General features: G+C 48.0%; 11 protein-coding genes and 2 non-coding genes across 21 annotated transcripts; 4 read left to right on the top strand and 9 right to left on the bottom strand.

Moving 5' to 3' along the window:
- Window positions 1-352: 352 nt before the first annotated feature.
- Window positions 353-20,347, bottom strand: TAS1R2 (taste 1 receptor member 2). The gene is made up of 6 exons (XM_038747302.1): window positions 20,151-20,347; window positions 17,095-17,395; window positions 14,563-15,315; window positions 10,344-10,556; window positions 5,661-5,781; window positions 353-1,281 (listed from the first exon to the last, which is right to left on the bottom strand). The coding sequence occupies exons 1-6, from the start codon at window positions 20,345-20,347 to the stop codon at window positions 353-355; spliced, it is 2,514 nt and encodes an 837-aa protein (XP_038603230.1).
- Window positions 20,348-39,093: 18,746 nt separating this feature from the next.
- Window positions 39,094-95,880, bottom strand: ALDH4A1 (aldehyde dehydrogenase 4 family member A1). Its single transcript, XM_038746478.1, has 15 exons — window positions 95,809-95,880; window positions 73,906-73,999; window positions 70,986-71,078; window positions 66,984-67,031; window positions 66,513-66,668; window positions 63,586-63,735; window positions 63,389-63,463; window positions 57,520-57,707; window positions 54,899-54,972; window positions 46,486-46,682; window positions 46,094-46,141; window positions 43,556-43,708; window positions 42,369-42,490; window positions 41,900-42,018; window positions 39,094-41,364 (listed from the first exon to the last, which is right to left on the bottom strand). Exons 1-15 carry the CDS (start codon window positions 95,862-95,864, stop codon window positions 41,252-41,254), a joined length of 1,686 nt encoding a protein of 561 aa, XP_038602406.1. The 5' UTR covers window positions 95,865-95,880; the 3' UTR covers window positions 39,094-41,251.
- LOC119929217 lies at window positions 62,179-62,316 on the bottom strand. The gene has a single exon (XR_005451352.1). It is a non-coding gene; the product is annotated as a small nucleolar RNA SNORA7 (small nucleolar RNA).
- A 24,410-nt stretch (window positions 95,881-120,290) lies between the features above and the next one.
- On the bottom strand, window positions 120,291-182,612 carry IFFO2 (intermediate filament family orphan 2). Its single transcript, XM_038746925.1, has 9 exons — window positions 181,900-182,612; window positions 133,357-133,417; window positions 131,751-131,846; window positions 129,375-129,515; window positions 127,534-127,673; window positions 123,237-123,357; window positions 122,145-122,237; window positions 121,689-121,819; window positions 120,291-120,396 (listed from the first exon to the last, which is right to left on the bottom strand). The coding sequence occupies exons 1-9, from the start codon at window positions 182,553-182,555 to the stop codon at window positions 120,291-120,293; spliced, it is 1,545 nt and encodes a 514-aa protein (XP_038602853.1). The 5' UTR covers window positions 182,556-182,612.
- A 131,292-nt stretch (window positions 182,613-313,904) lies between these two features.
- Window positions 313,905-525,179, bottom strand: UBR4 (ubiquitin protein ligase E3 component n-recognin 4). Of its 3 annotated transcripts, none has more exons than XM_038746469.1 (106): window positions 524,989-525,179; window positions 506,281-506,378; window positions 504,056-504,159; window positions 503,711-503,840; window positions 503,455-503,594; window positions 501,252-501,354; window positions 501,004-501,145; window positions 496,758-496,882; window positions 494,678-494,802; window positions 494,294-494,353; window positions 493,988-494,178; window positions 492,895-492,994; window positions 492,621-492,758; window positions 488,729-488,846; window positions 486,093-486,280; window positions 480,681-480,840; window positions 480,137-480,222; window positions 470,323-470,492; window positions 468,874-469,156; window positions 467,072-467,204; window positions 465,692-465,771; window positions 464,546-464,674; window positions 462,060-462,242; window positions 461,769-461,891; window positions 460,743-460,972; window positions 457,981-458,105; window positions 456,130-456,227; window positions 454,476-454,633; window positions 448,833-449,042; window positions 446,782-446,883; window positions 446,399-446,499; window positions 445,965-446,163; window positions 444,694-444,882; window positions 443,676-443,739; window positions 440,528-440,719; window positions 440,249-440,319; window positions 440,013-440,160; window positions 438,670-438,897; window positions 435,627-435,797; window positions 434,389-434,571; window positions 434,056-434,214; window positions 432,561-432,713; window positions 430,828-431,055; window positions 429,605-429,762; window positions 428,035-428,206; window positions 427,625-427,826; window positions 425,883-426,046; window positions 424,632-424,848; window positions 423,632-423,848; window positions 421,703-421,766; window positions 421,238-421,372; window positions 416,765-416,918; window positions 415,960-416,103; window positions 411,321-411,442; window positions 410,059-410,170; window positions 409,048-409,175; window positions 408,510-408,687; window positions 407,951-408,055; window positions 406,242-406,379; window positions 404,947-405,115; window positions 403,731-403,827; window positions 403,103-403,210; window positions 402,660-402,776; window positions 397,665-397,874; window positions 393,055-393,204; window positions 388,542-388,769; window positions 385,631-385,709; window positions 381,988-382,230; window positions 380,610-380,778; window positions 374,704-374,848; window positions 373,757-373,842; window positions 372,644-372,731; window positions 371,925-372,118; window positions 369,410-369,649; window positions 365,662-365,800; window positions 363,117-363,242; window positions 362,224-362,352; window positions 360,972-361,315; window positions 358,761-358,851; window positions 358,135-358,219; window positions 357,846-357,973; window positions 356,190-356,319; window positions 355,873-356,030; window positions 354,673-354,782; window positions 353,607-353,748; window positions 351,895-351,976; window positions 348,249-348,422; window positions 346,578-346,699; window positions 343,265-343,462; window positions 341,479-341,559; window positions 337,730-337,817; window positions 337,116-337,243; window positions 335,981-336,088; window positions 334,411-334,530; window positions 333,343-333,533; window positions 331,821-331,994; window positions 331,125-331,224; window positions 329,921-330,139; window positions 329,210-329,323; window positions 327,335-327,477; window positions 326,226-326,351; window positions 324,113-324,307; window positions 321,790-322,014; window positions 316,890-316,980; window positions 316,084-316,246; window positions 313,905-314,325 (listed from the first exon to the last, which is right to left on the bottom strand). In XM_038746469.1, exons 1-106 carry the CDS (start codon window positions 525,177-525,179, stop codon window positions 314,261-314,263), a joined length of 15,531 nt encoding a protein of 5,176 aa, XP_038602397.1. In that variant the 3' UTR covers window positions 313,905-314,260. The 3 variants fall into 3 exon arrangements, with proteins under 3 accessions (XP_038602397.1, XP_038602396.1, XP_038602398.1); XM_038746468.1 differs by having other exon boundaries at window positions 409,048-409,178; XM_038746470.1 differs by lacking the exon at window positions 407,951-408,055 and having other exon boundaries at window positions 409,048-409,178.
- Window positions 525,180-539,087: 13,908 nt separating this feature from the next.
- On the bottom strand, window positions 539,088-611,969 carry EMC1 (ER membrane protein complex subunit 1). 4 transcript variants are annotated; one of them, XM_038746355.1, is made up of 24 exons: window positions 611,813-611,969; window positions 605,467-605,591; window positions 599,223-599,288; window positions 597,949-598,042; window positions 596,396-596,524; window positions 592,400-592,526; window positions 592,048-592,197; window positions 588,240-588,407; window positions 586,307-586,378; window positions 581,556-581,615; window positions 568,865-568,987; window positions 566,655-566,751; window positions 565,838-565,960; window positions 565,151-565,159; window positions 563,981-564,180; window positions 562,697-562,846; window positions 557,382-557,543; window positions 555,373-555,492; window positions 552,976-553,113; window positions 551,429-551,602; window positions 546,929-547,139; window positions 545,505-545,589; window positions 540,668-540,797; window positions 539,088-540,433 (listed from the first exon to the last, which is right to left on the bottom strand). In XM_038746355.1, exons 1-24 carry the CDS (start codon window positions 611,917-611,919, stop codon window positions 540,254-540,256), a joined length of 3,000 nt encoding a protein of 999 aa, XP_038602283.1. In that variant the 5' UTR covers window positions 611,920-611,969; the 3' UTR covers window positions 539,088-540,253. The 4 variants fall into 4 exon arrangements, with proteins under 4 accessions (XP_038602283.1, XP_038602282.1, XP_038602285.1 ...); XM_038746354.1 differs by having other exon boundaries at window positions 581,556-581,618; XM_038746357.1 differs by lacking the exon at window positions 565,151-565,159.
- Window positions 611,970-612,126: 157 nt separating this feature from the next.
- On the top strand, window positions 612,127-624,479 carry MRTO4 (MRT4 homolog, ribosome maturation factor). Of its 2 annotated transcripts, XM_038746741.1 has the most exons (9): window positions 612,127-612,204; window positions 614,981-615,039; window positions 617,319-617,422; window positions 620,208-620,289; window positions 620,697-620,764; window positions 621,882-622,033; window positions 622,119-622,195; window positions 624,111-624,309; window positions 624,344-624,479. In XM_038746741.1, the coding sequence occupies exons 1-8, from the start codon at window positions 612,177-612,179 to the stop codon at window positions 624,285-624,287; spliced, it is 747 nt and encodes a 248-aa protein (XP_038602669.1). In that variant the 5' UTR covers window positions 612,127-612,176; the 3' UTR covers window positions 624,288-624,309; window positions 624,344-624,479. The 2 variants fall into 2 exon arrangements, with proteins under 2 accessions (XP_038602669.1, XP_038602668.1); XM_038746740.1 differs by having other exon boundaries at window positions 624,111-624,479.
- A 3,003-nt stretch (window positions 624,480-627,482) lies between these two features.
- AKR7A2 (aldo-keto reductase family 7 member A2) lies at window positions 627,483-650,564 on the bottom strand. The gene is made up of 7 exons (XM_038747414.1): window positions 650,309-650,564; window positions 640,335-640,522; window positions 638,980-639,084; window positions 634,864-634,960; window positions 632,117-632,216; window positions 629,393-629,522; window positions 627,483-627,858 (listed from the first exon to the last, which is right to left on the bottom strand). Exons 1-7 carry the CDS (start codon window positions 650,547-650,549, stop codon window positions 627,697-627,699), a joined length of 1,023 nt encoding a protein of 340 aa, XP_038603342.1. The 5' UTR covers window positions 650,550-650,564; the 3' UTR covers window positions 627,483-627,696.
- A 3,520-nt stretch (window positions 650,565-654,084) lies between these two features.
- SLC66A1 (solute carrier family 66 member 1) lies at window positions 654,085-682,062 on the top strand. 2 transcript variants are annotated; one of them, XM_038746797.1, is made up of 8 exons: window positions 654,085-654,208; window positions 661,726-661,962; window positions 674,900-675,029; window positions 675,409-675,496; window positions 678,428-678,579; window positions 678,871-678,963; window positions 679,433-679,618; window positions 681,511-682,062. In XM_038746797.1, exons 2-8 carry the CDS (start codon window positions 661,790-661,792, stop codon window positions 681,592-681,594), a joined length of 906 nt encoding a protein of 301 aa, XP_038602725.1. In that variant the 5' UTR covers window positions 654,085-654,208; window positions 661,726-661,789; the 3' UTR covers window positions 681,595-682,062. The 2 variants fall into 2 exon arrangements, with proteins under 2 accessions (XP_038602725.1, XP_038602726.1); XM_038746798.1 differs by lacking the exon at window positions 654,085-654,208 and adding an exon at window positions 658,557-658,575.
- A 17,488-nt stretch (window positions 682,063-699,550) lies between these two features.
- Window positions 699,551-843,411, bottom strand: CAPZB (capping actin protein of muscle Z-line subunit beta). 2 transcript variants are annotated; one of them, XM_038746436.1, is made up of 9 exons: window positions 843,322-843,411; window positions 777,145-777,266; window positions 762,005-762,118; window positions 730,260-730,401; window positions 729,664-729,780; window positions 709,664-709,729; window positions 706,656-706,732; window positions 704,959-705,071; window positions 700,026-700,106 (listed from the first exon to the last, which is right to left on the bottom strand). In XM_038746436.1, exons 1-8 carry the CDS (start codon window positions 843,376-843,378, stop codon window positions 704,969-704,971), a joined length of 798 nt encoding a protein of 265 aa, XP_038602364.1. In that variant the 5' UTR covers window positions 843,379-843,411; the 3' UTR covers window positions 700,026-700,106; window positions 704,959-704,968. The 2 variants fall into 2 exon arrangements, with proteins under 2 accessions (XP_038602365.1, XP_038602364.1); XM_038746437.1 differs by lacking the exon at window positions 704,959-705,071 and having other exon boundaries at window positions 699,551-700,106.
- Window positions 843,412-1,039,906: 196,495 nt separating this feature from the next.
- On the top strand, window positions 1,039,907-1,080,992 carry MICOS10 (mitochondrial contact site and cristae organizing system subunit 10). The gene is made up of 4 exons (XM_038746665.1): window positions 1,039,907-1,040,012; window positions 1,076,391-1,076,438; window positions 1,077,682-1,077,791; window positions 1,080,746-1,080,992. Exons 1-4 carry the CDS (start codon window positions 1,039,949-1,039,951, stop codon window positions 1,080,752-1,080,754), a joined length of 231 nt encoding a protein of 76 aa, XP_038602593.1. The 5' UTR covers window positions 1,039,907-1,039,948; the 3' UTR covers window positions 1,080,755-1,080,992.
- Window positions 1,080,993-1,110,884: 29,892 nt separating this feature from the next.
- Window positions 1,110,885-1,110,966, bottom strand: TRNAL-UAG. The gene has a single exon. It is a non-coding gene; the product is annotated as a tRNA-Leu (tRNA).
- A 3,097-nt stretch (window positions 1,110,967-1,114,063) lies between these two features.
- On the top strand, window positions 1,114,064-1,132,954 carry LOC119928492 (neuroblastoma suppressor of tumorigenicity 1-like). Its single transcript, XM_038746819.1, has 4 exons — window positions 1,114,064-1,114,093; window positions 1,129,205-1,129,402; window positions 1,129,647-1,129,758; window positions 1,131,970-1,132,954. The coding sequence occupies exons 2-4, from the start codon at window positions 1,129,230-1,129,232 to the stop codon at window positions 1,132,210-1,132,212; spliced, it is 528 nt and encodes a 175-aa protein (XP_038602747.1). The 5' UTR covers window positions 1,114,064-1,114,093; window positions 1,129,205-1,129,229; the 3' UTR covers window positions 1,132,213-1,132,954.
- The last annotated feature ends 14,984 nt before the right edge of the window (window positions 1,132,955-1,147,938 follow it).

Below are 1,147,938 nucleotides of genomic sequence, written 5' to 3' on the forward strand. Positions count from 1 at the left end.
TGGTGTAGTTCTACCCCCCAAAATTAATCTCCCTGATCCAAAGACTAACTCAGTGACATTAACACCAGGCATCACTAACACCCTGCCTAGAAATGGAGTGAGAATGGGAATTTTCTACCAGAAAACTCAGCTTGGAATAACGATACTTCCAGTGGCAAATGCAGAGAAGAGGTTGTTCAAAGTCCCTGAGGGAAGAAGAGGTTCCCCCTTCCCTGGAGATCTCAAAGAGTTGGCTCTCTCTGAGACAGCTTGGGTTGTCCTGCTTAGTGACAGAATCCCAAAGGTCTTCTCTAGCTTTTGACATCGAGAAAAAACAAGGACTTTCTGCTTTCGCAACTGGTGCGGTGACCACCTAGTCCTGCCTCATTGTGTAACCCTGGATCATATTCTGAAAGTAGGAAGACGTGTTGCGCTCTGGGTGGAAGAGGATCATGTAGCATTTGGGAGCAAAATAGCCCAAACTAATCCCCAGGAGATTAACCACCGTCACGGCCGCATCAAAAATGGTCACCAGGACCCCCTCGTATACCGACATGAAGGTGCAGAGGGACACGGACGAGGTGAAATAGAAGGTCATGCTGAGGGTGATGAATTTCGCCTCGTTGTAGTTGGTCGGAAGTTCCTTGCCCATGTACGCGAAGAGGAAGCCCACGACGGAGAGCACCAGATCCAGGCCGGTGTTGGACAGCAAGGCGTGTTTGTAGTTGGGATCGCAAGTCAGGATCATCACGTTGGCGTCCTCGGGGTCCAGCCGGGTGGTGGGGGCGTAGTTGCTGGCGATGACGTTGGTGGCAATGATGACGACCTTCAGGGTGGTGAACAGGGCCACGAAGACGTAGGGCCCGTGGTACTTGAGCCAGCAGTGATAAGCCCGGGGCCACTTCCTGGCCATCTTGAAGATGCAGACGATCTGGAAAGACCTGACGGCAATGCAGGCGATGCAGACGGTGAAGCAGAGGGTGAACACGGTCTGCCGGCACAGGCACATGAACTCCGTCGGCTTCCCGATGTGCACCGGAATGAAGGCGAAGCCGACGGCCAGCGGAGCCAGCATGAGGAAGCACATCTTCCCGCCCGCGGACCTCACCATGGGAGTCTGGAGGTGGAGCCCGAAGATGGCCACGATGGCCAGGGTGCTCAGGAAGCCCAGGGTGGCGAAGACGATCAGGACGATGGTGGGCCCCTCGTGCCAGTCCAGAAACACCAACCTCCTTTGGAAGCACTCCGTGCTCCGGGGAAGGGACCACTGGGTCTCTGGGCAGTTGAGGCACCCGAATTCCTCTGAAAAGGTCAAGGCAAGGGGGAGATGCTAGTGCAGGAACAGCCAGGGCTATACTTGGGGCATACCCTCCTTCCCCCAACTCTCCTGTTTTCCCAAGAGTGGGAAGGATAGATATATAATAATAACAATAATTATATAGTATGGTATTTTTTAAGTGTTAACTACCTGCCAAACACTGTGATAGATACAAGGTAATCAGGCCAGACACAGTCCCTCTCCTACATGGGGCTCATAATCTGAGAGGGAAGAAGAACAGGTATTGAACGCCCACTTTACATGAGGAAACCGAGGTTCAGAGAAATAAAGTGACTTGGCCAAGATCACACAGCAGGAAAAATGATGGAGCCAGGATTTGAACCCAGGCCCTTGAGTCCCAGGCCAGGGTATTTTCCATGCTGCTTCTTGTTGGAATTGTGCCTTCCTTAGACTGGGAGCCCCATGTGGGACAGGGCCTGTGTCTGACCCGATTGCATTGGGTTTATGCCAAGACTTGGCACATGGTAAATGATTACGACATACCACTATTATTATTATTGTTATTACTATCATTGTTGTTGTTTTTTTCATTTGTACTAGGCGCACAGCCCCCAGCTGGGTGAAGATGACATTAATAGGAGGATGCTGATGAACAGCTAGCTGTGCCAATCGCCAAATGCCACCTGTGCCCCCTCCAAAAGATGCCCCCTTCCCCCGTCAACAGAAAGGTTGGTGTCTCCCACCAGACCATGTGAACTTCAAACAACTGCAACACTTTCCTCTCCTTGGTAGGATTACAAGAATAACCCTGCCCATTGACTGGGCCTTATAGAAGCCATCTCTGACTGAAACTTCCTTTCCTCTTCTCCCTCTCCCTTCTGCATGGCCCTGACTTGCTCCCTTCATTCATCTCCCCTCCCAGCCCCACAGCACTTATGTATATATCTACAATTTATTTATCTTGTCGTCTGTCTCCCCCTCTAGACTATAAACTCGTTGTGGGCAGGGAATGTGTCTATTATATTGTCATATTGTACTCTCCCGAGTACTTAGTACAGTGCTTGGGAGAGTACAATATGACAATATAATAGACACATTATATAGTAAACGTGTACATAGTAAATGCTCAATCAATCAATCAATCAATTGTATTTATTGAGTGCTTACTGTGTGCAGAGCACTGTACTAAGAACTTGGGAAGTACAAGTTGGCAACATACACGGGCTTTGGAGTCAGAGGTCATGGGTTCAAATCCCGACTCCGCCACGTCTGCTGTGTGATCTTGGGCAAGTCACTTAACTTCTCTGGGCCTCAGTTACCTCATCTGTGAAATGGGGATTAAGATTGTGAGCCCCACGTGGGACAACCTGATCACCCTGTATCCTCCCCAGCGCTTAGAACAGTGCTTTGCACATAGTAAGCGCTTAATAAATGCCTATTATTAGTAGTAGTAGTAGTATTAGTATTATTATATAGAGACAGTTCCTACCCAACAGTGGGCTCACAGTCTAGAAGGGGGAGACAGAGAACAAAACCAAACATATTAACAAAATAAAATAAACAGAATAGATATGTACAAGTAAAATAAATAAATAGAGTAATAAATATGTACAAACATATATACATATATACAGGTACTTCTCTGGGCCTCAGTTACCTCATCTGTAAAATGGGGATGAAGACTGTGAGCCCCACCATGGGACAACCTGATCACCTTGTAATCTCCCCGGCGCTTAGAACAGTGCTTTCACTTGACTGACAGTTGACTGTAAATACAATTGACTGACGGAAAGGCTGAGGCCCAGAGGGGAGAGGGCATTCACCCTGCATCAGCCAGCAGGAACCACACTTCTCCAGACTGTAAGCAGACTGTGGGCAGGGAATATATCTACCAACTCTGTTGTATTATATTCTCCCAAGCACTTAATGCAGTGCCCTACACACAATAAGTGCTCAACAAATACTACTAGCAGCGTGGCTCAGTGGAAATAGCACAGGCTTGGGAGCCAGAGGTCATGGGCTCTACTCCCACTGTGTGACTTTGAGCAAGTCACTTAATGTGGCTCAATGGAAAGAGCCCGGGTTTTGGAGTCAGAGGTCATTGATTGAAATCCCAGCTCTGCCACTTGTCAGCTGGGTGACTTTGGGCAAGTCACTTCACTTCTTTATGCCTCAGTTCCCTCATCTGTAAAATGGGGATTAAGACTGTGAGCCCGACGTGGGACAGCCTGATCACCCTGTGAACTCCCTAGAGCTTAGAACAGTGCTTTGCACGTAGTAAGCGCTTAATAAATGCCATCATTATTATTATTATTCTTATTAACTTCTCTGGGCCTCAGTTACCTCATCTGTAAAATGGGGATTAGAACTGTGAGCCCCACGTGGGACAACCTGATCACCTTGTATCTCCTCCCAGCACTTAGAACAGTGCTTTGCACATAGTAAGCACTTAACAAATGCCATCATTATTATTATTATTATATTGCCCTCAGCCTGGTACAATAGTAACAAGATCAATCAAGCATTCAGTGACATTTATTCCCCCTTTTAGACTGTGAGCCCGCTGTTGGGTAGGGACTGTCTCTATATGTTGCCAACTTGTACGTCCCAAGCGCTTAGTACAGTGCTCTGCACACAGTAAGCACTCAATAAATACGATTGATTGATTGATTGAGCACTTACTGAGTGCAGAGAACTGTACTAACTGCATGGGAGAGTAAAATATGACAGAGTTGATAGACAGGTTCCCTGCCCAGATTGAGAAGCAGTGTGGCCTAATAGACTGAGCACGGGCCTGGGAGTAACAAGGACTTGGGTTCTAATCCCGGCTTCACCACTTCTTGGCTGCGTGACCTTGGGTAAGTTAATTCTCTGTTTTCAATTACCTCATCTGGAAAATGGGGATTAAGACTGTGAGTACCGAGTGGGACGCGAATGGTGTCCAACCTGATTAGCCCAAAGGCCTGCTCAGGTTGGAAATCTGGGGGCTCAGGCTAAGTCATACTGGCCTGGACCTAGGCCCCCTTTATGCCCAGAATTCGGGTGTTGCCCTGTGCCTGCCCAGCCTCCTGAAATCAATTCCCAAGGCAGGGGAGATGGGGAAGGAGGCAGGGCAGCACATGAGCAAGGGAGCACATCACAAAAATGCAGCTAGACTTGCAGGCTGCTGGGAGGAGCAACAACCAGCTGAGTTCCGGGGCCAAGGCCCAGCTTCGGCGCTGTGCCGTGGTCACCTCGCCCATCACTGGCCCCCCAGGTAAGAGCCCTTCTCCTGCCCTTCTCAACGTGCTGCCCCCCTGCCTGCTCAAGTGGGGCACCTTCAGCCTCAGGAGGAACACCACTAGCAGGAACCAGAGAATACGCGTGGCCCGGCACAAACTGCAGTCACTAGAATCAATTCCTTTGCGCAGGTTATTGATTTTGAAGTCTCAGGCCTGAAGCTCAGCCACCACTCAAAATGGAAGACTCCATTATTGCCATCAGCAGCAGCAGCATCATAATAATAATAACAATAATGATGGCATTGGTTAAGTGCTTATTATTTGGAAAACACCATTCTAAGCGCTGGGGTGGATATAAGGAGATCAGGTTGTCCCACGGTGGGGGGCTCACAGACTTAATCCCCATTTTACAGATGAGGGAACTGAGGCACAGAGAAGTGAAGTGACTTGCCCAGAGTCACACAGCTGACAATTGGCGGAGCCGGGATTCGAACCCATGACCCCTGACTCCAAAGCCCGTGCTCTTTCCACTGAGCCATGCTGCTTCTCTGGGGATCATCATCATCCCCAGCTGGGGTACATGGGATCTTCCCCATTTGGGCCCAAAGAAGCCAAAAAGGAACAGTAATGAGAGAAAATAGGCATGGTTCCTCCTCATCTCAGTCCAGACCAGCTCAATCCATGAGTCAATGGTATTTACTGAGCACCTAGTGTATGCTAAACTCTTGGGAAAGTATGGTTCAGTAGAGTTGGTAGACACAGTCCTGGCCTTCGAGGAGCTCACAATCTAGTGGCCATGTAAACACTTACCAAGTCCTTCTCAAAAGGGACTCAAACCCTCAGATCTATCCAAAAGCAGCGTGGCCTCGTGGAAGGAGCTCAGGCATGGGAATCAGAGGACATGAGTTCTAATCCAGCTCTGCCACAACTGCTGTGTGACCTTGGGCAAATCACTTCATTTCTTTCTCTATGCCTCAGTTACCTCGTCTGTAAAATGGGGATTAAGACTGTGAGCCCCATGTGGGACAACGGGAGTACCTTTTATCTAACTCAGGAACCCTCTAGGTCAGATTGCAGGGCTAGACAGAACCACTTCCAGCCTAATCCCATGCCGCCTCTCCTCCCCTCCATCAAGGAAGGAACTGAACAGATTTTTTTTTTTCGGGGCCAAGAATTCGTACCTGATTCATTGAAGTAGGTCCCAGCCTCACAGGACTTGCATTCAAAGCAGCAGGAATGTACCCCTACTGGCTTCTTCCACTGCCCCCGGCCACATTTATTGGAGCAGATTGAGAATGGAATCTGAATGGGAAGAAATAAAGGAATTCATGATGCTCAATGACCAGGAATAATAATAATGATGATAATGATATTCATTAAGCATTTATGTGCCAGCACTGTAGCAAGCATTGGGGTGGGTACAAGCAAGTCAGGTTGAACACAGTCCCCCTCCCACAAGGGGCACACAGTTTCAATCCCCATTCTACAGGTGAGGTTACTGAGGCAGAGAGAAGTAAAGTGACTTGCCCAAGGTCTCAGAGCATTCAATTGGCGAAGCTGGGATTAGAACCCAAGTCCTTCTCACTCCCAGACCAGTGCTCTATCCACTAGGCCATGCTGCCGTAGTAGCAGTAATAGAGAAGCAGCGTGGCTCAGTGGAAAGAGCCCGGGCTTTGAGTCAGAGGTCATGGGTTCAAACCCCGGCTCTGCCAATTGTCAGCTGTGTGACTTTGGGCTAGTAACTTCTCTGTACCTCAGTTACCTCATCTGTAAAATGGGGATTAAGATTGTGAGCCCCCCCGGGACAACCTGATCACCTTGTAACCTCCCCAGCACTTAGTGCTTTGCACATAGTAAGTGTTTAATAAAATGCCATTATTATTATTAACAATATTTACTGAATACCTATTAAGGGCAGTGTACTGAACTAAGAGTTTGGGGAAGTACAAAAGAAGACACATCCTCTGCCCTCAAGGAGTTTACATTCTATTGAGGGAGACAAACAAAATGGTAGGAACAGGACGAAGACTAAGGAACAGATGGGGAACAGGGCGAATAGGTCAGGAGGGAATATCAGGATAAATCAGAATAAAGAAATGACTGTACAATTGAACGTATAACTGAGGATGATGCAAATAGTCAAATGCTAGGCCTGAGGTCTGGTGGATTTGCGCCAGAAAGCTGGGAGCAAAGAGGGAGCTCCAGGCCCTGGGAGCGATGTGATCAAGGATTCAGAGAAGGGGACCGGGGGCCATTTAACAGCACTCGGGACACGTCAGGTAGATGCAGGGAAGCAGCGTGGCTCAGTGGAAAGAGCACGGACTTTGGAGTCAGAGGTCATGGGTTTTAATCCTGGCTCTGCCACTTGTCAGCTGTGTGACTTTGGGCAAGTCACTTCACTTCTCCGGGCCTCAGTTACCTCATCTGGAAAATGGGAGTAAGATTGTGAGCCCCCGTGGGACAACCTGATCACCTTGTAACCTCTCCAGCACTTAGAACAGTGCTTTGCACATAGTAAGCGCTTAATAAATGCCATTATTATTATTATTATTACTATGCCTGAAAAATGCCAATTGTGGTGATGAACCAAGGAACATCCCATTCCCCCAGCCTGGAATGTCTTCCCCTCTCATTCAGGCCATGTTTTCCCAATCCTTAAGAACCTCTGCTCATTACCCATCCACCTCCCCCTCAAACAGAAACTCCTTACCGTTGGATTTAAAGCAGTCAATCACCTTGGCCCTTCCTACCTCATCTCACTTTTCTTCTACAACCCAGTCCGCACACTTCGCTCCTCTAATGCTAACCTTCTCGCTGTATCTCCATCTCGTCTTCCTAGCCACCAACCTATTGGCCATGTCCTGCCTCTGGCCTGGACCACCTAGTCATATCCGACAGACACTCTCCCCGCCTTCTAAGCTTTATTGGAGGCACATCATCTCCAAAAGGGCTTCCCTGACTTACTCCTTTTTCCCTTTTCTCCCACTCCCTTCTGCATTACCCTGACCTACTCCCTTTATTCATCCCCCTTCCCAGCCCCATGCCACTTATGTATAAACCTGTAACTATTAATATTAATGTCTGTCTCCCCCTCTAGACTGTAAGCTTGTTGTGGGCAAGGAACGTATCTACCAACTCTGTCATACTGTACTCTCCCAAGCGCTTAGTACAGTGCTCTGCACACTGTAAGCTTGGACACTGGGAAAGAACTGAACAAGCCACTGAGTGTCACTGTTGCACCAAGCGAACCGTTGAGCAGCAGTTTTCCAGCATCATTTGCTTCCCGAAGCCCAGCGTCATTCCAGCTCCTATTGGAGCAGGGGATCCCAGGGCTAGGAAGGAAATTCTGCTGCCCCCATATCTCTCAGATCCCATTTTTCCAGCCGGGTAAAAGTGCAGTCAACTACCCAGAGCTCGGAAGAAGCCAGGCAGAGATATAACAAAAATCAGGCAGTGCCCCTCCAGAAATACAATGTGCTCTGCCTCTCCTTTCCACAACCTTTGGCTCTCGTGCCCATGTCTGTCGGTGGACAGAAGCAGGGTGGAAGTCAGTCTGGTGGGCGAGGGAGGGGAGACATGAGCTCACGCTAATGGGGACGCTCAGAGAAGCTCAGAGAAGCAGCATTGCCTCATGGGTGGAGCCCAGTCCTGGGAGCCGGAGGACCTGGGTTCTAATCCTGGCTCTGCCACTTGTCTGCTGTGTGAGACTTTGCTTCTCTGTGCCTCAGTTACTTCATCTGTAAAATGGACTGTGTAAAATGGACTTCTAGACTGTGAGCCCACTGTTGGGTAGGGACTGTCACTATATGTTGCCAACTTGTACTTCCCAAGCGCTTAGTACAGTGCTCTGCACACAGTAAGCGCTCAATAAATACGATTGATTGATTGATCTGTAAAATGGGGATTAAGGCTTTGTGCCCACTTGGGACATGGACTTTGTCCAACCTGATTAGCTTGTATCTACCCCAGTGCTTAGTACAGTCCCTGGCACACAGCATTTAACAGATACCACTGACAAAAAAAATGGAGACATAACTGATCCGCAACTGTGATCACCTATCCTGGTTGTCCTCGACCAAGCATCGCTGCCAGCCGTGGCCCAGGGGGTGGGTAGTCCTCTTTGCCCCCTGCCAACCTGCCTGCTGACTGGAGTCCAGTGCTCCCCTGAGCCACCCATGGTGGAAGAGGGGCAACAGAGGGCAGGGCTCAGGGGATGGAACAGCTGGAAGGGCTGTCCATCAAGCAGAGAGATCAAGACACCATTGCAAGGTGGCACTGAAAAAGAATTATCATTGACAAATCCTCTCTGGCCCTGGACAGACCAGTCCTGTGTTGGGTGAGAAGGATGAGGGGGAGGGGAGCCCAGGGTGTTTGCCACAGGAAGGGCCTAGGGATTTGGAGAGCAAGAAAAGGAAATGAGGAGGGTGAAGAGAGGATGGGTGGAGAGGAAGATTGACATAGTTGGGGCCAACAATCAATCAACCAATAGTCCTATCATTCGAGCCCCCAGAACAGGCCCAATCAATCAATCAGTCAATTAATCAATGGTATTTACCAAGAGTCCTGTAGACGGTAAGCTCACTGTGGGCAGGGAATGGGTCTACCAACTCAGTTAGATTGTATTCTCCTCACCATTGGCTTTAAAGCACTCCATTACCTTGTCCCCTCCTACCTCACCTCGCTTCTCTCCTTCTACAACCCAGCCCGCACACTTTGCTTCTTAGTGCTAACCTTCTTACTGTGTCTCAATCTCAACTGTCTCACTGCTGACCACTGGCCCACATCCTACCTCTGGCCTGGAACACTCTCCTTCCTCAAATCCAACGGACAATCAATCAATCAATCAATCAATCAATCAATCGTATTTATTGAGCGCTTACTATGTGCAGAGCACTGTACTAAGCGCTTGGGAAGTACAAATTGGCAATTACTCTCCCCTCCTTCAAAGCCTTACTGAAGACCCATATCCTCCAAGAGGTCTTCCCAGACTAAGCCCCCCCTTTCCTCATCGCCCTCTCCCTTCAGTGTCACCCTGACTTGCTCCCTTTGCTCTCCCCCCAGTGCCGCCGAGCCCCAAAGAATTTAAGTATGTAGCTGAAATTTTATTTATTTGTATTTATGTCTGTCTCCCCCCACCTACACTGGAAGCTCGTTGTGGGCAGAGAATGTCACTGTTTATTGTTGATTGTACTTTCCCAAGCGATTAGTACAGTGCTCTGCACACAGTAAGTGCTTAATAAGTACAATTGAAGAACAACTGAATGAATGTTCTCCCAAGCACTTAGTACCCTGCTGCGTGCACAGTAAGAGCTCAATAAATACAATCGATTGATTGATTACTTACTGTGTGCAGAGCAGTGTATTAAGTGCTTGGGAGAGTAATGTAATGTAATGTAGATGGCATTTGTTAAGCACTTACTAAGTGCCAAGCACTATTCTAAGCACTGGGGTAGATACAAGGTTATCACGTTGTTCCACATGGGGCTCACAATCCTAGTCCCTACTTTACAAATGAGGTAACTGAGGCACAGAGAAGTTAACTGACTTGCCCAAAGCCACAAAGTTGACAAGGATTTGAACCCATGACCTTCGACTCCCAAGCCCATGCTCTTTCCGCTAAGCCACACTGCTTCTCATCCGAGTCGGTAGACACATTCACAGTGCTCTGCACACAGTAAGCGCTCAATAAATACGATTAAGTGAATGAATCAATGAATGAATGAACATTCCCTGCCCATGATAAGCTTACACGGAGACCTCAGGAGTGGAACCTTTATCAGCCGGATGTCTCTCTGCCCCCCAAGACCGTGACTAGAGGGGGGTGGAAGGGAGATTGGGGAAGAGAGCCTTAGGCAGAGACGTACTGCATTGTTGGGAGTGTGCCAGGTAATGTCCCAGCCCAGGCTCCGCAGCCTCCTCTCCTCCGAGCGATACAGGGCCACGCTGCGGAAGGAGCTCTTGCCGCTGTTCCACTGCCACTGGATGATCTCAAGGTCCATGATAGGATCGCCGTATCTGTCGAAGGAGATCTGGTGGCCCAGGAGGCTGAAGTTGACTTGGCCCACTTGCTTCAGCAGCTGAGAGGCAGAAAGGAAAGGGGAAAAGAGGGTGGAGTCGAAGGGAGGGGCTACAGCACGCGGTCCGGGGGGTGGGCTGCCATGGGGTCATCCCAGACTGAGCCCCTTCCCTCCTCTCCCCCTCGTCCCCCTCTCCATCCCCCCATCTTACCTCCTTCCCTTCCCCACAGCACCTGTATATATGTATATATGGTTGTACATATTTATTACTCTATTTATTTATTTATTTATTTATTTTACTTGTACATTTCTATCCTATTTATTTTATTTTGTTGGTATGTTTGGTTCTGTTCTTTGTCTCCCCCTTTTAGACTGTGAGCCCACTGTTGGGTAGGGACTGTCTCTATGTGTTGCCAATTTGTACTTCCCAAGTGCTTAGTACGGTGCTCTGCACATAGTAAGCGCTCAATAAATACGATTGATTGATTGATTGATTGATTGATTGATCTCCCTGGACCTCAACCCCCTGGCTGCAATCTGCGGCACCATCAATGAATCAGTCGATCTATCAATGGTATTTGTGGAGCATGTACCGTGTGCGGAGCATTGCGTTAAGCGCTTGGGTTGGTAAGCGTGGACAGCTCCACCAAGCCACGCTCCCATTTTGTCTCTCCTCACTCCCTTTTTCATTTTATTTGTTAAGCACTTACTGTGTGTCAGACACTGTTCCAAGCACTGGGGTAGGTACATGTTAATTAGGATGGATACAGTCCATTTCTGGCATGGGGCTCAGTCTATGTCGGAGGGAGAATGGTATGGAATCCCCATTTTACAGTTGAGGAAACTGAAGCCCAGAGAAGTGAAGTGACCTGATCAAGGTCTTATACAGCAGAGCCAGGATTGGAATCCAATTCTTCTGATTCCCAGGCCTGGGCTCTTTCCACAATAATAAAAATAATAATAATGATGGCATTTACTAAGTGCTTACTATGTGCAAAGCACTGTTCTAAGTGCTGGGGCGGTTACAAGGTGATCAGGTTGTTCCACAGAGGGCTCACAGTCTTCATCTCCATTTTCCAGATGAGGTAACTGAGGCACAGAGAAGTTAAATGGCTTGCCCAAAGTCACACAGCTGACAATTGGTGGAGCCGGGATTTGAACCCATGACCTCTGACTCCAAAGCCCGTGCTCTTTCCGCTGAGCCACGCTGCTTCTCCACAAGACCATGCGGCTCTCCCTGAGTCTTTATTGTGTGCAGATCACTGTCCTAAGCGCTTGGGCAAGACAATACAGTACAGACGGTACATCTGGTTAACCCTGCTCGTCCCCTCCACCGGCCCCTGAAGCCAGTGGATCTGAGCCAATTCCCTCTCCTAGAGCCCTGAATCGTGGTCTGAGGAAAGGAAGTGGGCAAGATCAAACCACAGATATTTCTTCCACCAGAAAACCACTTGGCAGAGGTGAAGAGTGGAGTCCCCTGGGTCCGACCCATAGTTACTCCATGGACGCACCTCTCTCAGAACACCCCTCTCTCCATCCGCAATTGTTCTGATAGTGTATCCCTAGAGTTTTCTTGGAAAAATATGGAAATGGTTTACCATTGCCTTCTTTGGTGCAGTAAACTCGAGTCTCTGCCCTCGACTCTCCCATGTTGCTGCTGCTGCCCAGCACAGGTGAGTTTTGACTTGTAGCCGATTGCCTTCCACTCACTAGCCACTTCCCAAGCACGAAATGGAATGGATAGGCCTCTGTTTGACTCTCCCTCCCATAGACGAGCCTGGTAGAGTACTGGAAACTCTCCAGTACTTGTCTCTACCCTAATAATAATGGTATTGTTAAGCGCTTGCAATGTGCCAAGCACTATTCTAAGAACTACGGGAGATACAAGTTCATTCATTCTTTCGTTCAATCATATTTATTAAGTGCTTACTGTGTGCAGAGAACTGTACTAACCACTTGGGAAAGTACAATGCAACAATAAGGTTGGACCCAATCCCTTCACACAAGGGGCTCACACTTTTAATCCCCCTTTTACAGCTGAGGTAACTCAGGCCCAGAGAAGCGAAGTGACTTGTCCAAGATCACACAGCAGATGAGTGGTGGAGTTGGGATTAGAACCCAGGTCCTTCTGACTCCCACTAACCACTATGCCACACTGCTTCTGGACCAGTGCTTGGCACATAGTATGAGCTTAACAAATACCATAATTAATATTATTATTATTGTTAGTCTCATTTGGCCATGTAACAGGACCAATTTGCTGGTTATGGACAGTGAAGCAATAGCGCCTTGGTGCCAGGCAAACTGCATTCATCCAGTCGTTACTGTTCACGGCTATTTCCTCCCTCGCCACATCAGACAGACCACAGCTCTGCCCACATTCAAATCTCGCCCTAAATCCCACCTCTGCCAGTTCATCTCCCAGCACTCTGAGCCATATCGTTCCTTCAGCCAGCTCAAGTACTTGTGAACCTAACACTCTCCTTAGCACTCGTGTGTGCTCGATTACTTCTTTTGACCACTCAAGATATAAATGTTTAGAGTGTAAGGTCCTTATGGGCGGGGGATATGGTATTTAAAGGGGCATGGCCTAGTGGATAGACCACGGGCCTGGGAGTAATTGTATTAGTACTTCTGAAGCACCTATCATTCATTCATTCATTCAGTTGTATTTACTGAGCGCTTACTGTGTGCAAAGCGTTGTACTAAGCGCTAGGGAAGTACAAGTTGGCAACATATAGGGACGGTCCCTACCCAACAATGGGCTCACAGTCTAGAAGTCTATCACAGTGCACAGCACCAACAAGATGCTCAATAAATATTATTACTACTACTACACTACTACAATTACTACAGTGCATGGTGCCAAGTGGATGCTCAATAAATGCTACTACTACTACACTACTACTACAATGCTATCATTATTATCGCCGCACTTAGAACGGTGCTTTGCACATAGTAAGCGCTTAATATATGCTATCATTATTATTACTACTGGTAGTACTTCTGAAACACCTAACACAGTACACAGCACCTAGTGGATGCTCAATAAATTCTACTACTACTACCACTACTACTACAGTTACTACCACCAGTACTTCTGAAGCACCTAGCACAGTGCACAGCAACAAGTGAATGCTCAATTCATTCATTCTTTCATTCAATTGTATTTATTGAGCACTTCCTATGTGCAAAGCATTGTACTAAGGGCTTGGGAGAGTAAAATATATCAACTATATTTATATATATCCAACTTATATATATATCAACTATATATCACAATATATCAGGTTGTGAGCCCTATTTCGGACAACCTGATCACCTTGTAACCCCCCAGCGCTTAGAACAGTGCTTTGCACATAGTAAGTGCTTTACAAATGCCATCATTATTATTATTATTAACTGACCCATTCTTGCCCACAACATGCTCACAGTCTAGAGGGGAGAGAGAGGTTAATATAAATAAATAGATAAATAAATGAATTACAGACATATACAGATAAATACATATGTGCTTTGGGGATGGGAGGGAGGATGAATGAGGAAGCAAGTAAGAGCGGTGCAGAATGGAGTGGGAGAAAAGGAGAGGAGGGCTTTGTCAGGAAAGGCTTCTTGGAGGAGATGTGCCTTCAGTAAGGTTTTGAAGTGGGGGAGAGCAAGTATCTGTCTGATATCAAGAGGGAGGGTGTTCCGGGCCGGAGGTAGGATGTAAGCGAGAGGTCTGCAGCGAGATAGACGACAGTGAGAAGGTTAGCATTAGAGGAACAAAGTAGGTGAGCTGAGTTGTAGTAAGAAAGTAGCTCAATAAATGCTACTATTGCTACCACCACCACTACCACCACAATTACTACTAGTAGTACTTCTACAGCTTCTAGACTGTAAGCCCAATGTGGGCAGGGATTGTCTTTATGTGTTGCTGAATTGTACTTTCTAAGCGCTTAGTACAGTGCTCTGCACACAGTAGGCGCTCAATAAATATGATCGAATCCAACGCAGTGCACAGCACCAAGTGGATGCTCAGTAAATGCTGCTACTGCTACTACTCCCACTACTACCGGACGCTCACCTGCCAGGGGTACACCACCTTCTTGCGACAGCTAGTAAGGTTGCAGGCGAGCAGGCGGTGCAAGGCGTGAGCCACGACGTACACCCCGCTGTATACGTTGTACACCAAGCGCTCCCCGGATCGGGTCAGGAGGTCGTCCAGGGCCTGGATGGTGCCCAGGCAGGCCTCGCACTCCTGGTTGCAGGTCTCGCCTGAGGCGGTCCTGTTGGCCGGCTCCGGCCCCTCCCTGGTCCGCCTGATCCGGAAACTGTGGAAGCTGGAGATGTTGACGCTCTGGGTGGTCACTCCCAGGAAGGTGCCGGCCCGGTGGATGAAAGGGAGGCTGTAGAGGATGGGGTCGACGGCCCAGGACTCGGAGGCGATCCACACGGTGGACGTCAGGTTCTGCCGCACCACCTCGCGGAAGAAGCCGCGGAGCACCATGTCGGGGGACATCACCATCACCACCCTGGCCGTGCTCTCCTTGATCCTCCTCACGACGTTCTCCAGCTGCCGTCGGTCCGGCTGGGAGGGGCGCGGTAGGAACTCCTGGAAGGCGATGCAGATGTCCTTGGGCAGCCGGTCGCTGATGAGCCGGCCGCTCTCCTGCCCGTAGTCGTCGCTGCTCAGGATGACGATGACCCAGTTCCAGCCAAAGTGGACGAGCAGGTGGATCATGGCCTCCACCTGGGACGGCCCGTGGGGGTTGGTGCGGAAGATGTTGGAGAAGCGGTTTGGGTTCCGCAGCTGCTGGCTGCTGGCGCTGTAGGCGATCTGGAGGAGGAGAGAGGGGACCAGCGGGCTCCAGGTGTGGCCGGTGCCGTCCAGGCCACGGGCAGCTACCTCGGGATTTGCCCCCATCCACACAGCTGCAGAGGGTGGGGAGGGCTTTGACTTGGCAGGGCGGGAGCTGAAAAGGATGCCAGTGCTTGACCTATATGAGGCGGCCCCTCAGAGATAACGAGGATTGTCACCCCCATGAAGCCCAGGGGATTGCCGACCTCTGGCATGGCTTAGTGGAAAGAGCCCGGGTTTGGGAGTCAGAGGTCGTGGGTTCTAATCCCAGCTCTCCCACTTGTCAGCTGTGTGACTTTGGGCAACTCACTTCACTCCTTTGCGCCTCAGTTCCCTCATCTGCAAAATGGAGATTAATAATAATAATAATAACGTTGGCATTTGTTATGCACTTACTATGTGCAAAGCACTGTTCTAAGCACTGGGGGGGGTACAAAGTGATCAGGTTGTCCCACGTGGGGCTCACAGTCTTAATCCCCATTTTACAGATGAGGTAACTGAGGCTCAGAGAAGTTAAGTGACTTGCCCAAGGTCACACAGCAGGCATGTGGCGGAGCCGGGATTCGAACCCATGACCTCTGGCTCCAAAGCCCGTGCTCTTTCCACTGAGCCACGCTGCTTCTCCAGATTAAGACTGTGATCCCCCCGTGGGACAACCTGATCACCTTGAAAATTCTCCAGCACTTAGAACAGTGCTTTGCACATAGTAAGCACTTAATAAATGCCATTATTATTATTATTATTATTATTATTATTACTGTAGTCCTACTGGATAGCGTGTAAAGGATAGAGCATGGGCCTGGGCATCAGAAGGTCATGTGTTCTAATCCCGGCTCCACTACATGTCTGCTGTGTGACCTTGGGCAAATCACTTTACTTCTCTGTGCCTCAGTTACCTCTTTTCTAAATGGGGACTGAGACTGTGTGCCCCACATGGGGCAGGGACTGTGTCCAAACCAATTTGCTTGCATCTACCCCAGTGCTTAATACAGTGCCTGGCTCATAGTAAGTGCTTAACAAATAATACTATTATTATTAATGTGTCACACCCTTTTAGCCCACTCCTGTCAGACTAGGGATGAAATCCTGGGAGAATGAGCTGCCTGGCCCTGGGAGAGAGGCAGGTGTATGTGTGATGGGGAAGGGTTATGGAGAGGGGATGTAAGAGGGGGACAGTCAAGAGCAACCTCACCCTCTTTTTAAAATGGTATTTTGTCAAGTTCTTACTATGTGCCAGGCACTGTACTAAGCACTGGAGTAGATGTAAGCTAATCATTCATTCAATCATATTTACTGAGTGCTTACTGTGTGTAGAGCACTGTACTAAGCGGGTTGGACATAGTCCATGTCCATTGTTGGGCTCACAATGTTAGTTCCATTTGGCAGAGAAGTAACTCTGTACATTGAAAGATGAGGTAAATGAGGCAAAGAAAAGTGAAGTGACTTGCCCAAGACCACACCGCAGACAAGTGATAGAGCCAGGATTAAAGCCCATGACCTTCTTACTCCCAAGCCAGTGTTCTATCCACTACACCATGCTTCTTTCTTAAAGCTTCCTTTAATCTGACTTCTTCAGCTAGCCCTCCAAGGACTGGTGGGGAAGATTCCCAAGGGAGGAGCCTCCTTCCCTGCTCCCTGGCATCCTCCTTCCACCTTTCAGGCCCCTCTGAACCTGACCATTCCTAGAGCACATAGGGGTATGGAGCACATAGGGAGTCACGGAAGATTATGGCTTGTCACGGCAACAGGCCACCCTACCTGTGGGATGAAGAAGAGGGAGAAAAGATCACCCATGGTGACGGCGGCTTCCGAGGTGCCGGGTCCAATGACCGCCACGACCCGAGGCTGGTAGTCATGGTAGCTGTGTAGGATGGGCAGGAGGTAATCGTTGTTGGATAGCAAGTAGAAGGCAGGCTGGATGTTGTTGGTGATGTAGCAGACGTCCAGAATCTCGTAGCCAAGGGTGATGCCCGGCAGCAGGCTGCTGTGGTTGTTGATCTCCTCCACCGCAAAGCGCATGGCTTGCAGGAGGTTGTAGCCCACCACCCTGACTTCAGAGCTGAGGGGAGGCCAGAGGAGGGAGGTTGAATGGTGAGAGGTGAGGGACAAGCAGGGACCCCCATCCCCACCCCTGCAACACACGACCACCAGTTCCACATTCCCACGGTGGCTAATCTGTCCACCCAAGTTATGACAAGATTGGGCCCACACCAGCATCACTCTTGGGAAATGTGACCACGCCAACCCACCAGAGGGGATGCAAGTCAATGATTTGGGGGGACAGGGGTGGGAGACTGTAAGTTACTACAAGCCCCCTCCCATCACAACTGTTGCCATGGTTTTGGGCAGTGGTCTGGAAATCAAGTCCTGCCACAAGCGTGGCCTCTCCAAGGCCTAGCCTTACTGTGAGACAGTTAGTAATATTATTTTCTGAGTGTCTACTGAATGCAATTGACTATAATGAGCACTTGGGAAGTACAAACAAGAGCCCCCAGGTTCTCAGCACGGTGACAATTGGCTCTCCCCCTCCTAACTTAAGTTGTTGATTTTCTACCACTACCCAGACCACTTATTTCAGTCCTCTAATACCAACCTCTTCACCGTGCCTTGATTTCATCTATCTCACCGCTGACCCCTTGCTCTCATCCTCCCTCTGGCCTGAAACTCTTTCTCCCTTCATATACGACAGACCACTGCTCTCCCTACCTTCAAAGCTTTATAAAAATCATGAATCCTCTCTCCTCCAAGAGGCTTTCCCTAACTAAATCGTCATTTCCCCTATTCTCTCTCCCTTCTGCATCCCCTGTGCATTTGGTTGTATCTGTACCCTTTGGCACTTGATATTTACTCCATCCTCAGCCCCACGGCACTTATGTAAGACCTATATCTATGTCTATAACTATATCTGTGTCTATAACTATATAGATATATTAAATATATATATATATTTACTGTCAATCAATCAATCAATCTTATTTATTGAGCGCTTACTATGTGCAAAGCACTGTAGACAATGTAGACAATCTGTCTCCCACTCCAGATTGTAAAGGCCCTTGTGGGCAGGAAAGGTGACTACCAACTTCGTTGCATTGTACTCTCACAAGTACTTAGTACAGTGCTCTGCACACAATAAATGACCAATAAATACCAGTGATCGACTGATTGATTGTCTCTGACCTCCCTTCCTTGTGGCATATGGGGAAAGCTCTTCCTTCATTCTGGTCCCCAATCTCCCCACCTGCAACATCAGGCTGAAAAATCTCTTTTCTCTTGCCCCACTTACTCCAGGCAAGGCTAAAAGCAATAGGATCCCTACAGCCCTTCAAGCTGTGTAGAGGTCTGTCTCATTATGCAGTAATACTTTTTTTTTAGAATACATGGGGGAGCCCCAATTTCTACTCCAGCCAGGCTTCAAAGGTGGGAAGAGTAGGATGTGAAAAGGGAGGGCATTCCAGGCCAGAAGCAGGGGGAGGGCAAGAAATCGGGGGTGAGGTAGACAAGATCGAAGTATAATGAATAGGTTGACACTAGATGAGCAAATGTGCAGGCTGCAGTGAAGTAGGGGTGTAGTGAGGTGAGGTAGAAGGGGGCAAGGAGATTGAGTGCTTTAAAGCTAACAGTGAAGAGTTTCTGTTTGATGCAAAGGTGGATGGATAGCCACTGGAGCTTCTTGTGGAGTGGGGAAACACGGACTGAATGTTCCTGTAGAAAAATGATCCGGGCAGCAGAGAAAACTATGGACTGGAGTGGGGAGAGACAGGAAACAGGGAGGTCAGCAAGGAGGCTGCTACAAGGAGAGATAGGATACATGCTTGGATTAAAGTGGGAGCAGTTTGGCTGGAGAGGAAAGGGAAGATTTTAGTGACCGTTGTGAAGATTGAACTGACAGGATTTAGTGATAGACTGAATATATGGATTGAGTGAGAGAGATGAGTCATGGATAACACCAAGGTTATGGGCTTGTGAGGCAGAAAGGATGGTGGTGCTGTCTACAGTGATGGGAAAATTAAGGGGAGAACAGGGTTTGGGTGGGAAGGTATGAAGTTCAGTTTTAGCCACATAAAGTTTGAGGTGACACCAGGACATCCAAGTAGAGATGTCTCGAAGGCAGGAGGAAAGGCCAGACTGCAGAGAGGGAGAGAGATCAGGGCTGAAGACATAGATTTGGAAATCATCTGCATAGAGGTGGTATTTTGTAGACACATTCCTTGCCCACAAGGAGTTTAAAGTCTAGATGGGAAGGCAGACATTAATATAAATAAATAAGGGCAGGGAATGTGTCTGTTGTATTGTTATGTTGTACTCTCCCAAGCGCTTAGTACAGTGCTCTGAACACAGTAAGTGCTCAATAAATATGATTGACTGATTGATTGCTATACATATGTCCTAGGTGAATCCCCTTTATTCAGTCTAGGGAAACTGAGACTTGTCCCCGAGTGACACCAGGATCACAGCAGCCTCCTTACTGGTGCCATGGGTGTGCTCCACTAGGAGCTCTGTACCTGCTGCTCAGTCAATTAATGGTAGTTATTGAGTGCTTACTGCATGAAGAGCACTGTAAGAAAGCACTCCAAGAAAGACTCTGCAAACCTGTCCGGATAATTGAGTTTTCAGGCTCTGGAGTGCCCTGGTTCTTTTCTCCACTATCATTCAATCCATCAATCAATCAATTAGTCAATCAATCACTGATATCCCTTGAGTCCCCTTTGCCATCTACATGGAATTTGCTCTTCCCCTCGACACACTGAAAAAGTCCTCTCACTGCAAACATCCTTCCCCACTTTCTCTCACCATCGCCCTAGTCGCATACTTACTTTTTACACCTAGGCACTGATAAATGATCCAGAGGTGCGGTTGCCTTCATATTAGCGTGGAGGGCGAAGAGCCCCCCAAGAACGTAGTCTCCCGCCAGGTGGAAGTCCGAGGTGGCCGCAGAGGTGCCCAGCCCCGCCAGGACAGTGACCACCCAGCGGACGAAGCGGCCCCGAGACCCGGAGGCTCTCGCTGACATCTCTCCACCTAAACCAAATGCATTTCCATCTCTCCAGGCAGTCCACTTGGTATCACTTGGGCCACTCCCCTGGGGGAGGAGGGGGAGAAGTGGCCGGGAGGGAGAACTGCCCAGATCCTCAGGCGCGGATTTCCATAAGCCTCATTTCTGGCCTGGTGGAAAAAGGCCCAGGCCCGCCGTTCCCTGGGGATGTAGACAGAAGAGGCTGCATCTTTGTGCCACGCGTCTGTGTGTCTCCCCTGTCTTCTCATGAGAGTGCAAGCTTCCCAAGGGCAGTCAGTCATTCAATCATATTTATTGAGCACTTACTGTGTGCAGGGCAGTCTATATTAGCATTTGGGAGCGCACAATACAACAATAAATAGATACGTTACCTGCCTACAATGAACTTACAGTCTAGAGGGGGAGACAGGCATTAATATAAATAAATAAATTCCAGATATGTACATAATTACAGATGATTACGTGAATACAGAGTCTGTGCCTTCTCTTTTCCGTTCGACACCCGAGTAGTGCGGGGCAAAGCTGTGGCCCTGGCGCTGGATGTGCCGGGTGGCATGGCATACAAATTAGACTGCAACTAGTCTTCTAGACTTTGAGCCCGCTGTTGGGTAGGGACCGTCTCTATATGTTGCCAACTTGTACTTCCCAAGCGCTTAGTACAGTGCTGTGCACACAGTAAGTGCTCAATAAATACGATTGAATGAATGAATGAATAGCATAGTCGATAGACCACGGGCCTAGGATTCGGAAAGTCATGGGTTCTAATCCCAGGTCCACCTCTTGTCTGCTGCTGTGTGACCGTGGGCAAGTCATTTCACTTCTCTGGACCTCAATTACATCATCTGAAAAATGGGGACTGAGACTGGGAATTCCACATGGGACAGGTGCTGCAGCCAACTCAATTCGTTTGTGTCCGTCCAGCACTTAGGACAGTGCCTGACACATAGTAAGCGCTTAATAAATGCCATTATTATTATACCTGAATGGAAAGGATGGTGCACAATTGATCTGCAGGGACCAAAATTGAACTGAATTGTATCTAAAGAGAGTTGGGCCTGCATAGGTCCTGAAACCTAGTTGGCTACTGGAGAGGGGAGGGAATAATAATGATAATAAATATGGTATTTGTTCAGCGCTTGCTATGTGTCAAGCACTGTTCAAAGCACTGGGGGAGATACAAGCTAATCAGGTTGGACACTGTCCCTGTCCCACATGGGGCTCACAGAATGAATTCCTATTTTCCAGACGACGTAACTGAGGCACAGAGAAGTTAAGTAACTTGCCCAAGGACACACAGCAAGTGCTTAGTACAGTGCTCTGCGCACAGTAAGCACTCAATAAATATGATTGAATGAATGAATGAATGAAAGTGGCGGAGCTGGGATTAGAGCCCATGTCCTTCTGACTCCAGGCCTGTGCTCTAACCACCAGACTACGCTGCTTCTCAGAGGGAAGGCCGAGTTAGGCCTGGAGGGGTGGTCCCATTGGGCCCACAGAGAGGGACAAGTTTGGGGCATGAATACCAGCATGGTGGTGGTGGTGCCTCAGTCCCGCCATTGTCACACGGAGACTGTGGTTCCCTTTCAGGGAAAGGGTAAGGAGGGTCACCCCTTGTTAGCTGACACACCTCACCCATCCAGCACAGCCCGTGGCAGCATGGTCTAGTGGAAAGAGCACGGCATGGGAGTCAGAAGGACCTGGGTTCTAATCCTAACTACCCCACTTGTCTGCTGCTTTGTGACCTTGGTCAAGTCACTTCACTTCTCAGTGCTTAGTTACCTCATCTGTAAAATAGGGATTATGATTGTGAGCTCCACGTGGGACACGGACTGATGAACTTGTGTCAATCAATCACATTCACTTAGTGCTTACTGAGTGTAGAGCACTGTACTAAGTGCTTGAGAGAGTATACTATAACAATCAACCCCAGCATTTAGTATACTGCCTGGCACATAGTAAGTGCTTAGCAAATACCATAAAAAAAACTGGGCTGACCCTTAATAATGATCATTAATAATTGTGGTATCTGTTGAGGGCTTACTATGGGCCAAGCACTGAACTAAACACTGCGGTAGATGCGAGATAATTCGGTGAGACACAGATCCCTGTCCTACATAGGGCTCACAGTATAAATAGGAGGGAGAACAGTTATTGTCTGAATCCCTACTTTACAGAAGAGGAAACTGAAGCCCCAAGGAGTTAAGTGGCTTGCCCAAGATCATATAGCAGTTAGGTGGTGGAGTCGAAATTAGAACCCAAATTCTCTGACGCCCAGGCCTGTGCACTTTCCTTTAGGCCACGCTGCTTCCTCTGTGACTCCCACAGAGGGCCAGGGTGCAGTTCCACAGCCAGTGGGTGCTCAGGAAATATTGACTAGAGGAAAAAGTTCAAACCTGACTCTCCAAATCGTTGCCCAGAGAGAGCTAATTTCTCAACCCCACTGTCCTGGGCTCGCTTCTGAAAGTCACAGCTCTGAGAGAAATAGATAATCCTGATAGATAGTCTCTTGAGGGTTCATCTGACTGAAACCCCAGAAATTTCCTCACACAATTCAATTTTCCCCCAATCCTATTTAATAGGCAAGTCCCACACCATGCTCTGGAGCCCTTCAGTCAGTCAGTCTGTCAGTCAGATGGTCAGTCAGTAGATCAATAAATCCATCAGTCTGTCATCTTATTAACTGGTCAGTTAGTCAGTTGGCCTGACAGTCAGTCAGTCAGTCATTCAGACAGTTAGTTGATCAATAGATCCGTCAGTCAATCCATTAATTGACCAGTTGGTCAGTCAGATAGTCAATCAGTTGATCAATGAATCAGTCCATCAGTCAATTAATTGAATGGTCAGTCAAACAATCAAATATGCAATCAGTCGATCAATAAATCAGTCAATCAATCCATTAATTGGCCAGTCAGTCAGTCAGTTAGTCAATGCCCTGACTGGAACACTCACTGAGAGCAGAGCCTTATAACAAGAAACATGAGCAGCAATGTGTGGAACTATTCAGGGATGTAGATAATAATAATGATGATGATATTTGTTAAGCGCTTACTATGTGCCGAGCACTGATCTAAGCACGGGGGTAGATACAGGGTAATCAGGTTGTCCCACGTGGGGCTCACAGTCTTAGTCCCCATTTTACAGATGAGGTAACTGAGGGCCAGAGAAGTGAAGTGACTTGCCCAAAGTCACACAGCTGACAAGTGGTGGAGCCGGGATTTGAACCCATGACCTCTGACTCCCAAGCCCGGGCTCTTTCCACCAAGCCATACTGCTTCTCTTACCTCTGCCTCCTCCCTGTCTCCCCTTCTTCCCTCTTCACCCCTAGGCTTATTCATTCATTCATTCATTCAATCGCATTTATTGAGCACTTACTGTGTGCAGAGCACTGTACTAAGCTCTTCGGGAGTCCAAGTTGGCAACATCTAGAGATGGTCCCTACCCAACAGCGGGCTTGCAGTCTAGAAGGGGGAGACAGACAACAAAACAAAACATATTAACAAAATAAAATAAATAGAATAAATATGTACAAGTAAAATAAATAAATAAATACAGTAATAAACACATACAAACACATATACATATATACAGGAGCTGTGGGGAGGGGAGTGCCTATTATGTAATAGGAGTGCCCTATTACATAGGGCAGTGTGGAGAGCACAAAGATTCTTGGAGGTGTGTAGGGTTTCACGCTGGGGATGCCGTTTTGCCCATGCTGTGAAGTGGGGCGTCATCCACAAATCTTCTAATGTAATAATAATTCTGACGTTAGGCGCTTACTTTGTGCCAGGCACTGTACTGAGTGCCAAGGTGGATACAGGATCAATCAATCAATCAATCATATTTATTGAGCGCTTACTGCGTGCAGAGCACTGTACTAAGTGCTTGGGAAGTACAATAATCAGGTGGGGCCCGGTCCCCGTCGCCGTTAGGAGGTGGGCGTTGTAGCCACCCAGTTTCCAAGTCCCCGGTCATTCTTATTTTAAAAGTTTGTTTACCCAAACCAGAGAGGGCCAAGCCCACCCACCTCAACCCCACCACCACCACTCCTCCCATCCTCAGTCATTCATTCACTCAATCGTATTTATTGAGCACTTACTGTGTGCAGAGCACTGTACTAAGCGCTTGGGAAATACAAGTCGGCAACATCCACGTCTTCCTACAGTCTGTGGAGCCTTGGAGCGGGTCTACCAACTCTGTGATACTGTACTCTCCCAAGCAGTAGGTACACTGCTCTGCCCACAGTAAGTGCTCAATAAATGCCATTGATTGATCGATTGATTATCCTCAATTTAGATTCATTCATTCATTCATTCAATCGTGTTTATTGAGGACTTACTGAGAGCAGAGCACTGTACTAAGCTTTTGGAAAATACACTACAGCAATAAAAAGAGACAATCAATCAATCAATCGTATTTATTGAGTGCTTACTGTGTGCAGAGCACTGTACTAAGTGCTTGGGAAGTACAAGTTGGCAACATATAGAGGCAGTCCCTACCCAACAGTGGGCTCACAGTCTAAAAGCGGGAGACAGAGAACAAAATCAAACATACTAACAAAATAAAATAAATAGAATAGATATGTACAAGTAAAATAAATAAATAAATAGAGTAATAAATATGTACAAACATATATACGTATATACAGGTATATATGTACATTTATATGAGACAATTTATATATAGACAATTATATATATAATTATATATATACAATTTATATAGAGACAATCCCTGCCCACAACGGGCTTACAGTCTAGAGTGGGGGGAGACAGACATCAAAACAAATAAACAGATTGTGAGACCCACAAGGGACAGGGACCGTATCTATTTCCCAACTGGGTATATTCTCTCTCTCTCTCTTTGTATGGTATTTGTTAAGCGCTTACTATGTTGCAGGCACTGTACTAAGCACTGGGGTAGACACAAGCTAGTTAGGTTAGACACAGTTCCTGTCTCAATAATAATAATAATAATGGCATTTATTAAGTGCTTACTATGTGCAAAGCACTGTTCTAAGTGCTGGGGAGGTTACAAGGTGATCAGGTTGTTCCACAGGGAGCTCACAGTCTTAATCCCCATTTTACAGATGAGGTAACTGAGGTACAGAGAAGTGAAGTGACTTTTTGCAGCAGGGATTGTCTCTGTTGCTGAATTGTACTTTCCAAGTGCTTAGATCAGTGTTCAGCACAGAGTAACCGCTCAATAAATACGATTGAATGAATGAATGAAGTGACTTGCCCAACGTCACAAAGCAGCAGACAAGTGGCAGAGCTAGGATTAGAGCCCAGGTTCTTCTGAGTCCAGGCCCATGCTCTTCTCTCCCAGCACTTAGTACAGTGCTCCATACCCAGGAACCTCTTAATAAGCACTATTATGATTTATACCATCACCATCATCATTATTGTCATCACGATCATCAAACCACATATAAGCAGAGCATGGCCCACAGCAAAGAGGTCATTCGGGGCCTCTCCATCTTAGATTCTCCGGACAAAAGAGCTCAATAAATACAACTGAATGAACGAATTAATGAGTGCTCATCCCTGCTCAGAATTAATTACGCACACACAATTCCTGTCCCCTGGAAGCGTCTGCCTTAAGACCATTCTAGTGTCCCCAGAAAGACACACAACACCGATCTAACACAAAAATCAACTGTCCACTATATCAATCAAATACTGAAAATGGGCTATTTGCATGATGTCCCTGCATTCACACCTGGAATCCATTTCAGAGTGCTCCTGAGGCGGCCAGGCCGAAGAATATCCAATGCAAAGCAGCGGAGTCTTTGCCATGGAAATGTTGGGTTGTAGAGAATCCAGGCCATTTGCACATTTATTTTAAGAAAATTAGGCTGGGTCCCAGGGGATGGGAAATCTAGAGACTAATTAAACTGGACCCATCTCCAGAGCAACATAGAAGTAGATATTAAAAAAAAAAATACCCTTGATTGATTAATTAAGACAGGAGGAGATTGCATCTGTGTCTCTCCATCCTGCAGGCTTCCAATCCATGACTCTTCCCTTCTCCTTTTTTTACTGGTGTTTGTTAAGTGCTTACTATGTGACAGGCACTATACTAAGAACTGGGGTAGATACAAGCTAATCGGATTGGACACAGTCCATGTCCCGCATAGGGCTCACAGTCTTAATTCACACTTTACAGATGAGGTAACGGAGGCATAAAGATAATAATAATAATAATAATGGCATTTATTAAGCTCTTACTATGTGCAAAGCACTGTTCTAAGCTCTGGGGAGGTTACAAGGTGATCAGGTTGTCCCACAGTGGGCTCAGTCAATCCCCATTTTACAGATGCGGTAACTGAGGCATAGAGAAGTGAAGTGACTTGCCCAAAGTCACACAGCTGACAATTGGCAGAGCTGGGATTTGAACCCCTGACCTCTGTGAAGCGACTTGCCCAAGATTACACAGCAAAGAAGTGGAGGAGCTGGGATTAGAACCCAGGTCCTTCCGACTCCTAAGTCTGTGCTCTATCCATTAGGACATGCTGCCATGTTTTGCAGAACACTGTAATAATAATAAAAAGAATAAAAAGAATGGCATTTGTTAAGCACTTACTGTGTGCAGAGCACTGTTCTAAACACTGGCTTAGAACTGTTCTAAGCACTGTACTAAGCTCTTGGGAAAATACAATACCCCACAAGGAGCTTTCGGTCTACAGAGGGAGACAGACATTAAAATAAATTACAGGTAGGGGAAATGACAGAGTGTATGTATACTTTCATAAGTGCTACAGGCCGGGGCTCTGAGTTCAATTCTAGCCATCAGTGAACCTGGGGTTTTTTGGCTTGTGGGGCACGCAGCCCTTTTAGCTGGCATGGAGACGCCAGAGCAAAGGCTTGGTTTTGCCAGTTTTGCCCCTGGAAACAGTGTCCCTAGAAGCAGTGTGGTTTATTGGATAAGAGCTCACGCTTGGGAGTCAGAAGGACCTGTGTTCTAATACTGGCTCTGCCACTCATCTGCTGTGTGCCCTTGGGCAAGCCACTTAACTTCTCTGGACCTCAGTTCCCTCATCTGAAAAATGGAGATTAAGACTGTGAGCCATATGTGGGACGGGGACTACGTCCAACCCAATTAGCTTTTATCTACCCCAGTGCTTCGAACAGTGCCTGGCACATAGTAAGCATTTAACAAACACCAAAATTATCATTATTATGGAAGTGGAAGTCACATCCCCGCGTGGGTCCGACATCCCCAAGCTCTCCCCTCTGCAGCATGGGAGACAGGGCCTGGAAGCTGCAGAGGGGAGCTGACTTCTAAGCGGGCCAAGGCCGGGCCCGAAGGAGAGCAGGCAATCCAGGACCAATCTGCCAGGATCCTGCCTTTTCCCGGGACTCCCTGGGTCTTGAGTCTAAGGATAGTGTTCCAAAATGCAGCAGGACCTCTACACAAAGCACAAGCGCTCTCTCTCTCTCTGGACGGGCATGGGGCCAACTGGGGCATACACCCCTGGATCCCAGACAGGGCAGGGCTCTCCCGCCAGATCCACCGCCTGGCCAGGCTCCCAGCAGCGTGGGTGGGGCTGGGAGCCGGGTGGGTTCCCACCACACTTCGAGGAGCAGCACGTCTCCTTGGTACGATAGTCCAGGGCCGGAGGGGGCCGGAGACAGGTATCTTCCCAGTCCCCATTTGAGCCCGCTCGGAGCTGTGCAATTCCAGGCCCGAACCCCCTTTCTGATCCCTCTGCTCAAGCAGACTCCACCTTTCCACTCCTAGATCAATTCATTCAATCCATCGTATTTATTGAGCGCTTACTGGGAGCAGACCACTGTGCTAAGCGCTTGGGAAGTACAAGTTGGCAACATATAGACAAGGTCCCTATCCAACAGTGGGCTCACAGTCTAGAAGGGGGAGACAGAGAACAAAACAAAACATATTAACAAAATAAAATAGAGTAATAGAGTAATAATTCAGGCCCATCCTCTTGTGCTTGGACACATGAGAAGCAGCGTGGCTCAATGGAAAAAGCACGGGCTTTGGAGTCATAGGTCATGGGTTCAAATCTCAACACCGCCAACTCTCAGCTGTGTGACTTTGGGCAAGTCACTTAACTTCTCTGTGCCTCAGTTACCTCATCTGTAAAATGGGGATTAAAACTGTGAGCCCCCCGTGGGACAACCTGATTACCTTGTAACCTCCCCAGCACTTAGAACAGTGCTTTGCACATAGTAAGAGCTTAACAAATACCATCGTTATTATTATTATTACATTTCTCATGAGACTGTGAGCTCACCACTACTCTAAGCCCATTTTTATTTTTATTATCGTATCAGTTGATAAAGTGCATTTTTCCCCAAAGTGCTTTCACATCAAAGATCTCATTGCACCTATGAGGCTAATAATAACAACTGTAATAATGGTATTTGTTACTTAGGTGCCAAGTGCTGGGGTTGATACAGAATAATAACCAGGTTGGACACACAGGACTCATACTTTTAGAGGGAGGAAGAACAGGGATTTAATCCCCATAAAAAGGAGGAAATTCAGGAAAAGAGTTCTGTGACTTGTACAGGGTCATCCAGCAGATTGAGTGGCAGAATCAGGATTAGAACCCAAGTCCTCTGACTCACGGTTCTGTGCTCTTTCCACTAGGTTATGCTTTTCCTTCTCTGGTTTAGAACATAAAGGTCAATTGATTGGCTTAAAGTCACCCAGCAGGGCAAAAATGAAGCCAGGCAGAGAATTAATCAATCAATCAATTAATCAATGGCATTTACTGAGTGCTTACCTCATGGCCTAGTGGCTAGAGAAAGGTCCTGGGAGTCAGAAGGTCATGGGTTCTAATTCTCACTCCACCACTTGTCTGCTGTGTGACCTTGGGCAAGTCCCTTCATTTCTCTGGGCCTCAGTTACCTTAACAGAAAAATGGGGACTGAGACTGTGAGCCCCACAAGGGACAGAGGCTGTGTCCAACCTGATTTGCTTGTATCCACCTCAGTGCTTTGTACAGTTCCTGGCACACAGTAAGCACTTATCAAGCACCACAATTATTACTTTATTATTGTTATTACTATATGCAGAGTACCATACTAAGCTCTTGGGAGAGTGCAATATAACAGAGTTGGTAGACATGTTCCCTGACCACAAGGAGTTTACAATCTAGAGGGGAAGACCAGATTTCCTGAGAAGCATTTCCTATAGAAGCAGCGTGGCTCAGTGGAAAAAGCACAGGTTTGGGAGTCAGAGGTCATGAGTTCTAATCCCCGCTCTGCCATTCGTCTGCTGTGAGACCTTGGTTAAGTCACTTCACTTCTCTGTGCCTCAGTTACCTCATCTATAAAATGGGGATTAAGACAGTGAGCCCCATGTGGCACAACCTGATCACCTTGTATGCCCCCAGCTCTTAGAACAGTGTTTTGCACATAGTAAGCACTTAACAAATATCAACATTATTATTAACATTATTATTATTATTTCCTGACTCCCAGCCTCTGCGGCCACGCTGCCTCCGTCACATTAATAAGATTTCCACTCTGTAAGGCTGTGATCTCCCTGACACCTCCTCCCTACCTCATCAACCATCATTTCGGTGACTTCAAGCACCTCCTCTCCACAAACAATCTCACAGACTTCTTGTCTAGAACAACTCTGAATGCTGACAGCAGGATGGATGAAAGTGATGCAAGCACTTTCCCCTGGGACCCTGCCAACATCTGTGGGGATCTCATCATCTCCACCCATGACTGTAGTCCAAGTTCATCCCCGTTCACCAGTATCACTTCTAGAAATCACCAGGTCCCAGTGAGAAAGGTCTCCTCTTCAGCCTGTTTAGGCTCTTTCCCCTCCAAGGGGTCTGCTTGGCCTGCAATTTCCCAAATCCTGTGATTGCTGGCGTAGGAAACAGGAGTGGAAGGGAATTTTTTTTCTATTTTTTAACTTTTTTAGCATTCGTTAAGGACTTACTATGTGCCAGGCAAGCACTGGAGTAGATACAAGCTAATCAGGTTGGATACAGTCCCTGTCCCATGTGGGGCTCACAGTCTTAATCCCCATTATACAGGTGAGGTAACTGAGGTACAAAGAAGTGAAATGATTTACCTAAGGTCACAAAGCAGACAAATGGCAGAGCTGGGACTGGAGCCCAGGTCTTTTCCACTAGGCCACGCTGCTTTCCTACTTTCCTCTTCCTTCTCTCCCATGGAGCCCACACTACTTCCAAGCTCTCCCTGAGAACTGAGACTCCACCCAGGCATAAACAAAACCTTGGCTCCACTCCTGGGAAGTTCTTGCTTCAGTTTCCCCGCTCTGGTAGGCCTTCGTCTGGGGCAGGGAGCACTGGAAAAGAAACCTCAGTGACGAGTTGCTGATGCAGTTTTGCCCTTGAAACCATGCCAAGGCCTGAAAGAAATGAGTCTGGGAGCCCAAGGGGGTCAGAGAGCACTGTCCTAGGCCATTGGAGTCCATGCTTGCTTGCAGACATGACCCGGGCGCTACAGCTGATGGAGCGGGTGAGACAGACAATTAGCAGGGAGATAGGATTGTTAACAGAATGAGTGGAGAGGGTGTGTTGCATCATGTAATGGGCTTGCAGGCTGGTGAATGGGTGAGGCTAATCAGGGAAGGCTTCTTCCGGAGGAGGTGATGAGGAGCAGAGCTGTTAAAAGGCGGAGACTCTGTGCAATAATTATGGAATTTATTAAGCACTTACTGTGCGCTAAGTGCTGGGATCACTACAGGGTTACCAGATTGGACACAGACCTTGTCTCCCCAAGACTGTCCTTTCCTCTCCATCCAAACTGCTTCTACACTGATAGAACATTTTCCGTATCCTGCCTCCCGCTGAGGAGCATCAGCCTCCTCACTGACCTCCCTGCCTCCTGTCTCTCCCCATTCCAGACCTTACTTCACTCTGCTGTCTGGATGATTTTTCTAAATAAATCCTCAGTCCATGTCTCCTCACTCCTTCTTCGGTAGAGGCCCACCCACCTCTGCATCAAACAGAAATTCCTTACCATTGGCTTTAAAGCATTCAACCGCCTTAGCCCCTCTTATCTTACCTCGCCAATCTCCTACTAAAATCCAGCCCATCCACTTCACTCCCCTAATGCCAAACTAATCACTGTACCTCAATTCCGCTGCCACCTCTCCACTAACCCCTTACCTAGATCCTCCGTCTCACCTGAAACTCTTTCTCCTTCATATGCGACAGACCATGGCCACCTTCAAAAACTTATTAAAATTACATCTCCTCCAAGAGACCTGCCCTGACTAAGCCCTCATTTCCCCTATTCTCTCTCCTTTCTTTTTCACCCTTGTATTTGGATTTGTCTCCTTTATTCACCCACCCTCTGCCGCACATTGTTTATGTTCACATACGTAATTTATTTTAATGTCTCTCCCACTCTAGACTGTAAGATTCTGGTGGGCAGAAAATGTGTCTACCAACTCTGTTGTACTCTCTCCCAAGCATTTAAAATGGTGCTTCGCACACAGTATGCATTCAATAAGTGCCACTGATTGATTGATAGATATCTCCATTTTGCAGATGAGGAAACAGAGGCCCAGATCATCTGAGTGACTTGGTCGTGGCCCCAGAGCAGGCCAGGGACAGAACATGGGCTAGGACACAGATTTCCTGAGTCCCAGCCCTGTTCTTTTTCTACTAGGCCCTACTGCCTCCTCAGCGACAAATGCTTCCCAAAGGGACCATCCTGCCTGGGCCTCGATTCCAGAAACCGATTGAAAAAAAACAGGAGAACAGGCAGCAGCTGGGTTCATCCAGCAGCAGAAACACTGCCTGACGTGATTCTGACACACCGGTCTCTGATCCGTAGAGAGATTATGGGAGCTACAGCTCTAAAGAGTTTAGTAAGCCGGTGATCTGTAGTGCGCGTTTAGAGGTAGTCCTGCCCAAAGACAAAAGTCAGACTAGACAACTTCCAGGCAGAGGTTTCCGGGAGGAGTAAGGTGACTGGAGAGTAGGAAGAGAAAGCACTTCTGCCAGATCCCAACTTGGTCTCCCCTGGGGGACTGGTCCTCAGAGATATCTCCCCCATATGCTCTGGAGAGAGGTTTGAAGAAGAATCCTTCTCAGAGATGGAGTAAGGATGGAAGCAGAATGGCCTAGTAGCTAGAGCATAGGCCACGGAGTCAGAAAGACCTGGGCTTTAATCCTGGCTCCACCACTTGTCTGCTGTGTGACCCTGGACAAGTCACTTCACTTCTCAGGGCCTCAGTTCCCTCATCTGAAAAATGGGGGTTAAGACTGTGAGCCCCGTGTGCGACAGGGACTATGTTCAACCTGATTAGCTTAAATCTACCCCAGTGTTTAGAATAGTGCTTGACACATACTAAGCGCTTAACATATACTATTATTATTTCCCAGCCCCTGCTCCAGGATCGAAACTCTGGTCCTGTTCCATTTCCTGAGCTCTGTTCCAACCTCTTCCTTCAGTCCCCCTCACACAGGAACACAAGGACTAGATGAGAGAGAGCCGTGAGCTGGAAGTCAGAAGCTCTAGGGTCAAGTCTAATTCCTGTACTGTGTGACCTTGGAGAATTTGCTTAACCTTTCTGAGTTTCAGATCTCTGACTAATAAAATGGCGCTAATCAACCCTACCCCGCCACACCTCTCAGGAATAATAATAATAATTATGGTATTTGTTAAGGGTTTACCATGTGCATTGTGAGGACAGAATGAAATGGAAGAGGAACATACTAAGGTCATGGGTTCTAATCCCGGCTCCGCCACTTATCTGCTGTGGGAACTTGGGCAAGTCACTTCACTTCTCTGAGCCTCAGTTACCTCATCCGTAAAATGGGGTTTGAGATTGTGAGCCATAGGTGGGACAGTGACTGTGTCCAACCCGATTTGCTTATATCCACCCCAGTGCTTAGTATAGTACCTGGCACATAGTAAGCCCTTAATAAACACCATAATTATTATTATTATTGTATAAGAACATAAGTTTGGGGAAACGTTCCCTCACACCCAACTCCAACATACTTACAACATACAACTCCCTCATCAGGGTAGTCAGAAAGCAGCCTCCTCCCAACCCTGACAAGCTGATGATCTCTTGGCTTGGCTCTGCCTTCTCTCTAGACTGTAAGCTCATCATGGGCAGAGAACTTGTTTACCAACTCTATTATATTGTACTCTCTCAAGTGTTTAATACAATGCACTGCACACAGTAAGCACTCCATAAATACAATTGATTGATTGATATATTTGCTTCTCCTCTGAGCATGGATCTGAGCTGAGCTCAGACAGGGTCCTTGGCCCCCAGAGGATACCGTAGGATGGCTATAAAATCCTCCCAGGGTTGGGGCCTCAAAGGGAGGGTGGAGCAATGGGAAGAAGGTGGGGGGGAGGGACTCTAGCCTTTCTTTAAGAAGGACACGCCACCACTTCCCCCGGGCCACCTGTTGACACCAGTTCAGACAACCAGGTGAGTCAGGGAAGCACCTTCAAGACACAGAGGAGGACAATGCCACTCTTGTGGATTGGATTGCCTGGGAGAGGCAACTGGGTGGGAGACAGGCCCGTGGGCGGGATTCATGCCACCCTGGGCTTTTCATGGCTTTCCTTACATCAGGCCTTGGCTGGGGCTCTCTTGGCCGTGGGAAGTGAGGGAGCGGGCCAGAGGCGCCCAATGTGATCTTTCCTACTGATTGCATTCCAGTTTCCGGTTCTCAGACCCAACCCTCATAGATGCTGTGGCGTGGAAGGTGTGGCAAGTGGGCTAACTGCCCAGGCTAACTGCCCCCTCATACCAAAGGGGTAAGGAGAGTGGAGCCTGGACAGGGTGGTCTGGAGCACCACTGCCGCCATCGTTGGACTCAGGCAGGTTGCTCTCTCAACCCTGATTGCGACCCCAAGTTCCCTCATATCTCCTCCCCTACCCCCCACAGTAGAGCAAGGAGGATGGCATGATGCCCTGGGATCTGGTGAGAACTTGTCAGTCAGTCACTCAGTCAATAGTATTTAGTATTAGTATTAGTATAGTATTGAGTACTTTCTGTGTACAGAGCACTGTACTAAGTGTTTGGGAAAGTACAACAAACACCTTCCCTGCCCACAATGAGCTTAGGCTAGAAGGGGAGACAGACATTAATGCAAATTACAGATATGTACATAAGTATATACCCCTCTCAGGGTCGCACTTGGAGACTTTCCAGTACTCTACCAGTCTCGACTATGGGAGGGAGAGTCAAGCAGAGGCCTACCCATTCCATTCCTAGCTTGGGCAGTGCCTCAAGAGTAGAAGGCGATCTACTGCAAGTCAAAACTCACCCATGCTGGGCAGCTGAGCCATGGGAGAGACTCAAGGGTGGAGAATCAAGTTTACTGTGCAGAAGGAGGCATCGGTAAGCCACTTCTGCATTTTTACCAAGAAAACTCTATGGATACACTTCCAGAATGATTGCAGATGGAGAACGGGGCATTCTGGGAGAGCTGTTGGGTAGGGACGGTCTCTATATGTTGCTGACTTGTACATCCCAAGCGCTTAGTACAGTGCTCTGCACACAGTAAGCTCTCAATAAATACGATTGAATGAATGAATGAATCAAATGCCAGGTTTTCCTTTTGACCTGGGGGAGCCAACAGCGAACTGGGAGCTCTCTTGCTGGATGGGGTGGGGGGATGCCCAGCTGCCTTCATTTCTTTACCAGTTGAATGGTCCACTGCCCCCCACCAACCGCCCCCCAGTGCTCCTGCGGGAAGGGAATGGGGAGGGCGCAGGGATGAGGCACAAGTATGAAAATGAAGATTCCCCTCTTTGCTTTCAGGCCTGGGGATTTACATTCCGGATCATGCAAACCAGGGGGCAAGCGGGGAAGCTAAAGTGAAGATGACCCTTGGAGGCAGGTGGCAGGCTCACTGGTTTGGACAGATTTTCAGCCTGGCTTCAGAGACCCACCCCATTACCCTTTCCCCCTTTCCATTCGTTCAATCATTCAATCGTATTTATTGAGCTCTTTGTGTTGTAGAGCACTGTACTAAGTGCTTTGGAGCAGGGCAGGATGTTCGCAGATGCTGAAAATGGCAGGCTGAACAATCAAATTGTTTAGACTACCAGCTCTTGGAGGGCAGAAAAGGGGTCTATTTTTTTTTTTTAACTATCCTCCTACCTCAGGGGGTAGGGGAAGACAATCAGTACTATAAAGATTAGGATTATTAATGTACTAACCTCAGCAAAAAGCCAATTCTCAATTAGTAGCTGGGGTGGGCAGAGTCAGGATAACATGGCTTAATGGAGACAGCACGAGCCTGGGGGTCAGGAGGTCATGGGGTTCTAAACTTGGCACTGCCCCTTGTGTGCTGTGTGACCTTGGGCAAGCCACTTCACTTCTCTGTGCCTCAGATCATCTGCAAAGTAGGGATCGAGGCTGTAAGACCCATGTGGGAGAGGGATTGTGTCTACCTTTGATTAGCTTATATCTACCCCAGCACTTAGTACAGCGCCTGGCACATAGTAAGTGCTTACCAAATACTAGTCATCATCATCAACCAAAATTCACGGATAACCTCCACACCCCCTTTTAGACAAGTTTCAGTCTTGCCCTAAACTGCACATTTTGTTTATGTTGTTGAGAAAGGAAACAGGGTTCACCTCTCCCAGCCGCCTCTCCAATAGAGGGACCCTGAAGAGATTGGGAAGTAGTGTGGTCTTTGAGAAGCAGCATTCATTCATTCAATCGTATTTATTGAGCGCTTACTGTGTGCAGAGCACTGTACTAAGCACTTGGGAAGTACAAGTTGGCAACATTTAGAGATGGTCCCTACCCAACGGCGGGCTCACAGTCTAGAAAGGCTCACAGCATGACCTAGTGGTTACAGCACAGGCCTGAAAGTCAGAAGTACATCGGTTCCAAAGCTAGCTCCACCACTGTCTGTTGTGTGACCTTAGGCAAGTCACTTCACTTCTCTGTGCCTCCATTACCTTATCTGTAAAATGGGAATTAAGACCTTGAGCCCTGTGTGAGAATGAATTGTGTCCAAAATGATTAGCTTGAATCTATTCTAGGGCTTAGTACAGTGCCTGGAACATAGTAAGCACTTAACAAAAACCATTAAAAAAATGGATGAGAGAGCCACTGTCAGGAAGCCTAAGGGAGGAGAAGGAATAAGGTTGGATAATCCACAGATTCGGACCCTAAACACTTAAATCATTGAGGAGGCTGAAATTCAATATATTCTTGAAATATTTTATTGTCTTTGTGCTATGTTCTCTGAGGGAATCAATCAGTCCCATTTACTGAGTGTTTACTGTGGCAGAGCACTGTACTAAGGGCTTGGAAAAGTACAGTATAACAGAGGTGGTAGACACATTTCCTGCTCACGGTGAGCTTACAGTCTGGACGGGGAGACAGACATGTATATAAATCAAACTACAGACACGTACACAAGTTCTATGGGGCTGAGAGAGGAGTGAATTAAGGGTGCAAATCCTAGTACAAGGGCCACTCAGAAGGAAGAGGGAGTAGAGGAAATGAGGGCTTAGGCAAGAAAGGACTATTGGAGATTTGTTTTTAATAAGATTTTGAAGGTAGGGTGAATGTCTGTTGGATATGAGGGAGGGAGGGAGTTTCAGGCCAGAGGCAGGAGGTGGGCGAGGGGTCGGCGGTGAGCTAGACAAGATCAAGGTACAATGAAGAGGTTGGCATTACCAGAGCTAAATGTGCAGGCTGGGTTGAAATAGGAAATGAGGGAGGTAAAATAGGAGGTGGCCAGGTGATTGAGTGCTTTCAAGCCTATTGTAAGGAATTTGTTTGATATGGAGTTGGACAGGCAACCACTGGAGGTTCTTGAGTGGGGAAGCATGGACTGTACACTTGTCTTATGCTGTCGAGTTGTTTCCGACCCATAGCAACTCCACGGATCCATCTCTCTCATAATGCCCCACTCTCCATCTGCAATTGTTCTGGTAGTGGATCCATGGAGTTTTCTTGGTAAAAATTCCGAAGTGGCTTACCATTGCCTCCTTCTGCGCAGTGAACTTGAGTCTCCACCCTCGAGTCTCTCCCATGTCGCTGATCCTCAGCACAGGTGAGTTTTGACTTGTAGCAGATTGCCTTCCACTCACTAGACACTGCCCAAGCTAGGAATGGAATGGGTATTGACTCACCCTCCTGTAGTGGAGACTGATAGAGTCCTGGAAACTTGCCAGGTGCAATCCTGAGAGGGATCTCTGCACACAGTGAGTATTCAGTAAATACCATTGATTGATTATATCTGTCCTGTAGCAGTAGAGAGTCCAAATCCTTCTCTTTGGACTGTCCTTTGCGTTAAAATGACACTTTTCCTCTTTCCCCTCCATCTCTGCCTCCCTAAACCCACCCGGAGGAACTGGGACACGAGGTTTAGAGACCCAATACCCCAAGTAATTCCATAAATACTCTTGATTAATGTCTTTGTCCATTTGGGTTCCTTATTCTCCTCCAGACTGTAAGCTCTTTCTTTTTTCTGTGGTATTTGTTAAGCACTTACTCTGTGCCAGGCACTGTTCTAAGTGCTGGGGTAGCTACAAGGTAATCACACTGAACACAGTCCATGCTGCACATGGGGTTCACCATATTAATCCCCATTTTACAGATGAGGTAACTGAGTCGCAGAGAAGTTAAGCCACTTGTTCAAGGTCACATGGTAGACAGGTGGTGGAGCTGGGACTAGAATCCAGGGCCACCTTACTCCCAGGCCCATGCTATAACCACTAGACCACAAATGTGTCTGCCAACTGTATTGTATTGTACTTTCACGAGAACTTAGTAGAGTGCTCAGAATGCAGTAAGAGCTCAGTAGGTACCATTGGTTGATTATGTTGGAGAATCAGAATACTGTTTTCAAACTCCAAGCATTAAAATTAGGCAGCATGGTCTAGTGGAAAGGCTGTGGGTCTTGTAGTCAAAGGATCTGGGTCCTAATCTTGGCTCCCTCACTTGTCTGCTGTGTGACCTGTATATATGTATATATGTTTGTACATATTTATTACTCTATTTATTTTACTTGTACATATCTATTCTATTTATTTTATTTTGTTAGTATGTTTGGTTTTGTTCTCTGTCTCCCCCTTTTAGACTGTGAGCCCACTGTTGGGTAGGGACTGTCTCTATATGTTGCCAATTTGTACTTCCCAAGCGCTTAGTACAGTGCTCTGCACATAGTAAGCGCTCAATAAATACGATTGATGATGATGATGACTGAATGGTTTTGTAGAAAAACAATCGGCGCAGCATAGTGACAAATGGACTGAAGTGGGGAATCAGGAGTCTGGGAGGTCAGCAAGGAGGTTGATGCAGTAATCAAGGTGGGCCAGGATAAGTGCTTGGATCAACAGGGTAGCAGTTTGGATGCAAGGGCCGGATTGTAGTGAAGTTGTGAAGGTCAAACCAATGGGATTTAGTAATAGATTGAATATGTGGTTTGAATGAGAGATATGAGTTGAGGATAACACCAAAGTTACGGGCCTGTGAGATGGAGAATAGTGGTCCTGCCTGTAGTGGTTGGAAAGTCGTGGGGAGGGCAAGGTGTGGGTGGGAATATAGGGTGCTCTGCACATCCACGTAGTGATTTCCTGAAGGCAGGAGGAAATACGAGATGGCAGAGAAGGAGAAAGATCAGGGCTGGAGATGTAGATTTGGGAATCATCCACATCGGAATGGTAGTTGAAATTATAGGAGCAAATGAATTCTCCAAGGGAGTGGGTGTCAAAGGAAACCACCAGCCCTGTTTTTAAAGGATCTTACGGGAGTTTAGAGGAAGACCACAGTTCACTTAATTACTACATCATTTTATTAGAAGGCACACAGGCAAATCCACCGCCCAAATACCAAGTCCACAGCCAGCCAAGACTTCAAAACCAGCATCACACCCAGGGAAATTTATACCCTGCAACAGACTGCGGCTTTAAGCACCTTGTGGTTCACGTTAATCCCTAAGTTATTGGTGTCTGCTTAGAGAACGCCAAGAGTCACTGACAACGGAGATCAATATTAGCCAAGAATGCGTGAGACTCAATCTTCAGAAAAAAATAATAAGGTTCAAGGTTGAATCCAAACTTCCCCGGGCTTTTCCATCCCACTTTTCTATTAGCACAGGTCTCTCTCCATTCTGATCACCCACTGCCATGTGACGGGGTTTCCAAATTCCTAAAATTTAAGGGCCTCCTCAGGACAGCTATTCATGTTTGTGAGTTTTGGCAGTTGGATTGGTTGCACCAGGCTAGGACCAACTGCTGAGAAGCCAATATGCATGGAGCTACTTGCAGGTGGGCTCTTACTGGACCTTGTATCCATGTAGAATGGCGTGATTTTCCAGGACAAAGGACTTTGGTGCAACATGCTGAGATGGGAAGAGGAAGAGGGTGAGTCTTGGAGGGATGGGGAAAAAAAAGCAAGGGATTCTTCAGGATACCCCTTCCCCTCAGCAAAAGGTACTCTACTCAGCCAGCTTCCTGTCTCCTGCGAGAACTGCAGCCCCACTCCCTCGATGTGTGAACAGCAAATGCCAATGAAGAAGGGGGCATCAATGCCATTCTTAGGAGGAACCCAAGAGGAAATCTGCCCTGAGCCCCAGAGGGGTGGGGCAAAACACAACCTGTAGGCTGAAGAACTCCGAGCCTGAAGTTACAACTGTTCCCCACCACACCCGGCTCTCGCACTGATTTTTAAAAACAAGTCTGGCCCGAACAGGATCACAACAGGAAGGAAGGGGAGTTCCCTAGGCTCTAAGAGTTGATGCGTCGGCCCTAGGTGGCTTGCGAGAAGAGGCCCACCTGTTTCAATCGGTATCCAAAGGTTGGGGGTTGGCTCACACAACTGGAAGGGCGGTGGCATTGTTGAGGGAGGGAGGCAGGATGCAGAGGAGCCAAGATCACCCCCACCCCCAGAAGGAATGCCAAAGCGTGATGGCTCAATATCGGCCCACTCGGTCCTCCCCGAAAGTTGGTGTGGGGAATGTAAAGCCTGTCCATACCCAGGATGGCAGAGGACCCAGGAAGAAACTCGTCCAGGAGATGAAGACAGAAGTGTCACAGTCAGGCCCAATGGCTCCAATAGGACTCCCCCGCCCCAGGGTGCCTCAGTCCATCTGTCCAAAGGGGCCAAGAACCCCCTCGGTTTGCTTTTGGCAGGAATGCTGGAAAGGGGGCCAAAGGGAGAGGCATCCTAACTTTGTTCCCAGCTGGATACCTGAGCCCCTCTGGCTGCAGTAAGAAGCCAGAGAGGAGGGAAGGAGTGAAGGAACAGGTGCCAAGGCCTGTCAGCAAACATTGATGGTTCAAACTACCTGGGAAAAATCAGATCATCCTGTCTTCCATCCTCCCTCCCCAGGTCCAGAGTGGGGGCAGAGGGTAACTTGAGTCAGAATCCTAAAAGCCTTTGAAACCCAATAGAACCTAGTCAGGGGACGGGGAGGAAAGTAGGGGAAGGAGAAGGCCTCCTTGTGCAATTGACTGAAGATAAGACCCGCCTTGGGCTAAAGGGAGGGTTGACCAGCAGGTTGAGACCTGCGTATTCCTGAAGGGACTGGGGAGTGACCCTTTGTTAAAAACTCTCTAGATGGGTCCATCCCCTTCCTTCTCTCTCCACTCCCTGGGAACTGTGCCACCACTTTCCACTGACTCTGGGCCACCTGATGTCAGATCAGCCACTACAGGGGGTCATATGGGGCAGGGGTGAGCCCTTCTCCTCTTGATCACATGACACAGATAGGCCACAGTGGGCATCAGTGAGGACACTGCCAATGGGATAGTGATGGAGAGGGAGAAAAATCCACAGGGAATCCTTGAGGGGAGGTGAAGGCAGGGATCACCCTGCTGGGTATCTCTCTTGCCCTGAGCCTGGCTGGGCAGGGCTCACGGGAATGGGGTCAGAAACTATCTGGGCGGTCGGATCGTCATCGGTGTGGAAGGGATAGGAGCCCAAAGCACGTCTCACTGCATATATGAGTATTTCCAGTCCCCGAGGGGTGCATGGGTCTCCTTGATGACCTGGGGTGAGGTCCAGCGTAGGATGTAGTGGGGGCCCCCAGGCTTGTCGTTCGTTCCTGTAGGAGGAAGAAAAAGTGTCACCTGAAGCCAGGGACCCCCCAGAAGGAGCTTGGCTCCGGCCAACACCCGCTGCAGTGCCAATTCCGGAAACACAGTGAGATTCTCTCAAAAATGGCTTCAACAAAAATCCATGTTGGGCCAAGGGGAATTGAGAAAGGGAGGTTAAAAAGGGGTTGTGTCTCCCTCCGTATAGTGCTGGCCCTCTGACTAGAGGCTAGAGATAGGATGCAAAGACTCTGGAGGCGCTCACCCTTCCCCCTGCCCTCAGAGAAAGCCGGAGGCTGAACTACAAACTGAAGTCACCTCTGACCCCACTAAATTGCCAAATGGGCCCCAGAGTCTGAAGCGCTGAAGCGCCTTGAGGAATGAGTTAGGATATTACCTTGTTTCTACCAACTCTTTTGTACTGTACTGTCCCAAGCATTCAGTACAGTGCTCTAGCACCCATCAAGCGCTCAATAAATACCACTGACTGACTGATAGAGCAGGCTGAGGAGGAAAAGGGCACCAGCCCAGGCAAGAGCCACTCACCCGAGGCCCGGGCCCCGCCGAAGGGCTGTTGGGCCACCACTGAGCCGGTTGACTTGTCATTGATGTAGAAGTTGCCCGCTGCATTCCTCAGCACCTCCGTGGCCTCGCGGACAACATTCCTGAGAGGCAGAGATGGGGAGCGGAGTCCAAAGGGGTTACTGCTACATTCCTGCACTTCCTCCAGACCCTGTCAATCCCCCTCCACCAGAACCCCCTATGTCCCAGTAGCCAGGAGATGCCCCCGGGAGATGGAGGGGAAGTAGCTGAAAAAGACCACTGGCCCCATCTTTCTCCTTGGTCCAACAAAGTCTAGGGCCCTGTCCCAGAGTCGGCCACTGTGCTGTGGAGTTCCTGATCCCCAAGGGGAGAGGGGAAGAGGTGGCAGTGCCACCAATGCCCTCTTGGAAGCTGTGGCACCATGGTCCCGGATGCCCCACTTCACCCAGCCAATGGGGTCGGTTCCACTCACTTATCCTGGGCGAATACAGCCCCTGTGAGGCCGTAGGCCGTGGTGGAGTCCACTAGCCGCAGGGTCTCCTGGAACTTGCTCTCAGGGTAGACATACACAGTCAGAACCGGGCCAAAGATCTCCTGAAACCGAAAGAGCAGACAGGTCAGGGCTGGGGATGAATGATAATAATAATGACGTTATTTGTTAAGCGCTTACTATGTGCCAAGCACTGTTCTAAGCGCTGGGGTAGATACAAGGTAATCAGGTTGTCCCACGTCTTAATCCCTGTTTTTTAGATGAGGGAACTGAGGCCCAGAGAAGTGATGTGACTTGCCCAAAGTCACACAGCCGGGAAGTGGCGGAGCCGGGATTAGAACCCACAATCTCTGACTCCCCACCTGTGCATTTTCCGCTGAGCCACGCTGCTTGGGTGAGCCTCCTTCCCCAACCCCACTCTGCCGCTCCTCCACAGCAGGAAAGGGTGGGATGGGGGAGGAGGGGCTCCCAGGAGCCCCTTCACCTCGCCCCCACTCAGGGCCACGGGACTGGGCTCTGGGCCAGAGCTCAAAGAGCAGACATCCCTGCAGGGCTGAAGAGTAACTGCTGACTCAAACGTTTTCTTGACCTGTTTCTGCCTGGGACAGGAATGTGTTTGGATCTTCCTCTAAATCCCTTCAGATTCCAGCTGCGTCTTCGGCCTCGTACCCTGAAGCTCTCCCTCCCAGTTTAAACCAGAGCCACTGTTATTGGTGACGATTCCCAACTCTGAGACAGAGGGGCCTCTAGCTGCCAGGGGACAGAGAAGAGAAGGAGGAGGAGGAAGTGGGGAAGAAGGCAGCCTCTGCTCATCTGAGAGAACTTGGGTAATTCTGCCCACTCGCCTCTCCCGGGACCAAAACAAAGTCAAGCTCACCTCCTGGCCCCTATGTTCCCTCCTTCACCCTTCTGAATGAAGATCTTATCAAAGTATTTCCCAGCAACATTCCTCCCAAGCTTGGGAGGAGAAACCAGAAGCCCCAAGAGGGTAAATGATTTGCCCAAGGTCACACAACAAGCCGGGGAGAGAGCTAACTCTGGTCCATTAGCGAGGCTGGGATGGGCAGGGCCCCGCGTACAGATCGGACCAACTCTTGAGGTCCCCATCCCACCTAGCCTATATACAACAACCCAAGGTCAGCAGACCTCACCAGCCTGGAGATTCCCACCTCCTTCATGATGGAGTCCTGTGGGTCTTTGCTCTCGATGATGCAGGGTTCCACATAGTAGCCCACGGAGTCATCACACTTGCCCCCGGCCAGGATGCTGAGGTTGGGGGAAGACTTGGCATGCTCGATCCACTTCTTGATGCGCCCAAAAGACTAAGGAGACACAGCAGTGGTTGTGGGTGTATGGTGGGGAGGATTATGGGGTTTGGCGGGGAGGGAGCAGTCAACGGGATGTCAGGTGAGACCTGGGAGATAGCCACCTGGGACACAGCCAGGACCTATCTACCTTCTCTCTCTCTTTCTCTCCCTCTCATATTTGTTAAGAGCTTACTATGTGCCCAGCACTGTTCTAAACGCTGGGGTAGATACAGTCCAAGTCCCAAATGGGTCTCACAGTATATAGATGGGTCTCACACTTTATAGATAACTGAGGGCTAGAGAAGTTAAGTGACTTGCCCAAAGGCTCCCACCAAGAGTGCCTGGATACACAGGAAACAGACACCCATCTCCTTTAAGGTCATCAAATCTTAGGCAGAGCAATCCCCGCTTCTCCATCTGTCGGTGTCAATCAGGCCAATTTGGCTAGTGGACAATCCACTCTGGGTTCCAGGGGTCTAATATGGTGCCCCACCTAGCAAGAGGATGTTATTAAGCTCAGAAACCCTGGGCAGCCTGGAGAGAGAAGGGCAGGGAGCAAGCGCTGTAGCATACGAGTGTGTATGTGTGGGTACGTGGGTGTGCGCACAAGCGAACACGCCAATGGGCAGGATTCAGGTATGGGCACGCATCTGTCTCCAACAGGTAATAACAGAGGACTTGGGCCGTAACCGACCGTTTGTTTTTTCTGGTGGCTGAGGGATCCCACCATCTTCTAAAATAGGTGCCCTCTGTGAAAGTCCCCGAGTCTGGGGCCAGGCAGCCTTGTGGGACTGGCACGGAGGGAGAGGCAAAGAGAAAGAATTTGTTTCTCACTCAAAAGGAACAAGGCTGAATGGGGAGGGAGAGGGGAAAATCCAGGGACCTAAAGATCCTGATATGGGAAACAACTGGGCCTTTGCAGGCCAGAGGGGAAGTGAGGCAAAAACCCTGTCGGGGAATCTGAGTCCCGAAGAATTGTGAATAGAAAGGCTGGTAACCCCAAACCTAGGTTGCTCACTTCTCACTTAACTAGCAGGTTGGAGGGCAGGGGTAACTGTCCTTAGGAGTTGGGAGAGGAGGTGAAAGCAGGCCCATGAGAGCCCTGTGGATGAGATCTTGGGAGTTGGCCTGAGTAGACGGTTCTCCCTATAGGCTGGGGAAGTAGGACAACTAAGGAGGGTGTGAGGGGAGAGGGAGACCACCACTTGGGAATGGCCTCCCAGCAGGAGATGCCCAGTAGCCAGAGAGTAATAATAATAATGGCATTTATTAAGCGCTTACTATGTGCAAAACACTGTTCTAAGCGCTGGGAAGGTTACAAGGTGATCAGGTTGTCCCACGGTGGGGGGCTCACAATCTTAATCCCCACTTTACAGATGAGGTAACTGAGGCACAGAGAAGGTAAGTGACTTGCCCAAAGTCACACAGCTGACAACTGGCAGAGCTGGGATTCGAACCCATGAACTCTGACTCCAAAGCCACGCTGCTGACCCACATGTAATCTTCCTTCCACTTCTGTTCTGCTCTCTGCCTTTAGACAGAAGGGTAAATCTGAAAACCAGAGGTTCTCAAAAAGCAGAGGCCTCTCCGGACTTTAAGCTCCTGTGGGCAGAGAACGTGTCTACCAACTCTACTGTACTGCAGTCTCTCAAACACTTACTACAGTGCTCTGCACACAGAAAGCGCTCACTAAATACCACTGATTGATTCTAAATTTAACAAGTTCACTAAGGTCAGAGAAGCACCCTGATCAAAACAAGGAAGAGAGGAGAAACCCGGTTGAATTAGGGGAAGAAGAGTGGTCATAGATCCCTCCATTAAGTGGGATAGATTCAAATGCTCAAATCTTTCCCTCTAGATGGCAAAGCACTTCACAGACTCAGTCCCCAGTTACCATCAGGATGACCGATTTAGGAAAGTGATGCCTGCTAACAGAGGCCAACCTGAAGTCCAGTCCAGTGAAGCCCAGAATTTTTTTTTAAACAGTATTTGTTAAGCACTTACTATGTGCAGGCACCGTACTAAGCGCTGGAGGTAAGCTAATCAGGTTGGACATATTCCATGCCCTACTTGGGGCTCACAATCTTAATCGCCATTTTACAGATGAAGCAATTGAAGCACAGAGAGGAAAAGCGACTTGCCCAAGTTCACACAGCGGATAAGTGGTGGAGCTGGGACAAGAACCCAGGTCCTCTGTCTCCCGGGCCCGTGCTCTAGCCACTAGGCCACGTTGCTTCTCATCCCTTGGGAGCTCTGCCAGGAAGCAAGCCCACGAGTCTGATGTCGGCACCACCCCTCCCCGCCCTCTCGAGACCTGGAATTTAAGTTCTCCACGGTGGCTTGCCTCTGTCTTGCAGACTCATCAGAAGGGCCAGAGTCAGGGGAGAGGCAAATACTTACCGTGGCATCAATCACAGCGGAGAAGAACGTCCCAAAATCCTCCGCGGGCTGGAAAGGGAGGAGAGCAGAGGAGAGAGTGACTAGACAGTGGGCCCATCCTCCCTCATCTGGCACCCTTTTCAATTAGCCCTATGACATCCTGGGTAACTTAAAATCATCGCTCCACCAGTTTATGCTAATCACTGAGAGAAAGACCAGGGTGGGGGTGATGAGAGGGAGAGGGGACCCGAAGGAAGGGAGGGGAGGCTGGGAGGAAGAAAACAGGGGATAAGCAGCTTGGATCACGGGAATTAGGAGCCAGCTAGGGGAGGCCCTAATCCCATCAGCCTCCTGCTGAGCCCCAAAGTCCCTTTGGGAGGGAGGGAGAGGACGAGGATGAAAGGGACACTCACGTTGCCCACTTTGATCTTGCCATGCTCCTCCAGCAGCCGGGCTTTGATCTGGGGCCACAGTGAATCGGGGACGTAGAGGCGAGAGCAGGCGGAACACTTCTGCCCTCCGTACTCGAAGGCCGAGCGGACGGTCCCGCTCACCACGCTGGCCACGTCCGCCGAGCGGTGGACCAAATGGAAGTTCTTCCCACCACACTCTGAGGGCAGAGGAGGAAGACAGCACTGGGTAGATCCGGCTGGACCACCCGAGCCTGTCCGTCCTGGCCCCCGGGAGCCAAGCCTGACACCCCCGTCCACTCCCGAGGGGGCAGCCCTTCCTCAGGGAATGGACTAGAATAATAATAATGATGGTATTTGTTAAGTCCCTTCCCCACAGCACCTGTATATATGTTTGTACATATGTATTACTCTATTTTACTTGTACATATCTATTCTATTTATTTTATTTTGTTAATATGTTTGGTTTTGTTCTCTGTCTCCCCCTTCTAGACTGTGAGCCCACTGTTGGGTAGGGACCGTCTCTATATGTTGCCAACTTGTACTTCCCAAGCGTTTAGTACAGTGCTCTGCACACAGCAAGCACTCAATAAATACGATTAATTGATTGATTGATTAAGTCCTTACTATGTGTCCGGCACTGTTCTAAGTGCTGGGTAGATACAAGATAATCAGGTTGGACACAGTCCTTGTCCCAGACGGGGCTCACATCCCCATTTTACAGACGAGGTAACTGAGGCACGGAGAAGTGAAATGACCGGCCCAAAGCCACACAGAAGACAAGCAGCAGAGCCAGGATTAGAACCCATGCTCTATCCACTAACCAATGCTGCTTCCCACAGAAGAATGCCAATTATCCAGTTTGAGCACGGCTAATCCAGGGAACTGACAGCTGGGCTCACCTAACTCCAACTCAGCATGGTCTAGGCGGGTTTGGCTTACATCTAACTCTGGTGTGTTATAAAAATCACCACTGTGGTACCTGGTAAGCGCTTACTATAATAATAGTAATAATTGAGGTATTTGTTGGTACTTACTATAATTATAATAATGATAACTGGGTTTTTGTTAAGCGCTTACTATATGTCAAGCACTGCTCTAAGCGCTGTGACGATCAGGTCAGATAGAGTGCAAAGCATAATAGTGAGGAAGTAGCGTGACCTTGTGAAAAGAGCAGGAGCCAGGGAGTGAAAAGACGTAGGTTCTAATCCCGATTCTGTCACTTACCAAAGCCCGTGTGACCCTGGGCAAGTGACTTAACTTCTCTGTACCTCCATTTCCTCATCTGTAAAATAGGGATCAATTCCTGTTCTCCTTCCTCCTTAGACCTTGAGCCCTGTGTGGGACAGGGACTGTGTCTGACCTGATTTACCTGTATCTACCCCAGTGCTTAGAACAGTGCATGATACATACTAAGTGCTTAACAAGTACTATAATAATTATTGTTATACTAAACTGTATACAGTACTAAACCCAGGGGTTGATACAATATAAGCAGATCAGACACAGTCCCTGTCCCACATGGGGCTCACAGCCTTGGAATCAGTATTTTATCCCCATTTTACAGATGAAATAACCGAGGCACAGAGACTTTATGTGACTTGCCCAAAGTCACATAGCAGACAAGTGGCAAGGTGGTGTCTGGGAGTAGAACTCGGGTCCTCTGCCTCTGAAGGCCATGCTCTTATCTGTAAGTTCTCTATCTGAACATATTTTCTTTATTACACAAAGTAGCCTTATTTTGGTCTTCTTCAAGGCCCTACTGAGAGCTCACCTCCCCCAGGAGGCCTTCCCAGACTGAGCCCCTTCCTTCCTCTCCCCCTTGTCCCCCTCTCCATCCCCCCCATCTTACCTCCTTCCCTTCCCCACAGCACCTGTATATATGTATATATGTTTGAACATATTTATTTCTCTATTTATTTATTTATTTTACTTGTACATATCTATTCTATTTATTTTATTTTCTTGGTATGTTTGGTTTTGCTCTCTGTCTCCCCCTTTTAGACTGTGAGCCCACTATTGGGTAGGGACTGTCTCTATATGTTGCCAACTTGTACTTCCCAAGTGCTTAGTACAGTGCTCTGCACACAGTAAGCGCTCAATAAATACGATTGATGATGATGATGATGGTGGTTTTCTCCTGTAGCTTCATCCCCATTTTGCAGAGGAGGAAACTGAGGTGGAGAGAGGGCGCACCTCTCTGTAGATTCCTGACAAAGCCAGTCCCCACGCCCCCAGCTTGGTGCTCGCTCCAACCTCCACACTCTCCCCAAGATTGAACTCAACGCTTTTTGCCCTCCGAGCTAAGAACCTCATCTCCTGGTATTTCTACGGTGCCCTCAAAACCTCTTCTCCCAACTCTGTCACCCCCAAGGCTCCCAGGACAGGCCTCTGCATGCATGCAGGAGTGCTCAATACAAACCATGACTGACTGACTTGATTCCTAAAGAACTGTGAATTCTTGTATTACCTCACTTGATTCTCACCGAATCCCCAAGGGCTAGGGAGGGTTAGGGATTATCACCCCATTTTATAGCTGGAAAAAGTGAGGCTTGCCCCAGGACATGCAGTAAATAGTCAGTGGCACCTCCTCGAATAGAACCCATGTCTATTGACTCCCAGTTCAGTGCTCTCTCAACTAGGCCAGGCTGGAGTTTCCAAAGGGAAGAGGCTTTGGGGTTTTCGGCCTTAAGGATTAACTGTGGCATTTGTTAAGCACTTACTATGTGTCAGGTACTGTACTAAGCTCTGGGGTGGATACAAGCAAATCGGGTTGGACACACGTGGAGCTCCCTGTCCCGTGTGGAGCTCACAGTCTCAATCCCCTTTTCACAGATGAGGTAACTGAGGCACAGAGAAGTGAAGTGACTTGCTCAAGGTCACACAGCAGACAAGTGGCGAAGCCAGGATTAGAACCCGTGACCTTCAAACTCTCAAGCCCGTGTCTACCCACTTTGCCATGCTGCTTCTCAGAGGTCCTGGGACCAAAATTGCTGCCAGGATTCCTTTGGAGAAGTCCCCACAAGGGTAAAACCATCTGTAGCCCAGGAGAACTAAATAAAAACAGCCACTATGGTTATTTGCTCAATGCTTATTATTTGCTGAGTACTGCATATAAGCAGTACTCCATGAGAAGCAGCATGGCTCAGTGGCAGGAGCCCGGGCTTTGGAGTCAGAGGTCACGGATTCAAATCCCAGCTCCGCCAATTGTCAGCTGTGTGACTTTGGGCAAGTGGCTTCGCTTCTCTGAGCCTCAGTTCCCTCATCTGTCAAATGGGGATTAAGACAGTGAGCCCCCCGTGGGACAACCTGATCACCTTAGAACAGTGCTTTGCACATAGTAAGCGCTTAATAAATGCCATCATTATTAATAAATAAATGCCATCATTTATATGGCATCATTTAAATGCCATATAAATGAATAAATGCCATCATTATTATTATTTCATTCATTCATTCATTCAATTGTATTTATTGAGCGCTTACTGTGTGCAGAGCACTGTACTAAGCACTTGGGAAGTCCAAGTTGGCAACATATAGAGACGGTCCCTCCCCAACAGCGGGCTCACAGTCTAGAAGGGGGAGACAGACTACTGGGGAGAGTACAACACAGTCAATAGACAACCTCACTGCCCTCATTATTAATTAATTCATTCATTCATTCAATTGTATTTATTGAGTGCTTACTGTGTGCAGAGCACTGTACTAAGCGCTTGGGAAGTCCAAGTTGGCAACATATAGAGACGGTCCCTACCCAACAGCGGGCTCACAGTCTAGAAGGGGGAGACAGACTACTGGGGAGAGTACAACACAGTCAACAGACAACCTCACTGCCCTCAAGGACTGTTACGATTTGATCCTACACCGCTTCTGTTGCAATTCAGCTCACTAGATCTCAAACTGTGTGAAATTGTGCCCTCACAAACCCCTCCATCTTGGCATAGGTGCCGTTTGGGGGCCCTGTGCTCCCCATAATCCTGCTGACAGCCTGCCTGGGTTCTTGGGCTCGCCCCAAGGACACCCTGAGGAAGGAAGAAAGCAGAGTGCGACGACCACGCTAGGGAATGGGAGGGGAAGAAAAGGGAAGCAGTGGGGACCAGCAGAAAGAGCATGGGCCCAGGAGTGAGGAGACTCAGGTTCAAATTCTGCCTCTACCACTTGCCTGCTGTGTGACCTTGGGCAAGTCCTTTAACTACCCTGTGCCTCAGTTTCCTCACCTGTAAAAATGGGGATAAAATACCTGTTCTCCCTCCCCCCTCGACTGTGAACCCACTGAGGGACATGGACCGTGTCTGATCAGCTTATCTTGAATCTCCCCCAGCGCTTAGCCCTGTGCTTGGCACCTAGTGAGAGCCAAACAAATATTATTAGTATTATTATTAGGGCAGTTGGGTTAGAGGCAGAACTCGAGAGAGGGGCTGCCACCTGCTCAGACCAGCCCGGCGACAGTCAGGTCCCAATTTAAGGCTGGCCGAGGAATTTTCTCCACAAAAACTTATTTCCAAAAAATATGCAGTCACAGCCAAGGCTGATTTAACCCACAGACACGTGCCATGGAACTAAAGCACCCGGAAAACCTCCAGGCAGGAGCTGGATGGTACAGGGATGGAGTGGGGGAGACAGGCAAGAAAAACCCGAGAAAACTGAAGAAAGGGGTGATTCTCCCCTCAACTCTAAAGGGGATCGAGATGCAGACAAAAGGGGCAGTGGGGGACCCCCGGGAGTCTGGAGGCTTTGAGATCCTACCCTGCCCCACCACAGTCTCCCATCTGAAACCCATATACTTTCCTCTGGAGGAAGGGGTCCCAGTCCCCACATCATGGAAGCCCCCCAGGAAACATGAGGAGAAGCTGCAGATGTGGTTCTATGGCGGAAGGAGTGCCCTGACCCTCTCTTCCCAGCCTCTGTTTCTCCCAACATTCAGCAATAATAATAATGATAACTGTGGTATTAGTTAAGCGCTTATTACATGCCACGCACTGTACTTAGAGCTGGGAGTGGGGGGGAAATATAATCAAATCGGGTTGGACACAGTCCCTATCTCACAACAGGCTCACAGTCTTAATCCCTGTTTTATAGATGAGGTAACTGAGGCATAGAGAAGTGAAGAGATGTGCCCAAGATCACATACAAACAGGTCGCGGAGCTGGGATTAGAACCCACAACCTTCGGACTCCCAGGTTCGGGCTGTATCCACTAGGCCACGCTGCTTGCCCATCATCATCATCATCAATCGTATTTATTGAGCGCTTACTATGTGCAGAGCACTGTACTAAGCGCTTGGGAAGTACAAATTGGCAACATATAGAGACAGTCCCTACCCAACAGTGGGCTCACAGTCTAAAAGGGGGAGAGAGAGAACAAAACCAAACGTACTAACAAAACAAAATAAATAGAATAGATATGTACAAGTAATATAAACAAATACAGTAATAAATATGTACAAACATATATACATATATACAGGTGCTGTGGGGAAGGTAAGGAGGTAAGATGGGGGGGATGGAGAGGGGGGGAGGCAAATACTCAAACCCAGACAGCAGAGAGGAGGGAGAATCAAATTATTGCCTGGTTTGGAGGGAAATCTGATTACCAATCACTTTGGGAAGCAGCATGGGCTGTTGAAAAGAGACTGGAAACCAGGAGGCCTGAGTTCTACACCAAACTCTGCCTAATAATAATAATAAGTGTAGCATTTGTTAAGCACTTAGTACTTGCAAAGCACAGGGGTAATATAATACAAGCAGATCAGATACAATCCTTGTCCCACATGGGGCTCGCAGTCTAAGGGGGAGGGAGAGCAGAGATCTTACCCCCAATTTACAGGTGAGGGAAACGAAGTACAGAAAAGTGAGGTGACTTGCCCAAGGTCACACAGCAGGTGAGTGGCAGAGCCGGGACAGTGCTTTGCACATAGTAAGCGCTTAATAAATGCCATCATTATTATCATTATTAGAACCCAGATCTCCTGACTCCAGGTCTGAGTGGTTTCCATTAGGCCACGCTGCCTCCCAAGCGGCTGGCAAATCGATCAATCAATCAATCGTATTTATTGAGCGCTTACTGTGTGCAGAGCACTGCACTAAGCGCTTGGGAAGTACAAGTTGGCAACATATAGAGACGGTCCCTACCCAACAGTGGGCTCACAGTCTAGAAGGCACTGGAAATGCCTGCTCCAGTGTTTTGGGCACATCATTTCACTTCTCTGTGCCTCAGCTTTCTCATCTATAGAATGGGGATCCAGTGTCCACCCTCCCTCCCACTTGGTCTGGGAGCCCTGAATGAGACAGGGGCTGTGTCTTCTATCAACCTCAGCACTTGGCACACAGCAAGACTGTGAGCCCGCTGTTGGGTAGGGACCGTCTCTATATCAATCAATCAATTGTATTTATTGAGCGCTTCCTGTGTGCAGAGCACTGTACTAAGCGCTTGGGAAGTACAAGTTGGCAACATATAGAGACGGTCCCTACCCAACAGTGGGCTCTCTATATGTTGCCATCTTGTACTTCCCAAGCGCTTAGTACAGCGCTCTGCACTCAATTAGTAAGCGCTCAATTAGAGAAGCAGCATGGCTCAGTGGAATGGGCACAGGCTTTGGAGTCAGAGGTCATGGGTTCAAATCCCAGCTCCACCAATTGTCAGCTGTGTGACTTTGGGCAAGTCACTTCACTTCTCTGCGCCTCAGTTACCTCATCTGGAAAATGGGGATAAAGACTGTGAGCCCCCCATGGGACAACCTGATCACCTTGTAACCTTCCCAGAGCTTAGAACAGTGCTTTGCACATAGTAAGCATTTAATAAATGCTATCATTATTATTATTATTATAAATACGATTGAATGATTGAATGAATGATCTAATGGATACAGCACCGGCCTGGGAGTCAGAAGGACCTGGGTTCTAATCCTGGTTCTGCCATTTGTCTGCTGTGTTACCTTGGGCAAGTCACTTCACTTCTCTGGGCCTCAGTTACCTCATCCATAGAATGGAGATTAAAAGTGTAAAAAAGGCTGCATCCAACCCGATTTGCTTATATAATAATAATAATGATGGTATTTGTTAAGTGCTTAACTATGTGCCATCCACCCCAGCGCTTAGTATAGCGCTTGACACAGAGTAAGCACATAAATACCAGCATTGTTATCACTACTACAATCACAATGAGAAGCAGCGTGGCTCAGTGGAAAGAGCACGGGCTTTGGAGTCAGAGATCATAGGTTCGAATCCCAGCTCCGCCACGTGTCTGCTGTGTGACCTTGGGTAAGTCACTTCACTTCTCTGAGCCTCAGTGATGTCATCTGTAAAATGGGGATTAAGACTGTGAGCCCCACATGGGACAACCTCAATACCTTGTGTCCCCTCCCCAGCGCTTAGAACAGTGCTTTGCACATAGTAAGTGCTTAACAAATGCCATTATTTTTATTATTTATCATCCTCAGGGAGCACGTCAACATTCCAGTCAACCCTATGGGGACGGAAGCCCTTGAACCACTTGGCTACTCAGTGGGCCATGGATACATGGGTCAGGGCAGACGTACCGCCCAACTAGGGGTAGCCACAACCAAGATTCACCAGGTCCCAGAGATAGGCACCAAGACGGCTGCCCACCCAGATCCCATTTTCCCACAGACCTCAGCACTCTCTTAAGGGAGGGAGGGGGGAATATGGAAAGCCAACACCATTTTTCCTATGCAAGAGTCGCCAACTCTGCTGTGACTAGCTAAGGCTTCTGGGAGTCTGGCCAAGCTTGACACTCAGGGAAATGATCTCTCCTACCAGGCCAAGTATCTCAGAAGCCTTCAGTCTGCCTCAAGATAACACCGGAGTTGGGAGGGTCCCCAAATTGGCCGGGCAGTTCCATGACCAAGGTGAATCCCCACCCAGCAGCTCCAGCTGGGTCAACTAAGGCAGTTGTTACCTCTGGGAGAGGTCATTTCTCCCCTCAGGGGCCCCCGGGAAGCACTGGGGTCTGGTAGAAAGAGCCACTGGCCTAGGGCTCCACCACTTGTCTCCGCTGTAACTTTGGGCAAGTCACTCAACTCCTCTGGACCTCAGTTTCCTCATCTGTTCTCCCTCCTACTTAAGACTGGGAGCCCCGTGAGGGACCAGATTATCTTGCACCAACATCAGACCAGATTATCTTGCGCCAACCTCAGCACTTAGTACAGTGCTTGGGACATTGTAAGTGCTTAACAAATATCACAATTTTAATTCACATTTATACCTAAGTCTTGAGTTCTCAATTCTGATGACACTGAAATAACCCCGGGTCTTGGGAAGAGGAATGAGGAGGAAGAGCGGGAAGAGTAATTCAAACTTGTGGAGGGGAAGTCGAGAGAGAGAGAGATGAAATGCCCAACGACCAGCAAATCCTAGCCCCTCAGAGGCTGAGGCGTTCCAGAGGTGGAGGCCCTTACCTCCCGCCAGGCGTGGGAAGGTGCGGTAACGGTCCAGATTCTCAGCCACCTGCTTCCAGAGCCGCTTGAAGGTCCTGAAATAAGACGGGGAAGGTCAGTGGCCTGGCTGATGGCTAGGAGGGGGGGTTGGCAGAGGTCAGAGGCGGGGTGGGGGTCAGAAGTGAGAGCTGTTCCGGCCCACCCACAGCCTTGCTCCATCCCACAAGGGGAGGTTGAGGAGAGACAGGGGAAGCATGATGGAGTGAGGGGGAGGTAGGCTGAGAAAGAGCAGGGGGAAGACACAAAGCAGAGCACCACCGGAGTCCTGGAACTGTTACCCAGAGTCCTTTGTCTCTCCCCAACCCTGGGCTTGGAGTGTGACAAACCCCTGTACTGCAAAACAATAAAAATGCTAATCAACTCCCACCAGCCGGCACAGTAGCTAATACTAATTTATGAGTTCCCTACCTTTCAGCCACCATGCTCATCAAACCATGGCAGAAGCCTTCCCTGCATGGCACCAACTTTAATAGGCTGGTGTCTTTGGGGAGAGGAGCCCCTCGCAGGGGGAATGGGGGACCCTTCAGGAAAACAACATCCCTCAGCAGTTGTGCTGAACGCCGGGAGTTTTGCAAACTAACCGGCTCGGGCACGGAGGCCAGCTGGCAGCTAAAACCTGGCCCTGGGCAGGATATGGCAGGGGAGATGGGAGAGAAACAAACGCTGAAAATGACTCCATGCTACAGTGGGCATTCAGTCAATGGTATTTATTTAGCGTTTACTGTGTGCACAGCACTGTATTAAGCTCTTCGCAGAGTACAATATAACAGACACATTGCCTGCTCTTATCACCTTATCAAGACATTTGCCAGTTATAAAAGCATTGGCACTGGGGATGCCAGTCAGATCCCATATGGCATGAGTGCCACATCCAAGATAAATGACGGGCAACTTTGGGACCCCATACCATTGAGTCTTTCTCCTACAAAGGCTGTCCAAGGTCATTCAGTCCATCCCCCTGTGAGCTCAAGGGTCAGTCCACCCCCACAAAGGGGCCAGGTTGTTGGTACCAGTACAGCTTTGCCTCTCCTGATCCCAGGAAGTCGACAGACTCCTGGGACTAAAGAGTCCAATTAAGAGCTGATGATCCTGGGGAGAGGCTCTGTAGCTTTCAGCGGAGGAAGAAGTGGCTGGGGGAGATGGGAGAGAGGAGGAAAAGCCCACCAGTTCCATCACACTCAATGGTGAGGGAGGGGAGGAAGGAGGACGTTCTCAAGTCACAAGCTCCAAAATAGGAATCAACCAGACTGAGACCAGGGTGGTTTCCCCACACACCCTGCTCAGAGGCTGGTCCTGCCCAGAGGGAACCAAAAACAGGAACCAGCAATCCTGACCCCAACAGCCCGGGCCCAACTCTGCCCAATTTGCTCTTGGCCAAAAGGGATCGTCACCGGCAGGGAGAGATGCAGGGAGGGAGAGGCGACACTGTCCCGGGCTCCCCCCATGCCCACCTGAAAAGAATAACCCCAGACATTGCCCACAGGTTGCATATGCATTCAATCATATTTACTGAGGGCTTACTGTGGGCAAAGCACTGTACTAGGCGATTAGCTCTGTACTCTGTGATATCTGATATCAGCCCAAGAGGCAGGTAATGTCGTGGCCTGGACCATTACCACTAATTTATTCCATCAATTCCCTTGAGTCCTCCCTTTCCTGGTCCTGATCTCCTGAGCCTGCATCTTCTAGGCCTGGTAGTTGCAGTAGTAGTAATAATAATAAGAAGAAGAATTGTGGTATTTGTTAAGTGCTTACTATGTGCAGAAGAATTGTGGTATTTGTTAAGTGCTTACTATGTGCCAAGTGCTGTTCTAAGTATGGGGTAGATACAAGGTAATCAGGTCAGACACAGTCCCTGCCCCACAAAGAGCTCACAGTCTTAATCCCCATTTTATAGATGAGGGAACTGAAGCACAAAGAAGTGAAATGACTTGCCTAAGGTCACACAGCAGACATGCGGCGGAACGGGGATTAGAACCCAGGCCCTCTGACGCCACGGTCTGTAATCTTTCCACTACATCACACTGCTTGTAATAGCAATAGTAGCTGTTGTATAAGTAGCATGTATGTATGTTTTAAGGTCTTACTGTGTGCAGAGCACTGTAGTAAGCCCTGGGAGAGAATTCACAGGTGTGAATTAGTAATGGTCCCTGTCTCTTGGGGGGCTCATGATCTAAGAGTGTTACCATTGCTTCAGCTCCCCGCCCGGAACCCTAGCCCCCAGGAAACTGTGGTAATGTAGCCACAGGCACAGCCTTTACAACAGACCCAACCGACTTCCTGGTTTGGCCCAGAAATGGCCCAGAGAAGGGACAGCATTCATCACTCACTCAATCATATTTACTGAGCACTTACTGTGTGCACAGCACTGTATTAAGCACTTGGAAAGTACAATTCAGCAATAGAGACAATCCCTGCCCACACCGGACTTTCATGTATCCCGCTTTTACCGAGCCCTACCCCATGACTCCGTTGGGTAAGGGAAGCCGGGTTTTGATGTTGGTGCCCCCCTACAGCTGCCCTCTCCCAGTAATCCCTCCCTTTCCCCATTCACCATTCCCATCCGCTCCCCGCCGACTTACGGTACGCTGCCGGTGAAGTTGAGGCCACAGAAGTGTTCCGAGCCGGTGACGGTGTCTCCGAAGACGGGGCCCTCAGCCGGAACGAACTGGACGACGTTGGGTGGGAGGCCAGCCTCCCGGAGGATCCGATACACACAGTAGTTAGCCAGCACGGCTGTGTCGCTGGGCTTCCACAACACCACGTTCCCCTAAGGCGAGAGGAACCCTCACTTGGCTTCCAGATCCTCTCCTTGGCTTCTAATCCCACCTGAGCCAAGTCATCCTCCCCTTGGCCTATTTCTAATTTTATCCTGTTTCAGTTCCATAAACCACTTCTTTCAAGTCCCTCCCCAAAACCTTATTCCTGAAGATGGCTGGTGAGCTGAGCCTAAGGACAGCTAGTTACCAGCCCTCATTTTTTTTTTTTAATATTTGTTAAGCACTTACTATGTGCCAGGCACTGTACTAAGCACAGGGGTAGATAATAGTTTCCAAGCTCTCCCTGGGCTTTGTTAGTCTTTTCCAGCTGCCTGGCCAATGCCCAGATCAGAGCATTGGACAGCATTACATCCTGCATGGCCCTCTAAAAATAACAACAATAATAATAACAACTATGGTATTTATTAAGCACTTATGTGTCAAGCACTGGGCTAAACACGGGGATAGATACAATACAATCAGATCAAGCACAGTCTCTGGCCTACTAGGAGTTCACAGTCTAAGGGGGAGGGAGAACATCAGAGCCCACTGTTGGGTAGGGACTGTCTCTATATGTTGCCAACTTGTACTTCCCAAGCGCTTAGTACAGTGCTCTGCACACAGTAAGCGCTCAATAAACACGATTGAATGAATGAATAAAAAGGCCTACTCTCACTCCAAAGGGACTACTGTACACTACTAGAGTAATAATAATAATGATGGCATTTGTTAAGCACTCACTACGTGCCAGGCACTGTTCTAAGTGCTGGGGTGGATACAAGCAAATTAAGCTGGACACAGTCTCCATCCCATGTGGGGCTCACATTCTCAATCCCCATTTTACAGATGAGATAACAGGCACAGAGAAGTGAAGTGACTTTTCCAGGGTCACATAGCAGGCAAGTGGCAGAGACGGGATTAGAACCTATGACCCTGTACATATTTACTATTCTATTTTATTTTGTTAATATGTTTTGTTGTCTGTCTCCCCCTTCTAGACTGTGAGCCCGCTGTTGGGTAGGGACTGTCTCTATATGTTGCCGACCTGTACTTCCCAAGCGCTTAGTACAGTCCTCTGCACACAGTAAGCGCTCAATAAATACGATTGAATGAATGAATGACCTCCTGACACCCAGGCTCAGGCTCTAACCACTAGACCACGCTGCTTCTTTAAGAGTAGAGGGGCCCCATCCCAGGGGAGGCAAGGAAGTGGAGCAGAGGGCTGATAATTCTGCCGCTCCCAACTTGGGCTTCTTCCCACCTGCCCCTCTCCCTGAGCTCCACCCATTCCCATCGGCTTCACGGTTCAGCGCGGCTTCAAAAAGTTAGTGTGAAATCCGGGTGCAGTCATTGCCGGGGCCAAGAGAGAGGGCGCTTAGTCCTCAGCCTCCAGGAGAGCCTCCTTCCAACCTTCATCGCCCCCTCCCCACCTCGCTAATCCTGCTGATGCCCCGTCATGTGAACAAACGAATGGACAGGCTAATCCTCGGGAAGAACTGTGCTCATCAAGGTTCCAGACACTAATTCCCGAAATGCTCCTTCCTGCCCACGCCCTGGGGCAAAGAGCCCCAGCCTAATTCCTGGCTTTGCTCCCAGGTCCCTGAGTTTGGGGGGCCCCCGAATCATCCCCTTCCTGGACCTCCAGGCCCAAGGAAAAGGGGAGAGCCAGACCCCCCCACCCTCAGATATGAGACTGAGGTCGATATCCTGATGGGGGTGGGGAGGAGTTGAGATGAGGCCTCTAGGCCAGAAAGAAATCCCTGCCCTCTATCCACCCCAATATAATAATAATAATAATGATAGCATTTATTAAGCGCTTACTATGTGCAAAGCACTGTTCTAAGCGCTGGGGAGGTTACAAGGTGATCAGGTTGTCCCACAGGGGGTACACAGTCTTAATCCCCATTTTACAGATGAGGTAACTGAGGCCCAGAGATGTGAAGGGACTTGCCCAAAGTCACACAGCTGACAAGTGGCAGAGCTGGGATTTGAACCCATGACTTCTGACTCCAATCCCCATTCCCTGCCACCATCATCATCAATCGTATTTATTGAGCGCTTACTGTGTGCAGAGCACTGTACTAAGCGCTTGGGAAGTACAAGTTGGCAACATACAGAGACAGTCCCTACCCAACAGTGGGCTCACCACCACCCTCACCCTGGGGCAGACCTGATTCCCAGGCCAGGGAAACCTCGGTGTGCTCTCCGACAGAGGCCGAGCGTAGCTTTTCAGAGCCACGGCCAGGAAAAAACAAAGCAGCACAGCGTAGTGGATAGAGCTTGAGCCTGGGAGTTAGAAGGTCATGAGTTCTAGTCCCTGCTCTGCCACTTATCTGTTGTGTGACCTTGGGTAAGTCACCTCATTTCTTGAGGCCTCAGTTACCTCATCTGTAAAATGAGGATTGAGACTGGGAGCCCCATGTGGGACAGGGACTGTTTCTAACCTGATTTGTTTGTATCCACCCTAGCGCTTGACACAATGCCTGGAACACAGTAAGCACTTAAATACCCCTATTATTATTATTATTACTATTATTATTATTATTAATAATAATAATAATCAGCTTCCTCAAGGGGCAGTTGTCCACATGAGGGCAGGGCACCCCGAGGACATCCAGCTGTTGGCTCAGGCCCTCGGCCCTGACTTTATCAATCACTGAGTGACGAGTGACTGATTGATTGGTATCTATTGAGTGCCTTCTAAAAGCTATACCCCGCTCGACTCTCCCTTTTCCATCTCCTCGCTCACATGGTTCCCCCTCCTGAAAATCCCTCCCACTCCATAAGTCACAGACAACAGCTCTCCACGTAGTCTAAGCCCTCCTGAAATCACCACTTCCTCCGACAAGCCTTTCCTGACTAACTCCCAATACCTCAAACTGTGCAGCTAGCACTCAATTATGGCAAGCCTCAGTACTTATTGCATACATGTTCATGCAACTGCATATTCGAGTATTTATTTTGATTACTGTTTGTAAATATTTTTGTCTGTCTCTCCCATTAGAATGTAAGCTCCATGAGGGCAGGCACCACCTCCTTTCTTTGTGTTGTCCTTTCCCAAGCGCTTAGTACAGAACATTGAACCCACTGGGTGTTCAATAAACACTCATCTCTGACCTTGCTCTCAAACACTGGGGTCCTACCGTCTTTGTTGCCCACTGTCCTTTTCTTGGTTACTTATGTCACTTCCTGCTTCCCAGTATCTTGGATGTAGCTGGCAAGCCAAACTGGCAAATTGGTAGCAAAAAAACAGCCTGAAGAGTGCTTTACTACTAATAATAATAATTATGGCATTTGTTAAGCACTTTCTACGTGCCAAGCACTGTTCTAACAATAATAATGATGTTGCTATTTGTTAAGCACTTACTATGTGCCAAGCACTGTTCTAAGCGCTGGGGAGGTTACAAGGTGATCAGGTTGTCCCACGGGGGGCTCACACAATTTTAATCCCCATTTTACAGATGAGGTAACTGAGGCCCAGAGAAGTTAAGTGACTTGCCCAAAGTCACACAGCTGACAAGTTGGCGGAGCCTGGATTTGAACCCATGACCTCTGACTCCAAAGCCTGGCCTCTTTCCACTGAGCCACACTGCTTCTAAGCGCCGGGGTAGATAGAGGATAATCAAGTTGTCCCATATGGGGTTTGCAGTCTTAATCCCCATTTTACAGATGAGGTAACTGAGGCACAGAGAAGTAAAGTGACTTGCCCAAGGTCACCCAGCAGACAAGTGGTGGAGGTGGGATTAGAACTCATGTCCTCTGACTCCCAAGTCCGTGAGCTTTCCACTAAGCCACCCTGCCTGTCCTTCCCTTGGGAGGGGAAGAGAGGAGGAAAGCAACATGACCTGGTGGAAAGAAAACGGGCCTGGGAATCAGAAGGCCTGCGTTTCAATCCCAGCTCCACCACTTGTTTGCTTTCATCATCATCAGTCGTATTTATTGAGCGCTTACTGTGCGCAGAGCACTGTACTAAGCGCTTGGGAAGTACAATTTGGCAACATACTTTGGCACATTTGGCAATTTATGCCAAACAGACATTTGGGAAGTACATTTGGCAACATGCTTTGTGGTCCTGGGCAAGTCACTTAACTGAGGCATACAGAAGTGACCTCCTCTGTAAAACGGGGATAAAATGCTCCTCCCTCTGACTTGGACTGTGAACCTCATATGGGACAGGGATTGTGTCTAAATTGATTATCTTGTATCTACTACAGTGCTTAGTACATGCCTGGTACACGGTAAGTATTTAAGAAACTGTGGTTGTCTTATGTTGTCGAGTCGTGTCCGATCCATAGCGACGCCACGGACACATCTCTCCCAGAACGTCCACGTCCATCTGCAATCTTTCTGGTAGTATATCCACAGAGTTTTCTTGGTAAAAATATGGAAGCAGCTTTGGATTGCCTCCTTCTACATGGTTAACCTGAGTCTCCACCCTCGACTCTCTCCCAGGCCGCTGCTGCCCAGTACAGGTGAGTTTTGACTTGTAGCCGATTGCCTTCCGCTCGCTAGCTACTGCCCAAGCTAGGACTGGAATGAATATGCCTCTGCTTGACTCTCCCTCCCGTAGTCGAGACAGGTAGAGTACTGGAAACTCTCCAGGTGCGAGACTGAGAGGTGACTTAACAAATACCATTAATAAAAAAAAACAAAGAGGGAGGAGAAAGTGGGCAAGGCTGTCTGGACAGAGTAAGCACTTAACCAATACCACAATTATTCACATCTCTTCCAAGAGGCCTTCCCCGATTACACCCTTTTTTTGCCAGCCCCCTTTCCCTTCTGTAGCATCTATGCACTTGGATCTGTGACCTTTGAGCACTTGGTATTCACGCCACCCTCAACCCCACAGCATTTATGTATATATCTATAAATTCTATAATATAAATGATTTGTTTATATTAACATCTGTCTCCCCCTCTAGAACCCAAGCCCCTTGTGGGCAGGGAACGTGTCCACCCACTCTGTCATACTATACACTTCCAATCAATCAATCAATCATATTGAGCGCTTACTGTGTGCAGAGCACTGTACTAAGCGCTTGGGAAGTACAAGTTGGCAACATATAGGGACGGTCCCTACCCAACAGTGGGCTCACAGTCTAGAAGGGGGAGACAGACAACAAAACAAAACATATTAATAAAATAAAATAAATAGAATAGAATAATAATGGCATTTGTTAAGCACTTACTATGTGCAAAGCACTGTTATAAGCGCTGGGGGGATACAAGGTGATCAGGTTGTCCCAGGTGGGGCTCAGTCTTAATCCCCATTTGACAGATGAGGGAACCGAGGCTCAGAGAAATCAAGTGACTTGCCCAAGGTCACACAGCAGACATGCGGCGGAGCCGGGATTCAAACCCATGACCTCTGACTCCAAAGCCCATGCTCTTTCCACTGAGCCATGCTGCTTCCCAACAGATGTATGCCCCGCTCTCAACAAGCTTACGGTCCAGAAGGTTGGAAGACAGACGTTAAAACACAGAAATTACAGGTACAGATGTGGATCGCAGCCGCCAGGGAACCAATGTTAATCACGACGGTGTTTGGTAAGTGCTTCTTCTGTGCTGAGCACTTGGGCGGATACGGGTTAATGTACCAAGCACTTGGTACAGTCAATCGTATTTATTGAGCGCTTACTAAGTGCCATTGATTGATTGAATGCCCAACGTCTCAGCGCTCTGGACACACTCACCATCAAGGCTGGGGCTCCTGCCAGGTTACCGCCAATGGCAGTGAAGTTGAAGGGGGAAACAGCTGCCACGAAGCCCTGGGAAAAAGAGGAAGGGAAGAGAGGGAGAGTGCGTTGGGCAACCCTTGAGCCCCCACCATCGCCACTGAGCCCAGTCCAAGCCCTTCCCACCCCCCCTCCGCCCTGCCAGACCGGGTTACCTCCAGCCCCCGGTACACCACGCTGTTGGTGCTTGGGGGGACACTGAGGGGCTGCTCGCTCTCCAGCTCCATGGCAAACTTGGCGTTGAAACGGAAGAAGTCGATTAGCTCGGCAGCAGCATCGATCTCCGCCTGGATGACGGTTTTGCCCTGGAAATGGGAAACGAGGTGGGATCGGGGGAGAGGCAAGGTCACGTCTCCCCCGCCGCCCCCAGTGCTCTGGACTGTCAGTCAACTCTGCCTGGCACACAGTAAGGGCTTAACGAATACCGCAATCATTATTAGTTGCTCAAGGTTCTCTCAGGGCCAGGGGCGATGAGCCTCATCGCCTCCTCTTCCTCATCCCAAAAGAGGGCAGCAACATCCAAGAAAAGCAAATTGCTGGTTGCAGGGAGTCAGTCGGGAAGAATTCCCACCAGGCTGGCAAGGCCAGGAAAATCACTGAGGAATACCGGCGTACCAGTCAAATGGAATCAGAGCGGGATGTCTGGCCTTGAGGATATTAGGGCTCTCCAAAAGGCCCTTATCCCACACATACGCTCCTCAAGGGAAGGAGTGTGGCCTAGTGGAAAATAATAATTATAATAATAATTATGGTGGTATTTGTTAAGCGCTTAGTATGTGCCAGGCACTGTTCTAAGCACTGGGGTAGATACAAGGTAATCAGGTTGTCCCACGGAGAAACAGCGCGGCTCAGTGCAAAGAGCCCGGGCTTTGGAGTCAGAGGTCATGCATGGGTTCTAACCCCGGCTCCGCCAATTGTCAGCTGTGTGACTTTAGGCAAGTCACTTCACTTCTCTGTGCCTCAGTTCCCTCATCTGTAAAATGGGGAGTAAGACTGTGAGCCCCCCGTGGGACAACCTGATCACCTTGGAACCTCCCCAGCGCTTAGAACAGTGCTTTGTGCATAGTAAGCACTTAATGAATGCCATTATTATTATTATTATTAATCCCCATTTTACAGATGAGGCAGCTGAGGCCCAGAGAAGTTAAATAGCTTGCCTAAGGTCACCCAGCAGACAAGTGACAGAGCAGGGATTAGAACCCACAACCTCTGACTCCCAAGCCTATGCTCTTTCCACTAAACCACGCTGCTTCTCTGAAGCATGGGCCTGAGCGTCAGAGGACCTGGGTTCTAATCCTGTCTCTGCCACTTGCCGGCTGTATGGCCAAGGGCAAATCGCTTCACTTCTCTGGGCCTCAGTTTCCTCAACTGTAAAATGGGGATTAAATACCTGTTCTCCCTCCTACTTAGATTATGAGCCCCGTGCAGGGCAGGGACTTCATCCAACCTAATTAACTTGTATCTATCCCAGCACTTAGAAAAGTGTTTGACACAAAGTAAGCATTTAAATACTATAAAACAAACTGTCCCACCCCAGCGCCGCTAGAACTCCCAACAGTCCCTGCTCCAGCCCGGAAAGCACTCAAACACTGGGAGGATAAAGGGAAGGCCTCCCCTGTGCCTGTGTCTAGAACTTCTGTGATCGTGGGGCTGATCCACGGGAGCAGAAAATCCTGCTGCATTGATCATAATTATTATTATTATTAGTAGTAGTAGTAGTACGGTACTTGTTAAGCTTTTCCTATGTGCTAAACATTGTTATAAACACTGAGGAAGATACAAGATAATCAGGTTGAATACAGTCCCGGTCCTACACGGGACTCACAATACTTCAGAATCTGGGGCACAAAATTTCTGCTTCAACCTCTATATTGTAGGTTCCTTGGGCGCAGGACCAACTCTGTCATATTATACTCTCCCATCAATCAATCATATTGAGTGCTGACTGTGTGCAGCAGAGCACTGTATTAAGTGGTTGGGAGAACACAATGCTCACCGTGAGCAGGGAATGTGTCCGTTTATTATTATATGGTACTCTCCCAAGTGCTTAGTCCAGTGCTTTGCACCCCGTAAGCACTCAATAAATACAACTGAGTGAGTGAATGAATGTGTTTCGTGTGGTACTCGGCTCCCAGTCAGTACTCAATCTATAATAATAATAATAATGATGGCATTTATTAATCGCTATGTGCAAAGCACTGCTCTAAGCGCTGGGGAGGTTACAAGGTGATCAGGTTATCCTACGGGGGGCTCACAGTCTTAATCCCCATTTTACAGGTGAGGGAACTGAGGCACAGAGAAGTGAAGTGACTTACCCAAAGTCACACAGCTGACAATTGGCGGAGCCAGGATTTGAACCCATGACCTCTGACTCCAAAGCTCGTGCTTTTTCCACTGAGCTACGCTGCTTCTCAATGACTGATTGATCTTTCTTTATGAGTCTGTCACCAACCCCCTCCTCTCCTTACTCCTAGATTGTGAGCCCCTTGGGGGACCAGGAGTCGCTCCTATATATCACCCGAGTACTTCTTCCCCCAGCACCTGGTTCAATGCCTTGCCCATGGAAGGTGTTTAATATACACTGTTATCCTAAATTAAATATCTCTTTCCTTCCCTTTCAACTTTCCAGCAGGTTTTCAGGCCCTTCCCTTAGTCCTTCCTGCCCCACTCTGTTCTGCCTTCCTCTTCCTCTGCACAAGCTCCTCTTCACCAAATTATGTCCCATCCCATTTTCAAGACTTTACTTAAAGCTCTCCTCCTCCACAAAGTCTTCTCGGATTGATATGTCCACTGCCTCTATTCAATCTGACCATCCCAGCAGACCCTAGGGCATATCGTGTGTGGTTCTGTGCTTCTGCCCGTGTTTTCTTGGGCTCTCCTGAGCATTTGTGCCCATCCCATATCCCCCCACTGGACCACAATCTCCTTGAGGTCTGAATCTTCGGAAAAGGGATAAACCACCCATTCAAGACTCATTTGCAAAGCAGGCCATAAATTCTGCTTATGTTGTAGGATCTTAGGGTCACAGTCAGGGGTCTGGGATCAGCGAAGACTGGCATTCTCTCCAGTCAAACGTACTTACCTGCCCAACCATGGTCTTGGCCAGAATTTCAGCCCTGTAAGGACCACTCAACAGATCAGCTGCTTTCAGGAGGATCTGGGCCCGATCTGCAATGGGCTTCAAGTCCCACTCCTTCCGTGCCGCCAAGGCAGCCTGGATCGCTTTGTTGATTAAGTCCTGGGCAGATGAGGAAAGACCACACACTGGGATTCCTCCTGGGATGAAGGAGAGAGGAGGAGAAAGCGGGTGGGGGACAGAGGAGAAAGAGAGGGGGAGACGGAGGAGAAAGGGAGAGAGAGGCAGAAAAGGGAGAAAGAGGTAGAGAGGGAGAAGGAACCATATCCATGGACTCACTCGCTCCCAGATGCCAAAACAGGAAATCAGAACCGATCCTGTCCATGTCCCACACCCAACCCAGGGGCTAGACATCCAAGCCCATACGGCACAGATCCCCCCAAGCCACCGGGGCAGACATCTGGGATTCACACTGACCTTGTCCGCGTAGCAGTACTTGGCCACTTTGTGCCCATGGTTAAATGGCTGAAAGGAAGAGAACAGGTGGGCTGAGTGAGCACACAGTAAGCACTCAATAAGTAAGACTGAATGAATGAATGAACATCTGAGATGGAGGGAGGGGCACTGGGGATGGGAAAACTGCAGGGGAAACTTGAGCTCCAGACCATAAATCTGATGCCTTTTCATCCCATGTTTCTACCTCCACTCCCTGAGTTCCCAGGACCCCTCCACAGTTCACCTCCATCCCCACAGCAGAGTAATTATAAAAGGCTGGGGGGAGGCCTGGGTGGGGAAAAAGGAGGTAAGCAGTGCCAAGGCGGCCTGGGAGCCAACTCAGCTCTTTCCCCCAGCTACCAATTGGGTTTCTACCACTGCCCGATGGCTGTCCAAGTCCAGGAGAGGGAGGGTGATCCAACTACACATTATGGCAGACCTGACAGGAATGGGCAATTCATTATGGCAGACCTGACAGGGTTGGGCAATTCATTATAGCAGACCTGATTTCATTCATTCAATCATATTTACTGAGCGCTTACTGTGTGCAGAGCACTGTACTAAGCACTTGGGAAGTACAAGTTGGCAACATATAGAGACAGTCCCTACCCAACAACGGGCTCACACCTGATAATAATAGTGGCATTTATTAAGCGCTTACTATGTGCAAAGCACCTGATAGGATTGGGCAATTCATTATGGCAAACCTGATAGGATTGGGTAATTCATTATGGCAGACCCAATGGGACTGGCCTGTCCACATTTCTCCCCCATTAGACTCCCAAACACCTAGTCTCCCAAACACCTAGCACAGTGTCCCACACACAGTAGGGCACAATAAATACTGATGCCATCATCCTCATGGCTCCCAGTTTGCCACAGCTACTGAACAGCTGCGGCTCAGAGCTCCCAGGTCCCCCTGTTTGACATATTTGAGATGGTGGCTCTCCCCCTTCCCAAAGACCTGTTATTCCTTCAGCGAGCCCTCCCCTTGCCCTAGGGTAGCCCCCGGCCAGCTCTGCTCCCCAAGGACACTACTGAGCCCCTTCCAACTCACCCAGAGGCTCTGATCCCCCATCAGGGTCTCAGGACGGTCCTGCCCACACCCTCCTCCCCACTGCTCACTTTCTGTAGCCAGTTAATTCTCATTAACCCTCCCACTCCCCAGACACCTTCCTGGCCATCCTATCGCACCAAACACTTCAACACATATGCATTTGTCTGTTTGTTATATAGTGCTCTGCGCGCAAGTAAACAATCAATACGATGAACGTATGAATGTTACTGACTCATTTGTTCACATGCGGACATTATTTACATCAATGCCCTCGGTCTTAACTATGATGAATTTTTCAGCTTAGGTCTACTACTTCCCCTTCAGACTGTGAGCAGGGATTTGAAGAGAAGGATCAGGTTTCTGACTTCTTTGTGATACTTCACCCAACTTGGCATTGCACCCTATAAACTCACATATACATACACACATATACAGAGGAGGCATTCAATAAATACTCTTCAATCTGATGCCGTGTGTGTGGGTGTCTAAGATTAATGGCCCGAAGCCTATAAAAAACTTGTCAACCGTGTGTCACCTCAGAGTTCTCCATCTAAACATCATTTTAACAGGTAAAGCTGCTTTCTATCATCTGCCAAAGATCAGTTGTTTATTTGTTAACCCTAACGCAGCTAGTTCATCTCACCTAAACCTTTGTACCTTGTATGTAAGCAGCATGGCCTAGTGGGAAGAGGACAGGCGTGAGAGTCAGCGGACCTGGTTTTAATCCCAGCTCCACCACTTGTCTGTTGTGTCACCTTGGCAAGTCATTTAACCACTCTGTGCCTCAGTTTCCTCAACTGTAAAATGAGGGTTCAAGACTGGTTCTCCCTCTTACACTGTGAACCCAGTGTGGAACATGGACTGGGTCTGAACCGATTATCTTTTCAAAAAAAAAAAAAAGAAAAAGAAAATGGTATTTGTTAAGCACTTGCTATGCACCAGGCTCTGTACTACACACTGGGGTAGATACAAGATAATCAGATTGGACACAGTCCAAATCCCAGTCGCATCTTCCATAGTGTATGGCATATAGTAAGTATTTAACAAATACCACAATTATTTTGATTATTATTATAAAACGCATTGGGATGGGAAAACTAGGCTTATATTCAGCAGCAAAGACTGTAAGTTACTTGAGGGCAGGGATCATGTCTATTATCTTTACTGTTCTCCCAAAGGCTTAGTACAGTGCTCCACACACAATAAGTACTCAATAAATACAACTGGTTGATTGGGCAAAGGCACTAAGTGGTGGGGGGGAAATTTAGAATGCTTGGATGGCCACTGAAGGAGAAGGGGTCAGGCCTCATGCTTGCCTACTTGGCTTTTAATTGAAATATTTTTTAAGCACTGTGTGCGTATGTGTAATAATAATAATAATGGCATTTATTAAGCACTTACTATGTGCAAAGCACTGTTCTAAGCACTGGGGAAGTTACAAGGTGATCAGGTTGTCCCACTGGGGGCTCACAGTCTTAATCCCCATTTTACAGATGAGGTAACTGAGGCCCAGAGAAGTGAAGTGACTTGCCCAAAGTCACACAGCTGACACTTGGCAGAGCTGGGATTTGAACTCATGACCTCTGACTCCAAAGCCCGGGCTCTTTTCACTGAGCCACGCTGCTTGTGTGTGTTATATCATTATACAGAACTGTCCCTTAGTACAGTTCTGTGCACACAGTAAGCACTCAATAAATATGACTGACTGATAAACCCTGTAGTATGTGCTGAGGAAGATACGGTATGTGCAGATCACTGTCCCTCAAAGGGCTATGTAAGAAGGAGAATAATAATAATAATAATGACGGCATTTATTAAGCGCTATGTGCAAAGCACTGTTCTAAGCACTGGGGAGGTTACAAGGTGATCAGGTTGTCCCACAGGGGGCTCACAGTCTTAATCCCTATTTTACAGATGAGGTAACTGAGGTGCCAAGAAGTTAAGTGACTTGCCCAAAGTCACACAGCTGACAATTGGTGGAGCCGGGATTTGAACCCATGACCACTGACTCCAAAGCCCAGGCTCTTTCCACTGAGCCACGCTGCTTCAGGAGAAGAGGCTTTTATTAATAATAATAATAACGATGGTATTTTTTAAGCGCTTACTATGTGCAAAGCACTGTTCTAAGTGCTGGGGAGGTTACAAGATGATCAGGTTGTCCCATGGGGGGCTCACAGTTTTAATCCCCATTTTACAGATGAGGTAACTGAGGTACAGAGAAGTGACTTACCCAAAGTCACACAGCTGACAATTGGTGGAGCCAGGATTTGAACCCATGACCACTGACTCCAAAGCCCGGGCTCTTTCCACTGAGCCACGCTGCTTCAGGAGAAGAGGCTTTTATTAATAATAATAATAATAACGATGGTATTTGTTATGCGCTTACTATGTGCAAAGCACTGTTCTAAGCTCTGGGAAGGTTACAAGATGATCAGGTTGTCCCATGGGGGCTCACAGTTTTAATCCCCATTTTACAGATGAGGTAACTGAGGTACAGAGAAGTGACTTACCCAAAGTCACACAGCTGACAATTGGTGGAGCCAGGATTTGAACCCATGACCGCTGACTCCAAAGCCCGGGCTCTTTCCACTGAGCCACGCTGCTTCAGGAGAAGAGGCTTTTAATCCCCATTTCACAGATGAAGTAACTGAGGCACAGAGAAGTTATGCAACTTGCCTAAGGTCATACAGCAGGCAAGTGGCAGAGTCACATTAGAACCCAGGTCCTCTGTCTCCTTGGGTCCACGCTTAGCTTTTGTAGGCATGTGAGCCAGGGAGAAATGAAGTGAAAGCCCCTTTCTCCCTCAGATGACTGGCATGTGCCTCCTTCAATGCCGCCATACAGTTACCCAAAGGCCCCCCTCATTTTGACAAGTGCCAACCCCCTTCCCTCCCCTTCCAGCAGCCTGAGAGGGCAGCAGTACTGACCGACAGCTGATACCGCACATCTGGAGTCCACACCTCCTCACCCCCAACCACACACGGGATTTCTTCCGTCTTGCCTTTCAGATCATTCAGGGCCTGGAAAACGAGCAAAAGCTGTCACCGCTGGGAACCCCCCGCCCCGGAAATAGAACCACCCCCATCCAAAGAGCGCCCGCCCCACAGGTCAAGTCCCAAGCCTGACGGTCCTGAGTTGGAGTCTTGCCCAGGAGCTCCAGGGCTCACGGCTATGACGTTAGGCCTCGGGCCCAGCCAAAGTTCTGCCAGAGAAACGACTGGAAGGGGCGAGAGGGCAGGCCCTGTGGGACAAGAGCACATCTATCGCAGAAAAAAAGCCATAGCAAACCATCAGAGGCCACACAATTCAATTTTTTTCCATGGTATTTAAGTGCTTACTATATGCCAGAGTTGGAGTAGGTACGAGCTAATCAGGTTGGACAGCTTTAATCCCCATTTTACAGACGAGGTAACTGAGGCATGGAGAAGTGCCCTAAGTCACACAACAGACAAGTGGCAGAGCCGGCATTAGAACCCACGTCCTTCTGACTCCCAGATTAATGCTGTAACCATTGGCCCACATTGCTTCTCCTATGCCCAAAGCTTCCAACCCCAAATGCCCATGTGAGCCTTTACTCTACACTAGGTACCCGCAGGTTTACCCAGGGTCCTTGGCTCGTCGGGTTGGGGGGGAAAAGGATGCTCCCCAACTCCTCCCTCCCCAGCCCTGTCTCCTCACAGCCTTCTTCCTTCCTCCTGACCACCCTCATCGCTGGCCTCCCCACTGGGGGAACCAGGCAGCAACTTGAATGGGCCAAACTTGGGGAAGGGCATTTCCAGTTGGGGGGGACAAGGCGGTAACTGGATGCCAGGATGAAGAGAGGAGAAGGAGCAGGGAAAGGAGGAGCTGGATAGCAAGGTAGAAGGGGAGGGGGAAGGCTCATGGTACCCGGGGACTCTGACCAAGGTCGGGCGAAACTAGACGGCCGTGGTGGAATCACCATCCGGACCAAGTTTCCCTGTTGCCCTACTCAGCTCAGGCCAGGGAATTCTGGTTCCAGTTTTGCCCTCTGCATCGTAAGAAGGGAAGCAACATGTCCCAGTGGATAAAGCATGGGACAGGGAGTAAGAAGGACCTGGGTTCTAATTCCAGCTCTGCCACACGTCTGCTGCGTGAACTAGGGCAAAGTCACTTCACTTCTCTGAGCCCGTTATCTCATCTGTAAAAGGAATGTGTCCAACCTGATTAGCTTGTAACTACCCCAGTGCTTAGGTAGGAAGCACTTAACAAATACCATGAAAAAAAAAAATGTGGAGGACTGGAGACTGGAAAAGAAGAACAGCAGCTATGATGGGAAACAAAGGCTATGGGGAACTGAGATTACTTAGTCTAAAAGAAGGAAAGGCTAAAACAGAGGGGAAATCCAAACACACTAGTCAGCTGGCCCTGGTCAACTCTTCATTAGAACCACACAGGCCACAGGAGTAGAGTACTGGCTTTAATTAGAAAGGGAAATTCGGTGCCTAAGGAAGAACAGTCTGACTTTGGGCATGACTAAATGCCCGTGCAGACACCCGAGGATGGGGTGAAGTCTCTGAACACTTTTGGAAGGGGAGACAATCTTCTATTGTGAATCATTTTTTTTCCTCTTTATGGTATTTCTTAAGTGTTTAATGTGTCAAACACAGTTCTAAGCACTGGGGTAGGTTCAAGTTAATTATGTCAGACACAGTCCCTGTCTCAAATGCAGCTCAAAGTAGGAGGGAGAATAGGTATTTAAACCCCATTTTACAGTTGAGGAAACTGATGCACAGGGAGGTGAAGTGGCTTGCCCAAGGTCACACAGCAAGCAAATGGAAGGCTCAGGATTAGATTAGTACAGTGCTCTGCACATAGTAAGCTCTCAATACAATTGAATGAATCAACCCATGTCCTCTAAGTCCCAGGCCTGTATTCGCTCCACTAGGCCATGCTGCTTCTCTGCTTTCTGCCTGGAGGCAGGGGATTGGAGTGAGTGACCTCAAGAGGTTGCTTCCCTGACTAAGGTCCAGTTTTGTGAGGAGCGGCCCCTGTTTGTTAAACTGATCAGGCAAGAAACTCTCTGGAATGAGAGGAATCTTGCTTCCCTCGCGACAAACAAAGCCAATCAGCAACTGCCAAGGCTGCACTCAAGACTGCAAGGAGGGGCGAGAGGCCAGGAAGAGCTCACTTTTTTTTTTTGATGGTATTTGTTAAGCGCTTGTGCAAAGCACAGTTCCAAGCACTGGGGGGAATACAAGTTGTCCCACGTGGGGCTCACAGTCTTAATCCCCATTTTACAGATGAGGTAGCTGAGGCACAGAGAAGTTAAGTGGCTTGCCCAAGGTCACACAGCTGACAAGCGGCAGAGCCCGGATTCCAACTCACGACCTCTGCCGCCCAAGCCTGTGCTCTTTCCACCGAGCCACGCTGCTTCTCGTAAATAAAGGTAACCAGGTTGTCCCACATGGGGCTCCCAGTCTCAATCCCCATTGTAGAAATGAGGTAACAGAGGCACAGAGAAGTTAAGTGACTTGCCCAAAGTCACACAGCTGATAAGTGGCGGAGGCGGGATTAGAACCTACGACCTCTGACTCCCAAACCCGGGCTCTTTCCACTAAGCCACGCGGCTTCTCGTCCCACCCCGCAATGCCACCTGTGTTCTGGCGCAGTTTCCTTCCTGCCTCAGTTCCCCAAATCCCAGCTCCCTGCCATCCCTGAGGTCCATACTCGGTGTCTCCGGCTCTCCCGATGCCTTGCCGCCCACAGCTCCCAGCTGTGCCAGCTCTTTGCCACCCCTGGCTCTCCACCACCCTCAGCTGCCCAAGACCCGGTTCCCTGTGGCCCCCACCATCCTCTCCCTCCCACCTCACCTCCAAGGCCCGGTACCTGCTGTAGAGCGGCTCGCTCCGGGCTGCCCTGCTTGAACTCGAGGATGGGCTCGTTGGCCACCTGTACCACCGCGGAGCTCTTCCATCTCAACCTAGGGCAGGGAGGGGAGGACGGAGAGCAGAAAGGCACAGAGAATTCAGAGGGACTCATATCTGGGTGCCGCCCCCCGCCCTCCCTGCACCAGGAGCGATAGGAACCCGGCACAGTCACACTGCAGGGAAGGTGAAAGGATGAGGGGTCGAGGGAAACCCATCCCAGGACACAGAACCAGCAGCTTGGAATGGCTTTGAAGAGGGTCTGGGGACCAGAGAGGGAAGCGGGCAGAAGAAGTGGGAAGCAGCGTGGCTCAGTAGAAAGACCCCGGGCTTGGGAGTCAGAGGTCATGGTTTCTAATCCCTGCTCCGCCACTTGTCAGCTGTGTGACTTTGGGCAAGTCACTTAACTTCTCTGTGCCTCAGTTCCCTCATCTGTAAAATGGGGATTAAGACTGTGAGCCCCATGTGGGACAAGCGGATTACCTTGTATCCCCCCCCTCCAGAGCTTAGAACAGTGCTTGGCACACAGTAAGCGCTTAACAAATACCATCATTATTATTATTATAAGAGGTACCACAGTTATCGCCAAGTGCTTGGGGATGGGAGAAGCCAAGCTGTCCCTCCGGAAGCCATCCAGGAGGCATCCAAGAGGCATGTGAAGGTTGGGGGGCTACACCTTTCCTCTAAGGGTGGGTCAGAGAACACAGACAGCAGGGAGGGAGTGCACTCGCTGCAGGGAGGGGAAAAGCTGACCCCCTGCATCAGCAGGCTGCTAGCTTGGGAAGGTAACTGGCCTTCCCTGGCCTCAGTCAATGACTCAAGGGGCCAAGCACACCCCCCATCTGAGTCTGAACCTAGGACAGAAAGTTGGGGCCGTGCAGGGGGGAAGCCTGAAATGGAAGGGAAGCCCTTAGTTACTCACCCCCACCTCCAACAGCACTTATGTTCATATCTTTAATCCCCTCCCCATAATTTATTTTAGTGTCCAGCTCCCTTGCTAGTCTGTAAGCTCCTTGAGGGGAGGGATTGTTTCTACCTATTGTATTGTACTCTCCCAAGCGCCTATTACAGGTGCTCTGTACCCAGGGAGCCCTAAGTAAATACCACTGATTGATGGATTGATTGAGTTAGTGGAGGTAGTGAGGAGGCCAGAGGCCACTCACCCAGGGGAGGCAGCAAAAACTTTTGAAGAGAATGGAGGGCTGAGGAGCAAGCACGCTGTCTGGGAAGAGGTCAAGACACCAAGAAAGTGTCAAACCAGGATGAAGTCACAGCATGGGCCCCAGAGATAATCCTGCCTCTGTGGAGAGGCCCACCACAGCCCAGGGAGTGGCCAGAGACTTTCTCACTGTTCCAGTCCTGCCACGGCCCCTAGGCTTTTGGGATGGAGACAGAGCACTGCATGCTGAGAACTGTGGGGCCACAGTCTGCCTCTGAGGCCGACTTCTCGGAATTAATAATAATAATAATGGCATTTATTAAGCACTTCCTATGTGCAAAGCACTGTTCTAAGCGCTGGGGGATACAAGGTAAGCAGGTTGTCCCACGGGGGGCTCACAGGCTTCATCCTCATTTTACAGATGAGGGAACTGAGGCCCGGAGAAGTGAAGTGACTTGCCCAAAGTCACACAGCTGACAAGTAGCGGAGCCGGGATTTGAACCCATGACCTCTGACTCCAAAGCCCAGGCTCTTTCCACTGAGCCACGCTGCTTCTCCGAATTCAGGCAAATGGGGCCGGCTCCCCGATTCCAGCAAAGCACCAGGCAGAGGAGTCCAACCTGGGAGACACGAGGTTCTGCGGGCTGCAAATCAGTTCAAACCTTGTGCCTGCTACCTCCGAGGGTCTGAAGGAAAGACCGCTCACCCCGGTTTCTCCCCAGCCTGGGCTGAGCCCCCCACACTTCCCTGTTGCGGTAGCAACCAGCGGCAGCAGCAGGAAGCCTGAAGAATGGGGCATGATGAGTTTGGCCAGCTTCTGGGTTCTGCAGTGGAGGGGGGCAGTTAGCTAGGAGTCTTCTCTCCCTGCCAGCTGCAGCATAACTGGCACCCCGTCCAGACAGATGACCAGGCTGAGTGAGGGGACAGCCAGCTCCTAGGGGAAGGTGAAGGGTGGGAGGAAGAAGGATTTGGGCTGGAGTGTGGATAGGAGGAAAGCATCTGCCACAAGGAGAGGATGGGAGCCCTCGGGTCCTTGGCCTCCCTCCCAGCCTCCTCTGTGGTTTCCATGTCACCTGCGTAGCCTCTTGACTGTTCTCAAATTCTTAGTACAGTGCTCTGCACACAGTAAGTGCTCAATAAATACGACTGAATGAATGAATCCGGGTAGTGGGCTCATGCCCAGAGACCGGGACGATTTTTTTTTATGGTATTTGTTTAGAACTTACTATGTGTCAAACCCTGTTCTAAGCACTGGGGAAGGTGGAAGTTAATTAGGCCAGACATAATCCCTTTCCCACAAGGGGCTCACAGTCTAAATAAGATTCCTGGAGCCAATAGAGTGAGTTAGACAGTAAACTCGTATGGACAGGGAATGTGTCTGCTAATTGTGTTGTATTGTACTCTCCCGAGTGCTCAGTACAGTGTTCGGTACATAATGAATGCTCAATAAATACCATTAATTGATAGAAAACAGATTTCACCTAGATCTCCAAGTCCTGAATATAGCCATGCTGCTGCTGCTAAGAGAAATCAGGAAGCAGAACTAATAGAAAGCAGGAGCTGGTCTGTACCTCTCCTTACACCGGGCTCATGGATCCATTAGCAGGTCCAGGGGGTAGGCAGAAGGGGGGCATGGGTGATGATAATAATAATAAAATTGGTGATATTGGTGGTATTTGTTCAGCACTGATATTTGTTCAGTGTACTAAGCACTGGGGTAAATACAAGATAATCAGGTCAGACAGTCCCTGTCCCACCTCGGCCCTCATTCTAAAGGGGATTGGTATTGAATCCCCATTTTATAGATGAAGAAACTGAGATTCAGAGAAGTGAAGTGACTTGCCAAGGCCACATGGTAGATAAGTGGAGGAATCAGGATTAGAACCCAGAATTCCTGACTCCCAACACCCTATTATTTCTCCTGGGCCTTGCTGCAGGAAGTGTTTTGAGGAAGTTTTATAGATGGGATAGAAATATGTTTTGATCATAATTCCAAAATGGAGAGAGCTCATTACCTCTGCCTTGCAAATAAGGACCCCAGACTAATTAGCCCACCAGGCTATCCCCCCTTGACAGCTTCGTATCCTCGGGGAGCCAAATGAGTGAAGTCAACGCTTTCAGTCAAAGTTCAGGCAGAAGTCATTGTTCATCCCAGATGAGCCCAGAAGGAACCTCAAGGTCAGGAGTCAAGGTCAAGAGTCTACCAGCTCTGTTCTATTGTACTCTCCCAAACAATTAACCATATTTATTGAATACTTACTGTGTGCAGATCAGTGTACTAAGCTCTTGGAAGAGTATAACAGAGTTGGTAGACACATTCCCTACCCACAATGAGCTTACAATCTAGAGGGAGGCATTTAGCACAGTGCCTTGCACACAGTAAGCACTCAATAAATGCCACTGATTGAGACACCATGAGCCAAGATTTTTTTTCCCTCTTTGGCGGTAGAACCTGAACCCCAAAGTCCTAACTCCGGGTCACCAGCACCCTCTCCCACTCTCACCGCCACAATCCCACTGCCACAATCCCATCTGGGAAGTGAAAAACGTTACCTCTCACCCACGTCACAGAACCCAAAAGCAAACACCCGGCTGTTGATTTTACCTGGATGCTGGACTTTGTGCTTGTGTTTGAACTCAGTGCTGGAAGCAATGGGGGAATGAGGAGCTCAGAAAGAGAGGGCCCCAGGACCCCAAATTGTGGACAGAATCCCCAAGGGGCAGCCGTCTATCGGGAAGGGAGGGCCCTGGCGAGGAGTTAGTAGCCCTGCTCTGCCACTGGGCTTGCTTGGTGACCTTGGATAAGTCACCTCACCTCTGTGGACTTCAGTCCCCTTCTGTAAAATGTCAATCAACAACACTGCCCCGTCTTTCCTCATGGGAAAGGACTGAAAAGACCCTTGTAGGGGACAAGAAGCCCGATGCGCTAACCACTGAATAAAGAGAAGAAGTGCGGTCTAGTGGAAAGAGCAGAGGCCTGGGAGACGGAAGACCTGGGTTGAAATCCTGGCTCTGTCCCTTACCTGCACTGTGACCTTGGGCAAGTCACTTCATTTCTCTGGGCCTCGGTTCCCTCACCTGGAAAATGGGGATTCAAAACCATTTTCCCTCCTACTTGGACTGTGAGCCCCGTGTTCTTCTAGATTGTGAGCCCGTTGTTGGGTAGGGACCGTCTCTATATGTTGCCAACTTGTACTTCCCAAGCGCTTAGTACAGTGCTCTGCACACAGTAAGTGCTCAATAAATACGATTGGATGAATAAATGCGGGACCTAATTATCTTGCATCTACCCCAGCGCTTAGTACAGTGCTTGGCACACAGTAAGCGCTTAAATACCACAATTACTATTATTATATCCCTGTCCTCTTGGCCTCTTCCCCTTTAACCACCTTTTTGCCACTGCCAAACCCCCTACAGGAGAGGCTGACGATTATGGGGATTCAATCAGTCATACTTACTGAGCGCTTACTGGGTGCAGAGCACTGTACTAAGTCAGAGCACAATATTACAAAGTTAGTAGACACAATCCCTGCCCACAAAGCCACCTCAAGCCAGTGTCAGGAATGTAGCCTGGGGCCAGGATTTTTTTTTTCATGGTATTTATTAAGTGCTTAAGGCACTGTACTAAGCGCTGGGATAGGTACAAGATAATCAGGTTGGACACAGTCCGTGTCCCGTATGGGCTCACAGTCTTTATCCCCATGTTACAGATGAGGTAACTGAGGCACAGAGACGTTAAGTGACTTGCCCAAGGTCATACAGCAGACAAGTGGTGTTGTCAGGATTAGAACCCAGGTCCTTCTATCAGGCCTATTCTCTATCACCTGTGCTATGCTGCTTTTCTGTTACTAGGCCATACTGTTTTGTTCAATGTTCAGAGTTTGGTGCAGGGCTAAAGATCAATCAATCAATCATACTTATTGAGCACCTGTCATGTGCAGAGCAGGCTCAGTGGAAAGAGCCCGGGCTTTGGAGTCAGAGGTCATGGGTTCAAATCGCTGCTCCGCCGACTGTCAGCTGTGTGACTTTGGGCAAGTCACTTCACTTCTCTGTGCCTCAGTTACCTCATCTGTAAAATGGGGATTAAAACTGTGAGCCCCCCATGGGACAACCTGATCACCTTGTAACCTCCCCAGCGCTTAGAACAGTGCTTTACACATAGCAAGCACTTAAATACCATCATCATCATCATTATTATTATTATTATTATTGTTATTATTATTCCTAAGCACTTGAGAGAGTACAATACCAAAGAATTAGTGGATACATTCCCTACCCATAATGAGCTTACACTCTAGAGGACTGTAGACATAAGCCCTTCATCTCCAGTACTTAAGCCCTTTTTTATACCCAATTACTTACTTTGATTATTCCATTTGTAAACATGTCTGTCCCCCCAATTGGACAGTAAGCTCCTTGTGAGCAGGGACCACATTGTTTTTCTGTTTTGTCCTTCCCAAGTGTCTAGTAATAATAATTAATAATAATAATTATAGTACTTGGTAAGTGCTTACTATGTGCCAAGTGCTGGGGTACATACAAGTTATAATAATAATAATAATGATGGCATTTGTTAAGCACTTACTATGTGCAAAGCACTGTTCTAAGTGCTGGGGAGGATACAAGGTGATCAGGTTGTGCCAGGTGGGGCTCACAGTCTTAATCCCCATTTTATAGATGAGGTCACTGAGGCCCAGAGAAGTTGAGTGACTTGCCCAAAGTCACACAGTTGACAAGTGGCAGAGCCGGGATTAGAACCCATGACCTCTGACTCCCAAGTCTGGGCTCTTTCCACTGAGCCTATCAGGTTGGACACAGTTCCTGTCCCACATTGGGCTCACAATCTTAATCCTCATTTTATAGATGAGGTAACTGAGGCCCAGAGAGGGGAAGAAACAAAAATGATGGTATTTGTTAAGTGCTTACTTTGGGCCAGGCACTGTAATAATAATAATTATTATTATGGTACTTGTTAAGCGCTTACTATGTGCCAAGCACTGTTCTAAGCATTCAATTGTATTTATTGAGCGCTTACTGTGTGCAGGCCACTGTACTAAGTGCTTGGGAAGTACAAGTTGCCAACATATAGAGACGGTCCCTACCCAACAGCAGGCTCACAGTCTAGAAGGGGGAGACTGACAACAAAACATATTAAAAAAATAAAATAGAATAATAAATATGTACAAGTAAAATAGAGTAATAAATCTGTACAAACATATATACAGGTGTTGTGGGGAGGGGAAGGAGGTAAGGTGGGGGGATGGGGGGCATAGGGTAGATACAGGGTAATCAGGTTGTCCCATGAGGGGCTCACAGTTTTAATCTCTATTTTACAGATGAGGTAACTGAGGTGCAGAGAAGTTAAGCGGCTTGCCCAAGGTCACACAGCAGACAAGTGGCCAAGCCGGGATTAGAACCCATGTCCTGATTCCCAAACCCGTGCTCTTTCCACTAAGCCGTGCTGCTTCTCACTGTACTAAGCGCATACAAGTAAATCAAGGTGGACACAGTCCCTGTTCCATGTGGGGTTTACAGCCTCAATCCCCATTTTACAGATGAGGTAACTGAGGCACAGAGAAGTGAAGTGACTTGCCCAAAGCCACAAAGCAGGTAAATGGAGGAGCCAGGATCAGAACCCAGGTCCTTCAGTACAGCGCACAGCATCCAGGAGGTGCTCAATAAATACTATTACTATTACTACTATTCAAGAACAGTCTAGCAGGGTAGTCAGACACTAAATAGGTTGGTCTTGAGCCAGAATAAAGATAGGATTACAGATAAATTTAGAATTTGGGTTAGGGTTAGAGGTGGCCATATGGAAAGCATAATGGCCCAATGGAAAGAGCACGGACCTGGCAGTAAGGAGACTTGGGTTCTAATCCTGCCTCGATCACTTGTCTGCTTGTATGACCTAGGGCAAGACACTTAATCATGCCATGCCTCAGTTTTCTCATCTGTAAAATGGAGATTCAATACCACTTCTTTCTACTTAGACTGTCCAACCTGATTATCATCTATCTACCCCCAGAATTTAGTACCGTGAAGGGCACATAGTAAGTGCTTAAAAATGCCATATTATTAAGCGCATTACTATTATACGGCTTCTAATAGAGTCAGGATGAAAACAACCACTGATCGCTTATGTCACCTACCTCAAAGGAGCTCAGAGCACTTTCTAGAAATGAGCTCACTCTCTTTTCAAGGGGAGGGCAGAGGGCCCAGCTGAGTTTGGAACTCAATCAATCGTATTTATGGAGTGCTGACTGTGTGCAGGGCACTGTATTAAGCGCTTGGGAGAGTACAAGATAACAGAGTGGTAGAGACACTCTGAGTTTAATCCCTCTGAGCCTCTCGGTCTCTCCTTTGGCCCCAGAGTTCCCTGATTTCCTCTACTTCCTATTAGAACCCGTGACCCTACTTCCTTCCCCAGCCTCTCTGACCAGATGGGGAATACCGGACACGTGTCCCAGAGGCACGGAGCAGTTCTGCCAGCTGCAGGAGGGTGTGAGAAAGATTATTGGAAGTAGAGAGGCCTGGGTGCCCAGGCAATCAATCAATCAGTCGTATTTATTGAGCGCTTACTGTGTGCAGAGCACTGGACTAAGCGCTTGGGAAGTACAAGTTGGCAACAACTGGCACACCTCCCTTCCCAAAGACAAACTCTGGGCCTGCCCCCCGGGGAACCTGAACTTCATCTCGTGGCTCAGTGGAAAAAGCCCGGGCTTTGGAGTCAGAAGTCATGGGTTCAAATCCCGGCTCAGCCAATTGTCAGCTGTGTGACTTTGGGCAAGTCACTTGACTTGTCTGGGCCTCAGTTACCTCATCTGTAAAACGGGGATTAAGACTGTGAGCCCCCCGTGGGACAACCTGATCACCTTGTAACCTCCCCAGCGCTTAGAACGGTGCTTAAGTAAGTGCCATCATTATTATTATTATTATTATTATTATTATTATTAGTATTATTATTAGTATTATTATCTGCAAGGAGAAGCCAGGGAGAAGGGAGCTATAGAGGGTTGACACACAAACTTCAAATCAACCCTGGGCCAGCTGTCTCTGTTTCTCTTCCTTTCTCCTCTGGCAATCTGCCGCCTGATAAGGTAAATTCTCCTTTATCAGGAAGATAAAAGAACAGCAGCAAAGGTGTGAGACGGGGAGAAAGGGAGAAAGTGCACAGTAGGCAAGAAGAATGAGTGGTAAGGTCAGTGAGGCTCCCAAGGCAAAGCTAGAGGGCATAACTGAAACAGGAGCAACAGGAATCCTTCTAGAGGTAATAATAATAATTCATTCAATCGTATTTATTGAGCGCTTACTGTGTGCAGAGCACTGTACTAAGTGCTTGGGAAGTACACGTTGGCAACATATAGAGACAGTACCTACCCAACAGCGGGCTCACAGTCTAGAAGGGGGAGACAGAACAAAACGTATTAACAAAATAGAATAAATATGTACAAATAAAATAAATAAATAGACTAATAAATACGTACAAACATATATAAAGGTATATAATAATAATAATAGTATTTAACACTTATTATGTGTTAAGCACTGGGGTAATCACATCAGACACAGTCCCTGTCCCACATGAGGGCTCCCAATCTAAGTAGGAGGGAGAACAGAGAAGCAGTGTGGCTTAGTGGAAATCACAGGCTTGGGAGTCAGAGGTCAGGGGTTCTAATCCCACTTGTCAGCTGTGTGACTTTGGGCAAGTCACTTCACTTCTCTGGGCCTCAATTCCCTCATCTGTAAAATGGGGATTGACTGTGAGCCCCCCCGTGGGACAACCTGATCACCTTGTATCCCTCCAACGCTTAGAACAGTGCTTTGCGCATGGTAAGCGCTCAACAAATACCATCATTATTATTATTATTCTCTGGGCCTCAGTTCCCTCATCTGTAAAATGGGGATTAAGACTGTGAGCCCCACGTGGGACAACCTGATCACCTTGTATCCACCCCCGCAGTGCTTAGAACGGTGTTTTGCACATAGTAAGCGCTTAACAAATACCATCATTATTATTATTATTTGACCACAGACTGCTATTGGGCCCCTGATGGAGTGAGTGTGTGTATGTGTTACTCCCTTGAACGCCGGTTAAAGTAAGTTAAAAACTTTTCCCATTAACCTGGGTGATCAGAGGTGTGTTTTGAACTCTACTACGGGTCACTGAGGCTCCCTCGGGCCCAGAAAGGTCCTGGTTGGTTCCGACAGTTATGTTGCCAACTTGTACTTCCCAAGCGCTTAGTACAGTGCTCTGCACACAGTAAGCGCTCAATAAATACAATTGATTGATTGACAGGGGAATTCAATACCTGTTCTCCCTCCTACTTAGACTGTGACCCCCACGGGGGAACTGATAATCTTGTATCTACCCCAGTGCTTGGCACTTAGAAGTGCTTAACAACTACCCCAACTACTAAAAAGCTTGGGAGGGTACATTGCGGTAGAGAAGCAGCGTGGCTCAGTGGAAAGAGCCCGGGCTTTGGCGTCAGAGGTCATGGGTTCAAATCCCAGCTCCGCCAATTGTCAGCTGTGTGACTTTGGGCAAGTCACTGTCTCTATATGTTGCCAACTTGTACTTCCCAAGCGCTTAGTACAGTGCTCTGCACACAGTAAGTGCTCAATAAATACGACTGATTGATTGATTGATTCTCTGTGCCTCAGTTCCCTCATCTGTAAAATGGGAATTAAGACTGTGAGCCCTGAGTGGGACAACCTGACAACCTATGCTTGGCACATAGTAAGGGCTTAACAAATACCATCGTTACTATTATTATCATTATTAACAGGTACCGAATCTCCATTTAACCGATGAGGAAATACGGGGACAGAGAAGTTATGGGACCTGCCCAGGGTCACACAACAGGCAAGTGACAGTGCTGGAATTGGAACCGAGGTCCCCTGACTTTCAGGCCTGAGCTCTTTCTTTTAGACTGTGAGCCCACTGTTGGGTAGGGACTGTCTCTATATGTTGCCAACTTGTACTTCCCAAGCGCTTAGTACAGTGCTCTGCACACAGTAAGCGCTCAATAAATACGATTGATTGATTGATTTCCACTAAGCCATGCTGCTCCTTCATTTGCAAGGCTGATCTGACTTAGCCGGATGCCACGTTGGGGACTGAAAGAAGCCTCCTCAACATTTTCCAACGTCTTCTGCCAGGTGACTTGGAATCCTGGTAGGAAGTAGCATAAGAGCTGTCTTTACCAAGCACTTAGTACATGTTCAAGCGCTTAGTACAGTGCTCTGCACACAGTAAGTGCTCAGCAAATACGACTGAATGAATGGGTATCCATTCACCCTATAGACAATTGCTCTCCCCCACTTCCAAGGCTTCTGTGTGAGAAGCAGCCTGGTTCAGTGGAAAGAGCCCGGGCTTTGGAGTCAGAGGTCCTGGGTTCAAATCCCTGCTCCGCCGACTGTCAGCTGTGTGACTTTGGGCAACTCACTTCACTTCTCTGGGCCTCAGTTACCTCATCTGGAAAATGGGGACTAAGACTGTGAGCCCTGCATGGGACAACCTGATCACCTTGTAACCTCCCTAGCGCTTAGAACAGTGCTTTGCACATAGGAAGCGCTTAATAAATGCCATCATTATTATTATTATTATTATTCACCCTACAGACAATTGCTCTCCCCCACTTCAAAGCCTTCTGTGTGAGAAGCAGCGTGGCTCCGTGGAAAGAGCTTAGGCTTTGGAGTCAGAGGTCAGGGATTCAAATCCCGCCTCCGCCAACTGTCAGCTGTGTGACTTTGGGCAACTCAACTTCTCTGTGTCTCAGTGACCTCATCTGTAAAATGGGGATTAAGACTGTGAGCCCCCCTTGGGAAAACCTGATCACCTTGTAACCTCCCTAGCGCTTAGAACAGTGCTTTGCACATAGTAAGTGCTTAATAGATGCCATTATTATTATTATCATTTAATTTCTCTGTACTTCAGTTCCCCCATCTGTAAAATGGGGATTAAGACTGTGAGCCCCACGTGGGACAACCTGATTACCTTGTATCCACCCGAGTGCTTAGAACAGTGCTTGGCACATAGTAAGCACTTAATATTATTATTAAAGACACATTTCCAAGAGGCCTTCCCTGGCTAAACCTTCCTTTCCTCTTCTCCCACCCTTCTGTCACCTTTATTCATCCTCCCCCCTCCCCCAGCCCCACGGCACTTCTGTCCATACCTGTCATTTATTTATATTGATGTCTGTCTCCCCCTCTAGACTGTAAGCTCCCTGTGGTCAGGGAATGTGTTTACCATTGTATTGTATTCTCTCAAGTGCTTAGTAAAGTGCTCTGCACACAATAAGCACTCCTTAGAACTGAGTGGCTGACTAATGGCCCAGACTCCAGGGTGTTAGCCACCAGGTCAGGGCCAGCCTGGGAATTTTCTTCCAAAGAAACCACAAGTCAGAATTTTCCCATGCAGGGCTAACTGTCTGCCTGTTAACTCTGTGCTGTTCTGGAAGGCCTTTTGGGAGGACACTTTCCTGGCATGTAGTACAGTACTCAGCAAACAGTAAGTGCTGAATATATAATAATAATAATAATAATAATAATGGCATTTATTAAGCTCTTACTATGTGCAAAGCACTGTTCTAAGCACTGGGGAGGTTACAAGGTGATCAGGTTGTCCCACAGGAGGCTCACAGTCTTAATCCCCATTTTACAGATGAGGGAACTGAGGCACAGAGAAGTTAAGTGACCTGCCCACAATCACACAGCTGACAAGTGGCGGAGCTGGGATTGGAACCCATGACCTCTGACTCCCAAGCCCGGGCTCTTTCCATTGAGCCACGCCTATTATGACTAATTAATCAATTAGTGTGCGGGGCACTTTATTAAGCACTTGGGAGAGCACAATAAGCTCGTTATTCATTCGATCATATTTATTGAGCCCTTACCGTGTGCAGAGCACTGTACTGAGCGCTTGGGAAGTCCGAGTTGGCAACATCTAGAGACGGTCCCTACCCAACAACGGACTCACAGTCTAGAAGTGGGAGACAGACAACAAAACAAGACGTGTAGACAGGTGTCAAGTCTTTCTGACCCTCTGGGACACACAAGGATCCCCAGCAGGAAGTCAAGAACGGTCCCAGCCGATTCTTCTAGAATCTTCTGGTCACAGTCTTCTAGACTGTGAGCCCATTGTTGGGTAGGGACTGTCTCTATATGTTGCCAACTTGCACTTCCCAAGCGCTTAGTACAGTGCTCTGCACACAGTAAGCGCTCAATAAATACTATTGAATGAAATACAATTTGGCGACAAATAGAGACAATCCCTATGGGCAGGGAACATGTCCACTAATTCTGTTGTACTCTCCGCAGCACTTTTTTGGGGTTCTGCACAGAGTAAGTGCTCAAAAAAACCCCCACTGATTGATTACAATAGACTACTAGAAACAGTGCTTGGCACATAGTAAGCGCTTAATATTATTATTATTATTATTATTAAAGACACAGCTCCAAGAGGCCTTCCCTGGCTAACCCCTCCTTTCCTCTTCTCCCACCCTTCTGTCACCTTTATTCACCCTCCCACCACCCCCAGCCCCAAGGCACTTCTGTCCATACCATAATAATGGTATTTGTTAAGCACTATCTATGTTCAAGGCACTGTACTACTACTAATAATAATAATGATGGCATTTATTAAGCACTTACTATGTGCAAAGCACTGTTCTAAGCGCTTGGGGAGGTTACAAGGTGATCAGGTTGTCCCACAGGGGGCTCGCAGTCTCAATTCCCATTTTACAGATGAGGTAACTGAGGCACAGAGAAGTTAAGTGACTTGCCCAAAGTCACACAGCCGACAGTTGGCAGAGCCGGGATTTGAACCCATGACCTCTGACTCCAAAGCCCGGGTTCTTTCCATTGAGCCACGCTGTACTAAGCACTGGGGTAGATACAAGCAAATCGGGTTGGACACAGTCCCTGTCCCATGGGGGGCGGAGGGTGGGTGCTCACAATCTCAAAACCCATTTTAGAAAAGAGGTAACTGAGGCACAGAGAAGTGACTTGCCCAAGGTCACACAGCTGGTAAATAGTGGAGCCGGGATTAGAACTCACGACCTTCTGATTCCCAGTCCCGTGCTCTATCCATTATGCCCTGCTGCTTCTCATTAAAACAATCAATCGTACTTATTGAGTGCTTACTGTGTGCAGAGCACTGCACTAAGCACTTGGGAGAGTGCAACACCACCATATGAGACATATTCCCTGTCCACAGTGAGCTTATAGTTTAAAGGAAATACCACTACTACTACTACTACAACGCTTGGCACATAGTAAGCGCTTAACAAATCCCATCATTACTAAATGGCCTGACAAATAACGAGTGGGATTCGCTTCCCGGGCTGGATCTGAAAACCCAGGGAGCAATGCCATCTTTCCTGGGAAGGGCAGGTCTCCTGCAAACTCCACAGCAGGAGTTTGTGAAAAAAGGAGTTTGTCCTGTGAAAAAAGGAACCCACCACCCCACCCTCCTCTCGGAAGCTGGTCCACACCTGCCCCGGCTCCAGGGGACACAAGTCCGAATGAGGAAGCGTCTGAGGGTGGGGAAGGGGAATGAGATATCAATCAATCAATCAATCAATCGTATTTATTGAGCGCTTCCTGTGTGCAGAGCACTGTACTAAGCGCTTGGGAAGTACAAGTTGGCAACATACAGAGACAGTCCCTACCCACCAGTGGGCTCACAGTCTAAAAGGGGGAGACAGAGAACAAAACCAAACATACTAACAAAATAAAATAAATAGAATAGATATGTACAAGTAAAATAAATAAATATTTATTTCAGTCTGTTCCTACTGATTCTCACTTCACTGACTTCATACCACAATCTAGCACACTCAGTTCACTCCTCTAACGCCAAGCGTACCTCAATATCATCCATCTCGCCTCCAATCGCTCACCCGCGTCCTATCTCTGGCCTTTAAGCTAGACTTCAACTGCCTCTGGACCGTAAGCTCCTTGTGGGCAGGTAACATGTCTACCAACTCTGTTTTACGGTATTATCCCAAGCGCTTAGTACAGTGCTTGCTAAATATTCATTCATTCATTCGTATTTATTGAGCGCTTACTGTGCGCAGAGCACTGTACTAAGCGCTTGGGAAGTACAAGGCGGCAACATATAGAGACAGTCCCTACCCAACAACGGGCTCACGGTCTAGAAGGGGGAGACAGACAACAAAACATGTAGACAGGTGACAAAACATGTAGACAGGTGTCTACGATTCCCCCTCCCTCCAGGCTCGCATCTCCTCCTGCCTTCAGGACATCTCCATCTGGATGTCCGCCCGCCACCTAAAGCTCAACATGTCGAAGACTGAGCTCCTTGTCTTCCCTCCCAAACCTTGTCCTCTCCCTGACTTTCCCATCTCTGTTGACGGCACTACCATCCTTCCCGTCTCACAAGCCCGCAAACTTGGTGTCATCCTCGACTCCGCTCTCTCATTCACCCCTCACATCCAAGCCATCACCAAAACCTGCCGGTCTCAGCTCCGCAACATTGCCAAGATCCGCCCTTTCCTCTCCATCCAAACCGCTACCCTGCTCATTCAAGCTCTCATCCTATCCCGTCTGGACTACTGCACCAGCCTTCTCTCTGATCTCCCATCCTCGTGTCTCTCTCCACTTCAATCCATACTTCATGCTGCTGCCCGGATTATCTTTGTCCAGAAACGCTCTGAGCATATTACTCCCCTCCTCAAAAATCTCCAGTGGCTACCAATCAATCTGCGCATCAGGCAGAAACTCCTCACCCTGGGCTTCAAGGCTGTCCATCCCCTCGCCCCCTCCTACCTCACCTCCCTTCTCTCCTTCTACTGCCCAGCCCGCACCCTCCGCTCCTCCACCGCTAATCTCCTCACTGTACCTTGTTCTCGCCTGTCCCGCCGTCGACCCCCGGCCCACGTCATCCCCCGGGCCTGGAATGCCCTCCCTCTGCCCCTCCGCCAAGCTAGCTCTCTTCCTCCCTTCAAGGCCCTGCTGAGAGCTCACCTCCTCCAGGAGGCCTTCCCAGACTGAGCCCCTTCCTTCCTCTCCCCCTCGTCCCCCTCTCCATCCCCCCATCTTACCTCCTTCCCTTCCCCACAGCACCTGTATATATGTATATACGGTTGTACATATTTATTACTCTATTTATTTATTTTACTTGTACATTTCTTTCCTATTTATTTTGTTGGTATGTTTGGTTCTGTTCTCTGTCTCCCCCTTTTAGACTGTGAGCCCACTGTTGGGTAGGGACTGTCTCTATGTGTTGCCAATTTGTACTTCCCAAGCGCTTAGTACAGTGCTCTGCACATAGTAAGCACTCAATAAATACAATTGATTGATTGATTGATTGATACTATATGCTAAGCACTGGGATAGACACAAGGTAATCAGGTTGTCCCACGTGGGGCTCACAGTCTTAATCCCCATTTTACAGATGGAGTAACTGAGGCACAGAGAAGCAAAGTGACTTGCCCAAGGTCACACAGCAGACAAATGGCAGATCTGGGATTAGAAGCCACGTCCTCTGGCTCCCAAGCCAGTGTTCATTCATTCAATCATATTTACTGAATCGTGTTCATGCCATCCTGCTTCTCATATCCAACAGACTATCACTCTCCCCACCTTCAAAGCTTTATTAAAATCCCCTCTCCTCCAAGAGGCCTTCCCTGACTAACCCAATTTCCCCTCTTCCCTCTCACATTTGTACCCTTATGCACTTGATATTCAGCCCGTCCTCAGCCCCAGAGCACTTATGACCATATCCATAATTTCTTTTATTAATAATAATAATAATGGCATTTATTAAGCGCTTACTATGTGCAAAGCACTGTTCTAAGCACTGGGGAGGTTACAAGGTGATCAGATTGTCCCAAAGGGGGCTCACGGTCTTCATCCTCATTTTACAGATGAGGGAACTGAGGCACAGAGAAGTGACTTGCCCAAAGTCACACAGCTGACAATTGGGAGAGCTGGGATTTGAACCCATGACCTCTGACGCCAAAGCCCGTGCTCTTTCCGCTGAGCCACGCTGCTTCGCTACTGTAATGTACCCTCCCAAGCTTTTTTAGTAATTGGGATAGTTGTTAAGCACTTCTAAGTGCCAAGCACTGGGGTAGGTACAAGATTATCAGTTCCCCCGTGGGGGTCACAGTCTAAGGAGGAGGAAGAACAGGTACTGAATTCCCCTGTCGGAACCAACCAGGACCTTTCTGGGCCCGAGAGAGCCTCAGTGACCCGTAGTAGAGTTCAAAACACACCTCTGATCACCCAGGTTAATGGGAAAAGTTTTTAATTTACTTTAACCAGCGTTCAAGGGAGTAACACATACACACACTCACTCCATCAGGGGCCCAATAGCAGTCTGTGGTCAAATAATAATAATAATGATGGTATTTGTTAAGCACTTACTATGTCCCCTCGTCCCCCTCTCCATCCCCCCCATCTTACCTCCTTCCCTTCCCCACAGCACCTGTATATATGTATATATGTTTGTACATATGTGTTACTCTATTTTACTTGTACATATCTATTTATTTTATTTTGTTAGTATGTTTGGTTTTGTTCTCTGTCTCCCCCTTTTAGACTGTGAGCCCACTGTTGGGTAGGGACTGTCTCTATATGTTGCCAACTTGTACTTCCCAAGTGCTTAGTAAAGTGCTCTGCACACAGTAAGTGCTCAATAAATACAATTGATGATGATGATGATGATGCAAAGCACTGTTCTAAGCACTGGGGGGGATACAAGGTGATCAGGTTGTCCCACTGGGGGCTCACAGTCTTAATCCCCATTTTACAGATGAGGGAACTCATCAAAGCCTGGGCTTTTAATGGCTGTCTTCCCCTCTAAACTGAAAGCTCCTTGCGGGGAGAGAAAATGTCTGCCAACCCTAGTACTTTCCCAAGCTCTTAGAACATTGCTCTGCAAGACAGTAAATACAATTAATCGGGTGATTTTTGGCTGGGCTAGAAATGGTCCTGATGTGTAGGAGATAACAAGTCTCCTCAAGCCCTTTCTGGCCTAAAGCCACCCCGACACAGCCCGGCCATTCCCAGCTTGTCAGAGAGGATCCAGCCCTTCCCAGGAACACAGCAAAGCTGCGGGAATATTGTGGGAGAGGCTTCCTACCCAAACAAGAAGGAGAAAGTGAGGGAATCTATTCCCACTCAGCAGTCTGCAAACCAGTGGAGAATAACAGAAAGTGTCTGTTCTATTGTACTCCCCACAGCGCTTAGTACAGCACTCTGAACACAGTAAGTGCTCAATAAATACAACTGACTGTGAGCCCACTGTTGGGTAGGGACTGTCTCTATATGTTGCCAACTTGCCCTTCCCAAGCGCTTAGTACAGTGCTCTGCACACAGTAAGCGCTCAATAAATACGATTGATTGATTGATTGACTAGAGGCCAGTGTTTTTCACCTTTACTCCGGCTCAGGGGCAGGCTAAAGTTCAGCCCCTGCCCCATGCTGGTTCTGTGACTAATTCATAATAATAATGGCATTTATTAAGTGCTTACTATGTGCAAAGCACTGTTCTAAGTGCTGGGGAGGTTATAGCATGATCAGGTTGTCCCACGTGGGGCTCACAGTCTTTATCCCCATTTTACAGATGAGGTAACTGAGGCCCAGAGAGGTGAAGTGACTTGCCCAAAGTCACACAGCTGACCGTTGGCGGAGCTGGGATTTGAACCCATGACCTCTGACTCCAAAGCCCGTGCTCTTTCCACTGAGCCACGCTGCTTCTCTGCCGCAGTTGGCACGGAAAACCACTGCAGGAGGGCCGGTAGTGACTTCTAGACTGTGAGCCCGCTGTTGGGTAGGGACCATCTCTATATGTTGCCAACTTGTACTTCCCAAGCGCTTAGTACAGTGCTCTGCACAAAGCAAGCACTCAATAAATACGATTGAATGAATGAATGAGCCCGCTGTTGGGTAGGGACCGTCTCTATATGTTGCCAACTTGTACTTCCCAAGCGCTTAGTACAGTGCTCTGCACACAGTAAGCGCTCAATACGATTGAATGAATGAATGTTGGGTAGGGACCGTCTCTATATGTTGCCAACTTGTACTTCCCAAGCGCTTAGTATAGTGCTCTGCACACAGTAAGCGCTCAATAAATACGATTGAATGAAAAATGGGGTGGGACAGGTCAGGATTATGGTGGGAGACACTGATTAATCCGGTGGGTCAGAGTTTACAGCCTGGGAAAAAGGATCAAGCACTTAGTATTCATTCATTCATTCAATCGCATTTATTGAGCACTTACTGTGTGCAGAGCACTGTACTAAGCGCTTACAGTGCTCTGCACACAGTAAGTGCTCAATAAATGAGGTTGAATGAATCTGTCCAGCCACGCCCAGAATTCTGCAAAATAATCATCATAATTATGGCTCTTGTTAATCATATTTATTGAGCGCTTACTGTGTGCAGAGCACTGTACTAAGCGCTTGGGAAGTACAAGTTGGCAACATATAGAGACAGTCCCTACCCAACAGTGGGCTCACAGTCAAGCACTTACTATGTGCCAAACACTGTTCTAGACAGTGTGCAAGTTCATCAGGTTGGGCACAGGCCCTGCCCCACTTGGGGCTCACACTCAATCCCCATTTTACAGATGAGGTTACTAAGGCCCAGAGAAGGGAAGCGACTTGTCCACGGTCACACAGCAAACAAGCAAACAATTTATTCTACTTATTTTATTTTGTTAATATGTTTTGTTTTGTTCTCTGTCTCCCCCTTCTAGACTGTGAGCCCGCTGTTGGGTCGGGACCGTCTCTAGATGTTGCCGACTTGGACTTCCCAAGAGCTTAGTCCAGTGCTCTGCACACAGTAAGCGCTCAATAAATACGATTGAATGAATGAAAGAATGAAAGTGGCAGAGCCGGGATTAGAATCCAGGTCCTTCTGACCCCTAGGCCCGTGATCTACCCACCAAGCCAAGCTGCTTCTCCAAGGAGAAGCACCATTACTCTATTTATTGATTGATTTTACTTGTACATATTTATTCTACTTATTTTATTTTGTCAATATGTTTTGTTTCGTTCTCTGTCTCCCCTCTCTAGACTGTGAGCCCACTGTTGGGTAGGGACCGTCTCTATCTGTTGCCAACTTGGACTTCCCAAGCGCTTAGTCCAGTGCTCTGCACACAGTAAGCGCTCAATAAATACGATTGAATGAATGAATGAATGAAAGTGGCAGAGCCGGGATTAGAATCCAAGTCCTTCTGACCCCTAGGCCAGTGCTCTGCACACAGTAAGCGCTCAATAAATACGATTGAATGAATGAATGAAAGGAGCTGACAGAGCCTGGAGGGTGGGCCCCTTCCAGTGAGGAGACAGACCCAGGTGAGGGGGAAAATTTTGGGATACAGATATTAGGGAATGCCGGAAGCAGCCAGCTATACAGGGAGAAGCCAGCCCCAAGCTTCACTTGAGTTTTGAGCGGTGGGGGAAGAGGAAGGAGTCATTCGGGGTTAAGACCTTGAGGAGGAAGCGTCAATCAATTGCTCAATCCATGATATTTACTGAGCACTTACTCCGCGCAGAGCACTGTACTAAACGCTCGAGTTCGACATCATCTACTCTGTGAAATGCAGCAATCAGGGGTGATTTGGGCCACGCTGCTTCTGTACGTGATGATGTTTTGTGTATATAGTAGTGATGTAGTATACAGCTATAATTCTGTTGATTCTGATAGTATTGACACTTCATCATCATCATCATCAATCGTATTTATTGAGCTCTTACTGTGTGCAGAGCACTGTACTAAGCGCTTGGGAAGTACAAATTGGCAACATATAGAGACAGTCCCTACCCAACAGTGGGCTCACAGTCTAAAAGGGGGAGACAGAGAACAAAACCAAACATACTAACAAAATAAAATAAATAGAATAGATATGTACAAGTAAAATAAATATATAAATAAATACAGTAATAAATATGTACAAACATATATACATATATACAGGTGCTATGGGGAAGGGAAGGAGGTAAGATGGGGGGATGGAGAGGGGGGCGAGGGGGAGAGGAAGGAAGGGGCTCAGTCTGGGAAGGCCTCCTGGAGGAGGTGAGCTCTCAGTAGGGCCTTGAAGGGAGGAAGAGATACTTGTCTACTTATTTTGTTGTGCGGCTCCCCCTGCTAGACTGTGAGCCCATTGTTGGGTAGGGACCGTCTCTGTGTGTTGCCGATTTGTACTTCCCAAGCGCTTAGTACAGTGCTCCACACACAGTAAGCCCTCAATAAATACCACTGAATGAATGAATGACAGGTGCACTCATTCATTCCATCATATTTATTGAGCGCTTACTGTGTGCAGAACACTTGACTAAGCGTTTGGGGAAGTACAATATAACAATAGACACATTCCCTGCCCACAATGAGCTTATAGTCTATAGCAGTGTAGAAGCAGCATTCATTCATTCAATCGTATTTATTGAGCACTTACTGTGTGCAGGGCACGGTACTAAGCGCTTGGGAAGTCCAAGTTGGCAATATATAGAGACGGTCCCTACCCAACAGTGGGCTCACAGTCTAGAAGTCCAGCACACGTACTGGATAGAGCATGGGACTGGGAGTCGGAAGGTCACGGGTTCTAATCCTACTTCTGCCACTTACCTGCTCTTGCCCTTGGGCAAGTCACTTTACTTCTCTGTGCCTCGGTGACCTCATCTGTAAAATTAGGATTGAAACAGGGCCCCACTTGGGACAGGGACTGTGTCCAACCCAATTTGCTTGTATCCACCCCAGCACTTAGTCCAGTGCCTGGCACATAGTAAGCACTTAATAAATATCATCATCATCATCATCAATCGTATTTATTGAGCGCTTACTGTGTGCAGAGCACTGGACTAAGCGCTTGGGAAGTACAAGTTGGCAACATATAGAGACAGTCCCTACCCAACAGTGGGCTCACAGTCTAGAAGGGGGAGACAGAGAACAAAACCAAACGTGCTAACAAAATAAAATAAATAGAATAGATATGTACAGGTAAAATAAATAGAGTAATAAATATGTACGAACATATATACATATATACAGGTGCTATGGGGAAGGGAAGGAGGTAAGATGGGGGGATGGAGAGGGGGAGGAGGGGATTATTATTTAGTACAGTGCTAAGCGCTTAGTACAGTGCTCTGCACACAGTAAGCGCTCAATAAATACGATTAATGATGATGATTATTATTCTCTGTACTTCGGTGACCTCCCCTGTAAAATGAGGATGGAGATTATGAGCCCCACATGGGGCAGGGACTGAGTCCAACCTGCTTTGCTTGTCTCCACCCTAGGGCTTAGAACAGTGCCTAGCACATAAGAACGGTATTTGTTAAGCGCTTACTATGTGCAAAGCACTGTTCTAAGCGCTGGGGGGGGGGGGATACAAGGTGATCAGGCTGTCCCACGTGGGGCTCCCAGTCATTGATCCCCTCCCCATCCCCCCCGCATGACCTCCTTCCCCTCCCCACAGCACCTGTATAGATCAATCAATCGTATTTATTGAGCGCTTACTATGTGCAGAGCACTGTACTAAGCGCTTGGGAAGTACAAATTGGCAACACATAGAGACAGTCCCTACCCAACAGTGGGCTCACAGTCTAAAAGAAACTTAGATGTTTGTACGGATTTATTACTCTATTTATTTATTTGTACATATTTATTCCATTTATTTTATTTTGTCAATATGTTTTGTTTTGTTTCCCAGAGCGTGGTGGGCACTCACCAGGTCCTCCAGGGTTGGCAGAGGAGGGCACGGCGAAGAGGGGGCAGCGGCAACATCTCAACGGGCGGGAGCCTCGAGCGCTGCTGCGGGAGCCTCGGCCCACCGGCCAGGGGGAGCCGCTCCCCGACCGCACCACCGCCCGCCCCAGAGGGGGGAACACGCAAAACCCCCTCTCCCTCCCGCGTCCCTCCCCGGGAAACCCCGCACCTGACCCTCGACGCCACCCTTCCTTAAATATTTTCAACCGCCGGGACGGATAAAACCCCCAGAAAGCCCCCAAATCCCCCGATTTCCCCCCCAAATTAGGAGGATCCCCCCGCCGCCGGCTGCTCATGGTACGACCCACGGCGTGGGTCCGGGAAAAAAACGGAAGGGAAGGGGGCGTGCCTCGCGTCAGCCAATCAGAGCCACGTAGCGGAGGATTTGGACCAATCAGGCGCTGCTTCATGTTACAACCTTCGGGGGCCCTGGCGGAGGGGAGGGGGGAAGAGGAGAGCCAATGAGAAGGCGAGGGAGTATTCATTCATTCATTCATTCATTCATTCATTCATTCATTCAATCGTATTTATTTACGATTGATTGATTGATTTTACTTGTACATATCTATTCTATTTCTTTCATTTTATTTTATTTTGTTAGGATGTTTGGTTTTGTTCTCCCCCTTCTAGACTGTGAGCCCACTGTTGCGTAGGGACCGTCTCTATATGTTGCCAACTTGGACTTCCCAAGCGCTTAGTACAGTGCTCTGCACACAGTAAGCGCTCAATAAATACGGTTGATTGATTTATTGATTGATTATGAGGATTTGGACCAATCAGGAGCTGCTTCATGTTGGCCCTAGTGAGAGTTCACCTCCTCCAGGAGGCCTTCCCAGACTGAGCCCCTTCCTTCCTCTCCCCCTCGTCCCCCTCTCCATCCCCCCATCTTACCTCCTTCCCTTCCCCACAGCACCTGTATATATGTATATATGTTTGTACATATTTATTACTCTATTTATTTATTTATTTATTTTACTTGTACATATCTATTCTATTTTATTTTGTTAGTATGTTTGATTTTGTTCTCTGTCTCCCCGTTTTAGAATGTGAGCCCACTGTTGGGTAGGGACTGTCTCTATATGTTGCCAATTTGTACTTCCCAAGCGCTTAGTACAGTGCTCTGCACATAGTAAGCGCTCAATAAATACGATTGATGATGATGAACCTTCGGGGGCCCTGGCGGGGGGGAAGGGGGGAGGAGGAGAGCCAATGAGAAGGCAAGGGAGTATTCATTCATTCATTCATTCATTCATTCATTCATTCATTCATTCATTCGTATTTATTAGGATTTGGGCCAATCAGGCGCTGCTTCATGTTACAACCTTCGGGGGGCCTGGGTGGGGGGGGGGGAGGAGAGCCAATGAGAAGGCGAGGGAGTATTCATTCATTCATTCATTTAATCGTATTTATTAGGATTTGGACCAATCAGGCGCTGCTTCATGTTACAAACTTCGGGGGCCTGGGGCGGGGAGGAGGAGAGCCAATGAGAAGGCGAGGGAGTATTCATTCATTCATTCCTTCAATCGTATTTATTAATGATGGCATTTTGTGAAGCGCTCACTATGTGCAAAGCACTGTTCTAAGCGCTGGGGGGGATGCAAGGTGATCAGGTTGTCCCGCATGGGGCTCACAGTCTTAATCTCATTTTACAGATGAGGGAACTGAGGCTCAGAGAAGTGAAGTGACTTGCCCAAGGTCACACAGCAGACATGTGGCAGAGCCGGGATTAGAATCCATGACCTCTGATTCCCAATAATAATCAAATGATAATGATGGCATTTATTAAGCGCTTACTATGTGTAAAGCACTGTTCTAAGCGCTGTGGGGGATACAAGGTGATCAGGTTGTCCCGCGTGGGGCTCACAGTCTTAATCTCATTTTACAGGTGAGGGAACTGAGGCTCAGAGAAGTGAAGTGACTTGCCCAAGGTCACACAGCGGACATGTGGCAGAGCCGGGATTAGAACCCATGACCTCTGACTCCCAAGCCCGGGCTCTTTCCACTGAGCCACGCTGCTACTCTGCTGCTGCTGAGCCACGCTGCTACTATTTATTGAGCGCTTACTGTGTGCGGAGCACTGGACTAAGCACTAGGGAAGTACAAGTTGGCAACATATAGAGACAGTCCCTACCCAACATTCTTTCATTCAATCGTATTTATTGAGCGCTTACTGTGTGCAGAGCACTGTACTAAGCACTTGGGAAGTACAAGTTGGCAACATATAGAGACGGTCCCTACCCAACATTCATTCATTGAATCGTATTTATTGAGCGCTTACTGTTTGCATTCATTCATTCATTCCAGCGTATTTACTGAGCGCTTACTGTGTGCAGAGCACTGTACTAAGCACTTGGGAAGGACAAGTCAGCAACATATAGAGACGGTCCCTACCCAAAAGTGGGCTCACAGTCTAGAAGGGGGAGACAGACAACGAAACAAAACATATTAACAAGATAAAATAAATAGAATAAATATGTACAACTAAAATAAATAAATAGAGTAATAAATACGTACAGGATTCCAGGCCAGTGCTCTAACCATTAGGCAATGCCCCTTCTTGTTTTTTTGTCTTCCCAGGGTGTTAATTGGCCCCCCTCCTCTCTATTCAGCCCCACCTAACAATAATAATAATAATGGCAGTTGTTAAGCGCTTACTATGTGCCCAGCACTGTTCTAAGCGCTGGGGTAGGTACAAGGTAATCAGGTTGTCCCATGAGGGGCTCACAGTCTTAATTCCCATTCTACAGATGAGGTAACTGAGGCGCAGGGACGTCAAGTGACTTGCCCAAAGTCATCCAGCTGATCAGTGGCAGAGCCGGGATTAGAACCCATGACCTCTGACTCCCAAGCCCGGGCTCTTTCCACTATGCCAAGCTGCTTCGTCTGTCTCCCGGGGAGGGGAAGGCAGGCACTGATTACACAACTGGTGCCCTGTCTCTTCTCTTTTCAGGATTTGTCATCGTCGTTGACATAATAATACAAAGTTTGGTGTTTATTAAATTCTTACTATGTGGCAAGCACTGTACGAAGTGCTGGGATAGACACAAGACAACCAGAGTAAACACAGTCCCTGACCCACATGGGGCTCACTCAGTCTAAGTGGGAGGAGCAGCAAAGGATCTTTGCTCTTTACAATTTACAAATGAGCGAACTAAAGAACAGAACAATAATAGTAAAGTTATAACTACTAAGTGCTTATTATGTGCTAAGCAATGTACTACACCCTGGGTAGACACAAAGTAATTAGGTTTGACACAGTCCCTGTCCCACACGGAGGTCCCAGTCTAAGAGGACAACAGATATTGAATCCCCATTTTACAGATGAGGAAACCGAGATACGGAGAAGTGAAGTGACTTGCCCAGAATCTCAAATCAGGGAAGTGGCAGGGACAGGATTAGAACCCATGCCCTCTTCTAGACTGTGATCCACTGTTGGGTAGGGACTGTCTCTATATGTTGCCAACTTGTGCTTCCCAACCGCTTAGTACAGTGCTCTGCACACAGTAAGCGCTCAATAAATACGATTGATTGATTGTTGGGTAGGGAACGTCTCTATATGTTGCCAACTTGGACTTCCCAAGCGCTTAGTCCAGTGCTCTGCACACAGTAAGCGCTCAATAAATACGATTGAATGAATGAATGAATGAATTTTCAGGCCTATGCTCTTTTTTCCACTGGGCCACACTCCTCTCCAGCCACTTATTGTGCACCTTCTGTGAGCTGAATCGCTATTAGTGCTTGGGGAGCTCCATTAAAAATAAAAAGTCAGGATTTTTGAAAAGGAGCCAAAACTACGGCAATCCATCAGGGGCCCCCCACATTTGCAAAGGGAGGAAGAGTCAGCAGAGGCAACTGAGAAGCAGCGTGGCTCAGTGGAAAAGAGCCCGGGCTTTGGAGTCAGAGGTCATGGGTTCAAATCCCAGCTCTGCCACTGATCAGCTGGATGACTCTGGGCAAGTCACTTCACTTCTCTGTGCCTCAGTTACCTCATCTATAAAATGGGGATGAAGAATGTGAGCCCCCCGTGGGACAACCTGATTACCTTGGAACCTCCCCAGTGCTTAGAACAGTGCTTTGCACATAGTAAGCGCTTAATAAATGCCATCATTATTATTATTATTATTATTATCATTATCCCATGAGCTCACAAAGGAACCCGCTCTGTATCCTTGGGAACTAGGAATAAGAAGGCCCGTCTCCTGCCGAGACCGCTCAGCCAGTAGCCCCCGTTCAGTGGAGACCAAACCTAAGGAGAAGCAGAGCCCCAAGCCCTGAGCCTGCTCTTGAACGCCCGGGAATGGTGGGGCCTTCATTCATTCATTCAAACATATTTATTGAACGCTTATTGTGTGCAGAGCACTGAACTAAGTGCTTGGAAAGTACAATTTGGCAACAGATAATAATAATAATAATAATAATGGCATTTATTAAGCACTTACTATATGCCAAGCACTGTTCGAAGCGCTGGGGAGGTTACAAGGTGATCAGGTTGTCCCACGGGGGGCTCACAGTCTTCATCCCCATTTTCCAGATGAGGGAACTGAGGCACAGAGAAGTGAAGTGACTTCCCCAAAGTCACACAGCTGACAAGTGGCGGAGCCGGGATTTGAACCCACGACCTCCGACTCCAAAGCCCGGGCTCTTTCCACTGAGCCACGAGATAGAGACAATCCCTACCCAACAATGGGCTCACTGGCTAGAAGGGGGAGACAGATAACAAAACAGGTAGACAGGTGTCAATACCGTCAGAATAAATAGAATTATAGCTTTATACACATCATTAATAAAATAGAGTAATAAATATATACAAGTGCTGTGGGGAGGGGAAGAGGGGAGGGCAGAGGGACGGAGTCGGGGCAATGGGGAGGGGAGGAGGAGCAGAGGAAAAGTGGGGGCTCAGTCTGGGAAGGCTTCCTGGAGGAGGTGAGGTCTCAGTAGGGCTTTGTAGGGGGAAGAGAGCTAGTTTGGCAGATGTGAGGAGGGAGGGCGGACGATGAAGCTTCCCAGGGATTTGGAAGTAGATAGTGCTCACCAGACACAAGGAAATGGTTCTCGGCAGGCCCCAGTGTTCCCCTTTTTTCCCTGCCGGAGTCACCTGGGATGCCCTCTAGTCCCCTGCCCTCACTCCTGCAAGGAACTTTTCCTAGAATCTCTTTGGGCCTGTGTCTTACTTCAGCAGGAGTGTGGCCAAGTGGATAGAGCACTGACTTGGAAATCAGAAGGACCTGGGTTCTAATCCCAGCTCCACCACTTGAGAGCTCTGTGAACTCGGTCAAGTTGCTTCACTTCTCTGTACCTCAGTTACCTCATCTGTAAAATGGAGGCTAAGACTGTGAATCCCAACCCCAAGATTGTGTCCAATCTGACAAGCTTGTATCTATCCCAGCGCTCAGTACAGTGCCTGGCCTCCAGGAAGCCTTCCCAGACTAAGCCCCCCTTTTCCTCTGCTCCTCCTCCCCTCCCCATCACCCTGACTCTCTCCCTCTGCAGCTCTTAGAACAGTGGTTCAGCGCTTAGAACAGTGCTTTGCACATAGTAAGCGCTTAATAAATGCCATTATTATCCCCACAGCACTGGGATCTATTTGTGCATATTTATTATTCTATTTATTTTATTAGTGATGTGTCTATATCTATAGTTCTATTTATTTATATTGATGCTATTGATGCCTGTTTACTTGTTTTGATGTCTGTCTCCCCCCTTGTAGACTGTGAGCCCCTTGTTGGGTAGGGATTGACTCCATTTGTTGCTCAATTGTACTTTCCAAGAGCTTAGTCCAGTGCTCTGCACACAGTAAGCGCTCAGTAAGCTGCTCGAGAAGCAGCGTGGCTCAGTGAAAAGAGCACGGGCTTTGGAGTCAGAGGTCATGGGTTCGAATTCCGCTCCACCACATGACGGCTATGCGACCTGGGGCAAGTCACTTAACTTCTCTGAGCCTCAGTTACCTCATCTGTAAAATGGGGATTGATTGTGAGCCCCACGTGGGGCAACCTGATCACCTTGTATCCCCCCCAGCGCTTAGAACAGTGCTCAGCACATAGTAAGTGCTTAACAAATGCCATCATTATTATTATTATTATCTATAGTTCTATTTATTTATGTTGATGCTATTGACGCCTGTTTACTTGTTTTGATGTCTGTCTCCCCCCTTCTAGACTGTGAGCCCCTTGTTGGGTAGGGATTGTCTCCATTTGTTGCTCAATTGTACTTTCCAAGAGCTTAGTCCAGTGCTCTGCACACAGTAAGCGCTCAATAAATACGAATGAATGAATGAAATGAATGAATGGCACATGGTAAATGATTACCAAATACCCTAAAATAAGAAACCATTGCCCAACTGCCCTTCCTGCTTTCCAAACTGCCAATCTTCTCTGATTGGGGTTCATGGTCTTTTCTTAATTTTGCTTCTACTCATCTCCCAGGGACCTTGACTGGGGTCAGCCCTCCAGGTATCAGAGCCCTCAAAGTTTCTGCTCCGCTGTGCTCTCTCCTTTCCACCATTTCACCCCATCTCCCTACCCTCCACTCTGCCATTCCACCTCACTGCAGTATGGCAGTATAATCTAGTGAAAAAAGCACAAGATTGGGAGTCAGGAGAGCTGGGTTCTAATCCCAGATCCACCACACACTTGCTGTATAGCCTTGGGCAAATCCCTTAACTTCTCTGTTTCTCAGTTTCTTCATCTGTAAAAATTAGGATTAAAAACCTGATCTCCCTCCTCCTTAGGCTGCGAATGCTGTGTGGGTCAGGGATTGAATCTAATCCAATTATCTTGTATCTACCCCAGCACTCAATACACTGCCTGGCACATATAACTTAAATACTAAGTTATGTTTGTGTGACTTTGGGCAAGTCACTTAACTTCCCTGGGCCTCAGTTACCTCATCTGTAAAATGGGGGTGAAGACTGTGAGCTCCCTGTGGGACAACCTGATCACCTTGTATACCCCCAGCTCTTAGAATAGTGCCTTGCACATAGTAAGTGCTTAATAAATGCCATTATTATTATTATTATTATTATTATTATTACTACTACAATTATTATTATTAGCTTCTGGACATTGGGATTTCAATATTCTGGACTCAGAAGGCTGATGAGGGGAGTCACCGTGCTGCTGGGAGCAGTTTGCTGATGGGTGCTTGTTTTTAAAAATAATAAATTGAGAAACAGAGTGGACAAGTAGATAGAGCACGTGTCTGGAAGTCAGAAGGACCTGGGTTTTAAATCCAGCTCTGCCTCTTGTCTGCTGTGTGACCTTGGGCAAGTCACTTCACTTCTCTGTGCCTCAGTTACCTCACCCGTAAAACAGGGAATAAGACTGGGAGCCTTATGTGAGACAGGCACTGTGTCCAATCTGGTAAGGTTGTATCTACCCCCGTGCTTAGTACAGTGCCTGGCAAATAGAAAGTGCTTAATAAATAGCAAAAAAATTAATTAACCAAATTTTTTTATCATTTCAACATTTGACTCCCTAGATTATGATCTTCTGTGGACAGGGACTGACTTCTATTCAGCTCTTTAGCACACATTTGGAGAATTCTGGAGCTGTCCTGGAGAAAATACATGCATAGAGTCACTATAAATCGGAAATGACTCAACGACACTTGAAAATCATAATAGCATACGTTCCCAAGCACCTAGAACAGGCTTCCACACAGTGAGGGCAGCTCAGTAATTTTTTTTCTTCCGAGAATACCATTCATTCATTCATTCAATCGTATTTATTGAGCACTTACTGTGTGCACAACACTGTCCTAAGCGCTTGGGAAGTGTAAATCAGCCATATATAGGGATGGTCCCTACCCAACAATGGGCTCAAAGTCTAGACATGTTGGAACAGTAAGGTTATGAGGGCAGCAAAAGAGAATTAAAGGATGAGAAAGGGGGTGGTATCCAAAAGCAGTTGTCGCACAAGCCTGGCCTAGCCTCTTCTCAATCTATCAGTGGTATTTACTGAGCACTTTCCGTGGGCAGTCGATCACCCAGTCAAATTTATTGAGCACTCAGTGAGCCATCATCGTGCTACCCCAGAAGCAAAACCATATTGCTACCTGCCCGCAAGCTGATTTAGGAATTGGTTTATGAGGTGGCCTGCCCTCTCAATGTTCCTAAAGAAGCTCTCCCAAGTTCTGGGGATGACTGAGAAAACACAAGACCCACATGACCTAATCAATCCCTGAAGAGGTCACAAAGTACCTCACAACTATTTCTGATACGGTTTCTCAACACACTATTAAAAAGTAGATCTGTGGAGAATGAAAGGATGTCTGCTGTTTTCTTAGTAATCGACTCATGCCTTGATTTTCCTTAACATTAAAAACTTGAAACTGTAATTTTCTATGGATTTCATTCATTCAATCATATTTATTGAGCACTTATTGTGTGCAGAGTACTGTACTAAGCACTTGGGAAGTACAAGTTGACAACATATAGAGATGGTCCCTACCCAACAGCAGGCTCACAGTCTAGAAGGGGGAGGCAGACAACAAAACAAAACACATTAACAAAATAAAATAAATAGAATAGTAAATATGTACAAGTAAAATAAATAGAGTAATAAATCTGTACAAACATATATATAGGTGCTGTGGGGAGGGGAAGGAGGTAGGGTTGGGGGGATGGGGAGGGGGAGAAGAAGGAGAGGGCTCAGTCTGGGAGGAGGGGGCTCAGTCTGGATTTGCTCTAATGCTGAATCCAGGCACAAATTGTAGTCCCTAAAAGGAAAGTTTCCAGTCTAATTTTTCCTTTCACTAGCCATAGTTTTTAAAGTGGGTTCTAACTGTGTTCTAAAGTGAGTCGAGTTCTAACTTCCTACCTAATCAGCTTTAAAGGGATGGTGACTGACAGGAAATGATGCTTAAAAATAAAAAAAAAAAAGCAGTGTGGCCCAGTGAAAAGAGCACGGGCCTGGGAATCAGAGGACCTGGACTCCAATCCCAGCTCTGCCACGTGTTTGCTATGTGACTTCGGGTAAGTCACTTAACTTCTCTGTGTTTCAGTTTCCTCAGCTGTACAGTGGGGATTAAACACCTGTTCTCCCTCCTAATTAGACCGTGAGCCCGTGCAGGACAGGAACTGTGTCCGACCCAATTAAGTTGTACCTTATCCCAGCATTTAGAACAGTATCCGATGCATAGTTAAGCACTTAAACACCGTTTAAAAAAAGAGCATTCATTTCAACTGCAAAGAAAAATCAGTGTTAAATTCACTATTTCTCCCTAACATTTTAAAAACAACTAAGCATCATTGGAATACATCCGCTTAGTGATTTTTTGACATTAATGCCATTCTGGAATAGAACTCTAAACAACTGAATTTTGCATTTACAAAAAGGGGAAGGCAGAAAGCCTTCAAAAGTTTCTTTTTAACAAAAAATTTTAGGGAATGTGAAAACATACATGCCATCAGAGGAAAGGATTTTGTACTCTGAATACTATTTTCTGTGTGCTTATACAAAACAGTGTAGCCAGAACTCTTTATCTTCATGAATTCCAAACCAGTTTACTCATGTGTATTCAGTATCTTGCATTTAAACGCAAAAACAATTACTTAAAAAGCCACCTGTCACTATCCTAAGATATTTAGCTAAAAAGATAAATCAATATTGAAGGACGAGGGATACCAGGGTCAGATACTTATAAGCGTTAAAAGAAGAAAAAAAAACCTTCAACCACATGGGGTAAGGAGACAGGAGATGCAGCATTGGCCAGAGGACAGAGCACAGGCCTAGGAGTGAGAAGGACCTGGGTTCTAATCCCAACTCTGCCACTTGTCTGTTGAACACTCTTGGGCAAGTTATTTCACTTCTCGGTGCTCCGTTCCCTCATCTGTAAAATGGGTTTAAGACTGTGAGCCCAGTGTGGGACAGGGACTGTGTGCAACCCGATTATCTTGTATCTACCCCAGCACTTAGAACAATGCCTGACACACAGTAAGTGCTTAACAAATACCATTAAAAAATGGCCAGAAAGGCATTTTTTTCTTCTAAAAGAGGCAAAGACAGATTTCAAAGCTCCAGCTGTTTCCAAAGATATGGAGTTGGGCCAGTTGTCAGAAACAATTTTTTTCTCTTCCCAAGACACTCAGATTGGTCCAATAGCAGTTTATGGTTGAGGTTATCTGATAAAGCTTATCATCAAAGATTTCTTAAGCACTTGCAGTGAACACAATCCTGGATCCTTTTATTTACTTAAGATTAAAAAAAATTATGTCACTTAAGGTGTAATAGCATGAATCAAGGCAACATTTTAAAGCAGATTCCATTCCTGACAAAAATAAATCCTGGCCTCGATTTTTGAATCTTAATTTTATGTTTTGGGTAAACCTAAAGTGGATGTTTTTCACTCTGTTCCCATGTTTGATGCTACTCTAGAAATAGACTTTAAGAAAAACAGTGAATTCTCAGCTGTTCCCTGAAAGCCATCAATTGAATAATTTTGCATGTATTTGTAAAAAAAGTGCTGCCGCCTTAATGATCATGACCTTTGAAGACTTAGATTTGCCAGAGGAAGAGGTGGCTGCCTCCAATAAGGTTTCTGTCCCCTTCACTCCACAGAATTCACTCTCTCAAAGATCACAAGTGAGTTCCTTCTTACCAAATCCAACCGCCTTTACTCCTTCCTAATCCTCCTAGATCTCCCAACCACCTTCAACACTGTCGATCACACCCTTCTCCTGGAAACAATATCAAACCTCATCTTCACTGACACTTCTCTTCTGGTTCTCCTCCTATCTTTCTGTCTGCTCATTCTCAGTCTCTCTTCACTGGCTCCTCCTTTGCCTCCCATCCCCAATTGTAGGAGTCCCTCAAGGTTCAGTTCTGTATCTCCTTCTATTCCCCATCTACCCCAACTCTCTTGGAGAATTCATTCACTCACATGGCTTCAACTACCACCTTTATGTGGATGATTCCCAAATCTATTTCTCCAGCCCAGATTTCTCTCCCTCTCTGCAGCCTCACATTTCCTTCTGCCTTCAAGACATCTCTACATGGAGGTCCTGCCATCAAACTTAACATGTGCAAAACAGGATTCCTTATCTTCGCACTGAAACCCTGACCTCCCCTTGATTTTCCCATCACTGTGGACGGCACCACCATCCTACTTGTCTCATCAGCCCATGACCTTGGTACTATCCTTGGCTCATCTTTCTCATTCAATCCACATATCTATCACTAAATCCTGTCAGTTCAACCTTCACAACATGGCTAAAACCCATCCTTTCCTCTCCAGCCACTCTGCTACAGCATTAATACAATCACTTGCCCTCTCCCTCTTTGATTACTGTATTAGTCTCCCTGCTGACCTCCCAGCCTTCTTGTCTCTCCCCACTCCAGTCCATATGTCACTCTGCTGTCCGGATCATTTTTCTGTAAAAACTTTGAGTCCAGGTTTCTCCACCCTTCCCATCCAACTCCACATCAAACAGAAACTTTTTACTGTTGGGCTTTAAGCACTAAATTACCTTCGTTCTGACCCCCACCTCAATTTGCTACTCTCCTATTACAACCCAACCCTCATACTTTACTCCTCTAAAGCCAACCTATTCACTGAATCTCGGTCTCTGTCTCACTGCGGACCACTCGCCCACATCCTGCCTCTGCCCTGAAAAACCCTCCCTCTTAATATCTGACAGTCAATTACTCTCCCCACCTTCAAAGTCTTATTGAAGGCACATCTCCTCCGAGAGGCCTTCTCTAAGCCCTCATTTTCTCTTCTCTCACTCCCTTCTACTAGCCCTGATTTGCTCCCTTTAGTCACCCGCCCACCTCAGTCCCACAGCACTTTGGTACATATTCATAATTAATTTATTTATATTAATGTCTGTCTCCCTTTCTAGTCTATATAGTCCTTGTAGGCAGGAAATGTGTCTACTAATTCTGTTATATTGCTAAATCGTACTCTCCCAAGCACATAATACAGTCCCCTGAACACAATAAACACTCAATAATCAATCAATCAATCGTATTTATTGAGCGCTTACTGTGTGAAGAGCACTATACTAAGCGCTTAGGAAGTACAAGTTGGCAAGAAGCAGCAAGGCCTACTGGATAGAGCTCAGACCTGAGAGTCATAAGGACCTGGGTTCAAATCTCAGCTCCACCACTCGTTTGCTGTGTGACCCTGGACAATATATAATAATTATTATGGTATTTGTTTAGCGCTTACTATGTGCCAGGCACTGTACTAAGCGCTGGGGTGGATACAAGCAAATAGGGATGGACACAGTCCCTGTCCCACATAGGGCTCACAGTCTTCATCCCCATTTTACAGATGCAGCAACTGAGGCATAGAGAAGTGAAGGGGTTTGCCCAAGGCCACCCCACAGGAAAGTGGCAGAGCCAGAATTAGAACTCATGGCCTTCTGTCTCCTTTGCCCGTGATCTAGCCACTATGCAATTCTCTGTGCCTTGGGTCCCTCATCTGGGAATAAGACTGTGAGCCCAATGTGGGACATGGACTGTCTCCGAACTGATTATCTTGTATCTACCCCAGCGCTTAGTACAGTGCCTGGCTTAAATACTCTAAAAATACCATAAAATACCATAAAAAATAAGATTGATTGATTGATACTGCATCAGTCTCCTCGCTGATCTCCCATCCTCCTGTCTCTCCCCACTTCAGTCTATACTTCATGCTGCTGCCTGGATCATCTTTGTGCATCTTTGCGCTCTGGGCATGTTACTCCCCTCCTCAAAAATCTCCAGTGGCTACCAGTCAACCTACGCATCAAGCAAAAACTCCTCACTCTCAGCTTCAAGGCTGTCCATCCCCTCACCCCCTCCTAACTCACCTCCCTTCTCTCCTTCTCCAGCCCAGCCCGCACCCTCCGATCCTCTGCCGCTAACCTCCTCACTGTACCTCGTTGTCGCCTGTCCCGCTGTCGATCCCCGGCCCACATCCTCCCCCTGGCCTGGAATGCCCTCCCTCCACACATCCCCCAAGCTTTCTTCCTCCCTTCAAAGCCCTACTGAGAACACACCTCCTCCAGGAGACCTTCCATCAAGGAACTTATAAACCAAGAGAAGCAGTGTGGTCTAGTGGCTAGAGTATGGGCCTGGGCATCAGAGAGATCTGGGTTCTAATCCTGACTCCATCACAAGTCTGCTGTGTGACCTTGAGCAAGTCACTTCACTGCTTCATCTGTAAAATGGGGATAAAATACCTGCTCTCCCTCCTACTTAAACTGTGAGCACCTCGTGGGACGGGGCTGTGACCGACCCAATTACCTTGTATCTTCCCCAGTCCTATGGTACAATGTCCAGCACGCTAAATGCATACCATTAAAAAGGAAAAAAAACCCAGCTCTGTCTCTCCTTGTCCCACTAAATCAATGTCCCAGGGACTGAAATCAGGAAGAATCATGGCTGAGCGGTCGGAACACAGGCCTGGGAGTTAAAGGATCTGAGTTCTAGTTCTGCCTCTGCCCCTTGTCAGCTGTAAAACCTTGAGCAAGTCAATTAATTGGTTTGTGCTTCGGTTTCCTTATCTGTAAAATGGGAATTCAATAGCTGGTTTTTCCTCCCACTCACACTGTGAGTCTTGTATCAATCAATCAATCAATCGTATTTATTGAGCGCTTACTGTGTGCAGAGCACTGTACTAAGCGCTTGGGAAGTACAAGTTGGCAACATATAGAGACAGTCCCTACCCAACAGTGGGCTCACAGTCTAAAAGAATGTATGAAACTGGGATTGTGTCTGACCTCATATTGTATCTATCCTAGTGCTTAGTACAATGCTCTGCACATCGTAAGGACTCAATAAATACCACTGATGATGATAGTAAGCATTGAACAAATACCACTATCATTAAAAATGAACAAGGGTAAGGGTAAAATGCATGTTGCCATGACAGAAATAAGAAAAAAGAGGCACTCAGGAATAATTAGACCCCACCCTAAAGCCAAATACTTGGCTGGGATCCCTTAGGTATTCAATGACAATTTGTGGACAGACTGGTTGCCTTTTTGAGGGTTGGTAGAGGGTGGAAACAGCTGCACAGAAAGCTTGAAAATGAGGGAGGAAAAGTAGAGCCCCTGGGGCTGTGGGAATCCCACTGTGGCCTAGTGGAAGACTCATGGTCCTGGGAATCAGAGGTCCTGGATTCTAATCCCAGTTCCACCACTCGTCTGCTGTGTAACCTTGGAGAAGTCATTTCACTTCTCTGTGTCTCGGTTACCTCATCTTTAAAACGGAGATTGAATCCTCCATCCGTGAGCCCCTTGTGGGACAGGAACTGTGTCTAACCTGATTATCTAGTATCTACTTTCGTGCTTGGCCAATAGTAAGCACTTATATATCATAAAAAATGCTTGACTAAAACTGGTCTTAGAGTCATTTTGAATTGGGGGTCTTTCTGCTATCATCATCACGCTGGGAAAGCAGCGTGGCTCAGTGGAAAGAGCCCGGGCTTTGGAGTCAGAGGTCATGGGTTCAAATCCCAGCTCCGCCACTTGTCAGTTGTGTGACTTTGGGCAAGTCACTTCACTTCTCTGGGCCTCAGTTCCTTCATCTGTAAAATGGGGATTAAGACTGTGAGCCCCCCGTGGGACAACCTGATCACCTTGTAAACTCCCCAGCGCTTAGCACAGTGCTTTGCACATAGTAAGTGCTTAATAAATGCCATCATTATTATTACCTGTGAGGACCTTTATGCTGTCATCCATCCCATGAAGATGAATCTTGAGATCGAGGTCTTCTCACTCTTCTCCGGCATGAGTCCGGATCGGTGCAAAGGAAGCAGCTACACCCTAGCTGCCTTAATGCAGCTCTGTGGCAGAGGTCGAATGGACCCTAGATTTTAAACTCCTTGAAAGCAGAGATAGCACCTACTTAATAATAATTCATTAATTTCATTAATTCAATCGTATCTATTGAGCGCTTACTGTGTGCAGAGCAGTGTACTAAGCGCTTGGGAAGCGGTCCCTACCCAACAACGGGCTCACAGTCTAGAAGGGGGAGACAGACAACAAAACGAAACATGTAGACAGGTGTCAAAGTCGTCAGAACATGGTATTTGTAAAGTGTTTACTATGTGCCAAGCACTATTCTAAGCACTGGGGTAGATACAAGTCAATCAGGCTGACACAGTCCCTGTCATTCATTCAATCGTATTCATTAAGCGTTTACTGTGTGCTGTCCCGCATAGGGCTCACCATCTTAATCCCCATTTTACAGACGAGATAACTGTGGCGCAGAGAAGTGAAGTGACTTACCCAAGGTCACACAGAGGACTAGTGGTGGAGCAGAGATTAGAACGCAGGTCCCCTACGCAGTATTCAGGTCACTGTGCAGAAGCTTCTTAGGGATTTGGCCTGAGAGAGAAGCAGCGTGGCTCAGTGGAAAGAGCATGGGCTTTGAAGTCAGAGGTTGTGGGTTCAAGTTCTGGCTCCGCCACTTATCAGCTGTGTGACTTTGGGCAAGTCACAACTTCTCTAAGCCTCAGTTACCTCATCTGGAAAATAGGGATTAAGTCTGTGAGCCCCACGTGGGACAACTTGATTACCCTGTATCTACCCCAGAACTTAGAACAGTGCTTTGCACATAGTAAGCTCTTAATAAATGCTATTATTATTATTATTATTATTATTGGCCATCATCCATTCTCCGCCCCCAGGACCCCTGGAGAAGTAGTTGTGTAGTAGCAGGGTCTCTCCCAGGTACCTAAGACCTACAAGGACCTCGGAACTTGATTTTGGTAGGGGGGTGGAATTAGGAAGATTAGAAGGAGAAGCAGTATGGCCTAGTGTGGCTTAGTGGCAAGAGCATGGGCTTGGGAGTCTGAGGTTGTGGGTTCGAATCCCATCTCTGCCACTTATAATAATAATGATGGCATTTATTAAGCGCTTACTATGTGCAAAGCACTGTTCTAAGCACTGGGGAGGTTACAAGGTGATAAGGTTGTCCCACAGGTGGCTCACAGTCTTAATCCCCATTTTCCAGATGAGGTAACTGAGGCCCAGAGAAGGGAAATGACTTGCCCAAAGTCACTCAGCTGACAATTGGCAGAGCTGGGATTTGAACCCATGACCTCTGACTCCAAAGCCTGGGCTCTTTCCACTGAGCCATGCTGCTTCTCTGCTGTGTAACTTTGGGCAAGTCACTGAATTTCTCTGTGCCTCAGGTACCTCATCTGTAAAATGGGGATTAATACTGTGAGCCCCACGTGGGACAACCCGATTACCTTATATCTACCCCAGTGCTAAGAACAGTGTTTGGCACACAGTAAGCGCTTAACAAAGACCATCATTATTCAGCACTTAGAACAGTGCTGGGCACATAGTAAGTGCTTGACAAATACTTTTATTACGAAGCAGCGTGGCTCAGTGCAAAAAACCCGGGCTTGGGAGTCAGAGGTCATGGGTTCAAATCCCAGCTCTGCCACTTAGCTGCGTGACCTTGGGCAAGTCACTTGGATTCTCTGTGCCTCAGTTCCCTCATCTGTAAAATGGGGATTAAGATTGTGAGCCCCACGCAGGACAATCTGATCACCTTGTATCCTCCCCAGAGCTGACAACAGTGCTTTACACATAGTAAGCGCTTAACAAATGACATTATTATTATTATTATTAGTGGAAAGAGCACAGGCCTGAAAGTCAGAGGACCTTGGTTCTAATCTTGGCCCAGCCACATGGCTGCTGTGAGACCTTAGGCAAGTTTTTTGTTTTTGTTTTTTTAGTCTAATACACTCTCCCAAGGGTGATGAACAGTACTCTGTACAAACTGCTCAATAAATACTTCCGATGGATTGACTGAGAGGTAATATAGAAGCACAGTGGAGAGCCAGGTTATTTGGCCTTCATTTCTGCAGGGTTTTTTTTTGGTGTGAATTGGGGGTTTTACTTACATTTCCTCAAAGCCAGAGAATCACCTTAATCCGTTTCTCCCATCAAGCTTCAGGGATCTTGTTCCTAACCGCCCAGTGAACCAGCAACATCCAGAGTTCAGCTGAGCAACGACAGGTTTGGAGGAGAGACCGGACACTGAGCCTGGGTCTTTCGTGACCACCCGCGACTGGAGACGAACTTGGGCCCCCGCCTGAGCTGTGAACGGTGAGGGAATCCCTGGAGCAGGAGTGCTTAGTACAGTGCTTGGCACATAGTAAGCATTAGAACTGGAAAGAATCTCAGCAAGGTCAGAATCCAGGCTCGGAAAAATCTGGCACCGAAACAGAAAGTACAAATCACCCTTGCCCGTATGACAGTCATTTTCATACTTGCGTTCCTCTCCATTCAATGGTATTTATTGAGCGCTTACTGTGTGCAGAGTACTGGACTAAGCGCTTGGGATAGTACAACAATGAGCAGTGACATTCCCTGCCCACAATGAGCTAATAGGCTGGAGTGGAGGAGACAGACATCAATATTAATAATAAAATTACAGATATTCATTCATTCAATCATATTTATTGGGCTCTGACTGTGCAAAGCACTGTACTAAGCACGTGGGAGGGTACAATATAACACAAAAAAGGAGGCGCCCTCACAATGCATTTGGCTTCAGGAATGGCTGTTTCAGGGAAACCCCAAAAGGTGTGGCTTTCTCAGCTCCGGGACTGGACAAAAACACCTTTGCAGAGGCAGCCACCTGGGGCGGACACAAAGAGGCCAGAAGACAGGGAGCCGAGGGGTTCTTTGACAGAAGTGGGGGCGGGGTTGGAGGAATCTCCCCAACCTCCTGTCTCTCCCCACTTCAGTCTATACTTCACTCTGCTGCCTGGATTATCTTTCTACAGAAAAGCTCCTTGCATGTCACCCCGCTCCTCAAAAATCTCCAGTGGTTGCCTATCAACCTTTGCATGAAGCAAAAACTCCTATTGGCTTCAAAGCTCTCCATCCCCTCGCCCCCTCCTACCTCACCTCCCTTCTCTCCTTTTCCAGGCCAGCCCGCACCCTCCGCTCCTCTATCGCTAACCTCCTCACTGGACCTCTTTCTCGCCTGTCCTGCCATCGACCCCTGGCCCACGTCCTACCTCTGGCCTGGAATGCCCTCCCTCCTCATATCCACCAAACTAGCTCTCTTCCCCCCTTCAAAGCCCTACTGAGAGCCCACCTCCTCCAGAAGGCCTTCCCAGACTGAGCCACCCTTTTCCTTCTGCTCCTTCTCCCCTCCCCAACACCCCTAACTCCCTCCCTCTCCTCTACCCCCTTTCCCGCCCCACAGCACTTATGTATATGTGTACATATTTGTTATTCTATTTATTTTATAAATGATATATATATCTATAATTCTATTTATCTGCTCTGATGCTATTGATGCCTATCTACCTGTTTTGTTGTCTGTCTCCCTTTTCTAGACTGTGAGCCCGTTATTGGGTAGGGATGGTTCTGTTGCCAAATTGTACTTTCCAAGCGCTTAGTACAGTGCTCTGCACACAGTAAGTGCTCAATAAATATAATTGAATGAATGAATGAATGAAATGACTCCATCCTTCAGATAGAGGCGCAGATTGGCTCATCCTCAGACAACCACCACTTCGCCTGAGATGAAAGAACACGACCAGTTTGAAGACATTTCATTTTATTTAAAAGAAGCTAATATACAGAATATAAAGAGCACAATATGTACAACATTAAAGTAAACACTTCTGTTTTCGATCGGATCAGTAGTTTGTTTCGATGAGTATAAAAACCCACAATGCTACATGGCCCCAGGCGATGGATGGACACAGCTAGTGGCAAGCCGATTCTCCCCAAATGGCAGACGTTCCTATAAATAAATATCCCTTTTAGCCGGGCAAAAATTCCACTAAACAGAAATATGGCTGGTTTAAAGAGGGTGATCCACAGGGAAAGAGAAAATGTCATTGCTAACTTGGGGGTGGAGAGGGCAGGATGGAACTCCCACCATAGAGCAACGTCTGCAGCTCCAAATTCTAAAATCGGAGAACGCCGTGCCTGTTCTCCAGGTTCCTGCCCCGGGCTTGCCTCAAAGGCAGAGCTTCAAATCCGCGCATGCAGGCTGGGATGTTCCTCCCTTGGAGAACTCACTGCTGAAATTTAATCCTATGAAAACTGGGATTTTTTCTTTCGCAATTCCTTCTCCGACACTCTCACCCTCCTCGGCACCTTACCTAAAGCATCCCCCCGGACTCTTTTCTGGCTCAAACACGAAGTAAAATGTATGCATGTTTGTGTGTGGTGGGAAGGGAGGCAGGATTCCCAAATCCAGTGGCTACAATGGAGCTGGTAGGGCTTTCTCTACCATTTTATAATAATGATGGCATTTATTAAGCGCTTTTGATCCCTGACTTAGCTGTGAGCCCCATGTCGAGCAGGGACTGTATCCGGCCTAGTTATTTCGCATCTACCTCAGCACTTAGTACAGTGTTTGGCAATTAGTAAGGGCCTAATAGATACCACAATTATTACCCACCCGAGATTGCCATCGGAGCAGAGACCTGACGGAGAAAGGCCCAGTCAGTGACTGCCAAAGTGCAAATCTTTTCCTCGTGAAAGGAAAAACTATGGAAGACTTCAACTTAGGACTGGGTGGGTTCATGATCTTTCAATGTCATGAGGAGAAAGATGAACCTTTTAGCTTACATTCCAACCCCCTTGGAGGGTAGGACAGTGAGAGGTGGCAGGGCCTGACTTTCTCCCATCCCCGTCTGTCTCCTCCTCCCAGAGAAAGCTCGGAGATGAGCTTGTGGACACCTGCATCGCTCTGAGGCAGAGCCACGGCAGAGCCTCGAATAGCCAAGAAGCTTCTGATGTGTGCCATCTAGAAACTCCCTGTTTCGAACCCTTCCACCCTCTTCTTTTCTCCAGGGGGAATTCTGGAGGATTCAGAAAGCAAGATTGGCTTGAAATAGGCATCTCCTCCCTCCCCGATCTGATCTTTGAGTAAGCTCCTTGAGGGCAGGGATCACGTCTACCAACTCTATTGTACCCTCCCAAGCGCTCTGCACAAAGGAAGCACTCAAATATCAGTTTTCTCACGGTATTTGTTAAGTGCTTACTATGGGTCAAACACTGTTCTAAGCCCTGGGGTAGATCCAAGTGAATTAGTTTGGATGCAGTCCCTGTCCAGCGTGGGGCTTGCAGTCTAAGTAGGAGGGAAAACAGGAGAACGGAGGCACAGAGCAGTTAAGTGACTTGCCCAAGGTCACACAGCAAGCATTTGGCAGAACCGGGATTAGAATCCAGGTCCTCTGACTCCCGGGCCTGTGCTCCCTCCACTAGACCGTGATGTTTTTCTTTGATCAATTGATTGATATCGATTGATTGGAGCTGAGAGGAAATTGGATCCACGTTGTCTAAAGGGGTCGTTCCTCCAGCCACCCCCCCACACCCCCCATCCTCTTCTAGGTGGAACAGGGACTGGTCATTGAGAATGGCTGGGAACCACCTGTGCCTCTATGGGTTCGCCCGCACCTTCCCTGGAAGAGAGGATATTTGTTCAGTCCAGTGTGGATGGTCAGAGCTACAGGAAATGGGTAGTTGTTTGGCCTAGAGAAATCAGTTGCCGCACGGAGCGAGACTGGCGGCAACCCCTTTTGGATGGCACTGGAAACACTGAAGCTGGTAAGTGATGAGGGGCCTTGGCGGGAGGGGGGCAAGGAGTGAACCAATAAATACAGTACAAAAGCCACCAAGAGCATGCACAATGTTGCATTACAACCGGCCCCCCAAGAGTGGCAGCTTCCCTGCCCGTGGGCCAAGGTTTAACCTTAGCTCCAATCACGGCGGAGAACGTCTGTCGGAGGGGAAAGGCTTGTGTTCACAGCTGTCAGCTTGCACATTTAAAAATCCTGACTTTATTAAAAATAGACTAGATCATCTCTTGCTTTATAAATAGACTATAGTTCTCTTAAGTTGCCCGGTTTGTTTCCCCCTTCCCCTCCCACCCTCCCCGGCTCCCCGCCCCCCCCCAAATCTGAACCCTCCCCCCCCAATTCATTCTCTGAGCTACCCCTGCAGAATACATCTACCCACGTCCCCCCCCCCAACCCCTGCACTCATCCTCCACTTGGGTTTTGGATGTTTCAAAAGAACCTGCGCCCCACCCACCCACACACACCCAGAAAAGGCAAATCTAGACCCAAAGATTTGCTCTTCGAGATTGTCCCTTGCCCCTTTTCACTGCTTACTCTGCAAACTCTTAGAGAAGACTGTGTGTGTGGGAGGGAGAGGGATGCTTGAAGGCAAACGGAAGGCTTTATGGCCACCCTGCCCCAGTTGCTTCTTCCGAATCCCCACCTTTTACAAAAGAAACTCCCGAAATCCAAGAATGAGAGAATGCAGCCAGGGATATGTGTGTGTGTGTGAGTGCGTGTGAGAACTTCTCTAAAATACCAGTGTCAATATGACACAGCGATAGGAATAGAAAACAAAAATAAAGTATTTACAGCTCTACAAAGGAAGAACCGGACCCCCCCAGAACGGTGCCTGACGCTTTCCCAGCTAGGGGAGGCTGGAGTCCTCTCATGGCAAGTTCTGGGCTGGTGCTAGGGACAGGAGGGACCTTCCTTACTCAGGTGGAAACCCACACCCACATACACACAGCACGCCGAGCATAATATGCCTAGATCCAAGCCAGCCCTGTCTTTGGCAGCTTCCCCCACCCCGAGCAACAAGAGGGGTGAAATCAGCAACCGCCGCCCCTCGCCCCGGATGAGTGGGCGAGCCACTAATCACGAGGCCACTGGACGGCATCTCATGGAGAAGCTCTCATTTACAACTCTCAAACCCTACCTGTCCGAGACAAAGAGACACCAACTCTAAATACAAAATCCCAGCATCCAAAGTCAAGCTACCTAGGGATATAAGGGGGGGAAAAAAAACCATTCAGACTCCAGTCACCACGGTAATCTTCATGACCCTCATATACTCTTGCTTTCTTCCACCTTAACTCTAAAGCTACTTCACCTCCCCATCACCTGCATAACTCCTCCGGTAAGGTCCCTCTAGTTACAGAGCGGACCGCGAAGGATAAACAAAACTAAACACATCAACAGCACTCTCCACTGAAGTAGGGGAACCATGCCCTCACCCCAACTCAACATGCGCACCATTCTATCCGAGCCTGATCCCGTTCCTTCAGAGAGGTCTGACGGGGGGCTCGGGGGAAGGGTGAGACCCCTCGTCTCTGTGCCAGAGGGGCAAGCCCAATGGGAGAGGGCCAATCCCACCCCTTCCCGGGCGCTCTGACACCGGAGAGACCCACGTACCCAGAGATCTAGGTCTCCCAGCCTTCAGGTAAACTCAATCCTATAGCAGCTGAGGTTCACACCTGACCGGCTTTGAGAACCTTAAATTTCAAACAAAAAACAACAACAACTACAACTACAATAGTTAATTCACCCAAAACAAGTGTATGAACCCTGTTGCCTTTAAATACCAGGAGGGGCTGAGAAAACAGTGAGCTCCTCTTCACAGTCTCTCCCCCTTAAATAATGAAAAAAGGAATTGCTTTGGCTAGTAACAGCTTCTGGGAAAATAAGCTATGGAACCACAGGAGAAACCCAGGAGATCAATCTCACAGATGTTCAGAAACGAAATAAAGGCCACTGAGACAGGACCAACAAACTGGTCCCTAACTAGATAGGTGAATACAATATATATACAAATGGAATTAAGATTACAAACAGCAACCAAAACACAACAGGGTCAAAGGGGAGGGCCTTTCGGGAAAGGGCCGGATTAAACGAACCTCCTCCTGGTCCCTTGGAGAAAAAAGGGGGTGTGGGGGGCCCCCAGAATTATGAAGGGAAGTGGCTAAAAACCTTGGAACAGAGAGTTGGGTGTCACTGCCCCTTTGTCCCGTGAAGGGAGAACAAGGACCAAGCCCAAGTTCCAGCCCCCAGACACTCAGTCAGACAATCGTATTTATCGAGTGCTTACGGAGTGCTGGGCACTGTACTATGCGCTTGGGAGAGTACAACAGAACAATCTGACACATTCCCCACCCACAGTGAGCTTCCAGTCTAGAGGGGAATCTAGACACGTCACCCAGCATGGCGGGAGGGCCTACTGTTCGCACACGGCTCCATGGCTACTCTGCCCATAGTCAGCATTCAATAAATACTGTTGATGAGGGCCTTTCACGAAGTCTTGCTAATAGCTAGCAAGCTTCTCGCCCAAGCTCTTCAAGGCATTTCTTTTCCCCTGAAGTCTCTCCCCTGGGCTCCTGGCTGGTCCCCGCTACCATCTAAATCTCCCATCTCCAAGCGGGAATCCAGGAGCCATCGTCTCCTGAGGGACTGTGGAGAATCTAAATGGTGCCCTTCCTTCCCCGAAGAAAAAGAGAAGGCGGTCCCTCTTCTCTCAGGGTTATTGAGCAGAGGGGCTAAATGGTCCCCCCTGCCTGCTTTCTCACAGAGAAAGTGTAGACCGGTGAACTCTGCAGTGACCGTAGTGCTTGGCCAGGATGACACCGAGGAGCCTTTGCATTGATCAGCATACCCCTAGGCCTAGGCCCAAGGCACTAATAATGACCCATTGGACTAGATAGGTTACCATTGGTGGGGGCCAGAGGGGGATGGGGAGAAAAGGAAAAACTCAACCCTGGGGACAGTATGGCCAGTCCGACACCTCCTCTGCCCCACCCCCAAGACGGACGCCCAACAACAAACCCAGTGGGCTCTTCTCATCTGATCCCCGACACCAAAGGCATTGGTCTCCCAGAGGCAGCTCATCCTCCACTCCCTTTCCCAGCCTAGGATAAAACCCAAAGCCCCGCAAAGCCCCGCATTCCACATAAATAGGGTAAATAAGGCGAGCTGCGCTTTTTTTTTTTTTGCATAGTAGTTTGAACACAGTGTCATTCCGCTTTCCCCTCGCTGTGCCTTTCCTGTCTGCTTCGCCACTAGAGCTGAGAAAATCAATGTCCCCACCCCCTGCCTCCAAACACTGCAGGCGACTTAACTCTTCTCCAGAGGGGTGACAGGGGAAGTGTTCCCTGCCACTTCCCCCCAAGGAAGGGTAGAATCGCTCCTACGGAGACGGGGGAGGGAAGGAGCAGGCAGCCGATCGTTCTAGCAAGCCAGGCGCCCTCCCTGGATCTTCCCAGTGCCAGCACTGCCGCCAGAAATATTATTATTACTATCATCATTATTATTAAGAATATCCCCCATTTATATAAAAACACCTGCTAGTAATATCTCTTTAGAGCTCAAAGTGGCTCGGCTAAGGGAAAAGGCACAGTTATAACACCGCGGCGGACAGAATCCGGACAGTTCTGCACGTGGAACCTGTAGAACGATAGAAATTTACAGCACCAATCAATGCTGGGGCAGGTGGTCGAGCGGGATGGCGGGGGGGGGGCCGGGGGGAGGGAGGGGTGGCTGTCGGAAGCAGCGGTCCCTCAGGAGCGAGAGGGGAGGGTCTCAGGAGTCCGTGTGTGTTCTGCGCTTCCCTCGCTGCCCGCAACCTCTCTCCTCTTCTCCTCCACTGGGTGTCGGGGGGCCCCCGGCTTGCAGGACGACGTTCCCCGTTGGACATCAGCTGACCATCGGCTCCACCCCCGCCTCTCGATCCAACTCGTCTTGGATCTCGTCCGTGTTTCCTGAGTCGCTGCTGGCTACGGAGCTGGGGGACGGAGAGTTTCTGGGGAGAAGGGAGAGGAAGGGGTCGGTCTCGGATGCCGAAAGACAGGCCGGGATGGACGGAGGGGAGACGAGGGGGTGTATGGTACTCTCCCAGGCCGGTGCTCTGCGCATAGTAAATGCTCAATAAATACCACGGATTGAATGTGTCTGCTTATTGTTGTATTGTACTCTCCCAAGAGCTTAGTACAGTGCTCTGCACACAGTAAGTGCTCAATAAACACAACTGAATGAATGGATTGACAGTGGTGAATCTGGCCTGATCCCTGGAATGGGGACCTAGACGTGGGCCCCAGGGTAGAACCGAACCCAAAGGGGCTGAACCTTGGCCCCCAGCATGAACAGCGATCCCGATTTTCCGGGACAATGAGACTCAAGCACGGGAAAAGGCGGTTGAGGAATGAGGCAGGGAAACAGGAGCCGTGAGAGTTCTGCCTCGTCTCAGTGTGCGGCTCACTCTGGGCCTCAGTTTCCCCCACCTCTAAAACAGTTGCACTGGGCTGGGGCTATACATTCCCTCATAAAGAACTGAGCGGGGGTCTCTTATCAGACCCATGTTTGTCCCTGAAACAGTCTTGGCCCCAGTGCTCATTCATTCATTCATTCAATCGTATTTATTGAGCGCTTACTGTGTGCAGAGCACTGTTCTAAGAGCTTGGGAAGTACAAATCGGCAACATATAGAGATGGTCCTTACCCAATAACGGGCTCACAGGCTAGAAGAGGGAAAGGCACTTGAAGATGGCAGTTAGGGTGGAAGAAGGGGAAGGGGCAAACACTGTGATAAGGAGAGAAGGAATGGATTCGGATGCCCAGGTGGAGGGGATGGATTTTGAGAGGAGACACGAGATCTCATCTAGAGATCCTGCTGGGAAAGATGGGAGCATTGAAGAAGGGACAGGAGTAGAAAGGGACTGGGGAGGGGCAGAGGAGATTTTAGGGGCATCACGCCTGATAGTGTCAACTGTCTCAAAAAAGTAGGTGATCAGGTCGTTAGAGGAAAGGAATGGGGAAGGCGGGTGCACAGAGGGTTTGAGGAGGGATTCATGATTCAATCATATTTATTGAGCGCTTACTGTGTGCAGAGCACTGTACTAAGCGATTGGGAAATACAAGTTGGCAACATATAGAGACGGTCCCTACCCAACAGCGGGCTCACAGTCTAGAAGACTTAAACACCTGGAACAACTGGGAAGGGTGATGGGCATGGGTGTCAATCTGGATGGAGAAATGATTTCACCCCAGGGCGTACGCTAAGGGAATGCTCCCAGGGAGTGGCTGGCCCAGTCGGTACCTGTCTGCAGAGCCCTTGATGAGCCGCCGGCAGGTCTCCATCTGGACGTCCAGGCCCCGCTTCATGCTGCACATCTCCATGTACTCGTGAAGGTGTCGGTTCATGTCGCTTTTGGCGGTGGCCAGCTCCATCTGGGAGGGGGCGGCGTAAGAGGGAGGAGGGAGGGATCAGTGTTGGACTCTAAAGATCCACATGCAACCTCCTTCATCCCCACCTCCTCTCCTCCCTTGGCCTGCCCCCCCATCCTCTCTTCCTTTGGGCCTGGCCTCCCTCCCTTCCACAACCTCCCTCATCCCCCCTACCCCAACCCAGGCCCGGCCTCCTTCTCACCACCCCACACTGCTTCTCTAACTTCCCACTTCCCTCCCACCCCCAGCTCAACTTCCCTTGCCCCCTCCAGCCTGCTCTCCCTCCCCCAGCCTGGCCTCCTTTGTTCCCCCAAGACCCCAGGCGCACCTCAATTTGGCCTATTGTCTCCTGGTATTCCTTGTCTCTCGTCTTGAAGAAGGATTCTGTTTCGTGGATCAGGTTGCCTAGGTTTTCCTCTTGCTGTAAGACAAAAGCCAGGGGCAAGTCAGGAGAAGGAGGAGGCTGTGGGGAAGTAGAAACAATAGGGCCATTTCCCTGCTGTGTGACCTTGGGCAAGTCATTTAACTTCTCTGCGCCTGTTACCTCATCCGTAAAACGGGAGTTTAATACTTGTAGCCCCTCCTACTTAGACTGTGAGCCCTATGTGGGACAGGGACTGTAACCAATCTGCATACACTGTAGCTACCCAAATGCTTAGTACAGTACTGGGCACATGTAAGCATTTAACAAATAATTATTATTATTGTCATTACGTTGGGAGGTTGAGGGGGCCTTCAGAGTCTGGTCCATGAATGGACCAGATGTGGTTTCCCCACTGCATGATGGAAAGTAGGGGAAGGGGAATCTCAGGAGAAGAGTGAAAAAAAGAATAACCAGACCCCTTATTTTTCACTCGCTGCCAAATGTCCCAACCATCGTTAAGAGCATCGACTATTTTCCGAGGATACCCCTCAGGACAGAGCACGGAACAGGGCACTGTCCCCAGCGAGTAACTGCAGAACGGGAGGAATTTCTGGATAGTGGGATTTGTCAAGCACTTACTACATGCTAAGCGCCAGGGTAGACAAGCTAATCGGGTTGGACACGGTCCCTGTCCCCATGTGGGGCTTGAAGCCTAGGAGAGAGAACACCGAAGAATTTAATCCCCATTTTACAGAAGAGGAAATGGAAGCACAGAGATGTTAAGTGACTTGCCCGAGGTCACAAAGAGTATGAGCTAGCTGGCTTTCCCAGGGCCCTCGGATTGGGGGTGAGGAGAGGGGGTCTCCCCACCCGGACTTCTGACAGCTCATTGTGTCCAGGGAATTCAATCGTATTTATTGAGTGCTTACTGTGTGCAAAGCACTGTCTGTTATACTGTTGCACTTTACTCTCCCAAATGCTTAGTACAGTGCTCTGCACACAAAAAGCGCTCAATACACACAACTGATTGATTGACAGGACTGCAGTTGCCCTCACCTCTCCCTGCAGTTCTATGGATGGGTTGCAGTTGGTGAAGTCTTCCCACAGCAACAGGGTATCTTCATTCTCCTCCCAGGTCAGGCTGTCACAGTCATCATCAAAGTCAAAGGTCTCCCTCCTGCAGGGGGGCGGGAAATGACATCAGAAGTCAATAACGGGAAGCACAGGACCTCCCGGGTCTGGATTCCCAGAAGATGAGGAGGGGGAAAAACATCATCTGTGTCAAATAATCCAGGCTCAAGTCTCCAGGAAATCAGGCTGAACCAAAGAGAAATCACACTCCAGGCTAAAAATAAGAAGAAGAATTGTGGTATTTATTAATCAATCAGGGGTATTTATTGAGGGCTTACTATGTTCAGAGCACTGTTCTAAGTGCTTGGGAGAGTACAATAAGCACTTACTATGTGTCAAGCACTGTTATAAGCGCTGGGGAAGATGCAAGATAATCAGGTTAGGCACAGACCCTCTCCCTCATGGGGTTCACAGTCTAAGAGGGGAAACAGGTATCGAATCCCTAATTTACAGATGAGGTAACTTAGGCTCAGAGGAGCTAAGTGATTGTCCAAGGTCACACAGCAGGCATGTAGCAGAGCTGGGATTACACTCCCAAGCCCATGTTTTTTTCCGTACATTGCTCCCCTTAAGACAGTCATGGATTCCCCACTTCAGCTGGTCTTTCTTTAGGCCACTGCTGCCCACACATTTAAGAAAGCATCGCTCCAACATCAGGCAGGGTGGACATGGCTGAGGAAGAGTTTGGGGGTTGGTTAAGGGAAATGGTTATCTGCAAGGCTGGGATAGAGACAGCAGATACAACCTGGAGTGCTGGGGCAGGGCTCCCCAGGTCAGTCCAAAATTGGGAGGCCACTCAAGCCTTCCAAACGAGAAGCAGCATGGCCCAGTGGATAGAGCACAGCCCTGGAAGTCAGAAGGCCTGGGTTCTAATCCTGACTCCTCCACTTGACTGCCGTGTGACCTTGGACAAGTCACTTTACTTCTCTGGGCCTCAGTTACCTCGTGTGTAAAACGGGGATTAAGACTGAGATCCCCACGTGGGCCATGGACTGTGTCCAACCTGATTAGCTTTACCTACCCCAGTGCTCAGAACAGTGCCTGGAACTTAGTAAGCGCTTAACAAATACCATTTTTAAAAATTTTTTTTAAAAAGTCTGAGTCTCCAGTCAATCCAGGCAGCAAGACCAGGGGGAAGAGTACCTGAATTAGGAAAACAGGGGCAGGGAGAAGAGATGGAGCCCCGACCTGGGCTCAGGGCAACAGAGGGAAGGCGGAGGAGGCCCCGCTGGGTTCCCGCCCAGGTTCGGATCCCTCTCCGGCTCCTGCCTGCTCCGGCACAGCTCTCCCACAGCCCGCCCAGCGCCCCGGGCCCGGCTCCCTGCCTCAGCTCCCTTCCCGGCTTCCAGCCAGCATTCTTCTTCTCTGAGTTCATTTCCTCTCAGTGTCTCTGCTCAGAGTGAGAGCACGGGGCGGAGGAGGCGGGTGTGGGGGGTCAAAGACCGGAAGAGGGGAGTTTGGGGTGGGCGACTTCTCCTCTAGAAAAGGGGCTTGGCTGGAGGGATGCGGGCAGGATGCCCAAACGTGGCTTTCCCCGCTGGAATCTGGCCCCTCCCCAGGCCCAGCCCTCCAGCCTCCCTCCCTACCTCCCAGCGCAAGATGTTCTTGGCTTCAGAACCCAACAAACCTCAGATTTAAAACAAAACAGAAACCAACAGGCTGGGAGCATAATTCACCCACCATCCTCTCTCTCTCTCCAAAAGAAATTTGTTTTTTTGGACTTGGGGCCCTATCAGCACTACTGCCATTCTTTCTCTATTTCAAATTTTCAAATCTCGCCCTTTCATTCATCAAGCCAGCTCCTCTATTTTTTTTTAAATGAAGTTTGTTACGTGTTTACTATCAGGCACTGCAGTAAGCGCTGGGGTATTACAAGCTAATCAGGTTGGATACAGGTCACGTCCCACCTGGGGCTCACAGTCTTAATCCCCACTTTACAGATGAGGTAACTGAGGCACAGAGAAGTTAAGTGACTTGCGCTGCTACAACATGATTGAGACTTGAGTCGGGAGAATTGGGATTCTGCTGAAGGTAGATTTCTTATCTGATGAAAAAAGCTATTCGAAGAATAGCCCCCTCCCAGAGCAGGGACCAGTGGACCTGAACATGGTCCACCTAAGAAAGGGGCTGTGGCAGATGGCACTGTGGGCTTAAGCACTTAGTACAGTGCTCTGCACACAGTAAGTGCTCAATAAGCAGGATTGAATGAATGCGGGCAACAATGAAAGAGAAGCACTGTAGCCTGGGAGTCCGAAAACCTGGGTTCTAATCCCGGCTCTGCCACATGTCTTCTGTGACCTTGGGCATGTCAGTTCACTTCTCTGTGCCTCGATTACCTCATCTGTAAAAAAGGGATTAAGACTGTGAGCCCTGTGTGGGACAGGGACCGCGTCCAACTTGATTAGTTTCTATCTACCCCAATACTTAGTAAAGTGCCTGGCACATAGAAAGTGCTTAACAGATACCATAAAAAAATAAAGCAAGAAGAAGGGGAGGGAGTGGCAGGAAGATGAATGCCCTCAGTTACGGTGGAAGGAGCGGATAACGGAGGCACACAGAAGTAGAGTGAATTGCCCAAGGTCACACAGCCCACTGCCCTAAGTGCTGGGGTAGATACAAGCTATTCAGGTTGGACACAGTCCCTGTCCCACGAGGGGCTCACAGTCTTAATCCCCATTTTACAGATGAGATAACGGAGGCACACAGAAGTAGAGTGAATTGGGTCTCCTCTCTGGCCAGGTTCTGTGCTTCGGAGACGACGGCTAAAAAGGGAGCGGACTACTCAGCAGACTTATTTAAAAGGATTTTGAGCCAGGAACCCTGTACTTAGCACCACAACTCCGCTCTGTGGTTGGAAACTTAAGAAAGTTTCCCCTGCTTGCTTGGAGAGGAGGGCAAGAATGTCACTCTGGGTGACTAACCCCAGCCTGTGGTCACAATCGGGAAGCTTCTCCTTTCTGCTGGGCCCAGAAGGCTGCGGGAGAGGACTGGGAAGCAGGAGGCTTAGGGGGACGGTTACGTGGCTGAGAAGCAGCGTGGCCCAGTGGAAAAAAGTCAGATGACCTCTGCCCTAATCCCAACTCTGTCACTTCCTTGTTGTGTGACCTTGGGCAAGTCCCAGAGAAGCAGCGTTGCCTAATGGATAGAGCAAGGGACTGGGTTCTAATTCCAGCTCTGCCCTACATCTGCTATGTGACCTTGGGCAATTCACTCCACTTCTATGTGCCTCCGTTATCTCATCTGTAAAACGGGGATTAAGACTGTGAGCCCCTCGTGGGACAGGGACCGTGTCCAACCTGAGTAGCTTGTATCTACCCCAGCACTTAGGACAGTGGGCTGTGTGACCTTGGGCAATTCACTCTACTTCTACGTGCCTCCGTTATCTCATCTGTAAAACGGGGATTAAGACTGTGAGCCCCTCGTGGGACAGGGACTGTGTCCAACCTGAGTAGCTTGTATCTACCCCAGCACTTAGGACAGTGGGCTGTGTGACCTTGGGCAACTCACTCTACTTCTATGTGCCTCCATTATCTCATCTGTAAAACGAGGATTAAGACTACGAGCCCCTCGTGGGACAGGGACTGTCCCACTTGTATCTACCCCAGCACTTAGGACAGTGCCAGAAACTTAGGGAGCGCTTAACAAAAACCATAAAAGAAAGTCACTTAACTGCTCTGGGCTTCAGTCTCCTCAACTGTAAAATGAGTATTCACTTCCTCTACCCCCTCCTACTTAGACTGTGAGCCCCATGTGGGTCAGGGATTAGGTTCAAACCAATTAACCTGTATCTATCGCAGAGTTTAACACAGAGTAAATGATAATAATACTAATAATAGGCCCCCTAGGGAAGTACCCTCTGAGAGGGTTAAAAGGTTGAAAAATAGTTCAGGGGGATAAAAGGCATGAGTAAACATCAGTACTGCTGTGTCCTTCTCCAAAGGAAACCCCAGGCTTGCTATGAACAATTCAGCCTTTATGGGGGAGTCATGAAATCATCATAGACCAAGGCTCCGGAAATGACTGAGGGCAGAGCAGTATTTTCTCCCACAGCGAGACGAGACTCCACTGAATTCCCAGCTCCCACTTTCTGTTCCTTTCAGATTATCTGCTTCCTGGAGACAGATCCCTGAGGGAGTGAAGAGGGAACGGAGAGGGCCTGGTCCCTGGGCCCAGCCAGGGTCTGTCAGAGGAAGGGACTTAAGGGTGGCTGGGATATACTCACAGCTGGTTAAACATGCGTTTCATTTCATCGGTGATGTTCAGGGAGCCCACTTCATCATCCGAGAACCTGTTGCCTTCTGCATCCTGCTCAGGAAGGTCTTCGTCCGAAGTGACCTTGCGCTCTTTCTTTTTGGACGCCACCTGAACCCAAGGGCAGAGAGAGGGGGGTGACCGAGAGAGCCAGTCAGGGCTTCTGCTGGTGATGAAGGGTGTTGAGGGGGGAACCAGAGGGGAAATTCCCTTCCGTGAGGTGATAGATGGAAAGCAGCTGGAAACGGCAGGGTGCAAAGCGAGTGGCAGCCAGGGCTCTAGTCAGGGCAAGCTCGCTGGTAGAGGGCTCGCTGAGCAGCAGGCGGGGTTTGGGGGTGGGAGTCAGGGAGCACGGCGGCCGCGAGGTGAGCTTAGGTGGGGAAGAAAGGGACACAGGACCGGGAAGGGGAAGCCCAAGTTCCCAGTCAAGCCTTCAGCAGTGGCCTTGGGATGGGGGGGACTTAGAGGTCTGTCTCTTCCCAGCCATTAGAACCACTCAGAAGAGGACACTCCAGTCCTTGGGAAGCAGGAGGCCCCTGACGCAGAAAGGCTGTGAGTGCTGACCCTTGCCAGCCGGGCAGAGAGAAACCAAGCACCTCTAAGTCAGACACAAAAGCGTGTTGTCGCTTTTTAGGGCCTTTTGACCACTACACCCATACTACTGGAGGCATAAAAGGTACACCTAGGCTACAGGGTGTCCAAAGTTCTGCCTAAGGAGCACTGACAGAAGCTATAAGGTATACCCAACAGTGCCAGAGGGGCCCACACACAGGTCACAGGATATACACAGAAGTAACCAAGGAGCCTACACGGAGGCTTCAAGGCGTTACCCAGACCTGCCCAAGGAGTGCACAACAAAGGCTACAAGGTGTACCCAGACCTGCCTAAGGAGCAGACACAGAGGCTATAAAGTGTACCTGGACCTGCCCAAGGAACACAAACACAGGTTTACGCAGAAGGGCCGAAGAACACATAGAGGCTACAGACTGCCCACAGAGAAGCTCCAGAAGTGCACACAGAAGCTACACAGGGTTGCCCGAGGACCATACACAGAATAGCTTGAAGAGCACACATACACACACACACAAAGAGACTACAGAGTGTCCACAGAATGACAGAATGCCTCGTCTCCCCGCTTAGCCTCCATGCCTCCCATTGGCCTCTGAGCAGGAAAGATGGAGGAAGGAGAGGCCGATGAGGGCATCCCCCAATATTCAAGTCCCACAGTTAAAGTGGTAGCACACCCACTTCACCCTGAGATCAAGCAAAGACAAAGAAAACAGAAAGGAGAAAACACCGGTAGAGCAGCCGCTTTCCAAGAACAGTACGTTCAGAATGAGTGCAAGGAGCAGCCTATAACCTTGGTTTCCCCTTCCCAGCTCAAATGGCAGCTAGTTAGATCGGGATCTCTCGGGTTTACACGTACCCACACACACGCACACACTTGCATTATCACAGAAACAGAAACGTGACAGAAAAAAGACCTGATGGAAAGGCACAGAGCCCAATTTGCAAACTCAGTTGTCTACAGCAAGGCACCTCTCACAGCCTCAGCACCCTGACCTGACTCTCCCCGTCCCCTTCGTCGGGGCCCGGGCTCGTAAAGGTGAGCACTGCTTCCGTCAGGCAGTGGGTTCCAGTCCCCGAGGAAAGCTTATTTCTGAGAGATGTAGGATGGGACTTCTTGGGGAGCCTAAGAGCACCTGCTAGGGGGGCCGGGAGGGAGTTGGGGCAGACTAGGAGTAGTGCTGGCAAGAAGACAGACCCGTCCAGGGGCAGGGCCGGCGGCTGGGGTGGGCAGGCCCTATTCACCTGAAAGATCTTGGACACGTCTTCTGAGTTCCGCTGCTGCGCAACATCGCACAGCTTAGCTGTGATATCGATTCGCCGGCAGATGTCCATGTCCACCTTCATGGCCTTTTCCTGGATCTTTGTGTCGAGGTCTGTCATGGGCTGCAGGGAGGACAGCAGGGGGTTATGTGAGTTCAGGAGAGAGCAAGTGCCAGAAGAGGGGATGGATCTTGAGGGTGCTGGGGAAGGGGGGGAGCGGGCATGGCCTTTGGTCCCCCAGGCCCCAGAGAGGCTGGGACCTGAGGCCGCCCTCCTAACCAGGTGGAGAGACCAGGGTCGGTCTCAGTGGCCAGTGACAGGAGCTTGTGGGAGTCAATGTTTCCTTGATGTTGGAGGCAGGCTGGAGGGATCACTTCCTGTTTGCTACTTGCCCAGTGCACCGGAAGCCATCCTCTCTCAGCACACACACAATAGCCTTGAGTAGAGCTGAAAACAATTCACACCCATGGCAAACGTTTCTTTCTTCCCGCCACCTCCGCAGGCCCCGTCCCTCCGCACTGCCCCGACCGCTGTCCCGGGTTCCTTCAGACTGGCGAGGGCCAGGATCACCCAAGGCAGGAAGCCTAGCAGGGGATCGCAGGCGGAGGCGGGAGGTTGGGGGGAAACATCAGTCACCCATCCCTACTGAACACCATTCAGATCACCAGGCAGCTCCCCATCAACCACAATCACAACCTGAAAGCAACACCAAACTCTCCCTGACATAACTCCTCCAAGGCACAGTCGGCTCAGCCCCAAGAGTAGGCAACCTCTGGGCCACTGAAGTTCAGCCAAACCAACCTTACACCTCTAGCCATCTAGTCAATCAAATCAACAGTATCTATTGTGTGTTTACGGTGTCCAGAGCACTGTACTAAGTGTCCGGGAGAGTGCAATACAACAGAGTTAGGAGACACATTCCCTGTCCACCATTAGCTGACAGTCAAGAGGGGGAGGCAGACATTAATATAAACAAATTATGGATAAGTACATAAATGCTGTGGGGTAAATACCAAGTGCCGTCAGCCCACCTTCTCCCAACCCACTCCGGGACTCCAGGCCCCCCGGTTCCTTCCGCATTTTTTTTTGGTAAAGTCAGAGCCTGATGCTCCCCATCCTCGGCCTCTCTTCCCACACGAACTCTTCCAAATCAGCAAGGCCCAGAGGCTTCAAAGCTGCAGGAAACCTCCTCCTGAATAAAAAGCGTAAGCTCTTTGAGGGCAGGGATTTTTGTCTTCCAACTGTATTGTAATCTACTTTTTCAAGGGTTTAATACAGTGCTCTGCACATGGTAAGCACATAGTAAATACCACTGATTGATTGATGGAGAGTTTTGCTCCTGAATGTGTCCCACAGGGAGAGGAGGAAAGGATGGGAAGTCAGTGGATGCCCTAGTTTGGGACTGTTCTGACAGACATTTAATTGACTCTGGATCCTGAAGCTGGAGGTGACAGGAATCCTGGGTCAAAACCACTGCCACCAGCCAAGGACAAGGGGGAACATAGGGTCATGGATCCCTCTAGCCTTTAATCTCACTGTGGGCTGGGAATGTGTCTGTTGATTGTTACACCGTACTCTCCCAAGTGTTTAGTACAGCGCCCTGCACAGAGTAGCGCTCAATAAATATGACTGAACGAATGAATGAATGGATCATCCAAACTCAGGACCGACAGGGGCTCAGCTCGGAGAGCCCTGAGTACCTCCCATCCCACAACCCCAGCCGGACAGGAAAGTGCTGCAAAATCCTGACACCGCCTGGCTCAAAGGCCGGCACCATTCGTGCTCCTCAGCTCTTCGGGGGCCAAGTCCCCCAACTGTAAAAACTCCCCAGTGCTCCGACATCTCAGGCTCATTAGCCATTCAACATATCAACGAGTGAACATTTTGTATCAGGCGAAAGCAGGACGGTGGCTTTAACCCAACAGAACCCCCTCTGCCCTCCGAGCCCTCAAACCCTCAGAAGGGGGTGGTCCTGGCCCACATCCCATAGTGGCGCCAGGGTTTGGGCTTCGAATGCCAGCCCTGTGAACTTGTGACGAGCAAAAAGAAAAATAATAATTCAAAATAATCATCAGGGTTAAGGGCTAAGCAGCAAATAAATGCATCTCTAAACAGACCAACAGGAAGCGGGGGAGGTTGGGGTGGGTGACTTCGGGGCAGGAGGGTAGGGGGATTGTTTTCCGATGCATCTGTTGTTGGTCTGAGGCAGCCAGGGAACTAACTACAAAGCAGTGCTCACTACAGCCTGAAACTCATTGTGAATGAAGCAGTTTGCATGGGGGAGGAGGTGGGAAGGGGAGAGAGGAAACATATTGCCAACATGGGGGGTGGGGGAAGATGGAGGGAGACGGCACTTACATCACTCATCAGGCCTTTGAACACCACGAGCTCTGCTTTCAGCCTCTCGATCTTCTCATTCAGCTCCTCCTGGATGGCCTCTGCCTCTTGGGCCTCCTAAAGGAGGAGGAGAGCAGCAGTTAAAGGGGCTCAGGTTTAAGGGGAGGGGAGTGAGATCCAGAGGGACACAAGGCTGATAGCTGCGGGTGGGAAGAAGCAGGACTGGAGCTGGAATGGGCAATCACTTCATCTTTCTGGGGAGTAGGGGGGTGAGGGCTGCTGCTCCTGAGAAAGTGCCCCGAAACAGTATGGCCTAATGGAAAGAGTGTGGAATTTGCAGTCAGAGGAGCTGGCTTCTGCCACTTGGCTTTTGCGTGACCTTGGATACGTCACTTCAATCCTGTAGGCCTCAGTTTCTTCATCTGTAAAATGAGGATTCAATACCCATTCTCCCTTCTGCTTAGTCTGAGAGCCCCATGTGGGACAGGAACTGGGTCTGATTTGATTATCTCAAATCTACCCCAGCGCTTGGCACAGAGTTAGCACTTACCAAAAACCACAATTATAAGCAAACACAGACCATTGCAGAGAATCCCCATGAAACTCTCCTTTCTGAGACCTTAACAGGCCCAGCCTCTGTGGGGCTGGAGACCCAAGAGCAGCGAGGTCCCCACTCAGCTCCCTGACCTAGATTAGGCTTTTTAAAAATATATTTATATATCTGGCATTTGTTATTCGCCTACCATGTGCCAGGCACTGAACTAAGCTCTGGGGTAGACACAACCTAATCAGGTTGGAGCCAGGGACTCAGTCTTAATCTCCAATTAACAGATGAGGTAACTGAGGCAGAGAGAAGCGAAGTGGCTTGCCCAAGGTCCCACGGCAGACAAGTGCCAAAGCCGGGATTGGAACCCAGGTCCTTCGGATTCCCGGGCCTGTGCTCTATCCATTAGGCCTCGCTGCTTTCTGGCCAATTCAAGGTTGAGGCATCTTTCCGGTGAAGCAGATAAATTGGCGAGGGGAGGGAAAGTCCACAACACCCCTGGAGAAAACCAGCCACCCAGGAACCAAGACTCAGTACCAGGACCACAAACTAGCAGTCCCCCACATCTTGCCCCTCTCTGGAGTCTGACGTCCTACCAAGAGTCAATCTCACTCATCCTCTCTTTACCCAAGAAAGGGTTTGGGGAGCAGAGGATCCCTGCTCCCCCATCTCCGTGGGGCAGCACAAGACACTCCCCAGAGCAAGAAAGAGCGACTCGAAGGGCAGAGGGAGTCCAGAGGCAGAATCAGAAATGGACCCGGCCCTGGGAAGCAGCGAGGCTTGTCTGCTGTCTGACCTTGGGGAAGTCATTTCGCTTCCCTGGGCCTCATTTGTAAAATGGGGATTAAGAGTAGGAGCCCCAGCTCTTAGAACAGTGCTTGGCACAGAGTAAGCCCTTAACAAGTACCATAATTATTATTGCAGATCAGTGCATGCTCTGCCCACTACGCAGCACTCCCCTCCAGGTGCCATCCAAAGAGAAGGGGCTTTGTCTGTATCTACCTGGGATGCTTCCCCTTGCCCCCTCACCCCAAATCCAGTTCTCCAGTTCACCCCCTCTCCTTGCCCTCCAGGGGAGCTTACCTCTTGGAGTGTTTCAACCATGGACTGGAGACTCATGCGCTTGGCCAGCTCCTCCTCCCACCTGGAAGACAGAAGGTGCCACTGGGTTACGCACGGAGCTGCCATAGTCCCGGTCCCTGGCCCACAAAGCGAGGAGCTGGTGAGCAGTGAAGGGGATGAAGAGCGCACCAGAGCTGAGTGCCTGCACACCCCCTGTCCTGAAGCTTCCAGCCCTATCACCCGAGAGGACCCCCCACCTCCCTCCCCGATGTCGGCCCCCCGGGGACCTCACTAAGTTGCCAAGACAGCAGCTGCAATGCAAGAAGTGGGGTGGCCTGTGAGCAACGGTGAAGGGATCGACACAGGAGGGGGATCGACACAGGAGGATGAAAGGAGCAGCAAGAAGACCAGTTAAGATCGACCACGGGGTCGACACACCCATCCCCCAGTGGGAATCTGTTAAACAAGACCCGTTACGTCTTTGAAGACCGGCACTTCCATATAAGATAACTCCAAGAGGGGGAATTCTCTCTTCCCCTTCCCCAGGATCCTAATTGATCAATCAATGGTATTTATTGATCACTTACTATGTGCAGAGCACTGTACTAAGCACTTGGGAGAGTATAGTACAATAGAATTAGACTGGTTTCTTACCTATAATGAACTCACAGTCCAGTGGGGGAGACTGGCATTAATATAAATTACAATATACCATTTAAAGATACGAACATAAGTGCTGTGGGGTTGGGGATGAGACGAATATCAAATGTCCAAGGGTCACAGATCCAGGAGCACAGAAGACGCGGAAGGGAGAGTGAGCTGGGGAAAAGAGGGCTTACTCGGGGATGACCTCTTGGAGGATTTGAAACCTCAATCCTAATGCTTAACAGCATCTGGAAAGAAAAGGGGCTGAAACTAGACTATAAGCTCCTTGTGGGCCAGGATCGTATCAACCGAGTCTATCGTCCTCTCCTGTTCCCCGCACACATTGGCTGATTTGGAACCCCAGGATTTGTCTTTGTTAGTGGGTAGGAATAGTCTCTATTTGTTGTCAAACTGCACTTTCCAAGCGCTTAGTCCAGAGCTCGGCACACAGTAAGTGCTCAATAAATATGATTGAATGAATGAATGCCCGGGGTGAATCAAGAGCAAAATAATCAATCAATCAATCAACTGCATTTATTGAGCACTTACTGCGTGCAGAGCACTGTACTAAGCGCTTGGGAATTACAAGTTGGCAACTTATAGAGACAGTCCCTACCCAACAGTGGGCTCACAGTCTACACCTTGGCAACCTCCGAGAGCTGCCGTCGATGTCATCGTTGGGTGAGTCAAGAGTAGGGTGGAGGGAAAGTGATGACCGGGTGCAGATTCGGTTACCACATTGACGTTTGGAAAGTGGACGAAAATGGAGGCTGCACGGTAACGGACGGAGGGACACACACACGCACACATGCACACCAGAATTCCTCCTCCCTCCCTTCCTCAGTCATGGTGAGGAGGGAGTCAATCCTCATGCCCAGACCGTGCGGCCTAAATTTAAAGATGTTAAGAGTCCAGCGTCTGCGGAGGGACAGAGTAAGGGCCCCAGAAGGAGGGAGTCTGGGGACTGAACTAGAAACTAATGTCCAGGATCAGCTCCAGAGGAATCTAACTGGCTCTTCCCATCGAGCCAAGCCCTCCCTCCCTCCCTCCCTGGGCGATTGCCAACTTCTTGGCTTCAAGGAGACTCCTGATGTGGCGGACAAAAGACCACTCCAGGCCGGCATTTTACACCGGGAGACGCCGAGGTTCAAAGGTCCCAGCCGAATCGTCCTCTCTGGGCCCACTGTCACCCTCCTGGTTCCAGGACAGGAGGGGTCCCGGGATCCCGGGGGGCTGGGTCAGGGTGGGTACCAGGGGCTGGCAGCATCTCCTCCTCTCCCTCTGCTGCAGGGCAGCTCCTGGGCAGACGCATAATCCCGGCTCTGCCACTTGCCTGCTGTGTGATCTTGGGTGAGTTACTTACTTCTCTGTGCCTCAGTTACCTCATCTGTAAAATGGGGACTGAGACTGTGAGCCCCACATGGGACAGGGACCGTGTCCAACCCGAACAGCTTGTACCACTCCAGTGCTTAATACAGCATCTGGCACAGCTTTCTGGAATAGCTTTTCAAAGGAGGCCTAAGCAACCCTTGAGATTTTACTGTCGGCAGTGTTGTTCTTCAAACCGGACAATTCCACTACTAGGAATGAAAAAGGCACACACATACCAGCGCTTAGAACAGTGCTTTGCACATAGTAAGCGCTTAATAAATGCCATTATTATTATTATTATACACCCCTCCTGCCCACCATGTCCCCTTGGAGGTGGCTTTGCAATCATCTTGTCAGACAGATCAGCCCACTGGGATACTGGGAAAATCCCCTCCATATGAACCACAAAATAATAATAATTGTGGTACTTGTTAAGTGCTTACTACATGCCAAGCACTGTGCTAAACATTGGGATAGATACAAAATAATCAGACGGTCCCTATCCCACTTCGAGTCCACAGTCTAAATAATGATAATAAGAATAACAACAACTGTGGTATTTTTAAGGGCTTTACTATTTGCCAAGCAATGTACCAAGTGCTGGGGCAGACACAAGATAACCAGGTCTCACATGGGTTCGCAGTCTAAGTAAGAGGGAGAACAGGTATCGCATCCCCATTTTGCAGATGAGAGAACTGAGGCCCAGAGAAGTGAGTTGCCCAAGGTCATACAGCAGGAAAGGGCCGGAGCCTGGATTACGGCCCCAGTCCTCTGACTCCTGGGCTCATGCTCTTTCCATTAGACCACACTGCTCTCCAAAGCAGGAGAGAGACCAGGTAATGAACGCCCATTTTACAGGTGAGGAAACCGAGAAGTGACTTGCCCAAGGTCACACAGCAGGCGAGCCAGATGCGCCTGGCTCTCTGACGTCCCTACCTTCTGTTGGCCTCTCTCTCCCCAGCTCAGAGCAACTGCAGCAGTCACCGGTCTCCCAACCCCTGATGAAGCAATTGTAATTCCTCCCAAGGAAAGATGGAAAAACTAATTGCTCAAAGAAGGCAAGATCTTGCTTCCGTGGGGAGGGGCCGGGAAACCCAGGGCTCCCGCTGTGCAATGCGGAGTCGGAGTCCGATCAAAAGCCGGCCCCACCGAGAGCTACAAAATCCTCCAGATCGCCCTGGCTTCAATCTCTCCTTCATCCCAAATGCTTCATCGCCTAGGGCTCACAACCCCTTCCCTGCAAGGATTAAATTGATTTCCCTTTTCAGATCATCTTCGGGGTGGCAGAGGGGTTACCGCTCATCCACCGCAACGGAGTTCGCCTCAGTTCCTCATTAACGGGTCGGGATGGAAGTAACCAAGCCTTGTGCGGGTTCATCTCGCCGGTGGAGGGAAGCTGCGTCCCATTTGTTGTTTTGCCTTCGAAACCAGGGCCAATAAGTGCATTAGCCTAATGGCAGATCGGTACTGAAGCCCCCCTGCCAGCTTCTCCCCGGGCTCTAGTATATGGATTCGTCCCCTTTCCATCTGGCCCATTTAACCTGTGTCCAAGCCAGCACAGTGCTGGGTCAGAACTGCATTAATAACAAAAATAATAATGATAGCGTGGTGCAGTGGATAGAGCATGGGCCCGCGAGTCAGAAGGACCTGGGTTCTAATCCCCGCACCGCCACTTGTCTGCTGTGCGACCTTGAACAGGTCATTTCACTCCCCTGGCCCTCAGTTACCTCATCTGTCAAATGGGGATTAAGACTGGGAGCCCCATGTGGGACAGGGACTGCTGTGTTCAACCCAACTTGGTTGTACCGATCCCAGCGCTTAGCATGGGGCCTGGCACATAGCAAGTGCCTAACAAATACCATTATTATCGATTTATAATAACCAAAGTAATACTAATTGTGGCATTTGTTAAGCGCTTACTATATGCCAAGCACTGTACTAAGTGCTGGGGTCAATACAGAATGATCAGGTCCCACATGGAGCTCACAGTCTAAGTAGAAGGGAGGAGAGGTTCTGAATCCCCATTATGTAGATAAGGGTACTGAGGCCCAGAGTAATAATAACAATAACAATGATGGCATTTATTAAGCGCTTACTACATGCAAAGCACTGTTCTAAGCGCTGGGGATGATAACAATAACAATGATGGCATTTATTAAGCGCTTACTACATGCAAAGCACTGTTCTAAGCTCTGGGGGGGGATACAAGGTGATCAGGTTGTCCCACATGGGGCTCACAATCTTAATCCCCCTTTTACAGATGAGGTAACTGAGGCACAGAGTAGTTAAGTGACTTGCCCAAGGTCACACAGCAAGCAAGAGGCAGAGCCGGGATTAGAACCCAGGACCTCTGACTCTCAGGCCTGTGCTCTTTCCACTAGGTTATGCTGCTTCTTGTTGATAATTGTGCTATTTGTTTAGTCCTATTTATTAAGTGCCAAGCACTGTTCTCAGAACTGAGGGAAATCGGACAATCAGGACAGACGGGGCCCACCCTATGCTCACAGTAAGGTAAGCAGGAGGGAGAGTAGTCGGTGAAACCCCATTTTACAAATGAGGTAACAAGCACAGAGAAGTTAAGTACCTCGCCTAAGGGCACCCAGCAGACAAGTGGCAGAGGTAAGATTAGAACCCAGATCCTCGGACTTCCAGAACCTTGCTCTTTCTCCTCTAAGCTCCTCTACCTTTTCTCCAGCATTTTCTACGGCTCCCATCACCCCGGGGCCCTTCCCCCTCACAAAGCCCTTTTTAGCTCAGAAAGCTCTGGCGACTTACTTAAAGGATAACTGTTCTGTTGTTGGGCTGAGCTCCCGGCTGTCGAGAGGCATGTGAACAAAGAGCAGGGCACAATCCCTCCTTAAAGGGGTTTAAAAACAGTGCTGCGCTGTGGCAGTCAAGATGGGGCATGCCTGGGTGGAGCCCATCCACCCATGCTCCGAGCCCCAAGCGCTACGCTTGCCCAAGATGGGCCAGCGCCACCAGCTTCGGCAGAATCTCAGGGGAATCTAGGCTATTTTGAATCAAGAGCCTGCAAATTAAATGAAAGAATTAACAGAGGTATTTTTACGGTATTTGCTAAGCACTCACTATATACCAGGCACTGTACTAAGCGCTGGGGAAAACACAAGCCAAATCAATCGTATTTATTAAGCGCTTACTGTGTGCGGAGCACTGTACTAAGAGCTTGGAAGAGTACGATACAACAATAAACAGATACATTCCCTGCCCACAGTGAGCTTACGAGTCTAAAGGTTGGGTGCAGCCCCACATGGGGCTTGCGGTCTTAATCCCCATTTTACCAAAGAGATAAATGAGGCTCAGAGAAGGGAAGTGAGCTGCACAAGGTCACTCGGCAGACAAGTGGCAGAGCCGGGATTAGAACACGGTTCCTTCTGACTCCCAAGCTCGTGCTTTATCCACTAAATCATGCTGTTTCTCTTTTGCCAAGTACTGCACTAAATGCTGGGGTAGATATGAGATCATCAGCTTGGAACAGTGCTTTGCACAAAGTAAGTGCTTAACAAATACCATCATTATTATTATCATCAGGTTGGACACGGTCTGACCTGTCTCACGTGGGATTCACAGTCTAAAGGGGAGGTATTTAAATCCCCATTGTACAGATGAGGAAACTGAGGCCCAGGCAAATGACGGCGTTAGGATTAGAACTCTGGTCCTCCGACCTCCAGGCCTGGGCTCTTTCATTTTGACATTGCTGGATTCTGGGTACATTGTTTAGATCGGAGCACTGTGGATACACTTGCAGGGTTTTCATTCTTTTCTTTTTCTTTTATTTCATTTCTTTCCTTGAAGAAATGAGCACCTTCGCCATTCTTACAAGCCGTGGGAGTGATAAATAGTCACAGTATAAAGATGGGAAAACAGAGGCAGAGAGAGGGAAATCATCTTCCCTCTTTCCTTCCCTTGTTTTGTTGTCTGTCTCCCCCTTCTATACTGTGAGCCCGTTGTTGGGTAGGGACCGTCTCTATATGTTTCCAACTTGTACTTCCCAAGCGCTTAGTACAGTGCTCTGCACACAGTAAGCGCTCAATAAATACGATTGAATGAATGAATGAATCTTCCCAATATCACACAGCATTTTGGAGGGGGAGCGAGGGCTAAAAACCACTGGGGTGTGAGGCAACTAGCCACCGACCCTTAGGGGATGCCTCAGGGGCGATGGTCAAGGGCTGCCTGTGAGGAAGGAGTCCAGTAATGACAACAGAGAAGCAGCGTGGCTCAGTGGAAAGAGCACGAGCTTTGGAGTCAGCGATCATGGATTCAAATCCCGGCTCTGCCAACTGTCAGCTGTGCGACTCTGGGCAAGTCACTTCACTTCTCTGTGCCTCAGTTACCTCATCTGTAAAATGGGGATTAAGACTGTGAGCCCCCCCGTGGGACAACCTGATCATCTTGTAACCTCCCCAGTGCTTGGCACATAGTAAGCGCTTAATAAATGCTATTATAAAAAATAAGTAATTGTGGTATTCATTAGGCATCTATTATGTGCCAAGCATTGTTCTAAGAACAGGAGTAGCAACAATACAATTGGATAAGACCCAATCCATGTCCCATGTGGGGCTCACAATCCAAGCAGAGGCAAAGCAGCTATTTAACCCATTGTATAAATGAACAAATTAAGACATGGACAAGGTAAGTGACTTGCCCATGGTCACCCTAACTCTGCAGTCCACAAGTTCACTCTGCTTCTAGGTTAGAAGGTACCAAGTAGTGTCCAAAACTACCCTGGCTGGCTTTGGGACTCAGGCTCCTTACCCACTTCTGTCCCTACCGGACTTCACTCTCCTTCGAGCTCTCCACCTCTGCAGATGGGGATTCCCGAGTATTCCCAAAGAACGGAAACAGAAGAAACTGCTTCTCTGCCGTTTCTTCCCAAGACTCCCTGCTTCACTGGCCCCTGGCTCATATTCCACTCTAGTCTTTCCCCTTGGAAAAGAGGCAGGGACCCTCAAATCTGCACGGTTCAGATATCTAGATGGAGGACTAAATCTCAGGATTGAGAGTAAATCATCATCATCATCAATCGTATTTATTGAGCGCTTACTGTGTGCACAGCACTGTACTAAGCACTTGGGAAGTACAAATTGGCAACATATAGAGACAGTCCCTATTCAACAGTGGGCTCACAGTCTAAAAGGGGGAGACAGAGAACAAAACCAAACATACTAACAAAATAAAATAAATAGAATAGATATGAGTAAATCTCAGAGCTGGGCTTCTCACCTGTCCCTTCTCTGGATGATGAGGAGGAGAAGGGGGTTGGCGGGAGGAGAGGACAGATTGGGGTGGGCAGGAATTCCCTGAACAACATCGAGGGGCGGGGAAGTGACGGCGCAGAGGCCCAGTTCCTCTGGTCTCCTGGAGCGACGCTTGCACCTTTTATTTTGTGCAGGGTAGGTGTCTACCAACTCGGCCAAATTGTTATATTATACTCTCCCAAGAGCTTGGCACAGTGCTCTGCACACAATAAGCACGACTGAATCCTTGGGCCTTGGTCCCCGAGCAGAACGGACCACAGTCTGACAGAACTCTCCACCTCAGGTTCGCTGCCCGGGGGTGGCCGAAGAGGGGAGGGGATTGGGGGGGTCTCAGGCACATCCTGCTCTCCCCCCCATCCCATCAGGCGGCCCCAAGGAGGCCAAGAAGATGGGAGGGCCTGGTGGAGCCGCTTTCCCTGGCCAGATGTGGCCACCCTGCATTCCCCGCACATGTCACTGCGGCCCCGTTAGCAGGCCGCCAGCTACTGCTGCAGTCACATGACGGGCAAGGACCGGCCTGGGCCAAAGAACAGCTCATCTCACGCACACCCCCCACCCCCCGCAACCTCCCCGCAACTAGCGCACGCGTATTTGGGGCTGCTCTGACACCCGGCGCTGGCAGGAAAGGGGCTGACGAAGAGCCCAGCCGGGGTCGCGGCTGCGGGAATCCGAAACCGTCGCCCGGCTGAGTCACCTCTTCTTCACATCCTCCCCTAGAACTTCCCTCGAAGGGCTGGAATCCTTTCGGCCAAGCTCAAACCTGAGTTCAGACAAGCTGCATCTCAAAAGAAAGGCGGTGCGGTGCCGGGCAAGGGATTAAGCAGCCTTGATGGGGAAATATCTGAACGCTGCTCAGTTTTTCTCCCCGCTGCCTGTCACTAGAGAGTTAAGCTACATTCGGATTTTGGGGCTCAGAGGACCGTTTCTAAGTAACAGGAGAGGAGCTAGGGTTAAGCCTTTAGACTGGAAAGTCGTTATGGGCAGGGATGTTGTCTGCCAACTCTGAACAGTGCTTTGCACATAGTAAGCGCTTAATAAATGCCATTATTATTATTATTATTAGGAGTTGTACTTACGGTACTAGTTAAGCACATACTACGTGCCATGCATTGTTCTTAAGCACTGGAGTAGCTATAAGTTAATCAGGTTGGACACAGTCCCTGTCCCACATAGGGCTCCCAGTCTAAGGGGGAGTAGGATTTCATCCCCATTTTACAGATAATAATAACAATAATAATGGCATTTATTAAGCGCGTACTATGTGCAAAACACTGTTTTTTTTCGTGATGCAAGCAATGTATCAGGCGTAACAAGTATTCTCTATTCCTTCTCAGTTAAAAGGCTTTAAAAGTGAGAGGAGGCAAAATGAAAAGGAGATTTGTCCAAATGAAGCACTGGGGAGGTTACAAGGTGATCAGGTTGTCCCACATGGGGCTCACAGTCTTAATCCCCATTTTATAGATGAGGGAACTAAGGCTCAGAGAAGTTAAGTGACTTGCCCAAGGTCACACAGCAGACATGGGGCGGAGCAAGGATTAGAACCCATGCCTTCTGACTCCCCAAACCGGGCTCTTTCCACTGAGCCACGCTGCTTCTCTGCAGTTACGGATGAGGTAACTGAGCAACGGGGAAGTTAGTGATTTGCCCAAGGTCACCAAACAGGCATGTGGCAGAGCCAGCACTAGAACCCGGGTCCTCCGACTCCTAAGCCCATGTTCTTTCCACTGGGCCGTGCTGCTTCTTATAGTAGTGTACTCTCCCAAGAGCTTAGTACAGTCCTCTGCACATAGTGAGCGCTTTATAAATACCATCAATTAAGTAACTGGATACCTTTTAGAGCTGGACCAGGTTGAGGTGTTACAGATGGAAGAAGTAGAAGCAGCAGAGAAGCAGCGTGGCTTAGTGGACATAGCACGGGCTTGGGAGCCTGAGGTAATGGGTTCAAATTCCGCTCCACTGCTTGTCAGCTGAGTGACTTCGGGCAAGTCACTTCACTTCTCTGCACCTTAGTTACCTCATCTGTAAAATGGGGATTAAGATTGTGAGCCCCACATGGGACAACCTGATCACCTTGTATCCTCCCCAGTGCTTAGAACAGTGCTTTGCACATAGTAGGTGCTTAACAAATACCAAAATTATTATTATTATTAGAAGTCATCCTACACTGGTAGATGGCCATAGCCTAACCAAGCAAGAGGCCTTTCTTCCCACAGACCCCGAAGTGCATCCATCAGAGATAACCACGAGAGACCCTACAGGTTTTTGGGGTTTTTCTTCAATCCAGGGATGGAAAAAAGCAGCTTTAAAACGCTGTAAATGATGAGGGGCAATAGAGTCTGGCTTTCACCCTAAAAATCTCTAACAAACCGTCCAAGGTCCAGGAACAGGATTAAAACCTTTGCCTCACTTACCTCATCTGTAAAATGGGGATTTAAGCTGAGTTCCATGTGGGACATGGACTGCATCCAACATGATTATCTTGTATCTACTCTAGCACTTAGTACAGAGCCTGGCTTAAATACCATAAAACCCCCTGTATATTACTAGAACTCACAACCTCTGGTATTCTAGAGAAGCAGCGTGGCTCAGTGGAAAGGGCACGGGCTTTGAAGTCAGAGGTCAAGGGTCCAAATCCCGGCTCCGCCAATTGTCAGCTGTGTGACTTTGGGCAAGTCACTTAACTTCTCTATACCTCAATTACCTCATCTGTAAAATGGGGATTAAGACTGTGATCCCCCCATGGGACAACCTGATCACCTTGCAACTCCCCAGCGCTTAGAACGGTGCTTTGCACATAGTAAGCACTTAATAAATGCCATTATTATTATTATTAGTGTTCTAGATCGATTCTAGACTAAGCTTATTATGGAAAGGGAACGTGCCTGCTAATTCTCTTGTATTGTACTCTCCCAAGTGCTTAAAACAGTGCTGTGCACATAGTAAGTGCTCAATAAATATCATTTATTGATTCCTTGGCCTTCTGAGCTAGCAGGCCACTTGGCCCTAGGAAGAGCATAAAGCAGGAAGATCACTGGGAAGGGATACAGTCCAACATTCAGTCTCTGTCTCGCTTCCTCTCTCATACAGGAGAGAGACACACACAGGATGAGAAGCATCCAAAAAAAAAAACAAAATTGACTAGGCGCCTTTCCTCAAGAAAAAAAGGAGAAAAAGAAAACTCCTGGATTCAGGTACACAAACTTTGGGCGTTGCCTGGAGGAGAGAGGGAGGGGATGTTCCAGGGATGTTAGCTCTTGGACTCCCTCGTTTCCTCTAGAAAGCCTATCTTTTTTTCTGTTCCTGCTTCAGGGAGCTGGAAGGAAGGGTGTGTTGGCTGGCGGCGGATGGACTGGTAGCATGTAGAAGCCCATCGACGACTGCTAGAGATTAGTTGCTGGCAAACCTCTCTTCCCCTGCCACCCATACCGCGCCGTTTGAACCTGCCTACTAGCCGATCTCCCCGCCGGAGGTGCCAGCCCCCTCGGTCGGACACAGCGAGGATGGAGGAGAAATCACAGGAGTTGCTCTGCTCACAAGCACCTCGTGGCAGCCCGAGCCTGGAGGATGGAGAGTTGAACCCAAGATTTCCCCTCGCTCTATTCCTCTGAATCACTTTTGGTACTGGCTAGGGTAAGCTCATTCTCATGTGAAGCAGGCAGATCTTTTGGAAGGGAAAAGAGGGATCTTTAGGGGCTGGAGGGAACACCAGTCATTCATTCAATCGTATTGATTGAGCGCTTACTGTGTACAGAGCACTGTACTAAGCGCTTGGGAAGTACAAGTTGGCAACATATAGAGATGTCCCTACCCAACAGTGGGCTCACAGTCTAGAACCCCTGTCAAGTTGACAGGCCCCCTATACCCACTTCTGCAGGACACACTTCCCTCCCCGGGACGGTCTGGGTATCACACTGGAACCAGAAGCTCTTAAATTGGGCCCATTTTCCCAACTCCCTGTACTACCAGTCAACGCTCAGATTTCCACCTAAACCCTGCCGTTTTCCCCCGGTCCCCAGCCCGTCTCCGGTAGGTGACTCGTGTGGTGAGTGGCAGAAGCAACCTCTCACCTGACTTTGCCAGGTTCACTGCCAGAGTAACAATGCTCAAGTTCTCTCTTCCAACTTCGCTTCCTCCCTGTTCTCCCAGAAAAGCACTATAATAGCCAGGAACACGGCGGTTCCTTCTGGGGACACTGAATATTGACGGAGGGGAGGATGCCACCTGACCAGGTGGTTCCCAGCCACTACGAGAACGCAGATCAGGAGAGCTGCCTCTCCTCTGTTTGGCTTCCAACTACGCTTTTTTTTCCACACCTCCCCAAAAAGCCAAAGGTGCCAGAATGCAGGAGAGGGGAAGTGGCCTGGATTCTCCCAACAGATGAGCTGAAGCCTGCTTCCACCCCGGTTCCCTGCACTGCTTCCTGAATGGAATGTAAATTAAATGCCAACTGATCGTCTCCACGGAAGAGGTATTAATTTAATGGGAACACTTTCCCCAAGAAGCCCATTCCATTACAGCCGGACTATAATAGAATAACAGTCAAATGCGCTCACCAGCGCTGAGCCTTGAGAGACATAAAGGATCTGAACTAGAGGCCCAAACAGCCACAACTATCTCGAGCAGCTCTTTAACTGGGAAGCTGCCAGACAACGGTAGTTATCCCTGAGCCTGGGGATAAAGACGTTCCTTAGTCATCTTTATTCCACCCCACTCACCCTCTCTCTTTGCATTTAGATTTTAAAATAATTATGGTATTTTTTAAGCCCTTACTAGACTGCACACTAGATTCTAAGCTCCTTGTGGGCAGGGAACGTGTCTACCACCTCTGTTATTCTACTCTCCCAAGCGTTTAGTACAATGCTCTGCATGCAGTAAGCACTCAATAAATACGATTGATTACTACATGCTAAGCACTGGGGTAGATGTAAGATGATCAGATTGGCCAGTTCCTATCCCATGCAAGGCTCAGAGTCTAAGGGCTAAGGAGAAGGGGTAGCTTATTTCCATATTATGGTTGAGGAAACAGGCACAGAGACAACAAATGACTTCCCCAAGGTCACAGAGCAGGCCAATGGCACGGATCGGAAACCAGATCTCCCACATTCCAGTATTGTGCTCTTCCCACTGGACCCCGCTACTTCCGTTCCCAGGCATTTTCCCAATAGCAACCACTAATTCACTCATTCATTCTTTCAATCATTCATTCAATCATATTTATTGAGCGCTTACTGTGTGCAGAGCACTGTACTAAGCGCTTGGAAAGTACAATTCGGCAACATATACCACCAATGCTCCTATGCCCTCAGCACTGCCCTAGAATTTAAGGTCTTCCCCACGACTTTACAACTCTGTCATCTCCCTAAAACCTCTGGATGTGCAAGATCGGCACTCCAGGCAGGGTTTCTGAGCTCTGAATCTTAAGAAGGGATCGAGTGCCGGGACGGTCCTTAACTTCCACCATGGAAACAAACTGAAGCTTCTCTCCCCAAGAAGCTACGCCCATTTCCTCTGTTCTTTAGCAATATGGGCCCATAAATCCAGCAATACCTAGTGGGCCTGTAGAAGGGAGATGTGCGGGCCAGGAAAGAAGGGTGAGAAAGGCCCCCTAAATCTAAAGAGAAGGGGCTTTCCCTGCATATTAAAGAGGTCATTAGGGAATCTGCAGAATCCTAGGGATGATTTCAGCTAAGCTGCATACCCATGAATCCCGAAGGGCGATTCAAGCCCAAGAAAGAGTCCCACTGAGGATATAATGTGATTATAACTCTGCGGCCCAGCCATGTGGCTACAGGACTTGGCACGCACTTACACACACACAAACACCCTCACACAATCACGGGGGAGGCAGTCACTGAGCAGAAAGGAACTTCATTCATTCAATACTGAGCACTGTGTGCAAAGCACTGTACTAAGGGCTTGGGAGAGTACAATATAATAATAAACAGGCACATTCCCTGCCCACAGCGAGAAAGGAACCAAGGAGATAGTCCCGTTCGAAAGAAATGAGGAGGCCAAGAAGGCATGAGGAAGCACGGCATTTGAAGTAAAAGCAGAATATTTCAGGCCACCCCGCCTCGCTTATCCTGGCGCAAGAGACGAAAGGGGTAGGTGCTGGGACCCTGCATCCTTGCTTTTCTCCCTCCTTAAACTGTGAGCTTCCTGTGGGACAGGGACTCTGTTGACCCTAATTAACTTCTATCTACCCCAGCACTTGGTACAGTGCTTGGCACATAGTTAGCACTTAACAAGTACTATAATTACTTGATTTTCCCCTGACTCCTAAGAGAGTTTGCCCTAATACCCAGCACAAGCCCAGGCTAAAGAAGAATATGGCCAGAGTAGAACTCTCTGCCTGATAGTAGCTGAGTAATTAAAGGTTGCCATTCATTAAACCCAGGAGCTGAGGAAGCCCGCAACCCTCCCCTTCCCCCGCAACAACAATCTGATAGACAGCAAGGTCATGGAGGTCAAAGAGGTCAGGCATCCTCTCAAGAGGATGCTAGCCTGCATTCAAGTCTCATCCAGCCATGAACTGGCTGGGTGAAGTCACTGCCGCTTTGGGCTGTCGGGGCCTCCCTCCCGGGCTGGGAAAAAAAACGTTGTTAACGCCAAGTTCCCTCCCAGATGTGTGGGTGCTTTGAGATCGGTGATGACAGAGGCTATAAATGAGTTGACGGAAAGCCCGCGGCAGCCCAACAGCAGGAGTCAGACGGGACTCAAGGCATCAGTGGCACCTTGGCCAAGACACCTGCAGTTCAAAGGCACGTTTCCCAAGCCGAAACCAACCCCGATTTTAATTTCGGAACAATGGAGTCTTAAGGACCCTACACTTAGCCTGCTCATATCCGGGTTAATTAAAATCTCCACAGCCCATTAAGGAGCCACAGGTCACCCAGGACTTCTGGCATAGGTGTTGCTGCACCAGTGCCCGATCACCAGACTGCCAATGGGTTTCAAGAGGCAGAAGAGCCTAGCCTCTATACAGCTTCCAGCTGCCTTCAATCAGTCATAAGGAGCAGTGTGGCCCAGTGAATAGAGCACCGGTCTGGGCATCAGAAGGACCTGGGTTCTAATCCCCACTCTGCCACTTGTCTGCTTTGGGATCGTGGGTGGGTCACTTTGGGCCTCAGTTACCTCATCTGTAAAAGGGGGATTTAAGACTGTGAGCTCCATGTGGGACAGGGACTAATTAGCTTGTATCTACCCCTGCACTTAGTACAGTGCCTGACACATAGTAATTGCTTAAATACCACAATTATTATTATTATTACAAGGAATTTGCATCTACCCTATGGATGCACTGCCTCCTATATATGCAAGGAAGGCCCTGGAGACTTGAAAAGCAGCAAGGTCTAGGGGAATGAGCTCTGGGGGTCACAGGCAAACCACACCTTTGTGGGGCCTTAGTAAATTGGGGATTAAACATCTATTCTCCCTTCTTCTTAGACTGTGAGCCTTATGTACGATGTACGGCAGGGGATGAACTGACTACGTTGTTTCTGCCCCAGTGCTCAGTACACAGTAAACACTTAATGAATAGTGTGACTGTGAGCCCACTGTTGGGTAGGGACCGTCTCTATATGTTGCCAACTTGTACTTCCCAAGCGCTTAGTACAGTGCTCTGCACAGAGTAAGTGCTCAATAAATATGACTGATTGATCGAATTGATTGACTACTGCAGTTATTATTATTTGTTAATCCCTCTTGACTATAAACTTGTTTTAGCCAGGGAATGTGTCTGCTAATTCTGTTGTGTGTACTCTCCCAAGTGCTTAGTGTGGCGCTCCGCACATAGTAAGCGCTCAATAAATACCATCAGTTTATTGATTCCTGTGATAAGCTGGGCTGAAGGCTTGCATCACACCATCCACACTCTCAGTAGTTCTCCTTGACCAGGTGGTCCCCACAGCAAGCCTGCTGTCAGTCCGAGAACAGCCTCTGGCCTTTTTTTTTTTTCCAATCAGGGCCAAGAAAAACTGCTTCCCCCAGAACTGTTTAATAGCCTAATACACCCCCCAACCATCACTTCTTCTGCAGCTGTTCTCTTACAACGCTTTCGCAGGACATTAGGGTTCTGGGAGAAGGACTGACTACCAGCAGGGAAAACAGAGGCCTAGAGCTGTGAAACAATTGGTCTCAGTCCCCACAGTGAATCAGGACTTGGCTCTCAACTTGAGTTTTTGTTGCTTTGCTTATCTCAAGGCTCCCCTCACTCTCTAAAAACACTAGTCTGCTGGCCCCTCGGTGGCCCAAATTCAAGAAAGTGTTGGTTATGTTCCACCTGTTAACGAGCAATTACCTGGTACTTTACATGTGCAAAGTGCTTGGGCATCACTTATGAGTTATTGCTTTGCCTCCATTTATTAGTTACACTTGGCGTGGGCTGGTGAATCATAGGACAACCATAACTAGAACAGCACTGATCCTCACGGAGTAGTTTTTTTTTCTTCCCGAATCGCCTGAGAGAGTCCAGCCCACACCCAGGAAGGTCCCGTGTCCGCGTTGAGAAAGAAGGAGATGGAGTCCAGAGGGTCAGGATGGGTGAATTTGGAGACAATGGATTCAAGTGCCTGGTGAGTTACAGTGGGAGAGGACCAAAGTTCTCTGGTCAAATACCTGAGCCACTTGAACAAGACCCTTTCTTTACAGTCCCAAGGGTAACTCAGTTGGCATTAAACTTGGAGCCGAGAGACACCTCAGCTGCTAATGAGTGTATAAGTCTGAAGGCTTCTCCCTATCTAACCCTTCCTGCCCCACCCCATCAACCTGGCACAGCAAAATAATCCTCCAGATGCAGGAATACAGACCAAAAGTGCTCAGAGAGAAAGAAATGGCTAGGCAGGTTTACAGTCATGGGCCGCACAGTTTGGTTTTCTGAGGCCGGGTGGGATTCGCGGCTAACGGGCATATTCTACAGTCAGACCAGACGCAACTGATGAGCCCAATTTTCTGACTGTGTTGAGAAACCAGCCTCTGTTTGGAGATGGTAACTATAATCACCCTCCAGTCGCATTCGTCACATGGTTATCAGCTACAGGATCTTTGTGTGGGCAGGACATGGAGGTCGTGGCAGGCAGCTTCATAAACAAACGCCTATAAATTTGTCTTGCTTAGAAAAAGAGTGAGAATTGCACTGACTTCCTCTGTCCAACCTGGCCTCTCCCCATTCTTCACCTTGCTGCATAGCACTTCGGCAAAACCCGTGAGTCACGCCAATCCTCCAGCCTCTAAATCAGAATAGTAACAATCATAACAACAGTAATGGTATTTGTCAAGCACTTCGTATGCATCAAGCACTGCACTGAGCGCTGGAGTTGATACAGGAAAATCAGGTCAGATACAGTCCCTGCCCCACGTGGGGCTCACGGTCTAAGAAGAGGGGGAGAGCAGGAATTGAATCCACATTTTACAGATGAGGAAACGGAGGCGCAGAGAGGTTAAGTGACTAGGCCAAGGTCACACAGCAGGCAAGGGGCAGAGCCGGGATTAGAAACCAGGTCCTCCAACCCCCAGACTGGTGTCCTTTCCACTAGGCCATGCTGCTTCTCCATCACTGGTGTTGATTGAAGGCTTACTGAGGGCAGAGTACTGTACTAAGTACTTGGGAGAGAGTACAACAGACATGATCTTCACCCTCAAGAGGCTTACAGTGTGCTGCCGGCCTGCAGGGTGGCCAGATCTTGTGAAGGCAAGAATCCCTCCACTTTGCCCCCGCCAACAACCCTCCCATATACACCCTTTAATGGGGGAATTAAAAAGGAGGGGACGGGGCAAGGCTATGTCTGTCGGAAAAATGTTGGCTTTTCGGCAGGAGAGCATCCAAGAAAGAACAAAAACCTCTCCCTAGGAGTCATGAGGAGGAAGACGAAACCGGAGAGCCGCTGCAAACAAGACATCAAGGCTATTTTATGAGCCTGGAAACCCAAGAAGAAACCACAACACAGACTCTGTGCAGGTCCCAGCTCCCCTGACCTCCCCGAGAGATCAGTGAGATGACAGCAATAGGAAATATCAAATATTCAATCACCACCAGATGTGCAAAAGGGGAAAGATTAGCTAGGACGTGAGGAGGAGCCAAAGATCAGAGCAGTGACCTACAAAGCTGAGAACTCGCTGAAACGGAAGGGAATTTAAACAGTTAACCAACCGCAACTCCACATCCAGTTGCTGCAGGTTACTGCACCACGAAGCAGTCCCACCTGCTACCTTTGTGCTATTTTCTGATTATAGCATTGGGGAAACTTGGCTTTTTCTTGCCGGTCACTTCTGAGAAACACAGATCTGAGCTGATTCAACGGCAGTGACTCCGCAGAGCATAACAGTATATATGTATATATGTTTGTACATATTCATTACTCTATTTATTTATTTTACTTGTACATATCTATTCTATTTATTTTATTTTGTTTTGTTAGTATGTTTGGTTTTGTTCTCTGTCTCCCCCTTTTAGACTGTGAGCCCACTGTTGGGTAGGGACTGTCTCTATATGTTGCCAATTTGTACTTCCCAAGCGCTTAGTACAGTGCTCTGCACATAGTAAGCGCTCAATAAATACGATTGATGATGATGACGATAACAGACTGAGCTTTTTCACCCGGAGATGCACAAAACCTTTGGGCTTGGGGTGTCTGCAAAAACATTCCCTAGGCCTCCAAAGCCTGACAAAGGGGAGCTTTGTTCGGCTCTGGGGGCCGACCAAAGCAATTCCGGTTCAACCCGGAGCGTTCCGCTTCTTGAAATGGGAATCTATCTGGATGCCGTAGCTTGCCAACGGCACCACCTCCCCTCGGGATCCTCATCCCGAATCGACCTACCCAGTAGCTTGGCTGTGGGCAGCTCCAGACCCGTCTGCCGCAGGTAGAGAAGGCTCTTGGAGAGATGCCCCCTCTGGAGTGTAAGCTCACTGTGGGCAGGGAATGTGCCTGTCGACTCCGTACTGCACTCTCCCAACTGTTTAGTACAGTGCTCTGCACTCTAAGTGCTCAATAAATATGACTGACTGCTTCCTTGGACAGAACTGCGCTACTGGAACTTGTTTTTCGGGTGAAAGCGAAACTGATCTTCTTCTAGCAGCACTTGGTGGTCTATGTCTTGGTTGGGAAAGGCTAGAATCTTTCAGGATCCTGGACAGAGATCCCTGGAGTCTTCAGAGAGGGCGGCGGACAGGCTGCAAACACACTGGAGCTTCAGGAATTTAATCACTTTACCAACTGTCTTGTAAAATAATGATGGCATTTATTAAGCGCTTACTACGTGCAAAGCACTGTCCCCAAGTACTTGGTGCGGTACTCTGCACATAGAAAGCGATCAGTAAATACCATTGGTTGATTGAGGAAGCCTTCCTCTTCCGCTCCTCAAAGTCCCTAAAGAGATTCGTCCACGTAATCCCAGAATCACACACAGAATCACAATATCACAGAGGAGAGGTACTGTGACTCAGGAAGCCCATTAAACAAATGGGAAGTCCAGAGCCATGAGTTCTAATCAATTAATGAATGAGTCAGTGGTATTTATTGAGCGTTTACTGTGTACAGAGTGTATGAAGGGCTCGGGAGAGTATAATACAACAGAGTAGATAGGCACATTCCCTGCCCAAAAGGACTTTACAGTCTAGAGGGGAGAGGCACTAAAATAGAGATATGTTTGTAAGTGTTGTGGGGCTGGGGGTGGGGTGACTATCAAGTGCTTAAATCAATCAATCGTATTTATTGAGCGCTTACTGTGTGCAGAGCACTGTACTAAGCGCTTGGGAAGTACAAGTTGGCAACATATAGAGACAGTCCCTACCCAACAGTGGGCTTAAAGGTTACAGATCCAAGTGCATAGGTGAGGCAGAAGGCAAGGGGAGTAGAGGAAATAAGAGCTTAGTCAGGAAAGGTCTCAATAATAATAATAATAGCATTTATTAAGCGCTTACTATGTGCAAAGCACTGTTCTAAGCGCTGGGGGGGGATACAAGGTGATCAGGTTGTCCCACGGGGGGTTCACAGTCCTAATCCCCATTTTACAGATGAGGGAACTGAGGCACAGTGAAGTAACTTGCCCAAAATCACACAGCTGACAAGCAGCGAAGCTGGGATTAGAACCCATGACCTCTGACTCCCAAGCCCGGGCTCTTTCCACTGAGCCACGCTGCCTGAGCATTTTTTTTTTTTTGTAGAAAAATGATCTGGGAAGAGCCAGGAGGCAGGGAGGACAGCGAGGATGCTGACGCAGCAGTCAAGGCGGGGTAGGATAAGTGCTCCGATCAGCTTAGTAGCAGTTTGGAGGAGAAGAAAGGGAGGATTTTAGTGATGTTGTGAAGGTAGAACTGATAGGATTCGGTGACAGATTGAATACGTGGGTGGAATCCGAGAGATGAGTCGAGGATAACGCCAAGATTACGTCCTAATCCTGGCTCTGCCTCGGACTCACTGGATGACCTTCAGCCGCCCGTTCCTGGCTTTCATCTTCTGTTGAATGGGGCGGCTGCCACCAGGACAAACTAACTGATGAACATGATTGCGCATGTTAAGTAATTTGGAGATGATGCGCTTGTCAATTTCCAGCCTCTAAAATGAGCAAGAAAATGAGGCTGCCGCTTACCTTCCTTAAGAGACGCAAAGGCTTCTGGAGCCCAGAGCAGGCCTTGAGCCATTTTAGGCCACTTGATGAACGCTGCGGACCACATTTCCAACCCAGAGTGAATCTAGTCCCTTTGAGCCAGCCCTTTTGAGGCTGCCGGGGTCCTAAACTCTGATGCAGGGGCAAGATGATGATAATGGCATTTGTTAAGCCCTTACTATGTGCAAAGCACTGTTTCTAAGCGCTGTGGGGATACAAGGTGATCAGGTTGTCCCATGTGGGGCTCACAGGCGCTGTGGGGATACAAGGTGATCTCCCATGTGGGGCTCTCAGTCTACATCCCCATTTTATTTTATTTTTTTACAGATGAGGGAACTGAGGCACTGAGAAGTGAAGTGGCTTACCTAAAGTCACACAGCTGACAAGTGGCGGAGCCAGGATTAGAACCCATGACCTCTGACTCCCAAGCCCGGGCTCTTTCCACTGAGCCACGCAGAGCACTGGGCCTGGGTGTCAGATGCTCTGGGTTCTAAATCCTGGCTTCGCCACTTCTCTGCTGTGTGACCTTGGGCCGGTCACTTTGCTTCTCTGTGCCTCAATTACCACATCTATAAAACGGGGATTGGGACTGGGAGCCGCAGGAGGGGCACGGACTGTGGCCAACCTAATTAGCTAGTATCTATCCCAGCCTGGCACATACTAAGCACTTAACATATACCATAAAAAAGAAAGCACTGGTTTAATTGAGACGGGGGTCACTGCACTTGTTTTAGGGAGTTACAGACAAGTGTTTGGGGTACAGTTTAAATGGCCACACTCTGCTTGTGGGGCTAGGCCATGGATCTTCAATCCTATACGCCCCTGGAACCAAGATCCCTAACATATCAGCCACCTACACAAGCAGAAGTTGAGACTGGAGAGGCTCCTTAGTTAATAATAATAATAACAATGGCATTTGTTAAGCGCTTACTATGTGCAGAGCACTGTTCTAAGTGCTCGGAGGATACAAGGTGATAAAGTTGCCCTACGTGGGGCTCACAATCTTAATCCCCATTTTGCAGATGAGGTAACTGAGGCTCAGAGAAGTGAAGTGACTTGCCCAAGGCCACACAGCAGACATGTGGATGAGTCGGGATATGAACCCGTGACCTCTGACTCCAAAGCCCATGCTCTTTCCACTGAGCCACGCTGCTTCTCTCCTTAGTTCACTTAGCAAGTCACAGATGACAGATGACTGAGGCAAGTCACAGATGACAGATGACTGAACCCAGGTCACAGATGAGATGACTGAGGCACAGAGAAGTTAAGGGACTTGCCCAAGGTCACACAGCAGCTGTGTGGCAGAATTGGGATTAGAAACCAGGTCCTTCTGACTGCCAAGCCCGGGCCCAAACCACTAAGCCATGCTGCTTTCTCTCTTTTTTCGGTAAGCACCACTGTAATCTAGAGTCAAGCCAGAGGGCTATCCTGATAACTTCCCTACTTGGGTATGTCCTCTCTAAATCTCCCTACTTCAGAGGATCTCAAGTGAAGCCATTATTAAAAGGATCACAATTTTTAAAAATCATTGAAAAAAATCTCATTTCTTGAGTATTTTACTATTTTTAGTCAACTAGACTCCTTCAACTAATAACCATATATTATTTTGGAGCTGATTTTAAACAGGCAGAGTCGCCAAAACGTTGTGGTGACTGTAAAGAAAGCTCAGTGAGAAAGTAAGTTCTTTGTGGGCAGGAAACGTATCCCTTCGGTATTCTGTACCGCCCCAATGCCTAATACAGTGAACCGCAACAAGTGGGCACCCAATAAGTACCGCTACTACATCTGTTAGGTGACCTTAAATAATAATAATAATAATGGCATGTATTAAGCGCTTACTATGTGCAAAGCACTGTTCTAAGCACTGGGGAGGAAACAAGGTGATGAGGTTGTCCCACATGGGGCTCACAGTCTTAACCCCCATTTTACAGATGAGGTAACCGAGGCCCAGAGCAGTGAAGTGACTTGCCCAAGGTCACACAGCTGACAACTGGCAGAGCCGGGATTAGAACCCATGACCACTGACTCCCAAACCCGTGCTTTTTCGATTGAGCCACGCTGCTTCCCTTAAATAAGTCACCTAACCCCTTTTTGCCAGTTTTGCCACCCGCTAAAAAAAAAAGGGGGTAACAATCCTTTTCAGATCCTGGGAGGATGATATGAATTCCCCCGGTAAAATGAGCTATCAATTCAAGGAACCATTATAATGCAGAAACTGAGGCTTCTCTGAAATCGGTACATTTCAGAAAACAGTCGGCTGAAGTTCTGGTTTATTCTGTTCAACCGCTCGACCACAGACACCCTTCTGACCAACTGCACCCTACTGCAAACCCTCAGTTTCCCTCAAGGCTGAAGCTCCTAGAGCTTGGGATATCAGTATCGCAATCCTGGGTGTTCCCTCTCTCTTCCTGAGAAGCAGCATGGCCTAATGGGCCTGACAAGGTTCTTATCCCGGCCCTGCCACTTGTCTGCTGTGACACCTTGGGCAAGTCCCTTCAACTTTCATTCAATCGTATTTATTGAGCACTTGGGGCAAAGCGCTGTACTAAGCGCTCGGGAGAGTACACTATAACAAGAGACACTTTCCTGTCCACAGTGAGCTCACAGTCTAGAGGGGGAGATAGACATTAATATAAATAAATTACATTTATATACAGATACAAATAGACATGCTGTGGGGATGGGAGGGAGGAAAGAGCAGGTAACAGCAGCACTTAATAATAATAATAATATAATATTCATAACTTCTCTGTGCCCCAGTTATCTCAACTGTAAAATGGGGATTGAGCCTGTGAGGCCCACTTGGGGCAGGGACTGTATCTAATCCAATTACCTCGTATCTACTCTAGTGCTCAGTACAGTGCCGGGCACATAGTAAGCGCTCAGCAGATATGCCAATCATTATTATTAGTCCTGGCAGCCGTGCGCTCAGCAGCACATGGTGACTTCCTGCCTCTCCTTGCACGGGATGGCATGCCGTCCCCACTGACTCCTGAGCCTAGGAGCACTGGCTTAGACCAGTCACATTCCACCGCCTCCCCCAAATTCTTGGCGTGTGCGGGCCATTACGCTGGCAGGGCTCCATGGGTGGTGCCCGAGCCGGAAACAGGGCGGCTGAGACGATCAGACTCGGGTGGTTCCGGGAATAACTCATCAGGAAAATAGGTCGAGCAGCTCTTTCTGAAAGGAAAGGCAGGAACCAGCTCACCTGGAAAAGGGAAACTCCCTTCCCAATCCATTTACAAATCCCTTCTAAGTAGAAGCAGCCTGGCCTAGTGGAAAGAGCACAGACCTGGGGGCCAGAGGACCTGGGTTCTAATCCCAGCTCTGCCGCTTACCTGCTGTGTGACTTTGGGCCACTCATTTCATTTCTCTGTGCCTCAGTTACCTCATCCGTAAAATGGGGATTAAGACTGTGAGCCCCATGTGGGACAGGGACGGTGTCCACCCTGTTTAGCTTGTATCTACCCCAGCGCTTAGTACAGTGCCTGACACATAGTAATTGCTTAACAAGTACCACAATTATTATTATTATTTTTTATTGGCTGCAGCCTAAGTATAGTCAGATAATAATAATAGTAGTAGTATTCGTTAAGAGCTTACTATGTGCAAAGCACTGTTCTAAGTGCTGAGGGGATACAAGGTGATCAGGTTGTCCCACGTGGGGCTCGCAGTCTTAATCCCCATTTTACAGATGAGGGAACAGGCACAGAGAAGTAAAGCGACTTGCCCAAAGTCACACAGCTGACAAGCGGCGGAGCCGGGATTAGAACCCATGACTTCTGACTTCCAAGCCCAGGCTCTTGCCACTGAGCCACAAGATACCCAAAGACAGCCAGGTTTGGAGCCCAAGCCCCTGGGAGAAGAGCAAAACAGCCGTTCTCCTAGGGCTATGCTTCTCACAGAGCCTAGAGGCTGGCACATTTCAGCTCCAAGACCTTTCCCGATCAAAACCAGGAGACATTTACCCACCAGCAGATGTGGGTTGGGTTGACACCTGGCAACAAGCAAACAACAAAAAAGCCCCAATGGGAATGAATCCAATATGGGTTCTGGAATGCCCTTCACAGAGCTTGGGCCTTGCCATAATTCTGGATTATCTCTTGTACCACGCTTACTCCCAAATCACCATTGACCCTGCTCTTGTGTTTTCCAGGCACCAGCTTCGCAACCCCAGCTCAACAGCATTTGTGGTTAAGGATAACTACCTTTCCCCTCCCTCCCCCTAGTTAAATCAATCAATCAGCGGTATTGATTGAGCACTTACTGTGGACAGAGCACTGTACTAAGCACTTGGGAGTTCATTCATTCATTCAATCGCATTTATTGAGGGCTTACTGTGTGCAGAGCACTGTACTAAGCACTTGGGAAGTACAAGTCGGCAACATATTGAGACGGTCCCTACCCAACAACAGGCTCAAAGTCTAGAGGGGGAGAAGACAACAAAACAAAACATGTAGACAGGTGAAACATGTAGACAGGTGGACATGTAGACAGGTGGACGCAACAGAGTTGGTAGACGCATTCCCTGCCCACAACAATCTTGAAATCTAGCGAGAGTTCTCTCTTTTCTCCCCCTTCCCCTTCCCCAAACTCTTCCCCTTGGTTTCCAACCAGCAGATCTCTCAGTGAGCAAAGGAAATCACAGAGAGAATCACCAACAACCCCTGAGTTCCTACTTTCCCTCTCACCATCCCTACAGTTTGCATAAGAAAGATGGGACCCCTAAGGCAGATGGATTTTAGAGCAAAGGGTATCAGTACCAGTTTAATTCACCATCATCATTAATGGTATTTATTGAGCGCTTACTATGAGCAGAGCGCTGCAATAAGTGCTTGGGGGAGTTCAATTAAATAGAATTGGCAGGAAGGTTCCCTGCCCACAGTGAGCTTCCAGGCTAGACAGCTTGAGGGAAAAGCTAACCTCTTAGACACTGTGTGGCAATTTTAGAAAGTTAATGTCCAGGTTGGGTGTCGACTGTCATTCTCTTTTCAGGTAAACAGAATCCTACAGCCTTACGAGGGATAGCCCAAATCCCCATCTTTGCTCCCTTGGTTGTTCATTCATTTGCCACGTGTGGTACTTTGGGTTCCCAGAAAACAAGCTAAATGTTCTTTCCCTGGATCCTGACACCACTGACTTTTACCCACCTGCTCCCCAGCCCACCAGAAGACAATCTTATTTCTCTCATTCGAAAAATCCAAAGCCGTGGTCGGGATTAATCACAGCCTTCGGGATATCCTCCAATATTCTGACTCTTCAAAAGTTCTTCTGGCTTATCCAGAAGAACCTGCTGGAGTGAGGGAGTCGCTCTCAGCCCTTGGGCCAGAAGAATAAAAATCGGGGCTCCCCAGCTTGACTTTCTGGGGAACAACCCCAGTCAGGTACCTGGCTCCATGACATTAAGGCCAATCTTCCTCCCTGACTCAGAAAGCAACACGCATACCCATTTCTCTACCCTTCCTCAGTGACAGGCTAATGACCACAAAGGCTTGAGCCTGCAGGGTTATGTCAGGAGAACGCCAGAAAACAATCAAGGGAAAGAAAGAAAGAAAAAACAATTACCAGTAAAGCTTGTGAAACAGCCAACAACTTGTGGCCCAAGCCCATTTTACACGCCTGTTTCTGAGACGCTGTAATTGTCATAACTGGAGGTGAAATACAGCATACTTCTGGCTCACTTGGAACAGGTAATTAGATTGGTAATCCGCCTTCTCCAAAAGAAGAGGATTAGCTGACTAAATACGGCTCAAGGGGACGGGCTCATTATTTAATATCAGCCTCAGGTTGCAGCAGAGCCAAAGTACCAAACTTTGCAGTGAAAGAGAATCAAGGGCAGGAGGCAGAAATGGGCCTCCCTGCTCCCCGGGGAGACAACTGTGCCTGCCCTCAGAAGGGAAAGCTGAGTTTTAGAGGCAGAGGCTAAGGTGTTAATTTATTCTGATGGTTTTGATAACTGTTTACATGTTTTGTTGTCTGTTTCTCCCTTCTAGACTGTAGGCCCGTTGTTGGGTAGGGACCATCTCTATATGTTGCCGACTTGTACTTCCCAAGTGCTTGGTACAGCGCTCTGCACACAGTAAGTGCTCAATGAATATGATTGAATGAATGAATAAAAGGCAAGGGAAGAGACAGAGACAGATATCAAAGCAATTCAGAACCTCTCTCTTTTCTCCCTCCTACTTAGACTGTGAGCCCATTGAGGGACAGGCACTATGTCCAACCTGATTATCTTGTATCTAACCCTGTGTTTAGTAATAATAATAGTAATAGCATTTATTAAGCACTTACTATGTGCAAAGCGCTGTTCTAAGCGCTGGGGAGGTACAAGGTGATCAGGTTGTCCCACAGGGGGCTCACAGTCTTAATCCCCATTTTACAGATGAGGGAACTGAGGCCCAGAGAAATGAAGTGACTTGCCCAAAGTCACACAGCTGACAATTGGTGGAGCTGGGATTTGAACCCATGACCTCTGACTCCAAAGCCTGGGCTCTTTCCGCTGAGCCACGCTGCTTCTCTAGTACAGTGCTTAGCACGTAGTACGTGCTTGACAAATAGCATCATTTTTATTACATAAAAACAATTATACAATAATAATCAATCAATGGTATTTATTTAGTGCTAACTGCTTGCAGAGCACTGTACTAAGCAGTTGGGAGGGTGTAATACAACAGAATTGGCAGAAACGTTCCCTGCCCGCAACAAGTTAATCCACGGTTCTCTGGGGCGGGGAGAAACAAGCTGCCAGACAATGGGAAACAGCCCAGGCATTCATTGTTTAAACTGTTTTCCCTCACTGCACAGAATGTGTCTGTTACATTGCTATATTGCATTCTCTCAAACACTTAGTACAGTGCTCAGCACACGGTAAGCGCTCAAGAAATACGACTGACTGACAGAAAACACAGCACTGCCACCTCCAGAAGCTCCTGCCAGGAGGGGAATGTGTAAATGGGCCAAAAACACATAAAGCCTAGCTCTGGAGGAAAATAACTCAAATGTGTGCCCATATGGGTGCTACTCGGTGGGCATCTTGCACAGGGAGATTATCGGGAATTGGGGGCAATAATAATTATAATTAGGGAATCTGTTAAGCACTCACTCTGTGCCAAAAATTGTGCTAAACACTGGGGTAGATATAAGGTCATCCAGCCTGGGAGTCAGAGGACCTGGGTTCTAATCAAAGCCTGCTGTGTGACCTTGGGCTAGTGATAACTTCTCTGTGCCTCAGTTTCCTCAACTGTAAAATGAGGATTCAATACCTGTTCTCCCTCCTATTTAGACTGTGAGCTCCATGTGGGACAGGGAATGTGTCCAACCTGATTAACCCGTACCTACCCCAGTGCTTAGAACAGTGCATGGCACATAGCACTTTACAAACACTATCATTATTATTATTATTATGATGTTTCAGCCAGGATGAAACCTACTGACCCTTGGCTCTGAACTCGTTCAGGGACTTGACTCTCCCAAGATCTAATCCTTAGGCCACACGTGAGACTAGACAGGCTGACCCCAAATGCCAGGGGGAAAATGAGTCAAGGCTAACAGGAGGAACAAGACAGCCTTTGGGAAGTGGGAAGGATACCACTGACTAAGAATGCCATGCAACTCACCCCCAGATTCCTGCTGGCCCCCACGATCCAGAGAAACAGCATGGCCTAGTGGAAAGGGCCCGGGTCTGGGATTCCGGGGACCTGGGTTCAAATCGCGACTCTGCCAGTTGCCAGATGGGTGACCATTGGTAAGTCACCCCCTCCTTCCCCTCCCCCTCCTCATCCTCCCGGCCTTACCTCCTTCCCCTCCCCACAGCACCTGTATATATGTATATTTGTACATATTTATTCTATTTATTTTATTTTGTTAATATGTTTCGTTTTGTTCTCTGTCTCCCCCTTCTAGACTGTGAGCCCACTGCTGGGTAGGGACTGTCTCTAGATGTTGCCAACTTGTACTTCCCAAGCGCTTAGTACAGTGCTGTCCACACAGTAAGCACTCAATAAATACGACTGATTGAATGAATGAATGAATGAAGTCACTTCACTGGGTCTCAGTTTCCTCTTTAAAATGGGAATTCAATATTTGTTCTCCCTGCCCCTTAAACCGGAGCCTTATAGTAAGCACTTAACAGGACCAATAAATTCTAGTCATCTAGTAGTATTATTATTACTACTACTAATAAAAATAATGATAATCAAACTCCCCTGGGTTCTAAGTTTCCAGTGAATAGCTGTCTTTCTCTCCCCGCTTTTTAACTGGGGGGTTCGGGGGGCAGTCTCTCGTTGTGCTCCCATCGAAAAGTTGACTCCCCCCAACCCACCCACCCCTTCTTCCTCAGCCATCCGGGTCAGGCATCCCTGAAACAACTCTAGAAGTTCCTTCCTTGATCCCGTCTCCTGCCGAGGCTACAGAGGGGTGTTTCCAAGCACCAGATGGGCTTTGGTGTCAGGTTTTGATTGACCAGATGGCCAAAGAAGACAAAGTCACATGGCCGGTGAACATCTTGTGGGCAGAAGGCGCTCAGAAAGCAGGCAGAAAAGATTTCTCTCACCTGACGTTTAACGCTTTCCTACCCTCAGTCCGTATCAGCCCCAGGTCCTCGTGACCACTAAATCCAGACACCAGATACAGCTCGTTAGGGCAGTTTATTCACTCATCCAATTGCATTTATTGAGCACTTACTGTGTGCAGAGCACTGTACTAAGCGAATGGGAGAGGGCAATACAATAACAGACACATTCCCTGCCCACGACGAGATTACAGTCTACAGTTGCCTTAGCTGTGGCCATGAGGCCTCTCCTTCCAGTGCCCCATTAGAGTCAGACCAAGTCCCCCTTCAACTCCAAATCTCACTGATGAGGTCTCAGACAAATTAGGATGGAGGGCCCAGGAATGCCCGGACTGCTGGCAGGAAGGGCCAGGATTTGAACTCCTGCCTTTGCGACAAACATCTGCCACGGAAGTTTCCGCACCCTGGGCTGTTCAGCACCACCTCCGACCTCTGTCCTGACCACCTTCCAACCCCTATCTCCCACCGATCAGTCTATTTTCTTGGAAATAACAACAATAATTACGGTATTTATTAAGCTCTTCCTATGTGCCAGGCACTGTTCTAAGCGCCGGGGTGGATACGAGCAAACCAGGTAGGATATAGTCCCTTGTCCCACGTGGGGCTCACAGTCTCAATCCCCATTTTACAGATTAGGTAACTGAAGCACAGAGAAGCGAAGTGACTTGCCCCAGGTCACACAGCAGACAAGTGGCAGAGCTGGGATTACAACCCATGACCTTCTGACTCCCAAATCCATGCTCTATCCACTACGCCATGCTCCTTCTCTTGGAACTCTTACTTGGTCCCGGAGGGGACGCACGTCATAGGTCCCTGAGGAGAGGAGCAGAACCTCTGAAATAAAAGAAAACCAACCTCCACATTTTCCTCATTAAGCTTTCAGGGGGAGCTGAGGGGAGAGATGAGGCTTCTTAGAGACCCATTAAGCATCTCTCCAGTTGAGCGCAGACCAGGCATTCAATATTATTTCTCCACTGCTGGCAAACAAATGGCACCAACTTGTCACTGAAGAGGCAAGCAGCGGAAAAAAAAATTACTTGCAGCAAGCCCAATCTCACTGAATTTCGCAGTACTGTGCGTCAGCTGGCACTGCTCAAGGGTAGAAACTTGAGCTGCGGTGGCTCAGACTGGGATTCAAAAGATTATTCCCAGAGATGTCAATTCCATCCCATTTGGAAGCATAATTTACAAGAAGCAATATGGCATAATGGGTTAAATTTCCTCCAAACTCCTCAAGGCCAGGGACCTCATCATTTGCATTTTGGGTATATTTCCAAACACCATGACAATCAGAGTTTACTCTGATCCCGACGTTTGTACTAAGAAATTGTGACAGCAGTTGAGACCGTAAGCTCGCCGTGGACAGGGACACATCCATCAACTCTGCTGCACACAGTAGATGCTCAATCAATCCGATTGACTGAATGACTGATTGTAAAAGAGGGAAAACTGCTGCTGGTTTGACATGGATTTGGGAAGGAGGAACAGGAAGAAGAGGACGGATAAAAATGGTTGCAGGACTTCTTTGCCAAGGACGCTAGAGAACTGCTGAGTTTGAACCACTTGGCTTAGCAATTTCATAACTGCAGATTCGCTGGTCATAGCCACAGAGTGGCGGTTTGGATCTGTACTTCATGCTGCTGCCCGGATTGTCTTTGTGCAGAAACGCTCTGGGCATGTTACTCCCCTCCTCAAAAATCTCCAGTGGCTACCAGTCAACCTACGCATCAGGCAAAAACTCCTCACCCTCGGCTTCAAGGCTGTCCATCCCCTTGCCCCCTCCTACCTCACCTCCCTTCTTTCCTTCCCCAGCCCAGCCCGCACCCTCCGCTCCTCTGCCGCTAATCTCCTCACTGTGCCTCGTTCTCGCCCATCCCGCCGTCGACCCCCAGCCCACGTCCTCCCCCTGGCCTGGAATGCCCTCCCTCCACACATCCGTCAAGCTAGCTCTCTTCCTCCCTTCAAAGCCCTACTGAGAGCTCACCTCCTCCAGGAGGCCTTCCAAGACTGAGCCCCCTTCTTCCTCTCCCCCTTCTCCCTCTCCCCATCCCCCCCCCACCTTACCTCCTTCCCATCCCCACAGCACCTGTATATATATGTTTGTACATATTTATTACTCTATTTTACTTGTACATATTTATTCTATTTATTTTATTTTGTTAATATGTTTTGTTTTGTTGTCTGTCTCCCCCTTCTAGACTGTGAGCCCGCTGTTGGGTAGGGACCGTCTCTATTTGTTGCCAAGTTGTACTTCCCAAGTGCTTAGTACAGTGCTCTGCACACAGTAAGCGCTCAATAAATACGATCGAATGAATGAATGAATGAATCTCCAGACAAACAACACTCTGGAACGGGAAAGTGAAGATGTGAGTGATGATGATGATCAAGTCCCCGGTCTAGAATGGTGGAAAAGCTTCAGTCCAGACACTAGACTAGGATACCCCTATGGCTCTTCACCTACTCTAGAGTGTGGTTTTGGTTTCCAGGACCTGATTTGGGAGGTGAACAACGAGATGAATTGTTTGGGGAAAAAGCACAATCTAGCAAGGATAGAAGCCAGGGAAGTCCAAGTCCCAACACTTTCGAGCACTCTACTAGTCTTTTTCAGCAGCTGGCTTTACTTCAACAAGAAGGAGTCTAGGGGAGAACAGGCCCGGTTAATTAAACTCAGGCTGCAGTTCTCATAGATGATTGTGGGAAATAATATCCATTCAATCCTATTTATTGAGCACTTACTGTGGGCAAAGCACTCTGCTAAGCACTTGGAAAGTACAATACAGCAATAAAGTACAATACAATAAAGAGACACCATCCCTACCCACAATGGGCTCACAGTTTAGAGGACTACTACCTGGGGAAAGGAACTGTGAGTTTCCCTTTTTATGTGCGATCCCAGCAGCCCGATCCTAGCAGCCTCCCTCAAGCCAGATTCAAGGGCCGATCAGGGCAGAGGGTTAAAACCTGAATCCTAAGGCTTGGGGCCGGCCTCAGGGATGCTGGGAGAAACAATGACTTCATCGGATGCCGATGCCGAAGCCGAAGCCGCAGGAGCATCGGGCAGCATCACATGGCACTCCTGAAACAGTGAAATCCAAAGCTACCACCCGGGCCCAGCACGGAGAATCGATACTTGTCCAGAGCTGGCCACCCCCTGCATTTGGAAGGGAATGAGGGTGGGGAGATGATTTTGGATGGCTGGTAGGGAGAGAAAGCCCTAGAGGAGCACCATGGCCTAGTGGAAATAACATAGGGCTGGCAGTCAGGAGACCTAGGTCCTATTTTCAGCTCTGTCCCTTGCCTGCTGGTGACCTTGGGCAAGTCACTTAACTTCTCTGAGCCTCCATTTCCTCATCTGTAAAGCGGGGGTTCAATCCCTGTTCTCCCTCCCACTTAGACTGTGAGTGCTGCGTGGGACAGGAGACACAGTCTGACCCGACTGTCTTGCAATTCCCCCAGTGCTGAGTACAGTGCTTGGCCCACAGTAACCACTTAAAAACAAAAAAAAAAGAATCCCTGTTCTCTCTCCCTTAGATTGTGAGCTCCATGTGGGACAGGGACTGTGTCTGATGTGATTGTTCCTTCTACGGCACTTAGCACAATGCTCAACACCTAGTCAGTGCTTAACCAATACCGCAATGATTATTAATATTGGAAATTCCCTTGGATTACTCAAGGGCAACCAATTCAGCAGAGAATTCAGGATTATAGGAAACTGCCCTTTCCGGGCCAAAGTTCCAGCCCCTTGGGGATGCACCGTAGGGAGCCCCGTGTCCAAGGAGGAGGCCTGGCTGGGATCATAAGGCCAGGACAGCACTTCGGGATCCCGCCAATCAATCCATCAACAGTAATTACTAAGCGCTTACTATGCACAGAGAACTCTACTGAGTGCTTGGGAGAGTATAATACAGCGGAATTAGCAGACACGTCCCCTGCCCATAACTAGCCTCAAGCCCAGATGCTGCTCATTAAATCATCAGGGTGTGTGAGGGACACCGTAGTGATCTGTTGCCAGCGAGTCGCAGGAAGGCTTTTGTGGAGCCGGCTGCTTTTATTCCCCAGGACACCTGTTTGGGAAGGACCAGGGTGGGAGAGATGGGACCTCATGGTTTAAAGGGACTGGAAACCAACAACCTTAAAACTGTTTTGCTCTAATCCCATCCCTAAACCCCACAGATTCTCAGCTCAAACATCCAAAAGAAAGGCCTGAGATCTCACCTAGGTCAGTCCCCTCGATATAAAGCCTGGATCCCAGCAGGCATCAGTTGCATGCTAGACCATAAAGAAGGTTTATGGATTATTGTACTCTGAAGGCTTGAAGTGGAGGGAGGGCAGGGAAAAGTGAGAAGAGGTGCTTGGAAATACAACATAAAAGGTGATTATAATGACGGTCTCCAGATCCCTTTTTGTTTAGACACCGTGGAGTTTCTTTGGTGTTTGTTAAGCTCTCGCTATGTGACAAGCACTGCTCTAAGTGCTGGGGTTGATACAAGTTAAGTCAGTCACAATCCCTGTCCCACATGGAGCTCACAGTCTACGTAGGAGGGAGAACAGATGTTGAAACCCCATTTTACAGTTAATGATACTGAGGCGCAGAGAAGTGAAGTGATTTGCCCAAGGTCAAACAATGGGTAAGTGGTAGAGCCAGGATTAGAAGCCAGATCCTCTGACTCCTAGGCACATAGTCTTCCCACTAGCCCATTTTCTGAAAAGTAATGGGATAAAATTGCAGCACGGAGGATTGAGGTTCTACATGAAGCAGCGCTTGCAAACGGCGAGACTCACGAGGAGGTGTCGGGGTGGGGAGGGATAGCCGAGGAAGGTAGGAAATGGATCGGGTTGTGTGGCTGCTGCGGTCCTCCCTGGAGGCAGGTGGAGAGACAGATAATAATAATATAATAATAATGATGATGGTATTTGTTAAGCACTGACTATGTGCCAAGCACTGTTCTAAGCGCTGGTGGGGATACGAGGCAATCAGGTTGTCCCACATGGGGCTCACAGTCTTAATCCCCATTTTACAGATGAGGTAACTGAGCCACAGAGAAGTGACTTGCCCAAAGTCACACAGCTGACAAGTGGCGGACCCAGGATTAGAACCCACAACCTCTGACTCCCAAGCCCGGGGTCTTTCCACTGAGCCATGCTGCTTCTCAGAGTGGAAAAAGCACGGGCTTTGGAGTCAGAGGTCACGGGTTCATATCCCGGCTCCGCCACTTGTCAGCTGTGTGACCTTGGGCAAGTCACTTAACTTCTCTGCGCCTCAGTTCCCTCATCTGTAAAATGGGGGTTAAGACTGTGAGCCCCCTGTGGGACATCCTGATCACCTTGTAACCTACCCAGCACTTAGAACAGTGCTTTGCACATAGTAAGTGCCTAATAAATGCCATTATTATTACCTGAAGGACTCTTGACCAGGGAAGTAGAACAAAGGACAGAAGATGTAACGGGGAGTTGTAGTAATAATAATTGTATCTGTTAAGCACTGACTAGGTGCTTGGCATTGCACTAAGCACTGAGGTAGATACTGGAGAAGCAGCGTGGCTCAGTGGAAAGAGCATGGGCTTTGGAGTCAGATGTCACGGGTTCAAATCCCAGTTCCGCCAATTGTCAGCTGTGTGACTTTGGGCAAGTCACTTCACTTCTCTGTGCCTCAGTTCCCTCATCTGTAAAATGGGGATTCAGACTGTGAGCCCCACATGGGACAACCTGATCACCTTGTATCCCCCCCAGCGGTTAGAACAGTGCTTTGCACATAGTAAGCGCTTAACAAATACCATCATCATCATTGTTATTATTATTACAAGATCAAGATGAAGCAGTGAAACCTGGTCAGAAGACCCATTCAGAAGACCTGGGTTCTAATCCTGGATCTGCCACACAGCAAACAAGTGGCAGAGCCGGCATTAGAACCCATGACCTTTTGACTCCCACGCTTGCTCTCTACCCACTCCGCCGTGCTGATTCTCAGAGCAGAACACTTTCGATCTCAGGCTTGGGGTCGCGGAGTGGCCTGGAAACCCAAATTGCCACGGAGGGAAGGCGCACAACAGGAGGTGCTGCAGGACTAAACCCGGCCCAGAGAGCTGCCGGAGGGGTGGCCTGGCTCCGCTCTGAAGGGCCAGAGGCGTTCACCTCCACCACACAGTCGGGCATTGTGCAGGCACCACCAACTTCGCACTGTCAAAACATACCATGCCTCCAATCAACTCAGTTGCAAGGCCACAACCACCCAATTATCCCTCTTCCAGTGCCTCTGACTCACTCCCAAGACATCCGTGGGTCCATCATTTACCCACCCACCTTAGAGCACACAGACAAAAGATTTGACATCATTTTGCACCTTAGGCAGAAGAGGAATTCAAGTTATTAAATTCCCAAAGCAGTAAGCTTTGTTCAGACCAGTTTATGACTGGGGCACCTTGGTTTTTTGTTGTTTTTTTTTTTAAGTTTCAGGGAGGCAAAGACATTGTCTGTTGCCGTGGTTTGGGGGCGGCTTGTCTTCCTGTTCCATGATGGGGAAGAGAGCTGAATGGGAGTCAGGCCTCCACATTCCTGGAAATCCAGCTCTCTCTGGTTTCACCTCAGTTTTCCATTAGTAGGGGATTATTAACTTGGGTTTCAGTCAGTCAGAGGGCAGCAGCCTATACAATATGGCTTTGTTTTCAAGTGAAACCCTAAACTAGGACCCATTTTCACATCAACTCAGTAAAACCAACAACAATAATAGCTTGGTTTATCTACCACCTTTCTCCCAAACCACGTCAAGGGTTTCACCCACATCACCTCATTCATCTTCTTGGGGGATTAATCGATCTATTTCACAGACGGGGAAACTGAAGCCCAGAGAAGTTGTCACTTGCCCAAAGACCCACAGCGAATCCAAAGCAGTTCTCAGCTTGCCTTCAGAGCTCTTGCCGTGGCTAGGCTTGAGGGGAAAAACTGGAGATCTTGATTATCTTGTAACCTTCCCCAATGCTTAGGAGTTCTTGACACATAGCGCTTAAACAAATATCACAATTCTGGGCATTTGGAAAAATATCTAAAACTGCCGAAGTAGCTGAACATCCGGCTTTATCAATCATATTTACTTAGTGCTTTCCATATGCAGAGTACTGTACTAAGAAATTGGGAGAGTACAGTGTAACAGAGTTGGTTGACACGTTCCCTGATCAGAGAGATAATTTTCACGACAAAAATCTACCTCCAGAGCTCTCGGAACCCGTGCTCAACCAGTGAACGATTGGGAAAGAACTGGACAGTAATTATTTCCCTCCATCCGAGTGTGTGCTGATGAGATGTGCTGAGGAGACGTGCTGAATCCCGCAATCGGGATGGATGCCCAGTTCTGGTTCTCTGTGGGGAGGGGGAAGCTGTCCTGAATAGGCTAGGAAGAACTGGAGTGTGTGTGTGTTTGGTGGGGGGTGGAGGGGACTGGAGAGTGGAGGACATTGGCTAGAGAGGGCAGAAAAAACCGGCCTGACCCCTAGTAGCCCAACTCCCCCAAGAGCCTTTCCTAATGGCGGCCCGGAGTCTGTCTCCTTGGTAACAAGGGCATTATTCAGGCCCTTAACTGTGAGAAAGGCCATTTTCCTCAACCCTACCGGAAGCAAGCCCCGCTGCCATGCAAGTACTTCGGGTCAGGAGCAGAGCAGGATTCCCTCCTCAGCGTCTCTTACCATCTCCTCTGGAGCTTCATGCAAGGTCCCAAGTTTCCCCCGCTTGCTACCATTTACGGGAGCAGCGAGTCCCCCAGAGAGAGACTGCTGCAAGGCCAGACTGAAACTGCCAGGCTTGGGAGCCAGTTTACCTGAGTTCTAATCCCGGCCCCTCCACTGGCCTGCTGGGTGACCTTGGGCAAGTCACTTCATTTATTTGGGCCTCAGTTTTCTCATCTGTAAAATGGAGATTAAGTACCTGTTCCCCCTCCCTTTTAAACTTTAGCCCCAAGTGGGACAGGGACTATGTCCAACCTGATTAGCTCATACATACTTCAACACATAGCACAGTGCTTGGCTCACAGTAAGTGCTTAACAAATATCACAATTAGTATCATTATTATTATTAGGGCTGGGTGCAACTCTGCCCCAAACTCACTCTCTGCCTTTTCCCTGTTTTTCCATTGTTCTACCTGAGAAATGGGATCACTGCCTCCTCTCTGCCTCACTGGAGAGGCAGTATTACTTCTAGACTGTGAGCCCACTGTTGGGTAGGGACCGTCTCTATATGTTGCCAACTTGTACTTCCCAAGCGCTTAGTACAGTGCTCTGCACACAGTAAGCACTCAATAAATACGATTGATTGACTGGAGAGTCAGGATGAGCTAAAGGATGCTCTGTGCTCCTGGGAGTCTGGGCTTAACTTTTCTGTGCCTCAGCTCTCCTGTTCTCCCTCCTACTTAGACTGTGAGCCCCATGGGCGACAGGAACTGTGTCCAACCTAATTAACTTGTATCTATCCCAGAACTCAGAACAGTGTTTGACACAAAGTAAGCACTTAAATACTGTTAAAAGAAAAAAAAGGAGCAGTTCTGTTAAGAATGGACTAGATTCTCATCAGACTGGGTTGGGAAAAGTGATGGTGACTCTGACTGAAGATAGGAAAAGGGGATTAATGGTCTCTCAAGGTCCTTCTGACTGTGTCACTGGAGGAGAGGAGCAAACACTTAATATGGGGAAGAGGGAAAGGCCAGAGAAGACAGCCACAATTAGGCAGACTCTCAACCTTCTCCCGGACTCAACTGGGTAGCATTTTCTGTCCTCAAGGTTGTCGGTTTGGCAGTATCTATTTATGACTAGGTCTCCAGAGGGCAAGATAACATCTTACCACTATACAACCTTGGGGCTGAGGAAGCCGCAAGCTTCCTGGAAGGTCCCACCCCGGCTCTGGAGCCCCCCAAACTAATGGTAATCTGAAAGCAGGGAAACCACGCCTGAACAAATTAGAGATGAGATTCTGATTTACTCCCCCACCCTTAATTTTAGGGAGCAGCGTGGTCTAGTGGAAATAGCACAGGCCTGCAAGTCAGATGTCCCGGGTTCTAATCAGGACTCTGCCACTTGCCTGCCATGTGACCTTGGATGGGTAGCTTCATTCTCTGTGCCTCAGTTTCCTCATTGTAAAACTGGGGTTAACTGTTCTCCCTCCTGTGAGCCTCATGTGGGAAAATGACTGTGTCAGGCCCGATTATCTTGTAACTAACCCAGCAACTTGTCACACATTCAATGCTTTAAAAATACCACAATTATTATTATTAGTAGTAGTACTGTTATTATTAAGACAGGGAGCTTGTGCAGGACTGAATTTGAAGAATAAATTGTCATCTCCTCATCCAAAGAAGACTTAGAGAGAAGAAAAAGCTATTAAGTCAGAAATCAAATCTCAAGGACATGTCATGCTGCCACACCACTGAGAAAGAAGACGAAAGGAAAGGGAAAGGAAAAGGAAAAAAGGGACGGGACGGGACGGGACGGGACGGGACGGGACGGGACGGGACGGGACGGGACGGGACGGGAAGGGAAGGGAAGGGAAGGGAAGGGAAGGGAAGGGAAGGGAAGGGAAGGGAAGGGAAGGGTTGCTGCTCCCGGCTCTGGCACTTTTTATTTCAGGGAGAACGCGTTCCAGCACTCACCCTTGTATTACTGCACAGTACAGCCCAGCCTATGATTACCCATAAACTCGACTACAAATACCTTGTTTCTAGGTCCCATTTCATCTTCCCTCCTTTACTAGACACAGTGGCGGATAATACCCGGTCCCCACTCTCTGTTTGGAAACATCTTGATTTTCAAAGGCTCTGCAGAGCCACAGTGACACATAGAGGGTTCACCTCTTCTTCCTCAGAGAGTTCCCTTCAAACCATTCCGGAGGAAAGACACCTCTGGAATGGTGAGTTAACAGTCACTCCATTTCAAAGACTTAGTTCAGTGTAGGAAAGAAGGCCTGGGTGCAGCTGAGTTGCTGATAAAAAGAACGCTTGTTGGTTTCAGACCACCCAACCACTGAGCTCACGGCAGGACCCCCAGGAAGCATTAAATAATTCAACCCTTGAGCCCTCCCCCACAGCTCTTACTCACAGACTAAAATCCATTACCCCCCAACTGAGAGCTAAAAGGCAGCGATGCATTTATTGAGGTCTTATTTGCAGTGGCGAACCCAAGCTCTTGGGAAGTACAGAATAATAAAGTGGCACGTTCCCTGCCCATAAGTAGCTTACACTCTAAGGGGTGGCGGGGAAGAGGAACAAAGATATCTACAACCAGAGAGGTTAAAAAAAAAAAAAGCAAATCAAAGCAGACTACCTCGGAGCCGAGGAAATAGTGTAAGTCACATCTCAGATTGCTGGGTCTGCCAGCCTGAAAATGAAAGAGGACGACTTGGGCTTCCCTTTCAGCGGTAAACAGGCCATGAGGAGCCAGGATGTCATAAATAATAGGCACGATTAAGATAGCCAATTAACAGGGAGCAAAACCATATCCCTACTGTAGGAGCTTCTTTCCAGCAAAAGCCTTTTAAACTAAGACATCACCTAGTCAGGGCACGTGCCTGCCTTTAGCTTTACAGGCCAGAAATCTCTGCGTCAGCACTTTGAACAGAAAGCTCAAGAGAGGAGGAAAACGCAAAGAAATCCTGGAGTCATGACTAGCGTTGATTAAGACAAATACCTACTCTAATTGCACCAAGTTCACCTCCTCCTATCGGTACCATATCGGTTTTTTGGACGGGAGTGCGCGTAGGGACAAGATGCACACGATTTGCTATTGATATGCAGACGTTCTGTTATCGATATTTAAATCTATCAGGTTTGTGAAAAATTTCAACATTCCTCCAGGGTTTGCCACCAGCAAATTTGAATTCTTTTTCTAAAATATCTGGCGTGGTTTTTTTTTTCGGGGGGGGGGCGGCGGGGTTGGTGTCTGACTGGTTTCTTCACGGCACATCCAGGTTTCTCAAGGAATTGGACTTCCAAACTCTTTTATGTTACTGCTCGGAATGTCTCATCATCTTCCAGGAGAAACATTAACTTGGGAGCTAGCCCCAGTTATTGTCTGACCCACCTGTCCTCTACGACACAAAAATGTGGTTAGAAATCAAGATCACTGACGAAAGGGTAAGATGAAAACACAACAGACGATGGCTAAAAACACAAAAACATACTCATTACGGGTGGCTTATCATGGGAGGCTTTTAAAAATTTTTTTAAAGAAGGGTGGGAACCTCCTCAGCCCCCTCCTGCTCGCCACACACACAGCAATATCGTGAGAGTCACCAACACACAGCGACGCACCCTGGATCAATCAATTAATGGTATTTATTGAGCGTGGACTGTGTGCAGAGCACTGGACTAAGAGCTTGGGAGAGTACATTATAACAGACAAATTCCCTGGAGACACAGTTTAACTGATTCACTTTGACACTTTCAGGTTGATCTCAGGATTTTCACTTTCCAAGCGGCCCCTCCCCAGCTAACGTCCAGGCTGACACCAGCAGTGGGGGTATAGTGGTGGGGTTTTTTGTTTTTTGGGTTTTTTTTAAAGAACCTCTTTCATCTATTTTTAAATGATATTTGTTTCTATGTGCCAGGCACTGTATGTTCTAAGCCCTGGGGTAGATTCGAGCTAATCAGAATGGACACAGTCCATTAATACTCACGGTATTAATCCCATTTTACATATGTGGTAAATGAGGCACAGAGAAGTTAAATGGCTTGCCCGAAGTCGTACAGCAGACAAGTGACAAAGCCGGGATTAGAACCCAAGTCCTTCTGACTCTCGGGCCCAAGCTCTAGCCACTTGGCCACACTGATTCTCTATCTATTCCTAACCTCAGAAAAAACCTTAATGACCCCTTGCCTGCCCTCCATCCTAACTCCTCCCCTTCATATATGATAGACCGCCACCTTCCCCACCTTCAAAGCCTTATTAAAATCACATCTTCTTCAAGAGGCCTTCTCCAACTAAGCCCTCATTTCCTCTACTCCCTCTCCCCTCTGTGTCACCCTTGAAGCACTTGATTGCTATTCACCCCACCCTCGGCCCCACAGCACTAACATACATCTCCAAAATTTCTTTTCCCTTCCATCTCTCCCCTCTAGGCTGTAACCTCCTTGTGGACAGGCTACAAACCCTATCATACTGTACCCTCCCGAGTGCACCGATCGACCGATTAGCCCTTCATCCTAAATCCTCTGAGCCACTCGACGTGGGCAGGAGAGACCAGGGAGAGAACCTACCAGTCAGTCCTGAAACCAGGCATGCCAAGCATTTATTACATCTCACCAAGATTATCGAAAGTCATAAATACCACCGATCAAAAAAAAGAAATCTTGAATGAAAAGACGGTCCACGCCCACTGGCTCATGACCCATTAATGTTCAAAGGCGACTTATTCCTTCTTTATTACATTAGGTGTGTTCAAATACCTTGTTTCCCAAGGCTTGTTCTGTTCCCTGCCCATCTCAACACACATCGCGTTGTTTGAGGGACAGACTGGTCTAACACCTGCCTCCTTAATGAGTTTCAATTTGCGACGCTCGTTATTAATTAGCGAGAGAGTCTCCCACAGAAAACAATTCAGGAACTATTAATCAGGAGCAGATAACTGTTTAACGATTAGTTCTTTTCTAGTTGCTTCATCCCGTGCAAGACGAACACAAACCAGGCCATACATTCCATTGGAAAGGAATTTAAGTGTCAGCTGTCCTCTCATTCCTCTTCGACTCAGGCCTTCGCTAGCTCCCTCCTGCTTGGGCTTTGAAAACCTTCCCAAATTTCTGACCGCGCAGAACTCCAACTCAGCCAAGGGGCAGAGGCCTTGGGAAGGCTGTTCCCAAATGAATCGAGGCCGCTCTGCCGGGTTTTAGAGGGATCCAGAGGAAGGATTCAGGGAGGGAAGAGAGAGAGAGAGATGGAAAAATGTGACCACCCCTTTGAGAAGTCGGTCTGGTTGTCTCCTCGTAAACCTGCAGCTCAACCAAGCTGGAAGGCCTGGCCTCGAGCAGCAGTCTAGAAAATTGAAGCAGCGTGGCCTTGCGGAAAGAACCCGGGCCTGGGAATCAGAGGGTCTGGGTTCAAATCCCGGCACCCCACTTGCCTGCTGTGTGTGATCTTGGGCAAGTCACTCCACTTCTCTGGGCCTCAGTTAACTCATCAGTAAAACGGGGATTGAGACTGTGACCCCAGGTGGGACGGGGACTGTGTCCAACCCGATTTGCCTGTATCCATCCCAGTGCTTAGTATGGGGCCTGGTATATAGTAAGAACTTAAATAGCACAATCTTCATCATCATTATTATTATTATTATTCATCCTGTTTCAAAAGACATCTTTAGGCCTTGGATTCTGGGAGGAGAATGTTGCAACCCTAAAGCAAGATGGGGGGTGGGGAAAAAGTCTACCTAAAGACGTATTCAGCCACTACACCGGCTCTGCCATTCATTCATTCATTCAGTCAGTCAACTGCATTTATTGAGCGCTTACTGTGTGCAGCGCACTGTACTAAGCGCTTGGGAAGTACCAATGTCCACAAAGAAGCTGTTCATATGTGTCCTTCTATAGTCCTTTCACGTGATATTGCAAAAGGGTGTCCATGGCCACCTCGTTGGGGACACGAGGGGATGGCTTTAATGGCAGCTTTGGGACTTGAGAAGGGGTGAGAAGGAGGGTTGGCCAACATCCTTTAATGGCCTTCAGACTGGGAGATTGCAGAACCTGGTTTGAGCTGACACACCCCACTTTAAAGTCTCCCAACAGGTTCACCAGGGAGGGTGGGGGGTTCACCGGGGTGGATGGGGGTGTCTGGCTTTCCATCAGCCTGGGCCAACCCCCCCCGCTACATACACACCCTTCACCCTTTGTGAGACGGAGCTATGTCCGGCAGATTGGCTTATCGCCCTCTTTCCTGCCCTGTGTTTGCAACAAGAAACAGGCAAAAATGTCTCTGTGATGCTAGAAATATGGTCCCAAGTGGAATTCTCTACGAGGGAAAAAGTAGGTTAGGTATCGCTTGGGGGTGCCTGGCAGATGAAAGGACATTTCAGAATTTCTCAGGGTCTGGACAAGTCCTGGGGGCTTATTTATCTCTCGCCCAGCATCGGCGAGCTTCCATTAGTTATATGCCCAGAGCAGAGAACCAGGGTCTTGGGATCAGAAAGGGAATACCTGGAGGGTAAGGGGAGGAGGGGGGATTGGAGAATTAGAGGAAATTGTATAGGAAAGACCTGCCTCCTCCAAAGCCCATGGTAGGTGCTCCCATCAGACCAACCTAATCCTGAAGTTAAGCATTTAAAAAAAAAAATCCATCAGCCTAAACCCCTTTCCCAAACCCAGAGTGTGGTACCCCTTAGCCGAGTTTAGGCTCCAGTGGGAAGTTTTGTTTAGGAATCTCAAATTTCTCACCCCATTTCCCTTCTGGGGTCAGTCTCATAAAGGGACAAAGAAGTTCCTGCACCAAGCAAACAAATAACTGATTGAGGCCAGATGTGCTGCCCTATCCAGAGCCAAGGCCGGGAGAGGGGGCGACTGCTGGGAAGTCTGGACATGGGTCTGCCCGGGCAAATTATCCACAATACTTGGATATTGAGTGGGTCCCACTCACCCACTTTAGCCTGAAATCCCTGGCAAATTACATAAAGCACAATTGAGGCCCGAGCTTATGGTTCATCCAGGGCTGGGGAAACTGCGAACCAAGCCAGAAGCCTTAAACCGAAGCAGGTCTGCCTACTCCTTTAAGTAAAATTTGCCCAAATTCCCTAGGGCGGGGAACATAGCTTTAGAAAGTTGGGGCTTTTGGGGTACTTTTTATAGCAGCATTTTTCAGCCTTGCCAGTGGTTCAGCTTGAGTACAGCATTTTCCTGGCACTTTAGTACGCAGTGGTAAAGTGCTCTGCACATGCGGTCATTTGTCAGGATTTTCCGGGCCTTGAAGAAGTACAAAATTCTCCTGACTTTGGGAGAAAATGAGGGAGAGGAGGGAAATGATCAGTTGGAAGCACGCACGCACACACACACACCCCCGCACCCCTGAATCTAGGGGGTGAGTTTCAGGAGTGGAGAGGCCAGCTAGCTCTGGGGAACCGAGAGAGCCAAATGAGTTGGCACCTTTGCTTTTGAGAATCATGCCAGGTTCAGATGCCTGTTATCAGAGAAACAGATCAGTTGCCTCTGGAAAGCAACTTGCTTTCAATCTGTAAAAAATAAGGCTAAATTAATGACACACTGAAGTCTTTTTACCCCCGGGGCAATCTGAGAGTGGGGAGTAGGTCAGGGGAGGAGGGGGAGAGAAAGGCACACACCTTCTCGCCCTGCAGAACCCAGCGTTCATTCCAACACTCTGACAGGGCTAAGCTGCATGTTCCACTCCCAAGGTGCAACTTCAGCACACCATTGCTCAATGCACATCTCCCTATATGATCAGTCGAGTGTTTCCATCTCCTTAGTACCCAGTGAGAAAAAAGAAACCACAACAAAACCAAAACACAACACTAGCCTGTGACATGACAACACCGTCAACATTGGTGAAGGGAGAGTCAATCCCTCCCAGAGACGCTCAGCAAGTTCTGAAGTCTGTGTCTCTACCCCCCCAGCAGAATGCCCCAAGACCGGGAGAGATCCCCCTCGAAGCACCCTTCCTCGCTGACGTTTAGGGGGTTCATGGATGGGTCTGTAAAGACACCAGTGTTCCCAGGGCTGGATTCCCAGGGCCCCAGGGGTGAGCACTTTTGAGTCGTGAGACCCTCTCGGCAGAGGCTTCCCACAGAAAAGTCTGCAGGCCACCAAGGCAATTCCCCTCTCTCTTCTCCTCCTCCTTCCCCGCAACAAATGAAGACATCTTGCAGTCTGATCCCGGAGGGAAAAGATGAGAATGGGGCAGTCTGCCAGGCAATAACTAACCGGGAACCAGCCACAGGGGTAATAACCCTGAATTCCAACTCCAGACATCCCCTTTTACTCAGAAGTGAGAAGAGCACAGGCCGGAGGACTTGGGTTCTACGCCCAGCTCCAATACTGATCTGCTGTGTGACCCTGGGTAAGCCACAACTTCTCTGTGCCTCCGTTTCCTCATCTGTAACATGGGGATTAAATCCTGCTCCATTCCTAGACCGTGAGCCCCATATGGAAAAGGAACTGTGCTCAAACATAGTAAGTGCTTAACAAATGCTATTATTATTATTATTGAGAACCTCAGTGGGGAACACCAGGACTTCTGGTACTCTGTGTACAATAAAAAAAGTACACACGGCCTCCTGGTTATAGGAAAGAATGGAGGTTTAGGACAGTCACCCTTCACCAGTCAATCGTATTTATTGAGCACTTACCGTGTGCAGAACACTGTACCAAGTGCTTGGGAGAGTACAGTAAAACAACAGACACATTCCCCGCCCATAATGAGCTTACAGTCTACGGGGGAGACAGGTATTAATATAAATAAATTACAGATATGAATCTAAGTGCTGTGGGGCTGGGTTGTGGGGGGGGTGAATTCATTCATTCATTCAATCATATTTATTGAGCGCTTACTGTGTGCAGAGCACTGTACTAAGCGCTTGGGAAGTACAAGTTGGCAACATATAGAGACGGCCCCTACCCAACAGCGGGCTCACAGAAGGGGGAGACAGACAACAAAACATATTAACAAAATAAAATAGACTAAATACGTACAAGTAAAACAGAGTAATAAATATGTACAAACACATTGAAGCAGCGTGGCTCAGTGGAAAGAGAAGGGCTTTGGAGTCGGAGGTCATGGGTTCGAATCCCGGCTCTGCCACGTCTGCTGTGTGACCTTGGGCAAGTCCCTTAACTCCTCTGAGCCTCGGTTACCTCATCTGTAAAATGGGGATTGACTGTGAGCCCCACATGGGACAACCCGATCACGTATCCCCCCCCAGCGCTTAGAACAGTGCTTTGCACAGAGTAAGCGCTTAACAAATGCCATTATTATTGTTATATACATATATACAGGTGCTGTGGGGAGAGGGAGCAAGTCAGGGCCACCCAAAAAGGAGTGAGAGACGAGGAAAGGAGGGCTTAGTCAGGGAAGGCCTCTTGGAGGAGATGGGCCTTTAATGAGGCTTTGAAGCGAAGGAGAGTAATTGTCTGTAAGATAATTGTCTGTCAGAGGCAGCAGCCTCTGAGCCAAGCAGCAGCCTCCCCACCCCGCCTTCCCCATTTAGGCCAGGAGGAGAAATAAAGCGAAATCTCGGCCGCAGCAGCTGGACTGATCTTATCCACAGGAAACGCCGGGTAGACAGAAGTGTCAGCTGGGGCCCAACCAGGAAGCAATGCCAAATACACAGCTGAGGAAGCAGACATGCTAAAGAGGAAGACTTTGGCCCATACCGGGAGTGCGGCGGCCCGACCTCTTCAACGGCGCTGGACCGCTTGAGGCAGCTGTTTGGCCGCCCCCGGGCTCGAAACCGGTCCTGGGGAAGGCCCGTCCGCCAACCGTCCAGTCCCGCTAAGATCACCAGGCCTCCGGGACCACGCCGCACTTCATTCATTCATTCAATCGTATTTATTGAGCGCTTACCATGTGCAGAGCACTGGACTAAGCGCTTGGAAAGTCCAAGTTGGCAACGTAGAGAGGCGGTCCCTACCCAATAGTGGGCTCACGGTCTGGTCTCAAGTCCAGTGGGCCCCAAAACGTATGCCACGATTTGACGGGACCAATCGTGAGGGCCTGCGCCTGCCTCTGTGGGGCTGGATTTCCGCAGCTCGGGTGAGGCTGCTCTGCCCTACTAAAACAGGACACCACCAACTACTGAATTGGGGATTAAAAGACCCTCCCCATCCGCCAGCCACATTCTACATACGTTCTGCTCTTCAAGAAAATGTAATTACAGTGAAATAGGAGAAAATCTCGAAGTTCACGTTGAACTCACGCATGCATTCATCCATACATCCAGGCCAGAGACCCGTAATGGACTGCTAAGGCAGTGATGGGCCAAAGTACGGTGCTCTGCACACAGTAAGCGCTCAGTAAATCATCATCATCAATTGCATTTATTGAGCGCTTACTATGTGCAGAGCACTGTACTAAGCGCTTGGGAAGTACAAATTGGCAACATATAGAGACGGTCCCTACCCAACAGTGGGCTCACAGTCTAAAAGGGGGAGACAGAGTAAATACGACTGAATGAATGAATGTCAACGACAGTTCTCTGAGGCATCTCCTCCGAGCACTGCCGCAGACTTCATCCGCTTCCCCACCCAGCTTCCCATCAGGGACACAGCAGCAATCGCTATGCTGTCACCAACTCTGCTGTACCGTACTCTCCCAAGTGCTTAGTACAGTGCCCTGATTACGGTAAGCGTGCAATAAACCGTGGCTCAGTGGAAAGAGCCTGGTCTTGGGAGTCAGAGGTCATGGGGCCAAATCCCGGCTCTGCCAATTGTCAGCTGCGTGACTTTGGGCAAGTCACTTCACTTCTCTATGCCTCATCTGTAAAATGGGGATTAAGACCGTGAGCCCCCCGAAGGGACAACCTGATCACCTTATAACCTCCCCTGCGCTTAGAACAGTGCTTTGAACATAGTAAGCATTTAATAAATGCCATTAAAAATAAATATGATTGATTGATAGGCTGGTCTTCTCCCTCTCCCAACCGCCTCCCACCAAGAGTCTCCCCTCCCCAACGACTCCCGGGGGCAACTCTATTATACTTGTACACATTTATTCTATTTATTTTGTTAATATGTTTTGTTGTCTGTCTCCCCCTTCTAGACTGTGAGCCCGCTGCTGGGTAGGGACCGTCTCTAGATGTGGCCAACCTGGACTTCCCAAGCGCTTAGTCCAGCGCTCTGCACACAGTAAGCGCTCAATAAATGCGACTGAATGAATGAATGAAGGATAGTGACAAAGAGAGACAGCAGCCTGGTGGAGAGGCACGGCTTTGAGTGGAAAAATCCTCCCTCCCCACGGGCTCTGCTCAACCCCCTCGCCCCCAGCAGGAGTGGGGGGGGCCAGGAGGGAGAAAACTCCACGGCATTTAGGGATCCAGGCCTCACCTTCCCAAGGCACGACTGAGCACTTACAGTGTCCACAGCAGGAGCACTGTACTAGGCGCTTGGGAGAGTGCGATAGGTACCACAGAGGCATCAAGGACATTTCTGCCTGAATAGGGCATGGAGGGAGTCAGGGATGTTTAAAGGAAGAGGGAGTGGGCCCCTCCAACTCTCCTGGAGGATGGGGAGGTCCTGGGATTTGAATCTGGGGGGGCCCTTTGGGGCAGCCCCCCACCCCACCCAACCCCCCCGGGAGGCTGAGCCCCTCGCTTCCGGGTTGGGAAGGGGGGCTGGAAGGAAACAGAGAAGGGGCGCTAGAAGGAAACAGGGAAAGGGGTCGGGAAGGGGGGCTGGAAGGAAGCCGGGAAGGGGGGGGGGGGGCTGGAAGGAAGCCGGGAAGGGGGTCGGCTGGAAGGAAGCCGGGAAAGGGAGCTGGAAGGAAACAGGTAACGGGGTCGGGATGGGGCCCTGTAAAGAAGCCAGGAAGGCGGTTTGGAAGGAAGCCTGGAAAAGAGTCGGGAGGGGAGGCTAGAAGGAAGCCGGGAAAGGGGGGCTGGAAGGAAGCCGGGAAAGGGGGGCTGGAAGGGAACCGGGAAAGGGGGGCTGGAAGGGAACCGGGAAAGGGGGGCTGGAAGGGAACCGGGAAAGGGGGGCTGGAAGGGAACCGGGAGAGGGGGGCTGGAAGGGAACCGGGAGAGGGGGGCTGGAAGGGAACCGGGAGAGGGGGGCTGGAAGAAAACCGGGAAAGGGGGGCTGGAAGAAAACCGGGAAAGGGGGGCTGGAAGAAAACCAGGAAAAGGGGGCTGGAAGGAAACCGGGAAGGGGAACTGGATGAAGCCTGGAGAGAGTCGGGAAGGGAGGCTGGAAGGAAGTCGGGAAGGGGTTTGGAAGGAAGCCGGGAAGGAGGGCTGGAAGGAAGCCGGGAAGGGGGTCGGGAAAGGGACTAGAAGGAAGCCGAGAAGTGGGGGGGGGGGGGGTTCCGGGCAGGAGGCCCCGCGGGCAAGGCGGTGTGCCCGCCGGGGCCCGGGTCAGCGGGTGGGCGGTGTGCCCGCCGGGGCCCGGGTCAGCGGGTGGGCGGTCCCGGAGAGGCCACTCACTTGTTCTTGTAGTCGTCGCGCTCGCGCTTGACCTTGGCCAGCACGTTGTAGAGGGCGCGGATCTCGGGGGTGATGGTGTCGATCTGCACGCCCACGCCGTCCGGGTGCAGCCACGACACGCCGGGGCCCTGCACCGTCTCCAGCCCGCCGCCGCCCGTCCGCCGCACCTGCCGGTAGCTCCAGATGGTGCCGGGCAGCCGGCCGGGCCCGGGCGGGAAGGAGGGCGGCGCGGAGGAGGAGGAGGCGGAGGAGGAGGAGAGGGGGGCCCCGTCCGGGTCGGGCCCGGTCCCGGTCCCGGTCCCGATCCCGATCCCGATCCCGGGCCCCGTCTGCACGGCCTGCTCCCGGGAGAAGGTCTTGTAGCGCAGCCGGCGGTCGCGCTCGCTCTGCTGCTGCTCCAGCTGCTTCTCCAGCAGCCGGTTGCGCCGCTCCAGCTCGTGCACCTTGGCCAGGAAGCAGCGGAACCGCACGTTGAGCCCCTTGAGGAGGTGGATGTTGGAGCCCAGGTCGTCCCGCAGCGCCGCCGTCACGGGGGCCGGGGCCGCCGGCGGGGCCGGGGACGGGCAGCCCGGGGGGGCCGGGGCCGGGGACGGGGCCGGGGCCGGCGGGCAGCCCAGGGCCAGGGCCATCTCCCCGAACAGCAGCGAGCTCATCATCCGCCGGCTGCGGGCCGCCGGCCCCCGCGGACCCTCCGCCCGCGGCTCCAGCTCCGGGCCGGGCGGGGACGTGGACAAGGAGAAGGAGAAAGAGCGGGAGAGGGAGCAACGGCGGCGGCGGCGGCGGCGGCGAGCCGGGACCGTCAGGGCCGCTGTGGCGGCGGCGGCGGAGAGCGGCCGGGAAGGGGATGCCGCCCGGCCCCGCCCTCTCCTCGGGAGGCCCCGCCTACTGCAGCCCTCAACCCCCGGGACCGCCCCTTATAAACGAGGCCACGCCCCTCGCCGACAACGTCACGAGGCCCCGCCCACTTATTTGCGTAGCCCTACCGCCTCGTTCGGTGTCTAGAGGGGCCCCGCCCCCCCCTTATTTGCGCGGCCCCGCCCACCTCCACATGCGCTTAGAGGGCCCCGCCCTCTTATTTGCATAGCCCCCGCCCGCTCTGCGTCTAGGGAGGCCCCGCCCACTTATTTGCATGGCCCCGCCCACCTCGACCTGCGCTTGGAGGGGCCCGCCCGCTTATTTCCATAGCCCCCGCCCGCTCTGCGTCTAGGGAGGCCTCGCCCGCTTATTTGCATAGCCCCGCCCACCTCGTTCTGTCTAGAGAGCCCCTACCCCCTTATTTGCATAGCCCCGCCCGCCTTGTTCTGTGTCTGGAGAGGCCCTGCCCTCTTATTTGCACAGCCCCCGCCCACCCCGACCTGCGCTTAGGGGGGCCCGCCCACTCATTTGCATAGCCCCCACCCGCTCTGCGTCTAGAGAGGCCTCGCCCCCTTATTTGCATAGCCCCCCGCCCACCTCGTCTGTGTGTCCCGCCCCCTTATTTGCATGGTCCCGCCCACCTCGACCTGAGCTTAGACGGGCCCGCCCACTTGTTTGCATAGCCCCCACCCACTCTGCGTTTAGAGAGGCCTCGTCCACTTATTTGCATAGCCCCGCCCACCTCGCTCTGTGTCTGAAGGGCCCGCCCACTTATTTGCATGGCCCCCGCCCACTCTGCGTCTCGGGAGGCCTCGCCCACTTATTTGCATAGCCCCGCCCGCCTCGACCTGCGCTTAGAGAGGCCCTGCCCCCCTTATTTGCGTAGCCCCGCCCACCTCGACCTGCGCTTGGAGGTGCCCGCCCGCTTATTTGCATAGCCCCCACCCGCTCTGCGTCTAGGGAGGACTCGCCCGCTTATTTGCATAGCCCCGCCCACCTCGACCTGCGCTTGGAGGGGCCCGCCCACTTATTTGCATGGCCCACCCCGCCCACCTCCACCTTGTGCTTAGAGGAACCGCCCACTTATTTGCATAGCCCCCGCCCGTTCTGCGTCTAGAGAGGCCTCGCCCACTCATTTGCATAGCCCCGCCCAGCTCGAACTGCGTTTGGAGGGGCCCTGTCCCCTCATTTGCATAGCCTCCGCCCGCCTCGACTGCACTTAGAGGGACCCGCCCCCTTATTTGCATAGCCCCTCCCACCTCGTTCTGTGCCTAGAGAGGCCCTGCCCCCTTATTTGCATAGCCCCGCCCGCCTCGACCTGCGCTAAGAGGGGCCCGCCCACTTATTTGCATAGCCCTGCCCGATCTGCGTCTAGAGAGGCCTCGCCCACTTATTTGTATAGCCCCGCCCACCTCGTTCTGTGCCTAGAGAGGCCCTGCCCCCTTATTTTCACAGCCCCGCCCACCCCGACCCGCGCTTAGAGGGGCCCGCCCACTTATTTGCATAGCCACCGCCCACTCTGCGTCTAGAGAGGCCTCGCCCCTTATTTGTCATTATAAATGTCATTATTATTATTATTATTATATAGCTACAATTCTATTTATTCTGATGGATTTGACACCAGTCTACATGTTTTGTTGTCTGTCTCCCCCTTCTAGACTGTGAGCCCGCTGTTGGGTAGGGACCTGTATCAGTGATACACATATACATATATATGATATACATATATCATCTGTATATATGTATATATGTTTGTACATATTTATTACTCCATTTATTTATTTCTTTGTTTTACTTGTACATATCTATTCTATTTATTTTATACATATATATGATATACATATATCACCTGTATATATGTTTGTACATATTTATTATTCCATTTATTTATTTATCTATTTTACTTGTACATATCTATTCTATTTATTTTATTTTGTTAGTATGTTTGGTTTTGTTCCCTGTCTCCCCCTTTCAGACTGTGAGCCCGCTATTGGGTAGGGACTGTCTCTATATGTTGCCAACTTGGACTTGCTCTGCACACAGTAAGCGCTCAATAAATACGATTAACCTCATCATCTCCTACCGCTGCACTGTGTCCACCCTCACCAACTCTGTGATCCCTCTCTCTGATCATAATCTTCTCACCTGCCTCCTCACTCACACTCCTTTCCCCTGTAAATCAGTTTTACTCCCTCACAGAGATCTCCGCTCTCTGGACCCCACCCATCTTTCGGAGCGCCTCACACCCCACCTCGCCGCCCTCTCCTCTCTACCCAGTCTTGATGATCAGATTACTGCTCTCAACTCTACCCTTTCTACTCAGCTAGACTCGCTCGCTCCCCTTTCCCTTCGCCGCTCTCGCACCACTAACCCACAGCCCTGGATCACTGCCACTGTCCGCCTCCTTCGCTCTTATGCTCGAGCTGCTGAACGCTGCTGGCGAAAGTCTAAACACCATGCCAACCTCGTTCACTTCAAGTTTATCCTTTCCTGCCTTAACTCAGCCCTCTCTTCTGCCAGACAAAACTATTTCTCCTCCCTTATTGACACCCATGCCCATCACCCCCGCCAGCTCTTCCGTACATTCAACTCCCTTCTCAGGCCCCCGGTTCCTCCCCCTCCTCCTTCCCTCACCCCCAACGATCTGGCCTCCTACTTCATTAACAAAATTAAATCCATCAGGTCCGACCTCCCCAAAGTCTCTTCCCCCCTTTCTCCAACCCCCCGGCTCTCAACACTCTCTGCTACTCTCCCATCCTTCCCAGCAGTATCCTCAGAGGAACTCTCCTCCCTCCTCTCAAGTGCTACTCCAGCCACCTGTGCTTCTGACCCCATTCCCTCTCATCTTATGAAATCTCTCGCTCCATCCCTTCTCCCCTCCTTAACTTCCATCTTCAACCGCTCACTCTCCACTTGTTCCTTCCCCTCTGCCTTCAAACATGCCCATGTCTCTCCCATCCTAAAAAAACCCTCTCTTGACCCCACCTCACCTTCTAGTTATCGTCCCATATCCCTCCTACCATTCCTTTCCAAACTCCTTGAACGAGTTGTCTACACGCGCTGCCTAGAATTCCTCAACAACAACTCTCTCCTCGACCCCCTCCAGTCTGGCTTCCGTCCCCTTCATTCCACGGAAACTGCGCTCTCAAAGGTCACCAATGACCTCCTGCTTGCCAAATCCAACGGCTCATACTCTGTCCTAATCCTCCTCGACCTCTCAGCTGCCTTTGACACTGTGGACCACCCCCTTCTCCTCAACACGTTATCTGACCTTGGCTTCACTGACTCCGTCCTCTCCTGGTTCTCCTCTTATCTCTCCGGTCGTTCTTTCTCAGTCTCTTTTGCAGGCTCCTCCTCCCCCTCCCATCCTCTTACTGTGGGGGTTCCCCAAGGTTCAGTGCTTGGTCCCCTTCTGTTCTCAATCTACACTCACTCCCTTGGTGACCTCATTCGCTCCCACGGCTTCAACTATCATCTCTACGCTGATGACACCCAGATCTACATCTCTGCCCCTGCTCTCTCCCCCTCCCTCCAGGCTCGCATCTCCTCCTGCCTTCAGGACATCTCCATCTGGATGTCCGCCCGCCACCTAAAGCTCAACATGTCGAAGACTGAGCTCCTTGTCTTCCCTCCCAAACCTTGTCCTCTCCCTAACTTTCCCATCTCTGTTGACGGCACTACCATCCTTCCCGTCTCACAAGCCCGCAACCTCGGTGTCATCCTCGACTCCGCTCTCTCATTCACTCCTCACATCCAAGCCGTCACCAAAACCTGCCGGTCTCAGCTCCGCAACATTGCCAAGATCCGCCCTTTCCTCTCCAACCAAACTGCTACCCTGCTCATTCAAGCTCTCATCCTATCCCGTCTGGACTACTGCACTAGCCTTCTCTCTGATCTCCCATCCTCGTGTCTCTCTCCACTTCAATCCATACTTCATGCTGCTGCCCGGATTATCTTTGTCCAGAAACGCTCTGGACATATTACTCCCCTCCTCAAAAACCTCCAATGGCTACCGATCAATCTGCGCATCAAGCAGAAACTCCTCACCCTGGGCTTCAAGGCTCTCCATCACCTCGCCCCCTCCTACCTCACCTCCCTTCTCTCCTTCTACTGCCCAGCCCGCACCCTCCGCTCCTCCACCACTAATCTCCTCACTGTACCTCGCTCTCGCCTGTCCCGCCATCGACCCCCGGCCCACGTCATCCCCCGGGCCTGGAATGCCCTCCCTCTGCCCATCCGCCAAGCTAGCTCTCTTCCTCCCTTCAAGGCCCTGCTGAGAGCTCACCTCCTCCAGGAGGCCTTCCCAGACTGAGCCCCTTCTTTCCTCTCCCCTCGTCCCCCTCTCCATCCCCCCGTCTTACCTCCTTCCCTTCCCCACAGCACCTGTATATATGTATATATGGTTGTACATATTTATTACTCTATTTATTTATTTATTTATTTATTTTACTTGTACATTTCTATCCTACTTATTTTATTTTGTTGGTATGTTTGGTTCTGTTCTCTGTCTCCCCCTTTTAGACTGTGAGCCCACTGTTGGGTAGGGACTGTCTCTATGTGATGCCAATTTGTACTTCCCAAGCGCTTAGTACAGTGCTCTGCACATAGTAAGCGCTCAATAAATACGATTGATTGATTGATTGATTAATGACGATGATGATTTGCATGGCCCCGCCCACCTCGCCCTGCGTCTAGAGAGGTCCTGCTCTCTCATTTGCATAGCCCCGCCCACGTCGACCTGCGCTTAGAGGGGCCCGCCCACTTATTTGCATGGCCCCGCCCATCTCGCCCTGTGTCTGGAGTAGCCCCGCCCACCCACGCCCTGCATCTAGAAAGGCATCGCCCGATTATTTGCATAGTCCCGCCCTGCGCCTAGAGAGGCCCCGCCCATAGCTGTGCATGGCCACGCCCCCACTCAACCTCGACCTGCGTCTAAAGAGGCCCGGCCCGTTTATTTGCATGACTCCGCACCGCCCCATTCTACCTCACCGCCCGCTGATTTGCATAACCCCGCCCACATCTCCCGTTCTACCTCGTCTGCCCTGCATGGCCCGGCCCAACCCCCGGAGACCCCGCCCTTCCCGTAATTTGGCCTGGGTTTACAGAGGCCCCGCCCACCTATCTGCATAGCCCCGCCCACCATCCGGCAGCCCCGCTCTCGCTGCATAGAGAGAGCCCCCGCCCACTCATCTGAATAGCCCCGCCCACCCCCCCGGAGGCCCAGCGCTCACTGCGTCGGGATAGGCCACGCCCACTAATCTGCAGAGCCCCGCCCACCTCCCGAGGCTCCGCTCATCTATTTGCATAACTCCGCCCTCCCCCCCGCTCCCTCCACCTGCGTCGCGAAGGGCCCGACCTTCTATTTGCCTAGTCCCGCCCATCTATTTGCATAGTCCCACCTTCCCCAAGCGACCTCTCCCTACGTCGTGAAAGGCCCCGCCCATCTATTTGCATGGCCACGCCCATCTATTGCATGGCCCCGCCCTCCCCACGCTACCTCTCCCTCCGTCACGCGATGCCACGCCCACCTATTTGCATGGCCCGCCCATTCATTTGCATAGCCCCGCCCCCAGGTTCTCTGTCTCAGCCTGCGGCTTTGGAGTCACAAGGTCATGGGTTCGAATTCCGCCCACCACTTGTCTGCTGTGTGACCTTGGGAAAGTCACTTCACTTCTCTTGGCCTCAGTTCCCTCATCTGTAAAATGGGGATTAAGACTGTAAGCCCCACGTGGGACAGCCTGATCACCTTGTATCCCCCCAGCGCTTAGAGCAGTGCTCTGTACCACTGAGGATGCCACCTCTTGGCTGCTTTCTAGTGAGTTCTCCGCTGGCAGATTTCTGTTTCTCTTCATGTCTGCCCCCACCTCCAGACTGTAAGCTTGTGGTGGGCAGGGCACGTGTCTGTTAACTGTTTGGTATACTCTCCCAAGCGGAAAGAGAAGCGGCGTGGCTCAGTGGAAAGAGCCCGGGCTTTGGAGTCAGAGGTCATGGGTTCAAATTCCGGCTCCACCAATTGTCAGCTGTGTCACTTTGGGCAAGTCACTTCACTTCTCCAGGCCTCAGTTACCACATCTGTAAAATGGGGATTAAGACTGTGAGCCCCCCCACCATGCCTGATCACCTTGTAACCTCTCCAGTGCTTAGTACAGTGCTTTGCACATCATAAGCGCTTAATAAAATGCCATTATTATTATTAATACAGTGCTCTGCACACAGTAAGTCCTCAATAAATACCCCCGATTGATGGGTTGACATTTATTATTCTATTAATTTTACTTGTACATATTTACTATTCTATTTATTTTGTTAGTAATGTGCATCTAGCTTTATTTTTATTTATTCTGATGTCCTCACACCTGTCACATGTTTTGTTTTGTTGTCTGTCTCCCCCTTCTAGACTGTGAGCCCCGTTGTTGGGTAGGGACCGTCTCTTGATGTTGCCAACTTGGACTTCCCAAGACTTTTTCTCACGGTCATTCATTCATTCATTCAATCGTATTTATTGAGCGCTTAACTACTAAGTGCTTGGAAAATACAATTCGGCAACAGATATAGTCCCTACCCAAAAACAGGCTCATGATCTAGAAGGGGGAGACAGACAACAAGACTGTGAGCCCGCTGTTGGGTTGGTACCGTCTCTATATGTTGCCATCTGGTACTTCCCAAGCGCTTAGTACAGTGCTGTGCACACGGTAAGCGCTCAATAAATACAATTGAATGAATGAATGAACAAAACAAATAGACAGGCCTCAATAGCATCCAAATAGATAGAATTATAGATATATACACATCATTAATAAAATAGATTACAGTGCTTTGCACATAGTAAGCGCTTAATAAATGCCATCATTATTATTATTATTATTATTACATACATACACCAGAGCTGTGGGGAGGGATAGGGGGTAGAGCAGAGGGAAGGAATCGGGGCGATGGGGAGGGGAGGAGGAGTGGAGGTAAAGGGGGGGCTCATTCTGGGAAGGCCTCCTGGAGGAGGTGAACTCTCAGTAGGGTTTTGAAGATGGGAGATCTTGGGGAGGGGGTCTTAATCCCCATTTTACAGATGAGGAAACTGAGGCCCAGAGAAGCAAAATGACTTGCCCCAGGTCACACGGCAGGCAAGTGGAGGAGCCGGGATTTGAACCCATGATCTTCTGACGTCCACGCCCGGGTTTTATCCACTAGGCCATGCTGCACTCTACGAGATCCTCATCATCATCATCATCATCATCAATCGTATTTATTGAGCGCTTACTGTGTGCAGAGCACTGGACTAAGCGCTTGGGAAGTCCAAGTTGGCAACATATAGAGACGGTCCCTACCCAACAGTGGGCTCACAGTCAAAAAGGGGGAGAGGGCAGGGATCCCGGGCGCTCAGTACTGCGTTCTGCACAGAAGCGCTCAATAAATTCTATCGATCGTTTGAGGGGTCTACGTCCTCTGACTCACCCTGTAGTCAAAGACGCTGAATCCCAGGCGTGGGGAAGGCTAAAGACCAGGAGGATCCTGTGGTTGGGCAGCCCACACCCGTGAGACCACTGAAATCAGAACACGCATGGATTGCATCCGCTGAGAAGCTGTAATTCCTTGGCTTTTCCCCAGTTTCACGCTCCAGATATCTGGAAATCACAGTCTACCACTGCAGCCGCGGCTTATGTAATAAAAGTTTCGCTTGCTGCCGGTGGTCAGTGCTGGGGGGCCGCAAGGATCCTGTGCAAACGTCACCCTCAAGCCGACGGCCCGGTGGGCTGCCTCTTTTTCCCTTCCTCGGCCTTTGGAAATCCGCCTCCTTCGGAGAGAGCAATTGGGATGGCTGGCGGGGCCACAGAGCGGTGATCAAGCGTTAAACGGGAGATCCGTTGGTTGTTTTTCATCATTCAGGCTGGACTCTTTGCTGCTTTGCAGGGGCCGTTTCGATTTGGGTCCCTCTTCGGGTGCGGGCCGTGCGTGTATATTAATCAATCAATCAATCAATCAATCAATCAATTGTATTTATTGAGCGCTTACTGTGTGCAGAGCACTGTACTAAGCACTTGGGAAGTACAAGTTGGCAACATATAGAGACAGTCCCTACCCAACAGTGGGCTTATATATATATAAGGCCCTATTGAGAGCTGACCTCCTCCAGGAGGCCTTCCCAGACTGAGCCCCTTCCTTCCTCTCCCCCTCGTCCCCCTCTCCATCCCTCCCTTCTTACCTCCTTCCCTTCCCCACAGCACCTGTATATATGTATATATGTTTGTACATATTTATTACTCTATTTATTTATTTATTTATTTTACTTATACAGATCTATTCTATTTTATTTTGTTAGTATGTTTGGTTTTGTTCTCTGTCTTCCCCTTTTAGACTGTGAGCCCACTGTTGGGTAGGGACTGTCTGTATATGTTGCCAATTTGTACTTCCCAAGCGCTTAGTACAGTGCTCTGCACATAGTAAGCGCTCAATAAATACGATTGATGATGATATATATATATATATATATATATATATATACATATATATATATACATACGCCCGAGCAAAGCCAAGAGCCTCAGCCTTCAGACGAATTTGCTCCATTAAAAATAAGTCTGCTGCAGAAGCGTGACATGGGCTGGCAATTTCTGAAAGGTGGCTGCTCAGATTTAAGTAAGCCTGCTCCTGGTGAGCCTTGTCCCCTACAGCTAGGATATTGGTTTCTCAATCAATCAATCAATCAATCAATCGTATTTATTGAGCGCTTACTGTGTGCAGAGCACTGTACTAAGCTCTTGGGAGCACGGTTTGAGCAGCCGCTGGGCAGAAGCTACGATCAATCGATCAATAAATGGGATTTATTAGAGAAGCAGCGTGGCTCAGTGGAAAGAGCCCGGGCTTTGGAGTTGGAGGTCATGGGTTCGAATCCAGCTCCGCCACATGTCTGCTGTGTGACCTCGGGCAAGTCACTTAACTTCTTGGAGCCTCAGTTACCTCATCTGTAAAATGGGGATTAAGACTGTGAGCCCCACGTGGGACAACCTGATCACCTTGTATCCCTCCCAGCGCTTAGAACAGTGCTCTGCACATAGTAAGCACTTAACAAATGCCATTATTATTATTATTATTATTATTATTATTATTTATTGTGCGCTTACCATGTGCAGAGCCCTGGATTTGGCGCTCGGGAGAGTACAGCACGAAACTGTTGGTAGACTACTTCCCCTGCCCACAAGGAGTTTACAGTCTAGAGGGGGAGACGGACAATACAAGTAATTATCGACAGGTACGTAAGTGCTTGGGTGGGGTGAATATCAAGTGGCTAAAAGGTACAAATTCAAGTGGGGTGAATATCAAGTGGCTAAAAGGTACAAATTCAAGTGTAGGGGCAATAGAGAAAGGGGGGGGAATGAGGGCTTAGTCAGGGAAGGCCTCTGGGGAGATAGTGTTTTAATTATTTACAATTAATAATAATAATGGCATTTATTAAGCGCTTACTATATGCCAAGGACCGTTTCAAGTGCTGGGGTAGATACAAGGTAAACGGGTTGTCCCACGTGGAACTCACAGTCTTAATCTCCATTTTATAGATGAGGTAACTGAGGCACAGAGAATAATAATGATATCATTATTAAATTATTATTATTATTATTATGGTATTTTTGAAGCACCTACCATGTGCCAAGCACTGTTCTAAACACTGGGGTAGATACAAGGCAATCAGGGTGTCCCACAAGGGGCTCACAGTCTTAATCCTTATTTTGTTAATACATTTTGTTTTGTTCTCTGTCTCCCCCTTCTATCAATCAATCGTATTTATTGAGCGCTTACTGTGTGCAGAGCACTGTACTAAGCGCTTGGGAAGTACAAGCTGGCAACATATAGAGACGGTCCCTACCCAATAGCGGGCTCACAGTCTAAAAGGGGGAGACAGAGAACAAAACCAAACATACTAACAAAATAAAATAAAGAAAATAGATATGCACAAGCAAAATAAATAAATAAATAAATAGAGTGATAAATATGTACAAACATATATACATATATACAGGTGCTGTGGGGAAGGGAAGGAGGTAAGACGGGGGGATGGAGAGGGGGACGAGGGGGAGAGGAAGGAAGGGGCTCAGTCTGGGAAGGCCTCCTGGAGGAGGTGAGCTCTCAGTAGGGCCTAGACTGTGAGCCCACTGTTGGGTAGGGACCGTCTCTATATGTCTCTATACATTGCCAACTTGGACTTCCCAAGCGCTTAGTACAGTGCTCTGCACACAGTAAGTGCTCAATAAATACGATTGATGATTGATTGATTGATTAATCCCCATTTTACAGATGAGGTAACTGAGGCCCAGAGGAGTTAAGTGTCTTGCCCAAAGTCACACAGCTGAGAAGTTAAGTGATTTGCTAAAAAGTCACACAGTTGATACATAATAATAATGGCCTTTATTAAGTGCTTACTATGTGCAAAGCACTGTTCTAAGCGCTGATATAAAGATGGCATTTATTAAGCACTTACTATGTGCAAAGCACTGTTCTAAGCACTGGGGAGGTTATAAGGTGATCAGGTTGTCCCACAGAGGGCTCACAGTCTTCATCCCCATTTTACAGATGGGGTAACTGCGGCACAGAGGAGTTAAGTGACTTGCCCAAAGTCACACAGCTGAGAAGTTAAGTGATTTGCTAAAAAGTCACACAGTTGATACATAATAATAACGGCATTTATTAAGTGCTTGTTATGTGCAAAGCACTGTTCTAAGCACTGATATAATGATGGCATTTATTAAGCATTTACTATGTGCAAAGCACTGTTCTAAGCGCTGGAGAGGTTATAAGGTGATCAGGTTGTCCCACAGAGGGCTCACAGTCTTCATCCCCATTTTACAGATGAGGTAACTGAGGCACAGAGAAGTGAAGTGACTTGCCCAAGGTCACACAGTTGATAAATGGCTGAGCCGGGATTTGAACCCATGACCACTGACTCCAAATCCAGGGCTCTTCCCAATGAGCCACACTGCTTCTGATAAACCTTCAGAAGGACTGGTGAGTAGGGCAGAGCTGGGATTAGAACTCACGACCCGGGACTCCCAAGCCCATTTTCTTTCCACTAAGCCACGCCGCTTCCCATACTTTAAGGTGGAGAAAGTTGTAGATGAAGTGTTGGGGGGCGGGGGGGGGGGAGTTTCAGGCCTGAGGGAGGATGTGAGGGTTCAAATCCCGGCTTCGCCACTTGTCAGCTGGGTGACTTTGGGCAAGTCACTTCACTTCTCTGTGCCTCATTTACCTCATCTGGAAAATGGGGATTAAGACTGTGAGCCCTATGTGGGACAACGTGATCACCTATATTGCCGACTTGTACTTCCCAAGCGCTTAGTACAGTGCTCTGCACACAGAAAGCGCTCAATAAATACGATTGAGTGAATGAATGAATGAATCACCTTGTATCCTCCCCAGCGCTTAGAACAGTGCTTTGCACATAGTAAGCGCTTAACAAATACCATCATCATCATCATCATCATCATTTTACAGTTGAGGAGATTGAGACACCATATGTATATATGTCTGTATATATGTATATATGTTTGTACATATTTATTACTCTATTTATTTATTTATTTTACTTGTACATATGTATTCTATTTATTTTATTTTGTTAGTGTGTTTGGTTCTGTTCTCTGTCTCCCCCTTTTAGACTGTGAGCCCACTGTTGGGTAGGGACTGTCTCTATATGTTGCCAATTTGTACTTCCCAAGCGCTTAGTACAGTGCTCTGCACATAGTAAGCGCTCAATAAATACGATTGATGATGATGATGAAGTTGAGGTACTTGCCCAACGTCACACAGCAAGCAAATGCAGAGTCAGGATGATGATGATGACTCGTACTAATAGTACTGATAGTAATTGCGGTAATTGTTAAGCACTAGGTGCCAAGCACTGTACTGTAGGCTGGGGTAGATCGAGATAATCGGGTCTTACACGGGGCTCACAGTCTAAATGGGAGGGAGAGCTGGTATAGAATCCCCATTTTGCAGATGAAGGAACTGAGGCACAGAGAAGAGAAGTGAATTGCCCAAGGTCGCACAGCAGGTAAGTGGCAGCGGCGGCATTAGAACCCAGCTCCTCTAGCTCCCAGGCCCGTGCTCTTTCGACTAGGCCACCCTGATTAGAACTGAGTTCCTCTTACGGCCAGAATATCATCATCGTCATCAATCGTATTTATTGAGCACTTACTATGTGCAGCGCACTGTACTAAGCGCTTGGGAAGTACAAATTGGCAACATATAGAGACAGTCCCTACCCAACAGTGGGCTCACAGTCTAAAAGAATATGCTCCTTCCATTAAGGCCACGCCACTTCTCATCGGATCCAGGGCCTCCCCAAGGACTGCTTTATGAAATCAACTCCCCCTCAACCCCCAATTTAGTTTCTGCCCCTAGATCCTATAACATCCCAAGCGCTTAGTACAGTGCTCTGCACACAGTAAGCGCTCAATAAATACGATGGAATGAATGAATGAATGAACATGGAGAAGTATTGGCTGAGGGAGAAGCAGACGCCAACTATTCATTCATTCATGCATGCAATCGTATTTATCGAGCGCTTACGGTGTGCAGAGCGCTGTACTAAGCGCTTGGGAAGGCGTGGCTGCTCACCCCACCTCTCCAGGTGCTGAGGTTTCAGGACATTCTTGTTTCATTTCTTCATATTGACAGACAGAGAACAAAAGCAAGACAGCGCAGAGGCCGTGAGGTTTCTTAAGTACACTGTGGACGGTGAAAATTAATCTTCTGCACACCACAGGCATGCTCTTGAAAATTGAATTAAAAAAAAAGCGTTGGCAAGAGAGTGGCTCAGCTCTCTCTTCAGCCGAAGCACATTGTTGTGCCTCGTGCTTTCCAACGCACCTCAGGGAAACGAGCATATGTCATAAAAGCCGGCTTACCCTGCCCGTTTGCTTAAACAATTATTCTGGGTGTATTTGCCAGTCCGTGTAATAGGCGTAAGTTACCTGGAAATCTGTGCACGGGAGTGCCCCATTATCTCCCCAAATCTAGGGCGGTGTCGATGAAGAATTGACGCGGCATTTGAGATGTGCAGAAAGTTCTACAATCACAACTCACAGCAGCCCTGTGAGGTCGGCATCATTAACCTCACGTCCCCGGAAACCCGGGCACAGAGAGGCCAAGCGACCTGTTAGGGACACACAGCCGGGCAACGAACAGAATGAACAGATCACATCTGATCCAGGCCACCCGAGTCCCTGGATCTCTACTCGTGAAACACTTGTCCTCACTCTAACACGTACTAAAGCCCAGCTCCTGTAGCTTTTCTAGGTACCTGGAGGTTTGGGAGCTCTGGTTTGGGGTTCTTAAATTGTTCTCTGTTCCATTACCAACTTGCTGAGCCAACCCCTCAATGCCTTTCAGCTTCAGTTTCCCCATCTGTGAAATGGGAGAGATGTTTTCAGGCAACCGCCGCCCTGGGACGTGCTAAGATACTAGGCCTAAAGTTTGAGGTCTTCAAAAAGGAGGTTCTAGGAGACTGTGAGCTCGTTGTGGGCAGGGAACGTGTCTGTCGTACTGTACCCTCCAAAGCGCTTAGTACGGTGCATTGAATATAGTAAGCGCTCAATAAATACCATTGATGATCATGATGATTGTGTAAAGAATGTTATTTCTTTCATACTCTCCTAAGCACTTAGCACAGCTCTCCAGGCTCTGCAGACACTCGGTTGATTGATAGGAACCATATTTAGGTCTATCACAGGAGGGAGAATAATAGCAATGAGTCTGTGTTTTTTTACCCTGTCAATCAATCAGTCAATCGTATTTATTGAGCGCTTACTGTGTGCAGAGCACTGTACTAAGCGCTTGGGAAGTCCAAGTTGGCAACATATAGAGACGGTCCCTACCCAACAGCGGGCTCACAGTCTAGAAGGGGGAGAGAGAGAACAAAACGAAACATATTAACAAAATAAAATAAATAGAATAGATACGTACAAGTAAAATGAATAAATAAATAGATTTGACTTGGGGCCTTAGTTTCTCCGTGTACAGTGGGGAGAATTACTTTTGCCAAACACTTTCAAACCTTACCTTAAAAAGTGTGGAGAAAGCATAATTACGGACTCTTGTATTTTCTTTAAGCACCATCTTAAGCTAGAAAACTACTAATGACTGTGAGCCCACTATTGGGTAGGCACTGTCTCTATATGTTGCCAATTTGTACTTTCCAAGTGCTTAGTACAGCGTTCTGCACACAGTAAGCGCTCAATAAATGCGATTGATGATGATGAAAGGTGAGGCGTTTGGATCCTTGGGGAAACCGAGAATTAAGCCTTGGGGAAGTGCGCTGTTTACGAGAAAAGTTAATAGCTCCTCAAGGCTGGAGTCTTGTCTACCTCCTTTTTGATTGTCCTGTGCTCTGTCACCTTGTAAAGGAGGGTGTCTGCTGGCCAATGTTGAAACATTTTTCTTTATTGCAAGTGAAGCCATTTAAATCTTGGCCTGACTTCATTCCAGTCCGGTTTACAGATGGATTTGCCACCTACGGTTGAAAATCCTTCGGAGAGCGGCGGGTAGGAATGTCAGGGGTTCCCCTTGCTCCCGCCGATGGAAAGACTGGTCCTGGCTGTTCCGACCGCTTTGGCAATATCTGCTCCTGGGAGGCGACACCTTATTAAGGCGATGAGTCAAAGAAAAATTGTCAGCAGAGGTCTGTCCTGTCTAGCACAATGGCAAGGAGGGACCCATTTGGGTTTATTCCTTTTAGTGACAAACGTAAAATGCCTTTAATTGTTATTTAAGCAATTTAGACATTACAAGCAGCGCAGCTGAGCGGAGGTAACCGCTTCAGGCCGGCTGCCTGAACTATAACTGCTGTGCCCGACTCAGCGTGATCGCTGCGTTTGACCTGCATCATCAATGTCAGAATTTATTGAGCACCCGAGCTGAATGGCTTAGTGGAAAGAGCATAGGCTTGAGAGTCAATCAATCGTATTTATTGAGCGCTTACTGTGTGCAGAGCACTGTACGAAGCGCTTGGGAAGTCTGAGTTGGCAACATATACAGACAGTCCCTACCCAACAGTGGGCTCACAGTCTAGAAGGGGGAGACACAGAACAAAACCAAACAACAGAATAAAATAAATAGAATATATATGTACAAGTAAAATAAATAGAGTAATAAATATGTACAAACATATATACATATATACAGGTGCTGTGGGGAAGGGAAGGAGGTAAGACGGGGGTGGGTTCTAATCTCGACTCCGCCACTTGTCAGCTGTGTGATTTTTGGACAAGTCACTTTACTTCTCTGGGCCTCAGTTTCCTCATCTGTAAAATGGGGATGAAGACTGGGAGCCCCGCGTGGGATAACCCGATCACCTTGTATCTACCCCAGCTCTTAGAACTGTGCTTGGCACATAATAAGCGCCTAATAAATACCCTTATTATTATTATTATACCTGGAAACAAGTCAACACGCCCGTAGTGCTTGCCTTTTAGGTGGCTACTGAGGACATTGTTGAGTCCATGTCTTTTTCAAATTTTAGTGTTTGCTTGTAGAAAAAAAAAGAGTTTTTTTAGGAAGTTTCTCCCCCCTGCTGCATCAATTCTACTCATCCTATGTAAACAGTTGTAGTCTGATGGATTGAACACATGCCTGGGTTATGTATCACCTGTATATATGGATATATGTTTGTACATATTTATTACTCTATTTTACTTGTACATATTTATTCTATTTATTTTATCTTGTTAATATGCTTTGTTTTGTTATCTGTCCCCCTTCTAGACTGTGAGCCCGCTGTTGGGTAGGTAGGGACCGTCTCTATATGTTGCCAACTTGTACTTCCCAAGCGCTTAGTCCAGTGCTCTGCACACAGTAAGCGCTCAATAAATACGATTGATTGAATGAATGAACGAATGAATGAACCCCTGACCCTGGTGATTATGGTAACCATGCTCTGGACGCCCTGTAAGTCCCTTGTGGGTAGGGATCTTGCCTGTCACCTCTACTGTAAGGTGTCTGCTAACTCTGTGGCATCGTACTCGTCCAAGCGTTTAGTGTAGTGCTCCGTACAAAGTCGGCCCTCAACAAAAACCATTAATTGATTGATTATCGTAATGATAATACTACCAGTAATTGCGGTATTTGTTAAGCTCTTAAGTGCGCTTAAGTGCCAGACACTGCAGAAAGCACTGTGGTGGATACGGGCAGATAATAATAATAATGGCATTTACTAAGCACTTACTACGTGCAAAGCACTGTTCTAAGCGCTGGGGAGGTTACAAGGTGATCAGGTTGTCCCACGGGGGACTCACAGTCTTAATCCCCATTTTACAGATAAGGCAACGGAGGCACAGAGAAGTTAAGTGACTTGCCCAAACTCACACAGCCGACAATTGGCGGAGCTGGGATTTGAACCCATGAACTCTGACTCCAAAGCCCGGGCTCTTTCCACTGAGCCACGTTGGACACAGTCCCTGTCTCACCTGGGGCTCACAGCCTCAATCCCCATTTTACAGATGAGGTAACTGAGGCCCGGACAAGTGAAGTGACTTGCCCAAGCAGACGAGGGGTGGAGTCAGGATTAGAACCCGTGACCTTCTGACTTGCAGGTCGGTGCTCTATCCACTATGTCATGCTGCTTCTCCAGTAGTGAACACTTCTTTCATCCATTCATTTGATCGTATTTATTGAGCGCTTACTGTGTGCAGAGCACTGTACTAAGCGCTTGGGAAGTGCAAGTCGGCAACAGATAGAGAAGCAGCGTGGCTCAGTGGAAAGAGGCCGGGCTTTGGAGTCAGAGGTCATGGGTTCAAATCCTGGCTCCGCCAACTGTCAGCTGTGTGACTTTGGGCAAGTCACTTAATAATAATAATAATATTAATAATGGCATTTATTAAGCATTTACTATGTGCAAAGCACTGTTCTAAGCGCTGGGGAGGTTACAAGCTGATCAGGTTGTCCCACGGGGGGCTCACAGTCTTAATCCCCATTTTCCAGGTGAGGCAACTGAGGCACAGAGAAGTGAAGTGACTTACCCAAAGTCACACAGCTGACAATTGGCGGAGCCGGGATTTGAACCCATGACCTCTGACAACTTCTCTGTGCCTCAGTTACCTCATCTGTAAAATGGGGATTAAAACTGTGAGCCCCCCTTGGGACAACCTGATCACCTTGTAACCTCTCCAGCGCTTAGACCTTGTAACCTCCCCAGCGCTTAGGACAGTGCTTTGCACATAGTAAGCACTTAACAAATACCATTATTATTATCATTATTATTATTATTATTATAGAGACGGTCCCTACCCAACAATGGGCTCACAGTCTAGAAGGGGGAGACAGACAACAAAACATAACATGGAGACAGGTGTCAAAACTGTCAGAATGAATCGAATTATAGCTATATGCCCATCATTAACAAAATAAATAGAATAGAAAATGTGTACAGGTCAAATAAATAGAGTAATAAATCTGTACAAATTTTTAAGCGCTGCATCCGGTTAAACGCTCAATCAATCAATCAATCGTACTTATTGAGCACTTACTGTGTGCAGAGCACTGTACTAAGTGCTTGGGAAGTACAAGTCGGCAACACATAGAGACGGTCCCTACTCAACAGTGGGCTCACAGTCTAAAAGGGGGAGACAGAGAACAAAACCAAACATACTAACAAAATAAAATAAATAGAATAGATACGTACAAGATAAATAAATAAATACAGTAATAAATATGTACAAACATATATACAGGAACAAAATAAATAGAATAGTAAATATGTAAGGTAAAAGAAATAGAGTAATAAATCTGTACAAATTTTTAAGCGCTGCATCCGGTTAAACGCTCAATAAATACTCCTGATGGATTGATTGATTGGCCGGTGATCACGATCTACCCCAGGGTGTTCGTTAGGATGGGACAGTTCTGCAGCCACGAAGCTTCCAGACCTGTCACTGCTTGAAGATCTCTAAGCCCTTTGAAATGAGGGACCCTGGGGAAGGGTTGTAATTCTCCTAGGAGGTTAGCTATTACATTACTAGCTGAAACCCGTAAAGATTTTATGAGAACTTAAGATCTCGGCTTTCTCACCTTCTTTCTACCCACCCATTTGCAACTCCTCTGTGGGCTGTCTCCCATAATTTTTTCCCCGCACCGGCTCGTCTCTCTCTCTCCTCTTGCTCTAGCAGTTCTGCTCGCTTTCCTTTGCGTTCCGGTTTGCATCCGCGTCGGTCCAGTTCACCCCCACAATCCCACCATCCCAATCCATCTCTCCCGCAGGAATCACGTCTCCTTACTCTACTGAACTCCTCCAAGTGCTTAGACTGGGACTGTGCACAAGCCCTCAATAGACAATCAATCAGTGGTATTTACTGAGCGCTTACTGCATACGGAGGCCCGTACTAAGAGCTTGGGGGAGTCCGGTACAACAGAATTGGTAGACAAGATACCTGCCCCCAAAGAGCTCTTTGATCAATCCATCAATCAATCGTATTTATTGAGCGCTTACTGTGTGTAGAGCACTGTACTAAGCGCTTGGGAACATATAGAGACAGTCCATAAGCGCTTGGGAAGTACAAGATGGCAACATATAGAGACAGTCCCTACCCAACAGTGGGGATTGACTGATTGCTGCCCTAAAAGATGATATAGTAATAGTTGATTTTTTTCTTTCAAATCTGGGTTAGAGCTTTTCCTTTTGAATAATTAATTGCGGTATGTTTTAAGCTCTTACTATGTGCCAAGCCAATCGCTGGGATACATAAAAAAGGATCAGGTCGGACACAACCCCTATCCCTCCTGGGACTCACAGTCTAAGCAGGAGGGTCAACAGATATTGAATCCCCATTTTACAGATGAGGAAACTGAGACACAGAGAAGTAATAATAATAGAACAGTGCTTGGCACAGTAAGAGCTTAACAAATACCATCATTATTATTATTATATTCATTCATTCATTCACTCAATAATATTTATTGAGTGCTTACTGTGTGCACAGCACTGTACTAAGCGCTTGGGAAGTACAAGTTGGCAATATACAGAGACAATCCCTACCCAACAATGGGCTCACAGTCTAGAAGGGGAAGACAGACAACAAAACAGAACATGTAGACAGGAGTTCCTATATTACTCCACTCGTGGGAAGCATCATAGGGTTATATATTATATTTACATAATATTTATATAATAATAGTAATAATAATGGTATTTGTTAAGTGCTTACTATGTGCCAAGCACTGTTCTAAGCACTGGGATAGGTACAAGCAATGTGGCTCAGTGGAAATAGCACGGCTTTGGAGTCGGAGGTCATGTGTTCAAATCCAAGCTCCGCCAACTGTCAGCTGTGGGACTTTGGGCAAGTCACTTCACTTCTCTGTGCCTCAGTTACCTCATCTGTAAAATGGGGATTAAGACTGTGAGCCCCCCGTGGGCCAACCTGGTCACCTTATAACTTCCCCAGCGCTTAGAGCAGTGCTTTGCACATAGTAAGCGTTTGGGTACAAGCAGTGTGGCTCAGTGGAAATAGCACGGCTTTGGAGTCGGAGGTCATGTGTTCAAATCCAAGCTCCGCCAATTGTTAGCTGTGGGACTTTGGGCAAGTCACTTCACTTCTCTGTGTCTCAGTTACCTCATCTGTAAAATGGGGATTAAGACTGTGAGCCCCCCGTGGGCCAACCTGATCACCTTATAACCTCCCCAGTGCTTAGAACAGTGCTTTGCACATAGTAAGCGTTTAGGTACAAGCAGTGTGGCTCAGTGGAAATAGCACGGCTTAGGAGTTGGAGGTCATGTGTTCAAATCCAAGCTCCGCCAATTGTCAGCTGTGGGACTTTGGGCAAGTCACTTCACTTCTCTGTGTCTCAGTTACCTCATCTGTAAAATGGGGATTAAGACTGTGAGCCCCCCGTGGGCCAACCTGATCACCTTATAACCTCCCCAGCGTTTAGAACAGCGCTTTGCACATCGTAAGCGTTTAACAAATACCATCATTACAAGGTTATCAGGTTGTCCCAAATGGGGCTCACAGTTTTAATCCCCATTTTACAGATGAGGTAAATGAGGCACAGAGGAGTTAAGTGACTTGCCCAAGGTCACACAGATGACGAGTGGCGGAGCCGGGATTAGAACCCGCAACCTCCAACTCCCAAGCCCGGGCTCTATCCACTAAGCCACGCTATTTCTCTAAAGTAAAGTGACCTACCCAAGGTTACACAGCATGTAAGGGGTAAAGGTGAGATTAGAACACAGCCGAGGCCCAGGACCGTGCTCTTTCCACTAGCCCACACTGTCCCGAACTCAGAACTGCAGGGTCCTACAGCTTTTTACTGCTCATCTCGCCTCCTCTAGACTATAAGCTCCTTGTGGACAGGGAACTTAAATCCCCCGAGGTTTATGTCCGTTCTTCCCGCGTGCCCGCTGAAAGAGAATATTTTCACCTTATTCTCGTGTTTTGCCTTCAGACATTTCTTCCTTTACTAAGCAGCAAGGCTTAGTGGAAAAGAGCCCGGGCTTGGGAGTGAGAGGTCGTGGGTTCTAATCCTGGTTCCGCCCCTTGTCAGCTGTGTGACTTTGGGCACTTAACTTCTCTGTGCCTCAGTTACCTCATCATCATCATCATCAATCGTATTTATTGAGCGCTTACGGTGTGCAGAGCACTGTACTAAGCTCTTGGGAAGTACAAATTGGCAACATATAGAGACAGTCCCTGCCCAACTACCTCATCTGTAAAATGGGGATTAAGACCGTGAGCCCCACATGGGACAACCTGATCACCTTGTAACTGTGTGACTTCGGGCAAGTCCCTTAACGTCTCTGCACCTTAGTTACCTCATCTGTAAAATGGGGATTAAGATTGTGAGCCCCCCGTGGGACAACCTGATCACCTTGTAGCTTCCCCAGCGCTTAGAACAGTGCTTTGCACATAGCAAGCGCTTAATAAATGTTATCGTAAAAAAAATACCACCTCTGTGATACTGTGCTCTCCCGAGCACTTAGTAGAGTGCTCTGCACACAGTAAGCACTCAATAAATACCATAGATCGATCTTATCCTTGGGAATTCTCAAAGTGGGTGGTCAGGTCTAGAATGACACTGGTATCCTACAACTCACAGCTTGTTCTAGAAGCAAGCATGGCCTAATGAATAGAGCATGTGCCTAGGAGTCAGAAGGACTTGGGTTCTAATCCTGGCTCCGCCACACATTCATTCATTCATTCATTCAATCATCAATCGCATTTATTGAGCGCTTACTGTGTGCAGAGCACTGTACTAAGCTCTTGGGAAGTACAAGTTGGCAACATATAGAGACGGTCCCTACCCAACAGTGGGCTCACAGTCTAAAAGGGGGAGACAGAGAACAAAACCAAACATACTAACAAAATAAAATAAATAGAATAGATATGTACAAGTAAAATAAATAAATAGAGTAACAAATATGTACAAACATATACACATATATACAGGTGATATACATGTATACATAAATATTCAAGCATATTTATGGAGCGCTTACTGTGTGCAGAACACTCTACTAATTGGCAACATATATAGAGACAGCCCCTACCCAACAATGGGCTCATTTGCTGTGTGATCTTAGCCAAGTCATTTTGCTTCTCCGTGCCTCAGTTCCCTCACCTGTAAATGGGGATAAGACTGCAAGCCCCACGTGGGACGAGGATTGCTGGAATCCACCCCAGTGCTTAGTACAGGGCCTCGCACCTAGTAAGCACTTAACAAATACCACAATCATTATGTTGCCAATTTGTACTTCCCAAGTGCTTAGTACAGTGCTCTGCACATAGTAAGCGCTCAATAAATACGATTGATGATGATGATTGCTATATTTTCCCCTCCATCTCAACAATAGCTTTTTTTAAATAGTATTTGTTAAGCTTTCACTAGGTGCCAGGCACTCTTCTAAGGGCTGGGGTAGAGGCAAGCTGATCAAGTTGGACATCATCATCATCATCATCAATTGTATTTATTGAGCGCTTACTATGTGCAGAGCACTGTACTAAGCGCTTGGGAAGTACAAATTGGCAACATATAGAGACAGTCCCTACCCAACAGTGGGTTCACAGTCTAAAAGGGGGAGACAGAGAACAAAACCAAACATACTAACAAAATAAAATAAATAGGATAGATATGTACAAGTAAAATAAATAGAGTAATAAATATGTACAAACATATATACATATATACAGGTGCTGTGGGGAAGGGAAGGAGGTAAAATGGGGGGGATGGAGAGGGGGACGAGGGGGAGAGGAAGGAAGGAAGGAATGTCCCACATGGGGCTCACAGTCTTAATCCCCATTTTACAGATGAGGTAGCTGAGGCCCAGAGAAGCGAGGTGACTTGCCCAAGGTCATCCAGCAGATAAGTGGCAGAGCCAGGATTCGGACCCAAGTCCTTCTGACTCGCAGGCCCGTCTTCTATCCGCTGGGCCCTGCTGCTTCTCTGGGTTGGGTCACAGTTTTAAAATAAACTGGCTGGTTGGCCATTCCTGTTTCCTCTTCCTTTTGGTCCTCTTTGCTTTCCAGCATCCCCCCCTGCAAAGATCTGCTCCGCAAAACTCTCTCCCCCTCTCTCCCATTCCCTGCAGCTCCCTCTACCCCACTCCATAGCCCCAGGGGTTGGCAGATGGTCTAAACTCTTGCTTGTGGCTCCGGGGAAATACAGAGAAAAACTGTTGTTGGGGAGAAATCTTGAGGTCAGGCCAATAATAATAACGATGGTATTTGTTAAACGCTCGGTCTGTACAAAGCACTGTCTAAGAGCTAGGGTAGAAACAAGATAATCAGGTCCCACATGGGGTCCTCTTCAAAGTAGGATGGAGGAAAAGGTATTGAATATTATTCCTGTATTGTACTTTCCAAGCACTTAATAAAGTGCTCTACACACAGTATGCGCTCAACAAATGCGATTGAATAATAATAATAATAATGATAGCATTTATTAAGCGCTTACTATGTGCAAAGCAGTGTTCTAAGCGCTGGAGTGGTTACAAGGTGATCAGGTCGTCCCACAGGGGGCTCACAGTCTTAATCCCCGTTTTCCAGATGAGGTAACTGAGGCCCAGAGAAGTGAAGTGACTTGCCCAAAGTCACACAGCTGACAATTGGCGGAGGCGGGATTTGAACCCATGACCTCTGACTCCAAAGCCCGGGCTTTTTCCACTGAGCCACGCTGCTTCCCCAGTTGAATGAATGATTGAATCCCCATTTTGCAGATGAGTGAACCAAGGCACAGAGAAGTTCAGTGACTTGCTCAAAGTCACACAGCAGGTAAGTGAAGGAGGCAGGAATAGAATCCAGGTCCTCTGACTCTCAGGCCTGTGCTCTTTCCACTAGGCCAAACTGCTTCCCTGAGACAATAGACTCACACTAGACTGTGAGCCCACTGTTGGGTAGGGACCGTCTCTATATGTTGCCAACTTGTACTTCCCAAGCGCTTAGTACAGTGCTCTGCACACAGTAAGCGCTCAATAAATACGATTGAATGAATGAAAATAGCCGTGCGTGAGTGAACTGAGTGGGGAAAACCCAGAGAAACTTGAAGAAGCGGCGTGGCTCAGTGGAAAGGGCCCGGGCTTTGGAGTCAGAGGTCATGGGTTCAAATCCCGGCTCCTCCAAGTGTCAGCTGTGTGACTTTGGGCAAGTCACTTAACTTCTCTGTGCCTCAGTTACCTCATCTGTAAGATGGGGATGAAGACTGCGAGCCCCCCGTGGGACAACCTGATCACCTTGTAACCACCCCAGCGCTTAGAACAGTGCTTTGCACATAGTAAGCGCTTAATAAATGCCATTAAAAAAACACCCTTGGACAGTCAGAAGTAGCTTTTACTGTCCAATCATAGTCTCCTTGAGCTCCTTGGAGACGAGACTTTTTCCTTATTCCTTATTTATCCATTAAGCCACAAAGCGCGGTGTGGTTTAGTGGATGAAATGTGGGCCCAGGAGTCAGAAGGACCTGGGTTCTAATCCTACCTCCACCATATGTCTGCTGTGTGACCTTCGGCAAGTGACTTCACTTCTCTGGGCCTCAGTTACCTCATCTGTAAAATGGAGATTATTAATAATAATAATGGCATTTATTAAGCGCTTGCTATGTGCAAAGCACTGTTCTAAGTGCTGGGGAGGTTACAAGGTGATCAGGTTGTCCCATGGGGGGCTCACAGTCTTAATCCCCATTTTACAGATGGGGTAACTGAGGCCCAGAGAAATGAAGTGACTTGCCCAAAGTCACACAGCTGACAATTGGTGGAGCTGGGATTAAAACCCATGATCTCTGACTCCAAAGCCCGGGCTCTTTCCACTGAGCCACGGAGTGGGAGCCCCATGTGGGACGGGGACTGTGTCCAACCTGATTACTTTGAATCTACCCCAGCATTTAGAACAGTGATCGGCATATTGTAAGCACTTAAGTACCATAATTATTATTATTAATAGTAGTATTCAGAATTCCACTTGGGAAAGCTCTCCCACTCTCCTGAAGGACAGTGATCATGTGCATTGCTTCTTTTGTAAAGTCAATCAATCAATCAGTCAGTGGTGTTTGAGTGCTTAATGTGTGCAGAACACTGTACTAAGAGCCCCAGTAGAAAAAAGCAGAGCAGCTAAGCCCCCGGTGATAAAGCACTGTGGGATTGCTCTCTCTCATTCATTCATTCAATCGTATTTATTGAGCGCTTACTGTGTGCAGAGCACTGTACTAAGTGCTTGAGAAGTCCAAGTTGGCAACATATCGAGACGGTCCCTACCCAACAGCAGGCTCACAGCCTAGAAGGGGGAGACAGAGAACAAAACAAAACATATTAACAAAATAAAATAAATAGAATAAATATGTACAAATAAAATAGAGTAATAAATACATACACAAATATATATATACAGGTGCTGTGGGGAGGGGAAGGAGGTAAGGCCGGGGGGGAGATGGGGAGGGGGAGGAGGGGGAAAGGAAGGAGGGGGCTCAGTCTGGGAAGGCCTCCTAAGTCCTGCCTTGCTGAGCTAGACTTGTGTGGCCTATCAGCGTGACTCAGTGGAAAGAGCCCGGGCTCTGGAGTCAGAGGTCATGGGTTCAAATCCTGGCTCCGCCAATTGTCAGCTGTGTGACTTCGGGTAAGTCACTTAACTTCTCTGTGCCTCAGTTACCTCATCTGCCCCGGGTTGTGCCTCTTGTAGCGCAGCAGGTCGCGCAGGTGTCCGTGAAAGGTGAGCCAGCTATCCGCCACGCAGCGGCTCTCTTGCCCACTGTGGGGAAGGATGAACCATCTTACTGATGATGGGATGGAAAAAAATACTTCCCTAAAGTCAGATGAGGCACAGAGGAGTTAAGTGACTTGCCCGAGGTCACAAAGCAGGTATGTGGCCGAGCCGAAATTAAAATGCAGGTCCTCTGACCCCCAGGTACTCATCTTACCACTGTCTATCCCAGTAGGGTATTACCGTCATCCTCTAGACGGTAAGTTTGCTATGGGCAGAGAATGTGTCTACCAACACTGCTGTATTGTACTCTTCCAAGCACTTGGTACAGTGCTTTGCGTACAGTGAGTGCTCAGTAAATGCCACTGATGATGATAATGATGATCTTTATCACTGAACAGCTGCAGATGTGCATAGAGCAAAACCGGAACCTGTAAATGCGGTTCTCTGCACTCCCCGAAACTTCAGACTCAGTAAATCACCATGGTCTTCGGGCCATGTGCAATCAATCAATCAGATTTATTGAGCACTTGCTGTGTGTAGAGCACTGTAGTAAGCACCTGGTAGAGTATACTATGACAGAGTTAGCAGAAACGCTCCCTGCCCATAAGGAGCTTACAGTCTAAAGGGGGAGACAGGCATTAATATAAATAAATAAATAAAATCACGGATATGTACTTAAATGCTTAGAGGCTGAGGGAGGGGTGAATGAAGGACGTAAATCCGAGCATAATCGTGACGTGGAAGGGAGTGGGAGAAGAAGAAAAGAAGGCTTAGTTGGGGAAGGCCTTTTGGAAGAGTTGTGCTTTTAATAAGCTTTAGAACGTGAGGAGAGTGGGAGAAATAGAAAGAAGGGGGATGTTCCAGGTCAGAGGCAGGACGGGGGTTTGAGGGCGAGACAGACACGATCCTGGTAAAGTGAACAGGTCGGCTTTAGAGGGGCCAAGTGTGTGGGTTAGCTTGTAGTAGAAAATCACGTCTCACTCAGTAGATACTCGATAAATACCGCGGTTCATGACGAAGCCCGGGGGACTTGAATGAAATCAGATTCCAGAATTCCAGGAAATAATCATGATGGTATTTGTTAAGCATTTACCATGTGCAAAGCACTGTTCAAAGTGCTGGGGGGATACAAGGTGATCAAGTTGTCCCACGTGGGGCTCACAGTCTTAATCCCCATTTTCCAGATGAGGGAACTGAGGCCCAGAGAAGTTAAGTGATTTGCCCAAAGTCACACAGCTGACAATTGGCAGAGCGGGGATTTGAACCCACGGCCTCTGACTCCAAAGCCTGGGCTCTTTCCACTGAGCCACGCTGCTTCTCTGGGAAATAGTGGGAAGACTAAGAAGCATAAAGGCAAATATTAGGTCATGTTTTACAGTCAACGTGGAGATATGAGGGATGTCCAAGAATCTATTATTGATTAACTCTTTACATTTTCCTGTGTGGACAGAGCCTTTGGTAAGGTGAGAGAGCAGGTCAATGTGTCTGACTTTCCATTTTATGTCACTTGGTGTCCAGGGAAAGGGAGTGAGCTATTCAGGCCACTCTGAGGTTGCATCGTGGTGAGGGGTGGGGCCGCCTTCATCAGCCTGGTCTTCTCTGTGTGGTCATCTTGCTCCCTAAGAGGACCCAAAGTTGTGTCACCTTGGGCAAGTCACTTAACTTCTCAGTTTCCTCATCTCTAAATCGGGGTTTCAGGAGGACCCAGAGCTGTGTCACTTTGGATAAGTCACTTAACTTCTCAGTTTCCTCATCTCTCAATCGGGGTTTCAGGAGGACCCAGAGCTGTGTCACTTTGGATAAGTCACTTAACTTCCCAGTTTCCTCATCTTTAAAACGGGGTTTCAATACCTGTTCTGGACTGTAACTGGTTGTGGGCAGAGAATATGTCTATCAACTCTGTAACGTTGGACTCTCTCGAGTGCTTAATACGGTGCTCTGTACACAGTAAGTACTCAATAAATCAATCAATCGTATTTATTGAGTGCTTACTATGTGCAGAGCACTGTACTAAGCGCTTGGGAAGTACAAATTGGCAACATATAGAGACAGTCCCTACCCAACAGTGGGCTCACAGTCTAAAAGATGACAGTCTAAATATGACTGATTGAATGACTGATTGTACTCCCAGCTACTTAGACTGTGAGCCCCATGTGGGACAGAGCCTGTGTCCAACCTGATTATCTTGTATCCACTCTAGTGCTTAGGACAGTGTTTGACACATAGTAATACTAAATTATATTATTGTTAATAGTGGGCCAGGCAGCTGGAACTCTTATTACTTTTTGCTGAGCTCTCCGCTCACCTCTCGGGGCAAAGAATTAGCAACACAGGGACTGGCCCAGCTTGGCTGGGGATTTCTGTCCTCCTGTGGATGACCCCTACAGAGCTCAGATCAGCCCTTCTAGCCAAGTTGGGGAAATTTGGCTCTGTACCACGAAGCACCCCCGCCGGAGGGTGGTGGGGAGGAGAGAGCGCTTGGTACGGCTCTATGTAGGCATTGTGGCTGTCCACACCTGTCACTTGAGGATTATGCCACTTGATTCATCCTTGGAGTTGGGAATCCACCCCTCTGCCTTGGGGAATCATCGGGATGGGATGTTATTACCTGAGATCAGGATGCTTGTCCCATGCGTCCGTGGCTGACTGGATGGGTGACTGATGATGGCCGGCTGGATTCATTGATCCTTCTGGCAAGAATCTCCTGCCACCCCTCAGGGAGGGGAAGTCTTCAAGGCTTTTTTTTTTTTTTAATGGTAGTTGTTCGCCGCTTACTATGTGCCAGGCACTGTTCTCTGTATCTACTCTGAGGTAGATACAAGCTAGTCAAGGTAGTCCATGTCCCACAAGGGACTCACAGTCTTAATCCCCATTTTACAGATGAGGGAACTGAAGTCCAAGGACATGAAATGACTTGTCTAAGGTCACACAGCAGGTAGGTGGCAAAGCCAGGATTAAAACCCATGTCCTTTAGACTCCCAGGCTTGTACTTTTTCCACTAGGCCACGCTGCTTCTCATGGCTCGTAATGCAACTGGTTCCTGAAAACTGCATCTTAGAGGAGAAGCATGGCCTAGTGGAAAGGGTATGGGCCTGGGAATCAGAGGATTTGGGTTCTAATACAGATTCCACTATTGTCTTCTGTGTAACCATGGGCAAGTCACTTAACTTCTCCGTGCCTCAGTTACCTCATCTGTAAAATGGGGATTTAATAACGATTCTCCTTCCTACTTAGACTGTGAGCTCTCTATGGGACAAGGACTGAGTCTTACCTGATAATCTTGTATCTTCCCCAGTGCTTAGAACAGTGCTTGACACATAGTCAGTGTGTAACATATGCCACAATTATTTAAGAAAAAATTTGTAAGGTGGACCTAATTTTCTCCTCAGGAACAATGGTATAAAAGGGCGATTGGCTCCTGAACCAGGATCATTCATTCAGTCATATTTATTGAAGACTTACTGTGTGCAGAGCACTGTGCTAAGTGCTTGGGAGAGTACACTACAAGAACAGACACATTTCCTGCCCACATTTATCTATGGTTACCAAAGTTACCCAGAATTGTGCCTCTCATTCGTTACAGCTACATTCATGTATTATTATGAATTAGAGAGAGTCCACGACTGGGTAGCTAGCTTTGACTTCATCTGGAGTGAAATGGGGTGTTAACCTGGCCCAAAGGTGTTCTGGTAACCCGCCTCTCTCCACTCCCCAACCTGTCTCACTGCCCCCTCCACCCTACTGAAATTTTGCCATCCCCTTCCCGTTGCAGCTTTTTTGATTGTTTCTTCATTTCCCCACAGAGCCAGTATCCACAGCCCTGTTCAACTCTCCCGCCCCTGGAGCTCATAGCGTAAAGGATGCTAGAGTTATAAAGTCAAAGCTGATATGTTATAAAGCTGAAGCCCCATGTAAGTTTAGAAACGTTACTGTTGTTCTCCTGAACTTCTTCTGAACTTCATCTGAACATCTAAACCAAGAACTCCCTGAAGTACAGAGGTATTTATTGAGAACTTACTGTGTACAGAGCACTGGAAAAAGTACTTGCGAGAGGATGATACAAGAGTTGGTAGATACATTCCCCATACACAAGTAGCTTACAGTCTGTAAGAAAAGGGATTTGGATTGGAGAGGGGCTATTTGGCGGGGTAACAATGGTGGCTACCTCAGGACTGAAAGTACGTATTATTGTTATTATTAATTATTATTATTATGGTATTTGTTAAGCACTTACTATGTGCCAAGCACTGTTCCAAGTGATGGGGTAGATACAAGGTAATTAGGTTGTCCCATATGGGGCTCACAGTTTTAATCCCCATTTTACAGATGAGGTAACTGAGGCACAGAAACTGAGCTTGATGTTAGGTAGGGATTGTCTCTATCTGTTCCGGAATTGCGCTTTCCAAGTGCTTAGTACAGTGCTCTGCACACAGTAAGCTCTCACTAAATACAATTGAATGAATGACTGAAGTGGCTTTCCCGAGGTCACACAGCAGACAAGTGGCGGAAGCGAAATTAGAACCCATGTCCTCTAACTTCCAAGCCCATGCTCTTTCCTCTAAGCCACTCTGCTGTGGAAGCTTTAAAAATTAATGATGGGGGTGAGATCAGAGGCAGGAACAACTGGTGCACTGTTCTGCCATGGACTCAGGCAGATCTCTCTCCTCCACAAAGCAACAGATCTGATGGATTTTGCCCTCAGGAAGAGCTGTCCTGGCCTAGAAATCCAGGGATCTGGCCACCAATTGGATGAAAGTGTCTTCTTCTTCAATAACCACCGACCTTCCTTCCCAGTTCCTCAGTTTCCTGGTCTGTAACATGGGGAAAATTACCAGTGTCCCTGCCTCAAAATAGGTGGGAGCAAAGGGGCGGTCTATCTTCGTCCTTTCTGATATGTAAACTCATTACAGGTAGGGATTATGTCTGTTATATTGTTATACTGTACTTTCCCAAGCTCATAGTACAATGCTCTCTACACAGTAAGCACTCAGTAAACATGATTGATTAATATCCACCTATAAAAGACATCGATCCCGAAACCCCACTGGGTGAGATCCCCCCAAACCAAGCTCCACGCTTTGATATGTCACAGATTTATCAGAGTGGACATTCTCTGCCCCTTCCCACCAACTGTCTGAGAAACAGAGGTTAAGGATAATTCTCCCCATAGACTGGAAGCATTGAGGGCAGCGATTGTGTCTGCCAACTCTATTGAATTGTACTCACCCAAGTGCTTAGTACAGTACTCTCCACACGACAAGCGCTCAGTAAATACCACTGGTCAGTTTAGGAGTTTTCCCTCTCTCAGTCCTTCATTGGAATCCACCTCCTCACTCTCAGGACGGTTGAGGAAACTTAGACAAGCGTTGCAGAGTTCAAGCTGACAAATTATCTTTCGTCATCAGCATCATCGCCATTAGTAATTAATGAGCACCTACTGTGTGTAGAACAGCATTCTAAGACCTTGGGAGCCTCCAATAAAATGAGAAGAGAAATCCATGTGGAGCTTACATTCTGATGGGGGAAAAGACCAGGCACAGATAGCATCCAAATAATTGGAAGGAGAGGGAAAAACATAGATACAACTGGTAAAAGTGAAAGCAGGCCAAAAATCAATCAAACGAATAAATGGAAGGATAAATTAACATGCAGGTAAGGGCTAAAGGACGCAAAATGACCAACAGTCTTGACAAGGCCAGAAAGGTGGAGATTACTGGGGAACTCTGGAGGAGCTGATTTTTTAGGAGGTGTCGGAAGCTGGAGAAGCGTATAGCTTGGTGGATTAGAGTGGGGAGGGTGTTCTATGTCAAAGAAAAGTCATGGAGATGGATTAGAGCCAGGAGAGTCGAGAGCAGGATACAGTGAGAAGGCTACCTTGGAAGGAACGGAGAATGCGTGAGAGAGGAATGGGAGAAGAGAGCAGGAAGGTAGGAAGCAGGTAGGTGAGATGCAGAGTTGCCTAGTAGATAGAACACAGGCCTGGGAATCAGAAGTGGGAGTCTACCACTTGTCTGCTGTGTGGCACTGGGCAAGTCACTTCACTTTTCTGTACTTCAGTTTCCTCAACTGCAAAATGTGGATTCAATACTTCTAGACTGTGAGCCCGCTGTTGGGTAGAGACCGTCTCTATATGTTGCCAACTTGTACTTCCCAAGTGCTTAGTACAGTGCTCTGCACACAGTAAGCGCTCAATAACTACGATTGAATGAATGAATGAATACCTGCTTTTCTTCCTCCCTAGACTGGGAACCCCATGTGGGCCAGGGGATGTATTCCTCCTGATTAACTTTTTCTACCCCAGCTCTTAGAACAGTGTGTGACATTCATCCATTCCTTCATTCAACCGTATTTATTGAGCACTTACTCTGTGCAAAGCCCCATACTGAGCGCTTGGGAGAGTACAATATAACAACAAACAGACACATTCCTGCTCACGATGAGATCCCAATCCAGAAGAGATACAGACATTAATATAACTAAATCAATAAATACATCCATAAATAGATAAATAAATAAATTACAGAAATATACATATGAGCTGTGGGGATTGGCGGGAGGATGAATGAAGGGAGCAAGTCAGTGTAACACAGAAGGGAGTGGGAGAAGAAGAGGGCTTAGTCAGGGAAGGCTTCCTGGAGGAGATGTGCCTTCAATAAGGCAGATAGAAATACACATAGTACCATAAAAAAGGAGCTAGCCTCTCCCCCCGGGCTCCTCAGATTTGGAGAGGTGACCTGGGTTGTGGCAAGGAAAAAGTGTCTTAAGGTCTTGGTGACAGTGGGCTTCATCCATCCCCCAGCCCCCAGCTTTCTGCTGTCCCAGAACCTCTCAACTCTCGCAGTGAATGCACCTATGGCTTCCTATTTCTGGAAAGAGAGGTCATTAGGAGATTATCCTACTTGGGTTTTCCACCAGACCTCGGCTATTTTTCCAACTGACTCACCCATGTGGCTATAATTATTATTTTTACGGCACATTATTTAAGCTGTCAGAGGCCTTCAGGCACAGACGGCTAATGGGCGCAGATTCATCATTCATTATTATTGATATTTTATTAATAATACTCTTTTGTCTTCATCCCTCGTCATTAGGGGATGTCAAAGTGCTTAACAAGTGCTGACACAAGGGTCCTCTCGACATTCTGGTCACAGAGGTCACTGGGATTCTGCCTCTGAACAGATAAGGAGGCCAAGGCTCAGAGACTGAAGTGAATCACTCAGTGCCACTCGGTGAGGCAGGATTAGCACTCGGAGCACATGACACTCAGACCTGGGCACGAATCTCTAGAGCCACAGGCTTCCGTTTGCCACCTCTAAGAGACATCTGCTAGCCAGATTTGCCTAGGTATCATATAGCAATGAGTATAAGACCTCCCCCATTTCTTGTCCCTAATGACCTGGTTACCTACTTTATAGCAGTGTGGCTCAGTGGAAAGAGCACAGGCTTGGGAGTCAGAGGTCATGGATTCTAATCCCGGCTCTGCCACTTGTCAGCTGTGTGACTTTGGACAAATCACTTAACTTCTCTGTGCCTCAGTTACCTCATCTGTAAAAGGGGGTTAAGACTGTGAGCCCCACGTGGGACAACATGATTACCTTGAATCTCTCCCAGCGCTTAGAACAGTGCTTGGCACATAGTAAGCGCTTAACAAATACCATTATTATTATTGTTATTGTTGAGAAAATTGAAACTGTCAGGCATCATCTCCATAAAATCTCCCCTGCTCCTCCACAGTCCCTTCCTCCTCCTGCTTCTTCTTCAATTCTCCCATCGTTCCCAACAGTTTCTCAAGAGATCACCTGCCTTCTCTCCAAATCCACCCCATCCACCTGCACATCCCACCCCATCAATTCGCACCTTATGATAACAATAATAATGATGGCATTTGTTCAGTGCTTACTACATGCCAGGCACTGTACTAAGCACTGGGGTGGATACAAGCAAATCGAGTTGAACATAGTCCTGGTCCCATGTAGGGCTCACAATTTCAATCCCCATTTTACAGATGAGGTAACTGAGGCACAGAGACATGAAGTGACTTGCCCAAGGTCACACAGCAGACAAGTAGCAGAGCTGGGATTAGAACCCATGACCTTCTGACTTTCAGGCACGTGCTCTGCCCATTATGCCATGCTGCTTATCAACACACTTGTCTCCTCCCTTCTTCCCTCCTTGACCCCCGTCATGAACTGTTTTGTCTCCAATGGCTTCTTCCCCACAGCTTTCAAACATGCTCCTGTCTCCCCTATCCTTGACCCCAAGTTTCCCTCTAGTTACTGCCCCATCTCCCTCCTACCATTCCTCTCCAAACCCCTTGAGCGAGTTGTCTACACCAACTGTCTCAAGTTCTTCTCCTCCAGTTCTCTCCTTGATCCCCTCCAACCTGGCTTCCATCCTCTTCACTCCACAAAAACTGCCCTTTCAAAGGCCGCCAATGATCTTCTTGCCAAATCCAATGGCCTTTACTCCATCCTAATCCTCCTCGACCACTCAGCTGCCGTCAACTGTCAACCACCCCTTTCTCCTGGAAGCATTATCCAACCTCAGGTTTAATAATAATGATGGCATTCGTTAAGCGCTTACTATAGGCAAAGCACTGTTGTAAGCACTGAAGGTTTACTGACATTATCCTCTCCTTATTCTCCTCCTATCTCTCTGGCCATTCATTCTCGATCTCTTTCATGGACTCCTCCTCTGCCTCCCACTCCTTAAATGTGGGAGTCCCTCAAGGCTCAGTTCTGGGTTCCCTTCTATTCTCCATCTGCACCCACTGCTTTAGAGAACTTATTCCCTCCCGCGGCTTCAACTACCACCTCTATGTGGTTGACACCCAAATCTACATCTCCAGCCCTGATCTCTCTCCTTCTCCATAGTCTCGCATTTCCTCCCGCCTCTACATCTCTACTTGGATGTCCTGCCATCACCTCAAACTTATCATGTCCAAAATAGAACTCCTTCTCTTCCCTCCCAAACCCTGTCCTCCCCTTGACTTTCCCATCACTGTCGACAGCACCACCATCCTTCCTGTCTCACAAGACCATAACTTTGGCATTATCCTTGACTCCTCTCTTATTCAACCCACAGATTCGATCTATCAGTAAATGCTGTCAGTTCAACTTTCACATCATTAAAATCTGCTCTTTCCTCTCCATCCAAACTGCTACCGCATTAATCCTAACTCTTATTCTATCCTGCCTTAATTACTGTATCAGCTTCCTTGATGACCTCCTCGCCTCCTGCCTGTCCCCAATCCAGTCCATACTTCACTCTGCTGCCCTGCTCATTTTTCTACAAAAATGTTCAGTGCAGGTTTCCGCATTCCTCAAGAACCTCCAGTAGTTGCCCATCCACCTTCACATCAAACAAGAACTCCTCATCACCGGCTTTAAAGCACTCAATAACCTTGCCCCCACCTATCTCACCTCACTTCTATGACAATTGAGCCAGCACACTTTGCTCCTCGAGAAGCAGCGTGGCTCAGTGGAAAGAGCCCGGGCTTTGGAGTCAGAGATCATGGGTTAAATCCTGACTCCACCAATTGTCAGCTGTGTGACTTTGGGCAAGTCACTTAACTTCTCTGGGCCTCAGTTCCCTCATCTGTAAAATGGGAATGAAGACTGTGAGCCCCCCGTGGGACAATCTGATCACTTTGTATCTACCCCAGCATTTAGAACAGTTATTCGCATATAGTAAGCAATTAACAAATGCCATCATCATCATTATTATTATTATTATTATTATTATTAATGCCAACCTAAGCACTGTACCTCGATTTCATCTATCTCACCGCTGACCTCTCTCCCACATCCTGACTCTGACCTGCATGGAACACCTCCCTCTTCATCTCCAACGGACTATGACTCTCCCCACATTCAAAGCCATCTCCTTCCAAGAGGCCTTCCCTAAACCCTTATTTCCTTTTCTCCTACTCCCGTCTACATAATCCCGCTTTGCTCCCTTTATTCACCCCACCTCAACCTCACAGTATTTACATACATACCCATAATTTATCAATTTATATTAAGCCCTGTCGCCCCTTCTAGGCTGGAAACTCATCAAGGGCAGGGAATATGTCTATTACATTGTTATACTGTACTCTCTCAAATACTTAGTACAGTGTTCTACACACAGTAAGCTCTCAATAAATACAATTGATTGAATGATTGATCTCTTCCTCTCTACCACCACCATTTTTCACTCTATAAAAATAAACATGTCTAAAAGGAGAAGCAGCGTGAGCCTTTGGACATTTGGTATTCACCTCACCCTCAGTTCCTCAGCACTTATGTACATATCTGTTAATTATTTGTTTATATTAATAGCTATCTCCCCCTCTAGGCTGTAAGCTCATCTTTGGCAGGGAATACGTCTGCTATATTGATTTAGTGTACTCAATAAATACCACTGATTGACTGATTGATTGTTTGACAGTGCAAAAAACCTGGGCCTCAGAGTCCGTGGACCAGGATTTTAATCCTGGCTCTGCCATTTACCTGCTGTATGAAATTGGGCAAGTCCCTTAACTTCCCTGGGTCTCAGTTTCCCCATCTATAAAATGGGGATTAAATTGTCCTTCCTCCAGTTTAGACTGCGAGGCCCATGTGGGACAGGAACTATCTCCCACCTGATTATTTTGAATCTATCCCAGAGACTAGTACAATGCTTGGCACATAGTAAGCACTTAATAAATAATATAATTAATGATTAATTAAAAGTCTCTCTCCATCCTGAGGGGCATCAGTTCTATCTTTCATGGCCTGCATCTTCAGCTCCTGACTTCTCCTTTTCCATCTTCTCTCATCTCTCTCATGCAGCCAACTAAAATCTCGAGTATCTATGCGTGCAGAGCATCATATTAGGCAAATTGTATCAGAAAATAAGACGGAGTCCCTGCCCAGAAGAAGCTTCCAATCTAATGGGGCAGATAAGCTCCTCCATTAGACTGTAAGCTTCTTGAGGGCAGGGACTGTATCTACCAACTCTATTACATTGTGTCCAAAGACTAGAACATAAGAGGTTTCAAATAACAGCCAAAAGGGCATCATTTACAGCTTAGTCCTCTTACTAACACTTGTCTGCTGTGCGACCTCGGGCAGTTCACTTCACTTCTCCATGCCTCAGTTGCCTCATCTGCAAAACGGGGATTAAGACTGTGAGTCCCACGTGGGACAGGGACTGTGTCCAGCCCGATTTGCTTGTATTCACCCCAGCGCTTAGTAAAGTGTCTGGAACAGAGTAAATGCTTAAACAATATCATCATAATTATGATTATTACAGCAGAGCCCCAAATAGATGTTAATAGTAACTGGAGGAGTCAGATCTGGGAAGGTTCTGTGGTGGAAAAAAGTATTGAATACTGTGGTCTGGAGGAAAAAAGAAGGATGTAGTTTCACAAAAGGAAGCTGGGAATATGCATAGCTCCTTCAACATGTTCCCATCAGCCTTGAACCCTCACTGAGTCAGTCCTTAGCCTGAATAACTTTAACCAGGGGCGGTCAGCATGCAAGTGGGACCACAACTTCAAGCAATACCCACAGAATGAGAAGCAGCACGGCCTAGAACCAACAAAGCCTGGTGGATAGATCACAGCCTGGAGGGTCACAGGACCTGGGTTCTAATTCTACCAGTTGTTTGCTGTCTGACCTTGAGCAAGTCACTTTACTTCTCTGTGCCTCAGTTTCCTCAACTGTAAAATAGGGACCAAATACCTGTTCTCCCTCCTGCTTAGACTGTGAACACCATGCTGGAAAGGTAAACTTGTACCTACCCCAGGGCTTAGAACAGTGTTTGACACATAGTAAGTGCTTAAAAATACCATTAAAAACAAACTGGAGTTTTAGATACCAGCATTCCAGCAGTGGAAGAAAAATATTACATTGGTTTTCAGTTCTCCTGTCCCATCTGAACAGCAGGTGAGGTATAATAATAATAGCAATAGTAATAATAATATTATATATCTATTTATACATATCTATTCTATTTTATTTTGTTAGCATGTTTGGTTTTGTTCCCTGTCTCCCCCTTTTAGACTGTGAGACCACTGCTGGGTAGGGACTGTCTCTATATGTTGGCAACTTGTACTTCCCAAGCGCTTAGTACAGTGCTCTGCACACAGTAAGCGCTCAATAAATATGACTGATGATGATGATGATGATAATAATATTTGTTATATGCTTGTGCCAAGCCGTGTCCTAAGCACTGGGATAGATATAAGATACGAAGTGGAAAGGTGATTTCAGTACTCCTTTCCGACAAAGGTTAAAGGAACTAGGAACTCAGTGTCTTGATAGACTAAAAGCAGCTTTTGGTGAAGAAGAATCACTGAATCAATTAATGAATCAATCAATGGAATTTGTGGAGTGCTTACTGTGTGCAGAGCATTGTACTAAGGAATTGGGAGAGTTGTTAGACCCATCCTCCACACACAAAAAGCTTCCAGTCTAGAGGGGGTAAGCAGACATTAAAATAAATTACTTGCATGTTTATAAAAGCTGTGGGTCTAAGGGTGGGGTGAATATCAAGGGCTTAAAGGGAACATGGGTACAAGTACATAGGTGACGCAGAAGGGAGAGAGAACAGAATACATGAGAGTTTAGTTAAAGGAGGACTTCTGGAGGCGATGTGATTTTAGGAATGTTTTAAAGGTGGGGAGAGTGGTGGTCTGTCATACATGAAGTGGGAGGGAACTCCACATCAGAGAGAAGATGTGGGCAGGGGGTCAGGGAAGGGAGAGACGAGACTGACATACAAAAAGTAGTTTGGAGTTAGAGGAGTGAAGTGTGCGGGCTGGGTTGTATGATAAGGAGTGTTTGTTTGATCCTGAAGTGGTTGGGCAACAACTGGAAGTTCTAGAAGAGAGGAGAGATGTAGACCGATAAATTTTTTTAGAAAAATGATCCAGGTAACTGAGTGAAGTAAGAACTGGAGTGGGGAGAGAGAGGAGGCAGGGAGGTCAGCGAGGAGGCTGACTCGGAGCTCGGATCATCATGACAACAGTTTGGATGGAGGGGAAAATAGGCTTCCCACAAATCTCGCCAGTTAATTTGCAATGGGAAGAAAGTTGGGGCTTTCAGAATCATTTCTGACTCGAGGCCTATTGCACATCACCCCTTCTGTTGTTTTGCTCATCCTGCCACGCGATAGTGGACACCCCGTGAGTGGTTCCCCGACTGAACTGCTGCATCTTCATTTAGGAATGCTGATCCCTGTCCTTCTGCCTGTTGTTAAGTCACTGTTGACACTTAGTAACCTTTCTGGGCTGGGGAACTGGAATGTTAAGTTCGCCTTTCTTCACCACCCATCTTCAACTTCCATGTCGCCTTTCAGTCTGCTTCACGGATTGCAAGATCTTCGCCCCGGCTGCCAAGCCCAGGATAATCCGGGGCTCCTTTGGGACAGATCTGTTCCTTTGTCTGAGGAGAGGAGTTTCCACCTCAACGGCAGGGACACCCCTGCTCAAAGCGGGCAGGAGGACACGTGATTGGAGCCTAGAGCCGCCCAAGGGAACTCATCCATTAGGAACTGGGAAGTGACTGCAGACAAGCCACCCGGGCATGCAGCAATAAGAGCTGAGGTGGCTTGGCTCAAACTGAGACGCCAAGGAGTCGTGAGTCAAAAAGGCAGAGCCCCGAACTGCCACGGGCCCCCACAAACGGTTGCCACAGCCGCTAACCAGAAGCCGACACGCCTCGATCATCTCAGAAACTTGTCCATCCATCAGTAAGAAGGGTCATCTCTGAGATTAGTAGGGTCTTTGCCAATGAGAGTGATGCACCAAGATTTTCCTCTCTCTGGACTTTTCCTCTCTCTCTTTCGCTCTGTCTCTCTCTTTCTCTCTGTCTCCTGCATGAAGTCCATTCGAAAGTAGAGTGGGCTAGCAGATAAAGCCCCCTGGGAGTCAGAAGGACCTGAGTTCTAATCCTGGCTCAGCCACTTGTCTGCTGTGTGAGCTTGGGCAGCTCACTTCACTTCTCTGTGCCTCAGAAACCTCTTCTGTAAAATGGGGATTAAGGCTGAGAGCCCCACATGAGTCATGGGTGGTGTCCAACCTGATTAGCTTGTATCTACCTCAGCACTTAGTATAGTGGCTGGCACATAGTGAGCACTTAACAAATACCATTAAAAAAAGAAAAAAACGGTCACCATTTTTCCCCAGCGGGAGACTCCGTCATCCCTCTGAACAGAAACAGCGTGGCCTAGTGAGAAGCAGCATAACTTAGTGGAAAGAGCACGAGCCTAGGAGTCAGAAGGTCCTGGGTTCTAATTCTGGCTCTGCCAATTGCTTGCTGTGTGACCTTGGGCAAGTCACTTCACTTCTCTGTGCCTCATTTTCCTCAACTGTAAAATGGGGATAACAGTTCTCAGACTGTGGGACATGTAGACATGTGGGACAGGAACTGCGTCCAACCTAAGTAACGTGTACCTACCTACTGCTTAGAACAGTGTTTGATTCATTCATTCAATGGTATTTATTGAGCGCTTACTATGTGCAGAGCTCTGTACTAAGCACTTGGTAAGTACAAGTCGGCAACATATAGAGACAGTCCCTACCCAACAACAGGCTCGCGATCTAGAAGGGGGAGACAGACAATAAAACAAAATATGTAGACAGGTGTCTACATAGTAGATTGATACATACTTTTTGATATATAGCGCTTTGCAAACACCATGAAAAAAAATATCAGATATCAAATAAGCCACTTGCCACCTGAGGCAATGTCAGTTTTCAGAGCAGGATAACCGGGGCCTCTCCCTGGACATTTGATCCAGTACGGCACAGAAACATTGACTTTCTGCCTTGGACTCTTTATCTGGAGTACCGGTGAGGCTGAGAACTACCCCCTCCTTGAATGGTCCATTCACTTGTCAATCAATCTATCAATCAATCAATCCTATTTACTAAGTGTTACTCTGTGCCAAGCACTGTACTGTTTGAGAGAGGGTACAATGGAGTATTAATCAATGGTATTTACTGAGCATTTACGGTGTGCAGAGGACTGCACTAAGCACTTGGGAAAGTGCAAAATAACAGAGTTGGAAGATGCTGCTGACAGGGCACTTGAAGCCTACAGGAAGAAACAGACACTAAATTAAATAGGTTTGGGGAAAATAGTACAGTACATGGATATTTACATAAGTGCAGTGAGATTGGGGTGAGGATCAAAGTGATCAATCATGTTTATTGAGCGCTTACTGTGTGCAGAGCATTTTACTAAGCAGTTTGGAGGGTATGATGCAGAAGAGTAAGTGGACACAATCCTCGGTCTCAAGGAGTTTACAATCTAGATATTGCTGTCTTGATTTGTTGACGCTATTGTGGTTTATCTATCCACAGCTAGATTCATTCATTCATTCAATCGTATTTACTGAGCGCTTACTGTGTGCAGAGCACTGTACTAAGTGCTCGGAAAGTACAAGTTGTCAACATATAGAGATGGTCCCTACCAAGCAACGGGCCCACAGTCTAGAAGGGGGAGACAGACAACAAAACAAAACATGCAGACAGGTGATGGTAAGCCCCTTATTGCACAGGTGCTATTTTTTTTGTGTGTGCAGTACTTGTTAAGTGCTTTCTAAGCGCTAGAAACTGTACTAAATGCTGGGGTAGATACAAGGTTGGACGTAGTCCCATATAGGGCTCACAGTCTTAATCCCAATGTTACAGTTGAGGTAACTGAGGCATAAAGAAGTTCAGTAGCTTGCCCATGGTCACACAGCAGACAAATGGTATAGCCAGGATTAGAACCCAGGTCCTTCTGACTCTCAGGCTCATGCTGTATCTACTAGGACACAGTGTGATCTACCCCAGCGTTTGGCACATTTTAAGCACTTTTAAATACCATAACAAGCTAGCTCTGCCCACTGGAAGACTGGATTTAAACTAACCAATCTGTGGGAGATGTCTGCGGCGAGAAAGGGATTTTATAATCCCTTTCTCCAGAGGGATCTGGATGATGACAAAGTCCCGGAACCTTCCACTGGAGTGTGCTTTCTGCTGCAACTCCATTTTCTCACTCCTATCAGCCTCACTGACCAGAACAAACTATGGTGTTGGGGTTTCTGTCAGCATTTCCATTGGGCCGCTCCCCTTTTTAATCAGCCGTGCCAGGCTCTCTGTAGGCTCTGATCCACTCACCTGTTCTGAGGACAGGTTTATAAATTCTGGTTTATAGGCAAGGAAACTGAGATTAAGGGGTTTGCCCTGTGAGTCAGTAGCCCGGCAGAGTACAGCCCAAGATTCTTCTCTCCGACTCTCCCCCTGCAATCACGAAGCTTCTCTGTCTCCCTAGCTAAACAGTGGTGAACTCTTCCAGGCTTGTTAGTGGGCTTCTTATAAAAAGCTGCCCCAGCCACAGAAAAAGACGGTTAAACTTAAGTCACGCAAAGGGGTAGGATTTATATCTGGGAGCAGCGTCGCCTGTTGGAAAGAGCACAGGCCTGGTTCTAATCCCGGCTCCGTGGCTTATTTGCGGAGGGACCTACAGTGAGTTGCTTCTTTCCGCCTCAGTTACCTCATTTGTAAAATAGGGCTTCATTCATTCATTCATTCATTCATTCAACTGTATTTATTGAGCGCTTATTGTGTGCAGAGCACTGTACTAAGCGCTTGGGAAGCCCAAGTTGGCAACATATAGAGACGGTCCCTACCCAACAGTGGGCTCACAGTCTTGAAGGGGGAGAAGGGTTAAGATTGTGAGCTCCATGTGGGACATGGACTTTGCCCAACCCAACTAGCTTGCGTCTATTCTAGTGCTTAGTCCAGTGCCTGGAAGCGCTTAACAAATACCATTAAAAAAAGTCCAAGGATAATAGGAAATCCAATGAAAAATAACCTATCCCCTCCTACCTCACCTCCCCCCTCCTACCTCACCTCCCTTCTCTCCTTCTACTGCCCAGCCCACACCCTCCGCTCCTCCACCACTAATCTCCTCACTGTACCTCACTCTCGCCTGTCCCGCCATTGACCCCCGGCCCATGTCATCCCCCGGGCCTGGAATGCCCTCCCTCTGCCCATCCGCCAAGCTAGCTCTCTTCCTCCCTTCAAGGCCCTGCTGAGAGCTCACCTCCTCCAGGAGGCCTTCCCAGACTGAGCCCCTTCTTTCCTCTCCCCCTCGTCCCCCTCTCCATCCCCCCGTTTTACCTCCTTCCCTTCCCCACAGCACCTGTATATATGTATATATGGTTGTACATATTTATTACTCTATTTATTTATTTATTTATTTATTTTACTTGTACATTTCTATCCTACTTATTTTATTTTGTTGGTATGTTTGGTTCTGTTCTCTGTCTCCCCCTTTTAGACTGTGAGCCCACTGTTGGGTAGGGACTGTCTCTATGTGATGCCAATTTGTACTTCCCAAGCGCTTAGTACAGTGCTCTGCACATAGTAAGCGCTCAATAAATACGATTGATTGATTGATTGATATCTCAGCAAAATTAAGTGTAATAATGAGTTTCAAGAGAGGCCAGCTGGGTGCTAGAAATTGGATCATAAACTCCGTGTGGGCAGGGGATGTGTCTATAATATTGCTATATTGTACTCTCCCAAGAGCGTAGTACAGTGCTCTGCACATAGTAAGCACTTAATAACTATGATTGACTGGCTGGAACATTAAACTTGGGGGTCAAAAGAGCTGAATTCTACTCCCAGCTCCTCTCGTGACTAGCTATGTGACCACAAGTGAATCACTGCCTCTCTGGCTTGCAGTTTACCCAACTGAAGAATGGTGATAACCAGTTCTACCTCCTACCCACCTTCCAAGGATGGTGGGAGAAAATGAGATCACAGGTGCCGAGTGCTTTGAGCTTCCTGGAGAGGGACAGATCTTGGCCCCATTAGGAAGCTTGAGTTTGAGTTGGGAAAGAACTGCAGACCTACGGAGTGGGAAAGAATGATAAAAGGAGCCTGCAGCAAGTCTGACTTCCTCACTTGAGCAGGTGTTTGATATAGATGAAGAGCTAGAGATGATGAGGGCCCAACTCGGCTTTGCTTTTGCCTTTGACGGATTTTTTTTTAATGGTATTCGTTAAGCTTACTATGTGCCGAGCACTGTTCTAAGCACTGGGATAGATACAAAATAATCAGGTTGGATACAGTCGCTGCCCCACGTGGGGCTCACAGTCTAGGGAGGATGATTTAAACCCCATTTTACAGATGAGGTAACTGAAGTATGGAGAAGTTCATTCATTCATTCAATCGTATTTATTGAGCGCTTACTGTGTGCAGAGCACTGTACTAAGCTCTTGGGAAGTACAAGTTGGCAACATAGAGAGACAAAATAATCAGGTTGGATACAGCCGCTGCCCCACGTGGGGCTCACAGACTAGGGAGGATGATTTAAACCCCATTTTACAGATGAGGTAACTGAGGTATGGAGAAGTTCATTCATTCATTCATTCAATCGTATTTATTGAGCGCTTACTGTGTGCAGAGCACTGTACTAAGCGCTTGGGAAGTACAAGTTGGCAACATATAGATACGGTCCCTACCCAACAGCGGGCTCACAGTCTAGAAGGGGGAGACAGACAACAAAACAAAACATATTAACAAAATAAAATAAATAGAATAAATATGTACAAATAAAATAAATAAATAGAGTAATAAATACATACAAACATATACATACACAGATATATACAGGTTAACTGAGGTACATATATATATATATATATATACATATATATATATATATATAGGTTAACTGAGGTACTGAAGAGTCTGCCCAAGGTCAGGTGGCAGACAAGAGGCAGAGCTCTTATTAGAACTCAGGTTCTCTAATTCCCAGCCCTGTGCTCTTCCCTTTAGCCCACACTGCTTGTCATCTATAGCATTTATGTACTTATTTATGCCCATCTTCAGTGCTTCCGTATATACATTTATTAAATTGTACACTTAATTGTTGATTGATTTACTGGGGAAATACTTTTATATTTGTCTCAAGCTACTGTTGTAAGCTTCTTGTGGACAGGGACCGTGTTACTTATTTGTTTTACACTTTCCAGGTGCTTAGTAAAGTAAGGAATGTGTCTACCAACACTGTTGTACTGCACTTTCCCAAGCGCTTTTATCGATGAGGAAACGGAAGTCCAGAGAAGTTAAGTGACTTGCCTAAGATCACAGAGCGGACAAATGGCGGAGCTGGGATCAGAACCGAGGTCATTTGACTTCCAGGCTCAGGCTCTAAGTGAAATGCTGGGAGATGAACCTCTGTGGGGTTTCCTTGAAGCTTGATCATCACCATCATCATCATCAATCGTATTTATTGAGGGCTTACTATGTGCAGAGCACTGTACTAAGCGCTTGGGAAGTACAAATTGGCAACATATAGAGACAGTCCCTACCCAACAGTGGGCTCACAGTCTAAAAGGGGGAGACAGAGAACAAAACCAAACATACTAACAAAATAAAATAAATAGAATAGATATGTACAAATAAAATAAATAAATAAATAGAGTAATAAATATGTACAAACATATATCCATATATACAGGTGCTGTGGGGAAGGGAAGGAGGTAAGATGGGGGGGATGGAGAGGGGGACGAGGGGGAGAGGAAGGAAGGGGCTCAGTCTGGGAAGGCCTCCTGGAGGAGGTGAGCTCTCAGATAACAAAGGTTGAAGCCTCTGGATCTCCCAAAGCAGGTCCCTTACAAAATCTAATCAAAGTCTAGAGAAGGAGCATGGCTTAGTTGATAAAGCACAGGCCTGGAAGTCAGAAGGACTTGGGTTCTGAATCCGGCTCCTCCGTTTGTCTGTCGCGTGACCTTGGGAATATCTGTAATTTATATATTTGTATTGATATCTGTTTCCCTCCCTCAAGATGTACGCTCGTTGTGGGCAGGGAATGTGTCTGTTTATTGTTGTATTCATCTTTCCCAAGTGCTTAGTACAGTGCTCTGCACACAGTAAGTGCTCAATAAATACAATTGAATGAATGAATGATTGCCATGACTTCTCAGTACCTTAGCTGTAAATTGAGAATTAAATTCTACTCCCCCTTATTTAGACTATGAGTCCCACATGTGTGCGACTTGATTAACTTTTATCTACCTCAGTGCTTAGAACAGTGCTTGATGCATAACAACTGTTTAACAAATACCATAATGATAATCAATCAACCTTTTGTGTTTATTGAGAGCTTAATGTGGGCAGAGCACTATACTAAACACTTGGGAGTTGGCAGACACCTTCTCTGCCCACAAGGAGTTTGCAATCTAGAGGGAGAGACAGACCTTAATATAAATAAATAATGTATATGTACATAAGTGCTGCGGGGCTGAGGGTGGGGTGAATATCAAGTGCTTAAAGTCTGCAGATAATAATGATAATAATAATAATGGTATTTGTTAAGTGCTTACTATGTGCAAAGCACTGTTCTAAGTGCTAGGAAGGTTACAAGGTGATCAGGTTGTCCTACAGGAGGCTCACAGTTTTAATCCCCATTTTCCAGATGAGGTAACTGAGGCACAGAGAAGTTAAGTGACTTGCCCTAAATCACACAGCTGACAGTTGGTGTAGCCAGGATTTGAACCCATGACCTCTGACTCCAAAGCCCGTGTTCTTTACACTGAGCCACACTGCAGATCTAAGTGCATAGGTGATGGAGAAGGCTTAAATGGGGAAGACATCTTGGAGATGTGATGTTAATAAGGCTTTGAAGGTGGGGAGAGTAGTGGCCTGTCTTATATGGCAGGGGAGGGAATTCTATTCATTCATTCAATCATACTTACTGAGTGCTTATTGTGTGCAGAGCACTGTACTAGGCACTTGGAAAGTACAATTCAATAATAAAGAAAGACAATCCCTGCCCACACCGGGTTTACAGTCTAGAAGGGAGGAGACAGACATCAAAACAAGTAAACGGACATCAATAGAAATAAATAGAATTATAGACATATGCATATCAAAACAAGTAATCAATCAGTCAATCGATCAATGTTACTTACTGAGTGCTTGGTAGAGTACAATTCAATCAAGTTGGTAGATACATTCCCTACCCCACAACAAACTCACAGTCCGGAGTGTCAACAATGAGACAGGTGAGATCAAGACACAGGATAATAATAATAATAATAATAATAATAATAATAATAATAATAATAATTGTTGTATTTGTTAAGTTCTTTCTATATGCAAGACCCTGTACAAAGCACTGGAGTAGATTGAGTTTATCAAATTGGACACAGTCCTATCCCTCATGGGGCTCACAGTCTCAATTCCCATTTTACAGATGAGGTAACTGAGGAATAGAGAGGTTAAGTGACTTGGCTAAGGTCACACAGCAGACAAGTGGCAGAGACCGGATCAGAACCCATGACCTTCTGACTCCCCGGACCATTCTCTAGCCACTATGCTATGGTGCTTCTCAGAGTACATTGGCGTAAGAGGAGGGAAGACCATGGGCTGGGTTGTAGTGGGAAGTCAGCAAGTCAGCAGGAATCCCGCTGTTGGGTAGGGACCGTCTCTATATGTTGCCAACTTGTACTTCCCAAGCGCTTAGTACAGTGCTCTGCACACAGTAAGTGCTCAATAAATACGATTGAATGAATGAATGAATGAAAGTCTAAGAAGTTTCAGATTAATCTGTGGACCTGGGCCAGTTTCCTTTTAGTTAAATCTGTCTGGGGCAGAGAGTAGGACAGGTACATGCTGACGCTGTTCCAATTTCACCAGGAAGATTTGGGAGAGAAGTGGCTTAGGCTGGCTTTGGGAGGGAATTGTCTCAGAGCGCGCACCAAGATATGTGCCTCCCACTTCCATTTTTCCCCAACATAATAATAATAATAATAATAAGTCTCAGATTAATCTGTGGACCTGGGCCAGTTTCCTTTTAGTTAAATCTGTCTGGGGCAGAGAGTAGGACAGGTTCATGCTGACGCTGTTCCAGTTTCACCAGGAAGATTTGGGAGAGAAGTGGCTTAGGCTGGCTTTGGGAGGGAATTCTCTCAGAGCGCGCACCAAGATACGTGCCTCCCACTTCCATTTTTCCCCAACATAATAATAATAATAATAATAATAATAAGACTAATAAGACTCAGATTAATCTGTGGACCTGGGCCCTGGGCCAGTTCCTTTTAGTTAAATCTGTCTGGGGCAGAGAGTAGGACAGGTACATGCTGACGCTGTTCCAGTTTCACCAGGAAGATTTGGGAGAGAAGTGGCTTAGGCTGGCTTTGGGAGGGAATTCTCTCAGAGCGCGCACCAAGGTACGTGCCTCCCACTTCTCTGCACCTCAGCTCCCTCATCTGTAAAATGGGGATTAAGACTGTGAGCCTCATGAGGGACAGGGACTGTGTCCAACTTGATTAAGTTTGTATCTAATCCCAGTGCTTAGTATAGTGCCTGACTCATAATAAGCACTTAAAGAAATGCCACAGTCATTATTATTATTATCAGTCAGTGGGATTTACTGAATGCTTACTGTGATGCAGAGCACTGTACTAAGAGCTTGGGAGAATACAACAGAGGTGGTAAACACATTCCCTGTCCTTTAGAGTCTAGAGGAGGAGCAAAAGAATTCCATTCAGGAGGAAAGGCAGTGAGATGGATATGTTTGAGGTACAACGAGTAGGTTGGCATTATAGGAACCAAGAGTGTGAGCTGACTTGTGGTGGGAAATCAGCAAAGGTAAGGCAGGAGTGAACACTGGAGTTGGGAAAGTCGACTGAATGAATGAAAATCTCCAGCAAGATCCAGTTAGGAGATTATCTATGGAGGAGCAAAGCATGTGAACCGGGATGAGGAGGGAGAAGAGGCAGGATGGGAAAGAGGGAAAGAGCTGCTAGAGGGCCTTGAAGCCAGTTGCTGGGAGTTTTTGTTTTAGGTGAAGAGGAACAGGTAGCCCTGAGGTGGGATTGAGGGGAGGAGAGATGAAATCTCCTTGTGGTCAGGGATTGTCACTCTTCACTGTTGTACTGTACTTTCCCAAGTGTTTAGTACAGTGCTCTGTGCACCGTAAGCCCTTAATAAATACGATTGAATGAATGAATGGACGAATGAAGTGTTCTGCAAAGCATTTGAAGAAGGTGATTTGTGTAGCTGAATGGAGGATGAATTGAAGAAGGGAAAGGCTTGAGACAGGGAGATCAGAAAGGAGCCGGTTCCAGTAATCCAGCAGAGAGGCAGTGGGGGCTTGACCCAAGGTGGTGTCTACACAGGAGGAGAGGAAGGGGCTGATCTCTTTAATCCACTTCAATGAGTAGCCCTTTCCGCACCAGCCTCTCTCTCTTTCTCTCTCCCTCCTGACTCCACTCCTTCTCCCATGCTGTCCCCTGGGCTTAGAACAACCTTTCCTCTCAGTAACTCCCAAGCAGTCCTCCAGACTCCCAGCTCTGCCAATTGTCTACTGTGTGACCCTGGACAAGTCACCTCACTTCTCTGGGCCTCAGTTACCTCATCTGTAAAATGGGGATTAGGAGTGGGAGCCCCATGGTGGACAGGGTCTGTGTTCAACCTGATAAACTTCTATCTACCCCTGTGCTTAGGATGCTGCCTGACAGATAGTAAGCACTTTACAAATACCATAATTATGATTATTATTAGACAGTAAGCTCATTGTGGGCAGGGAATTTTTCTGTTATATTGTTATACTGTACTTTCTGAAGCACTTAGTACAGCACTCTGCACGGAGTAAGCACTCAATAAATACGATTGACTGACTGATTGACTGACAACCTCACTGCTTGACCCAAATCAGTCAGTCCAACCAAAAGTACTTCTTACCACTGACTTTAAAGCACTAACTCACCTCACCCCCTCCTATCTTACTTCGCTGACTTCCCACTTTCAACCCGTGCTGTCACTTTGCTAATGTTAACCTACTCACTGTTCCTCAATCTCATCTTTCTCTGCCGACCCCCCGCCCACATCCTGCCTCTGGTTGGAACTCCCTTCCCCTTCCTATCCAACAGACCACCACTCTCCCCTCTTTCAAAACCTTATTAAAAGCACATTTCCTCCAAAAGGCCTCCCGCGAAAAAATCCTCATTTCCTCTAGGCCCCTCTCCCTTCTGTGTCACCCTTGCATTTGGATCTGTACCCTTTAAGCACTTGATATTCACACCCACCCTCAGCCCCACTGCACTTATGTCCATATAAATAATAAGAATAATAATAATGGCATTTATTAAGCACTTACTATGTGCAAAGCACTGTTCTAAGCGCTGAGGAGGATACAAGGTGATCAGGTTGTCCCACGTGGGGCTCACAGTCTTAATCCCCATTTTACAGATGAGGTAACTGAGGCACAGAGAAGTTAAGTGACTTGCATATCTGTAGTTTATTTTCATTTTTGCCTCCCTTTCCAGACTGTAAACTCTTTGTGGGCAGGAAACAGGTCTACAGACTGTTATATTGTATGTACTCTCCCAAGTGCTTAGAACAGTGATCTGCACACGAATGCTCAATAATTGTGATTGATTGATCCATCAGTGATATTGATTGAAAACTTACTGAGCACAGAGCACTGTACTTAGCTCTTGGGGGAGTACAACGCAATAGAGTTGGCAGACAACTTCCCTTCTCTCAAGGGAGCCTGATTCTTCCCCACTTCCCAAAGGCCTAGTGGTAAAGAAAGAAGTGAGCAAAGACAAAGGAATAACGTCTCCTTAAGTCTCCTTACTGAAGCATAATCGGGCTTTTTAGGAGCCTGACTCCCAGCCCTCCACAAGACCAACCATAAGCATCATCAATAGTATTTACTGAGTTCTTACTGTGTACAGAGTACTGTAGTAAATGCTGATCCAATCAATCATATTTATTGAGCACTTATGGGGTGCAGAGCACCATATTAAGCACTTAGGAGAGTACAATATAACAATATAACAGACACAATCCCTGCCCAGAAGGAGCTTACAGTCTAGAGGGGAAGACAGACATTAATATAAATGAATAAATTGCAGATATTCATTTGTATGGATATGTACAGAAGTGCTTTGGGATGTATGTAAATGTTGAATAAAATAATCACAGCTCAATTGATCTATCCATCAATACAAAGTCTTTATTGAGTCCTTATTGGGTGCAGAGCACTGCATTTTGCAATGGGAGAGTACAATAGAATTAGTAGATCCAATCCCTGCCTTCAGGGAGCTTACAATCCAGTGGGGGAGACAGACAAAAAAAAAAACTACAAATGGGCAGAAACAATGGAGTATAATGATATGTATGGAAGTCCTACAAGGGTTATGGCAAGTATTTAAGTGTGTAGATGGTGTGGAAGTGATGAACTGCGAGTAGGGAGCATAGAGGGTGGGGAAATGAGAGATTAATCAGCGAAGGCCTCCTGGAGGAGATGCGACTTTAGCAGGGCCTTGAAGATGGAGAGAGCTGTGATCTGTCGGATGTGAAGTGGGAGGTTGCAATTTCAGGAAGTGGGGAGGATGTGAGTACGAAGTTTGGGCACAGTGAGTAGATTCATCTGAAAGTAATGAAGAGTGCGAGCTGGGGTGTAGTGGGAGGAGAGAGTGTTAAGTAGGAGGCTGAGAGTCGATTGAGTGCCTTAAAGCTGATGGTGAAGATTTAATGCCAAATGCTCATCCCCCTCAGCCATGAGGGTCCACACTAAATCTGGAGACCCACCCCAACATTCATTATGGCCACAGGCAGCTCTTCCCACATGGGAAATCAGGTTCCCAGTAACCTCAAAAGGCCTTCCTCAACTGCCCAAAGAATTAAAGCAAAGGTCTCAGCTCAGATTTTCCCCAAGGGCCTCATGCCAATGCGTGAAGTAATCCAGAAAGCCCCAAGTGTATTGGCAAACAGTTTATTATTATTAACACTAATATTAATAATAATGATAATCAGGGTATTTGTTAAGCACTTACTATGTGACACGTCATCATAATCATCATCATCATCATCATCATAGTAATTGTTAGTATATTAGCATGACCACTCATCCTATCCCTACTGGATTACTGCATCAACATCCTTTCCGATCTCCCATCCTCCTGTCTCTCCCTGCTTCAGTCTATACTTTACTCTGCTACCCGGAGAAGCAGCGTGGCTCAGTGGAAAGAGCAGGGGCTTTGGAGTCAGAGGTCACGGGTTCAAATCCCGGCTCCGCCCACTGTCAGCTGTGTGACTTTGAGCAAGTCACTTCACTTCTCTGGGCCTCAGTAACCTCATCTGTAAAATGGGGATTAAAGACTGTGAGCCTCCCGTGGGACAACCTGTTCACCTTGTAACCTCCCCAGATCTTAGAACAGTGCTTTGCACATAGTAAGCACTTAATAAATGTCGTCATTATTATTATTATTATTATCTTTCTACAGAAATGTTCTGAACATGTCACTCCCCTCCTCCAAAATCACCAGTGGTTGCCTATCAATCTCCATATAAAGCAAAAACTCCTCACTATTGGCTTCAAAGCTCTCCATCACCTCGTCCCCTCCTACCTCACCTCCCTCCTCTCCTTCTACATCCTATCCCGCACCCTCCACTCCTCTGGTGCTAACCTTCTCACTGTGCCTCGATCTCGCCCGTCCCGCCATCGACCCCTGGCCCACATCCTATCTCTGGCCTGGAATGCCCTCCATCCTCAAATTCTCCAAACAATCACACTTCCCCTCTTCAAAACCCTACTGAAGGCTCACCTCCTCCAGGAGGACTTCCCAAAATAAGCCCCCCTTTTCATCTGCTCCTCCTCCTCTCTCCATTGCCCCGATTCACTCCTTTTGTTCTATCCCGCCATCAGCATTTGTGTATAAGTGTACTTGAATATATATGTACATATTTATAATTCTATTTATTTATGTTAATGATGTGCATATATCTATACTTCTATTTATTTGTATTAATGATGTGCATATATGTATAATTCTATTATTTATATTGGTGCTATTGATGCCTGTTTACAAGTTTTGATGTCTGTCTCTCCTCTTCTAGACAGTGAGCCCATTGTGGGCAGAGATTGTCCCTGTGTGTTGGGGAATTGTACTTTCCAAGCGCTTAGTTCAGGGCTCTGCACACAGTAAGCACTTAATAAATACTATTGAATGAATGAATGAATGAATGAATTGTGATATTTGTTAAACGCTTACTATGTGCCAAATACTGTTCTAAGCACTGGGGTAGATACAAGGTTGGACACAGTCCCTGTCCCACATGGAGCTCACGGTCTTAATCTCATTTTACAAATGAGGTAAATGAGACAAAGGGCATCAGATTAGATACAGTCCCTATCCCACAAGGAGCTCACAGTGTAAGGAGGAGGGCGAATGGGTATTTAATTCTCATTTTACAGATGAGAAAGCTGAGGCACAGAGAAGTTAAGCGACTTGCCCAAGGTCACACAGCAGACAAGTGGTGGAGTCAGAACTAGAACCCAGTTAAGCGCTTAGTACAGTGCTCTGCACACAGTAAGCGCTCAATAAATATGATTGATTGATTGATTCTCCCGACTTCCAGTCCTGACCATGTCTACATTGGGTGGACTGTCTATTCTTGTGCAGAGGTGTATAGTCAGTTGGGCATTCAATTATTTATTCTGATTCCACTCTTGGAAAATCTGTTTACATCTGTCTCTCCATTAGATGGTAAGCTCTTCAGGGACAAGGAACGTTCTTGAGCTTCTGTTATATTTTTCCAAAAGCTTAGTACAGTGCATTGTATTTAGTAGGCATTCAATAAGTAAAATCATTATTACTATCTCAATTCACTTTCAAATTAAAATTCTGTTTGGACTCACCCTAGAGTTGTCATTTCTCGATTTTTTTTTTCCTTCTTTCTTCCTTTTCATCTGGGTTTGTTCGATGATCCTGATCCCCATTACCAGGTATAAATGGCAGAGGGGTAGAGACATAGAGTAAGAGTAAATGGGTGGAGGAGCAATAGCATTCATTAATAATGAAAATAATAATAATAATAATATAATAATGATGGCATTTAGTAATCACTTACTGTGTGCCAAGCACTGTATGTTCTAAGCACTGAGGAGGTTACAAGGTGATCAGGTTGCAGGGGGCTCACAGTCTTAATCCCCATTTTACAGATGAGGGAACTGAGGCACAGAGAAGTTAAGTGACTTGCCCAAAGTCACACAACTGACAATTGGTGGAGTCGGGATTTGAACCCATGACCTCTGACTCCAAAGCCCGTGCTCTTTCCACTGAGCCATGCTGCTTCCCTTATTGCTAGCAATAATAGTTGTGGTATTTATTAAACACTTACCACGTACCAAGCACTGTACTAAACACTGGGATAGAGACAAAGTAATTGGGTCCCACATGGGGCTCACAATCTAAGGAGGAGGGAGAACAGGAACTGAATCCCCATTTTGCAAATGAGGGAAGTGAGTCCCAGAGAAGTTAAGTGATTGGCCCGAGGTCACACAGCAGATTAATGAACGAGCCAGGATAAGAGCCCAGGTGCTCTGACTTCCATCTGCTAGGCCACATTGCTTCCCCAAACCCCTTGCTGGGCCCCTGGCAGCCTGTTTAGAAGAACCTTGAGCTAAATAAAAATCCACGTACAGGCACAGGTCACAGCTACAACTACCAAGAATTTCCCTCGGCCAAAGTCAAAGGCTCAGAGAGCATAATAATCAGACAAGCAGGCACACATATTGGCTCCTTTGTTCACCTGTTCAGTGAACATCTCTGAATCAGGCTCTTCACTTGATCCTGACTCCAGATGCGGTGAATTGACAGGACGCCATGAGTGATAAAGGGCTTTGAGATCCCCAGATGAAAGGGGGCTCTTTAGAGCCCACCACCCTTTTACTATATAACAACTTTCATCTGAGGATCTCAAGTAAATGGAGGGGGGAACTGAGGCAGGTGGGAGAAGAGGAGAGGATCACGAAGATGCGGACTGTAAATTCATTGTGGGCAGGGAATGTGTCTGCCGACTCTGTTCTACTATACCCTCCCAAGCACTTAGTATAGTGTTCTACACATAATACTAATAGTAATAATAATAATAACAATCATGGTATTTGTTAAGCGCTTACTATGTGCCAGGCACTGTACTAAGCACTTGGGAAAATACAATATGGCACTGTTTGGTAGGCATGTTTCCTGCCCACAAGGAGCTTACATTATTAGCCCCTTTTAGACTGTGAGCCCACTGTTGGGTAGGGACTGTCCCTATATGTTGCCAATTTGTACTTCCCAAGCGCTTAGTACAGTGCTCTGCACATAGTAAGCGCTCAATAAATACGATTGATGATGATGATGATGATGATTAAGGAGAAGACAGATATGTACATAAATGATGTGGGACTGAGGGTGAGGTGAATGAAGAGTGCAAATTCAAGTGCAAGATTGCAGAAGGGAGAGAGAGTAGGAGAAATACGAGCTTAGTTGAAGATGGCCCCTTCGATAGATCAATCAATCAGTTAATCAGTAGTATTTATCGAGCACTTACTGTGGGTAAAGCGCTAGGACACTGTACTAAGTGCTTGGGAGAGTACAATTCAACATCATTGGGAGGTACCTTCCCTGCCCACAAGGAGCTTTCAGAGGGGAAGACAGACATAAAACTAAATTACAAATATGCACATAAGTGCTGGGGGTCCGAGGGTGGGTGAAAAGCAAATGCTTAAAGGGTACAGATGCTTAAAGGGTGAGAAGCAACGTGGCTCAGTGGAAAGAGCCCGGGCTTTGGAGTCAGAGGTCATGGGTTCAAATTCTGACTCTGCCAATTGTCAGCTGTGTGACTTTGGGCAAGTCACTTAACTTCTCTGGGCCTCAGGTACCTCATCTGTAAAATGGGGATGAAGATTGTGAGCCCCCCGTGGGACAACCTGATCACCTTGTAACCTCCCCAGCGCTTAGAACAGTGGTTTGCACATAGTAAGCGCTTAATACATGCCGTCATTATTATTATTATTATTACGGATCCAGGTGCAAGTGTGACACAGAAGGAAGAGGGAGTAGAGGAAATGAGGGATGAGTCAGGAAAGGCTTCTTGGAGGAGATAAATAATGAAAGTGGGGAGAGTGATGGTCTATTGGTTATGAAGGGGGAGGGACTTCCAGGCCAGAGAAGAGGATGTGGGTGAAGGGTGAGCGGAGAGCAAGGTCATAGGCATGATCTGGTTTAGTGACCTCACCAATGCCCAGCAGAACGTGCCTCTTCTTTCATTCTATCGGATTTATGCCACCAGGACTCTTCGGCTCACGCAGTCCATTCCACCAAAACCCACTTTGAGTGCGTGGGGTTTTTCATTTCAAAGCTGTCCTCATTACCCAACATTAGTGCCTCAGTTTCCTCATCTGTAAAATGGGGATTAAATCTCTGTTCTCCCTCTCCCTCAGACTTTGAGCCTTATGTGGGACAGGGCTGGTGTCTGAACTGATTATTTAGTATCTTCTCCAATGCTCAGCACAGTGCTGGACACATAATAAGTGTTAAACAAGTACCACAGTTATTATCCTGTAGACCACTACTCTCCCATCTTCAAAACCCTTCTGAAATCACATCTCCTCCGGGAAGTCTTCCCTGCCTATTCAAATCCCAACTCCGCCATTCGTCAGCTGTGTGACTTTGGGCAAGTCACTTAACTTCTCTGGGCCTCAGTTCCCTCATCTGTAAAATGGAGATGAAGACTGTGAGCCCCCCATGGGACAACCTCATCACTTTGTAACCCCCCCAGCGCTTAGAACAGTGCTTTGCACATAGTAAGTGCTTAATAAATGCTATCATTATTATTATTATTATTAATCCCTCAACTCTCCATCCTATTTCCCCCACTACTGCCTCTTCAGCACTTCCATTACTCCCACACCCCTCCTGTAGTACTTGGGACTTGTCTTTAAAACTCTTTTGCTTCCCCTATCAATCAATAGCATTTATTGAGCGCTTACTGTGTGCAGAGCACTGTACCAAGCACTTGGGAGAGTACAATACAATGGAGTTGGTAGACATGATCCTTGTCTACAAGGAGCTTAGTGTCTGTTTCCCCACCTAGATTGTAGGCTCCTTGAGGATCAGGAGTAATAATAATGATGATGGTATTTGTTAAGCACTTACTATGTGCCAAGCACTGCTCTAAGTTCCGGGGAGTTGGGGGGAATACAAGGTGATCAGGTTGTCCCACATGGGGCTCACAGTCTTAATCCCCCTTTTACAGATGAGGGAACTGAAGCACAGAGAAGTTAAGTGACTTGCCCGAAGTCACACAGCTAACAAGTAGCAAGTAGAGAAGCAGCGTAACTTGGTGGAAAGAGCCCGGGCTTTGGAGTCAGAGGTCATGGGTTCAAATCCCGGCTCTACCAACTGCCAGCTGTGTGACTTTGGGCAAGTCACTTGACTTCTCTGTGCCTCAGTTACCTCATCTGTAAAATGGGGATTAAGACTGTGAGCCCTCCGTGGGACAACCTGATCACCTTGTAACCTCCCCAGTGCTTAGAACAGTGCTTTGCACATAGTAAGCGCTTAATAAATGCTATCATTATTATTATTATTATTAAGTGGCAGAGCAGGGATTAGAACCCATGACCTCTGACTCCCAAGCCCGGGCTCTTTCCACTGAGCCATGCTGCTTCTCAGTATGTCTACTATATTGTGCTCTCCCAAATCTTTAGTACAGTTACCTGCACTGAATAAGTGCTCAATCAAAGCCCAGGCTCTTTCCACTGAGCCATGCTGCTTCTCGGTCTGTCTACTGTATTGTGCTCTCCCAAATATTTAGTACAGTTACCTGCACTGAATAAGTGCTCAATCAGTACTACTGTATGATGGATTGAAAGGTTGGAGCTTTTTTGTTTGTGTTCTTTAGTGGTATTTGTTAAGCACTGACTCTGTACCAGGCACTGTACTAAGCCCTGGGGTAAATACAAGATAATCAGCTTGGACACAGTCCAAGTCCCACATGGGGCTCACAGTCTTAATCCCCATTTTACAGATGAGGTAGCTGAGCCCCAGAGAAATCGAGTGTCTTGCCCAGGGTCACACAACAGGCAGGTGGTGGAGCCGGGATCGGAACCCAGGTCTTCTGTCTCCTAGGCCCGTGCTCTGTCCACTAAGCCACACTGCTTCTCATCAGTTTATTGAGCACCTACTGGGAAAAAAAAATCGAACTGTGCATCTGGGAAAGTACAGCAAAGCAAAACACGTGTTCCCTGTCCAAAAGGGAATTTAAAACCTATTAAGGAGCTTCCTAAGGCTGGAGCAATCTCTCCAGTCCCATTAGGTTTGCAAATTTAGACCATTTTTCCTGGATTTACCATCTAGGCACTATAGTCAATGCAATATGCCCTTTGGCAGAAAAGTATGGCTTAGCTCTTTGGAGGATCTAATCCAAAAACCTAATTCCCTATCTGTCAAAGGCCAGAAAAATGATAATTTAAGGTGAACTCGATAAACCAGAAGGCATTCGGGGTTTTTAGCTTCTTGGAGAACTGTTCTAAATTATGGAGGTAAGTCACCTTGTGATTTCCATAGACAGCCCTGGTCATGCTTAACAAAATTCAGAAACAGAAGCCTCTATTTCATTTCTTAGCAAATTGTACCATAAATAAACCATTTCCTTAATTTAGAACCCATTTATACTTATCTCTCCGGGCTGTCTGGATTTCTGTCTCTTTGAGTCATTGATAAATTACTTATTTAATCATATTAATGTCTTTCTTCCCCTCTAGACTTTAAACTCTTTATGGGCAGGGAATGTGTCTGCTACTTCTATTGTATTGTACTCTCCCAAGCACTTGGTACAGTGCTCTGCACATAGTAAGCACTCAGAAATTACCACTGATGGATTCCTATCCCTAATTAGTGTGCAAATCCTCATTCGAACAGCCATTGAGAATTTTAGGGTATCATTGAATAATTAGGTTCTGGAGAGTTCTGGATCAGTCCATCAGTCAGTGGTATTTATTGAGTGCTTACTGTGTGCACAGCAGTTTACAAAGCACTTGGGAGAGTGAAGTACAATAGAGTTAGTAGATGTGTTCATTGCCCACAATGCCCTTACAGTTTATATGGAATAACTGTGGTATTTGTTAAGTGCTTACAGGGTGTCAAACACTGTACTAAGCGCTGATGTAGATACAAATTCATCAGGTCCCACCTGAGGTTCACAGTCAATGTTGGAGAGAGATCAGGTATTGAATCCCCATTTTGCAGATGAGATAACTGTGATCCAGAGAAGTGAAGTGACTTGCCCAGGGTCACACAACAGACAGAAGGGAGAGCCAGGATTAGAACTCAGGTCTTCTGATTTCCAGGCCCCTGCTCTATCCACTAGGATATGCTGCTTCTCTCAGTTGCATTAATTATCAGTTGTCTCTCTCTTTCCTCCTGTTCTTACTGTATGTGTCTGCTTGTCTCCACCGGTTGGACTGTAAACTCCTTGAGGTTAACTCTTTTACTCTTATTGCTTGTTTTAGGCAGGGGACGTGTCTATCAACACTGTTGTGTTATACTCTCACAAGCGCTTAGTACAGTGCTCCGCACACAAAAGCAAACCGTAAATGCAGTGGAACGATTGAATGAATTAATGATTGAGTGGATGAATGAATGATTGAACAAGGAAAAAGGAAATATTCATTTGGGTGCTAAAAAGAATCCCAGGTCATCCCCTAAATCCTGGAGGAATCTTGGAAAGTGCAGATTTTTAAGGCTGTCAACCATAGAAAGGGAAGGGAGTGGTGGAAAGAGCACAGGATCTGGGTTCTAATCCTGGCTCTTCCAATTACTTAGTAACCTTGGGCAAGTCACTTGACTTCTCTGCGCCTCAGTTCACTCAGTTGAAAATGAGGATTAAAGACCTGTTCTCCTTCCTACTTAGACTGTGAAAGAGATGGGTATTGTGTTCAGTCTAATTAATTTGTATCTCCCCCAGCGTTTAGAACAGTGAGTGACACGTAATAAGCCCGAAACAACTATTCAGCTGGCTGGAGCCACTACTTTGGCCTCCAGTTTTGACAGCCTTCTGTAGCCTGGGTCCTGAATTTCCTGTCAAAGGTGGCACCCCAGGGGAATAAGGGAAGGAGCCTACAGGAAGGACTCCTTGGGTGGTATTCTGAGTTGACAATTGACAAACGTGTCATTTTTCTGATTCCAATCCCAGCATAAGTTGGGCCTTACTGCATTCTTTCACGTTAAACATTCCTCATCCATGTGCTCCGTGATAAAACTGGATTCACCTCTCAAGCAATAGGGCACAGGCTTTTGGGCTCACCCCTTCTTTCTGGCTGGTTTTCTGTGGGACAAATCAAATGGGGGTGACCAGAAACTTCATTCAATCATTCATTCATTCAACTGTATTTATTGAGCACTTACTGTGTGCAGAGCACTGGAAAAGTACAATACAACAATAAACAGACACATTCCCCGCCCATACAAGCTTACAGTCTAGAGGGAGGGGGCAGAAATGAATACAAATAAATAAATGACAGATATGAACATAGTGCTTTGGGGCTGGGAGGGGGGAAGAACAAAGGGAGCAAGTCAGGGTGATGCAGAAGGGAGTGGGAGAAGAGGAAAAGGGGGCTTAGTCAGGGAAGACCTCTCAGAGGAGATGCGCCTTCAATAAGGCTTTGAAGGGAGGAGAGTAATAATCTGTCAGATTTGAGGAGGGAAGGAGTTCCAGGGCTCAAGTGCTCAATAAGTATGATTGGTTGATTGATTGATTGATTGATTGATTGAAGAGACCTAATTTGAGGTATGGCCAAGCAAGAAAGCCCAGAGGAACAAAGGACAGGGACAGCAGGAAGTGCTTTAGTTGTTATTTTAACTTACCTTTAGGATTCAATCATCATCATCGTCATCATCAATCGTATTTATTGAGCGCTTACTATGTGCAGGGCACTGTACTAAGCGCTTGGGAAGTACAAATTGGCAACACATAGAGACAGGCCCTACCCAACAGTGGGCTCACAGTCTAAAAGGGGGAGACAGAGAACAAAACCAAACATACTAACAAAATAAAATAAATAGAATAGATATGTACAAGTAAAATAGAGTAATAAATATGTACAAACATATATACATATACATGCATATACATATATATATATATATACATATATATATATATATACTGATCACTGTCCCCCTGCCCTAGTGTTTAGCACACAGTAATAACGCCCCACTTATTACAAGAGATAGACAGCCTTCGAGATCTCAGCCTATGGGAAAGGGCTTGGTTTCGGGTCTCCGTTTGCCCGACGGAAACGTTACAACGAGCCCAAACGTACTTTTCCTTGTTGTCCGGGGGCCCGGGAGAATCCAGACAGCAGCCTGAATCCGTAGACTCGGAAGAGGCGGTTCGTGGTAGCCCACCGCCGCCACCGTTTCGCGTTTCCAGCTGCTGCTCACATCCGCTGCCCAGGCCCCTCAGCTGGTCCATGGTGAGGGCGAGGCTGGTGACCGGCGAGCGGGGCCCGGTGGGGAACAGGGCCTTGACCACGGGGGCCAGGGGGCTGCAGGCGGCGAAGAGCAGGCGGCGACGGTGGTGATGGGGGGGATGATGGTGGTGATGGTGATGGTGGTGGTGGTGGTGGTGATGGTGGTGGGCAAGGGGCAGGTCCGGGCCCAGCTCCATGGGGGCGGCCACCCCTGCCCTGACCCCTGACCCCCCTGACCGGAAGCGGCGCGTGCCAAGGTGGGCGACGCCGGCCCCACGATTAAACCCAAACAACCGGGCCGGGGAGGGGGCACGCGAGCTGAGGAGAAAGCCCAGGGGAGGGGGCGCACAATGGCGGCGACGGGCGGCCCGTCCCGACGGCGCCCAGGCAATGGCCGCCGTCGCCTCACGATAAGCAGCCCCGGCCTCCTCTGAGGCTCCCTGAAGGCCTCCCCCGCCGCGCGCCTTTCCCTTTCGATCATTATGTAGGCGCTGTTTCTGGAAAAGAACCGAATACATTACCTGTAAGCCTGTGGGAAAAAGTACCCGACACTCCAGCTGTTCACACTTCATCCATGTCTTCGAAGGACACATCAGGGCTGTATCTTGGAATTCTTCAAAATGATTACAAACCGTGGAAGCAGGATTGATACGGACAGTCTGGCACCAGGGATTCCAGGGAAGGCTCAAATGGGATTAGTGTGTGTGGCTCCAGGAATAAATTAATAATAATAAAAATTGTTATACACTAACTCTGTGCCAAGCTCTGGGATAGGCACCAGATAACCAGAGCAAACAGTGTTTTGCCCCACGTGGGGCTCGCTCTCAAGTGGGAGAGAGAACAGGAGAATTTAATCTCTATTTTACAGGTGAGGAAACTGAGGCATAGAGAAGGATGCCTTAAGTGACACTACAGTCAAATGGCAGAGCAGGGATTAGAACTCAGGCCTCCTGACTTTCAGTCCTGTGTCCTTTCCACTACACCACTCTGGGCATCAAAACCGTGAATTCTTTTAGAATATTACAATCCACAGTAACATTAAGTTGTAATAGACTATTTGCACTACAAGCAGAATCTCCAAAAATCATCACCATCGTCATGGTATTTGCCAAGCAACTACTAAGTACCAAGCACTGTTCTAAGCGCTGGGGTAGGTACAAGGTAATCAAGTTGTCCCACGCGGGGCTCACAGTCTTAATCCCCATTTTACAGATGAGGTAACTGAGGCACAGAGAAGTGAAGTGACAACAGACAAGTGGCAAAGCCAGGATTTAGAACCCACGACCTTGGCCTCCCAAGCCCGGGCTCTTTCCACTAAGCCATGCTGCTTTGCTTAAAAATTATCTTTCAAAACTATGCTCAGGACATGCACACCAGGAAGATATCTCAGATTCACCACCAGCCTGATGAGAATCAATAGTGATGTTAACTTTCTCCAGCTTCTCCAACCCTCCAAGAAGGCTGTCTCCTGGCAAAGCTGGTGGTTAGGGGGAGCAAGGACTTGTAGCAAAAACAGAATTATTTGGCTGCATTCCCACTCCCTTCTTCTCCCACTCCCTTCTGCATCACCCTTGTACTTGGATTTTCACCCTTTATCCACCTCTCACTTAGCCCCACAGCACTTATGTGCATATCTGTAAATTCATTTATTTATATTAATGTCTGTCTCTCCCCCTAGGCTGTAAGCTCGCGCGGGCAGGGAATGTTACTACCCGTTCTGTTATATTGTACTCTCCCAAGCACTTAGTATAGTGCTCTGTACACAGTAAGCACTCAATAAATATGATTGATTGATTCTTCTAGACTGCGATCCTACTGTTGGTTAGGGACCGTCTCTATATGTTGCCAACTTGTACTTCCCAAGCGCTTAGTACAGTGCTCTGCACACAGTAAGCGCTCAATAAATACGATTGAAGGAATTAATGTTAGGGACGGAAGTTTCATTCAACTAACTTTCTGCCAACCCTACTCACTTGTACTCTCCTAAGTGCTAAGTACAGTACTCCGCACATAGTAAGTGCTCAATAAATACCACTGATTGATGGATTGATTGACTTCTCCCCATCCCACCAGTTTCGGTCCCCATTCTCCAAGATTAATCCAGAGTCTGGACCTCCAGTTACTCTGTCCCTTGAAGAAGGGAGAATATAAATCCTGAATAAATGTTTTTTAATGCATCCCTATTGTGGACGAAGCACTATATTAAACATTTGTGATGTCCACTCCAGTCCATACTTCACTCTGCTGTCTAGATCATTTTTCTATAAAAATGTTCAGGGTGTGTCACCCAACTCCTCAAAAAACTCCAGTGGTTGCCCATCCACCTCCACATCAAACAAAATCTCCTCGCTACTGGCTTTAAAGCACTCCATCACCTTGCCCCCTCCTACCTCACCTCTCTACTCTCCTATCCAGCCCATACACTTTGCTCTTCTAGTGCTAACCTTATCACTGTGCCTCAATCTTGCTTATCTCATCCCGGCTCTGCCACTTGTCAGCTCTGTGACTTTGGGCAAGTCACTTAACTTTTCTGTGCCTCAGTTACCTCATCTGGAAAATGGGGAGTAAGACTCTGAGCCCCACCTGGGACAATCTGATAACCTTGGCACTTTGGCACATAGTAAGCGCTTAACAAATACCATCATTATTACACAAGCTAATCGGGTTGGAAACAGTCCCATTTTACAGATGAGGTAACTGAGGCACCAAGAAGTGAAAAGACTTGCACAAGGTCACACAGCAGACAAGTGGCAGATCCAGGACTAGAACTCGGGCCCTTCTGGCTCCCAGGCCTGGGCTTTATCCACTAGACCTTGCTGCTTCCTTCCCTCTAGACTGTAAGCTCATTGTGGGCAGGAGACATATTACCAGCATAGATACCAGCGTAGAAGCAGCGTGGCTCAGTGGAAAGAGCCCGGGCTTCAGATTCGGAGGTCATGGGTTCAAACCCCGGCTCCACCAATTGTCAATTGTCAGCTGTGTGACTTTGGGCAAGTCACTTCACTTCTCTGGGCCTCAGTTCCCTCATCTGTAAAATGGGGATCAAGACTGTGAGCCCCCCGTGGGACAACCTGATCACTTTGTAACCTCCCCAGCGCTGAGAATAGTGCTTTGCACATAGTAAGCGCTTAATAAATGCCATTATTATCATTATTATTACCAGCATCCATTAGAGTGTACTCTCCCAAGTACTTAGTACAGTGCTCCGCACGCAGTAAGCGCTCAATGAATATGATTGATTGATCTCATCAACTCACAGAGATGGGCACGAGATTGAGGCTGTTACCAGGGGCAGGAGGAGAAAAGCAATAACTGTCAGATATCATAAGATGTATCCTGGCCCAGTGGAAAGGACACAGGCCTGAGAGCCAGGAGGTCAGGGCTCTAATCCCTTGCCTATTTTGTGAACTTGAGTGAGTCACTTCACTTCCCTGTGCCTCAGTTTCCTCATCTCTCAAATGGGGACTAAAGACCTTTCTCTTACTCTCTCTGACCATGAGCCTTGAGTGGGACAGGAGCTGTGCCTGACCTGATTCTCTTGAGCTTCGCCACCTGTTAAGTGGTTAACAAATACCATAATTACCATTACCATGTGTTGTGGGTCAGGCAGTCCGTCAGTCATTTATCAAGTGCTTACCATGTGCAGATCACTTGGGAGAACACAATATAGCAATAGGTAGAAACATTCCCTGCCGGCAGCAAGTTTAAAGTCTAGAGACTGAAGCTGCTCTCACCTTTCTACGAGTCCCAGATATTCTGACCTGCTATCGATTTACCATTCGTATTTCATGGCATCTCCTTTGCTCTACATGTCTCAACCAATCCCCTCTTCCTTTCTCTTCTGGTGCCAGGCTCCCTCACAGAAGTGGGTTGGTGGCCTCCCCATCATCCCGGGAGACAACGCTACGAAATTCCTAAAGCCGATGCAATCACTGAGAAGAGCCGGTCCCATGGAAACCCAACAACAAGTCACCCAAACAAAGGCCGAGCCCATCTCAGGAAATGGAGGAGGATGGGTGGAGTGGGGGGAAAACGGGGAGGGAGGAGTCTCCTTTGACCGAATTTTACCCCTGGTGGTTTAAGGATCTGGAAACTCAGGTGAGGTCAACTGGGAGGGAGCGTAAGGTGCTCTGCCTTAAGCCATATGAAGAAAGCCCTAATTTGCAACCCAATTGAATCCCCTGTCATTTCATTTGTGTTGAGGGTCTTTCCCTGAGATAACATCACTTCCTTCATCCACATTGAGCTTCACGGAAACAGGAAAGGGGAGGTTATCCTTGTTCCGTGGGCAAAGAAGCCGAGATACAAAGAGGCAGCTCTCACCTTACCTGGTTGGAGTTGAAACACAGGAATTCCAACCCCCAGTTCAATGGGACTTCCATGAGCACATCACCATTCCCACAGGCATGGGATGGATGAGGAGGACACCCCAAGGCTCTTAGGAGTACAGGGATTTCTTCTCTTCACATGGGTCACATTTCTAAGATGTTACTTCCCCTCGCGATTTTTTCTCTTCTCAATCAATCACTGGTATTTGTGGAACGTTTATCATGTGCCGAGCACTGTACTAAATAAGCATTTGGGAGAGTATGGTATAATACAGTAGGTAGACACGATCCCTGCCCACAAGGAGCTTACAGCCTACAGGGGGAAACAGACCTTAAAATAAATTTACAGAAGGGGAAAGTGTAGTGCAAAGTGATATGTTTGTAAGGCTGTGGGGAAGAAAGAAAAAGTCTTGAGGTAGCTAGCCATGAAACAGAGTCCACAGCTCTTTGAAGTCCTCCCTTTCCTCTCCATCCAAACTGCTACCATGTTACTGGAATCACTCATCCTATCTCTCCTGGATTACTGCATCAGCCTCCTTGTTGACCTCCCTGACTCCCGTCTCTTCCCATTCTAGTCCATACTTCAGTCTGCTGCTCTGGTCACCTTTCTACAAAAACATTCAGGACATGTTTCCCCATTCCATGGAAAACTCCAGTGGTTGTCCATACAATTCCGCATCCAACAAAAACTCCTCACCATTGGCTTTAAAGCACTCAATCATCTTGCCCCCTCCTACCTCACCTCACTTCTCTCCTTCTACAATCCAGCCCACACTTCGCTTCTCTAATGCGAACCTTCTCACTGTGCCTCCGTCTCATCTATCTTGCTGCCGATCCCTCATCCACATCCTGCTTCTGTCCTGGAAAGCCCTCCCTCCTCAAATCCAACAATTATTCTCCCCGCTTTCAAGGCCTTATTGAAGACACATCTCCTCCAGGAGGCCTTCTCTGACTGAGCCCCCCTTTCCTCTTCTCCCACTCCCTTCTGCTTTGCCTTGACTCATTCCCTTTGTTCATCTCCCTCCCAGTCCCACAGCACTTATGTAACTATCTGTAATTTATTTATTTATGTTAATAAATAAACTGTAATAGACTGTAAGCTTGTTGTGGGCAGGGAATGTGTCTGTTTATTGTTGTATTGTACTCTCCCAAGCACTTATTACAGTGCTCTGCACACAGTAAGCGCTCAATAAATATGATTAAAGGAATGAATCCCCAAATCTTCAAATGCTCCCAAGGCCCGTTAAAGGGTTTTTCCCAGAGACATTCAGAGAAGCAACATGGGCTAGTGGAAAGAACCCAGACCTGAGTGTCAAGAAACCTGAATTCTAATCCATTTGCTTGTCGTGTGACCTGGGACAAATCACTTACCTTTTCTGTGCCTCCACTGTAAAATATTTTTACCATTTGTAAAATATTTTTACCACATCCTCCTTAGAATGTGAGCCCCATGTGGGTCAGGAGCTGAGTCCGATCTGATTGTCTTATATCTCCCAGCCCCACAGCACTTCTGTATCTGTAATTTATTTATTTGTATTGATGTGTGTCTCTCCACCTCTAGACTGTAAGTTCATTGTGGGCAGGGAATGTCTCTGTTTATTGCATTTTTACCCTCCCAGGAGCTCCATACAGTGCTCTGCAAATGGTACGTGCTCAATAAATATGATTGAAAGAATACCCCAGTGCTTGGCACATAGTGTGTGCTTAAAACGTACCACAATTATTTATTATTATTAGAAACTAGCAAATAGCGAGGTGATTGCCAGGTAACAAGGAGCAAGAAACAAGGAGAGAGTGTCCCCCTGGATGTTGGGTCCAGTGATTATGCCCCGTCTGCTGTCCTCCACACACTGGCAACACCCTGACCGCCTGGGCACGGAGTTGGCACAAGGGAGGCGGAAGTCCGACAGTAGCTTGAGGAGACAGAGCATGGCCCTAAAAGGAGAAAATATCTGGGATGAGGAGGCCGCAATGTGAATCCAGCCCTCCCTGCCCCAGCCAGGCACAAAGGCTCTATGAGGCTGGCAAACAAACCAGCCCATTCACAGAGCAGGTCGCCCGGCATTGGCAGTCATTTCATTCCCTCGGCCGCTGTTTCTCTTCAGTGCTTGTAAGTGAATCACTCAGAATTAATGATCTGAGAACAATTCATTAGGAACGAGTTCGGGGTTCTTTGCCCAGGAAGAGAAAGCTTTATTCCATTGTGTAATTGCGGATGGAGGAAGCCAATGCCACAGAGTCAGTCACCGGGCTCAGGCTATTTTTTTTTAAGTATTTGCTAAGCGTTTTATAAGTGCCAGGCACTGTACTAGGCACTGGGGAAGATGCACGCTAATCAGGTTGGACACAGGCCATGTCCCACTTGGGGCTCACTGTCTTAATCCCCATTTTACAGATGAGGCTGTGCTCTTTAGGGTTCCTGACCTCATGACTCCCAGCCCTGTCCTCTATCTGCTAGGCCACACTGATTATGACATCATACACCTCATTTTATGGAAGAGCATTTCTCCCCTGTCACCGAGTCACCCTCACTTCCCCCAGGGACACCACTCGACCACAAGCCCCGGGCACTTGGCTCCAAGACCCGATAGCCATTCATTCTGCTGACCGATCGCATCCATCCAGCACTTAGAACAGTGCTTTGCACATAGTAAGCACTTAACAAATGCCATTATTATTATTATTATTATTATTATTATTATTATTATCCATCCCATCACCATCTTGGAGAAGGACACCAGTGCACCCAACTTGGAGAGGAGCTGCACTGAGAGTGCAGTGGTGGTCATCTTTGAGCCAAGCCACATGGCTGCTATGTTTGAGAAGGGCTGGGCGGCCCCTGTAATAATAACTTTGCCATTTGTTAAGTGCTTACAGTCTGATTGGAAGGGAGGAAAGGTACTGAATCCCCATTTTACAGATAAAGGAAACTGAGGCACAGAAATGTGAAGTGACTTGTCCGAGGTCCTCTGACTCCCAGAGCCCCGAGGTTCCAGGTGGCAGATCTTGTGTAGAGGCCGGAGGCCATGGCTAATTTTGCTTCCCTTTTAAAGCTAACCCTGCAGGTCACTAGGCAGGACTTCTGAATTCTCCTCTGGGAGCTGGTCCCCTAATCACAATGTGGGCCCTTAGGTGACTCCCTAAAATATAAAAAATATATGTACATACAAACATACAAATAGGAATATATTCATTCATTCAATTGTATTTATTAAGTGCTTACTGTGTGCAGAGCACTGTACTAAGTACTTGGAAAGTACAATTCAGCAACAGAGACAATCCCTACCCAACAATGGGCTCACAGTCTAGAAAGGGGGAGACAGACAACAAAACAAAACAAGTAGATAGGCATCAATAGCACCAATATAAATAAATGGAATTATAGATATGTATACATCATTAATAAAATAAATAGAATAATAGATATTTATGTATGAATAATAAATATGCATGTATGTATATGCATATATGTACACATATATAGAGGAGCAGTGTGACTCAGTGGAAAGAGCACGGGCTTTGGAGTCAGAGGCCAAGGGTTCAAATCCCAGCCCCGCCAATTGTCAGCTGTGTGACTTCGGGCAAGTCACTTAACTTCTCTGTGCCTCAGTTACCTCATCTGTAAAATGGGGATAAAGACTGTGAGCCACCCGTGGGACAACCTGATGACCTTGTAACCTCCCCAGCGCTTAGAACAGTGCTTTGCATGTAGTAAGCGCTTAAGAAATAATAATAGTAATAATGATGGCATTTATTAAGTGCTTATTATGTGCAAAGCACTGTTCTAAGCACTAAATGCTATCATTAAATACATGCATGTATACGTGAGTGTGTGGATATATAGGTAACTGTATATTTATGTGTACATACATACATACATAAATATATATATATGCCTCAGATTTCCCAACTGTAACATGGTGATGTGAGACTTACTTCACCCAGGTGTTTGGAGAAGGAGGGGAAAAGGTCACTAAACTGCCATCATCAAAAGAGCAAAAGAGACTGATAACACTGTTATCTTGGGAAGTGTTCTCTTATCTTATGCCCTGGATTCCGATCCATAGCTACACCACTGACACATCTCCCCAAGAATGTCCCACTCTCCAACTGCAATCATGCTGGGAGTGTATCCATAGAGTTTTTTGGTAAAAATATGGAAGCGGTTTATCATCGCCTCCTTAGGCACAGTAAACTTTAGTTCTCCGCCCTCGACTCTCTCCCAGAATGTCCTGCTTTCCAACCGCAATCATCCTGGGAGTGTGTCCATAGAGTTTTTTGGTAAAAATATGGAAAATATGGTTTATCATCGCCTCCTTAAGCGTAGTAAACTTAAGTCTCCGCCCTCAACTCTCTCCCAGGCCGCTGCTGCCCAGCACAGGTGAGTTTTGACTTGTAGCCGATCGCCTTCCACTCGCTAGCCACTGCCCAAGCATGGAATGGAGTGGGTAGGCCTCTGCTTGACTCTCCCTCCCATTGCCAAGACCGGTAGAGTACTGGAAGCTCTCCAGGTGTGACTCTGAGAGGGGGAAGTGTTCTCTAATAATCATCATCAAAACACTTAAGATAGATAATAGAGGAACAGACAGGTGACTTCTTGGGAGTTACATCAGAGTTGGATGGCAAATTGCTTAAGAAGTTAGAACTTGACTTGCCTCCTCTGCAAGTGTGGAAAAGACAGTGCCTGCTTGTTTTTCTTCTTTTTTTTTTTATTACAAAGAGTTGTCTATTAACCAAGATTACAGATCTTGTTAACTACTCAGGCCTCTAGACTCTCCTGGCTGCCTGGCAGGTCTAGTTTCTACTTTTTCATTTTATTTGATCAATAGTTGAAAAATATAAATGAATAATCAATTATTCTAGACTGCGAGCCTGTTGTTGGGTAGGGACCGTCTCTATATGTTGCCAACTTTTGTACTTTCCAAGCGCTTAGTACAGTGCTCTGCACACAGTAAGCACTCAACAAATACGATTGAATTAATTAATTAATTAAAGATTGTTCGAGATCTTTAGCACTTTGCATTTATAAAGCCCTTTCTTCTAAGGAATGCCAACGACCTTAGACACATTCTTCATTTCTCTTTGCAGCAGCCCAGGCAGAAACAGGGTCATTCTCAGTTCAGGGTGGAGAAACTGAGGCACAGAGAGAGGAAACTAGGAGTTCCTTGTGGGGCATGAGCTGTGTCTGCCCTCATTATATGGTATCTACCCCGGTTCTCAGCATGATGCTTAGCACACAGTACAACTCTAACAAACACCATCAGCATCAAGGGACCTGCCTGGGGTTACGCAGCATGTCAGGGATTTGGAGCAGAGTGGCCTGGAGGAAAGAGTACAGACCTTGGACTCAGAGGACCTGGGTTCTAATCCCAAGTCCGCCACTTGTCTGCTGCGTGACCTTGGGCAAGTCACTTAACTTTTCTCTGTCTCAGTTACCTGATCTGTAAAATGGGGATTAAGACTGTGAGCCCCATGTGGGACAGAGACAGTGTCCAACCTGATTTTCTTGTATTCATTCATTCACTCGTATTTCATTCAATTGTATTTGTTGAGCGCTTACTGGGTGGCAGAGCACTGTACTAAGCGCCTGCAAAATACAATTGGCAACAAATAGAGATAATCCCCACCCAACAACGGGCTCCCAGTCTAGAAGGGGGAAACAGACAACAGAACAAAATAAGTAGATGGGTATCAATAACATCAATATAAATAAATAGAATTATAGATATAGACACATCATTAATAAAATAAATAGAATAATAAATGCGTACATATATACACAAGTGTTGTGGGGAGGGGAGGGGGGTAGAACAGAGGGAGGGGGTGATGGGGAGGGGAGGAGCAGAGGAAGAGGGGGGCTCAGTCTGCCAAGGCCTCCTGGAGGAGGTGAGCTTTCAGTAGGGCTTTGAAGGGGGGAAGAGAACTAGTTTGGCAGATTTGGGGAGGGAGGGCATTCCAGGACAGAGGTAGGACGTGGGCCATGGACGGACAGCGAGACCGGTGAGAACCAGGCCCATTGAGGAGGTTAGCGGCAGAGGAGCAGAATGTGCGGGCTGGGCTGTAGAAGGAGAGAAGGCAGGTGAGGTAAGAGAGGGCATGGTGATGGTGAGCTTAGTATCTACTCCAGCGCTTGGCACATAGAAAGCACTTAACAAAAGCCACTAATAAAAACAAAGATGAGTGGTTAAGACTGTTTTTCAGCAACCAGGAGCAAAATGACAAGCTTGGAGGAATTGGACATGAATCCTTAGGAAAGGAACAAGTCCTGGAAGGACCTGGCGATGTCCTTATAAAGAGAAAAAACCTCCGTGCGTCAGGCAGGCTCATGCTCCGACTCTTTCATCCAGGGTGTGTTTTCTTCTTTCTTCTTTTGCGGAGCCTTTCACTGCTCCCAGAGTGAAGTCATCGGCTGGTACACGAACAGTCTTGCGGTAACTTTCCTCTGAAGCTTCCTGTGTCCTGACCTGGCCCCTCCCAGAAATGTGCCCGCTGTGGTCAGGAGCCTGTGGTGAACTCAGATCTGAATGGAGCCCCATGGTCCCCAATCCGTCCGGCTTGGCTGGGAAGAAGCAGTAGAGCAGTCGGAAACAAGCAGAACCTGCTTGAGTTCCTCAGGGATCATTCCCTGTTGGTGCCTAGAATTGACAAGGGTATTTATTTTTCCTCTAAACTCCCACTTATTTCAAAGAGGAGGCAAAACAGGCACCTGAAAGTGGCTACATTAAATTCAGAACTCAGGGAATCAATCATTCAATTGTATTTCTCGAGTGTTGACTGAGGGCAGAGCGTTGTACTAAGCTCTTGGGAGAGTACAATATAACAGAGTTAAAAGGTGGTCAAGTGAGTAGCACCCTGAATTGGTAATCAGAAGACTAGAGGGTCTAATCTTGCCTTAACTGCTGGCCGGAAGTGAGAATGGACAAGGCGCTTGACCTCTCTGGGTCTCAGTTCCCCCATCTGTAATTTTTTTAAATGGAATTTGTACAGCTTTTACTATATGTCAAGCACTGGGCTGGATACAAGATGATCAGGCTGGACACAGTCCACGTCCCACATAGGGCTCTCAGTCTTAGTCTCCATTTTATAGAAGAGGACACTGAGGCACTGAAAAGTTAAGTGACTTGTCCAAGGTCACACAGCAGACAAGTGGCGGAGCCAGAATTAGAATCTGGGTCTTCTGACTCCCAACCTCAGGCTCTTTCCACTAGGCCAGGCTGTTTCTTGGTGAGGCCAAATGAGGTCAAATGAGGCTGGGGAAGAGAGCATAAAGACTGCAAGCTGCCATTAGACTGTAAACTCTTTGTGGGCAGGGAATGTGACTCGTATTTTTGTGTTGTACTGTCCCAAACCCTTAGTACAGTGCCCTGCACACAGTAAGCATTCAAAAAATGGAATTGATTGGGAAGGGTAGCAGCATCACACCTGGACTCACCCCACCCACAGGTATACCACCGCTTCTTCCTATACCAATTCGACCTGTGCCAATTTGTGGATTGCACTGTTCATGCTGTGGGAAGAATGCTCTTTAATTTTTCCACTGTGCCATAGCCAGCTCGTGAAATGAAAACAGGTGGCGAAGCAAAATCTGTTATGCCCTTCCTGTTTAAAAACTAGGCATAGAGAGCCGTCAACGTCTAAGTCCAAGTCAGGTTGGGAACTGGAGAAAGACCCCAGTGATGTTGGACACAGAGATGGGAACGGAGGGTCCTCCGAATGGCTGTTTGGTGGTGAGGCTATTTAAAAAAAAAAAACAAAAAACCTATTTTATCTTTTCCTAATCTGGGAAAAAAAACTAACGTCCTATTCCCGCATCTTCCCTCTAGCCTGGAATACCCCCCCCACCTTTCATATATGACAGACCTCTACTCTCCCCACCTTCAAAACCATATTAAAATCATATCTCCAAGAAGCCTTCCCTGACTAAGCCCCCATTTTCCCTACTCCCTCTCCCTTTCTGTGTTATTCTTGCCTTTGGATTTATACCCTTTATTCACCCCACCCTCCGCCCCACGGCACTTATGTATATAGCTGTAATTTATTTTACCGTCTTTCTCCCCTTCAAGACTGTGAGCTCCTTGTGGGCAGGGAACATATCTACCAACTCTGTTGTACTGTGCTCAGCACACAGTAAATAACTGATGGATTGACAGGGTATCTGCTCTCCTGCACTCTTCCTTTTGTCCTTGACTTCGGAGTGTCCTTTACCAACCATCTTGAGAATCACCATGTGCTATTGGAAAGAGTACAGCCCAGGAGTCAGAGGACCTAGGTTCTAATTCAATTTCTGCTACTTGTCTGTTGTGTGACCTTGGGCAAGTCTCGTAATTTCTCTGTGCCTCAGTTCCTTCATCCGTAAAATGAGGATTAAGACTGTGAGCTCTATGTAGAACAGGGACGGAGTCCAAACTAACTAGCTTTAATCTACCTAGTGTTTAGTATGGTCCCTGGCACCTAGTAAGCACTTAACAAATACCATAAAAAAACCCTCTTAAATAGACGGCTGGTCCTATGTTTTCCTTCAGAAAAAAAAAAACAAACCCTGATTCTCTATAACCCTAGGCAACCTAAGCTATCTGTTGTAAATATTTTGGTGTTTCTCCATCTTGTTTCCACACTAGTTTGTCTGCCTCTTGAGGATAGGTACTTTATGATCTAAATTCCACAGTGTCTCCTGTGGGCTACTTTTTGTCATCATCTTTCTTTCTTTCTTTTTTTGTCACCTGCTCTCTCTCTACCTCTCAGAGACAAGGAAGAGGGCAATCAATCAATCAATCATTCATATTGATTGAGTCCCTCTCGAGTTCTAGACACTGTAATAGACTCTTACAAGTGTACAACAGTCGTAAGACACACAGCCCTTGCTCTCAAGGAGTTTTCGATCCAAAGGAGGGGACAGGAGCAAATGACTTACAGAGAGTGCAAGGAGGAGGAAGAACAAGAACAAAGATGGAAGTAGTGCAAATTTATCTGGAAACCCAATGCTAAACAAATAATGTGCTGTACAGATAAATATTGTTGTTGTCGTTGTTGTCTTATGCTCCAGAGTCGGGTCCAACCCATAGAGACGCCATGGACACATCTCTCCCAGAACATCCCTTTTCCATCAGCAATCATTCTGGCAGTGTATCCATAGAGTTCTCCTGGTAAAAATCCAGAATTGGTTTACGATTGCCTCCTTCCACACAGTAAATAAGTCTCCGCCCTCGATTCTCTCCCGTGCCACTGCTGCCCAACGTAGATAAGTTTTGACTTGTAGCAGATTGCCTTCCACTTGCTAGCCGCTGCCCAAGCTAGGAATTGGTAGGCCTCTGCTTGACTCTCCCTCCTGTAGTCAAGACTAGTAGGGTACTGGAAACTCTCCAGGTGCGACCCTGAGAGGGCTAGATAACTATTATATATAGAGTACGTATGTACACAATATACAATATACAACTATACACAATATTATGTGTGCGTGTATACATACACACATAAACACACGAGTTTTCATTCATTCATTCGACCCTCCTTCCTCTCCCCCTCCTCTCCCTCTGTATCCCCCCTGCCTTACCTCCTTCCCTTCCCCACAGCACCTGTATATATGTATATATGTTTGTACGTATTTATTACTCTATTTTTTTATTTATTTTACTTGTACATATCTATTCCATTTATTTTATTTTGTTAATATGTTTTGTTTTGTTCTCTGTCTCCCCCTTCTAGACTGTGAGCCCACTGTTGGGTAGGGACTTTCTCTAGATGTTGTCAACTTGTACTTCCCAAGCGCTTAGTACAGTGCTCTGCACACAGTAAGCGCTCAATAAATACAATTGAATGAATGAATGAATTTATTGAGCGCTTACTGTGTGCAGAGCACTGTACTAAGCGCTTGGGAAGTACAGGTTGGCAACATATTTGTTTAGCCCATTATTTGTTTAGCATTGGGTTTCCAGATAAATTTGCACTACTTCTATCTTTGTTCTTGTTCTTCCTCCTCCTTGCACTCTCTGTAAGTCATTTGCGCCTGTCCCCTCCTTTAGATCGAAAACTCCTGGAGTTTTAAGGTAAGGAGTGAAAAACACAAGGATTAAGGGTGATTGTTGGGCTGACCACTAGTTTGCCAGATGCAGCTTTTTACTTTTCTTCTACTAGACTGTAAGCCTCTCTGCTAGATTGTAAGATCCTTCAGGGCAGGGATTCTGTCTAGCTACGCTATCGGCATGGCTCAGTGGAAAGAGCCAGAGGTCATGGGTTCTAATCCCGGCTCCGCCACTTGTCAGCTGTGTGACTTTGGCCTTGTCACTTAACTTCTCTGGGCCTCAGTTACCCCATCTGTAAAATGAGGATTAAGACTGTGAGCCCCACGTGGGACAACCTGATCACCTTGTATCCCCCACAACGCTTGGAACAGTGCTTTGCACATAGAAGCGCTTAACAAATGCCATCATTATTATATTCTCCCAACTGCTTAGCAGAATGCTCTGCACCCAGAAAGCACTCAATAAATTCCTTTGATTGCACTTACGTCAGTTTCCTCAACTGCCTATTAAGAAGGGTGGTATTTGAAGAAGCAGGAGTTGAGCCGACTTTCTCGGAAATACCGAAAGCCTTTCTTTTTCAAGGGAGTCACTCTGTTGCAAGGCGCCAAACTGTCACACACCTGTATTGGGTATGAATAATGCTTGAAAAATCGTACTGAAAATTAGATCCAACTGACTAATCAGGAGGAAGGGGGTGTCCCTCTTTCCCTCCCACACCCATAGCCACCGTTTTATGGCTGTTTCTCCAATCCCAGTGCTGATATTTGTCAAAGTGGAGGAGAAAAACTAGTCGGTCCCCATGTGATAGCTCACACTCCTCGCAGGGCCCATTCTAGGAACTCTGCTACCTGGAGGAAATGGACGGTGCCCGTGATAACCGTCGTGAATGATCCTTTTATCCTTTCAAGTTGTTCGCTCAGGGGAAAATGCGGTCAGTCAGCAGTGGGACATGCAGCGTGGCTCAGTGGAAAGAGCACACGCTTTGGAGTCAGAGGTCATGGGTTCAAATCCGGCTCCGCCAATTGTCAGCTGTGTGACTTTGGGCAAGTCACTTAACTTCTATGTGCCTCAATTCCCAGCACTTAGAACAGTTCTCTGCACATAGTAAGTGCATAACGAATACCAAAATTGTTATTATTATTACCTCATCTGTAAAATAAGGATTAAGACTGTGAGCCCCCGTGGGACAACCTGATCACCTTGTAACCTCCCCAGCGCTTAGAACAGTGCTTTGCAAATAGTAAGCGCTTAATAAATGCCATAAAAAATGACAAAGGAGAAATCCCACTTTTCAGAGTGCTGTTTCTGAGGACTAATGAGATATTAGCCACGGTGCCTTTAGTGTATAAGTTCACTGAGGACAGAGGCTGGGTCTTTTTCATACTATTCCATTGTTTTTATTGTATTTGTTGAGTGCTTAGTATGCACCAGACGCTGTACTCAGCTCTGGGGTAGATACAAGCTAATCAGGTTGGACAGAGTCCCTCTGACCCACACGGGGCTCACCGTGTTAATCCCCACAGATGAGGTAACTGAGGCACAGAGGAGTTGTTACTTGGCCAAAGTCACATATCAGACAAGTGGCGGAGTTGGACTGGCACCCGGGTCCTTCTGATTCCCCGTCCGGTCCGCTAACCACTAGATCACGCTGGACCTACTGTGCAATGCCGCCTATACAGAAGGAGCTTAATAAATGCTGAATGACTCAATCTGTCAATTCCATAGCCTCTCACACGGGCTGAGGAAAGGTTGTGGAGAATCCAATTGCGGATCTCAAAGGAACAGCTACAGTATTAGGGTGAATCGGTCTCCTCCACTACCAAGGCACCCTCACTCTGCCTCCACCCCCACCTCTACTTCATAAACTTTAAGAACTGATGGCCAGCTGAGAGGATGACTCCAAGAAACTGTTTGATGATGGTGCTACCCACAAAGAGACCAAAATCCCTAGCCAGGCCTGGTTCCAGTTCAGCAGAAAGAGAACCTCAGAAGAGCAGACCCACTGTCCAGCTCCAATGACCAGACTTGCTTTACAGCAATAATTATAACTGTGGTATTTGTGAAGTGCGTACTACGCACCAAGTTCTAAGCACGGGCGTAGATACAAGGTTTGGGCACAGTCCCTACCCCACATAATAATGATGGCATTTGTTAAGCGCTTACTTACAATGTGCAAAGCACTGTTTTAAGCGCTGGAGGGATACAAGGTGATCAGGTTGTCCCATGTGGGGCTCACAGTCTAAATCCCCATTTTACAGATAAGGTAACTGAGGCTCAGAGAAGTTAAGTGACTTGTCCAAGGTCACACAGCAGACATGTGGTGAAGCTGAGATTCGAACCCATGACCTCTGACTCCAAAGCCTGTGCTCTTTCCCCTGAGCCATGCTGCTTCTCTAAGGCACCCACACACGCACAGGCTTACAAGGCACACACACACACTCACATAGGGCCTTACAGTCTTAATCCCCATTTTACAGATGAGGAAACTGAGGCTTAGAGAAATGAAGTGACTTGCCCAAGGCCACACAGCATACAAGTGGCAGAGCTGGGATTAGAATCCAGAGTGTTCTCTATTAGGTCACTGTTGGGTAGGGACCGTCTCTATGTGTTGCCAACTTGTACTTCCCAAGCGCTTAGTTCAGTGCTCTGCACATGGTAAGTGCTCAATAAATACGATTGAATGAATGAATAGGCCATGCCCACCTGGGGTGGCACATGTGGGTGATTTTTCCCTGTGTGCTGCAAGGACATGACACTAACCACCATGCCCACTGGAACTCACTACCCCTGGTCTGGAGGTAGCCTGCCCGGGAAGTTGGGAGCCTTCATGGAGTACCAGGTTGCTGAATCAGGCAGGCTGGGAAGACCATGTCAGGAGCCAGCCAGGCCCGAGGGGGATCCTGGAATTCTGGCCCTCACCCTCGACCAGGCCCCTTCTGGGCTCACCAGTAAGGTGACCTGGAGGATTGTGTGTGTTTGTTTTGTGTGTGTGTCTGCGTGTGTGTGAGTGTGTGTAGTAGGGGGGCTGGGAGGAGGGAGGGAAGGGGGAGCCAGGTGTGATGAGGGGTTCAAGGTGGTCCCCTACTAGACTGTAAGTACCTTGAGGGCAGGAATCATCTCCACCAACTCTACTGCAGGGTGCACTCTTAAGCGTTTAGTACAGTGCTCTGCACACAGTACGATTGATTGATTGATTGACCACTGGTATTCACTGAGCGCTTACTGTGTGCAGAGCACTGTACTAAGTGCTCGGGAAGTACAAGCTGGCAACATATAGAGACAGTCCCTACCCAACAGTGGGCTCACAGTCTAGAAGGGGGAGACAGAGAACAAAAGCAAACAGACTAACAAAATAAAATAGAATAGGTAGGTACAAGTAAAATAAATAAATAAATAGAGTAATAAATATGTACAATGTACAAATGTACAAATGTACAAATATGTACAATGTACAATATGGTCGATTGATTGGGTAACAGACCGGCCACTAACATGTTTTGTTTTGTTCTCTGTCTCCCCCTTCTAGACTGTGAGCCCACTGTTGGCTAGGGACCATCTCTATATGTTGCCAACTTGGACTTCCCAAGCACTCTGCACACAGTAAGCCCTCAATAAATGCGATTGAATGAATGAATGAATGAACCTCTGGAGGGCCGCAACTCTGGAAAATGGTTCCTGGCTCAGTAAGCTATACTGCGACTTAGCCCAGGGCATTATTTAGAACATGGTGCTGGTTCCCCTAACCCAACTTGTTTCCCTCTTTGAACCTAGGTCCTACCGCTCCAGCCGAGAGAGCACCTGGCCAAGGGATTCCAAGTGGGACACAGTTTCCTAGGACTCAGGGCCCGGAGCCCGGCCCAGGCTGAAGGCACTTGAGGAGGAGCCGGGGAACCAGTGGGAACGTGGTAATCCGGGCAAGAACGTGCATGTCTGAGAACAGAGCCAGGGGGTGAGCTCATCCCTGATTCAGCCTCCCAAACACGAAGGGTGGAGCTGAGCAGAGGCGGGGTGGGAAGGTGTGTGTTGGGGGGGATGAAGCTGGGGTGGTGGGGGAGACTCCTCCCAGAGAGAGGTGGCTCTTACTTCTTTACGAGCCACCTTACTAGGCAAGGTGCGTGCTGCGGGCGAGAAAGGGAGGCGGGTGAGTCAGTGGCAGGGAGACGCCTTTCCCTTAAAAGGGGAATAGCTTCGCTTTTTCCACAGTCCCCTGCCGATCCCATCACCCAGTTAAAAAAAAAAAAACCACAGGCCAAAAGCCCACAGTTGGCACTTTTACTGAGGTAATTATTGCTGATAATTTAGAAAGAACAAATGACAGCACACTTCTGGTGTTCCAGCAATGTGAGCCAAGGAACAGCAGCCCCAGGTGTGTCCAGGGTGGAGAGAACAGAGTCCTTTCTTCCTAAAAGGATTGTTTTTCCCGCGTTGATGATCCCACCCTCTGCCACCTCTCCGCCTTCCCGCTCACTATCACCCCCCCGATCTCACCAACACAAACACACCCATAACACACTACCCCCAAACACGTTCCGCTGCAGTCGATTCTGTCCCGAGAAATGCGTCTCCTTCAAGGCTGAGGGAGATATGAAAAAATCATCACTGAGCCACCACCTCGTGGGTCCGTGGAGCTGGACGGGGCTCAGCCAAAGTAGCGTCTTCCCCCACTCCTCTGCTTCCTGAGTCTAGGCCTCAAGGTGGACCAGCAGGATGGTTTGGACACCACAGCCTGATCCATTCCTCCCGCAGGTCCAGGGGGATCTCTGTGGAAACAGGGATGTCATTGCTTTCAACACCAACTGTATCCACTCTTTGCACAGGGACTTGCCATCGAGCTCATGATTTGGGGGTCTCTCTCTATCCCAGAACTATAAGATCCAGGCCTTCACTGTTCCCCCGAGCTGCTCTTAAAGATCAAGAGAACTTATTGAGCGCTTGCTGGGATGATTCATCATATTTGGGGCACTTGGGGAACAGAGCTTCTCCCCCCAACTTCTCTGATTCCTGAGACTAGGCTTCAGGGTGGACCAGCGGGATGGTTTGGATACCACAGCCTGATCCATTCTTCACACAGATCCAGAGGAATCTCTGTGGAAACGGGGATGTCATTGCTTTCGACACCAACCGAGTCCACTTGTTGACTGCACAGGGACCTGCTATCAAGCTCCTGATTTGGGGTCACTCTATACTACAGGTGTAAGGTCCAGGTCTTTACTGTACCCTTGAACTGCCCTTCAAGATCAAGAACATTTATTGAGCACCTGCTGGGAGTGATGCACCATATTTGGGGCACTTAGATATGAAGTAATAATAATGATGATGATGATGGCTTTTATTAAGCACTTACTATATGCAAAGCAATGTTCTAAGTGCTGGGGAGGTTACAAGGTGATCAGGTTGTCTCACAGGGGGGCTCACAGACTTAATCCCCATTTTACAGATGAGGTAACTGAGGTACAGAGAAGTTAAGTGATTTGCCCAAAGTCACACTGCTGACAATTGGCAGAGCTGGGATTTGAACCCATGACCTCTGACTCCAAAGCCCGTGCTCTTTCCACTGAGCCACACTGCTATCCCTGCTTTCAAGGAACATTCAATCTCACAGAGAGGCAGTAACCACAAACTGACCAATATACTACAGAGTGAGGGAAATGATATGAATGACAAAAACAAGAGAATAAATCAATAATGAATAATTAAATCGGTGTGCTGATCCCTGCCCTCAAGGAGCATTTGATCTCACTGGGGAGGTGGCAATCTCAAATGACCGATATACTATAGCTGGAGTGAGGGAGCAGATATGAATGATTAACACGAGAGAATAAATCAATAACAAAAAATTAAATGCGTGTGCTGAGGTGTGGCATTGAACAGAGGTGAATTCCTGGAAGGGGGAACTCTTTAGGAGGACTTTGAAGGAGGAGAGAGAGTCCATTGGCTGAGCAGAATGCCTTTCCCAGTAGGACAGTGGTGGGCAGGGGTGGAAGGAAGGAAGGAGGAAATGTCAGGAACAGAACAGCTGGTAAAATGGCAAGTGCTGGATTATGACAAGCAGTGTGGCTCAGTGGAAAGAGCACTGGCTTTGGAGTCAGAGGTCATGGCTTCATATCCCGACTCTACCAATTGTCAGCTGTGTGACTTTGGGCAAGTCCCTTCACTTCTCTGTGCCTCAGTTACCCCATCTGTAAAATGGAGATTAAGACTGTGAGCCCTCCGTGGGATGACCTGATCACCTTGTAACCTCCCCGGTGCTTAGAACAGTGCTTTGCACATAGTAAGCACTTAATAAATGCCATCATTATTATTATTATTATCCATTAAAAATAGTGATTAATAATCTCTAGACTGTAAGCTCATTATGGGCAGGGAAGATGCCTCCTAATTCTACCGTATTGTACTCTCCCAAGTACTTAGTACAGTACTCTGTACATAATAAGTACTCAATAAATACCACTGGTTGATAATAATAATAATAATAATGATATTTCATTCTCATTGGAACTGTTTTTCAGAACCAAACCTCCTGGACCAGAGACCCCATAGTGGTGCAGGGAGTGGGCTACCCCTCATTCACACCTCCTCTCCTCTCTTCCCATTCCCTTCTGCCCTGATCTTGACTTGCTCCCTTTATTCATCCCCTCTTCCAGCCCCACAGTACTTATGTACATATCTGTCATTTTATTTATTTATATTAATGTCTGTCTCCCCTTCTAGTCAGTAAGCTCATTGTGGGAAGGGAATGTGTCCGTTATATTGTTACACTGTACTCTCCCAAGCGTTTAGAACAGCACTAGAGAAGCAGCTTGGCTTAAGTGGAAAGAGCACGTTCTTGGGAATCAGGGAACGTGGGTTCTAATCCTGGCTCTGCCACTCGCCTGCTGTGTGACCTTGGGCAATCCACTTTACTTCTCTGTGCCTCATCTGGAAAATGGGGATGAAGACTGTGAGACCCACATGGGTCAACCTGATGACCTTGTATCTACCCCCGAGCCTAGAACAGTGCTTGGCGCATAGTAAGTGCTTAACAAATACCATCATTATTATTATTGTTATTATTACAGTGCTCTGCACACTGTTAGTGCTCGATAAATACGATTGACTGACTTGTACAGAGGAGTAAACTTGGCCATGGGCCAAGGGCAGCCCAGCATGGCTCCCTGCAGGCCCCGGGGTGGCCCTTGGGGGTGGAGCAAGGAGGCCCTCGGCCCACACTCTTGCTGTTCCTCGTCTCTGGACTAAAGGAAGGGAAACCTTCCCTGCCGCAGCCTCAACCCAGAGGCCTGGGGGCCTCCATTCCTCCTTCAGGGGCTACAAGCTGAGCCAGAATCTCACCGCCACTGCACCGCTGCCGGTTGAAATGCCTCTCTTCACCCCTTCCTGCCCCCCTCCACGCTGCCCAGTGCCCAGTCCTGTTGAAACAGCCGGGGATTTTTCAAACTGACTTGGCCCCACAACCCGTTCCATCGTGAATTGAGTTTTTTTGGGTTTTTAAATGGTATTGCTTAAGCACCTTACTATGTGCCAAGCACTGTTCTAAGCATCAGTCAGTCAGTCGTATTTATTGAGCGCTTGCTGCATGCAGAGCACTGTATCAAGTCCTTGGGCGAGTACAATATATCAATAAACATACACATTCGTTGCCCACAATGAGTGTACAGTCTAGAGGGGTAAATACAGTGCTTGGCACATAGTAAGCGCTTAACAAGAACCACAATAATTACTATTATTGTATAAAAAGTAATTAGGTTGGACAACAGTCCGGATCCGATATGGAGTTCATAGTCTGAATCCCCATTTTACAGATGAAGTACCTGAGACCCAGAGAAGGGAAATGAGTTGCCCAAGGTCATACAGCAGACAAGTGGCAGAGCCAGAATTAGAACCCAGGTCCTCCTGACTCGCAGGATCATGCTCTATCCACTAGGCCAGGCTGCTTCTCCACTTTTTTCTCTCCCAGAGGGTGGGAGAGTTGAGATAGAGGGACTGCATTTCCTCTCTAGAGACCATCCCCTTGCTCAGGAGAAATGAGCCAAGAGACAGAGAGATTAAGGCCCTAGACAGAAGTCAGAATGCCTGGATTATATTGTCAACTCTGAATACTCAGCACTTGGAACAGTGCTTGACACATAGTAAGCGTTTAACTAATACCACCATTATTATTACTATTATTATACGCAGTGGTGAGCCCCAGACTGAGCCCCCTCCTTCCTCTCCCCTTCCTCCCTCTCCCCATCTCCCCGCCTTACCTCCTTCCCCTCCCCACAGCACCTGTATATATGTTTTTACGTATTTATTACTCTATTTATTTTAATTGTACATATTTATTCTCTTTATTTTATTTTGTTAATATGTTTTGTTTTGTTGTCTGTCTCCCCCTTCTAGACTGTGAGCCCACTCACAGGGACCGTCTCTAGATGTTGCCAACTTGGACTTCCCAAGCACTTAGTACAGTGCTCTGCACACATTAAGCACTCAATAAATACGATTGAATGAATGAATGACTGAAAGTGGTGGACAGGGTAGCATGGATTATTAAAATCCATAGATAATCCAGCCAATTACTTCTCTCCACCAAACCTGGCCCACAGCTTCTCCCAAGTAGCATAATGGACTGCCTCATCTCGATTTCATTCTCCTCTTTCCTTCTCCCTCCTTAACTCCCCAACTCCTCACATTCCCGGTATAGCACAGGTGCTGAAAAGCAGCAGGAGGCAGAAGATGGGAGATGCAGGGAGCCCAGATGATCCACTAACTGGACAAGTAGCCCTTGAAGTGTTAGCCGCATTTCCTGCATTGGCCAGAATCGTACCTCAGTTTCCATCCCTGTAAAACCAGGTGGCTATTCCCCGAGCTTCCCCTGCCTCTTCTACCTCTAGGGACACTGAGTGAATGAGTGAGATGATGAGGCAAGAAAGCACTGGGAGAGAAACAAACTACTGCATATAAACCCAAATTCCCATTAATATTATTAGAGCACAAATTGAGAATGGTATTAAGGTTATCCTTGGGCAGACGGTCACAAGCTGACTTTTGTTTGCACAGTAGTTCAGGTCTTGTGAGATCCAAGGATTCGGCACGGCCCATCAAGATCGATCAGTTCCTCAGGGCCTGGCAGCGGAGGCTGGCTCCTGCCACGTCCTCCCCAGATTTTCCTGCCGATCTCAGCAACCCGGCCTTCCACGGAGGCTCCCAGCCCCCGGGCGGTCTCCCTACCATTTCACGTGTGTGCGATGCTGCAATCGGGCTGGTATCTGGTACATTTTTACAATGTTGACAGAACAGCTTGAACCTGCAGAGCATGAGCAGGATCATAATAATAGTAATGATTGTGGCATTTGTTAAGCGCTTACTCTGTGCCAAGCGTTGTACTAAGCACTGGGGTAGATACAAAATAATCACAGTCCCTGTCCCACACGGGGCAGAGTCTAAGGTGGGGGGTGGAGGGAAAGGCATTGAATCTCCATTTTCCAGCTGAGGAAAATTTAAGTGACTTTGCCCTGTTACACAGCAGGCAAATAGTGAAACTGGGATTAGAACCCAAGTCCTCTGACCAGAAGACCTGTGCTCTTTCCATGAGGCCCCATGGTTTCTCTGGATCCTCCCTGGATTCTTTTAGGGGTGACGATAATCCTCCGCCCTCCAGATAAGCCACTCTTGAGTAATCCTCCCCACTTAGATCTAGCGCCTTTTAAAATATTTGCATATTTCTGCCTTTCTACTGTTCACTCAGATGGGTCTAAGTGTTTCTCTCACCTGTGCCATACCCGTCTTACCTGATACGGATGTGATTTGGCCTAGTAGCAACAGCACAGGCTTGGGAATCAGAGGAGGAGGATCTAACCCTGGCTCCGCCATTTGTCTGCTGTGTGACCTTGGACAAGTGACTTTACTTCTCTGTAACTGTCACCTCATCTGGAAAATGGGGATGAAGACTTTGAGCCCAATTGGGATAGGGACTGTGTCCAACCTGACTGACGTGTATCTGCTCCAGTTCCTAGAACAGTGCTTAGCGCATAGTAAGCTCTTAAGAAGTGCCATAATTATCATTATTATTACGTGGGACAGGGACTGTGTCCAACCTAATTACCTTGTATATACCCCAGCACTTAGAACTGGAAAATGGGGATGAAGACTTTGAGCCCCATTTGGGATCGGGATTGTGTCCAACCTGACTGACGTGTATCTGCTCCAGTTCCTAGAACAGTGCTTAGCGCATAGTAAGCTCTTAAGAAGTGCTATAATTATCATTATTATTACGCGGGACAGGGACTGTGTCCAACCTAATTACCTTGGATATACCCCAGCACTTAGAACAGTGCTTGGTATATTGTAGTGCTTAACAAATACCGTAATTATTATATTTTTACCCATTCCGAGGGCTTTCCCCACTTCAAAGCTGGCTGGAACTCGGCATGACCTCTTGGAATTATGGCATCACTCATTCGGAATGGAATAAAGCTCGTCCTCAGCTCCCGGTGGCTGCCACCCTTAAAGATGGTTTTAGCCGGGTGGTCCTTTCGGGAAGTAATGCTACCCTGGGCTTGGGGGGAATCCCGTCACCCCTCAAACTGCTTCCCGTGTCGTGGGCCAGCCTTGCCCCTTGGTGGGAGCTCCACCTGAGCCAGACTAGTTGGCCTGGGCAAGCGGGTGGTGGTCCTGGGCTGGCACCTCCCGAGATGGGGAGGTTCGGTGCCGTGACCTCAGTCACGGGGGAAGCCTCATTGCGGGCAGAGAATAAGTCTGTTATATTGTTACCTTGAATCAAGCGCTTAGTACAGAGCCCCATCGCCCCACTCCCTCCTTCTGCTCTACCCCCTTCCCCGCCCCACAGCACTTGTGTATATTTGTACATATTTATTATTCTATTTATTTTATTAATGATGTGTATATATCTATAATTCCGTTTATCTATTTTGATGCTATTTTAATCTGCTTGTTTTGTTTTGTTGTCTGTCTCCCCCTTCTAGACTGTGAGCCTGTTGTTGGGTAGGGATTGTCTCTAGCTGTTGCCGAGTTGAACTTTCCAAGTGCTTAGTACAGTGCTCTGCACGCAGTAAGTACCACTGACTGACTGACTGACTGAAATCGGTCTCCTTTCATTCAGTCTTATTTATTGAGCGCTTACTGTGTGCAGAGCACTGTACTAAGTGCTTGGGAAGTACAAGTTGGCAACATATAGAGACGGTCCCTACCCAACAGTGGGCTCACAGTCTAGCTCCCATTAATCAATCAATCAATCAATCGTATTTATTGAGCGCTTACTGTGTGCAGAGCACTGTACTAAGCGCTTGGGAAGTACAAGTTGGCAACATATCGAGACAGTCCCTACCCAACAGTGGGCTCACAGTCTAAAAGGGGGAGACAGAGAACAAAACCAAACATACTAACAAAATAAAATAAATAGAATAGATATGTACAAGTAAAATAAATAAATAGAGTAATAAATATGTACAAACATATATACATATACTAGAAGCTCCTCAAAACCAGGTACTTATCTTGTCCTATTCTTTGTAACCCCCATACTGTGTAATCCTCACCATTATCATTAATTTATTTAGCACTCACTAGGTGCCAAGCCCTACGTTAAGCCCTGGGGCAGACACAAGATGATTCAAACAGATGCAGTTCTTGGTCCCCCATCAAAGAGGAGGGGAAAGCAGGCATTTTATCTTCATTTTACAGGACTATAAGCATCCCCCTCAAGGCTGTAAACTGCCTGTGGGCAGAGAACGTGTTTACCAACTTTGTTATAGTGGACTCTCCCAAATGCTTAGTCCAGTGCTCTGCACACAGTGAGTTCTCAATAAATACCAGGGGTTAAGTGACTTGTCCAGAGTCTCACAGCAGGCCCGTGGCAGAAATGGGATCAGAAGCCCATTCCCCTGAGGTCCGGTCCCATTCTCCGCCCCGTCGGCTGCACTGCCTAGCATGGCCCTTGGCCAGAAGCAGGGGCTCGGTAAGTACTGATGACCGATGGGTGGATGGGAAGCAGTGTGGCTTAGTGGCAAGAGCCTGGGCTTGAGAGTCAGAGGCCATGGGTTCTAATCCAGGCTCCGCCATTTGTCTGCTGTGTGACTTTGGGAACATCACTTAACTTCTCTGGGTCTCAGCTACCTCATCTGTAAAATGGGCATCAAGATTATGAGCCCCAAGTGGGACAACCTAATAACCTTGTATCTACCCCAGCGCTTAGAACAGTGCTCGGCACATAGTAAATGCTTAAAAAAATACCAACATTATTATTATTATGAGGACTGTAAACGCTTAGTACAGTGCTTTGCCCACAGTATGCGCTCAATAAATATGAATGAATGAATTGAATGAATGAATGGCTGCAAACTCATTATGGGTAGGGAACATGTCTGCTAATTCTGTTGTATCGTACTCTCCCAAGTGCTTAGTACAGTGCTTTCCACATAGTAAGCACTCAATAAAGGCTACTGATTGATTGATTGATTGACAGCTGCCTCAGAGAGGTCTACGGGAAAAAATGGGCCCGACAATCGTCGACCATCTCAAACCGGTTCTGGAGAGGAAGGGTCCCTCTCCCATAGGATCTCAAGGGAAGAGTTTTGCATTCAGGAGGGATGAGTAGAGGGAGGAAGACCATCCCTGACTGGAATTGTGGGGGAGAGTCAGAGCATCCAAGCTCGACTACTGTGTCATTGGCTTCTGCTCCTCCGTCACACCCTGCTTCCTCCTCCTTTCAGGAGGCAGAGACTCATTTCCTCCTCGTTTGCATGAGGAACACTGACTCAGAACCCTGGTATTTCGCCCCCCGGCTCCATCACTCAACAGTGGATCGAGGTGGCTGCTAAAAAATTAGAAAAGGAGAAAGAAAAAGAAAACAGACATGGGTTCTTGGGGCCAGACTTCCCCAGAGAGTCACGGTTTCTGGAAGCGGCTGAGGTGGTCATCCGTGCTCCTCTCACTGAGGGAGATGCTCTCGGGAAGCGACTACTTTTGGGGCAAAGCTAAATGTGGTCAAGGTTACTCTCACCTCTGGGGCAAGGCATGATGAGATGACCCCAGTCTCGGTGCTCTGAGGTGTCCCAACAAGCCCGAGAGGACTAGGAACAGAAAAGCCTGGGGTGAATCCTCCTTTTCCATGAAAGATAATAATAATAATAATAATAACTGCGGTATGTGTTAATAATAACAATGGTATTTGTTCAGCGCTTGCTATATGTCAAGCACTGTTCTAAACACTGCAACACTGTTCTAAGCGCTGGGTGGGCGGGAGGAATAAAAGCAAGTCAAGTCGGACCCAGTCCCTGTTCCACATGGGGCTCACAGTCTTAATCTCCATTTTACAGATGAGGTAACTGAGGCCCAGAGAAGCGAAGTGACTTGCTCAAGGTCACACGGCAGGGCCAGGATTAGAACCCATGACCTTCTGACTCCCAAGCCTGTGCTCCATCCATTAGGCCATGCTGTGGTAAGCCTTCTGAGAGATGGTGAGATGTGGCAGAGGTCACCCGGGGGCTTTGGAATCCTTCCCCCTTGGGTCATCTCTTGGAGTCTCAGTTTCTCCAGGTCTCACGACCGTGGAAACACAAACCGGAGACCCTCTCGTAGTTTCTGAGGACCCTCGTTGGCCCTAGACTCTGCACAGAACACCCTGCCCTAACCCCCAATTCCACCCCTTCCCTCTAAGACTTCTTCCTGATATGCATCACGGCACACACATCCCAGCCAACACCTTACGTATAAATGAACAAACACTGTAAAAATATAAATAGTACAGTGCTAAGCGCTTAGTACAGTGCTCTGCACATAGTAAGCGCTCAATAAATACGATTGATGATGATAAATAGATCTCTTCTTACAGCTACCTGTTTCCCTTTTAGGGTGCTTGGGATGAAAGCAGTTTGAATTTGATGGATTTGAAGGGGAGACCCTGGCAAAGAGTGATTATTGGAGATATAAGGAAATTATCCCTCTTTTTTAGACTTTGCGGATAATTGTTAAGCACTTACTATGAGTCAAGCATTGTGCTAGGTGCTAGGGGATATACAGATATTCAAGCCAGATGTGTCCTGTCCCACATGAGGCTCACGAGTCAAGTTACTCATCCAAGGTCACATTTCAGGAAAGCAGTGTGGCCCGATGCATAGAGCATGAGCCTGGTAATCAAAAGGAGCTGGGTTCTAATCCCGACTCTGCCTCTTGTCTACTGTGTGACCTTGGGCAAGTCACTTAACTTCTCTGTGCCTCAGTTACCTCGTCTGAAAAATGGGACTGTGAGCCCAATGTGGAGCAGGGATTGTGTCCAACCTGATTAGCTTGTATCCACCCCAGAGCTTAGTACAGTGCCTAGTACAGAGTAAGCACATAACAAATGTCATCATTATTATTATTTTATTATTATTGAGTGGCAGAGGCAGGATTAGAATCTGGATGTCCTGACTCCCATGCCTGTGCAATTTTGACTAGGGCACACTGCTTTTCATGGCCTAGGAACCTAGGGAGTCCTAACATTTTTTAGTCTTGCTCAAGAACTCCATTTTTTTCCTTCCCCTTAGCCAATGAGTGACATTTATTAAGTACTTCTTGAGCATGAAGCAGAGTACTAAGTGCTGGGGAGAATACTGTACAACAGAATCAAGATGGATCTTCTCTGCCTGCAAGGAGCAGAAAAGCAGCAAGGAGAGAAGCAGCGTGGCTCAGTGGAAAGAGCCCGGGCTTTGGAGTCAGAAGTCATGGGTTCAAATCCCAGCTCTGCCACTTGTCAGCTGTGTGACTTTGGGCATGTTACTTAACTTCTCTGTGCCTCAGTTCCCTCATCTGTATAATGGGGATGAAGACTGTGAGCCCCCCGTGGGACAACCTGATCACCTTGTAACCTCCCCAGAGCTTAGAACAGTGCTTTGCACATAGTAAGCGCTTAATAAATGCCATCATTGTTATTATTATTATTATACAGCCTGGGCCTGAGAGTCAGAAGGACCTAGGTTCTAATTCCGGCTCCGCCACCTGTCTGATGTGTGACCTTGGCCATGTCACTTCGCTTCTACGTGCCTTGATTACAACATCTGTGTAATAGGAATAAAGACTAGGGGTCCCATGTGGGACATGGACTGTGTCCAACCTGATTAGTTTGTTTCTACCTGCGTCGGACGCTTAGTACAGTGCCTGACATATTCTCGCCTTGATTCTTCAACAAGACAAGTTGGTCCCAAGAACCAGCTGATGTTTCACCTGCCTGCCAATTGAGCCTTTCTCTGGTCCAGCCCCAGACTCAGTTTCTGTATCACTCATCCAGGAAGAACGCTTCCCTCTAGGCCTCTCCAACCCAGCACCTAGAACATTTTCTGAGTTACCCAGAAGTAGTTACATTTGAGTACGGAAGCAGGGTAAAAAGAGCAGGAAAAAGTCAGGGGACTTGGGTTCTAATCCCGGCTCCATCACTTGCCTGCTGGATGCCCTTGGGAAAGTCACTTAACTTCTCTGTTTCCTCATCTGTAAAATGGAGATTCAATACCTGCTCTCTCTCCCCTGTAAACTGTGCAGTTCACACGGGACAGAGACTATATTCATTCATTCATTCAATCGTATTTATTGAGTGCTTACTGTGTGCAGAACACTGCACTAAGCGCTTGGGAAGTACAAGTCGGCAACATATAGAGACGGTCCCTACCCAACAATGGGCTCACAGTCTAGAAGGGGGAGACAGACTACAAAACAAAACATGTAGAAAGGTGTCTAAATCGGACGCAACTGGATTGTATCAGTATATGTTGCCAACTTGTACTTCCCAAGCGCTTAGTACAGTGCTCTGCACACAGTAAGCGCTCAATAAATACGATTGAATGAATGAATGAAGCATATAGCACAGTGCCTCTAGACTGTAAGCTTGATATGGGCAGGGAATGTGTCTACCAACTGTGTTCTATTGTACTCTCTCAAGTGCTTAGTACAGTGCTCCACACAGAGTAAGCACTCAATAAGTACCATTAATGATTAATAAGTACCATTAATAAGTACCATTAACGATTGATTGATGATTCTTGCTGCACAATAAGCAATTAACAAACACCCCCTTAAAAAAAAATCACAGACCACTAAACTACATCTCCAAGCTACCTTTGACATAAACCTATCGTTGTGTGGAACCTGAGTTCCAGAATCAGGAAAAACCTCTAGATTCCATTTAGGAAATACAAGGGCAAATCTTACAGCAATTAAATTTTGGAGAAAATATTTATTCACGATGTCGTCTCCTATCGGTCGATCCTCAATCCCTCAAGACCGAGAACGTGCGTGCTGAAATGGATGACCATTCCGATGGTTTCGCGGAGCTACCCACAGGCTCTCATTTCCCCCGGTTGTGTTCCCGCTGGGCCGGGGTATAAACAGCGAGTAGGCAGGTAGGGGTGTCTCACAGTGCAGAGCACGCCCGGAAGGCTTTTCCATTCAGATTCCTGTTTATAGTCAAAGTGACAGCAGCCAGTGGTGGTCCTGGGCCAGGATAACCCAGCAGCGTCCTACCGCGTTGGGTGGTTTATCTATCCGTAACAGTAAATTTGCCAGAAAATTCCTGGTGCTAATGGAGCAGAGCTCCACACGCTCCTTTATGGTCAGGTCCATAATCCCACCCCCGTTTCTTGAAACGCCCCGGCTCTGTCTTGAAAAGAAAATCAAGACGTCAGACGTCGCTCTTCCTCGGATACGAGGGAAGCCTGCCAGCCTCACTGAGTGAACACTGGCTGGGAGACCGGGAACTTGGCTCCTGTCATGGCTTCTCCATTGGCTCACCCCTGTATGGCCTTGAGCCTGTAACTTCCCCCTCACTTACCTCAGTTTTCTCCCTGTCAGGTGGAAAGAAAGAGCTCAGCCTCCTCCCTGTCTCCCAGGCCCACTGGGTGGGCCACAGGCCACAGATCGGCGATAAGGAACCTTTTTTTTTTGGTATTTGTTATGTGTTTACTATGTGCCACGCACTGTACTAAGAGCTGAGGTAAATAAAAGACAATCAGGTTGGACACAGTCCCGGTTCCACAGAGGGCTCACAATCTTAATCCCCATTTTAGAGATTAAGTAACTGAGGCAAAGAGGAAGTGAAATAACTTGCCCAGGTCACAGAGCAGACAAGTAGCAGAGCCAGGATTAGAACCCGGGTCCTTCTGACTCCAAGGCCTGTGCTTTATCCGCTAGGCCATGCTGCCACACTATTTCAACTATCAATCAATCAATCAATCAATAGTATTTATTGAGCGCTTCTTGGTATCTTGCTGGTAGGAACCCAGAAGAAAACAAGGATTCATATCACATCAGTATAAAGTATCATTACCCCTTCGAGAACTCTTATGGGGCAGTGATAGAGGTGCCTGTTCCTCCCTCCGAGAGAGCCCAGTTGGCATCCATTAAAGAGTTTCCCAGAGTCCCCAGGCCCGACCAGTTGACCAAAGTTTGGAACTAGCCCACTGTTGGGTAGGGACCGTCTCTATATGTTGCCAACTTGTACTTCCCAAGTGCTTAGTACAATGCTCTGCACACAGAAAGCGCTCAATAAATACGATTGAGTGAATGAATGAACTATGGGACGTCGGCAAGGATCTGTCCAAGGTCAAAGCAGGAGGGAATACATTTCAAGGTGCAGCATGAGGGATTTAGGTTAGTATGAAGCAGAATTACCTGATCATCAGGGCTGTTAAGCTTAAGAGTGGATGACCATTAGAGGCTGTGGGGAATCCCCTGGGAGATCTTTGAAAATGGGAAATAATCCATCAGGAATGTTTTAAGCATAATCCGGTCCGGGGGCAGGGAGATGGACCAGATAATCTCTCCAGGGTCCATCCTACCCTCTGATTCCTTTTTTAAAATGGTATTCGTTAAGTGCTTACTAAGTTCCAGGCACTGTGCTAAGTACTGGAGTAGACACAGCGTGGCTGCGAGCACGCTGTCAGCAGCATGGCTTAGTGGAAAGAGTGCGGGCTTGGGAATCAAAGGTCATGGGTTCGAATTCCGGATCAGCCACTTGTCGGCTGTGTGACCTTGGGCAAGTCACTTAACTTCTCTGTGCCCCAGTTCCCTCATCTGTAAAATGGGGTATAAGACTGTGAGTCCCGCATGGGACAACCTGATCACTTTGTATTCATTCATTCATTCAGTCAGTCATATTTATTGAGCTCTTACTGTGTGCAGAGCACAGTACTACGTGCTTGGGAAGTACAAGTTGGTAACATCTAGAGACGATCCCTACCCAACAGTGGGCTCACAGTCTAGAAGGGGGAGACAGAGAACAAAACAAAACATATAAACCAAATAAAATAAATAAAATAAATATGTATCTCCCCCAGAGCTTAGAACAGTGCTTCATACATAGTAAAGCACTTAACAAATATCATTATTATTATTATTACACAAGGTAATCCGGTTGGACACCATCCATGTCCCACATGGGGCTCACGGTCTTAATCCCCATTTTTTACAGATGAGGCCCAGAGAAGTGAAGCGAAGTGACTTGCTAACAAATGGCAGATCTGGGACTAGAACCCTTCTTCCACCCGGGCCCATGCTCTAACCACTAAGCCACTCTGCTTCTAATGCTGTGAGGGACTAAGGACGAGGTTTGTGTTCCTCTGCAAGCCGCTCAGTGACGATACTCTCTAGCTGGAAAAGGGGGTCCCTTCCACCACTAATGGGGTGTGGTTAAAAAACGTCCCCTAAACAATTCCTACCACATCAAACTCGAATCTGGTTCCCCAGAGGATCGAACCTGACGAATCTATCTTGCCACGAGAAGCAATGTGGTTTGATAGACTGTGAGCCCACTGTTGGGTAGGGACTGTCTCTATATGTTGCCAATTTGTACTTCCCAAGCACTTAGTACAGTGCTCTGCACATAGTAAGCGCTCAATAAATACGATTGATGATGATGATGATAAAAAGAACACGGGACTGGGAGTTAGTGCTTGGTACAATGCTCTGCCCACAGTAGGTGCTCAATAAATACAATTGAATGAAGGAAGTCCTCAACCTGCTGGGAAAGTGCTGCTAGTATAGATAAGTGGTTAGTACCAGGCGTTCTCTCTCTGGGACTGAGGGAGAGCCTCAGTTTGAAGACTAGTAGCGAACCCTGACAGCTCACATGGAGAAAAGCAGTGAGAAATCCAATCCAGCCAAGCCATGATGATGATGATGATCATCATCATCATCATCATCATCAATCGTATTTATTGAGCGCTTACTGTGTGCAGAGCTCTGTACTAAGCGCTTGGGAAGTACAAGTTGGCAACGTATAGAGACAGTCCCTACCCAACAGTGGGCTCACAGTCTAAAAGACTGATGCTGCTGATGACAAATAAGGTAACTGACGCCCAGAGAAGTGAAATGATTGAGAAGTGAATGATCAGCAGTCTGCTGCTGCTGCTGCTGATAATGATGATGGTATTTGTTAAGCACTTACCATGTGCCAAGCACTGTTCTAAGCACTGGGGGACATACAAGGAAATCAGGTTGTCCCACCTGGGGCTCACAGTCTTAATCCCCATTTTACAGATGATTGTAACTGAGGCACAGAGCAGTTAAGTGACTTGCCCAAAGTCACACAGCTGATAAATGGTGGAGCCGGGATTAGAACCCACAACCTCTGACTCCCAAGCCCGGCTCTTTCCGCTGAGCCACGCTGATTCTTGAGAGGCATGCCATAAGAGGCAGTGTGGCCTAGTGGATTGAGCACGGACCTGAGATTCAAAAGGACTTGGGTTCTAATCCCAGCTCCACCACTTTTCTGCCGTGTGACCAGCTCTTCGTCTCACCCAGATCAGCTAAAGTGGGCTAAAAGAAGTTTGATATGAAAAGGCGGCACGTAAACAGCCAACGTCACTGACAATGTCTGGCAGAGTTGAGCTGATGTGGGGTGACAGGCCTTAGTTTGTATAGGCCCTGTGCCATGACGAATCTGATATTTTCATGTACCGCATATATCTATTTCCATGCACCTACAGCGCTAATCCACAGCCCCAGCTGTGGGAAAGTGATAACCATCAGCTGTCTGGTTTCTGACTCCACGGGACAAAGCCTTCAGAGTGTTTACGCCAACCTCGTCCTCGGGAGGAAGCAGGCGTTTCTCCCTCCACGATGGCAGGCTCCCAGGACGCTTTCACAGCTGGGCGCGGGAGCCGTGGGCAGACAGGACGGCGAGGTGTCGCAGCGTGAAATCCTCTTCCAAGAAGCGGCCCGTCCGGTCGGGCAGCCGCTGTTGCTGCATTGGTGCCCGAGGAGCCGGCTCGGGCTGGGATCCAGCCGGGAGGGAGTCCGTTGAAAACCAGACTTTCGCAGCCCAGTCAAGGTGGCCCGGCCAATTTCCCTGGGATATCCATCACCTTGGGCTGATGGCATTGAGAGGGCCCAAAGCCAAACCAAAGGGGCAAACCAAAGAGAAGCAGTGCGGCCTACTGCTTAGAACGTGGGCCTGGGACTCAGAAGGTCCTGGGTTCTAATCCCAGGTCCGCCGCTTGTCTGCTGTGTGATTTACGGTGAATCATTTCACTTCTCTGGGCGTCAGTTACCTTATTTGTAAAATGGGGATTAAGACCGTGAGCCTCATGTGGGACGTGGACTGTATCTACCCCAATGTTTAGTACAGTGCCTGGTACATAATAAGCGCTTAACAAATACCGTAAAAAAAAAATCCATGCCCGAGTGCTGGCCGTTAATGATGATGGCCTGTCTCAATTTCCTCTAACCCAAACAGGGGAGTCCTTCACCCTCCTCTTCCCCCTTGACCCTCTCTACAGTTTCCTTCATTCTCTCCAGGCCCCCCTTCACCTCCACCCTGCTACATCAACGCTGTCCATATCTTGAAAGTCTGTTGCTTTTCCCTCCCTGAACTTTATTTTAGGTTCTATCCCCTCCACTAGACTGTAAGTTTCTTGAGAGCAGGGAATGTGTCTACTTAATCTATTGTACTCTTCTGCACACTACGCTCTGCAGAGTAAGTGCTCAGCAAATGGTTTTGATTAATCTATCAGTTGGTTGGCCCTCTCAGAAGTTTGCCTCATTCTCTTCCTCTCCCTCCACCCTGTCACTGCCCCCGCAATGCCCACTAGCCCTTATGTCTTATCTTCTGCCGTCAAGTTGTTTCCGACCCATAATAATAATCATAATGGCATTTGGTAAGCGCTTACTATGTGGAAAGCACTGTTCTAAGCTCTGGGGGGAATACAAGGTGATCAGGTTGTCCCACGTTGGGCTCACAGTCTTAATCCCCATTTTACAGCTGAGGTAACTGAGGCTCAGAGAAGTTACGTGACTTGCCCAAGGTCACAGAGCAGACATGTGGCGGAGCCGGGATTAGAACCTATGACCTCTGACACCCAAGCCCGGGTTCTTTCCACTGAGCTACGCTGCTTTTCATAGTGTCACTACGACCACACCTCTCCCGGGACGCCCCGCTCTCCATCCGTGATCGTTCTGGTAGTGCGTCCATAGAGTTTTCTTGGTAAAAATCCAGAAGCGTTTTACCATTGCCTCCTTCCATGCTGTAAACTCGAGTCTCCACCCTCGACTCTCTCCCATGCTGCTGCTGCCCAGCGTGGGTGAGTTTTGACTTGTAGCCGATTGCCTTCTACTCGCTAGCCACTGGCCAAGGTAGGAATGGAATGGGTAGGCCTCTGCTTGACTCTCCCTCCCGTAGCCGAGACTCGTCGAGTACTGGAAACTCTCCAGGTGAGACCCAGGAGTCCTTATGTACGCATCTTTAAACTCCACTTCATCCCCTACCTGTAATTCATTTTAATGCCTGTCTCTCCTACTAGAATCCAGGGTCACTGAGGGCAAGAACCTCCTGACCATTACCGTTAACACTCCTGACCATTTAGTGCAGTCCTCTGCCCAGCATAAGCCCTCAATAAATACTATTAATGGATCGATTAATTGCCTCTCCCTGCCCTTCCATCTCTGCAGAGGCTTCCAATGGCCCACACCTGCCAACTAGAGCTTTAAAATTTCCCTCCATTCATTCATTCAATCATATTTATTGAGCGTTTACTGTGTGCAGAGCACTGTACTAAGCGCTTGGGAAGTACAAGTCACAACATATAGAGACAGTCCCTACCCAACAACAGGCTCACAGTCTAGAAGGGGGAGACAGATAACAGAACAAATAGACAGGTGTCAATATCATCAGAACAAATAGAATTATAGCTATATGCACATCATTGATAAAATAAATAGAGTAATAAATATGTACAAATATACACAACTGCTATGGGGAGAGGGAGGGGGACGATGGAAAGGGGAGGAGGAGGAGAGGGAAAGGGGGGGCTCAGTCTGGGAAGGCCTCCTGGAGGAGGTGAGCTCTCAGTAGGGCTTTGAAGGGAGGAAGAGAGCTAGTTTGGCAGATGTGTGGAGGGAGGGCATTCCAGGCCAGAGGTAAGATGCGGACCAGGGGTCGATGGTGGGACAGGCGAGAATGAGGCTCGGTGAGGAGGTTAGCGGCAGAGGATCGGAGGGTGCGGGCTGGGCTGGAGAAGGAGAGAAGGGAGGTGAGGTAGGAGGGGGCGAGGTGATGGAGAGTCTTGAAGCCGAGTCTGAGGAGTTTTTGCTTCATGCGAAGGTTGATAGGCAACCACTGAAGATTTTTGAGGAGGGGAGTGACATGACCAGAGCGTTTCTGCACAAAAATAATCCAGACAGCAGAGTGAAGAATAGACTGAAGTGGGGAGAGACAGGAGGATGGGAGACCAGAAAGGAAGCTAATGCAGTAATTCAGTCGGGATAGGATGAGAGATTGAACCAACAAGGTAGCGGTTTGGATGGAGAGAAAAGGGCAGATCTCGGTGATGTTGTGAAGGTGAGACTGGCAGGTTTTGGTAACGGTTTGGATGTGCAGGGTGAATTCATTCATTCATTCATTCAATCGTATTTGTTGAGCGCTTACTGTGTGCCGAGCACTGTACTAAGCACTTGGGAAGTACAAGTTGGCAACATATAGAGATGGTCCCTACCCAACTATGGGCTCACAGTCTAGAAGGGTGAATGAGAGAGCAGAGTCAAGCATGACACCAAGGTTGCAGGCTTGTGAGACGGGAAGGTCGGTAGTGCCATCCACAGTGACAGGAAAGTCAGGGAGAGGACAGGGTTTGGGAGGAAAGATAAGGAGCTCAGTCTTGGACACGTTGAGCTTTAGATGGTGGGCGGACATCCAGGTGGAAATGTCCTGAAGGCAGGAGATACGAGCCTGGAGGGAGGGGGAGAGAGCAGGGGCAGAGAGTAGATTTGGGTGCCATGTGCGTAGAGATGATAGTTGAAGCCTTGGGAGCGAATGAGTTCACCAAGGGAGTGAGTATAGATGGAGAACAGAAGGGGACCATGAATTGACCCTTGAGGAACCCCTACAGTAAAGGGATGGGAGGGAGAGGAGGAGCCCGCGAAGGAGACTGAGAATGTATGGCCAGAGAGGTAAGAGAAGAACCAGGAGAGGACGGAGTCCTCAAAGCCGAGGTTGGATAATTTGTTGAGGAGAAGGAAGGAAGCTGAGAGGTCAAGGAGCAGGATCATCTGCATAGAATCAGAGGATTGTTGAAAGTGGGGGTCAGGAGTGTTTGGAGGCAGGGGGATGGAGCAGATGGCTGCTTAAAGTCTCTTCCAGCCTGAGGATTTCATACTCCTCGATCCAGGGAAAGTCAGCGGAGGAGCTGAGATAAAACAGAAAGAGACTGATTTGCAGTCCCTGACCACTGGACTCCTGGTCTCTAACTTTCACCGAAGTGTGGATTTCCAGCGTCTCAGTGCCTTTTCTCCAGCCCACACAGTTTTCCGGTGGATCAGGTCGGGCTTAGGTGAACCTTCTGGGCTTCCTAGAGGGGCATCTAGGTAGATATTGAGCCCCCACCCTGAGAGAGTTTGAAAGGATAAAGGGATTGGGAAGGCAGCTCTGGAATTACTCAAATTCAGGGAAGGACAAGGAAAACCTCAGAGAAAGTCACACTCAATGGAAAATTTCTGAAAGCAACAAGCGTATATTGTACCTGGCCCAGGCAACACGATTGACCCCCTTCAGAGACACACGGCATTCACCAGCCTCTTAGCTTACGTACATATCTATAAATCATATCTTATAAATTATCCACATTATTGTCTGTCTCCCCCTCTAGACTGTAAGCTTGCTGTGGGTAGGGAATGTGTCTGCCACCTCCGTTGTATCGTACCCTCCCAAGCATTTAGTACAGTGTTCTGCACACAGTAGCGCTCGATAAATACCATTGATTGATCAGTTATTTATATTAATGTCTGTCTCCCCCTTGTGTAGGGTTGTTATGAGCAGGGAACATATCTACCAACTTAGTTGTACTTTACTCCCCCGGGGGCTTAGTACAGTGCTCTGCCTACAGTAAATGCTCAGTAAACACCACTGATCGATTGATTATCCATAGGTCAATAGCCCCAGGGGGTTGTGATCTAGTGACTGATGAATCGGAGATTTCTAGATCCCAGCGTGGTCACGGGTAGGGAGATCTGGGCAGTCGTTCCTCCACTCTGGGCCTCAGTTTCTCCACCTGTGAAAAGGAGCAAATCCTGCTCCAACTTGCTGGGAGCCGGGGGCACCCAGGATTAACCTTAGTAATGAAAAATGTTTGGTGACAATAATACCGATAGTGGTATTTATTAAGTGCCTACCTCTAAGTGATGGATTGGATATGAGGAAATCTGATAGACATACATGGGGCTCCTAGTCTCAGAGAGAGGGAGAACAGGTATCGTATCCCCATTTGGCAGATGAGAAAACTGAGACCCAAGATATTAAATGGCTTGCCCACGGTCACCCAGCAGGAAAGTGGTGAAGCCGGGTCTAGAATGTTGGCCTCCCACCTGCCCATCACGCTGCATGGTTCAGTGGAAAGAGCCCGGGCTTTGGAGTCAGAGGTCATGGGTTCAAATCCTGGCCCTGCTAATTGTCAGCTGTTTGACTTTGGGCAAGTCACTTCACTTCTCTGTGCCTCAGTTACCTCATCTGTAAAATGGGCATGAAGACTGTGAGCCCCCCGTGGGACAACCTGATTACCTTGTAACCTCCCCAGTGCTTAGAACAGTGTTTTGCACGTAGTAAGTGCTTAATAAATGCCATTATTATTATTATTATTATTATTATTATTATTATTATCTTTAAAAGCTCCTTCCCTTTGTGTGCACCTTTTTCTAGCCTATGTGTCTGCTCTCCCGGCTGGAGGTTGGAAAACCTCCGGGTACATTTCACCTCCCCTAATACGAGAACTGGTGGCACTCCTAACCTTCCCATGGAAGAGAAGCAGTGAGGCCTAGTGAATAGAGCACGGGCCTGGGCATCAGAAGGACCTGAGTTCTAATCCTGCTCTGCCACTTCTCTGCTGTGAGACCTTAGGAAAGCCACTTGACTTCTCTGTGCTTCAGTTACCTCATCTGTAAAATGGGAATTAAGAATGTGAGTCCCAGCTGGGACAGGGACTGGGTCTGATCTGATTAGCCTGTGATATTAATCATAATAATAAAAATAATAATCGTGGTATTTGTTAAGTGCTTACTGTGTGAAAGGCACCGTACTAAGTGCTGGGGTGGAGACAAGCAAATCGGGTTGGCTACAGTCCCTGTCCCACATGTGGCTCAGATTCTCAATCCTCACTTTACAGATGAGGTAACTGAGGCACAGAGAAGTCAAATGTCTAGACTGTGAGCCCACTGTTGGGTATATGTTGCCAACTTGTACTTCCCAAGCGCTTAGTACAGTGCTCTGCACACAGTAAGCGCTCAATAAATACGATTGATTGATTGATTGATTGATTGAAATGACTTTTCCAAGGTCACACCAGCAGATGCGTGGCGGAGCCGGGATTCGAACCTGTGACCTTCTTACTCCTAGGCCCGTGCTCTATCCACTATGGTACTGTATCTACCCCAGTGCTAAGAACAGTGCTTGATCCATAGTAAGAGCTTAACAAATACCATTCATTCAATCGTATTTATTGAGTGCTTACTGTGTGCAGAGCACTGTACTAAGTGCTTCGTTATTATCATTATTATTATTATATTATTATATATAATTATTGTATTATTGTTATTATCATAATTAAGATGAGCCAGGATGAGAATCCAGCACAGGGGTTCCCGCCCTCCCAGGGAAACCGACATATCCGGGCGGGCGCTGGAAGCAGAAGCAGCGTGGCTCAGTGGAAAGAGCCCGGGCTTTGGAGTCAGAGGTCATGGGTTCAAATCTCGGCTCCACCAATTGTCAACTGTGTGACTTTGGGCAAGTCACTTAACTTCTCTGTGTCTCAGTTGCCTCATCTGTAAAATGGGAATTAAGACTGTGAGCCCCCCGTGGGACAATCTGATTACCTTGTAACCTCCCCAGCGCTTAGAACAGTGCTTTGCACATAGTAAGCGCTTAATAAATGCCATCAAAAAAAAAAAAAAGCAGTGAGCTGAGCTGGGTTCCCCCCAGCCCCGAGAAAGCTTTTGTTCTGCCCAAACCGGATCTGCCCCAATCAGGACGGGGCCTGCCCCTGAGCCCGTGGGGGAGCAGGCTGCCACCTCGGGGAGTCCAGACAGGAGCCAGGTCCACTGTCTTCCCTGTTCCAAGGACCAGGTGGATTCCAAGCCCTTCCCCCGGGCCTGGAATGCCCTCCCTCTGCCCATCCGCCAAGCTAGCTCTCTTCCTCCCTTCAAGGCCCTGCTGAGAGCTCACCTCCTCCAGGAGGCCTTCCCAGACTGAGCCCCTTCCTTCCTCTCCCCCTCATCCCCCTCTCCATCCCCCCCATCTTACCTCCTTCCCTTCCCCACAGCACCTGTATATATGTATATATGTTTGTACATATTTATTACTCTATTTTACTTGTACATATCTATTCTATTTATTTTGTTTTGTTGGTATGTTTGGTTTTGTTCTCTGTCTCCCCCTTTTAGACCGTGAGCCCACTGTTGGGTAGGGACTGTCTCTATGTGTTGCCAATTTGTCTTTCCCAAGTGCTTAGTACAGTGCTGTGCACATAGGAAGCGCTCAATAAATACGATTCATGATGATGATGATGATGTTGTCCCCTGAAGGGCCCCCACAAAACTCTGGGGACAGGAGTCGGAACTGTCCTGGGCACCATGGGATCCAGAGGAAGGGGAAGGGCTTCCTGGGGTGCTGCCACTTCCTCCTCACCCTCTGGGAGTGAACCGGACCATAAAACCCCATGGGTCCCAGTGGGATTGGACCAGCCAGACACTGGGCAGACCTCTCTGCTGCCTCTGCTTTTACTCATATGACCCAGTCCTCCCTCGGGGCCGGGGGCGAATGGCCTTATGTCCTCTAGACCGTAAGCTCATCGTGGGCAGGGAATGTGTCTGTTATATTGTGCTTAGTACAGTGCTCTGCACACAGTGAGCACTCAATGAATACGATTGACTGATTCGTTTGAGCTTGTCTCCGCTGATGTCACCGGCTGGCGTCATTTTTGGGCATCGTCCCGATTAGACTGCAAGCTTCTGGAAGGCAGGGAAGAGATGCCTAACTTATGCTATCCTCTTCTAGGTGCTTCATACAGCGCTTCATACTTGTGGACTGGAGCGATGAATTCCAGCGAATGATCAGAGAGCTCTTGGGATTAGACTGTGAGCCCTTTTTGGACTGTGAGCCCGCTGTTGGGTAGGGACTGTCTCTATTTGTTGCCAATTTGTACTTCCCAAGCGCTTAGTACAGTGCTCTGCACATAGTAAGCGCTCAATAAATACGATTGATGATGATTGGGAGGGACAAGAGAACAGGGGTGATGTCTAGGCCACCAGCTCGTGTCCGAACCCCTAGCCCAGTGCCCAGGGACCGCTTCTCAGGGATGTTTGAGGTTGACTCATTATCATTGTGAAGCACTGTGGCTCAGTGGAAAGAGCCCGGGCTTTGGAGCCAGAGGTCAGGGGTTCAAATCCCGGCTCCGCCGCTTGTCCGCTGTGTGACTTTGGGCAAGTCACTTAACTTCTCTGTGCCTGTTACCTCATCTGTAAAATGGGGATTAAGACTGTGAGCCCCCCGTGGGGCGACCTGATCACCTTGTAACCTCCCCAGTGCTTACAATAGGAAGCACTTTTAGACTGTGAGCCCACTGTTGGGTAGGGACTGTCTCTATGTGATGCCAATTTGTACTTCCCAAGCGCTTAGTACAGTGCTCTGCACATAGTAAGCGCTCAATAAATACGATTGATTGATTGATTGATTGACTCCCCCCGACCCCCAAGTGGGTTGGGCAGACCAACGGTCAGCCAAGAAACCTTCTTTCCCGGGAAACCACAGGGCAGCGACAGCAACAGCATGCCAGGCTGATGAAAGAGGCACAAATTATCGAGTGGGCAGGATGCTTAAAAGGCTACATTGTTCCCAGGGAAGCTGTTAATTGCCCTGACGACTGTCTGACCGTCCATCCGTCCGTCCGGCTGTCTGGCACGCAGGCCTGGAGACGGACGAGCCTGAGGTGGCATTCCCGCTCTGGCCACTCACCCGGCCCTTCTAGGCCTCCGACTACGGTTCAGGCTTTGGCTTCAGCAAGCCCGGGCCTCTGGGAAACCAATAAAAGCCCAAATTAAAGGGTTTCCACTTATTCTGCCTTTCGGCTGACGGTGAAGTATTTTTTGTTGCGTTTTTTAATGGTATTTGTTAAGTGTTTAATAATGATAATGACAACTGTGGCATTTGTTACGCACTTCCTATATGCCAAGCACTGTACTAAGTGCTGAAGGGGGAAGGGGGATACAAGCAAATCATCATCATCATCATCAATCGTATTTATTGAGCGCTTACTATGTGCAGAGCACTGTACTAAGCGCTTGGGAAGTACAAATTGGCAACACATAGAGGCAGTCCCTACCCAACAGTGGGCTCACAGTCTAAAATCGGGATGGGGACAGTTCCTGTCCCATGTGGGGCTCACAGTCTTAATCCCCATTTTACAGAGGAGGTAACTGAGGCCCAGAGAAGTGAAGTGACTTGCCCAAGGTCACACAGCAGACAAGTGGCAGAGCTGGGATTAGAACCCATGACTTTGTCAGTCCCAGGCCCGTGCTCCGTCCACTAGGTCATGCGGCTTCTCCAGCGCTTACTATGTGCCAGACACCATACTAAGCGCTGGGGTAAATGCAAGCTAATCGAGCTGGATACAGTCCATGTCCCCCATGGGGCTCACAATCTTAATCCCCATTTTACAGAAGAAGTAGCTGAGGCACTGAGAAGTTAATAATAATAATAATAATAATAATGGCATTTATTAAGCGCTTACTAGGTGCAAGGCACAGTTCTAAGCACTGGGGAGGTTACAAGGTGATCAGGTTGTCCCACAGGGGGGTTTCACAGTCTTCATCCCCATTTTACAGATGAGGCAACTGAGGCCCAGAGAAGTGAAGTGACTTGCCCAAAGTCACACAGCTGACAAGTGGAGGAGCCGGGATATGAACCCCTGACCTCTGACTCCAAAGCCACTGAGCCACGCTTCTTCCCCAGTGCTCTGCACACCGTAAGCACTCAATAGGCACGATTGACTGACTGACTTCTACCTATCCCAGTGCTTAGTACAGTGATTGGCACACGGTAAGTACTTAACAAACCCACAGTCATTATCTGTGCCTCAGTTTCCTCATCTGTAAAATGGGGATACGGTAATTGTTCTCCCTCCCATTTCCTTTTCTGTGAAATGGGGATTAAATTCCTACGCTCCCTCCCTCTAAGACTGTGAGTCCCATGAAGGCCAGTGAGGTTGCATGATAACAATAATAATAATAATGTTGGCATTTGTTAAGCTCTTACTATGTGCCAAGCACTGTTCTAAGCGCTGGGGTAGATACAAGGTGATCAGGTTGTCCCCTGTGGGGCTCACAGTCTTGAGAACCATTTGACAGATGAGGGAACTGAGGCCCGGAGAAGTTAAGTGACTTGCCCAAGGTCACACAGCTGATAAGTGGAGGAGCCGGGATACGAACCCACGACCTCTGGCTCCCCGGGCCGTGCTTTTTCCACTGAGCCCCCCTGCTTCTCTATGATCTGACTGATCCTACTGTAACTATCCCATCACTTCGACAGGGCAGTTCCGCACGTTCCGGCAAGAGAGAAGCAGCGTGGCTCAGCGGAAAGAGCCCAAGCTTGGGAGTCAGAGGTTGTGGGTTCTAATCCCGGCTCTGCCACTTGTTAGCTGTGTGACTCTGGGCAAGTCACTTCACTTCTCTGGGCCTCAGTTCCCTCATCTGTAAAGTGGGGATTAAGACTGCGAGCCCCACGTGGGACAACCTGATTATCTTGTATCCCCCCCAGTGCTTAGAGCAGTGCTTGGCACATAGTAAGTGCTTAACAAATGCCATCATCATCATCAAAAGAGGGCCCCACTAGCCCTGACTCCACTTGCCCTCTAGCTCTTGGCCACATTGCCCAAATCCAGGCCAGATCTGAGCTGGGTTTGGGGAAGTGGGTATTTAAAAGATTTAAAAGTTTTGGGGAGGAGGGTGGCTGAAGACCCTTTCTAAACTGTGAGCCCACTGTTGGGTAGGGACTATCTCTATATGTTGCCAGCTTGTACTTCCCAAGCGCTTAGTACAGTGCTCTGCACACAGTAAGTGCTCAATAAATACGATTGATGATGAAAGGCAGTGTGCTATAGGGGCCAGAGCTCAGGGCTGCCTGTCAGGAGACCTAGGTTCATCCAATCCTATTTATTGAGCGCTTACTGTGTGCAAAGCACTGGATCCATCATCATCATCATCATCATCACCATCTGCCATTTGGGTGACGCTGGCAAAGCCACTCAAGTTCTTTGGGCCTCAGTTTTCTCTCCTGTAAAACAGGGATTAAATATTTGTTCTCCCTCTTAGGCTGCTAGCCCCATATGGAATAGGGACTGTGTCTGATCTAGTAATAGTGATAATAATAATAGCAATAATTGCGGTATCTGTGAAGCACTTACTATGTGCCGAGCACTGTACTATTTTGTGTTGTACTATTTTATTTTGTTAGTATGTTTGGTTTTGTTCTCTGTCTCTAAGATTTAAAAGATTTAAAAGTTTTGGGGAGGAGGGTGGCTGAAGACCCTTTCTAAACTGTGAGCCCACTGTCGGGTAGGGACCGTCGCTCTGCACATAGTAAGCGCTCAATAAATACGATTGATGATGATGTCTCCCCCTTTTAGACTGTGAGCCCACTGTTGGGTAGGGACTGTCTCTATATGTTGCCAATTTGTCCTTCCCAAGCGCTTAGTACAGTGCTCTGCACACAGTAAGCGCTCAATAAATACGATTGATGATGATGATGATGTACTAAGCTGTGGGGTGGATACAAACTCATCAGGTTGGACACAGTCCTTGTCCCACATGGGGCTTGTAGTCTTAATCCCCTTTTTACAGGTGAGGGAACTGAGGCACAGAGAAATGAAGTGACTTGCCCAAGGTCGCCCAGCAGACCAGTCTGCTCGGCACATAGCAAGTGCTTCACAAATACCACAATTATTGCTATTATTATTATTACTATTACTAGATCAGACACAGTCCCTATTCCATATGGGGCTAGCAGCCTAAGAGGGAGAACAAATATTTAATCCCTGTTTTACAGAAGAAAAAATTGAGGCCCAAAGAACTTGAGTGGCTTTGCCAATGTCACCCAAATGGCAGATGGTGGTGATGGCCCGTGCTCTTTCCACTGGGTTATGCTGCTTTCATGTTCAAAATCACTCTGAGGAGAAGGTGGCTTTGGGAAGGGAATTCCTTCCCCTGAGGAGAAGCTTGGTCCCCGGATTCAAACTCACCTTAGGGACAGTGGGAAGGAGAGGAGGGAGGGGAGGGTCCTGGCTCCTCTGCCTCTCCCTCCCCGCCGCCCCACCCGCCCCATGGCCGGCACGGTCCATTCATTCTTTCATTCAATCGTATTTATTGAGCGTTTACTGTCTGCAGAACACTGTACTAAGCGCTTGGGAAGTACAGGTCGGCAACATCTAGAGACGGTCCCTACCCAACAATGGGCTCACAGTCTTGAAGGGGGGAGGCAGACCAGAAAACAAAACAAGTCGATAGGTGTCAATACCATCAAAATAAATAGAATTATAGCTGTATACATATCATTAATAAAATATAGTAAATACGTACAAATAAAATATAGTAATAAATATGTAGCAGCGTGGCTCGGCGGAAAGAGCCCGGGCTTTGGAGTCAGAGGTCATGGGTTCAAATCCCAGCTCCGCCACTTGTCAGCTGGGTGACTTTGGGCAAGTCACTTCACTTCTCTGGGCCTCAGTTACCTCATCTGTAAAATGGGGATTAAGTCTGTAAATCCTACGTGGGACAACTTGATTACTATCTATCCTAGCACTTAGAACAGTGCTTTGCACATTCATTCAATTGTATTTATTGAGCGCTTACTGTGTGCAGAGCACTGTGCTAAGCACTTAGCATAGTAAATGCTTAAAATATGCCATTATTATTATTATTATTATTATTACAAATATAAACAAGTGCTGTGGGGAGGAGAAGAGGGTAAGGCAGGGGGAGGGAGAGAGGTGGGGCGATGGGGAGGGGAAGAGGAAGAGGAGAGGAAAAAAGGGGGTGTTGAGTCAGGGAAGACTTCCTGGAGGAGGTGAGCTCTCCACCTTCTGGAGGAGGTGAGTCCACGGGCCGGGCCAACTGGGGGATACATCTGGGAGCTGTTTGGGGAAATCTTGGGTGTCCTTTGTAACACCCATGATGGTGTCCCGCCCACGAGGGAGCCACTGCTGGGGACAGGGAGAGCGAGCAAAGGGGAAATACTGATGCGGGGACAGGGCCCAGCTCTAAGGCAGGCGTGGTCTGGGCTGCGCTGGAGAAGCCCCAGACGGCACAACCCTACCCTCCTACAGCATCCTTTCCAAACGAGCCCCTCTCCCCTCCCCGACACCCACCCCCGGGGCGGCGCAGACCCCTGCCTTGGAGTGGAATCCCCCACCTCCCTCCCGGAGCCACACCTGGATCTCTGCATTGCACCCCCTCTCTCCACGCCCTCCCTACATTCCCTCCCTGATGGGCCAACGTAAGATCCGGTCCTGCCATGGTGAAGCGAGGCTCGGTCCTTCCAGAGAAGTCCTCCAGTAGTACCCATTCCGGCTCTCGCTTGTGGTCAGACGCCATGCCAGTGGGTGTCATCTGCTCCCACGCTGGTCACACAATGGCCAGGATCGTGACTCCTCTCAGGGCTCTCCTCAGGTCCCCACTAAGCAAGCGGCCCCGCTCTTCCTTCTTCCCGGACCCACTGTTTCCTCCCCACCCCACCTGGTCTCCCCTCCAGGGCCCTCCTTGCAGGCAGGGAGGCTGCAAGATGGAGGCAGCCAGAGGCAAACCCAACTTTCTCAAGTTGAGGGAAAACCAAATGAACGCTGAGCTACCGGACGGCCCTTCAGGGGAGGGTGCGCGGGCCCAGCCGGAAGCAGAGAGGAGTCCATGGGGGTGGGTGGCTGCCACCTCTCAGGTAATACTGCACTTGGATTTTGTCATCATCATCATCATCATCAATCGTATTTATTGAGCGCTTACTATGTGCAGAGCACTGTACTAAGCGCTTGGGAAGTACAAATTGGCAACATATAGAGACAGTCCCTACCCAACAGTGGGCTCACAGTCTAAAAGGGGGAGACAGAGAACAAAACCAAACATACTAACAAAATAAAATAAATAGAATAGATGTGTACAAATAAATTAAATAAATAAATAAATAGAGTTAAAAAATATGTACAAACATATATACATATATACAGGTGCTGTGGGGAAGGGAGGGAGATAAGATGCCCCACCCTCAGCCCCTCCAGATCTAATTTTTTTTTAATACTTGTCTCTCCTCTAGACTGTAAACTCCTGGTGGGCAGGAAACCTACTTTAAAGATGCAACCGTGGCACTGAGAAGCTGGGTGACTGTCCCAAGATGACACAGTAGTCGGTGGAAAAGCCAGGTCCAGAACTCTCGTCTTCTAGACTGTGAGCCCGCTGTTGGGTAGGGACCGTCTCTAGATGTTGCCAACTTGGACTTCCCAAGCGCTTAGTACAGTGCTCTGCACACAGTAAGCGCTCAGTAAATACGACTGATGGATTGATTGATTGATTTTCCCACTAGGCCCTAGGCAGCCCTAGACAGTCCGCAGGGTTCCCGGCCTGATCCATCCCAGCCAGTGCTGCTCCACTCCCCAGGAGACTTCAGGCTCCTCCATTTGGTTCGGTTTCGGTTGGAGCAGAGGGCTCCGGAGCAGTGGTCAAGGCCCCGTCTACCCTGCGGGAAGGGCTCATCCAGGACCGAGACGGCAGATGGACAGGGCCGCCGCTGCCTCAGCAGAAAAAACTATTACCATCAAAGCCTCCCGGCCTCCTCAGATGAAAGGAGCTGTATCATTAGGCCAACAATGAGGACAGGGAAAGGCTCCAGGAGAAACACCTCAATGACCGACCCAGCAAATCCCCGGCTCGCTCCAGGGCGGTTCCGGGAAGAGGGTTATGTCAGAGTGCTCAGAGCCTGTTTCCTCCTGCCCCGGCCTGCTAAGCCTTCCTTCCCCAGCCGCTGGGCTCCGGCCTCCTGTTCACCCCAGATGCCCCAGAGCTCCGGGTTCTGCTTCCTGGCGGCTGGAAGGCTCCGGCCTAGTGGAGGCAGCCCACCGGGCACCGAGGAGCGGCATCCGCGGGAGAAGCGACACGGTCTTTTGGAAAGAGCACCGGGCTGGGAGTCAGAGGACCTGGTTTCAAATCCCAGCTCCATCACTCACCTCCCTCGTGGTCTTCGGCAATTCACTTGACTTCTTAGGGCCTCAGTTTCCTCATCTGTAAAAGGGAGATAAAATGCCTTTCTCCCTCCCCTTTAAACTGTGAACCCTTTAGGGGACAGAGATGGTGTCTCAACCAATTATCTCAAACACCCAGTGCTGATCATAGTGCCCAACACCTAGTAAGTGCTTAACAGACATCATTATCACCTGGGTCACCTTCCAGCTTTACCCATCAATCGATGTTGCTTATTCATTCATTCATGCATTCAGTCGTATTTATTGAGTGCAGAGCACTGGACTAAGCACTTGGGAAGTCCAAGTTGGCAACATATAGAGACGGTCCCTACCCAACAGCGGGCTCACAGTCTAGAAGGGGGAGACAGACAGCAAAACAACACATATTAACAAAATAAAGTAAATAGAATAGTAAATACGTACAAGTAAAATAAATACCATTCATTCATTCATTCAATCGTGTTTATTGAGCGCTTACTGTGTGCAGAGCACTGTACTAAGCGCTTGGGAAGTCCAAGTTGGCAACGTATAGAGACCGTCCCTACCCAACAGCGGGCTCACAGTCTAGAAGGGGGAGACAGACAACAAAACAAAACATATAAACTAGACTGTGAGCCCGCTGTTGGGTAGGGACCGTCTCTACATGTTGCCAACTTGGACTTCCCAAGCACTTAGTCCAGTAAGCGCTCAATAAATACAATTGAATGAATGAATATAAACCAAATAAAATAAATATGTACAAGTAAAATAAATAGAGTAATACATATGTACAAACATATATACAGGTGCTGTGGGGAGGGGAAGGAGGTAAGGCCGGGGGGGAGAGGAAGGAGGGGGCTCAGTCTGGGAGTACTTATTGAGTGCTGACTGTGTGCAGAGCACTGTACTAAGCACATGGGAGAGTACCATGCAACAGAGTCAGTAGATACAAGTTTTCCCTCCCCCCTAAAGATCTCTGATGGGGAGGAGGAGCCCTGCTGAAGGCTCGGGCTCGGAGCCACGTTGTTGTGGCAGGAGGCTGGCATGGAGATGTGCGGAGGCCAGACAGCGGCGGAGACCCAAACGGGCAGTGAATGGCTCTCTCGGGAACTGCCACTTAGCCGGGGGTCCGGCAGGCCAACCAACTTGGCAGACCCCAACCTGGAGGGCACAGCCGATGCCAAATGACTGCCGGAGCCCAGGCCAGGGGGCTTGGTGTGGGAGGGACTGCCAGCCAGCCAGCCTCCCATTACCCTTTCCAACCTCCCCCCGTGCCAGCAAGGCTGCCGATCCCCATCAGCAAGGACCTCTGAGGACAGAGTCACACAGAACCCCGTGATTGAGAGGCAACGGAGCCTAGTGGGACGAGCACAGGCCTGAGAGTCAGGAGCACTGTGTCCCAGCTCTGTCACTTGTCCGCTATAATAACAATAATAATGATTTTGGTATTTGTTAAGCGCTTACTACGTGCCTGTGTCCCCCAGCGCTTAGAACGGTGTTTGTAAGCACTTAACAAATGCCAACCCCCAGCGCTTAGAACGGTGCTTGGCACATAGTAAGCGCTTAACAAATACCAAAATCATTATTATTATTATAGCACTGTTCTAAGCGCTGGGGGTTGGTATTTGTTAAGCGCTTACTATGTGCCAAGCACCGTTCTAAGCGCTGGGGTTGGTATTTGTTAAGTGCTTACAAACACCGTTCTAAGCGGTGGGGGTGACACAAGGTAATCAGGTTGTCCCACATGGGGCTCACAGCCTTAATCCCTATTTTCCAGATGAGGTAACTGAGGCGCATTCATTTATTCAATCGTATTGAGCGCTTACTGTGTGCAGAGCACTGGACTAAGCACTTGGGAAGTACAAGTCGGCAACATATAGAGACGGTCCCTACCCAACAGCAGGCTCACAGTCTAGCAGGGGGAGACAGACAACAAAACAAAACATATTAACAAAATAAAGTAAATAGAATAGTAAATATGTACAAGTAAAATAAATACCATTCATTCATTCATTCAATCGTATTTACTGAGCACTTACTGTGTGCACAGCACTGTACTAAGTGCTTGGGAAGTACAAGTCGGCAACATCTAGAGACGGTCCCTACCCAACAGCGGGCTCACAGTCTAGAAGGGGGAGACAGACAACAAAACAAAACATATAACAAAATCAAGTAAATAGAATAGTAAATATGTACAAGTAAAATAAATACCTTTCATTCATTGATTCAATTGATTGATTGATCAATTGATTGATTCAATCGTATTTACTGAGCGCTAACTGTGTGCACAGACTGTACTAAGCGCTTGGGAAGTACAAGTTGGCAACATAGAGACAGTCCCTACCCAACAGCAGGCTCACAGTCTAGAATGGGGAGACAGACAACAAAACAAAATATATTAACAAAATAAAATAAATAGAATAGTAAATACGTACAAGTAAAATAAATACCATTCATTCATTCATTCAATCGTATTTACTGAGCGCTTACTGTGTGCACAGCACTGTACTAAGCGCTTGGGAAGTACAAGTCGGCAACATCTAGAGACGGTCCCTACCCAACAGCGAGCTCACAGTCTAGAAGGGGGAGACAGACGACAAAACAAAACATATTAACCAAAGAAAATAATTAGAATAGTAAATATGTGCAAGTAAAATAAATCCCAGCAATCCACCCTCTCCGGAGTCGGTCCAGAGGAATTCAATACCATTCAGAGAGAAACCTCGCCCTTCTGAACTCCCGCTCGGCCTTTGGGTGAGCCGGGCCCCTCAGCCCACGGGGGGAGAGACGACTTACAATCATCTTTGATGCAGAATTTTTGCCAGTTGATGGTGCGCTGCGTGGCGATCTCCGCGCAGGCCTTCCAGTGCTCCAACGGGCTGATGAGCATGCGTGACATCGTCACACTCCACCACTAGCTGCCTTGAAATATGCAATGCCACGTCGGCCTCAGAGTCCAGTTGAGGGTCATCGCAGCCAACCTCCACGGGGCTCTGTCCTCTCTTTTCAGATCCTCTCATAGCCAAACGCTGTTGTTCTCTCCCAAGCGCTTAGTACAGGGTTCTGCACAGAGGAAGCGCTTGAAAAGCGCTAGAAAAGCAGCGTGGCCTAGTTGGTAGAGCCAAGGTCTGGGAATCAGGACCCGGGTTCCAAACTTGGCTCTGCCACTTGCCTGCTGCATGGCCTTGGGGAAGTCACTTCATCATCATCATCAATCGTATTTATTGAGCACTTACTGTGTGCAGAGCACTGTACTAAGCACTTGGGAAGTACAAATTGGCAACACTTCTCTGTGCCTCAGTTGCCTCGTCTATAAAATGGGGATTAAGACTGTGAGCCCCATGTGGGACATGGACTGGGTTCAACCTGATTAGCTTGTATCTACCGCAATACTTAATACGGTGCCCAGTATATAGTAAGCACTTGACAGATGCCATTAAAAAAATCCAAAAAGATAAATACTATCGATTGATTGATCAATACTCTCCTGCTCCCGTCACCACCCTCAAGGGCTACATCCCTTTTCCTCCTTGGACTCTGGCCTCCACTGATTTTTACATCAACACAGGAGGCCCATAATAATAATAATAATAATAATGGCATTTGTTAAGCGCTTACTATGTGCAAAGCACTGTTCTAAGCACTGGGGGGACACAAGGTGATCAGGCTGTCCCGCGTGGGGCTCACAGTCATCATCCCCATTTTACAGATGAGGTAACTGGGGCTCCGAGAAGTTAAGTGACTTGCCCAAGGTCACACAGCAGACATGTGGCGGAGCTAGGATTTGAACCCATGACCTCTGACTCCAAAGCCCGGGCTCTTTCCACTGAGCCTGGATGGATGGATGGATGGATGGATGGATGGATGAATGGATGGATGGATGGATGGATGGATGAATGGATGGATGGATGGATGGATGGATGGATGGATGGATGGATAGATGGATGGATGGATGGATAGATGGATGGATGAATGGATGGATGGATGAATGGATGGATGGATGGATAGATGAATGAATGGATAATGATGGCAGTTATTAAGCGCTTGCTATGTGCAAAGCACTTTTCTAAGCGCTCGGGAGGTTACAAGGTGATCAGGTTGTCCCCCGTGGGGCTCACAGTCTTCATCTCCATCCTGCTGCCCAAGCAGCTAATTTCCTCTCTCTCTCCCCCAAACCAGTCTCTCTGCAAGGTCCGAGCGAGGGGTGACTAGAAGAAAAATCTGACAAGAGCCAGGAAGAGCCCCGAAAGAGCAACCTCTGCCTCCTCTCTGTTGGCCAAACTTGCGAAATATGAGCGGAACAGGTTGATGGCCTACCGTGGGCAGCGAGCCTGCTAGTTGGAGAGGACACCGCCCTCCAGGAGCTTATGGTCTGATGGGGAGCTGGGCCGGCCCGAAGGATTGGGGAGGCGGCTGGCTCTCCTGAGACCAGGCAGGGTATTAAAGCCACCCTAGGATCGGAAAAGAAAGCACTAGGGTGGTAGACGGGAGTGGAGTGGTATATAGCGCCCAGGAGAGGAGTTAGCTCCCTGCCACCACAAGCATTCAGCTTCCCACCGACCCTGTCCGGGCAAAGGGCTTTGGCGAATGCTGAACTAAAAGAGATGCTAACTAAAGCAGTTCACTTTTTTGCAAGGAATTTACTTCATCATCATCATCATCATCAATCGTATTTATTGAGCGCTTACTGTGTGCAGAGCACCATACTAAGCACTTGGGAAGTACAAGTTGGCAACATATACTTCTGAAAACGATGCCGACTGCCTAGTAAGCCAAAAGGTGTCCTTCCTGATAAGCGTTCTGCATTTGCCGTGAAACCCCTGCTTCTCTAGTGAGAGGCGATATGGGATGGCCTGGTCACCGGACGGACAGTCCAGGAAATCCGTTCTGTTCCCGGGGTGACCTGAACGCCCTGTCTGGTCCCGGGAATGTCGGATTCCTAGACATTCACGCCATTCCCTGCTCCTTCTCCGCCACTTCGCACACTCTGATTTGCGGGTGCAGCTCAAGTGCGGCGGCATTCGTGAGAAGGGCTCAAATAATAATGATGGCATTTGTTAAGCGCTTACTATGTGCAAAGCACTGTTCGGAGCGCTGGGCTCAAATGTGTTTTGCCCTCTGGTACAGCGGTTTGGCAAGGACCTGCCTACTGGCAGAGACAAGTCAATGTCTATATGTTTTGTTTTGTTGTCTGTCTCCCCTTCTAGAATGTGAGCCCGTTGTTGGGTAGGGACGGTCTCTATATGTTGTCGATTTATACTTCCCAAGCGCTTAGTACAGTGCTCTGCACACAGTAAGCGCTCAATAAATACAATTGAATGAATGAATGAATGAATGCAAACATGCAACAGAGGGCCAGAACCAGGGCTATAAAACTCGAGAGGATTGCAGCGTAGCCTAAGGAAAAGAGCACAGGCCTGGGCATCGGAGGACCTGATTTCTAACCCGGGTTCCGTCACCTGCCTCCTGCGTGAACTTGGGAAAGTCGCTTGGTTTCTCTGTGCCTCAGTTACCTCATCTGTAAAATGGGGATTAAGTCTGTGAGCCCTATGTGGGACACAGATTGCGTCCAACCTGATTAGCTTGTATTTACCCCAGAGATCATCATCATCATCATCAATCGTATTTATTGAGCGCTTACTATGTGCAGAGCACTGTACTAAGCCCTTGGGAAGTACAAATTGGCAACATATAGAGACATTCCCTACCCAACAGTGGGCTCACAGTCTAAAAGGGGGAGACAGAGAACAAAACCAAACATACTAACAAAATAAAATAAATAGAATAGATATGTACAAGTAAAATAAATAGAGTAATAAATATGTACAAACATATATACATATATACGGGGCTGTGGGGAAGGGAAGGAGGTAGTACAGGCATATAATAAGTGCTCAAGTAATATATTAAAAAAAAAAAAGAAATCAACACAAGAGCAGAGGCCATGCTGGGCCTCAGTTTTAAAGTCCTGATTGAAGAACCCTAGTTCAGGTCAGCCGCACTCACGGCCGTGAGCCCCTTGCTCCCTGTTTCTCCCTCTCCAGACTTTGCCATTGAGGAAGGTTGCCAAAGCTTTCCCAAATCCCTCCATGGATTCGAACTCTTGAACAGCCCAGCAATCAATCAATCAATGGTATTTACTGAGCACGTACTGTCTTCACCAAACCACCGCAACGCGATTCAACGCACTTTTGAGCCGCTTCTTCCAACTCTACCACACAGGAGCACCATCCCCACCAATAAGAGCCGTGTGGAATGGCGAAAGTGCTCAATAAATACTAGTGTACGAAGCACTTGGGAAAGTCAATCCCTGCCCACACGTGTGGAATGGCGAAAGTGCTCAATAAATACTAGTGTACGAAGCCCTTGGGAGAGTCAATCCCTGCCCACAGGGAGCTTACAGTTTAGAGGAGCAGAGGGCCAGTCGGCGTGGCTCAGTGGAAAGAGCCCGGGCTTTGGAGTCGGTGGTCATGGGTTCGAATTCCGGCTCCGCCAATTCATTCATTCAATCGTATTTATTGAGCGCTTACTGTGCGCAGAGCACTGTACTAAGCGCTTGGGAAGTACAAGTTGGCAACGTATAGAGACAGTCCCTACCCGACAGTGGGCTCACAGTCTAGAAATTGTCAGCTGTCACTTAACTTCTCTGTGCCTCAGTTCCCTCATCTGTAAAATGGGGATGAAAACTGTGAGCCCCACGTGGGACAACCTGATCAGCTTGTGTCACCCCAGGGCTTAGAACAGTGCAATAGTGCACATAGTGCACATAGGAAGTGCTTAATAAATGCCATCATCATCATCATCATCATCATCATCATCATCATCACGTGAGCCACAGACGACCAAAGCAGAGGAGAGCCGGCTTTTGGGAGGCTGATGGAGCAAGCCAAGGTGGCATGGCGGATTGGCTGTCGTATCTCACACAAGGGAGGTGTTTCTGTGTGTGACCAAGCCTTTCCACTCAGGTCTGGGTTTCGCATTCAAGAGCTCTGTGCACCTGCCATTCCTAGAGACAGTGTGGCAAGAAGAAATAATAATAATAATGGCATTTATTAAGCGCTTACTATGTGCAAAGCACTGTTCTAAGCACTGGGGAAGTTACAAGGTGATCAGGTTGTCCCTCGTGGGGCTCGCAGATTTAATCCCCATTTTACAGATGAGGGAACTGAGGCCCGGAGAAGTTAAATGACTTGCCCAAAGTCACACAGCTGACAATTGGTGGAGCTGGGATTTGAACCCATGACCTCTGACTCCAAAGCCCGTGCTCTTTCCTATTGAGCCACGCTGCTTCTCAGTCCTGTCCTGGGAATCAGGACACCTGGGTTCTAATCCCAGGATTTTTGGGAAGCTATTCCAGGTCACCCAGTTGGGCATACAATCTAGATCCTCTTCTCAATGGACTGATCGGTACCTCAGCTTCCTCATCTGTAAAATGGGGATAATGCTGTCCTCCTCCCCTTTAGATTGTGAGCCCCAGGTGGGACAACAACTTGGCTCTCCCCTAGTGCTTGGCACACAGTGAGCACTTGGGGCCAGAATTGTTATTATCCCGTTCCTGGAGTCGGGAGATGTTTGGGTTTCGTGGAACCCATCATCATCAATCGTATTTATTGAGCGCTTACTATGTGCAGAGCACTGTACTAAGCGCTTGGGAAGTACAAATTGGCAACATATAGAGACGGTCCCTACCCAACAGTGGTCCGCAGACCAGCACTGCAGGAGGCCGCAGAAGGCAGGCCGCCTCTTTCACTTCCTACTGTAGCAGAGGAGAGGTCCCTGAGAGGACCTGGGTTCGAAACCTCACGTTTCATCAATCTTGGCCGACACCCAGACACGCACGGGCACTGGAGGGATTCACCGGCTCCAGCAGGGGAGTTGGCCAGCTCCAGGGGGAAATTGGAAGGGGGAAGGTAGGGAAGGGGAGAAGGAGGGATGGGAGAGAGGGAGGGGAGAAAGAGGAGAGGGAGGAGAGAAAGAAAAGGAGAGGGAGGAGAGAAGGGAAGAGGGAGGGAGGACGTGAGAGAGGGAGAGAGGGAGCAGAAAGAGAGGGGAGAGGGGAGGAAGCGAGGGAGAGAGAAAGAGTGGGGATTAGTTGGCTTCCCACAGCCTGGGCTTCAGTCTCCCCCTCAGTAAAATGGGGCTATCAGAGCCCCATTGGAAACAAAAATCAAAGCCTCCGTGAACGCCCCAACCCCTAATCAGCAGGGGCCACAGGCAACGAGGTCTCTAAAGCTCAGGAACAAGGGAGCCCCTGACGGGATCCTGCAGGCCCTAACACAGGGGAGGTCAGGGGACAGCCGCACGGGTCTGCACACTCCTGGAAACGCCAGGAGCTGGGCACTCGGGGACTCCACAGACCGGTCCTGGGATCGGGAAGCTTTCCGAGGCCTCGGCGGGGAGTTTGGGGATTTAGGCATCCCCATAGCCCGTGCCCATTTGGCAGGGAGCCTCTCCATCGGTCTGAGAGATGGTCTATTCCCACTCATCACCAGGAGCAGGGCTTGGGACGGGGTTCTTTCACGGGCAGGGCAGCAGAGAAGCTGTTGCTGCATCGATGATATGAAGGGTTCCTGCAGCCCTCAGAATAATAACAATGATGGCATTTATTAAGCACTTACTATGGGCAAAGCACTGTTCTAAGTGCTAGGGAGGTTGCAAGGTGACGAGGTTGTCCCATGGGGGGGGCTCACAGTCTTAATCCCCATTTTACAGATGAGGTCACTGAGGCCCAGCCTGATGGAGCACCTGAAGGCCTGCGCGGAGATCGCCACGCAGCGAACCATCAACTGGCAAAAATTCTGCATCAAAGATGATTGTAAGTCGTCTCTCCCGCCGTGGGCTGAGGGGCCCGGCTCACCCGAAGGCCGAGCGGGAGCTCAGAAGGGCAAGGTTTCTCTCGGAATGGTATTGAATTCCTCTGGACCGACTCCAGAGAGGGTGGATTGCTGGGATTTATTTTACTTGTACATATTTACTATTCTATTTATTTTGTTAATATGTGTTGTTTTGTTGTGTGTCTCCCCCTTCTAGACTGTGAGCCCGCTGTTGGGTAGGGACCGTCTCTATTATGTTGCCGACTTGTACTTCCCAAGTGCTTAGTACAACGCTCTGCACACAGTGAGTGCTCAATAAATACGATTGAATGAATGAATGAATGAATGGTATTTATTTTACTTGTACATATTTACTATTCTATTTATTGTATTTTGTTAATATGTGTTGTTTTGTTGTCTGTCTCCCCCTTCTAGACTGTGAGCCCGCTGTTGGGTAGGGACTGTCTCTATATGTTGCCAGCTTGTACTTTCCAAGCGGTTAGTACAGTGCTCTGCACACAGTAAGCGCTCAATAAATACGACTGAATGAATGAATAAATGGTATTTATTTTACTTGTACATATTTACTATTCTATTTATTTTATTTTGTTAATATGTGTTGTTTTGTTGTCTGTCTCCCCCTTCTAGACTGTGAGTCCGCTGTTGGGTAGGGACCGTCTTGCCGACTTGTACTTTCCAAGCGCTTAGTACAGTGCTCTGCACACAGTAAGCGCTCAATAAATACAATTGAATGAATGAATGAATGGTATTTATTTTACTTGTACATATTTACTATTCTATTTATTTTATTTTGTTACTATATTTTATTTTGTTGTCTGTCTTCCCCTTCTAGACTGTGAGCCCGCTGTTGGGTAGGGACCATCTCTATATGTTGCCAGCTTGTACTTCCCAAGCGCTTAGTACAGTGCTCTGCACACAGTAACCCTCAATAAATATGATTGAATGAATGAATGAATGGTATTTATTTTACTTGTACGTATTTACTGTTCTATTTATTTTATTTTGTTGTCTGTCTCCCCCTTCTAGACTGTGAGCCCGCTGTTGGGTAGGGACCATCTTTATATGTTGCCGACTTGTACTTCCCAAGCGCTTAGTACAGTGCTCTGCGCACAGTAAGCACTCAATAAATACGATTGAATGAATGAATGATATTTATTTTACCTGTACGTATTTACTATTCTATTAATTTTATTTTGTTAATATATTTTGTTTTGTTGTCTGTCTCCCCCTTCTAGACTGTGAGCCCGCTGTTGGGTAGGGACTGTCTCTATGTTGCCGACTTGTACTTCCCAAGCGCTTAGTACAGTCTGTGCACACAGTAAGCGCTCAGTAAATACGATTGAATCAATCAATTGATCAATCAATTGAATGAATGAATGGTATTTATTTTACTTGTACATATTTACTATTCTATTTACTTTATTTTGTTAATATGTTCTGTTTCGTTCTCTGTCTCCCCCTCCTAGACTGTGAGCCCGCTGTTGGGTAGGGACAGTCTCTAGATGTTGCCAACTTGGACTTCCCGAGCATTTAGTACTCTGCACACAGTAAGCGCTCAATAAATATGATTGAATGAATGGATGAATGAAGTGACAGGCCCAAAGTCACCCAGCTGACAATTGGCGGAGCCGGGATTTGAACCCGTGACCTCTGACTCCCAAACCCGGGCTCTTTCCACTGAGCCACGCTGCCTCCTGATTTCTTTCCCTTTCCTCCAGGCCGGCCCCAGGAACAAATTTGGCGATTCTACAGGGAAGCTCCAGACTGGTGGAGGCCGTTCGAGACGAGTTGCTCCTTGTGGGTGGGAGCTGGTGATCTGTGATCTTTGGCCATTTTGATCTGTGCCCCACCCTCGACCCCACAGCACTTTCGTGCAGAGCAGCGTGGCTCAACGGAAAGAGCCTGGGCTTGGGAGTCGGAGGTCATGGGTTCAAATCCTGCTCCGCCAATTAATAATAATAATAATGTTGGCATTTGTTAAGCGCTTACTATGTGCAAAGCACTGTTCTAAGCGCTGGGGGGGATACGAAGTTGTCCCATGTGGGGCTCACAGTCTTAATCCCCATTTTACAGATGAGGTAACTGAGGCTCAGAGAAGTTCAGTAACTTGCCCAAGATCACACAGCAGACATGTGGCGGAGCCAGAATTCGAACCCATGACCTCTGACTCCAAAGCCCGTGCTCTTTCCACTGAGCCACGCTGCTTCTCACGGCCAATTGTCAGCCGTGTGACTTTGGGCAAGTCACTTCACTTCTCTGGGCCTCAGTTACCTCAACTGTAAAATGGGGATGAAGACTGTGAGCCCCACGTGGGACAACCTTCTAGAGTGTGAGCCCCCTGTTGGGTAGGGACCGTCTCTATATGTTGCCAACTTGTGCTTCCCAAGCGCTTAGTACAGTGCTCTGCACACAGTAAGTGCTCAAAAAATATGATTGATTGATTGGTTGATTCTCGGAGCCTCAGTGACCTTATCTGTAAAAGGACCTTATCGTCCCCCTCCCTCCCTCTGCCCTACCCCCTTCCCCTCCCCACAGCACTTGTATATTATTTGTACATATATATTACTCTATTTATTTTATTTGTACATAGTTACTATATTTATTTTATTAATTACATGTATATAGGTATAATTCTATTTATTCTGTTGGTATTGACATATTTATTTATTTATTCTATTTGTACATATTTACGATATTTATTTTATTAATTATGTGTATATGGGTATAGTTCTATTTATTCTGTTGGTATTGACATATTTATTTATTTATTCTATTTGTCCATATTTACGATATTTATTTTATTAATTACGTGTATATAGGTATAATTCTATTTATTCTGTTGGTATTGACATATTTATTTATTTATTCTATTTGTCCATATTTACGATATTTATTTTATTAATTATGTGTATATGGGTATAGTTCTATTTATTCTGTTGGTATTGACATATTTATTTATTTATTCTATTTGTCCATATTTACGATATTTATTTTATTAATTACGTGTATATAGGTATAATTCTATTTATTCTGTTGGTATTGACATATTTACTTATTTTATTTGTACATATTTACTATATTTATTTTATTAATTATGTGTATATGGGTATAATTCTATTTATTCTGTTGGTATTGACATATTTGCTTATTTTATTTGTACATATTTATTCTATTTATTTTATTTTGTTAATATGTTTTGTTTTGTTCTCTGTCTCCCCCTTCTAGACTGTGAGCCCACTGTTGGGTAGGGACCGTCTCTAGATGTTGCCAACTTGGACTTCCCAAGCGCTTAGTACAGTGCTCTGCACACAGTAAGCGCTCAATAAATACGATTGATGATGATGATGATCACCTTGTATCCTCCCCCTGAATGGATGAATGAACCTGATCACCTTGTATCCTCCCCAGCGCTTAGAACAGTGCTTTGCACATAGTAAGCGCTTAACAAATACCATCATTATTATTATTATAAATTATATTAATGTCTGTCTCCCCTTCTAGCTCACTGTGGGCAGTGAACATGTCTAAATAGAAACCACATGGCCTACTAGATAGAGCACGGCTGGGGAGCCAGGACCTGGGTTCTAATCCAGCGCTTAGAACAGTGCTTTGCACATAGTAAATGCTTAATAAATGCCATTAAAAAAAAAATCCCGGCTCTGCAACTTGTTTGCTGTGTGACCTTGGGCAAGTCACTTCACTTCTTTATGCCTCAGTGCCCTCATCTGTAAAATGGGGATTAAAACTGTGAGCCCCATGTGGGGCATAGACTGTGTCCAATGTGATTACTCTGTATTTAAGCCGGTGCTTAGAACAGTGCCTGTAACATAGTAAGCGCTTAATACCACAAAAAATTCTGTTGTATTCTCCAAAGTGCTTAATCCAGTGCTCTGCACACAGTAAGCATTCAATCGCTTGATTCATTCATTCAATCAATCGTATTTACTGAGTCCTTACTATGTGCAAGCACTGCACTAAGCACCTGGGAGAGTATAATACAATAACAAACCGACATTTTCCCTGCCCACAATGAGCTCACAGTCTCGAGTTGGGGGGTGGGGGAGAACAGACATTATTACGCATAAATAAATTACAAATATAAACGTTTGTGCTGCGGGGATGGGAGAGAGGATGAAGGAAGGGAGCAAGTCAGGGGGACGCAGAAGGGAGTGGGAAAAGAGGAGGGCTAAGTCACGGAAGACTTCTTGGCTTTGAAGTGGGGAAGAGCAATTATCAATCAATCAATCAATTGTATTTATTGAGCGCTTACTGTGTGCAGAGCACTGTACTGAGCGCTTGGGAAGTACAAGTTGGCAACATATATAGTCCCTACCCAACAGTGGGCTCACAGTCTAGGAGGGGGAGACAGAGAACAAAACCAATTATCTGTCCAATTGATTTCTCAGGCCCGCAGGCAGACTGGGCTTGGAAACTGAGGGAAAGGTTTGAATACAGACAAAAATGACGATGAGCCCAGAGGAATTTGGTGGGCAAGGGGAAGCCAGAAAAGCGAGGCAACTGGGAGGCCGGTAGCAGGGGCCAAAGTCTGCTGGGTGTCCTTTCGCAAATCACATAACTTCTCTGTGCCTCAGTTACCTCATGTGTAAAATGGGAATTAAGACTGTGCGCCTCTTGTGGGACAAGGACTGTGTCCAACCTGACTGCCTTGTATCTACTCCAGTGCTTAGAACAGTGCCTGGCACATAGTAAGCACTTAACAAATATCACTCTGAAAAGAATTAATAATAATAATAATAATAATAGTATTTGTTAAGCGCTTACTATGTGCAAAGCACTGTTCTAAGCACTGGGGGGATACAAGGTGATCAGGTTGTCCCACATGAGGCTCACAGTCTTAATTCCTATTTTACAGATGAGGTAACTGAGGCACAGAGAAATTAATGACTTGACCAAAGTCACATAGCTGACAAGAGGCGGAGCTTGGATTAGAACCCATAGCCTCTGACTCCCAAGCCCGGGCTCTTTCCACTGAGCCGCACTGCGAATTTAATTTCACGCTGTGAAATTAAACCGATCTACAGAGTTTCAGAATTTCACATCTATGAAAGGAAGAACAAAGAAGCCAGTATAGCATGTGACAGACATGGGGGGGAGATTACAAGATTACAATTAAGACTGTGAGCCTCTTGTGGGACAAGGACTGTGTCCAACCTGACTGCCTTGTATCTACCCCAGTGCTTAGAACAGTGCCTGGCACGTAGTAAGCACTTAACAAATATCACTCTGAAAAGAATTAAGACTGTGAGCCTCTTGTGGGACAAGGACTGTGTCCAACCTGATCGCCTTGTATCTACCCCAGTGCTTAGAACAGTGCCTGGCACATAGTAAGCACTTAACAAATATCACCCTGAAAAAAAAAATGAATGAAATTTGATGAATGTGAAAAAATCACTAAATTAAACTGAATGTTTGAAATGAGAACTTTTAAATTGCTGAGTGAATAATCCATTTCACGGGTGGTATATTTCACGATCATGAGAGAAAACAGGTGATTTCACGAACTAATCTTGGCAAATGCTTGGATTTCTGCTCTAGCGGGCAAGATGTTTGTGTACTGTCCTTCTAGACTGTGAGCCCATTGTTGGGTAAGGACCACCTCTATATGTTGCCGACTTGTACTTCCCAAGTGCTTAGTACAGTGCTCTGCACACAGTAAGCGCTCAATAAATACGATTGATTGATTGATTGATAGAAAGATCGGCAGTTCTGGTAGAGGACGAGCCATGTGGAAGGATGGCTGGGCTTCCTCCCGGATCTTTGAGGAGGTTGTTCTTGGGGGGCAGGCGCTGAGTGGGGACGGGGAGTGAGAGGAGAAAACTGGAGGAAGGGATTTCGGTTATTTCTGGGGACAGACTAGTCGGTGAGAAACTAAAGGACCAGGGCTAGGGTGAGCGGAGGGAGATGACCATAAGAATCATCAAAGTCTGGCCCCTGTCATGTTCCTGGAGCCTGAAGCTGATGCTGGTGGGACAGAATAGGGATCTAAAGAGAGACAGGGGTTGGGACTCCAACAGCGATCTGTTCTTCCGCAGATCTGTTCCCAACTGGGAAAATGAGCTAAGGGGCTCTCTGGGAGAAGCGACACTCTGCAATGTAGGGGTTGAGGACTTGGAGAACTATTCCCTAGGGGGGCTGCTATACTGGCCAGGACCCTAAAACTGGTCTGGGCCTAATTTTGGGCCCTTTTTTCGTCCCCACCATTCCTCTCCATCCCATGGAGCTTAGTTCCCACTGAAGGAAGGACAACCTGGGCCAATCTAAGTGAACTGATTCCAACTCTCTTTTTGAACCTCCCCCTGCCCCATCTCCAGCAGACCCTCAGGCCCACCCCTCTCCCCCCAAGGTCAGGTCTGGTGGGGCAGATTTGTCCACGCAGCCAATCATTCCAAATCCTTTGGTGAGCAATTGGCCCGGCCAACACCCGTGTGCGACTGAGCCGAACAGGGAGGGCCTTCCCCCTGCCCTGCCTTCCAGGACAAACAGCCAGTCCTCTCCCGGGAATACGGGTTCTCACTGGGCTATCGGGACCAGGATTGATGTGAGCCCACTGCTGGGTAGGGACTGTCTCTATATGTTACCAACTTGTACTTCCCAAGCGCTTAGTACAGTGCTCTGCATACAGTAAGCGCTCAATAAATATGATTGATGATGATGATGATGTCCTTACCTTTTGCAAAGGTATTTGAACACAGACTGCTTGGTAAGGAGCCTCACTCTGGCTTGCAGACTACGTTGGCTCTAGGCCACGGCCTGTCCGCTTTGCTGGTTAGTTCTTCCTGACGGGAAACTAGGTCACACTCCTCTTTTGACCAGTGGCCCGTCTCCTGGAGCCCAATGTGTGCCCAACCCGAAAGAGGTTCTGCCTCAGGGAAGCTGGTGGTGGGAGCTTGCTCTACACACTGGCAAAGAGAGAGAAAATTCCAGGGACTCGGACCCTTTCTGCTCTGCTGCTCGGCCCCCAAGGATGTCCTGGAAGCAGAATTCACAAGCTTCCGGGCCGATCTTGCCCTAAGGTGGGGGCTGAGGTGAAATGTGTCTTGCTCTACAGCTGACACACACCGTATCTACCCCGAAGCTGGCCTGGGCTCCCAGCCCGGCTTTGGAATCAAAAGGCCAAGTCTGAGAAAACACGACCATCAGGGGAGACCCCCGCGTCCCAGGGAGGAGACCCACCACCCTGAAGAAAACAGGCAGCAGCTCAGTGACTTTGGGAAGCCTCAACTCGGGAGACAGGAGGGGTTGGGAGAGGAGGGCTGTGCTTGGGTAGGAGACTCTGTCATTTATTTTCTTTATTTATATCTTATGTCCGTCTCCCCCTCTAGGCTGTAAGCTCCTTGGGATTGTGTCTGTTCTTGGGAAGCAGCGTGGCTCAGTGGAAAGAGCACGGGCTTTGGAGCCAGAGGTCGTGGGTTCAAATCCCAGCTCTGCCTATTGTCAGCTGTGTGACTTTGAGCAAGTCACTTCACTTCCCTGGGCCTGTTACCTCATCTGTAAAATGGGGATTAAGACTTTGAGCTCCCCCGTGAGACAACCTGATCACCTCGTAACCTCCTCAGCGCTTGGAACAGTGCTTTGCCAATAATAAGCCCTTAATAAATGCCATTATTATTATATTGTACTCTTCCAAGCACATAGTTCTGTGCTCTGCACACAGTAAGCGTTCAATACATATGATTGACTGACTGACCTCCCTGGGCCCGGGTGAATGGCAGAACTCAAGACGGGAAGAGTTTTCCCAAGACGTGAGAAGGCAGGCATAAGCGAGCCAGGGAGAAAACTTCAGACTTCAGCAGAAACGGCTAACACTCTGGGGTTGGGCTACGGTGGCAAAAAGAAAGCTACCGGAGAAAACTCTTTGGTTGGGTCCTTTCTGAAAAAAATAGCCATGGAACTTTTTCATTTCATAGCAATCCTGAAGGTAACTGAACCCACTTTCAAGGCATAGCTCAATCCAGACTCCCCCCCCCTCCAACAAGACCCCCAAAATTTGTCCCTTTGACTTTGCAATAAACATGTTTTCACTGGTGATGGGCTTTAGGAAACAATGGCAGGTTAAAGTCAAAGCAGCAGCAGCATGGACTAATTGTCTGCTCTGTGACCTTGGACAAATCACTTCACTTCTCTGTTCCTCAGGTCCCTCACCTGCAAAAAGGAGACTGTGAGCCTCACGTGCAGGACAGGGACTGTGTCCACCGTGATTACCATGTATCTACCCCAACACTTAGTACAATGCTGGTTACAAGGTGAGGCACTTAACAAGTACCATTTAAAAAATAAATAAAAGGGCACAGGCCTGGGAGTTAGAGGATCTGGGTTCTAATGCTGGCTCACCATCTGTCTGCTGTGCGACTTTTGGGCAAGTCATTTCACTTCTCTGGGCTCAGTTTCCCCATCTGTAAAAATGGGAATTAAATCCCACTCCCTCCTACCTAAACCGCGAACCCTGTGCGCGATAGGGATTCTGTCCGAACTGATAACCTTCTATCGACTTCAGTGCTTAGAACAGTGCTTGGCACATAAGTACTTAAATACCATAATTATTAATTTTTATTAAGGAGACTAACCTAGAACTGCCCATCCAGAACTGAAGGCCGCTTGGTGCCTGAACGCTATCGGCCGTAAAAGGTAGGATGGCCTAGCGGGAAAATCACGAGACTGGGAGTCCTGAGACTCGCGTTCTAGTCCCAGTCGTTGCCTGCTGTTTGAACTTGGGCAAGTCACCTAACTTCTCTGTGCCTCGGTTTTCTCATTTGTAAAATGGGGACCCAATACCTGCTCTTCTGTTTTAGATCAGAAGCCTGTGTGGGACCAAAGACAACGTCTGACCAACTGTAATAATTCTGGCATTTAAGCGCTGTGTGTCAAGCATTGTTCTAAGCGATTATCTTGAATCTACTCCAGTGCTTAGCACACGGTAAGCGCTTAATTCCATTACTGTTATTACGGCAGCTTTCTGCAGTCACCAGCCCTCAGGAGAGATGTCATCATTTCAGGCACTAAGGAGAGAATTACCAAAGCACTTTATCTCCTGGGGCATGGTGGAGCTGAACAAATGAGGCCCAGTAAGGTCTAATGTGTCCTGGCAGCCTCCTTAGAGCCTTCTGTCCCCTGATCGGTTGGAAGTTTCGTTGTTCATCATCAATCGTATTTATTGAGCGCTTACTATGTGCAGAGCACTGTACTAAGCACTTGGGAAGTACAAATTGGCAACATATAGAGACAGTCCCTACCCAACAGTGGGGTCACAGTCTAAACAGTGGGCTCACAGTCATTGTTGGGTCTTTTTACCTGGGCCTAGTCAGGAGCAGGGCTGTGGTTGCCGAGGAAGCCCTCCACTTAAGCTGGGAGCCCCAAGCGGGACGGGGACCGTGTCTGACCCGCTAAACTTGTATCTACTCCAGCCCCGAGGATGGTGCTTGACAGTAAGTGCTGAACAAATACGATAATAATAATAACAATCCAAACAAGTCGAGAAATGGGAGCTGGAGACCCCCCACCCTAGGGGAGCTTTCTGCTGGGAAAGAAGGGGATGGGAAAACACCGATTAACTGACGGCAAGGCTCTGGCAAGGTCTGGGATCCGCTGCCGTCAAGAGGCTTTTCGGGAAGAGGGACCGCTCCCCTCCAGCTCCTGCTCCAGCTGGCAGGGGCGCCTTTAAGCCTGCACCCTCAAGCGTCTCGAACTCGCAGGGCCACACAGGGTCAGCAGTTTGGGGAGGGCGAGGCGGCGGAGGGAACTCTGCTTCGACACCCGGAATTAGAAAGAAGGTGCACACCCAGAAAGACAACCAAAGAGAAGCGAGTGTCAGGACAGTGCATGTGGGCTCTGTCCAGTGGGTCCTGGAAGCCTAAAGAAGAAAAAAGGAAAGGGAAAAAGGTAAGGCTTCTGCCCGCCCCTGGCCAAGGGATGCGTGTTGGTGACCAGTGCTGCTAACGGACAAGAGACGAGGGCTCTTCTGACACACAAAGTCAAAGCTGTCGCCTTGAGATGACAACTGCAAGAGCCCTGGATAGACAGTGGAGATTCGTGAAAAGCCCAGACTGGAAACCACTAAGAACTTATGACCCTGCTTATCCTGGCACAGATCCCTCTCCTTGCAATGCTGCTGAACCCTGGGAAGCCGCTCAAAGGGGTGACTTCTTCACCTCCCATTGGGCCAAAACGCTACATACATTCTCCCCCTTCTAGACTGTGAGCCCACTGTTGGGTAGGGACCGTCTCTATATGTTGCCAACTTGTACTTCCCAAGCGCTTAGTACAGTGCTCTACACACAGTAAGCGCTCAATAAATATGATTGAATGAATGAACGAATGAAAGGGACCCCAGAATTGCCGGCTCCTTGAGGTCTGGACCGTCGGAGCCTGATGCCAAAGTGGAAGGCTGGGATGCTGGATGGTAGAGGAGAACTGATTGACTCTCGATGCTGAGAAACACTGGCATAGTCAGGTCCGAGGTCCTCCAGGGCAACTCGTGAATAACAAGCCATTTGGACTGTTTTCATTCATTCAATCGTATTTATTGAGCACCCACTGTACGCAGAGACTGTCCTACGCGCTTAGGAGAGGGCGATATAACAATGAACAGACACATTCCCTGCCCACAACGAGCGCAGCTTGAGGGCAGGGAACATGCATCTTGCCTCTGCTGTACTCTCCTAAGCACTTATTAAGTGCTCCACATCCTCACCATCATCAATGGTATTTGTTGAGCACTCACTGTGTGCAAAGCACTGTACTGAGCGCTTGGGAGAGTACAACAGAATTGGTAGACACGTTTCCTGCCCACATTGGGCTTACAGTCTAGAAGGGGGAGACAGTCCTTAATATAAATACAAGTATCAGTGCTTGACTGATTTGTTCAAGGTCCCATCAAAACGTAGGGGGTAGTCATTGTTGAGAGTAAGGGACATGGGCCTAGGCAAGAGGACCAATTTAGGGGAATCTGAGGGTGCAGAGCCAAAAAGGCTCACCTGGGCTGACGCTTTTCCCCAGCTCCTCTGCTGCTCCTTGGAAGGGCGACTGGGGGAGCGGCAAGCTGCAGGCTCAGAAGCCCCCGACACCCACAAAAGAGTTTCTGATAACCACCAGCCTGGCCGTGCTGAAACGGAATTTTTTAAACCTACTATAACTGTCCGGTTGAGAAGCTTTGGTGACCTCCTACTAAAAGGAAGCAGAGCCTAGGTGCTCAAAGAATGGAAACCCAGGAGCCACCAATCCCGGAATAGCCAAGACTCGATTCTTAGACATGTCCGGATGCCACCACCCTAGAAGGGAACGATCAACACGGCCAAGTCTCCCTGCTGTGCCCTGCACCTGGGCTCGTCTCACAAGCGTCTCTTCTTCTTCCTGGTGGCCTGAACTCCAGACAGTAGCCCTGGGCTCGGTGGAGGAGTGCTATCTCTTGGGAAATGACAAAAAGTCTTCGCTTTTGCCTGGAGGCACCCTGGGTGCCTCAGGAAACCATCGTAAAAGCTCCTGCCTCCGGTCAGGGGTGACTCCAGCCTTGAGGATTTCAGTTCCGCAAACTGCCTCGAACAGGACGCTGGCCTCTCTAACCGGGATCTAGCAAACCCTGTAACCTGAGGAAAATGATCATCGCCCGTCCCCCATGGACCGGTCCAATCTGTGAAATCCCACTGTCCTATCTCAAATGGTTACTGGAATGACTGCAGCACACATACAAAGTACACACTCATTTCTGTTACTCACCTGGTCTCCCAAGGCACACTAACCTCCTTGAGGGCAGGGATTGAGGCTGTTGTTCTAAAATACCCTCCCCTCTAACACCCATGGGCGGCAGGAAACTCTCCATGGTGGTCCCTTGGGGCTGAATGGGAGGCCCCTAGGATTTCAGGGCTGCACCGATTAGACCATTTCTCTGGCCTGTCCTCCCTCCTTTCCCACAAGGCCACTTCTCCACTCATCTTGTTAAGCAGGGATACTGAGTCACTATCTGCTCTGGACCTCTCGGCCTAGTGGAAAGAGCACGAGCCTGGGCGTCAGAGGACCTGGGTTCCGTTCCTGGCCTCGCCACATGTCTGCAGTGGGACCGTGGGCAAATCACTTCACTTCTCTGGGCCTCAGAGAAATGGGGAGTAAGACTTTGAGCTCTATGCGGGACAGGGAGTGTGCCCAACCTGATCATCTTGCATCTACCCCAGAGTTGAGTACCTGGCACATTTTAAGCGCATAACAAATACCACAATTATTATTATTCCTCTCAGCCTCTCACACTGAAGGGGGCCGATTGCCTCAGCCTACTGAGAAGCGTCCCTAAGACACCTGGCTGAAGAGCCCGTCACCGATCTCGTGCTGCCCCTTCAGCCGCGTATAGTCGGTGTCGCAGGAAAGCCGACAAACCCCGTAAACGCGCACGCGCACAACCGTTCCGTCCAAAACGCGTAGTGAAAACCCGTGCCGTATGAGAGCCGAGTGCTCTCATCCCAGGAAGACGTCCCAGGAAGGCGCTGTGAACGGTGAAACTCACTGACGGCGCATGGACGGGAAGGTTGGCCCGAGACCTCGGGTTACACATGCTTATTTTCCTGACTTCCACTTTGTTCTGCGGATCACCGGGACTCCTGCTGCCAGGGCCCCCGAGACCCTCGGGAATCTCGGCCTCCTCGCTCCCTGGCGTGTCTGGACGGCCGTTCCCAGACCCGAGGTGGAGCCTTCCCATTCCCTCCGCTCCAGGCCGGAGAGGCTTTGGCTTGTTCGTTGACGTGAGCCTGCCGGCTTCACCTGAGGAAAAGGATTCTGGCGCCGAAACTGCCGAAAGGTTTAAACACGCCAAGCCTTCCTTTCCCGTTTGCATTTAATTCGTTTATTTTCAAGATGGGCACACCCAAACACTCGGTTTCATCGGGATGAGTCGTGGCTCCTCGGGACGAGTAAGTTCCTTCAATCTCTTGGGTTACATACAACTTCATAGCTATAGCACTGCACACACAAGATAAAACGAGAAGCCTAAAACCCCCAGACCAGTCCTAGAAAAACTGATCGACGGGGAGTCGGGGGGAGGGAGAGGGGGGCGGGGGCCAGAGCCGCAGCACACCTGGAAGAAACGGTGCAGGCGAGGAGGAACACAGAGGAGGGGAGGGAGGGAGGGCAAGCCGATCTCGGTCTTGGCAGGTTGCTTTTTCCCCATGCCCCACGCTCAGGGGATCGAGTTCAAAAGGTCATTCAGGAAGCTGTCGGGATCGTTGATTTCTGATAAAAGTCCTGGAAGGCAACACGGGCACAGTTAGTGGGGAGTTGACAGGCAGGGCTTCTCAGGCCCCCCGAGTCGCGGCCACCTTTTCCGACAGACCCTTCAGGCCCACAAGCTCCGGCACACTTGCTCACCTCCCCAAAAACAGCAGCCCGGAACAGAGTCACAGAGCACATCCCGGGAGTTCTGGAGCCTCATAATGGCATTAATATGAAGGCGTGCCAGTCCCTCGCTTTGGATGGAGGACACGAGGGTTGGTTAGCTTCCGAGCGCGTCTAGAGGACCGGCCAGCGCTTTCCTCTAAGGCTCGGGGGCACGAGAAACTTTGGGGCCGCACATTCGACCCCCGGCGGCCAATCGGCCGGGCAAAGCGGTACCCGAACCACAGGCTGGAGAAATGGACTGAAGAAGTGGAACTCCCGGTTTGTGAGATCGAAGACAGAGTCCCCAGGGGGTGAAACTGAGATCCTGTAGGCGCCTTTCGGGTGCCAGTGAGGGTGGAAGGTTGAGGGGCAGGACGGGGGAGGAAGCCAATCACCCAACACTGCCCTAGAAATCCCTTCTCTCCGGTTTCCAGGGCACAGAGGGAAACAGGCCTACCGACCGGATCGACTGACCAGCGTGTCCGGGATAGCGATCCATGCTTGCCAAGGGCTGGGGAACGAAGAAGCACAGGGCTGACACTTTGAAGGTGCAGTGACTCTTTCGCTTCCACTTACTGATCGGGAGGTGAGTGGGAGTAGCAATCTGGTTCCTCAAACTAAATAAAACTGAAGCTACTTGAGTTAATGGACCGTTGGATCCCTGAACCAAATTAGGGTTGGCAGCTCTCAGGCAGATGGGGACCCAATTTTGTCCTTCCTGAGCTGAATTTTTTCAAAGGGGGTAGGGAGGGGTGGAAAAGTCGCTGCTTCGGAAAGCCGACAGCTGGATATGTACCTTTCTACATTCGTCACGGGTCTGCCAGTTGCGCCGGCCGGCCTACCTACCGAGAAGCCCCTACATTCTGCTTCCCTCCTCGCGCCGGCTCTGCAAAGGGAGCAATCCCACTACTTTGCCGCTCCTCCCCCGGCCACACTCTCCCTCTTCAGGACCTCACCACCTGGCCTGATGCCGATACCGAGCTCAAGTCCGAGGCGATGGGAAAGGGTGCGGAAGTCTGCCCCCAGTCCCGGATGTCCCGGAGTCAGGAAACCCGGGAGAGGACACACAGAAGCAGCGTGGCCTAGTTGGAAAGAGCACAGACCCCGGGAGTCAGAGGATGTGGGTTCTCATCCTGGCTCTGCCAACTGCTTGCTGTGTGACCATGGGCAAGTCATTCCACTTCTCTGGGCCTCAGTTTCCTCGACTGTAAAATGGGGGTTAAATACCTCCTACTTAGACCGTGAGTCCCATGCAGGACAGGGAGAGCGTCCAAACTAATTAACTTGTACCTACTCTGGTGCTTAGAACAGGATCTGACACAGAGCAAAGGGCGTAAATACCATAAAAAGAAAAAAGGGACAGAATATGTTAGCTCTCCCGGGGCCTGCGGGGAGGAGGTGCGGTTCTCCGATCGCCCCTGCCCTGCTTGCCGGAACCGAGGGTTTGGAAATGTGGAGCTGGAAGCGGCTGGCGGAGACTGACTCTCGACGGCGCAGGACTCAACAGGAGGGGAGCAACGGAAGAAACACGGCCAACTCCGCTTATATTGTTGTTAAGGTACTCTCCCATGTGCTTAGTACAGTGCTCTGCACACAGTAAGTGCTCAACAAATACGACTGACTGACCTGCCACGTCCAGGAACTCCGAGAAGGTCTCCACGGGCATGAACTCCTCCTGGAACGTCTTCAAGGCCTTGTCTGCCGCTTCGTAGATAGGCATGTCGTTGTGGCGGATGAATTCAGCGAGAGAGCAGGACCAGCCTCCCTCCGTGTTGCTGGTAGGCACCCTCTGCAAGAAGCGGGCGGGCGGCCGGGGTGAGATCTGAGGCGGCCGCCGTGGCTTGTGAGACCCGGGACCCGGGGTGTCCGACATCCAAGGCCTAGCTTGGGGATGTTTCCTGCTTCTAGGAAAGGCCCGGCCCCGTTCTGAGAAGGGCACTTTGTACGCAGCCCCGGCGCTATGCATTGTTCGCATATGTGCCTCTAGTTTTCTTCGCATTCACACGGGGGGAACAGACAAGCCGTTATAAGCAACTGCATTCCTCGCTTTCTAACCCCCTTTGCTTTCACTCTCCCAGGGAGAAACGACGCGGAAGTCGCCAACGGGTCTCCAACGGCCCTGTTTCCCGGGGACCTCACCTCTGTAACCCTTGGTTCCTCGAGCCCAGGAATGAAGCCGGCCAGGGATGGAAGTGGAAGTGGGCTAAGAATTCTGCCTTGCTGTCCTGGGCTCAGGAAAAGGCCCGGGCCTGGCGTCTACAGAAAGACCTAAGGAGGAGGATCCCTCCAAGAGGTAAACTACAGAATATAGTCCTCTGGCCTGGCACAGGGGGTGGACTCTTGGGCCCTAAGGCAGAGAAGGAGGCCAGCAGAAGGTAGCCCATTAGACTGACCGCACCAGACGGCAACCGCCCCACGCAGAGATTCCTTACCTTAAACATGGTGTAAATGAGATCGACTAGGGCCCAAAAGAGAAGACTAGAGCGGTAGACTGAATAATCCTTCACGGCTTTATCCGTCAGCCTGGAAACAAAAATCAAAGCCCGCCGTGAACGCCCCCGACCAAGTACCAATCTACGCGAGGGCAGCCTCAAGGGGACTGCAGACCAACTCCTACCAAGCAAGGGGACGTCGGTTCTCTCTGTCTTCCTGGGGGACAGGCGGGGATGGTCAGGGAGTTTGGAGGTCTTCACAGAAAGACCTTCTGAGGCTGTCCGAGGTTTCTTTCCAAGACAAAAATCCTCTTTCTACCCAGAGTTTCTAATCGGTTATCTCCCGTGAGGATATTTCTTTTCCGAGGGAAACGTGACGTGCAAAGCGACCGGAAAGGCAAGGACCTAGGGAAATGCTGGCCTCGTGCTGACTGCAGACAACTAGGTTCTGAGATTCAGGAGAGCCCCTAGGCTCGAAGTGAGACTGCTTCAACCCCGCGGCTCTGAACCGAGCTGGGCCTTGGCTCCCATGGCTCAGTTTGGGCCTGAACCCCAGCCAGTTCCTGGACGTCCCGGCCTCCGTCTTTGGATAGACTTAATCCCCACCGATTTGTACTGGCATCTGGGGGTGGGGGGTGTATAGATTCCTGAGGCTCAAGAACCCTGCTAAATCCATTTCCTTGCTCAAAACTTTCTAGGAATGGGGCAGGATGGAGATGAATATATTTAATGGTCCCAAGGTCCACTAGCTTGTAAAGTCCTTTTGAAGCAGCACGGTCCCGTGGATAGAGCATGGGTGGGGGATTCAGGAAGCCCCGGGTTCTAATTCCGGCTCCACCATTTGTCTGTGTGACCTTAGGCGAGTCACTTAACCTCTCTGGGCTTCAGTTACCTCATCTGTAAAATGGGGATTAAGACCGTGAGCCCCAAGAGGGACACGGACTGTGCCCATTATGATGATTTTGTATCTACCCCAATGCTTAGTACAGTACCTGGAACCTAGTAAGTGCTTAATAAATGCCATTAAAAAATGGGCAGGGATTCTGTTTATAATAATATCAACAACAACAATAATAGTAATAATGATAATAGTATTGGTTAAGCGCTTACTATGTACCAAGCAATGTTATACAGGTTAATCAGGTATCTACAGCACTTAGAACAGTGCTTGGCACACAATAAGTGCTTAACAAATACCAGTACTAGTAGCTTGGCCTAGGGATAATCAGAGCACAGGCCTGAGAGTCAGAGGGCCCTGGATTCCACCACTTGTCTGCTCTGTGACCTTGGGTGAGTCACTTCACTTCTCTGTGCTTCAGTTCCCTCATCTGTGAAATGGGGATTAAGACTGTGAGCCCCACGTGGGACAGGGATTATAGCCAACCTGATTAGCACGTATCTACCCCAGCACTTAGTTTAGTGCCTGGCGCATTGTAAACTCTCAACAAATACCACAGTTATTATTATTATTACTATTATCATCCAGTTGGACCCAGTCCTCGTCCCTCATGGGGCTCTCAATCTAAGTGGGAGGGAGAACAGGCATTAAATCCCCATTTTCCAGATGAGGAAACTGAGGCCCAGAGAAGCGAGGTGCCTTGCCAAAGATCACACAACCGGCAAGTTTCAAAGCTGGGATTGGACTCTAAGTTCTCTGACTCCTAGGCCTGTGTCTACCTATTCTATCATGCTTAGTACAGTAAGCGTTTGATAAATGCCATGGATGGGTGAACTGACTGTGCTAGACTCCTACTCGCCCCCGGAGTAGCAGCTCTTTTCCGCACATTTGCGCGGGTAGGGAAGGGAGAAATTCTTGCTGCATGTTCTAAGATCAAGCTCCCGTAACGGACAGCTTGTTCTGATGAGGGCCTAGATCTTGCTGATCCGAGGTTTGCCGATCTCGTTGCAGGGCTTGTCAGCCCATAAAAATGCTTTCAAACACCACACGGGCCTGACACTCGAGAAACTCCCTCTGCAGCTGCGGCTCTCTCGGGAACAACTTCAAAAGGGCTTCGGGTGGAGAGTGCAGGTGTTTCTTCCCAAACCTCGGAGGTGTAGCTTCCTCCTCTGAAATGTTAAGGACTGCAGCAGTTCCATTTCCCAAACACCACCAACTGCTGTCTCTCTTTCCCCACACTGTAGAGGAATGTGAGGGGTTTTTTTATGGTGTTAAGCGCTTAACATGGGTCAAACATTGTTCTAAGCTTTGGGATAGGCACAAGTCGGTTAGGTCAGACACGGCCCCTGTCGCTCATGGGACTGGGAATCTAAGGAAGAAGGAGAACAGATATTTAATCCCCATTTTACAGTCGAGGAAACTGAGGTACAGTGAAGTGAGCTGACTTGCCCAAGGTCCCACAGCAGAGCACTTGGCAGACTCGGGTCCTCTGATTCCCAAAGCCGGTGCCCTTTCAACTAGGCTACTCTGCTTGCGTGCAGGGATCGCGTCTACCGACTCCGTGACAATTTACTTCCCCAGCACTCACTACAGTGCTCTACACACGGTAAACGCTCAATAAACGCCGCTGACGGATAATCCAAAAACACCAGGGTGCCGATTTGGAGAGAGAAGCCGACACCCTTACCGACCCACCTCGGTGGTGGGGCCCGGGCTGCCTGGTTTTGGGAGGATTCCAGGTCAGCGGCTTATTAGGCTCTGCCTTTCGCTGCCCTGGTTTGGTGAGCAGGATTATCGGGTGCTCCTGTCACACTTAATTATTTCAAACCAATTAGAAAAGGTGACTAAATTGCTCAAGAGAGATGGCACATCAGGGTGCAGCTAAGGGTGCATTCCCTAATTGGGTGCCAACCAAACTGTCTCGTGTGAAACTCGCTGGGCGGCAGTGGATGGACTCCAGGCCTTTCATTGAAAAGGAAAAGGCCCTTGCGGGTTAGGGTTGCAGAGACGCCAGCTGGAGCCAAGACCCAAAACACAGTGACTATTTTCCACTGATGCCGGCTTATTCGAGCTTATCGGTAACCCATTCTCCTTCCTCAGCCTTATGCAAGGTCTCCAAGAACAAGTGGGCCAGAATTGGGGGCAGGGAATTCAGGGCACAAGATTCCCTTTCTGCAGCACTAGCCTGTTTCGGTTACCGAAATCCTGGATTCGGTTACCTGACGAGGCAGCCAGGGCTCAATGGGCGGGAGGGCGGGTAGGGGAGTGGTAAGAATCTAGTGGCCTCGGGCTCTTCGATCAATCTTGAAGGACGAAATTAACACCGGATAAATCCATCCAGAAAAACAAGGCGGCTGCTTCTGTTCTGGTTTGGTTCGGGCCAACCGTGCTGGCTTTTTCTCTCCTCATCCACAGGAGAGAATGAGGCATGAGGGGTGATCGTTTTCTCCCCGCCTCTACCCGTGCTATGGAAATCCACTTTCCAGGGGAGACAGGAATAGACCTCCCAGAAAGGCTAAATCAATAACCTCATCTGTTGCTCCCAACAAGGGCAAGGATTTGACATTCATTTCATTCATTCAATCGTATTTACTGAGCACTTACTGTGTGCACAGCACTGTACTAAGCGCTTGGGAAGTACATACAGAGACAGTCCCTACCCATCACTACTCTTGGCTCAAGCGCTTTATACAGTGACCTGCACACAGTGAGTGCTCAATAAAAATGACTGACTGGCCAGACCAAAGCAACTATCCTTTGTGAAGCCACACCAGGTTTTTGTTTTCGTTTTTTCTGTGGTGTTTTTTTGTGGTGCTTTGTTTTCTTGCTATGGGCCAGGCACTGTACTATGTGCTGGGGTTGACACAGGCCAAGCAGACTGGACACAGTCCCTGTCCCACATGGGGCTCACAGTCTTTACCCCCAGTGTACAGATGAGCTAACTGAGTCACTGAGAAGGTCAGTGACTTGCCCAAGTTCACAAAGCAAATAAGTGGAGGAGCTGGGAACACAGTTCCTTATTCCCAGGCCCATGTTCTAGTTTGTCTCCACCAGGCCTAGCCCAAACAGCTTTGATTGATTTCCCTCAGTTTAAGAGAAACAGTGTGGCCTAGTAGAAAGAGCACAGAACTAAGAGTCAGAGGACCTGGCTCCTAACTCCAGCTCCACCACTTTCCTACTGTGTGATCATGGGCAGGTTATTTCATTTTGGGGGGCCTCAGTTTCCTCATCTGTAAAATGGGGAATCAAAACCTGTTCTCTCTCCTACTGAGCCACGTGGGACAGGGACTGTGGCCGACCGGATTATCTTGACTCTATTCCAGGGCTTAGCATAATGCTTGGCACATATGTGCGTAACAAAACCAATTTCATTATTATTATTATTCTTAGGATGGAAGCTTGAAAGCTAAAGCCCATTTTCTTTGTGAAATCATCTTCCCCCACTCTGGAGGACCGCGCTGCAGCTGGGCCAGCAAAATCAAAGCCGAGCATTCTCTTTCTGTTCGGAGGAGGGAGAAAAGGGGACGGAATTTAGGGACAAATGAGACAGTAGCAAACTGGGATACACAAAAGGAGGGCGGATGAGTCATCCTTCTTTAGAACAGAAGAAAGTTCCCGGTCCCGTCCTGTTCTGTCCTGCCTTTCCTGATTTATCTGTTCTGCCCGACTAGCCCTCTGAAATCCATTGCGATCCAAACTCTTGATTCTTTGCTGATTAATGTCACTTCCTCCGCCCGCCACGGGATTTTGAAATTTTATGCCAACTTCAGGAAGAGTACATTTGGCTTCCAGGCATGCTACCTTTCGCGGTTAAGGGTTAAGGTGTGCTCTTCATCCAAAATCAGCATTCCTTCACCTTTTGGGGCGGGCACACACACACACACACACAAAAACCACGTTGCTAAGCAACTCAAATACAGGGAGGATACTCCAGTGAGTCCACCGGGCAGTTACTTAATAAGGAAAAAAGAGGGCAAGGCGGTCGGCTGCGGGACTACTAACCTGCTGGCTCCCCCAGGCGACACCACCCGGGCCTGGGAGATGACCAAAAGCCTCTGCAGAATCTCCACGCGGGTGGCTTTCCACTTCTCTGGGGGCAAGATGTGAAGGGCCAGGACCGTATAGTAGTGAGGCCCGTCCACCTCAAAGGCACTCTCCACCCATTTCTCCTTGGGCTGCTCCAGAAAGCTCTGGAGGTTCTTCTCTTCTCTAGAGGTTGCTCGAGTTCTGGAAAGGAAAGGGACACAGTGAACCACGGTTGGGGAGATAAGTGGAGGGAGCTATGTCCACCTTGTTGGTCATCATCATCATCAATCGTATTTATTGAGCGCTTACTATGTGCAGAGCACTGTACTACGCGCTTGGGAAGTACAAATTGGCAACATATAGAGACAGGCCCTACCCAACAGTGGGCTCACAGTCTAAAAGGGGGAGACAGAGAACAAAACCAAACATACTAACAAAATAAAATAAATAGAATAGACGTGTACAAGTAAAATAAATAGAGTAATAAATATGTACAAACATATATACAGGTGCTGTGGGGAAGGGAAGGAGGTAAGATGGGGGGGATGGAACTGCCTGAAACGGTCACACCCGTTCCCGACCTCTGGAAAGGCGAATCGGGTCTGGGCCCCGTCCTTTCTGTGGAAAAACAGTATAAGTCTTTCTGCCTTGAAGGGGCTGGCAGTGGTGAGGCCGGCTAGGCCCCTAGGGTTGGAGCTTAGGGGTAAACGGAGAAGTGAGGTCCGGAAAGGACACCACCCTCTCCTGCTCTCCCCACCGGCAGCCGGAGTGCGAGGAAAGGGGTATCCTTTACCACCAGCTCTACTTTCCTGATCTGCTGAGACTCAAACACTTTGTGCATTGGGGCTCTAGCTCTCAGGCCTCATCGTCTGTCCCAGCAGCTAACCAGGTTGCCCGGTGAGTTGCCAGTTCTCTTCGACCTCAGAAAGAGCCAAAGAATCTCCAACAGAGGAGATTCCTAAGGCGATATCCAGGAGGGAAGAGATCTGAGGCTCTCAGTTCCAATGCCCGCCGGCCCACACTGACTCACTCTGTCATTTCACCTCTCTTTGGGTTTCAGTTTCTCCACCTGCTGGGGCCCCTCACCCTGTCAGGGCTCTCTTTGGTGAGGAAAGAGAGAGGCAGAGGCCTCGGCAGAAATCAAGGTCTCCATGCAGGTTTGGGAGAACGACAGTACATCATCAACCCTGGCCGGGTCCTTGAAGGGGCAGCTCCACCAGCTGTTACGGTGGTTGCTGTCAGGAAGGCCGGGTGTTGCTAGTGATACACGCTAAAAGTTTTCTCAGGTGAGGTAATGCACTCTGATAGGGACCTGCCCAGGCTGTTTTGTAACCGCCCAGCGAGGTGACCGGACTAGTCTTTTATCTCACCTGAGGAAAAGGAGGAAATAACATACTGCCTACAAGAGATCTGGCGACCGTGGGAGACACGCTGTTCTGTGGCCTGAACTGAACCCGAGGACCTGTGCAAAGTCCGCGGGCAGCCCCGAGAGGCTCTTCCGAGCAGGGCTGGAAAGGGGACGTGCAAGATTAGGCCTGACTGTCAGCAGGGGATCCCTCTGTACCTTGCCTTTGGGAGGAGCCGAAGCTAAGCGCCAGGCTTCCCTATTTGCCTAAGTGCTTTTTTATTGCACTCGAAAGTACCAACCTAACCGTCCCTTGGAGAGATGAGGGAAAAAAAGGTATTTTTTCCCCCTCTTGGTTCTCTTCCCACTGGGTCATTCGTTCAATCGTATCTATTGAGCGCTTACTGTGTGCAGAGCACTGTACTAAAGATCAGGTGGGTCATCTCCATTGCCCGTCTGCCGAGGGAAAAATAGCCCAGATATTCTGCAGGGGGAAACATGGATGATAAACCACGTCGCATGTCTTGAACAACTGAGCTCTCGGTACTGCTGCCTCCCTGAAGCTCCCGGGCCGTTTGGTGAAAACTTCACTTGTACCAACTTGGGTACTGGGGATGAATTTCCGTTTCTCTAAAGTCCTACCATGTCGACCTTCCCGCCTCGCTTGCTTCACACTTCCCTTCCCTTCTAAGCCAGGTAATCCCCCTGGCAGAAAAGTCCATTCCGGCACAGGGCCTCTATTTACTCGCCCGCCCGCCTTGGGGAGACGTCACAGCCAAAGGATGCGGCCCCCGTCTCCGGTCCCAAGGGGCAGCTGGGCCCCTGGTCTGACAACTACACTCCGGAATGGGCTGTCCCGGCCCGTAATTGCTCTACTGGACAGGGAGAGACTTTGGGGGGGGGAGATGGGTGGGTTTTCCAGACAAAAGCCAGGCTGTGAGGGGGAACACTGACGTGTTGAGAACGTAGAGCACGGTGTGGACGATGTACGGAATGAGGTGGATGTTGCTCTCGCGGCCTCCCCCTCCGGTGTCGACGCTGAACGACTGCTCCATGGCGAAGCGCAGGAAGAGCAGCTTGATGTCGTGGACGTTGAGCTGGTAGGTGGGCTCCCGCTGGCCCGTGCATTCCTGGAGGTAAGTGTTGTGCCTGGAAGAACACGACGGAAATGTTAACGGGAGACGGGGGCGAGGGGGAACCGGCGCACTATCCTCCTCGCTCCTCAGCGTCACCCAAGTGCGGACTCCACCAAAGGGACCTCTCCTGCCTGCAGGTCGCCACCTCCCCTTAAATGGACTTGGAAAAACCTAGTGCAGAATTAACGACGAGCGAGAGGGAAGTTTGGAATCGTCTGAGCCTATCGCCTTGTGTTTCGGGGGGGACCCAGACTGGTGGCAGTCAATGAGCCGAGTGCGATTCACTTTTCTCCGATGGACGGAGATGGGGGGGTGAACCCCGGTCAACACCCCAGGTGCAAGAAGGCCAGGAAGGAGAAAGAGATGGATTCCTCCACCTGAGCTCGTTCACCTCTGCCCCTCAGAGGGCTCACTCCACATCCAGACTCACGGGAATCTCCAGATCTCTTTTTGTTCCCAAACACATCGAGGTGCCAGGTAGCACTCTCCCAACTCCACCTTGCCTGCAGTCCCCACCCGCTGGATTTTTCAAAGGACGACACAACATTATCCAGATCATCCCGGGAAGGCTTGGGACAGCATTTTGCCCACAGATAAGGCAACACAATGGTGCTAAGTAGTTCTTCAACTGGCTACTTAGGGTCACAGAGTTGAAACTCCAGAGCAATATGTCCCCTGGGTGGCTGTGAAACCGATCCCGGGGAAACCCTGGCTCTTGAGGACCAAGATGGTTGTTTTCTTTCTTTTTTTCTCTCTCTCTTTCTCCTTTTCTCTCTTCCCATCCACCCACCCTCAGGGCACAGAGAGTGCAGTCCCTGGATGGCCTGCAGTCTCTGTGCGGCTCAGTGGAAAGATTATGAGTCCGGGAGTCAGGAGCCCTGGGTTCTTATCCCAGCTCCGCCGCTCGCCTGTTGTATTCCCTTGTATGCCTGATTCCTAAAACAGGGATAAGATCCCTGCTCTCCCTCCCTTTGGGACTGTGTCCAGCCTGAACGACTAGTATCCAGCCCGGAGGCCTGCACTGCGTTTGACACCGTGCAAGTGCTTAATAAATACCGTGATTATCAGGGTGGGCAAAGGAGGATGGCTTTGTCCTGATACCGGTGGCAAATAATGGCCTAACAGGGATAAGATCCCTGCTCTCCCTCCCTCTGGGACTGTGTCCGGCCTGAACGACTTGCATCCGGCCCGAAGGCCTGCACTGCGTTTGACACCGTGCAAGTGCTTAATAAATACCGTGATTATCAGGGTGGGCAAAGGAGGATGGCTTTGTCCTGACACCGGTGGCAAATAACGGCCCAACAGGGATAAGATCCCTGCTCTCCCTCCCTCTGGGACTGTGCCCGGCCTGAATGACTTGTATCCGGCCCGAAGGCCTGCACTGCGTTTGACACCGTGCAAGTGCTTAATAAATACCGTGATTATCAGGGTGGGCAAAGGAGGATGGCTTTGTCCTGATACCGGTGGCAAATAACGGCCTAACAGGGATAAGATCCCTGCTCTCCCTCCCTTTGGGACTGTGTCCGGCCTGAACGACTTGTATCCGGCCCGGAGGCCTGCACTGCGTTTGACACCGTGCAAGTGCTTAATAAATACCGTGATTATCAGGGTGGGCAAAGGAGGATGGCTTTGTCCTGATACCGGTGGCAAATAACGGCCCAACAGGGATAAGATCCCTGCTCTCCCTCCTTCTGGGACTGTGTCTGGCCTGAACGACTTGTATCCGGCCCGGAGGCCTGCACTGCGTTTGACACCGTGCAAGTGCTTAATAAATACCGTGATTATCAGGGTGGGCAAAGGAGGATGGCTTTGTCCTGATACCGGTGGCAAACAACGGTCCCCACATCTGGGCCCAGCCAAGCCCGCCTTCACACTGACAACTGGCTCCTTCCTTGTCTCCCAGAAGGCCAACCGAAACGCTCAAGACTCACCTCGCCAAGCAAGTGGCAAAAGCTGATTCGGGGACGTGGGGTCCCCAGACGGGGAGAAGCCCGTTGCACTTTGTGTTGGCGTTCTGAAGGGCCGCGCTCTCCCACTCCTCACGCCCTCGGGCCAGCCTGGACGGGGGAAGGGAGGAAGAGGGAAGGGGAGAAGATGATCTTCGCATCAGCCAATCTGGGTCTGGCACCTTCCTCGTTACTGGCTGAGGGGCGGCAGTCTGCAACCGAGAGAGCTCCAACTGGCTCTCTGCTCTGGTCCCACTTCTCTGAAGGAGGTGGGAGCACCAGAAGAAAAAATCTGGGGCAGCTGGATGGCTCACCGGAGGGTGCTAATAGGGAGTGGGACTCTGCGTTAGCGGCAGTGTGGCGGGCTGGTATGGGAATGGGGTTCCCCTAAAAAGCTAGTGTCCGCCCCCACCACCACATCTAGACTGTGAGCCCATTGTTGGGTAGGGACCGTCTCTGTATGTTGCCAACTTCCCAAGGGCTTAGTACAGTGCTCTGCACACAGTAAGTGCTCAATAAATACGATTGAATGAATGAATGAATGAATTCTACTTGACTATTCTGCAGAAAGAGCCGGGGGGCTTGGAACCCACCCCAGGCCAAAAGCAGGCAGGAAGGCCACTACCCTGACTGAAAGTTCTTTAAGGTCAGGGAACATGACCTTATGTTGCCAACTTGAACTTCCCAAGCGCTTAGTACATTCAATCAATCATATTTATTGAGCGCTTACTGTGTGCAGAGCACTGTACTAAGCGCTTGGGAAGTACAAGTTGGCAACAAGTTGGCAACAGTGCTCTGCACACAGTAAGCGCTCAATAAATACGATAGAATGAATGAATGAATGAACATGTCAGCTAACTCTGCTGTACTGTACTCTCCAAAGCACTCAGTATGGGGCTCTGTGCACTTTGAGTGCTCAATAAATACCATCGCGATGATGACGGAACCAAGATGGAGGCTTGGCAAGAGAAAAACAAAGGCTCTAAACTTGCAGGACTTCGGTGACGATCTCTGACCCCTCCCTATCATCCTGAGGTGGTTGGGGGGGAAGGTCCCAGGGTCAGCTATGGCCAAGGCCACTGCCCCGGCCTTACCTGACGGCTGCCAGGTGACAGTCGTAGTGCACAATGTTGAAGTGAGACACGGTGCTGTAGCCCTGCTGCTTCCGGGGCTTGTTCTCCAGCTCTTCCAAGGCCACCCGCTTGGTGAAGGTGTAAATCCCCAGGACCTTGGTGGGCTGAAAAAAAAAAACAGCAATGCAGTGGATGAGGGTTGGGGTTTAGTGGCGTGGTGGCGGGGAGGAAGAGGAAGGGAGGAGAGTTGCCTTCAGTCCTGCCTAGGCCGGGGGACAGTCTTCTCCTATGCTAAACTGGGGGGGCGAAGGAGCAGAGAAGACTGGGCCACGGGGGTGGCTACTCCATTGGTATGGGAGAACAGCAGGACCAGTCCCTTTTAGGCACAGCATTTTAGGCACAGGCTCCTCAGAAGAGCTCAGCAGAACCCAATGGCAGAAATTCTCCACTTTCACCCCGGTTGCTCCAAGCTGGTTTACAGCCAGAAAGTGATCTCAAGGCCCTACTGAGAGCTCACCTCCTCCAGGAGGCCTTCCCAGACTGAGCCCCTTCCTTCCTCTCCCCCTCGTCCCCCTCTCCATCCTCCGCATCTTACCTCCTTCCCTTCCCCACAGCACCTGTATATATGTATATATGTTTGTACATATTTATTACTCTATTTATCTTACTTGTACATATCTATTCTATTTATTTTATTTTGTTAGTATGTTTGGTTTTGTTCTCTGTCTCCCCCTTTTAGACTGTGAGCCCACTGTTGGGTAGGGACTGTCTCTATATGTTGCCAATTTGTACTTCCCAAGCTCTCAGTACAGTGCTCTGCACATAGTAAGCGCTCAATAAATACGATTGATGATGATGATGATCTCAGCACAGCGTAGTGAATACAGCATAGGTCTCAGAATAAGATAGTTGTGGGTTCCCAATCCCGGCTCTGCCACTTGTCTGCTGCGCAACCACTTTACCTCTCTGGGCCTCAGTTTCCTCCTCTGTAAAATGGGGACTGAAACTGTGAGCCCCATGGGGGACAGGGATTGGGTCCAACCCGATTTGCTTGGATGAGACCTCAGAGCTTACTACAGTGCCTGGGACACAGTAAGCGCTGAACAAATACCAGAAGCACTATTATTATCGAGCCTGCATACTCCCAGAGAGCCCGCGGGATGGTGGGCACCAGTCATTCACGGTGCCTGACCTCTTAGTAGGAAGTAGGAATAGAGAAGCAGCGTGGCTCGGTGGAAAAGGGCACGGGCTATGGAGTCAGAGGTCATGGGTTCAAATCCTGACTCCACCAATTGTCAGCTGTGTGACTTTGGGCAAGTCACTTCACTTCTCTGGGCTTCAGTTACCTCCTCTGTAAAATGGGGATGAAAACTGTGAACTGTGAATGGGGATGAACACTGTGAGCCCCTCTTGGGACAATCTGATCACCTTGTAACCTCCCCAGCGCTTAGAACAGTGCTTTGCGCATAGTAAGCGCTTAATAAATGCCATCATTATTATTATTATTAAGTCCAACCAGACAGGAGAGGCCCATGTGTCCACACTTTGAAGCTACTGCAGTAGGGTGTGGGGCAGATGGGAGTTGAGCCTAGTCTTGGGAGGGGTGGGGGGCTAGATGTGTGATAATCAGACCGTAGGATTGACCTTGCCCCACTCTCCTATCCCCCTCGATTGTGAGTTTCCCCTTCTAATGATGACAAGACTCCCAACAGTGGTGGTCGCGTTCACCACCCAGGCTCTGACTCCTGGAAGGACCTGAAAACATGGTGCCCGCAGCGGGGTTGGTTGACAGCTGCTGCCAATGTCAATGCCACTCACTTGTGAGAACAGCTCCTCAAGAACCAGGAATCCGCCCCAGAGCCCACTAGATCCGGCCTGTCCCAGCAACCCTCGTACCTGGAACTTGTAGCCCTCTCGGCAGATGCAGCAAGTGAGTCCCGGCTCCTCAATCAGCTCTTCCATCTGTTTCAGCAGGGCCGTCTTGGTAACCACCTGGCCCTTCTCGTTCGTCTGCAGGAGGAACCCCAGCGGAAAATGGGCCCGGCAGGCCTCGGAGCGGCTTGGGGCTGGAGCTGATCTCTCTGCCGGCACTGCCCTCGGCCCAGGTGTGAGCGGAGGCTAAACCCACCCGCTCCCTGCCACTAAAACTGCCCATAAATATCACCGATCATCCAGACGGGAACAGCAGTTTCCCCCAAGGTTAAAGGAAACGCAAGTGATATCCTGCCCTACCCACGGAAGACACCGTGGCCGAGAGCCTGCCCTTCGGCAAACAGATAGGGCCCCACCTCTGTGCCAGCAGGCCCCAGGATTTCACAACCTCGGGACCTTGCTCGTGATTACTGTTGCTTTGGTAGTATCCAAAGGGGGCTGGCGTGAGAGATCAATGTATCCTCCATCCCGGAGTCCGGCAGCATCTTCACGCCGCCTCCTCACCTTAGCCAGACCCAACTCTTGACCGGCCTCGCATCCTAGCCCCTCTGCTTTGCCCAACCCCAACTCCTCCCCCAGGCTCTGCGTTGGGAATGGCCTTATTACTGAGCCAGAAGGGACAGCCCTGCCTTGCGAGGCCTTGGGGAGGAGCGGGGAGAGCAGCCCCGTTGTTACCGTCATGCCGAGGGTGCCCAGGGCCTTCTGCCTCATTGCCATGGCCATGCGCTTCTTCTCCGCTCGGGTCTCCTTCCTGGCGGCGTCGATCTTCTTGTTCACCTCCGGGTGCTCCCTCAGCGCTTCTAGCAGGTTTTCGGCTAGGGTGCCGATCCCCTCGTCGCTCGACACCTGCTCCAGTTTGTGCAGGTTCGTGATGGAGTCCGTCCCGATCAGCATCTGCCAGGGTGCCAGATTATTTATTTTATTTACGTATGTTAGTGTCAGTCTCCCCCAATAAAACAGAGTCGGTAGACATGTTCCCTGTCCGCAACAAGCTTACAGTCTAGAGGGAAGACTATATTGAAAGACTTTCTGGGCTTCTCTGTAAGGTCGGCCTAGAGATAGCTCCCTTCTGGCTTTTTCGTTTCCTCCATCACCAGCCGGGGAAGCACGGGGGCCCAAATCAATCAGAAGCTGCTTATCGGCTTTACAGGACAGTGGGACTGGAAATACTGGTGTTGGGAACAGTTCAGATCACAGACGCTTTACTCCCTACCACCTCAGGGCCCCCTAAGAGCAGAGGGCCAGCAGAGGAGAGCCCAGCACTCCTTTCTGGCCAGAGGATTCGAACTCGGGCGGGGAGGTACCTTGGATGCCTTTTACTGTGGTAGCGGGGTCAAACTGATCCACCTCAAGTCATCTTGCGAGTGACAGAGCCGAGATGACAGCTCGGGTCCTCACAACCCAGATCCCCAGGCCCCTCCGTGCTGCCTCTTTGGAACTCAACCCATCAATCATCATTTCCTGAGCGTTCACTGTGTGCAGGGTACTATATTGAGCACTTGTGAGAGTACAATACGACGGAACTTGTTCTCACACTACCTGCTTAAAACGAGCGTACACTCTAGAAAGGCAGGGCAGACTTTAATGTAGATAAATTACAGCTAGGGACATACGTGCTGTGCGGCTGAGAGCGGGGTGAGCAACAGTGCAAGGGTGATAGAGGGGAGTGGGAGAAGAGGAAATGAGGGCTTCGTCGGGGTAGGCCTCTTGGAGAAGATATGCTATAAATAAGGTTTTGAAGGTGGGGACCGTCTGTCGGACACCAAGAGGGAGGGAGTTCCAGGCTAGAGGCAGGACGTGAGTTGAAGGGTCGGTGGTGAGACAGAGAAGATACAGGTATAGTGAGTGAACTTCAAGGGTCAGGGCATTGGGTTCTTACCTGGGTTGCCGGGTGCTGAATGGCCAGCCCTCGAAGGAGCCTTAGGATGAAGGGAAGGGCGGGGCGAGACAGGAACTTCTTCCAGACGTCAGCATCCAAACTTCAAAGGAAGAAATGCATGAGGCCCGTCAGACTCGAGGACACCCCCCTCCACCGTCCGCGACGGGCTGCCTTCAGGCAAAACGATGGTTTTGGATTCGGCTCCCCGTGTCCGCTCATGCCGAGTTAGGGATTCTCGACACAGAAACCGGTTCCCGGGCCTGTCGCCCCCAAACCCACATCCCCATCAGCCCCATCCCACTGGAAACTGGAAGAGGGGGTTGGTTGGCCAGTGGATGCGGTGAGAGTTCTGCTTTTATCAAAGTGGGAAGTGACGACGATGATGAGAAAAATAATAATAATAAGGGAATCTGTGAAGTGCATACTCTATGCCAAGCACTGTTCTAAGCGCTCGGTAGACACAAGATGATCAGATCCCACATGGAGCTCAGAGTCCGAGTAGTAGGAATCCCCACTTTGTGACTGAGGGAAACTAGAAAAGTGACTTGCCCAAGGGCACACAGCAGTTAATAGGGGAGGTGGGATTGGAACTCGGATGCTGATTCCCAGGCCCGAGGTCTTTCCACCACACCATGTTGCTTCCCCTGGCGGACTCTGGCAGGAGAAATCAGGGCTTTGGGGAGGGCTGGGGCTTACTTCTTGGCACTGGGTATGTGCTTTTTCATGTAGTCGAGCGCATTCTGAGTGATTCCCTTCTGGAGGATCAGGTCTTTCAGCTGGTGCCCGTTGCTGTTGTTTTTGATGCCCGCTGCGATCTTACAGAAGCAGTCCAGGAAGACTTTATCATCACCGCTGTGCTCCTCATCGTACCTGGAAGGCGGTAAGACTAGACTGTGAGCCCGCTGTTGGGTAGGGACCGTCTCTATATGTTGCCGACTTGTACTTCCCAAGCGCTTAGTACAGTGCTCTGCACACAGTAAGCGCTCAATAAATACGACTGAATGAAAGGTAAGGCGTATGGGGGAACTCAGTCACAGCGGCTTCCACCTCACCTCCCTCCTCTGGCCGCTCAGCTGCCTGAAAATGCCACTCGGGGACGAGCCCAGATTGACAAAGAAGCACACAAGGATTCTCCCACAGCTGGACCCTACACTGGTAATTGTGGTATTTGTTAAGCGCTTACCATGTGCCAAGTGCTGCACTAAGTGCTGGGGTAGATACAAGCCCACCAGGTCCCACATGAGGCTCACACTCTAGGTAGGAGGGGGAACGGGTATTTTATACCCATTTTACAGATGAAGGGACTGAGACCCAGAGAAGTGAATAATAATAATAATAATGATGGCCTTTATTAAGTGCTTACTATGTGCAAAGCACTGTTCTAAGCACTGGGGAGGTTACAAGGTGATCAGGTTGTCCCACGGGGGGCTCCCAGTCTTCATCGCCATTTTACAGATGAGGTAACTGGCACAGAGAAGTGAAGTGACTCGCCCAAAGTCACACGGCTGACAGCTGGCAGAGCCGGGATTCAAACCCATGATCTCTGACTCCAAAGCCCGGGCTCTTTCCACTGAGCCACGCTGCTTCTCTACTAAGTGCTGGAGTAGATACAGGCCCATCAGGTCCCACATGAGGCTCACAGTCTAAGTAGGAGGGGGAACAGGTACCCATTTTACAAATGAGGGGACTGTGGCCCAGAGAAGTGAATAATAATAATAATGATGGCACTTATTAAGCGCTTACTATGTGCAAAGCACTGTTCTAAGCGCTGGGGAGGTTACAAGGTGATCAGGTTGTCCCTTGGGGGGGCTCCCAGTCTTCATCCTCATTTTACAGATGAGGGAACTGAGGCCCAGAGAAGTGAAGTGACTCGCCCAAAGTCACACAGCTGACAGATCGCAGAGTCGGGATTTAAACCCATGACCTCTGACTCCAAAGCCCGGGCTCTTTCCACGGAGCCACGCTGCTTCTCTACTTAGTGCTGGAGTAGATACAAGCCCATCAGGTCCCACATGAGGCTCAAGGTCTAAGTAGGAGGGGGAACAGGTATTTCATCCCCATTTTACGGATGAGGGTACCGAGGCCCAGAGAAGTGAAGTGACTGGCCGAGGTCACCCAGCTGGCGAGTGGCGGGGTTGGCATCCCACGTCCTTTGACCCCTAGACCCGGGCTCTTTCGGCTAGGCCACGGCCCCTCCCGCGAATGCCCGGCCACGCACTTGTCGAAGCTGCAGTACGGCTTGAAGCGGTCCACCAGGATCCGCATTTTCTCCGTTTCGCCGAAGGACAGGTAGGGGATGATCCGCAGCAGGCCCTGCAGGACGCTGGGGTTGGAGCGCACGAAGGTGCTGTTGATCTGGTCCAGGAGCATCACCAGCTGGTCCTTGTCCCCGGTCAGCAGGAGGCTCCCCTAAAACAGCCAAGAGAGCGGTCGCCGATGTGAGCGGCCTGACGTCCGTCCGCCGCTGCTCCCCTAATCCCAGCTGCGGCTTCCAGAAGCAGCACCATCCTTCCCTCCTCCCCGTCAGCAAGCACTTAGGAAAATCGCCCTTTAGAGGTTTCAGGGGGTCTCCTAGAGCAGTGGATTCAATCATTCATTCATTCGTATTTATTGAGCGCTTACCGTGTGCAGAGCACTGTACTAAGCGCATGGGAAGTACCCAACGGCGGGTTCACAGTCTAGAAGACCGTGACCAGAAGATTCTCGAAGAATCGACTGGGGCCATTCTTGACATCCTGCTGGGGATCCTTGTGTGTCCCAGAGGGTCAGAACGGACTTGACACCTGTCTACACGTCTTGTTTTGTTGCCTGTCTCCCCCTTCTAGACCGTGAGTCCGTTGTTGGGTAGGGACCGTCTCTAGATGTTGCCGACTTGGACTTCCTAAGCGCTCTGCACAGAGGAAGCGCTCAATAAATACGATTGAATGAATGAATGAATTCCTGGTGCTAAAGAAATGAGAACTCCTTCTACACTCGGGAAAAGAAAAGGAAGGGAAGGAAAAGGAGCGGGGAACTACAAGGGAATGGGAGACCTGGTTGCTTTGGTACAAAAATCACATCTGGTGTCTTTTCCCCCACCTCGGTGGGTCAGCCTTCAACTCGGTTGGTTTTCCACTCCTTCACCATGACCCTGGGGGCCTGACTGGGAGGGGTTGGGACAGGATGGAGGGTTTAGGCGTTTGACCGGGCCGCGCCTGAGATGTTGTGTCCCCCTGCCACCCGAGTGGCGGAGTTGGCGGGACTGACCCCGGGCCTGGGCCAGGAACGCCACCATGCCCTCGCTTACCTTGTCTTCGCTCAAGGGCTCGGCATTGGACTCATCCAGGATGATTTCCATGATGCTGAGCACTTGTTCCGCCACAGCCGCCCCTCCACTGTCCTTGCTTTCCTGCTCGGCCACCAGGGCCTGAGGGGGAGACAGGGGAACAAATCAAGGGTAAAACTCACATCTTGGCTGACCGGTAGTACTGACCGGTCTGAGAAAAGCTGGGCTGGGGTTGCTAGAAGCAAAGTAAAAACCAACTTTCTCAGGACACGCTCCCAGGAGAGCCATCTCCGGATGGGGCTACTAGACGCTCCTGGGGACAGGACTGACTGCATTTTTTTTCTTTTTAAATGAATTTATGAAGTGCTTCCTACGGGCTGAGATAGACACAAGTTAACCAGGTCGGACACAGTCCCTGTCCCACATGACTGTGAGCTCGTTGTGGGAAGGGACTGTCGCTCTTTATTGCAGTATTGTACTTTCCCAAGTGCTTAGTGCAGTGCTCTGCACACAGTAAGCGCTCAATAAATACGATGATCAATGAATGAACATAAAGCTCTCAGTATAAGCAAGAGGGAGAACAGGGACTGAATCCCCATTTTGCAGATGAGGACTCTGAGGCCCAGAGAGGTGAAGTGACTCGCCCAAGGTCACGCAGCCGGTAAGCGGTGGAGCCGGGATCAGAACCCAGGTCCTCTAACTCCTTGGTCTGTGCTCCTCCCACTAGGCCACACTGCTTCTTAAGCGCTTACTGTGGGCAGAGCACTGTACTTGGAAAGAAGCAGCGTGGCTCAGCTCAGCGGAAAGAGCCCGGGCTTTGGAGGCAGAGGTCACGGGTTCAAATCCCAGCTCCGCCAACTGCCAGCTGCGTGAGTTTGGGCAAGTCACTTCACTTCTCTGGGCCTCAGTTACCTCATCTGGAAAACGGGGGTTAAAACTGTGAGCCCCCTGTGGGACGACTTGATCATCTTGTAAGCTCCCCGGTGCTTAGAACAGTGCTTTGCACATAGTAAGTGCTTAACAAATACCATCGTTATTATTATTATTATTATTATTACCAACCGCTTGGGAGAGCACAACCCATTACAGTTGGTAATTCTCCTGGGGAAGGAGAGGGTCCTATTTGGGGCTGAGCCCGCCAGGCCGGCGAGTCCCCCCGGAAAGCCATTCCCCCAAGATTACGATAATAATAATAATGGCATTTGTTAAGCGCTTACTCTGTGCCAGGCACTGTACTAAGCGCTGGGGTGGACACGGGCAAATCAAGCTGGACACAGTCCCTGTCCCATGTTGGGCTGACAATCTCAATCCCCACTTTACAGATGAGGTAACTGAGGCACAGGGAAGTGAGGTGATTTGCCAGGGTCACTCGGCAGAGAGTGGCAGAGCCGGAACCAGAGCCTGTGACCTTCTGACTCCCACTCTAACCACTATGCCACACCGCTTCTCTGACAGATTGCCCTTCTGCATTCGGCCTGCCGCGTCTCTCGGAGTGAGGAAGAGCTGGGGCCGCCCCCCGAGGGCCCCTCCCCACGGCCCAGAGATCAGGTCTCTCCCTCCACCTTCCCCGGGGTCCCTCCCGCCTCCTTACCAAGTTGAGAGTTCCCAGCATGACATTCAGAGTGTTCATCTCGGGGTTGACCAGCTGCTGCCGATTCACTTTCACCTTCACACAGTAGCTGAACAGTTTGAGCAGCACCTGCCGAGGGACAAACCGTCAGGCTCTGCAGCAGCGGGGCCGATCTCAGTGGGCCGCCACGTGCCCGCTGGGCTCCCGACGGGAGGGCGGGCTTCCCGATCCTCCGTCGTTGGGAATCCCCGCTCCCTCACAGAACCAGTCCCGGAGGCAGCTCCGGCAATCTTCCGACCAGCTGTGGGAGCTCCCAAATGCTTGGGAGCTGGACCCGGCCCAGAGGAACTAAGCAGAACGGGCCTTCTTGGAAAAATTAACTCTTAAACCCACGTAGGACTTTCTGAACCAAGGAGCTTTGAAACTTCTACTCGACCTCATGAATCAGTCAGTTTACTGAGCACTAACTGTGCGCAGAGCACTAAGCGCTGGGGAGGGTACGATAACAATATTGATGGTATTTGTTAAGCATTTACTATGTGTCAAGTACTGTTCTAAGCACTGGGGTGGATACAAGCTAATCAAGTTGGACACAGTTCCTGTCCCACATGAGGCTCACAGTCTTAATCCCCTTTTGACAGATGAGGTAACTGAGGCACGGAGAAATTAAATGCCTTGCCCAAGGTCACTCAGAAGACAAGCGGTGGAGCCAGGATTGAAACCCAAGTCCTTCTGATTCTCAGGCCCGTGCTCTATCCACTAGGTCATGGTATAACAGACACATTCCCTGCCCACAGACAGCTTGCAGTCTAGAAAGTCTGAGGTCTGAAGAGCAGGGTGTAGGGGTTTCCCGAGGCGTGGGCCAGCTCCACCCCTGGAGCGGACTGACTCTGATCAAGACAAACACTAGACACTAGCTTTGGGGCAACCCAGAAGAAAACCATCATCCTACTGAGTCCGGGGGCGAGGCTGGCCCGAGAGGCTTCTGAGGGAAGCCATGGAGCAGCATATCCATGCTGCCTCCTCGGGATCCCGCTGTCCCCTCCAGGACGGGAGGTTTGGATGAGGCTGGCCATAAAATGCCCACGCTGGCCGGAAGAAGTCAGAGACGGCGACCGTTCTGCTGCCCCCCGACCGGCCCCCTTTCCTTGCTCACCGTCAGGAGGTGGCGGCCCTGCTTGAAGTCCTTGATACCCGCGAGCCTGTTGAGCATACAGTCCAGGCCTCCACACTGTGCCATCACCCCAGCCATCTTATACACCTCTTCCTCATCCTCTTCTTCATCTGCGAGAGACATAGCGGGGCCGTGGGGCCGGGCAGTGCAGAGAGGCAGAGCCCCTCTACTTCTGGCAGCTGTCCGGCCCCACGCAAAACCCAAGGCAATCGAAGGAAGCCAAAGCGGAAGCTAGATTCAGCAGCTGCGTCCCTCTGCAGGAACTTACCACCGTCAGGGGTAAACGGTGGCCAAAGATTGGAAAAATGACAACCCACCTTAAAATGCCAATCAAGTTCAAACATGACCTGAACTCAGGCCACGGCAAAGATATTATTATAACAGTCTCAGGTGAAGATGGGCATTCTGGTGCACTCCAATTTCAATTTCATCAGTCTAACCAGTAAGAATCTCCTGCTAGCTGGAGAAAATAATGCCCCCCCACTTTCTGGCAGAGGTACAAAAGACAAAGGGAAGTTGTGAGGTGGGGAGAAACTGGATACGAGCAGCCCCCTTGGGCAATATCAGTGGGATGGAGAGGGAAGCAGTGTCCTTACCCGTGGTGGAGTCAAGAGACTCAATGAATTCCTCAGTGGCATCTCCCAGCAGCCCCCGCATCCGGTAAATGATCCTCATAGGCTCTCCCTGGTGGGGGGGGGGGGGGGAGCGGGGAGAGAGAGGGAGGGAAGGAAGGGAAGGAAGGGAAGGAAGGAAGGGAAGGAGGGAAGGAAGGAAGGGGAAGGAAGGAAAGGAAAGGAAAGGAAAGGAAAGGAAAGGAAAGGAAAGGAAAGGAAAGGAAAGGAAAGGAAAGGAAAGGAGGAAGGAAGGAAGGAAAAAAGAAAGAAAGAAGGGAGGGAGGGAGGACGGACGGAAAGAGAGAGAGAAAGAGAGACAGAGAGAGAGAGAGAAAGAGAAAGAAGGAAGGAAGGAAGGAAGGAAGGAAGGAAGGAAGGAAGGAAGGAAGGAAGGAAGGAAGGAAGGAAGGAAGGAAAGGAAGGAAGGAAAGGAAGGAAAGGAAGGAAGGAAGGAAGGAAGGAAGGAAGGAAGATAAAAAGGAAAGAAACGAAAGAAAAAGAGGGAAAGAAAGAAAGAGAGAGAGAGAGAGAGAAAGGAAGGAAGGAAGGAAGGAAGGAAGGAAGGAAGGAAGGAAGGAAGAAAGAAAGAAAGAAAGAAAGAAAGAAAGAAAGAAAGAGAGAAATGTTGGGAAATATTATGCTTGCAAAGATTGACATAGCAGTTCTTCCCCTTTTTCCCTAGGAATTCTTCACCTGGGGCTATTGGCCTCTCAAGCCCTGGTCAGCCCAGAGATGACCCTCACGCTCTAAATCAGGTCCTTCAGTTTCCCTAACCAGTTAATCAGTCAGTAGATTGTATTTACTGAGTGCTTACTGTGTGCTAAATGCTTGGGAGTGCACAATAAAACAATTGATCAATGTGGCCAAGTGGAAAGAGCAGGGGCCTGGGACTCCAAGGACCTGGGTTCCCTTTATCTAATCCCTTACCCAGTTCTAATCCCAGCTCCATCACTTGTCTGCTGTGTGGCCAATGGCAAGGTTAATTTATCTGTAAAATGGGGATTGAGACTGTGAGCCCTACGTGGGACAGGGACTGCTTCCAACCCGACTTGCCTGTATCTATGCCAGGGCTTAGTACAGTGCCTGGCACATAGTAAGTGCTTTAATACCAAAATTATTATTATTATTACTTGGACTGTGAACCTCACATGGGACAGGGACTGTATCTGACCCGATTAACTTGGGTTTACGCCAACACTTAGAATACTCCTTGACATAGCCAATGCTTAACAAATACAATAATAATAATCAAATCTGGGGAACATGTCGCCATGTTATCCTTTACCACTGAACTTAAGAGGGCCGGTTATAAGCCATAATCATCCAACGGCATCGGGCGCTCTTTGCCCACGGCACTGCACTCCGGGTGTTAGACGTCATGGAGGAAGTAAGGGTCACGAGCAGAGCAGTACCCTCAATTTCCCCTTTGGGCAAATTCCTCCTGTCTTGCCAGGGAAAGCATCTGGATCATGAGGGAGAATCGGATGGGATATTCCAACATTCCGACTTCTGCTGTAACTCATTCCTTCCAGTGAGGCCACACGCCCTGGAGCGCTAGTGGAAACTACCCAAGGAATCGGGCAATTAGAAGAGCTTTTAATTAAAGACCCGTGTGCCTTGGTAATCAAAGTCTGGAAGAGGGAGGGAGAAGTCAAGTTGATTGCCTGAGGCGGCTCTGGATTTTATTAGTGGCTTCACAGCAGGGAGAGGGTTAACTCTATCTAGCCTGTTGGAACTTGGCCAAACCCATCTCCCACATGACTCTTGCTTTCAGAGCATTTCATTCTAACAAGGCGAAGCGAACAAAGCGGAAGCAGCCCAGCTGGGCTTCGGGAGCGGGGGAAGCCGGAGAGAGAAAACCTGTCAGAAAGCTTGGCTAAGCCTAATACGGGAGTCGGCAGTGCCTCATGTCCCGGCGGAGACTGCAGAATAAGGGAAGCCCTTAGGGGAGGTCTGCTCAAAGACTCCGCTAGAGACCACCAATTAAACCCGCAGGAGCCCTAGAGAAATGGCAGATCAACGCAAAAAGCCGGTGAAGAAAACAAGGGGAACAAAAGCTGGTTTGAGGCAACTGGCTTATGAGCTTGCCCATTTCCTAGAGCCCCAGAAGGGCAATGAACAAAGGCAGGGAGAGAGATGAAAGCCACCCGGCCCTGCCTCCATGCTGCAAATTTGGAGGCGTGAAGGAGGGCTTGCCCTCCAGCTTAGTCCGGGCCAGTCAACTCAAGGGACCGGGGAAAGCCCAGCCAACTGTGGACTTTTAGGAGAGCAGAAGCATTTAGGAGAAAAGATTCTTCACTCGCTGCGTTTTGCCCCCACCATCTTTCTGTTTCTTGACCTCTACTCTCTTGGGTTCAGCACTGCTGACCTTCCAGTTGCATTAGATCCTTTCTCCTGGCTTCATTCAAAAATCACCCAGGTCCTTCGGGAAACCCCTGGCTTTCGGCTTTCCACCCATTCTAAATAATTCCAGCAGGACATTTATCCAGACTGAACAGGAGGGTGGGAGGCAACCCTGATGTCAGCCCAGCACAAAGTGAATGCACATTTATTCATTCATTCATATTCTCTCTCTCTCTCTCACACACACAGATTGCTCTCTCAATTCCCCCACCCCACCACATATTGCCCACAACTTCCAGCACACTAGAACACAAAAAAGGCTGGTATTTGCCTGCCTTGCCTCTGGAATCATCATCAATCGTATTTATTGAGCACTTACTATGTGCAGAGCACTGTACTAAGCGCTTGGGAAGTACAAATTGGCAACATATAGAGACAGTCCCTAACCAACAGTGGGCTCACAGTCTAAAAGAGTGGGCTCACAGTCTAAAAGAATGCCAGCTCCTTAATGGCCTACAGGGCTTTGAAAGTTTCTTTTTGTGGTACAGAGGTTATCCTGCTAGTGGACTTCACAAAGAATCTCACTGATAATGACAAAGTTTCCAGCGGTATGCAAAAACAGAGAAGTAATTGGGCAAACCATCCCATGGTGGAGAACTTTGTGGGCTAAATACAGGAGGACAGTGTGCTGCTGTTTTCTCGTTTCACTACAAAAGGGCTGCGGAGTCACGGATCAGTCACCGTGATGCCTGGATCTCAATTTCCTCGGCTAGAAAATGAAGCCCCCGGGTTCCAGTTCCACTTCAGGCTGTCCTTTGGAATCTGCAGAGCTCTAGGGCTCCAGGGTCCTTCACTGCAGGCAACTAGTTAGTCCTTCAAGTCCTTACTGCTCTTTAACCTCAAAAGACCTACAACCACTTTCTTCGCAAGTGGACCGGGCTTCGTCGGGTCGGAAGAGACATCCACAAATGTGAGAAACTGCCTCCCCTTCAGCTTTGCCATCATCCTTCAGCTTTGCCAAACCAGAGCCCTTCTGCCTGTTAAAGTCCATTAACAAAGTCACCTGCTCAGGGAAGCATCCCCAGATCAATCCCATCACTGTGTCTTCAGTCAAGCCAACTCCGCGGCCACTTCGGGATGCTCAATTTTTCCACTTTCCATTTATGTCTATCTCCTCACTCCTAACTACGGTGTGCTCATTCGCTTATGTCTACGCTCCCCTTAGGGCAGGGATTGGCTCTTTCTCCTTCTGCTGCAAGGACCCCAAGTAGCAAAATGCAGTTCTCTGCCCATCGTGGGGACTCAATAAATACGACTGACCCGGACACTCCAGGACTCCCGATTCTCGGCGGATGAGTACGAGGAGCGCAAACTCATCGAACACGTACCTCATTTGTTGGACACCAGACCTTCTTGTAAACTTCGGCCACGGGAAGGTCCAAGCTGATGATCTTATTGTTTACTAACAGCTGGGGGGAAAAAATGAAAAACCAGTAAACGCCACACTCTGGAAAACCATGCTCTTCCCAGTAACCCCCAAATGAGAGTTGTATTATACTCTTCCGAGCACTTAGTACAGCGCTCTGAACACAATAAGCACTCAATGATGTGCCACTGACTGGTAGACTGATTGATGAGAGGTAACTCTATTAATGATACTACAAGACCTGTCATGGATACAAAGTTCTCCTGCTCCTGACCCATAATCAACTTTGGGACAAGTATCTGATGGCTCTCCAATCTTCTCATCTTCCTACTTAGAGCGAAAAAAGGATGGACCTTTTTTTGGACGTCGACCCCCGGCCCACGTCCTCCCCCGGGCCTGGAATGCCCTCCCTCTGCCCATCCGCCAAGCTAGCTCTCTTCCTCCCTTCAAAGCCCTACTGAGAGCTCACCTCCTCCAAGAGGCCTTCCCAGAATGAGCCCCCATTTTCCTCTCCTCCCCATCAATTAATCAATCAATCAATCGTACTTATTGAGCGCTTACTGTGTGCAGAGCACTGTACCAAGCGCTTGGGAAGTACAAGTTGGCAACATAACTCCCTATCCCCCCTGCCCTACCTCCTTCCCCTTCCCACAACACTTGTATATATATTTGTACAGATTTATTACTCTATTTATTTTATTTGCACATATTTACTATTCTATTTGTTAGTGATGTGCATCTAGCTTTAATTCTATTTGTTCTGACAACTCTAACACCCGTCTACATGCTTTGTTTTGTTGTCTGTCTCCCCCTTCTACACTGTGGCCCCGCTGTTGGGTAGGGACCGTCTCTATATGCTGCCGACTTGTTCTTCCCAAGCGCTTAGTCCAGTGCTCTGCACACAGTAAGTGCTCAATAAATACGACTGAATGAACTGAATGAATGAATAATGGTGAAATATTCCTAAAAGTCAAACTGGCTAGAGTATAGGCAAACACAAGAGAACAGATATGACCAGCCAATGTGGTCTTTTTTTAAAAATGCAAAATAAAAAATAAACGGTATTTGTTAAGCACTTGCTATGTGCCAGGCACATAGAGAAGCAGCGTGGCTCAGGGGAAAGAGCCCGGGCTTTGGAGTCAGAGGTCATGGGTTCAAATCCCGGCTCTGCCACTTGTCAGCTGTGTGACTTTGGGGAAGTCACTTCACTTCTCTGTGCCTCAGTTACCTCATCTGTAAAATGGGGATTAAGACCGTGAGCCCCACATGGGACAACCTGTTCCCCTTGTAACCTCCCCAGTGCTTAGAACAGTGCTTGGCACACAGTAAGCGCTTAATAAATGCTATTAAAAAAAAAGAAGTGCTGGGGTAGAAACAGGGTACTTGGGTTGGACACGGTCCATGTCTCACGAGGGGCTCAGTCTTTAACTCCATTTTACAGATGAGGCAATTGAGGCACAGAGACGGAGCTGGGAGTCGAATCCAGGACCTTCCTTTAGACTGTGAGCCCCATGTGGGATAGGGGCTGTGTCCAATCTGATTGTTTTGTACCTGCCCCAGTGCTTAGTACATAGGATGCTTTTATCAAATACTACGGTCGTCTTCTGACCCCAAGGCCCATGCTCTATTTCCTAGGCCACGCTGCTTCCCCTTTGCTAGCTTCTTGCCACTACGCCACTTCGGAAGCCCCCCACCCCGCCCCCCCAGCCCTCGGCCCCCGCCGGGCTCGGCAGCCGCGCGCCCATCACCTCCATTCCGCTGTCGTCTTCCAGGAGGGCCACGAGGTCGCAGTCCTGGCAGATCTTGTTTTTGATGTCCCTCATCAGGGGGCCGATGCCCGGCTCGTTGCTGCTGTAGGGGTTGCCGGGCATTCTGCCCTGCAGGAAGTCTTCCTGCTGGGGATCCTTCTCCAGGGTCACGAAGAACTCCGTCACCTCGTTCTCCTCCTACGGACAAAGACGGGGGCGGGAAAGGCGAGGGGCCATCACGCGAGCCATCGTGCCTAAGCGTCTCCGACACATTACTCAGTTCTCTGGGCAGGTGGGGGCACGGGCTGGGGTTGAAGGTGGGTGAGAATCACTCAATCATATGTACTGAGCGCCTACTGTGTGCAGAGCACTGGACTACGCTCTTTCCTCAAGATGCCCCTTTGCTTTTTGTTGCTATGTTTTTTTAAAGGCCTTTGTTTAGCTCTTACTAGGTGCTGGGGTAACAACTAGCTAGTCAGGTTGGACACAGTCCAAGTCCCACACAGGGTTCACACACAGTGCTTTGCACATAGTAAGCGCTTAACAAATGCCGTAATAATAATTATTATTATTTCACAGACGAGGTGACTGGCGCACAGAGAAGTTGAGTGACTTGCCCAAGGTCACACAGCAGTTTTCAGCACTGGCCACAAAAGAAGGGTCAGGGGAACCTAGAATCAGATAGAGTAGGAATAGCTGAAGTCTACATAGTTTTAAAGACAACAAAATAAATCTAAACAGTATCCAATCAGCGCATCACCGAGGCAAATACTGGAGTTGTGAGGAGAATGGATAAATCATTGGAATTCACTGAGTGCTTCTGTTGTGTAAAGTAATAATAATAATAATAATGGCATTTATTAAGCGCTTACTATGTGCAAAGCACTGTTCTAAGCGCTGGGGAGGTTACAAGGTGATCAGGTTGTCCCACGTGGGGCTCACAGTCTCCATCCCCATTTTACAGATGAGGGAACTGAGGCCCAGAGAAGTGAAGTGACTTGCCCCAAGTCACCCAGCTGACAAGTGGCGGCGCCGGGATTTGAACCCATAACCTCTGACTCCAAAGCCCGGGCTCCTTCCACTGAGCCACGCTGCTTCCATGCAGCATGCTATACGAAGTGCTCAATTACATACTAATGATGATGATGGCATCTGTTAAGCGCTTACTATGTGCCGCCAAGCACTAACGGAGAGGCACAGGAAGAGAGCAGGAAGGACAAAATGGCAGGCCCTGGTGTTATTTATGCCACGCTCCGATCAGACGGGGAACACCACCGGCTGACATCAGTCCCTTCCTGAGTGCACCGAGTGGGCCTCCTCTACAATCCATGGAGTCCTTCCTGTGCTCAGCACCCCGTGAGGCACGCCGCTCCCTGAGGCTGGAAATTATAGTCTGCAGCTCTCTTGGCTAGGACGAGGGGATCTTTTTGGGCATACTCCGCGCCGGAAATCTCTTCTTACTTCACGGCAGGGAAACATCCGCAGGAAGGTGAAGGAGGAGAAAGAGCCTCGGTCCACGCTACCCTCCTCGAGGCTCAATTCTGGTTCTCTGATAGCTGGATCTCAGCGGCAACGGATTGCCAGTAGTAAGAAATGGCCTCCAGAAGGCCTTCCCAGTCTATGTGTTGCCAACTTGGACTTCCCAAGCGCTTAGTACAGTGCTCTGCACACAGTAAGCGCTCAATAAATACGACTGAATGAATGAATAAGCCCCCCTTTTCCTCCACCCCCACCTCCCCTCCCCATCGCCCCCACTTCCTCCTTCCGCTCTCCCCCGTCCCGGCCCCACAGCACTTCTATGCATCTGTGTACATAATAATAATAATAATAATGATGGCATTTGTTAAGCGCTTACTATGTGCAAAGCACTGTTCTAAGCGCTAGGGAGGTTACAAGGTGATCAGGATGTCCCACGGGGGGCTCTCACAGTCTTTCATCCCCATTTTACAGGTGAGGTAACTGAGGCCCAGAGAAGTGAAGTGACTTGCCCAAAGTCACACACAGCTGACAATTGGCGGAGCCGGGGTTTGAACTCACGACCTCTGACTCCAAAGCCCAGGCTCTTTCCATTGAGCCACTCTGCCTCTCTCTACATATTTATTATTCTATTTATTTTACTAATGATGTGCATATATCTATAATTCTACTTATTGATACCGATGCCTGTTTACTTGTTTGGCTGTCTGTCTCTCCGCTTCTAGAATGTGAGCCCGTGTGGGCAGGGATTGTTTCTATTTGTTCATTCATTCATTCAATCGTATTTATTGAGCGCTTACTGTGTGCAGAGCACTGTACTAAGTGCTTGGGAAGTCCAAGTTGGCAACATATAGAGACGGTCCCTACCCAACAGTGGGCTCACAGTCTAGAAGGGGGAGACAGAGAACAAAGCGAAATGTATTAACAAAATTAAATAAATAGAATATGTACAAATAAAATAGAGTAATAAATACATACAAACATATGTACATATATACAGGTGCTGTGGGGAGGGGAAGGAGGTAAGGCGGGGGGGAATGGAGAGGGGGAGGAGGGGGAGAATTTGTTGCTGAATTTTACTTCCCAAGCGCTTAGTACAGTGCTCTGCACACAGTAAGCGCTCAATAAATATGATCGGATGAATGAATGACCCTCTGATTAAAACTGTAGCCCCGAAGGTAGTACTTAGGGGTTCTCGCTGAGACCGCAAGGAAAACCATGGGACTGCTGCAATTGTGTCACTTCAGATGACTAAATGGCATTGAGGGCACGATTATTATCATCATCATCATTAATATTATCATCATCTTCATGATGATGGCATCTGTCACGCACTTACTCTGTGTCAATCACTGTTCTAAGCCCTGGGATAGATTCGAGATAATCAGGGCATACCCCGTCCCTGTCCCACTTGGGACTCACAGTCTTAAGTAGGAGGGCGAACAGCCACTGAACACCCATTTGGTACATGAGGAAACTGAGGCACCAAGAAGGGAAGTGACTTGCACAAGGCCAAAGAGCTGGCGAGCGGCGGCACTGGGATTCCCCAGAGCCACAGCCGGTGGTGTGACCGGGAGGCGGGTCTTATGCCGGCAGTGGAGTGCAGGAGACAGAGCCGTACTGGAAAGACATGTTCATTCATTCATTCAATCGTATTTATTGAGCGCTTACTGTGTGCAGAGCACTGTACTAAGCGCTTGGGAAGTACAGGTTGGCAACATATAGAGTGTGGCTGGGAAGGCCGAGACCAGCATAGAGCCGCTGGAGGGGACGGGGGATGATGGAGGGAATCGGGGGGGTGGTGGTTAGTCCTCCGTTGGGCACCTTGCTCACTTACAGGGTAGATGATACTGCAAAGCCTCTCGAAGATGAAGACAGGTGTCCTATAGTCGTCTAAGCTGTAGCGCTTGGCTGTTTCAATGCACACAGCCATGAAAGCCTTCGTTTCGGATTCTGTACCTGTCGGGCGCAAGAGGAACAGATGGTCCGGGGCAAGCTCTCCAATTCGTTCATTCAACTGTATTTATTGAGCGCTTACCGTGTGCAAAGCACTCTACTGAGCACTCGAGAGAGGACAATGCAACAACAGACACTTTCCCTGCCCAGAGAGAGCTCACGGAGCAGGGATGCCGACCGGGCTACCTCTCCCAATCTCCCGGCTGCAGCCCGGGCACGATTCTGGAAACCAAAGGAAGGATGCTCTCCGAAAGGCTGGTCGGACGTTTTAAATGACTTCGGCACCAAGGGGTTTTTAAGACTAGCTCGGCCTCCGGGGTCAGATCTGATCCGCCGAAGGGGAAGTGGTCGGATCCCAGGCTCGATGCTCCCCTGGGAGGGCTAACCAGCACTTGGTGGCAAGAGGGAAATGCCACCACCAAAATTCTTCCCGTTGAGGAGACTCTTGAAAAAATACGGTACGTGCCGGGCGCTCCCGATTAAATGAGCTGCCGGGTTTGGGCTGCAAGCAGAGGGACTAGCTTTTCATTTGGAGCGTCGGGGGCTGTCCCGAGGTGACCCTTGGGTACCGGCCATCTCAAGGTCAAAAGCTATCTCGTGACCACCTAAGCCAGCAGGAGGAACTCGGAAGTGAGGGTGGGATACCACCCCCATGACCAAATCTGCTAGATTGACAGCCTAAGCGGGGAATACAGAAGGTGTCCCTCGCCCCCGTGCCAATCAAATTAGGTATGGAGGAGTGGGGGAGGGCAGAGATTGGATAGACTGAGGCCGGAAGCTGGAATGGCCTAGGGGCATAGGCAATAAATACCTGTCGCCTCTGACCTTCGGGGTCAGAACACCAGGACACGCAGCAGCAGGAGCAGCAGCCCCCGTGTCTCTCCCTGCCCAGAAGGACAGATGCCCACTCTACAACCAGAACCAACACACTGAGGCAAGGGCCGCGGGATGGGTGAGTGTCTCGTGGGTGGGACCCAGGTATCCCGCTGCTGATGGGAATTATGAGTGGATTCCTCCCATGTAGGGAGAGCACACTGTGAGAGGTAGCCGCCCACCACGTGCGCGGGTGATGCAATGAATTCTTCCCATGTGGGAAAGTAAGTGGATTCTTCCCGAGTGGGAAGTGCACGTGGGTGAGAGTTAGCCAACTCACCCACGCGCGATTAACGGATGATTGTGTTCCTCCCGTGTAGGGAAGCTCTAATATTGCCAATTGATTATATTCCTCCCAAAAGGGAAGCTCTATCCATTGCGCCTAAACAAATACATGAATTCAATTCACCTCGCGGAATAAATTTCATATAAAACTTAGGCTTTCCGTCCCCGGCCTCTCGCTCTCTCTCGCCTCGCCGATCACTGAACGAACCCGTCCCCGGACGACGGGTGACAGGGGCGAAAAGGGATTTTAGGAGGATTGAGACATGAGATGGGACAGACTTCAGAGAGCTAGCGTTTTGGGGGAACGAACAAATCTGGGCATGGCGTCCCGAAAGCCTTGGGGGCAGCCACCCCCACGGAGGGGGTTGCTGCGGCCCTGAGTCCCCCGGGCTACCTGTAGTCATGTCCTCGAGCATCTCCAACAGCATGTCCTGGGTCTCATCGATCAGTTTGGTCCTCTGGACCACCAGCTTGCGCAAACACAGGTAGCCGTTGAGCACGGTGCCCACCAGACGGCTTTTGAAGTGTCGTTTGATGGATTCCACCTCAACGAAGGAGGAGAGGAGACCTGTCGGGACATGAAATGCACGTTACCGGTTCGTGGGGCCATGGGACGTTGCAGATCCCAGGGAATGTGATGGCAGGGGAGACGTTCCCAGGCAAAGATGGGAAAAAAAAGGCTTCGGAATGGAGCGTGAGGATGGGGAACCAACAATGCAATCCTCTGGCCTTGAGAAACTTCAGTTCAATCAATCCTCCCATTAATCCACGTGTTTACTGAGCGCTTACTGTGTGCACGGCACTGACTACGTGCTTGGGAAGCAGCGTAGCTCAGTGGCAAGAGTCCGGGCTTGGGAGTCAGAGGACGTGGGTTCTAATCCCGTCTCCGCCATTTGTCTGCTTGGGCAAGCCACTTGACTTCTCTGTGCCTCAGTTACCTCATTTGTAAAACGGGGATTAAGACTGTGAGCCCCATGTGAGATGACCTGATTACCTTGTATCTACCTCAGCACTTAGAACGGTGCTTGGCACATAGTAAGCACTTAACAAATACCATAATCATTATTATTATTACTATTGGGAGAGCACAATGAGGTAGGTAGATATGATCCCTGCGTACAAGGAGCTTTACAGACTAAAAGGGGAGACAGACATTCAAAGAAGTTTCAGATGGATATATACATCCATTATAGAGAAGCAGTGTGGCTCGGTGGAAAGAGCCCGGGCTTTGGAGTCAGAGGTCATGGGTTCAAATCCCGGCTCCGCCAATTGTCAGCTATGTGACTTTGGGCAAGTCCCTTCACTTCTCCGTGCCTCAGTTCCCTCATCTGTAAAATGGGGATGAAGACCGTGAGCACCATGTCGGGCAACCTGATCACCTTGTAGCCTCCCGAGCGCTTAGAACAGTGCTTTGCACACAGTAAGCACTTAAATACCATCATCATTATAAATACACACGCGTAAGTGCTGTGGGGAAAATTTCAAAGTGCTTAAAGGGAACAGGCTCAAGTGAATAGGTGATTCAGAGGGGAGAGCGAAGAGGGCAAGTGACACCTTGCTCGGGGAAGACGTCTTGGAAGACGTGATTTTGGTGGGGCTTTGAAGATGGTGAGAGCAGTCATCTACGGGATATGAAGAGAGGGAGTTTCAGGGTGGGGGAAGGTGAGCATGGACATGAAGTTGGCAGTGAGAGGGACAAGATCAAGGTACACTGAGTTGGGTGGGTGCTAGGGGGGTGAAGTGTGCAGTTGGACTGTGGGAGAGCTGACTGAAAATACCATAATTTTTCATTGAAAATACCTCAATTATTATTAAAGCCGACAGGTAAGGAGTTTCTGTTTGATGACAATATGGGTAGGCAATCAGTGGAGGTTTATGAGAAGCAGGGAGACATGGATTGAGTGATACTTTTAGAAAAGTGATCTGAGCAGCAGAGGGAAGTATGGACTGGAGAAGGGAGAGATGGGAGGCAGAGAGGACAGCTGATGCACTGACTCGAGGAGGGATATGAGTGCTTCGATCAGTTTAGCAGCAGTTTTGGATGGAGAGGAAGGGGTGAATTCTAGAGATGTTGTAAAGGTAGAACGATCAGGATTTGGTGAGCTGAATGAGAGATGAGTCAAGGATAATGTCAAAGTTACAGGCTTGTGAGACCGGAAGGATGGCGGTGCCACCTATAGCGATGGGAAAGTCGGGAGAAGGACAGTTTTGGGTGGGAAGATGAGGAGTTCTGTTTTGGACATGTTACGTTTGAGGTGTCACTGGGACAGCCAAGTAGAGAGGTCTTGAAGGCAGGAGGAAATGTGAAACTGCAGAGAAGAAGAAAGGTCAGGGCTGGAGATGTAGATTTGGGAATCATCCGTGTAGAGATGGTAATATTTGAAGCCACAGGGGTAAATGAGGTCTCCAAGGGAGTGGGTGTAGATAGAGAATACATCTCCATCAGAAGGGGATCTGTAGCCCGAGCACTTGGTATTCCCATCCCCAGCCACACAGCATTTATGTTCATATATTGATATTTACAATTTTTACATTAAGGATCTGAGACCTTTGGACAGTTAATATTCGCCCCAACCCCACAGGTTCATATTTTCAATTTATTATAAATTACTTAGTTATTCATATTAATGACTAACTCACCCTTCAGACTGTAATGTTATGGGCAGGGAATGTGTCTGCTATTTAGGCTGTATTCATTCATTCAGTCGCATTTATTGAGTGCTCACTGTGTGCAGAGCACTGTACTAAGCGCTTGGGAAGTCCAAGTTGGCAACATCTAGAGACGGTCCCTACCCAACAAGGGGTTCACAGTCTAGAAGGGGAAGACAGACAACAAAACAAAACATGTGGGCAGGTGTCAAGTCGTCAGAATAAATAGAATTAAAGCTAAATGCACATCATTAACAGAATAAATAGAATATGTATGTACTGCACTCTCCCAAGCACTTAAAACAGTGCTCTGCACTGAAGCAGATAGACGCTAATCAAGTTGGGCACAGTTCATGTTCCACAGGGAGCTCCCAGTCTTAATTCCCTTTTAACAGATGAGGTGACAAGGCACAGAGAAGTGAAGTGATTTGCCCAAGGTCACCCAGCAAACAAGTGGCGTTGCTTTATCCACTAAGTCACGCTGCTTCCCACAACGCTGCTTCACCGTGGGCAAGGAACGCGTCTACCAACTCTGTTGTACTGTACTCTCCCAAGTGCTTAGTACAGTGCTCTGCACACAGTGAGCACTCAACAAATACTATCGATCGGTTGATGGGGAGGTAGAACTGAATCTTGAGGGATTCCCATGGTTAGAGGGTGGGAGACAGAGAAGGGGCCGGCACTAGAGATGGAGAAGGAGCAGAGCCAGGAGACGACAATATCGGTGACGCTTGGAGAAGGGGTGGTCCACAGTCTCTGAGGCAGCTGGAAGGTGGAGGAGGTTTAAGATGGAGTGGAAGCCACTGGATTTGGAGAAGAGGAAGTCACTGGTGACCTCAGAGATGGCAAATTCCATGGAGTGAAGGGGGCTGAAGCAAGATTACAGGGGGTCAAGGAGAGAACTGGAGGGGAGAAGTGGAGGCGACAAGTGTAGACAACTCACTCAAGGAGTTTGGAGAGGAATGGTAGGAGGGAGATGGGGTGATAACTGGAGGGAGTCTTGGGGTCAAGGGAGGATTTTTTTTTGGTACAACAGGGGACCCACGAGCATGTTTAAAAGCAGTGAGGAAGAAGCCACTGCAGAGTGAACAGCTGAAGATGGTGTTTTAAAAAGACATAACAGGATGGGGTCGGAGGTGCAGATGCAGAGGGTGGACTAAGAGGAGATGGGAGGTCTTCTTTTGAGATGCTGCTGGAAAGGGTGGGAGGTTCAAAGAGGGGGCAGACGGAGGGTGAGATAGGTGAAGCGCAGGGGAGATTTTAGGGAGATCACGCCCGACGGATTCAATGGTCCCACCCGCATGTGACCCAGGGACAATGAGAAGAATCTCAATAAATACGATTGACTGATTGATTGATTGATTAAAGAATCTCGATTCAGGCTGTTGTACCTGTGAGGCTCTTGAGGGCATAGCCCTGCTGTAGGTCGGTGCTCAGGGTGGCTTCTTCCAGGGCCAGCAGACGGGCTATTTCCTGGAAGGACACAAAAAACCGTCAGGGTAACAGGGACTAATACCAAGCTCAATGATCACCACACAAAGCTGAAAGGAATAGGGTGACAGGAGGCCTAACCTGCCCGTAGAGTTTTTACACGGGAGACTCATTTTGACACCTATAGTTCAGTTTTACTTACCCTCTCTTTCCTGGTCTGTTCTGCTCATTATGGGCAGGGAACGTGTCTGCTCATTCAGTTGTATTGTACTCTCCCAAGGGCTTAGTACAGCACTCTGCACATAGCAAGCACTCAAATACAACTGACTGATTGATTCTGAAGGCGTATGGACATTTACACTCTTCTAGACTGTGAGCCCACTGTTGGGTAGGGACCGTCTCTATATGTTGCCAACTTGTACTTCCCAAGCACTTAGTACAGTGCTCTGCATACAGTTGGTGCTCAATAAATACGATTGAAAGAATGAATGAATTTACTAGCCACTTGAAATCATTGCCATGTCAAAGAAATGGCCAGAGAGAGCCAGCACCATTCCGCCTCTTTCACCTCCCCAGGGAAATCTGGTCAGGTGACCAGACCAAGCTCTTAATTTAACGCACGTCCAAGATGGCCATAAACGGAGCTTTCCTTCCAAAGGTTCCAGTCAAGATGTCTGAACAGTGACATCAGAGAAATTTCCATCCTGTTCTTCGCTGAGGCCGGACACTCAATGGAGCTTCTCTGTGTTGCCAACTTGTACTTCCCCAGCGCTTAGTACAGTGCTCTGCACACAGTAAGCGCTCAATAAACACGACTGATTGACTGATTCTTCCAAACCTCCCAACAGACACCTGGTGGTCCGGGGGCACAGATGCCTCTGAGGCAAAGAGGCACAGGAGACAAACTTCCTCCCCCTGAGCTAGCAATCTCCAAGCCACTGCCTCAGCCCAGCCTTGAAGGTTCCTAAAACGAGAAATGCTCTGAAAATAGCTGGAAGATTACAGGAAGGTGGTGGTGATAATAATAATAATCGTGGTATTTGTTAAGCCTTTACTACGTGCCAGGCGCTGTACTAAGTGATGGGCTGGATTCAAGCCAACTGGGTTGGAGACAGTCCCGGCCCATATGGGGCTCACGGTCTTAATCCCCATTTTACAGATGAGGTAACTGAGGCACAGAGAAGTGACTTGCCCAAGGTCACACCCCAGGGCCCACATCCTACCTCTGGCCTGAAACGCCCTCCCTCCTCAATTCCGCCAATGACTCTCCCCCTCTTCAAAGCCTTTCTGAAGCCCATCTCCTCCAGGAGGCCTTCCCAGACGAAGCCCCACTTTTTCTCATCTCCCACTCCCTCTGCGTCACCCTGACTTGCTCCCTTTGTTCTTTCCTGTCCTCCCCATCCCACTTGGGGTGTAATCTTATTTATTTATATTGATTGTCAGCCTCTAGATGGTGAGCTCACTGAGAGCGGGGACTGTCTCTCTTTATTGCTGTATTGTGCTTTCCCAAGCACTTAGTACAGTGCTCGGCACGCAGTGAGCGCTCAATAAATATGACTGAATGAAGTGGCGGAGCTGGGATGACAGCCAAGTCCTTTGGACGCCCAGGACGCTCAATCCACTAGGCTGTCCTGCCCAAAGCTCTGGGGGACGGGGTTGGGGCACGGGATACCTTTGTGATGAGGTTGCCGACGTAAGGCAGGACTCCTCTGGCTGCCAGGTAAACCTTCCAGTGCGCAGGCTTGATGAGCTTCTGGTACAGCCCCAGGTACTCGGCCGCACATTCCCCTGCGATGCTCAGCTCGTCCAAATAACTGGTCAGTGAGAAAAAGTCGGGGGGAAGGGGAAGGAAGGTAAGACTTCGTGAGCAGCCTAGAAGACCAGGGGCACTCTGGGGCCCACAGATCCCGGAGGAAAACTCAGAACAGACAAAAGATGAGATCCTTGGCTCCCGGCTCCAACAGGGAATTGACCAGGGCAGAAAGGTCCAGGGGACGGAAGGCCTGAGACTGGGAGGGGGCTTCTGGGGGGGTTCAGAAAACCATTTAGAAACCCAAAGTTTGGGAGTTCAAATCCCAGAACCAGCCTACAGGGAATAAATGGCACTGGGACAAGCCACTATAATAATAATAATGATGGCATTTACAAGCCACTATAATAATAATAATAATAATAATAATGGTAGTTGTTCAGCGCTTACTATGTGCGAAACACTGTTCTAAGCGCTGGGGGGTACAAGGTGATCAGGTTGTCCCACGTGGGGCTCACAGTCTTAATCCCCATTTTATAGATGAGGTACCTGAGGCTTGGAGAAGTTACGTGACTTGCCCAAAGTCACACAGCTAAGGGGGGAGCCGGGATTAGAACCCACGACCTCTGACTCCCAAGCCCGTGCTCCTTCCCCTGAGCCACGCTGCTGCTCCTATCGCTTCCAGGGCCTCAGTTTCTCCCTAAGAGAAATGGGAATACGCAGCCAAAGCTTCCTCTCGGGGCTGTTCCCAGGGAAGACCATTAGTCTAGTAACAAAATGGAGTGAGAAGATTCGGTGACCGTTCCACACTTCCCAGCCCCTCAGTTGCCCTGGGGCCACCGAACTTCCCAACACAGCCAAATCAGTGCTGGTTTGGGTCTTTCAAATAACGATCGCTCCGTGGCCCAGGGAACATCCATAGCCCTGCTCCCTAAAATCCCCACAATCTGAAGGGGGGGGTGTGACGGCCGTGCTGCCAGGCCAGTACCTGGTGAGGAGGTCCAGGACTTGTTGTTTGCGGCTCGGGATGGTCGCCAGGGCTTCCACGATGGTGCAGGCTGCCTGGCGCGCTGCCTGGGTAGCAGGGGTGAACAGAACCTGTGCGGCCCACGGGAGAGAAAAACGCCACGGGCTCAGTTTGCCGTCTATCACCGCCCTTCCCCTCATCGCCCGGGTCTCACGCTGATCCGAAGAAACGATCAAAGATCATTTGCTGGCCCCAGACCCCAAGAGAGTCTCCCAGGGTGGAATTTTGTGGTTGCTGTTACTGTTGTTCGGAGCTTACTATGTGTCAAGCACTGCTCTACGTGCTGAGGAAGATGCGAATTAATTGGGTCAGGCACAGTCATTCATTCATTCATATTTATTGAGCGCTTACTGTGTGCAGAGCACTGTACTAAGCCCTTGACACTTAGTGTGAGCTCCCAGTCCATATGGGGGCTCACAGCCTAAAGAAGAAATTGGCCCCTGAGGCTTCCAGGCCCAAATGGCAAGGTCGTTAGACATAAGGAGGAATTTATTGGCTCTGGAGGGTCCCAGACTGAGCCCCCTTTTTCCTCTCCTCCTCCCCATCCCACCCACCCTACTTCCTTCCCCTCTCCACATCTGTATGTTTGCACAGATTTATTACTCTATTTTACTTGTACATATTTACTATTCTACCTATTTTGTTAATGATGTAGGGACCGTCTCTATACAACTTGTACTTCAAGCGCTCAGTACAGTGCTCTGCACACAGTAAGCGCTCAATAAATACGACTGAATGAATGAATCTGGCTTTAATTCTATTTATTCTGACGACTTGACACCTGTCCACACGTTTTGTTTTGTTGTCCGTCTCCCCCTTCTAGACCGCGAGCCCGCTGTTGGGTAGGGACCGTCTCGGGATGTTGCCGACTTGTGCTGCCCAAGCGCTTAGTAAGCGCTCACTAAATACGACTGAATGAGTGAGTGAATTCCCTTCCAGTGAGCTGAGATCCGGAGCCAGCAGAAGCAGAGCGTAGGAAGCAAGGAAATGCCGGCGGGCAGAGGCTGGGTTTCCCCGGGGCTGGCTCCACCGGGGTGGGGGAGAGGAATGGAATGGACGTGGCAGGCGACCTGATGGGAGGGAATGGGAGAAGCCAGGGAGCCAGAGCGGAGATTCCCTGTCTCCCGGGAGGAGCAGGGAGCGACGGGACGGCGGCCCCACCTGCCGCAGCCAGTTGTTGTGTCCCAGCTTGAGGTCCAGCGGGGAGGTCCTCTTCCCCCGCCTGCTCATGAACTGCTTCCACCTCCACATGTACTTCTCCGACAGATATAACTGGCGCAGCTCCGCTCTGCTGGGCGCCTTCCCGTTGGCGTCCACCCCTACGACGTGGAGAAAGGTCAATGCGAAACCTCCACTGAGGAGGTCGGCGGGGCGGGCAGCTGGAGAGGGGGGCGAGGGAAAAAACGGGGCCGGAGCGAGGCTTCCGATCCAGGGCGGGGGTGGCTAGGACGGAGCCATCCTAAAAAAGACCGGCTCACCTCTGGCCGGCAGGCACTTCTTCCAGGTCTCGTACGAGGCTTTGGGGTCTCTTTTGAGCCACGGTTGGGCCTGGGCGTGAATCTCGTTGCAGTAGGGCTTGACCGTGGTCAGAGCCTCAACGGGGACGTCCTGCGGTCAAGGGCAAAGGGGAACAAGTTTCAAAACACGCCGGCCGACCCTCCCTCTCCCTCTCGGACTGCAGAACGGGCACTTGATCCCCTGCTCGACTTTATTCAGGGGTGACGGTGGTATTTGTTAAGCACTAACTATGGGCCAAGTGTTGTATTTACCGCTGGGGAAGATACGGCAATAATAATAATAATAATGATAATAACGGCAGCATGTCAAGCGCTTACTATACGCCAAGCACTGCTCCAATCGCTACGGTAGACACAAGATCATCGCACTGTAAGTAGGAGGGAGAACAGGTACTGAATCCCCATTTTACAGGTGAGGGAACTGAGGTGCCAAGAAATGAACTGACTTGCCCAAGGTCATACAGGAAGCAGAATGGGGATTAAAACTCGGGCCCTTTGATTCCCAGGCCTGAGCTCTTTCCACTACGCCTCACTGCTTCTCAAGTTCATGTGAGATAATCAGGTCCCAACTGGGGTTCGCGGTAAGTAGGAGGGAGAAGAAGTATTGAATCCGAACTTTACAGGAGGTAACCGAGGCCTAAAGAAGTGAAGTGACTTGTCCAAGGTCACCCAGTAGACAATTGGCGGAGTCAGAATTAGAACCCAGGCCCATGCTCTTTCCACAAACAATTCCAATGCTCTGCCAAAAAGAGAGAAGTGGGATCTACCACACCACAGACAGCAGCAACTAGATCTGAAACACCAGGCACCAATATACTTGTTCCCCACAACTTCGGGGGAGGAAAGAATTACTTTGGGCTCTCAATTGGTGGTCACTGATCTATTACCAACCAGAGAAGCTCTGGTTAAGACTTCATCTAAAAATCACGGGCCTAGGACTCAGAGGGCCTGGGTTCTAATCCCAGCTCCGCTGTCTGCTGTGTGACCACGGGCAAATCACTTCACTTCTCTGGGCCTCAGCTTCCTCAAATGAAAAATGGGGATTCAATTCCTGTTCTCCCTCCTAGACTGCGAGTCCCATGTGGGACGGGGACTACATGCTACCTGATTAATTTGTATCTATCCCAGCATTTGGAACGGTGCTTTTTTCGTGGTATTTGTTAAGGGTTTACTCTGTGCCAGGACTTGGAGCAGATCCAAGCTAATTGGGTTGGATACAGGCCCAAACGGGGCCCACGGTCTTAATCCCTAGTTTACAGATGGGGTAACTGAAGTGAAGTGACTTGTCTAAGGTCACACGGCAGTCCCTGGCCCGTGCTCTACCCACTAGCCCATGTTACTTCTCTTGACAAACAGTAAGCGCTTAACAAATACCCTTGGGAAAATAACAAAATCCCCAAAACCCCATGGGGCACATTGGCCAAAGTCTTCTGAAGCTCAGTGCAGATCGGGCTGCAGTCAACTCCTGAAAACGCTCTTTTGCCATGCCCTTGGGGACAGCCACGGCGGGGCGAGTGAAAAAATTTAATAGAAGGACAAGTGTGGGACAGAGAGAGAATCAGTGAGAGCCAAAAGGCGTGATCTCCCCAGCCAGTTCTCAGAGGAAGCGCTCTGCACCTTGTTTTTCTTGCTGGTGGGAGATGGTGGTTTGATCAGCTTCTGTAGAATTCGCAGGCACATGAGGGTGATGTTCTCAACAACCACAGGAGTTTTTATGTTCACAGCCATTAGGAAAAGGCTGAGGGCTGGTGGGGAGGAGAGAGAAAGACTGGGATTATTAGGGTACAGGTAGTTTCTGAGCTAACGGAAGTCCCCGGAGGTGCCCGAGAGTCTGGCCATCGGCCTCCTCTTCGGGTCCTGTGGTTTCTCCCCTCCCAGTCCAGCCCAGTCGCGCCCCAGAACTCACCGCAGCGCAGCCTCAGTTCCCAGCAGCTGTCCTCCTTGGAGATGGAGTCGGTCAGGAGCAGCATTTCGTACTGGAGGCTGCTGGCCTGGAAGATCAACGGGACACCCAGGCTGGAGTCGGAGGCCTCGGGGAGGAGGGGTGGCTCCTCTCACCCCTCGACCCTCGCACGGCTTTGCGGGGAAAGATTTGGGCTCAGGTCCAGTCAGTCGATCGAATTTATTGAGCGCTTGCTGTGTACCGAGCACTGTACTAAGCCGTTGGGAGAGTACGCTGTGACAATATAGTAGACACATTCCCTGCCCACAATGAGCTTACAGCCAGAGGACTGTAGCCGAAGCCTCCGCCGTGCCCGGCTCTGCCGAAGTGGCCCTGAATCACCCGGGTTACAAACTCCGGGTTAAAACGGGGCTCCATCAGCCGGGGTACGAAGCCAAGGTTTAGGCCCCTGGTGTGCACCTGCCGCTACAGGCTTTCTTTTCCCTCCCTCCTCCTCCCCGTCACACGGACACTGGAGAGTGGGAAAGGAGAGAGCCGGGCCCGGCCGGAGGTGAGGCTGCAGGGAATGGGGAGAGCCCTGGTGGGAAGAGGAGAGGAGAAGAAAATGGGGAGAACGCACTGCTGCTTACCAAATCGGGGTTCGCCCAGTGGCCTTTCAGAGCTGCGGAGACCTTGCTGATGATCAGGTCGTTCATTTTCTGGGTGGCTTCGGGATTGTCCCTGAAACCGGATGGAATCAGAAAGTCATCACACCCACCGGGTCCTTCCACCAACCCGCTTCAACCAACTCCCACCCCCCAAAACCCCCCCATCTCGAGATGCTTCGTCAGTGGCGAGGACGCGGATGGAGTCTCCGGTCGGAAAGGCCTCGGCCCCGCGGCTTAAGGATTGAGATTCTGGTGCCGGTGGCTCGTGCGGTGGCCATTCGCACTATCTCGGGCCTGCCGGTCGTATTCCCCCCGGGGCAATAAGTGCGTCGGGCGAGCACTGCGGTACCCCCAGTCTGGGAAGGGATCCCACCGGGAAGCTTCTCGCCACCTCGGTGGTTTGGGCAGGGGGTCACCCCCAGCCGCCTGGCCTGGTGAGAATCGGTCGCTCCGGAATTCCCAAGGGCATTCGGCCACGCAAGGGAAGGTGACTGTTCTGTACGGGGCCTCCACGATGTGGACAGCACTTGATCATCATCATCATCATCAATCGTATTTACTGAGCGCTTACTATGTGCAGAGCACTGTACTAAGTGCTTGGGAAGTACAAATTGGCAACATATAGAGACAGTCCCTACCCAATAGTGGGCTCACAGTCTAAAAGGGGACATCACCAACTAGCTGCTCACTGACGGCACGCTGCCGCCTCCACTAAGGGCAGGTGGGGAGCACTTACTACTCAGCTATCTCCAGTCTACCCCTGGCCTTAGTTCTCTCACTCCTCTAGACCATAAGCTCACTGTGGGCAGGAAATATGTCTACCAACTCAGCTGTACTGTACTCTGCACATAAATGCCCACTAAATACGATTGACTCCCCTCAAATTCTCCTTCTCACCCTCTTGGCCCTTCCACTCCAGCCAAGCACACCCTCTATTTGACCCCTGACTGATTCGTCTTCCTGTAGTCCATACCCTTCATCCCTCTTCTTCCCACCTTCTGCGCCTCTCTCAAGACCTACGTCTCCTGGGAGTCTTTCTTGGGATCATCACAGCAGAAGTCAAAGCGGGAAAAGGCACCCGGACAGTGGACGAGACGGCTGAGTTTTGATCGATTCTCCCCGAGGTCACCCACCTCTCCCTTCTATCAATCAATGGCATTTCTTGAGTGCTTACTGTGGGCAGAGCACTATACTAAGCGCTTGGGAGAGTGCAATACAACCAAGTTGGGAGACACGTTCCCTGCCCACGACGAGCGTATTTCTATCCTTCCCCTTGGCAGAGTCCCGCCCGATCTATCTAACTCTAGCCGAGTCTACCGGGGAATACGGGCTAAATTGCGTGCTTTCCCTAGCGCCCAGGACAAGGCAGTCCCCTTCTCCACAACCCCCAAACCTGGCAGCGTTCACTCATTCGATCGTATTTATTGAGCGCTTGCTGTGTGCAGAGCACTGTACTAAGCGCTTGGGAAGTACAAGTCGGTGACATCTAGAGACGGTCCCTACCCGACAGCGGGCTCACAGTCTAGAAGGGGGAGACGGACAATGAAACAAAACATGTGGACAGGTGTCAAGTCGTCAGAACAAAGAGAATTAAAGCTAAATGCACATCATTAACAAAACAAATAGAACGATAAATAAGTGCAAGTAAAATAGAGTAATAAATCTGTATAAACATATATACAGGTGCTGTGGGGAGAGGAAGGGGGTAGGGTTGGGGGGGATGGGAAGGAGGAGAGGAATAAAGGGGCTCAGTCCGGCAGCAGTCAAATGCCCGGCACACACTGGGAAGCAGTATGGCCTAATGGATAGCGCACGGGCCTGGGAATCTGAAGGAACTGAGTTCTAATCCTGGCTCCTGACCTGTAGGCTGTGTAACCTTGGGCAAGTCACTGCACTTCTCTGGGCCTCAGTTCCCTCCTCTGTAAAACGGGGATTAAAACTGTGAGCCCGCTGTTGGGTAGGGACCGTCTGTTGCCAACTTGTACTTCCCAAGCGCTTAGTACAGTGCTCTGCACACAGTAAGCGCTCAATAAATACGACTGAATGAATGAATGAATGAGTGAATGTGGGACAGGGGCTGTGTCCAACCTGATTCGCTTCTCTCTACCCCAGCACTTGGAACGGTGCGGCCCACCACCCACATTATCATCATTATTGTTATTGTTATCATCATCATCCCTATGATGTCCTGACCTGGTGAGAAGGCACATGAGTTGGCGGACTTCCTCCCTCATGGCGGCTGCCCCCCGGCGCAGGTTGTAGTCAAAGAGCTCCCGGATGAGCCCCTGGGAAACGAGGATGTGCCGCAGGGCCGGGTTGGTGGCCAGGGCCCGGAGCAGGGTGATGCAGTGCTCCGTGACAGCCGAGGCGCAGCCGTAGCACTTGGTGGAAGACGTGTGGCCGCAGCCCAGGACGGACAGGGCCCGGTACTGGCTCGCCGTGAACGTGGGCTGCACCGTGGTCCGCGACGACTTGGTGGCCGCCTCTCTCTGCTGGAGGTCGTACTCCAGCAGCTCCTTCCGGGAGGCAAACACTTTCTGCCGCCCGCAGGGAACGGGCCAGGGGAGGGAGAGAGGAAGGGAAAGAGGAGAAGCAGAGTCAGGAGGTGCAAAACCAGGAACGGGGGCATCGTCCGTCAGCCCACGGGCTGGGCCCGGGATAGCCACTTGCAACGGAGGAGAGGTCCTCTGCTACATTTAAGTGCTCTCCAGTCTTCTAGTCTTAACGCTTCTCCAGTCTTCTTCTAGAGAAGCAGCGTGGCTCAGTGGAAAGAGCCCGGGCTTTGGAGGCAGAGGTCATGGGTTCAAATCCCAGCTTGACTTTGGGCAAGTCACTGCACTTCTCTGGGCCTCAGTTGCCTCATCTGTAAAACGGGGGTGAAGACTGGGAGCCCCCCGCGGGACAACCTGATCACTCTGTAACATCCCCAGCGCTTAGAACAGTGCTTTGCACATAGTAAGCGCTTAATAAATGCCATTATTATTATTATTCTCCTCTCCAAAACCTCAAGGCACTTTAAGGGATACTCAACACTCACTTTATAGACCAATTCTCCCGTATTACACCACCGCTATCGACTGCAAAGACCAGTTCTCCACTCTCACCGAACCCCACGTAAGGGGCAGACCCTCCAACCCCGAGCAGGTGGCTAGTAACATCGCAGACATCTACGGCAGAGACCACTGAAAGTATTTCCTTGAAATCTTTGAGCTCGCGCTCATCATCAACCATCAATCGTATTTATTGAGCGCTTACTATGTGCAGAGCACTGTACTAAGCGCTTGGGAAGTACAAATTGGCAACATATTTGGCTCACAAATTGGCTCACTGATGAGGGCACCTGGGTGGTTGGACAGGAGGGCCCATTCTCTGCTTAAATAAATGGATGTCATTCCAAGACGCCCAAATTCCTGCTCCCCAAGGGAAGCTCTCCCCCTGCCCACACCTGGATGATCTTAGAGAGCTCGTCAAAGGAGTTCTTGCAGTCGCCACAGTACTCCTGGGCCAGCTGGAGGATGTAGCGGTTCACACTGGCTGAGGTGGAGCTGATGCCCCCGGCGTTTCCAGCATCATCCTGAAACATGGATGGTCGGAGCGGGGCGGGGAGAAAGAATAGGGCAGAGGGAGAGAGAAGGAACATGGTTAGGGGGGAGTCAGCAGGGCCAGTAGTGCTGGTAGTAGATGGGCCAGAAATGGGTCTCTGAACTGAGGCCTTTGCAGCCGCTTGGCAAGCCAAGAAACGGGATCCTCAGTCGGCTCCCGACTCCATTCCCAGCGTGAATGGGCCAACACGGGACAGGCTTTCGTGCTCCTATACGCCCCGCGCCCCCAAAAGCGGTAAAGATCGACACCGGCAGGCAGCCGCCCCGGGGAAGGCCGGGCCTGCTCACTGCTGGCAGGAGGGGAAGGGTCAACCCACCCTCTGATGGGGTATCGCTTTGTGGCAGGGGAGGAGGGACCAAAGGGAAGGAAACTGTTATCATCATCATCATCATCATCAATCGTATTTATTGAGCGCTTACTGTGTGCAGAGCACTGGGAAGCGCTTGGGAAGTACAAGTTGGCAACATATAGAGACAGTCCCTACCCAACAGTGGGCTCACAGTCTAAAAGGGTCGACCGTCACACCGGGTTTCGGGGAACGTGCTTCCCCGGGGCTCGGCGGGAGCTGCCCGGGCACGACCGTGGGGAAACGGGGATTTGAAAAAGCCCAGGTTTAATCTCCATGAAAAGCCGAAGGCAGAGGCAGAAATCCTTCCGGGCTCGGGTCTACGGCCGGATAGGGTCTGATGCCGCCACTCCACCCGCACCCTTCCCCTTCCCCGTCCCCAGTGTTACCTGGGGCTTTTCGGGAGCGGCCTCGTTCACTTTGCACAGCAGGTTCTCCAGCTGGGGCCGGTGTCCCATCAGCTGATGATACACTCGGTCGGCCTTGTCCAGCAGCGTGTTGATGTTAGTCACAGCCTAAATTAAAGAGGCGGCCCGGGGGCTACGTTAGAGTCGGCCTCCCGTCTTTGCAGGGGGGCGGGGAGGAGCACTGTGGTTGACTCAAAGAAGCCTAGCTTGAGAATCGAAAAGATATGTTTGAATCCCGGCTCTCCCGCTGCCCTACTGTGTGACTTTGGCCAAGTCCCATTAACCTCTCCGGGCTTCAATTCCCTCACCCAGAAAATGGGGGCAGGGACTGGGCCTAAGTGATGATGATGATGGTATTTGTTGGGCGCTTACTATGTGCCAAGCACTGTTCTAAGCACTGGGGAAGATACAAGGTAATCAGGTTGTCCCACATGGGGCTCACAGTCTTACTCCCCATTTTACAAATGAGGGAACTGAGGCACAGAGAAGTTAATTGGCTTGCCCAAGATCAAATAGAAGACAAGTGAGCCCCCTTTTTCCTTTCGTCCTTCCCCTACCGACAGCACCGGTATATATGTTTCTACAGATTTAACACTCTATTTTACTTTACTTGTACATATTTACTATTGTATTTATTTTGTTCATGAGGTGTATCTAGCTTTATTTTTACTTATTCTGGCGAGTTGACACCTGTCCACATGTTTTGTTTCTTTGCCTGTCCCCCCCTTCTAGACTGTGAGCCCGTTGTTGGGTAGGGACCGTCTCTAGATGTTGCCAACTTGTATTTCCTAAGTGCTTAGTACAGTGCTCCGCACACAGTAAGTGCTCAATAAATATGATTGAATGGATGAAAGAATGAATGGTGGAGCCAGGATTAGAACCCGTGTCTTCTGCCTCCTAAGTCTGTGCTCTTTCCACTAAGCCATGCCTTCTAAAACAAGGCTTCTGGCATCTACCCTAGTGCTTTGCACAGAGCAAGCGCTCAATAAATGCCACAGTTATGGCTACAGACTGCCTCTCGATTCCTGTAGGCAGCTTCTCCAGCACCTAGTCATTAGCTACCTCATATACAGAGAAGTAGCGTGGCTCAGTGGAAAGAGCCCGGACTTTGGAGCCAGAGGTCATGGGTTCAAATCCTGACTCCGCCAACTGTCAGCTGTGTGACTTTGGGCGAGTCACCTCACTTCTCTGGGCCTCAGTTCCCTCATCTGGAAAATGGGGATTAAGACCGTGAGCCCCCCCCCCCCCCCCCCCCCCGTGGGACAACCTCATCACCCTGTAACCTCCCCAGCGCTTAGAACAGTGTTTTGCACATAGTAAGTGCTTAATAAATTCAATCATATTTATTGAGTGCTTACTGTGTGCAGAGCACTGTACTAAGCGCTTGGGAAGTACAAGTTGGCAACATACAGAGATGGTCCCTTCACTACAGTGGGCTCGCAGTCTAGGAGGGGGAGACAGAGAACAAAACATATTAACAAAATAAAATAAATAGAATATGTACAAATAAAATAAATGAATAATAATAATAGCATTTATTAAGCGCTTACTATGTGTAATGCACTGTTCTAAGCGCTGGGGAGGTTACAAGGTGGTCAGGTTGTCCCACGGGGGGCTCACAGTCTTAATCCCCATTTTACACATGAGGTCACTGAGGCCCAGAGAAGAAGTGAAGTGACTGGCCCAAAGTCACACAGCTGACAAGTGGCGGAGCCGGGATTTGAACCCATGACCTCCGACTCCAAAGCCCGGGCTCTTTCCACTGAGCCACGCTGCTTCTCTGAGAATAGAGTAATAAATCCGTATGAACATCTATACATATATACAGGTGCTGTGGGGAGGGGAAGGAGGTAAGGCAGGGAAGATGGAGGGGGGGCAGGAGGGGGAGAGGAAGAAGGGGGCTCAGTGTGGGAAGGCCTCCTGGAGGAGGTGAGCTCTCAGTAGGGCCTTGAAGGGAGGAAGAGAGCTAGCTTGGCAGATGTGCGGAGGGAGGGTATTCCGGGCCAGGGGGATGACGTGGGCCAGGGGTCGACGCCATCATTGCCATCATTAATGCCATTATTAATGCCATCATTCTTATTACTATATATACACTCCACCTCCCTTACCTGGGCAGCGCACGAAGTAAGGTCTCTGGGGCTTTACATTCCAAGCCAAAGTTGGCCACAGGTTGGTGGGAAGCCCAAAACCCAACCAATTCCCCACCCCTCTCTGTCCCGGCCACACACTTCAGAGGGTGTTTCCTAGCAGACAGACGCGAAACAGTATCGGATCTTGGCCTTTTCGAAGGGTTATAAAAACCGGGAGACGTCACTGAAGCAACCCCCAGGAACCTCGGGGGTCTGTCCCCCTGGCTTATTTCTTTCCACCCATGTTTAGTCAGGGCCAGCGCTCCCCAGCATTGGTCCTAGCCACTGAGGCCTGATCGGCAAGAAGCCCCGGGCAAACAGCACGACTCTTTCCTCCTCCCAACCGTGGGAAAGGGCCCGCGGTGACTGAGGCTCCGGTGAAGGGAGCCGGGCCTCACCTTTTTCCGATCCTCTTCGTTCTCGATGGGATCCACAGCACAGCAGGGCTTGGCGTACAGCATGAAGTCAAAGCGGGCGTATTTACAGAAGCCGCAGGCGTTGCACAGGAATGGATCCTTTTCATCATAGTTGATCGACCTGGCGAGAGCAGGGGGTTATTGAGTGGGCGAAAAAAGCACAGGGGAAGGGACCAGAGTTGACCTGAATTTCACAGCCTCCCGGCTTCTGAAAGAAAGACCGCTTCACACCTGCGAAAGGTGACTCAGGTGGCCAGGAAGGAAGGTCATAAACGGGCCGATCCCCGACACAGACCGAGGTGAAATCAACCTCTTTCATTACCGCTCCCATCCACGGCCCTAACCGTACCTACAGGCTGAGTGGGGCCTTTAGAGTGGTGCCGTTTGGCAGACAGGAATGAGTTCTGATTCCTCCGGATTCCCAGAAATCCCGCCCCGACTAGCTCTGGCACCGCTTGGATACCCGCCGCGACTCGGCTAACTCTAGCCCACCGGGTTGCCGCGCCGAGCAGCTGCTGCTCTGGCTTCGTTTCACCCACGGGCCGCTTGCAGGGCTGTCTGGCGTCAGCCCGCGGAACCGGTGTCACCGGGACGGCAGCGAGAACCGCCTCGGTCTCTCCTCATCTTTCACGACGCTCGCTATCCCCAGATTCATTCAATCGTATTTATTGAGCGCTTACTGTGTGCAGAGCACTGGACTAAGTGCTTGGGAAGTCATCATCATCATCATCAATCGCATTTATTGAGCGCTTACTGTGTGCAGAGCACTGTACTAAGCGCTTGGGAAGCACAAGTTGGCAACATCTGGAGACAGTCCCTACCCAACAGTGGGCTCACAAGTCTAGAAGGGGGAGACAGAGAACAAAACCAAACATACTAACAAAATAAAATAAATAGAATAGATATGTACAAGTAAAATAAATAGAGTAATAAATATGTACAAACATATATACATATATACAGGTGCTGTGGGGAAGGGAAGAAGGTAAGATGAGGGGGATGGAGAGGGGGATGAGGGGGAGAGGAAAGAAGGGGCTCAGTCTGGGAAGGCCACTTGGAGGAGGTGGCAACATATGGAGACGGTCTCTACCCAACAGTGGGCTCACAGTCTAGAAGGGGGAGACAGAGAACAAAACAAGACATATTAACAAAATAAAATAAATAGAATAAATATGTACAAGTAAAATAAACAGAGTAATAAATACGTACTAGTCATGCCCCTATCCTTCTAGCTCTCTACCCCAGCCAGGCACATAATAAAGTTTAATAAATACAATGTCTTGGGGCTGAGTCCAGTCTGATTATTTTATATCTACCCCAACTCTTAGTCCAGTGCATTCTACATTGTAGGTGCTTAAGGGAAGCAGCATGGCTTAGTGGAAAGTTTATGGGCCTGGGAATAAGGAGTTGTGGGTTCGAATTCTTGCTCTGCCACTAATCAGCTGGATGACTCTGGGCAAGTCACTTAACTTCTCTTTGCATCAGTTCCCTCATCTGTAAAATGGGGATTAAGACTGTGAGCCCCACATGGGACAACCTGATTACCTTGTATCTACCCCAGTGCTTGGAACAATACTTGGCACATAGTAAGCACTTAACAAATAACATAATTATTATTATTATTAATACCACAATTATTATTACTTCTTCTTATTATAAGCATGTTTGGGGGGTAAAGGCCAACCTGGTAAAGTATTAATTCATTCAATCACATTTACTGATGATAACGGACTTGCTTCTGACCCCGTCCGGTTGCAAATTTAGGTTCCTGGGGACAACCTGATTACCTTGTATCTACCCCAGTGCTTGGAACAATACTTGGCACATAGTAAGCACTTAACAAATAACATTATTATTATTATTAATAATACCACAATTATTATTACTTCTTATTATAAGCATGTTTTGGGGGAAAAGGCCAACCTGGTAAAGTATTAATTCATTCAATCATAGTTACTGATGATAACGGACTTGCTTCTGACCCTGTCCGGTTGCAAATTTAGGTTCCCGGGGACAACCTGATTACCTTGTATCTACCCCAGTGCTTGGAACAATACTTGGCACACAGTAAGTACTTAACAAATAACATTATTATTATTAACAAATACCACAATCCTTATTACTTATTATTATAAGCATGTTTTGGGGGAAAAGGCCAACCTGGTAAAGTATTAATTCATTCAATCATATTTACTGATGATAACGGACTTGCTTCTGACCCCGTCCGGTTGCAAATTTAGGTTCCCGGGGACAACCTGATTACCTTGTATCTACCCCAGTGCTTGGAACAATACTTGGCACATAGTAAGCACTTAACAAATAACATTATTATTATTATTATTAATAATACCACAATTACTATTACTTCTTATTATTATAAGCATGTTTTGGGGGTAAAGGCCAACCTGGTAAACTATTAATTTATTCAATCGTATTTATTGATGATAACGGACTTGCTTCTGACCCCGTCCGGTTGCAAATTTAGGTTCCCGGGGACAACCTGATTACCTTGTATCTACCCCAGTGCTTGGAACAATACTTGGCACACAGTAAGTACTTAACAAATAACATTATTATTATTAACAAATACCACAATCATTATTACTTATTATTATAAGCATGTTTTGGGGGAAAAGGCCAACCTGGTAAAGTATTAATTCATTCAATCATATTTACTGATGATAACGGACTTGCTTCTGACCCCGTCCGGTTGCAAATTTAGGTTCCCGGGGGCAACCTGATCACCTTGTACCTACCCCAGTGCTTGGAACAATACTTGGCACATAGTAAGCACTTAACAAATAACATTATTATTATTATTATTATTATTATTAACAAATACCACAATTATTATTACTTATTATAAGCATGTTTTGGGGGAAAAGGCCAACCTGGTAAAGTATTAATTCATTCAATCATAGTTACTGATGATAACGGACTTGCTTCTGACCCCGTCCGGTTGCAAATTTAGGTTCCCGGGGACAACCTGATTACCTTGTATCTACCCCAGTGCTTGGAACAATACTTGGCACATAGTAAGCACTTAACAAATAACATTATTATTATTATTATTAATAATACCACAATTACTATTACTTCTTATTATTATAAGCATGTTTTGGGGGTAAAGGCCAACCTGGTAAACTATTAATTTATTCAATCGTATTTATTGATGATAACGGACTTGCTTCTGACCCCGTCCGGTTGCAAATTTAGGTTCCCGGGGACAACCTGATTACCTTGTATCTACCCCAGTGCTTGGAACAATACTTGGCACACAGTAAGTACTTAACAAATAACATTATTATTATTAACAAATACCACAATCATTATTACTTATTATTATAAGCATGTTTTGGGGGAAAAGGCCAACCTGGTAAAGTATTAATTCATTCAATCATATTTACTGATGATAACGGACTTGCTTCTGACCCCGTCCGGTTGCAAATTTAGGTTTCCGGGTCTAGGACCGACATCCTTCACTCAGCCGACGTCTACAGCTGGTATTCTGATGCAGGATCGAGAGCCGGACCGGGGAAGCGGGGAACGGATTTCTTCTGACGCGCGGGGCCGTGAAACCGCTGAGCCCCTCCGGCTCCCCGCTCCGAGACCCCCGTCAATCAGTCGATCGTATTTATTGAGCGCTTACTGTGTGCAGAGCACTGCACTAAGCGCTTGGGAAGTACAAGTTGGCAACATATAGAGACGGTCCCGGGCCCGGACGGCTCACCTGCACTTGTGGCACTGGTAGACGTTCTCCCCACAGTTGCCGCACACGCCGGGGTTGGCGGGCACAGAGGCGCTGCAGCGCGGGCACTGCAGCGTCTCTGTGGAGGCTTGGTAATTTTCGTAGAAGTCGGCAAATTCAATCATGAGGTTGGAGGCCACGATAGGCAAGGGTAAGTCTATCTTCACTTCAGTCTGGCCGGGGGTCAGTTGCACCTTCTTGGCTTTGTGCCAGCGAGCGGGCCTGGGGAAGAGAAAAGCGCAGTTACCCGGAGTGGTAAGGGGAAGGCACTGAGCCACGCTGCTTCCCTAATAATAATTTTGGTATCTGTTAAGTGCTTACTATGTGCAAAACACTGTTCTAAGCGCTGGGGAGGATACAAGGCGATCAGGTTGTCCCATGGGGGGCTCACAATCTTAACCCCCCTTTTACAGATGAGGTAACTGAGGCCCAGAGAAGTGAAGTGACTTGCCCAAAGTCACACAGCTGACAAGCGGCAGAGCCGGGATTTGAACCCATGACCTCTGACTCCCAAGCCCGGGCTCTTTCTGCTGAGCCACGCTGCTTCTCTAATGCCTGTTTTGCTGTCTGTCTCCCCGCTTCTAGACTGTGAGCCTGCTGTGGGCAGGGAGGGTCTCTCTTTGTTGCTGAATTGTCCTTTCCAAGCGCTTAGTACAGTGCTCTGCACACAGTAAGCGCTCAATAAATACAATTGAATGAATGAATGATGCCTGTTACATGTTTTGCTGTCTCCCCCCTTCTAGATTGTGAGCCCGCTGTGGGCAGGGAGGGTCTCTCTTTGTTGCTGAATTGTCCTTCCCAAGCGCTTAGTACAGTGCTCTGCACACAGTAAGCGCTCAAAGCCCACTGTCTTCTAGACTGTGAGCCCACTGTTGGGTAGGGACTGTCTCTATATGTTGCCAAATTGTACTTCCCAAGCGCTTAGTACAGTGCTCTGCACACAGTAAGCACTCAATAAATACGATCGAATGAATGAATAAATATGATTGAATGAATGAATGAATGAATTCAATCGTATTTGCACTTGGATTTGTACCATTTAGCCCGGCCTCCCACAGCACTTATGCACATAGTCCTAATTTATCTATACTGATGTCTGTCTCCCCAGCTAGACTGTAAGCTCATTATGGGCAGGGAATGTGTCCGTTACACTGTTCTATTGCACTCTCCCAAGTTCATTCGTTCATTCAATCGTATTTATTGAGCGCTTACGGCGTGCTCTGCACACAGTAAGCGCTCAATAAATACGATTGATTGATTGATTGTACTAAGCGCTGGGGAAGTCCAAGTTGGCAACATATAGAGACGGTCCCTACCCAACAGTGGGCTCACGGTCTAGAAGTGCTTAGTGCAGTGCTCTGCCGACAGTGAGCGCTCAATAAATAGGATTGCCTGATTGGCTTTCGCGCCAAACCCAATGGCCGGCCCCATTCTAAAAGAGGCGCTCTGTACGCAGACGAGCTGGGTGGACGGGACGGTGGGGGGGATTTCATCAAGACCCTTTGGGGCCAGACACTTCAGTCAACCCCTCAGAAAGCACACAGTGGTCAGCGAAGGGGCTCCTGAGCGGTGGTTCCTTCTTCGTCACTGTTCCTCCCGGTTCATCCTACACATCCCATGATCCGGGCAGCAGTCTAGGATCGGGAGGTGGTCAGGAGAGGAGAGAAGAGGAGGGGGCAGCGGTTACACCTACTTACATCTACAACCGCTTAAGTAGATGTAACCCAGCAGCTGCCGATAACTTCAAGGAGTGAGGGGGGAGTATCTGCGTGGCTGGGGGAGGGATACCTGGTGGAGAAACTTCCACTAAGAGGCTTTCTGCTACATGGGATTCAGGACTCTGCACTCGGAACGATGAAGCATGCTGTCAGATCGCCTCCAGTTTCCTTGATCTTCATTCTGTGGGGTCTCGCCCTGCCCTTCCCAAAGCCCCCCACCCTGGACAGTCTGGTTGCCATCGGAATAAGGAAATTCAAAACCCAGCCGGGAACGGGGCTTGCCGTTTCTTCTCGCGGGACGGGGAACTCCTGGAAGATTGGGATAAGTCAGCAGGAGGATCCTGCAGCTTCCAAAATCTGGGGATGGTCACTTCCCGAGGGGGAAGGGCATTTCCATTTCCAGGACCAGGTCAACAAATGAGAAGCAGCGTGGCCTAATGGATAGAGCTTGGACTGGGAGTTGGAAAGCCCTGGGTTCCAGTCCTGACTCTGCCGCTTGCCTGCCGTGTAACCTCGGGAAAGTCACTTCACTTCTCGGGACCTGTAAAATGGGGGTGAAGAATGAGAGCACCATGTGGGACAGGGACTGTGTCCAATGAGGACCTTGTGCCCGGCAGAGACTAAGTGCTTAGCCATTAAAAAAAGAGACGAGAAAATGGTCCGATCAGGTACGAGCGTTTGGGGAAAAGCAGGTCTTACCCACTCTGGGAATCACAGCGGGTAACCATATCCCGGGCCTTAAGACAACCATTTCCCTCGCCCAGCGTTAAAGCCCGTACTTGTTTTTCAGCTCCACGATGGCTTGCACGGTCCGATTGTTGTAGTAGAGGTTGATGGTCCGCACCATCTTGGTCCGCTTCAGGTCCCCGATCTTCACGGTCACTTTGCTGATGGTGTGGCTCCCGATTAGTTTCACCACCTGCTGGGTGGTGGTGTAGCGTGTGTCCACCTTGATTGAGGACAACTTGATGTACTGGAAAATAATAAACACAAAAACAGCGTAAGGATCACAATATGGCATTTGTTATCTTACCTGTAAAATGGGGATTAAATGTGTGAGCCCCGTGGGGGACAGGGATTGTGTCCACCCTGATTAGCTTGTATCTACCCCAGTTCTTAGAACCGCGCTTGGCACATAGTAGAAGTTCTGGCGCTTAGTACACTGCCTGGCATATAGTGCTTAACAAATATCACGATTATGATTATATTATTATGATTATGATTATATTATTATACTAAGCCAAGCGCTTAGTACAGTGCTCTGCACACAGTAAGCACTCAATAAATACGATTGATTGATTGATATTCTAAATATAATTATTATAGTATACAATAATTGTGTGATGACATAATTATATAATAATTATGATATAGCCTATATAAATACATTCTTATAAATAATAATGATAAGCGCTGGGGTAGATACAAGCTAGTTAGGTTGGACACAGTCCCTGTCCCGTATTGGGCTCACAGCCTTAATCAGAACTTTGTGACTTACACAGAACGGCACTTCTGGGTTGTTGCACACCAGGCACGGGTCGCTCTCCAGATAGTAGCCATCGAACTCCACCAGGCCAGACAGGGTGCTTGGGGAAAAAAAATCAGATCAGAATAGGTCACGAAATTCGCTTTTTGCTAACCACGGGAAAGCTTCCTGCAAGTTCTCATTATGGCTTCAAATCGTATCTCCTCCAAGAGGCCTGCAGTCGGTCAGCAGCATTTCCTGAACACTTACTGGGTGCGGAGGACTCTACTAAGCGCTGGGGAGTGTATAATATAACAAACTTGGCAGACATGGTCCCTGCTCACAGTGAGCTCACAGTCTAGTCGTGTCGGCTGCGATCAAATCTAGCAGCTCTACTGTGTTGCAGTCTTCCTAATGTTCAGTACAGTGCTCTACATATACATGGTAAGCGCTCAGTCAGTCAGTCACTCAACTGATTCATTCATTCATTCAATTGTATTTATTGAGCGCTTACTGTGTGCAGAGCACTGTACTAAGCGCTTGGGAAGTACAAGTTGGCAACATATAGAGACTGGCTGCCTAATTCATCAATCGCCCATCCTTATCCCCATCCCAACCTCAGGGACAAAGGGGCTGGAAGAAGGGAGTTGTCCTTAGATGGCATAGAAGTCCCAGGAAAGAACTTCTCACTAACTCATCATCAGAATTCAACAACTGAAGGACAAAAGCCACAGAGAAAGATGGAGGGAGGTATGTGGAATCTCTTCTTCTCTCCCACAACACATATCAGAGCCCTGTTTCCTTCCAGCCATGGCTGTGCACGCACACAGTTTTTACCAGCCCTCCTCTCCTTACATATATTACGATTAGCAGTATGAAATCCATCTGGGAATCATGAGCTGATGGACGGAGAGCCACACAGGGAGTCTCTCGCAGACCTGCTCAAATTCCCACTTTGACTTAGGACCCCCTCCAAATTAGACCGAAAGCTCCTTGAGGGCAGAGACCATACTTTCTCCAACCAGTTCCCCACCTCCGTGAGAACCAGCCCAGGAACAGGGTTGTCTGGAGGCATCAAAACGTTTGACTGAATGGAGCCAGGCTTTCCTGAAGAAGAGAAAGGAGGCAGAAAAAAAAACAACTTACTTGTAAATGTTGGAATTGGGATGGTTAGTGAGGATGTGGTTTTGGGTTCGGAGAATCTCCACCGCCTTCTGGGAATACTCCTTTAACTGAAATAAAAATAACTAAGGTTAAAAAAAAGACCGAGAGGCCAAATGACCATTTTTGCCTTCCACTTTAAGACTGGGGTGTTGGTTTCCCAAGAGACTTCAAATTCATTGAGTCTTTCAATCAATCAATCAATCAATCGTATTTATTGAGCACTTACTGTGTGCAGAGCACCGTACTAAGCGCTTGGGAAGTACAAGTTGGCAACATATAGAGACAGTCCCTACCCAACAGCGGGCTCACAGTCTAGAAGGGGGAGACAGACAACAAAACAAAACATATTAACTCAATAAAATAAATAGAATAGATATGTACAAGTAAAATAAATAAATAGCAATCCTGTCGCTCCTACTTGTTCCACTGATTCTATCCACTTTACAAGTTCCCACGGTTTGGGGGAAAGAAACTCGACAGCTACAGTTTCATATTTTGTGCAACAAGGCAATTCTGGCTCAGGTCAGGAAGCCACAAAGCAGATATTTATATCTGTTTTCACACTCCTAAATATGGTATACTCATTAGTTACGCCTACAGTTCTTCCTAACAGAATGTAAGCTCCTTGAGGGCAGGAATCACATCTTTGATTCCTCTTGCTGGTTCCCCTAAAGGCCTTCTGCAAGATTTCGAGCCCAGGAGGACCTCAATAAAGCTGTCTGTTATTGTGTCTACAATTATACCGAGGACTACATGGTAGAAACCCTGTGGGGGTTTAGTAAACAAACACTGTGCCAAAAACTATCACCAAGAAACCCAAGGTCTCTTTCAGAGCTAGCCAGAACCTACTAACTCAGGAAGGGAAATAAATATACGGAGAAAATAGGAGGGTGGCCAGTGAACCTTCTTCATCCTCTCCACAACTTTACCTTTTTCTCCGTCTGTGGGGTTTTCAGGGAGAAGTAACCCAGGAGATCCACAAACTGGGCGGCCTTCCGGCCATAGGCTGGGAGCTCCGGCCAGATGGACCACATCAGGTCCAGCAGGAGCTCCTGTTGAGACTTGTTGGAGTTCCTGCAAACAAATGACAGCACGGGTTACTGAGGTGCAGGAGGAACTTAGTAAATAGCTCCCCGCCCAGCTAGGTAGATCCATGGGTAAGCTGGGATCGGTCTCCATTTTTTCAAACCCCTTGGCGATCGACTGCCAAAGAGCTAAATAATGATAATGGTGTTTGTTCAGCGCTTACTATGTGCAAATCACTGTTCTAAGCGCTGGGGAGATACAAGGTGATCAGGTTGCCCCACGGGGGGCTCACAGTCTTAACCCCCACTTTACAGATGAGGGAACTGAGGCACAGAGAAAGTGACTTGCCCAAAGTCACACAGCTGACACGTGGCGGAGCTGGGATTTGAACCCATGACCTCTGACTCCAAAGCCCAGGCTCTTTCCACTGAGCCACGCTGTAAATCACGGTAGTCTTCTCCCAAGTTGCAAAAACTTCCTTAGAGAGAATTCCCACGTGCCGGGAAGCCTGCCGCTCTGCCCAAACGGCAGTCTGTTCCTGTCAGCCGGTAACGAAAACATCCATGTGTGCTCTTGGTATCTCAAAAATGACACCACTGACGGGGAAGTTCATCTTTGGGTCATTACCCTTCTCTATACGTTGCCAACTTGTACTTCCCAAGTGCTCAGTACAGTGCTCTGCACACAGTAAGTGCTCAATAAATACGATTGAATGAATTACATGGCCCCAGAAGCCAATAGAGGACCCAGGACCCACCCATATTACCCCTTATTGCATTGTCATGGTTGTTGTTTGCGATGTCTGGAACAGTGAATTCAAATGAAAATGGAGTGAAAGTTGTAAAAACTGTGTCCACAGAGTCTAGGATGTCACTCGGTGACCAAGTCTGGCCTGTACCTCCCTGGTGAACCGAGACTCAAAATTACACATCCCTTTGGAAAGAGGAGCCAAAAAGCAGTCTTCTGCCTCCGTAATATTTGTTCAGGGGTCCAAAGGAAAGAAATCCAGTGTAGAGACCACACCTGAACAAACGTTTTCAGAGCCTTGGGCCCACCGAAAGTCCAGCCTGATCTGGGCTGGGGTCGGGGTCAGAGCCGGCCCTGCTGCTCAAATGCTCATACGTGGTTGAACCCGCAGGCTTCTGGGACCTAATGACATGGGCCGGGGCCTAATGGCAAACACTGCCTATATGCAGACACTCTCAGTCACCAAAGTATGGCAGAACACAGAATATGGAATTTGAATGAGACGGGGTTGGGTCAAACCCAGTCAGTTCTGGAGCCTCTCTGGCCTCCCGTGAGTATCCCTAGCTAGGGTGACAGACACTCTCAGTCCCAAAGTATGGCAGCACACAGAATACGGAATTTGAATGAGATGGGGTTGGGTCAAACCCAGTCAGTTCTGGAGCCTCTCTGGCCTCCCGTGAGCATCCGTAGCTAGGGTGACACTCTCAGTCACCAAAGTATGGCAGCACACAGAATACAGAATTTGAATGAGATGGGGTTGGGTCAAACCCAGTCAGTTCTGGAGCCTCTCTGGCCTCCCTTGAGCATCCCTAGCTAGGGTGACAGACACTCTCAGTCCCCAAAGTATGGCAGCACACGGAATACGGAATTTGATGGGGTTGGGTCAAACCCAATCAGTTCTGGAGCCTCTCTGGCCTCCCTTGAGCATCCCTAGCTAGGGTGACAGACACTCTCAGTCACCAAAGTATGGCAGAACACAGAATATGGAATTTGAATGAGACGGGGTTGGGTCAAACCCAGTCAGTTCTGGAGCCTCTCTGGCCTCCCGTGAGCATCCCTAGCTAGGGTGACAGACACTCTCAGTCCCCAAAGTATGGCAGCACACGGAATACGGAATTTGATGGGGTTGGGTCAAACCCAATCAGTTCTGGAGCCTCTCTGGCCTCCCTTGAGCATCCCTAGCTAGGGTGACAGACACTCTCAGTCACCAAAGTATGGCAGAACACAGAATATGGAATTTGAATGAGACGGGGTTGGGTCAAACCCAGTCAGTTCTGGAGCCTCTCTGGCCTCCCGTGAGTATCCCTAGCTAGGGTGACAGACACTCTCAGTCCCAAAGTATGGCAGCACACAGAATATGGAATTTGAATGAGATGGGGTTGGGTCAAACCCAGTCAGTTCTGGAGCCTCTCTGGCCTCCCGTGAGCATCCGTAGCTAGGGTGACACTCTCAGTCACCAAAGTATGGCAGCACACAGAATACAGAATTTGAATGAGATGGGGTTGGGTCAAACCCAGTCAGTTCTGGAGCCTCTCTGGCCTCCCTTGAGCATCCCTAGCTAGGGTGACAGACACTCTCAGTCACCAAAGTATGGCAGCACACGGAATACGGAATTTGATGGGTTTGGGTCAAACCCAATCAGTTCTGGAGCCTCTCTGGCCTCCCTTGAGCATCCCTAGCTAGGGTGACAGACACTTGCAGTCACCAAAGTATGGCACCACACGGAATATGGAATTTGAATGAGATGAGGTTGGGTCAAACCCAATCAGTTCTGGAGCCTCTCTGGCCTCCCGTGAGCATCCCTAGCTAGGGTGACACTCTCAGTCACCAAAGTATGGCAGCACACGGAATACGGAATTTGAATGAGATGGAGTTGGGTCAAACCCAATCAGTTCTGGAGCCTCTCTGGCTTCCCTTGAGCATCCCTAGCTAGGGTATTTCAGGACCGGGGGAATTCTTCAGGTACTACTCCACCAGAAACAAATTTAGTCCCATGCGGAAGTTGCCCAGGCCTCACTAGTGGGGAGCGAGTGGAGGATGAGCACAGGAAGCAGCGTGGCTCAAGGCTTTGGAGTCAGAGGTCACGGGTTCAAATCCCAGCTCCGCCAACTGTCAGCTGTGTGACTTTGGGCAAGTCACTTCACTTCTCTGTGCCTTAGTTACCTCATCTGTAAAATGGGGATTAAAACTGTGAGCCCCCCATGGGACAATCTGATCACCTTGTAAACTCCCCAGCGCTTAGAACCGAACTTTGCACATAGTAAGCACTTAACAAATACCATCATTATTATTATTATTACCTAACTGTTGGGTACGGGACTTGTTAAGGATTTAACTATGCATCAAGCACTGCCCTAAGCACTGGGATAGATACAAGTTAATTTACTGTTACGGTATTAGTTAAGTGCTTGCTATATGCTGGTGGTAAATACAAGATAATCAGGTTAGACACTCTATCCCACACTGGGCTCACAGCCTAAGTAGGAAGGAGAACAGGTACTGAATCCCCACCTGACAGATGAAGAAAGAAACTGTGGCACAAAGAAGTGACGTGGCCGAAATCATATAGTAATCATGTACCAGAGTTGGGATTAGACCCCGGGTCCCAACTCCCAGGCCCGTGCTCTTTCCTCCAAGCTCCAGTGCTCCTCAGCGCTCCTCACCCTAGTAGCTGTCGTGTACTTATCTCACAACTTTCGTTTCTCGGTGTTTGTGACTCATTTCCGTGCCTGAATCCCCTACTAGACTGCATAACCTCTTTGACGGCATGGATCCTGTCTACTATTTCTACTGCATCTTCCCCAGAGCTTAGTACAGTGCTCTGCACAAGAGTAAGCCCTCAATAAATACCATTAATTGACTGACATGCATGCATCTTAGTGGTTTCACACACGTGACTGTCCATGGATGAGCACTCGTGTACAGTCGGGTTCCATGTACAGCAGCCCCACAGCACTTAAATACCTGGCTGTAATTTTATTTATTTATACTGTCTGTCTCCCCCTCCAGACTGTAAGCTCCTTCTGGGCAGGGAATGTGTCTGCTATATTGCTGTAGTGTACTCTCCCAAGCGCTTAGTACAGTGCTCTGCACACCATAAGTGCTCAATGAATACAGTTGATAGACTGACTGACGGACTGACTGACATGAGGTAGGCTTAGGGCCCTTCCTGGACTCATTTCTGATCGTAGACCGAACTCAGATCTCATGAGCCCTTCTCCCCCTTCTATACTGCGAGCCTGTTTGTACATATTTATTACTCTATTTATTTTACTTGTACATATCTATTCTATTTATTTTATTTTGTTAGTATGTTTGGTTTTGTTCTCTGTCTCCCCCTTTTAGACTGTGAGCCCACTGTTGGGTAGGGACTGTCTCTATATGTTGCCAACTTGTACTTCCCAAGCACTTAGTACAGTGCTCTGCACACAGTAAGTGCTCAATAAATACGACTGATTGATTGATTGATTGATTGTTGGGTAGGGACTGTCTCTCTATGTTGCCGATTTGTACTTCCCAAGTGCTTAGTACAGTGCTCTGCACACTGTAAGCACTCAATAAATACCACTAAGTGAATGAATGAGCCAAAGGAATGCTTGAGATGGGTCCAGGGAGGGCTGGGTCCAATCAGCCCAGAGTTTTCCAGCTGCCCCACCATCTGCTAGTAGTAATTCTATTTTTTAAGAGCTTATTGGGCACAGAATACTAAGCCCTGGGAGAGAATCCACAGGTGGGAATTAAACCTGATCCCTGACCCTCAGGGGGCTTACAATCGAAGTGGTACATTGGTGCGCGAATGGTGGTCTCTGGGGCTCTTATAAGTGAAAGCCCTCACCTCCTGGTTGTCCAGGCTGAACAACCCCTTTCCCTTTTTCGAAATTCACTTCTACGCACTAAAGGCTGGAGGAGCTACGAGGCGAACAGATCGGACATACGTCCTGTCTCACGAGAGGCTCGCAATCTACCCATTCCCCATTTGACAGGTGAGAAAACTGAGGCCCCGAGAGGTCAGGGCACTTATCCAAGGTTGCCCAGCCGGCTGGCGGCAGAGACGGAACGAGAAGCCAGGTCTCCGAAGCCTGTATTCTAGGCCAGGCTGCCTCCCGGTCAAAATCTGGACGCGATCTGGGTAACAGGCTGGGTGGATTAGATCACAAAGCCGTAGTATCCGAGGAGCTGGGCAAGGGGGGTAATCTAACTAGAGAAGCAGCGTGGCCCAGTGGAAAGAGCCCGGGCTTTGGAGTCAGAGGTCACGGGTTCAAATCCCGGCTCCGCCAACTGTCAGCTGTGTGACTTTGGGCAAGTCACTTCACTTCTCTGGGCCTCAGTTACCTCATCTGTAAAATGGGGATTAAGACTGTGAGCCCCCTGTGGGACAACCTGATTGCCTTGTAACCTTCCCAGCGCTTAGAACAGTGCTCTGCACGTAGTAAGCGCTTAATAAATGCCATCATCGTTATTATTAACTATGCACGAGAGTTACTGGAAGCCATAATACCGACAAGTTATGGGAACTGAGACTCTGAGACCCACGTGGGACAACCTGATCATCCTGTATCCTCCTAGCGCTTAGCACATAGTAAGCACTTAGCAAATGCCATTATCATTATTAGTAGTAGTATATATGTTTGTACGTATTTATTGCTCTATCTACTCTATTTACTCTATTTATTTGTACATATTTATTCTATTTATTTGATTTTGTTAATATGTTTTGTTTGGTTGTCTGTCTCCCCCTTCTAGACTGTAAGCCCGCTGCTGGGTGGGGACCGTCTCTATACGTTGCCAACTTGGACTTCCCAAGCGCTTAGTCCAGTGCCCTGCCCACAGTAAGCGCTCAATAAATACGACTGAATGAATGAAAGTCACGGGGGTCTCACAACCGTGAAGAACAGCAGGTGGTTATGGGGTCTGACGACCGTGAATTAGAGCAGGTGCTCGGAGCAGAAGGGAGGCAAGGTCGGCAAGGTTTGTTATTCGTTATTTGTTCAGGGAGGGCACAGTCTGAGCGCCATGGAGCTGTCATCACCCACCACCCCGAGACGGCAGCTGCCAGCCCCACCTGTAGATGTGCAGGGCTAAGCAATGGGCTTGCCAGCGGACAGAAGAGGAGTTGGACTCCAGAAGGAAGCAGCGCAGGAACTGGATGAGCGTCTCCTTGTCGGCAAATTTGTTCAGCTGATTCACCAGGGCCGTGCACAGCTGGTCTTCTTGACTCCCCGAGCTTTCGCCTAAAAAAGCAGCAGGTCGGGAAGGTTAGGAATAGAGGGGCTGGGACGGAGGTGGGGGGTCCTCCATGGTCAAGGACCACTGCAGCCTCTTGCTTTCAAGATACTCCACGCCACTTCAGCAGCTTGGCCAGAGGTCTCACAGCACTTGGATGCACCCTCTGGGCATCTGGGATTCACCCCACCCTCAGCCCCGCTGCACTTACGTGCACAGCTGCAACTCCTTCATTTATATTACTGTCAGTCTCCCCATCTATTAATAATGATCGCGTTCATTAAGCGCTGACTATGTGCAAAGCGCCGTTCTAAGCGCTGGGGAGGTTACAAGGTGGTGAGGCTGTCCCACGGGGGGTTCACTTCATTCATTCAATCGTATTTATTGAGCGCTTACTGTGTGCAGAGCACTGTCCTAAGCGCTTGGGAAGTACAAGTGGGCAACATATAGAGACAGTCCCTACCCAACAACGGGCTCACAGTCTAAAGTCTAAAGTCTGCTGTGTGACACAGACAGGTGTTCCATCTCCATTTGGGAAGTACAAGTGGGCAACACGTAGAGACGGTCCCTACCCAACAGTGGGCTCGCCGTCTTAATCCCCATTTTACAGATGAGGGAACTGAGGCCCAGAGAAGTGACTTGCCCAAAGTCACACGGCTGGCAAGTGGCGGAGCCGGGGTTTGAACCCACGACCTCTCGACTCCAAAGCCCGGGCTCTTTCCATGAACCACGCTGCTTCTCTACTGTAACATCTGTAACATACGCTTCTTGTGGGCAGGGACCATAGGCTCCTTGTTGTACTCTACTCTCCCAAACGCTTAGTACATTTTTCTGCACTCAGTGAGCGCTCAATCAATACCACTGACCGATGGACGGTACGGTGGCCAGGGGAAACTCGTAGGCAGCCTGGGAATGGTGTTTCCCAAGCCACCACATCATTCACAGTTCAAGTGTGAACGTTGGCGGCAGTGGGGAGGGGGGCCTGGTGAGGAAATCCTACATCATCCAAGAGTCACCTCTGGAATCCGAAGGACGACACCGTGAGCTGCCAATATACTGGGGGCGGGGGGGCTGCTGGCAATGTAGGCGAGCCCCCCAAAACAGCATGAGGTAGAGAAACCCCGGGTGAACAGAACTCAAGTTTCGGCCAGCGGGCCGTCACCGCCCTCCCTCCATCCCCCTCAACCCTCTGAACGACGGGGTGAATGGGAGCTCACTCTCTTTCTCTTTTTCCTTCTCTTCCTTCTTGCTCTTCTTGGTGGACGACTTGCTCTGCGCTGCCGGCTGTCCCGAGCCGGAGGCCCCCGGGCCAGAGGAGGAGGAGGCGCTGGACGTGGCGGAGGAAGAGGCCGCCGACAGCACCTTGCTGCCGCAGAGGGCACAGGACAGCAGCTGCAGCAGCACGGGGGACACCCCCTCGTCCACCAGAAAACTGACTTGGAGGAGGAAATACAGGACGGCTGCGGAGGGGAAGAGAAGGCAGGTTCACGTCTGGGTCAAACGACGATGACATCGGTTAAGCGCTTACGATGTGCAAAGCACTGTTCGAAGCGCTGGGGGGGATACAAGGTGATCAGGCTGCCCCACGTGGGGCTCACAGTCTTCATCCCCATTTTACAGATGAGGGAAGTGAAGTGACTTGCCCAAGGGCACACGGCAGACGTGTGGCGGAGCCGGGATTCGAACCCATGACCTCTGACTCCAAAGCCCGGGCTCTTTCCACTGAGCCAAGCTGCTTCTGTGATGCCACAAATACCACAACTTAACTAGCACCCGAGCAGCGGTGTGCCACAGCTGCAGACTGGGCACCTAAAATAGCCACGAGAGCTTAGAGCGGAAAACAGCGTGGCTCAGTGGAAAGAGCCCGGGCTTTGGAGTCAGAGGTCATGGGTTCAAATCCCGGCTCTGCCAACTGTCAGCTGTGTGACTTTGGGCAAGTCACGTCACTTCTCTGGGCCTCGGTTACCTCATCTGTAAAATGGGGATTAAGACTGTGAGCCCCCTGAGGGACAACCTGATCGCCTTGTAACTTCCCCAGCGCTTAGAACAGTGCTTTGCACATAGTAAGCGCTTAATAAATGCCATAAAAAAAAACCCAAACCCTAAAAAGAAATCCCAATGTGAGAACTGCTATTTAGTGGACCTACAGCTGCTTCGAGTCCCAGCGCAGTCACGAGAGACAGGCGGTACTCATTTTATTATTATGAAATGCCTCTTCCAAATGTTAAACTTTTCTGAAAAATTGGCACCCCCTCCCCTCCGGCCTTTAGACTGTTAAGTTCTCCAAGGAATGAGTGGCGACTATTTTATTCCGTATACAAAAGAAAAACACTGTAAATAATAATTATGATACTTGTTAGGCGCTTACTATGTGCCAAGTACTGGGGTTGATATAAGTCATTCAGGTTGGGCACGGTTCCTTTCCCACAAGGGGCTCACAATCTAAGTAGGGGAGGCTTCAATCCCCATTTTACAGGGGAGGAAACTAAGGCACAGAGAAGTGAGTTGCCCAAGGTCACACGGTAGACAGTGGGGAAGTGGAGGAGCCGGGATTAGATTCCCAAGCCTGTGCTCTTTCCGCTAGGCCATGTTGCTTCCTAATGGAGACGTTGGTAACAAAAATTGTGGGAATGACCTTTTCCAGGTCCCGCTTATCAGGTCCAAAAGTGTCAGGGTTTGCCAGGGTCCTAGACACCCCATCTGCCCTCATTTTACTGTACCTTTGGAGTACTTCGAATAATAATGATAATAACAATAATTATGTTATTTGTTAAGCGCTTACTATATAATAATAATAATAATAATGGCATTTATTAAGCGCTTACTATGTGCAAAGCACTGTTCTAAGCGCTGAGGGATACAAGGTGATCAGGTTGTCCCACGTGGGGCTCACAGTCTTAATCCCATTTTACAGATGAGGTAACTGAGGCACAGAGAAGTTAAGTGGCTTGCCTGAGGCCCCACAGCTGACAAGTGGCAGAGCCGGGATTCGAACCCATGACCTCTGACTCCAAAGCCCATGCTCTTTCCACTGAGCCAAGCACTTACTATATGCCAAGCACTGTTGTAAACACTGGGGTAGGTACTAGTTAATCAGGTTGGACACCGTCCCTGTCCCACATGGGGCCCATAGCCTTAATCCCCATTTAACAGACGAGATGATAACTTGAAGCCCAGAGAATAATAATAAAAATAATTATGTTATTTGTTAAGCGCTTACTATATGCCAAGCACTGTTGTAAACACTGGGGTAGATACTAGTTAATCAGGTTGGACACAGTTCCTGTCCCACATGGGGCTCACAGTCTTAATCCCCATTTTACAGATGAGATGATAACTTGAAGCCCAGAGAATAATAATAATAATAATTATGTTCTTTGTTAAGCGCTTACTATATGCCAAGCACTGTTGTAAACACTGGGGTAGATACTAGTTAATCAGGTTGGACACGGTCCCTGTCCCACAAGGGGCTCACAGTCTTAATCCCCATTTTTACAGATGAGATAACTTGAAGCCCAGAGAATGATAATAATAATAATAATAATAATTATGGCATTTGTTAAGCGCTTACTAAGTGCCAGGCACTGTACTAAGCACTGGGGTTGGATACAAAGCAGCGTGGCTCCGTGGAAAAGAGCCCGGGCTTTGGAGTCAGAGGTCATGGGTTCAAATCCCAGCTCTGCCACTTGTCAGCTATCAATCAATCATATTTATTGAGCGCTTACTGTGTGCAGAGCACTGTGACTTTGGGAAAGTCACTTAACTTCTCTCTGCCTCAGTTCCCTCATCTGTAAAATGGGGATTAAGACTGTGAGCCCCCCCGTAGGACTTGATCACCTTGTAATCTCCCCAGCGTTTAGAACAGTGCTCTGCACACAGTAAGCGCTCAATAAATACAATTGAATGAATGAATGGTATTTATTTTACTTGTACATATTTACTATTCTATTTAGTTTATTTTGTTAATATGTTTTGTTTTGTTGTCTGTCTCCCCCTTCTAGACTGTGAGCCCGCTGTTGGGTAGGGACTGTCTATATATGTTGCCAACTTGGACTTCCCAAGCGCTTAGTACAGTGCTCTGCACATAGTAAGCGCTAGATGTTGGGATGTTAGATGTTGGCAACATCTAGAGACGGTCCCTACCCAACAGCGGGCTCACAGTCTAGAAGGGGGAGACGGACAACAAAACAAAACGTATTAACAAAATAAAATAAATAGAATAGTAAATATGTACAAGTAAAATAAATATCATTCACTTATGCATTCAATCGTATTTACTGAGCGCTTACTGTGTGCAGAGCACTGTACTAAGCGCTTGGGAAGTCCAAGTCGGCAACATGTAGAGACGGTCCCTACCCAACAGCAGGCTCACAGTCTAGAAGCAGCGTGGCTCAGTGGAAAGAGCCCGGGCTTTGGAGTCAAAGGTAATGGGTTCAAATCCTGGCTCTGCCACTTGTCAGCTGTGTGACTTTGCGCAAGTCACTTAACTTCTCTCTGCCTCAGTTACCTCATCTGCAAAATGGGGATTACGACTGTGAGCCCCCCGTGGGACCTGATCACCTTGTAATCTCCCCAGCGCTTAGAACAGTGCTTTGCACATAGAAGCCATTAATAAATGCCATCATTATTATTTTTATTTATTAGAAGGGGGAGACAGACAACAAAGCAACACATATTAACAAAATAAAATAAATAGAATAGTAAATATGTGCAAGTAAAATAAATCCCAGCAATCAACCCCCTCTGGAGTCGGTCCAGAGGAATTCAATAGCATTCAGAGAGAAACCTTGTCCTTCTGAGCTCCCGCTCGGCCTTTGGGTGAGCCGGGCCCCTCAGCCCACGGCGGGAGAGACGACTTACAATCATCTTTGATGCAGAATTTCTGCCAGTTGACGGTGCGCTGCGTGGCGATCTCCGCGCAGGCCTTCAGGTGCTCCATCTGAAGCACAAAACAGGGAGTCAGCCAAGCTACCTGAACTTCACTCATTCACTCAATCGTATTTATTGAGCGCTTACTGTGTGCGGAGCACTGGACTAAGCGCTTGGGAAGTCCAAGTTGGCAACTTATAGAGACGGCCCCTACCCAACGGCGGGCTCACAGTCAAGAAGTCCAGCCCCTAAGCACTGAGGAGGAAGACTGGAAGCCCCCTGAGGCCACGGTTTATAGTACGTTGCACGTGTGTTTTTGTGGATGGCATCTTTTTTGTTTTCACCGCGTCCCCCGGTTGGCATACCTACCTCTTGTTCCAGTCTGTGACCATTCGGTTACAGCCGTAAAATAAAACTGCATTAGGAAGGCCAACCGGATTAGCTTGTCTCCACCCCAATGCCTAGCACAGTGCTCTTCTAATTTAGCATTACTCTTTTTATTTATTTTACTTGTACATATTTATTCTATTTATTTTATTTTGTTAATATGTTTTGTTTTGTTGTCTGTCTCCCCCTTCTAGACTGTGAGCCTGCTGTTGGGTAGGGACCGTCTCTATATGTTGCCAACTTGGACTTCCTAAGCGCTTAGTACAGTGCTCTGCACACAGTAAGCGCTCAATAAATACGACTGAATGAATGAATATGTGTTTGTACATATTTGTACATACTTCCATTGGGCCAAAACGCTACATACATTCTCCCCCTTCTAGACTGTGAGCCCGCTGTTGGGTAGGGACCGTCTCTATATGTTGCCAACCTGTACTTCCCAAGTGCTTAGTACAGTGCTCTGCACACAGTAAGCGCTCAATAAATACAACTGAATGAATGAATATGTGTTTGTACCTATTTGTACATATTTCCATTGGGCCAAAACGCTACATACATTCTCCCCCTTCTAGACTGTGAGCCCACTGTTGGGTAGGGACTGTCTCTATACGTTGCCAACCTGTACTTCCCAAGCGCTTGGTACAGAGCTCTGCACACAGTAAGCACTCAATAACTACAACTGAATGAATGAATATGTGTTTGTACCTATTTGTACATATTTCCATTGGGCCAAAACACTATATACATTCTCCCCCTTCTAGACTGTGAGCCCACTGTTGGGTAGGGACTGTCTCTATATGTTGCCAACCTGTACTTCTCAAGCACTTAGTACAGTGCTCTGCACACAGTAAGCGCTCAATAAATACGATTGAATGAGTGAATGAATATGCCAGACTACCTCACCAATATGGCCATTTACGTCTCACAGAGGGTACTCGAAATTGGTGAGAGAGATTCTCCACGAGAGGCAGGGATGAAACGGCATGCGTTGAAGGAGCTGTTATTATCGCCCTCCCATTTTCACGCCCCCTTCTCTCCCCTCTCCACGCTACGCTAACCGCAGTTGTCCCTTTCATCTTACTGGACCGAGGCTCGCCCACCTCGCTCCTCTCCTCAGTATCCCCCGCTGGCTTCCCGGCTTTCTCCGTAACAGACAAAAAACGTCGGAAAACTGGCTCCGAGGCTCTCCACCGTCCGCCCCGCCTGCGAACCTCCAACCCGCTGTTTTCTCTTCTCCCAAGGCAATCTTCTCGCTGGACCTCGCTCCCAACTCTCCCGCCGCCTCCGACCTTTCGCTCCCCCGTTCTCCCCAGTCTGGCGCTCCCTCCGCCATCACGCAGGCCACGGCCCTCGCAGCGGCCAAAGCCCCCCTAAAACCCCATTTCCCCCTCTAGCTCCTTGTGGGCTTCCTGGCCTGCAGGAGTGGGAGAAAGACCTCGGGTTGTTTCGAGTACGGATCTGTGTGGAGAAGCGGCGTGGCTCAGTGGAAAGAGCCCGGGCTTTGGCGACAGGGGTCGTGGGTTCAAATCCCGGCTCTGCCAATTGTCAGTTGTGTGACTCTGGGCAAGTCACTTCACTTCTCTGGGCCTCAGTGACCTCATCTGTAAAATGGGGATGAAGACTGTGAGCCCCCACCATGGGACAACCTGATCACCGTGTAACCTCCCCAGCGCTTAGAACAGTGCTTTGCACACAGTAAGCGCTTAATAAATGCCATTATTATTGCGAGGCCTGCGGTGGCCTAGAGGAAAGGTAACTGCCTTGGTCTAATCCCCTCTCTGCTATGAGAATTTAAAAAAATTGTAAATACACTGGAGGGTTTAAAATAAATCACCTAGGAGTACTGAGATAAAATTTTTCCTTCCCTTCCCCTCCCCACAGCACCTGTATATAAGTATATATGTTTGTACATATTTACTACTCTATTTATTTTACTTGTACGTATTTATTCTATTTATTTTACTTGTTAATATGTTTTGTTTTGTTGCCTGTCTCCCCCTTCTAGACTGTGAGCCCGCTGTTGGGTAGGGACTGTCTCTATATGTTGCTGACTTCTACTTCCCAAGCGCTTAGTACAGTGCTCTGCACACAGTAAGTGCTCAATAAATACGATTGAATGAATGAATGAATGAACTCTTCTGTAGGGTAATAATAATAATAATAATAATAATGGTATTTGTTATGTGCTTATTATGTGCAAAGCACTGTTCTAAGCACTGGGGAGGTTACAAGGTGATCGGGTTGTCCCCGGGAAGGGGGGGGGGGGGGGGCTAGAGTCTTAATCCCCATTTTCCAGATGAGGTAACTGAGGCCCAGAGAAGTGACGTGACTTGCCCCAAGTCCAACAGCTGACAGTTGGCGGGGCTGGGATTTGAACCCACGACCACTGACGCCAAAGCCCGGGCTCTCTTTCCACTGAGCCACGCTGCTTCTCTCGCGGGACAGAGCGCTCCGCGCACAGTGAAGCGCTCACTGAAGCCCCCCGACCGCGACGGACCGAGCCAGCTCCCCTCACCAGGCTGATGAGCGTGTCGTACTGCAGGGCGGACCCCGAGCTGGCGGTCACCACGCTGGCCCGCAGGAAGATGCCCTGCTCCTCCAGCAGCTTCTTGATCCCGCGCACGTGGGAGTCCAGGGTGTGCAGGTCGCGGAGCTGGCGGTACTTCTCCTTGGAGCCGCAGATGAAGAGCAGGAGCTTGCGGACTTGGCGGCGCACGAACGGCGTCTGCTGGATCATCAGATACTGGGAGGAGAGACCGGCCGGGAGGGGAGACGCGGGTCAGGATCCCCGAGTCAAATCCGTGGAATCCCGGCCCCATCGGGGGCTTTCGAAATTCCACTCGCCGGCCTCCCCATCCTCAACGTGCTCGCCTTCCCGAGCTCAGGTGGCAACGAGGGGAGGGAAACAGTGGTCCTACTCGCGTCCCTAACTTCCTAGCGATCCTGGGGGATTGAGCTGGTGTACGGTCCCGTCCACCGAGAAGAATCATGAGGGAAAACAGACACAATCAATCAATCAATCAATAGTATTTATTGAACGCTTACTGTGTGCAGAGCACTGTGCTAAGTGCTGGGGAAGTACAAGTTGGGCTTGGGAAGACACAAGAATAACTGCCTTGATGACAAAGCCAGGGAGAGCGTTCCCACACTGAATGATGGCATTTATTAAGCACTTACTATGTGCAAAGCACCGTTCTAGGCGCTGGGGAGGTTACAAGGTGATGAGGTTGTCCCACGGGAGGCTCAAAGTCTTAATCCCCATTTTACAGATGAGGCAGCTGAGGCCCAAAGAATCAATCGTATTTATTGAGCGCTTACTGTGTGCAGAGCACTGTGCTAAGCGCTGGGGAAGTACAAGTTGGGCTTGGGAAGACACAAGAATAACTGCCTTGATGACAAAGCCAGGGAGAGCGTTCCCACAATGAATGATGGCATTTATTAAGCGCTTACTATGTGCAAAGCACCGTTCTAGGCGCTGGGGAGGTTACAAGGTGATGAGGTTGTCCCACGGGAGGCTCAAAGTCTTAATCCCCATTTTACAGATGAGGCAGCTGAGGCCCAAAGAATCAATCGTATTTATTGAGCGCTTACTGTGTGCAGAGCACTGTGCTAAGCGCTGGGGAAGTACAAGTTGGGCTTGGGAAGACACAAGAATAACTGCCTTGATGACAAAGCCAGGGAGAGCGTTCCCACACTTAATGATGGCATTTATTAAGCGCTTACTATGTGCAAAGCACCGTTCAAAGCGCTGGGGAGGTTACAGAGTGATGAGGTTGTCCCGCTGGGGGGCTCACAGTCTTAATCTCCATTTTACAGATGAGGCAGCTGAGGCCTAGAGAATCAATCATATTTATTGAGCGCTTACTGTGTGCAGAGCACTGTACCAAGCGCTTGGGAAGTACAAGCTGGCAACATATAGAGACAGTCCCTACCCAACAGTGGGCTCACAGTCTAGAAGGGGGAGAACTGAAATGACTCGCCCAAAGTCACACAGCCGACTATTGGCGGAGCCGGGATTTGAACCCGTGACCTCTGCCTCCAGAGCCTGGGCTCTTTCCACCGAGCCACGCTGCTTCTCATTTGAGGTGAGAAGCACTGGAGGGCCGAACCCAGCCTCAGAAATACCACAGAAAACAGCCACTTCTGGCTGAGGGAGTATTGCCTTTCTTGGGTTATTCTGTCCAGGAAGCACCTTAATTGGTTCCGCAAAAACAGATTTAAAGGAAACAAAGTGCCGTGGCCCGGAGGAAATAACAAAAAATGCACTGAGGCTTTCCCACGGCCCAAAAAACTGACAAAAGACAATATATTGAATACAGTACAAAAAGGAGTGAGGAGCCAGTATATGGACAGGCTCAATGAGCCATGTTTAAATTTGCCCTGGATAATAAGAGTTTAAACCAAGTGGACTTTTCTGTGTAAATAAGTAACGATACTTTCAAAGTGGGGTCGTTTGCAACCCCCTCAGCAAAAAGGCACCTCTTGCGGATAAACTAAAGATCTCTCGTTACCTGCAGAGAAGCAGCGTGGCTCGGTGGAAAGAGCCCGGGCTTTGGAGTCAGAGGTCACGGGTTCAAATCCCGGCTCCGCCGGTTGTCAGCTGGGTGACTTTGGGCAGCTTCTCTGTGCCTCAGTTCCCTCATCTGGCAAATGGGGATGAAGACTGGGAGCCCCCCGTGGGACAACCTCATCACCTTGGAACCTCCCCAGCGCTTAGAACAGTGCTTGGCACACAGTAAGCGCTTAATAAATGCTATTATTATTATTATTATTATTATTATTATTACCTAATGCTAACTTGAAATGGTCTCAAATTGTTCGGTTCAAGTCGGCCAGAACCTTCAGGGGCTGAGGAACAACTGTGATTTTTTTTTCTTTTTTAAATGGTCTTTGTGAAGTGCTCACTCGGTGCCAGGCACCATACTAAGCGCCGGGGTAGATACAATCTAATGAGATTGGACACGGTCGGTATCCCACATGGGCTTCCCAGTCAATCCCCATTTTACAGAAGAGGAAACCGAGGCACCCACTCAGCCACGCTGCGGCTCAATGGAAAGAGCACGGGCTTTGGAGCCAGGTCATGGGTTCAAATCCCGGCTCCGCCAATTGTCAGCTGGGTGACTCTGGGCAAGTCACTTGACTTCTCTGTGCCTCCTCTGTAAAATGGGGATTAAGACTGTGAGCCCCCCGTGGGAGAACCTGATCACCTTGTATCTTCCCCAGCACTTAGAACAGTGTTTCGCACATAGTAAGCGCTTAATAAATGCTACCATTATTATTATTATTATTATTATTATTATTATTCTCTGGGCCTCAGTTACCTCATTTGTAAAATGGGGATGAGGACTGTGAGCCCCCCGTGGGTCAACCTGATCACCTTGTAACCTCCCCAGCGCTTAGAACAGTGCTTGGCACACAGTAAGCACTTAATAAATGCCATCATTATTATTATTATTCTCTGTGCCTCAGTTACCTCATTTGTAAAATGGGGATTAAGACAGTGAGCCCGCCATGGGACAACCTGATCACCTTGTCACCTCCCCAGCGCTTAGAACAGTGCTTGGCACATAGTAAGCGCTTAATAAATGCCATCATTATTATTATTATTATTATTATTCTCTGTGCCTCAGTTCCCTCATTTGAAAAATGGGGATTAAGACCGTGAGCCCCCCGTGGGACAACCTGATCACCTTGTCACCTCCCCAGCCCTTGGAACAGTGCTTGGCACATAGTAGGCGCTTAATAAATGCCATCATTATTATTATTATTCTCTGTGCCTCAGTTCTCTCATTTGTAAAATGGGGATTAAGACCGTGAGCCCCGCGTGGGACAACCTGATCACCTCGTCACCGCCCCAGTGCTTAGTACAGTGCTTGGCACATAGTAGGCGCTTAATAAACGCCATCATTATTATTATTATTCCTAGTAAATGTTACACAGTAAATGTTAGAAATTACCTAGAAGTGAGGGACCATTGCAAGTCCCAGTATTCAACTATGACAAGGTGGGAGCGTGTGCACGTGGGGAGGTGGCTTTGGTCGATCTGAATCTCGCGGGCTACACATCATCATCATCATCATCAATCGTATTTATTGAGCGCTTACTGTGTGCAGAGCACTGTACTAAGCACTTGGGAGGTACAAGTTGGCAACATATAGAGACAGTCCCTACCCAACAGTGGGCTCACAGTCTAAAAGGGGGAGGCAAAACCAAACAGACTAACAAAATAAAATAAATAGAATAGATATGTACAAGTAAAATAAATAAATAAATAGATAGATAGAATAAACAAATAAATAATAAATAAATAATAAATAGACAGATAGATAGCATAAATAAATAAATAAATAAGTGAATAAATAATAAATAGATAGGCAGAATAAATAAACAAATTAATAAATAAATAATGGATAAATAAGTAAATAAGTAAATGAATAAATAAATATAAGTAATTATAAATAAATAAATAAATAAATATGAGTAAGTATAAATAAATAAGTGAATGAATGAATAAATAAGTAAATAAATAATAATAAATAAATACATAAATAAATAAATAGATAGAATGAATAAATAAATAAGCAATAAATAAATAAATAAAAGTAAGTAAATATAAATAAATGAACAAATGAATGAATGAATGAATAATAATAATAAATGCATAAATAAATAAGTAAATAAATAGATAGAATGGATAAATAAATAAATAAACAATAAACAACAAATACATAAATAAAAGTAAGTAAATGCAAATAAATAAATAAATAAATAAATATGAGTGAGTAAATATAAATGAATGAATGAATGAATAAATAAATAAATGAATAAATAAATGAATGAATGAATAAATGCATGCATGCACATCCCAATGGGAAGGTTCAAAAAGGCGGGTTCATCCATTGGTGAAGTTCATCTCTGTTCCCTTGGGGACTCTTGGGAGCCAGAGCCAACCCTGGCCACGGACGGAGGGAGCAACGCGTCCCCTCCGAGAGTCCGGCAGAACGAGGCTCCCCGTCGCTCCCGCTTACCTCTGACAGGAAGTAGAACCAGGAGTGGTCGAAGACGGGGGGCGGAATGCGGGAGTTGGTGTCGGCAATCTTCTTGATTTGATAGGGAAGCCGCAACACCATCTCCGTCAGGAGCTGCGTGTAGGCTTCAAACACGTCGGCGGCGTGGCCCTGAGGGGACAGAATGTGCACAGGCGCCAGGTGGACCCCGATTCCGTCGTCCGCGGCGGCCCCCGGAGAGAACGCCGGCTCGGCGTCCGCTGGGCAAGCTCATGCTAAACACGAAGCCAGCCCAAGCCGGGACCAACCGCTCTGCCTGAGGGCCGACAGAGCCTCCGAGCCCCTGGGGGGGACTCGAACTCCATGCAACGGTTACGGTACAGACCGGTCTCCTCGCCCGTAAGAACCAACGTCTTATCCTGCTGCTCGTGGCGGTGGGCTGATTGCGCCGACGGGGACAGCGGAGCCGTGAAGCCAAAAGAATCGGAAAAGAAAGCCGCGGCTGAGGATTTCAGCTCGTAAATCCCCTCTTGGGGCCGGCCCCCAGCGGGCATCCTGCCCCGGGGAGCGGCACCTTCCTCTGCCAACCGGGAGTATCCCGTCGCCTAAGGGAGCTTCCTGACGGAGAGATTACATTGTAAACCTAGAAGCCGCGACCGCTGCTCCTTTCTCCCCCACTGCTCCGTCTGGGAATAGGTCGCGGGAGCGAGAGCAAGGATGGGACGACGAGGAGGGCCCTGAAGGCCGGACGGCGGGCTGCGGTGGGGCGGGGAGAGAAATAAAGCCAGGCCTCACCGGGTAAGACCAGAGTTACTTACGGTGAACGTGGAGGGAAAGCGCCAGAGTCCGAAACTCTGGAGACAGTAGCAAATTTGGAGGGGATCTCGGGATAACTTCTAGACTGTGAGCCCGCTGTTGGGTAGGGACCGTCTCTACCTGTTGCCAGCTTGGACTTCCCAAGCGCTTAGTACAGTGCTCTGCACACAGTGAGCGCTCAATCAATACGATTGAATGAATGATAACTGTGTTAAAAGCGAGGTGCTTCTGCGTAGGGAAGAAGAACACAAGCACTGCCATTACTGGGCTAGCCCAGTCGCAGGTCAATCAATGGTTATGTGTTGAGTGCTTACAACAGTTGGTCCGGTCCAGTATTGGCCCGCCATCAGAGGCAAGAGGATTTGGAAGGAAATGTGTGACGGTTGGTTTCCCTGATCTATCTCCTACCGTTAAGGATAGACCATCTATTTCTTCTGACTTGATTTGTTTTGTTCTCTGCCTCCCCCTTCTAGACCGTGAGCCCGCTGTTGGGCGGGGGCCGTCTCTATATGTCGCCGACTTGTACTTCCCAAGCGCTTAGGACAGTGCTCCGCACGCAGTAAGCGCTCAATAAATACGATTGAATGAATGAATATATGTATATATGTTTGTACATATTTACTACTCTATTTGTACATATTTATTCTATATGTTGCCAGCTTGTACTTTCCAAGCGCTTAGTCCAGTGCTCTGCACGCAGTAAGCGCTCAATAAATACGATTGAATGAATGAACATATGTATATATGTTTGTACGTATTTACTACTCTATTTTAGTTGTACGTATTTATTCTATATGTTGCCAGCTTGTACTTTCCAAGCGCTTAGTCCAGTGCTCCGCACACAGTAAGCGCTCAATAAATACGATTGAATGAATATATGTATATGTTTGTACGTATTTACTACTCTATTTTATTTGTACGTATTTATTCTATATGTTGCCAGCTTGTACTTTCCAAGCGCTTAGTCCAGTGCTCCGCACACAGTAAGCGCTCAATAAATACGATTGAATGAATGAATACATGTATACATGTTTGTACGTATTTACTACTCTATTTTATTTGTACATATTTATTCTATATGTTGCCAGCTTGTACTTTCCAAGCGCTTAGTCCAGTGCTCTGCACGCAGTAAGCGCTCAATAAATACGATTGAATGAATGAATATATGTATACATGTTTGTACGTATTTACTACTCTATTTTATTTGTACATATTTATTCTACATGTTGCCAGCTCATACTTTCCAAGCGCTTAGTCCAGTGCTCTGCACACAGTAAGCGCTCAATAAATACGACTGAATGAATGAATATATGTATATATGTTTGTACGTATTTACTACTCTATTTTATTTGTACATATTTATTCTATATGTTGCCAGCTTGTACTTTCCAAGCGCTCTCTGCACACAGTAAGCGCTCAATAAATACGACTGAATGAATGAATATATGTATCTATGTCTGTACGTATTTACTACTCTATTTTATTTGTACATATTTATTCTATATGTTGCCAGCTTGTACTTTCCAAGCGCTTAGTCCAGTGCTCTGCACACAGTGAGCGCTCAATAAATACGACGGAATGAACGGATCTTCACGCTACTGAACGGAAGCCTGGGCGGGGGGCAAGCCAGAGGACAGCAGGGGCTAGTTAATCTCAGTTTACAACTACTGAGGAAAATACTCAGTATTTTCCAATACTACTGTATTGGAGGAAAAGGCCGAGTCTGAGAGAAGGGCTGCCCAAGGGGGTGAGTAGGAGTGGACCTCTCACAAAGACTCCGGACCGCCCTATCTACCCTGCCAGCCAAGCAGCTGTCCAATCAATCAATCAATCAATCAATCGTATTTATTGAGCGCTTACTGTGTGCAGAGCACTGTACTAAGCGCTTGGGAAGTCCAAGTTGGCAACATATAGAGACGGTCCCTACCCAACAGTGGGCTCACAGTCTAGAACTAGTCCAGATAACGGCCCGGGGTCCGCCCGACTCTGAGGACCGAATGCATGAAGCAGGAGTGGCACAAAAGATTGTAGTCGTGAAGTGATTTGCACCTTCGCTCCACACAACCTGAGAGAGCTGAACTTTCAGTCCCTTTATTCATTCAATCGTATTTATTTGTTCATTCACTCATTCAATCGTATTTAGTGAGCGCTTCCTGTGTGCAGAGCACTGGACTGAGCGATTGGGAGGTCCAAGTCGGCAACATATAGAGGCGGTCCCTACCCAACAGCGGGCTCACAGTCTAGAAGGGGGAGACGGACAACGAAACAAAACATATTAACAAAATAAAATAAATAGAATAAATATGTACAAATAAAATACAGTAAATAGAGTAATAAATACGTACAAACATATACTACTAATAATAATGATAATGGCCTTTGCTAAGCGCTTACTATGTGCAAGGCACTGTTCTAAGCGCTAGGAAGATACAGGATGATCAGGTTGTCCCACGTGGGGCTCAGAGTCTCAATCCCCATTTTCCAGACGAGGTAACTGAGGCCCAGAGAAGTGAAGTGACTTGCCCAAAGTCACACAGACGATAAGTGGCGGAGCTGGAATTAGAACTGATGACCTCTGACTCCCAATAATAATAATAATAATGGCATTTGTTAAGCGTTTACTATGTGCAAAGCACTGTTCTGAGAGCTAGGAGGATACAGGATGATCAGGTTGTCCCACGTGGGGCTCAGAGTCTCAATCCCCATTTTACAGACGAGGTCACTGAGGCCCAGAGAAGTGAAGTGACTTGCCCGAAGTCACACAAGTGGCAGAACTGGAATTAGAACCCATGACCTCTGACTCCCAATAATAATAATAATAATGGCATTTGTTAAGCGCTTACTATGTGCAAAGCACTGTTCTACGCGCTGGGGGGGGATACAGTGTGATCAAGTTGTCCCACGTGGGGCTCACAGTCTTAACCCCCATTTTTACAGATGAGGGAACTGAGGCTCAGAGAAGTTAAGTGACTTGCCCAAGGTCACACAGCAGACTTGTGGTGGAGCTGGGATTCGAACCCATGACCTCTGACTCCAAAGCCCAGGCTCTTTCCACTGAGCCACGCTGCTTCTCTTGAAGATCTGAGGACATTATGTTCTTTGTCACACACAACCCACGCGTGAGGGAAAAAGACATTTAAAAGTACTAAGCGCTTCTACAAGCACCGCACTACGATCCGAGAGAACGATCCAAGTGGACAGAGCCCCATCGGGCAGAAAGCAGACGGGCCTCTTGGAAAGAGGTGGGCCCGACAGTTAAAAGACCTGGGTTCTAATCCTTCTAGACTGTGAGCCCGCGGTTGGGTAGGGACCGTCCCTATATGTTGCCGACTTGTCCTTCCCAAGCGCTTAGTACAGTGCTCTGCACACAGGAAGCGCTCAATAAATACGACTGCGTGAACGAACGATCCTGGCCCGGCCACTCGTCCGCTGTGGGACGTCAGGCGCGTCACTTAATTTCTCAGCGCCCCATTCATTCTTTCAATCGCGTTTACTGAGCGCCTACTGTGTGCAGAGCACTGTACTAAGCGCTTGGGAAGTCCAAGTCGGCAACATATAGAGGCGGTCCCTACCCAACAGCGGGCTCACAGCCCCAGTCACCTCATCTGTAAAATGAGCATGAAGACTGTGAGCCCCGTTTTGGACGGAGACCGTGTCACACCCGACTATCCTGTACCTTAATACGGAGGCTGGCACGTAGCGAGCGCTTTGAAACCGCCACCGAAACAACCCCACGAAGGCAGCGGGGATGCAAACGCCCATTTCACAGACGGGTAAAGGGAGGAACAGAGAGCAGCGGCCTGGGAGGGACTCACCTTCACGTACTGGCGGAGGAAGAAGGGGCTCATGTCCGGAGGAGACGTGGTGGTGTGGGGCTTTAGCAGCTGGCTGGTGGCGGCCGGCTCCTCGTCGTTCTGTTGGCCCTTCCAGTAGTCCAGCAGGCACTTAAGGACGTGCAGACAGTAGTCCACAGCCCCGGAGCTCAGCAGGGCCGCCGCCGTGGCGCTGGAGATGAGGGACGACGACTGAAAGGCAACGGGGAGAGAGGCAGGGTGGGTCGGGAGAGGGCCGCGCCGGCCCCTCGGGATCCCGATCGGCTGTTAGCAGGGGGAGCAAGTTGGAGGGATTGTTGGGGGCAAGGAACGTGTCGACAACCCCGTTGTACCGTACTCTCCCAAGCGCTCTGCACACAGTGAACATCCAGTAAATACCATTGATAATAATAATAATAATGATGATGGTATTTGTTAAGCGCTCACTATGTGCAAAGCACTGTTCTAGGCAAGGTGGGTCGCGAGAGGGCCGCACTGGCCCCTCGGGATCTCAATCGGTTGTTATCAGGGGGAGCAAGTTGGAGGCATTGTTGGGGGAAAGGAACATGTCGACAACCCCGTTGTACCGTACTCAAGTGCTCTGCACACAGTGAACACCCAATAAATACCATTGATGATGATGGTATTTGTTAAGCGCTCACTATGTGCAAAGCACTGTTCTAAGCAAGGTGGGTCGGGAGAGGGCCGCGCCGGCCCCTGGGCACCTCGGGATCCCAATTGGCTGTTAGCAAGGGGAGCAAGTTGGAGGGATTGTTGGGGACAAGGAACGTGTCGTTGTACTGTACTCTCTCAAGCGCTCTGCACACAGTGAACACCCAGTAAATACCACTGATGATGATAATAATAATAATGACGGTATTTGTTAAGCGCTTACTATGTGCAAAGCACTGTTCTAAGCAAGGTGAGTTGGGAGAGGGCCGCGCCGGCCCCTGGGGACCTCGGGATCCCAATCGGCTGTTAGCAGGGGGAGCAAGTTGGAGGGATTGTTGGGGGCAAGGAATACGTCGACAACCCCGTTGTACCGTACTCTCCCAAGCGCTCTGCACACAGTCAACACCCACTAAATACCACTGATGATTCATTCGTTCATTCATTCAGTCGTATTTATTGAGCGCTTACTGTGTGCAGAGCACCGTACTAAGCGCTTGGGAAGTACAAGTCGCCGGCGTATAGAGACGGTCCCGACCCAACAGTGGGTTCACAGTCTAGAAGGGGGAGACAGACAACAAAACATATTAACAAAATAAAATAAATAGAATAAACATGTACGAATAAAATAAGTAAAGAGTAGTATAAGATAAATAAATAAATAGAGTAATACACATGGTAAGAGCCCGCTGCGGGACAAGGCCTGCGTCCAACCCGATCTCCTTGGGAGCCACCCCGGCGTTCATTCATTCATTCAATCGTATTTATTGAGCGCTTACTGTGTGCAGAGCACTGTACTAAGCGCTTGGGAAGTACAAGTTGGCAACCTATAGAGACAGTCCCTACCCAACAGTGGGCTCACAGTCTAAAAGGGGGAGACAGAGAACAAAACTATACTAACAAAATAAAATAAATAGAATAGATATGCACAAAATAAATAAGTAAATAAATAGAGTAATAAATATGTACAAACATATACATATATACAGGTGCTGTGATGATGATGATAATAATAATAATGACGGTATTTGTTAAGCGCTTACTATGTGCAAAGCACTGTTCTAACGTGTCGTTGTACCGTACTCTCTCAAGCGCTTTGCACACAGTGAACACCCAATAAATACTATTGATGATGATGATAATAATAATGATGGTATTTGTTAAGCGCTCACTATGTGCAAAGCACTGTTCTAAGCAAGGTGGGTCGGGAGAGGGCCACGCCGACCGCTGGGAACCTCGGGATCCCAGTCGGCTGTTAGCAGGGGGAGCAAGTTGGAGGGATTGTTGGGGGCAAGGAACGTGTCGACAACCCTGTTGTACCGTACTCTCCCAAGCGCTCTGCACACAGTGAACACCCAATAAATACCACTGATGATGATAATAATAATAATAATGACGGTATTTGTTAAGCGCTTACTACGTGCAAAGCACTGTTCTAAGCGCTGGGGAGGTTACAAGGTGATCAGGTTGTGCCATAGGGGTCTCACAGTTTTAATCCCCATTTTACAGATGAGGAAACTAAGGCCCAGAGAAGTTAAGTGACTTGCCCAAGGTCGCACAGCTGGCAATTGGTGGGGGCTGGGATTTGTATTCTCCCAAGTGCTCTGCACAAAGTGAACACCCAATAAATACCATTGATAAAAATAATAATAATAATGATGGCATTTGTTAAGTGCTTACTATGTGCAAAGCACTGTTCTAAGCACTGGGGAGGTTACAAGGTGATCAGGTTTTCCCATGGGGGGCTCACAGTTTTAATCCCCACTTTACAGATGAGGGAACTGAGGCCCAAAGAAGTTAAGTGACTTGCCCAAGGTCGCACAGTTGGCAATTGGCGAGGCCGGGATCTGTACTCTCCCAAGCGCTCTGCACACAGTGAACACCCAATAAATACCATTGATGATGATGATAATAATCATAATGATGGTATTTGCTAAGCGCTTACTTTGTGCAAAGCACTGTTCTACGCACTGTGGAGGATACAAGGTGACGGAGTTGTCCCATTGGGGGCTCACAGAATTAATCCCCATTTTACAGATGAGGGAACTGAGGCCCAGAGAAGTTAAGTGACTTGCCCAAGGTTGCACAGCTGGCCATTGGCGGGGCCGGGATTTGTACTCTCCCAAGCGCTCTGCACACAGTGAACACCCAATAAATACCACTGATGAGTGCTATGCACATAGTAAGCTAGTAAGCGCTTAATAAATGTCATTATTATTATTATGATGATTTCAGATGGGGAGGGGGAAGGGAGGAGGCCAGACCACAGCCGTTTGAGCATCCCCACTTGCATAGCGGCTCAAAATTCATTCATTCAATCGTATTTATTGAGCGCTTACTGTGGGCAGAGCACTGTGCTAAGCGCCTGGGAAGTCCAAGTTAGCAACGTATAAAGACGGTCTCTACCCAACAGCGGGCTCACATCTCCTCTTTAAGTCTAATCTTCCCAGGACACATGGGCTAGAGGCCCAGGAGTGGGAAGGGGCAGGAACGACTGCGGATCGGGTGGTTCGGGATTATCCTGTGCACTAAGGTGGGTGCCGTGTCCGTTTCAAGAGCCACCAGGCCGAGCCGTAGGAGAGAGGATGGACGTCTTCCAGTCCAGGTATCACCTGCAGGACTATCCCTGGCTTTAATCAATCAATCAATCAATCGTATTTATTGAGCGCTTACTGTGTGCAGAGCACTGTACTAAGCGCCTGGGAAGTACAAGTTGGCAACACGTAGAGACAGTCCCTACCCAACAGTGGGCTCACAGTCTAAAAGGGGGAGACAGAGAACAAAGCCAAACATACTAACAAAATAAAATAAATAGAATAGATATGTACAAGTAAAATAAATAGAGGAATAAATATGTACAAGGATATATACATATATACAGGTGCTGTGGGGAAGGGAAGGAGGTAAGATGGGGGTGATGGAGAGGGGGACGAGGGGGAGAGGAAGGAAGGGGCTCAGTTTGGGAAGGCCTCCTGGAGGAGGTGAGCTCTCAGTCGGGCCTTGAAGGGAGGAAGAGAGCTAGCTTGGCTTTAAGGGCCCCTCCGCCCGGCCGGCTTCGGAAGGAGGCCAGGAGGAGACGCCCAAGGGAATCACAGAGTGGGAGAAAAAGCCACGGCGAGTAAAACCATTAGGGGCTCTCTACAAATCCCAACCCCCGCCACAGCTCCTAAGCTCATTAAAACAGGATGGCATTTAGTCTCCAATTCGAACCTCCCTGCTTCGAGTTAATCTCCTTTCCGCCACCCACGGGCTCTGCTTTCTCTTGGCCCGATTACCGCACCACAGAAGCAACAAATGGCCCGGGAATCCTCTTAGCAACTGGATGCCTGGCAGAACAACCTTCGGTTTCTCCGTTACGGGGATGCCGACCCCCTTCAGCCCCGGCGTGGAAGATATTGCCTGAAGAAGCCGGGGCCCGGAGAGGCATTTAAGAGTGACAGGACGGGCGATAAAGCTCGGGACCTAATTCGAGACACAGCTGCTTCTGCAGATTTTTCCTTCTGCGTCACTCTTCCAAGTCCCAGTGTGGGCCACAGATATCCTCTCCTTTGCCCTGGGAAACGTACCTTTAAAATTACATATTATCAATGACTGTATATTAAAATTACATATTATCAATGACTGCATATTAATCAATCAATCAATCAATCGTATTTATTGAGCACTTACTGTGTGCAGAGCACTGTACTAAGCGCTTGGGAAGTACAAGTCGGCAACACATAGAGACGGTCCCTACCCAACAGCGGGCTCACAGTCTAGAAGGGGGGAGACAGAACAAAACCAAACATACTAACAAAATATAATAAATAGAATAGATATGTACAAGTAAGATAAATAGAGTAATAAATATGTACAAACATATATACAGGTGCTGTGGGGAAGGGAAGGAGGTAAGATGGGGGGATGGAGAGGGGGATTGGGGGAAAGGAAGGAAGGGGCTCAGTCTGGAAAGGCCTCCTGGAGGAGGTGAGCTCTCAGCAGGGCCTTGAAGGGAGGAAGAGAGCTAGCTTGGTGGATGGGCAGAGGGAGGGCATTAATTAATGTTTTTATTAATTAATTAATTAATTAATTAATATTAATGTCTGTCTCCCTCTCTAGACTGTAAGCTCATCTTGGGCAGGACACGTGACCGCTTATTCTGTTGTATCGTATTCTCCCGAGCCTTAGAACAGTGCTCTGCACATAGTCAGAGCTCAATCAACACCACTGACTGATTGATTGATTGATTGGAAACAGTCTACAGAGATCTGAGGGCTCTTCGGCACGCCACCCCTCTCCAAATCGGATACCTCGGCTCCGCTCAGCCCCAGGGCCCGGGCTCAAGCCTACCTCACAGATGGAGGACTTGGATCCCGATTTGGTTCTGGACATGAAGACGCTCAATAGCCTCATCACCACCAAATGCACTTCATTCAGGGCGCAGCGCTCATTCTTCTTAGACACATCCTACAGATGGAGACGGTGTGGTCAGTAGTACAGAGAAGCCCGGTACCCAAGCTCTAAACTTGAAGCTCCCGAGCCTCCATTTCTTCGACCAGAAGCCAATCACTGGCACTACGTGGCTCGGTGCATCGGGGACAGAACGGGCCCATGCGACCTCAGGCTACAGTCGCCCTTATTCTTAGCCCTCAATATCAAGGATGGCCGATCATTTGGAAACAAATAACTGGCTAGAGTTATCTCCCTGACACCAAGCCAGGTTGACCCCTCCGGGGCAGAAGAGGGACTCAACGTGACCCTCCAGCCCGCCTGGCCGGACTCTTCGGGTTTACCTTCTTATCCATGCCCAGTTCTGCGATCAGTTGGGAGAGCAGATTATCCAGGGCTCCCTTGTCCTTCTCGTCGTCCCCATCCAGGTCGGTCGTAAGCATCAGAATGACCTGAAAGGAAGCGGACGGGCAACGAACGGGACCCTGGGTTGCCACCCCAGAGCTCTCCAAGAGACCCGGCAAAATTCCGCCAAATTTGGCTCGCCCATCCTAAATGATTACCACTTCTACAGGGAGGGCTCCGATCCGTAGGCCGATCGAAGCCCAGGTGGCCAGAGTCGGGAGGCCCTATCTGGAGGAGGCAGCAGTTCAACTACCCCGCCCCTGGTACACTTCCCCAGCAGGTTTTCCCCAGGAGCTTGAGATTCAGCACAAATGTTCTTCGTTAATCCGCCCTGCATCCCTGAGGGGTTGGCTGGGAAGGAGAGGGAGATTACCGCATAACTGGAGCAACCGAGGCAGAGGGTTTAAGACAATAAAGTGATTGTTCCAGTGAGCAGCCCCCCTCCCTGGCAACCCCGTCCTCGAAAGCCCCTCCCAGGAGAAAGGAACGCTCGGATGGTGAATGCCGCGGCTCGGTAAACGCCGACGACTCCTCCCGAGCCCGCAGGGTGACACTTGCGATCAGTACCTGCATGTAAGGAATGGCTCGGACCCCGCCCACGTTGCGCAGCTGAGGCAAGGTCTGCAGCAGTCTCTCCAACAGCATCAGGCGGACCATATGCAGCCTGGGAATCGGAGAACGGGGAAAACGTCAGAGGCACGCTGCTCGCACGCCAGCTAGACTGTGAGCCCGTTGTTGGGTAGGGACCGTCTCTCTATGTGGCCGACTTGTACTTCCCAAGCGCTTAGTACAGCGCTCTGCACACGGTAAGCGCTCAATAAATACGACTGAATGAATCCAGCACACACAGGTCTCTCTAAGTTAGGGGGCGAGGGGCTAGGTTGCCCGGATCCGTCTTCATAACCATCTGGTCCCAGGGAAAAACCTTTTGGGGGTACTTCAGGATTGCACACGGGGAGGCCTCGTTTCAGCCCAAGAGCTCTCCCAGTCGGAGGGAAACGGGTTCTGCCAAGGCTTCTGGGGATATACTGGGAAAGACATTGCTGGGGAAAATGGAAGGAGGCATGGGACACGGAGGAAAGGGGTGGGAGTAGTCATAGTCAAGGGACACAGGGCGTTTTGAAACCCCGTCTTGAGTGGTCGGGAGCCTGCTTGGACTGTATTAACGATTCAGAAAGTTCTACGAATCTACCGGCCTCTCCTGAGAGAAAGAAGCGAAAGGCATTGGGGCCAGTCAAGTCAAAGAGAAGAGAGCTTCCTGCGGGGCTTTTTCAAGAAGACAGACCACCGCGGGTCCCCTTCCTTGAAGACAGAACTGAAGGAAAACAGCCTTGAGGCCATCAAACCACCCTCCCCTCTTCCGATCCCTGTAACGACTGTCACTTTTCCGATCCTGAACGCCCAGGACTTCTATCACTTGGCCTCGCCCTACCCGCTAGACCTAATCTCAAAGCAACCCCTGATGAGGAGGAGGACGATGCTGACGAAGGAGCCTGACAGTCTGAAGATCGAAAAAGCAGTTAAACGCTGGGATGGCCTGTCGAAAGGGATTTAGGAAACACCCACCCCAGAACGTCTCTGAGGCCGTGACTCATCCAGAAGTTACCTGCGGGTCTACCTGAACCCAAAAATGGACCTCCGGAGAGCTGTTCTGGCTTTATAACGGTACCAAGGTTTACTCCGCCTGATTTCCTCACACAGAGGCCCTCTCTGCTTCTCAGCAAACACTACGCCGTCCTCTCCCCGGGGAATCTTTGAAGAATGGGAGCTTCCATCCCCTGACCTGTTACTGGTGTGGACATCTCCTTCGGCTTCTCCTTCCCCCTCCGAGCCGTCTCCTTCCTGCTGACCCGTGGTGGTGCTGATGGCCCCCGTGCTCGAGCTGACGCTGCCCGGCCCAGCTGGGTGTCCCTCGGCGGTAGCGTCTCCGTAGGCGCTGCTGCGGCCCGACACTGGGGAATGGGCAAGCAAAGTCAGTCCGCGACGCTCCAGGAGACAATCCCCTCTTCCCCCCGCTACCAGTTTTAGGGACCTTATTCGGTTGCCTGGCTTTAAATAGTGGTCCCCATAGATTCAATTAATCCATCAATCCATGGTATTTATTGAGCACTTATGTCTATTATTGAGCACTTATTAGGAGAAGCAGCATGGCTCAGTGGAAAGAGCATGGGCTTTGAAATCAGAGGTCATGGATTCAAATCCCGCCTCTGACAACTGTCAGGACTCTTTCGGAAGAGAGGCAGGGTGGCAGGCTACCTCAAATGCCCACTGAAGCCCTTTACACTACAAGTTCGTTATGGGCAGGGAACACGTCTGCTGATTCTGTTGTACTCATTCAGTCATTCAATCATTTATTGAGCACTTACTGTGTGCAGAGCACTTTACTAAGCACTTGGGGAGTACAAGTTGGCAACATATAGAGACTGTCCCTACCCATCAGTGGGCTCACAGTCTCCAGCTTGGTGACGCTTGCCTACGTTGACCTTCCAGGTGAAATCCCAAACGTATCCGCCAACTCTGTTACATTATACTCTCCCAGGCGTTTAGTACAGTGCTCCGCACACGTAAGCGCTCAATAATACAATATAATACAATATAATACAATATAATAGAGAAGCAGCGTGGCTCAGTGGAAAGAGCCCGGGCTTTGGAGTCAGAGGTCATGGGTTCAAGTCGGGATCAAATCAAATCAAAATCAAAATCGATTTGAATCAAATCAAATCAAAATCGATTTGAATCAAATCAAATCAAAATCGATTTGAATCAAATCAAATCAAAATCTATTTAAATCAAATCAAATCAAAAGCCGGGCTCCGTCAGTTGCCAGCTGTGTGACTTTGGGCAAGTCACTTAACTTCTCCGTGCCCCAGTTACCTCATCTGGAAAATGGGGGTGAAGACTGTGAGCCCCCCGTGGGACAACCTGATCACCATGGAACCTCCTCAGCGCTTAGAACAGTGTTTGGCACATAGTAAGCGCTTAATAAATGCTATCATCATCAATACAAGTGATTGCCCGAAGAGGGAAAACGGGCTCTTGAAGCCCACAGAGGCTGGGCTCGCCCGAACGTTTCATTACCACTGTGCTCGCCGGCCACCGAGTCCACGGCGCTCCCTCCGCTCTCCGAGCCCACGCTGCCGCCGTGGTCGGCGGGGGAGGTCCGCAGGGTGGAACCATCCGTTGCCGCGGTGCTGCCTTCGTCGTCCGACGCTGGGGCTGAGGGAGGAACGAGAGCTGTTACAGGCGAAAACCGCGGACTCGGAGCCACAGCGCTAGACCACAGAGCACAGAGGGGCACAAACAGCTTGCAACCCGCTGGAGGGGGGGAAAAAGAGAGACAGAAAGAGACAGAGAGACAAGCTTTCCTTTGCCGACCGGTCTCCGAAAAGATTGGACGGTATTACGATCGGCGACGACGACGGAAGTAATAATACCACCTCCGATTTTTAGAAAGCTTTATTTTTAGAAAAGTACTTTCACCTCAAGGGCTGCCTCTGAATTCTCGCAACATCCCCCGGGGCTAGGGATGTTTGCTGCATCATCATCATCAATCGTATTTATCGAGCGCTTACTGTGTGCAGAGCACTGTACCAAGCGCTTGGGAAGCACAAACTGGCAACATACAGAGACAGTCCCTACCCAACAGTGGGCTCACAGTCTAAAAGGGGGAGACAGAGAACAAAAGCAAACATGCTAACAAAATAAAATAAATAGAATAGATATGTACAAGTAAAATAAATAAATAAATAAATAGAGTAATAAATATGTACAAACATATATACATATATACAGGTTCTGTGGGGAAGGGAAGGAGGTAAGATGGGGGGGATGGCATTCGCTCCGTGGGAGGGAAGAGAGAATACCGATTGAACTGGGCACAGACATTGTCATCCACCTCACTCCCAGCTGAAGTGGGTTTCAAGGAGACGAGGGTCTCCCAAGCTTGCGTTTTTTCCCCCCGTTAGGATCCTGAACAGTCACGACCGCCTAGCTAGGGGCAGCCCCTGCCCAGCTGTTTCAGGGCTACCGTGGTTCCTTACCTTGGGCGCGCTCATTCAAAGCACTCAACTCTACAAACGAGGGGAGCCCTGGTCAAGTTTAGTGTTTCGTGGGTTCTGTGACGCGGTCTGACACGAATATACTACGAGCTCTTCAACAAGCCTGCCTTTTTCAAATCGGGCGGCCGGGCCGGGAGAGCGGTTCGCAAGTGTCAGGACTACGATAACGCTCTCCTCCCCGGGAAGAACCCGGCAAAGGAATTCCCCAAGCTCAGCCACGACCCCGGACTCAGAGCTAAGCCCCAGGCAGGAAGGACGAGCTGAAACGCTCCACACAGAGAGGAAGGGGGGAAAGGAAAGCCAAGGGAGCCCCAGAGCAATGCGCTGTCCAGAACCCAGCTTGCCAACAAGACAACAGGAACCCCAAAGCGCTAAAATGGCATCAATGGGAGCCTCACAGATTCACTAGAGGCCACAGGTGGTGGGAGGAGAGCAGGGAGTCGGTCTCCAATTTGCCCCAGAGGGAGAATTTCCAAAGAGGAGGGAACTGATCGGGGGCCACGGTCAAATACCGGGCCTGAGAAACTTCAGCCAACTTTTTTGGGGTGGGCAGGGGGAGGGCTGGGGGACGGATGGGGCTGACTTTGCAGTGGGTGGACTAGCTCGGCCCTCTGCTTCTGCTTTCTTCCTTGGGCCCGTGTTCTGGCCACTTCTTAACTCATCAGCACCTTGGCCAAAGGGAAGTCAAGGAAAGGAAAAGGAAGTCAACTCCTTTCTGCAGAAGGTTACCTGATGCCGTAGTGTCAGACAGGGTTCCTGCATCAAGTGAGGAAGAGCTGGGTGCCTGGCCAGACAGCCCCAGACTCTGCAGTCCAAGGGCACTGCTACTGCTCCCTGGAATACAAGGGAACAATGAGCACTACACCCCTTCCAAGCCACTGTCGTGTCCCTGGATCGGGCACCTGTTAAGAGCCTCCTGACATCCGGCCTGGAAGGGGGGAGGTGGGAGTGGGGGCAGTCGGGAGAGGAGGGGGAGTCTGGCTACCCTCGGCCACCAAGCGGCTTCTGCTTGGGCTCGGATGGTGATGGAACGGGGAGAAAAGATCCCTTCCCTCGGTTAGGGACGCTCGACGGAGGAGACTACCAGAATCAGGAAGAAATCAGACAAGGAAGAGATGACAGAGGCTCTGAGACGGGATGCTGCGGCTGAATTTCTCCCTGGCGTGTACCTGCGCGCTCCACTTCTGGGCCCGGGAGCCGCCATACCGCCTCCCCGAACTGGGGCCGCACCAAGTCGGTCTGGGGGCCAGCGGGCTGCCGCCCTCCTGTCCTGGGGGAAGCCGTTTACCTTGCTGGTCCTGCTGCAGGCTCAGGGCAATGGCCAGTTCCACCATGGTCTCGTCATCCGCGTCGGGGGGAATGTCCAACATAGGGGGGAAACCCTCCGCACCCGCTAGCAGAGCCTCCAGGGGAGAGGGGTTGCCGTTGTTGGCGCTCTCAGCCGTTTCCAACACCATGGACTCGGACTGTAGGGAGAAAGTTCCTTAAGTACCTCCTCCTGGAAGCCCCGGGGAACCGAGGGGGAGAAGACATCAAGGGCTCTTTCTCGGCTCCACGAGCCCACAACCTAACCCTGCCCGGAGTGTCACCCTTCCACGGGATGCTGGAAAACTGGGGAGAGGGCGACCCGAACCCAAAGAGGCACCGTGGACTGGCAAAGCCGTGGGAGCTGGGAACCCGCTCCTGGGACTCTCTGCCCCAGAACTTCAGGAGGCTCTTTAACCTCCCACCCACACTGAAGGGGTAGCATACAGATGACAGTTTGAGAATCTGCGGGCCTCCCCTCCCCGAATTCCTGTCTCCGAACCCCGAGCCAACGGACTCACCACCATCTCAAAGTCCCCGTGATCCACCTCACTCTGCTCCTGGCTCTCTTGGCGGATGTGCCCGCCATTGGGGATCCCAGAAGACTGCATTTTCTCATCCGCGTCGTCGTCGTCGTCATCGTCCTTGTCTCCTGGCCCACAGAAATCCCGTTCGCCTTGGGGCCCGGGCTTCTTCCCTTCCCAAGGAATGACGGGCCCAGGAGCATATGCTCCATGTGGGGAGGGCACCTATCTACCGACTCTGTTGTACTGTATCCTCCAAGGCACTTACTACAGTGCTCTGCATATAATAAGCGCTCAACAAATGCTAGTGATCGCTTGAGTAATAATAATAATAATAATAACGGCATTTATTAAGCACTTACTACGTGCAAAAAGCACTGGGGAGGTTACAAGGTGATCAGGTTGCCCCACGGGGGGCTCACAGTCTTAACCCCCATTTTACAGATGAGGTAACTGGGGCCTAGAGAAGTTAAGTGACTTGCCCAGAGTCACACAGCTGACAATTGGCAGAGCCGGAATTTGAACCCATGACCTCTGACTCCAAAGCCCGGGCTCTTTCCACCGAGCCATACTGCTAAGGGTGGGGCAGCGGCACCTCTTCCTGGCTGGGAGTTCGGGCTACCTATCTGTGCTCTCACTGGCTCTAAGCTTAGTTTTGCCCTCTAGGCACGGCAGGACCCGAGGGTGCCCTTGGGCTGCTGAGGGGAAGACTTCTGGACTGGTGAAAGAAAAAATAACGGAGGGGCGGGAGGAAGAGGAGAAGCGGCCCGGCTACCAGTCGGGACCCGAGGCCAGGCCGCTCGCACCTACGTGGTCACGGGCTGACGGGTGGAGGGAAGAGCGGCTCAGGCCATTAACTCGCTCATCTTCGTGTTTACACGACAAGACGGGAGACGGGCTGTGAGCAATCTAGATGGGAAGTCACTGCTGGGATCCTCTGCCCTGACGGCCACCACACGGCCACCGCCGCCCCGCTCAGGGTTACCCGACAGCCAGACGGCGAATTACCCATCGGCGTGTTGCTGCGAGGGGAGGAGGGCAGGGTGACGTGTCTCCGTTTGTTCCTGGGTCTCAGCACTCGGATCAAAGCTTGTTTGCAGGAGAAACTCACGGCGGGGTCCTGAGGTTCAGAGAGATGCCATCATTTGAGAAACTATTCCGCTTCTCCCCAGGCAACTGCACTCCTGGTGCATTTCCTCCCATCGTGGAAACCTGCCCACAAGACTTCCTCCTCCCCTTCCCCTCCCCACAACATCTGTATATACGTATATATGTTTGTACGTATTTATTACTCCACTTATTTTATTTGTACATATTTATTCTATTTATTTTACTTTGTTAATATGTTTTGTTTTGTTCTCTGTCTCCCCCTTCTAGACTGTGAGTCCACTGTTGGGTAGGGACCGTCTCTATACGTTGCCAACTTGGGCTTCCCAAGCACTTAGTACAGTGCTCTGCACACAGTAAGCGCTCAATAAATATGACTGAATGAATGAACGAATAGAGGTACAGTCTTCATCCTCTATCACCTTTTCTGTGAACACCCGGGCACAGAGAGACGAGCGTTCACCTAGCTCTCCCTCGTTTGTCCGTTTGCTTTTTTTAAAATGGTATCTGTTAATCGTTTACTACGTGCCACGACTGAACGAACGAAGTGCTGGGTAGATACAAGCTGATCAGGGACCCATGTCCCACGCGGAGCTCACAGTTTTAACCCCCATCTGACAGAGAAGGAAAGTGAGGCACAGAGAAATTAAGTGACTTGCCAAGGTCACACAGCAGACAAGTGGCAGAGCCGGCAGGAGAACCCAGGTCCTCCGGCTCCCAGGGCCAGGAAACGCCTCAGAAGCTTCACTTCTGACTGTACACGAGGAGTATTCGTCGCCCTGAATGGCCACCGCTCCTCAGAGAGTGTCTTAAATGGCTAAACTGTGGGCAGTCATCATGCCTGGGCTAAAATGACGAGTGCTTCCAGAGTGAATAGGAAAAAGAAGCCCTGTTGTGGCCGGCATCCTCTCTCTCCGAATGCAATGAAACCCCGTTCTAGCTGAGGGGTCTCAGCTTCTCTCCAAAACCTTTCCTATCCACTTAACATCCCGCTTCATCAACCTTCCATCACACAGATTAATTGAGGGATGGGAGTCGGGTCGCTGGAAGAAGGCGGATCCCCCACGGCTGGTGTTTAGCTACCGGCCTCTTTCTCGGAGCCTCTCGCCAGAGTCACTGCTACTAGGCCCGGGGGCTCCCTGGCAACCCGACGGGACACGTACGGGGCACAGCAGCATCTGCATGTAGATCTTGGAAGCCGTGTTGATGCAGTCCAGCTCACAGGTGCAGTAGCCATGGATAATGTCCACCAGGGCATTGACAGTGGCTTCAACGTGAGTCAGGCCTAAAGAGGGAACGAATAATAATAATAACAACGATGGTATTTGTTAAGCGCTTACTATGTGCAAAGCACTGTTCTAAGCGCTGGGGAGATACAAGGTGATCAGGTTGTCCCACGGGGGGCTCACAGTCTTCATCCCCATTTTACAGATGAGGGAACTGAGGCACAGAGAAGTGAAGTGACTTGCCCAAAGTCACACAGCTGACACGTGGCGGGGCCAGGATTCGAACCCATGACCTCTGACTTCAAAGCCCAAGCTCTTTCCACTGAGCCACACTGCTTCTCTAATGATGAAAGCGGGGGGTAGGAAACCACGACTCTCAGCGGGCAGAAGAAAAATCCAGCCAGACGGGTAACTCTCCCCAGCAGAGAAAATAATAATAATAATGGTATTTGTTAAGCACTTACTATGTGCCAAACACTGCACTTTACTTGTTCTGAAGTCTGTCTCCCCGCTTCTACACTGTGAGCCTGTTGTTGGGCAGGGACTGTCTCTATTTGTTGCTGAATTGCACTTTCCAAGTGCTCTGCACACAATAAGCACTCAATATGATTGAATGAATGCATGAAAGGCGCTGGAAAAATAAGATAATCACATCCAACTCCCTCTAGACTGTAAGCTCATTGTGGGCAGGGAATGTGTCTGTTATACTGTACTCTCCCCAGCACTTAGTACAGTGCTGTGCACACAGTGAGCGCTCAGTAAATACGACTGACTGACTGACATGGAGCTCAAATGGGGCTCACATTTTAAGTAGGAGGGAGTACAGGTATTGAATCCTCCTGCAAGTGAGGAAACTGAGGCACAGAGGAGCTAAGTGACTTGCCCAAAGTCTCCTAGCAGGTAAGTGGTGGAGCCAGGATATGAACCCTGGTCCTTGAACTTCCAGGCCTGTGTTCTTTCCACTGGCCAAGCTGTTTCCCTGAAGGAACCAAAGGACCTTCAGGCTGCCAGAGCTGGAAGGAACCAAAGAAAATGAAAACGAGGACCGGGACTGTTTCATTTAGGCACCGAGAACAACCCTGTTCCCTCCCAAGTGCTGGAAACGAGTGTTGTAATTGGAAAGGAATAGCTACACACTCACCACGGGGGCTTAAAATTTGCTGAGTGGTCCTCACCTGCTCGGCCAGGTGGACGGAGCACATACAAGGTGTTTTCCTGGTGACTGAACAGACCTTTTTAACTAAATGGAAACTGTCCGGGGGCTAACTGGGATGGGCTCTCTGAGCTGACCTTGCACAGTCCCCGTGGTTTACGGAGGGCTACCCTGGTACCCTGCTCTAGCCCAGAGAACCAGGTGAAGAATCTGGCCCACGACCTTCCCAAGTCAAGGAGAGACTGCAGACCATCTGGAGAGTAAGACGCGTTTCCAAAACACAAGTTTAACCGGCTGCCTTGGAATTTTACTGCAGTCTTTGCTAGTACCTTGGAAGATTCAGTCCCGTAAAACCATTTCAAACCTCAAAATAGAATCCCTTTAAGCCCTCCACCTCCCCAACTCACACTCAATGGAGGCCAGAAACACCCCACCCCTCTCGATCAGTGAGCAGTAACTCCGCAGGGACAGTACATGGTTTTCACCGACTGCTGTTTCCTGGTGATTGGTAACACGATCGAGAGACGGAAGGTGATATTCTAAGATTTAGAAACTATCCTTTCTAACCCTACTTCTCTCTTGCCTCTCCCGCCTTTGTCCTCTCGCCCACACTGTTTCCCCAGCCTGAAATCCCTCCTTCCGCAAATCCAGCAGACCCCACCTTCTCCCAGAAACCTTTCCGGACTGGTTCTCAGCATCCCAAGCCATACAAATCCGCCAGCAATCTCCAGCCTGCACAATTTCTACAGATCTAGGGCACTCACATATATGCTGTCAACCGTATATGCAATTATTTCAGCGTGGCTCAGTGGAAAGAGCCAGAGGGAGTCAGAGGTCGTGGGTTCAAATCCCAGCTCCGCCGCTTGTCGGCTGTGTGACTTTGGGCAAGTCGCTTCACTTCTCTGAGCCTCGGTTCCCTCAGCTGTAAAATGGGGATTAAGACTGCGAGCCCCACGTGGGACAACCTGATCACCTTGTATTCCCCCCTGCACCGTGGGGCTCCCAATCGAAATCCCCATTTTACAGATGACGTAACTGAAGTTAAGCGGCTTGCCCAAGATCATACAGCGGACAAGAGGTGGAGGCGAAAACAGAATCCACATCCTCTCACTCTCAAGCCTGTGCTCTTTCCACTAAGCCACGCTGCTTCGCGTGTACGCCATCCTTCTCATATTAAGTGCTGTGGGGCTCGGGTGAGTATGGGAATAGTAATAATGGTATTTGTGAAGCGCTTACTATGTGCAAAGTACTGTTGTAAGCGCTGGTATCAAAGTGCTTATGGGGTACGGACCTCAGTTTGCAGGCGACCCGGAAGGGAGCCTCCCTATCCTTCCCCTCCCCACAGCACCCGTATATATCTTTGTACATATTTAATACTCTATTTATTTTACTTGTACGCATTTACTATTCTATTTATTTTATTTTGTTAATATGTTTCGTTTTGTTGTCTGTCTCCCCCTTCTAGACTGTCAGCCCGCTGTTGGGTAGGGCCCGTCTCTACATGTTGCCAACCTGGACTTCCCAAGCGCTTAGTACAGTGCTCTGCACACAGTAGGTGCTCAATAAATACGACTGAATGAATGAATGAACAGTGCTTTGCACATAGTAAGCGCTTACCTATGTGCAGCGCTTACTATGTGCAAAGTACTGTTGTAAGCGCTGGTATCAAAGTGCTTATGGGATACGGACCTCAGTTTGTAGGCGACCTGAAAGGGAGCCTCCCCATCCTTCCCCTCCCCACAGCACCCAAATATATGTTTGTACAGATTTATTACTCTATTTATTTTACTTGGACATATTTACTATTCTGTTTATTTTATTTTGTTAATATGTTCTGTTTTGTTGTCTGTCTCCCCCTTCTAGTCTGTGAGCCCGCTGTTGGGTAGGGACCGTCTCTAGATGTTGCCGACTTGGACTCCCCAAGCGCTTAGTCCAGTGCTCTGCACACAGTAAGCGCTCAATAAATACGACAATGAATGAATGAATGAATAGGACAGTGCTTTGCACATAGTAAGCGCTTAACAAATGCCATCATTATTATTACTATTATTTCCTTCCATTATTCATCAATATTTGCTTATCTCTCTCTCTCCCATTGGAGAGTAAACTCCTTGAGGGGAGGGAACTTGTCACTTGCTTCTTTTGCTCGCCCCAAGCACTTAGTAGAGTGCCCTGAACCCAGGGGACGTTCAATAAATACTACTACCACAACATCAGTGCTTTGCTCATAATAAGCGCTTAATAAATGCCATTCAATAAATACTACTAACACAACATCAGTGCTTTGCTCATAAGCGCTTCATAAATGCCATTCAATAAATACTACTACCACAACATCAGTGCTTTGCACACAGTAAGCGCTTAATAAATGCCATTATTATTATTATTATCAACCACTACTAATAATAATCCTAATAATGACGGTATTTGTTAAGTGCTTACTACCTGCCAGGCACCGGACGAAGCCCTGGAGTGGATACAAGCAAATCAAGTGGGACACCGTCCCTGTCCCATGAGGGGCTCACAGTCTTAACCCCCCTTTTACAGATGAGGAAACTGAGGCACAGACACGTGCCTCTAGTGGAAGGGACATCTCTGGGGCAGAGGGAGGGTACAGACACGTGAAGTGACTTGCCCAAGGTCACAGGGCAGACACACGGCAGAGCCGGGATTAAAGCCCATGACCTTCTAACTCCCAGAATAATAATAATAATGGCATTTATTCCTTCCCTTCCCCACAGCACCTGTATATATGTATATATGTTTGTACATATTTATTACTCTATTTATTTTACTTGTACATAGCTATTTATTTTATTTTGTTAATATGTTTTGTTCTCTGTCTCCCCCTTCTAGGCTGTGAGCCTGCTGTTGGATAGGGACCGTCTCTATCTGTTGCCAACTTGGACTTCCCAAGCGCTTAGTCCAGTGCTCTGCACACAGTAAGCGCTCAATAAATACGATTGACTGATTGATTAAGCGCTTACTATGTGCAAAGCACTGTTCTAAGTGCTGGAGAGGTTACAAAGTGATCTGGTTGTCCTACGTGGGCGGGCTCCCAGTCTTAATCCCCATTTTCCAGATGAGGTAACTGAGGCCCAGAGAAGTGAAGTGACTTGCCCAAAGTCACACTGGTGACAACTGGTAGAGGCGGGATTTGAACCCCTGACCTCCGACTCCAAAGCCCGGGCTCTGTCCACTGAGCCACCCTGCTTCTCTCTATCACGCCAAGCCGCCGCTTCTCCACTAACTACTACTATCACTACCACCCGCAGGTGAAATCTGAATCAAATCCCCTTCCCGGACCCCAGGCTTCCTGCGCTTAGTGCAGTGCCCTGCGCGCAGTAAGCGCTCAATAAGTACGACTGACTGACTGATTTCGGAACGGGCGGCGGCAGATTGCACTCCATCACAGCAGGCTACCTGGCAGGCAAGCAGGAGCCAGGAAGGCGTTCTTGGGTTTGGACGCGTGGAGTTTCCAGAAATGGTTGACCAGGTGGGTGATGAAACTGCAACCCTCTCCTTCGGCAGGTTTCTGGGGCTCCTTCCCCTCGTCGACTCCTCCTTCTAAGCAGACGGAAGAGAAGGATTAGCAACGCAGTCCGGGGCTCAGTTTGGGAAGGCCTCTGATCACCTCATAACCTCCCGGGCGCTTCGAACAGTGCTTTGCACACAGTAAGCGCTTAATAAAATCCCTTCCCTTCCCTTCCCATCCCTTCCTCCATCCCTCCTTCCATCCATCCCTCCTTCCATCCATCCCTCCTTCCATCCCTCCTTCCTTCCCTCCCTCCTTCCATCCCTCCTTCCATCCCTCCCTCCATCTCTCCCTCCCTTCATCCCTCCCTCCATCTCTCCCTCCCTTCATCCCTCCCTCCCTTCATCCCTCCCTTCTAGACTCTAGATTGTACATATTTACTACTCTATTTATTTTACTTGTACCTATCTATTCTATTTATTTTACTTTGTTAGTATGCCTGGTTTTGTTCTCTGTCTCCCCCTTTTAGACTGTGAGCCCACTGTTGGGTAGGGACTGTCTCTAGATGTTGCCAACTTGGACTTCCCAAGCGCTTAGTACAGTGCTCTGCACACAGTAAGCGCTCAATACTATTGATGATGAATAAAATGCCATCATCGTCATCATCATCACCACCTGGGGCTGAAAACGTCTCCCTGGGGGAGGAGGGGTCCGATCGGGAGCGCGGCCTTAGAGGGCCGGGCTTCTGCTGACCTGTCTCGGTGAAATGGACCAGGTTGCTGGGGCGCATGATAGCGATGGAGCGAGCGGTGATGACCAAACGCTGGAACACCTCGGGGTCCAGCTCCTTCCCGTCCTTGGTAGAGGAGTTGAGGCACTGCACGGCTTTGCTCAACAACGCCTGATCCTGCAAGGCAAAGGGCTCAGGACACCGACCGGGGGCCGGGAATCAACCAATCAATCACATTTCTTGAGCGCTTACTGTGTGCAGAGCACCGTACTAAGCGCTTGGGAAGTACAAGTTGGCAACATATAGAGATAGTCCCGGGAAGCGGCAGGGCCTCGTGGAAAGAGCCCGGGCGGGCCTGGGTTCTCATTCTGGCTCTGCCGCTTGTCTGCTGGGTGACCTTGGGCAAGTCGCTTCACTTCTCCGGGCCTCGGTTCCCTCATCTGCGAAATGGGGATTAAATCCCACTTCCTCATACCCAGTTCCGGTCCCGTATGGGGCTCACGGTCTGTGTCCAACGCGAATATTTTGTATCTATTCCTTCAAGTCCCTACTGAGCGCTCACCTTCTCCAGGAGGCCTTCCCACACTGAGCCCCCTCCTCCTCCTCCCCATCCCCCCCCGCCTTACCTCCTTCCCCTCCCCACAGCACCTGTATATATGTATATATGTTTGTACTGATTTATTACTCTATTTATTTATTTTACTTGTACATATCTATTTTATTTTATTTTGTTAATATGTTTGGTTTTGTTCTCTGTCTCCCCCTTCTAGACTGTGAGCCCGCTGTTGGGTAGGGACTGTCTTTATGTGTTGCCAACTTGTACTTCCCAAGTGCTTAGTACAGTGCTCTGCACACAGTAAGCGCTCAATAAATACGATTGATTGATTGATCCCAGCACTTAGAACAGTGCTTCGCATACGGAGAGCTCTTAGCAAATACCATCATTATTATTATTAGGAGCGAGTAGGGACCATCTCTATGTGTTGCCAACTTGTACCTCCCAAGCGCTTAGTACAGTGCTCTGCACACAGTAAGCGCTCAATAAATACGATTGATTGACTGATTGATCCCAGCACTCAGAACAGTGCTTGGCATACAGAAAGCTCTTAGCAAATACCATCATTATTATTATTAGGAGCGAGTAGGGACCGTCTCTATGTGTTGTCAACTTGTACTTCCCAACCACTTAGTACAGTGCTCTGCACACAGTAAGCGCTCAATAAATATGATTGATTGATTGATCCCAGCACTTAGAACAGTGCTTGGCATACAGAGAGCTCTTAGCAAATACCATCATTATTATTATTAGGAGCGAGTAGGGACCGTCTCTCTTTGTTGCCAACTTGTACTTCCCAAGCACTTAGTACAGTGCTCTGCACACAGTAAGTGCTCAATAAATACGATTGATTGATTGATTGATCCCAGCACTTAGAACAGTGCTTGGCATACAGAGAGCTCTTAGCAAATACCATCATTATTATTATTAGGAGCGAGTAGGGACCGTCTCTCTGTGTTGCCAACTTGTACTTCCCAAGCGCTTAGTACAGTGCTCTGCACACAGTAAGCGCTCAATAAATATGATTGATTGATTAATTGATCCCAGCACTTAGAACAGTGCTTGGCATACAGAGAGCTCTAACAAATACCATCATTATTATTATTAGGAGCGAGCAGAGTGGCTGCAGTGGGCAAGAATCAGTTCCTTCCCAACAGAGCAGGCTGTTGGCCTCTTGACACCTCCCGCCACATGTCCACCGGGAGAAATGGCTGTCAGTCATTCATTCATTCAATCAATCGTATTTACTGAGCGCTTACTGTGTGCAGAGCACTGTACTAAGCGCTTGGGAAGTACAAGTCGGCAACATATAGAGAGACGGTCCCTACCCGACAACGAGCTCACAGTCTAGAAGGCGGAGACAGACAACGAAACAGGTAGACAGGTGTCAAAACCGTCAGAATAAATAGAATTATAGCTGTAAGCACATCATTAACAAAATAGAGTAGTAAATATGTACAAGTAAAATAGAGTAATAAATCTGTACAAATATATACAAGTGCTGTGGGGAGGAGAAGGCGGTGGGGTTGGGGGGGAGATGGGGAGGAGGAGAGGAATATGGGGGCTCAGCATGGGAAGGCCTGTCGAAAGACAAAGACAAAACGTTAATTATGGAAAAGGCTTCAGGTCGCTTGGCGGGCCAAGGAAGAATGGCTCTCTGAATTTAATAATAATAATAATGACGGCATTTATTAAGCGCTTACTACGTGCAAAGCACTGTTCTAAGCGCTGGGGAGGTGACGAGGTGATCAGGTTGTCTCACGGGGGGCTCAAAGTCTTAATCCCCACTTCACAGATAAGGTAACTGAGGCCCAGAGAAGTTAAGTGACTTGCCCTCGGTCACACAGCTGACAATTGGCGGAGCCGGGATTTGAACCCATGACCTCTGACTCCAAAGCCCGGGCTCTTTCCACTGAGCCACGCTGCTTCTTGTAATTTCTTCCTACCACCCTTGGTCGAGGTCCCTTGCGGCCTCTCTCCGGACAGCCCTGGCTCACAATAGGTCACGCTCACCTATCGATCAAGCTGTGGGCTTTTTTGAGCGCTGGGTGCAGAGCGCCAAACTAAGCGCTTGGGAGAGTCCCATACCACGCACAATTCTTGCCCGAAAGGGGCTCACAGTCTACAGGGGAAGATAGACATTCAAATTCATCCATTCAATCGTATTTATTGAGCGCTTACTGTGTGCAGAGCACTGTACTAAGCGCTTGGGAAGTCCAAGTCGGCAACATATAGAGACGGTCCCTACCCAACAACGGGCTCACAGTCTAGAAGGGGGAGACGGACAACAAAACAAAACATGGGGGCAGGTGTCAAAATCGTCAGAACAAACAGAATGGAAGCTATATGCACATCATTAACAAAATAAATAGAACAGTAAATGTGTACAAGGGAAATAAACAGCTTATGCATATAGCTATAATCATTAGCAAAATAAAAAGAATCGTAAATACGTACTAAGCGTTTTCCAATGGCTGTTACCACTGTCCAAATACTTCCTACCATAGTGTTGTGATGACCCAGCCAAGAGGAAAAAGCCTCAATTGTATTTTCAACACAGTCTTATAGATGTCTCTTAAATATCTGCTGCAGAAAGAAATATTTGATACCACCAGCATCTGACTCTTCCTTGTCCCATAGCAGGGCATTGGAGAATTTATTACGCCATGGGGAAACAGAGTGTAAAGATGTGGATGTAAGCCTTGTGAGGCTGGGGGGAGTATCAAAGCGCTTAAGGGGTTCACATCACGGGGGACGGCAGACAGGATAACGTGGCTCAGTGCAAAGAGCCCGGGCTTTGGAGTCAGAGGTCTTGGGTTCAAATCCCGACTCTGCCAACTGGCAGCTCTGTGACGCTGGGCAAGTCACTTCACTTCTCTGGGCCTCAGTGACCTCATCTGTAAAATGGGGATCAAGCCGTCTCTATATGTTGCCAACTTGTACTTCCCAAGCGCTTAGTACAGTGCTCTGCACACAGTAAGCGCTCGGCGTGGCTCAGTGGAAAGAGCCCGGGCTTTGGAGTCAGAGGTCATGGGTTCAAATCCCAGCTCTACCACTTGTCAGCTGGGTGACTTTGGGCAAGTCACTTCACTTCTCTGGGCCTCAGTTCCCTCATCTGTAAAATGGGGATGAAGACTGTGAGCCCCCCGTGGGACAACCTGATCACCTTGTATCCTCCCTAGCGCTTAGAACAGTGCCCTGCACATAGTAAGCGCTTAATAAATACCATTATTATTATTATTATTATTATTAATAAATACGACTGAATGAATGAAGACTGTGAGCCCCCCATGGGACAACCTGATCAACCTGTAACCTCCCCAGCGCTTAGAACAGTGCTTTGCACATAGTAAGCGCTTAATAAATGCCATTATTATTATTATTATAAATGAAGGCCTTGTCAGGGGAGACCTCTTGGAGGAGATATGACCTTACGAGGGTTTTGAAGGTGAACAGAGTGGCGGACTGTCGGATATGAAGCGGGAGGGGGTTCCCCGGGCTCGAGGCCAGACACGGGCGAGGAGCTGGTGGGATAGAGGAGACCGAGACCCCGAGAGCAGGTTGGTACCCCGAAGTAAGTGAGGAAGAAGAGAGCTGACAGGATGATGCCTTCTCTCAAGGCCCCCAAAAGCACATTCTCCTTCACATTTCCCTAGCAGGAGAGGAGCGAAAGGGGCTATTACCCCCGATTTGCAGCTGGGGAAGCTGAAATCAAAGAAGAAAGAAGGGACACAGCCATGTCCCATCTTGGACTCCCAACTCTCCAGAGTCCTGGATCCAGACTGCGACTCAGTTGCGGAGAAAAGACAACCCCCAGCCATCTCTGGGAACCTAACCCAGGAGCCAAAACGTTCCGGGCTCCAAGACGGCCAACGCCGAGGGGAATCCGGAACCGGAGCACCGAGCAGGCCGGGCCCGATGAGCCAGCCGAGCGACTCACCTTGTGGTTGTGATAGGCCGAACGGCTGGTGTGCAGGCTGGCTAGCAGGCTCTTGGTCTGTTGCTGAACGCTGGAAGGAGCCGGCATCGACAGCAGCGCCGTGGCCAGCTCCTGAGCCGCCGTTTTGCTCTTCTCCTGATCGGGAAGCGGAAGGAAGGAGTCGGGGAGACAGAACAGGCGGGTCAGCACCGTTCCGGCCCAACGGGGCCAGATCGAACCACCCACCCGCTCTCCGCTTCTCACACCCTCCCAACTGCTGCTTCCGCCCCCGAAGGAACTGGCCGGCTCCCATCGTCACACCCCTGGGGCATTTCGCCGCCGAAGGTCTCGCCCACAGCCACCGCCGTCGGAGCTTCTTCCTCCCCCACGAGGACCGGGAAGTGGGCCGCTAAGTCCGGCGGAGACGGCTTTCTTCGGCTGTCCCTCTCCCGGAAAACGCCCGACTGCTTGGAGAAAGTCGCTCACCTTCTCATTGACTGGGCCCACAGCAAAGCAGCTTTCCAAGGCTTCCAAAGAATTCACAACTAGCCTAGAGGGGGAGACGGACAAGCCGGCTTCAGTAGTCACCCACCGCTCCCGGCTCGCCGTCTCGGGGACAGCCGACTGACGCCAAGTACAGATTCACGCCATGATGAGACCCGCCACGGGCGCCATGCACATCACTTCCTCGGGTCACAGACCCGGGTGAAACCTGGCTCCCGCTCCAACCTGGGGACCACGCCTGGAATCCGCAGTTCCAAGCCTTCTTCCCAAAGAGGACAAAACGGTTCCCTCAGCTGCTTTAGGGGCGGGTGGCAGGGTCGGGTTTGACGGTCCCACAGCCCAGAGTTGAAGGGGAGGAGAGGTCTGACCCGCCTGAGCGAAGAGGCAGAGCCGCCACGCGGCGCGGCCCACTATTCTGGTCACGCCCGCCCGTGAGGGAGATCACGCGAGCAGGGTCCGGGCAGGGGAAGCCGCTCCGAGCGTGGGTCGGAGAAAAGGCTCGGCCACGACAAACCTTAAGGCCCTCGAAGTGGCACCCCCTCGCCCCGCCAGCCACCCGGCAGGCTTCGGAAACCTTCCGGTCCCCACTCGGAAAGTCAGGGAGATGAAAAGCGAGGCCACGTCATTCCTGGGCTCGGTCCCCACTCGGGAAACCCTGCTCCGTGTCTAACAGCGAGAGAGCCTGCACCCTAACCCTCATCCTCTGGCCAAAAGAAGGAAGAGTATGGGCGGAGGTGGCAGGAGAGAGAGGGGCAGAGGAAGAGAGGCAGCAGAGAACAAGGCATCCAGAAACAATCGGGACCCAACAGGCTCTCTGGCTCCTTTTCCGAGGATCGAACAGCTGACTGCCTTTTTACTTCCCTTGCCCAAGAAGGAAAGGGCAGAGTGGAGCCGAAAGCGTAAGAGTGAGCTCCGAGTCGGTCGTTCGTTCGGGCGACAGCTATCCCGGGGGGTGTGCATTCTCAGCCCACCTCATCTTTCCATCGGGAGAAATCCACAGCCATGCAATGACCAGAATGTCAAGAAGCAGAATGGCTCTTAAATCGGAAGCGGGGTCAACGCAAAGCCACACCATCGGTTAGGTTGCTCTCTGACGCACACTCACTCGTGCAGAGAAAAAGGAGGAGGACATACTAACCGGTCCAGCTTGGTTAGGGACTCAGTTTCAGAACTTGGGGGGAAAGCAAAGAAAAATAGGAGAAAAAAAAAATATATATGTGTGTGTGTGAAGCTCAGAGAGAACTGGAAACATATCCCAAGCCCGACGTAAATGAATATGGCACGGGGGAAGAAAAGAAAAATAAACCAGGCTGTTGAGAGGCTGTTTTCTAAGCACGGCTCTTGTCGCGTCAGTGCCTTCTAAGGAAAACCAGCAGTTCCCTGGCACAGGGTAACCAAGAGCGGTGCTTAACAGTTCTGCTTTTAGGGAGATTTAAGAACGCCCGCCTCGCTTCAGAGAAAGCAGACGACTGCCTTCTGTCAGCTAGGCTGCTGCCTCACAAACAGCTAACTGCAGAGAAAGAAGAGGGGATGGTAAAACCGGCCACGCTGAGGTCTCTCCCTGTGGCTGCAGCGTGATTAGGCCTGCCAAACCGCACGCCCGGTTTACCCCTCCCTCTCGACGGCTGCCCTGAAGGGTCCGAGATCAAGATGGGGAGACGGTGTCGGAAACCCTCGGCAGAGACCGCTACGTTCGGGGGACTTGGGAAGAGACGGTAAATCCCCGCCGGCCCCGCTTCCGCCGGGGAGTCGGCGGGAACAGAGAGGTGTGAGACACCGAGGGAGCCGGAATCTTAGTTCTGGGGGAATACTGAATGGCTGAGGGTTTGGTGATGCACGGGAAGGCCGAGAGATGCGAGGAGAGACTCCGCCCGGGGCCGCCAAGGGGTTGAATGGCTCGAACAAGGCTACCTTTCCAAGACCGTTCCACTGGTGGCAGCGGGGGCGGCCGGGTCGCTCTCTCCAGCGCCATTGCTCTGGCTCAGGTTCGGGGGACAGATGTTGCTGACCGAAGCTGAGGGGAACTCCTCCGGGGGCTCGTCAGGCCAGCCGAACTGTTCTTTGGTCTTGCCGTAAATCTTGACGCCGTCCATCATCGTGACGCCCGCGGGGTCCACCGAGGCCCCAACTGCAACGAACCGCCAGAGGCTTTGGGGGTCAGGCTCCCCGCTGGGCTACGGTATCACCCCTCCAAAACCAAATTCCCCCATCTGCATCCTCTCCCCGAAACCCAGCGCCTCGGCGTCAGCCAGCCGGCCGCTTCCCCTGCTTCCTGAGTCCGTGGCTCTCCTTCACTCATTCATTCGTTCATTCAGTCGTATTTACTGAGCACTTACTGTGGGCAGAGCACCATACTAAGCGCTTGGGAAGTACAAGTTGGCAACGTATAGAGACGGTCCCTACCCAACAGTGGGCTCACAGTCTAGAAGATTCCCACGTGGGGAATCTTGACGTTTGTTTCAATAGCTTCGGCTAACGGAGCGGGGCCGATCTCAGAGACTCTTCCCTGCCGCTCCCCCCAGCCCTCTCCCCCAGGGAAGCAACAGTACCCGGCATGCTCTGTGCCACAGAGTCCCCCACGGGTGTTTCAGAGCCGAGCTGGGGACCGCTTAGAGCCTGGATCCAGGCTACACCCCCCCTTCGACATTCCACGTTCGCCTTTCCCGCTCCGCACCACACCACCTCTCTCCTCCCACCTCCCATTTCCACAACCTCATCCGGCTGCCGCCCTCAGGAACGCTCCCTCCCCACCACCTCATCCGAGGTAAGGGAGGCGCTCCCTGACGGCATCGGCCGGTCTCCACCGGAAAAGCGACCGGTGCCCGGCCCGCTGAGAGCCGCACGCCCGGAGATCCGAGCGAAGGCCCCGGCCCAGGGCGGGGACCGCGTGGGGCCTGCAGAGACGACTCACTGAAGATGGTCAGCTTCTTGTCGGCTTGCAGGGCCTCCTCTCGTGTGAAGGGGAAGTCAAACCAGCGGGCCCGGGTCATGTTAAGCTGCATGGTGCGGCCAAAGATCTCAATGTAGGAGGGGGCTCTCTCGATCGCCTGGGTCCCGATCTGAATGCGCATGCCCGTCATCACCATGGTGCTATTATTGTTACTGACCTCGATGGTGAAGCCGCCGGGCTACGAGAAAAACGGCACAGTTCACCGCGTTAACGTAATGATGAGAAACCCATCCCACTTCCGACGTTCCCCGGCTGCGGAATCCCGGGGAGGCCTCTTAACTTGGCCGGCCCTATCTGTGACATGAGAAAAGACATGAACCTACCAAGCCTCTGGCAGCGGCGAGGAAGAGGAACCAGGCCAACAGATTCTGCCCCAGCTATTTTGTCTTGAGTTTGCAAACGGCTTCTCCCCCACTATCCCCAATCGAATCGTTCCTGACCTTTCTCTAGGCTTCCCAAGCTCCACAAGCCACAGTCGTCCTAGCAATGGACCCAAGGACCGGGTGCCCTTCAACCCCTGCTTAGTAGAGAAGCAGCGTGGCTCAGTGGAAAAGAGCCCGGGCTTTGGAGTCAGAGGTTCAAATCCCGGCTCTGCCACTTGTCAGCGGTGTGACTTTGGGCAATTGACTTCACTTCTCTGGGCCTCAGTTCCCTCACCTGTAAAACGGGGATGAAGACCGTGAGCCTCCCCCATGGGACAGCCTGATCACCTTGTAACCTCCCCAGTGCTTAGAATGGTGCTTTGCACATAGTAAGCGCTTAATAAATGCCATTAGTAGTAGTAGTAGTAGTAGTATGTGGATCACGTGATTGATGGTGCTGCCCGCCCGAGCTCTCGACAGGTTCTACTTCTTAGGCCAAAAGACTGAACTCGCCATCTTGACCTGGTGGAGGTCCTCCAGTTGAAGACTCTTCAGCCCGTTCCTAAACCCAAGTTCACTCCCCTTCCAAAACATCGACGAATCCCGCAGAATGTGGCATCCTAGATATCCCTCCCTGGCCTAGCTAGGGTCATTTTGGACGGGTCAAGCAGAGCGGTGGGAAGGGCAGGGGAAGAACGCGCTGCCGACTCAGAACCGGGGATCCTCTGTGGCAGTGGGCGACGGCCAACGGGCCGGCGGATAACGTGGCCCTGCTTTCCCGCCAAACCACACCCACCGGCCCACGGGGCTACCGTCCAAGTCCCTGACCGGAAAGACATCTGGTCCGTACCTTAGTATTGGCCACATACATGCCAGTGGAGTTGAGCCGGTGCTTTATCTGCTGGGCATTGTAGACCTGCAGGAGGTCGTTGCCGCCAAACTCAACGTCCGTCAGCTGCTGGTTGTGCTCAAAGAAGTCAATGGGGAAGGTCACCTGACTGGAGGTGCGGGTTGCTTTGGAGAGAAGACTCAGAAGTCAGATGGGCCAGACCGCGACCGGCCGAGTCGGTCCGTTCCCCATCTCCGAGACGGCGCATCCCTTTCCCCGCCGGGCCGCACCCTTCTGCCCACCAGCCAAACAAAGCCACACCAAGACCATCGCCCTCGTCTCGATTTTTCTCTTCCTCATCTCTAGTGATGGTGGAGCCTCTCAGGGAAAAACGATTCCGGCAATGGCTGCGGAGTTTACGATAACAGGATTTGACCGCACTGGCTTTCCTTTTTAGAAAGTAGGGGCCAGCACCCCACGATGAAGGGACAACTGGATTCAGACCGGGTTCCCTGCTGGGGCAATTCAGTCTTCATGAAACTCTAGCTCCTCCCTCCCCAAGGACCTCTGGTCATTTCAGGGGCCCCCCCGATCTGACCACTCCGATTTCCAGTCGTTTGCTAAGCTATTCATTCATTCATTCATATTTGAGCGCTTACTGTGTGCAGAGCACTGTACTGAGCGCTTGGGAAGTACAAGTCGGCAACATACAGAGTCCCTACCCAACACTGGGCTCAGTCTAGAAGGGGGAGATGATGTATACCTGCGTTACTTCCGAGCCCCACGTGTAAGTTGAATTTATGAATGTGCCAAGTCTACGAACGGAACAATCCCTAATCTAATACGTTTAATGGGAAAAAGGCATGGATTTTCCTGGATTACATATTAAAAATAAATCCCAATAGTTACAAATATTGGGCAGTCAGTGTTTAAAAATACAACTCTCTAGAATATGGACAAGGTGAAATTTACATGGTCTTCTGGGTAAGAGCAACTAGAAGCTTATGCTAATTTATAGGATTTCTGCAGTTTAAGTCCTTGCCGTCTTTACCAGAAATGAAATACGGATCTTCATTTCCGGGCAGGGAAAAATCTGAATTAATCTTCATTCTAACTCAACCGAAGAAAAAACAAAACACTACTAATGTGGCACTTACTATAAAAAAGTCAGAGCAGGCTATCAGGGATTAGCTTTCCTTCCTCGCCCTACCTGAAAGCTACTCCAGTGCCTGTCTCCCATGCTAGATGGTCAGCTCTCCTGAAGGGCAAAGATCAGGTCACTGACTCTAACGTACTCCCTCAAGTGCTTCGTACAGTCCCCTGGACGCAAGAGAAGCAGCGTGGCTCAGTGGGAAGAGCCCGGGCTTTGGAGTCAGAGGTCATGGGTTCAAATCCCGGCTCCACCGATTGTCAGCTGGGTGACTTCACTTCTCTGGGCCTCAGTTCCCTCATCTGTCCAATGGGGATGAAGACTGGGAGCCCCCCGCGGGACAACCTGATCACCTTGTAATCTCCCCAGCGCTCAGAACAGTGCTTTGCATATAGTAAGCACTTAATAAATGCCATCATCATCATCACCAAGAGGTGCTCCGGAACTACCAGGGAGCACTCCCTAAGGGCCGAGTGATGCGGTAATCACCGGGTAAACGGACTTGATCCGGCCTCACGTGGGGCTCTAAAAAGTACAGCGCCCAGCTCGCCACCCAACTAGGCCGTTGGCTCGCCCCACCTTCTCCCACCAAATGAGAGGGGGGTGGCCTTACTGATGGCGGTTGCCTTGCGCTTCCTCACAGGCTTCATGATGCTGATGACGCTGCTCGGCTGGAGGGAGGGCTGGAGCCAGTACGAGGTATTCTCCACGTTGGCCATGTAGATGCGCAGGCTGCCGTCCTCACACAGCAGGATCATGGTGGTCCTCTGCTGCTCGTTGCAGGCTGTGTGCCGGATTGCCACCATGTCCTGAATCTGAGGCACGGGGCCACGGGGAGGAAGGGAATTAGCCACCAGAGGCAAACGCCACTCGGTCCAGCGGCAGTGAGGCCGAGGCTGACGCTTCAGGCCGCAGCAGAAGCGGGGAAGATCCACGTGAACTTGGCTGGGGGGTGGGAGTTGGAATTTTTGGACCAAGACTAGAGGACTAGGGAAAGAGAGGAGGAGGAATCACAGCACCCACCTTTGCTTTGGCTGGCAAGGTCTTGATTTCTTGGATGAGGAAGGTGTCAGGTTTGACCATGACCACCAGCGGCACGCCAGTGGTCTGCTGGACGCAGCACACCAAGCCGGGGTGATTCATGACCTCAGACCACTGACAAAGGGCAGGGGTGGTCTTACTGCCTCCGTTGGAACTGCAAAGGCCAGAGATCGGATCTCAGAAGAGCGACAATTTGAGGGCCCCCCAGCCCGAGTGGACGCTCTCCCTCCGGGGAATTCCTGGGGCTCCTCCACCACTATACGCTGTCAATCAATCAATCGCATTTATTGGGTGCTTACGGTGTGCAGAGCACCGGACTAAGCGCTTGGGAAGTACAAGTTGGCAACATATAGAGACGGTCCCTACCCAACAGTGGGCTCACTGTCTAGAAGACTACGCTGTCCTGATGCCGCCCGCCTCCCTGGGGTCCCCTGCGGAAAGGGGCAGGAGGTCGACGTCGGGTGGCTTCGGCGATTCCGCAGTCCTGTCCAGAGGAAGCAGGATTTCAGGCCATCCGGGGGGGCAGCTGCCTGCTGTAAGCATCCCGAGTTCATCGACAGGCAGTGGATCCCAATCGAGAACTGCGATATTCCCACTGTTTTATCAATCAATCACTCAATCGCATTTATTGAGCGCTTATGGTGTGCAGAGCACTGTACTAAGCGCTGGGGAAGTACAAGTTGGCAACATATAGAGACAGTCCCTACCCAACAGTGGGCTCACAGTCTAGAAGTTTAGCCCAAACTGAAGGAGCCCAAGTGTTGGGGCAAGGCGCCAAACCTGAGGAGCAACTCTTCTGAGGCAACTATATATATGTATATATGTTTGTACATATTTATTACACTATTTATTTATTTATTTTATTTGTGCATATTTATTCTATTTATTTTACTTTGTTAGTATGTTTTGTTTTGTTGTCTGTCTCCCCCTTCTAGACTGTGAGCCCGCTGTTGGGTAGGGACCATCTCTAGATGTTGCCAACTTGGACTTCCCAAGCGCTGAGTACAGTGTTCTGCACACAGTGAGCGCTCAATAAATACAACTGAATGAATGAATGAATGAGAACTGTGATATTCCCACTGTTTTATCCCTAATTGAAGGAGCCCAAGTGTTGGGGCAAGGAGCCAAACCTGAGGAGCAACTCTCCTGAGGCAACTGAAGTTGGGGGCAGGCTCTATTCTTCAGTTTGGCCCAACCACCCTCCCTCCCTTCACCCGCGGAGAGACTGTAGTCTCGACAGACGGCCCCTCGCAGTGGGAAGGCAAAAATGCCAAAGGAGGGGCAGGTTAGGACAAGGGCACGTTCCAACTGCTGTCCTCGATGGAAGATAGCCCCTGCAGAAAAATGGCTCTCGGACATCTCTGAAGAGAGAGGGGAAGCGGGACGAGCAGACGGCCCATTGTCCTGAGAATCCGTCCGTGAGCTGGAGACCATCAGCCCACGGGGAGGCCTGGGAAACTGAAAATGTACCCGAGGGGGAAGGCCCAGCAGGGCTTCTTGTCGATCACCGGCCACAGCGGGCGTGATCCGGGAAGGCCGAGCTCGCTCCTACCTCTTGATGTTGACGGGGAAGAGCCGCTGCACCTCCAGGGTGGCCCTGCTGATGGTGGCTGCGAAGGATTTGCCTTGACAGTAGCTGAAGAAGAGCATCTGCAGCACATGGGAGTAGTACACCGAGACGCCGCCGCCGGCCACTTGGCTGTTGCTATCCTGCCGGGGCAGAGGCAAAACATTCGAGCTACGTCACGCATCCGTGGAGCTACAGAGAGGTAACACGTTCCCAATCCGCTAGGCGTCCTGTAGACCGGGAAGTTTCTTAAAGGATCAGGTCTGCCAACACTATTCTACCGTACTGTCCCAAGCACCCGCTTAGTACAGTGCTTTCACACGGTAAGCACTCAAATCAACGCCTCTGACTGAGTCAAGAACTCTACCGATGCCATCACGAGCTCCAAACCATCTTTAAGGGCCCTTCGATTCGATGGAAGCTATCTCCTTCGTTGCAAGTGTTCAAAGTCACAGAGACGGCGGTATTGTCAAGTGGGACGTGACAGTTTTGTGGGGAAAGGATCTGAGAGGGAAGATGGATTCTACCCACAACCTTTAAGCCCTCACCCTTGGCTCCTCAGCACTTACACACATATCCTTATACCCTGCCATTTCCCCTATCTTTCATTTATTTCAATGATTTGAGAGGGAAGACTGATTCTATCCGCAACCTTTAAGCGCTTGATATTGCCCTCAGCCTTGGCTCCTCCGCACTTACACACATATCCTTATACCCTGCCATTTCCCCTATCTTTAATTTATTTCAATGTCTGTCTGCCTCTCTAGACTAAAAGCCCCTTGTGGGCAGGGATATACCAACTCTGTTGTATTATGTTCTTCTTAGTACGCTGCTCTCCACCCACTAAGTGCTCAATAAATACTACTGACTTAGCTTCCCCCACAGCACTCTTGAACATATCTTATATACCCTAACTCATATTCCTTCCCTTATATTCCCTACTCCCTGTAATTTAGTGCCTGAATCCCCCAACTAGGTTGCAAGCTCCTTGCTAGCAGGTGGGCAAAACCTATAACCCAATCCCGGGAATTGCGATTTTAAGGTGGGATGAAGGAACTTGGAAGTTGAACTGACTTCATCCCTGAGAGCTAGAAGATTTATCTTTGCTAAAATAGACTCTGCAGGGCAATAACGGAAATTTCCATTATACTAACTGAAGACCCCTCTAAGATGGCTAAAAAGGGGGACAGGAGATTAAATCTGCTGACCTTCAGCTCCTCGTGGTTGACTTCCAGCACGTTGGTGACATAAAAGGGTCCGTGCTGGGCGCTACTGGCCTCCTCCATGAGCTGAGTGTATATGTACCCCGCCGAGGACATGATGACGATGATATTCTTCCCCTCTTCGTTGAAGAGGAAAGTCACATCCCGGATCTTTGAGCTCGGCAGGAGAAAGTAGAAAGTGGGGCTCAGGGCATCAACAGACAGGTCATAAATCTGCCAGGAAGAAGAGGTGGGAGAAGAGAGAGGGTTTTGAACATTCCCCCCCGTAATTCCCTGCAGGGGGGCCTCATGGAAAGGGCACAGGCCGGGGAACCAGAGGATCTGGGTTCTAATCCCGGCTCCTCCCCTCGTCTGCTGTGTGAAATAGAGATAATAATAATGATAATGTTAGTATTTGTTAAGCGCTTACTATGTGCAAAGCACTGTTCTAAGCGCTGGGGAGGTTACAAGGTGATCAGGTTGTCCCACGGGGGGCTCACAGTCTTAATCCCCATTTTACAGATAAGGAAACTGAGGCCCAGAGAAGTTAAGTGACTTGCCCAAAGTCACAAAGCTGACAAGTGGCGGAGCCAGAATTTGAACCCACTACCTCTGACTCCAGAGCCCGGGCTCTTTCCACTGAGCCACGCTGCTTCCAATACATAGACATATTCCCTGCACACAACGAGCTTACAGTCTAGAGGACTGGATCAGAATGATAGCAATATCGATAATATTTGTTAGGCTCCTACCCTGTGCCAAGCACTGTATTAAGCACTGGGGTAGACAAGATAATCAGGTCAGACACCGTTCCAGTCCCATATTTATTTTATTTTGTTAGTATGTTTGGTTTTGTTCTCTGTCTCCCCCCTTTTAGACTGTGAGCCCACTGTTGGGTAGGGACTGTCTCTATATGTTGCCAATTTGTACTTCCCAAGCGCTTAGTACAGTGCTCTGCACATAGTAAGCGCTCAATAAATATGATTGATGATGATATGAGACTCTGAAATACCTGTTCTCCTTTCTACTTACCCTGAGAGCCCCATGTGGGACGGAGACTGGGTCTGATCTTGGAATAATAATAATAATGATAGCATTTATTAAGCGCTTGCTATGGGCAAAGCACTGTTCTAAGCGCTGGGGAGGTTACAAGGTGATCAGGTTGCCCCACGGGGGGCTCACAGTCTTCATCCCCATTTTACAGATGAGGTAACTGAGGCAAAGAGAAGTGACTTGCCCAAAGTCACACAGCTGACGAGTGGCGAAGCCGGGATTTGAACCCGTGCCCTCTGACTCCAAAGCCCGGGCTCTTTCCACTGGGCCACGCTGCTTCCCTACCCCAGCACTTAATATAGTGCTTGGCACATATTAAACGCTCAAATACGTTTTTCAAAATATCACTGCTGTTGCTAATAACAAAAACAGCAGGTAACAACAACAACAATAGTGATCACTGCAGGATCAAAACAGACACTTTCTCTGAGGAAACATCCTGCTGATCTGGAGGTGAGAAAAGATTCGGACTCCATTTCAGCTCCGCTAGAAATGCTTGGCAAACACAAAACGAGGCAAGAATAATCTGTAAATCCCTGGGGATGCTACTACAAAAGAGGGCATCTGCGAGGGCTCCATCCTCCTCCTCTGGAGTGCAAAGGGGGAAACAGAGGCCGCTACGAAGCACCAAGTTGGCTATGAAAGGGCCGGAATCTCCCCACGTCTCTTTCGGCAGGGAACCCTACCTTGACGAAGTCGGCGGTGACGATGGCCAGTTCCGTCTGTGAGCCGGGCAACCACACGGCTTTGATGATGAAATTGCCCGTGGCCAGTTGAGGGTGGAGCACCAGGTGATCGGACACGGAGCCGGAGCTGCTGAATGTCAGCACGTGACAGTCCTGGGGTCCGGAAGAAAGGATCACAAGCACAGGGAGAGAAGTTTACGTTCGAGCCTGGACTAATAATAATAACAATAATGATGGCATTTGTTAAGTGCTTACTACATGCAAAGCCCTGTTCTAAGTGCTGGAGAGGTTACAAGGTGATCAGGTTGCCCCACGTAGGGCTCCCAGTCTTAATCCCCATTTTCCAGATGAGGGAACTGAGGCCGAGAGAAGTGAAGTGACTTGCCCAAAGTCACACAGCTGACAACTGGCGGAGCCGGGATTTGAACCCATGACCTCTGACTCCAAAGCCCGGGCTCTTTCCACTGAGCCACGCTGCTTCTCTACTCCTCCAGAAGGACCAGATGGATGCATTTTAAACTGTACGGCTCCTCTCCGCTCCCCTTCTCATCCCAAAGGATTTCATGAGCCGGAAATAGGAGGACGGGGTTTGGGATGCAGAGTTTTACTGGTGGTTCTTTGGTGGGGGGTCTTTTGGCAAAAAAAAACTGTGCCCCAGATGATAAAATCCATTTAAGCTGCTTTTGGCCTCACTTAGAAGGGGCACTCACATTTCAGGGGGTCATTACAGAAGAATTAGCTAGGCGGGGAATGTGCCTACCAATTCTGCTATATTATTATATGGTACTCACCCAAGTGCTTAGTACACTGCGTTGCACACAGTAAGCCCTCAATAAATAGGACTGACTGACTGATCTGAATGAATGAATGACTTGAATGCAAGTACGACCTAAGTTCTTTTATTAAAAATAAGAAAAACTTAGGCAAAGGAGAAGGAAGTCAGTTTGCTCCTGGGCAGGGGATGCTCAAACTAAATGCGAGTACGACCTAAGTTCTTTTATTAAAAATAAAAAGAACTTAAGCAAAGGAGAAGGGAGTCGGTTTGCCCCTGGGCGGGGGATGCTCAAACTAAATGCAAGTACGACCTAAGTTATTTTATTAAATATAAAAAGAACTTAGGCAAAGGAGAAGGGAGTCGGTTTGCTCCTAGGCAGGAGATGCTCAAACTTTTCATAATAATAATGATGGCATTTATTAAGCGCTTACTATGTGCAAAGCACTTGTTCTAAGCGCTGGGGAGGTTACAAGGTGATCAGGTTGCCCCACGTGGGGCTCACAGTCTTAATCCCCATTTTACAGATGAGGTCCCTGAGGCCCAGAGAAGTGAAGTGACTTGCCCAGAGTCACACAGCTGACAACCGGCGGAGCCGGGGTTTGAACCCATGACGTCTCATCAATAGGCAAGGGAGGAGAAGACAGGGTCAATCAATCAATCAATCAACTGCATTTATTGAGCAGCAGAAGGTGGCCGCACCCCCTGGCCCGGGACGCCTACCTTCAGGCCACAAACAGCAAGGTAGTCCTCCTTGCAGGGGTTTCCGGTGAGGCTCAGCACCGTGAAGGGGACTGGGGCGGACGCCAAGCGGGTCAGCGTTAGTTTCCTCTTGCTGGAATCCGCTTGCTTGAGCAGGGCAGACAGTTGCAGAACCGTGATCTGCAAGGAAACGAGACAGGCTCCCTGATTTGGTGCTCCGGGGGAACACGCCTGATCCCCATCCGGCTCGCCGCAGGGCTCCGTCTGGAGTCCGGACCCTGGGAAGGATGGTGGAGGAAAGGGAAGGGGAGAGGAAGGAGGGAGAGAGAGAGACAGAGACGGGCAGCCGCTCACCTTGCCTTTCTCGTGGCTGACGGCCAGGTGTTGGCGGCGGCCGTGAGGGGAGGACAGCACGCACATGGCCACGCGCCGCAGCACGTGGGCACTGATCAGCTGCCGGATGGTCTGGCCCTGGTCCCCGCTGTAGTTCATCCGCACGTTTTCGAAGGCTCCTTCCTGGGAACCGAGCGTGGGGACCTGGAAGTTGTGGGACGAGAAGGGAGTCCGCCCAACCATGACAACTTGGAAACGGAACCCCCGGCCACCTCCTGCCCCACAACACGCAGCGGAGAAAGACGTAGAATTACTTAACGTGTTGCGTTGTGGTTTACGGCCACATCTCTTCCAAGAGGCCTTCCCTGACTAAGTCTTCTCTTCCTTGACTCTCTCCCTCTTCTGCCTCGTCTATGAATTTGGATCTGTACCCTCGGGGGACTTGGTATTTATCCCACCCTCCGCTCCACAGCACTTTTTTTTTTAATGGCATTTATTGAGTGAAAGCACTGTTCTAAGCGCCGGGGGGATACAAGGTGATCACGTTGTCCCATGTGGGGCTCGCGGGCTTAATCCCCATTTTACAGACGAGGGAACTGAGGCTCAGAGAAGTGACTTGGCCAAGGCCACACAGCAGACACGTGGCAGAGCCAGGATTAGAACCCATGACCTCTGACTCCCAAGCCTGGGCTCTTTCCACTGAGCCACTCTAGCACTTATGTCCACATCCATAATAAGAGAAGCAGCGTGGCTCACTGGGAAACAGCCCGGGCTTTGGAGTCAGAGGTCATGGGTTCAAATCCCGGCTCCACCACTTGTCAGCTGTGTGACTTTGGGCAAGTCACTTCACTTCTCTGGGCCTCAGTTCCCTCATCTGCAAAAAGGGGATGAAGACTGTGAGTCCCCCGTGGGACAACCTCATCACTTTGTAACTTCCCCAGCGCTTAGAACACATAGGAAGCGCTTAATAAATGCTATTATTATTATTATTTATTTATATCAGTGTCTGCCTTCCCCTCTAGACTGTAAGCTCCATGTCGGCAGGGAGCGTGTCTACCGACTCTGTTGCCCTGGTACTCTTCCAAGCTCTGCATACGGCAGGTGCTCAAATACCACTCACTGATTACATAATCGGTGCTCTGCCCTAAATTAGGGTTACGGCTGCCGCGCCGGAAAATAAACTCCTAGATGGCGGGTACTGCCCCTCCAAAATCTGCGGCGTCCCAGACGCCCGCCGTCCGCCTCCTGCCAGGCCTCACCATCAGCTGGTCCGTCATTTCCACCATCTTGTCCAAGGTGTGCAACTCGTTGAGAGCTTGTTGGGCCCGGCTGCTGCTGCCCATGGCCGAAGCCTGCTGGAAGTTGATCTGGATGGAATCCATGAGGAAGCTCAGCATGTCCAGCACGAGGGGGGCAAAGGAAAAGTTGGCCTGAAAGAAACCCAAAGCCACAGGGAGAGAAGAGAGAGTCAGTGGAGGCGGCTCGGCCCAGGAGCTTAACCCGTTACTCATTCAATCATTCATTCATTCATTCAACCGTATTTACTGAGCGCTAACTGTGTGCAGGGCACTTGGGAAGTACGAGGCGGAAGCATATCAATCAATCAATCAATCATATTTATTGAGCGCTTACTGTGTGCAGGGCACTGGACTAAGCGCTTGGGAAGTACAAGTCGGCAACATTTAGAGACGGTCCCTACCCAACAGAGGGCTCACAGTCTAGAAGGGGGACACAGACAACGAAACAAAACATATTAACAAAATAAAATAAATGGAATAAATCTGTACAAGTAAATAAATAGAGTAATAAATCTGCACAAACATATATACAGGTGCGGTGGGGAGGGGAAGGAGGTAAGGCGGGGGGATAGGGAGGGGGAGAGGATGGAGACCCGTTGGGGTTGGCTTTGGGGACTTGTGGTCGCCGAGTCGATCCTAAAGTCAGATATGACTTTATTAAAGACAAAGTATTTATCTGCATATTTATTACAGATATTACAGACTGAGCCCCCTCCTTCCTCTCCCCCACCCCATCCCCCCCCCCCGCCCTACCTCCTTCCCCTCCCCACACCACCTGTATATATGTTTGTACAGATCTATTACTCTATTTATTTTGCTTGGGACCGCACCTGTGTATACGTTTGTACAGATCTATTTCTCTATTTATTTTGCTTGTACATATTTACCATTCTGTTTATTTTATTTTGTTAACACATTTTGTTTTGTTGTCTGTCTCCCCCTTCTAGAACTGTGAGCCCGTTGCTGGGCAGGGACCGTCTCTTCGTGTTGCCAACTTGTACTTCCCAGGCGCTCAGTCCAGTGCTCTGCACACAGTAAGCGCTCAATAAATACGACTGAATGAATGAACGAAAGGAGGACGTAGTTACTCCCCGTCATTAGATAAGGGCTGGCCAAACGTAGGCATATGAGCCATTCGTGACTCTTCCAAAGAGGAGTCATACCTCGTGGCTCTCCCTCCTCCAATAAATGGCTTTCTGCCCAGTGTGCCCTCCAGTCCTCACCGTGGGTGGGCATCAGACACCATTATTATTATTACTAATAGTCATAATATAATATTATAATATAATAATATATTATATATTTATATGTGATATATAATAATATATTATATATTATATACTATAATATAATGATACATTATATAGAATAATTAAATAATGACTATAATGATATTATAATATATAATTATATTATATGATATAATAATTATATTATAATATGATTATTAGTGATAATAATAATAATGGTATTTGTTAAGCACTTACTATATGCCAGGCACAGTACTAAGATTCCCAAATGAGTTTGGCCTCAGCCACCAACGAGAGACGGTCCCCTTCTGAAATCCCACCTCCTCCAGGTGGCCTTCCCTGTTGAATCTCTCACCTCCCGCAACTTCTACCCACTTTGGCACCCAACTGCCACTTCAACCCTTCCACGGCATCTGCGGACCTCTCTCGGCCTTCTGTACGCAGCCCTGTTACTCCTTGCTAGCTGTAATTTACCGTAGCGTCTTCCACCCCGGCTCGATCGGGAGCTCTTTCAGAGCCGGGATCCCATCTACACCGCCGTACTCACAGGGGAACGTTTTTTTTAATGAAGGTAGAACCACCCCAATAGAGATACTTGGATTCATAAAATATGTAAACAGCATACGTTCTTTCTATCTTTTTTTAACTACTTGCAAATTTTAGAATCTAAAGCTGCATTAACCCCGTCATTTCCCTTTTAAAACTCAAAGAACTGAAGTCATTCCCCCGGAATCCCTTTAGACTGTGAGCTCCTTGTGCAACATAGAGAGACGGTCCCTACCCAACAGTGGGCTCACAGTCTAGACAGTGCTCTGCACACAGTAAGCGCTCAATAAATACGATTGATTGATTGATTGATAGAATGCTCGGCACAGAGTGAGCGCTCAAAAAATATTATTGCCTCGGGTGCCACCCTGGGAGCTTGCAGTATAATAATAATAATTATTATTATCCCAGACTGAGGCCCTTCCTTCCTCTCCCCCTCGTCCCCCTCTCCATCCTCCCCATCATACCTCCTTCCCTTCCCCACAGCACCTGTATATATGTATATATGTTTGTACATATTTATTACTCTATTTATTTATTTATTTTATTTGTGCATATCTATTTATTTTATTTTGTTAGTATGTTTGGTTTTGTTCTCTGTCTCCCCCTTTTAGACTGTGAGCCCACTGTTGGGTAGGGACTGTCTCTATATGTTGCCAATCTGTACTTCCCAAGCACTTAGTACAGTGCTCTGCACATAGTAAGCGCTCAATAAATACGATTGATGAAAAATAATAATAGTAATAATAATAATGGTATTTGTTAAGCGCTTACTATGTGCAAAGCACCGTTCTAAGCACTGGGGAGGTTACAAAGCGATCAGGTTGTCCCATGGGGGGCTCACAGTTTTAATCCCCATTTTCCAGATGAGGCCCAGAGAAGTCAAGTGACTTGCCCAGAGTCACACAGCTGACAGTCGGTGGAGCCGGCATTTGAACCCATGACTTCCGACTCCAAAGCCCGGGCTCTTCCCACTGAGCCACGCAGGTTTGGTTAAAGCCTTCGTCCGTCTGATGACGCTTTGAAATTACCAGAGGCACCAAGTTCGGTTTCCACTGTTTTTGTGCAGTGGGTGTGAGTTTCTAAAATTGAAACCAAAAAGCCCACCCCAAGCCCTCCTCTTGCCTCCCGCTTTTTCGCATCGAAGTGCCAGGGCAACGGGCGATCCGAACCTCGTGACGAATCATTTCCTTGGCCCCGGGCCCTACCTGGGAGCGGAGTTCTTCCCGGCAGCCGTCCACGTTGCGGCACAGGCTGCTTTTCTTGGGCTTCTCCTCGTCGGCGGCCTTCCCGTCGTTGATGGTCACTTTGGCCTTGTCGGCGGGAGAGCCGCTGGCGTGGCGAACCACGCTCTCCGCTACCCGGGGCTCGCTCTGGAATGCCGACTCCTTCAGGGTGGAGCCCATGCCACTGCTGGGCGTCCTCTTCACCAAAGCCTGGGACCCACCCCACCGAAGAGAGGGAATGTCAGAATCGCCAAGCTCACACTGAATACAAAACATCCGACGTACGACTCCGTGGCAGTAACGTCTTTGCCACCCCCTTACCTTCCAGCACTTCAGAATTTGAAGGTGGACAACTTTAATAATAATAATAATAATAATTTTGGCATTTGTTAAGCGCTTACTATGTGCAAAGCACTGTTCTAAGCGCTGGGGAGGATACAAGGCGATCAGGTTGTCCCATGTGGGGCTCACAATCTTAATCCCCATGTGAGCCCGCTGTTGGGTAGGGACCGTCTCTATATGTTGCCAACCTGTACTTCCCAAGCGCTTAGTACAGTGCTCTGCACACAGTAAGTGCTCAATAAATACGATTGATTGGTTGATTGATTTTACAGATGAGGGAACTGAGGCCCAGAGAAGTGAGGTGACTGGCCCAAAGTCACCCGGCTGACAAGCGGCGGAGCCGGGATTTGAACCCATGGCCTCTGACTCCCAAGCCCGGGCTCGTTCCACTGAGCCACGCTGCTTCTCCGACTAGATTTTGATCTAGGTCTACCGTTTTTGGGGTATTTGTTAAGCACTTTCTGTGTGTCAAGCACAGTTCTAAGTGCTGGGGAAGACACAAATCAATCAGGTCGGACACACGAAATACGACTGAATGAATGAATCAGACCGTGAGCCCGTTGTTGGGTAGGGACCGTCTCTATATGTTGTCAACTTGTACTTGCCAAACGCTTAGTACAGTGCTCTGCACACAGTAAGGGCTCAATAAATACAACTGAATGAGTGAATGGCTGATTGATAACGAATACCATCGACTGGACTGATGCGGATGGGTTTGGGAGAAATGGTAAGGAGGGAAGTGACCCATCACGTCAGTACACCCCACAAACCTCAACCTCTTCCCAAGCGCTTAGTACAGTGCTCTGCACACAGTAAGCGCTCAATAAATACGATTGATTGACTGATTGATGAGGCTGCCCAGCTCTAAGGGAGCGTGGAGAGACCACCTACTGGAAGATCTCCTACGCTGGGAAACCTCCCGCCTAGCCCAGGCTCTCCCCGGCAAGCCGCCGCCAACCCGATTTGCTCTCGGAATCCCTCACCAGGCAGCTGCCGTCCTCCTTGGCTCCGCAGTCGCAGAAAAACGACCCGTACTTGGCGTAGGAAATCTCGTGGTCCTTGTGGCACACCTTAGCACACACCGTGCACACCCCAACCCCGTCGACCATCTTGCAGGTGTGACAGTGGTACCTGTCGGGGGAAGGAGAGCAAGCCGTGGTCACGTTGAGAGTCCTGGCTCGGCAAGCCCGACTCTACACGGAGGAAGGCCTGTTCTTACCAATGCTGGTTCATGAATTCTTTCTGCGTGATGGTGAAGGTGCAGAGTTTGTTGCAGAGCGAATCTTCATCCTGAAACACACGCAGAGCGGTGAGGCGGGAGCCCGCGCTCCCCCAAAGCCTCCCTCGCCCTCCTCAAGGATTCTCCAGTTCCCTCCCTCCCTCCCTCCTTGCCACGGTTCCCGGGTTGCAAATCCGGCCGCTCAAGTCTGGGAGAGCGACGTCGGCTCCGTTCGGGCTCGGGCCTCAACGCGGGGGGAGGACCGGAGATGAAACTTACTGAATCCTCGGCTTGAGAGTCCTCCTCTTCCACCGCCAGCTCCTCCACCCAGTCCGAGTCCACCTCGATGGCCCGCTCCTCTCCATCCACGGAGACGTGACTGGGGCCCTGCCCGCCGCTCTGGCTCAGCGCGTTGGTGACGTCGGCCAGGTAAGACACGATGTGGCAGGTGCACTCCAGAATGGTCACATGCTGCAAGAGACAAGCTGGTGCTGAGCATCTGGGGAGTCTAGAGGCCGGAGAAGTTCAACTTTTTTCTAGTAATAATAATAATAATAACGTTGGTACTTGTTAAGCGCTTACTATGTGCAAAGCCCTGTTCTAAGTGCTGGGGTAGATACAAGTTGATCAGGTTGTCCCCCGTGAGGCTCACAGCCTTAATCCCCATTTTACAGATAGGGTAACTGAGGCCCAGAGAAGTGAAGTGACTTGCCCAACGTCACCCAGCTGACAATTGGCACAGCCGGGGTTTGAACCCCTGACCTCTGACTCCGAAGCCCGGGCTCTTTCCACTGAGCCCCGCTGCTGCTAGTAATAATAATAACGACGGCATTTATTAAGCGCTTACTGTTCCAAGCGCTGGGGACGTTACAAAGTGATCAGGTGGTCCCACGGTGGGGGGGGGGGGGGGGGGGGGCTCACAGTCTTCATCCCCATTTTCCAGGTGAGGTAACTGAGGCACAGAGAAGTTAAGTTGCCAACTTAAGTTATGTTGCCAACTTGTACTTCCCAAGCGCTTAGTACAGTACTCTGCACACAGTTAGCGCTCAATAAATACGATTAAGTGACCTGCCCAGTCACGCAGCTGATAATTGGCTTAGTACAGCGCTCTTCACACAGTAAGCGCTCAGTAGATACGACTGATTGATTGAACTGGCAGAGATGAAATGTGCAGTAAGTGAGGCTGCAAGTACAATCACTTCCAAATCTCTCACCCTTCCTCCCCAACACACTCTGTGCCTTTTCACTTCATTCGCATTCAAGCGTGAATTAGCCCAAACACGTCTCATCTTCAAAAGCTGTCCTTTTCTGAACTTTTATCTCTACTTTTGCCCAGCCTCCCCACCCCGCGCCCCTGATTTCCTTCTTGGTAGTTGGTGTTCCTGAGCTCCATCTTACTCCCCGCAGGGAGGGCAATTTACGTTTGTTGGCGAGCACCCTTCGGCCTCCGGGCGACGGGCCTGGATGCTCGATTCGGACCGCCGTCAGCGGGTAGACGGCATTTAGGAGCCAAAGGCAAGCTTCCTTTCAAACCTTCCCAATGGCTTTTCCTTCTCAACTACGCACTGAAAGAAAGCCTGGAACCCACGGACAATTTTACTCCACGGGCCTTGTTTACGGAGACAGTGGAGCAGGGAAGGCGAGATGGCCGCCTCGCTGGGATTTGAAGGCTCCCGGAAGGGCGGCCTCATTGTTTCCCATTTTTGGGAACTGGCTCTGGAATTAGATTGGCTCCGTTTCCCATGCCAGGCTCTGGAATTTGTCAGGGATGGAAAGTCTGCCTCAAGGCTTCTACGTTTCAGACCTGCAATCTCAGAACGGCCAAGAGGCATCTTGCCAAGCGTGGCCAATCCAGGAAAATTCACCGATTCGAGTTTTAATATCTCATCTCCCCACTCTGTATCTCCCACAAGAGAACCTCTCGCCACAACCTGTTCGGGGAAAACTGTCTTGCAATGGCATTTTTGGTTTTGATGGAGGAGCAGCGTGGCTCAGTGGAAAGAGCCCGGGCTTGGGAGTCAGAGATCATGGGTTCAAATCCCGGCTCCGCCAATTGCCAGCTGTGTGACCTTGGGCAAGTCACTTAGCTTCTCTGTGCCTCAGTTACCTCATCTGTAAAATGGGGATGAAGCCTGTGAGCCCCACGAGGGACAACCTAATCACCTTGTATCCTCCCCAGCGCTTAGAACAGTGCTTTGCACATAGTAAGCGCTTAACAAATGCCATTATTATTATTATTAACTAACACTTCATCATTTCCATGCAACTTAAGCACTTGGGACACTCACACTACCCCCCCCACAGCACTTACGTACATATTTTTACAATCCATTGCTTTCATTCATTCATTTAAATCGTATTTATTGAGCACTTACTGTGTGCAGAGCACTGTACTAAGCGCTTGGGAAGGACAAGCTGGCAACTTATTGAGACGGTCCCTACCCAACAACAGGCTCACAGTATAGAGCCTGTACCTTATTTGAGGGTCTGCCTCCACTGCTAGACTGGCAATTCCTTTAGGAGCACGGACCACGCTGATTTTTATTCTTCTCTTCCCCATCACTTGGTACAGTGCTCTGCACCAACAAGCACACAATAAACTCTTTTGATGATTTATATGTTGCCAATTTGAACTTCCCAAGTGCTTAGTACCGTGCTCTGCACATAGTAAGCGCTCAATAAATACGATTGATGATGATGATGATGATGATTGATTGGTTTCACGGCCCCAGGTAGGAAAGTCTACATTCCCAGTGTGCTGGATGTCCCGAGTCTCCCTCCTCTCGCCAAGGGAATTGCGGAGAGTTGATCGGTGCACAACATCACTTACGCCCCATAATCTGGAAACTGTAGTCCACACACTGGTTGACTTACAGTTTACGTGCAAATAAAGTAACTGGAAGTTCCCAAGTGGCAGGCAGAGCCCAGCCAAAGCAAGGAAAGCGGTACGGCCTAGTGGCTAGAGCATGGGCCCGGGAGTGGGAAGAAGCAGGATTTTACTTCCACATTCGACGCTTGTCTGCTGTGTGACCTTGGGAGAGTCACTTCAGTCCAAGGAGAGCCCTACAACCCAGCACAGAGTCCCACTGCAGTGTACAGTTTGGGAAGCAGCTTTCCAAACCATGGGAAGACTGAAAAATAGGGAGATGAGACGACAGGTGGAGGGAGGAAAGAGGGAAGAAGGGGAAGGAATGAGAAACTACATCTTGAGCCAGTTACCAAAAATCTATCTCCTCCATGCCACCAGGAAGAGACGTGCGGCTCACAATTACAAACTCCCCTGCTTTAAAGCAAAACCCGTATTTGCTACAAGAAAGATGGGAAGCAACCAATATTCAGAAGGAGCAATTCTCACCGGGTGCCTCTGAGTCAGACAAAAGAACCGCCGTCCTCCCCGACACAGAGTCACACCTCAGGTTTCGCTTACCTTTCCGTGCATTACGTTGGCATTCATTTTTTCGACCACATTCTTCTGGGACAAATATTTCTTGCTGCGGAAAAGGGAAAAAAAAAAAAATTGCTAAGGAGTCTGATGCTGGGGAAGTCCAGTTCCACAGCCTAAACTGCTCTAGGAAGTCCTTCTTTCCAATCCCCTTTTCTGGGAACAGGGCAATTTAACAGGAGTGCATATTCCGGGGCACCGAATAGCACGTTCCAGTGGAAGGCTGAGAGGGAGAGGCTCAGGATCCCCCACTGATCCTTTGGACAATCTTTTTAACAAATCATTTTCTCCCCTTGGCCTCTCCCCTTCAGAAGGTAGCTTATTCCGGCTACTCCCTGGGAGACTGTGAGGATAAAAAGAACTTAAGCCCACAGTGTGGGAGACACTGAGCCGGAAGCCAGGAGATACGGGTTCTGGTCTCAAATCTAACACAGTGGGATCTGAAGCACGTTTTTTCGGCTGTGCTGAGCTCAGTTTACCCATTAGTAAAAAGGGGCAAACTTAATCCCCCCCTAACTCAGAGGAGCGTCCTAAAGCGGATACACATGAATGAACTTTAAGATTTTTAGGGTAGAATAAACACTTCAAGTATAGAAGTGGCTTAGCAGAAAGAGCCCGGGCTGGATGCGGGTTCTAATCCCGGCTCCGCCACTTGTCTGCTGTGTGACCTTGAGCAAGCCACTTCACTTCCCTGTGCCTCAGTTACCTCAGCTGCAAAATGGGGGTTAAGACTGTCAGCCCCACGTGGGACAACCCGATTACCTTGTATCTGCCCCAGAGCTGAGAACAGTGCTGGGCACAAAGTAAGCGCTCAACAAATACCGTAATTATTATTATTACAGAAGGATTATTGATTGCAAAGCATCTGTTCGCTCTCTAGCCTGATGCAGTCTCCTTCTGGACCCCTAAGCGGACGGAGAGCAGAACACAGTCCTTTCCAGCCCAGCAACGGGGACAACCCACTGATTACAGCTTACATCCACCCTCCGGACCCACTCCATACCATCTGCTCAGCCAGTCCACAGCGGCACCGTGCAGCTGAAGGTGCCCAGCGCCTTGCCCGGCGCTGGCCAACGTGGCCATCACCACCATGAGCTCGGGGAAGCCCGACCCGTCGCCGTTGGCCAGCATCTCTGTTGCCATGGGGATCAGCGTGCTCAGCAGTACAGCGCACACGCCTTCTCCAACTTGGCTGGCGGAAAAAGAAGACCAGAGGGGGTGAGTCGGACTCGGGTTCTAGCTGTTGGACTGGGGGAGGCACTGGGGGACAAGACCAAGGGCAAAGCGGGGCACTTCGCGACTCTGAGAACCCATGAAGAGAGACCCGTCAAATACACGATATAAGGCGGCAAACGCGGTAATTTGCGCCGCTGTAATTGAACGTGCCGCCGAATAAACGTGTTTACGTAAGTGCTGGGGATGACCGATGGGATTCTATGACTCAGGGTCTGATCGGGGAAGGCTTACTGGAGGAGGCAGGATTTTAGGAGGGCTTTAAATATGGGGAGAATTGGTGCTCTGCTGAATCTGGGGAGGGAGTACTCTATTGAACTCTTCCAGCCACTTATTACAGTGCTCTGCACGCAGTAAGCATTCAATCTATACCAATTATTGATTGATAGATAGGAAGCAGAGTGATCTCGTAGAAAAACCTCGGCCTGGCCGTCATAGGATCTGGGTTCCAATCCCAGTTCAACCAATTATCTGTTGTGTGACCTTGGGCACTCTTAGAGCGCTCCAGACCGCAAGCTCCTGTGCACAGGGAACTTATTTATAATAATAATAATAATAATAATGATGGCATTTGCTAAGCGCTATGTGCAAAGCACTGTTCTAAGCGCTGGGGAGGATACAAGGTGATCAGGTTGCCCCACATGGGGCTCACAGTCTTAATCCCCATTTTACAGATGAGGTAACTGAGGCCCAGAGAAGTGAAGTGATTTGTCCAAAGCCACACAGTTGACAACTGGCAGAGCTGGGATTTGAACCCATGACCTCTGACTCCAAAGCCCGGGCTCTTTCCATTGAGCCACGCTGCTTCACGCTGCTATCAACTCTGTTGAACTGTACTCACCCAAGCGCTTAGCAGAGAGCTCTGTGCCCAGTAAACGCTTAACAAACACCACTGACTGAACAAAGACAATGAGGAGCCAAGCAAGAAATCAAAGTCCCGGGCTCCTGGGACGGGGGGGGAAACGGTGGCTTCTGACAGATGGGAAAACCAAGACAGCGAGCGGGTAGAGGAGGCTGCGGAGGTCACGGGCTACGCTTTACCTGTTTTCTCGAACGATGTACGTCGTCAGCAGCTGGAGCAGCTGCCGGTTCTCCTGAATCACATCCAGCTGGTCGGAGTCCTTAGGGGGTGAAGTGGTCATGCGGGTCAGCCAGGCCTGCAGACGCACGGGCTCCACACAAGCCAGCTGGGCCAGGGACCCACAGAGATGTAACAGGCTGGGGTTAGGGCTCTTCTCGGCTGAGGGCAGACCAAAAAGTTCGTCAGCGTACCCGGGGGAAGCAAGGGAAGGGAAGGGGGAAACCGGGAACGGGGAGAAACCGCGGTTTGGTTTTCAGGCCCCCTCCCGAACTTCCCGGGATTCTCTCCGCTTGTTAGCATTTGCACGCGGCTGTTCGACTCGGGCAGGAGGGGAGCACGGTATTGGCCGGACATCGAATTTCCCGTAAGGAGATTATCAAGAGCTGTCACTCACTCAGCTGGAAGAGTTTGGTGAAGAATTTCAGAACGCGGTTACAGAATTTAGCAGAGAGGTTCTCATTGGCCGTCGCCATCATGATTTGGACCAGTTCGCCACTGGCGGTAGGAGAGAAAGGAGAAAAGGAGCACGTTAAGCCTCGCACAAAAGGCCTCCATTTCCACACAATCTCTTTTCCCCTAACGGAACTATTCATTTACGGGACCCCAGCTATTCAGGGGCTTTGGGCTGCCGCGAGCAGAGGAAACAAATCCCCCTCGGATGACCTCGGAGAGCGGGAGATTAAAACTGACTCCTCCTCCGGGTGCATCCACCGCCTCGGACTTCACGAACCAAGACTCCCTGGAAGGGGAAAACCCAAGCTCCCCAGCACAATTCACCTCTCAGAGAAAAATTCCTCCATGGCTTTGCGGGCCTGGCTGCTTTCCAGCTGCTTCTCCAGGTGCTGCAGACACTCCTCCAAGATGGATTCATCCAGCCCACTGAGGACCAAAGCGGACAGCCGGTGGAAATGATCACGATGAGTCACCGAGAAATCAATCATTCCGTCACCCCCAGGAGAAAATATAGAGAGAAAGAGCCTTTTCGAGTGCCGGTTTCCCGAGCCATGAAAAGCCCCTCTAGACTGTAAGCTCCTTGTGGGCGGGGACTGTCTCTCTTTATTACTATATTGTACGTTCCCAAGCGCTTAGTACAGTGCTGTGCGCACACGAAGCGCTCAGTGAATATGATTAAAGGAATGAATGAATGAAGCCAAAGCCGAGAGCTCGGAAGCCCACTGTTGGGTAGGGACCGTCTCTATATGTTGCCAACTTGTACTTCCCAAGCGCTTAGTACAGTGCTCTGCACTCAGTAAGCGCTCAATAAATACGATTGAATGAATGAATGCAGAAACGTTTCCGGTCTCAAAGACGGGAACAGATCCAGGTCACTACTTGCAGCCACTCGGGCTACTAGCGTGGCAAGCAACCTTAGCGTTCGGCTACCGAGGGGGTGACGGTGGGGTATGAGCCCGTTGTTGGGCAGGGATCGTCTCTATATGTTGCCCATTTGTACTTCCCAAGCGCTTAGTACAGTGTCCCGCACACAGTGAGTGCTCAATAAATACGACTGAATAAATGAATGCTCAATATAACCCAACCGGCATTTGAGAGCTCTGAAAGTGTAAATCTGACCCGTGCCTCTGAGGCACACGTATTCACTGCTTTGAGCAGAAGAGTACTACGGCTGATGCGTCGGCAACCAATCATCATCATCATCAATCGTATTTATTGAGTGCTTACTGTGTGCAGAGCACTGTACTAAGCACTTGGGAAGTATAAATTGGCAACATATAGAGACAGTCCCTACCCAACAGTGGGCTCACAGTCTAGAAGATCGGTCAAAAGCGAGAACCCAGGAATGAACAACTCGTGCTTCTGATGTAAAAACCCCCATCGATGTGGCCCCATCGACGTGGCCCCGTTGCCGTTACCGAGCCAGTGGGCTTTGGCTCTTGTTCTGTGACACCAGATCAGCTTGAAGCAACACCGTCAGAGATCACTAGCATCTTCATGAAAATGCGGGCATCGGGTGTCGTTAACCCCCACCGCCCTCCGTAATTTGGAAGAGCTGCGCCCTTAAATAAAAGACAATAAGACCCGTCGTGGCTCAGTGGAGCTCTGGAGTCAGTGGTCATGAGTTCAAATCCCAGCCCTGCTGACTATCAGCTGTGTGGCTTTGGGCAACTCACTTAACTTCTCTGTGCCTCAGTTCCCTCATCTGTAAAATGGGGATTGACTGCGAGCCCCTCAGGGGACAACCTGATCACCTTGTAACCTTCCCAGCGCTTGGAACGGTGCTTTAATAAATGATATCATTATTATTCACTCAATCATATCTACTGAGCGCTTACCGTTTGCAGAGCACCATACTAAGCGCTTGGGAGGAACAAATCGGCAGCGTACAGAGACGGTCCCTACCCAACAACGGGCTCACGCCGAGCGCCATTTCGATTCCACGGTTCAGAGGCACACGAGGCCGGCAGGCCCGAACAATCCCGATTCCTCCGCTGGCTTCAAGCCGGGAGGGCTCGGACGCTTCTCTACGGGAATGCGAAGGCCACCCAAGAGCCCGGCCTCCGTCTGGGAAGATTTCCCCCTCCAGCTCTTCAACTTGGTTTGGATAAAAGGTGCGACCCACCCGGGGAGCAGCCCACCCCGAGTCCCTTGCAGAGGCGGAGCGGACCTCCCTAACGGTGCTGTGGTGCGACCGTTCGACCGGGAGAGTGATGATAACGGCATTGATTAAGCGCTTACTACGTGCCAGGCACTGCTCTAAGCACTGGGGAGGTTACAAGGTGATCAGGTGGTCCCACGGGGGGCTCACAGTCGTCACCCCCCCCCATTTTACAGATGAGGGAACTGAGGCCCAGAGGGTGAAGTGAGCTCACCTGTTGGGGTCGGGGTGATTGGCCAGAATGTTGTAGCACCCGGTGATCAGCTTCTCATAAACGCGAGCCAGGAACTCGTCGGACTCCGCGGGGCCCAGGATCCTTTCCAGGGAGTTGCTGCTGATCTCCGCAACGCTCTCCGTGCTGGTCTCCAAGAGGAGGGGCAGCAGCGTCCGAATCACCTGGGGTGGGTTCAGCTCATCAGACCACCTGCAAGGGGGAAGAGAAAGGGGACGGGGGTTAACCGCGGGGAAGGGAATCCATGGGGTTCCTCCCTGAAAGGAATCCCTTTTATTATTATTAAATGATAATTAAATAATTAATTATTATTCACTTGATAATAATAATGTTGGTATTTGTTAAGCGCTTGCTATGTGCCAAGCACTGTTCTAAGCACTGGGGTAATAATAATAATAATAAAGATGGCATTTGTTAAGCGCTTGCTATGTGCCAAGCACTGCTCTAAGCACTGGGGTAATAATAATAATAATGATGGCATTTGTTAAGCGCTTGCTATGTGCCAAGCACTGTTCTAAGCACTAGGGTAATAATAATAATAATGATGGCATTTGTTAAGCGCTTGCTATGTGCCAAGCACTGGGGTACTAATAATAATAATGATGGCATTTGTTAAGCACTTGTATGTGCCAAGCACTGTTCTAAGCACTGGGGTACTAATAATACTAATGATGGCATTTGTTAAGCGCTTGCTATGTGCCAAGCACTGTTCTAAGCACTGGGGTAATGATAATAATAAAGATGGCATTTGTTAAGCGCTTGCTATGTGCCAAGCACTGGGGTACTAATAATAATAATGATGGCATTTGTTAAACGCTTGCTATGTGCCAAGCACTGTTCTAAGCACTGGGGTACTAATAATAATAATGATGGCATTTGTTAAGCGCTTGCTATGCGCCAAGCACTGTTCTAAGCACTGGGGTAATAATAATAGTAATGATGGCATTTGTTAACCGCTTGCTATGCGCCAAGCACTGTTCTAAGCACTGGGGTAATAATAATAATAATAATGATGGCATTTGTTAAGCGCTTGCTATGTGCCAAGCACTGGGGTACTAATAATACTAATGATGGCATTTGTTAAGCGCTTGCTATGTGCCAAGCACTGTTCTAAGCACTGGGGTAATAATAATAATAATGATGGCATTTGTTAAGCGCTTGCTATGCGCCAAGCACTGTTCTAAGCACTGGGGTAATAATAACAATAATGATGGCATTTGTTAAGCGCTTACTATGTGCGAAGCACTGTTCTAAGCACTGGGGTAGATACAAGGTACTCAGGTTACCCCACATGGGGCTCACAGTCTTCATCCCCATTTTCCAGATGAGGGAACTGAGGCCCAGAGAAGTGAAGTGACTTGCCCAAGGGCACCCAGCTGACAAGGGGCGGGGCCGGGATTAGAACCCACGGCCTCTGGCTCCCCAGCCTGTGCGCTTTCCACTGGGCCACGCTGCTTCTCTATTTTATTTTCTTAGTATGTTTGGTTTTGTTCTCTGTCTCCCCCTTTTAGACTGTGAGCCCACTGTCGGGTAGGGACCGTCTCTATATGCTGCCAACTTGTACTTCCCAAGCGCTTAGTACGGTGCTCAGCACACAGTAAGCGCTCAATAAATACGATTGATTGATTGATGGATTCTCTATGAAACTTCATTTTCCTCATGCGCTACGACACAGTCTACAGGAACACAAAAGAAAAAAACCCCAGCCACAAAGAAGTGACTGATGTATTCAAGCGTATTGATTGAGCGCTTACTGTGTGCAGAGCGCTGTACTAAGCGCTTGGAAAGTACAATTCAGCAACAAAGAGATGGGCTCACAGTCACCTCTGGGGGTCCGGAGCCCTTTTTCAAAAAGAACGGTCCTCTAGAAATAAAGCTCCGTGTGGACAGGGAACTTGTCCATCAAAACTGTTGTACTGTACTCTCCCGAACACTTAGTACAGTGCTCTGCACAGAGTAAGCACTCAATAAATACCACTGTCTGACTGATGGCTTGAATGGGAACAAGAGCCAATCTCCCCGCCCGTCTTCTGTCTTCTCAGTCACTTCCCTGACGGATGCTCACTCCAAATACTTCAAATTATACAAATTCAACTCAAATTCAAAGTATACCAACCATTTCCAACGCCACGGTCGCGTTCTTGCAGTTAAGGCAAACTCACGCTGTGGCATTCAAATATCACATCCCCTCTAAACTGGAAGCTCACTGTGGGCAGGGAATGTGTCTGTTCTATTGTACCCTCCGAAGCATTCAGTACAGTGCTTTACACACACTGAGCTCTCAATAAATACAACTGACCAACTGACTCTGTGCAGGGGAACCCAACAATTTCTCCCGACGCCGCACTGTGCTGCATCCAGACTGGCAAATCAATCAATCAAGAGTATTTATTGGACACCTACTGTGTGCAGAGCACTGGACTACGTGCTTGGGAGAGTACGATAAAACGGAGTAGGTAGTCACCTTCCATGCCCACGACAGGTGTACATTTTACAGACTTCCTTACTAACGAGATTAACGAAAGAGGGCTCCCTGATTCTGCTGTCACATTTCTATTTGTGGAAGGAAAGTACACACCTGGGCACAACTGAGTTCATTCGTTCATTCATTCAATCGTATTTATTGAGCACTTACTGTGTGCAAAGCACTGTACGAAGCGCTTGGGAGAGTACAATGTAACAACAAACAGACATATTCCCGTCCCACAATGAGCTCACAGACTAGAGGGGGAGATGCACATTAATATATATATATATATAAGCAAATACATTTCATATATATATACAATAATAATGATGATGGCATTTATTAAGCGCTTACTATGTGCAAAGCACTGTTCTAAGCGCTGGGGAGGTTACAATCAATCAATTGTATTTCATCATCACCAATCGTATTTATTGAGCACTTACTGTGTGCAGAGCACTGTACTAAGCACTTGGGAAGTACAAACTGGCAACATATAGAGACAGTCCCTACCCAACAGTGGGCTCACAGTCTAAAAGGGGGAGACAAAACCAAACATACTAACAAAATAAAATAAATAGAATAGATATGTACAAGTAAAATAAATAAATAAATAAATAAATAAATAGAGTAATAAATATGTACAAACATATACATATATACAGGTGCTGTGGGGAAGGGAGAAAAGAGTCTCCATCTCTTTTCAAGCAATCATATTTACTGAGCGCTTACTGTGTGCAGAGCACTGTACTAAGCGCTTGGGAAGTACAAGTTGGCAACATATAGAGACGGTCCCTACCCAACAGTGGGCTCACAGTCTAGAAGACTGTGTTACAAGGCAATCAGGTTGCCCCACAGGGGGCTCACAGTCTTAATCCCCATTTTCCAGATGAGGTCACTGAGGCCCAGAGAAGGGAAGTGACTTGCCCAAAGTCACACGGTGGACAGTTGGCAGGGCCGGGATTTGAACCCATGACCGCTGACTCCAAAGCCCGGGCTCTTTCCACTGAGCTATATGTACATATGTGCTGAGGGGCTGGGAGGGAGGAAGAATGGAGGGAGCAAGGCAGGGTGGCGCAGAAGGGAGTGGGAGAAGAGGAGAGGAGGGCTTAGCCAGGGAAGGCTTCTTGGAGGAGATGGGCCTTCAGTGGGGGAGAGCAATTCTCTGTCTGACAATTAAAGGCCTGTCTGAGATTATCATGCCTGACCGTACGCTTTGATTCACCACCTTCTACAAACCCAAACCCCTGTTCGCAGTGCTCCCCTTGCCCACTCCGACCTCATCTCGCTGCTCTCCTCTCATAACCCAGCCCACACACTTCACTCCTCTAATTCATTCATTCAGTCGTACTTACTGAGCGCTTACTGTGTGCAGAGCCCTGGACTAAGCGCTAGGGAAGTACAAGTCGGCAACATGTAGGGACGGTCCCTACCCAACAGCGGGCTCACAGTCTAGAAGGGGGAGACAGACCACAAAACCAACCAAGTAGACAGGTGTCAATAACATCAGAATAACTAAAATTATGGCTATATACACATCATTAATAAAATAAATAGATCTTTTAGACTGTGAGCCCACTGCTGGGTAGGGACTGTCTCTATATGTTACCAACTTGTACTTCCCAAGCGCTTAGTACAGTGCTCTGCACACAGTAAGCGCTCAATAAATACGATTGATGATGATGAAATAGTAAATACGTACAAGACTGTCAGGTAATGTCGTGTAATGGCAACCTACTCACCGCACCTCCATCTCGCCTCTCTTGCTTGCTGATCTTTCACCCACATCCTGCCTCTGGCCTAGACCACTCTCCCGCTTCGTGTCCAACAATTACTCTCTCCACTTGCAAAGCCTTACTGAAGGCCCATCTCCTCCAGGAAGCCTCCCCTGACTAAGCCCTCAACTCCTCTTTTCCCTTTCCCATCTGCGTCGCCCCTGAGCCGCTCCCTTTATTCGCCCCTCCCTCAGCCCCACGATACTTACACACGTATCCGTAATTTATTTATATTAATGTCTGTCTCTCCTTCTAAACTGCAAGCTTATTGTAGGAAGAGAATACGTCTACCAACTCTTGTGCTATAGTATGCTCTCCCAAGAGCTTAGTACAGTGCTCTGCACACAGTAAGCACTCACTATACATGACTGATGGATTGAAAAATCACCCTCTTGAGCATTCTTGGTTCAGAAAGGGAGAACTTCTGTGAGCCCACTGCTGGGTAGGGACCGTCTTCTATATGTTGCCAACTTGTACTTCCCAAGCGCTTAGTACAGTGCTCTGCACACAGTAAGTGCTCAATAAATACGACTGATTGATTGCAATAATGGATCCCCTTCAGGTCTTCCCCTGTCCTTCAGAGTTCAATGACTACCTTAGCCCCACAGAGCCAGGCTTCCTGGCCTGCAGGAGTGGGAGGGAGACCTCGGGGTGTTTCGAATACACATCAATCAATCAATCGTATTTATTGAGCGCTTACTGTGTGCAGAGCACTGTACTAAGCGGTTGGGAAGTACAAGTTGGCAACACATAGAGACAGTCCCTACCCAACAGTGGGATCACAGTCTAGAAAGGGGAGACAGAGAACAAAACCAAACATATTAACAAAATAAAATAAATAGAATAGATATGTACAAGTAAAATAGAGTAATAAATATGTACAAACATATATACATATATACAGGTGCTGTGGGGAGGGGAAGGAGGTAAGATGGGGGGGATGGAGAGGGGGACAAGGGGGAGAGGAAGGTGGGGGCTCAGTCTGGGAATCTGTCTACGCATCTGTATAGAGAAGCAGCGTGGCTCAGTGGAAAGAGCCCGGGCTTTGGAGTCAGAGGTCATGGGTTCAAATGCCGGCTCTGCCAATTACCAGCTGTGTGACTTTGGGCAAGTCACTTCACACCTCTGGGCCTCAGTTCCCCCACCTGGAAAACGGGGATTAAGACTGTGAGCCCTCCATGGGACAACCTGATCACCACGTAACCTCCCCGGCGCTTAGGACGGTGCTTTGCAAATAGTAAGCGCTGAATAAATGCTATCACTATTATTATTATTATTATCTGCCGACCCCCTGTTCCTTCCTGCTACGCTGTTCTCGGGGCTCGGCGGGCCGGGTCAAACAGTTAGAAAAGGGGGAGAGGTGAGGAGTTGGGACCGTGCACTCACACGATGAGGTCTCCAGTCAGGCGGACCAGGGAGAGGAGGGTGTGCTTCAGGGATGCGGCCAAGGGCAGGCTCTGGCTGCACAGGGTCCCCAGGTGGGCGGCCTGCACGGCGCTGATGTAGCTCTCCGCGGGGATCGTGTCGTTGGCGAAGGCGTTGCGCTGAGGGGAAACAGAGGAGCACAGGTCCAAGGGGCGGATGGCTTGGGGCACGACGCCGGGATCCGAAATCAACGGGGTTGGGAGCATCGGCTGTTTCGACGTGCACGCCCACGCTCGCCCAGAAACCCCGCTTTCGAATTCCAAATAGCTCTCGCGCCTTTACCAGATGAATGGCACGGAGTGACGAGAGGCCGTAATATTCACTCAATCGTATTTATTGAGCGCTTACTGTGTGCAGAGCACTGCACTAAGCGCTTGGGAAGGACAAGCTGGCAACATCTAGAGACGGTCCCTACCCAACAACTGGCTCACAGTCTAGAAGAGGGGGGGGGACAGGCAACAAAACATATTAACAAAATAAAATAGAATAGTAAACATGTACAAGTAAAATAAATAGAGTAATAGATCTGTACAAACATATATACAGGTGCTGTGGGGAGGGGAAGGAGGTAGGGCTGGGGGGATGAGGAGGGGGAGAGGAAGGAGAGGGCTCAGTCTGTAATATCTGTAATAAATATACAGATTCATTCCTTCATTCATTCAATCGTATTTACTGAGCGCTTACTGTGTGCAGAGCACTGTACTAAGCGCTTGGGAAGTCCAAGTTGGCAACATATAGAGACGGTCCCTACCCAACAGTGGGCTCACAGTCTAAAAGGGGGAGACAGAGAACAAAACAAAACATACTAACAAAATAAATAGAATAGTAAATATGTACAAGTAAAATAGAGTAATAGATCTGTACAAACATATACAGGTGTGATGGGGAGGGGAAGGAGGTAGGGCAGGGGGATGGGGAGGGACAGAGGAAGGAGGGGGCTCAGTCTGTAATTGTAATAAATATACAGATTCATTCATTCATTCATTCAATCGTATTTACTGAGCGCTTACTGTGTGCAGAGCACTGTTACTAAGCGCTTGGGAAGTACAAGTTGGCAACATATAGAGCCAGTCCCTACCCAACAGCGGGCTCACAGTCTAGAAGGGGGAGACAGACAACAAAACAACACATACTAACAAAATAAAACAGAATAAATATGTACAAATAAAATAGAGTAATAAATCCGTACAAACATCTACACGTAGATACAGGTGCTGTGGGGAGGGGAAGGAGGTAAGGCAAGGGGGAGGGGGAGAGGAAGGAGGGGGCTCAGTCTGGGAAGGCCTCCTGGAGGAGGTGAGCTCTCAGTAGGGCTCAATAAATACATACTTTGTCTGTAATAAAGTAATATCTGACTTCAGGATCGACTTGGCGACCCCGAGTCCCCGAAGCCAACCCCAAAGGGTCTCCTTGAGGTGGGGTAGAAAAAAAAAATCCATCAACCCCCACCTTCCACCCATCCACCTTTGAGCTCTTAGCAAATGATGAACCTTGCAACTCGACTGGGTTTGCCGCCCTGCTTATTAAGCACTGGACTCAAAGTCACAACTCTGAGCAAAGACGGGATCGGCAGGCTCGGATTCGGTTAGCGCCCGGACCGCGGCTCTGGACTCACCCAAGACCCGATGTTGGGGAACTCGTTGGTGTGAATGTTATTCCACGACTCGCACAGGGTCTGCACTGCCGACGGTAAGTTCTGGACGAGGCTGGGACCTGAAGCCGAGAGACAGGGCGAGACGCTATCACGAGAGGGGGAAAGGAAGATAGGCCTCTGCGGGTCAATACCAAATCAGAAGCAGCGTGGCGCGGTGGAAAGAGCCCGGGCTTTGGAGGCAGAGGTCATGGGTTCAAATCCCGGCTCCGCCAATTGTCAGCTGGGTGACTTTGGGCAAGTCACTTCACTTCTCTGGGCCTCAGTTACCTCATCTGGAAAATGGGGGTTAAGACTGGGAGCCCCCCGTGGGACAACCTGATCACCTTGGAACCTCCCCAGTGCTTAGAACAGTGCTTTGCACATAGTAGGCGCTTAATAAATGCAATTATCATTATTATTATTATTATTAAATCGGAGCTCTACCATTCAGCAAAATGTCACTGTGCAATTCCAAAAGAAGCAAGACACTCAGCAACTTATTAAGCACTTAAATAACATAAAAAAGTCCCATCAGGCTCACTCGCCAAATGATCCTCCCCCTCCCCATCCCCCCCCGCCTTACCTCCTTTCCCTCCCCACAGCACCTGTATATATGTATATGTGTTTGTACGGATTTATTACTCCATTTATTTATTTTATTTGTACATATTTATTCTATTTATTTTACTTTGTTAATATGCTTTGTTTTGTTGTCTGTCTCCCCCTTCTAGACTGTGAGCCTGCTGTTGGGTAGGGACTGTCTCTATATGTTGCCAACTTGTACTTCCCAAGCGCTTAGTACAGTGCTCTGCACACAGTAAGCACTCAATAAATACGACTGAATGAACGAATGAATAATAATAATAATAATAATGATGATGGCATTTATTAAGTGCTTACTATATGCAAAGCACTGTTCTAAGCACTGGGAAGGCTACAAGGTGATCAGGTTGTCCCACGGGGGGCTCACAGTCTTAATCCCCATTTTACAGATGAGGTAGCTGAGGCCCAGAGAAGTGAAGTGACTTGGCCAAAGTCACACAGGTAACAACTGGTGGAGCCGGGATTCAAACCCATGACCTCTGACTCCAAAGCCCTGGCTCTTTCCACTGAGCCAAGCTGCTTCTCAATGAACGAATGGTACTTGTTAAGTGCTTACTCGGTGTCAAGCACTGTCCCGCACGGGGCTCAAGTCTTGGCCCCCTTTTTACAGATGAGGTAACCGAGGCACAGAGAACTGAAATGACTTGCCCAAGGTCACCCAGCGAACAAGGGGCGGAACCAGGATTAGAACCCAGGTCCTTCTGACGCCCAGGCCCGTCCTCCGTTCACTAGGCCACGCTGCCTCCCCTCCAATCCTTCAAGGAAAACAGGAATGGAGACGAGACGGCCGGAAGAAAACGTGCTTCTTCCCACGGGGTGCCGGCCAAACGAGAGTCACCGCAAAAGCATCTCTTTCCCCCGACGTGGACGTCTCTCCTTTTTAGTGTAAGGGTCACCTTTGGAGATGTCATTCCCGCACTCGGCCCAGGTTGGACGCAACTAGTTGGGAGTTGGATTATCAGGACCCCTTAACCCAACAGTCACGTCGGCGCGTAATTAACAAAAACCTTAGCGGTTCTACAAAATCCCACCCCAAGAGATTCCAGACTTTGGAAACTGCAAAAACTGCCGGCTTCACGGCACGGCACCCCGCCATTCCCCACCCAAGGGAGGTTTCCGACGCAAGAGGAGCCGCTTGCTGGTGGGCACGGAGGCTAAGATCCAGGTCTCGTCCCAGAAGGGAGCTTCGCCTTGGAAAAGCGAGAATCCGGCCTCCAGGAGGGACCTTACCCAAGGTATTTGACTTGCAGCGGCTCGAGCCGATAGCCAAGACGGCGGAGTAGCCCCGTAGCTTCTCTTCGGCTGGTCTGTTCTCAGCGGATCCCTCCTCGGAGAGGCTCTGCAGCAGGTAAGACCTACGGCCGGAGCGGGGAAGAATTTTTTCCATGAGCAGAGAGGACGAGAGGAGGGAGAAGACCGGAGGTCAAGAAGATTTTTTTTTTTTTTACAGCTGATTTCATCTTAGAACAGTGCTCCAGCGCTTAGAACAGTGCTTTGCACACAGTAAGCGCTTAATAAATGCCATTATTATTATTATTATTATCTTGGAAAGAGCCTGGGCTTTGGAGTCAGAGGTCATGGGTTCAAATCCCGACTCCACCACTTATCAGCTGTGTGACTTTGGGCCAGTCACTTAATTTCTCTGGGCCTCAGTTACCTCATCTGTAAAATGGGGATGAAGACTGTGAGCCCCCCGTGGGACAACCTGATCACCTTGTTAACCTCCCCAGCGCTTAGAACAGTGCTTTGCACATAGTAAGCACTTAATAAATGCTACCATTATTATTATTATTATCATCTCCACGGGTAATGCCCAGGACAAATTCTCTGGGCCTCATGTGCTCATAAAAATGAAGCCCATGTACTTATTCCTCAAAATAATAATTATGGTAATTGTTAAGCACTCACTCTGTGCTAAGCGCTGGGGTGGGTACCGAGAAAATCGGGTTGAACACAGGCCCTGTCTCACGGGGGGACTCACAGTCTCAAACCCCGTTTTACAGATGAGGTAACTGAGGCCCACAGGCAATGCCCAGAGACCCAGGACAAATCGCTTGACTTGCTGGGACGCCGCTTACCGTACGGTCACAGTTTTCCCACGTGCTTTTTCCCCAAATTTCTGCCATTCTGTTAAAAGGGGGGAAGCAGCTTGGCCTAGTGGAAAGAGCCCAGGCCTGGGAGTGGGAAGGGCAGGGATTCGAATCCTGGTTCCACCGCTTGCTTGCTGTGTGACACTGGGCAAGTCACGTCACTTCTCTGGGCCTCCGCTTCCTCTTCTGAGATTCAATACCTGTTCTCCCTCCTCGCTGAGACTATGAGCCGCTTATGGGCCAGGGACAGCGTCTGATCTTCTTACCCTATATCTACCCCAGCACGTCACTTGGTAATTGGCGCCCAATCAATCAATCAATCGTATTTATTGAGCGCTTACTGTGTGCAGAGCACTGGACTAAGCGCTTGGGAAGTCCAAGTTGGCAACATATAGAGACAGTCCCTACCCAACAGTGGGCTCACAGTCTAGAAGGGGGAGACAGAGAACAAAACCAAACATACTAACAAAATAAAATTAATAGAATACATATGTACAAGTAAAATAGAGTAATAAATATGTACAAACATATATACATATATATACAGGTAAGCGCCCAGTAAGCGCTTACCAAATATCACAAAGATTATCATTATTAGCATGGAGACAGGCAACCATTTCGTGCTTGTGAGCAGTCAGGAAGCACACGATGACAACATCATCCCATCAGCAAAATAATAAAGCCAAGACCAGTGGCCCTCCAATCCACTATCTATTTTCTTTTGTTAATATGTTTTGTTTTGTTCTCTGTCTCCCCCTTCTAGACTGTGCGCCCGCTGTTGGGTAGGGACCGTCTCTAGATGTTGCCAACTTGGACTTCCCAAGCGCTTAGTACAGTGCTCTGCACACAGTAAGCGCTCAATAAATACGACTGAATGAATGAATGGTCCTGGGAACCGTTAACTGGCCCACTAGAATCGGGCAGTACGGCTTGGCGGGTCTATGGGCTGACTTTACCTTTCACAGCAATACAAGTCATCATCATCATCATCATCATCAATCGTATTTATTGAGCGCTTACTGTGTGCAGAGCACTGTACTAAGCGCTTGGGAAGTACAAGTTGGCAACATATACAGTCCCTACCCAACACTGGGCTCACAGTCAAAAACGGGGAGACAAGTCCAATTCCTGTGTTCATAAAAATGAAGCCCATGTACTTATTCCTCAAAATAATAATAATAATTATGGTAATTGTTAAGCACTTACTCAGTGCTAAGCACTGCACTAAGCGCTGGGGTGGATACCGAGAAAATCGGGTTGAACGCAGGCCCCGTCTCACGGGGGGACTCACAGTCTCAAACCCCGTTTTACAGATGAGGTAACTGAGGCCCAGAGAAGTGACTTGCCCGGGGTCACAGGGCAGACAAGTGGTGGAGCCGGGATTAGAACCCGGGACCTTTCGCCTCTCAGGTCTGTGCTCTAACCACTAGGCCATGACGCTTCCCAAGCGCTTAGTACAGTGCTCTGCACACAGTAAGCGCTCAATAAATCCGATTGATTGATTGATTGATTGATTCAAGACAGACCGAGGCTCTGTGCTAAGAGGAAGGCATGTCAGAACAAGGAAAATAATTCTCACATGAGCAAAGGGATTGGAAGCTGGGAGACGTGCCTCCCGGGGGAGACGGGAGATATGTTGCCAATTTGTACTTCCCAAGCGCTTAGTACAGTGCTCTGCACATAGTAAGCGCTCAATAAATACGACTGATGATGATGATGAGACGTCAAGGGCGGTCTACGCCACTTGGCCTCTGCCAAAAGTGACGATTCTGGGCGTGCGACATTACGGCCGGATTGAGCGGAAAGAGGAGCGGGGTTTCGATTTCCGTAGGGGACAGGGCAAACCCCGGAGACCGAGCCCCTTCCCGACAGCCCGCCACCGCTCCGAGGACCGGGCCGCACCTGGTAAACGACGCGTAGGTGTCAATGAGCTGCAGGGTGGCCGGCAGCAGGTTCTTGGTAATCTCGGATGATTTGTGGGGGTCCGTCTCGGCCGCCAGCTTGGAAAAGTGCTCGTCCAGGGACACCTGGACTTTGGAGATCGCGGCGTCGAGGGTGTAGATGGACTGCAGGCTGGGAATCTCATGCAGCTGGAGGATGGTGGTGCAGTCGATGCCACAGAAGGAGGAGATCTTTGACAAAACACCGGAAATACCCTTCAAGGCCCTGCTGAGAGCTCACCTCCTCCAGGAGGCCTTCCCAGACTGAGCCCCTTCTTTCCTCTCCCCCTCGTCCCCCTCTCCATCCCCCCGTCTTACCTCCTTCCCTTCCCCACAGCACCTGTATATATGTATATATGGTTGTACATATTTATTACTCTATTTATTTATTTATTTATTTTACTTGTACATTTCTATCCTACTTATTTTATTTTGTTGGTATGTTTGGTTCTGTCCTCTGTCTCCCCCTTTTAGACTGTGAGCCCACTGTTGGGTAGGGACTGTCTCTATGTGATGCCAATTTGTACTTCCCAAGCGCTTAGTACAGTGCTCTGCACATAGTAAGCGCTCAATAAATACGATTGATTGATATTGATTGATTGATTGAAATACGGGGAACCGCTGATGAGCCCGCTGTTGGGGCGGGACCGTCTCTAGATGTTGCCAACTTGTACTTCCCAGGCGCTTAGCACAGTGCTCTGCACACAGCAAGCGCTCAATAAGTACGACTGAATGAATGAGCATTTTGATACTCACTCCAGCCCTACTGCACTTATGGACGTATCTTTATACTCCATTATTTCCCCCAGCCAAAAGTGAATGTCTTCTTTTTCTGGTAGAACGTAATCTCCTTACACGTCGACCACCTCTGTTGCATTACCCCTGCCCGAGAGCTTAGCCAAGTGCTCAGCACACGGTAAGCGCTCGGTCGATACTGCTGACCGGCTGGCGGCCACGCAAACGGGGGTGGCCTCGCGGGCCGGCGTACCTGTCGGGCAAAATACTCTTCTGCTATTTCCACGTCGTATTTCACCGAGCTGCATTTGGTGGAGGCCAGTTCCATGAGCGATCCGGCGTGTTCCGCTTTCATGCCTTGTTTGATCAGGTGCTCCTGTTGGGATAACGGGGGGCCGAGTCTACCTCGGGCGCCTCACCCAACCACCCACAGGGTGTTCCACACGCGCGGTAGCGGGGAACTCGCGTCAACACCCTTGAATTTCCTGGACCGGACTCCAACGGCCCAGGCCAAGAACCGTCACCGTATTACCGCGGCCCTTACCTTGATCCAGTTGACGTAGGAGCTGATGCGGAGGCGGGAGGACCAACGCAAGGTGTGCAGAATATCACATTCGCTCATCTCGGGGGTGTTCATTGCCAGCTGGTTCATGTAATTCTTGGATGGCGGCAGGATCCCTAAGATCCTCCACAGTACTAAGAAATAATACTGCAGGGCACAAGCCTCCTGGAAGAATCAAAGGGAACGACAGGCACAGAAATGGCATTCGGCTTGACCCAACCCGACTCCTCGTTACCATTCATTCAATCGTATTTATTGAGCGCTTACTGTGTGCAGAGCACTGTACTACGCGCTTGGGAAGTACAAGCTGGCAACATATAGAGACAGTCCCTACCCAACAACGGGCTCACAGTCTAGAAGGGGGAGACAGACAACAAAACAAAACAAGTCAAGACGTCAGAACAAACAGAATTAAAGCTAAATGCCGAAAGGCTGTCCCACTGGCACCGTCTAAACGCGTCGTTGCCATGAGCTGAATTCACCCGGATCTTGATGAAGCACTGACCCCCCAAAACGGAATCTGAAATTAATCCAGTCTACACACACAGATCAGTGACATCTTGGCTACATTACGGGTCAATGATCGGCATTTTCTGGTTCCAGACAGAGAGAACCCCAAGTCGTTTATCCAGGAACAAAACAGGAAGGAGTATCAGAGATCCGAGAAGACGGTGCTAAATGCCGAAAGGCTGTCCCACTGGCACCGTCGTTGCCATGAGCTGAATTCACCGGGATCTTGATAAAGCGCCGACCCCCCCAAAACGGAATCTGAGATTAATCCAGTCTACACACACAGATCAGTGACATCACAGCTACGTTATGGGTCAATGATCAGCATTTTCTGGTTCCAGGCAGAGAGAACTCCAAGTTGTTTATCCAAGAACAAAACAGGGAGTATCAGAGATCCGAGAAGACGGTGCTAAATGCCGAAAGGCTGCCCCACTGGCACCGTCGTTGCCGTGAGCTGAAATCACCGGGATCTTGATGAAGCACCGACCCCCCAAAAACGGAATCTGAGGTTAATCCAGTCTACACACACAGATCAGTGACATCTCGGCTACGTTACGGGTCAATGATCAGCGTTTTCTGGTTCCAGACAGAGAGAACCCCAAGTCGTTTATCCAGGAACAAAACAGGAAGGAGTATCAGAGATCCGAGAAGACGGTGTTAAATGCCGAAAGGCTGTCCCACTGGCACCGTCGTTGCCATGAGCTGAATTCACCGGGATCTTGATGAAGCCCCGACCCCCCAAAACGGAATCTGAGATTAATCCAGTCTACACACACAGATCAGTGACATCTCGGCTACGTTACGGGTCAATGATCAGCATTTTCTGGTTTCAGACACAGAGAATCCCAAGTCGTTTATCCAAGAACAAAACAGGGAGTATTAGAGATCCGAGAAGACGGTGCTCGGCTGCCACTCAGACTGCGAGGCTCCCTTCTTCGATGTGACCAGAGCCGGCGTGAGGGACTGAACGCGGCGGCCCCCCTCTAGTCTGCAAGCTCCTTGTAGGCAGGGATCGGGTCTACCTACTATACTGTACTACCCCAGGTGCTTAGCATAGTGCTCTGCATAGTGCTTCTATACATACATACACATACATACTATCCATACATAGTGCTTCTCCATAAATAAGGAGGAGAGTGGCACAGTGCACAGATCACAGGCCTGGGATTCAGAAGGACCCAGGTTCTAATCCCAGCTCCACCTCGCCACCAACGTGACCTTGGGCGAGTCACTTCACTGCTCCGGGCCTTAGTTACCGCTGTCTGTAAAATGGGGATTAAGACTGCGCGCCCCATGTGGGACAGGGACCGTAGCTTGTATATACCTTTATTATGGGGAGGGAAGGGATCTGCAGTAAGTGCTCAATAAATACGACTGAATGAATGAATGAAAGCTAATTCTGTGGTGTTGTACTCTCCCAAACACTTAGTACGGTGCTCTGCACGTAGAAAGCGCTCAATAAATACGACTGATCGACTGATCTCCCCCAGGGCTTAGTACAGTGCCGGGTGTATAGCAAATGCTTAACAAATACCATTAAAAGAATAAATACCATACAACAAGCCAAAGGAGACCCATCTAGGGTCACCAAGACTTTGCGAGATCGACCGTCCCCAAAGGTCTGCTCTTCATTTTTCATTTCTTGCCCTTTTTGGCCAGTAAAATGGGGGAATAAAATAATAAAAACCAAACTCCTAGAGAGGGCTAACACTGACCCGTCCGTTAAATCGTCATCTGACTGGTCTCAGGGTTTGCCGTACAAGCCAGCTTCGAGAACCACTTCCTAGATTCATTCAATCGTATTTATTGAGCGCTTACTGTGTGCAGAGCACTGGACTAAGCGCTTGGGAAGTACAAGTTGGCAACATATAGAGACGGTCCCTCCCCAACACGAGCCCTTCCTCCCACTGGGGTTCGAGCTGGCCCGGCCCAGCCGAGCGGCCCCCTCGAAGTCTTACCAGCGCCGTTACGTTCTTGCTTTCCTTCCTCCTGACCGTATCGAACTGGGATCCAGCTGCAACCAGAGAGGTCAGTGCAGCGTAAAGCTCGTTGTATCTCACAGCTCTGGAGAAGAGGACTTCACAGACCTAAAGCAAAGACAAGGTGGTGTGACTTACACTGACACCCCTTTGACGCTACTCCCTACGCTCCAAGCTGATGACTCCCGCGTAATAATATAGGCCTCGCTGGTCTGTGGTCTCCTTCCCACTCAAGACATAGTCACTTTGCAGCCTGGGGTCAAATTCAAGTACAACTGTTCCTGATAAATCAATATCTCTGAAGGTGTCTAAACCAACGAAGCTTAAAAAGCAGCATGGCCTAGTGGGAAGAGCATGGGCCCGGGTTGTAACCCCAGCTCCGCCAATGGCTTGCTGGGTGACCTTGGACAATAATAATAATAATAATGGCATTTATTAAGCGCTTACTATGTGCAAAGCACTGTTCTAAGCGCTGCGGAGGTTACAAGGTGATCAGGTTGTCCCACGGGGAGCTCACAGTCTTCATCCCCATTTTACAGATGAGGGAACAGAGGCCCAGAGAAGTGAAGTGACTTGCCCAAAGTCACACAGCTGACAGGTGGCGGAGCCGGGACGTGAACCCATGACCTCTGACTCCAAAGCCTGTGCTCTTTCCACTGCGCCACACTGCTTCTCCAGTCACACCTTCTCGGTGCCTCAGTTTCCTCAACTGTAAATTGAGGGTTAAATATGTGTTTTCCCTCCTACTTAGACTGTGAGCCCCGTGCGGGACGGGGTTGGGTCCGGCCTAATTAACTTCTATCTACTTCCAGAGCTTAGAACGGTGTCTGACACATAGTAAGCATTTAAATACCATAAAAAGGCCCAAATGGAATTCAAGCCAACAGCATAATTCTTTATCAGATATTAAGAATGATCAGTCCCTTTGAAGAGTCTGTCTCAAGAGCTGATGCTGGCAAACTAAATAAACCTGCAAAGACTGTCTGTCCTGTAAAGCCTGAAAATCTCCAAAAACTTGCCATTCCCACCCGCCAACAAGCTAGGAGGAGGCGGCGACCACAGGAGTTGAGCCCTAGGATCAAACTTTTCCCCCCGATTAAAACGATATTTTAGAATTTCCAGTACCATATTATCAAGGCGGTTCAAATCGTCCTCCGAGGCTTCTGGCGACAGGATGCAATAGAATCGGGGCTGCGGGGCCGCATCTGGGATTTAATACAGCAGACGACAAATGAGCGGTTTGAAACGCAACCCTAGTTGGCTGCCGGGGCATAAAAACTTCACCAAAAATCAATCAGTCAATCAACGGTGCCGATTTAGTGCTTACTGCGTGCAGACCGCTCAGGAGAGTGGAATATAAAGTTGGTAGACACTTTCCCTGCCCAGAAGGAGCTTACAGTCTAGGAATACTGAAGCTACTATAGTATGTGGCTTCCAAAACGTACGAGGATCAATACAGACTGACATCTCGGGAAACCGACGTTTAAGATGGCTTTCTCCGAAGCGCATGGCAATCTTACATTCCCAAAAAGCCCGGCCGGGTAGACTGCATTCCTTCCTTCGTTCAATCGTATTTATTGAGCGCTTACAGAGCGCTTGGGAGGTACAAGTCGGCAACGTATGTTTGTACATATTTTTTACTCTATTTATTTATTTATTTATTTTATTTGTACATGTCTATTCTATTTATTTTATTTTGTTAGTATGTTTGGTTTTGTTCTCTGTCTCCCCCTTTTAGACTGTGAGCCCACTGTCGGGTAGCGACTGTCTCTATTTGTTGCCAATTTGTACCTCCCAAGCGCTTAGTACAGTGCTCTGCACATAGTAAGCGCTCAATAAATACGATTGATGATGATGATACAGAAGGCAACTCAGACCTTCCCGCTGACCAGGTGACATGCAGGCACACGCTCAATAAACACGACTGACTCGACCGCAAGAGTGGTCGCGGGTTCTAATCCCGGCTCCGCCACTTGTCAGCTCCGTGACACTGGGCGAGTCCCTGCACTTCTCTGCGCCTCAGTTGCCACATCTGTAAAACGGGGACTAAAACTGTGAGCCCCACGGGGGACAACCTGATTACCTTATCTCCCCCGGCGCTCGGAACAGTGCTTGGCACATAGTAAGCGCTTAACAAATGCCGTTATTATTATTATAATGAGAGAAATGTTGAACTCAGCTTGACAAGCAGAGACCTGAGGTCCTCGGGCTGCCTTCGAGTGGGGAGAGGACAAGTGCCGGCCAAGATCGGCGGAGAAGAACCCAGTTCCACCCGCAAGGTCCTCCCGTTAGGCCTGGCTACCGAGGGAGGTGGTGGGCTACCTGCCCCAACTTCCGACGGCCGGCCTGAGGGCGGGGGTCTGGCCCAGGCGCCTCTTAAGGTCCTTCCCAAATCTTCGACCCTAAGCTCCTGCCCCTCACCTTCGCTCGGCTCTTCTGTCGCGGCATTTGTCTTCCGCTCACGATGTGCCAGAGCACTGAGCGGCGAGTCACGTTTTCTCTCACCTGATGAGCAGTGCTTGGCCCAGTTTTCTTCGACCTCTCTGAAGCCATGATAGAGGGGCGGGGTGGCACGGCGGCTGCTGTCCTGGGACCCGCTTGCCCAGCCGAAAGGAGGGCTCAGCAGGTTATACTGCACCTGGTGAAACACACAACCGTGCAGGTTATGAGAGGAGGAGAGACAGAAACAGAGGGTGATGGCAAGTTCTAGACTGTGGGCCCACTGTTGGGTAGGGACCGTCTCTATATGTTGCCGACTTGGACTTCCCAAGCGGTTAGTACAGTGCTTTGAACACCGTAAGCGCTCAAAAAATACGACTGAAGAAGAAGTTCTCATTTGGAGCAAAGTTAAAGGCAGTCACAATTGAGGCAGATCCTGCACTATTTCAGAGCCTGAGGAATTAGAGACAGCATCAAGGGGAGCTGGGATAAAACAATCCCCTCACTAACATGCAGCGGGACCACTGTCAGGAAATCCATCAAAGGTCAAAGACAAAGCGCTAAATCAGGCCCGCTGAGGTCAAAAAGCCAAGGAATTGGGTTTAATTGGCCGCAAGAGAAATTCAGGCCGCAGACGGAGGGCTGACTGACTGCGGTTGCAGAATCTCTTTTCTCAAACGCCTTAGATACTGGATTTTCCTCTGACTGGACTAGTAATGGGTTCAGCCCTGGACTAAGAAGAGGAAAGGATTATATGACCTACTACTGACCCTTCTAACCTTGGGATTCCGTAATCCTAAAACCAGAAATTTGGCCAACCCACAGACGGTGGCCAGCGTGTCTGCCCCTTAAACAGCAGAGCCCTGGAAACAAACATAAAAAACTGGCCCAGCATAAATTGGGCACTTGGCTGCCCATAAGGACATGTTAAAAAAACTTTTATCAGTGTTAACTCAGAGGGAACGAGTGAGAAAATTTACTTGGCTACCTGTGAGGCCTATTTTTAACAGAAAATTCTTGAAGACCACCACTAAGGACAACACACAACGATCTAGGCTTCCACCCTGGCTTCTCCCCAGATCTAACTTTGCTCCAACTCTTTCTTTAATGGTGTTTGTTAAGCACTTACTGTGCGCCAGGCACCGAACTAAGCGCTGAGGTAAATGCAAGATAATCAGGTTGGACAGAGCCCCTGTCCCACATCAGGCTCACATCTTTACGCACTGAGGTAAATACAAGATAATCTGGTTGCACAGAGCCCCTGTCCCACATCAGGCTCACAGTCCTAGTTGCAGGGAGGAGGATTTACTCCCCATTTCTCAGACGGGGAAATCAAGGCACAGAGAAGGTTCAGTGAGGTGCCCGAGATCCCTCAGCAGACAAGCGGCAGGGCCGGGACTGGAATCCAGGTCCGTGCTCTTTCCACGAGGCCCCGTGGCTCAGTGGATAGAGCCCCGGCTTTGGAGTCTGGGGTCACGGGTTCGAATCCCAGCTCTGCCAATTGCCAGCTGTGTGACTTTGGGCAAGTCACTTAACTTCTCTGGGCCTCAGTTACCTCATCTGTAAAACGGGGATTAAGACTGCGAGCCCCCCATGGGACAACCTGATTTCCTTGCAACCTCCCCAGCGCTTAGAACGGTGCTTTGCACGTAGTAAGCGCGCAATAAATGCCATCATTATTATTATTGCCGCTTCTCACTTCTCACGCTGCCCAACTCTGAACTCCAAACCATTCCAGACCCAGGTCAACGACTCAGGCGGGAGAACTGGTTTGTTCTGAAAGCGGAGGACCGGACAAGACGCCCTGGCCGTGACCGAATCGGGTTAAGCTCGGCATTTTGCGGCGCTGAAACAGAGCCGGCTTGTACCTGTTCGAAGAGGTACGTGGGGACTTTGGAATACTGATGGAGCAGGTAGTCGAACACCAGCAGCAGGCGGGCCAGGAGGAGGGGCACGGAGCGCAGCTGAGAGTCCATGTTGGCCGCGATTTCCAGGATGGTCTGGATGCAGAGGGCCAAAACGGAGCGGCGGCCCTTCTCGGAAAAGTTGTGGAAGATCAGCAGCAGCAGCTGCAGGTGCTCGACGTTCAAATCCTCCGTGTCATTAGGGAGTGTCCCCTGGAGGGCATTCTGTTTCACCGTGGCTACGAACCTGCCCGCGAGGAGGAAGAAGCGTCAGTCTGGCCGGAAGGTACACATTTACTATCTGGAATTTATTTATTTATATTCACGTCTCTCTCTCTAGACTGCAAGGCAGGAAGAAGCATCAGTCTGGCGGGAAGGTGTACATAGTAGGCATTTAATAAATGTCATTATTATTATTATTAAGTGGCAGAGACGGGATTAGAGAAGCAGAGTGGCCTGGGGGACGAAGCCGGCCTGGGAGCCAGAAAGACCTGGGTTCTAATCCCGGCTCTGCCACTTGTCTGCTGTGTGACCTTGGGCAAATCGCTTCACTTCTCTGAGCCTCAGTTACCTCATCTGTTAAATGGAGATTGAGACTGAGCCCCACGTGGGGCAGGGATTATGTCCAACCTGATTATCTCGTTTCTATCCCGGTGCTTAGTACAGTTCTGGCACCTAAGTGTTTAACAAATACCATTAAAAAAAAAACCAACCGGGTCCTCTGACTCTCAAGCCCATGCTCTTTGCCCGAATAATAATAATTGTTATCTCTTATGCACCAAGCACTGTGGTAGATCCAAGATACTCAGGTCCCACATGGGGCTCACATTTTAACAAGGAGGGAGAATGGGTATTGAACCCCTATTGTGCAGATGAGGGAACTGAGGCCCAGAGAGGTGAACTGACTTGCCCAAAGTCACACAGCAGACAAGTGGCGGAGACGGGATTAAAACCCAGGGCCTCTGAATCCCGGGCCCGGGCCCTATCCACCGGTCCATGCTGCTTTCCTAGCATCTTCACTTTCTTCTTTTAAAAAGAACGGTAACTTCGGGAACCTCAGTTCTGCTCATCTGGGATTCCGCCTATCCAAATTCCCACTGATCTAAGGGGGAAGGGAAAATCCTAAGCCTCGAGCACATTCCCTTTCTTCTTTTCATTCATTCATTCAGTCGTATTTATTGAGCGCTTACTGAGTGCAGAGCACTGTACTAAGCGCTTGGGAAGTCCAAGTCGGCAACATATAGAGACGGTCCCTACGCAACAGTGGGCTTCCAGTCTCCTGCCCCTGCAGAAAGCCCAGCTTCAAGGACTAGCCGGGCCAACTGGATCGACCGCTCCAAACTTCTGGAATTTGGGGTCAACCTCGCGCATGCTTACAGTTGGAAGGGACGCGTTTCCCTGGGGTTCCTTTACCTCTCCCACACCTTCAGGCATTCGGGGACATCGGGGTCCCCCTGGGCGTTGGCTTTGTGTTGCCAGATGAGTAGGAGGCGGGAGAGCACGGAGAGGCTCTGGGGGTGAATGTACAAGGGCCAGGGGCCCTCGGAGAAAGGAGCGACTCCCAGCTGCTGCAACAAGGTGTTCTGCGGAGAGACAGAGAGAGAGAAAGAGAGAGGAAAAAAAAAAAAGGATGGTTAGGAACCAGAGAACTTGTGCTCTCTCTCTGCCTCACCGGAGCTACAGTCAAAATGACAATGAAACAAAAGCGGGGCTCGGCCCAATGTGCTGGATCGTACTCTCCCAAGCGCTCGGCACAACGCTCGACGCCCCGTAAGCGCCCAAACGACGACCATGGATGTCTCAGGGTGAAGGAAGGCAAAACCGAACTTCTCTCGGGCCGCACAATCTGTGGCTACGAGACCGCGGACGAAACGTCACTGCAGACGTAGATCCGGGGGTCCGCTCGGCAGAACTGCTTTCGGTGAGCGGGACGTGAGAAGCTGAGAGGTCTGGGAGGAGAGACAACTTCAACGGGAGCTCAAGACGCTGAAGGTGTTCAAATGCTCTTTTGAAAGCACATATATAATCAATCAATTGTATTTATTGAGCGCTTACTGTGCGCAGAGCACTGTACTAAGCGCTTGGGAAGTACAAATTGGCAACATATAGAGACGGTCCCTACCCAACAGGGGGCTCACAGTCTAAAAGGGGGAGACGGAGAACAAAAACCAAACATACTAACAAAATAAAATAAATAGAATAGATATGTACAAGTAAAATAAATAAATAGAGTAATAAACATGTACAAACATATATACATATATACAGGTGCTGTGGGGAAGGGAAGGAGGTAAGATGGGGGGATGGAGAGGGGGGCGACGGGGAGAGAAAGGAAGGGGCTCAGTTTGGGAAGGCCTCCTGATTACAAGCTAAGGGCCTCACCAACCGTTTATTGTTTGTTCGTATTTATTACTCCATTTATTTATTTTACTTGTACATATTTATTCTATTTATTTTATTTTGTTAGTATGTTTTGTTTTGTTGTCTGTCTCCCCCTTCTAGACTGTGAGCCCACTGTTGGGTAGGGACCGTCTCTAGATGTTGCCAAGCTAAAGGCCTCACCAACTGTTGATTGTACGTATTTATTACTCTATTTATTTATTTTACTTGTACATATTTATTCTATTCATTTTATTTTGTTAACATGTTTTGATTTGTTGTCTGTCTCCCCCTTCTAGACTTTGAGCCCACTGTTGGGTAGGGACCGTCTCTAGATGTTGCCAAGCTAAAGGCCTCACCAACTGTTGATTGTTTGTACGTATTTATTACTCTATTTATTTTACTTGTACATATTTATTCTATTTATTTGATTTTGTTAACATGTTTTACTTTGTTCTCTGTCTCCCCCTTCTAGACTGTGAGTCCGCTGTTGGGTAGGGACCATCTCTATATGTTGCCAAGCTAAAGGCCTCACCAACTGTTGTCTGTACGTATTTATTACTCTATCTATTTATTTATTTTACTTGTACATATTTATTCTATTTATTTTATTTTGTTAACACGTTTTGTTTTGTTCTCTGTCTCCCCCTTCTAGTCTGTGAGCCCGCTGTTGGGCAGGGACCGTCTCTATATGTTGCCAAGCTAAAGGCCTCACCAACTGTTGATTGTATGTATTCATTACTCTATTTATTTATTTTACTTGTACATATTTATTCTATTTATTTTATTTTGTTAACATGTTTTGTTTTGGTGTCTGTCTCCCCCTTCTAGACTGTGAGCCCGCTGTTGGGTAGGGACCGTCTCTAGATGTTGCCAAGTTGTACTTCCCAAGCGCTTAGTACAGTGCTCTGCACACAGAAAGTGCTCAATACGTACGACTGAATGAATGAATGAATGAATGAATGATTGCAGGCTATAAGGAGTGAACAGTAAAGCTAGCAAAGACTTCTTTGAAAGAATGCTATGCTTCAGCGCGTAGAACAGTGCTTTGCACATAGTAAGCACTTAACAAATACCACTATTATTATTATTATTATTATTATTATTATTATTATTATTGGCTTATCGTCATCAGTGCTTGAGTAGCTACTATTAGGCAAAGCACCTTACAAGGAGCTCTGTATTTGGGCAGCCTTTTGAGAAGCAGCGTGGCTCAGTGGAAAGAGCTCGGGCTTTGGAGTCAGAGGTCATGGGTTCTAATCCCGGCTCCGTCTATTGTCAGCCATGTGACTCTGGGCAAGTCACTTCACTTCTCTGTGCCTCAGTGACCTCATCTGTAAAATGGGGATGAAGACTGTGGGCCCCCCGTGGGACAACCAGATCTCCTTGTAACCTCCCCAGTGCTTAGAACAGTGCTTTGCACATAGTAAGCGCTTAATAAATGCTATTATTATATTATTATAAGGAGCTCTGTAACTGGGCAGCCTTTAGAGAAGCAGCATGGCTCAGTGGAAAGAGCCCGGGCTTTGGAGTCAGAGGTCATGGGTTCTAATCCCGGCTCCGTCAATTGTCAGCTGTGTGACCCTGGGCAAGTCCCTTCACTTCTCTGTGCCTCAGTTACCTCATCTGTAAAATGGGGATGAAGACTGTGAGTCCCCCGCAGGACAACCTGATCTCCTTGTAACCTCCCCAGCGCTTAGAACAGTGCTTTGCACATAGTAAGCGCTTAATAAATGCCATTCTTCTTATTATTATTATTTAGTTAGGGTCTGTAGAACGGATTTTCTTCAGAGTTCTGTTCCATCACTTTACCTAACCTGCAATTTTTTCTAAACGGTGTTCAGTAAGCGCTTACTATGTGCCAGGCACTGTACTGAGCGCTAGGATAGACACAAGCTAATCGGACTGGACACGGTCCACGTCCCCCACGGGGCTCAGAGAGGAACAGAGAAGTTAAGAAACTTGCCCAAGATCACAGAGCAGCCAAGTGCTTCGTGCACGGCATCCTTCTCCTCCTCACGAGGCTACAGCCGGGCCCGGGGCTCATGTCTCAATCAATCAGTCGTATTTCTTGAGCGCTTACCGCGTGCAGGGCACTGTACCAAGCGCTTGGGAGAGTATGGGAAGCGGCAGGGCGAAGTGGATAGAGCACGGGCCTCGAAATCGCAAGGTCATGGGTTCTAATCCCGGCTCCGCCACTTGTCTGCTGTATGGCCTTGGACAAGTCACTTCACTTCTCTGGGCCTCAGTACCCTCATAAAATGAAGATTGAGACTATAAGCCCCATATGGGACACGGTATTTGCCTGCATCCACCCCGGGCCTTAGCACGTGCCTGGCACAGATAAAAATAATAATGATGATGGCATTTATTAAGACTGTGAGCCCGCTGTTGGGTAGGGACCGTCTCCATTCATTCATTCAATCGCATTTATTGAGCGCTTACTGTGTGCAGAGCACTGTACTAAGCGCTTGGGAAGTACAAGTTGGCGACATCTCGAGACGGTCCCTACCCGACAGCGGGCTCACAGCCTAGAAGGGGGAGACAGAGAACAAAACAAAACCTATTAACAAAATAAAATAAATAGAATAAATATATACAAATAAAATAGATAGAGTAATAAATCCGTACAAACATATATACATATATACAGGTGCTGTGGGGAGGGGAAGGAGGTAAGGTGGGGAGGGGGCTATATATATATGTTGCCAACTTGCACTTCCCAAGCGCTTAGTACAGTGCTCTACACACAGTAAGCGCTCAATAAATACGACAATGAATGAATGAATGGATTAAGCGCTTACTATAATAATAATAATAATAACAATAACCATAATAATAATAATGGCATTTATTAAGTGCTTACTATGTGCAAAGCACTGTTCCAAGAATTATTATTATTATTATTACAACACAACAATGTAACAGACACAGTCCCAGCTCCCAAGCCCACTGTCTAGAGGAGACAGACATGGATATGAATAAATTACAGATATGTACAACTGGTCTCCTACAACACACCGTGAGCAGGGTGTCTGTGGGAGGCCTGCAAATACTGAAAATACCGGCTCTACCACGGCTGACGTCCAGTTTGGTGGCCACCTGGCCTGACCGTGGTCCCCGGAGCATCTGGGAACGCCCAGATGTAGGTACAAAGACACAACAGTTGTGTTGCAGTGACAGTAGCTCCGTTCGTCCCCTTCCCTGCTTCGCAAGGTATCTGTTATGCCTTCAATACACGTCAAGCGCTTTTCTAAGTTTTCTAGACTGTGAGCCCACTGTTGTGGGTAGGGACCGCCTCCCGATGTTGCCAACTTGTACTTCCCAAGCGCTTAGTCCAGTGCTCTGCACACAGTAAGCGCTCAATAAATACGACTGGATGAATGAATGCAAGCTAATTCGGCACGACCCAGTCCCCGTCCCACACAACGGGCGCAACAGGCTAAGGAGAATAGTTACTGAATCCCCATTTTACAATTCAGACACAGAGAAGGAAAGGGACTTGCCCACAGCCACACAGCAAGGAAGTGCTGGAGCCAGGACTGGAACCCGGGTCCTCTGACTCCCGGGCTACGCTGCTTCCCCAGTATGGCATACTGGATAGGGCGTGGGCTTGGAATTCAGAAGGTCATGGGTTCTAATCCCGGCTCCGCCACTCTTAGGCTGTGCGACCTCAGGCAAGTCACTTCACTTCTCTGGGCCTCAGTTACCTCCTTTGTAAAATGGGGATTGAGACTGTGAGCCCCCCCATGGGACAACCAGATCACCTTGTAACCTCCCCGGCGCTTAGACCAGTGCTTTGCACATAGTAAGCGCTTAATAAATGCCATCATTATTATTATTATTATTGTGGGACAGGGACTGTGTCCAGCCCGACTTGCTTGTACCTACCCAGTGCTTAGTACAGCGCCTGGCACACAGTAAGCGCTTAATAAATGCCATCATTATTATTATTATTATTATTATTGTGGGACAGGGACTGTGTCCAGCCCGACTTGCTTGTACCTACCCAGTGCTTAGTACAGCACCTGGCACACGGTAAGCACTTAATAAATGCCATCATTATTATTATTATTATTGTGGGACAGGGACTGTGTCCAGCCCGACTTGCTTGTACCTACCCAGTGCTTAGCACAGCACCTGGCACACGGTAAGCGCTTAAGAAATGCCGGAATTATTATTCCCCACCAGGTCTCCGATTCCAAAAATGGGTGGCGGGATCCAACCCAACCTCCCCCTGGGGAGCTCGGGACTCCGGGGACGATCTTAGCCCAAGCAGAGCGAAACTGTCGGATACAGAGGGGCCGTAAAGTCTGCAACAACTCGGATCTTCTAAAGACCTGACGGGCAATGAGCTAACAGAGCTTTCCCTATTATCGCTCGGACCTTGAAAACCTTGAAAGGGGCCCAGCCTTCGGGGGCTTTCGGAAGCAATCTCCGATCCGAGGGAAGAGCTGATAACCTCAGCAGGACTGTCTGTCCCGGTGGGGTCTGAGAAAGCAACTGCTTTGGGTTTGCAGGCTGGCTCCTGAATGGGGCATTCTTCCTCCTCTAAATAGGCATTATTTCCCACCCTGGGTAACTTCCCCATTGGACTCAAAAGAAAGGGAGTTTCGTTTTAACACTGGGGGAAAATGGGACACGGTGAATGCTGGACAGAGAGGTTAAAAACCATCAGAAGTTTTTCCCGTATCAAATTTTCTACACTCCCCAAGCACCTAGTATAGTGCATTACACCACACAGCACTTGGCAAAAGCTATTATTACTTCTACTACAGGTCCCAGAGTAGATCAATCGTTACTAACTCCCGTGCCCATGGCCTTCGTCAATTGTTTCGGACATTTAACTCCCTCCTCAAATCCCTTGTCCTCCGACTTCCTCCGTCTCTTGCCCCTAATGACCTGGTCATGGAATTTGCTGAGAAAATTGAAACCGTCAGTTGCGATCTCCCTAAAATCTCCCCGGCTCCTCTTCAGTCGCCCCCTCCTCCTGCCCCCTCCTTGGACCCTCCCATCCTTCTCCAACGAGAAGCAGCGTGGCTCGGTGGAAAGAGCCCCGGCTTTGGAGTCGGAGGTCATGGGTTCGAATCCCGGCTCCGCCAACTGTCAACTGTGTGACTGGGCAAGTCACTTAACTTCTCTGGGCCTGAGTTACCTCACCTGGAAAATGGGGATTAAAACTGTGAGCCCCCCGTGGGACAACCTGATCACCTTGTAAACGCCACCCCCCCGAACCCCGGCACTTGGAACAGTGCTTTGCACGTAGTAAGTGCTTAACAAATACCATCATCATTATTATTAGAACAGTGCTTTGCACACAGTAAGCGCTTAACAAATGCCATCGTTATTATTATTATTTTTATTATTATTATTATTATTATTATTATTATCCTTCCCAGCCGTGTCTCACGAGATCTCCCACCTCCGCTCAAAATCCACCACCTCTACCTGCACCTCCGATCCCATCCCTGTGTACCTTTTCAAAACCTCTCCCTTCTCTCCTCCCTGATCGCCATCTTCAACTGTTCCCTCTCCAACGGCTTCTTCCCTACTGCTTTTGAACACGCTCCTGTCTCTCCTAACCCCCAGAAAAACCCTCCCTTGGCTCCCTCCAGTTATCACCCCACCTCCCGCTTACCGTTCCTCTCCAAACTCCTTGAGTGAGTTGTCTACAACCGCTGTCTCCACGTCCTCTCCTCCAAAATCTCTCTTTGACCCCCTCCAATCCGATTTACGTCCCCCCTTCACTCCACTGAAACTGCCTTCTCAAAGGTCACTAATAATCTCCTTTTGGCCAAATACAACGGCCTCTACTCCATCCTAATCCTCCTTGACCACTGAGCTGACAATGACACTGTGGACCACCACCATCTCCTGGAAACATCCAACCTTGGGTTCCCTGCCACTGTCCTCTCCTGGTTCTCCTCCTGTCTCTCTGGATGCTCATTCTCCAGTCTCCTTCGCAGGATCATCATCATCATCATCATCATCAATCGTATTTATTGAGTGCTTACTATGTGCACAGCACTGTACTAAGCGCTTGGGAAGTACAAATTGGCAACATATAGAGACAGTCCCTACCCAACAGTGGGCTCACAGTCTAAAAGGATCCTTCTCCGACTCCCACCCTCACAGTGGGAGTCCTTCACAAGGCTCAGTTCTGGGTTCCCAACTACCCCCATTCCCTTGGAGAACTCATTTGTTCCTTTAAGCCACAACTACCACCTCCACACGGATTCATTCATTCATTCAATCGTATTTACTGAGTGCTTACTGTGTGCAGAGCACCGGACTAAGCGCTTGGGAAGTCCAAGTTGGTGACATATAGAGACGGTCCCTACCCAACAGCGGGCTCACAGTCTAGAAGACGATTCCCAAACCTACATCTCCAGCCCTGATCTTCCTTCGCCGCAGCCTCGAACTTCCTCCTGCCTTCAGGACATCTCAACGTGAGTGTCAATCAATCAATCGCATTTATTGAGAGCATACTGAGTGCCGGCACTGTACAGAGCACTTGGGGGAGTAAAGTATAACAATACAACAGAGTTGGTAGACATATTCCCTGCCTCGTCAACACCTCTAACGTAACATGTCACGTAACGTAACACGTAACGTAACATCCTCGTGTCTCTCTCCACTTCAATCCATACTTCATGCTGCTGCCCGGATTATCTTTGTCCAGAAACGCTCTGGGCATATTACTCCCCTCCTCAAAAACCTCCAATGGCTACCGATCAATCTGCGCATCAGGCAGAAACTCCTCACCCTGGGCTTCAAGGCTGTCCATCCCCTGGCCCCCTCCTACCTCACCTCCCTTCTCTCCTTCTCCAGCCCAGCCCGCACCCTCCGCTCCTCCGCCACTAATCTCCTCACTGTACCTCGCTCTCACCTGTCCCGCCATCGACCCCCGGCCCACGTCATCCCCCGGGCCTGGAATGCCCCCAATCCCTCTGCCCATCCGCCAAGCTAGCTCTCTTCCTCCCTTCAAGGCCCTGCTGAGAGCTCACCTCCTCCAGGAGGCCTTCCCAGACTGAGCCCCTTCTTTCCCTCCCCCTCGTCCCCCTCTCCATCCCCCCGTCTTACCTCCTTCCCTTCCCCACAGCACCTGTATATATGTATAAATGGTTGTACATATTTATTACTCTATTTACTTATTTATTTATTTATTTTACTTGTACATTTCTATCCTACTTATTTTATTTTGTTGGTATGTTTGGTTCTGTTCTCTGTCTCCCCCTTTTAGACTGTGAGCCCACTGTTGGGTAGGGACTGTCTCTGTGTGATGCCAATTTGTACTTCCCAAGCGCTTAGTACAGTGCTCTGCACATAGTAAGCGCTCAATAAATACGATTGATTGATTGATTGATTGATTGATGTCCAAAACATGTCTAACCCATTTCCCCACCCAAACCCTGTCCTTCCCCATGACTTTCCCCTCACTGTAGACAGCACCACCACCCTCCCTGTCTCATTAGCTTGTAAATAATAATAATGGCATTTATTAAGCGCTTACTATGCGCAAAGCACTGTTCTAAGCGCTGGGGAGGTTACAAAGTGATCAGGTTGTCCCACGGGGGGCTCACAGTCTTCATCCCCATTTTACCGATGAGGTAACTGAGGCCCAGAGAAGTGAAGTGACTCGCCCAAACTCACACAGCTGACAAGTGGGGAGGCGGGATTTGAACCCATGACCTCTGACTCCAAAGCCTGTGCTCTTTCCACTGAGCCACGCTGCTTCTCTAAATGTGGCGTTACCGTAGACTCGTCTCTCTCAATCAACACACACATAATAATAATAATAATAATAGCATTTGTTAAGCGCTTACTATGTGCAAAGCACTGTTCTAAGCGCTGGGGTGGTTACAAGGTGATCAGGTTGTCCCCAGGGGGGCTCACAGTCTTCATCCCCATTTTCCAGATGAGGGAAATGAGGCCCAGAGAAGTGAAGTGACTTTCCCAAAGTCACACAGCTGACAGCTGGCAGACCGGGATTTCATTCATTCATTCATTCATTCAATCGTATCTATTGACTACTTACTGTGTGCAGAGCACTGTACTAAGAGCTTGGGAAGTACAAGTTGGCAACATATAGAGACGGTCCCTACCCAACAGCGTGCTCACAGTCTAGAAGAAGCAAGCATAATCAGCAGGATCTGAATCCATGACCACTAATTCCAAAGCCCAGGCTCTTTTCCACTGAACTACGCTGATTGATTGATCAATTCATAGTCTTGGACCAATTTTAAACCTCTTGATCCTGATTTATGAGTTTTCTTTTGAGTTTTTTTTTTACGGTATTCATTAAGAGCTTACTACACGACGGGCACTATTTCAAGCGCTGGGGTAGATACAAGGTAATCAGGCTGGACACAGACCAGGGGGCTCACAGTCGTAATCCCCTTTTTACTGAAGAGGGCACTGAGGCAGGCAAGTGAAGTGACTTGCCCAAAGCCACAGAGCAGACACGTGGCAGAGCCAGGATTAGAACCTAGGTCCTCCTGATTCCCAGGCCCGGGCTCTATCCACTGGGCCACGCTGCTTCTCTACGAGTTTTGCCTCTTTGGGGGCAATCAGCTGTTCAAGAGATCGCTCAAAAGGTAACAAAAGGCCGTTAGCATCTGGCGCATCTTAACGAAAAGGAAAGGAAAGGAGTCAGCAGAAAGCAAAAAGGTTAGGGACCCACTGGCTTCACATGCTGCTTTTCGCTTTTTCAGAATCTTTCCCCTCGCCGCATCGCTCGCAATCCGTGCCCCTTGATGCTTTTCAATTAACCGGCGGGGGCATTCACATTTTAGTAGAGATGGTCAATCTTTTGTTGTTGTTGTTGTTATGTCCTATACAGACTAACCTGAAGTGTAGGGGATTGGAGGTCCGAGGTAACTAAGGAATGGTTAAAATGGTAAAGGGCAGCAGCAAACTCCTCATCGGATGAACCTGGAAGGTAAATGAGAAGAATTACTCCGGCTGGCCGAGCCACCGTTCCACCTCCCCCCGATACGGCCAAAAATTCCCAAATTCCCGCCAAGGGTCCAGCCGACTGATTGATTGAAAAGAGACGGAGACTCTTTTCTCCCTTCCCCACAGCACCTGCATATATGTAAATATGCTGGTACATATCCCTTCCCCACAGCACCTGTATATATGTATGTACATATTTTTTACTCTATTTATTTATTTATTTTATTTGTACATATCTATTCCATTTATTTTATTTTGTTAGCATGTTTGGTTTTGTTCTCTGTCTCCCCCTTTTAGACTGTGAGCCCACTGTTGGGTAGGGACCGTCTCTAGATGGTGCCAATTTGTACTTCCCAAGCGCTTAGTACAGTGCTCTGCACATAGTAAGCGCTCAATAAATACGATTGATGTCGATGATGATGATGATGACTCACCCCTGAGTCCATCTTTGTCCACCTCTTTGATGATGCTGGCCAAAGTAGCCATATGCTGCTCAGAGAGAGACACGCTCAGGTAGTTGCGGATGAAGTTGTTCCGGGAGTTCAGCATGGAGGAGGTGATGAAGTTCAAGATGTTGGAGGCCAGACCCAAGAACTGAAAGGAACAAAGGACTCGCTTGGAACACGTTCCAAAACCCCGGAGCCTCCAGAAAACGGTGATTAGGAAAATATTGTTCCAACCCACCCCGTACTGAAATGCACTGCGTTCTGCGATTAAATCCACCGCAACGAGGGTCAGGGCCCGATTACCGACTGCGCAGCCCTAACGTTCGGTCCCACAGCTGATTCCAACTTGTACTTCCCAAGTGCTTAGTACAGTGCTCTGCACACAGTAAGCGCTCAATAAATACGATTGATTGATTCTACCGTACTTGACATCCGTCTGTTGTAGTCTACCACAAAGCTGCTATTGCTCCTTAAAATGTTGTCAGTTCTTTGGCCCGCCCTCTTTTCCTTTATGGTAACTGTTAGGCACTTACTATGTGTCAAGCACTGCTCTGAGCACTGGAATAGATACAAGCTAATCAGGCCGGATATAGTCCCTGTCCCACATGGCGTTCAAAGCCTACGTAAGGCGGCTTTGGAATTGGAATGGGAATCCCCAATTTCCAGATGAGGAAACTGAACCACTGAGGAGTTCAACTGATTTGCCCAAAGTCAGGCGGCAGGCAAACGGCAGAGCCGGAATCGGACCCCAGATTCCCTGGGGACTAGGCCCATGAATAATAATAATAATAATAATAATAATAATAATAATAATAATAATAATAATAATAATAATCAGTAATAATAATAGTAATAGTAATTAAGTAATAATAGTCACGTATTCAGCACTTAGAACAGTGCTCAGCGCTTAGAACACTGGTTTGCACATAGTAAGTGCTTAATAAATGCCATTATAATAATAACATGCCATGGCATTTATTGAGTGCTTACTGGGTGCAAAGCACTGTAATAGTAATGGCATTTGTTAAGCGCTTACTATGTGCCAAGCACTGTTCTAAGCACTGGAATGCTGATACTAATAATGATGGTATTTGTTAAGCGCTTACTATGCGCCACGCACTGTTCTAAGCGCTAGAGTAATAATAATGATGGTACTTGTTAAGTGCTTACTACGTGCCAAGCACTGTTCTAAGCACTGGAATAATAATACTAATAATGATGGTATTTGTTAAATGCTTACTATGTGCCAAGCACTGTTCTAAGCACTGGAATGCTAATACTAATAATGATGGTATTTGTTAAGCGCTTACTATGTGCCACGCACTGTTCTAAGCGCTAGAGTAATAATAATGATGGTACTTGTTAAGTGCTTACTACGTGCCAAGCACTGTTCTAAGCACTGGAATAATAATGCTAATAATGGTGGTATTTGTTAAGCGCTTACTATGTGCCACGCACTGTTCTAAGCGCTAGAGTAATAATAATGATGGTATTTGTTAAGTGCTTACTATGTGCCAAGCACTGTTCTAAGCACTGGAATAATAATACTAATAATGATGGTATTTGTTAAGCACTTACTATGTGCCAAGCACTGTTCTAAGCACTGGAATAATAATACTAATAACAATGGCATTTGTTAAGCGCTTACTATGTGCCATGCACTGTTCTAAGCGCTAGAGTAATAATAATAATGGTATTTGTTAAGTGCTTACTATGTGCCAAGCACTGTTCTAAGCACTGGAATAATAATACTAATAATGATGGTATTAAGCGCTTACTATGTGCCACGCACTGTTCTAAGCGCTAGAGCAATAATAATGATGGTATTTGTTAAGTGCTTACTACGTGCCAAGCACTGTTCTAAGCACTAGAATAATAATATTAATAATGATGGTATTTGTTAAACGCTTACTATGTGCCAAGCACCGTTCTAAGCACTGGAATAATAATACTAATAATGATGGCATTTGTTAAGCACTTACTATGTGCCACGCACTGTTCTAAGCGCTAAAGTAATAATAATGATGGTATTTGTTAAGTGCTTACTATGTGCCAAGCACTGTTCTAAGCACTGGAATACTAATACTAACAATGGTGGTATTTGTTAAGCGCTTACTATGTGCCAAGCACCGTTCTAAGCAATGGAATACTAATACTAATAATGGTGGTATTTGTTAAGCGCTTACTATGTGCCACGCACTGTTCTAAGCGCTAGAGTGATAATAATGATGGTATTTGTTAAGTGCTTACTATGTGCCAAGCACTGTTCTAAGCACTGGAATACTAATACTAATAATGATGGTATTTATTAAGCGCTTACTATGTGCCAAGCACCGTTCTAAGCACTGGAATAATAATACTAATAACGATGGTATTTGTTAAGCGCTTACTATGTGCCACGCACTGTTCTTAGCGCTAGAGTAATAATAATGATGGTATTTGTTAAGTGCTTACTATGTGCCAAGCACTGTTCTAAGCACTAGAATAATAATACTAATGATGATGGTATTTGTTAAGCGCTTACTATGTGCCAAGCACTGTTCTAAGCACTGGAATAATAATAGTAATAATGATGGCATTTGTTAAGCGCTTACTATGTGCCACGCACTAAGCGCTAGAGTAATAATAATGATGGTATTTGTTAAGTGCTTACTACGTGCCAAGCATTGTTCTAAGCACTAGAATAATAATACTAATAATGATGGTATTTGTTAAGCGCTTACTATGTGCCAAGCATTGTTCTAAGCACTAGAATAATAATACTAATAATGATGGTATTTGTTAAGCGCTTACTATGTGCCAAGCACTGTTCTAAGCACCTGAATACTAATACTAATAATGGTGGTATTTGTTAAGCGCTTACTATGTGCCACGCACTGTTCTAAGCGCTAGAGTGATAATAATGATGGTATTTGTTAAGTGCTTACTATGTGCCAAGCACTGTTCTAAGCACTGGAATACTAATACTAATAATGATGGTATTTATTAAGCGCTTACTATGTGCCAAGCACTGTTCTTAGCACTGGAATACTAATACTAATGATGATGGTATTTGTTAAGCGCTTACTATGTGCCAAGCACTGTTCTAAGCACTGGAATAATAATAGTAATAATGATGGCATTTGTTAAGCGCTTACTATGTGCCACGCACTGTTCTAACCGCTAGAGTAATAATAATGATGGTATTTGTTAAGTGCTTACTATGTGCCAAGCACTGTTCTAAGCACTAGGGGAGATACGAGGTCATCAGGTTGGCCCACGTGGGGCTCACAGTCTTACCCATTTTACAGATGAGGTCACTGAGGCCCAGAGAAGCTAAGTGACCCGAGCTCTTTGCCACCAAGTCACGCTGCTTCTCTAAGAGTGCCATAGAATATGTATTCAGTTCAAATGTATTAAGTGTTTACTGTGTGCAGGGTACTGTACTAAGTGCTCATTACTCTATTTTATTAATGATGTCTACACAGCTATCATTCTGTTTATTCTGATAGTATTGACACCTGTCTACTTGTTTTGTCGTCTGTCTCAGTGGAAAGAGCACGGGCTTTGGAGTCAGAGGTCATGGGTTCGAATCCCAGCTCCGCCACATGTCTGCTGTGTGACCTTGGGCAAGTCACTTAACTTCTCTGAGCCTCAGTTACCTCATCTGTAAAATGGGGATTAAGACTGTGAGCCCCACGTGGGACAACCTGATCACTTTGTATCTCCCCCAGTGCTTAGAACAGTGCTTTGCACATAGTAAGCGCTTAACAAATGCCAACATTATTATTATTATTATTATTATTTTATATGTTTGTACGTACTTATTACTCTATTTTATTTGTACATATTTATTCTATTTCTTTTATTTTGTTAATACGTTTTGTTTTGTTCTCTGTCTCCCCCTTCTAGACTGTGAGCCCACTGTTGGGTAGGGACCATCTCTATATGTTGCCGACTTGGACTTCCCAAGCGCTTAGTACAGTGCTCTGCACACAGTAAGCGCTCAATAAATACGACAATGAATGAATGATATTTATTTTACTTGTACATATTTACTATTCTATTTATTTTATTTTGTTAGTATGTTTTGTTTTGTTGTCTGTCTCCCCCTTCTAGGCTGTGAGCCCACTGTTGGGTAGGGACCGTCTCTACATGTTGCCGACTTGGACTTCCCAAGCGCTTAGTACAGTGCTCTGCACACAGTAAGCGCTCAATAAGTATGTCTGAATGTATGAATGCTCTGCACACAGTAAGCACTCTATAAATATGATTGACTGACTCACTAATCCCAGCTCCCCCACTTGTCTGCCACTCCCCCCACTCCCCCACTCTGTGCTCTAAGAGAAGCAGTGTGGCTCAGTGGAAAGAGCCCGGGCTTTGGAGTCAGAGGTCATGGGTTCGAATCCCGGCTCCGCCAATTGTCAGCTGTGTGACTTTGGGCAAGTCACTTCACTTCTCTGCGCCTCAGTTCCCTCATCTGGAAAATGGGGATTAAGACCGTGAGCCCCCCGTGGGACAACCTGATCGCCTTGTAACCTCCCTGGCGCTTAGAACAGTGCTTTGCCCGGCCCACGTCATCCCCCGGGCCTGTAATGCCCTCCTCCCTCTGCCCATCCGCCAAGCTAGCTCTCTTCCTCCCTTCAAGGCCCTGCTGAGAGCTCACCTCCTCCAGGAGGCCTTCCCACACTGAGCCCCTTCCTTCCTCTCCCCCTCGTCCCCCTCTCCATCCCCCCCATCTTACCTCCTTCCCTTCCCCACAGCACCTGTATATAAGTATATATGTTTGTACATATTTTTTACTCTATTTATTTATTTTATTTGTACATATCTATTCTATTTACTTTATTTTGTTAGTATGTTTGGTTTTGTTCTCTGTCTCCCCCTTTTAGACTGTGAGCCCACTGTTGGGTAGGGACTGTCTCTATATGTTGCCAATTTGTACTTCCCAAGCGCTTAGTACAGTGCTCTGCACATAGTAAGCGCTCAATAAATATGATGGATTGATTGATTTGCACATAGTAAGCGCTTAATAAATGCCATCATCATCACTATTATTATTATTATTATTGTCTGCCGAGTGACTTCGGGTAAGTCATTCGGCTCCTCCGTGCCTCAGCTGCCTCACCTGTAAAATGGTTACTGAGACTGTGAATTCCCCGTGGGTCCTGGACTGTGTCCAACCTGATATTCTGTATCCGTGCCAGTGATTAATAAAGCGCCTGGCACGCAGTAAGCAGTTATCAAACGCCATTAAAAAAAAAAAAACAACAACAAACTACAGGCTATTCGGTAACGATCAATACACTGCCAAGCCCTTTAAACTTTTAGATGTCAACCTACTGGCTTCCGGCCATTAAGGGCCACTGCTAGTCCCGGCTTCTTCCCCCAACAAACGCATCCTCGGCCCAAGGGGCTTACCAATTCGGGATCCTTGCGGCTGGCCAGGATGTTGCCATTTTCGCCGGCGGCCTGCTTGTTGGGGCTTTTCACGCGGGGAGAGCTCTCCAGCGGCGGCGGGGGCGGCGGAGGGGGTGGTGCCACTTTCTCTTTGCTCGGAGAGATGGTCTCCTCGAACCACTGGCCCAGGATGGGCTCGCTGTCATCGTCTGGGCAAGGGACAGACAGAGACGGCCGGGGAGGTAAGCGTTTCGAGGGAAGGCTCCCGTCGAAGCGGCGTAACGAAAGGGAATCATCATCATCATCATCATCAATCGTATTTATTGAGTGCTTACTATGTGCAGAGCACTGTACTAAGCGCTTGGCAACATCTAGAGACAGTCCCCACCCAACGGTGGGCTCACAGTCTAAAAGGGGGAGACAGAGAACAAAGCCAAACATACTAACAAAATAAAATAAATAGAACAGATATAACACCGGTCTTATTTTGGCCGGTGGAGACGACACGGTCCATCCTCCAACTGAGATTACGTTTTGCCTTTTGGCTGCAAGCTGTGAAGCCACAAGTCTCGATGCTGGGAGGGGCGAATTAGTAGAAACCGAACATTTTGCAATTACAGTAATTATTATTATGAAAACATAATCCTCCCTCTGCTTTTTCCTGAAAACCCTTTACTTTCTCTCCCTACATAGAGTGTTACCATCTCTCAGACCTTGCGTGGGACTTGGGTGCAAAAAATATTGGGGAAACCATGCCCTAAATCCCCTAGATTTAGCTATCAAAGAGACAACTTCTATATTTGTACATATTTATTCTATTTATTTTGTTTCGTTAACATGGTTTTGTTGTCGGTCTCCTGCTTCTAGACCGTGAGCCCGCTGTTGGGTGGGGACCGTCTCTAGATGTTGCCAACTTGGACTTCCCAAGCGCTTAGTACAGTGCTCTGCACACAGTAAGTGCTCAATAAATACGATTGACTGATTGATGGATGGATTCTACCCACTGTCTTTAGGCTCTCTGAAAAAAACAACGATAACTTGGATTCTGGATCCAAAGGGAACGGGCGTGGAATAGCTGTCCATCTGGACAGCCTGGAGGGAAAATGGGGGGAATGGGGGTGAGTGAATCGACTAGCCTGTCTGCAGCACTTGTTTCTGGGACTCCCGCTTCAGCGAGCAGCAGCGTGGCTTAGCGGACGGAGCCCCGGCCTTGTGGACAGAGGACCCGGGTTCTAATCCTGACTCCGCCACTTGTCTGCCGTGTGACCCTGGGCAAGACACTTCACTTCTCTGGGCCTCCGTCACCTCCTCTGTCAAATGGGGATTAACGCGGTGAGCGCCACGTGGGACAACCTGATCACCTTGTATCTACCCTGGCGCTCAGAACAGTGCTTGGTATATAGTAAGTGCTTAACAAGTACCATTAGTACAGAGAAGCAGCATGGCGTAGTGGATAGACAACAGTCCCGGGAGTCAGAAGGTCTTGGGTTCTAATCCTGACTCTACCACTTGGGCAAGTCCCTTCACTTCTCTGGGCCTCAGTTCCCTCATCTGTCAAACGGGGACTGAGACTGTGAGCCCCACATGGGGCAAGGACCACCTCCAACCCCATTTGCTTGTATCCACCCCAGCGCTCAGTACAGCGACTGGCGCATAACAAGCGCTTAACGGACACGATAATTACTATTATTATTGTCAGAGAGCACAATGTAAAGAAACCCAGAGAGTTGATTTATTTGGGGGAGCTGAGAAGGGAGAGAGATTTCAGCACCCCCGATTAGAGTGAAGAGCGGTTAGGTTGTCTGGAAGTTAGGAAGCGCAGTATCTATCAGAAAAGACATGAATCCGCCCCTCCTCCAGAATCAATCAATCCTATTTATTGAGCGCTTACTGTGTGCACAGCACTGTACTAAGCGCTTGGCTTAAGTCTGTTTAGAGTCAAGGTCTGTATGATTAATGAAAGGGCAAAATGCAACTGGACTCGGGGCCTCTGGGAGTTCCCCCTCAGCCAGATCCAGTCTCTCTGGGCAGGATATGACTCTCCTCTTCCCCGTCTCTGTCCTCGACACGCCAGTGGAATCCTCACTCTTGCCCCTGCAGAAGGGTCTGGGGCGTCCTCAGGCTCCCTTGGGATCCAGCTACGGACCAAGCACGGGTCGATTCCCTACAAGGATGAGGGGAAGCCCTAGCAGTTCCAGAGGCCGTGAGTACTGGACAAGAGGATCTCAAACCGCCAATCTCCCGCCCCAACTCCACAGCAGGGACAAGGAACCCGGACGGCCTGGCTGTCGGACCCCTTCCAAGCGAACCCCGTCTGTCTGAGGGTTTTAATGCCCAATCCTCAAACAGTTCACCAGGACACCATCGCTATGACCTGACCGGTTTCACGCCCCGGGGAAAAATCTGCTCAATTAAATCTGAGGTGGGCCCTATTTGCTTGGTTCAGGCACGGCAGTAATCACGTAGCTTTCGACACAATTAGCCATCAGCGCTGAGGGGGACGGGCAGTGCCCGTGCGGGCTAAGAAGCGAATAATGCAAAACAGCTGGATAAAAAGGAAAGCGGCTTGCACGACGCCGCTTGGGAGGTGGAGTCCTGCAAGCCCGTCACCCGTCTCTGCGGGAGACAAGCCGGACGGGGTGCTCCCGGGGCCCGACCTTGGCTGCTGTCCTCCTCCGTACTGCTGAAGTCATCCTCATAGTAGGTATTGGAGTCGGTGGAGGCGCTGGCATCGCTGCTCACGGAACCCTTCCTCTGGCGCTGCAGGACGCAGGCCTGAAGGAACAGCAGAGACACTATCGATTTACATCCATACCCGTCTCTCCCTCTAGACTGTTCGCTCAGTGTGGGCAGGAAGCACGTCTGTCAATTCATTCAATTGCATTTATTGATTTTTTCCACGAAGCCACACTGTATTTGGCACATAATCTGTAAAATTCAGGGCTGTAGCCTAAAATGACAGAAGGGAACTACAGATTCATTCATTCAATCGTATTTATTGAGCGCTTACTGCGGGCAGAGCACTGGACTAAGCGCTTGGGAAGTGCAAGTCGGCAACGTATAGAGACGGTCCCTACCCAACAACGGGCTCACAGTCTAGAAGGGGGAGACAGACAACAAAACATGTGGATGGGTGTCAAGTCGTCAGAACAATTCTGTTGTACTCTCCCAAGCGCTTAGTACAGTGCTCTGCACATAGTAAATACCACTGATGATAATGACGAGGGCACCAGGGGTGGGGCTATCCAAGGACAGAGAAATCTCCACTTGCTCTTAGCCACTTGCTCCCGAAGTAAAAGCCTGGATCTCTTAGCATCCTACTTACATTCTCTTTATTACAGCAGATCATTTTTCTCCTAATTTGTCCCCTTGGACAGGGCTCCCGTGACTCTTCCCTCTAGACTTTAAGCTCACTGCGGGCAGGGAACGTAACTGCTGACTCTGTTGTTCTGCACTCTCCCAAGCGCTTAGTACGTGCTCAATAAGTGCCACTGATTAATTGACTGATTCCATGCAAAGACACGCACCGGTTGTTTCTGGTCACAAGCCGTGAAAAAGACCTTTTCCCATTTCCTGTTCAGCACATCAACTGTCATTCTGGACAGAGGGAAAGAGTTTTCCAGGAAGCCCCGTGGCTTAGTGGAAAGAGCTCGGGGCTGAGAGTCAGGAGGCCCTGGGTTCTAATCCCAATTCCACCACGTGTCTGCTGTGTGTCCTCAGACAAGTCACTTCATCATTGTAATAATAATATAATGTTATTTGTTAAGCGCTTACTACGTGACAAACACTGTTCTAAGCGCTGGGGGGATACAAGGTGATCAGGTTGTCCCACGTGGGGCTCACAGTCTTAATCCCCTTTTACAGATGCGGGAACTGAGGCACAGAGAAGAGAAGTGACTTGCCCGAAGTCACACAGCTGACAAGTAGCGGGGCCGGGATTAGAACCCATGACCTCTGACTTCCAAGCCTGGGCTCTTTCCACTGAGCCACGCTGCTTCTCTGTGTTACTTCATTTCTCTGTGCCTCAAAGAAGCAGCGTGGCACAGGAGAAAGAACCCGAGCTTGGGAGTCGGAGGTCATGGGTTCTAATCCCGGCTCCGCCACTTGTCAGCTGTGCAACTTTGGGCAAGTCACTTCACTTCTCTGTGCCTCAGTTCCCGCATCTGTAAAATGGGGATTAAGCCTGTGAGCCCCCCATGGGACAACCTGATCACCTTGTATCCCCCCAGCGCTTAGAACAGTGCTTTGCCCATAGTAAGCGCCTAACAAATACCATTCTTATTATTTACCTCCTCTGGAAAACAGGGATTAAGACTGTGAGCCCCATGTGGGGCAAGGTCTCCATCCAACCTGATTATTCGGTTTCTACTGCAGTGCTCAGTACAGTACCTGGCACACAGTTAGCGCTTAACAAATACCACTTCAAAAATAAGCTAGAGACCAGAATCGCCATGGAGTCACGGATAATAATCATCATCAATCGTATTTATTGAGCGCTTACTGTGTGCAGAGCACTGTACGAATGGTCTTAAGTCGCTCACTACACTCCGTGTCCCAGCCAGAATGTGACGAGCAGGGAGTGTAGGTGGCACTATGCAACAGCGCTTCAGTTTTAATCAGTTTTTCTGTGCAGGGTCTCGCTTCCGAGATTATCCGTCGGTCATGTGTGTGTTTTTGGGGGGGAGCGGGTCGAGGCGGATTCCAACGGACACCGGAGCGATCACTGAGGGCTGCGTATTGGTAAAGCATTCGACCGGGCCTCAGACTGCCCAATTTCCTAACATGCCGTCTCACTCACCCTATTAGAACTTAGTGTCTTGATGACAACAATCCTAAGCGCTGGGGGAGAATACAAGGTCATCAGGTTGTCCCACGTGGGGCTCACAGTCTTTATCCCCATTTTAATAATAATAATTATAATTTTTATGGCTTTTATTAAGCGCTTACTATGTGCCAAGCACTGTCCTAAGCGCTGGGGTGGGGGGATACAAGGTCAGCAGGTTGTCCCACGTGGGGCTCACAGCCTTAATCCCCATTTTAATAATAATAACTCTAATTTGTATGGCTTTTATTAAGCGCTTACTATGTGCCAAGCACTGTCCTAAGCGCTGGGGTGGGGGGATACAAGGTCAGCAGGTTGTCCCACGTGGGGCTCACAGCCTTAATCCCCATTTTAATAATAATAACTATAATTTGTATGGCTTTTATTAAGCGCTTACTATGTGCCAAGTTCTGTCCTACGCGCTGGGGTGGGGGGATACAAGGTCAGCAGGTTGTCCCACGTGGGGCTCACCATCGTCATCCCCATTTTAATAATAATAGTTATAATTTTTATGGCATTTGTTAAGCGCTTACTGTGTGCCAAGCACTGTCCTAAGCGCTGGGGGCGGGGGGAATACAAGGTCATCAGGGTGTCCCAGGTGGGGCTCACAATCGTCATCTCCATTTTAATAATAATAACTCTAATTTTTATGGCATTTATTAAGCGCTTACTATGTGCCAAGCACTATCTAAAAATGTGTCTCTGGCCAATATTTCTGTGAGGGCACAGCAACTTTGCTGAAGCATAACTAAGGAGGATATAAATGAGGTTGCTCTTCTAAAGAATAGAATTCAAGTGTTTTAAAATGACTTACAAAGGAAAATACCTGCATTCATATATACCTGTATGTATGTATATATGTTAGTACGCATTTATTACTCTATTTATTTATTTATTTTACTTGTACATATTTATTCTATTTATTTTGTTAATATGTTTTGTTTTGTTGTCTGTCTCCCCCTTCTAGTCTGTGAGCCCGCTGTTGGGTAGGGACAGTCTCTATATGTTGCCAACTTGTCCTTCCCAAGCGGTTAGTACAGTGCTCTGCACACAGTAAGCGCTCAATAAATACGATTGAATGAATGAATGAATGAATGAACGAACAATCACCGTGCTTGACAAACAACCTAATTTTGCCTTCCCAGCTTTCCCAGATCCCAAGAGCTTGCGAATCCCGGAGGTGGGCTCTTTCCCGCACCTTTCTGTAGACTGTGAGCCCACTGTTGGGTAGGGACAGTCTCTATATGATGCCAACTTGTCCTTCCCAAGCGCTTCGTCCCCCTCTCCATCCCCCCATCTTACCTCCTTCCCTTCGCCACAGCACCTGAATATATGTCTATATGTCTGTACAGATTTATTACTCTATTTATTTATTTATTTTACCTGTACATATCTATTCTATTTATTTTATTTTGTTGTATGTTTGGTTTTGTTCTCTGTCTCCCCCTTTTAGACTGTGAGCCCACTGTTGGGTAGGGACTGTCTCTATATGTTGCCAACTTGTACTTCCCAAGCGCTTAGTACAGTACTCTCCACACAGTAAGTGCTCAATAAATACGATTGATTAGTACAGTGCTCTGCACACAGTAAGCGCTCGATAAATACGATTGAATGAATGAATGAATGAACGAACAATCACCGTGCTTGACAAACAACCTAATTTTGCCTTCCCAGCTTTCCCAGATCCCAAGAGCTTGCGAATCCCGGAGGCGGGCTCTTGCCGGCACCTTTCTGTAGGAAGTGGAGAGCAAGGTCAACAGCAGGTTGGTGAGGGGAACCGAGTCGATCAGCCGCTGAATCCTCTGTATGGAGGTGCTCTGGGCCATGATGCTGAGTGCCGCGGGAGGGCCGTCCGTCTCCCAGCCCTGGAGGAGAACCGCGGGAGAGGATTAACCGGGCCGCGCGGCCGAAGCTCGCCGACCAAGACGTCAGTTCCTTTCAGCCCCGCGGGTACCCCGGGGGGGCAAGATGCTTCCGCTCTCCAATTTATCACCCCCTCACCTTGTGGAGCGCTTCCACTTGCAGGTCTTGGAAGAGCGAGGTCAGGAGCTTGATGGCGTGATTTGCCAACACGACCGACAGGACCCCAAATCCTTGATGTCTACCGAGAAAAGGCAAACACGGGAGCTGCCAGATGACCATCTCCGGGCCGGCGCCCCTGGGAGGAAATCCCTCCGGCTGCACGACCACCGGACGTCCCGTTGCACATCAGAGGAGCCGGCCTTCAAGGCGCCCAGTCACGCGGTGAATGGCGGAGCTACCTGCCATCGGCCCCGGTGCCAACGGGCGCCCCGGTGGGACCCAAGGAGATTTGTCAAGCCACACAAATCCCATATGTTAGGAGAGTAATTGAACTCTGGGAGGAAAAAGCCAACAACTTACAGGACCGAATCAGAGCAGACCAGACCAAGGGATCAAATCAGATCAGATCAAATCAAGATCAATCAAATCAAAATCAGACCAAGGGAGGGCAGATGCAGGTCTAGAAACAAAGGCCTTCATTAACAGGAACGGGTAACCTGACAGTTACCTTTATCTGTTAAACGGGGATTAAAACCGTGAGCCCCGTGTGGGACAACCTGATCACCCTGCAACTTCACCAGCGCTTAGAACAGTGCTTTGCACATAGTAAGTGCTTAATAAATGCCATCGTAACCCCGACCCCTGCCTTCCTCTAACGGACCGGGACCAAGCGATCTCGTGGCCAGATGACCTAGTCTCTGACCGGGGAAGGTGGAAGAAGAGCGAGCGAGCGAGGTCTCGACAGCACGGAGCCAGATCTCAAAAACCACGCTTCCTCCCCGTTATCTGCCTGCTTCCTATCCAGATGCCATCGAATTCCTAACGGATGATCAACAAGGGTGCCAATGCCAGGGAGGGAGCTCACTCACAGATCAAATGCCGGCTATGGAAAAGACTAGCTGGGATTAGCAATCTCCCTGTTCTAAAAAGACAGGAGAACGAAGATGGGGGAAATGAAAGGGGAGACTTTCCATAAAGACAGTGACCTCCTTCCTCGCTCCGCCACTTTCCGCTTCCACCGGAAAGCTACTTCCAGGTGCCGAGGAGGAACTTAGGCGGGATGGGCACTTACCCCTTCCCAGGTCCCAGCTTGGGAGAGCCCACTCCCTCTTTGGTGCGAGCAATGATGTCTCTGACCCGGAGGGCGGCCAAAGGGTCTTTCTCCTTCCCCTTATCAGCCAGGGCGGTCGGGCTGAGATTCAAGATGAGGAAGAGGCTGTTCAGCAGACACCAGGCTCCCAGTAGCTGGAAATTCTGATAGTGCTGTCAAGGCAAGGACCGATCAGGCGTTAAGTCCAGAGGGGCAAACCTCCATCAACCAGAGGGATACGTTTTAATAACAATAATAACGGTTTTAGTCGAGGGATCGTCTACCCACCTCGCCTCCGGCCCGGCGGGAACTGCTGATCGCCTGCCCAATCATCTCGTAGATCTCCAGCTGTCGGGACACACAACGGCCACGCCGGGTAAGTTAGGCACGTCGCAAACTCCCACGAATCCTGCACGCCCCACGGAGTGGAGGATTCGGGGCTTCCCGGCTCCCCTGCCTTCTGTGGAATTCCACCTCTCAACAGCTGCCGCTGTTAGCCTGAATGTGGGGGTAGGGTTGGGCAGGCAAACTACGGATTCATCAACGGGAAACATCCGTCGGTGCCAAGGACTCACCGCCCACCCGGCCTTCCTACCGCCCAGGGTCTGACTCCTGGCTTCGCTCCCCTCGGTCTTCCAGATTGGCACCTGCCTCCCGGGACCCTCGGCTTACACATTTCTGGACGATAGTGGCAGCGTCGTTTTCGTAGTCTTCCTCTTTAGAGCTTGTGGATCCTGTCCGCACCTGCTGGGTGCTGCCCACGTGGAGGATGGCCATGCAGGTTGCCACGCTCACCCCTGGCACAGGAGACAGAGTTATTCACCGCTGCCCGCACGTAACACGGAATTGGCTTGCATGAAGTGTCCCAGGGCTAAACCCCCAAGAACCATGCCCGCTTTCTCTGGCCGATCTCCAAAAATTCATTCATTCAATCGTATTTATTGAGCAAAAATGAAACTCGCTCTCGACTGCGGTATAATCCTTGCTCAGAACCCAACCCAATCTACAGATTGATTAGAATCTGAACTCACGAGTCAGGGTCCTCCTTCCCCCTCCTCATCGCCCCCGCCTTACCTCCTTCCCCTCCCCACAGCACCTGTATATAGGTATATATGTTTGTACGTATTTATTACTCTATTTATTTTATTTGTACATATTTACTATTCTATCTATTTCATTTTGTTAATGTGTTTTGTTGTGTGTCTCCTTCTAATAATAATAATAATAATGTTGGCATTTATTAAGCGCTTACTATGTGCAAAGCACTGTTCTAAGCGCCGGGGAGGTTACAAGGTGATCAGGTCGTCCCACAGGGGGCTCACGGTCTTAATCCCCATTTTACAGATGGGGGAACTGAGGCCCAGAGAAGTGAAGTGACATGCCCAAAGTCACACAGCTGACAATTGGTGGAGCCGGGACTTGAACCATGACCTTTGACTCCAAAGCCCGTGCTCTTTCCACTGAGAAACACTGTTTCTCTAAACTAGCCACACTACTTCTAGACTGTGAGCCCGCTGTTGGGTAGGGACCGTCTATGTTGCCAACTTGGACTTCCTAAGCGCTTAGTACAGTGCTCTGCGCACAGTAAGTGCTCAATAAATATGACTGAATGAATGAATGAAAGGTCCGGGGTCCATTTGGAATGAGGTACGATTTGTCCAAATAACTCTCCCTGAAAATCCACCCCCACACCTCAGCAAATAAAAAAATGCACCAAGGCCGGGAGCAGCTGAGCAACGGAACAGAACCAACCTCACGCTGGGAAAGGTAATCAACTCTCGGGTAACTAAAGGTCAGATTTCCACGGCTTTCTGCCGGGGCAAAACACCTCTGGGGCTACGAAAACGTTCTGGTGGCTTACACCGGATGAACTTGAAACCGGGGATTAGCAATTTTCTTGGGTCACCGTAGCCTTGGTTTCGGGGGAAAAAAAAAGTCCAGCTCATTCCCGAGCCAGAAGGAGCTAGGGAGGCAGTAGGAGAATGAGAAGAGGGAAGGCTCAGCAACCACCAAAAAGTCATTCATTCATTCAATCGTATTTACTGAGCGCTTACTGTGTGCAGAGCACTGTACTAAGCGCTTAAATAATGGCAAAAATAGCAATTTTAATTAAACGCCCGCTTGTATCTGCCACTTGGCCCGATTCCCGGTGGGCCCCGGGCTGGACGAGGAAGGTGCTAACGGTTTCTCCGAGAGGCCTGTCGGGTCCTTCCCTCGGTCAGCCCGATGGGAGCCACTTGAAGGCCTCAGGCAGGGAGACAGTTAAGGAGATGCTCAAGAGGGCCGGGATGGGCGTGTGCCAGGAAGAAAGCCGGCAAAACCTGGAGCCAATTCCCTGGAGGACTTATTATCATCATCATCATCATCAATCGTATTTATTGAGCGCTTACTGTGTGCAGAGCACTGTACTAAGCACTTGGGAAGTACAAGTTGGCAACATATAGAGACAGTCCCTACCCAACAGTGGGCTCACAGTCTAAAAGAATAATGATAATAATAATGATGGCATTTATTAAGCGCTTACTACGTGCAAAGCACTGTTCTAAGCGCCGGGGAGGTTACAAGGTGATCAGGTTGTCCCACGGAGGGCTCACAGTCTTCATCCCCATTTTACGGATGAGGTAACCGAGGCCCAGAGAAGTGAAGTGACTTGCCCAACGTCACACAGCTGACAATCGGCGGAGCCGGGATTTGAACCCGTGACCTCTGACTCCAAAGCCCGGGCGCTTTTCCACTGAGCCACGGAACTTACCCGCGTACAGGCAGCTGAGGGACAGCACGGTCACATCTTGCAAACGGGCGGGATTGAGGGGTTCCAAGACGGGGAGAGAAAGAGTGTCCAAGGCCATCGTCACATCAATCACCAGGGAATGGAACCTACGGGACCGGAGAAGCTTGGGTTAGTACGGCTGCCTGGGCGGGAAAAAAAAAACCCTCCGGGAAAAGAGGGATGGAGGCGGTTTCTCTTGCTATAACTGAGCGATCAACAGTATCTATTGGCATCGACTGTTTCCACACTCATTCAATCGTATTTATTGAGCGCTTACTGTGTGCAGAGCACTGTACTAAGCGCTTGGGAAGTACAATATAGAGACGGTCCCTACCCAACAGCGGGCTCACAGTCTAGAATGGGGAGACAGGCAAGAAAACAAAACATATTAACAAAATAAAATAAACGGAATAAATACGTACCAATAAAACAGAGTAATAAATACGTACAAACATATATACGTATATACAGGGACTGTGGGGAGGGGAAGGGGGAGGAGGGGGAGGTCCCAGCTCTGCCACTTGCTTGCTGAGTGACCTTGGGCAAGTCACTTCACTTTTCTGGGCTCAGTTCCCCCATCTGTAAAACGGGGATTAACACTGTCAGCGCCATGTGGGACAGGGACTGTGTAGCTTGTATCTACCCTAGGGCTTAGTACAGTGCCTGGCACATTGTAAGCGCTTAAATACCCTTAAAATTAAACATAAAAACCCACATAGATTGAACTCCCAGATTACCGTAAGGAAGAGGATTTAGGCTGCTGGGAGCTGGGGTTTATTCCCTAGGAATAAACCACAGCCCTGCACTAAGCATTCGGGAGAGTACAAATGAATGGATAATAATGATAACTGTTGTATTTGATAATAATAATAATAATGATGGCATTTGTTAAGCACTTACTATGTGCAAAGCACTGTTCTAAGCACTGGGGGGGATACAAGGTGATCAGGTTGTCCCATGTCTTAATCCCCATTTTACAGATGAGGTAACTGAGGCTCAGAAGTGAAGTGCCTTGCCCAAGGTCACACAGCAGACACGTGGTGGAGCCGGGATTCAAACCCATGACCTCTGACTCCAAAGCCCGGGCTCTTTCCACTGAGCCACGCTGCTTCTCTAATTTGATAAGTGATTACTACGTGCAGAGCACTATACTGAGCGCTGCGAAAGACCCAAAACAAGCACGCACAGGGCTCTGTCCCACCCAGGGCTCACCGGTCTAAGAGGGACGGAGAACGGGCATGTTATCCCCATTTCACAGAGGCGGCCCACAGAAGCAAAGTGACTTGCCCAGGGTCAATCAATCAATCAATCAATCAATCGTATTTATTGAGCGCTTACTGTGTGCAGAGCACTGGACTAAGCACTTGGGAAGTACAAGATGGGTCACAAAGACGACGAGCGGTGGAGCCGGGATCGGAACCCGGGCCCCCGGACTTTCACGTCGGTCTCTCTCCACTAGGCCACCCTGCTTCGCATCCCTGCCCACAAGGAGCGTAGAGTCTAGCAGGGGTGACGGAGAATAAAATACATTAGAGATGGGAGAAGGATCGTAGGAGTACAACAACGTAGGTGCCCCTGGAGGAGTCCGTGTGTACCCAAGTCCTCGGGTGAAAGTGGCAGTTTCCGGGGTAATAATAATAAAATAATAACAATAATAATAACAATAATAATAATAATAATAATAATAATAATAATAATAGCATTTATTAAGCGCTTACTATGTGCAAAGCACTGTTCTAAGCGCTGGGGAGGTTACAAGGCAATCAGATTGTCCCACGGGGGGCTCACAGTCTTCATCCCCAGTTTACAGATGAGGGAACTGAGGCCCAGAGACGTGAAGCAACTCGCCCAAAGTCACACAGCTAACAAGTGGTGGAGCCGGAATTTGAACCCATGACCAAGGAGCCCACTGCTGGGTAGGGGCCGTCTATGTTGCCAGCTTGTACTTCCCAAGCGCTTAGTACAGTGCTCTGCACACAGTAAGCGCTCAATAAATACGACTGAATGAACGGATGGATAGAGAGCGGGGAGATGAGACTGATGCGGCAGAGAGGATGAAAAATGACTTGGCCAACAACGCAACCCACTGATATACCACGGGAAGTATGCGGCACACTTGCAGCAGTAAGTACTCTGTACTGGACAGTGTGTATTTTAAGTTTTACTGCCAAACTCTAATCACGGCAAAAATGGCTAAAAGGAAATGCTCATGTTATAATAATAATAATAATAATAATAATAATAATAATGATGATGGCATTTATTAAGCGCTTGCTATGTGCGAAGCACTGTTCTAAGCGCTGGGGAGGTTACAAGGGGAAGTTATCCGCCTGTCCTCCTTCCTACTTAGACTGGAGGCCCCATGTGGGACAGGGACTGGGTCCACCCTGATTATCTTGTATCTACTCCAGTGCTTGGCACATAAGACTGTGAGCCCCCTTTGGGGCAACCTGATCACCTTGTAACCTCCCCAGCGCTTAGAACAGTGCTTTGCACATAGTAAGCGCTTAATAAATGCCATCATCATCATAATAAGCGCTTAAATACCATCATCACCAAATTCCCTCATCAGATTAACTGGGGAAGGCTTCGCTCAATCAAGCAACGGTATTTATCAGAGAAGCAGCGTGGCTCAGTGGAAAGAGCCCGGGCTTTGGAGTCAGAGGTCGTGGGTTCAAGCCCCGGCTCCGCTACTTGTCAAGCTGTGTGACTTCGGGCAAGTCACTTCACTTCTCTGCGCCTCGGTTCCCTCATCTGTAAAATGGGGATGAAGACCGTGAGCCCCCCGTGGGACAACCTGATCACCCTGTAACCTTCCCAGCGCTTAGAACAGTGCTTTGCACATAGTAAGCGCTTAATAAATGCCATTATTATTATTATTATTATTATTATTTACTGAGTGCTTACTTTGTGCAGAACGTTATACTAGGCATTTGGGAGAGTACACAACAAGAATAAGAGTTAGTAGACAATTCCTGCCCACAAGAAGCGTGGCCTAGTGGACGGAGCATTTGGCCCAGGAGTCAGAAGAACCTGGGTTCTAATCCTGGACCCACCACTTGTCTGCTTGACATGGGCAGGTCACTTCACTTCTCTGTGCCTCAGTTACTTGATCTGTAAAATGGGGACTAAGACTGTGAGCCTCATGTGGGACACGGACTGTGCCCAGCCTAATTTGCTTGTAGAGTGTGGCTCAGTGGAAAGAGCCCGGGCTTTGGAGTCCGAGGTCATGGGTTCAAACCCCGGCTCCGCCAATTGTCAGCTGTGTGACTTTGGGCAAGTCACTTCACTTCTCTGGGCCTCAGTGACCTCGTCTGTAAAATGGGGATGAAGACTGGGAGCCCCCCGTGGGACAACCTGATCCCCTTGTAACCCCCTAGCACTTAGAACAGTGATTTGCACATTGTAAGCGCTTAATAAATGCCATTATTATTATTATCAACCCCAGTGCTTAGTAGAGAGCCTGGCACATAGTAAATGCTTAAATGACATAAATAAAAAAGCTCACAGCCTCGAAGGAGAGACAGACATTAAAATCCACTTCAGATAGGGGAAATGGCAGAGTGCAAGGATGGGTACCTAAGAGCTGTGGGGTGGGGTAGATGAATACCAAGTGTTTAAGGGGTACATCTCCTGGAGGAGATGTGATAATAATAATAATAATCATCATTATCATTCATTCATTCAATCGTACTTATTGAGCACTTACTGTGTGCAGAGCACTGTACTAAGCGCTTGGGAAGAACAAATTGGCAACATATAGAAACGGTCCCTCCCCAACAGCAGGCTCACAGTCTATAAATAGCATTTATAAAGCGCTTACTATGTGCAAAGCACTGTTCTAAGCACTGGGGAGGTTACAAGGGGAACAGGTTGTCCCCACGTGGGGCTCACAGCCTTCATCCCCATTTTACAGATGAGGTCTCTGAGGCCCAGAGAAGTGAAGTGACCTGCCCAAAGTCACACAGCTGGCGAGCGGTGGAGCCGGGATGTGAACCCGTGACCTCTGACTCCAAAGCCCGGGCTCTTTCCACTGAGCCACTGGTGATGTCACCGGGGCTCTGAAGTTCCCGGACGGTCAATCAATTCAATCGTATTTTTTGAGCGCTTACTGTGTGCAGAGCACTGTCCTAAAGGGCGGGCAGATGGGAGCGCGCGAGTTAGACGGCAGCGGCAGCCAGGGAGAGGAGAGCAAGGCACCGGTGGGCAGGACGCTTTAACTCCTTACCCGTTGCGGACGGCAGTGGCATCCGCCACCGTGGCCGGCATGATGAAAAAGGAGTTGGCCAACACGGCATCCTGGAACCGATTGATGTAGCGCAGGAAGTACGGAAGGTTCAGGCACACTCGGAGCAGCTTTTCCGAGCCTCCTGCGGCGGGGGGAGAGACCCGGGCGTTACCGGCGGAGTCTGCCACGGAGGACGGAGCCCCCCGGCCCGTTTCCGGACTTTCAGGTGGCGTCGGGCGAGGCCTTACCGAGCTCTTGCAGGCTGGCCACGTTCTGGGCTATGAACACGTTCTTGGTCTTCACGGCAGACGCTTGATCCGGGGACGACTGCTCATCTGCTTCTCCTTCCACCTGGGGGGGGAAAACACGGGACAACCGGGACCTGTGAGCCCACTGTTGGGTATATGTTGCCAATTTGTACTTCCCAAACGCTTAGTACAGTGCTCTGCACACAGTAAGCGCTCAATAAATACGATCGACTGATTGATTCATTGAGGCGGCTGTTCACGGCTTGACCGCTTTCTCCCGGGAGGGTTAGGCCCTGGACCGGCACCGTGAAGAAGAGGCGGCCCCCGGGACACCGATCCCACAGCTTCTACCCTGTGAGCCCGCTGCTGGGCAGGGACCGTCTCGATATGTTGCCACCTTGGACTTCCCAAGCGCTTAGTACAGTGCTCCGCACACTGTAAGCGCTCAACAGATACGAATGAATGAATGAATGAGTCCTTAGCTAGCTCAGAGAAGCAGCGTGGCTCGGGGGAACGAGCCCGGGCTTGGGAGTCGGAGGTCATGGGTTCAGATCCCGGCTCCACCAATCGTCCGCTGTGTGACTTTGGGCAAGTCACTCCAATCAGTCAATCGATCGTATTTATTGAGCGCTTACTGTGTGCAGAGCACTGGACTACGCACTTGGGAAGTACAAGTTGGCAACATACAGAGGCGGTCCCTACCCAACAGCGGGCTCACAGTCTAGAAGGGGGAGACAGACAACAAAACCTAACATGTTAACAAAATAAAATAAATAGAATAGATATGTACAAGTAAAATAAATAAATATGTAAATAGAGTAATAAATATGTACAAACATATATACATATATACAGGTGCTGTGGGGAAGGGAAGGAGGTGGCTCAGTCTGGGAAGGCCTCCTGGAGGAGGTGAGCTCTCAGTAGGGCCTTCTCTGGGCCTTAGTTACCTCATCTGGAAAATGGGGATGAAGACTGTGAGCCCCAAGTGGGACAACCTGATCACCCTGTATCCTCCCCAGAGCTTAGAACAGTGCTATGCACATAGTAAGCACTTAATAAATGCCATTATTATTATTATTGGAGAAGAAGCGTGGCTCAGTGGAAAGAGTACGGGCTTGGGAGCCACAGGTCATGGGTTCAAATCCGGGCTCCGCCGCTTGTCAGCTGTGTGACTCTGGGCAAGTCACTTCACTTCTCTGGGCCTCAGTTACCTCATCTGGAAAATGGGGATGAAGATTGTGAGCCCCAAGTGGGACAACCTGATCACCTTGCATCCTCCCCAGTGCTTAGAACAGCGCTTTGCACATAGTAAGCGCTTAATAAATGCCATTATTATTACTATTAGAGAAGCAGCGTGGCTCAGTGGAAAGAGCCCGGGCTTGGGAGTCAGAGGTCGTGGGTTCAAATCCCGCCTCCGCTGCTTGTCAGCTGTGTGACTTTGGGCACGTCACTTCACTTCTCTGGGCCTCAGTTACCTCATCTGGAAAATGGGGATGAAGACTGTGAGCCCCAACTGGGACAACCTGATCACCTTGTAACCTCCCCAGTGCTTAGAACAGTGCTTTGCACATAGTAAGTGCTTAATAAATGCCATTATTATTATTATTATTATTAGAGAAGCAGCGTGCCTCAGTGGAAAGAGCCCGGGCTTGGGAGCCAGAGGTCATGGGTTCAAATCCCGGCTCCGCCGCTTGTCAGCTGTGTGACTTTGGGCACGTCACTTCATCATCATCATCAATCGTATTTATTGAGTGCTTACTATGTGCAGAGCACTGTACTAAGCGCTTGGGAAGTACAAATTGGCAACATATAGAGACAGTCCCTACCCAACAGTGGGCTCACAGTCTAAAAGGGGGAGACGGAGAACAAACCAAACATACTAACAAAATAAAATAAATAGAATAGACATGTACAAATAAAATAAATAAATAAATAAATAAATTCACTTCTCTGGGTCTCAGTGACCTCATCTGGAAAATGGGGATTAAGATTGTGGGCCCCACATGGAACGACCCGATCACCTTGTATCCTCCCCAGCGCTTGGAACGGTGCTTTGCAAGTAGTAAGCGCTTAAATACCAAAACTATTATTGTTATTAATTAATGGGGTGATTTGGAGAGGGGGTCCCCACAGCACGACCTCTGACGCCCCTTGCCATCGCGGGCGATGGAGCGCAAACGTCGGTTAGGCCGAAGCCACTCACCTTCACCTGAGGCACGAGGGGCGGTGCCGTGGCCGCTCGAGGGTTGAAGACGGACGTCAGCTGGTTGAGAAAGTTCATCTGCACCTCCTTCTGCCGTAGCTCGGGGCTCACCGGGACGGCCAGCTCCTTCTGATCCTCCACTGCGGGAAGCACAACGGAATGGAGGGGAGGAAGGCCCGACTCGCTCGCCGGGCAGGCGGCGACTCAACGGCCACGGCGCGTACGGGGGGGCCAAACGGCCGGGGCGGGGACCTACCGTCCGACAGGGTTTTCACCGTCTGGGGTAGCTTGGCGGACTTCATCATCGCCGTGAAGGTGATGATTTCGGTTCTGTCCAGCCGGCTGCAGCCGGTACACAGGCCCTTGATCAGGAGGATCAGGTGTTTCTGGAGAGAAGCGAAGAAGAGAAAAGAAACCGGAACGTTCGGACGCACCTCGTCGGGACCAATTCCGGCCGGTCGGGAATGCTCCTCCGCCCCCCGTCTCCGGGGCCACAGCTGACGGGAAAAGAGCCGGGGAATGGGCGGCCCCGCACGCCGCAGCCCCTCTCCCAGTTCAGCCCTCCGGGCCCTGGGCGCGAAAACACGTCTGGCGGGCTCACCTGGGATACGGCGCAGGCCTCATCCGGGTTCTCCAGGCGCAGGAGGGAGAACTCAATCAGGACCTTGCAGGCGGCCGCCACCGACTGGAGCTGATTCCGGGGAACTGGAACGGGAGAGAGACGCTTTACTCGCCCCGACTATCCCACAGCCCCTTTCTGTAACCTCGCAGAAGCGGACCTCTCCACGGGACCTTCACCCGAGGCCTCTGCTCATTTCGGCCTGGCACCCAGAGAAGCGGGTCGCAGCTTCTTCGTTGCAAGAACTAGCCTCTGCTGTGGCTATTTTCCCCTGAACCTGCTCCGCGTGACGAGGGGAGGGTTCAGGAGACATATTGTTTCCAGGCCCTCTTTTCCTTCAGGTGCTTCCCCACTCTTATCCAACAGCCTTTCCCGGCTCAGAAGTGCAGGTTTTCATCAGGGGGAAGAAATAAATCACTCCCAAAGGAAAACAGTTTTGCAAGTCCCAAAGCCCTTTCAAAACCTACGCCAAAGGTTTTCGACCAGGGATTTGGCTCCCGCTGCGCAAATCTCAGAGGTCTGACCCATTTGCTAGCAGCAATTACTGCTCCTGTCCCTCTAGACGGTAAGCTCGCTGTGGGCAGGGAACGTGCCTGTTCATCGTTACATTATACTCTCCCCAGGCTTAGTACAGTGTTCTGCGCACAGAAAACGCTCAATAAATATCACTGACTGGGCTGCATCTTGCTGAGCCCCTTGCCGGGGAGTCCAGCAAGAAGCAAGGTAGAAACCGATGGCGAAGGGGGAAAATCGGCTCCTGTAGTTAGCTATCACCACTGTTTTTCTGGAGTTCGGGCCTCTGGTAGGAGCGAAGCGAGAGCAAATGTGCAACCCAGGAAGCATCGAGTCTGGGAAGCCAGCAGGGGCAGGAATTTTGCTGGGATGACAACCTTGGAATGTTGATCGACCTCAGCGGGATCTCAGCAGCTTGCTCTCTTCATGGCTTGCTAATCCCGCAAATAAATTCATTTAATAATAATAATAATAATAATAATAATAATAATAATAATAATAATGGCATTTATTAATGCCATTTATGTGTTGCCAATTTGTACTTCCCAAGCCCTTAGTACAGTGCTCTGCACATAGTAAGCGCTCAATAAATACAATTGATTGATTGATTGATTGATTAAGCGCTTACTATGTGCAAAGCACTGTTCTAAGCGCTGGGGAGGTTACAAAGGTGATCAAGTTGTCCCACGGGGGGTTCACAGTCTTAATCCCCATTTTACAGATGAGGTAACTGAGGCACAGAGACGTTAAGTGACTTGCCCAAAGTCACACAGCTGACAAGTGGCGGAGCCGGAATTTCAACCCATGACCTCCGACTCCAAAGCCCGGGCTCTTTCCACTGAGCCACGCTGCTTCATTTGCATTTACTGAGCGCTTACTGTGTGCAGAGCGCTGTAAAACATCTGGACTCGACAGTTTTAGCACCTTCTGGGAGGCCAACGGACAGCAAAGACTAAAACCAGGATTACCGGACCCTTCTCCTAAATTTGAGAGTAAAAAGGTGCCACAAATCAAGGCATCTGTCGTCTGTTAGGTTGAAATGTCAAATGCTGAGGGCCAGGAGAGGAAGTAGCCACTCCCTCCAGCCCACCCCCAAGAATGCAGTGGGAAAAAATTCCTTTGGGAATCAGAGAGTAAAACCACATCACGGTCTCTAGAGTCGAGCCCTGAGAGCAGAACTCCCAACAGTCATGGGCCAGGGGAAAGACGGTTGCCGGGAACTTAATACTTTGGCAGCCTCCAGCAGAACACACGTGTGAGGGAGCGAGAACTTAGTGGCCAGGCTGCCGGAAAGCCGATGCTCATACGCAAAAGGTATTTTCTGCTTGCTCACTCTCCCGGCCTGGGTTACGCCTACAGACTTCTAGGATCTTCCATCTCACAGATGGAAACTCCTCCACTCCCCTGTCAACTCCTCCAGGGCAAGGATCGCGTCTACCAACTCGACTGAATTGTACTCCGAGCGTTTAGGGCTCTGCATCAGGTAAGCACTCAAAAGATTCCACTGCTACCTCTCATCCCCCGAGACAATGTCTTCAGCGCTTAGAACAGTGCTTTGCACATAGTAAGCGCTCAACAAATACCAACATTATCATTATTTTTATTATTGAGAGCGCCAAAGCAAGCAACGACTTCATTAATTCCGCGCTCCGACACAAATCAGCGGCAGGAAGCACCAGCAGCTAGCTACTTACTGAGGCTGCAGACCGTTGTGATGTAGTGGGTGGAAAGCGCGACGAAGGATGAGTAGAAGGGCTCGTACTGCTTGTCGTGGTGCAGGATTTCTGACTCGCTGCAAAGAAAACACAGACCCGATTTGCAATCTGGTGACTGGGTATTCATTCATTCATTCAATCGTATTTACGGAGCGCTTACTGTGCGCAGAGCGCTGTACTGAGCGCTTGGGAAGTACAAGTAGACAACACGTAGAGACTGTTCCTACCCAACAGCGGGCTCACAGTCTAGAAGGGGGAGACAGACAACAAAACAAAACATGTGGACAGGTGTCAAGTCGTCAGAACAAATAGAATTGAAGCTAAATGCACATCATTAACAAAATAAATAGAATAGTAAATGTGTACAAGTAAAATAAACAGAGTAATAAATCTGTACAAACATATATACAGGTGCTGTGGGGAGGGGAAGGAGGTAGGGCGGGGGGGATGGGGAGGAGGAGAGGAAAAAGGGGGCTCAGTCTGGGAAGGCCTCTTGGAGGAGGTGAGCTCTCAGCAGGGCTTTGAAGGGCAGGAGAGAGCTAGCTCGGTGGATGTGCGGAGGGAGGGCATTCCAGGCCAGGGGAAGGACGTGGGCCGGGGGTCGATGGTGGGACAGGCGAGAACGAGGTACGGTGAGGAGGTGAGTGGCGGCAGAGGAGCGGAGGGTGCAGGCTGGGCTGGAGAAAGAGAGAAGGGAGGTGAGGGAGGAGGAGGCGAGGGGATGGACAGACTTGAAGCCGAGAGTGAGGAGTTTTTGACTGATGCATAGTTTGACAGGCAGCCACTGGAGATTTTTGAGGAGGGGAGTAACATGCCCAGAGCATTTCTGCACAAAGATGATCCGGGCAGCAGCATGAAGTATAGATTGAAGTGGGGAGAGACACGAGGATGGAAGATCAGAGGAGGCTGATGCAGTAATCTAGTCGGGATAGAATGAGAGATTGAACCAGCAAGGTAGCAGTTTGGATGGAGAGGAAAGGGCGGATTTGGCGATGTTGCGGAGGTGGGACCAGCAGGTTTTGGTGACGGATTGGATGTGAGGGGTGAACGAGAGAGTGGAGTCGAGGAGGACACCAAAGTTGCGGGCTTGTGAGATGGGAAGGATGGTAGTGCCGTCAACGGTGACGGGAAAGTCAGGGAGGGGGCAGGGTTTGGGAGGGAAGATAAGGAGTTCAGTCTTGGACATATTGAGTTTTAGTTGGGGCAGACAGCCAGATGGAGATGTCCTGAAGGCAGGAGGAGACATGAGCCTGAAGGGAGGGAGAGAGAGCAGGGGCAGAGATGTAGATCTGGGTGTCATCGGCGTAGAGATGATAGTTGAAGCGATGGGAGTGAATGAGTTCACCAAGGGAGTGAGTGTAGATACAGAACAGAAGGGGACCGAGAACTGACCCTTGAGGAACCCCTCCAGTAAGGGGATGGGAGGGGGAGAAGGAGCCCGCAAAAGAGACTGAGAATGAACGGCCGGGGAGATAAGAGGAGAACCGGGAGAGGACGGAGTCCGCGAAGCCAAGGTTGGATAGCATGTTGAGGAGAAGGGGGTATAATAACCGAGTCCCCACGATGAGAACTCACCCCTGGGAACTGCAACTTAAGAGCCATGGGATCTTCCGCTTACCCTCCCCAGATAATTTAAAGGCATACCCCTTTGGCCCCGGGGATCCCTTCCATTAATTTCTAACCTCCTAACTTGGGAGTTTCCATTTCAGACCTAGAGGTGGATATCAGTCCCACCCTGGGCTGTGGACATTAACGTGCTCTTTCCACTAAGCTGACTATACCTCAGAGTCCGGGACATCGTACAGAGCTGAAAGGACCAAATCGTCAGTGACTAATAATCCTATTCGTTAAGCGCTGACAATATACCAGGCACCAGACTAAGCGCTGGGGTTCATAGATAACAGATCGGAGGGCACCTGGGGTTCACAAATCGAAGAGCTAGGAAGAGCAGGGATCTGATCCCCATTTTAGAGATGATGGACTGTTAGAGATTAAGTAACTTGCTCAAGGTCACCCAAGGTATCAGTGGCCCGGCCGGGACCAGAACCCAGGTACCCCGGGCTCTTTCCGTCGGGCCAAGTGCCTCCCTGACTCGATTCACCTAGTGTTTATTCACTCAGAGCGCTCTGCCCCCTGCAACTGACGGCCTCCTTGGGGACTGAACAGTCAAGTCGTTCGGCTCAAGTCAAACAAGCGGCTGCGCCTGGGACTTCTGCGCCCCTGGGGCTGACCCTTGAGGAGCTGGAAATCCTGCTGCTCTTGCCGTCTTCGTCGTCTTCCTGGACTTTTGAGTTTTGGCTTCATCTTTCCCTCTGGGTCCGTCACCAAACCCTCACCCCCCAATTACTAGATTGGGAGCTCCTCAGGGGGAAGGGGCCATGTGCGTAGCTCATCCATGCACTTCCTTCCCAGCGCTTATTACACACAGTAAATGCTTCATCAATATTACCACCACCACTGAACTACTACTACTATACGCCAGAAGGCTTCCTGCCCTATCAGTTGAAAACGATAAATGAGAACAATCCTGGGCTTGCCTCTTCTTCATAAAGGGAGATAAAGGAAATGCCCGGGGAAAATAATCACCCCGCATGGATGGCGCTGGGAACCGCAGAGATCACCTGGAGCCCAGAACATAACAATAATAGTAATAACGATGGCATTTGTTAGGCGCTTACTATGTGCTAGGTACTCTATTAATCACTGGGATCGATACACGCAAATCAGACTGGACACAGCCCCTGTTCCACATGGGGCTCACGCACGGTCTTAATCCCCATTTGACAGAAGAGGTAACTGAGGCACAGAGAACTAAAGAGCCGGGAGCCGGGATTAGAACCCAGGTCCTTCTGATTCCTGGGCCCTTGCTCTATCCGCTGGGCCATGCTGCTTCTCTAACATGAGACCAAGGAACACGAGGGCTTCCGTATTTTCAGATTCTACAATGGAAACCCCACTCAGGGTCGCACCTGGAGAGTTTCCAGTACTCAACGAGTCTCGGATACAGGAGGGAGAGTGTGAGCCCACTGTTGGGTAGGGACTGCCTCTATATGTTGCCAATTTGTACTTCCCAAGCGCTTAGTACAGTGCTCTGCACACAGTAAGCACTCAATAAATACGATTGACGATGATGATGAGGGAGAGTCAAGCAGAGGCCTACCCATTCCAATCCATGCTTGGCCAATGGCTAGCGAGTGGAAGGCGATCGGCTACAAGTCAAAACTCCCGTGCTGGGCAGCAGCGGGATGGGAGAGAGTCGAGGGCGGAGACTCGAGTTTACTGCGCGGAAGGAGGCAATGGTAAACCGCTTCCGTATTTTTCCAAGAAACCTCTATGGATCCACTACCAGAACGACTGCAGACGGAGGCGGGGCGTTCTGGGAGAGATGCATCCATGGTGTCGGCTGTGCGTCGGAGCCGACTCGACGGCATAAGACAAGGCAACGGAAAGGCTTTCAAAGACAGCAGCCTAGTCTTGTGGACAGAGAACGGGCCTGGGAGTGAGAAGGATCTGGGGTCTAATCCCGGCTCTGCGGCTGTCTGCCGTGTGGCCTTGGGCAAGTCGCTTAACTTCTCTGCGCCTCATTTCCCTCATCTGTAAAATAGGGATTCATTCATTCATTCATTCGTATTTGTTGAGTGCTTACTGTGTGCAGAGCACTGTACTAAGAGCTGGGAAAGTAAAATTCAGCGATAAAGACAGACAATCCCTTTCCACACCGGGCTTACAGTCTAGAAGGGGGGAGACAGACAACAAAATAAACAGGCATCAATATAAATGGAATTATAGATATATACACATCAAAACAAGTAAACAGGCATCAACAGAAATACTTAGAACTGTAGATATATACATATACACATAGGTGCCGTGGGGCGGGAAAGCGGGGGAAGAGCAAAGGGAGCCAGTTGAGATGACAAGGAGTCCCATGCGGGACAGGGACTCTCTCCAATCTGATTAGTTTATATCTATCCCTGGGCTTACAACAGTGCCTTAACACTTAGCAAATACCACAATTATTATTATTATTATTCAAATGTGATCCTTTTTTCTCCACAGACGTTTCACCTCGGCCTGTGGGAATAAACAGGGAGCTGGAACACCGGAATCTTTAACTACAGGGAGGGTAGGGTGTGCGGTAACAAACTTTCGGCCCATCGGCAGAGCCGCTCTCCGTGTTCACTTTTCCTTAGCCCTTCCTCTGTCATCCCTTAGCTGCTCCTTGGATACCTTTCCTTCCTTTTTCACTATGTTTTCACGGTCGGTGGCAGTGTTGGCAACGGAGTCCTGGAAATTTCTGAGCCCCACTTGGTACAGTGCACTGATCTAGGAACTTGGAAAGTAGGGAATAACACAGTGACCCGTTCCCTGCCCAGAGAACTCCCGTTCTAACTTAGGCTTTTCCTTTTCTTTGCCGGTCCTGGGTTTAAGAGGATTTCCATCGGGAGGCGGCTAACCAAGCTAGCAAAACCGAAAGAAGCGAGCTCTTGACCCAGGGGCAGGTTTCTCCTGACTCACTCACATTCACCCTGTCAAAGAACCTCCCAAATGCCGATCGAGGGCAGAGTGAAAAAATAAGCCATCCGGACGGGGCCAAAACCAGGATGCTCAAACCGACGTGGTCTCATCGAGGTTTACCGAGTGCAAAAATGTGGTAGCCGGACAGAGCTAGACTACGGTCCTTTCCCGGCAGGACTGAACTGGCAACTGGATAGCTGAAATACGAGCCTGGGAAAGGATAGGAATGCACCGGAGGAGAGATGAGCGTCAGTTTGGACTACAGGTCAGGAGAGAGCTGGGGCTTCAAGTGACGGGTTATCGTTTTCAGGGATCCTCGGGTGGCTCGGGTTGGGCCACTGGGAAGCTGTCCCGGAAAGATGATCTGAAGAAAGGAAGGTAGGCGATGGAACTGAGGGCTGAAGGTTGCTCCAGGTGCCAAAGGTATTGTGGGGGAATGCAAATAAAAAGCATGAATGGGAGGAAAAGGGACAAACGGGTGCCCTGACCTAAAGGGATGGGAATGAGTAGAGGAGTTGAAAAAGAGAGGCCCATCCAGAGTGACGGAGCCCTAAAGAGGAATAGGAATCTTCTGAAGCAAAGCGTGTTCCCATTTTGATTAAACCCCCCCCCACCACGCCTTCAAGAAATCTCGCAACAAGATTGAGCACCACCTAAATCCCCACCAACTAAAAAACTAAAAGGCCAGGTTCTTTCCCCGGGAAGGTATTTATGCCTGAATCACACTTGGATTACGAGTCCTTGTTTCCCACTAAGCCAACGTTAACAATCAAATGATTTTTTTTTTAATGGCATTTATTAAGTGCTATGTGCAAAGCACTGTTTCAAGCGCTGGGGATGTTACAAGGTAATCAGGTTGTCCCACGGGGGGCTCACGGTCCTAATCCCCATTTTACAGATGAGGTAACTGAGGCACAGAGAAGTGAAGTGACTTGCCCAAAGTCACACAGCTGACAATTGCTGGAGCTGGGATTTGAACCCATGACCTCTGACTCCGAAGCCCGTGCTCTTTCCACTGAGCCACGCTGCTTCTAGGGCTGCAAGGTACCTCGTGTCGGCTATTCCAGGGGAAGACTCCTCCAAAATATAAATTATGTGGAACTCAAATTTTTTGGCTTTCCTTTAACATGTGACGTAAGCCAACAGTCTAAATCTAAGAGAACACTCCTCCAGAGCCACGGTCCAGGAGTTAAGAGAAAGCTGGAAGAAAAGTGCAACAGTGATCCCAGAGAAGCTTATTCCTTTCGTGACCTAATTAACTCCCACCCTGGCTACTGTCATTCTACCTAGTCCGGTGATTCTTCGATCGGCCACCCAGTAGCCTTGGTTCGGCCGCCAACAAGATCATCGAGCAAAAATCCTATTCTGTTGAAAAACAAATCCAGCTTTTGTAATTGTATTAACTCTATTCAATTTAAAATCATGATTAGCCTTTATTGACAAGGTGGGCACAGTTCAACAGCCTTATGAGGCATTACTGGCCTAGGCAGCAATTTTATTAATAGTAGTACTGACATTTTTGCCAAAGAAGCCAGCTGACCGTTTGGGAAGTGCCACTGAGCAAGCAAAGTCAAAAACAAAAATTGTTATCTTGACATCCAATCAGCAGCATTAAAGATGTTCCCCCTGAAAAGAGCTTTGTTAGCAATGGGTAGGGAAGAGTACTCAATGTTCAAGGAATTCAATCTGTTTTTTAAAAACATCAGCCCTTGTTTCTGAATAGCACCTATCCACATCATCTTACTCCCTACAGTCTTGTGACATGGGATGAGGGATTTCAATTCTATTACATAAATGATGAAGAAATGCAGCACACAAGTTAAATGACTTGCCCAAGGTCACGCTCAGATCTCCAATTCTAATAGATCACATCTCCTCCCAACAGGGCAAAATTCCGGGGTCCAAAACCGGCCCGACACGGTTTCTCTTTTGGCCAGGCCTGACGTGACTTCTGGCCAGGATGGGGGGGGGGGGGGTCATGCACATGTGTCCGCGTTCCTAGGACAGGCCGAATCTGACTTGGGCGGGGCTCTAAACGGTGGATAAATCGAGTTCTCTGACCGTTAAATGCCTCAGGACCCCCAGCGAATAATCTCCAAGGGTCCCGATCTCAAAATAATTATTTCCTCTCCAATACTCCCCTTTGGTTCTGCTATGGCTCTGCTCACTGGACAGACCCTCCCTGTTTGGCCTTATCTACCCAAGGGAACAGGCACTGAACAGATACCGTCGCTGTACAAAATAATCTGATGGGGCACCTTCGCCGCCCCCCGAAAGGCCTCACTAAGGTTTGGGAGAGCAGGGATCTCATCCCCATTCTACCCATGAGAAAACAGGGTCGGAGAGGAGCAGTGACTTGCCCAGGTCACCCTCCAGTCCAGTGACAGAGCTGGGCCAGAACCTAATCCTCATTTTACAGAAGAGGTAACTGAGGCACAGAAGAGTCTTGCCCAAGGTCACACAGCAGACACACGGTGGAGTCAGGATTAGAACCCGGGTCTGTCTGATTTCCTGACCCTGTGTCCCCTGTACCTTGTGGGGTCCACGGTGCTGCCTCTCTATTTTAGGAGACGAATTTGCAAGAACTGAGACGGAATTGCTGGGTCCCCTCCTAAGCCTTGCAGGTCCTCTTGGCTTTAGGATCTGTAAAATGGTGAATGAGCCTGGGAACCCCACGTGGGACAGGGACTGTTCCAATCCAAGTGGCTTGGATCCACCCCAGTGTTTAGTACAGTGCCCAGCACACAGTAAGCGCTTAAATACCATAATTACTATTATTATTATAACATTGGCAATGACATTAACAACAACAACTCTAAGTGCGGTACCTGTTAAGCACTTACTATGTGCCAGGAGCTGCACTAAGAGCTGGGACAGATACAAGATATTTGGGCTCTGTCCCACATAGGGCTCACAGTCTTAATCCTCATTTTACAGAAGAGGTAACCGAGGCACAGAAGAGTCTTGCCCAAGGTCACACAGCAGACACACGGTGGAGTCAGGATTAGAACCCAGGTCTGTCTGATTTCCAGGCCTGTACTCTAGCCACTAGGCCACACTGCTTCCCAGCGCTTAGAACAGTGCTTTGCACATAGTAAGCGCTTAATAAATGCCATCATCTTTTTTTCTTTCTCCGGATGAGAAAAGACTTCTCCAGAGGGGTCGGGAGAGCACCAGAAGGGCGGAAAGGGCCCGGAAGAAATACAGGAAGGCTGCGTTGACCTGACTTGGGCGGGCATCCAAAATAATGGTAATCATTAATAATTATGGTATTTGTGAAGTTCTTACTATGTGCACGGGGGGGGGGGGGAATATTCTATTTACTATTCTATTTATTTTGTTAATGATGTGCCTCTAGCTTTATTTCTCTTTATTCTGATGACTTGACACCTGTCCACATGTTTTGTTTTGTTGTCTGTCCCCCCCCTTCTAGACTGTGAGCCCGCTGTTGGGTAGGGACCGTCCCTAAATGTTGCCAACTTGTACTTCCCAAGCGCTTAGTTCAGTGCTCTGCACAAAGTAAGCGCTCAATAAATATGATTGAATGAATGAATGGCTCAAGGGAAAGTTGGCAAATTTGAAGTGCGCACATTAAAAGCTAATTGATTACTTCTATTAATAACGATTACACGCAAGGGGGTTTCTCCCAACAGAGGAAAGAAAGGAATTCTCCTTTTGATGTTACCTAAAAATAAAAGATCTCTCCCCTCTCCGCCGCAATTACGGAAATGAATGTCACCCAAGGCACATGCTAGGTCAGATTGCCGTGTGTTCCTTTCCTGGCTTAGCTAACCCGCGCGGATTAGCTGGCACCATCTAACCGGCCTTTGGGCTTTAACGGTATTTTGGGGGTGACGGGTCCCTATTTACATTCCCTTCCCTTCAGCAGGGATCTAGGTACAAAGTGAGACTGGACAGAGTCCTCGATCAACTGTGACTGAACCTAGTGATCGTTCACCTAACCTCTCTGGGGAAATCAGAAAAGTCAGAGCCACCTGGTTGCGAACAGCCAGGCCAAGAAATAAAAAATAAAAGGGCACTACGATGACAATTCTAGGAAAGCTCCCACTGCATGTGTGACTTCCTTCCCCTTCCTTCCTCTCCCCCTCGTCCCCCTCTCCATCCCCCCCATTTTACCTCCTTCCCTTCCCCACGGCACCTGTATATATGTATATATGTTTGTACATATTTATTACTCTATTTTACTAGCACATATCTATTCTATTTATTTTATTTTGTTAGTATGTTTGGTTTTGTTCTCTGTCTCCCCCTTTTAGACTGTGAGCCCACTGTTGGGTAGGGACTGTCTCTATATGTTGCCAATTTGTACTTCCCAAGCGCTTAGTACAGTGCTCTGCACATAGTAAGCGCTCAGTAAATACGATTGATGATGATGATGATGACTTTGGACAAGTCACTTGGCTTCTCTGTGCCTCAGTTACCTCATCTGTGGAGTGGATATTAAGACTATGAGCCCCCCGTGGGACAACCTGATCACCTTGTAACCTCCTAAGCGCTTATAACAGTGCTGGGCACATAGTAACCGCTTAATACATGCCACTCTTATTCTTATTATTATAAATATCATTGATTAATTGATTGATTTGGGGCAACTACTGCTCTGAAAAAAGGAAAGTCCCCATGCTTAGATACCTAGCATATGCATGAGAAGCAGCGTGGCTCAGTGGCAAGAGCCCGGGCTTTGGAGTCAGAGGTCATGGGTTCAAAGCCCGGCGCTGCCAATTGTCAGCTGTGTGACTTCGGGCAAGTCACTTCCCTTCTCTGTGCCTCAGTTACCCCATCTGTAAAATGGGGATGAAGACCGTGAGCCCCCCGTGGGACAACCTGATCACCTTGTAACCTCCCCAGAGCTTTGACCAGTGCTTTGCACATAGGAAGCGCGTAATAAATGCCATCATTATTAATATCATTATGCATATCCAGAAAACTGGGTTACCAAATTTTTGGTTGTGATAAACATTTAGAGGGGTGTGCTATTTATATTCAAGTCACTATGTATATATGTTTTTACATATTTATTACTCTATTTATTTTACCTGTACATATTTATTCTATTTATTTTATTTTGTTGCCTGTCTCCCCCTTCTCGACTGTGAGCCCGCTGTTGGGTAGGGACCGTCTCGATACGTTGCCAACTTGGACTTCCCAAGTGCTCAGTACGGTGCTCTGCACACAGGAAGCGCTCAATAAATACGATTGAATGAATGAATGTGTCTTCATTCCTAAGAGACTAAGTCTTGGGGGGCGGGAAGCGGGGACTGGGAGGAGGGCAGGCGGTGTGGGAGATGGAAGCTGTTTGGGAGGGCGCAGCTGGCACCCCCCGCCCCGGGAAGGGAGGCAGAGAAAAGTCAGCCAGCAGAAGGGCATCGGGACACAGGAACAAGAGCAGGAACTACAAAGACGCAGAAGAAGGGAGTGACCCTTAAACTACTCTTGGGAGTCCAAGTCCACCTTCTTTACCGCCACCTTTGCAGGAAAGGGAGCAATCTCTCACTTTGACATCTCTGAAGGGCCTGATGCCAGCTCTGAGGAAAATGTATAGACAGACACTCAGGAACAAGAGCGGGAACTACAAAGACGCAGAAGAAGGGAGTGACCCTTAAACCACTCTTGGGAGTCCAAGTCCACCTTCTTTACCGCCACCTTTGCAGGAAAGGGAGCAATCTCTCACTTTGACATCTCTGGCGGGCCTGATGCAACAAGCTCTCAGGAAAATGTATAGACAGACAGGAATAAGAGCAGGAATTACAAAGACGCAGAAGAAGGGAGTGACCCTTAAACCACTCTTGGGAGTCCAAGTCCACCTTCTTTACCGCCACCTTTGCAAGAAAGGGAGCAATCTCTCACTTTGACATCTCTGGAGGGCCTGATGCAAGCTCTGAGGAAAATGCATAGACAGGAACAAGAGCAGGAACTACAAAGACGCAGAAGAAGGGAGTGACCCTTAAACCACTCTTGGGAGCCCAAGTCCACCTTCTTTACCGCCACCTTTGCAAGAAAGGGAGCAATCTCTCACTTCGACAACTCTGGAGGACCTGATGCCAGCTCTGAGGAAAATGTATAGACAGACACTCAGGAACAAGAGCAGGAACTACAAAGACGCAGAAGAAGGGAGTGACCCTTAAACCACTCTTGGGAGTCCAAGTCCACCTTCTTTACCGCCACCTTTGCAGGAAAGGGAGCAATCTCTCACTTCGACATCTCTGGCGGGCCTGATGCAACAAGCTCTCAGGGAAATGTATAGACAGACAGACACTCAAGTCTCAGTCCTTCGAAATTCAGAAGGCTGTTAATCATTACAGCAGCGTGGCTCAGTGGAAAGAGCCCGGGCTTTGGAGTCAGAGGTCATGGGTTCGAATCCCGGCTCCGCCACTTGTCTGCTGTGTGACCTTGGGTAAGTCACTTCACTTCTCTGAGCCTCAGTTCCCTCATCTGTAAAATGGGGATGAAGACTGTGAACCCCGCGTGGGACAACCTGATCACCTTGTCACCTCCCCAGCGCTTAGAACAGTGCTCTGCACGTAGTAAGCGCTTAACAAATGCCATCATTATTATTATTATTATTATTACAGGCCCCTTCTGTTTGTTTTGACTTTGGGTGCAGCCCTTGTTTTAGTATCTTTACTGTTTCGCGGTGGTCACCAGTTCTCACTTCGACATCTCTGGCGGGCCTGATGCAAGCTCTGAGGAAAATGTACAGACAGCCACTCAAGTCTCAGTCCTTCGAAATTCAGAAGCCTGTTAATCATTACAGGCCCCTTCTGTTTGTTTCGACTTTCATCATCAATCGTATTTATTGAGCGCTTACTGTGTGCAGAGCACTGTACTAAGCGCTTGGGAAGTACAAGTTGGCAACATATAGAGACAGTCCCTACCCAACAGTGGGCTCACAGTCTACTTTGCGTGCAGCCCTTGTTTTATTATCTTTACTGTTTCGTGGCGGTCACCAGTTCCCTCTCCCCAGTTTTACACTAAGACCCCGAGCCCCTTGAGGGCCAGGGACAGTGTAATTCTCCCCCGTGTATTTTTTTCTCAGCTCTTGGCACGGAGCTCGGCACATAGTAGCACTGAATAAATACAACTACTACTACTACTACTACTACTACTACTACTCCCTGAGTTTAGGTCGGCTCTCATTCATTCATTCATTCAATCGTACTTATTGAGCGCTTACTGCGTGCACAGCACTGTACTAAGCGCTTGGGAAGTCCAAGTTGGCAACATATAGGGACGGTCCCTACCCAGCAGCGGGCTTGCAGTCTGGAAGGGGGAGGCAGAGAACAAAACTAAACATATTAACAAAGTAAAATAAATAGAACAAATAAGTACAAATGTACAAAGTAAAATAAATAGAATATGTACAAATAAAATAAATAAAATAAAATAAAATAAAATAAATAAAATAAAATATAAAATAAAATAAAATAATAAAATAAAATAAAATAAAATAAAATAAAATAAAATAAAATAAAATACATAAAATAGAGTAATAATCCACACCCTACCAGTCGGTGAGGAGAGAGTGAACGCTCTCCTGTTAAAATGAGACTTCTCTCCAACACGCTCCTGAGAGCAACTAGGCAGAAGGGGCTGTCTGTACCTCACAACCTTGCAATTGGTCTGTACAAAGAGGATTGGGTTCAATGCTAGGGTCTGTCGGCTGAGGCGACGGAGGTGTCTGTATATATGTATATATGTTTGTACATATTTATTACTCTATTTATTTATTTATTTTACTTGTACATAGCTATTCTATTTATTTTATTTTGTTAGTATGTTTGGTTTTGTTCTCTGTCTCCCACCTTTTAGACTGTGAGCCCACTGCTGGGTAGGGACTGTCTCTATATGCTGCCAATTTTGTACTTCCCAAGCGCTTAGTACGGTGCTCTGCACATAGGAAGCGCTCAATAAATACGATTGATGATGATGATGACCTGAGAACTACCCAGAGCATTCTGCAAGGAAGCTGAAGAAAAGTTGTTCTAACACGTGGGGGGAAGAAAAGTTGGTTTAACATGACAGGGAGAATGGACCTCAGTGAACTGCCGGGTCACATCGGTGGAGCACATTAGCAGCCCAACGTGGTGGTCCTTTGGGCCGTAAAAGGGCCCCGCGCAAAAACAACACAAAAGTCTGAAAAGCAAAATGGGAAGGCCTAGGGCATGGGAGGGATTTACTTCAGACCACTCTATTTTCAACATAATCATAAAACCAAGGATCTGCCCCGGTTACCGCGACCGCCAAACCAAAGCGGCAGATTATTAGGACGAAAAACTCCAAATCTGCTGTGCCTCAGTTCATTCATTCATTCAATCAATCAATCAATCGTATTTATTGAGCGCTTACTATGTGCAGAGCACTGTACTAACCACTTGGGAAGCACAAATTGGCAACATATAGAGACAGTCCCTACCCAACAGTGGGCTCACAGTCTAAAAGGGGGAGACAGAGAACAAAACCAAACATACTAACAAAATAAAATAAATAGAATAGATATGTACAAATAAAATAAATAAATAGAGTAATAAATCTGTACAAACATATATCCATATATACAGGTGCTGTGGGGAAGGGAAGGAGGTAAGAAGGGGGGGGTGGAGAGGGGGACGAGGGGGAGAGGAAGGAAGGGGGAAGGATTGATTCATTCAATCGTATTTCCTGAGCGCTTACTGTGTGCAGAGCACTGTACTAAGCGCTTGGAAAGTACACGTTGGCAACATATAGAGACGGTCCCTACCCAACAGTGGGGTTCCCAACTAAGCCCGCTGCCAGTTCACCAGGCCGTAGAGGTTTCGCTCAAGCAATAGCTATTCAGTCCTTTTCGGAGAGCGTTCAGCTTTTTCCCGACCGTTACTAAACAACAACAACAACTTCCTGAGTAATTGCGGGGCGTTCCGTAAATAAAGCTTTGGAAAAATGTTGCAACAATGTTGCCCGTAAAGTCCCATTATGGAAGGGGGGGAATCTTTTCCATCGTGAAATGGCAGCGACTGTTCACGCTAAACGACCCGCTGAGGCTTTTCCTACCAGTTTTCGGGTTGGGGGGGGGTCTGACCGAAAACAATTTAATCAAAAAGACCATAGTTTATGTAACAGGAGAAAATGCGATTAACTTCATTTTAATAGCAACGTGGCTTAGTGGGAAGAGCCCGGGCTTGGGAGTCAGAGGACCCGGGTTCTAATCCTGGCTCCGCCACTTGCCTGCTGTGTGACCTTGGGCAAGTCACTTAACTTCCCTGTGCCTCAGCTCCCTCATCTGTAAAATGGGGATGAAGACTGTGAGCCCCGCGTGGGACAACCTGATGACCTTGTATCTCCCCCGGCGCTTAGAACACTGGTTGGCACATAGTAAGCGCTTAACAAATACCGTCATCATCATTATTATAATAAATACGATGGAGCTGGACAACGTAATCACCTCGTATCCCCCCCAGTGCTTAGAACAGTGCTTTGCACATAGTAAGCACTTAATACCATCATTATTGTATTAATAAATACAATGGAGTGGGACAACCTGATCACCTCGTATTCCCCCCAGCGCTTAGAACAGTGCTTCGCACACAGTAAGCGCTTAACAAATGCCATCATTATATTAATAAATACGATGTATTCCCCCAGTGCTTAGAGCAGTGCTCCGCACATAGTAAGCGCTTAACAAATGCCATCATTATATTAATAAATACAATGTATTCCCCAGTGCTTAGAACAGTGCTTCACACATAGTAAGCGCTTAACAAATGCCATCATTATATTAATAAATACAATATATTCCCCCAGCGCTTAGAACAGTGCTTCGCACATAGTAAGCGCTTAACAAATGCCATCATTATATTAATAAATACGATGTATTCCCCCAGCGCTTAGAACAGCGCTTCGCACATAGTAAGCACTTAACAGACGCCATCATTATTACATTAATAAATACGATGGACTAGGACAACCTGATGACCTTGTATCCCCCCAATGCTTAGCACAGCGCATCGCACATAGTAAGCGCTTAACAAATGCCATCATTATTATATTAAAAAATACGATGGAGTGGGACAACCTGATGACTCTGTATCCCCCCCAGTGCTTAGAACAGCGCTTTGCTCATAGTAAGCACTTAACAAACGCCATCATTATTCTTATTAATAACTACGATAGAGTGGGACAACCTGATGACCTTGTATTCCCCCCCCTCCAGTGCTTAGAACAGTGCTTTGCACATAGTAAGCGCTTAATAAATGCCATCATTACTATCATTATTATTCTCTGGGCCTCAGTGACCTCATCTGTACAATGGGGATTAAGATTGTGAGCCCCACGTGGGACAATCTGATCACCTTGTTGCTTAGAACAGTGCTTGGCACATAGTATGTGCTTCATAAATACCATCATTATTATTATTATTCTCTGTGCCTCAGTGACCTCATCTGTAAAATGGGGATTAAGATTGTGAGCCCCATGTGGGACAATCTGATCACCTTGTATACCCGTTCAGTGCTTAGAACAGTGATCGGCACATAGTAAGCGCTTAATAAATGCCATCATTATGATTATTATTCTCTGGGCCTCAGTGACCTCATCTGTAAAATGGGGATAAAGATTGTGAGCCCCACGGGGGACAACCTGATCACTTCGTATCCCCCCCAGCGCTTAGAACAGTGCTTGGCACATAGTAAGTGCTTAATAATCAATCAATCATATTTATTGAGAGCTTACTATTATTATTATTATTCTCTGGGCCTCAGTGACCTCATCTGTAAAATGGGGATGAAGATTGTGAGCCCCACATGGAACAACCTGATCACCTTGTATCCCCCTCCAGCGCTTGGAACAGTGCTTGACACACAGTCAGTGCTTAATAAATGCCATTATTATTACTATTATTCTCTGGCCCTCAGTGACCTCATCTGTAAAATGGGGATAAAGACTGTGAGCCCCACGGGGGACAATCTGATCACTTTGTATCCCCCTCCAGCGCTTAGAACAGTGCTTGGCACATAGCAAGCGCATAATAAATACCATTATTATTACTATTCTCTGGGCCTCAGTGACCTCATCTGTAAAATGGGGATAAAGACTGTGAGCCCCACAGGGGACAATCTGATCACTTTGTATCCCCCTCCAGCGCTTAGAACAGTGCTTGGCACATAGCAAGCGCATAATAAATACCATTATTATTACTATTCTCTGGGCCTCAGTGACCTCATCTGTAAAATGGGGATAAAGACTGTGAGCCCCACGGGGGACAATCTGATCACTTTGTATCCCCCTCCAGCGCTTAGAACGGTGCTTGGCACATAGCAAGCGCATAATAAATACCATTATTATTATTATTCTCTGGGCCTCAGTGACCTCATCTGTACAATGGGGATGAAGGCTGTGAGCCCCACGGGGGACCACCTGATCACCTTGTATCCCTCCCCCAGTGCTTAGAACAGCGCTTGGCACATAGTAAGCGCTTAATAAATGCCATTATTATTATTATTCTCTGGGCCTCAATTCTCTCGTCTGTAAAATGGGGACTAAGATTGTGAGCCCCACGTGGGACAACCTGATCACCTTGTATCTCTCTCCAGGGCTTGGGACAGTGCTTGGCACACAGTAAGCGCTTAATAAATGCCATTATTATTACTATTATTATTGTTATCATTATTATTATTCTCTGTGCCTCAGTGACCTCATCTGTAAAATGGGGATAAAAACCATGAGCCCCACGGGGGACCACCTGATCACCTTGTATCCCCCTCCAGCGCTTAGGACAGTGCTTGGCACATAGTAAGCGCATAATAAATACCATCATTATTATTATTATTATTATTCTCCGGGCCTCAGTTCCCTCATCTGTAAAATGGGGATTAAGACTGTGAGCCCCACGTGGGACAACCTGATCACCTTGTATCCCCCTCCAGCTCTTAGAACAGTGCTTGGCACATAGTAAGCGCTTAATAAATGCCATTGTTATTACTATTATTCTCCGGGCCTCACTTCTCTCATCAGTAAAATGGGGATTAAGACTGTGGGCCCCACGTGGGACAACCTGATCATCTTGTATTTCCCTCCAGCGCTTAGAACAGTGCTTGGCACATAGTAAGCGCTTAATAAATGCCATTATGATTATTATTCTGTGGGCCTCAGTGACCTCATCCGTAAAATGGGGATGAAGACTGTGAACCCCACGGGGGACAACCTGATCACCTTGTATCCCCCTCCAGTGCTTAGAACAGTGCTTGGCACACAGTAAGCGCTTAATAAATGCCATTATCATTATTATTATTATTCTCTGTGCCTCAGGGACCTCATCTGTAAAATGGGGATAAAGACTGTGCGCTCCACGGGGAAAAACCTGATCACCTTGTATCCCCCTCCAGCGCTTAGAACAGTGCTTGGCACATAGTAAGCGTTTAAAAAATGCCATCATTATGATTATTATTCTCCGGGCCTCAATTCTCTTATCTGTAAAATGGGGATGAAGACTGTAAGCCCCACGTGGGACAAGCTGATCACCTTGTATCCCCCTCCAGCGCTTAGAGCAGTGCTTGGCACATAGTAAGCGCTTAATAAATGCCATCATTATGATTATTATTCTCCGGGCCTCACTTCTCTCATCTGTAAAATGGGGATTAAGACTGTAAGCCCCAGTGGGACCACCTGATCACCTTGTATCCCCCTCCAGCACTTGGAACAGTGCTTGGCACATAGGAAGCGCTTAATAAATGCCATTATTATTATTATTATTCTCCGGGCCTCAATTCTCTCATCTGTAAAATGGGGATGAAGACTGTGAGCCCCACATGGGACAACCTGATCACCTTGTATCCCCCTCCAGCTCTTAGAACAGTGCTTGGCACATAGTAAGCGCTTAATAAATGCCATCATTATGATTATTATTCTCTGGGCCTCAGTGACCTCATCTGTAAAATGGGGATAAAGACTGTGAGCCCCACGGGGGACCTCCAGGGCTTAGAACAGTGCTTGGCACATAGCAAGCGCATAATAAATGCCGTTATGATTATTATTCTGTGGGTCTCAGTGACCTCATCCGTAAAATGGGGATGAAGACTGTGAACCCCACGTGGGACCACCTGATCACCCTGTATCCCCCTCCAGCGCTTGGAACAGTGCTTGGCACACAATAAGCGCTTAATAAATGCCATTATCATTATTATTATTAGTCTCTGTGCCTCAGTGACCTCATCTGTACAATGGGGATGAAGACTGTGAGCCCCACGGGGGACCACCTGATCACCTTGTATGCCCCTCCTGCGCTTAGAACAGTGCTTGGCACATAGTAAACGCTTAATAAATGCCATTATGATTATTATTCTCCGGGCCTCAGTGACCTCATCCGTAAAATGGGGATGAAGATTGTGAGCCCCATGTGGGACAACCTGATCACCTTGTATCCCCCTCCAGCGCTTGGAACAGTGCTTGGCACACAGTAAGCGCTTAATAGATGCCATTATCATTATTATTATTATTCTCTGTGCCTCAGTGACCTCATCTGTAAAACGGGGATAAAGACTGTGAGCCCCACGGGGGACCACCTGATCACCTTGTATCCCCCTCCAGCGCTTAGAGCAGTGCTTGGCACACAGCAAGTGCATAATAAACTCCATTATTATTACTATTATTATTATTCTCCGGGCCTCAGTTCCCTCATCTGTACAATGGGGATGAAGACTGTGAGCCCCACGGGGGACCACCTGATCACCTTGTATCCCCGTCCAGCGCTTAGAACAGTGCTTGGCACATAGTAGGCGCTTAATAAATGCCATCATTATGATTATTATTCTCCGGGCCTCAATTCTCTCATCTGTAAAATGGGGATTAAGGCTGTAAACCCCACGTGGGACCACCTGATCACCCTGTATCCCCCTCCAGCTCTTAGAACAGTGCGTGGCACATAGTAAGCGCTTAATAAATGCCATTGTTATTATTATTATTATTCTGTGGGCCTCAGTGACCTCATCTGTAAAATGGGGATGAAGACTGTGGGCCCCCCGGGGGACCGCCTGATCGCCTTGTATCCCTCCCCCGGCGCTTAGAACAGCGCTTGGCACACAGTAAGCGCTGAGCGGATGCCATCACTAGGAGGAGGAGGAGGCTGAGGGGAACGAGGAGGAATGGCGGTTCCCACCCTGAGGGTCCCCGGGCGGGTACCTGTCGATGACCGAGGCCACGAGCTGCGGCAGCTCCTTCATCTCGAAGGCGGAGTAGGAGGCGGACAGCAGCGGACGCACCGACACCTCCCAGCCCGGGACGCCGCTCACCGACGGGGGGGACGGGGACGGGGACACGACGGCCACGGCCGCCGCCGCCTCCTCCTCACCGCCGCCGCCGCTGGCCGCCATCTTCCCTCCTCCTCCGCCTCCTCCTACCGGCCTCCTCCCCCCTCCCTCCCTCCCACCCCGCAGGGCCGGAAGTGACGTCAGCCGCGCCGGTTGAAGCGACGCTCTAGCCGGCCCCTCGCCTGCTCCGCTGGGGAGCCCGCCGCCGCCGCCGAGGGCCGGGGCTGCCCGGGGCGCCTGCGCGGATCGGCGGCTGCTCGGGGCCGGTGGGGGGGGGGGTGGGCGGGGGAGGAGGAGGCCCGCTCTGCGCCTGCGCGGGACGGCTGCCGCCGGCTGCCCCGTGGACCCACTCAGAAAGGGGCTGGGAGAGGCATTCCTTCATTCACTCACTCACTCACTCATTCCCTCCCTCATTCATTCATTCATTCCTTCATTTACCCACTTATTCATTCATTCACTCACTCATTCATTCATTCCTTCATTCACCCACTTATTCATTCATTCACTCACTCATTCATTCAATCGTATTTATTAAGCGCTAAGTCATTCATTCTCTCATTCATACATTCACTCATTCATTCAATCGTGTTTATTGAGCGCTAAGCCATTCATTCATTCATTCTCTTATTCATTCATTCACCCATTCATTCAATCGTATTTATTGAGCACTTAGTCATTCGTTCACTCATTCATTCATTCTCTCATTCACTTATTCATTCAATCGTATTTATTGAGCACTTAGTCATTCACTCATTCATTCATTCACTCACTCATTCACTCATTCATTCGATCGTATTTATTGAGGACTTAGTCATTCACTCATTCATTCATTCACTCATTCATTCAGTCGTATTTCTTGAGTGCTTAGTCATTCATTCATTCACTCATTTATTCATTCATTCACTCATTCATTCATTCAATCATATTTATTGAGTGCTGTCATTCATTCACTCATTTATTCATTCACTCATTTATTCATTCATTCACTCATTCATTCATTCAATCATATTTTTGAGTGCTGTCATTCATTCACTCATTTATTCACTCATTCATTCAATCGCATTTATTGAGCCCTTAGTCATTCATTCATTCACTCTATCATCATCATCATCAATCGTATTTATTGAGCGCTTACTGTGTGCAGAGCACTGTACTAAGCGCTTGGGAAGTACAAATTGGCAACATATAGAGACAGTCCCTACCCAACAGTGGGCTCGCAGTCTAAAAGGGGGAGACAGAGAACAAAACCAAACATCCTACCAAAATAAAATAAATAGAATAGATATGTACAAGTAAAATAAATAAATAAATAAATAGAGTAATAAATCTGTACAAACATCTATACATATATACAGGTGCTGTGGGGAGGGGAAGGAGGTAAGACGAGGGGGGTGGAGAGGGGAGGAAGCGGAGAGGAAGGAAGGGGCTCAGTCTGGGAAGGCCTCCTGGAGGAGGTGAGCTCTCAGCAGGGCCTTGAAGGGAGGAGGAGAGCTAGCTTGGCGGATGGGCAGAGGGAGGGCATTCCGGGCCCGGGGGATGACGTGGGCCGGGGGTCGATGGCGGGACAGGCGAGAGCGAGGTACGGTGAGGATTCACTTATTCATTCATTCAATCGTATTTATTGAGCACTTATTCATTCATTCACTCGTTCATTCACGCATTCATTCATTCATTCATCCATTTATTCAATAGTATTTATTGAGCGCTTCCTGTGTGCAGAGCACTGTACTAAGCACTTGGGAAGTCCAAGTCGGCAACATCTAGAGACGGCCCCTACCCAACAGCGGGCTCACAGTCTAGAAGGGGGAGACAGACAACAAAACAAAACATATTAACAAAATAAGATAAATAGAATAAATATGTACAAGTAAAATGAATAAATGGAGTAATAAATGCATACAAACATATATACATATATACAGGCAATAATAATAATAAATAATCAGGCAGAAACTCCTCACCCTGGGCTTCAAGGCTGTCCATCCCCTCGCCCCCTCCTCCCTCACCTCCCTTCTCTCCTTCTCCAGCCCAGCCCGCACCCTCCGCTCCTCCGCCGCTGATCTCCTCACCGTGACTCGTTCTCGCCCGTCCCGCCATCGACCCCCGGCCCCCGTCCTCCCCCGGGCCTGGAATGCCCTGCTCCCTCTGCCCCTCCGCCAAGCTAGCTCTCTTCCTCCCTTCAAGGCCCTACTGAGAGCTCACCTCCTCCAGGAGGCCTTCCCACACTGAGCCTCCTCCTTCCTCTCCCCCTCCTCCCCCTCCCCATCCCCCTGCCTTACCTCCTCCCCCTCCCCACAGCATCTGTATATATGTATAGATGTGTGTATGTATTTATTACTCTATTTTATTTGTACATTTTTATTCTACTTATTTTATTTTGTTAATATGTTTTGTTTCGTTCTCTGTCTCCCCCTTCTAGACTGTGAGCCCACTGTTGGGTAGGGACGGTCTCTACGTGTTGCCAACTTGGACTTCCCAAGCGCTTAGTACGGTGCTCTGCACACAATAAATGTTTTGTTTTGGCTATTTATTCTATTTATTTTATTTTGTTAATATGTTTGGTTTTGTTGTCTGTCTCCCCCTTCTAGCCTGTGAGCCCGCTGTTGGGTAGGGACCGTCTCTAGATGTTGCCAACTTGGACTTCGCATGCACTTAGTCCAGTGCTCTGCACACAGTAAGCGCTCAATCAATACGATGGATTGATTGATTGTCTGTCTCCCCCTTCTAGACTGTGAGCGCTCAATAAATACGATTGATTGATTGATCCCGTAGTCTTTTGGGACGCTCAGGCCCGGGCTCTATCCATTAGGCCACACTGCTTCTCCAGTGCAGAGACGTGTTCTAACGGTCACCGGCTTGGGGTTTCCTTTAAAAGCAAACTTGGAGGGGCTTCACTTCTCCACACCCTGCGACTTCCCCCCAGCACTTCCTTCCCCACAGCACCTGTATATATGTATATATGTTTGTACATATTTATTACTCTATTTATTTATTTTACTTGTACATATCTATTCTATTTATTTTATTTTGTTAGTATGTTTGGTTTTGTTCTGTCTCCCCCTTTTAGACTGTGAGCCCACTGTGGGGTAGGGACTGTCTCTATATGTTGCCAACTTGTAATTCCCAAGCGCTTAGTACAGTGCTCTGCACACAGTAAGCGCTCAATAAATACGATTGATGATGGTGATGATGACTTGACTGTGCCACCCACCTAATATCTCATCGCCCTCCTCCTGTCCCTGCCTGAACCCCCGACAAGAGTTGTACACACCCATCTTCTCCACTTCCTCACCTACTCATTCATTCATTCATTCATTCAATCGTATTTATTGAGCGCTTACTGTGTGCAGAGCACTGGACTAAGCGCTTGGGAAGTCCAAGTCGGCAACATCTAGAGACGGTCCCTACCCAACAGCGGGCTCACAGTCTAGAAGGGGGAGACAGACAACGAAACAAAACATATTAACAAAATAAAATAAATAGAATAGTAAATATGTACAAGTAAAATAAATACCATTCATTCATTCAATCATATTTATTGAGCACTTACTGTGTGCAGAGCACTGTACTAAGCGCTTGGGAAGGACAAGTTGGCAACATATAGAGACAGTCCCTGCCCAACAGTGGGCTCACAGTCTAGAAAGGGGAGACAGACAACAAAACAAAACATATTAACAAAATAAAATAAATAGAATAGTAAATATGTACAAGTAAAATAAATACCATTCATTCATTCACTCGTATTTATTGAGCGCTTACTGTGTGCAGAGCTCTGGACTAAGCGCTTGGGAAGTCCAAGTCGGCAACATGTAAAGACGGTCCCTACCCAACAGCGGGCTCACAGTCTAGAAGCAGTGTGGCTCAGTGGACATTCAATCGTACTTATTATTATTAATAATAATAATAATGATGGTATTTGTTAAGCGCTTACTATGTGCAAAGCACAGTTCTAAGCGCTGGGGGAGGGACGGACAAGACGATCAAGTTGTCCCACGTGGGGCTCCCAGTCTTCATCCCCATCTTACAGCTGAGGGAACTGAGGCTCTGAGAAGTGAAGTGACTTCCCCAAGGCCGCACAGCAGACGGGTGGCAGAGTCGGGATTCGAACCCCTGACCTCTGACTCCAAAGCCCCTGTTCTTGCCACTGAGCTATGCTGCTTCTTATTGAGCGCTTACTGTGTGCAGAGCACTGTAGTAAGCGCTTGGGAAGTACAAGTCGGCAACACGTAGAGACGGTCCCTACCCAACAACAGGCTCACAGTCTAGAAGGGGGAGACAGACAACCAAACAAAGCATATTAACAAAATAAAATAAATAGAATAAATATGCAAAAAAATGCACAAATAAAATGAATAAGTGCTCAATAAAGGATTGAATGAATGAATGAACAAATGCCATCATTATTATTATTACCCCAGTGTTTACTACAGTGTCTATCACATAGTAAGCGCTTGTGAGCCCACTGTTGGGTAGGGACCGTCTCTAGATGTTGCCAACTTGGACTTCCCAAGCGCTTAGTCCAGTGCTCTGCACACAGGAAGTGCTCAATAAATACGATTGATTGATTGATTGATTAAAAGATGCCGTTAAAAGAAAAAGTCGAGACCCAATAGGGTTATTTGAGGTCCAGTGGGTGGCTTGCCCAAACTCCCAAAGCTTCATCGGTGGGGCTGAGTTATTATTAAACCCCACATCATCATCATCATCATCAATCATATTTATTGAGCGCTTACTATGTGCAGAGCACTGTACTAAGCACTTGGGAAGTACAAATTGGCAACACATAGAGACAGTCCCTACCCAACTGTGGGCTCACAGTCTAAAAGGGGGAGACAGAGAACAAAACCAAACATACTAACAAAATAAAATAAATAGGATAGATATGTACAAGTAAAATAAATAAATAAATAAATAGAGTAATAAATAAATAGAGTAATAAATAAATAGAGTCAGATGGAAATTAAAGAGCAGACCAAGGAGACGTCCCCGGCCTCCCAGCTCCCCATTTGCAGGGTTACTTTCATTCATTCATTCAATCGTATTTACTGAGCGCTTACTGTGTGCGGAGCACTGTACTAAGCGCTTGGGAAGTCCAAGTTGGCAACATATAGAGCCGGTCCCTACCCAACAGCGGGCTCACAGTCTAGAAGGGGGAGACGGAGAACAAAACAAAACATATTAACAAAATAAAATAAATAGAATAGCAATAATAATAATAATAATAATAATAATAATGGCATTTATTAAGCGCTTATTATGTGCAAAGCACTGTTCTAAGCGCTGGGGGAGATACAAGGTGATCAGGCTATCCCACGGGGGGCTCGCAGTCTTAATCAAGAGAAGCAGTGTGGCTCAGTGGAAAGAGCCCAGGCTTTGGAGTCAGAGGTCATGGGTTCAAATCCCTGCTCTGCCAACTGTCAGCTGTGTGACTTTGGGCTAGTCACTTCACTTCTCTGGGCCTCAGTTACCTCATCTGTAAAATGGGGATTAAAATTGTGTGAGCCCCCCGTGGGACAACCTGATCACCTTGTAACCTTCCCAGCGCTTAGAACAGTGCTTGGCACATAGTAAGCGCTTAACAAACACCAACATTATTATTATTTTTAATCCCCATTTTACAGATGAGGGAACTGAGGCCCAGAGAAGTGAAGTGCCTTGCCCAAAGTCACACAGATGCCAATAATAATAATAATAATAGCATTTATTATGCACTTACTATGTGCAAAGCACTGTTCTAAGCGCTGGGGAGGTTACAAGGTGAGCAGGTTGTCCCACGGGGGGCTCACAGTTTTACTCCCCGTTTGACAGATAATAATAATAATAATGATGGCATTTATTAAGCGGTTACCATGTGCAAAGCACTGTTCTAAGCGCTGGGGAGGTTCCAAGGTGATCAGGTTTCCCACGGGGGGCTCACAGTTTTAATGCCCATTTGACAGATAATAATAATAATAATGATGGCATTTACTAAGCACTTACTATGTGCCAAGCACTGTTCAAAGCGCTGGGGAGGTTACAAGGTGATCAGGTTGTCCCACCTTGGGCTCACAGTTTTAATCCCCATTTGACAGGTAATAATAATAATAATGATGGCATTTATTAAGCACTTTTACTATGTGCAAAGCACTGTTCTAAGCGCTGGGGAGGTTACAAGGTGATCAGGTTGTCCCACGGTGGGCTCAGAGTTTTAATCCCCATTTGACAGATAATAACAATAATAATGCTGGCATTTATTAAGCACTTTTACTATGTGCCAAGCAGTGTTCTAAGCGCTGGGGAGGTTACAAGGTGATCAGGTTGTCCCACCAGGGGCTCACGGTTTTAATCCCCATTTGACATAATAATAATAATAATGATGGCATTTATTAAGCACTTACTATGTGCAAAGCACTGTTCTCAGCGCTGGGGAGGTTACAAGGTGATCAGGTTGTCCCATGGGGGGCTCACAGTCTTAATTAGAGGAGGATTAATTAGAGAAGCAGCGTGGCTCAGTGGAAAGAGCCCGGGCTTTGGAGTCAGAGGTCACGGGTTCAAAGCCCAGCTCCGCCAATTGTCAGCTGTGTGACTGTGGGCAAGTCACTTCACTTCTCTGTGCCTCAGTTCCCTCATCTGTAAAACGGGGATTAAGACTGTGAGCCCCCCCGTGGGACAACCTGATCACCTTGTATCCCCCAGCGCTTAGAACAGTGCTTTGCACACCGTAAGCGCTTAACAAATACCATCATTATTATTAATTCCCATTTTACAGATGAAGTAACTGAGGCCCAGAGAAGTGAACTGACTTGCCCACAGTCACCCAGCTGACAACTGGCGGAGCCGGGATCTGAACCCCTGACCTCTGACTCCAAAGCCCGGGCTCTTTCCACTGAGCCACGCTGCTTCCTGTAACTATTATTATTATCAAAAAGAAATTCCTGACCGCAAGATTTAAAGCAGTCCATCAACTCCCTCCCTCCCACTTATCCTATCAATCAATCAATCGTATTTATTGAGCGCTTATTGTGTGCAGAGCACTGTACTAAGCGCTTGGGAAGTACAAGTTGGCAACATCCCCTTCTCTATCTACGCTGCAGTTCACTTTTCACGCTTCTTTCCTCACAGGCCAACCTGTTCACTGTGCCTCCTTCTCATCTCTCCCACTGTCAAACTCGGGCTAAAACACCCTTCTTTCTGCCAGAAATTCTCTGGCTCTTCCCATCCAACAGGCCCCCGCCCTGATCTTAGTACAGTGCTCTGCACATAGTAAGCGCTCAATAAATACGATTGATGATGATGATGATCTTCGAAGCCCTTCTGAAATCACATCTCCATCAGGAGGCCTGTTCTAATTAAACTCTAATGTTCCCTCCCTACATCCTCCTCAATTCCCACTTCAGCTCTCAGGCACTTGACTATTCACATCCCCTACCTAGTTCCCTATAATAATAATAATAACAATAATAATGCTGGTATTTGTTAAGTGCTTACTAAGCCCTGGAGTACATCAATCAATCAATCAATCAATCAATCGTATTGACTGAGCGCTTCCTGTGTGCAGAGCGCTGTACTAAGCGCTTGGGAAGTCCAAGTTGGCATCACATAGAGACGGTCCCTAGTACATATCTTTATTCCTTACTGCTTTCTCCTCCTTTCCATTTAAGTGTCTGTCTCCCTGGCTAGATTGCCAGCTCCTTGAGGGCAGGGAATCACTCCTTCATTCATTCAATCGTATTTATTGAGCGCTTCCTGTGTGCAGAGCACTGTACTAAACGCTTGGGAAGTACAAGTTGGCATCACATAGAGACAATCCCTAGTACAGATCTTTATTCCTTACTGCTTTCTCCTCCTTTCCATTAAAGTGTCTGTCTCCCTGGCTAGATTGTCAGCTCCTTGAGGGCAGGGAATCATTCCTTCATTCATTCAATCGTATTTATTGAGCGCTTCCTGTGTGCAGAGCACTGTACTAAGTGCTTGGGAAGTGCAAGTTGGCATTACATAGAGACGGTCCCTAGTACATATCTTTATTCCTTACTGCTTTCTCCTCCTTTCCATTTAAGTGTCTGTCTCCCTGGCTAGATTGCCAGCTCCTTGAGGGCAGGGAATCACTCCTTCATTCATTCAATCGTATTTATTGAGCGCTTCCTGTGTGCAGAGCACTGTACTAAACGCTTGGGAAGTACAAGTTGGCATCACATAGAGACAATCCCTAGTACAGATCTTTATTCCTTACTGCTTTCTCCTCCTTTCCATTAAAGTGTCTGTCTCCCTGGCTAGATTGTCAGCTCCTTGAGGGCAGGGAATCATTCCTTCATTCATTCAATCGTATTTATTGAGCGCTTCCTGTGTGCAGAGCACTGTACTAAGTGCTTGGGAAGTGCAAGTTGGCATTACATAGAGACGGTCCCTAGTACATATCTTTATTCCTTACTGCTTTCTCCTCCTTTCCATTTAAGTGTCTGTCTCCCTGGCTAGATTGCCAGCTCCTTGAGGGCAGGGAATCACTCCTTCATTCATTCAATCATATTTATTGAGCGCTTCCTGTGTGCAGAGCACTGTACTAAGCGCTTGGGAAGTACAAGTTGGCATCACATAGAGACAATCCCTAGTACAGATCTTTATTCCTTACTGCTTTCTCCTCCTTTCCATTTAAGTGTCTGTCTCCCTGGCTAGATTGCCAGCTCCTTGAGGGCAGGGAATCATTCCTTCATTCATTCAATCATATAATAATAATGGCATTTGTTAAGTGCATACTATGTGCAAAGCACTGTTCTAAGCCCTGGAGCACTGTTCTAATCATATTTATTGAGCGCTTACTGTGTGCAGAGCACTGTACTAAGCGCGCTTGGGAAGTACAAGTTGGCAACACATAGAGACGGTCCCTACCCAACAGTGGGCTCACAGTCGAGAAGAATCACATTTCCCAAGCGCTTACTACTGTGTTCTGCACACACTAGACACTCAATTACTACAGATCAGCGTCTACTAAGCTCCCATTAGATACAGGATTCAAACACAGAATAAAAACTGAGAGCTTGACATGGTTCTTACCCTCGAGGCAAAAAAACTCTCATCTAATGCCAACCTAGCCCCCAGACTGAGCCCCTTCCTTCCTCTCCCCCTCGCCCCCTCTCCATCCCCCTCATCTTACCTCCTTCCCTTCCCCACAGCACCTGTATATATGTTTGTACGTATTTATTACTCTATTTATTTATTTTACTTGTACATATCTATTCATTTTATTTTGTTAGTATGTTTGGTTTTGTTCTCCATCTCCCCCTTTTAGACTGTGAGCCCACTGTTGGGTAGGGACTGTCTCTATATGTTGCCAACTTGGACTCCCTAAGCGCTTAGTACAGTGCTCTGCACACAGTAAGCGCTCAATAAATACGATTGATTGATTGATTGATTGATTGACCTCTCGCCCACCTCCTGCCTCTGGCCTGGAATGCCCTCCCTCTTCATATCTGCCAGATAATTACTACTCTCCCCACCTTCAAAGCCTAAATGAAGGCACACCTCCTCCAAGAGGTCTTCCCTGACTCAGTCCTCATTTTGTTCACCCATTTCCTTCCGATTCACCCTGATTTGCTCCCTTTATTTCACACCCCGCCCCGGCCCCACAGCACTTACGCACCTATATCTTTAATTTACTTACGTACCTTAATGTCTGCCTCCCCCTCTAGACTGTAAGCTCACTGTTGGCAGGAAATACGTCTGTTATCTCGTACTCTCCCAGGTGTTCGGTACTGGGCTCAGTAAGCACTAAATAAATACGACCGATTGATCGAGGATGGAAACCAAGGTACCGTTAAACCTAAAACCGGAAGAATAGTTAATATAAAACGCAGAAGGGAGAGACACCAGATGACTGTTGGAGTCGGCCAGACCCTGGCCCTTCCTTTGAGGGGACACTTCATGGAAGAGATGGATTTTTAGTACTTTTGGAAAATAAAAAAGCTTGCGTTTCGGTCAGCTACAAGCTCCTTGTGGACAGGAATTCTGTCTATCAACTCTATTGTATTGTAATAATAACGGTATTGGATAAGCGCTATGTGCCTGGCACTATACTAAGCGCTGACTTAGACTGAGCCCCCTCCTTCCTCTCCCCCACCTCCTTTCCCTCCCCACAGCACCTGTATATATGTTTGTACAGATTTATTACTCTATTTATTTTACTTGTACACATTTATTCTATTTATTTTATTTTGTTAATATGTTTTGTTTTGTTGTCTGTCTCCCCCTTCTAGACTGTGAGCCTGCCGTTGGGTAGGGACCGTCTCTAGATGTTGCCGACTTGGACTTCCCAAGCGCTTAGTACAGTGCTCTGCACACAGTAAGCGCTCAATAAATACGATTGAATGAATATGTATATATGTTTGTACATATTTATTACTCATTTATTTTACTTGTACACATTTATTCTATTTATTTTATTTTGTTAATATGTTTTGTTTTGTTGTCTGTCTCCCCCTTCTAAACTGTAAGCCCGCTGTTGGGTAGGGACCATCTCTAGATGTTGCCAACTTGGACTTCCCAAGCGCTTAGTCCAGTGCTCTGCACACAGTAAGCGCTCAATAAATACGATTGAATGAATATGTATATGTTTGTACATATTTATTACTCTAACTTGTACATATTTATTCTATTTATTTTATTTTGTTAATATGTTTTGTTTTGTTGTCTGTCTCCCCCTTCTAGACTGTGAGCCCGCTGTTGGGTAGGGACCGTCTCGATATGTTGCCAACTTGGACTTCCCAAGCACTTAGTACAGTGCTCTGCACACAGTAAGCACTCAATAAATACGATTGAATGAATATGTATATGTTTGTACATATTTATTACTCCATTTTACTTGAACATATTTATTCTATTTATTTTATTTTGTTAATATGTTTTGTTTTGTTCTCTGTCTCCCCCTTCTAGACTGTGAGCCCGCTGTTGGGTAGGGACCGTCTCTAGATGTTGCCGACTTGGACTTCCCAAGTGCTTAGTACAGTGCTCTGCACACAGTAAGCGCTCAATAATGAGGAGCAGCGTGGCTCAGTGGAAAGAGCCAGGGCTTTGGAGTCAGAGGTCATGGGTTCAAATCCCAGCTCCACGAATTGTCAGCTGTGTGACTTGGGCAAGTCACTTAACTTTTCTATGCCTCAGTAACCTCATCTGTAAAATGGGGATTAAGTCTGTAAGCCCCACGTGGGACAACCTAATCACCTTGTATCTCCCCAGCGCTTAGAACAGTGCTTTGCACATAGTAAGTGCTTAATAAATGTCATTATTATTATTATTATTATAAATACGATTGAATGAATGAATATTTATGCTTGTACATAAATTTATTACTATTTATTTTACTTGTACATATTTACTATTCTATTTATTTTATTTTGTTAATATGTTTTGTTTTGTTGTCTGTCTCCCCCTTCTAGACTGTGAGCCCGCTGCTGGGTAGGGACCGTCTCTATATGCTGCCGACTTGTACTTCCCAAGCTCCTAGTCCAGTGCTCTGCACCCAGTAAGCGCTCAATAAATACGATTGAATGAATGAATGAAAAGCGCTGGGGTGGGTACCAGCGAATCAAGTTGGACACACTCCCTGTCCCATGTGGGGTTCACAGTCTCAATCCCCATTTTACAGATGAGATAACTGAGATACCAAGAAGTGATGTGACTCGCCCAGGGCCAAACAGCCAACAAGTGGCAGAGCCGGGATTAGAACCCATGACCTTTCGACTCCCAGATTGGTGCTCTATCCACTAGGCCACGCTGCTAACTTCTCAAGCGCTTACTACAGTGCTCTGCCACCATTCATTCATTCAATCATATTCATTCATTCATTCAATCATATTTATTGAGCGCTTACTGTGTGCAGAGGACTGTCCTAAGTGCTTGGGAAGTACAAGTTGGCAACATACAGAGACGGTCCCTACCCAACAGTGGACTCACAGTCTAGAAGGGGGAAGACAGAGAACAAAACAAAACATATTAACAAAATAGAATAAATAGAATAAATATGTACCAATAAAATAGAGTCATAAATCCGTACAAACATATATACATATATACAGGTGCTGTGGGGAAGGGAAGGAGGTAAGACGGGGGGGATGGAGAGGGGGACGAGGGGGAGAGGAAGGAAGGGGCTCAGTCTGGGAAGGCCTCCTGGAGCACCAGCGAGCGCTCAGTAAATACCACTGTTCGATTGAGCGGTTGGGACAGTACTTTCTCGGTTCGGATCACTCTAAACAATCCACCTTGGGTTCCATTAACCGGGGAAGAAACATCTCGGTTTATCACAGGTGATAAAACTGAGCTACTGCAATCAATTTCCTCCCTTCAAGGCCCTGCTGAGAGCTCACCTCCTCCAGGAGGCCTTCCCACACTGAGCCCCTTCCTTCCTCTCCCCCTCTCCATCCCCCCCATCTTACCTCCTTCCCTTCCCCACAGCACCTGTATATATGTATATATGTTTGTACATATTTTTTTACTCTATTTTATTTGTACATATCTATTCTATTTATTTTATTTGGTTAGTATGTTTGGTTTTGTTCTCTGTCTCCCCCTTTTAGACTGTGAGCCCACTGTTGGGTAGGGACTGTCTCCATATGTTGCCAATTTGTACTTCCCAAGCGCTTAGTACAGTGCTCTGCACATAGTAAGCGCTCAATAAATACGATTGATGATGATCATCATCATCATCATGATGATGATTTCCGAAGACTGTAGTCTGGAGGTGGTGCGATGAATGCCAACCGCTTCCCGCATGGGAGAAATACGGCTAGCATGTGGGAGGAAAGATAAGAATGTTCTTATATATACATATATATATATATATGAACATTATATATGATATATATCAAGATATATATCATATATAAATCAAATATCAATCTATATATCTTATATATCTATATTCATTCAATCGTATTTCTTGAACGCTTACTGTGTGCAGAGCACTGTACTAAGCACTATCTTCTATATCTATATATATCTTATGTTTTATATATTATATATATATATATATATATGTTGCCAACTTGTACTTCCCAAGCGCTTAGTACAGTGCTCTGCACACAGTAAGCGCTCAATAAATACGATTGAATGAATGAATGTTCCAAACCCAGCTACGGAATTGAAATATTTGAAACCAGAACTTTCCCCTTCCTTTAATAACAACAACTGCGGTATTTGTTGAGCGCTTACTATGTGCCAGGCACTGTTCTAAGCGCTGAGGTAGACGCGAGATAATGGGGTTGGACCCGATCCCTGTCCCACATAGGGCTCACAGCCTTAATCCCCATTTTACAGGTGAGGGACTGAGGCACAGAGAAGTGACTTGCCCAAGGTCACACAGCAGACAAGCGGCAGGGCTGGGATTAGAACACAGGTCCTTCTGACTCCCAAGCTCGTGCTCTATCCACTAGGAAATGCTGCCTCTTAATAATAATAATAATAATGATGGCATTTGTTAAGCGCTTACTATGTGCAAAGCACTGTTCTAAGCGCTGGGGTGGATTGTCTGTCTCCCCATTCTTGACCATGAGCCCGTTGTTGGGTAGGAACCATCTCTATATGTTGCCAACTTGTACTTCCCAAGCGCTTAGTACAGTGCTCTGCACACAGTGAGCGCTCAAGAAATACGATTGAATGAATGAATACAAGGTGATCAGGTTGTCCCACGGGGGGGGCTCCCAGTCTTAATCCCCATTTTACAGATGAGGGAACTGAGGCCCAGAGAAGTGAAGCGACTTGCCCAAAGTCACACAGCTGACAAGTGGTAGAGCCGAGATTAGAACCCATGACCTCTGGCTCCCAAGCCCAGGCTCTTTCCACTGAGCCACGCTGCTAAGCGCTTAGTCCAGTGCTCTGCACACAGTAAACACTCAATAAATACAATTCATTGATTGACTGATTGATTCTCTTTTCCGCAACCACGGTCTCTTTTCTGCTGTCTCTATCTTGCATGCAGGGGGCAAATCCGCAAAAGAAAGACGATAATGCCATTCGATCCATCACTTTTATTCGGATCCACCGGACATATTTCCACCTAAGGAGCTGAGATAGCCAGCCCCTGCTCAATCTCAGGCTGCACGCCTGCCTCTCCTTAGAAGAAAAAGAAAAAAATAAGAACTAAACCAAGCCCCAATCTCTCCGGAGCTGGGAAGTAGCGTAGAGGATGTCTTCCCTAGCCAGCCCCTTCAAGAGACACGACTCTACTGGGGAGAACAAAAGGATCAGTGAAGCTGGCAACCTCAACCCAGAAAATGAACTTTAAGGTCCCCAAAATGATCATTTCCAACAAGGAGGGGCTGGATTTTCCATCGACGGATTTGTCTCCAAACCCGTTTCAGGCGAGGGAATGGCCAATGAAGCCTCTCTAGGCTGCTGGGAATAAGCTACACGGGATATATTTGTGGGTCTGACATTTGAGTAGGGAAGGATGAAAAAATGTATGGACTAACCATAATAAATTAAAAAAAGGTGGAAGGAAACAAGGTCGTGATAAGTAACGTCGCAAAATCAACATGCTTGTTTTCCTCCCAATTCCCTGGAAGGGAGAAAGAAATGGGAGGGTGGGGTCAACGCCTTTTTTGAGCAGGTCATTTTTCCATTCCCATCCCCACCGGACAGTAGCTACCGCGCTTACTATGAGGGTTTCTGAACAATTGTGGGAACCAATTCAAGGACTTCCTACCTAAGATTCTCAGGGAAGAGGAGCAGGGAACATCCAGGGGGGTGAGGGAGTGAGCCGACAGGGAACGGGAGAGGGCTGGGATCTGACGGGGCTCCCTTCTCCACCCAGCTCCCGGTGGGATAATCTGAAGAGAACTGGAAAGAGACGGAGGTGGCCGGGGATAAAAGTGAAAGAGGGAAGGCCGGGAAAAATCCAAAGGTCTTTCGGGACACCTGAAGTTTTTGATTAATCTCTGCCCACGGGGCACCGCGGGGAGGCCGTCTTCACGGCATCTTCACGGCAACCACGTTCTCTCTTCCATCCCGGCCGGGGCTCCCACGGGCCCCATCGGAGATGAGAACCGCAGTTGCTTCTCTCGCATCCTCTCCCCGATCCATCAACTCCCAGCAATCCCGACGGCGGCTCCTCACTGGAGATAAGACAGGGTCGCCCTCGGACTTCCACCTCTCCGCCCGCGGCTTTCCGTTCCTTACCGCCAGGCCCGGTTCAGCAGCTTGACCTGGGCCAGCCTCTTGGTGATCATAGTGGCGAAGATCAGGCCGAAGAGGACGCTGCTGATCAGCACGTAGTCGTAGTCGTCCTTCAGCACATCGAACTGTTTGGACGGATAGACTCGCGTCTGGTAAATGTCCAACCCGTAGGCCACGACCTGGGGAAGTCAGAGGAATACGATCAGGATTTCTACCGAGGAATCGACGCCTACCCGTCCTGAGCTCCCAGAGCCCTCCGGTTCGGGCCCAAGGAGGCAGACGGGGACGGGGGACCGTCGTTCCCCTCCCCGGCCCCGACCGAAGAGCCGATTCTCGCCAGTACGCGACACCGGGAGGTTAGATGGGGCCTCCGGTGATGCGCGTGTGACTGGAGAAGCCTGGACGCCACTCACCAGACAAGTGGACTCCAAGCCCGAGGGAGCTGTGTAGATGCCCCTCATGCGGGAGATGGTCTGATTGTAATTGATGAACCTCTCTGCGTGGATCTGCACGTCCGGAGAATACGGGATCAGGTTCTCCTCCCTGCGAAGCACCGAGGTTAGAGGAAGAGCCGCTGAAAGCTTCCGCCACGCCTGGCGAGGCACCACTCGGGGGGCTTTCTTGACCCCTCTGCCCCCCGAGAGCCACCCGGTCCACGAAGCCTACGGTTATTTCCCGAATTCTTCCAGTCCCTTCTCTTTTCCCCCCAACAACACCTCTCCCACACCCCCGACTTCCCCGAAAACCACATCATCTTCTGTTCACATGCTTGTCTTGTCATAGGCTGTTGGGTCACGTCCGACCCATAGCGACTCCACGGACACATCTCTTCCAGAACGCCCCACCTCCATCTGCCATCGTTCTGGTAGCCCTGGAATGCCCTCTCTCCGCACAGCCGCCATCTCTTCCTCCCTTCAAAGTCCTCCTAAGAGCTCACCTCCTCCAGGAGGCCTTCCCACACTCAGCCCCCTCCTTCCCCTCCCCCTCGCCCTACCTTCTTCCCCTCCCCACAGCGCCTGTATAGACGTTTGTACAGATTTATTACTCTATTTATTTTACTTGTACATATTTACATATTCTATTTATTTTATTTTGTTAATATGTGTTGCTTTGTCGTCCATCTCCCCCTTCTAGACAGTGAGCCCGCTGTTGGGTAGGGACCGTCTCTAGATGTTGCCAACTTGTACTTCCCAAACGTTTAGTACAGTGCTCTGCACACAGTAAGCGCTCAATAAACACAATTGAATGAATGAATGTTGCCAACTTGTGCTTCCCAAGCGCTTAGTACAGTGCTCTGCACACAGTGCCCAATAAATACGATTGAATGAATGAATGAATCTGCCAAACTAGTTCTCTTCCTCCCTTCAAAGCCCTCCTGACAGCTCACCTCCTCCAGAAGGCCTTCCCACACTCAGCCCCCTCCTGCCTCTCCCCCTTCCCTCCGCCCTACCTCCTTCCCGTCCCCACAGCACCTGTATAGATGTTGGTATAAATGTATTACTCTATTTTACTTGTACATATTTCCTATTCCATTTACTTTATTTTGTTAATATGTTTTGTTTTGTTGTCTGTCTCCCCCTTCTAGACTGGGAGCCCTCTTTGGGTAGGGACCATCTCTAGATGTTGCCATCCTGTACTTCTCAAACGTTTAGTACAGTTCTCTGCACACAGTAAGCGCTCAATAAATACAACTGAATGAATGAATGTTGCCAATTTGTACTTCCCAAGCGCTTAGTACAGTGCTCTGCACACAGTAAGCACTCAATAAATACGATTGAATGAATGAATGTTGCCAACTTGTACTTCCCAAGCGCCTAGTACAGTGCTCTGCACACAGGAAGCGCTCAATAAATATGAATGAATGAATATTGAGAGCTCACTTCCTCCGGGAGGCCTTCCCACACTCAGCCCCTTCCTTCCTCTCCCCATCCCCCCGCCCTACCTCCTTCCCCTCCCCACAGCACCGGTATAGATGTTGGTACAGATTTATTACTCTATTTATTTTACTTGTACATATTCACCTATTCTATTTCTTTTATTCTGTTAATACGTGTTGTTTTGTCGTCTGTCTCCCCCTTCTAGACTGGGAGCCCGCTGTTGGGTAGGGACCGTCTCTAGATGTTGCCAACTTGGACTTCCCAAGCGCTTAGTACAGTGCTCTGCACACAGTAAGCGCTCAATAAATATGATTGAATGAATAGTTGATCCAGAGTTTTCTTGGTGGAAATATGGAGGTGGGTTTACCATTGCCTCCTTCCACGCAGTCAACCTGCGTCTCCGCCCTCGACTCTCTCTCCCAGGCCGCTGCTGCCTGGCGCAGGTGAGTTTAGACTTATGGCAATCAATCAATCGTATTTATTGAGCGCTTACTATGTGCAGAGCACTGTACTAAGCGCTTGGGAAGTACAAATTGGCATCACATAGAGACAGTCCCTACCCAACAGTGGGCTCACAGTCTAAAAGGGGGAGACAGAGAACAGAACCAAACATACCAACAAAATAAAATAAGTAGGATAGAAATGTACAAGTAAAATAAATAAATAGAGTAATAAATATGTACAACCATATATACATATATACAGGTGCTGTGGGGAAGGGAAGGAGGTAAGACGGGGGGATGGAGAGGGGGACGAGGGGGAGAGGAAAGAAGGGGCTCAGTGTGGGAAGGCCTCCTGGAGGAGGTGAGCTCTCAGCAGGGCCTTGAAGGGAGGAAGAGAGCTAGCTTGGCGGATGGGCAGAGGGATTGGGGGCATTCCAGGCCCGGGGGATGACGTGGGCCGGGGGGCAGATCGGGAGGGGTAGGCCCCTGTTCGACTCTCCCTCCCACAGCCGAGACGGGTGGCGGCCTGGAAACTCTACGGCTGCCACCCCGAGAGGGTCCTCCCCATTTTAGAGATGAGGAAACCGAGAGCCCGGAGGCTCAGCGATCTTTCCGGGGCCAGCCCGGAGGGCTCTGTTAGAGTGACAGTCCCTGCCCACAACAAGCTCGCTGTCTACAGTGGGGGAGACGGACAGCAATACAAATTAACAAACATCACTATAAATAAATACGTGATGGGGAGATGAGTTTTATTCTTTTCTTGCGTGTGAGAGGAAAATCAACTAATGAATAGCCCCCTCCTTCCCCCTCCCCATACCTCCTTCCCCTCTCCACAGCACCTGGATATATGTATATATGTTTGTACAGATTTATTACTCTTACTTGTACATATTCTATTTATTTTATTTGGTTTATATGCTTTGTTTTGTTGTCTGTCTCCCCCTTCTAGACTGTGAGCCCGCTGTTGGGTAGGGACTGTCTCTGCATGTTGCCAACTTGAAGCGCTTAGTACAGTGCTCTGCACACAGTAGGCGCTCAATAAATGCGACTGAATGAATGAATGAATACCCCCTTGCCCCCAATTTCAACCTCTAGAAGTACCCAGCGCTTAGAACAGTGTTCTGCACATAGTAAGCGCTTAACAAATGCCATCATTATTTATTATTATTTATTTATTGTCATCACCAATGGTCCATGCAGCTCAGTGTTTTGACACCCAAGGGCATTCTACTATCAATCATATTTATGTTGCCAACTTGTACTTCCCAAGCGCTTAGTCCGGCGCTCTGCACACAGTAAGCGCTCAATAAATGTGATTGAATGAATGAATGAATACCCCTTTGCCCCCTAATTTCAACCTCTAGAAGTACTGTCATCACCAATGGTCCATGCAGCTCAGTGTTTTGACACCCAAGGGCATTCTACTATCAGTCAATCATATTTATGTTGCCAACTTGTACTTCCCAAGCGCCTAGTACAGTGCTCTGCACACAGTAAGCGCTCAATAGATGTGATTGAATGAATGAATGAATACCCCTTTGCCCCCTAATTTCAACCTCTAGAAGTACTGTCATCACCAATGGTCCATGCAGCTCAGTGTTTTGACACCCAAGGGCATTCTACTATCAGTCAATCATATTTATGTTGCCAACTTGTACTTCCCAAGCGCTTAGTCCGGTGCTCTGCACACAGTAAGCGCTCAATAAATGTGATTGAATGAATGAATACCCCTTTGCCCCCTAATTTCGACCTCTAGAAGTACTGTCATCACCAATAGTCCATGCAGCTCAGTGTTTTGACACCCAAGGGCATTCTACTATCAGTCAATCATATTTATGTTGCCAACTTGTACTTCCCAAGCGCTTAGTCCGGCGCTCTGCACACAGTAAGCGCTCAATAAATGTGATTGAATGAATGAATGAATACCCCTTTGCCCCCTAATTTCAACCTCTAGAAGTATTGTCATCACCAATGGTCCACGCAGCTCAGTGCTTTGACACCCAAGGGCATTCTACTATCAGTCAATCATATTTATGTTGCCAACTTGTACTTCCCAAGCGCTTAGTCCGGTGCTCTGCACACAGTAAGCGCTCAATAAATGTGATTGAATGAATGAATACCCCTTTGCCCCCTAATTTCGACCTCTAGAAGTACTGTCATCACCAATAGTCCATGCAGCTCAGTGTTTTGACACCCAAGGGCATTCTACTATCAGTCAATCATATTTATGTTGCCAACTTGTACTTCCCAAGCGCTTAGTCCGGCGCTCTGCACACAGTAAGCGCTCAATAAATGTGATTGAATGAATGAATGAATACCCCTTTGCCCCCTAATTTCAACCTCTAAAAGTATTGTCATCACCAATGGTCCATGCAGCTCAGTGCTTTGACACCGAAGGGCATTCTACTATCAATCATATTTATGTTGCCAACTTGTACTTCCCAAGCGCTTAGTCCAGTGCTCTGCACACAGTAAGCGCTCAATAAATACGATTGATTGATTGAGCTCTTACTAGGTGCAGAACACCGTACTAAGCGCTTGGGAGAGTACAGTATAGTAATATAACAACTGCACTTTTAATTATCTTTATCTATAACACCACCTGAGTGCCTCCCGGATGCAAAGAACTGAACATTCCCTGAAAATAGAAGTTCCTGCCCTTAGGGAGTATGCCATCCATAGGAGACAGAGGAGACATACATTTCCAAATTTTAAAAAGGCACTCAGGATTAAGAGCCTAAATGCAAATGATATAAACAGAAGCAGCGTGGCCTAGGTGTCCAGACTCTAGCAGGGGGCTGGAGCGTATGTAGTACACAGACGATCGACAAGGTCTCGAAGACCCTGGATAAGACCTACGACGTGACTTTGTAGATTAAGGCCAGTGCTAAGGGCCCTTTCCAGGGCGTTGATGGATACCCCAGGCTCACCTGCTCTGCTCCGTGGGGATCTCAGGTCGGCGAGGATCCAGCAGGGCCTTCGGGAGGGAGAGAATTGCCCCGGAGGGCAGTCCGACTGCACAGGAAGAGAACGCTTCAGGTGAGTGGGGGATCGGGCTAAAATCAAAGCTCCTTGAGGGCAGAGAACGTGTCTACTGTTTTCCGCACCGTCCTCTGTGCACAGTAACAGCTCCTATTGAAAGATGACCGATTCATCGGGAGCTTGAGGTTTTCCGGTGAATTGCTCCGAGGAATGGGAGACCCCGGGGAAACACACAGCGAGGAATGAAGTTCTGGTTAGGTGACGTGCCCTATTCAATGGAGGAACGTGGGGGGCAACCTGGCTCTCTCCCTCCCTAAAAGAGAAGCAGCGTGGCTCAGTGGAAAGAACCCGGGCTTTGGAGTCGGAGGTCATGGGTTTGAATCCCGGGCTCCCCCAATTGCCAGCTGTGTGACTTTGGGCAAGTCACTTCACTTCTCTGGGCCTCAGTTCCCTCATCTGTAAAATGGGGATGAAGACTGTGAGCCCCCCGTGGGACAACCTGAGCACCTTGTCACCTCCCCAGCGCTTAGAACAGTGCACTGCACATAGTAAGTGCTCAATAAATGCTATCATTATTATTATTATTATTAAAAAGGGGCCAGCCACGCTCATTCGCTCAGCACCTGTCGTCGTCGTCTTTACCATTTCTCAGGGTTTGCCTCCACCCCTGGAACACTATCTCAATCACTTCATCTGGCTAGCTCAAGGAAGGCTTACAAGCCCCATTTCTGACAAGCCTCCATCTCAAGGGCCACCGACGGTGAGAATCTCCGTTTTTCCAATATTACGGACAGCAGCACGTTCATCCTATATAGAAGATAAACGGCAGCACTGTCTCCTGACTGCCTGCCTGAAGGCCCCTAAAGGAAACTGACAACGGCCACGGCAAGTCCTGGGGAGAAGCCAAGGAGGAGAAATGCCGGAGGTGGGGGAACACGGGTGAGCCCAGTCAGTGAGTGTGGTAAAATGAAAAAGAAAAAGAAGAGAGTATCAGCTTCTACAGGTGGGAAAGTGATGCTGGGGTTATTTCTCCCCAAGGAAGGCCGCTTTCCCTGCCAATCTTAGAGAAGCAGCGTGGTTCAGTGGAAAGAGCCCGGACTCTGGCGTTCGAATCCCGGCTGTGTGACTTTGGGCAAGTCGCTTCGCTTCTCTGGGCCTCAGTTCCCTCACCTGTAAAGTGGGGATGAAGACTGGGAGCCCCCGCCGTGGGCAACCTGATCACCTCGTAACCTCCCCAGCGCTCAGAACAGTGCTTGGCACGTAGTAAGCGCTTGATAAATGCCATTTAAAAAAAAAAAATCTTCCCACTCTGCCTTTCCAGGCCCCCCCGGGCCCGCGAGGGGAGCCGAGCAGGTTCCCGCGGGGCACTCACTGAGCAGATGGCGGCTCGTGATGCCACGCTCGGTGATGGTGGCCTCCATGGCGCTGATGGACGACGGGAAGATGTATGACTGCTGGAGGACCTGAGGCAGCTGAGGGCGGTCCAGGGAGCTGAAGGCCGTGGCGTTGTACTGTTCCGTGCCCTCGTACAGCTCCAGCACCGTGAATTCATTGCGCCGAGCCTTGGTATTCCAGTATTGGTACTGCAGTGGGCCGGCGGGGCGGGGAGGAAGAGGAGGAGGAGGAGGAGAAGGAAGAGGGGAAGGAAGAAGAGGAGAAGGAGGAGGAAGAAATAATAACGATGGAAGAGGGGAAGGAAGAAGAGGAGAAGGAGGAGGAAGAAATAATAACGATGGAAGTGGGGAAGGAAGAAGAGGAGAAGGAGGAGGAAGAAATAATAACGATGGAAGAGGGGAAGGAAGAAGAGGAGAAGGAGGAGGAAGAAATAATAACAATGGGAGAGGGGAAGGAAGAAGAGGAGAAGGAGGAGGAAGAAATAATAACGATGGAAGAGGCGTAGGAAGACAAGGAGAAGGAGGAGGAAGAAATAATAACGATGGGAGAGGGGAAGGAAGAAGAGGAGAAGGAGGAGGAAGAAATAATAACGATGGGAGAGGGGAAGGAAGAAGAGGAGAAGGAGGAGGAAGAAATAATAACGATGGGAGAGGGGAAGGAAGAAGAGGAGAAGGAGGAGGAATAAATAATAACGATGGAAGAGGGGAAGGAAGAAGAGGAGGAGGAGGAAGAAATAATAACGATGGAAGAGGGGAAGGAAGAAGAGGAGAAGGAGAAGGAAGAAATAATAACGATGGAAGAGGGGTAGGAAGACAAGGAGAAGGAGGAGGAAGAAATAATAACGATGGGAGAGGGGAAGGAAGAAGAGGAGAAGGAGGAGGAAGAAATAATAATGATGGAAGAGGGGAAGGAAGAAGAGGAAAAGGAGGAGGAAGAAATAATAACGATGGAAGAGGGGAAGGAAGAAGAGGAGAAGGAGGAGGAGGAGGAGGAAATAATAATAGCCATGGTGCTTACTATGTGCCATTCATTTATTCATTCAATCGATTATTGATTGAATGAATTCAATTATTCAATCCAATTCAATCATTCGATTGAATGCAACCGTATTTATTGAGCGCTTCCTGTGTGCAGAGCACTGGACTAAGCGCTTGGGAAGTCCAAGTTGGCAACATCTAGAGACGGTCCCTACCCAACAGCGGGCTCACTGTCTAGAAGGGGGAGACACCGTACTAAGCGCTCGGGTGGATATGGGCAAATTGAATTGGACGCAGTCCCCGTCCCGCGTGGGGCTCACGGTCTCGATCCCTATTTTGCCGACGAGGTGACTGAGGCCCGGAGAAGCGAGGTGACTTGCCCAAGGTCACGCAGAAGACAAGCGGCGGAGCCGGGATTAGAATCCATGACCTTTTGACTCCAAGGCCTGGGCTTTTTCCACGATGCCAGGGTATTTTTCAAAGGGGCGAGGAGGAGGAGGAGGAGGGAAAAAAAGGACAAGGAGAAGAATCCGTCTCCCAGTCACAGGGAGATGTGAGCCCTGCTCAGCGTGGCTCAATGGAAAGAGCCCGGGCTTTGGAGTCAGAGGTCATGGGTTCAAATCCCGGCTCCGCCACTTGTCAGCTGTGGGACTTTGGGCAAGTCACTTCACTTCTCTGGGCCTCACTTACCTCATGTGGAAAATGGGGATGAAGACTGTGAGCCCCCTTGGGACAACCTGATCACCTTGTAACCTCCCCAGCGCTTAGAACAGTGCTCTGCACATAGTAAGCGCTTAATAAATGCCATTATTATTAGTATTATTATTATTCCTGCTCTTCGGGGGCTGCTAGTTCTGATTCGATTGGTAATGGGAGATGAGGTAGGGTTGATCTCAGCGGTCCAGCCCAGGAAAACGACCCATAATAACCCAATCCCCCTCCGGTTTCCTTTTCTCGGGCTACAGAGGGAATCGAGCGACAGGAAGGGTGATCCCGGGCCCCTAACCCACTCTACCTGTTGCTCTTTATACGGTCAATTAAGTGAATCTTCTTAATAGTCTCCAAGGCAGAGCCAGGCAAGGGGTTTGAAGAGTTACGGGCCACCACAGAGCACAGGAGCAGTATGGCCTAGTGGTAAGAGCACGGGCTGGGACTCAGAGGACCTGGGCTTTGTGGTTTTTTAATGGTATTTATTACGGGTTAGAGAAGCAGCGTGGCTCAGTGGAAAGACTTGGGAGTCAGAGGACACGGGTTCAAATCCCGGCTCCGCCACTTGTCAGCTGTGTGACTTTGGGCAATTCTAGACAGTGAGCCCGCTGTTGGGAAGGGACCGTCTCTATATGTTGCCAACTTGGACTTCCCAAGCACTTAGTACAGTGGTCTGCACACAGTAAGCGCTCAACAAATACGATTGAATGAATGCAGTCACTTCACTTCTCTGGGCCTCAGTTCCCTCATCTGGAAAATGGGGATTAAGACCGTGAGCCCCGCGTTGGACAACATGATCACCTTGTAACCTCCGCAGCGCTTAGTACAGTGCTTTGCACATAGTAAGCGCTTAATAAATGCCATTATTATTATTATTATGGGCTTACTATGCGTCAAGCACTGTTCTAAGAGTTGGGGTAGATACAAGATAATCAGGTGGGACACAGTTCCTGTCCCATATAGGCCTCGCAATCTAGGTCACAGGGAGGAGGATTTAATCCTCATTTAACAGACGAGGTAACTGAGGCACCGAGAAGTTACGTGACTTACCCAACGTCGGGCAGGTGGCGGATCCAGGATTAGAACCCAGATCCTCTAACTCATTCATTCAATCGTATTTACTGAGCACTTACTGTGTGCAGAGCACTGTACTAAGCGCTTGGGAAGTACAAGTTGGCAACACGTAGAGACGGTCCCCAGGCCCGTGCCCCCTCCGGCTAGACCACGCTGCTTCTCTGGTCCCGGCTCTGCTATTAATCTCCTGGGTGACCTTAGGAGAGTCATTTCATTTCTCTGTGTCTCAGTTACCTCTTCTGTAGAACGGGGGTGAAAAAATACCCGCTCTCCCTCCAACCTAGATTGCTAGCCTCACGTGGGACAAAGACTCTGCCCAACCTAAGACTATCCTGGTGCTTAGTACAGTGCTCGGCACATAGATATCGTTTAACAAATGCCATTACGATTATTATTGGTGCGACTACGATCATTATCATGGTAAGCAGCAGCATGGCTTAACGACTAGAGCACGGGCCTGGAAATCAGCAGGACATTCACTCATTAATTCAATCATATTTATTGAGCGCTTACTGTGTGCAGAGCACTGTAGTAAGCGCTTGGGAAGTACAAGTTGGGTTCTAATCCCAGCTCCACAACTTGTCTGCTACGTAACCTCGGGCAAGTCACTTAACTTCCGTATGCCTCAGTTCCCTCATCTGTAAAACGAGGACTAGTGGGACAGAGACTGTGTCCAACCTTATTTACTAAATAATAATAATGATGATGGCAATTGTTAAGTGCTTACTAAGTGCAAAGCACTGTTTTTTTAAAAAATGGCATTTATCAAATGAAGGTCAAGAGGCTTAGAGGCCTTTTCCAGTTTTTTTTTTTTTAATGATGGCATTTATTAAGCGCTTACTATGTGCAAACCACTGTTCTAAGCGCTGGGGAGGTTCCAAGGTGATCAGGTCGTCCCACGGGGGAGGGCTCCCAATCTTCATCCCCATTTTCCAGATGAGGCCACTGAGGCCCAGAGAAGTGACTTGCCCGAAGTCACACAGCTGACAGTCGGCGGAGCCGGGATTTGAACCCATGAGCTGCTCTGCACACAGTAAGCGCTCAATAAATACGACTGATGATTGATAGGGACCATCTCTATATGTTGCCCCCCTCTCCATCCCCCACGCCTTACCTCCTTCCCTTCCCCACAGCACCTGTATATATGTGTATATGTTTGTACATATTTATTACTCTATTTTACTTGTTCATATCTATTCTATTTAGTTTATTTTGTTAATATGTTTGGCTTTGTTCTCTGTCTCCCCCTTCTAGACTGTGAGCCCACTGTTGGGTACGGACCGTCTCTAAATGGTGCCAACTTGTACTTCCCAAGCGCTTAGTACAGTGCTCTGCACACAGTAAGCGCTCAGTAAATACGATTGATTGATTGATTGATGAGCTCTGACTCCGAAGCCCGGGCTCTTTCCATTGAGCCACGCTGCTCCTTGTATAAGCGCCAGCACTTAGTACAGTAGCTGACCCACGGTAAGCGCTTAACAAATACCACAGCTATTATTATCATCACTGTTATTAGCCAGATGCTTCTGAGCAACCCTTGAAGGGGATTATTGGAGCGGGAGTCAGGGGAACAGACGCCTCTCTGACGTCAAGGAGGCCTGACTTTCCCAACCAAGGAACCGGGGCTACGGGGCCGGGTGCGAATCCCTTCACCCGGGCTCCCGCCTCCCTCCCCGGGGCCGTCGGCAGTCCGGGCCGGCGTGCGGGCGGCCGCTTACCACCACCCAGTTCTCCGAGTGCACGATGTGGACGGGGCCCTTGGCTTTCTTCTGCACCGAGGAGTGGACGATGCGGCCGGTGACGCCGTCGATCAGGTAGATGCCGATGAAGGTGCGCTCGTGGTGCAGGTCTGTGCTCTCCGTCACCACGGCCAGCAGGTTGGGGTTGAGGCTCTGCGGGGCGGGGCGCACGGAGAGGGAATCAGAGGAGGAGGGGGAGGGCAGATCGGGCCGCCGACTGCTCCGCCGGGTCGCGCGGTGGGAAGATGTCGGCGGTGTCCGCCCCGCTTGGTTGCTGCCAATCTTGATGATGGCATTGGTTAAGGGCCTTCTATGGCCCTACTTTGTTAAGGGCACCAAAACCTGCCGGTCTCACCTCCACAACATCGCCAAGATCCCCCCTTTCCTCTCCATCCAAACCGCTACCCTGCTTGTTCACTCTCTCACCCTATCCCGAATGGACTACTGCATCAACCTCCCCTCTGATCTCCCATCCTCCTGTCTCTCCCCACTTCAATCCATACTTCACGCTGCTGCCTGGATCGTCTTTGTGCAGAAACGCTCTGGGCATGTTACTCCCCTCCTCAAAAATCTCCAGTGGCTACCAATCAACCTATGCATTAGGCAAAAACTCCTCACCCTCGGCTTCAAGGCTGTCCATCCCCTCGCCCCCTCCTACCTCACCTCCCTTCTGTCCTTCTCCAGCCCAGCCCGCACCCTCCGCTCCTCCGCCACTAATCTCCTCACCGTGACTCGTTCTCGCCTGTCCCGCCGTCGACCCCCGGCCCACGTCCTTCCCCTGGCCTGGAATGCCCTCCCTCTGCCCATCCGCCAAACTAGCTCTCTTCCTCCCTTCAAAGCCCTACTGAGAGCTCACCTCCTCCAGGAGGCCTTCCCACACTGAGCCCCCACCTTCCTATTCTATTTATTTTGTTAATGACGTGCATCTACCTCTAATTCTATTTGTTCTGACAACTTTGACACCTGTCTACGTGTTTTGTTTTGTTGTCTGTCTCCCCCTTCTAGACTGTGAGCCCGTTGCTGGGTAAGGATCGTCTCTATAAGTTGCGGACTTGTCCTTCCCAAGTGCTTAGTACAGTGAGAGCACTGTACTATTAAAAAAAAACAACAGAAGTCAGGCTCTCTGAGAGAGGGAAAGAGGGCTTAACAGACAAGGGGGTAGTTTCCTGGTATCTTGGGTAGGATTGAGCACAGTAAGTGCTCAATAAATACGACTGAATGAATCCCCATTTTACAGGTGATACTGAGGCAGAGAGAAGCGACTTGCCAAGGTCACCCAATAGATAAGTGGTGGAGCCGGGATTAGTACCCAGGTCCTTTGACTCCGAAGTCCCTGCTCTTCTAAGGGAAGCAGTGTGGCTCAGTGGAAAGAGCCCACGCTTGGGAGTCAGAGGTCACGGGTTCTAATCCTGGCTCTATCACTCGTCAGCGGTGCGATTTGGGGCAAGTCCGCCCCCCTCTCCTTCCTGGGTGGGCCAGAGAGCCCTCCTCCCCCTGCCCCGCCGCCCCGGTCCCCCGCGGGGCACCTTGTAGAGCACACTGCGGTCCCCCATCACGCGGCCCTGGGAGTGCACGTGCTCGCTGGAGCGCTTCCCCTTCACCGTCACGATCCGCTGCACCTCCGGCGGGATGGTCAGCTCCCAGCTCAGCTCCGTCGTCAGATCCTGGGAGCGGAGGGAAGGAGGGAAGAAGAGAAGGAGGGAAGAAGAGAAGGAGGGAGTGCCACAATTTGACCCGGCTCCCCGGAGGATAATAATAATAATGATGGCATTTATTAAGCGCTAACTATGTGCAAAGCACTGTTCTAAGCGCTGGGGAGGTTACAAGGTGATCAGGTTGTCGCACAGGGGGCTCACAGTCTTAATCCCCATTTTACAGATGAGGTAACCGAGGCCCAGTGAAGTGATTTGCCCAAAGTCACACAGCTGACAACTGGCGGAGCCGGCATTTGAACCCATGACCTCTGACTCCAAAGCCCGGGCTCTTTCCACTGAGCCACGCTGTGACTTGCCCATAGTCACACAATTGAAAACTGGCGGAGTCGGAATTCGAACCCACGACTTCTGACTCGCAAGCCCGTGCTCTTTCCACTGAACCACACTAGATGAACTAGTGGGATAAAGAAGAACAAAACAAACCTCCCGCACTTCATCTCAAAAAACATTCGACGCGGTGTTCACCGATAAAAGTTATACTAAACTATACTAAGTCATCGCTAAAAAGAAGCGCAAAATACCAGGATCCAGAGTCGCGGTCATCATCGACTCTCATCACCACCGGCGGGTATCGACTGAGTGCTAACTGGGTGCGGAGCAGTGGACAGAGCACTTGTGAGAGTAATAATAATAAAGAACAATTGTGGCATTTGTTAAGCGCTTACTGTGTTCCAGGCGATGTACTGAACGCCGGGGCGGATACGAGTAAATCAGGCCTGACACAGTCCCCATCCCACGAGGGGCTCAAAGTCATCATCATCATCATCAATCGTATTTATTGAGCGCTTACTATGTGCAGAGCACTGTACTAAGCGCTTGGGAAGTACAAATCGGCAACATATAGAGACAGTCCCTACCCAACAGTGGGCTCACAGTCTAAAAGGGGAGACAGAGAACAAAACCAAACATACTGACAAAATAAAATAAATAGAATAGATATGTACAAGTAAAATAAATAGAGTAATAAATATGTACAAACATATATACATATATACAGGTGCTGTGGGGAAGGGAAGGAGGTACGATGGGGGTGATGGAGAGGGGGATGAGGGGGAGAGGAAGGAAGGGGCTCAGTCTGGGAAGGCCTCCTGGAGGAGTCCGCCAAGTCTCCGCCAAGTCTCGATCTTGGCGTGCACATTCCCTTCCCACAATGGACTTAACAGTTTACAATCTAGCTCCTACCCGAAATACCAGGAAACTACCCCCTTGTCTGTTAAGCCCTCTTTCCCTCTCGCGGAGAGCCTGACTTTTTATTTTTTAATAGCATCCGTTAAGCACTTACAATGCGCCAGACACTGCATAAAGCGCCGGGGTAAATAAAGCTCATTACGTTGGAAACGGCCCCTGTCCCCCGTGGGGCTCACGGTCTTAATCCTCACTTTATAGAAGAGGGAACCGAGGCCCAAAGAAGTTAAGTGACTTGCTCAGGGTCCCAGTGCGGACAAGCAGCTCCGGGCTGGATTAGAACCCACGTCCTTCAGACTCCCGGGCACATGTCTGTCCACTCGGCCACAGTGCTCCTCTCCCTCACACTGCCTCACCACGCTGTTTCTGGAAGATTTTCCACCCCTCACTGAGGAAAGGAAAACGGTCTCCGTGGCCCCCGCTGTTGGGAGCAGCTGTGCGGCTTCCAGAAACTCAGGAGGTCTCGGAGGAGGAGTTGCCTCCTCTTCCCTTCGGAACCGCCTCTCTACACAGGGAAGGGTCTCCTTCCCGACCCCTGCGAAGGAGACCCTGAGGAGACTCAATCCTAACGGGAATAATAATAATCAATGACTGATCGATTGACTAAAATCAGTACCAAACGCTGGGTTTGATACAAGCTAATCGGGTTAGACACAGTCCCTGCCCCGCAAGGGGCTCCTGTTCTACGGGACAGGGAGGACAGTTACGAATCCCCGTCTTACAGGTGAGGAAGAGGAAGCACTGAGAGGTGAAGTGATTTGCCCAGGGTCACCCAGCAGGCAGGGGGTGGAGGCAGGATTAGAACCCGGGTCCCCTGACTCTCCCACCCACGCTCCGTCGGCGGGGCCGGGCTGCTTCTAGCGTCGAGCTGATCTCCTCGTGAGCTTGAAAACGTGGCACGTAGTAAGCGCTTAACAAATACCGTCATCATCGTCATCACTGAGCGGCTTTTCAGTCCCTTCAACTGCCACTCCTGCCGGTAAAGAGAGAGCGCCTGATCCTTCCCCAGAGTCCCTCGCCTACCCTCCGCAGCCGAAATCCAGACAGCTTTCCTTGCTCTGCATCCACCAAGTAGAAGAAGATGGAAGGAGCGATGTCTTCTAGTTGGCGCAGGACGTTTCTTGTGGCTGGGAAGGCTGTCACCTGTGGGGCAGATGTAAGGTGTATACATATATATATATATATACTTATGCATGTGTGTGTGTGAATATACATATATAATGATGATAATAATAATAATGATGGTATTTGTTAAGCCCTTACTATGTGCAAAGCACTGTTCTAAGAGCTGGGGGGGATACAAGGTGATCAGGTTGTCCCACGGGGGGGCTCACAGTCTTCATCCCCATTTTACAGATGAGGGAACTGAGGCCCAGAGAAATGAAGTGACTTGCCCAAAGTCACACAGCTGGCAAGAGGCGGAGTTGGGATTTGAACTCACGACCTCTGACTCCAAAGCCCACATAAATATACTATTGTATGTATATATATATATATATATATATATATATATATATATATATATATATAAAAGTATATATATAATATATAAGTACGATTGAATGAATGAATACTATATACTATACTACATACCACACCATAGTATGTATATACTATATGCACTATAGTACTATATACTATATATAGTAGTGTGTAGTACTATATACTATATATAGTATAGTGTATAGTACTGTATACTATATGTAGTATATACATACTATGGTATAGTATGTAGTATAGCATATAGTAGTATTCATTCATTCATTCAATCAATCGTATTTATTGAGCGCTTACTGTGTGCAGAGCACTGTACTAAGCGCTTGGGAAGTCCAAGTCAGCAGCATATAGAGACGGTCCCTACCCAACAGCAGGCTCACAGTCTGGAAGGGGGAGACAGACAACAAAACATATAAACCAAATAAAATAAATAGAATAAATATGTACAAGTAAAGTAGAGTAATAAATATGTACAAGCATAAATACATATATACAGTAGTACACATATCAATCAATCAATCAATCGCATTTATTGAGCGCTTACTGTGTGCAGAGCACTGTACTAAGCGCTTGGGAAGTCCAACTTGGCAACATATAGAGACGGTCCCTACCCAACAGTGGGCTCACAGTCTAGAAGGGGGAGACAGACAACAAAACAAAACATATAAACCAAATAAAATAAATAGAATAAATATGTACAAGTAAAATAGAGTAAGAAATATGTACAAACATATATACAGTAGTACATATATAGTATAATATGTAGTACAGTATAGTATACATAGCACATACATACTATAGCATAGTATATACTATGCTACATCTACATACCATAGTATGTATATACTATACATGTATATATATACATATATATGTGTGTATATACATATACATAGCACATACATACTATAGCATAGTATATCCTATGCTACATCTACATACCATAGTATGTATATACTATACATGTATATATATACATATATATGTGTGTATATACATATACATAGTATATACATAATATAGTATATATATGGTAGTATTTGCTAAGCACTTACTGCATTCCAGGTACTGTACTAAGTGCTGGGGTGGAAACAAGCAAATTGGGTTGGACGCAGTCCCTGTCCCAAGTGCGGCTCAATCCCCATTTTCCAGATGAGGTAACTGAGGCCCAGAGAAGTGAAGTGACATGCCCAAGGCCACCCAGCAGACAAGTGGCGGAGCCAGGATTAGAACCCATGACCTTCTAACTCCCAGGCTCGTGCTCTATCCACTCTGCTTATGGGAAGCTAGCAATTGCCGTGTTCCCGATGGCTTGGGCTCCCATTTCCCCCCCCACAGGAGGCCTTAAATCTTCCCCTTGCGGCCTCGGGGGAACCCCCTCAGGGGCGGACGGCCCAGTGGGGAAACCGAGGCCCAGAGTGATCCAGGGACGTGGGGCCACCCGTCGAGTCCAGATCTGCTCTGGAATTACCATTCCGAGCCGCACGCTATTGCCGTCAGTTGTCCCCCTTCCTTCAGCTCCCGGGCTGGCTTACCTTGTACTCGTTGTCGATCAGCAGCAGGACTTTGGCGTAATCTTGGTCCATGATGGGCAGCAGTAGAGACTGCAAGATGGGGCGCTTCAGAACCGGGGGTGCCACCTGACTCCACTTCCCAAAGATGGGGTTAAAGACGTACAGGGAGCTCAGCCCAGATTCCTGAGCCGGGCAACAAAACCCATTAGGATCCATCAATCTTCCTCCTACCTGTAATTTATTTTCGCATCTGTCCCCCTCCCGCCCCCGGCTAGACTGTAAACTCCTTGAAGGCAGGGATCAAACGATCGTATTAATAATAATAATAATGACGGCATTTGTTAAGCGCTATGTGCCAAGCACTGTTCTAAGCACTGGGGGGGGATACAAGGTGATCAGGTGGGGCTCGCAGTTTTAATCCCCATTTTCCAGATTAGGTCACTGAGGCCCAGAGAAGGGAAGTGACTTGCCCGAAGTCACCCAGCTGACAATTGGCGGAGTTGGGATTTGAACCCATGACCTCCGACTCCAAAGCCCCTGCTCTTTCCACTGAGCCACGCTGCTTCTGTGCAGAGCACAGTACTAAACCCTTGGGAAAGTATGATATAACAGAGTTGGTAGACATTTCCTTGCATCGCTACCTGGATATCTCGACAACACCTCGGACTTGACGTGTCCAAAACAGATCTTCCCATCTAAACCCTGTCTTCCCCATGACCCTCCTGTCACTGTAGACAGCACCACCATCCTCCCTGTCTCACACACCTGTAACCTCGGCGTGATCCCCGACCTATCTCTCTCATTCAACCCACCTATTCAATCCGTCACCAAAGCCTGTATGTTGAACTGTCAGAGCATCGCTAAAATCCACCCTTTCCTCTCCGTCCAAACTGGTCCCACGTTAATCCAAGCATTTATCCTCTCCCGCCTTGATTACTACGTCAGCCTCCTTGCTGACCTCCCTGTCAGAACATCCCTCAAATCCACCCTTTCCTCTCCGTCCAAACTGTTCCCACTTTAATCCAAGCATTTATCCTCTCCCACCTTGATTACTGTCAGCCTCCTTGCTGACCTCCGTCAGAACATCCCTCAATCCACCCTTTCCTCTCCGTCCAAACTGCTCCCGTTTTAATCCAAGCATTTATCCTCTCCCGCCTTGATTACTATGTCAGCCTCCTTGCTGACCTCCCTGTCAGAACATCCCCCATCCTACCTTACCTCCCTGATTTGCTACTAAAACCCACGTCATCCCCCGGGCCTGGAATGGCCTCCCTCTGCCCATCCGCCAAGCTAGCTCTCTTCCTCCCTTCAAGGCCCTACTGAGAGCTCACCTCCTCCAGGAGGCCTTCCCACACTGAGCCCCTTCCTTCCTTTCCCCCTCGTCCCCCTCTCCATCCTCCTCATCTTACCTCCTTCCCTTCCCCACGGCACCTGTATAGATGTATATATGTTTGTACATATTTATTACTCTATTTATTTATGTTACTTGTACATATCTATTCTATTTATTTTATTTTGTTAGTATATTTGGTTTCGTTCTCTGTCTCCCCCTTTTAGACTGTGAGCCCACTGTTGGGTAGGGACTGTCTCTACATGTTGCCAACTTGTACTTCCCAAGCGCTTAGTACAGTGCTCTGCACACAGTAAGCGCTCAATAAATACGATTGATTGATTGATCGATCTCTCAAATCCACCCTTTCCTCTCCATCCAAACTGCTCCCGCTTTAATCCAAGCATTTATCCTCTCCCGCCTTGATTACTGTCAGCCTCCTTGCTGACCTCCGTCAGAACATCCCTCAAATCCACCCTTTCCTCTCCGTCCAAACTGCTCCCGCTTTAATCCAAGCATTTATCCTCTCCCTCCTTGATTACTGTCAGCCTCCTTGCTGACCTCCGTCAGAACATCCCTCAAATCCACCCTTTCCTCTCCGTCCAAACTGCTTCCGCTTTAATCCAAGCATTTATCCTCTCCCGCCTTGATTACTGTCAGCCTCCTTGCTGACCTCCGTTAGAACATCACTCAAATCCACCCTTTCCTCTCCGTCCAAACTGCTCCCGCTTTAAACCGAGCATTTATCCTCTCCCGCCTTGATTACTATGCCAGCCTCCTTGCTGACGTCCGTCAGAACATCCCTAAAATCCACCCTTTCCTCTCTGTCCAAACTGCTCCCGCTTTAATCCAAGCATTTATCCTCTCCCACCTTGATTACTGTCAGCCTCCTTGATGACCTGTCAGAACATCCCTCAAATCCACCCTTTCCTCTCCATCCAAACTGCTCCCGCTTTAATCCAAGCATTTATCCTCTCCTGCCTTGATTACTACGTCAGCCTCCTTGCTGACCTCCCTGTCAGAACATCCCTCAAATCCACCCTTTCCTCTCCGTCCAAACTGCTCCCGCTTTAATCCAAGCATTTATCCTCTCCCGCCTTGATTACTACGTCAGCCTCCTTGCTGACCTCCCTGTCAGAACATCCCTCAAATCCACCCTTTCTTCTCCGTCCAAACTGCTACCCCTTTAATCCAAGCATTTATCCTCTCCTGCCTTGATTACTATGTCAGCCTCCTTGCTGACCTCCCTGCCATTCCATATTTCACTCTGCTGCCCAGGTCATTTCTCTACAAAACTGTTCAGTCCACGTTTCCCCTCAAAGAGCCTCTAATGGTTGCCTGTCCACCTCCACATAAAACAGAAACTCCTCCTCCTTGGCTTTAAAGCACTCAGTGGCTTTGCCCCCCATCCTACCTTACCTCCCTGATTTGCTACTAAAACCCAACCTGCACGCTTGGCTCCTCCAACGCCAACCTACTCACTGTACCTTCATCTCATCCGACCTCTCATCCACGTCCTGCCTCTGGCCTGGGATGCCCTCCCTCTTCGTACCCATCAGACGATCCCCTTCCTTCTCCAACAAGCAAGAAACACTTCCACCGGATCCCCTCACTCTCCGCACCTTCGAAGCCTTATCGAAGGCACATCTCCAAGAGGGCTTCCCGACTAAGCCCTCATTTCCTCTTCTGGGTCACCTTTGCATTTGGATTTGCACTCTCTATTCACCCCTCCCTCACCCCATGGCCGTAATTTATTGATTTATATTATTATCTGTCTCCCCTTCTACACTGTAAGCTCACCGCGGGCAGGGAACGTGTCTACCAGCTCTGTTGCACTGTACGCTTCCAAGTGCTTAGTAAAGTGTTCGGCACACAGTGAGCCCTCAATATATATGACTGATAAATATGTTCCTTGCCCGCAAGGAGTTTATGGTCTAGAGGAGGGATCGTGCCTATTAATTCTACTGTAATAATAGTAATAATAATGATGGTATTTATTAAGAGCTTACTATGTGCAAAGCACTGTTCTAAGCGCTGGGAGGGATACAAGGTAATCAGGTTGTCCCACGTGGTGCTCACAGTCTTAATCCCCATTTTACAGATGAGGTAACAGGCACAGAGAATAATAATAATAATAATGGCGGTATTTGTTAAGCACTTACTATCTGCAAAGCACCGTTCTAAGCGCTGGGAGGGATACAAGGTGATCAGGTTGTCCCACATGGGGCACACAGTCTTGAGCCCGCTGTTGGGTAGGGACCGTCTCTATATGCTGCCAACTTGTACTTCCCAAGCACTTAGTACAGTGCTCTGCACACAGTAAGCGCTCAATAAATATGATTGAATGAATGAATCCCCATTTTACAGATGAGGTAACTGAGGCACAGAGAATAATAATAATAATAATGATGGCATTTATTAAGCGCTTACTATGGGCAAAGCACTGTTCTAAGCGCTGGGGAGGTTACAAGGTGATCAGGTTGTCCCACGGGGGGCTCACAGTCAATCCCCATTTTACAGATGAGGTAACAGAGGCACGGAGAAGTGAAGTGACTTGCTCAAAGTCACACGGTTGACAAGTGGTGGAGCCGGAATTAGAACCCATGACCTCTGACTCCCAAGCCCGGGCTCTTTCCACTGAGAAATGCTGCTTCTCTAGTCTTCCAAGCGCTGAGAACAGCGTTCTGCCCACAGTGGGCCCTCAATAAATACTGATATTTATTCACAAATAAATATTTAAATAAATAAATGATCGACTGAAGGCCCCCAAATCCAGAGACAGCCTCCTAAACTGGATAACCGGGATTGCTCATGCCCAAGAACGGGATTGTTCTCAGCCTCCGCTCTTCCCAGCAATCCCCAGCTCCTGTTGGAAGATGCTGGACTTTACCCCTTCCGCATATAACCCCGTTTTTCTCGGAAGCCCTGACCGCCCTCCTTCCTCTATGTGCGGAAAGTCTGTAAGCTCGCTGGGAGCGGGGAACACGCCTACCAACTCTGTTACGTCGTACTCTCCCAAGTATTTAGTTCGGTGCTCCGCACACAGTCAGCTGATATTTATTCATAAATAAATATTTAACTAAATAAATGATCGACTGAAGGCCCCCAAATCCAGAGACAGCCTCCTGAACTGGATAACCGGGATTGCCCATGCCCAAGAACTGGATTGTTCTCAGCCTCTGCTCTTCCCAATCCCCAGCTCCTGTTGGAAGATGCTGGACTTTACGCCTTCCGCATATAACCCTGTTTTTCTCGGAAGCCCTGACCGCCCTCCTTCCTCTATGTGCGGAAAGTCTGTATGCTCGCTGGGAGCGGGGAACACGCCTACCAACTCTGTTACGTCGTCGTACTCTCCCAAGTGTTTAGTTCGGTGCTCTGTACACAGTCAGCGCTCAGCACATACAGCTGACTGAATGAAGAGGAAAAGAGCGGGCAAGCTGGGCAAGAAGCAGATCCTGTTTAGTTCAGTGCTCTGCACGCAGTCAGCGCTCAGTACATACAGCTGACTGAATGCAGTGGAAAATAGCCGGCAAGCTGGGCAAGAAGCAGACCCTGTTTAGTTCGGTGCTCTGCACACAGTCAGCGCTCAGTACATACAGCTGACTGAATGCCGAGGAAAACAGCCGGCAAGCTGGGCAAGAAGCAGACACCGCCACCATCACCCTCGGGACCCAGCTGGGAAGCAGATCATCATCAATCATATTTACTGAGCGCTTACTGTGTGCAGAGCACTGTACTAAGCGCTTGGGAAGTACAAATTGGCAACATATAGAGACAAAGCAGATGAGTTTGTTTCCCTGGGATCTGGCCGCTCCGCTCCACCCGGACGGGGAACGCAAGTCTCCGATCGTAGGCAGCCCAGAGGATCCCGGAAAAGGCTTCTTCTGGGACCCACGCCGCGGCAGCCCCCTGCCCCTGTTTCCGGACCGCCCCACGGGCCCGACGGGGTGAAATTTTCCCCCACAACTCCAGCAGCGCGGCGAGAACGCACGGGGAGAAGCCTTGCCTTGTCCTTGACGAGCAGGGTGCACTGCGGCGGGTGGGGGAAGTGAGCCGTGGTTCTCTGGACAACCAGCTTGAAGGAGGCCTCCGGCCTCACGTCAGGCAGGAACTGCTTCCAGAGGATGGTGCCGGAGCTGCTCTCGATGCCGAACAGCTGAGGAAGAGACGGTTAGTAACAGTGAGAAGCCTAGCGGAAAGATTCCCGGCCTGGGAGCTGGAGGACCCGAGTTCTAATCCTGGCTGTAAAATGGGGAATTAAGTACCTGCTCTCCCTTATTCAGTCAGTTCAGTCGTATTTATTGAGCACTGAGTGTGTATGGAGTACCGTACTAAGTGCTTGGAAGGTGCAATTCCGCGACAAATAGAGACAGTCCCTGCCCACAACAGGCTCACAGTCTAGAATCAATCAATCAATCAATCGCATTTATTCATCATCATCATCAATCGTATTTATTGAGCGCTTACTATGTGCAGAGAACTGTACTAAGCGCTTAGGAAGTACAAATTGGCAACATCTAGAGACAGTCCCTACCCAACGGTGGGCTCACAGTCTAAAAGGGGGAGACAGAGAACAAAACCAAACATACTAACAAAATAAAATAAACAGAACAGATATGTACAAGTAAGATAAATAAATAAATAGAGTAATAAATATGTACAAACATATATACATATATACAGGTGCTGTGGGGAAGGGAAGGAGGTAAGATGGGGGGATGGAGAGGGGGACGAGGGGGAGAGGAAGGAGCGCTTACTGTGTGCACAGCACTGTACTAAGCGCTTGGGAAGTACAAGATGGCAACATATGGAGACAGTCCCTATCCAACAGTGGGCTCACAGTCTAAAAGGGGAAGGACAGACATCAAAACAAGTAAACAGGCATCGATAGCATCAATATAAATAGAGTTATAGATGTATACACATGATTAATATAAAGAAACAGAATTATAACTACGTACATATATACACAAGCATATAGAGAGAAGCAGCGTGGCTCAGTGGAAAGAGCAGGGGCTTTGGAGTCAGAGGTCATGAGTTCAAATCCCGGCTCCGCCAATTGCCAACCGTGTGACTTTGGGCAAGTCACTTAACTTCTTTGGGCCTCAGTTGCCTCATCGGTAAAACGGGGATAAAGACTGCGAGCCCCCCGTGGGACAACCTGATTGCCTTGTAACCGCCTTGCACATAGTAAGCGCTTAATAAATGCCATCGTTATTATTATTAATAACCCCTCGTCACCGCCCGGCCGCCGGCCTCCGGGCCTTTCCCCCTCCCCGCCCCTCCTCACCTTGCCCGAGGCGGTGACCATCACCATCATCTTCTGGAGGTTGAACTCGTCTCGGGCCAGGTTGTCGACGTTGATCTCGTTCTTGATCTGACTGCGGGGCTTGCGGGCGTCGTAAAACATCTTCCAGAGGTGGGCGGTCCAGGCCTGCAGCAGGATGAGCTGGGAGGACAGGCGCTTCAGGAACATCCCCAGCAGGCCGTCTGCCGACAAGGAGAGCGGACCGGAGCTGGGCCTGGCCCCGAGGCGGCAGTGCCCGGGTGCGGGCGGCGAGAAACCTCCTCCCCACCCTCCTCTGGAAAGCCGCGGCCGTGCTCACTCCAAGCTTACTTCCTAACCTACCGACCCGGTGTGCCGAAGCCATGCGGGAACCTCCCGAAACTTCCACGGGGATTTCGCCTGCCCGGGGACGGCGGGGAGGCCCGAGAGGACAGCCGTGCGGGATCGCGGACGCCCCGCGACGACTCCGCTGCTCCCGAGCCCGAGTCGTCGTCCGCGGCCAGTTCCTCGCTCTTGCCCCCCCGGCTTGGATGCCGCTACTTTGGCTTCTTAATAATAATTAATAATGACGGCATTTATTAAGCGCTTACTATGCGCAAAGCACCGTTCTAAGCGCTGGGGACGTTACAAGGTGATCAGGTTATCCCACGGGGGGCTCACAGGCTTAATCCCCATTTTCCACATGAGGTCACTGAGGCCCAGAGATATGACTTGCCCGAAGTCACACAGCTGACAATTGGTGGGGCCGGGATTTGAACCCATGACCTCTGGCTCCAAAGCCCGGGCTCTTTCCCCTGAGCCACGCTGCTTCTTCTGCCATCCCCTCATTCAGGTGGCGTTCCGCCACCCGATCTGACTAGAGCCGCGGCTCTTTCTACCTTCGACTCCCCGCCGATTCCCCCTGACGGCTTGGGCCGGACGGTCGGGTGGAGGCAGGTCTGCTTATCTTACTCGTCCGCTCTCGGCCCACAGAAAACACGTGGGCGGCCACCAATGGGGGGTGGGTGGGTGGATGGGGTGCAAGCAGGGCAAGCAGTGAGTGTCGCCCCAAGCCGCTGTGCAGGGCGAGAGCTGTGCCCATCAGGTGGAAAGCACTCGGGGAGGGGAGCGGCCAGGAAAGCTACCGTGGCAGGGCAGGCAGACCGCGGCACGGAACGGCGAGGTGGCTTTTACCTTGAATGGCTGGATCCGGGTAGCGGAAATAAACGGTAAAGGCAGATTAATCCTTGGGTTCGGACCATCCCACCAGGGAGCGGGCGCAGAGCTGGGGCGGGCTGGGAGAGCCACGGGGGAAAGCTCCAGGGAGAGAGAAGCGCGCACCTGGGGGTGTGTTTGCTTTGGGGGGAGTGGAATCGGAGCCTGTCCTAGCCACTGCCCGGGAACAAGTCGGGGAGAGGCAGAAGGCCACACGGCTGGACCTGACCTAGATGCGGCCACCAACTGGGGAGGTGGGTGTCAACGTCACCCGCTGGTTGGCCGAAGACCCAGGGCCTCTCCTTTCCCCCCGCTCGATCCCGGGAATCAGTCGGGGGGGAGGCACGGGAAAGGGAAAATTGGCCTCTCTTTCTCCCAGTCTACTCGGCTCGGGGGAGAAAGATGGCAAGAGGCTAAGAAAGCGGCCAGAATCCCATAGGGGAGTCAGTAGCCGAGCTGGGCCCAGAACGCAGGAGATAGGACGCTTAGTCGGGAACTCCGACGACTGCCTCTTCCTGGCCAGGAAATCGGGGAACGAGGGTAAATGACAAACGGCGTCAGCTCCTGGTGCTTTCTCTCCGGGAAACGCGGGCTCCCGGTTTGGAAAAGTTTCGCCTCCTCCCCGACCCGCCAGCTCTTCCGCTCCACGGCCGACTCGGGTCTCACCTGCCTTCTTGCCAAATTCTCCCTCCAGCTCAGCCTGGGCCCCCGTCAGAGGTAGGTCCACCATCTCCAGACACACCACCTCGGCCAGGGACTCCTCACGGCTCCACAGCTGCACTCTCCCCGCTACAGAAAGCCCCAGGGAAGCGGGAGAGGGGGGTCTGAGAGGGCACGCCGCCTCCGAGGGGGCCGAGGAGGGACGGCCAAGTACGGGAGAGAATCGGAGCTTTAGCTCAGGGCCGTGCAGTGGCACCGAAACCAAAGGCAGAGACCGAATATCAATGGCAGGAGACGTTACCGGGTGGGAGGGCTCCGGGGGACCGAGTTCCCAGCCGAAGCCCGTCCCTCCGCCTGGACAAGGGACGGGAGTGGCAGCCCTGAGGAGGAGAGCTCGTTGTGGACAGGGACTGTCACCTTTTATTGCTGTACAGTTCTTTCCCAAGCGCTTAGTACGGTGCCCTGCACCCTGTAAGCGCTTAATAAATACGACTGAATGAACGCCTGAGTGAATGAAGCATGGGGGCGGAGGGAGAAATGGGAGGTGCGGCTTCAGCTCCGAGCTGTCCGGAGGCACCGAAACCAAAGGCGGAGACCGAATGCAGGCGGCATTTTGGGGACGGGGAGACTCCGGGAGGGGAACTCCGGCATGCGCCCTTCCCGTTCCCTTCCCTCAGCCCAGACAAGCTGCAGGAGCGGGAGCCGGGAGCCCTCGGGCCGGATGAGGAACTTCCCAAGCGCTTAGTACAGTGCACGGTAAGTGCACAATAAATACGATTGAATGAATAAGGAAGTGAATGAATAAGGAGCGGGGGCGGCTCACCCAGCTGCTGCAGGAACAGCAAAACGTGGTCTTCCGTTTGCACGAGGGCCCGGTAGCCCACCGAGTCGTCCTTCTTCAGGAATACTTGGATGTAAAGCTGGGAGACGGGGGCGAGACGAGTCATTAGGGCTCTTCCACGTCCACCCGTTGGGAAGCCTCTCTTCCCCCGCCAGTTTATTGGCTTTTTTATTATTGTATTTGTATTTGTTAAGCAGTTCTAGACTGTGAGCCCACTGTTGGGTAGGGACCGTCTCTAGATGTTGCCAACTTGGACTTCCCAAGTGCTCTGCACACAGTAAGTGCTCAATAAATGCGATTGAATGAATGAATGAAGCAGTTACTGTGTCCCAAGCCCCGTGCTGACCATTCAATCGATGGTGGTTTCGGAGCGCTTTACTGTGGGCAGGGCGCAGGCTGTACTAAGCGCTTGGGAGAGTCCAACACAACAGAGTTGGCAGACACGTTCCCTACCCGCGACGGGCTTCCAGTCTAGAGGGGGAGGCTGTAACTACTAAGTACCGGCGTAGTTACAGAATAATCAGGTTGGACGCAGTTCCCGTCCCGCGTGCGGCTCACAGTCCAAGTACGAGGGAGTAGAATTTAATCCCCATTTGACATATGAGGTCGCTGAGGCACGGAGACGTTAAGCAGCGGGGCTCAGTGGAGTCAGAGGTCATGGGTTCGAATCCCGGCTCCGCCAACTGTCAGCTGTGCGACTTTGGGCGGGTCACAACTCCTCTGTGCCTCAATTACCTCATATGTAAAATGGGGGTGAAGACTGTGAGCCCCCCGTGGGACAACCTGATCACCCTGTAACCTCCCCAGAGCTTAGAACAGTGCTTTGCACATAGTAAGCGCTTAATAAATGCCACCATCATTATTATTACTATTCTTGTTAAGTGCCTTGCCCAAGGTCACACAGCCGACAAGTGGCGGAGCTGGTTTTAGAAGCCAGGTCCTTTCTAAGCGACACGAGCATCTGCAAGAGGCTGTTTCCACATCAGGACAACAACGATGAGCTTTGAGCATTAAAGCTCATCATGGGCAGGGACCACGTCTATCAATTCTGCTGCACTGTACTTTTCCGAGCACTCGGTACAGTGCTCGGCACGCGGTAAGTGCTCAATAAGTGCCACTGATGATGATGGTGACGGGCCACGAGGGCAAGAATGTCCTTAGTCCCTTGAACCAATCCAGCATCTTTCTGCCACAGAGCATGAAACCATTTTTAATTTATTTATTAAGCACTCACTACGTGCCAGGCACCGTTCTAAGCACCGGGGTAGATTCGAGGCAGGTGGGACACACTCCATGTCCCACACAGCGCTCATGGTTTTAATCCCCATTTTGCAGGGGACGAAACTGAGGCCCAGAGAAGTGGAGTGACTCGCCCAAGGTCACCCAGCAGACCCGGGGCGGCGTCCAGGATTAGTACCCAGGTCCTTGTGGCTCCCAGGCCCCCGCTCTATGATGATGATGGCATTTATTATTATTATTATTAATAATAATAATAATAATGTTGGCATTTGTTAAGCGCTTACTATGTGCAAAGCACTGTTCTAAGCACTTGGGGGGATACAAAGTGATCAGGTTGTCCCACGTGGGGCTCACAGTCTTAATCCCCATTTTACAGATGAGGCAACTGAGGCTCAGAGAAGTTAAGTGACTTGCCCAAAGTCACACAGCAGACAGGTGGCGGAGCCAGGATTCGAACCCATGACCCCTGACTCCAAAGCCCGTGCTCTTTCCACTGAGCCACGCTGCTTCTCCACGCTTACTATGTGCAAAGCCCTGTTCTAAGGGCTGGGGAGGTTACAAGGTGAGCAGGTTGTCCCACTTTGGGGGGGGGCTCACAGTCTTCATCCCATTTTCCAGATGAGGTCACCGAGGCCCAGAGGAGCGAAGTGACTTGCCCGGCGGACAGTTGGCGGAGCCGGGATTTGAACCCGTGACCTCCGACTCCAAAGCCTGGGCTCTTTCCACTGGGCCACGCTGCTTCTACAGCGGAGGCCCAGTGAGAGGAAGGGGCTCGCTTGAGTATGTAGGGCGAGGGGGAGCACGGCCCACTGACTTCCAAACCGGTGCTCGCCTCAAATCCCCCCGCCCCACGCATCCCGTGGCTTTCCCGGAGAAGCCGGACCACGTGTTCCCACTGATCCCTGGTTCCCGGGGCTGGGAATCATCCGACCCGGCGGCGGGAAGCGGCTCACTCGCTCCGGCCGGGCTTGGCTCTGCTCCAGGCTGAAGGTGATGGTCGTCTCCAGCAGCCGGCGGCCCGTCTCCACCAAGTAGAGGTTGATGCTGTAGGTTTGGTTGGGACAGGCGGCGGCGTCCTGCAGGGAGGCACGAAGCGGGGGCTTGGTGGCCGAGCAACAATCAATCAATCGATCAATCGTATTGATTGAGCGCTTACTGTGTGCAGAGCACTGGACTAAGCTTGGGAAGTACCAGCTGGCAACATATGCTATGTGGCCTTGGGCAAGGCACCTCTCTGTGCCTCAGTTTCCTCAAAGAATTGTACTTTTCAAGCACTTAGTACAGTGCTCGGCACACAGTAAGCGCTCAATAAATACGATTGAATGAATGAATGAATAGGTGTTCTCCCTCCTATTTACACCGTGAGCTCCATGAGGGCCAGGGACTGTGTCCGGTCTGATGATCTTACATCTAACTCAGCGCTAAGAACGGTGGCTTGACACATAGTAAGCACTTAAATACCATAATAATAGAGTTTTGAAAACAATTTGCCGGCCGTGGTTAGGTCGCTGGAAAAGCTTTCTGACTGTATGATGATGGAGTTTCCTCTGGAGGTTTTTGAGAAAAAAGACTGTGTTTTCTTAGAGGTCGGGGCAGGGGAATGGATTAGATTCCCAAGGTTCCTTCCAATCCTATGTCTCTATTCCCACTCCCATGTATTTTTCCAAGCGCTTAGTACAGCACTCTGCACACAGTAAGCGCTCGATAAATACGATTGAATGAATGAATGAATGAATGAATGGGTGTTCTCCGTCCCATTTACTCTGTGAGCTCCATGAGGGCCAGGGACTGTGTCCGGTCTGATGATCTTATATCTAACTCAGCGCTAAGAACGGTGGCTTGACACATAGTAAGCACTTAAATACCATAATAATAGAGTTTTGAAAACAATTTGCCGGCCGTGGTTAGGTCGCTGGAAAAGCTTTCTGACTGTATGATGATGGAGTTTCCTCTGGAGGTTTTTGAGAAAAAAGACTGTGCTTTCTTAGAGGTCAGGGGCAGGGGAATGGATTAGATTCCCAAGGTTCCTGCCAATCCTAAATCTCTATTCCCACTCCCATGTATTTTTCCAAGCGCTTAGTACAGCGCTCTGCACACAGTAAGCGCTCGATAAATACGATTGAATGAATCAATGAATAGGTGGTCTCCCTCCTATTTACACTGTGAGCTCCATGAGGGCCAGGGACTGTGTCCGGTCTGATGATCTTATATCTAACTCAGCGCTAAGAACGGTGGCTTGACACATAGTAAGCACTTAAATACCATAATAATAGAGTTTTGAAAACAATTTGCCGGCCATGGTTAGGTCGCTGGAAAAGCTTTCTGACTGTATGATGATGGAGTTTCCTCTGGAGGTTTTTGAGAAAAAAGACTGTGCTTTCTTAGAGGTCAGGGGCAGGGGAATGGATTAGATTCCCAAGGTTCCTGCCAATCCTAAATCTCTATTCCCACTCCCATGTATTTTTCCAAGCGCTTAGTACAGTGCTCTGCACACAGTAAGCGCTCGATAAATACGATTGAATGAAGGAATGAATAGGTGTTCTCCCTCCTATTTACTCTGTGAGCTCCATGAGGGCCAGGGACTGTGTCCGGTCTGATGATCTTACATCTAACTCAGCGCTAAGAACGGTGGCTTGACACATAGTAAGCACTTAAATACCATAATAATAGAGTTTTGAAAACAATTTGCCGGCCGTGGTTAGGTCGCTGGAAAAGCTTTCTGACTGTATGATGATGGAGTTTCCTCTGGAGGTTTTTGAGAAAAAAGACTGTGTTTTCTTAGAGGTCGGGGCAGGGGAATGGATTAGATTCCCAAGGTTCCTTCCAATCCTATGTCTCTATTCCCACTCCCATGTATTTTTCCAAGCGCTTAGTACAGCGCTCTGCACACAGTAAGCGCTCGATAAATACGATTGAATGAATGAATGAATGAATGAATGGGTGTTCTCCGTCCCATTTACTCTGTGAGCTCCATGAGGGCCAGGGACTGTGTCCGGTCTGATGATCTTATATCTAACTCAGCGCTAAGAACGGTGGCTTGACACATAGTAAGCACTTAAATACCATAATAATAGAGTTTTGAAAACAATTTGCCAGCCGTGCTTAGGTCGCTGGAAAAGCTTTCTGACTGTCTGATGATGGAGTTTTCTCTGGAGGTTTTTGAGAAAAAAGACTGTGTTTTCTTAGAGGGCAGGGGAATGGATTAGATTCCCAAGGTTCCTTCCAATCCTATGTCTCTATTCCCACTCCCATGTATTTTTCCAAGCGCTTAGTACAGTGCTCTGCACACAGTAAGCGCTCAATAAATACGATTGAATGAATGAATGAATAGGTGTTCTCCCTCCTATTTACACTGTGAGCTCCATGAGGGCCAGGGGCTGGGTCCGGTCTGATGATCTTATATCTAACTCAGCGCTAAGAACAGTGGCTTGACACATAAATACCATAATAATAGAGTTTAGAAAACAATTTGCCAGCCGTGCTTAGGTCGCTGGAAAAGCTTTCTGACTGTATGATGATGGAGTTTCCTCTGGAGGTTTTTGAGAAAAAAGACTGTGTTTTCTTAGAGGTCAGGGGCAGGGGAATGGATTCGTTTCCCAAGGTTCCTTCCAATCCTACGTCTCTATTCCCACTCCCATGTATTTTTCCAAGCGCTTAGTACAGTGCTCTGCACACAGTAAGCGCTCGATAAATACGATTGAATGAATGAATGAATGAATAGGTGTTCTCCCTCCTTATTTACACTGTGAGCTCCATGAGGGCCAGGGACTGTGTCCGGTCTGATGATCTTATATCTAACTCAGCGCTAAGAACGGTGGCTTGACACATAGTAAGCACTTAAATACCATAATAATAGAGTTTTGAAAACAATTTGCCGGCCGTGGTTAGGTCGCTGGAAAAGCTTTCTGACTGTATGATGATGGAGTTTCCTCCGGAGGTTTTTGAGAAAAAAGACTGTGTTTTCTTAGAGGTCAGGGGCAGGGGAATGGATTAGATTCCCAAGGTTCCTTCCAATCCTACGTCTCTATTCCCACTCCCATGTATTTTTCCAAGTGCTTAGTACAGTGATCTGCACACAGTAAGCGCTCTATAAATACGATTGATATAGAGACAGTCCCTGCCCAACAGTGGGCTCACGGTCTAAAAGAGGGGGAAACCGAGGCAGCTGACGGAGGGAGAGACAGGTGGGAGGGGGGCAGCTGCAAACGAAGAGATCTCGCTGAGCCCCGCCGAGATGTGGGGCGGGGAGGGCCGGGGACCGAGTCTGATCCGCTTACTGCGGGGCCAGTGCTTAGCACATTGTGGCATTTTTTTCTTCTTGGTTTACTTATGGTACCTGTTAATCAATCAATCCTATTTATTGAGCGCTTACTGGGTGCAGAGCACTGTACTAAGTGCTTGGGAAGTCCAAGTTGGCAACATACAGAGACGGTCCCTACCCAACAGTGGGCTCACAGTCTACCTGTTAAGTGCTCGCCGTGGGCCGGACACTGTTCTAAGCTACAGATACAAGATAATCAATTCAAGACTGGGATGTATGTATGAATGTACATATTTATTACTCTATTTTACCTGTACATATTTACTATTCTATTTTTTTTATTTTGTTAATATGTTTTGTTTTGTTGTCCATCTCCCCCCTTCTAGACTGTGAGCCCGCTGTTGGGTAGGGCCCGTCTCTAGATGTTGCCGACTTGGACTTCCCAAGCGCTTAGTCCAGTGCTCTGCTCACAGTAAGCGCTCAATAAATACGATTGAAGGAATGAATGAATTCTGATGCGGTCTACAACCCGGAGGGCATTCCCAAGCCTTAATCTCCATTTTACAGACGAGGGAACTCAGGTCCAGAGAACTGAAGTGACTTTCACTCATTCAGTCGTATTTATTGAGCGCTTGCTGTGTGCAGAGCACTGTACTAAGCGCTTGGGAAGTACGAGTTGGGACATATAGAGACGGTCCCTACCCAACAGCGGGCTCACAGTCTAGAAGAGCGGGCTCACGGTCTAGACGTGACTTGCCCAGGGTCCCGCAGCAGACAAGTGGCGCAGCCGGAATTAGCACACGACCTTTTTTTTCAGTATTTGTTAAGCGCTTACTATGTGCAAAGCACTGTTCTAAGCGCTGGGGAGGTTACAAGGTGATCAGGTTGTCCCACAGGGGGCTCACAGTTTTTAATCCCCATTTTACAGATGAAGTAACTGAGGCCCAGAGACTCAATCAATCATATTTACTGAGTGCTTACTGTGTGCAGAGCACTGTACTAAGTGCTCGGGAAGTACAAGTGGGCAACATATAGAGACAGTCCCTACCCAACAGTGGGCTCAAAGTGAAGTGACTTGCCCATAGTCACACAGCTGACAGTTGGTGGAGCCGGGATTTGAACCCATGACCTCTGACTCCAAAGCCCGGGCTTTTCCCACTGAGCCACGCTGCTTCCCAAGCCCGGGCTCTATCCGCTAGACCACTCTACTTGACCAGAGGCTCGTTTCGGTTTCTAATGGCCACCTGGACGGAAGCTGGCCGGCCGGTGACTGGGACCAAAGAAGGATTTTATTTTGTTAGTACATTTGGTTTTGTTCTCTGTCTCCCCCTTTTAGACTGTGAGCCCACCGTTGGGTAGGGACTGTCTCTATATGTTGCCAATTTGTACTTCCCAAGCGCTTAGTACAGTGCTCTGCACATAGTAAGCGCTCAATAAATACGATTGATGATGATGATGATCCCATAATCAACCAACTGTATTTATTGAGTGCTCGCTTCTGGTTTTTAGGGTATTTGTTAAGCCCTTCCTATGTGCCAGACACTGGATTTATCACCAGGGCAGACACACGGTAATCACGTTGGACGTAGTCCATGTCCACGTCCGGCTCAGTCTTAAACCCCATTTTACTGATGAGGGAACTGAGGCCCAGAGAAGTGAAGTGACTCGTCCAAGGTCACACGGAAAAGGTGCTCTACCACCTAGGCCAGGCTGCTTACGGAGCACAGTGCAAGGATGAAGTGCTTCTTACCACAACCTGGCCCACAGATTTTGCTCCTCTAATGGCAACCTTCTCTCTCTACCTTTAATAATAATGGCATTCACTAAGCGCTTACTATGTGCAAGGCACTGTTCTAAGCGCTGGGGAGGTTACAAGGTCATCAGGTTGTCCCACAGGGGGGCTCCCTGTCTTCATCCCCATTTTACAGATGAGGTAACTGAGGCCCAAAGAAGTGAAGTGATTTGCCCAAAGTCACACAGCTGACAATTAGCGGAGCTGGGATTTGAACCCACGACCTCTGACTCCAAAGCCCGGGCTCTTTCCACTGAGCCACGCTGCTTCTCTATTTTCTCTTTTCTCTCTATTCTCTTTATCTCCTCTATTTTGCTGCCGACTTGCCCACGTTCATTCATTCATTCAATTGTATTTATTGAGCGCTTACTGTGTGCAGAGCACTGTACTAAGCGCTTGGGAAGTACAAGTTGGCGACATATAGGGACGGTTCCTACCCAACAACGGGCTCACAGTCTAGAAGTGGGAGACAGACAACAAAACACGTGGACAGGTGTCAAGTCATCAGAGTAAATAGAAGTAAAGCTAAATGCATTCATTCATTCATTCAATCGTATTTATTGAGCGCTTACTGTGTGCAGAGCACTGCGCTAAGCGCTTGGGAAGTACAAGTTAGCGACATATAGGGATGGTCCCTACCCAACAACTGGCTCACAGTCTAGAAGGGGGAGACAGACAACAAAACACGTGGACAGGTGTCAAGTCGTCAGAGTAAACAGAATTAAAATTAAATGCATTCATTCATTCATTCATATTTATTGAGCGCTTATTGTGTGCAGAGCACTGTGTTAAGCGCTTGGGAAGTCCAAGCTGGCAACATATAGAGACGGTCCCTACCCAACAACGGGCTCACAGGCTAGAAGGGGGAGACAGACAACAAAACACGTGGACAGGTGTCAAGTCGTCAGGGTAAATAGAATTAAAGCTAAATTCATTCATTCGTTCATTCATTCAATCGTATTTATTGAGCGCTTACTGTGTGCAGAGCACTGGACTAAGCGCTTGGGAAGTCCAAGTTGGCAACATCTAGAGACGGTCCCTACCAAACAGCGGGCTCACAGTCTAGAAGGGGGAGACAGACAACAAAACACATAGACAGGTGTCAAGTCGTCAGAGTAAACAGCGTTAAAGCTAAATTCATTCATTCATTCCTTCATTCAATCGTATTTATTGAGCGCTTTCTGTGTGCAGAGCACTGGACTAAGCGCTTGGGAAGTCCAAGTTGGCAACATATAGAGACGGTCCCTACCCAACAGTGGGCTCACAGTCTAAATGCAGTCTTCTCACAGTCTAAATGCACATCATTAACACAATAAATAGAATGGCAAATGTGCACAAGTAAAATAAATAGACTAATAAATGTGTCCAAACATATATACAGGTGCTGTGGGGAGGGGAAGGAGGTGGGGATGGGGAGGAGGAGAGGAAAAAGGGGGGCTCAGTCTGGGAAGCCTGAGTCTTGGAGCCGTCTCGTCAGACCACCACTCTTCCCACCCTCAAATCAATCAATCGTATTTATTGAGCGCTTACTGTGTGCAGAGCACTGTGCTAAGCGCTTTGAGAAGTCCAAGTTGGCAACATATAGAGACGGTCCCTACCCAACAGTGGGCTCACAGTCCCACTAAAATGACATCTCCACCGAGAGGCCTTCCTTGACTAAATCCTCATTTCCCCTCCTTTTTGCATCACCTGGACACTTGAATCTGGACACCTTAATATTCTTGTTATTCCCCCCATCCCCAAGACCTATGCCCATATCCTTATACTCTTCCTCTTCCTCTCCCTGAAATATTTTCTAATGTCCATCTCTCCGTTTCGACTGTACACTCCTGGTGGCCAGGGATCTTCTTCTACCAACTCTAAATAATAATAATAATGTTGGTATTTGTTAAGCGCTTACTATGTGCCAAGCACTGTTCTAAGCGCTGGGGTAGATACAAGGTAATCAGATTGGCCCACGGTCTTCATCCCCATTTTACAGATGAGGGAACGGATTTATTTTATTTGTACATATTTATTCTATTTATTTTATTAATATGTTTTGTTTTGTTGTCTGTCTCCCCCTTCTCCCAGTCTTCATCCCCATTTTACAGATGAGGGAACTGATTTATTTTAGTTGTACATATTTATTCTATTTATTTCATTCGGTTAATATGTTTTGTCTTGGTGTCTGTCTCCCCCTTCTCACAGTCTTCATCCCCATTTTAAAGATGAGGGAACTGATTAATTTTATTTGTACATATTTATTCTATTTATTTTATTTTGTGGATATGTTTTGTTTTGCTGTCTGTCTCCCCCTTCTCCCAGTCTTCATCCCCATTTTACAGATGAGGGAACTGATTTATTTTATTTCTACATATTTATTCTATTTTATTTTGTTAATATGTTTTGTTTTGCTGTCTGTCTCCCCCTTCTCCCAGTCTTCATCCCCATTTAACAGATGAGGGAACTGATTTATTTTATTTGTACATATTTATCCTATTTATTTTATTTTGTTAATGTTTTGTTTTGCTGTCTCCCCCTTCTCCCAGTCTTCATCCCTATTTTACAGATGAGGGAACTGATTTATTTTATTTCTACATATTTATTCTATTTATTTTATTTTGTTAATATGTTTTGTTTCGCTGTCTGTCTCCCCTTTCTCCCAGTCTTCACCCCCATTTTACAGATGAGGGAACTGATTTATTTTATTTGTACATATTTAATCTATTTATTTTATTTTGTTAATATGTTTTGTTTTGCTATCTCCCCCTTCTCCCAGTCTTCATCCCCATTTGACAGATGAGGGAACTGATTTATTTTATTTGTACATATTTATTCTATTTATTTTATTTTCTTAATATGTTTTGCTGTCTGTCTCCCCCTTCTCCCAGTCTTCGTCCCCATTTAACAGATGAGGGAACTGATTTACTTTATTTGTACATATTTATTCTATTTATTTTATTTTGTTAATATGTTTTGTTTTGCTATCTCCCCCTTCTCCCAGTCTTCATCCCCATTTGACAGATGAGGGAACTGATTTATTTTATTTGTACATATTTATTCTATTTATTTTATTTTGTTAATATGTTTTGTTTTGCTGTCTGTCTCCCCCTTCTCCCAGTCTTCATCCCCATTTTACAGATGAGGGAACTGATTTATTTTATTTCTACATATTTATTCTATTTTATTTTGTTAATATGTTTTGTTTTGCTGTCTGTCTCCCCCTTCTCCCAGTCTTCATCCCCATTTAACAGATGAGGGAACTGATTTATTTTATTTGCACATATTTATTCTATTTATTTTATTTTGTTAATGTTTTGTTTTGCTGTCTCCCCCTTCTCCCAGTCTTCATCCCTATTTTACAGATGAGGGAACTGATTTATTTTATTTCTACATATTTATTCTATTTATTTTATTTTGTTAATATGTTTTGTTTTGCTGTCTGTCTCCCCTTTCTCCCAGTCTTCACCCCCATTTTACAGATGAGGGAACTGATTTATTTTATTTGTACATATTTAATCTATTTATTTTATTTTGTTAATATGTTTTCTTTTGCTGTCTCCCCCTTCTCCCAGTCTTCATCCCCATTTTACAGATGAGGGAATGGATTTATTTTATTTGTACATCTTTATTCTATTTATTTTATTTTCTTAATATGTTTTGCTGTCTGTCTCCCCCTTCTCCCAGTCTTCGTCCCCATTTAACAGATGAGGGAACTGATTTACTTTATTTGTACATATTTAATCTATTTATTTTATTTTGTTAATATGTTTTCTTTTGCTGTCTCCCCCTTCTCCCAGTCTTCATCCCCATTTTACAGATGAGGGAATGGATTTATTTTATTTGTACATCTTTATTCTATTTATTTTATTTTCTTAATATGTTTTGCTGTCTGTCTCCCCCTTCTCCCAGTCTTCGTCCCCATTTAACAGATGAGGGAACTGATTTACTTTATTTGTACATATTTAATCTATTTATTTTATTTTGTTAATATGTTTTCTTTTGCTGTCTCCCCCTTCTCCCAGTCTTCATCCCCATTTTACAGATGAGGGAATGGATTTATTTTATTTGTACATCTTTATTCTATTTATTTTATTTTCTTAATATGTTTTGCTGTCTGTCTCCCCGTTCTCCCAGTCTTCGTCCCCACTTAACAGATGAGGGAACTGATTTACTTTATTTGTACATATTTATTCTATTTATTTTATTTTGTTAATATGTTTTGTTTTGCTATCTCCCCCTTCTCCCAGTCTTCATCCCCATTTTACAGATGAGGGAACTGATTTATTTTATTTGTACATATTTATTCTATTTATTTTATTTCGTTAATATGTTTTGTTTTGCTGTCCGTCTCCCCCTTCTCACAGTCTTCGTCCCCACTTTACAGATGAGGTAACTGATTTATTTTATTTGTACATATTTATTCTATTTATTTCATTTTGTTAATATGTTTTGTTTTGCTGTCTGTCTCCCCCTTCTCACAGTCTTTGTCCCCATTTTACAGATGAGGGAACTGATTAATTTTATTTGTACATATTTATTCTATTTATTTTATTTTGTTAATATGTTTTGTTTTGCTGTCTGTCTCCCCCTTCTCACAGTCGTCATCCCCATGATACAGATGTGGTAACTGATTCATTTTATTTGCACATTTTTATTCTATTTATTTTATTCCGTTAATATGTTTTGTTTTGCTGTCTGTCTCCCCCTTCTCCCAGTCTTCATCCCCATTTTACAGATGAGGGAACAGATTTATTTTATTTGTACATATTTATTCTATTTATTTTATTTTGTTAATATGCTTTGTTTTGCTGTCTGTCTCCCCCTTCTCACAGTCTTCATCCCCACTTTACAGATGAGGGAACTGATTTATTTTATTTGTACATATTTATTTTATTCATTTTACTTTGTTAATATGTTTTTGCTGTCTCCCCCTTCTCACAGTCTTCATCCCCATTTTACAGATGAGGGAACTGATTTATTTTATTTGTACATATTTATTCTATTTATTTTATTTTGTTAATATGTTTTGTTTTGCTGTCTGTCTCCCCCTTCTCACAGTCTTCATCCCCACTTTACAGATGAGGGAACTGATTTATTTTATTTGTACATATTTATTTTATTCATTTTACTTTGTTAATATGTTTTTGCTGTCTCCCCCTTCGCCCAGTCTTCATCCCCATTTTACAGATGACGGAACTGATTTATTTTATTTGTACATATTTATTCTATTTATTTTATTTGATTAATATGTTTTGTCTTGGTGTCTGTCTCCCCCTTCTCACAGTCTTCATCCCCATTTTACAGATGAGGGAACTGATTTATTTTATTTGTACATATTTATTCTATTTATTTTATTTGATTAATATGTTTTGTTTTGCTGTCGGTCTCCCCCTTCTAGACTGTGAGCCCGCTGTTGGGTAGGGACCGTCTCTAGATGTTGCCAGCTTGTACTTCCCAAGCGCTTAGTACAGTGCTCTGCACACAGTAAGCGCTCAATAAACACAAATGAATGAATGAATGTGAGCCCGCTGTTTGGTAGGGACTGTCTCTATATGTTGCCAACTTGTACTTCCCAAGCGCTTAGTACAGTGCTCTGGACACAGTAAGTGCTCAATAAATACGATTGAATGAATGAATGAATGAATGAATGTAAGCCTGATGTTGGGTAGGGACCGTCTCTATATGTTGCCAACTTGTACTTCCCAAGCGCTTAGTGCAGTGCTCTGGACACAGTAAGCACTCAGTAAATACGACTGACTGACTGACTGACTGACTGAATGCCCAGGGAAGTTAAGTGACTTGCCTAAAGTCACACAGCTGATAAGCGGCAGAGCAGGGATTCGAACCCTTGACCTCTGACTCCTACGCCCATGCTCTTCATTAATTCATTCAATCGTACTTATTGAGTGCTTACTGTGGGCAGAGCACTGGACTAAGCGCTTGGGAAGTCCAAGTTGGCAACATCTAGAGATGGTCCCTACTCAACAGTGGGCTCACAGTCGAGAAGGGGGAGACAGAGAACAAAACAAAACATATTAACAAAATAAAAAAAATAGAATATGTACAAATAAAATATAGTAAATACGTACAAATATATATATATGCTCTTGCCACTAACTTACTCTCCTATGTGCTTACTGCAATGCTCTACATGCATTAAGCGCTCAATAAATACCACTGATGGACTTGGAGAGTACAATACAGTACAGCTGGTAGACCCGATCCCCTAGGGCTAAGGGGACATAACTGGGATCTCTTTGTACTCTCCCAAGTGCTTAGTACAGTGCTCTCCACAAAGTAAGTCCTCAATAATAATAATAATAATAATAATAATGATGATAGCATTTATTAAGCGCTTACTATGTGCAAAGCACTGTCCTAAGCGCTGGGGAGGTTACAAGGTGAGCAGGTTGTCCCACGGGGGGCTCCCTGTCTTCATCCCCATTTTCCAGATGAGGTCACTGAGGCCCAGAGAAGTGAAGCGACTTGCCCAAAGTCACCCAGCCGACAATCGGCGGAGCCGCGATTCGAACCCATGACCTCTGACTCCAAAGCCCGGGCTCTTTCCACTGAGCCACGCCGCTTCTCCTAGCCACGCCCGCTGTCGGGTAGGGACCGTCTCTATCCGTTACCGACCTGGACTTCCCAAGCGCTCAGTACAGTGCTCTGCACACAGTAAGCGCTCAATAAATACAACAATGAATGACAACTACCGGCTGACTTGGAGGGTTGTGGGTCACCGGCGGGTCCTTCACACCCAACCGGCGACTCAACGCCGGCCATGCTCCATTCCACGGATGGGGGAAACTGAGACCCGGTCGAAGGAGCGACCGGGGAGTAGAGCCCAGGACTTCTTCCTGGGACCCACCGCGTCCCCCTTAACTGAATAATAATATCCTGGGACCCACCGCGTCCCCGTTAACTGAATAATAACTTAAGAAGTTAATAAGTTGAGAAGCAGCGTGGCTCAGTGGAAAAGAGCCCGAGCTTAGGAGTCAGAGGTCATGGGTTCAAATCCCAGCTCTGCCGATTGTCAGCTGTGTGACTCTGGGCGAGTCGCTTCACTTCTCTGGGCCTCAATTCCCTCATCTGGAAAATGGGGATTAAGGCTGTGAGCCCCCCGTGGGACAACCTGATCACCTTGGAACCTCCCCAGAGCTTAGAACGGTGCTTTGCACATAGTAAGCGCTTAATAAATGTCATAATATATATATAAAAATTATAATAGTAATAGTAATAATAATAATAATGGCATTTGTTAAGCGCTTACTATGTGCAGAGCACTGTTCTAAGCGCTGAGGGGGGATACAAGGTGATCAAGTTGTCCCACGGGGGGCTCACAGTCTTCAACCCCGTTTTGCAGATGAGGTCACCGAGGCTCAGAGAAGTGAAGTACCTTGCCCAAGGTCACACAGCTGACACGTGGCGGAGTCGGGATTCGAACCCCTGACCTCGGACTCCAGAGCCCGGGCTCTTTCCCCTGAGCCACGCTGCTTCTCTAACTGAATGTGAGATCCTCTTGGGGGGCCGCCGTTGCCGCCGCTACTTCCTTCCGTCCGTCCCCCGGTCCCCCGGCTGCCGGCCAGCGGGCCGGGGTCCCATTTACCTGTGCGCTCCGCAGGTCCGCGGCGCTGTCCGCTGGTCCGTCCTCGACGCTGCCAGCCTTCTGCTGAAAGGAAACGGGCCGTGGGATGAGGGAGAGGGGGACGGGGAAATCAGCAAGCTGATCGTTTTCCAGACCCCGGCCTCTAGAACCCAGGACTCTCCAAAAGGAAGCTGCCGTGGGCCGACGACTAGACTGTGAGCCCGCTGTTGGGGAGGGACCGTCTCTATATGTTGCTGACTTGTACTTCCCAAGCACTTAGTACAGTGCTCTGCACACAGTAAGCGCTCAATAAATACGATTGAATGAATGAATGAATGAATGAGCCCGCTGTTGGGTAGGGACCGTCTCTATATGTTACCAACTTGGACTTCCCAAGCGCTTAGTCCAGTGCTCTGCACACAGTAAGCACTCAATAAATACAATTGAATGAATGAATGAATGAATGAGTCCGCTGTTGGGTACGGCCCGTCTCTATATGTTGCCAACTTGGACTTCCCAACCGCTTAGTCCAGTGCTCTGCACACAGTAAGCGCTCAATAAATACGATTGAATGAATGAATGAATGAATCCCCATTTTACAGATGAGGGAACTGAGGCCCAGAGAAGTGAAGTGACTTGCCCAAAGCCACACAGCAGACAAGTGGCGGAGCCGGGATTTGAACCCGTGACCTCTGACTCCAAAGCCCGGGCTCTTTCCACTGAGCCACGCTGTATCCATCCCAATATGCTTGTATCCACTCCAGCTCTTAGAACGGTGCTGGCACACAGTAAGCGCTTAACCGATACCGTTATTATTATTACTATCATCATTATTAATGATACGTACTGTGTCTCAGTTTTCCTCATCTGTAAAATAGGGACTAAATCCTACTCTCTCCTACTTGGACTGCCAATCCCACGTGGGACTGGTATCGTGTCCGAAGTGATTATCTTATATCTACCGCTTGATATATAGTCAACACTTAAGAAATATTATCATTAATGTGCCTGTTTATTGGGGTACTGTACTCTCCCGAGCCCTTACTACAGTGCTCTGCACACAGTAAGCGCTCAATAAACACGTCTGAATGAATTATCATAACGATTAGTAAGGGGCTTGGTATATCGTCAACACTTAACAAATATTATCATTAATGTGCCTGTTTATTGGGGTACTGTACTCTCCCAAGCCCTTACAAGTGCTCTGCACACAGTAGGCGCTCAATAAATACGACTGAATGAATGAATGATCATCATGACAAGTGAGGGGCTTGGTATATAGTCAACACTTAACAAATATTATTAATGTGCCTGTTTATTGTGCTATTGTACTCTCCCAAGCCCCTACTACAGTGCTCTGCACACAGTAGGAGCTCAATAAATACGATTGAATGAATGAATGATCATCATGACAAGTAAGGGGCTTGGTATATAGTCAACACTTAAATATTATTAATGTGCCTGTTTATTGGGGTATTGTACTCTCCCAAGCCCTTACTACAGTGCTGTGCACACAGTAAGTGCTCAATAAACACGTTTGAATGAATGAACGAATGATCATCATGATTAGAAAGGGGCTTGGTATATAGTCAACACTTAACAAATATTATTAATGTGCCTGTTTATTGGGGTGCTGTACTCTCCCAAGCCCTTACTACAGTGCTCTGCACACGGTAGGCACTCAATAAATATGACTGAATTAATGAATGATCATCATGACTGGTAAGGGGCTTGGTATATAGTCAAAACTTAAATATTATCATTAATGTGCCTGTTTATTGTGGTATTATACTCTCCCAAGCCCTTACTACAGTGCTCTGCACACAGTAGGCGCTCAATAAACACGTTTGAATGAATAAATGAACGATCATCATGATTAGTAAGGGGCTTGGTATATAGTCAACACAACAAATATTATCATTAATGTGCCTGTTTATTGGGGTACTGTACTCTCCCAAGCCCTTACTACAGTGCTGTGCACACAGTAAGCGCTCAATAGATACGTTTGAATGAACGATCATCATGATTAGTAAGGGGCTTGGTATATAGTCAACACTTAACAAATATTATCATTAATGTGCCTGTTTATTGGGGTACTGTACTCTCCCAAGCCCTTACTACAGAGCTCTGCACACAGTAGGCGCTCAATAAATACGTTCGAATGAACGAGCATCATGATTAGTAAGGGGCTTGGTATATAGTCAACACTTAACAAATATTATCTTTAATGTGCCTGTTTATTGGGGTACTGTACTCTAACCGAGCCCTTACTACAGTGCTCTGCACACAGTAAGTGCTCAATAAACACGTTTGAATGAATGAATGAATGAATGATCATCATGATTAGTACGGGGCTTGGTATATAGTCAACACTTAACAAACATCATTAATGTGCCTGTTTATTGGGGTACTGTACTCTCCCAAGCCCTTACTACAGTGCGCTGCACACAGTAAGTGCTCAATAAATACGTTTGAATGAATGAATGAATGATCATCATGATTAGTAAGGGGCTTGGTATATAGTCAACACAACAAATATTATCATTAATGTGCCTGTTTATTGTGGTATTGTACTCTCCCAAGCCCTTACTACAGTGCTCTGCACACAGTAAGCACTCAATAAATACGTTTGAATGAATGAATGAATTATCATCATCGTCATCATCATCACCATGATACTGTGATAAGTGTTAAAGCGCTTACTTTGTACCAAGCACCGTACTAGGTGCTGGGATAGTTAGAAGACAGGCTGAACACAGTCCCGGTCCCGCGGGGGTTTGACAGTCTAAGGGGAAAGGTACCGAATCCCCCTTTCACAGAGGCGGAAACTGAGTCCCAGAGACGTTGGGTGACTTGCCCGAGGTCACCCAGAAGGCAGGGGGTAGAGCCGGGATTAGAACCCAGATCCCCTGGCTCAAAGCCCCCACTCAATCAATCGATCAATCGTATTTATTGAGCGCTTACTATGTGCAGAGCACTGTACTAAGTGCTTGGGAAGTACAAGTTGGCAATAATAATAGTAATAATAATAATGTTGGCATTTGTTAAGCGCTTACTATGTGCAAAGCACTGTTCTAAGCGCTGGGGGGGTACAAAGTGATCAGGTTGTCCCACGTGGGGCTCACAGTCTTAATCCCCATTTTACAGATGAGGTAACTGAGGCTCAGAGAAGTTAAGTGACTTGCCCAAGGTCACACAGCAGAGATGTGGTGGAGCCGGGATTCGAACCCATGACCTCTGACTCCAAAGCCCGTGATCTTTCCACTGAGCCACGCAGCTTCTCCGATATTGCCAATATATATATACATACATACATATGTGTGTGTATATGTGTATATAGATAGATATATGCATACATATATATGTGTGCATGTATATATATACACATATATGTGTGTGTGTATATACATATATGTGTGTATATGTGTGTGCATGCATATACATATATACACATACACACACACACATATATGCATGCACCTACACACATATACATATGCACACACACACACACATACATATGCACATACATACATGCACATACACAAATGCACATACATACACACACACATATACGCATGCACCTACACACATATACATATGCACACATACACACACATACATATGCACATACATACATGCACATACACAAATACACATACATACACACACACATATACATGCATGCACACACACATATACACACACACATACATACATACATATACACACATACACACACATACACACAAATATATACATATACACACATACACACATACACACACATACACATGCATACACACACATATACATATACACACATACATACACACATATATGCATGCACCTACACACATATACATATGCACACACACACACATACATATGCACATACATACATGCACATACACAAATACACATACATACACACACACATATACGCATGCACCTACACACATATACATATGCACACATACACACACATACATATGCACATACATACATGCACATACACAAATACACATACATACACACACATATACATACATGCACACACACATATACACACACACATACACACATACATATACACACATACACACACATACACACAAATATATACATATACACACATACACACACATACACATGCATACACACATATACATATACACACATACATACACACATATATACATACACATACACACACACACATACACCTATATACATATACATACACACACATATATACACACATGCATACATGCATATATACACATACATACACATATATATATATACACATACATACATGCGTTCATACATACACACATACATATATATGCATGTACATGCATACACATATACATGCATACATATATACATATATACACATGCATACATATACATACACACACACACGTATATTATACAATATAACATATACAACCTATATATTCCACTAAGCCTGATGAGAGGGTTCGATCTTCCCGCCCACCCCTTCCAAGTGTAGGACCAGGGCTGGAATCCAAGACCCTGGGTTCCCCACGACAAATATCTGGTCCTCGGGGCTGAGAGCGAGCTGGGAGGAAAATCCTCCCGGAAAATCTAGGAAGTCTAGGAAATCTGCCAGCCCGTGAGCCCACTGTTGGGTAGGGACCGCCTCTGTATGTTGCCAGCTTGTACTACCCCAAGCGCTTAGCACACAGTAAGCGCTCAATAAATAGGACTGAATGAATCCTAGGTGTCTCCCATGCCGTACTCACCGTTTCACCGCGGCAGGTCATGACGGCAGCTACGGTCTTCTCCCCCGTGGTGGCAAAGCTCACCAGAGCAGCCTGAGGAACGAGAGGAGACCGTCAGGACACACAGCGGCCCCCCCCCCCCCGGCAGTAACAGAAGTATTTACTGAACGCTCCCGGGTGCGACGCACTGTATTAGGCGCTTGGAAAGTACGGAGAAGCACGGGGCCCGTCCCCTGCTCACGGAGAGGGCAGACGGAAAAATGTTCGCAGGTGAGGGTCGTCGGACTCGGCAGGTTGGGAGTTGATGGGGGAAATCGTCAGAGCTGGGATTTCACGAGGGCTCCGATGGCGGGGAGCGCTGCGGGCTCCCGGACGGAAGGCGTGGAGGGCGTAAGGGAGGGAATCCATTCATTCATTCAATCGTATTTATTGAGCGCTTACTGTGTGCAGAGCACTGGACTAAGCGCTTGGGAAGTCCAAGTTGGCAACATCGAGAGACGGGCCCTGCCCAACAGCGGGCTCACAGGCTAGAAGGGGGAGACGGAGATCAAAACAAAACGTATTAACAGAGTAAAATAAATAGAATAAATATGTATGAGTAAAATAAATAAATAAGTCGTCAGGATAAATAGAGGTAAAGGGGGCATGGGGGGGGGGGGGGGTTGGGGTTTCGCGGGCCTCTCACGAATGGAGGAGGTGGCAGAGTTGAGAGCGAGCCCAGGGAAGCAGAGTGGGCCCGGGAGTCGGAAAGACCCGGGTTCTAATCCCGGCTCTGCCACTTGTAGACTGTGAGCCCACTGTTGGGTAGGGACTGTCTCTATACGTTGCCAACTTGGACTTCCCAAGCGCTTAGTACAGTGCTCTGCACACAGTAAGCGCTCAATAAATACGATTGATTGATTGATTGTGGCCTTGGGCAAGTCGTTTCACTTCTCCGGGCCTCAGTTCCCTCACCTGTAAAATGGGGATGAAGACCGGGAGCCCGCTGTCGGGTAGGGACCGTCTCTAGATGTTGCCGACTTGGACTTCCCAAGTGCTTAGGCCAGTGCTTGGCACACAGTAAGCGCTCAATAAATACGACTGAGTGAAGGAATGCGGGGTATGGACTGTGTACAAGCTTGTATGTACCCCGGCTTGACACGTAGTAAGAGCTTAGCAAATGCCATTATTATTATTATTATTATCCCCTCGGGCCTGGTGAGTCGGGGGCATTTTCCAGTCGTGGCGGGGGGCAGCCTTGCCAAAATGGCTGCTGGCAAGGAGAGAACCGAATAATAATATTATTATTATTGTCATCATTATCATTATTATTATTATTATTATCCCCTCGCGCCTGGTGATTCGGGGGCGTTTTCTAGTCGTGGCAGGGGGCAGCCTTGCCAAAACGGCTGCTGGCAAGGAGAGGACCGGACTCCATCCACGCCTGATGCCAATATTATTATTATTATTATTATTATTATCCTCTTGGGCCTGGTGATTCGGGGGCGTTTTCCAGTCGTGGCGGGGGGCAGCCTTGCCAAAACGGCTGCTGGCAAGGAGAGGACCGGACTCCATCCATGCCCGGTGCCAATATTATTATTATTATTATTATCCCCTGGGGCCTGGTGATTCGGGGGCGTTTTCCAGTCGTGGCGGGGGGCAGCCTTGCCAAAACGGCTGCTGGCAAGGAGAGGACCAGACTCCACCCACGCCCGATGCCAATATTATTATTATTATTATTATTGCTATCCCCTCGGGCCTGGTGATACGGGGGCGTTTTCCAGTCGTGGTGGGGGGCAGCCTTGCCAAAACGTCTGCTGGCAAGGAGAGGACCGGACCCCGTCCACGCCCGATGAGCACGGGTTGGGGTGGCACCTCCGGCTCCAAGAGAGCGGGCTGGCGCTCCAGCAGTAGCCCCTCAACCCACCCGGGCCCGGGGCGAGTCCACGGGCAGGAGCGGGCCGCCGGGCGTTACCTGCGGGAAGTGGCGGAGCAGGCTCAGGCCCCCCGGGCGGGACTGGAGGAGGGCGAACCGGCTGGGCGACAGCTGGACGAAGAACTGGGCCCGGGAAGCGCCCGCCAGGTTGGGCTGGGTGGCCACTATCCGCGGCTGGAAACCATCCTGAAAGTCCAGCTCCAGGGTCTGGGGGGAGGAAGAAAATCAATCAATCAATCAATCATATTAATTGAGCGCTTACTGTGTGCAGAGCACTGGACTAAGCGCTTGGGAAGTCCAAGTTGGCAACATCTAGGGACGGTCCCTACCCACCTGTGGGCTCACAGTCTAGAAGGGGGAGACAGACAACAAAACAAAATATATGCCCGGCTCCATCCGTACATATTTGTGCGCTTTCATTTTACTTGTACATTTTTATTCTATTTCTTTTATTTGGCTTATAGTTTTGTGGTCCGTCTCCCCCTTCCAGACTGTGAGCCCGCTGTTGGGTAAGGACCGTCTCTAGATGTTGCCAACGTGGACTTCCCAAGCGCTTAGTACAGTGCTCTGCACATGGTAAGCGCTCAATAAATACGACTGAATGTATGAACATGTATATATGTTTGTACATATTTATTACTCTTATTTATTTTACTTGTACATATTTATTCTACTTATTTTATTTGGTTTATAGGTTTAGTTTTGTTGTCTGTCTCCCCCTTCTAGACTGTGAGCCCGCTGTTGGGTAGGGACCGTCTCTAGATGCTGCCGACTTGGGCTTCCCAAGTGCTTAGTCCAGTGCTCTGCACACAGTAAGTGCTCAATAAATACGACTGACTGAATGAATATATGTATATATGTTTGTGCACATTTACTTATCTTACTTGTACATATTTATTCTATTTTGTTAATATGTTTTGTTGTCTGTCTCCCCCTTCTAGACTGTGAGCCCACTGTTGGGTAGGGACATCTCTATATGTTGCCGACTTGGACTTCCCAAGCGCTTAGTACAGTGCTCTGCACACAGTAAGCGCTCAATACATATGAATGAATGAATGAATTATGTTGGGTAGAGACCGTCTCGATATGTTGCCAATCTGGACTTCCCAAGTGCTTAGTCCAGTGCTCTGCACACAGCAAGCGCTCAATAAATATGAATGAATGAGTGCTGGGTAGGGACCATCTCTATATGTTGCCAACTTGGACTTCCCAAGCGCTTAGTCCAGTGCTCTGCACACAGCAAGGGCTCAATAAATCTGAATGAATGAATGAATGAATGAATACGATTAAATGAATGAATGAATGAATGTTGGGTAGGGACCGTCTCTAGATGTTGCCAACTTGGACTTCCCAAGTGCTTAGTACAGTGCTCTGCACACAGTAAGCGCTCAATAAATACGATTGAATGAATGAATGAATGAATGACGACCCCAACAGGCCTTTTCAATCGTATTTACTGAGCGCTTACTGTGTGCAGAGCACTGTACTAAGCGCTTGGTAAGTCCAAGTTGGCAACACATAGAGACGGTCCCTACCCAACAGCGGGCTCACAGCCCTTCTCCACAGACCTGCTTTGCTCCCCCTTACCCACGTGCAGACAACTCCATTTCACTCAACCTGAGTGCTTACTATGTGCACAACACTATGCTAAGCGCTTGGGAGCGTACAACCTAACAGTATTACAGACACATTCCCTGCCCACAAGGAGCTTAGTTTAGAGCTGTATAAATCTGTATATACCTATAATTACCTTATTTACTGAATGTATTTATTTATATTAATGTGTCTCCCCCACTAGACTGTGAGCTTGTTGTGGGCAGGAATGCATCTGTCATTGTACTGCACCTTCCCAAGCGCTTAGGACAGTGCTCTCCACAGAGTAAGCGCTCAATAAGTACAACTGAATAAAAGAATGAATGGACGCACTCCATGTCAAGTCTAAATCTCTCGGTTTGTTTTGTTGTCTGTCTCCCCCTTCTAGACTGTGAACCCGTTCATGGGTAGGGACCGTCTCTATATGTTGCCAACTTGGACTTCCCAAGCGCTTAGTACAGTGCTCTGCACACAGTAAGCGCTCAATAAATACGACTGAATGACTGAATGAGTGGGACCCCATCGACATTCCCAAAGAAGGCGAGATGGCCGCCCTAGGAATCTGGGCAGATCTCCTACCGGGGCCCTCCTCATCATCGATGGTATTTATCGCACACTTGCCGTGTGCTGTATTAAGTGCTTGGGAGAGGGCACTACAACTTCCCAAGCGCTTAGTACAGCGCTCTGCACACAGTAAGCACTCAATAAATACGACTGAATGACTGAATGAGTGAACGAGAGGGACCCCATCGACATTCCCAAAGAAGGCGAGATGGCCGCCCTAGGAATCTGGGCAGACCTCCTACCGGGGCCCTCCTCCTCATCCATGGTATTTATCGCGCGCTTGCCGTGTGCTGTATTAAGCGCTTGGGAGAAGGCACTACAACTTCCCAACCGCTTAGTCCAGTGCTCTGCACACAGTAAGCGCTCAATAAATACGGCTGAATGAATGAATGAGTGAACGAGAGGGACCCCATCGACATTCCCAAAGAAGGTGAGATGACCACCCTAGGGATCTGGGCAGACCTCCTACCGGGGCCCTCCTCCTCATCCATGGTATTTATCGCGCGCTTGCTGTGTGCTGTATTAAGCGCTTGGGAGAGGGCACTACCACTTCCCAAGCGCTTAGTCCAGTGCTCCGCACACAGTAAGCACTCAATAAATCATCATCATCATCAATCATATTTATTGAGCGCTTACTGTGTGCGGAGCACTGGACTAAGCGCTTGGGAAGTACAAATTGGCAACATATAGAGACAGTCCCTGCCCAACAGTGGGCTCACAGTCTAAATAAATACGACTGAATGAATTCATTCATTCATTCTATCGTATTTATTGAGCGCTTACTGTGTGCAGAGCACTGTACTAAGCGCTTGGGAAGTACAAGTCGGCAACACATAGAGACGGCCCCTACCCGACGGCGGGCTCACAGTCTAGAAGGGGGAGACAGACAACAAAACAAAACATATTAACAAAATAAAATAAATAGAATACGTACAAATAAGCTCATTGTGGGCGGGAAACCTCTACCAACTTTGTTATATTTTACTCCCCTGAGAACTTAGTACAGCGTTCTGCACATAGTAAGTGCTCAAAAAATACAATTGATTGATTGATCATGGTTTTTTTGATGGCACTTGTTAAGTACTTACTACGTGTCCCGTACTAAGCGCTGAAATAGACACAAGCTAATCAGGCTGGTTACAGTCCACGTGCCACATGGGGCTCACGGTCTTAATCCCCGTTTCGCAGATGAGATCCCCCCGTCTTACCTCCTTCCCTTCCCCACAGCACCTGTATATATGTATATATGGTTGTACATATTTATTACTCTTTATTTATTTATTTATTTATTTTACTTGTACATTTCTATCCTACTTATTTTATTTTGTTGGTATGTTTGGTTCTGTTCTCTGTCTCCCCCTTTTAGACTGTGAGCCCACTGTTGGGTAGGGACTGTCTCTATGTGATGCCAATTTGTACTTCCCAAGCGCTTAGTACAGAGCACTGTACTACTGTAAATACGATTGATTGATTGATGAGATAACCGAGGCACAGGGAAGTTAAGTGACTTGCGCAAGGCCACACAGCAGACAAACGGGGAGTCAGGATTAGAATCCAGGTCCTTCCGACTCCCAGACCTGAATGACTGACCCGAGTCGGTGGCCACGTTTCCCCGCCCACAGCGAGTTCATCCTCCCCCCCGGGCGACATCTTCCCCCCGGCGGAGGCCGTAGAGGGGGGCACCCGTCACCTTCAGCGGGACTTGCTTCGCCTCCGCCTCCGTCTCCAGGGCCAAGGTGTAGAGGGAGCGGGTGCCGGGGTCGGCGCACACCAACACGGCTTCGCCCACCACGCCGCAGGCCCCCTTCAGCCCCCTCAGCCACGGGGCGGCTACCCGCACCTGGGAGATGACACGCGGCGCGATGGGAGGCCGGGAAAAGCGGTCCCTGCCTCCGGGTACCGCCCAACCTGCCGTCACGGCCACGGGAAGGGGGCCGGGCGTCCGGCCGTCCCGGGGAGCCCGGCCCGGCGCGGCCGACGTCCCTCCTGCCTTCTCCCAAACCCCGTCTCCCGGCCCCACCGGACGGGACACCCGGTCAGACCTGCCGAACGATCTCTCCGTCTTCCACGTTGACGGTGACGATGTTCACGTGGCTCTGGGGGACGGCTCCCACGACCTGCACCGCACCGGTGCCACGCGAGTACGCCAGCTGGTACCGGACCGAGTCGCTGCGGGAGGGGAGGAAGGGCGGTCAGACGCATTTCCCGTGTACTAAGCGCCCGGGAGAGTACGACGGAGCAATAAACAGACACGTCCCCCGCCCACAACGAGCTGCCAGGCTGGAGGGGGACACGGACTTTAAAAGAAAGAAACAAGGAAAGAACAGAGCAGGAAGTGGCACTGGTACCCTCATCATCATCAATCGTATTTATTGAGCGCTTACTATGTGCAGAGCACTGTACTAAGAGCTTGGGAAGTACAAACTGGCAACATATAGAGACAGTCCCTACCCAACAGTGGGCTCACAGTCTAAAAGGGGGAGACAGAGAACATAAACCAAACATACTGACAAAATAAAATAAATAGAATAGATATGGACAAGTAAAATAAATAGAGTAATAAATCTGTACAAACATATATCCATATATACAGGTGCTGAGGGGAAGGGAAGGAGGTAAGATGGGAGGATGGAGAGGGGGACGAGGGGGAGAGGAAGGAAGGGGCTCAGTCTGGGAAGGCCACCCTCAAGCCAGGTGGCCGCCCCCAGAGTAGAGAGTGTTCTTGAAACGGCTGGCGAGATCTAAAAATAATAATAATAATGACGGCGATGGCATTTATTAAGCGCTTACTATGTGCACAGCACTGTTCTAAGCGCTGGGGAGGTAACAAGGTGATCAAGGTGTCCCACGGGGGGCTCACAGTCTTAATCCCCATTTGACAGATGAGGGAACTGAGGCCCAGAGAAGTGAAGTGACTTGCCCAAAGTCATACCTTACCCTCCTTACGTCCCCCACAGCACCTGTATATATGTTTTTACGTATTTATTACTCTATTTATTTATTTTACTTGTGCATATTCTATTTATTTTATTTTGTTAATATGTTTTGTTTTGTTCTCTGTCTCCCCCTTCTAGACTGTGAGCCCACTGTTGGGTAGGGACTGTCTCTAGATGCTGCCAACTTGGACTTCCCAAGCGCTTAGTCCAGTGCTCTGCACACAGTAAGCGCTCAATAAATACAACTGATTGACTGATTGATTAGTGCAGTGCTCTGAACACTGTAAGCGCTCAATAAATACGATTGATTGACTGATTGATTAGTGAAGTGCTCGGCATACAGTAAGCGCTCAATAAATACAATTGATTGACTGATTGATTAGTGCAGTGCTCTGCACACAGTAAGCGCTCAATAAATACGATTGATTGACTGATTGATTGATTAGTGCAGTGCTCGGCATACCATAAGCGCTCAATAAATACGATTGATTGACTGACTGATTGATTAGTGCAGTGCTCGGCATACAGTAAGCGCTCAATAAATACAATTGATTGACTGATTGATTAGTGCAGTGCTCGGCACACAGTAAGCGCTCAATAAATACAATTGATTGACTGATTGATTAGTGCAGTGCTCGGCACACAGTAAGCGCTCAATAAATACGATTGACTGATTGATTGATTAGTGTAGTGCTCTGCATACAGTAAGCGCTCAATAAATACAATTGATTGACTGATTGATTAGTGTAGTGCTCTGCATACAGTAAGCGCTCAATAAATACGACTGATTGACTGATTGATTAGTGCAGTGCTCGGCACACAGTAAGCGCTCAATAAATACGATTGATTGATTAGTGCAGTGCTCTGCACACAGTAAGCGCTTAATAAATACGATTGATTGACTGATTAATTAGTGCAGTGCTCGGCATACAGTAAGTGCTCAATAAATACAATTGACTGACTGATTGATTAGTGCAGTGCTCTGCACACAGTAAGCGCTCAATAAATATGATTGAATGAATGAATGAATGAATGCAGCTGACAACTGGCAGAGTCGGGATCTGAACTCATGACCTCTGACTCCAAAGCCCAGGCTCTTTCCACCGAGCCACGCCGCTTCCCAATCCGTCACTTTCGGGGCCGTGCCACGGAGGGGGCAGAGGTGTCGAGCCTCTTTATCAGAGCCCCCCGGATGCTGGCCCTTCACTTTTATTTTCACAGCATTTGTTCACTGCTTACTACGTGTCGGGCACTGTAGTAAGCCCCGGGGGAGATACCAGTTAATCAGTTTGGACAATCAAGCACCGCTGCTGAAGATGCAAGTTAATCGGTTTGGACGGAGCCCCCGTCCCACGTGGAATTCCCGGGCTGAGTAGGAGGGAGAACGGATATCTAACCCCCGTCTGATAGATGACGAAACTGTGGCTTTGCACACAGTACGCGTTCAATAAATCATCATCAATCGTATCTATTGAGCGCTTACTATGTGTAGAGCACTGTACTAAGCGCTTGGGAAGTACAAATTGGCAACATATAGAGACGGTCCCTACCCAACAGTGGGCTCACAGTCTAAAAGGGGAAGACAGAGAACAAAACCAAACATACTAACAAAATAAAATAAATAGGATATGTACAAGTAAAATAGAGTAATAAATAAATAGAGTAATAAATAGAGTAATAGAGTAATATAATAAATACGATTGATTGACTGAGGCACAGAGAAGTTAAGTGGATCGTCCAAGGTCAGTAAGCGCTCAATAAATACAATTGATTGATTGATTGATTGAGGCACAGAGAAGGTAAGTGGATCGTCCAAGGTGAGGGAGCAAGCAATTGGCGGCGCCGCTATTAGAAGCCAGGTTCTCTGATTCCCAAGCCCGTGCTCTTCCCGTTAGGCCCCGCTGCTTCTCTTCGCCTTAAACAGAGGCCGCACGGCCTAGTCGAGAAGCAAAGACCGCGGGGTTGGGGGCCAGAGGACCCGAGTTCTAATCCCAGTTCCGCCACCTGCCAGCGGTGTGACCCTGGGCAAGTCACTTCACTGGGCCTCAGTTTCTCGCCTGTAAAATGGAGATGAAATCCCTGTTCTCCCTCCCCCTTAGACCGTCGGCCCCATGTGGGAGGAAAACCACGCTTGACCTGGTTACCTTGTACCTGCCCCAGATCTTAATGCGGGGCTGGGCACAGCGTAAGCATTTAACAAATACGACGATTATTATTATGAAAGGAGTAATCCCCGAAATGGAACAAATACCGTACGGTTAAGGCTTCAGTGAACTCCATTCATTCACTCAATCGTATTTATTGAGCGCTTACTGTGTGCAGAGCACGGGACTAAGCCCTTAGGGAAGTACAAGTTGGGAACATCTAGAGACGGTCCCTACCCGACAGTGGGCTCACAGTCTAGAAGGCGGAGACGGACAACGGAACAAAACGTATTAACAAAATAAAATAAACGTGTACAAATAAAATAGAGTAATAAATCCGTACAAACATATATACATATATCCAGGTGCTGTGGGGAGGGGAAGGAGGTAAGGCAGGGGAGAGAAAGGAGGTTCTCTCCAACCCTCCACCCGACAAGTCCTAATGGAGCATCTGTAGACCAGGATGGTTGCAAACCTCCCACTCAGTCGTGGCACCAAACTGGTTCAAGCGCTTAGTACAGTGCTCTGCACACAGTAAGCGCTCAATAAATACGACTGATTGATTGAGAGGCCAGAACATCATCAATCGTATTTATTGAGCGCTTACTGCGTGCAGAAGCGCTTGGGAAGTCCAAGTTGGGAACATAATTAGAACAGAATTCGTCCCCCAGGGCTGGGGGCGTGGGGCGGATTCGGACGCCTCCAGTTGAGTCCTGGGAATTCTGGGGGCGCCGGCCTCAATTTCCCAACCCGCAAGACGGTGCCGCTTGCTCTTGTGCGGAGTTTCGGGAGAGCCAAGATGGACAGAGTACCGTGGGCCGGTCCTTGCTGCGGAGCCCGGGGAAGGCAGGCCCTGACGTCCCGGAGCGCGCCGGGGGTGTCGGGTAAAGGCCAGACGCCGCTCGGGAAAAGGAGGAGTCGCCGCTGGAAGAAAGGAGCGGCCGCCGCCGGCCCCTACCTCTCCGGAAGGTGGTCCGTCCACTTCTGGTGCCCGTGGGAGAGGTAATAGAGGGCCAGCGAGGTCTTCTTCAGCACCGCCACGTACTTCACGGCATCCTGCGGGCCCACGAGGTTGGCCATCTGGAAACTGAGCACAGGGCGGCGGGGCGCGGGGGTCTCAGAGACCGCCGGCTGACCGAGCGGCATTCAGATTCACACACTGCCCACCCACCGAACGACCCACCGAGCCCTTCCCGACAGCTGCCTTAAGACGAACCGGTTCCGCTTGGGTCTACTCGATCAATCAGTCGCGTGTATTGAGCGCTTACTGTGTGCAGAGCACTAAGCGCTTGGGGAGTCCAAGTTGGCAACAGCTAGAGACGGTCCCTACCCGACAGCGGGCTCGCAGTCTAGAAGGGGGAGATGGAGAACCAAACCAAACGTATTAACAAAATAAAATAAATGGAATAGATATGTACGAGTAAAATAGAGTAATAAATCCGTACAAACATATCTACTGTATATTCATTCATTCGATCGTATTTGTTGAGCGTTTACTGTGTGCAGAGCACCGGACTAAGCGCTTGGGAAGGACAAGTTGGCAACATATAGAGATGGTCCCTACCCAACAACGGGCTCACTGTTCTAAGCGCTCACTGTTCTAAGCGTATATATGTTTGTACGTATTTATAACTCTATTTTACTTGTACACATTTACGATTCTATTTATTTTATCTTGTTAATATGTTTTGTTTTGTTGTCTGTCTCCCCCTTCTAGACTGTGAGCCCGCTGTTGGGTAGGGACCGTCTCTAGATGTTGCCAACTTGGACTTCCCAAGCGCTTAGTACGGTGCTTGCACACAGTAAGCGCTCAATAAATACGACTGAATGAATAATAATAATAATAATAATAATAATGATGGCATTTGTTAAGCGCTTACTATGTGCAAAGCACTGTTCTAAGCGCTGGGGGGGATACAAGGTGATCAGGTTGTCCCACATGGGGCTCACAGTCTTAATCCCCATTTTACAGATGAGGGAACTGAGGCTCCGAGAAGTTAAGTGACTTGCCCAAGGTCACCCAGCAGACATGTGGCGGAGCCGGGATTCGAACCCATGACCTCTGGCTCCAAAGCCCATGAATTTACTATTCTATTTATCTTGTTAATATGTTTTGTTTTGTTGTCTGTCTCCCACTTCTAGACTGTGAGCCCGCTGTTGGGTAGGGACCGTCTCTATATGTCCCCAACTTGTACTTCCCAAGCGCTTAGTACAGTGCTCTGCACACAGTAAGCGCTCAATAAATACGATTGAATGAATTGAATGAATATACAGGTGCTGTGGGGAAGGGAAGGAAGTAAGGCGGGGGGGATGGAGAGGGGGAAAAGGGGGAGAGGAAGGAGGGGGCTGAGTGTGGGAAGGCCTCCTGGAGGAGGTGAGCTCTCAGGTGGGCCTTGAACGGAGGAAGAGAGCTAGCTTGGCGGATGTGGGGAGATTCCAGGTTATACTCCAGATGATACCCGCCCGCTCCCAGGAATATCGACCCAGATAGGGAAGAGGCCCTCCACCTACGCGCCAGGCTCCAGCGTCGTCTCCCAGTTCAAGCCTCCGATGTTGGTCTCCCAGGAACGGAGGATCCGGCCTCCGTTGGACACGGTGATTGCGTCTGGAGAGAAGCGGGCCAAAACTCCATCCGTGGCTGTCATTTATTTAGTTCCAGTCCCGTCCGTCTCCTGCTCTAGACTGGAAGCTCCTTGTGGGCAGGGGATGTGTCTATCTATCAACTCTGTTGTCCTGGACCCTTCTAACCACTTAGGACAGTGCTCTGCACTCAGTAAGCGCTCAGTAAGTACGAAAGCAGCACGGTGTAGTGACTAGAGCACGGGCCTGGGAGTTGGGAGGTCACGGGTTCTAATCCCAGCTCCGCCGCTCGGCTGCTGTGTGACCCCGGGCAAGTCACTTCACTTCTCTGGGCCTCAGTTCCCTCATCTGGAAAATAGGGGTTGAGCCTGAAAGCCCCATGTGGGACTGGGACTGTGTCCAACCCGATCTGCTTGTATCCACCCCAGCGCCCAGTACAGTGCCTGGCACATAGTAAGCGCTTAACAAATACTGCTATTATTATTATTATTATTCCCCAGGGACTATGGGATACCCTCGATTCCCCAAGCAGCAAGACTCAGTGGAAAGAGCCCGGGCTTTGGAGTCAGAGGTCAGGGGTTCAAATCCCGGCTACGCCACGTGTCAGCTGGGTGACCTTGGGCAAGTCATTTCATTCATTCATTCAATCGCATTTACTGAGCGCTTACTGTGTGCAGAGCACTATACTAAGCACTTGGGAAGTACATATAGTACTATTTTATTTTGTTAATATGGTTTGTTTCATTGTCTGTCCTTCCCTTCTGGACTATGAGCCCGCTGTGGGGTAGGGGCCGTCTCTATATGTTGCCGTCTTGTACTTCCCAAGCGCTTAGTACAGTGCTCTGCACACAGTAAGCGCTCAATAAATACGATTGAAAGAATGACCAGTGGGCTCACAGTCTAGTCAGTCCTCACTTCTCTGGGCCTCAGTTCCCTCACCTGGAAAACGGGGATGAAGACTGTGAGCCCCCCGTGGGACAACCTGATCACCCTGGAACCTCCCCAGCGCTTAGAACAGTGCTCGGCACATAGTAAGCGCTTTATAAAAAATTAAAAAAAGAACGGAAAAGGTCTCCAAGCCTCTTGACCTTCGTTTCCGTTAAAGACCCCGGGGCGGCCCATCCTTTTTCAAACCCGGCCCCCAGGGAAACGGGAGGAGGCGGGGAGCGAAGCCCTAGTAGGTGGGGATGAACAACTCTGCTTACCTTGCCCCTGAAGCAGCATGGCGTCGATCGTCCCTTCCGCGGTGCCTTTGTCCACCTGACGCCACACTGAGAAGCGCAAAAATCAGAGGCTGCTATGAGCGAGGGAGGAAGACAGTGGAAATGGAAAGCGGGAAGGGAGCCCCTGTTTAGAGATAAAGACCGTAAGGCGATGGGAAGAGCGCGGCCTAGTTGGAAGAGCCCGGGCCTGGGAATCCTGGGTTCATTCATTCATTCCGTCGTATTTATTGAGCGCTTACTGTGTGCAGAGCACTGGACTAAGCGCCTGGGAAGAACAAGCTGGCAACATCTAAGGCGGTCCCTACCCAACAGCAGGCTCACAGTCTAGAACTGTGATATATGTATATATACATATATATTTGTTACTCTATTTATTTATTTATTTATTTTACTTGTACCTATCTATTCTATTTATTTTATTTTGTCAGTATGTTTGGTTTTGTTCTCTGTCTCCCCCTTTTAGACTGTGAGCCCACTGTTGGGCAGGGACTGTCTCTAGGTGTTGCCAATTTGTACTTCCCAAGCGCTTAGTCCAGTGCTCTGGACATAGTAAGCGCTCAATAAATACGATTGATGATGATGATTCATTCGTTCCATCGTATTTACTGAGCGCTTCCTGTGTGCAGAGCACTGGACTAAGCGCTTGGGAAGAACAAGCTGGCAACATCTAGAGGCGGTCCCTACCCAACAGCGGGCTCACAGTCTAGAACTGTGATATATGTATATATACACCTGTACATATGTATGTACATATTTGTTACTCTATTTATTTATTTATTTATTTTGCTTGTACATATCTATTCTATTTATTTTATTTTGTCAGTATGTTTGGTTTTGTTCTCTGTCTCCCCCTTTTAGACTGTGAGCCCACTGTTGGGTAGGGACTGTCTCTAGGTGTTGCCAATTTCTACTTCCCAAGCACTTAGTCCAGTGCTCTACACATAGTAAGCGCTCAATAAATACGCTTGATGATGATGATTCATTCATTCCATCGTATTTATTGAGCGCTTCCTGTGTGCAGAGCACTGGACTAAGCGCTTGGGAAGAACAAGTTGGCAACATCTAGAGGCGGTCCCTACCCAACAGCGGGCTCATATACACCTGTACATATGTATGCACATATTTGTTACTCTATTTATTTATTTATTTTTTTTACTTGTACCTATCTATTCTATTTATTTTATTTTGTCGGTATGTTTGGTTTTGTTCTCTGTCTCCCCCTTTTAGACTGTGAGCCCACTGTTGGGTAGGGACTGTCTCTAGATGTTGCCAATTTGTACTTCCCAAGCGCTTAGTACAGTGCTCTGCACACAGCAAGCGCTCAATAAATACGATTGATGATGATGATAAAACGGGGAGACAGACAACAAAAGCAAAACATATTAACAAAATAAATAGAATAAATATGTACAAATAAAATAGAGTAATAGATCCGTACAAACGTTAACAAAATAAAATAAATAGAATAAATTTGTACAAATAGAGTAACAAATATGCACAAACACATATACAGGTGCTGTGGGGAGGGGAAGGAGGTAAGGTGAGGGGGGGAAGGGAAGGGGGAGGAGATCCCAGCTCTGCCACTTGCTTGCTGGGTGACCTTGGGCAAGTCACTTCACTTTTCTGGGCTCAGTTACCCCATCTGTAAAATGGGGATTAAGACCGTGAGCGCCACGTGGGACAGCGACTGTGTTGCTTGTATCTACCCTAGTGCTTAATACAGTGCCTGGCACATTGTAAGCGCTTAAATACCCTTAAAATAAAACAAAAACCCCCCCACATAGTTTGAACTCCCAGATTAGTGGAAGGCCGAAGATTTAGGCTGCTGGGCCCTGGGGTTTCTTCCCTGGGAATAAACCACGGGACTCCTGGGATGACTTGCAGTTGGGCAAGACCACTTCAAGGGCCATTTGTCCCTCTGGAAAATGAAGCAGCTGCTGCTGGCAAAAAACATAAGGGTTTAGGAGGGAAAACGGGGTCACGAAAATAAATCACTTTGCCAAACAAGGGAAATGAAAGCCCAACGCTTACAAATGGCAAGGAGTATAAAGTTTGGCAAGGGGGAAAAGGCAAGAGAGGCCCTGTCTTGAGCTCTGAACAGTCTCAGTTTTGGGGGTCTCATTTGTAGAGAAGCAAATAATAATAATAATAATAATAATGGCATTTATTAAGCGCTTACTATGTGCAAAGTCTGGCCTTCCCAGACTGAGCCCCTTCTTTCCTCTCCCCCTCGTCCCCCTCTCCATCCCCCCGTCTTACCTCCTTCCCTTCCCCACAGCACCTGTATATATATATATATGGTTGTACATATTTATTACTCTATTTATTTATTTATTTATTTATTTTACTTGTACATTTCTATCCTACTTATTTTATTTTGTTGGTATGTTTGGTTCTGTTCTCTGTCTCCCCCTTTTAGACTGTGAGCCCACTGTTGGGCAGGGACTGTCTCTATGTGATGCCAATTTGTACTTCCCAAGCGCTTAGTACAGTGCTCTGCACATAGTAAGCGCTCAATAAATACGATTGATTGATTGACTGATTGCAAAGCACTGTTCTAAGCGCTGGGGACGTTAAGCAAATGGCAGGACCCTGCCACTTGATCTCATCAAACATCTATTCCAACCCGTGGCACTTGAAAGGAAGCACGGTGGCCGAGTGGAAAGAAATCGGGATGGGGGTCAGGAGACACAGGATAAGCCGAGGCCATCATTATTATTACGGGGAACCCGCCTTCCGCGGGGTCAAAGGTCACCGGGCGGCTGAAGTGGGCCTGGGGCTGATAACAATAATAGTGATAATAATGATGGCATCTATAAGCGCTTACTATGTGCAAAGCGCTGGGGAGGTTACAAGGTGACCGGGTTTTTGTGTGTGTGTGTGTGTGTTTTTATGGCATTTATTAAACACTTACTATGTGCAAAGCACTGTTCTAAGCGCTAGGGGAGGTTACAAGACGACCAGGTTTGTTTTTTTTATGGCATTTATTAAGCGCCCTGTATATGTGTTTGTACGTATTTATTGCTCTATTTTATTTGTACATGTTTATTCTATTCTGTTAATATGTTTTGTTGTCTGTCTCCCCCTTCTAGACTGTGAGCCCACTGTTGGGTAGGGACCGTCTCTATATGTTGCCGACTTGGACTTCCCAAGCGCTTAGTACAGTGCTCTGCACACAGTAAGCGCTCAGTAAATAGGATTGAATGAATGAATGAATAATAATAATGATGATCACACCTATTAAGCACTTAACTATGTGCAAAGCACTGTTCTAAGTGCTGGGGAAGTTACAAGGTGATCAGGTTGTCCCACAGAGGGCTCACAATCTTAATCCCCATTTTGCAGATGAGGCCCAGAGAAGTGAAGTGACTTGCCCAAAGTCACACAGCTGACAATTGGCAGAGCCGGGATTTGAATCCATGACCTCTGACTTCAAAGCCCGTGGTCTTTCCACTGAGCCACGCTGCTTCTCAAATCCCACTGACTTACTGTACAACCTTGAGCAGGGCAGTTCACCTCTCTGGGCCTCAGTTTCCCCCATCTACGCATTCATTCATTCAATCGTATTTATTGAGCGCTTACTGTGTGCAGAGCACTGGACTAAGCGCTTGGGAAGTACAAGTTGGCAACATATAGAGACGGTCCCTACCCAACAGCGGGCTCATTCATTCAGTTGTATTTATTGAGCGCTTACTGCGTGCAGAGCACTGGACTAAGCGCTTGGGAAGTACAAGTCGGCAACATCTATATTATGGGGAGAAGCCGGATTCTGAGCCTCAAATGGGACGAGGACTCCTACCCCCAAAGCTTAGTGCCTAATAAGTGCTTAATAAATGCCATCGCTACTGTTATTACGGAGAAGCAGCGTGGCTCAGTGGAAAGAGCCCAGGCTTTGGAGTCAGAGGTCACGGGTTCAAATCCCGGCTCTGCCTCTTGTCTGCTATGTGACTCTGGGCAAGTCACTTCACTTCTCTGTGCCTCAGTTACCTCATCTGTAAAATGGGGATTAAGACTGTGAGCCCCCCGTGGGACAACCCGATCACCTTGTTACCTCCCCAGCGCTTAGAACAGTGCTTTGCACATAGAAAGCGCTTAATAAATGCCATTATTATTATTATGACGGAAAAATCTTCTAAAATGAAGCACGGAAAAGGGGCTTCACCATCAGGATGATTTTTTTCCCCCTGGATTTAGAAACTCAGCTCCTCGGGGGCCAGTCTACACGGTCTTCTAGTTAGCGCTCAATAAATACGATTGATTGATTGATTGATGTGCTAAGCACTGTTCTAAGTGCTGGGGCAGACAGAAGTTAATCAGGTTGGACACAGTCCCTGCCCCACATGGGGCTCACAGTCTTAATCCCCATTTTGCAGATGAGGCAACCGAGGTCAAGAGAAGTGAAGTGGCTTGCCCAAAGTCCCAGGGCAGGCATGTGGCAGAAGCCGGGATTAGAACCCAGGTCCTTCTGACTCTCGTGCTCTATCCACCAAGCCTACCTCTATTCTACTTATTTTGTTAATACGTTTGGTTTTGTTCTTCCCCTTCTCGACTGTGAGCCCACTGTTGGGTAGGGACCGTCTCTAGATGTTGCCAACCTGGACTTCCAGTGCTCTGCACACAGTAAGCGCTCAATAAATACGGTTGATTGATTGATTGATTGATGTTTCCAGGAGCAGAGGGTAAGTCGGGCCGATCCGGGGTTGAGGGCTCCTAAAGGAGGCAAGGTCGTCTCTTGTCATCTTCTACGGCTTAGAGCTTCTGGGGCAACTGTCAGGAGAGGCTGGTGAGTGGCGAAGGGGAGTCTTGCCCCACTCCCAGAGCAGGAATCGGGCCGTGGATCCTCGAAGCCTCCCGCCACGACCGCGGGACGACCCCCTAGGGTGGGGTCCGGGGGAAGCTGACTGGGAGCGATCCGGCCCTATTTATTTATTTATTTTCCTTGTACATTTCTATCCTATTTATTTTATTTTGTCGGTATGTTTGGTTCTGTTCTCTGTCTCCCCCTTTTAGACTGTGAGCCCACTGCTGGGTAGGGACTGTCTCTACGTGTTGCCAATTTGTACTTCCCAAGCGCTTAGTACAGTGCTCTGCACATAGTAAGCGCTCAAAAAATACGATTGATTGATTGATTGATTAGGGGATAGAGCCTGGGCCTGAGACTCAGGAGGCCGTGGGTTCTAATCCCGGCTCTGCCACTTGTCTGCTGGGTGACCCCGGGCGAGTCACTTTGCTTCTCTGGGTCTCAGTTACTCCACCTGGAAAATGGACACTGAGACCGTGAGCCCCACGTGGGACAGGGACTGGGTCCGACCTGATCTGCGTGAATCCACCCCAGCACTTAGTACGGTGCCTGGCACATAGTAGGTGCTCAACAAGTACCATTGTTATTATTATAATAGTAGTAATAAGCACCGAGCCTAGATCCCTTCCAGTGGTGGGACTGGCCGACGGCCCTCAAGGGCCTGACCAGACTGAGCCCCTTCCTTCCTCTCCCCCTCATCCCCCTCTCCATCCCCCCCATCTTACCTCCTTCCCTTCCCCACAGCGCCTGTATATATGTATATATCTTTGTACATATTTATTACTCTATTTATTTATTTTACTTGTACAGATCTATTCTATTTATTTTATTTTGTTAGTATGGTTGGTTTTGTTCTCTGTCTCCCCCTTTTAGACTGTGAGCCCACTGTTGGGTAGGGACTGTCTCTAGATGTTGCCAATTTGTACTTCCCAAGCGCTTAGTACAGCGCTCTGCACATAGTAAGCGCTCAATAAATACGATTGATGATGATGAGGGTGGGCCATAGTGTCGAAAGCAGCTGAGAAGTCGAGGACGATGAGGACGGAGTAGAGGCTGTTGGATTTGGCCAGAAGACTCGGAAAACTTCTGACCGCTGCATTTAAAGCTCTCTCTCTCTCTCTCATCCATTCTCACTTCCCACTATTCCCCAGTTTGCCCTCTTCACGTTTCTCAAGGTCACCGCCTTGCTGTGCCCATTACACACTTACGCACCCCCAGCAGTTCTGTACTTACTGACTTACATACCCTACTAGGTAAGTACTAAAGAATGGAAAAGGGGCTTCACCATCAGGATGATTTTTCCCCCCCCCTGGATTTAGAAACTCGGCTCCTCGGGGGCCAGTCTCCACGGTCTTCTAGTTATTTTCAACTCTGCCCCGGGCCTCTATTTTCCCAAGGCCATCCCGCTTTCCACGGGTCACTCACGGATTTCCCCCGTGCGGGAATTCAAAGCGGCCATCACGTTCTTCTCCGTGGCCACCACCAGCTTCTTGGCTCCTGGGGCAAATTCCAAGGAGGCAAACTTGAGTTTCCCCACATACTGCTGTCTCCTAAGGGTCAGAGAAGGGGCAGAGAGAGGGCAGGAGGCCAAGGTTAACGTTAATACAGTAGCTATTCAGTCATTCATTCATTCAGCCGTATTTATTGGGCGCTTACTGTGTGCAGAGCACTGGACTAGGTGCTTGGGAAGTACAAGTCGGCAACATCTAGGGACGGTCCCTACCCAACAACGGGCTCACAGTCTAGAAGGGGGAGACAGACAACAAAACAAAACTGTGGACAGCTATTAATAATAATAATAATGACTATTGTTAAGCGCTTACTATGTGCAAAGCACTGTTCTAAGCGCTGGGGAGGATACAAAGTGATCACGTTGTCCCACGGGGGGCTCACAGTCTTCATCCCCATTGTACAGATGAGGGAACTGAAGCTCAGAAGTGAAGTGACTTGCCCAAGGTCACACAGCAGACACGTGGGGGAGCCGGGATTAGAACCCATGACCTCTGACTTCCAAGCCGGGGCTCTTTCCACTGAGCCACGCTGCTTCTCTCTAATAATAATAATGATGATGGCATTTGTTAAGCACTTACTATGTGCCAAGCACTGTTCTAAGCGCTGGGGGGATACAAGGTGATCAGGTTGTCCCACGGGGGGCTCACAGTCTTAATCCCCATTTTACAGATGAGGGAACTGAGGCTCAGAGAAGTGAAGTGACTTGCCCAAGGTCACACAGCAGACTTGTGGGGGAGCCGGGATTAGAACCCATGACCTCTGACTCCCAAACCCTGGCTCTTTCCGCTGAACCACGCTGCTTCCCCGTAATAAAAATGATGGCCTCAGTTCCCTCATCTGGAAAATGGGGATGAAGACTGTGAGCCCCCTGTGGGACCACCTGATCGCCTTGTAACCTCCCCAGCGCTGAGGGCAGTACTTGGCACATAGTAAGCGCTTAATAAATGCTATTATTATTATTAAGTCACTTAACTTCTCTGGGCCTCAGCTACCTCATCTGTAAAATGGGGATGAAGACTGTGAGCCCCACACGGGACAGGCTGATTCATTCATTCAATCGTATTTATTGAGCGCTTACTGTGTGCAGAGCACTGGACTAAGCACTTGGGAAGTACAAGTTGGCAACATCTAGAGACGGTCCCTACCCAACAGTGGGCTCACAGTCTAGAAGGGGGAGACAGACAACAAAACATATTAACAAAATAAAATAAATAGAATAAACAAGTACAAATAAAATAGAGTAATACATACAAACATATATACATAGATACAGGGAGCTTAATAAATGCCATAAAAAAAACAAACCTGGTCGTCTTTTAACCTCCCCAGCGCTGAGGGCAGTACTTGGCACATAGTAAGTGCTTAATAAATGCTGTTATTATTATTAAGTCACAACTTCTCTGGGCCTCAGCTACCTCATCTGTAAAATGGGGATGAAGACTGTGAGCCCCACACGGGACAGGCTGATTCATTCATTCAATCGTATTTATTGAGCGTTTACTGTGTGCAGAGCACTGTACTAAGCGCTTGGGAAGTCCAAGTTGGCAACATCCAGAGACGGTCCCTACCCAACAGCGGGCTCACAGTCTAGAAGGGGGAGACAGACAACAAAACATATTAACAAACTAAAATAAATAGAATAAACATGTACAAATAAAATAGAGTAATAAATACGTACAAACATATATACAGGGCGCTTAATAAATGCCATAAAAAAAACCAAACCTGGTCGTCTTGTAACCTCCCCTGGTGCTTAGAACAGTGCTTTGCACATAGTAAGTGTTTAATAAATGCCATAAAAAAAACAAAAAATAAAACCCGGTCACCTTGTAACCTCCCCAGCGCTTAGAACAGCGCTTTGCACATAGTAAGCGCTTATAGATGCCATCATTATTATTACTATTATTGTTATCACCCCCGGGCCCACTTCAGCTGCCCAGTGACCTTTGACCCCACGAAAGGCTGGTTCCCCTTAATAATAATGATGGCCTCAGCTAACTCATCTGGAAAATGGGGATGAAGACCGTGAGCCCCCCGTGGGACAACCTGATCGCCTTGTAACCTCCCCAGCGCTGAGAACAGTGCTTGGCACATAGTAAGCGCTTAATAAATGCCATAAAAAAAAACAAAAAAACCCCACCCTGGTCATCTTGTAACTTCCCCAGCGCTTAGTGTTTAATAAATGCCATTAAAAAAGAAAAAAAAAAAAACCCTGGTCACCTTGTAACCTCCCCAGCGCTTAGAACAGTGCTGTGTACATAGTAAGCGCTTAGAACAGTGCTTTGCACATAGTAAGCGCTTAATCAATGCCATCAAAACCCCCCCCCAAAAACCCTGATCACCCTGTAGCCTCCCCAGCGCTTAGAACAGTGCTTTGCACATAGTGTTTAATAAATGCCATCAAAAAAAAAACAAAAAAAAAATCCTGGTCACCTTGTAACCTCCCCAGCGCTCGGAACAGTGCTTTGTACGTAGTAAGCGCTTAATAAATGCCATCAAAAAAAGAAAAAAAACCTGTTCACCTTGTAACCTCCCCAGCGCTTAGAACAGTGCTTTGCACATAGTAAGTGCTTAGAACTGTGATGTGCACATAATAAGCCCTTAATAAATGCCATAACCACCCCCCAAAAAAACCATGGACACCTTGTAACCTCCCCAGCGCTGAGAACAGTGCTTTGCACATAGTAAGCACTTAATAAATGCCATCAAAATAAGAAAAAAACCTGGTCACCTTGTAACCTCCCCAGCGCTTAGAACAGTGCTTTGCACATAGTAAGTGCTTAAAACCGTGATTTGCACATAATAAGCGCTTAATCAATGCCATAACCCCCCCCCCCCCGCAAAAAAAAAACATGGATACCTTGTAACCTCCCCAGAGCTGAGAACAGGGCTTTGCACATAGTAAGTGCTTAGAACAGTGCTTTGCACATAGTAAGTGCTTAACAAATGCCATCAAAAAAAGAAAAAGACCTGGTCATCTTGTAACCTCCCCAGCGCTTAGAACAGTGCTTTGCACATAGTAGGTGCTTAGGACTGCGATTTGCACATAATAAGCGCTTAATAAATGCCATAACCCCCCTCAAAAAAACCATGGACACCTTGTAACCTCCCCAGAGCTGAGAACAGTGCTTTGCACATAGTAAGCGCTTAGACCACTGCTTTGCACATAGTAAGCACGCTTAATAAATGCCATCAAAAGAAGAAAAAAACCTGGTCACCTTGTAACCTCCCCAGCGCTTAGAACAGTGCTTTGCACATAGTAAGTGTTTAGGACAGTGATTTGCACATAATAAGCGCTTAATAAATGCCATAACCGCCCCCCAAAAAACCATGGACACCTTGTAACCTCCCCAGCGCTGAGAACAGTGCTTTGTACATAGTAAGCACTTAATAAATGCCATCAAAAAAAGAAAAAAACCTGGTCACATTGTAACCTCCCCAGCGCTTAGAACAGTGCTTTGCACATAGCAAGTGCTTAGAACCGTGATTTGCACATAATAAGCCTTAATAAATGCCATAACCGCCCCCCCCAAAAAAACCATGGACACCTTGTAACCTCCCCAGAGCTGAGAACAGTGCTTTGTACATAGTAAGTGCTTAGAACAGTGCTTTGCACATAGTAAGCGCTTAATAAATGCCATCAAAAAAAGAAAAAAAACCTGGTCACCTTGTAACCTCCCCAGCGCTGAGAACAGTGCTTTGCACATAGTAATTGCTTAGAACCGTGATTTGCACATAATAAGCGCTTAATAAATGCCATAACCCCCCCCCCCAAAAAAAAAACCATGGACAGCTTGTAACCTCCCCAGCGCTGAGAACAGTGCTTTGCACATAGTAAGCGCTTAATAAATGCCATCAAAAAAAAGAAAAAAAACCTGGTCACCTTGTAACCTCCCCAGCGCTGAGAACAGTGCTTTGCACATAGTAAGTGCTTAAAACCGTGATTTGCACATAATAAGCGCTTAATAAATGCCATAACCCCCCCCCCAAAAAAAAAAACCATGGATACCTTGTAACCTCCCCAGAGCTGAGAACAGTGCTTTGCACATAGTAAGCGCTTAGAACAGTGCTTTGCCCATAGTAAGCGCCTAATAAATGCCATAAAAAAAAGAAAAAAAACCTGGTCACCTTGTAACCTCCCCAGCGCTTAGAACAGTGCTTTGCACATAGTAAGTGCTTAGGACAGTGATTTGCACATAATAAATGCTTAATAAATGCCACCCAAACCCCCCCCCAAAAAAAAACCATGGACGCCTTGTAACCTCCCTAGCGCTGAGAACAGTGCTTTGCCCATAGTAAGCGCTTAATAAATGCCATAAAAAAACCCAAAAAAACCTGATCACCTTGTAGCCTCCCCAGCGCTCAGAACAGTGCTTTGTATATAGTAAAAGTGCTTAGGACCGTGATTTGCACATAATAAGCGCTTAATAAATGCCATAACCCCCCCCCAAAAAAAACCATGGATACCTTGTAACCTCCCCAGAGCTGAGAACAGGGCTTTGCACATAGTAAGTGCTTAGAACAGTGCTTTGCACATAGTAAGTGCTTAATAAATGCCATCAAAAAAAGAAAAAGACCTGGTCATCTTGTAACCTCCCCAGCGCTTAGAACAGTGCTTTGCACATAGTAAGTGCTTAGAACCGTGATTTGCACATAATAAGCACTTAATAAATGCCATAACCCCCCCCAAAAAAAAACATGGATACCCTGTAACCTCCCCAGAGCTGAGAACAGTGCTTTGCACATAGTAAGTGCTTAGAACAGTGCTTTGCACATAGTAAGCGCCTAATAAATGCCATCAAAAAAAAGAAAAAAACCTGGTCACCTTGTAACCTCCCCAGCGCTTAGAACAGTGCTTTGCACATAGTAAGTGCTTAGGACAGTGATTTGCACATAATAAGCGCTTAATAAATGGCATCAACCCCGCCCCCAAAAAAAAACCATGGACACCTTGTAACCTTCCTAGCGCTTAGAACAGTGCTTTGCACATAGTAAGTGCTTAGGACAGTGATTTGCACATAATAAGCGCTTAATAAATGCCATAACCCACCCCCCAAAAAAAAACCATGGACACCTTATAACCTCCCCAGCGCTCAGAACAGTGCTTTGCACATAGTAAGTGCTTAGGACAGTGATTTGCACATAATAAGCGCTTAATAAATGCCATCAAACCCCCCCAAAAAAAACCATGGACACCTTGTAACCTTCCTAGCGCTGAGAACAGTGCTTTGCACATAGTAAGCGCTTAGAACAGTGCTTTGCACATAGTAAGCGCTTAATAAATGCCATCAAAAAAAGAAAAAAACCTGGTCACCTTGTAACCTCCCCAGCGCTTAGAACAGTGCTTTGCACATAGTAAGTGCTTAGGACAGTGACTTGCACGTAATAAGCGCTTAATAAATGCCATCAAACCCCCCCCCCCCAAAAAAAAAACCATGGACACCTTGTAACCTCCCTAGCGCTGAGAACAGTGCTTTGCCCACAGTAAGCACTTAATAAATGCCACAACCCCCCCGCCCAAGAAAATCTGATCACCTTGTAGCCTCCCCAGCGCTTAGAACAGTGATTTGTACATAGTAAGTGTTTAATAAATGCCATAAAAAATTACCCGGGCCCACATCAGCTGCCCGGTGACCTCTGACCCCGCGCAAGGCCGGTTCCCCGTAATAATAATGATGGCCTCAGTGACCTCATCTGGAAAATGGGGGTGAAGACTGTGAGCCCCATGTGGGACAACCTGTAACCTCCCCAGCGCTGAGAACAGTGCTTGGCACATAGTAGGCGCTTAATAAATGCTATTATTAAGTCACTTCACTTCTCTGGGACTCAGTTCTGTCATCTGTAAAATGGGGATGAAGACTGTGAGCCCCATGTGGGACCACCCGATCGCCTTGTACCTCCCCAGCGCTGAGAACAGCGCTTGGCACGTAGTAAGCGCTTAATAAATGCTATCATTAAGTCACTTCACTTCTCTGGGCCTCAGTGACCTCATCTGGAAAATGGGGATGAAGACTGTGAGCCCCATGTGGGACCACCCGATCGCCTTGTAACCTCCCCAGCGCTGAGAACAGCGCTTGGCACATAGTGAGCGCTTAATAAATGCCGTTATTAGTATCATTACTATCACTGTCATCCACCCCGGGGCCCAGTTGGGCCGGCCGGTGACCTTTGACCCCGCGCGCAAGGCCGGCCCTCAGGCCGTGTCCCCCCCTCAGCTGGAGAGACCCGGATGTTGGCCGTCGGGCCGCCGGGAACGCACCAGTCAAACTTGCCCACTTGGTCCTCGTACACCGCGGCGGCCGGGGACAACAGGGCGGGACACAGGCACAGCCACAGCCACGGCCCAAACCGGGCCGGGGCCGCCATGACGGACGGACGAACGGAGAAGGAGGGAGAAGGAGGGAGGGAGAAGAAGGACCGCCACCGGCCCGGCGTGCACCGGGCGCAGGGGCCCGGCTCCACGCCCCGCGCATGCGCGCCGACGCCCGACTCGGTGGTGAGGCCCGGCGCGCGCCGCCTGTCCCCCCCCCCCCCCCCCCCCACCAGCGAACCGGAAGTGAGGCCCGTCTGGCCTCGGCCTGGGCCCAGAAGCCTTTGCGCCGCTTTGGCCTACACGCGTCGCCATGCCCAAATCCAAGCGGGACAAGAAGGGTGAGAAGCCCGAGAAACCCCGACCCCCCCCCCGGGACCCCTTTACCTTGATTTATTCTGACGACTTATTTATTGATTTTACTTGTACATATTTATTCTATTTATTTTATTCTGTCAATATGTTTTGTCTCTCCCCCCTCCACATCCCCCCCGTCTTACCTCCTTCCCTTCCCCACAGCACCTGTATATATGGATATATGCCTGTACGTATTTATTACTCTATTATTTATTTTACTTGTACATATTTATTCTATTTTATTCTGTCAATATGTTTTGTGTCTCCCCCTCGCCCCCCTCTCCATCCCCCCCGTCTTACCGCCTTCCCTTCCCCACAGCACCTGTATATATGGATATATGCCTGCACATAGTTATTACTCTATTATTTATTTATTTTACTTGTACATATTTATTCTGTTTCTCTTATTCTGTCAATATGTTTTGTCTCTCCCCCTCGCCCCCCCTCCATCCCCCCCCGTCTTACCTCCTTCCCTTCCCCACAGCACCTGTATATATGGATATATGCCTGTACGTATTTATTACTCTATCATTTATTTTACTTGTACATATTTATTGTATTTATTTTATTCTGTCAATATGTTTTGTCTCTCCCCCCGTCTTACCTCCTTCCCCTCCCCACAGCACCTGTATATATGGATATATGCCTGTACGTATTTATTACTCATTTATTTATTTTACTTGTACATATTTATTGTATTTATTTTATTCTGTCAATATGTTTTGTCTCTCCCCTCGGTCTTACCTCCTTCCCTTCCCCACAGCACCTGTATATACGTATAGATTTATTACTCTATTATTTATTGATTTTACTTGTACAAATTTATTCTATTTATTTTATTCTGTCAATATGTTTTGTCTCTCCCCCTCGCCCCCCTCTCCATCCCCCCCCGTCTTACCTCCTTCCCTTCCCCACAGCACCTGTATATGTGGATATATGCCTGTACGTATTTATTACTCTACTATTTATTTATTTTAATTGTACATATTTATTCTATTTATTTTATTCTGTCAATATGTTTTGTCTCTCCCCCCGTCTTACCTCCTTCCCTTCCCCACAGCACCTGTATATATAGATATATGCCTGTACAGATTTATTGCTCTATTATGTATTTACTTTACTTGTACATATTCTATTTACTTTATTCTGTCAATATGTTTTGTCTCTCCCCCCGGTCTTACCTCCTTCCCTTCCCCACAGCACCTGTATATACGTACAGATTTATTACTCTATTATTTATTTATTTTACTTGTGCATATTTATTCTATTTATTTTATTCTGTCACTATGTTTTGTCTCTCCCCCTCGTTCCCCTCTCCATCCCCCATCTTACCTCCTTCCCTTCCCCACAGCACCTATATATATGTATATATGCCTGTACATATTTATTACTCTATACATATCTATTCTATTTTATTTTGTTAGTATGTTTTGATTTGTTGTCTGTCTCCCCCTTCTAGACTGTGAGCCCGCTGTTGGGTAGGGACCGTCTCTAGATGTTGCCAACTTGGACTTCCCAAGCGCTTAGTACAGTGCTCTGCACACAGGAAGCGCTCACTAAATACGATTGATTGATTGATTGGTGTCTGTGTCCCCCTTCTAGACTGTGAGCCCGCTGTTGGGTAGGGACTGTCTCTATATGTTGCCGACTTGGACTTCCCAAGTGCTTAGTACAGTGCTCTGCACACAGTAAGCGCTCAGTAAATACGATTGAATGAATGACTTGACACCTGACCACATGTTTGGTTTTGTTGTCTTGTCTCCCCCTTCACCTCTATTTATTCTGACGACTTGACACCTGACCACATGTTTGGTTTTGTTGTCTTGTCTCCCCCTTCCTCTGCCCCCTTTACCTCTATTCTGACGACACCTGACCACATATTTGACAACATCTAGAAACGGTCCCTACCCAACAGCGGGCTCACAGTCTAGAAGGGGGAGACGGAGAACAAAACAAAACATACACGTACTCTCAATAAGTGCGATTGAACAAATGAATAAAAGAAGTTGTGAAAGAGAAGCAGCGTGGCTCAGTGGAAAGAGCCCGGGCTTTGGAGTCAGAGGTCATGGGTTCAAATCCCAGCTCCGCCACTTGTCAGCTGTGTGACTTTGGGCAAGTCACTTCACTTCTCTGGGCCTCAGTTACCTCATCTGTAAAATGGGGATTAAGACTGTGAGCCCCCCGTGGGACAACCTATTCACCTTGTAAACTCCCCAGCGCTTAGAACAGTGCTTTGCACATAGTAAGCGCTTAATAAATGCCATCATTATTATTATTATTATTAAAAAAAAAACAGTAGCCTGGGCTACTGGGAACTGCATTCAGACTCATTCGCGTCTCCCCAAATAATAATAATGTTGGTATTTGTTAAGCGCTTACTATGTGCAAAGCACTGTTCTAAGCACTGGGGAGGTTACAAGGTGATCAGGTTGTCCCACGGGGGGCTCACAGTCTTCATCCCCATTTTACAGATGAGGTAACTGAGGCCCAGAGAAGTCAAGTGACTTTGCCCAAAGTCACCCAGCTGACAAGTGGCGGAGCCGGGATTTGAACCCACGACCCCTGACTCCAAAGCCCGGGTTCTTTCAACTGAGCCACGCCGCTTCTCCCAAAGGCCTTGCCTGACTTGAAACACGGGTTTCCACCGGGCCGTCTTCACAGCCAGTGAGGTTTCCGTGAATCGCCCGTTATTTGGGTGATTTGTTCGCCACGTCAGATTTGGGCTGCTGTTGATGGGTCGGTGTGTTTGCTTCTTTGCAGTTTCCTTAACCAAAACCGCCAAGAAAGGCTTAGAAGTTAAACAGAACCTGATAGATGAGGTAAGTGCGCCACTTTCCCTCGACGATCCAGAGCGGGCTCTGTGGGACAATTGATCCTCAATGGGCGGGTTTAAAAATGAAGCCCAAGCTGCCACATCTCTTTCTTTCCCTTTCGAAAAGGGGCAGAGTGGCAACGATAATAATAATAATAATAATAAGAATAATAATAATGTTGGTATTTGTTAAGCGCTTACTATGTGCAAAACACCGTTCTAAGAACAAATCACTTAGGCAGTGTGTCTAGGGCTGATGCCCTCGGGGCTAAGAGATGTACGCGTCAGGCTTTTTGCTCCTAAATTATTATTCTTATGATGATGATGGTGATGGCATTTGTTAAGCGCTTACTATGTGCAAAGCACTGTTCTAAGCGCTGGGGGAGGTTACAAGGTGATCAAGTTGTCCCACAGGGGGCTCACAGTTTTAATCCCCATTTCACAGATGACGTAACTGAGGCACAGAGAAGTGAAGTGACTTGCCCAAAGTCACACAGCTGACAGTTGGCAGAGCCGGGACTCGAACCCATGACCTCTGACTCCAAAGCCCGAGCTCTTTCCACTGAGCCACGCTGCTTATGGTATTGTTAAGCACCTACGCGCCAAGCACCGTTCTGCGCGCCGGGGTAGATACACGGTAATCATATTGTCCCACATGGGGCTCGCAGCCTTAATCCCCATTTTACAGATGAGGTAACCGAGGCACAGAGAAGTGTTGGAGGTGGGATTAGAACCCGCGTTCTCCGACTCCCAACCCCGTGCTCTTTCCGCTAAGCCATCTCCCACTCCCGGAGAAGGGGATTCCGGCTGGGAGTTGTGGAGTTAATGTCTCGTGCCCCTGGGAGCTTCCCGTAGAAGCGGCAAATGGGAATCAACCGGAGGGGCCGTGACCTGGTCCGGAATACGTTTTATTTTGTTAATATGTTTTGTTGTCCATCTCCCCCTTCTAGACTGTGAGCCCGCTGTTGGGTAGGGACCGTCTCTATATGTTGCCAACTTGGACTTCCCAAGCGCTTAGTCCAGTGCTCTGCACACAGTAAGCACTCAATAAATACGACTGAATGAATGAATATATGTATATATGTTTGTACGTATTTACTACTCTATTTTATTTGTGCATATTTATTCTATTTATTTTATTTTGTCAATGTGTTTTGTTTTGTTGTCTGTCTCCCCCTTCTAGACTGTGAGCCCACTGTTGGGTGGGGACCGTCTCTAGATGTTGCCAACTTGGACTTCCCAAGCGCTTAGTCCAGTGCTCTGCACATAGTAAGCGCTCAGTAAATATGATTGAATGAATGAATATATGTATATATGTTTGTACATATTTACTACTCTATTTTATTTGTTCATATTCTATTTATTTTCTTTTGTCAATATGTTTTGTTTTGTTGTCCGTCTCCCCCTTCTAGACTGTGAGCCCGCTGTTGGGTAGGGACCGTCTCTAGATGTTGCCAACTTGGACTTCCCAAGCGCTTAGTCCAGTGCTCTGCACACAGTAAGCGCTCAATAAATACGATTGAATGAATCGAATGAATGAAGGAATGAGCCCGCTGTTGGGTAGGTACCGTCTCTATATGCTGCCAACTTGGACTTCCCAAGCGCTTAGTCCAGTGCTCTGCACACAGTAAGCGCTCAATAAATACGATTGAATGAATGAATGAGTGAATGTGAGCCCACTGTTGGGTAGGGACCGTCTCTAGATGTTGCCAACTTGGACTTCCCAAGCGCTTAGTCCAGTGCTCTGCACACAGTAAGCGCTCAATAAATACGATTGAATGAATCGAATGAATGAAGGAATGAGCCCGCTCTTGGGTAGGTACCGTCTCTATATGCTGCCAACTTGGACTTCCCAAGCGCTTAGTCCAGTGCTCTGCACACAGTAAGCGCTCAATAAATACGATTGAATGAATGAATGAATGTGAGCCCACTGTTGGGTAGGGACCGTCTCTAGATGTTGCCAGCTTGGACTTCCCAAGCGCTTAGTCCAGTGCTCTGCACACAGTAAGCGCTCAATAAATATGATTGAATGAATGAATGAATGAATGTGAGCCTGCTGTTGGGTAGGGACCGTCTCTAGATGTTGCCAACTTGTACATCCCAAGCGCTTAGTCCGGTGCTCTGCACACAGTAAGCGCTCAATAAATACGATGGAATGAACGTAACGTACCATAGCGCAAACGGGACCCCCAAGCCGGCCGTCATCCCCCCTCCCCAGCCCCCAGCAGCTCTCTGGAAGCTGGGCGCTTCCCAGCCCGTCCTTGACTCCAGTGAATTTCCCCCCAGCTGCGGAAATGTGTGGACACCTACAAGTACCTCTACATCTTCTCGGTGGCAAACATGAGGAACAGCAAACTGAAAGACATCCGCAGTGCCTGGAAGCATAGCCGGTGAGCGGCCCTTGAGGGGAGGAGTGGGGAATAATAATAATAATAATAATAATAATAATAATAATAATGGCATTTGTTAAGCGCTTACTATGTGCAAAGCACTGTTCTAAGCGCTGGGGGGATACAAGGTGATCAGGCTATCATCATCATCAATCGTATTTATTGAGCGCTTACTGTGTGCAGAGCACTGTACTAAGCGCTTGGGAAGTCCAAGTTGGCAACATCTAGAGACAGTCCCTACCCAACAGTGGGCTCACAGTCTAAAAGGGGGAGACAGAGAACAAAACCAAACATACTAACAAAATAAAACAGAATAGAATAGATATGTACAAGTAAAATAAATAAATAAATAGAGTAACAAATATGTACAAACATATATACAGGTGCAGTGGGGAAGGGAAGGAGGTAAGATGGGGGAGAGGAAGGAAGGGGCTGTCCCGCGTGGGGCTCACAGTCATCATCCCCATTTTACAGATGAGGTCACGGAGGCTCCGAGAAGTGAAGTGACTTGCCCAAGGTCACACAGCAGACATGTGACAGAGCCGGGATTCGAACCCATGACCTCTGAGTCCAAAGCCCGGGCTCTTTCCACTGAGCCACGCTGCTTCTAATGCCCGCGGCGGGGCGGGTGATTTTGCTGAATTACTAGAAATGGGAAGGTTCTGCCCTTATTCAAAGCCCTAGGAGAGCAGGGTGGTCTAGTGGAAAGCGCCTGGGAATCGGAGGACCCGGGTTTTAATCCTGCCTCCACCACTCGCCTGCTGGGTGGTCTTGGGCAAGCCACTTAACCTTCTAGCCTGTGAGCCCGCTGTTGGGTAGGGACCGTCTCTATATGTTGCCAACTTGGACTTCCCAAGTGCTTAGTGCAGTGTTCTGCACACAGTAAGCGCTCAATAAATACGGTTGATGATTAACCTCTCTGCCTCAGTTCCCTCATCTGCAAAATGGGGGTTCAGTGCTTGTTCTCCCTCGTATTCATTCATTCAGTCATAGTTATTGAGCGCTTACTGCGTGCAGAGCACTGTACTAAGCGCTTGGATTTAGACTCTCAACCCCATTTCTAGACTGTGAGCCCACTGTTGGGTAGGGACTGTATATGTTGCCAATTTGGACTTCCCAAGCGCTTAGTACAGTGCTCTGCACACTGTAAGCACTCAATAAATATGATTGATTGATTAACCTCTCTGCCTCAGTTCCCTCATCTGCAAAATAGGGGTTCAGTGCCTGTTCTCCCTCGTATTCATTCATTCAGTCGTAGTTATTGAGCACTTACTGTGTGCAGAACACTGTATTGAGCGCTTACTGTGTGCAAAGCACTGTACTAAGCGGTTGGATTTAGACTCTCAACCCCATTTCTAGACTGTGAGCCCACTGTTGGGTAGGGACCGTCTCTGTATGTTGCCAACTTGGACTTCCCAAGCGTAAATCAATTGTATTTATTGCGCACTTACTGTGTGCAAAGCACTGTACTAAGCGCTTGGGAAGTACAAGTTGGCAACATATAAAGATAGTCCCTACCCAACAGTGGGCTTACAGTCTAGAAGGGGGAGACAGAAAACAAAGCCAAACATATTAACAAAATAAAATAAATAGAATAGACATGTACAAGTAAAATAGAGTAATAAATCTGTACAAACATATATATACAGGTGCTGTTGGGAAGGGAAGGAGGTAAGACGGTGGGGATGGATAAATCTGTACGTTGCCAACTTGTACTTCCCAAGCGCTTAGTACAGTGCTCTGCACACAATAAGCGCTCAATTCAATCAATCGTATTTATTGAGCGCTTACTGGGCATATTGACCGTATTCAACAAATACAAATTGAATGAGTGAAATGAATAAATACGATTGAATGAATGAATGGATGAGGGTCCCTCACCTTGTGATCCGTAGTCATTCAGTCATATTTGTTGAGCTCTTACTGTGCTAACAGATGCGTTCCTGCCCACGACGAGCTCACAGTCTAGAGGGGGGGACAGACATTAATAGAAATACATAGATTAATTGATTAATTATAGATATACACAGATGTACAGACCCAGGCCCAAGCTTCTAAACCTCATGGCAGCTTCTAGCTGGCGAGCCTCAGCGTTCAGTGGGTGGCATCGCTCGTATTGGCAGAAAAATGCTTCCCGATCCCACGGTTGCATCCTCTCTCCCCTCCATCCCCCCCGCTTTACCTCCTTCCCTTCCCCACAGCACCTGTATATATGGATATATGTTTGTACGGATTTATTACCCTATTTATTTTACCGGTACATATTCTATTTATTTTATTCTGTTAATATGTTTTGTTCTGTGTCTCCCCCTTCTAGACTGAGCCCGCTGTTGGGTAGGGACCGTCTCTATATGTTGCCATGCGCTTAGTCTAGTGCTCCGCACACAGTAAGCGCTCAATAAATACAATTGAATGAATGAATGAATGAATCCCATCCAAAGCACAGAGTGCAAACAAGTTACGGCCAGGCTGAGCATGTTAATTATTGAGGAAAATCCATGCTGAGCCTGCCCCGGTGTCCAGTCCGTTCTCTCCCACCGCCCCTTTCAGCCCCACGACTGACCCGGCATGTGACTGCCTGGCAGACGGCCCGCCGCTGTGCAAGATGGAGATGGTCTTGCTGCTTGGGTTCTTCTGCCAACTCTTGGTTCCCCGAGGGACCAGCCTAGTTGGTCTTTAGAGCGTCCCTACCCCCTTCCCAGCGGGAGTAAAACTGACTTGGCCGACCGTAGCACATGTGGGAAGTGCCACCAAGGGAAGGGATTCACCCCTGATTCCCTTTCAGGATTTTCTTCGGAAAAAACAAGGTCATGATGGTGGCGTTGGGACGAGGCCCAGCTGAGGAGTACAAAGACAACCTATACCAGGTGAGTTTGTGCCCATCCATCCCTTGGCACTCGGACGTGGCATCCTGCTCTCCGGGGCCGGCCGGCCCCTCTCTCTGAAGTCCGCACCCCTTCACCTGAAATCTTTTCGGGACCGGTTTGGATCTAAGCAGGGAGCGCGAGTCCTCCCGACAAGGACCGGCAGCTTCGGTTAAGCCCGCGGGGCCCGAAGTGGTTGCCTTGTCCGCGCCCCGCTCAGGTGCCCGGGTTTCAGGATGTAGCCGAGGCCACTCGGCCCTTGTTTTCACAGTCTTTTAGACTGTGAGCCCACTGTTGGGTAGGGAATGTCTCTATGTGTTGCCAATTTGTACTTCCCAAGCGCTTAGTACAGTGCTCTGCACATAGTAAGCGCTCAATAAATACGATTGATTGATTGATTGATTTTCCAGGTCAGCAAACGGCTGAAAGGGGAAGTCGGTCTCCTGTTCACCAACCGCACCAAGAAAGAAGTGAATGAGTAAGTGTGGCTAGAGTTGGGGGTGGAGGGGGCCCAGTCCCGTTTGAAAAACAGGATTTGCGATCCCTGTCCTCCCTCAGACTGTGAGCCCCAGGTGGGCCTTCCCAGACTGAGCCCCTTCCTTCCTCTCCCCCTCGTCCCCCTCTCCATCCCCCCATCTTACCACCTTCCCTTCCCCACAGCACCTGTATATATGTATATATGTTTGTACCTATTTATTACTCTATTTATTTTATTTGTACATATCTATTCTATTTATTTTATTTTGTTAGTATGTTTGGTTTTGTTCTCTGTCTCCCCCTTTTAGACTGTGAGCCCACTGTTGGGTAGGGACTGTCTCTATATGTTGCCAACTTGTACTTCCCAAGCGCTTAGTACAGTGCTCTGCACATAGTAAGCGCTCAATAAATACGACTGATGATGATGATGGGACAGAGGTAGGGTACGATCTTCCTTTGTCGGGCTTGGTACGTAGCAAGTGCTGAAAAATCATCATCGGTCGTATTTATTGAGCGCTTACTGTGTGCAGAGCACTGTACTAAGCGCTTGGGAAGTACAAATTGGCAACATACAGAGACGGTCCCTGCCCAACAGTGGGCTCACAGTCTAAAAGGGGGAGACGGAGAACAAAACCAAACATACTAACAAAATAAAATAGAATAGATATGTGCAAGTAAAATAGAGTAATAAATGTGTACAAACATATATACAGGTGCTGTGGGGAGGGGAAGGGGGTAGGGCGGGGGGGATGGAGGGGAGAGGAAGGAGGGGGCTCAGTCTGGGAAGGCCTCCTGGAGGAGGTGAGCTCTCACCTCCAATAATACCCCAAGTATTACTGTTATCGTTTACTGCGGATTTCCTGGGCACGTGCCCCTCTCGCCTCAGGAACAGTCCCTTTTGGTGCTGTTCCGTCCCACAGCCCTCACTCCCGCTCGGCCTCCCCCGAGGCTTGGTGCCCACGGAGAAGGGTTCGCCGTGGCAGGGAACGGAGTGGGACAGAGCCGCCTGGCTCGGCGGCTAGGAAGGGGTGGGAACTGGACTGATGAGGCTTCCCGGGGTGAGGAGCCCCACTGGGGCAACCGAATCCCGAACTCGTCGCTCTTCCCCCGCCCCCAAGGTGGTTCAAGCGGTACTCAGAGATGGACTACGCTCGGGCTGGCAACAAGGCCGCCTTCACCGTCAGCCTGGACAGGGGGCCGCTGGAGCAGTTCCCCCACTCGATGGAGCCTCAGCTGCGGCAGCTGGGCCTGCCCACCGCGCTCAAGAAAGGTGCCGGGGGAGGGAGGGGATCGCTTGAGGCCGGGTCTCCCGGGGTCCGGCCCGCGCTTGACCTCCTCCGCCCCCTTCTCCTTAGGTGTGGTCACCCTGCTGTCGGATTACGAGGTCTGTAAGGAAGGCGACGTGCTGAACCCCGAACAGGCCCGGGTCCTGGTAAGTCGCCGGGGGGATTGAAAAGCCGGGTAATAATCATAATAATGACGATGGCATTTATGAAGCACTTACTAGGTGCAAAGTACTGTTCTAAGCACTGGGAAGGTTACAAGGTGATCAGGTTGTCCCACGGGGGGGCTTACAGTCCTAATCCCCATTTTACAGATGAGGGAACTGAGGGAACTTATTTATTTTGCTTATTTATTTTACTTGTACATATCTATCCTATTTATTTTATTTTGTTGGTATGTTTGGTTTTGTTCTCTGTCTCCCCCTTTTAGACTGGGAGCCCACTGTTGGGTAGGGACTCTCTCTATGTGTTGCCAATTTGTACTTCCCAAGCGCTTAGTACAGTGCTCTGCACATAGTAAGCGCTCAATAAATACGATTGATGATGATGATGAGGCACAGAGAAATTAAGTAACCTGCCCAGAGTCACACAGCTGACAATTGGTGGAGCAAACAATTGGTGGGTAAACTCACCCTCCCACCCCGCAACCCCTCCTCGGCAGTCCAGCGTTCTCGTCTCTACCAGAGCCCCGGCCTTGGTCACTTCGGCCCTGAGACTGGATGCTCGCCCTGTTCACCCTCCCCTTTTCCTCCCACAGTCACTCAATAGGATTTATGAGTGCTTACTATGTGCACAGTACCATACTAAGCACTTGAAAGAATGAAATAATAGACTTGATAGGCACAGTTCCTGCCCTCACGGAGTTTACCCTCCGTTTTCCTCCCGTGGTCACTCAATAGGATTTATCGAGCGCTTACTATGTGCACAGTACTGTACTAAGCACTTGAGAGAATGAAATATAATAGACTTGATAGGCACAGTTCCTGCCCTCGCGGAGTTTACCCTCCCTTTTCCTCCCGCGGTCACTCAATAGGATTTATCGAGTGCTTACTATATGCACAGTACCGTACTATGCACTTGAGAGAATGAAATATAATAGACTTGATAGGCACAGTTCCTGCCCTCGCGGAGTTTACCCTCCCTTTTCCTCCCGCGGTCACTCAATAGGATTTATCGAGTGCTTACTATGTGCGCAGTACTGTACTAAGCACTGGAGAGAATGAAATATAATAGACTTGATAGGCACAGTTCCTGCCCTTGCAGAGTTTACCCTCCCTTTTCCTCCCGCGGTCACTCAATAGGATTTATCGAGTGCTTACTATGTGCGCAGTACCGTACTAAGCACTTGAGAGAATGAAATATAATAGACTTGATAGGCACAGTTCCTGCCCTCGCGGAGTTTACCCTCCCTTTTCCTCCCGCGGTCACTCAATAGGATTTATCTAGCGCTTACTATGTGCACAGTACTGTGCTAAGCACTTGAGAGAATGAACTATAATAGACTTGATAGGCACAGTTCCTGCCCTCGCGGAGTTTACCCTCCCTTTTCCTCCCGCGGTCACTCAATAGGATTTATCGAGTGCTTACTATGTGCACTGTACCGTACTAAGCACTTGAGAGAATGATATATAATAGACTTGATAGGCACAGTTCCTGCCCTCGCGGAGTTTACAGTGTAGACGGGGAGACGGATATTAAAATCAATCGCAGATAGGGGAGATGGCAGGGTCTGGTATCGCGGGTGGGGGTGAATCTCAAGTGCCTAATCGCTGCTGTGCGAGTCACCTTGGGCAAGTCACTTAGCTTCTCTGTGCCTCAGTGACCTCATCTGGAAAATGGGGATTAAGACCGTGAGCCCCCCCGTGGGACAACCTGATCACCTTGTAACCTCGCCAGCGCTTAGAACAGTGCTTTGCGCATAGTAAGCGCTTAATAAAGGCCATCATTATGATGAGGGGATACAGACCCAAGCGTTCAGGCAACCCAGAAGGGAGGCAGCCCACCGGGCTTCCCCGTCCTCCAGCTTGACCCCCTCCTCCTCCTCCTCCTCTCTGCCTCTCGCAGAAGCTGCTAGGCTTTGAGATGGCCGAATTCCGGGTGACCATCAAGTCCGTGTGGCACGCCGAGACAGGAAACTTTGAACATCTGGGGAAGGAGACCGCGGACAGCACCATGGTGGTGGAAGATGAAGATGAAGATGAGGAGGAGGAAGAGGAAGATGAGGATGAGGACGAAGAGTAACTGGAGGTCTCGGAGGTGGACTGCGGGATGCCCCCTCAATCCAGGAGGGCTCTCTCGCTGACCTTGGCCATTTAGAACTCTTTATGGTCTTCCTTGGGGCTGAGAGGCAAATATTTATTTTTCCATAAACTGTTAAAAGAGGCAGGGTGGGAATGGGGATTTAATTTTTTTAATTAAATAGAGCTTACTTGGACATCCGGGTCCTCCCTGAGGGGAAGCGGAGGGGTGCGTAAAGTCGGCTGTTGCCCACGCTCGCAGATGGTACAGCCGTATTCCACTTACCGAGCGCTTCCTGCACTTGGGAGAGCACAGTACAACGGAGTTGGTAGACACGGTGCCTGCCCACAAGGAGCTTACAGCCTCCTCTCACTGTGCCCTCTGTGGGAGCTCCGTAAGGGCCTGAAACTGGCATGACCCACTAAGCCACACCCCAAGCCCACCCTTGAAGCTTGGAGGCTGGTTAGGGCCACCGCTTCCTCACAAAAGCAAACAAAACAGCCCAGGTGCTCCTCGACCTACAGCGCAATCTTCAAATTGTACTGAAGTTCGAATTTACACGCTATTTTGACTGTGTAACGCCCACCGCACGGTGGGAGGGGGTTGTCTCGGGAGCCACCCGGAAAGGGGAAAATGGGAAAGAAGATTGTGATGGGGAAGGAGAGGGAGGGTGGGGAAAAAGTGTAGACGTGGGAGGGTGTTGTCTCGGGAGCCACCAGGAAAGGGGAAAATGGGAAAGAAGATCGTGATGGGGAAGGAGAGGGAGAGTGGGGAAAAAGTGTAGATGTGGGAGGGGGTTGTCTCGGGAGTCACCAGGAAAGGAAAATGGGAAAGAAGATTGTGATGGGGAAGGAGAGGGAGGGTGGGGAAAAAGTGTAGATGTGGGAGGGGGTTGTCTCGGGAGCCACCAGGAAAGGGGAAAATGGGAAACATCGTGATGGGGAAGGAGAGGGAGGGTGGGGAAAAAGTGTAGATGTGGGAGGGGGTTGTCTCGGGAGCCACCAGGAAAGGGGAAAATGGGAAACATCGTGATGGGGAAGGAGAGGGAGGGTGGGGAAAAAGTGTAGATGTGGGAGGGGGTTGTCTCGGGAGCCACCAGGAAAGGGGAAAATGGGAAAGAAGATCGTGATGGGGAAGGAGAGGGAGGGTGGGGAAAAAGTGTAGATGTGGGAGGGGGTTGTCTCGGGAGCCACCAGGAAAGGGGAAAATGGGAAAGAAGATCGTGAGGGGGAAGGAGAGGGAGGGTGGGGAAAAAGTGTAGAAGTGGGAGGGGGTTGTCTCGGGAGCCACCAGGAAAGGGGAAAATGGGAAAGATCGTGATGGGGAAGGAGAGGGAGGGTGGGGAAAAAGCGTAGACGTGGGGGGGGTTGTATCGGGAGCCACCAGTAAAGGGGAAAATGGGAAAGAAGATCGTGATGGGGAAGGAGAGGGAGAGGGGGGAAAAAGTGCAGATGTGGGAGGGGGTTGTCTCGGGAGCCACCGGGAAAGGGAAAAATGGGAAAGAAGATCGTGATGGGGAAGGAGAGGGAGGGTGGGGGAAAAAGTGTAGACGTGGGGTAGTGCTTACCTGATCACCAGGGAGGGTCAGCACACCCATTTCACCGCCATTACAGTTGACTATTCAACTCCAGACTTAATGTAGCTAAATTGCTTCGCTATAACTGACTACACAATCGACCAATTTCAATGAAAAGATTGGTGCGTATACCAAGGTCACATAGCCTACCTCCCATGCATTAATGACCGGAAGAGAAAATGGGTTCCAACTTGATGTAGTTTGGGGGAAATAGCTGTTTGAGTCGGAGCCACAGGTGGGATTTTGAAGCAAAATGGGCGACTGGTGTCTGGTTCCCCGCATCCAACCCCAGCCTCTCCTTCCTTGAGCAGCCCCTGGATGAGGTTTGTTAAGCACGTACGTAGTCGGCCCTGTACAATAGACACACTCCCTGCCCACAACAAGCTTACAGTCTAGAGGGAGGGAGGTAGACATCGATACAAGTGAATTAAAGATATGTCCATAAACAGCAGAAAAGTGGTAGAGCTGGGCTTAGTTCTATCCACTAGACCACACTGCTTCTGTACGTTAAGAGCGACTTCTAGACCGTGAGCCCGCTGTTGGGTAGGGACCGTCTCTAGATGTTGCCAACTTGTATTTCCCAAGCGCTTAGTACAGTGCTCTGCACACAGTAAGCGCTCAATAAATACGATTGAATGAAAGAGAACCACTCTGGCCAGAACTCTAGGAGAACAGGATTGAGTCCCTGCCCCTCCAGCATTTTGGAGGGGTGGGGGGTGTGGAGAAACAGTTCCAGCTCCCTTAGAAATGGGATCCACACAGTGGTTTGTGGTATATGCTTTGCACATAGTAAGCGCTTAATAAATGCCATCATCATTATTATTATTATTATTATTATTATTATAAAACATGATTTGGACAGAAGCCTGGGAAGAGGCTTGGTCTTAATGCAGCCAATCTTCTAGACCGTGAGCCCACTGTTGGGTCGGGACTGTCTCTATATGTTGCCAATTGTACTTCCCAAGCGCTTAGTACAGTGCTCTGCACATAGTAAGTGCTCAATAAATACGACTGAATGAATGAATAGTCAGTCAGTGGGGAGAGTACAATACGGTAGCATCGGTAGATGCGATCCCAGCCCGTAAGAAGCAGGGGAGGGATGGGGGCAGAAAGCCTCCTTCCAAAAACTCCAGAATCAATAAATCGTGTTTATTGAGCGCTTACTGTGTGCAGAGCACTGTACTAAGCGCTTGGGAAGCACAAGTTGGCAACATATAGAGACGGTCCCTACCCAACAGCGGGTTCATTTACTCATTCATTCAATTGTATTTATTGAGCGCTTACTGTGTGCAGAGCACTGTACTAAGCGCTTGGGAAGCACAAGTTGGCAACGTATAGAGACGGTCCCTACCCGACAGCGGGCTCACAGGCTAGAAGGGGGAGACAACAAGGCAACAGGAGACCGTGAGCCCACTGTTGAGCAGGGACCATCTCTATATGTTGCCAACTTGTACTTCTCAAGCGCTTAGTACAGTGCTCTGCACACAGTAAGCGCTCAATCAAATACGACTGATTGATTGAGAAAGAAGTGCACTTGATTCAAACCGTCGTTACTTTGATTACAGGGAAGGAGAGTCGGGGCAGACTCGTCGTTCAAGATGCAGGAGACAGGAAAGCCCAGGTGTGACGCAGAAAAGTTTTATTTCTGAGTAGGGTGGAGGGAAGGTAAACCGAGGTAAAGGCGGTACGGAAGTGGGTGAATCGAGGTTCGGGTGTGACACAGAAAAGTTTTGTTTCTGAGTAGGGTGGAGGGAAGGTAAACGGAGGTAAAGACGGTACGGAAGTGGGTGAATCGAGGTTGGGACCCCGCCCGCCCCCCCAACGCCGGGGCAGGCCTTAGCGGAAATAGTTGGGACACTCGTGTGCCACCATGTGCCAGGCGCGGTCAAAGGCCTCCACCACGGGCGGCTCCAGCGGGCCCTCCTCCGCGGCTGTCAGATTCTGCTGCAGCTGCGCCAGGCTAGACATGCCCAAGATGACGGCGTCGCCCAGGGGACCCTGCCACACCGCGGAAGGGTCAGCCGCGACTGGCGGGCGGACTCAGCTGGGACGCGGGCCCACGATCCGTCGCCGCCATCCACCCCCAGCTCCCGAGAGTGGGCCACGTGGAGTCTGCCTCACACTCTCGTGGCATTGGGGGTTGAAAGCGTGTGTGGAAGATAATAATAATACTAATAATGGCATCGATTAAGCGCTTACTATGTGCCAAGCACTGTTCTAAGCACTGGGGGGATACAAGGTGATCAGGTTGTCCCACGTGGAGCTCCCAGTCTGAATCCCCATTTGACAGATGAGGTAACTGAGGCCCAGAGAAGTGAAGTGACCTGCCCAAAGTCACCCAGCTGACAAGTGGTGGAGCTGGGATTTGAACCCATGACCTCTGACTCCAAAGCCCGGGATAAATCCCGGCTCCACCAATTGTCAGCTGTGTGACTTTGGGCCAGTCACTTCACTTCTCTGTGCCTGTTACCTCATCTGTAAAATGGGGACGAAGACTGTGAGCCCCCCGTGGGACAACCTGATCACCTTGTATCCCCCCAGCGCTTAGAACAGTGCTTTGCACATAGTAAGCGCTTAATAAATGCTATTATTATTGGGGGTTGAAAGCATGTGTGGAAGATAATAATAATTACGGCATTTATTAAGCGCTTACTATGTGCCAAGCACTGTTCTAAGCGCTGGGGGGATATAAGGTGATCAGGTTGTCCCACATGGGGCTCTTCATCCCCATTTTACAGATGAGGTCACTGAGGCCCAGAGAAGTGAAGTGACTTGCCCAAAGTCACACAGCTGACAAGTGGCAGAGCCGGGATTTGAACCCACGACCTCTGACTCCAAAGCCCGGGCTCTTTCCCCTGAGCCACGCTGCTTCTCTATAATAATAATAATAATGATGGTATTTGTTAAGCGCTTACTATGTGCCAAGCACTGTTCTAAGTGCTGGGGGGATACAAGGTGATCAGGTTGTCCCCCGTGGGGCTCACAGTCTTAATCCCCATTTTCCAGATGAGGTAACCGAGGCCCAGAGAAGTGAAGTGACTTGCCCAAAGTCACCCAGCTGACAATTGGCGGAGCCGGCATTTGAACCCATGCCCTCTGACTCAATCAATCAATCAATCGTATTTATTGAGCGCTTACTGTGTCCAGATCACTGTACTAAGCGCTTGGGTAGTACAAGTTGGCAACATAGAGAGACGGTCCACAGTGGGCTCTGACTCCAGAGCCCGGGCTCTTTCCACTGAGCCACGCTGCTTCTCAAGAGGCGAATTTAGAAAAGGAGGATTTACGGGGACGGAGTAGCCGGAGTTTGGCTTCCTGTTTCCTTAGCACCTCTGCTTAGAGCAGCGCCCAGCACATAGTAGGCGCTTAACAAATACCAAAGTTATTATTATTATTATTTCCCCCAGTTCCTGTCATTTGGTGAAGCAGCCAAGCACCAGGAAGATGATTTACAAAGGGAGCCGACGAGCTGGGGACGCAGCCCTGCCGCGTGGCATCCAAATGGTAGCCGGGTGAGCGGGCCGGGGGTTACCTGGAGCTGGGAATGGTGGTACATCCAGCGAAGGGCAGCGGAAGTCATGCTGGGGGCATCCGCCCCGTAGGTCGCCTTCAGGGCTTTCTCCACTACAGCGATAGCTTCGAAGTGATGCTCCCTCCAGAAGCTGGGCAAGTTCAATGGGGAGAGCAATCAATCAATCAATCAATCGTATTTATTGAGCGCTTACCGTGTGCAGAGCACTGGACTAAGCGCTTGGGAAGTCCAAGTTGGCAACATCTAGAGACGGTCCCTACCCAACAGTGGGCTCACAGTCTAGAAGGGGGAGACAGAACAAAACCAATCAATCAATTGTATTTATTGAGCACTTACTATGTGCACAGCACTGTACTAAGCGCTTGGGAAGTACAAGTCGGCAACACATAGAGACAGTCCCTAACCAACAGTGGGCTCACAGTCTAGAAGGGGGAGACAGAGAACAAAACCAAACATACTAATAAAATAAAATAAATAGAATCGATATGTACAAGATAAATAGAGTAATAAATCTGTACAAACATCTATACATCTATACAGGTGCTGTGGGGAAGGGAAGGAGGTAAGATGGGGGGATGGAGAGGGGGATGAGGGGGAGAGGAAGGAAGGGGCTCAGTCAGGGAAGGCCTCCTGGAGGAGGTAAGCGCCTCATAGATGCCACCGGCATTATCAGTATTATTATTATTATTCATTCATTCATTCAATCGTATTTATTGAGCGCTTACTGTGTGCAGAGCACTGTACTAAGCACTTGGGAAGTACAAGTTGGCAACATCTAGAGACGGTCCCTACCCAACAGCAGGCTCACAGTCTAGAAGGGGGAGACAGACAACAAAACAAAACATACTAACAAAATTAAATAAATAGAATAGATATGCACAAGATAAATAAATAGAGTAATAAATCTGTACAAACATATATACATATATACAGGTGCTGTGGGGAAGGGAAGGAGGTAAGATGGGGGGGATGGAGAGGGGGATGAGGGGGAGAGGAAGGAAGGGGCTCAGTCAGGGAAGGCCTCCTGGAGGAGGGAAGCGCCTCATAGATGCCACCAGCATTATCAGTATTGTTATTATTATTATTCATTCATTCATTCATTCAATCGTATTTATTGAGCGCTTACTGTGTGCAGAGCACTGTATTAAGCGCTTGGGAAGTCCAAGTTGGCAACATCTAGAGACGGTCCTTACCCAACAGCGGGCTCACAGTCTAGAAGGGGGAGACAGAGAACAAAACATATTAACAAAATAAAATAAATAGAATATGTACAAATAAAATAGAGTAATAAATACGTACAAACATATATACATATATACAGGTATTATTAGTACCTCGCTGTCTGAGGCCACCACCGAGCAGGACACTGGGGGGACAGGTCTTCTCCTTCATGCCTATCCCGTCTGGACTACTGTACTAGCCTTCTCTCTGATCTCCCATCCTCTTGTCTCTCCCCACTTCAATCCACACTTCACGCTGCTGCCCGGATCGTCTTTGTGCAGGAACGCTCTGGGCATGTTACTCCCCTCCTCAAAAATCTCCAGTGGCTCCCAATCAATCTGCGCATCAGGCAGAAACTCCTCCCCCTGGGCTTCAAGGCTGTCCATCCATCCCCTCGCCCCCTCCTCCCTCCCCTCCCTTCTCTCCTTCTCCAGCCCAGCCCGCACCCTCCGCTCCTTCGCCGCTAATCTCCTCACCGTTAGGCCTCGTTCTCGCCCGTCCCGCCATCGACCCCCGGCCCACATCATCCCCCGGGCCTGGAATGCCCTCCCTCCGCACATCCACCAAGCTAGCTCTCTTCCTCCCTTCAAGGCCCTACTGAGAGCTCACCTCCTCCAGGAGGCCTTCCCAGACTGAGCCCCTTCCTTCCTCTCCCCCTCGTCCCCCTCTCCATTCCCCCATCTTACCTCCTTCCCTTCCCCACAGCACCTGTATATATGTGTATATGTTTGTACATATTTATTACTCTATTTATTTATCTTACTTGTACATATCTATTCTATTTATTTTATTCTGTCAGTATGTTTGGTTTTGTTCTCTGTCTCCCCCTTTCAGACTGTGAGCCCACTGTTGGGTAGGGACTGTCTCTATATGTTGCCAATTTGTACTTCCCAAGCGCTTAGTAGTGCTCTGCACACAGTAAGCACTCAATAAATACAATTGATGATGATGATGATGATGATGATGATGGAATGCCCTCCCTCTGCCCATCCGCCAAGCTAGCTCTCTTCCTCCCTTCAAGGCCCTACTGAGAGCTCACCTCCTCCAGGAGGCCTTCCCAGACTGAGCCCCTTCCTTCCTCTCCCCCTCGTCCCCCTCTCCATCCCCCCATTTTACCTCCTTCCCTTCCCCACAGCACCTGTATATCTGTATATGCTTGTACATATTTATTACTCTATTTATTTCACTTCTACATATCTATTCTATTTATTTTATTTTGTTAGTATGTTTGGTTCTGTTCTCTGTCTCCCCCTTCTAGACTGTGAGCCCACTGTTGGGCAGGGACCATCTCTAGATGTTGCCAACTTGTACTTCCCAAGCACTTAGTACAGTGCTCTGCACACAGTAAGCGCTCAATAAATACGACATTGATTGATTGATTGATCAGTTTCCTCCTAGTTTGGTATTTCACCCAGGGATGGGCAGAAAGGCCCCTCCCGGGCCACCAAATCGCCCCCCCGGTCGCCCGCTTCCTCCCAGCCACGGCCGCAGACCGGCCCTCACCGCTTCCTGTAGACCTCGGCCCAGTCATTTCCGAAGAACCGTCCGGCGGGCTGGCTGGTGTCCTTGTCTTCATACTTGTACTTGCCGGTCAGCAGGCCCCCTGCGGCGTGGGCAGAAGGGAAACCGAAAAAGTCGGATAAACCGAGGCTGGGAGGGAGGGTACAGGCTGGGCGGCATCCCCCTGTTGTGCACGGTGCCAACTTGGACTTCCCAAGCGCCTAGTACAGTGCTCTGCACACAGTAAGCGCTCAGTAAATACAACTGATTGATTGATTGATTTCCCCCTGGCCAGGGCAAAATCCCCAGGCGAAGCAGCGTGGCTCAGTGGGACGAGCCCGGGCTTGGGAGAGGTCATGGGTGGTTTTTTTTTTTATTATGGCATTTATTAAGTACATATTTACTATCCTATTGATTTTATTTTGTTAATATGTTTTGTTTTGTTGCCTGTCTCCCCCTTCTAGACCGTGAGCCCGCTGTCGGGTAGGGACCGTCTCTAGATGTTGCCAACTTGGACTTCCCAAGCGCTTAGACAGTACTCTGCACACAGTAAGCGCTCAGTAAATACGATTGATTGATTGACTGATTGATTCCCCCTGGCCAGGGAAAAATCCCCAGGCGAAGCAGCGTGGCTCAGTGGGAAGAGCCCGGGCTTGGGAGAGGTCATGAGTGGTTTTTTTTTTTTTTATTACGGCATTTATTAAGTACATATTTACTATCCTATTGATTTTATTTTGTTAATATGTTCCGTTTTGTTGCCCGTCTCCCGCTTCGAGACTGTGAGCCCGCTGTTGGGTAGGGACCGTCTCTATCTGTTGCCAGCTTGGACTTCCCAAGCGCTTAGTACAGTGCTCTGCACACAGTAAGCGCTCAGTAAATACGATTGATTGATTGATTGATTCCCCCTGGCCAGGAAAAATCCCCAGGCGAAGCAGCGTGGCTCAGTCGGAAGAGCCCGGGGTTGGGAGAGGTCATGGGTGGGTTTTTTTATTACGGCATTTATTAAGTACACATTTACTATTCTATTGATTTTATCTTGTTAATATGTTTTGTTTTGTTGCCCGTCTCCCCCTTCTAGCCTGTGAGCCCGCTGTCGGGCAGGGACCGTCTCTATATGTTGCCAGCTTGTACTTCCCAAGCGCTTAGTACAGTGCTCCGCACACAGTAAGCGCCCAATAAATACGACTGAATTGAATGAATGAATATGGGCAAAGCACCGTTCGAAGCGCTGGGTTCAAATCCCCGCTCGGCCACTTGTCAGCTGTGTGACTTGGGGCAAGTCACTTCACTTCCCTTCACTTCCCAGACTGAGCCCCTTCCTTCCTCTCCCCGTCTCCCTCTCCATCCCCCCATCTTACCTCCTTCCCTTCCCCACAGCACCTGTATATATGTATATATATTTGTACATATTTATTACTCTATTTATTTATTTATTTATTTATTTTACTTGTACATATCTATCCTATTTATTTTATTTTGTTAGTATGTTTGGTTTTGTTCTCTGTCTCCCCCTTTTAGACTGTGAGCCCACTGTTGGGTAGGGACTGTCTCTATATGTTGCCAATTTGTACTTCCCAAGCGCTTAGTACAGTGCTCTGCACATAGTAAGCGCTCAATAAATACGATTGAATGATTGACTGATTGATTCCCTGGGCCTCAGTCACCTCATCTGGAAAATGGGGGTGAAGACCGTGAGCTCCCCATGGGACACCCTGATCACCTTGTATCCTCCCCAGCGCTTAGAGCAGTGCTTTGCACATAGTAAGCGCTTTACAAACGCCATCATTAGTATTATCCCCAGTGGAACGCCCTGTCCTTGACATGGACCAACCAATCAATCAATCAATCATATTTATTGAGCACTTACTGTGTGCAGAGCACTGTACTAAGTGCTTGGGAAGTACAAGTTGGCAACATCTAGAGACAGTCCCTACCCAACAGTGGGCTCACAGTCTAGAAGGGGGAGACAGAGAACAAAACCAAACATACCAACAAAATAAAATAAATAATAAATAGAATAGATATGTACAAGTAAAATAGAGTAATAAATATGTACAAACATATACATATATACATATCCGTCACTGACCTCGGGTCGGTGCGAAGCGCTGTGGCCTAGTGGGAAGTCTGTGGGCTTGGGAGTCACGGGATCTGGGTTCGAATCCCAGCTCCATCACTTGCCTGCTGTGTACATCACATTTACTTTCCCTGACCTCAGTTTCTTTATCTGTAAAACGGGGATTGAGTATCCGTTCTCCCTCCCACAGAGACCGTGAGCCCCACGTAGGACGAGGCCAGGGTCCGACCTGATTATTTTGCATTTACTCCAGAGCTCAGTGTCCGGCCTGGGACAAAGTTAGTGCTTAACAAATGCCACAATTTTGTGTGATCGGAGCGACCCGTGGGCAGAACGACATCCCAGGGGGAATCGGGTCAGGGAACAGCCCAGACGCTCAGGGGACCGGCCCGCCACCCCGCAGCATGGCTCAGTGGAAAGAGCCCGGGCTTTGGAGTCAGAGATCGTGGGTTCGAGTCCCGGCTAGGCGACATGCCTGCTGTGTGACCTTGGGCAAGTCACTTAACTTCTCGGAGCCTCAGCGACCTCATCCGTAAAATGGGGATGATGACTGTGAGCCCCCCGCGGGACAACCTGATCACCTTGCATCCCCCCAGTGCTTAGAACAGTGCTTTGCACATAGTAAGCGCTTAACAAATGCCATTATTATTATTATTATTATTATTATTATTACCGGCCAGTGGGTTGTAAGCGTAGAACCGCAATCCAAAGTGCCTCAGACAGGGGAGCAGTTCGGTCTCCACTTGTCGGGTGGTGGCATTGTACATGCCCTGTGGAGAGAGGGATGGGTTGGACGGCCGGCAGCCACGGTCCGGCCCTCGAGGTGGGGGTGGAGGGAAGGAAATAAAGCTGGGCTGGGGGCGGGGGGGAGTGCCACTCGGGCCCCCAAAAGGTTCCCTTCTCTTTCCGGATTAGCCCCGCTACATAAAGTCTTCAACGATTCTGACCCCTTCCTCACCTTCCTTCTCTCCTTCTCCATGCCCACTCTGATCCTCGGAGACTTCAACATCCACATGGATGTCCCTGGTGACTCCTCTGCCGCCCGCCTTCTATCTCTCCTCGACGCTGCCCACCTCTTGCTCCACCCCACCTCACCCACTCACCAACTTGGTCACACCCTGGACCTCATCATCTCCTATCACTGCACTGTGTCCACCCTCCCCAACTCTGAAATCCCTCTCTCTGATCATAAACTTCTCACCTGCCTCCTCACTCACACTCCTTTCCCCTGCAAATCCATATTACTTCCTCACAGAGATCTCCGCTCTCTTGACCCCATCCATCTTTCGGAGTGCCTCACATCCCACCTCGCCTCCCTCTCCTCTCTGCCCAGTCTTGATGATCAGATTGCTGCTCTCAACTCTACCCTTTCTACTCAGCTACACTCACTCGCTCCCCTTTCCCTCCGCCGCTCTCGTACCACTAACCCACAGCCCTGGATCACTGCCACTGTCCGCCTCCTTTGCTCGAGCTGCCGAACACTGCTGGCGAAAGTCTAAACGCCTTGCCAACCTCGTTCAAGTTCATCCTTTCCTGCCTTAACTCAGCCCTCTTCTCTGCCAGACAAAACTACTTCTCCTCCCTTATTGACACCAATGCCCATCATCCCCATCAGCTCTTCCGTACATTTAACTCCCTTCTCAGGACCCCGGTTCCTCCCCCTCCCCCTTCCCTCACCCCCAACGATCTGGTCTGAGCTCCCCAAAGTCACCCCCCCCCACCCTTCTCCAACTCCCTGGCTCTCAACCCTCTCCGCTACTCTCCCATCCTTCCCAGCAGTGTCCTCAGAGGAGCTCTCCTCCCTCCTCTCAAGTGCTACTCCGGCCTCCTGTGCTTCTGACCCCATTCCTTCTCATCTTATGAAATCTCTCGCTCCGTCCCTTCTCCCCTCCTTAACTTCCATCTTCAATCGTTCACTCCCCACTGGTTCCTTCCCCTCTGCCTTCAAACATGCCCACATCTCTTCCGTACTAAAAAAAACCCTCTCTTGACCCCACCTCACCTTCTAGTTATTGCCCTATGTCCCTCCTACCATTCCTTTCTAAACTCCTTGAACAAGTCGTCTACACGCGCTGCCTCGAATTCCTCAACGCCAACTCTCTCCTCGACCCCCTCCAGTCTGGCTTCCGTCCCCTACATTCCACGGAAACTGCCCTCTCAAAGGTCACCGATGACCTCCTGCTTGCCAAATCCAACGGCTCCTACTCTGTCCTAATCCTCCTCGACCTCTCGGCTGCCTTCGACACTGCGGACCACCCCCTTCTCCTCAACACGCTATCCGACCTTGACTTCACAGACTCCGTCCTCTCCTGGTTCTCCTCTAATCTCTCCGGTCGTTCATTCTCAGTCTCTTCTGCAGGCTCCTCCTCCCCCTCCCATCCCCTTACTGTGAGGGTTCCCCAAGGTTCGGTTCTTGGTCCCCTTCTGTTCTCAATCTACACTCACTCCCTTGGTGACCTCATTCGTTCCCACGGCTTCAACTATCATCTCTACGCCGATGACACCCAAATCTACATCTCTGCCCCTGCTCTCTCTCCCTCCCTTCAGGCTCGCGTCTCCTCCTGCCTTCAGGACATCTCCATCTGGCTGTCTGCCCGCCATCTAAAACTCAACATGTCCAAGACTGAACTCCTTATCTTCCCTCCCAAACCCTGCCCTCTCCCTGACTTTCCCATCTCTGTTGACGGCACTTCCATCCTTCCCGTCTCACAAGCCCGCAACCTTGGTGTCATCCTCGACTCCGCTCTCTCGTTCACCCCTCACATCCAAGCCGTCACCAAAACCTGCCGGTCTCAGCTCCGCAGCATTGCCAAGATCCACCCTTTCCTCTCCATCCAAACCACTACCCTGCTCGTTCAATCTCTCTCCCTTCTAGACTGTGAGCCCATTGTTGGGTAGGGACTGTCTCTGTATGTTGCCGAGCTGTACTTCCCAAGCGCTTAGTTCAGTGCTCTGCACACAGTAAGCGCTCAATAAATACGATTGAATGAATGAATGAATGACTGGATTACTGCATCAGCCTCCTCTGATCTCCCATCCTCGTGTCTCTCCCCGCTTCAATCCATACTTCATGCTGCTGCCCGGATTATCTTTGTCCAGAAACGCTCTGGGCATGTCACTCCCCTCCTCAAAAATCTCCAGTGGCTACCAATCAATCTGCGCATCAGGCAGAAACTCCTCACCCTGGGCTTCAAGGCTGTCCATCCCCTGGCCCCCTCCTACCTCACCTCCCTTCTCTCCTTCTCCAGCCCACCCCGCACCCTCCGCTCCTCTGCCGCTCACCTCCTCACCGTTAGGCCTCGTTCCTGCCTGTCCCGCCATCGACCCCCGGCCCACGTCCTCCCCCTGGCCCGGAACGCCCTCCCTCCCTCTCAACATCCGCCAAGCTAGCTCTCTTCTTCCCTTCAAAGCCCTACTGAGAGCTCACCTCCTCCAGGAGGCCTTCCCAGACTGAGCCCCCTCCTTCCTCTCCCCCTCGTCCCCCTCTCCATCCCCCCCATCTTACCTCCTTCCCCTCCCCACAGAACCTGTATATATGTATATATATTTGTACAGATTTATTACTCTATTTTATTTGTACACATTTATTCTATTTACTTTATTTTGTTAATATGTTTGGTTTTGTTGTCTGTCTCCCCCTTCTAGACTGTGAGCCCGCTGTTGGGTAGGGACCGTCTCTATATGTTGCCAACTTGGACTTCCCAAGCGCTTAGTTCAGTGCTTTGCACACAGTAAGCGCTCAATAAATACAATTGAATGAATGAATGAATGATTGAAGGGAATAAAGGTGGGCTGGGGGCGGGGGGGAGTGCCACTCGGGCCCCCAAAAGGTTCCTTTCTCTTTCCGGATTAGCCCCACTACTTTTAGACTCTGAGCCCACTGTTGGATAGGGACCATCTCTAGATGTTGCCGACTTGGACTTCCCAAGCGTTTAGTCCAGTGCTCTGCACACAGTAAGCGCTCAATAAATACGACTGAATGAACGCATGAATCTGTAAAATGGGGATGAAGCCTGTGAGCCCCACGTGGGACAACCTGATTACCTTGTATCTCCCCCGGCGCTTAGAACAGTGCTTGGCACGTAGTAAGCGCTTAACAAATACCAACATTATTATTATTATTATTAATACCTTATACCACACACACACCTCTTTGTGTACCAACATTATTATTATTATTAATACCTTATACCACACACACACAAATCTGTGTGTACCAACATTATCATTATTATTACCTTATACCACACACACCTCTTTGTGTACCATTATTATTATTATTAATACCTTATACCACACACACACACACGTCTTTGTGTACCAACATTATTATTATTAATACCTTATACCACATACACAACTCTTTGTATACCAACATTATTATTTTTAATACCTTATACCACACACACAAATCTTTGTGTACCAACATTATTATTATTATTACCTTATACCACACACAACTCTTTGTGTACCAACATTATTATTCTTATTATTAATACCTTATACCACACACACACAACTCTTTGTGTACCAACATTATCATTATTAATACCTTATACCACACACACACACAACTCTTTGTGTACCAACATTATTATTATTATTATTATTATTATTAATACCTTATACCACACACACAACTCTTTGTGTACCAACATTATTATTATTATTAATACCTTATACCACACACACACAACTCTTTGTGTACCAAATTATTGTTATTATTATTAATACCTTATACCACACACACACAACTCTTTGTGTGGCCACCCGCTAGGCAGCCCCTCACCTGGTACACCGTTGGCACTATCCAGCCGTTGTTCTTGCAGAGGGTGTAAATCTCGGCCACCTCCCAGGATGCGTAGTTGGAGAGGCCGAGCTCCACAAACTTGCCCTGCGGGGAGAAACAGCCCAGTAGCCCAGCTCCCACTTCACAGCAACGATGGCATTTATTAAGCGCTTACTACGTGCCAAGCACTGTACTAAGCGCTGGGGAGGTTACAAGGTGATCAGGTTGTCCCACGGGGGGCTCCCACTCTTCATCCCCATTTTACCGATGCGGTAACTGAGGCCCAGAGAGGTGACTTGCCCACAGTCACCCAGCTGAGAAGCGGCGGAGCCGGGATTTGGACCCATAATACTAATAATACTAATGATGGTATTTGTTAAGCGCTTACTATGTGCGAAGCACTGTTCTAAGCGCTGGGGGGGATACAAGGTGATCAGGTTGTCCCACGTGGGGCTCCCAGTCTTCATCCCCATTTTCCAGATGAGGTAACTGAGGCCCAGAGAAGTGAAGGGACTTGCCCAAAGTCACCCAGCTGAGAAGCATCAGGGCTGGGATTTGAACCCATAATACTAATGATGGTATTTGTTAAGCGCTTACTATGTGCAAAGCACTGTTCTAAGCGCTGGGGGGGATACAAGGTCATCAGCTTGTCCCACGTGGGGCTCACAGTCTTCATCCCCATTTTCCAGATGAGGTAACTGAGGCACAGAGAAGTGACTTGCCCAAAGTCACCCAGCTGAGAAGCGGCGGAGCCGGGATTTGAACCCACAATACTAACGATGGTATTTGTTAAGCGCTTACTATGTGCACGGCACTGTTCTAAGCGCTGGGGGGGGGGGGGATACAAGGTGATCCGGTTGTCCCACGTGGGGCTCCCAGTCTTCATCCCCATTTTCCAGATGAGGCAACTGAGGCCCAGAGAAGTGACTTGCCCAAAGCTACCCAGCTGAGAAGCGGTGGAGCCGGGATTTGAACCCACAATACTAACGATGGTATTTGTTAAGCGCTTACTATGTGCACGGCACTGTTCTAAGCGCTGGGGGGGGGGGATACAAGGTGATCAGGTTGTCCCACGTCTTAATCCCCGTTTTCCAGATGAGGTGACCGAGGCCCAGAGAAGTGACTTGGCGGCGCCGGGATTTGAACCCCTGACCTCGGACTCCGAAGGCCGAGCGGTTTCCACTGCGCCGCGCTGCTTCTCTCCCTCCCGCCCCTCAGTCACCCAAATGGCAGAGGGACGGGGCGGACCTCGGAAAAGCCCTGGTTGGGAATGCGGCCGACGTCCCCCGGGATGCGGCTTTCCCGCCCCCTCCCCAGCCCGGTGGTCCTCAGGCCGGAGCGGGCAGCCCCCCCACCTCCTGGTGCAGCCGGTGGCAGGCCCGCAGCGTCTCTTCCACGGGCGTGTCGTGGTCGGGGGCGTGCAGATAGAACAGGTCCACCTGGCTCCTCTGCAGCCGCTCCAGGGACGTCTCCAGCTGGGAGCGGAGGCTGTCGGGATGCAGGGAATTCCCCTCCCAAGGGTTGGCCTTCGTGGCGATTTTCACTTAGGGGAGAAGGGACGCGGGCCGGGAAGGGGGAAAGAGAGTCCGCGTCACTGCCTGGACTGTCTCTATATGTTGCCAACTTGGACTTCCCAAGCGCTTAGTACAGTGCTCGGCACACAGTAAGCGCTCAATAAATACGATTGATTGATTGACCAGAGCCTCACCCTCCTCTGCTGCCCCTCTTTGGATGACGCCGGGGGAGAAGCCTAAAGGAACGGGGAGGGACCGTCTCGATATGTCGCCAACTTGGACTTCCCAAGCGCTCTGCACACAGTAAGCGCTCAATAAATATGACTGAATGAATGAATGACTATAGATGTACATATGTTAGGAAGAATTTATTACTCTATTTTACTGGTGCGTATTTAGTCTATTTATTTTATTTTGTTCATATGTTTTGTTCTCCGCCTCCCCCTTCTAGACTGTGATCCCGCTGTCGGGTAGGGACCGTCTCTATATGTCGCCAACTTGGACTTCCCAAGCGCTCTGCACACAGTAAGCGCTCAATAAATATGACTGAATGAATGAATGACTATAGATGTACATATGTTAGGAAGAATTTATTACTCTATTTTACTGGTGCGTATTTAGTCTATTTATTTTATTTTGTTCATATGTTTTGTTCTCCGTCTCCCCCTTCTAGACTGTGATCCCGCTGTCGGGTAGGGACCGTCTCTATATGTTGCCAACTTGGACTTCCCAAGCGTTCTGCACACAGTAAGCGCTCAATAAATATGACTGAATGAATGACTATAGATGTATATATGTTAGGAAGAATTTATTACTCTATTTTATTGGTGCGTATTTAGTCTATTTATTTTATTTTGTTCATATGTTTTCTTCTCCGTCTCCCCATTCTAGACTGTGAGCCCGCTGTCGGGTAGGGACTGTCTCTATATGTCGCCAACTTGGACTTCCCAAGTGCTCTGCACACAGTAAGCACTCAATAAATACAATTGAATGAATCGATGAATGACTATAGATGTATGTATGTTTGGAAGAATTTATTACTTTATTTTATTGGTGCATATTTATTCTATTTATTTTATTCTGTTCATACGTTTTGTTCTCCATCTCCCCCTTCTAGACTGTGAGCCCGCTGTCGGGTAGGGACCGTCTCTATGTGTTGCCAACTTGGACTTCCCAAGCGCTCTGCACACAGTAAGCGCTCAATAAATACGACTGAATGAATGAATGACTATAGATGTATATATGTTAGGAAGAATTTATTACTCTATTTTATTGGTGCATATTTATTCTGTTTATTTTATTTTGTTCATATGTTTTGTTCTCCGTCTCCCCCTTCTAGACTGTGAGCCTGCAGTTGGGTAGGGACCGTCTCTATACGTTGCCAACTTGGACTTCCCAAGCGCTCTGCACACAGTAAGCGCTAAATAAATACGACTGAATGAATCAATGAATGACTATAGATGTATATATGTTTGTAAGAATTTATTACTCTATTTTATTTGTGCATATTTATTCTATTTTGTTAATATGTTTTGTTTTGTCCTCTGTCTCCCCCTTCTAGACTGTGAGCCCGCCGTCGGGTAGGGACCGTCTCTATATGTCGCCAACTTGGACTTCCCAAGTGCTTAGTCCGGTGCTCTGCACACAATAAGCACTCAATAAATACAATTGAATGAATGAATATAGATGTATATATGTTTGGAATAATTTATTACTCTATTTTATTTGTGCATATTTATTCTATTTATTTTATTTTGTTAATATGTTTTGTTTTGTTGTCCGCCTCCCCCTTCTAGACTGTGAGCCCGCCGTCGGGTAGGGACCATCTCTATATGTCGCCAACTTGGACTTCCCAAGCGCTTGGTCCGGTGCCCTGCACACAATAAGTGCTCAATAACTACGACTGAATGAGTGAATGTAGATGTACAGATGTTTGTAAGAATTTATTACTCTATTTTATTTGTGCATATTTATTCTATTTATTTTATTTTGTTAATGTTTTGTTTTGTTCGTCTCCCTTCTAGACTGTGAGCCCGCTGTCAGTTGCCAACTCCATATGTTGCCAACTTGTACTTCCCAAGCGCTTAGTCCAGTGCTCTGCACACAGTAAGCGCTCAATAAATACGATTGAATGAAGGAATGAATGAATAATAATGATGGCATTTGTTAAGCACTTACAATAATAATAATAATAATAATAATAATAATAATAATAATAATAATGGCATTTATTAAGCGCTTACCATGTGCAAAGCCTGTTCTAAGCACTGGGGAGGATGCAAGGTGATCAGGTTGTCCCACGGGGGGCTCACGGTCTTCATCCCCATTTGACAGATGAGGGAAGTGAGGCCCAGAGAAGTGAAGTGACTTGCCCAAAGTCACACAGCTGACAAGTGGCGGAGCCGGGATTTGAACCCATTGAACCAATCTGGTTGTGTTCTCTCTGGGGCCCTTCCAAACCTCTTCAAAGTAAACCGAAGCCACCTCCCCTTCGGGAACGCAAGATGATTTCAACCAACAATAATAATAAAGATGGCATTTGTTAAGCGCTTACTATGTGCAAAGCACTGTTCTAAGCGCTGGGGAGGATGCAAGGTGATCAGGTTGTCCCACGGGGGGCTCACGGTCTTCATCCCCATTTTACAGGTGAGGGAAGTGAGGCCCAGAGAAGTGAAGTGACTTGCCCCAAGTCACACAGCTGACAAGCGGCAGAGTGAGCCCGCTGTTGGGTAGGGACCGTCTCTATATGTTCCCAACTTGGACTTCCCAAGCGCTTAGTCCAGTGCTCGGCACACAGTAAGCGCTCAATAAATACGACTGAATGAATGAATGAGCCGGGATTTGAACCCACTGAACCAATCTGGTTGTGTTCTCGCCGCTCTTTTTAAATCCCCTAATGGACAGTTCACTCAGACTCAGAAGAGAGTTAGTGGCTTAACACATACAGCTTCCAGACAAGTTTAGCAATTTTCCTTTTAAAGGAAGATCCTGCTAGTTTCTCCATTCATTCAATCGTATTTATTGAGCACTTACTGTGTGCAGAGCACTGTACTAAGCACTTGGGAAGTCCAAGTCGGCAACATCTAGAGATGGTCCCTACCCAACAGCGGGCTCACAGTCTAGAAGGGGGAGACAGACAACAAAACATATTAACAAAATAAAATGAATAGAATAAATATGTACAAATAAAATAAATAGAGTAATAAATCCGTACAAACATATATACAACTATACAGGTGGTGTGGGGAGGGGAAGGAGGTAAGGCAGGGGGGACGGAGGAGGAGAGGAAGGAGGGGGCTCAGTCTGGGAAGGCCTCCATCTGTCTTTAATGATATTTGTTAATAATAATAATAATGATGGCATTTATTCAGCGCTTACTATGTGCAAAGCACTGTTCTAAGCGCTGGGGAGGTTACAAGGTGATCAGGTTGTCCCATGCGGGGGGCTCACAGTCTCAATCCCCATATTCCAGATGAGGTAACTGAGGCACAGAGAAGTTAAGTGACTTGCCCAAAGCCACACAGCCGACAGTTGGGGAGAGCCGGGATTTGAACCCATGACCTCTGACTCCAAAGCCCGGGCTCTTTCCGTTAAGCACTTACTATGTGCCAGGCACTGCAATAATAATAATTGGGGTTTTTTCGTTACCAAGCCCTGAGGTAGATCAGGTAGATGAGAAGCAGTGTGGCTCAGTGGGAAGAGCCCGGGCTTTGGAGTCAGAAGTCGTGGGTTCAAATCCCGGCTCCGCCACTTGTCGGCTGGATGACTTTGGGCAAGTCACTTCACTTCTCTGGGCCTCAGTTCCCTCATCTGTAAATGGGGATGAAGACTGGGAGCCCCATGTGGGACAACCTGATCACCTTGTAACCTCCCCAGCGCTTAGAACAGTGCTTTGCACATAGTAAGGGCTTAACAAATGCCATTATTATTATTATTATTATCAGGTTGGACACAGTCCGTATCACAAATGGGGCTCACAGGCCATTTTACAGATGAGGAAACTGAGGGACCGGGATTCTAAATGACTCGCCCAAGGTCACACAGCAGACAAGCGGCAGAGATTAGAACCCAGGGCCTCCGACGTCCGGGCCTGGGCTCTTTCCAACTAAGCCATGCTGCTTCTCTGGCTTTGTGGGGTCCCAAAGATCCCCCCACTCAAGTCCACCTGGGCCCAACCCGAGGCGGGGGTAAACTGGGGAGTCACACACATGCACCTGAGAGGGAAGGAGGATCGGTACTTTATCCCCATTTTACAGGCGAGGTTACTGAGGCACAGTGAAAATTTAAATTCAATCATATTTATTGAGCGCTTACTGTGTGCACGGCACTGTACTAAGCGCTTGGGAACTACAAGTCGGCAACATAGAGAGGCGGTCCCTACCCACAACGGGGTCACAGGCTAGAAGGGGGAGACGGACGACAAAACGAAACATGGAGACGGGTGTCTGGTCGTCAGAACAAACAGAATTAAAGACAAATGCACATCATTAACACAATTAATAGAATAGTAAATATGTATAAGGAAAACAGATAGAGTGATAAATCTGTACAAACATATATACAGGTGGTGTGGCTGGTTTTGAGGGAAGGGAGAATAATAATAATAATAATAATAATAATTATGGTATTCGTTAAAACACTTATTATAAGCCAAGCACTGTTCTAAGCGCTGGGATCGATACAAGGTAATCAGATTAGACCCGATCCATCCCCCGTGGCGGCTGTGTGACCTTGAGCAAGTCACTTCACTTCTCCGGGCTTGTTCCCTCATCCGTAAATCGGGACTGTGAACCCCAGGTGGGGCAGGGACTGTGTCCACTCTGATTACTTGGTATCTGCGTCGGTGCTCGGAACGGTGCTTGGCCCATACAGGGCCCGGGCTTGGCGGTCAGAGGGCCTGGGTTCTAATCCCGCCTCCGCCACTTATCTGCTGTGTGCCTCTGGGCAAGTCCCTTCACTTCTCCGGGCCTCAGTCACCTCCTCTGGAAAATGGGGATTAAGACTGTGAGCTCCACCTTGTATCTATCTCAGCGCTTAGAAGGGTGCTTGGCACATAGTAAACACTTAAATACCATCATCATCATTATTATTATTAATCAATCGTATTTATTGAGCGCTTACTATGTGCACAGCACTGTACTAAGTGCTTGGGAAGTACAAATTGGCAACATATAGAGACAGTCCCTACCCAACAACGGGGTCACAGTCTAGAAGGGGGAGACGGACAACAAAGCAAAACACGTACACAGGTGTCGTCAGAACAAATAGAATTAAAGCTAAATAATAATAATAATGTTGGTATTTGTTCTTCATTCAATCGTATTTATTGAGCGCTTACTGTGTGCAGAGCACTGGACTAAGCGCTTGGGAAGTACAAGTTGGCAACATATAGAGACGGTCCCTACCCAACAGTGGGCTCACAGTCTAGATGTGCCAAGCACCGTTCTAAGCGCTGGGGGAGATACAAGGTGATCAGGTTGTCCCCCGTGGGGCTCACAGTCTTCATCCCCATTTTACAGATGAGGGAACTGAGGCCCAGAGAAGTGAAGTGACTTGCCCAAAGTCACCCAGCTGACTAGTGGCGGAGCTGGAATCTGAACCCATGACCTCGGCCTCCAAAACCTGTGCTCTTTCCACTGAGCCACGGTGCTTCTCACATCAATCACTCAATCATATTTATTGAGCGCTTACTGTGTGCAGAGCACTGTACTAAGCGCTTGGGAAGTACAAGTTGGCACCATATAGGGACGGTCAATCAATCAATCAATCAATCATATTTACTGAGCGCTTACTGAGTGCAGAGCACTGTACTAAGCGCTTGGGAAGTACAAGTTGGCAACATATAGAGACGGTCAATCAATCAATCAATCGTATTTATTGAGCGCTTACTGTGTGCAGAGTACTGTACTAAGCACTTGGGAAGTACAAGTTGGCACCATATAGAGACGGTCAATCAATCAATCATATTTATTGAGTGCTTACTGTGTGCAGAGCACTGTACTAAGCGCTTGGGAAGTCCAAGTTGGCAACATATAGGGACGGTCCCTACCCAACAGTGGGCTCACAGTCTAGAAGACTGTTATCATTATCATACTGCACATCAATCAATCGATCAAATCGTATTTATTGAGCGCTTACTGTGTGCAGAGCACTGGACTAAGCGCTTGGGAAGTCCAAGTTGGCAACATATAGAGACGGTCCCTACCCAACAGTGGGTTCACAGTCTAGAAGACTTGTTATCATTATCATAACACAAATCATTAACAAAATTCAATAGAATAGGAAGTAAAGTCCAAGTAAAATCAACAGAGTGATAAATCCGTACAAACATCTATCCAGGTGCCGGGTCAGTCCAGCCAGGTGGGGGATAATAATAATAATAATAATAATAATAATAATAATAATAATAATAATAATAATAATGATAATAATAATAATGATAATAATAATAATAATAATAATAATAATAATAATGGCATTTGTTAGGCGCTTACTGTGTGCAAAGCACTGTTCTAGGCGCCGGAGAGGTTACAAGGTGATCAGGTTGTCCCACGGGGGGGGGGCTCACAGTCTTCATCCCCATTTTGCTGATGAGGAAACTGAGGCCCAGAGAAGTGAAGTGACTTGCCCAGAGTCGCCCAGCTGACAATTGGCAGAGCCAGGATTTGAACCCATGACCTCTGACTCCAAAGCCCGGGCTCTTGCCACTGAGCCACGCTGCTTCGCAGCAGAACTGAGAGGGCCAGAATCCAAATCACAGCACCTGTATATATGTTTGTACATATTTATTACTCTATTTATTTATTTTACTTGTGCCTATCTATTCTATTTATTTTATTTTGTTAGCATGTTTGGTTTTGTTCTCTGTCCCCCCCTTTCAGACTGTGAGCCCGCTGTTGGGTAGGGACCGTCTCTAGATGTTGCCAACTTGGACTTCCCAAGCGCTTAGTACAGTGCTCCGCACGCAGTAAGCGCTCAATAAATACGATTGATCGAGAGGGGCCGGGCCCCATCCGAGATCAGCCCGGCCAACGGACTGAGCCCGCGTGACACGGAGGGTGAACTTCGTCCCCGACAACATCCCAAGGACAGTGACTCAGCCTGCTTAGCCACAGCGGAGAAGCGGTGGAAAGAGCTCGGGCTTTGGAGTCCGAGGTCCTGGGTTCAAATCCCGGCTCCGCCACTTGTCAGCTGGGTGACTCCGGGCAAGGCACTTCGCTTCTCTGGGCCTCAGTTCCCTCGTCTGGAAAATGGGGATTAAGACTGTGAGCCCCATGTGGGACAACCTCATCCCCTTGTAACCTCCCCGACGCTTAGAACGGTGCTTGGCACGTGGTAAGCGCCTAATAAATGCCATTATTACTATTATTATTACTAAGCCCTTGGGAAGTAGAAGTCGGCAACATATAGAGACGGTCCCTACCCAACAACGGGCTCACAGTTTTGCCCAAGGTCACACAGCTGACCAGTGGCAGAGGCGGGATTCGAACCCATGACCTCTGACTCTTTTAGACTGTGAGCCCACTGTTGGGTAGGGACCGTCTCTAGATGTTGCCAACTTGTACTACCCGAGCGCTTAGTACAGTGCTCTGCACACAGTAAGCGCTCAATAAATACGATTGATTGATTGATGATGACTCCCAAGGCCGGGCTCTTTCCACTGAGGCATGCCGCTTCTCTAAACGCAGTGCTTAGCACAGAGTAAGTGTTTTAGCAAACAGCATTACTATCATTATTATTATTATTATTAAGTAGCGGCAGGTGTGGCTCAGTGGAAAGAGCCCGGGCTTGGGAGTCCGAGGTCATGGGTTCAAATCCCGGCCCCGCCACTTGTCAGCTGTGTGACTTTGGGCAAGTCACTTCATTCGTTCACTCATTCATTCAATCGTATTTATTGAGCGCTTACTGTGTGCAGAGCACTGTACTAAGCGCTTGGGAAGTCCAAGTCGGCAACATGTAGAGACGGTCCCTACCCAACAGCGGGCTCCCAGTCTAGAAGGGGGAGGCGGACAACAAAACAAAACATATTAACCGAATAAAATGAATAGAATAAGTCCGTAGAAGTAAAATAAATAGAATAAGAAATCTGTACATACATCTATACAGGTGCTGTGGGGACGGGAAGGAGGTAAGGCGGGGCGGAGAGGGGGAGCGGAAGGAGGGGGCTCAGTCTAGGAAGGCCGCCTGGAGGAGGTCTTTCATTCATTCATTCATTCAATCGTATTTATTAAGCGCTTACTGTGTGCAGAGCACTGTACTAAGCACTTGGGAAGTCCAAGTCGGCAACATCTAGAGACGGTCCCTACCCAACAGCGGGCTCACAGTCTAGAGGGGAGGAGACGGACCACAAAACAGCACACATAAGCCAAATAAAATAAACAGAATATGTACAAGTAAAATAAATACATAGAGTAATAAATCTGTACAAACATATATAGATATATGCAGGTGCTGTGGGGAAGGGAAGGAGGTAAGACGGGGGGATGGAGAGGGGGCCGAGGGGGAGAGGAAGGAAGGGGCTCAGTCAGGGAAGGCCTCCTGGAGGAGGTGAGCTCTCATAGATGCCACCGGCGTTGTCAGTATTGTTATTATTATTAGTACCTCGCTGTCCGAGGCCACCACCAATCAATCAACCAGTGGTATTTATTGAGCGCTTACTGTATTCAGAGCACTGTACTAAGCGCTTGGGAACTACAAGTCGGCAACATATAGAGAGACGGTCCCTACCCGACAACGGGCTCACAGTCTAGAAGGGGGAGACAGAGAACAAAACCAAACATACTAACAAAATAAAATAGATAGAATAGATATGGACAAGATAGAGTAATAAATATGCACAAACATATATCCACCTATACAGGTGCTGTGGGGAAGGGAAGGAGGTAAGACGGGCGGGGATGGAGAGGGGGACGAGGGGGAGAGGAGGGAAGGGGCTCAGTCTGGGAAGGCCTCCTGGAGGAGGTGAGCTCTCAGTAGGGCCTTGAAGGGAGGAAGAGAGTCAGCTTGGCGGATGGGCAGAGGGAAGGCATTCCATCATCATCATCAATCGTATTTATTGAGCGCTTACTGTGTGCACAGCACTGTACTAAGCCCTTGGGAAGTACAAATTGGCAACATCTAGAGACAGTCCCTACCCAACAGTGGGCTCACAGTCTGAAAGGGGGAGACAGAGAACAAAACCAAACATACTAACAAAATAAAATAAATAGAATAGATATGTACAAGTAAAATAAATAGAGTAGTGAATATGTACAAACATATATCCATCTATACAGGTGCTGTGGGGAAGGGAAGGAGGTAAGATGGGGGGATGGAGACGGGGGCGAGGGAGAGAGGAAGGAAGGGGCTCAGTCAGGGAAGGCCTCCTGGAGGAGGTGAGCTCTCACAGAGGTCCCCGGCGGTGTCAGTATTGTTATTATTATTAGTACCTCGCTGTCCGAGGCCACCACCAATCAATCAATCAATCAGTGGTATTGATTGAGCGCTTACTGTGTGCAGAGCACTGTACTAAGCGCTTGGGAAGGACAAGTTGGCAACATCTAGAGACGGTCCCTACCCAACAGCGGGCTCACAGACTAGAAGGGGGAGACAGACAACAGAACAAAACATATTGACAAACTAACGGGCTAGAAGGGACTTTTAGACCGTGAGCCCGCTGTTGGGTAGGGACCGTCTCTAGATGTTGCCGACTTGGACTTCCCAAGCGCTTAGTCCGGTGCTCTGCACGTAGTAAGCGCTCAATCAATACGATTGATGATGATGATGAAGTGACTGTTGTTGTTGCTGTGCTAATGTTGGTGATGGTGCGGCCTTACCTTCCGGGCCGAGGCCTAGGCGGCCGAGGATGGCCTCGGACTGCCCGTGCCCGTAGAGGAGGGCGGTGTCCAGGTGTCGGTGCCCCCCGCGGAGGAAGGCCCGCACGGCCGACCCGCTGCCGGACTCGTCCAGCCGCCGGCCCAGCTCCATCGTGCCCAGCACCGACAGCGGCAGCGGCACCGGGACCGACATGGCGCGCGACGACACCGACACTGCCGCCGCCGCCGCCACGCGCTGCATCGCCTCTGCGCCTGCGCGGACGGGCCAAACACGTGGGCGGGGCCCTCCGCCAGGGGGCGGGACCGAGGCGCGCCCGGACTGACTTCTGCGCCTGCGCCGACGGGCCCGGACCGGTGGGCGGGGCCCTCTGGAGGGGGCGGGACTAAGGCGCGTCCGTCTCGACAGCGCGCGCGCGCGCGCGCCCGGCCTGACTTCTGCGCCTGCGCCGACGGGCCCGGACCGGTGGGCGGGGCCGTCCGCGAGGGGGCGGGGCTAATGCGCGTCTATATTGACTGCGCGCGCCCGGCCTGACTTCTGCGCCTGCGCGGAGAGGGCCGGACAGGCGGGCGGGGCCGTCCGCGAGGGGGCGGGACTAATGCGCGCCCATATCTACTGCAAGCGCCCGGTCTGACTTCTGCGCCTGCGCCGACGGGCCCGGACCGGTGGGCGGGGCCTTCTGGAGGGCGCGGGACTAATGCTCGTCTATATTGACTGCGCGCGCCCGGCCTGACTTCTGCGCCTGCGCCGACGGGCCCGGACCCGTGGGCGGCGCCCTCCGCCAGGGGGCGGGACCGAGGCGCGCCCGGCCTCACTTCTGCGCCTGCGCCGACGGGCCCGGACCCGTGGGCGGGGCCGTCCGCGAGGGGGCGGGACTAATGCGCATCTATATTGACTGCGCGCGCCGACAGACTTTTGCGCCTGCGCGGAGAGGGCCGGGCCGGCGGGCGGGGCCGTCCGCGAGGGGGCGGGACTAATGCGCGCCCATATCTACTGCGCGCGCGCGTGCGCGCGCCCGGTCTGACTTCTGCGCCTGCGCCGACGGGCCCGGACCGGTGGACGGGGCCCTCTGGAGGGGGCGGGACTAAGGCGCGTCCGTCTCGACTGCGCGCGCGCGCGCCCGGCCTGACTTCTGCGCCTGCGCCGACGGGCCCGGACCGGTGGGCGGGGCCGTCCGCGAGGGGGCGGGACTAATGCGCGTCTATATTGACGGCGCGCGCCGACTGACTTCTGCGCCTGCGCGGAGAGGGCCGGGCCGGCGGGCGGGGCCGCCCGCGAGGGGGCGGGACTAATGCGCGCCCATATCTGCTGCGCGCGCGCGCGCCAGGCCTGACTTCTGCGCCTGCGCGGACAGGCCCGGACAGGTGGGCGGGGCCTTCTGGAGGGGGCGGGACTAACGCGCGTCCATCTCGACAGCGCGCGCGCGCGCGCCCGGCCTGACTTCTGCGCCTGCGCCGCCGGGCCCGGACCCGTGGGCGGCGCCCTCCGCGAGGGGGCGGGACTGAGGCGCGCCCGGCCTCACTTCTGCGCCTGCGCCGACGGGCCCGGACCGGTGGGCGGGGCCGTCCCCGAGGGGGCGGGACTAATGCTCGTCTATATTGACTACGCGCGCCGACTGACTTCTGCGCCTGCGCGGACAGGCCCGGACCGGTGGGCGGGGCCTTCTGGAGGGGGCGGGACTAACGCGCGTCCGTCTCGACAGCGCGCGCGCGCGCGCGCCCGGCCTGACTTCTGCGCCTGCGCCGCCGGGCCCGGACCCGTGGGCGGCGCCCTCCGCGAGGGGGCGGGACTGAGGCGCGCCCGGCCTCACTTCTGCGCCTGCGCCGACGGGCCCGGACCGGTGGGCGGGGCCTTCTGGAGGGGGCGGGACTAATGCGCGTCTATATTGACTGCGCGCGCCGACAGACTTCTGTGCCTGCGCGGAGAGGGCCGGGCCGGCGGGCGGGGCCGTCCGCGAGGGGGCGGGACTAGTGCGCGCCCATATCTACTGCGCGCGCGCGTGCGCGCGCCCGGTCTGACTTCTGCGCCTGCGCCGACGGGCCCGGACCGGTGGGCGGGGCCTTCTGGAGGGGGCGGGACTAAGGCGCGTCCGTCTCGACAGCGCGCGCGCGCGCCCGGCCTGACTTCTGCGCCTGCGCCGACGGGCCCGGACCCGTGGGCTGCGCCCTCCGCCAGGGGGCGGGACCGAGACGCGCCCGGCCTCACTTCTGCGCCTGCGCCGACGGGCCCGGACCGGTGGGCGGGGCCTTCTGGAGGGGGCGGGACTAATGCGTGTCTATATTGACTGGGCGCGGGCCCGGCCTGCCGTCTGCGCATGCGCGGAGAGGGCCGGAGCGGTGGGCGGGGCCGTCCGCGAGGGGGCGGGACTAATGCTCGACGGCGCGCGCGCGCGCCCGGCCTGACTTCTGCGCCTGCGCGGAGAGGCCCGGAGCGGTGGGCGGGGCCGTCAATCAATCAATCAATCGTATTTATTGAGCGCTTACTATGTGCAGAGCACTGTACTAAGCGCTTGGGAAGTACAAATTGGCAACACATAGACACAGTCCCTACCCAACAGTGGGCTCACAGTCTAAAAGGGGGAGACAGAGAACAGAACCAAACATACCAACAAAATAAGATAAATAGGATAGAAATGTACAAGTAAAATAAATAAATAAACAAAGAGCAATAAATATGTATAACCGTATATACATATATACAGGTGCCGTGGGGAAGGGAAGGTGGTAAGATGGGGGGATGGAGAGGGGGGCGAGGGGGAGAGGAAGGAAGGGGCTCAGTCTGGGAAGGCCTCCTGGAGGAGGTGAGCTCTCAGCAGGGCCTTGAAGGGAGGAAGAGAGCTAGCTTGGCGGAGGGGCAGAGGGAGCAGGGCATTCCAGGCCCGGGGGATGACGTGGGCCGGGGGTCGACGGTGGGACAGGCGAGAGCGAGGTACGGGGAGGAGATTAGCGGCGGAGGAGCAGAGGGTGCGGGCTGGGCTGGAGAAGGAGAGAAGGGAGGTGAGGGAGGAGGGGGCAAGGTGATGGACAGCCTTGAAGCCCAGGGTGAGGAGTTTCTGCCTGATGCGCAGATTGATTGGTAGCCACTGGAGGTTTTTGAGGAGGGGAGTAATATGCTCAGAGCGTTTCTGGATAAAGATAATCCGGGCAGCAGCATGAAGCATGGACTGAAGTGGAAAGAGACACGAGGATGGGAGATCAGAGAGAAGGCTGGTGCAGTAGTCCGCGAGGGGGCGGGACTAATGCTCGACAGCGCGCGCGCCTAGACTGACTTCTGCGCCTGCGCCGACAGGCCCGGAGCGGCGGGCGTGGCCGTCCGCGAGGGGGCGGGACTAATGCTCGACAGCGCGAGCGCCCAGACTGACTTCTGCGCCTGCGCGGAGAGGCCCGGAGCGGTGGGCGGGGCCGTCTGCGAGGAGGCGGGACTAATGCTCGACAGCAAGCCCGGCCTGACTTCTGCGCCTGCGCGGAGAGGCCCGGAGCGGTGGGCGGGGCCGTCTGCGAGGGGGCGGGACTAATGCTCGACAGCGCGCGCGCGCGCGCGCGCCCAGGCTGACTTCTGCGCCCGCGCCGACAGGCCCGGAACTGTGGGCGGGGCCGTCCGCGAGGGGGCGGGCTAGTGCTCGACAGCGCGCACCCAGACTGACTTCTGCGCATGCGCGGAGAGGCCCGGAACGGTGGGAGGGGCCGTCCGCGAGGGGGCGTGTCCTCCTCTTAGCCGGGAGGGGGCGATGCCGGTGCAAGCCGGCGCATGCGCGCGAGGGAGGGGCGCCCGTCGAGGAGCAGCTGGGCCCGTCCTGGACCCCCATCATCATCCTCCTCCTCCTCCTCCTCCTCCTCACCCCCCATCATCATCCTCACCCCCCCATCCTCGGGCCTCCGCCTCAGCGAACAACCACAACCACGGTAATCAGAAGAACAAATACTGGGAGGATTTAATGATGGCCTTTATTAGGCGCTTACTATGTGCACAGCACTGTTCTAAGCGCCGGGGAGGTTACAAGGTGATCAGGTTGGGCCACGGGGGGCTCACAGGCTTCATGTTGCCAACTTGCACTTCCCAAGTGCTCTGCACACAGTAAGCGCTCAATAAATACGATTGATTGATTCATCCCCATTTTACAGATGAGGGAGCTGAGGCCCAGAGATGTGACTTGCCCAAAGTCACCCAGCTGACAAGTGGCGGAGCCGGGATTTGAACCCACGACCCCCGACTCCAAAGCCCGGGCTCTTTCCACTGAGACACGCTGCTTCTCTATTTAATAATAATAATAATGGCATTTACGAAGCGCTTACTATGTGCAAAGCACTGTTCTAAGCGCTGGGGAGGTTGCAAGGTGATCAGGTGGGCCCACGGGGGGCTCACAGTCTTCATCCCCATTTTACAGATGAGGGAACTGAGGCCCAGAGAAGTGAAGTGACTTGCCCAAAGTCACCCAGCTGACAAGTGGCGGAGCTGGGATTTGAACCCACGACCCCTGACTCCAAAGCCCGCGCTCTTTCCACTGAGGCACGCTGCTTCTCTATTTAATAATAATAATGATGGCATTTACGAAGTGCTTACTATGTGCAAAGCACTGTTCTAAGCGCTGGGGAGGTTGCAGGGTGATCAGGTGGGCCCACGGGGGGCTCCCAGTCTTCATCCCCATTTGACAGATGAGGGAACTGAGGCCCAGAGAAGTGACTTGCCCAAAGTCACCCGGCTGACAAGTGGCGGAGCCGGGATTTGAACCCACGACCCCTGACTCCAAAGCCCGGGCTCTTTCCACTGAGATATGCTGCTTCTCTATTTAATAATAATAATAATGATGAAGATGGCATTTATTAAACCCTTACTATGTGCAAAGCACTGTTCTAAGCACTGGGAAGGGGGAGACTGTACTAAGCGTTTGGAAAGTACAATTTGGCAACAGATAGAGACGGTCCCTACTCAACAGCGGGCTCACAGGCTAAAAGGGGGAGGCAGACAACAAAACATATTGACAAAATAAAATAAATAGAATATGTACAAATAAAATAGATTAATAAATGCATACAAACATATATACATATATACAGGTGCTGTGGGGAGGGGAAGGAGGTGATGGGGGGGAGACTGTACTAAGCGCTTGGAGAGTACAATTCGGCAACAGATAGATACGGTCCCTACTCAACAGTGGGCTCACGGGCTAGAAGGGGGAGACAGACAACAAAACAAAACATAATGACAAAATAAAATAAATAGAATATGTACAAATAAAATAGAGTAATAAATGCGTACAAACATCTATATATAGATACAGGTGCTGTGCGGAGGGGAAGGGGTAAGGCGGTGGGGATGGGGAGGGGGAGACTGTACTAAGCGCTTGGAAAGTACAATTTGGCAACAGGTAGAGACGGTCCCTACTCAACAGCGGGCTCACAGGCTAGAAGGGGGAGACAGACAACAAAACATATTGACAAAATAAAACAGAATATGTACAAATAAAATAAATAGAGTAATAAATGCGTACAAACATCTATATATAGATACAGGTGCTGTGGGGAGGGGAAGGAGGTAAGGCGGGGGGGGATGGGGAGGGGGAGACTGTACTAAGCGCTTGGAAAGTACAATTTGGCAACAGATAGAGACGGTCCCTACTCAACAGCGGGCTCACAGGCTAGAAGGGGGAGACAGACAACAAAACATATTGACAAAATAAAACAGAATATGTACAAATAAAATAAATAGAGTAATAAATGCGTACAAACATCTATATATAGATACAGGTGCTGTGGGGAGGGGAAGGAGGTAAGGCGGGGGGGATGGGGAGGGGGAGACTGTACTAAGCGCTTGGAAAGGACAATTCGGCAACAGATAGAGACCATCCAGACTGTGAGCCCACTGTTGAGTAGGGACCGTCTCTATATGTTGCCAAGTTGTACCTCCCAAGCACTTAGTACAGCGCTCTGGGGTTAGACTTGAGCTTGGCGTCTCCTACAAGGAGTGGTGGCATCAGCTGTTTTATAAATGGTCCCGTGCCGGGGCCTCCTGGGCGGAAACAAGGACCGGTCTTGACTAATAGGCCCACGGGACACCGTGTCCAGCTAGACTCCTGCTTGATAGAGGTGAGCTTCGTCCCTCGTCCAAAAAAGTCACCCTTGAGCGCGCTCATCCCACAGACCCGGCCTTTGGAGTTCAAACCCAGGGCCCCTAACTATCCTGCCCAAGAGGAAAGGGAGCCGGGTTTCCCAAGTTCAGAGGCGCCCGCCTCCTCCCATCTACCCACCACAACCCTTGTAGATGCGCCAAGCCTGCCAATTAGTCGGTCAGTGGTGTTTATTCATTCATTCAGTCGTACTTATTGAGCGCTTACTGTACTGCTTGGGCTATTGAGCCCTCCTCCCCCTCCCCATCCCCGCCGCCTTACCTCCTTCCCCTCCCCACAGCACCTGTATAGATGTTTGTACGGATTTATTATGGCTCAGTGGAAAAAGCCCGGGCTTGGGAGTCAGTGGTCATGGGTTCAAATCCCGACTCCACCAGCTGTCAGCTGGGTGACTTTGGGCAAGTCACTTCACTTCTCCGGGCCTCAGTTCCCTCATCTGGAAAATGGGGATTAAGACTGGGAGCCCCCCGTGGGACAACCTGCTCACCTTGTAACCTCCCCAGCGCTTAGAACAGTGCTTTGCACATAGTAAGCGCTTAATAAATGCCATCATCATCATCCCAAGCACTTGGTACAGTGCTCTGCACATAGTAAGCGCTCAATAAATACGATTGATGATGATGATCATCATCATTTATTTTATTTGTACGTATTTATTCTGTTTATTTGGTTAATACGTTTTGTTGTCTCCCCCCTTCTAGACTGTGAGCCCGCTGTTGGGGAGGGACCGTCTCTAGATGTTGCCAACTTGTGCTTAGTACAGTGCTCTGCACCCGGTAAGCACTCAATAAATACGATTGAATGAATGAATGAATGCTGTGTGCAGAGCACTGTACTAAGCGCTTGCACTATATTGAGCTCTTACTGCACGGGGTTAGAAATAGGATGTTGAGTCTGAGTCTGAAACATGATGAGGTGTGGTTCGCCAAGGGGGAGACCCAGCTAATAATAATAATAATAATGGCATTTGTTAAGTGCTTACTATGTGCAAAGCACTGTTCTAAGCGCTGCTAATAATGATGGTATTTGTTAAGTGCTATGTGCAAAGCATTTATTCATTCATTCATTTAATCGTATTTATTGAGCACTTACTGTGTGCAGAGCATGGTACTAAGTGCTTGGGAAGTACAAGTCAGCAACATCTAGAGACGGTCCCTACCCAACAGCGGGCTCACAGTCTAGAAGGGGGAGACAGACAACAAAACAAAACATATTAACAAAATAAAATAAGTAGAATAGTAAATATGTACAATCAATCAATTTATTGAGTGCTTACTGTGTGCAGAGCACTGTAGTAAGCACTTGGGAAGTACAAGTTGGCAACATATAGAGACGGTCCCTACCCAACAGCGGGCTCACAGTCTAGAGGGGGGAGACAGGCAACAAAACAAAACATATTAACAAAATAAAATAAATAGAATAGTAAATATGTACAATCAATCAATCATATTTATTGAGCACTTACTGTGTGCAGACCTCTGTAGTAAGCGCTTGGGAAGTCCAAGTTGGCAACATATAGAGACGGTCCCTACCCAACAGTGGGCTCACAGTCTAGAGGGGGGAGACAGGGAACAAAACAAAGCACATTAACAAAATAAAATAAATAAAATAAATATGTACAAGTAAAATTGTACTCTTCCAAGTGCTTAGTACGGTGCTCTCCACAAAGTAAGTGCTCAATAATAATAACCATGATAATGATGGCATTTATTAAGCGCTTACTATATGCAAAGCACTGTTCTAAGTGCTGGGGAGGTTACAAGGCAATCAGGTTGTCCCACGGGGGGGGGCTCCCAGTTTTAATCCCCATTTTACAGATGAGGGAACCGAGGCCCAGAGAAGTGAAGTGACTGGCCCCAAATCACACAGCTGGGTGTAGGGGGGCCAGAGGGCCTGAGAGTCTTGAGATTGACCAGAAACTGCTGAGCCTCTGAGAGAGAGAGAGCGGTTTGCCCGAGGAAAGCTCCGGACTCGCCCTTCCCTCTTCTTTTTGGTAATAAGCAGTGAAAAAAAAAAGAGGAAACGAAAAGACTTGATTTGTGGGAATCAGAGAACCAAGCCGTCGGCAGAGATAACCGGGAAGGGGAAGAGAAGTGGAACAGCGAGGCCTGCAGAGGCCTCTTGGAGAACGATCTTCAGCTCTGAGTAAGCATTCATTCATTCAATCGTATTTACTGAGCGCTTACTGCGTGCCGAGCACTGTGCTAAGCGCTTGGGAAGTCCACGTTGGCAACATCTAGAGACGGTCCCTACCCAACAGTGGGCTTACAGTCTAGAAGAAGCATTGCGGCCTTGTGGATGGAGCGCGGGACTGGGAATCTGGCAATCAGAGGACCTGGGTTCCAATCCCGATTCCGGCACTTGATTGTTGTGCCGGAATATTACTCTATTTATTTATTTATTTTACTTGTCCATATCTATTCTCTTTATTTTATTTTGTTAGTATGTTTGGTTTTGTTCTCTGTCTCCCCGTTTTAGACTGTGAGCCCACTGTTGGGTAGGGACTGTCTCTAGATGGTGCCAACTTGTACTTCCCAAGCACTCAGTCCAGTGCTCTGCACACAGTAAGCGCTCAATAAATACGATTGACTGATTGTGTGATTTCATTCAGTCAGTCGTTCAGTAGTATTTATCGAGCGCTTACTGCGTGCAGAGCACTGGACTGTATATATATGTATATATGTTTGTACATATTTATTACTCTATTTTACTTGTACATATCTATTCTATTTTATTTTGTTAGTATGTTTGGTTTTGTTGTCTGTCTCCCCCTTTTAGACTGTGAGCCCACTGTTGGGTAGGGACCGTCTCTATATGTTGCCAACTTGGACTTCCCAAGCGCTTAGTATAGTGCTCTGCACACAGTAAGCGCTCAATAAATACGACTGATTGATCGATTGTGTGATTTCATTCAGTCGGTCGTTCAGTTGTATTTCTCGAGCGCTTACTGCGTGCAGAGCACTGGACTGTATATATATGTATATGTGTTTGTACATATTTATTACTCTATTTTACTTGTACATATCTATTCTATTTATTTTATTTTGTTAATGTGTTTTGTTTTGTTGTCTGTCTCCCCCTTCTAGACTGTGAGCCCGCTGTTGGGTAGGGACTGTCTCTATATGTTGCCAGCTTGTACTTCCCAAGCGCTCAGTACAGTGCTCTGCACACAGTAAGCGCTCAATAATACGATTGATTTGATTTGATTTGGACTACGCGCTTGGGAAATACAATCCAGACGAGTTCCCTGCCCACAGTTTCAGGAAAGTCATGTCACTTCTCTGCCCTTCAGTTCCCTCATTTGGGGATTAAGCCTCATGTGAGATGTGGACTTTGTCCGACGTGATTAGCTTGTAGTAGATAGTATAGTGCCTGACTCCTAGTAAGAACTTAATACCATAAAAAAGGCAGTGTGCCATCAGAGTCAACACCTTCTTCTCTTCTCATTGTATATGTTGCCAACTTGTACTTCCCAAGCGCTTAGTACAGTGCTCTGCACACAGTAAGCGCTCAATAAATACGATTGATTGATTGATTCTCATTGTAGCAGGGTCCAATAAAACATTTTTTTCCCATTTATGTGGCTGAATCTTCCGTCTTTGTCCAGGTTTTTCAAGTGGGTAAGGCTGGGATCACCTCGAGGAAAACCAGGCCGTCCTATAATGTGCTTTTTCTAAAGGTCACCCAAGCACTCTGTCCAGAGTTTGGCCCCCAGCAAGCCCTTGAACAAAACTGCGCTCTCGACTTCAATCAGTCGTATTTATTGAGCGCTTACTGTGTGCAGAGCACTGTGCTAAGCGCTTGGGAAGTACAAGCTGGCAACATATAGAGAAGATCCCTACCCAACAGTGGGCTCACAGTCTAGAAGCCCCTTACAGCCCCTTACAGGCAGGAATCGTGTCTACCAGCTCCGTTATAGTAAACTCTCCCAACTGCTTAGTACAGTGCTCTGCACACAGTAAGCGCTCAATAAATATGATTGAATGACTGTACATATTTATTATTCTATTTTACTTGTACATATTTGCTATTCTATTGATTTTATTTTGTTAATATGTTTTGTTTTGTTGTCTGTCTCCCCCTTCTAGACTGTGAGCCCGCTGCTGGGTAGGGACTGTCTCTAGATGTTGCCAACTTGTTCTTCCCAAGCGCTTAGTACGGTGCTCTGCACACAGTAAGCGCTCAATAAATACGATTGAATGAACGAATGAATGTACGTATTTGTTACTCTATTTTACTTGTACATATTTACTATTCTATTTATTTTATTTTGTTAATATGTTTTGTTTTGTTGTCTGTCTCCCCCTTCTAGACTGTGAGCCCGCTGTTGGGTAGGGGCCATCTCTATATGTTGCCAACTTGGACTTCCCAAGCGCTTAGTACAGTGCTCGGCACACAGTAAGCGCTCAATAAATGCGATGGAATGAATGAATGAATAAATGAGCCCACTGTTGGGTAGGGACCGTCTCTATATGTTGCCAACTTGGACTTCCCAAGCGCTTAGTACGGTGCTCTGCACACAGTAAGCGCTCAATAAATACGATTGAATGAATGAATGAATAAATGACCCCGCTGCTGGGTAGGGACCATCTCTATATAATAATAATAATAATAATAATAATAATAATAATGGCATTTATTAAGTGCTTACTATGTGCAAAGCACTGTTCTAAGCACTGGGGAAGTTACAAGGTGATCAGGTTGTCCCACAGAGGGCTCACAGTCTTAATCCCCATTTTACAGTTGAGGGAACTGAGGCCTAGAGAAGTGAAGTGACTTGCCCAGAGTCACACAGCTGACAATTGGCGGAGCTGGGATTTGAACCCATGACCTCTGCCTCCAAAGCCCGGGCTCTTTCCTCTGAGCCACGCTGCTTCTCATGTTGCCAACTTGGACTTCCCAAGCGCTCAGTACGGTGCTCGGCACACAGTAAGCGCTCAATACGATTAAATGAATGAATGAATACCATTGATTGACAAAGGCTGATCTTTTTTTTTTATCTTCAAATAGATGAGATCAGATGACCTGGGCTGTGGGAGGGCGAGAGCGTCGTCGTCCACGCAAACCTGAGTGATTCCCTTTCCCAGATTCTGGTCAGCATCAAAGAAAGTGGCTTGAGCACGTTAGGGCCTTGATGAAGATGTTATCTTCGACTTTATCAATCAATCAATCGTATTTATTGAGCGCTTACTGTGTGCAGAGCACTGTACTAAGCGCTTAGCCCTGAAGAGGAGATCCGGCCCTGTTGCAAGGCAGGGAGCTCGGCTAATCCTCCCTTATCCTGCTCGCTCCTAGGGCCAGAGAGCCGCCGCGGACACCCGTCGGCCGTCCCTTCGATCCCACCCCGGGAGGCTCCGCCATGTTCTGGAAGCCCCTCGGCTCCGCGCTCCCGGCCGGGAACTTCTCCGACTGCCCCAACGGATCCCTGTGGGTGTGGGACGTGTTCAGAGAGTGCGCTCGGGACGGCCGGGACTTCGCCAGTGTGGTCCTGGGCCTGGCTTCCATCCTCTGCTTTGCTGGCGCCTCCTTTCCGTAAGTAGAGCTCGCTCGGCTGGACTTGAGGGAAAGGCAGGGGGCCTTTTTGGGGAGAAGCTTTTTTTCGGGGTGTGAGGCATTTATTAAGCTCTTACTGTGAGTCAACTCAGTTACCTCATCCGTAACTGGGCCTCAGTTACGTCATCTGTAAAATGGGAGTCAAACAGCTCTTACTATGAGTCCAACACTGTTCTTAGCACTGGGGTGACTTAGGTTGCTAAGTAACCTTACTAAGTTACATAGCAAGTGCTTAGTAAATGCCATCATTATTATTATATACTTACCAAGTTACATAGTAAGTGCTTAATAAGTGCTGTCATTATTATTATTCTCTGGGCCTCAGTTACCTCATCTGTAAAATGGGAGTCAAACAGCTCTTACAATGAGTCCAACACTGTTCTTAGCACTGGGGTGACTTAGGTTACTAAGTAACCTTACTTACTAAGTTACATAGCAAGCGCTTAATAAATGCCATCATTATTATTATATACTTACTAGGTTACATAGCAAGCGCTTAATAAATGCCATCATTATTATTATATACTTACTAAGTTACATAGTAAGCGCTTAATAAATGCCATCATTATTATCATTATTCTCTGGGCCTCAGTTACCTCATCTGTAAAATGGGAGGCAAACAGCTCTTACTATGAGTCCAACACTGTTCTTAGCACTGGGGTGACTTAGGTTGCTAAGTAACCTTACTTACTAAGTTACATAGCAAGCGCCTAGTAAATGCCATCATTATTATTATATACTTACTAAGTTACATAGTAAGCGCTTAATAAATGCCATCATTATTATTATTCTCTGGGCCTCAGTTACCTCATCTGTAAAATGGGAGTCAAACAGCTCTTACTAAGAGTCAAACGCTGTTCTTAGCACTGGAGTGACTTAGGTTGCCAAGTAACCTTACTTACTTACTAAGTTACATAGCAAGTGCTTAATAAATGCCATCATTATTATTATATACTTACTAAGTTACATAGTAAGCGCTTAATAAATGCCGTCATTATTATTATTCTCTGGGCCTCAGTTACCTCATCTGTAAAATGGGAGTCAAACAGCTCTTACTATGAGTCAAACACTGTTCTTAGCACTGGGGTGACTTAGCTTGCTAAGTAACCTTACTTACTAAGTTACATAGCAAGCGCTTAATAAATGCCATCATTATTATTATATACTTACTAAGTTACATAGTAAGCGCTTAATAAATGCCATCATTATTATTATTCTCTGGGCCTCAGTTGCCTCATCTGTAAAATGGGAGTCAAACAGCTCTTACTATGAGTCAAACGCTGTTCTTAGCACTGGGGTGACTTAGGTTGCTAAGTAACCTTACTAAGTTACATAGCAAGCACTTAATAAATGCCATCATTATTATTATATGCTTACTAAGTTACATAGTAAGCGCTTAATAAATGCCGTCATTATTATTATTCTCTGGGCCTCAGTTACCTCATCTGTAAAATGGGAGTCAAACAGCTCTTACTATGAGTCAAACACTGTTCTTAGCACTGGGGTGACTTAGCTTGCTAAGTAACCTTACTTACTAAGTTACATAGTAAGCGCTTAATAAATGCCGCCATTATTATTATATACTAAGTTACATAGTAAGCACTTAATAAATGCCAAAATTATTATTATTCTCTGGGCCTCAGTTACCTCATCTGTAAAATGGGAGTCAAACAGCTCTTACTGTGGGTCAAACACTGTTCTTAGCACTGGGGTGACTTAGGTTGCTAAGTAACCTTACTTACTAAGTTACATAGCAAGCGCTTAATAAATGCCATCATTATTATTATATGCTTACTAAGTTACATAGTAAGCGCTTAATAAATGCCGTCATTATTATTATTCTCTGGGCCTCAGTTACCTCATCTGTAAAATGGGAGTCAAACAGCTCTTACTATGAGTCAAACACTGGTCTTAGCACTGGGGTGACTTAGCTTGCTAAGTAACCTTACTTACTAAGTTACATAGTAAGTGCTTAATAAATGCCGCCATTATTATTATATACTAAGTTACATAGTAAGCACTTAATAAATGCCAAAATTATTATTATTCTCTGGGCCTCAGTTACCTCATCTGTAAAATGGGAGTCAAACAGCTCTTACTGTGGGTCAAACACTGTTCTTAGCACTGGGGTGACTTAGCTTGCTAAGTAACCTTACTTACTAAGTTACATAGCAAGCGCTTAGTAAATGCCATCATTATTGTTATATACTTACTAAGTTACATAGTAAACACCTAATCAGTGCCATCATTATTATTATTCTCTGGGCCTCAGTTACCTCATCTGTAAAATGGGAGTCAAACAGCTCTTACTATGAGTCCAACACTGTTCTTAGCACTGGGGTGACTTAGGTTGCTAAATAACCTTACTAAGTTATATAGCAAGAGCTTAATAAATGCCATCATTATTATTATATACTTACTAAGTTACATAGTAAACACTTAATAAATGCCATCATTATTATTATTCTCTGGGCCTCAGTTACCTCATCTGTAAAATGGGAGTCAAACAGCTCTTACTATGAGTCAAACATTGTTCTTAGCACTGGGGTGACAGGTTACTAAGTAACCTTACTTACTAAGTTACATAGTAAGTGCTTAATAAATGCCATCATTATTATTATTCTCTGGGCCTCAGTTTCCTCATCTGTAAAATGGAAGTCAAACACTGTTCTTAGCACTGGGTGACTTAGGTTACTAAGTTACTAGTAACCTTATGTGACTTAGGTTACTAAGTTACTTCCCCAGTGACTTAGGCACTGGGGAGGCAGCGTGGCTCAGTGGAAAGAGCCCGGGCTTTGGAGTCAGACATCATGGGTTCAAATCGTGACTCTGCCACTTGTCAGCTGTGTGACTTTGGGCAAGTCACTTCACTTCTCTGGACCTCAGTTACCTCATCTGTAAAATGGGGATTAAGACTGTGAGCTCCACGTGGGACAACCTGATCACCTTGTAACCTCCCCAGCACTTAGAACAGTGTTTTGCACATAGTAAGCGCTTAATAAATGCCATCATTATTATTATTCTCTGGGCCTCAGTTTCCTCATCTGTAAAATGGAAGTCAAACACTGTTCTTAGCCCTGGGGTGACTTAGGTTACTAAGTCACTTAGGTTACTAAGTTACTAGTAACCTTACATGACTTAGGTTACTAAGTTACTTCCCCAGCGACTTAGGCACTGGGGAAGCAGCGTGGCTCAATGGAAAGAGCCCGGGCTTTAGAGTCAGACATCATGGGTTCAAATCGCGACTCCGCCACTTGTCAGCCGTATGACTTTGGGCAAGTCACTTCACTTCTCTGGGCCTCAGTGACCTCATCTGTAAAATGGGGATGAAGACTGTGAGCCCCCCGGGGGACAACCTGATCACCTTGTAACCTCCCCAGCGCTCAGAACGGTGCTTTGCACATAGCAAGCGCTTAATAAATGCTATTATTATTATTATTAAGTCACTTCTCTGGGCCTCAGCTACCTCATCTGTAAAATGGGGGTGAAGACTGTGAGCCCCCCGGGGGACAACCTGATCACCTTGTAACCTCCCCAGCTCTTAGAACAGTGCTTTGCACATAGCAAGCGCTTAATAAATGCTATTATTATTATTATTAAGTCACTTCTCTGGCCCTCAGCTACCTCATCTGTAAAATGGGGGTGAAGACTGTGAGCCCCCCAGGGGACAACCTGATCACCTTGTAACCTCCCCAGTACTTGGAACAGGGCTTTGCACATTTTAAGCACTTCATAAGAGAAGCTTCATAAGAGAAGCAGCGTGGCTCAGTGGAAAGAGCACGGGCTTTGGAGTCAGAGGTCATGGGTTCAAATCCTGACTCCGCCAGTTCTCAGCTGTGTGACTTTGGGCAAGTCACTTCACTTCTCTGGGCCTCAGTTCCCTCATCTGTCAAATGGGGATGAAGACTGTGAGGCCCCTGTGGGACAACCTGATTGCCTTGTAACCTCCCCAGCGCTCAGAACAGTGCTTTGCACATAGTAAGCGCTTAATAAATGCTATTATTATTATTATTAAGTCACTTCTCTGGGCCTCAGCTACCTCATCTGTAAAATGGGGATGAAGACTGTGAGCCCCCCGGGGGACAACCTGATCACCTTGTAACCTCCCCAGCACTTAGAACGGTGCTTTGCACAGAGTAAGCGCTTCATAAATACCACTATTATTATTAAGTTGGACACAGTCCCTGTGCTGCATGGGACTCACACTCTAAGTGGGAGGGGAAACACAGAACTGAGGCACGGAGATAATAATAATAATAATAATGATGGCATTTGTTAAGCGCTTACTATGTGCAAAGCACCGTTCTAAGCGCTGGGGAGGTTACAAGGTGATCAGGTTGTCCCCCGGGGGGCTCAAAGTCTTCATCCCTATTTTACAGAAGTGACTTAATAATAATAATAGCATTTATTAAGCGCTTACTACGTGCAAAGAACCGTTCTAAGCGCTGGGGAGGTTACAAGGTGATCAGGTTGTCCCACGTGGGGCTCACAGTGTTAATCCCCATTTTTTCAGATGAGGTCACTGAGGCTCAGAGAAGTTAAGTGACTTGCCCAAGGTCACACAGAGATGTCAAGTGACTTGCCCCAGGTCATTCAGCAAGCAATTGGCAGAGCCAACGTTAGAACCCATGTCCTCCCGACTCCCTCGCTCCTGCTGCTCTTTCCACTAGACCAGGTGACCGTGGGGGGTTCCCGCCTGGCTGGGTCTGGTTTGGATATTTTCCAGCAGCCCTGGGGTGTGGCCTTGACCTTCCCAATTCTTCCCTCCCTCCCTTTTAATCCCTTTAAAGACAATAATCCATCAATCAATCGTATTGAGCGCTTACTGTGTGCAGAGCACTGTACTAAGCACTTGGGAGGTCCAAGTTGGCAACATCTAGAGACGGTCCCTACCCAACAGTGGGCTCACAGTCTGAAAGGGGGAGACAGAGAACAAAACCAAACATACTACCAAAATAAAATAAATAGAATAAATATGTACAAGTAAAATAAATAAATAGAGTAATAAATATGTACAAACATATATACAAGAAGAAGGGGTCGCAGTAGCAGGCCACTTCCTGGAGCATCTTTCGCCACTTCCTGTCCCAAACGGTGTTGCTCCGGCCTCTAAAAGTGGCTGCAATTCCAGGGCGCGGAGCAGATCGGGTGTAAATCAATCAATCAATCAATCAATCGTATTTATTGAGCGCTTACTGTGTGCAGAGCACCAGGTCCGAGAGGTTACGGGGTCCCAACTGGTACCCGGGTGATTTCAGAGCCCCTTTCCGCCCTGGCCTCTGCAGCCCTCATTTTCCCAACCAAGCTGGAGGGGCAGAGCAAAGGGGGTCCCAGTTGTTTTATCGCTCTGGGAGTGGGTTCCTCCGGGGAAAGTGAGTCACAGCCCAGAAGGAGAAGCAGTATGGTCGAGGGATGAGATCACAGCTTGGGGAGTCAGATCATTTATAATAATAATAATAATAATGGCATTTATTAAGCGCTTACTATGTGCAAAGCACTGGGGAGGTTACAAGGTGATCAGGTTGTCCCACGGGGGGCTCACAGTCTTCATCCCCATTTTCCAGGTGAGGGAACTGAGGCCCAGAGACTGTGAGCCCACTGTTGGGTAGGGACTGTCTCTATATGTTGCCAACTTGTACTTCCCAAGCACTTAGTCCAGTGCTCTGCACACAGTAAGCGCTCAATGAATGCGATTGATTGATTGATTGAAGTGACTTGCCCAAAGTCACCCAGCTGACAAGTGGCGGAGCCAGAATTTGAACCCGTGACCTCTGACTCCAAAGTCCAGGCCCTTTTCCACAGAGACATGTTGCTTCTCATTTGGGTTCTAATCCCGGCTCTGCCACTGGCCTGCCGGGTGACCTTGGGCCAGTCACTTCCCTTCTCTGGACTTGGGTTTCCTCATCTGTAAAATGGGGATTCAATATCCGATCTCTCTCCTTCTTAGACTGTGACCCCCATGTGGGAAAGGGATTGGGTCCGACTTGATTATCTCACGTCTACCCCAGGGCTTACGTAGCACATACCACACTCATTATCATTAGAACAGTGCCCAGCACTTAGAACAGCACTTTGCACATAATAAGCGCTTAACAAATACCATCATTATTATTATTATTATTAGGGCTGGCTGAATCTGAAGGATTCATTTATTCATTCAACCGCATCTATTGAGCGCTTAGTGTGTGCAGAGCACTGTATTAAGCGCTTGGGAGAGTACAGCGTGGCTCCGTGGAAAGAGCCCGGGCTTTGGAGTCAGAGGTCGTGGGTTCAAGTCCTGGCTCCGCCAACTGTTAGCTGTGTGACTTTGGGCAAGTCACTTCACGTCTCTGGGCCTCGGTTCCCTCATCTGTCAAATAGGGATTAAAATTGTGAGCTCCCCCATGGGCCAACCTGATCACCTTGTAACCTCCCCGGCGCTTAGAACAATGCTTGGCACATAGTAAGCGCTTAATAAATGCTATTATTATTATTATTAGAACAGTGCTTGGCACATAGTAAGCGCCATCATTATATCCTTATATATACCATATATCATATATATCATAATAATGCCATCATTATTATCACTGTTATTATCATCAATCATATTTATTGAGCACTTACTATGTGCAGAGCACTGTACTAAGCGCTTATAACACATATCATATATGTAATATATGTAATATATCATATGTAATATATCATATGTAATATAATATATTAATTTATATTATATTAACATATTATATTAACATATTATATTAACATATATTATCACAATATAACAGAAAATTGACACATTACCTGCCCATAACAAGCTTACGGTCTAGGGAGGCATTAATGTAACTAAATGAATAAATTACCTAAGTACTGTGGGGCTGGGGGGATGAATAACGGGAGCAAGTCAGGGCGATGCCGAAGCGGGTGGAGAAAGAGGAAAGGAAGTTTTCATCCTGTAAGGTTTTGAAGGAGAGGAGAATAATTGCCGGGAGGATTTGAGGAGGGAGGATATTCCAGGCTAGAGGCAGGACTTGGGCGAGAGGTCAGCGGCGCGATACACATCAATCGTATTTATTGAGCGCTTACTATGTGCAGAGCACTGTACTAAGCGCTTGGGAAGTACAAATTGGCAACATCTAGAGACAGTCCCTACCCAACAGTGGGCTCACAGTCTAAAAGATGATGGAGGTTGAGATCTGAGGAGGCCTCAGACAAGATCCGACGCTGTGGGGACTGTCAGCTCACGTCTAGCGGAGCCCTGCCTCGTCGGGCATCGCTTCTTCTAGTCTGTGAGCCCGCCGTTGGGTAGGGACCGTCCCTATATGTTGCCAACTTGGACTTCCCAAGCACTTAGTACAGTGCTCTGCACACAGTAAGCGCTCAATAAATACGATTGATTGATTGATTGATTCTTCCAGCATCCCCTGGTTACCTCAGAGCCAGCCCACCCCAGCTTCTCACTCACCTGCCCTGTAGTTCCCTGACTAGACGGTAACCTCAAGTGCTTAGTACAGTGTTCTGCACACAGTAAGCGCTCCATAATAATAATAATCATTTTGGTATTTGTTAAGCATTTACTATGTGCCAAGCACTGTTTTAAGCGCTGGGTAGATCCAAGGTAATCAGGTTGTCCCACATGGGGCTCACAGTCTTAATCCCCATTTTCCAGATGAGGTAACTGAGGCCCAGAGAAGTGAAGTGACTTGCCCAAAGTCACACAGCTGACAAGTGGCGGGGCTGAGATTTGAACCCACGACCTCTGACTCCCAAGCCCGGGCTCTTTCCACTGAGCCACGCTGCTTCTCAATAAATACAGTCTTCTAGACTGTGAGCCCGCTGTTGGGTAGGGCCCGTCTCTATATGTTGCCACCTTGTACTTCCCAAGCGCTTAGTACAGTGCTCTGCACACAGTAAGTGCTCAATAAATACCATTGAATGAATGAATGAATCAATCAACCCATCAATCAATCACATTTATTGAGCACTTACTGTGTGCACACAGTAAGCGCTCAGTAAATGAGTGCCTTGGGAGAGTACAGCAGAAGCAGCGTGGCTCAGTGGAAAGAGCCCGGGCTTCAGAGTCAGAGGTCATGAGTTCTAATCCCGGCTCCGCCGTCAGCTGTGTGACTTTGGGCAAGTCACTTCACTTCCCTGTGCCTCAGTTCCCACATCTGTAAAATGGGGATAAAGACTGTGAGCCCCATGTGGGACAACCTGATCACTTTGTAACCTCTCCAGCGCTTAGAACAGTGCTTTGCACATAGTAAGCACTTAATAAATGCCATTATTATTATTATTATTGTAATCCCCGCTCCGCCAACTGTCAGCTGTGTGACTTTGGGCAACTCACTTCACTCCTCTGTGCCTCAGTTACCTCATCTGTAAAATGGGGATTAAAACTGGGAGCCCCCCATGGGACAACCTCCTCAGCGCTTAGAACAGTGCTTTGCACATAGTAAGCGCTTAACAAATACCATTATTATTATTATTACAGTACAACAGAGTTGTGAGCAGGAATCAGATCTACCAACTAAGTTATATTGTACTTTCCCTAGATGCTTAGTACAGTACTCTGCACCCTGTAAGCGCTCAATAAATTCATTCATTCATTCAATCGTATTTATTGAGCACTTACTGTGTGCAGAGCACTGTACGAAGCGCTTGGGAAGTACAATTTGGCAACATGAGAAGCAGCGTGGCTCCGTGGAAAGAGCCCGAGCTTGGGAGTCAGAGGTCGCGGGTTCAAATCCTGGCTCCGCCACTTGTCAGCTGTGTGACTTTGGGCAAGTCACTTGACTTCTCTGGGCCTCAGTTATCTCATCTGTAAAATGGGGATGAAGACTGTGAGCCCCACGTGGGACAACCTGATTACCTTGTATCTACCCCAGTGCTTAGAACAGTGCTTTGCACATAGTAAGCACTTAACAAATAACAACATTATTATTATGACTCATCCAAGGTCACACAGTGGACACCTGGATGACCCAGGATTAGAACCCAGGACCTCTGGCTCCCAGCGCCGGTCTCTTTCCACTAGGCGGCGCCGCTTCTGTAACAGAGGGGAAATGACTCGTCCAAGGTCACACAGCCGACGAGTGGCAGAGCCAGGATTCGAACCCAGGTCCTTCCGACTCCCAGCCCCGAGCTCTTTCCCCTAGGGGGCGCCGCTTCCCTAAGGCGAGTGAAGTGACTCGTCCAAGGTCACACGATTGACTGATTCATTTTCTAAGCTCACTGTGGGCAAGAAATGTGTCCTGAAAACAGGCTCATCTTGCACAGTGGCCTTAGCGTTTGTCCTCCCTCCTTCCCTCCGCTGGGCTACTGAGTCTGGGTCCCAAAGGGTATTATTATAGTTATTATAGTTAACAATTCATAGCAACTCTAGGGATAGATTTTCTCCAGAACATCAATCATCAATCGTATTTATTGAGCGCTTACTGTGTGCAGAGCACTGTACTAAGCGCTTGGGAAGTACAAGTTGGCAACATATAGAGACAGTCCCTACCCAGCAATGGGCTCACAGTCTAAAACATCCTAAGAGCCCGGGCTTGGGAGTCAGACGTCATGGGTTCAAATCCCGGCTCCGCAACTTGTCAGCTGTGTGACTTTGGGCAAGTCACTTCACTTCTCTGGGCCTCAGTTCCCTCATCTGGAAAATGAGGATTAAGATTGTGAGCCCCACGTGGGACAACCTGATCAGCTTGTATCCTCCCCAGCGCTTAGAACAGTGCTTTGCACATAGTAAGCACTTAACAAATACCAACGTTATTAAGAGAAGCAGCGTGGCTCAGTGGAAAGAGCACGGGCTTTGGAGTCAGAGGTCATGGGTTCAAATCCTGACTCCACCGCTTGTCAGCTGTGTGACTTTGGGCAAGTCACTTCACTTCTCTGGGCCTCAGTTCCCTCATCTGTAAAATGAGGATTAAGATTGTGAGCCCCACGTGGGACAACCTGATCAGCTTGTGTCTTCCCCAGCACTTAGAACAGTGCTTTGCACGTAGTAAGCACTTAATAAATGCCATTATTATTATTATTCTGCCATAATCCATAGCCTTGCTAACGGTTCTTCCATTATCGTCATTATGGTCTCTATCCTCTAGGTCCTGGTCTGCCTCTTCCAAGTTTTCCCTAGACTTTTCTTGTCTTCTCCAGAGAATTAGTCCTCCTGATGATGTGTCCAAAATATGCTAATCTTAAATCGAGCCACTTGGCCTTCCAAAGGCCACATTGGCTTAATTTGCTCCAAAACTCATTTGTTTTCCGGGCGGATCAGTGGTATGCACAAAAGCCTTCTCCAACACCATATTTCAACACAATCGTTGCTCTTTCTAGCCTGTTTTTTTCACTGTCCAGCTTTCAGATCCATACATTGTCATTGGAAACACCGGAGAATTGATTGCTTGTATTTTTGTGGCAGTTGTTACCTCAGCACATTTCATGATGTTTTTTCCAGGCTTTTTCATAGCAAACCTTCCTAACATTAATCTTCGACATATTTCTTGACTACTGGTTATTATTGATTAGCGATCCCAGGAGAGAAAAGTTGTCATCTTCTTCAATCTTCTCTCCATCTGCTATGAGTTAAAACTTCCAGTTGTCATGATCCTTTTTTTTTTTTTGACAGTCAAATACAGGCCCATCTTTTCGCTCTGCTCAACTTTTAATAACCCCCTCAAATCTTCTTCACTTTCTGCTAGTAGTGTAGTATCATCAGCATAAGGAAGGTTGTTTATACTCCTTCCTCCAATCATTACTCCCCATTCTTCTTCAACCCGGGAGTGGCTCCTAAATGACTGGGGAAGCTCCATTATAAGCAGTAAATAAAGCCTCCGGAAAAAGATAAGGTGGACTACATTCTTTCGTCAGTCCCACTTTCAAATGAGTTCCTCGAGGCCCAGGGCCCTTGTCTCCGGGACTTGCCCTATTCCTCATGAGCCTCCAGCCTGCTAAAGGAATGGAACAACCGCTGAACTGTTCGATCAATCAGTGCTTATTGAGCGCTTATGCTGTGCAGAGCACTGCCCTAAGTGCACGGGAGAGTACCTTGCAACTCTCCCTCCCTCTTTCCCTCTTCCCCCTTTCTCTTCCCCTCCCTCTCCCTCTCCCCCTTTCCTCTTCCCCTCCCTCTCCCCCTTTCCTCTTCCCCTCCCTCTCCCCCTTTCCTCTTCCCCTCCCTCTCCCCCTTTCCTCTTCCCCTCCCTCTCCCCCTTTCCTCTTCCCCTCCCTCTCCCCCTTTCTCTTCCCCTCCCTCTCTCCCCTTCTCTTCCCCTCCCTCTCTCCCCTTCTCTTCCCCTCCCTCTCTCCCCTTCTCTTCCCCTCCCTCTCTCCCCTTCTCTTCCCCTCCCTCTCCCCCTTTTCTCTTCCCCTCCCTCTCCCCCTTTTCTCTTCCCCTCCCTCTCCCCCTTTTCTCTTCCCCTCCCTCTCCCCCTTTTCTCTTCCCCTCCCTCTCCCCCTTTTCTCTTCCCCTCCCTCTCCCCCTTTTCTCTTCCCCTCCCTCTCCCCCTTTTCTCTTCCCCTCCCTCTCCCCCTTTTCTCTTCCCCTCCCTCTCCCCCTTTTCTCTTCCCCTCCCTCTCCCCCTTTTCTCTTCCCCTCCCTCTCCCCCTTTTCTCTTCCCCTCCCTCTCCCCCTTTTCTCTTCCCCTCCCTCTCCCCCTTTTCTCTTCCCCTCCCTCTCCCCCTTTTCTCTTCCCCTCCCTCTCCCCCTTTTCTCTTCCCCTCCCTCTCCCCCTTTTCTCTTCCCCTCCCTCTCCCCCTTTTCTCTTCCCCTCCCTCTCCCCCTTTTCTCTTCCCCTCCCTCTCCCCCTTTTCTCTTCCCCTCCCTCTCCCCCTTTTCTCGTCCCCTCCCTCTCCCCCTTTTCTCTTCCCCTCCCTCTCCCCCTTTTCTCTTCCCCTCCCTCTCCCCCTTTTCTCTTCCCCTCCCTCTCCCCCTTTTCTCTTCCCCTCCCTCTCCCCCTTTTCTCTTCCCCTCCCCCTCCCCCTTTTCTCTTCCCCTCCCTCTCCCCCTTTTCTCTTCCCCTCCCTCTCCCCCTTTTCTCTTCCCCTCCCCCTCCCCCTTTTCTCTTCCCCTCCCTCTCCCCCTTTTCTCTTCCCCTCCCTCTCCCCCTTTTCTCTTCCCCTCCCTCTCCCCCTTTTCTCTTCCCCTCCCTCTCCCCCTTTTCTCTTCCCCTCCCTCTCCCCCTTTTCTCTTCCCCTCCCTCTCCCCCTTTTCTCTTCCCCTCCCTCTCCCCCTTTTCTCTTCCCCTCCCTCTCCCCCTTTTCTCTTCCCCTCCCTCTCCCCCTTTTCTCTTCCCCTCCCTCTCCCCCTTTTCTCTTCCCCTCCCTCTCCCCCTTTTCTCTTCCCCTCCCCCTCCCCCTTTTCTCTTCCCCTCCCCCTCCCCCTTTTCTCTTCCCCTCCCTCCCCCTTTTCTCTTCCCCTCCCTCCCCCTTTTCTCTTCCCCTCCCTCTTCCCCTTCTCTTCCCCTCCCTCTTCCCCTTCTCTTCCCCCCCCTCTCCCCTCTCTCCCTCTTCCCCTTCTCTTCCCCTCTCTCCCTCTTCCCCTCTCCCCTTCTCTTCCCCTCTCCCCCTTTCTCTTCCCCCTTCCCTCTCCCTCCTCCCTTCTCTCCCTCCCTCCATTTCTTTCTCCCTCCCTCCTTTCCTCTCTCTCTCTCTCTTTCTCTCTCTCTGTCCTCCCTCCCTCTCTGTTTGTCCAGCTGGATCGCAATGAACCACTCTCCCATCCCCGACAGGAGGAGGGGAGGGCCGGGCCTGATCGGCTGCTGGGAAGCCACCCGGAGTGCCTCTGTGGCAGAATCAAGAGGGGTTGCTCACGCGAGGCCCAAAGGACCGAAAGTCCTTAAAGCTCGGATGACTGGAGGAGGAAATGGAATGGCACCTGATTCGGAGGCAAGGTCTCGGCCCGCTGGCGGCGGGGTTAACGGTCCCTCTTGCCTTCCAGCCAGTACTTCCAGGCCTGCAAGACGGGCAATATGGACCAGGCCCTGTCCGTGTGGTTCCTCCTGGGCTGGCTGGGTGGAGATTCCTGCAATCTCATTGGGTCCTTCCTCGCCGATCAGCTGCCACTGCAGGTACGGGCATCGTCTGAGCCCACCGTGGGGTGGGAATCTCCTGAGGGGCTAAGGGTGGCTTTGGGATGGAGCTGCTTTCTCTGACTGACTCCTTGGGGCCCTTGTGCCCCAAGGTCAGAAGAGAACCAGCTGCAGGCGGCAGGCCTCCGAGCTGCTGGGGCTCTGAAGCAGCCCGTCCCAGCCTCTTGCAATGACAGCATCCCAGCTGGAGACCTGGGCCCTTCTGGAGGGTGGACGGGGATCACGGGTCCCAGCAGGCAGGGCCGCTCGCCTTAAGGTGCCTGCTGAAAGTCGAGGCGTCCGCGCCTTCCCTCACCTGACGAGGCGAGGCCTGAGCCCGGGGCTGGGCACCTCACGGTCCGACCCTGTGCTCTCGCAGACATACACCGCTGTGTACTACGTGCTGGCCGACCTGCTCATGATGTCCCTCTACTTCTATTACAAGTTCAAGAACCAGGGCTTCTCACGTGAGTGCGGTTGGCCGCTTCGTCTCCTTGGGACGCAGCGGAGCCGGATCTTTGGCCGGTGCCGGGCCGTGGGGCTGCAGGGGCTGGGGAATTGTGGGTGGGACTGGGAAAAAAGCTCTCAGCTCTAGGTAACAGGGCACCCAACGGGAAGTATGGGAGGGAAAGGTCTTTCCTCCCTGTCGCCTGAAGGGATCTGGAAGTCCAAAGACTTCCGAGTCATTCATTCATTCAATCGTATCTACTGAGTGCTTACTGTGTGCAGAGCACTGTACTAAGCGCTTGGGAAGTACAAGTTGGCAACGGTCCCTACCCAACAGCGGCTCTGGGTTCCCCCAGCACCTCAGAGGGGGCCTGGGATGGGCCGTCGGAGCAAGCCGGCCCAGGGTGGTCTAGTGGCTAGAGCACAGGTCTGGAAGTGACCTGTGACTTGGTTCTAATAATAATAATGATGGTATTTGTTAAACGCTTAGTATGTGCGAAGCACTGTTCTAAGCGCTGGGGGGATACAAGGTGATCAGGTTGTCCCACATGGGGCTCACAGTCTTCATCCCCATTTGACAGATGAGGTAACAGGCACAGACGAGTGAAGTGACTTGCCCCAAAATCACACAGCTGACAAACGGCGGAGCCAGGATTCGAACCCATGACCTCCGACTCCCAAGCCCGGGCTCTTTCCACTGAGCCACGCTAATCCAGACCCTGCCGCTTGTCTGCTGCTTGACCTTGGGCAATCAATCAATCGATGGTATTTAGTGAGCTCTTACTGGATGCAAAACACTAGACTAAGAGCTTGGGAGAGTACAGTACAACCGAGTTGGTGGATACGTTCCCTGCCCACAACAGTCTAGAGGGGGAGATGGACGTTAATAGAAATCGTAATATTTGAAGATTATGAATATTACAGATAGGTACATAAGTGCTGTGGGGCTGAGGATGAGGTGAATAAAAGGTACAAGTCACTCAACTTCTCTGGGCTTCAGTTTCCTCATCTGTGAAAAGGAGATACCTTTTTCTCCCTCTCCCCCTAGATTATGAGCACCATGTGGGGCAGGGACTGCGTCCAAACTACCCCAGTGTTCACCACAATTATCATCATCATTACCTGGGCAGAGACTAAGGCCAGAAGCAGCGCTTAGAACAGTGCTTGGCACATAGTAAGCGCTTAAAAAATGCCATCATCATTATTATTATTATTATTATTGGATTCCAGTGCCCCTCATCCAGTGCTCAAGCCTTTCAAAAATAACAATAATAATAATAATGGCATTTATTAAGCGCCTACTATGTGCAAAGCACTGTTCTAAGTGCTGGGGAGGTTCCACGGTGATCAGGTTGTCTCACGGGGGGCTCACAGTCTTTAACCCCATTTTCCAGATGAGGTAACTGAGGCCCAGAGGAGTGAAGTGACTTGCCCAAATTCACACAGCTGACAAGTGGCGGAGCCGGGATTTGAACCCACGACCTCCGACTCCAAAGCCCGGGGTCTTTCCATTGAACGCGCTATGTGCCAAGCACTGTTCTAAACACTGGGGTAGATACACATTAGTCAGGTTGGACACAGTCCCTGTCCCACATAGGGCTTAATCCCCATTTTACAGATTCATGCAATCGTATTTATTGAGCACTTACTGTGTGCAGAGTACTATACTAAGCCTATGATGAGGTACCTGAGGCCCCGAAGCAAAGTGACTTGCCCAAGGTCACGCAGCAGACACATGGCGGAGCCAGGATTAGAACCCAGGTCCTTCTGACTCCCGGGCCCACGCTCTGTCATTCATTCATTCAATCGTATTTATTGAGCACTTACTGTGCAGAGCACTGTACTAAGCGCTTGGGAAGTACAAGTTGGCAACATATAGAGACGGTCCCTACCCAACAGTGGGCTCACAGTCTAGAAGGGAGAGACAGAGAACAAAACAAAACATATTAACAAAATAAAATAAATAGAATAAACATGTACAAATAAAATAGACTACTAAATACAGGTGCTGTGGGAAAGGGAAGGAGGTAAGGTGGGGGGAATCCATTAAACCACGCTGCTTCTCCAAACAGGGGGCCCACCCCTACCTTCTACCATGCCCGGTTTTCAAGGCTAAACCGTCCTGGGTTCAGCCCCCAGGTTGGAGTTGAAGACCAAAATATGTGAGATTTTTTTTTTTTTAAGGGAAACCTTCTGGAGTAAGCTGACTAGGGAGAAAGAAAGCTCAAGAAATTCTCCTCCCTGGCCCAGAGGAAGGGACAACTGGGCAGGAAAGGATCTCAATTGTGAGCCCACTGTTGGGTAGGGACTGTCTCTGTATGTTGCCAACTTGTACTTCCCAAGTGCTTAGTACAGTGCTCTGCACACAGTAAGCGCTCAATAAATACGATTGATTGATCTCAAAGCCAGGCGACTGTGGGCCCAGAGCCAGTGACAGGGGTCCCTCCAAGCCACAGGAGCCCGACGGATGCCTATCTTCAGGGTCTCGGAATGATAAAGTCCACAACTACTTCCTCTGGGCAGCAAGGCCTTATCTGGAGTCCTGCCCCTTAATCTTCCAAGATAGGGACGCTCAGAAAGCAAGTGAGCAATGGTGAAAGGGAAGCACCCCGATTTCCTTCCTCTGATCACCATTTGGGGCTCCATCCTCAAGCCCTCCCTCCTTCCTGGGGGTCTCGTTCGGTCACCCTGACAGAAAAACGCTTCAGGAGCCAGTCGGGGGCCCTGCCAGTTGCCAGCTGGGTGACTTTGGGCAAGTCACTTCACTTCTCTGGGCCTCAGTTCCCTCATCTGTAAAATGGGGGTGAAGACTGGGAGCGCCCCGTGGGACAACCTGATCACCTTGTAACCGCCCCCCCAGCGCATAGAACAGTGCTTTGCACACAGTAGGTGCTTAATAAATGCTATTATTATTGTTATTATTATTATTTACCCCTTCTTTCCGTGGCCAGGATCGGCGCCCATCAACACCGCCTTCCTGTTCATCTTCTTGGGGAGCGTATCAGCCGCCCCATTCCTGGGGACCTCCAGTCCCCCAGCCCTAGGAGATGCCTCCTTCAGGGGCCGGACGCTCCTGGCCATCGGGTCTGAGCCGGGCAATAAGGTCAGTCCTTGGGGAAGGAGCGGGGATGGGGGAGGGACTCGACTGTCGCATCTGCCCGGTGCCAGGAGAACAGTCGTGGTGAAATAGACAGAGAGGTGGGAACTGCGGGGAGGAGCTTTGGGGGTGGTGAAAGGGGGTCCGGGGGCCAGGATCGCACTGAGAAGGTGGGAGGGCATTGCCGGGGGGTGGGGGAAGGCCACAGGACATTCGGGGCCATGGGGAGGATGCGGGAAGGGGTGCAGGGAGGAGATGACCTTTGCTATGTCCGTGTTCTCCCTGCCTGTCCTGCAGCCCTTCACCCAGAAAGAGATCATTGGCTTCGCCATCGGCTCAATCTCCAGCATGCTCTACCTGCTGTCCCGCCTGCCGCAGATCTACACCAACGTAAGGGGGAGGGCGGCCCTGCTCCGGGTTGGCGTACGGTGCTGCCACAGTGGCCCCTGACGCCCCTGACCAGGCCAGGGGCTTCCCAGAGGCAACCCTTCCCCAGCCCCACCTCCTCCCGCGGAAGGCGCTCGGCTCTGCCCTTTACCAGTCCGCAGCTCTGGAACGACTGGGACAAGAGGCCGCGGGGGGCCGTCGCCCCTAGAGCCGGGCGGCCCTGGGAGAGACCACTTACGGAGGGTTGGTCAGCCCACTTTTCAAGGCCTTGGGGACGGACTTAAGGGAGAGGAGATTGACCCCAGAATGGGGGGACCAGGAGGCCTGGTGGACTTGTCCGTTGTCCTTCAGGGGCCAGCGTAGGTTGGGGTAGACCAGGAGAACCCGGACAGTCCCCCACACAGACCCCTGCTCCCCCGATGGGGATAAACGGGCCTCCTGTCCCTCTCTGACGCCCTTTGTGCCCTTCCAGTTCCAGAGGAGATCGACCCAGGGCATCTCGTACTCGCTCTTCGCCCTGGTGATGCTGGGGAACACCCTATACGGGCTGAGCGTGCTGCTCAAGAACCCCGAGCCCGGGCAGGCCGAGGGTAACTACGTCCTCCACCACCTGCCCTGGCTGATTGGCAGCCTGGGCGTGCTGCTGCTGGACACCATCGTATCCTTCCTTCACTACGGTCTCCGGGCCGGCCAACCTGCCGGGCCAAGACCCAATAAGAGCCGTCCGGAAGAGCGCTCCGGGGCCGTGTTCTGCCCGAGGCCGGCTCGGCTGGATTCTCCCTTGTCCTCTCCCCCGCGGGCCTCGGGGTCAGGGCCCCTCTCCCTCTCAGCCAGAAGGTGACCCCAGCCCTCACTCTCCTTTCCAGAACGAGTTAGCCGATGGCCTCGGGAAGGACTCGGAGCAGGGGAGGGCCCCTGGAACCGGGACCGCAGGCTGGCAGGAAGCTGGGCTGAAATTGAGCTCCGGACTGAGGCTTTCTCCCGCCGCAGCCCGAGCACGGAGCAGCCTCACAAGCTCTACCCATCTCTGACCTCACGCTGGCCCGTGTCATTACCCTTTTTCCCCCAGTGTGACCCGCCCCCCCCGACTCTTGGGGGTGTGCACCCCTGGGTGTCTGCTTCCCCTAGACTCTGCGCCTGGGCCTCATGTTGTCCCCTACCCTTCTCCTGGAAGCCCCACATTTCACTGCCACCATCAAGCAGTGGAGGCAACATTGCTTTTTGAACGAAGGGGCAGCTTTGGGAGGGAGCTTGCAGGGGAGAAATGGAGGGGAAGGGAGGAAGACAAGAAGAGAGACAGGGAAAGGAAGAGGAATCAATAAGTGATATATATCGAGCACTGTTCTAAGCACTTGGGAGAGGACAATATAACAGTCGGTAATTATGATCACTGCCCTCGAGGAGCTTACAGTCTAGTGGGGGAGTGGGACATCGAAAGGTATTGCAGAGAGGTGGGTGGCGGGAGTGGGGGTGCCTTCTCCCCCACTTTCCCCCAGTATGTCTTCACTATCACCTTCAGAGAAGCAGCGTGGCTCAGTGGAAAGAGCCCGGGCTTTGGAGTCAGAGGTCATGGGTTCAAATCCCAGCTCCACCACTTGTCAGCTGTGTGACTTGGGGCAAGTCACTTCACTTCTCTGGTCCTCAGTTCACTCATCTGTAAAATGGGGATGAAGACTATGAGCCCCCCTGTGGGACAACCTAACCCCCTTTAACCTCCCCAGCGCTTAGAGCAGTGCTTTGCATGTAGTAAGTGCTTAATAAATGCCATTATTATATGGCCCATGGCGCTCACCTCCATCCCAGAGCTGGCCACCCACTGGCCTCAGCCCCAACCCGATCAGCCCCCATGGCTGCCAGGACTCCAGGGTGCCGACCCCATTGACACCCACACCCAACTCGTGTCCTGAGGACTCCACATCTCACTCATGCCCCGAGAGCCCCAGACCCCATACACCACCCTTGGCTGGCGCTCAAAACACTCCCGCCCACTCCCAGCTCCCATAAAGCCTCCCACCCCAGCTGGAAGGGGCCAAGAGGTGGCAGCTGGGACTCATTTTTCAAATTTTCCTGCCCACAGAACTGGGGGTGAAGTTAATGGTACTGCCCCCACCAAAACAAAAAGCCCCCCGATCCCTGCCCTCTAGGAGTTTACAGTTTAAGACAGAAATTAGCTATGTAAAACAAACCCTGTTCCTTCCCTCCCAACCCCAAGACAGCCTGTGTGGGCTACACCCTGAGGTCAAAAGCTTCCACCCTCCAATGCCAAAAATCACTCAGCCAGCGGAGAGGGGGATGAACAGGAGGCTGGGATTCCTTAGGAATTGGGAATATTCTGCCGGGAGCACAGCTGGAGTGTGAGCAGCAGAAGGCCCCCGGAGCTTGGGGACACCTTCCTGCCTCTTCGGAAAAGGACATCCTTTGAAATCCTACGCTGCAGGGAGAGACCAGGGTCTCCCTAAGTGAGGGAAAGGGCCGAGGTGGCCCTGCGGGATGCTGGGGAAGTCAGCACACTTCCTATTTTGCATTCCTCCTTAACGAGCACCCCTCCAGATCTCAATGCAATTCTTGGCGTACCGGCAAAGCCGGTTGGAGCAGCATGAGAGAGAACCCCTCCTGGGCAAGGTCGCAAGCTGACCGGGAGCCCGGGAGTCGAGCCGAGGACGACAAGGGAACAGAGATGGAGAAGGGAAGGCTGGGGAAGGGATCAGGGCACGATCGAAGCCCAGGCCGGGCCCGTCCTGGTGCCGAAAGACACGAAGACTCTTCCGCATCCTCCCGGCTTCGTACCACACCTGTGAACTCACCGCTCCCAGGAGGGAGCCGGGACTGAACCTCCAGAGCTGCTCTCGACGATTCTAGTATCAGGCCGAAGGCGGCAGCTCGGCCTCCGGATGAATCCCAACAAGGGGGCTGGTCTCCCTGCGCCTCGGTTTCCCTCAGAGCCAGGTCACGCTTGTGGGAGAGCAGGCCGGGCTTGGGTCGAGCCGGAAAAGCCGATCACCTCAGCCCTTTCCCTAGCCCGGCTCGCAGAGCCCCTGCTCGACCAACCCACTCCTCTTCGTTTTATCTGGTGCTGAGCCGAGTAAACTCCACTTTCATTCATTCATTCATTCAATCGTATTTATTGAGCGCTTACTGTGTGCAGAGCACTCTACTAAGCGCTTGGGAAGTACAAGTCGGCAACATAGAGAGACGGTCCCTACCCAACAACGGGCTCGCAGTCTAGAAGGGGGAGACAGACAACGAAACAAAACAGCGTGGCTCAGTGGAAAGAGCCCGGGTTTGGGAGTCAGAGGTCATGGGTTCTAATCCCGGCTCTGTCACCTGTCCACTGTGTGACTCTGGGCAAGTCACCCAACCTTAATAATAATAATAATCATGGCATTTATTAAGCACTTACTATGTGCAAAGCCCTGTTCGAAGCGCTGGGGAGGTTACAAGGAGATCAGGTTGTCCCCCGGGGGGCTCACAGTCTTCAGCGTGGCTCAGTGGAAAGAGCCCGGGCTTTGGAGTCAGAGGTCATGGGTTCGAATCCCAGCTCTGCCAGTTTGACTTTGGGCAAGTCACTTAACTTCCCTGTGCCTCAGTTACCTCATCTGTAAAATGGGGATGAAGACTGTGAGTCCCCCGTGGGACAACCTGATCACCTTGTAACCTCCCCAGCGCTTCGAACAGTGCTTTGCACATAGTAAGCGCTTAATAAATGCCATCATTATTATTATTATCATCCCCATTTTACAGCTGAGGTAACTCAGGCCCAGAGAAGTGAAGTGACTTGCCCAAAGTCACACAGCTGACAAGTAGCGGAGCCGGGATTTGAACCCATGACCTCTGACTCCAAACCCCGGGCTCTTTCCACTGAGCGACGCTGCTTTATCAGGTGGGGACTCCTGGCGTTGCCCTGAGAACCTAAAGGCCCAGAGCCGTGGGAGGGAAAGGGGAGACCAAGAGTTGGCCCAGGGGGTTATAGTGTTGGCGGAGGAGGAGGCTCAATCAATCGACGGTATTTATTGAACGCTTACTGTGTGCGAAACATTGTACTAAGGGTTTGGGAGAGTTCAACACAGTTGGTAAGACACTTTCCCTGCGCCCCAGGGAATTCCACCCAGCTCCTGTCTGAAGCAACGCAGGCTTGTAAGTAAGCTCGTTGTGGGCAGCCAATGTTGCCGTTTATTGTTGTGTTGTACTTTCCCAAGCGCTTAGTATTGTGCTCTGCACTCAGTAGGCGCTCAATAAATAAACTGAATGAATGAATAAACAAACTAGGCTTCAGGAGAGATGAGGCTGAGCTCAGCTCGAGGTTATTATCAAAATTACACTGGGGTGGGAGAAGGCCCCCAAAGCCAGACCCACAGCACTTCTGTCCACATCCATAATTTATTTATATTAATAAAAATATATTAATAAATACATATTATCTGCCTCCTCCAGACTAAGCTCCTTGTGGGCAGGGAACGTGTCTACCAACTCTGTTGAATTGCACTCTCCCAAGCGTTTAGTGGAGGGCTCTATACCCAGTAAGCACTCAATAATAATAATAATAATGGCATTTATTAAGTGCTTACTATGTGCAAAGTACTGTTCTAAGTGCTGGGGAGGTGACAAGGTGATCAGGTTGTCCCATGGGGGGCTCACGGTCTTAATCCCCTCAACTGTATAAACAGATGAGGTCACTGAGGCCCAGAGAAGTGAAGTGACTTGCCCAAAGTCACACAGCTGCCAATTGGCGGATCTGGGATTTGAACCCATGACCTCGGACTCCAAAGCCCGGGCTCTTTCCACTGAGCCACACTGCTTCTCAATCAGTATGATTGATTGATTGGAGGCGGAAGAAGCGCCAGGTTCAAGAGAAGACAAGAGGAAGAGACCAGCCCTGGTGATTACTGCTCCTCATTCATTCAATCGTATTTATTGAGTGCTTACTGTGTGCAGAGCACTGTACTAAACGCTTGGGAAGTACAAGTTGGCAACATATAGAGAAGCAGCATGGCTCAGTGGGAAAAGCCTGGGCTTTGGAGTCAGAGGTCATGGATTCAGATCCCAGCTCTGCCAATTGTCAGCTGTGTGACTTTGGGCAAGTCACTTAACTTCCCTGTGCGTCAGTTACCTCATCTGTAAAATGGGGACTAAGACTGTGAGCCCCCTATGGGACAACCTGATCACCTTGTTACCTCCCCAGCGCTTAGAACAGTGCTTTGCACATAGTAAGCACTTAATAAATGCCAGTATTATTATTATTATTATTATTATATAGAGATGGTCCCTACCACTCCTCCTCCCTAGCTCATGTCTTAACCCAGGGCAGTTAAGGCAGACCATCAATCAGTCCTATTTACTGAGCGCTTAATGTGTGCTGTTCTTGTCCAGAAAGCTGGAATTCCTTAATCAATCAATCAATCGTATTTATTGAGCACTTACTATGTGCAGAGCACTGTACTAAGCGCTTGGGAAGTACAAATTGGCAACACATAGAGACAGTCCCTACCCAACAGTGGGCTCACAGTCTAAAAGGGGGAGACAGAGAACAGAACCAAACATACCAACAAAATAAAATAAATAGGATAGAAATGTACAAGTAAAATAGAGTAATAAATATGTACAACCATATATACATATATACAGGTGCTGTGGGGAAGGGAAGGAGGTAAGATGGGGGGGATGGAGAGGGGGACGAGGGGGAGAGGAAGGAAGGGGCTTAGTCTGGGAAGGCCTCCTGGAGGAGGTGAGCTCTCAGCAGGGCCTTGAAGGGAGGAAGAGAGCTAGCTTGGCGGAGGGGCAGAGGGAGGAGGGCATTCCAGGCCCGGGGGATGACGTGGGCCGGGGGACGACGGCGGGATGGGCGAGAGCGAGGTACAGTGAGGAGATTAGCGGTGGGGGAGCGGAGGTTGCGGGCTGGGCAGTAGAAGGAGAGAAGGGAGGTGAGGTAGGAGGGGGCGAGGGGATGGATGGACAGCCTGGAAGCCCAGGGTGAGGAGTTTCTGCCTGATGCGCAGATTGATCGGTAGCCATTGGAGGTTTTTGAGGAGGGGAGTGATATGTCCAGAGCGTTTCTGGACAAAGAGAATCCAGGCAGCAGCATGAAGTATGGATTGAAGTGGAGAGAGACACGAGGATGGGAGATCAGAGAGAAGGCTGGTGCAGTAGTCCAGACGGGATAGGATGAGAGCTTGAATGAGCAGGGTAGCGGTTGGGATGGAGAGGAAAGGGCGGATCTTGGCAATGTTGCGGAGCTGAGACCGGCAGGTTTTGGTGACGGCTTGGATGTGAGGGGTGAATGAGAGAGTGGAGTCGAGGATGACACCAAGGTTGTGGGCTTGTGAGACAGGAAGGATGGTAGTGCCGTCAACAGAGATGGGAAAGTCAGGGAGAGGACAAGGTATTCCTTAAGAGTTGGGAATGTTCTGCGGGGAAGGAGAGGGCCCCTGGGGCTTGGGTGGGACCTTTCTTCTCCCCTCCCCAGGAAAGGACATCCATTATTCATTCAATCGTATTTATTGAGCGCTTACTGTGTGCAGAGCACTGTAGCAAAACTCAGGGCAGAGCTGAGGGGCCAAGCCCGTTTCTGTGTTGCCTCTGCCAATGCAGTCAAAGCTATAAGGATCATCTCATCCAGCCCAGGTTTCTAGAAAAAAACAAACACCTTTTCCATTTTTTAAAGACTTCTCAGTCAAAGGCGTTCATTGAGCCCTTACTGGGTACTGTACTAAGTGCTTGGGAGAGTCCAATAGAGTCAGTAGATGTGTCAATACACGTGGCTCGGTGGAAAGAGCCCGGGCTTTGGAGTCAGAGGCCGTGGTTCAAATCCCGGCTCTGCCACTTGTCAGCTGGGCGACTTTGGGCAAGTCAGTTGACTTCTCTGGGCCTCAGTTCCCTCATCTGTAAAATGGGGATGAAGACTGAGTCCCACGTGGGACAACCTGATCACCTTGTATCTCCCCCAGCGCTTAGAACAGTCTTTGCACATAGTAAGCGCTTAACAAATACCAACGTTATTATTATTATTATTACATATCCGTAGTTTATTTTGATTTCTGTCTCCCCCACCAGACTAAGTTTCTCTAGGGCAGGGAAGGTGTCTGCTGGCTCCATTGTATTGTGCTTAGCACAGCGCTCTGCGCACAGTAGGCTCTCAGTAAATTCCACTGATCGATTGTCTCCCTGTCCTCAGGGATCTTGCAATCTAGCAGGACAGGCACTAAAAGACATTACGAGCTGGAAGAAGCAATAGAGTATATGAGCTAGGGGAGGCGGGTACCCAAAAGCTCAAGAAAGCACTGTTTCCTCATCTGTAAAATGGGGATTAAGACTATAAGCCCCACATGGGACAATGTGATCACCTTGTATCCCCCCAGCGCTTAGAACAGTGCTTTGCACATAGTAAGCGCTTAACAAACACCATCATTATTATTATTATTCAGGCTGCAGAGTGAACTATGAACTGAAGAGGGGAGAGAATGGAGGCAGGAAGAGTAGGAGCACGGCTTAGTGGAAAGAGCCCGGGCTTGGGAGTCAGAAGCTGTGGGTTCTAATTCCTGCTCTGCCACATGTCAGCTGTGTGACTTTGGGCAAGTCACTTCACTTCTCTGTGCCTCAGTTACCTCAGCTGTAAAATGAGGGTTAAGACTGTGAGCCCCACATGGGACAACATGATTACCTTGTATCTTCCCCAGTGCTTAGAAGTGCTCAGCACATAGTAAATACTTAACAAATACCATCATTACTATTAAAGTGAAAAGGTTTTTTTTTTACTTTGTTTTACCAACATGCAAGGAAGTGACACATACACTCCACCACCCAAGGGTCCAATACCAGTCTGTAGTCAAAGGAGCCCATTCTGCCAGCGTTTCTGCTTTCTGCTTCCAAGTGCTGTTCTCCTGTTGCTGCTACTCCCCTCTGTGCCTACGAAATTCAAAACGAGCACCTTTTATCTGCTTTAGGCGTCCAGCTGGGGCTCTGCTTGACAGTTTTTGATTGGCTCAGGCCTGTTACCGGGTAGAACAGGGAGAGAAGGCTCCTCATCCCTCCACGCCCCCGCTACACACAGCCCAACAATCACCTGCTTCAGGTAAAGTCATCAGTGGCTTTGCAAAGTATCTTCCTTGTTCACGGGATTTCATTCATTCAATCATTCATTCACTCATTCAATCGTATTTATTGAGCACTTAGTGTGTGCAGAGCACTGTACTAATCAATCAATCAATCAATCAATCGTATTTATGCTTCCCTTATATCCATCCCAGAGCTTAGAACAGTGCCTGGCACGTAGTAAGTGCTGAAAAACTACCATTAAAAAAAAAAGCGATTGGGAGAGTGCAATACAACAGAATTAGCAGACATGTTCCCTGCTCGTAACGAGCTTACGGTGTAGAGAGACACTTCCTCAGCTTTTCCCTCTAAGAGATGGGGATCGGGTGTGCTGGAGCGGGCCGGGGATGGAAAAGGAGGCCGACGGGTCTAGGGATCCTGGGGCTGCAGCTGGGCTGCTTGGGATGGGAAGATAATAATAGTGCTATTTGTTAAGCGCTTGTGGGCAGGCAACGGGTCTCCTTATTATTACATTGTACTCTCCCAAGCTCTTAGTACAGTGCTCTGCACGCAGTAAGCGCTCAATAAATTCAATCTTCCATTGGTGCAGATCCTGTCCGCCTAGGGTGCACTTCAAATTCATTTCTGAGCTTAATTCTTTTTCGAAAACAAGTCTGTGTGAGAGCAAATGAGGTACCAGAGCTTTGTAATTAAGTGCAAATTCTTTACCAACCCCCTGCCCCTCCACCTGGAGTGTTTGTTTGCTTGTTTGTTTTTTTACACTGGTTTGTACAATTCATAGGATAGTTGTTACTCATTGACTAGGTAGAGGTTATCTGTCTACAAGACTTTCCCCAAACAATGAAGTTCTCCAATGCCCTGCTATGGGGCAAGGAAGATTCAGATTCATTCATTCATTCGATTCATTCAATCGTATTTATTGAGCGCTTACTGTGTGCAGAGCACTGTACTAAGCGCTTGGGAAGTACAGGTTGGCAACATATAGAAACGGTCCCTACCCAACGGTGGGCTCACAGTCTGGAAGGGGGAGACAGACAACAATACAATGCTCTGCACACAGTAAGCACTCAATAAATATGATCGATGATGAATACAAAACATAGTAACAAGATAAAATAAATAGAATAAATATGCACAAATAAAATAAATAAACAGATGCTGGTGGTATCAAATATTTCTTTCTGCAGCAGATATTTAAGAGACATCTATAAGACTGTGCTGAAAATACAATTGAGGTTTTTTCCTCTTGGCTGGGTCATCACAACACTATGTTAGGAAATATTTGGACAGTGTTAACAGCCATTGGAAAACGTTTAGTACATATTTACTATTCTTTTTATTTTGTTAATGATGTGCTTATAGCTTTAATTCTATTTGTTCTGATGATTTTGACACCTGTCTACGTGTTTTGTTTCGTTGTCCGTCTCCCCCTTCTAGACTGTGAGCCCGTTGTTGGGTAGGAACCGTCTCTATCCGTTGCCGACTTGTACTTCCCGAGCGCTTCGTACAGTGCTCTGCACACAGTAAGTGCTCGGTAAATACAACTGAATGAATGCGGAGTTGGATGGACGGCCCCTGGAGGCTCTTGAGGAGTGGGGAACTATGGACTGAACGTTTTTGCAGACAAATGATCCAGAAAGTAGTGAAGTGTGGACTTGAGTGGGGAGAGACGGGAGGCAGGGAGGTCAGAGAAGGCCCATCTCCTCCAAGAGGCCTTCCCTGACTAAGCTCTACTTTCCTCTTCTCCCTCTCCTTTCTGCGTCACCCACCTCTCTCCCTTCATTCAACCCCCTTCCCAGCCCCACAGCACTTACGCACCTATCCATAATTTATTTGTATTATCGCCTCCCCCTCTAGACTGAAAGCTTGCTGTGGGCAGGGGATATGTCCTATTGTTGTGTTGTACCCTCCCAAGTGCTTAGTACAGTGCTCTGCACACAGCAAGTGCTCAGTAAATTCAACTGATTGATTTGAAAAAGGCCCCGGCCGAACACAAGAGATGGTTACCGCGGAAGCCGATCCCTTTCCTAATTTCCACAGCTCCAGTGAGGGGAGGAAGGGAGATGAGCGAGGGCCGGGGTGGAGGGGGTTGGGGGTGTCAGGGTAGGGGTAGGTTAACGTCACCAACCGATCCTTGGGCACGGACCCGGTTTCTTAACGCCCCTGCTTTCGGCCCCGGTGCCCCATCACAACCCCGATGTTTTATTTAGGTTCTTTTTAACCTGGAACTTTTTGAAGTCCCAGCTAAGACAACACAACTTTCCGTTCTGGCCCTCTTCGTTGAGGAAGGGGGAAATTCACACACATCACCCCCCCCCGGCCCCCGTCTCTTCCTCCGCCCTGACCCGTCCTTTCATCTGAGATGAATCAGAGAGACCCCCGAGGCCCCCGGATAAACATCCAGGTCCGGGGCCTTAACGAGTCGCAGATGTCCAAGTGTTAAATGGGTCAGGTTAGAAAAGCACCATCAGAGGAAGAGCGGTCTCGTCTTCGGTGCCGCAGTCCGAACTCCACGGCCGATTCCCATCCTGCTTCCCACCCGGGGCGTTTGGGAGGGCGCCGGTCCCCGGAGGGAGGGTCTTGGGGATGGGTCCGGCCTAGGCCTCGTCGGGACTCACTGGAACTACGGGGTGAAGTCTCTCAACCACCTCCTTTCCTACGCGCCACTCTCTGAGCTGCCAGCCCCGAGGACCGGGGGCAGGCTGGACCCTTAACCATCATCATCATCATCAATTGTATTTATTGAGCGCTTACTGTGTGCAGAGCACTGTACTAAGTGCTTGGGAAGTACAAGTTGGCAACATACAGTGACAGTCCCTACCCAACAGTGGGCTCACAGTCTAAAAGGGGGAGAGAGACTCCTTCCAGACTCCTTCCAACTGGAACCACGAGACCGGAGTTGAACGGTCTCCCTGGCCCTCCTTCCCGGCACCCGACGGTTGGAAAACTTGGCTCACCTCGGCGAATTTCTGCCTCCCCGCAGCTGCGCTGAAGCAAACACCGAGTCTGGAATCGGGCCACCGGTTTGCTCCGTCCCCGTGGTATGTGCCTCTTAAATAAAACCTTTAAAGAGCCCGGGCTTGGGAAACCACAGTGTGCTTGGCTAGTCATTTCCGAGAATGCCCGGCGGGCCGGCCGCTCCAGTCAGTCGGAGCCGCGGGGCCGGCTACAGCGTCGCCGAGACGGAGACGTGGCAGAAATGGCACAGACCGGGACTTTGGGGCCCGGGTTTCCCTCAGCTCAGGGCGCCTAGACATGGCCTGAGAAGCAGCGTGGACCCAAGGAGCCAAGGACATGTGCTCTAATCCTGGCCCTGCCACGTGTCTGCTGTGTGACTCTGGGCAAGTCATTTCACTGCTCTGTGCTTCGGTTACCTCATTTAGAAAATGGGGATCAAGACTGGGGACAGGGACTGCGTCCAACCTGATTAGCTTGTATCTACTCCAGTGCTTGGCACATGGTAAGCGCTGAACAAATACCACATTATTATTATTTTTTTTTTATTAGAGCCCAGGAGGGTTGCCCCAAGGAAGAGCAAAGAGGATTTGGTTCAGTTCCGGGGTAATGCTCATCAGGAAGCAATCACGACTCGCCCACACATGCAGGCGCTTTCTAGAGCAAAAGAATTTGCTAAGCGCTTACGTTCCTCCCGAGAGGAGCCAGCCTGGGCTCCCAGGACCCACTATCTCCTCGGCTTCGCAGGGAAAGACAAACGCTTTGGTTGGCAGGCCAACATTTCCACATTTGTATCTGTGCCTTTTATTCACCCCTCCCACAGCACTTAAACACATATCCGTAATTTATTTATGTATATGAATGCCCGTTTCCCCCTCTAGGCCGTAAGCTCGTTCATTCAATCGCATTTATTGAGCGCTTACTGTGTGCAGAGCACTGTACTAAGCATTTGGGAAGTCCAAATTGGCAACATCTAGAGATGGTCCCTACCCAACAGTTGGCTCACAGTCTAGAAGGGGGAGACAGAGAACAAAACAAAACATATTAACAAAATAAAATAAATAGAATAAATATGTACAGATAAAATAAATAGAGTAATAAATATGTACAGACATAGGTACGTATATACAGGTGCTGTGGGGAGGGGAAGGAGGTACCAACTCTGCTATATTGTACACTCCCAATTGCATCATAGTAGTAATAATAGTTGTAGTATTTAAGAGCTTACTATGTGTCAGGCACTGTACCAAGCACTGCAATGGACACAAGCAAATCAGCTTGGACACAGTCCCTGTCCCATGCAGGGCTCACAGTCTCAACACCCATTTTACAGATGAGGTCATGGAGGCCCAGAGAAGTGACGTGACTTACCCAAGGTCACACAGCAGACAAGCGGCGGTGCCAAGATTAGAACCCATGGCCTTCCGAGTCCCAGGCCCGTGCTCTCCCCATACCATCCTGCTTCTCTAGCACAGTGCTCTGCACACAGTAAGCACTTAATAAATATGATTGATTGATTGAGAGCTCACCTACTCCAGGAGGCCTTCCCAGACTGAGCCCCTTCCTTCCTCTCCCCCTAGTCCCCCTCTCCATCCCCCCATCTTACCTCCTTCCCTTCCCCACAGCACCTGTATATATGTATAGATGTTTGTACAGATTTGTTACTCTATTTATTTTACTTCTACATATCTATTCTATTTATTTTATTTTGTTAGTATGTTTGGTTTTGTTCTCTGTCTCCCCCTTTTAGACTGTGAGCCCACTGTTGGGTAGGGACTGTCTCTATATGTTCCCAACTTGTACTTCCCAAGCGCTTAGTACAGTGCTCTGCACACAGTAAGCGCTCAATAAATACGATTGATGATGATGATGATGATGATTTGGAGACTCGGGATAACAACTCCGGGGAAGGCAAACTCATCAGGCCCACACGGAAAGGGGCAACCACCTCTTGGGTCAAAGGGAACAGAGAGAGTGGAAATCCAGAAAATCCTCTGGGTTAAAGACAGAATCCGTCAACTCTTGGGTTTCTCAGGGCCAGCCAGGGTCACCCAAGGCCACAGAAAATCAAAAACACTTCATCTCGGCCAACAGCTCCAAACTCCTCTCCCACCAAGCTTTTTTCCAGTGCGGCGGACAGGGAGGCCTGACGGGATGGAGTTCTGTGGCCTTTTCCACCCCCCTGCCCACAATCCTCTAGAGCATCTACCACCTCTGTTGTATTGTGTTCTCCCAAGCGCTTAGTACAATGCTCTGCACACAATAAGCCCTGAATAAATACGATTTATCGACTCAGGGGAGCTGATGGGCAGCAAGTTAGTCAATGGGGAAAAGGAAGGGCCTGGGCAACGCAGAAGAGGGGTTACAATGCTCTGGTTTAGCTAGCTCTCTTCCTCCCTTCAAGGCCCTGCTGAGAGCTCACCTCCTCCAGGAGGCCTTCCCAGACTGAGCCCCTTCCTTCCTCTCCCCCTCATCCCCCCCTCCATCCCCCCATCTTACCTCCTTCCCTTCCCCACAGCACCTGTATATATGTATATATGTTTGTACATATTTATCACTCTATTTATTTATTTTACTTGTACATATCTATTCTATTTATTTTATTTTGTTAGTATGTTTGGTTTTGTTCTCTGTCTCCCCCTTTTAGACTGTGAGCCCACTGTTGGGTAGGGACCGTCTCTATATGTTGCCAACTTGTACTTCCCAAGCGCTTAGTACAGTGCTCTGCACAAAGTAAGCGCTCAATAAATACGATTGATGATGATGATGATGGTTTAAAGGAGTTGACTCTGCTGCTCACAGTGGTCGTCCAACTCTGCCGTACTGAACTCTCCGAGTGCTCAGTACAGCGCTCTGCACGCGGTAGATGCTCAATAAATACCGCTGATTGGTGTGACGGGTTAGCTGCTGCCTCCTCTGCCGCCTCAAACGGGTTTCCCTTACAGAACCACTCATGTCAATCAATCAATCAATCATATTTATTGAGCGCTTACTATGTGCAGAGCACTGTACTAAGCGCTTGGGAAATACAAATTGGCAACATATAGAGACTGTCCCTACCCAACAGTGGGCTCACAGTCTAAAAGGGGGAGACAGAGAAAAAAAAACAAAACCAAACATACTAACAAAACAAAATAGATAGAATAGATATGTACAAGTAAAATAAATAGAGTAATAAATATGTACAGACATATATACATATATACAGGCGCTGTGGGGAAGGGAAGGAGGTAAGATGGGGGGATGGAGAGGGGGACGAGGGGGAGAGGAAGGAAGGGGCTCAGTCTGGGAAGGCCTCCTGGAGGAGGTGAGCTCTCAGCAGGGCCTTGAAGGCCTTGTCCTGACTCACTAGTCCAAATCCATTTTGTGGCAACACCCACGGACTTCGGCTACCCTCTGGGAAGTGGCAATGTGTTCCTTCTAAAGCCAGGGCCTCCTGACCAGCATGGAGAAGCAGAAGTAGCTCGAAAACCCCTAGCAGAGCCTGGAAAGGTGAACTCCCGTAGACGAATCCCTTGCAACGAGTTCAGAAGAGAGAAGTGGGCTTCGGAGGCTGGAGAAAGAGAAGCAGGCGGTCTGGTGGATACAGCACGGGCCTAAGAGTCCGCAGGCCCTGGGTTCTAATCTCAGCTCTGCCGCTTGTCAGCCGTGTGACCTTGGACAAGTCACTTTGCTTCTCTGTGCCTCAGTGACCTCGTCTGTAAAATGGGGATTGAGACTGAGTCCCATGTGAGACGCGGACTGTGTCCACACCAATTACCTTATATCTACTCCAGGGCGTGGAGCACTCCCTGGCAGAGAGTAAGTGCTGAACAAACACCATTTAAAAATAAAAGAAAAAAGAAAAAGGATTGCGTGGAGATTTCTACCTACTCTTCTGCACCACTTTGACTTGCTTCCTTTATTCAACCCCCTCTCCCAGCCCCACAGTAATTACGTACATATCCGTCATTTTTTTATTTATATAAAAGTCTGTCACCCCCTCTAGACTGTAAGCTCGTTGTGGGCAGGGAATGTGCCTTATGTTGTTATATTGTACTCTCCCAAGCACTTAGTACAGTGTACTGCACACAGTAAGCCCTCGAATATGGTCATCATCATCATCAATCGTATTTATTGAGCGCTTACTGTGTGCAGAGCACTGTACTAAGCGCTTGGGAAGTACAAGTTGGCAACATATAGAGACGGTCCCTACCCAACAGTGGGCTCACAGTCTAAAAGGACTGACTCATGGTCGACTGACTCACGCCCGGTTCAGTACAACACTCAACACATACCTAATTTGTATGAGGAGGGGCTGTAAAGATGGGTCTTCAGGAGTCAACTGTCACTTTGAGACATAATAATAATGATAATCGTGGTATTTGTTAAGCGCTTACTTTGGGCCAGGCGCTGTTCTAAGTGCGGGGATAGATATAAAGTAATTGGGTTGGACACAGTCCCTGTCCCACATGGGGTTCACAGTCTCAATCCCCCTTTACAGATGAGGTAACTGAGGCCCACAGAAGTGAAGTGACTTGCCCCAGGTCACACAGCAGACAAGCGGCAGACCGGAGATTAGAACTCAGGTCCTCTGAATCCCAGGCCCATGATCTTTCCATTAGGCCACGCTGCTTCTCATCTGGCCGCTCCCTTCCGCATCCAATGGACCGCCACTCTCGCCATCATCAAAGCCCTACTAGAATATCTCCTCCAAGAAGCCTTCCCTGATTACCCACTCTCCTTCCCCCTACAATCACCCTTCTGTCAATTCTACCCTCCCTCCCTTCTGTCACCTCTACATTTGGCTCTGTACCGCCAAAGCACTTTGTTATTCTCCCCAATCCCAGAACACTTAGTGTCTGCATCCTAATAATAATAATAATAATAATAATAATAATAATAATAATAATAATAATAATGTTGGTATTTGTTAAGCGCTTACTATGTGCAAAGCACTGTTCTAATACTCAGCTACTTCTCCTATCTGAACTTTACTTACATGTCTGCCTCTCCCATTAGACTGGCTATAAGATCCTTGAAGGAGGGGATTGTCTCTACCAAATAATAATAATGATGGCATTTATTAAGTGCTTACTATGTGCAAAGCACTGTTCTAAGCACTGGGGAGGTTACAAGGTGATCAGGTTGTCCCGCGGTGGGGGGGGGGGTGTCACAGTCTTAATCCCCATTTTACAGATGAAGGAACTGAGGCTCAGAGAAGTGAAGCAACTTGCCCAAAGTCACACAGCTGACAATTGGCGGAGCCGGGATTTGAACCCATGACCTCTGACGCCAAAGCCCGGGCTCTTTCCACTGAGCCACGCTGGTTTTCTGCTGTAATATACCCTCGCGAGGTTTTTTAGTAGTTGGGGTAGTTGTTGAGCACTTCTAAGTGCCAAGCACTGGGGTAGATACAAGATTATCAGTTCCCCCGTGGGGGTCACAGTCTAAGTAGGAGGGAGAACAGGTATTGAATTCCCCTGTCAATCAATCAATCGTATTTATTGAGCGCTTACTGTGTGCAGAGCACTGTACTAAGTGCTTGGGAAGTACAAGTTGGCAACATAACTGTCGGAACCAACCAGGACCTTTCTGGGCCCGAGGGAGCCTCAGTGACCCGTAGTAGAGTTCAAAACTCACCTCTGATCACCCAGGTTAATGGGAAAAGTTTTTAATTTACTTTAACCAGCGTTCAAGAGAGTAACACATACACACACTCACTCCATCAGGGGCCCAATAGCAGTCTGTGGTCAAATAATAATAATAATGATGGTATTTGTTAAGCGTTTACTATGTGCAAAGCACCGTTCTAAGCACTGGGGGGGATACAAGGTGATCAGGTTATTCCACGGGGGGCTCACAGTCTTCATCCCCATTTTACAGATTAGGGAACTGAGGCCCAGAGAATAATAATAATAATGATGGTATTTGTTAAGTGCTTACTATGTGCAAAGCACTGTTCTAAGCGCTGGAGGGATATAAGGTGATCAGGTTGTCCCACGGGGGGGCTCACAGTCTTAATCCCCATTTTACAGATGAGAGAACTGAAGCCCAGAGAATAATAACAATAATAATAATAATAATAATAATAATAATAATAATGGCATTTATTAAGCACTTACTATGTGCAAAGCACCATTCTAAGCACTGGGGGGGATACAAGGTGATCAGGTTGTCCCACGGGGGGCTCACAGTCTTAATCCCCATTTTACAGATGAGAGAACTGAAGCCCAGAGAATAATAATAATAATAATAATAATAATAATAATAATAATAATAATGGCATTTATTAAGCACTTACTATGTGCAAAGCACCATTCTAAGCACTGGGGGGGATACAAGGTGATCAGGTTGTCCCACGGGGGGCTCACAGTCTTAATCCCTGTTTTACAGATGAGGGAACTGAAGCCCAGAGAATAATAATAATAATAATAATAATAGCATTTATTATGTGTTTACTATGTGCAGAGCACTGTTCTAAGCACTGGGGGGGATACAAGGTGATCAGGTTGTCCCACGGGGGGCTCACAGTCTTAATCCCCATTTTACAGATGAGGGAACTGAAGCCCAGAGAATAATAATAATAACGATGGTATTTGTTGAGCGCTTACTGTGTGCCAAGCACTGTTCTAAGCACTGGCGGGGTGGGGGGGGGAGACACAAGGTGATCAGGTTGTCCCACGGGGGGACGCACAGTCTTAATCCCCATTTTACAGATGAGGGAACTGAGGCCCAGAGGAAGTGAAGTGACTTACCCAAAGTCACACAGCTGACAGTGAGGTGACTTGCCCAAAGTCACACAGCTGACAAGTGGCGGGGTCGGGATTAGAACACATGACTTCTGACTCCCAGTGCTCTGCACACAGTAAGCACTCAATAAATACGATTGAATGAATGACCCCCCAAGCCCGGGCTCTTTCCACCGCGCTGGTCAAAGAGGCCTGTTCATTCATTCATTCAATCGTATTTCTTGAGCGCTTACTGTGTGCAGAGCACTGTACTAAGCGCTTGGGAAGTCCAAGATGGCAACAGATAGAGACGGTCCCTACCCAACAGCGGGCTCACTGTTCGGCCAGTGCTTCTGCTTTCTCCTTCCAAGTGCAGCTCCAATGCTGGCTTCTCTCTGTGTCTCATCGTGCCCCTCTTGCTACCCCCCGGGTGGCCCCTCTGTGAGCCCACTGTTGGGTAGGGACTGTCTCTATGTGTTGCCAATCTGTACTTCCCAAGCGCTTAGTACAGTGCTCTGCACACAGTAAGCGCTCAATAAATACGATTGATGATGATGATGATGCCAAGCAACCATCTTTTCTCCGCCTTGGGCATGGCAGTCACTGACTGGTCCAGGCCCGTTACCGGGTAGAAGCAGCGTGGCTCAGTGGAAAGAGCCCGGGCTTTGGAGTCAGAGGTCATGGGTTCAAATCCCAGCTCCGCCAATTGTCAGCTGTGTGACTTTGGGCAAGACACTTAACTTCTCTGTGCCTCAGTTCCCATTATTATTATTATACTATTATTCCCCCTGGCCTGGAATGCCCAGCTCCCTCTGCCCATCCACCAAGCTAGCTCTCTTCCTCCCTTCAAGGCCCTACTGAGAGCTCACCTCCTCCAGGAGGCCTTCCCACACTGAGCCCCCTCCTTCCTCTCCCCCTCGTCCCCTCCCCACAGCACCTGTATATATGTTTGCATGTATTTATTACTCTATTTTATTCTACTTGTTTTATTTTGTTAATATGTTTTGTTTTGTTCTCTGTCTCCTCCTTCTAGCCTGTGAGCCCACTGTTGGGTAGGGACTGTCTCTATGTGTTGCTGACTTGTACTTTCCAAGCGCTTAGTACAGTGCTCTGCACACAGTAAGCGCTCAATACGATTGAATGAATGAATGTTTTATTTGTACATATTTATTCTATTTATTTTATTTTGTTAATATGTTTTGTTTTGTTGTCCGTCTCCCCCTTCCAGACTGTGAGCCCACTGTTGGGTAGGGACCACCTCTATTTGTTGCCAACTTGTACTTTCCAAGCACTTAGTACAGTGCTCTGCACACAGTAAGCGCTCAATAAATACGATTGAATGAATGAATGAATATTTTATTTGTACATATTTATTCTATTTATTTTATTTTGTTAATATGTTTTGTTTTGTTGTCTGTCTCCCCCTTCTAGACTGTGAACCCGCTGTTGGGTAGGGCCCGTCTCTAGATGTTGCCAACTTGTGCTTCCCAAGCGCTTAGTCCAGTGCTCTGCACACAGTAAGCGCTCAATAAATACAATTGAATGAATGAATGAGAGAAGCAGCTTGGCTCAGTGGAAAGAGCCCGGGCTTTGGAGTCAGAGGTCATGGGTTCAAATTCCGGCTCCGCCAATTGTCAGCTGTGTGACTTTGGGCAAGTCATTTAACTTCTCTGGGCCTCAGTGACATCTGTAAAATGGATATGAAGATTGTGAGCCCCCCGTGGGACAACCTGATCACCTTGTATCCCCCCAGCGCTTAGAACAGTGCTTTGCACATAGTAAGCGCTTAACAAATGCCATCATCAGTATTATTATCCCCATTTTACCTGGGAAAGGACAATACCACAATCAACAGTGACATTCCTTACCCACATACAATTTTCCAGATGAGGTAACTGAGGCCCACAGTCTTTTAGACTGTGAGCCCACTGTTGGTTAGGGACTGTCTCTATATGTTGCCAACTTGTACTTCCCAAGCACTTAGTACAGTGCTCTGCACACAGTAAGCACTCAATAAATACGATTGATGATGAGGCCCAGAGAAGTGAAGCGAGTTGCCCCAAGTCACCCAGCTGACAGTTAGCGGAGCTGGGATTTGAACCCTTGACTTCTGACACCCAAGCCCGGGCTCTTTCCACTGAGCCACGCTACAGTGCTCTGCACCCAGTAAGTGCTCAATAAATACAACTGAATGAATGAATGGGGTGAACCTCCATCTCCCTGGAAGCGGGCAGGTGGATGGGGTAGGTTTCAAATCCCAAAATCTAAACCAAGCGAATGAGGAAGTTCAGAAAGGGAGCGCGGAGAGGACGATACCATGAGGGTCCCTCAGCATCCCGCCATTCCCGGTCCTCTCGGGTGGGATCGGACCCGGCTGAGGAAACCAGCACCGGGCCAGGAGTCGCTGACCTGTAGCAGCCCCTTTTAAACTTTCTTTGGACCCCCCCCCCTGAGTGGGGGAAAGAGAAGAGAGGGAAATAAAACCAAGAGACCAACGCTTACTGCTTCCCAGTTTTTTTTATTTTTTTTTATTGTTTTCTTAATTTTTTTTTTAGTATGGAGGCTCCAGTAGAAGATGTAGATTTTTTTTTCTTTCAGTTTAAGCTTTACAAAAAAAAAAAAACCAAAATAAAACAAAAAACAACCCCTTTCGCATTCCATAAAAATCGACAGAAAAGCGGCCGGACCCAAGGCTAGAAGAGCAGAATGGTCAGCAGATCCCTCCCAAAAAATAGCAGTTTCCTCGGGATCGGGGCTGAGTCCGCGGAGAACCAACGCCTCTCCTCCCCGTCCCGGAGCTGACCCGATCCCTCCCCGGCCCCCCGCGCCCCCCCCACCCGCAAGCAACTCCCACACACAACGTGGAATTGGATTTCCAGTTTTTCCTCTATCTTTCACACACCACAGTATTTAATAAAATTTTTTTGTTTTACATTTTTTACACCAATGTAACAAAAAGGTGGGAGGTGGAAGGGGAAGGTTGGCGGAGGTGGGGGGAAACAAAATGGGAGTGGAACGGGTTTTATGCCTATAGATGGAGGAGGGGAGAAGGGGCTGGAAGCGGGCAACAGAAGCGCATGGTCTCCGTGGAAACATTGAAGGTCTCGATAAGCAAAATGTGGTGGAAAGTAGGCCTCAGAGACTGAAAAGGTTTATACAGCTTTATTCATGGGGAGAGATGGCGTTGCGTGGAGAGTATCTGATGCAAACTGTTATGGGACATGACGGGGGGGAAAAAGAAAGAAAAAAGAAAGGGAGGGGAGAGGGTGGGGGGGGGGCCAGAAAATGAATTTTCTAAGAAAGGAATTTAAGAGTGCATGGCATGTCTTGTTAGCATGAAGAGGAGTTTAACTTTGCTGCTTTCTCTTCAAAGCCTCCACCAGGTCGTTTTTAAGAGCTTCTTGTTTTGATTTGTCTGCGAAAGTCTGCACAGACCTGTAGGGAGGGAAGGAGAACACGCGTTAGGCAGGCTCAAGAGAGGAAGGGATGGGGCTGGGGTGGGGGAGCCGGGCCTCTCGGTTGTGCCTGAAAGAGCAGCAGCGGGGCCGAGTTAGGAGCTAAGGGAGGAGGGGGATGGATGGAGAGGACAGAGAGGAAGGGAGGGCCGCGGTCCCGGGCCAGGGGGAGTCAGGCCCCGGCCTCCTCGGAGAGGTTGGCGACAAGAACCCAAAACACCTCCTCCCGAACACGGCGGACGGCAGGCTGCCCACGGTGGGCCCCATCTGAAATGCCAATTGGATGGCTTCCCTCTAAATTGACCGGCTTCCTTCTTTTCCCTGGTGGTTTCCAAGGGGCTGGTCAACAAAGCGGTCCGGGGAGCTTGTTCGATCTGCTCCCGAACCCCCAAAAAAGAACCACCGAGGAGCCCCCGGGGCTCCCTCCTCGGAGGGTGAGGGGTGGGGGGGAAGCCGCTTCTCTCCATTTGTCTACAGCCTTGTCTCAAGTTTCCAGGGGACGGCCCGAGAACAGTCACCGGTTTGTTGCAAGCACCGGCCAGGCTTTAGGGTTCCTGGAATGAATTAAAGAAGATCCAACCGGGTGCCGGAGCTCTTGGACGGGCTGAGACTGCAATCGGGCGACGGAGGCCCCAAAGGCCGGGCTCCTCACGGAGGGCAGGCTCCGGCTCCGGGCTCTCGCCGAACCGGACAGACCACATCTAATCCCTGCCGGCTCAGGGCAGGGCAGGGCAGACCGCGTCGCCGGACGGCCGAGGCGCTTCCCCAGGGATAGCGCGCCTCGAGGCTTGGAAGCACAGAGGATCGGTGCCTTTCAGGCCCTGCTTCCCTCAACTAGTCACCTGTTCCCGCACGCACCCCATCCCGTGGGGTGATCGCCCTCCACGGCCCCGCGGCAAGAAACAAGGGATAGGCAAAGGAGGGTGCGCAATGGCTTGGCCCTGATCTCGTCCACCAAAACCTGGTTTCCTGGGCCTCTGGATCGCGCAAAATCTCCCGCCTGTCGGCTTCGAACCTCTCGAAGGCCTGGCCCCATCTCACCTCGCTGTTCTCTTCAATCAATCATATTTATCGAGCGCTGACTGTGTGCAGAGCACTGGACTAAACGCTTGGGAAGTACAAGTTGGCAACATGTAGAGACGGTCCCTACCCAACAGCGGGCTCACAGTCTAGAAGTCTGCTGTTCCCCAGCTCCCTGTCTGCATTGTGCCTAGATGAACCCCATTCTTGACTCCATCTCCATCCTCCTATTCATTCATATTTACTGAGCGCTTATGGTGTGCAGGGCCCTGTATTAAGTGCTTGGGAAAGTACAACACAACAATAAACTGTCATTCCCTGCCCACAACAAGCTTACCGTCTGGAGGGGGGAGACGGACATCATCAATACAAGGACATAAAATGACAGATATGTACGTAAGTGCTGTGGAGCTGGGGGCGGGAGAAAAGGGAGCAAGTCAGGGGGATGCAGAAGGGAGTAAAAGTGGGGTTTAGTCTGGGAAGGCTTCTTGGAGGAGATGTGCTGTCAATAAGGCTTTGAAGTGGGGGAGAGTCATTGTCTGGTGGATCTGAGGATGGAAGGCATGACAGGCCAGAGGCTAGGGGTCGGTAGAAAGACAGGCGAGAGCGAGGCACAGTAAGAAATAATGATAATAATAATGGTATTTGTTAAGCGCTTACGATGTGCAAAGCACTGTTCTAAGCGCTGGGGAGGTTACAAGGTGATCAGGTTGTCCCACGGGGGGCTCCCAGTCTTCATCCCCATTTTACAGAAGAGGGAACTGAGGCCTAGAGAAGTGAAGTGACACAGCTGACAGTTGGCAGAGCTGGGATTTGAACCCATGACCTCTGACTCCAAAGCCCGGGCCCTTTCCACTGAGCCGTTGGCACTAGAGGAGGGGAGTGTGTGGGGAGGGTTATAGCTAGCTCACCCCATTCCCCTGGCTTGGAATTCCCTCCCTCCCCGTATGGGCCCCACCCCAGGTATCTCCCTCCTTCAAATCCCTCCTAAAATCCCACCTCCTCCTGAGCCCTAGCATCCCTTCAGCCAACTCTATCACCGAGGAAATGGTTTTCCTTAGGGCCCATATATGTACGGGCATCCATTTTTTGGACCCCCTCTAGTTGTCCGTATTTTTATGCTCATCTGCTCCGTTACAGGGTAAATTCCTCGGGGGGAATCGTGTCACTTCTTTATGGTGCACTTACCCAGCGTCTAGTAGAGCGCACTACATCAAGTGGAGAGAGCAACGGAGAGCCATCCCCACACGACCCCAAAGGCCTATGGGGTAAGTGTGTGTGTGGGAGGGGTACCATGAAGCACTCTACCTCCCCATCCCTCCCCCTACAAGAAGCAGCAAGGCCTAGTAGATAGAGCCCGGGCCTGCGAGTAAGAAGGACCTGGGTTCTAATCCCGGCTCCGCCTCGTCTGCTGGGGACCTTGGGCCAGTCACTTCATTTCTTTGGGCCTCAGCTCCCTCATCTGTAAAATGGGGATTAAGACTGGGAGCCCCAAGTGGGACATGGATTGTGTCCAACCTGAGTAGCTTGTATCTACCCCAGCGCTTAGAAGGGTACCTGGAACATAGTAAGCGCTTAACAAATACCATTAAAAAAACAAAACACAGAAAAAAGCACCCAGGAAGGACCCACCCTTATGGGGATGGCAAAAACCTGTAGTTTACCCAAAATCCACAGAGTGAAGACCCCTTTGGGGAACAAGTTAAGTTTCTCTTTTGGGGGCTAGCCTAATTTAGTAGAGAGCTTCAGGAGTACCTGGAGGCATTAAAGTGCGAGGTGCTCTATCAGCGTCTTGAGGGGGCGAGTTGGAATCAGAGAGGGTACGGAAGAGGGAGGAACGAGACGGGAGATTTCGTCTTCCTTCATGAAAAGGGGAAAATATGAAATCGGGTGCAGCGATCCTGCCAGTTGTCCTCGGAGCGACCACAGAAAGACAACCAAGGCAGGACGAATCCAATTCTCGCTGGGCTTATGGTCAAAACCAACGCAGTCTGCTGCCCCGGGGATGGCAGGAAACAGCCCGGGCAAAGGAAAGGGGAGGCAGACGGGGCCCGGGCTGACGGGTGACGAACGCAATCTGGCCGGGAAGAGAGCGGGACGGGACAGCCGCAACCGTTGGTTGCTAGAAAACGGTGTCTGAGGCCCGGGCGGCCCGGGTGGTTCTTAAAGCCGCGCCGAGAGGTGGACTGGCCTTGACTCACCACAGGCTTCGGGACCTCCCGGAGACAGAGCGGGACGGCGGATCCCGCCGCCTCTGGACTGCCGCATCTCGAATGGGATTTTGGCCAAAGCCGCGATAGGAAGCGGAAGCCTCAGAATGAGCCCGATAAGGCCGGCTGGAGCCCCAGAGACCGAGGAAGTGGGTTCACAGTCTGCATGTGAACGCTCAAACGCGGGTGGGGTGTGTGCTCCGGGTGGCAGTGGGGCGGGGGGAACCTCAAGCTATGCTGATTGATGCGCTCCCTCTCTGACTACTGCCAAAGAGCAGCTCCCACCCAGGTTCCAGAATTAATTAATAATGGCATTTATTAAGCGCTTACTATGTGCAAAGCACTGTTCCCAGTCTTCCTCCGGGAGCCATGTGGACTGAGACCACCCCCCGTCGTCTCCTCTCAGTGGGAATCCTCCACTCTGGATACTCTGTGTGCTCCGCCACTCCCACCCACTCTCTTCATCCTTTCATTTTCTGCAACGTTTCCGCTCTCCTCTCCGGAGACGTCGACCGCTTTCATGCATGCATACATTTGCATTTGTCACAGGCTAAAGTCATGGTCCTTGGCCACCATCAACAAACAAGGCTATTTTCCTTCCCGTCAGGATAACGTGTTGAAGGGCACATCTGGTGCTCATTAGGAGCGGATGGGTCAACCGGACCAGGGTCCGTCACTGCCAGGCTTCCCGACCGGAGCTCGGAGAGGGGCCGAGGGGGGAATCGCCCCGGATTCTCCCGCCCCCAGCCCGACTCGGGCGCAGGCCGAGGTGTGTTACGACATCCAGTCTGAGCTCCGGCCTCAGCCCAGCAAGGGGTAAGGCCCACCTCGGGAGAGGCCGCGGACCAAAGGCAACAAGGAGAAAGCCAAGCGTGTGAACATCTGCTCTCCAAACTGACCCGTCATCTGAACCAAAGCTCCCTTGGCTAAATCACGCGGAAACTCCGCTATATGAACCAAACCGGGCAGGCGCTGGAGACCGTCAAACCCAAGTGAGTTCGGTTGACCGGGCTACTGCCGATTTGAACCGGCCTCAGAAATCTGCCTTCTCCCGTAGCAACTTGTTTTCAACCGTCTACCCCGAGAGGCCAACCCCACCAACAAATCCATCGCTGAGGCCGCTTGGCTTCCCTTTCTTCCTCGCCCGGACTGGGAAGATGCGGGAGCAGGGGGGGAATGGACAGTTGCAGGGTGGGGAGGGGGTGGTTTGTAACGTTGCTTCGTCTGGCTGAGGCGGAGAGTAGAACCCACCGCCTCAGATCGGGGCTTCTGCGTTTTTTTTTGCCACTAAATCTGTTCGTTCCTTGCAGGGCAACGCGGAACCTTAGACCCATCCGCAATTCAATGCCTGGATCTCCACCCCGCGAGAAGAGGACGGACATGCACGCATGTACACACAAACACACACACGTCCCATCCTGGTGTTAGTTGGAAACCACCACGTTAGGCTCCATCATTGAACACAGCGGCCAACCAGCACATTCTTCGACAAGGAGAGGGATTAGTCGTTTAAAGGGGCATGCGGGGCTCGGGCTGCCGGCCGGGGTGGTAAGTAAGTCCTGGTTTAGTCTGGTGTCTCACACCGCTCGGGCGGGAGAATACCTGGATCGGTTTAGTTATCAGGCTGGATGTAGATCTGGCGCTGGGTCAGCACTTGAGAGAGTTCCCTCTGCAACTGCTTAAACTTTTGGTTGTCGGGGATAGCGTCAACAGATCTATAGAGAGTAGTTTAGAAATGAGTGAAGCAAAGGAGGAAAGGAACAACAAAGGCCCAGGAACTCGGGTGAGCTGCAGAAGAACAAAGTGGAAACACACGGAGGTCAGAGGTCACGGGGGAGAAGAGAGCGGGGAAACTCAAGGGCAGAGCAGTCCTGGGCAAGAAGGTCACGAAGACTCTACGTTGTTCCTACCGGGCAGGAATCTCAGGGGAAAACTTGGCAACCTCAACCACAGGGGAGAGGAGAGGGAAAACCAGAGACCCTCTTTTTCGGTTTCCATTAACTGAGCCTGGCATTTCCTGGCACGTGTAAGTTGGGTCGCAATCCCGAGAGGGTGGGAGCGAACGCTGAAGACTACTTCCCTCCCGGTGCTTTTGGAACAAGTCTGAGGTGGCTGGAGGTGTCTCCCCTTGTGGGGGGCTAGATGGGCTCGGGCAGAGTCCCAGGCCTGAGGAGCCCAGGGGGAGACCACGCTGTCACCCGCCCAGGCCTGGGTGAGGGCGGCCGTTTCAGAGCCGAGTCCCCCGGAGTCTCCCTGGGCCTGGGAAACAGCTCCTGCCTCGTCCGGGGTCTGCAGAGCCAGGCCGGACGGAACCGGTCCGGGCCGCCCACGGGAACCCCAGGTCAGACCGGATCTAAACTAAGTTCAACGGGGGGGCTCTACCAGCCTCCCCGTGACAGAAACGACAGGGCCGGCTCCCGTCTGGGCAACCGTCAGGGGGTGGAGGGGCCGGAACCCTCGAGCATCGACGGCAGCCAGACCGCCGACGGGTCAGATCTGGGCAGGGAGGACCCCGGCAGGAGACAACTGGGGTTTGGGCATCTTTCGGCAACTCCAGACGTTGCCAGGTCCCGCCTGTGTCCACGGTCTGGGTCGAATGGTGCGGCTAGGGAGCTTCCACCTCGTGGGAGGGTGGTCTCTGAAGCTCAAACGATGGCAGCCACCAAGAGCTACCGCTGTGGCAAAACCGGAGGCTGAGGCACAACTTCCTAGCATGTGAGATCCGGGGGCTAGCCCATCCCAGTATTCCCCAGAACTTCTGAGCCAAAGGGAGCGCTGAGGAGAAATCTTTCTGGTTCCCAACGTGCAGGGCGGTGAGTTACACCGGACAGGATGGAATATTTGCAGCTCCCGGGAACTTCTTATCAGGCTGGGCCACATCTACTACTACGCAAAACAAGCTAAAAAATGGCCAATTTCCATCCCTTGCGACTCCCGATTTTGACCAGGCACTCGGCTCGCTACGAGGCCGGCTCAGATGAACAACGAGAGCTGAGGAAACCGGGAGGTGCCTCCCTCCGATTGAGAGCGGAGAGAAAAATCCTCAGGAGTCAGAGTTGGTGGGGGAGGGAGAGCAGTGAGGGGGGGCCCCTCAGATCCAGCCGGAGCGTGCGGTGGCTGTGTCACTTTCGGCAGTTACCTGAGGAGAAGTCTCGACTCGCGAGGGGCCGGCCCGCCGACGGCGGGGGGTGGGCTCTCTCCGAGGAGGCCGAAGACTCCGTCTCAGGGGCGGCCCGCTTTTCTGCGAGTGAGCTCATTTGGCCGACCGGACGGGGAGGGCAGAACGGAGGGTACGTTACCTCAGCCCATTGACGATGTCCTTTGTTTTGCCAAAGTAGATCTCGTTCAGCGTACTTCTGATTTTGTTTTCCATGTCCTAGGAGAAGAAACAAGGTCAGATATTTCGGGAAGTAGTTGGAAAGGCAGGGATGCTTCCCAGGTGTGGGACAGAGGAGCTCTTGGTAATTTGCCTCCAGAGCCACAAGGGGGAGCCTGCTGACTACATTTACATGCATCCCTTTTCATTCATTCATTCATCATTCATTCATTCAATCAATCGTATTTATTGAGCGCTTACTGTGTGCAGAGCACTGGACTAAGCGCTTGGGAAGTACAAGTTGGCAACATATAGAGACGGTCCCTACCCAACAGTGGGCCCACAGTCTAAAAGGGGGAGACAGAGAACAAAACCAAACATACTAACAAAATAAAATAAATAGAATAGATAGGTACAAGTAAAATAAATAGAGTAATAAATATGTACAAACATATATACATATATACAGGTGCTTTGGGGAAGGGAAGGAGGTAAGATGAGGGGGATGGAGATGGGGATGAGGGGGAGAGGAAGGAAGGGGCTCAGTCTGGTCATTCAATCGTATTTACTGAGCGCTTCCTGTGTGCAGAGCACTGGACTAAGCGCTTGGGAAGTCCAAGTTGGCAACATCTAGAGACGGGCCCTACCCAACAGCGGGCTCACAGTCTAGAAGTTGTCATTCGTGGCTCAGTGGAAAGAGCCCGGGCTTTGGAGTCAGAAGTCGTGGGTTCGAATCCCGGCTCTGCCACATGTCTGCTGTGTGACCTTGGGCAAGTCACTTAACTTCTCTGGGCCTCAATTACCTCATCTGTAAAATGGGGATTAAGACTGTGAGCCCCCCGTGGGACACCCTGATCACCTTGTAACCTCCCCAGCGCTTAGAACAGTGCTTTGCACATAGTAAGCGCTTAATAAATGCCATTATTATTATTATTATTATCTGCTTTCATTCATTCATTCATATTTATTGAGCGCTTACTATGTGCAGAGCATTCATTTATTCATTCATTCAATCATATTTACTGAGCGCTTACTGTGTGCAGAGCACTGTACTAAGCACTTGGGAAGTACAAGTTGGCAACATACAGAGACGGTCCCTACCCAACAGCAGGCTCACAGTCTAGAAAGGGGGGGACAGAGAACAAAACAAAACATATTAACGAAAAAAAATAAATAGAATAAATATGTACAAATAAAATAAATAAATAAAAAGCACTGTACTAAGCGCTGGGAAGGTACAACTGAGCAATAAAGAGGGGCAATCCCTGCCCATACCGGGCTTCCAGCCTAGAAGGGGCAAGAAGGACATCAAAACAAGTAAACAGGCAACAATAGAAAAAACTTAGAGATATATACACATCAAAACAAGCAGGCATTAATATAAATAGAATTATATCTATCTATACATATATATATATCTATATATATATAGATATATAGCCCTACTCCCTTCAAAGCCCTACTGAAAGCTCACCTCCTCCAGGTGGCCTTCCCAGACTGAGCCCCCTCCTTCCTTTTCCCTTCCTCCCCCTTGCCTTACCTCCTTCCCCTCCCCACAGCACCTGTATATATGTTTGTACGTATTTATTACTCTATTTTATTTGTACATATTTATGCTACATATTTTATTTTGTTAATATGTTTTGTTTTGTCGTCTGTCTCCCCCTTCTAGACTGTGAGCCCGCTGTTGGGTACGGACCGTCTCTATACGTTGCCAACTTGTACTTCCCAAGCGCTTAGTACGGTGCTCTGCACACAGTAAGCACTCAATAAATACGACTGAATGAATGAATGAATGAATGAATCGGATTTACGGAGCGCTTACTGTGTGCAGAGCACTGTACTAAGCGCCTGGAAAGTACAATCTGGCAACAATCCCTACCGAAAAACGGGCTCACAGGGGGAAAGGCAAACGGATCACCAACCCAGGCAGGGCCTGCTCCCCTGGCCCCTCGAACACAGGCCCTCCTTTCCCTCCCCTTAGAATGGCCATCATCATCATCATCAATCGTATTTATTGAGCGCTATGTGCAGAGCATTGTACTAAGCGCTTGGGAAGTACAAATTGGCAACATATAGAGACAGTCCCTACCCAACATTGGGCTCACAGTCTAAAAGGGGGAGACAGAGAACAAAACCAAACATACTAACAAAATAAAATAAATAGAATAGATATGTACAAGTAAAATAAATAAATAAATAGAGTAATAAATATGTACAAACATATATACATACATACAGGTGCTGTGGGGAAGGGAAGGAGGTAAGATGGGGGGATGGAGAGGGGGACGAGGGGGAGAGGAAGGAAGGGGCTCAGTCTGGGAAGGCCTCCTGGAGGAGGTGAGCTCGACCGCTGTCAACTTGGGGCCAATCTTCGTAGCGGGCCCCAAATCAGCCCCGACATCTAGCTCGCCCCGTTGGGTTTTTCTCTTCTCAAATGCTTTTGCGTTGCACAGCCCCCCGACAACTCGTCCAAAAAATCTGACCGGATGAAGGGCGCCGAAGATAAGGAGCAGCGAAAAGGGCGTCTGATTCAGGCATCTGTAACCAGTTAGCACCTCTGGGCTCTGTCAACGTCCCTCAGACTGGGAAAGACAAAGCCAAATTCTGCCTAGAGCCGAGTGAAGACAGAGATTTAGGGGCCTGGGGGTGGCTGAAAAGGGCAACCTGAGCTTCATCTGCATCCAAGTAACCACCAGAGCAACGACGATGGAGGGAAAAGGTTATGGCAGCCGGTAAAGCAAGAGTCGTTTATTCACGGGAGACGTGAAGAAGAAGAAAGCAAGGGAGGGGACCTAAGCCATCGGCCAACAAATATCAGCCCTAAAATATTACTGCAATGGACGGAAGCCGATGCCACTCATCAGCTACCGGAGCTGGCTGTGGGTTTTCCTCACCTGAGTGCAAGTTATAGAAACCTCTTTGACTCCTGCCCACGGAGTTGAACCGGTAGGAAGGCTCGAGTTTGGATGACGCCCCGCAAATACCTACCTCTACCAAACGGCCAATGTTGGCTATGTGTGGGGAGGAGTCGCTCACCGCCTCATCTTTCTCCATCTGGGGAAACAAAAAAAAAATATTCAATTTCCATGAGGGCCGAGGGGAGAGAGGGAGGGAGAGCTAGGAAAACTCCAAAGAGCTCCAATCCGCCCTTTCCTCATCCCCGCACAGTAGACCGGCGCGCTTTCCCAACCAACGGATGGAGAAACCGAGGTACGGATCCCAACGGACCGGGATTCCCAGCTTCTTGGCGTCTCAGATGAGCAGAGTATTCCGGGAGTGGGTGAGGGGGGGCTAGTGGAAGCAGCGTGGCCTAGTGGAAAGAGCCCGGGTTTGGGAATCAGAGGTGGTGGGTTCTAATCCCGGCTCCGCCCAAAGTGTAACTTTGGGCAAGTCACTTCACTTCTCTGTGCCTCAGGTACCTCAACTTTAAAATGGTAATTAAGACTGTGAGCCCCACGTGGGACACCCTGATTACCTTGTATCCCCCCCAGCGCTTAGAACGGTGCTTGGCACATAGTAAGTGCTTAACAAATATCATTATCATTATTATTATTGGTGTCTAGAGGTATATGGTGTCAGACCGTGTGACCAAGGATGAGCTCTCCCGGCCCCCATCTCTGACAAAGTGCCCACAGCGGATGAGGTGGTGATTTTGGTCCAGTTGCCAGTTTCTCAGGCAGCTCGGGGGACTTGGGTTTCAAATGGCAAGTCAAAGAGATATTAATTTCTCAGTAAACCCAGGGTAGACTTGGACTTTACGTTTGCACCACTCAACAGAGCATTCCACGGTCCCTTGATGATGATGATTAATGATCATGGTACTTATTAAGGGTTTACTATGTGTCAAGCACGGTTCTAAGCACAGGGATAATCGGTACCATAATCATAAATCATCATCATTAAAGGACCATGGAATGCTATGAGCGGCGTAAACATAAACCCCGAGCTACCGTGGGTTTACTGAGAGGTTGGAAACTTGTTGACTTGCCACTTGAACCACTGGACTTGCCTTTCCCCATTTGCTTGGGGAAGCAGCGTGGCTCAGTGGAAAGAGCCCGGGCTTTGGAGTCAGAGGTCAAGGGTTCAAATCCCGGCTCCGCCAATTGTCAGCTGGGTGACTTGGGGCAAATCGCTTAACTTCTCCGTGCCTCGGTGACCTCATCTGTAAAATGGGGATTAAGACTGTGAGCCCTCCGTGGGACCACCTGATGATGGTGATGAAGAAGATGAAGATGAAGGTAGAGGATGAGCAGGAGAGGCAGCCTGATAGGTCCCTTTGCTAAGATTTTCATGTCTTGTTGCCATAGTGGTATTAAGTGGAATCAGTCGATCGTATTTTTTGAGTGTTTACTGGGTGCCGAGCACTGTACTAAGCTCTTGGGAGAGTACAATATGACAACAGACACATTCCCTGCCCACGATGAGCTTACAGTCTAGAGAGGGAGGCAGACATAATATAAATAAAGAGTGTACATAATAATAATAATAATGATGGCATTTGTTAAGTGCTTACTATGTGCAAAGCACTGTACTAAGCGCTGGGGAGGGTGTAAGGTGATCAGGTTGTCCCACGTGGGGCTCACAATCTTAATCCCCATTTTACAGATGAGGTAACTGAGGCTCAGAGAAGTTAAGTGACTTGCTCAAGGTTACACAGCAGACATGTGGCGGAGCCTGGATTCAAACCCACGACCTCTGACTCCAAAGCCCGGGCTCTTTCCACTGGGCCACGCTGCTTCCCAGCTCCGCCATTTGTCAGCCGTGTGACTTTGGGCAAGCCACTTCACTTCTCTGGGCCGCAGTGACCTCATCTGGAAAATGGGGATGAAGACTGTGAGCCACCCGTGGGACAACCAGATCATCCTGTAACCTCCCCAGTGCTTAGAACAGTGCTTTGCATAGTAAGCGCTTAATAAATGCCATTATTATTATTATTATTATTATTCTCTATAATAATGATGGTATGCTGGGAGTGGGAGATGAATAAAGGCAGCAAGTCAGGGTGACACAAGGGAGTTGAACAGGAACTTCGAGTCCCTTCTAGACTGTGAGCCCACTGTTGGGTAGGGACTGTCTCTATATGTTGCCAACTTGTACTTCCTGAGCGCTTAGTACAGTGCTCTGCACACAGTAAGCGCTCAATAAATATGATTGATTGATTGACTGAAATACGGGCGTAGTCAGGGAAGGCCTCTTGGAGGAGATGTGCCTTCGGTGAGGCTTTGAACAGGGAGTGAGTCACTGTCTGTCAGCCATGAGGACCTCCCCAGTGCTTAGTACAGTGCTTTGCACATAGTAAGCGCTTAATAAATGCCATCGTTATTATTTGAACCCCAAGTTCCCTGAGCTGAGAAACCGGACACTGGGTCAAAGCCACCACCTCATCAGCCGTGCGCACTTTGGACACAGTCCCTGTCCCGCCTGGGGCTCACGGTCTAAGCAGAGGGGAACACAGGGATTGAGCCCCCATTTTACAGATGAGAAAACTGAGGCACGGAGAAGTGAACTGCCTGAGGTCGGAGAGCAGGCTACTGGCAGAGTTGGGATTAGAACCCAGGGCCTCTGACTCGCAGGCCCTGTGCTCTTTCCACTAGCCACACTGGTTTCTTAGCCCCAGCCTCCGAGAGGGACCCTGGCGTAGAAGATTTTCCACCATTTCCACGCGGCCACGGGAGGGAGGAAGGGGAAGAAAAACTTGGAACAGATGCCTCTTTCTGCATTGCACTTGGATTTCTACACTCTATCTTTTTTATGGCACTTATAATAATAATGATAATAATAATAATAATAATAATAATAATGATGGCATTTGTTAAGCGCTTACTATGTGCAAAGCACTGTTCTAAGCGTTTGGGGGATACAAGGTGATCACAATGTCCCACGTGGGGCTCACAGTCTTCACCCCCATTTTACAGATGAGGTAACTGAGGCTCAGAGAAGTGAAGTGACTTGCCCAAGGTCACACAGCAGACATGTAGGGGAGCCGGGATTAGAATCCATAATAATAATAATAATAATGTTGGTATTTGTTAAGCGCTTACTATGTGCAAAGCACTGTTCTAAGCCCTGGGGGAAACACAAGGAGATGAGGTTGTTCCATGTGGGGCTCACAGTCTTAATCCCCATTTTCCAGATGAGGTAACTGAGGCTCAGAGAAGTGAAGTGCCTTCCCCAAAGTCACACAGCAGACATGTGGGGGAGCCGGGATTAGAACCCATGACCCCTGACTCCCAAGCCCGGGCTCTTTCCACTGAGCCACGCTTGTTAAGCGCTTACTACGTGCCAGGCACTGTGCTAAGCGATTGGGCAGAGACAAAGTAATCAAGTTGGACACGGGCCACGTCCCACATGGGGCTCACAGTCTCAACCCCCGTTTTACAGATGAGGTAACTGAGGCTCAGAGAAGTGAAGTGACTTGCCCAAGGTCACACAGCAGACATGTAGGGGAGCCGGGATTAGAATCCATAATAATAATAATAATAATAATGTTGGTATTTGTTAAGCGCTTACTATGTGCAAAGCACTGTTCTAAGCCCTGGGGGAAACACAAGGAGATGAGGTTGTTCCATGTGGGGCTCACAGTCTTAATCCCCATTTTACAGATGAGGTAACTGAGGCTCAGGGAAGTGAAGTGACTTGCCCAAGGTCACACAGCAGACATGTGGGGGAGCCAGGATTAGAACCCATGACCCCTGACTCCCAAGCCTGGGCTCTTTCCACTGAGCCACGCTTGTTAAGCGCTTACTACGTGCCAGGCACTGTGCTAAGCGATTGGGCAGAGACAAAGTAATCAAGTTGGACACGGGCCACGTCCCACATGGGGCTCACAGTCTCAACCCCCGTTTTACAGACGAGGCAACCGAGGCACAGAGAAGTGAAGAGACTTGCCCAAGGTCGCAAAGCAGACAGGTGGTGGGGCTGGGTTAAGAACCCAGGTCCTCTGACCCCCCAAGCCCATGCTCTATCCACTAGGCCACACTGCTTTTCTTTCTGCCCCCTCCCTCAGCCTCACAGCATTCATGTCCATATTTGCAATTTATTCGAATGTCTGTCTCTCCCTCTAGACTCCTCGGGGCTGTGAGCCCCTTTCAGACTGTGAGCCCACTGTTGGGTCGGGATGGTCTCTATATGTTGCCAACTTGGACTTCCCAAGCACTTAGTACAGTGCTCTGCACACAGTAAGAGCTCAATAAATACGATTGATTGATTGATTGATAGTTTGCGGTTATTTGGGACGGAAGGTCCCCCCGGAGAAGAGCCGGCTCCCCGCGGACCGAGCGCATCTGTGGGAGGCCTCAAGAAGAAAGATATTCCAAAGCCACACGGCCGCGGGGGTAAAGCGAGGACCTGGGTTCTAATCCCGGCTCTGCCAGTGGCCTGCTGTGTGATCGGGGGCAAGTTGAGCCCACTGTTGGGTAGGGACTGTCTCTATATGTTGCCAACTTGGACTTCCCAAGCGCTTAGTACAGTGCTCTGCACACAGTAAGCGCTCAATAAATACGATTGATGATGATGATGATGAAGTCACTTCACTTCCCTGTGCCTCGGTCTTGTTCCCTGGACCTATTCTCCCTCCTACTTAAACAGGGAGTTCCGTGCGGGACGGGGACTGTGTCCAACCTCAATAGCTTGTATCCTCCCCAGCCCTTAGAACCGGGTTGGATGCTTAATCAATCAATCAATCGTATTTATTGAGCGCTTACTGTGTGCAGAGCACTGTACTAAGCGCTTGGGAAGTACAAGTTGCTTAGTAAGCTCTTAACAAATACCATTAAAAAAAAAAAACCAGAGCAGACATAGGACACAGCAACCCGGAGCCACAAACGGAGCCACTGGCGATTAAAAGCTTAATGGGGACTAGTAATAATAAGGATGACATTTATTAAGCGCTTACTATGTGCAAAGCACTGTTCTAAGCGCTGGGGTAGGTACAAGGTAATCAAGTTGTCCCACATGGGGCTCACAGACTTAATCCCCATTTTCCAGATGAGGTAACTGAGGCACAGAGAAGCGAAGTGACTGGGGACCCAGGAATGAGCAGGATCATCATCATCATCATCATCAATCGTATTTATTGAGCGCTTACTATGTGCAGAGCACTGTACTAAGCGCTTGGGAAGTACAAATTGGCAACATATAGAGACAGTCTCTACCCAACAGTGGGCTCACAGTCTAAAAGGGATGGCTAAGGAATGAACCCGTAAACCAGAAGAGCGAGGCCCAGTGCCTTGTTCCCTGAGAGGAGCCACACGGGCTCTCAGATAATAATAATAATGGCATCTATTAAGCGCTTACTACATGCAAAGCACTGTTCTAAGCGCTGGAGAGGTTACAAGGTGATCAGGTTGTCCCACGCGGGGCTCACAGTCTTCATCCCCATTTTCCAGATGAGGGAACTGAGGCCCAGAGAATGCCCAAAGTCACACAGCTGACAAATGGCAGAAACGGAATTTGAACCCATGACCTCTGACTCCAAAGCCCACGCTCTTTCCACTGAGCCACGCTGCTTCTCTACTCCTCCAGAAGGACCAGATGGATGCATTTTAAACCGTCCAGCTCCTCTCTGCTCCCCTTCTCCTCCCAAAGGATTTCACGAGCCGGAAATAGGAGGACGGGGTTTGGGATGCAGAGTTTTACTGGTGGTTCTTTGGTGGGGGGTTTTTTGGCAAAAGAAGCTGTGCCCCAGATGATAAAATCCATTTAAGCTGCTTTTGGCCTCACTTAGAAGGGGCATTCACATTTCAGGCGGTCATAAGAGAAGAATTAGCTAGGCGGGGAACGTGCCTACCAATTCTGCTATATTATTATACTGTACTCACCCAAGCGCTTAGTACGCTGCGCTGCACACAGTGAGCCCTCAATAAATAGGACTGACTGATCTGAATGTCTCCTGGTTCCCTGCTCACTAGGGTGAGCCAGGCTTAGCTCTAGCAAGATGAATTTCCCAGCGCCTCCAGGCTCACCGGAGCAGGGTCTGGCCATAATCTTAGCTTGTGATTCCTCCAACCATCATCATCATCATCATCATCATCATTATCAATCGTATTTACTGAGCGCTTACTGTGTGCAGAGCACTGTACTAGGCACTTGGGAAGTACAAGTTGGCAACATCTAGAGACAGTCCCTACCCAACGGTGGGCTCACAGTCTAAAAGGGGGAGACGGAGAACAAAACCAAACATACTAACAAGATAAAATAAATAGAATAGATATGTACAAGTAAAATAAATAAATAAATAGAGTAACAAATATGTACAAACATATATACATATATACAGGTGCTGTGGGGAAGGGAAGGAGGTAAAATGGGGGGGGGGATGGAGAGGGGGACGAGGGGGAGAGGAAGGAAGGGGCTCAGTCTGGGAAGGCCTCCTGGAGGAGGTGTGCTCTCAGTAGGGCCTTGAGGCCAGAGGCCAAAGCCGTGTCTACTTGCTGCTCTTGGCGCTTCCAGATTCCTCTGCCCTTCCCGCGGGCCTTCCTTGTCTCCCCCTTCTAGACTGTGAGCCCGCTGTTGGGTAGGGACCGTCTCTCTGTGTGGCCAACTTGGACTCCCCAAGCGCTTAGTCCAGTGCTCTGCACACGGTAAGTGCTCAATAAATACGATTGAATGAATGAATCAGCGGTGTAACACTGTCTAAAGCACTTGGGAGAGTATCTTCTCCGTGCTCTGGAGGAGAAGATGGAAGCATCCCTTGAATTCGGCATGCCCTGAGCAGGACGTTCTGCAGGGGCTCCTCACAGCCAGCGCTAAGTGCTGGGGAGGGGTTAGAGAAGCAGCGTGGCTCAGTGGAAAGAGCCCGGGCTTTGGAGTCAGAGGTCATGGGTTCAAATCCCGGCTCCGCCACTTGTCAGCTGGGTGACTTTGGGCAAGTCACTTCTCTGGGCCTCAGTTCCCTCATCTGCAAAATGGGGATTAAAATTGTGTGAGCCCCCCGTGGGACAACCTGATCACCTTGTAACCTCCCCAGCGCTTAGAACGGTGCTTTGCACATAGTAAGCGCTTAACAATTACCATTATTATTATTATTATTATTATTCAGCCCCTCGGCACCGCACGGGAGGAGGGCACATCCTGCGACTTCACAGAGGGAAAAAACCACCGGCGTTTGGTCCGGGCCGACAGCTCCGCGCTCGGCAGGGCCACGGGTGTTTGTCGGAACCCCAAAGGCTTCCGATGAGCAAAGCTCTGGTTTCCAAGACAACGGGTGACTGAGCGCGCTAGGCCGGCGGCGAGGAAGGCAGGGGTTCAACCCGGCCATTTTTAAAAGTAGCTGCTGTTGGCCAGCATTGGCGGGTGCTGCAGACTCCTTTTCCGAGTGGAAACAGTTACTCTGCCCGGAGAACGGCATCTCGCGGGAGGGGGAAGCACTGGTCCGACAGAAAGGCCGGCATCCAGCCCCATGAACGAGGCTAAAGAAATCAGTTTCCCCTTCTCAGACGGTGCCCACGGCGGCCACTCACGGTCACGGTCACGGTCACGCCTGGGGAAGGGGCCGAGGCTCCGGAGCTCAGAGGATTCTCACATCCTGCGATGCCCTCAGTCCTCATGGCTGACGGACAACGACTCTCCCCCAGTTCAAAGCCTTATTGAAGGCACATCTTCCCTCACTATGACCCCATCGACTCCCTTCCATGTCACCCTCACTTGCTCCCTTTATTCACCTCACACTCCCAACCCCACAGCATTTATGCACGCTCCAATTTATTTATATTAATGCCTGCCTCCCTCTCTAATAATACTAATAATGATGGCATTTGTTAAGCACTTACTATGTGCGAAGCACTAAGAGCTGGGGGGGATACGAGGTGATCAGGTTGTCCCACGAGGGGCTCACAGTCTTTAATCCCCATTGTAGAGGTGAGGTAACTGAGGTTCAGAGAAGTGAAGTGACTTGCCCAAGGTCACACAGCAGACATGCGGCTCAGCGTGTGAGAAGCCGCGTGGCTCAGTGGGAAGAGCACGGGCTTAATCCCGACTCCGCCAATTGCCAGCTGTGTGACTTTGGGCAAGTCACTTCACTTCTCTGGACCTCAGTTCCCTCATCTGGAAAATAGGGATGAAGACTGTGAGCCCCCTGTGGGACAACCTGATCACCATGTAACCTCCCCAGCGCTTAGAACAGTGCTTTGCACATAGTAAGCGCCTAATAAATGCCATTATTATTATTATTATTATTTGTTCATTCGATCGTCCTTGTTGAGCGCTTACTGTGTGCAGGGCCCTGTACTGAGCGCTTGGGAAAGCCCCATACAATGATAAACAGCGACATTCCCTGCCCACATCGCGTTTACAGATTACTTGGGGAGCGACTCGGGGTGGAGCAAAGCGTTCATTTTATTCACAGGGACAACCCACTTAGTGAACAGTGCTTTGCATATAGTAAGCGCTTAAAAAATGCTATCATTATTATTATTATTACGTGGCGGAGCCGGGATAAGAACCCATGACCTCTGACTCTCAAGCCCGTGCTCTTTCCACTGAGCCAAGCTGACTGTAAGCTCACTGTGGACAGGGAATGCGTCTGTTTATTGTCATATTGTACTCTCCCAAGAGCGTAGTCTAGTGCTCGGCATACAGTAAACGCTAAAAAAACACGATCGACTGATTCCATTTAATGCCACTATGGCGACAAGACATGAAAATCTCAGCAAAGGGACCTAACTATCAGGCCGCCTCTCCTGCTCACCCTCCACCTTCATCTTCTTCCCCAGCTTCCGAAATCACAAACTCCCCGCAAGGTGAATGGCCGATCATCATCATCATCATCATCAATCGTATTTATTGAGCGCTTACTGTGTGCAGAGCACTGTACTAAGCGCTTGGGAAGTACAAGTTGGCCACATATAGAGTCAGTCCCTACCCAACAGTGGGCTCACAGTCTAACAGGGGGAGACAGAGAACAAAACCAAACATACTAACAAAATAAAATAAATAGAGCCTTCTCTAAGTGGCTTAGAGAAGCAGCGTGGCTCAGTGGAAAGAGCACAGGCTTTGTAGTCAGGGGTCACGGGTTCGAATCCCAGCTCTGCCAAATGTCAGCTGGGTGACTTTGGGCAAGTCACTTCTCTGGGCCTCAGTTCCCTCATCTGGAAAATGGGGACTGAGACTGAGACCCCCATGGGACAAACTGATCTCCTTGTAACCTCCCCAGCGTTTAGAACAGTGCTTTGCATATAGTAAGCGCTTAATAAATGCCATTATTATTATTATTATTAACAGGCCGGCCCGCCAGGCCAGGCCCAGGCCCAAGCCATATGCTCCCAGTGAGGCGACAGCGGGAGGATGTAAAAACAGCTATGACACCGGGGGACGGCCCGATCGAGCCGATCAAACGGCCGATAAAACTCGACGCGTGCAAAAATTGGGCCAACGGTCCAAAGGAGGCAAAGGACAACTTTTAGACTGTGATCCCACTGTTGGGTAGGGACTGTCTCTATATGTTGCCAACTTGTACTTCCCAATCGCTTAGTACAGTGCTCTGGCACACAGTAAGCGCTCAATAAATACGAATGATGATGATGGGAGAAAAACGGAGGTGGATATTCCATTTCCAGGGACGTTGATCAATATCCTCTAGCATTAAAGGTGGATGGGAGGGGAGCAGGCCTTAAAGCCCAAGCATCTTGAGAGGCGGAGGGGGTGACCGGGTTTGGGGGCCAGGTGTGTGTTTGTTGGAGGGAAGGTGGGAAGAAGGAATTGGGAGGAAACCTTGGCACCCGGGAACGTGTTTCCACAGGCGCTCCCCCCGGACACCCCTTGCAAACTGCCTTCCGCATCTGGTCAGGGTCAGCTCGCCGGCGATGCGTGCCAGCCGAGAGCCGCGCGATTTTTTTGCCGTGCGTGTATTATTACATCCTGACATAATCCGCTGCCAGCAGAGAAACGGTTTTATGTGCCGTAACCGCCCAGATGTTTAGGGAGGTGAGGCCAGTGAAGCGGGGAGTCGGCGCCCAGCCACCCGGGCCCTCATGGCAGCGTTTTTAGGGCACTTCCTTCCAAAGGGTCCGGAGGCGAAAACGACGACTTCGTTTACTCCATGTAACTTTTCGTGAGAAAGCAGCGTGGCTCAGCGGAAAGAGCCCGGGCTTTGCAGTCAGGGGTCATGGGTTCGAATCCCGGCTCCACCACTTGTCAGCTGTATGACTTTGGGCAAGTCACTTCACTTCTCTGGGCCTCAGTTACCTCATCTGTAAAATGGGGATTAAGACTGTGGGCCCCACGTGGGACAACCTGATCACCCTGTAGCCTCCCCAGCGCTTAGAACAGTGCTTTGCACATAGTAAGCGCTTAATAAATGCCATTATTATTATTATGGGGATGAAGACTGTGAGCCCCCGAGGAACAACCTGATCACCTTGTAACCTCCCCAGCGCTTAGAACAGTGCTTTGCACATAGTAAGCACCAAATAAATGCCATTATTATTATTATGATTCATTCATTCGATCGTACTTGTTGAGCGCTTACTGTACTGTACCCTGTACTGAGCGCTTGGGAAAGCACCATACAACGATAAACAGCGACATGCCCTGCCCACATCGCGCTTACAGATTACTTGGGGAGCGACTCACGGTGGAGCAAAGCGTTCATTTTATTCACAGGGGCAACCCACTTAATGCTTTAATCCATCGATCAACGGGATTTATTGAGCACGTACCGGATGCCGTACTAAGCACTCGATGGTGCGATACAAAAGAGTTGGTTTAAACATTCCCCGCCCACAAGAAGCTTAAAGTCTAGAGTGGGAGACAGACATTAATATGCAGAAATTACGGACATGGACATAACTATCGAGTGCTTGAAGGGTACAGAGCTAAGGGCGTAGGCTACGCGGAAGGGAGGAGGGAGATGGGTTTCATCAGAGAAGGCCTCTTGGGGGAAATGTGATTTTAATCAGGTGGGAGGGGGTGAGCTGACTGAGAGCATTAAAGACTAAGGCAAGGAGTTTCTGTTCGCCGCGGAAGTTTGGACTGGAGGGATGAGAAACAGGCGCCCGATGCCATACTTCGGGCAATACTTCAGATTCCACAAAGCTGGAATCCGGATGGAGAGAAAAGGGTGGATTTTAGCCATGTTGGGAAGGTGGAACTGACAGGATCTGGTTATCAGTTTGAGTGATGAGTCAAGGATTGTTCCAAAGTTACGAGCTCGTGAGACGGGGAGGCTGGTAGTACTGTCTACAGTGATGAGAAAGTCCGGGGGAGGATGGGGCTTGGGTGGGAAGATGAGTAATTCTGTTCTGACTGTGTTTAGTTTGAGGTATCCGGGGGGGACACGCAAGTAGAGATCTCATTAAGGTAGCAGGAAATGCGAGGCTGCATAGGAGAGGCAGATGTGGAATCATCGATGTAGAGACAGTTGTTGAGGCTGTGGGCGCAACTGAATTTTCCGCAGGAATGGATGTAGATGGAGAATAGAAGGGGAACCCAGAATGGAGCCTTGATGGGCCCCTAGAGTTTTAATAATAATAATAACAACATTAAGCGCTTACTATGTGCAAGGCCCCTAGAGTGATAATAATAATAATAACAACATTTATTAAGCGCTATGTGCAAAGCACTGTTCTAAGCGCTGGGGAGGTTACAAGGTGATCAGGTTGTCCCAGGGGGGCTCACCGTCTTAATCCCCATTTTACTGATGAGGTAGCTGAGGCCCAGAGAATTGAAGTGACTTGCCCAAAGTCACCCAGCTGACAATTGGCAGGGCCGGGATTCGAACCCATGACCTCGGACTCCAAAGCCTGGGCTCTTTCCACTGAGCCACGCTGCTTCTCCAGTTCGAAGGTGGGAGGCAGAGGAGGAGCCCAGAAAAGACCGAGAATGAGCGCCCATAGAGACAAGAGGGGAAGCAGGAGAGGGCAGGGTCAGTGAAGCCGAGGTTCATTCATTCATTCAATCGTATTTATTGAGCGCTTACTGTGAGCAGAGCACTGTACTAAGCGCTTGGGAAGTCCAAGTTGGCAACATAGAGAGACGGTCCCTACCCAACAGTGGGCTCACAGTCTAGGTTGGATAATGTTTCCAGGAGAAGGGGGTGGAGAGGACAAGGAGGCTTCGGAGGGAGTCGAGGCCACTGGATTTGGCAAGACTGTGAGCCCACTGTTGGGTAGGGACCGTCTCTATATTTTGCCAACTTGTACTTCCCAAGCGCTTAGTACAGTGCTCTGCACACAGTAAGTGCTCAATAAATACGACTGAATGAATGAATGAATGAATGCAGAAGCAGAGAAGCCTTGTGGACAGACTACAGGCCCGGGAGTCAGAAGGACTTGGGTTTTAATCCCGGCTCCATCACTCGTCTGCTGCGTGACCCTGTGCAAGTCACTTACCTTCTATGTGCTTCGGTTACCTCATCTGTAAAATGGGCTGTGTTCCACCTGATTAGCACCCGGCACATTGAAAGTGCTTAACACCATTAAAAAAAAAGGATGAAAGAGGTCATTGCTAACTTTTGAGAAGGCAGCTTCCATAGATTGAAGAGGGCGGAAGCCAGGTTGGAAGGGATTAAGGAGAGAATTGGAGCCTCCGCCTCCATCAGCCAATTATATTAAAAGAGGGGTTGGGCGAGTACAACACAACGGAGTTGGTAGACACGTTCCCTGCTCACAACGAGCTTACACTCTAGAGGAGGAGAAAGATGTTAAAGGATGTGCAGTTTGGGAAAGTCACTTCACTTCTCTGGGCCTCAGTTACCTCATCTGGAAAATGGGGATGAAGACTGTGAACCCCCCGTGGGACAACCTGATCCCCTTGTAACTTCTCCAGCGCTTAGAACAGTGCTTCACACATAGTAAGTGCTTAACAAATGCCATTAAAAAAAAGATGGAGAGGAGAAGGGGACCAAGAGCCTTGAAGGACTCCCACAGTTAGGGGGTGGGAGGCAGAGGAGCACACTAGCACACTCCTCTGTGCCTCAGTTACCTCAACTGTAAAATGGGGATTAAGACTGAGCCCCACATGGGACAACCTGATTAGCTTGTATCAATCCCAATATTTAGAACAGTGCTTGGCATATAGTAAGCACTTAACACATGCCATCATTATTATTATCATTACCAAATTCCCAAAGGGGACAGATCCAAGGGACTTGGAACCGAGGGAGACCGATAAGTATGCAGAACATGGATTGTATTTATTGAGCACTTACTGTGTGCAAAGCACTGTACTAAGCGCTTACAGATGAGGTTACGGGCACGGAGAAGGGAAGTGACCTGCCTAAGGTCACACAGCAGACACGTGGCGGGGCCGGCATCACAACCCACATCCTCTGACTTCCACGCTCGGGCTCTTTAGAGAAGCGGCGTGGCTCAGCGGGAAGAGCACGAGCTTTGGAATCAGAGGTCATGGGTTCGAATCCCGGCTCTGCCACATGTCTGCTGTGTGACCTTGGGCAAGTCACTTCACATCTCTGAGCCTCAGTGACCTCATCTGTAAAATGGGGATGAAAACTGTGAACCCCACGTGGGACAACCTGATCACTCTGTATGCCCCCCCAGTGCTTAGAACAGTGCTTTGCACATAGTAAGCGCTTAACAAATGCCAACATTATTATTATTATTATTTCCACTAGGCCACGCTGCTTCTCCTCTCACCGAAATCCGCTTTTTCTCCTCCGCCGGCCACGGCGGGGGTGCTTTTTCTAGCCCCCCAGCAGGATTCCCAGAGGGGGTCTCAGTACGGTTAGACCCCCAGCGGGGCTCACTGAGGCCGGCCCGTCCTGCCGGAGCTCGGAACCGGCGAGGCAGCTTTGGGGGAACACAAAATACACAACGGCGACAGCTGCAGCCCTTCGGCTCCCCTGGATGACCGCGGCATTCCCCCAGCTCTCATCATCATCAATCGTATTTATTGAGCGCTTACTGTGTGCAGAGCACTGTATTAAGCACTTGGCAAGGGGCTCCTCCAGCCTGATGAAAATATATGGTTCGGCCTAATTGCCGCACGCCGGTCAGGGTGGATTTTCCCGGCACGATAAACGGTCGGGCGGCTCCACCGGTGTTTTACGGCCCGGCGATATATCACCTCCGGCTGCTCTTTCGGAGCAGGGAGGGAGTTTGGCTTTCTAACTGTTGAGTTGGGGGATTAGGGGTCAGTCCAACGGCTTCGCCTTCATTTCCAAATATTTAGAGTCTAATAAATACATTAGAGCTATATGTGCGTGTGCCGTACAAACACACAAAAATCCATCCATGGTGTCTATTGAGCGCTTACTGTGTGCGGAACACTGTACCCAAGCGCTTAGTACAGTGCTCTGCACACAGTAAGCACTCAATAAATACGACTGATTGATTGATACTGAGCACTTGGGAGAGTACAACGTAATTGATAGAGATGTTCCCTGCCTGCAAGGAGCTCACAGCTGTGATGGGGAGACAGAGAGTAATATAAATAAATTACCGATATGGACATAAGCGCTTTGGGGCTGAGAATGGGGGTGACGTACACACACACACATGGATATAAGTATATAAATAAAACACACATCTACGGTCTATGCTCTCGCTTCTTTCCCAGGTCTCCAGAGGTTATTTTAAGAGAAGCAGCATGGCTCAGTGGAAAAAGCCCGGGCTTTGGAGTCAGAGGTCATGGGTTCGAATCCCAGCTCCGCCAATTGTCAGCTGTGGGACTTTGGGCAAGGCACTTCACTTCTCTGGGCCTCAGTGACCTCATCTGTAAAATGGGGATTAAGACTGTGAGCCCCACGTGGGACAACCTGATCATCTTGTATCCTCTCCAGCACTTAGAACGGTGCTTTAGTAAGCGCTTAACAAATGCCATCATCATTATTATTATTACTACTACTACTATTACAAGCACTTCTTTATCAACACCATCAACACAAGATTACACGGAAACTTTTTTTTTTAAGTTCTCGACATAAACGGACATCTAAATGGCAATCGGGCCTTCATTCATTCATTCATATTTACTGAGCGCTTACTGTGTGCAGAGCACTGTACTAAGCACTTGGGAAGTCCAAGTTGGCAACATATAGAGACAGTCCCTACCCAACAGCAGGCTCACAATCTATTCATTCATTCAATCATATTTATTGAGCGCTTACGGTGTGCAGAGCACTGTACTAAGCGCTTGGGAAGTCCAAGTTGGCAACATATAGAGACGGTCCCTACCATCACAATCTAGAAAGCAGCTTCAGTCCAAGTCACCCCGGGCTTCTATTCTGACTCCTGGACAAAGCGTAACAGACAACGGGCAGGCTGGGCCTTCATTCAAAGATCATTTCTAGTTGGGGTTTTGATTTTCTCAAGCCCCCCAGGGAATTATTTAGAAAATTCTAAGAGCCCATACAGTAATCAGTTCCTTAGAAACCCAAGGGTACGGAGCCCATTTAGTGCTGACCAAGTGTGGACACCCCCAGGTGCTCCAAGTCACGTATATACAACGGTCCTTGGCAGTCAAGCAAGACCCCCCTGCCCCGGAACGTAAACTCCCGAAACTTTACCCATCCCCTCTACGTCGAAGGATAAACCGCAGAGCGCCAACAAAGTCTATGTGCGGACCCGGGCCAAAAAATGTTAGCTGCGTGTTTCCACCTTGTGGCATCCAAGTCCAGATTGCCAAAAAGTGACAGAGAATATCCAGCAGAAAAAGAGCAAGATGGGTTTGGACAGCCGTCTACCGTACGGCGCTCTACTCTGCCAGCGCTTTTTCGAGACCAAGCAAGGAGACAGAGCATCCCTGGAGAGGAAGGCTTTACAGAGGCCCTTCGGTTGTCTAAACCATAGCGGCACGGACACTGGAAACCCCTAGGTTCGCCTCACCGGGCGTAACAGGCAGATGTCCAAAGGCCAGTTGATCAGTACCCTCCCCTGTTCCAAATCTTACTTCTCCACCACCCCGCCTGCGTCGGCCCCAGTCCAAAAATACTTCTGGAAGGCGGGGACAGGGAGCAGGGGAAGGATGGGGAGAAGGGCATCGTGCATGAAGCTGAAAGGCGGTGACCTTTGGCCTGGAAGCGCCCTCGTTTCACGGATCTAACAGCGCCTTGCTGTGTTCTGGACCAATCATTCAGTCAATCGTATTTTTTGAGCGCTTACTGTTTGCAGAGCCCTGTACTAAACGCTTGGGAGAATACAATAATAATAATAATGTTGGTATTTGTTAAGCGCTTACTATGTGCAAAGCACTGTTCTAAGCACTGGGGAGCACAAGTCACCCCGGGCTTCTATTCTGACTCCTGGACAAAGCATAATAGACAACGGGCAGGCTGGGCCTTCATTCAAAGATCATTTCTAGTTGGGGTTTTCATTTTCTCAAGCCCCCCAGGGTACTATTTAGAAAATTAAATTACAGCACAAGGGAGCACAAGGCGATCAGGTTGTCCCACGTGGGGCTCAGAGTCTTAATCCCCATTTTACAGATGAGGAAACTGAGGCCCAGAGAAGTGAAGTGACTTGCCCAAAGTCACACAGCTGACAAGTGGCGGAGCCGGGATTTGAACCCACTACCTTTGACTCCAAAGCCCGTGCTTTTTCCACTGAGCCACGCTGCTTCCAATACCTAGACACATTCCCTGCACACAACGAGCTTACAGTCTAGAGGACTGGATCAGAATGATAGCAATAATAATAATATTTGTTAGGCTCCTACCCTGTGCCAAGCACTGTATTAAGCACTGGGGTAGACAAGATAATCAGGTCAGACACAGTTCCAGTCCCATATGAGACTCGCAGTCTGAGTAGGAGGGAAATCCAGTATTGACTTGGCACTTTACAGGTGAGGAAACTGAGGCCCAGAGAAGTTTAGTGACTTGCTCAAGGTCACCCCGCAGGCAAGTGTCAGAACCGGGATTAGAAATCAGGCACTCTGAGTCCCAGGCCCATGCTCTTTCCATTAGGCCGTGCTGCTTCCCGGGGGAATTCTGGGTGGGAAGCACACAGCCAGAACGGGGCTTAATGGGAAACAAACCCGTCTCGCTAACCCTACACGGGGATTCTGGCAGGGCAGCGTTATATTCGCTTTCCTGATGATCCGAGGTTCCTTACGCGCCTGTTTCAATTGTCCCTGCAAATGCTAGGGGCAAAGTCCGATGCAACACTCGATTTAAACATGTTTTTAGAGCAGACCCTAGGGAGAACGGAGCACTGTTTCTGCTCGGCCTGGGCATCTCTGTGGGGAGTCGTGAATAAATCTAGCGAACCCGGGAATGAAGGTCTTCTTCATCCCGGAGTCGACCAGGACCGCCAGAACCCATCGACCGCCACAAGTGACGGAGGCTTAAAGGGCCCCAGGTGCCAAGCAAACACAAGCTGCTCCGCCAGAGATCTACACACCTAATAGACTGTGAGCCCACTGTTGGGTAGGGACCGTCTCTATATGTTGCCAACTTGTACTTCCCAAGCGCTTAGTACAGTGCTCTGCACATAGTAAGCGCTCAATAAATGCGATTGATGATGATGATGATGATGGGTAGGGACCATCTCTATATGTTGCCAACTTGCACTTCCCAAGTGCTTAGTGCAGTGCTCTGCACACAGTAAGCACTCAATAAATACGATTGATTGATTGATTACAGTACATCCCGTGCCAGCTTCTAAAGTCTGGGCCCGTTTATTATGACCTGAACTGTACTTTCCAAGCACTTAGTACAGTGCTCTGCACAGAGCAAGCGCTCAATAAATACGAGATTGAATGAATGAACATCACCCAGCTTCCTTACAGAACTTACAAGGCGGGTGTTGCCCTCTAGGAGCTTGCCTCCTAAATGGAAAGACCCCTATAAACCACGTCCGAAATCCACGTAAACGCCTTTCAATCATTTGGTGGGTAAGTGATTTGTCCAACCGGCCCAGGTGCTGAGCTGGCGGACCCTCCTCATCCGACCCCGCTACGGTTTCTGCAGGGGAGAAAAATCCGATCCCCACGGCTCAACCCTCCAACTCCAATTTCCACTGTTTGTTCAGAAGTCATGCATCACTCTACTGGATCTCCCCCTCCCCGCCCCCTTTTTTTTCCTTTCAACCTTACTTACATTGGAAGCCGGCCCTGACTTTAATGCGTGGCAGCTGAACTCTAGGATCGGCTGCGAAAATGATGACGGGAGCATGAATTTCTTCATTAAAGCCTCGAGAGTGAAAGGCGAGCTAAGCGAGGGCGAGCAGCCCAAGCCAAGGTGCGCCGGGGACGGCCACTCATCAGCCCGGGGTTTGGTTTGGCATCGGCCGCCCAGCGCCGGAATCAGACTGCGCCCGCGGCCTGCCCCCTCGGATTGAAACTATTAGGAAGGTTGAGGATTAAATATTTGCCCAGGTCGCTGGAAACCAGGCGTGATTAGGATCAACAGTTAAGAGCGGTGAGTGATGTGGGGGATGGAATGGCCTCCGGCGGCCTGTTTTTCAGTGGCCACCGCTGTCCTGTTCAGCGGGCAACGGAGGAGGCTCACCTTAGGGCTAGGGCCGTGGTCCTGTCCCCGTCCTCCCCTATTCTCGGCTTCTGGGAAGGGGACACGAACACATTCCCGGGAAGAGGCTAAAAGCAATCAACTTGAGGACACCCCACTTACCGGGGTGGGGAGGGAGGAGGAGGTGGGATGGTTTCCCACTCACGCGGGGTTACGGGCGGGAGGAAGGAAGCAGACTACGGCAGCGAGGTGGCTGGGCTTAGGAGTGGGAAGGAGAAACTAGGTGAGGGGGCAGGGGAGGTAAACTAAGGGTTGTGGCCAGGAAAGGAGTTCTCTGTGGTGGAGGTGAGGCTCCTTCTCCTAGCCTAAAAATAAATAATAATAATACAAATTGTTGTATTCATTAATAATAATAATAATAATAATGATGATGGTATTTGTTGGGTGCTATGTGCCAGGCACTATATTAAGCACTGGGGGAGATACAAGGTAATCACGTTGCCCCACATGGGGCTCACAATCTTAATCCCCATTTTACAGATGAGGTAACTGAGGCCCAGAGAGGTTTAGTGACTTGCCCAAAGTCAGGCAGCTAAGTGGCGGAGCCGGCACTAGAACCCAAGACCCTTGACTCCCAAGCCCGGGCTCTTGGCCAAGGTCACAGAGCAGGCAGTTGGCAGAGCTGGGATGAGAACCCAAGTCTTCTGACTCCCGGGTCTGAAATCTTTCCACTAGGCCACGCTGCTTCTCTTCTGGAAAAGAAGCGGATGGCTGGGCAAACTCAGCTATATATACCTGTATATATGTATATCAATCACCTGTATATATGTATATATGTTTGTATGTATTTATTACTCTATTTTACTTGTACATATTTATTCTATTTAATTAATTTTGTTAACATGTTTTGTTTTGTTGTCTGTCTCCCCCTTCTAGACTGTGAGTCCCACCTGTATATATGTATATATGTTTGTACGTATTTATTACTCTATTTTACTTGTACATATTTATTCTATTTAATTAATTTTGTTAATATGTTTTGTTTTGTTGTCTGTCTCCCCCTTCTAGACTGTGAGTCCGCTGTTGGGTAGGGACCGTCTCCATATGTTGCCAACTTGGACTTCCCAAGCGCTTAGTCCAGTGCTCTGCACACAGTAAGCGCTCAATAAATACGATTGAATGAATACCTAAATCCAACACGGAGGGCACTAGCCTGGAGATCTAAAATCCCGCTCAATGCTACGTTGCCCGTTTCAGCCCAAGAAGCAGCAGGGCTTACTGGATAGAGAACGGACCTGGAAGTTGGAAGGACCTGGTTTCCAATCCCAGTTCCGCCACGTCTGCTGTGTGACCCTGGGCAAGTCATTTAACTTCTCTGTTCCCTCACCTGCAAAATGACGATTAAGAGCGTGAGCCCCACGTGGGACGGGGACTGTGTCCAACCCAGCGCTTGGAACAATATTCAGCGCTTAATGTACAACTGTGATGATGATTATTATCATTTCCTCTTTCTGAAATTTGCAGAGATCGTAGGTTTGGGCACCGAGCTTGGACCGCTCATTAGCTTATTCCACTGGTTGCGGTTTCGGGAATCTGGGCTGCAGGAAGGGGCGTTGTACGGGGACAGTACCTGTCTGGTAAGGCTGCCTCCGAGGTTCATGGTCCCGGACCCCGTCTTGTTTGTCTGCAGCCACAGCATCACCGTAGAGGTCAGCTTGTAATGGGCAGTGCGACCGCTGGACTTCTCCTGGAGGCAGAAGAATAAGTGGAGGCTTCAGCCACGAAGGACCGTCCCAAAGCCAGCCCAGAGCTGATGTGAATTCGCCCTCTGGGGTGTCCCCTCTGAAGAGCTGCGTATGCCAGTTTTCTTTGAAAAGCAGCAACAATTTTACCAGAGCCCTCTTCTTCCCACATATCTCACCACCCGCTTTTTATTACCTAATTAGGGATGTGTAGCGGTCCTTTACACTAAGTACACGCAAACACACTGGAATATATTTACAGTCCCTCTGGGATCATCAGCTGTTTTTTCAGTTTCAACTGACATCCTAACTTAGCTTTATTCCAGGAGGCGTCGGCGCACTTTGCAGGATGAAAGGCGACAGAAAACCCCGTCGCCGTGCCACACAGACTCGCACTGCGCGGCCCAGCCCCTGTCCTGAGCTGCCCCGTTTCGATCCCGTTTTGGGATCTTAAGGAGGATTTCAGTGGCCTCAGAGTTTGTACCTGAACTTCCACCACGTGGATGGAATCCCAGCAGCCTTTAATCTTCTTTGATCCATCTCCAGCTTTCTTGATGAGGATCACTCCAGCAAAGCCATGATCCAGATCCCAGAGGTAGACCGAGGAGACGCCACCTTCAAAATACCTGCGGGAAGGAGGCCCAGGGGGATCTGTTAGCAGTGAAATTTCTAACCGCCTGCCCCTCTATCAAATGGAGCATCACGGCACAGGAAAACTCTCCCCCGGCTCCCTCCCCAGAAACCTCAGGAAAAACCCGTTGACTATGTCGCTGAACGAGTCTTCAGAGGCCCAAGGATCTCACCAACCTGAGTTACCGAAGCAATATTTTCACCAATGTACAGCATGGTACTAATTGTGGTATTTATTACACACTTACTACGTGCCAGGCACTCTCAAGTGCTGGGATGGATATAAGCAAATTAGGTTGGACACGGTCCCTGCTCCACGGGGGACTCACAGTCTTAACCCCCATTTCACAGATGAGGTAACTGAGGCCTGGAGATGTTAAATGACTCGCCCAAGTTGTCACAGCAGACAAGTGGCAGAGCTGGGACTAGAACCCAGATCCTTCTAACCTCCAGGCAACCATGCTCTATCCGCTAGGCCATACAGCAAAATAGAGTTGGTAGACATGATCCCTGCCCTCAAGGAGCTTACGGTTTAGTGGCGAAGACAAACATTAAAATAAGTCACAGAGAGAGGTAATGGCAGAATTTAAAGATACGTGCAGAAGCGCTGGGGGGCTGGGGTGAGTGTTAAGAGTGCTTAAGAGGGCCAGACACAAATACATAGGGGACGCAGACGGAGAGCAAATAGGGAGGGGAAATGAAGGATGAGTCAGGGAAAGCTTCTTGGACGAGATTTTGTTTTTTCATTTATCTTGGGAGAGAAAAAAGATTTTCTGGTAAAAGAGGGAAAATTTATTTATCAGTTACAGTGAGAAACCTACTCCTCTAATTGATGGGGACAGTTGGTTAAACAGCTGTATATTAACAATTGAACCAAAACCCTAACAGAGATTCAGACCTGGGTTTTTTGGGGTTTTTTTGAGCCAGGCTGGTTAATCCTTAGATTTCAGTTACAAATAGAAAATGTACAAAGGTGAGGAATTAATAATGGTGTTGATATCTGTGAAGTGCTTACTGATACGAACAATCCCTGTCCCACATGGGGGGCAAAGTCAAAGTAGGAGGGAGAACAGTTATTGAATTCTTATTTGTGCAACAATTATTATTATTATTATTATTATTATTATTATTATTATTATTATTATTATTGTTATTATTATTATTATTTGCTTGCAGTGTAACCTAGTGGAAACAGCATAAGCCCGGGAGTCAGAGGACCCGGGTTTTACTGATATTTAGGTGTTCACTATGTGAGAGACACTGCCCTAAGAATCAATCATTCAACTGTATTTATTATTTACTGTGTGCAGAGCACTGTACTGAGTGCTTGGGAGAGTACAATACACTAACGAACGGACACGTTTCCTGCCCACAATGAGTTTACAGTCTACAGGATTATCCCGAGCTCACAGTCCAGATAATCAGGTTGGATACAGTCTATGTCCTACATGAGGCTCACCATCATAAACTCCACTTTACAGATAAGGTAACTGAGGCACAGAGGTTAAGTGACTTGCCCAAGATCACACAGAAGACAAGTGGCAAAGACGGGATTTGAATACGGTCCATGTCCCACGTGAGGCTCACCATCATGAACTCCACTTTACAGATAAAGTAACTGAGGCATAGAGGTTGACTTGCCCAAGATCACACAGAAGACAAGTGGCAAAGACGGGATTTGAATGCGGTCCATGTCCCACGTGAGGTTCACAATCATGAACTCCACTTTACAGATAAGGTAACTGAGGCACAGAGGTTAAGTGACTTGCCCAAGATCACACAGAAGACAAGTGGCAAAGACGGGATTTGAATACGGTCCATGTCCCACGTGAGGCTTACAATCATGAACTCCACTTTACAGATAAGGTAACTGAGTCAAAGAGGTTAAGTGACTTGCCCAAGATCACACAGAAGACAAGTGGCAAAGACGGGATTTGAATCTAGGTCCTCTGACTCCCAGTCCGTGCTCCTTTCCAGGAGGTCACGCTGCAGTAGATGATAATGACGATGATGATAATGTAATAATAATACCATTTGCTAAGCACTTACTATGGGTCAAACACTACCAGGTGCTGGGGTAGATCCGAGATAGGCAGATTGGACATAGTCCCTAACCCCCATGGGACTCACTGTCTGAGGGAGGGAGAACAGGTATTGTATCCCCATTTTACAGATGAGGAAACTGAGACACAGAGGTGTTAAGTGGCTTGCCCAAGGCCACACATCAGGCAAGTGGTGGAACCGGGAATCCAGGCCCTTTAATTCCCTGGCCCTAGTTATCAATCAATGGTATTCATGGAGCGCTAGCTATGTGCAGAGCATTGTTCCACACACTTGGGAGAGCACAACACAATAGAATTAGCAGACACTTTCCCTGCCCATAATTACTGTAGAATCCAGAGGGGGAGGTTCTTTTCAGTAAGCCATGCTGCTTTTCAGAATTAGGATAAGAGAAGGGTACTCACCAAGAACAATAAAGTCAATTTAATATGTGCAGAGCATTGTTCCACACACTTGGGAGAGTATAACACAATAGAATTAGCAGACACTTCCCCTGCCCATAATTACCTTAGAATCCAGAGGGGGAGGTTCTTTTCAGTAAGCCATGCTGCTTTTCAGAATTAGGATAAGAGAAGGGTACTCACCAAGAACAATAAAGTTAATTTAATATGTGCAGAGCATTGTTCCACACACTTGGGAGAGTACAACACAATAGAGTTAGCAGACACTTCCCCTGCCCATAATTACCTTAGAATCCAGAGGGGGAGGTTCTTTTCAGTAAGCCATGCTGCTTTTCAGAATTAGGATAAGAGAAGGGTACTCACCAACAACTATAAAGTCAATTTAATTTACTGTCACTGAAGCTAAAATGGAAGGTGGACTTGATTCTTATTTTTTAACATTAGGCCCTTTATCTCACTGCACTGTCTTATTGTGTTGGGCCCATCTCCCTCTTTAGAGTGATAGCTCCCTGAAGTCTTGAACCCGAGCCTTTTCTTTTTCTCCGTTTAATACTCCACAGCTCCTACTGCGGTATTCTGCATAAGGGAGGCACTCAATAATTACTGCTGCTGGCTGAAAAGGTTCACCAGTTAAACTTGAGCAAGTAGACCCCTGAGAAAAAACTGAAAAGCTTAAAAAAAAAACCCCACTCGTTTCAGATTTGTAAAAAACCTGTTAGTAAACTTGTCAATCTCAGCACTTACTCTGCTACTAATTTAACTCTTTATCACTTTTAGTACTACCCAGGATTTCAGGGTAAGAAAAAGCTCCAAGGAAAATGAGAGCCATCGTAAAAAGTGCCCCCAATCAGTTATTCAGTGCGCTGATGTAACTGCCACAAAAACTACAAACTGTCAATTCTGTGGTGTTTTCAGTGACAGTGTATGGATCCGAAAGCTGGACAGTGAAAAAACAGGATAGAAATAATATCTGTTCTTTCAAAATGCGGTTTTGGAGAAGGGTTTTGTGAATACCGCGGATGGCCCGAAAAACAAACAAATGGATTTTGGAGCAAATTCAGCCAAAATGGTCAAATGACTTAGATGAGCACGTTTTGGACACATAATCAGGACGACTAATTCTCTGGAGAAGACACTAATGCTAGGAAAAGTCCATGGAAAACCTGGAAGAAGCAGATCAGCAGCTAGACGGATAGAGACCATAACAACGATAACGGAAGAACCGTTAGAAAGGTTGTGGATTATTGCAGAGTCCAGGCTGTTCTGGAGAAAGTAGATCTGCAGAGTCGCTATGAATCGGAAACAACTCGACGGCACTACATAATAATAACTTATTGAGTGCTTACTGTGTGCAGGGTATCGTACTAAACACTTGGGAGAGTATGATACAACAGAGTTGGGAGGCATGTTCCCGGCTTACAAAGTGCTTAGAGTCAAGAGGGGGAGACTGACATTAATAAGTGCTGTGGGGCTGAGAGTGGGGTGACTATCAAGTGTTTACAGGGTACGGATCCAAGTACGAGGGTGACACCCTCAATGTCCAACAACTTAAGCCCAAGTGATACATATCTGTAATTTTATTTATCTCTTTCCTCTTCCTCCCTCCAAGCCCCAAAGCTTATGTCTAGACTGTGAGCCCACTGTTGGGTAGGGACTGTCTATATGCTGCCAACTTGTACTTCCCAAGCACTTAGTACACTGCTCTGCACACAGTAAGCGCTCAATAAATACGATTGACTGATTGATTGATATGTACTTATGTGCATATCTGTCATTTTACTTATTTGTATTGGTGCCTGTCTCTCCCACTCTAGACTCTGAGCTCACTGTGGGTAGGGAATGTCACTGTTTATTGTTGCATTGTACTTTCCCAAGCGCTTAGTACGGTGCTCTGCACACAGTAAGCGCTCAGTAAATACGACTGAATGAATGATACACCGTCCCAGAAACACTTCCCCTCTCCCCAAACTGATCTTCCAAAAAAATCTGCCAGTGGATGCAGTAGTTATTCATCTTTCAGTTTGCGTTCATGCATTCATAGGCATTCATGCAAGATTGGCAGATTTTTCTCTCCCTCAACTCAGTGTTCCCAATTTTGCTTGGAAAGCTCCTCCCATCGTCAACCATCGCTCCTCTCCTTTATGCGGAATAATGGTTAATAAATGCGATCCATTGGGTGCCTAGAACGCTTGGAAAAGTACCACAGAAATCAGACCGTATAGGCCCTCCTCAATGGGCTACCAATGCACTTCAGACTGTACCCTTCATGTACTTTGACCCTCACCCCAGCTCCACAGCACTTTTAACCAAGGTACTTTCACACAAAATCAATCAATCAATCGTATTGACTGAGCGCTTACTGTGTGCAGAGCACTGTACTAAGCGCTTGGGAAGCACAATTTGGCAACATCTAGAGACAGTCCCTACCCAACAGTGGGCTCACAGTCTAAAAGGGGGAGACGGAGAACAAAACCAAATGTACTAACAAAATAAAATAAATAGAATAGATATGGACAAGTAAAATGAATAAATAAATAGGGTAATAAATATGTACAAACATATATACAGGTGCTGTGGGGAAGGGAAGGAGGTAAGATGGGGGGGATGGAGAGGGGGACGAGGGGGAGAGGAAGGATACAAACAATGGTATCTATTGAGAGCCCGCTGTGTGCAGAATGAAGCCACACATCTGCCCCAACTTGTACTTCCCAAGTGCTTAGTACAGTGCTTTGCACACAGTAAGTGCTCAACTAGTACGACTGAATTGAATTGAATTGAAGCAGCGCGGCTCAATGGAAAGAGCCCGGGCTTGGGAGTCAGAGGTCATGGGTTCAAATCTGGCTCCGCCAAATGTCAGCTGTGTGCCCTGGGGCAAGTCACTTCACTTCTCTGGGCCTCAGTTCCCTCCTCTGTCAAATGGGGATGAAGACTGTGAGCCCCACGTGGGACAACCTGATCACCTTGTATCATTCACTCATTCATTCAATCGTATTTATTGAGCGCTTACTGAGTGCAGAGCACTGTACTAAGCACTTGGGAAGTACAAGTATTATAATAATTATAATAATGGCATTTGTTAAGCACTTACTATGTGCAGAGCACTGTTCTAAGCGCTGGGGGGGGATACAAGGTGATCAAGTTGTCCCACGTGGGGCTCACAGTCTTCATCCCCATTTTACAGATGAGGCAACTGAGGCTCAGAGAAGTTAAGTGACTTGCCCAAGGTCACACAGCAGACATGTGGCAGAGCCGGAATTCGAACCCATGACCTCTGACTCCAAAGCCGGGGCTTTTTCCACTGAGCCACGCTGCTTCTCTAGCGCTTAGAGCAGTGCTTTGCACATAGTAAGCGCTTAACAAATGCCATTATTATTATCATTAGCGCTTAGAACAGTGCTTTGCACATAGTAAGCACTTAATAAATGCTATTATTATTATTACTGTACTGAGCACTTGGGAGAGTGCAATTCAACAGAGTCAGCAGATACATTCCCTGACCCTATCGAGCTTACAGTCTGGAGCAATACACAGACGTTAATATGAACAAATAATTTAAAACATGTAACCCTGTGCCGGGCTTACATTCTGCCTTTCCCCTATCTGAAATTCGTTTTAATGTCTCTCTCTCCCATCAGACTTGAACTCCTTGAGGGCAGGAATCGTGTCTACCTACTCTATGGTATTGTACATTCTCATCCACTTAGTACGGTGCTCTGCACAAGGTGAGCGCTCCAAGAATACCACTGATGGCTAAGGCAGGTTCTTTGTCCACAGGGAGGCCACAACATATCGGAAAAGACTGTAATAAAAATTTTTACAAACAGTGGAATAGGAATAAACATATAAATTCACTTATGTGCACGAATACTGAGGATGGATTATAAATAAAATCATCAATGACAGCTGGAAAATCACCTTCCCTTGGAAAGCCATCAAAAATGAACTTTCTTCTCCAGACCACATACGTCACCCACTTCAGTTAGTCCACCACTCATGTATGTCTCCGACACTCTTGGGTATATTTACCTGTTATCTGTATTCCTTTTAAGGTTTTTTTTATGGCATTTGTTAAGTACTTACTATGTGCCGGGAGCTGTACTAAGCGCAGGGGTAGATACAAGGCAATCTGGTTGGATGCAGTCCATGTCCCATGTGGGGCTCGCGATATTAATCCCCATTTGACAGACGCGGTAACTGAGACACGGAGAAGTGAAGTGAGTTGTCCAAGGTCACACAGCGGACAGATGGCAGAGCCGGGATTAGAAACCGGATCCTTCAGACTTCCAGGCTCCTGCTCTATCCACTAGGCCATACTGCTTCTCTAGTTGTCTTTATATGTTCTTGTGTATGATTTCATATCTTCTCTGTCCCCATCCCATTCTCTCTCTCTCACACACACGGCACCTATGACTATAGCTGTGCCCCATTCCTCTCCCTCCTTCCCCTGCTTCACTTTCAACCATCCCTGATTGGGACTGTAAGCTCGTTGTGGGCAGGGAATGCCTGTTTTATACGTTAAACTGTACTGTCCCAAGGGCCTAGAACAGTGCTCTGCACAGTAAGCGCTCAATAAACAGAACTGATTGATTGATTGATTGGGAGGGTCCAGCCCTCAGACGGGGCTCTTGCGAAGTTGCGAAGAATTCCCATACATGCTGTCCCACCCTGTTTCTGGAAATTAGGTCAGGCCTAAACAGGTTGTGGCGACGGGAACGGGCCCCAGATTTCCGACCTGGGCAGGGCTTTAATGGTCGGAGGGCGCTCGGCACCAAGACGGTTCAATAACTGCCCTTGATAAATAGCTCGGCTCGGTAAACCGGCGGACTTGACACAGATGCCGCCTTTCCTCAGAATGCAGCCCCACCTGTATATTTTGGATCCCGCGCCTCCACGGGGCTTTGCCAACGCTGGCCGCGTCGGCACGGGGCAAACATGTTTTTGAAAAGAATTTTTCGGCTGAAAATTTTCTTTCTGGCCTGCGCCTGCAGCCGGCAAGCCTAATATTAAGCACATACTTTAGGCTGGCAAGGAGTGCAGACAAGATCAGTGTTTGTGGAGCCACATACCACGATATATATAGTTTCCCTTCATGTTCAGAGATGACACCAGCGATGGTGAATTCTCCCCATGAATGCAGGTGTGCTTGGAAAAACCCACATGCGACTGACAGACACTTCCCCTCCAGGCAAATGCACAGACGGATACGTCTGTAGAAGCACCGTGGCCTAGTGGAAAGAGCTCGAGCCTGGGAGAGGAGAGGTCATGGGTTCAAATCCCGACTCCACCAGTTGTCAGCTGTGACACCTCGGGCAAGTCACTTCTCTGTGCCTCAGTTACCTCATCTGTAAAGTGGGGATTAAGACTGTGAGCCCCACGGGGGACAACCTGATCACCTCGTATCCTCCCCGGCGCTTAGAACAGTGCTTTGCACATAGTAGGTGCTTAACAAATGCCATTATTCATTGCCTGCTGTGTGACCTCGGGCAAGTCGCTTCACTTCTCTGGGTCTCAGGTCCCCCACCGGCAAAATGGGGATTCAATTCTTGTTCTCCCTCCAATTTAGACCGTGAGCCCCACGTGGGACCTGATGATCTAATATCTGTGTGCCTGGCAAACCATAGTCTGTTACCTGCACAGTCCGGCATCACTTTCCATTTTATCGCTTAGAACGGTGCCTTTCCCAAAGCCTTGATCGAAAAGGGGAACCCTTTCCTGATTGTTGCCCGCCGGCTGGTTGTCCTGCTGCAAATTAGTTTGCAAATTTGCAAATTCCAACAAATTAGTTCTTCTGCTTACCACCTCAGGCAGGGAGCTTTGACTTTAGCAGCCCCCGACCGCGACGGAGCGGCAGGATTTTAGGGTTTCCTCTCCCCAACCCAGGTATTCCTCAGAGGCGAGGCAGGCTGGCGGCCATGTGAGGGGCGTACAGGGAAATGATTTATTCTATTTATTTTATTTTGTTAATATGTTTTGTTGTCAACTTGTACTTCCCAAGCGCTTAGTACAGTGGTCTGCACACAGTAAGGGCTCAATAAATACGACAATGAATGAATGAATGAAATGATGGGTGATGATAATTACAGACCAGTCTCCAAGGTCACCCCGGGATACCATTTGTGCCTCCCACCCAGCATACACCGAGTTTAGCAGCATAGCACAGGATTTTTGTCCACAGAGAGGCCACAACATATCAGAAAAGACTGTAATAAAAATTTTTACAAACAGTGGAATAGGAATAAATAACCGAACAAATAAATACACAGTGATCCCTTTTAGGCACTCCAGGCCACCCTGTCCCAAGTTGGCTTTTCTGGGATACCTTGGACCATTCACTCTCCTGAGGATTCCGGACTTTAAGCACGTTGCGGGCAGGGGACGTGTCTGCTAGCTCTGTTGCACTGAACCCTCCTGAGCCCCACAGCACAGTGCTCTGCACATAGTAAGCACTCAAAAAATACCACTGAGAATTAACAGACCCATTGCCTGCCTGGAACAGACTGCCTGGGGTTGCCCCTGACCCGCGAGAGTGACTCTGGAATATCGGTTCCCTCTGACCCCGCATAGGCCGGCCCTGCCTTGCTCGGTTTCCCGGGGCGGACCTACTGGTCCACGAGGTGTTCAGATGACTTGCCACCTGTTTTCCTGGCACTCGCAACAGAAATTTAATAAGAGTTCCCAACTCGAAGCATTCTGAGACTTGGAATTTTACAGTGCCCCGGAGAGCCCAGCCGGCCCCGCTCAGCAAGCCTTTTCTGCTTATTTTACCGTTTTTTAATGACTCAACTAGCTAGCTAATTAGTCAAGCCTACGATAATCACCAAATTAGTGCGGATCAAGCCATAGCAGACGGCTGTTATTATACAACACCCCGCCCCCCCCCCTTTTTTTTCCTGACTACTTGCCACAAACTCTCATCCCTTTTCATTCCATCTCATTGTGGGCACGTCAACCCCGGCTCGAAAACAACTTTTTTAAAACTCTGGCTTCTTTTAAAATGCGCCGGGGAAGTCAAAGAGCCGACGAGAACCCGAGAGGCATCAAAAGGCAGCTTGGGACCGTTGGCTCCAAAATCAGGCTGGCATTTCCACCGGCCGGTTCCCCAAACAGTGCCACAGCCATAGCTCTCTGGCTCTTCTGGGGCCACCGATCACTTCACCCGAAAACACGGCGGCGTCTTATTGTTCTTGGTGAGCTGCTTCGACGTCGGTGTGCTCTGGAAAACTGGGGCGGAGGCAGAGACAGACGCTCCCCACCTCGGGAAACCCGGAAAAACTGCCCAGTTGGTTGGCGGCCTGGGCAACTCCAAATGGCCAGCTCAAACCTCAGGTAGCTTATGTTTCCCGCCGTTGCCCTGTCCCTTGGTTTCTTTTATGTCCAGAAAAAACAGCATTAAAACTTTATAAGGTGCAATTGGTCATTTCCTTCTCAATTCTCCACCCTGTGGCCTGGCAAAGGGAAAAAAAAAAATTCCCGGACTTCATTCAGAAAACAATCCAACCCCGGGAGGAGGATGTATGCCAGTCGCCTGTGGGTCACACCATTCTAGACTTCCTCCGGCCCTCTGCCCAGCAGCTCTCTGATCTTGTTTTCCACTGAACATCTAGAAGGCCGCAGGAACCAGAAAAGCTCAAGGCCTAAAAGGTCTGATTGTTTATCATAATAACAGTAACAATGATAACGACTTGTGGTATTTGTTAAGCGTCTACGATTGTGTCCAGCGCCGTTCTAAACGCTGGGGTAGACACAAGCTCAGCAGATGGGGCTCACCGTCTAAGTAGGAGGGAGGATGGGAGGAGCAGCACGGCTGAGTCGAACGAGCCTAAGTGTCATGGGTTCGAAACCCGGCTCCACCACTTGTCTGCTGTGTGACTTGGGCAGGTTCAGCGCTTAGAACAGTGCTTTGCACATAGTAAGCGCTTAATAAGTGCCATCACCATCATTAGTAGTAGTAGTAAGCATTTAACAAATACCATCATTATTTTACAGATGAGGAAACTGAGGCCTAGAGAAGTTAAGTGACTCGCCCCAGGTCCCCCTCTCCATCCCCGCATCTTACCTCCTTCCCTTCCCCACAGCACCTGTATATATGTATATATGTTTGTACATATTTATTACTCTATTTATTTTACTTGTACATATCTATTCTACTTATTTTATTTTGTTAGTATGTTTGGTTTTGTTCTCTGTCTCCCCCTTTTAGACTGTGAGCCCACTGTTCGGTAGGGACTGTCTCTATATGTTGCCAACTTGGACTTCCCGAGCGCTTAGTACAGTGCTCTGCACACAGTAAGCGCTCAATAAATACGATTGATGATGATACGGCCAGCAAGGGGGCCGAGCCATGATTTGCCCCCAGGCCCGAGCTTTTTTCCGACAGGCCACGCTGCTTCTCAAACCAACCACTCTGCCCTTCCGATGAGAAGCCACTGTAGCAGAGTCAGAGGGTGCGTTTCATCAGGGCTCTCCCGTTCGCGACAACTCCCGCGGAGCCAACTTGCCCCAACTCGGGCCGGGCCGGGGTTGAGCTCCTGAAGCCCTCGGCTATTCAAGAACGGGCTTGCGACTCAGGGACCCGAGAAGCGGGCTGGAGAGCTGGCGGCTGGCAAGTCCCAACCTGACCCGACTCCGAGACAAAGGAAGCAATGGGCTGGCTGAGCGATTACGGGCTGGCCGCTCCCCCAACCCCTTCCCGATCTCCCACCTCAGCGAGCGGCGTCGGTACCGCGTCGTGAGCCAACTCCCTCTGAACGCCCCGGCCGCACGATCGTCACAGCGCGTTCGGCCTGTTTCCCCGGACCCCGCTTTACAGGCTGGCTCTGCACGGGAAGCGTTAATTAAAAAGGGACCTCGACAAGTTTTTTAGAGATTTCGGCTTACCTACCCTACTTTGATCAGAGTGACATGAAACAGGGGGGAAAGGAATAATCGTTTTTACGGGGTTCACGTTTATGAGTTTTTACATAAAGGCTTTTGTGGGTATTCTAAGAATGTGCTAAAATGCTGTCCGAAACCACATAAAGCCATCCGAGGAGCCTCCCGCCAGAACTAACGGCACACACATGGAAGCACTTGAACTCGCCTTTGTATATTTAACGAGTCAAATAGTATTAATATTGTTTAAATGCTAACATGCGATTGCAATAAGGCGACCTCATCATCCCCGACTCCTCGCTCTCGGGCCTCGCACGTCAATGAGGTTGATCAAATGCAACCATGTGTTGAGGGCATGCTGGGACAGATGTCAACTCAAGCCCGCTACGGTCTTTGCCAATACTCAATAGTCCCCAAAATGCCCCGGCTCTCAAGGATGAGGACGGGTGGAGAGCAGGCCTCTCGCTGATCGGAGGAACGCAACCGTTAGGGACTGGTTTGGAAAAGGTAGGTGCTGGAGGCACGGGTTTCCCTGCTGTGAGAGAGAACTGGGAAGAGGAGGAAGAGATGGAGAGTAGACTGTAAGTGCGTTGCCGGCAGGGAATGTGCTTTAAATTTTTAATAACAATCATAATTCATAATAATTGTGGTATTTAAGTGCCTAAATGTGCTTAAAATTTTTAATAACAATGATAATTCATAATAATTGTGGTATTTAAGTGCCCACTACGTGCCAAGAACTGTTCTAAGCACTACGTTAGATACAAAGTAATCAGATCAATCCAGTCCCTGTCCCACAGCCTTAATCCCCATGAAGCACAGGCCTGAGAGTCCGAGGGCCATGGGTTCTAATCCCAGCTCTGCCACATGCCTGCTGTGTGACCCTGGGCAATCACTTCATTTCTCTGGGCCTCCGTTACCTCTTCTGTAAAAAAGGGATTGAGACTGTGAGCCCACTGTTGGGTAGGGACCGTCTCTATATGTTGCCAACTTGTACTTCCCAAGCGCTTAGTACAGTGCTCTGCACACAGTAAGCGCTCAATAAATACGATTGAATGAATGAACGACTGTGAGCCCCTTGTGGGACGGGGACTGTGTCCAACACGATTTGCTTGGATCTACCCCAGCGCTGAGTACAGTGCCTGGCACATAGTAAGTGATTAACAAATACCACAATTATTACTTTACAGATGAGGGAACTGGGTAGCGAAGTGACCCGCCCAAGGTCACACAGCAGACACGTTGCGGGGCCGGGATTAGAACCCACATCCTCCAACCTCCAGGCCAGGGCTCTTTCCACTGGGCCACGCTGCTTCTCAAGCAGCTCAATTGCTACACTGTACTCTCCCAAGAGCTTAGTACAGTGTTTTGTACGCCGTATGCGCTCAACAAATACAACCGACTAAGGGGGAAGAGGGCGCATCACAAATCCGGTTTCAGTGTGCGCCCCGGAAGCACAGTGATCCCAGAGGCCTTTCGCTTCAGACCAACGGATTGCGCCCCAATATCTGTGGAAGCATCGATACATCAGGAAGGGGCGTGTAAATGGGCGTGTGACAAGTCAGGTGGAAAGTTGCTACCAAGAAGCAGCCCAGACGTAAAGCGGGTAAACCGTCTGTGATGACCGCTGCCCTGAAATAACGTGGGGAGTTGTGAGTGGGTGAGACGACAGGCCAGAGCCTGGTTAGGGACCCGACCGAGTCGGTGGGCCCCGCAGGGAAAAGTGGGAATCCTCTCAGGGGTGCTGAGGACAGACGACCGTCGGCATCTGCCTCTCTGAAGACAGCTCTGGGGCAGATGCCAATCAGGCATCATCATTTCCACACACGGTTCTGGTGACTTGCAAGATTTTCCAAACAAAGAATAAAATTTCAAAAGCTGCGTGGAACGGCTAGAAAAGAAAAAAAAGTCAGATGTCCGGGGTTAAAAGGATTTGAAGCACTGCAGTTTGGCTGGGCCTCAAACGGATGGGCCAAAATGGTGCAATACCCTAACCAGAAAGAGTGTGTTCACTGAAACGGCCAGGGATACTCTAAATAAGGACACAGAGATGTATCTGCTAGGGGATACCGACACCTTGGCTAAAACAAGAAGGGATAAAAGCATCTACTTATCAATACACCTGCAAATTAACCAGCTAGAGAGGTTTATTCTAGCCGGCAAGTTAGAACCCTGCAATTGGATCAAATGCACCAGGAACTTTCCTTTTATCAAATGGAGTGCAATGTCATTTCTCACTGGAAATCACTTTCCCAGTTTGAATAATGTACACAGATTTGATATCCATTACTCCTCAACCACAGAACCCCTGGAAGAAACAACAGCAAGAAAAAAAAAAAAACACACCCCAACTTCACACTCAAAATGACCTACTTTAGAAAGGTGGGAAGAAAGGAAAATATTTCGGCTCAGAAAGCTTTATAGAGTGTTTGAAGTTGAGTTGTGCGAGGATTTCCATGATGTAAATTTGTTTCAAACTGTAACTGGGAATTACCCAGTTCCCAGGTTGTACTTCCCAAGCGCTTAGTACAGTGCTCAGCACACAGTAAGCGCTCAATAAATACAACTGAATGGATGAATGAATGACTAGGTAGGAAAGAGGTGGAACTGATGGGGCAGATGGGAACGGAGCAAACTCTTCTGCCTCCCAATCGGTCCCACAGCAGAATGGTTGGATTTCTTTCTCTGACACAAACAAAACGTGGCGAAGAAATAAGGGTAAACCTGGATATACTGTCAAATGCCACACAATAGAGAGGAAAATAAATGTGTGGGAGACCAACTTTCCATCACGTGCTACACCACGACAAACTATGTGGCTTACTAGTCCTCCAATAGGATGTCTTTTGGCCAAAACGGCACTGTGGGGTCCTGGGAATTGCCAGTCTGATCCCAGAGACTTCCAGTGGCTTAACTTTTGATTTTTCAATGGTATTTGTTAATAATAATAATAATAATAATGGCATTTGTTAAGCACTTCCTATGTGCAAAGCACTGTTCTAAGCTCTGGGGGGATACAAGGTGATCAGGTTGTCCCACATGGGGCTCACAGTCTTAATCCCCATTTTACAGATGAGGGAACTGAGGCTCCGAGAAGTTAAGTCTGCTACAGCAGACATGTGGCAGAGCCGGGATTTGAACCCATGACCTGACTCCAAAGCCCATGCTCTTTCCACCAAGCCACGTGTTAAGCACCCCTCTAAACACAGAATTGGGACAGATATCGGTCAATCAGGTGGGCTACGGTCCTGCCCCGCATGGGGCTCACGGTCCAAACAGGAGGGAGAACAAGGTATACAATCCCCATTTTTACAGATGAGGCAACCGAGGCACGAGAGGTTAAGTGACTTGCCAGGGTCACACAACAGGCAACTGGTCGAGCTGGGATGAACACCCCGGGAGTCGGACTCTTAGGCCGTGCACTTTCCATGAGGCCACGCTGCTTCTCCAGCTTCTTAAGCATCTGGTTCAGAGTTCTTTGTCAATCAATCAAATCAATCGTATTTATTGAGCGCTTACTGTGTGCAGAGCGCTTGGGAAGTACAAGTTGGCAACATATAGAGACAGTCCCTACCCAACAGTGGGCTCACAATCTAAAAGGGGGAGACAGAGAACAAAACCAAACATACTAACAAAATAAAATAGAATAGATATGTACAGGTAAAATAAATAGAGTAATAAATATGTACAAACATATATACATATATACAGGTGCTGTGGGGAAGGGAAGGAGGTTGAATGATGTGCCGGAAGAGATTCTGAAATCATCTGGTTCATTCCATAACATGTTTTCAGGCTAAATGTGCCGGGTTGAAAACTTGAGGTTTTTTAATGGAGCTAAGTTTACTGACCGTTTGGTGGAGGGGAACGAGTGGGCCGTGAATGAATGGCGGCGAGCTTTAGCGCTACCCAAACAGCTAGTGATCCCTCCTTCCTGCTCCGTGAATTGGGAATGCTTCCCTAGCCGGGATGTTTAAAAAGCTCCTTGTCCTCAGGTTTCACTGGGGTGATTTTTAAGATACATCTGCAGCTTCGAAAGTCACGTGACAGCAGGAGATACGGCCCAGAGTGAACGGTCCCCGGGACCTGAGAGAAGAGACTGTTCATTTCAATTAATCTAGCGTGGCGTAATGGATAGAGCAGGAGCCTGGGAGACAGAAGGTCACGGGTTCTAATCCCCGCTCTCCCACTCGTCTGCTGTGCGACCCTGGGCAAGTCACTGTCCTTCTTTGTGCCTCAGTAACCTCATCTGGAAAAGCGCTCGGTCCAGTGCTCTGCACACGGTAAGCGCTCAATAAACACGACCGAATGAGTGAATAAATGTAAAACGCAGACTGAGCCCCTTGTGGAACAGGGACTTGCTTGTACCCCACCCTTTCTCATTTTAATACATAGCACAAGCTTGGTGGTGTCTAGGGCTGGGAAACTGTAGTCGTATTCTTTAATCTGAGGACTGATCCAGATTCTGCCAATCCCGTCAGTCGGGGCGGGGGTCCCGCCTTTTAAGTATAATAATAATAATAATAATGGTATTTGTTAAGTGCTTACTATGTGCCAAGCACTGTTCTAAGCACTGGGGCACACACAAGGTTATCAGGTTGTCCCGTGTGGGGCTCACAGTCTTAATCCCCATTTTACAGATGAGTTAACTGAGGCACGTTGACATTATTATTAATACTAATGCTAATAATAATGATGATGGTAGCTCTTAAGCGCTTACTATGTGCCGACCACTGTTCTAAGCACTGGGGAAGTTGAGAAGCAGTGTGGCTTAAGGGAAGGAGCCCGGGCTTGGGAGTCGGAGGACATGGGTTCTAATCCTGGCTCCTCCACTTTGCTGTGTGGCCTTGGCCGAGCCACGTAACTTCTCGGTGCCTCAGTTACCTCATCTGTAAAATGGGGATTAAGACTGTGAGCCCCAAGTGGGACAACCTGATTACCGTATATCTACCCCAGTGCTTAGAACACTGCTTGGCACATAATAAGCACTTAACAAATACCATCATTATTATTATTATTACAAGTCTTCTAGACTGTGAGCCTACTGTTGGGTAGGGGTTGCTGAATTGTACTTTCCTAGTGCTTAGTACAGAGCTCTGCATTCATTCATTCATTCATTCAATCACATTTATTGAGCGCTTACTGTGTGCAGAGCACTGTACTAAGCGCCTGGAAAGTACAAGTCGGCAACATATAGAGACAGTCCCTACCCAACAACGGGCTCACAGTCTAGAAGGGGGAGACAGACAACAAAACAAAACATAGTGCTCCATAAGTACGACTGAATGAATGAACACAAGCAGGCTGTCCCACATGGGGCTCACGATCTGACCCCCCCATTTTACAAATGACATAACTGAGGCACAGAGAAGCAAAGTGACTTGCCCAAGGTCACAGAGTGGCGGAGCCGGGATTAGAACCCATTAGAGTTAGGAGTACCACGTTCCTGCTCCTTTGCCACGGTTGGACGAACGCCCCCCGGATGGCACGCTCCCAGAGACAGCGGAGGAAGAAAACTCTTCCCGTCCCCCAAACCGGACCCTGGAATACGGTCCGCGTTGCCGGCGCGCGTCGCTCGGCTCTTCCCGCCAGCTTCACCAATGTGTCCCAGAGCCTGCTGAGGGACGGGCATTTTACTGGAAATTCTTTCCAATACACACACAGGTGCACCGATCCCCCGAGCAAACATACCGATCGGCTTAGGCATGTGTAACTTTAATGCCAGTTACACTTCGGAGTGCACATCTGGACCCCGGCTGCGGGGCTTTACGGCTCTCCTTGCAGGCCGGCCTTGTATTTTTCTTTAAGGAGCAGTAACAAATCCCTCCATCCGACAAGCAGCAGCCTTCGGCGAACACCACGACGGCTGGAGCTGCGCCCCTGGCCCCTACGGTGGCTTGAAGTTTGGGATTTCTCACCATCCTTGGCCACCGATTTGAACTTGGCGGGTTTTGGCCCTTCTTTGTCCGTCCCCCTCCTTCCACGACCCCTCCCACCCGAACAGGGACAGCTCGGAGGCCTGAACTTTTCTATGCCCCACGCCTACTGTGAGACACTGTCTGACCTGATCATCCTGTAACTACCCTGGTGCTTGGAACAGTGCTTGACACATAGTAAATGCTTAACAAATACCACTTCAGTGCTTTGCACATAGTAAGCGCTTAATAAATACCATTATTATTATCAGTGAGAAACTTACCTGCCCCCTCAAACCACAATCATTCTGGGAGACCAAATCAGAGCCTCCGATGTCTGCCCCTCCACCGCCACCTTAAATAAAAACTCCTTTAAAAACTCCTTTAAACCATCGGCTTTAAAGCACTCCATCGCCTTGCCCCCTCCTATCTTACCTCGCTGATTTTCTACTATAATCCAGTAGCTCGCTTCGCTCTTCCAACGCCAACCTGCTCCCTGTACTTCAATCTCGTTCTATCTCGCCGCCAACACCCTGCCCACATCCTGCCTCTGAACTCCCTCCCCCTTCATACCCGACTGATCACCACTCTCCTTACCTTCACAGCCTTATTACTTAATTTCTCTGTGCCTCAGTTAGCTCATCTGTAAAATGGGGATTAAGACTGTGAGCCCCACTTCGGACAACCGGATCACCTTGGATCACCTTGTATCACCCCCAGCGCTTAGAACTGTGCTTGGCACATGTGTACTATGCGTACTATGTGCTTGGCACATAGTAAGCGCTTAACAAATACCATCATCATCATTATTATTATTAAAATCACGACCGCAAGAGAACTTTCCCAACTAGGCCCTCATCCCAGACTGAGCCCCTTCCTTCCTCTCCCCCTCGTCCCCCTCTCCATCCCCCCCATCTTACCTCCTTCCCTTCCCCACAGCACCTGTATATATGTATATATGTTTGTACATATTTATCACCCTATTTATTTATTTATTTTACTTGTACATATCTATTCTATTTATTTTATTTTGTTAGTATGTTTGGTTTTGTTCTCTGTCTCCCCCTTTTAGACTGTGAGCCCAATGTTGGGTAGGGACTGTCTCTATATGTTGCCAATTTGTACTTCCCAAGCGCTTAGTACAGTGCTCTGCACATAGTAAGCGCTCAATAAATACGATTGATGATGATCCCCCCTAATCCTCCGTCCAACTGCATTGCCCTTGAGCTTCCATTTGTAACCTTTAAGCATTTAACATTCACCGTCCCCCCTCTGCCCCACTGGACCTGTGTTCATATCCACAATTTATATTGATGTCGGTTTCCCTCTCTGGACTGTAAGTTCCTTGTGGACCAATCAATCAATCAATCGTATTTATTGAGTGCTTACTGTGTGCAGAGCACTGTACTAAGCGCTTGGGAAGTCCAAGTTGGCAACATATAGAGACAGTCCCTACCCAACAGTGGGATCAGTCTAAAAGGGGGAGACAGAGAACAAAACCAAACAGACTAACAAAATAAAATAGAATAGACCAGACCAGAAACATGCTTATCAACTCTGTTCTAGTGCACTTTTAGGTATGTGGTATCTGTGCTGTGGAACCGCTTATCTTATTCATTCAATCGTATTTATTGAGCACTGTACTAAGCGCTTGGGAAGTACAAGTTGGCAACAATTATCTCTGTATGCCCTAGCAGCAGCAGGCCCTGCTGTGCCCTTAGTGCTTTATGCACTATCGCTGAGTGAGCGGCTCACATCCGCTGTTTTTTGGGTTTTGGTTTAGACTTCTTACTAACGTCTTGTTAACCTCTTACCACGTGCCAAGCACTGTACTGAGCACTGGGGTGGATGCCAGATAATCAGCTGGACAAAATACCTGCCCCGCATAAATCTCACAATCTAAGCGGGAGGGAGACCAGGAATTGAATCACCATTTAAGGACAGACAAGGCAACTCAAGCACAGAGAAGTTAAGTGACTCGCCCAAGGCAGGGAAGGGGCAGAGCAGGGATCGGAACTTGGGTCCTCTGACTCTTAAGCCCGTGCTCTTTCTGCTGGGCCTTGCTGCTTCCCGATCGTTGGGGGCTCCGCTGGGAAATGAGGTGGGACCAACCGATCGACGGGATTCCCTGAATGCTTCCGTGTGCAGACCACTGTACTAAGCGCTTGGGAAAGTACAATAAATAGAGATGTTAGACGTGATCTCTGCCTAAAGAAGACGAGCATTAAAATCAATTACAGACAGGGGAAATAATAGGGTTTTAGGATACGAATCTAACTGCTATGGGGTTTGCGGGGGTGGGGGGGGGGGGGAGTATCGATGTGCCTAAGGCCTTCACGGCCTCCAGACCGTAAGCTTGTTTGTGGCCAGGGAAAGTGTCTGTTTACTGTTCTGTCGTACTCTCCCAAGCGCTCAGTACAGTGCTCCACACACAGTAAGCATTCAATAAATATGACTGACCGACTGCCTAGTGCCCAGGCAAAGCAGGCGGGATCGGTGGCCATGGAACAGGTAACCTCTGTACCCTCCCTCTCAGCAGGCCTGCTGTGCCCTCGAATGGCCTGGACGGAGTACCGGAGTCTCAAAAGTGGTGGGGCACAGAATCCCAGACCTCATTCAAGGAGGATGTGCTGCCAACTTGTACTTCCCAAGCGCTTAGTACAGTGCTCTGCACCCAGGAAGCGCTCAATAAATACGATTGATTGATTGATTCAAGGCTTAAGAGTGAAATCTGCTCCACGGTTCCCATGGGCAGTCCGAGGGGTTGAAAGCTCTGCTTTCCCTAAAGTGAAGCCACCAAATAACTCAACTGGCAGAGACTCTGAAGGCTTCAACAGCTAACTTTCTCCAGCGACCAAACGGTTATAACAGACCTGTATAACTCCCCTGAAGAACCTGGTAGCTGACAGAAACCCCGATTCCCTCCTGGGGAGGGGAAGGGCAAAGAAAGGGAACTGAGTGCGAGCCTGTTTTGTAGCTTTAGTTTGGGCACTCAACGGCACACTTTCCTGCCACCTTCCAGTTGCCTAGTTTGCTTGGAGAGCTGGAAATATAGCACTGGGTCTTCCGTGTTCCCAAGGCCCCTTTCTGACACACGCCCGAAGAAGCAACAATTCTAGTCACACATAAAAATATTCATCATACCCTTTTTTTTCTCAATATGGCATTTGTTAAGCACTTACTATGTGCCAGGCACTCTACTAAGCACTGGGGTAGATACAAGCTTAAAAAGTTGGACACAGTCCGTGTCCCACATTCATTTAATCATATTTATTGAGAGCTTACTGTGTGCAGAGTGCTGTACTAAGCGCTTGACCACACGGGGCTTACAGCCTTAAACGCTATTTTGCGCATGAGGAAACTGAGGCACAGAGAGGTGAAGTGGTTTGCCCAAAGTCACACAGCAGACCGGTGTTGGAGCTGGGATTAGAACCCAGGTCCTCTTGATTCCCACGCCTGAGGTTTAACTACTGAGGCATATCAGACGTAATATTCTGTACTTTATTACCTGCTCCCTTGCCTTTATCGAGGCTATTCCTTGGTAGCAAATACTTGAGAAAGTAGTTGTGGAATCACCGCGTCTTTAAAGATAAAAGATAGAAGGAGCCCGGGCTTGGGAGTCAGGGGTCATGGGTTCTAATCCCGGCTCCGCCACTTGTCGGCTGTGTGACTTCAGGCAAGTCACCATCAATCGTATTTATTGAGCGCTTACTGTGTGCAGAGCACTGTACTAAGCGCTCGGGAAGTACAAATTGAATAATAATAATGGCACATATAAAGCGCTTACGATGTGCAAAGCACTGGGGAGGTCACAAGGGGCTCACAGTCTTCATCCCCATTTTACAGATGAGGTCACTGAGGCCCAGAGAAGTGAAATGACTTCCCCAAAGTCACACAGCTGACAAGTGGACCCATGACCTCTCACTCTAAAGCCCGGGCTCTTTCCACTGAGCCATGCTAAGTCCCAACTTCTCTGTGCCTCAATAACCGGATCTGCAAAATGGGGATTAAAACCGTGAGCCTCACGTGGGAGAAGCCGATTACCTTGCATCTACCTCGGCGTTTAGAACGGTGCTTGGCCCAGAGTACGTGCTTAACAAATACCTTCATTATTATTATTAGGGGCTGGAGTGGGGAGAGAATCGAAGTGTTTAAGGAGTACAGATCTGAGTGCGTACGCAGGAGAGAAGGAAGGGTACAGAGCTGGGGAAATGAGGGGTGAATCATGGAGGGCCTCTGTGAGGAGGTGTGACTTCAGGAGGCTTTTGAAAGTGGGGAGTGTGGTGGTCTGCCAACTATGAAGAGGGAAAAAGTTCCAATCAATCAATCAATCGTATTTATTGAGCGCTTACTGTGTGCAGAGCACTGTACTAAGCGCTTGGGAAGTACAAGTTGGCAACATATAGAGACAGTCCCTACCCAACAGTGGGCTCACAGTCAGGCCAGAGGTGGATATGGGCAAGAGGCTGCTGGCCAGATGGATGAGATCGAGGTCCAGTGAGCAGGTTTGTGTTGGAGGAGCAAAGTGTGTGGGCTGGATTAGGGTGAGGGACTTGCAAAGTTAGGTAATAATACTAATGATGGCATTTGTTAAGCGCTTACTATGTGCCAAGCACTGTTCTGAGTGCTGGCAGGAAGGGGACAACTGATTGAGTGCCTTAAAGCCTTAAAGGTAAGGAGTTTCTCTTTATTCATTCACTCAATCATATTTATTGAGCGCTTACTGTGTGCAGAGCACTGTACTAAGCGCTTGGGAAGCCCAAGTTGGCAACATATAGAGACGGTCCCTACCCAACAGCGGGCTCACAGTCTAGAAGGGGGAGACAGGCAACAAAACATATTAACAAAATAAAATCATCATAAAAGGTACTTTATTGTGGACACAGACTGGAAACCACTGGAGGTTTCTGAGGCGTGGGGAGATGAGGACTGAATGCTCTTTGAGGAAAAATGATCCCGGCAGCAGGGTGCAGTATGGACTGGACGGTCCATACTTCCGGCCCAGTCCTCCATGTCTAATATGAACCAGAAGGGGGTCAATCAATCAATCGTATTTATTGAGCGCTTACTGTGTGCAGAGCACTGTACTAAGCACTTGGGAAGTACAAGTTGGCAACATATAGAGACGGTCCCTACCCAACAGCAGGCTCACCGTCTAGAAGGGGGAGACAGAGAACAAAACCAAACATACTAACAAAATAAAATAAATAGAATAGATATGTACAAGCAAAATAAATAAATAGAGTATTAAATATGTACAAACATATATACATATATACAGGTCCAGACTCGGTTCTGGGGGATGGCTATGAGGCTGCTGGGAGTTAAGCTCCTCTATGACCTTTTAGTTCTCTAGACTGAAATACCATTCTGGGCAGAGATCAGAGATCTACCAAATTCACAGCAGTGTACTCTTCCAAGTACTCAGAACAGTGTTCTGCACAGAGTAAGTGCTCAATCAATACCACCAATTGCTTGATTGATCTTGGGGAAGATCCATGCGTGGGCAGCTGCACTCAAGCCCCTGTGCCAAAGTTTCTATAACCCCAAAACCCTGAAATGGAAAAATGGGCTTAAGGAAAGGAAGAGAGACCCGATCCATTCAACTCAAAGGGGATGGGGGTCACAGGCCCCCCTGGGCCGGGCCTAGCATTTTAAGTGTCCCTTTGGAGACTAATAAAAAAAGGGCTCAGCCTTATCCAAGAGCCCACTAAGAAAGCAATGAGGAAGAACAGTGAGAAAGGCTTAGACAAGGTTTCTAAAATTGCAGAGGGGTGGGAGGAATAAGGGATCCATGAGGGCAGGATTCGTGTCCGCTAATTCTATTGGATAGAGCACTGGGCTGGCAGTCAGAGGGTCATGGGTTCTAAACCTGGCATCACCACTTGTCTACTGTGTGGCCTTGGACAAGTCACTTCACCTCAGTTCCCTCGTGTAAAATGGGGATTAAGACTGAACCCCATGTGGGACAGGGACTCTGGCCAACCCGACTTGCTTGTATCCACCCCAGCACTTATGACAGTGCCTGTCATTCATTCATTTCATTCATTCATTCAATCGTATTTACTGAGTGCTTACTGTGTGCAGAGCACTGTACTAAGCGCTTGGGAAGTACAATTCAGCAACAAATAGAGAAAATCCCCGCCCTCAACAGGCTCAAAGTCTAGAAGGAGGGGAGACAGACATCAGAACAAGTAAACAGGCATCAGTATCTTCATTATAAATAAACAGAATTATAGATCTATACACATCATTAATAAAAATAAATAGAATTATAATTATAAATATGCACATATATAAACAAGTGCTGTGGGGCGGGGAGGGGGGTCGGGGCAACAGAGAGGGGGAGCAAGGGAAAAAAGGGGGCTTAGTCTGGGAAGGTCTCCTGGAGGAAGGGAGCTTTCAGTAGGGGTCATGTCATATAGTAAATACCACGATTATCATTAATATTACTATATAGTAAGTATAGTACAGTACTCTGTACACAGTTACTGTTCAATAAATACTATTGATTGATTAATTAACAGAGAGGAGCAGCATCCCTCCCACCCCCCCACCAAGCCAGCTCACGAGTTCAAATGCCGCCTGAGTGGGAAGGGAGCAGACGTCACCGAGGAAGGCCAACCCAGCTTCCTTTTGCAAGCCTCTCTTTCCAGGCCTCTAGGGCTGATTAGAGAAGCTAATTAAAGCTTTTGAAGATTCTCTCGGACCCAAGCGAAAACGAACGCACAATAATGTTCCCCATCCCCCTCTCACCTCCGCCCCGAAGGCTCTGGCCCTCGTTAAGCTTTGATTTCAATCGATTGCACACCCACTAAAATTAACCAAGAAAGCCAATAAATTGCAACCGCATGTCTGAAAGCACTATCGGGGCAGAGCCGAAAGCCAAGAATCGCAGCATATGGGGTAGATGTCCGGGGCAGATGGGAGCAATCATCTTCGGAAGAAAGCTAGGCCGGCCCCGTTCGGTTCAGAGCATCTGGCCGCAGGCAGCCCCGGGGAGTCAGGGCCTCCGCGGCAAGCCTCTGACGCAGAACTTCCTAGCTGGGAGAGGTCTGGGTTTGCCTTGGGGGCTTCAAAATTAAAGAGTTCATCTTGGGGTTCAAGTGACCCAGCCAGTGGTTTCCCAAAACCTTGATTCTGACTACCCCGGAGCCTCTTCTAAACGAGATGGATCACTCTACCCAACTGATGTGGCTTTGGGTCTACTGGAATCACAGTTTACCAAACCCAAACTGGTCTTCCTTCCTAACCCGAGTGGTGACGAACATGAGTCCTCTGTGCCAGCCTTTCTCCTGGATTCTACACTCTGTGACACCCCGTCCCCCTCCCCAGGCCAGGAGGGTTCACTGGGAGGACACAACAGGCCCCATCAACTGGGCCCTGGGAAGCTAAAAAATCCACAGCAGCCTGGATGTACGGGGAGAAAGTGATGAGATTCGGGACGGTTTCGCAGCCTCCTAGGGCTTATCTCTGTTCTAAATGGGTCTTTCATCCTACAGGAATTTTCAGCACAGCCTGTCTGCAAACTGACTCTTCAAATATGAAAATCAGGGCTGACGGGGACACACTCTCAACAGTTCCTTGATACGCCTTCTTTTAGAGAGGGGGAGAAAAAAGTGACCATCAAACTCTTCTTCCTCTGATGATAACAGAAAAGGTAGGTGATGAATGCTTAAAAGAGAGAATGTTAACAGGGGAAAAGACACGTGTGAGGAACAGGGATAAATACACACCTGGCAGGTTCAAGCAGACTCTCTTCACCCTCCTCATTACACTCTGGCCTATCACTTCCCTGCCCTCTCCCCAAACGGAACGGTATTAATCCACCTCATCAACTTCTTACAGCTTTCATCCAGTCATAAAACGCTTGGGAAGAGGTGGAATAGGTTGACATTCTTCTGGTGACAAAACCAAGAATAAATCTGCACCCGGGATTCACACACTTTGCTTTTCAAACCCGGAGTTTGAAAAGCCCACTCCCTTCCCTAGTGACTATATTTATTACCCTGTGGGTTTCTAATTATGATGCCTCTACAAAGCCAAAGTACTCAGGTAGAATAGAGGATAGAAGTTAACAGGCCCCGGGGGGGTGGACATCAGACTTGCTTGGTGCATATACTGCTTAGAATGAAGTAAACCCACCTGTCACGGTGGAGCCAGGATTAGAACCCACTGCCTTTTGGTTATTGCCTGTTATTTTGGTCACTTTTCTCTGTGGCAGCCCCCCTCAAACCCACTGCCTTCTGATTGAGGGGGGCTGCCACAGAGAAAAGTGACCAAAATAACAGGGTCCCCGGTTTAGGCTACAAACGAAGGAGCAGGGCGAATCAGCACTCAACTGACAAAAGATGAGGAGATTTGGGCACATCCAAACTCCGGGCTCCTCTTTCACGGACAGGATAATTTTCCTGAAGAAAAGCCACGCTAGAGTTACAGTTTCTTTCAAGTCTCTGATCCCCAAACGATACAACACTTTAGTGTTCCTTGACAGTCGACGGTTTTATGAGAAAAATTGCTGCTCGCAGAAACCACCAAACTGTAGTAGATGAAGCACGGCAAAAATGTGAAGAAATCCTGAGTTTGGCACCTGTGTAGGCCAATTCCAAAGATGATACTTTAAACCAATCAATCAAATGGTTTTTCCTGAGTGCTAAGCACTACAAGAAGCACTTGGGAGAGACCATTCCATGCCATGGGGAGGAGACTGGAGAAGGAAAATGAGGTACAAATAGGAGTTTGGCTTGGAAGAAGCCAAGAGAGCAAGGTGGGCTCTAGCAGGAGGAAAGGGTAGACAGTTGAAGAGATGGTTGTCTCCTTTCCAGCACGTACTACTGAACCCATAATGTACATGATGTAGATATATAGTTCTGTCACTGGCGAAAGGGCGGGTGGGGGGAGGGAGGGGAGAGAAAAGGAAGGGAAGGGAAAAAGCACAGACTGTTATAACAGTCTCAACAACAACAACAACATCAAAAAACCCCAAACCACAAAGGCAGGACCACTTGAGAACCACAAGAAGAAAACCAAAGGACGGACCAATGACGGTCAGTGGTCCTCTGTTCCACTCCTGCCCTAGCCACCCAATTTTTGGCCAAATCTACTCTGGAGTGGGACGAACAACTCCAACTACGAGAACACTCAAAAATCTCCAGTGGCTACCAATCAACCTACGCATCAGGCAGAAACTCCTCCCCATGGGCTTCAAGGCTGTCCATCCCCTCGCCCCCTCCTACCTCACCTGCCTTCTCTCCTTCTCCAGCCCAGCCCGCACCCTCCGCTCCTCTGCCGCTAATCTCCTCACTGTGCCTCGTTCTCGCTTGTCCCGCTGTCGACCCCTGGCCCACGTCCTCGCCCTAGCCTGGGATGCCCTCCCTCCGCACATCCGCCAAGCTAGCTCTCTTCCGAGCTCACCTCCTCCAGGAGGCCTTCCCAGACGGACCGCCACTCCTTCCTCTCCCTCCCCATCCCCCCGCCTTAGCTCCTTCCCCTCCCCTCAGCACCTGTATATATGTATATATGTTTGTACATATTTATTACTCTATTTTATTTTGTTAATATGTTTTGTTTTGTTTTCTCTCTCACCCCTCTAGACTGTGAGCCCGCTGTTGGGTAGGGACCGTCTCTAGATGTTGCCAACTTGTACTTCCCAAGCGCTTAGAACAGTGCACAGTAAGCGCTCAATACGACTGAATGAATGAATGACCACTCTTCGCTGACCGAGCCCTACCCCCAAGCCCCATTTCTGAATTCCTCCTGTGCACAAAAGCATTTTTGTCCTACTCAAGTCACGAACTTTTCAGCGTTCTTTTTCCTCTTTCCGGTGAGTCTTCCGAGAGAACTTGCCGTCTCTCACTAACCCTGTCACTAGACCTGTCCTCACAGCCTCTCTTATCTTGTCCAACGGCTCGGCGTGTCAGCATTTAACGGCCCAGAGTAATTTCGGATGGCTGACATGAAAAAGATGTGATGCTGGATGAAATGTCTTCTAACAATGTATTCTTTCGTGATGGCCATTTGTTAAAATCACAGAGTCAACATTTTCATTTTGCAATGGAGAGCTCTGTAACTTCAGATCCAAATTCCATCCTGTCACACTATCACACAGCAACCTGAGTCTCCTGAGGAAGAAAAAACAAAACCCCAAACCCCCCGAAACTCAAACAGAATTAATCTCTCCAGTACTCACTTTAGACCCCGGAGGCTTCTAACAAGGGAAAGTTTCAAACTAACATTTCAGGCCACAAAAATAAGCAATGCTAAATTGGGTCTGACTGAGGATCGATCCAGTCCAGGTTTCGACATACTAAAGGGTCACCATCTTGCATTAGAACACTTCATCAGTGCATTTAAAACTCAAATAATCCTCTACAATACCTGGGTGATCAGAAAAAAGTCAAGTCCAGTTTAAATTGTTAGGAGTAGTTACTAAGTCTGCTGTGTGACCCTGGGCAAGTCATTTTCCTTCTCTGTGCCTCAGCTGCCTCATCTGCAAGACGGGGATTATGACCGTGAGCCCTGTGTGAGACCCATCCTGACTAGGTGGTGTCCGGTACAGTGCTTACTACAGTGCCTGGCACATAATAAATGCTTAATACAAAAATCATCATCATCATCGCAAGTGGGTAACAACCTAAAAAAAAATCTCTACACGGAGTTAATCTGTTTTTACACGTGAAATCGTTTAAATTGTTAGTCTGCTGTGAGACTACAGGCAAGTCATTTTCCTTCTCTGTGCCTCAGTTGCCTCATCTGCCAAACGGGGATTATGACTATAAGCTCTGTGTGAGACTCAACCTGATTAGGTTGTGTCCAGTACAGTGCTTAGTACAGTGCCTGGCACATAATAAATGCTTAATACAAAAATCATCATCATCATCACAGGTGAGTAACAACCTAAACAAAATCTCTACATGGAGTTAATCTGTTTTTACAAATGACATTTGTATAAAACTCTTATAAACTACCTCCAACAGAGCCAGACCAATCCAGGTGGTTGCGAACACTTAACCCATTTTCACGTGATTTAGATTAACACCAATGTTCCTTTCCTTGTACAGATCCAGTCCTAATACTGAATCCTAACCTAATTTTCATCATGCTTATTGGCCTTCCCCCCTATATTTAAACTTAAAAGGTCAGGGTTTCTGAAGAGCGGATTAACTAGTTGGCCCCTATTCCTCCCGTAAATCCTCTTCGCCATCCTTAACCACTCGGGGAGAATTGAGTTTATCTAGAAAATACATTTCAACTGCATGAACTGCAATAACGTGCGGTTATTTCCTAGCACGGACTGTTCATCAGTATTTGGATTCTTCTCCTTTGAAAAATTTAAACACAGCTGGTATTCTGTTGACTAATGGGCTGGGTTCAAGAGTCCTACCGGCTAACTCGAGGACTATATAAACTCTGCTTGTGATTTAGCTTTGAAAAGTTTTTAGAGGCAGAAACACAATTCTGGGCTTCGTGACCGAGTGGGTTATGAGGTGTTTGATGACCAGATCTGAATGGAGATGGGGTTTAAGTGGAAAAAAAAAAGGGACACGCGGATGTGAACATGAGAATCTCATCAGTAGTAGAGAAGAGACAGTCTCGAGGGACATCGAGTCTTTCGCTTTAGATTACGTCCATTGTGGGCCGGGGACGTGGCTGCCAACTCTGTTGTACTCTCCCAAGAGCATAATACAGCGCTCTGCATTCATTCATTCATTCCATTACATTTACTGAGCGCTTACTGTGTGCAGAGCACTAACTAAGCGCTTGGGAAGTACAAGCCGGCAACATATAGAGACGGTCCCTACCCACCAACGGGCTCACAGTCTAGAAGGCACACGGTAGGTGCTCAATAAACAGAAGCAGTGTGGCCTAGTGGGAAGAGAAGGGGCTTTGGAGTCAGAGGTCATGGGTTCAAATCCCAGCTCCGCCAATTGTCAGCTGTGTGACTTTGGGCAAGTCGCTTCACTTCTCTGTGCCTAAGTTACCTCAGCTGTAAAATGGGGATTAAGACTGCGAGCCCCCCGTGGGACAATCTGATCGTCACCTTGTAACCACCCCAGCGCTCAGAACAGTGCTTTGCACATAGTAAGTGCTTAATAAATGCCATTAAAAAAAAAAAGAGCATGCGCCTGAGAGTCGGAGGATCTGGGTTCTCATCCCGGCTCTGCCATTTGTCTGCTGTGTGACCTTGGGCAAGTCTTCTAATGTCTCTGGGTCTCAGTTTCCTCATCTGTTAAATGGGGATTAACTCCTCCTTCTCCCCTACCTGTGAGCTCCACGCAGGACAGGGATCGGGTCCAAATTGATAACAGCACTCTACTGTGAGTGTTTTGTGCACAACACTGTACTAGGAGCCTGGGAGAAAATAACACAACGAGCTAGACGCATTACCTGCCCCCAAGTGCTCTGCATACAGTAAGCGCTCGATAGAGACGAATGACTGAATGAGTGAGCGATCTTACAATCTAGGTGTGGCCTCGTGCATAGAGTGTAGGAAGGACCTGGGTTCGAATCCCGGCCCTACCATTTGTCTGTGGGTGATGTTGGGCAAGTCTGGGCCTCAGTGACCTCATCTGTAAAATAGGGATTTTAAAGACTGTGAGCCCCAAGTGGGACAGGGGCTGGGTTCCCACTACAGTGGCTGGCATACAGTAAGAACTTAACAAATACCAAAATTATTATCATCATTATTATCGTTTTAATAATAATAATAATGATGGTATTTGTTAAGCGCTTACTATGTGCAAAGCACTGTTCTAAGCGCTGGGGGGATACAAGGTGATCAGGTTGTCCCATGTGGGGCTCACAGTCTTAATCCCCATTTTACAGATGAGGGAACTGAGGCACAGAGAAGTTAAGTGACTTGCCCAAAGTCACACAGCTGACGATTGGCGGAGCCGGGATTTGAACCCATGACGTCTGACTCCAAAGTCCGGGCTCTTTCCACTGAGCCACGCTGCTTCCCATGGTTTTGAGTGTACCCCTAGGGCTTAGAACAGCGCTTGGCACATAATAAGCACTTAAGAAATACAATAATTATGATTATAAGTTATTAACAAATACCAACGATTGATTCATTCAGTCAGTCGTATTTATTAAGCACTTACTGTGTGCAGAGCACTATACTAAGCGCCTGACTGATATTAAGCCCATACTTTAGAAGAGGTGATCTTTGGCTTATATAGAAAAGGGAATTAATATCCTGTTAGATTGTGAGCTTTGGGAGGGTGTGGATTGTGTCCTTCCAAGTGCTTAGTGGAGAGCTTTTTCCACAGGCAGGGAGATGGGTGAAAAAGCGGACGCGGGACGACAATTGGGCGATGTGACACGTGACTGGATTGATGTGCTGGCAGTTGGGACGGAGGGGGAAGAGGTGGATTCTGGAGGTGTTGCGGTGGAAGAATCGACAGGATTTGATGATAGACAAAACAGGGGGGTTAAAAGAGAGGGAGGAGTTGAGGACGTTGCTGAAGGTCACAGGTTTGAGAGATGGGGAAGGTCGTCTACACACTGGAGGCCCTTTGGATGCCCCGCTGGAACTCTCAAAGAAAGACGGTTCTCAGAAGTAATCGACAGAACAACCTTTTCTCCCTTTCGGCCCTAAAATCCTTCAACGTACACTATCTCTTTTAACATTAACAGCATATGGGAGACCCCCAGTGAAGTTTATTCCTTAATGGTTTGCTTCTGATTTTGAAAGGGACTATGCGCCCCTGCCTGGGAAGTCTTGGCTCGGTGCATCAAAAAATTAAGAAGAGATCAGGGGTAAGGAGACTAAAGACCAAACCACAAAACAAACTTAACACCAATCTCTGTAAATGACTGAGCAGCGAGAATGCCAATCAGTCCAGGTGAACACTTGGTGATCTCTTCAGCTAGCGAGCTAGTAATTCATCACGATCTAGTGGAAAGAGCCCTGGGAGACAGAGCACCGGGGTTCTAATCCTGCCTCACCACCTGCCTGCTGGGTGACGTTGGGCAAGTCACTTCACTTCTCTGAGCCTCAGTTTCCTCATCTCTAAGAAGAGGGTTCCACACCCATTTTCCCTCCCATTTTATGACCGTGAGCTCCATGTGGGACAGAGACTGTCCAACCTGATACCCTGGCCTTTAGAACATTACTTGGCATATAGTAACTGCTGAACAAAGACCACAGGGATTATAATTGTTCAGTTTCTGCTGCATTCAGCCGAAAGGACAACCATAGTGGTATTCCTCTGATTGAGAAGAAGGCACAGTGCTCAAAGAGCAGGATCGCTCCATCTGTTTCACTGACTGCTAATTTCGTGACCCTTAAGGAGATGAAGGGACAGGGGTGAAGATTTCCATCCAAGACAGACCAAGTTTGAACTCACAGGTCTCGGTACTGGTCAAAGGCATTGTTGGCTTCCACCTCCAGTTTCCGAAGGCGAGCGGACGGCATGGCCCCATCTTCCAAAGGCGGGTCATACTTGTTGCTCCATGGTGACCTGGCGGAGGCAGAAGAGACAAAGGAGAATGTTTCAACAAATCCAGCCAAGTAAACATGGGACACTGGGAGCCCCATGTGGGACGTGGCCTGTGTCCAACCTGATTAGCTTGTAATAATAATAATAATTGTGGTATTTCAGCGCTTACTCTGTGCCAGGCACTGTATTCTCTCGTTCACCCCTCACATCCAATCCGTCACCAAAAACTGCCGCTCTCACCTCCGCAACATCGCCAAGATCCGCCCTTTCCTCTCCATCCAAACCGCTACCCTGCTGGTTCAATCCCTCATCCTACCCCGACTGGATTACTGCACCAGCTTCCTCTCTGATCTCCCATCCTCCTGTCTCTCCCCACTTCAGTCTATACTTCACGCCGCTGTCCGGATCATCTTTGTGCAGAAACGCTCTGGGCATGTTACCCCCCTCCTCAAAAATCTCCAGTGGCTACCAGTCAACCTACACATCAGGCAGAAACTCCTCATCCTCGGCTTCAAGGCTGTCCATCCCCTTGCCCCCTCCTACCTCACCTCCCTTCTTTTCTTCTCCAGCCCAGCCCGCACCCTCCGCTCCTCTGCCGCTCACCTCCTCACCGTTAGGCCTCGTTCTCGCCCGTCCCGCCATCGACCCCCGGCCCACGTCATCCCCCGGGCCTGGAATGCCCTCCCTCCACACATCCGCCAAGCTAGCTCTCTTCCTCCCTTCAAAGCCCTACTGAGAGCTCACCTCCTCCAGGAGGCCTTCCCACACTGAGCCCCCACTTTCTCCTTCCCCTCCCCACAACACCTGTATATATGTTTGTACAGATTTACTACTCTATTTATTTTACTTGTACATAGTTACTATCCTATTTATTTTATTTTGTTAATACGCTTTGTTTTGTTGTCTGTCTCTCCCTTCTAGACTGTGAGCCCGTTGTTGGGTAGGGACCGCCTCTATATGTTGCCAACTTGTACTTCCCAAGCGCTTAGTACAGTGCTCTGCACACAATAAGCGATCAATAAATATGACTGACTGAATGAATGAATGTATTAAGTGCTGGGACGGATAAAAGCCAATCGAGTTGGACACAGGCTCCGTTCCATACGGGGCTTACAGTATCTTCCCCAGTGCTTAGGACAGTGCCTGGCACATAGTAAGCACTTAACAAATACCTTTAAAAGAAAAGGTTGGGAGCTCAGCAGCAGTACGCCCAAGACCCAGGTCTCCGAACCACGGAAACGGTGTCTTTATTAATGGTTCAGAGTCGGTCGGGATCCAAGGCTTCTGAATATCTGCAGGCAAGGAAGTCAGATTCTTGAAAACTTTTGTTTTTGACTAAAAACTTTCCCTCAGCGCAGTCACCACGAGGAATACACTGACCCCTTTTTCCCCTGACGGTGCTTGGGTAGCTTTGCCTTCAAAGTGAGTCCTGCATAATCTAAGTGATACTCGTTCCCTCACATCCACCGCCAAACACACGGTTTAGTCCCAAGTGGCCAATTTGATTCACCATCCTCGGAAACTCCACACAGCACATTACCAGGGAAGCTTTTCCCACCCACCAACCCAGGCTCCTTTGATGTAATGAAAACCAGCTTTCCTCCTTCTCAAGCGCAGACGCTGGCCGAGCTTTTCCAAACGGACTGGGCCACATCAGGAAAGCATTTAACCTCAGAGAAGGAATTAAAAAGGGTCTGTAAGTAGAAGGCTTACTCGTTAATTCTTGCAGGTGGGGCTCAGAGCGGCAAGCTCAGGGAAAAGAAACAAGTATTAAAAAAGAGGGGAGGGGGGAGGAGGAAGCAGAGAACAATAAGGAATTTTCAAGGAGTCCCTTAGCCTAGTATTGCAGGATCTTTAGAGTCACCATGGTATAAAACCTGCATTCCCTTCTTCATTTCCCTTGTGGGCAACAAACCTACATATATATCATTGCTTGTTCCAGTGTCCTCAGCTTTCTTTCAGGCTCTGGTTTTTTTCCGAAGGGAGAAGGTTGAAGGGGAAGGAAGCAGCAGGGAACAAATACGAGTGTTCACGTGTGGGAGCGTGTACACACACTCTCTTTTTTCAATCTGCCTAACCTAGGCTTTAATTCAATCCGTGCCCGAGAGGCTTTTCCATCTAGTAGCCATTCATTACTAATTGCTCTGTGAGTCACCTACCAGTCTAATTTAATGCACAATGTCGAGCGTCTCGGTCGGCCCTCCCGCCTCCTTTCCACTCGGGTCAATTTTTCCTTGTCTCGCCTCGGTCCGCCGGGGCTCCTTTGGTCAGGTCCCGGGGCCGGGTGGCATTTTTAGGGTTGCAGTGCCTAGAAGCTGGGCCCGGGGAAACTTTCTGACAGACTATCATTGGTCTGCTTACCACAAGCCTGGCACAAATGGTGCCAACAGCCAAAGCGCAGAAAAGAATGAGATGGGAGAGATTCCCCTGCCTTTTAGTAAACCAGCTGCCGGATTGGCACTCCTCGCTAACAAGCGCTTAGTACAGTGCTCAAGCGCCGAGAACAGTGCTTTGCAATCAATCAATCAATCGTATTTATTGAGCGCTTACTGTGTGCAGAGCACTGTACTAAGCGCTTGGGAAGTACAAGTTGGCAACATATAGGGACAGTCCCTACCCAACAGTGGGCTCACAGTCTAAAAGTAAGTGCACACAGTAAGCACTCAATAAATGTGGTTGAATGAACCAATTTAGGAAGCACACCCAACTACATGAGGGAGTTCTGGACGGTCACCTGAACCCCGTATCCTGGACTGTCCCATAGCAGCCTGGCCTAGTGGATAGCGCACGGGCCTGGGAGACAGAAGACTCGAGTTCTAATCCTGACTCTGCCACGTCTGCTGTGTGATCTTGGGCAAGTCACTTGACCTCTCTGGGCTTCAGTTCCCTCACCTGTAAAATGGGGATTAAGACTGTGAGCCCTATGTAGAACAGAGACTGTGTACAACCTGATTAGCTTGTATCTAACTTCAGCGCTCAGCACAGTGCCTGGCACATAGTAAGTGCTTAACAGATACCATAAATAGCAAAAAGACAAAAAACACACACTCCGGCAAAGGCTCATCGGGTACCTGATCCTAAGCCAGCTTGATGGGAGGCCGGGGGTGGGGGGAGGCTTCCTGAGTTCAAGGACTTCAGAGCAGTTTGAGGGATTTGCAAATGGTGGAAACACCTCCTCCATGAAGCCTGTCTTGCCTTGACTCTGTCGAGTCGTCTCCGACCCATAATGACGCCATGGACACATCTCTCCCAGAACCTCCCACTCTCTATCTGCAATCATCCTGGTAGTGTATCCTTAGAGTTTTCCGGGTAAAAATACAGAAGTGGTTTACCATTGCCGCCTTCCACACAGTAACCTTGAGTTTCTGCCCTCGGGTCTCCCCCGTGCCACTGTTGCCCAGCACAGGTTAGTTCTGTACTTCCTAATTCCCCAATTTCCTCATCCAGCTCACCCATGAACTACTTCAGCACTTAAGTTTATGTCTCTTTATTATCTCCTTTCTAAGGTGTCCTTTGGGCCGTTTCCACCTATTTTGCTTATTGCACATTTGGCCATTTGCTCCACTAGCCTGTCCCCATAGTCTGTACAGCTGAGGACAGATGGTATGCTTCCCGCGTGCCCAGGAAAATACTTGGCACACAGCAGGTCTCAATGAAAGCCTCTGATGCTGAAAGTCACATCATGTAGGAGCTATTCGGAATGGGGAGAAGACACCAAAATTAGGGAATCACTGCACTGGATAATCTCTGGGAATAGGCTTTCTTACAACATTCAGTTCATTCACTGGTAGGTCGGGAGGGGGGAGAAAGTTTGCTAGCCCAAAACTTGTAATCTTTTCCAGACAATCTGGCTACAGAGCAGGACTTCCCGCATCTGTGTGTTTGTTGCCACATCTGTGGGCCTTGGGCAAACTTCTTGGAAGATGGCATGCCCTCTTGGAAAGAGCAAGAGCCTGGGAGCCAGAGGGCCGGGGGGCCTGGCTCTGCCACGTGCCTGTTGTGGGACCTTGGGCAACTCACTTTACTTCTCTGGGCTTCGGTTTCCTCATCTGTAAAATGAGGATTCAGTCTATTTTCCCTCCTACTTAGACTGTGTGGGACTGGGTCTGATTGGATTACCTTGTATCTTGCTCTGGGCTTAGCACAGTGATTGGTAGATTTCAAATACTACAGTCATTAGTATTGTCATTATTATAAGTGTGCTAGGAAATTTGGCACAGCCATCATCTTTAACACCATTACGCGTGCACGGACCCATTCCTACAATTTGGAGTGCCCAGAACAATGCTACATGGCAGTGCTGTGAAATGGTGTGCCCTCAACCTAAGAACCTCCTATGATGATTTTTTTTTAATTTGTTAAGCACTCACTATGTGCCAGGCACTCTATAAAGCTACATGGCAGTGCCGTGAAATGGTGTGCCCTCAACCTAAGAACCTCCTCTGATGATTTTTTTTTTATTTGTTAAGCGCTCACTGTGTGCCAGGCACTCTATAAAACCCTGATGTACACAAAAGCTAATCAGGTTGGACACAGTCCATGCCCCACATGGGGCTCGCAGTCTCCATCCCCCTTTCACAGATTCATTCATTCAGTCGTATTTATTGAGCGCTTACTGTGTGCAGAGCACTGTACTAAGCACTTGGGAAGTCCAAGTTGGCAACATATAGAGACGGTCCCTACCCAACAGTGGGCTCACAGTCTAGAAGGTAACCTCATCTGCTAACAGATGAGGCCCAGAGAAGTGAAGTGGCTTGCCCGAGGTCACACAGCAGACAAGTGGCAGCTTCTCATTTAGCCTGTGTTACTAATGATGATAAAGAGAAGCAAAGCTTTGTAGATCTTTATTCTCCCCTCGCCATTATTCCAGAACAGGGGATGGGATGGGTAAAAGAGAGATAGGATGAAGATCAGAGCCCTGGCTGTACCTGGTACACGAGTCCCTGCAAAAACCTTTTCAGGGGCGAGAAGCAGGGTGGAGGAAAGAGGAAGGAGGGTCAGGGGAAAGAAGAGAATCATTACTCCATATTGAAATCTGTAATGCAATTCTGGGATAGAAGCCCTTGAAATGAACCCAAGGATGGGGCAAGCTTTTCTTTGATTTCCTTGTTGTCTGACATTTGAAACCAACATTTTTAAGACTTCTTACCCCGGGCTTTAGAAATGAAGCACCAGCAGGAAACCAGGCTCTGCCCCTGTGATTATCTACAATCAAGACCTTAAGCCTATCGGTTTGCTGAGGGGAGTGGAGGAGAATTTAGTGCTACACTTCCCTTCCGGGCAAAGCTGTTATTTCCTTCCCAAAAGGACAGCTTTACCCTTCGCCCATAAGTTTGGGTGGAGGGAAGCTCACCAACCATCCCAAGGTTCTTCGTGTGACTTCAGAAAGATGCTAACCTCTGCCGAATCTCCCCAGTTGGCTTTTTATTAAAGGAGGCTTGATTAGATGGGGAAGAGCCGGTCCCTTCTGCAGACTGCAGGGCTGGAATTTTTTTTAAGAAGAGCCTATAACTTATGTTTCTCCAGGCTTGCAGACCACAGCATTTCAGACTGTTAGTGGTGGAGCCAGGAGTAATTGTAGTTAGAAAAAAAAACACAACAAGATTCATAACACTACCCAAAATATTTTTAGTGGAGGGGGGGAGTGGTACTGAAACACATTTAAGAGCTTAAATGGAGGCAATTTGAAAAAAGACAGATGGACAAGAGCGCTTAGATTTCAAAAGTCAGGCCTTTCATTTCCCTCAAAGAGAATGCTTTCTGTTTCGCCTAACAGGTTTCAAACAGCGTTGCTGGCAACGGCTGCTCCATAAGGATCCCATTTAAGCGAGCGATCAAACACAGTCAGGATGGAAATGTGTGGAGAAAGTCAGAAGCCTTGAAGTTTCAGACCAAGGACAAAAAGAAAGGAAGACAGAAAAATGTCCTGCCTTGACGCTCTGGAGTCTGCAGTCTGTTGAGATGCCCCAGCCATCTTGGTTGGGACTGAAGGAGGACAATCGGAGCTCGCTGGGAGGTAGGTAATAATAATAATGATAGCATTTATTAAGCGCTTACTATGTGCAAAGCACTGCTCTAAGCGCTGGGGAGGTTACAAGGTGATCAGGTTGTCCCCCGGGGGGGCTCACAGTCTTAATCCCCATTTTACAGATGAGGTAACTGAGGCGCAGAGAAGTGAAGTGACTTGCCCAAAGTCACACAAATGACAAGTGGCAGAGCTGGGATTCGAACCCATGACCTCTGACTCCAAAGCCCGGGCTCTTTCCACTGAGCCACGCTGCTTCTCTGGTAGGTATTACTACTCACCATGGACCCAGATGGAGGGGATGATCTCTTACCTAGTCATCTCATCCACACTTCCCTAAGGGGGACAGGGATTGTATCCAACCCAATTTCCTTGTATCCACCCCAACGCTTAGTACAGTGCGTGACACAGAGCAAGTGCTTAACAAATACCCCAATTATTATCACAGCATGGCCCAGTGGATAGAGCACGGGCTGGGAAGGTCACGGGTTCTGATCCCGGCTCAGCCACTTGTCCGCTGTGTGACCTTGGGCAAGCCGCTTCACTTCTCTGGGGCTCAGTTCCCTCATCCGTAAATTGGGGATTAAGACTGTGAGCCCAATGTGGGCCAGGGATTGTGTCCAACCCGATTATCTTGTATCTACCCCGGCGCTTGGAATAGTGCCTGGCACATAGTAAGCGCTTAACAAATACCATCATTATTATTATCATCACTATTCTAGTGTCCAAAGCATCTTTATCAAATTCTCTAGTGAGAGAAGAGGGGTTTGGGAGTTGCTGTGCTACTGTCGCGTACTCTTCCAATCGCTCTGCACCCGATAAATCCCAGAATAAACACAACTGATGACTGATTGCTTCCTTGGGTCTGTTTGTTCTTTTCTTGGAGGACGGGGAATGGTAGGATAGGGAAGAGAAAAAGTTAAAAGAAAAGGGGAATCCAGCAAACTCTCCAAGAGCAGAAATTGTGTCTTTAACTCTAATTTACTCTCCTGAGCATTTAGTACAATGTTTTGCCCATGTCAGGCTTCTATGAATAACTGTGATACTTTCTGATGGAGTTTAAAAAAAATGCACACCAGTTCTAAAGCACTCCCCCTATTTTCTTCTCACAGAGGCCTCTAAAAGTGGGATGGATTCTCCAACGTCTAGAAGGGTTAAACGGCAGTCTTGCGTGAAGGCAGGAGAAGTTGCCTAATGGTCCCTTCCAATCCCAAAATGGCAGAGTTAAATTTGGAAAGTAAGAAAAGGGAAAACGTAGCACTCGATGACCTGTCATTACTTTTCAGAGTAGCACAACTGGGGAGTTCCTGGCGGCTCCGAATTTTCAGAGTTCCCAAGCACAAGCGGCAAGGCGTGAAAATTAATGTATGTTGCTAGGTACCCCAAGCTCCAACCCCTGCCTGAGAGTCTAAATCCAAGTCCTTCCCTTCAAACAGACAGAAAATTCCCCGCGTGGATTCCGAGCCAGAACGCAACTGCGTGTCGGTGTCGGATTTGCTCCACCTTTCCTGCTCCCGGCCTGGAAAACGAGGTGAAGCAAGGACTGCCGTTTATCAAGAACCGACTGCGGTTCAGTCTCATTACCTTGTTTCAGGGTCCTAATGACAGAAGAGGGTTGTTTTTGGTTTGTTTCATTCACACGTACAAAGTACACGTCTAATGGGCTACGAAGCCTGAAATTTTGCAGTTAAGTGGATTTGACAAAGGGCTCATTAAGCACAGCAGGCCAGTGTCTCTGGGCTAGTATCAGTTTAATTAGCATCATGGCAGTTCTCGGGCTCTGGTACAGACCAGCTGTGGCTGAAACGAACACTCCTTTGGCAAACCAGTGCTTGCGGATTTCATTCTTTTACAGTTTCATTCTTTTACAGTTTCATTCTTTTGCAGCCTAAGTACAGCTCTGAGGGTCGAGACTGTTGCTGTTCGGCACTACTTTATATTAATGCAATAATAATAATTCTGGTACTTGTTAAGAGTTTACTAGTAGAGAAGCAGCGTGGCTCAGCGGAAAGAGCACGGGCTTCGGAGTCAGAGGTCATGGGTTCGAATCCCGGTTCCGCCACTTGCCAGCTGTGTGACTTTGGGCAAGTCACTTCGCTTCTCTGTGCCTCAGTTCCCTCACCTGTAAAATGGGGATGAAGACTGTGAGCCCCATGTGGGACAACCTCAACACCTTGTATCCACCTCCAGCGCTTAGAACAGTGCTTTGCACATAGTAAGTGTTTAATAAATGCTATTATTATTATTATGTGCCAAGCACTATTCTAAGCTCTGGGGTAGATACAAGTTAATCAGATTGGACACAGTCCCTGTCCCACATGGGGCTCACAGTCTCAGTTGCCACCTGTATATATGTATATATGTTGGTACATATTTATTACTCTACTTATTAATTTTATTTGTACATATTTATTCTATTTAATTATGTTAATATGTGTTGTTTTGTTGTCTGTCTCCCCCTTCTAGACTGTGAGCCCGCTGTTGGGTAGGGACCGTCTCTAGATGTTGCCAACTTGGACTTCCCAAGTGCTTAGTACAGTAAGCGCTCAATAAATATGACTGACTGAATGAATGAATTTGACAGATGAGGTAACTGAGGTCCAGAGAAGTGAAGTGACTTGCCCAAGGTCACACACAGCAGGCAAGTGACAGAGCCTGGATTAGAACCCATGACCTTCCAGCTCCCAAGGCCTGTGCTCTGTCCGCTACACAGCGTGGCTCAGTGGAAAGAGCCCGGGCTTTGGAGTCAGAGGTGATGGGTTCAAATCCCGGCCCTGCCAATTGTCAGCTGTGTGACTTTGGGCAAGTCACTTCACTTCTCTGGGCCTCAGTGACCTCATCTGTAAAATGGGGATTAAAACTGTGAGCCCCCCGTGGGACAACCTGGTCACCTTGTAACCTCCCCAGCGCTTAGACCAGTGCTTTGCACATAGTAAGCGCTTAATAAATGCCATTATTATTAGTCCACCGTGCTGCTTCTCTAATGCAATGAATGTTAATGGATGGGAGCAGTTTCTGAGCACTCCAAGAGGTAGGTCCACTTCTCCAACCTTCTTTTCAATTTCACATCTCCTTTACCCTTCAGGCATTCCCCATGGTCCTGCCTATGCTCCGTGAGAATCAGGAGGCCCGGAGGCAAGTCAGTCCATCAATCGCATTAATCGGGTGCTTACTGTGTGCAGAGCACTGTGCTAAGCGCTCGGGAGAGCACGCTACAATAAGAAACCGACACGTTCCCCGCCCACAATGAGCAGTCCGGCTCTACAACCGACATTCTGTGGGGAATTCAACTCTAGCCTAATGCGGCCTCGGTTTCTGGAAAAGGGAAACCATACTACTTGCTGTATGGATGAAAGCCTCGGTCTAGGAAAATAATTTACACTCCCTGAAAGCAAGGAGTCAGCTAAAGCTAACCAATTGTATAAGGCATTGATTACCTCTCCTGGGGGCACTTTGGAAGGGCACCTAGAACAAAAAAGCCCAAAGATATAGGTTTGTCAATCAATCAATCGCATTCACTGTGTGCAGAACACTGTACTAAGCGCTTGGGAAGTCCAAGTTGGCAACATATAGAGACGGTCCCTACCCAACAGTGGGCTCAAAGTCTAGAAGGGGGAGACAGAGAACAAAACAAAACATATTAACAAAATAAAATAGAATAGATATGTACAAGTAAAATAAATAGAGTAATAAATCCGTACAAACATATATACATATATACAGGTGCTGTGGGGAAGGGAAGGAGGTAAGGCCGGGGGGGGGGGGGGTGGAGAGGGTTAAATCCTGCCCCCCATTTGGAGTTGTGTTAGAATACACTCAGGGAGCAGATACACATAATAACAACAATGATGGCATTTATTAAGTGCTTACTATGTGCAAAGCACTGTTCTAAGCGCTGGGGAGGTTACAAGGTGATCAGGTTGTCCCACGGGGGGCTCACAGTTTTAATCCCCATTTTACAGATGAGGGAACTGAGGCCGAGAAAAGCGACTTGCCCAAAGTCACACAGCTGACAGTTGGCGGAGCCGGGATTTGAACCCCTGACCTCTGACTCCAAAGCCCGTGCTCTTTCCACTGAGCCACGCTGCTTCTCTGTATTGTGTACACATGTGCACGATATTTGAGGAAAGGGAACGACTGCCACGACACAATAGTTTGGTGACCTCAATTAAGCACTGAATAAACCTTGGGTGATTTAAAGTTAATAATATTTGTGGTGTATGTCAAAAACTTTTGTGGCAAGTGCTGCATACCAAATGTGTTAATAAGCACTTGTGTGTCAAGCACTGTGTAGTAAGCTCTGGGGTAGCTATAAGATAATCAAGTCTGACCAGTCCCACCTGGGCTCATAGTTTAAGGGGGGGGAGGAAGAACAAGAATTTAATCAATCGTATTTACTGACTTCTTACTGTGTGCAGGGCACTGTACTAAGCGCTTGGGAAGTACAAGTTGGCAACATATAGAGACAGTCCCCACCCAACAGTGGGCTCACAGTCTAAAAAAATCCCCATTTTATAGATGTGGTACAGAGAAGTTAAGTGACTTGCCTGAGACTACAAAGCAGAAGCAAGGAACAGAACCTCAGGCCCGTGCTGTTTTTGTGTTTTTTAGGAGACCCCAGCTGATTTTTTCTTTTTTGTAATGGAATTTGTTAAGTGCTTCCTATGAGCCAGGCACTGTACTAAGCATCTGCAAGCTCAACAGGCTGGACACAGTAAACGTCCCACACGGGGCTCCCAGTCTCAGTCCCCATTTTACAGATGAGATAACTGAAGCACAAAGTGAAGTGACTTGCCCAGGGTCACGCAGCAGACAAGTGGCAGGGCTGGGATCAGGTCCTCTGACTCCGAGGCCCGACCTCCATCCAACAGGCCGTGATTCTTTAGGAAAATGCTCAGAACGTGCCACTCAATTTAGGGATGCACCCAGACCATGGGACGAAAGTCTACGGGGAAGATGAATGAAACAAGAGATAAACCTTAGCCCAAGGTCACACTTCTGCGGCCACAGTTGTCAAGATAAAAATAGCATCCAAACTGGCAGCTGGGGCTCCAAAACCATCCTTCTGGCTTCCATCATTCAATCAATCAATCGTATTTATTGAGCGCTTACTATGTGCAGAGCACTGTACTAAGCGCTTGGGAAGTACAAATTGGCAACACATAGAGACAGTCCCTACCCAACAGTGGGCTCACAGTCTAAAAGGGGGAGACAGAGAACAGAACCAAACATACTAACAAAATAAAATAAATAGGATAGAAATGTACAAGTAAAATAAATAAATAAATAAATACAGTAATAAATATGTACAACCACATATACATATATACAGGTGCTGTGGGGAAGGGAAGGAGGTAAGATGGGGGGATGGAGAGCGGGACGAGGGGGAGAGGAAGGAAGGGGCTCAGTCTGGGAAGGCCTCCTGGAGGAGGTGAGCTCTCAGCAGGGCCTTGAAGGGAGGAAGAGAGCTAGCTTGGCGGAGGGGCAGAGGGAGGGCATTCCAGGCCCGGGGGATGACGTGGGCCGGGGGTCGACGGCGGGACAGGCGAGAACGAGGTACAGTCTGCATGGAAATCTAGCTACAATTTGCTGAACCCTTCCCTTGCACCTTCATTGTTCTCTGGCTCTAAACTCTTGCGGGTGGGTTCCAGATTGAAATGAGTATGTCTTGCACTTTGAAAAATAACTGTTATGGACACACTTTTACCCTGGAAAAGTGAAAGTACTGAGTCAGGAGGCCTTCCCAGACTGAGCCCCCTCCTTCCTCTCACCCTCGCCCCCCTCTCCATCCCCCCGATCTTACCTCCTTCCCTTCCCCACAGCACCTGCATATATGGATATATGTTTGTACGGATTTATTACTCTAATTATTTATTTATTTTACTTGTACATATCTGTTCTATTTATTTTATTTTGTTAGTATGTTTGGTTTTGTTCTCTGTCTCCCCCTTTTAGACTGTGAGCCCACTGTTGGGTAGGGACTGTCTCTATATGTTGCCAACTTGTACTTCCCAAGCGCTTAGTACCGTGCTCTGCACAAAGTAAGCGCTCAATAAATACAACTGATGATGATGAGTTAGGTTTTCAGCTTTTTAGAGTGATGTGCTGTTCAAATCTTCAGATTCTCGTCACTCCTCTGGTCTTCCCTTTCAAAATTCTGGGTTACTAGTCATACATATAAATAAAATTGCAAACATAGCTATACATTTAGTATATTCAGTGTGGCTCAGTGGAAAAGAACGTGGGCTTTGGAGTCAGAGGTCATGGGTTCAAATCCCAACTCCGCCACCTGTCAGCTGGGTGACTTTGGGAAAGCCACTTAACTTCTCTTTGCCTCAGTTACCTCATCTGTAAAACGGGGATTAAAGACTGTGAGCCTCACGTGGGGCAACCTGATCACCTTGTAACCTCCCCAGCACTTAGAACAGCGCTTTGCACATAGTAAGCGCTTAATAAATGTCATTACTATTATTATTCTCTGGGCCTCTGTTCCCTCATCTGTAAAATGGGGATTAAGACTGTGAGCCCCATGTGGGACAACCTGATCACCTTGTATGCTCCCCAGCGCTTAGAACAGTGCTTTGCACATAGTAAGCGCTTAATAAATGCCATTATTATTATTATTCTCTGGGCCTCAGTTCCCTCATCTGTAAAATGGGGATTAAGACTGTGAGCCCCACGTGGGACAACCTGATCCCCTTGTAATCTCCCCAGCGCTTAGAACAGTGCTTTGCACATAGTAAGTGCTTAATAAATGCCATTATTATTATTACTAATAATGTCTATCTCCCCATCTAGACTGTAAATGCACTGTGGACAGGGAACAAAGCTACCAACTCTGTTGCACTGTCCTCCCCCAAGCATTTAGCACAGTGCTCTGCCCATAGTAAGTGCTCGGCAAATACCAATAATGATAATCAATGTGCCAAGCACTGTACTGAGCACTACGGTAGACACAGACAAGGAGTTTGGACACAGTCCCTGTGCTACACGGGGCTCACAGTCTAAGTAGGAGGGAGAACAGGTACTGAATCCCCATTTTACAGATGAGGAAACTGAGGTCCAGAGAAGTGACTTGCCCAAGATCCCACAGCGGGCAAGCGGAGAAACCGGGCTAGAACCCAGGTCCTCTGACTCCCGGGGCGATGTCTTTTCCGCGCTTCTTCGTGGGGCTGAAGAGGCTTGTGTCCGACGCTCCAAAGCTCTCAAAGTGTTCTGTTACCAGTACGGCGGGAGATAACCGGGTCTCTAGGGATACTTGAATAATCCCAAAGCAAATTCTTCTCCACTCACCCACTCTCCATCACACTGCTCGGGACAAATTAGGACACGCACGGCAGCCTAAGCCATTCTACCTATTTAAGGAAGAAAAATAACTGGATTTCTACACCTCTGCGCCCAGGGCAGAGATCAGGTTTCCGAGTTCATTCAGGTTAAGGGGATGAACCCGAGCGAGGGCTCTTCCCCTGGGATGACCACACGCACTAATCACCTACTCCGCCAACCCTCTGAACGAGTGCCAGCTGGCAAGCATGAAAACCACCCACCCTGCGGCCTCAAGCAGCGCCCGATTCCAAAGTTGGGCGTCTTCCTAGTTCACCCACCATCCCCCCGACTCCTCTTTGGCTGCTAGCCCAAAGTACCACTTGCTCTGGGGACCCGCGTCCGGCTCTAAATTTCATCAGGCTGAGGGGGAGGCAGCAAAATGCCAACAGTCCATTACTGGCCTGAGCAGAGTGGTCTGGGGGAGGCGGAGGGTGAGGGGTAAAGAGGTGGGGGGCTGCTCTCCCTCCTCAGATCTGACAGTGACCCGCCCCATCTCTATCTGTTGCCAACTTGTACTTCCCAAGCGCTTAGTACAGTGCTCTGAACACAGTAAGCGCTCAATAAATACGACTGAATGAATTGAAAGCGCATCCCCAAGAGGACTTCCCTGACTAAACCTCCCTTCCTCTTCTCCCACTCCCTCTGCATCGCTCTGACTTCCTTCCTTTATTCATTCCCCCTCCCAGCCCCACAGGGCTTATGTCCCTATCTGTCATTTATTTATTTAATAATAATAATAACAATGGTATTTGTTATTTGTTCTAGACTGTGAGCCCACTGTTGGGTAGGGACCGTCTCTATATGTTGCCAACTTGTACTTCCCAAGCGCTTAGTACAGTGCTCTGCACACAGTAAGCGCTCAATAAACACGATTGATTTTTAAGCGCTTACTATGTGCGAAGCACTGTTCTAAGCGCTGGGGGGGATACAAGGTGATCAGGTTGTCCCGCGTGGGGCTCACAGTCTTAATCCCCATTTTACAGATGAGGTCACTGAGGCACAGAGAAGTTACGTGGCTTGCCCAAGGTCACACAGGTGACAAGTGGCGGAGAGGGGATTCGAATCCATGACCTCTGACTCCCAAGCCTGCGCTCTTTCCACTGAGCCACGCTTAATTACCTCTAGACTGTACGCTCGTTATGGGCAGGGGATGGCTACTGCTATGCTGCACTCTCCCACGTGCTTCGTTCAGTGTTCTGCACACAGTGAGCGCTCAATAAAGAAGCAGCGTGGCTCAGTGGAAAAGAGCCCGGGCTTTGGAGTCAGAGGTCATGGGTTCAAATCCCGGCTCTGCCAATTGTCAGCTAGCTGTGGGACTTCGGGCAAGTCACTTCACTTCTCTGGGCCTCAGTTACCTCATCTGTAAAATCAGGATTACGACTGTGAGCCCCCCGAGGGACAACCTGATTGCCTTGTAACCTCCCTAGCGCTTAGAACAGTGCTTTGCACATAGCACACAGTTTTTAGACTGGGAGCCCACTGTTGGGTAGGGACTGTCTCTATGTGTTGCCAACTTGTACTTCCCAAGCGCTTAGTACAGTGCTCTGCACACAGTAAGCGCTCAATAAATACTACTGATTGATAGGAAGCGCTTAATAAATGCCATCATTATTATTAATAAATAAGATCGAGTGAATGAATGGACTTGGTGGTTTCTCCCGAGGGGTCACGGCTGTAGTCTCGGGCCTTAGCTCACCTATAGGAGTCTCCATCTCTGTTGTAGTCGCACAATAGATAGTCCTTTCCCACCACCTTATCCCGCGCAATCTTCAGCGGCTGGTCGACGGAAGACAGGAGATCTTCGCAGAGGCTGGGGACCTGCCGGGGAAGAAAGATGGAGGGCGAGGGGTTAGAAAAGACCCGCCGGGTTCCACTTGGCTTGAGGGACTGAGGCTGTATTGTGGCCGGCGTGTTTAACATCCGGCCTCTTGTCCCCCTGCCAAAAACAGTGGCCCGTTCATTGCTTCTCCAAATGTACCGTTGACATCAACTGCGTCCTCCACCAAGAAACCGGTCCTTGAATGGGCGGAGAGCACGCTTCCCAAAACTACCGGGCTCACACAATAAGTTCAGCATTAATTATCCGGGCACCGGGGCGGTCTAGCGGACCAAAGTCGGGAGAGGGCCGGGATCAGCACGCACGGGACGAGGAGGATGGAGGTTAGACTAAACGTTTCGAACGCGCGGGAATCCAAAGAGCTGATGAAGGAATAAACCGTCCGTGCTTCGGGACTCCCGCAGGTTCACGAGCAGGGTGGGGTGTCCAATACTTTCCAGGCAGCCAGCCAAGCATTACCACGCCGGTGAATAAAATCAAGCATATCGGCTCCAGAGGTGGCTTTAAATGGCTCTGTAATCCCAGCTGCTTCCTTGTTACCTTATCTCAGGGATGACTCACTTTCATTCATTCATTTCATTTCATTCAGGCCTTCCCAGACTGAGCCCCTTCCTTCCTCTCCCTCTCGTCCCCCTCTCCATCCTCTCCATCTTACCTCCTTCCCTTCCCCACAGCACCTGTATATATGGATATATGTTTGTACATATTCATTACTCTATTTATTTATTTATTTATTTTGCTTCTACATATCTATTCTATTTATTTTATTTTGTTAGTATGTTTGGTTTTGTTCTCTGTCTCCCCCTTTTAGACTGTGAGCCCACTGTTGGGTAGGGACTGTCTCTATATGTTGCCAACTTGTACTTCCCAAGCGCTTAGTAGAGTGCTCTGCACATAGTAAGCGCTCAATAAATACGATTGATGGTGATGATGATTCCCTTTCATTCACTCATTCATTCACCGGCCCAGGGTTTTTGTCTATCTTAGAGACAGCACAGTTTTGACTCTTGTGGAAGTTCACTCCGTGGTCTCTCTTTTGGATGCCACGACTGCGATTCCTTTCCTTCCCACTCAATCCGCCCGTGGTATTTGTTATAATAATAATAATAATAATAATAATAATAATAATGGCATTTATTAAGCGCTTACTATGTGCAAAGCACTGTTCTAAGCACTGGGGAGGCTACGAAGTGATCAGGTTGTCCCACGGGGGGCTCACAGTCTTAATTCCCATTTTACAGATGAGGGAACTGAGGCCCAGAGAAGTTAAGTGACTTGCCCAAAGTCACACAGCTGACAATTGGCAGAGCCGGGACTTGAACCCATGACCTCTGACTCCAAAGCCCGTGCTCTTTCCACTGAGCCACCCATTTGTTGAGCACTTACCGTGCGCAGAGCACTGTACCGGGCGCTTGGGAGGGTACAGTATGACAGAGTTGGAAGACAAGTTTCCTTACGGTCTAGGCAGGGGGGACAGACATTACAATAAATTACGGTTATTGATTTTAGGGGTGGGGTGAATATCAAGTGGGTTCAGATCCAGGGGCTTAGGCGACAGAAGAGAGAGACTGTGAGCCCACTGTTGGGTAGGGACTGTCTCTATATGCTGCCAACTTGTACTTCCCAAGCGCTTAGTACAGTGCTCTGCACACAGTAAGCGCTCAATAAATACGATTGATTGATTGATGATTGATTGATTGAGGGAGTAAGAGTACAAGTAAAATAAGTAGATTAGAGCCCACTGTTGGGTAGGGACTTGTACTTCCCAAGCGCTTAGTACAGTGCTCTGCACACAGTAAGCGCTCAATAAATACGATTGAATGAGTGATTAAAACTCACATCCTCTGATTCCCAAGCCTGTGCTCTTTCCATCAAGCCACGCTGCTTCTTAAATCAAACAGAATAATCGGTGGAGCAAAAAAAAAAAGAGTCAAGGCACCAGACTACACAGGACTCGTAGTCCTTCGGACTGGAAGCTTGTTGTGGGCAGGGAACGTGTCTGCCAACTATAATCACAATTATAAGAAGTGGTATTTGCTAAGCGCTTACTATGTGCTGGGCACTTTACCAAGCGTTGGGGTGGAAAAAAGGAAACTGGGCTGGTCGTAGTCCCTGTCCCTCGTGGGGCTAACAGTCTTAACGCTCATTTTACATTCATTCATTCATTCATTCATTCATTCAATCGTATTTATTGAGCGCTTACTGTGTGCAGAGAACTGTACTAAGCGCTTGGGAAGGACAAATAGGCAACAGATCGAGACGGTCCCTACCCAATGACAGGCTCACAGTCTAGAAGCAGGGAGACAGACAACGAAAAAGTAGACAGGCGTCAATACCATCAAAATAAATTCATTCATTCGTTCAATCGCATTTATTGAGCGCTTACTGTGTGCAGAGCACTGTACTAAGCGCTTGGAAAGTACAAGCCGGCAACAGATAGAGATGGTCCCTACCCAACAACGGGCTCACAGTCTAGAAGCAGGGAGACAGACAAAAAAAAAAAAACAACGAGCAGAAAGGCATCAATACCATCAAAATAGATAAATTCATTCAATTGTATTTATTGAGTGCTGGTCCCCACCGCTTGTCTGCTGTGTGACCTTGGGCAAGTCATTTTACTTCTCCATGCCTCGGTTCCCTCACCTGCAAAATGACGATTAACAGTGTGAGCCCCACTTGGACAGGGACCGCGTCCAACCCGATTTGCTTGTATCCACCCCGGCGCTTAGTATAGTGCCAGGTGCATGTAGTAAGTGCTTAACAAATACCACAATTCTTCTCCTTTACCAGACTGTAAGGGGGAAGCCCAGTTGGTCTGGCGATCCCTTTCAAGAGGCGCTTAGTACAGCACGCCGCACACAGTAAGCGCTCAAATATGAAAATGAATGAATGAGAGCGCTTTCATTTCTTCGACTCTATAAATGAAATAAATACTTGGTGTCACAGATGAGAGAACCGAAGCCCAGAGGAGCGAAGTGACTTGGCCAAGGTCACGCAGCAGACAAGTGGCAAAGCCGGGATTCGAACCCAGACCCTTCTGGCTCCTAGGCCCGGGCTCTGTCCACTGGGCCCTGTACTCTCCCAAGCGCTTCGTATAGTGCTCTGCAAACAGTGAGCGCTCAATAAATACTATTGGTGGGACTGACTTCAGTGCTTAGTACAGGCTTTGGAGGAGTGGACAGAATGATGTCTGAATTAAAATGATCAGGCAGCAGTAATAATAATAATCATCATAATAATAATGGCATTTATTAAGCGCTTACTATGTGCAAAGCACTGTTCTAAGCGCTGGGGTAGATACAAGGTGACCAGGCTGTCCCACGGGGAGGCTCAAAGTCTTAACCCCCATTTTACAGAGGAGGTAACTGAGGCCCAGAGAGTAATAATAATAATAATAATAATAATGACACATTAAGCGCTTACTATGTGCAAAGCACTGTTCTAAGTGCTGGGGTAGATACAAGGTGATCAGGTTGCCCCATGGGGGGGCTCACTGTAATAATATAATGATTATAGAATTTATATGTATATAATTAATAGCTAATAATATAATGATCTGCAATACAATTATACTAATATAATACCGTAACATAATAATTATGGTATGTAATAATAATAACAATAGCATTTATGAAGCGCTTACTATGTGCAAAGCACTGTTCTAAGCGCTGGGGTAGATACAAGGTGATCAGGTTGTCCCATGGGGAGGCTCACAGTCTTAACTCCCATTTTACAGAGGAGGTAACTGAGGCCCAGAGAATAATAATAATAATAATGATAGCATTTATTAAGCACTTACTATGTGCAAAGCACTGTTCTAAGCGCTGGGGTAGATACAAGGTGATCAGGTTGTCCCATGGGGGGGCTCACAGTAATAATATAATGATTATAGAAGGTTGAAGGTTGGAATCGAGGTGGAGGGAAGGAAGCATTGGAGGCAGGGAGGTCTGCAAGGAGACTGACGCATTTTAGTCCATTTGGGATTTGACGGGGAATTAGTGGCCTATGCGGTATTATATTTAATTGAATTCCCCTCCAAAGGTTCTCTCTACAACAGCCCACTTCCAAGATAATGGGTAACACATTAAAACAAGAATTGAAATCAACTGAAAATGTAAAAAGTTATGCGAACCAGGCCCCACAGAGGAGGCTTACTGTCAGATTCAAGTTTTTTCCACCTTTAGGCCTTCCAGGCAAATTTAATTCCAACTTCGCCAAGTCGAATGCAGCTTTTGGTTTAAGGTTTTCCATGTGAGAACTGAAAAGCTTAGGCAAGTTTTCTTCGAGAGCAATTTAATCATTTCAGTCACCACTGAGAGAGCCTATTGTGAAACTACCAACGCAAGAGAAAGTCCCTGTATCATGAGGGAAGTTCAAACTGACAAAGTTATCAATGACAACTTTTGTTGCTGGGTTTGTAAAAAAATAAAAAATAAAAAAAATGGTATTTACTGATGGTAAATGGTATTTACTAAGCAAAAAAGTCAATCTGATAGTACTTACTGAGCGCTTATTGTGTGCACTGCATGGTACTATTTGGGAGAGTACAATATAATGGAGTTGGAGCTATTTCCTGCTCACAATCAGAGAAGCAGTGTGGTTCAGTGGAAAGAGCCCGGGCTTTGGAGTCAGAGGTCATGGGTTCAAATCCCGGCTCCGCCAATTGTCAGCTGGGTGACTTTGGGCAAGTCACTTCACTTCTCTGCGCCTCAGTTACCTCATCTGTAAAATGGGGATTAAGACTGTGAGCCCCCCATGGGACAACCCGATCGATCACCTTGTAACCTCCCCAGAGCTTAGAACAGTGCTTTGCACATAGTAAGTACTTAATAAATACCATTATTATTATTATTATTATTATTATTATTATTAATGAGCTAAAAGTGAAGAAATACTGGTTGAGGCTATTTTTTAAAGCTGTATGCAGCTAAAATATTTGTTTTACTTTTTCAGGGTATTTGGTAAGCACTTACTTTGTGCCAGACACTGCACTAAGTGCTGGGGTGGATACAAGCTAGTCGGGTTGGACAGTCACGTGTTCCACAGGGGGCTCGCAGTTTTAATCCCTCATAATAATAATAATAATAATGATGGCATTTATTAAGCGCTTACTATGTGCAAAGCACTGTTCTAAGCGCTGGGGAGGTTAAAAAGTGATCAGATTGTCCCATGGGGGGGCTCACAGTCTTAATTATTCCCCATTTTCCAGATGAGGTAACTGAGGCCCCGAGAAGTGAAGTGACCTGTCCAAAGTCACACAGCTGACAAGTGGCGGAGCCGGGACTTGAACCCATGACCTCTGACTCCAAACCCCGGGCTCTTTCCACTGAGCCACGCTGCTTCTCATTTTACAGATTGAGGGAACCGGGGCCCAGAGACGTTTAGTCGACTTGCTCGAGGGGATACAGCAGACAACTGGCGGAGCCTGGATTCGAACCCAGGCCCTTCTGAATCCCGGGCCCGTGCTCTAACCACTCCGCTGCACTACTTGGCCCTTTACCTCAGAACTGTGCGTCAGAGGTTGCGAGCTGCAAGTTATCGCTCTTCCATCCTTCAGCTTATCCTCAGCAAAATGGGAAACAACCACCACCCATACTGATTTCCTTGGAACCTCCCCAGCGCTTAGAACAGTGCTTTGCACATAGTAAGCGCTTAATAAATGCCATCATCATTATTACTACAAGGTGATCAGGTTGTTCCACGGGGGGCTCACAGTCTTAAATCCCCACTTTACAGATGAGGTCACTGAGGCCCAGAGAAGTGAAGTGAGTTGCCCAAAATCACACAGCAGACAAGTGGCGGAGCCGGGATTTGAACCCATGACCTCTGACTCCGAAGCCCGGGCTCCTTTCCACTGAGCCACGCTGCTTCAAATCGGGGAGCAGTAGGTGGGTTTGCGTTACAGAAGGGGAGTGTGGTGTGGGCTGAGTTGTAGCGGGAGAGGAGCGCAGTTGTGTGTTTGTGTGTTGGAAGGGAGATATAGGGAGGGTGTTCTTTAATCAATCAATCAATCAATCAATCGTATTTATTGAGCGCTTACTGTGTGCAGAGCACTGTACTAAGTGCTTGGGAAATACAAGTTGGCAACTTATAGAGACGGTCCCTACCCAACAGTGGGCTCACAGTCTAAAAGGGGGAGACCCTTTTAGGGTTTTTAAAACCCTAAAATAAGGAGTTTCCACTCAGGAAGAGTGATGGAGAGGCAACCACTGGGGTTTTTTGATGAGATTAGCAGACAACGCTATTTTAGACAGGGGCTCACGGTCTTATGCCCTATTTTAAAGAGGCGGTAACTAAGGCACAGATAATAATAATATTCGTTAAATGCTTACCACGTTCCAGGTACTGTACTAAGTGCTGGGGTCGATACAAGGTAATCGGGTTTGACGCGGTCCCTGTTCCACATGGGGCTCACAGAGGTAACCCCCATTGTACAGATGAGGAAACTGAGGCAGGCGAAGGGAGGAGGGTCTGGGTACGCAGTTAAGGAGTTCTGTTTCGGACTACACGCCGTTATTGTTAGGTACTCGGGGGTGTTGCATTTTTTACAGCAATTACCGGAGAGCATTTTTGAATCCCACAACCAAGCCCTAGTGCCCTTCCAAATAATACGAACGCAATCTGCCGCTCAAACTTTTTGGCAATCAACCGGTAGGTGTTGGAAAGAACATATGTAACTCATAATTCCTGAATGTTATCATGATTTGTCCTCTTTAGCATCTGTGATTTGATCCGGCTGCTGGTCTACCGTTACCTGAGCTGATCGAGTTTTGCCTTCAGAAATCACGACCGAGTCGTGCATTATATCCACCGGTTCCGCTTACTCTGATCAAAGATAAATTTGCTCCGGGACAACATCGTTCTCCAGGCCCCGGGCAATGATAACAGTTTGAACTGAACAGTTCGTTCCGCAGATCGGTGTGCTGAAATTTTGCTTTTTGTTTAGTGATGGTAAAAGCGATTTCTTTCATCTGAGAGACCGTAAGTCGGCTTGACTTGTGCCACCGGGGAAAAAAGAAAAAGGCACAACACTTAGTGGACAGAGCACGGAGTCAGAAGGCCTGGGTTCGCATCCTGGCTCTGCCACTTGCATGCTAGGTGACCCTGGGTAAGTCACTAAACTTCTCAGTGCCTCAGTTTCCCAACTGTAAAATGGGGGCTTCAGTGCTGGTTCTCTCTCCTACTTAGGTTGTTGAGCCCCATGTAGGATGGGGACAGTACCCGACCTGATTAAATTATAGCTACTTCTCGACTCAGGACAGAACTTGACACACTGAAAGCGCTTAATACCATAAAAAATGACAAGCAAAAAAACTTCTCAAAAGCAAGTGTTGGGGGGAAATCTCAAAATCAGAAGCAAAGGCATCAAAATTTGCCAGGACACTCGTCCTGTCTATTGTACTTGTACTGTGTAGTCATAGCTTACAGATCTTCTTATAAAATCAAACGAAGGTCAGGTCGACACCAGACAACACCACACTTGGGGGGCCCGTCTTCACACAAGGCGAAATTTTTAGCGAATGTGAATAACACCCTAAACTCCCACTGGATTCTAAGTCTGCCAAAGTGAGCTGTTCAATCAATCAATCAGTCGTATTTATTGAGCACTTACTGTGTGCAGAGCACTGTACTAAGCACTTGGGAAGTACAAGTTGGCAACATATAGAGAGCTGTTCATTACTAGGTACAGAGGCAGACTGGCCTAGTGGGTACAGCACAGGCTTGGGAGTCAGAAGGACCTGGGTTCTAATCCCGGCTCCCTCCACTTGTCTGCTGTGTGACTTTGGGCAAACCACTTCTCTGCCTCAGTTTCCCCCATCTGTAAAATGGGGATTAAGACTGTAAGCCCCGTGTGGGACAGGGACTGTGTCCAACCTAATTAACTTGGATCTATACCGGTACTTAGAACAGCGCTTGGCACGTAGTAACGATTAAAAAACACCATTAAAAAACCCCCACAAAACACCCAACCATAGATTTCAGCTGTTCTGGCTGAAAGGGGATGAAAATTCCCAAGCAACTCCAATTAAGCGCTGGCATTATTTTCTGGGCAAAGGTCTGCCAGAACCAAACTAAACCATCCAAATCTGAGTACAATCACCGGAGTACAATCGTCGGAATCGCAAGAGGTGACTCTCTCACGATGGTTTTATCTAAAGGGGTCCAATTAAAAAGCAACTCCTAGAAAGACAGAGTAACTTCTAGGAGCAACTCCTAGAAAGCACTGAAACTCTTCTGATAATAATAATAATTGTGGTATTTGTTAGTGCTTATCAAGTGCCGGGCACTGTACAAAGCGCCGGGGTCAATACAAGCAAATCGGGTTGGATGCAGTCCCTGCCCCACAAGGGGATTTGCAGCCTAAATCCCTATTTTCCAGATGAGGGAACTGAGGAGGAGAAGTGAAATAATAATAATAATGATGATGGTATTTGTTAAGCGCTTACTATGTGCAAAGCACTTTTCTAAGCGCTGGGGAGGTTACAAGGTGATCAAGTTGCCCCACTGGGGGCTCACAGTTTTAATCTCCACTTTACAGATGAGGTAACTGAGGCCCAGAGAAGTGAAGTGACTTGCCCAAAGTCACACAGCTGACAGTTGGCAGAGTGGGGATCTGAACCCATGATCTCTGACTCCAAATAATAATAATAACAATGATGGTATTTGTTAAGCGCTTACCATGTGCAAAGCACTGTTCTAAGCGCTGGGGGGATACAAGGTGATCAGGTTGTCCCATGTGGGGCTCACAGTCTTAATCCCCATTTTCCAGATGAGGGAACTGGGGCCCAGAGAAGTGAAGTGACTTGCCCAAAGTCACACAGCTGACAGTTGGCGGAGTCGGCATTTGAACCCACGACCTCCGACTCCAAAGCCCGGGCTCTTTCCACTGAGCCACGCTGCTTCACCAATGACTTGCCCCAGGTCACACGGAAGACAAGTGATGGAGCCAGGATTAAAACCCAGGTTCTTCTGATTTCCAGGCCCGGGCTCTATCATCATCATCATCATCATCAATCGTATTTATTGAGCGCTTACTGTGTGCAGAGCACTGTACTAAGTGCTTAGGAAGTACAAGTTGGTAACATATAGAGACGGTCCCTACCCAGCAGTGGGCTCACAGTCTAAAAGGCCTATCCACTAGCCCACGCTGCTTTCTACTGCTCTTGCTGTTGTACAAACAAAATAGTTTTCCACTATCTTGCCGAACAGCTGATCCCATGAAAAGAGATACAAATCAGAAGTTTCCGGCCGCAAATGAGGTTTGCATTTACGCATCCATATGGTTCTACTTTGTTTCTTCCTTTTCTCCATTAGTTATTAATGTTGAAAAAAAAATACCGTTCAACCAGAACAGGAAACTTGAGATGAACCCTTTCAAACAGCAACGACAAAAATAAGAGGGAACGACCAGTTCAGATCCATGGATAATCTAATCCACGGCGTCTCTGCCTTCCAGAAGTGCGCTTTCTGTACCTTGGGTTTTTTTTGTTTTTCTTCCAAGGGCCAAACGAACACATTCCATCTTTTGATCTGCGCCTTGGCCGAGTGCCCATCGCCAAAGAGATAAGAATCAAAACCAGACTTTGGTCATCCTGTTACCCATTATGAGGAGTAATATTGGTGAAAACATAGTTTGGAAATCATTCTTTTTTTTTTTCCTCTTCCCCGAGATCATAGTTCCCCTTTATTTCCACTCTGACGGCTCTCTTGGTTTGGAGCAGCGACCAAGGGCTAGGACGTCCCTGACTGCCGGCAGATGTCTCTCTTTACAGCCCTTCCAACAAAAAAACGCAAAATTGAGATTTTTTTTGTGCAACACGACCCGTCACAGCCTCAGAAACTGCTTTAGCCCTGCTATTTGGGGTATAATTATACCCGGACTCCACAGTTTGGTGTCCGGGGAAGCAGCGTGGCTCAGTGGAAAGAGCCCGGGCTTTGGAGTCAGAGGTCGTGGGATCAAACCTGTCTGCTGTGTGACCTTGGGCAAGTCACTTCTCTGAGCCTCAGTTAACCTCATCTGTGCAATGAGGTTTAGTCTGTGAGCCCACCCTTTTAGTCTGTGAGCCCACTGTTGGGTAGGGACTGTCTCTATATGTTGCCAATTTGTACTTCCCAAGCGCTTAGTACAGTGCTCTGCACATAGTAAGCGCTCAATAAATACGATTGATGGTGATGATACAATGGGGATGAAGCCTGAGAGCCCCCCGTGGGACAACTTGATCACCTTGTATCCCCCCCCCCGGCGCTTAGAACAGTGCTTTGCTCATAGTAAGCGCTTAACAAATGCCATTATTATTATTATTACTGAAAATGCGGCTGATTTGATTAATCGATTTGTAGTCGATTAAGCGCTTAGTAAGTGCTCTGCACACAGTAAGCGCTCAATAAATACGATTGGATGAATGAATTTGATTTCACACTACGGAGGGGGAAATAATACTAATAATAATGATGGCATTTATTAAGCGCTTACTCTGTGCAAAGCACTGTTCTACGTGCTGGGGAGGTTACAAGGAGGTCAGGTTGTCCCCCAGGGGGCTCACAGTCTTAACCCCCATTTTACAGACGAGGGAACTGAGGCACAGAGAAATTAAGTGACACAGCTGACAATTGGCAGGGCGGGGATTCGAACCCCTGACCCGACTCCAAAGCCCATGCCCTTTCCAGTGAGCCACGCCGCTTCTCTATCTGTTAGAGAAGAAATCCGCTAGTTTCCATCTACGTGTTTCCGTAAGACTCTCTTTTCGAACCCAACGATAAGGTCTCCTTCGTAATGCTTAGAGGAAATGATTTCATTAACCTCCTCATCCTGCCCGTAAGCCCGCAACGGCTATTTGGTGGGTGAAACTCCCGCGCGGAGGCCCCGAATCCAGAACTTCTGGCTCCCGCTGGCCGACGGACCGGATCACTCAAGCTACTTTGGTCGTTCTTAACAGAAAGCGTGACGTTTCCGGGCCCTGCGGCGGGAAACAGGTGGGGAGGAGCAGTGTGGCCTAGTGGAGAGCGCGCCTGCCTGGGAGACAGAAGGCCCCAGGTTCTAATCCTGGCTCCGCCACTTGTCTAATCAGTGTCTTGGGCAAATCAATCAATCAATCAATCGTATTTATTGAGCGCTTCCTGTGTGCAGAGCACTGTACTAAGCGCTTGGGAAGTACAAGTTGGCAACATATAGAGACAGTCCCTTCCCAACAGCGGGGCAAATCGCTTCACTGCTCTGGGCCTCGGTTACCTCACCTGTAAACTGAGGATTATTAATATGAGTCCCATGTGGGACAGGGACTGTTCAACCTGATACCTTGTATCTACCCCAGTGCTTAGAACAGTACCTGGCACACAGTAAGGGCTGAACAAACACCTTAAAAAATAAAAAAGATTGATCCCAGCCATGGGATCCACGGCCAAAACCGATTTTGAAGCTCACACTCCATCAGTGGTTCTCATTGAGCGCTCACTGTGTGCAGAGACTGTACTAAGCACACTCCCAGCTCTGAAGGCAAGGAGAGGGGGAATCGGCCCAGTGGCATCCCATACAAAGTACGGGAGCCAGCCGGGATGGACTGGAACGCTGATCCCGGCCGCGCGCCGCCATCCACGCCGGGAAGACTTAAGGAAAGGATCAACCCCGCTGCAAGAATTCAGTCCTTTTGAAGTGAAATGCCTCCCTATATGAACTCGGAAATTCTTTCAATTGTATTTATTGAGTGCTTACTCGGTGCAGAGCACTGTACCAAGCACCTGGGAGAGTACAATGCAGTAATAAACAGACACACTGCCTGCCCACAACGAGCTAAGAGGCTAGAGAGGGGGAGACAGACATTAATATAAATGTCTCTCTTCCTCCCTTCAAGACCCTGCTGAGAGCTCACCTCCTCCAGGAGGCCTTCCCAGACTGAGCCCCTTCCTTCCTCTCCCCCTCGTCCCCCTCTCCATCCCCCCGATCTTACCTCCTTCCCTTCCCCACAGCACCTGTATATATGTATATATGTTTGTACATATTTATTACTCTATTTATTTATTTATTTATTTATTTATTTAGTACATATCTATTCTATTAATTTTATTTTGTTAGTATGTTTGGTTTTGTTCTCTGTCTCCCCCTTTTAGACTGTGAGCCCACTGTTGGGTAGGGACTGTCTCTATATGTTGCCAATTTGTACTTCCCAAGTGCTTAGTACAGTGCTCTGCACATAGTAAGCGCTCAATAAATACGATTGATGATGATGATGATGATAAATAAATGACAGTTCTGTACATAAGTGCCGTGGGGCTGGGATGGAGGAAGAACAAACGGGGCAAGTCAGGGCCACGCAGGAGGAGTGGGAGAAGAGGAAATGTGGGCACTTAGGGGAGGCCACAGAAATCTTTCCCCGGTGACTATTGGGCTCCACGACACCTAAAAACCCCCAAGCTCTCTAGCCTATTCGACATGTCCCCCAAAAGGTTTGGGTTCCTTGTTTTCTTTTTTTAAGTGGAAAACGGTATTGACCTCTAAAATCCAGATAGCAGACCTGGTCATAAAGGTCATTTATGCAACCCCCGGGGACATCTTTTTAGGCCAACAAAACAGCGTGTTCTAGTTTCAAAAGGTTCATTCACGTCACGCTCCAAAGAGGAGAGACAACCACGCTTCGCCCTCCCCGTGCCGGTGTCCTCTGACCACAGTCAAAAATAAATAAGAGACAAAGGGGGTTCTCTAGGCTTGACTTCGGTCATTCAAACCCGGGATTGAATGGCTCGGCCACTCGGCAGTGAGCAGCCCGGAAGGAGCGGGTGGTCACGCTTTCTAAAGTGCGGGCAAGGAAGGAGCAGTACAAAGGGAAGACAAATTGAAAAAGAAAAAAAGGAGATTGCCGCCTGAAGAGCAAATGACCGGCAAACAAGGATCCCGTTGTCCGCCGAAGCCGCGGGCCTCCCTGAAGACGGTGAGCCGAGTGCTACCGGGCTTAATTAAATGAACAATTCCCAGGCCGGGAACACAACCCATCACCTGTGTGAGGGAGAAATCATATACCTTCCAGGGCAGCTGGCTCTTTCTCGTCGGGGGCTTTGCCCGGAGACAGGGCTTACTGCAGGAGACGCCAACTCGGAAAACGCCGAGGGGAAAAAATCAGCGGACTAGCTTGAAGTTGGTGACCGCCTGCGGAGTCCTGCTTCTGCCACGGGAGCGAACGCAAAGGCGAGAGCCCCAAAACACCTTCTGAGGGTTTTTCCCTCATTAGGCCCTCTTCTCTTATTCTCCCACTCCCTTCTGCGTCGCCCTGACTTGCTCCCTTCTTTCTTCCCCTCTCCCAGCCCCGCAGCACTCCTGTACCTATCTGTAATTTCATTTATTTATATCAATGACTGCCTAACCCTCTAGACTGTAAGCTCGTTGTGGGCCGGGAATGCGTCTGTTTATCGCTATACTGTCCCCTCCCAAGCGCTTAGTACCGTGCTCTTCACACAGTAAGTGCTCAATAAATAATAATAATAATAATGATGGTCTTTGTTAAGCGCTTACGCTGTGCCAAGCACTGTTCTAAGCACTAATGACTGACTAGTCCGGGGGCTTAGGTGGCAGTCAAGGGGTCCGGGTGGCGAGCTGCGTTTAGGAGGGCTACAATCATAAGGACCTGGGACCTAATCCCGGCTCTGCCACTTATCTGTGGTGTGAACTTGGGCAAGCCACTTCACTTCTCTGGGCCTCGGTTACCTCATCTGTAAAGTGGGGATTAAGACTGTGAGCCCCATGTGGGACAGGGGCTATTACCAGCCTGATTAGCTTGTATCTACCCCACTACTTAGTTCACTTCTCTGGGTCTCAGTTACCACATCTGTAAAATGGGGATTAAGACTGCGAGCCCCCCTTCCCCCACCATGGGACAACCTGATCATCATCATCAATCGTATTTATTGAGCGCTTACTGTGTGCAGAGCACTGTACTAAGCGCTTGGGAAGTACAAGTTGGCAACATATAGAGACAGTCCCTACCCAACAGTGGGCTCACAGTCTAAAAGGGGGAGACAGAGAACAAAACCAAACATACTAACAAAATAAAACAAAACAAAATAAAATAAATAGAATAGATAGATATGCACAAGCAAAATAAATAAATAGAGTAATAAATATGTACATATATACATATATACAAGGTGCTGTGGGGAAGGGAAGGAGGTAAGATGGGGGGATGGAGAGGGGGACGAGGGGGAGAGGAAGGAAGGGGCTCAGTCTGGGAAGGCCTCCTGGAGGAGGTGAGCTCTCAGTAGGGCCTTGATCCTATCACCTGATCACCTTGTAACCTCCCCAGCGCTTAGTACAGTGCTTTGCACATAGTAAGCGCTTAATAAATGCCATCGTATTAGTATCGCATTATTCAGTGCCGGACACATGGTAGGCACTTAACAAATACCATAGAAGAACGAAAAGAAAAGGTTCCCCAAAGTATTCCTCTGTCAAAATCACAGACTTCTTAGGCCATTAGTCTGACCCGGGAATGGCACTTTCGAATGGTATTTGTTAAGCGCTTACTAGGTGCTACACACTGTGCTAAGGCCTGGAGTAGATACGAGACACTCAGGGTGGACACAGTCCCTGTCCCTCAGGAGGCTTGAAGTCTACGTAGGGGGAGTAGGTTTAATCCCTAATTTAGAGTTGAGGAAACCGAGGCCCAGAGACATAAAATGACTCGCCCAGGGTCACACAGCAGACGAATGCCAGAGCTGGGATTAGAACCCAGGACCTCTGACTTCTGGGCCCACGCTCTTTCCACTAGGCCACACCTCTACGCGTGCCTTCTTTCACACTTAATCCTCCTGTGTGCCACTACCTCACAATAATATAATAATAATATTTGTTAAGTGCTTACTATGTGCAAAGCACTGTTCTAAGCTCTGGGAGGATACAAGGTGATCAGGTTGTCCCACGGGGGGCTCACAGTCTTAATCCCCATTTTACAGATGAGGGAACTGAGGCCCAGAGAAGTGAAGTGACTTGCCCTAGGTCACACAGCTGACAATTGGCAGAGCCGGGATTTGAACCCATGACCTCTGACTCCAAAGCCCGGGCTCTTTCCACTGAGCCACGCTGCTTAAATATAGCTGGCTCTACTTTAGTTCTCCATCTACATAATGGGGGAAATGACAAAGTAAGCCACAAAATACTTTCACTTTGCAGCCCGCTGAATACGCATAAGGCGACTGACCAAACTTACAGTGCAGGTCTCAAAATCAATCAGGGGTATTTACTGAGCGCTTACTGTGTGCAGAGCACCGTTCTAAGCAATTGGGAGAGCACAAAAGAGTTCGTAGACACATTCCCTGCCCACGACGAGCTGTTGGGTAGGGACCGTCTCTATGTGTTGCCAGCTTGTACTTCCCAAGCGCTTAGTACAGTGCTCTGCACACAGTAAGCGCTCAATAAATACGACTGAATGAATGAATCTAGAGGAGGAGCTCTGGTTAATCCTCAGAAGGACCTGCTTCCAAACAAAAATCCCTCAGAATGGGGAAAAGGCCAGAAAAATGGAGGAAGACCCCCTTTGCCCCCCCAGAACTTATGTACACATCTGTAATTTATTTATATTAATGTCTGTCTTCCCCTTCAGACTGTAAGCTCACTGTGGGGAGGGAAAGTGTCTATTTATTGTTGTGCTGCACTCTCCCAAGTACTTAGTATTCATCCATTCAATTCATTCAATCGTATTTATTGAGCGCTTCCTGTGTGCAGAGCACTGTACTAAGCGCTTGGGAAGTACAAGTTGGGAACATATAGAGACGGTAGTACACTGCTCTGCACACAGTAAGCGCTCAATAATCAATCAATCAATTGTATTTATTGAGCGCTTACTGTGTGCAGAGCACTGTACTAAGCGCTTGGGAAGTACAAGTTGGCAACATATAGAGACAGTCCCTACCCAACAGTGGGCTCAATAAATACAGTTAACTGACCGGGAAAAGGCATCTTGCAATAGTTAGAGAAGCAGTGTAGCTCAGTGGAAAAGAATGTGGGCTTTGGAGTCAGAGGTCATGGGTTCAAATCCCAGCTCCACCACTTGTCAGCTGTGTGACTTTGGCCAAGTCACTTCACTTCGCTGGGCCTCAGTTCCCTCATCTGTAAAATGGGGATTAAGACTGTGAGCCCCCCGTGGGACAACCCGATCACCTTGTAACCTCCCCAGCGCTTTGAACAGTGCTTTGCACATAGTAAGCGCTTAATAAATGCCATTATTATTATTATTATCTTCACACTGGATTTTTCTGAACACAATCTGAACTTGGGATGACTTTTTTAGTCTTTATGAAAGACAAGGGACTGTCCCTGTGGATAAATTTGGGTTAAAGACTACTGTGGCTCTTCATATATATTACCCCATCCAGTCACTGCAGGGGACAGACAACTCAAAAGTAGCCTCTGAGAAACACAAAGCCTTGACCACTCCAGCACTCTCAATTCAAAGTTACGCCTGCCCAATTTTGAGAAATCCTTCCCGTTGCCTGCGGTAAGAAAGCACTTTCAGGTCTTTTCGCTGGTGTAATAAATACATTTAAACAGGTGAAAAACACGAGGGAGAGCAGATAATCTATTCACCAGCAGACTGAGTTCAGTGGATGACTCTCCTCCCAAGGCTACAATGGGGAACTGGAGTTAATTAGAAAGCCCTGGTTCACTGATCTGCAATAGAGGCTGTTTTCTCCTCTAGTGAGGGGATTGTGTGCTCGAAGATCCTCACGTTACGGTACCGCGGCGTTACCGGAACCACTGATAAAAAAAACGAATGAATGGAATTTGGGATGGCAGTTTCCCTGAACCACCCGGGATGGACATTTTTCTGTATATTTTCCTATATTACCGTTACCAGAATGGTTTTCACCTTTGCCACTCATGCATTTGCAGAACTAAAATCGGTAAAGCTGCAAAAACACACACACACACACCATCCCACAGTTATCTGGCATGGGAACGGAAAGGCTGAGAGGCTGGAAAGTTGGGCAGCATCGGGTCCTGATCGATGCCACGTGCACAGCCATTTCTTTTTACGCCGAATCCACTTGTGCCAACATGTGGATCCCGTTGTCCCAGCCCCGACTTTCGCTGTGGGATGTTCTCAATCAATCAATCAATCAATCAATCGTATTTATTGAGCGCTTACTATGTGCAGAGCACTGTACTAAGCGCTTGGGAAGTACAAATTGGCAACACATAGAGACAGTCCCTACCCAACAGTGGGCTCACAGTCTAAAAGGGGGAGACAGAGAACAGAACCAAACATACCAACAAAATTAAATAAATAGGATAGAAATGTACAAGTAAAATAAATAAATAAATAAATAAATAGAGTAATAAATATGTACAACCATATATACATATATACAGGTGCTGTGGGGAAGGGAAGGAGGTAAGGTGGGGGGATGGAGAGGGGGACGAGGGGGAGAGGAAGGAAGGGGCTTCTCCATTCCTTCATGTTATTATCCAAACTCTGTAAGGAAAACCTACGCATCTCCAACTGTAAAATGGGAATCCCCTCTCAGGATGGCACCCGGCGTGTTTCCAGTTCTCTACCAGTCTCGGCTACAAGAGGGAGAGTCCTACCCATCCCGTTCCGTGCTTGGGCAGTGGCTAGCGAGTGGAAGGCAATCGGCTACAAGTCAAAACTCCCCCCGTGCTGGGCAGGAGCGGCACGCGAGAGAGTCGAGGGTGGAGTTTCAAGTTGACTGCCCAGAGGAAGGCAATGGTGAACCACTTCTGGATTTTCACCAAGAAAACTCTCTGGATACACTCCCACAACGACTGGGGCGATCTGGGAGAGATGGGTCCATGGAGTCGCTATGGGTCGGAGACGATTTGACAGCATAAGACAAGCCAAAATCGGATACAATACCTGATCTAAGCTAACGACGCTTGTGTTGTTAGCTCCCTGTGGAACCGATCTGATTATCTTCTACCGACCCAGCCGTTAGCACATTGCTTGGCACGGAGAAAGTGCTTAATAAATGCCACCATCATCACAATCATCATCCTGCATCTCTCTGTACCATTTTTCCCGTAAATAACTAGCTGCAGGAGCAGACCTAACGCTCGTCTGACTTGGGAAAGCAGGCAGACAATTCCCTTCGAACAGGAGGAATTTTGTCAACCGTCACTGAGCGTTACTTGATTATATTTTAAAAGTCAGAGGCTTGTGTACTTAGGGAATCTGCCCCTTCCAATTCGGTGCCGGGATTTCCGTGGCAGTCCCCAACCCCAATGTCTTCACTGGTACAAAAGGAATGGCAGAAATGCATTTCAGAGTCAGTCTGTGTGAAACAAAAGCGTACCACCCAGATCAGAGGGTCAGTTGACTATGAACAGGTTGGACGAGTATATTTCCCCACCTCTTTAACAGGAAGATAACTCCGACATGCTATAACATTCTGGATTAGGTTCCTTCCATTTTGGTCCCGGATCGCCTCAGATTTTATTGTAATTCCACTGAGTCATATATAGAAAATGGCCACTACCTCAATGACATGCTGGAAAACTCTGGGAAGGGGAAGCTGAATCCACTCTGGGTTGTATTGCTCATAATCGGAGAATCCCATCCAAAAAACACATGCCATTCCCTTGAATTTGGTCTCGGGATGCAACCCATTTCGAGTTTTCCCTTTTCCTAAAGAGCATCCAAAGCTTGGGGCTCCAGAGTAATCCAGATTCTAGACCCCGTACATTGAGTTCAGCATTCTGGGTCCTTCTTAATCATTATTCGTATAAAAGAAATACCGAGCAAGCTAGATCGCCAGTCAACCAACTGTATTTATTGAGCGCTTACTGTGCACAGAGCACTGTACTAAGTGCTTGGGGGAGTACAATATAACGGACACATTCCCCGCCCATAATGAGTTTACAGTCTAGAGACCAATTCGCTTCAACTGTGTCTTAGGCTGCTTTTATCACTCACCTCTCTCAATGTCTTCTGCTAATTTTTAATCAATTAATGGTACTTGTTTGTTGTTTTATGGTACCTGTTAAGCGCTTACTACGTGTCAAGTGCTGGGGTTTGTTCTGACGATTTTGACACCTGTCTACATGTTTTGTTTCATTGTCCGTCTCCCCTCTTCTAGACTGTGAGCCTGCTGTTGGGTAGGGACCGTCTCTGTGTGTTACTGACCTGTACTTCCCAAGCGCTTAGTACAGTGCTCTGCACACAGTAAGCGCTCAATAAATACGATTGAATGAATACAAGTCAACGAGGTCAGACACAGCCGTTGTCCCAAGTGGGACCAACGGTCTGAAGTGGGAGGGAGAACAGGTTTGAATCGCTAGGATAAGGTACTGAAGCCGGTGGGCGTTACTTTCCCCACAGGAGATTTCTTTTTCTGTGAGTACAGAGGAACGCTTAGTACAGTGCTCCGCACACAGTAACCGCTCCATAAATTCGACTGAATGAATGAATGAATGTGGAGATGAAAGTGGAGATGAATGAGAAGCAGCGTGGCTCAGTGGAAAGAGCCCGGGCTTTGGAGTCAGAGGTCATGGGTTCGAATCCCCACTCCGTCACATGTCTGCTGTGTGACCGAGGGCAAGTCCCTTAACTTCTCTGAGCCTCAGTCACCTCATCTGTAAAATGGGGATTACGACTGTGAGCCCCACGTGGGACAATTTGATCACCTTGTATCCCCCCCCCCCCAGCACTTAGAACAGTGCTGTGCACATAGTAAGCGCTTAACAAAGTTGTTGCCAACTTGTACTTCCCAAGCGCTTAGTCCAGTGCTCTGCACACAGTAAACGCTCAATAAATATGATTGAATGAATGAATGAACAAATGCCATCATTATTAATCAATCAATCAATCCTATTTATTAAGTGCTTACTGTGTGCAGAGCACTGGACTAAGTGCTTGGGAAGTACAAGTTGGCAACATATAGAGACAGTCCCTACCCAACAGTGGGCTCACAGCCTAAAAAGTGGGCTCACAGTCTTATTATTATTATTATTATTATTATTAAAGGGAGTAGGGATTATTGGAGCAGGGCAAACAGAGTGAGAGCTTTGCCAAGTGGCCAAGCTTCGAAGAGGTAGCAGGTCAAAGAGACCCGATTTTTTCAGCCCTGTTTCGATTTTTTCAGTCCTGTTTCGATTTTTTAGCCCTGTTTCGATTTTTTCAGTCCTGTTTCGATCTTTTCAGCCCTGTTTCGAATCTCTCAGGCTCTGTGGAGGAAGGGGAGGAGTGATGGGAGGAGTCCAGTCTAAAAACCCATCAGGTCACGAGAAAAAGCTTCTGGAGCAGCCAGAAGCCCGAGGAAATGACCAAAGGAAATGGCTTCAAACCCTTATCAAGACCGGAGCCTCCTTGATCTGTAGGGAGTCGTGTAAGCTCCTTGTGGGCAGGGAAACCATCTACTGATTCTGTTATATAATACTCTCCCAAGCGCTCAGCACAGAGCTCTGTGCAAAGTAAGAGCTCAATAAATACGGTGGATTGATTTAGGTTGTTTTATTAAACTGGGTCACGGATTCCTCCTCTTCCATTACCCTTGATTTGTTCCACTCTTAGGCGGCCAAGTTTTTCCTACCACGTAAAAGAAGCAGCATGGCACAGTAGAGGAGCACGGGCCCGAAGGTCATGGGTTCTAATTCCGGCTCCTCCACTTGTCTGCTGTGTGACCTTGGGTGAGTCACTTCACTTCTCTATGCCTCGGTTACCCTATCTGCAAAATAGGGATTGAGACTGTGAGCCCCATGTGGGACATGGACTGGGTCCAACTCCATTTGCTCGTATCCAGCCCTTAGTACAGCGCCTGGCACATAGTAAGCGCTTAAAAAACACCATCATTATCATACAGCTGAGCTCAGGTGCGCTAAGGACTGGAATGCTTTCTCTGCGGTACGATATGCTGCATTTCTTTTGGGGCAGGGAACATGTCTCACTGGAAATCAATCAATCAATTGTATTTATTGAGCGCTTACTGTGTGCAGAGCACTGTACTAAAAGGAGTCAGGGGTCGTGGGTTCAAATCCCAGCTCTGCCAACTGTCAGCTGTGTGACCTTGGGCAAGTCACTTGATTTCTCTGGGCCTCAGTGACCTCATCTGGAAAATGGGGATTAAGACTGTGTGCCCTCCGTGGGACAACCTGATCACCTTGTAACCTCCCCAGCGCTTAGAACAGTGGTTTGCACATAGTAAGCGCTTAGTAAATGCCATCATCATTATTATTATTATTATTATGTCTGCTAATTTGGTTGTACTGTACTCTTGCAAGCATTTAGTACAGTGCTCTGCACATAGTAAGTGCTAAATAAATACTTTTGATTGATTACCTCCTTCCCTTCCCCACAGCACCTGTATATATGTATATATGTATATATATATCTGAATATATGTATATGCTTGTACATATTTATTACTCTATTTATTTATTTATTTATTTTACTTGTACATATCTATTCTATTTATTTTATTTTGTTAGTATGTTTGATTTTGTTCTCTGTCTCCCCCTTTTAGACTGTGAGCCCACTGTTGGGTAGGGACTGTCTCTATTTGTTGCCAACTTGTACTTCCCAAGCGCTTAGTACAGTGCTCTGCACACAGTACGCGCTCAATAAATACGATTCATGATGATGATATGTACATATTTATTACTCTATTTATTTTACTTGTACATATCTATTCTATTTATTTTATTTTGTTAATATGTTTGGTTTTGTTCTCTGTCTCCCCCTTCTAGACTGTGAGCCCGCTGTTGGGTAGGGACCATCTCTATATGTTGCCAACTTGTATTTCCCAAGCGCTTAGTACAGTGCTCTGCACACAGTAAGCGCTCAATAATTACGATTGATTGATTGATTGATTAGTTCCTCTCAGCTACAAGTCCTATGACACCCACCTCATCGAGAATCACATTAGGGAAGCAGCATGGCATAATGGATAGATCACAGGAGTCATGGGTTCTAATCCCGGCTCCGCCACTCTCTGCTGTGTGACCACGGGCAAAGTCACTTTACTTCTCTGTGCCTCAATTACCTCTGCTGTAAAATGGGGATTGAAACTGTGAGCACCATGTGGGGCAGGGGCTGTGTCCAACCCGACTTCTATCCACCCCAGTGCTTAGCAGAGTGCCTGGCCCGTAGTAAGCGCTCAACAAACACCATAATTATTATTACTGGTGACTGTCATCATTCGTTTTACGGGACTGTGCAAGTGGCAAGCTGGAAAAAAAAAAGGTGGGGGGAGAGATAACCGACATTAGGGACTGGGGAAGAAGATGCAGCTTATGGCTATGATTGCGGGGCATAAGCCTTATTTCCCAGGCTCCGTAACAGGATTGGGAGAAACAAACCCAGTCCGCGTCTGTCCCTCATTTCAAGTATTTCTCATTTGACTCTGCACCAGATGTAAATGCAGACACCCTTCCCACAGGATGTGCCCCAGCCAAAAGGGAAGGGCTAATTATGATTAAAAACACACACGCAGAACAACTGTTAGCAGAAAGTGGGGAGATGGGGAAGAACTTTTTGGTAACCTGGTAACGGCGCAAATGAAAGTATTTAAGAAACTTGCCCGCAACTCGCTCAAATCTTAGCACTCTCAGCGGTTAGAGCACTGGTCTTTGTAAACCAGGGGTCGTGAGTTCGAATCTCAACGGGGCATACGATGAGCTTAGAGAAGCACCGTGGCTCAGTGGAAAGAGCGCGGGTTTGGGAGTCAGAGGTCAGGGGTTCTAATCCCGGCTCCATTCTTGTACATATTTACTAGTCTACTTATTTTATTTCGTTAATATATTTTGTTTTGTTCATTCATTCATTCAATTGTATTTATTGAGCGCTTACTGTGTGCAGAGCACTGTACTAAGCACTTGGGAAGTACAGTTGGCAACATATAGAGACGGTCGTTACCCAACAGTGGACTCACAGTCTACTCTGTCTGTCTCCCCCTTCTAGATCGTGAGCCTGTTGTCAGGTAGGGACCGTCTCGATATGTTCCTTCATTCATTCATTCAATCGTATTTATTGAGCGCTTACTGTGTGCAGAGCACTGTACTAAGCATTGGGAAGTCCAAGTTGGCAACATATAGAGGCGGTCCCTACCCAACAGTTGGCTCACAGTCTAGTCTGTCTGTCTGTTTCCCCCTTCTAGACTGTGAGCCCGTTGTTGGGTAGGAACCTTCTCTATATGTTGCCCACTTGTACTTCCCAAGCACTTAGTACAGTGCTCTCCATACAGTAAGCGCTCAATAAATACGACTGAATGAATGAATGATCAGCTGTGTGACTTTGGGCAAGTCACTAAACTTCTCTGGGCCTCAGTGACCTCATCTGTAAAATGGGGATAAAGCCTGTGAGCCCCGTGTGGGACAGCCTGATTACCTTGCATCTCCCCCGGCGTTTAGAATAGTGCTTGGCACACAGTAAGCGCTTAATAGCAAAGTTATTATTACTATTATTAACCAAAGACACATCCTGTTTGAGAGCCACTCTTTCCGGGCTCAATGCAAGCTCTCTGGGAATTGCCACAGTAGCTCTCTAGAACTCAAGGCCGGCAAATTTTCTCCCAAGCAGCTCTTATATCTGAGCAAAACAGCACCAGCTCAACGTTAAAAAAAAAGCTCAGCTTTGAGAAGAGGGGTGGAGAGGGCAAAGGGGGCGGGAGGGGGGAGAGAAAAGGGAAGGAGGAAGAGGAAGGTCGACTTGTTCAAGGGCCCTTTCTGACTACCAATTAACCTCCCCACAGTGCTGCTCATTAGCCAGGCTCTAGACAGGCCGAGATAATTAGCAAATACTGTGGTTCGTGTCCCCCCCTCATCAGTCTGATTGGGTCCCCTGGCCTTTGAGCGTCAGCTCGGAAATGCCAACGAAAGCAGCGTGGCCCAAAGGAAAGAGCCCGGGCCTGGGAATCGGAGGACCTGGGTTCTAATTTCGGCTCTGCCAAATGCTTGCTGTGTGACGCGGGGCAAGACATTTAACGTCTCCCTGCCTCAGTTCTCCTTCCTAATTAGACCGTGAGCCCCACGCGGGGCAGAGATTGTGTCCAACCTAACTCACTTGTACCTACGCCAGGGCTCAAAACGGCGTTTGCCACGTAGTAAGGGCTTAACAAATACCATAAGAAAAAAGGAATGATGTAGTCACCAACAGCCTCCCCATGCCAAATATCAATCGGCCTAACCGCTGTGGACTGCTCACCGCTGTGGACGTACGCGTTTATGTTGAATAAATATCCCAGCAACATTCCAAGGAGGAACGGGTTTCCTGGGCCTAACTGGAAGGGGAAACTCACCCCATCCCACTCCCCCCCCAAAGCGGCTCCTGCTTTCAAGTCTGCTGGGAGACTTTTGGAGATGGGGGGCTGGGGGTGGGGGGAGGAAATTAAACACAAACACAAAAGAAGTGATGATTTGCAGCAGAGGATCTATGAACACAGCTGGGCGGCCCTTTAATTAGGGAAAGACATGCAAACCCTGCGGAGTGGTAAATCTGCCCTTGGCCTTTGGAATGGAAAGGAATGTTGGTGGTGCAATCACCGAGTCCTAATTCTGGGAACGGAGGAGCCTATCGGACCGCGTGGCCACCTTCTCACGAGACCCGGTAACTGCTCGACTCAAGGCGAGCCCGGGATGAGGAGGGAGGCAGGCGGGCCGATTCCTCTCTTTCCTCTGGATGAACCGCCCGTCAGACACCCGAAAATCAGGTTAACCTAGAAAAGGGACGCTACACTCAGAATCCTGGGTCCCCTAATTCTGGCTGTTTGCATCCATTTGTGTGCGGGTTGGGTTGCAATCGGTGAGTGAGGTGCTTTAACTTGCAAAGTAAAACGCGGAAACACGGCTTCCAATTTGGTCTAATAACTTCTTGGGGTGCGGGTCCTAGGCAGAAAATCTCCACTCCTTCAAAAAGGTCACCAAATATTGAATCGTTTGGAGAATTTAGGGGGACGCAACTAGATAAACTATGGACTGTTCAGTGATGTGGCCTAATGGAAAGAGCGTGGATCTGGGAATCAAAAGGACCTGGGTTCTAATCCCAGCTCCATCACTTGTCTGTAGTGTGACCGTGGGCAAGTCATTTCACTTCTCCGGGCCTCAGTTCCCTCATCTGTAAAATGGGGATCAAGACCGTGAGCCCTATTTGGGGCAGGGGCCCTGTCCGGCTTGATTAGTTTGCATCTACCACGGCCCTTAGTACAGTGCTTGGCACATAGTAAGCGCTTAAATGCCACAAGTATTTGTGTCCCACGACACCGAAACAGAGGAAGAGCCTCTGATATTCACAGATGAAAGGTCTGCCTGTCTTAGTCTCTCTTCCCCTGGGCAGAAGCAGTCGTTCTACGCAACTACTTAGACCCATCCAGGACTTTTTTGGTACAGCCTCTTTTTTTCCCTCTGTAAAGACACGAAGAATTCAACTTTTGCCTGACTGCCTCCTACAATGACAAATACACCAAGATAAAAATGATGATTGAGAAATCCATCCAACAAACTCCTTCCTTCCCTTCTACCCCAAAACCTCATGGCCCAGCCAAATGGGTCAAGTTTAGGGACTGAATTTGGCATCCTTTAACACAGGCAATATTGGCTCAATAAATACAACTGACTGATTGATAGCCCTAAAAAATTCCCAAGTCCTTCCACAGAGCCTAATATTCCTAGGTCCATAATAATAATAATAATAATAATAATGATGGCATTTATTAAGTGCTTACTATGTCCTTCCACAGAGCCTAATATTCCTAGGTCCATAATAATAATAATAATAATGATGGCATTTATCAAGTGCTTACTATGTGCAAAGCCTGTTCTAAGTGCTGGGGAGGTTACAAAGTGATCAGATTGTCCCAGGGGGGCTCACAGTCTTAATCCCCATTTTACAGATGAGGGAACTGAGGCACAAAGAAGTGACTTGCCCAAAGTCACACAGCTGACAATTGGTGGAGACGGGGTTTGAACCCATGACCTCTGACTCCAAAGCCCGGGCTTTTTCCACTGAGCCACGCCATTGACACCAGTTCATTCAAGGACCTCAACTGCACTTGGATCCGTGATCTTTAAGCATTGATACCTGCCCCAACCTCAACCCCACAGCACAGAATAATAATAATAATAATAGTATTTGCTAAGTGCTTACTATGCACCAGGCGCTGTTCCAAGCACTGGGGTAGATACAAGATAATTGGGTTGGACACAGTCCCTGTCCCACACGGGGCTCTGAGTCTTAATCCCCCTTTTACGGATGAGGGAACTGAGGCACAGAGAAGTTAAGTGACCCAGCAGACACGTGGCAGAGGCGGAATTAGAACTCAAGACCTTCTGTCTCCCAGGCCCAAGCTCTATCCACTAGGCCATGCTGAACTTATGTACGTATCCTTAAATTATATATATTCTAAATTATTTATTCCTATCAATATCTGTCTCCCCCTCTAGACTGTAAGCTTGATGTGGGCAGGGTACGTGTCTGCCAACTCTGTTGTACTGTCCTCTCCCAAGCTGTTAGTACATAGTAAGCGCTCAATAAATACCACTGATTGATTGTACATAGTGAGTGCTCGATAAATACCATTAATTGCTCACAGCTGGGCTGGGAGGGGCCTTCCTCCTTTTTCCAGGCCACTTCCCCATTTTGAGGGATTTTTGTTTGCAAGCAAGTCCTTCTGAGGGTTAACCAAAGCTCCCCTTTTAGACCGTAAGCTTGTTGTGGGCAGGGAATGTGACTCTCAACTCTCTTGTACTGTACTCTCCCAAGCGCTCACAATGGTGCTCTGAATACAGTAAGCGCTCAATAAGCGCCATCAACTGAGGTAACTGAGGCATGGAGAAGTGATGTGGCCAAGGCACACGGCAGAACTGGAATTTGAATCCGGACCCTCTGACTTCCAAGCCGTTGCTCTTTCCGCTACGGCAGGCTGCTCCTCTTGTCCCCATAAGAGCAGTTACGTGCAACACAGTAAGCGCTCAATAAATACGATTGAATGAATGAATACGTGTTTGTACATATTTATTACTCTATTTACTTATTTTACTTGTACTCTGTACTTATATATTGCATTCTGTTTTTTTCTATTCTATTCTATAGAATTCCTGTATTCTATTTCTTTTATTTTGTTAATATGTTTTGTTTTGTTCTCTGTCTCCCCCTTCTAGACTGTGAGCCCGCTGTTGGGTAGGGACCGTCTCTAGATGTTGCCAACTTGGACTTCCCAAGCGCTTAGTACGGTGCTCTGCACACAGTAAGCGCTCAATAAATACGACTGAATGAATTGAATGAATGAACAGGAGAGTGTACCAAAGGTCTAAAAAAGACTGGCTTGGAAAAATTCGAGACTACTACTGAATTCCTGCATGAAATTCTTGAAATTTGCTCTAAAGGCTGTGGGCTCGGCTCCAGAATGTTCTTAGACGGAGCTTAGAGAATTCTCCTCCTCTGGGGTGGAGGGCGCGGTGAGAGGGGGAAAAGAAGGATACACATCAAAGTGTGATCAAAGGAATTTAATTAAAGAGATACTCATTATTGTGAAAGTAGAGCTTGCAAGGCTCACTGACCCACTCCTACTTTGAAGGTGGCAAGCCACCGTTCACAGGCTAGTCAAGAATTTTCTATCTTGGAATAGGCTGAAAGGGGAAAAAAAAAACCCATCAAGAATTTTCTATCTTGGAATAGGCTGAAAGGGGAAAAAAAAACCCCCATCAGAAAGGTCATCGCTGACCAAGGGATAGTGCGTCACTACTTTGAAGGGCTCGCTGAATCATAACGGAAACGGGATATATTTGAGTTACTTTGGATTCTGAACTTTTCCTCCCTTTCAAGTCGGTTGGCTCATCACCCACGTACCCTGCCATAGAGACCAGGAGTCCAAGCCACGTGTTTTTAGGCTATCTTCCTTCCAATGGAAAGAGGGGCTGAGGACACCGGGATTTAATTCTAGAAGGACCCGTGTTCGAATCCTGCCTCTGCCACTCGCCTGCTGGGGGACCTTGGGCAAATCACTTCACTTCTCTGTCCCTCAGTTGCCTCATCTGTAAAATGGAGATTAAAACTGAGCCCTGGGTGGGACATGGACTGTGTCCAACCTGATTCGCTTGCATCTACCCCAGCGTTTAGTACAGTGTCCAGTATGTGGTATGTGCTTAACAAATGCCTTAAAAAAAAGCTCCGGCCTAGATTGCTTTGTGGCCTCAAGCAGCCTGCCTCGTGTTACCAGTCGTAACAATGCCCCTGCCCCACAGAGAGTGAGGCTGTCATTCACCTTCCATAGATTTTCAGCAGGGCTAAAATTGCCAGTTACAAGGTTGATACAGTGTTAACTACTAGATAATAATAATAATAATAATGATGATGGCATTTGTTAAGCGCTTACTATGTGCAAAGCACTGTTCTAAGCGCTGGGGGGGATACAGTGTGATCAAATTGTCCCACGTGGGGCTCACAGTCTTAATCCCCATTTTTACAGATGAGGGAACTGAGGCTCAGAGAAGTTAAGTGACTTGCCCAAGGTCACACAGCAGACTCGTGGCGGAGCCGGGATTCAAACCCACGACCTCCGACTCCAAAGCCCGGGCTCTTTCCACTGAGCCACGCTGCTTCTCTGGCCCCCTTAAAGTAGCTGTCCTTTAAGACAGGGCACTAGGGAAGCCCCCCATTAACTGGGTCACCTTACAGCATGTGGTCTCTCAACGGGCGGTGTCTGAGGAAGAAAAGGGGAAGGTAAAAGGAAACAACGAAAAGGCAAGAATTTCAAGGTGCAGAATATTTGAACTTGCAAAACCACAAGCCAATTAATTACGGACAACAAAATGAAAAGTGGGGATACAAAAAAAGATCTACTTGCATTCCGGGGCATTTCCAGCCTAAGGCCAAGCCTCTCCTGGGACAACCTGTATCCTCCCCAGCGCTTAGAACAGTGCTTTGCACATAAGTAAGTGCTTAACAAATGCCATCGTCATTATTATTATTATTCTGAACCCCTCCCGAGTTTCCTTTTGAACAACCACCGTGCGATTTCACTTTCCAGTCAACAGCAATTAAATGCCCGTGTACATTCCAGGAAAGAGAGGGAGGAAAAAATAATTAACAGCAATTAACCCCCCTTGTATTTGGCATCTAATCTCTCCTCGGAGTTGCCTGCTGTCAGATACTCATTCCAAAGCTTCCCTCTGACTGAACTCCCACTCCCACTGTCTGTAAAAGTCTTCACTGCCTGAAAAGGTAACCGGTTCCCCATGGAACAAAAATCTGGATTGACCCCAAGAGAGTTCCGGGCCGTTTCTTTCACGTGTTCGGAGCCGGAATTTAATTAGACGTTATTTGCCAACAGACTAATTGCCGGCTAAGGGCCGAACTGGGCGGGCTGGGGCAAGGCAAACTGCCCCGTCCCCGTCGGTGGCTTCTGGGAGGCGGGATTTTCGGGGGGCCGTGACTGACGGAGTCGTTAATGAACTCTAATTGCGGGCTCGGAGGACCCAAGGAAGCGGAAATAAAATGTGTTGGAAGGGCAAACCGTAAACCGTTTGACTAATGAAGGAAAAGCGTCTGGTTTAATGAGGCCCAGTGACCCGTTAAAAAGCGCCAACTTCTCTCTCACTCCCTTCCCTTCTACAGTCGAGGTCCGAAGTTCCTTGAAACCAGTCAACAGAAAGTGCGCGGACGCTGTAGTGGAAATGGACAAAACGCCCCAGAAGAGTCCCCAAATCTGGTAATATGGTCACAACTGTGAGATGACAACAAGAGGGACAGGAATGGCCATTTTTTAAAAAATTTTGGGGGGGCGGGGGGTATTTGTTAAGCGCTTACTATGTGCCAGGCACCGTCCTAAGCACTGGGGTAGACAGGAGTTTATCAGGTTGGACACGGTCCCGTCCCACAAAGGGATCCCCCCCCCCCCCTCATTTTACAGATGAGGGAACTGAGGCACAATGAAGTGAAGTGAAAAATGAATGTGAATCTGGAAAATGAGGATTGAGACTGTGAGCCCCCCGTGGGACACCCTGATCACCTTGTAACCTCCCCAGCGCTTAGAACAGTGCTTTGCACATAGTAAGCGCTTAATAAATGCCATTAAAAAAAGAAAGTGACCAGACAAGTGGCGGAGTCAGGATCAGAACAAAGGTCCTTCTAACTCCCAGGCCTGTGCTCTATGAGTCAGTCAATCGTATTAATTGAGTGCTTACTGTGAGCAGAGCACCGCACTAAGCATTGGGAGAGGACAATATAACAATAACAAACACTTCCTTCCTCTCCCCCTCGTCCCCCTCTCCATCCCCCCATCTTACCTCCTTCCCTTCCCCACAGCACCTGTATATATGTATATATGCTTGTACATATTTATTAGTCTATTTATTTATTTATTTTATTTATACATATCTATTCTGTTTATTTTGTTTTGTTGGTATGTTTGGTTTTGTTCTGTCTCCCCCTTTTAGACTGTGAGCCCACTGTTGGGTAGGGACTGTCTCTATATGTTGCCAACTTGTACTTCCCAAGCGCTTAGTACAGTGCTCTACACACAGTAAGCGCTCAACAAATACGATTGATGATGATGATGATTCCCTGCCCACAATGAGCTGATAGTCTAGAGGGGGAGACAGACATTAACATAAATATCCACTAGGCCACGTTGCTTCCACTAAGACGAGAAGCAGCGTGGCTCAGTGGAAAGAGCCCGGGCTTGGGAGTCAGAGGTCATGGGTTCTAATCCCGACTCTGCCACTTGTCAGCTGTGTGACTTTGGGTAAGTCACTTCATTTCTCTGGGCCTCAGTTCCCTCATCTGTAAAATGGGGATGACGACTGTGGGCCCCAAGTGGGACAACTCGATCACCTTGTACTGAGAGCTCACCTCCTCCAGGAGGCCTTCCCAGACTGAGCCCCTTCCTTCCTCTCCCCTTCATCCCCCTCTCCATCCCCCCCATCTTACCTCCTTCCCTTCCCCACAGCACCTGTACATATGTATATATGTCTGTACATATTTATTATTCTATTTATTTATTTTACTTGTACATCTCTATTCTATTTATTTTATTTTGTTAGTATGTTTGATTTTGTTCTCCGTCTCCCCCTTTTAGACTGTGAGCCCACTGTTGGGTAGGGACTGTCTCTATATGCTGCCAACTTGTACTTCCCAAGCGCTTAGTCCAGTGCTCTGCACACAGTAAGCGCTCAGTAAATATGATTGATTGATTGATTGATTGTATCCTCCCCAGCGCTTAGAACAGTGCTCTGCACATAGTAAGCGCTTAACAAACGCCATCATCATGATTATTATAAAACACTTGTAGACGGGCGACCCAAAACCCCGTTCAACATTCTTACTATCTCTATCAATCATCCCTGTCTCTCAAGCCCATAAGCCCGGCATTGTCCTGGACTCATTTCTCTCATTCAACCCACACATTCAGTCTGTCACCAAATCCTGTCGATTCTACCCAGCGCTTAGAACAGTGCTTTGCACATAGAAAGCGCTTAACAAATACCACCATTATTATTACCTTTGCACCAACTCTAGAACCCCCCACTTTCCAAGCACTCGTCTGACTCCACCTTGATTGCTGCGTCGGTCTCCTCGAACTTCTGCTCTCCGGTCCACACTTTAGTTTGCTGGCCTGACCGTTTTCAAAAAAACCTGTTCAGTCTCAGCTCAGAAAAATTAGCCAGCACAGAACCAGACACGGTATTTAGTCTCCATTCATTCATTCACTCAATCGCATTTATTAAGCGCTTACTGTGTGCAGAGCACTGTACTAAACGCTTGGGAAGTCCAAGTCGGCAACATACAGAGACGGTTCCTACCCAACAACGGGCTCACAGTCTAGAAGGGGGAGACAGACAACAAAACAAAACATGTAGACACGTGTCAAAGTCATCAGAACAAATAGAATTAAAACTGTATGCACATCATTAACAAAATTAACGGAATAGTAAATATGTACAAGTAAAATAGAGTAATAAATCTGTACAAATATATATACAGGTGCTGCGGGGAGGGGAAGGAGTTCAGTGCCTGGCACATAGTACGCGCTTGACAAATACCACAATTATCATTATTATATTTTCCTCCCCGGGATGACACTACGCTTGCTCACGCCCCACTGCTGTCAGGCCAGGAGGGGCCAAGGTTCTCAGGAGCCACAGGGGAATGAATGAATGGAATGGCAAATTCAAACAGCCCAATGATAGCCACTTACTCCCTCCCCATAGCCCCTGAGGTTAAAAAAAAAAAAGGTGGGGTGGGGGGCGGCAGCCAAAAGGAAAAAGAGAAGTCAGGTTAGACAAATGACTCACATTGACCAGCCTTGGCTTGTATTAGGTTCAGCCCTCCTGGGATTTCTGCTTGTGCAAAATGGGGCTCCATCACTCATTCATTCATTCATTCAATCGTATTTATTGAGCGCTTACTGTGCACAGAGCACTGTACTAAGCGCTTGGGAAGTACAAGTTGGTGACATATAGATGGTCCCTACCCAACAACAGGCTCACGGTCCAGACGGGGGGAGACAGACAACAAAACAAAACATGTAGACGGGTGTCAAAGTCGTCAGAATAAACAGAATTAAAGCTCTATGCACATCAATCAATCGATCAATGGGCGCTTACTGTGTGCAGGGCACTGTGCCAAGTGCTTGGGAGAGTACAACAGAGTTGGTTGACCTATTCCCCGCCCCCGGATGGCAACGGGGAGTTTGGAATGGGGTCCCAGAAGCACAAACTGTGTACTTCGGAGTTTCGGAAGATGGCAAAATGGCTTGGAAGCCGAGGGAAGTCGCGGGGCAAGTACTGAACAGTCCAGTTCAGGATGGGATTCAAGCGTGGAAAGCCGGTGGGGAAAGAAAGAACGGCACGGGATGCTCTCGATTTGGCAACTTGTCTAAACAATCCTCCACGGAGGCCAACGTGTGCTGAGATACCCATACCACCTAACGGGCCCACGGCTTAAGTCACGCCGAAGATCAAACGGAAAACAGGACATCAAAAATGCAAGATTCTTACACTGCCACTTCATACTGAAAACATTCAACTAGGAAACGATGACTTGCAAACAAGTTGGTTATTATTATTATTATTTTTGCAGCGGGGGATAGAAAGAATAAAGAAAGGTAGACCAAAAGGGAAAAGTGTTTTTACTTAGGAAACCATTTTAAATGAAGAGCGTAATTAAAATGTTTATTGCATAAATGTCCATATTGGTTGAGAAGCAGCGTGGCTCAGTGGAAAGAGCACGGGCTTTGGAGTCAGAGGTCATGAGTTCAAATCCTGGCTCCGCCAACTGTCAGCTGTGTGACTTTGAGCAAGTCACTTAACTTCTCTGTGCCTGTTACCTCATCTGTAAAATGGGGATGAAGACTGTGAGCCCCCTGTGGGACAACCTGATCACCTTGTATCCTCCCCAGTGCTTAGAACAGTGCTTTGCACATAGTAAGAGCTTAATAAATGCCATTATTATTATTATTATTAGTTGGGTCATCTGTTTTGTAATCTCAGAACAGGAACTATGTAACTTTAGGCTAGTCAGAAAACCTATTGATTTATGAAATAGAACCAGGATGAGATCTTTAATGGCCACCCTGTAGGACTGATTACAGGTTCTCACCCAAGGCCACTGTCTATTTTTTTAAGGTATTTGATAAGGGCTTACTATGTGCCAGGCACTGTACTAAGCGCGGGGGTAGAGACAAGTTAATCGGGTTGGACACAATCCATATGCCACATGGGGCTCAAAGTCTTTTCTCCACTTTTCTGCATGAGGTAACTGAGAATTGCTGTGATTTGCCCAAGGTCACACGGCAGATGAGTGGCAGAGCCGGGATTAGAACCCAGGTCCATAATAATAATAATAATAATAATAATAATAATAATAATAATAATAACAACAATGATGGCATTTAAAGGCTCACTATGTGCCAAGCACTGGTCTAAGTGCTGAAATCTAAGCACTGGTCTAAGCACTGCTTGGGGAAGCAGCGTGGCTCAGTGGAAAGAGCCCGGGCTTTGGAGTCAGAGGTCATGGGTTCAAATCCCCGCTCTGGCACTTGTCAGCTGTGTGACCTTAGGCAAGTCACTTAACTTCTCTGGGCCTCAGTTCCCTCATCTGTAAAAATGGGGATGAAGACTGTGAGCCCCACGTGGGACAATCTGATTACCTTGTATCTACCCCAGTGCTTAGAATAGTGCTTGGCACATAGTAAGCGCTTAACAAATACCAACATTATTATTATTATTAAATAGGTACAAGGAAATCAGGTTGCCCCACGGGGGGCTCACAGTCTTAATCCCCATTTTACAGATGAGGTAACTGAGGCATAGAGAAGTTAAGTGGCTTGCCCAAGGCCACACTGCAGACGAATGGTGGATCCAGGATTAGACTCACATCCTCTTTCCATTCATTCATTCATTCATTCGTATTTATTGAGCGCTTCCTGTGTGCAGGGCACTGTACTAAGCGCTTGGGAAGTACAAGTTGGCAACATATAGAGGCGGTCCCTACCCAACAGTGGGCTCACAGTCTAAACCGCTAAGCCACGTTGATTCCCAAGACCGTGCTCCATCCACTAGGCCACACTGCTTCTATTCTCCAGTGGGCTTGGGAGTCAGAAGGTCATGGGTTCCAATCCCAGCTCTACCACGTGGCTGTGTGACCTTGGAGAAGCAGCGTGGCTCAGTGGAAAGAGCCCGGGCTTTGGAGTCAGAGGTCATGAGTTCAAATCCCGCCTCTGTCAGCTGTGTGACTTTGGGCAAGTCACTTCACTTCTCTGTGCCTCAGTTATCTCATCTGTAAAATGGGGATTAAAATCGTGAGCCCCTTAACTTCTCCGTGCCTCAGTTACCTCATCTGTAAAATGGGGATTAAAATCGTGAGCCCCCTGTGGGACAACCTGATCACCCTGTAACCTCTCCAGCGCTTAGAACAGTGCTTTGCACTTAGAACAGTGCTCTCGCCTGTCCCGCCATCGACCCCCGGCCCACGTCATCCCCCAGGCCTGGAATGCCCTCCCTCTGCCCATCCGCCAAGCTAGCTCTCTTCCTCCCTTCAAGGCCCTGCTGAGAGCTCACCTCCACCAGGAGGCCTTCCCAGACTGAGCCCCTTCTTTCCTCTCCCCCTCGTCACCCTCTCCATCCCCCCGTCTTACCTCCTTCCCTTCCCCACAGCACCTGCATATATGTATATATGGTTGTACATATTTATTACTCTATTTATTTATTTATTTATTTTACTTGTACATTTCTATCCTACTTATTTTATTTTGTTGGTATGTTTGGTTCTGTTCTCTGTCTCCCCCTTTTAGACTGTGAGCCCACTGTTGGCTAGGGACTGTCTCTATGTGATGCCAATTTGTACTTCCCAAGCGCTTAGTACAGTGCTCTGCACATAGTAAGCGCTCAATAAATATGATTGATTGATTGATTGATTGATTGATAGTAAGCCCTTAATAAATGCCATTAAAAAAAGTCCCTTCACTTCTCTGGGCCTCAGTTCCCTCATCTGTAAAATGGGGATTAAGACTGGGAGTCCTACGTGGGACAGGGACTGTGTCCAACCTGATTACCTTGCATCTGCCCCAGCCCTTAGAACGGTCCTTGGCCCATAGTAAGCGCTTAACAAGTACCACAATTATTAATTATTATTCTTGCAGCCAAAGAAGCCACACCAAATTGGGCCCCTCCGTTCTGGATTCACCTCATTCATTCATTCATTCAGTCGTATTTACTGAGCGCTTACAGTGTGCACAGCACTGTACTAAGCGCTGGGGAAGTACAAGTTGGCAACATATAGAGACGGTCCCTACCCAACAACGGGCTCACAGTCGCTTAGAACAGTGCTGTGCACATAGTGAGCGCTTAACAAATACCATCATTATTATTATTAGTCACTTTGCCCCTGCCCGGCAGTTACGCTCTTCATCAATCGTATTTATTGAGCGCTTACTATGTGCAGAGCACTGTACTAAGCGCTACTACGCTCTTCCCATCCCCTCTAGGATTTTCGTTTCTGGTCTTGGCTACCCGCTACTCCAACAACCTACCCTTCGGTATCGGCTGCTCTCTTAACATCAGTACCCGTGTCTCTCTCCCTTCAAGGCCCTGCTGAGAGCTCACCTCCTCCAGGAGGCCTTCCCAGACTGAGCCCCTTCCTTCCTCTCCCCCTCGTCCCCCTCTCCATCCCCCCATCTTACCTCCTTCCCTTCCCCACAGCACCTGTATATATGTATATATGTTTGTACATATTTATTATTCTATTTATTTATTTATTTTATTTGTACATATCTATTCTATTTATTTTTTGTTAGTATGTTTGGTTTTCTTCTCTGTCTCCCCCTTTTAGACTGTGAGCCCGCTGTTGGGTACGGACTGTCTCTATATGTTGCCAATTTGTACTTCCCAAGCGCTCAGTACAGTGCTCTGCACATAGTAAGCGCTCAATAAATACAATTGATGATGATGATGATGATGATGAGTACCCGGTGAGTTGACTCTCGCTCAATCGATATCATTTATCGAGCACTTACTCCGTGCAGAGCACTGGACTAAGCGCTTGGGACAGTGCGACAGAGTTGGTAGGCACGTTCCCGGCCCACAACGGGTTTACAGCCTAGGGACGAAAACGCACCACTTCTGGTTCAGAAAGGCGTCTAGTCAGTGAACTTGGATAAATAAATTATTCCTGCACTCACTGGAAGACCGTTGGGTCAATCGATGGAATTTATCAAGCACTTACTGCGTGCTGGACACTGGTCTAACTGCTTGGGAGAGCCCAGGATGGCTGCCACTTCCCAAGCGCTTAGTTGGGAAGCAGCGTGGCTCAGTGGAAAGAGCCCGGGCTTTGGACTCAGAGGTCGTGGCTTCAAATCCCAGCTCCGCCACTTGTCAGCTGGGTGACTTTGGGCAAGTCACTTCACTTCTCCGTGCCTCAGTTCCCTCATCTGGAAAATGGGGATGACGACTGTGAGCCTCACGTGGGACAACCTGATTACCTTCTATCTACCCCAGCGCTTAGAACAGTGCTTTGCACATAGTAAGCGCTTAAAGAATACCAACATCATTATTATTATTATCATCAATCATCAATCGTATTTATTGAGCGCTTACTGTGTGCAGAGCACTGTACTAAGCGCTTGGGAAGTACAAATTGGCAACATATAGAGACAGTCCCTACCCAACAGTGGGCTCACAGTCTAAAAGGGGGAGACAAAACCAAACATACTAACAAAATCATCATCATCATCAATCGTATTTATTGAGCACTTACTATGTGCAGAGCACTGTACTAAGCGCTTGGGAAGTACAACTTGGCAACATATAAAATTGGCAACAAAATAAAATAAATAGAATAGATATGTACAAGTAAAATAAATACATTTATATTTAATATTATTACAGTGCTCTGCACACAGTAAGCACTCAATAAATACGCCTGAATGAATGAATGAATGACACACAGTAAGCACTCAATCAATATGACTGAATGAATGAATGGTAGACCCAATCCCTTCCCTCCAGGAGCTATCATTTCTCAGGTGCAATGTTAATAATAATAATTATTACTGTTACAACACTTATTGAGCACTGTCGAGGGACCAATCTCCATGCTCCGCACCAGGATGGCTCCAAGGTAATCGGACTAGAAAACAGCACCCCGATGGCAAAAGTTAAGCTAATTAATTATAACTGGGGGACTGTTCTCTGGGTTGAGAACTTGTGCACTACGGAGCGGGCTAATTCTGGGGCCAGGCTTCGCCACAGGGACCCCCACCCCCGGGAACCTCAACCTTGCTGCGATTTTCCTGGGGGTCCCCGGGGGAGGGACTCATGAACCGGATCGGAGCAGGCCTCTGGGACCTCCGCTTCGGTCAGGAGAAGACGCGGAAAAGACCCGCTGGAGCCAAGAGGTCCGTCCCCCTGCCAGGGCAGGATACCAAGCGTGAGATTCGATTACCCTTATCTCGGCCCAAACTACAAATCAATCAATCGGATTTATTGAGCGCTTACTATGTGCAGGGCACTGTACTAAGCGCTTATAACAAATGTTATTAGTAGTCATAAAGTCACCTGGCCGCGGCATTTGACTCTGACCTCCCGCGGCAGTGAATTCCCCAGGTTGCCTCCGTGTTGAGCCGAGGGGTATTTCCTGTCGTCGCATTGAGGGGACCCCTTTGCTTTACCGGTCAGGGTCCCCCCCATCTTACCTCCTTCCCTTCCCCACAGCACCTGTATGTATGTATATGTTTGTACATATTTATTACTCTATTTATTTATTTATTTTACCTGTACATATCTATTCTATTTATTTTATTTTGTTAGTATGTTTGGTTTTGTTCTCTGTCTCCCCCTTTTAGACTGTGAGCCCGCTGTTGGGTAGGGACTGTCTCTGTATGTTGCCAATTTGTACTTCCCAAGCGCTTAGTACAGTGCTCTGCACACAGTAAGCGCTCAATAAATACGATTGATGATGATGACGATTTATTTTATTTTGTTAGTACGTTTGGTTTGGTTCTGTCTCCCCCTTTTAGACTGTGAGCCCACTGTTGGGTAGGGACTGTCTCTATATGTTGCCAATTTGTACTTCCCAAGCGCTTAGCTCTGCACACAGTAAGCGCTCAATAAATACGATTGATGATGGTGATGATGAAGAAAAGGAGGGCGGGGGAGCCGCCGCTCGGTTTTCGTTATCGTCTAAAATTCCTCCGTCGAGAGCCGGCTAACTCTTCTCCCTCCCAGGCTAAATGAAGTGGGGATTGGCGATCTCTCATCGGGTCATAATACACTACTGTGGAAAGCCAAGAACTGTGACTGTTTTCACCTGTGAAAACACAGGCAGGAAGGATGCTTGGGGGGCAGGCGGGCCACAAACTCAGGCTTCTCCGCTAGTGTGGCACAGGTGCCGGCATATAGTACAGTGCTCTGCGCACAGTAAGCGCTCAATAAATACGACTGAAGGAATGAATGAATACGGTCCTGAACTCCGTTGAACTTGTACAGCTCTCTGGCTAAAACCCGCTGAAGCGCATCCTTGAGACTGCGAGCTCGTTGCGGGCAGGGAGCATGTTGGCTAATTCTGCTGTACTGTGCTCTCCCAAGCACTTAGTACAGTGCTCTGCACTCAAGTGCTCAATAAATATGATTGAATCAATCAATCAATCGTGTTTATTGAGCGCTTACTGTGTGCAGAGCCCTGTTTGAATTGAATGAACGAGTTCTGCATCACCCTTGAGACTGCGACCTCGTTGCGGGCGGGGAGCGTGTTGGCTAATTCTGCTGTACTGTGCTCTCCCAAGCGCTTAGTACAGTGCTCTGCACTCAAGTGCTCAATAAATATGATTGAATCGATCAATCAATCGTATTTATTGAGCGCTTACTGTGTGCAGAGCCCTGTTTGAATTGAATGAACGAGTTCTGCATCACCCTTGAGACTGCGAGCTCGTTGTGGGCAGGGAGCGTGTTGGCTAATTCTGCTGTACTGTGCTCTCCCAAGCGCTTAGTACAGTGCTCTGCACTCAAGTGCTCAATAAATATGATTGAATCGATCAATCAATCGTATTTATTGAGCGCTTACTGTGTGCAGAGCCCTGTTTGAATTGAATGAACGAGTTCTGCATCACCCTTGAGACTGCGAGCTCGTTGCGGGCAGGGAGCGTGTTGGCTAATTCTGCTGTACTGTGCTCTCCCAAGCGCTTAGTACAGTGCTCTGCACTCAAGTGCTCAATAAATATGATTGAATCGATCAATCAATCGTGTTTATTGAGCGCTTACTGTGTGCAGAGCCCTGTTTGAATTGAATGAACGAGTTCTGCATCACCCTTGAGACTGCGACCTCGTTGCGGGCGGGGAGCGTGTTGGCTAATTCTGCTGTACTGTGCTCTCCCAAGCGCTTAGTACAGTGCTCTGCACTCAAGTGCTCAATAAATATGATTGAATCGATCAATCAATCGTATTTATTGAGCGCTTACTGTGTGCAGAGCCCTGTTTGAATTGAATGAACGAGTTCTGCATCACCCTTGAGACTGCGAGCTCGTTGTGGGCAGGGAGCGTGTTGGCTAATTCTGCTGTACTGTGCTCTCCCAAGCGCTTAGTACAGTGCTCTGCACTCAAGTGCTCAATAAATATGATTGAATCGATCAATCAATCGTATTTATTGAGCGCTTACTGTGTGCAGAGCCCTGTTTGAATTGAATGAACGAGTTCTGCATCACCCTTGAGACTGCGAGCTCGTTGCGGGCAGGGAGCGTGTTGGCTAATTCTGCTGTACTGTGCTCTCCCAAGCGCTTAGTACAGTGCTCTGCACTCAAGTGTTCAATAAATATGATTGAATCGATCAATCAATCGTATTTATTGAGCGCTTACTGTGTGCAGAGCCCTGTTTGAATTGAATGAACGAGTTCTGCATCACCCTTGAGACTGTGAGCTCGTTGCGGGCAGGGAGCGTGTTGGCTAATTCTGCTGTACTGTGCTCTCCCAAGCGCTTAGTACAGTGCTCTGCACTCAAGTGCTCAATAAATATGATTGAATCGATCAATCAATCGTATTTATTGAGCGCTTACTGTGTGCAGAGCCCTGTTTGAATTGAATGAACGAATTCTGCATCACCCTTGAGACTGTGAGCTCGTTGCGGGCAGGGAGCGTGTTGGCTAATTCTGCTGTACTGTGCTCTCCCAAGCGCTTAGTACAGTGTTCTGCACTTAAGTGCTCAATAAATATGATTGACTCAATCAATCAATCGTATTTATTGAGCGCTTACTGTGTGCAGAGCCCTGTTTGAATTGAATGAACGAATTCTCCATCACCCTTGAGACTGTGAGCTCGTTGCGGGCAGGGAGCGTGTTGGCTAATTCTGCTGTACTGTGCTCTCCCAAGCGCTCAGTACAGTGTTCTGCACTCAAGTGCTCAATAAATATGATTGAATCGATCAATCAATCGTATTTATTGAGCGCTTACTGTGTGCAGAGCCCTATTTGAATTGAATGAACGAGTTCTGCATCACCCTTGAGACTGCGACCTCGTTGCGGGCGGGGAGCGTGTTGGCTAATTCTGCTGTACTGTGCTCTCCCAAGCGCTTAGTACAGTGCTCTGCACTCAAGTGCTCAATAAATATAATTGAATCAATCAATCAATCGTATTTATTGAGCGCTTACTGCGTGCAGGGCCCTGTTTGAATTGAATGAACGAGTTCTGCATCACCCTTGAGACTGTGAGCTCGTTGCGGGCAGGGAGCGTGTTGGCTAATTCTGCTGTACTGTGCTCTCCCAAGCGCTTAGTACAGTGCTCTGCACTCAAGTGCTCAATAAATATGATTGAATCGATCAATCAATCGTATTTATTGAGCGCTTACTGTGTGCAGAGCCCTGTTTGAATTGAATGAACGAGTTCTGCATCACCCTTGAGACTGCGAGCTCGTTGAGGGCAGGGAGCGTGTTGGCTAATTCTGCTGTACTGTGCTCTCCCAAGCGCTTAGTACAGTGCTCTGCACTCAAGTGCTCAATAAATATGATTGAATCAATCAATCAATCGTGTTTATTGAGCGCTTACTGTGTGCAGAGCCCTGTTTGAATTGAATGAACGAATTCTGCATCACCCTTGAGACTGTGAGCTCGTTGTGGGCAGGGAGTGTGTTGGCTAATTCTGCTGTACTGTGCTCTCCCAAGCGCTTAGTACAGTGCTCTGCACTCAAGTGCTCAATAAATATGATTGAATCGATCAATCAATCGTGTTTATTGAGCGCTTACTGTGTGCAGAGCCCTGTCTGAATTGAATGAACGAGTTCTGCATCACCCTTGAGACTGTGAGCTCGTTGCGGGCAGGGAGCGTTTTGGCTAATTCTGCTGTACTGTGCTCTCCCAAGCGCTTAGTACAGTGCTCTGCGCTCCAGTGCTCAATAAATATGATTGAATGAATGAATTCTGCATCACCCTAACTTGCTCCCTTTGTTCTGTTCCCTCCTCCCAGCCCCACAGCACTTAGGTACATAGCTGTAATTTTTTTTAATTTCTATTTATGTCCGTCGCCCCTCCTCTAGACTGTGAGCTCGCTGCGGCCAGGGAATGCTTATTGTTGTATTGTACTCTCCCAAGTGCTTAGTACAGTGCTGTGCACACAGCAAGCGTTCAATAAGTATGATTGAATAAATGAAGGAAAGAATGGTAAGCGCTCAATAAATACCATCGATTAAGTTTGTCTTGACCCCTCTAGACTCTTAACCCCTCCTTATTAGTGCCTCGTTTCAGGCAGGTGGGTATCAATCAATCAATCAATCGTATTTATTGAGCGCTTACTGTGTGCAGAGCACTCTACTAAGCGCTTGGGAAGTACAAGTTGGCAACATATAGAGACAGTCCCTACCCAACAGTGGGCTCACAGTCTAAAAGGGGGAGACGGAGAACAAAACCAAACATACTAACAAAATAAAATAAATAGAATAGATATGTACAAGTAAAATAGAGTAATAAATATGTACAAACATATATACATATAAATTAAGCACTTACTATGTGCCAAGGACTGGGGTAGTTACACTATTATCAGGTCAGCCACGCTCCCTGGCCCACCAGAGGTTCACCGTCTAACGGGAAGGGAGGATGGATATTGAGTCCCCATTTAACAGATGAGGAAACAGTTGGCAACATATAGAGATGGTCCCTACCCACCAGCGGGCTCACTGTCAGCTGTGTGACTTTGGGCAAGTCACTTAACTTCTCTGTGCCTCAGTTACCTCATCTGTAAAATGGGGATGAAAACTGTGAGCCCCCCACGGGACAACCTGATAACCTTGTAACCTCTCAGCGCTTAGAACAGTGCTTTGCACTTAATAAATGCTTAATAAATGCCATTGTTATAATAATAATATTATTATTGGCTAAATAAATAAATTTAGCCAAAAATAAATTAATTTATAAATATATTTATTAAGCCATAATTAATGGCTTAATAAATGCCATTATTAATGGCTTAATAAATGACACTATTGTTATTATTATTATTATTATTATTATTATTATTATTATTATTATTATTATTAAATCAGGAAGCAGCATGGCCTAGCAGAAAGAATGTGGGCCTAGGAATCAGAGGACTTGGATTCCAATCCTGGCTTTTCCATTTGCCCTCTGTGGTGCCTTGGGCAGGCTGCTTCACTTCTCCGTGCCTCATTTACCTCCCCCTTCCCATCCCCCCAACCTTACCTCCTTCCCCTCCCCACAGCACCTGTATATATGTAAATATGTTTGTACGTATTTATTACTCTATTTATTTTACTTGTACATATTTATTCTATTTATTTTATTTTGTTTATATGTTTTGCTTTGTTGTCTGTCTCCCCCTTCTAGACTGTGAGCCCACTGTTGGGTAGGGACCGTCTCTATATGTTGCCAACCTGTACTTCCCAAGCGCTTGTACAGTGCTCTGCACACAGTAAACGCTCAATAAATACGATTGAATGAAAGAAACTGCAGCACGGAAGTGAAACGACTTGCCCATGGACACACTACAGGCTAATGGAGGGGCCGGGATGAGAACCCAGGTCCGCTGACTGTCCAGCCTGGGTCTTTTCCACTGAGACACACTACTAATCATTGACTGTTTTAGACTGTGAGCCCACTGTTGGGTAGGGACTGCCTCTATGTGTTGCCAATTTGTACTTCCCAAGCGCTTAGTACAGTGCTCTGCACATAGTAAGCGCTCAATAAATACGATTGATGATGATGATGATGATGGCCAAAATTCAGAACGTGACATTGATGGAGCCAAAGAGGCAACTGGGATGGATATAACTCAGTGCCGGCCCTCCCCGTAGGAAGATATTCAGTGAGACAGACCATTCAGACTATCAGCTTCGTAATTAATTAATTAATGATGGCATTTATTAAGCGCTTACTCTGTGCAAAGCACTGTTCTAAGCGCTGGGGCGCTTACAAGGTGATCAGATTGTCCCACGGGGGGCTCACAGTCTTAATCCCCATTTTACAGCTGAGGTCACTGAGGCCCAGAGAAGTGAAGCGACTTGCCCAAAGTCACACAGCTGACAGTTGGCGGAGCCGGGATTTGAACCCATGACCTCTGACTCCAAAGCCCGGGCTCTTTCCACTGAGCCACGCGGGGAACGTGTCTACTAACTCTGCAGGCTCATCCTCTCCCAAGCACTTGGTACAGTGCTCTGCACAGGGAAAGCGCTCAATAAATATGACTGAGCGTTCATTCATTCATTCAATCGTATTTATTGAGCGCTTACTGTGTGCAGAGCACTGGACTAAGCGCTTGGGAAGTACAAGTTGGCAACACATAGAGCCGGTCCCTACCCAACAGCGGGCTCACAGTCTAGAAGGGGGCTCACCACTGTTCTAGATTCATTCACTCATTCATTCAATCATATTTATTGAGCGCTTACTGTGGGCAGAGCACTGTACTAAAAGCTTGGGAAATACAAGTTGGCAACATATAGAGACGGTCCCTACCCAACAACGGGCTCACAGTCTAGACGGGGTTCACAGACAACAAAACAAAAAATATGGACAGGTGTCAAGTCTTTTAGACTGTGAGCCCACTGTTGGGTAGGGACTGTCTCTATATGTTGCCAATTTGTACTTCCCAAGCGCTTAGTACAGTGCTCTGCACATAGTAAGCGCTCAATAAATACGATTGATGATGATGATGAAGTCATCAGAACAAACAGAATTAAAGCTAAATGCACATCATTAACAAAATAAATAGAATAGTAAATATGTACAAGTGAAATAGAGTAATAAATCTGTACAAGCATATATACAGGTGCTGTGGGGAGAGGAAGGAGGTAGGGCGGGGGGGATGGGGAGGAAAAAGGGGGCTCAGTGTGGGAAGGCCTCTTGGAGGAGGTGAGCTCTCAGTAGGGCTTTGAAGGGAGGAAGAGAGCTAGCTTGGCAGATTCATTCATTCAATTCAATCGTACTTATTGAGCGCTTACTGTGTGCAGAGCACTGGACTAAGCGCTTGGGAAGTACAAGCTGGGGCACACTCCAGGGGGAGGACGTGGGCCGGGGGTCGACGGCGGGACAGGAGAGAACAAGGTACACTGAGGAGGTGAGCGGCAGAGGAGCGGAGGGTGCGGGCTGGGCTGGAGAAGGAGAGAAGGGAGGTGAGGGGATGGACAGCCTTGAAGCCGAGAGTGAGGAGTTAACTAGATCATCATCATCATCATCAATCGTATTTATTGAGCGCTTACTGTGTGCAGAGCACTGTACTAAGCGCTTTAGCAACTAGATGTTATGTTATTCACTGGGCATTAAGTCTGAAGTCCAGGAAAACATAAACAATAACACACTCTTGACTTTATAAAGACTCTCTTTCCTACCAATGGCAGACTCTTTTCTCACTCTCACAGGAAGTTCAACGTCTTCACTGATTCTTACAGTGCATTTAAATTTTTCTTAGAATAGCCCCATGAGGTAAGAGGAAGCACCCACTGCTACGCCCATTTTACTGTGACATAAAAGAATAACAACAACTGTGGCATTTGTTAAGCGCTTACTATGTGCCAGAAACGGTACTAAGCGCTGGGGTGGATACAAGCAAATTGGGTTGGACACAGTCCCTGTCCCACATGGGGCTCAGTCTTAATCCCCATCGTACAGATGAGGGAACTGCGGCACAGAGAAGTGAAGTGCCTTGCCCAAGGTCACACAGCAGACAAGTGTCCGAGCCGGAATTAGAACCCGGGACCTTAGACTGTGAGCCCACTGTTGGGTACGGACTGTCTCTATATGTTGCCAACTTGTACTTCCCAAGCGCTTAGTACAGTGCTCTGCACACAGTAAGCGCTCAATAAATACGATTGATTGATTGATTGACTTTGACTTGTGGCCTACGCTCTTGATCCCCGATGTTCCTCGAGTTAGAGTCTGATGTGCTCTACGCTGTATTTCAATGTTCAATACTTCAAACGCAGAAGGGAAGCCTCTTTTGAGATGCCACTCATGCTTCAAATGTGCCAGCCAGAAGTTGCAGTTCTTGAGCAACTTTGGGCGCTGAAAAATTAATCCCACCCTACGCCATTTCAGAGTTACCAATTTTCGACAGGAAACAGGAAACAAAAGGGTAATGGCTCTCCCAGCACTGTAATTTGGTGGTATGGCAAGTAGAATTTTCAACTGCCACACAGCCTTTCAGGCAATAAATTAACTATGGTGTTTTGCAGACTTCGTTACCACAAACACCTTATATTTCACATCCCTGAACATGCACGCTTTATACCTTCAGCTCTGCACGAGAACAGTTTCAATGTTTCGCTGAAAAACATTAAGAGTCAAGGAAGCATTCCCACTTAAACTAGGAGTTTAAAATCTCCCTAGATCAATGGATTGGTTATGGGTCCCCTCTTGACCGTAAGCTCATTGTGGGCAGGGAATGTGTCTGCTTGTTATTACATTGTACTGTCCCCAAGCACTTAGTACAGTGCTCTGCACACAGTAAGCACTCAGTAAATATGCCTGACTGAAAAGAAAGTGAGTTCTAACCTGAAATGTTACTCTGGTCCCCCTCGTCCCCCTCTCCATCCCCCCCATCTTACCTCCTTCCCTTCCCCACAGCACCTGTATATATGTATATATGTTTGTACATATTTATTACTCTATTTATTTATTTATTTTACTTGTACATATCTATTCTATTTTATTTTGTTAGTATGCTTGGTTTTGTTCTCTGTCTCCCCCTTTTAGACTGTGAGCCCACTGTTGGGTAGGAACCATCTCTATATGCTGCCAACTTGTACTTCCCAAGCGCTTAGTCCAGTGCTCTGCACACAGTAAGCGCTCAATAAATACGACTGGCTGATTGATTGATTGATTGATCTGGTTTGGCTAGTAGTACCTGCTAGGCTCATTTAAACTATCGAGTGACTTCCAAAGCAGATTTTAAAAGAAAAAACAACAACAACAACAAAAAAACCCATTTCATTTGAAAGTGGCAATCCCAAACATAAATCCTTGCAAAAAAATGGAAGGTTTCTAGAGTCCAAGTTGGAGGGCGGGGGAAAAAAGAGAGGCGGGGTGGGGGCAGGGGGAGATGGATCAATTAATCAATCAATCAATCGTATTTACTGAGCGCTTACTGTGTGCAGAGCACTGTACTAAGCGCTTGGGAAGTACAAGTTGGCAACATATAGAGACAGTCCCTACCCAGCAGTGGGCTCACAGTCTAAAAGGGGGAGACAGAGAACAAAACCAAACATACTAACAAAATAAAATAAATAGAATAGATATGTACAAGTAAAATAAATAAATAAATAGAGTAATAAATCTGTACAAACATATATACATCTATACAGGTGCTGTGGGGAAGGGAAGGAGGTAAGATGGGGGGATGGAGAGGGGGACGAGGGGGAGAGGAAGGAAGGGGCTCAGTGTGGGAAGGCCTCCTGGAGGAGGTGAGCTCTCAGTAGGGCCTTGAAGGGAGGAAGAGAGCTAGCTTGGCGGATGGGCAGAGGGAGGGCATTCTAGGCCGGGGGATAAAAGCATTTGCACTCAAATGGGTTTTTCACAGGACACTTACAAGAGAAGGGGAAGTACAGAAACACACTGGGATTGAGACCAAATAAAGACAACTTCCAGCCCAAACTTTCAGGGAAGTTGTGTGCAAGTGGAAACAGCAGACATACTCAAAGTCCACGAGCAGTCCTAACTACAATATAACATAATACCCCAGGGGGACGAGTTAGACCTGGTGGGGTGGGATGGGGAGGGGAGGAGGAGAACCAGGCCTTCAAAATGCCTTACTTTTCGGAAATCCAAAACCTCTGCTGTAACTTTTCGGAAATCCCAAACCTCGGCTGTAAGCTAATATTTGCACGCCTTTTGTTTCGGGGATAACAGAAAAGCATTCCATAGGATAGGCAGGTAGTTCACGGTGGCCACTCTGAAGAATGAACAGAGACTAACTGGACCCCCGAAAGTATTCGCTCATCCCCGGGCATGCTCACAAAGAAAGCACCAAAAATATAAAAAGAAATCTAACCACTTCACCCAACCCTTTCTTCCTTGGAACGAATCAGCAAATAGGACTGGAAATGGAGAAATTAGTTCAACTCTCCTGGCACTGGGAAGCAGTGTGTTCCTGGTGGATACAGGAGGACATGGGTTCCAATCCCAGTTTGGCCACTTATCTGCTGCGCGGCCCTGGGCAGTCACTCAATCAATCAATCAATCGTATTTACTGAGTGCTTACTGTGTGCAGAGCACTGTACTAAGCGCTTGGGAAGTCCAAGTTGGCACTCAACTTCTCTGTGCCTCAGTTCCCTCATCTCTAAAATGGGGATTAAGACTGTGAGCCCCGTGTGGGACAGGGACTGCATCCAACTTGATTAGCTTGTATCTGTCCCAGCGCTCAGTACAGTGCCTGGCACATAGTAAGTGCTTAAACCCCCCGCCCCCCCCCAAAACTGGATGAAGCAAAAAGGCTTTGCACATTCAACTCACCTACAAGGCATCCAAATACCAATCTGCCAATCTTCTCTTATTAAGCAGAGCAAGTCAAGCCCCATGAAGGACCTTCCCACCCCCACTTTCTTTATTAATAATAATAATGATGGCATTTATTAAGCGCTTACTATGTGCAAAGCACTGTTGTAAGCGCTGGGGAGGTTACAAGGTGATCAGGTTGTCCCACGGGGGGCTCACAGTCTTAATCCCCATTTTACAGATGAGGTAACTGAGGCCCAGAGAATAATAATAATGATGACATTTATTAAGCGCTTACTATGTGCAAAGCACTGTTCTAAGCACTGAGGAGGTTACAAGGTGATCAGGTTGTCCCACGGGAGGCTCACAGTCTTAATCCCCAATTTACAGATGAGGGAACTGAGGCCCAGAGAATAATAATAATAATAATAATAATAATAATAATAATGGCATTTATTAAGCGCTTACTATGTGCAAAGCACTGTTCTAAGCGCTGGGGAGGTTACAAGGTGATCAGGTTGTCCCATGGGGGGCTCACCGTTTTAATGTCCATTTTACAGATGAGGTAACTGAGGCCCAGAGAATAATAATAATGATGGCATTTATTAAGTGCTTACTAGGTGCAAAGCACTGTTCTAAGCGCTGGGGAGGTTACAAGGTGATCAGGTTGTCCCGCGGGGGGCTCACCGTCTTAATCCCCATTTTACAGATGAGAGAACTGAGGCCCGGAGAAGTGAAGTGACTTGCCCGAAGTCACACAGCTGACAAGTAGCGGAGCCAGGATTTGAACCCGTGACCTCGGCCTCCAAAGCCCGGGCTCTTTCCACTGAGCCACGCTGCTCCTCCTTTACCGGAGGAAGTCGAGCTACCCCCCTTCAGGGCTCAGACTGGAGAGAGAGGTCTTGCCTTTAAACAGTGACTGGATGCACAATCCCCTTCGGGAAAACCGCCCAGGAACGGAAAGAGAGACCACTCGGGAAAATCCGTGGAAGCTCTGCTCCACTGCTGCGCCCACCGTTGGGTAGGGACCGTCTCTATATGTTGCCAACTTGTACTTCCCAAGCGCTTAGTACAGTGCTCTGCCCACTGGAAGCGCTCAATAAATACGATTGATTGATTGATTTGCTCTCCCGGACTCTCATTAAAACAGCTGCAGCCTATTCAGACAGCTAAGTGCTCGCCTGAAAAGGCTCACCACAACTTTCCAAGGGATGGACTTCATTAAAATATGCCGGCGGGGGCTTTGGGCTGGTCATTTTTTTTTCTGCAGGACTCGCTTGGGGGAATTTCCCGAGGGCTTACTGAATGCGGAGCACCGTACTAAGCACTCGGGAGACTACAACAGAGCAATATCACAGTTTCAATCCCCATTTTCCAGATGAGGTAACTGAGGCCCAGGGAGGTGAAGTGACTCGCCCAAAGTCACACAGCTGACAAGTGGCGGAGTTGGGATTTGAAGCCACGACCTCGGACTCCGAGGCCCGGGCTCCTTCCACCGAGCCACGCTATTGTACAATTATCTACAGTTGATAATTACTTTCCAAGCGCTTTCTACAGTGCTCTGCACACGGGAAAGGGGGGTTTTAGTCAGGGAAGGCTTCTCGGAGGAGATGAGCCTTCAATAAGGCTTTGAAGGTGGGTGGCGAGCATCTGTGGATGGGCTTTAAACTCTCCTTTCTTCTTGGCCTCCCCTCCCCTTGAAGTGCACGCCCAAGTGCTCTAGCCTGTGAGCCCGCTGTTGGGTAGGGACCGTCTCTAGATGTTGCCAACTTGGACTTCCCAAGCGCTTAGTACAGTGCTCCTGCACACCGTAAGCGCTCAATAAATACGACTGATTGAATGAATGCTCTCCGCTGCGGCCTGGGCTGGCGATGGTCCGCAGACTGAGCCCAAGTGGCTCCCACTCTCCTCCGGACACTGAGGTACCGCCGCCAAAACTTCTAATCATTATCCCCCCCAAGGCCGACTCCCCCTCGAGACTGTAAGCTCCCTGTGGGCAGGAACCAGTCTCCCGACTCTGGGGTATTGTCCTGGCCCAAGTGCTTAGTACAGAGCCCTGCACGTGGGAAGCTCTCCATCAATACCCTCCCCACATCCGCCAAGCTAGCTCTCTTCCTCCCTTCAAGGCCCTACTGAGAGCTCACCTCCTCCAGGAGGCCTTCCCACACTGAGCCCCCTCTTTCCTCCTTCCCTTCCCCACAGCACCTGTATATATCTACAGATGTTTGTCCGGATTTATTACTCTATTTATTTATTTTACTTGTACATATCTATTCTATTTATTTTATTTTGTTAATATGTTTTTGTCTTGTTCTCTGTCTCCCCCTTCTAGACTGTGAGCCCGCTGCTGGGTAGGGACCGGCTCTGTATGTTGCCAACTTGGACTTCCCAAGCACTTAGTACAGTGCTCTGCACACAGTAAGCGCTCAATAAATACGATTGATTGATCGATTGATAATGCCACTGACTGAGGGATCTGCTATGGGTTCAGTTCAGGTGAGATCCCATATTTTTGGCCGTGAGGCCCAGCCAAATTAACCTCTTAACTTCATGGGACTCCAACATCTTGTCACCGCCTCTGCCATTTCCCCACCCTAAAATGTCCTTCCCCCCGACCTCTCTTTACTTAACAAGATTGCTCCCCGACAACTCCTACAAAACCTTGTTCAGTCATCATCATCAATCGTATTTATTGAGCGCTTACTATGTGCAGAGCACTGTACTAAGCGCTTGGGAAGTACAAATTGGCAACATATAGAGACAGTCCCTACCCAACAGTGGGCTCACAGTCTAAAAGGGGGGAGATAATAATAATAATAATAATGATAATGGCATTTATTAAGCACTTACTGTGTGCAAAGCACTGTTCTAAGCACTGGGGAGGTTACAAAGTGATCAGGTTGTTCCACGGGGGGCTAACAATCTTAATCCCCCCCGCTCTTTATCAAGTCAGCCCCTCTCCCTGACTCCGATTACTTCATTTATCCCCTGCCGCCGCACAGACCTCGCCATGCGTTTCTACGACTCTTCTATCGTTTTTGTTAATGTGTGGGCTTTAGATTTTTAAAAGCTTATTTCTCGTCAGTTTTGCCAGAGCGTGTGCTTTCACTATCTGTTTTGGACAGAATACACCAACAAAACTCAGGAGCATTCTTCTGCCAAAGCACACCTGCCTGGATGGAACATGTCACAGTACCTGTATATATGTATATATGTTTGTATTTATTACTCTATTTATTTTATTAGTACATATTTACTATTCCATTTATTTTATTTTGTTAATATGTTTTGTTTGGTTTTCTGTCTCCCCCTTCTAGACTGTGAGCCCACTGTTGGGTAGGGACCGTCTCTATATGTTGCCAACTTGTACTTCCCAAGCACCTAGTACAGTGCTCTGCACACAGTTAGCACTCAATAAATATGAATGAATGAATGAATGAATCAGAAGATACAGGCAAAGCGCACCTTATATAATAATAATAATGGTATTGGTTAAGCGTGGCTCAGTGGAAAGAGCACGGGCTTTGGAGTCAGAGGTCATGGGTTTGAATCCTGTCTCCACTACAAGTCTGCTGCGTGACCTTGGGCAAGTCACTTAACCTCTCTGAGACTCAGTGACCTCATCTGTAAAAATGGGGATTAAAACTGTGAGCCCCACGTGGGACAACTTGATCACACTGTATCCCCCCCAGCACTTAGAACAGTGCTTTGCACGTAGTAAGGGCTTAACAAAGGCCATCATCATCATTATTATTATTATCACTATTCTAGGCGCTGAGGTAATAATAACAATAATGATGATATTTGTTAAGTGCTTACTCATCATCATCATCAATCGTATTTATTGAGCGCTTACTATGTGCAGAGCACTGTACTAAGCGCTTGGGAAGTACAAATTGGCAACATATAGAGACAGTCCCTACCCAACAGTGGGCTCACAGTCTAAAAGGGGGAGACAGAGAACAAACCAAACATACTAACAAAATAAAATAAATAGAATAGATATGTACAAGTAAAATAAATAAATAAATAAATAGAGTAATAAATATGTACAAACATATATACATATATACAGGTGCTGTGGGGAAGGGAAGGAGGTAAGATGGGGGTTGGAGAGGGGGACGACGCCGTTCTAAGCACTGGGGTAGATACAAGGTCATCAGGTTGTCCCACGTGGGACTCACAGTCTTAATCTCGTTTTACAGATGAGGTAACTGAGGCACAGAGAAGTTAAGTGGCTTGCCTAAAGTCACACAGCTGATAAGTAGCAGGGTCGGGATTAGAACCCACGACCTCTGACTCGAGGGTCTGTGCTCTTTCCACTAAAGCCACGCAAGGTTATCGGGTTGTCCCATGTGGGGTTCACATCAGACAGGATACCGGCATTCTAACACAGGTTTTCCTCAACCCCCATGTTCCAGGAGAAGCTATTTAATTTGTGCTTGTCCGTCCTCCCCATTAAGACCACTAAATTTTCAAGGACACTGCCAATGACCGTTTTCCCCCCTCTAACTCCTCACCAGTGGGCTCTCGATGCGGATGGGCGACTTTTAAAAACAGTCCATTCGACTGGGACTACTTTTAGTTCGGCTTTAAAACACCAAAAAGAGCCTCACGGCCTTTTACGTGCCAAACTTTCAAGGGGCCTCCTAAGGCTCTGAACCCAAGCACACCGGCGCCAAAACAGATCTGAATCTCCCGGCCGACGGCTGATTCAGATTTAGAAATTCTGAAATGCAGAAGGCCAAACGCGTACCTTAAAACCTTGACCTGTACTCACGGGCTGCATGGGTGTCTCTATATATTACGGAGCTGAATCCATGTCAGCAAGGCTCGGCAGTACCAGAGGATGAACCGATATGCAACTAAATTGCATTTTGGCAATCTACAGACCGCCTCTTCCCACAGCTGCCTCCTACCTGCCTTTGGTATTTGAAGAATACACCAAAAATGGGGAAATTTACCTACGGCGCGTTTTTGTTCGAAAAGGCATGAGTGTCTCCATATATTACGGAGCTGAATCGATGTCAGCAAGGCTCGGTAGTACAAGAGGATGAACCGTATGCAACTAAATTGCATTTTGGCAATCTACAGACCGCCTCTTCCCACAGCTGCCTCCTACCTGCCTTTGGTATTTGAAGAATACACCAAAAATGGGGAAATTTACCTACAGTGCGTTTTTGTTTGAAAAGGCATGAGTGTCTCCATATATTATGGAGCTGAATCGATGTCAGCAAGGCTCGGTAGTACAAGAGGATGAACCGTATGCAACTAAATTGCATTTTGGCAATCTACAGATCGCCTCTTCCCACAGCTGCCTCCTACCTGCCTTTGGTATTTGAAGAATACACCAAAAATGGGGAAATTTACCTACAATGCGTTTTTGTTCGAAAAGGCATGAGTGTCTCCATATATTATGGAGCTGAATCCATGTCAGCAAGGCTCAGCAGTACCAGATATGCAACTAAAGTGCATTTTGGCAATCTACAGATTGCCTCTTCCCACAGCTGCCTCCTACCTGCCTTTGGTACTTGAAGAATACACCAAAAATGGGGAAATTTACCCACAGTGTGTTTTTGTTCGAAAAGGCATGAGTGCCTCCATATATTACGGAGCTGAATCGATGTCAGCAAGGCTCGGCAGTACCAGAGGATGAACCGACATGCAACTAAATTGCATTCTGGCAATCTACAGATTGCCTCTTCCCACAGCTGTCTCCTACCTGCCTTTGGTATTTGAAGAATACACCAAAAATGGGGAAATTTACCTACAGTGTGTTTTTGTTCGAAAAGGCATGAGTGTCTGCATATATTACGGAGCTGATGTCAGCAAGGCTCAGCAGTACCAGAGGATGAACAAATATGCAACTAAATTGCATTTTGGCTATCTACAAATCGCCTCTTCCCACAGCTGCCTCCTGCCTGCCTTTGGTACAGGCAGCAAGCAATTGGCAGAGCTGGGATTAGAACCCAGGTCCTCTGACTCCAAGGCCCGCCCCTCCTCTTTTCACTAGGCCACGCTGCTTTCCTTGATTTTTCTCGACAGCAGGACACCCTGCGGCTCCCATTTTGCGGTCGGAAGACACCACTGCCTGGGGCGTTGTTTTTACCGCGTACTTAAAATGTTGCCTCTGCCCTCTTTGCTTTCGGTTTCCTACTTGGAGCATCCCACCCGGCAGTTGTTTGGGCATCTTGTTCTCTTTCATTCTCAGGCATCCCGCCCAGTGGAGCCGAGTACGGCTTTGATGCTAGGAGACAACTCCTTAAGGGCCGGGATCGTGTCCCCCAAATCGGTTGAATGGATACTCTCCCAGCCAGAAAAGGTTCTGCATTTGGTAAGCGCTCAGTAAATACCACTGACTGACTGCCTTGGCCCCGGAACTTCACTGTTTCGGATGTCTTGGCATTTGATACTAAGATGATGATTATGATGGTATTTGTTAAGCCAAGCACTGTTCTAAGCCCTGGGGTAGATACAAGGTAATCAGGTTGTCCCCCATGGGGCTCAAAGTCTTAACCTCCATTTTAATAACAATAATCATAATTTGGGTAGGGACCGTCTCTATATGTTGCCAACTTGTACTTCCCAAGCGCTTAGTACAGTGCTCTGCACACAGTAAGCGCTCAATAAATACGACTGAATGAATGAATGTTGGTATTTGTTAAATGCTTGCTATGTGCCAGGCACTGTTGTAAGCGCTGGGGTAGATACCAGGTAATGAGGTTGTCCCCCATGGGGCTCAAAGTCTTAACCTCCATTTTAATAACAATAATCATAATTTGGGTAGGGACCATGTCTATATGTTGCCAACTTGCACTTCCCAAGCGCTTAGTACAGCGCTCTGCACACAGTAAGCGCTCAATAAATACAACTGAATGAATGAATGTTGGTGTTTGTTAAACATTTACTATGTGCCAGGCACTGTTCTAAGCGCTGGGGTAGATACAAAGTAATCAGGTTGTTCCCCATGGGGATCAAAGTCTTAACCTCCATTTTAATAACAATAATCATAATTTGGGTAGGGACCGTCTCTATGTTGCCAACTTGTACTTCCCAAGCGCTTAATACAGCGCTCTGCACACAGTAAGTGCTCAATAAATACAACTGAATGAATGAATGTTGGTATTTGTTAAACACTTACTATGTGCCAGGCACTGTTCTAAGCACTGGGGTAGATACCAGGTAATCAGGTTGTCCCCCATGGGGCTCAAAGTCTTAACCTCCATTTTAAATATAATAATCATAATTTGGGTAGGGACCGTCTCTATATGTTGCCAACTTGTACTTCCCAAGCGCTTAGTACAGCGCTCTGCACACAGTAAGTGCTCAATAAATACAACTGAATGAATGAATGTTGGTATTTGTTAAACGCTTACTATGTGCCAGGCACTGTTCTAAGCACTGGGGTAGATACCAGATAATCAGGTTGTCCCCCATGGGGCTCAAGGTCTTAACCTCCATTTTAATAATACTGATAATAATAATAATAATGTTGGTATTCGTTAATCAATCAATCAATCGTATTTATTGAGCGCTTACTGTGTGCAGAGCACTGTACTAAGCGCTTGGGAAGTACAAGATGGCAACATATAGAGACGATCCCTACCCAACAGTGGGCTCACAGTCAAAAAGGGGGAGACAGAGAACAAAACCAAACATACTAACAAAATAAAATAAATAGAAAAGATATGTACAAGTAAAATAAATAAGTAAATAAATAGAGTAATAAGTATGTACAGACATGTACGCTTACTATGTGCCAAGCACTAGGGTAGATACAAGGTAATCAGATTATCCCACGTGGGGCTCACAGTCTTCATCCCCGTTTTACAGATGAGGGAACTGAGGCCCAGGGAAGTTAAGTGACTTGCCTAATGTCACACAGCTGATAAGCAGCGGAGCCGGCATTCAATCAATCAATCAATCGTATTTATTGAGCGCTTACTGTGTGCAGAGCACTGTACTAAGCGCTTGGGAAGTACCCAAGCCCGGGCTCTTTCCACTGAGCCATGCTGCTTCCCATTTGAAAGAGAAGGTAACTGAGGCCCAGAGAAGTGAAGTGACTTGCCCAAAGTCACCCAGCTGACAAGTGGCGGAGCCGGCATTAATAATAATAATAATAATAATAATTTTGGTATTTGTTAAGCGCTTACTATGTGCCAAGCACTGCTCTAAGCGCTGGGGAGGATACAAGGCAATCAGGTTGTCCCATGTGGGGCTCACAGTCAATCCCCATTTTCCAGATGAGGTAACTGAGGCCCAGAGAAGTGAAGTGACTTGCCCAAAGTCACACAGCTGACAAGCGGTGGAGCCGGGATTCGAACCCACGACCTCTGACTCCCAAGCCGGGGTTCTTTCCACTGAGTCACGATGTTTCTCTGGAAATGATACGGGTGGACCAGGAGCCCGAGGTAGAGCTGGTGAGAGGTGTGGGTCTCCCAGCCCTGGGGAGTAGGCTGGACGGCATCAAAAACCACCATTATTATTATTATTATTACACCTCTGCCAGCCTTTAGCTGGGTCAGGATCCTGCTATTACCCTCTGTTACCCGCCAGAAAATCAGCATGGCTCCGTGGAAAGAGCCCGGGCTTTGGAGTCAGAGGTCCTGGGTTCAAATCCTGGCTCCGCCAACTGTCCGCTGCGGAACTTTGGCCAAGTCACTTCACTTCTCTGGGCTTCAGTTACCTTACCTGGAAAATGGGGATTAAGACTGTGGGCCAACCACAGCTTGCCCATCCCTAGAGAAACTCATTTTTGTAAACTGTGAGCATTCCTTACTTAAAAACTGGCCCAAAATGAGAAAATAGAGAGGTTTTTCTTCAGTTCACTTTTATGTTTCTAAACAGACAAGAATTTCAGGGAATTGCCAGCATTCCCCATGATTCCAAAGGCAGTGCTTGCTGTGTGCAGAGCACTGTGCTGGGCGCTTGGGAGGTGCAGGTTGGCAGCATATGGAGACGGTCCCTACCCAACAGTGGGCTCACAGTCTAGATAATAATAATAATAATAATAATGAAGGCATTTATTAAGCGCTTACTATGTGCAAAGCACTGTTCTAAGCGCTGGGGGGATACAAGGTGATGAGGTTGTCCCACGGGGGGCTCACAGTCTTCATCCCCATTTTACAGATGACGGAACTGAGGCCCAGAGAAGTGAAGTGACTTGCCCGAAGTCACAAAGCTGACAAGTGGTGGAGCCGGGATTTGAACCCATGACCTCTGACTCCAAAGCCCGGGCTCTTTTCCACTGAGCCACGCTGCCTCTCTGGTCTCTATCTGTTGCCGAATTGTACTTTCCAAGCGCTTAGTACAGTCTCCCCCTCCCTACCCCCCGGCCTTACCTCCTTCCCCTCCCCACAGCACCTGTATATATGTATATATGCTTGTACGCATTTATTACTCTATCTATTTTATTTGTACATATTCTATTTATTTTGTTAATATGTTTTGTTGTCTGTCTCCCCCTTCTCGACCGTGAGCCCGCTGTTGGGTAGGGACCATCTCTAGATGTCGCCAACTTGGACTCCCCAAGCGCTTAGTACAGTGCTCTGCACACAGTAAGTGCTCAATAAATACGATTGAATGAATTGCTTAGATCTTTCGGCCAGGTATCTGTGCAGGAATTTACCTGGTCCATTAATGTTCCAATTCCACAATGGCTCTGTATATCATCATCATCATCAATCGTATTTATTGAGCGCTTACTATGTGCAGAGCACTGTACTAAGCGCTTGTACAGAAAAGTCAAACACTCTTAACTGCCAACCTGATCACTTTGTAACGTCCCCAGCGCTTAGAACAGTGCTTTGCACATAGTAAGTGCTTAACAAATACCATCATTATTATTATTATTATTATTATTATTATTAATAAAGCCATTGTTATTATTTGACAGTCACCCACAGGATGCGCTGACCGTGATTTGGTCATTCACTCATTCATTCAGATTTACTGCACGCTTACTATGTGCAAAGCACTGTACTAAGCACTTCGGGGAGTACACTACAGCAACAAACAGTCATACTCCCCGCCCATATCGAGCTCGGAGTCTAGAGGGGGAGAGAGACATTAATAAGGATTAAATAAATAAATCAGAGAGATATACATCTGCGCTGGGGGGCTGGAAGGGAGGATGAATGAAGGGAACGAGTCAGGGCGTCGCCTAAGCGCTTGGGAAGTACAATCAATCAATCAATCGTATTTATTGAGCGCTTACTGTGTGCAGAGCACTGTACTAAGCGCTTGGGAAGTACAAGTTGGCAACATCTAGAGACAGTCCCTACCCAACAGTGGGCTCACAGTCTAGAAGGGGGAGACAGAGAACAAAACCAAACATATTAACAAAACAAAATAAATAGAATAGATATGTACAAGTAAAATAAATATCACCTGATCACCTTGTAACCTCCCCAGCGCTTAGAACGGTGCTTTGCACATAGTAAGCGCTTAATAAATGCCATCATTATTATTATTATTTATTATTATTCTCTGGGCCTCAGTGACCTCATCTGTAAAATGGGCATTAAGAATGTGAGCCCCCTTAGGACAACCTGATCAATCAATCAATCAATCGTATTTATTGAGTGCTTACTGTGTGCAGAGCACTGTCCTAAGTGCTTGGGAAGTACAATCAATCAATCAATCGTATTTATTGAGCGCTTATTGTGTGCAGAGCACTGTACTGAGCGCTTGGGAAGTCCAAGTTGGCAACATCTAGAGACGGGCCCTACCCAACAGTCGGCTCACAGTCTAGAAGGGGGAGACGGAGAACGAAACCAAACGTATTAACAAAATAAAATAAATAGAATGCTTAATAGATAACAGGCTTCTGTCAGCCGGTCAGTCAATCCTATTTACTGAGCGCTTACTGGGTGCAGAGCACTGTACTAAGCACCGGGGAGAGCACAAAACAACACGAAAAAAAAACCCCAAGCCCTGCCCACAGTGAGTTTACAGTCTAAAGGGAACATCTAGTTCTGTGTTGCCAAAACAAATATTTGGTGGTGTGTATGACTTCTCTGTGCGTGCTTTTTCGTTAGACGTGGCGTCAGCCCGAATGCCTGACTGATTGGGAGACTCCGTTTATCATCATCAATCGTATTTATTGAGCGCTTACTATGTGCAGAGCACTGTACTGAGCGCTTGGGAAGTCCAAGTTGGCAACATCTAGAGACGGGCCCTACCCAACAGTGGGCTCACAGTCTAGAAGGGGGAGACGGAGAACGAAACCAAACGTATTAACAAAATAAAATAAATAGAATGCTGAATAGATAACAGACTTCTGTCGGCCGGTCAGTCAATCCTATTTACTGAGCGCTTACTGTGTGCAGAGCACTGTACTAAGCACCGGGGAGAGCACAAAACAACACGAAAAAAAACCCCAAGCCCTGCCCACAGTGAGTTTACAGTCTAAAGGGAGCATCTAGTTCTGTGTTGCCAACACAAATATTTGGTGGTGTGTACGACTTCTCCGTGCGTGCTTTTTCGTTAGACGTGGCGTCAGCCCGAATGCCTGACTGATTGGGAGACTCCGTTTATCATCATCAATCGTATTTATTGAGCGCTTACTATGTGCAGAGCACTGTACTGAGCGCTTGGGAAGTCCAAGTTGGCAACATCTAGAGACGGGCCCTACCCAACAGTGGGCTCACAGTCTAGAAGGGGGAGACGGAGAACGAAACCAAACGTATTAACAAAATAAAATAAATAGAATGCTGAATAGATAACAGACTTCTGTCGGCCGGTCAGTCAATCCTATTTACTGAGCGCTTACTGTGTGCAGAGCACTGTACTAAGCACCGGGGAGAGCACAAAACAACACGAAAAAAAACCCCAAGCCCTGCCCACAGTGAGTTTACAGTCTAAAGGGAGCATCTAGTTCTGTGTTGCCAACACAAATATTTGGTGGTGTGTACGACTTCTCCGTGCGTGCTTTTTCGTTAGACGTGGCGTCAGCCCGAATGCCTGACTGATTGGGAGACTCCGTTTATCATCATCAATCGTATTTATTGAGCGCTTACTATGTGCAGAGCACTGTACTAAGCGCTTGGGAAGTACAAATTGGCAACATATAGAGACGGTCCCTACCCAACAGTGGGCTCACAGTCTATGACGGTCTATGACCATCTGCATCCACGGTTAAGTCACAACACCAAATCACAGATACACAGAGCTCTTACAAGCGCTTAGTACAGTGCTCTGCACGCAGTAAGCGCTCAATAAATACGTTTGGTTGATTGATAAACAAGAAAAGCCTCGGCAGTTAAGAGTGTTTGACTTTTCTGCACAAAGCCACTGTGGAATTGGAACATTCATGGACCAAATTCCTGCACAGATACCTGGCCGAAAGATCTAAGCAACGCCTCTGGAATCATGGGGAATGCTGGCAATTCCCTGAAATTCTTGTCTGTTTAGAAACATAAAAGTGAACTGAAAAAAAAAATCTCTATTTTATTATTTTAGGCCAGTTTTTAAGTAAGGAATGCTCACAGTTTACAACAATGAGTTTCTCTAGGGATGGGCAAAGGATTACAGACGTTTGGAAGACTCACGGCTTTCAATCAATCAATCAATCGTATTTATTGAGCGCTTACTGTGTGCAGAGCACTGTACTAAGCGCTTGGGAAGGCAACATATAGAGACAGTCCCTACCCAACAGTGGGCTCACAGTCTAAAAAGCTTCTAATAATAATAATTCTGGTACTTAAGTGTCTACTATGTGCCCAACGCTGCACTACGCCCTGGGGTAGCTATGGGTTAGACACAGCCCCTGTTCCACATGGGCGCTCTGTTCAATCAATCAATTGTATTTATTGAGCGCTTACTGTGTGCAGAGCACTGTACTAAGCGCTTGGGAAGTACAAGTTGGCAACATATAGAGACAGTCATCATCTTCATCATCATCAATCGTATTTATTGAGTGCTTACTGTGCGCAGAGTACTGTACTAAGCGCTTGGGAAGTACAAGTTGGCAACATATAGAGACGGTCCTTACCCAGCAGTGGGCTCACAGTCTAAAAGGGGGAGACAAGGAGGAAGGAGAACGGGTATCGGAGCCCCGTTTGACAGATGCGAAGACTGAGGCACAGAACAGTGAAGTGACTTGTCCAAGGTCACCCAGTGGGCAAGTGGCGGGGCTGGGATCAGAACCTAGGTCTCCCAAGCTCGAGCTCTTTCATTCAGTCATTCAATCGTACATACTGAGCGCTTACTGTGTGCAGAGCACTGTACTAAGCGCTTGGGAAGTCCAAGTTCAAATCCCGACTCCGGCAATTGTACGCTGTGTGACTTTGGGCCGCTCACTTAACTTGTCTGTGCCTCAGTTCCCTCATCTGGAAAATGGCGATTAAAACTGTGAGTCCCCCGTGGGACCACCTGATCACCTTGTAACCCCTCAGAGCTTAGAACAGTGCTTTGCACATAGTAAGCGCTTAATAAATGCCATTAAAAAAAAAAAGTTGGTAACATATAGAGACGGTCCCTACCCAACGGTGGGCTCACGGTCTAGAAAGGAGCGCTTTCCACTAGGCTACACTGCTCCTCGGCTCTTGGCCTGCAAACAGATACTAGGAATCTGGGCTTGGGTGGGAAGAGATCCCAGGGCGGGCGGGTGAGGAGTGCGAGTCAAAAGCCAAGATCCCTCTCCCTTTTCTCCCGAGTTCAAAAATCAAGGCTTTCTGTATAAATCCAGAACCTCCAGTAGGAGACTACGACTCCTGCATGAGTGCGGAAGCAGCGTGGCCCCCCCTCCCCCCGAGTCCGAGGATGTGGGTTCTAATCCCGGCTCGGCCACTTGTCTGCTATGTAACCTGGGGCGAGCCACGTCTCTGGGCCTCAGTTCCCCCGCCTGTAAAATGGGGATTAAGACTGTGAGCCCTGCGTGGGAAAGAAGAAGAAGAAGAAGAAAGAAGGAAGGGGGAAGGGGGAAGGGGGAAGGGGGGAGAGGAAGAAGAAGAAGAAGAAGAAGGAAGAAGGAGAAGAAGAAGGAAGAAGGAAGAAGGAAGAAGGAAGGAAGAAGGAAGAAGGAAGAAGGAAGAAGAAGAAGAAGAAGAAGAAGAAGAAGAAGAAGAAGAATGGCATTTATTAAGCGCTTACTACGTGCAAAGCACTGTTCTGAGCACTGGGGTAGATACAAGGTGATCAGGTTGTCCTACGGGGAGGCTCACAGTCTTAACCCCCATTTTACATGGAGGTAACTGAGGCCCAGAGAATAATAATAATGATAATAATAATAATAATAATAATAATGACACTTATTAAGCGCTTACTATGTGCAAAGCACTGTTCTGAGCACTGGGGTAGATACAAGGTGATCAGGTTGTCCTATGGGGAGGCTCACAGTCTTAACCCCCATTTTACATGGAGGTAACTGAGGCCCAGAGAATAATAATAATGATAATAATAATAATAATAATAATAATGACACATTAAGCGCTTACTATGTGCAAAGCACTGTTCTGAGCACTGGGGTAGATACAAGGTGATCAGGTTGTCCTACGGGGAGGCTCACAGTCTTAACCCCCATTTTACATGGAGGTAACTGAGGCCCAGAGAATAATAATAATGATAATAATAATAATAATAATAATAATAATGACACTTATTAAGCGCTTACTATGTGCAAAGCACTGTTCTGAGCACTGGGGTAGATACAAGGTGATCAGGTTGTCCTATGGGGAGGCTCACAGTCTTAACCCCCATTTTACATGGAGGTAACTGAGGCCCAGAGAATAATAATAATGATAATAATAATAATAATAATAATAATAATGACACATTAAGCGCTTACTATGTGCAAAGCACTGTTCTGAGCACTGGGGTAGATACAAGGTGATCAGGTTGTCCTATGGGGAGGCTCACAGTCTTAACCCCCATTTTACATGGAGGTAACTGAGGCCCAGAGAATAATAATAATAATAATAATAATAATAATAATAATAATGGCATTTATTAAGCGCTTACTATGTGCAAATCACTGTTCTGAGCGCTGGGGTAGATACAAGGTGATCAGGTTGTCCTACGGGGAGGTTCACAGTCTTAACCCCCATTTTACAGAGGAGGTAACTGAGGCCCAGAGAATAATAATGATGATAATAATAATAATAATAATAATAACAATAATAATAATGACACTTATTAGGTGCTTACTATGTGCAAAGCACTGTTCTAAGCGCTGGGGTAGATACAAGGTGATCAGGTTGTCCTACGGGGAGGCTCACAGTCTTAACCCCCATTTTACATGGAGGTAACTGAGGCCCAGAGAATAATAATAATGATAATAATGATGATAATAATAATAATAATAATGGCATTTATTAAGCACTTACTATGTGCAAAGCACTGTTCTAAGCGCTGGGGTAGATACAAGGTGATCAGGTTGTCCTACGGGGAGGCTCACAGTCTTAACCCCCATTTTACATGGAGGTAACTGAGGCCCAGAGAATAATAACAATGATAATAATGATAATAATAATAATAATAATGGCATTTATTAAGCACTTACTATGTGCAAAGCACTGTTCTAAGCGCTGGGGTAGATACAAGGTGATCAGGTTGTCCCACGGGGAGGCTCACAGTCTTAACCCCCATTTTACAGAGGAGGTAACTGAGGCCCAGAGAATAATAATAATAATAATAATAATAATAATAATAATGACACTTATTAAGTGCTTACTATGTGCAAAGCACTGTTCTTAGCGCTGGGATAGATACAAGGTGATCAGGTTCTCCCCCAGTGCTTAGAACAGTGCTTGGCACATGGTAAGCGCTGAACAACTACCATCATCATTATTATTATTAATAATAAATACCATAATAATTATTATTACTCGGTTTGGCTCTCCGCAGCGGGCTTCCCCTGATTACTGGAACAAAGCGGTGTGCCCAGTGACATTCCCTTACGTGGGACTGAGTCTCTCCTGAGTTGGGCCAGGGCATAGGCCGCATGTTACTACACTGCTGATCACATCCTTCCCTCCCCCGGCCACCCATATAATTAATAATAATAATAATAATAATAATAATAATAATAATAATAATGTTGGTATTTGTTAAGCGCTTACTATGTGCAAAGCACTGTTCTAAGCGCTGGGGGGAACACAAGGAGATGAGGTTGTCCCATGTGGGGCTCACAGTCTTAATCCCCATTCTACAGATGAGGGAACTGAGGCACAGAGGAAGTGAAGTGATTCCCCAAGGTCACACAGCAGACATGTGGGGGAGGCGGGATTTGAACTCATGACCTCTGACTCCCAAGCCCGCGCTCTTTCCACTGAGCCATGCTGCTTCTCTTTATCTTCCCAGCCACACTGTTTTACCCAAGTGTACAAAGGAATGCTTTGGGAATGCTTTAGGGAAGCAGCGTGGCTCAGCGGAAAGAGCCCAGGCTTTGGAGTCAGAGGTCGTGGGTTCAAATCCCGGCTCCGCCACTTGTCAGCTGTGTGACTTTGGGCAAGTCATTTCACTTCTCTGGGCCTCAGTGACCTCATCTGTAAAATGGGGATGAAGACTGTGAGTCCCCCGTGGGACAACCTGATCACCTTGCAACCTCCCCAGCGCTTAGAACAGTGCTTTGCACATAATAAACGCTTAATAAATGCCATTATTATTATTATTAGTGGTAGTAGTAGTAGTATCACACCCAAAATTTATTTATGAATATTAATGTCCGTCTCCCCATCTGGACTGTCAGCTCCTTGTGGGCAGGGAGCGTGACTACCAACTCTGTTAGAGTTTACTCTTCCAAGTGCTCAGTAGCATGGTCTGCACACAGTAAGCAGCGTGGCTCAGTGGAAAGAGCCCGGGCTTTGGAGTCAGAGGTTGTGCGTTCAAATCCCGGCTCCGCCACTTGTCAGCTGGGTGACTTTGGGCAAGTCATTTCACATCTCTGGGCCTCAGTGACCTTATCTGTAAAATGGGGATGAAGACTGTGAGCCCCCCGTGGGACAACCTGATCACCTTGTAACCTCCCCAGCGCTTACAACAGTGCTGTGCATATAGTAAGCGCTTAATAAATGCCATTATTATTATTATTATTATTAATAGAGAAGCAGCGAGTCTCAGTGGAAAGAGCCCGGGCTTTGGAGTCAGGGGTCGTGGGTTCAAATCCTGGCTCCGCCACTTGTCAGCTGTGTGACTTTGGGCAAGTGACTTCACTAGGCGTCAGTTACCTCATCTGTAAAATGGGGATGAAGACTGTGAGGCTCCCCGTGGGACAACCTGATCACCTTGTAACCTCCCCAGCGCTTAGAACAGTGCTTTGCACATAGTAAGCGCTTAATAAAGCAGTGTGTCTCAGTGGAAAGAGCCCGGGCTTTGGAGTCAGGGATCGTGGGTTCAAATCCTGGCTCCGCCACTTTTTGCGCAAGTCACTTCACTAGGCGTCAGTTACCTCATCTGTAAAATGGGGATGAAGACTGTGAGGCCCCCCGTGGGACAACCTGATCACCTTGTAACCTCCCCAGCACTTAGAACAGTGCACATAGGATGAGCTTAACAAATACCATCATTATTATTATTATTATTATTATTAAATAGGATTCAGTGATAGATCACTTGGGGAGTCAGGCCTTCCTCGCAGGCTCTAATGAGGAAGAATTTACTGAGGTACTTTTAGCTCACCAAGAGAAAGCAGAGAAAGTGCTACGGAACCGGCATATCTGACTGGGCTCTAAACGGGCCCTGCGTACTCACCAGATCAATCAAGTCACTGAGGTTCTTCTCGATCTGCTGGGGAGGCAGACGCCTCATTAAATCCAAGGCACAATCCAGCTGCTGGTCACTCTGCGAAGGCAAGGACACACGCTGATTACTCACTTCCTTCAAGTACGGAAAACAGATTTTTCCCAAGTCACCACTGCCACGTGGCGCGTTCAAAGCACTGTAACACAACTCTTTCGCGTGTGGTCGCCCATGTCCAAAAAGCTGGCTTCAGATCCGCTTTCAAGAAGCATGCCACCATCTAAACAGCCGAATTTGATCTCAGACAGGCTGTGCGTCAAGAAGCATGTCAAAAAGCAGCAGGATTTGATCTCGGACAGACTGCGCGGTGCAATCTTCCTCCCCAAGGCTCTCGATGCGAGCCGCAGGCCCGAAACATCTAATAACGCTCAGAGCCGCAGGCCCAAAACATCTAATAACGCTGCCCGCCCAGTCTACTTCATCATCATCATCGATCGTATTTAGTCATCATCATCATCTTCAATCGTATTTATTGAGCGCTTACTGTGTGCAGAGCACTGTACTAAGCGCTTGGGAAGTACAAATTGGCAACATATAGAGACGGTCCCTACCCAACGGTGGGCTCACGGTCTAAAAGGGGGAGACAGAGAACAAAACCAAACATACTAACAAAATAAAATAAATAGAATAGATATGTACAGGTAAAATAAATAAATAGAGTAATAAATATGTACAAACATATATACATATATACAGGTGCTGTGGGGAAGGGAAGGAGGTAAGATGGGGGGATGGAGAGGGGGACGAGGGGGAGACAAAGGAAGGGGTTCAGTCTGGGAAGGCCTCCTGGAGGAGGTGAGCTCTCAGTAGGGCCTTGAAGGGAGGAAATTATTGAGCGCTTACTGTATGCAGACACTGTACTAAGCGCTTGGGAAGTACAAGTTACTTCCTAACGCGGTGGGAAGAGAACAGTCTAGCTCTAAACGCCAAGCTGGAGCCTTTGCTGGGCAAATAACCGAGGAGTGTGGACCTGGTTCTTCCCTAAGACATAACTGGCGTTCAGTAAAATATCCCAACACCTGTTCATTCGGCTCCCCGGGAGCCAAATTATGAGACAAAGGGAGCCAGAAGAAAGATGAATCCTGGGGATCTCCTCCAGTCAGTCATATTTACTGAGCACTTACTATCTGCTGAGCACTGTACTAAGCGCTTGGGAGAGTACTATACAACAGAGTTGGTAAACGTTCCCTTGTGAGCCCACTGTTGGGTAGGGACTGTCTCTATATGTTGCCAACTTGTACTTCCCAAGCGCTTAGTACAGTGCTCTGCACACAGTAAGCGCTCAATAAATACGATTGATTGATTGATTGATTTCCACCAGGAGCTTATGGTCTAAGAGGCCTCCCCTGACAAACCCCTCATTTTTTTTTGATGGTATTTGTTAAGCACTTACTATGTGCCAAGCGCTGGGGTAGATACGAGGTAACCAGGTTGTCCCACGGGGGGCTCACAGTCTCAATCTCCATTTGATTCATTCATTGATTCAATCGTATTTATTGAGCGCTTACTATGTGCAGAGCACTGGACTAAGCGCTTGGGAAGTCCAAGTTGGCAATATATAGAGACGGTCCCTACCCAACAGCGGGCTCACAGTCTAGAAGGGGGAGACAGACAACAAAACATATTAGCAAAATAAAATAAACAGAATAGTAAATATGCACAAGTAAAATAGGGCAATAAATCTGTACAAACACACACACAGGCGCTGTGGGGAGGGGAAGGAAGCAGGGCAGGGGGGGGGTGGGGAGGAGGGGGAGAGGAAGGAGGGGGCTCAGTGTAGTTTTTGCTGTTTTTGCTTTGTTACTTTGTACTCAAATGCCATTTGGAAGGCACTACTTTCCAAATGGTATGTTGGGAAGCTTAGGAAGTGGGTCTTGGTGGGAAGCATCTCCCCCTCCCCAGACCCCCCCCCCCGCCTTACCGCCTTCCCCTCCCCACAGCACCTGTATATATGTATATATGTTTGTACAGATTTATTATTCTGTTTATTTATTTATTTATTTTACTTGTACATATTTATTCTATTTATTTTATTTTGTTAATATGTTTTGTTTTGTTCTCTGTCTCCCCCTTCTACACTGTGAGCCCGCTATTGGGTAGGGACCGTCTCTAGATGTTGCCATCTTGGACTTCCCAAGCGGTAAGTACAGTGGTCTGCACACAGTAAGCGGTCAATAAATATGATTGAGTGAATGAATGAATGAATGAATCAATCGTATTTATTGAGCGCTTACTGTGCGCACAGCACTGTACTAAGCGCTTGGGAAGTACAAGTTGGCAACATATGGAGACAGTCCCTACCCAACAGTGGGCTCACAGTCTAGAAGGGGGAGACAGAGAACAAAACCAAACATACTAACAAAATAAAATAAATACAATAGATAAGTACAAGTAAAATAAATGGAGTAATAAATCTGTACAAACATATATACATATATACAGGTGCTGTGGGGAAGGGAAGGAGGTAAGACGGGGGAGATGGAGAGGGGGACGAGGGGGAGAGGAAGGAGGGGGCTCAGTCATGAATGAATGAAGGCCTCCCGGAGGAGGCGAGGTCAGTCTGGGGGCTCAGTAATGAATGAATGAAGGCCTCCCGGAGGAGACAAGGTAACTGAGGCACAGAGAAGTTAAGTGACTGGCCCAAAGTCACACAGCTGATAAGTGGTGGAGCCAGGATTAAAACCCACAGCCTCTGACTCCCAAGCCCGGAGTCTTGCCACTAAGCCACACTGTGGCCTCCCTTTCCCTTCTGTGTCGCTTCTGCAATTGGATCTGTATTCATTCATTCATTCGATCGTATTTATTGAGCGCTTACTGTGTGCAGAGCACTGTACTAAGCGCTTGGGAAGTACAATTTGGCAACATATAGAGACGGTCCCTACCCAACAGCTGGCTCACAGTCTAGGAGGGGGAGACAGACAACAAAACAAAACATATTAACAAAATAAAATGGATAGAATATGCACAAATAAAATAGAGTAATAAATCCGTAAAAACGGCAGTTGCCCCACAGCACTTATGTACATATCTGCTTAGTATAGTGCTCTGCACACAGTAAGCGCTCAATAAATATGATTGAATAAATATCCATAATTCTTTTACTTATATTAACATCTGTCTTGCCCTCTAGACTATAAGCTCATTGTGGGCAGGGAACGTGTCTACCAACTCTGTTATACTGTACTCTCCCAAGCACTTAGAACAGTGTTCTGCACACAGTAAGCACTCAATAAATACCATCGATTGATTGAGGAGTGCGAGCTGGGGTGGAGTGGGAGAAGAGGTGGTTGAGTGCCTTAATATAATAAATAATAATGACGTTTTTTGTTAAGCGCTTACTATGTTCTAAGCGCTAGGGGGGATACAAGGTGATCAGGTTGTCCCATGTGGGGCTCACAGTCTTAATCCCCATTTTACAGATGAGGGAGCTGAGGCACAGAGAGGTGAAGTGACTTGCCCAAAGTCACACAGCAGGCAAGTGGGCAAGCAGGGATTAGAACCCACGACCTCTGACTCCCAAGCCCGGTATCCTCAAGCCCTTTCACCCCACCCTCAGCCCCACAGCATTTCTGACTGTGAGCCCACTGTTCGGTAAGGCCCGTCTCTACATGTTGCCGAATTGTACTTGCCAAGCGCTCAGTACAGTGCTCTGCACACAGTAAGCGCTCAATAAATATGACTGAATGAACGAACACATACATCCAAACTTTATTTTAATGTCTCCCTCACCCTCTATACCTCAAGCTCCTTCTGGATGAGGACCAGGTCTACTGACTCTATTGTATCCTCCTCGCAATCGCTTAATCCAGTGCTCCGCACGCCATAAGCACTTAAAATAAATATCATCGACTGATGAGGCTAGGGAGAGAAGTGGAGCTTAGTGGCTGGCCACCGCTGTTCGCTCAAAGTGCATATCAATCAACGAGTAGAGTGACGAAATCCTTCGATCTGTGTACGGTGTGAACAAGACCCTGTTCTGAGCTTTTTAGTTACTTTACAACAAATGGTCAGAACAATGAATGGTACTCAGGTGCTTAGCAGCCTACCGCCAATCCAGTCTTTCCACCACCATTATTCCTAGATTGTGAGCTTCAAGAGCCCATGTGTATTCTTTCCCAGCGCTTAGTACAGTGCCTGGAACACAGCAAGAGCTCAGTAAGCTCTCTAACTATATACTACAGTACAACAGTGTTAGTAGATGTGATCTCTGACCTCGAGGTTCGTGCAATTTGGTAGGAGAGACCCAAGCAAAGAAAAAAAAAAAGCCAACAAGAAGTAGGGGGAAGCCACGGACTTCAACGATATGAAAATAAGTGCTACTAGGGAGACAGGGCTTAGTACAGTGCTCTGCACACAGTAAGCGCTCAGTAAATACGATTGATTGATAGTGGGAGCTGAGTTTCCAAGGACGGTCAGCTTTCTGACTAAATTACAGCATGACTAACATCCGTCACTTAGACCCAAGCTCATTACCTCAATCTGTTCATGGTAACAGGCTGAGGGACAGCAAACAAAAACGCCGGTTAAAGCCAGAAAACGAGGTGTCTGTTTAGGTCTCCTCGGGTGTCAACCAGAGCATTTTCTAGATTCCAAAGCAAAGACGAAAAGAGCCTGGAGGATACGTGCCAAAATATCGGGAAATTCCATATCTGGTATGGACAGGAATACAGTTTCGGCAAGTACCTCCGGACACTTGGGGATCTAATAGGAGATTGGGACGGAACAGAGATTCACTTAATAATCTCTGAACACCCCACACAATGGACTAACCTGGACAACTTCGATTTTTGGCGCCTCAAGAGCACGTGACCATGCGACTAAAACTTTCCTAGCTTGGATTTTCATTCTTCCGTTCTATCGGGGCAAATATTGCTCTTAAGAGGACCCAACTACCATCAGCCTTACAAAACACAGAGCTTGTTTTGCTGGCTGGAAGCCTCCAGCAGAGCCTGCGCCGGCCAGGCGTACCACATCCTTCCCAGGTTTTTTTAGCCAACATCCATCCATCAGCTAAGGCGGTGTCACATGCATCACCTCTGCTGACATCAGGATGAATTCCAACGCCACTCCTGGACTAATACCAAACAAATACAGTCCCGGACCCCGTCCCGCTCCCCATTTGGCTTGAGTGCTTTCTTCCAATTCTAACCCTAATTCATTCCCTCGCAGCCCGAACTAGAACAAATCCAAATACGGGCATAAGCCACGTGTGAACACCTAATAACGACAACTGTGGAACGGCTAAAGCGCTCCGTGCCAAGCCCTGTACTAAGCACCGGAGTAGATACAGTATAAGCAGATTAGGCACGGTTCCTGTTCCACGCAGGCCTCATTATTATCCCCATTTTTACAGATGAGAAGACTGAGGAGGTAATTAATGGCTTGCCCACGGTCAAGCTAGGCCGAGCTGCTTCTCAATATGTGCTACCGCTTTTGGCAGACATACGCCAAAATGTAATTATAAATGTAATTGCTGGAGGGAAATCAGTTTCCTCTCCCCTCTTTTGGCAATCCCTTCCCACCCTCCCCAGTTTTTTGCACTTTTCCCATCCTCCCCCCATGTATTCTGCCTGCTCCGGCTCCCCAGACTTCCCCTTCCCGCTTGTAACTCCACGTCCCCATCCTGGCCTCGGCCATGGGAACGGGGACCGGGAGAGACTGGAGTTCCAGGAGAGTCAATCCTGTCACTTCCTTCTCCTCCCGTCCTTTCCCCTCCTCAGCCGGTCATCAACAGCTGGTTCTGGAGGGGATACACATTGGCGCTAATATTCATCATCATCATCATCATCATCATCATCATCATCATCAATCGTATTTATTGAGCGCTTACTGTGTGCAGAGCACTGTACTAAGCGCTTGGGAAGTATAAATTGGCAACATATAGAGACAGTCCCTACCCAACAGTGGGCTCACTTATGCATCCAGTCAATCATATTTATTTATTGCTCACTGTGCTCTATACTAAGCGCTTGGGAAAGTACAATACAACAACCAACACAGTCCCTGCCCACAGTGAGCTCACAGTAGTTCTGGAAGTTTGCACAGTGGAAAAAATAAGAATAATAATAATAATAATGATAACGATGGCATTTGTTAAGCGCTACGTGCCAAGCACAGTTCTAAGGGCTGGAGTAGATACACGGTAATCGGGTTGTCCCACGTGGGGCTCACAGTCTTCACCCCCCATTTTCCAGATGAGGTAACTGAGGCCCAGAGAAGTGAAGTGACTTGCCCAAAGTCACCCAGCTGATAAGTGGCAGAGCCGGGATTAGAACCCTCGACCTCTGACTCACAAGCCCATGCGCTTTTAAAATAAATCAGTCGCATTTATTGAGCGCTTACTGTGTGCAGAGCACTGTACTAAGCGCTTGGCTGTTTCTCTGGGGTCCTACGGAGACAGGAGAGGAGGGGGCCTAATTCAGGGGGTGGGGAAAGGCAGACAGCTCCCAAGAAATTCAGTACTTTACGGCTCAGTCATCATTTGGGGGCTAGTTTTGGAATGGACCTTCATGAACCACACATAAATACAGGAGAAAACAGACCCCGCGAGACAGTCACTCAGAACAGCCACGTTTTCAAGGGATGTGACCTGACTGTGCCATGGAGAATGCTTGCAAGCTCCTAAAAATGGTTCAGAGAAAAGGAGTTATTTGTAAACTGTGTGGGAAGCAGTGTGGCTTTGGGGAAAGGGCACAAGCCTGGGAATCAGAGTACCTGGGTTCTCATCTCTGCTCCGCCACTTTGCTGTGTGACCTTAGGCCTCAGTTTCCTCATCTGTAAAACGGGGACTGAATACCTGGTCTCCTTCCTATTTTAACTGGGGGCCCGATGACGGACAGGGACTGGGTCTGATCTGATTATGGTGTACCTACCCCAGCGCTTATTACGGTGCTTGGCACAGAGCAAACGCTTAACACATACCACCATTATTATTAGCAAATATTCCTGATATGACTGGGTAAATATAACCCTATATTAGACATTCAACTATTACTGATAACGCCAAAATCCAAAGACTGCACCATTACACAGGAAACCACTATTCTGTAGAAGCTTCGTAATGTGGGAAGACTTTTTTTTTTTTTTGCCAGGCTTGCAAAAACCAAGCCTTAGTAGTTCACACAGGAAGCAGTTTCAGCTCTTTAGCAACCTGATGGATCCCCATTAAACTCTTGATAATTCTGGATTCATCTCATCCGTCTGTATGGCTACGAAGGCCCCTTCAAACGAAAAGAAACCATATCTCTTCCCTCCCAGAATCTTTTGCCCCATTTTGCCTTTTTCCAGACTGTGAGCCCACTGTTGGGTAGGGACCGTCTCTATATGTTGCCGACTTGTACTTCCCAAGCGCTTAGCGCAGTGCTCTGCACACAGTAAGCGCTCAATCAATACGATTGAATGAATGAGTGAATGCTGGCAACATGTCCAAATCTCAGGAAACGAAAAGAAACGTTTTCTTTTCCCTCCCAGAACCCTTTACCCCGTTTTGCCTTTTGCTGGCAACATGTCCAAATCTCAGGAAGCTATGTTTGCCTAAGAGGCGGCAAGGCGGAGGCCTGTTCCACAACTAGGGTGGGCCTCTCCATCGATAATAATTTTTTTTTAAAAAAAACCTTCCTTTAAATGGTATTTGTAAAGCACTGATTACGTGCCAAGCACTTTAACTAAGCACTGGGGCAGGTACAAGCTAATCAAATTGGACCCAATCCATGCACCACGTGGGTCTCTCGGCATTACTCCCCATTTTACAGATGAGGGAACTGAGGCGCCGAGAAGCAACGTGACTCGCCTAAGGTCACACGACAGATGAGTGGCGGAGCCACGGGTAGAACCCAGCTTCTCTGATTCCGACTGGTGTATAAACAATTTATTATGCCATGTCTGCCTCCCTCTCTAGGCTGTAAGATCGTGGTGGGCAGGGGATGTGTCTCTTGTACTCTCCCGAACACTTAGGACAGTGCTCGGCACATAGGAAGCGCTCAATAAACACGACTTATTGACTGGCCCGTGCTCATTCACTAGACCGTGTTGCCTTAATGAGCGGAGCACTGTACTACGCACTTGGGAGAGTACAATAAAACAACTGAAGACAGATTCAATCCCGGCCCACGAGGAGCTTATAGTCTCAAGGGGATACGTGCACCTGCTAAGCACATGGTGTTCCTCGATACGACCTGCTGTCTTGGTTGACTTCCGCGCATTCCCTCATCTAGACACTGAGGCAAAGTACATTTCTAGCCTCTAAAAGATCAGCACGCGTGATGTACAACAGGCCCTACAAGCACCATCTTCAATCAATCAATCAATTGTATTTATTGAGCGCTTACTGTGTGCAGAGCACTGTACTAAGCGCTTGGGAAGCCCCTACCCAACAGTGGGCTCACAGTCTAAAAGGGGGAGACGGACAACAAAACCAAACATACTAACAAAATAAAATAAATAGAATAGATATGTGCAAGGAAAATAGAGTAATAAATCTGTACAAACATATATCCATATATACAGGTGCTGTGGGGAAGGGAAGGAGGTAAGATGGGGGGGATGGAGAGGGGGACGAGGGGGAATCAATCAATCGTATTTATTGAGCGCTTACTGTAAGCAGAGCACTGTACTAAGCGCTTGGGAAGTACAAGTTGGCAACACATAGAGACAGTCCCTACCCAACAGTGGGCTCACAGTCTAAAAGGGGGAGACAGAGAACAAAACCAAACACACTAACTATGGATACATGTGTGTACAGATTTATTACTCTATTTTACTTGTACATATCTATTCATTTTATTTTGTTAGTATGTTTGGTTTAAAATAAATAGAATAGACATGTACAAGTAAAATAGAGTAATAAATCTGTACACACATGTATCCATATATACAGGTGCTGAGGGGAAGGGACGGAGGTAAGATGGGGGGGATGGAGAGGGGGACGAGGGGGAGAGTAATATAGATGCCCAGAGATGAACTGGGTTGAACACAACTGCTAAAAAGAAGCCCCCACAAAAGAATTAGGACGACTAAGGCGGCTGCAAAATTTTTGAAATACTACAGTCGCCTTCAAAATGGAAACCGACTCAAGTTGTCTGTTTTAACACCGGGCTGTGTTTGGGCAAGATCAGGAGACTAACTTGTACCTCTGAAGAGCTCGCAGGCAAGCCCGGCCTGAGCAACTCTTCAGTTTTGAAAAACTGAACATTCTGAATTAATCAAGGGCTTATTCCACTGACGACTGCATTCCGGCTTTCACTGATGGATTTCCTTTTGAAAAGGGGAAACGATGAGTACAGACATGTACCAAGGATGACTCTGAACCAAATATAGGCATTCCCTTTACGGGACTTGTTGTTCCCCATGGAAAATTTAGGAATCTATTAAGTGGATCGAGATACAAGATTGGGTGGTGGGAGGTGGGTGGGGTACGAAATGTATAAGAGCAAAATGAGACTGTAATTTATTTATCTGGTGGGGGGTATTTGTTACTCACTTACTATATGCCAGGCATTGTTCTAATAGCTGGCGTCAGCTGTTCTGGACATTTAACTCCCTCCTCAGGGCCCCTGCTCCTCCCGCTCATCCATCCCTCCAACTTATGTTGCCAACTTGTACTTCCCAAGCACTTAGTACAGTGCTCTGCACACAGTAAGCGCTCAATAAATACGATTGATTGATTGATTGATCCCTCACCCCCAACAATCTGGCCACCTATTTCATTAGTAAAACTAACACCATCAGGTCTGAGCTCCCCAAACTCACCTGTCCCCCTTCTCCATCCCTCCCTGCTCTCAACCCCCTCCTCTACTTAATAATAATAATAACAATGGCATTTGCTAAGCGCTTATGTTCTAAGTGCTGGGGAGGTCACCAGGTGATGAGGTTGTCCCACGGGGGGCTCACAGTCTTAATCCCCATTTTACAGATGAGGTGACTGAGGCACAGAGAAGTGAAGTGACTTGTCCAAAGTCGCACAGCTGACAAGTGGCGGAGCTGGGATTTGAACCCATGACCTCTGACTCCAAAGAGCGGGCTCTTTCCACTGAGCCACGCTGCTTCTCATACTTTCCCATCCTTCCCAGCAGGATCAGCACATGAGATCTCCTCCCTCCTCTCAGGAGCTCCCTCCCGCCTTCTGCCACTAACCTCCTCACTGGGCCTCGTTCTCTCCCGTCCCGCCGTCAACCCCCGGCCCACGTCCTTCCCCTGGCCTGGAATGCCCTCCCTCTGCCCATCCGCCGAACTAGCTCTCTTCCTCCCTTCAAAGCCCTACTGAGAGCTCACCTCCTCCAGGAGGCCTTCCCACACTCAGCCCCCTTTTTCCTCTCCCCCTTCCCATCCCCCCCGCCCTACTTCCTTCCCATCCCCACAGCACCTGCATGTGTTTGTACAGATTTTTTACTCTATTTGTACATATTTACTATTCTATTTACTTTGTCAATGATGCACATCTAGATTTACTTCTATTTATTCTGATGACTTGACACCTGTCCACATGTTTTGTTTTGCTGTCTGTCTCTCCCTTCTAGACTGTGAGCCCGTTGCTGGGTAGGGACCATCTCTATATGTTGCCAACTTGTACTTCCCAAGCGCTCTGCACACAGTAAGCGCTCAATAAATACGATTAACTGAATGAATGAATGACATCTCTTATTACAATGCTGTCTGTCTCCCCCTTCGAGACTGTGAGCCCACTGTCGGGTACGGATCATCTCTATATGTTGCCAACTTGCACTTCCCAAGCGCTTAGTACAGTGCTCTGCACACAGTAAGCGCTCAATAAATACGACTGAATGACTGAATCAGTGAACCCAGCCCCCACATTTCGCACCTCTAACCACCACCTGCTCACTGTACTCTGATTTCATCTGTCCCACCAGTGACCCCTTGTCCTCTTTCTCCCTCTGGCCTGGAATTCCCTCCCCCTTCTCATCGGACAATCCCCCACTCTCCCCCGCTTCAAAACCTTCCTAAAATCCCAACTCCTCTAAGAGGCCTTTCCAGACTGAGCCCTTGCTTTTCCCAATCCGCCCTGTCCTCTGGTTCGACTAGTTGTGTGCCCCTTAATTACATCGGTACTCCCCCCAAGCCCCACAGCTTTTATCTCCCCTATCCCTAATCTATTTTAATGTCTGTCTCCCCTTGCGTACTGTAAGTTCCTAAGTGAGTACTCTGTTGTACTCTCCCAAGTGATTAGTACAGTGCTCTGCGTGCAGTAAACAATCAATAATTACCATTAACTGATGCCTTTACAGGCTCTAGACTGTGAGCCCACCTTCTAGACTGTGAACCCACTGTTGGGGAGGGATCGTCTTACCTCCTTCCCTTCCCCACAGCACCTGTATATATGTTCTTACGTATGTATTACTCTATTTACTTATTTATTTTACTTGTACATATTCTATTGATTTTATTTTGTTAATATGTTTTGTTTTGTTCTCTGTCTCCCCGTTCTAGACTGTGAGCCCACTGTTGGGTAGGGACCGTCTTACCTCCTTCCCTTCCCCACAGCACCTGTATATACGTTCTTACGTATGTATTACTCTATTTACTTATTTATTTTACTTGTACATATTCTATTGATTTTATTTTGTTAATATGTTTTGTTTTGTTCTCTGTCTCCCCGTTCTAGACTGTGAGCCCACTGTTGGGTAGGGACCGTCTTACCTCCTTCCCTTCCCCACAGCACCTGTATATATGTTTTTACGTATGTATTACTCAATTTACTTATTAATTTTACTTGTACATATTCTATTTATTTTATTTTGTTAATATGTTTTTTTCTCTGTCTCCCCCTTCTAGACTGTGAGCCCACTGTTGGGTAGGGACCGTCTTACCTCCTTCCCTTCCCCACAGCACCTGTATATATGTTTTTACGTATGTGTTACTCTATTTACTTATTTATTTTACTTGTACATATTCTATTGATTTTATTTTGTTAATATGTTTTGTTCTCTGTTTCCCCCTTCTAGACTGTGAGCCCACTGTTGGGTAGGGACCGTCTCTATATGTTGCCAACTTGGACTTCCCAAGCACTTAGTACAGTGCTCTGCACACAGTAGGTGCTCAATAAATACGACTGAATGAATGAATGGCTCCCCTTCCTTTCCTCACCTGTTGTACCTCAACACTCAATTCTAGGCCCTCTAATAATAATAGTATTTGTTACTATTATTACTATACTATATTTTTATACTATACTATATTATTACTATATATTATATTATAGTAATTATATTATTACTATACTATATTTTATACTATACTATATTATTACTGTATTTGTTACCATTATTATTATATATTACTATTATTTGTTACTACGTGCCAGGCACTGTACTAAGCGTGGGATGGATACAAGCAAATTGAGTTGGACACAGCCCCTGACCCACGTGGGGCTCACTGTTTCGATCCCCATTTGACAGACGAGGTGACTGAGGACCAGAGAAGTGAAGTGGCTTGCCCAAGTTCTCCCAGCAGACAAGTGGCGGAGCCAGAATTAGAACCCAGGTCCTTCTGATTCACAGGTCCTTGCGCTTTCCACTCGGCCACGCTGCTCTCAATAGCCACTTTACCAGGCCTGCTCATCTTCACTAAGATGACTACACCCAGAGGAGGCAGAATACCTTACTTACCATATAAAGGTAAAGCACACTTATTGCCCTCAGTTCTTAAAATAGTACAAGCGCTTAGTACAGTGCTCTGCACACAGTAAGCGCTCAATAAATATGATTGATTGATTAAAATATCCCAGCCTCCAGCCTCTCAGTATGTACCTCACTTATAAGCTGCCAGAACCACGCTTTCAAGATATCATCATCATCATCATCAATCGTATTTATTGAGCGCTTACTGTGTGCAGAGCACTGGACTAAGCGCTTGGGAAGTCCAAGTTGGCAACACATAGAGACAGTCCCTACCCAACAGTGGGCTCACAGTCTAAAAGGGGGAGACAGAGAACAAAACCAAACATACTAACAAAATAAAATAGAATAGAATAGATATGGACAAGTAAAATAAATAAAATACTAACCATCCTTCAAAAATCTCTTTTAGCTCCCTGCTGCTTCTTACATGAAAACAAAATTAATAAAAAAACAAAACAACCAAACACCTCACCACTATTCTATTTATTTTATTTTGTTAATATGTTTTGTTTTGTTGTTTGCCTCCCCCTTCTAGACTGTGAGCCCGCTGTTGGGTAGGGACCGTCTCTAGATGTTGCCAACTTGGACTTCCCAAGTGCTTAGTACAGTGCTCTGCACACAGTAAGCGCTCAATACGATTGATTGATTGACTCAAGTCTCCATCAATCAACTGCATTTATTAAATACCTAAGTGCCCAGTCCTAACTGCGGGGAAGAACACAGAAACAATTATTTATATGCAGTCCCATGTCAATCTAAAAGGGGAGGGAGAGTGAGGGTGGAAACAAGCTAATACACTAATACACTAATTTAAAAAGGAAAAGGTAAAAATCCCAATGATTGCTACCTAGAGGGGCTAGTCAATCAATCAATCAATGGTACTTATTGAGAGCTTACTGTGACTCAGATACTGTACCCGGTGATTGGGAAAGAATACAGTAGGGTTGCTAGACACGTTCCAGGCTCATGAGGAGCTCACAGTCTAATAATAATAATAATAAAACTCACAGCCTAATAATAATAATAACTGTGGGATTTGTTAAGCGCTTACTATGTGTCAGGTGCTGTTCTAAGCACTGGGGTAGATACAAGTCTACAGGGGGAGGCAGACAGTGAAATAAGGGAATAATAATAATAAGGGAATAATAATAAGGAAAGTACAAAGGCATATATATAAGCACTGTGGGAGGGGTGAATAGCAAGAGAGAAGCAGCGTGGCTCAGTGGAAAGAGCACGGGCTTTGGAGTCGAAGGTCATGGGTTCGAATCCCGACTCCGCCACGTCTGCTGTGTGACCTTGGGCAAGTCACTTAACTTCTCTGAGCCTCAGTTACCTCATCTGTAAAATGGGGATGAAGACTGTGAGCCCCACGTGGGACAACTTGATCATCTTGTATCCCCCCAGCGCTTAGAACAGTGCTTTGCACATGATAAGCGCTTAATAAATGCCATTAAAAAAAAAAGAGCTTAAGAGGTATGGATCCCAGTGCACAGGTGCTGCAGAAAGGAGGGCGAGAGGCGAAATGAGGGCGTAGTGAGGGAAGGCCTCTTGGAGGAGATGTCCTTTAATGAGGCTTTGAAAGTAGGGAGAATGGTGACCTGTCAGGTACAATAATTATGGTTTTTGTTAAGCACTTACTATGTGCCAGGCACTGTTCAAAGTGCTGGGGTTTATACAAGATAATCGGGTTGGACGCAGTCCCTGTCCCACGTGGGGCTCACCGTCTTAATCCCCATTTTACAGATGAGGGAACTGAGGAACAGAGGAGTAAAATGACTTGCCCAAGGTCACACAGCAGACAAGTTAAGAACAACTTAACCCCTCCCAATTGGGGGGATGTTGGGTTTGTCTTTTTAGGGGAGATTCCCATTATTCAGTGGTTTGTAGAAGTGAATTTCCAGGGCCCGGAAGCGTTTAGGATGGTACCTCTTTACCCTTATTTTCAATAAATTTTTAAAAGACGTACCCTCAACTTAAATTACTTAGGTCCGGACCCGCTAAAGACGCTTCAAGGTTCATACTGTATTTGTCTCCGAGTTTTAGGACAGCACCATAATGTGCCAGGCACTGTTCAAAGTGCTGGGGTTTATAGAAGATAATTGGGTTGGACGTGGTCCCTGTCCCATGTGGGGCTCACCGTCTTAATCCCCATTTTACAGATGAGGGAACTGAGGCACAGATGAGTAAAATGACTTGCCCAAGGTACACAGCAGACATGTTAAGAACAACTTAACCCCTCCAATTTGGGGGGATGTTGGGTTTGTCTTTCTAGGGGTGATTCCCATTAATCAGTGGTTTGTAGAAGTGAATTTCCAGGGCCCAGAAGCATTTAGGACGGTACCTCTTTATCCTTATTTTCAATAAATTTTTAAAAGACGCACCCTCAACTTAAATCACTTAGGTCCAGACCAGCTAAAGACGCTTCACGGTTCGTACTGTATTTGTCTCCGAGTTTTAGGACAGTGCCATAATGTGCCAGATATTGTTCAAAGTGCTGGGGTTTATACAAGATAATCGGGTTGGACGCAGTCCCTGTCGCATGTGGGGTTCACAGTCTTAATCCCTATTTTACAGATGAGGGAACTGAGGCACAGAGGAGTAAAATGACTTATCCAAGGTACACAGCAGACAAGTTAAGAACAACTTAACCCCTCCAATTTGGGGGGGATGTTGGGTTTGTCTTTTTAGGGGTGATTCCCATTAATCAGTGGTTTGTAGAAGTGAATTTCCAGGGCCCGGAAGCGTTTAGGACCTCTTTATTCTTATTTTCAATAAATTTTTAAAAGATGTGTCCTCAACTTAAATCACTTAGGTCCAGACCCGCTAAAGACGCTTCAAGGTTCATACTGCATTTGTCTCCGAGTCTGAGGACAGCACCATAAAATCTGGTGCTTCAGACTGGAAAAGAGCAAATGGGATTAAAAAAAAATAACAACTGAAACGATTGCCTGTATTCCATCCCGAGGCCGCATAAACGGCCTCGAGAAGCAGCGTGGCTCCTTGGAAAGAGCCCGGGCTTTGGAGTCAGAGGTCATGGGTTCAAATTCCGGCTCCGCCAATTGTCAGCTGCGTGACTTTGGGCAAGTCGCTTCACTTCTCTATGCCTCAGTTCCCTCATCTGTAAAATGGGGGTTAACACCGTGAGCCCCCCGTGGGACAACCGATCACCTTGTGACCTCCCCGGCGCTTAGAACAGTGCTTTGCACACAGTGAGCGCTTAATAAATGCCATTATTATTATCATTAAGTGTCAGGGTTGGGATTAAAACCCATGACTTGAATCCCAGGCCCGGGCTCTGCTTCCCTGGCTGGATATGGCGGGTGGGGGGTCGGGGTGGGGAGAGGTCTCCTCACAACTTCAGGCACGGACCAACGACCCCCACCCACTTCATGGCCGCGTGCCAGGTGGGCGGTGGGCCTGCCTCGGCTCATACGACTGAGGCTTGACCCCCATAGGGTAGGGGGGAAGAAGGGGGTCGCCCCAGCCAGCGGAGACTGTTTCTCTCCGGAGACCCCAACCACGGGATCTCTTTTCCACAGCCGTTCAATCAATCAATCAATCAATCGTATTTATTGAGCGCTTACTATGTGCGGAGCACTGTACTAAGCGCTTGGGAAGTACAAATTGGCATCACATAGAGACAGTCCCTACCCAACAGTGGGCTCACAGTCTAAAAGGGGGAGACAGAGAACAGAACCAAACATACCAACAGAATAAAATAAACAGGATAGAAATGTACAAGTAAAATAAATAAATAAATAGAGTAATAAATATGTACAACCATATATACATATATACAGGTGCTGTGGGGAAGGGAAGGAGGTAAGATGGGGGGATGGAGAGGGGGACGAGGGGGAGAGGAAGGAAGGGGCTCAGTCTGGGAAGGCCTCCTGGAGGAGGTGAGCTCTCAGCAGGGCCTTGAAGGGAGGAAGAGAGCTAGCTTGGCGGAGGGGCAGAGGGAGGGCATTCCAGGCCCGGGGGATGACGTGGGCCGGGGGTCGACGGCGGGACAGGCGAGAACGAGGTACGGTGAGGAGATTAGCGGTGGAGGAGCGGAGGTTACGTTCCTCATCTGCTCCCTCGCACGCTGCGCTCTTCCTGACTCCCAAAGAAGCCTCTCACCTGTACTGCCTTCGGGACTCCAGCCCGCTCCAATCACGATGCCAATTCCTTCCCCCCAGACTAAGCCCCTCCTTCATAACCTTTCTAAAAAGAAACCCACTTCCCCAGAAACCATCTCCTAACTCATTTCCACCTGCTCGGCCTTGTCCGCTCCCCTCGGTCAACTCAGTGCTTTTAGGTATTTCGAACTGTGGTGAGGATTTCTTTATATTTGTCGTTTGATGTTCCCTGAGTTCTGTCCGCTTGTCTTCCCCCATTAGCCTGTGACCTTCTCAAAAGGACGGCTCTTAGCATCATCAATGGCATTTACCAAGGGCAGAACACTGAATTAAGCACTTGGGAGAGAACGATTCAACCGAGTTGGCAGACGCATACCCTGCCCAAGACGAGCTTACCTCCCATTTCTTCTTCTTTTAGACTGTGAGCCCACTGTTGGGTAGGGACTGTCTCTATACGTTGCCAATTTGTACTTCCCAAGCGCTTAGTACAGTGCTCTGCACACAGTAAGCGCTCAATAAATACGATTGATGATGATGATACCCTGCTCAAGACAAGCTTACCTCCCATTTCTTCTTCTTTTAGCCTGTGAGCCCACTGTTGGGTAGGGACCGTCTCTATGTGTTGCCACCTTGTACTTCCCAAGCGCTTAGTACAGTGCTCTGCACACAGTAAGTGCTCAATCAATACGATTGATTGATTCTGTATGTCAACCCCTCCTGCCACACCTAGGCACTTAGTTCAGTGACCTAGCCACAACACATAAGTTTGAGGGTGGCAATAATAGTGGTGTGTGGGTGGGCTGAGGCTTTTTATGAATAAAGGCAGACTCGTAGGATCAAGGACAGAACACTTCACGTTATGCTGCCAACTTGTTCTTCCCAAGCACTTAGTACAGTGCTCTGCACACAGCAAGCGCTCAAATACGACTGAATGAACTTCATATCCTAGGAGGATGGATATGTTCTTTTAAAGGCACTCAGCACTTAAAGGGCACAGTCATTTTTCTAAAAACAATTCCTAGTCCAAGTCTCCCCACTCCTTGAGAACATCCAGCGGTTACTCATCCACCTCTGCATCAGACAAAAACTCCAAACCATTGGCTTTAAGGTGCTCCATCATCTCATTAATTACGAGAAGCAGCATGGCTCAGTGGAAGGAGCCCGGGCTTTGGAGTCAGAGGTCACGGGGTTCAAATCCCGGCTCCGCCACTTGTCAGCCGTGTGACTTTGGGCGAGACACTCAACTTCTCTGTGCCTCGGTTACCTCATCCGCAAAATGGGGGTGAAGACTATGAGCCCCCCGTGGGACAATCTGATCACCCTGTAACCTCCCCAGTGCTTAGAACAGTGCTTTGCACATAGTAAGCGCTTAATAAATGCCATTATTATTATTATTATTATTAATCTACAACAGCCCAGCCCACACACTTCGCTCCTCGAACACCAATCCACTCGCTGTACCGCAATCTCGCCAATCTCACCACCGACGTCTCGCCCATGTCCTGCCTCTGGCCCGTAACGCCCTCTTTCTTGGTATCCGACAGGGAATTTCTCTCCCCACCCTTGAAAGCCTTATTGAAGGCACATCTCCTCCAAGAGGCCTTCCCTAAGCCATCTTTTCCTTCCCCCTGCTTGAAACGTGTCTCCCACCCCGCCCTTTTTTAAGGGTATTTGTTAAGTGCTTTCACTGTGCCAGACACTATTTTAAGCACTGGGACAGATGCAAGGTAATCAGGTTGGACACAATGTCCCACGTGGGGCTCGCGGTCTTAATCCCCATTTTACAGACGAGGACACTGAGGCATGGTGAAGTGAAGTGACTTGCCCAAGGTCACACGGCAATCAAGTTGTGAAGACGGGATTAGAACCCAGGTCCTGCTGGTTCCCAGGCCTGTGCTCTTTCCACTAGGCCACGCTGCTTCCTTTTCTTTGGGAGAGGATAATATCCCAAAGGCTTGGGGGAGAGAACAATCCAAAGGAAGTGGTGAATATGTCCCCTGCTCACAAGGAGTTTACAATCTAGAGGGATATCTCTAGAATATCTGAGATATTTGCTTTATCAGAACATTTATGCCCCTGCCCATCCCACCTACAGTAACACATGACCCCAATGGCAAGGCATTTCCCAGAGTTTGGAAGAAGGCTGTGCTCACTTCCCAGCAGTGGGAATTTCCATGGACTCCTCTGTATATTTATTCCAGGGTAAAACTTAGCAACCTCCAGGTCCCACGGTAACCCCGGGCTTACCATCAGCATATTTTTCCCTTACACATTCTCTTAAAGATCACAAATGAGTCATTAAAAGAAGTCAAAACTCCAGCCTCGCTAGAGTCTCTATAAACATGCTGGATAAACGATAACTTTTTTGGAGCTCAATTTTACCGCCCGAGACTCCGCGACTGCAAGTCTGAGGGGAGGACTGCAGGACGGTCCACGGAAAAATCCTGCCTCAACGGCTCCAGTTAGGAGAGACTGGAAATGTCCTGGGATACAGCGCTTCTGCCACAATCACATCATTAGCCATTTGAAAGGGAGAACTAATGGTCTGCTCTGATCAGATTTTTTTTTAAGGTATTATTAAAGTGCTTACTATGTGCCAGGCACTTTTCTAAGCACTGGTGTAGATACAAAGTAATTAGGTTGTGCTCAATCCCGGTCCACCTGAGGCTCACAATCTTAATCCCCATTTTACAGGTGAGGTAATTGAGGTGCAGAGCAGTTAAATGACTTGCCCACGGTTATACAGGATCCAAAACCAGTATGAATCTTACTCATTCACTCAGCATGTTTCAACTTACATTTTCCTCTCCATCTTACCATTTGTATGGGAAACCCCTAACAGCTCCATTTATCGTTTGTTCGGGACCTGATTAGGTGGTCTTCTTGGAGAAGGCATTTTTTTTTAAGCTTATTACCCCAAATGTTTTGCCCTTCAAGATCGCTGGTTTAGGAGTGATTAGGATGGCTTAAACTAATTTTCACTATGTCAAAAATCCTAGTTCTCGGTACAAAATGATTGAACGGGACTTCTACCTTACCATTCCAATACTTAAAAAAAAAATCATTACATTTGCTAAATCACCTTAAGTGCTCCAAGCTAAAACCGAATTGAGTTTTTGGCTGTAGGGAACAACCTGCTAATTTACCGAAATTCAAAAAGTTTCAGTGGGATTTACAGATAGTACAACCAGTGGTATATTTTATGATAGATCCATAGAGTGGGGGTTCAATATCTGTTTTTTTTTTTTTTTAATGGTATCTGTTACGCGCTTACTATGTGCCAGGCACTGTATTAAGTGATGGGGTAGATAGAAGTTGACCAGGTTGGACACGATCTACATCCGACACGTGGCTCATAGCTGCACACAGTAAGCGCTCAATAAATACGATCGAATGAATGAATAGCTTTAATCCCCATTTTACGGATGAGGTAATTGAGGCACAGAGAAGTTAAGTGACTTGCCCATGGTCACACAGCTGAGAAGGAGCAGAGCCGGGATTAGAACTCAGGTCCTTTTGACTCCGAGGCCTCTGTTCTCTTTCCCAACTGAGACTGAGAATCCCCATGCAGGACCTGATTATCTTGTATCTACCCCAGCACCTGATACAGTATTTGGCATATAGTAAGTGCTTAACAAATATCATTATTATTATTATTACTGATCAAGTTCTCAGACATCGAGTTTTCTCTGACCAAGAAAACGATCTGCCAGATTCAATTACGGAGCAATTTACCAGAACAGAGAATCTCCTGCACATACGGAGTCCTCTAAAACAAGGCAATAGTTTTCAGATATTTCTTTTTGTTGATCACATGGGTTTTCTGGACATCCTTCGGGAGATCTTAGACTCGTCACCTTACTGTCCGTTCATTAATGTTTTAAACATGTGCCGGGCTGCTTCTTCCTCCACGGACCTGGTTTCACCTAACAGGTGACTAATCCCCTGGCTTTCCTCGCCTGACCGTTAAAAATTGAAAGTCCGGTAACTCCACACAGTGCTGACACCAATTTCAGAAACGCCGGGCGGTTTCACCTTTGAGAAAGGAGAGGGGAGAAGTCTATATAATAATATAATAAAGGCGAGATGGGGTAGAACGCCACGTGCCACGATAAACAGAGGCAAACCCCAAACCAAGAGAATAACTGAGATAGGGCTACTTTCGAAAATGCACAGACGCTTCCCCCCAAAAACCGCACCGCCTTTTGGTCTGAGGATTTCATAGCTGGAAAGCTTGAAAAGCAGCGTGGTTTAGTGGATAGCGCACGGGCCTGGGACTAAGAAGGTCATGGGTTTTTTTTTTAGACTGTGAGCCCACTGTTGGGTAGGGACTGTCTCTATATGTTGCCAACTTGTACTTCCCAAGCGCTTAGTACAGTGCTGTGCACACAGTAAGCGCTCAATAAATACGATTGATTGATGGGTTCTAATCCCAGCTCTGCCACATCTGCTTGGTGATTCTGGACAAGTCACTTCTCTTCACTGGGCCTCAGTTACCTCACCTGTAAAGTGGGGATTCAGAGTGTGAGCCCTGTGTGGGCAGGGACTGTGTCCAACATGACTGCCTTGTATTCATTCATTCAATCGTATTGATTGAGCGCTTACTGTGTGCAGAGCACTGTACTAAGCGCTTGGGAAGAACAAGTTGGCAACATATAGAGACGGTCCCTACCCAACAGCGGGTTCACGGTCTAGCCCTTGTATCTACCCCAGGGCTTAGAACAGTACTTGACACATAGTAAGCGCTTTAACAAGCATCATAATGATTATTTATCACTTCCATTTATTTCTCGGAACACACAGCAATCCGTGGTACTTACTGAATGCCTACGGTGTACACAGCACCCAGCATAAAGTGCTTGGGCGAGTACACAGAGTACAACTGTAAGCACTCAGGGCTTACAGTGCGTTCCCAGTCTTCCATTCATTCATTCATTCATTCGCATTTATTGAGCGCTTACTGTGTGCAGAGCACTATACTAAGCGCTTGGCAAGTACAAGTTGGCGACATATAGAGACCATCCCTACCACACAGTAAGCGCTCACTAAATACGATTGAATGAAGGAATGAATGAACGCACTGACTGATTGCAGAAGGACGTTTTCCCCGGGAACTGCTTGGGAAAGGGGCCCCATTGGACCCTACACAGACTCAATAAATCAACAGCATTTATTGAGCACTTACTATGTGCAGAGCACTGTTCTAAGCACTTGGGAGAGTGCAATACAACAGAATTAGCAGACGGGCTCCCTGCCCACAATGAGCTAACAGTCTAGAGAAGTGAGGCTTGGTCAGGTCTGAGTCAAATGGTTCTTGAACTCGGGACCCCCCCATATATTTGTACATATTTATTACTCTATTTATTTTACTTGTACATACCTATTCTATTTATTTTATTTTGTTAGTGTGTTCGGTTTTGTTCTCTGTCTCCCCCTTTTAGACTGTGAGCCCACTGTTGGGTAGGGACTGTCTCTATATGTTGCCAACTTGGACTTCCCAAGCGCTTAGTACAGTGCTCTGCACACAGTAAGCGCTCAATAAATACAGTTGATTGATTGATTGTTAGACTGTAGTCTGAGGATCAGGACATTCAGTCTGACCCTGCTCAGCACCCCGTTACTCTGTTTGCAATCCCTCTTGAAAAGAAGCGATCAAATCAACCACTCCATCGTGTTTACTGAGCGCTCACTGTGCGCAAAGCACGGTACTAAGCGCTTGGCCAATTCATTCACTCATTCAAATCAATGGTATCAAATCAATCAAATCAACGGCATTCATTGAGCACTCACTGTGTGCAAATCGTTGCGCTAAGCGTTTGGGAGAGGCATAATAATAATTATGGCTCTTGTTAAGCGCTCGCCAGGTGTCAGGCGCTATTTTAAGCCCCGGGGGTAGATATGAGGTGATCAGGTCGGTCCCCACGTGAGGCTCCCGCTCTTCATCCCCATTTTCCAGAGGAGGGAACTGAGGCCCAGACAAGCGAAGTGACTTGCCCAAGGTGACCCGGCGGACAAATGGCTGAAGTAGCATTAGAACCCAGGTCCCTCTGACTCCCACGCCACAATGGAGCTGGTAGACATTATCCATTAGGAGGAGCAGCCTGGCTCAGTGGAAAGAGCCCAGGCTTTGGAGTCAGAGGGCCTGGGTTTGAATCCCGCCTCGACCACATGTCTGCTGTGTGACCTTGGGCAAGTCACTTAACTTCTCTGAGCCTCAGTTCCCTCATCTGTAAAATGGGGATTAAGACTGTGAGCCCCACATGGGACAACTTGATCACCTTGTAACCCCCTCAGTGCTGAGAACAGTGCTCTGCACATAGTAAGTGCTTAACAAATGCCATTATTATTATTATCCTTGCCTACAAGGAGCTTCCAGCCTAGTGGGTGAGCGAGACAATAAAATAAATTACACACATGGGGGAAATGGTGAGGTTCAAATAGATTGCTTTCCTTCTTAGACTGCAAGCCCCACGTGGTGCAAGGACCCCGTCCGACCTCATTGGACCTAGCCCTCCACTTACTGCAGTGTTTGGCACAAAGTAATAATAATAATAATAATAATAATAATAATAATAATAATGATAATAATAATAATAATGGCATTTATTAAGCGCTTACTACGCGCAAAGCACTGTTCTACATGCTGGGGAGGTTACAAGGTGATCAGGTGGTCCCACGGGGGGCTCACAGTCTTAATTCCCATTTGACAGATGAGGGGACTGAGGCCCAGAGAAGTGAAGCAACTTGCCCAAAGTCACCCAGCTGACAAGCGGCGGAGCCGGCATTTGAACCCATGACCTCTGACTCCAAAGCCCGGGCTCTTTCCACTGAGCCACGCTCCTTCCCCTAGTATCAATCAATCAATCGTATTTATTGAGCACTTACTGTGTGCAGAGCACTGTACTAAGCGCTTGGGAAGCCCAAGTTGGCAACATCTAGAGACAGTCCCTACCCAACAGTGGGCTCACAGTCTAGAAGGGGGAGACAGAGAACAAAACCAAACATACTAACAAAATAAATAACATAAAATAAATAGAATAGATAAATAGATAAATAAATAGAATAAATAAATAAATAAATAGAATAGATATGTACAAGTAAAATAAATAAATAAATAAATAGAGTACTAAATATGTACAAACATATATACATATATATATAGGTGCTGTGGGGAAGGGAAGGAGGTAAGATGGGGGGATGGAGAAGGGGAGGTGCCTATTATGCGTGGGGCACTGAACTAAGTGCTTCATAATTATCATTAGTACTATACTATTATTATTACCGCTCAATAAATACGGAGGAGGAGGAGGAGGAGCAGGAGCAGCAGCAGCTCCACCCCGCAGGTCTGTGCCCCTTCCCCCGCCCACAAACTTTCCAACCGGTTTGATAATCATAAAATGTTGGTATTTGTTTACTAAGCTTCAAAGCCCTACTGAGAGCTCACCTCCTCCAGGCGGCCTTCCCAGACTGAGCCCCCTTCTCCCCATCCCCCCCACCTTCTCCTCCCCCCAGCACCTGTATATATGTTTGTACAGATTTATTACTCTATTTCATTTGTACATATTTATTTTATTTGGTTAATATGTTTTGTTGCCTGTCTCCCCCTTCTAGACTGTGAGCCCGCTGTTGGGTAGGGACCGTCTCTATATGTTGCCAACTTAGTACAGTGCTTTGCACACAGTAAGCGCTCAATAAATATGAATGAATGAATGAATGAATGACCATTATTGTTCCTTCTAGACTGTGAGCCCGCTGTTGGGTAGGGACCGTCTCTAGATGTTGCCAACTTAGTACAGTGCTTTGCACACAGTAAGCGCTCAATAAATATGAATGAATGAATGAATGAATGAATGAATGAATGAATGACCATTATTGTTGACTGCCCGTGGGTTCAGGGCACGGTTCTGTTTTCCGAGGCAGCAACTTAAATAGCTTGACCCCTCGGAGACTTGATAAAAGTCTCTAGGTCAAAAGGGCGGTTTTCTACCCCTCAAAAATGCAACTCGAAGACCAAAATATGGTAACTAGGGAAGAGAATGGAAAGATTCAAATGATTCAGATCACGGCTCTGCCAATCCAAATATTTCGTATAAGGAGATGGCGGATTTACTTTACAGCTCATGGCAAGGAGACCTTGAGAACGAAACGTTCCCTTGGCCATCTGCTTTGGGGGCTCCTTTGGCTCGTACTTCCCAAGCGCTTAGTCCAGTGCTCTGCACACAGTAAGCACTCAATAAATACGATTGATTGAATGAATGAATCGTGCGGGTCACTGTAAGGTGGCCACTCCAACCGACTTCTGCTTCCCCTCCCCTGTTGCATCCCGGGCCCAAGGGCCCCTCTTCGCCTGGAGCAATACGGCGGAGCGCCGGACAAGAGTGCGGCAAGATCCAAAGGCATTTTGACTTTTTTCGGTTTTTATGGCACTTGTTAAACGCTCACTCGGAGCCAGGCGCTGTAAAAATGATAATAATTACGGGATTTGTTAAGCACTGTTTTATGGTATTTAAGTGCTTACTCTGTTCCAGGCATTGAACTAAGAGTGCTGGAGTGGATACAAGCAAATTGGATTGGACACGGTCCCTGTTCCACATAGGGCTCACAGTCCCAATCCCCATTTTACAGAGGTAACTGAGGCCCAGAGAAGTGAAGTGACTTGTCCAAGGTCACACGGCAGACAAGTGACCGAGCCGGGATTAGAACCCATGACTTTCTGATTGCCAGGCTCTATCCATTCTATCCGCTACACCATGACTTACTACGAGCCAGGCGCTGTTATTTGCGCTTAGTACAGTGCTCTGCATACAGTAAGCACTCAATAAATACGATTGAATGAATGAACCTGATCACCTTGTAACCTCCCCAGCGCTCAGCACAGTATTTATTTTACTTGAACATATTCTATTTATTTACTTTATTTTGTTAATATGTTTTGTTTTGTTCTCTGTCTCCCCCTTCTAGACTGTGAGCCCACTGTTGGGTAGGGACCGTCTCTATATGTTGCCAACCTGTACTTCCCAAGCGCTTAGTACAGTGCTCTGCACACAGTAAGCACTCAATAAATACGACTGAATGAATGAACCTGATCACCTTGTAACCTCCCCAGCGCTTAGAACAGTATTTATTTTACATGTACATATTCTATTTATTTATTTTATTTTGTTGATATGTTTTGTTTTGTTGTCTGTCTCCCCCTTCTAGACTGTGAGCCCACTGTTGGGTAGGGACCGTCTCTATATGTTGCCAACCTGTACTTCCCAAGCGCTTAGTACAGTGCTCTGCACACAGTAAGCGCTCAATAAATACGATTGAATGAATGAATTTGTGCATATTTATTCTATTTATTTTATTTTGCTAATATGTTTTGTTTTGTTGTCTGTCTCCCCCTTCTAGACTGTGAGCCCACTGTTGGTTAGGGACCGTCTCTATATGTTGCCAACTTGTACTGCCCAAGCGCTTAGTACAGTGCTCTGCACACAGTAAGCGCTCAATAAATACAACTGAATGAATGAATGGGGTGGATACCAGCAAATCGGGTTGGACACAGTTCCTGTCCCACATAGGGCTCACAGTCTTAATCCCCATTTTACAGATGAGGGAACTGAGGCCCAGAGAAGTGAAGTGACTTGCCTAAGGTCATACAGCAGACATGTGGGAGAGCCAGGATTAGAACCCATTACCTTCTGACACCTAGGCCCAGCCTCTGTCCACTTTTCTTTTTATAGGATTTATTAAGCGCTTACTATGTGCAAAGCACTGTTCTAAGCACTGGGGAGGTTACAAGGTGATCAGGTTGTCCCACAGGGGGCTCACAGTTTTAATGCCATTTTACAGATGAGGGAACTGAGGCCCAGAGAAGTGAAGTGACTTGCCTAAGGTCGCACAGCAGACATGTGGGAGAGCCAGGATTAGAACCCATGGACTTCTGACACCTAGGCCCAGCCTCTGTCCACTTTTCTTTTTACAGCATTCATTAAGCGCTTACTATATGCAAAGCACTGTTCTAAGCACTGAGGAGGTTACAAGGTGATCCGGTTGTTCCACGGGGGGCTCACAGTGTTAATCCCCATTTTACAGATGAGGGAACTGAGGCCCAGAGAAGTGAAGTGACTTGCCTAAGGTCACACAGCAGACATGTGGGAGAGTCAGGATTAGAACCCATGACCTTCTGACCCCAAGGCCCAGACTCTGTCCACTTTTCTTTTTATAGCATTCATTAAGCACTTACTATGTGCAAAGCACTGTTTTAAGCGCTGAGGAGGTTACAAGGTGATCAGGTTGTCCCACGGGGGCCTCACAGTCTTCATCCCCATTTTATTTATTCATTCATTCAATTGTATTTATTGAGCGTTTACTGTGTGCAGAGCAGTGTACTAAGCGCTTGGGAAGTCCAAGTTGGCAACATATAGAGACGGTCCCTACCCAACAGTGGGCTCATAGTCTAGAAGGGGGGGAGCACTGTAAAAAGTGCTTGCTGGTAAAAACATCTACCGCTCCAGCACCCGAACGAAATCCATCAACGGGGGCGAAGATATCCGGGCCACGAAAAGCGCAAAAAATCACTCCGCCTGAAAGTCAAACCGTTTCGATCGAGATAGCTTTCGGTGACTGTTACGGAGCCATCGGACGTCCCCCCCGGTTCCGCGTTTTAGGAACTGAGGCCCAGAGATGTTAAGTCACTTGCCCAAAGTCACATAGCTGACAAGTGGCGGGGCCGGGATTTGAACCCATCAATCAATCAATCGTATTTATTGAGCGCTTACTGTGTGCAGAGCACTGTACTAAGCGCTTGGGAAGTACAAGTTGGCAATATATAGAGACGGTCCCTACCCAACGGGCATCATTAATAAAAATAAACAGAATTCACTTCACTTCTCTGTGCCTCAGTTCCCTCATCTAGAAAATGGGGATTAAGACTGCGAGCCCCACGTGGGACAACCTGATCACCTTGTAACCCCCCCAGTGCTTAGAACAGTGCTTTGCACACAGTAAGCGCTTAACAAACACCATCATTATTATTACTATTTTTATTGAAGCGGTGTGGCCTGGTGGAAACATGTACTTGTACTCCCAACTTGTACTTCCCAAGCGCTTAGTACAGTGCTCTGCACACAGTAAGCGCTCAATAAATACGATTGATTGATTGATTGATTGGAAAGAGCACAGGCCTGGAAGTGAGAGGACCTGGGTTCCAATCCCCCCTCCGCCAACTGCCCGCGGTGTGGCCTTGGGCAAGCCACTTTACTTCTCTGGGCCTCACTTTCCTTAACTTGCAAAATGGGGATTCAGTGCCTCCTACCTAGACTGTGATCCCCACGTGGGACAGGGACTGTGATGTTGCCAACTTGTACTTCCCAAGCGCTTAGTACAGTGCTCTGCACACAGTAAGCGCTCAAAAAATACGACTGATTGATTGATCGACTGTGTCCAACGTGATTAATCTCTATCTAGCCCAGCCCTTAGGACAGAGCTTGAAACACACTAAGTGCTTAACAAATACCATAAAAATAAAAAATAGGATGCGAGGGTTGAAAGGCAAAATGGAATCTAGGATCAATCATATTTATTGAGCACTTACTGTGTGCAGAGCACTGTACTAAGCGCTTGGGAAGTCCAAGTTGGCAACATATAGAGACGGTCTCTACCCAACAGTGGGCTCACAGTCTAGACTGGACAGACAGGACAGTCTAGACTAGTCTAGACAGGATGACACCTGTGACTGTGAGACTGTGAGCCCACTGTCGGGTAGGGACCGTCTCTCTATGTTGCCAACTTGGACTTCCCAAGCGCTTAGTACAGTGCTCTGCACACAGTAAGTGCTCAATAAATACGATTGATTGATTGACTGATTGGCACCAAGACTGCAAACTTCTAGGATGGAGATGGTGGTGATGCTATCAATGGTGACTGGAAAGCTAGACGGACGACTGTCAAATCACCGTGAGGCGGAAATACATCTGCAAATTCTGTTGTACAGGACGACGACGCAGAACATTACAAGCGAGCACTTGGTACAGTGCCCTGCACATGCTCGATAAGTGCAGACGGCACCACCGTTCTTCCCGTCTCACATTCCTGTAACCTTGGCCTTATCCTTGCCTCCTCTCTCTCATTCAATGGACGTATTCAATCCATCACTAAAGCTTGCCGCTCCCACCTTCTCCTCTCCGTCCATATCGCTGCCACATTAACGCAGTCACGCGCTCTGTTCCGCCCGGATCACCGCATCAACCTCCTTGCTGGCCTCCCAGCCTCCTGTCTCTTCCGACTATATACGTTTCCAAATTGTACTTCCCAAGCGCTTAGTACAGTGCACTGCACACAGTAAGCGCTCAATAAATACGATTGAATGACTACAGTCCGTATTTCACCCTGCTGCCCGGATCACTCTTCTACAAAAACTTTTTTCCCCTACCCATCGCCCCCGTCCTACCTCCTTCCCCTCCCCACAGCACTTGTATGTATTTGTACAGATTTATTAATCTATTTATTTTACTTGTACATATCTACTACTGTATTTTATTAATGATGTGCATACAGCTGTAATTCTTTTTATTCTAACGGTTTTGACACCCGTCTCCATGTTTTGTTGTCTGTCTCCCCCTTCTAGACTGTGAGCCTGTTGTTGGGTAGGGACCGTCCCCGTATGTGACTTTCATTCATTCATTCAATCGTATTTATTGAGCGCTTACTGTGTGCAGAGCACTGGACTAAGCGCTTGGGAAGTCCAAGTTGGCAACATCTAGAGATGGTCCCTACCCAACAGCGGGCTCACAGGAGAGAAGGGGGCGACAGACAACAAAACAAAACATATTAACAAAATAAAATAAATGGAATATGTACAAATAAAATAGAGTAATAAATCCATACAAACATACATACATATATACAGGTGCTGTGGGGAGGGGAAGGAGGTAAGACGGGGGGGATGGGGAGGGGGTGACTGTACTAAGCGCTTGGAAAGTACAATTCAGCAACAGATAGAGACCGTCTAGACTGTGAGCCCACTGTTGGGGAGGGACCGTCTCCATACGTTGCCAACCTGTACCTCCCAAGCGCTCAGTCCAGCGCCCTGCACACAGTAAGCGCTCAATAAATGGGACTTCCCAAGCACTTAGCACACAGTAAGCGCTCAATAAATGAATGAATTCAGGATAAGTCCTCAGTTTTGCGATCCTCAAAAAACCCCGCCAGTGATGCCCAGCTACCTCCGCGTCAAACTAAAAACCCCTCACCATTGGCTTGAAAGACTGTGAGCCCACTGTTGGATACGGACTGTCTCTATATGTTGCCAACTTGTAATTCCCAAGCTTTTAGTCCAGTGCTCTGCACACAGTAAGCGCTCAATAAATACGATTGATTGATTGATTGATTTAAAGCAGTCCACCTCCTTGCCCCCTCCTACCTCACCTGCCTTCGCTCCTTCTACAACCCAACCCACTTGCTTCGCTCCTGCGGGGCTAAACCTTCTCACCGTGCCTCGCTCTCGCCCGTCTCATCGCCGACCCCGGCCCACATCCCGCCTCTGGCCTGGAACATCCTCCCTCCTCAAATCTGCCAGAAAATTATTCTCTCCACTTTCAAAGCCTTATTGAAAGCCCATCTCCTTCGAGGGGCCTTCCCAGACTAAGCCACGTTTTCCCTCATCTCCCACTCCCTTTGTTCTTCCTCCCTCCCAGCCCCATATTTATTCATTTATTAATTATTATTATTATAATGAATTATTAATTCATTTATTTCTGCTGATGTCTGCCTCCCGCTCAGTATTGGCACGGAATGTGTCTGTTTATTGTTGCACTGCACTTTCAACAGTGCCCTGCACACAGTAACCGCTCAATAAATAAGACTGAATGAATGAATACACGCCATTAAGTGACTAGCTGGGTGGATATAGGGGGAAAAGAAGTAATCCTACTTTAGACAGACAACATGCCAAAGACTTCTATTAAAAACAATAATCGGATAACACCGGCTTTTAAGTAGCAATTCACAGAAGGTATGAATAACTGAAACACAAAGACCCCGATCATCCCCCCCATCTTACTTCCTTCCCTTCCCCACAGCACCTGTATATATGTATATATGTTTGTACATATTTATTACTCTATTTATTTATTTATTTTACTTGTACATATCTATTCTATTTATTTTATTTTGTTAGTATGTTTGGTTTTGTTCTCTGTCTCCCCCTTCTAGACTGTGAGCCCACTGTTGGGTCCTATAGGTTGCCTCCTACCTAGATTGTGATCCCCACGTGGGACAGGGACTGTTATGTTGCCAACTTGTACTTCCCAAGTGCTTAGTACAGTGCTCTGCACACAGTAAGCGCTCAATAAATATGATTGATTGATTGATCATCGTGTTGCCTGGGTATGGTGAATTCGATAATCAATCAATCAAATTTATTGAGTGCTTACTATGTGCAGAGCACTGTACTAAGCGCTTGGGAAGTACAGGTTGGCAACATATAGAGACGGTCCCTACCCAACAGTGGGCTCACAGGCTAGATGCTGAATTGCTGCAAATATTACAACAGTGCAAACCAAAGTGTTAGAATTGCATGTGGACACAGACTTAAGTCAGACCAGATCTTGACATAATTGAATTCATTCATTCATTCAATCATATTTACTGAGCGCTTACTGCGTGCAGAGCACTGTACTAAGCGCTTGGGAAGTACAAGTCGGCAACATACAGAGACGGTCCCTACCCATCAACGGGCTCACAGTTATTCGTCCACTTCTGTTTCTTTCTTAGGCCTTGTCAAACGGATATTTGTGGGTCTTTGCAAAAAGGAAGAATCATTCTTTTGGTCACTTGATTTTGAAAGCAGGAATAAAGGATGGAAGGGGTCCCGGTGAACGACAGTTTCGCAGGCTGAAGTTTCCGAGGCCCAGAGAGATTTCTTTTAAAAACTGCCAGGCTGCCTGTGAAATGACATTCCTCATCTCAAGAAAGTATCATGTTAAACTTGACAGTTGACTTAGGAAGTACTCAAGAAGCCGGGGGGCGGGGCGGGGGGAAGAAAGGGAACTGTGGACAAAGAGGTAACAGAAAGACTAGGCAATCCCCTATTTCATCACATGCCTATTTGAGAACCTGCAACGAAGAAAGAAAATCAGCTTCATTATCCAATAGAGTCTCCTCCTATGCCTCCAGTCAGGGGAGAGGGAAAAGCCAAATAGAAAATCACGGTGCAAAAAACGAGTCCCCCTCTCCATCCTCACCGTCTTACCTCCTTCCCTTCCCCACAGCACCTGTATATACGTATATATGTTTGTACACATTTATTACTCTATTTATTTATTTATTCCTCCTTCCCTTCCCCACAGCACCTGTATATATATATATATATACACACACACACACACACACACATATATGTTTGTACATATTTATTACTCTATTTATTTTACTTGTAAATATCTATTCTATTTATTTTATTTTGTTAATATGTTTGGTTTTGTTCTCCGCCTCCCCCTTCTAGATTGTGAGCCCACTGTTGGGTAGGGACTGTCTCTAGATGTTGCCAACTTGGACTTCCCAAGCGCTTAGTACAGTGCTCTGCACACAGTAAGCACTCAATAAATATGATTGATTGATTGACTGAGTTATATTTAATTTATATGTGTGAGGCACCCACACATACTGGTCTGAGTGCCTGCCATGTAGTAAGCGCTTAACAAATATCATCATAATTATTATTACAGTCCCATTAAGAAATCCTTTCAACCGATACTGAAAACCATTTAGGCTCCTGCTTCACCAATTTGATAAGTTGTTTCTTAGTACGTAAAAATGAACGGGACTTGACACATGTTAGCTTCATTCGCCACACAAAATTACCATTGCCTAAGTTCTCAGCCTCTGCTTATTGATTACTGCTCAATCAATCAATTGTATTTATTGAGCGCTTACAGTGTGCAGGGCACTGTACTAAGCGCTTGGGAAGTACAAGTTGGCAACAAGTTGCCCACCCCACAAAGGATTAAGAGGGCAGCCAGCCTATGTCAAAGCTGAATGGGGATGGTACCTTTGGGCCTCTGAAAAGGAATGGAAGCGACGGCCACACATTTTCTGGCTTAGACCTGGGACATCATACATAATCTTCCAAGAAGTCAGAATTGAAAGATGGAGCCCTTAACTGTAGCACTTGATGAAATCTAAGACTGCAAGTCGGGGCAGCTCAAGAGCTTGCTTTTGCAAAAAAGCCTCTAAGACTGCACTGGAAATGGGAAATTGCCACAACTGGATGAGGGATTAGTGCCAAGAAAGAACAGACGACAAAACTCATTCTGGGCCGGCCATTCATTCAATCAATCATTTATTGAGTGCTTACTGTGTGCAGATCACTGTATTAAGCGCTCGGTACACTACAATATAATAATAAACAGAGGCATTCCCTGCCCACAATGAGCTTCCAGTCTAGAGGGGGAGACATTAATAGAAATAAACAAATGACGGATCCGTACCGAAGTGCTGTGGGGCTGGGAGGAAAAAAGGGAGTAAGTCAGGGCGATGCAGAAGGGAGTGGAAGAAGAGGAAAGGAGGGTTTAGTCAGGGAAGGCCTCTTGGAGGAGATGGGCTTCCGATAAGGCTCCGAACGGGGGGAGAAAACGGAGCGAGCTCTGCGGAGCCTCCAGGACGGATGCCCATTTCCTCCGCCTGGCCACCCGGAGTCAGAATAAATTGCTTCCCAGTGAATTTAAGGGAATGTCACCCTATTTGTTTTTCCTTTTGGAGAGAGAGACAGGCAAAACACGTTCGTTCTAGTTTGTTCCATTTACCCCCGTCAATGACGGAGAGAAACTACAGTAGCCTGGGGAAGCAGAGGACTATTTAATTGGGTTCCCGTCTCTACCTGGGGGTGGAAATCAATTCACTTTCCCCTTCTAACCCCGGAATCCCCGGAGGAAGATACTGTTCAGCTGGCCTAGGAACACTCAGCTTTCATTAGAGACTCCCAGACAGGGAGTCCATCTATCCGAGTATTGTTTTTACCTCCCACCGCCTCCTACGTCAAGGGAGGAAAACTGGCACATGGCGGCGAGGTCACGCTCCCTTCCTTAAGGATCGTGGGAACGCTTACGGAAACACTTGTTCCGGCGCTGCCAGCTGGAATTGCGGCTTAGGGGAGGCTGGAAGAGGAGGGACGTTTGCGTCGGGAGGAAGGGAGAGGGGCAGGCAGATGTGGAGTGCTTTCAGAGTGAAGCGAAAAAGTTAAGCCGCCTCTGTGACTTCAAAAACCCACTGCGGCACAGCGACTCTTGGAAGGAAAACAAAGTCCTCAGTACAGCCCTGATGCGAAAGTCCGAGTACAAATAAATCTCAATTATGGAAACCTAACGGGGGGAGGAGGTGGCGGGATAAAAATTTCCATGTAAAAGTTCTAGTCTCAAAAACACAAACCTACCTTACTAGTTCTCATGGAAAGGAGGAAACTGGGGAGGGATTGGATCGGGGTCATGGAAGATCCCACTAAAGGTGGAATCCATTATGGTGATCTGTTACCGTGTTCACCGTGTGCCAAACGCTTTTCTAAGTGTTGGGGTAAATGCACGCTAACTAGGTCAGACACCCTCCCTATCTTCCAATCAATCAATCGTATTTATTGAGCGCTTACTGTGTGCAGAGCACTGGACTAAGCGCATGGGAAGTACAAGTTGGCAACATATAGAGACGGTCCCTACCCAACAGTGGGCTCGTCTAGTGGGCTCACGGCATTCACCCCACCCACCCTCCGCCCCACAGCTCTTATGCAGACATCTGTAAATTCCTTATATTAATATCTGTCTCCCCTTCTAGATTGTAAACTCGTGGTGGACAGGTACTGTGTCTACCAACTATACTGTACTCTCCCAGGAGCTTAGTATGGTGTTCAGCAATCAATCAATCAATCGTATTTATTGAGCGCTTACTGTGTGCAGAGCACTGTACTAAGCGCTTGGGAAGTACAAGTTGGCAACATATAGAGACAGTTCCTACCCAACAGTGGGCTCACAGTCTAAAAGGCGGAGACAGACAACAAAACCAAACATACTAACAGAATAAAATAAATAGAATAGATATGTACAAATAAAATAAATAGAGTAATAAATCTGTACACACATGTATCCATATATACAGGTGCTGTGGGGAAGGGAAGGAGGGAAGACGGGGGGGATGGAGAGGGGGATGAGGGGGAATCAATCAATCAATCGTATTTATTGAGCGCCTACTGTGTGCAGAGCACTGTACTAAGTGCTTGGGAAGTACAAGTTGGCAACATATAGAGACAGTTCCTACCCAACAGTGGGCTCACAGTCTAAAAGGGGGAGACAGCCAACAAAACCAAACATACTAACAGAATAAAATAAATAGAATAGATATGTACAAGTAAAATAAATAGAGTAATAAATCTGTACACACATGTATCCATATATACAGGTGCTGTGGGGAAGGGAAGGAGGGAAGATGGGGGGGATGGAGAGGGGGGCGAGGGGGAGAGGAATCTAGATGCCCAGAGGCACCGTGGGGGCCGCAGGGGGTTGTTGGGTTCTCACCATGGCGGAGGAGGAGGAGGAGGAGGAGGAAGAGGAGGAGGTCCCAATCCTGGTCCAGGCGTCGCAGGCTGTCCCCCTCAAGCACACAGTAAGCGGTCAATAAATACCACTGATTGATCTCAAGTAAAAAGACTTCCCCACTGGTTCTTGTCGCCCCAAGGGCCTAAGAATATGTTGCCAACTTGTACTTCCCAAGCGCTTAGTACAGTGCTCTGTGCCCAGTAAGCGCTCAATAAATACAATTGAATGAATGAATTCTCCATAACCAGTTAGGACCAAGTGAGGCACCTATTTTGAGGAACAGTACAATTCCCTCCAAATGTCCTTGTCTTGGATACGAATAAAGCAATTCAGAAAACAACTATTGGCTAGGGCTAGATGAGGGCAATGAACTCCAGGGGAGTTAAATAGCCTTCATGCCCGGATTCACATCTTCTCTACCTGTATATATGTATATATGTTTGTACATATTTATTACTCTATTTATTTATTTTACTCGTACATATCTATTCTATTTATTTTATTTTGTTAATATGTTTGGTTTTGTTCTCTGTCTCCCCCTTCTAGACTGTGAGCCCACTGTTGGGTAGGGACTGTCTTTATATGTTGCCAACTTGTACTTCCCAAGCGCTTAGTACAGTGCTCTGCACACAGTAAGCGCTCAAGAAATACAATTGATTGATTGATTGATTGATTGCCCTAGGAGAACAGGTCTTTAGAATACAGCTTAATGTTTTTCACCAAAGTATTCTGGACGTAGTGTCCTCAACATACTTTCTGCTCTGCTCTATTTATTTTATTTTGTTAGTACGTTTGGTTTTGTTCTCTGTCTCCCCCTTCTAGACTGTGAGCCCACTGTTGGGTAGGGACTGTCTCTAGATGGTGCCAACTTGGACTTCCCAAGCGCTTAGTACAGTGCTCTGCACACAGTAAGCGCTCAATAAATACGATTGATTGATTGATTGATTGATTGATTGCTCTCTTTTTTCTTCATGGTCTTTGGTAAGTGTTTCCTCCATGCCGGCGACTGGAGGATTAGATACAGGCTAATCAGGCTGGACACGGCCCACGGCCCACATGGGGCTCACATTCATTCAATCGTATTTATTGAGCGCTTACTGTGTGCAGAGCACTGTACTAAGCGCTTGGGAAGTCCAAGTTGGCAACATATAGAGATGGTCCCTACCCGACAGCGGGCTCACAGTTTAGGAAAAAAAAAAAAGCTCACGAGCCAGCCACAAGTCGAACCTAGAATCTTCTGATCCGTAGTCAGACGTGTTATCCATTGTGCCACTATCCCCATTTTACAGGTGAGGTAACTGAGGCACAGTAAACTGAAGCGACATGCCCACTGTCACAGCCTGAGGTACATGAGGTAACTCCGCCGCTGATTTGCTGTGTGATCTTGGGCAAGTTGAGTGACTTGCCCAAGATCACACAGCAAACCAGTGGCAGAGTTGGCATTGGCGCCCACGTCTCTGATTCCCAGGCCCGTTCTCTTTCCATTAGGCCATGCCGCTTCTCTTTCTTCTCGTTTAAAAAATAAAAATAACATGAAGCAGAAGAACGTACTTTTCTCCTCTGCCCCTTCTGGGGTACGCTTCCTTGAAGGAGCTGGGGTGATTAAACAAAATAAGAAACTGGTTTCAATTAGAGAATGGGTCCCAATTAGAGAAGCAGAGTGGCTCAGTGGAAAGAACCCGGGCTTGGGAGTCAGAGGTCGTGGGTTCGAATCCCGGCTCAGCCACGTGTCTGCTGTGTGACCTTGGGCAAGTCACTTAACTTCTCAGAGCCTCAAATGGGGATGATGACTGTGAGCCCCATGCGGGACAACCTGATCACCTTGTATCCCCCAGCGCTTAGAACAGTGCTTTGCACATAGTAAGTGCTTAACATCATCATCATCATCATCAATCGTATTTATTGAGCGCTTACTATGTGCAGAGCACTGTACTAAGCACTTGGAAAGTACAAATTGGCAATATATACAGACAGTCCCTACCCAACAGTGGGCTCACAGTCTAAAAGGGGGAGACAGAGAACAAAACCAAACATACTAACAAAATAAAATAAATAGAATAGATACGTACAAGTAAAATAGAGTAATACATATGTACAAACATATATTCATATATACAGGTGCTGTGGGGAAGGGAAGGAGGTAAGATGGGGGGATGGAGAGGGGGGCGAGGGGGAGAGGAAGGAAGGGGCTCAGTCTGGGACTGATAGGGCAGCTGCCAAAGTCGCCAAAGTCTTATCAGGACTTATCAAGACTTATCAAAGTCTTATCAGCCATATCAGGACTGATATGGCATTAACAAATGCCATTTTAAAAAAAAATGGGTCCATCAATAGTGGAGAGTTTTGGAAGGTATCCACTTAGGACAATAGCAGCTCATCTCCAAAAATTTCATCCAAAGAGAAAACAGTTTCCCTCCCTTATACAATGATGGATGATCAGTTTTCTCAGAAAAGGGGGAAGGTTCGCCCTAGCTCATTGAAATTGCGCTAGAAAACGCTCCCGCCCACAAAGTCTGCTAAAGCCAAGCTCTTGGAGGCTGCCTAAGTTGAATGAGCTTAATGTTTACTTGACATTAGGCAATTTCCCAGGGCCGCCCTTGGTCCAAGAAAGCATTCCCTAGGAGGGGCAGAGGGAAACACGGAGTGAAATTCTGTAGCAGCCCAGTTGCTTTGAAGGCCTGGGAAAATCTAAAACAGCAAAACTGCAGACGGAGCGGTTGATGCAGATCAGTTCTTGTAATAATAATAATAATAATGATGGTATTTGTTAAGCGCTTACTATATGCAAAGCACTGTTCTAAGCGCTGGGGGGATACAAGGTGATCAAGTTGTCCCACAAGGGGCTCACAGTCTTAATCCCCATTTTTACAGATGAGGGAACCGAGGACAGCTGCCCTATCTGAAGGGCAAGCAGAGTGAAACCCGTCCCCCGCGCGATGGGTGACACTGATGCACTTGGGTCTATTCCTAGAGCTCTAGACTGTGAGCTCGTTGTGGGCAGGGAATGTGTCTATTTGTAGTTATACTGTTATTCATTCAATTGTATTTACTGAGCGCTTACTGTGTGCAGAGCACTATACTAAGCGCTTGGGAAGTACAATTCGGCAACAGATAGAGACAAGCCTGGGGCCGACTTTGGCAGGGAGGTGGCCAGTGCCCCTCTTCCCAAGGGCTTGCGGGAGGCTGCGGGCATCATTCAGTCATTCATTCAATCATATTTATTGAGCGCTTACTGTGTGCAGAGCACTGTACTAAGCGCTTGGGAAGTACAATTCGGCAACAGATAGAGACCATCCCAACCTAACAAGGGGCTCAGAGTGTAGAAGGGGAAGACAGACAACAAACCAAGACAAGCCTGGGGCCGACTTTGGCAGGGAGGTGGCCGGTGCCCCTCTTCCCAAGGGCTTGCGGGAGGCTGCGGGCATCATTCATTCATTCATTCATTCACTCAATCATATTTATTGAGCGCTTACTGTGTGCAGAGCACTGTACTAAGCGCTTGGGAAGTCCAAGTTGGCAACATCTAGAGACGGTCCCTACCCAACAGTGGGCTCACAATCTAGAAGGGGGAGAAAGACAACAAAACAAAACATACTAACAGAATAAAATAAATAAATATGTACAAGTACTTAAAGCCCCAGAGCACTTCCATAGATATCTGTCAATTGATTTATAGTAATGTTTGCCTCCTAGACTGGAGGCTCATTGTGGATAGAAATTTGTGTCTGTTATATTAAACTGTACTCTCCCAAGCGTTTAATCCAGTGCTCTGCACACAGTAAGCGCTCAATAAATATGACTGAGTGCTCTACTGTGTGCAGAGCACAGTACTAAGCACTTGGGAAAGCATGATAAGGTAATGTTGGTAGACGCGATCCGGGCCCACAAAGAGCTTCTGACCAATGATGAAATAAAATAATAATCATTAATCATTAATCAATTAATGATAATAGTTAATTAATTATTAGTTCAATTATAAATTAATTATTCATTATTATAATTAATTATTATTAATTATTAATGATATAATGATATTATTAATAATAATAATGGTATTTGTTAAGCGCTTACTATGTGCCGAGCACTGTTTGAAGCGCCGGGTCATTCAATCGTATTTATTGAGCGCTTACTGTGTGCGGAGCACTGTACTAAGCGCTTGGGAAGTACAATTCGGCAACAGATAGAGACCATCCCAATCTAACGGGCTCAGAGTGTAGAAGGGGGAGACAGACAACAAACCAAGACAAGCCTGGGCCCGACTTTGGATTGTTATAGCATATGTATATACGTACTCTCCCAACTGCTTAGTATATATGTGTGTGTGTATACATGTAACCTCCCCAGCGCTTAGAACAGTGCTTTGCACATAGTAAGCGCTTAATAAACGCAATCATTATTATTTTCTGGCTTTAATGTTAGCTCCCTTCCCTCTAGAAGGTTCCTGCCAGTGATAAACACAGAGCTGGTCAAGTTTGGGGCGGTACCTAATTAGCCTGGCCTAGTGGACAGAGCACGGGCCGGGGACTCAGGAGGTCACGGGTTCTAATCCCAGTTCCGCCATTCATTCATTCATTGAGAAGCAGCGTGGCTCGGTGGAAAGAGCCCGGGCTTTGGAGTCAGAGGCCATGGGGTCAAATCCCGGCTCCACCAATTGTCAGCTGTGTGACTTTGGGTAAGTCACTTCACTTCTCTGGGCCTCAGTTGCCTCATCTGGAAAATGGGGATGAAGACGGTGAGCCCCCTGTGGGACAACCTGATCACCTTGCAACCTCCCCAGCACTTAGAACAGTGCTTTGCACATAGTATGTGCTTAATAAATGCTATTATATTATTATTATTATTATTCATTCAATCGTATTTATTGAGCACTTACTGTGTGCAGAGCACTGCACTAAGCGCTTGGGAAGTACAAGTTGACAACATACAGAGACGGTCCCTACCCAACAACGGGCTCACAGTCTAGAAGGGGGAGACAGACAACAAAGCAAAACATGTAGACGGGTGCCAAAATTGTCAGAACAAATAGAATTAAAGCTTCGCCACTTTGCTGTGTGACCCTGGGCAAGTCACTTCACTTCTCAGGGCCTCACATGCCTCATCTGTAAAATGGGGGTGGAGATTGTGAGCCCCAAGTGGGACAGGGACTGCGTCCAACCCAATTTGCTTGTATACACCCCAGCGCTGAGTACAGTGCCTGGCACATAGTAAGTGCTTAACAAATATCTCGGGAGAATACAATACATCAGAATTGGTAGCAGGCACAATTTGCTTGTATACACTCCAGCGCTGAGTACAGTGCCTGGCACATAGTAAGCGCTTAACAAATACCTCGGGAGAATACAATACATCAGAATTGGTAACAGACACAATCCCCGCTCACAAAGAGCCGACACGCTAGAGGACGGACAGTCACGTTCATGCTGAATGAATGAATGAATTACAGTATTCACTAAGCGCTTACTATTTGCCAGACACTGTTCATTCATTCATTCATTCAACTGCATTTACTGAGCGCTTACCATGTGCAGAGCACTGTACTAAGCGCTTGGGAAGTACAAGTCGGCAACATATAGAGGCGGTCCCTACCCAACAACGGACTCACAGTCTAGAAGGGGGAGACAGACAACAAAACTAAACATGTGGACAGGTGTCAAGTTGCCAGAACAAATAGAATTAAAGCTAGATGCACATCCTTAACAAAATAAATAGAACAGTAAATATGTACAAGTAAAATAAATAGAGTAATAAATCTGTACAAACATCTATACAGGTGCTGTGGGGAGGGGAAGGAAGCAGGGTGGGGGGGATGGGGAGGAGGAGAGGAAAAAGGGGGCTCAGTCTGGGAAAAAGGGGGCTCGCTGGGGTGGATCCAAGCAAATCAGGTCGGCCACGGTCCCTGTCCCACGTGGGGCTCACAGTCTCAATCCCCATTTTACAGATACAGCTGACAGATTTTAATGAGGTAACCGAGGCCCAGAGAGGCCAAGTGACCGGTCCAAGGTCACACAGCAGGCAAGCGGCCGAGCCAGGATCAGGACCCACGACCTTCTGACACCCAAACCCACGCTCAGTCCACTGCAGAGAAGCAGCGTGGCTCAGTGGAAAGAGCCTGGGCTTTGGAGTCCGAGGTCATGGGTTCAAATCCCGGCTCTGCAATTGTCAGCTGGGGGACTTTGGGCAGGTCGCTTCACTTCTCTGGGCCTCAGTTCCCTCATCTGGAAAATGGGGATTGAGACTGTGAGCCCCACGTGGGACAATCTGACCTTGTATCCCCCCAGCGCTTAGAACAGTGCTTTGCACATAGTAAGCGCTTAACAAATACCAAAATTATTATTATTATTATTACCCCATGATGCCGGGGAACAGAGTAGGGGAGACTGAGCCCCCTCCTTCCTCCCCCTCTCCATCCCCCCAACCTTAACTCCTTCCCTTCCCCACAGCACCTGTATATATTTGTACGTATTTATTACTCTATTTATTTTACTTGTACATAACCTATTTATTTGATTTTGTTAATATGTTTGGTTTTGTTCTCTGTCTCCTCCTTCTAGACTGTGAGCCCGCTGTTGGGTAGGGACCGTCTCTAGCTGTTGCCTACTTGGACTTCCCAGGCGCTTAGTCCAGTGCTCTGCACACAGTAAGCGCTCAATAAATATGATTCATTCATTCATTCATTCAATTGCATTTATTGAGCGCTTACTGCACTGGACTAAGCGCTTGGGAAGTACAAGTCGGCAACATATAGAGACAGTCCCTACCCAACAGCGGGCTCACAGTCTAGAAGGGGGAGACAGACAACAAAACAAAACATGTGGACAGGTGTCAAGTTGTCAGAACAAATCGAATTAAAGCTAGATGCACATCATTAACAAAATAAATAGAACAGTAAATATGTTCAAGTAAAATAAATAGAGGAATAGATCTGTACGATTGATTGATTGATAGATAGATTGTGTGTCGTGAAGCGCCACGGAGGACAGGCCCCGTTTAGGAGGCTCGGCAGGGGTCCAGCGCAGTGCCGATGCCAGGCCGCAGTGCCATGACGCCGCGGGCAGCTGCTTCGACCACCCGATGCCTTCCGCTGACCGACGGAGGGACTCAATGGCCACTGCCGTATTTCGCTGGCCATGTGGGCCAGCGATTTCTTGGGACTTTAGCGGGCCCCCACTTCCCTTTGGTGGTCCTTCACTCTCACCCCTAAAGGCAGCGCCCCGACTATAAGCTCGTTGTGTATATATGTTTGTACATATTTATTACTCTATTTATTTATTTTACTTGTACATATCTATTCTATTTATTTTATTTTGTTAGTATGTTTGGTTTTGTTCTCTGTCTCCCCCTTTTAGACTGTGAGCCCACTGTCGGGTAGGGACTGTCTCTATATGTTGCCAATTTGTACTTCCCAAGCGCTTAGTACAGTGCTCTGCACATCATCATCATCAATCGCATTTATGGAGCGCTTACTATGTGCAGAGCACTGGACTAAGCGCTTGGGAAGTACAAGTTGGCAACATCTAGAGACAGTCCCTACCCAACAGTGGGCTCACAGTCTAAAAGGGGGATATAGTAAAGGCGCACATAGTAAGCGCTCAATAAATATGATTGATGATCATCATCACCAATCGTATTTATTGAGCGCTTACTATGTGCAGAGCACTGTACTAAGTGCTTGGGAAGTACAAATTGGCAACATATAGAGACAGTCCCTACCCAACAGTGGGCTCACAGTCTAAAAGGGGGAGACAGAGAATCAATCAATCAATCAATCAATCGTATTTATTGAGCGCTTACTATGTGCAGAGCACTGTACTAAGCGCTTGGGAAGTACAAATTGGCATCACATAGAGACAGTCCCTACCCGATAGTGGGCTCACAGTCTAAAAGGGGGAGACAGAGAACAGAACCAAACATACCAACAAAATAAAATAAATAGAATAGATATGTACAAATAAGAGTAAAAAAATATGTACAAACATATATATGATGATGATGATGACATGGAATGTGCCTGTTTACTGTTACGCTGTACTCGCCCAAGCGCTTAGTACAGTGCTCTGCACACAGCAGGCGCTCAATAAATACGACTGAATGAACTCCAGCTTCCTGATTCCCAGGGCGTCGCTCTGGCCACTGGACCGAAAGCAGGGCTCACGCTGAGGAGGAGTCTCTTCTCAGATGGTGCGGGCGAAGCAGCATGGCTCAGTGGAAAGAGCCCGGGCTTTGGAGTCAGAGGTTATGGGTTCAAATTCCGGCTCCGCCAGCTGTCAGCTGTGTGACTTTGAGCAAGTCACTTCACTGCTCTGGGCCTCAGTTCCCTCATCTGGAAAATGGGGATTAGAACTGTGGGACAGCCTGATAATAATAATAATAATGGCATTTATTCAGCACTTACTATGTGCAAAGCACTGTTCTAAGCGCTGGGGAGCTTACAAGATGATCAGGTTGTCCCACGGTGGGCTCACAGTCTTAATAACCGTTTGAGGTAACTGAGGCCCAGAGAAGTGAAGTGATTCGCCCAGTCACCCAGCTGACAAGTGGCGGAGCTGGGATTTGAACCCTTAACCATCACCTTGTAACCTCCCCAGCGATTAGAACAGTGCTTTGCACATAGTAAGCACTTAACAAATACCATTATTATTATTATTATTATTCTCCTGATTTATCTTAATGCTTCGGGAACTGAATGGATTCCTCTTCTGCCCTTGCCCATTGTCTTCTTCTAATCCCACTGATTCGTCACCGGGCGAACACGCTGGAGCTTCCCTAAGAGGAGCCCAACATTTTCCTGACCTCGGGGAACCTTCCTCACTCAATCATATTTATTGAGCGCTTACTGTGTGTAGAGCACTGTATTTTATTTTGTTAATCTGTTTTGTTTGGTTGTCCGTCTCCCCCTTCTAGACAATGAGCCCGCTGTCGGGTAGGGACCATCTCTAGACGTTGCCAACGTGGACTTCCTCGTTCAATAATAACACCCGGAGGTTTAGGTGTTGTCGGGGGAGAATTGGAAGGAAAGTCTTTAACGATTCCTTTCCTCCAAGGCCCTAAAAGTCCACATTTTGCTCCTGACGGTTTGAAGTCACGGCTCCGGAAGTGTGATCCCTCAGGCAACACCGTGCTTTTTCAGGAGAGACCCTCCTATCAATCAATCAATCAATCGTATTTATTGAGCGCTGACTGTGTGCAGAGCACTGTACTAAGCGCTTGGGGAGTCCAAGTGGGCAACATATAGAGACGGTCCCTACCCAACAGTGGGCTCATGGTCTAGAACAGTCTGGAATAAATACTATCGATTCAAAACAGAGCCACCTCTTTGGGCTCCCCCCACCCCCCCCCCAACTAAAGAGTATTTAGATGTATGAATTTATCAGTTCCCATTTCGGCTACCTGCTTAACCCACAAAGCCCAGGGGGGAAAATCCTCTGGATGACATCGTGGCACAGTGGAAAGAGCTCGGGCTTTGGAGTCAGAGGTCATGGGTTCAAATCCCGGCTCCACCAATTGTCAACTGTGTGATTTTGGTCAAGTCACTTCACTTCTCTGGGCCTCAGTTTCCTCATCTGTAAAATGGGGATGAAGACTGTGAGCCCCCTCAATGGGACAACCTGATCAATCAATCAATCGTATTTATTGAGCACTTACTGTGTGCAGAGCACTGTAGTAAGCGCTTGGAAAGTACAAGTTGGCAACATCTAGAGACGGTCCCTACCCAACAGTGGGCTCACAGTCTAAATGGGGGAGACAGACAACAAAACCAAACATACTAACAAAATAAAATAAATAGAATAGATATGTACAAGTAAAATAGAGTAATAAATCCGTACACACATGTATCCATATATCACCTTGTAAACTCCCCAGCGCTTAGTACAGTGCTTTGCACATAGTAAGCGCTTAATAAATGTCATCATTATCATTATTATCTCCAAACAGGGATATGGTTGAGGCAACCTGCGCAGGAAGGAAACGCAAGGCGTCCCGCCGTGACCCAAGCTATAATCAACGGATGGCCTTTTTTGAATCCATTTGCAAAAGATTCCCCTACTCGTTTTCCCGGGGTCGGGATCAACTCTTCCCTCTAGCGCGGCCGCAAGCTATCGTCTGGCCAGCACGTTTCCTGGGGGAGGCCATATATCAGCTTCTGTCGGTTTCGCCTTTGGCGAAATCTTTCCGACCCATGTGGATTCCATCAACTTGACTGTTTGATTTCCCTAGCACCTACTCTCACCGTGTCACTTGGGATTTCGACACGGCCATCCACTCGGCCACCTGTTCCTCCTCCTCCTCCATCAATCGTATTTATTGAGCGCTTACTGTGTGCAGAGCACTGTACTAAGCGCTTGGGAAGTACAAGTTTGCAACATATATATATATATGTATATATATATATCAATCAATCGTATTTATTGAGCGCTTACTATGTGCAGAGCACATATATATATATATGTATATCCTTCCTCTCCCCCTCGTCCCCCTCTCCATCCCCCCCATCTTACCTCCTTCCCTTCCCCACAGCACCTGCATATATGGATATATGCTTGTACAGATTTATTAGACTGTGAGCTCACTGTTGGGTAGGGACTGTCTCTATATGTTGCCAATTTGTACTTCCCAAGCACTTAGTACAGTGCTCTGCACATAGTAAGCGCTCAATAAATACGATTGATGATGATTACTCTATTTATTTATTTATTTTACTTGTACATATCTATTCTATTTATTTTATTTTGTTAGTATGTTTGGTTTTGTTCTCTGTCTCCCCCTTTTAGACTGTGAGCCCACTGCTGGGTAGGGACTGTCTCTAGATGTTGCCAACTTGTACTTCCCAAGCGCTTAGTCCAGTGCTCTGCACACAGTAAGCGCTCAATAAATACGATTGATTGATTGATATAGGACAGTCCCTACCCAACAGTGGGCTCACGGTCTGGAAAGTTAAGTGACTTGCCCGTGGTTAAAAAGCAGTCGTGTGGCAGAGCTGGGATGAAAACCTAGATCCTCCGACTCCCAAGCCCGTGCTCTCGGCTTCCCTACAATGAGCAAGGAAATACACAAATACTGATTTCGTGTATTTTACTGCTTCAGCACTCCCTGAAGGGAGACTAAATAGGTATCTTGGGAAGGTTACTTTATCACCTACAACCCCAATTCAAAGCTACATAAAAGTTATCAAACTTTGGGGCAAGCTCTGGACATGGAAGAAACTTGCAAATCCACCGTGGGACATTGTGATCACCTTGCAACCTCCCCAGCGCTTAGAACAGTGCTTTGCACATAGGAAGCGCTTAATAAACGCCGTCATTATTATCTCCATCACTTGACACCGTCTGCTTAGGGGACACAAGTGGGTTCTCGATAAGCCCCTTTATCTCTGAGCTAAACAGCCACGGGAGGAGGAGAGACCGGGTTGGGCTAAATCCTTTTCGGGCTGATGAAAGACGACATGACGTGACGCGCCCCCACCTCGACTTCTCCCATCTGGTTCCCATCCGACCCTTGCGGCGGCCCAGGTGGTTCCCATTTGCCGATTTCAGTCCCAACAGCCACACCAAAACAAAAGCTTGGGACGGCCGAGCCTATTCAAGCGGGATACACACAATATACGCTTGCGTGTCCCGGGGCGGGAGAGGGAAGGAGGGGGTCAAACGCACCAACGGTCAACGGTAAGAGGGGCACGGCGGGCTCTGAACGCTTCGAACCGCTGACGACGGCCACGAAAAAGAAACCTGACGAGCTAATTATAAGGAACAAGTTTATTTTCGCCAACTGAGTAGGGGGTGGGCGCGTACTCATTTTCATATCCAATTGAATTGCCAAAACCTGCCTCAAAACCAATTACCAGAGTGTCTGCGGTGAAGAAAGCACAGAATCTTGCCTCATCCTCACATGGAAGTCCTTAAAAAACCCAACCCGTCACCGTCACAGCAATTCACTGAACTGGCACCGGGAGACAAGAGACGGATCCAAGATGGACTTGAAAGCTTTCGCAACTTTTACAACAGTGGGCACGTTTTCCAGATTTCCCAACAAATATCACAATAATAATAATAATAACGTATATGTATATATGCATGTACATATTTTTTACTCTATTTATTTTACTTGTACATATCTATTCTATTTATTTTATTTTGTTAGCATGTTTGGTTTTGTTCTCTGTCTCCCCCTTTTAGACTGTGAGCCCACTGTTGGGTAGGGACTGTCTCTATATGTTGCCAATTTGTACTTCCCAAGCGCTTAGTACAGTGCTCTGCACATAGTAAGCGCTCAATAAATACGATTGATGATGATGATGATAATAATAATAATAATGATGGCATTTGTTAAGTGCTTACTATTTGCAAAGCACTGTTCTAAGCGCTGGGGTAGATACAAGGTGATCAGGTTGTCCCACGGGGGGCTCACAGTCTTAATCCCCATTTGACAGATGAGGGAACTGAGGCCCAGAGAAGTGAAGTGGCTTGCCCAAAGTCACACAGCTGACAAGTGGCGGAGCCGGGACTTGAACCCGTGACCTCCGACTCCAAAGCCCGGGCTCTTTCCACTGAGCCACGCTGCTTCTCAGGTGTGTAGCATCCTTCTCCTGCTCTGGACCATAAACTCTTTATGGGCGGGGCACATGTCTGCTAATTCTGTTGTATCGTACTCTCCCAAGCGCTCAGTACAGTGCTCGGCCCGTAGTAAACACCCAATAAATCTGACTGATTGATTGATAGGGGCTTGGTTTTAGTTTACTCTCCCTGAACTTCAAAAACTCCTTTCTGCGCCTCAGTTCTGTAAATCTGGGAATATTCTAGACTGTGAGCCCACTGCTGGGTAGGGACCGTCTCTATATGTTGCCAACTTGTACTTCCCAAGCGCTTAGTACAGTGCTCTGCGCACAGTAAGTGCTCAATAAATACGATTGAATGAATGAATGAGTGAATCTAGTGATACCCTGAATTTCCCCCAGGCACCTCTTTACTGCAGGCCACAAAAGTACCTTAGCTCTATGGCCAGTAATAATAATAATAATGGCATTTATTAAGCGCTTACTATGTGCAAAGCACTGTTCTAAGCGCTGGGGGGGGATGCACGGTAATCAGGTTGTCCCACGTGGGGCTCACAGTCTTCATCCCCATTTTCCTGATGAGGTCACTGAGGCCCAGAGAAGTGAAGTGACTTGCCCGAAGTCACACAGCTGACAAGTGGTGGAGCCGGGATTTGAACCCATGACCTCTGACTTCAAAGTCTGCGCTCTTTCCCCTGAGCCACGCTGCTTCTCTAATCAGAGTAAGAGACATTTTAAGTGCTCAACGCCCAACGTTTAACCCTTTTACCTAATGCGTGTTTGGTGAGCCCGCTGTTGGGTAGGGACCGTCTCTATGTGTTGCCGACTTTTGTACTTCCCAAGCGCTTAGTACAGTGCTCTGCACACAGTAAGCGCTCAATAAATATGATTGATTGATTGATTATTTCTCCCAACAAATGGAAATCGCTCAAAGGCAGGGGCCATGTCTGCTGAAAGGTCTTAGGCACCTAGTAGACATGCAATAAATCCTGTTGATGGAAATTCTCTCCTTTTTTGGGGAAAAAAAGGCAGTTTGAACCACCAACGACTGACGCGTAAGATTTGCTAATTCAGCTTCAAGAAGAAGGGAGAAGCAAAGCGGAGAAGGAAGTATTACAGTAGATACTAACTTCCTCAAATGGCAGGGGGGTGATTAGGATGGATTCTCGACGCAGCAATAAACCCTCTTCCAATTTGACTGAATGGATTTAAAAAAAATGGATTTAAAAAATATTTTTTTAAAAAAATGTATCGTGTCCCGCAAAACCAGGAAAATGGTTGAACTAGTACAGAGAGATCTTCCACTTCTGGAATAAGGAAGAACAAGAAAGGGAAGGAGAAAGAGGAAGAGAGAAAAGGGAAAGGATACCATTATTCAGTCAGTTGTATTTATTGACATTTACCGTATGCAGGGCACTGTACTGCGCGCTTGGGAGAATACAATATAATCCATCCATCAATCAATCGTATTTATTGAGCGTTTACTGTGTGCACAGCACTGCACTAAGCACTTGGGAAGTACAAGTTGGCAACATATAGAGATGGTCCCTACCCAACAGCGGGCTCACAGTCTGAAAGGGGGAGACAGAGAACAAAACCAAACTAACAAAATAAAATAAACAGAATAGATATGTACAAGTAAAATAGAGAAATAAATATGTACAAACATATATACGAGACATGCTCCCTGCCCGCAACAAGCTGACAGTCTAGTTTTGGTTTAGAACGAGTCAGAGGTCGTGGGTCCTAATCCCAGCTCCGCCACTTGTCAGCTGTGTGACTTTGGGCAAGTCCCAATTTCTCTGTGCCTCAGTTACCTCATCTGTAAAAATGGGGATTAAGGCCGTGAGCCCCATGTGGGACAACCTGATCACCTTCCGTCTACTCCAGTGCTTAGAATAGTGCTTGGTACATAGTAAGCGCTTCACAAATGCTACTATTATTATTATTATCATTAATAAACACAAGAGGTTAGGCGAAATCGCAGTAGTTGTACCACTACAAATAATAAATGGGATCTTCATTATTTATAGAATTATCTTTGCTATAAAATAATACGCCCTGACTAATGAAGCTTCCCTTTCTGGTGCCAAAGCAAGAATCCTATTAATTATAAAGTTGGCAAAAGTTATCTTTGCCCAGCCCATGTGTCAAGGGGACATTTATATGGATGTAGAGATTGCTATAATTTATTAGCACCATCTGTTCCTATTTTACTTTTTAGGCTTTAGCTAAATATTACTCCATTTATTTTACTTGTACATATCTATTCTATTTATTTTATTAATATGTTTGGTTTTGTTGTCTGTCTCCCCCTTCTAGACTGTGAGCCCACTGTTGGGTAGGGACCGTCTCTAGATGTTGCCATCTTGGACTTCCCAAGCGCTTAGTACAGTGCTCTGCACACAGTTAGTGCTCAATAAATACGATTGATTGATTATATGGATGTAGAGATTGCTATAATTTATTAGCATCATTTGTTCCTATTTTACTTTTTAAGCTTTAGCTAAATATTACTCTATTTATTTTACTTGTACATATCTATTCTATTTATTTCATTCTGTTAATATGTTTGGTTTTGTTCTCTGTCTCCCCCTTCTAGACTGTGAGCCCACTGTTGGGTAGGGACCGTCTCTATATGTTCCCAAGCGCTTAGTACAGTGCTCTGCACACAGTAAGTGCTCAATAAGTACAATTGATTGACTGATTGATTGATTTAGCTGATGACAATTCAATCCAAGGCCGCTTCAAACTCTCCAGCTGAGTTTCTCGGCAAGTGGCAAAACAACTCAGTTCCAAGGATTTTACCCATTTTTGGAAAGAGACTCCAAGGACAAGTAACAGAGACAAGTAACAGAGAAGCAGCGTGGCTCAATGGAAAGAGCCCGGGCTTTGGAGTCAGAGGTCACGGGTTCAAATCCCGGCTCTGCCACTTGTCAGCTGTGTGACTTTGGGCAAGTCACTTCACTTCTCTGTGCCTCAGTTACCTCATCTGTAAAATGGGGATTAAGACTGTGAGCCCCACGTGGGACAACCTGATCACCTTGTATCCCCCCAGCGCTTAGAGCAGTGCTGTGCACGTAGTAAGCGCTTAACAAACACCGTCATTATTATCATTAAGTAACGGTATCAACGAAGGCTGAAGTTACCTCAAAAGTACAGGGAAAAGGAAGGGGGGGAAAAAAAGTGGGCTAGGAGGAAAAAAATGAAAGTGGTGTGGCATATTCCATCCCAATAATGGATGGACGGGATTAGGCAGAGATGGAAAAATGATTTTCCACTCAATCATAATCTGTGGGATTCCACAACAGAGGATCTGGAAACGATTTTACAGACCAGCCCCACTCCAAATCAGCTTGCGACAGAGACGGAGAAACCAAGTGTGATGAACTTTGCCTATTTCTGTTAGTGCTAAACACCTGGGGTTACCATGTGTATTAGTGAATTACCACATCATCAACTGCATAAATATTGCATTATTGAGATTTATTACTCTATTTATTTTACTTGTACATATCTATTCTATTTATTTTGTTAGTACGTTGGGTTTCGTTGTCTGTCTCCCCCTTTTAGACTGTGAGCCCACTGTTGGGTAGGGACTGTCTCTATATGTTGCCAACTTGGACTTCCCAAGCGCTTAGTACAGTGCTCTGCACACAGTAAGCGCTCAATAAATACGACTGATTGACTGATTGATTGATTATTGAACTGCCACGCCACGATTCTTTCCTGAATGCCCATCCGAACACTGTTCCTGAAAACCACGCTAGTGCCATTACATAACGCAATGCGCAGTCTTCCAGACTGTGAGCCCACTGTCGGGTAGGGCCCGTCTCTTCATGTTGCCAACTTGTGCTTCCCAAGCGCTTAGTCCAGTGCTCTGCACACAGTAAGCACTCAATAAATACGATTGATTGATTGATTGATTGATTATTGAACTGCCATGCCACGATTCTTTCCTGAATGCCCATCCAAATACTGTTCCTGAAAACCACGCTAGTGCCATTACATAATGCAACGCACAGTCTTCCAGACTGTGAGCCCGCTGCCGGGTAGGGCCCGTCTCTTCATGTTGCCAACTTGTGCTTCCCAAGCGCTTAGTACAGTGCTCTGCACACAGTAAGCGCTCAATAAATACGATTGATTGATTGATTGATTATTGAACTGCCACGCCACGCTTCTTTCCTGAATGCCCATCCAAATACTGTTCCTGAAAACCACGCTAGTGCCATTACATAATGCAATGCACAGTCTTCCAGACTGTGAGCCCGCTGCCGGGTAGGGCCCGTCTCTTCATGTTGCCAACTTGTGCTTCCCAAGCGCTTAGTACAGTGCTCTGCACACAGTAAGCGCTTAATGAATACGACTGAATGAATAAGGAGTAATGCTCTGTTCCTCCGAGGGACCTAAGTACCTTCTGTATTGACATCTTCTTCGAACTCATCCCAGTGTGTCATTTGGAGGTGGGGCTTGGAGGGCGGTAGGTGATCGTTCTATCCGATCGCGATTAAGACTGGTCTTAAAACCAATTAACTCCACCAGACAGGTTGAAGTTACTGCCTAATTTCAAATAGCGTGCACTCAGGGCAGGGAATATTATTAGCTGAGTGCACTGCATCTGCTGGGCACTCCCTCACTAAATGCTCTTATAATAATCAATCAATCAATCGTATTTATTGAGCGCTTACTGTGTGCACAGCACTGGACTAAGCGCTTGGGAAGTACAAGGTGGCAACATATAGAGACGGTCCCTACCCAACAGTGGACTCACAGTCTAATAATGGCATTTATTAAGCGCTTACTATGTGCAAAGCACTGTTCTAAGCACTGGGGAGGTTACAAGGTGAGCAGGTTGTCCCGCGGGGGGCTCCCAGTCTTCATTCCCATTTTACAGATGAGGGAACTGAGGCCCAGAGAAGTGAAGTGACTTGCCCAAGGTCACACAGCTGACAGGTGGTGGAGTTGGGATTTGAACCCATGACCTCTGACTCCAAAGCCCGGGCTCTTTCCACTGAGCCACGCTCTTACTACTCCAAACTACAGTCTACAGTAAATGTAAACAGTAAGGAGAGGCAGCGTGGCTCGGTGGAACAAGCCCGGGCTTCGGAGCCAGAGGTCATGGGTTCAAATCCCAGCTGCGCCAACTGTCAGCTGTGTGACTTTGGCCAAGTCACTTCACTTCTCTGTGCCTCAGTTCCCTCATATGCAAAATGGGGATTAAAACTGTGAGCCCGTGGGACAACCTGATCACCTTATAACCTCCCCAGCGCTTAGAACAGTGCTTTGCACATAGTAAGCACTTAATAAATGCCATTATTATTATTATTGTTATTATCATTATTATTATTATTATTATCCAGGGAGGAACAAAACGTCAGCGTGCAAGTCCTGTGCAGTTAGATTCATTCATTCACTCATTCAGTTGTATTTACTGAGTGCTCACTGTGTGCAGAGCACCGTCCTAGGCGCCTGGGGAGTCCAAGTCGGCAACATATAGAGGTGGTCCCTACCCAACAGCAGGCTCACAGTCAAGAAGGGGGGGGACAGACAACAAAACAAAACATATTAACCAAGTAAAATAAAGAGAATGAATATGTACAAATAAAATAAATAGAGTAATAGGGATTTCATTCATGACATGGCCACATTCCTAGGCCCACAGAAAATAAAATAAAATAAAAGTAAAATGAATACGTACAAACATATATACAGGTGCTGTCGGGAGGGGAAGGAGGTAAGGCGGGGGGGATGGAGAGGGGCATCACAGTAGTAGATGCACAAAGAGGCCCCTCTCAGGGTCGCTTGTGGGGTTTCCAGTACACTACCACTCTCGACTACGGGCGGGTGAGTCAAGGAGAGGCCTATCCGTCCCACTCCTAGCTTGGGGAGCGGCTAGTGAGCGGAAAGGCAATCAGCTACAAACTCATCCGTGCCGGGCGCCGAGGGAGGAGACTCAAGTTGCCCGGGCGGAAGAAGGCAGCCGTAAAACCGCATCCGTACTTTTACCAAGAAAACTCCACGGATACGCTATTAGAAGGACTGCGGATGGAGGTGGGCCGTTGTGGGAGAGACGTGTCCGTGGGTCGGAGACATACGACGGCATAAGACAAGAAAAGACACGGAGAGGGCCTCACCCTCAGCGGGGCAAGTCACACTGGACAGATGGTTTGAAGACTGATTTCCCTCCCTGCAGGATTTCTTGTCAAGAGGATGTAGCCTTCTACCCTCTTTAGAAGTGCCGGGGTAGCATACATGGCATCCTATAGCTTTTTGGCTGATGGGTAATCAATCAATCAATCGTATTTATTGAGCGCTTACTGTGTGCAGAGCACTGGACTAAGCGCTTGAAGACACAGAGAGGGCCTCACCCTCAGCGGGGCAAGTCAAACTGGCCAGATGGTTTGAAGACTGATTTCCCTCGCTGCAGGATTTCTTGTCAAAAGGATGTAGCCTTCTACCCTCTTTAGAAGCACCGGGGTAGCATATATGGCATCCCATAGCTTTTTTGCTGATGGGTAATCAATCAATCAATCGTATTTATTGAGCACTTACTGTGTGCAGAGTACTGGACTAAGCGCTTGGGAAGTACACGTTGGCAACATCTAGAGACAGTCCCTACCCAACAGTGGGCTCACAGGCTAAAAGGGGGAGACGGAGAACAAAACCAAACATACTAACAAAATAAAATAAATAGAATAGACATGTACAAGTAAAATAAATAAATAAATAAATAAATAGAGTAATAAATATGTACAAACATATATCCATATATACAGGTGCTGTGGGGAAGGGAAGGAGGTAAGATGAGGGGGATGGAGAGGGGGACGAGGGGGAGAGGAAGGAAGGGGCTCAGTGTGGGAAGGCCTCCTGGAGGAGGTGAGCTCTCAGTAGGGCCTTGAAGGGAGGAAGAGAGCTAGCTTGGTGGATGGGCAGAGGTAAGTCTTGATTTGGTAGAGGCCAGCACAGCCCAAAGCAAATAAGGCCCCATAAACGGTATGTCGGCAGATCCTTCGTGCCAATTTCTGTGGAAGTTATTTCAGCTATCAAATAAAAAGTGGTCAAGAATTTGGATGATAATAATAATAATAATGATTCATTCATTCGTTCAGTCGTATTTATTGAGCGCTTACTGTATGCAGAGCACTGGACTAAGCGCTTGGGAAGTCCAAGTTGGCGACATATAGAGACGGTCCCTACCCAACAGTGGGCTCACAGTCTAGAAGGGGGAGACAGAGAACAGAACAAAACATAGTAACAAAATAAAATAAATAGAATAAATATGTACAAATAAAATAGAGTGATATGATGGCATTTATTAAGCGCTTCCTATGTGCAAAGCACTGTTCTAAGCGCTGGGGAAGTTACAAGGTGATCGGGTTGTCCCACGGGGGGCTCACAGTCTTCATCTCCATTTTCCAGATGAGGGAAGTGAGGCCCAGAGAAGTGAAGTGACTTGTCCAAAGTCACCCAGCTGACAATCGGCGGAGCCGGGATTTGAACCCATGACCTCTGACTCCCAAGCCCGGGCTCCTTCCACTGAGTCACGCTGCTTCTCTGCATTACTGTAGAGAAGCAGTGTGGTCTAGTGGATAGAGCCCGGGCTTTGGAGTCAGAGGTCATGGGTTCAAATCCCAGATCCACCACTTCTCTGCAGTGTCACCTTGGGCAAGTCCCATCACTTCTCTGCGGCTCGGTTACCTCATCTGGAAAATGGGGCTCAAGACTGGGTGCCCCATGTGGGGCAGGGGCCGTGTGTCTACCCCAGTGCTTGACACACAGTAAGTGCTTAACAAAGACCATCATCATTGTTATTATTCCTCCCAAACACTTGGAATATCCAATACCACTGACTGATTGAGTCTCACCCACGTATTTTTTTTTTTACAGCGCTCTCTGCACACAGTAAGCATTTCACACTACTACTACTCCGGTAAAATAGCGTGGCTCAGTGGAAAGAGCCCGGGCTTTGGAGTCAGTGGTCGTGGGTTCAAATCCCGGCTCTGCCAACTGTCAGCTGTGTGACCTTGGGCAAGTCACTTAACTTCTCTGGGCCTCAGTTCCCTCACCTGTAAAACGGGGGTTGACTGTGAGCCCCCCGTGGGACAACCTGATCACCTTGTAACCCCCCAGCGCTTAGAACAGTGCTTTGCACATAGTAAGCGCTTAATAAATGCCATCATTATTATTATTACTATTATATGCTCCAGAAGAATTAAGAAAAAAATGACTCCAAGCAAAACTAAACCCTCTCTAGGGTAGGGTCGTCTCTATATGTTGCCAGCACTCAGAACAGTGTTTTGCACATAGTAAGCGCTTAACAAATACCACCATCATCATCAACTTGGACTTCCCAAGCGCTTAGTACAGTGCTCTGCACACAGTAAGCGCTCAATAAATACGACTGAATGACTCTCTGGAGAGGCAGGGATAAATTAGGCCGGGGAATTATTAAGTGTGAATTCGGCAAATGCAACAACCTTGTGATGAGAGGGGCTAATAAGGTTCATTACGTGAGCTGCGGCCCAGATCTTTGGAGGACTTTTATCCAGGAAATGCCATAATGACCAGCATTCCCATTACTCAGAAATTAACTCCGGTGTAAAAGGGGCTGCATTTAAACCCACCAAAGGCAGGAAGTTCCAGCAAGGAGCCTGACACCTTGCCCCCTCCTTGTTGCTCCTCAAGAGCAGCAGGAGGCTAGTAGCCCAAGAGCAATTAGAAGGAGCCTAGGAACTAAGTGGCCTCCTTCATTTTGAGTTTCCTGGAGCAGTTAGAAGGCTAAAGGAGCCTGGGAACCAAGTGGCCGCCTTCATTTTGAGTTTCCTGGGTTTTCCAGCTAATTCTATTTATTTTATTTTGTTAGTATGTTTGGTTCTGTTCTCTGTCTCCCCCTTTTAGACTGTGAGCCCACTGCTGGGTAGGGACTGCCTCTATATGTTGCCAATTTGTACTTCCCAAGCGCTTAGTACAGTGCTCTGCACACAGTAAGCGCTCAATAAATACGATTGATGATGATGAATTCGGCCACTTAGCGGTACTGTAAGTGATCAGATTTTTCAAGGTAATGCATCCCCCGGTTGAAGATGAAAACGGCACAGAGGATTCCCCTATAATAATAAACAATGATGGCATTTGTTAATATAATAATAATGGCATTTATTAAGCGCTTACTATGTGCAAAGCACTGTTCTAAGCGCTGGGGAGGTTACAAGGTGAACAGGCTGTCCCACGGGGGGCTCACAGTCTTCATCCCCATTTTACAGATGAGGGAACTGAGGCCCAGAGAAGTGAAGTGACTTGCCCAAGTCACACAGCTGACAATTGGTGGAGCCAGGATTTGAAGCCATGACCTCTGACTTCAAAGCCTGTGCTCTTGTTAAGCACTTACTATGTGCAAAGCGCTGTTCAATCGTATTTATTGAGCGCTTACTGTGTGCAGAGCACTGGACTAAGCCCTTGGGAAGTAGAGGTTGGCAACATCTAGAGATGGTCCCTACCCAACAGCAGGCTCACGGTCTAGAAGGGGGAGACAGACAACAAAACAAAACATATTAACAAAATAAAATAGAATAGTAAATATGTACAAGTAAAATAGAGTAATAAATATGTACAAACGTATATACAGGTGCTGTGGGGAGGGGAAGGAGGTAGGGCGGGGGGGTGGAGGGGAGAGGAAGGAGGGGGCTCAGTCTGGGAAGGCCTCCTGGAGGAGGTGAGCTCAATTCACACTGCTTATATTGTGAGCCTTTTTAAAAAAGAAAATGTTCTTAAAAGCACTTACCATGTGCCAAGCACTGAATAATAATAATGGCATTTATTAAGTGCTTACTATGTGCAAAGCACTGTTCTAAGCACTATGTTGCCAACTTGTACATCCCAAGCGCTTAGTACAGTGCTCTGCACACAGTAAGTGCTCAATAAATACGACTGAATGAATAAATGAATAAAAGGGAGGCTACAAGGTAATCAGGTTGTCCCATGGTGGGGAGTGGCGGGGGGGGGGGGCTCACAGTCAATCTCCATTTTACATTTTAATCTCCATTTTAATCTTAATCTTCATTTTACTCACACAGTGCTATACCAAGCACTGGGGTAGATAAGCAGATGGAGATGGAGAGAAGATGGAGAGGCAGCGTGGCTCAGTGGAAAGAGCCCGGGCTTTGGAGTCAGAGGTCATGGGTTCAAATCCCGCCTCAGCCAACTGTCAGCTGGGTGACTTTGGGCAAGTCACTTCACTTATACGTTGCCAACTTGTACTTCCCAAGCACTTAGTACAGTGCTCTGCACATAGTAAGTGCTCAATAAATACAATTGATTGATTCTCTGGGCCTCAGTTACCTCATCTGTAAAATGGGGATTAAGACTGTGAGCCCCCCGTGGGACAACCTGATCACTCTGTAACCTCCCCAGCGCTTAGAACAGCGCTTTGCACATAGTAAGCGCTTCACAAATGCCAATGTTATTATTATTATTATTATAAGAGCTAATCAGACTGGACACAGTTCCTGTCCCACATGGGGCTCACAGTCTTAATCTCCATTTTACAGATGGGGGAAGTGAGGCCCAGAGAAGTGAAGTGACTTGTCCAAGAGCACACGGCAGACAAGTTGCGGGGCCGGGATTAGAACTCAGGTCCCTCTGCCTCTTAGGTCCATGCTCTTTCCACGAGGATACGCTGCTTCCCTGCTAAGTGCCGGCCCAACAGCCCATGAGTGATTAAACCACAAGCACTGCTCTCTCATTTAGGCCCCTCACACTAATATACACACTCCAGCATCTCAAAGTGAGAGTACACTGAGTTTATTCTGATTAAAATACACTGCCCTCTGAGAAAGAGGGTACAGAAAAACCTTACTTAGCTCTCTTGTTCTACCTGATGGGCCAAATTACGCGAAATGCAGTGTATGTTGCCAACTTGTACCTCCCAAGTGCTTAGTACAGTGCTCTGCACACAGTAAGCGCTCAATAAATACGATTGACTGATTGATTGATTGATTGGGAGGTTCATTTTAGGGGGAAAAAAGTTCCAGAAGAGAGAGATACGTACGCAACAACGTCTTAGCAGGTGATTTTACGCTTGAATATAACTTTTGCAATAACCGGATTGATGCCGGCCTTAGACGGCTAAGGTGTTAGGAGAATATATGTACGTATTTATTATTCTATTTATTTTATTAATGAGGTGTATATAGCTATAATTCTATTTATTTTGATGCTATTGATGCCTGTCTACTTGTTTTGTTGTCTGTCTCCCCCCCCTTCTAGACTGTGAGCCCGTTGTTGGGTAGGGACTGTCTCTATATGTTGCCAACTTGGACTTCCCAAGCGCTCAGTACAGTGCTCTGCACACAGTAAGCGCTCAATAAATACGACTGAATGAACTTCCCTCATGACTTAGGAGAAGTAATTTCATTAGAGACAGTGACATTCAAACAATGCAATTACAATGTCAGGCAAGATTTTACTATTGTCCTTACCTCTGCCAAGGGCTCCTCTCCTGATAAATTGTCAAATTCTCAAAAGCAAAGGTGCTGCTAAAAATGGCAACGGTGCAAAATAGAAAAACTTGGATATTTTAAAGGAAAGTAAAGAAACTTTCCAATCTCAAGCCAACAACTCTGCCTGGCTTGATGGCGCTCTAAATAAGAAACTACTGGTTTCTAAGTCTAACTGGGCACGACTGGCAAAAGTTATGCGCTAACTTATCAAACCCGGGACTAACTTTGAATAAGTTTCTCTCTCAAGCAGATACCATAAATTGAGAATGTCTGGAATTAGGACGATCCTAAGAGTCACAGATCTACTAAATTAAAAAAAAAAGACTTTGTTGCAAGTAGGGCCGGACACTGTTAACTTCACCTCACTTCAGGAGGAGAGTGGGGGAACCCAGGAATCCACCACTAAACAGATCAATCAATGGGATTCATCAAACACTTATTATGTGTGGAGCACTGTACTGAGCTCTCCAGAGAGCGTACAATACAGCAGGATCAGCTGACGTGTTTTCTGCCCATAATGAGCAGAAGACAGATGCACCTCATTTAACCCTGGATCTTTATTACAAGAAAACCGGCACGTTCACGACTAGGTCGAAACTAAAAACCGAAATGACTCTATTTCCGGCTGATGGGTTCACGCACGGAAGTGATGGGCAGTATTCTGTGGGACGTAATTACACAGGCAACACTAGATACTATGGATCAATCAATCGTATTTATTGAGCGCTTACTGTGTGCAGAGCACTGTACTAAGCGCTTGGGAAGTCCAAGTTGGCACCATCTAGACACAGTCTCTACCCAACAGTGGGTTCACAGTCTAAAAGGGGGAGACAGACAACAAAACCAAACATACTAACAGAATAAAATAAATAGAATAGATACGTACAAGTAAAATAGAGTAATAAATCTGTACAAACATATATCCATATATAAAGGTGCTATGGGGAAGGGAAGGAGGTAAGATGGGGGGGGGGGATGGAGAGGACCCTTTCAGGATGGATTTTATTTCCCACACTCAACCACATCGCCCAACTTCACTAAGATCTAGCAAGTCACTAACAAACAATTAGTGGCCTATGGATAAATGAGGAGACGGAGGTTATTTTTAAGGGAAGGAGGGAGAAGAAGAGAAAATTCCTGGCAATGTCCACAGTCTACATCAGGTTTTTAAGTGCTTTACCTCACTTAAAGCACTTACCTCAGAAAAATGACTCCTCAGTGTGCCTAGGAGTCAGAGGACCTGGATTCTAATCCTGGCTCGGCCACTTCATTCATTCATTCATTCGATTATATTTATTGAGCGCTTACTGTGTGCAGAGCACTGTACTAAGCGCTTGGGAAGTGCAAGTTGGCAACATATAGAGACGGTCCCTACCCAACAGCGGGCTCACAGTCTAGGAGGGGGAGACAGACAACAAAACAAAACATATTAACAAAATAAATTGGATAGAATATGTACAAATAAAATAGAGTAATTAATCTGTACAAACATATATACACTTGCCTGCTGTGAGTCCTTGGGTAAGTCACAACTTCCCATCTGAAATGGGGATTCAGTAATTAAACTGTGAGCCCCACGTGGGACAGGAACTGTGTACGACCTGATTAACTTGTACCTACCCCAGCGTTTAGAACAGTGCTTGACACATAGTAAGCGCTTAACAAATACCATTTAATAGAAATTTTTTAAAAAACTGGCTGATTCATCATTGGATGTCACCCAGGTGAAAAAATAATGGGCAGAATGACCCTGCGCACACCATAATCAATCAATCAATCGTATTTATTGAGCGCTTACTGTGTGCAGAGCACTGTACTAAGCGTTTGGGAAGTACAAGTTGGCAACATATAGAGACATTCCCTACCCAACAGTGGGCTCACAGTCTAAAAGGGGGAGACAATCAATGAATGGTATTTATCGAAAGCTTCCTGTGGGCAAAGTATTAAGCGCTTGGGAGAGTACAGTATAACAGAGTTGGTAGACAGGTCCTCTGCCCACAACAAGCTTACAGTCTTGAGGACAAGATTAAATTCTACAACCACAAAAGGCAGACATGAATCCACTCCCAGCTGCCTATTTTCTTTTCTTCATAGACCAAATTTGTTTGGCTTCCTAGGAAGGCAGAGGGTCAAAACGCTCCTATATCTCCATTTCTGATGCTCAAGGGAGATTCTGACCCCAATCTCCAGCTGGTTAAATTTCCTGCCCAACTTCTGAGCCCAATCCCTGGGAAAACTAGGCTACCGCAGTGACAGCCCCCGATACAACTCCAATCTCCAGCGAAATTTCATGCCCAACTTCTGAGCCTAATCCCTGGGAAAACTGGGCTACCACATTCATTCATTCATCCAATCGTATTTATTGAGCGCTTACTGTGTGCAGAGCACTGGACTAAGCGCTTGGGAAGTCCAAGTTGGCAACATATAGAGACGGTCCCTACCCAACAGCGGGCTCACAGCCTAGAAGGGGGAGACAGACAACACAACAAAACATATTAACAGAATAAAATAAATAGAATATGTACAAACAAAATAGAGTAATAAATACTTACAAACCACAGTGACAGCCCCTGATACAACTCCCTACAAGACACGGGATTTGGGCAATGGGAGATTCCAGGTTAGTCTAGAAGTTGTTCCGGAGCACTGGAAAAATCTGGCAGGGATGAAAAGATTACCTTGTTCCTCACTAGCTGGAGTTTTCCAGAGTAATCAAGTTACTTTTCTACCCTGACCCTGCAGAAGAGGGAAAGGTGCAGAATGCTGGTCAATCGTAATTATTGAGCGCTTTCTGGGTGCAGAATGCTGTACTAAGAACAGAATCGGTAGGCGCATTCCTTGCCCACAACAAGCTTACAGTCTAGAGGGGGAGACAGACATTAATATAAATAAATTACAGCTATGTTCATGTGCTGTGGGGCTGAGGGAAGGGTGAATTAAGGAAGCAAATCCAAGTGTAAGGGAAACACAGAAGGGAGTAGGAGAAGAGGAAATGAGGGTTTAGTCAGGGAAGGCCACATAAGGGCGATTTGCCTTCTAATAGGTGGGGGGAGTGATCATCTGTTGGATACGAAGAGGGAAGGGAATTCCAAGCCGGAGGCAGGATGTGGGCAAGGGGTTGGTGGCAAGATAAACGAGATCAAGGTTCAGTGAGGAGGAGGTTGGCATCCTCTGAGGCCAAGTATGTGGGTTGGGCTGCAGCAGGAAATTGGGGAAGTAAGATAGAAGGGACAACGTGACAATGTTTTATAGCAGATGGCGAGGAGATTCTGTCTGATGTGGAGGTCGGTGGCCAGCATGGCATACTGGTTGAAACATGGGCCAGGTCATGGGTTCTAATCCCTGCTCCATCGCTTGTTTGACCTTAGGCAAGTCACTTCACTTCTCCGGAGTTTAGTTACCTCATCTGTATGGGGATGGAGACTGTGAGCCCCATCTGGGACGAGGACTGGGTCCAGCTAGATCTGCGTGTATCCATCCCAGCGCTTGGTATAGTGCCTGGCACCGAGGAAGCGCTTTATCAAATACCATTTAAAAAAAACGAAACACTGGAGATTCTTGAGGAGCAGGGGAAACATGGACTGAATGGTTTTGTAGAAGAATGATCTGGGTGGCGGCGTGAAGTATGGACTGACTTAGGGAGAGACAAGAGGTGAGGAGGTCAAATGTACTAATCGGTGGGAGAAGCAGCATGGCCTAGTGAGCCCGCCTTCTAGACTGTGAGCCCGCTGTTGGGAAGGGACCGTCTCTATATGTTGCAAACTTGTACTTCCCAAGCACTTAGTACAGTGCTCTGCACACAGTAAGCGCTCAATAAATACGACTGAATGAATACAGCATGGACCTGGGAATCAGAATAATAATAATAATAGTAATAATAATAATAATGGCATTTTTAAGCACTTAAAGCACTGTTCTGAGTGCTGGGGGGATATAAGGTGATCAGGCTGTCCCACGTGGGGCTCACAGTCTTAATCCCCATTTGACAGATGAGGTAACTGAGGCACAGAAGTTAAGTGGCTTGCCTAAAGTCACACAGCCAAGTGGCAGAGCAGGGATTTGAACCCATGACCTCTAATTCCAGCTCCATCACTTGTTTGGTAGATGACCTGGGGCAAGTCACTTAACCATGCTCTTAGCCTCAGTTACCTAATCTTTAAAATGGGGATTAAGGACAAAAAAAACAGTCAGATAGGCTAAATGCTTCGATTAACGGGGTAGCGATTTGGATAGAGAGGAAAGGGTGGACTTTAACCATGTTGTGAAGGTTGAATTGACAGGATTTGGTGATAGACTGAATATGTGGACTGAATAAGAGATGTGTTGAGAATAACACCAAGGTTACGGGCTTGTGAGACTGAGGCAGGTGGTGCTGTCTAGAATGATGGGAAAGTCATGGGGTGGTTAAAGTTTGGGTGGAAAGATGAGGAGTTTTATTTTGGAAATGTTAAGTTTGAGGTGTTGGTGAGAGGTGTCCTGAAGGCAGGAGGAAACAATAATAATAATAATGATGGCATTTATTAAGCGCTTACTACGTGCAAAGCACTGTTCTAAGCGCTGGGGAGGTTACAAGGTAATCAGGTTGCCCCACGGGGGGCTCACAGTCTTAATTCCCATTTTACAGATGAGGTAACTGAGGCCCAGAGAAGTTAAGTGGCTTGCCCAAAGTCACACAGCTGACAATCGGCGGAGCCGGGATTTGAACCCATGACCTCTGACTCCAAAACCCGGGCTCTTTCCACTGAGCCGGAGAGGTGAGAGATCAGGGCTGGAGATACGATTTGGGAATCATCCACATAAAGAGGTAGTTGAAGCCATGGGAGCAAATGAGTGCTCCAAGGGAGTGGGTGTCAATGGAGAACTGAAGGAGACTCAGAGCCTTGAGGGGCTCCCCCAGTTAGGGGGTGGGACGCAGAGGAAGAGCCCTCGAAAGAGCCAGAGCGATAGGAGGAGAACCAAGAGATCAATCAATCGTATTTATTGAGCGCTTACTGTGTGCAGAGCACTGTACTAAGCGCTTGGGAAGTACAAGTTGGCAACATATAGAGACAGTCCCTACCCAACAGTGGGCTCACAGTCTTAAAGGGGGAGACAGAGAATAAAACCAAACATACTAACAAAATAAAATAAATAGAATAGATATGTACAAGTAAAATAAATAGAGTAATAAATATGTACAAACATATATACATATACACAGGTGCTGTGGGGAAGGGAAGTGATGACAGTGTCAGTGAAGTCAAAGTTGCATAATATTTCTGAAAGAAAGGGGTGGTCAACACTTTCCTGCAGTGAAAACCTAACTGGGACATGGCAGTAACTAGTGCATTGGTGGTACAGTGGTAGAATTCTCGCCTCCCACGCAGGTGACTCGGGTTCAATTCCCGGCCAATGCATTATTTCCTCAGCGCTTAGAACAGTGCTTTGCACATAGTAAGCACTCAACAAATACGATTGAATGAACTAGTGCTTATATCATTCCTTATATATTAATCTAGTAATAGCTATTTGTCCAGGGTGAAAAAAGACTCTGCAGGGCATTCTCACTGAATTTATCTTTGTAGGCTATATATCTCTTTGGAGGACCTCAGGCTGGTTACCAAAATCGGCGCGGACTGATAAATTTCCAAGGCCTTGCTAAGTGGTTTCTAAGGAGCCCCATCTTCCTACTGGCTTGTGAACCAATAAAGGAAAATCAAAGCCTGCACCCTGAGAGGCAGCACGGCCTAGTGAAAAGAACCCAGGCCTGGGCGTCTGAGGACCTGGGTTCTGATTCCGGCTCTGCCACCTGTTGTACTTCCCAAGCGCTTAGTGCAGTGCTCTGCTCACAGTAAGCGCTCAATAAATACGATTGATTGCTGTCGGACCCAGGGAAACTCACTTAATTCCTCTGTATGTTAATTACCTCATCAATAAAATGGGGGTTAAAATGTGAGCCCCACGTGGGTCAGGGACTGTGTCCAACCTGATTAGCTTGTACCTATTCCAGCGCTGAGTACGGTGCCTGGCACATAGTAAGCAATTAATGAAAGTCATTAAAAAAAAGATCACCTTATAAAATTCCAAGGCAGAGTTAACTCACTCAATTTCTTCCTAAATTTTATCGAAAGAAAAGAGTGCACAAGAAAGCATGAGAAACGTATGCAGAGGTTTTCTACTTCCCTCAACCAATCCACTAATCAATAGTGTTTAATCGATTAATGGCATTTACTGAGTGCCTTTCTTCAGAGCACTGTACTAAGCCCTTGGGAAAGTACAAAATACTTAGTATACATACAATTAAGTAGGGACGAAAGATATTAAATTACAAAGAGGAGGTGTGGCAAGATACATAAGCTATGTTTAAAACTAATACAGTGGGTTATAAGTACTTAAGTGCTGGGAGGGAGGGGTGGAGGGAGGTCCCAATTCTCTCTTCTCTATTCATTCATTCATTCGATCGTATTTATTGAGCGCTTACTGTGTGCAGAGCACTGTACTAAGCGCTTGGGAAGTACAATTTGGCAACATATAGAGACGGTCCCTACCCAACAGCGGGCTCACAGTCTAGGGGGGGGAGACAGACAACAAAACAAAACATATTAACAAAATAAAATGGATAGAATATGCACAAATAAAAGAGTAATAAATCTGTACAAACGGCAGTTGCCCCACAGCACTTATGTACATATCTGCTTAGTACAGTGCTCAGCACACAGTAAGCGCTCAATAAATACGATTGAATAAATATCCATAATTATTTTATTTATATTAACATCTGTCTTGCCCTCTAGACTATAAGCTCGTTGTGGGCAGGAAACGTGTCTACCAATTCTGTTATACTGTACTCTCCCAAGCACTTAGAACAGTGTTCTGCACATGGTAAGCACTCAATAAATACCATCGACTGATTGAGGAGTGAGAGCTGGGGTGGAATGGGAGAAGAGGTGGTTGAGTGCCTTAATATAATAAATAATAATGATGTTTTTTGTTAAGCTCTTACTACGTGCAAAGCCCTGTTCTAAGCACTGGGGGGGGGGGGGGGATACAAGGAGATCAGGTTGTCCCACGTGGAGCTCACAGTCTTAATCCCCATTTTACAGATGAGGGAGCTGAGGCACAGAGAGGTGAAGTGACTTGCCCAAAGTCACACAGCAGACAAGTGGCAGAGCCGGGATTAGAACCCACGACCTCTGACTCCCAAGCCCGGGCTCTTTCCATTGAGCCCACTGTTGGGTAGGGACTGTCTCTATGTGTTGCCGACTTGTACTTCCCAAGCGCTTAGTACAGTGCTCTGCACACAGTAAGCGCTCAATTAATACGATTGATTGATTGATTGATTGATTGATTGATTGAGCCAACACTGCCCAACTGTCTGGAGCTTCTACTTGATGCCAAAAGGAACGGGGAATCATTAGAAGTTTTGGAACTGATGACTTGGAAGAGCTGGGAGGTTCTTGTAAAGAGAAAAACGGTCAACGATTAGACTGTTTGAGGAGTGGGATGGCTTGTCCGGAAATATCCCTTTAGGATCAGCCTCAGTGAAATTCAAGGTCCCAATTCCCTCTTCTCTATGCTCATGCGTCTTCCAACGCAACAGACAGCAATTCAAATGATTCTGCTGGCAAAACCTCACGTATATAAAAGGCGCCTTATAAGGATCGTTCGGCTACCTCTCTTCAAGGCTTGAAACAAAGGCCCGGTGGTTTTGAGAGAAGATGTGATGTCTAAGAAGTTGGCTGAAACCCCGAAACTCTGATTTCCTGTGCTACTTAATTCTTAGCCAAAACCCGGCAGAATCATGCCCGGGGCCTCCAGGGCCCAGAAAGTCTACGCCCGCCTCACGGCCTGAGTTTCAGCTCTCGTCTGACGGGGCGAAGGACTCGAACACGCTCAGCGGAACCGGGCCGAAAGCTAAACGAGTCACCGGGCCGAATCCATCAGCGGCCGGTGAAGCAGAGGAACGGGACGTGCTCCTTGCTTGCAAAGGCCTTACGATCGAAGGTGGCTTACCCTCAACAGGATGTAAGGGTTGCATCTGCGGTGAGCCTTAATCTGAGCCAAAGCTCTGGGGTGGGTTCTGTTCAAGCCCCCACGCCAGAGGTGGAAAACGAGCGGCACGGCTCTCCCTAGACACAGCTAGGAAGGGGGATAGAGGCAGAGATCTGCTTTATCTGGATCTCCCTTGTCCATCTGGCTTCAGCTTTGTTCTCTCTCTCTCTCGAGGGATGTTGAAGGCACTGTTCATTCATTCATTCATTCATTCAATCGTATTTATTGAGCGCTTACTGTGTGCAGAGCACTGTACTAAGCGCACTGTTAGAGCTAGCTGAGGGACTGAAGCCTTACTGAAGGCCTAACTCCTCCATTCATTCATTCAATCGTATTTATTGAGCGCTTACTGTGTGCGGAGCACTGTACTAAGCGCGCTGTTAGAGCTGGCTGGGTGACTGAAGCCTTACTGAAGGCCTAACTCCTCCATTCATTCATTCATTCATTCAATTGTATTTATTGAGCGCTTACTGTGTGAGGAGCACTGTACTAAGCACACTGTTAGAGCTAGCTGAGGGACTGAAGCCTTACTGAAGGCCTAACTCCTCCATTCATTCATTCACTCATTCATTCAATCATATTTATTGAGCTCTTACTGTGTGCAGAGCGCTGGACTAAGCACTTGGGAAGTCCAAGTTGGCAACATCTAGAGACGGTCCCTACCCAACAGCGGGCTCACAGTCTAGAAGGGGGAGATAGACAACAAAACAAAACATATTAACAAAACAAAATAGAATATGTACAAATAAAATAGAGTACTAAATATGTACAAACATATACTAAGCCCTCCTACCTTCTTCTCCCACTCCCTTCTGCGTCTTCCTGCCTTGCTCCCTTTATTCATCCCCCCTCCCAGACCCACAGCACTTCTGTCCATACCTGCCATTTATTTATTTCTAACGTCTGCCTCCCCCTCTAGACTGTAAGTTTGTTGTGGGCAGGGAAAGTGTCTGTTTACTGTTATATTGCCCTCTCCCAAGCGCTTAGTACAGTGCTCTGCACACAGAAAGCGCTCCATAAATACGACTGACTGACTGGTGCAATCCCTAACCATTATAGGCTGAATCCTCAACAAGTCTCTATCCCATTTCACAGATTCATTCATTCATTCATTCAATCGTCTTTAATCATCATCATCAATTGTATTTATTGAGTGCTTACTATGTGCAGAACACTGTACTAAGCGCTTGGGAAGTACAAGTTGGCAACATATAGAGGCGGTCCCTACCCAACAATGGGCTCACAGTCTAGAAGGGGGAGACAGACAACAAAACAAAACATGTGGACAGGTGTCAAGTCATCAGAATAAATAGAAATAAAGCTGGATGCAAATCATCAACAAAATAGAATAGTAAATATGTACAAGTAAAATAGAGTAATAAATCTGTACAAACATATATACTGGTGCTGTGGGGAGGGGAAGGAGGTAGGGTGGGGGGGATGGGGAGGAGGAAAGGGAAAAGGGGGCTCAGTGTGGGAAGGCCTCCTGGAGGAGGTGAGCTCTCAGTAGGGCTTTGAAGGGAGGAAGAGAGCTAGCTTGGCGGATGGGCAGAGGGAGGGCATTCCAGGCCAGGGGGAGGACGTGGGCCGGGGGTCGACGGCAGGACAGGCGAGAACGAGGCACAGTTAGGAGATTAGCGGCGGAGGAGCGGAGGGTGCGGGCTGGGCTGGAGAAGGAGAGAAGGGAGGTGAGGTAGGAGGGGGCCAGGGGATGGACAGCCTTGAAGCCCAGGGTGAGGAGTTTTTGCCTGATGCGTAGGTTGACTGGTAGCCACTGGAGATTTTTGAGGAGGGGAGTAACATGCCCAGAGCGTTTCTGCACAACGATGATCCGGGTAGTGGTGAGAAGTATAGACTGAAGTGGGAAGAGACAGGAGGATGGGAGATCAGAGAAGAGGCTGATGCAGTAATCCAGTCGGGATAGGATGGGAGACTGAGGCAGCAGGGTAGAGGTTTGGATGGAGAGGAAAGGGCGGATCTTGGCAATGTTGCGGAGGTGAGACCGGCAGGTTTTGGTGACGGATTGGATGTGAGGGGTTAACGAGAGAGCGGAGTCGAGGATGACACCAAAGTTGCGGGCTTGTGAGATGGGAAGGATGGTAGTGCCGTCTACAGTGATGGGAAAGTCAGGGAAAGGGCCGGGTTTGGGAGGGAAGATAAGGAGTTCAGTCTTGGACACATTTATGGCGGGCAGACATCCGGATGGAGATGTCCTGAAGGCAGGAGGAGACACGAACCTGAAGGGAGGGAGAGAGAGCAGGGGCAGAGATGTAGATTTGGGTGTCATCAGCGTAGAGATGATAGTTGAAGCCGTGGGAGCGAATGAGTTCACCAAGGGAGTGAGTGTAGATAGAGAACAGAAGGGGACCAAGAACTGACCCTTGAGGAATGGGATGGGAGGGGGAAGAGGAGCCCACAAAGGAGACTGAGAATCAATGGCCGGAGAGATAAGAGGAGAACCAGGAGAGGACAGAGTCTGTGAAGCCAAGTTTGGATAGCGTGTTGAGGAGAAGGGGGTGGTCCACAGTGTATAAGGCAGCTGAAAGGTCGAGGAGGATTAGGATAGAGTAGGAAAAGAGCAAGATGCCTCTGGGATTTCTTAACGACCATTGTCTCACGGTGCACTGCATACATCTTACAGGTGAACCAACTCATTCACAAAGCCATTGTAGGGACAGAAAAATAAGAGGCCCAGGGAAACGTGGGAAGCAATTAATTCTGGCCAGGCAGCCACACCCATCGTTATCAATCTTACCATTTATTTATTTATATTAATATATTTATTTGGATTGATGCCTGTCACCCCCGCCAAGACTACAAGTTCCTTATGGGCAGGGAGTGTCTCAACGCTGTTGTACTGTACTCTCCCACGTCCTTATTACAGTGTTCTGCTTAATAATCACCAGTGGTTGACTGATCCATTACAGCACACTGACACCCGCCTCGCCCTTGAAATTGGCTCTGGCAGTTCTAAGCCCGTTTTACAGAGAAACTTTTAAAGACTCCTGGATGACTGAGATTCCCCACACACTGAACAATTAACCAACCAATTAATAGTACTGAGTGCTAACAAATACCATTATTATTTCTAGACTGTGAGCCTCTTGCTGGGTAGGGACCATCTCTATAGGTTGCCAATTTGTACTTCCCAACCGCTTAGAATGTGCTCTGCACACAGTAAGCGCTCAATAAATACGATTGAATGAATGAATGAATGAACTTAACTTCTCTGGGCCTGTTATCTGTAAAATGGGGATGAAGACTGTGAGCCCCACGTGGGACAAACTTGTACTTCCCCCAATGCTTAGAACAGTGCTTGGCACACAGTAAGCGCTCAATAAATACGACTGAATGAATGAATGAACCTAACTTCTCTGGACCTCAGTTCCCTCATCTGTAAAACAGGGGTGAAGACTGTGAGCCCCACGTGGGACAATCTGATTACCTTGTATCTACCCCAGTGCTTGGCAAATAGTAAGCGCTTAACAAATACCAACATTATTATTATTATTATTATTATTATTATTATTAAAATGGAGGTTAAGACTTTGAGCCCCAAGGGGGACAACCTGATTACGTGGTATCTACCCCAGCGCTTAGAACAGTGCTCTTTGCACATAGTAAACACTTAACAAATGCCATTATTATTATTATTATTATTATTATTATTGTTATTACTATGTGCAGGGCCCTGGGAGCAGAGCACTCTACTCTGTTGCTGAATTGCACTCTCCAAGCGCTTAGTACAGTGCGCTGCACAAAGTAAACACTCAACAAATACGAATGAATGAATACAAAGTACTTGGGAGCGTAGAAGAGGATGGAATTAGCGGGAGTGTTCCCTGCCCATACTGAATTTACAGTCTAGAAGGGGAGATAGATGTTAAAATGAATAAAGAGATCAAGAAAGCCAGACGGTGAACTCAACGATCTTTAGCAAAACCACCAGCGGCCTGTTGTTTCTGGCTAACGGCCTCTCCCGGACAAACAGCACGACCGTGTCCCCCACAGCTGAACCCCAGCCCTGGAAGGCGTAAGTGCTTAGCACAGGGCTCTGCACAAAGTAAGTGCCCAAAAAACACGACTGAATGAATACATCTGCTTGGGATGATGGGATGAGAAAAAAAAATGGTGGTATTTGTTAAGCGCTTACTACGTGCCGAGCACTGTTCTAAGCACTGGGGGAGACACAAGGTAATCAGGTTGACCCACGTGGGGCTCACAGTCCCAGATGAGGTAACAGAGGCACAGAGATGTTAAGTGACTTGCCCGAAGTCACACAGCTGACAAGTGGCGGAGCCGGGATTAGAACCCATGACCTCTGGCTCCCAACCCGTGATCTTTCCACTAAGCCACACTGCTTCTAATAGAGTGGCAAACCGGTTTCTTTTACCTCTGGACAAAGGGTGAAGAGTTTTACTTAGAACAACTAAGATGCGATCAGGTCACCTGGAAGAAATAAGTTAGAGGGAACTCTTGGATTACCCGAATATTAAAGACGAACTTTCCTTGATCGAATGCTAGTGAGGCCAGTACTGCTGCTCCCTGCATCATGCTAAGCCAGGTGGTTGTTTTCTCTGGGAATGGGGCCTTCGTGGGGCTAATTCATAGCCTCGTAACACCACAAAGGTGCCTGAGAACCTCCAACAACATCAGTCCTGCCAAAGCAAACAACAGTCCCTGCCCCAAACTGATTCTGGTCTAAAGGTCTGCAGGGACCATATGGGGTGGCGAGGAAGTAAACTGAGACTTTCTGCACGGGGAACATTTCCTTGTCCCTAACCCACACCTTTCACCGTTTATTCTTTCAAAATTCAAAAGCTGTCTGAGTCCTTGCCTTACTGGTTAAGATGCCACAATTAGCATCTCCTGTCTACTTCACTGCCCTCTTTTTTTTTTAAACTTTCGGGGCGGAGTGTCAAGAAACCCCAAAGCCTACGGATTCCAAATCAACCTGACTGCCCTGGTTCAGACTGCAATTTCAGTTGATGTAGCACCTCATTAAGCTCCAAAACATCTGTTTCTACGCCAGCATCACCGATGTCAGCTCGGCTCCCAGAGGCGGCGAACTGCTGTTCAAAAGCCTTGCGAGGGACCCCGGAGAATTACAGGTCCTCGCTCAGAGCTAACAATTTAGCAGATGCTTCTCTTCTCCACCTCCCCGCAGTTCCACAAATAGAAATCTTCCTTAAAAGTTCCCGGGGGGCAGGGGCACAACTTCACTGGTCCAGCTTCATATGATAATAATAATAATAATAATAATGGCATTTATTAAGCACTTACTATATGCCAACTCTCTTTGGACTGGGGAAAACCCTGAGGTCCTAAATATCACCCCCTCCAACAGCGGCCCCCAATCCTATTGGGTTGAGGTAAGGGCACACCGCTTTGAGGCCCTGCCATGTTCTATTTTACTGGACACAGGGACACTCCCAAATTAAGGAATGTAGGAAGTTAAAGACGGTAGCCTTGCTAACTTCAGGGCATCCAGAGGCTTCCCACTTCCTAAGCGTCCCGACATACCATTTGGAAAGTAGTGCCTTCCAAATGGCATTTGGGTACAAAGTAACAGAACAAAAACTACATATAAGAAGCCTTCCCTGCCCTCAAAAGTTTACAAACCAGAGAAGCGGTGCGGTCTAATGGAAATAGCATGAGCCTGGGTTCGAATTCTGGCTCCACTGCTTGCCTGTTGTGGGACCTTGGACAAGTCACTTCATTTCTCTGTGCCTCAGTTACCTCATCTGTAAAATGGGGGTTAAGACTGCAAACCCCACGTGGGGCGGCCTGATGAGCTTGTATCAACCCCCAGTACTTAGTACAGTGCCTGGTATCTAGTAAGTGCCTAACAACATTAAAAAAAAAAAAACTAGTGAAGGAGTAAAGCAGACACAAGTTGCCAGACCTACAAAATGTAAAAAAGCAGATACAAATCAATCAATGGTATGTACTGAGCGCTTACTATGTGCAGACCACTGTACTAAGTGCTTGAGAGACTACAGTACAAGAGAGTTAGCCAACATGCTTCCTGCCCACAGCGAGCTGACAGTCTAGAGGGGGAGACAAAGAACAAAACCAAAAAAGTAGACAATTAAATGAACAAACAGACATCCTCATGAATGCTCGGGTGGGGATTAGTCCGGGAAAGTTCTTCGAGAAGCTGAAACACTAATGAGCAACCCCTCCTACGCCCCTATTCATTCATTCAATCGTATTTATTGAGCGCTTACTGTGTGCAGAGCACTGTACTAAGCGCTTACCAATGCTGGCACGGCGAAGGTGGCCCCAAGCAGCCACGATCACTGTCACCTGCCGCTTAGATGGTGCCTTCCCTGAGCTGCTTTAGACCAATCAGTCAATCAACCGTATTTATTGAGCGCTTACTGTGTGCAGAGCACTGTACTGAGCGCTTGGGAACATATAGAGACGGTCCCTATCCAACAGTGGGCTCACAGTCTAAAAGGGGGAGACAGAGAACAAAACCAAACATACTAACAAAATAAAATAGAAGAGATATGTACAAGTAAAATAAATAAATAAATAAATAGAGTAATAAATATGTACAAACATATACAAATACACAGGTGCTGTGGGGAAAAGGGAAGGAGGTAAGATGGGGGGATGGAGAAGGGATTAGGGGGAGAGGAAGGAGGGGGCTCAGTCTGGGAAGGCCTCCTGGAGGAGGTGGGCTCTCAGTAGGGCCTTGAAGGGAGGAAGAGAGCTAGCAGTCAATCAATCGCATTTATTGAGCACTTACTGTGTGCAGAGCACTGTACTAACCACTTGGGAAGTCCAAGTTGGCAACATATAGAGACGGTCCCCACCCAACAGTGGGCTCACGGTCTAGAAGACCACTGCCACAGTGAAAAAAAAAAGGTTTTCCTAGTCCCAGGAGAGCCAGCGATTTGCTGTAATTGCAATCTGGGAATTGTGCAGGGGGTCTGGAGAATATGAGCCGGGGGGGCTATAGGGTTTGGGATGCCTAAAGGTCATTTTTTACCCTCCCCACTGCTCCCCTCCCACGCCCACAGCACTTATGTTCATTGATGTAATTTATTTATATTAATGTCTGGCTCCCCCTCTAGACTGTAAGCTTGTTGTGGGCGCGAATGTGTCCGTTTATTCTTGTGCTGTACTCTCCTAAGTGCTTAGTACAGTGCTCTGCCCACAGTAAGCGCTCACTGAATACAACTGATTGCAAAGGTCACCTTGGTGGGGGGGGGAATCCCTTGTCGAGGGCCTTTTGCTGATGAGTTCAAAGTACTTTACGGAGGTTGACTCAATTGAGAGGGAGTGTGCAGCTGTCCCATCATCATCAATCGTATTTATTGAGCGCTTACTATGTGCAGAGCACTGTACTAAGCGCTTGGGAAGTACAAATTGGCAACATATAGAGACAGTCCCTACCCAACAGTGGGCTCACAGTCTAAAAGGGACTCTAAAAGGTCCCAGCTTCTAGTACTTCCCAAGCACTTAGTACAGTGCTCTGCACACAGTAAGCGCTCAATAAATATGATTGATTGATTGATTGATAGTACTGGCTCTGATGATGATGGCATTTGTTAAGCGCTTACTATGTGCAAAGCACTGTTCTAAGGGCTGGAGGGGATACAAGGTGGTCCGGTTGTCCCACGGGGGGCTCACAGTCATTCATTCATTCAGTAGTATTTATTGGGCGCTTACTGTGTGCAGAGCACTGTACTAAGCGCTTGGGAAGTCCAAGTTGGCAACATATAGAGACGGTCCCTACCCAACAGCGGGCTCACGGTCTAGAAGGGGGAGACAGACAACAAAACATATTAACAAAATAAAATAAGTAGAATATGTACAAATAAAATAGAGTAATAAATGCGTACAAACATATATACAGGTGCTGTGGGGAGGGGAAGGAGGTAAGGCGGGGGGATGGGGGGAGACTGTACTAAGCGCTTGGAAAGTACAATTTGGCAACAGAGACCATCTAGACAGTCATCACCCCCATTTTACAGATGAAGTAACTGGGGCTCAGAGAAGTGAAGTGACTTGCCCAAGGTCACACAGCAGACATGTGGCGGAGCCGGGATTTGAACTCCAAAGCCCGGGCCCTTTCCACTGAGCCATGCTGCCATGCTCTGCCACTCGTGTGCTAGGTGACCGTGAACAAATCACTTAACTCCTCTCGGCCTCAGTTTCCTCATCTGTAAAATCAACCAGCCGTACTTACTGAGCTCTGCACTAAGCGTTTGGGAGAGTACAATATAACAATAGAAGGGACACATTCCCTGCCCACAAGGAGCTCACAGACGGATATTATTCATTCAATTCAATCGTATTTATTGAGCGCTTACTGTGTGCAGAGCACTGTACTAAGCGCTTGGGCAGTACAAGTTGGCAACACATAAAATGGGGTCTAAGACATTGAGCCCTAGGTGAGTCAGAGTCCATGTCCAACTCACCGCTTGATACAGTGCCTGGCACACAGTAAGCACTGAACAAACACCACAACCAAAGTTAAGTGACTCACCCAAGGTCACACTTGTCAGCTGTGTGACTTTGGGCGAGTCTCTTAACTTCTCTGTGCCTCAGTTCCCTCATCTGGAAAATGGGGATGAAGACTGTGAGCCATCCCCGCCATGGGACAACCTGATCACCTTGTAACCTCCCCAACGCTTAGAACAGTTCTTTGCACCCCCGCCATGGGACAACCTGATCACCATGTAACCTCCCCAGCGCTTAGAACAGTTCTTTGCACATAGTAAGCGCTTAATAAACACCATGATTAACTAAGAGGTGGAACCATAATTAGAACTCAGGTCCTGACTTCCAGGATCCGGCTCTTTCCATGACACCAAGCTGCTATTGACTTCCTGGCTAGAAAGTCCTTTCCCCTTAATATCTCCAAAAAGGCCTTTAGAAACACCTCAGTTGGTGACAGAACCAGGAATCGGACCGAGTGCCATCACGTCTAGTCCAGTTTCTCTGCATGACTTGGTTTCTTACCTATTCCATGAAGAAATCGGGAAGAAATTTTTCTCGAAAAATTAAAAAAAAAATCCCCACATGCCTCCGGGACATATCTCCAGCAAACGGGAGCTATGTTCTAACTGAGCCCTAAAAATCGATAGAGCGATACGCAAAAAACTCAATACAATCTCTGGGGTTGAGCAGCCTACGAGCAGGTAAGTTTTCTCGATGACACACATGTTCTGCAGAGGGTGAAAAAAAAATCCAAACAGAATATCCTCCAGTTCTCTCCTACACGGATTCCACTACAAAAAAATAATCCCCAGCCTTCAGCATGTTTGCCTGCCGCCCACACCGGGCCCGCTCTGAGGTCCGGCACCGAGTGTGTTTGAACTGAAGACAAAAAAACCAAAAACCTCCAAGCCCTCGTGGACTACCGTGCGGCGTTTCGACAGCGTTTCGTTCTGATAAAGCCGCTGACGATCTCTGATTTATCGATTGCTTCCACCGGCTTGGTGGGTGAGGTGCCGATATTCATCAGTCCGACTCTGCGAGAGGAGGATTCCCAGTTGGGAGAAATTCTGGCCCATTTGCCATCGGTTTCCTAGTTCTCTGAAGCTGCCGGGAGCAATGCACTGTGCTGACGACTGGATACCCCTTTGCAGTCCTTAGCGATGCCCTAAATTAGGTCCCGTTCGCTTTGTGCAACCACCCAAACCACGCAGAACTGGCAGTTCTTTACTTAAACAGGCTATAACACACACACTCAATCCAGACTTGTTGGCAAGCTGAACTTCCAAAAAAATATTGGGGGTGCTGACTCCACGAACCTGACGCCAGATTCTGCCATTATTTTGGAAATTAAAAGAAAAAACAAATCACCCCTACCTATTCTATTTATTTTATTTTGTTAATATGCTTGGTTTTGTTGTCTGTCTCCCCCTTCTAGACTGTGAGCCCACTGTTGGGTAGGGACCGTCTCTCTATGTTGCCAACTTGGACTTCCCAAGCGCTTAGTACAGTGCTCTGCACACAGTTAGTGCTCAATAAATACGACTGATGATGAATAAATACGACTGATTGATTGATTACCTTCTCTGGAAAGGTGATCTCTCAGATACCATATTTCCCTTCCCCACAGCACCTGTATATATGTATATTTGTTTGTACATATTTATTACTCTATTTACTTATTTTACTTGTACATATCTATTCTATTTATTTTATTTTGTTAATATGTTTGGTTTTGTTGTCTGTCTCCCCCTTCTAGACTGTGAGCCCACTGTTGGGTAGGGACCGTCTCTCTATGTTGCCAACTTGTACTTCCCAAGCACTTAGTACAGTGCTCTGCACACAGTAAGAGCTCAATAAATACGATTGATTGACTACCTTCTCTGGAAAGGTGATCACTCAGATGCCATATTTCCCTTCCCCACAGCACCTGTATATATATATATATATATATATATATTTGTACATATTTATTACTCTATTTATTTACTTATTTTACTTGTACATATCTATTCTATTTATTTTATTTTGTTAATATGTTTGGTTTTGTTCTCTGTCTCCCCCTTCTAGACTGTGAGCCCACTGTTGGGTAGGGACTGTATATGTTGCCAATTTGTACTTCCCAAGCGCTTAGTACAGTGCTCTGCAAACAGTAAGCGCTCAATAAATACGATTGATTGACTGATTACCTTCTCAGGAAAGGTGATCTCTCAGATGCCATATTTCCCTTCCCCACAGCACCTGTATATATGTTTGTACATATTTATTACTCTATTTATTTTACTTATATATACCTATTCTATTTCTTTTATTTTGTTAATATGTTTGGTTTTGTTCTCTGTCTCCCCTTCTAGACTGTGAGCCCGCTGTTGGGTAGGGACCGTCTCTATATGTTGCCAACTTGTGCTTCCCAAGCGCTTAGTACAATGCTCTGCACACAGTAAGCGCTCAATAAATACGATTGACTGATTGATTTGGAAAACGGAGTGATAACTTCACTTGAGTGATATCTCTTGAGTGATACCACCTTCAAAGCCTTGTTGAAGGCACATCTCCAACATGAGGTCTTCCTCATTTCCTTCTCTCCCACTCATTCATTCATTCAATCGTATTTATTAAGCGCTTAGTGTGTGCAGAGCACTGTACTAAGCGCTTGGGAAAGTACAATACAGCAATAAAGAGTGACAATTCTTGCCCACAATGAGCTCACAGTCTGTGTCACCCTGATGTGTTCCCTTTATTCACTCCCCCTTTCATTCATTCAATTGTATTTATTGAGCGCCACTGATTACCCAAAGATTGAAGTTTCATCTACTGGATCATAAAGTTAACTGTACTGTACCCTCCCAAAAATTTAGTACAGTGTTCTACATGCAGTAAGTGCTCAATAGATACCAATGATGATAGAATGACCTCAAAGCTCACCAGATTACATTCTCGAATCAAAAATATTTCCAACCTCTTCAAACTCGAGTTTGAGGGGATCCAGTCCCTTGCCGGCCACTCTGAGCCGCCGGAAATACTCTAAGAAGTTTGAAGTACGATTGATAAGGGTCCCCGTGAAACTGTAATTTCTATCACCAAATCAGAACATCATTTAAGTCTTCAAGTCACAGGGCATAAAGGAGGTCTCCGCTGCCGTGACCCTCAAAGAGATTGGCGGAAGAGAATTTTCTGCAGGAGGACACACATGAACATCATCATCATCAATCGTATTTATTGAGCGCTTACTATGTGCAGAGCACTGTACTAAGTGCTTGGGAAGTACAAATTGGCAACATCTAGAGACAGTCCCTACCCAACAGTGGGCTCACATTCTAAAAGGGGGGGAGACAGAGAACAAAACCAAACATACTAACAGAATAAAATCAATAGAATAGATATGTACAAGTAAAATAAATAAATAACTGTGATCAATCAATCGTATTTATTGAGCGCTTCCTGTGTGCAGAGCACTGCACTAAGCGCTTGGGAAGTCCAAGTTGGCAACATCTAGAGACAGTCCCTACCCAACAGCAGGCTCACAGTCTAAAAGGGGGCGAGACAGAAAACAAAACCAAACATCCTAACAGAATAAAATCAATAGAATAGATAGGTACAGGTAAAATAAATAAATAATTGTGATCAACCAATCAATCAATCGTATTTATTGAGCGCTTCCTGTTTGCAGAGCACTGGACTAAGCGCTTGGGAAGTACAAGCTGGCAACATAGAGAGACAGTCCCTACCCAACAGTGGGCTCACAGTCTAAAAGGGCGAGACAGAGAACAAAACCAAACATACTAACAAAATAAATAGAATAAATGTGTACAAGTAAAATAAATAATTGTAATCAGTCAATCGTATTTATTGAGCGCTTACTGTGTGCAGAGCACTGGACTAAGCGCTTAGGAAGTCCAAGTTGGCAACATAGAGAGACAGTCCCTACCTAACAGGCCCCTGGAAGCAGGAGATTCGTAATGCAGCTATGGTTTGGATGTTCTTTACAGGAGAGCGCGCATTTCTAGCCCTGAAATTTGGCATCCGAACTTTCGGGTTGATCCGCTTGATGTTTCTTCTCCCCTTCGATCCCAAGAATCACAGGATGACGCTCCTCTGCACTATGGTCATGTCCATCGCTGAGGACAAGGATCCACAAAGCAAAAGTGTAAGCTCCATGTGCTCAGGGATCATGTCTATCAACTCCTGAATACCGTCCTTTCTCAAGCGCTCAGTACAGCGCTCTGCTCACAGTAAGTGCTCAGTAAATAACACTGATTGATACTAGGTAGAAATTCAATAGGACTGGCTAAGTGACTTCTGCAGTGATCGTGCAGCCTTAAAGTTAGATCTTTTTTTGCTACGCAAGTGCACTGTGGAAAGCTCTATTCAACGTTTCAAAGTATCAATCAATCAATCATTTATTGAGCGCTTACTGTGTGCAGAGCACTGTACTAAGCGCTTGGGAAGTCCAAGTTGGCAACCTATAGAGACGGTCCCTACCCAACAGTGGGCTCACAGTCTAGAAGGGGGAGACAGACGACGAAACAACACATATTAACAAAATTAAATAAATAGAATAGAGAAGCAGCGTGGCTCAGTGGAAAGAGCACGGGCTTTGGAGTCAGAGATCATGGGTTCAAATCCCGGCTCTGCCACTTGTCAGCTGTGAAATCTTACACACAAAAAAACCCGCATATGAAATTGTGTATGTGCCAGCAAGATCCAAAACTTACTGACGTAAAAGCCCTGATCATCCGCGCCAAACGTGAACAATCCCAGTTGAATTCTTCTGGTTGATTATCAACCAATTAATGGTATTTATTGAGCACTTACTGCATGCGGAATACTGCACTAAGCCCCTGGGAGAGTACAATACAACAGAGTATTGTACAATACAATACAACAGAGAGTACAATACAACAAGAGTATTGTACAATACAATACAATACAACAGAGAGTACAATACAACAGTACAATACAGTACTACTGTACTACCATTGTACTAGTACTATTGTACTGATGGGAGGAAGCATTGTGGCTCAGTGGAAAGAGCCCGGGCTTTGGAGTCAGAGGTCATGGGTTCGAATCCCAGCTCCGCCACATGCCTGCTGTGTGACCTTGGGCAAGTCGCTTAACTTCTCTGAGCCTCAGTTACCTCATCTGTAAAATGAGGATTAAGACTGTGAGCCCCATGTGGGACAACTTGATCCCACTGTATCCCCCCCAGCGCTTAGAACAGTGCTTTGCTCATAGTAAGTGCTTAACAAATGTCATTATTATTATTATTACTACAGTACAACCTGAAGATGGGCATTTGAAAGCAACGAACTGGCAGCGTGCTTCCCATCAGGACCCCGGCTCCTCATAACTTTATCCGGGCTCTGAAAAGCTCTAATTCCCAATTGAAATCCAGTGGCTTCCCCCGACCCCAGGCCAACAACAGTTCAAACTGAAGGTTTTCCAAGTGTTCCATCACTCTTCAATCCTGAAGTCCCTAGTCTGAGGATCTGAGGATTCATTCATTCAATCGTATTTATTGAGCGCTTCCTGTGTGCAGAGCACTGGACTAAGCGCTTGGGAAGTCCAAGTTGGCAACATATAGAGACGGTCCCTACCCGACGGCGGGCTCGCAGTCTAGAAGGGGGAGACAGAGAACAAAACAGAACATATTAACAAAATAAAATAAATAGAATGAATATGTACAAATAAAATAGAGTAATAAATAGAAGGGGGAGACGGAGAACAAAACAGAACATATTAACAAAATAAAGTAAATAGAATGAATATGTACAAATGAAATAACTAGAGTAATAAATACGTACAAACATATATACAGGTGCCATGGGGAGGGGAAGGAGGTAAGGCGGGGGTGATGAGGATGATGAATACCTTCTGGTCAGTGATTCTGGACCAATATTTCCAGAGCCTTCAAAAGCTGCTCATCTCGGAACAGCCCAACGAAAAAAACAGAGAGCTCTCCACCTGTCGTATCCCTCCGCTCTACGGTATTCGGACAAAAGACCAAAAGGTAAGTCTTCCTTGGGTAAGGAGTCACGGAGGGCTATCAGCCTCAAAGTCCGGAAGTCCATCAACTGCACGTCCTAGGTATGGATTTTCTCACCTTCCTCCTCCCCAAAAAGCCGTGTAGCTTAGTGGAAAGAGCGCGGGCTTGGGAGTCAGAGGACGTGGGTTCTAATCCTGCCTCCGCCACTTGTCTGCTGTGTACACATTTATTCTATTTATTTTATTTTGTTAATACGTTTTGTTTTGGTGTCTGTCTCCCCCCTCTAGTCCGTGAGCCCGCTGTTGGGTAGGGACCGTCTCTATATGTTGCCAACTTGGACTTCCCAAGCGCTTAGTACAGTGCTCTGCATACAGTAAGCGCTCAATAAATACGACTGACTGAATGAATGAACCTTGGGCAAGTTTCAAATTTCTCTATGCCTCTGTTACCTCTTCTGGAAAATGGGGAATTAAAGTGTGAGCCCCACGTGAGACAACCTGATTACCCTGTATCTACCCCAGCACTAAGAACTGTGCTTAGCACATAGTAAACACTTAACAAATACCATAATTATTATTATTATTAAAATCAGACTTCAAATCTGTCAGGCAAATCTCGTCTCTCTCTGGAACAGTGAGTTCCCCTGGACGACGGTGGAGGGAGGAGAACAAAAAAGTCAAATCACAAGACCCAGAGGCTCAGTTCCACCCGGACAAACGTCTGACTTCTCTTAGATCGGGTCTGAATTCATCTTTTCTTTTGAAGGACCGCTAAGAACTCTCATTTCACACCCCCTGCCAGGAGATGTTCTTGTCACAAACAAAAGAAACATTCTGGTTAGCTGGCTGTCAGATGACCTTGGCCAAAACGCCAAGATCAAGTGGCAGAGACGCTTCCACCAGTCTCAAGTGGAGTGGACGCCGAGTCCTAAAAAGGATATTTTGAAAGATTCCCCCGATCGTATCCTTGGCTCCGTAATTTTCATCCGAGAGCATCTCACAACACAACATATGGTGCTCCGGCTAGACTCCCTGAGTAAGCCATGGTGGTGCTTGCTTTACTGAGAGAGGACAGGGAGCATCTCCGTTTTGCCTCAGCTAACTGTTGATCTCTTTCACCTAAGAGTTGTTTTTCTTCAGAAAGCTGGATTATTCCAATTTGTGCTTTTATTTTAGGCCTCTCAACTCTTCCCCTCTATCAACCCTTGCAGAAGAGGGTGGAAAAACTGCCGTGCTTTTTAAAGAGTGGTGAAAAACTAGGGGTCAAGGACCGCCTGAGAAGACATCTGGACTGTGAGCTCATTGTGGGCACAGAATGTGTCGTTTTATTGTTGTAGTGTACTCTTCCCGGCGCTTAGCATAGTGCTCTGCACAAAAGTGCTCAAATATGAGTGACTGACCTCTTATTTAAAAAGAAGTCAGTCCACCAAAAAAAAAAGGTTGCAAAAGCTTTGCTCTGGCTAAACTGCATGTCCATGAAAAGCATGTGCACTGTTTTAAATAGGATGAAGAAACACAATTTCAGGATGTGAATACCAAATTGGATCAGACCACTAGTCCATCTGGTCTGGTATTCTACCGCCAACAACAGCAGTAAATTTATCTGGACCATTATTCTCTATTTTTCAGACTAAAAACTGCTGGATCTAGATGGATACGCATTCAAACGGCCCATTCAAAACAGGCCACAATTCAACGGAGCAAGTTGATACATGAAGAGCTTTTGCCTGCCCAAGGATCAGGCCCAAAAAAGGATTCAGAAGCACAGAACTTCAGCTTTTCTAACAGCTCCTTTTAAGTGCAGCGCCACATTTCTCTTCAAAGCTAGACTTACATTAAAGGCCAAGGAAATACTTGTTAATCCAAGTCACCGAGAAATGAATATTAGGAAGCGCTCTGAACGATCCAAATCCTCTAGGCCGTGAGCTTTTTGTGGGTAGGATACGTGTCTCTCAACTCCGCTGTGAGGTACCTCTTAGTAGAGTGCTCTGCACACAGAAAACACTCAATAAACACCACTGATTGATCGGTTTAACCTGATCCAGTGAAGATATTCCTTTCCACATGCGCTGGTGATGGATGCACTGTAGCGGCATCAGGGTCCTGGGCTTCTCACCTAGAAAGTACTTGTCCCAAACTATCTAGCACAATCGACCAGCGAAGCCATCATCTAGCTGCTACCCACTTTCAGAGAAATTACTTTATTGCCTTGAGAGAGTGATTCCAGAAGTTAGAGAAAAATGCAATGAGTTCAGCCTCTGCGTAGTGAGAGGATCCCCTCCCCACAGCACCTGTATATATGTTTGTATGGATTTATTACTCTATTTTATTTGTACCTATTTATTCTATTTATTTTATTTGGTTAGTATGTTTTGTTGTCTGTCTCCCCCTTCTAGACTGTGAGCCCGCTGTTGGGTAGGGACCGTCTCTATCTGTTGCCAACTTGGACTTCCCAAGCGCTTAGTACAGTGCTCTGCACACAGTAAGCGCTCAATAAATATGATTGAATGAATGAAAATACGGCGGACACGCAAATAAGTACACGGTAAAATCAATCCACCTTATTTACTGAGCACTTACGGTGTGCAGAGCACTGTACGAAGTGCCTGGGAGGATACAATAAAAGACACCTTCCCTGCCCACGATGAGCTTACAGCCTTGTGAGACGTTAATATAAGTCAAGTGGCTTGCCCAAGGTCACAGGGCAAATGGGAGAGGCAGGATTCGAACCCGGGTCCTCTGACTCCCAGACTCGTGCTCTTTCCATTAGGCCACTTGGTTTCTGGGCGCTTCCTGAATGCAGAGCTCTGGAATAAGCACTTCGGAGAGTACATCACAGTAGTGTCAGCTGTGTGACTTTGGGCAAGTCACTTAACTTCTCTGTGCCTCAGTGACCTCATCTGTAAAATGGGGATTAATACTGTGAGCCCCCTGTGGGACAACCTGATCACCTTGTAACCTCCCCAGCGCTTAGAACAGTGCTTTGCACATAGTAAGCGCTTAACAAATGCCATCATCATTATTATTATTAGGGAGACACAACCTCGGACTTTGAGGAGTTTTGAGAAGCAGCGTGGCTCAGTGGAAAGAGCCCGGGCTTTGGAGTCAGAGGTCATGGGTTCCAATCCCGGCTCTGCCAATTGTCAGCTGTGGAACTCTGGGCAAGTCACTTCACTTCTCTGCGCCTCAAGTCCCTCATCTGCAAAATGGGGATGAAGACTGTGAGCCCCACGTGGGACAAACTGATCACCTTGTAACCTCCCCAGCACTTAGAATGGTGCTCTGCATACAGTACGCGCTTAATAAATGCCATTATTATTATTAGTATTATTATAGTTTAGAGGGGCAGACATTACAGTTTGGATGGGAACTCAAGTGTGGTGGAGGAAGGGTGGGGGCTCAGATCAAAGTGCACCGGCAATGCAGAAGGAAGGGCAAATAAGGGAAGTGAGGTCCGGAAAGGCCTCTTGAAGGAGAAGCAGCGTGGCTCAGTGGGAAGAGCCCGGGCTTTGGAGTCAGAGGTCATGGGTTCGAATCCCAGCTCTGCCACGTGTCTTGGGCAAGTCACTTCACTTCTCTGAGCCTCAGTTCCCTCATCTGTAAAACAGGGATTAAGACTGTGAGCCCCATGTGGGACAACCTGATCACCTTGTATCCCCCCCAGAGCTTAGAACAGTGCTTTGCACATAGTAAGCGCTTAACAAATGCCATTATTATTATTATATGATTTTAGAAGGGCTTGGAAGATGGGGAGAGGGGTTGCCTCTCCAGATATGAAGGAGGAGGGCGTTCCAAACCAGAGGCGGGACGTGGGTGAAGGGCAGTGACAAAGACGAACTCGAGGCGCAGTGAGTAGGTCAATAGGTGTTAGAAGAGCCAAGTGTGCAGGCTGGGTTGTAGAAGGAGATCAGCCAGATAGTAATGATAATGATGGCAATTATTAAGCGCTTACTATGTGCAAAGCACTGTTCTAAGCGCTGGGGGGGAATACAAGGTGATCAGGTTGTCCCTCGGGGGGCTCACAGTCTTAATCCCCATTTGACAGACGAGGGAACTGAGGCCCAGAGAAGTGAACCCACTAGAGTCTACAGCCGACTCTAGACTGTGAGCCCACTGTTGGATAGGGACCGTCTCTATATGTTGCCAACTTGTACTTCCCAAGCGCTTAGTACAGTGCTCTGCACACAGTAAGCGCTCAATAAATACGATTGAATGAATGAATGAATGTAGTGACTTGCCCAAAGTCACGCAGCTGACCATTGGCGGAGCCGGGATTCAAACCCATGACCTCTGATTGAATGAATGAATGAATGGTATTTATTTTACTTGTACATATTTACTATTCTATTTATTTTATTTTGTTAATATGTTTTGTTTTGTTGTCTGTCTCCCCCGTCTAGACTGTGAGCCCGCTGTTGGGTAGGGACCGTCTCTAGATGTTGCCGACTTGGACTTCCCAAGCGCTTAGTGCAGTGCTCTGCACACAGTAAGCGCTCAATAAATACGACTGAATGAACTGAATGACACGCAAGCCCAGGCTCTTTCCACTGAGCAACGCTGCTTCTCTGAGGTAGGAGGGGGAGAGCTGACTGAATTAAAGCCAATGATAAGGAGTTTCTGTTTGATGTGGGGGTGGATGGGCAACCACTGGAGGTTTTTGAGGAGAGGGGAGACGTGGAATGACTGTGATTCAGGCAGTGATCCAGGCAGCGGAGTGAGGTATGAACTGCGGTGGAAAGAGAGAAAAGAAAAAGAAAAAGAAAAAGAAAAAAAGAAAAAGAAAAAGAAAAAGAAAAAGAAAAAAAGGGAAGGGAAGGGAAGGGAAGGGAAGGGAAGGGAAGGGAAGGGAAGGGAAGGGAAGGGAAGGGAAGGGAAGGGAAGGGAAGGGAAGGGAAGGGAAGGGAAGGGAAGGGAAGGGAAGGCAAGGCAAGGCAAGGCAAGGCAAGGCAAGGGAAAGGAAAGGAAAGGAAAGGAAAGAAAAGAAAAAAGAAAAGAAAAGAAAAGAAAAGAAAAGAAAAGAAAAGAAAAGAGAGAAAAGGGAGGTCAGCGAGGAAGCTGAAGCTCTAGTCAAGGTGGGATATAAGGGCTTGGATCGGTATGGTGGCAGTCCGGATGGAGAGGAAGGGCTGGATTCTAGAGATTGGGGTGGTCTCTAGAGATTAGCGAGGTCTAGTGGAAAGAGCCTGGGCATCCAAAGGACCTGGGTTCTAATCCCGGCTCTACTACTTGTCTGCTGGGTGACTTTGGGTGAGTCACTTCACTTCTCTGGGCCTTGGTTACCTTACCTGTCAAGTGAGATTTAAGATTCTGAGCCCCATGTGGGACTGGGATTGTGTCCAACATATAATAATAATGGCATTTATTAAGTGCTTACTATGTGCAAAGCACTGTTCTAAGCGCTGGGGAGGTTACAAGGTGATCAGACTGTCCCACGGGGGGCTCACAGTCTTCAACCCCGTTTTACAGATGAGGGAACCGAGGCCCAGAGAAGTGGTGACTTTTCATTCAATCATTCAATCGTATTTATTGAGTGCTTACTGTGTGCAGAGCACTGTACTAAGCGCTTGGGAAGTACAAGTTGGCAACAACTTGCCCAAAGTTACAGAGCTGACAAGTGGCGGAGCCGGGATTTGAACCCATGACCTCTGACTCCAAAGCCCGGGCTCCTTCCACTGAGCCACACTGCTTCTCCAACACGATTAACTTGTCTCTAACGCAGCACTTAGTACGGTGCCTGGCACGTAGTAAGCGTTTAACAAATATCATGATTATTATTACTATTATTATTCCCTACCTAATTTGGGGCCTCTCCAAAGCCCTTCTGGCATTCAATTGGGATCCATCCCCTGCAAGAGTGGATAAAGGTAACCTAGGACTTCCAATATCATTAGGGTATGGAGTGTCGGGAAACAGGAGGGCACAGATCCTCTCTCCCCCTTCCCTATCCCATACACACACACAATTCCAATTTAACCTACCACTCTTTAGGCAAAGCAGGATCTGAGTAAGAAAGATGAGACTGAGGTACAGACAGTAGGTTGGCATTAGAAGATTGGACAGATAATAATGATAATAATAATAATGATGGCATTTATTAAGCGCTTACTAGGTGCAAAGCACTGGTCTAAGCGCTGGGGAGGTTACAAGGTGATCAGGTTGTCCCCCGTGGGGCTCACAGTCTTCATCCCCATTTTACAGATGCGGTCACTGAGGCACAGAGACGTTGGGTGACTGATTTGGTGTCAAGTGTCTTATTCATTCATTCATTCATTCATTCAATCGTATTTATTGAGATAAGGTAGGCGAGCTGATTTAGTGCAAAAAACTCACCACCCGCTAAAGTAACACAGAGTAAATACACGGTAAACTCAATCAATCAATTATATATATATATATATACACACACACACACATATACATATACATATATACAAACTCAAGTTTAGAATGGTGTGACAAAGTTTCCGGTTGTCTCGACAGGCCGACGGTGGCAAAAAAAAAAACCCCAGGGCTTCTGTATGTTCCCTCTGACTCAAAATTTAAAATTGAATTTTTCATCATCAGCAATGGTGGCTGAGTCTCCACTGAGTGTGACGCACTTGGGGGGAGTACAAGGAAAAGTACAATTTCGGTCCTCCAGGAGCTTTCAAAGTCTTATTCTTGTTATTTATTGTATTGTACTTCCCAAGAGCTTAGTACAGTGCTCTGCACACAGTAAGCGCTCAATAAATACGATTGAACGAATAAATTTATTTTAACTCGTTGTGGAGAACGGAATTTTTCTCTGTTCTGCAGTCTTTCCCCAGCCTCCCTTCCACTTTGACCTCCTTGTGACCATCCTAAAATCCCATCTCCTCCAAGAGGCCTTCTCCAACTAAACCCTCATTTCCCCTACTCACTAGCCCTTCTGCGTTCCCTATACACTCGGATCCGTAGCTGTTAATTTAATTCAGTCATATTTATTGAGCGCTTCCTATGTGCAGAGCACTGTACCAAGCGCTTGGGAAGTACAAGTTGGCAACATATAGGTTCGGTCCCTACCCAACAGCGGGCTCACAGTCTAGAAGGGGGAGACAGATAACAAAACAAAACATATTAACAAAATAAAATAAATAGAATAAATATGTACTAGATCTCAGCCCCTCGGCCCTATGGACACACAGTCATAATTTACCATTTTAACCTATCCGTAGTCTCCCCACTCTAGACCTTAAACTCTTATAAGCAGAGATCCTATCTACCGATGCCACTGTACCGCACGATCCCAAGTGCACAGTAAGCGCTCCAATAACCCCAAACCATTGCGACGGTTCAAATTATTTGCACAAACATACTTGTAGCAGGAAGCTCAGGAAACAATCATAACAAACCACGAAGAAGGTGTTGAGGATCATTTTTGGCAAATGAAACTTTGCTACTCCTTAAGGTACAAAATTGCCTATCCCATATTTTTCAGACAGAAGCCTTTCATTGCTCCGATAAAAACACCATTATAGGATTTTGGTCCACTCCCAAAGAAATCTTCAGCCCCTCTAACAGTAGCGAAAGCACCGTTACCCACCGGCAAAATCATTCTGCTTCAAATTAGAGTTTCATAAGGGTCACACGAAAGTGAAACGATGCTGGTGCCGCGGCATAATCACCGACGGTATTTACCGAGCGCTTACTTTGTGCCGAGCGCTGCAGCCGGCCGCCTTCATCCACAACAATAACCACGTTTTGGTAAAAAGAGGATGGAGAATTTTCTTTTCAAATCTCTTGGTCGTGAAAACCAAGGGCATTCGGGGGTGGTATTTCCGCTTCAAGGCAGTAAAACAGGTGCTGAGTTTCACCTAAAAAGAGGTCCTTCCCTGCCGATTTTGTCGCACTGCCCTCCCCTGCCTCGTTCATCCATTCAATCGCATTTATTAATAACAATAATAATGATGATGGCATTTATTAAGCGCTATGTGAGCACAGCGTGGGGAGGTTACAAGGTGATCAGGTTGTCCCACACGGGGCTCACAGTCTTCATCCCCATTTTACAGATGAGGGAACTGAGGCCCAGAGAAGTGAAGTGACTTGCCAAAGTCACCCAGCTGACAATTGGCAGAGCCGGGGTGTGAACCCATGACCTCTGACTCCAAAGCCCGGGCTCCTTCCACTGAGCCACGCTGCTTCTCCACATTCACTGTGTGCAGAGCATTCATTCAATCGTATTTATTGAGCGCTTACTGTGTGCAGAGCACTGTACTAAGCGTTTGGGAAGTACAAGGTGGCAGCATCTAGAGACGGTCCCTAACCGACAGTGGGCTCACAGTCTAGAAGGGGCAGACAACAAAACAAAACATATTAACAAAATAAATAGAATAAATATGTACAAATAAAATATATACATATATACAGGTGCTGTGGGGAGGAGAAGGAGGTAAGGCGGGGGGATGGGGAGGAGGAGACTGTACTAAGCGCTTGGAAAGTACAATTCGGCAACAGATAGAGACCATCTAGACTGTGAGTTCACCGTTGGGTAGGGACCATCTCTATATGTTGCCAACTTGTACCTCCCAAGTGCTTAGTACAGTGCTCTGTACACAGTAAGCGCTCAATAAATACGATTGAATGAATGAATCCCAACCTAACGTCGGGCTCAGAGTGTAAAAGGGGGAGACAGACAACAAACCAAGACAAGCCCGGGGCCAACTTTGGCAGGGAGGTGGCCGGAGCCCCTTTTCCCAAGGGCTTGCGGGAGGCTGCGGGCATCATTCATTTGATCGTATTTATTGAGCGCTTACTGTGTGCAGAGCACTGGACTAAGCGCTTGGGAAGTACAAGCTGGCAACATCTAGAGACGGTCCCTACCCAACAGCGGGCTCACAGTCTAGGAGGGGGAGACAGACAACAAAACAAAACATATTAACAAAATAAAATGGATAGAATATGTACAAATAAAATAGAGTAATAAATCCGTACAAGGTGCTGTGGGGAGGGGAAGGAGGTAAGGCAGGGCGGGGGGGGGGGGGATGGGGAGGGGGGACTGTACTAAGCGCTTGGAAAGTACAATTCGGCAACAGATAGAGACCACCCCAACCTAACAACGGGCTCAGGGTGTAGAAGGGGGAGACAGACAAGGAACCAAGACAAGCCTGGGGCCAACTTTGGCAGGGAGGTGGCCGGTGCCCCTTTTCCCAAGGGCTTGCGGGAGGCTGCGGGCATCATTCATTCGATTGCATTTATTGAGCGCTTACTGTGTGCAGAGCACTGTACTAAGCGCTTGGAAAGTACAATTTGGCAACAGAGACCACCCCAACCTAACAACGGGCTCAGGGTGTAGAAGGGGGAGACAGACAACAAACCAAGACAAGCCTGGGGACAACTTTGGCAGGGAGGTGGCCAGTGCCCCTTTTCCCAAGGGCTTGCGGGAGGCTGCGGGCATCATTCATTCAATTGTATTTATTGAGCGCTTACTGTGTGCAATCAATCATATTTATTGAGCACTTTCTGTGTGCAGAGCACTGTACTAAGCGCTTGGGAAGTACAAGTTGGCAATGTGAGTTGGCATGGTTATGACAACAAACCCAGGAGGGTTGCTCACCGTTTTATCCCCTTCCATGATCTCCGCTTGATCTGCTCCGGCCCTGCCCAGCGTGGCAGCTCAGGGATGGGGGGGAGAGGCCTTGATTGTGCGCTCATTCCCGCCCCCCTGGGCCCCCCCCATCCCAGATTCCAGCTGGGAGGGCCTTGGGCCGGAAGGGCAGGAAGAGGATGGCAAACTGGCACCTTCCGGGCAGCCGGGCCCTCTCCACCCTTCCCGGATCTACGACGGCTCGGCTTCCTATTTCCCTCCCCAAACGGGGGTCGCCCCGCGCCTAAAATGGGAGTCAAGACTGTGAACCCCACACGGGACGGACTGTGAGCCCACTGTTGGGTAGGGACCGTCTCTAGATGTTGCCAACTTGGACTTCCCAAGCGCTTAGTACAGTGCTCTGCACACAGTAAGCGCTCAATAAATACGACTGAATGACGGGGCCGGCGCCCAACCCGTTTGCACGTACCCACCGCAGCGCCTGGCACACAGTGAGCGCTTAACGGGTCCCATCGTTATTAATCCGTGGCTCCGTGGAAAGAGCCCGGGCTTGGGGGTCGGAGGTCATGGGTTCAAATCCCGGCTCCGCCGATTGTCAGCTGGGTGACTTTGGGCAACTTCTCTGTGCCTCAGTTCCCTCATCTGGAAAATGGGGATGAAGACTATGAGCCCCCCGTGAGACAACCTGATCACCTTGTTACCTCCCCAGGGGTTAGAACAGTGCTTTGCACATAGTAAGCGCTTAACAAATGCCATCATATAATTATTATTATTGTTAAGTCACAACTTCTCTGTGCCTCAGTTCCCTCATCTGGAAAATGGGGATGAAGACTATGAGCCCCCCGTGAGACAACCTGATCACCTTGTTACCTCCCCAGGGGTTAGAACAGTGCTTTGCACATAGTAAGCGCTTAACAAATGCCATCATTATTATAAGTATTATTATTGCTAAGTCACTTAACTTCTCTGTGCCTCAGTTCCCTCATCTGGAAAATGGGGATGAAGACTATGAGCTCCCTGTGGGACAACCTGATCACCTTGTTACCTCCCTGGCATTTAGAACAGTGCTTTGCACATAGTAAGCACTTAACAAATGCCATCATTATTATAATTGCAATTATTGTTAAGTCACTTCACTTCTCTGTGCCTCAGTTCCCTCATCTGTAAAATGGGGATGAAGACTGTGAGCCCAACATGGGACAACCTGATCGCCTTGTTACCTCCCCAGCGCTCAGAACAGGACTTTGCACATAGTAAGCGCTTATCAAATGCCATCATTATTATTATTATTATTAAGTCATTTAACTTCTCTGTGCCTCAGTTCCCTCATCTGGAAAATGGGGATGAAGACTGTGAGCCTCCCGTGGGACAACCTGATCACCTTGTTACCTCCCCAGCGCTTGGAACAGTGCTTTGCACATAGTAAGCACTTAATAAATGCCATCATTATTATTATTAGACCATTAGCCCGTTGGTGGGTAGGGCCCATCTCTGTTGCTGATTTGGACTTCCCAAGCGCTTAGTCCAATGTTCTGCACACAGTGAGCAATTAACAGGTACCACCATCATTAATATTATGCACCACTTTATTCATTCATTCAATCGTATTTATTGAGCGCTGACTGTGTGCAGAGCGCTGTACTAAGTGCTTGGGAAATGCAAGTTGGCAACACATAGAGACGGTCCCTACCCAAACAACGGGCTCACAGTCTACATCATTATTCATTCATTCAATCGTATTTATTGAGCGCTTACTGTGTGCAGAGCACTGTACTAAGCGCTTGGGAAATCCAAGTTGGCAACATATAGAGATGGTCCCTACCCAACAGTGGGCTCACAGTCTACATCATTATTCTTTCATTCATTCAACCGTATTTATTGAGCGCTGACTGTGTGCAGAGCACTGTACTGAGCGCTTGGGAAGTACAAGTGGCTCGGTGGAAAGAGCCCGGGCCTTGGAGTCAGAGGTCATGGGTTCAAATCCCGGCTCCGCCAATTGTCAGCTGTGTGACTTTGGGCAAGTCACTTCACTGGGCCTCAGTGACCGCTTCTGTAAAACGGGGATGAAGACTGTGAACCCCACCATGGGACAACCTGATCACCCTGTAACCTCCCCAGCGCTTAGAACAGTGCTTTGCACATAGTAAGTGCTTAATAAATGCCATTATTATTATTATTATTACAAGTTGGCAACATATAGAGACGGTCCCTACCCAAAATTATTCATTATTATTATGGTGGGGGGGTCACACCCAGCTGAACCCACCCCCTCTTGGCCGCCTCATGGGGGGAACCCCAACCTCTCTGGTCCAAAGAGGGGAGATTTGGGGGGGGGGGGTGTTCCCCGCTGTTGGGTAGGGACCGTCTCTAGATGTTGCCAACTTGGACTTCCCAAGCGCTTAGTACAGTGCTCTGCACACAGTAAGTGCTCAATAAATACGATTGAATGACTGAATGACTGATCTCTTACTGCAATGTTGTCTGTCTCCCCCTTCTAGCCTGTGAGCCCGTTGTTGGGTAGGGACCGTCTCTCGATGTTGCCAACTTGGACTTCCCAAGCGCTTAGTACACTGCTCTGCACACAGTAAGTGCTCAATAAATACGATTGAATCAATGAATGAACTTGGACTTCCCAAGCGCTTAGTCCAGGGCTCTGCACACAGTAAGCGCTCAATAAATATAATTGAATGAATGAATGAACTTGTACTTCCCAAGTGCTTAGTCTGGTGCTCTGCACACAGTAAGCGCTCAATAAATATGAATGAATGAACTTGGACTTCCCAAGCGCTTAGTCCGGTGCTCTGCACACTGTAGGCACTCAATAAATATGAATGAATGAACTTGGACTTCCCAAGCGCTTAGCCCGGTGCTCCACACACAGTGAGCACTCAATAAATATGACTGAATGAATGAATGAAGTTGTACTACTCAAGCCCTTAGTCCGGTGCTCTGCACTCATTAGGCGCTCAATAAATACGATTAAATGAATGAATAATAATAATAATAATGGCATTTATTAAGCGTTTACTATGTGCAAAGCACTGTTCTAAGCGCTGGGGAGGTTACAAGGTAATCGGTTTGTCCCCTGGGGGGCTCACAGTCTTAATCCTCATTTGACAGATGAGGTAACTGAGGCACAGAGAAGTGAAGTGACTTGCCCAAAGTCACACAGCTGACAATTGACGGAGGTGGGATTTGAACCCATGACCTCTGAATCCACAGCCCGGGCTCTTTCCATTGAGCCACGCTGCTTCTCTGAATGAACTTGTACTTCCCAAGCGCTTAGTCCGGCGCTCCGCACACAGTGAGCGCTCAATAAATATGAATGAATGAACCTGTACTTGCCAAACGCTTAGCCCGGTACTCCGCACACAGTGAGCGCTCAATAAATATGAATGAATGAACTTGTACTTCCCAAACGCTTAGCCCGGTGCTCCGCACACAGTGAGCGCTCAATAAATACGACTGAATGAATGAAGGAATGAAGTTGTACTTCTCAAGCGCTTAGCCCGGTGCTCTGCACGCAGTGAGCGCTCAATAAATATGAATGAATGAATGAACTTGGACTTCCCAAATGCTTAGCCCGGTGCTTCGCACACAGTAAGCGCTCAATAAATATGAATGAATGAATGAACTTGGACTTCCCAAACGCTTAGCCCGGTGCTCTGCACACAGTGAGTGCTCAATAAATATGACTGAATGAACTTGTACTTCCCAAGTGCTTAGCCCAGTGCTCTGCACACAGAAAGCGCTCAATACGAATGAACTTGTACTTCCCAAGAGCTTAGTCCAGTGCTCTGCACACAGTGAGCGCTCAATAAGTATGAATGAACGAATGAACTTGTACTTCCCAGGCGCTTAGCCCGGTGCTCCGCACAAGGTGAGCGTTCAATAAATACGACTGGATGAATGAATGAATGAAGTTGTACTACCCAAGCCTTTAGTCCAGTGCTCTGCACCCAGTAGGCGCTCAATCAATACGATTGAATGAATGAATGAATGAAAGGGCTGCCCAGGCCCAGTCCTGGGGGGGGGGGGGGGGGCAGAGGTGGGGATGCCCAATCAATCAATCAATCGTATTTATTGAGCGCTTACTGTGTGCAGAGCACTGTAGTAAGCGCTTGGGAAGTCCAAGTTGGCAACATCTAGAGACGGTCCCTACCCAACAGTGGGCTCACAGTCTAAAAGGGGGAGACAGACAACAAAACTAAACATACTAACAAAGTAAAATAAATAGAATAGATATGCACAAGTAAAATAGAGTAATAAGTCTGTACAAACATATATCCATATACACAGGTGCTGTGGGGAAGGGAAGGAGGTAAGATGGGGTGGTATGGAGAGGGGGACGAGGGGGAATCAATCAATCAACCAATCATATTTATTGAGTGCTTACTGTGTGCAAAGCGCTGCACTAAGCGCTTGGGAAGTCCAAGTTGGCAACACATAGAGACAGTCCCTAACCAACAGTGGGCTCACAGTCTCAAAGGGGAAGACAGACAACAAAACCAAACATACTAACAAAATAAGTAGAATAGATATGTACAAGTGAAATACAGTAATAAATCTGTACAAACATATATCCATATATACAGGTGCTGTGGGGAAGGGAAGGAGGGAAGATGGGGGGGATGGAAAGGGGGACGAGGGGGAATCAATCAATCGTATTTATTGAGCCCTTACTGTGAGCAGAGCACTGTACTAAGCGCTTGGGAAGTCCAAGTTGGCAACATCTAGAGACAGTCCCTACCCAACAGTGGGCTCACAGTCTAGAAGGGGGAGACAGACAACGAAACCAAGCATATTAACAAAATAAAATAAATAGAATAGATATGCACAAGTAAAATAGAGTAATAAATCTGTACACACACGTATCCATATATACAGGTGCTGTGGGGAAGGGAAGGAGGGAAGACGGGGGGGATGGGGAGGGGGACGTGGTGGAATCAATAAATCAATTAATCGTATTTACTGAGCGCTTACTGTGAGCAGAACACTCTACTAAGCGTTTGGGAAGTCCAAGTTGGCAACATATAGAGACAGTCCCAACAGTGGACTCACAGTCTAAAAGGGGGAGACAGAGAACGAAACCAAGCACACTAACAAAATAAAATAAGTAGAATAAATATGTGTAAGTAAAATAGAGTAATAAATCTGTACAAACATATATCCATATATACAGGTGCTGTGGGGAGGGGAAGGAGGGAAGATGGGGGGGATGGAGAGGGGGACGAGGGGGAGAGGAATCTAGATGCCCAGAGGCACCGTGGGGGCCGCAGGGGGTTGTTGGGTTCTCACCATGGCTGCAGAGGAGGAGGAGGAGGAGGAGGAAGAGGAGGAGGAAGAGGAGGAGGTCCCAGTCCTGGTCCAGGCGTCGCAGGCTGTCCCCCTCAAGCAGGGCCTAGCCCTTCCCCTTCCCCTGCTGCCAAGGAGTGAACATCCGGGTCACCCAGCCGGCACGGGCGCGCGCACGCACGGACGCACGCGCTCCCCTCCCCGCCGCGCGCGCGCACGCGCCCCCCCCCCCTCCCGCCGCCCCGCTCGGCCAATCAGGACGCGGCTCCGCGGCCATCGCCAAGTATGGAGAGGAGGCGCGAGGGCTGAAGCGGGGCGGGGGAGGGGGGGCGGACGCGCATGCGCGCCGGCCTGAGGCGAGCCGGGCCGCCCTCGGGAGAGGGCCGGGGCCCGGGCTGACAGGAGAACATTATAATGATAATAAAATTGTAATAATCATAATCATAATAAAAATTCAGCAAGAGTAATAATAATGATGCTAGTAATGATAATGATGGCATTTATGAAGCGCTTACGACGTGCCAAGCGCTGTTCTGAGCGGTGGGGAGGGTACAAGGTGATCAGGTGGCCCCATGGGGTGGGCTCACAGTCTTCATCCCCATTTTATAGATGGGGGAGGCCCAGAGAAGTGAAGTAATAGTAATAATGATAGAATTTATTAAGCGCTTACTACGTGCCAAGTGCTGTTCTGAGCGGTGGGGAGGGTACAAGGTGATCAGGTTGCCCCATTGGGGGGCTCACAGTCTTCATCCACATTTTATAGATGGGGGAGGCCCAGAGAAGGGAAGTAATAATAATAATGATAGCATTTATTAAGCGCTTACTACGCGCCAAGCGCTGTTCTAAGTGCTGGGGAGGTTACAAGGTGATCAGGTTGTCCCATGGTGGGGGCTCACAGTCTTCATCCCCATTTTATAGATGGGGTAGGCCCAGAAGTGAAGTAAGGCCAGAGAAGTGAAGTAATAATAATAATGGTAGCATTTATTAAGCACTTAGTATGTGCCAAGTGCTGTTCTAAGCGCTGGGGAGGTTACAAGGTGATCAGGTTGTCCCATGGGGGGGCTCACAGTCTTCATCCCCATTTTATAGATGGGGGAGGCCAAGAGAAGTGAAGTAATAATAATGAGGCCGAGAAAAGTGAAGTAATAATAATAATAATAATGATAGCATTTATGAAACACTTACTATGTGCCAAGCGCTGTTCTAAGCAGTGGGGAGGGTACAAGGTGATCAGGTTGTCCCATGGTGGGGGGCTCACAGTCTTCATCCCCATTTTGTAGATGGGGGAGGCTGGGCCTCAGGGAGGGCCAACGGGAGAGGGCTGGGGGGCGGACTGACAGGAAAACATCATAATGATAATTAAAAAACCAGCAAGAGTAATAATAATGATGATAATAATGATAATGGTGGCATTTATTAAGTGCTTATGACGTGCCAAGCGCTGTTCTTAGCGGTGGGGAGGGTACAAGGTGATCAGGTTGTCCCATGGGGGGGCTCACAGTCTTCATCCCCATTTTATAGATGGGGGAGGCCCAGAGAAGTGAAGTAATAATAATAATGGTAGCATTTATTAAGCGCTTACTACGTGTCAAGCGCTGTTCTAAGTGGTGGGGAGGGTACAAGGTGATCAGGTTGTCCCATGGGGGGCTCACAGTCTTCATCCCCATTTTATAGATGCGGGAGGCCCAGAAGTGAAGTAAGGCCAGAGAAGTGAAGTAATAATAATAATGGTAGCATTTATTAAGCGCTTATTACATGCCAAGCGCCGTTCTAAGCGCTGGGAAGGTTACAAGGTGATCAGGTTGTCCCATGGTGGGGCTCACAGTCTTCATCCCCATTTTATAGATAAGGGAGGCCCAGAGAAGTGAAGTAATAATAATAATGATAGCATTTATTAAGCGCTTACGACGTGCCAAGCGCTGTTCTAAGCGCTGGGGAGGTTACAAGATGATCAGGTTGCCCCATTGGAGGCTCACAGTCTTCATCCCCATTTTTTAGATGGGGGAGGCCCAGAGAAGTGAAGTAATAATAATAATGATAGCATTTATTAAGCGCTTACTATGTGCCAAGCGCTGTTCTAAGCGGTGGGGAGGGTACAAGGTGATCAGGTTGTCCCATGGGGGGCTCACAGTCTTCATCCCCATTTTATAGATGGGGGAGGCCAAGAGAAATGAAGTAAAAATAATGAGGCCCAGAGAAGTGAAGTAATAATAATAATAATAATGATAGCATTTATTAAGCACTTACTATGTGCCAAGCGCTGTTCTAAGCACTGGGGAGGGTACAAGGTGATCAGGTTGTCCCATGGTGGGGGGCTCACAGTCTTCATCCCCATTTTGTAGATGGGGGAGGCTGGGCCTCAGGGAGGGCAAACGGGAGAGGGATGGGGGGCAGGCTGACAGGAAAACATCATAATGATAATTAAAAAACCAGCAAGAGTAATAATAATGATGATAATAATGATAATGGTGGCATTAAGCACTTATGACATGCCAAGCGCTGTTCTGAGCAGTGGGGAGGGTACAAGGTGATCAGGTTGTCCCATGGTGGGGGCTCACAGTCTTCATCCCCATTTTATAGATAAGGGAGGCCCAGAGAAGTGAAATAATAATAATAATAATAATGATAGCATTTATTAAGCGCTTACTATGTGCCAAGCGCTGTTCTGAGCGGTGGGGAGGGTACAAGGTGATCAGGTTGTCCCATGGTGGGGGCTCACAGTCTTCATCCCCATTTTATAGATGGGGGAGGCCCAGAAGTGAAGTAAGGCCAGAGAAGTGAAGTAATAATAATAATGGTAGCATTTATTAAGCGCTTACTACGTGTCAAGCGCCGTTCTAAGCGCTGGGAAGGTTACAAGGTGATCAGGTTGTCCCATGGTGGGGCTCACAGTCTTCATCCCCATTTTATAGATAAGGGAGGCCCAGAGAAGTGAAATAATAGTAATAATGATAGCATTTATTAAGTGCTTACTATGTGCCAAGAGCTGTTCTGAGCGGTGGGGAGGTTACAAGGTGATCAGGTTGTCCCTTGGAGTGGGAGGCTCACAGTCTTCATCCTCATTTTGTAGATGGGGGAGGCTGGGCCTCAAGGAGGGCAAACGGGAGAGGGCTGGGGGGCGGACTGACAGGAAAACATCATAATGATAATTAAAAAACCAGCAAGAGTAATAATAATGACGATAATAATGATAATGATGGCATTTATTAAGCGCTTATGACGTGCCAAGCGCTGTTCTGAGCAGTGGGGAGGGTACAAGGTGATCAGGTTGCCCCATGGTGGGGGCTCACAGTCTTCATCCCCATTTTATAGATAAGGGAGGCCCAGAGAAGTGAAATAATAATAATAATAATAATAATGATAGCATTTATTAAGCGCTTACTATGTGCCAAGTGCTGTTCTGAGCAGTGGGGAGGGTACAAGGTGATCAGGTTGTCCCATGGCGGGGCTCACAGTCTTCATCCCCATTTGACAGATGGGGGAGGCCCAGAGAAGTGAAGTAAAATTATAATGATAGCATTTATTAAGCACTTACTACATGCCAAGCGCTGTTCTAAGCGCTGGGGAGGTTACAAGGTGATCAGGTTGTTCCATGGGGGGGGCTCACATTCTTCATCCCCACTTTATAGATGGGGGAGGCCCAGAGAAGTGAAGTAATAATAATAATGGTAGCATTTATAAAGCGCTTACTATGTGCCAAGCACTGTTCTAAGCGCTGGGGAGGTGATCAGGTTGTCCCATGGTTGGGGGGGCTCACAGTCTTCATCCCCATTTTATAGATGGGGGAGGCTGGGCCTCAGGGAGGGCCAACGGGAGAGGGCTGGGGGGCGTGCTGACAGGAAAACATAATAATAATAATTAAAAAAAACAATAAGAGTAATAGTAATGATTATAATAATGATAATGATGGCATTTATTAAGCGCTTACTACATGCCAAGCACTGTTCTAAGCGCTGGGGAGGTTACAAGGTGATCAGGTTGTCCCATGGGGGGGCTCACAGTCTTAATCCCCATTTTACAGATGAGGTAACTGAGGCGCAGAGACTTGCCCAAAGTCACACAGCTGACAGTGGGTGGAGCCGGCATTTGAACCCATGACCTCTGACTTCCCAGATTCTTCCCAGGCCTTCCCAGACTGAGCCCCATCCTTCCCCTCCCCCTCCTTCCCCTCCCCGCAGCACCTGTATATATGTATATATGTTTGTACAGATTTATTGCTCTATTTATTTATTTATTTTATTTGTACATATTTATTCTATTTATTTTATTTTGTTAATATATTTTGCTTTGTTGTCTGCCCCCGCCCCCTTTCTAGCCTGTGAGCCCGCTGTTGGGTAGGGACCGTCTCTAGATGTTGCCAACTTGGACTTCCCAAGCGCTTAGTCCAGTGCTCTGCACACAGTAAGTGCTCAGTAAATACAATTGAACGTATGAATGAATGAATCCTCATCACTTTGCCAATAATAATAATGGCATTTATTAAGCGCTTACTATGTGCAAAGCACTGTTCTAAGCGCTGGATGTCTTGTTTTCTGTGAGCCTAAATGGGGGTCGGTACGTTGAGATGGGCAGAGGGATGGCCTAAGGTCGTGGGAGAGAGATAAAAGGTGGCAGAACTGGAAATGAGTAGGTGGATGGAGGAAACATCTGTTTGTTCATCCGGTGGCTAAAACAGAAAATTGGTAGAAATTTTGTCTACCTTCGAGGCCCACTCTTGTTGCCTTCACTTGGAACAGTGCTCCAGCGCTTAAAACAGTACTTTGCACGTAGTAAGCGCTTAACAAATGCCATCATTATTATTATTATTATTTCACGAGAACTATTCCTATCCCTCAGTTCCCCTGTAAAATGGCACTGACGATCCTGACGTTTCGGGATGATGATGAGGAAGAATTAATTACTGCCATGCTTTTCCATCCAAGTAATGCCACTGACTGGTAATGCCTCCGACTGAGATGGGAAAATGACTCTCCCTGGGATCCCAGTGAAATATTTATTCTGTTCCTCCTTCCCCATCTGAGTTGCTTATCGTTCGAACCGAAGCATCTGTAAGGACTCCTAATGCTGAAGTGAACATTAAAGCACAAATTATTGTACTCTCCCAAGAACTTGGGACAGTGCTCTGCACACCGTAAACACTCAATAAATACAAGTTAATGACTGACTGAGCCCCCCTCACTTACCGCCAACCTTAAATCGCTTGCTTCCTCCAGGCCTCTCCCCCAATTTTGTCCACCTGAATTCCTGCTGTTTTCTTTTTTGAATAATTTATCTGTGCCCTGATCATGGTCTATCCAGTTTGAGACCCGAGTTTGAGACCTTCCCATACGGAGCCCCCTTTTTCCTCTCCTCCTCCTCATCCCCCCCACCCTACCTCCTTCCCCTCCCCACAGCACTTGTATATATTTTTGTACAGATTTATTACTCTATTTATTTTACCTGTACATATTTGCTGTTCTATTTATTTTGTTAATGATGTGAATGATGTGGATGTGTGGGACTGTCTCCCCCTTCTAGACTGTGAGCCCGCTGTTGGGTAGGGACCGCCTCTACATGTTGCCAACTTGGACTTCCCAAGCGCTTAGTACAGTGCTCTGCACACAGTAAGCGCTCAATAAGTACGATTGATTGATTGATTGATATAGCTTTAATTCTATTTGTTCTGACACGGTTTGTTTTGTTGTCTGTCTCCCCGTTCTAGACTGTGAGCCCGCTGTTGGGTAGGGTCCGTCTCTACATGTTACCAACTTGTACTTCCCAAGCGCTTAGTCCAGTGCTCTGCACACAGTAAGCGCTCAATAAATACGATTGAATGAATGAATGAAATTAGCCAGAAGCAACCCAAGCTTTCTTCCAGCTTCCCATTTGTAACATGGTTTCCTTTCCCCAGCTAGAACATGCATTCTGTGAAAATTGGAAAAGCTAATGGGAGGCATCCTAGGGCCCTGGCCATTCATTCATTCAATCATATTTATTGAGTGCTTACTGTGTGCAGAGCACTGTACTAAGTGCTTGGGAAGTACAAGTTGGCAACATTCATTCATTCATTCATTCAATCGTATTTATTGAGCGCTTACTGTGTGCAGAGCACTGGACTAAGTGCTTGGGAAGTCCAAGTCGGCAACATATAGAGACGGTCCCTTCCCAACAGCGGGCTCACAGTCTAGAAGGGGGAGACAGACAACGAAAGAAAACATACTAACAAAATAAAATGAATAGAATAAATATGTACAAATAAAATAAATAAATAGAGTAATAAATTCATTCATTCATTGGTATTTATTGAGCGCTTACTGCGTGCAGAGCACTGGACTAAGCGCTTGGGAAGTCCAAGTCGGCAACATATAGAGACGGTCCCTTCCCAACAGCGGGCTCATAGTCTAGAAGGGAGAGACAGACAACAAAACAAAACATATTAATAAAATAAAATAAATAGAATAAATATGTGCAAATTAAATAAATAAATAGAGTAATAAATTCATTTATTCATTCATTCAATCAGATTTATTGAGCGCTTACTATGTGCAGAGCACTGTACTAAGCACTTGGGAAGTCCAAGTCGGCCACATATAGAGACGGTCCCTTCCCAACAGCGGGCTCATAGTCTAGAAGGGGGAGACAGACAATGAAAGAAAACATACTAACAAAATAAAATGAATAGAATAAATATGTACAAATAAAATAAATAGATAAATAGAGTAATAAATTCATTCATTCATTGGTATTTATTGAGCACTTACTGCGTGCAGAGCACTGGACTAAGCGCTTGGGAAGTCCAAGTCGGCAACATATAGAGACGGTCCCTTCCCAACAGCGGGCTCATAGTCTAGAAGGGAGAGACAGACAACAAAACAAAACATATTAATAAAATAAAATAAATAGAATAAATATGTACAAATAAAATAAATAAATAGAGTAATAAATTCATTCATTCATTCATTCAATCGGATTTATTGAGCGCTTACTGTGTGCAGAGCACTGTACTAAGCACTTGGGAAGTCCAAGTCGGCAACATATAGAGACGGTCCCTTCCCAACAGCGGGCTCACAGTCTAGAAGGGGGAGACAGACAACGAGACAAAACATATTAACAAAATAAAATAAATAGAATAAATATGTACAAATAAAATAGAGTAATAAATACGTACAAACGGGTTGGAAACGGGGGAAGAGTGGTTGTCCGTCGGATTAGAGGAGAGAGGGCGTTCCAGGCCGGAGGCAGGACATGGGCTAGGAGTTCATTCATTCATTCATTCAATCGTATTTATTGAGCATGGCAGGACGTGGGCGAGGGGTTGGAAACTGGGGAAGAGTGGTTGTCCGTCGGATTAGAGGAGAGAGGGCATTCCAGGCCGGAGGCGGGATGTGGGCGAGGGGTTGGAAACCGGGGAAGAGTGGTTGTCCATCAGATTAGGGGAGAGAGGGCGTTCGAGGCCAGAGGCAGGACGTCAGCGAGGGGTTGGAAACCAGGGAAGAGTGGTTGTCCGTCGGATTAGAGGAGAGAGGGCATTCCAGGTCGGAGGCGGGACGTGGGCGAGGGGTTGGAAACCGGGAAAGAGTGGTTGTCCGTCGGATTAGAGGAGAGAGGGTATTCCAGGCCGGAGGCGGGACGTGGGCGAGGGGTTGGAAACTGGGGAAGAGTGGTTGTCCGTCGGATTAGAGGAGAGCGGGCGTTCCAGGCCAGAGGTGGGACGTGGGCAAGGTGTTGGAAACCCGGGAAGAGTGGTTGTCTGTCGGATTAGAGGAGAGAGGGCATTCCAGGCCAGAGGCAGGACGTGGGCGAGGGGTTGGAAAACGGGGAAGAGTGGTTGTCTGTCAGATTAGAGGAGAGAGGGCATTCGAGGCCGGAGGCAGGACATGGGCAAAGGGTTGGAAACCGGGGAAGAGTGGTTGTCCATCGGATTAGAGGAGAGAGGGCGTTCCAGGCCAGAGGCGAGACATGGGCGAGGGGTTGGAAACCCGGGAAGAGTGGTTGTCCGTCGTATTAGAGGAGAGAGGGCATTCCAGGCCGGAGGCAGGACGTGGGGGAAGGGTTGGCAGCGAGACAGGCGAGATCAAGTCACAGTGAGAAGCTTAGTACCAGCTTCATTTGCGCTCCTACCTAAGGCAGGAGCCAGGTATTCCCAGCCTCTCAGTGGGGCACGTTGTCGAGTGAGGATGGATGGACATGATATGCCTTTGCCTGAGGTGGGCAATCAATCATATGAGCACTTCCTGCAGCTAAACTCCACTAAGCGCTTAGGAGAGTGCAATATAACAGAATTGTGAGCCCACTGTTGGGTAGGGACTGTCTCTACATGTTGCCAACTTGTACTTCCCAAGCACTTAGTACAGTGCTCTGCACACAGTAAGCGCTCAATAAATATGATTGATTGATTGATTGGTAAACACGCTCCTTGCCTACAAGGAGCTTACGTGAGAAGCAAGGTGCGGGACAGGTATGATGAGCAGACATCCCGTCTTTGTCTTGCTACTTGATAGACCTGAGACAGAACTAGCTGGGATCCCGTTTGGGGGAAAAGGAGGTCAAAAAAAATAAATATATAAATAATAATAATAAATAATAATGATAATAATAATAATAAATATTCTGCCACTACAGGGGCAGAATAGTAAGAATTACACCTGTCTAAGGAAGGTACTGGTATCTGACCTGACTACCTGGAATCCTCGCCAGCAGTTGTTTTTTTAATGGTATTTCATTCATTCATTCATTCATTCAATCATATTTATTGCGCGCTTACTGTGTGCAGAGCACTGTACTAATCAATCAATCAATCAATCAATCGTATTTATTGAGCACTTACTGTGTACAGAGCACTGTACTAAGCGCTTGGGAAGTACAAGTTGGCAACATATAGAGACGGTCCCTACCCAACAGCGGGCTCACAGTCTAGAAGGGGGAGACAGACAACAAAACAAAACATATTAACAAAATAAAATAAATAGAATAGATATGTACAAGTAAAATAGAGTAATAAATACATACAAACATAAATACATATATACAGGTGCTGCGGGGAAGGGAAGGAGGTAAGGCAGGGGGCATGGAGAGGGAGAGGAGGGGGAGAGACAAAAATAATAAATAATAATATAAATAATACAATACTACTACTAATAATAATAAATAAATATTCTGCCACTACAGGGGCAGAATAGTAAGGATTACACCTGTCTAAGGAAGGGACTGGTATCTGACCTATCTGGAATCCTCTCCAGCAGCTGTTTTTTCAATGGTATTTCATTCATTCATTCATTCAATCGTATTTATTCATTCATTCATTCAATCGTATTTATTGAGCGCTTACTGTTTGCACAGCACTCTACTAAGCGCTTGGGAAGTACAAGTTGGTAACATATAGAGATGCTCCCTACCCAACAGCGGGCTCACAGTCTAGAAGGGGGAGACAGACAACAAAACAACACATAATAACGAAATAAAATAATTAGAATAGTAAATATGTACAAGTAAAATAGAGTAATAAATCTGTATAAACATATATACAGGTGCTGTGGCGGGGGGGAGGCAGGGCGGGGGGGGATGGGAGAGGAAGGAGGGGGCTCAGTCTGGGAAGGCCTCCTGGAGGAGGTGAGCTCTCAGTAGGGCTTTGAAAAAATATGGAACACCACGAATTTGCGTGTATTTGTTAAGCACTTACTGTGCATCAGACACTATAGTAAGCACTGAGATAGCTACAGGATAATCACTTTGAACACATTCCCTGTCGACCAATTAGTGGTATTTATTGAGCTTTTACTGTGTACAGAGCACTGTACTAAGCATTTGGGAGAACACAACAACATAACAGACACATTCATTCATTCATTCATTCAATCGTATTTATTGAGCGCTCACTGTGTGCAGAGCACTGTACTAAGCACTTGGGAAGTCCAAGTTGTCAACATATCGAGACGGTCCCTACCCAACACTGGGCTCACAGTCTAGAAGGGGGAGACGGACAACAAAACAAAACATGTGGACAGGTGTCAAGTCATCAGAATAAATAGAAATAAAGCTAGATGAACCGCACTAACAAAATAAATAGAATAGTAAACATTCCCTGCCCACCAACTCACAGTCTAGAAGGAGAAACAGTGTGGCTCAGTGGAAAGAGCCCGGGCTTTGGAGTCAGAGTTCGTGGGTTCATATCCCAGCTCTGCCAGTTGTCAGCTGTGTGACTTTGGGCAAGTCACTTGACTTCTCTGTGCCTCAGTTACCTCATCTGGAAAATGGGGATTAAGACTATGAGCCTCCCATGGGAGAACCTGATTACCCCATAACCTCCCCAGCGCTTAGAACAGCACTTTGCACATAGTAAGTGCTTAATAAATGCCATCATTATTATTATTATTATTGGAGAACCTGATCACCCTGTAACCTCCCCAGCACTTAGAACAGTGCTTTGCACATAGTAAGTGCTTAATAAATGCCATCATTATTATTATTATTATTATTGGAGAACCTGATCACCCTGTAACCTCCCCGGCGCTTAGAACAGTGCTTAATAAATGCATAGTAAGTGCTTACAGTGCATAGTAAGTGCTTAATAAATGTCATTATTATTATTATTATTATTATTATTATGGGGAAACAGACCTTAATATAAATTAATATGTACGTAAATTCTTTGGGGCTGGGAGGCATAAATAAAGGGAGCAAGTGAATAAACGGAGCAAGTCAAGGTGACGCAGAGGGAGTGGGAGAAAAGGAAATGGGGGATTAGTCCCACAGTCTTAATCGCCATTTTACAGATGAGATAACTAAGGCACAGAGAAGTGAAGTGACTTGCCCAAGGTTACGCAGCAGTCAAGTGGAAGAGCTGGGATTAGAACCCAGGTCCGCCCCCCAGGCCTGTGCTCTATCCACTAGGCAATATTACTTCTCATAGCACTTAACCCTGTGCTTAGCCCATAAAAAGCGCTCAACAAATGCCACAATTATTGTTATATTATTAGGAAGGGAAGTGAGTAATAATAATAATAATAATGGCAGTCATTAAGCGCTTACTATGTGCAAAACACTGTTCTAAGTGCTGGGGAGGTTACAAGGTGATCAGGTTGTCCCGCGGGGGTGTCACAGTCTTAATCCCCATTTTCCAGATGAGGTAACTGAGGTGCAGAGGAGTGAAGTGCCTTGCCCAAAGTCACACAGCTGACAATTGGCAGAGACGGGATTTGAACCCATGACCACTGACTCCAAAGTCCGGGCTTTTTCTACTGAGCCAGGACAGCACAAAATAATCCGAACGGCCTCTCCTCTGCTTTCTTTCTGCCACTTCCAACTCTGCTGGAAGTGTTGCCAACTTTGTTGCCACTACGTTGCCGACTTGTACTTCCCCAGCGCTTAGTCCAGTGCTCTGCACACAGTAAGCGCTCAATAAATATGATTGAATGAATGCTGCTACGGCCTTCACCCTGCAGTTGAACTGTCCACAACTTCTAGGCCGTAAGTGGAAATTTCTGGCCTATCTCGAGGCTGACCCCTCGCCCACATCCTTCCTCCGGCCTGGAACGTTTTCCCTCCTCAAATCCGACAGACAACCACTCTCCCTGCCTTCAGAGACTTATTCATTCATTCATTCAATCGTATTTATTGAGCGCTTACTGTGTGCAGAGCACTGGACTAAGCGCTTGGGAAGTACAAGTTGGCAACATATAGAGACGGTCCCTACAAGGCCCATCTCCTCCAACAGGCCTTCCCAAATTCAGCCCCACCTTTTCCCATCTCCCAATCCCTTCTACGTCACTATGACTTGTTCCCTTTGCTCTTCCCCTCCACCAGCCCCACAGCACTTTTATATATATAGATATATATCTGTAATTTGATTTATTTGCATTCATGTCTGTCTCCCCCCTGTCAGGCTGTAAGCTTGTTGTGGGCAGGGAATGTATCTGTTTATTGTTGTACGGTACTCTCCCAAGCGCTTAGTACAGTGTCCTGCATGCAGTAAGCACTCAATAAATACAATTGAATGAATGAATGGCACAGCTAAAACCATCACCTGACGATGTTGGAAATGCCCATCAATAGCCTGGAATAATAATAATGATGATGATGGCATTTATTAAGCACTTACTATGTGCAAAGCACTGTTCTAAGCGCTGGGGAGGTTACAAGGTGATCAGGTTGTCCCACGGGGGGCTCACAGTCAATCCCCATTTGACAGATGAGGTAACTGAGGCACAGAGAAATGAAGTGACTTGCCCAAAGTCACACAGCTGACAATTGGTGGAGCCAGGATTTGAACCTGTGACCTCTGACTCCAAAGCCCAGGCTCTTTCCACTGAGCCACGCTGGACCAGTTCATTGATTCAATCGTATTTATTGAGCGCTTACTGTGTGCAGAGCGCTGTACTAAGCGCTTGGGAAGTGCAAGTCGGCAACATCTAGAGACGGTCCCTACCCAACAGTGGGCTCACAGTCTAGAAGGGGGAGACAGACAACAAAACAAAACTTTCTAGACTGTGAGCCTGCTGTTGGATAGGGACCGTCTCTATATGTTGCCAACTTGACTTCCCAAATGCTTAGTACAGTGCTCTGCACATAGTAAGCACTCAATAAATACAATTGAATGAATGAATGAATGTAGACACACATGTTGAGAGATTACTATGTGTGGAGCCAATTGTCTGTTGTGTGACCTTGGACAAGTCACTTCACTTTTCTGTGCCTCCGTTCCCTCAATCAATTTACTGAGCGCATACTGTGTGCAGCAACACAGATATTACTGCGTCTGATGCTCTTGAGAGAGAGTACAATCTGACAATGTAATGGAGTGGAATTGGTAGACGTGTTCCCCGCCCACCACGAGTTTACATCTATAAAATGGGGATTAAAACTGTAAGCCCCATGTGGGCCAGGAACTGTGTCCAACTGGATTATCTTGTATCTGTAGATACATACGTTAAGTGTCCAAACGCTTATGTGATGCAAAAGTGCTGAACTGGCCTTTGGTGGGGAATATACAGTGGAGAGAAGCAGCGTGGCTCAGTGGAAAGAGCCCGGGCTTGGGAGTCAGAGGTCATGAGTTCAAATCCCGGCTCCGCCAACTGTCAGCTGTGTGACTTTGGGCAAGTCACTTCACTTCTCTGGGCCTCATCTGGAAAATGGGGATTAAGACTGTGAACCCCCCGTGGGACAACCTGATCACCTTGGAACCTCCCCAGTGCTTAGAACAGTGCTGTGCACATAGTAAGCGCTTAATAAATGCCATCATTATATTATTATTACCGTGACTAGAACCCAGGCCTGGGAGCCAGAAGGACCTGGGTTCTAATCCCAGCTCCGCCACTTGTCTGCTGCGTGACCTTAGGCAAATAACATCACTTCCCTAGTGCCTCATCTCTAAAATGGGGATTAAGACTGTGATCCCCACGTGGGACAGTGACTCTCTCCTATCCAATTTGCCCGTATCCATCCCAGCACTTAGTACAGTGACTGGCACATATTAAGCGCCTAACAAATACCGTAGTTGGCATGGCTGCCATCCCCACCCAACCCAGTCAACAATGGCTCTGGAGGTGGGTGGCAATGGAAAAAATGGACAGTGGCAGCAGTCCAGCTCTCCAGTGTCAACAGAGCTGGCCCTTCCGGCCTTTTACTAATTTTGGAAAATGAAGCTAACCCTAAATTGACCCTTTCTTATTCATTCATTCAATCGTATTTATTGAGCGCTTACTGTGTGCAGAGCACTGTACTAAGCGCTTGGGAAGTACAAGTTGGCAACGTTCATTTCTGGGCTGGCTTCCTTGCAAATGAACATTTCTACAAAATGTGGTAGCAGGGTGTCCCAGGAGCAGGTGCTAACGGCAAAGTTGTTGGAGCAAGTCCTATAAATACCATGATGAAGAGGTTTCCTTCCTGTACACCCTCCTCCCCCCATCTCCTACTATTTTAAGAAAACTGGAGCTATTCTAGACATCCAGGAACTCCCTGCCGAGATGCCCATCAGTCAGAGTTTGGACGGATACTCCCTGCGATGAAGGGACAGCATTTTTGCAGCCAAGAGGTGAAAATAAGGCTGAGGCGACCCAGAGGAATGGGTCGGAATAGTATTTCTTAAGCACTTACCGTGTGCAGACCACTGTACTAAGCACTGGGAAAGAGTATGCCAAGGGGTTACAATCTCTGAATTCATTCATATTTATTGAGCACTTAATGTGTGTAGAGCACTGTAATAATAATAATAATAAAATGGCATTTGTTAAGCACTTACTATGTGCCAATCAGTCAATCAATCATATTTATTGAGCACTTACTGTGTGCAGAGTGCTGTACTAAGCGCTTGGGAAGTACAAATTGGCAACATATGCAGTCCCTACCCAACAGTGGGCTCACAGTCTGTTCTAAGCACGGGGTAGATACAAGGTAATTAGGTGGTCCCACGTGGGGCTACTAGTCTTAATCCCCATTTTGTGGATGAGGTAATTGAAACACAGAGAACTTAAATGACCTGCCCAAAGGCACACAGCTAAGTGGCGGAGCGGGATTAGAACCCGTGACCTCCGACTCCCAAACCGGGCCTCTTTCCACTAAGCCCATACTAAGCTCTTGGGAGAGTACAATACACCAACAAATAGTTACATTCCCTGACCCCAACAGGCTCACCGTCTAGAGTGGGAGAGAGAGACAGCAATACAAATAAATAAAATTACAGCTATATATATATAAGTGCTGTGGGGCTGGGATCGGGGGAGGGAAGAGCAAATATTATAGGTGGGGTGGGGTGGGGCGAAGAAATACTAGAGGTGGACATGTCAAAAACGATGAATCACGAAAACGGCAAAAAAGGACAAGGACGGATATGCCGTACGTAAAATAAAAAGTCAATAAGGAGTTGCAGCTAAAGGAGCTGAACGTCTCGTGATTCAGAGTCCACAGCAGTGGCTGCTTAACCACTAATGTTCCAGGGGTTATATGAAGCCTCATAGCGTAGGTGCTGTTCATTCATTCAGTCGTATTTATTGAGCGCTTACTGTGTGCGGAGCACTGTACTAAGTGCTTAGGAAGTACAAATTGGCAACAGATAGAGACGGTCCCTACCCAACAGTGGGCTCACAGTCTAGAAGGGGGAGACAGACAACAAGTAGAAGGTGTCAATACCATCAGAGTAGCAGCGTGGCTCTGTGGAAAGAGCCCGGGCTTTGGAGTCAGAGGTCATGGGTTCAAATCCCGGCTCCACCACCTGTCAGCCGTGTGACCTTGGGCAAGTCACTCCACCTCTCTGGGCCTCAGTTACCTCATCTGCTGTTCTCATTCCAGCGCTTAGAACAGTGCTTTGCACATAGTAAGCGCTTAACAAATGCCATCATTATTATTCCCACTGGGTGCCGAAAAATGCTGAGATATCCAAAGGTTACCCAGCAAGTGCGCTGGATTAATAATAATCATAATAATAATGATGGTATTTGTTAAGCGCTTACTATGTGCAAAGCACTGTTCTAAGCGCTGGGGAGGTTACAAGGTGATCAGGTTGTCCCATGGGGGGCTCACAGTCTTAATCCCCATTTTACAGATGAGGTAACTGAGGCACAGAGAATAAAAATAATAGTAATGATGATGGCATTTATTAAGTGCTTACTATGTGCACAGCACTGTTCTAAGCTCTGGGGAGGTTACAAAGTGGTCAGGTTGTGCCTCGTGGAGCTCACAGTCTTCATCCCCATTTTACAGATGCGGTAACTGAGGCACAGAGAAGTGAAGTGACTTGCCCAAAGTCACCCAGCTGACAACTGGCAGAGCTGGGATTTGAACCCATGACCTCTGACTCCAAAGCCCGGGCTCTTTCCACTGAGCCACGCTGCTTCTCATAAAAGGAGATGAACCAGGGTCCTGTTTACTGTTGTACTGTACTCTCCCAAGTACTTAGTACAGTGCCCTGCACATAGTAAGCGCTCAATAAATAAGATTGAATTGAATGAAGGAAATAATGACTTAAGGGCAAGGGCCAACATAGTTCGATAGCCGAATTGGGAAACGTCATGTCAGGAATAGGGAAAAGAGAATAAAGAAATTGGAGGTCATTACTGATTTGGGAAATCCAAACAAGAGGTCCCTTAGGTGACTGAACCCTATGATGTCCAGTGACAGTGGTATCCCGCTGGAATTTCTGGGAAGAAATGGAGCCGAAGCGTCCAAGGAAAGTGGATGAGTAAGCTGATACAAAAAACAGCCTCTCCTTTCTTCTCCATCTGCAGCAAATAGAGATAAACAAAGTTAAATAGGGGCAAATGAAGTTAAAAGCAGAATTTCATTAAGGAGGTAAAATGATTGGAATTTGGGGGCCGGGTGAAGTCCTCGGGAACTTCCCTCAAACGTAGTAGTTTGGCCTAATAATAATAATAATAATGGTATTTGTTAAGCGCTTACTATGTTCTAAGCGCTGGGGAGCTTACAAGCTGATCAGGTTGCCCCACTTGGGGCTCACAGTTTTAATCCCCATTTTACAGATGAGGTAACTGAGGCACCGAGATGTTAAATGACTTGCCCAAAGTCACACAGCTGACTGTTGGCGGAGCCGGGATTTGAACCCATGACCTCTGACTCCAAAGCCCGGGCTCTTTCCACTGAGCCACTCTGCTTCTCCTGTGAACATTCAAGCATTTTCAAAGCTACTGATAATTCAGAACAACTCCAAACCCTTAGGCTTCCAGATAGGGGAGAAGCAATCAATCATTCAGTCGTATTTATTGAGCGCTTACTGTGCGCAGAGCACTGTACTAAGCGCTTGGGAAGTACAAGTTGGCAACATATAGAGACAGTCCCTACCCAACAGTGGGCTCACAATCTAGAAAAGTGGGCTCACAGTCTAGAAGCAGTGTTGTGTAGTGGAAACAGCATGGGCCTGGGGGTCAGAGGACCTGAGTTCTAATCCTACCTCTGCCATTTATCTGCTGGATGACCGTGGGCAAGTCACTGAACTTCTGTTCCTCAGTTCTCTCATCTGAAAACTGGGGATTCAATCCCTGTTCTCCCGCCTACTCAGACTGCGAGCCCCATATGGGACTTGATTATCTTGCCCCTATGCCAGTGCTTAAAGGGCTTAATAAATACCATAAATATTATATGGGTAAGCTCTCAATAAATACCAGTGATTGATTCGGCCTTGAATTCTCAACCTTTTCCCTTTCCTTCTTTACGCCTTCCCTCTTTACACCCACATACTTATAATCAATCATATTTACTGAACACTTACTATGTTCAGAGCACTATACTAAGCACTTAGGAAGAGTACAACAGAGATAGTAGATACATTCCCTACCAATAATGAATATACAGTCTAGAGGATGATATGTATATAATATAATATATATGATATGATATATAATATAATATATAATATAATGTGTATAATATATAATGTATTATATATTATGTTGTATTGTCTCTCTCAAGCACTCAGTGCTCTGCACATAAGTGCTCAATAAATATGGTTTGTATATATATATGGTTGATGTGTATATATATACAAACCATATTTATTGAGCACTTATGTGCAGAGCACTGAGTGCTTGAGAGAGACAATACAACATAATTAGCAGACATTTCCCTGCCCATAACGAACTTACAGTCTAGAGCGGGAGACAGACATCAATATAATTTATAATATAATTTGAAGATATGTGCCGAAGTACTGTGGACTTGGGAAAAGAGGGTTTAATCAGGAAAGGCCTCTTGGAGATGTGACCTCGAGAATGCTTTAAAGTTGGAAAGAATGGCAGTCTGGCATGTTTGGAGGAGGAGGAGGAAGTTCCAAGGTAGAGAAGCAGCGTGGCTCAGTGGAAAGAGCACGGGCTTTGGAGTCAGAGGTCATGGGTTCAAATCCTTGCTCCGCCAACTGTCAGCTGTGTGACTTGGGGCAAGTCACTTAACTTTTCTGTGCCTCAGTTCCCTCATCTGTAAAATGGGGATTAAGAGTAGCAGCCCCACGTGGGACAACCTGATCACCCTGTATCCCCCCAGCGCTTAGAACAGTGCTTTGCATATAGTAAGCGCTTAACAAATACCATCATCATTATTATTAAGTGGGAAAGGGGTAGGCGGTGAGATAGATGAGGCTGGGGTACAGTGAGTAAACTGGCGATAGGGGTGGACTGTAGGAGATTAGTGAGTTGAGGTAGGATGGGGCAAGCTGACTGAGTACTTTAAAGCCAATGGTAAGGAGTTTCTGTTTGATGCAGAGGTGGATGGGCAACCACTGGAGGTTCTTGAGGAGTGGGGAAACACAAAATGAACATTTTTATCAATGCAGAAGAGTGAAGTATGGATTGGAGTGGGGAGAGACAGGAGGCTGGGATGTCAGCAAGGAGGCCAAGGCGGTAGTCAAGGCAGGATAGGATAAGAACTTGGATCGGCATGGTAGCAGTTTGGATGGAGAGGTAAGGGCAGATTTTAGCAACGCTGTCGAGTGGAAATGACAGGATTTGGTGACAGACTGAATATGTGGGTGGAATGAGAGAGATGAGGACAATGCGGAGGTTACGGGCCTGTAAGGGAGGGAGCATAGTAGTGTTGTCTACAGTGATGGGAAAACGACGGGGAGGACAGGGTTTCGGTGGAAAGAGAAGGAGTTCAGTTTTGAACATGTTAAATTTGAGATGATGGCAGGTCATCCAAGAAGAGATGCCTTGAAGGCAAGAGGAAAGGCAAGACTGCAGAGAGGGAGAGAAATCAGGGCTGAAGATGTAGATTTGGGAATCATCCGCAAAGAGGTAGTAGTTGGAGCATGTGAGTAAATGAGGTTTCCAAGGGAGTGGGTGTCGATGGAGAATAGGAGAGACTCAGAACTGAATCTTGAGGTACACCCACATTCAGGGGACGGAAGGTAGAGGAGGAGCCCGCAAAAGAGACTGACAACGAGCAGCCAGAAAGCTAGGAGGAGAACCAGGAGAGGACAGTGTCAGTGAAGCCAAGGTTGGACAATGTTTCCAGGAGAAGGGAGTGGCAAAGGCAGCTAAGAAGTCGAAGAGGATTAGGATAGAGTAGAGGCAGCTGGATTTGGCAAGAAGGAGATCACTGGTGACCTTCAAGAGGGCCTCTTCTGTGGAGTGAAGGGGATGGAAGCCCCATTGGAGGGGGTCAAGGGGAAAATTGGAGGAGAGGAACTTGAGACAGTGTGTGTAGACAATTCGCAAGGAGTTTGGAGAGGAATTGTAGGAGGGAAATGGGGATGATAACTGGAGGGAGCCAGGGTGTCCCTGGAGGGTTTTTTTTAAGGTAGGGGAGACCTGGACATTTTGAAATCAGTGGGATAGAAGCTTTTGGAGAGCAAACAGTTGAAGATGGCAGACAGGGAGGCAAGAAGGAAGGGTGCAAGTTTAGAAAAGGTACAATGGAATGAGTTATATCTATCTATATATAGATAGCTATATAGATACACACACCCAAATACATAAATATATACCCGCATCCAGCCGTCATGATCATCACAATGATGGGATTCAATTGTAATCTCTTCCAAGGGAGGATTGGGTGTCCCTTTCTTTTATTTTAGGCTTCACATCTCTATGCAGCTGATTCTTAAATTTACTTCTCCAAACTGACTTCCTCTCAGCAGGCCCACATTTCCTCCTGCCTTCAGGACATCTATACCCATATGACCGGTCAACACCTCAAACTTAATGTGTCCAAAGCAGAACTCCTCATATTCCCATCCAAACCCCATCCTCCCCGTCACTGTAAACAGTAACACTATCATCCCTGTCTCAGAAGGTCATAACCTTGGCATTATTCTCAACTCATCCCTCTCATTCAATCCACAAATTCAGTCTGTCGCCACATCCTTTCAGTTCAACCTACACAACATCCCCATTCCTCAAGAAACTCCAGTGGTGGCCCATCTTCTTCCACATCAAGCAAAGACGCCTTACCATTGGTTTTAAAGCACTTAATCACCTCGCCCCCTCCTACCTCACACCTCACTGCTCTCCTACTATCGTCCAGCCCGCACATTCTACTCCTCTGGTGCTAACCTTCTCACCTATCTTCTATCTCATTTATCTTCCAACTATCATCTATCTCGCCGCAGACCTCTCGCCTACATCTTACCTCTGTTCTGGATCACCCTCCCTCCTCATATCAGACACCTAATTGCTCTCCCCCACTTCAAAGCCTTATCAAAGGCACCTCTCCTCTGGAAGCCTTCCCTGACTGAGCCCTCCTCTTCTCCCACTCATACTTGCTCCTTCATTCGACCTTCCTTCCCCACAGCGCATATGTATATATCTGAAATTTGTCTATTTATATGTATTAATGTCTGTCTCCCCCTCTAGACTGTGAGCTCATTTTGGGCAGAAAATGTGTATGATATTATATCATACTCTCCCAAGCATATAGTACGGTGCTTTGCGCAAAGCAAGCACTCAGTGAATACAATTGAATGAATGAATCCCTAAATCCCACCCTTTTGTCTCCTATGCAGCATGGCTCAGTGGAAAGAGCCCGGGCTTTGGAGTCAGAGGTCATGGGTTCAAATTCCGCCTCCGCCAATTGTCAGCTGTGTAACTTTGGTCAAGTCACAACTTCTCTGGGCCTCAGTTACCTCATCTGTAAAATGTGGATGAAGGCTGGGAGCCCCCCGTGGGACAACCTGATCACCTTGTAACCTCCCCAGCGCTTAGAACAGTGCTCTGCACATAGTAAGTGCTTAATAAATGTCATTATTATTATTCCAAACTTCTACTTCACTGATCCAAGCACTCATATCCCTTCTTGTCTACTGCATCAGCCTTCTCACTGACATGGCTGCTTTCTGTCTCTCCAACCACTTTAGTTCAAACTTCAGATCTGCAGAGTAGATCATCTTTCTTTTTCAAAAAAAAATTCTATATCTCCCCGTGGGAAGAGTGCCTTATCTGTGAATTCACCCCCTCCATCCGCCTGAGCAACCCACAGTGCGGGCCCTCCCGCCAAGACTATCAGGGTCCCCAGCTCCAGGTGGCTCTAGACGCATGGAGGGGGCGAAGGGGTGGAGTGTGGGAAGAGTGCCCTATCTGTGACTTCCCTTCACTTCCCCACAGCACCTGTATATATGTATATATGTTTGTACGTATTTATTACTCTATTTATTTATTTTACTTGTACATATTTATTCTATTTATTTTATTTTGTTAATATGTTTTGTTTTGGTCTCTGTCTCCCCCTTCTAGACTGTGAGCCCACTGTTGGATAGGGACCGTCTCTATATGTTGCCAACTTGGACTTCCCAAGCGCTTAGTGCAGTGTTCTGCACACAGTAAGCGCTCAATAAATATGATTGAATGAATGAATGAATGAATTCCCCCCCTCCCTCTGCCTGAGCAACCTACAGAAAGGACACGGAACTGCTACACTACAAGGTTGCGGAATGGGAACTGTCCCAATCAGATATTCATTCATTCGTTCATTCAATCGTATTTATTGAGTGCTTACTGTGTGCAGAACACTGCACTAAGCGCTTGGAAAGTCCAAGTTGGCAACATACAGAGACGGTCCCTACTCAACAGTGGGCTCACAGTCTAGAAGGGGGAGACAGACAACAAAACAAAACATATTAACAAAATAAAATAAATAGAATAAATCTGTACAAATAAAATAAATGGAGTAATAAATACGTACAAACATCTATACATATATACAGGTGCTGTGGAGAGGGGAAGGAGGTAATGGGGAGATGGGGAGGGGGAGAAGGGGGAGAGGGAGGGAGGGGACTCAGTGTGGGAAGGCCTCCTGGAGGAGTTGAGCTCTCAATAGGGCTTTGAAGGGAGGAAGAGAGCTAGCTTGACGGATGTGCAGAGGGAGGGCATTCCGGGCCAGGGGGAAGACGTGGGCCGGGGAATAGACATCCTGGGAATACGGGGAGGTCTAACCGGTATGAGGGGGCTTCGTACATAAGAGGCATCGCTGATATTATTAGTTGTAGGCATTTAGACCGAGTCCTGCAGAGCCTGCCCTGCTGATTAGGCCTCGAACCCCCTACTTGGCCTGCTTGCTGTGCTACAGCTATGTGAGGACAGCCAGTAAAGAGCCAAAACTGATCATTCTGGCTCGGTGTCTGGTCTTCGGCTCATCGTCGCCCAGTCAAAAGAACCCGGAGCCACCCTCTGGTCGGCAACCCCGGTTGACTTGGGGGGGCAGCTGTCCCTCTCTCCCCATTCCTCAAAAATCTAAAAATCTACCTCCACCTTACACACAGACCCCTTACCATCAGCTTTAAAACAATCAGCTTGCCCCCTCTTCCTTTACTTGGCTAGTTTCCTACTATAACCCACTTCATATACTTTACTCCTCCAATGCCCCCTTAATCCCTGCGCCTCCAACTCCTCTTACTCCCCACCCATCCCTTACCCACATTCTCTCCCTGGACTGGCACTTCCTCCCTCTTTATATATGAGAGTTCACCACTCTCCCCCACCTTCAAAGCAGCGTGGCTCAGCAGAAAGAGCCCGGGCTCTGGAGTCAGAGGTCATGGGTTCAAATCTCGGCTCCGCCAATTGTCAGCTAACTGTGGACAAGTCACTTAACTTCTCTAGGCCTCAGTTACCTCATCTGTAAAATGGGGACTGTAAGCCCCCGTGGGCCAGCCTGATCACCTTGTAACCTCCCCAGTGCTTAGAACAGTGCTTTGCACATAGTAAGCGCTTAATAAATGCCATCATTATTATTATTATTGTTGTTATTATTAAAAATCACATGTTCTCCAAGAGGCCTTCCTTTATAAAGCCCTCTTCTTCCCTATACCCTCTACCTTCTTCATGCTTTAAACACTTGATGTTCATGCCACCCTTAGCTCCGCAGCACTTGTGTACATATCCATAATGTATTTATTTACACTAATGTCCATCTCCCCCCTAAACTCTAAGTTCCTTGTGGACAGGGAACATAACTACCAACTCTGTTGTACGGTACTGACCCAAGTGCTTCATACAGTGCTCCGCACCCATTAAGAGCTCAGTACATACCACTGATTGACTGAGTGGTTGATCAATAGAGAAGCAGCGTGGCTCCGTGGAAAGAGCACGGGCTTTGGAGTCAGTGGTCGTGGGTTCAAATGCCGGCTCTGCCACTTGTCAGCTGTGTGACTTTGAGCAAGTCACTTCACCTCTCTGCGCCTCAGTTACCTCATCTGGAAAATGGGGATTGACTGTGAGCCCCCTGTGGGAACACCTGATCACCTTGTAACCTCCCCAGCACTTAAAACAGTGCTTTGCACATAGTAAGCGCTTAATAAATGCCATTATTATTATTATTACAAGTGCATAAAACACTGCTCTGCAATCAATCAGTCAATCATTTCCTTCCACTAGGCCACGTTGCTTGATGTGGAAGGGAATGTTTAACCATGGAAGGTTTTTGCGGGGTGGAAAAATATTTTCAGAATGACATGTGCAGAAGGAACTGATAACTATTGGAGGATTAATTCTCCCCAATTAAAGCTAAGCTTTTTATGAGAAAGGCTCTCATCAGTCTAGTCCCTCTTCTAGACTGTGAGCCTACTGTTGGGTAGGGACCATCTCTATATGTTGCCAACTTGTACTTCCCAAGTGCTTAGTAGAGTGCTCTGCACACAGTAAGCACTCAATAAATACGATTGATTGATTGATTGATTGATCAGTTGCACTTCAGTTCCACAGAGAAAGTTTAAGGAAATGGATGTAAGTTTTAGCAAAAGTTCATTCATGATTTAAAAGTGTTTAGCGTCCTAAGGGCAGAACACTGTACAGGGCATTTAGTTAAACCTAAAAAACTCCTCAATTTTCATGAGATTAGTACAGTGCTCTGCACACAGTAAGCGCTCAATAAATACGATTGAATGAATGAATGAGATTAAATATTGGACCAAGCCACCAAGGGGGTTGTGGATTTTCCAGCCCTAAGAATCAGTGTCGCTTAGTGGAAAGAGCATGGGCTTTGGAGTCAGAGGTCAGGGGTTCAAATCCCGGCTCTGCCACTTGTCAGCTGTGTGACTTTAGGCAAGTCATTTAACTTCTCTGTGCCTCAGTTACCTCATCTGTAAAATGGGGATTAAGACTGTGAGCCCCCCGTAGGACAACATGATCACGTTGTAACCTCCCCAGAGCTTAGAACAGTGCTTTGCACATAGTAAGCGCTTAATAAATGCCATTATTATTATTATTATTAAAATGACAAATAGACAAGCCTCTGACTGGAATAATAATAGTAGTAATAATAATAATGGCATTTATTAAGCACTTACTATGTGCAAAGCACTGTTCTATGCGCTGGGGAGGCTACATGGTGATCAGATTGTCCCGTGGCGGGCTCACAGTCTTAATCCCCATTTTACAAATGAGGTAACTGAGGCACAGAGAAGTGAAGTGACATCTCCTGCTTGGAGACTGGGGACTGGACCAGATGACCTCTCTATGTTCCTTCTAGCAGTAGGAGACTATGATAGAGTTAAACTGCTCAGAATGCACCACACATGGGGATTTTTTTTCAAACTAGTAAGAAGGAGTAGCACAAAAGAAAGATGATAGAAGAACAAACCTTCTAATCCAGTTGCAGTCGATTCCATGTCAGATCTTCGAATCTCCGGGTCTGCATCTATAAAGGGGGATGAGTAAGTATTAACAAAGACCATGTGTTTGAAGAGTTTTAAGATAAATGGTTGATGAGCAGCTAATAAATCAAAATGATATTATAATGGGCTTTTCAGGAGAGAATCTCAAAACATCCTGTCAAAGAACACTGAAGTGAATTCTCTCATTATTCTTAAGGCTTTAAACACAGCAACAAGGAATCGCATGGCGCAAAGGTATCAAAAATGAAGTGGTGCTTTGTCGGTATTCGCTACAACTCTACCCTTGCAGTCTCACAGTACTAAATCCAGACACTCTTCATTCAGTGAAGGCATTCTGGCAAGTAGCAAGCAAATTAATTAGCCCAACTTCCCCTAAGTCTCCAAAATTCCTATATCGAGAGCCCCAAGCAGGGCTGCCTGGAGACACGGTGAGACGTTTTCTATGGGTGAAAAAAATACCAAGTGGTTAAAAAAAACCCAAAACTCAAACCTTCGCTCCGCCACTTGAATCGACTCTTTCCACTGAGCAGTGTCTTGAAAGCCCATGAAGCAGGAAGATGGGGGAGGTGGAAGGAACCATTTACAATCGGTCTTATTTGACAAACATTTCCGAAAAGTCCTAATGGTCTCCGCTGCCAAGAGGATGTTTTTGCCTATAATTAAACACATGCATTTTAGGATTTTTTTCCTTTCTCCTGTTAATAGGTACAAAGAAAACTCAACAGCTGCTTTCAGTTTGACCAGAAATATTTGCATCAAGATCATCTGCATAGACTTGCTCAAACTGACGGAACATCGTCTTAAATGAGAGCCAGCTGCTTGAGTGGATGTCTTTTATGGACATGTTTGAGCGAACCCTTATGTTTTGCTTATTAGCATGGCCAACCATTCACTCTTCCTTCTGGGATCTATAAGCTATTACTTAATGAGGGGAGTAATCTGTGGAACTGGATGGCCTTTTTTCACATCTACGACCCACATCCGTGACCTTGACATTCCCCATCATTTCTCATCATGAGCAGCAGAGTGGCCTACTGGAAAGAGCACGGGCCAGGGCCTCAGAGGGCCTGGATTCTAATCCCAGCTCTGTCAATTGCTTGCTGTGTGACCTTGGGCAAGTCACTGAACTTCTCTATGCCTCAGTTTCCTGAACTGTAAAATGGAGATTAATTACCTGTTCTCCCTCCTATTTAGACTGTGACCCCCATGCAGGACACATACTGTATCCGACCTAATTAACCTGTACCTACCCCAGGGCTTAGAACAGTGTTTGACACATAGTAAGCACTTAACACATACAATTTTAAAAAATCAGAGTACCAAAGACATAAATTAGAATAACAGAATCCTAGAGCTGTAAAGACGAAATCAATCATATTTATCGAGCACTTACTGTGTGCAAAGTACTATACTAAGTGCTTGAAAGAATAATCAATCGATGGTATTTATTGATCTCTTACTATGTGCAGAGCTCTGTACTGAGCACTTGGGAGAGTAATAATAATAATAATAATGGCATTTATTAAGCACTTACTATGTGCAAAGCACTGTTCTAAGTGCTGGGAAGGCTACAAGGTGATCAGGTTGTCCCGCGGGGGGCTCACAGTCTTAATCCCCATTTTACAGATGAGGATACTGAGGCCCAAAGAAGTGAAGTGACTTGCCCAAAGTCACACAGTGACAATTGGTGGAGCCGGGATTTGAACTCATGACCTCTTACTCCAAAGCCCGTGCTCTTTCCACTGAGCCACGCTGAGTACAGTATGATAGAATTGGTAGATATGCTCCCCATCCACAAGGAACTTACCATCTATAAGAACCCATTTGATTGAATCCCCTATCTTCAGGTAAATGAATACCTGAAATAATTCAGAATAGGTGGATATCTATTCTCTTTTTTAAGACCTCCAGTGATGGACATTCCACAACTTCCCTCAGTAGCCTGTTCTAGTGTTGAACCACCCTGATCCTCAGGAAGTTCTCCCTAAAGTTCGCTCATTCATTCAGTCATATTTAATAAGTGCTTACTAGCACTGTGCTAAGCGCTTGGGAGAGCACAATACAACAATAAACAAGAGACATTCCCTGTCCACAACAGTCCTACAGTCTAAAGAGGGAGACATTAATATAAATAAATAAATTACAGATCTGGACATAAGTGCTGTGGGGTTAGGAGAGGGGGTAAATAAAGGGAGCAAGTCAGGGTGATGCAGAAGGAGGTGGGAGAAGAAGAAAGGAGGGCTTTGTCAGGGAAGGCCTCTCAGAGGAGATGTGCCTTCAATAAGGCTTTGAATTGATTGATTGATTGATTGATTGATTGAATGTGGGGAGAGTAATAGTCTGATGGATATGAGGAGGGAGAGTGTTCCAGGCCAGAGGCAGGAGTGGGCGAGAGGTCGGCGGTGAGACAGATGAGATAGTCTAAATGGACACCCCCTGGCTGTAATTTAAATCCATTTCCTCTTGTTCAGCTCTTTGTGGACATGGGGTGTGGAGTTAGGCTGTAGGGGAAGCCAAGACAAAGTGGAAAAGATTTAACAAGATTTAGTGAAACAGATCACAGCCACAATTGCAAATACCACAACAGCGGTGATTGCTTAAAATAGCCTCTTGCCATCTGAATTTCTATGGCAAGCGCAGGTCTTAAAATCAGACCAGATCTCACAGAATTTCAGATCTGGAATCTTTTTAAGGATCCCAAGCCTTCACCGTTTTTGTTTTCTGATGGTCATGGAGAGAAATGAAAGGAGGAGGAAAAACGCAATTTTCTTTTTTCAGCTTTTTTGGTCTTGTTCCCTAGAGAATCTGTGCTTTGCTTCTGGGCCTGTTCCTGCTGTAACCTAAGCCATGATACTGCTTGGGTCTTCCTAGTGGGGAGTGGGGGAGCCAGACGCCTGAGTGAAGAGAATTCACAGAGCTTGCCTGTATTTTAATGGTGCTGAGGGGGTCTGACTTTTAGCCAACACATGAAATAAGGATTCGTTATTGAAATGTTTTGTTGGTATTCAGGAAGAGATGGCTGAAAAACAACAGGCTGGGGATCTCCAGGAAGGGTAAGCGGCGTAGCCTAGTATGTGGGCCTGGGAATCTGAGGATCTGGGTTCTAATCCCTGTTGAACCACTTGTCTGCTGCGTGACTTCCCTGTGCCTCAGTTACCTTGCCCGTAAAATCGGAATCCCTTGTGGGACAGGTATTGTGTCCAACTTGACTGTCTTGTATCTATCTCAGTGCTTAGTACAGTGCTTGGTACACAGTAAGCACTTAACAAATCCCCCCCCCACCCACCAAATAAAAAAAAGCATGGGTTTGGCCTCGTGCCCGTCCCCTGATTGGCAGAAGACTTCCACTCACTGAGAGTTGTTGTCAGGGATGGCCCTGTGTTTTCCCTTCTCATCCATCTACTAAGCTCATCTGTTCTCTAGGGGCTGCTCTGAGGCATCCAGGACAGTAGTGAGGTGAGGTGGGGTAGCTCACCCTTGTCTTCAAGGCTGTCCATCCCCTCACCCCCTCCTACCTCACCTCCCTTCTCTCCTTCTCCAGCCCAGCCTGCACCCTCCGCTCCTCTGCCACTAACCTCCTCACTGTACCGCGTTCTCACCTGTCCCGCCATCGACCCCCGGCTCACATCCTTCCCCCGGGCCCGGAATGCCCTCCCTCTGCACATCCGCCAAGCTAGCTCTCTTCCTCCCTTCAAAGCCCTGCTGAGAGCTCACCTCCTCCAGGCGGCCTTCCCAGACTGAGCCCCCTTTTTCCTCTCCTCCTCCCCATCCCCCCAGCCCTACCTCCTTCCTTTCATTCAATCGTATTTATTGAGGGCTTACTGTGTGCAGAGCACTGTACTAAGCGCTTGGGAAGTACAAGTTGGCAACATTGGGAAATACAAGTTGGCAACATATAGAGACAGTCTCTACCCAACAGTGGGCTCACAGTCTAGAAACAGGAGACAGACAACAAAACAAAACATATTAACAAAATAAAATAAATAGAATAAATATGTACAAATAAAATAAATAGAGTAATAAATGCATACAAACATATATACATACATACAGGTGCTGTGGGGAGGGGAAGGAGGTAAGGCAGGGGAATGGGAAGGGGGAGCAGGGGGAGAGGAAGGAAGGGGATCAGTCTGGGAAAGCCTCTTGGAGGAGGTGAGCTCTCAGTAGGGCCTTGAAGGGAATACCACACAATACAACACAATACTCCTGTGTTGTATGGCCCTGTGGTTTCCCTTCTCATCCTTCTACTAGCTCATCTGTTCTCTAGGGGCTGCTCTGAGGTATCCAGGACAGTAGTGAGGTGAGGTGGGGAAGCTCACCCTCGGCTTCAAGGCTGTCCATCCCCTCGCCCCCTCCTACCTCACCTCCCTTCCCTCTTTCTCCAGCCCAGCCCGCACCCTCCGCTCCACTGCCACTAACCTCCTCACTGTACCGCATTCTTGCCTGTCCCGCCTTCCCAAGCGTGTAGTACAGTGCTCTGCACACAGTAAATGCTCAATAAATACGATTGAACCCCCTGGAATATAGGTGTCAATCTGATAAGTGATTTCCCACTCCTCCCTGAATCAAGCACAAGTGCCTGAACTTCAGCTATAAGGCAGTCAGCTCTCTCTGTCCTATTATCCACTCTTTGCCCGCTTCATCCCAGCTCTCACTCCTCACTCTCCTCAAGCTAACCTCATTCTCTCCCCTCCTGCCACAGATCTTTTATTCACCCTCCACCCCCTGCCTGGAATTCCCTACCCCTTCGTATCCTCCAGCCCTTAGCAATCCCTATTTTCAAAGTCCTTCTGAAAGCACATCTCCTCCATTCATTCATTCGATAGTATTTATTGAGCACTTACTGTGTGCAGAGCACTGTACTAAGCGCTTGGGAAGTCCTCCAGGATGCCTTCCCTGAGTTATCTCCAACCTCCCCATCTTATATCGCCCCAACGGCCATTTCAGCCTTTTTCTGTCTTTTACGCACCTGGATCTGTGACCTTTGGGCATTTGGCATTGGGCCCATCCTCAACCTCATAGCATCTATGCACCTATTTAATAAATTATTTATTTAGATTAATGTCTGTCTCCCCCTCTAGGTGGTTAGTTTGTTGTGGGCAGGGAATGAGTCTATCAACTCTGTTGCATTGTACTCTTCCAAGCGCTTAGTACAGTGCTCTCCCCACAGTAATAATAATAAAAATAATAGCATTTATTAAGTGCTTACTATGTGCAAAGCACTGTTCTAGGCGCTGGGGAGGTTACACGGTGATCAGGTTGTTCCACGGGGGGCTCACAGCCTTATTCCCCATTTTACAGATGAGGTAACTGAGGCACAGAAAAGTTAAGTGACTTGACCAAAGTCACACAGCTGACAGTTACTCAATAAACAGCGTGGCTCAGTGGAAGGAGCCCCGGCTTGGGAGTCAGAGGTCATGGGTTCTAATCCCGCCTCTGCCACTTGTCAACTGGGTGACTTTAGGTAATCATTTCTCTGTGCCTCAGTTACCTCATCTGGAAAATGGGGATTAAGGCCGTGAGCCCCACCTGGGACAACCTGATTACCTTGTATCCCCCAGCGCTTAGAACAGTGCTCTGCACATAGTAAGTGCTTAACTAATGCCATCATCAAGGGAAGCAGCGTGGGTCAGTGGAAAGAGCAAAGGCTTGGGAGTCAGAGGTCATGGGTTCTAATCCCGCCTCCGCCACTTGCCAGCTTGGTGACTTTGGGTAAGTCACTTCACTTCTCTGTGCCTCAGTTACCTCATCTGGAAAATGGGGATTAAGACTCTGAGCCCCACGTGGGACAACCTGATCACCTTATATCCCTCCAGTGCTTAGAGAAGTGCTTTGCACGTTGTAAGTGCTTAACAAATACCATTATTATTATTATTATAAATACCACTGATTGATCTAAGCATTTCCGACCCCTGTAGTACTTATGAATGTAAATATACTTCATTGCTGCCTCCTATCTGTAATTTATTTAAGTGGCTGTCTTTCCTAGATTATAAACTAATTTCCCCTGTACCTGCATTAATAAAGTGCTCTGCATACAATAGGAGCACAATAAATGCTATTAGTTGATTGATTATATATGCTGATGTTGAGGATCCCAAGGTGAATTAAGAGGCAGCTCTGAAAATATAATAATAATGATGGTATTTGTTAAGCATTTACTATGTGCCAAGCACTGCTCTAAGCACTGGAAAATATAGTTTCACCCTTTGGTCTACTCTGCCCCGAGTGACATAGTGTTGGTTTTTTGTGGGGGTTTTAATGGTATTTGTTAAATACTTGGTACGTACCAGGCACTGTACAAAGCACAGGAATAGAGCAATAAAATCAGACTCACAGTCTTCATCCCCATTTTACAGATGAGGTAGCTGAGGCCCAGAGAAGTTAAGCGAGAGTTGCCACAGGTCACACAGCAGAGAAATGGCAGAGCAGGAATTAGAACCCAGGTCCTGTGACTCACAGGCCTGTGGTCTGTCCACTAGGCACACTGGTTCTCCGTTTAACAGTTAACAGTTCATTAAACTGTAATGATGCATGTTTTATGATATCTGACGTTAGCCATTTATTCCCCTGAGGAAATCAGAATTTTCTTCCCTCATACAACCAAAGCAATGCCCCACCCTGCCATGCAGCTGAAATGACCATGGGCAATTTCAGTTTCTGCGATTTCAGTTGATCAAATGGTTTATTTTAAAGATGGGTTTCACCTGCAGCCATTCCCCACCACTTTACTGTTGTGCTGCTCAGCGTGGCTCAGTGGGAAGAGCCCGGGCTTTGGAGTCAGAGGTCATGGGTTCAAACCCCGGCTCCGCCAATTGTCAGCTGTGTGACCTTGGGCAACTCACTTCACTTCTCTGGGCCTCAGTTACCTCATCTGGAAAATGGGGATTAAGACTGTGAGCCCCATGTGGGACAACCTGATCACCTTGTAACCTCCCCAGCGCTTAGAACAGGGCTTTGTACATAGTAAGTGCTTAATAAATGCCGTTATTATTATTATTATTATTAACTAATGTAACACCATAGTTGTACCAGCCCCATCACACTGCTTTCTGCTTTACTGCTGCTTCCTTTGGGACAAGAGAGTTTACAATTGGTTCTCATCCATGGAAATGACCTTAGATTGCAGAAGAGGGATTTAAGGCAGACTAAGGATCCTGATCCTGAGAGTTAGGATGCAATTTAAGAGAATCAGGAATCACCTTTCTCAAAGATTTTGAAAAAATGGTAGACGCCCACTCGTGTCTTAGACGGTGTATGTCCGTCGTCTCTAGAGGCAGCGGGAAGAACCAGGAAATTCCTCCAGATTACTTTCAAAAAGGGAGTTCCCTAATCCTTTGCCCATAGGTGCTCATGTCAATCAATCAATCATATTTATTGACATATTTACTGTGTATGGAGCACTGTACTAAGCGCTCTGGAGAGTCAGAGAAGCAGCGTGGCTCAGTGGAAAGAGCCTGGGCTTTGGAGTCAGAGGTCATGGGTTCAAATCCCAGCTCTGCCAGTTGTCGGCTGTGAACTCTGGGCAAGTCACTGAACTTCTCCGTGCCTCAGTTCCCTCATCTGTAAAATGGGGATGGAGACTGTGAGCCCCCTGTGGGACAACCTGATCACCTTGTAACCTCCTCAGTGCTTAGAACAGTGCTTTGCACATAGTAAGGGCTTAATAAATATTATTATTATTATTAATAGAGTTGGTTGACACGTTTCCTGCCCACAATGAGTTTACAGCTTAGAGGGGGAGACAGACATTAATATAAATCAATAAATTATGGATATGCACAAAAGTGCTGTGGGCCTAAGGGAAGGGTGAATAAAGGATGCAAATCCAAGTACATAGATGGTGCAAAAGAGAATGGGAGAAGAGAAGCAGTGTGGCTTAGTGGAAAGAGCCTGGGCTTCAGAGTCAGAGTCATGGGTTCGAATCCCGACTCCGCCACTTGTCAGCTGTGTGACTTTGGGTGAGTCACTTGACTTCTCTGTGCCTCAGTTACCTCATCTGTAAAATGGGGATTAAGTTTGTGAGCCCCACGTGGAACAACTTGATTACCTTGTATCTACCCCAGCACTTTGAACAGTGCTTTGCACATAGTAAGCGCTTAATAAATGCCATCAAAAAAAAAAGAGCATGGGCTTGGGAGTCACCACCCACAGGCTGCACCACTTGTCTGCTGTGTGGCCTTAGGAAAGCCACTTAACTTCTCTGTGCCTCAGTTACCTCATCTGGAATATGGGGATTAAAGCTGTGAGCCCCACGTGGGACAACCTGACTACCTTGTATCTACCCCAGCGCTTAGAACAGTGCTTACACATAGTAAGCACTTAACAAATATCATTATTATTATTATTATTAGAGAAGCAGCGTGGCTCAGTGGACAGAGCCCGGGCTTTGGAGTCAGAGGTCATGGGTTCGAATCCTGGCTCCACCACATGTCTGCTGTGTAACCTTGGGCAAGTCACTTAACTTCTCTGAGCCTCAGTTACCTCATCTGTAAAACGGGGATTAAGGTTGTGAGCCCCACGTGGGACAACCTGATTGCCTTATATCCTCCCCAGCACTTAGTACGGTGCTTTGCACGTAGTAAGCACTTAACAAATGCCATTATTATTATTATTATTATTATGAAGAGATGAAGGCCTAGTCAGGGAAGGCCTCTTGGAGGAGATGTGTCTTAAATAAGGCTTTGAAGAGGGGGGAGAGTGATAGTCTGTCGAATACAAAGAGGCAAGGCATTCCAGGCCAGAGGCAGGACATGGTTGAGAGGTCGGCAGTGAGATAGATGAGATGGAGGTTCAATAAGTAGGTTGACAGTAGAGGAGCAAAGTCTAAGGACTGGGTTGTAGTAGCAAATCACGCGCGGGAAGCAGCGTGGCTCAGTAGAAAGAGCCCGGGCTTGGGAGCCAGAGGTCATGGGTCCTAATCCCGGCTCTGCCACTTGTCTGCTGGGTGACTTTGGGCAAGTCACTTAATTTCTCTGGGCCTCAGTTACCTCATCCATAAAATGGGGATTAAGACTGTGAGCCCCACGTGGGACAATTTAATCACCTTATATTTCCCCCAGTGCTTAGAAGAGCTCTTCGCACATAGTAACTTCTAGACTGTGAGCCCACTCTTCTAGACTGTGAGCCCACTGTTGTGGGCTCACAACATTGTTGGGTAGGGACTGTCTCTATATGTTGCCAATTTGTACTTCCCAAGCACTTAGTACAGTGCTCTGCACATAGTAAACGCTCAATAAATACGATTGATGATGATGATGATATATATATGTATATATGTATACATACATATATGTATGTACGTATATATATGTATATGTTTGTACATATTTATTACTCTATTTATTCATATTACTTGTACATATCTGTTCTATTTATTTTATTTTGTTAGTATGTTTGGTTTTGTTCTCTGTCTCCCCCTTTTAGACTGTGAGCCCACTGTTGGGTAGGGATTGTCTCTATATGTTGCCAGCTTGGACTTCCCAAGCGCTTAGTACAGTGCTCTGCACATAGTAAGCGCTCAATAAATACGGTTGATTGATTGATTGATTGTTGGGTAGGGACCGTCTCTATATGTTGCCAACTTGTACTTCCCAAGCGCTTAGTACAGTGCCCTGCACACAGTAAGTGCTCAAAAAATACGATTGAATAGAATAGAATAGAATAGTAAGCACTTAACAAATACCACCATTATTATTATTATCTCCCCCTTCTAGACTGTGAGCCCACTGTTGGGTAGGGACTGTCTCTATATGTTGCCGACATGTACTTCCCAAGCGCTTAGTACAGTGCTCTGCACACAGTAGAAATATGATTGAATGAATGACTGAATGAAATCAAGAAAGTAAGTTAGGAGGGGGGCAGGTGATTCAGTGCTTTGAGTGACTGAGCTTCCCTCCTTTTAGTTACAATCAATCAATCAATCGTATTTGTTGAGCGCTTACTGTGTGCAAAGCACTGTACTAAGCGCTTGGGAAGTACAAGTTGGCACCATATAGAGACAGTCCCTACCCAACAGTGGGCTCACAGTCTAGAAGGGGGAGACAGAGAACAAAACCAAACATACTAACAAAATAAAATAAATAGAATAGATATACACAAGTAAAATAAATAAATAAATAGAGTAATAAATATGTACAAACATATATCATCATCATCATCAATCGTATTTATTGAGCGCTTACTGTGTGCAGAGCACTGGACTAAGCGCTTGGGAAGTACAAATTGGCAACATATAGAGACAGTCCCTACCCAACAGTGGGCTCACAGTCTATACATATATACAGGTTATATATACAGTTATAACTTTTCCTTCAATCAATCAGTTGTCTTTATTGAGTACTCAGTGTGTGCAGAGCATTGTAGTAAGCACTTGGGAGTGTACAGTATAACAGAGTTGGTAGACCTGCTCCCTGCCCACAACGCATTTACAGTCTACAGTCTTTACCAACGTTTACCACAAAGGGAGAGGACACAAAGCAAGAATCAGGAGACCCACAGCTAAACACCCTGCACATTTGCCATCCTTTGCAACTGGACACAGGGAACAGGGCAATAGATGAATCAATCAGTGGGCTTTTTTGGAGCAGAGCACTGTACTAAGCACTTGGGAGAGTACAAGACAGAATTAATTCTATTTGTTCTGATGACTTTGACACCCGTCCACATGTTTTGTTTTCTCGTCTGTCTCCCCCTTCTAGACCGTGAGCCTGTTGTTGGGTAGGGACCGTCTCTATATGTTGCCAACTTGTACTTCTCAAGCGCTTAGTACAGTGCTCTGCACGCAGTAAGCGCTCAATAAATACGATTGATTGATTGACTGATTCGAGTTTCCAGTGAATGTAATCCCCCTGTTGATGGGGTAACTATGCCAAGACACCTGTCTACATGTTTTGTTTTGTTGTCTGTCTCCCCTTTCGAAACTGTGAGCCCGTTGTTGGGTAGGGACCGTCTCTATATGTTGCCGACTTGTACTTCTCAAGCGCTTAGTACAGTGCTCTGCATGCAGTAAGCGCTCAATAAATACGATTGAATGAATGAATTAGCCGACGTGTTCCCTGCACTTAATGAGAATACAGTCTCTGCCTGAGGATTGATCTTATCAAGGAGGTACAGTCATCCCAAGGCAGGAATGGGCTATTTATCCAGCAGATTTTCCAAGGACACAGATTGAACAGACCAGTCCCCCTCTGACTTTAAAAACACCAAATAAAGTTAAAATGAAAGTGAGAATTAATTGTGTCAAGGTACAATCTGGTTGGGGAGCATTTGTTTATTAATGACCTCAAAGGAAGGGGACTTTTTGTTTATTTTTAACGAAGCTGGAGGGCAAAGACCTTTAATTAGCATCAACCAGGCCTTTGGCTTTTAAACAAGACTTCTGAAAGCGGCCGCTGCCCGGTGGGATATGCTATTCATCTGATCCTCCTGCATCCATGCAACCCATGAAAAGAAAACATATCATGTGGTCTTGATTCCAGAAATTACCGCAGGCCCCAGAGTTGGGAGGAGTTATTTGCCCTAAGAAGTTACTCCTATCAGAATCATGACAACTAGCTGTACAATTTAAAAAACTGGGGGTTAAATCATTTGAGAAGCAGCGTGGCTCAGTGGAAAGAGCCCGGGCTTTGGAGTCAGAGATCGTGGGTTCAAATCCCGGCTCTGCCAATTGTCAGCTGTGTGACTTTGGGGAAGTCACTTCACTTCTCTGCGCCTCATTTACCTCATCTGTAAAATGGGGATGAAGACTGTGTGCCCCCCGTGGGACAACCTGATCACCTTGTAACCTCCCCGGCGCTTAGAACAGTGCTTTGCACATAGTAAGCACTTAATAAATGCCATTATTATTATTCTTATTAAAGAGGGGTGGTCAACATCAGGTTTAAACATGCAGGGGGTTGAGTGGGAAGGGGTCTCCCAGGAGTAATGCTTGGAAAAATGCCCCTCTTCTCTCTTTCTCTCTTCCTTCCCTTCAGCGTGGCCTAGTGGAAAGATCCCAGGCCTGAAAGTCAGAGGGCTTGGGTTCTAATCCTGGCTCCGCCACATACCTTCTGTGTGACCTTGGGCAAATCACTTCATTTCCTCTTTACAAAATGAAGATTTGATACCCATTCTTCCTTCTCCTTAGACTGTGGGCCCGTTATCTCGTATCTACCCCTGTGTTTAAAACAGTGTTTGGAACATAGTAAGCATAGACTGTGAGCCTGCCGTTGGGTAGGAAACGTCTCTATGTGTAGCCAACTTGTACTTCCCAAGCGCTTAGTATAGTGCTCTGCACACAGTAAGTGCTCAATAAATACGATTGAATGAATGAATTTAACAAATACCACCATTATTTCCTGACTTGTCCCAACCAAGGACTGGAAGAGGAGTCAGGGCAATGAAATCCAGTCATTTTCCATTCTCTTCCTTGACCGGGCACTCCTTTCCATCCTCCTTAAAAGCTGCCCCAACCAAACTCTAACCCTCCTCTACGCACCGCCCTCTCCCTACTCCCTCCCCAGCCCCATTGCCCAACCAATATTCAGTATCCTCTTGGTTCCTCCTCATCAGAAGACTTAGGGAACCTGAAGACTTAGGGGACTTATTTCAATCAATCAATCAATCAATCAATAGTATTTATTGAGCACTTACTGTGTGCAGAGCACTGTACTAAGTGCTTGGGAAGTACAAGTTGGCAACATATAGAGACAGTCCCTACCCAACAGTGGGCTCACACTCTCTGGACCACCTATCCCATGGACGCTTCTTCCTCCCAAACTCCATCCAAGGAAAGGCATAATGATTTAAAGGGAGTTTTGTTGAAAACAATCAGAAATAATGATCGCCTTGGGTGACTAAGCCCTCCTTTCCTCTTCTCCCACTCCCTTCTGCATCACCCTGACTTGCTCCCTTTATTCATCCCCTCTTCCAGCACCACAGCACTTATGTCCATATCTGTAATTTATTTATGTATATGAACATTCATTCATTCAATCGTATTTATCGAGCACTTACTGTGTGCAGAGCACTGTACCAAGCGCTTGGGAAGTACAAGTTGGCAACATACAGAGACAGTCCCTACCCAACAGTGGGCTCACAGTCTAGAAGGGGGAGACAGAGAACAAAAACAAAACATATTAACAAAATAAAATAAATAGAATAAATATGTACAAATAAAATAAATAAATAGAGTAATAAATACGTACATACATATATACAGGTATATATGTATATGTATATAAACGCCTGTCTTCCCATCTAGACTGTAAACTCGTTGTGGGCAGGGAACGTGTCTGTTTATTGTTATATTGTAGTCTCCCAAGTACATAGCACTGTGCTCTGCACACAGTAAACAGTCAATAAATATGATTGAATGAATGAATGAATGTACTAAAGGGATTCCTTCAGCTCCCTGATTCGATTCACATCTAAAGATAGGCTTCCTTATTTTGGTTGGGCAATCAGAGAGGAATCGAGAAAGGCTGTCTCTCGTCCTCTATTATGGGAGAATTTTCCAGGAAGTTTTTGTAACAAGGGCGTAAGGAGAGCTGAAACTTTTGTATATTTTTGAACATGTCTGTTCAGCAGCTTACGGTTGTTGTTGTTTTTTAATTTTCCAGTCCACATCACTTTCATGAGTCCTGCAGTTAGGCCATGAGGCGCTTGTGGTAACTATCTCTATACCACACCTTGCCCAAACTCCATGAAGATAATAATAATAATAATAATAATAATAATAATAATAATGGCATTTGTTAAGCACTTACTATGTGCAAAGCACTGTTCTAAGTGCTGGGCACTGTTCTAAGCACTGGTAACAATCAGCTGGTCTGCATGTATTTATTGGCTGCTTGCTTCGCTTCACTAGAAGCTGGTATTATTTGCAAACCAACAATTCAGTTGAAACGTCCATGTCAGGAGCAATTTTATATAGGCCCCAGAGCCGAACATGGCCCTAAAATCTCAAACCTGGTCCAGCCTTTTTTTTTTCTTTGGTATTTGTTAAGGATTTACTATGTGCCAGGCACTGTACTATGCGCCGTCCCAGTCCCTGTCCCACATGGGGCTCACAACCCCAATCCCCATTTCACAGATGAGGTGACCGAGGCATAGAGAAGTGAAGTGACTTGCCCAAGGTCACACAGCAGACAAGTGGCAGGGCCGGGATTAGAACCCACGACCTTCTGAATCGCAGGCCACTACGCCATGCTGCCGCTCCAAACTTCGGTTCCATTTTTGATATGTCTCATGCTGGAACTTTAGGTCCACGGGATCTGAATCCAGTCTAAATCCGGTTGTAACTGGAAAGAGGGCTGAAGGTCACTTTCAGGGAGAGCTACCCCACACATACACAATCAATCAATCAATCAATCAATTAATCAATGATATTTATTGAGAACTTACTGTGTGCTGAGTGCCTGGGAAATAATGATAATTTTTGCATTTGTTAAGTGTTTACTATGTGCCAGGCACTGCACTGAGCACTGGGGTGGATACTAAGCAAATCGGGTTGGACAAAGTCCCTGTCCCACATGGGGTTCACAGTCTTAATCCCCATTTTACAGCTGAGATAACTGAGGCACAGAGATGTGAAGTGGCTTGCCCAAGGTCACACAGCAGACAAGTGAAGCAGCGTGGCTCAGTGGAAAGGGCCCGGGCTTTGGAGTCAGAGGTCAGGGGTTCAAATCCCGACTCTGCCAACTGTCAGCTGTGTGACTTTGGGCAAGTCACTTCACTTCTCTGGGCCTCAGTTACCTCATCTGTAAAATGGGGATGAAAACTGTGAGTCCCCCCGGGGACAACCTGATCACCTTGTAACCTCCCCAGCACTTAGAACAGTGCATTGCACATAGTAAGCGCTTAACACATACCATTATTATTAATAATAATAATAACAATTATTATTATTATTAATTATTATTATTATTAGAACCCAGGTCCTCTGGCTCCCGGGCCCAGGCACTATCCACTAGGCCACGCTGCTTTCCTAACAGTATAACAGAGTTGGTAGATACATTTCTTGCCCACAAGGAGCTTATAATCTAGATGGAGAGACAGACACTAAATTACAGCTATGTACATAAGTGCTGTGGAGCTGAAGGTGGGTTCATTCATTCATTCAATCAATCAATCGTATTTATTGAGCACTTACTGTGTGCAGAGCACTGTACTAAGCACTTGGGAAGTACAAGTTGGGTTGAATAAAGGACCTAAATCCAAGTGGAAAGGATGACACAGGAAGGGAGAGGGAGTAGAGGAAATGAAGGGGAAGACGTCTTGGAGGAGATGTAATTTCAATAAGGTTTTGACAGAGGGGAGAGTGATGATCCATGTTATCTATCGAATGTTTACCGTATGCAGCGTATTGCACTAATAACAACAATAATTGAGGTATTTGTTAAATACTTCATCATCATCATCATCATTAATCGTATTTATTGAGCGCTTACTGTGTGCAGAGCACTGTACTAAGCGCTTGGGAAGTACAAGTTGGCAACATATAGAGACAGTTCCTACCCAACATATGCCAAACACTCAAGATAAGCAGGTCAGACACACATCAGTCCCTATCCCACATAGGGCTCACAGTTTGAGTAGGAGTGAGAACAGGTATTTAATCCCTATTTTTATAGATGAGGAAACTGAGTCCCAGACAAGTGAAGCGACTCACCCAAAGACACACTTCAGGAAAATGGCAGAGTTAAGACTCGAACCCAGATCCTCTGACTCCCAGGACTGTGCTTTTTGGAGGAGCAGCGTGGCTTAGTGGAAAGAGCACGGGCTTGGGAGTCAGAGGACATGGGTTCTAATCCTGGCTTCGCCAACATCCGCTGTGGGACCTTGGGCAAGCCACTTAACTTCTCTGTGGCTCAGTTACCTCATCTGTAAAATGGGGATTAAGACTGTGAGCCCCACATGGGACAACCTGATTATCTTGTATCTACTCCAGTGCTTAGAACAGTGCTTGGCAGGTGGTAAGTGCTTAACAAATACCATAATTATTGTTATTATTACATTAAGCTGTACTGCTTCTCACTGAGCATTTTATTTTGTTAATATGTTTTGTTTTGTTGTCTGTCTCCCCCTTCTAGACTGTGAGCCCGCTGTTGGGTAGGGACCGTATCTAGATGTTGCCAACTTGGACTTCCCAAGCGCTTAGTACAGTGCTCTGCACATAGTAAGCACTCAATAAATATGATTAATTGATTACAGAAAGTTCAAAAGAATAAGTAGACATGAATCTTGTCCTCAAGGAGCTTATGCTCTAGTCAGGGAGACAGACATTAAAATAAATTACAAATAAGGTAAGCAAATGAATATGAAATTATGTACATGAGTGCTCTGGAGATAGAGGTGGAGGATGAATGTAAGCTCGTTGTGGGTAGGGAAATGTGTTATAGTTCATTCTCCCAAGCGCTTAGTACAGCGCTTTGCACAAAGTAAGCGCTCGATAAATACTAGTGAATGAATGAATGAGCGCTTAAGTGCCCTGCCATCATATCCTACACCTCCTTTCCAGCCCATTACTGCCTTGAGAAGCAGCCTAGTGGAAAAAGCCCAGGTTGGGAGTCGGAGGATGTGAGTTCGAATCCTTCTCCACCAAATGTTGTGTGACCTTGGGCAAGGTACTTAATTTCTCTGTGCCTCATTTTCCTCATCTGTAAAATGGAGATTTGGTGACTGTTCTCCCTCCATCTTATGCTTTGAGCCCCACGTGGGATCCGATTATCTTGAATTTACCCCAGCTCTTAGTCCAGTGCTTGACACATAGTAAGTGCTCAACATAGTAAGTGCTCCAACCCCACAACACTTATGTACATATTTGTAATTTATTTATTGATATTAATATCTGTCTCCCACTCCAGACTGTTAAGATAGTGGTTGGCAGGGAATGTGTCTGTTCATTTTTATATTGTACTCTCCCAAGCACTAAGAACAGTGCTCTGCACACAATAAGGTTCAGTAAATATGACTGACTAACAATATTATTATTGTTGGTGGTGGTGGTGGTGTTATTGTTATTAGGAAGCAGCATGGCTTAGTGGCTAGGAGCACAGGTCTGAGTGTCTGAAGGTCATGGGTTCTAATCCTAGCTCCACCCCTTGTCTGCTGTGTGACCTTGGGCAAATCACTTAACTTCTCTGTGCCTCAGTTACCTCATCTGTAAAATGGGGATTGAGACTGTGAGCCCCATGTAGGACAGGGACTGTGTCCAACCTGATTAACTTGTGTCCCCCCAAGCACTTAGAACATCATCATCATCATCAATCGTATTTATTGAGCGCTTACTGTGTGCAGAGCACTGTACTAAGCACTTGGGAAGTACAAATTGGCAACATATAGAGACAGTCCCTACCCAACAGTGGGCTCACAGTCTAAAAGGGGGAGACAGAGAACAAAACCAAACATACTAACAAAATAAAATAAATAGAATAGACTAGGATAGATATCAAAATACAGTGCTTGGCATATAGTAAGTGTTTAACAAGCACCATAATAATAATTATTAATTATAATACCAATTAATATAATATAATAATGATTATAATTATACTATATAATAATTTTAATACTATTATTATTATTAAGTCAAACCTGAGTTTCAGCCTCACACCTCCTGTTCTTGGCCTGGAGAGTTGCAGCTCTCCATTAGGGAAGCCACCCAAACTAGAAGGTGACACTGGGAATGCAAAATCTGTTCCAGTCGATGTTATTAATTAAGTGCTTACTCTGGGGTCAATACAATCAATCAGTCAGTCATATTTACTGAGCGCTTACAATACAACAGAATTAGCACGTTCCCTGCCCGTAACGAACTTACGGTCTAGAGGAAGATAGGAAAACCAGGCCCAGTCTCTGTCATATGTCGGATTCACAGTCTATACGGGAGGGGGAACAGAAATTTCACCCTGATTTAACAAGTGAGGAGAGGGAGGCTCAGGGGTGCTAAGTGGTTTGCCCATGGTCTCGCACAACAGCCAAGTGGTGGAAGCATTCATTTATATTTATTGAGTGCTTAACGCGGGCAGAGCCCTGTGCTAAGCGCTCGGAAGATACGATACCACAACAAATAGACACATTCCCTGCCCACAACGATCTTACAGTCTAGACGGGGGGAGAAAGACAGTCTAGATGGGGGGAGAAAGACATCAATACAAATAAATAAATTACAGATAGTTACGTAAGTGCGGTGAGGCTGGGAGGGGGGAAGAACCTAGGGAACAAGTCAGGGAAATGCAGAAGGGAGTGGGAGAAGATTAGAATCCAGACTTCCTGACTCCAAGTCATAGTTCTGTGCCCTTTCCACTTAGACCACCTTACCTCTTCCTCTCGTCTGTAAAGACGAACAGTGATGTTGTAAATCAACAGAATTCACTAAAAGAACAGGCTGTCCAAGAGTCAGCACAATAGAGAAGCAGTGTGGTCTAGCACAAAGAGCCCAGGCCTGGGAATAAGAGACATGAAGTGACTTACCCAAGGTCACACAACAGACAAGTGGTGAGCCAGGATTAGAATCCAGGTCCCTTAACTCCTAAGCCTGTGTTCTTCCCACAAGGAATTTAATTTAATAAAACCTGTGTCACTCTTCTCTAGACCTCCTCCAGCTTCTCTTGATACATATTTTTTTTAAGTATAATGTCCAAAAACTGGACACAAAACTCTAAGAAGGGTCTTATCAGAATAGAAAAGCAGAAGGAATTACAAGCATCCCCGAGGTTACAGGTACCTCATTCATTCATTCAATCGTATTTATTGAGCGCTTACTGTGTGCAGAGCACTGTACAAAGCGCTTGGGAAGTACAAGTTGGCAACATATAGAGACGGTCCCTACCCAACAGTGGGTTCACAGTCTAGAAGGGGTTTCAGTCATGAAACCTACAATCCAGGGAAACGGCTGTTATTTTTTGTTTGATACCTCGACTATTCCATGCATCATTGGAAGATGCCACAACAAAGAAATTAAGGTCTCTCTCACCACCAGCCAAGATATGGGGATGAAGAAGTCTTGCATTAATTTGAAAGAAATCAGATTACTTTATAAGTGATGTAGAGAGTTCAAATGTGTTAAAAAAGTGTCCCAAAAGATTTGACCTGCTACAGAGCATTTTATGAAGTCTAGAAGAAGGCTGTTCACATTGAACAAACTTTTCACTAAAATTGAAAAACCACTACCAGAGATATCAGAACAAATGTAGGTTTTTCTTTTGGTATTTGTTAAGCATTTACTATGTGGCAGGCACTGTACTAACTGCTGGGGTAGATACAAGGTTGGACACAGACCGTGTCCCACGTGGGGCTCACATTCTCAATCTCCACTTTACAGCTTAGGTAATTGAGGCCCAGAGAAGTGAAGTGACTTGCCCAAGTTCACACAACAGACAGGCAGAGCTGGGATTAGAACCCATGTCCTAATAAATGCCATTATATTATTATTATTATTATTATTATTATTATTATTATTATTATTATTATTTTGACTCCTGACCTGTATTTTATCCAGTAGGCTAAGCTGCTTCCCTTTTATATACCTTTTGCAAAGATTATTACCATTATTATTATTCTTTCTAGTAATAATAGTATTTATTAACCACTTACTCTGTCCCAAGCCCTGTGCTAAGCACTGAGATAAATGTATACTTATCCTACTCCTCCCCAGTTAATTTATGTTGTGCCAAGTTTTGAATTACTTTAGTAAAGACTAAACAGTAGTTTAGTGATGCTTATTGTAACAGAATAAAATAGTACATAGTGCATAGAGGAGTTTCACACTATTTTTCCAGAGGTTTTGGAACATTTCCCCTTCTAGACTGTGAGCCCGCTGTTGGGTATTCATTCATTCATTCAATTGTATTTATTGAGCGCTTACTGTGTGCAGAGCACTGTACTAAGCGCTTGGGAAGTACAAGTTGGCAATATATAGAGACGGTCCCTACCCAACAGTGGGCTCACAGTCTAGAAGGGGGAGACAGAGAACAAAACCAAACATATTAACAAAATAAAATAAATAGAAAAAAATATGTACAAGTAAAATAAATAGAGTAATAAATACATACAAACAGTAGGGATCGTCTCTATATTTTGCCAACTTGTACTTCCCAAGCACTTAGTACAGTGCTCTGCACACAGTAAGCGCTCAATAAATGTGATTATAGTATAGTATAATATTTCCCAATTTATAGCACGTAAGTCTCTGGGAAATTTAGAATTCATCCGCATTCTCAAGGAACAGCATGGCTATATCATGGGGCTAGCCTGTACTTTCCAACTCCGATATTTCCCCTCCCTGCTAACACATGTTTTAATGGTGTTTGTTAAGCACTTAGTATGTGCCAGGCACTGTTCTAAGTACGGGGCTTGATTGAAGGTTGTCAGGTTGGACACAACCCTCGTCCCACATGGGGCTCCCAACCTTAATTCCCATTTTACGGATGAGGAGACTGAGCTACAAAAAAGTTGAGTGACTTGCCCGAGGTCACAGAGCAGGCAAGTGGCCGAGCCAGAATTAGAACCCAGGGCCTTCTAACTCCCAGGCCTGTGTGGTTGCATCATAGCGCTTTGAATAGCAACCCAACAGCGTTGACTCGGATTCAGCTTCCAGGCAAATCTGACCCCCGGGGCTTTCTACCGCATCGTACATGCGGGTCTTTCCCCAACCTATATTTATTTAGGTTGTATTTCATCCCAGAGTGCGTCACTTGGTCCTTGCCCCTGTTCTGCAGAATCATTTTTCCTATTCGCCTAACTCACTTTGAATTCTATTCCTGTCTTTCAACGGGTTGGCAATCGAGTGGCATCTAGCTAGGGGATTGTCATGGAGCCTCTAAGGTAAGCAAGTTAAAATTAGAGCAGCAGGCTGGGGGAAATGGAGTTCTGCCCGGTGGCAACAGGATGGACCCATTCAAAGTTTTCCTTTTTAGTCTGGGACGTATCCGCAGTTTCTTCTTCTCTGCTCATGTGTCGCTTGCCTCCCAGGGGAAGATGGTTCTGAGGTGAATGGAGAAACAGCGAGAGTAGCACATTACATGCGTGTGCTTTGTCTTGGTTCACATACAACCTGCAATTGGGTGAAAGGGCTGTGCGCAGCGTGGCTTTAGTAAGTGCTCAATAAATATGATTGATTGATTGATTAATTAGATAAAGCACGGGCCTGGGAGTTAGAAGGACCTGGGTTCTAATCAATCAATCGTATTTATTGAGCGCTTACTGTGTGCAGAGCACTGTACTAAGCGCTTGGGAAGTACAAGTTGGCAACGTATAGAGACAGTCCCTACCCAACAGTGGGCTCCCAACTCCACCACATTCATTCAATTGTATTTACTGAGCAGCAACGTGGCGTAGCGGAAAGAGCAAAGGCTTGGGAGTCGGAGGTCGTGGGTTCTAATCTCAATCAATCAATCAATCAATCAATCATATTTATTGAGCGCTTACTGTGTGCAGAGCACTGTACTAAGCGCTTGGGAAGTGCAAGTTGGCAACATATAGAGACAGTCCCTACCCAACAGCAGGGTCACAGTCTAAAAGGGGGAGACAGAGAACAAAACAAAACATCTTATACTTGTCTGCTTGTGTGACTTTGGGCAAGTCACTTCACTTCTCTGTGCCTCAGTTACCTCATCCGTAAAATGGGGATTAAAACCGTGAGCCCCGTGTGGGACAACCTGATTACCTTGAGTCTACCCCAGCGCTGAGAAGAGTGCTTGGCACATAGTAAGCGCTTAACAAATACTATCATCATTGTCATCATCATTTATTGAGAGCTTTCCGTGTTTAGACTACTGTATTGGTAGCGTGGCTCAGTGGAAAGAGCCCGGGCTTTGAAGTCAGAGGTTGTCTGTTCAAATCCCGGCTCTGCCACTTGTCAGCTGTGTGACTTTGGGCAAGTCACGTCATTTCTCTGGGCCTCAGCTACCTCCTCTGTAAAATGGGGATTAAGACTTTGAGCCCCACATGGGACAACCTGATCACCTTGTAAATTCCCCAGCGCTTAGAACAGTGCTTTGCACATAGTAAGCGCTTAATAAATGCCATCATTATTATTATTATTATTACTAAGCCCTTGGGAGAATACAGAAGAACAGTCAATGGTCACATTCCCTGCCCACAACAAGCCTACAGTCTAGAGACGTCTGCGTGTGACCATGGGCAAGTCATTTAACTTTTCTGTGCCTCAGTTCTCCTGGTCTCGCTTCTACTTAGACTCTGAGCCCCACACGGGACAGGGACTGTGTCCAGTCAATTCCACTTGTATCTATCCCAGCGCTTAGAACAGTTTTTTGACACACTGCAAGCGCTTAATAAATACCATAAAAATGGAGAATGCCCACCCAGGGTTTTCAGAATGAGGGAGGTTTCTGGGGGTCCATGCAACCCCCCCCCCACCCCACGAGCTGTGTAAGTAAACAAAGGATCCTTTCAAGGGCCTCCAAAGCTGGAAGGAGGCAACACTGGGCCCCAGAGGTCTGCACTTTCTGCAAACCCCTGCCTCTTCATCTAGCTGGGGTCCTGGGTAAATATTTTACATAGAGATTAAAATTAGCATCATGTTTAAAACCCCAATATTGAACTTGTTCTCATGTACCCACTCTACAATTAGGTCTTGCCCTTTTCTGCTCCTTCCCTTCTTTCCCACCCTAATTAGGTTTTATTATCTCTGGTGAAAGAGCTTAAAAGCTTTCTGGCAGGAGAACTGGAGAATGGAATATTAACTACATTTTGGATCTGCCTCACCCCTCGCGTCCCCGGAGAACACATTCTCCACCTCCTGGAAGGAGGAATCTCATGTCTAATTTATAGGCAGAGAAACTGAGACGTGGAGAAATCCATGACCTCACGGAGCAAGCCAATGTCAGAGATAAAAATAGGAGCCAGGAGTTTGTGTCTCTTATTCACACTGTCTCTCTTTGTTTCTTCTCTTCAGTTTCCCCTTCTGGCCGCACACCTGATGTGGGCCATGTGCAGATTTGGGTTCGGGTTTTTTATGCCGGATATCGATTCCTGCTGAGACGCCATCTCCCTGGCTTAGAAAATACACACGTGCATTTACAGGGGTTACAGGGATTTCAGAAAGAGTTGCAACCTGCTCTCACTTTGTGCTAATCATCTGCACGGCCTCGCTTGGGAATTGGTGGCCGGATAAGGCGAGGCTGGGGGGAGCCTGACATCTGGCTTCCATTTTGTGGTTTGGGTAAGTGTAGGTAAGTAAATACAGCTAAGTGAGTGTGGGATGTAGGTTAGATCCATCAGTCACTCAAAAGTCATTTTAGTATTGGGGTATGGGTATAAAAGTCGATTTCAGGAAAAGGCGTAAGGGGGAGATTTGTTGGAGAATTAAGGATCGTTAGTGGTCCTTTTGAATTTATTGAATGCCTTCGGAGATCGTGAGCCCCTTGAGGAACAGGGTCTGTGTCTCATTCCCAGTTGAATACTCTTTCCCAGCACTTAATACAGTGCTCTACTTGCAGTAAGTGCTTAATAACTACTATTGTTACTACTTCAATTTGTCATCTTCCATTCAGAAATAACACGTGACATAGGCTACATCCTCTCGACACAACATCCCTAGGTGCCCATGGTTGAATTATTTCGAAGGTCATCAGTCAATAAGAATCAACCAGTGGTATTTATTCATTCAATTATATTTAATCAATAATATTTATTGAGCACTTACTCTATGCAGAACACTGTACAAAGCACTTGGGAGAGTACAATTCAACCGAATTAGCAGGCACATTCCCTGCCCATAACGAAGCAGCAAGAGGAGCAGCATGGCCTAACGGAAAGAGTACAGGCCTGGGAATCTAATCCTGTCTATGCCTCTTGCCTGCTGTGTGACCTTGGGTAAGTCATTTAGTGTCTCTGTGTCTCAGTTTCTTCATCTGTAAAATGGGGATTAAGACGGTGAGCCCGATGTGGGACTGGGACTGTGTCCAACCTGATTATCTTGTTTCTATCCCAGCACTTAGTAGGGTGCTTAGGACAGTAAGCACTTTAACAAATATCGTTAGTATTATTATTAACAAGCTTACACTCTGGAGGGCATCTGAGCATTTGCCCAGTGGTCCATGAGCTAAACCAATCTGCACTTTTTGGACTTCTAGGGGAGCAGTAGTACCCCAGCAGCCCCTAAACCCACCCCATAATGATGTCACACCAGATGTAACCAATCTCCAGATGCTCTGCCCCTCAAAGCGCCTCCCACTTTTCCGACCTCCTTGGAATCGACTCAACATGCCAGGTGGAACAAATCTGACCCTGGGAAGGAGGTGTGAGGAGAATGAATGACAGCAGGATGCCTAAGCAGCTGCTGAATGGTGACTCAAAGTTAGGGCAAGCCAAGAAGGGAGGGCAGAAGAAATAGTTTAAAGGCACTGTGAGGTATTGAAATACCCAGTGAGGTATTGAAATACTTAGAGTGGACCGTGAGTCTTTTTGACCAGGGATGGAGAGTGGACGATGAGTCCTTCTGATCAAAGTCTTAGAGTGGACCTTGGGTCCTATCGACCAAAGACTTAGAGTGGTCCGTGAGTCTTTTTGAGCAAAGACTTCGAGTGGACCACGAGTCTTTTTAATTAAAGTCAGAGCAGAACGTGCATCCTTTTAACCAATGACTTAGAGTGGATTGAGTCTTTTTGAACAAAGGCTTAGAGAGTACAGATTGTGAGTCCTTTTGACCAAAGACTTAGAGAGAACAGATTGTGAGTCCTTTTGACCAAAGACTTAGGGAGAACAGATTGTGAGTCCTTTTGACCAAAGACTTAGAGTGGATCGTGAGTCTTTTTGACCAAAGCCATAGAGTGGACCTTGGGTCCTATTGACCAAAGACTTGAGTGGACCATGAGTCTTTTTAACCAAAGTCTTGGAGCAGAACGTGAGTCCTTTTAGCCAAAGACTTGGAGTGGAGGATGGGTCCTTTAGACCAAAGTCTAAGAGTGGATGATGAGTCCTTTAGACCAAAGTCTTAGAGTGGACTGCTGTGGCAGACCTAATGTCTGGGCCTAGGTAGTAAGCCAGGCCCCCTGGCCTTCCGTGCTCACAGGAAGACCTACAAGGAAGGCTTGCGGTGGCAATATACATGCTCTTATTTGCCGTTCTTCCATATGGATTGGGATAGAATCGAAAGGGACCGGTAATTGAGCAAAGGCAAGCGTGATTGGACCCAAAGCAGCAAAAGCCCGCCAAAGGTGGGGGTACAAAAGGGAGGGAGTTCCGGCACGAGAGGAACCTAAAGCCTGGAAAGCATCCGTGGGCAAGGACCCAAGATAACCATGCAAAGGGGATGAATAAGTAAGGTTATCATGTCCGCCCCAGTGACCGTGAGTCCTTTTGACCAAAGACTTAGAGTGGACGGTGGTAGGATTGAAAGAAGCGATGGGAACTGCAAACAGCAGTTCCAATCACAAGCCAGAGGAGAGTCTGGTCTTAAGGTTTTATCCTTACGTAAATAGTGACCATCATCAAGCATGAAGGACTTCTGAAGATACGCTAGACCCTAAGCTCACTGTGAGCAGGGAACGGGTCTACCAACTCTGTTGTATTGTACTCTCCCAAGGGCTTAGTAAAGGGCTCTGCACAAAGTAAGCATTCGATGAATACAAGTGATTGATTGACTGATGTGAATGAATCTACACATAACCCAGTCCATAACCTGCAAGAGTTTTCATGTCACTCATGAATACACATTCAAATCCTAATCTAACCTAGGCCAATCACTTTTTATGTTTAGTTTTAGGTTTTTTTGTTTTGGGGGAATTTTATTTCTCATTCTTTAATAAGCTAGGCTTAATGTGGATATCAGCTCTGATTTTGATTCGGATGGGGTTTCTCTGAGAGTGGGATTTAGGGTTTTTCCAGCTTCTCACTAGCTTGCTGTAAATGTGGAAACACATTTACCAACTCTATTATATTGTACTCCCTCAAATCTTTAGTTCAGTGTTCTGCTCACAGTAAGCGCTCAATTAATACCACTTATTGACTAATCGATAGGTTCTGAAATCCCACATCCACTTGTGGCCCAGAAGAGAAAGAACCCACGACAAGGGAGAGGACCTGGTGTACCTTCCCCAGCGTGGCTCAGTGGAAAAAGCCCGGGCTTTGGAGTCAGAGGTCATGGGTTCAAATCCCAGCTCCACTTCTTATCAGCTGTGTGAGTTTGGGCAAGTCACTTCACTTCTCTGGGCCTTAGTGACCTCATCTGTAAAATGGGGATGAACACTGTGAGCCCACCGTGGGACAACTGATCACCTTGTTAACCTCCCCAGTGCTTAGAACAGTGTTTTGCACATAGTAAGCACTTCATAAATGCTATCATTATTATTATTATTACAGTGCTCGGCACGTAGTAAACACTAAATAAATACAAGGGATTGATTGACTAATTTCTTCCTGAATCAAGAGGTTCTACTGCTTCCATTTCAGACCTTACCTAGGCATTATCTTTTCAACGCTCCCTGCTAGAAAGGCATAGAGAATTTTCTCTTTGCCAGTGCTATGGGCCTGCTGTTGAGCTTGAGCTCAATGCTCTGAGATCCCACGGAGTTACTTACTCCCTTTCCGCACTCTGTGCTGATCTCATTTCTTTCGTTTTGCACTGCGGTCTTCAGTTTACAGACCCCTGAGAGGCTGTCTATGGGAAAGTGAGCCACTTTCGCCAGGTTAGCATGATGACACCTCATCAGCCTAAGCAAGGAATTCCACACCATCCCTGCAGAAGCCAGACAAGGTTTAGACTCTCGTATCTTTGAAACCCAAAGGGAATAAATTAGGAGGGACCACGGGATCTGGGTTTTTTTTTTTTATGGCATTTGTTAAGTGCTTACTATATGCTGGGTACTGATTAGCTTACAACATAATCAGGTTGGAATGAGGAAACTGAGGCACAGAGAAGTGAAGTGATTTACCTAAGGTCACACAGCAGGCAAGTCGCAGAGCTTTGTTTAGAACCCAGGTCCTTTGATTCCCAGCCCATGCTCTTTCCACTAGGCCACACTGCTCCGCCCCTACAGAAGGATCCACCCCCCAGTTCATGGGTTCTATCAATCAATCAATGGTATTTATTGAGCACTTACTGTATGCAGAGCACTGTACTAAGCACTTGGGAGAGTACAATACAACAGAGTCGGTAGACATGTTCCCCGCCCACAAGAAGCTTACAGTCTAGAGGGAATGATAGAGGGGATTTTAATTTTAAAATAAAATTAAAATAAATAATGGTTATGGACATAAATGCTGTGGGTCGGAGGGAGGATGGGGTGAACAGCAAGTGTTTAAAGGATACAAATCCAAGTGCAAGGACAATGCAGAGGGAAAGGTTTTAGGGGAAATGAGGGTGTAGCTGGAGAAGCCCTCTTGGAAGAGATGTGATTTTAATAAGTCTTTGAAGGTAGAGAGAGTGGTGGTCTGTTGTTTATGTTTAATGTCTGTCTCCCCCTCTAGACTGTGAACTCATCGTGGGCAGGGACTGTGTCTGCTTATTGCTATGCTGTACTCTTCCGAGGGCAGAGTATAGTGCTTTGCACACAGTGAGTGCTCAGTAAATGTGACTGAATGAAGGGGAAGGGAGTTTGAGGCCAGAGGGAGGATGTGGGGAAGGGGTCGGCAGCAAGCATCACTGTTTTATGTCTGTGTACTCAACTGTCTTCCGACAAACAGGATCTTCAGTTCTGAGATCGCCAATGATCTCCTTCTTGCCAAATCCAAAGGCACCTACTCCATCCTAATCCTCCTCGACCCCTCAGCTGCTTTAGACACTGTGGACCACCCCCTTGTCCTGGAAACTTGTCTACTTGTTTTGTTCTGTTGTCTGTCTCCCCCTTCTAGACTGTGAGCCCCTTGTTGGGTAGGGACCGTCTCTATATGTTGCCAATTTGTACTTCCCAAGCGCTTAGTACAGTGCTCTGCACACAGTAAGCACTCAATAAATGCAATTGAATGAATGAATGAATGACAACATTATCCAACCTTGGTTTCACTGACACTGTCTTCTCCTGGTTCTCCTTCTATCTCTCTGGCCACTCATTCTCATTCATTCATTCAATCATATTTATTGAGCACTTACTGTGTGCAGAGCACTGTACTAAGCGCTTGGCAACATATAGAGACGGTCCCTATTCATTCATTCATTCAGTCATATTTATTGAGCACTTACTGTGTGCAGAGCACTGTACTAAGCGCTTGGGAAGTACAAGTAGGCAACATATAGAGACGGTCCCTATCCAACAGTGGGCTCACAGTCTAGAAGGGGGCAATGATTGCCTCAGTCTCTTCTTTGGGTTCCTCCCCTGCCTCCCACCCACTAAGTGTGGGTGTCTCTCAAGATTTTGGGTCACATTCTATTCTCCATCAACACCCACCCAATTGGAGAACTCATTCATTCATATGGCTTCAACTACCACCTCTATGCAGATGATTCCCAAACTCATTCATTCATTCATTCATTTAATCGTATTTATTGAGCGCTTATTGTGTGCAGAGCACTCTACTAAGCGCTTGGGAAGTACAAGTTGGCAACATATAGAGACAGTCCTAGAGAGAGGGCTTATGGAACAAAGGAGGTTTTAGGGAGCGTCTTGGGTGAAATTCATGGTTTGTGGAGATCAAACAAAAATAGTAATGATTACAAGGGGAACTTAATTGCAACTGTTTCCATAAATCCATGGAAATCCTCGTTACTCAAAACTATACATTCTGGTAGTCATACTTAAAACCATAGTTGATAAAACTGGTAGAAAGGGAAATTTATCAAAAAATGCACTTGAAAATGACCCATGGTAACCAATGGATTCCCTCAACGCAAACCAAGCACTCTTATATACCCATTAGAGTAAATAAATGATCCTTGTTCATTATTCCTAAAATAAAGAAATCCCCAAGAATGACTAAGGTTTTACATACAGTCAGGTCTATCCTAAGGCCTTTTTTTCAATTGGCTAGAATTCTGTTGAGGAATTAAGGGTGTTTTTTCCACAGTGTTCATCCGTCTTCATACAACACGATACATGCTAGACAAAATAGTTTTGTGCGTGTATATACGGCATCACTCAAGGTACTACAGCTCAAAGTTTGTGATGCTAAGTTTTTCGGTAACACACTTCCCAAATTAGATGATAACTGACTGTACCATAACAATGGATTAAAAAAAAAATCCAACCCCAAACTCTGCAACAATCTCAATCTCAATTAAGCGAGTCACTGGGCCAAAGGAGAGAGGGAGAGAGACAGACAGACAGAAAACATGTATCTATTGATCTCATCTTCTTCACTGCCAGCCTCTTACCCACATCCTGCCTCTGGCCAGGAATACCCTCCCTGTTCCTATCTGACAGACAATTACTTTCCCTATCTTCAACGCCTTATTGAAGGCTCATCTCCTCCAAGAGGCCTCTTTTCCTATTCTTCCACTCCCTTCTCCGCCTCCCTGACTTGCTCCCTTTATTCCTCCACCATTCCAACCCCACAGCATTTATGTACGTATCTGTTATTTATTTATATTAAAGTCTACCTCCTCCTCTAGACTGTACGCTTGTCGCGGTCAGTGAATGAGTCTGTTATATTATTATATTGTACTCTCCCAAGAGCTTAGTACAGTGCTCTGCACACAATAAGTGCTCAATAAATATAACTGATGGGTGTCCTTCTCCTCCTCTAGACTGTAAGCTCCTTGTGGTCAGGGAAAGTGTCTACCTACTCTGTTATATTGTAATAATAATAATAATAATAATAAAAATAATTATGGCATTTGTTAAGCCCTCACTATGTGCCAGGCACTGTACTAAGTGCTGGGGTAGACACAAGCAAATTGGGTTGGACAGAGTCCCTGTCCCACGTGGGGCTCAGAGTCTCAATCTCCATTTAGCGGATGAGGAAACTGAGGCCCAGAAAAGTGAAGTGAGTTGCCCAAGATCATAAAGCAGACAAGTGGCAGAGCGATTCCCAGGCCCATGCTCTATCCACCACACCATGCTGCTTCTCAAGTGGTTAACCACTCTCCCAAGTGGTTAGTACAGTGTTTGGCACACAGTAAGTGCTCAATAAATTCGATTGATTGATTGATTTTAGTCATTATCTCTCCTTGCTTTCATTTCTAACTTCCTGGCATTGCTGATGAAAAACCTGAATTTTCTGTTTCGGGGACACTATAACATATGGGCTATTTCAACCCTGACAGTTTCTATCACTGTCCCCCGTGCAGCTAATTTTTTTGGGGGGGGTGGGTATTTGTTAAGTGCTTACTATGTGCAAAGCACTGTTCTAAGTGCTGGGGAAGTTACAAGGTGATCAGGTTGTCCCACAGGGCAGGGGGCACACTCACAGTTTTAATCCCCATTTTACAGATGAGGTAACTGAGGCACAGAGAAGTTAAGTGACTTGCCCAAAGTCACATAGCTGACAGTTGGCGGAGCTGGGATTTGAACCCAGGACCTCTGACTCCAAAGCCCGGGCTCTTTCCACTGAGCCACGCTGCTTCTCCCTGTTCTTTCTCCCTGCTTGGAAAAGTTCAAAGTTACTTACATTGATAGCTAATGCTTTGATAGCTAAAAAATTAGGAGAACTCTCACTGATTCTGTGATCCAGTTACAGACATCAATCAATCAATCAATGGTATTTATGGAGCCCTTAATATGTGCACAGCGCTGTACTAAGCGCTTAGGAGAGTACAATACAATAGAATTAGCAGACACGCTCTCTGCCCCTAATGAGCTTACAGTCTAGAGGGGGAGACAGACATTAACATGAATGAATGAATGTACAATATATAATTTAAAGGAGAAGTGGTGGATGCCACTGCAGCTTTAAAGTTATTTCTTAGTCGATAACACATTTGCTGATGGCTTTATGACACAGACGAAAAGCCTTGACTGACAATTAACTTATAAGTGTATCTTTGTGAGAGCCAGAGATAGTGGGTATTCGGGTTTATAGCCATAAATGAATTGGGAGTTTAGGGGTGACTGACTGTCTCTATATGTTGCCAACTTGTACTTCCCAAGCGCTTAGTACAGTGCTCTGCACACAGTAAGTGCTCAATAAATACGATTGATTGATTGATTGATTATATAGCAGGCTAACCTTCCCTCTATTCCTGGTTCTCTCTGGCTCTCTAAAACTTGAGCTCATTGTTGGGTAGGGACCGTCTCTATATGTTGCCAACTTGTACTTCCCAAGCACTTAATACAGTGCTCTGCACACAGTTAAGCGCTCAATAAATACAACTGAATGAACAAATGAATTCTTCAGCGTAGTTTAGATACGTGATCCCCGCCCTCAGAGATCTTACAATCTAGTAGGGGAGGCAGACATTAAATTACAGGAAAGGGGAAGGAAAAGAGTTTGAAGAGATGTACATAAGGGTTACAATTTATTTATTTTACTTGTACATATCTATTGTATTGTATTGTACATATCTATTCTATTAATTTTATTTTGTTAGTATGTTTGGTTTTGTTCTCTGTCTCCCCCTTTTAGACTGTGAGCCCACTGTTGGGTAGGGACTGTCTCTATATGTTGCCAACTTGTACTTCCCAAGCACTTAGTACAGTGCTCTGCACACAGTAAGTGCTCAATAAATACGATTGATTGATTGATTGATTGATTACAAGGTTCAGAGAAGGGGTGAGAGCCCGAGTCTGTAATGGGTGAGGGCCCAAGAGCATCAGTGACAAGGAAGTTGAATTGCCAGTAGTGGAGGAGAGCGGTGTTGGGAGAAGCAACATGGCATAGAGGATAGAGCATGGGCCGGCCTTTTTGTCTGCTGTGTGACCTTGGGCAAATGACTTAAATTCTCTGTGCCTCTGTTACCTCATCTGTAAAATGTGGATGGAGACTTTGAGCCCCACGTGGGACAGGGACTGTGTCCAACCTGATTTATGAAGGGGCAAATCAAGGTAAAGTGCCATGAGGAGGGATTAAACTCGGTTAGAGGATTTCGGGTGGAGTTACAAACCAGATGTTCCTCATGTGCGATAGGCGCGGGTGCTCTACTGAGCCAGGTTTTTGAGAGGATTGGGATTGCCCCAAACTAAAAGGGAAGTAATAGCCTCCCTGAAACATTATGGGCAACTGATCTATTCATTCAATCGTATTTATAGAGTGCTTACTGTGTGCAGAGCACTGTACTAAGTGCTTGGAAAGTACAAGCAGCAGCGTGGCTCAGTGGAAAGAGCCCGGGCTTTGGAGTCACGGGTCATGGGTTCAAATCCCGGCTCCTCCAACTGTCAGCTCTGTGACTTTGGGCAAGTCACAACTTCTCTGTGCCTCAGTTCCCTCATCTGTAAAATGGGGATTCAAACTGTGAGCCCCCGGTGGGACAACCTGATCACCTTGTAACCTCCCCAGCGCTTAGAACAATGCTTTGCACGTAGTAAGCGCTTAACAAATACCATCATTATTATTATTATTTGCTTATATTCATCCTAGAGCTTAGTACACTGCCTGGTACGTAGTAAGCACTTAATAAATACTATACTTATTAATAATTATTATTATTAGGAGATGAGAAACTAATCAGCTCATTATGGATAGGGACCACATCTTTTCATTCTGTTTCATTAGACTCTCCCAAGTACTAAGTTTAGTGCTCTGCACATAGTAAGCACTCCATAAATACCACAGAAAAACAGCATGGCGTAGTGGATAGATCTTGGGCTTGGCAACCAGGAGGTCATGGGTTCTAATCCTGGCTCCACCACTTGCCTGCTGTTTGGCCTTGGGCAAGTCACTTCACTTCTCTGTGCCTCAGTGACCTCATCTGTAAAATGGGGATTGAGACTGTGAGCCCTACGCGGGACAGAGACTGGATCCAACTCGACTGGCATATGTCCACTCCAGTGCTTACTGCAATGCCCGGCACATAGTAAGCACTTTACAAATACCACAATTATTATTGTTGTTGATTGATTGATTGATTGGAGAGCCTTCTGCAAGGGATACAATTTTGAAGGAAGAAGGGGAGAATAATGGTCTGTTGGATGAGAAGGAGGAGGGAGTTCTGAGCAGGAAGGAGGGTGTGAGTAGGAAACTTGGTGGGGAGGAAGGGAAGAAGAGGGCACAGTGAGTAGATCGGCTTAAAAGGAACAAAGCACATGAGCTTCCATTCTGGTGGGAGAGGAGAGTGGCTAAGTAGGGAAGAGAGTACTTGATTTAGGGCTTAAAGCCAGTGGCCAGGAGTTTTTGCTTGTTGAGAAGATGAAGATGAAGATGAACTACTGGAGGTTATTGAGGAGTGGAGAGACATGCCCTAACCGATGCTTTAGAAAAAGGATCCAGGCAGCAGAGTGACAGACCAGAGAAGGAAATAATGAGCTGTAAGCAGGGAGGTCTCTGAGTTGGCCATTGCAGTGGGCGAGTCAGGCCATAATAAGTGCACAGACCACCGTGGTTATAATAAAAATAATAATTATGGTACTTGTCAATCATTTATTATCTGCCAAGTACTGGAGTAGAAACAGGTTAATCAGGTTGGACGCAGTACCACTTGGAGCTCCCAGTCTTAATCCCCATTTTACTGATGAGGTCACTGAGGCACAGAGTAGTGAAGTAACTTGCCCGCGGACACAAAGCAGACCAGTGGAGGAGCCAGCATTAGAACCCAGGTCTTTCTGATTTCCAGGCCCGTGCTCTATCCACTAGGCCTCACTGCTTCTCTTGACACCGGGCCAAAAGCTTTCCCACCCAGAGCTGCCCATTACCAGACACTGATACTGAGAAGAGTGGTCGGCAGAAAAGTGCTTTGCTTCTGATGCGAATCAATTTAATTCGCTCTGAAAACTGCCAACTATTTCCCGGCATTAAAAATGAAGGGCATTTTCTCAGTCCTACTCACTCACTCAGGACCCAGATCTTTGGCTTTCTTAACATCATCAAACCCATTATTTCCAAGAACAAATAAAACCTCCCTGCTAATAGAGAGCCATCTTACAGAATAGAAGGAAACAGCAAAGCACATAAGGAGGTTCTCCCGCTCGTCTATTTAACATCTCTTTATAAACAAGAAACATACCACACTAACAACAGAGCAGGCAGGGGGTGAATTAAACATAATTTGGGCTGCAAATTGCTCACTGTGGATACATTTGAGGAAGTATACAAAGTTCTGGGAAAGATTGAGGAAGATTTGAATTTGGCAGTGGGGAAATATTCACCAGTGACAAATGCAGGTTCACTAAGAGATCTGCGGTCTTTTCAGCAGCTAGTTCAGACTTTTAAGTGGGCAAGTTGTGAACATAATATATCCCATCTTTAGAAGGAAGAAGAGCAGGTGCGATCTGGAATAGGGAGTGGATGAGATCATTCTAGGACAGGGCTGCCCAAGTCTTAGTTTTTCATTTTTTTCTGAGGCTCAAGAAGTCACAGGGAGCCTCTTTCCCTTCCCATCCAACTCTCCTTTCCATGCCTGGCTGGTAACACGTGTCTATGAGAGTGGGATATGGATGGTATGGGCTAGGCTACTCAAGCCTTTGCTATGGTTCAGAGCCAAAAAGGTTCTGGGCTTGTAGGGAACAACTCCTGGTTGCCCAATCCAAGCAAACACGGCAGTCTCCAGGTTTGCTAGGACTCACAGGACGGTCCCCGAGACCCCTTGGTGAGCCACTGCGAAGAGCTCCTGTTCTAGAGAAGCCTAGTTTCACTTTCTGAAATCAATGCAGTGATTTAGATTTGGAAGGGGACAAATAAAGGTATATGAAAGGAGGAGAAGAGGATTATATGTGTTGGCTTTAGAGTTGGATGAATTTGCTTCCATTTGCTTCTGTAGAAATTGCAGTTACAATTTTATCATTGCGACCGCTAAAATCTAGCAGGCATGCTGCTAAACACAGGCTAGATTCATTCATTCATTCATTCAATCGTATTTATTGAGCGCTTACTGTGTGCAGAGCACTGGACTAAGTGCTTGGTAAGCGCTTAGTCCAGTGCTCTGCACACAGTAAGGGCTCAATAAATATGATTGATGATGATGATGCTTGGGAAGTACAAGTTGGCAACATATCGAGACGGTCCCTACCCCACAACGGGCTCACAGTCTAGAAGGGGGAGACAAACAACAAAACAAAACATGTGGTCAGGTGTCAAGTCATCAGAATAAATAGAAGTAAAGCTAGATTCATTCATTCATTCAATCGTATTTATTGAGCGCTTACTGTGTGCAGAGCACTGTACTAAGCGCTTGGGAAGTCCAAGTTGGCAACATATAGAGACGGTCCCTACCCAACAACGGGCTCACAGTCTAGAAGGGGGAGACGGACAACAAAACAAAACATGTGATCAGGTGTCAAGTCATCAGAATAAATAGAAGTAAAGCTAGATGCACATCAATGACAAAGTAAATAGAATAGTAAATATGTACAAGTAAAATAAATAGAGTAATAAATCTGTACAAACATATATACAGGTGCTGTGGGGAGGGGAAGGAGGTAGGGCGGGGGGAATGGGGAGGGGGAGAGGAAGGAGGGGGCTCAGTCTGGGAAGGCCTCCTGGAGGAGGTGAGCTCTCAGTAGGGCTTTGAAAGGAGGAAGAGAGCTAGCTTGGTGGATGTGTGGAGAGAGGGCATTCCAGGACGGGGGAGGACGGGGTCCGGGGGTCGACGGCGGGACGGGTGAGAACGAGGCCCAATGAGGAGGTTAGCGGCGGCAGAGGACGGAGGGTGCAGGCTGCGCTGGAGAAGGAGAGAAGGGAGGTGAGGTAGGAGGGGGCAAGGGGATGGACAGCCTTGAAGCCGAAAGTGAGGAGTTTTTGCTTGATGTGTAGGTTGACTTGTAGCCACTGGAGATTTCTGAGGAGATCTACTACTACTACTGCTACTACTACTGCTTCTTCTTCTGCTAGAGAGACAGCATGGTATAGAGGATAGAGCCCAAGCCTGGGAGAAAGAAGGTCATAATAACAATAGTAATAATAATGATGGCATTTATTAAGTGCTTGCTATGTGCAAAGCACTGTTCTAAGAGCTGGGGAGGTTACAAGGTGATCAGGTTGTCCCACGGGGGGGGGGGGGGGGGCTCCCAGTCTTCATCCCCATTTTACAGATGAGGGAACTGAGGCCCAGAGAAGTGAAGTGACTTGCCCAAGGTCACACAGCTGACAATTGGCAGAGCCAGGATTTGAACCCACGACCTCTGACTCCAGAGCCTGGGCTCTTTCCACTGAGCCACACTGCTTCTGGATTCTAATCCCAGCTCCACCATTTCTCTGCTGCATGACCTTGGGCAAGTCACTTTACTTCTCTGTGCCTCTCTTACCTCCTCTGTAAAATGGGGATTGGGACTGTGAGCCCCACATGGGACAGGGACTGTGGCCAACCTGTATATATGTATATATGTTTGTACATATTTATTACTCTATTTATTTATTTATTTTGCTTGTACATATTTATTCTATTTACTTTATTTTGTCAATATGTTTTGTTTTGTTGTCTGTCTCCCCCTTCTAGACTGTGAACCCACTGTTGGGTAGGGACTGTCTCTTTGTGTTGCCAACTTGTACTTCCCAAGCTCTTAGTCCAGTGCTCTGCACACAGTAAGCGCTCAATAAATACGATTGAATGAATGAATGAACTTGGTTTGCTTGTATCCACCCCAGAGTTTCGCAGAGAGGCTGGTACATAGTAAGTGCTTAACATATACCATCATTATCACTACTGCTGCTACTACTACTACAACTGCTAATAATAATAATGATAATAATAGTCGTATTTATTAAGCACTTACTATGTGCCAAGCAGTATTCTAAGCTCTGGGGCAGACACAAGATAATCAGGTCCTAACTGGGGCTCACAGTATAAGCAGGAGGGAATATATATATATGCAACCCAACACTTCAGCATGAATATTTAGCATATTAATGATTCAGCATGATTATGTTTATTATCCTACCATTCTAACTTCAAATGAAAGGGTCTAGGGAATTCCACAGGCAGCCAGACTGAGGCCAATAAATCACTAGTGGCCCTCAGGGACTGACGGGGAGGGCTTCTACTGGTCAGTCAAACAGCAGTCTTTGTCTCAGCTGATTCTGGGTATGTTTCGGGCTTGCTAGTCTAGCGGATTAAGGATAATAATAATTGTGCTATTTGTTAAACTCTGTGTGCCAGATACTGCATTAAGCGCGTGGGTTGATAATAATAATAATAATAATAATGATGGTATTTGTTAAGCACTTACTATGTGCAAAGCACTATTCTAAGCGCTGGAGAGGATTCATTCATTCATTCATTCAATTGTATTTATTGAGTGCTTACTGTGTGTAGAGCACTACTAAGCGCTTGGGAAGTTGGCAACATATAGAGATGGTCCCAACAACGGGCTCACTGTCTAGAAGACAAGGTGATCAGGTTGTCCCGCATGGGGCTCACAGTCTTAATCCCCAGTTTACAGACGAGGGAACTGAGGCCCAGAGAATAATAATAATAATGATGGCATTTGTTAAGCGCTTACTATGTGCAAAGCACTGTTCTAAGCACTGGGAAGGATGCAAGGTGATCAGGTTGTCCCATATGGGGCTCACAGTCTTCATCCCCATATAAGGTAGTCAGGTTGGACACAGTCCCTGTCCCACAGAGGGCCCACAGTCCTAATCCTCATTTTACAGATGAGGTAACTGAGGCCCAGAGAAGTTAGGTGTCGTGCCCAAAGACACACAGCAGACAAGGGGCAGGGCCAGAATTAGAACCCAGGTCCTTCTGATTCCCGGGCCCATGCTTACCCACTAGGACACATTGCTTTACTTAATGCAGGATGCTATCCTTTCAAGTACCACTGATAAAGGATCTGCCTCTCTGACTCATTTACTTTTCTCCGATAAAGGTAACGATTGGGAAAAAAGCTCCAGCATTATCTATGTGCTTTATTTCCAGGACCTAATCCACCTGAGGCCTGTTTCACACAGCACCGCTTTAAGGTCTGGGGCTCAGGTTCTCTTGGCTGTAATTGTCAATAGATCCACTGCTCATCAGAGGCTAATAAAAGCATCAGCTCCTGAATTTGATCTCCATCGTAAACTCCTTGAGGGCAGGGATCGTGTTTAGCTCATTAGTTAGTCAATCGCATTTAATAACAGCATCAGCTCCTGAATTTGATCTCCATCGTAAACTCCTTGAGGGCAGGGATCGTGTTTAGCTCATTAGTTAGTCAATCACATTTAATAGCAGCATCAGCTCCTGAATTTGATCTCCATCGGAAACTCCTTGAGGGCAGGGATCGTTTTCAGCTCATTAGTTAGTCAATCACATTTAATAACAGCATCAGCTCCTGAATTTGATCTCCATCGGAAACTCCTTGAGGGCAGGGATCGTGTTTAGCTCATTAGTTAGTCAATCACATTTAATAACAGCATCAGCTCCTGAATTTGATCTCCATCGTAAACTCCTTGAGGGCAGGGATCGTGTTTAGCTCATTAGTTAGTCAATCACATTTAATAACAGCATCAGCTCCTGACTTTGATCTCCATTGTAAACTCCTCGAGGGCAGGGATCGTGTTTAGCTCATTAGTTAGTCAATCACATTTAATAACAGCATCAGCTCCTGAATTTGATCTCCATCGTAAACTCCTTGAGGGCAGGGATCGTGTTTAGCTCATTAGTTAGTCAATCACATTTAATAACAGCATCAGCTCCTGAATTTGATCTCCATCTTAAACTCCTTGAGAGCAGGGATCGTGTTTAGCTCATTAATTAGTCTATCGCATTTATTGAGTGTTTACTTTGTGCAGAGCACTACACTAAACACTTGGGAGAGTGCAATATAATAATAAACACACACATCCCCTGCCCACAACGAATTTACAGTCTAGAGAGGGAGGATATGTCTGCTAATTCTATTGTATTGTGTTCTCCCAAGTGCTTAGTATAGTGCTCTGCACCTAGTCAGCGCTTAAATACCATCAATCAGCGGTATTTATTGAGCAGTTATTGTATGCAGAGAGACGCTCATTGGAAAGAGCACAGGCTTTGGAGTGAGGGGTCATGGGTTCAAATCCCAGCTCCGCCAATTGTCAGCTGTGTGACTTTGGGCAAGTCACTTCACTTCTCTGGGCCTTAGTTACCTCATCTGTAAAATGGGGATTAAGACTGTGAGCCCCAAGTGGGACAACCCAATCGCCTTGTATCCTCCCCTGTGCTTACAACAGTGCTGTGCACATAGTAAGCGCTTAACAAATGCCGTCATTATTATTATTCTTATTATCTTGGGAAAGTACAATATGGCAGAGTTGGTAGACAACGTCTGGGAAGCTTACAGTCTACAGGAGGAGCTTACAAGTCTGCAGAGTTGGTGCATACTTTATCGTATTGTACTCCCCCAAGTGCTTAGTACAATGCTTTGTACACAGAAAGCAGTCAATACCTTTGATTGATTGATTGCCCCAGTGGCCTGAGTGACTTCCTCAGAGCTTCTAAATCTTCCTCCGGACTCTTCAGTACTCAATCATCAATCAATCAATCATATTTATTGAGCGCTTACTATGTGCAGAGCACTGTACTAAGCGCTTGGGAAGTACAAATTGGCAACACACAGAGACAGTCCCTACCCAACAGTGGGCTCACAGTCTAAGAGGGGGAGACAGAGAACAGAACCAAACATACCAACAAAATAAAATAAATAGGATAGAAATGTACAAGTAAAATAAATAAATAAATAAATAGAGTAATAAATATGTACAACCATATATACATATATACAGGTGCTGTGGGGAAGGGAAGGAGGTAAGATGGGGGGGTGGAGAGGGGGACGAGGGGGAGAGGAAGGAAGGGGCTCAGTCTGGGAAGGCCTCCTGGAGGAGGTGAGCTCTCAGCAGGGCCTTGAAGGGAGGAAGAGAGCTAGCTTGGCGGAGGGGCAGAATAGTGTTTTGCACGTAGTAAGCGTTTAATAAATGCCATCATTATTATTATCATTGTTAACCGCCCCAGAGCTTAGAACATTGCTTTGCATGTAGTATGTGCTTAATAAATGCCATTATTATTATTATTATTATTGTTCACCGCCCCAGTGGTTAGAATAGTGCTTTGCACGTACTCCTGAGGGAGAACCTAGAAGAAAGACTATGGAGGTTGGAACAAACATCATGATTAGAGGAGACCAAAAGGAAGTTGTTTATAAGGAGGAAACAGAAAGCCACAAGCCAAGGTGGGCTGCCCATTGCTCATTGAGAAGCAGCTTGGCCTAATAACAATAATAATGGCATTTATTAAGCGCTTACTACGTGCAAAGCACTGTTCTAAGTGCTGGGGCGGTTAACGATCATAATAATAATAACGGCATTTATTAAGCTCATACTACATGCAAAGCACTGTTCTAAGCGCTGGGGCGGTTAACAATAATAATAATAATAACGGCATTTATTAAGCACTTACTACGTGCAAAGCACTGTTCTAAGCGCTGGGGCGATTAACAATCATAATAATAATAACGGCATTTATTAAGCACTTACTACGTGCAAAGCACTGTTCTAAGCGCTGGGGCGGTTAACAATAATAATGATAATGATGGCATTTATTAAGCACTTACTACGTGCAAAGCACTGTTCTAAGCGCTGGGGCGGTTAACAATCATAATAATAATAACGGCATTTATAAGCTCATACTATGTGCAAAGCACTTTTCTAAGCGCTGGGGCGGTTAACAATAATAATCAATCAATCAATCAATCAATCGTATTTATTGAGCGCTTACTATGTGCAGAGCACTGTATTAAGCGCTTGGAAAGTACAAATTGGCATCACATAGAGACAGTCCCTACCCAACAGTGGGCTCACAGTCTAAAAGGGGGAGACAGAGAACAGAACCAAACATACCAACAAAATGAAATAAGTAGGATAGAAATGTACAAGTAAAATAAATAAATAAATAAATAAATAGAGTAATAAATATGTACAACCATATATACATATATACAGGTGCTGTGGGGAAGGGAAGGAGGTAAGACGGGGGGATGGGGAGGGGGACGAGGGGGAGAGGAAAGAAGGGGCTCAGTCTGGGAAGGCCTCCTGGAGGAGGTGAGCTCTCAGCAGGGCCTTGAAGGGAGGAAGAGAGCTAGCTTGGCGGATGGGCAGAGGGAGGGCATTCCAGGCCCGGGGGATGACGTGGGCCGGGGGTCGATGGCGGGACAGGCGAGAGCGAGGTACGGTGAGGAGATTAGTGGTGGAGGAGCGGAGGGTGCGGGCTGGGCAGTAGAAGGAGAGAAGGGAGGTGAGGTAGGAGGGGGCGAGGTGATGGACAGCCTGGAAGCCCAGAGTGAGGAGTTTCTGCCTGATGCGCAGATTGATCGGTAGCCATTGGAGGTTTTTGAGGAGGGGAGTAATATGTCCAGAGCGTTTCTGGACAAAGATAATCCGGGCAGCAGCATGAAGTATGGATTGAAGTGGAGAGAGACACGAGGATGGGAGATCAGAGAGAAGGCTAGTGCAGTAGTCCAGACGGGATAGGATGAGAGCTTGAATTAGCAGGGTAGCAGTTTGGATGGAGAGGAAAGGGCGGATCTTGGCAATGTTGCGGAGCTGAGACCGGCAGGTTTTGGTGACGGCTTGGATGTGAGGGGTGAATGAGAGAGCAGAGTCGAGGATGACACCAAGGTTGCGGGCTTGTGAGACGGGAAGGATGGTAGTGCCGTCAACAGAGATGGGAAAGTCAGGGAGAAGACAAGGTTTGGGAGGGAAGACAAGGAGCTCAGTCTTCGACATGTTGAGCTTTAGGTGGCGGGCGGACATCCAGATGGAGATGTCCTGAAGGCAGGAGGAGATGCGAGCCTGGAGGGAGGGGGAGAGAGCAGGGGCAGAGATGGAGATCTGGGTGTCATCAGCGTAGAGATGATAGTTGAAGCCGTGGGAGCAAATGAGGTCACCAAGGGAGTGAGTGTAGATTGAGAACAGAAGGGGACCAAGCACTGAACCTTGGGGAACCCCCACAGTAAGAGGATGGGAGGGGGAGGAGGAGCCTGCAAAAGAGACTGAGAAAGAACGACCGGAGAGATAAGAGGAGAACCAGGAGAGGACGGAGTCTGTGAAGCCAAGGTCAGATAACGTGTTGAGGAGAAGGGGGTGGTCCACAGTGTCAAAGGCAGCTGAGAGGTCGAGGAGGATTAGGACAGAGTATGAGCCGTTGGATTTGGCAAGCAGGAGGTCACTGGTGACATTTGAGAGCGCAGTTTCTGTGGAATGAAGGGGACGGAAGCCAGACTGGAGGGGGTCGAGGAGAGAGTTGTTGTTGAGGAATTCTAGGCAGCGCGTGTAGACAACTCGTTCAAGGAGTTTGGAAAGGAATGGTAGGAGGGATATGGGACGATAACTAGAAGGTGAGGTGGGGTCAAGAGAGGGTTATTTTAGGATGGGAGAGACATGGGCATGTTTGAAGGCAGAGGGGAAGGAACCAGTGGAGAGTGAGCGGTTGAAGATGGAAGTTAAGGAGGGGAGAAGGGATGGAGCGAGAGATTTCATAAGATGAGAGGGAATGGGGTCAGAAGCACAGGTGGCCGGAGTAGCACTTGAGAGGAGGGAGGAGAGTTCCTCTGAGGATACCGCTGGGAAGGATGGGAGAGTAGCAGAGAGTGTTGAGAGCCGGGGGGGTTGGAGAAAGGGGGGGAAGAGACTTTGGGGAGGTCGGACCTGATGGATTTAATTTTGTTAATGAAGTAGGAGGCCAGATCGTTGGGGGTGAGGGAAGGAGGAGGGGGAGGAACCGGGGGCCTGAGAAGGGAGTTGAATGTACGGAAGAGCTGGCGGGGGTGATGGGCATGGGTGTCAATAAGGGAGGAGAAATAATGAAAAATAATAATGATAATGATGGTATTTATTAAGCACTTGCTATGTGCAAAGCACTATTCTAACCACTGGGGCGGTTAACAATAATAATAATGATAATAATAATAATAATAATAATAATAATAATGGCATTTATTAAGCGCATACTATGTGCAAAGCAATGTTCTAAGTTCTGGGGCGGTTAATAATGATAATGATGGCATTTATTAAGCGCTTACTACATGCAAAGCACTATTCTAACCACTGGGGCGGTTAACAATAATAATAATAATAATAATAATAATGGCATTTATTAAGTGCTTACTACGTGCAAAGCACTGTTCTAAGCGCTGGGGTAGTTAACAATAATAATAATGATGGCATTTATTAAACACTTACTATGTGCAAAGCACTATTCTAAGCACTGGGGTGGTTAACAACAACAATAATAATAATAATAATAATAATAATGGCATTTATTAAGTGCTTACTACGTGCAAAGCACTGTTCTAAGCACTGGGGTGGTTAACAATAATAATAATAATGATGGCATTTATTAAACGCTTACTATGTGCAAAGCACTATTCTAAGCACTGGGGGCGGTTAACAACAATATTAATAATAATAACGGCATTTATTAAGCGCTTACTACGTGCAAAGCACTGTTCTAAGTGCTGGGGTGGTTAACAATAATAATAACAATGATGGCGTTTATTAAACACTTACTATGTGCAAAGCACTATTCTAAGCACTGGGGCAGTTAATAATAATAATAATAATTGCATTTATTAAGTGCATACTACGTGCAAAGCACTGTTCTAAGCACTGGGGAGGTTAACAATAATAATAATAATGATGGCATTTATTAAGCGCTTACTACATGCAAAGCACTTTTCTAAGCGCTGGTTAACAATAATAATAATGGCATTTATTAAGTGCTTACTACGTGCAAAGCACTGCTCTAAGCACTGGGTCGGTTAACAATAACGGATAGGCTACAGGCCCGTGAGTCAGAAAAATCTGGATTCTAATACCGGCTCTGTCGCTTGTCCGCTGGGTGACCTCAGGCAAGTCACTGTACTTCTCTGGGCCTCAGTTACCTCAGCTGTAAAATGATGATTAAAACTGCGAGCCCTGGGTGGGACAGAGACTGTGTTCAACCCAGCCCTTACTAAGGTGCCTGGCACAAAGTAAGGGCTTAACAGTACCGCAGTTATTATTATTATTGCTCATTTCTAGACTGTGAGCCCACTGTTGGGTAGGGACCGTCTCTATATGTTGCCAACTTGGACTTCCCAAGCACTTAGTACAGTGCTCTGCACACAGTAAGAGCTCAATAAATACGATTGAATGAATGAATTGCCCTCAGGGAATCCTCCGTGACCCAGTGGTTGCTTGAAGAGCACAGGAGTCCTTGCCCTTTCCCCCATCTTATCCTTACGGCCCCGGCCCACCAGCTGCATAGACTTTGGGCCAGTCACATCACTTCTCTGGGCCTCAGTTCCGTGGCTCAGTGGAAAGAGCCCGGGCTTTGGAGTCGGAGGTCACGGGTTCAAATCCTGCCTCCACCAAGGGTCAGCTGTGTGACTTTGGGCAGGCACTTCCCTGGGCCTCAGTTCCCTCATCTGGAAAATGGGGATTAAGACTGTGGGCCCCACATGGGACAGCCTGATTAGCTTGTAACCTTCCAGCGCTTAGAACAGTGCTTTGCACAGAGTGAGCACTTAATAAATGCCATCATTATTGTTATTATTCTCTGGACCTCAGTTCCCTCATCTGCAAAATGGGGATGAAGACTGTGAGCCCCACGTGGGACAATCTGATGATCTTGTGTCTACCCCAGGGCTTGGAACAGTGCTTCACACACGGTAGGCGCTTAACAGATACCATCATTATTATTATTAATTCTGCCTCTGCCAGCTGTGTGACTTTGGGCAAGCCACTTAACTTTTCTCACCTGTCTACATGTTTTGTTTTGTTCTCTGTCTCCCCCTTCTAGACTATGAGCCCATTGTTGGGTAGGGACCGTCTCTGTATGTTGCCGACTTGAACTTCCCAAGCGCTTAGTACAGTGCTCTGCACACAGTAAGCGCTCAATAAATACAATTGAATGAATGAATAGTGGCAAGAGCCCAGGCTTGAGCGTCAGAAGCTGTGGGTTCTAATCCCAGCTATGCCACTTGTCTGCTGTGTGACCTTGGCCAAGTCACTTCACTTCTTTGTGCCTCAATTACCTCATCTGCAAAATGAGGATTGAGACTGTGAGCCCCACGTGGGACAGTGACCGTGTACAACCTGATTACCTTGTATCTACCCCAGTGCTTAGAACAGTGCTTGGCACGTAGTAAGCGCTTAACAAATACCATTATTATTATTATTATTATTATTATTATGGGCAGAGACGTCCACTTGGAGTTAGGGGCATCAGTGCTCACTATATGAGGATTAAGGGCCAACCTAATCCTAGCCGCACTCCCAGATTTACTCATCTCAGGTCTCCCACAGGTATGAAAATCCCAGAAAGTTGACTTTCTGAACACGTAGCCCTTTAAAGTTTGTCCCTTCTGTTTTTTCATTATTATTATTATTATTATTATTATTATTATTATTATTATTATTATTGGCAGGGATGTCCACTTGGAGTTAGGGGCATCAGTGCTCACTATATGAGGATTAAGGGCCAACTTAATCCTAGCCGCACTCCCAGATTTACTCATCTCAGGTCTCCTACAGGGATGAAAATCCCAGAAAGTTGACTTTCTGAGCACGTAGCTCTTTAAAGTTTGTCCCTTCTGTTTTTTCATAATGGTATTTGTTAAGCACTTAGGAGAGGCAGCGTGGCTTAGTGGAAAGAGCACAGGATTAAGAGTCAGAGGACTCTTCCCGACTCTGCCACTTATCATCTGTGTGACTTTGGGCTAGTCACTTAACTTCTCTGGGCCTCAGTTCCCTCATCTGTAAAATGGGGATTAAGACTGTGAGCCCCAGGCGGGACAACCTGATTACCTTGTATCTACCCCAACGGCTCATACCATCCCTACTGGATTGCTGCATCAGCCTCCTTTCTGATCTCCCGTCCTCCTGCCTCTCCCCACTTCAGTCTATACTTCACTCTGCTGCCCGGATTCTTTCTGTACAGAAACGCTCTGGGCATGTCACTCCCCTTCTCAAAAATCTCCAGTGGTTGCCTATCAACCTTCAAATCAAGCAAAAACTCCTCACTATTGGCTTCAAAGCTGTCCATCCCCTCGCCCCCTCCTACCTCACCTCCCTTCTCTCCTTCTCCAGCCCAGCCCGCTCCCTCCGCTCCTTTGCCACTCACCTCCTCACTGGGCCTCGTTCTCGCCTGTCCCGCCATCGACGCCTGGCCCACATCCTACCTCTGGCCTGGAACGCCCTCCCTTCTCACATCTGCCAAACGGGCTCTCTTCCCCTCTTCAAAGCCCTACTAAGAGCTCACCTCCTCCAGGAAGCCTTCCCAGACTGAGCCAAGAAAGAGAAGAATTTGGCCTTTGGGGCTCCCGGCTTTCATTAACCAGCAGCAGTATGGCCCAGTGGAAGGAGCCCAGGCTAGAGAGTCAGAGGACCTGGGTTCTAATCCTTTTTTTATGGTATTTGTTATGCCTTCCTTGACTAAGCCCTCATTTCCTCTTTTTCCACTCCCTTTTGCATCTCTCTGACTTGCTCCCTTTATTCACCATTCCCATTCCTGGCTCCATAGCACTTATGTACGAATCCACAATTTATTTATTTATATTAAATCTGTCTCCCCCTCTAGACTGTAAGCTCATAGTGGGCAGGGAATATGTCTGCTCTAGTGTTTTGTCATACTCTCCCAAGGACTTAATACAATGTCCTGAATATGGTAAGCACTCAATAAATAGGATTGATTGATTGATCGATTGCTTAAGCACTTGGTATGTCACACAACAGACAAGTGACAGAGCTGGGATTAGAACCCAGGTCCGTCTGATTGCCAGGCCCATGCTCTGCCCAATAATAATAATAATAATAATAATAATAATAATAATAATAATAATAATAATAATAACAATAATAATAATAGTATTTGTTAAGCACTTACTATGTGCCCAGCACTGTTCTAAGCGCTAGGGTAGATACAAGGTAATGAGGTGGTCCCACGTGGGGCTTAGAGTCTTAATCCCCATTTTACAGATGAGGTAACTGAGGCACAGAGAAGTGAAGTGACCTGCTCAAAGTCACACAGCTGACAAGTGGCGGAGCCGAGATTCGAACCCACAACCTCTGACAGCCAGGCCCATGCTCTTTCCACTAAGCCATGCTGCTTTTCATCTTGTCTGCTGTGTGACCTTGGGCAATGTACTTCCCAAGCGCTTAGTACAGTGCTCTGCACACAGTAAGCACTCAATAAATACGATTGAATGAATGAATGAATGGTATTTATTTGACTTGTACATATTTGCTATTCTATTTATTTTATTTTGTTAATATGTTTTGTTTTGTTGTCTGTCTCCCCCTTCTAGACTGTGAGCCCGCTGTTGAGTAGGGACCGTCTCTATACGTTGCCAACTTGGACTTCCCAAGTGCTTAGTACAGTGCTCTGCACACAGTAAGCGCTCAATAAATATGATTGAATGAATGGTATTTATTTGACTTGTACATATTTGCTATTCTATTTATTTTATTTTGTTAATATGTTTTGTTTTGTTGTCTGTCTCCCCCTTCTAGACCGTGAGCCCACTGTTGGGTAGGGACTGGCTCTATATGTTGCCGACTTGTACTTCCCAAGTGCTTAGTACAGTGCTCTGCACACAGTAAGCGCTCAATAAATACGATTGAATGAATGAATGAATGAATGAACTTCTCTGTGCCTCAGTTCCCTCCTCTGTAAAATGGCGATTAAGATTGCGAGTCCCAGGTGGGACAGAGACTGCGTCCAACCTGATTATCTTGTTTCTACCCCATTGCTTAGTTCAGTTCCAGGCACATAATAAGTGCCGAACAAATATCATTAAAAAAACCCAACCCATCAACCCCCTTAATTCGGAGATTTTAAGAAATAAGACTAAAGAAATGCAGCTGTCACGGTACTCCTGGGTAGAATGCTAAACTGGAAGCCGTGAACTCTTGATCCTCTGCCCATCTTAGCTGTTGCTATCTGTTGCCAACTTGTACTTCCCAAGCGCTTAGTCCAGTGCTCTGCACACAGTAAGCGCTCAATAAATACGATTGAATGAATGAATGAATCTTGATCGCAGGCCTGCTGAGTGACCCTCAAATAAACGAAAAGGGTTTCCACTCTCTGAAGCGGTTACTAAGAATGCATCGTCCATGCTGAGTCACACTCTCCAGTAATCAATCAGTGGTATTTATTGAGCTCTTACTGGGTGTAGAGCAGTGTACTAAGTGCCCGGGAAAATGCAATATGATAAAGTTTTATGGAGGCAATCGTTGACCATTAGGAGCTTATAGTCTATGGTGGGGTGGGTGGACAGGCATTAAAATAGATTATGGTTTGCAGAAGTAGTAGAGTCCAATACTATTTACAGAAATACTAAGGGGGTAAGAACATAGAACCTCTCAAATGCGCGAGGCAGTGAGAAGCAGCGTGGCTCAGTGGAAAAGATCGCGGGCTTGGGGGTCAGAGGTCGTGGGTTCAAATCCCGCATCCGCCACTTGTCAGCTGCATGACTTTGGGCCAGTCACTTCACTTCTCTGGGCCTCAGTTCCCTCATCTGTAAAGCAGGGATAAAGACTGTGAGCCTCCCCATGGGGCAACCTGATCACCTGGTAACCTCCCCAGAGCTTAGAACAGTGCCTTGCACATAGTAAGCGCTTAATAAATGTCATTATTATTGGAGAAGCAGCGTGGCTCGGTGGAAAGAGCACGGACTTTGGAGTCAGAGGTCATGGGTTCAAATCCCGGCTCCTCCAATTGTCAGCTGTGTGACTTTGGGCAAGTCACTTAACTTCTCTGGGCCTCAGTTCCCTCATCTGGAAAATGGGGATGAAGACTGTGAGCCCCACGTGGGACAACCTGATTACCGTGTATCCCCCCAGTGCTTAGAACAGTGCTTTGCACATAGTAAGTGCTTAATAAATGCCATCATTATTATTATTATTATTGTTATTAAATGACATGTCCAAAGACTGCAAATACGGAGTGACCCATTTAATCGAGGCAGCATAGACAGCCCCATTCCTTCTGGTGGAGGCCTCTCTTAAAACAGGTCTCCTTGGGTTATTGAATAGAGTAATAATAATAATAATTATGGTATTTATTAAGCACTTACTATGTGCCAAGCACTGTTCGAAGCACTGGTGTGCTTCCCTCCCCACATCCGCCAAGCTAGCTCTCTTCCTCCCTTCAAGGCCCTACTGAGAGCTCACCTCCTCCAGGAGGCCTTCCCACACTGAGCCCCCTCCTTCCTCTCCCACTCCTTCCCCTCTCCATCCCCCCGCCTTGCCTCCTTCCCTTCCCCACAGCACCTGTATATATGTATAGATGTTTGTACGGATTTATTACTCTATTTATTTATTTATTTTACTTGTACATATCTATTCTATTTATTTTATTTTTTTAACATGTTTTGTTGTCTGTCTCCCCCTTCTAGACTGTGAGCCCACTGTTGGGTAGGGACCGCCTCTATATGTTGCCAACTTGTACTTCCCCAGCGCTTGGTACAGTGCTCTGCACACAGTAAGTGCTCAATAAATATGATTGATTGATTGATTGATTGATTGGTGTAGATACAAGGTAAGCAGGTTGTCCCACGTGGGGCTCACAGTCTTAATTGTCCCACATGGGGCTCACAGTCTTAATCCCCATTTTACAGATGAGGTAACTGAGGCACAGAGACGTTAAGTGGCTTGCCCAAGGTCACACAGCAGACAAGAGGTGGAGGCACCCCGCACCTCCGCTTCTCTGCCGCTAATCTCCTCACCGTACCTCGTTCTCGCCCGTCCCGCCATCGACCCCCGGCCCACGTCATCCCCCTGGCCTGGAATGCCCTCCCTCTGCCAATCCACCTAGCTAGCTCTCTTCCTCCCTTCAAGGCCCTACTGAGAGCTCACCTCCTCCAGGAGGCCTTCCCACACTGAGCCCCTTCCTTCCTCTCCCCCTCGTCCCTCTCTCCATCCCCCCCATCTTACCTCCTTCTCTTCCCCACAGCACCTGTATATATGTATATATGTTTGTACATATTTATTATTCTATTTCTCTATTTATTTTACTTGTACATATCTATTCTATTTATTTTATTTTGTTAGTATGTTTGGTTTTGTTCTCTGTCTCCCCCTTTTAGACTGTGAGCCCACTGTTGGGTAGGGACCGTCTCTATATGTTGCCAACTTGTACTTCCCAAGCGCTTAGTACAGTGCTCTGCACACAGTAAGCGCTCAATAAATATGATTGATTGATTGATTGATTGATTGGTACAAGGTAAGCAGGTTGTCCCACGTGGGGCTCACAGTCTTAATCCCCATTTTACAGATGAGGTAACTGAGGCATAGAGAAGTTAAGTGGCTTGCCCAAGGTCACACAGCAGACAAGAGGTGGAGGCGGGATCAGAACCCATGTTCTTTGACTCCCAAGCCCGCACTCCCGCCACTAAACCGCGATGCTTTTCTAGTATGTCTGGGAGCCACTAAAGTCAGAGAAGAATCGACTAGCCTGCATCCTCAGTGGTACTTCAGCACGTACAGAAAAGCCCAAACATCTCTGGAGTCTTCCATGACCCCCCACTTTGCAGTCATTAATCAATCAATCAATCAATCGTATTTATTGAGCGCTTACTGTGTGCAGAGCACTGTACTAAGTGCTTGGGAAGTACAAGTCGGCAACATATAGAGACAGTCCCTACCCAACAGTGGGCTCACAGTCTAGAAGAAACAGAGTCCGAACTGAAGGGTGTCGTGACCCGCACATGAGAAATCAAGTAAGGTCTGGTTCTTCTTTCCCATAGCAGGGGAGCAGGGACATGTTTTCGAAGAGGATATTTTCTATGGCACCCTCCCCTAATGCTCCTGTGCCAGCCCCACCCTCCTCTATTTCAGACGCCGCTGGCGTCTGGAATGACACGGAATGACACGGCTGGGAGGGAGGAAGCTCAAAAAGCCTCCGGTTGCTCAGATATTTTTTTTTTTCCAAATCAAATTCCAGAAATCCAGGTTCAAAAATAACTAAGAAATGCAATCTTCCCCGCAGAACCTCTTGGCAAAAACAAGCCCTCAGCAAAGACCAGTGTGCAGTCTCACTTCACACTTACTCATTTTCAGGCCCCAGAAAGACCTGCTTAAGCTCCGCTATTGGGTGAGGAGCTCGGGGAGGCGAGGAATATTCCCGCTTGAAGTAGAGTTGCGTCTTGAAGGGTCAAAGGACGGCAGAGAGAGACCGAGTCCCAGAGGGCTGGTTGTGCTGACATCAGGAGCTGTGATGACCGAACCGCCCAAAATTGATGTCAGCACCCAGATTTCCCAGGAGAATCTTGCTTGCCGATATTCGGCCTCGCCGACCCATGAGGTCCGAAGAGGCACTGGAAAACTTTATCCATTAGTAATCTAGCATTCCCTCCCATCTCCTGGGAGAAATCAGTAGAGGAGAGAGAGCCGGGGCCCGAGCCAACTTTCCCAGTCATTGTCAGCGTGAGCCGTTTGGGTTGGAATGCGGAGAATCCTTTTGGTTCTTTCTTCTGGGTGAAATTTAGGACATGTGCTGGGTGATTAAAAAAAAAAGAAAAAAAGGGAAGAGCTTTCTTTCTGGGAATGCTGTTTTAATGTGTCTTTATTCCCAGAGTATTCTGTGGGCATCAAAAAATATGTGATGGGAGAGAGGAAATTTTGGAGCAGAGGAGGGAGCCTTGGAAGACAGTCAAATTCCATACTTCCTCCTCCTTTGAATTAATATTTATTCCCCTCAATGGAGTTTGCCTCTATATGCTTGTATAACTCCTTCTTAAAACAATTTATGCTGGTTTTTCCTTTCCCTGCCCTGGGTAAATTATTCCAGCTGACTACTTTCCACCTCAAAGGAAAGAAGCAGACAGGAAAAAAATGGTCGTGTGGTCAAGTGGCCGCAACACCAAATGGTGTCAGGAGGCCCGATTTTCATTCCTGGCTCGGCCGCGTTCTCAGAGTGGGATTTGGGGCTCCTCGGTTCCAAGGGGATGATGTGGCTGAGTCCGGATCAAGACCTCTTGATCCCCCTCCGCATACCAAGGACACATTTTGGGGAAAAGAACCAGATTGAAAATTAACCTAGGAGTTCCTTGGGAATCCGGGAGGACTCTCTCCAGGCAGAGGGAATGAAGTCTCCATCGATACAGACACCCTTGCTAAGAATCCCATGAGTTTTTGAACCCGAACTGGTAGTTGTCTGTGATTGCGTCCACAATTCCTCAAAGCGTCTCTTCCCGTTATCTCTATCACCACAAGTCTCCTGGGCCCTGTCCATTTCCCAAAGACATTCCCATATGCTCCGGACGATTCAACCATCCCTCTCCCGACTAATCTTCCAACTTTCTTAGTTCCTGTTCCCGGTGTCCCACGACAGAACACCCAGAGCTCTTCAAATCTGCATTATCAAGCTCAAACCCTGGAACTTGACAAATTTACTAGTTTAGAAGGCCTTGCCTGAGCGCCAGTAAATGCACTTCCCACTCACTGCTATCAGCTGTGCTCCCAAATTCTCTGTAACTGGAAAACTAGTGCTCTGCACACCGTCAGTGTTTTATAAATACGATTGAATGAATGAAAATGTGGAGTTGGAATTTTACTGGAAAATAGCTGTATCCTGCTCCTTCCCCTTGGAGTGTTTGGGGGTCCTTGAGTCATTGATAGAACTACTTTAAAAACAATTCAGTGGCTTTGGGGTGGGAGGGTGTTTGAGTGTTTTTTCAAATAATAATTGTACAATCCATTCTATGGTAAAGTGGAATTTTTTTGGTTCCAAGTGCTGTAATTTAAAATGTAAGCTGGGTTGAAAAAGCAGCTCAAAAATGTATTGGGTTTGGGTTTTTTTTGCTGAAATTAACTGTGTAATGTAAACCTAATAATTTTGTCCACGTGGCTCAGTGGAAAGAGCCCGGGCTTGGGAGTCAGAGGTCATGGATTCGAATCCCAACTCCACCAATTGTCAGTTGTGTGACTTTGGGCAAGTCACTTAACTAGAAGCAGCATGGCTCAGTGGAAAGAGCCTGGGCTTTGGAGTCAGAGGTCGTGGGTTCGAATCCCGGCTCCACCAATTGTCAGCTGGGTGACTTTGGGCAAGTCACTTCTCTGTGCCTCAGTTACCTCATCTGTAAAATGGGGATTAAGACTGTGAGCCCCCCGTGGGACAACCTGATCGCCTTGTAACCTCCCCAGCGCTTAGAGCAGTGTTTTCTTCTAGACTGTGAGCCCACTGTTGGGTAGTGGGTAGGGACCATCTCTATGTGTTGCCAACTTGTACTTCCCAAGCACTTAGTACAGTGCTCTGCACACAGTAAGCACTCAATAAATACGATTGATTGATTGATTGATTCTCTGGGCCTCAGGTACCTCATCTGTCAAATGGGGATTAAGACTGTGAGCCCCATGTGGGACAACCTGATCACCTTGTATCCTCCCCAGTGCTTAGAACAGTGCTTTGCACCTAGTAAGTGCTTAACAAATGCCTTTATTATTATTATTATTATTATTATTGTCATGGTTTTTCAATTTTGCAAATTTGCTCTCCTTTTATGCTGCTGCTGGGTTTTTTTTACGGATTTGGTAAGATTTTGTACGTATTTATTACTCTATTTATTTATTTATTTTACTTCTACATATCTGTTCTATTTATTTTATTTTGTTAGTATGTTTGGTTTTGTTCTCTGTCTCCCCCTTTTAGACTGTGAGCCCACTGTTGGGCAGGGACTGTCTCTATATGTTGCCAATTTGTACTTCCCAAGCGCTTAGTACAGTGCTCTGCACATAGTAAGCGCTCAATAAATACGACTGATGATGATGATGATTTGTTCTATCAAAGCAATTATGTGGTGACTTGGCCCTATCAGTGAATTCTATGTAGGTGCGAGCTCTGCGTTCCCCACATCCCACCCCACTTTTCCAGGTGGACACACCCTAGTTCTCCGCGAACTTAATAAAATCCTGACCTGTAAACGCACCAGACTCCAGACAGGCAACATCCTCCAGCTCCTCTTGGTTGGGTCCGAACCAATTTCCATGAACGTTTCCCAGCGCTTCGGAATAATAATCACGATGGTATTTATTAGGCATTTATTACGTGCTAAGCCGTGGGATGGATACAAGATAGTCACATTTGGCGTAGTCTCTGTCCACCCTGAGCTCAGAGTCTAAGAAGAAGGGAGAGCAGGACTCATCCCCATTTTACAGACAAAGAAACCAAAGCAAAGAGACATTAGGTGACTTGCCCAGCGTCACACAGCAGAGCTGACATCGTGCTAAAGTATCAAGATTCTTGGATTTATACTCTCCATCAGGCCATGCGTGCTGTCTCCCTAGAGTGTTCAAGGTGCATTATAAAACTTTAGAAACTGCATGCCCTAGTGGATAGAGCTTGGGCTTGGGAGTCCCGGCACAACTGCTTGTCTGCTGCGTGACCTTGGGCTAGTCACTTCACTTCTCTCTGCCTCATTGATCTCACCTGTAAAACGGGTATTAAGACTGTGAGCCCCATGTGGGACATGGGCTGTGTCCAACCCGATTACTTTGTAGAGAAGCAGCGTGGCTCGGTGGAAAGAGCCCGGGCTTTGGAGTCAGAGGTCATGGGTTCAAATCCCGGCTCCGCCAACTGTCAGCTGTGTGACTTACCTCCATCTTATCTCCTTCCCTTCCCCACAGCCCATGTATATATGTTTGTACATATTTATTACTCTATTTATTTATTTATGTATTTTACCTGTACATATCTATTCTATTTATTTTATTTTGTTAGTATGTTTGGTTTTGTTCTCTGTCTCTCCCTTTTAGACTGTGAGCCCACTGTTGGGTAGGGACTGTCTCTATATGTTGCCAACTTGTACTTCCCAAGCGCTTAGTACAGTGCTCTGCACACAGTAAGCGCTCAATAAATACGATTGATTGATTGATTGATTGACTTTGGGCAGGTCATGTAACTTCTCTGTGTCTCAGTTACCTCATCTGTGAAATGGGGATTAAAACTGTGAGCCCGCCCTGGGACAACCTGATCACCTTGTAACCACCCCAGCGCTTAGAACAGTGCTTTGCACATAGTAAGTGCTTAACAAATACCGTCATCATTATTATCATTATTATTATTATTGTATCTAGCCCAGTACTTAGAACAGTGCCTGGCACATAGTAAGCGCTTAACGAACACCGTTTTTAAAAAAATGTTATTGACTGGTAAATGCTCTCCATCTTTCCCCTCTCTTCTGTGGGCGTCAATAATAACTGTGTCATAGCCACTCATCACCAGCGTGGCTCAGTGGAAAGAGCACAGAGTTGGGAGTCAGAGGTCGTGGGTTCTAATCCCGGCTCCGCCTCATGTCAGATCTGTGACTTTGGGCAAGTCACTTCACTTCTCTGGGCCTCAGTGACCTCATCTGTAAAATGGGGATTAAAACTGTGAGCCCCCCGTGGGTGGGACAACCTGATCACCTTGTATCTCCCCCAGTCTTCCAGACTGAGCCCCCTCCTTCCTCTCCCCCTCCACCCCCTCTCCATCCCCCCGCCTTACCTCCTTCCCCTCCCCACAGCACCTGTATATATGTATATATGTTTGTATGGATTTATTACTCTATTTTATTTGTACATATTTATTCTATTTATTTTATTTTGTTAATACGTTTTGTTTTGTTCTCTGTCTCCCCCTTCTAGACTGTAAGCCCACTGTTGTGGGGGGGTGGGGGGGGGGACCGTCTCTATATGTTGCCAACATGTCTCTCTATATAGACCGTCTCTATATGTTGCCAACTTGTACTTGTGCTTAGTACAGTGCTCTGCACACAGTAAGCTCTCAATAAATACGATTGAATGAAAGAATGAATGCTTAGAACAGCGCTTGGCACCTGGTAAGCGCTTAACAAATACCATTATTATTATTATTATTATTTATCGAGCACTTACTGTGTGCAGAGCGCTTTTACTAAGTGCTTGGGAGAGTACAATATAACAGAGCTGGCTGGCACATTCCCTGCCTATAATGAGTTTACAGTCCAGAGGAGGAGACAGACATTAGTCTAAATAAAGAATTTGTAATTTAGGGAGAAAGAAGTTAAACTCACTGGCACGAGGGCAGCTCCCAGAGCTCAACCCCAAAATCTGAGCCCAAGCCCCATCACTGCAACTCTTCGAGGTCAAAAAGCCCAAGAGGGCAAATGCGATTGGGTAAGATTATTATTATTTATAATAATGGTTTTGGTTAGGTGCTTACTATGTGCCAGGCACTGTGATAATACTACTACTACTACTAATAATAATAATGGTATTTGTTAAGTGCTTACTATGTGCCAAGCACTGTTCTAAGCACTGGGGGAGATACAAAGGAATCAGGTTGTCCCACTTGGGGCTCACAGTCTTAATCCCCCTTTTACAGACGAGGTAACTGAGGCACAGAGAGGTGAAGCAACTTGCCCAAAGTCACACAGCTGATCAGTGGCAGAGCTGGAATTAGAACCCATGACCTCTGACTCCGAAGCCTGCGCTCTTTCCAACTATGCCATGCTGCTTCTGTACTAAGCACCAGAGCGGTTACAAGCAAGTTGGGTTGGACACAGTCCCTGTCCAACGTGGGGCTCACGGACACAATCCCCATTTGACAGTTGAAGCAACTGAGGCCCAGGGAAGTGAAGTGACTTGCTCAAGGCCACACCGCAGACAAGCGGCGAGCTGGGGTTAGAACCCACGACCTTCTGATTCCCAGGCCGGTGCTCTATCTGCTAAGCCATGCTACTCCCCTATTGATGATGATGATGGCATTTATTAAGCGCTTACTATGTGCCAAGCACTGTTCTAAGCGCTGGGGAGTTTACAAGGTGATCAGGTTGTCCCGGGCGGGGGGGGCTCACAGTCTTAATCCCCATTTTCCAGATGAGGGAACTGAGGCCCAGAGAAGTGAAGTGACTTGCCCGGAGTCACACAGCTGCCAATTGGCAGAGCTGGGATTTGAACCCGTGACCTCTGACTCCAAAGCCCGGGCTCTTTGACCTGTCCTCACCGCCCCAAGCCCGAGGGATTGCCCTGGGTGTCCTTACTGGATCCTGCCTAGGAGGATCCCCTTCCTTCCTCTCCCCCTCGTCCCCCTCTCCATCCCCCCATTCTTACCTCCTTCCCTTCCCCACAGCACCTGTATATATGTATATATCTTTGTACATATTTATTACCCTATTTATTTATTTATTTATTTTACTTGTACATATCTATTCTATTTATTTTATTTTGTTAGTATGTTTGGTTTTTTTTTCTCTGTCTCCCCCTTTTAGACTGTGAGCCCAATGTTGGGTAGGGACTGTCTCTATATGTTGCCAATTTGTACTTCCCAAGCGCTTAGTACAGTGCTCTGCACATAGTAAGCGCTCAATAAATACGATTGATTGATTGATAGGAGCAGACATCAATCAATCAATCGTATTTATTGAGCGCTTACTGTGTGCAGAGCACTGTACTAAGCGCTACATCAGCACTGGAATCCCGGTCAGGTACCCTGCTGGGGGACTTGGAGAGGAACCCAAATTGCGCCGGAAAACTCGCATTCCCAGCTACTTAGGTCCAAGATCTGTTGAGGTTGTTATGGGTGGCAAAGCAGAATTGGGTTTTGATGCTTAAAAGTTCGTTTTAAGTCAGCCAGCCTCATTTTGACTTTGTAAAGTCTTCTAGACTGTGAGCCCACTGTTGGGTAGGGACCGTCTCTATAGGTGGCCAACTTGGACTTCCCAAACGCTTAGTACAGTGCTCTGCACACAGTAAGCGCTCAATAAATACGATTGATTGATTCGAGTTTCCAGTGAATGTAATCCCCCTGTTGATGGGGTAACTATGCCAAGGCACCTGTCTACATATTTTGTTTTGTTGTCTGTCTCCCCCTTCTAGACTGTGAGCCCGTTGTTGGGTAGGGACCGTCTCTACATGTTGCCGACTTGGACTTCCCAAGCGCTTAGTCCAGTGCTCTGCACACAGTAAGCGCTCAATAAATACGATTGAATGAATCCGGGTCAGAGGTTCAGAGTCTCCCATCTCAGATTGGACACTGTGTCCAGGCCGCTGGAGTGTCAGCTTAAGGACCACCACACCCGCCCCCTCCCCAGCTGCTTACTGTATCACACATTCATTCATTCAACTGTATTTATTGAGCGCTTACTGTGTGCAGAGCACTGTACTAAGCACTTGGGAGAGAATATTACAACAGCAGACACATTCCCGGCCCACAACAAGCTTACAATCGAGAGCCGTACAGGAGTTATTGAGGCCAGTTGTGTGTTCAGTATGACGCTTGGGTGAAATGTCAAACGAGGAGCTGCGTGACCTAGTGGCTACAGCCTGGAAGTCAGAAGGAGCTGGGTTCTAATCCTGACTCTGCCACCTGCGTGCTGTGTGACCTTAGCCAAGTCACTTCACGTCTCTGAGCTTCAGTTATCTGTAAAACAGGGATTAAGACCGTGAGCCCCATGCGGGACAGGGACTGTCCCCAACCTGACAGCTTTGTATTTACCCCAGCGCTTAGTACAGTGCCTGGCATTTAGAAAACACACACAAAAGAAGAAAAAGAAAAAAAGTCGCGGTGGTTTCTGACACCCATTATTTTAGAAGTAACTGCGCTGGGGTCTTAGAGAAACTTCCCAAACACCTTCAAATAGCCTATCGGCAGATGGAAATACATTTTCCTACTCGCTGTTGCTGGGAAAGTTAAACAGAGAAATATTGCACCGCTAAGCCAAAATGCCTTTGCTGCTATTGGACTGAGTTTCAGAGAGAACTCGTAAACTCCCACAGAGACAGAACTTGGGGAATACAACATTTTTCTTCTTTGACAGAATAAGCAGCGATTTCGCTCTGATATTCATGAACAATAACACGTGTTTCAATGAGCCGAATGATTAAAAGAATATTTTACGGGCTCCTTAATCTTTCCATAGTGTCATTCTGCAGCTTCATTTTTTTTTGAGATGCCTTTTGGCCAGCGGTTGCTCTGTTTAGTTACTCTGGATCACAGCCGTGTGGGGTGGATTTTAAAGCAAGTCATGCGGTAAGAAAAGTGTCGGGTTACATCATGCCATGTGATATACCTTAAAAAGAAAAAGGAAAAAAATATATAATGAGGGTATTTAAGTGCTTACTATGTGGCAAGCACTGTTCTAAGCGCTGGGGTAGATGCAAGCTAATCAGATTGGACACAGTCCCTGTCCCACATGGGGCTCACGGTCTTAATCCCCATTTTAGAGATGAGGTGACTGTGGCACAGAGAAGTGAAGCGACTCACCCAAGGTCACACAGCAGACACACGGCTGAGCTGGGATTAGAACCCAGGCCTGTGCCCTAACCACTAGGCCATGCGGCTTCCCTGGTACATGGAGTCTATACATGGTTTTCTCAGCTTTCCTGATGCATCCACTCATAAACTCCTCACAGCAGCGTGGCTCAGTGGAAAGAGCCCGGGCTTTGGAGTCGGAGGTCTTGGGTTCAAATCCCACCTCCGCCAATTGCCAGCTCTGTGACTTTGGGCAAGTCACTTAACTTCTCTGTGCCCCAGTTACCTCATCTGGAAAATGGGGGTTAAGACTGTGAGCCCCCCCGTGGGACAACCCGATCACCTTGTAAACTCCCCAGCGCTTAGAACAGTGATTTGCACATAGTAAGCGCTTAATAAATGCCATTATTATTATTATTAAATGAAAATGGGACCCGAGGAATACAGCTGTCATCTTTGATGTTGATTAATCTTCATCCCTTAGTAATTTGCCCTGCGAGGGGGAATTGTGCCAACTTCCCCAATTCCCCAGGCATCATTCCCAGCTCCTGGCCTGTGTTCCCGGTTGTCTACATGATGGTTGTCCGTGTCTAAGCTATTTTAACTCAGCTTTACTTAAGCTGCATTTCTACAGCATGAAAGTAAGACAGAGTTAGAACCGTCAGAAGGGCCCCCTGAGCTTCCATATTTGCGGACCTCCAACTAGAGAGAGTAAGTGCCGTTTAGGAAGACTCATTATCCAATAAAAAAAATATTTTATTGTATAGTACGGTTATCACGTTTTTATATTTCTGCTTGGTCATGCGCTGCATGACTTGCCTGCCTTAGCCTAATACCTCAGCTGAAGCAACTGAAGGGAGGGAATGCCTTCCGATCCCACGAGGCTTAGAACAACGGCTAACAATGTGGTTGTCATATGTATATATGGTTGTACATATTTATTACTCTATTTATTTATTTATTTATTTATTTATTTTACTTGTACATTTCTATCCTATTTATTTTATTTTGTTGGTATGTTTGGTTCTGTTCTCTGTCTCCCCCTTTTAGACTGTGAGCCCACTGTTGGGTAGGGACTGTCTCTATGTGTTGCCAATTTGTACTTCCCAAGGGCTTAGTACAGTGCTCTGCACATAGTAAGCGCTCAATAAATACGATTGATTGATTGTTTTTTTTATCAACGGTCATTAGTTACAGGCGAACCTCAGATTCACATTTTGACTAAACCCTCCGGAATTTACCGTTGGTTCGAGAATCTGTCCACCTCAATTTCAAAAGATAATACTAATTATAATGATGGTGTTTGTTAACTTGTTAACTTGCCCAAGATAATACTAATTATAATGATGGTTTTTGTTAACTTGCCCAAGCTCATACAGGAACTAAGTAGAAGACTTAATCGTAATTATGGTATTTGTTAAACGCTTACGGTGTGCCAAGCACTGTTCTAAACACTGGAATAGGTACAAGGTTGTTATGTCCCACGTGGGGCTCACAGTCTTAATCCATATTTTACAGTTGAGGTGACTAAAAGACTGGAACCTCAGAGAAATTAGATTCTAGGGGTGTGGGCTTGCCCCACTCTGCGCTGTAAACGTACAGTCCTCCGGACTGTAAACTCATTGTGGGCAGGGAATGTGTCTATTTATTCTCTATATGTTGCCAACTTGTACTTCCCAAGCGCTTAGTACAGTGCTCTGCACACAGTAAGAGCTCAATAAATACGATTGATTGATTATTCTTGTATTGTACTCTCCCAAGTGCTTAGTACAGTGCTCTGCGCACAGTAAGCGCTCAATAAATATGACTGACTATCTCCTTAAACACTTCCAGTGGATGCAGTTGAAATTTGGAGATCACTAAAGAAAACTTCTTAGCCGTTGTCCTCTTCTGCGATTGTCCTCACTGAGAAAAGCAATTGCTAAAGTTCAATGCCTCCAAGTTGAGTCCTCGGAATTTCCATGGAGGCAAAGAGGGTGCCAGGGAAGACGTAAGGTGATTGCATAATCCAGAAAATCCATAGGAAAGTCTCCAATAGAGTTCCTTCCAGTAAGAGGCTAAATCGGGAAAGGTGAAGCGGGAAAGAGGTTTCAGGGACTAGACAGTGAGAGAACGATTTCTTCTCTAAAGAGAAGCAGTGTGTTCTAGTGGAAAGAGCACGGCCTTCGAAGTCAGAAGCCAGAAGGACCTGAGTTCTAATCTCCGTTCCGCTGCTTGCCTGCTGTGTGACTGTGGGCAAGTCACTTAACTTCTCTGCGCCTCAGTTACTTCATCTGTAAAATGTGGATAAAGACTGTAAGCTCCAGGGATAAAGATTGTAAGCTCCATGTGGGACACGTACTGTATCCAACCTGATTCCCTTGTAGCGTGGCTCAGTGGAAAGAGCCCGGGCTTTGGAGTCAGAGGTCATGGGTTCAAATCCTGACTCCGCCAACTGTCAGCTGTGTGACTTTGGGCAAGTCACTTCACTTCTCTGGGCCTCAATGACCTCATCTGTTTAATGGGGATAAAAACTGTGAGCCCCCATGGGACAACCTGATCACCTTATAACCCCTCCAGCGCTTAGAACAGTGCTTTGCACATAGTAAGCGCTTAATAAATGCCATCATTATTATTATTATTATTCTCTGGGCCTCAGTTACCTCATCTGGAAAATGGGGATTAAGACCGTGAGCCCCAAATGGGACAACCGGATCACCTTGTAGTATCCCCCTCCCCAGCGCTTAGAACAGTGCTTTGCACATAGTAAGCGCTTAATACATGTCATTATTATTATTATTCCCAAATACCACCATTATTATTATTATTATTACAGGGCTCTGCTCACAGTAAGCGCTCAACAAATACGACTGATTGATTGAATGAATGCATGAATGTAGCCACATCATCATCATCAATCGTATTTATTGAGCGCTTACTATGTGCAGAGCACTGTACTAAGCGCTTGGGAAGTACAAATTGGCACATGGCCTAAGAAGGTCACTGTAGTGGACGTGGGCAGTTGTGCCCTCTGCTGGAGGGAGTGTACTAAGCGTGTACCCTCAAAAAGCCCTTCTTTTTGGGTGTACTTCAGGTATACCCAACCTCTAAACACCATGCCAACCTCGTTCACTTCAAGTTTATCCTTTCCTGCCTTAACTCAGCCCTCTCTTCTGCCAGACAAAACTATTTCTCCTCCCTTATTGACACCCATGCCCATCACCCCCGCCAGCTCTTCCGTACATTCAACTCCCTTCTCAGGCCCCCGGTTCCTCCCCCTCCTCCTTCCCTCACCCCCAACGATCTGGCCTCCTACTTCATTAACAAAATTAAATCCATCAGGTCCGACCTCCCCAAAGTCTCTTCCCCCCTTTCTCCAACCCCCCGGCTCTCAACATTCTCTGCTACTCTCCCATCCTTCCCAGTGGTATCCTCAGAGGAACTCTCCTCCCTCCTCTCAAGTGCTACTCCGGCCACCTGTGCTTCTGACCCCATTCCCTCTCATCTTATGAAATCTCTCGCTCCATCCCTTCTCCCCTCCTTAACTTCCATCTTCAACCGCTCACTCTCCACTGGTTCCTTCCCCTCTGCCTTCAAACATGCCCATGTCTCTCCCATCCTAAAAAAACCCTCTCTTGACCCCACCTCACCTTCTAGTTATCGTCCCATATCCCTCCTACCATTCCTTTCCAAACTCCTTGAACGAGTTGTCTACACGCGCTGCCTAGAATTCCTCAACGACAACTCTCTCCTCGACCCCCTCCAGTCTGGCTTCCGTCCCCTTCATTCCACGGAAACTGCGCTCTCAAAGGTCACCAATGACCTCCTGCTTGCCAAATCCAACGGCTCATACTCTGTCCTAATCCTCCTCGACCTCTCAGCTGCCTTTGACACTGTGGACCACCCCCTTCTCCTCAACACGTTATCTGACCTTGGCTTCACAGACTCCGTCCTCTCCTGGTTCTCCTCTTATCTCTCCGGTCGTTCTTTCTCAGTCTCTTTTGCAGGCTCCTCCTCCCCCTCCCATCCTCTTACTGTGGGAGTTCCCCAAGGTTCAGTGCTTGGTCCCCTTCTGTTCTCAATCTACACTCACTCCCTTGGTGACCTCATTCGCTCCCACGGCTTCAACTATCACCTCTACGCTGATGACACCCAGATCTACATCTCTGCCCCTGCTCTCTCCCCCTCCCTCCAGGCTCGCATCTCCTCCTGCCTTCAGGACATCTCCATCTGGATGTCCGCCCGCCACCTAAAGCTCAACATGTCGAAGACTGAGCTCCTTGTCTTCCCTCCCAAACCTTGTCCTCTCCCTGACTTTCCCATCTCTGTTGACGGCACTACCATCCTTCCCGTCTCACAAGCCCGCAACCTTGGTGTCATCCTCGACTCCGCTCTCTCATTCACCCCTCACATCCAAGCCATCACCAAAACCTGCCGGTCTCAGCTCCGCAACATTGCCAAGATCCGCCCTTTCCTCTCCATCCAAACCGCTACCCTGCTAATTCAAGCTCTCATCCTATCCCGTCTGGACTACTGCACTAGCCTTCTCTCTGATCTCCCATCCTCGTGTCTCTCTCCACTTCAATCCATACTTCATGCTGCTGCCCGGATTATCTTTGTCCAGAAACGCTCTGGACATATCACTCCCCTCCTCAAAAACCTCCAATGGCTACCGATCAATCTGCGCATCAGGCAGAAACTCCTCACCCTGGGCTTCAAGGCTCTCCATCACCTCGCCCCCTCCTACCTCACCTCCCTTCTCTCCTTCTACTGCCCAGCCCGCACCCTCCGCTCCTCCACCACTAATCTCCTCACTGTACCTCGCTCTCGCCTGTCCCGCCATCGACCCCCGGCCCACGTCATCCCCCGGGCCTGGAATGCCCTCCCTCTGCCCATCCGCCAAGCTAGCTCTCTTCCTCCCTTCAAGGCCCTGCTGAGAGCTCACCTCCTCCAGGAGGCCTTCCCAGATTGAGCCCCTTCTTTCCTCTCCCCCTCGTCCCCCTCTCCATCCCCCCCGCCTTACCGCCTTCCCCTCCCCACAGCACCTGTATATATGTATATATGGTTGTACATATTTATTACTCTGTTTATTTATTTATTTATTTATTTTACTTGTACATTTCTATCCTACTTATTTTATTTTGTTGGTATGTTTGGTTCTGTTCTCTGTCTCCCCCTTTTAGACTGTGAGCCCACTATCGGGTAGGGACTGTCTCTATGTGATGCCAATTTGTACTTCCCAAGCGCTTAGTACAGTGCTCTGCACATAGTAAGCGCTCAATAAATACGATTGATTGATTGATATACCAATGCTCCTCTAGGTGAAGGGGAAGAGAGTCAGTCAGTCGAAGCTATTTATTGAGCGCTCACTGTAGGCCCAGCACTGTACTAAAAAGAGCCCGATATAACAGAGCTGGTAAGGTATATTCCCTGCCCACAGTGAGCTTCCACTCCAGAGAGAAGTGGCGATTCGGAGTAGCGGTCCCCTTTCTCGCTGGTGTTCATAAGTTAATTTATGTCTTCTTGTCTCTCATTAGACTGTGAGATCCTCGAGGGCAGGGATCACGACCTTTAGACGTCTGCAGAAGTTGGCCCTCAATAGTTCCCGGCGATGATGGTGGCGATGAAGAAAAAGGGCAGAGAATATGGGAGATTTTTAAGTTCGTTATAAATGGTGGTGGTCTCTACAGGGAAGACTGAAGATAGATCTCTCTTCAGAGTGACCCAATCCCAGATAATATGATATCGGACGGTAGATTTGGTAAGTCCACAAGTATTCATTGAGCTCCCATGGGTAATAATGGCATTTATCATCATCATCATCATCATCAATCGTATTTATTGAGCGCTTACTATGTGCAGAGCACTGTGCTAAGCGCTTGGGAAGTACAAATTGGCAACATATAGAAACAGTCCCTACCCAACAGTGGGCTCACAGTTTAAAAGGGGGAGACAGAACAAAACCAAACATACTAACAAAATAAAATAAATAGAATAGATACGTACAAGTAAAATAAATAGAGTAATAAATATGTACAAACATATATCCATATATACAGGTGCTGTGGGGAAGGGAAGGAGGTAAGATGGGGGGATGGAGAGGGGACGAGGGGGAGAGGAAGGAAGGGGCTCAGTCTGGGAAGGCGCTTACTATGTGCAAATAATAATAATAATAATAGTGGCATTTATTAAGTGCTTACTATGTGCAAAGCACTGTTCTAAGAGCTGGGGTGGTTACAAGGTGATCAGGTTGTCCCACGGGGGGCTCACAGTCTTCATCCTCATTTTTTCAGATGAGGGAACTGAGGCCCAGAGAAGTGAAGTGACTTGCCCAAAGTCACACGGCTGACAATTGGCAGAGCCGGGATTTGAACTCATCACTGTTCTAAACCCTGGGGAGGTTACAAGGTGATCAGGTTGTCCCACGGGGGGCGGGGGGGGGGGGGCGGCTCACAGTCTTCATCCCCATTTTACAGGTGAGGGAACTGAGGCACAGAGATGTTAAGTGGCTTGCCCAAGGCCACACAGCTGACAAGTGGCGGAGCCGGGATTTGAACCCGTGACCTCTGACTCCAAAGCCCAGGCTCTTGCCACTGAGCCACGCTGATCTGGACTAAGTGCTTAGGGCAAATGTTAAAAAAAATAAACTTGGTTCCTCTAGGAATTTATAATCTCCCAGAACAAAGAACTCAAGGACCTAAGACCAATGTTCTATGCAGACTTAGATTGTGAGTCACATATGAGACAGGGATCAATCAATCAATCAATCGTATTTATTGAGTGTTTACTGTGTGCAGAGCACTGTACTAAGCGCTTGGGAAGTACAAGTTGGCAACATGTAGAGACGGTCCCTACCCAACAGTGGGCTCACAGTCTAGAAGGGGGAGACAGACAACAAAACCAAACATATTAACAAAATAAAATAAATAGAATAAAATAAACAGAATAGATATGTACAAGTAAAATAAATGAAGATTAGTTAACCAGTCCTATTTGACAGGGATGTGTCAGACCTAATTAAAAATACCTTTCCCATTATTTAGAACAACTCTGTTATAGTGTACTCTCCCACATACTTAGTACAGCGTGCCTCAGTGGAAAGAGCCCGGGCTTGGGAGTCAGAGGTCATCGGTTCGAATCCCAGCTCCGCCAGTTGTCAGCTGTGTGACTTTGGGCAAGTCATTTCACTTCTCTGTGCCTCAGTGAGCTCATCTGTAAAATGGGGATTAAGACTGTGAGCCCCATGTGGGACAACCTCATCACCTTATATCCTCCCCAGCGCTTAGTACAGTGCTTTGCACATAGTAAGTGCTTAACAAATGCCATTATTATTATTATTACAGTGCTCCGCACACAGTAAGTGCTCAATAAATATGATTGATTGAGTGATTGATTGATCCAGCCAGTTATTTTCTCCCTGGTAATAGGCTGGCTGGAAAAATTCATTCATTCATTCATTCAATCGTATTTATTGAGCGCTTACTGCGTGCAGAGCACTGTACTAAGCGCCTGGGAAGTCCAAGTTGGCAACATATAGAGACGGTCCCTACCCAGCAGCGGGCTCACAGTCTAGAAGGGGGAGACAGACAACAAAACAAAACATATTAACAAAATAAAATAAATAGAATAAATATGTACAAATAAAATAAATACATAAATACAGTAATAAATCCGTACAAACATATATACAGGTGCTGTGGGGAGGGGAAGGAGGTAAGTCAGGGACCCAACAGCGGGCTCACAGTCTAGAAGGGGGAGACAGACAACAAAACAAAACATATTAACAAAATAAAATAAATAGAATAAATATGTACAAATAAAATAAATACATAAATACAGTAATAAATCCGTACAAACATATATACAGGTGCTGTGGGGAGGGGAAGGAGGTAATTCAGGGACCCAACAGCGGGCTCACAGTCTAGAAGGGGGAGACAGACAACAAAACAAAGCATATTAACAAAATAAAATAAGTAGAATAAATATGTACAAATAAAATAAATAAATAAATAGAGTAATAAATCCGTACAAACATATATACAGGCGCTGTGGGGAGGGGAATGAGGTAAGTCAGGGACCCAACAGCGGGCTCACAGTCTAGAAGGGGGAGACAGACAACAAAACAAAGCATATCAACAAAATAAAATAAATAGAATAAATATGTACAAATAAAATAAATAGAGTAATAAATCCGTACAAACACATATACAAGCGCTGTGGGGAGGGGAAGGAGGTAAGGCGAGGGGGGGATGGGGAGGGAGAGAAGGGGGAGAGGAAGTAGGGAAGGCCTCCTGGAGGAGGTGAGCTCTCAGTAGGGCTTTGAAGGGAATAATAAGAAGAATAATTCTGATGGTCGCCCTCCTTGATATCCATCCTAATGCTTAGTGGTGCCTAACCTTTCCCTTCTATAGCTCTAATTTTCTCTCCAATTCCATTAGATTGCAAGCTCCTGGAGGGCAAGATTACATCAGCCAACTCCATTGTATTGTAGTCTTCCAAGTGTTTAGTACAATGCTCTGCGCCCAGTAAGCACGCAGTGAATATCACTGATTGATTGATCTAATAACTTCTTTCATGAATTTCCCCAGTGTCCCTTTGAACGTACAAGGGATGACAAACATTCATATCAAAGGTCGTGGCACTATAAGGGAAAAAAGGCCTTCACCTCCACAAGCTCTCGACGGAGAGAATGAAACTTACCATCTCAGCACCATGACACTTGAATCAATCAATCAATCAATCAATCAGTCATATTTATTGAGCGCTTACTGTGTGCAGAGCACTGTACTGAGCGCTTGGGAAGTACACGTTGGCAACATAACTGCAACATAAAGTGGAACCCCCTCTTTTTCTTCTTTCTTCTCTCCCCTGGTCATGCCCTTGGCCACGATACTCACATTTTGGAGTTCTCCTCTCCACCTCGGTTGGGGAAGTATCATTCTTCCCAAGAAGAATCACGGAGAAGCAGCGTGGCTCAGCGGAAAGAGCCCGGGCTTTGGAGTCAGAGGTCATGGGTTCAAATCCCGGCTCCGCCCCTTGTCAGCTGTGTGACGTTGGTCAAGTCACTTCACTTCTCTGGGCCTCAGCTACCCATCTGTAAAATGGGGATTAAGACTGTGGGCCAACTTGTACTTCCCAAGCGTTTAGTACAGTGCTCTGCACACAGTATGCGCTCAATAAATACGATTGAATGAATGAATGAATGAAGGGGCCCCCCGTGGGACAACCTGATCACCTTGTAACCTCCCCAGCGCTTAGAACAGTGCTTTGCACATAGTAAGTGCTTAATAAATGCTCTCATTATTATTCTGAAATAAGTGCTAGCATTAATTCAAGATCATGATCAGAACACCCAGGAGAACAGTTTATGGGGAAGTTTCAAGTGTTTTGTGGGTAAAATGAGTCACCCCCTAATACCAAATCATGCTGCTGCCTGACTGAATAATAATAATAATGGAGAAGCAGCGTAGCTCAGTGGAAAGAGCCCGGGCTTTGGAGTCAGAGGTCATGGGTTCGAATCCCGACTCTGCCACTTGTCAGCTGTGTGACTTTGGGCAAGTCACTTCACTTCTCTGGGCCTCAGTTCCCTCATCTGTAAAATGGGGATTAAGACTGTGACCTCATGTGGGACAAGCTGATCACCTTGTAACCTCCCCAGCGCTTAGAACAGTGCTTTGCACATAGTAAGTGCTTAATAAAATGCCATTAAAAAAAACTACCAGTAATAATAATGATAATAATGGCATTTGGTAAGCCCTTACCTTGTGTTGAGCACTATAAAGAGTGTTGGGATAAAGCGTGGTTCAGTGGAAAGAGGACGGGCTTGAGAGTCGGAGGTCTTGGGTTCTAATCCCGGCTCCGCCACTTGTCAGCTGTGTGACTTTGGGCAAGTCACTCTACTTCTCTGTGCCTCAGTTACCTCATCTGTAAAATGGGGATTAAGAGCATGAGCCCCATGTGGGACAACCTGATTATCTTGTATCTCCCCCCAGTGCTTAGAACAGTGCTTGGCACATAGTAAGCGCTTAACAAATGCCATTATTATTGTTCTTATTATCTCACAATGTAAGGAGGAGGGAGAACAGGTATTGAATATCCATTTTACAGAGGAGGAAACTGAAGCACAGAAACTAAATTATTTGCCCCAGGTCACACAGCAAGCAAACGTCAGAGGAGACTGGGGGCAGGCTATCATTCTCTCTGTGTGACTTGCCCAAACTCACACAGCTGATTAGTGGTGGAGTCAGGATTAGAACCCATGACTTCTGACTCCACCCCCCCGCCTCACCTCCTTCCTCCTTCCCTTCCCCAGAGCACCTGTATATATGTATATATGTTTGTGTATATTTATTACTCTATTACTCTATTAATTTATTTTACTGGTACATATCTATTCTATTTATTTTATGTTGTTAATATGTTTGGTTTTGTTCTATGTCTCCCCCTTCTAGCCTGTGAGCCCACTGTTGGGTAGGGACCGTCTCTAGATGTTGCCAACTTGTACTTCCCAAGTGCTTAGTACAGTGCTCTGCACACAGTAAGCGCTCAATAAATACAATTTATTTATTGATTGATTGATTCCCAAGCCCGTACTCTCTCCACTAAGCCACACTGCTTCTCCAATCAGGTCAGACACAGTTCCTGTCCCACGTGGGGCTCAGAGTCTTAATCCCCATTTTACAGATGAGGTAACTGAGGCCCAGAGAAGTGAAGTGACTTCCTCAAGGTCATAAAGCAGTCCAGGATTAGAACCCTTATCCTCGGACTTCCGGGCCTGAGCTCTTCCCACTAGGCCACACTGCTTCTCATCATCATCATCATCATCAATCGTATTTATCGAGCGCTTACTGTGTGCAGAGCACTGTACTAAGCGCTTGGGAAGTACAAGTTGGCAACATATAGAGACAGTCCCTACCCAACAGTGGGCTCACAGTCTAAAAGTCTAGTTATCTAGACTGGGACAGGGACTGTGTCTGATAATTATCTTGTATTTCTACCCCAGCATTTAGAACAGTGTTTGACACACAGTAAGTGCTGAACAAGGACCATAAAGAAAAAAATCCAGTAGTAGCTTCCCAAAGGACTGAGCTCGGAGGAGCAAAGCCAGAACCACTTGCTCTGGGATCAAAGCTACGGGAAATGGATGAGAAGCAGCGTGGCTCAGTGGAAAGAGCCCGGGCTTTGGAGTCCGAGGTCATGGGTTCAAATCCCGGCTCCGCCACTTGTCAGCTGGGTGACTCCGGGCAAGTCGCGTCACTTCTCTGGGCCTCAGTTACCTCATCTGTAAAATAGGGATTAAGACTGTGACCCCCCCCGTGGGACAACCTCATCACCTTGTAACCTCCCTGGCGCTTAGAACAGTGCTTTGCACATAGTAAGTGCTTAATAAATGCCATTATTATTATTATTATTAACCAAAAGGCTCTGGCTGGATTATTGTGCTTCACAATCAGCATTCTGGGGTTCAGTTCCTGGTCTGAGTCAAAGAGAAAGTCAATCAATTAAGCATATTTATTGAGCCCTCACTGTGTGCGGAGTGCTGTACTAAGTGCTTAGAAGAATACTTGTACTTCCCAAGCGCTTAGTACAGTGCTCTGCACACAGTGAGCACTCAATAAATACGATAGGTTTTGTTGTCTGTCTCCCCCGTCTAGACTGTGAGCCCGCTGTTGGGTAGGGACCGTCTCTAGATGTTGCCAACTTGGACTTCCCAAGCGCTTAGTCCAGTGCTCTGCACACAGTAAGCGCTCAATAAATATGATTGAATGAATGAATGATTGATTGAATGAATGGATGGATGGATGGATGGATGGATGAATGGATGGATTGATGAATGAATGGATGGATGGATGGATGGATGGATGGATGGATGGATCGATGGATGAATGAATGAATGAATGAATGAATGAATGAAAGAATACGCTATAACAGAGTCAGTAGACACGCTCCCTGGCCACGGTGAGTTTACAGTTTACTCAACATTTGGGGGTTTCACTGTCTTGAAACCTACAACTCCTTGAATCAATCAATCTGTGGTATGTATTGAGCACTTTGTGCAGAGCTAGCAGCGTGGCTCAGTGGAACGAGCCCGGGCTTGGGAGTCAGAGGTCATGGGTTCAAATCTCGGCTCCGCCATTTGTCAGCTGTGTGACCTTGGGCAAGTCACTTCACTTCTCTGGGCCTCAGTTACCTCATCTAGAAAATGGGGATAAAGACTGTGAGCCCCAAGTGGGACAACGTGATTATCTTGTATCTACCCCAGCGCTTCGAACAGTGCATGGCCCATAGTAAGTACTTAATACCATCATCATTCATTTATTCATTAATCAATCAATCATATTTATTGAGCACTTACTGTGTGCAGAGCACTGTACTAAGCGCTTGGGAAGTACAAGTTGGCAACATATAGAGATGGTCCCTACCCAACAGTGGGCTCACAGTCTAAAAGGGGGAGATGGAAAACAAAACCAAACATACTAAGAAAATAAAATAAATAGAATAGATATGTACAAGTAAAATAAATAAATAAATAAATAGAGTAATAGAGTAATAGAGTAATAAATATGTACAAACATATATACATATATATTCATTCATTCAATGGTATTTATTGAGCGCTTACTGTGTGCAGAGCACTGTACTAAGTGCTTGGGAAGTACAAGTCAGCAACTTACAGAGACGGTCCCTATCCAACAACGGGCTTACAGTCTAGCAGGGGGAATTATTGTTATGTGGAGGTTTATGAAAGCTTTCTAATAGTAATAATAATGGCATTTATTAGATGCTTACTATGTGCAAAGCACTGTTCTAATCACTGGGGAGGTTGCAAGGTGATCAGGTTGTCCCACGGGGGGCTCACAATCTTAATCCCCATAATAATAATAATAATAATGGTATTTGTTAAGTGCTTATTATGCGCAAAGCACTGTTCTAAGAGCTGGGGAGGTTACAAGGTGATCAGGTTGTCCCACGGGGGGCTCACAGTCTTAATCCCCATTTTACAGATGAGGTAACTGAGGCCCAGAGAAGTGAAGTAACTTGCCCAAAGTCACACAGCTGTGAGCTCGCTGCTGGGTAGGGACCGTCTCTATATGTTGCCAACTTCTAGACTGTGAGCCCGCTGTTGGGTAGGGACCATCTCTATAAGTTGCCAACTTGTGTTCCCAAGTGCTTAGTACAGTGCTCTGCACACAGTAAGCGCTCAATACAATTTAATGAATGAATGAAAGATGACCTTGGACTTCCCAAGCACTTAGTCCAGTGCTCTGCACACAGGAAACACTCAATAAATATGATTGAATGAATGAATGAATGACCTTGGACTTCCCAAGCGCTTAGTCCAGTGCTCTGCACACAGTAAGTGCTCAATAAATATGATTGAATGAATGAATGAATGACCTAGGACTTCCCAGGTGCTTAGGCCAGTGCTCCGCACACAGTAAGCGCTCAGTAAATACGATTGAATGAACGAATGAATGAATGACCTTAGGCTTCCCAAGCGCTTAGTCCAGTGCTCTGCACACAGTAAGCGCTCAATAAATACGATTGAATGAATGAATGAATGACCTTGGACTTCCCAAGCGCTTAGGCCAGTGCTCTGCACACAGTAAGTGCTCAATAAATACGATTGAATGACCTTGGACTTCCCAAGTGCTTAGTCCAGTGCTCTGCACACAGTAAGCGCTCAATAAATCCAATTGAATGAATGAATGAATGAGTTTGGACTTCCCAAGCCCTTAGTCCAGTGCTCTGCACACAGTAAATGCTCAATAAATATGATTGAATGACCTTGGACTTCCCAAGCGCTTAGTCCAGTGCTCTGCACACAGTAAGTGCTCAATAAATATGACTGAATGACCTTGGACTTCCCAAGCGCTTAGTCCAGTGCTCTGCAAACAGTAAGCGCTCAATAAATACGATTGAATGAATGCATGAACTTGGACTTCCCAAGCGCTTAGTCCAGCGCTCTGCACACAGTAAGTGCTCAATAAATACGATTGAATGAATGAACTGGCAGAGTTGGGATCAGAGTGGGGTTTACGTTTCTGAACCTAAACGGGGCCCTGGGTGTGATCGGGCAGTGCCACCCCTGTTGTACACTAGCGGACTTGACGTGATTGACTCCATTTTGTGAATGCTGACAGTCACCCTCAATCAATCACATTTATTGAGCGCTTACTGTGTGCAGAGCACTGTACTAAGTATTAAACCCTCCATTTTGTGCAGGCCGAGAGAACAACTCCTTTTTGTATTTTATGCAAGGCTCAGCAACAGGTGTCTTCAAGGCCAGTAACAAGTATCTATGCAAGGCCATAGGGCAGATAACAACAACCCGCACAAGGCGGTGAGTGTTGTCCACTAGCAGACTTGACATAACTGACTCCATTTTGTCAGCAACCCTTCATTTTGTGCAGGCCAAGAGAACAACTCCTTTTTTTTGTATTTTATGCAAGGCTCAGCAACAGGCATCTTCAAGGCCAGTAACAAGTATCTATGCAAGGCCATAGGGCAGATAACAACCTGCACAAGGCAGTGAGAACAGGGAATAACGAGAATATGCAACATCCTCTCGGTCAATCAATCAATCGTATTTATTGAGTGCTTACTGTGTGCAGAGCACTGTACTAAGCGCTTGGGAAGTCCAAGTTGGCAACATATAGAGACGGTCCCTACCCAACAGCAGACTCACAGTCTAGTCCTAATTGGATTCCTGAAATTCCCAAATGCTCCGCTCCCATGTTGCTGTAACTCAATAAAATTATTCATTCATTCATTCAATGGTATTTATTGAGCACCTACTGTCTGCAGAGCACTGTACTAAGCGCTTGGGAAGTACAAGTTGGCAACATATAGAGACGGTCCCTATACAACAGCATGCTCACAGTCTAGAAAGGTGAGACGGAGAACAAAACATATTAACAAAATAAAATAAATGTGTAAAATTCTCACAGTGAGAATGGGATCGGGGCTGCTTGTCACTCGCACCTCTCCCGGGAGGTGAAAGGGCAGGTGGCCACTTTCCTTCTTTTCTGCTCTATTTGAAGTCAATCAATCAATCAATCAATCATATTTATTGAGCTCTTACTGGGTTTAGAGCACTGGACTAAGCGCTTGGGAAGTACAAGTCGGCAACATCTAGAGACGGTCCCTACCCAACAGTGGGCTCACAGTCTAGTCCTAATTAGATTCCTGAAATTCCCAAATGCTCCGCTCCCATGTTGCTGTAACTCAATAAAATTATTCATTCATTCATTCAATTGTATTTATTGAGCGCTTACTGTGTGCAGAGCACTGTACTAAGCGCTTGGGAAGTACAAGTCGGCAACATATAGAGACGGTCCCTACCCAACAACGGGCTCACAGTCTAGAAGGGGGAAACGGAGAACAAAACCAAACATATTCACAAAATGAAATAAATATGTACAATTCTCACAGTGAGAATGGGATCGGGGCTGCTTGTCACTCGCACCTCTCCCGGGAGGTGAAAGGGCAGGTGGCCACTTTCCTTCTTTTCTGCTCTATCTGAAGTCATGTCTCCGAGTTATTTTTCCTATCTGCAGCCGATTTACACCAAAGTCAATCAATCAATCAATCGTATTTATTGAGCGCTTACTGTGTGCAGAGCACTGTACTACGCGCTTGGGAAGTACAAGTTGGCAACATATAGAGACAGTCCCTACCCAACAGTGGGCTCACAGTCTAAAAGAGTGGGCTCACAGTCTAAAAGTCATGTCTCCGAGTAATTTTTCCTATCTTTGTCACCACCTTGGGTACACGAACCCTGCGGCCGATTTACACCGATTAACCTATTTTGCACGCCACATTTCGATAACAACCCCCAACCTGTATATATGTATATATGTTTGTACATATTTGTTACTCTATTTATTTATTTATTCATTTTACTTGTACATATCTATTCTATTCATTTTATTAGTATGTTTGTTTTTGTTCTCTGTCTCCCACTGTTGGGTAGGGACTGTCTCGATATGTTGCCAACTTGGACTTCCCAAGCGCTTAGTACAGTGCTCTGCACACAGTAAGCGCTCAATAAATACGATTGATGATGATGAACGCCAGGCCCCAAGGTCGGCGCCATCCTAGGCCTCACGCCAGCCCGTCCCAGCCCGTCACCTTGACGACGGCGGGGAGCAAGAGGGAAGTCTCGCGAGACTTCCCGGCGGGCTCCATTGTCTTGATGCGCGCAGGAGGGGAGTTCTCGCGAGATTTGGGGCGGAGGCGGCCCTGAAGGGGCCGGTTGTGAGGGAGGCCGCCTGTGGGAAAGATGGCGGAGTCCGAGCTCGGCAGGAAGTGGGACCGGTGCCTGGCGGACTCGGCCGTGAAGCTCGGTAAAGGCCTCCTCCTCTTCCTCATTTTCGCCTCAGATAAAGGCCCCAAGTCCCAACCCTCCTCAGGCCCCGGGGTTCCCGTCCTCCTTGGGGGCCTGCCCCCAAAATGGCGAGGCCTGGGGGTGCGGGAACAATGATGGCATTTAGTAATAATAATAGTAATAATAATGTGGGTATTTGTTAAGCGCTTATTATGTGCAAAGCAATGCTCTAATTGCTTTGCTTAGATACAAGGTAATCAGGTTGTCCCACGGGGGCCTCACAGTCTTCATCCCCATTTTACAGATGAGGGAACTGAGGCCCAGTGAAGTGACTTGCCCAAAGTCACCCAGCTGACAAGTGGCGGAGCCGGGATTTGAACCCACGACCTCGGACTGCAAAGCCCGGGCTCTTTCCACCGAGCCACGCTGCAGCGCTTACTATGTGCCAAGCGCTGTTCTAAGCGCGGGGGAGTTTACGAGGTGATCAGGTGGTCCCACGGGGGGCTCACAGTCTTCATCCCTATTTTACAGATGAGGTCACTGAGGCCCAGAGAAGTGAAGTGACTTGATGATGAGGGCATTTATTTAGCGCTTACTATGTGCCAAGCACTGTTATAAGCGCTGGGGAGTTTACGAGGTGATCAGGTGATCCCACGGGGGGCTCACAGTCTTCATCCCCATTTTACAGATGAGGTCACTGAGGCCCAGAGAAGTGAAGTGACTTGATGATGAGGGCATTTATTTAGCGCTTACTATGTGCCAAGCACTGTTCTAAGCGCTGGGGAGTTTACGAGGTGATCAGGTGGTCCCACGGGGGACTCACAGTCTTCGTCCCCATTTTACAGATGAGGTCACTGAGGCCCAGTGAAGTGACTTGCCCAAAGTCACACAGCTGACAAGTGGCGGAGCCGGGATTTGACCCCATGACCTCTGACTCCAAAGCCCGTGCTCTTTCCATTGAGCCATGCTGCTTTTTCATGCCATAATGATGGCATTTAGTAAGCGCTCACTATGTGCCAAGCACTGTTCTAAGCGCTGGGGAGTTTACGAGGTGATCAGGTGGTCCCACGGGGGGGCTCACAGTCTTCATCCGCATTTTACAGATGAGGTCACTGAGGCCCAGAGAAGTGAAGTGACTTGATGATAAGGGCATTTATTTAGTGCTTACTACGTGCAAAGCACTGTTCTAAGCGCTGGGGAGTTTACAGGGTGATCAGGTGGTCCCACGGGGTGGCTCACAGTCTTCATCCCCATTTTACAGATGAGGTCACTGAGGCCCAGAGAAGTGAAGTGACTTGATGATAAGGGCATTTATTTAGCACTTACTAGGTGCCAAGCACTGTTGTAAGCGCTGGGGTAGATATAGGGTAATCAGGTTGGCCCCCGTGGGGCTCACAGTCTTCGTCCCCATTTTACAGATGAGGTAACCGAGGCTCAGAGAAGTTAAGTGACTTGCCCAAACTCACACAGCTGACAGTTGGGGGAGCGGGGATTTGAACCCCTGACCTCTGACTCCAAAGGCCGGGCTCTTTCCACTGAGCCACGCTGCTTCTCCAAGTCCAAGGTGAAGTGACTTGATGATGATGGCATTTATTTAGCGCTTATATTGCCCAAAGTCACACAGCTGACAAGTGGCAGAGCCGGGATTTGACCCCATGATCTCTGACTCTAAAGCCCGAGCTCTTTCCATTGAGCCATGCTGCTTCTTCGTGCCACAATGATGGCATTTAGTAAGCGCTTACTATGTGCCAAGCACTGTTCTAAGCACTGGGGAGGTACAAGGTGATCAGGCAGTCCCATGCGTGGCTCTCAGTCTCTCTCCCTCCCCATCCCCCCGCCTTACCTCCTTCCCCTCCCCACAGCACCTGTATATATGTGTATATGTTTGTACGTATTTATTACTCTATTTATTTTATTTATACATATTTTATTTTGTTCATATATTTTGTTTTGTTCTCCATCTCCCCCTTCAAGACTGTGAGCCCGCTGTTGGGTAGGGACCGTCTCTATATGTTGTCGACTTGTACTTCCCAAGCGCTTAGTACAGTGCTCTGCAGACAGTAAGCGCTCAATAAATGATTGAATGAACGAATAATCCCCATTTTACAGATGAGGTCACTGAGGCCCAGAGAAGTGAAGTGACTTGCCCAAAGTCACACAGCTGACAAGTGGTGGAGCGGGGATTTGAACCCATGACCTCTGACTCCAAAGCCCGTGCTCTTTCCATTGAGCCATGCTGCTTCTCTGTGCCATAATGCCTTAATAAATGCCATAATGATGGCATTTATTAAGCGCTTACTATGTGCCAAGCACTGTTCTAAGACCTGGGGAGGTACAAGGTGATCAGGTTGTCCCACAGGGGGCTCAGAGTCTTAATCCCCATTTTACAGATGAGGTAACTGAGGCCCAGAGAAGTGAAGTGACTTGCCCAAAATCGCACAGCTGACAGATGGCGGAGCTGGGATTTGAACCCATGACCTCTGACTCCAAAGCCCGGGCTCTTTCCACTGAGCCATGCTGCTTCTCCATGCCATAATGATGGCATTTATTAAGCGCTTACTATGTGCCAAGCACTGTTCTAAGCGCTGGGGAGGTACAAGGTGATCAGGTTGTTCCATGGGGGGCTCACAGTCTTAATCCCCATTTTACAGATGAGGTAACTGAGGCCCAAAGAAATGAAGTGACTTGCTCAAAGTCACACAGCTGACAAGTGGCGGAGCTGGGATTTGAACCCATGACCTCTGACTCCAAAGCCCAGGCTCTTGCCACTGAGCCACGCTCGGAAGGAGGGAGGGACGGACAGCCATCCCTGTCAGGACCGGAGGGCAGCCGAGGAGTTTGCCAACGTCGTTGACCCCCCTTAGATGGACGCCTTGTGCAGGTAGTAATAATAATGATGGTATTTGTTAAGCGCTTACTATGTGTCAAGCACCGTTTTAAGCGCTGGGAGGGATACAAGGTGATCAGGTTGTCTCATGTGGGGCTTACAGTCTTCATCCCCATTTGACAGATGAGGGAACTGAGGCCCAGAGAAGTGAATTGGGTCGCCCAAGGCACAGAGCAAAGTGATGGAGCTGGGATTAGAACCCATGACCTCTGACTTCCAAGCCCGTGCTTTTTCTACTGAGCCAAGGTGACAGAAGTCACGTTCTGGTATGCATGAGGCAGACAGAATTAATAATAATAATAATAATGATGGTATTTGTTAAGCGCTTACTATGTGCCAAGCACTGTTCTAAGCGCTGGGTGGCATACAAGGTAACCAGGTTGTCGCACGTGGGGCTCACAGTCTTCATCCCCGTTTTACAGATGAGGTAACTGAGGCACGGATAAGTGAAGTGACTTGCCCAAAGTCACACAGCTGACAAGTGGTGGGTTCGGGATTAGAACCCGTGACCTCGGACTCCCAAGGATGGGCTCTTTCCACGGAGCCGTGCCGCTTCTCTAATAAGGGGCTGGAACGGGATTTAGTTGAGACGTTCAATAAAAGTCATCTAAAATAGAAACACCCTTGGAATCTTGGGAAAATCCTGTTTGGGTTTTTATTGCAGACTGTGGTATCACTCTGAATTAGCTCTGCTCTAATAATAATAATTATGGTATTTGTTAAGTGCTTATTGTGTGCCAAGCACTGTTCTGACCACTAGGTTTGATACAAGGTAATCAGGTTATCCCCATTTTACAGATAAGGGAACCGAGGCCCAGAGAAGTGAAGTGACTTGTCCAAGGTCAAGCAGCAGACAGGTGGAGGAGTTGAGATTAAAGCCCATGACCTTCTGACCCCCAGGCACAGAGAAGCAGCGTGGCTCAGTGGAAAGAGCCCGGGCTTTGGAGTCAGAGGTCATGGGTTCAAGTCCTGGATCTGCCAGTTGTCAGCTATGTGACTTTGGGCAAGTCGCTTAACTTCTCTGTGCTTCAGTTACCTCATTTGTAAAATGGGGATTAAGACTGTGGGCCCCCCCGCCGTGGGACAACCTGATCACTTTGTAACCTCTCCAGCACTTAGAACAGTGCTTTGCACTAGTAAATGCTTAATAAATGCCATTATTATTATTATTATTATTATTATGTTCTATCCACTAGGCCTTGCTGCTTCTCGAGAAATGGAGAGCCAGTGAGACCTAATGGAAAGACAGATTTGAGATTCAGGAATTCTGGATCCACCCACTTACCTGCTCTGTGACAGTGGACAATTCACTTAGCTTCTCCCTCAGTTTCCTCATCTGTAAAATAAGGTTAAATACCAGTTCTTCCCCTACAGCTCTGTGTGGGACAGGGATTGTTGTCCATTCTGATCATTTTGGATCAATCAATCAGTCGTATTTACTGAGCGCTTACTGTGCAGAGCACTGTACTAAGCGCTTGGGAAGTACAAGTTGGCAACATATAGAGACAGTCCCTACCCAACAGTGGGCTCACAGTCTAGAAGGGGAAGACAGAGAACAAAACCAAAAGTATTAACAAAATAAAATAAATAGAAAAGGTATGTACAAGTAAAATAAATAAATAGAGTAATAAATATGTACAAACATATTAGTAAGCCCTGAAAAATGCTACTTATTATTGATGGGAAGATGAGTTCAGTTTGGCGATATTGAGTTTTATGTGCCAGCAGGGCATCGCTTTGCACATACTAAGCACTTAACAAATGCCATTATTATTATTATTATTATTATCCACTTGGAGATATCGTGGAGGCGGAAGGTAATACAGTCTTTGGACTGTCAGCTCACTGTGGGCAGGGATTGGGGTACCAACTGTGTTGAATTGTACTTTCCCAAAAGCATAGTTCAGTACTCTGCACACAGTGTGCACTCAATACATGTCATGGATTGCAGAGAAGAGAGGTCAGGGCTAGCATTGTGGTAGTCGAACCCGTGGGGGCTGATGAGCTAGCTTCCCCAATATATATGTTTGTACATATTTATTACTCTATTTATTTATTTTACTTGTACATATCTATTCAGTTTTATTTTGCTAATATGTTTGGTTTTTTTCTCTGTTTCCCCCTTCTAGACTGTGAGCCCACTGTTGGGTAGGGACCGTCTCTATATGTTGCCAACTTGTACTTCCCAAACGCTTAGTACAGTGCTCTGCACACAGTAAGCGCTCAATAAATACGATTTGATTGATTGAGAGTGAATTGAGAGGGGATCCCTGCACAGAACCTTGAGTGACGCCCAGAGTTTATAGAGAAGGAAGCAAAGAAAGAACTGGTAAAAGAGAAGCAGCGTGCGCTGTAATAATGATAATATAATGATCTGTTCTAAGTGCTGGGGTAGATACAAGGTAATCAGGTTGTCCCACGTAGGGCTCACAGTCTTAATCCCCATTTTATAGATGAGGTAACTGAGGCACAGAGAAATGAAGTGACTTGCCCAAGGTCACACAGCAGACAAGTGGCGGGGCTGGGATTAGAACCCACAACCCTGACTCCGAAGCCCGTGCTCTTTCCACCGAGCCAAGATGCCGTAGTCGTTAGAGTGTGGGTCTGGGACTCTCAAGGAGCCGGGTTCCAGTTCTTGCCCCAGCCACTTGTCTTCTGTGTGGCCTTGGGCAAGTCATTTCACTTCTTTGTGTCTGTTCTCTTGTCTGTAAAATGGGAGTTTAGACTGTGAGCCCCTTGTGGGACATGGACTGTGTCCTTCCCGATTAGCTTGTGTCTACCCCAGCGCTTAGTACAGTGCTTGGCACTTAGTGTATAACAAGTATCCAAAAAAAAAAGCCTGAGGAGCGTTGGTCATAGAGGTTAGAGGAGAACTAGGAGACTGGTATCAGAAAAAACAAAGTTAGATTGTGTTTCCAGGTGAAGGAAAGGGTTCATGGGTTGAAGGCAGTCAGGAGGATGAGGAGGATTAAGATAAGAGTAGACGGTATTAGATTTGGCAAGGGAGTCTTTGACCTTGGAAGGGACAGTCTCCGGAGACTAGATTATAGAAGGTGAAAAAGAGAGGTGGAAGAAGTGGGTGTAGACAACCTATTGGAGAGGTTTGGACAGGAAAGGGAGGAGGAAATGTTGCTGGATGATGCAGTGCATTCATTCATGCGATTGAATGAATGGAGTCCAGAGAAGGGCTTTTTAAGCCAGGAGAGAAGTGGGAGAGTGTGCTTGAAGACAGGTAAATGATCAGCTGAAGACGGTGGTCAGGGAGGGGAGAAAAGCAGGCATCGAAGGAAGAGAAGGTGAGGCATAGAGCTGGTGGGATGGTGTGAAAGTGGCATTAGGTGATAGGGAGGCAAGCAGACTCTTTCCTCTTTCCCCACAAGATGGGAGGAGGTGAGGGGGCCCTTGGGAGAGAGCCCCAGAGGCACAGCATCGTTTGGAGTGGGGCGAGCTTGGGTGATGGCTCAGGAACAAGTCGAGGATGAAGGGGAGTTGGATGGACTGGTCCCTCAGGCCACATTGAGATGATAATAATAATAATGATGGTATTTGTTAAGCGCTTACTATGTGCAAAGCACTGTTCTAAGCGCTGGGGAGGTTACAGGGAGATCAGGTTGTCCCACGGGGGCTCACAGTTTTTAATCCCCATTTTCCAGATGAGGTCACTGAGGCCCAGAGAAGTGAAGTGACTTGCCCAGAGTCACACAGCTGACAGTTGGTGAAGCCGGGATTTGAACCCATCACCTCTGACTCCAAAGCCGGTGCTCTTTCCACTGAGCCACGCTGATGGAATTGTAGAGGATGGGAGAGCCAGGCATAGTAGTTGTGATAGTATTGTTGTAACCCTTGCTGTGGGCAAAGCAGTGATGAAGCAGTGTGGCATAGTGCCAAGCGCAGCCCTGGTACTCAGAGGACCTGGTTTCTAATCACAGCCACTCTCCCTGCTGTGTGTTGCCAACTTGTACTTCCCAAGCGCTTAGTACAGTGCTCTGCACACAGTAAGCGCTCAATAAATACGATTAATTGACTTGGGGCAAGCCACTTAACTTCTCCGGGCCTCAGTTCCCTCATTTGCAAATTGGGGTTCAAAACCTGTTCTCCCCCCTACTTAGACTGTGAGCCCCATATGAGATCTGATTGTCTTGTATTCATTCATTCATTCAATCATATTTATTGAGCACTTACTGTGTGCAGAGCACTGTACTAAGCGCTTGGGAAGTACAAGTAGGCAACATATAGAGACGGTCCCTACCCAACAGCTGGCTCACAGTCTTGTATCTACCCTAGTGCTTAGTACAGCACTAGGAGAAGGAGCATGGCTCAATGGAAAGAGCATGGGCTTGGGAGTCTGAGGTTATGATTTCAAATCCCAGCTCCGCCAATTGTCAGCTGTGTGACTTTGGGCAAGTCACTTCACTTCTTTGTGCCTCAGTTCCCTCATCTGTAATATGGGGATTAAGACTGTGAGCCGCACGTGGGACAACCTGATCACCTTGTGTCCTCCTCAGCGCTTGGAACAGTGCTTTGCACATAGTAAGCGCTTAACAAATGCCATTATTATTACAGTGCTTGGCACATAGTAAGTGCTTAACAAATACCATTATTATTGTTGTTAATATTAAGCTCTGGGAAAGAATTATGTGGATTCATTCATTCATTGAATCGTATTTATTGAGCGCTTACTGTGTGCAGAGCACTGTTGTAAGCGCTTGGGAAGTACAAGTCAGCAACATATAGAGACGGTCCCTACACAATAATGGGCTCACAGTCTATCCAACAATGGTATTTATTGAGCGCTTACGGTGTGCAGGGTACTGGACTAAGTACTTAGGAGAGTCCAAAATAACAGGGTTGTAGTCATGCTCCCTATCCACAATGAGCTTACAGTTCAGTTGTATTTGAGCGCTTTACTGGGTGCTGAGCACTGTACTAAGTGCTTGGAAAGTACAATACAGCAAATAGAGACAATCCCTGCCAGCAGCGGGCTCACAGTCTAGAAGGGGGGGGGGGGCAGACATCAATACAAGTCAACAGGCATCAATATTAATAAATGGAATTTTAGATAGATGCATATATACATAATTTCTGTGGGGAAGGGAGAAGGAGAAAGAGTAAAGGAAGCGAATCAGGGTGATGCGGAAGGGAGTGGGAGCTGAGGAAAAGTGGGGCTTAGTCCGGGAAGGCCTCCTGGAGGAGGTGCACCTTCAGGAGGCTTTGAAAGGCGGGAGAGGGATTGTGTGGTGGATTTGAGGAGGGAGGGTGTTCCATGCGAGAGGTAGCCCATGGGCCAGGGGTCGATGGTGACACAGGCGAGATGGAGGCCCAGTGAGAAGGTTAGCACAAGAGGAGTGGAATGTGTGGGTTGGGATGTAGAAGGAGAGAAGGGAGGTGAGGTAGAAGGGGGCAAGGTGATGGACAGCTTTAAAGCCAATAGTGAGGAGTTTTTGTTTGATATGGAGGTGGATAGACAACCACTGGAGATTTTTGGGCGGGTGGCGGGGCGACATCCCCTGACGATTTCTGTAGAAAGATAATCCACGCAGTGGAGTGAAGTATGGACTGAAGTGGGGAGAGACAGGAGGTTGGGAGGTCAGAAAGGAGGGTGATGCAGTAATATGGGTGGGATAGGATGAGTGATTGTAGTAATAATAATAATGGTATTTGGTTAAGCACTTACTATGTGCAAAGCACTGTTCTAAGCGCAGCGGTTTGAATGGAGAGGAAGGGGTAGATCTTGGCGATGTGAATGTGAGACCGACAGGATTTGGAATCTACAGTCCAGAGGGGAAGAAGTGTAGCTAGAGATCTCTGGTCCCGAGGGGCTCAACAGTCTTGGAGTGGGGGTGTTGGCGATAGACACGTAAGGGAAGGCGAACGAAAATACCAAAGGCAGAGATGACTGAAAGGAGCATCCGAATTTCAGACACCTCATAGTGCAGACCATTCATTCATTCAATAGTATTTATTGAGCGCTTACTGTGCGCAGAGCACTGTACTAAGCGCTTGGGAAGTACAAGTTGGCAACATATAGAGGTGGTCCCTACCCACCAGCGGCAGACCAGTAATCCCAGAGGTCAGCCATGGCTGTGATGGTCAATAAACCCTTCCCTTAGCTGGAGCAGGAAACCATGGGCGTCCTGGGGGGTTGAGTGGCATCCATCCTATCTGTCTGCACCCCAGGGGTTGGGGGAGAGAGTTACGAACAGCCTACCTGTTGCCAGTGAAGCTCAGCTGGGGTTGGGAACAGGCTGGATATTTTTTTTTTTATGGTATTAAGCGTCTACTGTATCAGGCACTGTCCTCAGTGCTAGGTAGATTCAAGAAAATCGGGCAGGACTCAGTCCCTGTCCCACACAGGGCTTGTGGCCTCAATTTCCATTTTACAGATGAGGGAACTGAGGCACAAAGAAGCGAAGTGACTGGCCCAAGGTCACACCGGATCCTCCGACTCCTAGGCTCCTGCTCTTTCCACTAGGTCACGCAGCTTCTCAAACTGGATGGTAGTGAACTGAGGGGGTGTGATAGCGGGCATGGGTGGTTGGGGTGGCACTGAGAGAGAGGGGACAGGGATGGGGTGAGCAGAGAGGGCAGTGGGGGAGGAACGGTCGTGGTGAAGTCCAGTTTCTCATAGACTACAGCTTTCTGGTGTCCTCGAGGGTGGTGGGGGTCAGCGGGACAACAAGGCAGGCTCACCGGGAGGCTGCAGACCCCAGAGTTTATAGTCTGTTCCACGAGACGGATCCCCAATTCATTCATTCATTCATTCATTGTCGTATTTATTGAGCGCTTACTGTGTGCGGAGCACTGTACTAAGCACTTGGGAACTACAAGTTGGCAACAAATAAATTACAGGTCAGAGGAAGCAGCCAGCTGCTAGGGGGGAAAGAGGGATACATACCTCAGTGCTTAGCTGTTGCAGCCTGGGGCAGATAGGATGGGGAGATGAGAATCAGGGAAGACCTCTTGAAGGAAATGTGACTGCAGAAGTCCTTGGAAAATAGGGAGAGCTGCTGGGCGTAAATGGGAGAAGGAAGGACGTGGAGAAGAGAGCAGCGGGAAAGGCAAGAGTGAGACGTGGAGAGGAGTCAGTTGTGCCAGCTGGGTGTAAGGGTGAAGAGTGAGTATAAGTAGTAAGGGAAGAGCTGATTGAATCAATCCATCAATCATATTTTTTGAACGCTTACTTTGTACAGAGCACTATAACTATGCGCTTGGGAGAGTAGGATACAACAGTTGGTAGACACATTCCCTTCGCATTTTGAGGTCACAGTCTGTTGGAGTGGCTTAGTGAGAAGGTTACTTTAGAAGGAGGAACATAGGAAGAATAACAGGGCAATGACAAAGACAGAAGAGGTGAGGAACCAATACATAGAAGTAGGTAAATGAAAAGTGCCCGGAATTCCATTTTCCTGGAATCACCAACTAAGTAAACCCGGCCCCTTTGCGTCTCTGGCCTCCTGCATCCCAAACACCCCTTATCCGCAGGCTCCCCGCAGTCCTCAGGGCTGTTTTTAGTTTCTTTAATCAGATTTCTGCACTGTTTGAACCAAAAAAAAAATGTAAAGAGAGGTCACTGGACCGAAAGAGTTAGGGTTCAGGGTGGGAAATCTGCGGGGCCAGAAAAGGTGAACCCAGGGGACGGGACTTACTTGGGCAAGAATGTCGCAAGCAGCTTTCGTCCCCGAAGCCCAGCAGATAGTCCAGCCCATAGTCACTGCCCTATGTACATAGCCCTAAATTATTCGTACGAGCGTCCGTCTCCCCTTCTAGACTGTAAGCGTGTCCCGTGCAGGGGATGTGCTTACCAATTCTGTTGCATTGTTCTTTCCCAAGCTTTTGTACGTGGCTCTGTATACAATAAGCAAATATGATTGATTCTGGTGCATAAATGTGCAGTTGTAGCGAGATGTGGGAAAGGAGGAGAAGGATGAAAAAATTAAATGTTTATCTAATCTGGGCAGAAAATAAATATTTCCATTTTGAATGCATTTTTTTTTTTTTGGTTTGCAGTTTTGATTCCTCAAAAAACGCCAGGCATTGTTTGGTTGATGAAAGCATGCAAGAGGTTGAAAACTTGATTTAATGTTCAGTGAGTGTTTACCATAGTCTTATAGTTTCATTTGCCATTTAAACAAAACATTATGTCTTTATGGCACGCATGCCTTTACAGAACTCGCGGTGGTAAATATTTTCATGGAAAGTGTCAAGTTTCCTTCCAGATATGTAATTATACTGTCAGAGTCTTAATAATCAAGTAATGTAGTGGTGATTTGGAGTAATTGAACACGCACAAACAATAGTATCTTGTTATGTCAGGGTTGATTTTAAGGTACAGTGCCTAAATCTTGTTGCAGGAAATTAAATTGTGATGAGAAGAATTGTATTTATGAGTGAAGTGCCCCTTGCCATTGATTTAGTTTGCAGGTAGTGTTATTCATTCAATCGCTAACTAATTTTTGGTACTTTCAAGTTTGATCAGATATGTTTGTAATAATTTTAATACTCACCCCAGCCCCTGTCTCTAATTTATTTTAATGTTTGTCTCCTCCACAAACTAAGATCCTTGTGAGTAGGGATCATGTGTATGGAATCAGTGGTATTGTACAAGTGGCCTAGTGAATAGAACCCAGGACCTAGGCCTAACCCTCCCTCCATCACCTGCCTGCTGTGTGACTTTGGGTAAGTCACTCCACTTCTCTGGGTCTCAGTTACCTCATCTGTAAAGTGGGGATTTAGATGGTGAGCCCCATATGGGACAGGGACCGTGTCCAACCCGATTTGCTTGTATCTACCCCAGTGCTTAGTACTATCTGGCACATAGTAAGCACTTAATAAATATCACAATTATTATTATTAGTAGTAGTAATAATAATATAATGATGGTATTTGTTAAGCGCTTACTATGTGCCAAGCACTGTTCTAAGCACTGGGATAGATACAAGGTGATCAGGTTGTCCCACGTGGGGCTCGCAGTCTTAATCCCCATTTTACAGATAGGTAGCTGAGGCCCAGAGAAGTGAAGTGACTTGCCCAAAGTCACACAGCTGACAGGTGGTGGAGCCGGGATTAGAACCCATGACCTCTGACTCCCAAGCCCGGGCTCTTTCCACTGAGCCACGCTGCTTCTAAGCCCTCTGTGAATATCAATGAATAACACTGATCGATGGTCTTTCTGCAGTCATATCAAGGATTTGCAATGAAACTTTTTTGATAAACACCTCCAATTGAAGAAGAATAATTTATGAATAAAAAGTAAGGCTCATATTAGAGAGGCCTGGAGGTGCAGGGTCTGTGGTTTGGCCAACAAATTATCACTTGCGCGTTTGGGTTCCTCTGATAGGTAGGCAGGAACCCGGCTACTGATGGCTTCACAGTTTCAGATAATCACTCAGTAGTATTTTGGAACTTACGGTGTGCAGAGAGCACTGTACGAAGTGCCTGGGAGAGTACAAGCCCTGGGATCTGTGCCCCGCAGCGCTTAATTATACATTATTTATGTATATTTATGTTTGTCTTCCCCCTCTAGACTGTAAGCTCACGGTGGGCAGAGAATGGGTCTACCAACTTTGTGCACTTCCAAGAGTTTAGTAAAGCGCTGAGTCCTCATTGAATGCTTATTAAATATTACTGATGATAATAGAGTAGAATTAGTAGACCTGATCCCTGCCCTCAGGGGTCTTGCAGTCTCAGCTGGGGAGACCAACACTACAAGCACTGTGACCCAGTGAATCTCCATCCAAGGGCCTGGGAGAGGACGTGGGTTCTAGTCCCAGCATCCTTGGTCAAGTCACTTAAATTTTCTGTTCCTCAGTTTCTTCATCTGTAAATAGGGCTTAAATCCTACTTCCACCTGGGGCTCACAGTCTAAGTAGGAGGAACATGGATTGCATTCAGCGTGATTACTGTGTATCAGTCAGTGGTATATGTTGAGTGCTATGTGCAGAGCATTGCACTAAGCACTTGGGAGAGGTAAGTCTGGGTCAACACTCCGGATTTACCAGTGCTCCTCCGGTCCATTTGAAGAACACAGCAAAAGCTGGTATAAAAAGCTCAAAACCTTGATGCCTGGGGTTTAGGTCATAAAGTCATCTGGTCAAGGTTGCGGATTTAAGTACGTGTTCAGTTTAGCCCAGTAGTGGTTGAAAGTCACGTGAACAAGGCATGTTCCCTGCCTGTCCACAACGAGCTTACAGTAGAGAGGATCTACCCCAGCATATAGTAAGCAGTTAATAAATCCCATAATAATAATAAATGACAGAGAGGGGGAAGCAATAGAGGAAAAAGATATGTACCAAAGCGGGAGGGGGTGTGCGAGAGGGATTTGAATACCCAAGTGCTTAGGTGATGGAGGAGTGGGAGTATTGAAGTTGCAGTTTGGGGGAAAGATACAGGGTGAGGAGATGAGAGATTCATGAGGTTTTGGAGGTGATTTCGGAAAGGCTCTGAAGATCGGGCAGACCCGATGTAAAAGGGGACCGGATAATAATAATAATAATGGCATTTATTAAGCGCTTACTATGTGCAAGGCACTGTTCTAAGCGCTGGGGAGGTTACAAGGTGATCAGGTTGTCCCACGGAGGGCTCACAAGTCTTAATCCCCATTTTACAGATGGGGTAACTGAGGCCCAGAGAAGTGAAGTGACTTGCCCAAAGTCACACAGCTGACAATTGGCGGAGCCGGAATTTGAACCCGTGACCTCTGACTCCAAAGCCTGTGCTCTTTCCACTGAGCCATGCTGCTTCTGTAAAAGGATGTACAAGGGGAAGGGGCTCAGGCAGAAGGGTTAAGGTGAAAGCCAGAGGTCGGGGGTGAGGGAGATGAGAACAGGGCCCAGCGAGCAAATTGGCTTCAGGGGACCAGTTGAGGGAGGAATAAATACCACCTCCATCCCATCTCATTTGAAGCCTAGAGAAGCAGTGTGGCTTAGTGAATAGAAACAGGCTTGGGAGTCAGAGACCCTGGGTTCCAGACCCAGCTCTGCCATGTGTCTGCTGTGTGACCTCAGGCAAGTCACTTCACTTCTCTGGGCCTCGGTTAACTCATCTGTAAAACGGGGATTAAGACTGAGCCTGATGTGGGACAGGGACTGTGTCCAACTTGATTGTCTCGTTTCTACCTCAGTGCTTAATATAGGGCCTGGCACCTAGTAAGTGCTTAAGTACCATAAGAAAAAAAGAAAGAAGGAAAAGCCTGAAGAAGGAAGAAGTTTGAAAAATGGGTTACCCAAAGGCAATTTCCGGTGGGCCACCAATATCTTGTGGAAATGCGTATTTGTTGAAGAAGCATATACTTAAAGAAAAACGGTAATTTGCTTAAGTACTTTTTCCAGAACCATATTTCAAGGTCCATCTCCCTGTCTCTCTGTTTAGGACACATAAAAAAAAAATCCATAGCAGCTCTCTGAACAAATATAAAAGCTAAGAGAGTAGCTTTCCTTCCATTTGGTCACTGTTGAGGCTTCTGATACACGCTACCCTCAAGAATGACAATTATGGTGGCAATTTTGTCTGCAAAGAGGACCCAATAATCTCCTGTCAAAAAGGGCTGATACATGGCCATGAGGTGACAGAAATGACTTTCAACTACTGCTGATCTAAACTGAACATATACTTAAATCCGTAACCTTGCCCAGATGACTTTATGACCTAAACCCCAGGCATGGTGAGATTCGGTAGCCCTGAGCTAGGCCAGGGAACTTGAAGCAGTTCAGTGTTTCATAGCAGCAGAGGATCTCTGCCAGTAACCCCGAGGAAGACTACCGAACCTTGGTGCCTTAGTAGTGAAAATTATTCACCCTGGCTTTGCCCGGAGTCTCTATCCACCTCCTAGAGGTCCAGCAGGCTCCCAAGAGAGAAGGCAGGGTTGGGATTCCCTCCTAACAACCTCTCTTGACTAGGACATGCGTCATCACGTCGTAATCAAAACCAGCATACTCCATGTCCTGATGCTAAAATAGGAGGGTGTGAAGGCCACCCCTTGGACTTTTTGTACCATCAATGAGAAATCTGGCCGTTTTCAGATCCGCACCCTATCAGAGCGAGCGCAGGCCTAAGAAAAAGGGTACCGGGAAGCTGGACTGATTTCCAGAGAGCGATGCAAAGTCTGAATGATTTTCCTTAAAAATAACCCGGATTTACCGGTGTCCCTCCGGTTCATTTGAAGAACGCAGCAAAGGCTGGTATCGAAAGCTCAAAACCTTGATGCCTGGGGTTTAGGTCATAAAGTCATCTGGGCAAGGTTACGGATTTAAGTATATGTTCAGTTTAGATCAGTAGTAGTTGAAAGTCATTTCTGTCACCTCATGGCCATGTATCAGCCTTTTTTGACGGGAGATTATTGGGTCCTCCTTGAAGACAAAATTGCCACCATAGTTGTCATTCTTGAGGGTAGCGTGTATCAGAAGCCTCAACAATGACCAAATGGAAGGAAAGCTAATCTCTTAGCTTTTATATTTGTTCAGAGAGCTGCTATGGATTTTTTTTTTATGTGTCCTAAACAGAGAGACAGGGAGATGGACCTTGAAATATGGTTCTGGAAAAAGTACTTAAGCAAATTACCATTTTTCTTTGAGTATCTGCTTCTTCAACAAATGTGCATTTCCACAAGATATTGGTGGCCCACCGGAAATTGCCTTTGGGTAACCCATTTTTCAAACTTCTTCCTTCTTCAGTCTCTACGATATCAATTCAGACCAGAATAAAAGATTTCAAAGGGTTTTTGGCTTTACATTTGCTTTTTCAAGGTCAGTATTTGCTAATTGTCGAATCGGCATCCTAGTTTGTTTTATAGTCAGGTATACTTTCAGTCAGCAGTTGGGACAAAACGAATGCATAAAAAGTACTTTATAGAATTTTTTGATTTGTCCTGGCACTTTGACTACTGGAACATCATGCTCCCTCCAAAAGAATATTTTTCAGTTGACAGTACTGAAGAGGCACAGTAGGGAAACAGAGAGGCAGAGCTATTTGTGCTTTCCTTCTTTATGTTTGCAGTGGTTTTTGTTTTTCTAAAATGTGGTTTGAGACCATTTATTTGTAAATACGCTGAATTGTTTCATTTGGCAGCTGTAGCCCTGTACTGATGCCAAGAAAGCCACACAAAATAACATTTACTTATATAAAAATCATCTGGTATGTTATATTTTATTTATGACCTTTGAACTGGTAGTGTGGGGTATTTCTTGTTTGTTTTTTCCTCCAAGACAACTCTCAAATGGTCGTTGGCCCTCAACCTGGTTAAGGGTTCTGAGCCCCAGTATTGGGTTGTGACTGGACAGATCAAGGCCTGGTTGAATTTGGGCAGGGATCAGGCACCAAATCATTTTTCCTCCTCTTTTTTTTTTTTTCTAAATGGTATTTAAGTGCCTACTATGTGCCAGGCAGTGTTCTAAGTGCTGGGGTAGATACAAATTAATCAGGTTGGACACAGTCCAAGTCCCACTTAGGGTTCACCATCTGAATCCCCATTTTACAGGTGAGGTAACTGAGGCACAGAGAAGTGAAGTGACTTGCCCAGCATCCTCCCACGGACAAGTGGCGGAGCCAGGATTAGAACTCAGTTCCTTTTGACTCCCAGGCTCCTGCTCTATCCACTAGATGATGCTGCTTCTCCTTCCCACTAAACTGCAAGCTCCTTGAGGGTAGGGATTGTGTCTGCCAGCCCTGATGCATAGTGCTCTCCCCAAAATAGTGCTCTGAATCAATCAGTCAATTGTATTTATTGAGCACTTACTGTGTGCAGAGCACTGTACTAAGTGCTTGGGAAGTACAAGTTGGCAACATATAGAGACAGTCCGTACCCAGCAGTGGGCTCACAGTCTAAAAGGGGGAGCACATTGTGTGCAATAGATTCTATTGATTGGTTGACCGATCCTAGGGCTGTAGAGTTTTTATTATTATTATTATTTTTAGGAATTTGGTAAGCGCTTACCATGTGCCAGACACTGTACTAAGCGACGTGGTAGATACAAGCAAATCCGACTGGACACCGTCCATATCCCACATGAGGCTCACAGTTTTTAACTCCATTCTACACAGAAGTGAAGTGACTTGCCCACGGTCACACAAGTGGAGCTGGGATTCGAACCCAGGTCCTCTGACCCCCAGGCCCGGGCTCTTCCCTTCGCATTGCATTGCTCGCATTGCAGTCCTCCTTATTGTTCCCTTTCGGTGACAGTCGCATCCTCCTTGAAGTCCACAGGCCCAGCGTCTTTTTTGGAAGATCTTTTGCCTGTCCAGAGCCCACCTGATCGACCCGGAATGGAGAAGTGAAACAAAAGTCACAGAATCGTCACACAAGTCAACAGTAAATAATTTCCCTAGCACTAAAAAGCAGTTTATCACTTGGGATGCTGCGGAGTACTACTTACTAGTTGAAAAGCAGCGTGCTAGTGTGACTAAGGGCTGCTTCTAGCAAGACCAATTCTTTATTGCTAGTGGAGGGAAAAAAAGCCAGACTGTGTTGTAGGCCCGATCTTATTAAAGCAATTCCAGATCCTCACACTTGAGTTCACAACAGTGATGTGCCAAGATGAAACTCTAAATGAAAAGCCTTTAGATATTATTGAACGGCCACGAATCGGGCAAGTAGGAGCTACCGTATACCAGCGACTGGGCTCCGAAGGCAAGGACTCGAGAAAACTGCAAATTTAAAATGTGAAGTGCAGTTGGTAGGGGATAAACCAGAAAAAGGGCCAAGGTTATTGACCAACTTGTAAATACCCATAGGTATTTACGGTAGGCTAGGTCTTGGGCTGCCATGGAGAGTTGATTTTGGAAAGACATGCTGGCTTGGCTTCCCTTCCCGCGCTGCCCCTGGAGAGGTTTGGCTGGGCCAACTTCCTTCACCTCCATTGAGGTCCGAGTTGGGATCCAGGCTGGCCGGGAAAAGGAGGACATGGCCAAGCGCTTAGTACAGCATTCTGCACATGGTAAACACTGTTGTTGAGGGGGCTGAAAGCTGTCTCTGAATTCTGCTATCCAAGCCTCCCACTACCCGATAAAGCATTAACAGACAAGGAATGGAAAGCCAGCACACCTGTTGGAAGACTGACAGAGTGACCCCAAAGTTTCATCAAGGTTCAGATTAAATTTAAAGATTTGTAAGACAGATCTTATAATAATAATAATTGTATTTGTTAAGTGCTTACTATGTGCCAGGCACTGTACTAAACACAGGAGTGGATACAAAAATTGGGTTGAACCCAGCCCCTTGTCTCATGTGGGGCTCATATTCTCAATCCCTATTTTGCGGATGAGGTAACTGAGGCACAGAGAAGTTAAGTGACTTGGCCAAGGTCACACAGCAGACACATGGCCAAGCTGGGATTAGAACCAGCCCGGTGCTCTATCCGCCACATCAGGCTGCTTCTCTCAGTGAGACCTGAATCTACTACTGCATGTGTTACTACTGACTTCTCAAGTAGCTTAATTAGTCACCTAGGAGCTGCATTTATTAAAAGGCTGCTGAAGGATCATCAGCAATGAGGTGTTTTTTGTGGTATTAAATGCTTACCGCGTGCTTAGTAAAGCGCTGGGGTAGATCTAGGTAATGGGATCGGACACAGTCTCTGTCCTACATGAGGATCACAGTCTTAATCCCCATTTTACAGGTGAGGTAACGGAGGCGCAGAGAAGTTAAGTGACTTGCTCAAGGTCACACAACAGACAAGTGGCAGACATGGGATTAGAACCCCGCTCCTTCTGACCTTTCTCAAGTTTACAGTGCGGTCCATCAAATAGGATCGAAGTACAAAATCAAGCAAAAAGACAGAACTTTACCAGGTAGTTTGAGAAGCAGCGTGGCTCGGTGGAAAGAGACTGGGCTTTGGAGTCAGAGGTCATGGGTTCAAATCCCGGCTCTACCACTTGTCAGCTGTGTGACTTTGGGCAAGTCACTTCTCTGTGCCTCAGTTCCCTCATCTGTAAAGTGGGGATTGACTGTGAGCCCACCGTGGGACAACCTGATCGCCTTGTATTTCCCCAGTGCTTAGAATGGTGCTTTGCACATAGTAAGTGCTATTATTATTATTAATTATTATTATTATAAGTAAGGAGAAAGGGTAAGACAAGATTCCCCCACAGGCAGTTGTTATTTGGCATAGTGGGGAACATGTCAGCAGGGAAATCTGATAGAAATGTATTTCATGTCAGGATGAAGCACAGCCTGAAACAGTTTCGTGTAAGTAGAAGCAGTGTGGTCTAGTGGATCGAGCACAGGCTTGGGAGCCAGAAATTCCTGGGTTCTAATCCCAGCACTGTCACTTCATTCATTCAGTCAGTCAATCGTATTTACTGAGTGCTTACTGTGTGCAGAGCACTGTATTGAGCGCTTGGGAGGCAACAGTTGGCAACACTTGTCTGCTGTGTGACTTTGGGCACTTCACTTCTCTCTTCACAGTTCCCTCAGCTGTAAAATGGGGATTGAGACTGTGAGCCCTAAGTGGGCCATGGACCGTGTCCAACCCGATTAGCTTGTCTCTTCCTCAGCGCTTAGTACGAGTGCCTGGCACATAGTAAGCGCTTAACAAATACCTTCAAAGAAAACTTTACAGGGACTAAAGCAGTCTGGGGTGTGCCAGTTGAGAATGTGGCTGATTCTTTTTAGCGCAGGTATTAGAAAGATCAGGATTGCAAGAGTAATACCCAAAGCATCATTTGGTATTGGAAAAAAAATAATATAATAATGGCATTTATTAAGTGCTTACTATGTGCAGAGCACTATTCTAAGTGCTGGGGGGATACAAGGTGATCAAGTTGTCCCACGTTGGGGCTCACAGTCTTAATCCCCATTTTACAGATGAGGTAACTGAGGCTCAGAGAAGTTAAGTGACTTGCCCAAGGTCACACAGCAGACATGTGGCAGAGCCGGGATTCGAACCCATGACCTCTGACTCCAAAGCCCGCACTCTTTCCACTGAGCCACACTGCTTCTCAATATAATAATTCCTTTAGTCAGGCATTGATCAGCTACTCCCGTACACGCCCTGCCACTCTGGATTAATTTCACCATCAGTAGTGTCAATTTAGAACAGGAAGGCGGGTGACTCAATTACATTTCCAGATTAGACTTTCAATATTTTACACCCTTATCTGAAAGACTGCCTTCGAGGAAAGATACTCTAGGTGGCCCAAAAACAGCTAGTGACTTATTGTCATTGGGCTTTTTTAAAAAAATTCTGGTGTCACAATAGTGCTTTGGGGACTGAAAATAACACTGCCTCTATTCTATTCAATGATCTTTTTGATTGTAGGAAGAGTTGTATCATTTTCTGCTTCGCTCGCTCTGCTGAGAAGTGTGATATCCTGGTAACTGATGGCTCGGTATGGATCAAGAAAGAATATCATTTTAGGCTTTACCTATGAAAACAAAGTCCAGGGCGCCTTTCATAATGCCAACACCTCGGGCCTGGGCCTGTTTGCCAGGATAGGTCTTGGGCTGCCACGGAGAGTTGATTTTGGACGGATATGCTGGCTTGGCTTCCCTTCCCGCGCTGCCCCTGGAGAAGTTTGGCCGAGCCAACTTCCTTCACCTCCATTGAGGTCCGAGTTGGGATCCAGGCTGGCCTGGAAGTCCCCTGCAGCTCTGACCGCACTATGCCGGACACCTAAGTGGCAGTGGACTTGTGTTTAATCACACCTCAGTGTGCTACCACCTCTGTTTTCCCTCTGCACTGTAAGGTCATTATTGGCAGGGAACGTGTCTACCAACTCTGTTGTACTGTCTCAAGCGCTTCTTTCAGTGCACACACTGAATAAATACTCAATGATTTGCTCAATAAATACCGTTGAAAGATCGGAGTGAGGAAAAACCTGGGTCCTGCTACCGACTGTAGTAGGGTTTGGCGAAAATGTCTCTCTAGCTCCCACCAAAGTTGAAAAAGATACCCTTACCCTCCATAACTATGTGTGTTGGGGTTTTTTTGTTATTTTTATTTAATAATAATAATGATGGTATTTGTTAAGCGCTTACTGTGTGCAAAGCACTGTTCTAAGCACTGGGGGATACAAGGTGATCAGGTTGTCCCACGGGGGCTCACAGTCTTCATCCCCATTTACAGATGAGGGAACTGAGGTACAGAGAAGTTAAGTGACTTGCCCAAAGTCACACAGCTGACAATTATCAGAGCTGGGATTTGAACCCACGACCTCTGACCCCAAAGCCCGGACTCTTTCCACTGAGCCACGCTGCTTCTCATTTGATTATTTGTTAAGCACTTACTGTGTTCCAGGCACTGTACTACTGTACTGAAGTCAGAAGGTCATAGGTTTCTAATTCCGGCTCCACTACTTGTCTGCTGCGTGACCTTGGGCAAGTCACTTCACTTCTCTGTGCCTCAGTTCCCTCATCTGTAAAATGGGGGTTAAGGCTGTGAGCCCCACGTGGGACAACCTGAAAAACCATGTGTCTATCCTAGTACTTAGAACAGTGCTTGGCACATAGAAAGCGCTTAACAAATACCGTAATAATAATTATTATTGTTATTAGTATGGTTCGTTGAGAAATTTTTCTCCCCCTGGGATCCTTCTCTTTCCTTAATTTTCCCTTCTTGTGCCTGGGAACATGGCATCGGAGTTGAAGAGGAGAACTTCTAGGGTAACAATGGAATCTGGGGAGAGCGAAGTTGTGGGGGGCAGAGTGTGGTATTTCCGCTACTTTCAAATGAACTGCTTAGAGCAGAATCCAGCGTTTTTAGCTGGATTCATTGTAATTGAGGTTGAGGATTACTGTCAGCCATAAAAATGCATTATATTTTTATCTTAGCTTTGTTATTAGCAATTGAGCGGTTAAAGTGAAAATCTGTTTAAACCTGCCTTTGGCTTTGAATTCCTTTTGGCAGATGATAGTGATACTCGCCTACTGGTTGCCAGGTTTGCATCTGCCAGGGCGGGGATGCACGGTGCATTGTACTTTGAATTCCCCCGCCGGGCTTTCCCATATGTCATGGTCGATATATTCGCGGGTAATTTTTTTGTCTTTCTAAAGGATTTACTCTTCCCCTCCCTCGCTGCCCACCCTGTCCCCCCAACACACACACTATTTTTTCTTAGAGCTGTGTGTCTTCGATCCCAGTCTCTTGCATGGGCTCTTATTCATAGATTCCTACTGGACGAATATTTCTCCAACTGAAGCTGTGACCCTTCACCCAGACAGGAATTGTGTAGCTCCAAGCAGCTGTTTGGTGGCTGCAGTGAGTACAGTGCTCTGTACACAGTAAGCGCGCAATAAATACGATTGATTGATTGCAGTTTATGTGGTCTGTTAGCCCGACCTCTTCCCCCAACATGATGGTCACTGCCCTCAATTTTTGGCCCTGAATCTCCTCCCCTGCTTTGGTTATTCCCCCCTCCATTCCCCCAGCTAGTCCAAACGCTGTGTGTTGGCTGCCTCCCTTCTGGGAAAAAAAACCCCAACACAATGGAACAATTTTACGGTAATTCTCCCTTTCTCTGAAATGGAAGTCCTGCCACTCATTTTCTGATGAAGTATATAATAGGGGTGATATGAGAAGTTTGTGAGTACAGTGCTCTGCACACAGTAAGCGCTTAATAAATTCGATTGAATGAACGAATGAATTGCTGCCAAAGTAAAAACACCCCTCTGCCCTTTTGTGTTCCTTTTGACATATCCCCTGTTTGCGTTGTTGTTGCACCTATGTGAGAATTGCCGACCCTTCCATCTCGAAATTAGAAGCACCAAGGCCTCGAGGAAGGAGCACAGGCCTGAGAATCAGAGGACTGGGTTCTAGTCCCGGCTCTGCCGTGCAGCTGCTGTGTGACCTCGGGCAGGTTACTTGAGTTCTCTGTGCCTCTGTAACAGATCCCCATTTTACAGATGAGGGATTCGATACCTGTACCCCTCTGACTTAAACTGTTAGCCTCATGTGGGATCTGATGATTTGTATCTACCAGTGCAGTGCTTGGCACATAGCAAACTCTTAACAAATACTATTATTATTTTTTATTATTATTATTATATTGCAAGTGCTAAAGTGGGAGATGATTAGAGAATATGCACACTATGCAGAACTTGCCCATTTAAAATTGTGCTGTGTCTTGGTTTAAATTATGTAATCCCAGAAACAAAGTTAAAATTGTTTGATTACGAATTAGTGTTACCCTGCTCTCTCATCCAATTTAAACCTATATCAAAGACTTTAGGATCATTTATAATTATTGCAGGGTAATTACATAGTTGCTGAAAGATTAGTGCCGGGTTTGCTTTACTTTGACAAAATTTTTCGAGTTAGAACAGAGTTGGAACAAATGTTTCAAATTGTTCGTCAGACCCTGGCACATATAAAACAGTAAAAGTTCCTGTTTGAAACTGCATCTTCCTGGATTTTAAGATGATTAAGTGGGGCAAATGATTTAAGCAGCTTAATCCATTTTTCACTCTAAAGATAACTCTGAGAAATGTGTTAGTCTTTTGGCATCCATTTCAGATGATTAAACTCAAGTCTAGTAGTTGTGTGAGTTTTACCATTTCAACATATGCCCGTACATGACAAAATCTAGTCTGCAAGCTCATAAATAACGCACTCTGATGGGAGCAGTTATGTACATGTAGCTGCTCATATACGTATAAATATAGATATTTCCCTCCTATCCTATGTTTTGTTTTGACCTTGAAGGAGAAAAGCTTCTAATATGAATTGAATAAAAACTTTGGTTATGGCACACAAAAAAACACCCCAGCATTTATTTTCTTTTACAGCTGTAGCTAAAATGTCGTTTCTTTTGGCTCAAGTCTTCTTTAGGAGATGTGGTGGGGGGTTTTTGTATTTTTTTTATACGAAAAAAGCAAAAACTAAGTTCTGTTTAACTCTAGCCATTTGCAGGAGGGTTTGAATTTGGAAAAGACAATGAAATACTAGTGAAGGAACTAGCTAAAACGTTTTATTTCCTAGAGAAGGTGATGCTGTTACAAGTGAAAGGTTAGTTAGGTGCTATTTCCAACTCTGTAATTCCCCCGGTGTGATCTTTGGACAAGATGCTTAGGGCTATAATGAGAGAAAAAATTATGTGTGTTTTTGTATCAAAAATATGGGCATACAGTCAGGTGAAGTACTGACTTGGGGTTTGTTTCAGTTCCACCTGCAGTTTGGTAAGTGGAAAGATGCAGGTGTAGGTTTTAAATTCTTGGCCCCTGTCCCTGACTCAGTTTATCCCTTTTTAAAATGAGGCTATTTAACCATTCTTTGAGCTCCGTGGATGAAATGCTACGATTATGATGATTTCCCTAGAAGTCCATTCTAAAATAATATTTTTCATAAGTTTTTGAAATGAGATTTTAAGATCCATAAGTGCAGAGTCTGTCTTCCACTCGCTAGATATCCTAGTTGCTTGTTATCATTTTCTGCCCAACACTGGCATTTAGTGAATACTGTTGGTGACCTCTAGCTTTCTCCCTGTTTGGACAAATGGTTAGACAGGTGGTTGGAAGTGGTTCACATTGCACAAGGACAGAAGATTAAATGGTTTCTACCTTTGGCAGTCATTTTTCCAAACTGCAGAGCGAAGAGGACTGTAGTATTGGTAAAAAAAAAAAAAAAAAAAACCTCACCACATCCATACACATAATCACCTTGCTAAGGGCAGGGCCAAAACAGAGAGGGTGCAACTGTGGATCTCTAAATATTTGATAATGGCCACTCGTATATAGCTGCCGTCTGGTGGGTTTTAATAAAGACGTTATGGGGTGGTGGCCGAAGGGATTGACGTTTTGACGACAGTGGGTGATTGAGGCAACTGTTGAGATTTTTTGTAGGGCATCAGAGTCTGTTCCTTATAAATCCACCGTTGTAAATAAAACCCGCCATGAATGATTTGCATTTTGCAAAACTCTTATGGCATGTCTGACTTTTAATTGAGCTAAATTGTATTTTTTTAAAAAAAATTTTCAAAAGTCAGCCATTTATGATTAAATGTTTTTTTAAAGTTCAACCTTGCCTGCTGCAGCTGGGCCGAAAAGCAAACAGACTGTGGAAGAAGGGCTAAAAGTGTGCATTCCTTTTCCCTTTGGCCGTTTCTTCTTCACTCCAGAATATTTTACTGGCCTGGCCAGCCTGGAGGCCATGGAATAAATATGAGTGAGGAAGTGACTGCCAAGAACGGATTAAGAAGTAAGGATGAAAGTGGTCTTGCTTATGAGTCAGTTGGACCCCGTGCGTTGAGGTTTTGGATGGGGACGGAGGAGGGGGGGTGGGCGGCTGGGCCCTTCTCTAATGACAAGTGCTGGCAATGAAACCCTTCCTTTCCTAAATCCTTCCCTCGGCCTGCACTTATTTGTTCTCGATCTCCGGTTGTCCCTGAATTGATTTGCCCTGGTATCCACCCAAAGCTGAGACAATCGAGAAAGCGGGGAGATCCCCGAGAAAAACGCCAAGGAATAGGAGAAAGCGATTTTGTGTTTCAGTTGGTTTCGTTTGATAGTTTCTCCCTAGGAACTCTTAGAGTATGCCGTCAGCCTCCCCGTATTTTTCAGATCACGGAGTAAAAAGGATTTTGATGGTCAAAGAAAAAATCATAAATTTGATTTTGGTAGACATTTTCTGGATGATCATTTTTAATGTGAGCCCTGGCCTTAACTCCTGCGGGGAAGCGGCAGGCCAAAGAACATTCAGAGTTCCTGGTGTGATTCTTGGATACGTGGTGTTTGGTTCTCTGTTCCCAACTTCCAAACCCCTGGGTCCGGGCACTGCCCAAGCCCAATAAAGTATTACGCTTATTCACAGAACCTTTGATTGGCATCAAGCCCACATGACCCACTGCACTTTTTATTTTATTGCAAGGGGTGGGATTGGAAGGAAGGGAAGGAAGAAAAACAAAGTAGTTTCACCACTTCTAAGGCACTCGGCCTCAGCCCATATGCCTTGTTTTGCTGCTGAGAGGACTGTTGGAATGTATAGTCAATCCCCCCTTAGCATATCAATGGCTGGCAAAGCAAACCTGAACAATTCAAGAGTGAATTTGCGAGCAGGGTTGGGAGTGAAAGAAATTGGAAATTTGGAGATGGGGGCCCTGCAACTCAAATGGCAGGTTTTCCTGGGCACCGGTGAAGATGAGAGACGAAAGATTAATCATCGAATCTCTCCCTTCCCTCTCGTAGTGAGGAAAGGAAAGGTTTGGACCAGGCTGACTATAAGAATGTGTGATTTGGACCACCGACATGCTCAGACCACTTGAATTTATTTTAACCTAAAATCTATGCAGAAAGGCCAAAATGTTTCATGACTTGATTTGGCCAATCATTTATTATTAGTTACTTGGAGGAATTCAAGGTTCATTCTTGTTTACTTTGATAATCTTAAATCAACAATCAGAGCCGTAACCAGTGTTTCCTTGAGGAAATGAGGAACATTTTCTCCAATTATTTATACGCTTTAATCTGGGCAAAAAACTTGGAGACAAGTAGTTAGACACCGACTGCTATGCCAGTTTCCCCGTAGGTGAAACTACACAAGACCTATTAGGTGTCTTCATTGCAGGTTCCTAATTGTTCTTTTTCGGTTATTTTCCTTGTTCGTTCTCCTCAGATTTCTGTGCCTTGGGCTCAAAAATGAATGGGCTAATTTTGCCCGCCGGGCATCCCCATGCCCTCTTAGCCGTTCGGCACCCAGGCTTCTGGAAGGGCAGGCGGTGTGATTCCCTCTAGACCGTAAGCTTGTTGTGGGCAGGGAATGTAGCTTTTATAGCATACTCTCCCCAGCCCTTAATACAGTGCTGTGCACCCAGTAGGCGCTCAATAAATATGACTGACTGATTTGAATGCTTACTTCCACCCACTGAATGAGCCGTGAGTTCCAACCCGAGGCTTGCTTAACTGGATGCCCACTCCGGACCCTCCTGTTGCCGCTGAATCCCAGCCAGCCCCCTAAATGTTTGAGAGTCTCATGAAAACTTCCTCCCTCTTTGTTCATTCCTGAAGTCTCCAGAAGAGTGTTAACTCTTTGAGTTGATGAGCTTCCCTCCCCGAAAAAAGACCATTCCTTTCGTTTGGACCTCTTTGGACTGGAACGCTTCTGTATTCATTGCTTGGCTTTAGGAACGGACACCTGGGAAAATCTGCCTCTGCCTCCAAGGATTAAATAACAGAGTTTGGATTTTACTTAAAACAGTTTTTTTTCCCCTTGCAAATTGGACCCTGAACATCTTTCATAAATCAGGAATGTTTCTTGGAAATGTAATTCCTGCTAAATGTAGTCCCAGGGGCACTGTTCTGTGAAGGCAAATTCTTGTTTGTCCTGTCAGAACAAATGCTTACAGTGATTTTAATAGCTTTGATAGGGACATGATTGGGCAGGAAAATATGCCTATTGTGAATAGGTCAGTTTAACATTACTCAATTTGTTAGAGCATAAATATGGTGTTATTAAACACAATGCACTATTTAGGAAAATCTATTATTCTTTTGATTTAAAGGTAACCTGTAGTGACAAGTTCAGTAGTAGGTGGCCAAAGCATTTTCAGAAAAGAACCCCATAAGTCTCCCTCTTCTAGACTGTGAGCCCGTTGTTGGGGCGGGACCGTCTCTATATGTTGCTGACTTGTACTTCCCAAGCGCTTAGTATAGTGCACTGCACACAGTAAGCGCTCAATAAATACGATTGAATGAATGAACTTGGGCCATACTACTAACAGATGAAAGCAGAGAAATTTTGCAGGGAAGGGAGGCTCTGGGAATAAGGATCAGAGATCATCCTCTGAATAAAAAATACCCTGGCCCTCTTGGTGCTTTTGTTTAGAAATATCTCATTATTGTAATGCTCCTTCCAAGCATAGGGCCTAATCTGCCAGGGGGAAAAGGATTTAGTGCCTTACTTTTCAGAGGTACTATCCAAGGGGTTAAATTTCTGAAGAACCCTGTGTTAAGGAAAACTCGGGCTGTTTCTGGACAGGCGCGCCTTGCTGGGCAAAACGTATCCTAATTTCCCAACAGCTTTCAAGTCCGAATACTTAGCTTAAGCACTCATTGTGGGAGAATTGGCATGGGTAAATCCCATTTTCGAAGCCCACGATCCCAATACTATGGAAATCTCCTCTCCATGGAGCCTGAGTTGACTCTTGCCCCTTTTCTGATGCCAGTATTTCTTCCAAGCCCCAGCTTTGACGGATGGGCTCATTTGGGGGAATCTGTGGTTCCCAGTCCCCCCGGAAAGGTCTCCTCCGCCCGCTCTAGAAAAGAGTTTTTTTCTAAGATTGCCATTTCTTTGGAAAAAGCTGTTCCAAAAAAGGTTTGGGCTCAATCTATTCCTTATTAATGGGATTTGTCTGTTCCTTCAATCTCTTAGACCATCCAAGACCCAGCTAGCCCATTTTGGGAAGAAACGATTCACTAAATTAATCACAGAAGATTCAGAGAGTCGCTGCCTTCCTAACATAACTCCACAGGCCTTATTTATTTTAAGGAGACAAAACCACAAGGCTGAGGTTTTAGATTTTACAGTATTACAATCAATAACATTCAGATAGGAAGTCTCTTCAAAATTCAATCAGTCAGTTGCACTGAGCGCTTACTCTGGGTAGAGCACTGTACTAAGCGTCCTTCTCACCTGCTAAAATGTGAACTTAGGAAGTGGAAAGTGGAGTGAGACCATGATCACTCTAACACTCAAAGCTGGTCACAGCCTAACGAGAGGACTATGGAGCTGTCATACGGCCGGCTTAAAAATAAATTACTGTTAAAACTGCTCAGGGTTCTGATCCGTTTCAGGGGTCCCCAGGCTATTGTTTTCGGAGCTAGAAGACCACCGACAGTTGCAGATTTGGCCAAGTTAGTTTTGTGGGAAAATGTTCTGCTCTGACTTGCTCCATCGAGGGGCTAGCTTCCAAATGTACATTTCTAATCCAAGGCTACCTTTAAGCTCCCCGGATTGATTCCTTAGTAACTGCGTGGATCTTTATTGGCCCCTAGTAGTAGCTTTTCTTTGTAGTTATAATTATTTACAGTGAAATAAAGTTTTAGAGTATGAATTGTGTGACGGGGCGGGGGGGGCGTAATTTAGGAGGTTACCTGAACTACAAAAGAAAGTGACTTTAACTGGAAACAGCCCATGCACCCTAATAACTGCTAGCGTTTATTACCAATAGATGCTTTGAGTTTCATATTCTAGACTGTGAGCCCACTGTTGGGTAGGGACCGTCTCTATATGTTGCCAACTTGGACTTCCCAAGCGCTTAGTACAGTGCTCTGCACACAGTAAGCGCTCAATAAATACGACTGATTGATTAGTACAGTGCTCTGCACACAGTAAGCACTCAGTAAATACGAATGAATGAATGAATATTTCAATTTGGGACTGTCTTCATTTGGGGGCGGCAGGGAGGGGGACAAGCACGTGTAGCTGTGATTGTCATTCTTTTTTAAGTTTGGTTATGAAATCCATGTGCTCAGAGTACTAGGTAGATGTTAATAGTGTGTGTATTTGGAACAATCTTCAATAGTGGTTCTTAATTGCTATGTAAAGCCTTTTCCCAAATGAACTATTGAGGAATCAATCCATCCCAAGAATTTGTGCTTGTGCGCCAGGCGTCTTTATGATGCCCTAATGGGTGTGAGACACTTCTTGGAGTCCATGGTAGATTGATTTGGGGTATGGTGATTTTTTTCTGTTGAGAGATTATGAGCCAGGAAAATAAGTTCAAAGAAATGGCTTCAGAACATGGGCAAAATGCCCGATGTCAAATTCTGTACGATAATTTTTTGAGCGTGCAGACAGTCCAGAATTTGACCGTCAGGTAGAAAGATGTGCAACAAAATTGAGGGGTTATAGACAGGTCCAATGTTTCCAGTTGGCATGTTTAAAAAAAAAAGGGAGGTGGGGATCAAACTGGAAAAAAAATGGATAGTCTGAGAGTGCGGAATAGGCTGTTTTTCTAGTTAAAACGTTTAAAGCTGCCAGGGTAGGTGAAAAATGCTTTGTACTCTTTTCCTTTGGCGTTTTCCTCCAAAAGAGTCTGTCGGACAAGGAGAAGAGAAAAAAGTGACCCAGAGCAGCAAAGCCTTCACTTTTCCACGTTGGTTTGTTTTTATTGTAAGGCAAACCTTTCATGTTTTATTGTTATGAAGTTAAATCCTGTCCTCGAGGTGCCAGTCTTTAGTGGAAACAGCTGCAGAGCTAGTGTCCCCCCGATCAGGTGGGAGGCTCTTTGAAGCAACATGTTGCTTTTTAAAAGGAAATTGAGCATGTGAAAACTTGAACCTGTAAAACTCATCAACAGGTTTCACCACTGTTTATCTCTTATATAACACAGATAGCTAACCTAAGGTTAAACTTGTGGGGGTTTTTTTGGTTCCCTGCTTATTCATAGTTTTTCTTCCACCATGGAAATGGGCTTGCGAATTATTTGTCTCTAAAACGTAAAAGAGAAAACCCAATGGAAATGGGGTTCAGTCGAAAATAATTAACAGAAATCGATTGTCTTAAGCCAGGCAGATGTCAGATTGAATTAAGCTTCCTTTGGGGTCCCCTCCTTTTGAGAGCGCGTCAACTGATTTTGAGAGTGTTCAGAGGTGTGCTGTTGTCGGTCCAAGGGAAAGAGAGCCTCTCCAGGAATCAGCCAGCACTTACATCCATATCTGTAATTTATTTATATTAATGTGTGTCTCCCCTTCTAGACTGTAAGCTCGTTGTGAGCAGGGAATGTGTCTGTTAATTGTTATAGTGTACTCTCCCAAGTATTTAGTGCAGTGCTCTGCACACAGTAAGCACTCAACAAATATGATTGAATGAATGAATACACGCATAAAATGGAAGAATCAGGAGACTCGGGTTCTTGGCCCTGTTCTGCCCATGGGGTCTCTGCCAGCTGGGGAGACATTTTCCCAACAAGGAGCCACTTAGGGTGTCCCGGAAATTGTATGACCCAGTAGGAATCTCGACAGATCTCTGACTTGGACAGCGAAGGCCTCATTAGTCGTCGGGCCACCTCCTTCCCGAACGCGAGACTGTGTGGCTCAGCTTCGGCAAAGTGGCACAATCCAGTTGCAGCCGCAGATGGGTCTTGCAGGTTAAAAAAAAAACGAAAAAACTCCGTGAGCACTTAAAAGGTGTGCCTCACTCCTGCCCACCTTCTCAATCGTTGTACTCTGTGCCCCAGGGGAAGCAAGATTAGCAAGAAAGGGGCGAGCGGCGTTAAGTGGTGAGGTGCAAACCACCAGCACACCGTGCTCGGTTCTGTAGTCTCAGGACCGAGGCTCATCCGTCGTCATCGCCGACGTCGAGAAGTAATGCAGACTTGCAGATTCATCAGTCGGTCGATCGGTGGTATTTGTCGAGCACTTACTGTGTGCAGACCGCCGTACTGAGCATTTGGGAAAGTGCCTGGGGACGTCTCCTCATTCTAAATGTGGGGCTCCCAGGAGAAAAAAAATTAGCATCAGCCTTAATGTCCTTTTAGGAGGTGGTCAATCAGTCAATCAGAGGTATTTTTTGAGTGCTTACTGTGTGCCAAGCACTGTGTTAAACACTTGAATTGGTTGACGTGTTCCCTGCCCACCACTAAGTTTCAGTTCAGAAGGGAAGACAGATATTAATGTAAATAAATGAATCAGGGATACATATACAAGGGCTGTGCGTGGGGCTGAGGGAGGGAGAACATCCCTCAGTGGCTCTATTCTGGGTCCCCTACTCTTGGTGAGGGGCGGGAGTGGTCTCTTCCACTGCCACAGCTTCAGCTACCCCTTCTGTGACTCCCAAATCCACGGTCAATGCACCTCCTCAGCAACCGTTTCCTCTTGCCTAAAGGACGCCTCGACTCGGATGGCTCCCCTATATATGTATATATGTTTGTACGTCTTTATTACTCTATTAATTTTGCTTGTACATATTTATTCTATGTATTTTATTTTGTTAATATGTTTTGTTCTGTTGTGCGTCTCCCCCTTCTAGCCTGCGAGCCCGTCGTTGGGTTGGGACCGTCTCTGTGTGTTGCCAACGTGGACTTCCCAAGCACCGTGGCTCAATGGAAAGAGCCCGGGCTTGGGAGTCAGAGGTCATGGGTTCAAATCCCGGCTCCCCCAATTGTCAGCTGTGTGACCTTGGGCAAGTCACTTCACTTCTCTGGGCCTCACTTCCCTCATCTGTAAAATGGGGATGAAGACTGTGAGCCCCCCGTGGGACAACCTGATCACCTTGTATCCTCCCCAGCGCTTAGAACAGTGCATTGCACATAGTAAGCGCTTAACAAATGCCATAATTATTATTATTATTGTTAGTACAGTGCTCTGCACACAGTAAGCGCTCAATAAATACGATTGAATGAATCTTCACAGCCTCCCCGAAATCCCAAGAGGTTTTCTCCTGGTAGGCCTCAACTTCCCAGGTTGTATTCCTCCAGCAGCCGCCCTTACCACTTATATTTAAACCCCAGAGTACTTCTACATCGTCTCAAGTTCTATTTATTTATACTGATTTATCCTTCCCTTCTTTTGCTCTCATCAGCTATAGCATTTCGTGAGCGCCTTGTGTCTATTCAGCTTCCACTGTAGAGTGTAAGATCCTCGAAGGCAGGAAGCATGTCTTTCTATTCTCTAAAATGCTTAGGACAGTGCTCTGTACATTGTAGACGTTCAATAAGTCGATTGATCAACAGCTTTTATTAGGTGGAAAAAGAAAGGACAGGCATAACGATGAACCTGGGTTCTGTTCCTGGCTCTGCCACTTGTCTGCTGTGTGACGTCGGCAGGTACCTTCACTTCTCTCTGCCTCAGTTCCCTCATCTGTAAAATGGGGATGAAGACTGTGGGACATCATCATCATCATCAATCGTATGTATTGAGCACTTACTATGTGCAGAGCACTGTACTAAGTGCTTGGAAAGTACAAATTGGCAACATAAAATGACATGTACTGTCATTTCAACCTGATGAGCTTGTATGTACCCCAGCGCTTTGTACAGTGCCTGGCACATAGCACTTAAATCTCATTAACAAAAAGCGAGTCAGAAGGGGCAAGAAAAATGCTGGAAAGGTTCCCTTTTAGGTTTAAAATGTATCTGCCCAAAATTGCCTCCAGGTGCAAAAAACAAAGTCCTAATTGTAGCCCATTATGTTTTTCCTGGCCCATCTCCTCATCGCATTGCCTGGGCTGGCACATGTCTCTTACCTCATTCGCTAGCCCTAATTTGCTGCTTTACTCATCTTCCAGCTGCAAAGAGATGGGTGTTAATGCCATAGCCTCCAAAGAGGACCTCAAGCCATTCGGTGCAATGGCCAGCAGGAGCCACTTGCCCCAGGGGTTTCAAATGAGGTGACTCCCAGATAATAATAATAATAATAATAATAGCATTTGTTAAGCACTTACTATGTGCCAAGCACTGTCCTAAGCTCTAGGGGAGATACAAGGTCATCGGGTTGTCCCACGTGGGGCTCACAGTCTTAATCCCCATTTTACAGATGAGGTAACCGAGGCACAGAGAAGTTTAGCGACTTGCCCAAAGTCACACAGCTGACTCTGGGAAATGCCTGGGCTCTAGCAACTCAGGCGGCCAAAAGTTTTAAAGCGTTGCTCTATTGCTAGGACACCACGCTCAGGGGGAATAAAGGTGGCCATGAATCCCAATGAGGATTCTGGCCGGAGTAGCCGGGCACTCGCTTGGTTGCCTAGGAGTAATTTTCTGCCTTGCTGCCTGGAGACCGTGGTTCGTTTCCTGGTTGCCGTTATTTGTTTGGCAGAAGAGAATCTTGGCAGTTCTCTTGGAAGATGATGATTGTGATGGGGGTAGGGTAACTGGGATCTGGGGGCTTCCAGGGTTCCCCTGTGCCCAAAGCTTAATGTTACAATAGCTGGTTTACTCTGTCAGCCCCGAGAGCTGTGATTGTAAGCTCATTGTGGGCAGGGAATGTGTCTGTTTATTACACTCTCCCAAGTGCTTAGCACAGTGCTCTGCACACAGTAAGCCCTCAGTAAATACAATTGAATGAGAGTTTTCACCGCTTTGTGGGTTCTGCAGGCCAGCTTCCTGCCGCACCAGGAGAAAGTGAAAGCTGTTGAACCTACTGCCTGGAAATTCCGGCAATAGGGATTTATGGGCATTGCTTTTTGGATGCCACAGCGTTTGTCATTTTGTAGGTCAGTTATTTCTCATTGATTCACCTGTTGTTCAGGTGGGTTGTAAAAATTCCCCCTAAGTTTGAAAGTAGGCGGTGTCCTGGAATCCTATCATTCAGTCGTATTTGTTGAACACCAGCAGTGTGCAGAGCACTGAGAGTACAAAATAGCAATGATAATAAGCAGGCACGTTCCCTGCCCACAACAAGCTTATGTTCTAGAGGGAGCTAATAATCAGCACCGTCCGCAGCACTAGGCTAAATAAAAATCAATCAGGTCAGACAGAGTCCCTGCCCCTCATAGGGCTCATGGTCTGAGTAGGAGAGAGAACAGGTTTTGAATCCACATTTTGCAGTTTGGGGAACGGAGCCACAGAAAAGTGAAGTGATTTGCCCATTATCACATAGCAGACAAGCAACAGAGCTGGGATTAGAACCCAGGTCCTCCGACTCCCAGGCGTGAGCTTTTTCCATTAGGCCACACTGCTTTCCTTCATGGCATGCTTTCTAAGGACTCTCGTTTTACTTGATCGATAAAGGGCGTAGACTGTGAGCCTGTTGTGGGCAGGAATTGTCTCTCTATATTGCAGTGTTGTACTTTGCATGCACCTAGTTCAGTGCCCTGCACACAGTAAGCGCTCAATAAATACGATCGAATGAATGAATGTTGGACATTTAAGACGCCTGTGTTGCGCCTGTTGGACTCTTTTAAGTAATGCTTTTCAGTTCAGGTTCAGATTTTATAGGCCAGAAATCAAATGGAACAGCATCACAACCACATTTAGTAGAATAGAATAGTCAGAATGCACCTTGGGCTAAGGGCCAAAACAGTTTGTTTTATGAATTCGTATAGATGGTAATTATTCCTAATAGTATAAACCCACTTTTCAGCCCTTCACCAGCTGGACAGTTGCATAGATGGGGTAGAAAAGTGAAGGAATTAAAATCACCTTTAGAAAAAAGTCACGAATGAAGGCGTTGTCAGCGAGGGCACAAATTTCTCTTCCGTTGGGACTAACATATGGGGTCAGAGTTGTTGGAACAAGATTCTGATGGTTAGCACAAGGCCTCGCACAGAAAAACCCCTAAAGCGTCTTCAGATATCTGGAAAAACTCTTAGAGATTTTAAAAGCACAAGTGGAGAATCTTTTCGACAAGTGAGATTCCATCTTTATATGTAAGTGCTCACTTGCTTAAATTGTCAGTTATGGGGGTTATATTGAGCCCAGTTGACAAGTTGTCATCAAAGTTCTCCATTTGTCATTGCGTATTTGGCAAGTTTTGCTCTTGAATCTAAATGCACTGGTAAAGCATTTATGTCTTTTGTTATTGGATCTTAGAAACTATGCAGCAGACAAAAAGACCTTTCAGAAACAAGTCCTCTATCAAACTTGATACATTGGATTTTATCTTTAATATGTTGTAGCTTGCCGATGAAGTCAGTTTGTTTCCTCCTCTTTTAATATTTAGAATAATTCAAAACTAATGTTAGCTACAGCCCTTTAGTTTAATAAACTATCAAAGTTGTCAAAAGGAAAAGAGATGAGAATATGGAATTAATCACCATCATCAATAGTATTTATTGAGTGCCTACTATTTGCAAGGGCACTCTACTAAGCGCTTGGGAGAGTACAGTTCAACAGATTTAGCACTTTCCCTGCCCGTAACAAGCTTACAGTCTAGAGGGTGAGACGGACATTACTTGATTTATACATGTTATTAACAGTGAGTAATAAGATAATGATTCTGTGGTAGTTTACATTTTTGCTGTAGTCGTGCCGGACCATTTTACAATACTTTAGGCATTATGCCCGTTTCTCCCATAACATGTGAGTTGCGGTCTCTCTAGGCCACGTGCAAGCGCGCAATCCGTTTCTGTGATGGTATACGCTGACCCCCAAACAGGTTTGCGTTGCCAAAAGACTATCCCCTAATTCCCTAAAGGAATTCTAGCCAATTAATCACTAAACTAAGCTTGTACTTTCATTTAAGAAAAATTCCACTTGGAAAGATTTTGTTACCATCCTCTGTTGACGAGAGTACTGAGGCTTGATTTCTAAATTAGTAAACTAAGGAGAGCTCTAGGGTGACCCAGGTGATGAGAGGAGCTTTGAAGTAACCCAGGGAGGTAGTGCCGTCTGTTATATAGTTGAAAAACTCGAGGCCCTAAGGATAGTTGAAACCATTCAAGTTAGGAACGCTTTTTCCGCCTCTGTCGACAAACCCATTTAAGCCCTGGAAAGTATCTTTAAAAGATCCTGAAGCCGAAGTTAAGGGAAGCAGGCAGTAGAGGAAATTCTGAGGTTTGAGTTCTGCTTAGTTCATGAAAAGAATGACTTCCTAAGATTATAAAATACTTAGGTTAAATGCTGATTTGATTACTTCATAATTGAATGGAAAAAGCCCAATCTAATTTTCCGTTGTGCACGTTAACCCTCTCCTGTTTTTTCCTCTCCCTGCAGGTGCCGGCTTTGGGTTAGGAATTGTTTTCTCAGTTATCTTCTTTAAAAGTAAGTAATTAATGCTTTTTAGCTCAGACTTAACTCTCAGAGGTGTGTGTAACAAACTTTGGGGAAGTATGCACAGATATGCCATAAAGAGATCAGGATCCATAGTAGCCGTGGTGGGTTGGGCATTTAAAAAATTCTCTTGGGCATTGAATCAACGCTCCTAAAATTTGGCTGGGGAATAAATTAAGGAATCCAGATATTTAAGCCAGAGAGTCATGTGGATATGACTAAGCCCTTGAGAGGTTTTATGCAGGTCTAATTAATGGCTCCTTTTCTGTTTTTTCAAAAGAGCGTGGTACCGAGAGTCTTCCTGAAGGGAGGCCAGGGGCCCAGGCAATCAACTGTTGGTTGTTTCTATACTTTTCCAGATCTTGTAGGACCATTATTCAAAATTGATTTTGAGGTCTTCCCCTGAAGAAGTGATCAAGGAGACAGCCTCTAGACATTTTCATTTTTATTGATGAGAATGAAAGGAATACACTGTAACCAGACTTCACCTATGAAAGTTTGGCACGGTCTACTCATTGAGGTGGATATACTAATCAGAATTTCTTTGACTCTGAGCATGGTTTAGTACAATAAAAAATCATTGCCTGTCCTTTTCATTCAGTCTTATTTATTGAGCGCCTACTGTGTGCAGAGCACTCTACTAAGCACTTCACGTGGATCATCTGCAATTTGTGACACATAACCCAAAAAAGCAAGTTATAAATGGGAACTCTCACCTTGTGCGACCTCTAAAACTGTTCTAGGATTTAAGCAGCCTGAACTAACCAAGAAGACGTAAATTTGTCACGTTTTGGGAGTGAATGAATTCTCTGTCCATGATTGTTGCATTTATTGTGATACTGCCCTAAATAGTGCCCTAACCATTACTTCAGCATCCCGAGTCATTCGATCAGCGCTTAGAGCAGTGCTTTGCACATAGTAAGTGCTTAATGAATGCCATTATTAAAAAAAACAAACCCCACCAAAGCAACCCCCTCCACCCCCACAGCCTTTCCCAATAACTTCAGGCCCATACAGATCATAACTCAGAGCAGATAATTCTTTATTGAGACTGAAATCACAATTATAAAAAAAAGTTTAAAGTATTTGTAACTGTTCACGGAACCGTAACATCAAGTTGGCTTTCTGTTCAGGAACATACTTTGTATTGGAAAGTCAAGTGACTTACCCCGACCTGCACTTTTCCCTCTCATAAAGTTTCCCTGTTGGTTTCTCTCCCTTTTCTACTTCCTAGGAAAGATGTGGCCGTTGGCCTTTGGTTCCGGCACTGGTTTGGGAATGGCCTACTCCAACTGCCAGCATGATTTCCAGTCTCCGTATATCGTGCATGGAAAATATGTCAAAGTACGTATTGAATGGATAACTTGCCTTCGTGGGCTCGGTCCAGTCGAAATGGAGGCCCGAGCGATTATGTGATTGGCTTGAGCCAGGGAGACTACCCAGCTGGAGAGTTCAGCCCCCCAATTCCACTTTTGGGGCCTGAATTATCCGTTGGGCAGACCACCTGGTGCAAATCCACCTGATAACTGCTCAGACTTCCACTTCGTGTGGCTGTACAGATCCATCCAAAGAGGTGGCTTCCGTATCAACTCCAAGTTGGTGAAAGACTTGAGGAAACTTCTTACCAGTAGCTGAAGTAGAACTTCTCATCCATCCAAAGCAGTACCCTGAAAAAGTTACATTTTTTGTCAATGACATGTGATTCCTTCAACGCTTAATAAGCTCTTTGACCCTACCCCTGTTGCCGTGACTTGAGTGCTGCATTTTAATTACTGCAGGCTGTCCCAACTCCTGCTAACTCGGTAGTAGCTGTCCTTTCTTCCTTGTCTCAGTTTATGATCATCCTCAGTCATACGTGTCCAAACAGTTCGTGGATTTCAGTGAGAGAGCATTGGAAAGTTTATCCCTTGTCGTTTATAGGTGTTAGTTAAAATTACAGAAAAAGTAAAGCAGACACTTGAACCCAGGAATAGATAAATGGCACCTTTGACTAAGTCATTCTAAGTCCGTGGGCATTATATCCCTTATCCCCACAGCAGTTGGGGTTCAGCTGGTATTGTCTCCCTCCTTTATGGATGAGGAACCCAGAGAAGCGAAATGCCATCGTGTTAAATCACGCTGCCTATACTATAATAGGCATGGGATTTGAACCCAGAAGTGGAGTCTCCTGAGTTCTTTACCTTTGCTGGTCTTTAGGAAGATGTTAGTAATTGAACTGACGGCCTGAGTGGGGGAAAAATAGGATTTAACCCATCTGCCTTTGGTAAAAAAATGACTGGTTGAACGAAGCAGGTATTGAACTATAATGCACTGTTGTAGAACTTATTTTAGAAAGTCATTTGGTAAATTGTATAGGATTTAAGGATGTTGAAGGTGGTGCATCAGAGTGTATGAGATAGATGAGAAAGTGGGTGGTTCAGCCTGGACGCTTTCTTCCTCCCCCAGATAATGAACGATGTTTAATGAACACTTAACTGTGTGCAGAGCACTGTACTAAATGCTTGGGAAAGTACAGTATAACAGTGAACAGACACATTCCCTGTCCACAAGGAGTTTAAAGACTAGGATGGGGAAGACAGTCATTAAAATGAGAAGCAGCATGGCTCAGTGGAAAGAGCACGGGCTGGGGAGCCAGAGGTCGTGGGTTCTAATCCCGGCTCTGCCACGTGTCCGCTGTGTGGCCTTGGGCAAGTCACTTAACTTCTCTGGGCCTCATCTGTAAAATGGGGATGAAGACTGTGGGCCCCACGTGGGACAACCTGATTACCTTGTATCTACCCCAGTGCTTAGAACAGTGCTTGGCACATAGTAAGTGCTTAACAAATACCAACAATATTATTGTTATTAAAATAAATTATAGATAGGGGATATGGGAGCGGATAGGGATAGGCACAGCTATTTCCAGAACATATACTTTTTTTGTACTCTGAATTCAGATTTTCTTATTAATTCCCCCTCTGGACTGTAAGGTTGTGGTGGACAGGGAGCGTGTCTGCCAACCCTTTTGTATTGTACGCTGCCACACACTTAGTACGGTTCTCTGCACACAGGAAGCACTCAATAAGTACCGGTGATTCATTCATTCATTCAGTCGTATTTATTGAGCTCTTACTGTGTGCAGAGCACTCTACTTGATTATAATAACAGTGATAACGGACAGAAGGAAATGGGAGTCTCGGTCCCATTGAGGCTCAGAGCTGGAAAGTGACTCACCCAGGGTCTCAGAGTGAGCAACGGCCAGGTTGGTTAGAATCTCGATCAGAGCGCTGCTACCCTGGCAGCAGCACTCCACAGCCCACCGAGCAGTCTCCATTTTGGACCACGCTCAGCCCGCCCGGCGACGTCTTACAGCCAAAGCTGAGCACCAGAGAGGGCTCGGAGCCGAGGGGGCTGGCGCGCCGGGGAGTCGGCCACCCTCCCACGTCGTCCTCATGAATACCCTGTGCACTGAAACTAGGGTGGTCCCAGGAAGGATGAGGTAATCAGAGGGACAGTGCCGAGAAGGAGCCCGGCTGCCAACAGACCGTTTCCACCGCTCCGTGCTTGGTCTGTCTGCCTGGCACAAACGCAACATGTTCTTACACACACAGCGGGGAATGTGGCGAACCTTTGGATCGTTCGTAGGCGGGTAATAGGCCAAAACGTGTTGCCTTGGATCAAGGCTTGAGGATTGTTCTATTTGAAACGATTAAATTCTGGTGGTCGGCGTGGAGGATCTCGGTGCAGTTGTACAGCCTTGTCTTCACACCCCCCAGAAGGGTCTTGTCACTCGCTGGCGCTTCGATGCGTCGACCTCTTCCCTCTCAAATGAGGCACTAAACCTCTGCCAATGGTCAGCCGTGTGACTTTGGGCAAGTCACTTCTCTGTTCCTCAGTTCCCTCGTCTGTAAAATGGGGATGAAGACTGTGAGCCCCCCGTGGGACAACCTGATCACCTTGTATCCTCCTCAGCGCATAAAACAGTGCTTTGCACATAGTAAGCGCTTAACAAATACCAAAATAATAATAATGATAATGATACTAAGAGCTACTTTGTATTGGTCATTGCCTTTGCGATGTACTTGGCCAGGGAACCAATTTCTCATTTCTTTAAATGAATCGCGTGGGGAGGGGAGAGCCGGGCGGGTGCGACGCGCAGCCCTTTGTTGGGAAAACTCAGCTCGGAAGCGGGGGTCCAACTTGTAGCCACCCGGATGGTCTTCGTCGAACCGGAGCGCGGGGGACGAAGCGGAGCTCTTTAAGTGGGGGAAGCCGACCCCTGCCCCGGCAACAATAATCCGAGTGCTCTCGCTTTACAGGAGCAGTGACTGATGACTGAGAACATCCCGGTGGGAGGAAAAGAGAAATCATGTTTATTCCTCAGGACTATCGAAGTGCCCCTGGAGTAAGCCGACATTCATCTCGAACAATGTTATCCGTGACGCTTTCTACTCCAGCACACTGTTTATGTATCTGAAAACCAAGTTCTGTTTCTTGTTTTGTATTTTCTCTCTGGAAGTTGCAAGGAGAAGGTTGTAGGAGAAATAAATTAAACAAAAATGCGGTGCCTCGTGTGTCTGTGGGTGTGCGAGTGTGTGCGTTTCGCTGGTCTAAGCAAGAAGGACTCTGTTTGAACTGCCAGCAGCTGGGACCACCTGGTCTCCGATCCTCCCGGGGTCGCGCCGAAATGACAGCCATGGCGCTTCCCTCCCCACTCACCCGCTAACGTATAGTTTACAGAAATGCTTCCACCTCGTAAATCTGCGGCCCGGAGACCTGGCGTTGCGAGGCACCCTGCCCTCGCTGCGGCCCGGCTCTTTAAACCCGAGCCCCGTTTTCTCCGAAGGGGCCCCCGGCACGTCTGACGGGCTGAATTAGGAAAGTGAGAAATCTAATTGTGTGGATGGTTCACCTAATTGATGTCACATCCTGTGGTTTTAATGGAGCCTGACGTGAACTGGGCTGCAGCGTTGTGGGGGTTTTCTTCCTCCCGCGCCGTGGGCTAATTAAAGCCGTTCCGCGTGCCATCTGGCCGAAAGCTGGAGGTTGACTTGGTTTGGTGTTGGGTTCTTTTTCGTTATTGTTTTTTGAGGGAGTTTTTTCTGTCCTGGTCCGCTCAGAGTGGCTAAACGTTGGGTCTCCGGGACGAGAGGGAGAAGCGCTTTTTTAAAATGTAAAATCCGCTGCCCCCAGGAATTTTATTTTAGTCTAAGTTGGAGGTGGAGGGGCCGAATACACAATAGTCTTTAACTTAGAGGTCTCCCCCGACTGAGCCCTCATTTCCTCTTCTCTCACTCCCTTCTGCTTCCCCTTGCACTTCGATTTGCACCCTTTATTCCCCCCTTCCTCAGCCCCGCAGCACTTATTTACGTATCCCTAATTTATTTATTTATATCCATGTGTCTCCCCTTCTAGACTGTAAGCTCGTTGTGTGCCAACTCTCTTAGATTGCGCTCTCCCAAGCACTTAGCATGGAGCTCTTCACACAGTAAGCGCTCAGTAAGTAAGCGCTCAGTAAATTTGATGGATCAACTGGGATCCTGAAGAGCCGTTTCTCTGAGAGGGTGCACAAATCACCTGAGCCCCACGAAGAACGGGGACCATGTTTAATTCCCATCCGTATATCGTTGCCCAGTGCTTCATTCATTCATTCAATCGTATTTATTGAGCGCTTACTGTGTGCAGAGCAGTGTACTAAGCGCTTGGGAAGTCCAAGTTGGCAACATCTAGAGACGGTCCCTACCCAACAGCGGGCTCACAGTCTAGAAGGGGGAGACAGAGAACAAAACAAAACATTAACAAAATAAAATAAGTAGAATAAATATGTACAAGTGAAATAAATAGGTACAGTGTTCTGTGCATAGTACGTGTTTACTGAACACTGGTATATGTGTATATATGTTTCTACATATTTATTACTCTATTTTACTTGTACATATCTATTCTATTTTATTTTGTTAATATGTTTGGTTTTGTTCTCTGTCTCCCCCTTCTAGACTGTGAGCCCACTGTTGGGTAGGGACTGTCTCTATATGTTGCCAACTTGTACTTCCCAAGCACTTAGTACAGTGCTCTGCACACAGTAAGCGCTCAATAAATACGATTGATTGATAGTACTATTTGAAACACTACGCTGTTTACTGTATAAATGGAAATGGTGAGATTTTGAGGAGCTGCTGAAGATTATAGTCAGAGAAGCAGCGTGGCTCAGTGGAAAAACCACAGGCTCTGGAGTAAGAGGTCATGGGTTCTAAACCCGGCTCCGCCACTTGTCAGCTGTGTGACTTTGGGCAAGTCACTTCACTTCTCTGGGCCTCAGTTACCTCATCTGTAAAATGGGGATTAAGATTTTAAACCCCCCCACCCCGTGGAACAACCCGATAACCTTGCATCTACCCCAGCGCTTAATAAATACCATCATCATTATTATTATTCTCTGTGCCTCGGTTCCCTCACCTGTAAATTGGGGATTAAGACTGAGCCCGCCGTGGGACAACCTGATCACCTCCCCAGTGCTTAGAACAGTTCTTTGCACATAGTAAGCGCTTAATAAATGCCATTATTATTATTATTTAGTGGGTCCGAGCGATGGGAACAGGAGGAGGCTCCATGCTTGATTCTCAGTCTCTGGTCTCAATTTGCCCCAAATTGCTTGCGATGTTTTGAGACAGAGGTTGAGCCCAGGGTGCCAACCGGCCATCGTTTGCTCCCAACACTGAATCTCTTCCTCCTCTTCTCTCAAAATGCTCGTTGGGAATTCTGCCCTGCTGTTTGCTTTGAGTCCTCCATCCGCAGGCGTTTTCTACCAGGTACGGGAGGTGAGTGCGTCATTTAATGTGTGAAATTGGAATTTTTACCATGTTGGCATTTCTTGTCATTTCTGCTCTTCCCCCCCCCCCCCTTTCCATTCTGGGAATGCCCTCATTCCCAGAGAAGCAGCGTGGCTCAGTGGAAAGAGCCCGGGCTTTGGAGTCAGAGGCCACGGGTTCAAATCCCGGCTCCGCTACTTGTCAGCTGTGTGACTTTAGGCAAGTCACTTCACTTCTCTGTGCCGTAGTTCCTTCATCTGTTAATTGGGGATGAAGACTATGAGCCCCCCATGGGACAACCTGATCACCTTTTCACTCGATCGTGTTTATTGAGCACTTATTGTGTGCAGAGCACTGTACTAAGCGCTTGGGAAGTACAGCGTGGCTCAGTGGAGAGAGCCCGGGCTTTGGAGTCAGAGGTCATGGGTTCAAATCCCTGCCCCGCCACTTGTCAGCTGTGTGACTTTGGGCAAGTCACTTCACTTCCCTGGGCCTCAGTTCCCTCATCTGTAAAATGGGGATGAAGACTGTGAGCCCTTGTGGGACAACCTGATCACCTTGTTAACCTCCCCAGTGCTTAGAACAGTGCTTTGCACATAGTAAGCGCTTAATAAATGCTATCATTATTATTATTATTACAAGATGGCAAAATATGTATCTCCCCCAGCGCTTAGAACAGTGCTTTGCACATAGTATGCGTTTACTAAATGCCATTATTATTATTCTGCCCCTCCACCCCAATCCATTAGCTCTCACACTAGGCTTCTCGTTATTTTTTTTAAATTGAAAATTATCATGCTCTATCGTGAGCAAGTCAGAGAAAATAATGACAACTAACCCTCCAAGAAAGGCAATAAAATAGAAAAAAAAAATTCAGCTATGCCTTTTCAGCACTGACAGAGAAATGGGGAGGCAAGGTGACACTAAAAGCTGTGTCCTTGGTATCCCGTTGAATGGTGATTATAAGGCATTAAAATGGACTCCTTTCCAGGGATTTGACAGGTTTCACTTGTTTGGGAAACTAGTTGGCTTCATGCACTCTAGCCATAGGCTAGCTAGGCGTGGGGTTGTTTATCAGCTTCAATTCCCGGGTGTTTTTTTATTTCTGCCTCATTTTCATTCATTCAGTCGTATTTATTGAGCTCTTACTGTGTGCAAAGCACGGTGCTAAGCATTTGGGAGAGAACAATATAATAATAAACAGACACATCCCCTGCTTAGTCTCAATAGTGGAAAGATCACGACCTTGGGAGTCCGAGGAGGTGGCTTCTAATTCTTGCTCCTCCACCTGTCTGCTGTGTGGCCTTGGGCAAGCCACATCACTTCTCTGGGCCTCAGCTACCTCCTCTGTAAAATGGGGATTAAGACTGCGAGCCCCATGTGGGACAACCTGATCACCTTGTATCCCTCCAGCGCTTACAGCAGGGCATCGCACACAGCGCTTAACAAATAGTATTATCATCAGGAAGACACCTGTCCATCTGGCCGTCGATAAGGGAGTCGTCTTCGTTCCCCTCCGGATTTCATTAGAAAGTCAGTTCTTCAGAGACCCTCTTCCGTCATGGGGTTGCAAGAGTTCGGCTTCGCCTCTCATGTGCCCCTTGGGAATGGAGCCCAAAGAAAGCAGTGGGTTTTTCCGGAGGGAATGCCGGGAACCAGCTGGGCACAGGATGCTGGAATATTGTTGTGGCGCCCCGAAAGGGGCCTACCCTGCCAACATATATAAATATATACAGGCTCAACTGACACCGTATAATTTGGAGCAAAACAATATGTATTTTGAAGCCATTTAGGTGAACAGCTTTGGCGCTGCAAAATACCACAGGGAGCTTTATCAGAGTGGATTTTCCTTTTGCAGAAGGCGCGCTCAGTTTAGACACCTCATTTCGGAGGAATCCCCGATTCCGTCTCGCCTCTCACGCCCAATTCAAAGGAGAGGGCCTGCATTGGAAATGAGTGAAAGTGTAGAGCTTGGGTGGGTTGGGGGGCTAGAAGCCTAGATTTGATTAGTTTTTAATTTTCAAAACCTCGCTGCTTACATTTTTTTTTATTACCAAGCCGTAATGGCGTTTTGCTCGTCGTGGTTTAATTTGATTGTATTGTTAAAGGACTGCTTTTGAACCCGTCCAAATAAACGTTGCGAAGTATTTCCACAAGGATAATTCTGTATGGGGGTGAGGCGGTCCTTGTAAGCGAGTTGTGGGGACGACGTTTTCCTGTCGCTTGCCGTCTAATTACAGAAAATGTAAAAAGGGTTGGGGGAAGGAGGGTGGAGGGGCGGGGAGAAAGTGGAAATTCTAAGTACCGAAAGGAATGTGAAATTTAGTATAATGAGCTCATCTGGAAGCTATCACGTTTTCTTCGTGTCTGCTGCAATCACCGCTTCCTCTCAGGCACTGGAGGATGACTTGGGGATAATTTGAACAAAGGCAAAAACGTGATAGTCAAAAATGGGGATTAAAACTGTGAGCCCCCCGTGGACAACCTGATCACCTTGTAACCTCCCCAGTGCTTAGAACAGTGCTCTGCACATAGTAAGCGCTTAACAAATCCCATCATTATTATTATTATGGTTGGCCAAAAGGAGGAAGTCCCCAACTTCACTATATTTTTAAAATAATAATAATAATAATGATGGTATTTGTTAAGTGCTCACTATGTGCAAAGCACTGTTTAATGGATTTGTTACTATGTATTAGGCACTGTAAAGTGCTGGGGCAGATGCATACTAATCAGATTGGGCATAGTCGGTGTCCCCCATGGGGCTCACGGTCTTAATCCCCATTTTACAGATGAGGTGACTGAGGTGCAAAGAAGTTTAGCGACTTTCCCAAGATCACACAGCAGGCAAGTGGTAGACCTGGGATTAGAACTCAGGTCAGTCAGTGGTATTGAAGTAGCAGAGCACAGTACTAAGCTCTTGGGAGAGTACAATATAACAGAGTTGCTGGACGTGTTCCCTGCCCACAGGGAGTTTCCTTCCAACTCCCAGGCCTGGGCTCTACCCACTAGAGAAGCAGCGTGGCTCAGTGATAAGAGCACCGGCTTTGGAGTCAGAGGTCATGGGTTCAAATCCCAGCTCTGCCAATTGTCAGTTGTGTGACTTTGGACAAGTCACTTCACTTCTCTGGGCCTCAGTGACCTCATCTGTCAAATAGGGATTAAAACTGTGAGCCCTCCGTGGGACAACCTGATCACCTTGTAACCTCCCCAGCGCTTAGAACAGTGCTTTGCACATAGTAAGCGCTTAATAAATGCCATCATTATTATTATTATTATTACTAGGCCATGCTACTTTTCGTTAGGTAGGGGATTGTGGAGCAGGAGGTTGGCTTTTCCCCAAGATTTTTAATGGAAAAAACAAAGAGCTCTTCCTATTCAAACCACCATCCTCCCCTTCCTTAGTGATCATGGTCTTCCTAGAGCCCGGGCTTTGAAGTCAGAGGTCATGGGTTCAAATCCCGGCTTCACCAATTGTCAGCTGTGTGACTTTGGGCAAGTCACTTAACTTCTCTGTGCCTCAGTTACCTCATTTGTAAAATGGGGATTATGATTGTGAGCCCCACGTGGGACAACCTGATCACCTTGTACCTCCCCAGCACTTAGAACAGTGCTCTGCACATAGTGAGCGCTTAATAAATGCTATCATTATTATTATTATTATTGACATCCTCTTCATCCTCCTCCTTTTCCTCCTCCTCCTCTTCCTCCTCTTCCTTTTCCTCTTCCTCCTCATCAGTGTCAATTAATACCTGAGCACCCACCATGTAAATGATTTTGTAGGATCAGTGGGACGGTAGATTCTCTGTCCTCAAAGAGCATACGCTGGTTTACTGGGGAAACAAAGGCCATGAGAGAAGTGGTTACCCCAAGATGTCTGCCCGTTGATATTCAATTAGATGACCTTTTAAAATGCTTGGAAAGGGCTTTGAACGTAATTCAATTTTGCATTTCTAGATCGCCACTTTTTTCACATTTGATCTTATTACCCCAAGCGCTTTACCCTTTCATCCATGTGTTCTCATTCCGGTGAGAAGGCGGGAACAGAGAATTCTTCCTTTTGCTCTTTCCCTGGTGAGGGAAGTGCCGACTTGTACTTCCCAAGCGCTTAGTACAGTGCTCTGCACACAGTAAGCGCTCAATAAATACGATTGAATGAATGAATGCAGAGCACTGTATTAAGTGCTTGGGAGAGCATGATACAATAAAGTTGGCAGACATGATTCTGACCCCCAAGTAGCATACAGTCTAGTTGGGGGAAACTCAGACCTCAAGTTCTCTTTTTCCTGGCATTTGTTAAGCACTTACTATGTTCCAGGCACTATCCCCCAGCGCTTAGAACAGTGCTTTGCACATGGTAAGCGCTTAACAAATAACATCATCATTATTATTATTATTATTATACTAAGCACTGGGGTAAATACAAGATAATCAGGTCCATGTCGCACGTGCAGCTCAAAGTGGATAGCCCCATTTCACATGTAACTGAGGCAGAGAGAAGTTAGTGACATGCCCTAGGTCACACAACTGACAAATGGCGGAGCTGGAGTTAAAATCCAGGTCCTTCTGACTCCTAAACTTGTGCTCTACTCACTAGGTCATACCGCTTCTAATCTCCATTCTCAAGTAGCTTTCCTTTACAGGAGCAAATGTGATTGCCCCTCTTCCTCAGTTTTCCCACTGGGTTCCTGGAGGGACGCACTAGTAAATAGCAAAAAAACAGTCTTTTCTTATGAAAAGACAAGACTCAATCAGTTTACCTTTTCAGTCCCAGGAAACAGATCTTTCTTGAGTCCAGGGCTGTGGTGTTGTGAATGGGAAATTTGCCCCTTCCTTCCTCTCCCCCTCGTCCCCCTCTCCATCCCCCCCATCTTACCTCCTTCCCTTCCCCACAGCACCTGTATATATGGATATATGTTTGTACAGATTTATTACTCTATTTATTTTACTTGTACATATCTATTCTATTTATTTTGTTTTGTTAGCATGTTTGGTTTTGTTGTCTGTCTCCCCGTTTTAGACTGTGAGCCCACTATTGGGTAGGGACTGTCTCTATATGTTGCCAACTTGTACTTCCCAAGCGCTTAGTACAGTGCTCTGCACACAGTAAGCGCTCAATAAATACGATTGATGATGATGATGAAATTTGCTCTGGTCTCGTCCTGAGCAAAGTGCTTATTCCACTATAGACCTCATCATCCCCTCCTCCCATACTAGAAAAGACAAGGCTCAAACTGATTGAAGATTTAAATCGCCCCCTCAGCCCACCAAATGCATGCGTGTCCAACCGAAAACTTTGACAAAAAGTACTCAGCTCAACAAAAGTGGCAGTTACTTTAACCACTAAAGTTAATTATATTTTTGGGAAGCAGCATGGCCTAGCGTAAAGAGCATGGGTTTAGATGTCGAAGGATCTGAGTTATAATCCCACCTCTGCCACTTTCCTTCTGTGTGGCCTTGGGCAAATGGCTTAACTTCTCTGTGCCTCAGTTCCCTCATCTGTAAAACGGGGATTAAGACTGCGAGCCCCATGTGGGACAGGGACTACGTCCAACCCAATTATCTTGATAATTAGCAATTATCTTGTATCTACTCCAGCACTTAGAACAGTGCCTGGCACAGAGTAAGCACTTTACAAATACCATAATTATTATTATCGTATCCTCCTTAGCCCCATGTGGGACAGGATTCTGCCCAACCTGATTAAGTTGTATCTGCCCCAGTGCTTAGAACAGTGTGTGACTAATAGTGTTTAGCACTTACCATAATGATGATGATGATTGTAACAGCACATTGGGAAATGGGGTCTGGGTTTGGGGGTTTTTTTTTTTTTTGGTGGGGGGAATTCGTCAAGCACTTACTATGTGCCAGGCATGTACTAAGCACAAGGGTAGAGACAAGCTAATTAGGTTGGACACAGTCCGTGTCCCACATGGAGCTCACAGTCTTAATCCCCATTTTACAGATGAGGGAACTGGGGCACGGAAAAGCTGTGACGCCCAAAGTCTCACAGCAGGAAAGTGACAGAGGTGGGATTAGAGATGAACTAGGCCAAAGCCACATGCTGTCCCTATTCTCGCTTCTTCACTGTCTCCTGTCTCCTTCGGGCCAAGAGAAGCAGCGTGGCTTAGTGGAAAGAGCATGGGCTTGAGAGTCGGAGGTTGTGGGTTCTAATCCTGCCTCTGCCCTTCTCAGCTGCGTGACTTTGGGCAAGTCACTGAACTTCTCTGTGCCTCGTGTGGAAAATGGGGATTAAGACTGAGCCCCATGTGGGACAATCTGATTAACCCCAGCGCTTAGAATAATGTTTGGCACATAGCAAGTGCTTAACAAGCAAGTGCTATTTATTTATTTTACTTGTACATATCTATTCTATTTATTTTATTTTTGTTAATATGTTTGGTTTTAGAGAAGCAGTGGCTCAGTGGAAAGAGCCCGGGCTTGGGAGCCAGAGGCCGTGGGTTCGAATCCCGGCTCTGCCACATGTCTGCTGTGTGATCTTGGGCAAGTCACTTCACTTCTCTAAGCCTCCGTTACCTCATCTGTAAAATGGGGATTAAGATTGTGAGCCCCATGTGGGACAACCTGATCACCTTGTATCCCCCCCAGCGCTTAGAACAGTGCTTTGTACATAGTAAGCACTTAACAAATGCCATTATTATTATTATTATTTGGTTGTCTGTCTCCCCCTTCTAGACTGTGAGCCCACTGTTGGGTAGGGACCGTCTCTGTGTTGCCGACTTGTACTTCCCAAGCGCTTAGTACAGTGCTCCGCACACAGTAAGCGCTCAATAAATACAATTGATTGATTGATTAGAACCCACATCCTTCTGACTCAAAGGCCCATGTTCTATCCACTAGGCAATGCTGCTTCCAAACCTTCCGGCATTAGAGGGTAGAGAAACCTACCCTCCATTATGTTCTGACAACAGGTTGCAGTTATGAGCTGAGTGGAATGGTGTTTTCGAAGTACACTAAAAGGAGATTTCGGCTTTTGAAGTAGCAATTCTAAAGGATCAATCAGTGGTATTTATTGAGTGCTTACTCTCTGCACTGTACTAAGCACTTGGGAGATCACAGTACAACAGAGTTAACAGACATGTTCCCTGCCCAAAATGAACTTAGTCTAGAGAAGGATAGATGTATTTTGAGCTCCCGTGTATTTGACATGGAAGTAATCGTAGTAGTAATGATACAGTATTTCTTGAGGCTCAGTGGAAAGAGCCCGGGCTTTGGAGTCAGAGGTCATGGGTTCAAATCCCGACTCTTCCACTTGTCAGCTGTGTGACTTTGGGCAAGTCACTTCACTTCTCTGTTCTTCAGTTACCTCATCTGTAAAATGGGGATTAAAACTGTGAGCCCCCCACCCCCGGGACAACCTTATCATCTTGTATCCTCCCCAACACTTAGAACAGTGCTTTGCACATAGTAAGCGCTTAACAAATATCATTATTATTATTATTATTATTTTTGAGCACCTCCTGAGTGCCTAGAGTACAGCAGAAGCAGAAGGCATATTCTCTGCCCATACTAAAGGGGGGAGACAAAAATATTTACAAAGAGAGTAATCCAAATAAATAATGGAATATATAATTGACAATTCATACACGCCCAAGAGCAATGGGTAGGTACTAATAAATACCTAAGGTTTAGAGTTGGGTTGATGCACCTCAGACTGTGAGCTCGCTGTGGGCAGGGAATGTTACTGTTTATTGTTGTACTGTACTTTCCCAAGTGCTTAGTACAGTGGTCTGCACAGAGTAAGCACTTAATAAATACGAATGAATGAAAGAATTCAGGGAGTTAACCAAGGAAGCAGCGTGGCTTAGAGGGAAGGGCACGAGCCTTGGAGTCAGAGGGCCCGGGTTCTAATTCCAGCTCCAACACTTTTGTGCTGGGTGACCTTGGGTAAGTCACTTCACTTTTCTTTGCCTCAGTTCCCTCATCAATCAGTCGTATTTATTGAGCGCTTACTGTGTGCAGAGCACTGTACTAAGTGCCTCATCTGTAAAATGGAGATTGACTGTGAGCCCCATGTGGGACAAGGACTGTCCAACCTGATTGTTTCGTCTCTCAGAGGTCAGGGGTTCAAATCCCAGCTCCGCCAATTGTCAGCTGTGTGACTTTGGGAAATTCACTTAACTCCTCTGGGCCTCTGGTACCTCAACTGTAAAATGGGGATTAAGACTGTGAGCCCCCACTGGGACCACCTGATCACCTTGTAACCTTCCCAGCGCTTAGAACAGTGCTTTGCACATAGTAAGTGCTTAATAAATGCCATTATTATTATTATTACCCCTGCGCTTAGTGCACTACCTGGCCCACAGTAAGCACTTAATACCTAAAAAACAACAAAAAAAGGTGTAGCACAGTGTTCTGCATACAGCAAGCGCTCAACAAACACCACTGGTCGATTACCAAAATGTAAGAGAGGAAGAACTAGCGGAGAGCCTCGAAGCCGATCGCGAGGGGTAGAATGTCCCAGTATCGCCATTCGCAGAAACTCCCGTTTTAAGGAACGTGTTCTTTTTCTCATCAAGAGTGGAAAGAACTGATGTGTTGACTTACCCATGGCACAGAAACTACAGTTCACGGATTGGCAGCCGTGTCTCTCTCTCCTGATTGGCATTCATATCTTGTCTTTGCAAGGCATAGTCAGGTTGGAACCACTGACAGTTTTCTGCCACTGACTTTCAACGAAGGTGTGTCTTTTGATTTTTTAAATATATATGTATATATATTTAATGGAATATAATAATGGGATTATATATATTATATAATAATGGAATATATATTATATATATATTCTGGTAAATCTACTTTCTATAGCGTGCAGAGTTGGGAGTCAGCGCTCAATAAATACGATTGATGATGAGTCAAGAGACCTGGCTTGTGCCCCAACTCCCCTTCTGACTCACTGAGTGCCCTTGGGCAAGCTAATTTACTTCTTTGAGCCTCGGTATCTCATAACTGTAATATGGGAGAATAATCCCCGCCCCTTCCTATCCCGCAGGGACATTATGTAGCTAAATGAGGTCATAGGAGAAGTTGCTAGAGAAATCCAAGCTATTATCTCCTCTCCCCATTTTGGAGATCAAACTACTTTTCTTCAAAATTCAATCCCAGCAAGAGCAATTAAATACGTATTTAACATAAACATTACCCACACTCTTCCCCTCCCGGAAAACCCCCAGTTTTTCACGGTAGTTCCAGAGGCTTGCTAAGGGAATTTTCAACTCCTTTCTCAAGACCACCAGCTCAAGAAACTTCAGTGAAATCCTCTTCCAATGGGAGATGAGAGGACAACGTAGAAAAAGGAGAGAGCGGCTTCCGCGTATCGGATGGAAGGGATCGGCAACCTCTCTTCGGACCCCATGATAAGGCTACACTTTCCGTGTTCCCCAACACAAGCGTGGCGACAATTCTCCAGGTCCGGATTTGTCTTCCTAAGCGAGTCCCTGTCTCAGACCCTCACCATTGTCCGAGGCTCCCAAATCTTCGCTAAGGGCGTCGGAATCCAACCCAGGAGAGCAGGCAAGTCATGGGAGCGCACTCAAGGGGCCTGTTCCTGGTGAGGAAGAGGGAAGAACAAGGTAGAGAGAGAGAGATGAATGATTAACCACACTTGGGTTTGCTCGGGGATGGGAGGAGAGCAATTTTTCATGGCTGCCCTCTGGCCTCAGAATGTGTTGGCACAGCCCCAAAGGAGCCACTAATCCCCCTCGCCTAGGGCACCGAGGGGCTGTGCTTTATTTTTTAGTTCTCCGGCAAGAGCGCGGAGGCTCAGGACCCCTGTCGGAGGCCAGGTTGACGGGATTAGAGGAAACAGCTGGCTCGAGTCTTGCCCTGCGGGAGCTCACATTCCCGGGACTCAGGAAGAACCCTCCCTCCCGGCCCCCCCAAAAGCCGTGTCGCATTCCAGGTCATTTTCGGAGCCCAGATGTTTTCTAATGAGCTTGAGGAAAAGAAAGCCTTTCAACCAGCCACCGCGGCTCAGGTCCCAGGTTGCCTCTGCCAGCCGGGGCTAGCCACACCGTGCCACCCGGCCTCCTGCCAGATGGCTCCGTCTTCGGGCCCTGCTGCCCCGTGCCAGCCAAGCCTGCCCGGGCAGCTCAAGTCTCTGCTGCCAACCAGGTGTGTCACCGCAGTGATTCCAAGGCAGGGGCCTCTCTCAGAGCTCCACCTTGAAGTCTCAGTATTTCTAAAGGGGCAGGGGGACACAGCTCTGCCCAAGCCTCCCTCCTCCCCGCGTCTCCCTCAGTCTCTGGGCATCTCCTCAGATCTTCCCCTCATGTGAGCCCAGAAGTAAGAACAGGTCTGGATTTTTTTTACAGTATTTGTTAAGCGCTTGTTATATACCAGGGACCCTACTAAGCAATGGGTTAGATACAAGATAATCAGCTGGACACGGTCCCCTGTGGGGCTCACAGCCTTAATCCCCATTTAAAGATGAGGGAACTGAGACACAGAGAAGTGAATTGCCCAGTGTCACACAACAGACAAGTGTGAGCCCGCTGTTGGGTAGGGACCGTCTCTTTATGTTGCAAACTTGTACTTCCCAAGCGCTTAGTACAGTGCTCTGCACACAGTAAGTGCTCAATAAATACGACTGATGATGATGATGTGTGAGCCCACTGTTGGGTAGGGACCGTCACTTTATGTTGCAAACTTGTACTTCCCAAGCGCTTAGTACATTGCTCTGCACAAAGTAAGCGCTCAATAAATACGAATGAATGAATGAATGGGATTAGAACCCAGGTCCTTCAGACTCCCAGGACTTTGCTCGATCTACTAGGCCTCTCTGGTGTGGGAGATTACAGCCTGACGGGCAGATGAGGGTTGGGTAAGTGGGGCCGCCTGTGGCTGTCACATACCGTTAGTAAGGGATCCAACCCTTCCTTCATGGGTGGCACAGTTTCTGTAGTTTCCATCTGGCCCCCACCCAGGGCCTGTCGCTCAGTAAATACGATTGAATGAATGAATGAATGGGATTAGAACCCAGGTCCTTCGGACTCCCAGGACTTTGCTCCAGCTACTAGGCCTCTCTGTTTTGTGTGGGAGATTACAGCCTGATGGGCAGATGAGGCTTGGGTAAATAGGGCCGTCTGTGGCTGTCACATACCGTTAGTGAGGGATCCAACCCTTCCTTCGTGGGTGGCACAGTTTCCGTAGTCTCTATCTGGCCCCCTGTCCAGGGCCTGTCCCCCCGTCGACCCCTGGCCCACATCCTTCCTCTGGCCTGGAATATCCTCCCTCCTCACATCTGCCAAATTAGCTCACTTCCCCCATTCAAAGCCCTCCTGAAAGCTCACCTCCTCCAGGAGGCCTTCCCAGACTGAGCCCCCCTTTACCTCTGCTCCTCTTCCCTTCCTCATTGCCCCAACTCCCTCCCTCTGCTCTTCCTCCCTCCCCACCTCACAAAACTTGTATATATATATACACATGTATATTATTCTATTTATTCTATTAATGAACGCATTCTATTCTATTCTTTATTCTATATGAACAATGGCATTTATTAAGCGCTTACTATGTGCAAAGCACTGTTCTAAGCGCTGAATAATTTTGGTATTTGTTAAGCGCTTACTATGTGCCAAGCACTGTTCTAAGCACTGGGGGGGATACAAGGTAATCAGGTTGTCCTGCATGGGGCTCACAGTCTTAATCCCCATTTTCCAGATGAGGTCACTGAGGCACAGAGAAGTTAAGTGACTTGCCCAAAGTCACACAACTGATAAGTGGCAGAGCTGGGATTAGAACCCATGATGTCCGACTCCCAAGCCCGTGCTCTTTCCACTGAGCCACACTACTTCTATTATTCATTCATTCAATTGTATTTATTGAGTGCTTACTGTGTGCAGAGCACTGGACTAAGCGCTTGGGAAGTCCAAGTCGGCAACATATAGAGATGGTCCCTACCCAACAACTGGCTCACGGTCTAGAAGGGGGAGACAGACAACAAAACAAAACGTAGACAGGTGTCAAAATCATCAGAACAAATAGAATTATAGCTGTATGCATATCATTAACAAAATAGAATAGTGAATATGTACAAGTAAAATAGAGTAATAAATCTGTACACAAATGCTGTGGGGAGGGTTATCTATTCTATTAGTTTGTTAATATGTTTTGTTCTCTGTCTCCCCTTTCTAGACTGTGAGCCCACTGTTGGGCAGGGACCGTCTCTATATGTTGCCAACTTGGACTTCCCAAGCGCTTAGTACAGTGCTCTGCACACAGTAAGCGCTCAATAAATACGATTGAATGAATGAATGAATATTAATGATGTGTATATAGCTATAATTCTATTCGTTTATCTTGATGCTATTGATGCCTGTCTACTTGTTTTGTTGTCTATCTCAATCAATCAATCAATCGTATTTATTGGGTGCTTACTGTGTGCAGAGCACTGTACTAAGCGCTTGGGAAGTACAAGCCGGCAACATATAGAGACAGTCCCTACCCAACAGTGGGCTTGCAGTCTCCCCCTTCTAGACTGTGAGCCCGTTGTTAGGTAGGGACCGTCTCTATATGTTACTGACTTGTACTTCCCAAGCGCTTAGTCCAGTGCTCTGCACACAGTAAGTGCTCAATAAATACTATTGAATGACTGAATACTAAAATAAAGAATAGAATAGAATTTATTCATTAATAGAATAAATAGAATAATATACATGTACATATATACACAAGCGCTGTGGGATGGAGAGTGAGGTAGAGCAGAGGGAGGGAGTTGGGGTGATAGGGAAGGGAAGCGCTTAGTACAGTGCTCTGCACACAGTGAGCGCTCAATAAATACGATTGATTGATTGATTGAATTGTACTTTCCAAGCGCTCGGTACAATGATCCGCACACAGTAAGCGCTCAGTAAATACGATCGAATGAGTGAATACTTCAGGTGATTTCAGGGTCTCCTTGTGCCCAGCCGCCTCGGCCCCTGACTGGGCTCCCCTGGCTCAGTGGCAGCACGGGAAGGCCCTCTTATTCATTCATTCATTCAATTGTATTTATTGAGCGCTTACTGCGTGCAGAGCACTGTACTAAGCGCTTGGGAAGTACAAGTTGGCAACTATTTATTTTGTTAATGTTGTGCATCTAGCTTTACCTCTATTTATTCTGATGACTTGACACTGGTCCACAGGTTTAATTTGTTTGTCTGTCTCCCCCTTCTAGACTGTGAGCCCGCTGTGGGGTAGGGACCGTCTCTATATGTTGCCAACTTGTACTTCCCAAGCGCTTAGTACAGTGCTCTGCACACAGTAAGCGCTCAATAAATACGATTGAATGAATGAATATAGAGACGGTCCCTACCCAACAATGGGCTCACAAGCGGCGTGACCAAGTGGCAGAGCGCTGGTCCCGGAGCCGGAGGGCACGCGTCCAAGTCCCAGCTGGGCCGCTCACCTGCCCGGTGACTGTGGGTGAGTCACCAGCGCTTAGAACAGTGCTGTGCACATAGTAAGCGCTTAACAAATACCATTATTATGATTATTATTACTGTTATTAACTTCTCCCTACCTCAGTTTCCCATCTGTAAAATGGGGATAATAACATCTGCCTTCTCCCCCTACGTCGCAGGGTTGTCGTGAGGGCTGAAATGAACTAATGAATGTGAGGGGGATTTGGCAGTAAAATAATAATAATAATAATAATGGTATTTGTTAAGCGCTTACTATGTGCAAAGCACTGTAAAAGCACTAATAGCCCTGACTTGTTCCTTTTCTTCACAACCCTCCCCCCGTGCCCCACAGCACTTATGTATATATCTGTAATTTATTTATTTATATTAATATCTGTCTCCTCTAAACCGCACTGTAAAAGCGCTAATAGCCCTGACTTGTTCCTTTTCTTCACACCCCTCCCCCCGTGCCCCACAGCACTTATGTATATATCTGTAATTTATTTATTTATATTAATATCTGTCTCCTCTAAACCACACTGTAAAAGCACTAATAGCCCTGACTTGTTCCTTTTCTTCACACCCCTCCCACCGTGCCCCACGGCACTTATGTATATTTCTGTAATTTATTTATTTATATTAATATCTGTCTCCTCCTCTAAACCGTAGGCTCGCTGTGGGAAGGGAATGTATCTGTTATATTGTCGTGTTGTACTCCCCCAAGGGTTTAGTACATTGCTCTACACATGGTAAGCGCTCAATAAATACAACTGATTGACTAAGGTTTTATTACTACAGGTGCCCTGTTGAGAGAGGTGCAGTCACGCCGCTTCTCTCGCAATCAATCAATCAATCATATTAATTTAATGATGGCATTTATTAAGTGCTTACTGTGTTCTAAGCACTGATAATAATGGTATTTGTTAAGCGCTTACTATGTGCCAAGCACTGTTCTAAGTGCTGGGGGGGATACAAGTGATCAGGTGGCCCCACGGGGGGCTCACAGTCTTAATCCCCATTAGATGAGGTAACTGAGGCACAGAGAAGTTAAGTGGCTTGCCCAAGGTCACACAGCTGACAAGTGGCGGAGCCGGGATTTGAACCCATGACCTCTGACTCCCAAGCCCGGGCTCTTTCCACTGAGCCACGCTGCTTCTCTATTAATTGAGCATTTACTGGGTGCCGAGCACTGTGCTAAGTGCTTGGAAGATTATAGCTTCCCACCCTCCCATCAGTGATAGGAAGATTGCTAAATTGCCAGAGAAGCAGCGTGGCTCAGTGGAAAGAGCCCGGGCTTTGGAGTCAGAGGTCATGGGTTCAAATCCCGACTCCACTAACTGTCAGCTGTGTGACTTTGGGCAAAGTCGCTTAACTTCTCTGTGCCTCAGTTCCCTCATCTGTAAAATGGGGATTAATACTGTGAGCCCCTTGTGGGACAACCTGATCACCTTGTCACCTCCCTAGCGCTTAGAACAGTGCTTTGCACATAGTAAGAGCTTAATAAATGCCATTATTATTATTATTATTATTAAATAAAGAAGCAGGAAGCTACTGGGATCCACAGAGCTGAAGGAGCTTCGTACAAGAATCCACTGGTCTTTACAGAGGCTAGGAAAGTGCCTTACTTCCTTCCCTTCCCCACAGCACCTGTATATATGTATATATGTTTGTTCGTATTTATTACTCTTTATTTATTTATTCTACTTGTACATATCTATTCTATTTATTTTATTTTGTTAATATGTTTTGTTCTGTTCTCTGGCTCCCCCTTCTAGACTGTGAGCCCACTGTCGGGTAGGGACCGTCTCTATAGGTTGCCAACTTGTACTTCCTAAGCGCTTAGTACAGTGCTCTGCACACAGTAAGCGCTCAATAAATACGATTGATTGATTGATTGGAAAATGAGAAGCAGCATGGCCTAGTTGGGTGAGCGTGGACTGGGGAGCCAGGAGATCTGGATCCTAGTTCCAGCTCTACAACTTGCTGTGTGACCTTGATTAAGTCACTTGACTTCTCTGGGCCTCAGTTTCCTCATCTGTAAAATGGAGATTCACTACCCATACTCCCTCCCTCCTTTCTTAGATTATAATAATAATAATGATGGTATTTGTTAAGCACTTACTATGTGCAAAGCACTGTTCTAAGCACTGGGGAGGTTACAAGGTGATCAGGTTGTCCCACGGGGGGCTCACAGATTTAATCCCCATTTTCCAGATGAGGTAACTGAGGCACAGAGAAGTTAAATGACTTGCCCAAAGTCCCACAGCTGACAGTTGGCAGAGCCGGGATTTGAACCCATGACCCCCGACTCCAAAGCCCGGGCTCTTTCCACTGAGCCACGCTGCTTATTATGAGCACCAAGGGGCAAGGACCATGTCTAAATTCAACCTGTGTTTTTTCTCCCAGGCTTAGCACAGTGCTCTACACACAGTAAACACTCAATAAATACTATTATCAATCAATCAATCGTATTTATTGAGCGCTTACAGTGTGCAGAGCACTGTACTAAACGCTTGGGAAGTACAAGTTGGCAACATATAGAGACAGTCCCTACCCAACAGTGGGCTCACAGTCGAAAAGGGGGAGACAAAACCAAACATACTAACAAACTAAAATGAATAGATATGTATAAGTAAAATAAATCAATAAATAAATAGAGTAATATCACTATTACTGCTTAGACTGTGAGTAAATAAATGAATAAATAAATATTAAGTAAATAATAAATAATAAGTAAATAGAATAATATCACTATTACTGCTTAGACTGTGAGTAAATAAATAAATAAATAATAAGTAAATAATAAATAATAAGTAAATAAATAGAGTAATATCACTATTACTGCTTAGACTGTGAGCCCCATGTGGGACAGAGATTGGGTCTAATCGGATTATTTTATATCTATCCCAATACTTAGACTCCTTTCCCGTCTCAGGGTCACACCTGGAGAGTTTCCAGTACCTACCCATCCCAACTAAGGGAGGAAGAGTCAAGCAGAGGCATCCCTGCTCTGCCACTTGTCAGCTGTGTGGCCTTGGGCAAGCCACTTAACTTCTCTGTGCCTCAGTTACCTCTTCTATAAAATGGGGGTTCTAGACTGTGAGCCCACTGTTGGGTAGGGACCATCTCTATATGTTGCCAACTTGTACTTCCCAAGCGCTTAGTCCAGTGCTCTGCACACAGTAAGCGCTCAATAAATACGATTGATTGATTGATTGGTTCAGTAACTGGTCTCCTTCCTAGTTAAATTACGATCTGTCTGACCTGATTATCTTGTGTCTTCCCCAGCACTTAGAACAGTGCTGGGCACCTAGCAAGCACTTATATACCACAATTTTCATTATTATTATTCTTATTCTTAGATGAGCGAAGCAGCGTGGCTCAGTGGAAAGAGCACGGGATGTGGAGTCCGAGGTCATGGGTTCAAATCCCGGCTCCGCCACTTAGCTGTGTGACTCTGGGCAAGTCACTTCACTTCTCTGTGCCTCTTAATCCCTCATCTGTAAAATGGGGATTAAGACTGTGAGCCCCCCATGGGATGACCTGATCACCTTGTAACCGCCCCAGTGCTTAGAACAGTGCTTTGCACATAGTAAGCGCTTAAAAAATACCATCATTATTATTATTATCTGTAAAATGGGGATTAAGACTGTGAGCCCCACGTGGGACAACCTGATCATCTTGTATCCCCCCCAGCGCTTAGAACAGTGCTTTGCACATAGTAAGCGCTTCACAAATGCCATCATCATCACCTAGAAATCACTTATATACCACAATTTTCATTATTATTATTATTCTTAGAGGAGCGAAGCAACGCAGCTCAATGGAAAGAGCAAGGGCTGTGGAGTCAGAGGTCATGGGTTCAAATTCCGGCTCCGCCAATTGTCAGCTGTGGGCAAGTCACTTCACTTCTCCGTGCCTCAGTTACCTCATCTGTAAAATGGGGATTTAGAATGTGAGCCCCTCAGGGGACAGCCTGATCACCTTGTAACCTTCCCAATCAATCAATCAGTCAATCGTATTTATTGAGCGCTTACTGTGTGCAGAGCACTGTACTAAGCACTTGGGAAGTACAAGTAGAGAAGCAGCATGGCTCAGTGGAAAGAGCCCGGGCTTTGGAGTCAGAGGTCATGGGTTCAAATCCCAGCCCTGCCAATTGTTAGCTGTGTGACTTTGGGCAAGTCACTTCACTTCTCTGTGCCTCTGTTACCTCATCTGCAAAATGGGGATTAAGACTGTGAGCCCCACGTGGGACAACCTGATCACCTTGTAACCTCCCCAGTGCTTAGAACAGTGCTTTGCACATAGTAAGCGCTTAATAAATGCCATCATCATTATTATTATTATTACAAGTTGACAACATATAGAGACAGTCCCTACCCAACAGTGGGCTCACAGTCTAGAACAGCACATAGAACAGTGCTTTGCACATCGTAAGTGCTTAATAAATGCCATTATTATGATGATGATGATGATGTCAGGAAAGGAAGAAAACTGAGGTGCTTTTGCAAGGTGGGGAGAAGATGCATGTACAATCCGGGCTACTTTTTAATGGTATTAAGTGATTACTATGTGTCATTCATTCATTCATTCAATCGTATTTATTGAGCGCTTGCTGTGTGCAGAGCACTGGACTAAGCGCTTGGGAAGTCCAAGTTGGCAACATATAGAGACAGTCCCTACCCAACAGCGGGCTCACAGTCTAGAATCATTCAATCAATCAATCGTATTTATTGAGCGCTTACTGTGTGCAGAGCACTGTACTAAACGCTTGGGAAGTACAAGTTGGCAACATATAGAGACAGTCCCTACCCAACAGCGGTCTCACAGTCTAAAAGCGGAGACAGAGAACAAAACCAAACATATTAACAAAATAAAATAAATAGAATAGATATGGACAAGTAAAATAAATAGAGTAATAAATATGTACAAACATATATCCATATATACAGGTGCTGTGGGGAAGGGAAGGAGGTAAGATGGGGGGGATGGAGAGGGGGACGAGGGGGAGAGGAAGGAAGGGGCTCAGTCTGGGAAGGCCTCCTGGAGGAGGTGAGCTCTCAGTAGGGCCTTGAAGGGAGGAATAGAGCTAGCTTGGCGGATGGGCAGAGGGAGGGCATTCCAGGCCAGGGGGATGACGTGGGCCGGGGGTCGATGGCGGGACAGGCGAGAACGAGGCACGGTGAGGAGATTAGCCCCACAGAGAAGCAGCGTGGCTCAGTGGAAAGAGCCTGGGCTTTGCAGTCAGAGGTCATGGGTTCGAATCCCCGCTCTGCCAATTGTCAGCTGGGTAACTTTGGGCAAGTCACTTCACTTCGCTGGGCCTCAGTTCCCTCATCTGGAAAATGGGGATTAAGACTGTGAGCCCCCCGTGGGACAACCTGATCACCTTGTAACCGCCCCAGCTCTTAGAACAGTGCTTTGCACATAGTAAGCGCTTGACAAATACCAAACTTTGTTTTATTTATTTATTTTCCCCATCCCAACCTAGGTTGAGTTCCTGACCGAATCTCCAGCCTCCAACTAGAGCTGTCATCTGGAGGGGCAGCTGGGTTTCTGTCATCAGCGCCAGAGGGCCTTGGCATGGCAACATTCCCCCCCACCATCCCGCCCGGCATGTACCCCGGAGGTGGCTGACCCCTGGGCTCTTCATCTTCATCAGAAGCAGCTGGATAGGAGGGCCGCCAGGAGACGAGATCCTAACTGGGAACAGGTGTGTTTGGACGGGAAGAAACCTCTCTGCCCACAGAGAGAGGAAAGGCAACGAGGTCTAGGACTCTGGATTGGGTGTGGGGGCGGTGGTTATGTTTAAAGAGAGTATTTGTTAAGCATGTACTAATAACGATGGCATTTATTCATTCATTCATTCATTCAATCGTATTTACTGTGTGCAGAGCACTGTACTAAGCGCTTGGGAAGTACAAGTTGGTAACATCTAGAGACGGTCCCTACCCAACAGCGGGCTCACAGCCTAGAAGGGGGAGACAGACAACAAAACAACACATATCAACAAAATAAAGTAAATAGAATAGTAAATATGTACAAGTAACCAACAAGTTACCAACTCATATGGTAACACGTTCCTAAATCACATACGAACTAAAAGGAGGGCAAAACAAGCATTTTGTATGCAGGATAAGAACAGTTTCAAATGAGGCTGTGTGCAGAGCACTGTGCTATCAATCATATTTAATTGAGTACTTATTGGGGGCAGAGAACTGTATTAAGCTCTTGGAAGAGTACAATATAACTATCACAGAATCGGTAGACACGTTCCCGGCCCACAAAGAGCTCACAGTCTAGAGGGAGAAACATCTACTAAGTGTTCTAAGCGCTGGGGAGGTTACAAGGTGATCAGGTTGTCCCATGGGGGGGCTCACAGTCTTAATCCCCATTTTCCAGATGAGGGAACTGAGGCCCAGAGAAGTGAAGTGACTTGCCCGAAGTCATGCAGCTGACAATTGGTGGAGCCAGGATTTGAACCCACAACCTCTGACTCCAAAGCCCGGGCTCTTTCCACCGAGCCACACTGCTTCTCCATGTAAATGGCATTCAGATTATGGGGGAGAGAAGAAACCAAGCAGGAAAAACCCAAAGGAGAGTATAAATGGATAAAATCTGCAGTGGCTGATAATAATAATAATAATAATAATAATAATAATAATAATAATGATGGCATTTGTTAAGCGCTTACGATGTGCAAAGCACTGTTCTAGCTGATGACTCCGGAGAATGACCCCTGAGAGGCACAGACCATCAGGCTGGAGGTCTCTCCGCGACACTGGAGCAGAGCTAGCACAGCACCTAAATTTCACAAAGGGAGAAAAGAATCGCAAGCCTAATGCCTCTACTTAAAACATTCTGCAGAGAGGCACCAGAAAGTATTGTTCTGCCCCCTCAGCGTTCCCTTTAAACGATTTTATTGAAGAAATTCCATTTGGGGCTGAAATCGTCCCAGAAGAAGAGGAACATTTGATTGGGATAATAATAATAATAATGACATTTATTAAGCGCTCAATGCTTTCCAAAGTCACACAGCTGACAATTGGCAGAGCCGGGATTTGCACCCACGACCTCCGACTCCAAAGCCCGGGCTCTTCCCGCTGAGCCACGCTGCTTCTCGTGCCAACTACGTGCCGAGCACTGTGCCGAGTGCTGAAGAAGATACAAGGTGGACACAGTCCCTGTCCCACGTGGGACTCAGAGTCTAAGAGTCCCACTGCCAGCTCGGGCTTCGACTGGCTGTGTGACCCAAAGTGATTCAGAACATCTCTGTGCTTCAGGTTCATCCCAAGCTTGTACTTCCCAATCGCTTAGTACAGTGGTCTGCACACAGTAAGCGCCCAATAAATACGATTGATTGATCCAGAGGCTGAAGGCGTGGGACGCTGGGCAGCTTGCAGATGGGAAAGGGGCGACGTTGTTACCAAATGCAAAGGGACCCTCGTGGACCCCCCCCCCCAAAAGTAAGCCTCCCTTCCCAGTGAAATCGCAACCTCCATCCTGGCACCAGAAGGTCTCAGGAGGGCTCCTCGGAGACTGGCGTCTTGGCTCCTCCGAGTCCCGGGAAACCCCCGCCCTGGAAATCCCCTTGTCCTGGCAGTCCCAGATTCCAAGGGCCTCTTCCCCCTCAGCCTCATGAAGCCCTCATGGAGACAGAGCGCAGACGTGGTCAGAGGTCGGGGCACAAATGTTCTGTTCTGGGTACCAGGGGCAGAAAATTCAGCTCATACAGAGGGGCTGCGGCCTGTTCTCATTCATTCATTCCTTCAATCGTATTTATTGAGCGCTTACTGAGTGCAGAGCACTGTACTAAGCACTTGGGAAGTACAAGTCCCTACCCAACAACGGGCTCACAGCCTAGAATGGGGCACAAATGTTCTGTTCTGGATACCAGGGGCAGAAAATTCAGCTCATACAGAGGGGCTGCGGCCTGTTCTCATTCATTCATTCATTCCTTCAATCGTATTTATTGAGTGCTTACTGCGTGCAGAGCACTGTACTAAGCGCTTGGGAAGTACAAGTCCCTACCCAACAACGGGCTCACAGCCTAGAATGGGGCACAAATGTTCTGTTCTGGGTACCAGGGGCAGAAAATTCAGCTCATACAGAGGGGCTGCGGCCTGTTCTCATTCATTCATTCATTCCTTCAATCGTATTTATTGAGTGCTTACTGCGTGCAGAGCACTGTACTAAGCGCTTGGGAAGTACAAGTCCCTACCCAACAACTGGTTCACAGCCTAGAACGGGGCACAAATGTTCCGTTCTGGGTACCAGGTGCAGAAAATTCAGCTCATACAGAGGGGCTGCGGCCTGTTCTCATTCATTCATTCATTCCTTCAATCGTATTTATTGAGTGCTTACTGCATGCAGAGCACTGTACTAAGCGCTTGGGAAGTACAAGTCCCTACCCAACAACGGGCTCACAGCCTAGAATGGGGCACAAATGTTCCGTTCTGGGTACCAGGGGCAGAAAATTCAGCTCATACAGAGGGGCTGCGGCCTGTTCTCATTCATTCATTCCTTCAATCATATTTATTGAGCGCTTACTACGTGCAGAGCACTGTACTAAGCGCTTGGGAAGTACAAGTCCCTACCCAACAACGGGCTTACAGCCTAGAATGGGGCACAAATGTTCTGTTCTGGGTACCAGGGGCAGAAAATTCAGCTCATACGGAGGGGCTGCGGCCTGTTCTTTTTCATTCATTCATTCATTCAATTGTATTCATTCATTCGATAGTATTTATTGAGCACTTACTGTGTGCAGAGCACTGTACTAAACGCTTGGGAAGCCCAAGTTGGCAACATATAGAGCCGGTCCCTACCCAACAGCGGGCTCACAGTCTAGGAGGGGGAGACAGACAACAAAACATATTAACAAAATAAAATGGATAGAATATGTACAAATAAAATAGAGTAATGAATCTGTACAAACATCTATACATATATACAGGTGCTGTGGGGAGGGGAAGGAGGTAAGGCGGGGAGGTTGGGGAGGGGGAGACCGTACTAAGCGCTTGGAAAGTACAATTTGGCACCAGATAGAGACCACCCCAACCTAACAATGGGCTCAGAGCGCTTACCGCGTGCAGAGCACTGTACTAAGCGCTTGGGAAGCACAAGTCGGCAAGAGACGGTCCCTACCCAACAACGGGCTCACGGCCTAGAAGGGGGAGACACACAACAGAACGAAACACGTAGACAGGTGTCAGTCGTCAGAACAAATGGAATTCTATATGCCCATCATTAACAAAATAAATAGAAAATATACAGACGCGTGCTTCAAAGGAGAATTTATAATTTCCAAAACCAACGTGGCTACGCTTGAAAAGAGTTCCAAGCTCAGGCTCTTTCCACTGGGCCACGCTGCTTGGTTCTCCGTCAGAAGACCCCCCAACCTCCATACTTCCCAAGCGCTTAGTACAGTGCTCTGCACATAGTAAGCGCTCAATAAATATGATTGATGATGATAAAGAAGTGCCACAGCCCTGCACATTAGCTCTCTGAGGGAGGGAGGGAGGGAGAGAGGGTGCCAATCTGGTGGCCAACGGAGTGGTGATGGCGGGGTGGGTGGCTCGCCTGGCATAGATCAGTCCACAATAATAAGAATAATAATGGCATGGTAAGCGCTTACTATGTGCAAAGCACTGTTCTAAGCGCTGGGGAGGTTACAATCAATCAATCAATTGTATTTATTGAGCGCTTACTGTGTGCAGAGCACTGGACTAAGCGCTTGGGAAGTACAAATAAAATAAATAATTAATCAATCAATCGTATTTATTGAGCGCTTACCGTGTGCAGAGCACTGGACTAAGCCCTTGGGAAGTACAAATAAAATAAATAATCAATCGTATTTATTGAGCACTTACTGTGTGCAGAGCACTGGACTAAGCGCTTGGGAAGTACAAGCGCTTGGGAAGAAATACATAGAGTAATAAATACATACAAACACATATACATATATACAGGTGCTGTGGGGAGGGGAAGGAGGTAAGGCAGGGGGTGGAGAGATTAATATTAATATTAATAATAATATTATTATTGTTTTCCCTTATAGGCATTGTTATTACTAACCGTTCTGAGCAGGGAATGTGTCTACCACCTTTCATAATAATAATAATAATGTTGGTATTAATAATAATAATAATAATATTTGCCCTTATAGGCATTGTTATTACTAACCATTCTGAGCAGGGAATGTGTCTACCACCTTTAATAATAATAATAACAATGTTGGTATTAATAATAATATTTTCACTTATAGGCATTGTTATTACTAACTATTCTGAGCAGGGAATGTGTCTACCACCTTTAATAATAATAATAATATTTTCCCTTATAGGCATTGTTATTACTAACTATTCTGAGCAGGGAATGTGTCTACCACCTTTAATAATAATAATAATAATGTTGGTAATAATAATAAGAATATTATTATTTTCTCTTATAGGCATTGTTATTACTAACCATTCTGAGCAGGAAATGTGTCTACCACCTTTAATAATATTAATGATAATGTTGGTATTAATAATAATAATATTATTATTTTCCCTTATAGGCATTGTTATTACTAACCATTCTGAGCAGGGAATGTGTCTACCACCTTTAATAATAATAATAATAACAATAATAATAATGATGTTGGTATTAAAATAATAATAATAATAATAATAATAATAATATTTTCCCTTATAGGCATTGTTATTACTAACCATTCTGAGCAGGAAATGTGTCTACCACCTTTAATAATAATAATAATAATAATGTTGGTTTAATATTATTATTATTATTATTATTATTATTATTTTCCCTCATAAGCATTGTTATTACTAACCGTTCTGAGCAGGGAATGTGTCTACCACCTTTAATAATAATAATGACAGTGTTGGTATTATTATTATTATTATTATTACTATTATTATTATTATTATCATTTTCCCTTAAAGGCATTGTTATCACTAACCATTCTGAGCAGGGAATGTGTCTACCACCTTTAATAATAATAATAATAATAATAATAATAATGTTGGTATTAATAATAATAATATTATTATTTTCCCTTATAGGCATTGTTATTACTAACCATTCTGAGCAGGGAATGTGTCTACCACCTTTAATAATAGTGTTGGCATTTGTGAAGCGCTTACTACGTGCCAAGCACTGTTCTAAGCGCTGGGATAGACACAAGGTGATCAGGTGGTCCCACGTGGGGCTCACAGCCTTAATCCCCATTTTGCAGATGAGGTCACTGAGGCCCAGAGAAGTGAAGTGACTCGCCCAAAGTCACACAGCTGACAAGTGGCGGAGCCGGGATTTGAACCCGTGACCTCTGACTCCAAAGCCCGGGCTCTCCCTACTGAGCCACAGGAGGAGGTGATGGGAGAGTGAGAGCAAAGACAGTGGGGAAGGGGGGAGACAGAGAGAAAAAAAATCATATTTTTTTAGACTGTGAGCCCACTGTTGGGTAGGGACTGTCTCTATATGTTGCCAACTTGTACTTCCCAAGCGCTTAGTACAGCGCTCTGCACACAGTAAGCGCTCAATAAATACGATTGATTGATTGATATTTGGGGGGGGTGTCTGTAGATGGGAGATGTGTTCGCATCGGGATGTTTGCGTGTCTCTCTACCTGTTTGTGTGTCTGTAGTTGTGCGAGTCTGTGTATCTTTGGGTGTCTTTGTGTCTGTGTGCATCTCTGTACGTGTTTGTGGGTGTCTACACCTGTTTGTGTCTCCGTAGTTGTGCGAGTCTCTGTATCTGTGGATGTCTTTGTGTCTGTGTGCATCTCCGTACGTGTTTGTGTGGGTCTACACCTGTTTGTGTCTCCATAGTTGTGCGAGTCTCTGTATCTGTGGGTGTCTTTGTGTCGGTGTGCATCTCCGTACGTGTTTGTGCGTGTCTATACCTGTGAGAATTTATTACTTTATTTATTTTACTTGTACATATCTATTCTATTCTATTTTATTTTGTTAGTATGTTTGGTTTTGTTCTCTGTCTCCCCATTTTAGACTGTGAGCCCACTGTTGGGTAGGGACTGTCTCTACGTGTTGCCAACTTGTACTTCCCAAGCGCTTAGTACAGTGCTCTGCACACAGTAAGTGCTCAATAAATACAATTGATTGATTGATTGATTGATTGAGAAGCAGCGTGGTTCAGTGGCAAGAGCCCGGGCTTGGGCGTCAGAGACTGTGGGTTCTAATCCCGGCTCCACCACTTGTCAGCTGGGTGACTTCGGGCCAGTCACTTCAATCAATCAATCAATCAATCGTATTTATTGAGTGCTTACTGTGTGCAGAGCACTGTAGTAAGCGCTCGGGAAGTACAAGTCGGCAACATATAGAGACAGTCCCTACCCAGCTGTGGGCTCGCAGTCTAAAAGATTTCACTTCTCTGGGCCTCAGTTCCCTCATCTGGAAAATGGGGATCAAGACTGTGAGCCCCAAGTGGGACCACCTGATAACCTTGTGTCTATCCCAGCGTTTAGAACAGTGTTTGGTACATAGTAAGCGCTTCACAAATACCAACATTATTATTCTAGACTGTGAGCCCACTGTTGGGTAGGGACCGTCTCTATATGTTGCCAACTTGGACTTCCCAAGCGCTTAGTACAGTGCTCTGCACACAGTAAGCGCTCAATAAATACAATTGATTGATTGATTGATTATTATTAAAGGTGGTAGACACATTCCCTGCTCAGAATGGTTAGTAATAACAATGCCTATAAGGGAAAATAATAATAACAATAATAATAATAATAATGGCATGTATTAAGCGCTTACTATGTGCAAAGCACTGTTCTAAGCGCTGGAGAGGTTACAGGGTGATCAGGTTGTTTGTTATTATGTTTATTATGTCAATTATGTTTATTGATTACTCTATTTCTAGACTATGAGCCCACTGTTGGGTAGGGACCGTCTCTATCTGTTGCCAACTTGTACTTCCCAAGCGCTTAGTACAGCGCTCTGCACACAGTAAGCGCTCAATAAATACGATTGATTATTTATTTTACTTGTAGATATTTATTCTACTTTATTTTGTTAATATGTTTTGTTTTGTTCTCATCTTCCCACGTCTAGACTGCGAGCCCGTTGTTGGGTAGGGACCATCTCTATATGTTGCCAACTTGTACTTCCCAAGTGCTTAGTCCAGTGCTCTGCACACAGTAAGCGCTCAATAAATACGATTCAATGAATGAATGAATGCTGCGGGACACTGCTCCCAAGCAGTGCAGGTGGGCCCTGCGCCCTCCGGCACACATTAAGGCACACATTCTCACACGCTTGCGCACAGACAAATTCACACACACAAGCACACACACATTCATTCATTCAATCGTATTGATTGAGCGCTGAGTGCAGAGCACTGGACTAAGCGCATGGGAAGTACAAGTTGGCAACAGAGAGAGACGGTCCCTCCACCCGTCCCAGTCCCTTGATGGATAGCACACGCTCACGCATGTACCCATTAGCACACACAGCCTCTCTGTCTTACACAGACACACACACACACACCCAGACACACTCCCGCCTCCGTCCCCTTGATGGATAGCACACGCTCACGCATGTACCCATCCGTGCACACACACCCTCTCTCTCTCTTACATGGACACACACAGACACACACTCCTGCTCCCCTCCTTTGATAGCACACGCTCATGCATGTACTCATTCACCCACTTTCTCTCTCTCTCTCTGTCTCTTATACACACACACACACACACACACACACACACACACACACACACACTCCCACCTCCATCCCTTGATGGATAGCACACGGTCACGCACAAACCCATTCGCACACATACCCTCTCTCTGTGTCTCTTTTATACACACACACACACACGCACACACACACACTCCCGCCTCCATCCCTTGATGGATAGCACACGGTCACGCACAAACCCATTCGCACACACCCACTTTCTCTCGCTCACACACAGACACACAGACACATTTCCACACCCATCCCTTGATGGATAGCACACGGTCACGCACATACACATTCGCCCGCACACCCATTCTCTCTCTCTCTCTCTCTCACTCACACCCAGACACACACACTCAGCCACACAGTCCCACCAATGTCCCTTGATGGATAGCACAATCAATGAATCAATCATTCAATCGTATTTATTGAGCGCTTACTGTGTGCAGAGCACTGTACTAAGCGCTTGGGAAGTACAAGTTGGCAACATATAGAGACGGTCCCTACCCAACAGTGGGCTCACAGTCTAGAAGAAGAATATGTGGCAGCGGTGGGATTTGAACCCACACCCCCGGAGAGACTGGAGCCTAAATCCAGCGCCTTAGACCGCTCGGCCACGCTACCTGCAGATGTCACACATATACACATTCGCCAGCACACCCATTTTCTCTCTCTCTCTCTCTCTCTCTCTCTCTCTCTCTCTCACACACAGCCAGACACACACACTCAGCCACACACTCCCTCCTCCGTCCCTTGATGGATAGCACACGGTCACGCACAAACCCATTCGCACACACCCACTTTCTCTCTCTCTCGCTCACACACAGACACACAGACACATTTCCATACCCGTCCCTTGATGGCTAGCACACGGTCACGCACATACACATTTGCCCACGCACCCATTCTCTCTCTCTGTCTCTCTCACTCACACCCAGACACACACACTCAGCCACACACTCCCACCTCCGTCCCTTGATGGATAGCACACGGTCACGCACATACACATTCGCCTGCACACCCATTCTCTCTCTCTTGCTCACACATAGACGCACAGACACACTCCCGCCTCTGTCCCTTGATGGACAGCACGTGTCATGCACATACACATTCGCCCGCACACCCATTCTCTCTCTCTCACTCACACCCAGACACACACACTCAGCCACACACTCCCGCCTCCGTCCCTTGATGGATAGCACATGTGTCACGCACATACACATTTGCACACACAGACACACAGACAGGCCATCTCGCACCCCTCGCCTTGGGTGAGGAGGAGCAGTCTCCGCACCCGGTGTCAATCAAACCGGTATTGAGTTTGCAGGCTGATCAGGCCCTCGATTTCTGAGCTCGGGCACAGCTTGCTCTCTCTCTTTCTCTCATTGTGTGTCAGTGTCTCTGTGTCTCCATCTTTGTGTCTCTGCGCCCGGTTTCCAGCTGTCAGGCTGGGCTTTTTGTTTTTATAGCATTTATTAAGCGTTTACTATGTGCAAAGCGCTGTTCTAAGCGCTGGGGAGGTTAGAAGGTGATCGGGTGGTCCCACGGGGGGCTCCCAGTCTTCATCCCCATTTTCCAGATGAGGGAACGGAGGCGCAGAGAAGTGAAGTGACTTTTCATTCATTCATTCATTCATTCATTCATTCATTCATTCATACATTCATTCATTCAATCGTATTTATTGAGCGTTTACTGTGTGTAGAGCACTGTACTAAGTGCTTGGGAAGTACAAGTTGGCAAGACATAGAGACGGTCCCTACCCAACAACGGGCTCACAGTCTAGAAGGGGGAGACAGACAACAAGACAAAACATGTGGACAGGTGTCAAGTCACCGGAATAAATATAAAACTAAGAATATATGTCTGTATGTGTGTGTGTATATGTGTATGTATGGATGTGTGTACATGTGTTTGTGTATAATGTGTATGCTTGTGTGTATGTGTGTTTATATGTGTGCATCATGGTCATGGGTTCTAATCCCGGCTCCGCCGCTTAATAATAATAATGATGGCATTTATCATTCATTCATTCATTCAATTGTATTTATTGAGGGCTTACTGTGTGCAGAGCACTGCACTAAACGCTTGGGAAGTACAAGTTGGCAACGTATAGAGACGGTCCCTACCCAACAGCGGGCGCACAGTCTGGAAGGGGGAAGCACTTATTATTTATTAAGCACTTTACTATGTGCAAAGCGCTGTTCTAAGCACTGGGGAGGTTACAAGGAGATCAGGTTGTCCCACGGGGGGCTCACAGTCTTCATCCCCATTTTACAGATGAGGGAACCGAGGCTCAGAGAAGTGAAGTGACTTGCCCAAAGTCACCCAGCTGGCAATTGGCAGAGCCGGGATTCGAACCCATGACCCCCGACTCCAAAGCCCGGGTTCTTTCCACTGAGCCAGGCTGCTTCTCTGCTTGTCAACTGTGTGATCTTGGGTAAGTCACTTCACTTCTCGGTGCCTCAGTCCCTTCATCTGTAAAACGGGGATGAAGATTGGGTGATCTTAGGTAAGTCACTTCACTTCTCGGTGCCTCAGTCCCTTCATCTGTAAAATGGGGATGAAGACTGTGTGTATTGGCGCACCTGGGGAGCCCCCTTACTCGGGGCAGTAGAGGGGAGGGCATTTTTCAGGATTTCTGAAACACTTATTCCCCTCGCAATCCTCTGGAGAGAGAGAAAGGGGGGAGAAAACAAGATTGGTCCCAATTTAAGGCCGAAAAGGGGCCCGGTCCGTCTATCCGTCCGTCCCGTCGCGGGCTTTCCAAGCCGGGCGAGGTTGCCCTCCCTTGGGGGGGGGGATTTGGGGGGCAGGGGGGCGGCCTGGGCCAGGGACCCGGAGGGGCCCACGTCCTCGCCCAAGCAGCTTTCCGACGGACACTTGCCAGCGGGGGGTGGGCGGGACGGCCAGGGGACGGGGCAGCGGGCGCTGGGCACTGGGCACTGGGCACTGGGCGGTGGGCAGTGGGCACTGGGCAATGACAGCGGTCGGTGGGCACTGGGCGGTGGGCAGCGGGCAGTGAGCACTGGGCAATGGCAGCGGTCGGTGGGCACTGGGAGGTGGGCAGCGGTCGGTGGGCACTGGACAATGGGCGAGGGGCAGCGGTCGGTGGGCACTGGGCGGTGGGAAGAGGTCGGTGGGAAGTGGGCGGTGGGCAGCGGTCGGTGGGCACTGGGCATTGGCAGCGGGGGGTGGGCGGCGGGCAGTGGGCAATGGGCAGCTTTAGGCTGGTGATTTCTGTGGTGGTTGGTGCGAGGGAAGGAGGGAGGGAGGGCCTGTGTGCGGAGGGGCGGGCGGAGCTGGGCGGCCCCGGGGGGTGGGGGGCACCGCCCCCGGCCCCTCCTCCCCCGCGCCCGCCCTGGGCCAAGGCGCTCCTCGGCCTGGCACGGCCGGGCAGCCGGGGGCGGGGGGCCGGGAAAAGGAAAAAGGGCCGGGAAAAAAAAAGGGCGTCCCTTCCCTCTCTCGTCCCCACCCCCCCCCCCCACTTCCCTCCCGTCCCGCCCTCCGTCCCCTCCCCCGACCCCTCCCCATCCCTGCCCATCCCGCCCCATCCCCGCCTCGGTGCCTCGGTGCCTCGGTCCCCGGCTGGCAGCGGGGGAAGAGCCGAGCCGAGCCGAGCCGAGCCGAGCCGGGCCGAGCCGGGCCGAGCCGGGCCGGCGGATGCCCCGGGCCTGGCGCCGCGGGCGGGCGGAGGACCGGCCTGCCGGGCACCGCACCCCGGACAGCGACGACGCCCACCCCGCCGGGCTCAGTGAGTGGCTGACCGACACTGACTGACCGACTGACACTGACTGACCGACCGACCGGCCGGCCGCCGGCCCGGGGGGCACCCCGCGGACCCGGGGGATAGGGGGTCGGGGGGCTGCGGCCGGCGACAGCGGGGCTGGGACAGTTGTGAGGGGGCTGGGGCCTGGGGAGAGGGGCTGGGAGAGGTAGGGGGCTGGGAGACTTGGGGGGCTGGGGAGAGTGAGGCTGGGGGAGTTAGGGGGCTGGGGAGAGTGAGGCTGGGAGACTTGGGGGGCTGGGGAGAGTGAGGCTGGGGGAGTTAGGGGGCTGGGGAGAGGGGCCGGGGGAGTTAGGGGGCTGGGGAGAGGGGCTGGGAGAGTTAGGGGGCCGGGGAGAGGGGCCGGGAGAGTTGTTAGGGGGCTGGGAGAGTTGGGCTGGGGAGAGGGGCTGGGAAAGTTAGGAGGCTGCGGGTTGGGGAGAGTGGGGCTGGGAGAGTTAGGGGGCTGGGGAGAGGGGCTGGGGGAGTTAGGGGGCTGGGGCTGGGGAGAGGGGCTGGGAGAGTTAGGGGGCTGGGAGAGTTGGGCTGGGGAGAGGGGCTGGGAAAGTTAGGAGGCTGCGGGTTGGGGAGAGTGGGGCTGGGAGAGTTAGGGGGCTGCGGGTTGGGGAGAGTGGGGCTGGGAGAGTTAGGGGGCTGGGGAGAGGGGCTGGGAGAGTTAGGGGGCTGCGGGCTGGGGAGAATGGGGCTGGGAGAGTTAGGGGCCTGCGGGCTGGGGAGAGGGACTGGGAGAGTTAGGGGGCTGCGGGCTGGAGAGAAGGGCTGGGAGAGTTGGGGGGCTGGGAGAGTTGGGGGCTGGGGCTGGGGAGAGGGGGGCTGGGAGAGTTTGGGGGCTGGGGGCTGGGGAGAGTTAGGGGGCTGGGGGCTGGGAGAGTTAGGGGGCTGGGGGCTGGGAGAGTTAGGGGGCTGGGGAGAGTTAGGGGGCTGGGGGCTGGGAGAGTTAGGGGGCTGGGGAGAGTTAGGGGGCTGGGGGCTGGGAGAGTTAGGGGGCTGGGGGCTGGGAGAGTTAGGGAGCTGGGGAGAGCTGGGGGCTGAGGAGAGTTTGGGGGCTGTGTCTGGGGTCCGAGGAGAGGGACTGGGAGGGTGGAGGGCGGCTGTGGGGTGTCGCGAGGTCCGGTCCGGGCAGTGGTCGGTCGGCGGCCCATGGTGCCCGCCCCGGGGGCTTCCCCGCCCCCCGCCCCGCCACCCGACCTTTCTCCGGCAGTGCTCCCCCCTCTCCTCCTCCTCCTCCTCCTCCTCCTCCTCCTCCTCCTCCCTCTCCCCCGGGGTCCGGGGGGCGACGCCGCAGCTGTCCCCACGAAACGGCCCGGCCCGGACAGCGCGCGTCCAGGGCGCGGAGCCTCCTTCGGGCAAGGCCTGCCCCCGACACCCCCCACCGCATCCCCCCCGCATCCCCCCCGCATCCCCCCACCCCCGGGACCAGCGGCCCCCCAAACGGACGGGCCTCCCCCCGGGGGAGACTAGGCCGGAGCCCGGCGGGAGGGGGGTGGGGGGTGGTCTGGAGATTAGGTCGAGCGGAAAAACGTCGGAACTGAAAGTCCGGGAGTAGGGGGTCCTGGCCCCGTCGGGTTGGGAGGCGACAGAGGAGCTGCGCAGGGGTGCAGAGTGTGGGGCGCAGGGTGTGGGGCCCAGTGGAGGGGATGGGGCCGGCCCACCCCAGGTGGAGGGGGGCTGCCTCTACAGAGCCCAGCTCCGCACCCCCGGACCCTTCTCCATGCCCCCCTAGCTTGGGGCGAGCCCTGGTAGCCTTCTCACTGCCCAATAACCTCACGGGGCACGGCCAACCCCTGGGCGAGGGAAGGGAGGGTTAGGGTCCCTTCTGGGAAGAGGGGTGAGGGGTTGGTGGAAGGGGGTGCCAGAGACTCCCACAAAGGGAAGAGACCCTCCAAGGTGGAATTGAGGAGCCAGGGCCCGGGAGAGCTGCTTTCCAGGGCGCTGATCCCCCAGGCAGAGGACCCCCGCATCCGAAAACCAGCCCTCAGCCGTCAGCCCAGCACTTGGACTCTCTCCTCTCCTGCCCTTGAATCTTCCCGTCGTCTCCCGACCTGCTCCTAGGTTGGATGGGAAGGAGCTGGGACCCCCAAATCCCTTCCCCTCCCTTCTCCTCCGCCAACCCTTGAGGTCAGATGGATCTCACTCGGTGACCAGAGCACTGAGCCTGTCCACCCACCCATCCCCTGGGCTTTTTTCATTGCTTTCCCAGCGGTGGAAGGAAGTTGAGGTCTCAGGACAGCAAATGAGGGCTAAGTGGGAGTTGGAGCCCTGCTCTGCCTGGGTCTCCGGGTTGGGTAAGCGCTCTTGCCCCAGCTGCAGGCCGCAGCTGGTTCTCTGCTTCCCCATGGCCGTAATAACGGTGGTATTCGTTAATAATGATAATAATATTGGTATTGGTTGAGCGCTATGTGCCAAGCACTGTTCTAAGCGCTGGGGGAGATACAAGGTAATCAGGTTGCCCCACATGGGGCTCGCAGTCTTAATCCCCGTTTTACAGATGAGGTAGCTGAGGCACAGAGAAGTGAAATGACTTGCCCAAAGTTACACAGCTGATAAGTGGCGGAGCAGGGATTAGAACCCATGACCTCTGACTCCCAAGCCCGCGCTCTTTCCACTGAGCCACGCTTGTTAAGCGCTTACCGTGAGGCAGGCACTGTACTGAGCGCTGGCTTCGATACAAGCAAATTGGGTTCGACACAATCCCTGTCCCACGCGGGACTCACAGTCTTAAACCCCATTTGACAGAGGAGGTAACTGAGGCCCAGAGAAGTGAAGTGACTTGCCTAAGGTCACGCAGCCAACCAGCGGCAGAGCCGGAATGAGAACCCAGGTCTTTCCGACGCCCAGGCCGATGCTCTACCCACTAGACCATACTGCTTCTCCATCCTCTCAGGGCCAACCTGGCTGCTCCTCGACCCGAGGAGCGTGTGGCAGAGCTGTGCCAGTGGCAGGGCAATTGGGAGTGTTTGCCCGGCGGGCGAGGGGGACCGTCAAGGGCTCCTCAGCTTGTTGGATAGGGACCGTCTCTATAAGTTGCCGACTTGTGCTAGCCAAGCGCTTAGTACAGTGCTTTGCACACAGTAAGCGCTCAATAAATATGATTGAATGAATGAATGCCGGTGGAGGTGATGAGGAGCTGATGCCTCCGGTTTCTCTGCTCTCCCCTTCTATCCCACCTCATGGCTTAGCTGGGAGGGGTCTGGGGCCAGGGGTGTAAGGGGTGGGTCCTCGTATCGCCGCTTCCACCTGCACTTCCCTATTCTGTATCGTGGCATCATCCGGGGCCCAGTGGTGAGGGGAGGGCATGGGGGAAGGTGGCATGGAATCTAACGGGGCCACGTTCGGCCCTGTTTGCAGCCCCTGTGCGTCTGACGAACGCTTCCAGCCTCCCTTTGGGGCTGGTGGGTCCCAAGGGCCTGCAGGCTTCCAGGGAGTTTGGGGAGGGCTCCCCATCCTGGTCCTCTAGCTTCCCCAGCCCCAGTTCCCTTCAGCTCTGCACCCCCCACTCTTCGGCTGGGGCACTCTTTGGTGGGGCGGATCCTGGCGGTTTCCCTGAGGTAGGAGAGTGGCAGGCCTTTCCCGGGATCGTGGCCCTCCTTCCTCCAGGGCTGGGAAGCAAAGCGGGCCAATATTCCGGTCTGGCTGACTCAGTAGGCCTGGCCGCAGATGGGCTGAGCCTGGGCCGTGCCACGGCAGTGAGCTCTCTGAGCTAATTCATGACTCTGAGCAGTGGGTGGATGGGGACAGGGTTAAGTTCCGCCCATCCCGGCGATGGGGAAAACTGAGACCGTAGAGAAAAACAATTGGCCGAGCAGAGGACTGACCAGGTTTTTTCAACGTGATCTTTCTTCTGGGCTCCTGGGTTCCAGGCATGGCTGAGGAACAGCAAGGTCTGGTTTTCTGGGACAGGCTGGGAAGCCGGGATCCGGACCTCCAGCCAACCACTCAGTGTGGTCTAGCGTGGCGAGGGCCCGGGAGTCGGAGAACCCGGTTTCTGGTCTCGGCTCCGCCGCTTGCCTGCCGTGTGAGCTTGCGCGAGTCACTTTGTTTCCCCGTATCTCAGTTTCCTCATCTGTAAAATGGGGGTTAAATACCTATTCTCCTTCCCCGTTAGACTCTGAACCCTGTATGGGACAGGGACTATGTCCTAAGGGCTTAAGTTGTATCCACCCCAGGGCTTAGTTCAGAACCTGGCGCATAGTAAGCATTCAACGAATACTGTTATTATTATTTTTATTCCCAGTCCTCTCTGTTCCCTTTTTCTCTGCTTCTAAAGCGCACACCAGGTCCCCTTTGTTGTTCTTTGGTGGTCACTGGGGTGTGGTGTAGATTCAGGGGAGTGAACTTGACAGTCCTAGGCCCTGACGGGGCGGTCAGGGCCCGGGTTTTCTTTTGATTTCTCTCCCCTCTGGGCAAACATCCTTGGACAGCTATCCTGCTCTGGGACTCAACTTTCCCAACGCAGAAAGGGGAACTCCCATCTCTCCTGGAGGGTTTTGGCCTTCACTTGCCCCAAGGCTGGGGGCTGGACCAGAAGTCCTCTTGTTTCCCTGACCGTCCTCAATCACTCTTAATCCCGGGCCAATGCGGGATGGGAGAGAACCAGTGAGGTGGTTAAATTGCTTTGAGCCCTTGGATGGAGGGAGTAGAGAAACAGGAGGGAGGGATGTTGTCATTGTTATGAATAGTAATTGGATTTATCATCATTAGTCAGGGTTCCCAGATTGGGCTGGGAAGGAAATCCCAATTGGGAGCTCGGTAGACCACACGGTGCTTATCCAGAAACTCTAGGTACAGAGGGATCAGGCCTCTTCTCTTCCCTGTCTCTCTTAGGCCTTCTCCCGGCCTGCCCCATCCCTCTACTTCCAGATGCTGTTCCCTCCCCTTTCCAAGCTGGCTTGGGAGATCCAGCGTTTCAGCTCAAATGTCCAAGGAACAAAACCCAAACCCAACGGGCCAAGTAGGCGAGCGAAGGGGGCTCCAAGCAGAAGAAGCCTCACAGATTCTCTCTGGGAATGAGCTCCTTCTCTTCCACCACTAACACTTTCTTTTCCACTGGGAATCAGATCAGACCTGGGTTCTAATCTCACCTCTGCCACTGGTCCGCATATTTAACGAGCAAAGTAAGCGCTCAGAAAATACGATTGAATGAATGAGTAATAATACTAATTACGGTATTTGTTAAGCGCTTACTACGTGCCAGGTATTGTTCTGAGCGCTGAGGTAGATACAAGATAATTGGGTTGGACCCAGTCCCCGCTCGGGGCTCACAGTCTTAATCCCCATTTTACAGATGAAGTAACTGAGGCACAGAGAAGTGAAGTGGTTTGCCCAAGGTCACACAGCAGACAAGTGGCGGCGTTAGGATTAGAACACCTGACCTTCCGACTCCCGAGCCGTGCCGCGTGGCTTCTGAATGAATGCCGTGGGACCTCGGGCGAGTCGCTTCCCTCCCCTGTGCCTAGATTCCCTCATCTGTAAAATGGGGATAAAGGCTGTGAGCCCCATGTGGGACAGGGACTATCTCCAACCTGATTAGCGTGTGTTTACCCCAGTGCTTTGAACAGTGCCTGACACAAAGTATGTGCATAACAAATACTATCGTTATTATTCTATGTCTTCTCCCCCTACCATTGGAAAAGCAGCGTGGCTCAGTGGAAAGAGCACGGGCTTTGGAGTCAGAGGTCATGGGTTCAAATCAAGGCTCCGCCACTTGTCAGCTGTGTGACTTTGGGCAAGTCACTTCACTTCTCTGAGCCTCAGTTCCCTCATCTGTAAAATGGGGATTAAGACCGTGAGCCCCACGTGGGACAACCTGATCACCTAGTAACCTCCCCGGTGCTTAGAACAGTGCTTTGCACATAGTAAGCACTTAATAAATGCCATTATTATTATTATTATTGCAAAGGATGTCCCTGGAGAAGGACTATGGAGTCCCAGTTGCCCAGGCTCTCCCGCCTGGGAGTCAGAAGGTCATGAGTTCTAATCCTGGCTCCACCACTTCTCTGCTCTGTGACCTTGGGCAAGTCACTTCACTTCTCCGTGCCTCAGTTACCTCATCTGTAAAATGGGGTTTAAGACCGTGAGCTCCATGTGGAACAGGGACAGCGTCCAACCCGGTTAGCTTGTATCTACCCCAGCACTTAGTACAATACCTGGCACATATATATCATCCAAAAAAAAGAGAGAGAGTGCCAGCCAGCTGTTCTGCTGGGCCCTTCCTTCACGGTTACAAGGTGGGTAAACCCAATTTGTTTTTGATGATATTTGTTAAGTGCTTACTTTGTGTCAAGCACTATTCTAAGTGCTGGGTGGATTGAAGTTAATCAGACCGGACACGGTCCCTATCCCATTTGGGGCCTACAAACTAAGCAGGAAGGAGAAGAGGCACTGATTCTCCATTTTGCATCTGAGGAGGTCGAGGCAAAGAGAAGTGAAGTGACTTGCCAAAGGTCACACAGCTGGAAAGTGGTGGAGTCGGGATTAGGTCCCGGGTCCTCTGGCTCCCAGGCCTGGGCTTTATCCTCTAGGCCACACTGCTATTGGGATGGGTCAGGAGACGCCAGGATGCTTCATTGTTCATTCTTCCGGCTCGTGAGTGAGTGAGTGTGAGTTCCCAAGAGTGTGGAAATTTGGGCCCCAATGGATATTGTGTGTGTGTATGTATACATAATCCTTCCCATCTAAAATCCTTTAGACACACTCTTATCCGGACCACTCTGCCCTCAGTACTTCCCATGAGCTCAGAGCTCTCCCGGCCGGGGTCACTCAAATTCTCAGCTCCCGGCTTGGGGAAGGACAGAGGTCACTCACACTCTCATCCCTGAGGATGGTGGAAGGACCGTGGTCATGTGAGAAGAAGCGTGGCCTAGTGGATAGATCCCGGGGCTGGGAGTTAGAAAGACCTGGGTTCTAATCCTGGCTCCACCACTTGTCTGCCGAACGGCCTTGATCAAATCACTTCTCTGTGCCTCAATCCCCTCGTGGTTAAAATGGAGATCAAGATTGTGAAGTCCATACGGGACAGGGACTGTGTCCAACTCAGTTCGTTTATATCTACCCCAGTACTTAGTACAGCGCCTGGACCATAGTAAGCGCTTAAGTACCACAGTTATTGTTATTATTATTACTCATACTCTCAGCCTCAGGCCCGGGGAAGGACAGAGCCTGGAGCCTGGAGTTGCCCAGCCAGGGAGAGGCAGTCTGACTCACCCGTTTGGAGGCCTGGGCCTCCCGCCCTCTTGGCTGTCCCTGGGTTGGGACATTGTGTCTGTGGCCCGGGCTCCTCTCTGTCTGGGCCAGGAAGTATTGAGCCCTGAGCCCAGAGCCCGGTCCAGAGGGGTCAGGTCACAGGAAGGACAGCGGCCTTGCCGGCCCCGCCTTCCCCCTGGAACCTAGCCATGGTTCTGGTTCAGCACTGGGGAAGGCTGGGGGCGTCTGCTTCAGTTCTGGGCTATCCCAGCTCTGGATAACGCCCTCCCTCCCCCGTCCCCATCAGTTTGCCCCAGGAGGGTCCTGGTGGTCCATGGGTGGTGGGAAGGAGGGGGGCTGACTCCTTATTTTCTCACATCTGTCTCCTGCAGGGGAGGGAAGCTTCACTTTCCCCCCCACCCGAGACCAGCTGCGGGTAAGGAGACAGCCCCCCTTTCCTGAGCGAATCTGAGCTCGGCCCCATCAGCTCTGGAACTAAAATCAGCCTTCTGCGAGCTCCTGGGGCCGGACTGCCTCCTCAGGCCTCCCAGCCCACCCCCCGTCCCTGCCCCCATCCTGTACATATTTTTTTACTCTATTTATTTATTTATTTTATTTGTACATATCTATTCTATTTATTTTATTTTGTTAGTATGTTTGGTTTTGTTCTCTGTCTCCCCCTTTCAGACTGTGAGCCCACTGTTGGGTAGGGACTGTCTCTATATGTTGCCAATTTGTACTTCCCAAGCGCTTAGTACAGTGCTCTGCACATAGTAAGCGCTCAATAAATATGATTGATGATGATGATGATGATGGTCCTGGAGTGTCGGTGACAGATGGCAGGGCACTTACCCCATGGGCCCCTGCACTTGGTGTCGGAGACAGTTGGGTAAAAGTTTCCCCCGGGAAACTCTTCCCCACTGTGGACTCTAAGCGCCTAAATTTCCAGGCCCGGTACCCACGGATCCTGGCCACTTGGTGAAAAGCCACGTTCTTGCCTCCCCCCGGCCCTCTTCCACTCTGTTTCCAGGGTTCTCACCGTACCCCGCGGCTGCCGCAAAGGGCCGGGCCGGCTGGACCTCATCATTCTTGCTCCAGGCGGCCGGGCAGCCGATTCTCCACCTGTCGGATTCGCTTCTTCACCGGCTAGGAGAGGACCTGTGGAAACCTTGCTCAAAAAGAGACCGAGAAGCAGGTTGACCTAGGGAAAATGATCATAATAATAATAATAATGGTATCTGTTAAGCGCTTACTAAACGCTGGGGTGATACAAGGTGATCAGGTTGTCCCACGTGGGGCTCACAGTCTTCATCCCCATTTTCCAGATGAGGGAACTGAGGCCCAGAGAAGTGAAGTGACATGCCCAAAGACACCCAGCTGACAATTGGCGGAGCCAGGATTTGAACCCCTGACCTCTGACCCCAAAGCCCGTGCTCTTTCTACTGAGCCTGGGGAGTCAGAGGATTTGGCTTCTAATTCCGGCTCTGCCAGGTGTCTCCTGGATGATCGTGGGCAAATCACAGCCTTTTAGACTGTGAGCCCACTATCGGGTAGGGACTGTCTCTATGTGATGCCAATTTGTACTTCCCAAGCGCTTAGTACAGTGCTCTGCACATAGTAAGCGCTCAATAAATACGATTGATTGATTGATTGATTGATTAAGCGCTTACTATGTGCAAAGCACTGTTCTAGCTGATGACTCTGGAGAATGACCCCTGAGAGGCACTGACCATCAGGCTGGAGGTCTCTCTGGGACACTGGAGCAGAGCCAGCACAGCACCTGGATTTCACAGAGGGAGAAGAGACTCGCAAGCCTAATGCCTCTACTTAAAACATCATCATCATCATCATCAATCGTATTTATTGAGCGCTTACTGTGTGCAGAGCACTGTACTAAGCGCTTGGGAAGTACAAGTTGGCAACATATAGAGACAGACCCCACCCAACAGTGGGCTCACAGTCTAAAACATTTGGCAGAGAGGCACCAGAAAGTATTGTTCTAGCCCCTCAGTGTTCCCTTTAAACGATTTTATTGAAGAAATTCCATTTGGGGCTGAAATCGTCACAGGAGAGGAGGAACATTTGATGGGGATAATAATAATAATAATGACATTTATTAAGCGCTCAATGGAAAGAGCACGGACTTTGGAGTAAGAAGTCATGGGTTCAAATCCCGGCTCTGCCAACTGTCAGCTGTGTGACTTTGGGCAAGTCACTTCACATCTCTGGGCCTCAGCTACCTCACCTGTAAAATGGGGATGAAGACTGTGAGCCCCCCGTGGGACAACCTGATCACCTTGTAACCTCCCCAGTGCTTAGAACAGTGTTTTGCACATAGTAAGCAATTAATAAATGACATTATTATTATTATTACTATGTGAAGCAGCGTGGCTCAGCGGAAAGAGCCCGGGCTTTGGAGTCAGAGGTCATGGGTTTGAATCCCTGCTCCGCCACATGTCTGCTGTGTGACCTTGGGCAAGTCACTTAACTTCTCTGTGCCTCAGTTATCTCATCTGTCAGATAGGGATTAAGACTGTGAGCCCCATGTGGGACAACCTGATCACCTTGTATCCTCCCCAGCGCTTAGAACAGTGCTTTGCACATAGTAAGCACTTAATAAATGCCATTATTATTATTACTATGTGAAGCAGCGTGGCTCAGCGGAAAGAGCCCGGGCTTTGGAGTCAGAGGTCGTGGGTTTGAATCCCAGCTCCGCCACATGTCTGCTGTGTGACCTTGAGCAAGTCACTTAACTTCTCTTGCCTCAGTTACCTCCTCTGTCAGATGGGGATTAAGACTGTGAGCCCCACGTGGGACAACCTGATCACCTTGTATCCTCCCCAGCACTTAGAACGGTGCATTGCACATAGTAAGCGCTTAACAAATGCCATCATTATTATTATTATTATGTGCAAAGCACTGTTCTGATGGTGCCACGTAAGCGAGATCACTGATTCTTGAGCCCCGTGCTGCTAATTCCGCCTCACACCAGGCCCAGGGACGAGTCTGCCGTAGCTCCTCGGAGCGTTTCAGGGTTTTTCGGCTCGGCCCCCTCTGCCTTAGGGGAGGTCTGCTGGATTGATGCTGGCTGGACAGCCCCCTTGGTTAGGCGGTGGAGAGAGGGAAGAAGCTCCTCTTGAAATTCCCTGTTCCAGGAGAAGAAGGGCAGGGAAAGTCCAGGATTGGGAATGGGAGAAGGTGGGCCTGGGTTTTCTCAGAGAAGCTCCTTTCCCCTCTTCCCAGTGCTCAGAGCTGAGTCCTGGGCAGCGCTGCCCTCTGCCGGTCTTATCTGACCATGAACCACATAATAATAATAATAATAATAATAATAATAATAATAATAATAATAATAATTGCATTTATTAAGCACTTACTATGTGCAAAGCACTGTTCTAAGCGCTGGGGAGGTTTCAAGGTGATCAGGTTGTCCCACGGGGGGCTCACAGTCTTCATCCCCGTTTTACAGATGAGGTCACTGAGGCGCAGAGCAAAGTGGCTTGCCCAAAGTCAGCTGACAAGTTGAACCCATGACCTCTGACTCCAAATCCCGGGCTCTTTCCACTGAGCCACGCTGCCCGAACAAATCCGGGGAAGCTTTCCTTTCATTCATCGTCATCATAGTGAATAGAGAGAAGCAGCGTGGCTCAGTGGAAAGAGCACGGACTTTGGAGTCAGAGGTCATGGGTTCAAATGCCGGCTCTGCCACTTGTCAGCTGTGTGTCTTTGGGCAAGTCACTTAACTTCTCTGGGCCTCAGTTCCCTCATCTGTAAAATGGGGATGAAGACTGTGAGCCCCACGTGGGACAACCTGATTACCGTGTATCCCCCCAGTGCTTACAACGGTGCTTTGCACATAGTAAGCACTTAATAAATGCCATCATCATTATTATTATTAGTGGTATTTGTTAAGTGCTTACTGTGTGCCAGGTACTGTACTAAGCGCTGGGATCTATACGAGCAAATCGGTTGGACACAGTTCCTGTCCCACATGGGGTTCACAGTCTCCATCCCCATTTGACAGATGAGGTAACTGAGGCCCAGAGAAGTGAAGTGATTTGCCCAAAGTCACACAGCAGACAAGTGGCAGAGCCAGGACTAGAACCCAGGTCCCTTTGACCCCCCCCCCCCCCACTCCTCCTGCCCAGACCCATGCTCTATCCACTAGGCCTTGCTGTGCTGCTTCATCATCATCATCATCATCATCAGTGGCTCAGTGGAAAGAGCACGGGCTTGGGAGTCAGAGGTCACGGGTTCAAATCCCTGCTCCGCTGCTTGTCAGCTGTGTGACTCTGGGCAAGTCACTTAACTTCTCTGTGCGTTAGTTACCTCATCTGTAAAATGGGGATTAAGACTGTGAGCCCCTCGTGGGACAACTTGTATCCTCCCCAGCACTTAGAACAGTGCTTTGCACATAGTAATCGCATAATAAATGCCATTATTATTACCATAATCATCATCAATGGTATTTACTGAGTGCATATTATATGCACTAAGCACTTGGGAGACTACAACAGAGTTGGCAGTCACATTCCTTGCCCACAATGAGCTCACGCTTGATGATGGTATTTGTTAAGTGCATACCATGTGCCGAACACTGTATTAAGCGCTGGGATAGATACAAGGTGATCAGGTTGTCCCAGGTGGGGCTCACAGTCTTAATCCCCATTTTACAGATGAGGGAACTGAGGCCCAGAGAAGTGAAGTGACTTGCCCAAAGTCACACAGCTAAGTGGCGGAGCCGTGACCTCTGACTCCCGAGCCCATGATCTCTCCACTAAGCAATGCTACTTCTTGATGATGATGATGATAATGTCATTAATAAAATAACAGCAATAGAAGCAACAATGATGACAATAATAATAATGATAGGGAGAGCCATACAAAATAGATAGAAGTTGTGGCCGGAGGGAGAACCACAGTTCGAGAGAGGCCTGGGCCTAGTTCAGTACCTGGATTGGGTGCCTGGGGGAGGCTCCTCCAGGAACCTTTAACAGCACTGCCTGCGTTCAACAACTTGGATGAAATGGGCTTTCGGCCTGAGGAATCTCTGATTCTCCAAGCTGCCCTTAATGATGACGGCATTTATTAAACGCTTACTATGTGCAAAGCACTGTTCTAAGCGCTGGGGAGGTTACAAGGTGATCAGGTTGTCCCACGGGGGGCTCACAGTCTTAATCCCCATTTTACAGGTGAGGGAACTGAGGCACAGAGAAGTTAAGTGACTTGCCCAGAGTCACACAGCTGACAAGTGGTGGAGCTGGGATTTGAACCCATGACCTCTGGCTCCAAAGCCCGGGCTCTTTCCACTGAGCCACGCTGCCCTTAGTGAAGACTCTTTGCCGTGCCCTAGGGATTTGCCCAGGGAATCCTTGGACTGGGTTCTAACAGAGGCAAGCCACCTCTTGTGGCTTGGCTCTGTACCTCCAGGAGACTACTGTACCACAATTAATAATAACAATAATAATAATAATGATAATAACAACAGTTCTTAAGCGCCTACCATGTGCTCAGCGCTGTTCAAAGTACTGGGATCGATTCAAGATAGGCAAGTCCCACATGGGGCTCACAGTGTTGGAGGGAGAACAGGTTTGAATTCCCGTTTTGCAGAAGGGGGAATTGAGGCCCAGGGAAGTGACTTACCCAAGGTCACACAGCAGACCGGGGGCAGTAACCTGGGATTAGAACCCAGGTTCTCTGACTCCCATGGCCCACTAGGCCACTCTGATCCTTAACTCATAATCCTGGAAGCCTGACCTCTGTGCCCATCCCAATCTTTCTAGAGGCTTCCCCCACCCTGCCAGGGAAAATCAATCAATCAATCGTATTTATTGAGTGCTTACTGTGTGCAGAGCACTGTACTAAGCGCTTGGGAAGTACAAGTTGGCAACATATAGAGACGGTCCCTACCCAACAGTGGGCTCAGAGTCTAGAAGGGAAAAGCCCAGCAGGCTCAGGATGGGACAGAGTGGTTGGGTCCTGCCAACCGCTCGTCGTTCCAGCAGTGACTGCGGCCCCCAGTATGCCCAGTGGTTGTGGCACTCCGGTACTTGGCGCTCAAACCGAATGAAACTCACGAGCAACTGCAGCATTGCACATGCTCATAATGCCCAGGGGCTGCCACGCATGCACCTCACATTTCCTCAGAAGGCCCCTCTAACACCCCTTGCCGCTCGTGTCCCCCACTTTACTAAGGGGGACTAAGAGCTTGGGAAACTACAACACAGTTGGCAGACACATTCCTTGCCCACAGTGAGCTCCCGCTTGATGATGATGATGATGACGATGGTATTTCTAGACTATGAGCCCACTGTTGGGTAGGGACCGCCTCTATACGTTGCCAACTTGTATTCCCAAGCGCTTAGTACAGTGCTCTGCACACAGTAAGCGCTCAATAAACACAATTGAATGGATTTGTTAAGCGCTCACTGTGTGCCGAGTACTGTTCTAAGCGCTGGGATAGATACAAGTTGATCAGGTTGTCCCATGTGGGGCTCACAGTCTTAAATCCCCATTTCACAGATGAGGTGGCTGAGGCACAGAGAAGTAGAGGGACTTGCCCAAAGTCACACAGCTGACAAGTGGTGGAGCTGGGATTAGAACCTATGACTTCTGACTCCCAAGCCTGGGCTCTTTCCACTCAGCCATGCTGCTTCTTGATGATGATGAAGATGCTTGTCTGCTGTGTGATCTTGGCCAAGTCATTTTGCTTCTCTAGGTCTCAGTTCCCTCATCTGCATAATGGGAATTCAATACCTGTTCTCCCTCCTACTTAGACTGTGAGCCCTCTATGGGACCTTTCATTTATTCATTCATTCATTCATTCAATCGTATTTATTGAGCGCTTATTGTGTGCAGAGCACTGGACTAAGCGCTTGGGAAGTACAAGTTGGCAACATATAGAGACGGTCCCTACCCAACAGAGGGCTCACAGTCGAGACCTGATTATCTTGGATCTGCCCCGGTGCTTAGTACAGATCATGACACATAGCAAGTGCTTAACAATTACTATTACTGTTATCATTAGGTCAGTCTGGGAGGTAGAAGAATGTCTTGAGCAAGAGCCTGGAGTGGGGAGACTAGTAATAATAATGATAACTGTGGTATTTGTCAAGTGCTTACCATGTGCCAGGGACCGTACTAAGTGCTGGAAGGGACACAAGCAAATCAGGATGGACACAGTCCCTGTCTCATGCGGGGCTCACAGTCTCGATCTCTGCTTTACAGATGAGGTAACTGAGGCACAGAAAAGTGAAGTGACTTGGCCAAGGTTACACAGCAGACACATGGCCGAGCTGGGATTGGAACCCATGACCTTCTGACTGTCAGCCCCGCTACACCATGCTGCTTCTCTAGTGTGGAGAAAAGATGAGCAGGCTTGTTTCCCTGGGGCAGAGAGCGTGAACAGGGGTCAATGGGAGAGGGGGCTGTTACTTAAGCGGGGAAATAATAATAATACAGGTGTTTGTTAAGTGCTTCCTACTGGACACCCGTCTACATGTTTTGTTTTGTTGTCTGTCTCCCCCTTCTAGACTGTGAGCCGGTTGTTGGGTAGGGACCGTGTCTATCTGTTGCTGACTTGTACTTCCCAAGCGCTTAGTACAGTGCTCTGCACACAGTAAGTGCTCAATAAGTACGATTGAATGAATGCCAGGCACTGTACTAAGTGCTGGGGTAGATACAAGGTAACTGGGCCCAGATGGGGCTCACAATCTTAATCCTCATTTAACAGCTGAGGTAACTGGCGGAGAGTGTGGAAGCCCACTCTCTCCACTATCTGCCGACCAGATAGTCCCCCCAGCTCCCCACGTTTTCCCCAGAAGCTTTCCCCCTGGCTGGCGTTCCACGGAGACGGGCCGGGAATGACTACCGTGGTCTGAGCGGTCACTCTGTCCTCAGTTGTAGGGCTCTGGCAGCGGCGGGCATGATGCTGCAGCTGCTGGTGGGGGCCGTCCTGCCCGCGGCCCTGCTCCTGGCCGCCCCGCCGCCCATCAATAAGCTGGCCCTGTTCCCCGACAAGAGCGCCTGGTGCGAGGCCAAGAACATCACCCAGATTGTGGGCCACAGCGGCTGCGAGGCCGTGTCCATCCAGAACAGGTGGGACGGGGGGGTGTGGCGGAGGGGGATTTGGGCTCCCTCACGGATGGGAAATGGCGCCTGATGTGTGGGCCTGGGGGCTCGGGGGGACGTTCCCTCCCCGTCCCCAGCCTCAGTCTACCCCTCGGCAAAATGGAGAGATCTCTGGCCTCTCGGGGCAGTGGGTCATCTGATGCCACCTCTCTCCATCCAGTTGGGCACCGCAGCTCCTCCTCCCCGCCCCATCTCTTTCCTCTTCCCACAGGGCCTGCCTGGGCCAGTGTTTCAGCTACAGCGTCCCCAACACCTTCCCGCAGTCCACCGAGTCCCTGGTGCACTGTGATTCCTGCATGCCAGCCCAGTCTATGTGGGAGATTGTGAGTACAAATCCGCCCCCCCCGGCTCCTCCCCTGCATGTCCCCACCCCACCCCAAAATCCACCCTGAGACCCTCCCCTGCTATATGCCCTCCTAAAAGCCCTCCTCAGACCCCTCCCGTGTGCCACCCCCTTTCGCCCCCATAAAAATCCACCACAAGACCTCCGCCTCCCCACACATATGCACCTTAAAATAATAACAATAATGGCATTTATTAAGCATTTACACAGTGCAAAGCACTGTTCTAAGAGCTGAGAAGGTTACAAGGTGATCAGGTTGCCCACGGGGGGCTCACATAAATTTTCCCCGGGCCCACCCCCAACTCCGCAAACACACCTCCCCTAAAAATCCACCTTGAACCCCTCCCCTGCACACCCCCTGACTAAAAATCCACCCCGAGCCCCTCCCTTGCATATGCATACCCCCTAAAAATCTTTCCTAGCCCACTTCCCTGCACATCCCCTCTTTAAAAGCCTGCCCAGGGCCCCCTCCCTGCATACACCCCCAAAGAAAATCTGCCCCAGGCCCCTTCCCTGCACCCCTCTGGCACCCAAAATAAATAATAATAAGAATGGTGGTACTTGTTAAGTGCTTACTATATACCAAACACCGTTCTAAGCTTTGGGTAGATACAAGTTAATCAAGTTGGACACAAGTCCCTGTCCCACAGGAGGCTCACACTCAACTGAGGCACAGAGAAGACAAGTGACTTGCCCAAGGTCACACAGCAGACATGTGGGAGAGCCGGAAGTGGAACCCGGTTCCTTCTGACTCCCAGGCCTGTGCTCTCTCCAAGGGCTTTGGAGTCAGAGGTCACAGGTTCAAATGCCGGCTCCGCCAATTGTCAGCTGTGTGACTTTGGGCAAGTCACTTCACTTCTCTGGGCCTCAGTTCCCTCATCTGTAAAATGGGGATTAAGACTGTGAGCCCCCTGTGGGATAACCTGATTACCTTGTAACCTCCCCAGTGCTCAGAACGGTGCTTTGCACATAGTAAGCGCTTAATAAATGCTATTATTATTATTATTATTATTATTATTACTATTATTATTAAAGATCTGTCCCAAATCCTTCCCCTGAACAACCCCCCTCAAAATCTGCTCCAGCCCCCTCTCCTGCACATACCTCCTCCGTCCCAATCTTCTCCAGACCCTTTCCCTGCACGCACAATTCTCCCTCACCAGCCCTGGCTGCTCAAATTTGGGCTTAAAGTGAGGAGGACCGGGAGTCTGACCTAAAGGTCATTTATTCATTCAATCGTATTTATTGAGTGCTTACTGTGTGCAGAGCACTGTACTAAGCGCTTGGGAAGTGCAAGTTGTCATCTACCCATCCTCCTCATCCTTCATCTCCCGCTACCTCCCAGTTCCCCCCTTCTCTCTCCCATCTCCTTAATCTTCTTCCTCTCTTACCTCGCCAACCAGCGTGGCCTAGTGGAAAGAGCCCGGCCCTGGGAGTCAGAGGGCCTGGGTTCTAATCCCAGCTCCGCCACTTACCTTTATGTGACTCTGGGCAAGTCACTTCAGTTCTCTGGGCCTCAGTTTCCTCATCTGTAAAATGGGGATTAAATACCTGTCGCCCCTCCTACTTAGACTGCGAGTCCCATGTGGGACCTAACTCTCTTGTATCTAGGACAGTAATAGTAATAATAACAATGGCATTTATTAAGCGCTTACTATGTGCAAAGCACTGTTCTAAGCGCTGGGGAGGTTACAAGGTGATCAGGTTGTCCCTCGGGGGGCTCACAGTCTTAATCCCCATTTTCCAGATGAGGTAACTGACTTGCCCAAAGTCACACAGCTGACAAGTGGCGGAGCCGGGATTAGAACCCATGAGCTCTGACTCCAAAGCCCGGGCTCTTTCCATTGAGCCATGCTGCTTCTCTACTTGATGCACAGTTAAACCGACACCATTATTATTATTATGAGCCCACTGTTGGGTAGGGACTGTCTCTATATGTTGCCAATTTGTACTTCCCAAGTGCTTAGTGCAGTGCTCTGCACATAGTAAGCGCTCAATAAATACGATTGATGATGATGATCTCCCTGTCTATGATCCATCTCCCACTTTGTCCCTGGTCCTCCCCAAGCCCCCAGCCCCAAATTGGAATCCCACCCTCCTCCCCTTAACAGGTGGGAGCTTCCCGCCTCGGCATGAGCCCGATTTGGGAGGGGAAGATGGTCCCTAAACCGCCCTCCGCCTCCCTCACCAGGTGACCCTCGAGTGTCCGGGCAACGAGGAGGTGCCCCGAGTGGACAAGCTGGTGGAGAAGATCTTACACTGCAGCTGCCAGGCCTGCGGCAAGGAACCCAGCCACGACGGGCTCAGCGTCTACGTGCACGGAGAGGAGGCCCTGGCGGGCGAGGGGCCCGGCCCCCACCACTCGGGCCCGCATCCCGAGGCCGAGGAGCCCCCGGGCTCCAACCCCCAGGAGGAGGATGGAGGCGAGGAGTGAGTCCCGGGCCTTCCCTCCCCTCCCCGTCGAGGAACTCTTCTGCCCCGGCGGGCAGGGGAGGGGGAGGAGAGATGCCCACCCAGGCAGGGCTGGGGTTCAGCTCTTGGCTCTGCCCCCGCCGCGGGATCTCCGGACAGAGATGGACTAAGAACATTGGGGGTTGCCTTGGAGATTTTGGGCAGGGGGGGCGTTTCGGGAGGAGAATCGAGCTGCACATGTTAATATATTCTGAAGAGACTGGGGGACGGGGGAGACACGGGGCATGGGTTCCTGAGGGAGGGCTGGGGGAGCCCAGGCCCTTGTCCTTAGCTAGAAATGGAGATTTCCACCCACCGGGTGCGCCGTCCCTTGGGCCCAGTGGGATTGGAGGCCGGTGGATGAGTGTGGCGGGGGATGACGGGAAGGGGAGAGGCCCAGATTTGGGGCAGCGGGCCGGGGCTGCGGAAGCCGAGGGTAGGGGTTGAAGATGGCCGCTCGCGGGGAGGTGGGCCGAAGCTTCCGAACACGCTTCTCTCGGGCAGGGTCTCTGGGGGGCTGGAGCCTCGAGGAGAGGATCGGGGGGCAGTCCCGCCGAGGGGGGCCAAGCTGAGGGATCAGCTGAGGGTCCAGTCCCAGAAAAGGTTTGTTTTGAGGTCACAGCCTCGGGACTTCTGCCCTCACAAGTCATCATCGGTGGCATTTATTAAGACTTACTGTGTGCAGAGCACAGTACTAAGTGCTTGGGGCAGTAATAATAATAATGATGGTGTTTGTTAAGCACTTACTATGTGCAAAGCACTGTTCTAAGCGTTGGGGAGGTTACAAGGGGATCAGGTTGTCCCGGGGGGCGGGGGGCTCACAGTTTTAATCCCCATTTTACAGATGAGGTAACTGAGGCACAGAGAAGTGACTTGCCCAAACTCACACAGCTAACAGTTGGCAGAGCCGGGATTTGAACCCATGACCTCTGACGCCAAAGCCTGGGCTCTTTCCACTGAGTCACGCTGCTTCTCCAAGTAGGGAAGCCACTTGGCCTAGTGGATAGCACTCAGGCCTGGGAATCACAAGGTCACGGGTTCTAATCCTGACACATAATAACAGTGGCACATAGTAAGCGCTTAATAAATGCTATCATTATCATAAGCGCTTCACAAATACCATAATTATTCGTATTATTGCAATACAGCAGAAATGGTAGACACATTTCCTGCCCACAGCGAGCTTGCAGTTAATGCCAGCAAAGAGGCTGGGGTGGGAAGGGGCAGAATGACCTGAAACAGGCAGGAGTCAAGCTTACACTGTGGAGTAGCCTGGCTCTTCTCATCCCTTTTCCAAAGTCAGCCCCCCTTCATCTACCCCTTCATCCATCCAAGGCAGGCCCCAGCCCCCTCCTTCCTGGGACGGGGGCGGTTCTGGGATCAGGTGGGGACAGAGGTGAAACTCAGAAGAGTTGGAGCCCATTCCTGGCTCCTCAGCAGCAGATTTGTCTGGGCCTTGGTAGGAAGGGGCTGGGAGAGCAAATTGTCACCCTCTGTCCCCTCTCTCTGGCTGGGATGCCCAGGCCCCTCAGAATTTTAAGGGAGAGTGGGGCTGTGGGGATATGGGTTCCCCCACCACTCTTGGCCGGGAAGACGTGCCCACCAATTAAATATCCCATTTCAGCTGTAGGGGTAGGTCTGAGTAAAGACTATCCCATCACCTGGAGTGTTGTAGATTCTTCCTTCTGACTTTCCGGTAGGGCCAACTTGAGGGCCTGGCCGCTCTTCCTCCATATCGATTTCCAGCAGGACCCAGTGGAGCCACATACTCGGGCACCTGCAGGAAGGTGGTGGGTGGATGGAGGGCGGAGGAGGCTAAGTGCCTGTGGGCTGGAAGGTGACCCCGAAGAACGAGACAGAGGTGCTGGACGGTTTCTGCGTTGTCTCCCTGAGGTCACGCTCGTCACCTTAAAGGCATGGGAGGGGAGGAACGGGGGAGCGGGAAGGGGGTGAGAAGCAGCTGAGCCTCTTGTCTGCAAAGAAGGTAAGCTGAACCAGAGGGTTTGTGTCCCCGTGCCAGGCTGTGGGCTTCGATTGGGTGGGTCAGGGGAGGGAATAAGTATTTTCCCAAGCTTGTCCCCCAGCTGCACTTTAACCCGCTGGGCGGGGACTTACTGACTTCAGGAGGGGATCGAGGCTACGTCTCTCATGGGAAGAGGGTTGGGATTGGGAGCTGCTCTCTGGAGCGGCTGAGGACACAGAGAGTCTCCCAGGATTGCCCTTGACTTCACAAACTTCCTCTAGCCTCCTGTCCCCGTCCCCACCGCCGTTACGACAAAAGCTTTTGGAGCTTGTAATCAATATTCCACGTCCTCTCTTTTAAAGTTTTCATAAATAAATAAATTGCGTTTCAACTTCTGCTTTTTTTTATTTTTCACCAGCTGGTTCTTGGGCACCTCTGCGTATCTCTTCTTGTGGGAGTTTCAGGGAGCCTCCGGTTCTTGAGTCCTGGCAGAGGGATGGAGATGGGAGGGAAAGGGGAAGAACAGGGATGGAAATGGAAGGGGTTGCTTCAAGGAAGATGTAACTCCGGTTCTGAACGACCGCGATTCGTAAAGTCCAGAAATACATCTTATATCAATTGCTGGCGTATTCCAGGATTTGTAAGCCCCTCTCCAATATTACGTCCAATTGCTGCCAAGAAGTTAATTCCCTCTCCATCTCTTCCTCCACCCTGCCACTTCCCAACCACGGACTTGATGCCCAGCGTCTCTGCATCTTTAGGATCTCGGGAGGGAGGCAGCGGACAATAGAGAAGTTGCTAGGCCATCCCTCATCTCTCCATCTTCAAAGTCCAGCTAAAACCCGATCTGCTCCATGAAACCTTCTGTGAATAATCCTTCGCTCCCCACCTTATTCTCTACTCCCTAAACTCTTAGATACCCACCCTACCCACACCCACCTGATTACCTTGTAACCCCCCAGCGCTTAGAACAGGCTTGGCACATAGTAAACACTTAAAAAATGCCATTATTATTATTATTATTATTATCCTTATGCTTGGATGTTTCCTATCTACATTATTTTAATCCCTCTCCCGCCTACACTGTAAACTCCTCTAGGGCAGGGATTGTTGTCTGTTTACCCTAATATACTCTTCCAAGTGTATAATAGTGAGAAGCAGCATGGCCTAGGGGAAAGAGCCTGGGAATCAGAAGGACCTGAGTTTCAATTCTGGCTCTACCACTTGTCTGCTGTGTGACCTTGGGCAAGTCACGTCACTTCTCTATGCCTCAGTTGCCCTATCTGTAAATTGGGGATTAAGACTGTGAGCCCCATGAGGGAAAGGGATTGTATCCAACCTGATTTCCTTATATCTACCCAGCGCCTGGCACATGGTACAGTGCTTGGCCTGTAGTAAGAGCTAAAAAAAAGTGCCTAGTGAAGTGCTCTGCACAAACTGAGCACTCAATACATTCCACCGACTGAGGCCAAACTGAGGGCTCTGCCCCCTTCTATCCAATCAATCCATCAATCAGTTGTATTTATTGAGCGCTTACTGTGTGCAGAGCACTGTACTAAGCACTTCAGAAGTACAAGTTGGCAACATATAGAGACGGTCCCTACCCAACAGTGGGCTCACAGTCTAGAAGTCAGTGGGCTCACAGTCTACACAACACTATCCATTTGGGTTTCCAGGCTGGGTTCAGGAAATGTGAAATGCCTGCACAGCTCCGCTCCCCGCCACTTCCAATCCAGCCACAGGGTCTCCCAGCTGGTCAACCCCCTGCCCACCTGCTCCAATAAACACTCTCTCTCTCTCTCTTCCCCCCCCCCCGCAGCTGCTTCCAATCCAGCCATGGTCATCCCCATCCTCCCTGCCACTTCCAGTCCAGCCACAGGGTCTGTAGCCCGTCAGCCCTCAGTGCTCAATAAATACGATTGATTGATTTCTGTCCCATCCCCACTCTGCAAGCTGCCTGCAAGAGCAGCCAGCTGGAGAAGGCCTCCCCCAGCCCCAAGTCTGCCCCCTGATCATGTCTGGCTGGGTACCCTTGCCCCTGCTCCTCCACCCCATACTTAATCCTGCTTAATCTTCTCCTTTCCAGCCCCAGTCCCAGCCCCCAGGGGATGCAAGCAGGGCAGAAAGGGGCAGGCTGGGGGCAGCAGCAGCTGTTGCTTTGGGCACGGCTGCTGGCACCATGGCCTTGGCTGGGGCAGGGGCTGGGACTCTATTCTATTTATTTTATTTTGTTAGTATGTTTGGTTTTGTTCTCTGTCTCCCCCTTTTAGACTGTGAGCCCACTGTTGGGTAGGGACTGTCTCTATATGTTGCCAATTTGTACTTCCCAAGTGCTTAGTACAGTGCTCTGCACATAGTAAGCGCTCAATAAATACGATTGATGATGATGATGATGATGGGGCTAAGCCTGGGTCTGGGTTGGGGCAAAATTTTTCTCTCTCTGTATGGCCTGGTCATCCTGTTGGGACTTGCCCTACGGAAGACTCTCACATCTACCCTATGATGCAGCCACGGTGTCCTCCTCAAAAATGTGGATGGATCATGAACGTCTGGGCAGTGGGGTTTCGCTTCTATTGTTTCTCTGTCACCCTAACTGTGGGAGTCCTCAAGGCTCACTTCTGGGTCCCCTGCTATCCTCCATCTATGCTCACATTCACTTGGAGAATTCATTCACTTCCATGGCTTCACCTACCATCTCTATGCAGATGATTCACAAATTTTTAACTCTGGACTTTCTCTCCCTCTGCAATCCCAATTTCCTCCTGCTTTTAGGACACCTCTCCTTGGATGTCCCGCCGACACCTCAAACTTAAGAAGCCCTAAAACAGAACTCCTCCTCCTCCTCATAATAATAATAATAATGGCATTTGTTAAGTGCTTACGATGTGCAATGCACTGTTCTAAGCGCTGGAGAGGATACAAGGTGATCAGGTTGTCCCACGTGGTGCTCACAGTCTTAATCCCCATTTTTACAGATGAGGTAACTGAGGCGCAGAGAAGTGAAGTGACTTGCCTAAAGTCACACAGCTGATAATTGGCGGAGCCGGGATTTGAACCCATGACTTCTGACCCCCAAGACCGTGCTCTTTCCGCTGAGCCACGCTGCTTCTCATCTTCCCACCCAAACCCCATCCTCCCCTGGTCTTTCCCATCACTGTAGACAATATCACTATCCTCCCTGTCTCTCAAGTCTGTAACCTTAGCATTATTCTCAACTCATCTCTCTCATTCAACTCACATATTCAAAGCGCCATCAAATCCTGTCGGTCCTAACTTTGCACCATCTCTAAAATCTGTCCATTCCAAACTGCTACCATGAATCATATCCCTGGGGACCTCCCTGCCTCTCGTCTCTCCTTCTCCAGTCCATAATTAAGTCTGCTGCCTGGTTCATTTTTCTAAAAAATGTTAAGTCCATGTCCCCCTCCTCCTCCAGTGTTTGCCCATCCTCCTCTGCATCAAACTGAAACTCTTTACTACTGGCTTTAAAATACTCAATCCACGCTCCTCCTTCTCCCTTACCGCCCTGTTGTCTTACTGCAGCCTACCCCGCACACCTTGCTCCTTTTCATTCAATCGTATTTATTGAGTGCTTATTGTGTGCAGAGCACTGTACTAAGCGCTCCTCTAACACCAAACTGCTCCCTACTTCCATCTTGTCTGTCCCCCTGCTGACCCCTCACTCACGTCCTCCCTCCGGCCTGCAACTCTGTTCCCCTTCATATACAACAGACCACCACTCTTCCCACCTTAGAAGCCATAGTAAAATCACATCTCCTCACCGTACCTCGTTCTCGCCCGTCCCGCCATCAACCCCCAGCCCACGTCGTCCCCCTGGCCTGGAATGCCCTCCCTCCCAACATCCGCCAAGCTAGCCCTCTTCCTCCCTTCAAAGCCCTACTGAGAGCTCACCTCCTCCAGGAGGCCTTCCCAAACTGAGCCCCCTTTTTCCTCTCCTCCTCCCCATCCCCCCTGCCCTACCTTCTTCCCCTCCCCACAGCACCTGTATGTATGTTTGTACAGATTTATTACTCTATTTATTTTACTTGTACACATTTCCTATTCTACTTATTTTGTCAACGATGTGCATTTAGCTTTAATTCTATTTGTTCTGACGTCTTGACACCTGTCCACAGGTTTTGTTTTGTTGTCTGTCTCCCCTCTTCTAGACTGTGAGCCCGTTGTTTATTCATTCATTCATTCAATCGTATTTATTGAGCACTTACTGTGTGCAGAGCACTGTACTAAGTACTTGGGAAGTACAAGTTGTTCGGTAGGGACCATCTCTATATGTTGCCAACTCGTATTTCCCAAGCACTTAGTACAGTGTTTTGCACACAGAAAGCACTCAATAAATACGATTGAATACATGAATGAATCTCCTCCAAAGGACCTTCCCCGACTAAGCCCCTCATTTCCTCTATTCCCTTTCCCTGCTGTATCATCTAAGTGCATGGATCTGTACCCTTTAAATACTTGATATTCACCCCAGCTTCTATCCCACAGCAGTTACGTACATATCCAGCGTGGCTCAGTGGAAAGAGACCGGGCTTGGGAGTCAGAGGTCATGGGTTCTAATCCCGGCTCTGCCACTTTTCAGCTGTGTGACTTTGGGCAAGTCACTTCACTTCTCTGTGCCTCGGTTACCTCATCTGGAAAATAGGGATTAAGACTGTCAGCCCCATGTGGGACAACCTGATCATCTTGTATCTCCCCCAATGCTTAGACAGTGCTTGGCACATAGTAAGCGCTTAAGGAATACCAAAATTATTATTAGTATAGCAATATTTTTTTTACATCTCTTTCCCCTTCTAGATTATAAACTGCTTGGCAAGGAAGGTGTCTACCAGCTCTGTTGCGCTGTACTCTCCCAAGCGATTAGTACAGCGTCCCATGCTCAGTAAGTACTATCGAGTAATCCTAGCTCCCTGGTAAGCAATAAGACCTGAGTAGAAAGCCCCCTACCCCTTTGTCACAAGCCACTACTTTCCCCTCCTAGATCAACTCCTGCTCCTCCCCAACCTGGCAAGCCCCATCCCATAAATCCCAACTCTTCAGTCAGTCGATCCCTGATCTTTATTGAGCGCTTACTGTGTGAAGACCACGGTACTAAGTGCTTGGGAGAATACAGTAGAGTTGGTAGATATTGAAGGCACATTGAAGGCCAATATTGAAGGCACATCTCCTCCAAGAAGCCTTCCCTGACTAAGCCCCATTTTTCCTCATCCCCCTCTCCCTTCTGCATCACCCTGACTTGCTCTCCCCTCCACCCCCGCACAGCATATATATATATATATATATATATATAGATAGATATCTGTAATTTTATTTACCTGTATTGATGTCTGCCTCCTCCCCTCTAGACTGCAAGCTCATTGTAGGCAGGGAATGTCACTATTTATTATTGTATTGTCCTTTCCCAAGTGCTCAGTACGGTGCTCTGCACGCAGTAAGCGCTCAGTCAATACGATTGAATGAAGAAATGGATCCAATCCCTGCCCACAGGCCTAGTGGCAAGCGCATAGGCTTGAGAGTCAGAGGTCTTGGGTTCTAACCCCAGTTTCGCCACTTTCATTCATTCATTAATTCAATAGTATTTATTGAGCGCTTACTGTGTGCAGAGCACTGTACTAAGCACTTGGGAAGTACAAGTTGGCAACATATAGAGACGATCCCTACCCAACAACGGGTTCACAGTCTAGAAGGGGGAGACAGACAGCAAAACATGTGGGCACTTGTCTGCTGTGTGACCTTGGGCAAGTGACTTAACTTCTCTGAGCCTCAGTTACCTCATCTGTAAAATGGGGATTAAGACTGTGAGCCCCACGTGGGACAATCTGATTACCTTGTATTTACCCCAGTGTTTAGAAGGGTGCTTGGCACATAGTAAGTGCTTAACAAATACCATAACTATTATTGTCTTGTACTTAGTTCCTGTATGAACTTGGGCAAGTCACTCAGCCTCTCTGGACCTCAGTGTCTCCATCTATTCATTCATTCATTCAATCGTATTTATTGAGTGCTTACTGTGTGCAGAGCACTGTACTAAGCGCTTGGGAAGTACAAGTTGGCAACATATACAGACGGTCCCTACCCAACAGTGGGCTCACAGTCTAGAATGGGAATAATAATTCGTGCTGCTTGGGGAGAGAGGGGGGTTTGTTGGGAGTGTGAAAGACGTGGCTCAGTGGAAAAAGCCCAGGCTTTGGAGTCAGAGGTCATGGGTTCCAATCCAGGCTCCGCCAACTGTCAGCTGTGTGACTTGGGGCAAGTCACTTCACTTCTCTGGGCCTCGGTTACCTCATCTGGAAAATGGGGATGAAGACTGTCAGCCCCACCTGAGAAGCAGTGTGGCTCAATGGAAAGAGCCCGGGCTTTGGAGTCAGAGGTCACGGGTTCAAATCCCCGCTCTGCCAATTGTCAGCTGTGTGACTCTGGGCAAGTCACAACTTCTCTGGGCCTCAGTTACCTCATCTGTAAAATGGGGATTAAGACTGTGAGCACCCCCATGGGACAACCTGATCACCTTGTAACCTCCCCAGCGCTTAGAACAGTGCTTTGCACATAGATAAGCACTCAATAAATGCCATTATTATTATTATTTTATTTTGTTAGTATGTTTGGTTTTGTTCTCTGTCTCCCCCTTCTAGACTGTGAGCCCACTCTTGGGTAGGGACTGTCTCTATATGTTGCCAACTTGTACTTCCCAAGCGCTTAGTACAGTGCTCTGCACATAGTAAGCGCTCAATAATTACGATTGATTGATTGATCACCTTGTAACCTCCCCAGCGCTTAGAACAGTGCTTTGCACATAGTAAGCACTTAATAAATGCCATTATTATTATTATTATTATTTTATTAGTATGTTTGGTTTTGTGCTCTGTCTCCCCTTTTTAGACTGTGAGCCCACTGTTGGGTAGGGACTGCCTCTATATGTTGCCAACTTGTACTTCCCAAGCGCTTAGTACAGTGCTCTGCACACAGTAAGTGCTCAGTAAATACGATTGATTGATCACCTTGTAACCTCCCCAGCGCTTAGAACAGTGCTTTGCACATAGTAAGCGCTTAACAAATACGATTATTATTATTTTTTTTTGAGTTTTGAGGGAGGAAGGGACTACAGTGAATCGAAGCAACGCGTTTACCAGTAGATGGCATTGACCGTCTAGGGGATGTTTGCAGATCTGGATGGTTTGGAGTCTTTCGATGGGAGAAGGGTCCACAGGCTGCTCCTCTCACCCCACTCAGCCATGCCCCAACCCCTACTGTATGGCCACCGCTTATTTTATTTGTACATATCTATTCTATTTATTTTATTTTGTTAGAATGTTTGGTTTTGTTCTCTGTCTCCCCCTTTTAGACTGTGAGCCCACTGTTGGGTAGGGACTGTCTCTATATGTTGCCAATTTGTACTTCTCTGTCTCTGCTCTGCACATAGTAAGCGCTCAATAAATATGATTGATGATGATGATGATGATCTAACTGAGGCACAGAAAGGTTAAGTGACTCGCTCACAGTCACACAGCTGGCAAATGGTGGAGCCGGGGTTAGAGCCTACGACCTCTGACTTCCGAGCCTGATCTCTTTCCACTAAGCTTAGTACAGTGCTCTGCATACGGTACCTAACAACTGCTTCCCTGGGTTGTATCCATATATGTATCCTCTTCATCCCCCCCATCTTACCTCCTTCCCTTCCCCACAGCACCTGTATATATGTAGATATGTTTGTACATATTACTCTATTTATTTATTTATTTATTTTACTTGTACATATCTATTCTATTTATTTTATTTTGTTAGTATGTTTGGTTTTGTTCTCTGTCTCCCCCTTTTAGATTGTGAGCCCACTGTTGGGTAGGGACTGTCTCTATATGTTGCCAATTTGTACTTCCCAAGCGCTTAGTACAGTGCTCTGCACATAGTAAGCGCTCAATAAATACGATTGATGATGATGATGATGATTAACAATAATAATTATGGTACTTTTTAAGCGTTTACTATGTGCCAAGCACCGTTTGAAGCACTGGGATGGATACAAGTCCATCAGGCTGGGCACAGTCCCTGTCCCACATTGGGCTCCCACTCTAAATCCCCATTTTTTATCAATGAGGTAACTTGAGGCCCGGTGAAATGGCTTGAGGAGCAGCGTGGCTCAGTGGAAAGAGCCCGGGCTTTGGAGTCAGAGGTCGTGGGTTCTAATCCCGGCTCCGCCACTTCATCATCATCAGTCGTATTTATTGAGCGCTTACTGCGTGCAGAGCACTGTACTAAGTGCTTGGGAAGTACAAGCTGACAAGGCGCCACTTAGCTGTGGGACTTTGGGCAAGTCGCTTCACTTCTTTGTGCCTCAGTTACACCATCTGTAAAATGGGGATGAAGCTTGTGAGCCCCACGTGGGACAACCTGATCCCCCCCCAGCACGTAGAACAGTGTTTTGCACATAGTAAACGCTTAATAAAATGCCATCATTATGATTATCATAGTAAGTGCTTAACAAATACCATTATAGTTTATTTATTGTTATTTGCCCTAGGTCACAAACAGACAAGTAGTAAGCCCAGATTAACACCCCTGACCTTCTGATTCCCAGGCCCAAGCTCTATCCACTGCAACAGGCTGCTTCTGGTGACAGAGTGTGGATGACTCTGAGCTGCCCATCCTGAAGACCGGAAAAGCAAGCCATCTTGCTGTTGGCGGGTTGTTCTCTTACTTACCCTATCCTACAGCAAAGTCTTCAGCCAGGAGCCAGTCCAGAGTTTGGCATCTGGGAGTTCTGGGACTCCCCAGGGGCCTAAGCAGCCTTGTTCGGGAACACGCTACTCATCCTGAATGCAGAAGGCGTTAGAAAAGATGCCTGAAAAACCACCGCCTGCCCCCACATCTGGTTCCCCAGATACCCGCATCTGGGGGGCTTAACCTCGCAGCGCTGGAACTGACTGTGAGCCCACTGTTGGGTAGGGACTGTCTCTGTGTTGCCAATTTGTACTTCCCAAGCGCTTAGTACAGTGCTCTGCACATAGTAAGCGCTCAATAAATACGATTGATTGATTGATTGATTGATTGACAGACAACAACCAAGAACAAGAAAATAACCGTCACTCAGGGGCCGAATCCCACATCGATACCGTAAGTGGCCAAGGATGAGCTTTGTGTCCCTGGTGTGGACTTAGGTCTGTTCGGCAGGGCTGGAATCTCCACACCAGTAGTATCACTTTTCAATCAATCAGTCATATTTACTGAGTGCTTACTGTGAGCAGACCACTGTGCTAAGCGCTTGGGAGAGAACAACATAATAATAATAATGATGGTTTTTGTTAAGCACTTATTATGTGCGTAGCACTGTTCTAAGCGCTACAGAGTTGATAGACATGTTCCCTGCCCACAGTGAGTCTACAGTCTAGAGTACGTCTTGCAGCTTTCAAATGTCTAAACCTCAGGTCTCTTCCCCACTTTCCCCTCCCCCCCATATCTTTATTTATTGATTTATTTTACTTGTACATATTTATTCTATTTATTTTATTTTGTTAATATGTTTAGTTTTGTTGTCTGTCTCCCCTTGTAGACTGTGAGCCCGCTGTTGAGTAGGGACAGTCCCTAGATGTTGCCGACTTGTACTCCCCAAGCGCTTAGTACAGTGCTCTGCACACAGTAAGCACTCAATAAATATGATTGAATGAATGTACGGGTGAGGGGTGGTGGTGATAAGGGGTGGAGGGGGAGGAGGAGTTGGGTAGGGGCAGGAACTTCCCTGATCACCACCGGCTCCCCTCCCCACATCTTCCTGAGTCTCTACAATTCAGTACCAGCTAGGAATGGGTTGGGGGGGGGGTCCCAGAAAGCGAAAGGTGAGGCTGGAAGAGGGGTCTGAAGCTGGCAGGGGTCTGGGAACCGGTCATGGGGTTTGTTTGTGGCTGTGGGGGTTTTGTTCCCTGTCTAGCCTGCTGAGAACCAGGCTAGTTTCAGGCTGGGATATTCACTCCATCGAGCCTGAATGGAATGAAGGTGCCCCAGACACCAATAATAATAAGAAGAATGACATTTATTAAGCGCTTACTATGTGCAAAGCATTGTTCTAAGCGCTGGGGAGTTTACAAGGTGATCAGGTTGTCCCACGGGGGGCTCACAGTCTTCATCCCCATTTTACAGGCTCGGAGAAGTGAAGATGACTTGCCCAAAGTCACACAGCTGACGAGTGGCGGAGCCTGGATTTGAACCCATGACCTCCGACTCCAAAGCCCGTGCTCTTTCCACTGAGCCAGGCTGCTTCAATCCCGAGGCCTCGCCGCTGTCACTATTTGGCTTCTTTATCCCTGTCACCTATCCAAACTCGGGTGTTGGAGGGAGGAGAAACACAAAAACTCCATTGGTTACCCATTCTTCTCCACATTAATAGAGATTCTTATGGGCACCTCTCTCCCCTCTTATCCACTCTCTCACCTCATTACACCCCAGCTCGTGTTCTTCATTCCTTCCAATTTCACCCGCTCACTGCACCCCATTCTTGATTCTTCCATCTCTTGACTTCTTTCGGGAGCTCTTCCTTCTGTCTGCAACTCTCTCTCCTTATTGATAACTGCCAGATCACAGATCTTTCTGCCTTCAGAGCCCATCTGAAGTCCCACCTCCTCCAGGAGGCCTTCCCCAATTGATTTTTCTTCTCCCCAGGTCACATCCTCCCAATTATGAGGTCTGAGCTTATGTACTAAGGCACAGGAAATAATAATAGTGATGGCATTTATAGAGCGCTTACTATGGGCAAAGCACTGGGTTCTAATCCCCGCTCTGCCACACATCTGTTGTGTAACACTGGGCAAGTCACTTCACTTCTCTGGGCCTCAGTTACCTCATCTGTAAAATGGGGATTAAGACTGTGAGCCCCATATGGGACAGGGACTGCGTCCAATCTGATTAACTTGTATCTACCCCAGCACTTAGAACAGTGCCTGGCAAATAATAAGTGCTTAACCAGTACTATAATTATTATTATATAGACTTGCCCACGCTACTGTTTAAGCCCTTATTCATTCATTCGTATTTATTGAACACTTATTGAGCACCGTACTAAACGCTTGGGAAGTACAATTTGGCAACAGAAACAATGCCTAAACAACAACGGGCTCACAGTCTAGAAGGCGGGAGATGGACAACGAAAGAAAACAAGTAGACAGGCATCAATGGCATCAAAATAAACAGAATAACAGATATATATATATATATATATATATATATACATTATTAATAAAATAGAGTAATAATTATGTAGAAATATACACAGATACTGTGGGGAGGGGAGGGGGATAGAGCAGAGGGAGGGAGGGGGCGGTGGAGGGGAGGAGGAGAGGAAAAGGGAGGCTCAGTGTGGGAAGGCCTCCTGGAGGAGGTGAGCTCTCAGTAGGGCTTTAAAGGGAAGAAGAGAGCTAGCTTGGCGGATGTGGAGAGGGAGGGAGGGAGGGCGGGCGTTCCGGGCCCGGGGGAGGACGGGGGCCGGGGGTCGACGGCGGGACGGGGGAGAACGAGGCCTAACGGGGGGGAGGTTTAGCGGCGGCGGAGGAGCGGAGGGGGCGGGCTGGGCTGGGCTGGGCTGGAGCCGGGGGTTGAGGGAGGGGAGGGGAGGAAGGCGGGAATGGACGGCTTGGAAGCCAACGGTCAGCCCTTCGGAACGCAGGGCTAGGACATCGCTTGGGGTGCCCTGTCCTCCTCCTCCTCCTCCTCCTCCTGCCCTCCTCTTCTTCCTCCCCTCCTCTTCCTCCTCCTCCTACCCTCCACCTCCTCCCCTTCCTCCTGCCCTTCCTCCTCCTGCCCTCCTCTTCCTCCTCCTGCCCTCCTCTTCCTCCTCCTGCCCTCCTCCTCTCCTCCTTCCCCTCCTCCTCCTACCCTCCTCTTCCTTCTCTTCCCCTCCTCCTGCCCTCCTCTTCCTCCTCCTACCCTCCTCTTCCCTCTCCTTCCCTTCCTCCTCTTCCCTCTCCTTCCCTTCCTCCTCCTCCCTCTCCTTCCCTTCCTCCTCCTCCCTCTCCTTCCCTTCCTCCTCCTACCCTCCTCTTCCTCCTCCTGCACTCCTCCTCCACCTGCTCTCCTCCTCTTCCTCGTCTTACCCTTCTCCTCCCCTCCTCTTCCTCCTCCTGCCCTTCCTCCTCCTCCCCTCCTCTTCCTCCTCCTGCCCTCCTCTTCCTCTTCCAGCCCTCCTCCTCCTCCTGCCCTCCTCTTCCTCCTTCTGTCCTCCTCTTCTTCCTGCCCTCCTCTTCCTCTTCCAGCCCTCCTCCTCCTCCTCCTACCCTCCCCTTCCTCCCCCTCTCCTCCTCCCCCTCCCCCCCGTCCCGCTCCCGCCCCCGTCCCCAGCGCAGAGCGGCCGGTCGGGCTCCGGACCCCCCGAGCCCCCCCCGCCCCGGCCGCGGAGCCCGGCTCTTCTCTCCGGCTGCTCCCGCCTCCGGCTCCGGCCCGGGGGGCTCCGGCCCGGGGGGCTCCGCGGGGCTCCGGGGGGCTGGCTGACTCCGGGGGCCCTCCTCCTCCTCCCCCTCCTCCTCCTCCTCCTCCTCCTCCTCCTCCTCCTCCTGCCCTGCCCTGCCCCCGGCGGGGAGCCGCGGAGCCCGGGGCCGCGGAGCCGCCTGTTGCACCTGCCGGCGGCGGCTTCAGCGAGAAGCGAGCACAGGTACGGGGGGCGGGGGCGGGGGCGGGGGCGGGGGGCAGGGCTCGCCCCATCTCCATCCCCATCCCCATCCCCTCCAATATCCCCATCCTCCTCCCCACCCTCCTCCCGACCCCGAGCCGTCCGTCCTGTTCCCCCGCAGACCCGGCTCGGAGCACCGAAGCCCAACCGGCCCGGCGGAGCGCCGCGCCGCCCCGCCCCGCCCCGCCCCGCCCCAACTCCGACACGCCCCCAACCTCTAGCCACGCCCCCTTCAGGTATTGGTCCCGCCCCCGACGGTCAGGCCCCCTCCTGATTGGCCCCGCCCCGAATCACGACCACGCCCACAACAGCTAGGCCCCGCCTATCCCCGAATAGCCACACCCCAACAGCTAGTCCCGCCCCTCCTGATTGGACCCGCCCCTTAATCCCGACCACGCCCCCAGCATCCAGGCCCCGCCCCTCTCGATATGCCCCGCCCCCTAATCCGGACCACGCCCCCAGCAGCTCACCCACCCCCCTTCTGATTGGCCCAGCCCCAATCCCGACCATGCCCCCAGCAGCTAGCCCCGCCCACTTCACCTTGTCCACGCCCCCAACAAAACAGGCCCCTCCCCTCCTGACTGGGCCCGCCCCTGATCCTGACCACGCCCCCAGCAGCTCACCCACCCCCTTCTGATTGGCCCAGCCCCAATCCCGACCACACCCCTAGCCGTTAGCCCCGCCCACTTTAGATGAGCCACGCCCCCAATCCTAATCCCGCCCCCAACAGCTAGGCCCCGCCCCTCCTGATTGGCTCCGCCCCAATCCCGACCACGCCCCCAAATGCCCGCCCCGCCCACTTCCGCTTTTAATATTTGCATTTATTAAGCGCTTACTACGTGCAAAGCACTGTTCTAAGCGCTGGGGAGGTTACAAGGTGAGCAGGTTGCCCCGCAGGGGGCTCCCACTCTTCATCCCCATTTTCCAGAGGAGGGAACTGAGGCACAGAGAAGTGAAGTGACTTGCCCAAAGTCACACAGCTGATAATTGGCGGAGTCGGGACTTGAACCCATGACCTCTGACTCCAAAGCCCGGGCTCTTTCCACTGAGCCACGCTGCTTCCCTAGCCACGCTGCTTCTGC

This window comes from Tachyglossus aculeatus, chromosome 5 (assembly GCF_015852505.1).
Source record: "Tachyglossus aculeatus isolate mTacAcu1 chromosome 5, mTacAcu1.pri, whole genome shotgun sequence".
Taxonomy (NCBI): domain Eukaryota; kingdom Metazoa; phylum Chordata; class Mammalia; order Monotremata; family Tachyglossidae; genus Tachyglossus; species Tachyglossus aculeatus.

Bases quoted from the DNA above. Each gene is read 5' to 3' on its own strand.
- TAS1R2 (XM_038747302.1), bottom strand. From the start codon at position 20,347: ATGTCAGCGAGAGCCTCCGGGTCTCGGGGCCGCTTCGTCCGCTGGGTG. The intron at 5,782-10,343 runs GTACGTCTCTGC...CTTCCCATTCAG, and splicing joins GGCACACTCCCAACAATGCA to ATTCCATTCTCAATCTGCTC. The intron at 1,282-5,660 runs GTACGAATTCTT...TGACCTTTTCAG, and splicing joins GACCTACTTCAATGAATCAG to AGGAATTCGGGTGCCTCAAC.
- ALDH4A1 (XM_038746478.1), bottom strand. From the start codon at position 95,864: ATGTTGCCGCTGCCCCCTCTTCGCCGTGCCCTCCTCTGCCAACCCTGG. The intron at 46,142-46,485 runs GTGAGTGTCCCT...CTCCCTTTCCAG, and splicing joins GCAAGATCAAAGTGGGCAAC to CCCGCGGAGGATTTTGGGAC. The intron at 41,365-41,899 runs GTGAGTGGCTCT...TTCCTCCTACAG, and splicing joins CGGCGGGGCCCGGGCCTCGG to GAACGAACGACAAGCCTGGG.
- IFFO2 (XM_038746925.1), bottom strand. From the start codon at position 182,555: ATGATGAGCTCGCTGCTGTTCGGGGAGATGGCCCTGGCCCTGGGCTGC. The intron at 133,418-181,899 runs GTGAGTGGCCTC...TCTGTCTTCCAG, and splicing joins CGCGACGACTACAAGAACAA to GTGGGAGGAGGAGCTGGCCA. The intron at 129,516-131,750 runs GTAAGTGCCGTC...TCCTCCCTGCAG, and splicing joins TCAAAGGCCTGATGAGTGAT to CCCATGACAGACCTCGACAC.
- UBR4 (XM_038746468.1), bottom strand. From the start codon at position 525,179: ATGGCGGCCAGCGGCGGCGGCGGTGAGGAGGAGGCGGCGGCGGCCGTG. The intron at 406,380-407,950 runs GTAACCTTCTGC...TTCCTCCCTCAG, and splicing joins GTCTGACACTACGGCATCAG to CCCCAGCGTCGGACGACGAA. The intron at 327,478-329,209 runs GTACGAGGGTTG...TTTTTTTTTCAG, and splicing joins GAGAGGGCTACAAGTTCCAG to CCCACCAAGGTCCTGGGGAT.
- EMC1 (XM_038746354.1), bottom strand. From the start codon at position 611,919: ATGGCGGCCCCGGCCCGGTTTGGGCCGTGGCTGTGGCTGTGCCTGTGT. The intron at 605,592-611,812 runs GTGCGTTCCCGG...TCTGACCCTTAG, and splicing joins CAAGTGGGCAAGTTTGACTG to GAGACAGCAGTATGTGGGGA. The intron at 592,198-592,399 runs GTCTGACCGGGT...GTCATCTCCCAG, and splicing joins ACGGAGAGATCGTTCGGCAG to GTGCGGGTAGCCGCCCCGTG.
- MRTO4 (XM_038746740.1), top strand. From the start codon at position 612,177: ATGCCCAAATCCAAGCGGGACAAGAAGG. The intron at 615,040-617,318 runs GTAAGTGCGCCA...ATTTCCCCCCAG, and splicing joins AACAGAACCTGATAGATGAG to CTGCGGAAATGTGTGGACAC. The intron at 617,423-620,207 runs GTGAGCGGCCCT...ATTCCCTTTCAG, and splicing joins AGTGCCTGGAAGCATAGCCG to GATTTTCTTCGGAAAAAACA.
- AKR7A2 (XM_038747414.1), bottom strand. From the start codon at position 650,549: ATGCAGCGCGTGGCGGCGGCGGCGGCAGTGTCGGTGTCGTCGCGCGCC. The intron at 634,961-638,979 runs GTGAGGGGCTGC...CTCTCTCCACAG, and splicing joins TAGTGCCAACGGTGTACCAG to GGCATGTACAATGCCACCAC. The intron at 629,523-632,116 runs GTGAGGGCCGGT...GAACTTGCCCAG, and splicing joins GCCGAGGTCTACAGGAAGCG to CTTCTGGAGGGAGCATCACT.
- SLC66A1 (XM_038746797.1), top strand. From the start codon at position 661,790: ATGTTCTGGAAGCCCCTCGGCTCCGCGCTCCCGGCCGGGAACTTCTCC. The intron at 675,497-678,427 runs GTGAGTGCGGTT...TTCCGTGGCCAG, and splicing joins CAAGAACCAGGGCTTCTCAC to GATCGGCGCCCATCAACACC. The intron at 679,619-681,510 runs GTATCCTTCCTT...GCACCCCTCCAG, and splicing joins TGCTGCTGCTGGACACCATC to ATCTCAATGCAATTCTTGGC.
- CAPZB (XM_038746436.1), bottom strand. From the start codon at position 843,378: ATGAGGCGTCTGCCTCCCCAGCAGATCGAGAAGAACCTCAGTGACTTG. The intron at 762,119-777,144 runs GTGAGCTAAGGC...TGCCTCCGCCAG, and splicing joins AGAGATGGAGACTCCTATAG to GTCACCATGGAGCAACAAGT. The intron at 709,730-729,663 runs GTACTGTCCCCG...TTGTTTCCCCAG, and splicing joins GAGGCAGCCTTACCAGACAG to ATGGAGAAAGATGAGGCGGT.
- MICOS10 (XM_038746665.1), top strand. From the start codon at position 1,039,949: ATGGCGGAGTCCGAGCTCGGCAGGAAGTGGGACCGGTGCCTGGCGGAC. The intron at 1,040,013-1,076,390 runs GTAAAGGCCTCC...CTCTCCCTGCAG, and splicing joins GGACTCGGCCGTGAAGCTCG to GTGCCGGCTTTGGGTTAGGA. The intron at 1,076,439-1,077,681 runs GTAAGTAATTAA...TCTACTTCCTAG, and splicing joins CTCAGTTATCTTCTTTAAAA to GAAAGATGTGGCCGTTGGCC.
- LOC119928492 (XM_038746819.1), top strand. From the start codon at position 1,129,230: ATGATGCTGCAGCTGCTGGTGGGGGCCGTCCTGCCCGCGGCCCTGCTC. The intron at 1,129,403-1,129,646 runs GTGGGACGGGGG...CTCTTCCCACAG, and splicing joins GCCGTGTCCATCCAGAACAG to GGCCTGCCTGGGCCAGTGTT. The intron at 1,129,759-1,131,969 runs GTGAGTACAAAT...CTCCCTCACCAG, and splicing joins CCCAGTCTATGTGGGAGATT to GTGACCCTCGAGTGTCCGGG.